The following is a 1,153,433-nucleotide window of genomic DNA, read 5'->3' as shown; positions in this document are numbered from 1 at the left end:
CACAAAACAAGCATTGGCAATGTCAATAGGTCTGTTGTTGGCCACTAGCCTTTTGGCTTTGGCAATTCTTGTTTTGTTCTGTCATAGTTTTTGCAAAACTTACTTGGTGGGGAAGCTGTGTGTGGACGTTCTCTTTGTGAAAGGGCACCCTGCCATAACTCACGGTGAAGTCAGTCAATGACTGAAGAGGGATGACCCATTGCCGCATAATGCATCCTGGAATTGGTTTCTGAAAAATATGAATGACACAACAACAGAAATGGATGATGTCTGACTGAACACCCCTATAGTGTCTATGTCTTACACAAATGTTTTAGTAAAATCAAAAGGTCTTGGCTAACACTAGACTTTAAAAAAACAATCATTCTGACATTGGCTTCCAGACTCATGCCTTTGCAAATGTTTTTGTAAATCTTTACTACAAAACATAGATAAAATGAAAGCATTCCAAAGACAGATAGTTAGAGATGGTTGTATAGAGAAGTGGCTAATATTGTACAGATAGAAAGATAGCTAGATGGATGGATGGATGGATGGGCAGGCAGGCAGACAGACAGAGGTAGATAGATGGACAGACAGACAGGTAGGCAGGCAGGCAGACAGACAGACAGACGGACAGACCGACAGATAGCAAAATGTCACTATTTAGACTCTTAAAACACACCAGTACATGTCCCACCTTTTAAATACACTTCACCCTGCCCATGGGGCTCCCTTCGGCTTACCTTAGGGGTGAATTCCATGTAGTAAAAGGGAAGGTTTGGGCCTGGTAAATGGGTGCACTTGCCAGGCCGAAATGGCAGTTTAAAACTGAACTACACAGACACTACAGTGGCATGTCTGAGACATTATTTGCAAACTACTCATGTGGGTGTCACAATCAGTGCTGTAGGCCCACTAATAGCATTTGATTTACAGGTCCTGGGCAAATCAAATATGCCAATCATGAAAAAACCAATCACCAATACAATTTAGACAGAGAGCATATGCACTTTAGCACTGCTAAGCTGTGGTAAAGTGCCCAGAGGCCTAAAGTCAACAAAAACAGGTCCAAAAAAAGGGAGGAAGAAAGCAAAACGTAAAAATATTTCAAGTTTGTCTGGTAGCTGGTGTGAAACACCAGACCCAGAAGTAGTTGGCAGTGTGAGGGCCTGTCATTGGTGGGCAGTATAAGACGCTGGTATTGGTTGACTCTGTAAGGAGCTGCCACTGGTGTTTAGTATAAGAAGATGGCATTGATTAGCAATATGAAAAGCTTGCATTATTAGCCAAGAGCTGGCCCTAGAAGGTAGTGTGGCAATGTGTACAGTTGTCTATAGTAGGCAGGAGGTGATGAAACTGAACTGGAGGATATGCTGACAGTTTTGGGCTGTAAAATACATTGCACAAGTGAGCAAAAATCACCTACTGGCCCTGCTAAATAGTATAGAGCCCTATACCAGGAAAAGAATGTGCAAAACTGGCATTGCTATGTAATGTTTGCAGTCAGCAGTGGTGGGCTGTGAAATGATTAGGCTTTTAGTGTTTAGTTTCCGTGGATTTCAGCTGGGTTTTCTAAGTGTTTTTCAAACTATACAAAATCCATGCTTATCAGTGTTTATTCAGCTGTCCAACCTCTAAAGGAGAAAAAACTGTCTTTTTTTCAGTGTTTACAAAACATGTCGTTTTTTTGCAGTGATTGTTATAAATATCATATTTATTTAAAGGAGATGTAATGCATAATATGTAGTTCCTTCCCATGGGTATTGTGCCAAATGGACTTATGTTAGACTGTTTTTGGCATAGAAAGTCTGGGCCTCATTTACAAGAAAGTGCTGCAGCATGGCACCGCAAGCCCTTTGGCTGCGCCACGCTGCGGCACTTTCAAAGCACAGGGATGCAACATATTTACAATGATATGTCGTACCCCTGTGTTCTCCCCTGCAGTGGTGCACAATTGGCTGCCATGCGCTGACGCAAGCACCCCTGCACCATGGTGCAAGGATGCCTGCATCACAAGGATCGTTTATGTGCAGGAAGGTGTCCCTTCCTGCACATTAACAATCTGAAATGGCGTTTTTCAAATTCTATGTGTGCTGCATTAGCATACATAGAACTTGCAAAAGGTCATTTTTTTAATGATTGCTCATGTGCAAGAAGGCACACCTTCCTGCTCATAAACAATCACCAGAGGTAAATTCCTCGTTCTATGTATGTTGCAAGATGCAGCACGCATAGAAAGATGAAAAAACGAGGAGAAATTAATACATTTCTCCTTGTTGCGCCTCCCTACGCCTCCCCTGGGGAGACGTAACATTCAGACGCATTTCCAGGTTTACGATTTCTCGGAAATGTGGAAATGTGTCAAGTTCCATGGGTGGTGTGTGGGAACACCTACAGCAACACACCCATGGAACGCCACTTCCATGCAAAGTGCTGCATGTAAAGGGGCCTTATTTACAAGGACAAGAAATGCCACACAGGGTGGCTTTTTCTGTCCTTATAAATATTGGACAGCAAAATGCGCTGACGTGCGTCACAAAAAGTGACGCACCAGCAGCACAAGGAGCTTGTACATTAGCCCCTCTGTGTTTTTGCAAATTTACCCAGACTCACATCTCATTAACTTCTCTCATATCTCATTACCTCTCACACTATATGGTTTACAGGACTATTCATGCATTAAAAAAGAGTGATATATCTAAAGTTTAATATACAATTTCCTGGACACAGTTGGGTTCATTCACCTATTCCTATACTAAATTTTATGACATTGTAGGGGTGGGTGGGCAACCCTGCCAGCAGCACAGTATCATGTGAAACTGTTTACATTGCGAGTTACACCTAGATTCATTTGTAGCCCTGCATTCTAACGCACCTGAAACAATGCATTAAGCATGCTCACCACTTCTTTTCTGTACTCTTTGCCTGACTATGTTAAGGTAATGCTGCTGTTGTGTGGATATTCATAGCAGCGGACTTGAAATGTTGCTGTTAACATTGCAACTATGGGCTCAAAACCCCCAGCGGTAAAATGCGGCTAAATTATATCACACATAACAATGGGGCACCTTGCAGCTACCATTTTTATTGGTAGATGGAAAGTCTTGTGTCATGATTTCAGCAAAATCCCATGTGCATGGTGCCAGCCCTCTTTTCACAGGTACCTGTCGGATAATCATGCATTGAATGTTGAAATCCTGTAACGTTTGACAGTTTACCTGCTATCAATAGTGACTTGTTAGAAAAGAGGGCTGATGTATCAAAGGGTTTTATCCATTATGTGCCTGCCTGTGGGTAAATGTGATAGTATATACTGGCTAAGATTCTTATGAGGCAAAAGTTTCACAAATCAGCCAAAGAATTAAACACTGCAAAAAGATGAAATATGATTTTAATTCTTCCAGATTCTCTACAGAGTACGAAATAATTAGACCTAACCCAAAACATGTTTCTTGCACCTTTAATCTAAGCACCCAAAACTTGAAAAAACAAAACAACGAAACAATACTTTAGTGGTATCCCTAAATAACACAACTCAAGTTGAATCTTACACCAGTCTTTCTTGCTAACACCTTGTATAACAATGTTATATTATGTGGCACAGTCGGAAAGAAATAACAAGCATTGGCATAGCCAATAGGTCCTGCCTTGGGGACCTTATAAGTGTTTAGTTATCCAGCACAATATCCTTCGTTCAACAACATCAACTGTTGCATTGCTTAACACTTATAAGGTCCCAAAGGTGAGACCTATTGGCTATGCCAATGCTTGTGTTTTGATAGGCACGGTGAGATTAAGTGATTTGCTCAGAATCACAGCATTTTGAGCCCACGCCGAGACTCGAACCTGATTCCCCAGCTCCAAAGTCGACAGCGCTGGCAGGTAGCCTGCATCTCTCTTTGTTTGTCCTCTTCAATGTTAAGCTGCTCACACTTTCGTTTCGTGAAAAATCGCTCATTGTTTGTCCTTCCTCGTGGGAAAAAAGCAATTTTCTCGGCTACGGGAATCGTATCTGCAAAGGCCGGGAATTGAAACTGAAACTAAAGCCCCAGGATTCATTGTAGGTCTGAGTTAGTTACAGATGAAACTGAAGACAACTATTAGAGTTCTGCTTCTTTAAATCGTAACACCGCCGAAAGCGGCAGGAGAGAGAGAAATATAAAAATGAAGAATGAAGGTGAAACAAAAATGTAGAAAGAATGAAAGATGAGTCTGAAAAAGGGTGCATTAGAGAGAAACAGGGGACGCGAGAGCGTTTAAGTTTATCACGAAAGTGAGACGCACCGAGAAGAGGAAAGAGCACGAGAAAGGGAGAAAGACCTGAGTAAGGAATATGGATAAAACTAGGACGAAGCTGACAGAATGAGCAAGAAAGTGATAACAAGTGAGTAAAAGATACGGGGGTGAAATAGAACGAGAGAAAAATAGGCTACGACTTCTGGTCAGAAATATAGACAGTGCTCAACAGGGAATGTTTGACAGACAGGGTGAGATAATGAGAAGGAGCTTGGAAAAAGGAATGCAAAAGAACAAGTGAGATTTGAAAAAAAGGGAATATAAAAACAAAAAGGAAAAAAGACAGTAGGGTTACGTTCAAATTAAAAGAGAATCAGATTTCACTGGGCATGTATGGGAGGACAACCATCCTTTGGAGTGGACTTCAAATTTATGTTAGATTAACCCCTTCAGAAAACGTATAGTTAACTCTACCTCAGAATTCGCGTATCATCATAACATTAGAAACATGCTCTCTGTTGTCAGAAAAAGGCTAAAGGAGATGTATTTCAAGTCACACCAATGGTTAAATAGCTGGCTCGCCCTCTCGACCTGCAGGTTTCATGCTTCTTAAAGACGGACAGTGAAGGGAGACACACTCAAACTCGATGAGTCGCTTTTAAAAGCTGCTCACTAGAAAGAGTGCGATTGCCTCATCGTGGGCAGATGAAACATGCTGAAGGTTATTACTCCAATGTATGGAGAGCTGTAGCTTGTGGAAAGCGCCCTGGCATCATCTGGATAATGCAAAGCAAAATGGAGAGAAAGGGATTTTCACAATAAAAAGATTTTTGGAGGGGATACTCCTGCTCCCCTTATAAATATTCTAACAAACAAAAATAAGGAGTATACCCAATAGACAGAGCCCTGTCTTAATTGTATTTGGAAAATAGAGCACAGGAAAGGAAATTTCTTTCTTAAAAAGACCCCTCACTCACCAACCTGGTTGGTGACATGCTTCATCATTGGGGTTCCACCCGGATAGCCGAGTGCCATCCAGGTGTGCTGCGACACCTGATTACAGTGGAGCTGGTTATTTTGATTGTGAAGGTGGGTGAAAAAGTGTTGATTAAAAATTGGCCAAATTTAACCCACACAAAAAATTATTTATTCTAGGGCAATTGGACAATGTTAAAAAGATTATTAAGATACCGTACTAGGTTAGATTGACCTACAGTATCATTTAGTGAATAAACAGTGTAAAAACGTGCAGAAAAAGCGGTCTACATGTTTCAACCATCAGTTGTTACTACCCGGTTTTCGTCAGGACCAGTGAACGTGACCCTGGTGGTATACACTCGCAAAGGTGTACCCTACCCTTGGTTACTATTGCCTAACCATCTACTCACGGTTAGGAGTCCTTTCGTCCCATTCGTCGAAAGGAAAAAATCTGTGGAGATAAACACAAAATCACAGACACATACTTTCAGTAGCTGCAACGAATATTCTTTGTGGCATAAGTGCTCCTGTAATTTCCAAAAGATGTGTGAAGCGTGAGATAATAACACAACTCACAGTGTGCCTCCTCGAATAAGAGGCAGTGGACTCTCGTAATCACGCACACATAACAGTGACGATGATGAGCCACTCAAACAAAAAACATACCCAATCATCATACTCAATGGAGTGGGTGTCAGCGTACTCCATGGAGAGTAAGGAGTACGATTGCACCGGTGCAAAAACATGACCCATGGAAAAATATCCCGGGGTCCATGGTTAAATCAATCCCACATACATCCATACTTAGTGGTGGGTGATTAAACGCTCTCACTCAAATCTGTGAGCGCGCCGCTTGACAATATTCAAAAGCGAGATCGCTGGCGTTTTGTATGCAGTAAGAATCGCAAATGTGTAGAAAACATAAAGGTCAGGTTCAAAGGGAGGAGAAGAGGATCTTACTAAAAACGCGATGTTAGCGTGCCACATGGGAGTCGGTGAGGTTCTGTAGCGATCCGAACCCGTGTATTCGGTATCGTAGTACTGGCACGATTTTAGTACCAATGAACCGTAAATGATCCATTATATGCATGACAGTGTTTTCGCTGCGCAACGAGCATGAATTCACTGAGAAATAGGGCATTCTGTTGCTAAATCATGACATCCATTTTAGATACGGCATCCATTTTGTTTCTTGCACTCACATAGTCAATGGACGAGCGATGACCCCGGCAGAATCACCTCGTTAAGGACACGTAAGCTCAAACCCCGAGAAAAGCTGACGCTGCGTGACCAGGCAGAATCAAGCTGCCTCCCCTGCCTGAGGCCAATCCTGCTATACTGGTTCTCGTGTCCATTGTCCTGATTGAGAGGCCGAATACGGTAGCCATGCCCGTTTACGATCCATAAACACCTCTTATCCTACTTTTCTATCCCTTGCACCTGGCTCTGCTCCTCTCCTTCTGGGCTTTTACAATGGGGAGGATACGATTTTTATGATGGGGAGGATCGGGCAAAGAATGGAAAACTGACAAAGAGACTTGATCGAATACCGAAAACCTACGACTAATTATTGTTTGATGTATATTTATTGTCTGTTTTAGATACCGGGTTGGGCATGAGAAATATTCGTGTAATGTTGCCTAAAGACATATTTCGTGTATTTAAGGAGCAACCCACTTCTTGCAATTTGAACAGTCTCGTAGATTCTGCCTCTGTGTGGTTCCTATGACTTCTGTGTCCCTGCAGTAAATAAACCTTGGTCTTTGACGCCACCATCGAGAAGCCCGTGTCTCTGTTTATTTGTGCACCAAGGCAGGAAGGAACTCAGGGGTCTTTGGGTGTTGTTTCCCTGACACCCCTGGACTCTTAAAAAGTCCGGAACCTCAAATTGGCGCCCAACGTTGGGCGACGTCATCCGGTACCGGTCCAAAGCCTGAAAAGTTCGAGGAGCTTCGTGTGAAGATTCCGGAGGGAGGTACCCCGCTTCATCGATCCCTGTATGTCGTAAAAGTGGCCCGACGATCTCTTCGACGAGGGTTCCCGTTCTCAGACGGCTACAGAGGACCGCTGCCCTGACTGTCGCCCTGTCTTGGACCCGAGGTGCAGATCTTAGTACGGCGAGACGTAGACGGGTTCTCCTTGGTGACGTCTTCCATATTTCAGTTAAGTATTAATTGGGTTGCGCTCAGTCTGGTTGTGCTTTGTTGCTCTTGTTTTGCTCTCTGGATACGTTGTTTTTGAATTCGTAGATTATCATTGGTTGCTCTTGTGAAGATAATCTTTGTCTTGGTATTGGTTCATTTGGTAGGCCTAAGTTCTTTGCGCATTTTGGTTGGAATTTGTCCTTAGTTTATAATGACTAACAGTAGTAATTGTTTTCTGTCCTGGTTAAGTTGCAATGGGGATTCCCGGTTGGAGGATTCATGTTCGGTTCCTCCGATTGGAACCCCTACATATGAGCTCTATTGTAAACATGGTGTAGGTCCTATTGCTTATAATGAAGTATGGGTCCGTTATACCAGAAAAGATGGTGTCCTTAGTTGGCCACCGCATGGTAGCTTTGAAGTTGAAATTCTAGACAATCTAGAAATGAAGTTGTTTAAAAAGAAAGCCCGGCCGGCAATGTTTGATTCTTTTCACGTGTGGCGTAAAGAAGCCAAACAGAGAGAAATTAGGAAGACGAAGAAGGAACAGAAAGAGAAAGGGTTGACTTTAATGGAGTCTGCTAGGCAGTTGCATGTCAACGAGACTGAGAAAGCAATGGAGATGGCGAATAGAAAACATAATTTGGCGGTTGATAAATGTTACCCTGTATTGCCATCTTGTCCTGCTAAGCCGATAGAGGACCATGAAAAGGATCCTCTGTTGTCTTACCTGTTGAGATCACCTCCACCGTATGCACAGGGTATTACAGCACCACAGTTACTACCTGTTGTACAGCCAGCTGCTGGTCAGCCTGGAATAGGTGCTCCACTTCCTTTGATTCCAGCTCCTCTCCTTCCCGTGGTTAATGTTCCCTCGGCACCCCCTCTTCCTGGGTCGCCTATTCCGCCTTTTCCTGTCGTTTTGCAAACTGCTTTACCTACTACTCCCACCCTTACTATTTCATCTGCTCCAGCTGCCCTGTTCCCGAACCCTGTAAACATTCTGACTCCGCTTTCCGTTCGTCGGAAAATAACCGACTCTGTAACTAATATCTTAACTCCTCTCTACAGGTCTTTAATTGGGACCCCCGTTTCTGACTCTACACAGAGACGTAGCCAGCTTCCTGGTCCCCAGGAACGAGAAATGTTAGATTCGACAGCTCTTAGGTGGATGTCGAAAGCTGCGAAGTATGATGCACGAAGAGTGTTAGATACCTTTATGCAATGGAATGAACCAACTCAACGTTATGTTTTTGACGTGATGTGTTCTCTTGTGCGTGAGGAATGGGATGATGATGACTTAGATTCCGTCCCCTCTGATTTGATAAATGTTCAGCAAAAGTTTGCCACAGGAATGGTGATAGGTTCAGAAGTAAGGGAAGCGATAGAACTGATTTTAGCTTATAGGGATGATTTCCCTCTTCAAGCACCAAGGGCCTCTGATGGTTCACCGATTACTAGGAAAAGACGAGGTCAATACCCTATGAGGGAAGTTCCACCCATATGGCGCGATGCAGTCCAAGCTGATGCGGCTAATGGTATTGCAGCTGCTCCGGCACATTTCCATAGAGTGTGGATACACATCCCTTGGAAGCGGGCCGAAGTATTAGCAGTAAAACAAGCGTTGCCGGACCCGCGTAAAAATCCTGTTGGTTATTATAAAGAGTTAACGCAGACAGTTCAAGCGTGTGTCATGAATTTGGCAGACATTGAAATGCTATTTGGCAATGTAGTGCCACAACCTATATGGGCCAAGATTCGGCAAGAGAACCACCCAGTCGCCCTGGGGGTGATTGGCCAGCTATTATAGCGGCAGACGCGCAACAAGTTGGTGGTGCTAAACCTGAGCCTTTGATTGCTGCTTTACCTGGTAGAATAATTAATTTGATGAAAACGCTGATGCCAGCGTTACGGGTCAATTGGGATAAACTATCAGCATGCAAGCAGAAGAAGGATGAAAGCGTCTCTGACTTCTTCACTAGATTTGAAGAGACCTTCGTAGATCACAGTGGGCAAGATATGAGTACTTAGGGAGGTCAGAGGTTGTTTGTCGACAAGTTCGTGTTTAACTTACTACCTGAGCTTAGTAACAAGTTAAAGGATTCTGAGAGTGCATGGGCAGTGTCGACGACAGCACAGATACTCACAACTGCTCAGTATTACGAGAATAGAGAGAAAGAAGAAAAGGAAAAGTCAGAAAAGAAGACAAAAGATTTGAAGACTAAAGTACTATTGCAACAAGCGTATCCGCCTCGCCCGAATCAGTCAGAATCACAGCAACGACCCCAGTTTCAGCACCAGCCACAATCACAACAAGGGACGTCCCAAAGATTTAATTATGGTTGTCCCCGACAACAGTTAGCATGGAATCAGTGTGCCTATTGTAAAAAGGAGGGCCATTATAAGAACGAGTGTCCAATACTCCACGCGCAGACCAGTGGTGTCCCAGCTCAGAGAGGGAATGGCGGGTTTATGCAAGCTCCTAGAGGTAGAGGACGTGGTACAATGACTCCACAAGTTGATCGCCCATCAAATTATTTCGATCAGCGGAATGTACAACCTACGCAACTAGGTAGATCTTCACAGTATCATGTTGAGGATTACTACAAAAATAATGAAGAGATTCAGAGAAGTGATTACTAGGACAGCCACAGGCAAAGAGAGGGAGTAGTATCAGTTCCAGTTGATCAGAGTGGACCTTATGTCGCAGTAGTTACATCAGGTGTGGTCGAACCGTTTCTGTTGGATACTGGTGCGGCAAAAAGTTCAATTATGCATGCGAAACTCCTTGGCGCACCTTTGTCTGGCTTAACGAACACTTCAGTAGGTTTCTCAGGCGCCCCTGTTCACAATCCTGTTTTTAGTCCTTTGGCAATCTCTGTTGGGCCATGCGAACTAGAAGCACCCCTTATCCTAACAACCGGTTATAATGAGAATCTGCTTGGTTTAGATCTGTTGAAACGCCTGCATGCGACACTGTACTGTTCTTCTTCGGGAGTACAGCTCACATTAGGCAAGAGAGTCATTTCTCCAATGTACATGTCGATGGATAAGCTCCCACCGGAGCTGCGTTCTCTCCCTGATACTCTTTGGGCGGCTGGTCCTAATGACGTAGGCCTTTTGGAAATTCCCCCTTATGTGGTAAGTCTGAAAGCGAATGTTAGATTCCCACGAATCCCACAGTATCGGATTTCAAATGAAGGTGAACGTGCACTTTTACTGATCGTGAAAGACTTAATACAGAAAGATGTGATAGAGGAAACTAGAGGAAATGTCTGCAATAGTCCTGTTCTGCCGATTTTAAAACGCACGGACCCTTCCAAACCTCCAATATACAGATTTGTGATTGACCTCAGAGAGGTTAACAAAATAGTGATTCCGCAGTTTCCTGTGGTACCAGATATCACTGCATTATTGACGTTGATTCCTGCCTCAGCCTCATGGTTTACAGTGATCGATTTGAAGAATGCCTTTTTCAGCATTCCGATAGCCGAGGAAAGTAGAGACATTTTTGGTTTCTCCTTAGGTGGTCGCAGTTTCAGGTTCAAGCGCGCTCCACAAGGTTCTTGTGAGAGCCCTTCAATTTACAGCCAAGCATTGAAAAGTCAATTAGATGCTCTTGTACTTCCTCCTGGTGTTGCTCTGATTCAATACGTAGATGATCTTTTACTGGCCGCCGATGAAAAGGAAACTTGCAAAACAGCTACAATTTCTTTATTATGTCATTTGTCTGACTTACATCACAAGGTTTCCCCTTCGAAACTGCAATATTATTGCCAAGAAGTGACCTACTTAGGTCATCTTTTGTCAAAGGAGGGAAGAAGGTTGACCCCAGAGAGAATCAAAGCAATTTCACAGATGACTGTACCAAGCACACAGAGAGAAGTGCGTGCGTTTTTGGGTATTACATCATACTGCAGACAATGGATCCCAAATTTTTCTCTCATGGCAAAACCATTGGTAGCCCTGACTGGAAAAGGTGTTCCGAGCCCTTTGCCATGGTCGGATGAATGTCAACAGAGCTTCTCCGACTTACGTGATGCGCTGTGTTCAGCTCCTGTGTTGGGTACTCCTGACTACCATAAGCCGTTTACACTATATGTCCATGAAAGAGGAGGTTGTGCATTGAGTGTCTTGACGCAACAATTTGGTGACAAACAGCGACCTTGTGCGTATTTTTCATCCACATTAGATCCGGTAGCCAGAGCGTTGCCAAGTTGTTTGAGAGCTACAGCAACAGCTGCAGTGTCTATTCGACAGTCTGCTGGATTAGTCATGAACAACATGTTAGTAGTCATGGTTCCACATGCTGTGGACACACTCATGAATCGAACGAAAACTCAGCACCTCACCAGTGCTAGACTATCAGGCTATGAGCTGACACTTTTGGCAAGTCACATTCAGATCAAGCGATGCAACATATTGAATCCAGCAACGCTGTTGCCGACTACCCAAGAGTCGAGTGATTCAGAGCCTCATGATTGTTGTTTTAGAACTGAGGAAGAGACAAAAGGTAGGATTGACTTAAAAGATACTCCGTTACTAGATCCAGATGGCACTTTGTACGTCGATGGGTCATGCTTTAAACTACAGAATGGTGATGTGACGGCCGCGTATGCAGTTACGACTTTGAGTACGATTGTGGAGACCGCAAGAGTGAGTCAGAATTCTGCTCAGGCTGCAGAATTAATTGCACTAACAAGAGCGTGTGTTTTAGCTGAGGGAAAGAGAGTGAATGTGTTTACTGATAGCCAATACGCCTTCGGCGTAGCACATAGCTTTGGACGCCTGTGGAAAGAAAGAGGCTTTCTCACGTCCCATGGGACAAAGATCCAACATGGACAGTTAGTCAGTGATCTATTGGAATCTCTGATCCTACCGAATGAAGTTGCGATTGTGAAGTGCAGTGCACATCGAAAGATTACGGATGATGTTGGCCGTGGGAATGCGTTTGCTGATGAGGTCGCCAAAGAGACGGCCAAGAACATGATGAGCCGAATGTACGTTGAAACGTCTACAAGATGGATTGCTGAATCAGGAATGTGTGAGAATACGATTGAAAGTGTGAAGGCAATCCAGAATGAAGCAACTGAAAATGAGAAAAATGCATGGAGGGAGAAAACGGGTAAAATGGATTCGAGTGGATGTTGGGTTGATCTGTCTGAACATCAACGTTGGATGTTACCTGATGCGTATGTGCTTGCGGTAGTCACGATGGCGCATGGATCGGCGCACATTAGTTCGAAAGGGATCTGTAAACTGTTAGCTCCAGTAGGGAAGAATGATGGAATTACTAAATGTGCGGAAAGAGTGGTGAAAAATTGCATAATATGCCTGATGCATAATCCTGGCAAGGGAACCCCAACCCCAACTGGTCATTTTGCTCCCCCTTCTTGTCCCTTTGAAGTGATTCAGTTGGATTTTATCCACATGGACAGGTGTAACAATCTTAAGTATGTCCTAGTGGTAGTCTGTGCCTTTTCAAGATGGATTGAGGCATATCCATTAAAGGATACCACTGCTATGTCCACTGCCAAAATCCTCCTCAAAGAGTACTTCCCCAGATATGGTATGCCACGGATTGTTTGGTCGGACAATGGAAGTGAGTTTGTAGGGAAAGTTATGAAGAGTGTGTGTGCAGGTCTGGGAATCGTCCAGAAATTCCACAGTGCGAATCACCCACAATCAGCAGGTTTGGTTGAAGGGTACAATGGTACCTTGAAGCTGAAACTTGCTAAAATTCAAGCTTCCACTGGTCTATCTTGGCCAGACGCACTGCCTTTAGCTTTACTGTCCACCAGAGTGACTGTACACTCTCGAGTAGGGCTTAGCCCATATGAGATTGTGTTCGGTCGTCCTGCTAATGTTTGGGGAGTCCCTAGGCCAAGGGAATTCAAACAGATCGAATATCCTATGTTGATTGATTACCTTTTTGATCTGACTGCTAAATTGAGCCTTATTCATCAACAGGTATTCGAATCCTTGCCTAAACAGCCAGAGAGTCCAGGCCACACATTGAAACCCGGTGATCAAGTTGTGGTGCGGAATTTTGAACGAACCCGGTACCTCCAGCCAAGATTCGTGGGCCCGTTTCAGGTGCTCTTGGCCACAAGAACTGCTGTACGCCTAGCTGGAAGGAAGAATTGGGTGCATGCTAGCCATACAAAGCGTGTCCCTCTCCCACTCCCCTACGACAACTGGGTTAGACAGGGATTTGGTGCATCCGAGACAGAACCTGTTCCTAGGCTCATTCCCTTCAGTGATGCAGAGTACATAACGGACAAACGAACTGAAACACAGAACTCTGATACCTCACCAGGAACTGTGTTTTCGAACCCTGAACAGAGTGTCATACAAGGCGAACATTCGTCACCTGTGGACTCGAACATTACTGTACCTATAGAACAATTGTTTCAAGATCAGACAAGACCCGGGAAATACAGATATAACCTACGTTCTCATTCTATGAACCAATAACATTGCATAATTACCGTTCTATTTGAAAACTGTTTTGATCTTATCGCATTCCATTCAGTCAGGAAGTTCGCTCTATAATTTTTTTATCCTTTTTGTTTTTGTTGTTCCCTCACCTTGCCATCTGGGTTACCGTAGGGTCGTAACGTGTGCCTTGTTTTAACTTGCAGGGAACAAGACACAAGGTCGGTTTCTTCTGTTTATTTTGGGAACTCCCAGGGTAGACAGAGGCAATTTTTTAACAGGTACAAACCATCCGTTGCGAACGGTTGTAGAAGATGGAGCTTCCTGAACTGCGACGGGCTTACGTCATAAATGCTCGCAAGACAAAACTATATGAAATATTGTATAGCAAATGTTTTCTAATGCAATGTGCTCTGACACTTCTGATTGTTTTAATAACTCTGGTAGGCGGAATCATTTTTGGTATTCAATTGATCTTTGCACCTGTTACATCTACAGTAACTCCCCATGTTTCTGTTTCTCCGACTGTTGTTTCTCTTCATTCTTTCCATCCTTTTCCTGCCCATGAGCAAGCTCGACGCTCCGAGTTTATAAATAACACTTTCATTCAGCTCTTGCACCAACATCAACTAGTGGTTCACACAACAAACTGCTGGGTGTGTGGCTTGATACCACATACCATGAACAAGGGTATTCCTTATCTGGTTCTGCCCTTTAGTTATAATGGATCATTCTGGGCATTTCAGACCATGTTCGCCTATGCCCTAGAGACCTATCCTCCACGACCTCCACGTTCCACTAGGTATAACTCCGCTAATAGAGCCTTGGTAAAGGGAATTACTGACATGGTTAGAGATGTCAATAACACTCCGTTTATTCCCAAGGATGAATTGCAAGTTTACATGGGTTGGAACGTTACGGAATATGGCATTACTTTGGGTGAGAACAAACGTAAAAGCTCGACTCCGATCTGGGTCGTACCCCACCAAGGTCAGGTCTGTTTGCAAGGAAATGGGAGGAATCCGAAAGCTCGACTAGGGAAGAGCGACTGTACCGAAACATACGTTTTCCCGTCACAGTCTTCCCCTACATTTTTAGCTGCTAAGGGCACCTATTTTGTTTGCCAAGACAAAGCATATACATGTCTGCCTGCTGACTTTTCAGGCTCATGTTATATCGCTCAACTGTTGCCTCCGACATACACTGCTGCACCGGATTACCACAAAACTAGAGTTGTGAGAGGTGTTTTCAATAAGGAAGATACTGCTGGCCAAGAGGCAGGAGACTTCTTCAAAGGTTTCCTTCCATTCTGGGGGCCTATGGCCAACAGCAGAAACTTACGTCAACTAACACGGGTAGTTGAATCCACTATTACCGAAACTGCGGGTGCCCTTAGTAACCTGACAGCTGAGCTTCAAGCGGATTGCCTCATGACATTACAGAATCGTATGGTCCTTGATGTATTACTTGCAGATCGAGGTGGGGTATGTAAGATGATCCAATCGAGTTGCTGTGTTTTTATCCCAGATAATGCGCCAACGGTATATAAGGCCATTTCTAAGTTACACAAAATCTCTGACTCTATTCATGTAGAGGAAGGTAACTGGTCACTAATGGGATGGTTCTGGAGCCTGTTATCTGCATGGGGATGGAAGGTTCTGATAGTTACTGGTGTTGCATTGGTATTTTTATTCTCATGCTGTCTCATTGTTCAGTGTGGTCCTGCCTTGTGTGGCCTTTGTGCTTCAACATGCGTAAGAAGACCACCTGTTTTTGAAGATATGCCACGAGATAGAATAATGCTCCAAAAACATATCAGCGACCTGATGAACATAGAGATGGACTCTAATATAGAGTGAGCTATTGCCTATGTAAGGGCAAAAGGACGGTCTGAGGTTCTGTAGCGATCCGAACCCGTGTATTCGGTATCGTAGTACTGGCACGATTTTAGTACCAATGAACCGTAAATGATCCATTATATGCATGACAGTGTTTTCGCTGCGCAACGAGCATGAATTCACTGAGAAATAGGGCATTCTGTTGCTAAATCATGACATCCATTTTAGATACGGCATCCATTTTGTTTCTTGCACTCACATAGTCAATGGACGAGCGATGACCCCGGCAGAATCACCTCGTTAAGGACACGTAAGCTCAAACCCCGAGAAAAGCTGACGCTGCGTGACCAGGCAGAATCAAGCTGCCTCCCCTGCCTGAGGCCAATCCTGCTATACTGGTTCTCGTGTCCATTGTCCTGATTGAGAGGCCGAATACGGTAGCCATGCCCGTTTACGATCCATAAACACCTCTTATCCTACTTTTCTATCCCTTGCACCTGGCTCTGCTCCTCTCCTTCTGGGCTTTTACAATGGGGAGGATACGATTTTTATGATGGGGAGATCGGGCAAAGAATGGAAAACTGACAAAGAGACTTGATCGAATACCGAAAACCTACGACTAATTATTGTTTGATGTATATTTATTGTCTGTTTTAGATACCGGGTTGGGCATGAGAAATATTTGTGTAATGTTGCCTAAAGACATATTTCATGTATTTAAGGAGCAACCCACTTCTTGCAATTTGAACAGTCTTGTAGATTCTGCCTCTGTGTGGTTCCTATGACTTCTGTGTCCCTGCAGTAAATAAACCTTGGTCTTTGACGCCACCATCGAGAAGCCCGTGTCTCTGTTTATTTGTGCACCAAGGCAGGAAGGAACTCAGGGGTCTTTGGGTGTTGTTTCCCTGACACCTCTGGACTCTTAAAAAGTCCGGAACCTCATCGGGGTCACGGTGATTTCTTTACACGATCTAGATAGAGGTAAGTAAAGCAGAGTTAAAATAACCCCATGGGCGTAGTCATAAATGAAGGAAAGAAACGGGGGCTCCCGCATTTAGCCTGGGTACTCACTGTGTGGAACTGATCACCCTGAGTTGTGCTTATCAACAGGACCAGCCGTATCTCCCTGCAGGATCCGTTTACCGGAGCCGCCGCGTCTAGGATATGCAGCCGCTTCCGGATCACGTGGGCAAGGGGTGTTGCTTCGCAGTCATGTGACCCGGGTCAGCACGTCCTGGGGAGTGTGTGCTATTGGTGTTCAACTGAGAACAATAAAGTTGTTGAATGTACAGACTACTGACAGCGCAAGATATAATAAAGGGAGCTATGTGTGCGCTGTTGATGTTCAGGTTACTGTGAATTAAGCACTCATATCAGCGCAAGCTAAAAATAGAAGTTGATAAATCCAGAACAATACGAAAGGGAAAAGGAGGTGGCTAAATTAATGTGTAACCAAATCGGGCAAAGTAACTTCTGATCACATATTTGAAGTGCTAGCTACTCTATTCAAGAAGGGGAATTCAGACATACGGGGAGTGCAAGATGTCTAAGATAGTACATACCACAAATCAAGCAGTGGCTATGTAAATAACCTGAAAACAGGCAATACATTCACCTAAACAGGCAATCCATCATCCTCACATGACTCAGGTGTAAACATTCTTGTCAAAGATCTCGATTGGGCAAGATGTGTTAACCAGTGGTGTCCCACTGGGGGTCATGTTAAAATAGGAAAGGAGACGAAACCATACGTTTGATAGGTGGTTCATATATCACTCCTAAACTGTGTATATTTGTACAGCTGGATTAGAATATCCTAGGAAATGAGGTATTATTTGGGTAATATAGAGTTCCATGGGATATTCTCGTCTAGGCCCTCTATATGGGTGGATAGCCTATAAATCAACTGTTGGTCTTTTTCAAAGAGCCTTTGTTGAACTTTGGAACCCAATTTTATTTGTTCAATTATGGTCCATCACATGTCGTTAGTGGTATGGTTCCTCTCAAGAAAGTGTTCAGTGAGCTTTGTTGTGGTCCTTTTGCACCTGATAGTACTGCGGTGCTCGCATATTCTTTGTTTGATCTTCCTGCTGGTCATCCCCACATATTGGAGGTTACATGGGCACTTGATCAAGTAAACCACGTTGGTGCTGTTGCAGTTTGTATGGGATCTTTGAGTCCATGTTTTTCCGTGTTCCAGTGATAGTGTTTTTGTATGACAAGTCAAGTGGCAAACGCTACAGTTACCACATTGATAATGCCCTACAATACTCGGTAGGCCCCATGCGTTTAGTACAGTTGGAGGAGTGTCCTGCCTTGTTTCCTTAGGGCGTGTATTAACCAGGGAGTCTTTAAGGCTTCTTGCTTTTTTAAAGGAGAATAAAGGTTTTTCCCAATGTAGGTTGCCTGAATTGATGATTGACCAATGTTTATTGATGGACTTTGTCATAAGGTTGGACGCTGTGTTGTATGTTGTCACACAGGTGAGAGGGATTTCCCCTTCAGTCTGGTTTTTGTCCTCCAGAAGGGCCTCCCTAGGTTGATTACGTGCTCTCTTTTGACACTTGTAGAGGATTCTTTCAGGGTAGCCTCTGTCCGTTTTTTCGTCAGATCTCTTGCTTGGCTGCGATAGTCCGTGACCTTGCTACAATTTCTACGCAGTCTCAAGTACTGGCCATACGGTAAGTTCTCCCTAAGAGGTCTGGGATGAAAGCTCTCAAATCTGAGTAGGTTGTGTTTTGCGCTTCAATGATGAAGCATGTCACCAACCAGGTTGGTGAGTGAGGGGTCTTTTAAAGAAAGAAATTTCCTTTCCTGTGCTCTATTTTCCAAATACCATCATCTGGATAATGTCAGCGCTATTGGAAAACAACATAAGGACATACAAACTGACACAAGATGCATGCATGTCTGAAAACAAAATAAAGGTGCCCACTAACCTTAGTGTGCACTGATTGCGCAGCTGCAACTGAATGAGGCAGGGGAGGCTTCACCTCAAGGTCTCCGCCTCAGTATCTCACGAACTCCGTTAAGGCACCTGGTCCCTCTCTGTCGACACATGAAGCCGTAGTACTTCCCTCACTCATTATTAACATCACCCAACCTTCAGAAAGAGGGTGTGTCTTGTTTCTGCAAGGTGGCAGTGCAGTTGGGCAATTTACTGAGCTCAGAACACCGTGGAACAGGGCGAGGCGATCATCTAAAGGTGAGTCAAATGTGAGTAAACTCCCTCAGTGCGCAGGGAGAGAGAGCTGCCAGTGACACAGATGCCTGTATGTATGAGTGACACTCTTGTGTGCAGGCCAATGCTCTCACGTTTCTTCAGTTCATGTGTGAAAAGCCTACCCAGCAGTGTCATTTTGCTTTGCATTCTGGGACTTGTAGTCCAGTTTTCTACAGTTTCAGCTTTTGTAGCAGAGTGCAAGTTTCTTGCCTTGAGTAGCACTTTCAGAGCAGCAGTAAACCAGGCGGACAATCGGAGGTAAAATTTGTCATTCTAGCTCCAGCCCTAGACTATGTTGGGAAAGTGTAACTGTCCCCAAACTAGCCCTGCAGGCGTATTTACTGTGGTAACTCCTGTCCTGGAATATTTTGAAGAAAGTTAAAAATGACCCTGCATTTCAAACAAGCTCGCGCGGCAGCAGGGGGAGAGAGGAGGGGGCCTACGTGATTCACTTGCGGGAGCGAGCGGCTGGCGCCACGATAATCGATAACATATGGCGCCAGCCGCTCGCTCCCGCAAGTGAATCGCCACACGTGCACGCGTTGACATTGAAGGCAATGGAACGCGTGCACGTTTTTGGCCGCAAAGCTGTGCCGATGACCTAAAAAGGACTCATTCTCTGTCACTTTCCTTTCTTTGAATGACATTTTAATTTGTGGTTGTGTAGATGTTTATCAGTGTATATATGTTTGCACTGATGAGGGATGTTTCTCTTTCAGTGGGGTTTATCACTTATTATCGGGTTAAGCCTAAAACATGATAGCCTAGTAATGATGTGTCACTTGTGGTAGGTGTGAGAAAGTAGGTTTCACAACAGCACAACAGTAACTAGTTCTGTTCATTTAAATTAGAAACTAAGGGTCAGTTACCCAGGCATTGAGGATGATCAAAGACCTCGTATCAATGCAATTACACTAATCCATTAAAGATGCAGTATTCAATATCCATATGTAGACTCACAATCATTTGAGGGGGAATATTCGGTTTGTTTCCTTTGTATTTATATCCACAAGCTCAGTTTTCTTCGATGTGTCGATGTATTTCACAAATACATTAACATATGAATGCTGGCATTCTCCTGAATGATTAATTAAGTTGCAAGAACTTCAAATCAATGCTTCTCCATTTTTCTTAAGCAAGCATTTTTTTCCCATTAAACAGTATAAGAGCATCATGCTTACAATGGTATGCACTATAGCAGGATTCAGAGGGGGGAGGGGCATATGCTTTAACAGAGTAAGACAATGTGAATGAATTCATTACCTCTTGCTTAGGTTCCCACTGGGATTTTAAAACCCAGGGAAATGAGAATTCATACTGGAACAGATGTGCCACTACATCTATAGTGAAAAAGACATGGAATGTGCTTTACCTGCGTTTTGTCCCTGAACAGCAACGTGTTTTAGGTATTTCTACTTCTCTAATGCATGGCCCGTGTTTTACTGTAAAGAGCTATCATTTAATGCATGGTATACCTCTGCCTCGTGTTCCCACACCTTTCTTCTGTGAGCGCTCTGAAACCCTGTTGGTTGAGAACGCTCTGTATAGAAGACCAAATGAATAAAACATAATTAAACGGACATCTTAGTACAAGCAGTCGAATTCAACATTATTGCTTTTGCAGGCCTGTTTTAGACATATTGCTAATTGTTGTTTTTTTGTTGAAAGGAAGAGACATGAGACAGTAGCATACACATTTGATTAAAAGTATGCAGATAACCTTAAGAGGAAAGAACCTAGAACGGCTGTGGGAATTAAAATTCTTCCACACATGCATGTGTGTGGCTACAACACTGTGTATCCAACATGCTGAGGCAATATATCGAGTTTGACTAGCTGTAGCCAGTTTATCTGTCTTTTCTCCTAAGACTGTAATGGTTTCCAATGGCCCTTCCATTATCCGCTAATGTGTTGTTTTCTCTCTAGCTGCTTTGTGTTGCTTCCAGGGGAGCCGACGGAGAGGCTTATGTGGTAGGAATGTCACGGCTGGGAAGCACTACAAGTTAAACCCCAGTGGTAGAGTGTGGATACACGGGAGTGGATGAGAGGGGAGGACTTCCGTCTCACGTCATCATCTCTATTTGTTGTCACTTTACCTTATCCGCCTGGTCCTGTCCGTGTAAGTGTGCCGCTCGGCTTGTTGTGCTCTTCGGTCTACACCTCTGTGGAAAACAACAGCCGCTTTCAGACCCTGACAACGTGCTAAGTGAGTCCATGTCTTCTCGTTTTGGTAAAACAGGCTAATTACCTGCCGCTGTCACTGTCCGTTCTGGGGCTGCCACCGATGAAAGGGGCTGCTCCACGGCTGATGCTTGTGGGGAGGGGTGAGGTGAAAGAAGCTTGTTAACGCGTCGCCAGGTGCATTCCTAAGTGTGCTTTAATAGAATGGTTCTGTTTGGTTTTCAAATGGTGCTGCTAATGGTAACATAAACACGAAAAGGTTGTAAACCCATGTAAACAGCGTATAAATCTGAGTGGGAAACGATCTCTCTTCTGGGATAAGGTGACATACCACCCCTCCCGATACTCATTCCATCTGCATTGTTCAGTCATCTGAGGTATGTTGTTTGGCACCGTTCACTGGAATAAGTCAGAAAGTGCATTAATGTCCAATGTATGTGCCACAATACCGGGGACCTGCAATGTAAAGTCTGTCACGTATGATGCCGTTTACCAACGGATCTCGATACCACCTCTACCACACCGTGTTGGATGCTGCTAATGAAAATGACTTCATAATTGGAAATTTTCTCTTGGAATGAACTATTTTTCAAGCCTAGAATTCACCAAAGAGTTTGCCACCTTTACTTGAGCACATCCACATTTGTCCGTTTAAATTTGTCATGTTATGTTTTTAACCTCTTCTGCACCGTGCTTTGCTTGCACACCAGCATCTGACTATACTGTGCAAATGAGTCGCTTACATCGGTGGTATAACGCAGGATGCAGAACACCAGTGAGATGCTCGAATCTCAGGGCCCCCGGCCTCTTCCCTTTCTGCAAGGGGGCATCACATTCCGCTAGCCACTGGCTACAACCAAATCCCACAATTCTCCTGAGCCCACTCCGAGCTGCCAGTTCCACGTAGGTTCAGTCCAGACTGCTTACCTCGTGCACACGTGAGGACTTGTAGCTTAGACTTCGGGTATGTGACAAGGGCACTTTTAGGGAAAAATAAGTTCTCTTTTATAAACTACAGCAGTATTATTTTATTCGCATCTGTCTTGAAGAAAGGCTAGTTTTCACGATGGACGTTACCCAACGTTATACATTTTCAAACTATGAGTATGATGTTACTATACAAGTGCCATTTTTGGAGATCTGGATTCACGGGTACCAGCGCACTTGCATTTTCAGTTGGATACGTGACAGGTGAAATGCAAAAACAAAAGTTTTTTTCAAAGATCTATATCCGTTAACTCAATAAAATATGTTCAGTGTCATCCCTTATCTAAAATCATCCCTTTCATCCTCACCATCAATTTTATCTGTTTTGAGCTGAAGTAGTCAACCACTTGAAAGTGTAACAGTTAAACCTGGCATCCTTGGCGTAGTTTACTCTGAATTTTTGCCTTCTGTCCTCCTGTTTTGCTGACTTTAGAATTCTGGGTACTCACTGCTAACCAGTGCTGAAGTGCATGTGTCTTATACTCTAAACATGATAACCTTGGCATGTCTTCAATCAGCATACTTAAGTTACCTATAAGTCCCTAGTAAACTGCACTCCATGTGCCCAGGGCTTGTAAATTAATGCAACTAATGAGCCTGCAGCCCTGATTATACCACCCACTTAAGTAGCACTTAAAACATGACTCAGGCCTCCCACTGCAGAGCCTGTGTGTTATTTCGACCTGGCAAGTCAACCTACTTGCCAGGCTCAAACCTTCCTTTTGATTACATATTAGTGATAAATCAGAACATTTTAGACAACATTAACCTTACACGGATGCTAAAAATATATCTTGACAATAAGGTTGAGAATGCTTAACCAAAACAAATGGTGGGAAAATGTGCATTTCTTAAACGTGTAAAAACAAATGTGTAGCCGAATAGTCGGCAGAAAGCTCCCATTTTCATTGGGCTTACATGACCAGGCCTCATATTTTCTTCTTTTTCTCCTTTTTCTTTCCCATTAATAAAATAATGGGGCATATTCTCAAGAACATGTGATAACCATCTCAAATTTAGCTTAACGCAAATGTGCATATTGCAGTCCATCGCGAGAAAATAACACCATCTTAACGTTCAATTCCCAACCCGGCGGCACCATGCGATGGCAGCATGATAATGCGCCAAATGACCGCGTAAAAACCAACGCGCCAAACAAAAAATACGGAACACAAACACCCAAAAAGTTGCGATGCCACAAAGCGCGATACCAAAATCAGCAAAAACCAGCACCAGGCCTGCAATTCTCACTCATCATGCGGGAAAATGCACTATAAAACCAAGAACAAAAGAACACCAAAACCAGTTCAAACTGCTTAGCACCATGGATGCAACCCGGACCGAGTGCAGAGGACAAGCAGAACCCCACAAGCCCCACGGAGGACCAGCCGGGAACCCACGTGTTCGGGGAAGGGCAAGGAGAAGAGGAAGAGGAAGAGGAAGATGAGGTTCAGTCCGCAGGAAGGCCAGATCATTGTCACGGAGGTGTAAGAACACCATCAACAACTGTTCGTCACCTCCACTGCGGCACTGGCAACCCAAATGGAAATATGGCACTCCATTGTCACCAACGTCAATGCAGTCGGAGTGTCGAGGAGGTCAATGGAGGAGGTCAAGAGGCGCTGGCATGAAGTGCACAGCCAAACCAAGGAGAAGATCGCCGCCAACTGGAAGGCAGCAATTGTGACTGGAGGTGGGAGACGTGTGCCACAGGAGGAGCTGGATGAGCTGGAGGAAATGGTGGCCACAGTCATCAGTGTGGTGACAGTGGCAGGAGTTGGGGGCATGGACACAGCTCGAAATGACCTGACTCAACAGCAACAGGGTGAGTAAACACCAGGGCCTGGGGGACGGGGGGAGATGGGCACAATGGCACACATGCACAATCATGTGTAGAACACTGCAAAAGCACAATGACTGTGGAACATGTCCCTGATACACTTGCAACACTGCACCACACATACAAACACCAAGTAGGCCCCTGTCCACCATGTGCACATATAGGGCCCCTCCAAATCACCAACGTGGCAACTGAGCCATGCACATGTGATGAATCCAGAAAAGCAGCGGCTGTGTGAGCCACACTGACTATGCAAGTGACACTGCATGACCGATAGCATGGCAGCAGCCAAAATGCATGTCATGGTGCACGATTCGACATGGAGGTGGCCCAGTGCGGATCACATCCGTAAAGGGGCAGGTGACACTCTGACATATCCACTTGCACCCACAACCCATGCCGTCCAATACACGCAGCAGACGAACAATGCACAAGGCCACAAAATCTGTCCAAGAGCACATATGACCCAAGTCGCAAACATTTCAGCCCCCGAAAAGCACACAATTCAAAGGCACACTGCCTAAAAGGGATAAGGGTACACGAAATCCGAGCTGCAGGAGCAACTCTCCCACAATGCAGCACACACACATAGCAATCACAGAACATCAGCAATGACGGCAATGTGGTACAAAGTGCAACCCCTACACCACAGGACAGAGGGCACAACAGGTTCCGCTTGTGCATAGTAACTGTCCACTCACATCTGGCATTGCCTGACACTGTGTGATGATAATGTAAGGGTACTACCACACATCCGTCATGTAGTCGAAAATCCCACTGTCTGCCATCAAATAGCCAGCTCCACCAAACCAGTCACAATGTGCCTTGTCATGCAGTCTGTATGTAAACATCTACAAAGTTTCAACATACATGGGAAACTCTGTTAACGTGCATCTCCCCTTAACATTGCAGAGGGACAATCAACACCTACTGCAGAGCAGACCACAAACCCCATAATTGATGAGGTAGAGGACAACTTGCACATATGTCAAGACACCCTCCAACGGATAATGGACAGCCTCCACTCCCCACCCCCAGGAGCAGGGCAGGCCAGCTGCCTCGAGGTGACCCCACCACCTGCACAGACTACACAGCAGGAAACACACACCACCACGGCTGTCTCCCCCCCACGAACAATACATGGAATTCCAATGCCATGGAACGCAGGTGGAGTTGGCGGACCAGCTGTGGGTGGGTTTCGAGCTCGTGGCAGCCAAACTCGATGCCATACGTGGGTGTCTGAGTCCCATCAGGGACCACGTACAGTCCCTTACGGACACCCCCTGTCCGCACCAAGCTCACCGACAATCCTTGGCTGACCTCGCTGGGGCCATTACTCGGATACAGGAACTGTCCAGTCAGACAGGCACCAGCGATGACAGCACAGAGTTGGCACAGATGCGGAGGACAATGGAAACCATGGAGCAGATGCAGGCTGGAAGTATTGCTGCCACGGCTGAACACCAGCGAGATGTAGCTGGGATCTTCCATGACCTGCAGTTCATCATCTTGCCATTGCTGCCACTGAGACCAACCCAGATAACTGTAGCGGGAACTTCGACACACACATCTCCGACCCCTGATGTGTTAGTGGTACACAGTGATGCAGCCCCATCACCTTCGCACCCTGATGTGTCAGTGGCACCCAGTGATGCAGCCATTACACCGCCACACACACCGGACACAGAAGAAGTATCAGAGGAGTAAGATGTGGATGTTAATCAGGCGCGGTGCGTCCATTAGGGAGTTGGGGCGTAGCCCCCTGCCCGCAGCTCCCTCGGCGTCTCTGAACTTAAGTAAACTGAATCAGTTTACTAAAGTTCAAAGATGCCGAGGGAGAACTGACATTCATGTCAGTCAGCATGACGTCAGACCGCCCACCCCCTTCAGAGTCTGAAGTGGGTGGGCGGTCGGGCGTCATGTTGACCGACATGATTGTCAGACCAGGGACAACAGGCAGCAGCATAAGTGCGCATGAGTGGGGAAGGTCGGCAAATTTTTGCGCCGTGCCCAGTCATGCGCACTAGTGTCTGCTCTGGCTTGCGCATGCCCATTAGGAGAGCGAGGGTTGAGCAAAGGCTCAAACCTCAGTCTCCTAATGGGCAGGCGGGCGAGTAGTAACCGTGCCCTAAGCCAATCCTGGCACTGCCAGCAGCGCCAGAATTGGTTGAGAGGGGTTGCCAGTGCACTCCAGTGCCTTTCGTGAAGGTGCCAAGGGGAGCGAGCAGAGGTGGCACGGACCGGCTGTGAGGTAAGTTTTCTTCTGTTTTATATTTAATTCCCCTGCACCCCCCTCTAACTGTGCTCAAATTTGTAGTCTGTGCACTGTAAATAAGCTTCATCCACAAACATAACCAATACTCCAAAAGTGCAAACATTCCATTCTCCTGCATGAAACCCTTCACCATGATGAGCGGATGAGCAGCGGCCGCGTACCTGCCCGAGGGAATCCGGGGGAGAGAGGTGGTGAGGGCATGTAGGGGGACTGTGGCGAGGGAAGGAACAGTATTGAGGTGGTCACCGCCTTTGGAAGGGCCGGGGGCTGAGAGCCCAGAGCCCGAACTAGTGGGAGCCGGCGTGGGAACCACCAGAGAAACCGAAGTCTTGAAAAGCTTTGCAAATATAGTTCCTAGATCCAACACGGCCACTTTTATTTTCCCTGCGACCCCGAGGTAATGGACCCCTTACAGGTCCAAGCCACGAACCGACAGTGAGCTCGGGGAGACCCAAAGCTCCATGAAGGGTGAGTGAGCTCCAGCAGGTGGTGGGAAATGACAGTCGCGCCCCTTTCCACGGGTTACAAAGTTTCTTTTCCAACTGCAAATTATACTGTTGCAGTGACAGTCTTTCCCAAATAAACGCGTGACACCCACGCTGCAGTGCACGGCCGAGTCATTTAACTGCTGGACAGGGGAGGCCAATAAATTGTTCATGAAAATCATTCTGATTAACAAAGTCCTGGCAGAGGATTGCGGAGGGGCAGGATGCATGTGCAGAAAACAACATATGTGTTTGAGTCCTCCCTCAGGCTTCTGTTCTTACTTTTCTGGGGAATCGCAGTAAGTTCTTTGCCCCCTGCTGCCCAGCTGGTGATTTTCGCGTATCTGACCCTGGTCCATGACTTCTAAATGAAGGCAGCCACCCCCTCTGAGAGAGGTAATTTTCACCCGCTCCTATTGTGAGAACAGCGCTGCGGTCTATGTTTAAACGGTGTTGCACTCCTGACAGAGGGAAAAGGGGGCGGGCGGTTGCTATGATAAACAAAATGGAAGAGCACTTGTAATTCGACACATGTGGAGCTAGAGAGGCTGAGCTTTCACCCAGGGATAGACAGATAAACACACGCAGCCTTGACAGGAGAGGGTCGGGAGAATACTGTAACCTGGGGAGGAGGTGGGGGCACAGCGATCACAGGCCTCACATGCTATTATCCTCACAATAATGGGACACGTACACTTTAGATTAATATTTCTGAGGAGTGACCTCGCGCGGTCTCTCCTCCTTTAATTTTGACCATCGGGTCGCGCCCGGCCCTCGGCCAAAACTCCACTATACTCCAAATACTCCAAAAGTGCAAACATTCCATTCTCTCGCATGAAACCCTTCACCACTTGTGATACAAGACATGCTCGTTATGAACAAACCGTGCTCAACCTCTGTCCTTTCTCCAATCTGTGCCTCCCACTTCAACTTAACCATGCACATGTAGTAGCTACCGCATCCAAAACCACCAAAAAAACGTTGTCCCCAAGCGAATGTTTTTAAATGTGCCAAAGCTACAGAACTACCAAACAACTGTTCTACGGTATACCGCTCCACCATATATTGTGAGCCGGCGCGTTTTCACCATTCATGCAAACTCAGCAGCCCACCATCGGAGGTGTGCCGGATGTTTAACGTGAGTGTCACGTGTTTATCCATGTCGCGTGAAAACCAAAAAGTTTATCTTCTCAAGCACTAAAGCAATAGAACACGTCCCGCGGTATTCCATACCTTTTCCCCCACGTTGAGCACCATCATTGTTGTCTTTGTCTTCTAGTCTGCCTAACAAGTTGTAAACTGTTAGAAGGCACTGTTTATTATCGCAGCCCCTTTAGCCCCTGCAAAATAAGTTTAGAGTGTGATATACAGTGACAGTGAACATACATACAAAGGGAGAATATAGTTTAAAAAAACAATTTGTGCACCTAAACTCTGTAAAGCACAGTTCTGGAGGTAATTGCTGTTGTCCTGTACAGTGTTCCTGTGGAACTTATTTATATAGGATCTACCTTGGGCACAGGTACAACATTAGGAATCCAGGGAACTCTGTGGCACAGTAGTTGCTTTATGACTTGTTTCTGACACCTCATGAACTGTCTGTGGTACAGGAACACACTGGGGCACAGACATGCTCGCTGGGTGCACAGGGGTCTCCAAGGATGCTGCCCGGGAGCTGTTAGGAGCTTTGATGGGCAGAGAAGCAGCTACCTGAGGCTTAAGTCCCATGTGCCTATTATGATGGTCGGCCTCGCTCCCAACGCTCGCTCGCCATAGGAACTCAAACTTTTACGCCTCACCACTTTCAAATGTCACCAGCCGCCCCTGATGGTAATTACTGTGTGAGGAAGGAGGTAGTGGCATCCATCACTGCCAGATGGCCTGTCCCTGCCTGGTTCTGCCCTATGCATCATGCCCTGGGACAACACCTTCCACTGACCCCCGGAACACCCTGCGACATCCACCCGGACCCCAACATGGACTGCCACATATTCACTGCTTGATAACTACAAAGCAGTCCTGCTGCAGACTGCACCCTCCCTCTTCCAAATCACTTTTCAATCCCCAAAGGACTCTGGTTGGCCCACCACTGGGCTTCCATTTTATGTGGGCTTGGATGGCCATGTACAGCTCCAGCTCTGTCATTCACCAGAATGTGAATAAAATATTTGAAATCACACAGATGTGTCATGACGATGTTCACTCGCGTATGAAAGTATGGCTGGATGTAGGGACAATGATTGCACAAGAAGGTACACCCTGGTGAATGACATCAATGCTCATGCTTATCCCTGAGACACATGGCCAATTGGATGACTGTGAAGGTGATTACTAGCTGTGTCCCCATTGCACATTAACAACAGTCTCACAACCCCCCAACGTAGGCACACGTCCATGTATTGAATAGGGCTCTGTGTAGAAATGACCAAATCGGTAGCAGGCCAGGAGTGGTGTCCTTCATCACATGTGACAACAGAGCTTCAAGTTGCATACCTACTCACACACATCTATGTAGACACATTCTGTTATGATTTATGTCATTGCTCCACATGGTCAGAGGTTGGATACCATACTCACATTGCTGAAGACACGTAAGTGCACAGGTCTGCCAGTAACTATCCCAAAACAATGTCTGTCTCACAGAGATGGAGCTGTCAAAAGGGACCCACCCCCATTGTACATGCGTCATTCAGACCCTCCCTGTGTAGGAACGATGCTCATTGTGGCACACGAGTGGTCAATCTAATCAACACTCATCACAGTTGGACACCAATGAAGTTGCGTAGTCTTTATTGGCATGTGCGTGTCAGTACGGACAAGGCAACGGCTAAAGCATGCAGGGACATGCTTAAGAAACTTGCACGCAGCATGGGAACCTCTCAAGGTGCAGGAAATGGAGAGGCAGAAATGAACACCAATCATTACGGATGGCAATGGTCTCAGCCCACCTTGCCTTGCTGGACGAGTCATGTGTTGTTTGGCGCCGGCCAATTGCCCTGTGTGAGGGGGCACGACTTACAGCCCATTGGGTCTGCATAGTGCTCTGCCATCGGACTGCGCCGACTGTCTGCTCTGCTGACAGTGATCAGGTGAAAGGGTCCGACAAGGTCACATGTCGTGCTACATTGCTATGTGTGTGCTCTCCCCACAGCAGTGTGTCCGAATTGGTAACGTTGCCAAATGACGCTGTGCTGCTCCGACCATGGAACTGCATCACCTTGCACAGGTGTGTGTACACACGCGTAGTTCCACGCACATGCATTCAGAGTCCAGACGAAGGCAGCCATGTCCTCCGTTGTGGTGGGATATGTGAGCATTCCCCATGATGCAACAAGGTGTTGGGACCTGTGCTGTGGGTGACAATCCGATGTGGCTGCAGGAACATAGTTTTGAATGCCAGCGCAGCTTCATGTGGAATGTGTTCCAATAGTACATCGTTGTTGGGTTCAAGGAACACCAGGGTGAGCCAATCCATTAACTGGTCCGGGCAGATGTGCTCAGTCCACGCCGTTTCCCCAAACCGCAACACAGCCCAATAGGGGAGCGCCTCGATGTGGTCACTGCACACGAGGAGTTTTACAATCTCCCATGCGCAACTGCCAGCACATATGCCAAAGATCAGTGCATCTCATGCACGTCTATCCCGGTGACACTCCTGTTCGTGGACCAACAGCGGGCGCACTGTCAGGTCATAATCCAATTCAGCTACAGTTGCGCTGGATAGGCAGACCTCCATGGGCCACTCGAATGTACATGATCGACAGTGAAACCAGGGCTGGACGCAGGTGACGTAGGCAAGACGGAAACTCAGACGGAAACTGATTTGCAACACTGTCATTGGCAGGGATCCCAATAGATGCAGCATTCATGCACGGTACAGTGCCACGTGACAGGGGTTGTGCATGTGCCCAGGAATGCCTGCCATTGCGTTTGTGGGGCTCGTGGCACCGGCACTCCTCAGACCGGCAGAAGTTCGGTGGATGATATGCCACAGCTCTGGGCAATGAGTTGTATGTGTGTGCAATGTTTTGACGTATGGGTAGTTTTTACCCAATGTGTCAAGGGCATCCCTTGCAGGTGTAGTTTGTGCAGGGACAAGTGTGTGTGGGGTGTGGGCACGTTGGTGTTTCATTAGCGCAGTTAGTGGTGTGGGAGTCGTTGGAGGCTGGTACAGTATCTTACACAGGGTGTGCCAGCCGCATTCGGGACCAAGGTCGGGGGTTCTGTTGGCCTTCAGCCTTGTGTGTTGAGACAAAGGAGCTTTCATTCCTGATTTTGGTCTGACTACTGCTTGCATTTCTTAAACGTGATGTGGACTTCACGCTGACTTTGATGCCAGGCCTGTGATTTGGGGTGCACAGATTTCGAGACACACGCAGCTCTTGGCATGTTTGCATGAGCCAAGGGCCCGAATGGCCTTGCACTCCTTGTTCATTCTGTCTCTTTCTCTCTCTTTCTTTCTCTCTCTCTCTATCCCTGTCCTTTGATGAGTGTCTGACACACCTTCTTATCTTGGATATTGTCTTGCATGCTGTGAGTCAATGATTGTCCAGGGATGCCCTGCCATGACTCTTCAAAATAGTTGTTTGTTGACAAATTAGAATGTGACTTTTTGTTTGTTCTTTCAATGGTGAATGTATGGATCAGGATTTCAGTGCTCACATGTATGTTGATTATTGCAATTGTGCGCCACCAGGCGGGTGATTTTGTTCATGTTTTCATGCCATTGATGTGCAGTGTCTTGGTCCGGGGGAGGTTGGGGGTGCCCGTCATGAGACCCGGGGAGGGGTGGTATCCAGGGGGGTGGTCGTGGGGGAGGTGGTGGTGGGTGTTGTGGCCCTCTTGGGTGTCTGGCCCACATGTTCAGTGGCTCCATGGTATCTGTTGTTCTTCAGGTGTGGCTCTGGGCTGGGCTCCCTTTTGTGGTGCAGGCTGCCGTCCGACTTTACACCAGGTCAGAGCAGGTGTTCGTTTCCTGCTGCTAACGCACCTTATCGCCTGTTTTGGGATATTATCACCGATCTGGCTGGTTGTTGAGAATGTTGCGGTGTGGTGTTGTCACGGCTTTTTGCTCGGGAACGCCTACTCTGCATCTCATTAGCGATAGTTGCGAGGGTCATCTGTGGCGATGTGTTTTGCGGCTGCTATCGTGGGTAAACTGGTGTTATGGGCTGTTAACACCAGCTTGTGAATGGGGTGATATATTTATCGCAACTTTGGCTGCAATAAAGTGCCATTACCTCGGCGATAGCTACTTGAGAATATGACCCAATGTGGTTTATAACTGATGACTTATTTCAATATCTAGCTGTATTACGAGTATTTGTCAGAAAATGTGTTGCTTCAAGAAAATGTATTTCTTTCTTTCTTCGCACCATATGATTTCATCATATTAGATCAATTTACCTGCTATGCGTTAACAGTTTACATTTTTTGAAGCACACGCATATTATAACATCAAGTCAGTACAATAATGTGAAAGAACAAGGGAAGTAATATGTTGGGCTTTGTCCATTCTTTTCATTATACAGGGTCTTCCACTCCCATAAGCCAACGCGTTTCGTCGTCTATGGGTTTTGAAGCCTACGACTTCCTCAGGGCTGGAAGTTATACAAATGCCGAGGTTGTAATATACATTAAATTAAATTAAACAATAATTTTCTTTCCATGGTGCAAGCCCAAAACACAAGCCCAGTGCAACAAGGGACTAATCAAAAGAAACACTCTTGTCCAAAATCAATGTGGGACAATCATTACAAATAACTTATAAAACAAGAATATCCATCTGAATATCGCAATTAAAATCAATGCTTAATATCCACATCAACATCCAGTTCTATATTACCACCTTTGTGTATGTGAATCTTCACATTCTGTAAAAAATGACCAATGTGCAATTTTAATGGATGAACCCATGTGAATCACATGCTCCCCTCAGAACCGGATACCTTGGAAACATATAGTACCTTGATTGATTATTGATTAGTATCTGTAAAATAATCGTGATCCTCCATCAAACTTGAGCTCAAGAGGCATGAGGCAAAGGTTATTCATTACGTCTGTTCCTAATCCCAAACTGCAGTATTTCCGACACTGTAAAGCTTATCTCAGAATTCAAGTTTTCTTCCAGAAATGATGTACCCTTTCAGAATTGTAACCACAAGTATTCACCATTAAATTTGCACATTGGTCATTTTAAATTGCGATATTCAGATGTATATTCTTGTTTAATAATTTATTTGTAATTATTGTCCCACATTGATTTTGGGCACAAATATTTATTTTGATTAGTCCCTTGTTGCACAGGGCTTGTGTTTTGGGCTTGCACCATGGAAAGAAAATTATTGTTTAATTTAATTTAATGTATATTACAACCTCGGTATTTGTATTACTTCCAGCCCTCAGGAAGTCATAGGGTTCAAAACCCATAGACAAAACGCATTGGCTTAAGGGAGTGGAAGACCCTGTATAATAAAAAGAACGGACAAGCTTACTTCTCTTGTTCCTTCAAATTACTGTACTGACTTGATGTTATAATATGCGTGTGCTTCAAAAACTGTAAACTGTTTGCACAATTTTTGATTGTAATTTTTGGGGAATTAGAGTTGATGTTCCCCCTCTTTGAATGCACCGCAGGACTTGTGTAATAATTTAGTACTATATTATTTGGTGTTAATCTATATGAGCGCCTGTAGACCCTCTTCACCCAATTGAGTTACCTGCTATGTGTTATAATAAATAAAATGTTTAGTAGAATTAAGGATTGTTGAAGAAAATGTTTCTCATGATCTAACCAGGAAAGGCTAGATATTAATGTTCCATTTATAGAGCAGTCCATTGCTACACAATGGGACACTGAACAGCTAACAGAGTGGATTTGCAAAGGTTCTCATGAGAACCTTCCTAAATGTATCTTTTTGTAATAGGCTGTAGCCACATTCAAATAACATCATGTCGACAAGGACGTTTACTATGGAAACTGAGAGGAAAGGCGATGGACCATCGGAAGATCCATCTTCATTGGCTGGAAATGACTTAAGCACCACTTTTTGCAACATATGATTTGTGCTTTCTATATAATAGTTTTTCAAAAGTGTCCTTATCATCTCTTAGATTAAGCTTGTTAACAGCCCATATAATAGTAGAGTGGGACAATGATGTCAGAGGTCTACAAATGATGCAGAGCTCACAAGTGAAAGGCAAATATATCTGTTTGTGAATATAATACTAGAAGCAGTCTGCCATAGTCCTCCTGTCTGGCTGTATCCCAAAACACCAGGATTGGCAGAATAGTTGTTGAACACAGTGATTATGTATTATTCAGGAAAGACATTGGTCAGGCATGTTTGATGAGCAAGCATGTATTACTCAAAGTCCTGTCCCTGACCACCACACACTTATTGGCCTGCATGGTGGCTGCGTAGGCAGTAATCTAGACTGTGAATGACACTGTGGCACTAAAGCGGCCTGCTGCTCGCAAACCTCCTACTCAAACCACAACCGTCAGCACTTCCTGAAGCAGATTGCAAACATGAGCAGCCACCACCCAAAACCACGACTGAGCAGTAGGTAACTAGGAAGTGCCACGTGTAGATCCATGTCAGTAAAACCAGCTAATGTGTCTGCTGCTTTGCTGATATTAGTTTTCAGAGGTGTTTTCCTTTCTGTTGGCAGCTGCCAGTATTGATCCTTTGTACTTCTTGCTGAATTTCTTACATATTGTCGCAGAGACTCCAGGGACAGGGGTGGTTTTCAGTCAAAGCCAAATGTATATGCAAGGCAGTAGTCTGCACGGTTGTCAGAAGCACTATGTGCACCCCAATTCACTGTGATTTGAATTTGCATCCATCTGTTTTAGTGAACAATGGTGTTCAAAAGCATGTGAGTGGTGTGCCAGTCATTTGTCTGATGGGCTGCATCCAGACCACAGTCCTGTCATAGGTGAAAAGCTAAGGAGTTGCTACCAAGCAATTCAGCATCTATGGGCTTCATGTAACACAATTGCATAAGATGATGTCCAAGGCAAGAAGTCCTGAAGGGCTTCAACCTGGAATTTATCCACTCTTCAGCTTGGTATCAATGATCAAGTGACATTAGGGTGACAAGGACTGTATGACCTAATTCTTCAGTGAATTCTCCTGGATATGTAAAATATTCCTGATCACTATCATAGCATAGCTGCATGTGATCCCCAAGAGAAATTGCAGAACCGGCATATGAACAAGGTCCATGAATGTCTGTTAGAAGCCTTAATCGAGAACTGGCAAAACTATACACAGGGAAAATACACATGAATTGATAACGGGTATCCAGATGTTCCATAATTTTTCTACGCAGAACAAGTATTTGTTCATTGAATCATTGCAGTCCTTTGTGGTACACATTTTAGTGGGTGGGAAGAGCAAAGGACCCTTGGCAGGGACTAAATCCTCTAATCTCACTGCAGAGCTTATGAACTACCATTACCTGGTGGTTGAAGGGGTGGAATCTGGCACTCGATTAGGCATGGTCCAGGATCATCTCCGCTTATTCAATATGCAAGTGGTTTCGCCTGTGTGTAAATGGATAGTTTGGAAATGCAATATTAAAACTTAGTATTATGTATCTGATGCTTTGAATGATGCTGTAAATATGTTTTAACTTCGAAATGTGTGTTCTGCTGACGGTTTAAGAAATAAATACATTCCCGTGATAAACCAACACTTCAGTCTGTATTGTCATTGACTCGAGTTGGAGTGGCCGTAACTAAAAAGCAAGCAAGCCTGTAACGAGATAACAATACTTGGGTATTCATAGAAAAACCTTTGATTGGCTAGGCTCCTTTCTGGCAAACACTGACCACAGAGCAATGACAGGCAACCCCCTCAAAAGACACATTAACAGCCGGTCTATCCTCTAGATAGTACTCTTACATTGAAACTTCAGATAAAGGCAAAAACAACAATTGATGGACAGAATGCAGAACAATGTCATACATTCACCCCAGTACAGAGATCTGGGCCTGAATCCATCGTTTTTTTGCTCACCATGCCATTCCAGTTTGAACCCAGCCATATGCAAATCAGTCTTGACCCTGTGCCCCATGGGAACAGTCCAGCCCGAACTGCCAAGCCAGGTCCTCCCTGGACTGGAAACAAGCATCCTAGGACCGGTTTCGGGCTTTCAGCCCTCGTCAGCCAGGATAGCCTGATTCCAGTGGCATGGAGAGCAAGGGACTCACGTCTGAGCATACCCTTCCCACTCGGGGTGACAAATGCAAAAACAACAATTGATGGACAGAATGCAGAACAATGTCATACATTCACCCCAGTACAGAGATCTGGGCCTGAATCCATCGTTTTTTTGCTCACCATGCCATTCCAGTTTGAACCCAGCCATATGCAAATCAGTCTTGACCCTGTGCCCCATGGGAACAGTCCAGCCCGAACTGCCAAGCCAGGTCCTCCCTGGACTGGAAACAAGCATCCTAGGACCGGTTTCGGGCTTTCAGCCCTCGTCAGCCAGGATAGCCTGATTCCAGTGGCATGGAGAGCAAGGGACTCACGTCTGAGCATACCCTTCCCACTCGGGGTGACAAATGCAAAAACAACAATTGATGGACAGAATGCAGAACAATGTCATACATTCACCCCAGTACAGAGATCTGGGCCTGAATCCATCGTTTTTTTGCTCACCATGCCATTCCAGTTTGAACCCAGCCATATGCAAATCAGTCTTGACCCTGTGCCCCATGGGAACAGTCCAGCCCGAACTGCCAAGCCAGGTCCTCCCTGGACTGGAAACAAGCATCCTAGGACCGGTTTCGGGCTTTCAGCCCTCGTCAGCCAGGATAGCCTGATTCCAGTGGCATGGAGAGCAAGGGACTCACGTCTGAGCATACCCTTCCCACTCGGGGTGACAAATGCAAAAACAACAATTGATGGACAGAATGCAGAACAATGTCATACATTCACCCCAGTACAGAGATCTGGGCCTGAATCCATCGTTTTTTTGCTCACCATGCCATTCCAGTTTGAACCCAGCCATATGCAAATCAGTCTTGACCCTGTGCCCCATGGGAACAGTCCAGCCCGAACTGCCAAGCCAGGTCCTCCCTGGACTGGAAACAAGCATCCTAGGACCGGTTTCGGGCTTTCAGCCCTCGTCAGCCAGGATAGCCTGATTCCAGTGGCATGGAGAGCAAGGGACTCACGTCTGAGCATACCCTTCCCACTCGGGGTGACAAATGCAAAAACAACAATTGATGGACAGAATGCAGAACAATGTCATACATTCACCCCAGTACAGAGATCTGGGCCTGAATCCATCGTTTTTTTGCTCACCATGCCATTCCAGTTTGAACCCAGCCATATGCAAATCAGTCTTGACCCTGTGCCCCATGGGAACAGTCCAGCCCGAACTGCCAAGCCAGGTCCTCCCTGGACTGGAAACAAGCATCCTAGGACCGGTTTCGGGCTTTCAGCCCTCGTCAGCCAGGATAGCCTGATTCCAGTGGCATGGAGAGCAAGGGACTCACGTCTGAGCATACCCTTCCCACTCGGGGTGACAAATGCAAAAACAACAATTGATGGACAGAATGCAGAACAATGTCATACATTCACCCCAGTACAGAGATCTGGGCCTGAATCCATCGTTTTTTTGCTCACCATGCCATTCCAGTTTGAACCCAGCCACATGCAAATCAGTCTTGACCCTGTGCCCCATGGGAACAGTCCAGCCCGAACTGCCAAGCCAGGTCCTCCCTGGACTGGAAACAAGCATCCTAGGACCGGTTTCGGGCTTTCAGCCCTCGTCAGCCAGGATAGCCTGATACCAGTGGCATGGAGAGCAAGGGACTCACGTCTGAGCATACCCTTCCCACTCGGGGTGACAAATGCAAAAACAACAATTGATGGACAGAATGCAGAACAATGTCATACATTCACCCCAGTACAGAGATCTGGGCCTGAATCCATCGTTTTTTTGCTCACCATGCCATTCCAGTTTGAACCCAGCCATATGCAAATCAGCCATATGGCCATGTCTGAACTGGGGTGGCAGAGTGGGCTAAAGAACAGTGATGGATTAAACCCAGATCAGTTGACTGGGGGTGAGTGCTTGCAATGTTCAACACTCCGTCCATCATTTCCTTTGGTTTTTGCTTTGTTCGCCATAAGTTGGCAGGGTATGCTCAGACGTGAGTCCCTTGCTCACTTTGCTACTGGATTCAAGCAAGCCTGGCTGAAGACGGCTGAAATGCCAGAAACCGGTCCTAGGAAGCTTGTTTCCGGTCCAGGGAAGACATGGCTTGGCAGTTCGGGCTGGACTGTTCCCATGAGGCACAGGGTCAGACTGATTTGCATATGGCCATGTCTGAACTGGGGTGGCAGAGTGGGCTAAAGAACAGTGATGGATTAAACCCAGATCAGTTGACTGGGGGTGAGTGCTTGCAATGTTCAACACTCCGTCCATCATTTCCCTTGGTTTTTGCTTTGTTCGCCATAAGTTGGCAGGGTATGCTCAGACGTGAGTCCCTTGCTCACTTTGCCACTGGATTCAAGCAAGCCTGGCTGAAGACGGCTGAAATGCCAGAAACCGGTCCTAGGAAGCTTGTTTCCGGTCCAGGGAAGACATGGCTTGGCAGTTCGGGCTGGACTGTTCCCATGAGGCACAGGGTCAGACTGATTTGCATATGGCCATGTCTGAACTGGGGTGGCAGAGTGGGCTAAAGAACAGTGATGGATTAAACCCAGATCAGTTGACTGGGGGTGAGTGCTTGCAATGTTCAACACTCCGTCCATCATTTCCTTTGGTTTTTGCTTTGTTCGCCATAAGTTGGCAGGGTATGCTCAGACGTGAGTCCCTTGCTCACTTTGCCACTGGATTCAAGCAAGCCTGGCTGAAGACGGCTGAAATGCCAGAAACCGGTCCTAGGAAGCTTGTTTCCGGTCCAGGGAAGACATGGCTTGGCAGTTCGGGCTGGACTGTTCCCATGAGGCACAGGGTCAGACTGATTTGCATATGGCCATGTCTGAACTGGGGTGGCAGAGTGGGCTAAAGAACAGTGATGGATTAAACCCAGATCAGTTGACTGGGGGTGAGTGCTTGCAATGTTCAACACTCCGTCCATCATTTCCTTTGGTTTTAACTTCAGATAAAGACCATAGTAAATTCCTCTGTGGATTTGATCTGATTTCTAAGAAGAATATCCCTGTACCCAAGCTTCCCCCCAAAACTCAAGCCACAGTTGACCTCATATTTTCCATCTAGACTGAGTGAAAAGAGGAATATATTCCTAGGAGCACCAGATTGCAATGGGTCAAAAACGTAACTTCTGCGTCTTATTATCTGGGATTCAATTACTATAGCACTCTAGGCGATTGAGTGGTTTTCATGCAGATCACAATTAAAGTGCTGTGTGCTAGTCACTGAGCATTCAAAGGAATTGGGCCAAAGGTATCTCAGCAAATATTGCACAGGGACCAACCTTGATGCAGCCTCAACTCCAACATTTTTACTACAAATAAAAGCACCATGCTCCAACACATTTCATATGGGAGGTTGCCTCTTCTTAATCCAAGCCAGAAAACGTTGGAAACCCTTACAGCTACACATAAAGATAATACAAAGGCCATCACAAGTTGCCATTTTAATGTTTAGTCCCCTGGAATGATTTCTAACCCACAAAAACAATGAGCCTTTAAACACAGCAACCTACTTCCAAATAAGTCACAACAAGCAATCATGAGTACTTACACACAATAACTGCTGCCATATTTATTTCATCTGAGAACTCCTAAGCTATCTCCATGCTACCCAGGACAAAAGCTACATGAAGCCCACTCTACCCCATTTTATAAAGCTCTTTTAACATTCGTACTTGAAATAGATGCAAAAGCTTCACAGTGACGTGGCAAGAACACGTCAGGATCTCGTGCATCATACCATACGTGTTCTCAATATCGCATGCCCGCCTAGAATTGCTCCTGAGTGTTGGGAGGCTTCTGGAATCCGAGTAGACGAAACATTTTTCTTGCTTTCCTGAAATAATTTTTATGGAAGGTTCTCCAGGTCCTACGCCCATACCCCTGCCTTAAATGATGCGATTCCTAAATATCCAACCGCATTTCTGTCATTCACACCCATTGGCACACATAGTCTGACTTACGCAAATACCTCCTGTGCATTCCGGGGCTAGGTCTGTGCTAAATAATTATCCCAATACAGATAAGCAAAATTATGCTTTTAAGGGGCCAATTGAAAATTGATTAGTACTACATGCATCGTTTTGTCACCCAGAATAGGGGCACTTTTATGGGAAATAATTTGCTTTTATTTTAGGTCTGTGAAAATCTTAATATGTTTTACTCAAAAATCTATATGGATGAGACCTGAAATAGCTGATTCTGACCAAGCAGGTCCCTAGCAGACACCGGTCACTGCAGGCCTTTAGTTGTGTGTAAGATACCCAGAAATAAGCAGGCAAATTTGTGTTACGACAACATCTATGATGCAAAAAAAATCAGAGGTTGAGTTTAGTCCATGGGAGTGAAAATAAACTACTGCACATAACAAACAGCATCAGACATATGTCATCAGGGTACGGGCTCATTGTGTTTTTCAGCTTGACATGCCCAAAGCCTTTGATCTGGTCCTACTCCGAAGACTGATGACAGTAGCAGGGTGGAAGGCACCTCCCTCAGCGCAACCGGTCCAGGTTTTGATTAGAATGCTTTAAGTTGATTTGCCATCATGTCAAAGCCTCAGCACCTACCAAACTGGATCTTGCAACTACAATGTTCCTCCATCCCCCATGGGTTTCAGCCTGTGTCTATTTAGGTGACTTGATCCTTCCTAACAGGTGGAGGCTGGCCTTCTACTACTACTCTGAGAACCCACACACTGTGGTGGGTCTGGAGGAGCCTCCCGATCAATATGCCATGTTGCTAGCCTGTCTGAAAGAGGATGAAGCAGGGATGCCTCACAGCTGGTTGAAATTAGGCGGGAGTGGAATGGCAATCTCAGCCCACTTAATTATCCACATGTGTTTTTGGATCAATTGTCATTTTACCTAAGTAATTGATCCATTCCCCGTAGAGTCGTGGTTAAGTAATTACTCTATCTCTTTAGTTTAAATCACAGATACTTTTTGAGAGCCATCTTACCCTGAAGCCTAGGGTAGATGAAGTCATAAAAAGTACCTTTTATTATCTTTCCTATTTGAGAAATGATATTTATCTGATTCCAGTGCCACTAAAACCTCTGGTGACGAGAGGATTAGTACATTCTAGATCGGATTATGCCAAACCCCCCATATTCTGGACCCAAAAGACATTTCTGTTAGAACAGAATGCACACGCAGCTACAAGATCACTTCTCAGATCCGAGAAAGAATATGCACGGAAATGTGTAAAGAGATCCAGGTCGAGGTGCCTTTGCTTGCTGCACAATTGGATGATTAACTCTGTGCAGAGGTGTAATTGAGGTCTTCTGGCTTGGGCTTTATTCACCCATTCCCCTAAGGGTACATTCGTGTGTGAAGTAGGAGCTTCTTTCACCAGGCAAGAAGTTCACCTTTAGAATTATTCATCAGTCAAACCTCAGTTTGAAGATTCACCCGTGCAATTCAAATCCGTTCTGAAAACTCATCATTTCGTTTAACCCTGCATCTCTGCCTCCTGTCTAATTCGACAATGTTTGGTTTCAACCCAAAGTGAACCCGTACTTCTGGTGCTGCTGCTGCTGCTGCTGGTACCTGCATTGCATTTATCTAAATCCTAAATTCTTAGAGAGTATTTGAAGGGTGGTGACTTCTTTAATCACAAGCACATTGTCCCGGCACATGCTGAATATGTTATAGAAGTAAATTGCAATGTGCTTTTTCCCAAAAGTGTTACATGCTGGTAAATCATCTGGATCATAGATTCACAGACACATGATTAACAACCACTGGCAAAGCCAATAGGTCTCACCTATGCAAGAGCTATTGGCTTTGCTATTGTGTTTCAGCCATGTTGCACACCAGTGTGGCTGCTGTTCAGCAGGTCTAAAAGTTAGTGGCACAGAAGAGAGTGATGTGGAGTGTCATAGAGTGGACTAGAGAAGAGTGGAGTAGAGTGTCGTAAAGTGGAGTGTCATTAAATGTCATGTATTGGAGTGGCATAGATAGGAGTTATATAGAGTGACGTACAGAGGAGAGGTGTAGAGTAGAGTGGACTGGCGTAGAGTGCATTGGCATAGAGTGTTGCATAGAATAGTGGTGCAGAGTACAGTGACAGAACACTGCAGTGTACAATGCAGCATCATAGAATGCAGTGGCCTAGATTAGAGTGTTGCATTGTAGAGTGGAGTGGTGCAGATTGCAGTAGTGCAGAGTAAAGTGGTGCAGATTACAGTGGCGCAGAGGAGAGTGGCATACAGTGTAGTGTCGTAGAGTGCAAAAGCATAGAGTGCAGTGACATAGAGTACATTGGCATAGAATGCAGTAGTGCAGAGTAGGTTGGCATAGAGCTCAGTGGCATAAATTGCAGTATTGCAGAGTAGAGTGTTGTGCATTACAGTGGTGCAGAGAAGAGAGCAGAGGTGTAAAGTACAGTGGTGCAGAGTAGTGTTGTTAGAAATGGGATTTCTGGTTGGCTAGGGCTTGCGCCTAAGCCAGGCAGAAACCACCACTCTAGTCAGGGCAAGGGAGTTACACGCTGAAGATAACCCCTGCTCAGCCCCTTGGTAGCTTGGCATGAGCAGCCAGGCTTATCCCAGAGGCAATGTGTAAAGCATTTGCGCAACACACTCACGGTAGCAACACACTAGGAACACCAAAAAAAGGAACTCCACACAAGGTTATATATAAAAATAACTTGTGTATTATCAAAAACACAGTAGAATAGTAATCACACAATATACACTGTGACAACTGGCACTAGGCAATATTTACAGGGGATTATATACACATGACAGGACCAATTGGGCCACTTTCAGAACCATCACAAAGCACAAATAGTAAATGTAGAACACAACCAGTAACTACTGGCAAAACACTGTCCTCAGCATTATATCCTGCAACATAAATCATATTATGCAATCAGTATCACATCAGGCGTAAAATACATTATGCGCCAACTTTATAAACCTAAACACATTAGGTAATAATATCCTCACCAGCATAAACACATTATGCAAGAACCTCGCAAGCATAACCACAGTATGCAATAGCCTCCTAAGCAGAAATCACATTAGGCAATAACCTCATAAGCATAAATACATTATGCAATAACCTCACAAGCATAAATACATTATGCAATAAACCTCACAAGCATAAATCACATTAGGCGATAACCTCATAAACCTAAACCTCAGATTAGGGAATAACCTCCTAAACATAAACATCAGAGGCATAAATCACGGTGCATAAATCACATTTCCTAGGCACCACATAAATCACATTAGGGCCTGGCGCCCTACCAACCTAACACTGTCCCCCTGGGCAACTGGCCTTCTCAGAGGGCTCAAATGCCCTATGTCCCAAATGTCAGGGCGTGCTGCCAATGCAGCAGAATCCAAAGTGCGCAATTGCGCTGGCCTAAACGTTGCAGCTGCCACTAATTGGTGTGCAGCTGTGCAGAAAAATGTGGGCACTGGCACTCACGGTGCCCTCGGGGTCCCCACTGGGACTCTCTAAACAAATGCGCCTAATCATTGCAGCTACCCTCTTATCAGGTGGGCAGCTGTGAGAAATGGCCTGAGCCCCTCTCTGGGACTCTTAAAACAACTGTGCCCCAACTTTGCTGTTGCCCGCTACGGCGGTGCAACTGAGAAAATCACTTTAGGCACCGGCACCTGCGGAGCCCTACACACAAATATGCAGCCCAACGTTGCAGCTGCCCGTTACGGCAGCGCAGCTGTGGGTCATTAATCAGGCACGGGCACCACTGTGCCCTCTGAGCGCCCCACTGGGGCTCGAGACAAAATGGCCCCATTGTTGGAGCGGCCCGCTCTCCTGCAGTTCCGCTCAGGAAATAGGCACTTTACACTGTGCCACATGAACACTGCCCAAACATGGGTTCGAGCCCCCCACTCACCGGGCTCTCTCTGGGGCTCTTCTCCTTCGTGGCCTCGCTCTCCTCTCACGCTCCGAGACTGGGGAAGCCAAAAGGGGAGCTTGCACAGCTTCTACCCCTCTGGCGCCTGCGGGGCTCTCTCCTCACTTCGCCTGGTCCCCGTTCCTGGGACCGGGACTTCAACATGGAGCCTGCGAGGCTCCAAACGGGTCTTCGGCAGGCCCCGCCCACAGTCAGGCAAGGCCGCCTGGCTTCTGGGTCACGCCTGACAGCAGCTCGGCGATTTCTCTCGGCGACTTCCCTCCTCACTCGGGCGCAATGCGGGGTCGGCACCCGCTCGTCAATAAATCAGCAATGTGGGGTGGGCACCTGCAAAATCAAAGGGGCACAATGCGGGGTGGGCACCCACAAAATCTAAGGTGCACAAAGCAGGGTGGGCATCTGCAGAATCAAAGGTGCACAAGGCGGGGTGGGCACCCGCCTCTTAACTATTCATAAAGCGGGGTGGGCACCTGCTCCATGCAGCATCACGGGGTAAACCCTGTGAGGGGAATTTCCCCTGAAAAGATAGGCAGTTCAGTGTTGTGAAGCCCCCGTGCCCCTCTCTCCTGGGCAAGCAAAATACAGTGCTCACAAGGCGCTGGATGCATCAAAACTCCTTAGGTCCATAGGGCATAGCTGGGCCCAGGGAGGCCAGCAAACAGGGCGCTCCAGCAGGGAGGCAAGCCCCTGTGGCGTCTCCCACTGGGCCCCCAGCAGCAGCAAGCCCCCAGCAGGTCCAGAAACAGCGCAAAATGAATGGGATCACAGCCCACATATTTATATTGGCTTTCCCTTTGTCTGCAGGACAGGGCTTTGGGGGAACCAGATGCAACTGGTTCAGGGGGCTATTGGAGCACTTTGTTTACAAGACTCTTCTTCCCCGTTGTCAGGTGGGCACTCGGTAATCAGATACACCACAGGGGGCAGAGCCAGCATGGCACAGACCTATTCAGGGTCAGGGGATTACTCCTCCCACTACTCCCAATGCAGATGTCCCATTCAACCAAGTGCTGACTCACCGGGCCCCTCCTGGAGCCACACACACCTCCAAGCCCCTGTCACTCAAAAGCCAGACATGCAATTCACATCAGGCAGACAAACAGCACACAGAAATGCCAATTTCTAAAAGTAGCATTTCTAAAATAGTTATAATAAATCTGTGCACACCATTGCGCAGCATTTATTATTACCATTCCAAATATACTAAACTTGACCACCCTGCTCTTCTCATATTAGGAATTACCACTGAAACACTTATCAGGGAATCCCCAATGCATTCCTATGGGAGGGCACCCCCACAGCAGTGAGAAACCAAAATGGCTGTTTCTCACTACCAGGACATGTCACACACTTAAGGTACATGTCCTATCTTTTACCTACAATGCACCCTGCCCATAGGGCTAGTTAGGGCCTATCTTAGGGGTGACTGACAGGCAGTAAAATGGGGGTCACAGACATGGCACACACACGTTAGGTGCCACGTCACAGCGGCAGTGACACTGCGCGCACAGGCCCTGCAATGGCACAGGCCTGAGATAGGTTTGAAAGGCTACTCTGGTGGGTGGCGCAATCAGCGCTGCAAGCCCACCAGTAGCATTTAATTCAAAAGCCCTGGGTATATGAGATACCACTTTAAAAGGGACTTGACAGGTAAATTAAATATGCCAATCAGGTGTAGACCAATCTTACCATATGTAACACAGAGAGTGCACGCACTTTACACTGGACAGCAGTTTTAAAGTACCCAGAGTCCTAAAACCACTAACACCATGTCAGAGAAAAGGCTAGGAGAAAGGCAAAAAGTTTAGGGATGACCCTGCAAAAGGGCCAAGTCCAACAAGAGTGCACTGGCCTAGAGTGCTGTGGTGCAGAGTAGAGTGCACCCGCATAGAGTGGTGCAGAGTAGAGTTCAGTGACAGAGTGGTGCAGAGTAGAGTAAGGTGACATAGAATAGAGGGTTGCAGAGTAGAGTGCAATGAGGTAGAGGAAAGTGGTGCAGAGTAGAGTGCGGTGGTGTACAATTCAGTGGCACATAGTGCAGCAGAATAGATTAGAAAGGTGCAGAGTGGAGTAGAGTAGCGTAGATTGCATTGGCGTAGAGTAGAGTACGATAGAGTGTAATGACATGGATTAAAGTGGCGTAGAGTGCAGTGCCATAGAGTGCACTGGTGCAGAGTAGATTAGAGTGGCATACAGTGGATTGGCGTAGAGTGCAGGGGGATAGAGTTGAATGGTACCGAGTAGAGTGCATTGGCACAGAGTGCAATGTTGCAGAGTAGCATACAGTGGAGTTGCGTGGAGAGGCCTAAACTGGAGTGCTGTAGAGTGCAGTGGCAAAGAGTGCAGTGGTGTAGAGTAGAGTGGCACAGAGTGCAGTGGCATGATGTAAAGTGGAGTGGTGCAGGGTAGAGTGGAGTGTCATAGAGTGGAGTTTTCATGGAGTAGCAGCACACTGTCTTTACAGACATCACATTTTCATTTGAAATGATCATTACATTTGCACAGGCATACAGTTTTCTAATAAAACTATACAGTACACAAATGATAATGTGTGGAAATGGGATCACCTAGTGTACTGATTTGTTTTGATCATATTAAAGTATTTTTTCCAACACACTTCAGAATTAACAAGAATGTGCTTCATTTATGCTTTTCTAATTCTGATATATTCTGAAATACTTGCACAGTTCATTTAATGTTGTTGTGTGCTAGAAAAAAGACCTTTCCCGAACCAAGTATCCAGCAAGATTGTTATGTAAAACCTCTCACTTTGAAGTCAGAGGAAGAAAAGTAAACACCAAGCTCCCTTATAGGACAGAGCCTGACATTTGACTTCTGTCTTTGAATGCATAGCAAATGCAACAAGATAAGAGCAAGACTGACAGGCCTGTTTACAGAAAGGAGCACTGGTTGAAGAATACAAGGAGAGGTAGAGTGAAAAGGCGTTGCTTCTTGAGAGGGATTAACTCATGCTGGACAGCCTAAAAAAATAAAGCCAGCAAATAGAAAGCCAGAAAATGTGAATAACAAACCACAAAGCCAATGGTCAGCAACGGGCAAAATTCATTCCAAAGGAAGCCTCTGAATCTCCCTAAGATGTCTTTAGCTCTGACCTAAAAATGAACACTATCCAATGAATACATTCCACAACCCATATACGATAGTCCATTTTGTAAGCACTTGTTACCTATCAAAGGGGCTGTTTTGAAGTTTGGTGGACATAGAACACTCCATTCAGATGGTGGAGACATTGCCCAGCCATCTAAAGGGACCCCCGCCCACAAAAGATAGAGTTGTCTGCCAACCCTGCGGACAGCTCGTAACATTGACAGGAACTGCCGTAACAGCAACCTCCGTCACAGTGGTTCTTTTCCATGTTGCAAAGGTTTGATAGACGGCACCCTCAAAGAGGACATCAGATCTTCAACTTTTTACACAGTTTTTCATTTTTCAACAACGAACCCCCAGCAGGAGTTTCTTTTTGAAAAATGAAAAATGAATGACCCCTAAACCCCTGTCCCTTGCTGTCAGGTTTTATCTGGGTGAGACAAATAGCAAAGAAAAGCCATCTGACCGCCTATTCAAAATTGGGTGGGTGGTTAAATGGTTAACCCCTAGTGGTCCGTATTCCCTCAGGCCGTCTAGGGAGAACGTTGGTTGACAGAAGATTAATCGAGAAGGCGTATGTGAGTTTGATGGAGTGGATACTCTGTTGCAACCGAGTAGCCATTCCACCAAACTGTAAATAATACCCAAAGTAGTTTCTTACCACTGATAACATATGTTTACTGTTACCAGTGATACTCACTTCCTTGATCTTGGCAGGATAAAAGGCAAAGTTGGCCTAGCATGGTTGCAGTTTGAGACCACATGCCCATGAAATAGGCACACAAGTTCACTGAACCATCAGACAGCTATGTGCTTGACATGCTGTATGTACGTTTGTAAGGAAATCCCATTATTGAATAACACCTAGCTCCCTTATGTAACCTGTGTGAAGGTTGAATAATACATAGAGCATGCACATGTAGGGTAAAGAAAATTATGTTTCAACTTTTTAAAAATGCTTTGTCCTCAAATGTATACATATTTAGCATTAATTGTACCTATTCTTATCAACTTCCTGAAACTATTAGACCGATCAGTGCACTTTCCTACCCTTTCTACCCTGCTTACTCAAGAACCTCGGAGGTGGGAACTGAATGGATAGGACTTCTAATCAGTGAACATTCATCTGAGTGCATCATGGAGCAAAGACTGTGTCTGCAAATAAAACAAAATGAACTTCTAAATAGAATTACATTTCATTGGCCACTCCCTGTGCTACATCTAGTTTTGCAAAACTATTAGGACTGATGGATTCATGCATGTGTTCAATACAGTAGGTACAAGTATGTCACCCTTTCCTTTTGGTAGGGCCTTGCTGCTTTGTATATTGCATATAATATGTGCATTCACTCATTACAACTTTCTCCACTTGTAAGCCTGACTTTTACCTGGAAAATCCTTTGTGTATTTTCCCCAAGAGCTTATACATTTTTAGCACAAAACATTTTAATTCAATTAAGTCTCTACAGTTGCGGGTGTGTGGGAATTTTCACATAGGCATATTTTAGATCCAGGTGTATTATCTAAAATAAAGAATGAGGGGATCGCATAAGAGACGCGCTAGTATTAGATAACGCAAGAATTTAAAATATATGATGGATTTATTCTTTTTAAACCAGAAATAAACTGACTAAACGCCCCTTTGTTCGAAGGAATCTGAATGTTTCTTGCCAAGGGAATTTCAAAATGTAAAAAAATGTTGATCTCTGCTGAAAGACGGTGCGTTGTAGGTGAATGATGTAAAATTCCAAACATGGCATCTGACCTGTTTGGATTACTCGTAGTCGCTATATTTTTCCAGTGCTGATGGAATGGCACGCGTCTGGTACCTTGATCTACTGAAGATGACAGGAATAACCATCAGCTTGAGAATTGTTCAGCATAGTAGTTCAGTTGCTGATGAATACATGATGGTAGTTACTAAAGTTGGAAAGCTGGCACACACTAGCTTTGCTAGGCCATTCACTGGTGAGTTTGAAACTATCAAGCACTTAAAACATCCTTTTAAAACTATCTGGGCTAATGCCTTTCCAGTGACACATTCAGGTTTAAATTAGGAAGTAATCTATCTCTACATGTCTCAAGAACCTCAATGAAGACTTCTTTAAAGTTACCCTCATCACCATATCAGGAGCAGCTGGTAACATTTGAAAGTGATGGGGCGAGCGAAGTGCCCCACCGCTTCCCAAGAGCCAAACATGTTGCTTTACCCATATTCTGCCTGAGGCTTACAATGAGAGAATAAGCTAGCTACCTGGAAATAAAAAAAATACAACATACTGGAAGTAGCTAACACTTGTGGAATGCTGGTTTCATAAAACAAGCATGCACTATAAACACAGAAACTAAATCACTGACATGCATTAAATTAACATAATCACTGACATGGTTTACACTAACTTTTAAGAGTTAAAATGGAATTTTACTGCGCATCCTCAGTATTCTCTTCCAGACTGTGGTTGCGAGCACAAGGTCGAAAAGCTGAATCCTCTAGCCAATCCAGACGCTGCTCACATGCTACTATTAACCAGCTTGAGAGAAGCACCAGGATTGGATGAAAGGGCGGGCTCGATGCTCCTTCAGGCCCTCCGCACAGCTGTTTAACACAGCTCGAGTGGAAGAGGTTTAAAGTGTGCATGTCAGGTGGCCATCACAAGACAGACTGTCAAACTGACATGCGCACTTTAAACGGCAGTGATTGGCCACTACTCCTCCATGCTGCCAATGCTCAGCAGTGGATCCGGGCTCTTCACACTCAGCTCAGGCAGGCTGTGCATTGGTAAAAAATAAAATGACACTAACATCATTACATTTCATTTTATTCTTCATATTTGCTATGCTCGCAGTGGGGGCGGGGTGATACTCCTCTGCCCTTATGAAGGAGCTGCCGCTGCACCGTATAGTTAAAGGAATTTGTCCCTATTATATTTTCATCCAACTCAATCAAGATGCGTTGGTGTTTTACAAAAACCTGTAGCCCTTTGGGCGGCTACCCCTGCAATAAAAGAACCCATACTTTTATTTATTAGACACTAATATCTTCACGAATTCCAAGTTATTTGACCTTGGACATACAGCATCAAACATTAAAACAAATCACAGATCTAGATCATTTCTCCCCAACCTTGTTTCCTGGGATCTCTCATGGATTGTGCAAACAAATGTGTTCCACCTATCAGCTACTCATAAATACATTGGTCATTAAGTAGGAGAGTGCACAGACTAGCTGTACAGCAGTATTGATTCTTCGAAGACATATTATTGATCAAACTGAAAACCGCATACTGGTTGTAAACTTAGCAATCAGTCGAATTTAAAGCCTTATTGGAATTTTGTGTGTTGGATTTATGGAATCTCAATGTGTATCGACTATGCCATTAGAGATAACAGCGCATTCGTGTTTAAAGTAAGTTTTACTACCAAATAAAATGCTTTACTGGAAGTGACGGTTACGAGGCTTTGAAATAAGGTAGACTTAGTAAAGGGACCTAGATAAAAAGATGCTAAATTAATGGCTTAAAAGAAAATCCATTAGGTAGCAGCAAATACAGAAAATTATCTCTGTTTGGTTCATGTTCAATTTATGTTCACTAATACATTTCTATTGTTACACGTCACATCAGATCAAACTGTAATAGATGGACTTCGAATACATATGCATTTTGAAGTTCAGCAAAGTATCACAAATCCAAAATATTTACGGCCATATTCTCAAGGAGCTATCGCCGAGTTCACAGCACTTTAGCACAGCCAAAGTCGCAATAAATTTATCACCCCATTCACAAGCTGGTGCTAACAGCCCATAGCACCAGTTTACCTGCGATAGCAGGCGCAAAAAACATTGCCACAGATGACCCCGGCAACTATCGCTAATGAGATTCAGAGTAGGTGTTCCCGTGCAAAAAGCTGCGACAACAGCACTCCACAACATTCTCAACGCACAGCCTGATCGGTGATAAGATCACAAAACATGCGATAAGGCGCGTTAGCAGCAGGAAATTAACACCTGCTCTGACCTGGTGCAAAGTCGGACAACAACCGGCAACAGACAAGGGAGCACCGCCCAGAGCCAAACATGAAGAACAACAGATGCACCCGGGCAACTGAACATGCAGCCGGAGCCCCAATAGGGCAAGAACAACCAACGCCACCACCCCCAGGACCACCCCAGACCCCACCCGACCCCCGCCCGGACCAACACTGAGGCAGCGCAGACAAAGACAGCGACCTGCTGAAAACGCACCAACCTCACAGACCCAACACCTGGGAACGTCATTGCCCACTACAGACTCAAAAGGACAACCATCCTACGCATTCTGACCACCATTGCCCACAGGCCAACTGTACCTACACAGTGGACAACCAACATCCCTCTGCAAACAAAGCTGCTGGCTGTGCCGCACCTGTTGGCTTCTGGGACCTGCCAACCAACAACTGCCAGAGTCCGAGGAGTCTCACAGCCAGCCACATCCAAGCACCCCCAACTGCCTTGGATGACATCATCAGCTTGGTACCCCACTAACTATCCTTCCCACCCACTGCGCAGGAACAGCTGTAGACCAAGCAAGGCGTCAAAGCCATAGCTGGATTCCCTCAAGTGTCAGGGGGCAATTGAATGCACACATGTCCTACTTGTGCCCCATGATGACACTGCACATAATATCCACAACCGAAGGCAATAGCATACCATCACTGTGCAGGCAATAGTGGACCACCTGGGAATCTCCACCAACCTCAATGCCAACCACCAATTCCGAGTGCATGAGTCCTACATCTTCCGACAGCCCATCATCACCCGGCGCTTCCTGCCAGGCACGGTGCACCCAGGGCTCAATGCACACCTGCTGACACTGGCGTGTGCCGATGAGGGCCCACCACGTGCCAGTGCAAGCTCCAAGCCAGAGTGCCGCGTACCTGGCAGCCTCCTCAGACCATCAGACCATCATGGCCTCTGCGACACCGGCCCGCTGTACTCCCTTTTCGTTGACGTACTCCACCTGCATGCACAGCAGAAAAGTAGGTCACACATTTGGAGTCTTGATTACACTATGACAGAGAACATCAATTATGGCAGATTTTATCTCACTATGCTCCCATCGATGTGGTGCCACCAAGTCTGTGCATAGCAGTCCATCCAAAGGTGTCTGTGGGCCCACGCGGGCTACTGCCCTCAGGCCACACTGTGTTCGAGTCGCTCGCACATGTGGGACTGAGTCTTGATTTGTCAATGGCAGAGTACATATCATTGCACGCAGGGAGAGGTGTAAGAGGATGACGCGTTTCAGTATGGAGGGTAAAAGGATCATCGACCTCTACCGACAACTGCCCTGGTGTCACTAACTCTGTGCATCGCAAGACAACGACATGTGGCTGTAGGCCCTTGCTCACCGCTGCCTCCGGCCTACGCTGCGGGCGAGTAGGTCACACATTTGGGACTGAGTCTTGATCATACATTGTCCGAGTACGCACATTAATGCAGAGTTTACATCACTGTACTCCCTTCGATGTGGTGACACCAAGTATGTGCCTGGCATCCCAACCACATGTGTCTGTGGGCCCTTGATGACTACGCCATTGGCCTACACTGCGGTCCATCAGGCCTCACGCCAATCCAATCCAGTCTGTACCAGGCAGGACACGTCATCGTCGCTGACTAAACACCTGCTCAGCTCTGGTGCTTTGGCTCCGTCAACCAAGTCACCCCCAAATGTCATGTCAATGTTGTGTGTTAGAGTTCCAGGAGAAGCTCGTTGAACCGCGTCTGGCCCTTGCTGACCGCTGCCTCAGGCCTCCACTGCAATTGAGTAGGTCACACTATTCGAATTCAGTCTTGATTTATTTATGGCTGACTTGATGTCAATGTACAGGCCTCAACGCAGACTGCATCCCCTTTCAGCCCTGGTGCCACTAAGTATGTTTCCCGAGACCCATGGACACTTTCTGGTTGAACTTTGGTGTCAGAGTCCATGGACTTGGGGTTGTCATCGCCATCATGTTGGTGATACTGACTTTGTGGCTTAAACGATGCCCTGGCATTCCACTCCTCCATTTGCTGCTTCCAGACAGCTTCCACCCTCTGCATCATGCCCTGGAGGACACCTTCCACTGTACCCCACAACCCTCCACCACATACACCTCGGACATTGATGAGGACCCACTCAGCTCGCATGGTCCATCTGACTGCACCGCAAGTCATTCTCCCGTGGCGGGGTGCCTGTGCCTGCCGCAGTGCATCCAGGGCCACTAACTCTGTGCTGGTCAGGTCCGGGACCCCTTCTTCTGAGATGTTGGATGGCCTCTGAGGCGATGGCCTTGGGGTCATCAAAGCCATGTGTCTGTGGCACTGCGCTGTCCGCTGCCTCTGGCCTCAAATGCAGCCTACCAGGGCTCACACATCAAATCGAGTCCTGATCGGCCCAGACGTCGCATCACCGCAGGAGGCACACACCACCACCACCAGGACCAACTCCAACCGCCAACTGCCAGTGTCGAAACGGTCGTACTGGCAGACTGACAGACTAGACCGCACGTGTCGTGGATGCCATCTTCTGCTTGATCCTCTGCTCAGCACTCCAGGTGCCACTAGCTCTGTGCACCATGAATCATCGTCCATTCATGTTTTGGTTATGTGCTGTGGGGAGCTCACGCAGCAATGTCACCTCAGGCAGTGTGAGAGACCTGGTACGGTGATGAGGAAGATGATGCAGGTGTGACACCCCACCCCCCCACTGCAGCTGCATCAGGAATGTCCAGAAGGGACACAATCCTAGACATTTTCTTCACATGAGCACACTCAGCTCTGGGGACCCAACCGCAGCACACTAAAACTCACGGACACTTCTGTTTGTATGTTGTGTGACCTCTGTACTTGTTCCGGCTCCCTCCATGTTGCTCAGCCGTTTACTCTGTTATGCAGGTGTTTTCTGTTTCCATTGCACTGGTGTCACTGTTCAAGTTGTTGCCAGCACCAAGCACTCCGTGCGGGCTGCCTTATACTCACCCCACACACATCCAGCACAAGCATCACTGTACATGTGGCCCTGCCAATAAAGGGGCCGGGCGCTCGTGCCCATAGCCAGTTCGACATGATATCTGCATGTGTCCCTGTCGTCTTGTTGTATGCATGAGGGCCCTAGGACATTACATTGTGCTGTGTACAGCGGATGCAGACATATCACCACAGGCAGCGCGTTAGAGGTTGGATATGTAGCTTTGTCATCACCCACACAATTCGTAAGGGCAGTGGACTGTGCCGTCATACGCAGAGCCAACGTGGGTGTGTGACTGATATGTGCGTGCCCATGGGCGTGGTTCTGTACTGGGAATGTGCATCTGTATGTGTCTCTATGGCAGTGTGGGTATCCTTTGTGGGGTGTAGGTGGTCCCTGAAGCGTAACAGACACCCACGTATGTGATCTAGCTCGCCCTCCATGGGTTCGGAACACACCCGCACCTGTTGGGCCACCTCCGTGTGGCGTTCTGACATCTGGCATTGGAGTGCCATGTGTGGGTCGTTGAAATGTTGTGAGCCTGCCGTGCTTGCGGGTGCTTCATGCTGTGTGGTCTGTTGCAGGGGCTGGGTTCTTCTCTAAGTAGCTTGGCTGCCCTGGTTCTGGTGGTGGGTTGAGTGGGATGTCCATGGGCTGTTGTAGGGCGTTGGTGTCGAAGGTGTGGTGGTCCTCTCCGGCATCACTGATGTGTGGTCTTCTGTGCTCTGCTGGAGGTTTTGTGTGTCCCTCTGCAATGTGGAGGGGAGATGCATGTTGACATTGTGTTGACATGTGTGTTGGCGCATTGTTCTTGTTTACATGCAGACTGTATGACAATGTACATTGTGACTGTTTTGGAGGTGCAGGATTTAGATGCGGGACAGTGTACATTTGGACTACATGATGGGCGTGAGGTTGTACGCGTACATTTCCATTTCACGGTTTCCAGCTCTGTCAGATGTAGTGGGCCTGTTTCTGTGCATGTGCGGAGCCAGTTGTGTCCTCTGTTCTGCAGTGTCGGGGTTGCACATTGTAACACATTGTCGTCAATGTGGATGTGCTGTTATTGCTATGTGTGTGTGCTGCAGGTTGCCACAGGGATGAGGGGCATGATCCAGGGTCATTGTGGATGTGCAGTGTGCTCTGCTTATTTGTGCATGTGTGCCATTGTGCCCATCTCCCCCAGTCCCTGGTCTTTACTCACCCTGTTGATGTTGTGTCAGGTCCATCCGAGCTGTGTCCGCACTCCCGACTCCTTGCATCGGCTCAGCACTGTTGACTGTGGCCTCCGTTTCCTCCAGCTCCTCCTGTGGCGCAGGACTCTCATCTTCTGTCGCCGATTCTGTCTTCCTGTTGGAAGCGACTTTGTGCCTGGTTTAGATTTTCACGTCATGCCAGCGCATCTTGGCCTCCTCCATTGGCCTCCATGACACTCCGGCTGCATTAAAGGTAGTCTGATTGTGGGTCAGTTGCTGGTTGTGTTCTGTCACCTCTGTGATGCTGGTCTTGTTGTCTTGTTTTCCTGTGGACTGCACCCCGTCTTCCTCTCCCACTTCTCCTTGGCCTTCCCCGAGCCCGTTCTTCATTGCTGGTGGTGTGTGGGGCTTGTGGGCTTCGCGTTGGCCTCTGCGCTCGGTCAGGGTGCATCTATTTTGCTACGCACTTTGGCTTCTTTCTGGTGTGTTGTTTTTGTTGCTTTTATAGTGCATTTTCCCACCAGATGTGTGGGATTTGCAGTTCTGCAGCTGGTTTTTGCTGCTTTTTGTATTGCGATTGGCCTCATTGCAGCTTTTTTGGTATTCGTGTTTCGCATTTCGGCAGCGTGGCGTTGATTTTATCGCGGTCAGTTGACGCGTTATCTGGTGACTATCGCATGGTACCGCCGTGTTGTGAATACCTGGTTAACAAGGCGTAAATTTCCTGCGATGGACTGCGATGTTTAGGGTAGTGTTAAGTAACTTTTGCGATGGTTATCACACGTTCTTGAGAATATCCTCCTTAGATGCAAACACGTTTAGATGAAAAAGCATCGAACAGTGGAGCCATTAGGATATTTTACGGAGATTATTACATGCACGTATAAGTGGTAGGCCTGTGAATTATACAGTGCTTCTTGGTATCCGATAAAAGTGATTTCTGACTTGTTTAGATTTTATTACTGAAAAGGACAATGAAATTTGCAAACGCAATCAATGCAACCTTTTGCTAAACAGACTCAGATTCTTAGAAAAACACATAGGCAACTACCACTATGCATAGAAAAAATATATTTTTAGTAAAAAACTGGACCAACAGCAACAGTGGATGCTGGAACATCCCACTTGGGTCGGTGACTGCTGGACAAATAATATGGGTCTTCTTAGTACCACTGTGGTTACTTTGAAGAAGGCTTGGATGCAAAGCTGGTTTTACACCTGTTATTGATTATCAATTACCTCACGGCCAGGCAGAATAGGTGTAGCATGAACTCCTGGCTGGCTGCGGAAAGGGCTACACACTATAGGATTGAAGGTAGTATAGATAAAGCATATGCTGCATACCCCAGGTGGGCTTCACCCTGAAGGTAGAAGGTCTGGACTGAGAGAGATACAATTGTTGTGAAAATTGCTGAACGGTCGGAACAAAATCAGTTACTAAACCAAAATTTGAGAACTAGGGTCAGGCCCTTTTCTGCACCACACATACTCTCCTTTTATTTTGCGGGTGCCTCCTCCCCAGGCCACATTGGACTACCTCTGCACTATGGGGAACGCAGATCAACAATCAAAGTTGTCCTTTGTACCCAGGCATGGCTCCAGAATGGTGTCAGTGGGGGCATTAGAGACTGCTTCAGACCTAGCCGCTGTTCAAGTCAATGCAGGAGAGCCCAGTCTCTTCAGACTAAAATGGATGCACTCACATCCCAAAGGGATTATATTTCCCAGAAACTCGAAAAGCATGATGACAGTCTAACAGATGCAATTACAATGAAAAAAAAAACCTGCATAACATAGAAAACTTCTGAGACAGGGATACACCGCTTTGCTTGGCCAGGGAGAAGTGGAAACTAACCTTTGAGGACTGTGACATCTCACTATATCTTGAATTTACCATTGCAGTACAAGCAGCCAGAAGCACAGCGCACTAAGGGGTATATTCTCAAGAACGTGTAATAACCATCGCAAAAGTTACTTAATGCAAGCTTCAACATCACAGTCCATCGTGGGAAATTTACGCCGTGTCAACCAAGTATTCACAACACGGTGGTGCCATGTGATAGTCTCCAGATAACGCGTCAACTGACCGCGTTAAAATCAATGCCACGCCGCACAAATGTGAAACACGAATGCAAAAAGAAGCTGCTATGCCCCAAAGCACGATACCAAACCCATGGATGCACCCGGACCGAGTGCAGAGGACAAGCTGAACTCCACAAGCCCCATGGAGGACCAGCATGGAAGACCAAGTTCAGGGAAGGGCAAGAAGAAAAGGAAGAGAAAGACGGGGTTCAGTCCTCAGGAAGACCGGATCATCGTCACGCAGGTGATAGAATACCAACAACAACTGTTCATCACCTCCACTGCGGCACTGGCAACCCAAACAGAAATATGGCAGTCGATCGTCACCAACGTCAATGCAGTCGGAGTGTCAAGGAGGTCAATGGAGGAGGTGAAGAGGCGCTGGCATGAAGTGCACAGCCAAACCAAGGAGAAGCTCACCGCCAACAGGAAGGCAGCAAGGGCGACTGGAGGTGGGAGTCCTGCACCACAGGAGGAGCTGGATGAGCTGGAGGAAATGGTGGCCACAGTCTTCAGTATGGAGATGGTGGCAGGAGTTAGGGGCATGGACACAGCTCGAAATGACCTGACTCAACAGCAACAGGGTGAGTAACCATCAGGGCCTGGGGAACGGGGGGAGATGGGCACAATGGCGCACATGCATAATCATGTGTAGCACACTGCATAAGCACAATGACTGTGGAACATGTCCCTGATACACTTGCAATACTGCAGCACACATACAAACACCAAGTAGGCCCCCGTCCACCACGTGCACATATTGGCCCCCTCCAAATCACCAATAACACAACCGAGCCATGCACATGTGATGAATCCAGAAAAGCAGCGGCTGTGTGAGCCACACTGACTATGCAAGTGACACTGCATGACCGATAGCATGGCAGCAGCCAAAATACATGACATGGTGCACGATTTGACATGGAGGTGGCCCAGTGCGGATCACATCCGTAAAGGAGCAGGTCCAATACACGCAGCAAACAAATAATGCACAAGGCCACAAAATCTGTCCAAGAGCACATATGACCCAAGTCGCCAACATTTCATCCCCTGAAAAGCACACACTTCATAGGCACACTGCCTTAAAGGGAGAAAGGTACATGAAATCAGAGCTGCAGGGGCAACTCCCCCACAATGCAGCACACACATAGCAATCACAGAACATCAGCAATGACGGCAATGTGGTACAAAGTGCAACACCTACACCACAGGACAGAGGACACAACAGGTTCCGCTTCTGCGTAGTAACTGTCCACTCACATCTGGCATTGCCTGATACTGTGTGATGATAATGTACGGGTACTACCACACATCTGTCATGTAGTCGAAAATCCCACAGTGTGCCATCAAATAGCCAGCTCCACCACAACAGTCACAATGTGCCGTGTCATGCAGTCTGTATGTAAACATCTGCAAAGCGTCAACATACATGGAACACACTGTTAACCTGCATCTCCCCTTAACATTGCAGAGGAACAATCAACACTTACTACAGAGCAGACCACAAATCCCATCATTGATGATATAGAGGACAACCTGCACATATGTCAAGACACCCTCCAACGGATAATGGACAGCCTCCGCACCCCACCCCCAGGAGCAGGGCAGGCCTGCTGCCTCGAGGTGACCCCACCACCTGCACAAACCACACAGCAGGAAACACACACCACCACGGCTGTCTCCCAGGACCCCCAGGAACAATACATGGAATTCCAATGCCATGTGTTGGGTTGCCAGGTGGAGTTAGTGGATCAGCTGCTGGTGGGTTTTGAGCTCGTAGCAGCCAAACTCGATGCCATACATGGGTGTCTGAGTCCCATCAGGGACCACGTACAGTCCCTAACGGATACCCCCTGTCCACACCATGTTCACCGACAATCCTTGGTTAACCTCGCTGGGGCCATTACTCGGATACAGAAACTGTCTAGTCAGGCAGGCACCAGCCATGACAACACAGAGTTGGCACAGTTGCGGAGGACAATGGAGACCATGGAGCAGATGCAGGTTGGAAGTATGGCTGCCACGGCTGAACACCAGCGAGATGTAGCTGGGATCTTCCATGCCCTGCAGTTCATCATCTTTCCATTGCTGCTACTGAGCCAGTCCCAGATAACTGCAGCAGAAACTTCGACAAACACATCTCCGAACCCTGATGTGTCAGTGGCACCCAGTGATGCAGCCCCATCACCATCGCAACCTGATGTGTCAGTGGCACCCAGTGATGCAGCCCCATCACCTTCGCACCCTGATGTGTCAGTGGCACCCAGTGATGCAGCCACTATACCACCACACACACCAGACACACTGGACACAGAAGAAGTATCAGAGGAGTAAGATGTAGATGGTAATTACTGTGTGAGGAAGGAGGTAGTAGCATCCATCACCGCAAGATGGCCTGTCTCTGCCTGGTTCTGCCCTATGCATCATGCCCTGGGACAACACCTTCCACTGACCCCGGGAAAGCTCTGCGTCATCTACCCGGACCCCGACATGGACTGCCACATCTTCTCTGCTTGACTATTACACAGCAATCCTGCTGCCGACTGCACTCTCCCTCTTCCAAATCACTTTTCAATCCCAAAAGGACTCTGGTTGGCCCACCACTGGACTTCCATGTAATGTGTGCGTGGATGGCCATGTACAGCTCCAGCTCCATCATTCACCAGAATGTGAATAAAACATTCAAAATTACACAGATGTGTCATGACTATGTTCACTCATGTTTGAAAGTATGGCAGGATGTAGGGACTATGATTGCACAAGAAGGAACACCCTGGTGAATTACATCAATGCGCATGTTTATCCCTGAGACACATGGCCAATTGGATGACTGTGAAGGTGAGTACTAGCTGTGTCCCCATTGCACATTACCAACAATCTCACAACCCCCCAACATAGGCACACATCCATGTATTGAATAGGGCTGTGTGTAGGAATGGCCCAATCGGTACCAGGTCAGGAGTGGTGTCCTACATCACATGTGACAACAGAACTTCACCTCGCATACCTACTCACACACATCTGTGTGGACACATTCTGTTATGATTTATGCCATTGCTCCACATGGTCAGTGGTTGGACACCATACTCACATTGCTGAAGACACATAAGTGCACAGGTCTGCGAGCAAATAGCCCAAGACAATGTCTGGCTCACAGAGGTGGAGCTGTCAATAGGGACCCACCCCCATTGTACATGCATCAGTCAGACCCCCCCTGTGTAGGGACGATGCTCATTGTGGCACACGAGTGGTCAATCTAATCAACACTCATCACAGTTAGACACCAGTGAAGTTGCGTAGACTTTATTGGCATGTGCATGTCAGTAAGGACAAGGCAACGGCCACAACATGCAGGGACATGCTTAAGACACTTACACGCAGCATGGGAACATGTCGAAGTGCAGAAAATGTGGAGGCAGACATGAACACCAATCATTACCAATGGCAATGGTCTCAGCCCAACTTGCCTTGCTGGACGAGTCATGTGTTGTTTGGTGTCTGCCCATTGACCCGTGTAAGGGGGCACGACTTACAGCCCATGGGGGTCTGCATTGTGCTCTGCCACCGGACTGCGCTGACTGTCTGCTCTGCTGACAGTGATCAGGTGAAAGGGTCCGACAAGGTCACATGTTGTACTACATTGCCATGTGTGTGCTCTCCCCCAGCAGTGTGTCCGAATTGGTAACGTTGCCAAACGACGCTGTGCTGCTCCGACCATGGAACTGCATCACCTTGCACAGGTGTGTGTACACACGCGTAGTCCCACGCACATGCATTCAGAGCCCAGACGAAGGCAGACATGTCCTCTGTTGTGGTGGGATATGTGAGCATTCCCCACTTTGCAAAAAGGTTTTGGGACCTGTGCCGTGAGTGACAATCCGATGTGGCTGCAGGAACGTAGTTACTCGGCCATGAATGCCACCACAGCTTCATGTGCAATGTTTTCCAATAGTACGTCATTGTCGGGTTCAAGGAACACCAGGGTGAGCCAATCCATTAACTGGTCTTGGCAGACGTACTCAGTCCATGCCGTTTCCCCAATCCACAACACAGCCCAATAGGGGAGCTCCTCGAGGTGGTAACTGCACACGAGGAGTTTTACAATCTCCCATGCGCAACTGCCAGCACATACACCAAAGATCAGTGCATCCCATGCGCGGCTATCCCGGTGACACTCCTGTTCATGGGCCAACAGGGGGCACACTGTCAGGTCATAATCCAATTCAGCTTCTGTTGCGTTGGATAGGCAGACCTCCATGGGCCACTTGAATGTGCCTGATCGACAGTGGAACCAGGGCTAGACGCAGGTGACGTAGGCAAGACCGAAACTCATACGGAAGCTGATTGGCAACACTGCCATTGGCAGGGATCCCAACAAATGCAGCATTTGTGCACGGTACAGTTCCACGTGACAGGGGTTGTGCATGTGCCCGGGAATGCCTGCCATTGCGTTTGTTGGGCTCGTGGCACCGGCACTCCTCAGACCGGCGGCAGTTCGGTGGATGATATGCCACAGCTCTGGGCAATGACTCGTATGTGTGTGCAACGTCTGGACATATGGGTATTTTTTAGCCAATGTGTCAAGGGCATCCCTTGCAGGTGTAGGTCGTGCAGGGACAAATGTGTGTGGGGTGTGGGCACGTTGGTGTTTCATTAGCGCAGTTTGTGGTGTGGGAGTCGTCGGAGGCTGGAATGGTATCTCGCGCAAGGTGTGCCAGCCGCATTCAGGACCAAGGTCGGGGGTTCTGTTGGCCTTCAGCCTTGTGTGTTGAGACAAAGGGGCTTTCATTCCTGATTTCAGTCTGGCTACTGCTTGCATTTCTTAAATGTGATGTGGACTTCGCGCTGACTTTGATTCCAGGCCTGTGATTTAGGGTGCACAGATTTAGAGACACACGCAGCTGTTGGCATGTTTGCATGAGCCAAGGGCCCGATTGGCCTTGCGCTCCTTGTTCAGTCTCTCTGTCTCTCCCTGTTTCTTTCTCTCTCTCACTTTCTCTCTCTCCCTGTCCTTTGATGAGTTACTGACACACCTTCTTATCTTGGATATTGTCTTGCAGGCTGTGAGTCACAGATTGTCCAGGGATGCCCCGCCATTACTCTTCAAAATAGTTGTTTGGTGACAAATTAGGATGTGACATTTTGTTTGGTCTTTCAATGGTGAATGTATGGATCAGGGTTTCACAGTTCTTGTATGTTTTTTTTGTGTTAAAATGATTTATTGCCATTTTGAGAAAATGTCATCATAAGTACAATAAAGTTAATAATAACTTACAATTTGAATGATATGAATAAATATACGGAATATATGGAAAAGAAAAAGAGAAAATGCTTATATGGTAAATACTATGCACCAATAAATAACACTCACAACTATAAAGATAAATAGTAAGGTATACAGTTGAATAAATATGGTGTGAGAAACGTTAAATATTTAAATAATGCAAGCAACATATATAAGAGATATAAAAGTCTTAAAGAATCAATCATAGATTACCTCAATAGATATATAAATTGAGTATATAGATTAAACATTATATATAACTACAAATATAGAAAATAGTAACATGACAAATCTCCTCAGCCCTCGAGGAGTAATTCATTTGTAAAATGGAAAATTGTAAAATATATAGAGAAAGGAGTATTTAATAGAATATAGAAAAATAGTTGATATAAGAACTAACAAAGCATATCAATAGAAGGTGTATGAAGAGAAATGAGATATCAATAAGATATAGTAAGAAGAAAATAGAAGAAAATGAGAAAAGAGAGAAGAATAAGATAATAGAATAATAATATAATCATACAAAAAACTATAAGGTAATATAATAATAGGAAAGCATGAAAACCAGGGGTGGAAGGAGGGAGGGGAGGGAGTAAGAAAGAAAGTAGATTGTCAAATGTCAGATCAAGGGGTATTAGTATCCACTCCTGGAGTGTTATCATCAATATCCATGCCACTATTCAGGTTCAGGAAAGGTGACCAAACACAAAGAAATATGTCAGTTTGATTTTGAAGATTATAAATTATTCTCTCATGTGATGCTGTTTGGAACATAGTTGTCAACCATTCTTCTTGCGAAGGAGGAGATGGGGATTTCCAATGGCGTAGAATACATATTTTTGCTGTGGCCATTGCTGTGTGAAAAAGACAACATTGGGGTTTGGTGAGTTTTGGAAATAACTGAAGGTAATGAAGGATAATAACAGCAGGAGTTAACAGAAGATGTAAAGGCATAGTAGAAGATAAGATGTTTCCCACATATGCCCAGAAAGGTTCAATCAACGGACAGTCGCATATAATGTGTGCTGAGTCACAGTTGGTGTTATCACATCTCCAGCAATTGACATGGGTAATTAAACCAGTTTTCTTTAATCTTGCAGGAGACCAATGCCTATCATGAAGAATCTTAAATAGACAAAATTTAAGTCGAGCTTCACGGGTTCCTTTATCTAGATTCTCCATTATTGTCTCCCATGCATCAGTAGTGTAAGAAATTCAAAGATGTGACTGCCATTTAAATTGTAGTGTCTGTGTTAGAGGTTGAAAAAAAAGATGTGTTGTAAAAACTCTGTATAGGCCAGATATCACTCCTTTATGTTTTCCCCAGGTATTTAGGTATGATACTATCTGTGAATTGACAGCACCGGAGAATGTGAACCCAATTGTTTTTCTAAACATTGCTTGAGCTGGTTATATTTTAGGGATTGATGCGATGGAAGACCGGATTCCTCCTGTATTTGTGTGAATGTTTAATAGTCACCATTATAAAATTTTTTATCTAATGTTTGAATACCGGCTGCTTCCCATAATGGCCATGATATTACTTTCTTATTAATACGAACACCAGAATTATTCCATACGGGTGCCTTTTCATGTATATGGGAGTTTAAAGCTAATAAACGGTATGCTCTTTGCCACGATTTAGACATGGCTGATAGGATTGGGTTTGTGGGTTTTTGAAGTGCAATTTTAGTGCCATAAAGTGCAGAAATATCAGAGCCCGAAGATAAAAGATGGCGTTCTAAATGGACCCATTGCGGAACATCAGAGACTCCCGGTAGCTTATAAGATAATTGAGAAATCTGCAATGCTAAGTTATAAGGTTCAATGGATGTTAGACTCATACCTCCAGAAGAATGGTGAGCCTTTAATTTCGTTACGGCCAAACGAGGTTTCATTGAGCCCCATATAAAAGTTTTTATTTTGGAATCTATGAGTCTCAAAGTAGACAAGGGATTATGGAGAGGGAGCATACCTATGGTATATAGAGGAAGTGTAACCATTTTAACAGCTTGAACTCTACCCCACATGGAAAGATTCAAAATTTTCCACTTATCAAAGTCATGTTGCATTTGAACAATCAGTGGGTTCAGGTTATCTGTAATCATACTTTCCATACCCTTATTCACTAAGATACCCAAATATTTAAGATGTGAGGGTTGCCAATGAAAGGGGAAGTTGTGTATAGCCGCTTTAGTGGTTCCATTAGAAATACGTAAGGCTTCACTCTTGTCGCAATTTATTTTATAACCTGAGAATGAAGAAAAAGTGCCTATAATTTGAAGCAAAGATGGCAATGAATTAGGGAGGTCTGTTAAGGTGAGTAACTAATATGTCATCTGCGTATAGATAAAGTTTGATTCACTTATAGGGAGGGGTATGCCTGTAACTGCTTCTGATTGACTAATTGTGGCTGCTAAAGGCTCTATTGCTAAAAGAAAAAGAAGTGGGTATAGAGGACATCCCTGATGTGTTCCTCTTTGGATCAGAAATTATTCTGATATGAAGCCTCCACAATTAACGTATGCGGAAGGATTATCATATAGTAGTCGTACTTTCTGAATAAACTGGTTTCCAAGTCCAAAACGTTTGAGCACTTTAAAAAGATAGTCCCATTCTATGAGGTCAAAGGCCTTTTCAGCATCTAGTGATAAAGCTAATGCGTCTTGTGGGAGGTTTTTAGCTTAACATAGGGTATGCGCCAGTGTACGTAAGTGATTCCTAGAGGAACTTCCTGGAACTAATCCTACTTGAGTTGAGTAAATTAAGAAAGGTAATACATTTTTAAGACGAGAAGCCTAAATGCAAGCAAATATTTTGATATCGCAATTCAGGAGTGAAATGGGACGGTACCTAGTGCAAAGCAAAGGGTCCTGCTCACATGTATGTTGATTGTTGCGATTGTGCGACATCAGACGGGTGCTTTTATTCATGTTTTCATGCTGTTGATGTGCAGTGTCTTGGTCCGGGGGAGGTGGGGGGTGCCCGTGTGGGGCCTGGGGGGTGTGGTCCTGTGGGTGATGGCGGTGGGTGTTGTGGCCCTCATGGGTGTCCAGCCCACATGTTCAGTGGCTCCATGGCATCTGTTGTTCTTCAGGTGTCGCTCTGGGCTAGGCTCCCTTTTGTGTTGCAGGCTGTCGTCCGACTTTGCACCAGGTCAGAGCAGGTGTTAATTGCCTGCAGCTAACGCGCCTTATCGCATGTTTACTGGTCTTTTCGACGATGTGGCTAGTCGCTGAGAATGTTGTGGAGTGTTGTTGTCGCGGCTTTTTGCTCTGGAACGCCTACTCTGCATCTCATTAGCGATAGCTGCCGGGGTCATCTGTGGCGATGTTTTTTGTGGCTGCTATCGCAGGTAAACTGGTGCTATGGGCTGTTAGCACCAGCTTGTGAATGGGGTGATAAATTTATCGCAACTTTGGCTGCGATAAAATGCCGTTACCTTGCGATGGCTCCTTCAGAATATGCCCCTATGAGTTATTGCCACATTCTTTGTACGCCCAGGGAATTGCTATCGTCATTGAACGTGGCACACCATTCACTGTCTTGGGCTCACACTAGGATAATCAAGGCTGCTACATAGTTCTATGGTGTCGATGGGGACAGACACAGATCACAATTGGTAATTGCTATGACCCCATACAGATGACCCTAGTTTTTATGACACACTGTGGAGGAGGGTGTTGGCAACTTTCCCTAGCTTGCTATTTTGGGGTGGAGACAATGCACAATACATGATTCTATGGATCCCTCATTAGCTGTCTCTGGGGGGAATCTCTGGCACCAAGAGACCTATGGGCAATAATTATGGACCGTGAGCTATTTTGGAAAGGAGACAATGCACAATACATGATTCTATGGATCGCTCAGCAGCCGTGCCTGGTGGGAAATCCGTTACAACAAACACATGATGGACAGAATGCTGGCAATGCAAACATTCTTCCCCAGTCACAAGATATGGGTTAAATCCATTGTTCTTTTGCCCACTATGCCACCCCAGTTTGGACCCAGCCATAGGCAAATCAGTCTTGACCCTGTGCCCCATGGGAACAGTCCATACCGAACTGCCAGGCCAGGTCCTCCCTGGACCAGAAACAAGCATCCTGGGACCGGTTTCAGGGTATGTCACCCTTCTTCAGCAAGGCTAACTTGAATCCAGTGGCACAGTGAGCAAGGAACCCACATCTGGGCATAACCATCCCACTTAGGGCAAAAAGTGTTACAGCAAATAAATGATGGACAGAATGCTGACAATGCAAATATTCTCCCCCCCTCAAAAGATCTGGGTTAAATCCATTGTTCTTTTGCCCACTATGCCACCCCAGTTTGGACCCTGCCATATGCAAATCAGTCTTGACCCTGTGCCCCATGGGAACAGTCCAGACCGAAGTGCCAGGCCAGGTCCTCCATGGACCGTAAACAAGCATCCTGGGACTGGTTTCAGGGTATATCACCCTTCTTCAGCCAGGCTAGCTTGAATCCAGTGGCACAGTGAGCAAGGGACCCACGTCTGGGTATACCTATCCCACTTAGGGTGAAAAGTGTTACAGCAAACAAATGATGGACGGAATGCTGACAATGCAAACATTCTCCCACAGTCAAACGATCTGGGTTAAATCAATCGGTCTTTTGCCCACTACGCCACCCCAGTTTGGACCCAGCCATATGCAAATCAGTCTTGACCCTGTGCCCCATGGGAACAGTCCAGACCGAAATGCCAGGCCAGGTCTTGGCACCCAGGCACCTATGGGCAATAATTGTGAGCCATGAGCTTCTGGACATCTCGAGACAGTGAAACCCTGGTTGCAGGAGGGCATATTTAATTTTACAGAAAATAATGTGTGGTCTAGGATTGATTTTTGGCTCTTCACGGAGAACATGGTGACTGTGGGTTGGAGATGGGCACCACCTGGCCCACACTCTATCCGCTAATTCCCCAGTGCGTTTGTGCATATGGATCCCGGGGATGACAGCTGTGGGAGAGCAATGGATATTACATTTTAAGGCTCTTCTGGATGCGGTCTTCATGTACCAACTTAAGATGGCCAGGTAGATCCTCAGATTAGGCTGGGTCAGTGAGCAAAATGTGCACAATATGGGAAGTCTTCATTTTTAGAATTAGAAGAGTATGCATTGCTAAATACAATGAGGATTTACAAACACTTCAAGCAGACCTGACTCTACTGGAACTGGTTATAAAGGAGTGAGCACATTCACTTTAGCACTGAATAGTAGTGGTAAAGTAGTTTAAATTATACTCTTATTTGCCCACTATGTTTTCAGCCATCCATTATTCATCTGAACTTAAACTGAATTTAAAAAACCAAACTTGAAGCTTTAATTGGCAATTATGTATAAGAACGATAGATATATCACGTTGAGAACCACACTGCAATCTATAGTACAGGGGAACACTTTTCTCCAGTAAAGCATTTTTAGAAAGTTGCCATTTTCCTGCCCTAACTATTTACTACAACTAGTCTGTCTCTTTGTCACATGACTGGGTGCAGCTGATAATTGGGCTTTGTTATTCCTCCAAGATAGCCACAAACAATAGCGAGCTTAGGTGTGCCATGATGGGCCATCACTGGCAGGATTAGCGGGCGAAGCTGGTCCCAACCCTACTTGCACTTGAATAGGCTGTGTGCTGCTACCACACAAAGCACTACATACCCCCTGTAGTTAGTCTGAAGCCAGGGTTGGGAAGTCAGGATCCCTGGGGACTCCCAGTCAAATTTCTAGAAGCTTCTTTCACCTTCTAGTGAAGGGTACCAACTATGGATATTAGACCTCAGACACCAACTCTTCAGTACACTTTTAGACCTGTGGATACTCTTCCAGGAAGAAGGGCTGCTGTGCTGTAGAAAGCACTGCCACTCTTCTGGACTGCACTTCAGAAGGACTGTTGCCCTGCTGTGCTGACCTGATGCCCCTCATTCCTGAGTGAAAATGACTGGACTTGCATCTGTCTAACCCAGGTCCCCAAATTGACTCCAAGAGCTAGTTGACTAAAGCCTGAGGAAAAGATGGATTCCTTCCACAGGTCTAGAAAGGGAACTGAAGAGTGGATCCGAGGGTCCTATTTTTATACCTGGTGCCTTCTTTGAAGTAGGAGAAGTTTCAAAAGAATTCCCTTTGAAGTGCTTGACGTTTTCTGCTTCCCCTGCCCTGGCCACTGGCTGTCTGCATGAACAATGCAGGAGTGTCAAGTCCTATATGAAAAGGTAGAGCACAGCCAATTTGGTTGCAAGTGGGGTGTGTCCAGCTCTGCCCCTTTATCCTGCCAGCTCATGCCCCATACAAGCACAGCTAATCCCTCCATTGTGTGGCTATATGGGATAAATAAACAAAGTCCAACTGCCAACTACACCCAGTCATGCAACGGCTTAAATAGGGCAGGAAAATGCCAACTTTTTCAAAGTGGCATTTTTAAAATTGTAACTCTAAACCTGACTTTACCATTAAAGAGAGGTTTTAAATTACATTTTCAAAGACACCAAGGTGCCGATTCCGATCGGGTAAAACATTTTTCCGTATGACTCGTATCCGAGTCGTACAAGTCCCATACAAACGGCGAAGTACGATTCGTACCGTAAAAATACATACAAATTGCTTCGGGAAAAGTCTACGAGACGTCCCCGGACAGATTTACGTACGAGTCGTAAAACTGAAGTCCGAGCGCACAAGTCCGATCCGTACCGGCGTCCCGAATACACAAGCATATGGAAAATGTCCCGTACGGAGCGAACTTTGTACGACCCCTACCCCGGGTACACTTGGGCCCAGGTACGAGTCGTATGGCCCCCACACTCCACCCGCGCATGTACACGCCGTACCCCAGCACCCACGTATGTACGCGCCGGACCCCCCCACCCCAGCACCCGCGCCTGTACCCGCTGTACCCCAGCACCCGCGTATGTACGGGTCGTACCCCCCACCCCAGCACTCGCGCATGTACGTGCCGTACCCCAGCACCCATGTATGTACGCGCCGTACCCCCCAACCCCAGCACCCGCGCATGTACGTGCAGTACCCCCACTGCAGCACCCGCGTATGTACACACCATACCCCAGCGCCCACGTATGTCTGTGCCGTACCTCCCCACCCCAGCACCCGCATATGTATGCGCCGTACCCCGGCACACACGTATGTATGCGGCGTACCCCCCCACCCCAGCACCCGCGCATGTACTCGCCGTACCCCAGCACACGCGTATGTAAGCGCCGTACCCCCCACCACAGCACCAGCGTATGTACACCCCGTACCCCCCACCCCAGCCCCGTACTTGGACGCACCATACCCCAACACCGTACCCCAGCATCGCGTATGTACGATACGTACAACACCATTGCATGTGTGATCACTGTACAACAACATAGCCATGGATGCACCTTACATACGCGAAAACGACTCGTACTGAGCCAGGACACTGTAAAACAGCACAAGGAGGGTCAATTCAACTCGCAAAACACCACAAAACACGTCTACAGGACAAAAAACAACTAAAACAATGACCTGGCACATCCAAACAGTCAAACATAGGCCCAAACTCACAATCACCTCTTATAACACACCCACCAAAAGTTCAAGCCCAGCCACACCAACAAATGGACCAATAAAAAGGGCCCACAATCACAAACCATGAGCCTTTGCAACAGATCCACTGCTGACAGACATCACACACAAACAACTGCACCCATACACCTTAACTTACACACCTTCACACAGACCCCCTCTACACATACACACACACCTACACATTCACACCCACACACCCACAACCATCCACACCCACACCCCACACCATGCCCACAGACAAGACTCCAAAGTTCACAAGGGAGGAGCTGGACATCTTTGTCAACGAAATCATCAGAGTCGAGCCACAGCTCTATGGAACATTGGTCAGACAGACCAGCATATCTCAAAAAACTAGCCTGTGGCAGAGGATCGTCGATCAGGTGAATGCTGTTGCGCCCATCAGAAGGACCAGGAATGAATGTCAAGCCAGGTGGTACGATCTGCGCAGGGCAGTCAAGTGCAAAATGAACGAGGAATACGCCCAGAGTAACATCACAGGAGGTGGGCTGCCCCACAGACCGGTACATTACCATCCCTGGGAGGAGAAGGTGATGGCCCTGCTTCCGCCGGTGGGAGTACACGGAGTCAAAGGAGTTTGAGAGCCTGGTGAGTACACAAACAACTCACGTAACATGGGGGAATGGCATCCACACCCCAACTACAACAAATGCACTCACCTACCCCCAAGCCCTCACCTGACACAACCACACTCTAAACAACGCTCAGGCCACTAACATGAGTATGCCCCATTCACAAAGCAAGGCCATGCCATGTCCCAGCATACACAAACCACAAACCCAAGACAGGATGTCCGGGATGCTGGGAGGGTGGGGATCACTAAACATATTGTACAACTCAGAAACAGACACCATTGCCCTCAGCCCATATAGTCCAGGTACATACCCATGCACCATGCGCAATGCACAGGGACTGGCAAAGTACTGACAAGGTAGCTGACACTTGGCCCTGCTGTAGGCAGCACAAGGCCCTCCTGTGACAACTGCAAACTCGAACACAAACACAACAAGCTCAGAAATCTAGGGCAGGAACTCACATACACTGACATGGCAGCATGCGCCATGGTGGGACAGATACATCACCTGGGAGACCCACTGCCAAATCACACCACACCCACCAGCAGGCACCGTCAATCAATCAACAATCAATCAGGGTACTTGTAAGGCGCGCAATTTACCTGTCAGGGTCTCAAGGCGCAGAGGGGGGGTTCCACCAATGCTCGAAGAGCCAGGTCTTGAGGAGTCTCCTGAAGGCAAGTAGGTCTTGGGTCAGTCGTAGGTGGGTTGGGAGGGTCTTCCAGGTCTTGGTGGCGAGGTAGGAGAAGGATCTGCTGCAGGCGGGCGTACGTTGGATGCGGGGGACAGCTGCGAGGGCGAGGATGCCGGAGCGGAGCTGGCGGGTGGGGGTGTAGAAGCTGAGTCTGATGTGCAGGTAGGCTTGTCCGGCGGTGTGGAGTGCCTTGTGTGCGTGGCTGAGGAGCGTACAGGTGATCCTCTTGTCGATGTGGAGCCAGTGCAGGTCTCTCAGGAGTGGGGTGATGTGGCTGTGGCGGGGGCGTTGACGATCAGTTGTGCCGAGGCGTTTCAGAAGCGTTGTAGCCACCGTTGGTGTGTGGATGGGAGTCCTGCGTAGAGTGCAGTGGCGTAGTCCAGTCAGCTGCTGACGAGGGCCTGTGTCACTGTTCTACTTGTTTAAGTCGGGATCCACCAGTAGATCCGGCGGAGCGTGCGTAGGGTGTCGTAGCAGGAGGAGGAGACGCCGTTGACCTGCTTGGACATGGAGAGGGAGGATGCGAGGATCAATCCTAGGTTGCGTGCGTGTCTGTGATGTCCCCAGAGCGATCGGCCACCAGGAGTCGTCCCAGGGTGAGGGTGTGGGTCCCAGGATGAGGACCTCCGTCTTGTCCGAGTTCAGTTTCAGATGGCTGCTCCGCATCCAGTCGGCAATGGCCCTCAGACCCTCGTGGATGTTTGTCTTTGCGGTGTGAGGGTCCTTGGTGAGGGAGAGGATGAGATGGGTGTCGTCGGCGTAGGAGATGTCTTTGAGGTTGTGGTGTTGGGCCACTTGTGTGAGGGGGGCCATGTGGATGTTGAACAGCGTCGGGCTCAGTGATGATCACTCACCCCTTACACAAGCACACACCCCCGGGGCAGCCAATGGAGTCACACACTCTCACAATGGACATGTGACACAACAAGATCAAGCCACAGCCAAAAAAGCATCCAAGGCCAAATGCGACATGTCAAAGACCCTGGATAACATTTCAATCAGTCCCCTGCAACATACCCATTCACAAGTGAACATTGATGTGAATGCTAGGCACATACAACTACCTTGAGGAACTGTGGCAACCAGAACATGTATGAAACATGGATGTCGCATGAAACAGCATTCACATTGTCTCTCTCTCACACGCAGGGCAACGTCATGGATCTCCCCCCAACACTGGGGGAGAACAATCACAGGCCCAGTCTCGGCAGGAAGATGATCCCACCGGCAGCGACGACTCTCAGCACTCTGTGGATGACCCCAACCAACCTGGACCCTCTGGTGCCCAAGCCCCTGCAGCACCTGCGTCAGGTACATCTTTGCCAACCACCACACCCATTCTTGCCACATCCCAGGAGACACCCAGGAGCCCTGCCCGCACAGAAAAACTGAGCCAGTCTGACCTGGAGGGACAAGGTTCTCCGGCCACCCAGGAGGAGGCAGACAACCCTGCAAATGCCATCCCTCAGGGGTCCTGTAGACCCGATGTGCCCACAACGACAGGCCAGGCTCATGTGGGCAGGGGTGGTGGGAGTGGAGGCAGGCGGAGGCGCGAACCTGACCAGGCAGCTGTGGGAACCGGTATGTCACACATACGCCACATCTTGGAGACATACCGGCGTGACATCAGGGGCATCAGCCAGGTAGTGGGGGCCCTCAACGAGATTAAGAACCAGCAGGCCGAGCAACACGCCAGTCACCAATAACACCAAGGACGGATGGAGGCAAGACTGGCTGAGCTCCTGGCGGTGTAAACGGACATAAGCCGTTCACTCCGTCGGATCGCCGACAACATGGGCAACCGTCCCTGTGCCACCAGGCGAAGACCAGCACCAGCCACAGGGAGGGAGGAGGAGGATTCGTACGATGGAGCGTCCCAAGCATCGTCAAGGCCTGCATCTGAGGGTCCCGCAAGGAAGGTGGGTCGTCCACGGAAAAGACCGTGAGAGGCAGCAGACCATCCACATCTCCCAGGTCACCTGGCCTGGCACCTGGCCCTCATGCGCAACATCAGCACCTCATCCAATGACATTCTCTGTCACATGGACTTGCTGGTCACAGTCTGACCAATGATGACCAACACTGTGGTCTGGACTCTGATGACTCCAACTGACAAGGATCCCATCTCCCCCTGTGAACTTTGGATTCCATGCACACTGTATAGCACCTATTTGGCCACACTAAACAGGCCCCCCACCGAGAATAAATCTTAATTTCTACAATTACATGTTGCATTCATTTTGCATGAGTACACAACCTACGTGTGGGGAAATGTCAAACTATGCATGAGTGTTGAACTAACTCCAGCCATCTATACCCTGGAATCTGAGTCTGGGACAGGGCACACAGGGGTCACAATGTATCATACTATACAGACATGGAGCACAATACTCAGCCGTGATGGCCTCAAGCTGCTGAGGGGGTGCATGCATTACTGTGTGGACAGACCAATTGGGAAGAGTATCCTGAAGGCGTAGAGGTGGCTCATGTGGATGTTGCCGGGGAGGGAGTAGCAGGTATGTCTTGCCAGGTGGGAGAACTATGTCCTGCATGCTGGAGTACGGTGGATGTGAAGAATGGTGGCCAGGGCAAGGTTAGATGCACGGAGTTGGCACAACGGGGTCTCGGATGACAGACGGCCAAGGTTGGTTTGGGGTCTGGGGTTGTGGCCTGCCTCCTGAGTGTGGGTGAGGAGTCTGAAGGTCATCCTGCAGCACACAGTGATCCATTGCAGCTAACTCTGGTGGATGGTGATGTGGCTGGGGCGCGAGATGTTGAAGCTGAGGTGTGCACATGCAGCCTGGATGTGGACAAGTTTCCCGGGAGATTGGATGTACTTTCTCCGTAAAGGGCGGGGCAGTAGTTGACACGGCTGGTGTCGTGGGCCTGGGGATGGTCTGTCTTTCCTTGGAGTGGATCTATCTGTGGATCATGTGCATCATGCAGAGGGTGTTGCACCCTGAGGTACAGATGCTGGTGATTAGCATGGCAAATGTGAGTGACAAATCCATGATGCACACCATCTTGTGTGCGTGGGCACTGGGTGCATGTGCAGGGCTCTTGCGGGTGGGACACAAGCAGTTGACCCACCTGTAAGGGGACAATCCTCAGATGATTACCTCAGTCCTGTACAAGTCCAGCCTCATGTGGCTGATGTTCAGCCATTCATCAATGGATCTCATGCCTTCTTGAATGTTGGAACTGGCAATGGCTGCGTCCTTGGTGAGGGTGAGGAGCACCTGGCTGTCAATGGCATACGAGCTGATGATGAGGTGCTGTGTGCATGTGATGCCGGTGAGGGGGACCTGGACACATTGAAGATTGACACGCTGAGAGATGATACCTGGGCCACGTGCCAGATGATGCCACTATACTACATGCTGAAGGCTTGAGTCCCACTCCCATGGCCTTGCTGGTGTACGGAGCCGGTGGGGAGTAGGAGGGACATGACCTGGTTGGTGTGACAGGGCCTGGAAGGCGAGGCAGCGCTGTGTAGGCAGTTGGAGTTGCACACTCATCATGCAAAGGTGTTGTGTGTGCCCCTAGGGTATGCCTGAGAGCAGGCGGTAGCTCCTTGGACGGACAATGCTTGGAGGGTGGCCGCCACATCAGATTGTAGTGTGATGTGGGTCATGTAAGGACACGAGGGTCGTGCAATGTGCACGTTGCATGCGCTGACGGTCCAACCTTTGGCACCGCGTGGGTGCAACAGTGGCACAGACAAGCTGATGCCAGCCAAATGAATGGGTGGAGGGAGGAAGGGAGGAGCATCTTTGAGGTGTGTGTGTTGCCGAATCTGTAAACTTTGTGTGCCCTTGCTGCAGGGGCCGCAGCCGCAGGCGGCATGTCCTGGAAACTATGCCACTAGTTGCACACAAAGACAAGGATGTCAGAAAGGACTACTGCAACAGGCGTATGTAAAGGAAGGAGTGTCCAGTTTCCCATGGCACACCCAGAGACAATGGATGCACAATCACCAAAGATGACTGACACCGGATCATGAAACTGAAGGACGAGCTGCGCACAGCATACACACCCTCAGCAGGTGTTGACGGCCTGTTGTGGTCACCAACATGCCCAAATACATACACAACCATGGACATCATGCACAATAGATATTCAAATCCCTGAAGAACTGCATGCATGTTGCTAAACTACACATAGACTCATATGCACAATCTTTGACAACTATGCCAGAGATGCCGCATGCAAAGTGGCAAGAGACCTGCATTGACAGAGATGAGGCACCTTGGAGGGTGAGGAACACCTTTATTACTCAGGTTCACACCTAGGGAAATGCATTAATATGAACAGACTCACAGGTCATTTGGCTGAACATGTGGGACCTACACTGGACACCCCCTTCACAACACAGATGCTGTAAATCCATTGAACTGGCACACAAGTGAAGGGGGTGAGCCAAACACCACCTGCTGCACACGGAGGGGCTGCATTTCCCCATTTATCCTCTCATGGGGATGTCCCACACTATGTCCACCCGTAGCACCCCGTATGTTTCAGAGGGAAGTTGTACACACATTGATGCCTTCATCAGAATCCACAGTCCCATCACAGATGACTGTTACGAAGGGTGACAATCAATACATGGGAGTCATGCAACATGTCATGTGCCCCATGGTGAGTCATCATGTATGTATAGTAACACAACATGCACAGGAGCAGTGCCCACACATTCCAAACACCTACCAACACTAAAATGCCGTGAAGCAATCCTTAACCAAAAAGAGTTTTCACCATGTCCGTGCATGGGACGCTGATTCAGCACACGTTGTAATACTCATGAGGAATAGCGGTAGGCCAACGATGACACGAGCAGACAGCATGCAAAACGACCTGGGGATGACAGACACACAAGAAGTCAGGGAAAAGATTGTTTATCCGCATGCATGGTCATTTAGTCTACACGAATAAGTGTGTCACCATGCTATATTAAAATTGAGTGTCTAAGCTAAAATGTGTGGAAGGACATCATCACTCGAGTGACACATCTAAACACACATCTAAGTCACTTAGCATACAGTCAGCTGGACACACACATTGCAACACATGCCACACAAGGCTCCAGGAGTGCACACTCAGACCCATGGACTCACCATTATGAGAAGAAGTTGCGTATGAGCTGACTCCGGATGTCGTCGTCCTCCTCCTCCTCATCCTCACTTGCCTCGTGACCAAGCCCTTCATCCTCCACGGGTGGATGCTCCTGCTCATCCGGATCCAGGATGAGTGGCACAGCCTTCTCCACTGCCATGTTGTGCAGCATGCAGCACACGAGGAAGATCTTGCAGGCCTTCACCGGTTCATATGGGAGGGACCCGCCTGTCTTGTGAAGGCACAGGAATCTGCTCTTCAGGAGGCCAAACGTCCTCTCAATCACTCGCCTGGTCTGCCCATGTGCGTTGTTGTAACGGTGATCTGCAGCTGTTCTGGGGTTGCGGAGAGGCGCCATCAGCCATGGCATGTTGGAATAGCCAGAGTCCCCTACATGGAAACATCATGTAAAGAAGTGGGTCAGGAGATGCCGTTAGATACAAAAATAGCGCTAAACAAAGGACAAACAGAGTATACCCACCAACAAGACATGCTCGTTCGTTGTGCAGCCCCAGCATCATTTCTGGAACCCTGCTACGCCTCAAAATGTAGGCATCGTGTGCTGACCCTGGAAAACGTGCACAGACATGGGAAATCAGCATGTTAGCAAGACACACCACAAGGGCATTTATAGAGTGGTAATGTTTACGGTTGCGATAGGCGACCTCCTGTGCCTGTGGTGGTGCCAAAGCCACATGTGTCCCATCAATAGACGCAATTACATGGGCCATACTCCCAGGGCATAGAACTCACCCTTGATACCTGTCAACTGCTCACGAGTTGGAAAATGGATGAATTCATCCAGGTGCTCCAACATAGCTTCTAAAAAATCATGCAGGACACGGCTGAACATGGTCTGTGACATGCCACCCACATCAGCTATGGTGAATTGAAACGTACCGGTGGCAAAAAAATGTAGGGCTGCCATCACCTTCATCTTGGGGGTCAGCGCAGTAGGATACCTGTGTCGCGGTTGGAGGTGTTGTTCAAGCTTTGCGGTCAAGTTCTCAATCAACTGTTGCGAGAAGCGGTAACGTCTTATGCAGTCACATTCCCTCTTGGCACCCAAGTCTTGCATTGGTCGGGGGAGAGGCGGTGCCCTGCAGAAAATTGGAAGGAATAACGAAGAGTGAGTACATAACAACATCAATGTCAATGAACTGAGCACATGCTCAACTGCTACTACACATCTGCTAAATACAGAGTCTGGTCTGTGCAATAGATCCAGGACACGTATGCCAGCCAGGTGATAATCCTACGACAAGCCAGCTACACCCGTTGATAGTCAAGTTCTACATGACATGCCCCGAAACTAGCTGTGGGCCAGTGTAAGTGAACAGCCAGAGACATCACAGGAGTGACATACATCCACATATCTGCATTTGAAGGATGTCATCTCATACAGACTGCTGGCGGCAAGCTAGACGCACAGGTCACATGTCATTGGAAATGTACAGATCACACACATAGCGATGAAGGGGTACACGTGAAAAACGAAAACACAGACATAGATACGGTGCAGATATGTCCTCATGTCAAAAAATCATCTTTGAAGCCTACAGTCACACGTAACGTGTGAATCCACATGTGGCATGGTGTGCGTATATGTGTGCCATGCCCATCTACACACAGACACATGTTGGATGCAGCAACAGCAGATGCAGTTGACGGAACACCAACAGCAAGCTCATGGGAACACATGACACACACAGGACATAGTCACAGCGGGGCACGCTGGTACTTAGATGTCAGGTGTTAGTGTCCCTGTCCCTGGCTCAAGGGACATTTGCGGGTGTTGGTGACTGTGCCATACCAGTGATGCAGTGCTTGACATGTTTGTACTACATGCACACATGTGCAAAGTGGGAAGGGGAAGTGTGCCACATACTGCCCCATCACACATGACATGTGTACACAGGTCATCACACATCTATTGTGCTAAAACATGAGGAGACATGTGCCATATCACTGCCTGACACACCTAGGCCCTGTACATGAAGGACTGCAATGACAATGACTTGATGTGCAGCCATGCACGGTTCTGACACCTCCATTCCAATCGTGTGCGCCTCCTATCACCTGTGTAAGCTGTGAAACGCACCGTACACATGCTCTGAGGGCGTGTGAAAGGTCCGTATCATCACATTGGTGTTCCCGCCGGAGTACGGGTGTGTGTATGGACCGTACACACGTACGTCTACTACCAGTGTGTACACATACATGTACGACCAGTGTGGACATGTACGTGTACGGCCAGTGTGGACACGTACGTGTATGACCAGTGTTTACACTGCCGTAGTACACGCACGTGTACACACTGCTCGTACACGTACATGTACGTGTACACACTGGACGTACACATACGTGTACACACTGGTTGTACACGTACGTGTACGACCGTAGTACACGTACGTGTACACACTGCTCGTACACGTACGTGTACGACCGTACTACATGTACGTGTACACACTGGTCGTACACGTACGTGTCCACACTGGTCGTACACGTACGTGTCAAACGCACTGTGCAACTGGAGCCGTAAGGGTACGTGTGAAACACGTGTGTGGATGTTACTCATGATGCATTTCCTGATATGCACTGTGACATTTTTGTTTGGACTCATGTGTCTATTGTATACAGGTGACTGATTATTTTCTGTATCTTCACCTTGCCCACAGCATCATCGGAGGACACCGAGGGAGACACCTGCACGGACGTGGAGGAGGGATCCAGCACCGCTGCCACCACTGCTGGCGAGTCTGCGGGAGCAAGTGGCACGGAGGGCGAGGGGAGTCAGGCGGAGGACCTGTCTAGTGACAACACTGACTACAACGCTGATGGGTCCGAGGCTGAACTCCTCGAGGGGGCGGAGGCTGCTACAACACCTGGCAGCCGCACTACATCTGTCACCACCCCCTCCATTCCCATCACCGCCCTCCCTGTTGCTCCGGTCCCTTCTGTCCGTGCTAGGCAACACCGTGTCTCCTTCGTGCCAGGCACCGCACCCCCTGCCCCTGTCCCCCCTGCTGCCCTCACTGCAGAGTCTGTGGACATTCTGCGGCAGTTGCAGGTTGGCCAGACATCGATGCTGAATTTCCTCCATGGCTACACCAGAATGATGACACAGATGGTGTCGTACATGGAGGGCATGTCATCAGCGATGTCTGACCAACGGATGTTGCTGAGGTCCATAGACTCTTCACTGACGGCAGCAGTGAGTCTCCTGCAGCACTTCGTCCCCCCCTACCCCTGCACCACCCACACTTCCCACTCCCATGCCTGTCCCGAGCACACACAGACATTCCCAAACACGCACCCCATCAGACACAGGCAGCACACCACCACATAAGGGCAAGCGCACTCCTCCTGGCACGCACACTCAGGGGGATGAAGGCACACCCACTGGGTCTGGGGCACACAGGCATACACGCAGCCACAGTCCGAGTCCGCATGCCGCACTACCCATTCCCTCCAAAGGCACTCCCCTCGGCTCCCCTATCACACAACCTGACATGGAGGCCGTGCTGGGCCTCAGCCCCTCTGGCTCTCCAGCCCGCAAACGGGAACGGCACTCCACGGGTTGGGGAGTTGAGTCCCCCCCCTGTCCACCCCCTCCCCCAGTAGCGCTGCACCCCATCACCCCCCCCCCCCCCTCCTTTGAGCCTGTGTTTTCTTCGGGTGCAGGGGATACGCTGGACGACCTGGCAGCAGTGTGCAGCGCCGAGATGACCTCCACCTTTGACGCTGCCCCACCCCCTGTAGTGGAGGTGTCCGTCCCTGCACCCACCACACCTACCCTTACACCTCCCGTCCCTGCGGTGCCTGGTCCTTCCCCACATGATGCCCCTCCGCAGTCGACAAACCTGAGGGTTCTAATGTGCAGGCAAGCTAGGGGAGACGCTTGGCCATTTGTCCCCCCCAAGGACTTCTGATCTGGACTGGCCATGTGCCTTTGTAAATAGTGTCCTTTTATTAATTTTCATTTAAAACATTTTCTTTTCACTTTGAAAACTATTGCATTTCAGGTATTGATGTGGGTGCTGATGGTCCCGGAGTTGGGGTTGTGGTAATGTGTTATGTTTCAGGAAAAAGTTGTAGTCTGATGCTCATGGGGTGGACCATGGTATCTGCGTGCCATCACAAGGTCTCTGCAAAGTATCTTTGCTCGTGTGTGCTATTTGTGTTTGGAGACATTGTCCCAAGGAGTGTTCCTTCCTCTGTGGCACCTGACATCTTCCCTGCAGGGAGTTGCACTTTTGTTGTGCTGACCTGTGTCTACATTTCCTTTGTTGGTGACGGATCCCTTCAACTATGGCCATGCCTGCTCAGCAATGTCACCAGCTACATCGTCTGTGCCATCCTTGCTAGTCACTGTACTTGTGTATTGAGTATGTTGGAATGCCTTAATGGCGACATTCACCATTTTCCGCACTATGCATGTGTAATATCCAAGCCTAGCACACAATTGGTACTTGTTCTGCAGGATATTTGGGCACCTGACTGACAATTGTGGGCATTGTATCTGTGGGAACTCCACCCTATTCCTTCCATGAGAGGCAACATCTTGGTGGCTGTCCCAGCACCTGTACATTCCTATCAGTCCTGGGATGTGCATGACAGTTTGTGTTCCCTTTGGCTCTTTTAGTTTAGTGGGCATTGACATGAGTATACAGTCTTGTGGCATGATCTCTGTGTGTGTATTGTGCTGCATCCGCCAGGGGTGGGTATATATGTGTCATTTGTCCTCACACCCACATGTGTTGTGAAAGACATCCATCCTCATGGGAGTGGGACACTGCTGTCAGTGATGTGTTGTTATGGCACTATCAACATAGTCGAACATTAGGGATGCGTACATACACCCATGGAGATGTGCTCATCTGATCATGATGTACATACCCCCATGACTCTGTCCACTGCTGGTATTCCTCTGCACCCACCCCTCCCACGTCTCTTTCCACTGCTGGGAGTGATAGGCACCCACCCCTCACATGTGTCTGGCCACTGCTGGGAGTGATATGCACCCACCCCACACATGTCTCTGTCCACTGCTGGGAGTGATAGGCACCCACCCCTCACATGTCTCTGGCCACTGCTGGGAGTGATAGGCACCCACCCCTCACATGTCTCTGTCCACTGCTGGGACTCCTAGGCAGACACCCACCCACCCACCCGCACCCTTGGTGCTGTACAGTGCTGTCCTGGCCATGAACACACCCCAATATACTGGTTATATGCTGCACCAGGCCCTAAGCCAACATTCGTGGCGTGTGTACGCCTTGTATCACTAATGTACTGGTGCCCTACATCACCACTACAATGGTGGTATGGGCCGTACCCACGCTCTGAGGGCGTGGGTACGGACCGTACCACCATTGTAGTGGTGACGTAGGGGTACGCGTGGTACGGGCCGTACACATGCCTTGAGGGTGTGAGTACGGCCCGTACCACCATTGGAGTGGTGATGTAGGGGTACGCGTGGTACTGGCCATACCCACGCTCTGAGGGCGTGGGTACGGCGCGTACTCCTACATCACCACTACAAAGGTGGTACGGGTCGTACCCACGCTTTCAGGGCGTGGTTACAGGCCGTAGCACCATTGCAGTGGTGACGGGTACGCGTACGCGGAGATTGTTGAACACGCCCCCCCGAAGTGACCAGACCATGGAAGTAATGTATGGCCAGTATATGGTATTTTTAAAATTAGGTAGAGGTTATGTTTCCAGCCCCTCGCCCCCCCTTAGCCCCTGGGTGTTGTGCTGACCTTCTGCGGCGTGCGCGGCGGTTTTGGTGCACCAGGTCGTAGGCTAGGAGGGCCGGGATGACACGTAGGATGGGGTCCATGGCTGTCCGTCGCGTACCGCTGCTCCTTCTTCGCGTCGTCCTCAATTTTCCGGGAGTTTTTGGCTGGCGTAAAAAATGCTCCGTGCAGAGTGACGCAGGCACGAATCATACTTGCTGGTCCGTAGAACGCTGCCTGACTCCGTCCAGACGTCACGTACCACGCGTACCCCTACATCACCACTACAATGGTGGTACGGGCCATACCTACGCCCTCAGAGCGTGGGTACGGCCTGTACCACCATTGTAATGGTGATGTAGGTGTACGCGCCGTACCCACGCCCTCAGAGTGTGGGCACGGCCCGTACCAAGCATACCCCTACATCACCATTCCAATGATGGTACGGGCTGTACCCACGCCCTCAGGGTGTGGGTACGGCCCGTACCACGTGTACCCCTACATCACCACTACAATGGTGGTACGGGCCGTACCCATGCCCTCAGAGCGTGGGTACGGCGCGTACCCCTACATCACCACTACAATGGTGGGACGGTCCGTACCCACGCTCTCAGAGAGTGGGTACGGACCGTACCACCATTGTAGTGGTGATGTAGGGGTACGCGTGGTACGGGCCATACACACGCTCTGAGGGTGTGGGTACGGCCCGTACCACCGTTGGAGTGGTGATGTAGGGGTACGCGTGGTACAGGCCGTACCCACGCTCTGAGGGCGTGGGTACGGTGCGTACTCCTACATCACCACTACAATGGTGGTACGGGCCGTACCCACGCTTTGAGGGCGTGGTTACGGGCCGTACCACCATTGCAGTGGTGACGGGTACGCGTACGCAGAGATTGTTGAACAGGCCCCCCAAAGGGACCAGACCCCGGAGGTAATGTATGGCCAGTATATGGTATTTTTAAAATTAGGTAGAGGTTATGTTTCCTGTCCCTCGCCCCCCCCTTTGCCCCTGGGTGTTGTGCTGACCTTCTGCGGCATGCGCGGCGGTTTTGGTGCACCAGGTCGTAGGCTAGGAGGGCCGGGATGACACGTAGGATGGGGTCCATGGCTGTCCGTCGCGTAACGCTGCTCCTTCTTCGCCTCGTCCTCAATTTCCCGGGAGTTTTTGGCTGCCGTAAAAAATGATCCGTGCAGAGTGACGCAGGCATGAATCATACTTGCTGGTGGGTAGAACGCTGCCTGACTCCGTCCAGACGTCACGTACGCGATGTCCCGGATCGGAATTGTAGGTATTTTTTCGTCGCACGTAGTTTTTTACGATTCGTACGGAAATGGTATTTCTGTACGAATCGTACTTGCTGGTTTGTAAGGAGCATTTCCCGGGTACGAGTCGTACGGAGAATATGCTCTGTACGACCATTCGTACCCAGGTTTTACAGGATCGGAATCGGCACCCAAATGCTTACCTGTTCCCAATCAGAAATTAGCACTTATTAAATGTAGTAAGGCAATCCAATGTAATGCTATGAGAGTGGTAAGCCTTAGAGTAGTGAAAACGAATATAGGAGTTTTTAACTACCAGGACTAATAACACTCAAATGTACATGTCTAAACTTTATTTACAATGCACCCTATTCTATGGGTTTGCTACGACCTACCATAGGGGTGACTTCCATGCAATAAAATTGGTGTTTAAGGATTGGCAAGAAGGTTATATTGCCAAGTTGAACTGGCAGTTTAAAACTGCATTCAAGCTGCAATGGCAGGCCTGTGATATGCTTTAAGGGGCGTCTTAAGTGGGTGACACAATAGGTGCTGTAAACCCACTAGTAGCATTTAATTTATAGTCGCTAGGTATATGGTATACCACCCTACAAGGAATGTATAAGTACATTCAATATGTCACTTGGGTGTCAGCAAATATTGCCACATTTAAGGGAGAGAACACCAGCACTTTAGCACTGATTAGCAGTGGTAAAGAGCACAGAGTCCTAGAGCCAACAAAAATGGATTCCAGCAAAATTTGGAGGGTAAAGCAAAATGTGTATGGTAGGATCACCCTAAGGTCTGACAGGTCTAACACCTACTTATTACTCTCTGTGTCTTAAATTTCCTTGTAAGCTTTTTTCTTCTCATTTTACTTCTATTAAATTCCTATGTCTCTTTTTATTCATATACTTTCATACTTGTCTTCCTTTTGCACTTCTTTCCTCTTGTTCTGCCTTGCTCAATTCCTCCCCTTAACTCCTCTATGCTCCTTACTATAATCCTCATCTGTTTCTACCTGTGAATCACAGCACAACATGTGTCCTGGTTGTCATCACTTTGCTATGCACTGTTACAGATATGAGCCCTGCACAAAAATGCTCCCAGTGCCTGGCCCTTTTTTTGGGACAGCCTAGGAGGGAATGAAAATGAATACAAACTAGGCATAGCCGGAACTTAGTAGCCCAACAGCTAGTGTAACACCTTGAGTAAGTCTCAACACTATGGCCAAAAGCCTTTTCAGCTTGAAAATGTTTAACCTCATACTTATGAGGGCAGTAAAGAGACAACAGGCCCCAGAAATCAAAGTGGTACTGATTCAAATGTAAGGCCTGTCTGTAGACCTCAAACATGCCATGGATCATTTGACAGCTATGTCTTTATAGGGCCCAGTGAGCTGTATATTGTGTACACACAATCTCTCAAAACGATTATGTAATTTCCCAATTCTGAAATGTACTCAAAGTTTCATCTTGTTTTCTTCCTCCTACAACAATGGCCCATAAATGCTGATTAGTATACAGTCACACGTCATCCCCTAGCATTTCCCTTCACAAATCTGTTTAGCCTGTAAAGTTTTTGTAAGGGAAGCCAGTTCTCCATATTTCCCTTTGAATCTATCTGTTATGATGGTCAGGAAAGGTGCATAACATTGACTTATAATAAAGTCTAAGAGAATTACACATCTTGGTGAAGGCATCCTACAGCTCAAGAAGCTGCAGTTGTGATGCGTGGATTAATTTTGCAGTTTTGTTCCTGTGCTGGCACATGGCATGGCGCACTGTGACAAGTCACCTGTTCCTCATCTGTACAGTAAAACATGTGCAACATTTGTAGCCATGGAGAGCATTTAGTCATTTGTTTGTTTCCCCAGTGCACTTCTCTCCTGCAATTTTTCCAATAGCATATAGGAAGAAATTCTTTATTTTTACCAGGAGCAGGCCTGTCTATGGGGCACGCAGCTGAATTCAGGGCTGGGGCCGACAGTCCACACAGATTCAAAGCAACCTTGAACAAACCTTTTGCTACTTAAGCATTCCAGGCCAGTGGTACATCCTGAATTCACACTGGCACAAGCCCCCTCACACTTGTTGCAAGCCTGGGGTTGCAAATGTAATCCATGGCGACCCCTAACTGATATCCATGGGCTCCTTGTGCATGCATGCACATGTGTGCCTCTGCATATGCAGTTTGTGGGCCAAGGATGTGGGCTGGATCCGAAGACGGGCTCATCTACGATGAGGGTGATGAAGAATTCGTTTTTGATGAATCCTTTGACAAAGACAAGAAAAGCTCTAAACAGGAAAAGTTTGGAGTTGATCGGATGCTGCTCAGCATTAGGCCCGGCGAGGCGTTCTAATTTTGGACTTAGACTCTTTTCTGGAAGTTGGATTTGCTCAGCAGGGCAAGGGTGTGGGCCAAAGCCGAGGAGGATTCAATATTGTTGGATATAATGTAGTGGGAGCTGTGGTGAAGTCAGGCACACTGGCGAGCATGCTCGTCCAATCTCCCTGCAGATTAGCTTCAGTCCCTCAATGCTTCTCCAGGCAAAAAGTTAACAAAAAGTTTTCAAGTCTCAGGTTTTTAGGTTTTTAGGTTTTTAGGTTTTAGGCTTAGCCAGGAGGAGGACACTCTGACACCAACCAAGTGCTCCAGGACAGGTCAAGATAAAAATGATCAGCAGAGCTCTGCCAGAGCTGAACTTATTGCAGCTTTTGTGACCCTGTATTGTAACAGGAGGTCAGCCAACAGAGCCTCGGAGTCCACTTTTTTGTCCTGTGTAAAAGTGGGAACTGGTCTAGCCCTTATGGTTCTCCTCACAAGTCTCAACAGTAGGTGCAGTCCTTCTTCTGTTTTCCACAGATCCAGTAATGTCCTGGAGAGTATGCTCCGGGGTGCCACATTTATGGGCTGTGGGTGGTGGGGCCTCCTGACTCCTTCTTAACCATTTTGGAAAAAGTTCCCAGGGGTACCCCTACCCATTTTTACAATGTTTCCTGTGTGCCCTTCTGCTAACAAGCGCTAAGTGTCCCTCTCTACCTAAATCCATAATGGCAGAACTTTTTTTCACATGTTCAAAGCTCCTGTTCCCCACCCCAGAAGAGTGAATAGGTAGATGAGCAAGTCCTCCTCTGTGGTCACTCAAAACAAGTCAGGGGACAGCTCCTCTCCCTCTGGGATTGGTGCCTGACTAACTAGAAGGATAAGAGGGGAAGGCCTAGGAGTTAACAAATCTGCATGTGACAAGGTAGGCCTCTTTGAAGTTAATTAAGTTCCTGGACAAAGCCCGGGTGATCATCCTGCCAGAGGAACAGTACACCTCCTCACATCCAAGGTCTTTGTCTCAGCTCTGGGAGCACATTCGTACCTCATCAAATGGGCTATTTAGATCCTGGGTGATATGTGAAAGCTCATGCAAATGGGCTTCTAGAGGCTTACGGCGGGCAGAAGGTGGCTGTTTAAAAGTTCATTTTGTAAAACATTTTGTACAAATCAGAATTTACCAATTTATTGGGCTTGTGATAAATATGTTAAAAAGTCCAGGAATTAACTTTGTACATGTTTCCCAAATGGAGATAACATTGTTTAATTTTAATATTATATCTCAATGCTTTCTTATGGAGCAGCTGACCCAGCTAAAGTGAAGATATCTTTTGTGGCCTTGTCACTGTAAGGACATGTTTTATAATATACGTTTACATATCCTACTTTTAAATAGCATGCACCCTGCCTTACTGGGTATTAAAGCTTACTTAGGGGTAACTTATTAATATAACAAGGAGTATTTATGCCTGTCAAAAGGGATTCTTTTGACTTCACAGACAGGCTTTTGTAGTTTGCCTGCAGGCATGTTTTGCACTGTCACTCTAGTGGTGGCAGTATGTGTGCTACAATCCACTAGGGATATTTAACATGTCGTAGGTGCACTCAGTATTCATACGGGTGGAGCGTAGTTGCGCCCCAATCCCAGTCGCACAGCGACTTCATAAATGTTCAATGATACTCCAATTCAACACACAATTGTCCATTTTTTCCTGTTCCCTTACACTTTATTCAATTTTTCAAATCCTTTTTCTGTTTGAGTCCACATATAAGGTTACATTCAGAACAATGTTTAGAATTATGTGACACTGTGGCCTCAGGGTTTTTTTTCTCAAAATTATGGATTTCCACAGCTGCCCCAAAATCCATCACCCAATGGAGGAACCATGGTAAATTATGAAAACTACAGCCCCCAGTATCCTCTTCACAGACATGGAAGAGGATATGGAGTGTCCAGGTAGGTGTATGCGGATCAAAAACTGTAAGGTAGCTTGCTTGTGTTTTTTCCTTTGCTTGTTTTTTTTAAATTATCATTTGAAGCTAATATTTTTAATATTTTCAAAGTAAAATATCTCCCTTCTCCCCCAGTTACTACCTGTTCACCCTCCAGCTTACCCCCGCACCCCCAACCTCAAATTAGTACATTCTCACAATGTCTGCAGGTGTTTTTAGAAGTAATGGCTGTAAAAACTATGTACGCCCTCTTGCAGTGCTGCAAATCTCTAAGGATGCTGAAGTATTAGAATCCTCCTTTATTTAGGAGGCCATCCAGTTGTCTGGAGGCCCAAAAAGATCAGAACACTGTAACTGTGTCCCAAAGAGCAGACTCCTCAGCACCTCAAGCGAATACTGCATGCAAATCAATGTTTGCACATAGAATTTCACCATCAACTTAAAGGACCCAGCTACAAGACAACTAGCATCCCAGGTAATTGGGCTCAAAATAAGTCTACTCCTCACCAAGGAAGGGTCCCAAAGACCGGCAGCAACACTTGCACAAGGAACCAACTCCACATTGACCTTCCTTGATTCCCCCCATAATGGCCAGTTCGTCATTGAAATCAGACCTCCGGAAGATCCTTAGTGCCAAGAGTCTTCGACGCCAAACCAGACATTGTAGCTCACAAAGGCCTCAACACCCAGTAGGGCCTCTATCTCCAAATGGATATAGCATCAGGAGGCCATTAATTTCACTCAGCCATAACAGCCTGATGTACACCAGCATTGATGCACATTGAGTCTTAAACAGACACATTTTATCATAGACTCCACACCTCGCTCAGGCACTCTGGAAGAAATGTAGACCCTAATTGTAGCAGGGCAAGGGTGTGGGCCAAAGCCGAGGAGGATTCAATATTGTTGGATATAATGTAGTGGGAGCTGTGGTGAAGTCAGGCACACTGGCGAGCATGCTCGTCCAATCACCCTGCAGATTAGCTTCAGTCCCTCAATGCTTCTCCAGGCAAAAAGTTAACAAAAAGTTTTCAAGTCTCAGGTTTTTAGGTTTTTAGGTTTTTAGGTTTTAGGCTTAGCCAGGAGGAGGACACTCTGACACCAACCAAGTGCTCCAGGACAGGTCAAGATAAAAATGATCAGCAGAGCTCTGCCAGAGCTGAACTTATTGCAGCTTTTGTGACCCTGTATTGTAACAGGAGGTCAGCCAACAGAGCCTCGGAGTCCACTTTTTTGTCCTGTGTAAAAGTGGGAACTGGTCTAGCCCTTATGGTTCTCCTCACAAGTCTCAACAGTAGGTGCAGTCCTTCTTCTGTTTTCCACAGATCCAGTAATGTCCTGGAGAGTATGCTCCGGGGTGCCACATTTATGGGCTGTGGGTGGTGGGGCCTCCTGACTCCTTCTTAACCATTTTGGAAAAAGTTCCCAGGGGTACCCCTACCCATTTTTACAATGTTTCCTGTGTGCCCTTCTGCTAACAAGCGCTAAGTGTCCCTCTCTACCTAAATCCATAATGGCAGAACTTTTTTTCACATGTTCAAAGCTCCTGTTCCCCACCCCAGAAGAGTGAATAGGTAGATGAGCAAGTCCTCCTCTGTGGTCACTCAAAACAAGTCAGGGGACAGCTCCTCTCCCTCTGGGATTGGTGCCTGACTAACTAGAAGGATAAGAGGGGAAGGCCTAGGAGTTAACAAATCTGCATGTGACAAGGTAGGCCTCTTTGAAGTTAATTAAGTTCCTGGACAAAGCCCGGGTGATCATCCTGCCAGAGGAACAGTACATCTCCTCACATCCAAGGTCTTTGTCTCAGCTCTGGGAGCACATTCGTACCTCATCAAATGGGCTATTTAGATCCTGGGTGATATGTGAAAGCTCATGCAAATGGGCTTCTAGAGGCTTACGGCGGGCAGAAGGTGGCTGTTTAAAAGTTCATTTTGTAAAACATTTTGTACAAATCAGAATTTACCAATTTATTGGGCTTGTGATAAATATGTTAAAAAGTCCAGGAATTAACTTTGTACATGTTTCCCAAATGGAGATAACATTGTTTAATTTTAATATTATATCTCAATGCTTTCTTATGGAGCAGCTGACCCAGCTAAAGTGAAGATATCTTTTGTGGCCTTGTCACTGTAAGGACATGTTTTATAATATACGTTTACATATCCTACTTTTAAATAGCATGCACCCTGCCTTACTGGGTATTAAAGCTTACTTAGGGGTAACTTATTAATATAACAAGGAGTATTTATGCCTGTCAAAAGGGATTCTTTTGACTTCACAGACAGGCTTTTGTAGTTTGCCTGCAGGCATGTTTTGCACTGTCACTCTAGTGGTGGCAGTATGTGTGCTACAATCCACTAGGGATATTTAACATGTCGTAGGTGCACTCAGTATTCATACGGGTGGAGCGTAGTTGCGCCCCAATCCCAGTCGCACAGCGACTTCATAAATGTTCAATGATACTCCAATTCAACACACAATTGTCCATTTTTTCCTGTTCCCTTACACTTTATTCAATTTTTCAAATCCTTTTTCTGTTTGAGTCCACATATAAGGTTACATTCAGAACAATGTTTAGAATTATGTGACACTGTGGCCTCAGGGTTTTTTTTCTCAAAATTATGGATTTCCACAGCTGCCCCAAAATCCATCACCCAATGGAGGAACCATGGTAAATTATGAAAACTACAGCCCCCAGTATCCTCTTCACAGACATGGAAGAGGATATGGAGTGTCCAGGTAGGTGTATGCGGATCAAAAACTGTAAGGTAGCTTGCTTGTGTTTTTTCCTTTGCTTGTTTTTTTTAAATTATCATTTGAAGCTAATATTTTTAATATTTTCAAAGTAAAATATCTCCCTTCTCCCCCAGTTACTACCTGTTCACCCTCCAGCTTACCCCCGCACCCCCAACCTCAAATTAGTACATTCTCACAATGTCTGCAGGTGTTTTTAGAAGTAATGGCTGTAAAAACTATGTACGCCCTCTTGCAGTGCTGCAAATCTCTAAGGATGCTGAAGTATTAGAATCCTCCTTTATTTAGGAGGCCATCCAGTTGTCTGGAGGCCCAAAAAGATCAGAACACTGTAACTGTGTCCCAAAGAGCAGACTCCTCAGCACCTCAAGCGAATACTGCATGCAAATCAATGTTTGCACATAGAATTTCACCATCAACTTAAAGGACCCAGCTACAAGACAACTAGCATCCCAGGTAATTGGGCTCAAAATAAGTCTACTCCTCACCAAGGAAGGGTCCCAAAGACCGGCAGCAACACTTGCACAAGGAACCAACTCCACATTGACCTTCCTTGATTCCCCCCATAATGGCCAGTTCGTCATTGAAATCAGACCTCCGGAAGATCCTTAGTGCCAAGAGTCTTCGACGCCAAACCAGACATTGTAGCTCACAAAGGCCTCAACACCCAGTAGGGCCTCTATCTCCAAATGGATATAGCATCAGGAGGCCATTAATTTCACTCAGCCATAACAGCCTGATGTACACCAGCATTGATGCACATTGAGTCTTAAACAGACACATTTTATCATAGACTCCACACCTCGCTCAGGCACTCTGGAAGAAATGTAGACCCTAATTGTACCATACCCCTCAGGAAAACTGAAAATGGCACACAGTTACTGCTTCCTGATTGTGTTAAGTGGCAAACACTATCCATTGAAGGTGCTGCATTTGGGTGTCATCACCACCTCCAGGGTGCTTAGCAGTTGTAGCCACACACCTGGGGTGACAATGCATCCATGTATTCCTTACCTGGACAACTGCCTGATCACTAGTGCAACTCAGCAGCAGTGTATCACACAAACTCAGGCCACTATGAACCTCCTAAACCAACTTAGATTTTCCATCAACGCCACCAAGTCAGACCTTCAATCCCTTCAGATCGTATCTAGGAGCAGTCCTCAACTCTGAGGTAGACCAGGACTATCCCAGTCCTGCAAGGGTGCAGTCCTTCCAAGCATTGCTCCCTCTTTTGCAGCCAGATTAACGAGTGACAGTCTTGACAATCATGCGCCTCCTTGGCATGATGGCCGCCTGCATTGCCCATGTTCCCCATGCACCTTTTGCAGGAATGCTTACTGCAATAATAGTCTCAAGCAGAGGGTCAGTGGGAGGATCATTATTCATTGGGAGCCGCACTTATCGCTCTCTGCAGAGGTGTAACACCAACAACCTGTTTCAAGGGCGACCCTCACTTGACCCAGTTCCACAGATCACTTTATGGGGTATGGGGCATATTTACAGAACTTCACTGTCCAAGGTCAGTGTGAACCCAGTCACCAGGGTCACAACATCAATTATTTCGGGCTATTAGACGCCCACTTAGCATTGAAGGCCTTCAGTGCCACATTGTGGGCAAGGGATTTCTCATTCGAATGGACAACATGCCCACCATGTACTATCTACAGAAACAAGGCGGCACTTTCTCTCCCCAATTGTTGGCGTTAGCTCAAAACATTTGGTGGTGGGCACACCGCCGCAGGGTCCATAGGATGGTCGATTACCTTACGGTGGAGGTCAACGACTTTGCAGGATCCGGCATCTAGACCACAAGTGGGACCCCCCCACAAGTCCTCTTCCTGTACTTCCGTGGGTGTGGATCTTCTCATGCCGTAGGCAGTGCTGGTCAAATACTGAAGAAAGCATTATTAGGATTACTATAAACCAGCATAGGCTTAACCAGTCTTGCAACGTGCCACCTCTCTTCAACAGTTTCTTCTTTCCGCTGACCCTTCCCTAACCCCATATTCCATCTTTTGGTATTGCTAATTGGTGTTCTCGTCTGTCAGTAGGCATTACAAGGTGCAGGAGGTTCGTTCTGGCATAACGTTTCTGGGTCTTGACAATCAAATTGGTTGTTACAGGCAAGTGATGTTTTTCTTTTAGTATACCCTCTGCCCAGAGTCAACTCCCCCTCCTATGTTTTAACACATTATATTTGATATTACATTCTGTAAGCCTAAGCTGTACACAAACCATCTGTTGAACATGTGTAGGAAGCTGGCTCTGTATGTGGTATACAACTAGGTAGTTACACCGTGTAGTCGAGAGATTACCCCAGAAGTGTACAGGGCTCAATGCAGACCCAAAGTGCTCTATTTGTGGTAGAGGGTGAGCAGCCTGAGGCCTAACACAGAGGGGTGTAAGACATTTGTTGTATACATAATGACCTATAAATGACACACGACTTAAAAGGAGTACCCAACGTACAGTTCCAGTCTTCAGGGTTTTAGATCAGCAGAGGCACAGGTGCGGGCGGGTGCAGAGGTCCAATTCGAAGAGGAGCCTATTGGTTTCAATGGATACTGGGGGTGCTTGGAGCCACACTGCTTGCAGGTAAGTAAATCGGTTGCAGGGGCCACACTTCGGGGGTTAGAGCAAGCTTGGGGGACCACAATGCAGAACAAATCATACACCACCAGCGGCATGGGGCAGCCAGGTGCAGGATGCAAATACAGAGTCAAGCGCCCAATACTTTTCAATGAAGACACTTGGTTGGACAAACGGGCTGCAGATGTCGAGCCGGGGGCTGCACAAAGGAAACCAGCAACAGCAGAGGCACGTTGAGATGCTGTGGGCTGTAGGGACAATGTGAGGTAAGCTCCCTGAGGGCTAGGGACTTTGGGTGTAGGGGTGTCCTTTTCAGATTATTCTTACCAGAGCTGGTTGTGGTCTGGGGAAGAGTAGGAAAGTGGGTTTCTGTTGCAGTAACCTGCCCACTTTAGGCCATACTACTGATGCACTTTGGCTTGATGTGCCCTGGGTCCCTGCCAACCAGGTTCCCAGGTCCTGTGTGCCATGTCTACAACCCACTGCCCTGGCATAGATCAGTCACCCCTCTAGCTGGGTGCACTATACCAGTGGTGAGGGTACAGATGCATGAGCCCTGTACCCCTACGGTGTCTAAGTCCATTCTTAGATATTGTAAGTGCAGTGCTGCCATTAGGAGTATATGGTGCTGGGAGCTTGTCATTACAAACTCTACAGGAGCACGGCTGCCTTTGAAACGGTTGACCATGACACTCTGAAACAAAGACTCTATGAAGCCGGCATGGAGGGGACTGCCTTAGACTGGATCGCGTCCTACCTTCAAAAGAGAACTAATGTCATCCATACCCCACCTTTCTCATCCACACCATACTCCACAAAAGCAGGGGTCCCTCAAGGCTCTATCATCTTGCCCATGCTTTTCAACATCTACATGAAGTCATTACCGGTACTGATCAATCAATTCCACCTCACGTGCCATAACTATGTAGATGACACACAAATACTCGTCCAACTGGAATGCCCCAAAGACATTGGAAACTCCTACATTTTCAGTTGTCTCAGAGCCGTGGATCAGTGGATTACTTGGAGACACCTCAAATTGCATGCTTCCAAAAAGGAAATAATCATGTGTGACGATTGGAAACATTATGACCCGCTCGCCACCTGACCTTATGAACTGGGATCACCACCTAAAGTATTTAAGGAAGTAAGAAACATCGGAATGACCATGGATTCCGAGCTATCGATGAATGCCCAAGTGGAAAAACTAGCAAGATCAAGCTATGTCACTATAAAAACATTGCAACACATTTTCCCTCATTTGGGATTTCCACACAAGGTCCTAGCTACCATCTCCCTTGTTCTGTTCAAACTCGATTACGCCAATATCCATGAAAAGACTACAACAGATTCAGAACTCAGCTGTCAGACTACTCTTGCATATCAAATTGCAAGACCACATCTCACCTGCCTTGACAGCCCTGCATTGCTTACTGGTTGCCAAAAGATCCACGTTTAAGCTGCTTTGTTTCACCCACAAAGCAATACATGGAATGGGACCACCCTTCATCAGGAATAAAATCACCAAACACATTCAACAAAGGGACCTCCGCTCTAAAATGGCACCTTGCCTCAAAATCCCAAGATACAAGAAAAAAAATATGGGTGGCACATCCTTCTCTGTTCAAGCAGCCAAACTATGGAACTCTTTACCCCTGACATAAGATCCATGGACAGCCACCTTATCTTCAGAAAACTACTCAAGAATTGGCTCTTCCCCACATAAGCACTGCACGCAAACAGAAATTTACAGCATATCTCTCTGTATATACTCATTTATTTTTACTTTAGATACATTCCTATCTTTGTGTATTGCTTTGTATAAACATGTAGGATAATTATCTTAAAAACAATTCAAGTACAATAACACTTGAAAACCGGAGTTTATCTGGTGCATCTTTGGTCTGCATGTACTTCTTCCATTATGCATCTATGTACCTTTCATGTATTTGGATCTGTGTGTTTGTTACTTTCCTCCTGAAAATCATATCAATGCACTACCCTATTTCTGATCCTGTACCTTTATCAATATCTGTAATCTACATATACCTACGTCCTTTATGCATCTATATACTTTCAATGTGCCTATGGATCTCTATATTTATCACTTTCTTCTAATTCAGCATATCCAACACACTACCCTATTTCTCACCCTATTTCTCACCCTATACTTCACTCAATATATCTTCTAACCCAACTTTTCTGACTCATCTCAAATTTCTTTCTACTACTCTTTCCAATGCACTACCCTATTTCTCACCCTATACATCTATCAATATATCCTCTACACCCACTCTCTCATTAATCCCAAATTATCACAATTATGATCCCCAAAATAACCCTTTCTAGACTCTCGCTTACTCTACCCCTCCTTGCATCATCTGACACCTTTTTTACTATAATGATCCCCAAAACAAACCATTCTAAACTCTTCCCTCTGACTCTTCCCCTCCGCAACCCCTTTTTACTCATCCAAAAGCCTCCTCCTACTGCTATGACCTCCCAAAAAAATTAAATCAAAATCCTTCACTCTCCTATCCCTCCACTATCCTTTTTAATCAAAATAACAAACTAACATGTTCACTTCTCAAATTTCATATTCCACTATACTAATTCACCACTAATCCTTTATGGGACCCAGAGTAGCGTGCTACTCATCAAAAAAGCGCTTCAACACCTCATCGAAGGTAAGCAAGCATTATATAAATGCAAACTCTTTTCCCTCTTCTATCACTCTGTTACCTTTCTCTATCCAACTGAATAACACATCCACCACTCAAACTACTTTCAAATCCCACTATACTAATTTTCAACAATAATCCTTTATGGGTTCCAAAGTAGCGTGCTACTCGCCAATAAAGCGCTTCAACACCCCATCAGGGTTAAAAGCGCTATATAAATGCAAACCCTTTCCCTTTTTTACCCCTCCCCAACCCTTCTGAATCCAAACAACTGACTAACATATCCACCACTCTAATTACTTTCATATTTCACTATACTAATTCAACATTAATCCTTATGGGTTCCAGAGTAGCGTGCTACTCACCAAAAAAAGCGCCTCAAACCGCATCGGGGTAGCAAGCACTATATACATTTCTCCCATAACGAACAACAGGGACAACGTAGTCTTTATGGAAATGTGCTGTAAACGAGGCGATCCTAACTCAGATGTTCAAGTAAGCTATTGTGAGCAGGATTACTACCCTGCTAGTCACAGAACAAAGAAACTGATCACCTCTCGAACCAAGCTACTGTCATTGAGTGAGCTCGAATGGCTAGCCTCAACTAAGGTGGATACAGTTAATTCCCTCGTCTACCAAGATTGATGCCGTCTATGGACAGATACCTCGTCCAATACACAGATATATGTGATTAACCTAACAATACTATAACTAGTTTGGATATAAAAGAACTCAGGAATGGTCTTATCTTAAATTTAAGTACGACACAACAATCTTGAATGTAATCTAATGATTTCTATTATTCCTCATATATTTGTTTTGTGTATGGATAAATATATGCCAATGTTAGTGGAATACATAGACCTGTTCTTGACGTGAAAGAATTGGATATCTGCTGATATCGAAGGTGGTTGAAATGTAAAGCTCTCCGACACCCAAACTCTAGGTCTGGTTCGCGCTATAGAAAACATTGAATAAATAAATAAATAAATACAAACTTCTTTCCCTCTTGTATCCTGCTGCTACCCTTCTCCATCCAAATAACTGAATAATATATCGACCACTCAAATTACTTCATATTTCACTATACTAATTTTCAACACTAATCCTTTATGGGTTCCGGAGTAGCGTGCTACTCGCCAGAAAAGCGCTTCACCACCCCTTCAGGGGTAACAAGCGCTATACGAATGCAAACCTTTCTCCCCCTTCTATGCCTCTGCTATACTTATCACTCCAAATAACTGACTAATATCCACCACTCAAATGACTTACATATTTCACCATACTAATTCACCACTAATCCTTTATGGGTTTCCGGAGTAGCGTGCTACTGCCCAAAAAAATAAAATTGCGCTTCAACCCCCCCATCAGGGGTAACAAGCGCTATATAAATACAAACCTATTTTCGTCTTCTATCCTTTCACCATCCTTCCGAATCCAAATAACTGACTAACCTATACACCACTTTAATGATTTTCATATTTCACTATACTAATTCAACACTAATCCTTTATTGGTCCCGGAGTAGCGTGCTACTCGCCGATAAAGCGCTTCAACGCCTCGTCAGGGGTAGTAAGCGCTATATAAAGGCAATTACAAGACAATACAATCTGCTGCATAATTTGCAGGTTTTATCAACAAAAAAATGTGTTTCTGGTTCAAAAGGATTAAGAGTTACTAAAAACATGGCACACATATTGCCACACAGCGGAAGGCCCTTCCCAAATGTTGACTGGTCAATTTTCAGTTGCTTACTACTGTAATTAGGTGTAGTACTTATGTTGAAGAGGTGAAAGCTTTGTACAGACATAGTTAACATGTGTAAAAATAAAAAAAAAGAACTGATGCTATCACAAAAATGTATTGCATTATGCTGCATAATTTGTATTTTCTTGCCATATAACTTAGTCAACTCTGCCTCATAATTTGGTACTCCCTTGATGCATAATTCAAGTGGCCCTGCCGATGGGTAACTTAAATATGTTACTTAGGGGTATAGCCTATCTCAACATGTTTTAGGGGTCAGAGCACATGCACTGGCCACTAGAAATCATTGTAGCAGTGTGAAAAGTCCAATTACCAGCAAAACAAACTAGCAAACAATGGGGGTTAGCAGGCAAAAAGAGGCATTTTTATAACAACGTGTCTTTAAATGTTTATTGCAAAAATGCTGAAAGAGAGTGGCCTGCGCATCCATATGGGCATGTGTAAGTATGGGAGGATGAGGGCATTTTCTTTTTAATGTCTTTCTATATAAAAACTGGCAAACAATGGCAAATCTAGTGACTTTACCAATTATTGCTTTACAAAAGAGGTCCGCACCAAGGACAGATATCAGTCATTTTGCAATATTTTGGACTAATGAGCATTTGACATCAAAGTGCTTAGTTGATAGCGCACATCTGGATGGTTATTTACAATAGTTTCTAAAAGAGCTGCGTCTAAGACTAGGGAGCAAGATGTGAATTTTTTTTAGAGTTGAGCCATCATATTCCATGTACATCCTCTGTGCAGAAAGCGGGGTCTGGCAGCTTGTAAACCTTGGAAGCAGACAGACCAGCTGCCACCTCTGTCGTCACACGTCTGCTTTCCAATGCCCCGATGAACAGTGGCTTAGATTACAGAGGTGTTAAACGCAAACAAATGCCTTCCGGAAACAGGCAGGGCAGCTGACTCATCTGTGGGGATTTGGAGCACAGCTTGTGTCCTCTGCACATGAGCTGGTGTAATTTCAGAGCAGTGTGTCAGTGCTGCCAGCATTTTATTCTTATTTTGGACACTTGTTTAATGTTGGCTTGTGCTGGACCTTAAGGTGTATTGTGTGTTCAGCCGGTGGTAGCCTACTGTGATCTCACAATTAGTGTCAGAAGGCAAGGGGGCTGTGCTTCAAGGTGTGCCTGTAGGTAGAGGCAAAGCTATCAATGGTGCAGCAGGTATAGTGGCACCGGGAATCAAGGGCCTGAGGGGCCCATTGTGCCACACTTTTAGCAGTCTTTTTAAGTCTCGACTACGCAGTGCGCATACGCTGCTTAGGAAAAAGACCTTTTGAAATCTATTCACTTTTCTCTCTAAAAACGTGCATGCGTTGCATTGCTTTCAATGGCAACGCGTGCACGTTTGGCGATTACCTTGCGGGAGCGAGCTTTGACACCATATGTTGGTAATTAACTTGAAAACATATGGCGCCCCTGCTCGCTCCCTCAAGGGAAACACTGTGTGTTTAGGTGTCGCCTACGCAGCGTGAATGTGCTGCTTAGGAAAAAGACCTTTTGGAATCTATTCCCTTTTCTCCCTAAAAACGTGCATGCCTTGCATTGCTTTCAATGGCAACGCGTGCACGTTTGACGATTACCTTGCGGGAGCGAGCTTTGACACCATATGTTGGTAATTAACTTGAAAACATATGGTGCCCCTGCTCACTCCCGCAAGCGAAACACTGTGTGTGCTTATGGCCGCACTCCCCCCACTGCATGCACGCGTACTGTTTCACTTTTGCGGGGCCGCACTTGTGTTTCAGTGCTTTTTAAACATGTTAGCGCGATCTGGTAAAAGTACACCTATTAGTATCAGTTAAATAGCTAAATAGAGCAGTCAGCAATTGAAAAGGTGGTCTTCCATCGAGTGGCTACACGCTTGGCAGCGTTTTTAGTTGCGTTTGATCCGTTTCACATATAAACGCTTTTATTATCATCTGTGAATCGAAAACTCCACACTAGATGCATGTAACTGTTTATTACTGACAACTAGTGATGTCACGGTGTCCCTACAGGCTCCCAGCACGTCATGGCCTCTCGCTTCTGTTGACTCCAAGCTGAAAGTGAGATGCCAGGCTGGCGGCGGCAGTGCTCTCCTGCTGGCTGCTGCTTTACTTTCACTTTCTCCAGGCACGTGGGTAAGCTGTGGCTAGAGTTACATCCAGAGGATAGAGCGCCGGCAGCATAAGGAATGGTGCCTGCGAGGGATGCTGGGCTGAAAGGCAGTGCGAGGACAGGAGTCTGCTGCCCAGCGTCTGTTTCCTGAAGTCATTACATCCCGCCGCTGTCTCTGTTTCCGCATTACATCTAAGGAGCAAGACTTCTTCTTTCAGCCTCTTACATAGGGTGCACCTCACAGGAACAAAAAGACATCCATCTTTTCATTCTTAAAACACATCAAACTAATGTTATATACAACTCATTTTTAAACTAAAACATATTCTTGTAGAGCTTCGGTAATCTTTAGTTTACTATTTGTCTATCTACAGTCGGACCCTAACTAAAGGATCATGCATTACAAGGAATACAATACCCCCACATGTATGTAAGGAGAATATTCAAAGTCACCTCGGCCTGTTGTTGAGATATATACTTTGGCCTCTTTGGTGACTTGAAGTAACCTGCCTGAGTACAGATGAGGTACTTTATTCCGTGTATACTCAAAGGAGCTTGCAATGTCCCTGTCACCCACCACCTGTCAATAATGTTGTTATTACCACTGAGTTCTGATAGCGCCTGTTCAGGGACGGCCTGAGATGTGGGCGCATGATGGAGTGTCTGGTGAGGGCTGGCTGTCTGGGTGACCACGAGGGCCGTGTGGTGGTGGCAGGCATGGGTGGGGCTTGGAGCAGAGGGTTGCCCTGAATGGAAGCTGGCATCCGGTCTCCTTTAAGACCCCGCGGACACAACTGCAATCGGTAATGACAGGTGCATCTTCCAAATGGTGGCCCTTGTTTCTGGGAATGTGCAGAAGGCTGCAGTGGTTGCAAGATCTCAAGTCTGTGCATATATACCATACGTTCTAAAAGTTATTGTGGACTGTGCTGGTGTGGGTGATGTAAAGGATTTGGAAGTTCATTTCAGAGGTGATTGGCAGCCAGTGTGCACTTAAGATGAACAGTATTGTATAATACTCTGCTGTGACTGGGTTTTACACGCAGGAGCTCCGCCTTTGCTAGGATAGCGCCCGGGGGGGCGGACGGAAATGTTAGGGCCCTTGCTGATACTAGTGAATTCAGGGGCCATTTTTTGTTCACTGGTCAGTATCTGGATGAGCAGAGACTGGCCCCTGAACACAAACATCCCTGGACCTCCCCCAGTGTACCTAAATCATCGACAGTTTAGCTGCCTCATGCCACACCTCGAAGAAGCAACCACAGATTCACAGATTTAGTATGGAAGTGGACTGCAGACCACCAAAAGGACTGAGCCCAACCAGTGAGTAAGCCCAAAACATGATGCCCAGCACCGTGAACTATCTGTTGCCCAAAACGATTGTGGCTCGACAATGCCACACATCTCAATCAACAACTAGAGCCCTAGCTGCAAAACCTTTTTCTGGGGCTAGATATGCCTTACTCCTGCCATGGATGTGAATGACTGGTTACTCACCGGTAATATTTATTACTCCGAGTCGTAGCCCTCCCCGTCCCAGTCCAAACTACATGAGCATAGCTCCTCCCACCAGAAACTCCCAAGAAACTTAAAACCCATCCTTTCCCTCCAGGCCACACCCATACCCTGAGGCATATAACCCTGTGACCCGCCAATCCACCTCCTGTTTGTTTTTTCTGCGGTATCACTTCCAGGCAGATTTCGTCGTGGGGGGTGCTGGAACTGGCCTCCTGTCGGGTAAGTGTGAGACGGGATGTTAAGCGCCCGTTTAAACCACTTATGTGCCTGTTTGTAATTATGTGCATATGCTTTGAGTCCCTGCTTTAGCGGGACCATGGGGTTGGGGGGTCCGGACTACCTGGTGTGGGGTGGTGACTCCCTGCTGCGGCCTCCCCTCTTCCGGGTTCATTCCCTGCTCTAGGGGAGGGAGGGGAGGTGTGTTGGGCGCGGCATGCCTTTCTGCGCACCGAGGGCGTGGCGGTTTGGCTTCTCCACGGATTACCTGTCACGGTGCTTGTGTTGAGCCCGTGTTTTCCCGTTTGTGCTTTCCTTAGTGGAATCTTGGGTTTGGTTTCTTCAGTGAGGGCCCGATGTTTGTGGATTTCAATCCTGCTTCTACTGTTCTTATCTCCTGAATATTTCAAGCCACTGCGTTTATTTTGAGATGAGCTCCCTCTACTGGCAGATCGGTATACAAATTGCCATTTTGAGCTGCTGGTGGAGAGTTGCTGGGGCTTACTCGGGTCTTTGACGCTTGCTATCATGGTTAGGTGTTCTACTCCTGATGATTGAATGAATCTGCTTTGAGGGCGCCCTGGTGGGGAATTTTCCCTGTCTTCGAGTCTGTCTCTGCTGTCTGTGGGGGTCGTGTGGGGTTTTTGTGGCTCTAATCACCTGCAGATCTGCTGGGGCTTTGAGGAGTTTCTTACCTCTGTGTTCACTGGTTCCTGGGGCGGGGGCTTCTGGGTTCCTTCGTATCCTTACATTTGGGCCCTGTTCAGTCTTTTCCTTTTATAGGTGTGTAGCTGTCTCTGACTGGCCGGTTTAAGGGCCGGCCTTTGGTCCTGTTTGGGGATTGGATGGGGGTCTGAGGGGCATTCCCTGGTTGGCCCTTGGGGATTTTTTTCTTTGTTGGTCTGGGTATTTCTTGGGGTCTGGTTCTCTGTTCTCTTGTTCACAACATGGAGGGTAGAGGTGCGGATGTACGTGAGCTCGGCTGTGTGGATGAGGTGGTGGTCGCTGGGTCTTCCACTGCTCCTTCCTTGGTGGATATTCAAAAGATGATTGAGGCTGCTGTGGCAGCGACCTTTGTGGCTCGTGATCCCAAGGGGCTAAGAAACAGAAATTGGATGCCTCGGCGGAGGTCGATCCAGACATTGACTCTGATGAGGAGGTGAAGGGTCGTTTTGTACAGGGGTCAGACCTTCGCTGTGTTCTGCAGCATGTTCGAGACAATTTGGGGTTCCCTGGTCCCATGGAGGGTGGAGAGTCTGAAGACTTCTTCGCTAATTACCTGAAGAAAGAACCTGAAAGCCTCCTCATTCATTCATCTGTGCGGAGGGTGCTGGAGGGGGAGTGGAAGGATGTTGACAAACATGCCTTTCCCCGGTTTCTGGCTAGGAGGTATCCCTTACAGGGATTCACGGAGGAATTTCCGGCTGTGGTGAAGGTGGATTCCCTGCTTGCTGGTATGGCGTCTCAGAGCCTGGTGGTGTCTGAGGATGCGGTTCCTTCTCATCCTGGGGACAAGCGAGTTGAGGGGGCCTGGAAGCGGTCCTTTGCTGCCTCTAATCTTGCAGTTAGGTCTGCAGCTTACACCAGCTATCTTGTTCAGTCACTTCTTAAGGACTGTCAGGGTATTTCTGAGCAGCTCATGCAGGATGAGGATCCCTCAGAGTCTTTGTCCATGTTGGAACAACAGTTGCGTTTCATGGCAGATTTGTCCTTCGACTCCCTTAGTGCTGCAGTGGCGGCTGCTGGTGCCTCTGTTGCGGCTAGGAGGCAGCTGTGGCTTAAGTCTTGGAAGGCGGAGGCTGCTCAGAAGGCGGCCGTGATGAAGATTCCCTTCACGGGCTCTAAGCTGTTTGGACTGGGACGGGGAAGGCTGACGAGGAGGTAATGGCACCCGAACATTCATTCAGACCAGAATCACAAAGCATTGGTTCTGTCTTACTCCAGGGTTGGGTGTGTGTGCTTACTCATGAAACACATTATGTGATTCTGCACGCACCTTACACCTGGAACACACGAGTAAGCCAAGCATTAGCCTGCAGTATAGGGCATCTATTCAAAGCAAAAGGCGTTTTAAGCGGGCCCCATATCCAGGTATAATTCAAAGATACGACAGGAATAAAATATAACTATTGAAGGATTTGTTTTGTGACTCAAGCTCGGGGTCAAATCAAGAAATAGACAAGCAAGAGGTCTAGGCAATGGGAATACGGATGGAAATGTCCAGCGTGCGTAGATCTGCGTCCATGCTGCTGAAGATTGTGTGAATTCGCTAAAAGTCACAAGCACACGCCAGAGCCTCGCCGAAGGAGCAGTCATGACAGTCATTAGGAGAGCAGGACCCCGCCTTAGTGAAAGGGCTGTATGAGACCATGAAGGGGGTGAAGGCTCACACTCACTTTTGCTTTCTGGCTTGATTTTTTAAACAATGTTTTTGAAAGCTGGAAATGTGGGAGTCCTTGGTTTATTTCTATGATTTGGATAGCTGTCTGACTTGCAGGTGCGTCATGAAACTCCCCCCGGCAGAACTCATTAAGGTGAGATACAGTTCGTTCTCTAAAATAATCGGAATCCAGTGGGCCATGCCTTGGCCTCTCTTCCTGCATGCAGGTCTGACTAGCAAACCCTTCACATCCGAGGGAGCAGAGTTGCGCACGGTTGAAAATTAACCAACCTGTTCGGCGCAGGGGGACATTCTTGAGCCGGGGAGGAGGGGCGGAGCCGAGATCATGCACCAGAATTAAAGGAGATGCTTTTGCAAGATGAGAGCAGCAGGCTCTGCCTAAGATCACAGTAGAGAAGTGCCCACTGTTACGCTGCATAAAGTGCGTGCAGAGGAGGTGGTCGTGCACAGGGAGAATCCCAAGTCACGCACCTGCACAATAGCACGCCATGCAGAGAGCTCCTGCACACGAGCTAACTGCTAGAGAGAAAACATTTTACGTAGAGGGTTACCGACTCTGCATAAGCTCACACGATGCAGAAGAGCACACCTTACAGCCGCACAAGGCCTAGAACACATAGACCACACCAAGTCGCGTTTTGCACAAGAGCACATGGGGCACAGCAGCAAACCTAACATGATTAGACCCTGCACGTGCACGCGTTCACACCTGAGCAAATACAGCCTCTTTCTCTGCAGGGTCCCACGTTACACAAGATGTAATTTCTTCTCACCATGCATTTTGGCATGCCCGGGGGCTTTACGCGGGGTCTGTTGTTCCCCTGGCTCTCGGTCTGCGTACTGGTGGAACAGCACATCTCTGCGTCTTGCTGTAACACGAGCAGCGCAGGGAGCAGGTAACGCCGCCCAACGGAGCCTGAGCAGAGACGACAGGTACGTGCGGTGCCTGATGTGGAGCGTGGGGGCAGGAGGGCAGTGAGCAGGACAGGACAGCCGTGGCAGAGGTACTCCCGCCGAGATGACAACCAGCTGATGGTGACACTATCCCACGCTGCTTTTATCTCTTGGAGACGTTGTTTGCTTGACAGGTCGGTTGCCATAAAGAACGCATGCTCGGGGCAGGCTGAGGCGAAACTTTCCAGACCCCAGCAGAGCCTGTCACGGTGTGCGCACTGCGCAGGCGCAGGAAGGCATGGCAGCCTGAGTCACGCAGACGAGGATTGAGGGAACACAGACACAGGGCGAGGGGGGCAGACAGAGGGTGAGGGGGACAGATAAAGGGTGAGGACAGACACAGAGTGAGAGGCCAGACACAGGGCGAGGGGCAGACACAGGCCGAGGGGGACAGACACTGGGTGAGGTAGACAGACACATGGTGAGGGGGCACAGGTATAGAGATCAGAGCTTGAAGTGGACCGGGTACCTATGGGGCCGAGACCCGCAAGTAATTAACAAGCATTGGCATAGCCAATAGTCTCGCCTTTGGGACCTTCTAAGTGTTTAGCCATTCAACAGTTAATGTTGTTGCACCAAGGATATTGTGCAGCATAACTAAATACTTATAAGGTCCCAAAAGCGAGACCTATTGGCTATGACAATGCTTGTTTATATCAGTCATAGTCGAGGGAGGCACATTTACTTTGACATTGATAAAAGATCTGAAGGTAAAACTTTTCAGATTGTACTTGGATCCACGGTGTCTAGTGGTCCAGAATAGGGAGAAAGCCTGAGTTAGATCATCTCTCCATTCCTCATACTAAGGAGTAGTGACATCCAATGTCTTTTATCCCAACTCTTGTCCTATTCTGTCACCTAATCTTTTCTAAATGTAGCATTTATATATATAATAGGTGACTCCCTGATTTATCATTTATCTACAGCTAAGTATTTATTAGGTCTCGCTGAGCCCCAGCGCTTGCGCTGGCTCGAAGAGACATTTTGTATGTGGGATTTTCAAAGTGCTGCTGGCTGGCCTAACGCTTGCGTTCACGCGATCGTGCACGCGCGCAGCCGGCCGCCAGCAGCACTTTGAAAACTCGTGTGCGTCATCGCGATCACTTTCGCTTTCAGAGCGATCGCGATGACGCACGCGCACACACAACTCCTCCCCCACCACATTTTGCGTCTCCGGCCACTCGCGCGCGGCCAACGCTTGTCTATTGTGCTGGTAAACACCTGCAAAGTGCCACACATCTTATAGCATTTTACATGAAGTGCACGCATTACTGCAAGATTGGTAATTGCCACGCAAATCAGATGAAGTGAAAGCCAAGTCTGTTATTCCTCCTTCCTACGGTAAATGTTTACCCATAGCTGTCACTAAGGCATGCCAACAGAGGGCCCTCTCAATTTTGAAGCAGCAGGTTGAGCCCGGTGATTGGAATATGCTATTACGTGGCGGGCCCACGCTCAACGATGCTTTACCTTGGCACGGACCAGTGCCAAAGGATGCAACACTAAGGCATGGCTCATTGTGTGAGCAGAATTAAGAATTTCTTTAACACAGTGTCAGAGCACAGAGCGACGGGTGAGGCAGACGACTATTGTTAAAGAACTACACCGCACATCACCGGCTCGGGCCATCCCAAGCAGAGCTGCTGATCCACCAGAGTCCTGTCACGCTGCCTTGGTCAAAACAGCTATCAGTGTGTTGCTGACTCAGTCGTAAGCTTAATAAGAACCTGAGACTACATACTCTTACCCGACCAATCAGTCCTGTGTGTATGTTTCTCAACTATACTGCAACTGCTGGTAAGAGTATTCACTGCTGGGACCACAGTAGATGGGGCAGCCGAATGAAGCATGCTGCTTGTGTAGTGCTGCTAGTGTGAGAGGGCAGACAACGTGACTTAAGGATTCTGTTGGTTGCTGCCAGCACAGGTGTTGCATGTGAATGTCACCTGTCTATATTGCGTAAGGCTCTGGTATCCATGCATACTTGTCGCAGTTTCACCAACTAAGATTTGGGTAAAACAAAATGTAACAGCATGGATACACTGGTGACAAAAAAGTACATGGAACACTTAATAAGGCATGGGTGAAATGGGCAATATACGTTTGACACACTTTCAAATTGTTTGTTACGCCTTTTTAAACAACACATCATATAAATGGTGAAACAACATGACCCAAAATGCAAGTGTTCAGTTGACAAGAACGCAAGTATTGGCTGGATGTCTCACAGAAGATTACATGGAGGAGCTACTAGCAGCTATATAAGACAGACGTTCACCACCGTTGTCATACTTCGTGAGGTAATGTTGCTGCTCAGGAAGCAGCCAAGCGTTCCAGCTGCTTGGAGGGGAAGAGGTGTGTTGCATGTGTCTAAAGAGAAGGATAAACTTGCTTCAAAAGCAACCTTGTGTATTTCAACTAATGCACTGCAGCTCCCATCTGCCGCACTCTCAAGTAAACCTATTTTTCCCCCCTCCGCCCATAGACACATACACACCGTTTATGTTCATTTTGTGTTTACCAGACGGCACGAAGGGCATGCACTCATTAAATGAACATACTGCTTGTTAAAGTGTCACTAAAAGTGCCACCTGTAAGGCAATCAATTGTCTCACATAAACACACAGGAAACACTGAAGTGTGACACATAAGGGATTTGAAAATGTGGCAGCTAAAACTGCACTACTGATTTCCTAAAGATAATACCAGCACCAGTAGCACAATTATCTTTTTGGGGTGGGTCAACCACTTAACACATTAGTGAAAAAAATTAAAAATCATGCATCAATGGCAAGTTACTGATTAAAAATATCAAGTATTCCCTGCTGTCACTAAACAAGCATTTGCAATGCAACAGGTCTCGCATTTACACAAGTTTGAGCTATTGGCATTGTAAATGACAATGCCTTTTATTTATGTTTTTGTTTTTGAAACATAAATAAAAAGCATTGTAATTTACAATGTCAATAGCTTAAACCTGCGTAAATGCGAGACCTATTGCATTGCAAATGCTTGTGTTAAAATGTATTCTCACATTCTTTGTAAAGCCCTCAAATATTGGTTGTTAGAGAAATCGTGTCAAAAATATAATTAAACAATTAAATAAATAAATTAACAAGACTCTCCAAATTAACTCTCCTAAGGCCACTTTACAGACAAAAATAATTTTCAACTCCCCTTTTCAAGAAAGATAAGCGTTTTTTTATGAGTCAGGATTATGTAAACAGCAAAATATGATTTTGACCATGAGCATGCAACCAAGGTAACCAATTTAGTATCAGTATATGGACTTCAGTTAGTTCAAGGCTGACATTTCAAACCAACGTATTTCCTAAAGCAAGTTCTACAAGAAGTGTGGTTGCATTGTCATGCTGACATGCGTCAGACTAACATACGAGAAAAATTAATATATTTCTCCTCGTTGCGCTTCTGTTAGGGGAGCACAGCATTTTAATGCATTCCTAGGTTACTATTCTTGGTAGATTTGAGAATGCCCCAAAAACCAAGGGTGGATACGTGGAAACGCCCATACTCCACCCATGAAATACCTTCACAATGCAAAGTAACGCAAGGTAGAGACTTGCGCTGACTTGCATTACTCCTATGGCAGCACAAGCCCTTAGTAAATCTATTTGATTACTTACCCCATTCTCCAAGTTTTAATTGAATATTTCACATCCTGCTGAAGCAGTTAAAGGCTTTAAATGGAGAAGAAAAATGTAGAGTGCCAGATCTACCAGCACTTTGTGCCAGTGCAAAATCACTAAAAGCTAAGCAAGCTGATGCAAAGTTTTGATTTGGGGTTTACTTTTCAGCGCAAAACCTGTTGTGCAGTGTGTGTGTTTGCAATTAGCACACCATGGCACTACACAGACAGGCTACAGTACTGAGCAGTGCGCACAGACGAATGTGTGTCTGTGGTGGACAAATACATGGAGGTAACAGTACTGAAGAGTGTATGTAGTATGTCCATACACTGAGTGCAAGTATGCCAGCAATGGGTCATTACTGGAGGACCCGGGGTTCCATTTTGGGAAGCCCAGGCTTGCCTGGTGAAGACATAAGGAGTAGAGGAATTCAATGCAACATATTTTTGCTGGGTGAGACGCACTGGAGAAGGGAGAGAGACAGACTCCCACTGTACACTTCAAAGGGTGCTTTTTGATTCAGTGAGATTGCAAGGGAGGGGCCTGAACACATCCCAGGAAGGAGATGGGGCTGATAAAGGAATCATGAAGAGTAGGGCAGGATCCCATGCACATGTTTTTGATGCATATATCACCATGGCTGACATCAGGAGTGAACTCTAGTCACGCCCATGACCTGTGCTGTGGGACAATCAGCTTCTCCTGCTGCGACAGCCTTTCAGGAGGAAAAGTAGAGGAGAGAAGTCGGCAGAACTCCAACTTAAAACCTCAAACACACAGAACCTAAATCGTATTTGGCATCTGTAAATAGACTATAAGAGGGTAAGGTTAAGACCCCAAAATGTTTGTCATCTGCCAAGCAGCCAGGTGGGCTGTGTGAGGAAGGGAAACTCTGCAAGACTTCTTCTTCTGACCAGGAGTAGGGGCCAAGGCCTGCTAGTCGCTTTGCTGGGTAAGGGGACATCACCAAGGGAAACCAAGACCACCTTCCCTGGAACCTGGAGCACCAGTGCCTGCCTTCTTGCCAAGACCAGTGTGCACTGTGAGGAAGAAAAGGCTGTTGGAGGGTGTGAGGTTCAGTGGGGAGCTCTGCCAAAAAGACACCCGGGTACAAGGTGGAAAGAGATGGCTATGCACTAAACAATTAATTGCCCATGTGTAGGATTGAATAGGTTAACCTCATATGCCATGTGGAGCCGCCATGGTATATAGGTGACTGTGAAATGAAGATAGATCCTTGCTGCAGTAGCTCTGTATGCCAGGAGGGGTTGCCGGTACCAGGTACTGTGAAGTCTGGGCCGTCGGCCCGGAAAACTGAATCTGCGACCTGTGGGCTGAAAACAAGCAAAAGACCTGCTCATGACCTTTCACCTGGACTCTATAGAACATCGAGAGAATATTGCTTTGTCACAGGGACCATTTCGGGAGTGCCTGGGTAATTTGTAGATATGGTGCTGCCCTGCTCTCTGTCTTTTGCGAAATGCAGTGGAGCAACTTTGTTTGCTGTGTTGCTTGAATAAATTGTAAATGTTCTCTATAATCTCAATTGCACCTCATACACTACCCTGAAATCAGAGTGATTATATTTTTCTTGCATTTCCAACAAATTATATGGCTGCAGATCTTCAAGTGTAAATTCATTATCTGGTGTCTCTCTATGACAAATGCTGGATATTTGCGATTGCAAGTTATACACTATGGCTAATGTTTTAAAGCCAATGAAAGAACATTTATGTTTAAGTATTTTCTCTAATGATTAAAGGCTGTGCCTTTTATTGCTATGTGGGGTACTTTACAATTACACCTTGTGAGAAATTGGGTTGTTGGTTAAGGAAGGTGTGAGCCCATTTCAAGCAACAGCTACAATCCTCATCAGGGTGAGCCATAAACAGTTGCTAAGTTAACTTATGCTTAACCCTTCTGCAGCTGGGTACAAAAGCAGCCAGGCCTAACTTAAAAGAAAGGTGTGAAGTATTTATGCAGCACTGAAAGAGCAATACAGTGAAAACACAACACAAGAAAAATCCTACACCAATTTAAAAAACATAGTACACTTTAATAGATTATTTGACACCAAAATAAAAAAGCCAATTAGTACAACCAAAGTTATACATTTTTCAAGCTTAAAGTGAGAAAGAGCACCTAAAAGATCATAGCACCAACCACAGACATCTAGTTGCAGTGGACAGACCAGGTATCTGCTTCCCTTGGTACTTAAAAGAAACTTTGAAGAAAAATGTCTAAGAAGGTGAGAGTTCAGCAGTGCAAGGCAGCTGGCGGTGTCTGAGGAGGGGGCATTTTCATCAGGGAGCCTCTCCGTGAAGTTACAGTGAAGATTTGTACTTTCAGACGTAGGGGCTCATTAATGGTAAAGCCATGCAGTGCAGAAAGTCACCTTGCTGCGCATCACTGAGTGACAGAGAAAGGCCAGCAATGTGCCTTATTTAATGCATATGGCCCATTACTGTCAGGGCCGGACTGCCTACCGGGCGTTTTGGCATGCTGCCGAGCTGGGGGCTGATGTCTGCGGTGGGGGCTAATTTCGTTGATGGAGACCCGCGTGTGCTTCGAAATAAACAAAGCAAAATTAATTTTGTTCATCATACGCAGGTCCCCATCAACGAAATCAGCCCCCAACTCGGCAGCATGCCAAAACGCCCGGTAGGCAGTCCCACCCTGATAACTGGCCTTCCCCTTGTGCGGGCGACATTTTGGCAGCTTAGCGCCAACGTGGGCACCCTTGCACCATGGTGCAAGGAAACCTATGTTGCATGCAGGATTGTTTTTATGTGGAAGGGGCACCTTCCGGGAAAAAAAACAATTACAATGGAGGCATATATAAGTGTGCTGCAAATTGCAGCGCACATAGAAAGAGGAAGAAAGTAGAATAAATAGAGATATTTCTCCTTGTTATGCCTCCCCTGGGAGGGTGTAAGATTTTGATGCATCCCCAGGTTTACATGTTCTTTAAATCTGGGGATGCATCAGAACCCATTGGAGTTGCATGAGAATATCCACCCAATGCCAATGGAATGCCTTCCCTAGGCAGAGTAAGGCAATGCAGAGATTTGCGATGCATTGAGTTATTACAAGTTTTTGAAGCCACTCATAGCCACGCAAAGTGGCTTTGTGTGGCTTCTAAAATCTGACTTAAGGAGGGGTGTGTTGCTCTTGCACCACGTTGTGTAGTGCAAGAGCACCGCTATCCGGGTCATAAATAAGCCCCATTAGACTTTTATTTGGGAAGTCAAAAAACTCCAGCCGGACAAAGTTGTGGGCTGTAGCGAATGAGGGCTCCACAAGCCTGGCTACCCCTTCTGTGCAGAGCTGCTGAACAGCATTTGCTGCTGCGTGGAAGATTGTAGTGGAAGCTGCCACAAAGTCAGGCCAACCAGCAGTGCACTTTTGGCGAGCAGGGAGGTCCTGGTCTCCTCTCGGTTCTCAAAGCATTTTTTTGTGGATATTTTCCAGAGAACCATGTTTTGGATTTGGGCTATCTGGGCACCTTTAGCATCATTTCCAAGGGCCCAGGACTGGAGGGACACCATTGGGAGGATAAGGACTCACTCACCCAGGGGCAGGCAAAAAATCTAGTATACTACAATAACACAGGCTAAGAAGTAGTACTTTACAACCCACATTGAGCAGGCACATAACAACTCCAAGGAGATTTTCTCTATAGTTCAGAGTTTTACGTCCCCTGCAGCACAAGTGTGCTCTCTTCCAGCCACAGAGGGCTGTTGTAACACTCTATTCAATTTCTTCATGGATAAAATATGCACCATTCAGGAGGCCTTCACTTCCTGCCCTGGTCCTACTGTCCCTGTGCCTACTGCCATCCTGCCTGTTGTCCCCAGGCACGCTCTGCTGGCCTTTTCTTCTTAGCTCTCTTAAAATCCTGAAGGGCTTGAAATCGGGTTCGCCCGTGTACCCCTGTGCGGTGAGACTGCTTGCGGAGATTATTAACCCTGAAGTTAATTCAATCATAAACGCCTCACTTTGAGAGGCTCGGGTACCGAAGGCCTGGAAACAGGCAAAAATCCTTCCCCTTTTGAAGAAGCCTACTCTCGATCCCCTGACCCCAGGGAATTATCGCACTATTTCCATCCTGCCAAGTTTAACTAAAGTCTGTGAGAAGGTGGTGACCAGAAAACTTATGGAGTTTGTTGAAGGGTCTGATGTTCTGCATCCAGCGCAGTCTTGATTTTGCTCCTTTTACAGCACGGAGACAGCGCTGGTAGAGATTTCCAAAGCCGTTCACGACTGTTTAGATGCCGGTGGGAGAGCAGCATTGGTAATGCTCGACCTGTCGGGAACATTTTATACGGTCACGCACTCCCTGCTGCTTGCCCGACTCACTGAGATTGGTGTCTCTGGCGCTTCCTGGGGCTGGCTGAGGTCCTTCCTTGAAGGACGGGCTCAACAGGTTTGGCTGCCACCGGCCGCTTCAACTCCGCAGCCAGTCACCACTGGTGTCCCACAGGGGTCTTCCCTTAGCCCCCTTCTTTTTAATATCTATGTTACTCCTCTGGTCTTTTTAGCCGAGGACTTGGGGGCTAAGATGATTGCCTACGCTGGCGACACCCAGCTTCTCTTTACCTGAGAAAAGGATGAGGACTCTATATCCTTTGTTCATCACTGCTTGGCTTCGGTTTTTGAGTGGCTTGCGGCGGCCCAACTCAAATGTAGCAAAGACAAGTCAGAGATCCTACTCTATGGTAATTTCCCTCCAGGCTTCAGAGACACGATCTGGCCTCCTGGGTTCCCTCTACCAACATCTAATGGAAAATCCACTAAAAACCTAGGAGTGTGGTTTGAGGATAACCTCTCTTTTTCTGCTCAGGTAAAAAAGCTCTCAGGCAGCTGTTTTGGTCTTCTTAAAACACGAAGGCGTTTTTACCTCTCCTCCCTAAGCCTGCCAAAGAGACGGTTATCCGTGCCTTGATCCTTTCTCGATTGGACTATGCTAATGCGTTGTACATAGGCATCCCTGGATACTCTCCGAATAGACTCCAGGTCATTCAGAATGTGGCCGCTAGGCTGCTCTTGGGAATTGCTAAGAGGAGCAGCGTGTGTGAACATCTCCACGTACTCCACTGGCTTCCCGTGGTGGATTGGCTCAAATTTAAATCCCTGGTCATTGCTCATCAAGCCCTCTACGGTCGTGGGCCCGCCTATTTACAGAAGCGGTTCTCCTTTTATGTCCCGTTGAGACAACTGCATTCTTTAGCTCTCCTTCTAGCTAGGGTGCCCCGCTTCATCCGCCACAAATTGGGCGGCTGCTCCTTGGCTGTTAAGGCTGCCCAGGCTTGGAATGCCCTTCCATTTCCACTTCGCAGTACTCAAGACCCATTAGCCTTCAAGAAACTTTTAAAAACTCACCTGTTCCCGTAAATGATGGTGGTGTAGTTCAGTGACTCCTCTTGGATCCACGCCGGGACACTCTTCGGAGTAGGTGTTGCGCGTTATAAGAGTACTTAACATAACTCAAGTGTGGTGCATGTGTACGTTCAAGATAGGAGGAGTCTTTTCTGTTCCTAGGGCTCTCATCAGGAGGCCAGCTAAATAGTACGTGGAGTCACTCTGAAAGTAATGGGTTAAAGCTAAATATCAAGTCTCAAACGGAAGTGCAGTCTTCTGAGGGAACATTACAGGTCCAGGCAGTAGGTCAGTCCTTCTTGGTGGAGCAAGGCAGTCCTCTGAAGTACACAGCATGCCACAGCAACAGGCAGTCCTCTGGGAGTCCTTCTGCAGGTCCAAAAGTGAACTGAAGAGTGGGTCTAAGGGTCTTATTTTTTAAACCTGGTGACCCCTTTGAAGTGGGAGAAACTTCTGGAGGGTTCCCCACCAAACGTCTTTGGAATGCCCTGCCTTCCTGCCCTGGTCCCAGTGTGCCTGCAGACACAATAGGCTAGTGTGAAGTCCTTGATCTGAGAGTTGAGGCTTAGTCTTTTGATGTAAAAGTGGGCTGTGCACAGCTCCATCCCCCCTCCTCTTAGGACAAGAAAAGGCCAACTTTCTAACAGTAGCATTTTCAGAATTGTGACTTAAAAAGCGACTTTACATTTAAAGAGGTGTTAAACCTGACACCATTGGGGTGGGTTCTCCTGTATTTTTGCCTTTACCTCCTGTTATATTGTTGTGTGTTGGACTTCGTTTTTGCTGATCTAGATGCTTTGGGGATTTTGCCACTGCTGTTCAGTGCCAAACTGCAAGTGCTCCCTGTAAATTGTTGTTATAAATTGGTGATTCCCTGATTGCCATATTTGATGTACTAGTCAGACCCTAGTACAGTGCGCTGTGTGTTCCCAGGGCCTGTAAATCAAATGCTGCTAGTGGGCCTGCAGCACTGATTGTGCCACCCACATAAGCAGCCAGTAAATGTAACTCAGGCCTGCAATTGCCGTGCATGTATTTAGTCTAATACTGTTATGTAGACCTGGCAAGTGCACCCACTTGCCAGGCCAGAACCTCAGTGGTGGCTGGTGACATCTCAAAGGGGTGTGGCATAAAAGTTGGGGACTAATGTAAAGAGGAGTCGGGGAAGGGGTTCTCCCCTAGGAAATTTTGAAAAAAGAGTACACAATTGGGCAGTTTAAAGCGAAAGCAAGAAGGTTCATAAAGCGCAGGTATTACTCAAAGGGTTTAGAGCACTTTACAATAAAACAGGTTTCATTACAAACGATACAATTTTTTAAAAACTGTTGCTAGTAGTTATGATCATTACAAAAGGCACAAAGAGGTGGGAAGATGTTTTATAATTGCTCGCAAGTGAGATGCCACTACTGCATCTTATTTAATTTATAATGTATATCGCTATAACAATATAATTTATAAGTTAAACAGATATTTGTATTCTGTCACTTGTGTTTAGCAGATCAAGCTAACTGCACAGCAGATCTGCTAACTCCCTAGACCGGTCACAAAGGGAAGTGGGTCCTCCAGGGATTTCTTTTCCGAAAGATGAAGCTACAGACCAATGTCTCTGATATTTTACCAGGCAGCCCGTGTTTTTGTTTATGTCCTGAAAAAATGGCTTGAATGTATTGCTTGCATTTGAAAGGGGTGGAAGAGCCTGCTTTTGGCAAACCAGTTTTATTATTCAAGCTACAAGCCATTTGTCAGGCCATATATAAAGGGCTCGCAGGGCCTGCTGTAGTTGGTGACGAAAATACCAGGATCTTACCTTTAATGTGCAAGCACGACGACAGACCATTGCAAAATGTACATGTTTTATTTTCGTCATATGTGCAAGCACAAGCAGCAGATCGCAGTGTATAGGTTGGAGGAAATTAAGGGTAGAGGGGCTGGAGCACTGGTATCATAGCTTCAGACGGAGAAAGGAAGAAACACGACAGAAGCTTTCCACAGGAGGGTATGTGATAAGAGCTGGTTTGACAGGGAGAAGGCACAATAGGAAAAGGGCTGGCAGGCAAGGAGGGAGGAAAGAGGTAGCCTAGAGCTGACTAGCATAGCCGGACCTCAGACAGTGCAGGCTACAGGGTACCTGGCTGCACAGGAGGGACCACCTCGAAGGAGCTCTATCTGGTATGAGGCCAAGGGTTAGAACATATGGTGTTTACATTTATCACTGTTGTGTTGGGCCTCAGGCCTACATTACAGTAATGATGGACACAGACACAAGGGGATGTGTAGCAGTAACGGGCCCGAGCAAGTGCACTCGGGCCCTTTTATTGACGGGGCCACGTCACTCGTGGCACCCGTGATGGATGGGTGTGGGGGTGCGGTGTGTCCAGCCCTCGAGGGAGTGGCTGGGATGACAGCTTCCTGCAAGACACTAGAACGTGTCCCGCAGGGCATTACATTCCTCCCCAACTTTATTGAGGAACAAACAAAATGTTGGTCCAACCTGTGGGGACAAAACAAACAGTTAACTAAATACCACAGGGTCCATCAGTCTCTAGAGTCAGGTGGCCGGACGACATCAGACCTGGGCTGGTGACTTTGCTTGCAGCAGAACCTTCTCGGTGGGCACCCGTAGTTTATCCTGAGGGGCTCAGAACATGACCGCTGGCTTGGAGACATCCACTGCATACCATCGGCTTGCTGACGATGACATGTCTTGCTGTCTTGCATGGCTTCCACTTTGCTGACGTAGGTGATGGTCTGCGGTGAGTTCTAACAGTTCCTTTTAGTGGGTTGCATCATGAACATGGATGGAGCCCCAAGTGAGAATTAACAGAGGTGTTGCTGGACCGACTGTCCCTGTTGAACTGTTTGGCTGTAACCGGTAACCTGTTGGTGGGGCAATGTCTCTTCTCGCTCTCCCGCCTGGGGAGGCCCGTCGTCGGGGTTGCTGCGGGACTGTAGGAGGGCTGCGCTGGGGGCCGCTTGTGTGCCGTCTGGGGGCATCTGCAGGACCGCTGAGGAGCAGTTACTTAGTCGCACGCACAACCCTCACGGGTGGATGAGTCTTGGCCAAGACTTCCACTTGCTGCCGCGGTCCCGGTGTAGGCCAGGTTCACAGGTGGCTTCTGATTTCTTTTAGTCGGCTGGTGTGGCAACGGTGTCGGACTCCAGGCCATCGGTACTCGGGGAGTGGTGTTTGACGCGTGTGCTGATGCTGGCATGATGGCGGTTGCCAGCCAGGTGGTGAGTCGGAATGATAGGTGGTGGTGACTTGCTGGGAGAGTTTGGATGTCAGGAGGGACTTAGCAGTTATGTGTCTCCGCATTGCTGAGGTTGATCTTTGGTGGTGGCTTGACACGTCGAGTGTACGAATCCTCTCTTGACTGTTTTGGGGTCACTGCCGACTCCATCTTGAGGCGGTGTGAGGGCGGGCACTCAGAGTTGATCTTCACCTGTGGCATCTGCGGACAGGAGCAGGGATGCCTATTGACTTAGGCTGCCGACGCTCGGGGATGAACGGTCGCCTGGGGAAGCGTTGGGATGAGACGCGGTCTGCGCTTGCTGCGGTTCATCCGTGAGGCTGGACCTTGGGACGTCAGTCCGCCTTGGTGGTTGTCTGGTGTGTCGGGGTGTGCACTTGGCTTGCTGTGAGTCCTCGGTCTTCTCCTCTTTTTGGTTTGTTCAGCCCACCTGTGTTCATCCGGTTTTCGGGGTGACAGGGCTGTCACTCTCTTCTTTTCTTCGAGGGCGTTGCTCTTGGACTTCGAGGCGGCGCTGTCATGGCTCTGGCTTCTGCCTTCGCTCTGGCACGCTCCTTGCTTGCTGGGCGACCTGACGTCTGGTCACGTGTCGCTGGTTGTTGGAGCACATGTAGATGTGGCGGCCTGCCACGTGGGGTATGCGACTCCTCTCTTGCCAATCTTGGGTCGCAGCCGACTCCATCTTGAGGCAGTGTGAGGGAGGACACAGTGTGTGGTCTTCTGCCTACTGCGGGGCTTCGCTGTGGCGGTGGAGATGTGGGTGCTCTCCTACCTGCGTTCAGCAGTGCTTCTTTGTGGAGATGTCTCCTGGGTGCTTGTCTGTGTAGTCAGGTTCACTGGTGCGGCTTCCTGCGCGTGTCTGGCCTTGCGTGCTCTTTGCGTTATCCGTCTCGTTCTTGGGTGCTTTCTTCTGGTACTTGGGGTGCCTGTGGTGTGGTTGGCAGTTGTGCCTGTTCACCAGTAGGGGCGAGTGATGCGACCTCTTCACTGGCGGTGGCTTTGGGCAGCCATGTGTGAGGTGCATGCTCTGCACCAGTTTTTCTTGCGCTATTGCTGGGGGCAGCTTCCCTTGAGACGTCGCTGTCTTAGCTGGTCGTCCATTCTTGTTGGTGGTGGCTGTCCGCGCGTAGCTCTGAACTTCTTGCGGCTCTTTGCAGGGTTTGGCAGTCTCTCCCTGTACTTGCAGAAGTGGCAGGCAGTGCTCTTGCTTCTCTGATGCTGGTTTGCGCTGGTGCAGCTGGGGTCACCTTGGGGCTCTTGGGTTTGGCGGCTACCTGGAGACTTCACTGTCTTCGAAGGCGTCCTGGCTGTTCTCACTTGCAGGGCGCAGAGGGCCGCTCTATGAGTATTCTTCTCTGAGGGCACTTCTTGCTGTGCCTGGTACAGTTCGTCTCAGCCACTGGGTGTGTGCAGGTCGTCTTCCAGGTGATGGCGGTGTGCTCGCTTGGATCTGTTGATTGCCGTTGCCGGTTGATTAGCAGGACGCTGTGCTCTGGTGCTGCTGGTCCAAAGGGTGCAGTGCAGCTACGCTTGTCACTGTTCTGCTGACGTTGTTCACGGTGGGCAGTCAGTTTGCTGGACCGCTCTTTGGATGCACCCGTGCAGATCCTTTAACTAGGATCATTTTGCAGTCTCTTCTTGCTGATCCTGCCACTTCTGGCAGGGTAGTGGGGTGTCGGGGCCTCTCCTCACGTCTATGGTGCTGCTTGGGCTAACGGTTGCAGGGCACAGCTGGCTGACTGCTCTGGCCAGGCATTATGTCTGTTCTTCAGCGCGTTGGGTCTGGGGAGCTACCAGGTGGCGCCGTGGTCGTCGCGGTGGCTTGCCCTGATTGCTGCAGGTTTGGTTGCTGGAGGAGCTGGTGCAAGGCTCTGCGCAGTGACTGTCTGTCCGTGGCCACAGTGCGGGAGCTGAAAACACTGAGTGATGCACTTGGTGCTAGGGTGGAGTGAGCTGCACCCTACACTCGTTTGGGGGCCTGAGGCACTCATTATTGCTTAGCCGTATTCAGCCTTGTTCCTAGGCTGGGGTCTACTGGTCGCAGCGGCTCTGTGGGTGCACAGGCTTGGATCTCCCTGCCATTATGAAGTCATTGTCCTGTTGGTTTCGCACTGCAGGCTGTTTGTTTTTTTTGTTTCCTGTGCTTGGTTGGTGCAGCTGCAGTACCTCTCGTGGTAGCTAGGTGGCAGTGCAGTGCTTCAGTCTCGGCACCTGATCTAGCCACGATCACATCAAACCGGCGCAAGCACTCTTCCACCACAACTCTTCCGGCATTGACCGAGACGTCGCCTTGCCTTGCCGATTCCCCCGGAACGGGACTACATCTTCACATCGTGATTTTTCACTACCGTGTTAAGTATTACCATCGCGGACCTAGACCGATTCCGTGTTCTAATAGTCGCTTAGTTTTATCAACTAAGCTGACACATCATCCTTGCTGTATTTAAGGACAGCATAAGGCATTTTTATAGGCAATTATACTAATCAGTCCTGATGATGATCCTAACACCCCCCCAGTAAGGATCGAAACGTCGTCGACTATGTTGTTCACCTTACACTATGACTACTTATGTGTATAAAATGTCGTGAAGGTGACTAGGATGTTTCACTACCTGCTATTCTTGTCATAGAAACATCGCTTCAATTGCCTGTGTGTTTTTTCAAAAATTCATGTCCTCTTGATATGTAAGCCATAGGATACAGGCTTGTGTCCCACCAATGCTTTGCTTACATCTTGTTTGATCATTGAAAAACATTTTGCTTATTAAAGCTGCCTTGTCCGGCTGGACATAGGCTATAATATAGTACCTATTGTGGCTATATTGATTATTGCTTGTTATACTTCTTTGCTTTCAGGGACCACTGTCTCTTATAATCAGTCTCGGCACCCAGCAGTTCTTTCTGGACACTGTAGGCTTCTCCTCTTCACAGGCTGCGGCGGCGGCCTGTGGCGGTGCTCTACCGCTCTGCTGGCGCCAAAAGGGAGTTAAAACACCGGATATCCTTCTCCTCCTACCGCCGGCTAGTGCGTGTGCGAGTTCTGTTCAAAGTGCAATGGGACGCAGTGGCCACCAGGTGGCGCTGCAGCCACTTCTCCGCCCTAGGCCTTGGCTACAGGAAGAAACCCTTAATGTGGCCTGGAGGTTGAACAGGCAGAGAAACTCACCGGCAGGTAGGGAGTGCCGCCGTCTGCTTTGTTTGTGCCTGTCAGCAGGATGGCGTGCTTCTTTTCAGAGTTGTCTTTGCTGCAGCACTTCATCCGCACTCTCTCTCGTGGGGCCGCAGCAGGAGGCGGAAGAGTGTGATTACCCGGGAGCCGGCTAGCCTGCCTCGTGGAACAACTGGGTGATGAGAGGGCAGGGGGATGCAAGGCGGGCCGTACTCCGAGTTATTCTCCTCTCTCTCCCACGGCCCATCAGTATAGCAGCAGCTGCTGCTTGCAGGTCTCGCTCTGCCTATGTTGGCGCTTGATTGTCCAGCGAGGCCTTGTCTCGGTCTGTGCAACACTGGCAATCTCTGCTGGCCACGATGCCACGCACTGCAGACAACATAGCCGCGTTTCACTCATGCGGCTGGCGTGGAGTCCTTTCCCTCAGTGCCGCATTGGGGCTGAGGCGGCAGGTACTGGCTCACAGACTTGGGTTCTGTGGGCAGGCCACCTAGTCTTGGTTCTAGCCCTGGAATTTAGCTGCCAGGGGGAGACTTACGGGCTGTGCCGTGCATTGCATGCTTACGTGCAGCAGGGGCGTGACTCCTCCACGGACTTCATCAACGGGGTTGATGTACGCTTTCCTACCCTTCGGTCACTACTGCTGATGCGGCAGTCTCACCACCCTTTGTAGTCTTTGGTGGGGGGCGTCTTCTCCACGCGGAGCAGGTCAGCAGAGTAGCGGTGTGGGGGCATGCTAGATGCAGGCTATTCTTTCCTCACGGAGGAGCAATGGCTGAGTGGTGGCCGGCTTAGTACATGCGGGGCAGATCCCATCCTCGTCGCCAATGTTGTGTTGGGCCTCAGGCCCACATTACAGTAATGATGGACACAGACACCAGGGGATGCATAGCAGTAACTAGCCATGAGCACGCGCACTCGGGCCCTTTTATTTACGGGGCCACGTCACTCGTGGCACCCGTGATGGATGGGTGTGGGGGTTTGGTGTGACCAGCCCTCGAGGGAGTGGCTGGGATGACAGCTTCCTGCGGAACACTAGAACGTGTCCCGCAGGACATTACATTCACCAAAACTATATTCAAATCATTTGAAAGTTGTTGAAGTTAATCATCAAGTTATGATATATACATTATTTTTCATACAGAGCAGATGTTCCCAGTCCTGGACGTTCAACACACCGGTGCATTCTAAAAGTGTGTTTCCAAGTGTGAACTAACATACTTGTAGAGAGTGCCTAGGATTTCCAGCCGACATGCATGTTACAGTTACACACACGATCGTAAAGTATGCTAAAAATAAAACGATTCTGTACTTTGGATTTGTCAGCAGACTCACGCACCCCGCTGTACCTGGTGGGGCGGCCTCATGACATGTCTGGCAGCTTGCTCTGGTCCCCTAAACTTTGAGCTGGCAGGCGTTGCTTCTTTGCGCTTGTCCTTTCGGTTTTGCTGCTGTTAGAATCCGGATTCCCTGGGTGGCACAGGTGAGTACCTGGGAAAAGCAGGGGGTCCTCCTTCCAGTCAGGGTAAGGGGTTACACTCTAATAATAACCCCCGTTCACCCTCTAGGTAGCTTGGCGCGAGCAGACAAGGCGTTATCTTAGGCGTAATGGTTAAGCATTTGTGATCACATACAGCAATCCAATGTTACCCCCACAAATGGACTCCACACTGGGTGTATCAAAAATAGACTTTGTTTATAGATTTCAGAATTGTCACAAGACCCAATAACATGTAAGCGGGCCCACAATATTACTTGGCAGAAAGAGTTCTTAGTTCAGCATATTGTTACAAGGTCCGTGCACTTCGTTTCCGGTTCGGTTGGGGGAGCGGGTCTCACTCGCTCTGCGGGCGCTCCAAAGGGGAGCGTGCACCTCGAGGTGCGATGGGGCACAGTACCTTTATCTTGTGAGAGTCGGCGCGAAGGCTGCGCGGCATTCAGTGCGATCTCTGATGCGGGGTCGTCCTGGCGATGCGTACTACGGTACTCGGCAACCTTTGGCGTACAGGCTCAGGGGACAGACATCCGGGGGAACTTTCCAGCGGGTTGCGGCGTTCGCGCGGTGCCGGTGATGGGTAACTTGAAGATCACGCTGCGGGGCACAAACACTCGTACGCTCCTCACAGGGGAGATGCACGGGATCACCACACGCGCCACGGCTTTCCCCAAAGCAGAGGGAAGGCACGTACGCCGGCAATGTGGTTCGTAGGGGGGTGAAGCAGTACGGTCACAGTCCTTCCGTTACGGTGCGAGTTGCAACTCGTAGGGGCCAATAGTCATGGTGCTCAGGCTGGGTGAGACCCTCCTTTGCGGTGCGAGCTACGGCTCGTAGAGGGGCCACAATCGGGTGCAAGCTTCAGGGAAAGTACGCTTCGTTCGGGAAGCGCATGCAGCAGTTCTCTTCCAGATTACCGGGAAAACGGTACGTTTTCCTGCTCTCTCACACGGCGGTGAAGTCCACTGGTCCTGGGACTTCGTTCAGGGGGCAAGCTCAGCACAAGCCCTTGGAGATCTTAAACAGCACAAGTTGAAGCAAAGTTTATCAGCAATCTTTCTCCTCTCCTTCAGTAGCAGGGCAACCACTGCAGGCCAATCCCCCAGGTCAGGGACAGTATTCCTCCCACAGCTTTCCCGGTTCCTTCTCCGCAGGCAGAGGTTCGTCTTGTAGCAGGATCTGATTTCTTAGGAGCAGGGCTCCTACATTTATACTACATTTCTTTTGTTCTCCCAGGCCAGGGGGGCCCTTGCCTAGTTCAGTCCAGTTCTGGAGCACTTTGTTTACGCGATACAGACTTCTTCATTCAGGGTGCAGGGCAGTGTCATCAGACGCTCCACAGGGGGCGGAGCTGGTATTGTGGTAGCAGAGCACAGTCCTATTCAGAGCCCAGGTGCGCTCCTCCCACCCATCTACCTGCCAATCGTCCTATTCTCCACCAGGCTACCGAGCCCTGCCCATCTTGGTTTCCCCAGGCCTGTCACTCACGCAAACCAGACAGCAGATACACATCACGCAGAGGCGGGCTGAAATGGTTAGGCAAGCAAAGGCCAGCTTTCTAAAAGCGGCATTTGCAAACGCAGAATATTAAAATAAACCTTACTAAAAGATGTACCTTATTATTCTGAGTTCAGGCATACTAAACTCGATCTTCTACCATGTTCCCTGGGCCTGTTAGGATCATAAGATGTAACAATCTTAACAGCCCATTCTGGCCTATGAGAACAGGGTAGCCTTACAATAGTGAAAAACGAAAATGGCGTAAATCATTATTAGGACATGTCACACACATCAGGGCTTGTCCTACCTTATGCTTACAATGCACCCTGCCCTGGGGCCTACCATAGGGGTGACTAATATGAAGTTAAGGGAAGGTGTTTAGGGACTGGCAAGTGTGTGCACTTGCCCAGTCAGCATGTCAGTACCAGACTGCACGCAGGTTCTGCAATGGCAGACCTTAGATACATTTTACCAGGCCGCTTCTGTGGGTGGCACAACCAGTGCTGCGAGCCCACCAGCGGTATTTGTATTTACACGCCCTGGCACTCCTGGTGCACTTTACTGGGGTCTGATAGTAAACCAAATAAGCCAATCATGGAATCCAACCAACATATACATTTTACATAGGGAGCACTTGCACTGTGGCACTGGTTGGCAGTGGCACAGTGCTCTGAGCGGCCAACACCATAAAAACACATGAGGCACAGCGGCAAAAAAGTGGAAGGGAGACTCACGCCAAGGTGCCAGGTCTAACAGCTGCTATGCTGTATGTATGGTTTTGTGAAACAGAGGATAAACTGAAGTAAGTGGGCTGGCAGCGGGAGCCGTGATTTAAGTACTTTATTAAGTCCACATGAAACACCCAGGACAGGCATCGACCATCCAGATTGGATTCCTGCAGAGACTGACAACTGACTCAGAATCCACGCCCACTGTAGCACCTGCAAGGAAGAGGGTTATTAAAAACATACCATGCCTTTACGAAAGCGAACAGCACAAGACCTGCACAAAGTGTAAATGAACACCAAGACGTATGCATCACCTTATTACCTAAACTATTTACATAAATGAAAAACAGGTGCCTAAAAGACTGGATTTCCTGGAGGGTTCACACGTGTCAATTGACCGTTGATCCCAAGTCACCACCTGCGTTTGCAGTTTGTTGCAAAATCAAGCACAGGCAAGAGAGATCGTCATTCACGGTGCTGTGTAAAGCACACATTCATCCTCCTCTGTGTTTCTAGGCACTGAGTAACAGGTCACGTGAATCCACTAATTTTATTGAAGATAAAAGGCTGAGTAAACCGCGCAGGGTTCAACCTACTTACCTTGGGGGAAAAAACATAGATCTCTGCAGTTTATGCAGAACCCCAGTGAACTACCAAACCGGAAAATCCATCGTCACTAGCAGTGGACGCATGTTGCGGCTGCAGAGCCTGCCTCTGCGATAGCGTGTTCTACTAAAAGAATATACGCATACATACTGAAATAAAAATCATCAACCCACTTATTATTAAACTTTCACATACTTACCATGGAAGTTCTTTCCAAATTTGCACTGTGCCACTAGCAACACCTGTCCTTCTTCGTGCCGCATGGAGAGAGAGAGAGACAGCCGCCTCGTCCTTCCGCCCCCACGCTGCTTCAAGTGCATACACTGCAGCGTGACCAGAAACCCTAGTAACCTGACCATAGTGGGTCTCTAAGCCAATCTAGATGCTGCTTCTGCTACTACATAGCAAGATAGCAACACCAGGATTGGCCCGGGCAGGCAATCTCACTGCTCATTGCTGAGACAGAGGCTGCGGCTGCGGCTTTGAGTCCCCCCCGACTCACTAATGTGCAGGTGAAGAGGTCTTGAGTGCGCATGTTTTGTTGGCCAGAGAAAGGCTGCAGTCCAACCCGACATGCGCACTTGGGCCCAAGTGCCCTGAGGAGTCTAGTACTGTCTGTCAACATTGTTAAACTCCACCCCCTCAGGCTTTGCATGTGATGCACTCCAGGAAGGACCCTCCTCATGCTCGATACTAAGGGTGGGCGGAATTTGCGAAATTGCCTTTTGCAAAATTTCGCGAAACGGCAAAAAAACCGCGAACGCGAAATTTCACGTGCTCGCGGAGATTTTGGGCTGATTAATGCGTTACTGAATTTGAGCTTCAAGTCGGGCACCTGCTTTATTTATATCTGTAAGTGCTTCCTGTTGAGGTTTAATTTTTGTGACAGGAGCATCGTGCCAGAATGAATACTGTCCTGCATATTTACCCAAGAAGATGCCACCGTTTTGTGCAATACCTCTACTCAACTGGAGTACTTTCTACTGGCTAATCAGTAAGTGCTACCTCGTTGGGTAAATGCTTTTCCTACACTACAGCTGCGTAAAGGGCCAGAAGAGTCGTCTACAGCGACCATGTGTGTCTGTAACGTTGCCACCGCGCCGACGGGCGCCGGGGTCCCTCGAGTGAGCTGTCCATCATAGTGGGGGAAGGGGCGGGAAGATGTTGCACACTGTTGGTGTGTGGGCCAGGCCAAACGGGTGGGGCTTTCATGCAGTTCACATGCCTCTTGTTCATAAAGGGCCAGAGACCGATCAGAGCAGTAGATGAGGAGACAGAACCTCTTGGTGTCAGGAACTACACGGGGTTTGTGCTTGAGAAACTCATGGATGCACAGTGCTCCATCAAGGATTACAGCAAATTGTTGAGGTTTAGTGACAGGAGCACCGTGCCAGAATGAATCCTGCCCTGCATATTTACCCAAGAAGATGCCACCGTTTTGTGCAATACCTCTACTCAACTGGAATACTTTCTACTGGCTAATCAGTAAGTGCTACATCATTGGGTAAATGTATAGTGCTTTTCCTACACTACAGCTGCGTAAAGAGCTGTCTCTTGTGACCATGTGTGTCTGTAACGTTGCCTCCGCGCCAACGGGCGCCGGGGTCCCTCGAGTGAGCTGTCCATCATAGTGGGGGAAAGGGCGGGAAGACGTTGCACACCGCTGGTGTGTGGGCTGGAGCCAAACGGGCGGGGCTTCCATCCAGTTCACATGCCTCTTGTTTATAAAGGGCCAGAGACCAATCAGAGCAGCAGATGAGGAGACAGAGCCTCCTGGTGTCAGGAACTACACGGGGATTGCGCTCGAGAAACTCATAGGTGCACAGAGCTCCATCAATGATTACAGCAAATTGTTGACGGTAGATATGGGGAGAAAGCACACCTGCCTAGCCTCGACCGTGCTCACAAATGTTTTGTGCTGATTAATGCGTTACTGAATTTGAGCTTCAACTCGGGCACCTGCTTTATTTATATCTGTAAGTGCTTCCTGTTGAGGTTTAGTGACAGGAGCATCGTGCCAGAATGAATCCTGCCCTGCATATTTCCGTTCCGCCGCGGATCGCGGAAGTTTTGACATTTTAGCGTTCCGCGTGGAACGCGATAATGCCGAAATTTCACAAGTTCCGCGAGCGGAATGGAAATTGTCGCCCACCCTTACTCGATACACGTAATACAATACTATCGTCAATTAACCCATGGCTGAAGCCTGACTGCTGTGGGCATGTATAGTTTACTCACAATTGATTGGGGGCCAAAATATGAGTGGGGCAATGCCCCAGGGCTCTAATAGAGCAACCACCACTGCCTAGCCTTCCCTTTTCTTACGTTAGTCCCCCCTAAGGAAGGCCAAAGGTCCCCTGTGTGCAGGGTACAATGTATGTGAAAGGTAGGACATGCCCTGATGTTTGTGGCATGTCCTTATAGTGAAATATTGCAATTTCGTTTTTCGCTATTGTAAGGCTATCTGTCCCCATAGGATAGAATGGGGAGTTTGCTTATAACAATTTATGAGTATTACTGCCCATGGGAACAAGATGGGAAAATAAAGTTTGATATGCCTGAACTCGGAATGTTAAGATGCATCTTTTAGTGAGGGTGATTTTTACATTCTGGGTTTGAAAATACCACTTTTAGAAAGTAGGTATTTTCCTGCCTAACCATCCAGTGTGCCTCTGCTAGGTTGTGTATTGACTCTCTGGCTTTGGAGTGACAGGGGCTGGGGATATTCAATCTGTTCAGACAGCCTCTTGGGGGGGTTTGGTGTGTCCTGCCTTTCCAGGGTGGGTCAAGGCTGGGATGAATAGACCTGGGCAACATTCAGAGTAGGGGGAGGAGATTTCTTTCACATCTGAATGGGCCTGGTTTGCCTTAGACAATGCTGTCTCCACCTCCTGCTAGGAAGCTGCACAAGAGAGGACAGTACTGGTTTTGGCTGGGCAAAGAGCTTCTCTGCAACGGAGAACAGCAGATTTTGTATTATAAAAAGAGGGGCCCAGACCCCAGATGTATAGATCACTTCTGGGAATCAAGAGAAACCTTTGCAAAGGAGAAGAGCTAGAGAAACTGAGGAGGAATACTGCCCCTGTGCTGTTTGCTGTCTGGGTTTGGCCTGCAGTGGCTACTTTCTGCCAAGGAAAGGGAAAGGACTTTGCTGTGTGGTGTTTCGCCTACCTGAAGAAGATCTCCAAGGGCTTGAAGTAGAGCTTGCCTCGTGTTCTGATGTCTCAGGGACACAAAGTCTTCACCACCAGCTCCCCTGAACTTCCTTGCTGGGAGTTCTGACCTGCTGATAGGTGCCTGCTGCTGTTTTGGAACCTCCGGAGGCTATTTGCCACTGGGGGCTGGAAAAGTAACGCAACGACGAGATGCGCAGCACATCCATACCTATTTCCAACTCATCGCCAAAGAAACCGACACACTGCTTGCCCCAGCTCGAGAAATCGCTGCACGCTTCGTTGAGTGCACCGATCGCCGAAGTCTGAGATCAACGAACCGAGTCTGACATGAGCCCTGCTGTGCGGCTGTAAGAACCAATGCATCATCCCAGGTCGTCAAGCATCGCATCGAGGTGCCAGGTCTTTCACATCATTGTGGGATGCAGTAAGAAACCAATGCATCACCTCCCCACGCAGTAAGAAACCGACGCATCACCAACTCTCCAGTAAGGAACCGATGCATCACCACCCCTGTGCAGCAGTAAGGAACCAAAGCATCACCTCCCCCAAAGCAAGGAACCAACACCTCATCTTCCCTGAGTGTAAGGAACCGATGCATCACCTTCCCTGCGACCTCTTTTTGTTTGTGCTCAATGTATCCAAGGTACTTTGTGTGAAAAGTGTTGCATCTGCAATTTGCTATGAACAGAACAATTTCTGCCCTTTTAAGAATCATATTTTTACCACTGTATTGTGGATTTTTGTCGTTTCGGTCTTGTTTTGGTTTGGATAAAGATTACTTACTGTTCTAAATGAGTGTGGTGTCCATTTGTAGTGTTTTCACTGTATTACTGTATGTGTTCACAAATGCTTTACACACTGCCTCCTAGATAAGCCTGTATGCTCATGCCAAGCTACTAAAGGGGTGAACAGGGGTTATTTTAGAAGTTATCCTCCTTACCCTGACTGGGAAGAAGGGTCCCTACTTGGAAAATGGTGCAAACCATTGCCAACTACAGACCTCCATTTCTAACATGGTGGTCAGTGGTGAAGATCTGGACTTAAATTTGTGTCTTACATACTGTAAGTGGTGTACACTACTAGTAGAGTGCAGATCATCATGCAACCACATACAATTGTTGGAACTTTTTCTTTGGGACTTTTTTTTCTTGCAACTGAGATCTGCCAATCTTCATCATGTCAAAGCCAGTATCACATGCTTCTGTGGATATTGAGTTTGACGAGGATAGGGTTGAAACTTACACTGTGCCACAACTGAAAGCTATCTGCAAAAAGTTCAAAATCTCTGTAAGAGGCCTCTTGAGGTTCTGTAGCGATCCGAACCCGTGAATTCAGTATCGTAGTACTGACACGATTTTGGTACCAATGAACCGCAAATGATCCATTATATACATGACAGTATTTTCGCTACGCAACGAGCTTGAATTCACTGGAGAATAGGGCATTTAGTTGTAAAGTCATGGCATCCATTTTAGATACAGCGTCCATTTTGTTTCTTGCCCTCACATAGTCAATGAACGGACGATGACCCCGGCAGGATCACCTTGTTAAGGACACGTAAGCTCGAGTCCCGAGAAAGGCTGATGCTACATGACTAGGCAGAATCAAGCTGCCTCCCTTGCCTGAGGCCAGTCCTGCTATACTGGTTCTTGTGTCCATTGTCCTGACCGAGAGGCCGAAGACGATAGCCATGCCCGTTTATGATCCATAAACACCTCTTATCCTGCTTTTCAATCCTTGCACCTGGCTCTGCTCCTCTCCTTCTGGGCTTTTACAATGGGGAGGTTACGATTTTTATGATGGGGAGGATCGGGCAAAGAATGGAGAACTGACAAGAGGACCTGATCGAATACCGAAAACCTACGACTAATTATTGTTTGATGTATATTTATTGACTGTTTGGGATACCGGGTTGGGCATGAGAAATATTCGTGTAATGTTTGCCTCAAGACATTTTTCGTGTATTTAAGAAACGACCCACTTAATGCAATTTGAACAGTCTCGTAGATTCTGCCTCTGTGTGGTTCCTATGACTTCTGTGTCCCTGCAGTAAATAAACCTTGGTCTTTGACGCCACCATCGAGAAACCCGCGTCTCTGTTTATTTTGTGCACCGGGACAGGTGGAACTCAGGGGTCTTCGGGTGTTGTTTCCCTGACACCTCTGGACTCTTAAAAGTCCAGAACCTCAAATTGGCGCCCAACGTGGGGCGACGTCATCCGGTACCGGTCCAAAGCCTGAAAAGTTCGAGGAGCTTCGTGTGAAGATTCCGGAGGGAGGTACCCCGCTTCATCGATCCCTGCATGTCGTAAAAGTGGCCCGACGATCTCTTCCACGAGGGTTCCCGTTCCCAGACGGCTACAGAGGACCGCTGCCCTGACTGTCGCCCTGTCTTGGACCCGAGGTGCAGACCTTAGTACGGCGAGACGTAGACGGGTTCTCCTTGGTGACGTCTTCCACATTTCAGTTAAGTATTAAGTGGTTCGTGCTCAGTTTGGTTATCTGGACACGTTTGTATTGAATTTGTAGATTATCATTGGTTGCTCTTGTTAGGATAATCTTTGTTTTGGTATTGGTTCATTTTGGTAGGCCTAAGTTCTCTGCGCATTTTGGTTAAAATTTGTCTTCGTTAGTCATGACTAGAAGTAGTAATTGTTTCTTGTCCTTGTTACGTTGCAACGGGGATTCCCGGTTGGAGGACTCATGTTCGGTTCCTCCGATTGGAACTCCTACATATGAGCTCTATTGTAAACATGGTGTTGGTCCTATTACGTATAATGAAGTATGGGTTCGTTATACCAGAAAAGATGGTGTCCTTAGTTGGCCACCGCATGGTAGCTTCGAAAGTGAAATCCTAGACAATCTAGAAATGAAGTTGTTTAAGAGAAAAGCCCGGCCGGCAATGTTTGATTCTTTTCGCGTATGGCGGAAAGAAGCCAAACAGAGAGAAATTAGGAAGACAAAGAAAGAACAGAAAGAGAAAGGGTTGACTTTAATGGAGTCTGCTAGGCAGCTGCATGTCAACGAGACTGAAAAAGCAATGGAGATGGCGAATAGAAAATATAATTTGGCAATTGATAAATGTTACCCTGTATTGCCATCTTGTCCTGCTAAGCCGATAGAGGACCTTGAAAAGGATCCTCTGTTGTCTTACCTGTTGAGCTCACCTCCACCGTATGCACAGGGTATTACAGCACCACAGTTACTACCTGTTGTACAGCCAGCTGCTGGTCAGCCTGGAATTGGTGCTCCACTTCCTTTGAATCTAGCTCCTGTCCTTTTCGTGGTCAATGATCCCACGGCGCCCCCTCTTCCTGGGTCGCCTACTCCGCCTTTGCCTGTCATTTCGCAAACTGCTTTACCTACTACTCCTACCCTTACTATATCATCTGCTCCAGCTACCCTGTCCTCAAGCCCTGTCATTCTGACTCCGCTTTCTGTTCGTCGGAAGATAACCGACTCTGTAACTAATATCTTAACTCCTCTCTACAGGTCTTTAATTGGGACCCCCGTTTCTGACTCTATACAGAGACGTAGTCAGCTTCCTGGTCCCCAGGAACGAGAAATGTTAGATTCGACAGCTCTTAGGTGGATGTCGAAAGCTGCGAAGTATGATGCACAAAGAGTGTTAGATACCTTTATGCAATGGAACGAACCAACTCAACGTTATGTTTTTGACGTGATGTGTTCTCTTGTGCGTGAAGAATGGGATGAGGATGACTTAGATACTGTCCCCTCTGATCTGATAAATATTCAGCAGAAATTCGCCGCAGGAATGGTGATAGGTTCAGAAGTAGGAAAAGCGATAGAACTGATTTTAGCGTATAGGGATGATTCCCCTCTTCGAATGCCAAGGGACCATGATGGTTCACCAATTACTAGGAAAAGACGAGGTCAGTATCCGATGAGGGAAGTTCCGCCCATATGGCGCGAAGCAGTTGCCGCTGATGGGGCTAATAATATTGTAGCTGCTCCAGCACAATTCCAGAGAGTGTGGATACACATCCCTTGGAAGCGAGCTGAAGTATTAGCAGTAAAACAAGCGTTGCCAGACCCGCGTAAAAATCCTGCTGGTTATTATAAAGAGTTGACGCAGACAGTCCAAGCGTGTATCATGAATTTGGCAGATATTGAAATGCTATTTGGCAACGTAGTGCAACAGCCTATATGGGCCAAGATTCGGCAAGAGAACCACCCAGTCGCCTTAGGAGGTGATTGGCCAGCTATTGTAGCGGCAGATGCACAACAAGTTGGCGGTGCTAAACCTGAACCTCTGATTGCTGACTTACCTGGCAGAATAATTAATTTGATGAAAACGCTGATGCCAGCATTACGGGTAAATTGGGATAAACTATCGGCATGCAAACAGAAGAAGGACGAAAGCGTCTCTGACTTCTTCACTAGATTTGAAGAGACGTTCGTAGACCACAGTGGGCAAGATATGAGTACTGAGGGAGGTCAGAGGTTGTTTGTTGATAAGTTCGTGTTTAATTTACTACCTGCACTTAGTAATAAGTTAAAGGATTCCGAAAGCGCATGGGCAGTATCAACGACAGCAGAGATACTTGCAACTGCCCAGTATTACGAGAATAGGGAGAAAGAAGAAAAGGAAAAGTCAGAAAAGAAGACAAAAGATTTAAAGACTAAAGTACTATTGCAACAGGCATATCCGCCTCGCTCGAACCAGTCAGATTTACAGCAGCGATCCCCGTTTCAGCACCAGCCGCAATTTCAGCAAGGGACGTCCCAAAGATTTAATTATGGATTTCCTCGACAACAGTTAGCATGGAATCAGTGTGCCTATTGTAAAAAGGAGGGTCATTATAAGAACGAGTGTCCAGTACTGCACGCACAGACCAGTGGTGTCCCAGCTCAGAGAGGTAGTGTTGGGTCTATGCAAGCTCCTAGAGGTAGAGGACGTGGTACTATGATACCACAGGCCGATCGCCCATCAAATTATTTCGATCAGCGAAATGTACAACCTGCACAGTCAAGTAGATCTTCACAGTATCATGTTGAAGATTACTATGATCATAATGAACAGATTCAGAGAAGCGAGTACTAGGACAGCCACAGGCAAAGAGAGGGAGTAGTATCAGTTCCAGTTGATCAGAGTGGACCTTATGTCGCAGTAGTTACATCAGGCGTGGTCGAACCGTTTCTGTTGGATACTGGTGCGGCAAAAAGTTCAATCATACATGCGAAACTCCCTGGCGCACCTTTGTCTGGCTTAACGAACACTTCAGTAGGTTTCTCAGGCGCCCCTGTTCACAATCCTGTGTCTAGTCCTTTATCGATCTCTGTTGGGCCATGCGAGCTAGAAGCACCCCTTATCCTAACAACCGGTTGTAATGAGAATTTGCTTGGTTTAGACCTGTTGAAACGCCTGCATGCGACATTGTATTGTTCTCCTTCGGGAGTACAGCTCACATTAGGCAAGAGAGTCATTTCTCCAATGTACATGTCGATGGATAAGCTCCCACCGGAGCTGCGTTCTCTCCCTGATACTCTTTGGGCAACTGGTCCTAACGATGTAGGCCTTTTGGAAATTCCCCCTTATGTGGTAAGTCTGAAAGCGAATGTTAAATTCCCACGAATCCCACAGTATCGGATTTCGAATGAAGGTGAACAAGCACTCTTACTGATTGTGAAAGACTTAATACAGAAAGATGTGATAGAGGAAACGAGAGGAAATGTCTGCAATAGTCCTGTCCTACCGATTTTGAAACGCACTGACCCTTCCAAACCTCCAATCTACAGATTTGTGATCGACCTCAGAGAGGTTAACAAAATTGTGATTCCACAATTTCCAGTGGTACCAGATATCACTGCATTATTGACATTGATTCCTGCATCGGCCTCATGGTTTACAGTGATCGATTTGAAAAATGCATTTTTCAGCATTCCGATAGCGGAAGAAAGTAGAGAAATTTTTGGTTTCTCCTTAGGAGGTCGCAGTTTCAGGTTCAAGCGCGCTCCACAAGGCTATTGTGAGAGCCCTTCAATTTATAGTCAGGCATTGAAGAGTCAATTGGATACTCTTGTACTTCCTCCTGGTGTTGCTCTGATCCAATACGTAGACGATCTTTTACTGGCTGCTGATGACAAGGAAACTTGCAAAACAGCTACAATTTCTTTATTACGTCATTTGTCAGACTTACATCATAAGGTGTCACCTTCTAAACTGCAATATTGTTGCCAAGAAGTGACCTACTTAGGTCATCTTTTGTCAAAGGAGGGAAGAAGGTTGACCCCAGAGAGAATCAAAGCAATTTCGCAGATGACTGTACCAAGCACACAGAGAGAAGTGCGTGCGTTTTTGGGTATTACGTCATACTGCAGGCAATGGATCCCAAATTTTTCTCTCATGGCGAAACCATTGGTAGCCCTGACTGGAAAAGGTGTTCCGAGCCCTTTGCCATGGTCTGATGAATGTCAACAGAGTTTCTCCGACTTACGTGATGCGCTGTGTTCAGCTCCTGTGTTGGGTACTCCTGACTACAGTAAGCCGTTTACACGATATGTCCATGAAAGGGAAGGTTGTGCATTGAGTGTTTTAACGCAACAATTTGGTGACAAACAGCGGCCTTGTGCGTATTTCTCATCCACATTAGATCCGGTAGCCAGAGCGTTGCCAAGTTGTTTGAGAGCCACAGCAGCAGCTGCAGTGTCTATCCGACAGTCTGCTGGACTAGTCATGAACAACATGTTAATAGTCATGGTTCCACATGCTGTGGATACACTCATGAATCGAACGAAAACTCAGCACCTCACCAGTGCTAGATTATCAGGCTATGAGCTGACACTTTTGGCAAGTCACATTCAGATCAGGCGATGCAACACACTGAATCCAGCAACATTGTTGCCGACTACTCAGGAGTCGAGTGATTCAGAGCCCCATGACTGTTGTTTCAGAACTGAGGAAGAGACAAAAGGTCGGATTGATTTGAAAGACACTCCGTTACTAGATCCAGACGGCATTTTATATGTCGATGGGTCTTGTTTTAAATTACAGAATGGTGATGTGACGGCCGCGTATGCAGTTACGACCTTGAGTACAATTGTGGAGACCGCAAGAGTGAGTCAGAATTCTGCCCAAGCTGCAGAATTAATTGCATTGACAAGAGCGTGTGTTTTAGCTGAGGGAAAGAGAGTGAATGTGTTTACTGATAGCCAATACGCCTTCGGCGTAGCACACAGCTTTGGACGCCTGTGGAAAGAAAGAGGTTTTCTCACGTCCCATGGGACTAAGTTCCAACATGGACAGTTAGTCAGTGATCTATTGGAATCCCTGACCCTACCGAATGAAGTTGCGATTGTGAAGTGCAGTGCACATCGAAAGATTACGGATGATGTTGGCCGTGGGAATGCGTTTGCTGATGAGGTCGCTAAAGAAACGGCCAAGAATATGATGAGTCGAATGTACGTTGCGACGTCTGCAAGATGGATTGCTGAGTCAGAGATGTGTGAGAATACGATTGAAAGTGTGAAGGCAATCCAGATTGAAGCAACTGAAAATGAGAAGAATGCGTGGAGGGAGAAAACGGGTAAATTGGATTCGAGTGGATGTTGGGTTGATCTGTCTGAACAGCAACGTTGGATGTTACCTGATGCGTATGTGCTTGCAGTAGTCACGATGGCGCATGGAGCGGCGCACATCAGTTCGAAAGGGATCCGTAAAATGTTAGCTCCAGTATGGAAGAATGATGGAATCACTAAGTGTGCGGAAAGAGTGGTGAAAAATTGCATGATATGTCTGATGCATAACCCTGGTAAGGGAACCCCAACCCCAGTCGGTCATTTTGCTCCCCCTTCTTGTCCCTTTGAAGTGATTCAGTTGGATTATATCCACATGGACAGGTGTAACAATCTTAAGTATGTCCTGGTGGTAGTCTGTGCCTTTTCAAGATGGGTAGAGGCATACCCATTAAAGGATAACACTGCTATGTCCACTGCCAAAATCCTCCTCAAAGAGTACTTCCCTAGGTATGGTATGCCACGGATTGTTTGGTCAGACAACGGAAGTGAGTTTGTAGGGAAAGTTATGAAGAGTGTGTGTGCGGGTTTGGGAATTGTTCAGAAATTTCACAGTGCGAATCACCCACAGTCAGCAGGTTTGGTTGAAGGGTACAATGGTACCTTGAAGCTGAAACTTGCTAAAATTCAAGCTTCCACTGGTCTTTCCTGGCCAGACGCACTGCCTTTAGCTCTATTGTCCACCAGAGGGACTGTACACTCTCGAGTAGGGCTTAGCCCATATGAGATTGTGTTCGGTCGTCCTGCCAATGTTTGGGGAGTCCCTAGGCCAAAGGAATTCAAACAGATCCAATATCCCATGTTAATTGATTACCTTTTTGATCTGACTACTAAATTAAGCCTTATTCGTCAACAGGTATTTGAATCCTTGCCTAAACTGCCAGAGAGTCCAGGCCACACGCTGAAACCAGGAGACCAGGTGGTGGTCCGGAATTTTGAAAGAACTCGGAACCTCCAGCCAAGATTTGTGGGCCCGTACCAGGTGCTCCTGTCAACGAGAACTGCTGTACGGCTAGCTGGGAAAAAGAACTGGGTACACGCTAGCCATACGAAACGTGTCCCTCTCCCACTCCCCTACGACAACTGGGTTAGACAGGGATTTGGTGCATCCGAGACAGAACCTGTTCCTAAGCTCATCCCTTTCAGTGATGCAGAGTACATAACGGACAAACAAACTGAAATGCAAAACTCTGACACCTCAGCAGGAACTGCTCTTTCAAACCCTGAACAGAGTGTTGTACAAAGTGAACATTTATCACCTGTGGAGTCGAACATTTCTGCACCTGTAGACCAGCTATTTCAAGATCAGACAAGACCTGGAAAGTACTGATATAATCTACGTTCTCATGCTATGAACTAATGACATTGCATAATTACTTTTCTATTTGAAAAACTGTGTTGATCTTGCTGCATTCCATTCAGTCAGGAAGTTTGCTTTTTTTATCTTTTCGTTTTTACTGTTCTCTCACCTTGCCGTCTGGGTTACCGTAGGGTCGTAACGTGTGCCTTGTTTTAATTTGCAGGGAACCGGACACAAGGTCGGTTTTTTCTGCTTACTTTGGGAACTCCCAGGGTAAACAGAGGCAAGTTTTTAACAGGTACAAACCATCCGTTGCGAACGGTTGTAGAAGATGGAGCTTCCTGAACTGCGACGGGTTAACGTCATAAATGTGCACAAGACCAAACTGTATGACATAGTATATAGTAAATGTTTTCTAATGCAATGTACTCTGAGACTTCTAATTGTTTTAATAACTTTGGTAGGCGGAATTATTTTTGGTATTCAATTGATCTTTGCACCTGTTACGTCTAAAGTATCTGCGTGGGGATGGAAGGTTCTGATGGTCGCTGGTGTCGCGTTGGTACTTTTATTTTCGTGCTGTCTCATCGTTCAGTGTGGTCCTGCCTTATGTAGCGTTTGCGTTTCGTCTTGCGTAAGAAGACCACCTGTTTTTAGAGATACGCCACGGGATAGAGTAATGCTTCAGCAACATATCAGCGACCTAATGAACATAGAAATGGACTCTGACATAGAGTAAGCTATTGCCTATGTAAGGGCAAAAGGACGGTCTGAGGTTCTGTAGCGATCCGAACCCGTGAATTCGGTATCGTAGTACTGACACGATTTTGGTACCAATGAACCGCAAATGATCCATTATATACATGACAGTATTTTCGCTACGCAACGAGCTTGAATTCACTGGAGAATAGGGAATTTAGTTGTAAAGTCATGGCATCCATTTTAGATACAGCGTCCATTTTGTTTCTTGCCCTCACATAGTCAATGAACGGACGATGACCCCGGCAGGATCACCTTGTTAAGGACACGTAAGCTCGAGTCTAACCCTGGGCGTAGTTCGCGTAGTCGCGCTTCGCGAAGCTTCGCGAAGCTTCGCGAAGATGTCATTGCACTACGCGACCTTCGTGAAGCTTCGCGAGCTTGCGTAGTTGCTTGTGGCAACCTGTTCGCGATGGCTTTTTCTTGTTCGCGAGCGCGGTAAGCATGTTCGGGGAACTGTTTGCATGCTCGGGGGATATATCTCGCGATCTTACCCATGCGGTCGCCAATGGGCGCGGCCATCTTGTTTTTCTATAGTCCCGCCCGCTCGCGATGCCTTATTTCCTGTTCCGGGTCGCGGATAGCGTGTTCGCGATGTGCATTGACGTGTTCGGGAGCGCATTTTACTTGTTCGCGATAAATTGTACATGTTCGCGAGAAATATCGCGCGAACTTACCCACGCGGTCGCGAATGGGCGCGGCCATCTTGTTTTTCACTCTATGCCATGTTTCTGGGCCTACTTTTGTATCCTCCCTTTATCACAGCAATCCTTTGTCTTTAAAGCCTTTTTCCTGACTTTTTTTAGTTATTATCTATCTCTCTGTTTGCCTCAGTTTATATTTTGCATTTTATTTCTACTTTTACTGTGTTTTTGTTACTTTTATAAAGTTCTTTCTATCTTCTTCCCCCTAACTTTTTTTCCCCTTTGGACTTTTCTTTTCCGCCTCCCACCCACCCCAGAACCATGGCCAAGGGCACACCAAGTCCCAAGGGCAAGGGACCTGCAGGCGCAGAGAAGCGCCGCCTGCCTTGCGGCAGAATGCGTCCTGCAGGGGTGCAGGCCCGGCAACTGTTTGGGGAGGAGGAGGTGGCGGCTCTTGTTTTTTTCATCCAGCGCCTCCTCCCCTTGACCTTGGCAGCAGGCGGCAGGCCCGGCTCCGGGTACGCTACCCAGGAGCGGCACCGTCAGTGGGCGAAGGTGCGCCGGGCCGTGTTCCGGTGCACTGGGATCCGGCGCACCCACAACCAGCTAGCTCACCGGTGGTCCGACATCCTGGACCGGGAGCAGGACCTGTTGGACCTGCTAGGTGTCGAGGTCATCGGGCTTGGTGAGTAACTGATTGTGTATATTAAATTAGATGAACAACAAGATTACTGCTGCGTGCCAAGCGTTGCTGGTATTACGTTCCAAAAAGCAAAATGTTCTTTGATTTAAGGACCCAGGTGCACGGTGGTACTCTTACTTGTTTGCAACGTAGTTTGCGCTAGCTTGTGCTGATGCTGATTATGTAAGAGTTTACTTTACAGAACTGAAGTTAGGTAATGCGATTTGCTAGAGAGACTCTAGTCCTTCCATTGTCCTACTGTGAAATAGTGGTGGATGGATATTGGATACTAGGTTTAGTTTGTTAGTAGTAGTTACTAATTGTTTTATGCGGTCTGCGTGACGCATCCTCTGTCACTGAGTGCTGCTTACCCCAGTCCTCCGTCGAACCTTTTGTACTTTGTTTAGTGAGTGGTAGGCTTAGCATGGTCAGTCAGTAGCAGAACTAGATCAGCATTATGCAACCAACCCACAATTTGTTGTATGTATGCACTAATGTATGCAACTATGCATGTGTCCTCCATCTCATCATCTATGCATTTGATGGCTGAAAAAAATTGAAGTGCAGACTTAGTGAACAATTGGCCCGTCTGGAATAGGTGGTGTAGGTCAGGTGGTACTTACTAGGCTTTGTTAGTATTTGGAATCAGAATGATCAAGGAACACTGGAGTGTTCATAAATAAGTAGACGATCCGTAAATGCACTAGGAAGCAGCCAGTAGTCGATCCATCTGATTAGATAGGTCAATTTTATTGCACTTGTTGTTTCCTAAAATGTTCTTTGACTTATTGTTTTTCCAAATGATTTATTATTTTTCTCACAGCACTCCTTAATGTTGGTCTCTTTCTTTATTATATTTTACATGATCATCAGCACCACCCAGGGGCAAGAAGACGGGGTCGGAGTCGGCGGGGGAACCCCAGGACCTCTCCTCTACTGAGGCTCCTGCAGCTGGCCCCAGTAAGTCCTCCATTGGTTAGATTGACATTTATATTTCCCTAAATGTTATGTTACTGCATCTTTTTTTTCCCAAACTCTAAATTATGGTTCCACTTTCTGAATCTCTTTTTTACAAAAGCTTACTTCTTTGACCTTGACTATCTGTTTACTAATTCTGTTTATCCCTGCCTCGAAGTTGCTTCTAACTCCCTCTGCTATGACTCTCTGTGCTACTAATACTACTACTACTATTACTATTATTACTCTGTGTGTAGCGAAGCTTGCACAGTTGCCCACTCTTTAATAGAATGTTTTCTTTGCAACAATAAAACTCTGATTGACCAATAGCTCTAGCCACTGGGTCCTGTCCTTTGGGTTGTCCTCTTCAAGTCTTCTCAATGTTGAGGCTTTGACAATTACCACAAACAAAATGCCCAACCAGATATTTGACTAGTATTTTTGATCGGATAGTACATGATACTACTATTGTCTAGGATTCTGCAGAGCCACATACAGAACTATGCACAACAAAATAGGATGGTGCTGATGGGAGGTTGGATCTTACTGATCACACCTCAGTCCGAAGAACCCAGGATCCCCTAACAGACTAGCTATAGTGTCTCACATTAGGGTCCCACTCCCGACCCCCCCACGAAGACGATACACAATGTTGATGATGACGGAGACAGAGACAATCCAGAACATAATAACAAACACCATTTTGCTCACACACTTGTGTAAGTCCACTCCACCACACCAAATACCACAGAGTCTATGTGTAAGTTCAAAAGGTTTATTTGAAACAAGTATCAAACTCTGTACATCGTTAATATGAAATTTAATTTACGACAGCCATAGTCAATAAGCCAGCAAAAAGCCTAACATTAAAACAGTAAACATTTACAAGTGCATGATTGACAACAAGAACAAGAGCCAAGATCTTTATAATTCTGGAAGATCCCTCACCGTAGAACGTAGAAATACTGGTTACATCATCTTGCATCCACTATGCTCTGTAAATCTCTGGTTTGTAGAAGGGAATCTTCCGCCTATGATATATGAGAAAAACGCTGCGAGTTAGCCGTTAGATAGTATACTGGTGAATGATGCTAGCATTTTGCAGTCATGCCAAAAAGTGTAACATGTATGTGTGATGGCTAAGCAATATAAACTAAACAAAGTCAATATGTTGTTTTTTTTTCGACCTCTTCACTTGTACGCAACAGTCAAGCGGCCTTAAAGGCATCTACTGCACATGTCAATACGCTGGCAGGTATAATATGCACCAAAAGAGTAGTAGTCGACATGATGAATCTAAAAGGGTTACTCATGTCTCAGGCTAACTTTCAAAAGAGTAGAGTAGGACTAGATGACCCTAGGAAGTGGAACCATATCCTACTAGTGTCTGTCTACTGACTGTACTTACTGTCTAGTGCTGATGTATGTTGCATCGCATTAACTTTTTGTTCAATGTTCCAAGTGAACACTTAAAATAGGGGGAGGTTTACAGGCATCTAAAAAATTTGATGCTTTTTTCTAGGCACACTACCATCCACCAGTGCCGTCGGGGCCAGCGATGCGGCCATTCCGGAGGGGGCAGGCGAACTGGCGGCACCTGCAGGAGACACAGGGCCCAGGGGGGATCCAGCAGCAGTGGCCGGCGGCGGTAAGTTATATTCATTACTTCTTGACATTACAGCTAGATGGAACTGTGTTCACTATTTCACTGTACTGTGCGACATTATACAACGGTTGAAGAAGACACCCTTTACGTAGCATTACCAGCGTGAGTAGAGTAACCAATGGCCTCTTCTATTTGACTCCAAAATCAGCTGTGAATGTTTTATGGAGAAGACAAACTCAGATCAGATGACCTTCATGGATGTGTTGAACATAGAGGGAAAGCACTAAGGGTGGAAGGACGGGCGAGATAAACAATATGACTGACCGGCAGAGAAGGATATGTTGTTGGAAGCATGTATAGGAGTCTGATAGTAATAAGATCAGATGCATGGGTTGTTGAAGGATGGGTGGAAGGTGAAAGAATGCCTGCCTGGGTGGGCGACACAGTATGGGTGGATAGTACTAGATAGCAAGAGTCAGCGGTGTTTTTGGTTCAAACTCAAAGCCAAGGCAAGGAAGGAAGGAGCAGAAGCATGGGTGTTTGTTGGTGAAACCAACTAAGGTTTGTTAAGAGATATATACAAAAGGATAGACGTTTACTTTAATGGATGTATGCCTGGATGTACTATCACCAAGAGACAGTATAGGTGGAATGTGTCACTGGAGATTCTTACTTTGAAGAAAATGTAACAGAAACTGCGCGACAGTAGCAAAGCCCAGAGGAATCAAGGTAGTATTATGAGCATACAGTACACTTGCAGTAGTTTGCAAGCACGTCATATATTATCAAGCGGAAACCCCTTCCTCCCACTCTGGGGACCACTCCCTACCTATTATTATTAATGTATTTTCGATTGGGGCAGCCAGCCTGCAAAGGGTGGCCTATCTGTTGTTTAATGTTTATGTATATTGGTTACACAAGCAATGAAAGCAAAGTACCCTCTGCAGTAGCGGTTGGTGGTGGGATTGTTGGCGGGCGGCGACATGGGGAGGGGACGGGTGGGTGGCACTGGCGAGTAAACTGTGTATTACTGTTACGGCCAAATACAGGTAATCAACATAAAAATAAATAAAACTATTTTCAAGGTGCGCACTGCACCGCCGAATGCGATGCAGTGTGTGCTACTGTGTGCAGCAATGTTTTTTTTTTTATGTATTCTTTAATTACCTGTGAATGTCCTTAATCCATCGTTTACTATCCCCACCCTGCACCTTCCCACGTCACCGACCGGCAGCACTCCCACCACCGACCGCTACCGACCTGATGTCGTATATCGTATTAGCACTAGCAGCATCTATAATATGAATATAAGCAATGATCGTTGGATCCGATAAATAAATAATCAGCCTTTTTGTAGTACCCATGGCAGGGTGTAAGTGAAATTGTGCATGCCATTTGCCCTCATGTAACAGAGTATGACCAGTGCCAACGGCCGTAAGGCGTCAGACAAAAAGATGAGCTTCCCCACCTGCAGACAGTAGTAGTAAATAAAAGTAACGTGAGTCTGCATCATCATGTGGCTCATATCTGTTTCTCTTGGGTGCAAGCTTAGCTGATGGACCTGGCATGCCGCCTACAACAAGGTTATGTAATTGGGCTAAACTACAGATAAGAACAGCACGACTGGTGTACCGCAGTACATACATAGTACGATTATATTTGTAAATAATGTCTGAAACGGTCACAAATGTTAGAGTCCAAGGAAGTAGGATTAGAGATACTTACCCCAGCACCAAATCCCAAATGTTATGAACTGTGCTTGCTAGTGATACTGTGACACTATGTGTTGAATGATTTTAGTGTTCCTGTTTTGCTAAGAGTATTGGCTCCAACATGTTCTTTTTCTTTTTTGATATAGATGATACTCCTTCCAATAAACCATCAAGGAAGGAGTTGGCCGCTAGGGCACGGCGCCGGAAACTGGAGGCCATCTGCGAGCATTATCGCCGGCTGGTGGCTCAGGAGGAGGAGGAGGAGGAGGCGGCTGAAGCTGCAGCCTCCTCCAATGCCCCGGGCCCCAGTCAGGCCCGGCCTCCACTTTCACGGCGCCGTGGTCCGGCATTCGCCCGCCGCCGCGCCTCGATTTCCAGCACTGCTGCCCCCCACCCTGGAAGCAACTTTAGGGCATTTCGCCGCCAGCTGCTCCGCCGGATGGCCCGCTGGGAGGAGAACATGGAGGAGCGGGTCAAGATCCTGGTGGACAAACACCTTAAGGCCCGCCGACAATAGAGGACCTCGTCGTTTGCCCCTTTTTTAATTCCTTTTGTTGGTGGGTGGGTTTGTGGGCGTTGGGGATTTCAACGGACATTGGGACTTTGGACTTTCGTTTCGTTGGGGTTAGGGAGGGGGGTGGGTTAGGTCAGAGCGGGATAGTTTATTTTTGTTAGGGGATATTAAAAATATACTTACTATTTATTTATATGATGTTAATGTTTTTTGTGGTGGGTTACAGTTTTCCGAATTCAATGTAAGTTACATGGTTGTTTACTTTGTTTCCGTGCTGCTGCATGCCCACAGCCAGTGTTTGATTTAAAAGATCTGCCGATTTTGTAACACACAAACCGATAGATGCAGTACCCCTCACTGAGTTATTTTTAATTGTCATAGTACTGTCAGTCTCTCCTCCTAGTCCATACCTCCCACCAAACTTATCTTACCTGTGATTGATGATGAAGTTCGGCACACTGATGGCTGCATGGTTGGTTTCCCAAATTGACGGAGTAGATGCCATTATAGTGGTGGTAGTAGTAGACACTGGCAATAGCGTTTGAAAAAAGAAAGAGAAAGTCACTTGACTGAGACTCAGGGAGGAGGAGTGGAACAGAACACAAAGTAAACTACAGCATGGGTGGTCAAGCAGAAGAAGATCCTTGCCCTGCCTTAGTTGAAATTCAATTAGTGTTGCTTTCACCACATCTGCCCCAGCAAGCGTGTGATCAATTGGTGTACATAGTCATCACATCACACCTCAATATAAATCACACAGCCCGGGGGAAGAGGGTTAGGGATTGATGATTGGATGGGAAGTGGGGTTTTGGGAAAGGTTTGAGAAAGAAAAACAGACAATATGCATGGACACAACAAAAGTAAAACACAATCTTGTAAGACGACCATGATCCATTATCAAAGAAATCAAAGTATGAAGTGAGAGAAAGCAAATGCATGCATGCTGAGGAGGATAACTTGATGGTTAATGAGTTAATGAGTTGTACTATAACTACTATGACCCAATGAGACAGTACAGTCAGGGACGAAATTGAAATTTGCCTTGCCTGTCTGACGCCCTCAGAGCTCAGACCGAACCCAATTACATGCTCTACCGGGCTTACTTTCATTTTTCAAGCTAGCTAAGGAAACTAAAAAGAAGTTGGATCAATTAACAAACAAACCACAACACACAGTCGTAATGATTAAAGAGAAAAAAGCAAGCAAATAAATGTAAAGACGAATGATGATACTAAAGTTACTGTATTATCCTGGTCCAAATGAGGAGTTGCATCATTCTCGTCATTCTTCTTGGTCCTCCCTTCCATGGACACTCCGCACATCAATCTTGGGTATCACTGCCTTCCTGATGCGTATTGGTAAGGTACGTGTGAGTCGTTTCTCCCACTGTAGCACAGGGTAAAGGGCCGGCCGGCCTGTAAGTGTAGATGGAAAAACAAACGGTGTATTAAAAAATTACAGCCTTTACAACAATAAACTCAATTACAGTGGAGTGCAAGACAACACTCTGGAGAGAACACTTTCAGACTGAGGCAGCTTGGATAGGCTACATAGTGTGTCTACTCTACAGCAAGCATTAAGGTACAACAACAACGGGACAGGATTCAGGAGCCAGCACAGCCACAGAACAGGAGAACCGCGGCACAGGCCAGGCACCCTACCCCTTACTTACATTTTGACCGAGCCAGAGAAATGTCAAATGCACTGCAGCAACCTAGAATTTTCCCAATGAAGTGACTAAATCAATGCGCCACTGTCCGTCATACCACTACACTCTACTCCAGTCCACACCACTACACGGTGATCTAGCCTAGGTCTGCTGTGGTTCTTGTTCAAACTTTTTATTTTTTATGTCAGCCCATGAAACGCCGTTATTCCATAAATTTTCTCCAATCCAACTGACTGTGTGCAAAGATAGTATGCTCAGCATCCTCAATGATGGTGACCGTGTGGTACGTATTCTCCAACACCAACTCAGTCTGTAGTGACTGATTAAGTTTATAATATATTCCATATTACCAAATTGCAACGGATATTGGCCGGCACCTGCAGTGGTAGGAGTACAATGTGGTCATTATTAAACAACAAGGAAACATTAACTGTCACCACACCTGAGTCACTTGTACTTTGTCGATAAACTAGTATAGTTCTACTTCATGGCATGCACAATTCTTCGTAGTCAGCCAGCATCAAATGCAATGCATGCCACCATCATTCACAATAATCACTCATTACTTGTCTTGTTGTTCTCTTTGGCTGTCTGATCTGATGCCTGCCTAGCCTTCTGCCAGTCAGTGATGAGTTTCTTTCGGATTGGAAACAAAATGGAATATAGGTGGAGTCACGTTTCACTTCTTATGGAGGGACTGTTAGAGGCAACATGTACTGTACTATTCTCCATCTCCATCCAATGTCTGACTTGCTTGAAATGTACTTAGGGAGAGTAAGGAACATGGAGCAGGACCCTGAGGAGTGGAGTGGACAGTTATGCACAGACGTGCAACTCCAATAGGGAAATAAAAAAAGGAGACTGTTGATGGCTTTGTTGTGAATGTAGATTTTGAACCAGAAAAACAGATACACACAGTCACACACAAATAAAGGAAGGGAGAACAATTTGAAAGCCTAGTTGTCAGGGAAGAGGAGCTCGTCCTCAAACTCTGGTGGTTCGGACAGCAGTACGTCTAACAATCCACTACTTATGTCATCAAAGTCACTCTCCTCTTCCTCCTGTGATTCACGTATTTTGTACTCCGGTGGTATAAAGTGTTGATTCATTTTGATCATGGTTAACCTCTCAACACTTTTGGGCGAGAGACTGGTCCTTTTGACAGTAACAATGGCACCAGCAGCACTGAAAACACGCTCTGAAGAGACACTTGCAACAGGGCAAGCCACCTACTTTATCGCCAGCCTGCTGAGCACTGGCCATTGGCTTCTTTTCCCATACCAATACACCAATGGGCTTTGCTCCATGTAGACCTCTGTTGTGTCATCTAGATAGGCCTGAACCATCCGCTCAATGTTCAGGGGTGCTCCGATTTCCTGGGCCTCTTTTGCCTTTGCATCAGTCATTGATGTGCAATACCCTTTCCGTAGAAACCAATCACCTGCTGTTTTTGTACATGTGCCTGATGATCCTGTTGGTGCTGTTGATGTTATTGCTGCTGGCAGTGTTGACTGCTGGGAGGCAAACGCACTGCTCTTGGCTTCTGAAGTAGAACTTCGTTCTGGGTGCCCTGCAGTACTTTTTCTGCCCTGGAGGGGCGGGCCTTTAATGAAGATCCTTTCGTTTTCAAACTCAGTGGCTTCCTCAGCTATCAAAGTTTTGTACTGGGCAACATTCACTTCTGAAAAAGGAATGACTTCATTACTGCGCAGCAATAATTTGTAACGTGGATCCAAAATTGAGGCAGTAATGTAATGTGGATCTGACAGAATGTTATTTTGAATCCTTGTATTGTGAGATAAGCGATCGGATAAGGTGTCTGCCAAAGAATGTGCTTCTACTTTGTCATCCGCATCTGCGTACATTTCTGCCACCTCCTTCAGCTGTTGCTCTAGCATGTACAACAATGGGATAGCTTGGCCCATAGTACAGTCCTCCCGGCTCACTTCACGGGTGAAGACCTCAAAAGGAAGTAGCATCTCTGTCAGGCTTTTGACAAGGTCCCATTGGGTCATCTCAACTCTCATGCCTTTCACTGTAGGATCCCCTGACCTTTTCATGACATAAGCATTAAGTGGTATGTACTGCTCAAACAGACGCTCAAGCATGTAATACATTGAGTTCCAACGTGTTGGCACCTCTTGGATGAGTGATTTGACTGGCATTTTATGCTCACGTTGAATCACCCTCAGCTCCTTCCGGGCTTTAAAAGAATGGTTGAAATGTGTGCATATTCTTCTGCAGGTGGTCAGTAAGCTGCTGACTTTGCTTTCATTTTTCAGAAAGTCTTGCACAACAATGTTAATGCAGTGTGCCAAACATGGCACCCTGAAATACCCACCATCTTTCATGGCCCGAACTACATTACTGCCATTGTCCATGGCAACAAAACCAATGGTAAGACCTCTTGGTCGCAGCCACTCAAACACCTTGCTGTTAAACTCATCCAAAATGTTAGCAGCAGTATGAGATTTCTCCATTGCAAACATGGCTACAGTTGCATGTTTGCGAGTGTCTTTAAAAATCTCAGCGGTGTCAACAACGCCGTCAGATATCTTATCTTTAACACCCGAAAAAGAGACCCAGTGTGCAGTGATGCACATGTAATCAGTGGCTTGGCAACTGGTCCACATGTCTGTTGTCAGGTGTATACTCTGAACAGCACTCTGTTTTAAGGCTTTTCCAAGCAATTCCAGCACGTCGTGATGTGGTGCTGGAACAGCAACTCTTGCAAAATAGTAGCAGCTGGGAACTTTCCATTTTGGGCAGATGGTGGTCACAAACTCAAGAAAACCCACCCCTTCAACAAAAGAAAAAGGGAGAAGGTCCAGTGCTAACATTTTTGCCAGCTTAGCATTGTACAAACGTGCTATTGGGTGATTGCGTTCGTACTGCCCCTCCGGCCTACTAAACATGCTAAGAATGGTAGGCTGCATGGTATTCATTCCTGTGGTCGACGTCGCACTTTTTGGCCCAGCAGTACTCCTTGGTGTCTCAGGCTGGCTCTTACTCTTGTGCCAATGAGATGTGGCTGAGGATGTGGGCGTTACCACTGCAGTGCTGGGGACAGGGCTACTTTGTGTACCACTAGAACAGAGAATGTCTCCCTCTTCTTCCTGTTCCACCGTGAGCGGACTTTCTACTCGTTTATGCCCAACAGCAATGGTTCCAGTTTTGATGAGCCTAAGGTGCTCCTCCCACTGGATTGCGTGGTGTTTTTTCAGATGGGTCATTTGGCCTCCGGTACCATAGTTTGTACCAAGCTTTCCACGGCTAACAGAGGAATGACAAACGGAGCATACAGCAATGTTCTCCTCCTTTGGGCTAACCGTAAAGTAGTCCCACACTGGGGAGCTTAACTTTTGTCTCCTGCTGGAGGTGCCACTCCCACTTCCAATGCCGGATGAACTGGAGGGTGTGTGTTGAATTTGACTCTGTGCAGGACCACTACCTACTTCTGCTGAGGTGGTGCTTGTTGTGCTGGATGTAGGACGCTGCCGGCCCTTTGCTAATGTAAATATGGAAGCTGGAGGTCGTGTTGGTGTTACCTGTGTTGGAGGTATGCGTGCTACATCCCTCGCATCCATTTTGGATAATGTAAAAATGTTGCTCTCCATCTCCTCAGGCCCGGGAGTGATGTTTGTGATGACTGGCTCATCATCATCATCATCATCAACCTGCTCTTCTACATCAACATCCATAAGTGTAAGGCTTTCTGGAACCTTCCTTTTGCCATGCCTGCTCTTGTGATGTGTTTCCCTCTCAGACTCAGTTTGTGGCTTCCAAGTGACATCTAGATCATCAGAAGGGGGGCTTGGTGAAGAACTTGATGTACTAACCCTCCTTTTCCTTGCTGGGGATTTAAAAGCCAATGCAACTTCTAAAGGAGTGGCTTCCTCTTCTTCCTCTGCATGAGGCTCAATTTCCTGAACTGCCCCTACTTCAGGAGGAACAGCTACTATTGCGGGCGGTAGCTGCGGCTGTTGACCACTTATCTGCTGTGTTGATGATGTTCCCTCCTGCGTTGATTGTGTACTACTTTGAGATAGCGATAAGTTTAGTTCAGGCTCAGCATCACTGCTTTCTACCATAAGGCTGGCTACCTCTTCCACACTCATCTGCTTGGGCATGGGTTGGTGGGTTGGGCCCACTGATGTGGAGGTGCTGCCCCCAGCTTGCCCCCCCGACACCGCTGCTGCAGGCCTCATTTTTGGTGAACCAAAAAAGGTTTTGGGAGGCACACCAGACTTAAGTGACACTTCCTTCTTCTTCTGTTCCTTCTTCTCCATGGCAACTTTCTTGGTACCGGAGGACCTGCTACCTGCTTTCTTTGGGGGCATCTTCAACAGATGTCAAAACAGCACTCAGTTGCACAAGTTGCAGAGATGCCTGGTCAGGTCACTGACACGTCACGTTGTGTACACTACAGCAGCAGGACGTCGGTCTGGCACCACAACAGTGGATGATGATGACACACCTCTGTCTTTTGTGCACCTAAAAGCAAAAAAGCCAGAAGAACATCAGTCAAAAGATCCATAATATAATATATAACTTATTAGTGTCTCGTGGGTGGTCATCACAATTATTAAATTTCATGAAGTCAGTGAACAACATCAACAGTATAGCCAGCCGTTAAGAGACTGACAAGGCCAGGGATCCTGTTGTATTTGTACTGTGTAGTGTACACTTAGGAAGAAGAATAGCAAGGAAAAAAAAAACGCCGTGATGATTGCTGAGTTGTACCCCTGGGCCTACTGTATGACTAGGCCACAAGTTTGGACGCCTATGGCAAAGGCCCAATGCATGCCTTCCTAAAATAGCCGCCACACACATGCCCAGCCCACCCACCACAATAACACACAAAAAGTGATTGGAAAGGACAGGAAGAGGAAGTTGTAGTGTCTGTGGAACTTAATCCCTCTCATAAAAATGTTTTCCAGACAAATAACAGCTTCTCCCTGCTCCAAACCTACAGCTCAATGACAGCCTGAGGAGTTTTTTGTGCAGAAATGCACAAAAAAGTGTTTTCGAGAAGGGTCTATGTTGCTCGCGAGATATTGTTTGCCAGATTGCAAAAGCTGCGTGTTCGGGATCGCGAACTGTACAAAAAGGCTTTCTCGCGTGCGCGAACACGCATATTGCGAGCGCAAAAATGACGAAAACTGTAAGTCCGCGTTGTCGCGCTGTGCAGAGTTACCGAAAGTTCGCGAGCTGAATCCCTTGCCTTACATGCAGGCCAAAATAGCCCAATTTGTTTAGAACACACCCAAAAAATGCTATTGCACCCCAAACACACCTTTTGCAATAAAATCCAAAGCCATCCATGGAGTAAAGGAAAATCACCAGACAACACCAACTGTACATGTAAAATCACGCACCACAGCTTGGAGGCTGACTACCTCTGGGCCTAGTGGAAGACTACTAGGCCACAAGCTTGGAACCGGATGGCAAAAGCAAGCACACTGCTTGGATGGCTTCACAAAATGGCCGCCACACACCCACAACAACCACAAGAAATGGGAGACAGTCAATGGACGCCTATGGCAAAGGCACAATGCATGCCTTCCTAAAATAGCCGCCACACACATGCTCAGCCCCCCCACCACAATAACACACAAAAAGTGATTGGAAAGGACAGGATGAGGAAGTTGTAGTGTCTGTGGAACATAATCCCTCTCATAAAAATGTTTTCCAGACAAATAACAGCTTCTCCCTGCTCCAAACCTACAGCTCAATGACAGCCTGAGGAGTTTTTTGTGCAGAAATGCACAAAAAAGCGTTTTCGAGAAGGGTCTATGTTGCTCGCGAGATATTGTTTGCCAGATTGCAAAAGCTGCGTGTTCGGGATCGCGAACTGTACAAAAAGGCTTTCTCGCGTGCGCGAACACGCATATTGCGAGCGCAAAAATGACGAAAACTGTAAGTCCGCGTTGTCGCGCTGTGCAGAGTTACCGAAAGTTCGCGAGCTGAATCCCTTGCCTTACATGCAGGCCAAAATAGCCCAATTTGTTTAGAACACACCCAAAAAATGCTATTGCACCCCAAACACACCTTTTGCAATAAAATCCAAAGCCATCCATGGAGTAAAGGAAAATCACCAGACAACACCAACTGCACATGTAAAATCACGCACCACAGCTTGGAGGCTGACTACCTCTGGGCCTAGTGGAAGACTACTAGGCCAAAAGCTTGGAACCGGATGGCAAAAGCAAGCACACTGCTTGGATGGCTTCACAAAATGGCTGCCACACACCCACAACAACCACAAGAAATGGGAGACAGTCAATGGACGCCTATGGCAAAGGCACAATGCATGCCTTCCTAAAATGGCCGTTCGCGAGCTGAATCCCTTGCCTTACATGCAGGCCAAAATAGCCCAATTTGTTTAGCACACACCCAAAAAATGCTATTGCACCCCAAACACACCTTTTGCAATAAAATCCAAAGCCATCCATGGAGTAAAGGAAAATCACCAGACAACACCAACTGTACATGTAAAATCACGCACCACAGCTTGGAGGCTGACTACCTCTGGGCCTAGTGGAAGACTACTAGGCCACAAGCTTGGAACCGGATGGCAAAAGCAAGCACACTGCTTGGATGGCTTCACAAAATGGCCGCCACACACCCACAACAACCACAAGAAATGGGAGACAGTCAATGGACGCCTATGGCAAAGGCACAATGCATGCCTTCCTAAAATGGCCGCCACACACATGCTCAGCCCCCCCCCCCCCACCACAATAACACACAAAAAGTGATTGGAAAGGACAGGAAGAGGAAGTTGTAGTGTCTGTGGAACTTAATCCCTCTCATAAAAATGTTTTCCAGACAAATAACAGCTTCTCCCTGCTCCAAACCTACAGCTCAATGACAGCCTGAGGAGTTTTTTGTGCAGAAATGCACAAAAAAGCGTTTTCGAGAAGGGTCTATGTTGCTCGCGAGATATTGTTTGCCAGATTGCAAAAGCTGCGTGTTCGGGATCGCGAACTGTACAAAAAGGCTTTCTCGCGTGCGCGAACACGCATATTGCGAGCGCAAAAATGACGAAAACTGTAAGTCCGCGTTGTCGCGCTGTGCAGAGTTACCGAAAGTTCACGAGCTGAATCCCTTGCCTTACATGCAGGCCAAAATAGCCCAATTTGTTTAGAACACACCCAAAAAATGCTATTGCACCCAAAACACACCTTTTGCAATAAAATCCAAAGCCATCCATGGAGTAAAGGAAAATCACCAGACAACACCAACTGTACATTTAAAATCACGCACCACAGCTTGGAGGCTGACTACCTCTGGGCCTAGTGGAAGACTACTAGGCCACAAGCACACACATCCAACAAAGGTAAATCACACACACACACCAACAGTGAAATACACCACAGCCACGTTTAGCATTTCAATCCTATGCCATCCATGCCCTACATGATGTAGAAATTCTACAGACACCACAAAACATGGACCCATGGGTACCCTACTGGCTGAAATTGCAGAGAAAAACTAGGCCCATATTGAAAGTAGTACAGGCCACCCACCACAACAATAATTTTTAAAAACAATAAAAATCCCAGAAAAATGTAGGTACAAACAAGCCCCAATGAAACAAACACACCAATTCTCCAACTTACTTGTCATAAATTAAATCTCAAATCAAAAATTCCTCAAATAAATCCAAAAAAATGGTATGATGCAGCAGACAGACACAAAAAGTGATCCTTCCAGCTCCAAATCCAAATGAAAGTGAACAACACATGCACAAAGCACGTGGGAGGAGCCTGCTGGACAGGAAAAGGAAGTTGTAGTGTCAGGGGCACTTCTTTCCTCTTGAAAAAAAAGTGTTAAAAAAATTAAAGGACTCTTTCTTACACAAAGACTACAGCAAGATCACAATCTGAGGAGTTTTCTGAGCAAAATGATCATTTTAGAGAAGGTTTTATGAAGCTCGCGAGATATTCTTTGCCAGATTGCAGTTTTTCCATGTTCGGGATCGCGATCTTACCAAAACAGCCGCCGGAAGTCAGCTCGCGCGCACCAATGACGTGTTCGGGGTCGCACACTCTCGCGGGCTTGGGCAGCCATAGTACAAATCTCGTGGCGCTCGCAAACAGACAGAAAAGCAAGTTGGCGATCGCAGAATCAAGGTAAGACGTTACCGCGCGCGCGAGAATGAATATTGAGCGCGCGAGGAAGCAAATTTACTGCGCTACGCGCTAGATTGCGTAGCAATCTGCAACTTCGCGCTCTACGCGAAGCGCGAAGTTACCAAAACTTCGCAAGCTCCGCGAACGGAGCGTAGTTTAACGCCCAGGCTTACTCGAGTCCCGAGAAAGGCTGACGCTACATGACTAGGCAGAATCAAGCTGCCTCCCTTGCCTGAGGCCAGTCCTGCTATACTGGTTCTCGTGTCCATTGTCCTGACCGAGAGGCCGAAGACGATAGCCATGCCCGTTTATGATCCATAAACACCTCTTATCCTGCTTTTCAATCCTTGCACCTGGCTCTGCTCCTCTCCTTCTGGGCTTTTACAATGGGGAGGTTACGATTTTTATGATGGGGAGGATCGGGCAAAGAATGGAGAACTGACAAGAGGACCTGATCGAATACCGAAAACCTACGACTAATTATTGTTTGATGTATATTTATTGACTGTTTGGGATACCGGGTTGGGCATGAGAAATATTCGTGTAATGTTTGCCTCAAGACATTTTTCGTGTATTTAAGAAACGACCCACTTAATGCAATTTGAACAGTCTCGTAGATTCTGCCTCTGTGTGGTTCCTATGACTTCTGTGTCCCTGCAGTAAATAAACCTTGGTCTTTGACGCCACCATCGAGAAACCCGCGTCTCTGTTTATTTTGTGCACCGGGACAGGTGGAACTCAGGGGTCTTCGGGTGTTGTTTCCCTGACACCTCTGGACTCTTAAAAGTCCAGAACCTCACTCTCCAGAAAGGAAGAATTCCAAAAGGCGCTGAGGGCCTGGTTGGAGTCAAGGAATGCCAGCAAGCATGACCAGCAACCTATGAAGGAGGTCGAGAATTTAGATGGACATCTGGATAGACTATTAGTTTTGCCTGTGGGGAGGTTACCTTTCCAGTGGGGGGGGCGCATCAGTGTATCTTCAAAGGGGCTGTCTCCAGCAGAAGAGCTGGAGGACAGGTAGAAAAGCAGGATGCATCAATTGAAGCTCACGAAGCTCAAGCTGTGAAAAGAAGATAAGGAGTTTGCATTTCAGAGGGAGAACCTATCCCTGGTTGAAAAAAAGATGCTCTTAAAGCATGAACGAGGTTTGAGGGAAATGGATCTAACAGCAAAAGGTATAGAATCAAATCCCAATGGTGGCAGCACACCATCAGTACCTGGAGAACGGAGTATATACATCCCCAAGGAGGTTATTAAGGATTTTGTGAAGCAGGAAGACATTGGTAAGTGGTTTAAGGCCTATGAGGCAGCGATGAGGTCCTACAGAATCCCTAGGAGAGACTGGGAAGCGGAGTTGTGGAGCCACTTTGTCACTGAAGGGAGGAGCACTTTGCTAGCTTTACCCACTGAGGTTCAGATGTCTTATGCCCCCATGAAGGAAGCCTTAATTGGGAGGTATGGTTTGACCCCAGAGCAACACAGGCAGAAGTTGAGAGCTTGTAAGAGGCTGGAGTCAAGCACTTAAGTACGTCTCCTATTTTTGCAGAGCACTGAATGGATGGGTGTAGGGTAGCCAGGTAAATGATTTTCAGGGGCTCTATGATTTGGTTGCATGGAAGCACTTGTCAGATAAATGTTTTCTAGAGCTACACCAGCACCTGACCACAGGAATCTTGATGTGGAGGCGGACTGCTGGGTCACTGATAGGGTCCAAAAAGGTTGTGTCAGAGACTCTGCCAAAGGTGGGCAGGGTCCCCAGCAGAGGAGTGAGGGGGGACAAGGGAAAACAGAAGGAGTTCCAAAAAGGACCCCACAGTAATTCCCAAGGGAACCAAGGGAAAGGTTCCCAGCCTCCCCCTGAAAAGAAGCCATGGGTCCCTACAGGTAAGCCTGTTCACAAGGACCCCAGGGCATGTTATGGTTCTGGTCAGGTGGGTCACTTCCAGGGGGACCCTTGGTGTCCCAAAAAGATTACCACTTCTGGGAATCAAGAGAAACCTTTGCCAAGGAGAAGAACTGGAGAAACTGAGGAGGAATGCTGCCCCTGTGCTCTTTGGTGTCAGGGGTTGGCCTGTAGTGGCTACTTTCTGCCAAGGAAAGGGAAAGGACTTTGCTGTGTGCTATGTCCCCTGCTTGAGTAAGATCTCTAAGGGCTTTAAGAAGAGCTTACCTCCTGTTCTGAAGTCTCAGGGACACAAAGACTTCACCATCAGCTTCCCTGTACTCCCTTGCTGGGAGTTCTGACCTGCTAAGAGGTGCCTGATTCTGTTTTGGGACGTCTGTAGGCTATTTGCCGCTGGGAGCTGGAAAAGTAACGCAACAATGAGTAGAATGACGCATCCATACCTGTTTCCGATGCATCGCTGAAGAAACTGACGCAGTGCCTGCCGCGGCTCAAGAAATCGCTGAACGCCGCATTGAGTGCACTGATCTCCGAAGTCCGAGATCACAGCACCGATTCTGACGCAAGCCCTGCTCTGCGGCTGCAAGAACCAATGCATCGTCCTGGATCATCATGCATCGTATCGTTGGAGGACGCAGTAAAAAAACGACGCATCTCTCACGGGCGGTCCTCCCACAGGTAGACCTCTGGCCCCTACTCAGCCGGGTGCATTATTTATACCTGTTTCATGCCTCATGACCTGACTTGCACTGCATCTGCCACCTCATTACTGATTGGCTGGAGACAGGACACTGAGTGCATAGCCCGTTTTGCCTTCCAGCTGTTCTACCTGAGCCATTTTCCACTCAGCTAGGACATTAATAACATATTCCACTGTATATCTGTGTATATGTATGACTGCATGTTCACAGTCAACCCTTTTTGTTCCAACTCCTTCCAAATTTAGGATGTGGATGCCACCTTGAGTGCGTGTGCCGAGGGGAAGACGCCATTAGCTCACCCGACTATGCGGGTAAGCATCATAAATGGATGTTCCTGATACTGTGTGTGGCCAGATATGCACTGACATGTATGCATGTGGCACTGATTAACAGAGTGTGTGTGAAATGTGTTAACATTGTTCTTATAACACTTGTCTCTTTTCAGGGAAGCTGCTAACCAGCAGAACTCTTGAACGGTTCAAGTACCTACGAACTGGTTTTATGCTCATTAACCACCAACTAAATTTGGTATGCGTGTATGATTCACCTCAATCTGCACTTTTTTGGTCCTGAAGAAAGCCACATCACCTCTATGGAGGGCATAGCAGCTGATACATGTCGACCAGTTACAGAGTATGACAGGTTGAATTCTCCTGCCATAGCCCACTTTTTTTATCCTGACCTCTGGTTGTCCTATTAAAGTTTGTTCTAACATACCAGGGAGTTAGTTTTAATCTCACTTTCACCTTCTTTCTGCACTTCCTCCATACCCAGCTCATCTGATAGTTATAGAAAACCTCTTAACCATATCATAAAACATCCCTGAGCTCCTCCCTCTTAGCGAGGGGGTTGTAGCCAGCACTGCGACTAAGTTCGCAGTGCAAGGAGGTTACCCAATGATGAAGCATGCCACCTACGGGTGGGTGAGGGAAAGCGTCCTTTAAAAGGGATCCCCGCACTCCTTTTTCACTTTTGACCAAGGGTTGCTTTTTTGTGTTGCCATTATATTGGAGGGGAGTCGCCCCCTGCTAGTCGTTAAACCTCCTCTGGCCTGCTTTGTGTGTACCGCAAAAGAGTTATTTTGCCAGGGTGAAATGGCAGTTTAAAAGTGCACATACTGGCTGCAGTGGCATATATGTTTGAAAGGCTTCCTAAATGGGTGGCACAATAAGTGCTGCAGACTAGTAGCATTTAATGCATAGGCCTTGGATACAGGTAGTACCACCTTGCTAACAAAACTGTGCCTATTGGGGGCAAGACAATGGTATCATGTTTTAGGGAGAGAGCACACACAATTAAGCACTGGTCCGCAGAGGTAAGGTGCACAGAGTCATAAGGCCAACAAAAATTAGATTTACGTTTAAGGGGGAAGACCACTTTAAGGCTGACAGGTCTAACACCTCTGAATTTGACTCACACTCCATTATGTGAGTCAAAGGGCATTTTACAAAATGTATACTTTCTTGCACACTTCCTTAAGTTTGGAAGCAAAGCAGAAAATGATGAGAAATCCAATTTATAATAGCAAATGTTGTACTATTCCTTGTTCCTACATGTCTATTGATAAAAACTGTACCCCACTTGTGAGGCTGGACATAGCTCCCTGGACACGAAGCACCCCAAAATGTGACATGAAGACATCACATATCACCCAGCAAAATCAACACTTTTTAAAAAAAATGTGGGTATATGGTGAATTTGGCCCCAACCCAGCCGCCACCTAGAAAAACGGACTAAACCTAGGCATTTCTGAAAACTAGGGTTAGTTGAAGACTAGATCTGATGATGCTTTCTTAACCATAAAGCCATGCAAATCTCAAAGTTCTGCAAAAACATGCATTTTTCTCACATTTCTGTGAGAGAAAGTTCCGCACTCTGGAAGGATGCACTAATTCTTACCACAAAGCACTCCCCCACTTCTCTCAATAAAAACAGAACCCCACGTGCATAGCCCTCATAACACAAAGCTCCCCAAAATACTGCATCAAGACAACATAGTTGGTGATGTAGGTAGCTGCGAAATTTTGGCTCAACTTCTGCCACCCCTTAGAGAAACCCATAAATTTCTAAAAACTACTCGGAGAATCTCCAGGGTAGTGCGAATGGTGTGCAGTGCAGAAGGTTTTCCTACTCAGAAGACCTTGAAAACTTCAAATTCTGACAAAAAACAAACATTTTCCATGCATTTCAGTGAGAGTAAGGTTCCGGGAGCTCTGAGAATCTACAAATGCTGTACACCAAACGTTCTCACATCCCACGTCATAATAATAACACTACCCCACTTGTGTGCATGGTCTTACCGCCCATGACAGGAAAGATCCCAAAACGGGACATCAATCGATCGAATTTTGCCACTCAAAACCGACAGGTTTTTTGCAATGAAGGTATCTGTGGATCTCAAAACTTTTTTGTTTTTTTTTTTAACCCAGAAGCCCTTCCAAACTTCAACCTTTGGCTGAAACACACAGGCCCAGATTTATCAAGGGGCTTGCATTGCTCTTGCATCACACAAGGCAATGTAAGACAAGACATGAGATTTACTATGGCACGCAGAGTCACCTTGCATGGCTCAGTATGGCATGCTAAATCTGGAGTAACGCAAGGAAATTCAAGTTTCTGCCTTGCATTACTCTGCGTGGGGAAGTCATTACATGGGAGGAGCATGGGTGCTCCCATGCATGCAACCATGATTTTTGTCCCTTTCCCAGATTTACTAAAACTATTAAATGTGGAAATGCATCAAAATGCTATGCCGTTCCATATGAGGCATAATGAGAAGAAATATCTTCATTTCTCCTCGTGATATCCTCTTTCTATGTGTGCTGTATGGAAATCCTCTTGGGATTGTTTTTGTACAGTAAGGTGTTCCTTCCTTCACAAAACCAATCCTGGATGTAACGCAGGCACCAGGGTGCAAGGGTTCCTGCATTGGTACTTGCCAGCAACAAGTGTGCCAGTGCAGAGAAAGAGCAGGAATGTGCCATATCTTAGTTTACATGGTGCATTCCTGCTGTCTCAGTTTGATGTCATGCATCAAGTTTTTTTGCTGTGTTGTGCAGCATCAAATCATAGTAAATCCTGGCCCTATTTTCCTCATTTCTGTGAGGAAAAGTTAAAGAATATTCTGGGATCCATACATTGCTTACCATCAGGCGTTCCCACATGTCTTCCGATAATAACACTACTCCATTTGCATGTGTGAGTATAGTGCCCACAACAAGAAAGGCCTCAAAAGGAAACATGGATAGACCTCATTTTTCCAATCCAAACCAACCTTTTTTTTCAAACTGAGTAGCTGTGGAGTTTGGGCCTACGCTCGGCTGTAACCGTAGAACACATTCCCAACCCAGATATTTCTTAAAACTAGATAACCAGAGGAGTCCATGGTGGCGTGACACGTGTGAATGTTACAATGTTTTTTACTCAGAACCCTACGCAAACCTCAAACTTTGGCAAAAAACACATCTTTTCTTCATATTTTTGTGAGGGAAAGTTAAGGAATTTGCAATGATCCACAAATTCCCTATCATCCAGAATTTTCACATGTCTCCAAATAAAATCCTTGCCTTACTTGTGTACATGGGCCTAGACGTGGAAGGCAACATGGACAGATACATTGTTCCACTCAAAACCAATACTTTTTTACAATATGGGTAGCTGTGGATTTAGGCTTGAGCTCAGCCGCCACCTAGGGCGAGCCATACAAGGGGGTATCATTTTGTTTAGGGGAAGTGTTGAAACACTAGGTAGTATGAATTTTGTATCTATCCACAAAATCATGACGTTTCTATCACAGAAATGTGAGAAAAACTCATGAATTTAGCCCTATAGGCAAAGTCTGAAGTTTTTAGGGCATTGTGGGTAGGGGAGTGGGATCATTGGAAGTTGCACCATCTGGTCTCCTCTGGTTGTTCAATTTTCCAAAATGTGACAGTTGTTTTGTTCCTTCGGAGTCCATCCACAACTGAAGTACAGATTTATAATGGTTCAAAGAGCAAATACTAATATCAGTATCATAATATTGAACCCAAGACTACTGGAGGTGAGCAGTAAAGCCGCATCAAGGCACCAACCACTTTATGGTTCATTCACACACCTTTCATATTCCACACACAATGCCATTTGTGCTATTAGACACAGCCAAAAACAACACAATATGCTATTCACATCAACATACCGCCATCATTAAAGGGCCTATCACATTCGCAACAGGACTGAATCATCGATTACAGCGCCACCCATCCAGTCCTCAAGCAACCTGCAGAAAAAACACACCAAAAGATACCTTTACACACGAACCGTCACACATGTTGCAGGTTGGTGCCTTGATAAGTTTTATGACATCCCAAATGAAAAGAAACCTAGACTATGTTTTTACTATCTATAAAGTATGTTATGTTATGTTAATTTATGTTATGTTATGTTATTTTGATCTTAATATAGCGCACAACTCATTCCCGAAGGGACATCTAGGCACATAATCAGCTTGTAGCTATAACAGAGGCAGCATTAGAACAACCAGGTCTTGAGATGTTTTTTGAATTCAGCTAAACTTGGGCCCATGCAAATGAACAGAGGAAGTTTGTTCCAGTGGAGCGGGCCGAGATGGGAAAAGGCACGGCCTCCATATTTAGCAGTGCGAATCCGTCGGAGGCATAGAAAAGTTTGGTTGCTTGATTGCATGTTTCTGCTTGGAACATAAGAAATGAGTCTATTTTGTAGTTATTGTGGGACTGAGTCTGACAAGGATTCGTATGTTATGCAGAGCAGTTTAAACTGGGCTTTCTTGCGAATCAGGAGCCAGTATAAGGCTCTAAGTGAGGGAGAAGATGGGGTCCTTGGAGGCAAATTGTTTACCATATGCACAGCAGTGTTTTGAATTACTTTTAGTTGCGACAGGAGGGATTTATTAGAGGCAAGGTACTGGGCATTTCCAGATGTTGCAGAGTGGAGTGGTAAATGGTCCATAAAACACCAGTACACCACCTACCACTGGTTCAACAGTACCTTTTTAACGCTAGCTAGGGAGTCCGCAAATAAAATAGACATTTTGAGCTCCCTAATTAGTTTTACTTTATATGTCTGCACTTATATTTTTCTTGATCCTCACTCTTCTATGTGTTTGTATTGTTTTCCCAACCCTATTGCTCCACCTCGAGCGTTGGTCTGCGCTGAGGTGTGTTTAGCAGCGCTATGATGAAGCATGTCACAAATTTTTGTGGGTGAGGGCAGTTTTTCCAGTAGCGCTGGCATACCTTTTGCACCAGTGATTTCTGTATTACAGAAGGGGCCACACAACCGTCTGAGGCTCCTTCTGCAATACAAAAGTGCCCTGGGGGTACAAAAAGAGGGCACCAACGCCAATTGCGCTCCTGGTGCACTTCTGTAAAACAGGCCCAGAAAGACCTGAATAGCAAAGAACATTTCCCAGTTCATGCATTTCATGGTCAAGGATCTCGACCCCTAATCTTGGAATCTGTGAGGCACTATAGGGACATTTTTCAGAATGCAGGATAAGAAGTAACTCACTCACCTAAAGTGTAAACCTTAGAGATGGCAGGTCTGTCTGAAATTGTGCTATTCACCTTACGACTGGAATGCCCTTTACCCTCTTGCATCTATGTCACAGTTCCCTCATGAAAGTTGTTCATGTAGTGATAATTTATTATAAAAGAAAGGCCTCTCAAAAAAGGCAACGGATAGAGGTGTTGTATTCCTGCATGTGCATGTTCGTAGAGAGGGTTTCATCTGTACCACAGAATTTCCCTATGAGATTGTCTTCGTTTGTGGAAAGCTCCCACACTGCTTTGGCCTCTAGCTTAGAGTGCTAAGTGTGATGCTAAGTAGTGCTTGATTTGAGCTGGTGGTTTCTGGTGCTCAGCAACGGCACTTAATCAACAACACCCCCTTTTTTTAGGAGCACCAGTTAAGGACACATTATTTTACGGGGAAATTAAGTGATTTGCCCAGAATCACAGGATGTTGAGCCAACGCCAGACTGGAACCTGGTTTCCCAGCTCTGAAGACGGCAGCTGTGGCCATTACCGACATCCTTTCCCCACTTTCATAATTAGTAGTTGGTGCAGTTTTAGGCGGCGCTAAAAGGAGACACACCCACGTGAGCTGAACACGGCATCCTGAACTGGCATTATGCCCGAGATTTGAGAATCCCTATGTTATTGTTATCAACCACGTCGCTGATAGAACTTTATAAGAATTTACCCGCCCTGAGGAAGCCCCTGGACGGATGGCGGTGTAAGGGGGTGAAACACGTGTTGGCTGTTTTTCCTTGCTTTCTTTCACCCACTCTTACGTATAGAGTGCACATAAACTGATAAACAACTTATGAAAAACCAATACGGAATCGGAATTTTTTCCAGAAAAAATCAGATAAAACGAATCTTGCCCAGACAAACCTGTTGAATCTCGCTTAAACTAGGGGGCTGGGGTTTCTCCCCCTGTCAAGGGCAAGAACCAGAAAAAGAAGAATCTACGCTTAATATCCGGTTAGTAAGGGATTGGGAACTCTTTACCCCTTAATTCCAAAAACTAAAAGGAGAAATAGTCTGGTGCAAGCTGCCTCCTGACGAGAGCCCAGGCACTTATTTTTTTACAAATTAACCACTGATGCTAAGGCTACGTTTGCTTGTGTAGGAGAGATTCCTTTTTGCTTTGGCTTCTGGTGAAGCATGTCACCTATGACCAGAATAAGTGAACACGGGTTAAGGTGGATCAATGTAGTTTGAAGGGTTTGATGCCCTTTCGAAGGCTGCCTAAAACAGACACACATTGATTCACGCCAGTCTGGATTTGGAACTTCTGTTTCTCTCAATAACACATTGGGGCATATTATCAAGGACGGCGTTAAAATTATCGCCGGTTTAGAAACTGCCGCTAAAGAGGCGATAATGAGCTTGATAATATGCCCTGGAGAATTCCAATAGAAGCCCATGTTCACACCAGAACATGGACTTCTATTGGAATTCTCAAGGGCATATTATCAAGCCCATTTTCGCCACTTTAGCGGCAGTTTTCTGCCGCTAAACTGGCGATAATTTTGAACGCAGTCCTTGATTATATGCCCCTAAATCTCTTACTATATACGTCCAAAATTGGATTTTATTACCTCTTCTTAATTATTTTTAATGGAAAATTGAAAAAAAGAATTGGTTTTAATTAAAAGTATATTTGAAGCATTAGTGTCCATCAAACAATCGCTGTAATAATGTGAATGTTTTACTAGTTTTGGCTTTTGATGAGTTATTGTTTTTCTTGAGGCATGAGATAGAAAATATGTAATCTTGTTGCAATAAATTGCAGCTTTTATGAAGTTCTGTTAAGTTACATTATATTCCTACAATGTAATCACTCTTATGGGATGGCTATTTTTGCCCTGCTCAGCGGAAAGCGCTTTGAAGTGGTCAGCTGCGGTTCCATGTAGCACAATTAACAAGCATTTGCAATGCAATAGGTCTCGCATTTACGTGGGTTTGAGGTATTGGCATTGTCAATGACAATGGCTTTTAGTTTTGTTTTCATATTTATGTTTTAATAACGAAAACAAAAATAAAAGGCATTGTTATTTGCAATGTCAATAGCTCAAACTCGTATAAATGCGAGACCTATTGCATTGCAAATGCTTGTTTATTTTGAGAGGGAGAGTATCTGCACTGCTCAAGAAAAACATAATACTGTTAATTAGAAAGTACTGCACTTCTCAGAAACGAGATGCAACAGTGAGACTAGAGGCTTTACTCCTGCTTATATAACTGACCTGTCCCAGTACTTGCTTCTCAACATCTGGTCACCCTAATCAAGTGACACATAAAGCTCTGAACTGTCACACACAAAAGTGTAGTAAAAAAAGGAAAAATCACACATAAGCAGACTGAAATCTTGGCGGCTATGTGCTGATGACCGGCTGCGTTTGGCAACCAAGCGGCACTGGGGTGACGCTCAGGAAGCTTTGCTGCGGAGAGTGCTCCCTGACAGTGACACACTCAACTTCCGTGTGAACTAGACTACTTCTCTGACGAACTGCTGTAGTCACACACTGCCTCTGTAAAAGACGCACTAGAGTGGCCCGTGCTCTTCCAAAAGCAGTGGACTACTTACCCAAGGGCTCCACGGTGAAGACTGACATGGGATACATCTGGGAGCAGGGGAGGAATTCTAGGTGGCGGTTAATTTCGGGAACAGGAAGCGACCAATTCCCCGGTGCCGGAGCCACATGATGAGCAGAACTCCGTGGATTTTATATATATTTGCGTATGTTTATGTGTTTATAGATTATGCCTGACTGAATGTCACCTACATCTTCGTGAAGGAACGCAGATTAGGGAAAGCTTGATTATGTTGCACCTCAATGTCCATCACTTGCTAGAAGTGTGACAGTGAAGAGTTAAGCTTAAAAAATCTATAAATGGAGCGGGCTGCCGGCCATATCTCAATCAAGCCCCGAGTCTGAAAGAGATGAGAGTAAGTGAGCTTTTTTTGTGTGGCTCCCACGTGACTCCTCTCACGTAGTCCAGTTGTTTAATGGGCTCGGGTTACGAGGGTGCCTCTGAACAGGCCTACGCAGCATGAAATGTTACATTGTTTGCTATTGAAACAGGGCAGGTTCACCTGAGAATTCCAAGTGACATCATAGTAAATCTAGTTTAAACTGACACAGTTACTGATAGTTAGCCTTCTATGATGCTCGTATGTTTCCAGATTAACCGCAATGCACTCAGTAGGCCACAGACACGGGAAGCAGAGGCTTACACATGGCCCTACAGCAAAACAAATGGGGAAAGTAGGTTATTGATTGCAGGATAACATTGTGACTGCTGGGATGTAGTTATTAATAAACCTTAGGTCAAGCAAACACCAATTCCATGACTGTTGTAAATACTTTTAAACTGTATGCATCACCGGTGAGTGAGCTCTCACCCGAGTTGCACAACCACAACAGGTTGACACTAACACATGTATGCAACATTACTACAAGTGGGTTTGCTCAGATTCTCTCTCATGTCCTCGAAATTGATAAAATGTGCATCAGTAATTTAGGAAACTACACTGTTGACAATGCAAGTCCACAGACACCACTGACGCGCAAGAAGTGATGAAGTTCAACCGAACCTCACACCGCAAAGTTCCTCAGCTCGAAAGAGGTTTCCTCCCGACAGCCATTATCGAAGACTGGCAATAATAAGAAGCTGTAACGTCTGTGTGAACGGAATAACCAAAAGGCTGCACCACAACTGTGCACAGTGTAATAAGATGTGCAAGCCAAGAAGAAAGAGTACCTGCTGTTTTCCGGTGCTCCAGAAAATTATCCACGCACAGGAGAAGTAGATCATGACAGAGCGACATTCCCAGAAATCTTCAACTTTTAATTAACTTTATTGCCAATCCAAGAACGTGGTTGGCAGACATTGCTCGGTAAATTTCAAGCCTGCCTGCTTGCTACAACCCTAAGATGGTGGCACGCTAAAAAAAGCCTGCCGGGTGGCTCGAGGCACGTTAGTGCTCGAAAAACATCCATGAGCAGCACTATTGGTGCATAACTGCTGAGACATCAAGAGAGACATGCAGATCCTGCACGCGAACGTCGTAGAGCAGGTAAGCTTCACGCGGCTTATCCGGCTCGTGCAACAGATTTGAAGTGGCACAGTGACAGTTGAACGGCTCCTATTAATGAAAGTAAAGATGAAGGCAAGCAAAACAAAATAAAACTCACCAAATGTCCCGGTACTGGTGCCGTTACAGTGCTGAAGTCACAAACGCGACTCAATGAAGTGATTCAATGAACAGTGGGTGTGCCGGCAGAGGAGGCTGGGTCTGCGCAGCAAAGTGAAAGTGATCGCGATCGCGATCAAAGCGGCCGTGCCGATCAAAGCGGCCGTGCGGCGATAGTGAAAGTAAGCGCGGCGCGCGCGCCCGCGCACATGCACTGTAGCTCTAGGCTGGCCTGGTAGCACTTTTGGTAGCCCACATACAAAATGTCTCTTCGAGCCAGCGCATGCGCTGGGCTCAGCGAGACCTAAAAACCAGTCTCATTTTAGCCTCATGCATTCCACATGGCATTTAATTGTTTTGCTGCACTGCCCTTAAAATTATTTCATAAGGAATAATGATGCAACATGATTTCATAAGAAAATAAAAGTAGTATCTTTCAGGCAGAGAATTATACATTTTCAATCGTCAAATTTTGCGTATGTTTGTTTTATTTTAAGACAAAAGGGAGATGTTCATTTAACAAGTAGCAACAATGTGGACTTTTCTTTGCACAAGGTACTTGGTAATTATTTGCGAGGGTTTGTCTTCTTCGGGAGGGTAAATAACTGTAATCTAAATGGAAATCAGTTTCAGAATATATTACAAGTCCATTCTAAGCATTTTACTTTCAACTTCAAAAGACATTTATCTTGAGAATTCTGTTCAGAGTTCGAGTAATGAGATTTGTTCTGGCGATACCAAGGGAGCACTCCCTCGCTGCTTCATTGTAAGAAATTCTCTAATAATAATTGTTTTTTCGCTTTATCTATTTAAGTCTTGTAATTTCCGGATACAATCTTTTAACTAACAGAGGCTTGTAGAATAGTTATGAAGCGTTTGTGAAAGGAAGGATTGTAAATTGTATTCAGGCTCAGTTTCAAGACTGGCATGCTCTCCCTACATACACCTTTGTAGAGGTCTTGGACGAAGCTCCTGAACGTAACATCGACGAAACCCTTGGAGATTTAACAGTAACATCTAAATACTCTTTAGGATGCCATTGTAAACAGCTAGCAAAAAAGTGCTATATATTATATATTTTATTTTTTCTAAAAAACATGAAATTATCAATTTTCAAGGCGCTCCTTTCTGTTATGTGTTGTGAATAAAGTTACTTGGGTGCAGAGCTTGAATATTGATGTATCAATATCGATGTACAGAAATATCGAGGTAAAAATATTGTGGGACAGAAATATCGATGGAAAAACTATTGTGGTAAAAAATATTGATTGTTATGTAAGTAATATTGATTGCAAAAATATGGAAGCATTATATATCGTTTACAAAAATATGGTTGTTAAAAATATCGATCTCTTATTAATGTTATGTATTTTAGTATTTTGTATGAGAATTGTTTGTATTTGTATTCTATGTGTTAACAATTTTGTAGTGAATTTTTTTTTTAAGTAGAATTTTGCGTTTTTAGTTCCGTAGCGGGTTGTGGGTTTATAGGGGAATAGGGTGGGAAGTAATTTAATTATATGAAATGTATTCAATAATTTATATTTATTCATAATTGTATAGTTGTGATGTTATAGAGTTAAATGTGTAAATTAATTCATTAATAATTGTTTGATAATTAGTTGTTAATTAATTTAAATTAATTAATTATCAATTAATTATGGTAATTTTTAAATTAATTTTAGGTGTGTGTTGTGGTGTTTATAGGTGTAAATGGTGGGAAGTAATTTATTTTTTATTGATGAATTATTAAATATTTGTTAAATAATTTGCATTAATTAATTTATTAATAATTGTTTGATAATTAGTTGCTAATTAATTTACATTCATTAATTATTAATTAATTCTGGTAATTGTTTAATTAATTTTAGGTCAGTGTTATGGTGTTTATAGGTGTAAATAGTGGAAAGTAATTTATTTTTTATTGATGTATTCTTAAATATTTGTTAATTAATTTGCATTAATTAATTAGTAATTATTCATTGTAATTGTGTAATTAATTTTAGGTGTGTGTTTTGGATATTATAGTGTTAAGCAATGTGTAATTTATGAATGTTTATTATATTTTTTTATTATAATATATTTAAATGTCAATATTAATTATGTTAATAATGTAAATAAAATGTAATAAAAATGTTTATTTTATTTTTTTATTGGTGAGGTATCCAGCAGTTTCCCTACTGTTGCACTCACTGGAGTGGGAATAGTCATTTTTACCCCTCCCCTATCCAACACATTCCCTGCTTTTGCACTCACTGGAGTGGGAATAGTAATTTTTACCCCTCCACTATCCTACACTTTCCCTACTGATGCACACACTGAAGTGGGAATAGTAATTTTTACCCCTCCGCCATCCAACACTTTCCCTGCTTTTACACTCACTGGAGTTTGAATAGTAATTTTTACCCCTCCGCTATCCAACACTTTCCCTGCTTTTGCACTCATTGGAGTGGGAATAGTTATTTTTACCCCTCCGCTATCCAACAATTTCCCTGCTTTTGCACTCACTGGAGTGGGAATAGTAATTTTTACCCCTCCGCTATCCAACATTTTCACTACTGTTGTAATTATTATTTTGTGAAATGTATGTTTTATAAATTTTTCAAAAGTTTAATGTGTTAATTAATTATAGAATGTTTTATTTTATTTTAAATTATTGATATATGTATATATTTTATTTTTATATCATTTAAAAAGTTTATAAATTAAATAAAGATAATAGGTAATAAAATGTATTTAAGTAAATATATGTATATATACACATTTTTGTGTGTTTACATTTCTTTTATTAAGTTTATTAATATATTTAGTTAAAATATATTTTAAATGTAATTTATGTTAAAAATATTAATATATTTTATTTAAGTTATATATATATTTTAAGCCAATATTTTTTACATCTATATTTTTTACTTCAATATTTTTGATTCGATAATATTTTATTTTTGTATTCAATATTTTGACATCGATATTTTTGTAAACTATATTTTTTACATCGATATTTAATCAGGGAACCTTTACTTGATCAATAGGTTAACATATATTAAGTAACTATAAAAAGGTTTCTGAGTAGCACACTTGTTTAGCTAATAAACCACCACATGTGTGGTGGGGAGGAAGAAGCTTTGTTCTAGGGGCATCTAAGGCATGGAATGAACTTCCTCTCCATATCAAATCCCACTCAAATATCTTTTCATTGAGAGTGAGATGTCTGGTGGGAGTGTAGAAGGAGAGGCTGTGGTAGAGGTATGCAGGTCCAGCCTTGTGGAGGGCTTTGTAGGCATGCGTGAGGAGCTTGAATGTGATTCTTTTGTTGACAGGTAGCCAGTGTAAGTCTCTCAGGTGGCCGGTGATGGGATTACGACGTGGGATGTTCAGGATTAGTCTGGCAGAGGCGTTCTGGACGCTCTGCAGTTTCTTTTGGAGTTTTTGGGTGGTGCTGGCGTAGTATGTGTTGCCGTAGTCGAATCGGCTGCTGACGAGCGCAAGGGTGACCATGTTCCTGGACTCAGTGGGGATCCACTTGAAGAACTTATGAAGCAGGCAGAGCGTGTGGAAGCAGGACAACTGCGTTAATTTGGCAGTTCATTGAGAGCGAGAAGTCCAGGATGATGCACAGGTTTTGTGCATGGTCCGTAGGTGTGGGGGGTCTGAGTGCTGCGGGTCAGGAGAGGAGCCCAGGATGAGGACTTAGGTCTTGTCTGAGTTAAGCTTGAGGTAGCTTGTCTTCATCCAGGTGGCAACTGTCTGCATCCCATTGTCGAAGCTAGGCGGCTGTGGGTTTGTCTATGATGAAGGTAATTAGCTGGGTGTCACACTAATTAGCCTTCTGACAGCTCAGACAAGTAAAGGATATCTTTTTAAAGGTGACTTCCCCATAATATTTATTAAAAAACCCACTTGACCATGAAATTGGATTTTTAATAACACTTTAAGACTCAGTTGTTTAATTATTTTTCTAGCTTGTCCTGTTCTCATGATACAGTATTAGTATTCTAATCTGTACTCTGGTTTACTATATAGGACAGCTACGCCTACCACATTGGAAACATCTTTTAGGGCCATATCACTGTAAAGACTTTGTAACATGAATTTTCAACATAACACATTTTTAAGTGCAGTGCACCCTACCTTATGGGGTAGGCTACAAGGCCTACATAGACTTAGCTTAATAATAATTCAAAAGGAAGTTTTTACCTGTCAAAAATGGGCATTTTAACAGGTCACATTCCAAGTTTAAACTGAAGCTGCCAAGCTACAATTATATCTTCATAAAACAAGGGGAAACCTAGTAACCCTAGGACCTAGGCTGTATAATGAAAAAGGAAATAATGGTCCCTGAAGGGGGAAGTGTAAACCTCCACTTCCACAGAATACTAGTTAATAACCATCAGAGGACTGGTTTTACTAGAACACATACATTTGTATTCAATTTCAAATTATTTATAATCATAAAGAAGAAAAAATCATCGAGCTCAGATTTTATGTACAATGAAAGCGGTGCTTTCCAATTGATGTATTAGTGCAGGTAAATGATTGAGACAAGCATAAGTGCTATATAATATATACATCAAAAGCGTCTGTGGAGCATGCACAGTTGTATAATCTAGACTCTAATAAAGAGCTACAGGCCCTGAATTACATATAGACTGTACACTAATATAGTGTCAAAATTTCGTCCTTCTAGTTTTGTTTGCATAGTGTCATACTCAGGATGGATAAAAGGAGGTAACACCCATTGGATATTGCTGATGCATTAAATGCATGCTCCCAACAGAACTGACACTTTTGTTGGTGCTCTGCAAGTAATTATTACATTGAAGAATGTGGAGCATTTATAGATAGCAAGAATAGGCACCTTCCTGAGACCATATACTGATTGTTGCAAACATGCCAACTATCGAATGTTTGCAGTCCACTGTGCTTACCGTTAGGAAGTCTACCCACACTCCTGGTACTTGTTCTACGGACATTAGACAATTAATAGACACTTTTCCTATCACACACTTATAGACTTTTATCTGTTCTTAGGTGATGTGACCTATGATTTGTGGATCCATTCAAGAATGTAATATTTGGCATTTACTTTTGCCGATCAGGAAGACCACCTTCTCTTCTTTGTTCTACTCGCTGGGGAACAGCGGGGTGGTCTGGAGACGCAGCACGTCAATAAAGAGCCTATGGCCCCTAAGTGCCGCAAAATGTTCCAAGCACAGAGATTCCCTTAGTACCTCTGAGTTTGCCCGTAGTGTGTTGTGCCCCACCATGCCCTCTCTCTCCCTGCATTTTAATGATTTAGGCAGGGTAGTTGGCCTGAAAACTGTGGTCTGAGGATTCGGCCACCCCAAAAAATGAAGGAGATTTTCATCTTGTGCCTAATGCTTTAGTCACTTCTATAAAGCTGCATTTGTCCATGGTGTCATAGGGTTTGTGGTGGAGGTGGCTGCAGTGTACGGTGTATGGCTGACTGATGAGGGAGGAGATAGGCGGTTTTTATCTTGCTTTTTTTTAAGTCCAACCAGGTGGCCAGCACTTTTTAGTAATTATGTTGTGTTCTGTCAGACTCCGTGCACCAGAATGGACCTATACCCTACTTACTCCACTCTAATTCTAAACTCTAAGTGGGCACAGCATGTGAATGCTAAGGGTAAGGGAAATGAGAGGCCCAGTAAAAGGAGGAAGGCATTGGATAAAGAAGCCAAAGACAATGTACCAGTGACTTCCATGAGGAAGGAAAGTGAAAGCTTCTCTCCCCTAACCTCTTCAATAAGGAAGTTTGTTACAAAACACTAATGTTAGCTCCAACCCCTTACTTTAACAAAATATTGGAGCACAAGGTGCATCTGAACAAGATGTAGATAAGCATTGGCTAGGGGACCATTTGGAGGACTTCCTTCCCAGCAATATACAGAATGGCCCCAGACCTTTGCCCTCACCCTGTCTTGGCTTTTGGTAAAATCAAAAGAGGCAGAGCGCAGGGATCACAAATTAGTCTGCACTCTCTGGGACTGAGCAGTAAGTCCTTGGCACAAGTGCCATTGATCCATGTGGAAGACACAAATAAAGCATTTGTATTAGCATCTATTGATATTCTACCATCAGCATCATCGTCCTTGCTGGATGTCATTTTAGTATTAAGGAAGACTCTGCATGGAATCTTAGAGACTTTTGTGGTTGTTAGTTTCAATCAAGCACTTCAATCTAACCATCTAAAGAAGTTTCATACTGAGCTATGTAAAGTTAAGAATTGTTTACCAACATTAATGGGTCCTGCTGAAAAAAAGGCCCCAGAAGAAGGGTGTCTGATGTAGGACTAGCAAATCTAGGGAGCGATCACCAGGGCCCAAGCAGGTTCCCCAGCTCAGTATTTATCTCCAAATGTCCTATGCTAGTTAGAAAAAGACAATGTAACAATGTGTGCCTCAAATTTTCCTCAGGCTATTATTTCTCCAAGAGTCGGAGACTGGGGAAAAAACTAGGGTTACTGAATGGTAGAACACCCTTAGGGAAAACACAAATGCAGAATTAGTACAGCTTCCGAAGAAGTGTTTAAGGCATAAAAGAGAGCAAAGCCCTAGCCATCCCTGTAGAAGTGCGGCTACAGTGTTAGGTTTCGAAGAGATATCAAATCGAGGCAGAACACGGCCAGCTAGAAAGAACGAATTTGCAAAGCAACAAGGAATTGAACAAAACAGAGGTTCTATTTTTGGTGAGCCGGAGGGGGAAAAGTCTTCTACTGACAAGGGAAAAAGAAAGAAATTAAACCACCTCAGGGAGACTTACCCTATACTTTAACTGTTGTAAGACATAGTTTGTAGGAAGAAAGCTTAGAAATATCTCCATTGAATTGATCTGAAATATTGCCCATATTTAAACAGATCCCCTCACACTCCAGGATCTCCTCAGGAGATCTAACCCATGTGGGATTTCAAGTTAGGGAGGAGGGGAGGGAATTAACCAAAATAGATTTTATTTCATCTCTGATCACAAACAAGGCTAAAGCATAAAAGGTCAAGCTAGCACATGGCTGGGGATAAGGAACCCTTTTTTTGCAAAAGGTCAAAGACCAATCCCCATTCTGAGCTCCTATGGAGGGTTAGTCAGTCAGCCAGAGTTTATATCATCCTGCTCTACACTAGAGGTAACCCCAGGACTAACCACTTGAGACATGGGACTGATTCACTGCCCACAGCGAATTGGAAGGTTGTTATAGCAAATGATAGAGCATTGGAGTATAGAGGGCCAGTCCACAGATAAAGGCAGAATAGTTAGTTTGCTCCATTGATGCATTATCGGGCACGCTAAATTGGGACAGCTGGGTAACCAAATCATAGAATGTGTAGCCCTCTTGCAGCCTGAAAATCCACGGGTTTGAGAATTAAGAGGAATGGTCATCTGTGTGAATGAGTAAGTTTATACCATATAGTGTTCCTGTAGGATTCCTGGTTGCAAGAGGACAAAGCCATTGAGGGCATTGTAGCTATCAACAGTATCAATCGGTAGTAAGCATCTGAAGGGTAGAGCCTCTGCGGGGGTACTGACTTTAATCTCCAACAAAATAATTAAGAACACCTTGAATATAATCAACTTGTCCAGTTAAGTGCAAATCTCAGTCGTAGAGCTTAGGATCATTCCGTGAGGTGTTAGGAAAATTCCTGGAGGCAATATTAATTATGGCTGGAGATTTAAATGCATGGTTGTATCCAAGGCCAACCTCCGGCAGGCAGCCAGCTCCCTGCCGGCACAGGGATTCGTGGACCCCTGTTTCCAAGCCACTATTGGCACAAGACCCCATCCCCTAGTGCCCAAAACATTTATTTTAGAGGAAGGAGTATGCTGCCACCCAATTCAAGCCCAAATGGGCCTGGGAACCCCCTTCTCGAGTCCATACACTAATTATGGGGGAGGTGGGTGTGTGGTCCCCTTCCTCAAGCCACAAGAGGCCCCAGGGGCACCAAGGACCCCATGTTCCGTGCCGAACATATGTATATTAGGAGAGGGGAGCACCCTTCCTGAGCCCAAATGAGCCCCAAGGACCCGGTTCCCTTGGGCTCTAAATTTACCATGGGGGGACTCGTAGCAAGTGGCATACTCCCAGATCCTTAGTAGGCCTCAGGGACCCAATGCCCCAGGGCCAAAAGCAATTATTTTACAGGAGGAGGGTACATGGCCCCTCTTCCCAGGCTCGAGCCCTGTGGCAAAACCAACACTGTATAGCCAAAGCCCATGAATGGCTTGGGTAGCTGCCCGCAGAGGGTTGTTTGCAGGCCACGCTCTGCGGCAAATTGCACGCAGCGCACCGCCAAAGTATGTGCGTGGCTTGGGCTTTCTTTCCTGTGGGGGGACTTTACATTAAAATGACACGAGAAATTTCCTGAAAAAAACAAAGGTTAAAATGACCTTATAGTTTGGTGTGATAAAAAGATCTGATTTTGTTTCATAAAACAAATCCGTAGAAAGTTTTTGAGAACACAAAGGTAAAAGTCACGTTATAGTCAGGTGAATATGTCTGTGCGAACAAAACATTTGGAACTAAAAAAAACACATCACAGCTAACTATATCCCAGCACAGCTAACTATAACTCGCACCCGCCATGCACTGCTTATGACCTCACATATTACAACACTCAAGACATGTACTAAAACAACATTTATATGACATCACTTATGACATCTCAAATGACATCACTGATGAAATCATCAAAGCTTCTTTTGTACACGTTACTCTATAATTGAGCATAACATTAGAGATCCGTAGGTAAGTACACAATTGCCCAGAATAATATGAAGCATCATTAATGTCATCACACATACAACTCCCCTAGGTGAACAATCTTGTGTTATATGCAACACTGACCCTATATCATACACTTCATGCATAGCCAAGTTCATATTAACAATCAACCACAGTTAGAAGGGTAACCCCTACTGCACACTGTGTTCAATATGTATACAGCTGTTCAGATAAAAGCAGGTTTCTCCAGATACTCAACCTCTGTTACAAAACTAGTACCCTAATACGAACAGCCTTTATCTCTATCAAATCTTTCACAGTCACCAAACCTACAGTGAGAAGTGAAGTGAATATGAGTAGAAACGTGCATACTGTAAACAGTGTTTACTCTGTGGAGAGAGTTTACTCTGTACCACACTGTTTGCAGACAGTGAAACTCTCATCAGCAATATAACAAAATATTAAAAAGTAACCACTAAGAACTGTATTCACTCTATGCAAAACTTGTCCAAAGAGACACTAGTCATTAAAAAATCCCAAGGTATGAAGGTGCTAAAGGTGAAACTACCGCAGCCTTCATATTGTGGTGACAACTTTACAGATAGCACATCTTCTGAAGCTAATCAAGCACATGTACATAGCTTGGTACCTGGCGAACAAGGTTTTCTATCTTACATAGAAATTGTCATGCTGAGACAATTCTGTTAAAATAGCCAGGGCTGCTTACAATCCTTAGTATCTAGTATGTAGAATCTTTGCCCTGTGGAAACATTTTCTGCAGAACCGTAAAGCATGTGTCGAACAGACAAGATACAAGTCGTCAACTGTCACCGGCACACAGAGTTATTCCTAAATACTAAGATTTATGATGTGACATGTTCAATAGCTCTACACACCTATGATGCATTAGGAGCGCATGTGTTTTGTAAACACACCCATTAGCTGGACAGAGGCTGTATAAAATTAGGTAGAGAAGTAATATAGTGCTTACCTGCCACTATGTAAATGGTAAAGCAAACTAACACAATCATTGGATGATGTCATCAGTGGTCAACAATGATGTCATTTGCGAGATTATCTTCCCTCTCCTGAACCCTTACCGCCCTTTACCTCTGCCCACACCTAAACTCTACAATCAGCCTTACTACAGGTGGGTGCAATTTGCATAATTGTGTGCAGTATAACTACAGAAAATTACAGCAAAAGTATGCATAATTATGCAAAAACGCATCTTGCCTTCCAAAAATTACCGGAACAGCAATTTCAGGTAAAAATTCATGAATGTTTTTCCAGTTCCTTTCCAGTTGCTCACACTGAAAACACGGCCATTGGTGTTGTGATTTGTAACTTTTGCACTCAAAAATTACCCAAATGGTACGCTCAAATTAAACATTTGTCCTGAAATGTTTGTTGGCCGCCTATGTTAAAGGAACTGCCACTCACGTTGTGCTCGGGTAAAAAAATCTTCTTGAAATTGTGCTTGCATTAAAACATTACCCAAATGGTGCATCTCATGGTAAAAATTGGCTTTATGGAGTAATGTTGGTAAATGTTGCTACCCAAAATTACACCAACTACTCCAACATAATTGAAATTTCTCCCAAGCTAAAACCTCACCTCCCTTTACAAGTACTCACCACTAAACTCTATACTCACCCTTACCTCCCTATGCCTCTAACTACCCTTAAACCCTAAAATCACTATTACCTCCCTTTCCTACCTTTACCTCTACCAGCAGCTAAACCACATTTTTAAAAATAACTTTAAAAGTATGTTATTTTAAAAAATCCATATCTGCGTGGTAAAGTATTATGTGGTAAAGGTACAAATACATACCTGCTTGTTACTTGCATGCTTAGTAAAGACCGTGTGGTAAAGATCCAGCGTGGTAAGGGCTGCTTGTTAAAGGCTGTGTACACCTTCCAGACTCCACTCTGGCACAGTTTGAGGACATCCTACGTGCCGCAGCATGTATCATCCAGAAATTTGAACCCACCGCCCCCATTATGATGGAACTCCATTGGTTCCTGCGGCCTTCCTGCACTATCTTTGAAACCAGCTGCATCATTTACAAAGCCATCATGACCAGCACCCTGTTTATCTTGCAGACAAGCTCACCATATGTGCTGGCTCTCAGCACACCCAAAGGCAGCACACCATAAGACTGCAAATTTACAAGTGTAAAAAAGCAAAAAGCAAAGGAGAAGTCCTTTTCTATACATGCATCCAGGATTTGGAACAACATACCCTTTTTTTAGATCTGTCATCAGCATTTGACACAGTGTCACACCCCATCCTGTTGAATAGACTTGATATGATTGGAGTTCAAGGATCTATGCTGACATGAATGAAATCTTTTTTGGAGTATAGGACCCAGGCAGTTTTCCTTTCTCCCTTTCTTTCAGACCCATGACCGCTCAGGCATGGGGTGCCGCAGGGCTCTTATTTGAGCCCCACGCTTTTCAATGTCGATTCCTCTGGGTGGATTTCGGCAACTTGCAACACAGTGGGGACCCAACGAAAGCTGGCGGTGACGGCCCTGCGCAGCTGCGCCGCTCAGAGCTTCGGGACGACGAGGCCACATTGGCTCCCCCGTCATGAGCAACCACAGATCAGAGGATTCAACGGCCTGAGAACCGTTAAGGGACATAGCAACAGCTGATCTGACCCGGGCCGCAACCTCTCTGTTAAAGCACATGCACTGCTTCCCACGCAGAGAAGACAAACTACGAAGAGGTGAGTACCCCCTCCCTGCGATGTAGTGAGGGGAGAAGGTAACACACAGGGGCACCTGGATGGACTCCAGATGAGCTTCCCAGAGGTGGGCTGCCCCGTTGCACAAGGGAATGGCTGAATTAACCTGGGAGTCACCAGCCAATGAAGCGGTCATTTTGGGGAACACTCCGCAGCCTCGCACTTCAGACCCGATAGTGCAGAAGCCTGCCAAACATCTCCCCACCTCATTGACGGACCACACTGGAGTACAGAAACTACTGAGGGAGGCAGTGAATGCGCTGCAGCACAGTCTGACAAATACAGCTGGAAAAGCGCCACGGAGCAAGCACTGCCTTGATGTTTGAACTACGCTAAGGGTTTCCCAGTAACACAAGAACTGGTGCTGCAGATGGAACCATGATGATGCCCCCCGGGTGGAAACCATGAATGTTGTACTTACCGCGGAGACCGAGCAACTTGGCTGATGCCCAGTGGAGCTGTTTAGGCAGCTATAGAGGAGTTTGGCTCTGGTTCACCCCCTCAGCCATCACCTACCCAGCCGGACATTGGAAATAGTTTTTCCTCATCTACCTGTTGTGTTTCCTTCCCTCCCCCGCCTTCTTCCTCTGGGATGCTGTGGCTACCTCCCCTTTCCAGCCCTGCGTGAAACCATTGAGTCAGCTACCTTCATGGTTTTTTGGACTGATTTTTGTATATCCCGCCATTTTGGGATAATGCTATCGACTACCGTGGGTCCTCCATCTTGGCAGTTTCAACTGATCCTCAGTGCTGCTGGACTACTCCTTGTTTGCCTGACTGACCTTTTCCTCTAGTCTCCCCTTCCTTAGGCCTCCCACACCCTTCTCATCGTATACTTACACCAATACACTGTATGTTTTTGGATCGTTGGTCCCCAGCCGGTTTGTCTGTCTCTCAATTTGACTGCTTTGTCCCTCGGAAGTACTCTCCTCATTGCCGGTCTGCCTGACACTATCTGCATTCCTTACCCCTTTTACCATTCCCCCTCTATCTTTCGTTCCCCATTGGACATGTGTCTTGGCTATGCTATGCGTTAATATCTCTTGTTATTGTGTAATCACTGTTTTTCTCCTATGTTTATGCTTGGCTCCTGTAACTGATGTAATTTTGAAACCTTTCTTTTCACAATAGAGCCTCTGATGCCCTGAAGTCCTTTAAGTATTGCCTCAAAGCAGTACGTCTTTCAATGGGCAAAAACTGACTCAAATTAAATTCCGACAAAACATTTTTTGGCACAGTCACGGACCCTGATCCTCTGTGCTGATGGTCATCTGAAATGGGGACTCCCCCCATCCCTTTGACCTGTGTTAGGAATTTGGGCATCAAGTTTGACTTAATCCTATCATTTGAGCCGCAGGTCAAAACAGTTTCCGTGAGCTGCTTTGCCACTTTGAAAACTCTGAGAAGGATGCTACATTTGTTACCTGTGACTACCCTTAAGACTGTTGTCCTTGCTCTTGTCACTGCTAAATTGGACTATGCTAACAGTCTTTACCTGGTTCTGGCAGCATATCTTCTGCAACAGCTGCAGATCATACAGAATGCTGCTGCACGCCTTATCCTTAAATTCCCTATTTGGCCATCAGTGACAGTACATCTTTGCCAGCTTCCCTGGGTCCCTGTGAGCAGCTGCATCAAATTCAAAACACAAATTTTCACCTTGGAGAATAATGGACCATGGAGAATAAGGGGCCTTGGTGTAGACTCAGGCCCTACTTTCAGACCAGATCCCTCAGATCCTCCCAGAGACTCCTGTAGATTCCTGGGATCCATAGGGCTAGATGAGGTGAAGGTCTTTCACCTTTTTGACAGCTAAGCTATGGAATACGCTTTCTCTCAATGTTTGCCTGGCTCCTTCTGAAAGGATGCCTAAAGACTCACCTGTTCAATGCTTATGACCTGATTACAAGTGTGGTTCCGTCCGAAAGGATGCTTAAAGACCCACCTGTTCAATGCTTAGGGCCTGATTATGAGTTTGGTTGTCCTGGAGGGGGCCGCCACACCAGCACCCACTCCAGGACCACCAAACTCGACCGTCAGCCCCTGCCAGATTACGAGTAATCCCATGGTCTGGTGGGCAGGTCATTGGCGTTCCCACAGTGGTGCTTACTAAAAAGGCACCGCAATGGGAACGCCAAAGCCTGTTCCAGCACGGCATGGACTTTAAAGTACATGCCGTGCAGGAAAGGGTGTGAATGCACACATGGAGCCCAACATGTGCCCCCCTGCAGGCACCCCTTGGCCCTGAGGAAACAGGGAGCCCTGAAAGGCCCCCTTTGTTTCCTCACCACAACAGTTTTCATGCCGGTCTCACAGCCATGAAAACTGGCAGTGAGGAAAATTCTAACATGCAGATTAGGGCCTCTGACCACTGTGCCACATACACAGGATTGCTGATCCCTGGAGGTTGCGGCGGGCCTGTGGCGGTCCCACCACCATATTCATAATACTGAGGGTGGAACGCCAATCTGGTGGTCCAGGGACCTCCACCTCAGTTTTGGCAGAGTTTGGCCATTGGTCTATTTCCATCATATATGGCAGTCCTGCTGTTAGTGCCGGGACACTCCCTCAGCAGCAGCAGTGCGCTCTACGAAAGCCTTTGTATTGTATTGGATATACTGACCGGCCTCAATTCTGCTCCTATTTAGGAAACAGATGAATACTCACCTGTTTAAAGAACACTACATCAAAATGAATTAACCATCAACAACCCATCTACCTCTCCTATTACACATTGACCTTATGCTTGTCTTTGAACCTGTACAGTGCTCTGCTACCTCTTGGCTAGGTTTGTGCTAGAGAAATACCATATACAAACGCACATACATCAGTCCGAAGATAGATCAGAGAGTTGAGTTGACTGGGAGCTGTATGTATATTGTGTGCCTGTGCATATGTGAGTGGGAGAGGCAGTGAGTTCAAAGGCACAGTCTTGATCTATAGTATATACACCATTAAACCGCAGGGACACAAAATGAAAGAAAGATCAGCATCATAGAGAAAATATAGTTGTATCCTTGTAGAAGCGGGGTAGGTAGTTTGAAAGTGGTAAAGAGAGATGCATGTCCCATATCAACCATTTACCAGCTAAGTAAGGACTGTTTGACCCATGTGGACAAATGGATGACATCGAACCATCTTCAGTTAAATGGGATCAAGTCTGAGATCATGCTTTTTGGTAAAGCGTCCAACCACTGGTCGCAGGATTGGTGGCCATCCAGGCTTGGCCCATGTCCCCCCCATAAGAATTTGGTCCGGAACCTAGGAGTCCACTTGGACAGTTGTCTGTCCATGAAGGGGCATGTGAATCATATCATTGGCACCTGCTTCTGTGTTATGCGGAGCCTTCGGAAAGTCTTCAAATGGCTCCCCCTTGAAGCCCGTAGACCTCTAATACAAGGTCTTATAATTAACAGAATGGATTACGGCAACGCCCTACTGTTATCTATCAATTCTGATCTCCTTGATAGACTTCAGGTTCTCCAGAACACCGCTGCGAGGCTGGTCCTCGACCACCCTTATAGATCACCATCGGCACCCTGTCTTAAAACTCTCCACTGGCTCCCAGTGAGAAAACGCACCCTTTTTAAGACCTTTTGTCTTACACACGAACAAATGTATGACAGGGGTCCTAAATATTGGGTTCAAAAACTACGATGGTATAAACCATCTAGGGCACTGCGCTCAAGTGACGCGGCTCTGCTCACCCCTCTCAAAATCCACACTGTTCGACAGGGTGGGCGTGCTTTCTCATTTCTGGCTCCTGCATCCTGGAACAAAATGCCATTTGAACTTCGCAGCATTTCAGACCACAACTGTTTCCGAAAAAGTCTGAAGACCTGGCTGTTTGGATAAGAGCCGTGGGTCCCTTTTTCCCTTCTGCTTCAGTAGACTGCAAGCGCCATTAGACTTGCAAGAGTGATATGTGCGCGATATAAATACCCATGACTTGACTGACTTGACTAATCTACACTATGGCAAGCCAGTCTTCCCCAAGGACCTGAGTGCAATAGTAAATTCACAGAAAATTTTCCCTGAGGAATTACTTCTCCAAAGTTCATAACTTTAAATGGTCACACAGGTGATCCTCTTAGTAATATTCAAAACATATTAATTAATCAATATAAAAATAGATGTATTGTTATAGAAAAATAGTATTTTATTTTGTCTCACTCAATTTTATCACAATTAGTATTTCATTAGTTCAATTGTACATGACATACGTTCGCAATTCCATTCTTCGGAATTCCACAGCAGTACATATACAAAATCATATATTTAACATGACGCTGCCCTATAAACCCTTAATCGCATCAATGTATATTCCATAAAGGGATCTAGGGAAGCACTATCAATCCTCTTAACGCAGTTGTTTCTATGAAATAAACTAAATCATATCCGTATAGACATTCAACTAACCGAATGGAACTACGTGGCACAAAAAAACAGGATACACATTTCCTTGAGAAATCTGCACTGTCAGTACATTGCAGAAGGTTTCAACCAACATAGACATCCAGCTAATTAAATCTATTTTAGCAAGAATGTGCTTTTGTGAGAAGATTCCACCTCCTGCTGAAGAGCCAGATGTCAATCTACATTTTTTAATCCATCTCAATCCTTTTACCATCACTACTACACTCCAACAGCGTTCCCAGCTACATAACAAAGACAGCCTTTACTGAAATAAAACTAATGGTACTTGCTTAGGAGATGGGTAAATGCCAAAAGTTTTTGGAAAATTTCTAAATAAAACAAGGGAACAAGTAAGAGCAAAAAACATGAAGGACACTGCAAAGAAGGTAAAAGGGGTTTCTCTTTTTCAATGCTCAGTTGAAGACTGTAAGAGGCGGTGTCAGGACCTGAGGCATCCTTTTTAGTAGCTAATATGTAAGCTTAAGCAAGAATCACAATGCTAATGGTGGTGGGACACCAACAAATTTGCACATACAAGCCAGGGAAAAAATAATACAACATACCATCCAAAACTCAAACATTGAAACCACTTAACAACAGAGGAAGGAACATGGTTAGCCACATTTTAAAATTTATTTTTTATTAAAGATTGATATATTCTATTTTTAAAAATAGAGAAGCTACATATATGATCTTTGTATTTCCCATTAGACATATCAACTGTACTAGCCAAGTAATACGGATCCTACATACCTGTATTCTTTTGCAGCTGGAGCCAGTGAAAAGGCACCAGTTATCAATGAACCACCATCTACTGAAAGAGGGAAAAGCAGATTAATAACTCACAACGGATGTGAATCCACAGAATACAGTGATCTCTATTGCTACTGATTACGTCAGTAGTATTACACTCTCCTCCACAGTGACAATGATGCCTCAGGTGAAAAGCCCTCAGTATGCATGCCAATAACCACTGCTAACCTATACAAGCCTATTGTATGTGTTTCTGCCAATTAATCAAAGAACAATGTCATCAAAGAACCATAGTAGGTTCATGACAAACAGGAAGATGAGGATCCCAGGGATTTCTTTAATGTCCACATAGAGGGCTTTGACGTCAGATGATAGAGGAAAACAAGACATATCTGTGGCACTTCAAACAGACCCCAACTACAAGCATCAGTTCTGGTGGTACGGTGGGAATCAGTCAAGGAGTAGCAGCAGTTTTGACAGTGCTTGTAAAACTGCAATCAATTGTATCTACAAATGTAGTTATCGAATTTATCCACAACTTCTTTGAATTTGTGAAAATGAAGCAGGCTGAGGTTCGCTCTGCCCTTAGACCCCGAATACAGATGAGTTGTGACTGACGTCCGGAGGAAAAGCACCATGTCCTGAGATTGGCTGACAGTAGGGCCAGCAGATAAACTACTAGGCACATTGCCCATGAAATAAGAGAATACACAAAAAAATATTGCAAAGGGTCATCTAACAATGTTGACTGTAAAAGATACCCACAACCTTGCTGTTGTGATACACTACACAAATAGAAATTAAATAGGCTCCTTGATTATGCAATCATGCGCTTCCAAGCAACTGATTTCTCCAACTGTCATTTCTCAAATTCTAACATTAACAGTTAACATTCTACTGATGTCACTGCTTCCTTCACATCACCTCTACATATCTCCTCCATTTTAAATACAAATAAAAACCCTTGTATAAATCACATTGAAAAAATACATTATAAATAGTGAAATTCACCATATAGACTATGGGTAAAAAAACAGGTATGAAATCTAGCTTAATTGATTAATCACAAAGATAATCATCACCTAACTTCATTGGGTCTTCTTTGGTCTTCTATTCAGTTCAGCAGCAGAATGCATAGAAATGGAATTTAAATCAATTCCACTATCTTCTTGTCCCAGGTTTTCTTCACCACCCCATGACTGATCTTCCACTTCTCTACCCTTCTGTGTTTTTCATTGTTCACAACACTCTCTTGGTGCTCTGTAGTTACAATATCTTTTTCCAGATTGTATGTCCTACCATTTTGTTTCTCAGGCATTTCTACACTGCATTGTTCAGTACACACAGCTACTCTCTTTAAATTCCACACCATGCCATTTTCTAATCTGACCGCATTATTTAAAACTTGTTTAATGCTTTTAGGTTCAAAGTAAAAACGAACTCCCTTGGGAACTATGCCTAGTTTCTTAATTCTAACCCACTGTACAACCTTTAACTTGTTGTTTTTAGCCCCATGTTTCCTGTCATAGTATTTGTTTGTCTGCTTCTTGTTTATTATTTTTTCTCTGACCTTTCCCAAAGACCAGGTAACACTCATAGGAGTGGGTACCCATCCAGGATTAAACTCTGAACTAGGTTTCCTTCCTCTCATTAATTCAAATAGGGAAACCCCTGTGCATGCCACTTCTGTTGATCTATAAGACCGAATAGTTTTATACACTTGCGTCACCCAACAAGAATTGTTTTTTAATGCTAACAGAATGGCCTCCTTGAGAACTCTATTAAAGCGTTCTACCATTCCATTTCCACTTGGATTGTAAAGGGATGTTGCCCTGCGGCAAGCTCCACATTAAAAAAATATTCCTTAGCTTTCTCTGAGACTTTTGTACACCATTTTCTTTTAGTAAAATGCTCAGTATCTGGAAAACTTTGTCTCTAAAACCTAGTATTGTATCTGTATTTATTTTGTTAACAATTTTAGTGTAAGGATACCAGCAAAATACATCAATACTAGAATATGTTTTTGAGTATTCTCAATTTGCGCCATAATGTTAACTGCCACTTTTTACCAAGGAGCTTTCAGATATTTTAATGTATTGCTCATAGGAGGTCTCAATGTCTACAAGGATTTATCAGCTGACATGCATACATGGTATTCTCTGACTTCCCTTTCTACCTCATTATCATTACCGGGCCACCAATATAAACTTTTCATTGCTGATTTAGTTTCTATTATACCTAAGCACCCCTCATGGCAGACAGAAATCCTTTTTTTCCACAAAGAAAAAGGAGGAATTATCTTTCCCCCGCTACTAACAATCCTTCCACAATTGCCAGCTTACTGCGCACTTCCCAGAATTCTCTGAGTTCTCCCATATCACTTTTATTGAGCCATCCCTCCTTCACAAAGTCAATATTTTTTTTAAATTCTTGATCTTTCTCACTCTCTACTTACCATTCCTCCAGATTTAATGAGTGTTCCCCTGTTTCAACCACCCACGCAATGTTTTCACTTTACAACAAATCCTCCTGATTTTCTAGTAGTGGGCATCCCAGAATAAAAATCTGCAACTGCATTTTTCTTTCAGGATAAATAATCATCTTTGTACTCGAAGTCTAACTAGCGCATGGATAACTGGGCCAACCTAGATGATATTCTTGACATTCAAACAGTGGTCAACATTTCCCTAATGGGTCATGGCCAAATCTAACAATCAGAGAAGTGTGTGCAGTTCCTTGAAAAGAACAGCTAGAGTCTTCAGCTTCCAGGAGGCACGTTATGCTCCAATAAGAGCAAGGTCCCTCACACACCCTGAAGGGTGTCATGCTTAAGCCCGGGCTACTACTATCCACCAGCGTAGTTTATGTTGTTTTGCCTACTCCGCGTTCAGTTGCGAATGCAGAGTTTTGGCAAAACTACAACTCCGTGGAGTAGCGTAGTTGGCAGGCCCTTCCACCCTCCCAAAATAATGATAAAGTAATTAAAAAGGCACTTACCTGCCGTTGCTGCCTCCTCCTCACCATGGCCGCCCTCCTTCCTGCTCATCGCCGTCCTTCTTCACTGATAACCCCTACATTGTACGCACGCACGCACAAGACGTACAGTGTAGGGGTTATCTAAGAATATATTTATGCATTTTACATATAAAGTTTAGTATTTAATATTTGAGGAAACAAAAATGTAGAGGTTTTCATGTTGTATTTCCATTGTATATATGCATATTTAATTCATTCTTAAAATGTTATTCTCTGGGAAAGAAAAACTAAAATGTAATATTATAGTCATCTTTAAATATTTGTATAATTTTTATACATGCTGGTCATTACTTCTCCTATGTGGTATTGATTTAAATAAAATTACCGCCTGCTGAGTAGGTGATATTTTCAGATGGGAATTTCTCATCTTTCATAGGTCCACCAACAACTTGTAATAGGATTTCTATTTCTGCATACACATTTACTGGGTGCTATCTTACTGCACCATGTAAATCCAGATGTGGTAAAATCTTACTCGGTAAATCCACATGAGGTAAAATCATTCTAGGTAAAATCTAGTGCGATTTTATCACAGCCTTGTAATTGTATAGAGCAGATATAAGAATTATGCAGTAAATCTGCTCTGTGCAACTCATTTTGTGGGCCTAGGTCTTGTGTACATTCATTCATAAAGAGGTTGAGTAATAAAGGAGTGAGCACACACCTATTTTATCCTCTAATGGATCATGTCAAGGGCAGTCAACTCTCTATTCATGTCACTACACATCTTTGCATATTATTCTACTGTATGTTTCTAACAGAATGTGTATGACACGTGCCCCTTCTTAGCAATTAAAGCAATATAAGCAAAAGAAATGGTTACTTTCTAATCACAGTCTTCCTTAGTCTCAGAGAAATGGTGCCTGCTTTTTTTAAGTGAAGTCTTACACACCCACAATTATCTGTCAAGTATTTATGTGACTTTGTGCAATCTCATTACCGAAGGAATGCTAACTCTTAACGCATGTCTCTGATGGTCTATGAATGATGTCTGATTTGTTCATTTTTTTACTTCAGTCATTGTCATGCAAATTGTCACTACCATTTTGGTTTTATGACACTAGGCTGCAAAGGTTTACAAAAGATATATGTCACTCAATCCTTTGGGTGTCATGAGAAAATGGCTCTACTGCTTTAAGTACAGTTATTCTGGCAGTGCACATATAGCACCAACTTCCCCATTGACAGGTAAATTTCCTTCACACTTTATTGGAATGCACACTAGACTTGCACAATTGTTTGCCAACTATGTGTGAGACCTTCAATCAATCATGGGCTTGTAAAGCGCAAACTACTCACCCAAGACGGGTCTCAAGGTGCTTGGGGCGGGGGGAAGGTGGAGAGGGGGACCCCAGCAATCAGGAGGGTGGTCACTGAGTTCCATTGAAGAGCCAGGTCTTGAGGTCCTTTAGGAACTTAGAGAGCGATGTGGTCTGTCGGAGGTGGAGAGGAAGGGAGGTCCATGCCTTTTCCAGGAGGAGGGAGAGAGAGCGTTCGCCTGCTCTGATTTTCTTAAACTTAAACTATTCGAGCCAACCATAGGTAAGTAAGTAAGTAAGTAAAATATATTTATAAAGCGCTCGAATGCTGCGGCGTCTTGGCGCTGAGAAGGTGAGAGTGGAGCTGCTCAGTTCGGATGTGAACTAGTTTGAAGGAAATAACCAGGTTTTGAGCGTTTTCCTAAAATGCTGCCTGTTTGGCAGTAGCCTCATGGCGGCCGGCAGCTTGTTCCACAGTTTAGCTGCACAATGGGACAGACTCCTGCCTCCCCATCTTGCTCTTCAAATTTTAGGAATCTGAACCAGGCCCATGTTAGTAGATCTGAAATTTCTAGTAAGCGAATACCAGAGAAACAGTTTCAGCATATCTAGGGAACCCCCTCCATACAATGCCTTAAGAACCAAACGAAGGGCCTTGAATTCAACTCGTTGTTGAGAAGGCAGCCAGTGTAGTAGCCTAATGCTAGCAGAAGTAGGGTGACCTTTAGGAATATTTAGTAGTAGTCGCGCAGCAGCGTTTTGTAAGGATTGTAGTTTGGCCATCTTCACCTTGTCAATGCCCAAGAATAGTGCATTGCAGTAGTCTATTTTGGAAAGAATGAGAGCTACTATGACACTTTTCCTGAGCTCCCCTGGAATGAACGGCAGGATCTTACTCAATATCTTCAGTAAAATGAAACAGGAGGACGTCAGGCGTTTGATCTGGCCTGTGAAGTTTTACTGATTGTCAAAAATCACTCCTAGGTTCCTTGCCTTAGTTGTCGGGCATGGACACAGGGTATGGTTCTTCCCAAACTCCATAACCTCTGTTTTATCTGTGTTATTTTAAGAAAGTTATGATTCATCCAACTCATGATGTCAGTCAGGCAGTTATGGAAGCTGGTGGCTGTAACCTCCGGTTTTTGTTATACGGATATGACAATCTGAGAGTCATCCGCATACGAAACCAGAGTAAAACCATGCTCTCTGATGAGTCTGGCCAACGAGGTGACATTGATGTTTAATAGGGTCAGCGGTAAAGCCGATACCTGCAGAACCCCACATGGAAGATGAAAAATTTCAGATTGAAGATTGTCCCAGTGCATCCTCTGCTCTCTAAATGCTAGAAAGGAGAAGAGGAGGTTCAGAGCCGTGTCCTCAATACCCACTAACACCGCATGATTCACTGTGTCAAATGCTGCTGATAGGTCTAGTAGGATAAGGATGGCTCTGCTTCTCCCATCAATCTGTCTGCGAATCTCCCCTGTGGCCATTATCAGGGCAGACTCATTGGAATGCAGTGGTCGAAAGCCATGCTGGCTGGGATCTAAGAGATTGTTAGAATCAAGATGTTGAATTATCTCCCTGTTTAGTGATTTTTCAAGAATTTTAGCTGCTATTGGCAAGCATGATATCGGTCGGTAGTTTTTGACCTCACTCGGATCCAGAGCGGGCTTTTTCAAAATTGGCCTGATACAGGCCTTCTTCCAAGACTGAGGGAAAGTCCCTGACTTAATTGCTTCATTTAGGAGTGGCGCTAGATAGGAACTGATCTTTTGTGAGACCAGGTGTAAGGTGGCTGAGGGACAGGCATCGCTGGGAGATCCAGACGTAGTTAATAAAAGGAGATTATTCACTTTCTGTTGGGTAAAGTCCAGAAAGCCGGTTAGTTGTCCCTGAGTTGAATTCTCATCGTGTGTCAAACTACTGGCTTTAGCAGCATCAGGGGCTGTGTTGAGGAGGTCATCGTAGATTGATTGCACCTTAATTTGAAAGAAGTTGGCCACCTTATTACCGAAGGTTTGGTCAGGTCTGAACTGATTTGCCTGCTGACGGTTAGATAAGGCTTGGACTGATTTAAAAAGCTTCTTAGAGGAGTTTTTAGCAGCCCCAATTCTGGTTGTGTAATAGTCCGTCTTAGCTTTTTTGATAGCCTCCTTATATACTTCTAAGGCTATGATATATGCCAGTTTATGTTCTTTACTATAGTCGACTCTCCATAGTCGTTCGACTCTCCTGCATTTAGACTTTATGTTTTTAAGGTCTGGGTCATACCAGGTTGGTGTAACCTGGGACCTTCTTATTCCAATAGTTTTTACTGGGGCTACCTGATTGACCGCTGATTGAATCCATTAATTGAATTGATGCACTGCCTCATTGCTATCTGCGGCCTTTGAGGGTGGGCATTTGTCAAAAGAGTATTCTAGGTCATTCTTCTGTATTTTATGCCAAGGTCAGGTGTTTACAAGAAATGATCTGTTTGAAATGTGGCCGTTGGGCTGCATTATTTTAATTTTCAAGAGCATACCATTGTGATCGGTCCAGGGTAGTGTTAAAATTTTGACCAGAGTAATGTTGGAATTGTTAGTAAATATGCCATCCAGAGTGTGACCAGTCGAATTAGTAGATTCCCGAACAATTTGGGTTAGGCCGTGCGCTGCCAGGTTGTCTAATAACCTTGCAGTGTCTGGGTAATTGTTTGATTCAAGATGAAAATTAAAATCACCCAGGATAGTAAACGTGGGAAATTCTAAGCAGGATTCAAGTAAGGTCTGGAGACCTAAGGTAAAGGCCATTCAGGGCCCTGGTGGTCGGTATAGGAGTAGGCCGGGAAATGCCAGGGTGTTATTTACTTTAATGGTAAAAAGCATGGCCTCAGCCGAGAGTTGTGTGGTAGGCTCCACTCAGGCATTTAGGTAGAAGTAATATATTATGGCAATGCCTCCTCCTTTTTCCCCTGAACATTCTAGGCCAATCACTAAATATCCTGCCGGAAGCGCTATATTCCAGTCAGGGTCAGATGTCTGGTTCGTCCAGGCCTTGGTCAGGAATACCAGGTTGGGGTTAGAGAGCTGCATCATATGTTCAAATTGATATTTATGTTTAATCAGTGACTGGGTATTAAGCAATATGCACTAAAGGGAGTCTTCAGAACTGGGCCTGGAGACTTGACCAACTAACTGAGAAGTAGCTGATATAGACTCTGGGCCAATAGAGGAGACCAGCGTAAATCCAAGGTCTCTCACTAGCCGGCTGGGCTCTGTTTTTATGGCAGTTGGGGCAGCATGGTTATTATTCAGTTCTTTGTTGAATGTAAAATCGCAGCCGCTGCACTTAAATTCCCCTGCGTTCCCCAACCAGCGACAAACATCAGGGAGGCGACACTCACCCCTCCTGAGCTTCCACAGCTGGTTGTATGTGAAGCTACGTAGAGTAAATCGGGCAGGGGTTATGGTGCTGGACAAGCTCCGGGCGCAGACCGGCGACGGGCACAGACGGGCACAGACAGGCGCAGACAGGCTTGCCTTTGGTACGCCATCGGCGTGCCCACACAGTGTGTCCTTTTAAAGAGGAGAGGGTTAAAAACCAGAGCACTGACCCCAGAGCACTGCGGGCTCACTCTAAGTTATAGGCCCCGCGAGTCTACCGCAATTGTAACTACGATGCAAATCAATTTTAAAAATAGATTATTCTAAAATCAGGCAAAGTGCAATGTACAATAAACAAAGAGCAGAAACGTGCAGAGAGTTTACACGGAAATGAGCAGTAAACGTCACACGATGCGCGGTCGCGCCAGCGTGTCGTTTTAAAGAGGGGGGTTAAAACCTAGAGAGCTGACCCCAGAGCACAGCGGGCCTGCTCTTACTTACGGGCACCGCGAGTCTATCGCAATTTTAACTATGATGCAAATCAATTTTAAAAACAGATTATTCTAAAATCAGGCAAAGTGCAATGTGCAATAAACAAAGACCAGAAACATGCAGAGAGTTTACACGGAACTGAGCAGCACACGTCATACGCTGTGCAGTCGCGCCAGCGTGTCCTTTTAAAGAGGACAGGGTTAAAAACTAGAGCGCTGACCCCAGAGCACGGCGGGCCCGCTCTTACTTACGGGCACTGCCAGTCTAGCGCAATTGTATCTATGATGCAAATCAATGTTAAAAATAGATTATTCTAAAATCAGGCAAAGTGCAATGTGCAATAAAAAAAGAGCAGAAACGTGCAGAGAGTTTACATGGAACTGAGCAGTACACATCACACGCTGCATGGTCGTGCCAGCGTGTCCTTTTAAAGAGGAGAGGGTTAAAAACTAGAGCGCTGACCTGAGAGCACGGCGGGCCTGCTCTTACTTACGGGCACCGCGAGTCTAGCGCAATTGTAACTACGATGCAAATCAATTTTAACAACAGATTATTCTAAAATCAGGCAAAGTGCAATGTGCAATAAACAAAGAGCAGAAACGCACAGAGAGTTTACACGTAACTGAGCAGTACACGTCAGGTAAATGGGGATTTTGTAAATAAATACTTAAAGAAATCTTGCTTATTTATTTTCAATTAGGTTATAATGATTTTAATAGTTGTTTATAGAAGCTTCTGAATTGATATTAAGAGTCTAAAGTCCTCTGCATGATTCGAAGTGGTAAAGTGTACTGTAAGAATAACTATCTTTTGCGTAGTGTTTTGCCAGATTTTTGCCTTAACTTTTTTTGCTGGCTATACCACTCTGAGTATATATAACTTACCTTTAAGTCCCTAGTATATAGGACAAAGTGTACCCAGGGCATGGATGAGAAATGTCAGCCACTGTGCCACCCACTAGAGTGTCAGTGCAAACTTAACTAGAGACTTGCCATTGTAGTTGGCTGTTTCAGTTTTAAACTAGGAATTCAACCTGAAATGGTCTCTTTCGACAGGTAAAACGTTTCCTGTTTAACATTAATAACTCACCCCTAAGTAGGCCTAACGGCCCATAATGCAGGGTGCATAGTATTTCAAAGTAGGACATGTAGACATTTAATGTTACACATGTCCTTACAAAGAAAAAAAAACTAAAGCTATTTTGCCTGTAGCAATGCTGGCTGTTCCATAAGAAAGAACTGGGATGCAATATTAAATATGGTAATGTTATCTCCAACCAGGAGAAAGCCACAAATGTCATTCTTGGGCTCTTTGTAATATTTCTTTAAAGCGCAATTTACTAGTGAAATTAGACTTGTCATAAACTAATGGAGAAGATACTCTTAGTAAGTTATCTTTTACTTGCCTAAAGCCTTTAAAGGCTAATTACCAATAGCCTCCAACAGCAGCCCCCTTAGTACTTATCTCAGAATGTGGTGTGAAAACTGTTCCCAAACAGGAGACATAGGCTTTGGTTCAAGGAGGAATTTTCATTTCTCTGGTAGCATGACCATTTGGCTGTGGGTAGGAACCTGATTAACCTCAAAGAGGCCTACCCTGTCACAAGTTAATGCTATCTGGTACCTGGGCAGGGCAATTATTTGTTTCCCCAGCCAACCAGGCTCCAAATACATTGGGAGAGGAGCTGCCAGCAGAACTGGTTGAGAGTGACCATAAGGAGGGGTTGCTCATTTCACGGGCCAAACCTTCGGTGTGGGCACACAGGCTCTGAACAGGGAGAGAAAGGTTTTACCATGTTAGATGTATGCAGGCAGGGACCCTGTGGAGTTGTTTGATGTATGGCCACAGGAACTGCTGCAAAAGTAGGTAGGATTACCATTGGGAAACATTTACCCTATTGCTTATGGAAGGTCCAGAAGTCACCTACACTCACAGACAGGTGCCAAGAATCAGTGTGGCACCCACCGCATCTTTCTCATAACACTACTGGACCTGTGGAAGATCAGTAGAGGACTTAATCTGCTGTTGGAGATCTATGAAGAGCCTAGAAGACAGGAGAAGCCCTTCCTCTTGAACCCAGGACAAACAAGTGGACACCAGGGGTTATAAAGTTCCAACTGGGCATGCCCTGCTGTTAACGTATGATGGAGTGGGTTTTGACCCACCCAGGACTGTTCTTGTGGTCTTGAAACCCTGATTTGTGACAAAGAGCACACATCCTAGCACCTGAGAAACTTGACTCTTAGAAACGTTCTGGCTCCACAGACCTCTGGAGAACTGGGAGCAACCTATAGTGTGACTGGGTTGTAAGAGTCAGTTTTCCTCGGTGCAGAGCTTTTCGATAGCAGCAAATCCAATTCAGAGGGACATCATGGAGAGGGTATCCAGCCTTGTGGAAACCTCTTTGGCTACAGCCTTGCCCCTATGAAGAAATCTGAAAGGGTCCAAACTTTGAATATGTGTCTAAGTCTGAAGATGAACATTTTCACCAGATGAAGTTGCCTAAAGTATCTAGCCACAGAGGGACATTTTCTGGTCATGAAATGTGAGTTTCCCGTGCTCTGAGCTTTCCTGTCAAAAGTCAACAGTGTCACTGAGATCTCGCCTGATGTCCTATAGTCGTCCTCTGCCACAGACTGTTGCCTTCCCCAGTGAGGAGTTTTGACTTCAAACTCTAAGTCTAATTTCAAAAGTCAAACCTTAGACCGGGCTGAACCTGACTGCTGTAGGAGACACATGCTCCATCAAAGACACCTTCAAATTTTGCCTAAGCCACAGTCTACCATGATCAGTTGAAAGCAGTTGGAACATAACACTTTTTTTGCACTATTTTGAACCTTAAACATTAAAAACCTATATCTCCAGTTCCCAATATTGGACTTTTGCCATTATTGTGTCATTTTATTTATTGAAAATTATTCTACCTTTCTAAATTGGTTTGGATTTTTCTTGTGTTGTGTTTAGACTTTATTACTGTTTTGGTACTGCCTAAATTCTTTACACATTGCCTCTGAGTTGAGCATAGGTTAATTAAGTGACTTTAGTGATTCACACTAACAAGGATTAGGGGTATTTCTTGAGGTGGGTTCCTTCCCCACTCAACAAATGTCTCAATTTCTTACATCTATCCTTCCCACAATACAAACTAAGTGAGCTGAACAGTGCCATATCTACTAAGATAGCATGCTATTCAGTTCTCTACCTGCACTGGTGCACTTGAGATTGCATAGCGCCAACGCAGGCCCCCTTGCATCATGGTGCAACGGTGCCTACGTTAAGAACAAGATTGTTTTTGCCCAGGAAGAGATACCTTCCTAAAAAAAAAACACTCCTGTGAGGCAATCCCCTCTTCTCGTGTGTGATGCATGATGCATCAGACATAGAAAGAGGAAGAAGAAGCAACAAGGAGAAATAAACATATATCTCTTCAGTTTGCCATATTTGGGCTGGTGTACATTTTGGTGCAACTCCGAGATTTACTGATTTCAGTAAATCTGGGATTGAACCAAATTTCATAGGTGAATGCACAGCAATGTCCATGGTCTACCCATTGAATACCTACTACTATGAAATGTAGCGCAACGTGGCAAAAGCTGCTGAGTTAGGTTACATTTCTTTACATAGGCACGCAATACAGGGCATATCGCCTCTGGTGAGGCTTCGTAAATGTTGCATAAGCCTTTGTGTTGTCTTGCGTCCCCTTTCGAGATACAATGACAATGCAATGGCTTAGTAAATCTGGGCCATAGTCTATGAAATTTTATTTAAGCATAACACCTTTAAAGTGATGAATGTATGCTTTTTGATTTATCTTTTCCATTATCATCAGTCTTTAGTGCCAAATAATTACTCTCAAATGCAAGTAGATTGCTACAAATCTCCTGCACCTATTGCCCATAAATGTGGTTCTGGATTATGTTTTTCTAATGTTTAATGTTTTCGATTCGCAGAGAAAATGTATTTTGTTCATAAGTTCCCGCTATTGTATTCCAAGATAACTGTTTTAATTTTTTTTAAATACACCTTTCTCCGTCATTAGCCAGTCTTCGTTTTCATCAATTTTAAAAATTCCCTCTTGCTGGTAACTTGATTAGGAAATATCACTTGCTATAAATGTTAATATTTTAAAAAAATCCTCACTATAAATATATCTTTTAAAAAAATATCTGATTTTGTTGTACATTTTTGTTTTATTTAGTCTTCCTTGAAATATTCCACACCACGCATTTTAGCTCTGCTGTTATGGGTGGAGTAATCAGTCCAGGTCTGTGAAAGGAGGACAAACCCTAAACCAGGCACCGGATTAACACCGAGCAGACTCCAAACGTGTGTTCTGTCTGAAATCATCAAACCAGTTTTGCTTTTCTTGATTATTGATGTTAGACAAGGATTGAATAGGCTAGTTTATTCTTGCTTATTTATCATAGGCATAATTGCAATGCAACCCAGACCTCACTGCTGTCAGCAAACAAAAAAGGGAAAGCTCCTGTGCCATGTACTCAGTGTAGCACCGTGTGCATCAACTCCTCTCCAGGGGCTGTTTTGGGAGGTCATTCGAACAAAAAGAGGGGGAGGGGCTTTACAATGTGCTGCTGTGCTGCGTGCTTGCAGCTCAAGTTATTTATGATCACAATTACACACTCTTTGATAGAAAAGGGCTGACTTGTCCATTTTGGCAGATGCATTTATTTTTCTCTTGCTGTGTATTTTCAGACAAGGCCAACAGTTGGAAATAATTTATTGCAGCGCCCCGCAGCTTAAAGGCAGAACAGTGATGTACAGAACTTCATCAATGATAACATACATGCTCATGTTCTTCAGATCAATATCTGCGGGGGTCTCTGCGTGGACATCTCTCGCTGCGGTGTCTGCTTCATGGAACACCACAAGTCCAAGCGCAGATTCCTCAGAAGGTATATTTGTGTTAAAAAATGCCGAGAAAGTTTGCTTGAGGTTGTGAATCCACACGTGTCATTTTACAACTGGCAACTGAACAAAGTCATGTGCGGTGGTTGAATGATAGGAGCAGAGTAACCTCAAATGCTACGCTTTAAAAATCCAAATACTACATCATATTAATAATAATATCAAAATCTAGGACACTTACCCTAAAACAGTCACTGGTGCTGACTCCGCTGTTTAAATGACTGCGTCAGTAGGTCTTAAATTCGAGTCAACCCTGACCCAGTTATCACCTACCTCAAATTTACCAGTCACAAATCGAACGGATAGTGCTTCCAGCTACCATTATTTTTTGTTACACTTTATTTGAATTTCTCGCTGTCACAGTTCTGCGTTCCCCTTCCCTTTCACTACAAGGCATCTGATAAGATATATAGCCATAACTATGAACGTCATAATGGTGGGGTACAGATGGATGACTTCACAAAAGGTGCACCCAATGCCCTGGTGAGGAGCCAGTTAGAATACATAGAAAATAATGCAGAATAGAAAACACAAAATATGTGCAAAAGGAAAAAAAGCACCCTTTAATACTCACTCTGTTATCAGAAATTGTTGGCCTTGTATATAATGGCACTCAAAGTGTAGTGTATTAACAAGTCGTGCAAGACATTTCTGCCGCTGGTATATGGCTTAAAAAATCAAAAAACATGGCACATTTGCACATTATGGACACTAATGCACACATTGCTTATTAACGTATGTTGATGGAATTTTGATGTTAAAGTGAAGTGTCCTAATGTTTTGATGCTTTCTGTCAGAGTGCACCAGTTAGAAAAGTCAGAGCAAAAATGTGTAGAAATGAAGTACAAGCTTGAAACTTTGCATAGTAATAATAAAGCTTCTATAGTTCATGAAAATTTCAAAAAGAATTTTGCAATAAGAGTTTAGAAGACTATGCACTTATACAAATGTAGAGAAAAACTGTGGTAGTAGGGTATATCCAACGCTAGCTATTTTCCTGTAATAATGATTTGTGAAAGTTTTATATATGCTTTATTTTGAATTGATTTAAACACATTATATTTGATGTTGTCTTAGAGCTTATTTCATTTAAACGTGCAATGCTAACTTAAAGGCCTTTTCGAAATGTTTTTTTTTCTAGTGCTGATCTTTCCCCTGATTTAATAGAATGGTTAATTTTCTACTAGTGAAATGTTGCTTTATTTGCCCTGTGCATATGAAAACCACGACATTCCTGAATGTTTCTTCAATGTTCACAGTGAAATATTCCTGTGGGAACAGAATTCCAGCTATTGCTATACTATAATTACTTTGTATCTTCTTTTTTTTACCGATAATAGGCCTATGTAGAGTCTCAATCTCGAGTTTCTCATGACCAGCATAAGAAACCATTTCACTGTTTCAAGTGTCCGGGGTGACATTTTACAAATATGGACATGTGATAGTCTTTCGATGGTGGTGTGAAGCCACGTGACTGGACATTGCTAGAGACTTTATAAAAGAAACCCCAAAGAAGGGGCAACACCGTACTTTAATTTTTCCCATATGAGAGGATGCTATGCTGATCGATTTTGATGAACTTTCCTTTTATGTTTGGACTGCCTGACTGATACTACAGGTAGCTGATGGACTGAACCTTCTTTGCCAAACCATTTCCAGTTTTCATTTTCTTTATTTCTTTGCTTATGCTATTGGAATCAACCTTAATGGACTTTAAATTTGAACCCATTTCCTTCCTTTCTAGGACTTGAGCTGTTAGACTACAAACTATCCTTCTGCCTTAATGTGGGGAAGAACTCTGTGACTCTCCAACAGATTCTTATTATAACCTCCTCAGAAAGCTTGCTTAAATATTTGGCACTATTATACAAACTGTGATATTTTTAACTGAATTTCTCAAGAAATTACTCGTGGAAATGAACTTTGAATCTTTAATACAATAAGCAAGATAATCAGTTTTCTGTCTGAAGTCTACTGTTGAGTCTTGTTGGTTCTTCAGTGTAAACTGTGCTGTTTGCTAATGACTTAATATGCTGTAGGGAGAATCACCAAGCTCTAGCAGAACATCAGGTGTTACTTCTTTTGTCTTGTGTTGCTATTGCAGAGATTTTGGTCTGCATAATCCTAACTCGACTTCGCTTCATTAGCAGGTTAGGTCTTCCTAAATTTGACTCTAATTCGTGACTTGGCTGACAATTAATGGTCCTCATTGGACAGCTAATGTGTTTGGTTACCCTACTTTCCACCCCCCCTATTGGCGGAGAACGATTTTTCAAAGGATCATTGCCTTTGTGGTAAATGAAAGCGCTGCAGTATGTCTAATCATAAAGGGCCCAGCACGGTCAGAGTAGCAAATGAGAGTAAGCGTATAATAAATGTTTTTACCACGCCTATGCGGCAACAAATCCAAAAGGTGAAGATTAAGTGGCTCATTTGCATTTTGGCAGAGCAAGTTAGTCTACCGTAAATATGTGGCACTCCCATTCTATACGGCTGACAGTTCCTCTTTCTCTGGTGCAGCACCTGGTAATGTTAGTAATTCCACTATATATGAATATAATATAAGCATTACCAATAACTCTGGATGGCGGAAGTAATGGGTGCTAAAAGTTGAACCCTAGTCTGCCTGTAGTCTTTTATAGGTGGTAGTCTATCTACCACAGGGTCTCGGCCACCAGTAATTTGGGGAGGTCTGCCCAATTTTAGTTGGGTTTCTTGATGCAGATCTCTGTCAGGGTCTGCCATGCAAAACAAGGAAAATCAACATTGGTTGCCCCTTAAAGGGAAAAAACTAGCTTTATGACGAGGCTGTTGCTTTTTTTTCCAGAACAAGTGGGTGTCATTGGCTGGGGTGGGTGCAGCCAACATTGATGACATACCCATTCTGCACAGAGTGGGAAAGGGTGCGGTTTAAGAGAAGTCATTGTTTATGACTGATCTAGAAATGCCAAGGTCCTCCTCTTCAGAGAGGAGACAGGAACAGCAGACCAGACAGCTTGTAACAGTGATGTCAGGGGCAAGAATTACACCACATCATTTAATCTATTACAGTTTTATTAATCTGTTTTTACTACACTATTTACTTATTTTCTTCAAATGGGAAAGGAGAACAAACATTTGTGTTTGGATTAAATATCAACACTGGCAGCACACAGTTATTCTTATAAGTTTCAAGAAAAATACACAAATAGATGCATAGAGGATAGGCTCCTGAAATGCACTTATGAGGGTTGAATTGCCACGGCTATCTACCATGTGAGCATTTAATAGCACTATTTTATTTAATATTATTTGAATAACTCCAACTTAGTGGCCTTTATGCAAATTACTCATTTTTTCTGCCTACTCTCACTTATTTCTAAGGATTCTAAAGTTATTGTTTATGAATCAGATGACACAGTTATGGTGTCTCTCGCTGATGAGGAATGATTCAAGAGTTTAGCATTACCAGCTTTCTGTAGACCTGGGGTATGTTAAAAGTGTTAGCAGGTCTTTTGGTCCCTTTCCTACAGTTATTGAAAAACATGTGTGAAGCATACAAAGATTGTTGATAGAGAGGTCTGGCATATCTCGAAGTTTGGAGGTATGTATGCTTTTTGCACTTGTACTCCATATTCAGTTGTAGTGCTATCGGTTATTCTCCAGCAGGTTTTGTGAAAACTGGAAAATTTGGTGTCTCTAAAATGCTGGTAGGGCTGGAGCAAGATAAGATATACGTAGGTAGAATCTAATAGAATTGACTGACTCGACTCCAACACTGAGGCCTTTCATAGATACCAGCATGTTGTCAAAAACCTTTGGAATTTCATAAAGGTCAGTCTGCCTCAGATGAAAGCGGCCTCCCTGCTACTCCCTCCAAGAACTTCCACTGTTGAATGTGCTATATTTTCTGATTTCTTTCACTCTTTCTTTGCCTCTTGTTGGCAGGCAGATTAATTGTTTTGGCACCTTGACACATTTCCCTGGAACCTCATGCCTATAAATCAGTTTGAGGTGGTGGACCTTAACAGTGATGCAAGATATTATGATTCTAAGAGATGCAGTTAGAGAGAAAAGCTCCCTGTGTGTCCAAGAGATGCTTACTCAGGGACCCAGCCTGCATATGTACCCTACAAGCTGAGCTTGTGTCATCTCTGAGCTTTAATACAGGCTAGGTTGTTAATTCTTGTGTTTTAAATCTTGTGGCACATGCTTATCCCACAGCATCTAATTATTTTTTGTCTAAAATCACACTGTGCGCATATAGCCCAGATGAGATCAGGACTTCATCTCCACTAATGAGAAGGTGTTATGTGCTTGCAGTGTAAAACAGTTGTGTAGCAAGGGTGTCATGCCAAGGCCTAGTGCAAGCAAAGATAATGGGCCACCTTGCACCTAGGGTCTGTACTAAATGCAGCCATAATTTGGGTAGTGAGCCTCTAACTCCTTTGAGGACCAGTGCACCCAATGCACGTCTATGCTTACAGGTCTGTCAATTCCAATTTGAATTCTTTATCTCCTTTCACTTTCTCTCCTTCCTCTGTGCTTCCACACTCTCTGTTTCTCATCATCCATCACACATATCCTTATGTTCTTTTTGCCTTTTTCCATTCCCTTTCTACTTCAACTCCAAAGATGATCTTCATTTTTTTCTGCCTGCCCTCTCATTTTCTGCCTACATTTAATGTCTGTTTAAATCTCCGCTCTCCCTTGCTCTTACTCCATATCTTATTCCTACCTCTCACTTCCCATCCTCTTCTTTCCTTAATGTGTTCTTCATGTTTGTTCTATTTTCCTTTACAGTCCCTTCTCATTTGTCCGTTCTCTCATTCCAATATAATTTCTTTTTCCTTTTCTGTCCTCTCACATCTCATTTTTTTCTCTTTGCCCTCCCCATCTATGCACTCCATTTCTCTCTAAACACTTACATTTTCCCTTTCCATTGCTCTTTCTCTTTCATATGTCTTTCCTTGCTCTTGTTTGCCATCTCTTTCTTTCCATTATTTCTGATCATCCTATGTTTTTTATCATTCTTCTCCTGAACTTTCCCTTTTTTCCCATACTTGCTATCATTCATACTCTCTACTGTTTCTCTGTCATACTGTTGTTATCATTCATTTATCCTTTTTTGATCTCCTTTGCTCTTGCTCCTTGTGTTCTTCATTTATGCTATCTTGTTCATATCTCCTTTGTCTATTTTCTCACTCTCTCCATTCCTTTGCACCTTTTAATCTTCACCCACTCTTCTCTATCATCTTTCAAGCTTCCCTTGGCTATATAGCACCCTGTGACCTCTTTCGTAATGCAGGTATCTCCTTAACTATTTCTTGTGGTTTTACTTTTCTTTCCCACCACTGCTTCCTTCATTCCTCCCCTTTTACCTCCTCTATAGTTTAGTGTCTCCTTAGCTCTATACAAAATACATCTTTCTGTCTTTTTCATGCTGAGCCCCATGACTCTGCCTTCTCCAGTGATGCGAGGCACTATGTCTGTCTCGTTCTACACCACTATCTTCCAATCTCCCCCTGTCCCTAGAAAGAGTCAACTTTCTAATTGACGGGATTGTCTCTTAAAGAAACTACAGGTGGTGCAATGCACTCTGCACCCCCTTCTCGCCTCTGGGTTGAGGTGTAACTGCAGCAGCTGCACCATTGATAGCATTTGCCCTGGATTAGTCCTAGAGCTTTCTCATCTCACACTATGCTCTCTCTCCATCTGGTGCAGGCTGTGTCCATGGGCGGACAGCCTGGCTCTTCCAGTGCATATGGTATTTGAATGCTATGAACCCACAGGTGCATACTCAGTAACTCAATGCTGTAGATGACTATGTTTTTTTTTAGGTATGTTTATTAAATTGTATGCAAAACAAACATGAGATTTAGTATTGCAATGTGACAGTGACAATAACACACAGTGTCCAAATTCGTTGCCACAAGATGCCAAACAGTCAGTGAATCAATTCCTTCAGGAGCATCATGATAATATTCTGCACTACCCAATCTACCTTCATGTAGCACCCACTCAGTGCAGTCCTGACATAGTGTAGAACCATAGAATCTGCTCTGGACAGTCAACCATCTACATGTGTCTGTCCAGAGCAGATTTAGGTCTGCTACTTGCCTATATTAAATTCTGTCCTCTCCAGTGCCTCCCCTTCAGGTGCAGCCTCACTGTCTCCCTTGGTTACAAGATAAGTTTTATACAGTTTCCAAAAGTTTTTAGGTCTGTTCTGTGGGGGATAAGGTCACTAAAGTTTTCCATTTGGGTACTACAATGTAACATGTCGCAGGACCACTGTGAGATTGTGGGATGTGGACCTCAGGATCAGCTGATAGCCACACTTCGCTTGGCAAGCAACAGGCCCATGTTAACCAGCCGCCTTACCCCCTTAGGTATCTGTTAGAGTAACCGAATAATGCAAAAGCTGGCTCTGGGTTGAGTGTCAACTCTACGACTCGTCCAAGTGTTCTAAAAACTGTTTCCCATGAGTCCGAAATCCCCGGGCAAGACCAGGCAAGGTGTAGAAAGTCTGCATTGTGTGCTCCGCAGCGGTCGCAGGTCGGGTCCGTTCTCAGTCCGTATGTATGTAATCTCTCTGGGGTGTAATAGACCCTGTTGAGAAATTTAAAAAGGATCAACCTGTGTCTCCCATTCAGATAGATGCGTTTTGTGCTATTACAGCAATAGGTCCACATAGCGTCATCGATGTCCCGTGTCAGGTCACGCTGCCATGCCAATCTTGCTTTAGTATAGGTGTTCTCCCTGTGAGCCATGGATAACTGGTAGATCTTAGATACTATTCTATTTGGAGACTTAGTCGTGATGACATAGGTCAAGGCCGGCAGCTCCGGGGGCCCGAGTAAATCATCACCTAGCATGTTCCTCAGTGCATGTTGTCTTCTGTGAAATTGGAATTGTGTGAGGGTAGTAGGTGTATCTTCCGCTGTCACCATGTCGCCCAGCTTTTAGCTACTCCATTCTCAAATAATTCTCCTATATTACGCACCCCAAACGAGTTGAGAGCACATATGACCCCTTTGTCCCTACACGGGGGCAGCCATCGGCACCAGTCCAATGGCGCAGAGGGAGAATAAAGTATAGCGCCCGCCTGTGTTGTCGCATTGAGTGAGTCCAGTATGCCTGTCCTTCAGTCCTTCGGTGAGAACATCAAAGCTGGAAGTGGGAATGGCGCAGCCACCGCAGTTTCTATACAGAGGCAGTGGATGTCCGGGGAGCCGTGCATCCAATAGTAAGCATGGTCACTCTGCTCAGCTCTGTAATACAAGTCAAAGTCCGGTGCACCTAGTCCATCCATGTAGTACGGCAGAGTGAAAAACCCCCCTGGACACGTGCCTGCTTGCCCGCCCAAGACAACTTCACCATCAGCAAGGTTAGGTGTCTGAAGAATACTTTGGGCAGTACCATGGGGATGTTGGAAAAAAGGAACAGTAGTCGTGGCAGTACTATCATTTCATAATGGAGATTCGGCCCAGTAGAGACAAAGGCAATTTAATCCAATTGTCTATATCGTCTTCTAACTTGCTAATTGTTACACCATAATTCTCTCTAAACACAATCTCCGAGTCGGTGTGCACCCTGATTCCTAGATATCTCACCGCCTCGGTCGACCACTGTAATGGGTAATCTGGTTCAAACACAGCCGTGGCCGGTGTCAGTGGGAATATGATGGATTTCGACCAGTTGACCCGTACGCCCGAGACTGCCCCGAAGTGTACCACTTTGCGGAGAACCATAGATAGATTGTTTTCATACAGCAGTGTATCGTCTGCATAGGTAGAGACTATAAGCTCGTAGCCCAGGAACCTAATGCCTCAGTGTCTGTGATATTCATGAAGGGCACATGCTCGGGGTTCAGCAACCAGCGGATATAAAATGGACAAAAGAGGGCAGCCCTGCCTCGTGCCCCTGGAAATATGTATTGAGTCTGTCTATAAGTTACCTATTTTGATCAGGGTTGTGTGGACATGGTGTAGAATTCCCAGTAATTGGAGGAAGACCGGTCCCAGGCCCATCCTAGTAAGAACGTGCTTTATGATGATCCATTCAACCGAGTCGAAAGTTTTCTCCATGTCAAGGAAAACAGCGACCCCCTGAATTTCCGGTCTGGTGTACTGTAAGGTGCGCAAGTTGTAAATAAGGTTTCTTCCTGGCACCAATCCCACCTGTTCCGGGGCCACTAAGGTCGGCACTAGGGGGATCAGGCGGTTTGCTAATAATTTTGCGAAGATTTTCACATTTACATTTAGCAGGGAAAGCGGGCGGTACGACTCGCAATCATCCGGGAGCTTGCCGGGTTTGCAGATAGCCACAATAATTGCTTCTCGCATAGAAGGGGGCATAGTGCCCGAGGTACATATGTCGTCAAAAAGCGTAGCTAGCTGCGGGACCAGCTTGTTGAGGAATGCCTTATAGAAAGAGGCGGTTAGGCCGTCAGCGCCTGGCGCACTCCCCGATTTCGTATTTGAGAGCACTAAAAGAATTTCTTCTTTCTCTATGGGTCTCATGAGGAGTTCTCAATGAGTATTTGTGAGCCATGGCAATTTAATCTGCGTGAGATAGTCTACGATTTCCTCCTCTGTATCCCCTGTCGGGCGGCATATAATTCAGAGTAGTACTTTCAGAACCTGTTTGCTACATCCGTCTCTTCCGTCAGCATATCGCCCTCGCTCGATCTGATCTCTGCAACAACAGTTTTATCCCGGCGTTTTTTGAGTAGCTGAGCTAACACCGCTCCCGGGCTCTCACTTTCCCCATATACCCGTGCCATGGCATACTTGCCTAGGTGTTTTATTTCAGTATTGGCTGCCTCATGATATTCCTCCAGCAGTGCTTTGATCTCCTGCGCAGCCGTCTTGTCAGAGCCGACCTGTTGGCGCTTTTCAAGGGATGTTAGTTTCTGCTCTAAATCTGAGAGGCGTTTACGGATTGAGTACACCAGAATGCTTGGTCATAGTGACACCGCGTATATAGACCTTAAACGCTTCCTAGATCACTGGGAAGCTATCCACCGGCACCTCATTAGTCTCGAAGAATATGTCAATAGCTTTGGCTAGTTCGTCCCTGAAGACTGCATCAAGCAAGGAATATGGTGGGAATCTCCAGGTGAAGGGTGGGATATACCTTGTAGGGGTGTCTAGTACAAGCAGAAGCAGGGAGTGGTCAGAAAGCGTGCGGGGAAGTACCCTACATGCACGAGCGTTCTCCCTTAGCTGCCGGACCGCCAGCCAGTAATCTATTCAAGTGTGTAAATTGTGATAAGCAGAATAGTGCATAAATCCACCTCTATTCAGGTGTTTTTGGTGCCATACATCACATAAGTCAATTCTAACCATGCGCCTGCCAACGCCCTCGCTGCTGCCATACTGCGCCTCTCTGGTCCCCCCGATCTGTCCAATCTCGGGTCCCTGATTAAGTTTAGATGCCCTCCCCAAAGCAGCCGGCCCTCACAGTACCGACTCACCTTGTCTGACAGTGCATTATAAAAGTCTGGATTATCATAGTTTGGGCCATAGATGTTCACTATAATAAAGTCCATACCCTTACCCTTGCACCTGGTAATAACAAACCTACCGTCCTTGTCAGTTTCCAAAGAATCCAACGTTAGGGTGGATCTAGGGTTCACCCAGGTCATGACCCAACGGGTGTGTGTGGTAAATCCTGCAGCATGTGTGTAGCCATGTAGGCCCTCGTGGCGCAGCATAGGACTGTTGAGTGGGAGGTGCATCTCCTGCAGGAGCGTGACATCAATATTGTGTCTCGTCATATAGTTCAGGATTTACTGATTTTCCTGTGGTCGTTAAGACCTCTAACATTCCAGGTGATTGCACTGATTGTGTCTGAACCTGTGTCCTTGTGGGATTTATTGGTATCTGTCATGTGGCATGTCTTGTCTGTCTCTCCCGTCCGACCTGAAGATCGTCTCCAATATGTGGGTCCTGTGTGTTGTCACGAGTTGCATAAAAAAACAAGGAAAATATCGGTAGTCTCATGCCCCGCCCATCCCCCACCCATGTCAGGCCATCCCCAACTGTGCCTCGATGATAGTCCCCCTCATAGACCCCCCCAAAACCTCAAAGGTGTGCAAAGGTGCATAACATGATAAGAGTAACTGGGGATCCCCTCCCTCCCCTCCAAATACACCCCAAACAGTTTCTTTCACTCATGGGCGAATGTTGCTCGCCTGGCATGAGTAAGAGTTCCGAGTAAGCCCTCCTCCAGCTACACCTGCTCACCATCAAAAGATGTGTGTCTGCTGCATAGAACGGATCCTACAAACATAACACAGAACCTGATTGGTCATTGTGAGTTTTCTCGATATTCCCAGCGGAGGGTAAACTTTTGCTCAGTAGAGCATGTTTCGGCCCTTCCCTCATTGCATAAGACATTTGTATAGCCATGCGTCCCATTGGGTCAAGCCCTCAGGAGCGGTTGCAGGGCGGGGCCAGCTTTGGAGATCACGTAGGTATGATATCAATCCTGTACATCTAATTGGCCCCCAACTGCCCCTTCTAAGGTACTGCGCTCTGGGCTAACACTTCGCTCCTTGGCCCAGACTTTCAGGGCTTTTTGCAAGGCCTTAGGGTCTGTGAAAATGCGTGATTGGCCATTTCGTGTCACGCGTAGCCTGGCCAGGTAGAGCATCGCATAGTCTATATTAGAGTCTCTCAGCTGAAGTTTTAGCGGAACAAAGTGTCTGCGTGCCTCCTAGACACGCATTGTGAGGTCCGGATAGAGGGAGATAGTGTCCCCTTTGTACTGCAGGGATTGTTTGTATCCGGCAGCTGACAATACTATGGTTTTATCAATGAAATCCTCAGTGATGTGATCATTTCATCATTGATGACATTATAAGACCTGAATAATGATATCATTCAACGTCATGAGTGATGTAATTTGCGAGATGTGCAAGTTATAGTCAGCTCATTTATTATAACAGGTAAATTTCAGTGTGTTTTGGGGTTTTAAATGTTTGTATCTTATTTGATCATCTAACTTTTAATGTCATTTTAAGTTTTGGTGTGCAACTTTACAAGCAGAAGCCGAGTTGGAGAAACTTTTTTTTTGTACAAAGCTTTGTCAAGATTTGTCAAATGCCAGCAAAGTTATTAGCAAAACAAAAAATTCTCTTCCTATAGAAACTCTAACCTAACAATATCCACACACTGGCCATTTCATAGGTAGATTGTTTTTTTATTTTGCTAAAAACTTTAGTGTCATTTGATGTGCCTTCACAAAACTTTTACTAAAAATGAATTCACCTCTGCTCCTTCCTGAAAAGTTTCTGAGTGATCAATCAAGCAGGGGCTGAGCAAAATCATGTTTTTCCCCATCCGATTTCTGTAGGAAAAATTAGACAATGATACAGAAAAAACTGTTGAAAAGAATTACACTAAATCTGTCTAGAAAAAGTGCTGCTTTTATTTCATGTAATTTTTTTCAGCCATTTTAGAGAAATTATGGTTCAAAATGTATAGATATCTGTTGCTGAGAGACTCCTGCAGCAGTCCTACAAGAAAAAAACAACAAAAAGCATTCTTACTGGTTGGATGGTACGAGTCCCACGGGACAGAGTAATGAGAGTGGCGGGTACAACATGAAAGAAAATGTTGCAGCTTCCATTGCAGGACTCAGGCACATGGTCCCTGAGTCCTGAAAAACAATCATATAAAGGCATATTTAGGGCCACAGAATGTAACAAACAAAAAAAAGTAAATGTAGGGTGGGAAACTGTGGCTGGTTGGCCACTAGTGGGGGGTTGGCCACCCAAAGGGAGTTGGTCATAAATGTATCGCAATAAAATATTACTGTTAGATTTGGGGGCCTCTAGTTGGCATAGGTAGGTACCTGTGACAAATAGGGACCCTTGCGTCTAGTCAGGGTAAGGGGGTACACTCCTGAAAATAATCCCTGCTCACCCCCTTGGTAGCGTGGCACGAGCAGACAGGATTATCTCAGAGGCAGTGTGTGAAGCATTTGTGAACACATTCAGTAATTAAGGGACAACACTACAGATGGACACCACACCATTTTTATATCAAAAATAAGTATTCTTTATATAGATTTAACACAAGACCATAAATGACAAAAATTCACAATACTGTTACTTTAAAATCGTAGAATTTGGCTTAGTTCTCTTAAGATGGTAAATGCGACACTCAGAGTTCAATGTACCCTAAGATGCGACACGCAGGGCAACGAAAGTGTTGCAAGGATGGTGATGCGTTGAAGATCCGGTGCAAATAAACAAAGATGGCGCTTTCTTCTTGATGCGACAAGCTTCCAGGTGATGCAGCGGCACCTGATGCGACGTCGATCCTCTTCTCCGGCGTTGCGAGATGCTTTACACGATGCAAGCCGCGACAGGCACTGCAACAGGCTTCCCAGTGATGCAGCGGCGTCTGATGCGACGTCGATCCTCTCCCCTGGCGATGCGAGTTGCTTCCACAACAATACGAGCCGCGACATGCCCTGCGACACTCTTCCCGCGATGCGGCAGCGTCTGATGCACCGTCGATCCACTTCTCTGGTGATGAGCCGCGACAGGCCCTGCGACACGCTTCCCGGAGATGCGGCGGCGCCTGATGCGATGTCGATCCTCTTCTCCGGTGATGAGCCACGACAGGCCCTGCGACACGTTTCCCAGAGATGCAGCGGCGTCTGATGTGACGTTGATCCTCTTGTCTGGCAATGCGAGGCACTTCGGTGGACCTGCGATGACTCAACGATTCTTCTGCGACACGCTTCCCAGTGATGCGGCGGCGGCATCTGATGCGACTTCGATCCTATTCTCCGGCGATGCGAGACGCTTCGTGTTGTGAAGCGGCAGCGGCAGTTCGGTGACACGCTTCTTGTTCTTGAGTCACTCTTCCAGCTCCTTGCGACACGCATGTCCTCAAAAAGTCCAGAACAACTGCAGGCACTTCAAAATAACTCTTGGGGAGCTGGTGGGTGAAGTCTGTTGGTCCTGAGACTTCAGCAGGAGGCAAGCTCTTTTCCAAGCCCTTGGAGATACTTCACAAGTTGAATGAAAATGCACACAAAGTCTTTTGTCCTTTCTTTGGCAGTCAGGCAACCACTGCAGGCCAATCCCCCAAGCAGCACTTCAGCTTAGGGATAGTCTCTCCTCAGGATCTTCTGGTTCCACTCCTCAGCAAAGGTTTCTTCTTGTTTTCCAAAGTGATCTAAAGTTCTTGGGTTTGGGTCCCAATATTTATTCCCAGTTTCTCTTTGTTCTCTGAAGGCAGAGAGGCCTTTGCCTAGTCCAAACCAGTTCTGGTCAGTCCTGGAGCACTTTTTTTTAAATGGCTCATTCTTTCCTTTCAGAGAGCAGGACAGAAATATCAGACACACCACAGGAGGTGGAGCCAGCATTGTGGAGGGAAGGCACAACCCTATTCAGGTCCCAGGTGCAACTCCTCCCACCCATCTGCATGCAGATCTCTCTATTCAGCCCTGTGCTGACTCACCATGTCTCCTTGAATCCCTCAGCCCCTGTCACTCAAACTACAGACAAGCAATACACAGCCTAGCAGTGGCAGGTTTGGATGGTTAGGCAAGCAAATACCTACTTTCTAAAAGTGTTATTTTCAAACACAGGATGTTAAAACCAACTTCACTAAAAGATGTATTTTATCGTTCTGAGTTCAGGCATACTAAATTCGAATTTCTACCATGTTCCCTGAGTCAGTTAGGCCATTCTGGCCTATGGAGAACAGGTAGCCTTGCAATAGTGAAAACGAAAATGGCTGTAATTCACTATTAAAACATGCCACACGCACCAGGGCATGTCCTACCTTGTACTTACAATGCACCCTGCCCTTGGGCCTACCATAGGGGTGTCTGATATGAAGAAAAGGGAAGGTTTCGGGACTGGCAAGTAGGCATGACAGTACCAGACAGCACGCAGGCTCTGAAATGGCAGGCCTCATACACACTTAAATAGGCTGCTTCTGTGGGTGGCACAATCAGTTCTGCAAGCCCACCAGCAGCATTTGGATTACCAGCCCTGGTCACTCTTGGTGCACTGTACTAGGGTCTGACAAGCAAACCAAATCAGCCAATCATGGAATCACTGATCCATACATCAATTCACAATAGGGAGCACTCGCACTGTGGCACTGGACATCAGTGGCACAGTGCCCAAAGCATCTAACACCAGCAAAAACACATGACGCAACAGCACAAATGGAAGGGAGACCACGCCAAGTTGCCAGGTCTAACAATTACTTCATGCTGAAGAAACTGAGAAATCCACTGAAAAAACAAAGTTTAAAGTGGAGCTATACATGAGGAAGATAGTAAGATTTTAACTTATGTTAAATAAACCATAGAAATTCACAGAAAATTCACTACAACAAAATAACCTGAATATGCCCAGTTATACATAACTGACAAAAGTATACTTTGCACCCCTGTGAAACACTACTTATGAACTCACATACATCCCTGATTACAACTGAAATCTATAGCAGTCCAAGTTACACTCATATAACTTATATAGAGTTTCACCTCTCATGAGTCATGGCCATTGATAATAACTTTAGCCCTCATTGGTGAATGAACACCAGATTAGACAATCCCTTCACATATTCAGCTATGGTTTGCCATGCCAATTTTCATGTATTTCTGTGCAGGGGATAAAAAATTATGCAGGGGAAAAAATGTGTTTTCCCATTTACATCCCATAGGAAGTTTTGCTCATGCCTACAGCAAAATATGCAGAACTGTTTTAAATGGGAACATACCATTTGTTTGCATCCATTTCATTGTTTTGCCATTTCCTTATTGGAATTGACTTATAGACTCTAATTTCATCGTAGACTACCCCATTGTTTGTCATTTCATTGTAAGGAATGTATGGGGTAGAGTAAAGGGTAAGTGGTTATAGGTAAATGGGTAATGGTAAGAGCATAGTGATAAGGCGCTAAATGTAAGAGTAAGAGCCTAAGGTGGTAAGTGTGATGGGTTAATGATGTAAAAGTAAGGGATTAATGGTAAGGGTGAAGGATAAGAACAAAGGTAAAGGGAAGTTTAATTTGGAGTATTGTGATTAAGTTAAGGAGTTAGGGTATGGGGTTAATGGATAAAGGCATAAGGGGATTTGAGGATGGTTAAGAGGGAAAGAGTCGGGGTAAGAAAGTAGGGGTATTGGATTTGGGAGGTACATTTAAGGAGTTGGGGTAATGACAAGGGGATAGAGCTTTAAAGGGGAGATGATAAGGGGTAAGGAGTTTAAGGTAAGGGGGTAAATGCTTCCAGGTATAAATGTAAGGGATTAAGTTTGAGGTAAGTTTAAGAGCCAGAAGGTACGGGTCAAAGGGTTAGGGGAAGGGTTCCACAGTTAGGAGTCGGGGTTAAGGGTAAGTTGTAAGGGGAACGGGATAATAGATTAACTGTGTAAAGGTAAGGGGATATGGCTAATGTTAAATAATGAAAATTGCAATGAGATGTAGGGGACAAAAATCAATGCAAGGAAACATCCAATTTAAACCACACTTGCTATGGAATAAGAACTTTACTCAGAAAGTGTAGTTTCATTAGTTTGGTGTACATTTGGAGATATAAGCATTTTTAAAAGACTGCTTTCTCTTTTCTATATCTCTAACACCTAAAATCATGATTTTAAAAAATCCTGTCAATCACATTCGAATATTTTGATAAATATATATGACTGGCTGATGAAGGAAATTTGTTGTTTATGTCTACTATCATAAAAATCATGTTATTTGGAAAAATCACAAAATTTGTGCTGTGGAAAAGACAATTCCATAGCAAAGAGGGTGCACTATGAGAGATGCCTGCCTCGAGGGAAAAGCTTGGGGTCACTTTGAGGCATGGAAAATTGAGACAAAAAAACTGAAATAAGGCAGCTGCTGTAAAATCATGATTGTCATGAAAATCATGATCATGCTGCCACCCTTTTGTAGTGGAAAAACGGACACTAGTATGTGAAAAAAAAGAAATTGCAAAAATCTAAGTTTTATGGTTCACAAAACACCAAGGTAGGGTGCACAGGAAGATGCTATAGGTCTGGTCAAAGGGCAGGCTCTGTGGTCAAACTTCGCTGGGCATGACCCATGGCCACACACAGTTGGGATGGCACTGGCATCATGTTGGACGCAGAGCCTGGCTTTTGGGATTCAGTACAAGACAGGGCAGAGCACAACACATAATTGCCATATGGCAGGTTATTGAAGGCCATCATGGAAAAATAAAGAAATTCATAGAAAAAACTATTTAACGTTAATTATGTTTCAGCTGATTCAAACCGAAAGATCTGCTGAAATTCACCAGTTTTAATTTGCAATGCACAGATCACATGCCACAACTTCCACTGCCCGCCTTGCTCAATACACCATTTTGCCAACAACATATTTCAATATACTTGTGTTATTATTTTGGCACATAAAACACTTGGTCTGATTCTCAGAATAATAGGTTAAAGCAGGGGTATCCAACAATTTCTGTGACAAGAGCTACTTTTATTACAGTAAAACCATTCCGAGCAACTAACATTATTGGTAATAGTGACCACAGCAGAAGCAATTACATTAGTGGCCACCCTATGCAAGATTATCATGAGTAATCACCTCAATGCATCAAGTAAATTTGTCGGGAATAATGAAAAAAAAACTTTGAAAATGCAGTGCCGCTAAATGGGTACTACATATCAGCCATACCTGTAATGTCACTGACACTAGGAGTAATTAGTCTCCCCAATGCCCCTTGACTTATTACTCAGATATCAGCTTTAAATATATTCTGGAAATTCCACCATGTTTTCCAAATATCAGATTACTTTTCAGCTTTGGTGCACATATATTAATAGAGTCCATCAAAAGCTTCTAATTTAGGAGGTTGGCCTACACACAGGAGAGCTACTTACAGGTAGCCAGAGACCTACCAGTAGCTCACGAGCTACTCGTTGGAGAAGCCTGCTTTAGATGGATTACCTTGCTTCCAATAATCCCACAAGTCAATATATAGAAGTAAGGAAAAGCAACAGCCACAAATTTGAAAGCTGCTTAAAGGCAACACAAATTATAGCTCATTTTACCTGGCTGTTCTATCAACTTCCTTCCGTATATATATATGTGGGGGGGGGGGTAGATAATTGTGAAAAGCAGTTTACAACCAGAAAACTAGTAATAAATCAAATGATAATAATCTGCCCACGGTGTAGTGGTGTTTAACAAGGATAAGTTTGTAAAAGACACCTTTAAAAAAAAATAATTAGCCAATAGCAAAAGTTTTGTGACCAAAGGAAGGGAAAGGTTTAATGCAGTAGACTGGTCCTGGCATCCATAATCAGAAAGAGGAGATGAAGATTCTTCTTGCCCTCTTAACAAAACAAATAAAAGAGACAATTGAACAAAATAAGGAACATGGAATGTTTGTCATTTAATTGTGCATGGACAAGAGCTTTTTTAGTGTCTGTCTACCCAGGACTGCTACCAGATGGGAATATATATCCTTTTAACCTATTCACTCAGCAAAATGTTTTAGTGAGCTTTTAGTAGCTAAATTAGAGGAATCAAGGTTAAAACCTGCTCCTTGTGCCTTTTCTTTTACTTAATGTTTCAGTGTACATAGGCATAAAGGCCAATAATTACCTGACAAACAGGAATCTATGTTGAGGGGAGTACTCAATGTTTGCAAAATTGCAGGTAACTTAACAACTTGTGTCTAAAGAGGGCCTCCCTAACTAAAAAAGCCAAGTTCCCCTTATTTGCAGTTTTCTCCAATTGGTAGAAATACCAGACTGCTCCAGCATTAGAGAGCAAGTTCTTTGCATCAATATGACATTCTAAGTGGATGGCTTCAATCAATGTGTTTGCAGAGAGATCCAACAATCATTTTATACACAGCCCTTCAAGGGAACCCCCACACACAATGTTGGTCAGGTGCAAACAGTTCTGCTCTATATAGGGCTTGGGACAATAGTTCACTAGGGCCTGCTCTTAGGAGCGGTTCAAGGGAGTAGCTACCATCCATTGTATCAGAACTTCTCAGGGCATTGATTGTGCTCAATAGTGGTCTCCTCAAAAATGGAAATGTGATGACTAAGGACATTGTTTGTTCAATTTCAGTTTCAACTATTTAAAGGACCTGTTAAATTGCTTGCCTATTTAAATACCCCTAGAATTTAGTTGACTTTACAGAGAAAAGCAGTGCTTTAGTTTTGTAGACAACAATAATCAATTTGTTTTGACTGCAAAATCCTCCAACATAGTAATTCTGAATCACAAACCATAATTTGGATCGCAAACCAATCAGGTGTAATCCTACAAAATGAGGTCACCAATACACATTAAATATGCCACATGGTAATTACCAATTAAGGGTTAAAAAGAATAGCTGACTTAAAGTGCATCAGAAAAGTCTGCCAAGAAAAAACAAAACAAAAGAGATGTGAGGATGCACCCTTGGCATATGTCATTTTTAATGGCGAACCGTCTGGTCAGAAACCTTTTGCCATTTAGATTCACCTGCACCCAATTGTTTAAATGAAACTTCTGGGTCATATACAGGAGACCCATAGTTTTATTCAGGTTAAATGCAGAGTGGAAGTCCACAAAAAATAGCACAATTTGCCTGTAGACTTCATCACTATTTCGCCTAAATACCATAAAACCTAACAGTGACAGATCATAGAATAGTGTGGGTGAATGCCACCCTGCTCCAATGGGATCAGGTTGTCTTTGGGTGTCCAAATGGTTAACATTTTTAAAAGTACCTTATCTTAAATCTACCTATTAAACCAAGTAGGGTAATCAATCTGTAATTAGGAGGTAGCAATATATCACCCCACTTTAAGATGGTTGAAAAGTCACCCCATGCCCAGAGTCAGGAATCACCCCTTTCTCTGAAGAGCATCTTAAAACTTAGAATAGAGGCCCACTAAAAAGCATCAGCTTTTAATGGAATTTCATGTAGGAAATTTGGGCTATCTGCTCATAAGATTTTTAAATCTTTGAGAATTTTGAGTGAAAGGCTGCCTTCTACTAATTCTAGAAGTTCTTGATCAGGAAGTAAGTGCTTTCTGCCAAAAACGCATTAGATCAGAATCGCAGAGTTAACTTTATATATGATTGATTTATCTTTCCAGGTTTCAAAGAGAATAATGCTTTCAGAAATTACTGATTAGACAGCAGATCTCCAATTTACTAGGACCCAAAAATCATTTGAATTCCTCGTCTTAAGCACCAAGAGCTTCTTCTTCCAAGAACTCTAAAAACATTTTTTTATGAGGAGAATAGTCCTATATATTTTTTTAACTGTTTCAAAGGTTGGTGGGTAGAATCACTTCCTTCCTTTTTTGACTTCTGCTGAAGTCTATTGAGGCTCTTGCAAATTTCCTGGCAATCAGCATCAAACCACCCACTATAAGAATGATTTTTTTGTACACACATTTATTAAAATTAATACAATTATATTTAAAGCACTTCATTTCATGGACTATGAGTTCCCCATACTAATGTATAGATCATGTTCCCCCAAATTGCTAATTTGACAATCTTTTCATTTTTCATTTTTAAAGACTTCAATAGAGGTCTTATTCGAATAAATGGCCCAATTTTTATGTTGACAGAAAGGATACTCCGTCACAACGGTGATGAAGTACACTTCCCACCAACATAATGGGCTACCTGGCAAATTTAAAAGTGGGGAGACCACAGTTTGGCAATGACAGAGACAACTCCACCAATGCCAAACAACTCCGATGGCACAACAGATTAAGAACCGTCGGAGAATTGGCTATATATCAACCCAATTAAAATGGTAGACATAAAGCCATTTGTCTGCTTCTCACTGCACTAAAAACCCAGGCAGTAAAAACATAAAAATGTCCACCTTGCCATAGGAGATGACTCCAGGGGGGGGGGAGCACTGTTTTCTTCATTTTCAAAAAGAAAAACCCTCTTGGGGTTAGTTTTTAAAAAATAAAAAAAAACATTCTAACTTTGCTGTACAACTCTGTCATGTATGACGGAGCCATACATCGAGGTTACAATTTATTCACAGGAACTGCCTTGACGGCGGCGCCTGTGAATGCTAGAAAAATCTGTTGTCCTGATGGACATTTCTAAATTTAGGCTGGCAGGACCTCCGTCTGATGTTTCTAATGCCATATAATCACTCTTTATTAAAATGCTTACTCTATGAATTCCACTTCTTAGAATCATCCTTTGAAATAAATTCAATCTCAATCGAAAGAAGACATTTTCCAATATTAAGGGTGGGTCTTACAGGGCTGTCAGATAAAAAATGACAATTTAAATTAATTAGGTCTATTTGTGACTAAACATCAAGGGCCGGATTATGATTGTGGCGGTCTGACTGCTGGACCGCCGTTGCGGTGGTCGGAAGAACACCATCAAGCCGGCGGCATCCCAACCGGTGCATTAAAAGTAAACAGCCAGGAAGGTGGTGAGCTAACGGCGGCCTTGATGCGGCAGCAAACTTCTGCTCACAGTGTAAGCCTGAAGGTACTTCCGCTGCACTGCAGCACTTGCGTTGTCATGTGCGCACTGTCGCCAAGCCCCATGTCATGCATGACACACAGTGCACACACAACAGTGCATGTAGCACCCACCACAATGCCCAATAGTCAAAAGCACCCAGGGGTCCTTTTTGGGGTCCTTTCCCTACCTTTCGGCTGACCTTTTTATGGCAGCGTCCCTGTCATGAAAAGGTCAGCGGAAATGTGACTCGTAATTGGCACAGCAGTACCGGCATCTGCATTGCCTTCAACCCCCTCCGCCTTTACCACCAAGGGCGCAGTAGGATCCAGGATCCTGGCAATTGTGGCGGTCTTGTGCGGTCCAACCATCATGTTTGCAATCGGGAGGTCGGACCGCCTACTCGGCGGCGGTGTTTCCACTGCTGATGCCACGGCAGTCCCCAGGCTGCCAAATTCATAATTAGCCCTTTTGTGTTCTGCCTTGCCTCTACAGTTACACCATTGTACTTTGGATTGCAGGATCTCAGTAGACATTAACACATCTGAATATGCATCATCCAATTGAATAAGAGGAAATTTTTGGTTCAAATCACCTTCTGAAACAACAGTCCATAAAGGGTGCATAGAATTTAATTTTGTCTGATCATGACCTGTTGTTTTGGCTTTCTTTTGGATATTGCCTGCTGGTGGAGCAATATATATGTTAATACATATCATCAACCTGTTTTTAAACCATTCTTGATCAGACTCCAAAATGATTGCCAAAATTCAGGAACAATCGGTGCCTATCACCGTAGCACTTTTCATCACTGAAATATCAACCGTCACTAGCCCCCTGATGGTCAACCTTGTCCTCTATTAACTGCATCTTTACAACCCAGTGCAACCTTGAGTAAGGGAATTAGCCACAAGCAACATTTCTTGAAGTAGTAAGACCTCAAATCTATTCATACTGTCACCCAGCAGGCCTGTTGTCAATGGAATTAAATCCATGACCATTCCAAACCAAGAGGCCTAGGCTTGTTGACTGCTCATTTAGCTGATATTGACCCTTGCCCAGCTGCCTTGTTGCCCAAATTTATCTTGCACTGTTCATTTCTAGGCAGGTCTTGCGGTGAATGTCACCAGTAATACTGTTGCTCCAAGCATGTCCTCAAATGACACCTGCATCAATGATAATCATTAAGTAGCAACAATTTAATTGTAACTTCAAGTTTTAGCAAACTATGTTCAGTACGATTAGAGAACTCAATGCCCTCTATTCCAAAAAGTAACTTTCGAAGCAGGTTCAGTCATGCTTTTAGTCACAATAGGATTGCTTGAAGAAAGTACACTATTGTCAATCAGGGCTAGCTCATGATCACTTTCCCCTGAGTCAGGTAGAAGGCCCAGATTCTGTTGCTGCTTTTAGTGGGCCAATAGTTGTTGGTTAGAAATAGGAGAGGATGATAGTCGCAGCAGTGAACAAGTACAACATCCAGTGATTGAGTCAAACTCTGTGTAGGAAGGAGATCATAGAGCAACTGCCATCATTGGGAAAACTTTGAGTCTCACTCAATGTCATGATTTCCCTGCTACTCAATAAGTCGCAGAGTCATTGATATATAAAAAGCCCTCCCCTATCCCGTGCAACCAGCATGACCCTATGTATAAGTTATGTTTGGTGTTTAACATCTTTTGTGACTGTTTATGCATGGTACGTCATGTTTTGTAAAGTCATGCCCTTTATACTGTATGAGCACAAGTGTTTTGCAAATTAGGAAATTCCTGTTTTAAGGGTACTATTGCGGACCTTAGCTGTCATACTACATTTACAGATATTTGCTCAGTAAATTGTGGAAGCAGAATACAAACACTAGAACATTAGAAATGGAGCGATGTGCATGAGTCAAAAGACAGGTTGTGTCATATCATGCGTCTAAAGAAAGGCTGTGTCTCGGATCGAGTGCAGCTTTGCGTCTGCTCCACAGCTGATGCCCAAAAATGAAAAGAACCGAGCAACGCCGCGTCACGCAGAGCGTGTCGGTGTAGCGGGCATCTTGCACTAGTATTTAATGCCACACCCAGTTTCTGGAAGGTGCTTAGCCTTCCACCCGTTGCCAGGGAGAGAGGTGGCATCCAGGAACGCTTACCTGGAAATCGACGTGGCTTCTCTTCGGCTCCCGTATTCACTTCAAGTGGCATCTTGGCTTCACTGTGGCTGCAAACCTGTGGGAAAAACAAAATAAAGCTAAGTGCATCTATTTATTTCATGGCGCCCATCGCAAGATAGCAATGCCTGCTTAAGTGTTAAGTAAAATAAACTATACACAATTTTTGGAACGTTTGTCTGCAGTAAAAAAAGACAATTTCAGCACAAAGACTCTTTTAAAGACTAAACCAAAAATATTTGTGAAGAATGTGAATTATAGAAAGTTTGTTTGTTTTCTGCCTTTGTTTCTTTTTTAGTGATGGAACATGTAAAGGGCGACACATTATAGTAAGTAATATGTAAAAGAAGTGACAAAGGAATATTGTCATATATTCAATTTTGTCATTGACAATAAGAGTAATTTTGAATGTTTATTTCTTCAGTATTATCATAAGAAGAAGAGGACAGAAGTACATCACGCTCCAAAAACACACCATCACAAGTCTACTAGGGCGCTGTGCCCAACATCTTCAGTTGGCAGGTAGGAGAGACGACCAATATAAGGGATTGCATAGTATGAAGGGAGGCACTAACTGTACAAAATAAAGAGAGGACAATATTGATAGTCCATTCTTGTTGCCTCGCAGGTCGATAACAAGAGCCTTCCAGCATCCAGTATCTGGTCCTCCTCCCTGAACCCTATTGCATAGCTCTAGTGGGAGTTAGAACACACTGGTTATAAGGTAGGGTACTGGGAAGCTGGTCTATAACATCTCTGCGAAACTCAACCGTGCAAATTAAAATGTAAGATTGCATGGTTGGTCTGACAGAAGGCTAGGCCCACGTTAATAGATTCGCCCAGACATTATGGATCAATCTCCGCAAATATCTCTGCAGGATATCGTCACAATCTTAGCTGACATTAAGTCAGAAAATGCTGCGTTACGCAGAGATCTCTCTGCTTTACAAAATACTATGCAAGATTGTTCTGCTTGGAGTTGTCCTGCAACACAAAAGCCAATCCTTAAGCCACCTAGTTTTGAACATGTAACGCAGAGTTTAAATAGTACTACAGCTACTTCACCTATGCAAATACAAGATGTAACCCCCGTCTCTGTTCCCTTAGTGCCTCCTGAAAGATTTCATGGGAATAGTAATAAGTTTACAATTTTTCTGAACCATTATCATTTACATTTTATAGCAAAAACAATAGCTTTTTTCTGACAATTCCTCCAAAGTGGCATTTATTCTGTCCTATTTGAGAGGAGACGCAGCTTTGTCATCAGTTCCTTTATTTCAACGAGATGATCCGATCTTGTACGATTTTAGACTGTTTAAGGATACTATGAAAAAACTGTTTGCCAAACATATTTTTGTACAATCAGCAGACAATGAGTTACTTAATTTAAAGCAAGCCTCCTCTGATTTACTCCATTACATTTCCATGTTTAATAGGCTAGTAATAAAAGCTGAATGGCCTGAAGAAAAACATGTATCCCTCTTTCATAGAGGTTTACGGGATGAGCTAAAAGACATGGTGACGCAAATTTTAGACCCACTAGATAACTTTAGTGAGTTTATCGATCTGGTGGTAAAATTAAATCATTGCTTATTGGAACGAAAAGGTAAACGAGGTAGAACAGAACATAAGATCTTAATTTTTAAAGAAAAGAATAGTAATAAAATTGATTCCAATATTAAACCTGATATGGGGGAACCTATGCAAATTGGGCCAATTAGGGGACCTCTCACCAAAGAGGAAAAAGATAAACGTTGAAAGTTAAATCAATGTCTCTACTGTGGCAAAACCGGATAGCTTGTAAAAGAAAGTCCCACTCGTCCAAATAAAGTAAAGCAAAGATCACTGAGGTGGGCACTGTACAACATGCGGAAAACTAAAAAGCTCAACAGAATATGAGGTCAGTTTGTCCAGTGAACTCTCTAGTTTGGCCTCCACAGCTCTGGAAACACCTTTTCGTCATCTTAGCATTTGAGTAACATTACAGTCACAAGACAACAATGCACATTCATGGTCCGTAGACACCTTGATAGATTCAGGTGCCACCAGTAACTTCTTTGACACACAATTTCTCCAGGAATTAGGATTAAAAACACTACCAGAATCTAGACCAGAAATTGTAAGGGCTGTACAGGGTAAAGAATTAACATCAGAATTAATACAACATCATACTCAGAATCTTGTCATGATATGTTCCACAAATCACAGTGAACATATCACCTTTGATGTTATTGATGTGCCTAAGTTTCGCCTCATTTTCGGAGCACCCATGGTTGGTTCGACACAACCCCTACATTGATTGGTTAAAGAAAACAGCGTTGTTTCATTCTGATCATTGTCGTAATGTTTGTTTTCAACACCATGCGATGGAACATCTTATGCAAGGTTATGATTTTCCAAAAGATTCTAAGAGCATATTATTCCTTGATGATGTTCCCAAAGAATATATTCAGATCTCTCAGATGTCTTCAACAAAAAAAAAGGCAAACACTTAGCCACCTCATAGAGATTACGATTGTCGCATTGATTTGGTGCCTGGGGCTACCTTGCTGTGCAGTTGTATATATGCTGTCACAGAGAACGAGTATTTACGAACATACTTAGATGAATACCTTGCCAATGGTTTCATTAGACATTCAAAATCTCCAGTTTCATCTCCCCTCTTTTTATACCAAAAAAAGGGGGTGAGTTACGCCCGTGTATAGATTACTGCACTTTAAATAATGCAACTATAAAAAACTTTACCCACTTCCCTTAATACCAACCTTACTAGATCAGCTAAAGGATGCTACCATTCATACAAAACTTGATTTGCGAGGAGCATACCATCTTGAATGAGTTTGTGAGGACAATGAGTGGAAAAAAGTGTTTTGCACAAAATTCGGCCACTTTGAATATCAGGTCATGCCCTTCGGACTCTGCAACGCTCGAGCTGCATTTCAGTTTTATGTGACTTTTTAGACATCTGTTGTGTAGTATATATTGACAATATATACTCATATATTCTAAATCATTAACAGATCATGCACACCAAGTACGAGCCATTCTTCAGCAGCTCTTACAAACTTCCTTCTATGTCAAATTATAGAAAAGCATGTTTCATGCCTCCAATGTCAACTTTTTAGGATATATCATTAGTCTCTCAGGAATTGAAAGTACACAAAAAAGATTGAATCACTACTTACTTGGCCAAGCAAATTTTTATAGGCGATTCATCGTGATTTTTCTCAAATAATAACTCCCTTCACTAAACTACTCCGCAAAGGAGTTAAATTTGAATGAATGATTTAGCAGAAAAAGCCTTTCAAGAGTTAAAAAGACAATTCACTACAGCACCTATACTTATGCATCCTGATCCTTCTCACCCATTCATTGTTGAGGCGGATGCTTCGCAGTTCACTTTAGGGGGCATTTTGTCACAAAAGCATAAAGACACTGGACAAATGCATCTTATAGCTTACTATTCCAGAAAACTGTCCCCCTCTGAACAAAATTATTCTATCGCTGACAGAGAACTATTGGCCATAAAAGCTGTCTTTGAAGAATGGCGTCACTACTTGTTAGGAGCAAGACATCCTATCACAATTTATACAGATCATCGTAATCTTCAAACTTTGCGATCTGTTAAAGCTCTCTCTGTTCATCAAGTTCGTTGGACATTGTTTTTTAATGATTACAATTTTATTATCACATATCGTCCAGGAAAAGAAAATAATAAAGTAGACGCCTTATCACGCATTGGCATAGATGATGACATTTTTAAACAGCAAAAAACGTCACAGGTGGTTCTATCAACACATTGCTTTCAATCCATTATCTCTAATAAAGATGTGATACTAGAAGTAAAGAAAGAACTAGAAACAAAAACTTTACTAGAATGGCAGGAATTGAATCCTTCACTTTAGTGTAATGACGATTCGGTGTGGATGAATGACCAAATGTTTGTACCATCAAAAACGTTACAAAGCCAAGTCATACAATTACATCATGATACCCCTTTGTCCGCACATCCTGGATTTACTAAGACTTACCAATTAATTAAACACAGATTTTGGTGGCCTTCCATGTTTAATGACATACAAGATCATGTTAATACGTGTGTCATATGTATTCAAAATAAATCCTTACACCAAGCCCCTAGTGCTTTATTACATTCTTTACCAGTACCTCCACAACCATGGCACACCGTTACACTTGATTTTATTGTTAAACTTCCCATTACCATAGCAGGATACAATACCATTTTAACTATGGTTGACCATTTTACACGTATGGCTCATTTTATACCTTAAAGAAACTCCCTTCTGCAGTAGAATTGGCTCAGGTATTTATGCATGAAATAATCAGTTTACACAGAATTTCTTCTATCGTTATATCTGAGAGAGACCCTCAATTTATTTCCCATTTTTGGCAAAATTTGAGTAACTCATTAAACATGGAAGTACGTACATCCTTAAGTTATCACCCTCAAACAGATGGTTTAACTGAACGCACCAGCCAAACCATTGAACAATATTTGTGTTGTATGTTGGCTAATTGTGATGGAGAATGGGCCGACATTTTGTGGGCTTTGAAATTTGCTTATAATAATATGGAGCATTCATCCATTGGTATGTCACCATTCTTTTGTGCACAGGGATTGCACCCAAAAAAAATTCCGGGAAAATCTCTGTCTACCTTGATGATACCATCTATATGCAAATATATAACTAACTTGACATCCATACAGCAACAAGCCCAGTTTCAATTGACAAAAGCAAAAGAAAACCAAAAAAGCTTAACAGAATTACATCACACTCGGCAACCATTGTATCCCCAAAACATTTACGGTTAAAAAGCAGTAAGAAATGTTGTCCTTGGTTTATTGGACCATTTCCTATTGAAAAGATTATAAATCCAGTAAGTATTAAATTAACACTCTGGGCAAAATATCATTTTCACCCAGTATTCCATGTATGGCTTTTGAAACCTTGCAACCCCATGACTCGTAAAAACGCACCGGCCCCTCCTATTGATATAGAAGGTATACCTAAATTCGAAGTGAAATCTGTGCTTGATACTAAGCGAGTGCGTGGAAAGTTATATTATTTATTGGATTGGAACGGGTACGGACCAGAAGAACGGTCCTGATAACCTCTGGCTCATGTAAAACATGCCCCACATTTGGTAAAAGCTTTTCATACACGATACCCTGACGAACCAAAACTGGTTCCTCTGGTTTTAGGGGGGATTTTGAGAGGGGGGGGGTACTGTCTTGATTTCCCTGCTTCTCAATAAGTCTCAGAGTCATTGGTATCTAAAAGCCCTCCCCTATCCTGTGCAACCAGCACAACCGTATGTATGTTATATTTGGTTTTTAACCCCTTCGCTAGGTCTTTCCCCCCCCTCCCCTGTGCTAAGCCCTTTTTTGTCTATTTGGGGTAGTTTGCGCTTAGGCCCCTATAACGTTTTGACCACATAAGCTATCCAGGTCAAATTTGCGTCCTTTTTTTCCACCATCATGGAGATTCTAAAGGTACCCAGGGTTTGTGCATTCCCCTGGAAGGGACCCAGAAATTAGTCAATATACAGCTACATTTTGTTTTTTATTGGGAAAAAATGGGAAAATGGGCTACAGATGAAAGCGTCTGGTTTTTTCCCTGCAAATAGTATCAAAAAAGGGGTTCTGGTGCTGAAATTACCATCTACACAGCTTTCAAGGACAAGCAGACTTTTGTCAGAAAACCAACATTTGTTTCACAGTTTGGGCATTTTTCTGGGACATAGCCTATTTTTGCCATTTTTTGTGCTTTCAACCTCTTTCCAGTTAATGGTAGAAATGGGTATAAAATCAATTATGGATCCTGGAAAGCTATACATTTTAGAAACGTAGACAAAATTCTGAATTCAGCAAGGGGTCATTTGTGTAGATCCTTCAAGGTTTCTTTATAGAAACTAACCGTTGAATATAGGAAAAATTGAAAAAAGTTGACAAAAACAGCCATTTCTGTCAACATTTTCACCTGTAACTTCTTCTAATTATGACAGCTGTTTAAAAGCAATATATAGTTACATCCGCTGCATCTTTCTGGTTGTGGGGATATATAGGACTTGTAGGTTCACCAAGAACCCAACAAACTCAGAGCCAATAACTGAGCAGCGTCTTGCAATGGTTTTTTATTATGTACCGGGTAGATACTAATTAATTTGGGAAAATATATACATGGAAAAATCGGTATGAAAGACACCTATGTATTTCTGAAATTGGAACAAAATACAGAGTTTAGAAACAGTAGATATTTGCACATTTCCGAAATTCTGAATACCCATACTAGCATGAGAATTAGGTCATTTTTCAAAATGACTTCTTTTTTACACATTGTCTTTAATTTGGAAGGCAGAAATGCATTGAAAGTCAACAGGTAATAACAGTTGCTCTACAATTCTGTGTTACCCTAAGTCTCCTGATAAAAATGGTTCCTCACTTGTGTGGGTAGGCCTAGTGCCCGTGACAGGAAACGGCTCAAAATGCAACGTGGACACACTTTATTTTTACAGTGAAAACGGACCCTTTTTTTGTAAAGTGCCTAGCGGTAGATTTTGAACCCTAGCTCTGCCGGCACCTAGGGAAACCTAGAAAACCTATAAATGTTTGAAAACTAGCCACCCAGGCAAATCCAGGAAGGGGTGCCTTGACTGGCTCTCACCAGGTTCTGTCACCCAGAATCCCTTGCAAACTTCAAATTTTATTTTAAAAAAACACATTTTCCTCACATTTCTGTGGTGGAAAGTTCTGGAACCTATGTGGATCCACAGAATTTCATGCACCCCACGTTCCCCAAAGTCTATAGAGAAAAATGGCACCTCACTTGTGTGGGTATACCTAGTGCCCGCAACAGGAAACGGCCCAAAACGCAACGTGGGGGTCACCTGGGTTTTTGGCCTCGTGCTCGGCGGCCAGCTAGGGAAACCTACCAAACCCACATATTTCTGAAAACTAGACACCCGGGGGATTCCAGGGAGGTATGGCTTGCGTGGATTCCCCAACTTTTTCTTACCCAGAATCCCCTGCAAACTTCAAATTTAGCTGAAGAAAATCACTTTTTCCACACATTTTTGTGTGGGAAAGTTGTGGCATCACTGGGCTGACACAAATTTCCTACCACCCAGCGTTCCCCCAGGTCTCCCAATAAAAATGGTGCCTCACTTGTGTGGGAGTCCCAAGTACCCGAAACAGGCAAGGGCCCAAAACGTATTGAGGTGACATCAAAATTGCCTATCACAAAATTACCTGGTTTTGCAAGGGGGGTCACCTGGGTTTTTGGCCCCGTGCTTGCTGGGCACCTAGGGAAACCTAGCAAACCCACACATTTCTGAAAACTAGACACCCGGGGGATTTCAGGGAGGTATGGCTTGTGTGGATCTCCCAACGTTTTCTTACCCAGAATCCCCAGCAAACCTCAAATTTAGCTGAAAAAATCACTTTTTCTACACATTTTTGTGTGGGAAAGTTGTGGCATTGCCAGTCTGACACAAATTTCCTACCACCCAGCATTTCCCCAGGCCTCCCAATAAAAATGGTGCCTCACTTGTGTGGAAGGCCCAAGTACCCGTGACAGGCAAGGGCCCAAAACGTATTGAGGCGACATCAAAAATGGCTATCACAAAACGACCTGGTTTAGCAAGGGGGTCACCTGGGTTTTTGGCCCCATGCTCGTGAGTACATGGACCTCCCGCACGAGTGAGGCACCATTTTTATCGGGAGACGTGGGGGAACTCTGGGTGGTAGGAAATTTGTGGCAGCCCAGTGATGCCACAACTTTCCCACACAAAATTGTGTGGAAAAAATGATTTTTCAGCTAAATTTGAGGTTTGCAGGGGAGTGTGGGTTAGAAAATGTTGGGGGATCAACACAAGCCATACCTTCCTGAAATCCCCCGGGAGTCTAGTTTTCAGAAATGTGTAGGTTTGGTAGGTTTCCGTTGGGTGAAAGCTGCGCTAGGACCCAAAATCCAGAAGCAGGCATTCCGCAACAAAGTCTGTGCCTAGTGGGCTTTCTGCCACCCTGGGGAGGGGGAAATGGGGGGCTATTGCCCCGATATGCCCCCAGGAGGGGCAGAAAGACTAGCTATTTTGTTTGGGTGGGTGAGGACATTGGGATGCCTATTCTGGGCAGCCCCCACCCCTACATATAAAAAAAGCCAGCATAATAGCTGCCGCCTCGTGGGCTCTCTGCCCCCCCCGGGGGCGGTTACTGCCCCTATTTGCCTCCTGAGGGCGCAGCAAGACTGGCATTTTTTGTAGGAGTCGGGGCATTGGCATGCCCATTCTGGGCAGCCCCAGTCCCGGACTTTGGAAAAATAAAAATCCCTGGTGCCTAGTGGGTTTTAGCCCCCCTGGGGGGCAGATAAGGGGCTTTTGCCCCATCTGCCTTCCAGGAGGGGCAGAAAGACTGTATCATTTTTTCTTTTTGGTGGGGTTATTTGAATGCCCATTCTGGGCAGCCCCCACCCCTACGTATAAATGAAAAAAAAATCCTTGGGCCTAGTGGGCTTTCTGTCCCCCCATGGGCAGATCAGGGGCAATTGCCCCCACCTGCCTCTTGGGGAGGGCAGAAAGTCCTATTCTTACTTTGGGGGGGGTGGGATGGGTGCTTTGGCATGCCCATTCAGGGCAGCCCTCACCCCTGACGTATAAAAAAAATCCCTGGCGTCTAGGGTGCCTTTTGTGGGGGTGGGGCATTGGCATGCCCATCTTTGGCAGCCCCCACTCTTAAATTAATTGTAAAAAAAACCTGCAGTCTAGCGGGCTTTCTGCCCCCCCGGGGGGCAGAAAGACTCTAATTGTGAAGGGGGGTGGGGGCATTGGCGTGCCCATATTGGGCAGCCCCCACTCCTAACTTACATAGTAAAAAAAAATCCCTGGTACTAGTGGGTTTTCTGCCACCCTGGGGGGGGGGCAGATTGGGGGTTGTAGCCCCCATCTGCCCCCGTAGCAGGGTAGAAAGACTGAATTTAGCCTAAAAAATATAGGGGGAGCAAAGACCCTTGCCCAAGGGGCCGCTCCCCCCTCCCTAGTGCCTAGTGGGTGGATCCCTGCTTGGTGATCAACCCCCTGGGGCAATCCCCAAGCAGGGATCCACTAGGGAGGGGTACCATTGGAAAGGGGAGATTCTCCCCTTTCCAACAATACCTTCTCTGTAATGACGGGTCTCAGAAGATCGTGTGAACAAGATGTTTATTGATAAATAAACATATAAATAAACCCACCAGTGCGGATGAAAGAGACCCTCCAGCACCGGTCAGCACAGAACACGAAGTGCCCCACCACATTCTCATCAGTAACCAAGTAACATAGAATGCACCTACATCAGTGTGCTGACATAAGAAGATTCCAACAAGCATAATACTAATAAAAGGAACACTGCACAACATGTCCCCCTTTCTTTTTTTTTTTTTATATAAAACTATGAAAACAAAACACCAAAAAAAAACAAATCATTTCAAAGCAAAATCATCACATTTCTTGGGTAATTTCACCACCCTTTTCACAGGAATATCAGAAGAGGCATTCCCAGAAAGAATCTCTTCAGAAGAAGAGACATTGTGAGAATCAGTGATAGAAACAGATAAATCAGAACAAGGACAAAAATTAGAATCATATTCAGGTGAGGAACTAGCCCCATGTGTATCCTCAATAGAATGTCTAAGATTGGGGCCACATACACTTTTCTCATTGGAAGATGTTACATCCAAAAAGAGATCATTGGAATCAGGCACATTAAACAGTTTTTCTTGCCAGGTTTAAGAAGAATTATGGAACTCTTATTCCACCAACCTCTTTTGTGTAAGAGAACAGCAGTTTCAGAGACTTTAATAACTTGCACTGGAGCAGAAAATCTAGAAACACCTTTGCGTGGCAAACCTGGATTAATGATGCGTACCCAATCGCCAACACATATGTTTTTGTATTTGGTTCTATGTATGTCATCATGATGTACCTTATTTTTTAAGGCAGCTCCGTCCAAATTGTCTTTCACCTTATCTAAAGTTTTCTCAAAATTCTTATGAACCCTCAACTCAAAAGACGGTGACACCAATGTACAACTCCCTCTTCCTCTCATCAAATAAAAAGGAGAGACTCCTGTCACTGAATGCGGCATGGTATGATATGCCCAAAGCTTCTCATTAAGAAAATCAAAAACATTCTTCCTACTCTCCAAAGCACACTGAAAACCATCTTTAATGAACCTATTAGCCCTCTCCACTTGACCATTAGCTTTAGGACAATATAAAGGAGCTCTCTCAGCTCGAATGCCACATTTTTTTAGGAAAGAAACCATTCTAGATGAAATGAACCGAACACCATTGTCAGACATAAGTACTCTAGGAAAACCTTCAATAACAAAAATCTTTTCTAAAAATTTGATCACTTCATCAGTATTAGGATTCTCAACAAAAGTGAGATAACTCTATTTAGACAAATTATCAATTAAAACAATGAGAAATCTGTGTTGTCTGCCTAAGATATCATAAGGACCTGAAAAGTCAATGGATACCTTCTGCCACGGTCCCTTGGGAATTTCTTGTAAACCAACAGGCTCACATGAAACTTTGCAATGTTTATCCGAACGCACACAAACAGCACAAGCATCAATACATTTCTCAACTGAAGTATCCATACCAGGCCACCAATAATGTTGTCTAAGAGATCTCTTAGTCCCAGAGACACCATTATGACCAAGATGAGCTAACTCAATAAGCTTAGACCTGAGACCCGTAGGAGGAACCAATACACTATGTCTAACTAGAAATCCATTCTCAATACTGAGTTCACTAGAAATGTGTGCATAATAGTGTAGTCCTGCTTCAAGGTTCCTGATGGGAGGCCATCCTTGGACAAGAAACTTTTTGACTTTGTTAAGCAAGATGTCTTCATCGTAAAATTTGATCCATTCAGCTTCAGAAACTTTGCCCTCACAACTGTTTAACACATCCACCAAAGCAACTACACACTCATGATTATCAACATAGAAATCCTCATTGATTTCTTTAGCTGGCAATCTAGACAAACAGTCTGCTGTGATGTTCTTCCCTCCAGAAATATGCTGAATTTTTTAATTAAATTCTTGCAACCTAGCAATAAGTCTAATGAGTCTGGAAGAAGCATTGCCAGAATGTACACCATCCATCATAAACACTAAGGGTTTATGATCCGTGATTAACTTAAAAGATTTTCCCCATAAAAATTTTTTAAACCTTTCCACAGCCCACACACAGGCAAGCGCCTCTCTTTCAATCGTACTATAATGTAGTTCGAAACCTTTCAAAGCTCTTGAAATAAAAGAAATGGTTCTCTCTTTCCCATCTACAAATTGGGTGAAAACAGCCCCTAAACCAATAGAACTGGAATCAACAGTTACAACGGATTCCCCATTAGGATCAAATGTTTTCAAAGCAGGAGCTCTAGAAATGAGCTCTTTAACTTTTACAAAAGCATTGTCGTGCTCTTCAGACCAAACAAAAGATACCCCTTTCCTAAGCAATTGTCTCAAAGGTTCGACAACCAGAGCATATACTTGTACAAATCTGGCATAATACTCTCCAAGTCCTAAAAAGGATCTCAGAGAATCTTTGTCATATGGCATAATAGCATTGTTAAGGGCACTGATCAAATCAACTTTAGGAGAAATACCCTCCCCAGAAATTTTGTGTCCTAAATAATCAATTTCTTTCACAAAAAATTTACATTTTTCTTTGCTAACAGTCATCCCTCTGTCTTGTAATTTGGTAAGAACTTTATCCAATATAGAGTCATGTTCTTCGTGATATTTAGCAAAAATAAGGATGTCTTCCTGAAAGGCTTGTACACCTACAAGATCTTGAAATAAAACATCCACTAGCTTTTGAAAAACACTGGCAGCGGAAGCTAGCCCGAACGGCATACGCAAAAATCTATAAACTCCAAAAGTTGTTACAAAAGCTGTCAAGTCTTTTGAGTCCTCATCCAGAATTACTTGATGGTATGCAGACTTGAGATCAATAATAGAGAAATATCTAGCATTATTGACAGCCATGAGTAATTCCTGAATCCTTGGAAGAGGATGACTGTCAATAATTATGTTCTTATTGAGTAACCTCAAGTCAATACATAGTCTCAAATCGCCATTTTTTTTTAAGTGCAATAACAATAGCCGAAATCCATTCTGAACTATTGGTGGTTTCAATTATACCCTCAGAACACAGATTATCTAAATGCTCTTTGAGCTTTTGATGAACCCCTAGAGGTACCATGCGTACTTTGTGCTGTACAGGTACAGCACCTTTCTTTAACTTAATGTGATGCATAAAGCCTTTCACATGACCAACTTTATCAGCAAAGACAGCATTGTGTTTTGATAGGATAATATCAGTATTACAATCTTGTGTAGTAATCTGATTTGCAGAAATGTCACGTAGTCTAATAGGAGTATCCGTACCTGGACATAACATTATTCCTAATTTGCCTAAATCATACCATCCAACAATATTCTTACCATTGACTGCGACATAAATTTTCGTGAAAATACAACGTCCCTGAAAATTTATTTTTTCCTCAAAATAACCCAACATTTCAATATCGAAATTGCCAAATGCTTTAGGGTTGACATCGGTGACAGAAAGTCGTATACCTGTCCACTTTTCTTCAAAAGTAGCATCAGAAAGCACGGTAATAGGAGAGCCAGAATCAGCCATTACTTCCAAAATGACATTACCGATATAGACTTCTCCTAAAGGTGCTTTGAAACCAACATTAATCATATTAACATCAAAGATAGGATCATACAAGGTAATAATCATGTTCTCTATCTCATTAGTTACATCATTTACAGAATTTACAGATAAACTGTTGTTATTTGTAGTGGAACCACTCTTTACATTCTTGCAAACAGTTTGAAAATGACCAATCTTATTACATTTAGTACATCTTCTCTTAAGGGCTGGACATTCTAAACTATTGGCAAGATGAAATTTGGATCCACATCTATAACACAAGGGTTTGCTAGACCTGGACACTATGTGAGGCTTATATACCTTTTTACCAACTTGAATGGCACACACCGGATTATGATTATTGACTGAACTCTCTTCAGAAGATAAAACTTTGGATGATCGTATAGATCTTTCAATACCTTTGGCAATATCTATAATTTCATTTAGTGTGGGATTACGACAGGCTAATAACCTTTCTTGTATTTTTTTAGATTCGCAATTAAACACAAATTGGTCCCCTATGCAAATATCAACACCTGCCCCAAAATCACAATTGGCAGCAAGGACCCTTAATGCCGCAACATATTGTTCTACTGTCTCGTCAGCAAATTGTTTCCTCTTATTAAAAGCATGACGTTCAATTAAAATATTGGGTTCTTCAGTGAATTGTTTTTCCAATCTAGCAATAGCTTCTTTGAAAATGTCCCAAGAATCACCTGCTCCAGCTGGTGCTGCAATAGGAGGTAAATTTTCAAAAATTTAAATTGCACAGAACCTAAATAAGTAAAGAGGAGTGCATGTTTTCTTTCAGCCGGAAATGTTTTTCCATCAATAGCTACAATATAGTTTTCAAATGTTTTGTACCATTTCTTCCAAGTTAAAAAGGGATTTCCTGGTGCACTCAGAAATATTGATGGTTGATTGCAGATTTGGGAAGAAGCCATGGTAAATATGCAAGCTAGAATTTCAGTAGGAAAGTACTTTTTTTTTTTTTAAAACAGTTAAATTATAGGTGTGCACACCACTGAGAAAAAAAAAAAATAATAATAATCCCAATAATAATGATGTGCTAGAATCAAACATTCACATCAGTGTTGATACACGCTAGCAGTGACATATGCGTATTATAGGTAACGAGGAAGTTGAGCCATACCAGTACTCTCCAATGTAGACCTTGAAAATAGTGGTTTCCGTTGAGAAGTATACTTAAAATTAACAATAACTTTGAATATTGTCTGGAAAATTAATCACAATAAAGTACCCTGGCATCTAGTTTTATCGCCGCGCAGCATCCAATCCTGACGAAATGCGACGAACACACCAGAACTTGAAGAATGAAGCCGATGAATCTGACCAACTCAAAATGGCCATCGTGACAAACGTCACACCACCGACGTGCTCTCATTAGGCGGTGGGTCTTGTTTCAGAAGCGTAAGTAGCCGACGTAAGCAGCCAAGAGATGACAATCGTCACGCGGAGACCACGGAGGCACGAGCAAAGTAGACTCCAACCGTCAACCGTCACCCACAGAGACTTAAGGTAACAAATACCTGTTTCAAGTGTTTCATGAAGATGAAGCACTTTACTCCGATGAATTCAGCTGCCTCCGAAAATTTCAAAACACCGTAAATTGCCTTCAGTGTTTTCTTTTTTTTTTATAAAAGAACGTGCAGAGGAAATCTCGGGTCCTTCCTTCACGGTTGGTGATCCCAGTGGTCGCCAATGTAATGAGATAGCCCCACGAGCACTGACACACTAAAACTGAAACTAAGTTTCAGTTTCGTTTTCAATCTAATGACGACAGCGCGCCATGTGCGCGATCTTCATTAGATTGAAAACAGTGAGGGGCCTCTGGAGGTTGGGGAAGCTCTTCCACACCTCCTGAGGCCCCCCCAAAAAATGGAAATCCCTCTGCTGTTTACAGCAGAGGAATTTCGTGCCCCTGTCCTCATGATGGAATGGTTCCGTCAGACGGAATCATTCCGTCATGAGCACCGAAGGGGTTAACATCTTTTGTGACTGTTTATATACGGTACGTCATGTTTTGTAAAGTCATGCCCTTTATATTGTATGAGCACGAGTGTTTACCAAATTAGGAATTTCCTGTATTAATGGTACTATTGCAGACTTTAGATGTCATAATGCGTTTACAGATATTTACTTGGTAAATTGTGGAAGCAGAATACAAACATTGGAAACATTAGTAATGGGTTGATGTGAGCGAGTCAAAAGAAAGGCTGTGTCACATTGCGAGTCTAAAGAAAGGCTGTGTCTCGGACCGAGTGCAGCTTAGCATCCGCTCCACAGCTAATGCAAAAAAGAGAAAAGAACCGAGCAACGCCGCGTCACGCAGAGCGTGCGTTGCCGTATCTGCCATTTTGGGTGTGGCAGTAGTATTTAATGCCACACCCAGTTTCTGGAAGGTGCTTAGCCTTCCGCCCGTTGCCAGGAAGAGAGGTGGTATTCTTGAACGCTTACCTGGAAATCAACGCAGCTTCTCTTCAACTCCCTTTTTCATTTCAAGTGGCATCTTGGCTTCACTGTGGCTGCAAACCTGTGGGAAAAAACTATTTATTTATTATATGGCTCCCATCACAAGACAGCAATGTCTGCTTAAGCGTTTAGTAAAACAAACTATGGACAATATTTGGAACGTTTTTCTGCAGTAAATAAAGACAATTTCAGCACAAAGACTCTTTTAAAGACTAAAACAAAATATTTGTGAAGAATGTGATTTGTAGAAAGTTTGTTTGTTTTCTTCCTTTATTTCTTTTTAGTGATGGAACATGTAAAGGGCGACACATTATAGTAAGTAATACGAAGTAAGAAGTGACAAAAGAATATTGTGATATGTTCAATTTTGTTAATGATAATAAGAGTAATTTTGAATGTTTATTTCTTTAGTATTATCAAAAGAAGAAGAGGACAAAAGTACATCACGTTCCAAAAACACGCCCCATAAAACAACGTATTGAGAATCACACCATCACAAGACTACTAGGACGCTGTGCCCAACATCTTTAGTTCGCAGGTAGGAGAGACGACCAACATAAGGGATTGTATAGTATGAAGGGAGGGACTAACTGTATAAAATAAAAAGAGGACAATATTGATAGCCCATTCTTTTTGCCTCACAGATCGACAACAAGAGCCTTCCAGCGTGCAGTATCCGGCCCTCCTCCCTGTACCCTATTGCATAGCTCTAGTGGGAGTTAGAACACACTGGTTATAAGGTAAGGTACTGGGAAGTTGGTCCATAACGTCTCTGCGAAACTCAACCATGCAAATTAAAAGGTAAGATTGCATGGTTGGTCTGACACTCAAGAAAATAGTAGTAGTATCTAATTTGACACTTGCTATCTCATAAGCAGATGCAGCAATAGATTAATCATAGAATGGGGTGTCAATCACTCACTGGGTCTGTGAATTCTTTGTATTTTGAAACTGAATTTTGTGTAGAGAAAGATACATTTAGGTGCTTAAATTTCCCTCTGTTTGGAAGGCAAGCCAGTTTTGAGCTGGGGAAAAGAAAGGTAACTTACTTGCTAATTACACAGTCTCAACAACCTTTAATGTCTTGTAACTTCTCACAGTTCCTCAGAGCTCCTCAGGATCTGCACTATTCTCTAGAGTCATGTCCTAGAAGCACCTTTTAAGATGGTATCTATCAGTTAGGCAAGTGGCCAGACCTAGACCTCACAAAATTGAAAGTCAGCTTTAGCAACAAAGTTCAATGACAAGGGCTGTAGCGCACTTTCAAGAGACAATGCTGCCTACGCCTGGCTATCTGGCCTCATACAAGGCCTAGGCCCATTACACCAGAGAGAGGTTAGTAACATCTTGATGTCCAAAGTACCAACAACTTCCAGCCGTTGCCAATGTCAGCCTAATGTCTGCCCCAGTGGTTTAGCGTTGTTTCATTACAGCTGTCAGTGCAATGCTCTATGGTTGCTCTGCGTAATCTCTCCTCCCGTGATGTATACCAAGGGCACATTCTGCACTGCAACCCACCCTGCAACACAAACAGGGAGAAATCAGGGAAGAGACTACTCACTAACTCATAGAGCAGGAGGACAATTGCCGACCTCTAATAGCCCAATCCTCCACTGCACAAACATGGGGGCCGGGGAAGTGGGGAGCGCAAAGCAGTGAGCAGAGGGGCAGGAAGAGGGGCAGGCAATTTCACTGTGTCACTGATTTCCTGACCTCACCTGAGCTCTCCACAGCAAACAATGAATGAATGCACCACACTACAACTATATCATATGTGTAAAGTTAGGTATTCTGAAGTTTAACCGTATGTTTTCTAGTAAATAGAAACATATACCAAAACACTTTATGCACTTATTGAAAAAAAGCACAGTAAGAAAATGGACAAAAATAAAAGAGATGTTCAGCCATACACTGTAAAAAATGACACTTTACAATAACCATATTAATAAGCAAACACATTCCACTCTAAATTACTCTCTATTGTTAATGTGCATAATAAAAAATACAAACAAATGCTAACAGTTTATGGATATCACATTTACTATTTGCAATAAAAACGTACTCTGATTGGGGAAAGTTAATTGTGGGGGAGGGACTGATTTACTAATCCCACGCCAAACTAAACCACCCTGGTGCATAAAAAAAAATCCCTGGTGTCTGGGAAAGTGTTGGATTTTGGTTAAGGGGGACATATTTACTGCTCTCTCGCTAAACGTTACCATATTGGGAAAAGCATTATACTTTGGAGGGATTCAACATTAGTATTCCAGCTGCAAACATTTAGTTGGAGTATGGAAGATTCATATGTTTGATAACTATTCCAATTGTAACCGCACAGGAAAAAGTATTGGACTCAGATGTGTTATTCCCATTCCAAACGTAACCACATTGGGCAAGGTATTGGACTTTGGGGAGATAGGAGAAAAGATGGGGTCATATTTACCATTCCCACTCCAAATGTACCACAAAAGAGAATGTATTGGACTTCATATTCCCACTTCAAGCACAACAGCACAGAGGAAAGCAATTGACTTTAGGTATTTCATATTTACTTCAAATTTAGCCACATTGGGAAAAGTGTTGGACATTGGGGTGTTCAGATTGACTATTTCTGTTACAAACTTAACTACAATAAGGAAACTGTTGGACTTTGGGTTGAGAGGGGTTCCTTTGGTGAAATTCTCGGAACAGTTCATACTCTTAGGAAGTCCTGAACCCTATAATTACAATCCCTTCACCTGTCCTAGACACTTTAAAAGATGGTGCCATTATCAAAAAGGCAACCCTACTGGTGTTTTCAACTTGTAGGCAGCCTTATTGTTTTTTTCAACTTGTCATCACTTTAACAAAAAGCAAAATAGATCACTTAAACCAATGCAAAATCATTAAAATCACTATGGATATGGATGGTACCATCTTTTAATAATCTACATTAAAACATATAACATTGCGTTGTCAATAACCTAATTGTAATTAAAACATTATTAAACCATTCAATTTGTGCAAACGTCTTGTGCTAGAGGATTACCAAAAATAATATTGTATGGACTCCATTCCCTGGTTCGCTTATGTTAAAAAATCATTACTAGAACTTGGAATTTCTAATTTTATTTACTGTTCAAGAGAAACTCTAAGACAACAGTCAACGTGTTATTGCAAGAGCATAGAAATGCCACCAGTCCTTTACTCGCTATTTGGTAATAACCTCTGCACGTGGGACAGAGCCTTACTTACTGTGGACAGCCGACTATGAACGAAGATTTTACCGGACCCGAATCAGACTTGGCACATCACACTTTTTGGGGGCTTTTCCAGTGTGGTACATGGTTTTCCTCTCTGCCATGTTGCCTCAGTAATAATTCTTCACCACAATCCAATTTCAAGTTTTTTTTAGTTTTTACACAATACTGTGGAAAAGATTTTTATGCCCCTTAGTTCCTGATTACCACCCAACAATTTGAATGGCAAGTTTGCACATTTTTCAGCTTTTAGATACTCTGCCTACCTCTTCTGCTGTAATACGTTATATTAGTAAGGCACTTAGAATCAGGAAATATTTAGATACTAAAGCCTAGTCTGTAGAGAGATATTTACATAGGCCTAAAATGTTTTGCTGCATTGTCCAATATTTTTGGAAGTATTTTAAATGGTAATTCGATCGTTTTTATATTGTAACGTATTTCATTCACACTGTGTTTGTTTTTCTTGTAAACTCTTTTATGTGACAATCTTTTTATGTCAATTGTCTGAATAAAAGTCTTTTGATGATGATGATGAGGTCCACTTTTTGTTGCCCATTTCCTGGTGGGGAGGGCTGCTGCTCCTCTGGCAGCTCCACAAAACACTCTACAAACCATGGTGGTGATTCCCCTGTCCCTCCTTGGGCACCAAAAAAGCCAGTAGGCAAATTTCAATGCCCTTACGTTTTTTTATGGAGTTCTCCTCAGTCCCAGCCATAAATATTGTATTAGTGGCTTTGCTACTTTGACAAGAAACAAAGACACTTTGTAGTTTTGTTAGCTATGTGGCTTTGTGCTGCATTTCTCCTTGTCATGTCGGGTGCTGTTTACCCTCTCCTGAGGCACCTAGTGTGTACCGAAATCTAAGCAGTGCAGAGAGCCCATTCCTGTGTTGCCTGGCTCACTCCTCACCTGACCAACACTACTCCTGTGCTGGAACCAGTCAGCAGGACTGTCTTTTCCCACCTGGGTTTTTAGTGGTGGGATGGTGCTGGGGGTGTGTGTCCCACTCCCCCAGACTTGGGTATAAGGAGTGGGGCAGACACACTGCCTCCCTGTTGGAGGGCAGTGGTGCTCATTATTTCTCTGTCCCGAGGGGTGGGGTCCTGTAGGACAATTGCTCTTTGCATCAGCCCTCAGGGGATGGAGTTTCTGGGGGCAAGGTATTTTCTGAGGTGGGGGCTTCACAAGTGCCTTTTCCCCATTAAAACTTGTCAAAAAAGGTTAAGCCGAACCTTGGGGTACTTTGAAGAATCTGCAGCAAAGTGCTAAGCTCTCATTTTAACACCGGATCCCCCTGGGGGAACACTCTTTCTTCCTCATTTTCTCCAGCTCCGTTGTCCCAGTTTGGATGAGAACATGTTGTTTTGCTCCTTGTTGCAAGCTTGAGACACCATGAGCATTTTTATAAGGCTTCCTGGTCTCCAAGCTTTACTTTAACTTCCAGTAGGATCATCCAAGATTCTCTAAATTCACTAAGTGACATAAGGAATACAGTTACAATGAACCAGAGTGGATCTACACATGGGGTACATGTTTACCCTAGGACTGATACCTGACCAGTATCTACAGATTAAGGGGGTGCTCTGGCTCAGTGTTTGCCCATAATGTGTACATCAGTAAAGCACATAGACTTGTCAGTGTTCATTACAGATGCACACTGTTAGAAATTGGGTTTCTGGTTGGCTAGGGTATGCACCGAAGCGCAGGCAGAACCACCACTCTAGTCAGGGCAAGGGAGTTACACACCCATAAATAAACCTGCTCACCCCCTTGGTAGCTTGGCAGAGCAGTCAGTCTTATCCTAGAGGTACTGTGTAAAGCGTTTGTGCAACACACACACACCAGTGACACACTAGACACACCACAAAAAGAGACTGCACAGAAGGTTATATAAAAATATCCTTTGTATTGTTCATAAAACACATTAGACCACAATCACATATATCACTGTGCCACTAGGCACTTCTCATGAGGTCACATAGATTTATAAAATCTCTTTGCCACTAGGCAATGGTCCCAACATCACAATTCGTGCAAATAAAATAAAGGTTCATATGCACGTCACTCAGATACCATTACTGCTCATATAAATGCAACTCCTGAAATAAAGGACGAATCAAGATATTCAGGTCACAAAAGGCAGCAGGTAATGATAAAAAAAACTTGTTCACCATCATCGCAGTAAAAATCTAGGGAACAGCATTCCTGCGCTCCTATTCGACGATGTGCGGTAGTTTCCACAATTCCCCGGTGAAAGGAACACCTGCATATCTCCACAAGGAATTACAGCAAGTTACTTTGTGCTGAGGGGGCACATGTGTATGCCATAATTATGGCCCCTGAAGACCCAAAAGGCAGTTGCAGCCCCTTAGTCACCCTCCCGGTATGTCAGGAATGTTGGACACCTCACTTGGCCCCAGGCAGAACACCACTGCCTCACTGGAAGCCCTCCCTTAGGTCTCCAAGGCAGCGGAGAGGGACCCGGTGGTCCTGTGCAGCTGGTGGGGTGGCAAAGTTCCTGCTTCAGACTCGCAGGGAACACCCCTCCCTGTTGCAGTCTCCTTTGGTTCGCTAGGCCCCACTCACTACCAGTCTCTTCTGGGACGCCACAGCAGCCGTCACTCTCAAGCTGGTACCCTGGGACTGCCAGAAATTGGACAGAGACACTCTCAGCTTCGGTAGGTTGAAAAGCAACCTCCAGGGCATGCTGCAGGCAGAAGTCACAGAGTGGGCTCCTTTTTGTAGGCAACCCCCACGCTCGCCACACAGCTGACACAAGCAGGGGGAGGGTTTCTTCCTTTTCAGCTCTCCCCTCCCGTCCCTCCAGAACCACTCGGACAAGGCAGCGCTACACACTCTGCCAGCACACAAGAACGCTCTTCATGCGCTTCCCCCAAAAGCAAAGGGGGAAAAGGCAGAGCGACACATGTTTTCTGCAAGTCACCAAAGCGCTCACCATGCGCTATATTGTCCAATATATGGGCAGGCAGCACAGCTCTGTGAGATCACTGTGGGCACACAGGCAGGAAGCTGGCAACAGGCCAGCACACAGGGCCCTTGCAAGCCAAGAGGCAGTCCTTCCAGCAGGTCAGCACAACAGAACAAAGTCAAAGTGGCAGTTTCTCCTGGTATCCTAAAAGCGTTTCCTCTGGTACAGTCTGTAGAGCCTGCAGCATCTGGGTACAAGTCCAACGCAGTGTCTCAAATCATGGGGCCACAGCAACTGTACTTATACTGCAAAAGTCTTTGTTTTGGTGGCACTTCAAACAGCAGTGTGCAACACCTCTTTTCAAATCCCAAGCCCTGGCCCTAGGCACACTACAGGGGGGCGAACACATCATTGTAAAAGGCAGGCACAGCCCTGTTCAGGTGCAGGTGCAACTCCTCCCATTTCTCTAAATGCAGACCAGTCCTATTCAGGTGCAAGGGAAATGACTCCCGCCACTCTAAATGCAGCCAAGGTCAAATCAGCTTAGTGCTGAGTCGCCCAGGAAAGGCAGGACACGTCTCAGCCCCCTTGTGACTGTCTAGAGTGAATGCACCTTCCTTCGCTCCTGTGAATCTAAGCCAGACAGTGAATATACATCCAGGCAGGGCACAAAGACTCATAAGCACACAGAAATGCCCACCTCTAAAAGTGGCATTTCTAAAATAGTAATGACTAATCTGCTTTCACCAATAAGCAGGATTTATCACCACTATTCCAAACATACCAAACATGCTTACGCTACCCCGTTCATATCAGAAATTACCACTGAAGCACATATCTGGGAATTCCCATTGCAAAACTATGAGAGTGCAGCCTCACAGCAGTGACAAACCAAAAAGGGTGTTTGTTACTACCAGGACATGCCACACAGTAAAGGCACAAGTCCTACCTTTTACCTACTCAACACCCTGCACATAAGTCTAGTTTGGGCCTTCCTTAGGGGTAACTCATATGTAGCAAAAGAGGAGTTTCAGATGTGGCAACCACTTTACATGGCACGTCACTGTGGCAGAAAACTGTGCACGCAGGCCCTGCAACGGCAGAGGCCTGCGGGAGGTTTGAAAGACCACTTTGGTGGGTGGGCAAGCAGCGCTGCAGGTCTACTAGTAGCATTTAATTTACAGGCCCTGGGTATATGAGATACCACTGTACAGGGGACTTCTGGTAAATTAAATAAGCCAAACAGGTGTAGACCAATCTTACCAAGTTTACAAGAGAGAACACATGCACTTTAGCACTGACCAGCAGTGGTAAGGTGCCCAGAATCATAAAACCAACAAAAACAGGTTAGAAAAAATACAGGAGGTAGGCAAAAAGTTCTGAAATGACCTTACATAAAGGGCCAAGTCCAACACACACTATGAATGCCCACTCGCATTATAAGACCACGTCAGCACCAATTCCTGAAGGATCCCTTCTGCGACAAGCTCCCTGTGCACAGATATCAGGCTGAGCTAGACAGTAGTCTTACACATGCAGCGCACACATGTGCACACATGTATGCTCACATGTTCATGTGTAGTCAGACCAGAGCCTTTTATAACACCTGCACAGCAGTGCAACTTATCTTAACAGGCTGGTAATGGCAGGTAGCACTCTAAATCCATTTCTTCCCAATATAGTGTGACTGTGACTCAATTATTGAAACTCACTCATAGTGACTGTACAAAACCTAGTAAAAGAATGGGAAAATCAATGGGACATTACTGGGTGGGGCCCACTTACTACAGGGAGGCTCAGAGTTACTAGTCCCTCTCCAAACTTACCCATATTGGGGAACGAGTTGGACTTTACAGATTTTATATTTACTAATCCTAATTCAAACATACCCACTTTGGGTAAAGTGTTGGACTTTGGGGAATTCAGATTTACTACTACTACTCCAAATGTAACTACATTGAGGAAAGTGTTGGACACTGGTGGTGGGGAGATCAGATTTAATATTCCAACTGCAAACTTTACTATGCTGGGGAAAGTTTCCGACTTTGGAGAGTTCAGTTTTACTATTGTGTCCCAAATCAAACTAAACCACTTTGGGAAACTGTTGGACTTTGACTTTGAATTAGTCTGATTTGCTATTTCCACTTGAAATCAAAAGACACTGGGGTAAGTATTGAACTTTGGGAGAGGTCAGATTTACCATTCCCACTCCAATCTAAACCACACTTCAGAAAATGTTGTACTTTTAGGTTTCAAAATGGTCAGTTTTCATAACATTTTAATCGACATTATGCTAAAAATACTATATTACGATAAGTCATTTTGACTACCCAAAAAATAAACTACATGAGAGAAATAAGGTAAATTATTAGTACTAAAAAAAGAATTAACAAATATTTATTTTAACTCTATAATATATATTATTGATTTAAAAAATAATATATTTAAAAGGTTAAGAAATAAATAAAAAAGCAACAATATATTACATTTTAAAACAAAATTGCATATTTGAAAAAATAGAAATATTAAAACACATTTTTAAAAAATTATGAAAAAATTTACATTTAAAAGACTTTACATTACATAGTTAAAAAGCAAATAATATAAAATTACATGAATAATTTCAATAAAATAATTTATTTTAAAACATTTGTATATTTTGAAAAATCCCACAACAGCAATTATAAACCTAGCAAACTTATAAAATTTAAACTTTCCATTAAAAAAATGATTATACAAACAATACAAATATTTTAAAAGCCAAAACAATTTATTAATGCAAAAATAACATACCGAAATATGCCAAAAAAGCTACATACATTACAATTATATAAAACACTATGGGGTCTATTATAATGTTGGGCGGATCGCCACCACCCGTAGAGCGGTGGCGATCCGCCCGACATTTCCCCCTCCCGCCTCCCATTTCACCCCGCCAAATTATGATGGCGAGGGGTACCATGGCGGACGGGAAGACTGTCCGACGCTTTTCCGCACGGTCAACCAGTCGACCGGGCAGAAAAGGGTTGAATATGGTGACGTGTGTCTGCAAGACACCAACATCCATATTACTATGCAGGCGGAAGGCAGCCTTTCCGAAAGACATGCGGTGTTTGCAGTTGGGGGCCCGTTGCGGGCCCCCAGGATGTTGGAGGGTGGGGGGTGCACATGGGGGGTACCACATTTGCATGCACAATGTGCAGCTGCAGCATTGTGGTGGGCGGTGCTGTGTGCACCGCCCGCCACAATGATGTGGATGGGGGATGCCACCGCCACCGTGGCAGTGGCATCCTAATTGCCATGCGGGACCGCCGCACCACTGGCGGCCGGTCCCAGCACCGCTAGGGTGTCATCCTAATAGGCCCCTATATTTCCAACAACTATAATACAATATAGGAAAATAATTATTATTGTAGCTGCGATATTCTGACCCATGATATTTTTGACATTATGATATGTATGACAAAATATTTGTGTCTCACAATATCTGTTCTATGACGTATTGTTGGAACACTGGCAACAATAAGGCACAAATGCCAGATCACAAAATGAACAGCAAGTTGCAGGTTTCCTTCAGAAGTGCACTCAGTATGCATCCCTGCATCCTTCTCTACTCCAAGGAGTTATAAAATATCAGCAGAGGATTTGAAGCTGCTGCAGAGGCTGTACAAGCAGCATGAGAGAAATCTGCTGTGCACACAAGGTCTGCCATCAAAATACTGAAGAGCATAATAGTCAGCTCATTGGGCCCCCTCCTGCTTCTTAGTACCATTGCTGCTGCACTTGGTGTTGCGCTGATAGCTATGCCCTCGGCTCTTATACATTCCCACTCTCAGAATAATCTCTATGCACTGGGCAACATTCTTTACTTTACTTTGATAGCTTTATTTCGGTCAGATGACCATAAAAGCACAGGTAAAATATGTACAAGCATAAAATACATAAATAATTCAAAATTTAAGATAAAAAGTTATTAAACAGCAGTTATCAAAGTGAAAACAATCAAGAATACAATATACATATTCAATCTCTGATAAAAGGTAAAAACATTTATAGGGGTCCAAACACCTTTAAAATCCGGTTACGTGTGTGCCAAACATTGGTCAAAAATTTTGCTAATGCAAAAACAATTGGGCCAGAGAGATCAGTTTTTAAGATTCTATACATTGGTGCATATTCCCTACAACCTATATTCCTTATCAACGGGAGGAGCCAGTATCTTCGTGCTATTTTATAGGCTGGGCAGAAGAAAACCACGTGCAAATCAGTTTCCTCCATGGCGTCACAAGCCGGACATTGCTTTAGGGTGGGACCCGATGACCAGGTGCTTGTGAAAGATCTGAACGGCAATGTGCCGTATCTCCATTGTAGGAACAGCTTCCTGGTCAGTACGGGGGAGATGGGATCCAACACCCTCTCCAGTCTATAGAAATCCTTGCTCTGCATGAACACAGAAGCTTGGGACCCTTCTGTCTGGGTAGCTTGAGCCCTGCCTAGTTTGTATTCATAGTAAACCTTAGCCAGGGACCTTTTAGATATATTCGGTGCGGCTCTCGCTGGGTCATTCCATAAATCGGGGAGCCCTATTCCCATACAAATGGCTTGGATGTTTTTAACCCAGGGAATACTGAGCGCCATTGGGTCTTTCAAAAGTTCAACCAATTCCGCCCTATATTCTACGAGATCAATGCTGCTCCACAGCCTACGCCAGAGTGCTAGAGGTCTCAGGCTTATTTCGTCAGCTAATGGTCGTAGTCCCAGATCTAGCCTCAGGGGGAGGAGCGGAGTACTGGGAGGGAGTGCGGCTATCTGTCTAATAAACTTGTTTTCCACTAATGACAGACTCTTGCAAGACGTGTGGCCCCATATTTCCGCCCCATACATTATTGCTCCCCTAGCCTGGGCTTTATATATCTGGATCAATGCCCCCAATGGACGATATGATGAACCATTCATCATACGAGCAATACCCCCAGTGATCTGCGTGAGTTTAAGGCTTGCCCTGGTCTGGTGGGATCCCCAGGTCATGGTCTCGTTGATAGTCACACCAAGATATTCAAAGGTAGTCACTCTCTCCAGCCGTCCGGCTCCCAATTGCGGGTTTGGGCGAAGTTTTTGCCTCGGGTTCAGAACCATATATTTGGTTTTTGCCGCATTAATTTCCAGCCCCCTATCATTACAGAAGGCCACGAAGGAGTCAAGAATCCTCTGAATACCCATGGGGGTTTTGGATAGCAGCAGGGTGTCGTCCGCAAACATAATTGCGGGCACCCTGCTGCCATTCAATTTCGGGGCGTCAGTGTATTCAGTGGCATTCAAATGGGCGATTACCCCGTTGACAAAGAGGCAAAACAGGGTCGGTGCCAATACACAGCCCTGCCTTACCCCCCGATCAACGGGGAATCTGTCGGTCAGTTCCCCCGCCCTCCCACACCTCACTCGGGCATAGTTATTGTGATGCAATCTCTGTAAGATCAAGAGGATGTCCGGGGGGACGCCCATCTCTGCCAAGATGCTCCAAAGTTTCCCCCGGGGCACCGAATCAAAAGCGGCCCGTAAGTCCACAAAAATTGTGTACAAACTACCGCCCTCGATTTTCGCTACCCGCCAGTAGACCAGATTCAATCTAAAAACCTGGTCCACTGTGGATACCCCCCTCCTGAATCCCGCCTGGTAGGGGCTAAGGGCTCCCACCTCCTCGATCCAGTCCTGTAGCCTATTCAGCATCACCCTACCAAACAGCTTCTGTGTCACGTCTATCAAACTGATTGGTCTTTAGTTGGCTGGGAGGAGAGGTGAGCCCTTTTTAAAGATGGGGACCACCTCAGCCCCCAGCCAAGTACTGGGGATCTCCATACCACCGATAACTCCATTGAAGAGGGCGGTGAGATAAGGGGCCCATACAACAGGTTCCTGCTTGAACATATCCCCTGGCAGTCCATCCAGTCCCGGCGCCTTTCCAGGGGCGAGTCCTGAGATGGCAGCAATCACTTCACCGAGTGTTATCAGCTCCCCTTCGTAGTCCGGGGGGCCTACCCCATCAGCAACAGGGGATTCTTCCGAGTCAGGACTGTATAGAGTCTGAAAGTGAGCCTGCCATACCCCAGGAGCAATATTGGGCTCAAGTGCCGATTTTAAGTTCCCCGACCCCCCATTCACAATCCTCCAGAACAACCGATGGTCTTGGGTTGCTAGTGCCTTAGTGAGTTCTTCCCACTGTTCTTCCTCCCATTCTGCCTTAGCGTGGGCAGTGAGTTTCTTATAAACTCGTCTGCTTTGTTTTAGAGTATCCCCACCAAGGCCCTCCTTGATTAGTTTAAGGAGCTCTGTTTTTGCCCTTCTGCAGGCAAGATTGTACCATAATGTTTTTCCTGAACGCCCCCCTTTTGCTTTTCGTGGGCTACAGGTGAGGTGGGGTGCTGCAGCTTTTATAAGTTCCTCATGGGCTTTAAATAATTTACCCTGGGAGTCTTTTTTGTGTGGCTCGGCGTCCAAGCAACCCACAGTTTCCAAAATGGGAATTATCCCATCATAGAGCCTAGGGAGTTTATTCTTGCTCGTGGCCAAGTGCTCCCACCTGATCCTTCTGCGGTTGTTGTCAAGGAGAAGTACAGGGGTATTTTCTACCACATTATTCAGAGGAGCTTGGGGGCCGGGATGGACAAGGTCGAGCTCAAGTGCATTATGGTCACTATCAGACCTTTCCATCACCCTGAAGTCCTGGATTGTCGGCCACTTCACTATTTGAGCCAGGACATAATCCAGGCGGGACTCTCTTCCCAGCCTGTTGTAGGTGGTTTTACTGGGTATGTCATATTTTATTCGCCCATTACAAGCTCTGAGTCCAAACTTCAGGGTGAGGGCTGTGATTTGCACCGCTAAAGGGGTCCACGCCTTTGGGGGTGGGGTTTCTACCATAGGGACTGCCCATTTAACTTCTTCATCAGATGATAACCCATCCAAAAGACCAGGGAGTGGCTCAAAGTGAGAGTTAAAATCCCCTCCCACAACATAGTATGAGTCACTCGATAGGTCAGTTAGAAAATTGGAGAGTTCATCTATGGTCGGCGATTCCTTTGCATTCCCCATTGGCCTAGAATAAATGTTAATGAACACCAGTTTAACTTGGTTGGGCCATAATAAAGAAATTGCAAGAATGTCCTCAGAGTTGGTCGGGATCTGAATTGCCACACAACCCAGATGAGATGCAACCCAAGTCGTGAGTCCTCCTGACGGCCGGCCTTTGCCCTCCCATCTTGCTGGAATGGAGAATGACATGTAGCCTTGATGGCCATGTTCCTCTCTGGCCCAGGTCTCCTGGAACATACATATGTCACCAGACTCAATGTAATTTGCCCAGTCCGAGTCCTCCAGTTTGTTAGCGAGGCCAGCGATATTCCAACAGATTAGCCTCAAAAATCCAAGGGTGTTAGGTGCCGGTCCAGGAGAATTAGGAAGTGTAATTCCGGGCTCCACTGAAAACGGGGATTCTAACGTACTACCAACAGTAGGGGCCGGTAAATCAAAAGGTCTACTGTAGACATTCTCCACCAGTGATGGGTCGATCGGAGTTCCAAAGGCATTGGGAACATTATGGGCCAATAAATTGTCCAAGACCGCCAGATTGTTCAGTGGCCCATGCGATTTAACAGCAGTCGAGGTGGTTAGCTTGGGAGAACTACAAACACCGCAATCCAAAGCCATTGGCATATGACTAGAAAGTCAATCAACCCCATCCAAACTATTCAGGCAATTAAAGCGATTAAAATGGAAATAGGGCCTCTCCTGCACTTGAAGACTTGGACGTTTTGCATGGTCCTTTTGTCTATGTCTCTGTTCCACCCTCACCCACTCATCTTGTGTCGGGAAATAGTGCATATGGATAGGGGGGAAAAAAAAGGATACTGGCATGGTCTGGATAGAAGAATCCAGTGACCTATTTGTTCCTTTACAAATGTGCCGCACAGTGCCCGGGTCCTTAAAACTTGTCAGGATACAGTCCCCTATTATTGATTTCCTAGTTTTACCTAACCAGGGGACCCTCCTTACCATAATGATCTCATTATTAAGATGAGACGGTAAGGGTCGATTCCAATTTAGCCATTTAATGACCTTGTGTTTTAGTGATTGGTAATCTTCGTTCTCCCCTAGTTTTAAGCGGGGGACGCCTGCTAGGACCACCGTTAGACTATTAGCCTCTGGCGGCAAGTCTGGTCTCCGTGGACTTGGAGCCGGCCGACCCGGGGAGGGTAGAGGGATACCACCAACTTCTAGATTGCCGTCAATAGTCCCCGACTGGGAGCTTTGAGGGGCAGAGTGTATTATCTGTATGGGCCTATTAAATGAATTGCAGCGCGATGCCTGGTCTAAGATAGCCATTAATGGTTGCAAGGGAGGGGCAGTAGTCGTACTCTGGGGGGAAACTTTGTTATTGCCCTTCGTAGTTCCTTTTTTAGTAAGGTTTCCTGCGGAGAGATGTGGTCCCGTGTCATTGGATTGCTTACTAACTAAGGTGTTCAGATTAGTAAGAGATGTTTCCAATACGGTAAGCCTGCTCTCCACTTTGATCAAACTATCGCTAATGGGCTGCAGAAGGGAACGCAGTAGCGATTCTAGGCTCCCTATAGATGTAAAAGGGTTAAATGTATCAGCCACTGGGACGTTTGAAATAGTAGCTCTATTGGGACTAGGGGCCTTTGAGAGAAGAGCAGTGGGGACAATCTTATTATCCCTCCCAGGTTGGGGTACAAGTGTATGTTTTTTGCCAAAATCTAGATGGGACGGTTTGGCTTTCCCCCTGCCCCCCATTGACTTTTTACTGCGTTTACTCGGTGGGGGCCTATGCAACTCTACCACAACACTTTGTTTAGGCTTGCTTTTCTTAGCTGCATGCGAAGGTGGGGTTTGAGTAACCAGATTAACAGGGGTAGTAGATGTCCCAGAAGGGGTTATATCTAGAAGTTTTCCAGGGGCCAACTCAGGGGAAGTGGGGATGTCCCGCAATAAGAGAGGGAAGTCCTCAGGGGTCAGAGGTTTTAAACTGAGTGAGGGCGTGCCATCCTCTTGGGTAATGGGATACGGGATGATCTCTGGCAGGGGCGTGTTCTTCATGGAATCAATGGAGCGCCGCCGCTCGGCCCTACGTTTCTCCAAAGAGTTTTCCTTACCTACATCTTCTTTGGTAGGTTTGAAGTACTTGTCCAATGTCCCTGCGTTGCAGCCCCCTTCCCTGGCAGTAGGTTTACAAAGTCCTGGAGAGGGCATCCTCCTGGGCTGGTTGTGTTTAGGAAGAAAGGGGTATGGCCCGGCCCGGCCTCCCTTGGCCCCTGACGGCCACAGACGGCCCGCCCTCTGCCCGGGCTCAGCCCGGCGCTGCTCGCGCGCGGACCCGCGACGCGGAGGGTGGCCTTGAATTTATGGCGCCTCCAGGCGCTGTTGATGGGTGGTAGGCGGGACTTCCTCCCCAGGGAGCCGAGGATGCCGGGAGATGCAGTCCCCTTCCAACCGCGGCCGCGGGAGTGTCAGACGCGGCGGCGGGAGGGGGACGGAAACGAAGGCAGGCCCGAAGCTGAGTCCGCTCGCGCCAGGGAGCACACGCTGGTTTCCTTTCGCAAAACAGGTATTTGTCGGACCCCCGCTCCACCGAGGGTGGCCTTGAATTTATGGCGCCTCCAGGCGCTGTTGATGGGTGGTAGGCGGGACTTCCTCCCCAGGAAGCCGAGGATGCCGGGAGATGCAGTCCCCTTCCAACCGCGGCCGCGGGAGTGTCAGACGCGGCGGCGGGAGGGGGACGGAAACGAAGGCAGGCCCGAAGCTGAGTCCGCTCGCGCCAGGGAGCACACGCTGGTTTCCTTTCGCAAAACAGGTATTTGTCGGACCCCCGCTCCACCGAGGGTGGCCTTGAATTTATGGCGCCTCCAGGCGCTGTTGATGGGTGGTAGGCGGGACTTCCTCCCCAGGAAGCCGAGGATGCCGGGAGATGCAGTCCCCTTCCAACCGCGGCCGCGGGAGTGTCAGACGCGGCGGCGGGTGGGGGACGGAAACGAAGGCAGGCCCGAAGCTGAGTCCGCTCGCGCCAGGGAGCACACGCTGGTTTCCTTTCGCAAAACAGGTATTTGTCGGACCCCCCATGCAGCGATGTATATAGACACGTGCTAATGTGGTAATGTTTCCAAGCATTGCAGAACATGCATCAGCACAAACTTGTGCCAGCAACACGATGATATTTGAGCTGGTGCAACGGATGAAACAAAGGATGAAACACATCTCTTTTACCATTTCACATGGTTGCTTTGTTGCTCAGAAAGTTATTTTGTGCAAAGGTTGCTGTAGCAGAATCCCTTTTCTGCATGAAATAAAGCCCAAACGCTATTTCACTATGTAGGCTGCGTGAACTCAGTATTGCCTAAAACCAATTTTGCCACGCAGTTTTGCCAAAGCTGAAATATATGTTCTTGGCTCAAAGATGAACAATTCTGGCACAGAGGACAATTGCCTGCCACTAGGCCAGGAAGATCAAACAGGTGTTAACTACTGAGTACTTCACAGGTATCAGCTATCAGAGAGTGGACAGAAGCAGTTAGCAGAAAAAAGGGGCAGCATTAGCAATAACTCTTTTGTTTTGGAGATCTGTCAGAGGACATCTTTGTTTATTCACAGGATCCTTTAAGGAGTTAGTTTTTCCTCAGATTTAACAAAATGCGTGACTGTGGTTCTCCTAATTGGATTGTTGTCATTTTGGTGTAACTAATTGATCAAAATCGACTCTATTTTTCTAAATTGGTGTGGAACTTTTCTTGTATTGTATTTTCACTTTATTAGTGTAGGAAAACCTACACAAGCAGGAACCACAACCTCTGTCATTGTGAAACTCAAGCAAACTCCAAATTAACCTGTGTTTAACCCTCTGGTAGCTTGGCACAAAAGCAGTCAAGCTTTTACGCAGCACTTCAAACAGTAATAAAGTCAAAACATAGTACAAGACAAATCTCATACCAATTTGGAAAAACAGAGTAAAATATAATAAATTATTTCACACCAAAACAACAAGAATTCATTCAGTAGAACTAGAGATGCGCTATTTCAAAGTTGTAACTAAAAACAGAACCTAGAAGCACAAAGCACCATCTGTGGTTATCTGATCTTACTGGACTGAGACAAAGACACAAGTTCACGCCGGCACTGTCCGGATACAGAGACCAGGTTAGGAATTCTGAACAAAGTACCTTGAAGTACCTTAAATCCTGTTTGCGAAGCATTGTGAGATCCCACATCAAGGATGTGTCATGCAGCGGTGGTTTAGAGGAGCTGTGAGGATGTGTTGCGAGGTCCTGTGTCATTGTTAAGGATGCCATCAATGAGGGCCTTGTGATGCAGAGTTCTTCCTTGAAGATGCATCATGCACCGGCAGTTCAAAGGAAGCTGCGGGGCTGCGATGCAGAGTCCTAAGTAATCATAAAGGGTGCCACTTTCTATGCACCTCCTAAATGCATATTTGCCTCTGTGCTAAGATCCATAATGCAGGGCAGGAGCAAAAGTTATTCCTTCATTTGCATGGGGCCACGCCCTCATGAAAATGAGGGAACACCCTCTTGAGTTAGTGCTGGCTCTACATATGCACAAGCACTATCAGTAATACAGAACAGGACGCACAAGCATCTCCGTTCCCTTCTGTACTACCAAAGTGCCTCGGCAGTGCACAAAGCAGCCACACATGCACGTTGTGTCTCATGTCACTTTCTCCAATATGGCCCCTAGTGTCCACTTTGAAGTAGGAGAAGGTCCTGGAGGTTTTCACCCCATGAGGTGCTTAGAATTTCCTGCCCTAAAATTAATCAAAAAAAGAATTATACAATGCAAAAATAGATATTTTAAATAATTGTGTTACATTATACATATTACCTACTGGCGGTTGCCAGTAGGTAGTTATAGTTAGGACCTATGATCCATAGGAAAATCGTAACATTCTTTTCCCAATAACTTTGGCGTCGGTTGACGAATCTTCGAGAAATTTTCAAAACTCGTGGGGCGCCCCGGTCAGCTCCTATCTTAAAAGTTTCGGGGTGATTCAGCAAGCGGGGGCCAAGAAAAAAGGGGGGTCCCAAAACGTGTTTTCTCCATGTTAATTCCCATAGGAAACTTTAGATACGGCTACAGCCCGAACTGCTGAACGGAATTACACCAAATTTGGCGAAAAGGTAGCCCTTGGTTCAGAAAGATCCCTTCATGAGAAATTAGAAAAAGAAAAAGTTTCAATATCTGGGCGGAGGCTAACGACACATCTCATCGTGAGATCTGATTGGCTGTCAGCACTTCATCCTGGAATTGCTGGCAGCCATCTTGGGACCAATATACATGATAGTACCCCATTGAAATGCATTGTAGTGAATCGAAGATTTTGAGGGTTACCAAAAGGAGTACTATAAAGGATGATAACAGACTTTAGTTACATTAGAATTCATTTGTTGATGGTACCATACTAATTTCAGGAATTGTGGTGTGTTCTAAGGTGATTTTACCCTGTTAAAAATCTTCTGCTGGGATATCATGGATCATGTTTGAGAGAAAACTGAATCTAAAATGAGAGCATTTTTCTGTAAATTCACATTATCTTTCTCAGTCATGTGAGAATGAAGTCTGTCATTCTCAGTAAATCATGTACATCCAACAAGGGCAGAGACTGTCAGTTGATGCCTTTGTGTTCTACTGCAGCTTCCCAGAGTGTTCTAAAGAACAACTAGAGCGCTAACAGCCTTACTTATGACAAAAGTATGGCACACCTGAAGCCATCTTGATTGGAATAAACTGGTAACACTTAAAACATTTAATTTAAAAAGGAACAAAATGATGGGGTTCATTTTGTCATAGAAATTATGGTTAGTGCTAAAGAAAGAGAAATTAGGACATGTTTCAAGTGTGATCTCAAATATCTTCCTGTTATATTTCAACAGGAGCAGTCTGTCAGTTGATGCCTTTGTGTTCTACTGCAGCTTCCCAGAGTGTTCTAAAGAACAACTAGAGCGCTAACAGGCTTACTTATGACAAAAGTATGGCACGCCTGAAGCCATCTTGATTGGAATAAAATGGTAACACTTAAAACATTTAATTTAAAAAGGAACAAAATGATGGGGTTAATTTTGTCATAGAAATTATGGTTAGTGCTGTAGAAAGAAAAATGAGGACATGTTTCAAGTGTGATCTCAAATATCTTCCTGTTATATTTCAACAGGAGCAGCCTGCCAGTTAATGCCTTTGTGTTCTACTGCAGCTTCCCAGAGTGTTCTAAAGAACAACTAGAGCGCTAACAGCCTTACTTATGACAAAAGTATGGCACACCTGTAGCCATCTTGATTGGAATGAACTGGTAACTCTTAAAACATTTAATTTAAAAAGGAACAAAATGAGGGGGTTCATTTTGTCATTGAAATTATGGTTATTGTTGTAGAAAGAAAAATTAGGACATGTTTTAAGTGAGATCTCAAATATCTTCCTGTTATATTTCAACAGGAGCAGCCTGTCAGTTAATGCCTCTGTGTTCTACTGCAGCTTCCCAGAGTGTTCTAAAGAACAACTAGAGAGCTAACAGTTTTACTGATGACAAAATTATGGCACACCTGAAGCCATCTTGATTGGAATAAACTGGTAACACTTAAAACATTTAATTTAAAAAGGAATAAAATGAGGGGGTTCATTTTGCCATAGAAAGTATGGTTAGTGCTGCAGAAAGAAAATGTATGGCATGTTTTAAGTGAGATCTCAAATCCTCTTCAGTTTCATTAGACAATTCTGACATGCAGACTGAAACAATCACTTTCAATACCAGAAGTAGACTTCCAGTTAACTCCCTGGTGAGCAGTAGCTTTACTACAGTGATCTAATGAACAACTAGAGTGCTGACATTCTGAATTTATGGCAAATGTGTGACACATCTGAATGCCTTCTTGATGGAATCAAAGTAAAAAACTGAAAGCAGTTCCTACTGAGGAGACTGCAGCAAATGAGGAAATCAGGAAACTTCATAACAAATAAGTCTCCCAAGATGGCCACCAGAGAAAAAAGAGCCCAAATATAGCACAAATATCACCCAGATGTAGCCCACATATAGCCCAATGACAGAAGTGTGCAAAAGACTTTTTATTTTTAGTTTTTCTGCAGTTTTATATAGTGCAGACTGGTCAGGTATTGGATTATTACATCTTACTTGGACCCCTTATTGCGTATTTTGCACTAAGTACATGAGATTAATCTTGCGAAACTAGGCCTGGGCAAAAATTCCGTTCCGGTCGCGGAAATTGCGATAATTTGACATTTTCGCGTTCCGTGGAGAGCGCGAAAATGTCAACATTTCCGCAAACTGCATCTTCCCGGAACTTTTTTTCTTGATCGCACTGTAAAAATATACATTCTTGCATGCGCGCGATCGCCTTACCTGAATCCCCACGTTCGCCGACAAGTTTTCCCGATCCGGTTGCGTTCTCCACGAGATGTTGGATTGTTGGTAGGCATTTGCGCTTTCTCGCGACAGTTCGCCCCCACATTAACGTCATTCGTCACGCGATCACGTCTTTCTTCTCGCGATCATGCACTGCGAAAAAAGTGAAAACAAGATCGCCGCGCCCTTGAGCAACCGCATGGGTAAGTTGGCGAGCCGCGATCACGCAGAAAATACCGCGAATGGGCGGGAAAAACTTTTGCGTCTTCACGATATTTCCGTGTGTTTGCGGAGATTTTTGACATTTTCGCGATAGTTTTGCGAAAGTGAATTTCGCAAATTCCGCCCACCCCTATGCGAAACATTGAACTTTATGATTCTGTTAACCTGAAGTTGCTCTGAACCAGGCTTGGTAACACCCGTTTTACCTACTGATTTTAATTAATTCTCACTGTATTGTATTAGAAGAGGATTTACTGTTTTTATGTACACTTTTATGATCTATGTTTCTAAATCAGATCGAATAAAGTTTAATTCATTCTATGGCAGGACGGAGGCGAGGATTATGCATATCTTTCCTCACTTTATTTGCATTGTAGTTCAAAGAAATCGTAACACAACAATCATTAAACAAAAGACTACACAACCCATGAACCATTAGGGGGGTGGTCTCCAAGGCAACTATAGTCCAATGATATCACAGTCCATCGTATATAATATCGTGACGTCCCTTCCGTTTCCTCTTTCTTCACTGCTCATCAGTTAAGTGCGTTCCTTACATTCTTGGCTTAATCTGACGTTGTTGCTGTTTGTATAGCGGTTTCTTGTGCAAGTTATTAGCATTATTGCCTTGGTATTGTTTCAGCAGGCTCTTGCCTGAGAGTGTTCTCCCCCTCGCAGTGTCTCCCGCTGTGCACTCTGTACACGGTCAGATCCTGTCAGGCGTGTCTTGTCCAAGCGAGGCAGCTCCGTCGAGCGCTCCCACTGGTCTTTACGTGCGTTTGGGAATCCGGTCACTCCTTTAGTGTCCGCTTGATTCCCGACCAACACTCACCTAATTTTGTATCGGAAAACGATTGCTCCTCCGATGAGGATAAGGACTCGGGGCATCCCTGGCATCCAGAGTCCCACTCCTCTCAGTCCCGGGTTGGGGACGGTGTCCACTCGGACATGTTCGAGCCTACCCAAATTTACCATCCTAGGTCGACGGAGTGGACCCCTGACACCAAAGTGACAGAGTATGTGGTGGGGAAAATCCATCAACCCCTTGAAAGGGAGGTCAGGAATAGGATGAGGGGAGAATGCCCCAAGCCCTCACTGAAGGGGAATGTGGCACACACGCCTGAAATTGATGAGAAACTATGTACCTTTTTCTCCAAGTATATGAGGGATCCCAAGAAAGGAATTGATAGGTCTTGGACATGGTAGGGCCCTTGACCCAAATTATTCAATTGGCGGAGAGTTCAAAAGAGTCAGGTTCCCCTTTGTCCATGGATATTATGGCTGTTTGGGCGCACTACCCTAAACCCTAAAACACTACCCCCTCCACTACCCAAACACCACTGCACTACCCTAAACCCTAAAACACTACCGCCAGCACGACACCCTACACTACCCAAACATAACTGCACTACCCTAAACCCTAAAACACTACCACCAGCATGACTCCCCACACTACCCAAACACCACTGCACTACCCTAAACCCTAAATCTACCCCCAGCACAACCCCCTACACTACACAAACACCACTGCACTACCCTAAACCCTAAAACACTACCGCCAGCACGACACTCTACACTACCCAAACATAACTGCACTACCCTAAACCCTAAAACACTACCACCAGCATGACTCCCTACACTACCCAAACACCACTGCACTACCCTAAACCCTAAATCTACCCCCAGCACAACCCCCTACACTACACAAACACCACTGCACTACCCTAAACCCTAAAACACTACCCCAGCACGATCCCCTTCACTACACAAACACCACTGCACTGCCTTAAACCCTAAAACACTACCCCAGCATGACCCCTACAATACACAAAAACCACTGCACTACCCTAAACACTAAATCTACCACCAGCATGACCCCCTACACTACACAAACACCACACCACTACCCTACACCCTAAAACACTACCCCCAGCACGACCCCCTTCACTACCCTAACACCACTGCACGACCCTAAACCCTAAAACACGACCCCTACACTACATAAACACCACTGCACTACACTACACCCTAAAACACTAGAACCCAGCACGACCCCCTACAGTACACAAACACCACTGCACTACCCTAAACCCTAAAACACTACCCCTACACTACACAAACACCACTGCACTACCCTAAACCCTAAAACACTACCCCCAGCACTACCCCCTACACTACACAAACACCACTGCACTACCCTAAACCCTAAAACACTACCTCAGCACTACCCCCTACACTACCCAAACACCACTGCTCTACCATAGACCCTAAAAGACTACCCCCAGCACAACCCCCTACACTATACAAACACCATTGCACTACCCTAAACCCTAAAACACTACCCCAGCACGACTCCCTACACTACCCAAACACCCCTGCACTACCCTAAACCCTAAATATACCCCAGCACGACCCCTTACACTAGCCAAACACCATTGCACTACCCTAAACCATAAAAACACTACCCCAGCACGACCTCCTACACTACCCAAACACCACTTCACTACCCTAATCCCTAAAATACTACCCCCAGCACGACCCCCTGCACTACTGCACTACCCTAAACCCTAAAACACTACCCCAGCACGACCCCATAGACTACCCAAACACCACACCACTGCACTACCTAAATCCTAAAACACTACCCCCAGCATGACCCCCTACACTACCCAAACACCACTGCACTACCCTAAACCCTAGGGGGAAAAAAGACACCCCATGCCCAATCCCCCTTACCTCTCACTCCTCATGGTTCCTCTCTCCTTGTGTTTCCTGCTTCACATCGTCTCTGAGGGGTGGTGCACATCGTTGTGAGGAAACGGAACAGCCTCTGTTTCCTTACAACAACATGGATCGTCTACATGTTTTTTAGAACGCATGGTCATTTACCATACATACCTTTACAACAAAATTTGTTGTAAAGGCATGCATGGTAAATGACCATGCATTCTAAAAAAATGTGTAGTAATGACTTCACAATGTACAACGCATGCGTGGTAAAGCATGCGTTGTAATGGTATCGCAAAGTAAAAAAGTCGTTGTAATGTCTGTTTACCGATCGAAGCTGGCCCCTGTTCTTCAGTGAGATGTTTATTTGACTAATTAGGAGGAAGGAATGTGTTTTTTTACCGAAAAGTGCGTTCCCAGCTGTTGTATTGTGAAAGTGTCCGCGTGGCCTGGTTTCACTTCCGGTGAGAAAGTGGAGGAGTCTGTTTGGATCTAAAGGAGTTCAGTTGTTGGACGGGGCCGGCGCGATACGTCATCAGAAAACATAGCTAATGGAAAGCATCCTCCCTGAAGTGTGGAGCAGTGCCATGAGAGGTCAACGAGTGTGCGTCCCACCGCAGTATGACCGTACCGCGTGACCCATGTGCCACCTCCAGGGTACGGGAGGCAGAAGCGGCATTGCAGGTCCTCTTGAAGACCGTTGTAGCACTAATTCTACATTTTGGTACTAGGGCATTTTAACTTTGTTGTTCCTGCCAGATACAAAGGGCCTCATGTAGGTAAATAAATTTTACCGTTTCTTAAATACCGAGCCGTACCGAATCGGTAAATTAGAATCGGTAAGTTATATGTAGGTAAAAATTCGGTAACAGTTACCGATTCGGTAACATTCGGTAATCACGAATCGGAATTCACCGAATCGGTAAATACCGAGGTGGTATTTACCGAATCGGAAAATACCGAGGTGGTATTTACCGAATCGGAAAATACCGATGATACTACCACCTTCCCTTTACTAAGAAGCCAATATTATTATTATGCTAATAGAAGGTCTCTTAGGCTTGAATAGGGGACCCCATAACTCAAAGATCAGCTTAATGAAATCACATCACAGGAGCATCAGGAGTCTTCTCGCAGGAAGGCTCGTCTTCGGTCTGAATAATAAACATGATGTCTGTGAAAGTAAAAGCACAAACTTTCAGGTATTTGCAGCTGCGCGTGTGATGGCGAAATAGTGGGTCGAACAACCTAGAGTGGAAAACATGCATTGTGTAATAATCCAGACTGTTTGTCACACCATGTACAGACCAAGGTCGCTGCGCAGAGCTTGGGATGGTAACAACAGATTGCTCTCGTGTGAAGCAAGTCTCGAGTCAGCAGTTTATTTAAGAAATAACATGTAAACGCAGTGTCGTATGCAACAGCAGAAAGATGGCTTTCTAACACACAACGTGGTTATGCTAACTTAACAATGTATGTACGTATACAGGGAGAACTCATTACACGCCCCCTTGATCGAAGCACTATTTAATTGGCAAGAAAAGTGAGAACGCAGAGTTCAGTTTCGTCAGAGCAGAACAAGGCGTAACCAATGCTGCGCCAAAGTCCGAAATTACAAAAAATAGCAGCATAGAATCCGGAAAAAAAAAGCAAGTATATAAAAAAACTCAAAACGACCATCAGGAAGAGAAAAAGAGAAATACAAGAAATAAATGTTGCGCCAGGGTGCTGTCCAGTAGCACAGGCACAATGGACGACAGTCCAGTTAATCCATGAATGTATAGGCAGCATATGTGGCCACTGCTTCCAACAAAAAATCGTTTGCAGGGCCACTAAAAGTCTCAGCCATCCAATTAAGTAAAGAAAAGGAACATACGTGTTCTCCAACCATCGGAGCCTCCAGCACAATCAGAGGGCACCCGGAATGTTCCTCCAAATAGCTCATAGCCAAGAAGTCGTAGGCGGCCGCTGAGATGTCCCAATTACCCAGGATACCATGCGCCGCACCACAGGCCATAATCCGGACACCAGAACAGGCCAACTCGTGAGACACTAAGGGCCTCATCAGTCGATCGAAATCCGGCACCGGAGACACCATGTTGGTCAAGCACAAATCCAGAGGCCATTCAAAGGGACAATCCAGGCAGTGAAATACAGGTTGTACGCAGGTGAAGTAGGAATACCTGAAGGATAATCCATAAGCCAGGCTCAAAGTCGCCAATGGCAAAGTACCATAAAAGTCAAGCATCCTATCACGAAGAAGATGCAGACGGGACAGGTGCTCGTGTGGCACAGAAGGAGCAGCCATTCCGGAGTATGAAAAGGAAAAGCAGCACACCTGCCACTAGCGCCAGAAGCAGCGGGACACCTCCAAAGATGCTCGAGAAAAGTGAATGTAAAAATGCCGGAATCACACCAATAATAGTTTGGAAAGAGGTCACGAGACCCGAGCCCACAAGTTTAAAAAAATGAGCCAGGCCGGTCGTGGACGAGGCAATGAAAATTGTTCGGATCAAAGAGCCGAAATGCAGGGAGAGGTCAGTATTCAGAAGCGCCTGTACCTCAGTGCGCGTATTAGCAACGTGAAGGACAAATGTTTCCCGAGAGGAAGTCAAAGGCACATCTTTTTAAGACAATAGCACTCTTATTCTGCTCAACTTGTAGGACTCTGCTTTCAAGGTTGGACTCGAAGGCCAGCTGGACACATCCATCCGCCCATGCGGGGGTGGAAAGAGAACATTATTGCAGCAGACAACTTTCTGCAAGACAGTTACTATGTACGGGATTCCCACTAACATCCCGCAGCAAGCTTCATTATTCAAACTTAAATAACTACCGTTTGCAAGCAGCGTGACAGAAGGTGTAAACACAGGCAACTCTGGGATGCACCACCCACCGCAGCTATCACCACCTGATCACTGCCGGATGCCAGCAGATGTAGGCTGCAGAGCACCTGCACATGTGGGGGTATGGCGTGCGACCTTCTTATTGGCTGGTCCAGGAGTGGGTGAAGGTCCCTGATTAAGTCCATGATGGTTTCGGGGTGTAGCCTGTACCTCTCATGTGTCTCTGCATCAGTCAGCTGGAATAGTGTGATGCGCTGTCTGTAGATGCGTTCCTCCCGTCGCCATACCCTCAGTCCTGCTGCCTGTAGACGTGGGCGCCTTGCAATGACATACATAGCGGCCATGTTGTCCACGCTGTTGAATTTTGGGATTGCTTATATGCACTGTTGATGGTTACCACCTACTTTTAATCCGTGTTAATTACCGACTCTTATTTACCGATTTTCATGGATTTCTTAATTACCGAGTGCTCCTACATGTCATTTTAATATTTACCACTTCATATTTACCACTTCATATTTACCGATTCGTTAAGTATGTATTCGGTAAATCTGATTCGGTATTTACCGCCTCATATTTACCGAAAAGTCGTTTTGGGACTCCTACATCTCACTTGTCTGAATACCGGTCGGTAACGGCATATTTACCGAAAATCGGCCATTACCGACCGGTATTTGGCTACCTACATGAGGCCCAAAGAGAAGATCCTGTGTTATTCAGTGCCCTCGTTACCTTTTTTGTGGGTTGTGGTGCTTGTCACTTCGCTGCCCCACCGGTGCACACGACTGGGCACCCCACCTTGTGTGCCATCTGCAGGGTCTCTGCCCTCAGATCACTGGTTTCGGTTTCTGGAGTGGCAACATAAACAGTTGCCCCCAAAGGACTAGCCTGAAAACTTAGGTGAATATCCCCTGCACCAGCATTCCACGGAAATTCTTTCCTAGCTCTCCCACGTCGACGAGGACATCATAATAGCATGGCTCCGCTCGCGACACCGTATGACATCATCGGAGCCATAAGAGGACCTCGTCGGCGTGTTGACGTCAGTTCCACCCTTTTTTTCTGTGCCAACTAGGCAAACAGGCGGACCGAGACATTTTCACATTTATACATAGTATAATAAATATATATATATATTCACTGAAAAAACCATAGGTTTCAGGCACTTTATAGTTAGAAATTAGCATTTAAAAAACCTTAGAAGTTCACTGAAAAAACCATAGGTTTCAGGGGCGTTATAGTTAGTTGGACATTTCACTCGTACAAAACCATAGAAATTCCCCCGTTATAGTTAGTTCAGCTAACTATAACTCATGCGCCCGCAATGCACTGCTGATGACGTCACATATTACATCACTTATGACATGGTCAGTGACATCACTCATGACATCACGGATGCCCTAAACACGTCCCTTCCATATACTGAATGGCAAAGGCAAAATGCACTTCGGTAACAAGTTACTGAATCACATTTTGCACTTTGTACATTTGTAAAAGCATTTTTTCGGTAGCAAACATCCCAATTTGGGAAAAATGTTTTGTACATCTGGCCCCAAGTACGCTTTTTTGAACAGTATGTTATAACTTATTAGGTTACGCACCAGTGAGAAAACACATTTCTTTGGTTAATACTTTTATAAGTTACATCACATTAGTTACAGGTTCTCTTTTTACTTTTAGAGTTATTTTTTATAGGTCACTTGAATGGTTTCTCAGAGAAGCGCTGGTGCTGGAGGGACGATGAAGGGATGGCCTTCTGTCTAATATTTTTTAAAGTGGTTTTTGCTGCTGTTAAACAGTAGTTGCGAGGAAAAGTCCTGAAGGCACGCGAATCGCCATATGTTCCACGTTATTTTCTTACTCCAGATGTTTGTTGTGAGTTCCACTAAGAAGTTTCCATTTCATGCCTTTGCAATTTCACTTTCTATTGTGTATATTTTCTGGCTAAACTAAAATTCACTGTGCTTGAAAAACAATGCAGTCACAAATAAGATCTTTAAGGCACATTACATTATAAGCTTAACATGAACACAACTTAAATGTTTTGAAATAATATTTTAAATTGTGACATGTTAACACACACATTACCAGCGATGCCTTGATTCAAATATTATAAATATGTTTGTGACTAATTGGTATGTCCAATGGTATGTTCTCACGCTATATCTTACTTATAATGTTATTATTTTAGAGATTGAGTCGACAACAATGCCATCATTTAAAAATTTACAGGAAATCCACAAACTTGTGAAATGTGAGCATAGTGCCAAACAATACATAATGGGCCATAATCACCATTTGCACTGCATGTGGAAGTATGTGCCATTCACCTCACATCCTACTTGCTATGCTTAGATCCAATATTTGCTAAAACCACCTAAGCGCCAATGAGATAACCAGACCCAGGAGCTGAGCAGCATTCCCCCTCCCTCCTTCCGATGCTCAAAAGACTCTGAGCTAGGAAGGAGGGAGGAGGGAGGAGGGAGGAGGGAGGGGGAATTGGTGTGCCCTGCAGCACAGCCTCTGCCTTTCGCCCTTCTGCCACACATAATTCCTAACAGACGGCGTTTCTGCCGTCAGGATTATGATGTTGGTTTCTGACAGGGTTTCCATGTCAGGCTTTCCGACATGGAAAGCTTGTTGGAAAGCGACTTTGGTGGCCCCTAGCAGTGCCCCCTTGTCCCCTGGGCCTACTGTTGCCCCCCTGTAAATCACTGCACCGTGTGGCAGGCACCTCAAGGTTCCTGCCACACGGTGCAGGGATTTACAGAAACTCCCATTTCTCCATGGGAGCTTGTGCTGCGGCCGGTTTCCGACCACTGCACAAGCTTCCTTAAAGAAATGGGAGTTTGCGACCACACCATGTGTGGTTGCATTGTAACGGTGATTGCCTGAAAGAGTCTGTGTGTGATTATGGCCTTACAATGATCAATTAGTTAGTAATGGTACTCAAGATAGTGAGAGAGGAGTGGAACTTTGACATATAAGGTAGACGACAAGTTGATGTTATCAGTTCTATGAACTGAGGACAACTGATGGTGCTGTGGCGAGTAAGGTGCAGCCTACTCTACATTCTGTGGTGATGCCCAGCCCTTGTTTTGTTACATTTTGTTATGCAGATCAGATTTGTCGAGTGCGCTATTACCCAGGAAGGCATCCTGGTGCTGATCAGGTGTGAGTCTGGGCACACATATGGCCTAGTGGGACTATTCAAAAAGCCAGTTCTCCAGATTTTTGTGGAATTCAAGAAGTAAGGAGGAGGCTCTTATGTGTAGCAGCAGGTATTCCATGCTTTAGAAGCAATGTAGGAGAAGGCTCTCCCACTAAATCTACTTTTCCTTATGCATGTGATTTGTGCAAGTAACTAATATTGTGATGATGTTCAGGGTACAATGGCAAAATCAAATGATTCAAACCATCAGCCAAACTTGCAAAACTTCATTGACACCTCAACACACCAATACGAGCTGGACACTGAGGGACCAGAAAATACACAATTCTTCAGGAAATCTGCCAAACTAGTCCTACCCCGGCAAAAACTTGACATAAAATGATATGACAGTGATGTTCACCCAAAGAACCTGGGGCTAACTGCACCTGTTTAAAGACCATCATACTGACTTAATCTTTCTCTTTCCCGTTTCTCAGTAACTATAAAATAATGTCTGACACATATATGTCACAGGCAGACTCATTACCAGACATCTAATGCAGACACTTGGAATATTGAAACCCTCCCCAGGCAATGTCCAGATGCACCATACACTTTTTAAATCATGATGCAAGTAAAAGCGCCATTTGTAAACCCTTGTATTAGTGAAACATGTAGCTTGTTCAGTGCTCTGAAACCCTCAAGTCAAGCTCGGGGTCTAGAAAAACTGTTTTTTAAAAAAAATAATTCATTAAGGTAATGTGGCAACAGCAGTCATCTCCATTAAATCACAGATCCCATTCAGGACATGGCTCTCGTTGTTAGTGGTGGGCCAACTGGCGAACTCTAAGATTATAATCCTCCCCGGCCTTCTGCATTACTTTGTGAATCTTCGACTCTCACATTCTAGTTCACTATTTTGGGATCTTCATCTTCACGTCCTTTTGGGTGATTTATGCTCGTACAACTCGTGCAGATGGGTGATCTTGGCAAAACTCCAACTTGCCCTGGAGCAGTGGGCCGTGTGGTGCCAAAATTTGAACATTATTACCTGGTGCCCATCTGCAATGACTCTCCTACTGGCTGTCAGGCTGGTAGGCTGGTATTTAGAAGACACAGGGTCAATCAATCCTCCTCTCTCAAATGAAATCGTTCTTCACCCCTTGAACACATATGAACATCATCGCCCCCCCCCCTCAGGGGCTTGCCCTCCTCCCACAAGTGGCTCTCACTTGCCTGACACAAGCGCTTCCTCTCACTAGACATATTCTACCATATGCGCCAGCAATAGCGTTACTCAGATACCCTACACGGAGGGCCCTCCTCGCTAGCAGTTGAGTACAGAGGTGGGAGGATGATGGAATCACCTGCATGGGTGACATTCACTCGTATGGGCACCTGATGGTGTTTGATATGCTGACTGAACAGTATGCACTCACTCAGTTCCAGTTCCTCTTCTATGCTTCCCTGAAGAGAGCAATAGAGGACACCTGGGCAAGTAGGGGGTCTGAGCCAGTAACATACCAGCTTTAAACACGCTGCAGACTATGGGCTTGGGTTGCAGGCTAATCACTTGGCTCACTAAAGCCATACTTGCGTACACACAGATATCACTTCTACCCTTGCTGGAGGTCTGAGAGATGGAGTTTGGCAGATCACTTCATCATAAGGAATGGGAGAGGGCGTTAGCATACCCGAGGAGGGTATCTCATAATGCCTGCCCAAAATTCATCTAATATAACATACTTCTCTGGGCATACTTATCCCCAAAACAATTTTGGCATGCTTTTTTCCCTCTGACACCTGCACCATATATAACACTCCAGGGGCTGGCCTGAAGTACATCTTGTGGGACGGGCCACAGATGCAAGCATACTGGACCACTAGTCACTCACAGTTGGAATGGCTAACTGGCATAGTGAACATCTCTACATGGGAGGTGAGCACCCTGGGAGGCGTAAATCCAGACTGGCAGCGTGTTTCCATGATATGGCCATCATAGTTGCCAAGAAAATGATCACTACTCACTGGAAATCACCGAGACCCCTGAACAATGGCTGGCCCTCTTCACCTGATGGGCAAAGGCTGAAGCAGTGGCATTACATGGTGAGGACGCCAGAGGACTACACCGATGTCCGCTGGCCCCCAGCTGGGAAGCACTACTCTCTAACAGATCAATCCATCTTTGGAGTCTTCCACAAACTCCACGGCTCACACTCCTAAGGGCACGAGTAACCACCCCCCTTTCCACAGCTAACCCCTGCTCCCTAAGACCCAGAGATCTCCCTGACGCATGAGGCACACATCTCGATCCTCTTCACATCCGCCCTCCCCCCCATACCCTCCCGATGTCCTACCATTACAGGGGGGGACTTTAGACCCACTAACCACAGGACCACTCTGAAAAATGGAAACACTAGACATTCATGACCGCTCGGTATAAACATCAAAACTGCATGGTCTACCAAATCTGCCCATCTTTGTTGTATACTTGTTGAAAAAACTCAGTATAGAAACGCGTTTGAAAAAAGATGACACTGGTGAAGGAGGCTCTCCACATCACTGGCAGCGGCGAGGGTTTGCATCTTGAAGCATCGGAGAACTGCCGCCGCTCCATCCCACGGGACTGCGCTCAGAGCCGCACCGAAGAAACACAGCAGCGGGATGGGATGCAGGCCTGTCCGTGTTTAACACAACCTGGCAACGGCTCTCTAAACTACATGGCGATTGTGACTCTTAAATCTATTTACATGTATCTCATTACCACGTTGGCATGCAGTGCTGCATATAAAAAACACAAAACCCAGTTTCACAATAGTTGATAAAGGTTGAATAACGCTCTAAGATTTAGCATCAAATAATTATGCCTATAGCTGATATGTTTATGTTTATAATTCCCGTTTGAACCCGGACACTGTCTGCTCCTTCCTTACCCCTGCCTGCAATGGCCTTGCCCCACTGCCATCTCCCTGCCCCTCCCTGCACCCTTACTTGTGCTGTTCTGTCTGTACTCCATGGTCCTGGTCGAGGTACCATGGCTTCAGTGGGGAGGTGTAAGCATGCTTAAATTATTACTTTCTCACTGTTTTATGCTCTGGTAAAATGCTGAACTGCTCACTTTATTGCTGGTGCATATATTTTTTTATATGTTCATATATTGCTAATAAACAAATCATCTATTACTTAACAATAGAGATTTAAAAATGCCTTTAAAGAGAAAGGCGTTGATACTTCCGGGAAAAAATAAGCAATTAGAAGTAATCGGATCAAATCAGAAAGAATTAAAGAAAACAGTAATTACGAATATTTGTGGCTACATCAACCCTGATAATGAACACCTGGAAATATACAAATCAGCTACCCCAAGGAAAGACAAGAACATAATGAATGTTGAACATTTCCCATACCCAGAGAAACATGTACAGTTGAATTTGGCATAATATTTATGATACAAATCTCTAATGGTCGACATATAAAATAACGTATATTTCAGTTTTGAGATGCCAGTACTATATCACGCCTCTATTTTGAACAAAGTAAGTGTTAAATTGCAAACTGCTCACTCTCACGTCATTTTTGTATTTTTAATACATGGCTGATAACATACCTGAATCTCGAAAAGAACATTCGGCGCCATACACTGTACACGAAAAGCCAGTTGCGTTGAAGTCAGCTGTAACAATAGATCCTTTCTGCACAAAACGTCTGACATGAGCTAATGCCTTAAATGGAATGAAATGAAATGGAAGGCTCTTACCTCCTACCTACATCATCCTCTTCAATAAGTCAGTAGTCGTTTGGAATGATTTCAAACCCACCTGGTTGGCTCAATATTCGCTTTAAGTATTTAAACAATACATCAAATGTGACATTAGTGTTTTACAAATGCCTGAGGCATTTCATCATGTTCTCAGCATGCATTCAAATTTTCCGTTGATATTCACTAATGGTATTCACTTCTATCCAGCTTTCTCTTTTGAACTTATTAGGTCTAGCTACAGACAGCTTTGGATTTGTGAAGAACTCTTGTTTCCTAAACTTAAGAAAATGTGCAACAATTACTACATTAGAGAATGGGCACTGAGTCAGACCACTTCAGCCTTTATCCTCTATTAGTTTTTCATGGCTTGCCATTGCTTGGATGGGCCGACTAGCAAGGCCATGACCTTTTGAAGATGGGTGCATTGTCCTACATGTTTTCCAATAATGATGGTGCCCAAGAAGACATGTTGTTAAAATTCAGACGTCAAGAGCCAATGTGTGTACTTTGATGTATTTACTTAACTGACATGATGGCATTTTAATTGCTTCTCTATGGCTTTTTATTCGCCTTTCTGACAGGAAAATGTGCTTTAATAATCATGCCAGCAAGCTCATTGGTTTCATTCTGTTGTCGCAATAAAATGTTGTTGGGTTTACAGCTTTTTTGTTAATCAAATAAAGACTGCATTTGCATATCCTTTTTTACAGCTGCACCTAAAATATTGTTCCATTGCCCAAAGTAACTACTATGCAAATGTTGTGGTATCTGCCTTTTATGTTTGCCACTAACAATGCAAAATTCATCTGCTGACTCTTTTCATAACACTGTCTTTGAGGGTACGGCTTTATCGTACTAGTGCAGACTGCTAAAGAAAGGGATCCTTTCCTCCCCTTCCATGTTCTTCTAGCTCAAAGGGGGGCGTTGTGGTGTTACTTTCTTACTCAGATTGCTGTGAGAAACACACACAAAGTTGCCTAACTGTTTCAAAACAATTTTCCTAACATAACTGTTAGAAATGGGGATCTCTCATTGGCAATGGTTTGCACCTTTGTCCAAATTGGGACCCTTGCTCTAGTCAGAGTAAGGGAGTTATGCCCTTAGACAACTCCTGCGCAACCCCTTGGTAGCAGCTTGGCACGAGCAGACATGCTTATCTCTGAGGCAGTGTGTGAAAAATGTGTGCACACATACAGTAATACAGTGAAAACACTACATATGGACACCACACCAGTTTAGAAAAATAAGTACTCTTTATTTAAAGCAAACAAGAAGATAACGAAAAAAATCCAACATTCAGTTATCAAGATATGACTTTTACAAGGTAATAACAGTTCTGTCCATAGCAAGCTATAGATGCGAGACTTTCAGCACGAAGTAACTTGAATGCATCAAAATCATAAGCAAAAACAGCCACAGGGAAAGTGATAAGTCGGTTCCTTACGCCCAGCGAAGGTGATGTGGTGGTTCCTTGCTCCAGGGGAGGTGATGCGTCAGTTCCTTACTGAAGAGGAGGTGATATGTCGGTTTCTTACTGTGCGGGGAGGTGATGTGTCGGTTTCTTACTGTGGCCTCATTGTTCCTATTGACTTGGTACCGTGGTGCGATGCGTGGGGATTTGGGAGGTGTTGGCTTTCAGCGTGGCGGGCAGCAATGACGTTGCGTCGATCTCTCCAGCAGCGGTCCCCTGATGCATCGGTTCTTGCAGTCGCACAGCAGGGCCTGTGTCAGAGTTGGTGCAGTGATCTCAGACTTCGGAGATCGGTGTACAAGACTCAGTATGCAGCGATTTCTCCAACTGCAAGCAGACACTGTGTCGGTTTCTTCAGAGGCAGAGCGACGATGCGCGGAAATTCTTCCTGCACAGTGGTGTTGCGTCGGAAACGGGTGCGGATGCGTCACGCTTCTCTAGTTGCTTCTCTTTTCTCAGCTCCCAGCAGCACGACAACCTCCAGAGGCCCTACACAGGAACAGGCACCTCTTGGCAGGTCAGAAATCCCAGCAAGGGAGTTCAGGGGAGCTGGTGGTAAAGTCTTTGTGTCCCAGAGACTTCAGAACAGGAGGCAAGCTCTACTTCAAGCCCTTGGAGATCTTCTTCAAGATACACAGCACATAGCAACGTCTTTGTCCTATCCTTGGCAGAAGCAGCCACTGCAGGCCAACCTCAGACAGCACACAGCAAAGGGGCAGTACTTCTTCAGCTTTCCGAGCTCTTCTCCTTGGCAGAGGTTCCTCTTGAATCCAGAAGTATTCTAAAGTTTTGAGGTCTGGGCCCCAATATTTATACTCAATTTCATTGTGTTCTCTTGTGGCAGAGAGGCTCTGTGCTCAGTCAAAACCAGTTCTGCCCTCCCTGGTCCAGTTTCCCTGCATGAGGAGGAGACAGCATCGTGTAAGTCAGACCAGGCCCATTCAGGTGCAAGGAAATCTTCTCCCACTACTCTAAATGCAGCCCAGATTTATTCAGTCTAGCCCGACTCATCCAGGAAAGGCAGGACACACCTCAACTGCCCAGTGGCTGTCTACAGTAAATGCACATCCCCAGCCCCTGTCATTCCAAAGCCAGACAGTCAATCCACAAACCAGCAGAGGCACACAGGATTGCTAAGCAAGAAAATACCCACTTTCTAAAAGTGGTATTTTTGAACACACAATATACCCATCATCTTCACTAAAAGATGCCTTTTTAAATTCTGAGTTCAGGCATACTAAACTCCATCTTTCTACCTTGTCCCAATGGGAAGTTATACTTATAAGATGTCATAGATAAACTCCCATTCTATCCTATGGGACAGATTCAATAATGGAAAACGAAATACACTGTATTTCACTATTAGGACATGTCACACACACCAGTAAATGTCCTACCTTTCACACATACTGCACCCTGCCCACAGGGATACTTTGGGCCTACCTTAAGGGTGACTCACATAAAATAAAAGGGAAGCTTTTGGTCTTGGAAGTGGGTGCACTTGCCAGGTCGACAAGGCAGTAAAAATGGCGCACAGACACTGCAATGGCAGATCCGAGAACCTTTGGAAAGGCTGCTTGTGTGGGTGACACAATTAGTGCTGCAGGCCCACTAGCAGCATTTGACTTACAGGCACTGTGCACACACAGTGCACGGTACTAAGGACTTAGTATTAAGCCAAACAAGCCAGTCATGTAAACACCAAACCATATCCACAATTTACACAGAGAGCATATGCACTTTAGCACTGAACAGCAGTGGTAATGTTCCCAGAGTCCTAAAACAAACAATAACAGGGTCCAAAACAGGAGGCCAAAATGTAAATCTTCTGGGGATAAACCCGCTGGAAAAGCCAGGTCTAACAATTACAAAAACAGTCCTTTTAGCATTGCCATTACATGTTTAAGAGAAGCAACACTTATTTGCTTTGTCAGTGCTTGTTTGAGACCCATTTGATACTTGTGTTTTAGTTCTGTTAGAGTATGACATTTCTTTCTATCTTGTTTTAAGGATGCACACCCTCTCAGTTCATAATCATTTTGGTGAAAATCTTATTTGATGCATTTAACAGTGAGAGTAGTCTATACGATTTGCATCAAGTGGATTGTGGCCCAATTTAAGTAGTGCAGTTATAAATACTTCCCAGGTTGTTTCTGGGAGTGTTTCTGTCTGATATCCCTTCAAGTACATTTGAGTCGAATGCAAGTTGCAATCTATACAGTGTAAACCTTTGGAGGTACTGTGGGAAACATATTTGGTATGGGTAGAATGCTGTTAGGATTCTGTGTGTGCCAGTTGGCAGACAGTTGATTCATGGGTCACTGTGGGAGTTGCCTGCACTGGTCTTATATAGGAAGACCACACCCAAGGTCGCCACCACGTCTGTTCACGTCCTACGTGACGTGACAGACAGCTGTATAATGTCTTTTACCGGCACTGAAGCAGGAAAGCGGAGCGTCTCTATTACGCGAGCGCTTTCCCCTTGCAGAGTTTACATTGTTGAGCGCTTCTATTTTCCTGCCGATAGTGCAATTGTGCCTGAAGTGCGAGTATGATTTCAATGGCTTGGTTATGGAGATCTTTGACCAAAGCCCAATGTGCTGAATAATGTCTCAAATCAAAAATACATTACCCAACAATATTCTAAACTACAAGCATACAATATACTGAATAATAAATCATACATAAACAATGCACAACAACACATATGTTAAACTGCACATACCAGTGGTAGTGCTGGATGCACGGGTAAAAAGAGGTGGGTTTTTCTTACTTCAGAGCATGCACCTGCTTGCTTAAAATCATTTGTCATCGGGGTGAACTGTATAATATCAGTGAACCTCAGTGGGTACAGGGTTGGTGCAGTATTTCTCAAAAAAGGATTGAATGGATACTGGCATATTCATCCCGTACTTTGTCGCAGATGGAACGTAATTGTTCAGTCATTGAGAAAGAGCTATTGGCAGCCACATGGGCAGTGGAATGGTTCTTGTTATATGTGTGGGGCAGGAAGTTCAAAATGTGCACTTACCATGCTATGCTATGCTATGTTAGGCTATAGAATTTATAGAGTGCATGGTGACCTGGAGGCATCCCAGCGCTAGGAGGGAGAGGAAGCACAGCGAGCCTAAGATTTAACATAATTAATCATAAAAAGATCACCGTAGAAAGAGCCATGATTCAATGGCTGTGCGAAAACGCAGCTCATTGTCCAGACACCTAATTGCCAAGGGGAGAGAATTCCAGAGCTTAGCAACATTGAATTGAAAGGAGTGCCCTCCCTTTTTGGCTCTTTTAACTCCAGGAAAGGTGACCAAATATGGTTAGACAAGGGAAGGGCCCTATTGGGGACATAGTGAGGTGAAGGATGGGTAGGCCTTTCCCTTGAAGAATTCCATGGGTAAAGAACAAGGACTTGAAATCAACTATTTGAGCAATAAGTAGCGAGTGTAATGCCATCAACCGCATTTGGCTGATTGAGACCTGGGAATACCCAGCAACATACGAGCAGCTGCATTTTGTAGCACTTGCAGTTTCTGGATGGCAGCCTTTGGACATCCCAGTTAAGGTGAATTCCCATAGTCCAGGCGGGAAAGAATTAATGTCTGGACGACGACCTGCCTCGCAGTCTGGGGAAGCAGCAGCAAAACTTTACTTATCATCCGCTTCAGACCAAAGCAGTGGACTGATGTTTTAATGGCTTGGGCTGCCTTAGTCAAGGAATCATCAATCCACATGCCCAGACTTTTTATAGTTGGTTTATTAGTTGGGGGAGACCCAAGCGAGTAGGCCACACCAGATCATATTGGACGGGAGATGTATTGCCAAGTATCATTAATCCAGTTTTGGCTCCATTGAGCTTACGACGGGATTGATTCATCCAGCTGGCTATTTGTTCCCAATGTGTTCCCAGATTAACTGGGGGCAGTCGGAAGAAGATGTAAGTGAAAACACCACCTGGGTGTCATCCCCGTAGGAGACTATGGACATCCCAAAACGAACTGCAGTGTCCACCAATGGTTGAAGATTGATGTTAAATAACGTTCGGCTGAGAGAGGACCCTGCGGGACCTCACAAATCACAGGCAAGATATTCGAGGTGAGGCCCATGTCAAAGACTTGGAATGTTTGCTCAGTTGGAAACGAACCAACCCGATCCAAGGCTTTCCCTATAACACCAGCATTAACATGTCTGTGCAAATGTATAGAATGGGCAACAGTGTTGAAGGCCACACTAAGGTTCAAAGAAAAGGATGGCGACCGTGCTCCCAGAATCTAATCTCATTTTAGCCTCTCGGTATTATGTCTAGGGCAGAAGTTGGTCTGTGTTTAATACAAGCAAGAGTTAGCCTCCAAAAAGTCAGACAGACATCTGTTAACGTTTTTCAGCCATCTTACCAAAAGAAGGTAAAAAGTGAAATAAACCACAAATCACCATTTTTAAATCTTGAGGAGGAAGGAATCTCACACCAAGGCTAACAAAGTTGGCATCGAAACTGCAAGTGTTTTTTACAAAATTGTGCATGTGCCAGGGTAGAATAATAGCATTGGCAATGGATTATAAAGATTACCATTGAACAATGGGAATGTAATTGTAGTGAATGAGAATGATTGTGAGGTAACTTTTACATTTGAGTATGTATGAATATGTGGATGACAATGGAGAAGCGCAAGACTTGGTTGAGAGCTTAATCCTTCAGTTGGTGGGTAATCCAAGGCTGCTAAAGAGACATTTTGCCATCCAAAGAGTAAATCTGTGCAACAATACTTGATCCATGGTAGAAAAAATACTTCCCACTTGCATTCCTGTTTCTGAAATAGATGTTTCACTATGCAAGACGTAGAATGTTGATCAAGCGAGAGAGCTTGAAGAAGAACGGCTAGAAATTAGAGTCCTGGGCATAAGTTCTGGGGTGTAGCCGTCAGCTTCCAGAGCGGGCTGAGATGTTGTCTCAGAGCATCCAGCACCAGCAACAAGAACCCGACAACTACAACCACAGGATCAGAAGAATTGGGCCCAACCTATGCATTGGCGTGGTTTCAAGTGGCAGGGCTTAAGTCAAGTGCAGAGGCGAAGGCAAAAGAGGTTGAGCATGTGGCAGCCCCAGAGACCATTCAGAGGATGTTCCAGGACTATCTGGAAGACCAAAAGAGATCTACACAGATCAAAACACATTGATCTATTGGTATGAAAGATGTGCCAATAGCCAGAGCTCAGCAGGCTAACGATAGAGTATCTGCTTTGTCCAGTAGCCAGTGTGTCTGCTGAACATGTGTTCAGTGCAGTTGTCACAGTTGTCACAGTGAGAAGGACCAGTTTCTCGCCTCACAACTTTGAGAGATTGGCCATGGTCAAAATGAACACTTCACACCACACAATTACACAGTTCCGAAAATGCCACAAGAGGAGGATGAGGGTAATTGGTCAGACTTAAGTATGTTAGCTGACCAATTTCTGGGCGACTCACCTGAGTTTGCAGATGAAGTCTACTTCCCTGACTAAGTAGGTTACCATAGAACTTTTTATATATTTATCATTGACCTGCTTAGTGCTTTGCCCCCTAAAAATGGATATAGCCAGAGGAAAATTATCAAAAAGATTTCTGTATGACTTATTCAACCCCACCATTTGAAGGTACATGTATGACCGGACAACTGTACAAAGAAGAAGAATCCCCAGTCAATGCCTGCCTCCATCCCATGCATATCCTTGTTTTTTCGATCCCCTACCAGGGATGCCCCAGTAAAAATCATTTGATTTACAAGACTGCCAAGGTGTTGCTTGCATCAAAGAGGAGATACAATTGTGTACCACTATGCATGGATTGGAACAGGTAACTATTATACCAATGAATGATATATTATTGAGTGATTGTGAGCAATGACTGATGATTCATGTGGTGGCAGACAGTGAGGAAAGGTGTTCAACTAATTTACAAACTTTATTTCGATGATTTGCAATATTTGGGGCCTGAAGGGTGATCATTTTTCCTGAAGGTGATCGGCATGTTAACACTTAGCAAGATTTACTTGCAGGGGCCACTCCTTTTTTTCTGGTTCTTCAGAGATCAGACCAGTCACTTTAGTTAATAAATACAAATCTACATAAAATACTCAAATTCTGTTTCTATTCTTGTTCCTCAGCAGCAGTGCACCACGGATCTATCTTGCTTAGGTCGGGACAGATTTGAGTGCTGGCTCAAATGTGAAACTCCTCTTATGTGGTTGTGGTCAGGAGCTTGTTGCTTGTAACTGAAGACAGTCTTGTGATGCCACATCATCATCATATGATGCACGCACTCGGCCAAATGTTATGATGACAGTTGTGAGATTGATCAGCCCAGGACATGCAGCTACTTGTCCATGATTGGTGGTAAATTGCCCTCAATTGTCAGTTAAAAGATCGCCCATGAGTAAAAAAATGAATGATTGCAGTTGCCTATGCTCTTGCTCTGCCTCTGAGCCTTGGTACACTCCTCATGAAGCTTACCTTCTGTCCTTCTCCTTGGCTCTACAATATCATTTGTATTTTACAATTTGCAGGTTTTCTCTTCTTCTGCATGAAAGGCAAAAGCTCTATAACATTCTTGCTTACCTTACTGGACTGGTTGAGGCAGGCACCTAAGACGGCTATTCCGAGAAGAATGCAGATGAACCACCAAATGCAGCACTTATATACAGCATCATTTTTCTTTTAACAATCATAATTTTTAGAGCTGTTTTGGATAACTTCTCCTAACATAAATGAAAGAATATTTAGATACAACTTGTGTCTCTGGGTCTGAAGGACTATTTGCAATTGCTGTGTAATTCCTTCATTTCCTTCCACAACTAATTGATGATGATGTGCTGCTCATTGCCCTGATGAATATTGTTGTTGTGTAGTGTTTGTCTTTGTCACACCTTTCCCCAGGTCCTCTTTCCCATCCATTCATCAAACCCCTAAACTTCTTTCCCCGGGCTGTGTGATTTATTGTAGTGTGAATTCACACCATAAGTGGATCACACACTTGATGTGGTGGATTTGCTGAAAACAACACCAACTCACTGTGGGATCTTCTGTTATCTGAGCAATAGCCCACACCAGCCCCACTTACCTACCTACACATAAAAGAGATACATATTTTATATATAATCCATCATTCGTCAACATCATCATTCTGTCCTTGTGTTACATAAACGCTTAACCTTGTCCTCTCCTGACTCTGAGTCCACTTCTCCTGACTCAGAGATTTTGTAAGTGTAGACTTAATTAAATATTAGCTCTCTGATGCTCAGGAGAAGTACCTATGGCTAGTATTTGTTATAATATCAGGTCTTCTTTGTTGTATTATGTGGGAGTCTGGTCTCAGTCTTTGTAAGTTATGATATAAATATAACGCACTGTCTCTGTGTTTTCTTTCAATCTAGTTGCCTGTGATGGATAATCCTTTTGATTAAACCTATAGTTGGAGTACACCTAGATGGGAGTGGGACCTTGCTTGTGATGCCTTCCCTGTTAGCGTGCTAGCCTGCAACTACTGCCATTACCATTAAGGAGGTGCATTGTGTAACTCTGCAGTAAGGTTTTGAAAGATTGAGAGATGTAGCAGCCATTGTCTTATCTATTCAGGTAAGAGAACTATGGAGTGAAGTGAACTAATTTAGTTAGAAAGTAAGTAACTTCTACTGCAGATAAGTTTTTGTTTATCCAGGCTTTTGTAGGCAATATAGGCATTGGTAGAATATTCCCCAATGGTCAATATATTTACAGAGGGTAGTAGGACAAGGGTATAACTAACCATAACTAACTGGTATCCACTTTAATAAGCAGATTTAAAAATCATGCAGGCAGCAGTGCAAAGTAAAAGCAAAACAAAAAAAGATTTCAGGCATAAAGTATAAGAATACATTTTTTCTTTACTTTTTCTTATGTTCAAGTTCAGCAATATAAATAAAACTCACCCTCTCCACCCACAACAGGCCCATCTCTCTCCCCAAACAAATCACCCTATCCCCATCCAATGTCCAAAACGTCTAAAGAAAACTAGTACATCTTCCAAACTCCCTGTCTCTTCCCAATCCCCACCTTCTCCACCCACAACAAAAGTCCCTCCAACCAAAACAAACAATAAAAAAGGGCTTTTGAAGAGGGCATCATCGGTGTGGATCTGGAGTCTTCTAACTTCCTGTTCGAGACTAGTCACCTGCTGGTGACACTATGCCAGCTCATGCAGCAAGCATTAGAAGTGGTCTGGGCAGAAGGGGTGCTCCAGTGGTGGTTCAGGCAACTCCCAGCAGCCGGCGGCGCTAGCTATGTTTTGCCCGGGATGAAGGCACTGATGGCTGGCAAGAGGAACTGGGGCCTCCTCTTGAGCCACCAGCCAATGGTATTCTGTCTGGATGGTCTCCATCCTCTGCTGCTGCAGCTAGGCTGCTATCTCCTGCTGAGTAGGAGGTGGTGGTGAACCAGCAAGAGAAGCTATATCAAGAAAGAAAAAAAAGACGAATTGTAAACAATTCTTTGTGCAAACACTTATTTAAAATTATATAGTGGCACAGTAACAGTACATTGCTGGTCCCCTAGGGTCATTGGAATTTGATGTGATTAGGAGTCACAGGGACATTTGTACCCACACATGCCTCACATCAAAGTACTGACTAGCTGCAAAGAACTAAGCCAGAATGCCACCAGATTAAACACCGAAAGTTAGTCTTTTTTTAAAGGATTTCCTAGTAAAAAACTAAATAGACACTTTGTGTGTAAAAAGAAAACTAAATTACCTCTCATTAATGAGTAAGGCATTATGCACTATGTAGTACAAGTATTCCTATGCTAAATTAATGGAGGCATGCTAGTGTGCCAGGTACTTTGTTACTCTGCAGTCTGCAGCTGAGGAAGCTGTCATGGACAATTATCTTACTTTAATTCCAATGGCCCTGCTCTTCTCCAAATGCATTTGAATTCTACCCTGACTCCAAAGAGGCAGATGAATAATAATGATACTACGACACACACGTCATGTATAAAATACAGCTATCCTGTCTGCCGTAAGTAGACGTGGGAAAAGCAATGCACTGCAGCACAAGGAAAAGAAAGATATATTGATTTTATTGCCACGTTTGTCACAGAGTATCCCATCTGCAAATATTGAAACCACTTAGTTCCACTTTACTCCATTGCCTAGTCCTCCACCACAAATTATTTTCAACAAATACATTTGCTTGGCAGTAAGAACAGGAAACTTAACTTATTCTACTGCAGGTTAAGTTAAAGGGATTAGGCCAGGTAGGTAGAGGTGTTAATATAGAATAGTGGGGTGTTACTGCTTGGGCTTCGTCAGTGTCTTTCTTTATACTCCCAAATGAAATAAATTCAGCACTCCCACATAAACAAGAAAATACCTGGAAAGAGGTCACATCACTCACTAAATGAGACACGTCAAGAGACAGTTTTAAAAATAAAGCATGGGGTTTTATTAGTGCAAAAGAAAGGCTTTCCCAGATGTCAAATGACAACAACATGCAAATATTTATAGATATATATATATGTGCAAGCATTAATAACACACTTACAAGTAATCAAATGAAACTGTTCAAAGCATGAGATAAAGCACAAGCAGATAATAAAGAGAAAACATGCATGTAATGAGCACTTACAAGTCAAATAATAATAATGGAGCAAAACATTAGCAGATTATAATAATGGAACATTCATAAACCAAATGCAAGAGGATTAGAACACAAGCAAGTAATAATAATAATAATAATAATAATAATAATAATAAAATAACATAAATACACAAGAAATACAGCCTGTCAAATGAAAGTATAGAAACATATAAAATATATACACAGAATACATCGGATGATTATAGCACAGATATAAATGAATGCCAATAAACAAGAACCAATGAATACCTAAATGTGCACACAGACACACTCACACATCACAATACCAATAATCAGAAAAAATACCTCACCAGCTACAATAGCTTCAACTTAGCCCACACAAGAATGGAAGCTCACAAATTACAATCCTGGGGCCAAGACACTTCTCAAGCCGGGTAATGCAACACTGAGCGGATGCATCCATCCCTCAGGGAGAGAACCCATTTTTCCCAAGTCAAGAGACCCCAGTTTTATAATATTCTCAATACATGAAAAGACATCCTTTACAAATTCAAATTCAAAATATCTTTATTCGAATATAGAATATCCATAAAAGCACAATAGAAAACAATCCATACATAGCAACATAATCAAGGCAAAAAGGTACAGTTAATTTACAACAATGATTAAAATGGGCCACAATTTATGGGATGTATCATATATTAAAAATTGATAGGGTGCGTTTAACAACATTACAATGATATACAGTTCTAACGACCTTCATTGGGCACACATAGTTCTGCGTGACCGTACGGCTGACTTCAGGAATGATCCAACGCGGAAAATTAATTAATCTTCCACCAGTTTAAACACTTCTGTGTAGGCTGCCTTCAAGTCGAAAATGGTGCGTTTTTTAAAGAAAGGTATCAAAAAAACTTTTGTGAATTTAGTAAGAACTAATAAAGGATTAAAAGTGGAACATTGTTTAGTTACTATGTACGTTGCATGGGCAGGTCAATGCATCAAGATCGGCATTATAGCCCAGAGGGAAACAAAGTAAATTTTTCATAGTGCCTGCCCGTAAGCGAAATAGCAGCCCTCTTTCCCAGTGTCCTATAGGTTTTAAAAAGTATCTGGGAAGCAAGTGAGAACAATCCTCTATGGGGATATACCTTACAACTGAGGTTTTCTTGGTCTCTCTCTGGTACCTTTCATCGCTATATTTTTTATACAGTGCCTCTTGTATCACCTTTTTGTTAATTGACTCAGATTGAATTGGGGTTAAGAAGATGCACAGGTGGTTCTCTTTTACGGCGGCGAGCCATGGTATGTCCCCACCCCTCTCACATCTAAGGCAATCAATTATTATGTCTCTGGTGAGGGTTGCCGCACTGTTCTTCCAAATTGCAACCCAGAACAGTGCTGGTCGAGCCCTTATATAATCTTCAATGTAGGGGAGTTTTAGTTCTTTGTGGCACACATATACAGAGGAGGAAATCGGGGCTCCTAAAAGTTTCCTGCATAGTCTGTTTTTTTCACGTTGAATGCTACTACATTTGGTAATGCCCCAGATTTCTGCTCCATAGGTTGCGGTGGGGGCACACTGTAGTTTAAAGATTTTCTTGAGGGCTAAAACTACTTCAGACCTTTTGGGTTGGGGTAGACCCAAAATTGTGTTAATACTTCATGACAGCTTACTTCTGCTCTGTGCCACGTGATCGGACCAGGAGCCATTTGTAGCGTAAACTAGCCCAAGATAAGAAAAGGTGCAACTGATTTTATTAATAGGGCACTTTTTCGCACCGCAGGCCATTAAAAACGATTTTTAAAAATTAGTCCTTAAATCTAAGAAGGCCATAAAATCTACAAAACCTCGTACCAAAATGCGTAGGGCATTTGGGGTGTGTGCCATTAAAACCGCGTAATCAGCATACAATAAGGCGGGGAGTGTATTACCGTTTATTCTCGGGACATCATGGGTGAGTTTTGCTAGTGAATCATGTAGGTCGTTAATATATAAAATAAAAAGGAGTGCCAGAATGCACCCCTGTCTAACTCCTCTATCAATTTTGATGTCACTTGATACATCCCCGTCCTGGCTGATCCTCACCCGGACGTGCAGATCTCTGTGTAAATACGCTAAAAAGTGGACTAGAACTTCATCCAGGCCTTGTTTTAAAAGAATGGACCATAGGCGTGACCTATTGAGCAAGGAAACTTACTGGTGCTGGAAGAGCTCCATGCAAGCATTCCAAGGCAAAGGAGTTCTCATGTATTTCCCTGTGCTCCCACACTACATGTTTCCCTCATCTTGCACCTGTTTGAAAAAGTATAAAACATTTCAAAAAGTACAAAAACACCCTTCAAAGAGGAAAAAAAATCTTAAACGTGAATAACTGGATTAACCGCGGGTAACCTTGAGCCCTGCTTGTGTGTGCAAACCTCAGGAGTCAGAATTCAAGATGGCATGAGGGCATGTCAAAGCCAGTAGTAAAAACTTTATAAAACTTCCCAATGTACAACAAAATGCACATTTGGGCACCACTGCCTATAACACTATACTCCGAGACAGATAAGTACATTCCACAGATTTCTCTCTCTCATGCTTTCAAACGCTCATCCCACATGTTCTGTTCCTAACAAAGCTAAGCCTGTCTTACTCTGTGAAACACTCCCACTCTGAAACTACACAGAGACTCAAATTTATATCAGAGGGTAAAATGCAAGTGCACAAAGAATTATGTAGTGAATTAAAACACAGAGTTTCCATCAAAACAATGGTAGTCAAATGTCATCACGTGGTCCCAATACATTGGTGTGCCCATAGCATTACAGTCAGTCACTGTTGTTGACGAATGTTGAAAGGTAACAACTAGAACAAGTGTATATCCAATATTGAAGCCATGAAATATATGTACATAAATCACCTGGCCAGAAAAAATGTGGCACATACTAAGAATAGATTTTTCAATTAATTTGGTAGGCTGGGACAGAACTTAGGAAAGAATAAAGGAGTGCAGTACTAGGAGGTGACTGATTTGCCATGCATTGAAAAGTTTGTAAATGCTGCATTAACGTGCACAGCCAACACTGCAGTACCAAATTGAACCATGCTGTAGTTAGATCATGAGTGGTAAAATGCCCTAGAGAGGGTGGTGATGAATGATGAAGGGTGGGATAGATATCTGCCTCACTTAACAAATACAGTGAGTATGCTAATAATTTGTCAATATGCAAGCAATGTGAATTACGACAGCCCATCCCTGCCGCTGCTGGTACTCCACCCCCAATCACCCTGCTGCCAAGTCTGGTGCACTGGCGCTGCCGCTGGCCATGGCACTGGTGGTCTGTGTGGCTACAAAAAACATAACACTTTTCAGATGCCAGATACGCCTCCCCTTATTATTTATTTTAACTAAATGCAACATAATACATCACTACAGTTCAGTTAGCAGTCCCAGACTAAGTTTCCTAAACCGCCCTCCACAATCCCAGTAATTGTGAGCTCCAATAGAATCCCCATAACTATCAATGAGCCCAGACTGCCAGCTCACCACCATTCAAACTCTACCTTCCTCTAAAAAAAGCCCTGCCCTCTCTCTTGCATGCTCCTCAACTGTAGATCAGCAGCCAAACACGCTACTGATATCGTGGAATCTATTCTCAGGGAAGAAATAGATATCGCTTACCTCACGGAATCCTGGCTAAATGAACACGCCTCCCCTATACTTGACCTGCTAACCCTTCCCGGGTACACCATCATTAGACAGGACAGACCTAAAAGATCTGGTGGAGATCTAGCAATAATTCACAAAATGGGAATACAACTGTCCACATTAAGAAATATAGACAACTCTTCCTTTGAATACCTTGGGGCTGAACTTATAAGCAAAGGCTCCCCTCCTATCAAATTCCACATCATCTACCACCCTCCTGGTGATCGAGCCCTCTTCGCAGAAGAGTTATCTGACCTAATTACTCGGTTCTCCTTAACTGACACGAATGATGTGATCCTGGGTGATTTCATCATTCATTGGAACAACCCAGAAGACACCTCCATCCGACTATTTACAAACCTTCTTGAAATTAATGACCTAATTCAACTCTGCAATAAACCAACATACATGAAATGCTCCACTCCAGATGCGATTATCACTAAAAATGACCTGATCTCCATCAGCTCCATCTCACTTATTGACTGGTCAGACCACCGTCTAATTCTTTTCAATATCAATTCCCCAGTCAAATCTCTACTATATGTTACTAAGGAACCTAAGCAGTTAACCAGAAATATCAAACAAGCCACAATTCTTGAACTTGAATCTAAGATTCGTGAACAACTACAACGTCCCCCTCTCTCGTAAACCGCTGAAGACCTCACTACGCAATACAACACATCGATTTTAGAAGGTCTCGATCAATGGCCCCACCTAAACAGCGAAAGAAGAATACTCAGACAAGTTGAAAGGACATGGAGGCAAAAACCCTCGACAAAACACCTAGCAATACGTAGAATGACTAGGTTCTCATACAAGAGGCACATCTTTAGAGAAAAAAGCCTCCTTCTTCCGCAACCAATTGGACCATGCAAAGAATCGACCCAGGGAGCGCTTTAACATTGTCAAACGTCAAACTACGTCTTCTCCCCCTCATTGTATATTTGCCACTAATGAACGTTGTGAAGAAATTGCTAGATTTTTCTCTGACAATGTCACTAAAATTGAGCAATCCTTCTTACAATTCTCAACTCTTCTCTCCATCCTCACAACCCGCATCAACCCACCTCCGGTCACGGCAGCTCCACCTCCAGATTCCATTAGTGTCCAAATGACCCCTAAGGCTACCTTAGACACTCCATGCTGAAAAAATAGCGCCAACTGGTCTGACTTCAAACCCTTGACTGAAATGGAATCCTTCAATATAATAACAAATTTAAAGCCATCGGCCCACACCATAGACCCCCTTCCATCCATGAAGGTGAAAAATCTCACCCACATCATTGACCCATTCTGGACTCTAATCATCAACTCTTCTCTCACCACTGGCTATGTACCGAACTCTCTCCAACTGGGACAAATCACACCCATTCCCAAAAATCCCAGGGCTGACCTTAATGATTTCAACAACCTCAGACCTATATCCAACCTCCTATTCCTAGCCAAAATGTTGTAAAAATGTGTCTTACAACAACTTAATCATCATATATGTAAATTCACCCTCCTTGACACCTTCCAATCCGGGTTCAGGAAAGGCTGTAGTACTGAAACTGCCATGCTCAATATATCTGATGACATTCACAGACCCTTAGATGAGGCAGACACATGCCTATTTATACTACTTGACCTATCTGTGGCTTTCGATACAGTTAATCACCCAGCCCTACCTGAATTGCGGAAGTTTCGCTTTGGTATCAATGGCACCATCTTAAAATGGTTCACATCCTTCCTACAACTCTGTTCGAAACAAATCAAAATCAACTCATGTGTGCCAAAACCCACGTGGCTCACTCTTGGCATGCGCAGGGATCAGTTCTGCCCCCTCCCTTTTCAATCTCTTCATGGAATTCCTTACAGTAACCTTGAAGCAGGCAGGGATCAAAAATCACCTTTATGCTGATGACATTCAACTTTACTACAAAATCAAATCACCCAGTGACATTCGACATCTCAACGCCACACTGAACAAGATTCAATCTTGGTTTTACTCTAATCACTTAAAGCTAAACCCCAACAAAACAGAAATCATTATTTACTCCCCCAAATGCAATCACCTACCAATTCACGAATGGCTCAGTGACCTGAATGCTTTAAATTGCCCTCTCATTCTAATCAACTCTGTAAAGTCCCTTGGCTTCTGCCTGGACAACAGCATGTCAATGAAATTGCACATCAAAAATTCGGCCAAAGGAGCACTTTACGTACTAAAATACCTCAAGAAAATTAAACCATTCATTCCCTCTGATCATTTCAAGATTTTCGTGCAATCTCTGGTCCTATCCAAACTGGATTATGGAAATGCCATTCTCACTGGGACGCCAAAAACTCACCTTCTCCCCTTAGATCAATTCTTAACATGGCAGCCCAGCTCCTTACTGATGTTAAATGATTTGAACACATCACTCCTGCGCTTAAGAGTCGCAACTGGCTTCCCATCAAAGGAAGATAAACCTACAAGACTGCCTGTGTCATCCACAGAGCCCTTCACTCTCATACACCCAACTACTTAGAAAGCAAGCTTATAAAAGTAGGGATTTCTAGATCTTTGAGAAGCTCCAAAGCACTTTTGCTCCGACCACCCAATCTAAAAAACTCATCTACCAAGTCTCACGCTTTTTCTGGAAATGCTCCGAGCATATGGAACTCTCTACCTAGCAATCTGCGATGACCCCTCCTTCCCTTGCTTCAAAAGAGACCTGAAACTCCTTCTCCTCCTCAACAAATACTTTAATTCTTAGACTACTGATCTTGGTTATTATCTCATGCACAGGACTAGTTTCTCTGTCATAGTCGGCTGCTTGTGTGCTTATGCTGTCTATTTATCCACTCAAATTGTTCTCTTGTTTTGGTTTTGGTATTGCGCTTTGATGTGTACTATTATCTATTGAGTCTCACTTCATATGTTTTTGTGTTCCTGATTTACTGTATTTGTTGACGATCATGTAAAGTGCTCTGTTACCTTCGGGTCTAGCTAGCGCTATATAAAACGTATAAATAAATAAATCTTCTATCGAAAATATCTCATTGGGCATTTTGTTGGTTGACAATGTTAGAAGCCAGATAGTCAAGCCAACCAAAAGCTTTTCTTAATGGAGGGGCAGAGCTATGATGACTCTGAGTCAATGAAGTGTAATGAAGGGAAAGATTAAATTGGTCAATGAGGGACATATGGCGATGGTTGGCAAATGCAATGGGACTTCATACTACTTTCCTACAATGCTGCAATGTCATGGAAACTGCTGGTATACTGTATAAATGAAAGATAATCTAACACAACATTGGGGAGTCCACCATAATCATGGGCACTCTCGCATTATACTGTTTGCGCATGAGCTAGAAAAAGAAAGCCTTCTCAACAAACATACGTAGAGAAAAATAGCTTACCTTGTCCCTTCAATCTTCACAGTTGAGTAACTAAAATCTGTTCTCTTAGTCTTACAGTATCTGTCCACAACATAGATAAAGGGAGAGGGAAAGCTTTCTAACAAAGCAGAAAAAAGCTACAGACTATAGACAGGAGGAAGTCAGCTACATAAACATGAAATATAGAAAAAAAGGATAATACAGGAATAACAAGAATTTAACAATTATCAGATTGAAGAGGAGTTGAATTAAAAAGGAGACAGTTTAAAAAAATAAACAAGGCAACATTATTTGACATGGGGAGAGGCAAAAGTTAGGGAAATAATAATAACAACCAGACTTACTGCGGCCAGGAGATACTTCAAGCTGCGGGCAGTGCTGGTGGAGGTGGTGGTACTTCCACCCACCACGGCACTGGTTGTGACAGCCCCTTCACCCTGCCACACCTTTGATGGTGCCCTCTTCTTGCCCTTAGGTGCTAATGTAAGAAATAAAGAAGATTTAAAAAAAAGATAAGTGATACAAATAATCTTCCCAAAAATATTTTGACAGGCAAATGCAGTAACATTGTACTTCTAAATCAGAACACATTTAGTACTAGTATTGAGTTGACCTATTCCTAATTTCCTAAACCTAAGTCCTCTTCCTAATTTCCCAAACCTAAACTACATTTAGAACTACTAATGCATTGCAACAAATGATCTTTGCTTATCAATCCCCTCTGATGGGCCAACTCAGTCTCCCTTTTCAATGCATATAGATGCATACTACACATCACAGGGAGTTCGGGACTGTATGAGCTACATAAAGAAATGATTACTCACCGAGTAATGCAACCTCGACGCCCAGCAGGTTGAGCAGGTCCTGTTCCCAATCGAGTACATCGGCCCAGCGGTGCTTCAGCTGCTGCATGGTGCACTAGATCCCAGTGATCCAGTGCATCCACTGGCACACTCTCCCCCACATCAGCCAATGCTCCTGTAGAGTGTACCCCCCCCCAAGCCCTGTCGCCTGCTGCCAACATGGAAGTGAGGTGGCATTGCACATGAAAAATAAATGTGGCCATCTCAGCCTTCGAAAAAATGGGGCGGGATTGCACCCAAGACAGTGCCAGCGACCACAAGGTGTGTGACTAGAAGCAGCACTGGAGCCGGCGCTTTCACTTTGGTGCTGCTTCTCAGACATGGCGCTGGTTAGGAAAAAAAAGGAACAGCAAACATAGGAAGGAAGGAAGAGAAGAGAGAGAAGCAGAAAGGAAGAACTAAGGAAATAGAAAGGGAAAACAAAAAATTGACAAAAAGTCACAGAAAAGAAAAAAAAGACAAAAACATAAAATACACAACCACAAAAAAACACACACTGATAAAATAGAGGTAAATGAGGGGTGGGGGAGGATTGGAGTAGATTTAAATGGATAGATAAATCAGGACTAGCACAACGCAGATTACAGAAAGCAGGTAAAACAAAATGGCCATGCCCATGCAGACTGCATGGTGCAGTTCGTGCTGATTTTTCATTGGGGAATGCGCTACTGGCACATAAAAGGAGTGCGAATAGGCAGCTAAGCATTCTTCCGCCCGTCTGCGGAGCTCAACACTATCTCAGAGAGTATGGTCAGTTATCTGAAACGGTGTGGATGCAGGAAATGGAGAAGGATGTTGTTCTAAAGGCAATAACAGAATATTTTTAGTGGTTGGCCTAGGAAATGTTGTTTATGAGGAGATTGTAGTGCATTTTGGAAGGTAAAAGATGAGCTATTTACATGCGATAATATTGTATTGAGAGGAGACAAGATTGTAACCCTGTGTGGAGTGCATAAGAGTATTATCAAAATAGGTCTGAGGGACATGGAGGAATGTCTAGCACAAGGAAATAAAACAGAGGGTTTTTTTGGTGGCCAGGGTTAGATGTCATGGTTGACTGTTGGTTAAGAAACTGTAAGGCAAAAAATAAAAGTGACGAGGTTGCTAAACCTTTTTGTGTACCACAGGATTACTTCCCATACCTTTTGAGTTGTTGAGAGGGATGAAACCATCTCCCAAGACAAATGGATCAGAAAATAAGAAGGAAGGTGGAATTGTTCCAGGACCAAAACAAATTTCGACAGAATGTTCGTAGAAGGGTGCCCGTAATAAAGGTAGGACAGCTTGTACGGGTGAGAAAAAACATGTTTTGTGGAGAAGGGAGCATCACGTTGGTCAAAGTTTTAGGAAGTACAATCAAATTATAGCATGGAAGAGTATGGCATTTATGACCTGCAAGTCCTTGTAATATGAGAAAATCTGATTGTGTGACCATCAGTTGTTAGGATGGTAATGGGTGTGGTTGCATGATGGGAGATGGCATGGGTTGGATAGATTCAGAGGTTGTGAGTGTGAGTGAAGTAAGAGAGGTTGGAAATGAGTGTGGTGAGGAAGTTGGGGAAAAATGTAGTCAGGGAAGACATGACTTAGAAGTGCACTAGAGTACAAGAGTAAAGAAACTACTAAGGGCCTGATTGTGAGTTTGGTGGTCCTTCGGACCTCCAAGCCTAAGGTTACGGTGCAGCCACCACTGCACCGGTGGTCTGACCGCCATATTTCGAATCTGGTGGTTGGACTGCCACAGGCCCACCGCAACCACAGGGGGAACATGGATCATGCATGATGGCGCAGCGATCTGAGGATGCAATATGCTGGCGGTGCTGCATCCGCACCACAGAGCATATTACGAGTTGCCTCACTGGGGTCCTATCCAAGCTGGTGAGCCCAGCATTGAATATATATATATATATATATATATATATATATATATATATATATATATATATATAGATATTACCTACTGGCGGTCGCCAGTAGGTAGTTATAGTTAGGACCCTGTTTCCAGAGGAAATCCGCAACATTCTATTTGGAATAACTTTGGCGCCGGTCGACGAATCCTCGCGAAATTTTCAAAATAGGTGGGGCGCTACGCTCCGCTCCTACCCTGAAAGTCTCGGGGGGATTCGTCAAGCGGGGGCTGAGAAAAAAGGGGGGTCCCAAAACACGTTTTTCCCATGCATTTTTCCATAGGACCTTTAGACACAGCTACAGCCCGAACGGCTAAACAGAGTTACTTGAAATTTGGCAGAGAGGTAGTCCTCAGGTCAAGGAAGTGCCTTTTGTAGGTCTGGTGTAAATCTGTTCAGTAGTTCCTGAGAAAATAGCATTTAAATCAATATATATATCTGAGCCAGCTTACGGTGCGCTTACCGTGCGCTTACGGTAAGCTTACCGTACGCGTACGGTGACGTGCGCGAGCGCGATTCTGATTGGCTGTTAGATCTTAGTAAACATTCGAATCGGTCGAAACCAGGAAGCGGCGGCCGCCATTTTGTGTGTTTCACTCAGAAAAAAAAGGGTGATAACTTGAAAAGGGGGCAAGGAAGAGAGTTACAGACCCCCTAACATTTGAAAGGGGGTCAAAGAAGGACAGAAAAGTACAAAAAAAACATTTATTAATTTAAAAAAAAAATCGCGGGGTACGCGTACGGTAAGCTTACGGTAAGCTTACCGTACGCGTACGGTAGAAAAAAAAAGAAAAAAAGAAAAAAAAAATCAGATTTAAGTGTTTAGATATTAGGGGGCTCTAAAAAGAGCCGTTGTGTTTATGAAGTGATTTGATTTTTTAGTGGTACCTACAAGTAAGTACCGACGCAGAGTCTAAGGTTCAAGAGGAAGACTCTGTTCCCTTCATCAGTGAAGTGTACACCATCTCCTCTATAAATGTCTTGCATGTCGTAACGCAAGTTGTTGTGATAAATGGAACGCATACCATAGTCTCGGAGGAAAGCAGAAACAGATTTGTTGACGTGCTTTCTTGCTTTGTCAATCTGCGGACAAAATTGATTGGACCAGTTCCATTTTTGCCTTTGGCATATGTTAGAATACACAAAGGCAGTTTTAGGGAAAAGTGAAAACAGTTGTGCAAAGGTGTCCTTCATAAGCATTTCCAGACCTACCCCAGTCAAAGTGCCTAGGTCATTGCCACCACAGTGCACTATTATGAGGTCAGGGTGTTGGATTTGCATGAAGGATTTCACCAATGGCATCAATTGGTGCCACTTTAACCCTCTCTGACCAATCCATTTAATGTCTACATTTGGCAAAGCAAGGTCTCTCACCATACCTGTTTTCTCTGCATACTTTTCACTCCAGAAGACATAGCTGTGCCCTACAATCCACACTGTGAACATCTTCCAAGGAGATCTGGATGCACTCAGGAGGTGTAATTCAGTAGAATGGTAAAAAGAAATGAAAGACAGTTTGGAAATGGAGGCATACATATTTTTTTTTAAAAAAAAGAACTGATTGGCTGTTTCATACCATTCTACACTAAAAACTAGGCTGTATGTGTAAATTTATAGAAGCATGTTTTGTATTGGTACAGAAAAATGTGTTACCAAAGAACAGTACTATGGATTTGCTGTTAGGTTTGAAAAGTCAAGCACTCCTGCTCTTTGGAAATGAAACATTGTGTGGTGAACTTCTGACCTAACTCTACACAGCAGTGTTTCAAGAGCAGTTGCTATGGTAGCAGGCAGAAGTCAAGTTGGGGGAAGGGTACTAGGCTGAAGTCAAGTTGGGGGAAGGGTACTTTTGGAAAAGGGTTGGTTTTCAACCAATAGAAATGTGTGATTACATTTGAAAAAAAGGGGGAAGCACTGAGATTTGAAACTAACATGTATATGTGTGGAAAAAGAGAGGGAAACATTGCCATTATCTGGTTCTGCTGAGAGGAGAGAGGTGTACAGAACAGAGATCCTGGCTCTGATAATCTGCTGTTTGAGTGCCACATTTCTTTCACAACTAACTAATTTTAAAGGTGAGTTAAGAGTTTGAGAGGGGATGTATATGGTAAATTAAGAAATGAAGAATAGAATTGGAATTCCTTTTGTTGAAGTTGTGTTTATCATTTTGTGTTTTGGGAGAAATTTAAATGTGAGGAACATGTAAAATAATATGGATTATGTTTTCACCATAAATTAAGGTGTACTGGTATAAATGAGGAATACTTTTAGGGTTTGAGGTGCCAGTCAGTAATGCAAATACATTCAGCATCACTAAGGCTGGTTGCCCTTGCTGGAGTGTAGTCAGTCACCCAGGTTACACATGTTGCTGGTCTCAAAAAGCTGTTTGGTCATTTACTTTTTTGAGAATCTGAAAAGTGGATTCAAAATGTGTCAGACTGTAAAAGTACTTATCACTTGCAAAAAAAAGAGTAGTAAGTGTGCTTTCAAATTGGCAAAGAAATTTTGTTTTCTGACTAATATGAAACCATGACTCTGTGTGCAAAGAGGAATTATAGGCAGAGATTTATTGCGTATTGCTCTGGTGATTTTACATTTGCATTAGATGGAAAGGGGGAGCTATTTTTTTCTGCAGAAGCAGACTCTTAGCACACAGCCAGCTGCTTATCCTGTGGAATCATGCATAGTATTCACAACCGAGTGGGGTTTGAGGTTGCAGTCAGTAATGCAAATACATTCAGCATCACTAAGGCTGGTTGCCCTTGCTGGAGTGTAGTTAGTCACCCAGGTTACACATGTTGCTGGTCTCAAAAAGCTGTTTGGAGATGTGCTTTTTTAAGAATCTGAAAAGTGGATTCAAAATGTGTCAGACTGTAAAAGTACTTATCACTTGCAAAAAAAAGAGTAGTAAGTGTGCTTTCAAATTGGCAAAGAAATTTCGTTTTCTGACTAATATGAAACCATGACTCTGTGTGCAAAGAGGAATTATAGACAGAGATTTATTGCGTATTGCTCTGGTGATTTTACATTTGCATTAGATGGAAAGGGGGAGCTATTTTTTTATGCAGAAGCAGACTCTTAGCACACACCCAGCTGCTTATCCTGTGGAATCATGCACAGTATTCACAACCGAGTGGGGTTTGAGGTTGCAGTCAGTAATGCAAATACATTCAGCATCACTAAGGCTGGTTGCCCTTGCTGGAGTGTAGTCAGTCACCCAGGTTACACATGTTTCTGGTCTGAAAAAGCTGTTTGGACATGTGCTTTTTTAAGAATCTGAAAAGTGGATTCAAAATGTGTCAGACTGTAAAAGTACTTATCACTTGCAAAAAAAAAAGAGTAGTAAGTGTGCTTTCAAATTGGCAAAGAAATTTCGTTTTCTGACAAATATGAAAACATGACTCTGTGTGCAAAGAGGAATTACAGACAGAGATTTATTGCGTATTGCTCTGGTAATTTTACATTTGCATTAGATGGAAAAGGGGAGCTATTTTTTTCTGCAGAAGCATACTCTTAGCACACAGCCAGCTGCTTATCCTGTGGAATCATGCACAGTATTCACAACCGAGTGGGGTTTGAGGTTGCAGTCAGTAATGCAAATACATTCAGCATCACTAAGGCTGGTTGCCCTTGCTGGAGTGTTGTCAGTCACCCAGGTTACACATGTTGCTGGTCTCAAAAAGCTGTTTGGACATGTGTTTTTTTTAAGAATCTGAAAAGTGCATTCAAAATGTGTCAGACTGTAAAAGTACTTATCACTTGCCAAAAAAAAGAGTAGTAAGTGTGCTTTCAAATTGGCAAAGAAATTTCGTTTTCTGACTAATATGAAAACATAACTCTGTGTGCAAAGAGGAATTACAGGCAGAGATTTATTGCGTATTGCTCTGGTAATTTTACATTTGCATTAGTAGGAAAGGGGGAGCTATTTTTTTCTGCAGAAGCAGACTCTTAGCACACAGCCAGCTGCTTATCCTGTGGAATCATGCACAGTATTCACAACCGAGTTGGGTTTGAGGTTGCAGTCAGTAATGCAAATACATTCAGCATCACTAAGGCTGGTTGCCCTTGCTGGAGTGTAGTCAGTCACCCAGGTTACACATGTTGCTGGTCTCAAAAAGCTGTTTGGACATGTGCTTTTTTAAGAATCTGAAAAGTGGATTCAAAATGTGTCAGACTGTAAAAGTACTTATCACTTGCCTAAAAAAAGAGTAGTAAGTGTGCTTTCAAATTGGCAAAGAAATTTCGTTTTCTTCCTTATTTTCAAACCATGACTCTGTGTAGAAAGAGGAATTACAGACATAGATTTATTGCATATTTCTCTGGTAATTTTACATTTGCATTAGATGGAAAGGGGGAGCTATTTTTTTCTGCAGAAGCAGACTCTTAGCACACAGCCAGCTGCTTATCCTGTGGAATCATGCACAGTATTCACAACCGAGTGGTGTTTGAGGTTGCAGTCAGTAATGCAAATACATTCAGCATCACTAAGGCTGGTTGCCCTTGCTGGAGTGTAGTCAGTCACCCAGGTTACACATGTTGCTGGTCTCAAAAAGCTGTTTGGACATGTGCTTTTTTAAGAATCTGAAAAGTGGATTCAAAATGTGTCAGACTGTAAAAGTACTTATCACTTGCAAAAAAACAGTAGGAAGTGTGCTTTCCAATTGGCAAAGAAATTTCGTTTTCTGACTAATATGAAAACATGACTCTGTGTGCAAAGAGGAATTATAGACAGAGATTTATTGTGTATTACTCTGGTAATTTTACATTTGCATTAGATGGAAAGGGGGAGCTATTTTTTCTGCAGAAGCAGACTCTTCGCACACACCCAGCTGCTTATCCTGTGAATCATGCACAGTATTCACAACTGAGTGGGGTTTGAGGTTGCAGTCAGTAATGCAAATACATTCAGCATCACTAAGGCTGGTTGCCCTTGCTGGAGTGTAGTCAGTCACCCAGGTTACAGATGTTGCTGGTCTCAAAAAGCAGTTTGGACATGTGCTTTTTTCAGAATCTGAAAAGTGGATTCAAAATGTGTCAGACTGTAAAAGTACTTATCACTTGCCAAAAAAGCAGTAGGAAGTGTGCTTTCCAATTGGCAAAGAAATTTCGTTTTCTGCCTAATTTCAAACCATGACTCTGTGTGCACACAGGAATTGTTTTTAGATATTTAATTTGTGAAGGTGTTATTGTGATTTTCACTTGTAGGAAAGGGGTACTTAGTATTTTAAGATTTGAAAAGATCATAAAAAATGTAGTAATATATTTAAATAAAATAAAGGAATTTTTTTTTTTTTTTCAGGTATTGCTGAAGACCAGTGAACAAAATTTAAGATGCCTACAAAATCCAGACTAAGGAAAAACCACAAAAAAACTATATTTGAAGACAACTGGAGGACCTAAGTTAGTTGGAGATGCTCATGTTGGGAAAAAGAGAAAGTCTTCTGGTAAGCAGACAAAAGATTTTTTAAAGAACATCTTCAAAAAAAGGAAAAATGTACAAAATGTCTGTACTGGAAAGAATGTTTTAAATAAAAAACAACAGGAAAAAATTGAGCATTTAGTTAATGCAAATATACATTCAGAAACAATAAAGATTAACTTAAACAGAAAAACAGCGTTTAAAGAGATACGTAGAAAAATGTTTCAGAGAAGAGTTATGTCCAATTTGATAAAGGATGTGAAGAAATATAAGCAAAAGGCTAAATTTTATAAGAGAAAAAAAGAAATTGAAGCCATTGCAGCTAAGGCATTAGAATTAAAAAGGAAACTATTCATTTTAATTTTGAATAGGATGCGTACATTAGATAAAATGGTTAATGTACTGAAATCACAAAGCAAAAGGAAAAGAGTAGTGAAAAGAACAAACTTTTGTAAAGTGTTTTTAGGAGAATGGATGCATAGTTCAAGTAGTGAACCTTTTTTTAATGAAGAGAGTTATTTTCAAAGTAATAGTTTGCTGCATGCAGTTGACACCAGAGGTCGTACTTATGAAGTGAAAAATGGTTGTATAATGGAGAAGGAGAAAATGGTTCCAAGAGATGAGGTACAAGTGATGGCGGATGAGGCTATGGGGAGACGTCCTAAAGCCCCAGTGTACACTTGGAATTGTAGTAGTATTTGCACTGTGCGTCAGGAATCTATTGATAAATTTCGTGAGTTTCTAAGAGAATATAGTAAAAAAAAGTGTAAAACAGAAGATTAAGGTGCTTCAAAGTCTAGATCCATGCAGAGTGAGAGAGAATACTGGTTTGCAGGGTCATTCTCTGGCTTGTCCATCTAGAAAAGTGTGTAAAAGTGTTTTTCATCATTTTAGGATGCTGGCTGTTCATCATACTGAAATGAGAAAGTTTGTGAGACGGTTGTATTTTGCTAAAAGTCCAGCAATAAAGTTAGATGAATTGAATAGGGCTCTGTTCCATGGATCGGTATCAGATGTAGAGAAGGTTACTGATGAAATTCAGTTTTGTTACTTTGGTCCTGAACAAGACAGTGCAGAAAAGGACACAGTAAATGAGGAAGAAGTGGAAGAGAATGTAGAACCCTCTGTAAGTAAGACATTTAATGATCACATAACAAAATTTGCAATAATCTCTAATGAAAGACCAAATATTACTTGTATTTGTTGCCGCAGAACTCATTATAGAAAACAAACCAGGAATGTTGATCTCTACAGAAAAAGTGAAAATGAAGATAATTATAAGTGGAAGGATTTTGCCACATATATATTTTTTGAAAATTGTTTTGAATTGGGTGAAGATCAGCGTATTTGTAAATACTGTTACAACAAGTTAGAGGAAAATAGAATGCCGACCAGAGCTGTACATAATAATTTAGAATTGGATGTTATTCCTGCCGAACTTTCTGAATTAAATACTTATGAGTCTATACTTATTCAATGTGTTCATCCGTTCCAGACCATAGTACGTAGGGAGCCCAAAACTGGTAAATTACCTCCTTCAGATTTACTGAGAGGTTTAAAAGGAAGAGTGGTGTATTTGCCCTTGGATTTGAAAAAAAATATGGAAACTATTGATGCAGATACTTTGGAAACTGAACCATTAGTTATTCTGGTTAATGGTGTACCTACAAAGAATAAGAAGATTTGGCAGGAGCTGGTAGATGTACGGAAAGTACAAAGAGCAAATTTGTATTTGAAAAGGAATAACAAATGGTATGAATCAATTTATATAGAAGAAGAAGAAGAAGATTTACAAGAAGACACAGAAACACCAACTGGACAAATTGAAAAAGTGGACAAGTCAAAGGAAGAAGAAATTTATGAACATTTTAGCATACATCCTCTTCATTCAAAAGAAGTTATGGGAGACAATATTGATCTGTTTCAGATGAAGAAAGCAACAGGAACTCCCGTGAGTGTATGGGAGGAGAGCTTGGAAGCTCGATGTTTTCCCCAGCTGTTTCCTACAGGAAAAGGAGGACGATACGATGAACGTCCAGAACAGATTCCAGCTTCTGAGTATCGAACTACAAGACTATATGCAGAAGATCCCAGATTTCGACAAAGTATTCCTTATTTGTTCCATCTTTTATTTGAAAGCGACTTGTCTGCATTATCATATGCAGAAATCACATTTTAAAAAGTGGAGTACATTTACAAAATGTGTCTGCTAAGGATTTTATGGAGAAAGTGCAGCACCGAGATGATCATTTGGAAACACAACTGATCAATCTGATGGCTTGTCAGCGTGGGACAAATGAATATTGGTACCGACGCCATGGTGAATTAAAATGCATGTTACGAAATTTAGGAACACCAACATGGTTCCTTACTCTAAGCTGTGCTGAGTACGCTTGGGATGATTTACTGGATTTTCTACGAGAGGCAAATTCAAACATTAAAAACATCGAATACAAGACAGCAGGAGAACTGTGCTCATTGGATCCGGTTATTGTTTGCAGATATTTCAATCATAGATTTGAGGCTATAATGTCCTTCATCTGCAATAAAAAAAATCCACCTCTTGGAGAAGTAGAGGATTTCTTTTGGAGAAAAGAGTACCAGGCAAGAGGTGCTCCTCATATTCATATGCTGTTGTGGATCAAGGATGCCCCAAAGTTTGGAACAGATACTGATGAAGCAGTGTTATCTTTCATTGAAGAATATGCAACATGTGCTATACCAAAAAGCACAGAAGAGAAAAAGTTAAAGGAGCAAGTTTTACGTTTCCAAAGTCATCGGTGTGGAAAATACTGTCGACAGAAATACAAGAGCAAAGATAAATACTACACTAAATGTCGATTTGGATTTCCTAGACCTGTTCTTTCAAATGGAAGAGTAAACAGTTTTATGTCATCTGTGAGACATACTATTACAAGAAAATCACCTAAGAATACCTACAACCTTAAAAGAAAAGAAGAATCAAAAAATATAAATGACTACAACCCAGTCATTTTATCCATGTGGAATGCTAACATGGATATACAGTATGTAGCTGACAATTCCATTGCTGTTGCTCGATATGTAACGTCTTACATTAATAAATCTGAAAAAACTGAATTGAAAGAAATGTGGGAAGAGATTTCTCACGAGAAGACTGTCAGTAAGAAGCTGTACAGTTTCAGTTTAAAGATGTTATCGCATCGAGAAATTGGATCCTACGAATGTTCAGATAGGTTATCTTCTGCAAGTCTCTACTCGAAATCAAGAAGAATAATTTGGGCAAGTTTAGGCCTTGCAGCAATGAGAAATCGGGTACTGAAATCTGTTGGAGAAATTGAATATTTGGCCGAGAATGACCCAGAAAGTACAGATATTTTGAAATCAAACATGTTGGACACATATTATCCCAAGAGAAGTCATCATCTGGAGAACATGTGTCTCTATGAAGTGCTGCAGAACTACATTTATTCACGGAAAGCCGCAGAAGACATCAACAATGGAAAATATAAAGTCATTGGTGAGGAAGGATGTTTGGTGAAGCAAACAAAAGGAAGTTTGATAAATCACAGGAAGCTGAGTTGCGACACTACTGACAAAAAGGAATTTTACTACTTGGCTCTTTTACAGCTGTTTAAACCATGGCGTACAGACGATGAACTACTGGGAGAATTTCAAAGCTATGAAGATTCATTTAATGCTTGCAAAGACAGCATACAATGCAGTACATTCACAACTTATGTGCAAATGTTAAATGAAGAAATTGAACAGGAAACTACAATTGCAGCTGAAGTAGCTAGAGACAGTTCTCAAGACAGCCAAAGTTCAGGAACACTCAGTCAAGATCCCCTAGGACAACCAATCGTTGAAAATGAAGCTGCAATAGCCATGAATGAAGTGGAAACGGCTATGAATCAAGCTCAAGAAGAATTTATAGACTTACCAAATTTGGAAAGACAACTGAATGAAGAGCAGCAACAAATTTATGAAGAGATCAGAAACAAAATTGATCACGGATTACTACATGAAAAAAAAGAGTGCTCATGCACATCATTTCATCCAATCAGGATGTATGTAAGCGGACAAGCTGGAACTGGAAAAAGTTTCTTAATAAAAGTCATCAGAAGCTACCTACAGCAAAAAATGGATTCTACTTTGTCTTGTGTGGTTACTGCTCCAACTGGGTTAGCAGCATATAACATAAAAGGAATCACCTTACATCGTTTGCTAATGTTACCAGTGGAGCATGAGAACAAAATACAATACCACAAGCTAACTGGAGAAGCATGCTTGGAAGTTTCAAGAGTATTGAAGAAGATGCAAGTTCTCATTATTGATGAGGTGAGCATGGTATCAAACTTAATGCTTGCCTTTGTGCATTTAAGAATGCAGCAAATTCTAAGGACAGACTATGACGTATTATTTGGTGGAAAACATGTCATAGTTTTTGGGGATCTTCTACAGCTTACTCCAGTTAAAGGACAACCAGTGTTTAATACTGTGACACATGAAGACACAAAGAAGTCATTGGGAAGCATTGGTAATGCAAATATTTGGTCCTTCTTTGAGTACAAGGAACTTACTACTAATATGAGGCAAGCAAACGATGAAGAATATGGAAGTATTCTGAAAGAGATCAGAATTGGACTACTGACTGAAGCTGGCACAAAAGCATTACAGAGTAGGTTGCTACATAATTTATTTCCAAAGGAAGAAATAGTTGCAGAGAAGATATACAAGAACATTGCAGAAAAGAAAAGTGTCATCTGCTTAATGCCAACTCTACGTGAATGCTCAATATTCAATGAGGAGCTTTTGAAATTGGAAAAGGAAGATATCAGGAAATTGGAAGCAGTGGCAAAATTCAGGATGGAAGAATTACTATCACATTAACAGGCAAACTGAAAAATAAATTGGATTCACTAGAGAAGAACATTTCCAAAACTGCTGGATTAGAAAAAAATCTATATGTTTGCATGAACTGTAGAGTATTTTTAAGGAGAAATTTGGATGTTGAAAAAGGTTTAGTTAATGGAGCTATGGGAAGAGTTGTGGGTTTTATTAATTATCAGAAAAAAGATGGAATAGAATGTTTAAAAATAAAATTTGATCAGATAGAAGAAGTTATAGACATTTGTCGTTGTACAGTTCATTTCATGCTTGTGAAAGACTTATATGTACAAAGGAAACAGTTTCCGTTTTCTCTAGCATATGCTGTAACTATTCACAAGTCTCAAGGATTGACTGTAGATTGTGCATTTGTAAACATTGGTTCAACTGTGTTCAAAGAAGGTATGGCTTATGTAGCTTTGTCACGAGTGAAAACATTATCTGGTTTATTCATGATAGACTTTGATGATTCAAAAGTTAGTGCTGATGCAAATTGTGTAAAGGAGTATAATAGATTAAGAAGAACCTATGCTCCTCATATAGGTCAGTATCCTGTGTTAGAGAAACGTGAAGTTTCTCGTAAAAGGAGAATTGAGAATATCTGTAATGAGGATGTAGAGAGGAGGAAAAAAAAGAGGAGTGATGTAATTGCAAGCAAAAAGAAAAAGGAAAATGAAGAAGAGGTTGTAGGATGTCATTTTGAAAATAGCTCTGGTGTCAACTGCTACGCTAATGTAGTGCTGAAAGTTGCATTTTATCTGGAAAGTTTGCAAGAGCAGATAATAGTAAATCAGAGAAAAAGATTCTGTTCTGAGTTGAGTCTCCTTTTTCAAAAGTAGAGTAATGATAAAACTCAAATAGAAAGTGCTACTGAAATTAGAAAACTTTTAGATGTATGTTCAGGACGAACACAGTTTTCTCAAAATGTACAGCAAGACGCACAGGAATTCTTGATGTATTTTCTTCAGGTACTGGAAGAAGAAGGGGTTCCCATTGAAAATATGTTTGGTGTCTCTTATAAATGGGAACATAGTTGTGAAAACTGTTACAATACATGTGGCTCTAATGTTGATTCTGAAAGGTTTATTTATTTAACATTGCCAGACAGTAAAACAGTCACTTTTGCTAAATTAATTAAAGATGCTAATCATAGCATGGAATGCGGTGAGTGTAAATCTGACATGTTTTCAACGTTAATTTTAAAGGAATACGGACAGTATGTAATTTTAATGATGCAACGATGTAAAGCTGATGGTTCAAAATTGGATACTTTAATAAAGAAGTTTATAGGACAGCAATTATCAATTTCAGGAAAAACTTTTGTAACAGTTGCAATAATTTTCCATGAAGGACCTACTGTTACTTCTGGACATTACACAGTTTATCTTAAATGTGAAAAAGGCTGGACACTGTGTAATGATTCCCAATTGATTTTCAAGCAACGTTTGCCTTTTGATTTAGCAAATTCCTATCTAATCTTCCTGAAACCAAAATTTTAGAGAGACTTGGCAAGATCTGTACAAAACAATTTTACCATTTTATTGGATTACCATTGGAATTAAAAAAAAAAAAGATTTTTCAAATTACCATTTGGCCTAATGGAAAGGTAACCAATTGTAATGTGGACTTATTTAATTTTTAATGAATCTTTCGGAAACCAAAAATTTAGAGAAAATCGGTAACATCTGCACAATTTCAATTTTGGAATTTTATTGGATTACCATTGGAAATGTATTCAAAAAAGATTTTTAAAATTACTATTTGGACATAAGGAAAGGTAACCAATTGTATTGTGGACTTAGTTAATTATTAATTAATCTTTCGGAAACCAAAATGTTAGAGAGAATCGGTAAGATCTGTACAATTTAAATTTTGGAATTTTATTAGATTACCATTGGAAATTTAATCAAAAAAGAATTTTGAAATTACTATTTGGCCTAAAGGAAATGGAACCAGATGTATTGTGGAGTTATTTGAGATATAATATTTTTGTGATTATGCTTCTGAAACAAAATTGTCAGACGGTATTTTAAAGAAATAATTATTGTTATTAGATGATATTTTTATAGAATATTATGCATTTCTAAAATGTTATGTTTAAGTAAAAAGAGATTCTGGGCTTTTTTAAAACAATCTTTGAGATTGTTATTTTTTTTTTGCTCGCTGTTAAGTGATAAATGCAATTTATAGTGAAATGCAATATATTCTGAAAACAGCAAAAAAAAGGCAAAAAAGTTTTTGGGGAAAATATGTAAATACGTGTACTGTGTTATATAATGATTTATTAAATATTAATACTTTTTTCTTTTTTTTCAGATTGTGAAAGAAAATTTTCGAAAAAAACCAACCATTTTTTCAAGTAATTTCAATTACATTTTAATTAAAAATTAAATTGTTGGGTGGGTCAGGTAAGTCAGAAATTAGATGGTCCCTTTCTTCCACTTTATCTCAAACAGATTTTTAGTATTTAGTTATTAATTCCTCAAGGATCTTGAGATGTGGTAATTGATTTTTAGTGTTTTAAAAAAAAAAAAAAAAAATTACGCTTACGGTAAAAAAAAAAAAAAAAGTTTTAAAGAAAAAAAAAAAAAAAGTTGAGAGGTAAGGTTGGCTCTTAAAAGAGCCGTTGTGTTCATGCAGGGACAGAGGAAAGGAAGAATGGGAACATTAGCTGGTAGGACAAATGTGCTGGTCTATTTTGTTGTTAATGAGGGGAACACTGGTCTCCCTATGAACAATTAGACCATGGCAAAATGAACACCGCATAGTAACCCTCGCAAACCGATGGTTCGTTTCCACAGGATCAGAAAAAGGTGAATCTGCCCCCACAGATGAAGGGCTCTGCTGAGCTTCCGAAGAAGGACTCGGCTGAGCTGCTGTGGATGTGCTTGGTTGACTTACTGAAGGGTTTCCTTCAGTATGTCGAGCATGTGTCCTAGGGTGTACATCGTGAAGGTGTCTCAACATAGTGTGATTCCCGAAGGAATACTTCTTGTTGGGATTACCTCTCGAAAGTACATGCTGGCACAGCTTGCAAGTCACCAAAGCAGCATTGACTTTTTTCTCACCCTCAGGAAAACTAAAATACTCCCATATAAAAGAGCTCTTCTGTTTCCTCCTTCTCTGCCTGATGGTGGTGCTGCTAGCCTCACTCTCAGTAGAAGAGTGCTGGTCTGCCATCGTATCACAAAGACAAGTCAGCTCCTTCTCCTAAGGGATCACAAGCAGAAATGAGGGGAATGGGTGTGGTGTAGGAGAGTTCTAGAACTGAAAGTAGTTTCAACCAATCAAAAGTTGTGTTTCATGATCACATGACCAACCGTGCGCGTACGTTACACTTACGGTGCGCTTACGGAGCGCTTACGGTAAAAGTACGCATGCGCGTAAAAAAGACACGCGCTCGCGCGCATGCGCATAACAGTCACTCCCCAACACTTCCGCGTAACGTGCGCGTGTAGCGTACACGCTTACGCGCCCCATACACAGTACGCACGGCTACGCAAATTGCGTAACTATACGCAAAAAGAGTAGATAAATTACGAACATTACGTAAACCGTACGCTTACCGTACGCTTACCGTACGTGCACTTAAAAAAAAAAAAAAAAAAAAGAGAAAAAAAGATTTTCTATGTTATGCTAATAAAAAAAACATAGTGTTTTAAGAGAATATAAAGTAAAAAAAAAAAAAAAAACTTGCTTTTTAAAAAAAAAAACACATTTAATATAAGAATTTATATTTGTAGGAATTTGGGTTTTCGTCATTTTAAGCAGGCTCTTAGGTCCCTAACTTATGATACCCACCCCCCTATTGTATTTGCCGTATCTCGTTATTTATATGGCATGTGGCGCAGGAGACGAATCTTTTTAAATTAATCTCTGTATTTACTTTTCATATGATAACGTCTTGTTTAATTCTTTTTTAAATTGTAAAATTATTTATTGTTTTATTGTTCCTGCTGATGTACTTATGTGCACTTTTATGGTCTAATGGCCGAAATAAAGTTATCACTGACTGACTGACTATAAGAATTTATAATAAAAAAATCATACAAAATCAATAAAAAAACCATGGGAATCACATATGTTATAGGTAAGAATTAGCATTTAAAAAACCATACAAATTCACTGAAAAAACCATGGGTTTTACACACGTTATAGTTAGAAATTAGCATTTAAAAAACCTTGCAAATTCACTGAAAAAACCATAGGTTTCACACATGTTATAGTTAGGAATTAGCATTTAAAAAACCTTGCAAATTCACTGAAAAAACCATAGGTTTCACACACGTTATAGTTAAGATTTAGCATTTAAAAAACCTTGCAAATTCAGTGAAAAAAACCATAGGTTTCACACACGTTATAGTTAGCGGACATTTCACTCATAAAAAACCATTGAAATTCCCCCGTTATAGTTAGTTAAGCTAACTATAACTCGCGCACCCGCAATCCACTGCTGATGACGTCACATATTACATCACTCATGACATGGTCAGTGGCATCACTCATGACATCACTGATGACATCATCCTTGTGATAGAGTGGCGGTCGCGCGAGTTATAGTTATCTGAACTAACTATAACGGGGGAATTTCATTGGTTTTTTACGAGTGAAATGTCCACCTAACTATAACATGTGTGAAACCTATGGTTTTTTAAGTGAATTTGCAAGGTTTTTTTAAATGCTAATTCCTAACTATAACTTGTGTGAAACCTATGGTTTTTTTCAGTGAATTTGTAAGTTTTTTTAAATGCTAAGTTATGTATGTATTATTATTTTTGGGTTTTTTTGGTTTTTCACCGTGCGCGCACGGTGCGCGCACCCCCGCGTTTTTTTTAATTTTTTTTTTAAAAAAACGTTTCTGCCTTCAGGGTCCTTCAGGGACCCCCTGACAAAGGCTAGGGGGTCAGGAACTCTCTACCCTGCCCCCTTTTCACATTCGCCACCTTCCTTTTTCACTCTCGCACTGAAAACAAACAAAATGGCGGCCGACACTTCCTGATTTCGACCGATTCGAACGTTGACTAACATGTAACCACAAATCAGAATTACGCTCGCGCACGTAGTATTTATTGACTGACACGTTTCAACAGCACAGTCATTGTCAAAGTCATACAATGACCCGGAAGTGGCAGTGACTTTTAAAGCATTTCCTGGATAATATTAAACTTACAAGAAACATGCACAAAGGGAGCGTACCCATACAAACGAAAAACAGACTCCAAACAAATCATTAGCATTTGTACATATTGAATGCTGAAATGTATAACACTCAAAATCCAGTTAGTTTATAATAGTGCATGACAAATTTCATTAGAGCGTGTCCCGTAATTTAAAGCACAACAGAATTTAAGCAGATGGCAGATAAGCAAGTGCTAAATGTGGCAGGAAATAATGAAAGCCTTACACGTATGATACACGCTCTGCGCCTATAGCAATGAAGTCTGCAAGTGCCAGGTGTAACTTACGCGCTAAACATGTGCATGCTAACGCACTGCCAAGTGGCGTATTTCTGCTGTGGCTGGTAGCATGATGGTCCAGTGACCTTGCTTAATGATACCCAGCAATCCCTTCTACACCCCCAAGAGCAAGAGAGATTGGACAACCCTGCATTTGATAATTGGAAATGCCCTTTAAAAGAAACACTGGTTTACGCCCACATTGGGTATATCTAAATAAAAAGGAGTGGGGGTGAAGGAGAGTGATTAAGCAGACATAAGTCAACAAAGCAGCCGCTCTGAGGATGTGGGTGTAGTGCGTTCAGTGCTAACTGTAACCTTAGCCACGATATTGATGAGGTGGACCCTTAGATCGCTGGATCAAGGGGGGCGGGGGGGATTTTCAGATGGGGAGAATACCCAGAGTGGAATGATAATATATATATACAGTGTCCAGAACAATTGGGAGGGAACTAGAGGTATATATCATCATCTCTGCCCTATCCTAGATGCACATGTAGGTCCTCCTCATGGTTGAGGCCTCCAGGGATCTTCCTCTGAAATCGTATTATGTATTCAGATTCCAGGCGTTTCAGATGATGTTCCTGATCTACTCCACGTGCTGAGGCTGGAACCCTGTTAATACCAAAGTAAGAGATTTTAGAACTGATGTCTACAACATTTCTATGCATCAAGTCACAATGTTTCGCCACTGTGTAAGACATGTCACCATTTCTGATTGCGCGTAAGTGTTCCAGGATGCGCTTGTTCACTGGGAAGATAGTGCTTTCTAAATAGCGTAAACCACATATGCAAATCAAAACATAAATAACAAAATCAGTGTTACAATTAATAAAATTGTGTATCTTCTCTGATTTGCCATTCGGAAGATTATATGCTTTCACATTGACACTATTGCTGCAGGCCTTGCAGAGGCCACATTTGTGGAAACCTGGGAGTTCCCTCAACCAGGTACCCTTTGTTTAGTTTTTCTGTGAAAGGTGGCTATGTACAAGAATGTCCTTTAAAAGAATCACACTTCCTGTAAGTTTTTTGTAGTGTGGGACTGACCAGCTTGCCTATTACCACATCATTCCTTATTATGTGCCAGTGTTTGCGCACTATCTTGTGGATAGCCTGTGAGACATTATTGAAAGTAGTTATTAGTCTCACTTCTTGTTTGCTAGTTTTGTTTGCCTTGGGAACAAGGAGACTATTCCTGTTCCGAGTTGCCGCCTTCTCAGATGCTATTCTGATGGTTCTGCTAGTGTACCCCCTTGATTTGAAACGGCCATACATGTTGTTCTTTTCTCTACTGTAGGCAACAACTTCAATATCAAGACAGAGCTTCACCGTTTTTTTCCGAAAAGTACGGTTACGCCACTTCTACAAAGACTCCACCTTATCACATCTACCTCATATACCTTAATGAGACCACCTTCGACGTTCATGCCCCCAAGTCACATGATGTCACACAAAATTCTCACCTTTGAAAGTGTTGTCACCCGAGACATCCTCAAGACATGTGAAACCAAGACATATGTTAAACACAACATAACTAGAGGAGAACGCGAGGCCCTGAAAACTCTCAAAGACAACAAGTCCATTGTCATCAAACCTGCGGACAAGGGGGGCGTGATCGTGATCCAGAATACCAGTGACTACAAAGATGAAATCTATTCACAACTACGAGATGGGATCAGCTACAGACCCGCCATCGCCGCCCCAACAAAGGAAGTAAGAAAACTGATCCAACGGATAACAGCAGGTGGAAAAGAGGCTGGTTTTCCCTCAGAACACGAATTCAAATATCTCAATAATACCCAACCACACCTTCCCACCATATATACACTACCGAAGGTACATAAAAATTTAGAAAAACCACCTGGTAGACCCATCATATCAGGTTGTGGTTCACTTCTAGAACCTGTATGTATATATGTCAATTTCTTCTTGAAACCTCTGGCTGAAATGACCAAGACATACCTTCGAGACACCATGCAAGTCATAAACCTTGTTGATGGAATGGACTTTAATCCGGAATCACAACTGCTGGTAACCCTAGACATTGTATTACTCTATACGAGTATACCTCAACAGCAAGCGCTGGATGTGATACGACAGGCGTTGGATAAGGGACCGCAACCATCTAATGTACCAACTGAATTCATTGTGAGCCTCCTGGAAGTGGCCATGATGGAAAACTTCTTTACCTTCCAAAACAACTTCTACATCCAGACTAAAGGAGTTGCGATGGGAGCAGCTTTCGCCCCGGACCTAGCCATCCTCTATATGGATAACTTTGAGGACCAATTCATCTTCTCCAACAATAACCCATATAAGGACAGCGTCACACAATGGCAAAGATACATAGATGACCTTCTATTGATCTGGTCGGGCGACGAAACACAACTTAAATGTTTCTTCGAGTGGTTGAACACCTGTTCCCTGGACATAAAGTTTACTATCCACTGTGACAGACACACAATTGACTTCCTTGATGTCACTATAAAAACATTGGATAACCACCTTTACACCACATTGTATAGGAAGCCTACGGAAAGGAACTCCCTGTTGAGATACAGCAGTCACCATAACAGAAGCCTCAGAGATAAACTCCCCTTTGGCCAGTTCCTTCGGATCCGAAGGAACTGTACACTGAAGGATGACTACTTTTGCGAGTCAGATGACCTCCTCAACTGACTATTGGAAAGAGGATATCCCAGAAGAATTGTCAAAAGAGCTAGAAAAAGAGCGTGGTACCGAAACACTGCTTATGCCAAAATAAAAATCAAATAACAACAGAATGATCTGTGTCACAACATACTGCTCACGGAGTAATGAGTTCAGGAAAATCATTAACGGTCACTGGAAACTCATTTCAGATGACTTAGACATTCAGGCGCCACCAATGCATGCGTTCAAGAAAGCGAAAAATGTCCGTGACCATGTTGTTCGCTCACTTCTCGACACACCACCAAGTCCAACCATCCAGACCATGTGGAATCTACCGCAAATAATGGGCCATTTTAAATGCACACACTGTAAGGCCTGTAAAATGGTGATCGAGACCAAGTAGTTCGTATACAAACACCATGATATACAACTCAAAGCACACACCAACTGTAATTCATGTGACGTCATCTATGCCATCCTATGCCCATGTAATCTATTCTACGTGGGCCAAACCAGAGAAAGAGTCAAGAACCGCATACTGCAACATTGTAGCAGGATCCGTTGCAACACTCCAGGTGCACCCTTGGTGGAACATTTCAAAACATACACACACCCACCTCACTCTATCAAATGGCTGGTCCTTGAAAAGGTATCCTTAGGACCAAGGGGTGATGATATTGGACCTATCCTCAACACCAGAGAGTGCAAGATGATGTACCTGCTAGACACGGTTAATAATGGACTAAATGAACTGGATGTTACCAATGCTCAGTTGGCAGGCCTCTCAACTGACTAAGGGGTACTCATCATTGTGTCGCTTATTAGCCTTTTTCACGCACTACCATTGTATTTACCATTTATGTGTTCATCTTGAGACCATACACTTAGATGCACTAGGGGTTTAACAGGATACATACCGACCTACCATTTCTTTGATCCAATGTATTGTAATGCTCATCGCCAGACAACATGTATGCACTATTTGACATGTACTCCTTATCAAGTAGATCTGTTAAGATTTTATTAGTATAACACGATGACCAGCAACTCATGTATTCATCTTCATTACACTACTGTAGTATGTGGTTATTTTTGTAACAACCTCTATAACCAACAGGATGTGTACTATCTTGTGATTTCTTTGACTCAATGTATTTTAACGTTTATCGTCAGATTGTATGTATTCACTACTGGACATTTACACCTCATTAGGTGGATCTGCGATGTCCTCTGATCCATTACCGCTATCTCCGATTGTAATATGATGACCAGTAACTCTTGCACCACTTCCCAGGCCTTTACATGCAGCTCGGTGAGACACTCCACACCTCTACATGACTCAATGGATATTGCAGTGGACCTTATACACTTTAGATCCGATGCCTTCTTTCCAGTAGTTTGGGCTTTTTTCACACACTCCCTGCTGAGGTTTTCGGTCATGTACTGTCTCTTCCCATGTCTCTCTGACGCTCTCCGTCAGCGCGTCCTTGGACACGCCCACTCGGCCCATCTCATATCAAGGCATCCTTTGTGGGCTTGTGTATCCCGTTTGAGCGCACAGCCATTCAACTAAGGTAAGCCGTTAGCCCTCTCCTTCACGATTCATCCAGCTGGCTGAGTCAATGTAACGTTAGGGGGCACTGTTGGTTTTTAAGTTTTTACCTTCAGTTCACTCTCCACGGAACCCCTCCCTTGTTTCAAAATCGGTGTTTTCTGTACTCAAGTTCAACTCGCGCCCAGATCGCAGTGTTACAATTTGTCTTGCCCACACACACGATCGCCCATTCCTTTGTTTAGTTTAACTTTGATTAGATCGTTCCCTGTCCTTTTCCATCATTAAGTGCCAGACTGCGCACCCCGCCTTCGCGGCGTTAGGCTGCCGTGATCGATTAATCACCTACCTGGCTTCTCCCCGTTCACCGAGCTGCTCGTTTTTGCAGCTTTAGCCTTTCCTCATCCCAGTGGCATCTTCACACATGCCTCCTCAACCCCAGGCTTACCAGAACACATTGGCCCCTCATATTATACCAGGATGCTGCGATTTTTACTCATTCTTTCCGTGTACCCGCACTGGCAGATTGCCCTGACCATTTTCAGCGATTTACATCGTCGCTTTAAGTTCACTTGTAATTGACCGCATGTTTGATCACCTTTGTTTTCTTTCTCGACTATGACTAATGAGAGCCTACCGTTCTCTTTTACCGTTTTAGAATTATTGCGATTTGTTCCCACGTTTGCAAGCCATTCATGCTGCATCCCTAGGACATGAGTAAGTAATCTCATGCCCACTACTGACACTAACGCTCTTGTTGCCGGGATTAGATGACCAGCAGACATCTGACCCCTTTCCCTCTCCCCTTTTCCCGTAGGAGCTTCATCAAAACCACATCTCTCTAACACTCACGGCGGAGGTTTCCAGTCGTTCCTAACATAGTAGGTATTTTCCAAACCTATTTTTCTAATAGCAAACACCATTACAGACCGATTGTCCTCACACCCACATTCCCTAATTATTTCTCAGGTGCTCTTCCCAGTCCTGAAGAAGACCCAACTGCAAGGACCACAACTAGTCCTGCCAATAGGGGTCAAAATGTCGACAACACATACCACACAAACTCCGGCAACATTATTTAAGAACAATTAATTGTTCAATTGAGTTATGTGTATCATCTGGAACATTTGACCTCACTGCGGCTGGAAAAGAATCACACTATGAAATGTTGATGCACTTCTGTCACTATTACTTTTTGCCTGTCCCTTACCTTCACGTTACCACTGAACCCCTACCTCTCTCATTTTTCTTCTACCACACTAAGAACACTGTAGCATACTGTATCAAAATTATATTGAGCAACAGCGTTGCCTTTAAATGTTAATGCTTTGAATACAATCGCATTTGGGATTCCTTCCCTCTTTTCTAAATAATTTTTGGGGAATTTATACCAGAGCAAATTAAGTTTTGTGTTTTGCTACTAGTAACTCTTTTTGCTCTAAATAAGTACGCTACCATGACCTTATGTTATATACTGTACTCATTGACCCAGGTCAGGTAGTATTTATGGGTTACCCCCTTTATACTCAGCAATCCTGTAGTACTCCAGCGGGATCGCCAGAACCACATTCTTTAATTAAGGAAGGGGGTGCGCAGCCTCCCTCCCTGATCCGTTTTCGGCCTTGGGAACCTGATCCGCCATGGCTCAATTTAATTATTATGGGGAAGAGGTGCACAGCCCCCTCCCCTAATAGTTTCCGGCCCCGGGGACCCCATCCTCCATGACCCAACTTAATTATTAAGGGGAGCGGGGCACTCGGCCCTCTTCCCAAGCCAAATACCACCTTACATTTATTAATTACTCTGCCTCGGGAAATGGGGTCCCTGGTGCCTAATAAGGCTCAGTAGAGGGAGGCCGTGCGGCCCACCCTCTCCTTTTTCATTGTATTTGGCCCCAGGGGATGAGGCCCTGTTGTCAACCTTTTGCTGTGCAAGGCCTCAGGATTGGCTGCCTGTGGAGGATTGGCCGCAGGGCATGGCCACAGGCTAGGCCCTGTGGCCAACCCTCTGTCGCACACGCCCAAAGGGTATGGCTTTGTGTACAGTAAGAAAATACTACTTTTTGTTTAAAAAAAACTTGAAATTAACTGAAGTTTTTTTTTAAAGTAAAGTTATAGTTAGGTGTGATAAAAAGATATATATATATTTTTTTAACTTAGAGTTTCACTGAAAATAACCCCAAAGGTTAACATGACATTATAGTTAGGTGAAAATGTCAGTGTCAACACTAACATTTTAAACTAAAACAAAACCACAGATATTCACCAATTATAGCTAGCAGAGCTAACTGCAACTTGTGCTCCTGCCATGCACTGCATGACCTCACATATTACATTACCCATGACATGTTCTATGACATCATTTTTGGCATCACTGAGGACATCTTAAATTACATCATTGATGACATCCCTGATGACATCACTGATTACATCACCCAAGCTTCTTTTGTACAAATTGCATAAATAAACTAATATGGCATTAGAGGCCTGAAAGTAAATACAAAATAGCTCAGAAAAATATAAAGCATCATTAATGCATCACAGATACAACTCCTTCAGGTGTAGCAAACATGAGTTATGTGCAACATTGACCCTATAAAATGCACTTTATGGGTAGCCAAGTTCACATTAACAATTAACCAGGGATAGATGGGTAACCCCTGCTGTTTACAAACTGTTCAGAGAAAACCAAGTACTTCAAGATACTCAGCGTCTGTTCCAAAACTAATGCCCTACCACAGACAGGCTTTATCTGTATCAAGCCCCTCACAGTCATCGAAACTACTTTGAGAAACTAAGTTAATAAGAGTAGAAAAGGGAGTACTGTAAACAGTGTTCACAATATGGGGAGAGTTTGCTCTGTGCCACACTGTTTCCAGACAGTGAAACTCTCATAAGAAATACATCTCAGAGCATTAAAAGTTATCTAGTAAGTAAGGGGCACACTCAGTAAAACACTTGTCAAAAAAAACATTAATCGCTTAAAATAACTAAGGTCTGAAAGTTTTAAAGATCATTCTACCTGCAGCCATCATACTGTGGTGAAACCTTTACAGATAGCCCATCTTCTGAGGCAAATGAAGCACATGTACATTTGTCAGTACCTGGTGCACACAGTCTTTTATGTTATGTAGAAATTGTCATACTGTGATGATTTCGTCCTCAAGGCTACATCCAATACTCAGTGCCTACTACATAGAATTTTGCCCTGTTAGAAACTTTTTCTGCAGAACCAAAAAACTTGTGTGAAACATACTGGTCACAAGTCATCAACTGTCATCTGCACACACTCTTTAATTCAAAGATTTATAGTGTGTTCATTACCTCTACACAACTATGATGCATTAGAAGCACTTGTGTTTTGTAAACACTTAAACCCATTAGCTGGACACAGCCTGTACAAAATAAGGTAAAAAAGTAAAATGGTAGTTACCCGCCACTATGTCAACTATAACAGAAGCTAACACACTCATTTGATGATGTCATCAGTGATGTCATCAATAATGTCATTTGAGATATCTGTGATGTCATAAATAATGTCATAGAACATGTCTTGAGTGATGTAATATGTAAGGTCATAAGCAGTGCATGGGGGCGCAGGTTTAGTGAATGTCTGTGTTTTTTTTTGTTGAAAACATTAATGTTTTCATTGACAAATTCACATAACTATAACGTTACTTTAACCTTTGTTTTTTCAGTGAAAATATACATATATATGTATGTATCTTCTCCAAATTGTCGGACTCCGAGAGGCATCTGAATGAGGGAGTGTTGGTCTAGCCGCTCTCCAACCTTCAGCGACTTAACTTTTCATTCCACTTCCTACTTTCTGATGAGAATCGGATCACAACACAAAGGTACGACATTTCAATGATTTTCGTTTTCGTGCTTTATTTAATTTCACTGTAACGTGTTTCAGCATTGCTGCCTTGGTCACACATCAAGCGTTTGTTAATCAACGTTACTTAAAAACCCTCGGAGACCGGCGGTCACATGGGTGGCAGTTCATTGCCACTGAAAACAGACTTCATTCACAATCTTGCTCACAATATTATCGGGTAGTTTTATATTTCATCATATACCCCAATATAAATCTAATTCATGATTAATTCATTTTGTTTTTATCACAAAATGAATTCTAAATCTTAATTTTTGATTTATACACGGATAATTCTGCCTGATTCTGATGAGGACTAAATTAATTTACAGAGTAAAGTGCAAGTGCATGATGCATTTTCCACTTCCAAACATTTCTTTTGATGAAAATTCAGCATTGAGTACATTTTGGCTCTGTACAATGTGCTTGCTAGTGCTTCTATTGTTCTGTTGTCATTAACCATGTCCAAAATACCAGCCAAGTGGCAATTTTTTGTATACATAATATGCAGGTGCATATATCACTTTCATAAATTGAATACATGATTAATTTCAAAAGCAGTTTGTTGTGTTAATCATATGACTCAAGAAACTGTTTACAACACATTTCATTTGTATTCATAGTATCTCATCAGCTTTTCTTGCTTCATAACCCCTGGTTCCGTAGGCAAATTAAAAATCATCTAAAAACTGGGGAGCCGATCCCAGGGTTGTCTAGATTCCTAAGTGCACAGAAAGGTCTTCATCTGAATTAAGCCCAAAAGGGATCTTAGTATTGAATAGTAGGATGTATCTAGACTCTAGTTGTCGTAACCTCCATTCACGATTCCCACCCCTTATACTTTTTGTCACCTGGTCAATTACAAAATACACATGGTCTTGTATATTTCCCCCATACACTTCATTCACATGCCTTGCTACTGTAGCTTTTATCTTTAGTTGTAACTGCTTCCATATGCTGCAGTATTCGCGCGTGTGCCATGTGAATTGTACTGCCCACATATATTTTGGGGCATGTGCATTACAATATGTATACAACATACTCACTTCTACAGTTTAGGTGAGTTTTGATATTCCGTGGGCTTTTTAATAGGGGAGATGTAATCTCTTTCATGTTTTGCCCTATTTTACATGCCTTGCATTTTGTGAACTTGTAAAAACCTGTGCCTGCCCTCAACCACCCTTCTGCACCCCTTATTTCTGGGCTACTGTTGACTAGATCCTGCCTTAAGGACCTTGCCCTTCTGAAGGTGATTAACGGTATCCAAGAGACTAAATCTCTCAATATAGGGTCCCTCTTGACTAAGTGCCAATGCTTACTCAAAGAGTCTCTCACCCTGCTGTGGTAGGCATTGTAGGTGGTGATCATACCTGTCTTGTTTCTGTTTTTACTTCTCTTCATATCTCTATCCTTTTCATTGGGATGTAATACATCTGTTCTCTTCATTGTATTCACTTTGGATAGTGCCTGATCAAGTACCTGTGGATAATAACATCTCTGCGTGAATCTAGTCGTGAGATCTTTTTGTGCAGTCTCCAGGGTGGATGTTTCAGTACAATTCCTCTTTATTCTAAGGTGCTCTCCATATGGGAAGCTATTCTTTAGTTGTTTGTGGGAGGTGACTCCTAGCGTTTAATATGGCGTTTCCAGCTGTAGGCTTCCTATAAGCAAAGACAGGGAAGAGGCAGCAAATGCTTTGTTTGACGAGAAAGCTGTCAACACCAGTGCTCGCAACAAGGGGCCAGAAACATCCACACTGGAAGTGACTTTACAAGTACAGAATCGAATATTAGAAAAGTTGAAGAGAACTGAAGTATTGAAGTAGTGGGAAGTAAAATCATTGGAGTGATATCTGGCAGTAGGAAGAGTGCCAAGGGGTTTGAGAATATTAATCGCCCTGACTTTTGAAAATCCTGACCCTGAAATGCTCCAGGAGAGGGCAGTAATTTAGTGCAGAATCATCAAATAACATGATGAGGATTCTGGTAAAATATGCCAAACGTGACAGGTAGAAAATCCTGGATGAAATCACAATTGTGTAAAAGGAAATAGGTAAAATGTCTAAAAGGGAAGAACTCTCAAAATTTGAAAAAGAACTGGAGGAGAAGTTGAGAAAACATGACCAAACCATCAGGTATAGGAAGGCCACAAAATGTATCAGAGATTGGCTTGATTATGAGAGAGGCCAGATATACACTTTCACCCGTCGCTTTGATAACCTACCCCGCCAAAGATTATCAGGTAGCATAGGACAGAACAGAAAACATGTGAGCAGTATTCCATTACACCTCGGAAGCAAGCTCCAATGCGAGCTCATAAGCTGACGCAGAATCTGAGAGTGGTGCTGGGAACAAAGGAAGAAACATGGAACCCCAGATCCCCCATCAGTTATAGATTAACTGCATTTTTTACGTTTAGACAGGACTTTCAGCATAGAGGAAACGCCCCAATGGAAGGAAAAAAAGAGATAAGGAAATGCAAAAAATTAACGAGAGGGTATGGAGTTACGTTCAGGGCCAAAATCAAGGACACTTACCAAAAGATGTAGAGAATGATCCAGCAACAGTGATTAATTTTTCCAACCTACTTCTCAAGGAGGATGAAAAGAACACTCTTTCATTAGGATTATTCTTTTGAACTAGGGCAAATTTTAATTACACCAGGACTTGTATAGACTTCTACAAATGTGTGAGAAATCTAAAACAAAAAAAATTCAACAGCAAAAGAACTAGAAACGACAGAGGTCATGTCCCTTGAAGCAGAGGATTTAAATCACCTACACAAGTTGCATCTACTAGAGATGGAGTGTGAAGGCATGAAACAACCAGAGTTTTCAAAGGAAACTGATGATATGATGGGCCTGGACATTTATAATAGTAAAAAAACTCCATTCAAGCCAAAATACACCTTTGTCCTTATGACATCAAAAGATTCAATAGATGTGTTCACGGACTTAGTTGTAAAAGACCTGCAAGTACTATCAATTAAATCAAGTGAACAATTTTTGCATGGAAATAGCCAAGAGGATAGAAAATATGCAATGATTGTGCAAAAACTAAAAAATCAGAAAGATATAGTAGTACGCCAGTCCGATAAGGGGGGCTATATAGTACTGTGGCCACTGGGAATGTATAATGAAGAAGCTAAACTCCAATTAAGGGACAATAAATGTTATCAGAAAGTACCCAATAGCAATCTTGGAGAAACAAAAAATAAATTGCATTAAGATTTAGCTAGGTGGAGAGGTTTGGGCTTGATATCCCAAGATGAATATCACTTCCTGAAAGTTGACAATCCAGTGACACCCATACTATGCCTCATCCCAAAGGTACACAAAAACACAGAGACACACCCAGGTAGACCCATAATCTCTGCCATAGGTAGTTTACTTGAACCCACATCTAGATTTTTGGATTTCTTTTTACAAGAGTTTGTGAGGGAGCTGCCAGCTTATATCCAAGATACAAGGTACTTCTTTAGAAGGATAGAGAATATAAAATGGAAGGACACATTCCTCTTAATTACATTGGATGTGTCATAATTATATATAAGCATAAATCACGAAGATGGATCAAGAGCAATGAGGCACTATTTAAACAGGAGATCTATCATATTATACCAACACTCGGCCATGCTAGTAGAAATGGGCAGACTTTGTCTTGAAAATAATTTTTTCTTGTATGGTACTGATACATACAGACGGGTGTGAGGGACTGCAATGGGCACCTGCTTCGCCCCCAGCTATGCAAATTTGCATATGGGCTAGTGGGAGGAGCAGATGTTCAGGGTGCAATTTGCTGAGGAATGGGAGACCAATATAATCCTACGGACTAGGTTCATAGATTACCTTTTAGTAGTGTGGGATAGAACCAGGGACACTGCAGAACTGTTTATACGGAGATTGAATAACAACTGCCTGAACCTGGCATTCACCAATACCATCAGTAATAGACAGGTATGCTTTCTAGATCTGTAGGTCTATGTTATGGGCATTATACTTCACACATGTGCTTATAGGAAGCCTACAGCTTGAAACTCCACACTACATGTTTGGAGTAACCACCCACAAAAACTAAAGAATAGCATCCCATATGGAGAGCACCTTAGAATAAAGAGGAATTGTAGTGAAGCATTCACCCTGGAGACTGCACAAAAAGATCTAGTGACTAGATTCACGCTGAGAGGTTACAATCTGCAGGTACTTGATCAGGCACTATCCAAAGTGAATACAATGGAGAGAACAGATCTATTACATACCAATGGAAAGGATAGAGATATGAAGGGAAGTAAAAACAGAAACGAGACGCGTATGATCACCAACTACAATGCCTACCACAGTAGGGTGAGGGACTGTTTGAGTAGGCATGGGCACTTAGTCAAGAGGGACCCTATATTGACAGATTTAGTCTCTCGGAAACTGTTAATCGCCTTCAGAAGGGCAAGATCCATAAGACAGAATCTAGTCAACAGTAGGCCAGAAATAAGGGGTGCAAAATGGTGGTTGAGTGCAGGGACAGGTTTGTATAAGTGAACAAAATGCAAGGCATGTAAAATGGGGCAAAACATGAAACATATTACATTTCCCCTATTGAAAAGCCCATGGAATTTCAGGACTCACCTAAACTGTAGAAGTGAGTATGTTGTATACATGTTGCAATGCACATGCCCCAAAATGTATGTGGGCAGTACAATTCACATGGCACATGTGCGAATACTGCAGGATATGACAGCAGTTACAAATAAAGATAAAAACTACCCAGTAGCAAGACATATGAATGAAGTGCATGGGGGCAATATCCAAGACCTTTTCTATTTTGTAATTGACCAGGTGACAAAAAGTAGAAAGGGTGGGAATCATGAACGGAGGTTACAACAAGTATAGTCTAGATACATCCTACTATTCAATACTGGCGAACCCTTTTGGGGCGTAATTCAGATGAAGACCTTTCTGTGCACTTAGGAATATAGACAACCCTGGGATCGGCTCCCCAGTTTTTAGATGATTTTTAATTTGCCTACGGAACCAGTGGTTATGAAGCAAGAAAAGCTGATAAGATACTATGAACACAAATGTAGTGTGATGTTAACAGTTTCTTGAATCATATGATTAACCCAACAAACTGCTTTAGAAATTAATCATGTATTCAATTTATGAAAGTGATATGTGCACCTGCATATTATGTATACAAAATATTGCCACTTGGCTGGTATTATTTTGGACATGGTTAATGACAACAGAATAATAGATGCACTAGCAAGCACATTGTACAAAGCCAAAATCTACTCAATGCTGAAATTTCAGCAAAAGAAATGTTTGAAAGTGGAAAATGTGTCATGCACGTGCTCTTTACTTTGTAAATTAATTTAGTCCTCATCAGAATGGATAGGAACTGAAGCGGAAGACTTCGAGGCAGAATCATGTGTGTATAAATCAAAAATTAAGATTTAGAATTAATTTTGTGATCAAAACAAAATGAATTAATCATGAATTAGAATGATATCGGGGTATATGATGAAATATAAAACTACCCGATAATATTGTGAGCAAAATTGTGAATGAAGTCTGTTTTCAGTGGCAATGAAAATGCCGGTCTCCGAGAGTAACATTGATTAACAAACGCTTGATGTGTGACCAAGGCAGCAATGCCAAAACGCGTTGGTTTTTTATCAGTAAAATTTCCAGCTAACTATAACATGTGTGAAACCTATGGTTTTTTCACTGAATATATATATACATTTATGTATATATATGTATATATATATATATATATGTATTTATATATATATATATATTCAGTGAAAAAACCATAGGTTTCACACATGTTATAGTTAGCTGGACATTTCACTCGTAAAAAAACAATGAAATTCCCCCGTTATAGTTAGTGCAGGCAACTATAACTCACGTGACCGCAATCCTCTGCTGATGACATATGTGTCTTTATGAAAAAAAAATATTTGTAATATATGTATAGCTAAAATTTAATGGAAGAAGACATGGGCAAATAAGTGTCTAAATACAGTATTAGCATCAGCAGAAGATTGCGGTCACTGAATTTGCAAGGTTTTTTAAATGCTAATTCCTAACTATAACATGTGTGAAACCTATGGTTTTTTCAGTGAATTTGTACGTTTTTTTAAATGCTAAGTTACTTTACGCCATTCGTGGCGTGCGCGCCCACTTAACGCAGTTCGTTCCGTGCGCGCAAGGTGCGCTTCGTGCACCGTGCGCGCAAAAGTGAGCACGCGGTGCGCTTCGCGCACCGCGCGCCCACTTTACGCAGTTAGTGCCGTGCACGCACGGTGGGCACGCGGTGCGCTATGCGCACCGCGTGCCCACGTTCCGCTAGATGGGCCATGTACGCACGATGCGCTTCTCGCACCATGCGCACATGGAGGACATATGATGCGCTTCGTTGTGAAAGGTAATATTTTAATTTTTCATATCTTATATATGCCATGCACAAATGGGGTCCTTCGGGCACCATTTGCACATGGGGTAGGGAGAGTATGGATAGTTTTTTTTTTTATATTAATTTTTACCGTCCGCGTACGGTAAGCGTAATCGGCGAAATTATCGAAAAAATTAAAATTCCGTTTTTGGCCTTGGGGGATCTTTGAGGACTCCCTCAACATGGCTAGGTGCTTAGGATCTGTCTAAACAGCCCCTTTACATGTTTTTGGCCTTTGTTTTTTCACCCCCTCACAGACTGCAAGAGAGAAAATGGCGGCCGCCGCTTCCTGGTTTCGACCCATTCGAATGTTTACTAAGATCTAACAGCCAATCAGAATCGCACTCGCGCACGGCGGCGTGCGCGTACGGTAAGCGCACCGTAAGCGCACCGTAAGCTGGCTCAGATATATATATTGATTTAAAGGCTATTTTCTCAGAATCTACTGAACAGATTTACACCAAACCTACAAAAGGCACTTCCTTGACCTGTAGACTACCTCTCTGCCAAATTTCAAGGAACTCTGTTCAGCCGTTCGGGCTGTAGCTGTGTCTAAAGGTCCTATGGAAAAATGCATGGGAAAAACGCGTTTTGGGACCCCCCTTTTATCTCAGCCCCCGCTTGACGAATCCCCCCGAGACTTTCAGGGTAGGAGCGGAGCGTAGCGCCCCATTAGTTTTGAAAATTTCGCGAGGATTCGTAGACCGGCGCCAAAGTTATTCCAAATAGAATGTTGCGGTTTTCCTATGGAAACAGGGTCCTAACTATAACTACCTACTGGCGACCGCCAGTAGGTAATATATATATATATATATATATATATATATATATATATATATATATATATATATATATATATATATATATATATATATATATATATATATAATCACTGAAAAATAGGTTACAGGTACATTTTATTTAGAAAGTGGATTTTTTTAAACTTAGAAATACACTGAAAAAAACAAAGGTTACAGAGACATTATAGTTAGGCTCAGGTTTCACCCGTACAAAGCCAGAGAAATTTAGCAGTTACAGTTAGTTGAGCTAACTATTATTTGCGCCCCCACAATGCCTTGCTTATGACCTCACATATTGCATCACTCATGACATGGTCAGTGACATCACTGATGACATCACTGATGACATCTCAAATTATATCACTCATGACATCATCCAGGGAGTGTGAGTGTTTTTAAAAGGTTTCTGAGTGTTAAATATGTAAAGGAAGGTGTATTGGGGAATCAGTGAGTGTATGAGTGTCTGTATGGAAGATTCAGTGGGTGCGTGATGGACTGTATAAGTGACTGATTAGGTGTCTCAGTGAATGTATGGGTGAGTGACTGGTTGTGTGAATGTCTATATCGGTGTGTCAGTTGGTGTCTAAGTGACTGTATTGGTGTGTGAGTGGGTGCATGAGTGGCTATATAGGTGAGTGATTTGTTGTTGGAGTACCTGTATGGGTGTCTGAGTGTCTGTGTGGGTGGGTGAGGGGTGTGAAATTGCCTGTCTGGATGAGCGAGTCAGTGGCTGTATGGATTAGTGAGTGTGTGTAAGAAGGGCTGTATGGGTGAGTGAATGTGTATATGACTGTGTCAGTGAGTGAGTGGATGTGTCAGTGGTATATAGATGAGTAACTGCATATGTGAGAGGCAGTATAGGTGAGTGTTGGGGCATATGAATAACTGGATGGGTGACTGAGTGATTGTGAGAGTGTGTGAGTGTGCAAGTGTATGAGTGAGTAATTGGCTGTGTGATTGACTGTATGTGTGAGTGAGTAGCTCTATGGGTGACTGACTCAGTGTGTGAGTGGCTGTAAAGGCATATAAGTGGATGTGTCAGGGGCTGTATTAGTGAGTGAGTGGGTGTATGAGAAGCTGTATGGGTGAGTGGATGTGTGTATAGTCATAAGAATCAGGGAGTGGCTGTAAGTGTAAGTACTGGTATGGGTGTGTGGATGGGTATGAGAATGGTAGTGTGGAATTGGCAGTGGATGTATGAAAGGTTATAAAGGTTATATGGAGGTGTGAGTGGGTGTGTCAGAGATCCCCTCGCCCGGGACGATTTCAGCCCTTGGGACCCCATCTCCTGGGGCCCATTCATTCTGTTTTGCATTTTTTTTTATCTAACAGAAAGGGGGCCCGTGGCCCCCCTCCTGTGCCATTTTTTAAAAAAGGGACCCCCCCTTCAGGGCTGATTTCAACTCTGGAAACCCCATCCCCCGGGGCCTGCCCATTTCCTTTTTTCTATTTGTAAAGAGGGGAGGAGGCGCATGGACTCCCTTCCTGTGCCGATTTGAGCCCCTGGGACCCCATCACTGGGGGCCAGGCCTTTTACTGATGGGCAGCGGGGCTGCTCGCCCCACTCCTCAGACTGAATTAGGCCCCGGGTACCCCATCCCTAGAGAATGGCCATTAAAAGTGGGTGCCACTAGGGCACCCACTCACCAATGGGATCGTGCAGGAGCCTGAAGGCCCCCGCAGCCTCTGCCAGCTCCTCGCCTCCTGCAGAAGCCCACATTGCTTTGGGACCCAGGGAGCTGCTCCCTGGGTCCCAAACCAAAGTGTCAGACACTGCTCTGCTTTCAGCAAGCAAGAGCATTTTTCAGCTTGCTTTCTGAAAACACAGTGTTGTTTGCTATGCGTTCGCCAAGCCATACCAACAGCAATGTCCCAGGGGGTGGCAGCCCGGGACATTGCTGGAGCTGGTCCTGGGGGTGTGGGTCCCCATTGCCATCTAGGGCTCCTGGAGGGGGGCTGAACCGGGGCGGTGGCGTCAGTTTGTGAAAAGCCGCCGGGAGGTGGCAGTCCCGGGGGCAGTGCGCCCCTCACATTAATTACATTTAAAGCACCAGGAGGTGGCGGTCCCTGGAGCTCTGAGCAGCTCCTCCAACACTCTTTAAAAAAAGCCCTGGGGAGGTGGCGGTCCCCAGGGCTGGGGCTCTGGGTGCCCCCCAAACTACTAAGATAAAGACTTGGGGCTGCAGGGGGTCTGCATGGCCCTTGCATTATCTGGCAGCCTCCGGGCCCAGGAGGGGGTCCAGGAGGCCCCCTCCACTAATTAAACAAAAAAGCCCCGGGAAGGTGGTCATCCCCAGGGTGCCGGGTGCCGTGCTGGCACCCCCATGTAAATTATTTTAAAAAGAGGTGGTGGTCCCCGGGATTTAATTTACCTGTGGGAGGGGGGCAACATGTGCCCCCGTCATTTACTTTTACCATGCCCCCAGACTTGGCACACCCGTGGCTTTAGAAAAAATATGCATAAGAGCCCATGCGCCTTATTTTCAATTTTGTTTGCTGACGATTCGTTGATCCACCCGCGAGTCTGTGGCAACATTTTAAAAAATAGCTTTTAACCCCCTGCAGGGTCCCTATGGGACCCCCCTTACCATATCTGCGGGGTCAGGGTATTCCTACCCTGCCGCCTTTTCTTTACTTTTTACTTGTAGCCGAGTCTCGAGATGGCTGCCAACCCTTCCTGGTTGAACTGTTGGCAACCAATCGAATTTTAGTATGATCTGCGAGTCCACTGCAAGGACTCACGTTCCAAGATATCTATAGTTTTTAAACTTTAATTTCTCTGAAACTACTAAACAGATTTACACCAAATCACAAAAAGCATGCTTTCTGGACCACAATCTAGCTTTCTGCTAAATTTTGTGTAATTCCATTCAGTAGTTCAGGCTGTATTCGTGTTCCAAAAATGAAAAATTCCCATAGACATAACATGGGGAAATCGCGTTTTGAGACCTGTTAGATTATACTTGTTGAAACTCTAATAATGCTATGTATAAGTTAGCATTCGCTACGCCATTTGCTTTTTCGGGCTCCATTTTGTGTGGTGGACGAAAGTAATCCTTTCCTATTCCGAGAAATCCACTTTGCTAAGTTTCGTTTCTGTAATGAAGAACTGCTTGTGTTATCGCATAGTTTTCCCTTTTGGTCAAGGCCTTCTCCCACCTGCCTAGCAGTTTGATCGCAGTGCAGGGTGAGATGGCCTTGAAAATGTTCCGAGTTGTGCAAGATATGACATTAGAAGCTTTTTTTCTTTTTACACAGTCCAGCCACATCTATTTGTAAAATTTCACTGTGGGCATGTTCTTAGTTAATCATACAACGTACATAATGTATCTTCATTCTTGCCGTTAGTTAGTTCCCTCTGCTGCACTCTTGCGAGACTGTGCAGATGGGGCCCCGCTCTGATAGTATGTAAATAAACAATACTGGTTTGTATTCTCCACTGTTCCTCTGACTCTTCATTTGGCACGGAAGGCTGAAAGGTGGTCTGCGGTGACCCAGTTGGCCCTAAGCGGGTCACTCCCTTCAATTGGCGTCCAAACAGGGACTTCATTGTGGCATGACCCATCCCTTTTCCACAGAAGGAGGGTAGGACGAGAACACCCATCAGGTTGGACCGACGGCTCAGGGATCCCTGCATAAAGAGATACGTTTCTTGCAGCTGCTGCTTCTGTCCCACCGGAGGGTGCCTCGCCCAGTGGTCATCCCAGCTGAAGTCCTGAACGGTGAACCCGTGATCTGACTGTTTGGTCTGAAGAGTCGACAGTCGATAACTGGTCTTTCTGTGCGCCTCATAACAGGTGAGTCTGTTTCAGTTTTTGTGAATGTGGTACTACTGTAAATTGGTTTTGTTTCAGCACTAGGACTGTTTTGGTGAAAAGTGTTTGCAAATTCTTTGACAGGTAAAATACAAATTTTGTTTTTTCTTTGCTTTGCAATGCCTGGTTTCAGTAAACTTTGGAATTTGTGCTCTTATTTTTTTCTATAGATCCACGGTTGGAAGAGTCCCAGCCTGTGCCTCCTGAGGGCAGTTCTAATTTTGATTTGCATGTGAAACATGGCCTTAGCCATATGGTGATTAGTACATTATGGCAAAAATATACGAGGGACAATGCGGAGTTACAATGGCTTTTGATGGGCTCTTTTGATGAAAAAAAGATGGGATTTTTACAAGAACAGATGTTTAAAAGACATAGTAGGCAGGCCATGTTTGACTCTGTTCGTACTTGAGAGAAGGAGGCCAAACAGAGGCGATTGAAAATGGAAAAGAATTCTAGAAAGTGAGGTATGCACACCTTTAACAGAAGGATGTTGCTCACAATAAGGAGAAGCAGGAATCAGAAATAGAACGTGAAGATAGGAGACTTCTGTTGCAATTTGATAGGGCCTATATGGGTCAGAAAGACAGGGATACTTTTATGGAGACCCTATTAGATGCTTGGCCCCCGCCACCATATGTCCCAGAACGAATATACCCTGTTGTTCCCCATCAAACAACAACAACCTGCACTAGGTGCACCAGTCTCTACAGCTGTTATACCTACTGCCTCTGTTAATGTACCCCTACTCATTCCCTCTTATTACAAACTCTGACTGCAGCGAAACCTGTTACGCCCGTCCTAGTCATTCATCCTCCATTGTCATTAATTACTGACACACCAGTACGCAGCCAAGAAGATAGAGATCTGACTGGATTCAGGGAGCGATCAGGTCTGTTAATGCGATCCAGAGTGGGGGAAAGAGAGAAGAAATAAATAGTGGACCAGGCAATAAGGTGGGCTCATAATCAAATGTACAGTCTTGAGGATATCTGGCAGGTAATGCAAGACTTCGACCCCTTTCTGCAGCAACATGCCCTTAAACACTTGTACTTCACCCTAATTGACCTTTGGCACACATATATTGAAATGGAAGCACCCCAAATACTATTTGATATTAATGAAGGCCCTTATGTAATTAACATGGAGCCAGTTCAAGTGTTCAGGAATATTTACACTTTAGTTACGTATAGAGGCAGACTACATGATAAGAGTCCCACTCACCTAACTCAGTTCCCAATGCTAGAGGTTCATCCCATTTACCACCCAGAAATCCCTGCAGTGATAGAGCAACATAGGGAAATTACCAGACCGGCTGTGGCTGCCTGTTTTGAGAAACAATGGGTTTATACTCCATGGGAAAGAAGTGAGGTTCTTGCCCTTATGGCTACGTTGCCTGACCCTAGGAAAAATCCTACTGCTTACTATAAAGGATTGACAGAAGCTGCCTCTTCCAATGTGATGATCCTTGCTGATATTGAAGTGTATTTTGGCCTACTAGTTCCAGTTGATATTTGGTGATAGTTGCATACCCTAGGCCATGTCGCCAAGTTGGGCGGAAGTGGAATATGATTAGGGTTGGGACCGAGATAGGAAGCTAGGAGACGAACCATGTGCTGAGTTCCTCGCCCTGCCCGGCCACATAATAATATATATGCATATACTCATTCTTACCAAGAAAGTTAGTTGGGACAGATTTACTGCCTGCCGGCAGAAGAAAGACATAATTGTTTCTGATTTTTTCACTAGGTTTGAAGAGACGTTTTTAGATTACATTGGGCAGGATATGTCTACGGAGGGAGGAGCCCGTCTATTTGTTGATAAGTTTGTCACTAATGTCCTTCCCAAAATAGTGTCTAAACTTCATGCACCTGAGAGTACTTGGTCTACATCTTCCCCCTCTCTGATTTTAAATATGGCCTAATATTAAGAACATAGGGATAATGAAGAGAGAAACAAAAGCGATAAAAAACATAAAGATCTGAAGACAAAGTTATTATTGCAACAGACATATTGAGGGAAGACCAGGGGATGGGCACCGTACCAACAGCCTCCACGCACTAGACAGCCACCCATGACACCTTTGGGACAGAATCAGTGTGCTTATTGCAAGGAAGAAGGTCACTGGCATAGTCAGTATCCAGTACTGTTGTGCAATGCTTCGTCCATTAGAGGACGAGGTTCGCGGGACCAATAGGCAGCAACACACTACTGCTCCTGTAGACGTTCTGACAATTATTTTGATGACACTCGGGATAGGCAGTACTACAAAGACGATTCAGCTAGGACAGCCAGAGACAGGGTATGGAACCAGTTCAAATACCTGTAGACCAGCATGGCCCTTATGTCAAGATAGATCTGCAAGGATCTCCTAAGGAGTTCTTGGTTGATACAGGGGTCACGAAAAGCTCTATTGCCTGACACCTGGTCCCTGCGACGCCCCTGTCTGGCCATAATAATGTTTTGGAGGGTTTTTCAGGAGTACCGGTTGTAAGCCCCATCTCATGCCCTCTTGCCCTTACTGTTGGCCCTTTTACTGTGGATTCTTCATTCCTTCTAACATCCAATTGTGTTGAATTTGATGGGTTTGTACCTACTAAAGAATTTTCATGCTACTATATAATGTTCGCCAGATGGTATCTCTATTGCCATGGGCCCGGACGTAGGTACTAGTAAATGTCTATCTAAGGATGCTCCCCTTCCACCTGAATTTGATCCAGTTCCACCCATGTTATGGGCCACCGGTGACATCGATGTAGGCTTATTGCATATACCCCCAGTTTCTATAGAGGTTAAGGACAATACTGTATTGCCCCGCATTCCTCCGTATAAAATACCAAAGGCAGTAGAACAAGCTCTTCTGAGTATTGTTCAGGACTTAATATGCAAGGGAGCAAGGGAGTTGTTGAAGAGACTACAGGTAACGTGTGCAATAGTCCAATTCTTCTGTTCTTGAAAAGGGCACCTCAAGACTCTCCTAACGGTGCTGGTGATGTGTATCATTTTGTGATTGATTTGCGAGAGGTTAATAAAATATTTGTCCCGAATTCCCAGTGGTTCCTGATATCACCGCACTTCTAACTATGATTCCATCTACTGCTCAGTTCTTCTCTGTGATTGATTTAAAGAATGCATTCTTTAGTATTCCTATCCACCCAGATAGTAGGTATTTGTTTGGAATTTTGCTGGCTGGTAAATATTTCCGATTCTGTCGCACTCCTCAAGCCTTTACTGAAAGTCCTAGCATTTATAGACAAGCATTTAAGAGTCAGTTGGATTCCCTATCACTTTCTCCAGGTAATGTATTGGTACAGTATATAGATGATTTGTTGATTGTGGTTCCTGTCTCCTGAGGCGAAAAGCCGGGAGTTGCTGCATTTGCTTTTAAACTTGTGTTTTAAAACTCTGTATTTCAACTTTTGCACTCTAGCACTTTAGGGCGACGTGCAGCGGACCTAGCGCTGTCACGTGACACCCTCTACCGGCTCCCATCGCCGCTGGCCACGCCCACTTCCTGGCCACGCCCCCTTCCCGCCCTACTTATAGCGCTGAACCACGAGCGCTCACCTGGTTCCTGTCTCCTGAGGCGAAAAGCCGGGAGTTGCTGCATTTGCTTCTAAACTTGTGTTTTAAAACTGTGTATTTCAAACTTTTGCACTCTAGCACTTTAAGGCGACGTGCAGCGGACCTAGCGCTGTCACGTGACACCCTCTACCGGCTCCCATCGCCGCTGGCCACGCCCACTTCTTGGCCACGCCCCCTTCCCGCCCTACTTATAGCGCTGAACCACGTGCGCTCACCTGGTTCCTGTCTCCTGAGGCGAAAAGCCGGGAGTTGCTGCATTTGCTTTTAAACTTGTGTTTTAAAACTGTGTATTTCAACTTTTGCACTCTAGCACTTTAGGGCGACGTGCAGCAGACCTAGCGCTGTCACGTGACACCCTCTACCGGCTCCCATCGCCGCTGGCCACGCCCACTTCCTGGCCACGCCCCCTTCCCGCCCTACTTATAGCGCTGAACCACGAGCGCTCACCTGGTTCCTGTCTCCTGAGGCGAAAAGCCGGGAGTTGCTGCATTTGCTTTTAAACTTGTGTTTTAAAACTGTGTATTTCAAACTTTTGCACTCTAGCACTTTAGGGCGACGTGCAGCGGACCTAGCGCTGTCACGTGACACCCTCTACCGGCTCCCATCGCCGCTGGCCATGCCCACTTCTTGGCCACGCCCCCTTCCCGCCCTACTTATAGCGCTGAACCACGCGCGCTCACCTGGTTCCTGTCTCCTGAGGCGAAAAGCCGGGAGTTGCTGCATTTGCTTTTAAACTTGTGTTTTAAAACTGTGTATTTCAACTTTTGCACTCTAGCACTTTAGGGCGACGTGCAGCGGACCTAGCGCTGTCACGTGACACCCTCTACCGGCTCCCATCGCCGCTGGCCACGCCCACTCCCTGGCCACGCCCCCTTCCCGCCCTACTTATAGCGCTGAACCACGAGCGCTCACCTGGTTCCTGTCTCCTGAGGCGAAAAGCCGGGAGTTGCTGCATTTGCTTTTAAACTTGTGTTTTAAAACTGTGTATTTCAAACTTTTGCACTCTAGCACTTTAGGGTGACGTGCAGCGGACCTAGTGCTGTCACGTGACACCCTCTACCGGCTCCCATCGCCGCTGGTCACGCCCACTTCTTGGCCACGCCCCCTTCCCGCCCTAATTATAGCACTGAACCACGCGCGCTCACCTGGTTCCTGTCTCCTGAGGCGAAAAGCCGGGAGTTGCTGCATTTGCTTTTAAACTTGTGTTTTAAAACTGTGTATTTCAACTTTTGCACTCTAGCACTTTAGGGCAACGTGCAGCGGACCTAGCGCTGTCACGTGACACCCTCTACCGGCTCCCATCGCCGCTGGCCACGCCCACTTCCTGGCCACGCCCCCTTCCCGCCCTACTTATAGCGCTGAACCACGAGCGCTCACCTGGTTCCTGTCTCCTGAGGCGAAAAGCCGGGAGTTGCTGCATTTGCTTTTAAACTTGTGTTTTAAAACTGTGTATTTCAAACTTTTGCACTCTAGCACTTTAGGGTGACGTGCAGCGGACCTAGCGCTGTCACGTGACACCCTCTACCGGCTCCCATCGCCGCTGGCCATGCCCACTTCTTGGCCACGCCCCCTTCCCGCCCCAACGGTCTACTATTTAACTGTGCATCCCCAGAACGCGCAGCGGACGTGCGCAGCAGGCGCGCCGTTTGCGAGCCGAAGGCGCGCCTAAGGCAAGCCCGTCTGCGCCCGTCCGCGACTGTCCGGGGCGAGGGGCACGCCACTCTGCCCCGCTTACCAACTATACCCCGGACCAACTACGCAGTCTCCAGGGACCCTGGCCTATCACAGTCTCTACTTGTTCTCGCATTTCCTCCCTTGGTCTCTCCCCCGCCGCTCCCCCTCACATCCCCCTTCCTACAGTCGGCCCCTCTCTCTCGCCTTGTAGCATTGTTCCTCCTGCAACCCCTAAAGCCCTCACGGTGTTTTATCTCAACACCCGGTCTGCAGTCGCCCATGCGCATGAACTTTCGGTCCTGCTGGATCTTCATGCTCGGATCTTCTTTTCTTAACGGAGACCTGGTTCTGCGATGACTCCCTCCCCGCCCTATTATCCACCTTACCGGCCACTTACTATGCCCTTAGGGCTGACCGCCCTACTGGCAGAGCAGGGGGTGGTGTAGCGGTCATCGCACGTGCCGATCTTCCCTTTCAAATTCTATCCCTGCCTGATATCGCGACCACCGAATATCTGGTGATTCGCACCACTTCCACCTCTCCCCCTCTGACCTGTTTTCTCACTTACCGTCCTCCTCAAACCCCTCTACAGTTTCTCCCTGACTTCTTGGATGTTTTGGCCACTATTACAGTCAACAATTCCTCCATTCTGCTTCTTGGCGACTTCAATTTCTGGCCCTCTGACCCTGCTGAATGTCCGTCCTCTAAGGAATTTTCCGATACCCTCCAATCCCTCAACTTCACATCCTATGTTCACTCCCCCACCCACATCAAAGGTCATACGCTTGACCAGATCTGGTCCCTGAACTGCCCTGTGGAATCTCTCTCCATCTCGCCCTGCTCCTGGTCTGACCACCACCTGATTTCATTCTCCCTTCCTATTCACCCCCCAGCTAAGCCCCCCCGCCCTAAAAACACCTGGGTCCGATCATGGGGCCGAGTCAATCCGGAAAATCTCTCCTCCCTTCTTACCTCCTCCCTCCCTTCCCTGCAGAGCCTTTCCACTCTCTCCCAGGTTAAGGCCATAGACCAGTGGCTCTCCTTTGGCCGCGATTCCGTCGCCCCGCTCAAGCGCATCTCCTCCAAGCGTGAGAAGGACGCCAATCGGTGGTTCAATGAAGAGCTTAAGGCCACCAAACTAAAAGTACGCCGCGCGGAGCGGGCATGGAGGAGAAACTATTGCCCCACTCTAAAACTGGAGTATACCACCATCCTTACCCAGTATAAAAAAGACATCCTGGAGGCCAAAACATCATATTTTTCCTCCAAAATCCTAGCCGCGGAAAACCAGTCTAAGGAGATATTCACGATCGTCCACAACCTGGCGTTCTCGGACAGAACCACTCTTAAGCCTGCCCCGTCCGAAGAACTCTGCCACTCCCTCAATAACTACTTTATTCATAAAATCGCTACCATTAAGGCCAACATCCCTCCCCCTTCTCCCTCCTTTGTTCACCCCCAATGTCCCCCTCCCAAGGGTGAACTCACCACCCTTCCCCCCATCACTAGGGAATCTCTGACCTCCCTAGTTCCCCTGGTCAAATCTGGTTCTCCGCTTGACCCCTGTCCTGCCCACATTCTCCGCCATATCTTTGTTACCTGCCCAGACCCCCCCCTTCATCTCCTCAACAGCTCTCTTGCTCAAGGTGTAGTTCCAAACCCCTTGAAGGCCGCGGTTATTGTGCCTATTCTGAAAAAACCTGGGGCAGACCCTTCTGTCCCTGCCAATTTCCGCCCCATCTCCCTCTTGCCATTTTTGGCTAAGGTGCTCGAGCGCCATGTCACCTGCGCTCTGAGCTCCTTTGTGGAGATGCATGGAGCTCTTGCCCCCCGCCAGGCTGGCTTCCGCCCCACACACTCCACGGAGTCCGTTGTCATCTCGGTCCTGGACAACCTCAGGGAGGGTATGGATACCAATCAGCGCCAGGCCCTAGTGCTCCTCGATCTCTCAGCCGCCTTTGATACGGTGGATCACACCATCTTGCTATCCTGTGTCAAGGCGGCGGGGATCGGGGGGACCGCTCTGGTCTGGCTCTCCTCCTTCCTGAGGGACCGCACCCAGGCTGTCCGCCTGGGTGACTTCACAGCGGACGTCCGGAAAGTTCAGTGCGGGGTTCCCCAAGGCTCTTCCCTTTCCCCCCTTTTGTTCAATCTGTATGTCGCCCCTCTTATCTTTTCCCTCCAACAGATGGAGGTCGCCGTATTCAATTATGCGGATGACCTCCAGCTTGTTTTCAATCTATCCTCTTCCCCCTCTTCTGTTCTAAACTTTCAATCTGTCATGCTCCATATCAGGGACTGGATGAACCACAATCACCTCAAACTCAATCCCGACAAGACCGAGCTGGTATTGACGGGTGGTTCATCCAGCCCCTGGTCTCCTCTTTTCTGGCCCCCCTCCCTTGGCCCCTCTCCTGTACCCTCTTCCTCTGTCAAAACGCTAGGCATAAAAATCAATTCTCAACTCACCCTTCACTCCCAGGTTAGCTCTGTGGTATCTTCTTCTTTCCTCTCACTGCGCACTATACGCAGGGTGTCCCGTTTCTTCACTTTCCCCGCCCTTAAGCTCATCATCCTGGCCATGGTGGTGTCCCGCCTGGATTATGGCAACGCCCTATATGCCGGCATCCCCGCATATAGCCTGCGACGCCTACAGCAGATACAAAACCAGGCGGCCCGCCCGGCCTTCAAACTCCCTAAATTTCACCACTCTACCCCTCTTCTGAAATCTTTACATTGGCTCCCGGTGCGAGCTAGGGTCCAATTCAAGCTCGCTTCCATCACCTTCTTGGCCCGACTTGGCCTGACACCGGCGTTCATCTCTTCCGAGATGATTCCATACGTTCCCACCAGGGAACTACGCTCGTCCTCCCAGTCCCTCCTCTCCATCCCACGCTACCGGAGAAAGAAGTGGGGAGGTTCAAAATTTGCCACCCTTGCCCCGACCCTCTGGAACTCCTTTCCCCTTGAACTTCGCTCTATCACCCTGTACCCGCAATTCCGTAAACACCTCAAGACCTTCCTGTTCATGAAGTCCTTTGAATAATACGCCAGCAGCTTCCCCAGTCTTCTAGCCCAGGTCCTTGTTAACTATAGCGCCAAGAAACCGCTGGTAGACGTGCGCTCTACAAGTAATTTTAAACTCAAACTGATACGGAACAAGGTTGCAAACATAATATGGTGAAATTGTTGTTACACCTGGCACATCATGGTCATAAGGTATCCCTTTTGAAGCTTCAATACTGTCGACAGGAGGTCACCTTCTTTTTTTTGTTGTTTTTTTGTCTGTTTGTTTTTTTCATTAGTCCACAATATGCTCTGAATTCAAGAAGGGAGTATTCCATCCATCTTTAGTGGCCATAGTGGTTTTTGGGGGCCCGGTCACTCCACAAAAGAGAGAAAGATATAAAGCATCTCTGGGGCCGCACCTTCGGCCTCTTGTATGGCGTCCTACTCCTAATCTTGATTCTGCTTTTAGATCATTGCTTCCTCGTTTTTAGAGGTGATAACGTCGCTTGATAACGTCGCTACCAGAGGGCTCCATTTAGAGCATATTCTTAATCATTGGACCAAAAAAACAAATACCAAAGAATTGGGGAAGCAACAAAAATACCCAAAATCTGCCAAGGGGAAAACAATAGATCTACAAAGACCGAGGTCTAATAACAACTATAATCCGAAGAAGAACCCGTCTCCACCCACTTATCCCAAATTTCCCAAAATGTAGTTTTCTTTTTCTGTTTACCAGACTGGTCCAAAGAGGATACCCTCTGAATGGAATAAATCCATTCTTCTTCCGTGGGGGACAGGGTAGAATCCATTTAATGCAAAGCTCTCTACGAGCCAACAAAATCAAAACGAAGAAGAGTGCGTTATGTCTTTTTGTTAAAGGTCGGCCGTCTAAGTCCCTCGGTGGTGTCCCAAAATTATAGACATAGTTGTTAATTTTATTTCCATCCCCATAATATCTGAAATGGTCTTACCCACTTACGGCCAATAGGAATGTATTACCGGGCAGCTCCAGAACATATGGACCTCGTTTGCCTTGCCTTCTCCACATTTTGGACACTTCTTGATCTCTTGACTCCCTATTTTTTATATTTTCTGGGGTGTCCAGTAGGGTTTGTGTACTGTAAAGAGGTGGTTCTTTTTTAACGGTGCAGCATTTACAAATGACCATAAAAAAGACATACATACAGGCCCTTTATTCTCAAGTTCTTCGTCCGGCAGGTCCTTCTTCCATATCTCCGTAAATGAGGCCTGCATCTCTTCTCCATTCTGGACTAATAGCCAGTACCGCTCTGCCCCTTCTTTTGATTTTGTTTGACGAAAGCATATCTTTGATGCTAAGTCCGAGTTCCCTTTTAGCTCTTTGCCAGTAGATTTTGCCCAGCTTGATAACTGATAATATTTAAACTTCGAAACCGAGTTCTCACAGATCGCCGAGAAGTGAGACCAACAGATAAATTCCACGTCAACAATCAATTGTCCCCACCTGGTGATGCCACAAGCGCAAAGAGGAGCCGTGAGAGCATCTTCCAAACACAGCGGCGTACCTGGGGAATCCCAGATTGGTGCAACATCGTTGTAATACGGAATTTTTAGAAGGCGTCTCACCTGAGACCAGAGCTTCATGGCTGTTAGCAAAATCTTCAATTTGACCTTCTTAAAGTATTTTGGGTGGCCAAATTTCAGAAAGAAGCACTCTGCTTGTTGAATAAACTCAGTTGTAAGGGCGTTTTAAAGTGGAGAGAATGTTGAGCTTTCCATCAACAGTTGGCGGACATTTTTTAATTGGAAGGCACAGAAGTACAGATATAAGTCAGGAGTTGCTATGCCTCCATAAGCTTTTTTTTTTCTAAGTTTCTTTAGAGCTATTCTTGTATTTTTATTTCCCCACATAAAGCTTGAAAAGAGCCCCTGCACCCTCTTGAACCAAATTTTTGGGAAGTCTAACAGAATGGTATTAAACAAAAACATGTATTTTGGCAGAATTTACATTTTTAATAAATTTGACTTACCCAGAAAAGAGAGTGTAAGCGCCCCCCATGATTGGAATTGTGAACTAACTTTTTTTGTTACTTTTTCAAAGTTGACCAGGGCTATTTTATCGATATATTGAACTTTCTGGATGCCGAGATGTCTGATTTCCTTCTTTGTGTAAATACTCCTAAAATTAGTATTCCATTTAATTAATTCTGTTTTTTGTTGATTGATAAGGTATCCAGAAACCTTTCCAAAACTTTCTATCTCTGACCATATCTCTGGGAACGATCTTTCTAAATTACCAGTGTATATTATAAGATCATCCACATATAGGCCGATTTTCTTCTCCCATCTATTACATCTAAAGGGAATAATGTTCTGGCAAGCTCTCAGTTTACACGCAAGAGGTTCAATATAGATATTGAAAAGTAGAGGAGAAAGGGGACAACCCTGTCTAGTCCCCCTTCCTATTTGTATTGATCTGGTTAATTTCCCGTTAATTAGGATTTTAGCAGAGGGCTTTTTGTAAATAGCTTTAATTGCTGTCAAAAAGGTTTCACCTAAATTAAAATGTTGAATTATTTTAAACAGGAGAGACCAATTGACCCGATCGAAAGCTTTGGCAGCATCGAATGTCATTACTGCCAAAGGGGTCTTGTAGGTCTGAGCCATATCCATCTCCCCAATTAAATCGTGTGCCAGTTCACTGAGCTGCCTCCCTTTCATAAACCCTTTCTGGTCTGGGTGTATTTAAGGGCCTATTACCTTATCTAAGCATTTAGTGATGAACTGAGTGTATATTTTATGATCGCAGTTCACAAGTGAGATAGGCCTATAGGACTCACAGAGTCTTGGATTTTTATTTGGTTTTAACAGAACTGTTATAGTGGCTTCTTCCCAAGACATGGGGGGGCTGTGACCTTCTGTAAAAGATGCATTAAACAATTGAAAGAGAAAGGGTGCAATTTCTTCTTTTAAAATGATGTAGATCTCATTAGGAATAGAGTCAGGGCCAGCAGCTTTCCCTTTTTTTAAGGAACTAATAGTTTGGATAAATTCCTCCATAGATATAGGGCGATTTAATTGCTCATTTTTATTTCGCTGAAGTGAGGGAAGAGCTAGCTCTGAGAGAAATTCTTCCATACAATCTTCATCAAGTATCGTCTCATCAGTATATACATTTAAAAAAAATGTATCAAAGGCCTCCTCTATTTCAGAGTCATCCGTGATAGTATTACCGGTATTTAAACATCGGAGGTCGTTTATCCAATTTCTTGTCTGATTGACTTTTGTTTTCCAAGCCAGAAGCTTGCTACAACCCTCCCCATATTCATGATGAGCTAGCTTGCTGGCATCCCACTTTTTTTTAAACTTTCTAGGAAGTCGGCGAGCTTATGTTTTGCAGTTACTAATTCTCTAAGAATATTAGGGTTCTCCTGATCTTTCTCTAAATATTCCTGAAGCTCATATAAATCAGCTTCCAGCGTTCTGGTCTCCTCTTGCACCTTCTTGGACTGAGAAATGGATATGGCTGTTAAAGAACCTCTCAGGTAAGCTTTATACGTATCCCATACAACTTGAGGTGAAGCTGAATTAAGGTAAACATCAAAAAAGTCTTTAGTTTCTGCTTTTAGTTTATCGATTACTGCATTTTCAAATAGTAGTGCTCGATTAATGGTTCACCTCCGAAGAGGAAGGCCCACATCCATAGCTATTTCCAAGATAACTGCAGAGTGATCTGACATATGTTCCGGGACATGGCTGACAGAGAAGGTATTTCTACTTGTAACAACGTCAACTAAGAAAAAGTCAATTCTGGAACGATGTCCACACTTTTTATTATAAAAAGTGAATTTCCCACCGGTTGTCCTAGTCTTATGGGCCCTCTCTCTCCATATATCTACAAGTCCAATATCCGCCATTAAAACCGCTGTCCACTCTTCTTTAAGCAAATGTGATTCTTGAACAAAGAACACACTACAGTCAGATAATTTTAAATACTCTAGTATTCTCTTTCTTCTAGAGGAAACCCTTAAGCCATTAACATTCCAATCATGATTCTCATGCTTTTCAATCTTTCATTCTTATGCCATAACTGACCCGGTACGTTTAGAATTCACCAACATTTCTGACCTTTAAAAAAGGACAAAGATTACAAAAAACCCTTTGACTGTGGTTTATCAATGAGGACATTTTTTTACTTTTTTTCCCACTTGCTCCCCCACCCTGTGTATGAAAACAAATTAAAATTTAGCATTTTATATGTGACCCAACCCCCCTCCCCTGGGGAACCCTCCCTTACTACTACTAGAGGTAAGATTAGATACCTCCGGTTTTCGGGCTCTATCTCTTACCAGGCTTAGATCCATTGATTCTCATTTGGATGTACTCTTTATCTGGTTTATCAGGGCATTTGCTTCTTCTGGGTCCTTAAAATTGAACATTTTATTGCTCCACATCACTTTTAGAGAGACGGGGAATCGTATATTTGCTGTGGTGCCCAATTTTCTTAATTCTCGCATCGATTTCCCCCGCTCCCATTGTTTGTCCTGAGTGATGTGAGAAATATCTGATCTGACGCAAAATGTCCATCCAGCTTTCATGTACACCCCTGCTTTTAACCCTGCTCCCAAGATCTTTTCTTTAAGCATAGAAGATTTAAAGTTGACCGGGATCTTTCTTGGATTTTTCTTCCCAGGTCTTTTGGAGAAAGGATTCCAATGTACTCTTTGTATGTCATCTTCAAGGAGCTGTTTATCAATCGCAGGGTGTAATTCTGTGAGGAGGGTAATTATGAAAGATCGTATGTCCCCTCCCTCCGCATCTTCTGGTATATTCAAAAGCCTGATGTTATTCCTCCTTGCGTTGTTCTCTAAACTTTCCATTTTCTCCCTCAAAATTTTATCGCCACCTTTTAGCGTTTGAATTTCTCGTGCATTTTTATCTACTTGTTTCGTAAGGTCCTCCATAGCTAATTCCATAGCCCCTACTCTTTCTGAGATAGCATTCATTTTAGTTTCTAGTGTCTCACAGACTGTTTGTATTTTCAATTGGTTATTTTCAGAAACAGCTAATGTATCTCTTATTGCTGTAAGAAGGGTAGTTAATAGCCCCTCCATAAAGGTGAGAGCCCCTGTGTTGCACGCTATATGTAATAGCTTTGATGGCCCTAGTTCTTCTGCTAAACTACCACTTTGCGAGGGGCTATGTGTTTCAGAGCCATTAAAATGGTGGACAACATTGTCCTTGTTAGCCAGAACAAGCGGCGCAATATTAATAATTTCATCAATCAATTGTAAAAGAGGTTTGCATCTGTTTTCTAGACGCACAGGATCCATTTCTGTTCCTGCTTCCTTATTATTTATTTCCAGTGGTGGTTGTGTTTTCAGAACTCTTTTGTTACTCAATGTTGTCTCGGAATTATAATCAGGGTTTTGATTTAATACTGATACCAAAGGGGATGATGGACGGAGCGCTTGAGCAAATCAAATACTCACCCCCAGTCAACTGATCTGGGTTTAATCCATCATCATTCTTTAGCTCACTCCACCACCGCAGTTCAGACATGGCCATATGCAAATCAGTCTGACCCTGTGCTTCATGGGAACAGTCCAGCCCGAACTGCCAAGCCATGTCTTCCCTGGACCAGAAACAAGCATCCTGGGACCGGTTTCGGGTTCATAGCCCTCATCAGCCAGGCTATCTTGAAACCAGTGTCAAAGTGAGCAAGGGATCCACGTCTGGGCATACCCTGCCAAATTAGGGCGAACAAAGCCATACCAAAGGGGATGATGGACGGAGCGCTTGAGCAAATCAAACACTCACCCCCATTCAACTGATCTGGGTTTAATCCATCATCATTCTTTAGCTCACTCCACCACCCCAGTTCAGACATGGCCATATGCAAATCAGTCTGACCCTGTGTCTCATGGGAACAGTCCAGCCCGAATTGCCAAGCCATGTCTTCCCCGGACCGGAAACAAGCATCCTGGGACCGGTTTCGGGTTCATAACCCTCATCAGCCAGGCTATCTTGAATCCAGACGTGGGTCCCGGGCTCTCCATGCCACTGGAATCAAGCTATCCAGGCGGAAGAGGGGTGAAACCCCGAAACCGGTCCTAGGATGCTTGTTTCCAGTCCAGGGAGGACCTGGCTAGGCAGTTTGGGCTGGACTGTTCCCATGAGGCACAGGGTCAAGACTGATTTGCATATGGCTGGGTTCAAACTGGAACGGCATGGTGAGCAAAAAAACGATGGATCTAGGCCCAGATCTCTGTACTAGGGTGAATGTATGACATTGTTCAGCATTCTGTCCATCAACTGTTATTTTTGTTTTTAATTTAATACCTTCAGAGAGGATTGTGTGGCTTGGACCTTGAAATATGACCTTAATGAGGGGGTAACACGGATATTGCCTGATTTATTTTTAGATTGTTTCTTATGGTCTTTATTTAGGGGAGTCTTGCCTGTAGAGATTTTTGTACTCTGAGCAGTACTAGAGTTTTTGGTGTTTTTTGGGGGCTTGGTTTGTGCCGTGAGAAGCACCAAGTTTTTATTGATTGACTTAGGGGGAGATTGATTTTGACCCCAAATGTCCCTACTCCTGAGGGTGTATCTATTAAGTCTGTTTGCCCCTGTATATAGACCCCCCTCCTGCTTCTCCTGCTCCTCCCCCCCAGAGGCCCCTCGTTCTAACTTCAACTTAGGCCCCCAATCTCCCCCCCTTTTCCTTACCGGGGACATTGAAGTAAGCCATAGACCAAGGTCTGCCTCCTTTGAACCCGCCAAAACTCTATCTCTATCTGTGTTCGTCTGATTCTCTGTCCCGTTCCGTAGACCCTCATGGGTTAACGCAGATCACCGGAACTGTATACACAAAGGCAGGCATCTGATTCCAGCTACTCCGGAATCCGACTCTGGCCGCGATGTATCTGCTTTGCGCTATCCGCTCCGCCGCCTCTGACCAGCGGCCTCTCCGAGGCACCGCCTCCCCTCCGACCGCCACCTCTGCTCACCAGAACAGAGCCCTGGATGCCACGACTGAAAACCTGAAAGCCGATAAGGGCTGAAGACCGGAAAGGAGAGGTCGCGTAAGTGAACTAATCCCTACAAAAATCTTACCCTGAACCGTTACATTGAGACCTTGTATCAGTTACATCCATTTGCTTTAGGCTTAGTAGTGAACACCATGGTAGAGCGAGAGCCCGCGGCCGCTGCTAACTGACGCCCGCCATTTTCCCCCTTAGTAGTGAACCGGTCACCTTCTGTAGAAGGAGGGTTGAAGGTTAACGCCAGAATGCATCAGTACTATTAATAAAATGCCCTGTCCACAAACTCAAAAGGATGTGCGTGCTTTTATAGGCATCACTTCCTACTGTCGGCAGTGGATACCAAATTATTCCTTATTAATCAAACCCCTGCTTGCATTAACAATAAAAGAAGTGCATGAGCCTTTGCCTTGGATGCCTGATGGTCGGCAATCTTTCAAAGAGTTAAAAGCTGTGCTTTGCTCTGCTCCAGTGCTAGGCATACCTGATTATAGGAAGTCTTTTGTATCTACGTCCACGAGATAGCTGGTTGTGCTCTTTCTGTCTTGACTGAAAGATTTGGAAATAGACAGAGACCTGCTGTGCTTGATCCTGTCGCAAGGGCCCTCCCAAGCTGTCTGCGAGTGGTCGCAGCTGTGGCCACTTCAATTAGACAATCGGCTTAAGTCGTACTTGGTACTGACCTCACAGTTATGATACCCCATGCTGTGGATACACTTTTGAATAAAACAAGGACACAGCACCTCACCAGTGCACTTCTTACTGGTTATGAATTGACATTGTTTGCTAAGCATATCCGATTAAAAGATGTGCCACTCTGAATCCAGCCATGTTGCTACCCCTCCATTCCGAAAACGATGCAGTTGACAAACATGACTGTATTTTCCAGACAGAGGAAGAGATGAAAGGACGGGTAGATTTGACTGATGTTCCCATATCTGATCCCCAAGGAGAACTATTTGTCGATGGCTCTTGTTTTAAATTACCAGATGGCACCACCACTGCAACTTATGCTATCACTACATTGCGCACAGTAGTCGAGACATCACAGGTCCCCTATCAGTTCGCCCAGGCAGCAGAACTTGTTGCCCTTATACGAACTTGTGAATTGAGCGAAGGGTTGGTTGTCAATATCTACAAAGTCAGTATGTGTTGCAAAGTCATCCTGTTCCCTGGGCACCACCCCAACTTTTTGCTGACTGGTACTGGTGGTAACTGACTCTGACTGACCCTGGGCTCTGCCTAACCAGGCCCAGTGCTACGCTGAAAGAGAAACTTAGATTACAGTGTAAATACCTACATACACTAGGGTACACTATGGGTTGGGGTACCCCTGTGATTGGCATGAACCTACCCTATCGGACCCTAGTACATAATAGGGCAGGGGAATTGAAACTACCTATCAGACCCTGGTACATAATAGGGTATGGCAGTTTAGAGGCCAGCAGCCTTTTCTGGACTTGCATGTGTGCCCTGCTGAAGCCTGAGGTCAGTTTAAAAGCAGCCCTGTGTGGTAGGACTGTTTTTTTTCCTTTTTTTAAAAAAAGTTTAATAAGCTTTATTAACATAATGTTCATCATACAACATAGGGCAAAAGCGTAACAAGGCATAATCCGGTTGAGTCGGACCATAAATATTGAAGACAGTTAAACGAATGTTATTATTAATGAGGAGTTTAACTTCAATCCATATACCATCTGCGTCTATTTCTTGAGAAGCAACAGAGCATTTCAACTTTTTATGGCATAAGATAATGACACCATACCTATCAGACCCTGGTACATAATAGGGTATGGCAGTTTAGAGGCCAGCAGCCTTTTCTGGACTTGCATGTGTGCCCTGCTGAAGCCTGAGGTCAGTTTAAAAGCAGCCCTGTGTGGTAGGACTGTTTTTTTTCCTTTTTTTAAAAAAAGTTTAATAAGCTTTATTAACATAATGTTCATCATACAACATAGGGCAAAAGCGTAACAAGGCATAATCCGGTTGAGTCGGACCATAAATATTGAAGACAGTTAAACGAATGTTATTATTAATGAGGAGTTTAACTTCAATCCATATACCATCTGCGTCTATTTCTTGAGAAGCAACAGAGCATTTCAACTTTTTATGGCATAAGATAATGACACCATTCTCCTTTGTAGTGGTAGGAGAAACAAGAACAGAACCAACCCAATTATGTTTCAGCTTAAGAGCCTCAGCTTCTGACAAATGAGTTTCTTTTAATAAAACTAAATCAGGATTATAGGAGGCTTAATGTGAAATAATTCTCTGCCTTATTATAGGATTAATAAATCCTTTTACGTTCCATGTAACAACTCTGAATGGAAGAAAATAACAGTAAATATAGAACAGTAGAACTGACAATAGTGAAGGAGTATAGGAAAAGTAGTAGGCAAAGCAAGAATGAAAGAAAAAGGTAGAGAAAGAGCCATAGGGAACAAAGTAAAAAGGGGAAACAAGAAAAGGGAAGATGGAGACAAAGAGTTTAATGTGCATTTCCAAAGGCCTGCACTCTGAAGATTGCGCCTTTTTGCACCATTTGAAACTACCGCCCTGTGGATCAAACCTGCTTCAAAAGGACTAAAGAGTGGACTCCCCGCAAGCTACAGGTTAACAGAGCTCACCTGGACATCACCACAAAGAATCCCCAGCCTGGAGTACTACCAGTGACTTTGTAAGGGTTTTGTCTAAGTGTATTGCGGCAATTGAAGTCTCACACTTTCAAGGACCCTCTTGGAGATTCCAGAACCTTGGATTGTGTGTGGATACTTTAAGACCTGCGAGAAGAACTTCAGGAAGGAGTTCTATCTGGACCCAGCCTGCTGGAGGGGGCTGCACAAGACTGGTGAGAGAGCCTCCAGAACAGTTGCTAAAGGTGAATCTGTCCTTGTCAGAGGCAACAAAATGACTAAAAGGGGCCCTGTTGGTTTCTAAGCACTAGAAAGTGACTAATCTTTACAAATCCATATCTCTGGTTCCCTACACAGGATTCTTTTCATTTTGGTGTCATTTAAAAGATAAACAAAGTTTCTTATTTTTATAAATTGGTGTTGTATTTTTATTTTGTGTTGTGCCTTCATTATTTTCTGAATTGGTGTTTTTAAATGCTTTACATACCTGTCTTTGTAGTTAAGCCTCCCTGCTCGCAGCCATGTTACCAAGGGTTGAGCATAAGAATAATTTTCTAAGACCTATTCTGAGCCTTATACTGTGTTAGTGGCCTTATTGCCAGTTGCAGACCTACATTTACCCCTACCAATAATCCACTTTCCAACAGTATGCATTCGGGGTAGCCCACAATTTTGGGCGCCCGTGGGCAGAGCGAGGATTCCTTACCTCCGATTGTACTAAGATACAATATGGAAACCTGATATTGCAATTGTTATCTGCACTAACACTTCCTAAGAAAATGGCTATCGTGAAGAGTAGCGCCTATAGAAAAGTGACATGATGTAGGTAGAGGGAAGGCGTTTGCAGATCAGACCGCCAAGGAAACTGCTCAGAGTAAGATGAAGAGAATCTTTGTTGCAGGGCCAGCTATTTGGGTTCCTGAGAATGCCATGTTTGATATCACAGTTGAGAGTGTGAAATAGATGCAAAGTGAGGCCACCATTGAAGAATTAGCACTGTGGCAAGAGAGTAAAGCACATTTAGATGAAGAAGGGTGATGTATTGACTTGTCTGGGGAACAGAAATGGATGTTATCCGATGCATTTGCACTCCCTGTAGTTAATACGGCTCATGGTCCAGCTCATATCAGTGCAAAAGGTATTTGTAAATTGTTGGCCCCAGTTTGGTGTAATGATAATATTTCTAAGACTGCTGCACATACATTTAGTGAAAAGTTGCATGATTTGTATGAGGCACAATCAAGGAAAGGGTACCCCCACACCATACGGTAACTTTGCAGCACCTACATTTCCCTTTGAAGTCCATCAAATGGACTTCATTGAGCTAGAACGTTGTCACAATCTCAAGTATGTCTTAGTGGCTATAGGCACATTCAGTCAATGGGTTGAGGCTTTCCCCACTAAAAGACAATACGGCCATCACAACTGCAAAAGTACTCCTTAAAGAGTATTTTTCTCGTTTCGGAACGCCCTGAATTATCTGGAGTGATAACCAGTCTCATTTCAATGGGAAAGTGATTAGGCTATGTGAGGGCATGCACATTAAAAAGAAATTCCATGCTGCTAATAACCCACAGTCAGCGGGTCTTGTTGAGAAGTACAATGGTACGCTCAAACTGAAATTGGCAAAAAACGAGACGCAGGATTGAAATGGCCAGATACTCTTCCGTTAGCTCTTTTGTCAACTAGAACTACAGTACATTCTAGAACTGGCTTGTCACCATGCGAGGTAGTGTTTGGATGCCCTGCGAATGTCTGGGGCGTCCCTAGGCCAAAGAAATATTCAGATATTGAATATCCTGTATTGCTTGATTACCTTGGGCAGTTAATGGAAAGTTTGCGTTCTATTCACCAACAGGTGCGAGAATCCTTATCTCCCAAACCCGAGGGGGCCTGGCCACAACATCCAGCCTGGTGATATTGTCCTCATCAAGAACTTTCTGAGGAAGAAAGGTTTTGAGCCTAGATGGAAAGGTCCTGAGCAGGTTCTGATGGCTACACGGACGGCTGTGAAGGTTGCTGGTCAAAAGACCTGGGTCCAAACGACCCATTGCAAAAGAATACCTTTGCCGATGCCTTATGATCAGTGGGTCAAGGAGGGAATAGGAGACATTGAATGTGAACAAGTGCCCAGATTCGTGCCTTTTAGTGACGCTAAACTGATTTGGACGAAAACTGACAAAGAGAACAATTATATTTTGAATGAGGCTGTCCCACCAGAAATATGAGCTATCCAAGAGCCTCTGTTCAGTGATCATACAGTGCCTGGAGCTGCCAGGTACGAATTACGTCCTCGGACGAGGACCACCGCGTCTGGAAAATAGAAAAATTAGGGATGGACTGCATAAGGTAGGAAAGTACTGAGTGGTAGTACCAACGAGTGAGTGGAGCACACGAGAAGTTGCATCCGTTTTGCTCTTGTTGTTCGACCATTAGTCAGGAAAGTATACTTTAAAAGTATACCATCTTTATCGATGTGGGATAGACTAGGCACGTGCTTAGGACAGAGCAAGCTCCACCACCGGTGCTCGAAAACGCCAACTGATTGATGGAAGATAGGAGCCTGCACCATTGAGGCTCTGACGCACACTAGGAACACTCAAATTTTGTGATTTCTTCTTCCCCTTGTTTACTATGCATCCTTTTAGTAGACAAGTTACTGAGGAAGATCAGCCAATTGCCCCTATACAACGCAGTATGATTTGGTCTCTGCGAAGTAAAAGTGTGTATGTTATTGTTCTTTTAATGATAATAATAATGATATGTGGGGTATCGTGGTTTCTGGAAGATGCACATACTGTACCCACAACTAATGTAGGTGACCACATTTCTCTGAAACGCAACAAGAGGGCTGCCCCAAGTAATGTGTTTATAGAAACGCACAGGAGATTTTTGGGCAAGGGGACTGCCTGCTATACCACCAGAACTGTCACTAGCCTTTGGACTGCATATCTATTGTTGCTTGTTAATTACACATATACTCAGCCACCTCAGTTTGTGGAAGTAAAGGGGGTGTTCGGATTTGGTTATCCTGGACCACGCCTGCATCACCAAAAACCGCAGGGTAAAGGTTACCCGGATTGTGACAATAATACATATTGTAACAATTTTTTGTAAAGAAGCACAGAATATACCTCTAGTGAGTTGGCATTACAAGGAGTTGACGGTACCCCGAGAGGCTGGTTATTACCCTGCTTGTTGCCCCATAGTAAACAACACAGACACTTCTTTGTACATCAATTGTTCAGGGACAGTACTATATAAAACACCGTTCCCCTAGTGAATAAAAAGGACCCAAGAGCTTCGGGAATGAATTACAGATATGCTGCAGTGAATTATGGGTGGCAGATTTATGCACACCCAGTGTTTTTCTTTCTGTCTAATGGGACTTCTTCTAATGTCAATGAAGTGGCCCTTGGAATGGTACTGCCTTTGGGCGTTCCATGCAAATATGCTAAACCTAGAACAAGATGGGTGTAAAGGACACTCAAAACAGAGTTCTGTGAAGGGGTGACAGATTTGGAAGTGAATAGCTATAGTAATGGTATCACGTTCAGATACATCCTCTCCTCCATCTTTACATTGGTGGTACTGCCATGGCCAGGGGTGAGAATGAAAGCTAGAGAATATTTTGAATGTAAGTTGCAGATTCTATCCAATATTACAGTGGCGCCCTTAAGAGATATAACTACTCAGTTAGAAAGCATGTGGGTGTATTCAGAACAGGCTAGATATGCTGTGGATTTTATCTTGGCAAAGAGTGGTGGAGTATGCGTAGATGTTGGTGACCAGTGTGTTGTTGGTATAGACAATTTGGAGAAAAATATAACACAACACATTATGGACATTATTGATAACGTCAAGGGGATGGAGAGCGGAAATTGGAGTTGGTTTCTTTTTGGTAATTGGGGTTGGATCTTTAAGGAAATCATTTATCTTATAGCAATATCAATCTTCTGTTGCATTTTCTCTCAATACCTTCCCTTTTGCTGTTCCTATTGTGCCACTGTTTTCACACTCACACAGAAAATATCAGTTCATGTTACCAATGCCGCTATGATGCTCCAAGTTGATGTTGATGGTCTTATGAACATAGATGTGGGAATATTAGAGGATTCGTCCCTCCTTGCTGTCCCAATCTCTGATGATGACTGTAAAGTGTGCCCATAGTTTCGTCTTGATTGCATATCTCATTTGTATGCTCTCTCCACTTTTAATGATGTTACAGTTGCTTTGCATATGTGCCTGTTTCTAGTACAGCAAATGTCTTTAGCTCATGCTTAAAGGAGGGTGTGTTAGATTATGCTTGTTGATGCTCTAATAATGCTATACATAGGTTTAGATTTGCTACGCTATTCGCTTTTTCCGGCTTTATTTTGTGTGGTGTTCTAAGCTAATCCTTTCCTATTCCGAGAAATCCCCTTTGCTAAATTTTGTTTCAGTAATGAAGTGTCAGAGTTGCCGGTTGCGTGCGACCGGCGAACTACAAAGATGGCCAACTCCCCCAACCGCGCCTGAGCGGTTGTCGGCCGGAGAGCCCAGATACGCTTAGATCCCGAGCAAAGACACTTTGCGTTCCTGCTTCGGGTCAGAGTGTTATGCTTCCGGTTTCTTACCTGGCCCTCCGGGGATCCTTTTGATATCGGCGTCAAAGTCCTCCGTGTTTGGATCGGCGTCTCCTCTCCTGCCTCTACACATCTTCTACTGGCGTGGGCTCCACATCAGATCGGCGTTTCCTCCCTCAGGCTCCATTCATCTTCTACGGGTCCCTGCTGACATATGCAACATTTCTCTGGTGAAGTCTTTCCTAAAAAACAAAGACAAAGAAAAAGCTGTATAATTCAATTATTTTACAGTGCTTTTGCGCTGTGCATTAAATTTATTAATAAGAGTATTTTTTTTACTTATCTGATTTGTGCTCCGTATCTGTGGCGGTCTGTTTTCTTTTTATTTACTTTTAGTTCTCCAGATTCCTGAAAAGTCAAGGAAATATAATTAGGTCTACTTGAAGTTAAGGTGGACACAGCAACATGCATAATACAACGACATAAAGAATATATATTATTGCATTCTCCCTTCTTCCCCGGGTTGCCATCTGTACTTAGATGTGGTTGGGGGCAGAGGGTAACCAGGGGAGGTTGCGGAACTTTCATCATTTGTGTGGCGTGCCTGTGGAAATTTGAGTAAATTTGACATTAGACTTGACAGAACCCAAAGCCAATAAAATGTAATTTCTGCCCGAACGCTACGGAAATGTGTCAGGTGACACTTACTGACTTAGCCCACATGCTGGGTAAACTTCAGAAAGAAACCCAAGCTTTGTCTGCACGAGTGGATTCCCTCCAACAGGGCATAAGAGCAGACTCTAGTATTGGTAAAATGGCAGGGGGCTCAGGGGCCCAGTTTCCACCTCCCTCTTTCCGAATGATCAAGCTAAGGTTGCATTTGTAATATCGTATTTGGAAGGGTCTGCAGCAATTGATCCATACCCCTTATAGAAAGCAATGACCTATTGCTGCAAAATTACACCCCCTTCAAGGGAGAGTTGAAAAAACAGTTTGATAGGCATTCTTTCATTCAGTCAGTACATTCTGAGCTTTTAAATTTGAAGCAGGGTACAAAAGACCTAACAACCTATATTTCTACCTTTAATAGGTTGGTAGCAGAGGCTGGATGGCTGGAAGAAAAACGTAGCGCCCTGTTCTATATAGGCTTAAAAGATGAGTTGAAAGACCTCTTAGCACAAGTAGTTGATCCTACAGAATCATGCACTGCCCTTAAAGATCTGGTAGTCAAATTAGATCACAGAATCAGTGAGAGAAAAGTCAGGCTTATCTTAGAGGCAGTGTGTAAAGCATTTGTACATAACCAACAGTAATACAGTGTAAGCACTACAAAAGGACACCACACCAGTTTAGAAAAATATCCAATATTTTTATATACTTAAAACTAGACCAAAATGATAAAAAATCCACAATACAGTACTTCAGTTATCAAAATAACCTTAAAAAACCGTCCCTTGATGTTGATAGCTCCGTCCGGAGCTACCACGGCGTCGTGAGCAAACAAATCCAAGCAGATCTGGCTGGCCGCGGCATCACGGGCCAGCTACGGTGTCGGGATGACCCGCAAAAAGTACCTTTCAGAAATGCAGGGCGTTGATGACCTCTCCTTGAGTTTCCAAAAACACAGCGTCCTCAGGCATCGGTTCCAGAGGTCGGTGCAGGAGTCGGCGGGGCCCTCGAAGTCACATGCGTTGCAGATCGAACTCCTCTTTGTTGAAGTCAGGAGCGCTGGCATCGGCCAGCGTCGGGTGCTGCGGTGCAAAGTGCAGCGTTGTGGCGTGCAGTGCCCTCAGGTCGCGGTGCGAGCAGCAGCTCGGTGGCGGCATCAGATGGTGCCGTCGGTGAGACCAGGGTGGCAGTGTGAGATGAAGGCAATGCTCGTCACGGTGCTGGCAGGTCACGGTGCAAGCAGCGGCGGCGTCATTGCTGAAGCGCTGTCACTTGAATCGATGGCACCGGTGTCGGTAGGCCAAGGCTGCAGTGTGGGATGAAGGCGGTGCATCGTGTAACTTTACGAGCGGTGCCCTCGAACCATGGTGCAAGCAGAGGCGTCGATTCCGGCGGGGAGCGGTGTCGTCAGGGATACCAAAGAGTCATCTTGAAGTGAGGCGGTGCAGAGTGCGGTGCCCAGAGGTCGCGGTGCGGCATCAGCAGGCATCGTCGGTGAGACCAGGGTCGCGGTGAAGCGTTGCAGCGGTGCTGTTCTGCTCGATTTTCCCGGTCTTCTTGTATTAACAGGTGATTGAATGTGACTTCAGTCTCTTACCATTCAAGCCTAAGGGTTAGAGTAGTGGATGGAGCCTATTTACTAGGCACTTCGACGTGATTCTGTGCTCTTCCCCATAGATCAGGGCTTGCACATATAGCCTAGGGGATAGATTTGTTAGTATTAGGGATAACCTGTCCTGTAGTGAGGGTATTTCATGGAGCCGTGCTGAATGCAGGCCTGGTAGGCCTCAAACGGGAGAGACTCCATCTTTCTTTCTGCTCCGGCAGCTTGGGATGCTTCTAGGTCAAATGTGATGTTTTAGTTATGAGGTGTTATTCGCTTGGAGAGAACCGGTTCAGGCCGGCCCTTATCGAAGGATTGTATTTTTCTTCATGCCGAAGACACTACATCAGGCCGGCCGGCTGGGAACGTGTCCTTGGTACGGGGAGGTACAAGAATTTGGTGGGCGGCAGGTTACGGGCCGGAATTTTCCATGAGGAAATGCACCTCTATATTAGTGAAAATCTGAGGCAGTTACAGGTTCAGTCCGTAGGCGGCATCTAGCCGTTAGCAGTAAAGCTACTACTTATTCCAGGGAAGACAGACGCCATCTTGAAGGCGGAGAAGAACTGAGAGACAGATGCTTTCCTAACAGAATAACCAGAGAGGAGAGAGTAGCCGATAAGGAAGAGGTCCCAGTGACTCGGAGAAGGGTGATTCCAGGCGAGCCGAGGCATAGACGAGAAGGGAGCCTAGATGACCACTGAGTGCAGGCTACATACTACTAAGGTGATGTCGACCCTTTCTTATTAGAGTGTACAACTTAATCTTTCACTTTTCTTTGCAGGTTATGTGTTATATCGTAATGTTATGTGATTGTATGTGCAATGAGTAATAAAGTATCCAGTTTGTAGTGAACCAACATGTGCTGTGTGTTCTTGTATAAGAGGGTAGCCTATTCTTCTAGTCAGCTGCGGCTACATGAACAGATGTTAACCCTGATCAGGTAAGTGGTAACTGAATAAGGGAAAGAGGAGCCCCTCAAACCTGAGAACAGGCTATGCCCGAACTGGTAATCCTTGTGTGATCTGATGAATAGTGAGACTGATTTCCTTTTTGTATGTTATGGTGATCATAGGATGAACTGTCGTATGAGACTGCCGTCTAGGTAGAGAGGTCTGGATTCGAAGGGGATCGCGAGGCCGCCAATTGTGCTGAGACTGCCGTCTGGGTAGAGAGGTCTGGGTTCGTATGGGACCGCGAGGCCGCCACTTGTGATACTGTCGTATGGGCAGAGAGGTCTGGATTCGTAGGGGATCGCGAGGCCGCCGATTGTGCTGATACTGTCGTATGGGCAGAGAGGTCTGGGTTCGTATGGGACCGCGAGGCCACCACTTGTGATACTGTCGTATGGGCAGAGAGGTCTGGATTCGTAGGGGATCGCGAGGCCGCCGATTGTGCTGATACTGTCGTATGGGCAGAGAGGTCTGGGTTCGTATGGGACCGCGAGGCCGCCGATTGTGCTGATACTGTCGTATGGGCAGAGAGGTCTGGGTTCGTATGGGACCGCGAGGCCGCCACTTGTGATACTGTCGTATGGGCAGAGAGGTCTGGATTCGTAGGGGATCGCGAGGCCGCCGATTGTGCTGATACTGTCGTATGGGCAGAGAGGTCTGGGTTCGTATGGGACCGCGAGGCCGCCACTTGTGATACTGTCGTATGGGCAGAGAGGTCTGGGTTCGTATGGGACCGCGAGGCCGCCACTTGTGATACTGTCGTATGGGCAGAGAGGTCTGGATTCGTAGGGGATCGCGAGGCCGCCGATTGTGCTGATACTGTCGTATGGGCAGAGAGGTCTGGGTTCGTATGGGACCGCGAGGCCGCCACTTGTGATACTGTCGTATGGGCAGAGAGGTCTGGGTTCGTATGGGACCGCGAGGCCGCCACTTATGAGATCTTGGTATGCATAGTAGGAATCCCCTGTCCTTAGGTGATAGATATATGTGGTTGTAGGATTGTAAATAGGTTCTAGGGAGGGGGTAACGTTCTGGCTGGGTTAGTGAGGCTCTGATGAGCGGGTTCTATCTGATCCGAAAACCCAAGCAGAACATTTGGCGTCACGAACCGTTTACGAAACCTGTGTGCGTTGTGGTTGTATTGTGTTTCTCTTCGGCGTGTGCGTGGTTTTGTTTCTATATTATTTGTATATACCTGCGTGTAGTTTTCTTTTCTTTTTTTTTTTTTCCTTTTCTCTCTTTTTCTTTCTTTTCAAGGATGTTTTCTAGAAAGTCGAAATCTACTTTTAAGTTGCCCGTTGATATTCCCGGCTGGGATTCAACGCCTTATGAAGCCTTAGCCCGTGAGTGGGCTGATTCTACTGGTTTGAGTGAGAATTGGAATTCTTTTTTGGAGCTGGCGGAGCCGGCTAATGTGATTACTTGCTTACAGAAGGCGCCGGTATCTAAGGGTGATGAGCTTCCCGTTTTAGGGCGCAGAGGTTGGATTGTTCTGTCTGCGTACAGGATTCTCCATGAGAGGTTGTTGAATTTGCAGAACTTGCATAAGGATTTGGAAGCAAACTTTGTTGAAATTCAGAATGCTCATACTTTGTTGCGGTGTCAAAATAAGTTGCTTGCTGACAAACTTGAGACGTACCAAACTATTGCCGAGAGAGCGGCTGTGCGAATTGCTCGTTATAAATACAAGAATCGGCGTGGTCGGGTTTCGACGCGGAAGGTGCGTCTGGTCGTGGCGAAAGCCGGACTGGATTGGAATCCTGATGAATGGGATGGTAATATCTGGAACTCGAGTGATTCTCCTTCCTCGGGTGAGGAGTCTGCCAAGCGCGAGTCCTCTCGCTCCGGCCGTGCTTGTAAATCTGCTTCTTGCGCCTCTGATGGTGCACCCCGTGATTGCGCTCGTCCTTCGAGCGGGGTCGATGCTTCTTCCACTGATTGTTCCTCTACGTGTACTGGTCGAGCTCCTTGTGATGCTCATCCCGCGGTCTCGGCGCATCCAGTTTTTCGACGGAAGGTGCAGCAGGCTCCCGGTGCTCCGAATGGTATTGCTTTAGACTCTTTGGAGGATTTTACTCAACAAGAAATTAGTGATATTTTGCAGCGATTTCGGCAGCGAGTTGGTGAGCCCTTGCTCACATGGATGGTGCGCCTTTATGAACTGGGCGCTGCTGGCATTATGTTGGATGCTGGCGATTGTTTGAAGTTTTGTTCCTTGAGTTCGGAATCTACTGTACAGGATCATTTTCGTAACTTTAATGGTGGTGGTCAAATTTCTTTGCTTCAATTGGCGACTGAGGGTTGTAATCAAAAATATCCTACTGAGTCTGACTGGCCTGTGAATGACAAACCGTGGTATACTTTGCGCGATGCTGCGCAACATCTCAAAGAGGAGGTGATGAAAACGGCAATTTTTCTGAATACTGCTGACCGGTTGCTTGATGCTTTCTTGACATCTTCTGTGCGGAATCGTATTATTCGTTCTTCCCCTGTTGCTTATAAGCAGGTCATGATGACTTTATTGATTAATCAGACTGGTAACATGTTATCTGTGGTGCTGGAATCGGTACGCCAACTCGGTGAGTTGGGTGAGTGGTTTAAACCTGAACGGCAGTCCCGGCCTGACACTCGTACTCCTGGTGAAAATAAATTTACTAGACGTGATATGTTTCTTGCTCTTCTGGCTGATGGTGTGCGTAAGGAGGACATTGATGGTGAGACTACTTCTCGTTTGTGGGAAATGTTTCGCAAACGTGGCTTGGATCGAAAGGAGGGTGCCCGGCGTGTTCGGACAACTGAGTGTGATCGTGGTTTTTCTGACGGTAGCGGTGATGACGACCGCCGTGGGCGCTCTGATCGTCGTGATGATCGCCGTTATGCGCGTGATTTGTCCCCCCGTCGTGAGAGAGACAGGGAGAGAGAGGGGGAAAGAGAGAGGGGGAGAGATGATTATGTTAACAGCAGACGTAGAGATGATAGGGATCAATCCCCTGAGTTGAGAAGGAGAGAGGATCGACAGATATTGGCCGATCGAAACCCGCAGTACAATGCAGGGAACAGTAATCCATTTCGTAATGGAGATGGATATGAACAGGAGGTATCGATACCTAGGAACCGTGAGAGTCTTTATCCTGATTTATCCTGGTACACAGAACACAATAAAAAGGACTAGGAAATAGGTCAAGCTCCAGTACACAGATGGGCTCACAGAGATAATAGACCCTATGTAGATATTGATATTTATTGGAGACATCGTAATATCCAAAGGGCCCGAGCATTGGTAGATACAGGAGCGGAGGCCACTCTTATTCATGGAAAATCAAAGAAGTTTAAAGGTCAGCCTTTTACAATTACCGGATTAGGTGGAAAGGAAACTCCCGCAGTTCAAACCTTACTTGAAATGAGAATAGGTAGAATTCCTAGAAAAGAATACTCTGTATTAGTGGTGCCACTCTTAGAATTCATAATTGGAATTGATATTTTGAAAGGAATGACTTTGCACTTAGATGATGGATGTTACCAATTTGGAACTAAACATTATATATCGTCCAGGCCTGTACGGGTTGGTCGTTTAAGAATGCCCCCCATAAAAGTTCCTCAGGCGACAAAAGTGGTTCGTCAGAAGCAGTATCGTATTCCAGGTGGTCATGAAGAGATTAGTACCACTATTCAGGAGTTGGTGGATGCAGAAGTTATAACCCCAGTTACTTCTGCTTGGAATAATCCTGTTTGGCCTGTACGTAAGAGTGATAATTCTTGGCGCATGACTGTTGATTATCGAGAATTGAATAGACACACACCCTCTTTGACTGTTGCAGTACCAGATGTTATTACCCTAATTGAAAGAATCCAGAAACATCCAGGTACATGGTATGCATCCATTGATATTGCTAATGCTTTCTTTTCGATTCCGATTGCCCCTGAGTGTCAGGAACAATTCAGTTTTACGTGGAACGGGCGTCAGATGACGTTTAGAAGTCTTCCTCAGGGCTATGTGCATAGTCCTACGATATGTCACCGGCTGGTGGCAGAGCATCTGGCTGAGGTACCAGTTCATCCACAAATTCAGATATGTCACTATATTGATGATATTTTGATCCAAGGTGAATCACAAGAAGAAGTTCAGACCCAATTGGATAGAGTCATTGAGTGCTTGCGTGAGAAAGGTTGGGAAATCAACCCGGATAAATTACAAGGTCCATCCCAGGCTGTGAAATTTTTGGGTATTAATTGGCATGAAGGGCACCGAGAAGTGATCCCTCAGGTTAAACAGAAAATTCTTGATTTTGCAGTTCCGAGAAATAGGAAAGAAGCCCAAAGCTTCATTGGTTTGTTTGGATTTTGGCGCCAGCATATTCCTCATTTGAGTCAAATATTGGCCCCTTTGTACCAGGTCACTCGTAAAAAGAATGCATTTGAATGGGGTAAACCACAGCAAGATGCGTTCAGTCTGGCAAAAGAAGCAATTCAGCATGCTCTGGATTTATGGCCTGTATGTGATGGTGATGTGGATTTGAATGTGTCTGTACAAGGCCTTTATGCGAATTGGAGTTTGTGGCAGAAACAAGGTAAGAGTAGAGTACCGTTAGGTTTCTGGACCAAAAAGTTACCTGATGCTGGTGAGCGTTATACACCTTTTGAGAAACAGCTACTTGCATGTTATTGGGCTCTGGTGGATACCGAGCAATTGACTTTGGGACATAATATAGTTTTGCGACCTGAAATTCCTATCATGCAGTGGGTTATGAGTTCGCCGAAAACTCACCGAATTGGACACGCTCAAGAGGCGAGTGTGATTAAATGGAAATGGTATATACAAGACAGGGCACGTGTGGGACAAAAAGGAGTTGCATCTTTGCATGAGCAGGTGGCACGGGCGCCATCAACTGAAACTGAGAGTGAATGTTCCGTACCCTTAGTACAGGAGTCTCCTGTTAAGTGGGGTAAACCTTTTGATGATTTGTCTGCAGAGGACAGAAACCATGTCTGGTTTACGGATGGTTCAGCAAGGTTCATAGGGACGAAACGGCATTGGAAGGCAGTGTCCTATAATCCGATCACACAGAAATTACTGAGTACAACTGGTGAGGGTAAGAGCAGTCAATTTGCTGAACTCTATGCTGTTTATCAGGTTCTGAAACAAGAGTTACCTGGCACATGTCATATTTTTACCGATTCTTGGTCTACTGCCAATGGACTGGCAGTTTGGTTACCGACTTGGCATTCCCATAGTTGGAAAATCCATTCCAAGGAATTGTGGGGAAAAGAATTATGGCAGGAGATTTGGGAAATGCTCCCACAGAGTACTGTTACAATCTTCCATGTGGATGCTCATACCCCGATAGACTCTCTTGACAAATTCTTTCATAATATTGCAGATGAGAAATCTAAAATTGCTGAGGCAGTGGTGGACACGCAAGATTATGATATTGCGGGATTGGCGAAATGGGCCCACCAGAAAGCAGGACACTTTGGAGAGAAAGCCACTAGCAGGTGGGCTGCTGATCGAGGAATTTATATTCCCCTAGATTTAATTAAAAATGTTATTCTACATTGTCCCATTTGTCAGCATATCAGGCAGCGCAAAGTGCCCCAAATTGTTAAAGGTCATTTACATCGCGGGAAATTGCCCGCTCAAATTTGGCAGATTGATTACATTGGTCCACTTCCTATGAGTAGGAATTGTCAATATGTTTGCACCATTGTTGATACATACAGTGGCCTGTTGGTGGCCCTTCCCTGTAAGCAAGCTACCCAATTGAATACTATTAAAACATTGGAATTGATTATGATGTATTATGGTGTGCCATTCCAAATTCAATCTGATAATGCATCCCATTTTCGTGGAAGATTGGTACAGGAATTCTGTTTGGAAAACAATATTGAATGGGTATTTCATATACCATATTATCCACAGGCCTCGGGTCTTGTGGAGAGGTTGAATGGCCTGCTAAAAGACCAACTTCGCAAATTAACAGATGACAAGTATAAGAATTGGCGAGATTTTTTGCCTCAAGCGCTATTGATTTTGAATAACCGTCCTTTTCTAAATGCTGAATCCCCACTTATGCGTTTGTTTCCTCCGAATGTTGATGCTAAACCTAACGAGATCAGAGAGACTGTGATGTACTGGGAGATTACTCCCGGAGCTTTGGCTCCATGCAGAGTGACCCCAGGATCGGCAGGTTTAGACTTGCATGCCATGGATGACACCATTATAAAAAGTAAAGATCGAGTCATCATTGAGACAGGTGTTGGTGTTCAGATACCACCTGGAAATTTCGGATTAATTGCCCCTAGATCGGGGCTGGCTGTAAAAGGCATTCAGGTGCTTGGAGGAATCATTGATAGTGATTATCAGGGAGAGATTAAGGTGCTCCTGCTGAATAGCAGTGAGGTTGACTTACTGATACATAAAACTGACCGAGTGGCTCAATTGCTAATAATGCCTGTCTTCAGTGGTGAGATGGTAAAAGGCACTGCCCCAACGTTGCTAACTGTACGAGGCCAGAAAGGTTTTGGCTCTACAGATAATCCTGGGGCCAGAGTTTGGGTGCAGTCGCCTAAGAATCCCCCTGAAAAAGCAGAGGTCATTGCAACCGGTCAAGATAACACCATTTTAGTTATGAGACCAGGGAAAGATAGCTGGGAAGCAGTCCCGGCTGACAAATATTACTTACGAGAATGAATAATGCCTGTATTTGATTCTCTTTCAGATCATTCTTTGGACTGTTGCTGCAGGATGTGTCGGCGTCGGACTGTTTTCGGGCTGGTGCGACGAGAGAGGAGGGATCCCATCAACCCGGGATGAGTTGAAAACCCGAGTGTCGCGTTCCTTCGCTGCGTGGGATTCGTCGCCAAACTTTTGGGTTACATTGGCCAAGCAAGTGACGAAGACCCCTCATTTCTGCTTGACACCGATGAGATCGGTAACTGATATATTGGCAACCTGTTTGGTTGCTGTCCCTGCTTCATTGGAGACACTGACTCATATTTTTAATATAACAAATGCTCGTCCCAATGTTCTTCTGGGCGATTTCGCTGCCCATGAGTATTGCCCCTTGTGTACTGTACTGTCAGACCCGATACCGCCTGTCCAGTCCCAAATAGTTACCTATAATATCACACAAGGCGATTTATGTTTTTTCCTTACTTGTCATCCTAGTGCGATTTCTGAATGTATGCGTTTAAAATTGAAAGGTGCCACCTCATTCACCGCTCATGAACGAACTTTGTGCTTTCAAAGGACACCGAAAACATGTACTTCTGTTCAGAACAACATGACTTGTAAGAGTATGGTAGTTACCCCCAGTCACTATCGCACGATGTTACTACCTGCCGGATGGCTTTTCTCATGTGGTAATACTTCCTGGCCATATATCCCCGCAAATATTTCTGGAGGCCCTTGTGCCATTACTAGACTGAGCCTACTCATGTTTTCCTCACATCCGAATGCCAACTCTCGTGTGATCCGAGATACAGTGAGGTTACAGGAGGATTGTGACTCATCTTTGCATTTATATTCCAAGTCTGAATACCTTAGCCTGGCTGTTTCAATTGTTGGTGTTCCTGCTTTGGCAGTTTATAATGCCAAATCTATTGGGAAAATGGCCTGCTGGATGGTAAAATCCATCAATAATACTTCTACAATCCTGTCTGACATGCTATTAGACGCCCAGGGTGAACGAAGGGCTATCTTACAAAATCGAGATTATCTTTTGCTTAAACATGGACACGATTGTTCTGATTTTGAGGGTCTTTGTTGTTTTAACCTGTCGGATCATACAAAATCCATTCAGGTTCACATTGACAAATTACATGACTTGGCAGAAGAAGTTAGAAAACACATAGACCAGGGCTGGTTTGACTGGCTCTTTAATTGGTTACCTGATTTGCATATGTTACGTCAAATATTAGGAGGTATTCTGATTGCTATCGGCATTTTGATTTCTATCTGTTGCTTTATTCAGTGTATTCCTTCATTACTTCAATTCTGCACACCTGGTACTAGACATAGATCAGTTAGTCTTGTTTCATATTATTCTTCCACAGATGTTAGTTCTGTTTAATGAATGTATAATAGACTGAAGTCAAGGGTGAAATGTTCTGCTCGATTTTCCCGGTCTTCTTGTATTAACAGGTGATTGAATGTGACTTCAGTCTCTTACCATTCAAGCCTAAGGGTTAGAGTAGTGGATGGAGCCTATTTACTAGGCACTTCGACGTGATTCTGTGCTCTTCCCCATAGATCAGGGCTTGCACATATAGCCTAGGGGATAGATTCGTTAGTATTAGGGATAACCTGTCCTGTAGTGAGGGTATTTCATGGAGCCGTGCTGAATGCAGGCCTGGTAGGCCTCAAACGGGAGAGACTCCATCTTTCTTTCTGCTCCGGCAGCTTGGGATGCTTCTAGGTCAAATGTGATGTTTTAGTTATAAGGTGTTATTCGCTTGGAGAGAACCGGTTCAGGCCGGCCCTTATCGAAGGATTGTATTTTTCTTCATGCCGAAGACACTACATCAGGCCGGCCGGCTGGGAACGTGTCCTTGGTACGGGGAGGTACAAGAATTTGGTGGGCGGCAGGTTACGGGCCGGAATTTTCCATGAGGAAATGCACCTCTATATTAGTGAAAATCTGAGGCAGTTACAGGTTCAGTCCGTAGGCGGCATCTAGCCATTAGCAGTAAAGCTACTACTTATTCCAGGGAAGACAGACGCCATCTTGAAGGCGGAGAAGAACTGAGAGACAGATGCTTTCCTAACAGAATAACCAGAGAGGAGAGAGTAGCCGATAAGGAAGAGGTCCCAGTGACTCGGAGAAGGGTGATTCCAGGCGAGCCGAGGCATAGACGAGAAGGGAGCCTAGATGACCACTGAGTGCAGGCTACATACTACTAAGGTGATGTCGACCCTTTCTTATTAGAGTGTACAACTTAATCTTTCACTTTTCTTTGCAGGTTATGTGTTATATCGTAATGTTATGTGATTGTATGTGCAATGAGTAATAAAGTATCCAGTTTGTAGTGAACCAACATGTGCTGTGTGTTCTTGTATAAGAGGGTAGCCTATTCTTCTAGTCAGCTGCGGCTACATGAACAGATGTTAACCCTGATCAGGTAAGTGGTAACTGAATAAGGGAAAGAGGAGCCCCTCAAACCTGAGAACAGGCTATGCCCGAACTGGTAATCCTTGTGTGATCTGATGAATAGTGAGACTGATTTCCTTTTTGTATGTTATGGTGATCATAGGATGAACTGTCGTATGAGACTGCCGTCTAGGTAGAGAGGTCTGGATTCGTAGGGGATCGCGAGGCCGCCAATTGTGCTGAGACTGCCGTCTGGGTAGAGAGGTCTGGGTTCGTATGGGACCGCGAGGCCGCCACTTGTGATACTGTCGTATGGGCAGAGAGGTCTGGATTCGTAGGGGATCGCGAGGCCGCCGATTGTGCTGATACTGTCGTATGGGCAGAGAGGTCTGGGTTCGTATGGGACCGCGAGGCCGCCACTTGTGATACTGTCGTATGGGCAGAGAGGTCTGGATTCGTAGGGGATCGCGAGGCCGCCGATTGTGCTGATACTGTCGTATGGGCAGAGAGGTCTGGGTTCGTATTGGACCGCGAGGCCGCCGATTGTGCTGATACTGTCGTATGGGCAGAGAGGTCTGGGTTCGTATGGGACCGCGAGACCGCCACTTGTGATACTGTCGTATGGGCAGAGAGGTCTGGATTCGTAGGGGATCGCGAGGCCGCCGATTGTACTGATACTGTCGTATGGGCAGAGAGGTCTGGGTTCATATGGGACCGCGAGGCCGCCACTTGTGATACTGTCGTATGGGCAGAGAGGTCTGGGTTCGTATGGGACCGCGAGGCCGCCACTTGTGATACTGTCGTATGGGCAGAGAGGTCTGGATTCGTAGGGGATCGCGAGGCCGCCGATTGTGCTGATACTGTCGTATGGGCAGAGAGGTCTGGGTTCGTATGGGACCGCGAGGCCGCCACTTGTGATACTGTCGTATGGGCAGAGAGGTCTGGGTTCGTATGGGACCGCGAGGCCGCCACTTATGAGATCTTGGTATGCATAGTAGGAATCCCCTGTCCTTAGGTGATAGATATATGTGGTTGTAGGATTGTAAATAGGTTCTAGGGAGGGGGTAACGTTCTAGCTGGGTTAGTGAGGCTCTGATGAGCGGGTTCTATCTGATCCGAAAACCCAAGCAGAACAGGTGCCCTCTCGGTGCCATCAGGACACGGAGTCGGCAGCGGCATCGTAGACGTCGTCGAGTTGCTTTTCTTCTGTTGCAGCACAAAACACACAGTCCCCAGTGCTGAGGGCAGAGGAGCTTGAAGTCTTTGCTGTTCATGAGACTTCTTGAACAGGGGGCAAGCTCTACCTCAAGCCCTTGGAGAAAATTCACAAAAGTAGATTGTAGAAAGTTCAGTCCAGTCCTTTCACTGCCCAAAACAGAAACAGCCACTGCAGGCCCACACAGCAAAGCACACAGCAAAGTGGTAGTTCCTCCTCACAGCTTCTCCAGCTCTTCTTCTTGGCAATCTTCTTAGACCACAAGAGTTCCAAAATTCTGGGGTTTGAGCCCCAATATTTATACCACCAAATCCTTTGTTCTCTGAAGGCAAAGAGTGTCTGTACCTAGTCCAAACCAGTTCTGGGTGCATTCTGCCAGTGCACAACTTCTTCCTTTGTCAGTGTGGGCCAGGGTCATCAGACGTACCACAGGAGGTGGAGCCAGCATTGTGGAATGTAGGCACAGCCCTATTCAGGTCCAGGTGCTACTCTTCCCACCACTCCCAATGCAGATAGGTCTATTCAGCCTAGTGCTGACTCACCCTGCCTCCTGGAGCCACCCCAGCCCCTGTCACTCACAAACCAGACTTGCAATACACAACATAGCAGAGGCAGACTGGAAGTTAGGCAAGAAAATACCTACTTTCTAAAGTGGTATTTTCAAACACAGAATATTAAAACCAACTTCACTAAGAGATGTATTTTATCATTCTGAGTTCAGGCATACTAAATTTGTTTTTCTACCATGTTCCCTGGGTCAGTTAGGATTATAAGATGATTCTAATCAAACTGCCCATTCTGGCCTATGGGAATAGGTAGCCTTGCAATAGTGAAAAACGAAATTGGCTGTAATTCACTATAAGGACATGCCACGCACACCAGGGCATGTCCTACCTTTCACATACAATGCACCCTGCCCACAGGGGTACCTTGGGCCTACCTTAGGGGTGGCTAATATGATTTTCTTCAATCTCCTCCGTTTCCTGCAATATTTGGGCTGTCTTGGTTGTGCCAGCACAGTCCCCTTATTAATTGGAAGGACATGACATTAACTTTTAGTCCTGATTATTGTAAAAAACACTTTTTTTGCAATAAGTACAGTCTGGAGAAGATAGCATTAATCACCAGTCCTGAATCTTCTGAGTTGCCCATTCTTTATCACAAACTGAAAGAGGTGTTTAATAAAGAAAAGGCAACCAGGCTTCCCCTCCACAGTTCTTATGACTGCATAATTGAGTTGTTGCCAGGTGCTCGCATACCCTTTAGCAGGTTTTATGCTTTAACTGAGAAGGAGAATGTGTACTTGCGAGATTACTTGGATGAAATGCTTAGAACTGGGTTTGTTCGCCCTTCCAGATCACCGGCCTCTTCATCTCTCTTTTTTATACCTAAACGAGAAGGGAGTGTTAGGTGTTGTATAGATTATAGAGCACGCAATAATGTTGCAATTAAGAACCGGTACCCTTTGCCACTCATACCATCTCTCCTTGATCAAATTAAAGAGGCTAGAATATTCACCAAATTAGATTTGCGAGGAGTCTACCATTTGGTGAGAATTAAGGAAAGGTACAAGTGGAAAACGGCTTTCTGTACCAAGTTTGGTTTATTTGAATATTTAGTAATGCCTTTCGGATTAAGTAATGCTCCCTCAGCCTTTCAGTTTTTTATCAAGGAAGTTCTAAAGGATATGTTGGATCTCTTTGTAATTGCATAAATAGTTGATATTTTGATTTATTCTTCATTTCTTGGCTTTGCCAACTTTTACAGATGCTTTATTAGTAATTTCTCTGACCTAGTCTCCCCTATTACTAGGCTACTAACAAAGGGGATCAAGTTTCAATGAACACCAACTGCTGAGGAAGCTTTCTGTAAACTGAATGAAGCATTCCCACAAGAACCAATACTGAGACATCCTGATCCTTCTCGGCCTTTTGTGGTTGAGGCTGACGCTTCTCAAATGGCTTCAGGAGGGGTCCTGTCCCAAGTAGACCCAACCACTGGATATCTTCATCCTGTAGCATATTATTCACATACATTAACACCTGCTGAATTGAATTAAGCTATAGGAGACTAGGAATTTCTAGTTATAAAAAAGGCTTTTGAGGAGTGGAGACAGTATCTTTTAGGAGCCACCCATAGACTAACTGTCCTTACAGATCACCGTAATATGCAGTTTCTTAAATCAGCCAGAGCTTTATCCATGCAACAAATGCACTGGATGCAGTTCTTTAGTGATTATGACTTCATTATACAATTCCAGGCAGGAAAGAAAAATTGGAAAGCAGATGCCCTGTCCTGTTTAGGTTATAAATTTGAAGAACCACAGAGCGAGCCCCCCATTATATCTAGGGAGCGAATAATCAGTGCTATTTGTTTGGAATACAAGTTCTTGAAATCAGCTAAAGAGGCACAAGAATCCGTAGAAATGGAAGAAATAATGCGAACTCATGATGTCACTAAAATTCTGAATTTATTTTATGTTCAAGGGGGATTAGTACTTTCTACTCATACACTCCAGTAACAAGCATTAGAGAGGTGGCACACCCATATTCTTTCTGGTCATCCTGGGTATAAGAAAACTATGGGAAAAATGAAGAGAAACTTTTGGTGGCCTAATATGGGGAAGGATGCTAATAAATACATACAAACCTGCCATGTCTGTGCTCAAGGAAAGGTTTCACATTAGGCCCCTGCAGGAATACTAAGACCCCTGCCCACTCCACCTAGCCCCTGGCATACAGTGTCTATGGATTTCATTGTGGACTTGCCAAAGACTGCTCAGGAAAACACTACTCTCCTTGTCGTTGTCAATTTATTAACTAAGATGGCCCATTTTATCCAGCTGAAGGCAATCCCAACATCTAAGGTATTAGCTTCTTTGTTTGCCCAACACATTGTACTCTTACATGGTCTTCCCTCTATTCTTGTATCTGATAGGGGTCCTCAATTTAGTTCCAAATTCTGGAGAGGGTTGGGTGCCCTATTACAAATAGATGTAAGATTGTCCTCTAGCCATCACCCTCAGACAGATGGCCAAACGGAGAGGGCAAATCAATGTTTTGAGCAGTATATACGATGTCAGTTCTTAACCTCCTCATCAGACTGGAATACACTTACATGGGCAGCCGATTTTTCCTACAACAATAATTGCCACTCCTCTACTGGTTATTCTCCTTTCTATTGTACTTACGGTTTTCACCCACGAGCTATGCTCTCCCTGCTTTCTTCTTCTTGTTCTGCTCCTGCAGCTCTTGATTTTGTAAAGAATCTACAAGAAATACATAAGACAGCAATAGTTAACTTAGAAAAGGCTAAAGCTAGTTACAAAGAAAGAGCGGATCTCCATAGACGTGCTGAGCCTATGTATGCCCTTGGAAATGAAGTATGGCTATCTGCTAAGAACCTTGCCTTGAAAGGGCTTTGTAAATACAAACCCCGATATATTGGTCCTTACAAGATATGTACGGTTATAAATCCTGTTGTTGTGAAATTAGATCTCCCTGCTGCATTATAGATACATCCAGGGTTTCACGTCTCTCTTTTAAAACCTGTAGAAACTGGCATGCATATCCCTGACAATCCAGCTCCTGTAATCGTAGACAATGAACCTGAATATGAAGTTGGGGCTATTATTGACTCCAGAAGGGTAAGACATAAGCTCCAATACTTAATACATTGGAAAGGTTATGGAATTGAAGATATCCTGATAAACCCAAACCTGTGGGGGGGACCATTGGGGGGTTGTACTGTCAGAGTTGCAGGTTGTGTTTGACCAGCAAAATACAAAGATGGCCGGCTCCCGCAACCACGCATGCACAGGAGTCGACCAGAGAGCCCAAGTACGCTTAGATCCCGAGCAGAGACGCTTCGCCTTCCTGCTTTGGGACAGGGTGTTATGCTTCCGGTTTCTTACCTGGCCTTCCAGGGATTCTTTTTCGTAACAGCATCGGTGTCCTTTGTGTTTGGATAGGCGTCTCCTCTCCTGCCTCTACACGTCTTCTATTGGCGTGGGCTCCACTTATCAGACCGGCGTTTCCTCCCTCGGGCTCCATTCATCTTCTGCGGGTCCCTGCTGCAACATTTCTCTGGTGAAGTCTTTCCTAAAGAACAAAGACAAAGAAAAAGCTGTATAATTCAATTATTTGACTGTGTTTTTACGCCGTGCATACAATTTATTAATAAGAGTATTTTTTTTACTTATCTGATTTGTGCTCCGTATCTGTGGAGGTCAGCTTTTTTTAAATTAACTTTTAGTTCTCTAGATTCCTGAAAAGTCAAGGAAATATAATTAGGTCTACTTGAAGTTAAGGAGGGCACAGCAACAAGCATAATACAATGTCATAAAGAATATATATTTTTTCAACTACCACATATTATTAGGTGGGTTTTTGGTACAACTTTATTCCACATAGTATATTACTAAATATTCTTCAACTAAAAATAAACTTATTTGTTTTTACTGTCCTCTTTTCTAGACACACCACTCTTTCTTTTCCTACATCAAGTACCAGAATTCCTGGAAGAAGGGTATAAGTCAGGTAGAAACAAGCGGACATTGATTAGAATTACATTAGAAGTAGGCATATCAGCATAGTTACCTCATTGCTTGTCCTTTCTCTTAACAGAGACTTCACTTGGCTGTCTGGTTCTGGCTGTCTGATTCCGTCCCAGAGTGAGGTAAAATTGGACCTCTTTTCCCTCTTTGTTTTCTCCCTTCTTCCCTGGGTTGCCATCAGTACTTAGATATGGTTAGGTGTGGAGGGTCACCAGGGGAGGTTGCGGAACTTTCATAATTTGTGTGGCGTTCCTGCAGAAAGGTGAGAAAATTTTACATTAGACCTGACATGAAGAACTGCTTGTGTTAGCTCATATATTCCCTTTTGGTCAAAGCCCTGTTCCACCTGCCTAGCAGTTTTATCACAGCGTAGGGTGGGACAGCCTTTAAAATGTTCTGAGTTGTGCAAGATCTGAGATTTTAAAGTTTTTTTCTTTTTACGCTGTCTGGCCACATCTGTTTGGAAAATTCCACTGTGGGCGTGTTCTTACTTAGTGATTACTTAGTTCATCATACAATGTACATGATGTATCTTCATGCTTGCCGTAAGTTAGTTCCCCCTGCAGCACTCTTGAGAGACTGTGCAGACGGGGCCCCGCACTGAGCGTATATAAATAAACAATATTGGTTTGCATTCTCCACTGTTCCTCTGACTCTTCATTTGGCATAGAAGGCTGAAAGGTGGTCTCCGGGCGGTGACCCGGGTGGCCCTAAGTGGGTCACTTCCTCCAGACCCCTTCTATCTCGGCCCCCGCTTGATGGATCAGCCCACAGCACATCAACTGAACCAAAGAGGGGAAGTATTGTGAAAATTATGTGGAGATTCTTCAAGCAGCGCCAAAGTTATTGGCAAAACAAAAAATGCTTTTCCTATGGAAAATTTGGTCCTAACTGTAATGAGTGAAGTGGTCTAGCTGTTACCCGGCCATGGCTGGATATGTCGCACCCACGCACTCCCGCCATATAAATAATAATAAAAGGAAGGGGCGTGCCTGATAGGGGGCAGTCAGCACCGAAACTGCAGTACTGGTATGATGTCTCTTTTATTGGTTTGCGCGCACCACAGTCAGCGTGCGTAGGGCCCAGCGCAGCAAGTCTACACTGGCAATGAGGGGGGCCGGATTCACGCTCCCGCGCCCCATCGAGGCTCGCCCGGTGGCATGATGCAGCCCAAGCAGCGGCCCACATCGTGCCGCGATTATATGTGGTCACTGCCTGCCACAGACTAGCCTCAGATGAGAGGCGAGCATACAATCAAGGCGACGGCCGAAGTATCCACAGTGCAACCTCCAGCTGCCGGTAAGGCGCGACCTCTGCCCCCGCAGTAAGGCTCACACAAGGCAGCATCCACACGACTGCCTGCACACGCGGCCCCAAGAAGCCCACAGGGAACCACTGTGGTTCACCCCAGAGTGAGCAGGCCCCGCCCACACAGGGCCACACTCGCTGGGGGAAGGCAGAACAAGACACTTCTGCCAAAAACCACTGTGGACCTACCCACACAGCACCATAGCAGCAGCAAGCTCCTAGGAATGTGAGCACAGAGGCACAACTCCCCGTCAGGCGTGAGCAAGGCCAACCAGCTACTACGCCCATAAGGAAAAGAAAATGAGGGACAATCATAATGGCCAACCAGCACCGGTCCGCATCGTCACTCAGCACGCGCCTACGGGCGTACTGCCCCCATTCAGTGAGGCAGCTGACCCCACGACAGCATCCCCATGATGGAAAACATGGCTGGGTCATCTGAAAAATTACTTTATAGCCACCAGGGAAACGGGTGGGGCCGTTTAGCGTTCGCTCTTGCTTCACTATGCAGGTGAGGAGGTCTACCTGCTATTCAAGCACCTCCCGGGCACCGGGGGCCCAGCTGACTACGACGCAGAGTGACAGCGCTCAATGTGCCTTTCGAACCCCAACTGAATCCGGACTATGAGAGATTCAAGTTGCGCCAAGCCAGACAATGGGAAGGGGAGTCTATTGATGTCTTCCACACAAGACTGAGGGAGCTAGCGAGCACGCACCTAGTCAACGAAAGGGCCACGCAAGAGATTTGAGCCCAGCTCATCCAGGGAGTGCGCAGCAACGTACTACGAGGGCTCATACTAAGGCAGCCGAGCATACCCCTAAATGACATACTAGTCATGGCCAGGTCACATGACTTGTCAGCAGCACGGGCAGACGAAATGGACCTGGCATTGATGCACACAAGCGAAAAGAGGGCAACCATCAAAACAGAGAGAGCTGTCGCCGTCACAACACAAGACATTAGGAGCAGGCCATGGGACCACCCGCCCAAGATTACAAGAGGCCAGTGCGTGTACTGTGGGCATGAGGAATATCCACCACACACGTGCTCCGCCCAAGGGAAGACGTGTACCAACTGCGGAATTCTGAACCGCTTTGCGTCTGTGTGACAGCGAAAAGGCCCGCGTAAGGAGAACAGAGGAGCCAGACCCATGCGCAAACTCATAAGACAACTGTCGACTGTGTCCCTGGCATCATCCCAAGGGGGAAGAAAGAATGCGCGAACCACCTCCCAAACTGAGGATTCATCCACCGAGGACGACGAAGGAGAAATGTACCTTGTGTCATTCACCCAGGCACTAAAGAAACTAAAAAGGCCACAGCCCACGTGCACAGTAAAGATCGCCTGGTCAGAAGTGAGCTCGGTGATCGACACCGGTGTGTCAGTGAATGTCATGGGGATCCAACAATATAACCGGCTGAGGCCCAAACCAGAGCTCAAGTCATCTAAAACAAAAATATTTGCATATGGGAGCAATTCAGCCCTGCCGCTCCGGGGCAAGATGACAGTACCAATACGATTGGAGGATAACGAGATCACGACCAATATTCATGTCATCAACCAAGAGGCCGCCTCCCTACTGAGCAGCCAAGCAGCCAAAGATCTAGGACTGGTAATGTTTGCAAGGAGTGTACAGGTAAACCAAACCAAAGAGCTACTAGACTAGTTCGCAAGCTTGTTCCAAGGCCTAGGTCAGATAAGAAAGCACCAGTCAAGCTACACATTGACCCGTCGATCACACCAACTGCACTATGACACAGGAGGATTCCCTTCCACCTCAGACCCCTAGTGGAACAAGAGCTACAAAAACTAGAAGACCAAGGTGTCATCGAAAAGGTCTCTGGACCCACACCATGGGTGTCCCCCATGGTGATAGCTGAGAAGCCCAGGCAGCCAGGGAAGGTCAGGCTGTGCATAGACACGCACCTCCCCAACAAGGCCATCAGGCACGAACGTCACATCACACCAACGATGGACAACATAGTGGCCGACATCAACGGGTCTCACTGGTTTTTAAAATTAGACCTGAACGCAGGTTATCTTCAGCTAGTCTTAGCCAAAGAGAGCCGCTACATAACCACGTTCAGTACCCACCTTGGACTAAGGAGATATAAACGCTTCAACTTTGGGATATCATCCGCAGCGGAGGTATTCCTGGACGCAGTGAGGGAGATCCTGACTGGTTTGCCAGGGGTGCTGAATGTGAGTGATGATATCCTCATCCACTCGGAAACCGCTGAAGAGCACTACCGTCATCTGAGGGCCACACTGAAGCGGCTTCAAGACCATGGTGTCACCCTACACAGAGAAAAGTGCCTCTTTTTCCAAAAACAAATAGAATTCTTCAGCTACTTGTTTAATCAGGAAGACATCCAAATAGACCCGCGGAAGTCCCAGGTGATCAAGGGCGCCCCAGTAACAGTGTCCGAAGTATGAAGCTTCCTGGGAAAGTCACATACTGTGGCCGGTTCATCCCCGACCTGGCCACCATCGTGGAGCCACTCCAAAACCTCACCCGGGCTGACGCAATGTGGAAATGGGGAGCCCTGGAAGAAACAGCATTCCAGAGGATCAAGACTGCCCTACTCGACCACACCACCCTGGTGTATTTCTACCCAGCCAAGCAGACGGAAATACTGGTCGACGCCAGCCCCGTGGGCCTTGGGGCAATACTAACCCAGGAGCAGGAAACTGGAAGATGGGCGGCCCTGACGTACACCAGCAAGGTGCTCTAACCTGCGAGAGGCGCTCTGCACAAATTGAAAGGGAAGCCCTGGCCATCCGTTGGGCGTGCCGTCACTTCCATTTGTACCTCTGTGGCCAGCCATTCAGGGTCATTACTGACCACCAACCCTTAGTGCCGCTGTTCAGAGGGTCAGCACCACACCCACTCCCGAGGATCGATGGATGGACCATGGGGCTCCAGCAATACAAAATGGAAGTGGCCTACCGCCCAGGCACCAAAAACCCCACTGATTTCCTCTCGAGACACCCAGCACCCCAAGACGAACAAGGAGATGAATTGGTCGCCGATGCGCTGGAAGCCCACTTGAACATGATCTCAACGATCACGTGTCCAAAAGCCCTGACGTTGGAAGACATTGCCACTGCTGCAGAAGGGGATCCCGTATTGTCCAAAGTGCGAGCAGCCGTCCAAGGAGGACACCGGCACCAATTCCTGCAATCGGCCAATGACTGGGCCAGGCCTGAGAGGGAGTGCCTCCTGAAGATATGGAGGATCAGGAACGAGCTGAGCATAACCCAAGGAGGGATTCTGCTAAGAGGGTCTTGGGTCGTCATACCGGCAGCTCTACAACATCAAGCAACCCAGCTGGCCCACAGGGGACACCAAGGAGTTGAGAAAATAAAAGCACGGATGCGAGAAAAGGTGTGGGTTACAGGGCTTGAGGCTCAGGTGGAAGAAACAGTGAAAAGATGCCTGGCCTGCCAGTTGACCAGTTCCTCGGAGAGACCTGCGCCCGTCCAGACAGAAGAACAGGGTAAAACCCCATGGGAGAAGGTGAGCATCGATTTTGGGAGTTTCCCCGATGGTCGAACAACGGTAGTGATGATCGACAGCTACTCCAAGTATCCCCTGGTAGAGGAGGTCAGCTCCACTGCGTTCTCCCGGGTTGCCCCAGTGCTTGAAAAGGCTTTTGCAATGTTCGGGTGCCCAGAGGAGATCAAGAGCGACAACGTGCCTCCCTTCGAAGGGAATGAGTTGCATGATTTCATGCAGCAACATGTCGTACGGCATTGCCGCTTCACCCCACAATGGCCGCAAGCCAATGGGGAGCCCGGCCTGCCCGTTGACCAGTGCCTCGGAGAGACCAGCGACCGTCCAGATGGAAGAAGAGGGCAAAACCCCATGGGAGAAGGTGAGCATCGATTTTGGGAGTTTCCCCGATGGTCGGACGACCATAGTGATGATCGACAGCTACTCCAAGTATCCCCTGGTAGAGGTGGTCAGCTCCACTGTGTTCTCCCAGGTTGCCCCAGTGCTTGAAAAAGCTTTTGCAATGTTCGGGTGCCCAGAGGAGATCAAGAGCGACAACGGGCCTCCCTTCGAAGGGAATGAGTTGCATTATTTCATGCAGCAACACGGGGTACGGCATCGCCACATCACCCCACAATGGCCGCAAGCCAATGGGTAGGTTCAGAGGTTCATGAGGACCCTCAACAATTCTTTGCGGATTGCCGTGGTGGAGAATGCAGACCCTGAGTGACCCTCACAACTATTCCTCTGGGAATATAGGATCACCCCCCACAGCACTACCCGATGTACACCGTGGGCGCTGATGTTCATCGAAGTCCGCCGAGATACACTCCTTGTCTTGCCCAGGGTGGTCCCCGCCTCCACACCTCAAGGAAGACGTCCTTGAGCAGAGGAATAAGCAAAATCTTGCAGCCAGCAAGACCCGGAGGGCAGCGCCCAGGAAGCATGAAGAGGAGACATCATGATCATGAAAGACAGGAGGCCAGGAGGAAAATTCCGGACCAGGTAAGAACTGGGCCACTGGACGGTGGTCGATGTGAAAGGGACCATGGTAACTGTAGCGAAGGGAGGAGAAAAAGTGACCTGGAACATCTCCTGGTTCAAGGGGTGCCTGAACCTTCCTCCACCATAGAAGCTGACAGCACCCAAGACACCGGAGTAAACAACGGAACAGAGCAAGAAGAACCCTTTGGGAGTACCGTGCCGCCAACAACCCCAGCGGCACACAGCGAGGCATACCAGGGGCCTGAACCACTGACCCCTGGGACGTGTGTGACGGCAACGACAACCCCTGTGCAACCAGAATCCTGCGTTGCCGCCCGGGGCGGTCATCCCAGGAACAGACTGAGAGAGAACCCCAGACCAAGTTCCCGCCTGAAAGACTGTGCCTGCCAAGTAGTGGAACGGCAAGTTTCCAACGGAAGAAGAAGAGACTGAGTTGGGATGGGATATGATGAGTGAAGCGGTCTAGCTGTTACCCGGCCGTGTCCGGATATGTCGCACCCACGCGCTCCCGCCGGCGGGTGGAGAGCGCATAATAAAAAGAAGGGGCGTGCCCACTAGGGGGCAGTCCGCACCCAAACTGCAATACTGGTGTGATGTCCCTTTTATTGGTGTGCGCGCACCACAGCCAGTGCGCATAGGGCCCAGCGCCGCAAGTCTACACTAACTATAACTGACTACTGGCTAGCTCTATAGCTATATCTATATATACAGACAGACAGACAGACAGACAGACAGACAGACAGACAGACAGACAGACAGACAGACAGACAGACAGACAGACAGACAGATAGATAGATAGATAGATAGATAGATAGATAGATAGATAGATAGATAGATAGATAGATAGATAGATAGATAGATAGATAGATAGATAGATAGATAGATAGATAGATAGATAGATAGATAGATAGATTTAAATGTTGAAATGATTTGCTTAATTTAACATTAGTTCCTATGGGGTGTTATTTTTTTCTCAGCCTCATGAGTGAGCGAGTAATTCTACTTTATGTGCTGCATTTTGAGATCCGGACCATTGAACTTGGGGGCATATTATCAAGGACGGCGTTAACAATTATCGCCGCTTTAGCGGCAGAAAACTGCCGCTAAAGCGGCGATAATGGGCTTGATAATATGCCCTGGAGAATTCATATAGAAGCCCAGGTTCCGGTGTGAACATGGGCTTCTATGGGAATTCACCAGGGCATATTATCAAGGCCATTATCGCCGCTTTAGCGGCAGTTTTCTGCCGCTAAACCGGCGATAATTTTTACGCCGTCCTTGATATTATGCCCCTTAGTGCGTACATGATTAAATGACCGCACAGATTTTTGCAGATTTGCAAGTCACCTAACAATATTACATTGAAAGGAGACTGAAGCATCCCATCTTGGCAAAAATGCCTCTAGCTTGCAACTCCCTGCAGAACAAAGTTGTTGCGGGTTACGGTGGTACCTGCAACCCGCATAAAATTAGATGCAGGAAGCAGTTACATTAGTATCTGCTCCACTAAGCGTTTCCAAACTTCGGAAGCTACTTATAGTATTTCAAATGTTTAACGAGAATAATACAATAGCTGGCAGCGCTCTTGCTTTCATCTTCAGAACAAAAGCAGATCTCTCTTCCATAAAAGGACTCACTCACTTTTTCCACGGTGGCTTGGGCGCTTTAATTTCACAGCCAGCATATTTTCCAACAGCGGGACAGCACAGCTCTAGTCCTGTTTGCACAACGGCCATTCTGTTAAAGTGGGATGCTAGAACTCTTTTGCGCTGTGAGGTCCTCGTTGGGATATTACCAGGCTGTTATAAATAAATCTCGTTGTACCCAAGTAGCTCTGCGTGCGTCTCCTGCTCGAAAGAACCGGCTCCCTTCCCCGCGCGCACGCCGCCTTCACTGTGTTACTGAAAGTGGGCGGGGCTCTTGTATTAGGGATCACGCGCACTGCGCGGATTCGCCCGGCTACCGGTGTGCGCGCGGCTCGGCCTGCTGTCTCTCAAAGGCAGTGGCTGTGGAGGGAGGGCGGCGAGAAGTGAGTGTGCGGCAACTGTAACTAGAAACCACAGCCTGCTGTCAAGGATCGGCTACTTTCTATCCCCTCCCAGGCACTTGATACGGGAATCAAGGCAGAGGGAAGAACTGACGGCTTTTAAGAAACCCAGAAAAGGATATTATTTTAAAGGAAACTGGATGTTAATGCTTAGAAACAAAGAAGTGAAGTTTATCAGAATGTCCCGGCGTCGGATTTAAAAGATTTTCTTCACGCGAATGGAGTTTGTACTGTGATTCAAGCCAGATGCCAGCGAATACCTCCGTGTTGCTGTTTTCTTCAAGTTGGTAAGATTACCTTAAAGTTATTTTTTTTTTGCACAAGTCATGCTTGCCCGTACTGTACAAACTCTGCACTAGATTATATTTTGTTCTGGGGCTGCCAGGGAAAGGCTTGTAGGAAATCTTGCTGCACTTAGGCTGGCTCTTGGAAAACGAGGACTAAATGCGCACGCTGACGTCTTGGCGCGGCACCTGCCAGAGGCAGCGTTGCATATGAACGAAACTTAAATGACGAGCCAGACACCGTGACTTTTGACTAGTCATTTGATATGAGAACGACTTGTAACTTTCGTTTTAGTACACGTTGGCACTTTTATTACCATTTATAGAAAAAAAAAAGCGAGTCACGCGGCTGGGGCGCGGGTTCTTCAGAAGTGGAGCGGCGTTTTCCACCGCGTTCCTTCCAACTGATTAAATGTAGTGAAATTAACCTAGGGCTAGCACCGCCCACAATTAACGGAGCTGGATTTAACACAGTACATTCACAATAGATGTATATGGGCGTTGCAATGGACAGACAGACAGACTTTAAATGGGGATCTCAATCTGCTCGAGATATGTGCCTGTTGAAGTTGTTGCTGTCATGTCCACTTAATGCCGTGTCATACACTCCAGGCAATAACACGCATGAATAATTCACAGAACTAATGGAGGCAAGGAAAGGTAGCCGGTTTAGCCGACAATATAGATTTTTTTAAAGCCAGTTAATGGACTCAGGACGGGTAACTGTCCTCGGTCCCCGAAATGGGTCCGATCTCCCCAAATTCAATTAAAAGGAACCGTTGCCATTTTCCATACAATTGCATGAAACGTGCATTCGAGTCAGATGAAAGGGGGCTTTCTCCCTTCTTAATTCTTGCAAATGAGGCATGCGGTACTACAACTAGCGTGGAATACTAGTCCGGCCGCATCTGTTAGAGCCACATGTTCGCTTCTTCGCACATTGCTTTTGCTTGAGAGTGCAATCTGTTCAGTGTGTGATGCGGGTGCGTCTTCCGAGGGGGGCTGTGCAGAAACGAGCTCTGTGTGCTAGAAACAGCTTTCCCCCTGGCTGACGGGGTGCCTTTTGACTCTGCAGTTCGGGGAACCTGCTTCAGAGCTGAGTGCTGCTGCTGCACTGCAGGCCAGGGGGGCAGCCCTTGGAAGCGTCACTGGGCCCAGCGTGAATGCTTCATTCTTGCCGGGACATATTGTATCCGGTTTGTTGACTGCAGCGTTGATTTTGTCGATTTGTGTGGCAACAAAGTTACCCGATGCCCTAATTATATGTCAGCGCCAGCTGATACCATGATATGGTGGAGGCAGATGCGGCAGGGCGGCAGGCCTGCCCTCTGCAACCCGAGCATTCTCATCCCAGCTCCAGTTCCAGCCCGAGTACATGATTTCACATCAAAGGACACGGCTTACAAATACACTTTTATATATTTAGGCACTACTTGTTACCCCATAACTTACCAAGTTTCCAGCCTCGGAAGTTGTCTTTACGTTTGGCCGCAGCAGGCAGAGGTGTTAAAAGGTAGATTAATTACGTGTCATTATATTTTAAATTGTCAGCTGGTCGGGGCTGTAATGACAATGAATGCCCTCCGAAGGCGTTAACTGCTCTCAGTACGGGCCCTAGCTGAAGACGAGGGCACAGATTGAAAGTAAGGGCAAATAATAGGTGTTAACGCCTGATAGCATGTTGGCAAGGAAGCTCTTAACACTTGTCCACCTAATCCATGGGTACTCACTCGCAAACATTTTCCCTGGGGCCGAAAAGTTTAGTCTTTGGTGTGACCCAGGGCCGCACTAATAACAGCAGGGTGGTGGAAGTGGGCGGGGGTGCAAAGTGGGTACAGGGGAAGCGAAGCATGTACATCTAGTGGCTGAACTGAATTACAATGAGGAACTAGACAACCTGGGGTGCAGTACACCCTAGTTACTTCCTTTCTTTAACTGAAATGAATCTTTAAATAAATGCTTGCTCAGTGGCGCAGCTAGCCCTCTGGTCGCCTATGGTGGTCCCTAAGTTTGCCCCCCCCCCCCCCCACAGCGGCCGCAGTGAAGAGCAGGGGGGTTGCAGCGAGTTTTCTCCGTTCAGGAGGGAGGGATGGGTGCTTGTTATTGCTGCCAGAGACGGCGGGTAAGAGCTGGGAAGGCAGTTGCCCCCAAAACTCGTGCTGCCCGGCTCAGACCGCCCCCCAGCTTCGCACTGTGCTTGCTGTTTATTTAAATTTGTTTCAATATTAGTGCTGAGTCCACTTAACAGCAGAACAGTGCGTCTGTTGCCCATGGGCCGCATCTAAAGGTCAGGAGGGCCACATGTGGCCCCTGGGCTGTACTTTGAGTATCACTGCCCCAATCTCACCCACGCTGCAGATAACCCTGTCAACTGTCTGTCTGCCTCGTGTACCAGAGTCACGCTCCTTGAACTCAGAGTGCAGTCTAATAACAGCACACAGTGAAAGCTAAGCCAATCTCAGCCTACCGTTAAGGGTCCTAAGAATAATTATATTTTGATGATGGAGTGCAATTAGGTTTCCTCATGCATTACATGTCTCATCACAATATTTTCATGATTCCAATCATTTAAGTGGGAAAGCCTTGGCTGACATTTCAGTTGACAAGTTTCAAACAGTCCCTAGCAATCCTAAGGGTTTCCCTCACCTACTGTCCTTTTCTGCAGCATGTTAGGGTGGTCACTAGACTCCTGGTACTAGTTGTTGAAGCCTGGCTACGTCTGTTAATATCAGTTAGTATTCTTGTTCAAATAGTCACACCTGTCACTGCTCCTATCCTATTTAGACCAGTGCACAAAACAGATCCAAGAAGGCACCATTTGCAACTTGAAAACTGGAGTCTGTTTTACCAGTAGTTGCAGTGTCCTCTGGGCCAAGGGCGTGGGCGCCTTCTGCACATTGAATATGGCTGTATTTCCCTACCTAGTTACTTAACTTGAGTTAGAAGGGTCCATTTGTCTTCCTTCATCTAAAGCCTATGCCACGCTAGCTACAATCCCACTTGGTTAGGTCAGGCTTCTTACTGAAGAAACTCAAAAGTGTCATCCTTCTTTCCATGTGATTGATCTGTTTGATCGAAATCTGAGTGTAAATGAATTTCTTTATTTATAGGCCTACTCTATAGACTGCAGATCACCAATCAGAAGAGATGGCCTTCTCTGTACCCTGCCTCTTGATGTGGACTCTTCTTTGCAGTGCTAGCGTGAATGGGATGTACCAGCCGCAGGCAAGGGTCTACCTGACATTTGATGGTAAGGCATGGCGCTCCTATTCATGGTTTAATGCTCTGGTTACTCACCGGTAATCTTCATTACTCCGAGTACAAGTCTTCTTCGCTGTAGTCATTGCAAAATGAGCTTCTGCTCCTCCTCCAGAACCTTCCACTCGTCCACTCATGGGTTGAAATCTGTGCTAAAAGCCAAAAAATCAATTGTGAATGGGACAAAACTCTTTGCAAGCTTTCTACACTGAGGCGATGTAAACACTTGCTTATAGTACAGCCTAATGTTTGGTGGAGTATTACTTTGCCTACTTTAACTATGTAGGTAGAAAATGGCTATGTGAAGAGAAGTACTTCCCTAACCCCTGCAGCCACCAGCAGCATTACGGGAGCTTGGGCGACGCTCATTCAAGGTTTACTCACACATCGTTAGCGTCTATTAAATGGGTATGTTAATTATCATTGGTCTAAGACTTTGTCATAGATTTTTTTTAAAGGGGCTGATTATCAAGCATTAATGCATCAAATGCAAATAAAAGCGTTCTTTCCCCTTTGAGGGGGTGAAACAGCAGCAGTTTAGGTGTTGGTAGCGACGCGCAGCCCCAGCCATGTGGTTCTCTACAGAAACAGGCTGCAAAATATTTCCAAGGTAGTGCCCAGATCTCCCGGGGGAGTTCTTGTAGAACGCAGCAGAGAGAGTGCCGCCTGCCGAAAGGGGAGTGCAGTGGCTTCAGTCCTCCCAGCTTTCCTTGTCGGATTTTCTTCCTGGTGAATCTATTCTTGTAGCATCAGAGCAAGTACTCGAGACTGCCCGAGAAATAAAAGTAAAGGCAGGGCTTTAAACAGAGCGGCTCCTGCCGGGACTGAGATCCGATAGTACTTAAAAAATGAGTTTGAAACAGTTCCCTACTGGGCCAGTAATTCTGTCCTTAAATTTACAGGCAAACATTGATACATTTCTCGAGAATGCCTGTAAAATACTTTAAAGTAATCTATGTCAGTGCAGGAGTCCCTCCTTACATTGCTTATTTTACTACATCTTGCAATCTGCAAGTGTGTTTGTTTTACTAGCTGCTGTGTTTGTGTAGTTTTTTTCATGCAACACAGAAATGTTGTTTAGCGCATCTTGAGAACTGAGCCACCTCCAGGTGTCTGGGTGAGTTCAGTTTGTCGTTGAGTTTTCAAGGTGGAGAACTCTGGCGTGGTCCTGAAGCCAGTGTGAGTTTCCTCTGGTTCCTCTCAGTGGTAGAACGGTGTTCAAAGTGCGTGCCCATTGAATCCATGTAAAGTCTGCGGAGAGTAAATGCACAGAGGATGGTCACATATGTGTAATTCACAGTCTCCTATCTACAAAACGGAAACTTTTCGAACTGTAATTATTCACAACCAAATCATTGTTAATTATTTCTATGATACTGATGGCGAGCATTGGCAAATCCAACAGACCTGGCTTGTTTTGGTGCATATTTGTCTTTGTGTGATATGTTTGGATGCAATTTTAGAAAATTTGTAGACGGGCACTCACATTATGGTCAGATGACATGTTGTGTGAAGCACAGGATTGTAGTTCACATGTTCCAAGCTAGGCCCCTAATTACATAGGTAACACGTTTTGGAAATAATTTGTGGTTGCTCTTTTTTCGCCTCTACTCTTTCAGGGACCCCACGCACCTTTTTCATTTTACCTAAAACACTGACTAAAGGTCAATTCTGCCAAGGGCATGTGTGATATTGTGTTCCTGAAAATTGTATTTCGAGGATGTACGTGTGTGCCATTGTCTGGTATTATTTTAAAAATGCAATATTTATAATGATGAGGAATCACTGTTGCTAAAATGTGTTTCATATGCTTATAGCTGATTGTCTCCAAATGTGCAGGTGGTATTCTTATTGTCCTCATCGCTGAGTCCCTGTACTCCTTGGTGGATTTCCCGTGCTAGGGTCCCATTGACGTCCCACAGTGTCCTAGTGTCCCACATTAGCATCCCCCTGTCTATTGCATGTGTGGCAATGATGGACATGCAATATACCTCTAACTTAATTTCATTTTAAGAGTTTATGTCTATATAAGGTGTATTCTACTGCACATACTATAGTGTGAAGTGTATGTCTCAAGGTAGTGAATAAGCACACAGCATGATGGTTGTGTGGACTCCTTGCTGCTGCAACGGTATAGAGATCGAAAGGTCACCGAAGGTGAACACAATCTTTAAAAGTTCTTACAAGCTTGCACAGGATTTCTCATGTAACGATTGTCCTTCCTAAAGTTGACTGGTGAAATGTTAATAACTTCCTGTGGCGCCACCGGAGCGAGATACTGGAATCCTTCCAGAGGTAGCTTGTAATGTGCAGCAATCAAACCATGCACTGTGCACAGTTCCCAGGCCAGCACATACACAAGGGTCTTCAGTCCATCGTGACCGCTTGGTAGAACAAGTGGACCAGGTCACGAGCTTACCCTGCCCAAGTCAGCCCGCTTGAACCCTGCAGTGCTTGCGGTATGCAGCTCATCTGGCCGTGCTGAAATCATGTCTGTGCTTCCTGTAATGCTAGAGGGCGCCTGTTGTGCATCTTGAATTAAAATCACGAGAGTTGTCTTCCTTGGTTTATTAGTAAGAGCAGTAACTCCCGCTGTCACTCGAGCTGAGCTGAAAATAGCAACTCGCCTTGGCACTGCTTGCCTCAATCTGATCTCACCCTATATTCCGTTTCCAGGCCTTGCCGGTGGCTGAGGCCGTGTTTGGAATACATACATTGTGCCACATTCATGAGGCTGTATGTCACAGTAATGCGATGCTCCAAGATTCCTCGCTGCGAGCCCTGTGCCTCGAGGATCCCTATTGAATCCATCTCCCAGACAGGCCCAGCGAGCGCTTCACCTGACCGGTTACATTAAACAGGATCCCAGGTTCAAGCCTCAGAGGCAGGTGCCTGTCATCTAGTGCAGTAGATCAGAGTGGCTTCCATTATTCTGCACGCTGAGTGAATCATCGAGACAGTGAATGCCATCTTTACAGAGAGCCATTAACCTCTGTCTATATTTAATGATATGTACACCTGGGCTGCAGGAACCCTTCACACTGAGTGTTCCGTGGCAGTAACTCTGCCTTGTCTGTGCTTGTTGCCAGGGCTCGCCTGGCCATTTATCCCACCTGGCACTTCTCTGGGGCCTAGCGCCATTGGAGCCGCCTTTTGAAGGTCAGGGCGCTATCTCCGTCTTGAGCTCAATGTCATTTATGGGGCAAAAAGAGAAACAGAGAGAGAGAAATATGAGGGGGGGGCAGGTTTGGTCTGAATATTGTTGCCAGGGTTTCTTATGGTTCCGAGCCTGACCTTGTTGGGAGCATACAGCTCCTCCCTTCTTGGATTTAGAGTTATTCGCCACCCACCATCTCATTGATTGTATCTTACACCAGTATATTCAAAATATTTTATGAATTTATGTCCATTATTGTCCATTAGCTGAATTGTTTGTCGGGTGTGAAATTCATCCGTTCATTTGAGTCCGCATCTGGAAGATAAATTGGGGTTACCGAAAATTTAAAACCAGAACTGCTTTTCACAAACAGCCTTTGTCCTTCCTTCTTCTGTCACTTGACATTCGGCCATTCTAGAGTGGACAGAAACCAGTGTCAGGTCTGAAGGAGGCTACGGAATCACACTGCCTGCCTGGGTGCATCCAGGGAACCTGGGATAAAATAAAAAGCAGGGATCAGAAAAACCTTTTCTTCTTGCACTGGTTGTTAAATGCTGTATAAAGGATACCGACGAATACTGCCGGCTAAATAACATTCCACCAAGCATTCATCGGCCCTGGCGCACGGCCCCGGCGGCTCTGCAGCTACTCCTTACCAGCGTTGCAATGATGCATATACTACTTACTCATTGTGAAGGAAAGCGACAGTGGACCACATCACTTCCTGCTACTGTTGTATTTCTAAGCCGTAAAATCACAGTCACCCGTTAATAATGCAGAGGGCGGAGACCTGGACAGGGGTCAGTCAGCCTTCTCTCATCGGTGATTTTGGCTGATTTTCAGGCGAACGCTGATCTCCTTTTTAGTAACAAATACCACCTTGAATGTGGTATTTTATCTGATGGGGATATCCGAAGGGAGTGTGATTCATGCTGCCTGTGAGGCGCTTGTGGCTTGAGGTGACAAGGTTATTTTACATAGACCGCTTGCAAATGTATCTACCGAGACTGCCTGCAAAGTTATTTACACAGGCTGCCTGCAAGGTTATATTTACAAAGACTGTAAGCAAATTTATCTACCGAGACTGCCTGCGAGGTTATTAACATAGGTTGCCTGCAAGGTTATTACATAGACTGCCTGCGAGGTTATTTACATAGGTTGCCTGCAAGGTTATTACATAGACTGCCTGCGAGGTTATTACATAGACTGCCTGCGAGATTATTACAAAGACTGCCTGCGAGGTTATTACATTGACTGCCTGCGAGGTTATTACATAGACTGCCTGCGAGGTTATTACATAGACTGCCTGCGAGATTATTACAAAGACTGCCTGCAAGGTTATTTACATAGATTGCCTGCGAGGTTATTTACATAGGTTGCCTGCGAGGTTATTTCAAAGACTGCCTGCGAGGATATTACAAAGACTGCCTGCGAGGTTATTACATAGACTGCCTGTGAGGTTATTACAAAGACTGCCTGCAAGGATATTACATAGACTGCCTGCGAGGTTCTTTCCTCAGACTGCCTGCGCGGTTGCTAGTGCCCTTTCAGTAATGATGCACACAAGATGTATTCCACTGGCCAGTAGAGTCCAGCAGAGGTAGGGGCACTGCTCAGTTTGCTTTTCTCCCTCTCCCATCATCTATGGATTTCCCATACAAATATTTCCATTTCCAGCGCTGGGTGCCGCTGATTGTGCCCCTGGTTGGTTTTGCTTCTTCTGTGGTGCTCTGATGTGATTGCTCTACTGTGGAGTTAGCACAATAGGCAGGTAAAACACACAAATGATACCATGCTAGACTTGTGGTTTAGGGCTATGACTTGTTTATTTCTATGGATATTATAGGTGCAAACAAAGACTTTTTATGTACTCACAGCTGGAATCAGAAAACGCGAATTTGTTGTTCAGGCAGGGACTCCGAGCCCTACAACAAGGGCAACCGTGATGGGAGCCCAGGGAAAGATCATAAAGAGAAGAAGAACAAACACTTGAGTACCTGATTGCAGGTGGAATAACACACCATGGTGGAGGCATACAGTCAAACCTATTTACCATCCGCGGCTTATGTCCGACCGTGGATGCTCTCATAGGTACCTTTTTGGCACAATAAGCAGTTGCCAAATTACTTAAGTAGGTTTCCTTCTTCATCTGGAGAAAACGTATAACAACCATGTAATTCAGAAAGGATTCCAAAACTCCCCCTTGATATTTGCAACAACTGACCATTCACTGGACTAATTCTGAAATTTACAGTTTGTTCCTTGGTACTCGCATGCTTTACCATTTAAGGCATGTTCAAATGTATCAGGGGTATACTGACGCTTTTGTTCAGGCAAAATCAGAGTACAATTTTACTTTTAAATTCTTGTATCCAAGCAGAAAGGCCCTCAGCATCATTCCCACCAGTTTCATGGGTGGACCCTACATTTTCATGTGTGGAGATAGACAGTGCTTAATTTGTAAAATGGTAAGTGTCAGGGCCCTAGCCTTTGCTCAGAAGCTGCTGCTGGTGCTGCAGAAGGCTGTGGTACTGAATGCCATCGCTGTGTAGTTCTGATACCCTCTCATATATCTTTAATCCTTCACCAGACATTTCCTGCCCTCCAGACTCACTCCTGCACGTTCTTTTTCATCCCTGCTCCTTTGTCCCTGGTTTTTAGCAGTGCTTAATTTGTAAAAAAAACATGGGCCGTTTCAGCTCATCTCACCCATGGCCCTTTCCGCCACTGCCAATGACATTACGAACACACCTTCTAACCATGACACTCCTACAAGTGTGACAATTCAGATTATTCCAGTCCACCAAAGCTATTAGAATTGTTTTGGGTGGCAGATATTAGTCATTTCCAATGTATATTGAATTTATCAACAACTTCTGTTATGCTGCTCTCTAAATGAGATAAACAGCGCCACCATGTGTCTGACTACCATAGGTGCCGGTGCTAACAATTATGTGCCTGTTCCAAGCACCAGACACCACCGGCTCAAACGAAGCACTGGTTTTCGATCTCTCTCTCTCTTCGTGCTTCTTCCCCTCTTTTGTGTGTTTCTCAATCTTGGTCTGGTTCAAAGCCTGATGAGGAAAAATAAGTGAAAACGATGAGGAAAAATAAGTGCTGGTACCCAGAAATAAGGCCCCACCTGCAACCAATGGCTCAAATTAAGCACTGGATGTAGTCCTGCCTGTGACTTCCGTAAATGGAGGATTGAATTTGATGTGGAAAATCCCATAAATTATGAATTTCTGGATGTTCAGATACCTCTGAGGAGTGTCTTTTCCGAAACACCCACTCTCTGCCTCTGTGAGGAGAGTTGCATTAAATTAAAATAAGTCAGGCTTTGTGAATTCCAAGCTAAAATTTACACTTGTAAATATAGATATATGTGCAAATAGCTTTTCAAAAGAAGCACTTAGTATTTTTTAAAAAAAACTATTAAATATGACTACTGCATGTTATTTAGTCCTACAAAACAGTATTTTATGTTTCAAATGAAATTAATAGAAATGTTTATATCTCTGTAGCTTTGCGCTTGTCAAGCTCAAGGATAAAGAGAATGGCTACAGGCCAGTATACTTGGTTGTCTATATCAAAACTTAAAGCATAAATTGGTATTTGCTTGGTAGTAATGAATACATTGAAGAAAATTGATAATTTTAGTGAAGCTAACCCATTTAATCTTAATCATACACAGTGGCTTGCTTACAAAACATCATTTCATAAAATGTTACAAAATGTTATCTAGAAGTCGAACCAATCCCAGACAGTTTGCAAACAGCCGTATCCTTCAGCTTTGGCTCTGTAGGATGGTTTGGGAAAGGGCAATCCTACGCTGACGTACCACTGTGGGATGGACCTTGTGTGCTTCACGCTTTTGACCATACACTGGAAGGGGTCTTCGTGCTGATTAGGCTGCGAGGTATCATTTGTTCTGACTGGCAGCAGGCCACCCTTGCACACTTGAAGCCCACTAAGAGAGCTACTTCCTCTGGTCTGTTTCATGGCATTACTTGAAATGAGAATGAATGAGCGGAAGAAATCTTGCCTACAACTTATTTCCTCTGTCGAGTTGGCTTTACATGAAAGCCCACATGAGATCTGAGTGACCAGATAATAACAATGACGCTATTTTCTTTATGGCTATTAGAAGTGGTCATATATTAGTTTAAGGGCACCCTGGCAGTGGTGCAAGCTAGACTTAAAAATGTCTCTGCTAAAATCCAGCTTTTTCCTACACTACCAGGCTGGTGCTCACTGACTTTTGTAGCAGTTCTGGAACCTGAAAATTGTCCCTTATTTCTCAGAGAAAAGAGAAAGCCCGTTCTATTGTTCCAAAGACTCTTTGTAATTAACCTGTCAACCAGAGTGGACAAGCCAGCTTCCAAATCCTGCTTCTACCACCACTGTGATGCTCTATTTGCTTTTATGTCCCACCAACTGATGTGAAGAGTTAAATTCTCTGAGACATGTGTGGTCTATAGGTTGTGGGAACCAAGAAAACGAGCTCCGAAACCTCTTTCTACCACCATTGTGGTTTTCTGTTTGCTTCTATGTCCTTACAGCTGATATGAAATATCTTCAGTTTCCGGAATATTGTGTGATCTGTTAGCTGCGGGACCCAATAAAAAAGAGGAATGATCACTGCAAGCAAAACTCCAGCACATTTGAAAGCTCTGTGCCCTCATTGTGGTGGCTGGTTGCATGCAATATGCATGGACGGGCCCTGTGTGCTTCAATGAAATTGTGGTATGCCTGGCTTGTTCACTTGATTTGAGACCATCCTAAATTCTAACAATCTGACTCTATCCAGTTTTCACTCACCATTCTAACAACAGATGGGCACAAATTAGCAAGTAAAGCCAGGGCATGCTACTCTTTTTGCAAGTGACCGACTTCCTTCATTCAACGTGGTATTTAGCATTGGGCAAAGTTTAGACTTTGTCTGTGAAGTTAATTGTAGTTTAGCCCATTTGGTTTACCTGGTGTGCAAATTTCCTGTTTCATTTTGTGTGAGGTGTATTATGTGTTAGGTTTCGCCTAGACAGTGCATGTGCTGTCTCTTAGAGACACGCTGTTTCTAGAATATGGGCTTGGAGCACCACCCATGTTTTTAATTGGTTCCTCTTTCTGTCCTTTGGAAATGCCAGGTAGTGCTTGGTGAATGGGTTTAGTAGTCACTTCTTTTGGACTTTTGTATCCTCCCACGAGGACTGTTACATGTATTCTTACTCAGGTTATTTATAGAGCTTTAAGAGCACTCTTTTTTTTGTTGGCCTGCCTCTGCTTGTTAAGTGTTCTGTTTACCTCACTTCGACAGCTTCATTTTCCCTGCCGTCACTTAATCTTCATGTGCTATCCCCCCAACCCCTCACCGATTCCACAACACTGATTGCCCATCCCAAACCACCCCTCCGAGGTGACTGCTTGCCTTTTCTTTTGTTTAATTTAAATAACCGCTTCTTACAATTAATCTCCCGGCTTTGTCTCTTCCCACTCCTTAAACCCTCCCACAACATTGCTTGCCCACCCCACCACCGCTTCGAGATCGCTGCTTTTTATAAAAAATGTAAATTAATAGATTTATATATTGCGGGCACGGGGGAGATTAAGTTATTTGCCCAGATTCACAGGTTGCTGAGCCGAAGTTCGAATGCGGATCCTCAGCTCCTGAGTCTGCAGCTCTGAGCACTGCACCACATCCTCTCCCTCTTGGGATTCATGTTGGAGTCTCCCTTTGTTGAGACAGCAGTGCTAGCAAATCGCCTCAAAAGTGCTGCTCTTATGCCAGTGGACTTGTACGGTCACACGCCTTTTATTAGCACAGCGCCCACATCACAGGACCTGCGCTGCTTGAACAACAACGCACTTTGTGCTTGTTTATTTTTTGTAGCTTCTTTTGTTTGCAGCCTGCATGCTGACAACGGGCACTTCTATAAGTGTGGTGTGCCCCTTTATATGCATGGGGGACGGGGTTAATTTGCACGCTTTTCCAATAGGCGACTGAATGGGCCCTGTGCTCTCTGAAGGTGCGACTGCTATGGCATCGTGGTTTAGCCAGTGGAGGTGGCTCAGGAGCTGTTCTTATTGTTGAGTGGGTTTTTAGCACCGCCGCTGCCTTGTGAAGCTGAGACTCGGATTCTGAGCTTACTATAGTTGCCTGCTTGCACGCCGCTCTTGTTCTCTTGCAGCTGCTTGGCGCTGCACCTCTTTGGTCAGAGGATGGATTACACATAAGAAGGGTGCAGTGGTGCCAAAAGCATTATTCCTTATAATTTCTGTATTTGCAGATTCCCACTCAGACGGGTGTTGGGGGATTAGTGTTCACCCCATTGCGATTTCGAGGGTGTGGCTCCTGGATTCAAAGGCCTCACCACTGTTTCTCGCTGTGCTGTCTCCTTCGCCCCACCCCATACCCTATATTTTCCTGCCCATACGCCCTTCCCGATCCACGTCCTTGCTTATTTAATTAGTGGTCCCTGTTTCTTCGTGCCCCTTCCATCCACCACTTTTCCATGTTTCTTGCCCTTGTCTCTTTGCTGCTTGCGTTGTGATTGAGGTTTGAATGTATTTTTTTTATTCTTTAGGCCCTTTTGCTTCTTTTCACGCCCACCCCCCACTTCTCTGTGTTCCTGCCCCACTCGCGCCTCCCATTCCTTGCAACTGCCTAGGATTACAGTGTTGGGCAGGTGGGCTCCATTCCGAGCACTCATTCGTCATTGGAAAATAATGGCAGTTGGAGGGACTGGTTGTCCTCATATCAACCTCGAAGGTACCCAAGTGCTTCCAGCCAAGTCCTTTCAAGAGACATTTTGCTTATTTTATACAATTCTGACCTATTAGTTTTAAATACTTTCAACAACACAAGCCCATTCCAAGTCAACAGCAATCTAAGGCCCACTGAGATCACTGGACAATATAGCCAAATAATGCAGACTGCGCCCTGCACTCAGCTGGCTTATGCACACAACAAGCATTCAACTCCACATAATTTAAAACACTGCCACACAATTAAGTGCCATGCAATTCCACAGCACACAAATGCATGCTGCATAAATCCACTCCACAACACAATTCAACATCCCATAATTCCACACCACACAATTTGACTCCACATCATTCCATTACATGCCACATAACAACAATACATCAAATTTAATGCCACAAATTTCCATTCTGCTCCATGCCACATAATTACACTTTACATAATACTACTGTATGGAACATAATTTCATGACACTCCACGCAACACAATTCAACTCTACATAATTACACTTCACACCACATAATTTTACCCAACATATATACACGAAGCTCCAAAACAAATAATTACACTCAACAAAATTCTATTCTGCAACGTGCCCCATATTTACATCCCACATAAAATCACACCATGCCACACAATGCCACACCACACTATTCAGTGTCACACAATACCATACCACACAACATAAATAAACTCCACTCCATACACACAACTCCATTCCATGGCACAAAATTCCACTCCATAACGCATAATCCCACCACTCCACCCCACAAAATTCTTCATAATGCCACATAATTCTAAACCACGCCACTTAATTCCACTCAATACATACCACTCCACAACACGCCATAACACTGCACATAAGTCCACTACACTTAATACCACATAGTTACTATCCACATAATTCCATTGCACACAAACACACTGATTCAGCATTTCTCATATTGAATCACTTCTGGTCTTTCAGCACAGTTTGTATATTATAACCTTAAAAAAAACTTCAAACACACACTCACCTCCACTTCTTTTGGTGTCTTCTGCATACACAAGCTTAACCTCTTTATGCGTCTAAAACCTTCCCTCCCCTTCATTTTCTCTTTCTCACACACTGTCTCCTACCGTATCTAGAGTTCATTCACCACTTCATACACAAAGTACCTATCACACGCAATCTTGCTTTCTATCTGTTTTATACAGCTTTCACCCCTATCTATTCACCATACCACATATTTCTAATACATAAATACACTACACACCTCACAATTTCACTCCACACCATTCCACAACTAACAATTCCAATTTAAACCACTTAATTCCACTACCAACAACATACATCAACTCCAATAAAAACAAAAAACGTAAGTAAAAAGCAACATCATTTAACATGCCAATAGCTCTAACTTTCACTGATGCGAGACCGATTGCATTGTAAATGCTTGTTTTAAGACTATTGTAGCACTGTATGACGTTTTAGCCGAAACACTCAACATATACACATGTGACGGATTTCATTCAGCAGGATGCCTGGCTCAAAACGTGTGGAACATTCTGAGGCAAGAAATTTGTTGCCTAGGCTGGATAACCAATTTAGGGAAAGGCATTTTGCTTGGCATGTGGGTACAACTGCAAGCAGGCAGTAAAGGTTCACACAGTACTAGCTTATTATGCCATTGAACATCAGTGGGAACAGTTTCCTACCACAAGAAGAAGACTACTAAAGAGTTGGCTCTTCCCCACATAACCACCATACTAAAGCATAAATATACAGCATATCCCTGTGTATATAAGCATTTATTTGGAGTAAAAATGTGTACCTAGATATGTGTATTCCTTTATATGAATGTGTATAGTAATCTTGTTTATAAATAAATAGATTTTCATTAGTTCTGCTTAAGAAATGTACTTATTACTTGTGTTTCTATGCTTAACATGTATGTAGGTCACTGCATACATACGTAAATTTTAATAAGAACTATTCATCAACAATGGCTTCACTATTGGGGGAATATATATATATATATATATATATATATATATATATATATATATATATATATATATATAGATATATATATATATATTATATATATATAATCTACTGGCGGTCGCCAGTAGATAGTTATAGTTATGATCGTGTTTCCATAGGAAATCTCAAAATTCTATTTTGAATAACTTTAACGCCGGTTCGCGAATCCTCGCGAAATTTTCAAAACAAATGGGGCGCTCCGCTCAGCTCCTACCCTGAAAGTCTCTGGGTGATTCGTCAAGGGGGGGCCGAGAAAAAAGGGGGGTCCCAAAACGCGTTTTCCCCATGCATTTTTCCATAGGACCTTTAGTCGAAGGTACAGCCCGAACGGCTGAACAGAATTACTTGAAATTAGGCAGAGAGGTAGTCCTCAGGTCAGGGAAGTGCCTTTTGCAGGTCTGGTGTTAATCTGTTAAGTATTTCCTGAGAAAATAGCATTTAAAAGCATATAAATATCTATACGCGCGCACCGTGCGCGCACTGTGCGCGAACGGTGCCGTGCGCGAGCGAAATTCTGATTGGTTGATAGATGTCAGTAAACATTCGAATCGGTCGAAATCAGGAAGTGTCGGCCGCCATTTTGTCTGTCGCACTGATAAAGAAAGGTAGAAAAAAGGTGGAAAAGATGAAAAGGGGGCAGGGAAGAGAGTTCGGTGAAAAACCTTGAAAAAAAAAAGAATTAATAAATACATAACTTAGCATTTAAAAAACCGTAAAAATTCACTTTAAAAACCATAGGTTTCACACACGTTATAGTTAGGAATTAGCATTTAAAAAACCTTGCAAATTCACTTAAAAAACCATAGGTTTCACACATGTTATAGTTAGCTGGACATTTCACTCGTAAAAACCCAATGAAATTCCCCCGTTATAGTTAGTTCAGATAACTATAACTCGCGCGACCGCCACTCTATCACAAGGATGATGTCATCAGTGATGTCATGAGTGATGCCACTGACCATGTCATGAATGATGTAATATGTGACATCATGAGCAGTGGATTGCGGGTGTGCGAGTTATAGTTATCTGAACTAACTATAACGGGGGAATTTCATTGGGTTTTTACGAGTGAAACTATAACATGTGTGAAACCTATGGTTTTTTAAGTGATATATATATACACATATATATATATATAGGAGAGTGGAAAGCTGGGCATCAGGATTATGCCATCCCACTCGTGTTGAATGCCTCCGTTCCATACTGGCACTCAGCATTCCAAGTGCCTGGATCCGGCTTTCCACTGTCCTTTCACCCACTGTGGATTTTATTGAAATTTTATCGGGACATTTGGCACCAACCCACTGGGGTAATACTTATTGTTTTTTTACTGCTAATACCAGAATGCATCTTACTGCATACGCCGCAACAGACGCAAGTACACGCCCATTAGGGCAGGACTTTTTTTTTAAATAAAGCAGAGGTGAAATCATTGGTTGCCATCTGTGCACTTTTTCAGGCTCGTGAGCAAGGGCGGAGGCCCGAAACGCATTGAGCCGCGCATCGCATTGCAAAGGACCATGGATGAGATGGTCAGACTGGAGCCCTCGTTGCCAGAAGGTCCTCCGTGGTGGCCTCCTCAACTGGGGCAACCTATCTTGTGGATGTATATATATATATTTATATCCACGCTACCAACAATGTCCACGCTCTCGGACAAAGCACAGCACTCCGGGAGGATTCCGTATATTAGTTTATTCGGCAACAAGCAAAAAGACAGACGCGTTTCAGGGTATCCTTCGTCAGTGTCTAATTACGCTAGCCGCGCGAGAACTATTTTAAATTCAAAAGACCCATGACGTCACTTCCTCACCCATACGGCCAATGCAATATTGTCTATCGCATGGCGGCCATCTTAACAGGGTGAAGATAACGTACCAGCCTATAGAGTTATACACAATTTCAGGTATTGCTCTCGACATTTAAGAATTACATCAACAGCGTTAAAACACAATTGTTACTAATCATGATTGAAAACAATTGTTAATCAATTAGCATATTGTAAATATCATTTAACAATTATGTTACAAAGAGAGCTACACATCTTAGTACAATTAAGCCGTGGATCGGCATGTATATTGTAGCAAGCCTCATGATGTACATTTTGAACCTCGGTGTATTAAATAATTCATTCAATGGTTCATTAAACAGTAAAGCCGTGAATCGGCCTAAGCATTTTATAGTGAAGTAGTCCACTGAAATCCATGAGACTAAATCCCCACAAATGTAAGAAAGAGTCAAAACATACTCGAGGGAAACCTAAGTAGGAGACAAGAGTTGTTCTTACCCCTTATATTCCCTGAGTTGCATGAGTGAAACGACAAAGAGAGGAAGAGATTACAGTTACGTCTACAAAGTCTACCAAATTACCTCCCCAGATGCACAGCTAATTCCTCTCCACTATTCAACCCAAAGGGTGTTTTGGTGTGCAAATCAATAATGTAGCGGGACTCAAGTCTCCGCAAGCGTTGCACTCTATCCCCACCTCTTGGATTAATATATACACAGTCCAAGCCAAAATACTGTAACATACTGTAACAGTTCCCTGTTACTCTTGTGTTTGAGGGCGAAATGTCTGGCTACAGGGTAGTTACTATCTTTATTCATGATTGCGCGTTGGTGTTCCAAGATGCGCATCTTTACACTATGAATAGTGCTGCCGATATATTTAAGTCCACAGGGACACAATAGACAGTAAACTACATGTGTGGTAGTGCAAGTAATGAATTTATCTATGGGTTTAGATTTTTTTATCCCATCGATTGTGTAGCTCAAGGTTCTTTTGCTGTTACAGCAAGCTTTGCATTTCCCACAAGGGAAAAAACCTTTCATTTCTTTCAGAACACCTTTAGGTTGACTTACAGGTGGTAGGTAGCTCTGAACTAGTTTATCCCTCAAAGACCGTGATTTGCGGAAGGTAATCAGTGGCACTGTCGGGATTTCTTTCCCCATTACGGAATCGGTTTGCAATATATGCCAATTCCTTTTCATTATATTCCTCAAAGTATTTGCATCATCTGAGAAAGTTGTTATCATCCGCAATTTGCTACCTTCAGAATTACTCCTTTTTATGCTGTTCAGCTGGGTATCATTACGGATCAGCAGATCCTTCCTATTAATCTTATTGACTCTCACTAGTGCTGCATTCAAAACTTCCTGGCTATAGCCCCTGTTAAGAAATCTTGTGAAGCAGTTAGCAGCAGCAGATACAAAATCGTTTTCTCTGGTGCAGTTTCGTTTGAGCCGGAGAAGTTCCCCATAGGGTATGCTATTTATCAACTTGGGTGGGTGGTTGCTACTGCCATGTAAGATTGAATTACCGGCAGTCGGTTTCCGATATAAATCTGTACCAAGGTTGCCATCCTTCACCTGCACCTTTAGATCTAGATAATTAACTTCAGTGGTGCTAATTTCATGTGTGAACCCAAGATTAAGATTGTTATTATTAAGTTCAGAAATGAAATTTTCAGCTTGTTCAATTGAGCCTCTCCAGATTATAAAAAGATCGTCGATGTAACGATACCACACAACTATGTGTTCGGCCCATTTTTGTCTTTCATCACTAAGGGCCACCTGCTCCTCCCACCAACCTACGAAGAGATTCGCATAGCTGGGGGCGAAGCAGGTGCCCATAGCTGTACCAGAGATTTGTTTAAATAGCTGCCCCTGAAATAAGAAAATGTTGTTATGAAGGCAAAATTCAATGAATTCTAACAGCATACTGCTGTGCTCTGCAAACTTGAGGGGCCTTCTATTCAGGAAGTATCGCATTGCCATTATACCCTGGTGATGATCTATACAGGTGTATAGGCTAGTAATGTCCATAGCAATTAGTTTGAAGGTAGGTTCCCAGTGCATGTCCATCAAATGAAGAATAAAGTCTTTGGTGTCCTTAACATATGACTTCAATTGTGTGACAAATGGATGGAGAAAACTGTCTATATAAATGGACATGTTCTCTGCTAAGCTGCCCTGTGAAGAGACTATCGGTCTCCCGGGTGGGTCAATTTTATCTTTGTGTATCTTCGGTAATTGATAGAACGTAGGTGTAACTGGTTCATTGTTCCGTAAAAAGAGAAATTCATTGATGTCAAGCAAACCTAACTTATGCCATCTGGTAATCAGGGCATGATACTTTGTGATACTGGTTTGATACACATCTTTATTGGTCTTTTCATAGAACTTGGTATCATTCAACTGCCGATAAGATTCTCGACAGTATTGTTCTCTAGTGAGTAACACTATGTTACCCCCTTTATCCGAAGGTTTACAAATGATATTGTCATCCATAGCCAGGTTTTTAAGGATCACTTCTTGTTCATGGGTTAAGTTCCTCTGTTGTTTCGGTGGGTGGGAGGAAGCCTTGATTCTGAATTTCTGAAGATCATGAAGTACGGCATCAGAGAACGAGTCTATAGCATCGTATGGCATTTGTGGGTTGAAAATGGAAGGGGGCTTGAAAGTGGTTGAGGGTGTTTCTTGCTCAATTGCTGCCCGATGTACTCTCAGGACTAAATCCTCACTCTGTGAGGTTGTAATTGATTCTTCTGCCCGTAATTCTTCCAACAGTTCGATTGTATCCAGATCTTGGGCCGTTAAGACATCTGTTACTTTCTGCCTAGATTTGTGCTTCAGTCTTCTTGCTTCAGTTATAGAAGGTTTCAATTTGAAATATTTCTGTAGCTTAATTTTCCGGACAAATTTGAATAAATCAATGCGCGTCTGCGTGTATTCTAAGCGGTCGCTTGGGCAGAATGATAATCCTAATTTCAAGGCTGCCTCCTCAGCTTCGCTTAATACACGTGGCGTGAGGTTGATGATGGTCAAATCATTGCTTTCTTTTACCATCGTTTTCCCCTGTTGCTGCGCTTCGCTCGGGATGCGCCCTTGCCTCTTCCTCTGCTTCGTGCGCCACCAGCCGCCTCTCCTTGTCCTTGTGTCCCTGTGGACTTAAATATATCGGCAGCACTATTCATAGTGTAAAGATGCGCATCTTGGAACACCAACGCGCAATCATGAATAAAGATAGTAACTACCCTGTAGCCAGACATTTCGCCCTCAAACACAAGAGTAACAGGGAACTGTTACAGTATTTTGGCTTGGACTGTGTATATATTAATCCAAGAGGTGGGGATAGAGTGCAACGCTTGCGGAGACTTGAGTCCCGCTACATTATTGATTTGCACACCAAAACACCCTTTGGGTTGAATAGTGGAGAGGAATTAGCTGTGCATCTGGGGAGGTAATTTGGTAGACTTTGTAGACGTAACTGTAATCTCTTCCTCTCTTTGTCGTTTCACTCATGCAACTCAGGGAATATAAGGGGTAAGAACAACTCTTGTCTCCTACTTAGGTTTCCCTCGAGTATGTTTTGACTCTTTCTTACATTTGTGGGGATTTAGTCTCATGGATTTCAGTGGACTACTTCACTATAAAATGCTTAGGCCGATTCACGGCTTTACTGTTTAATGAACCATTGAATGAATTATTTAATACACCGAGGTTCAAAATGTACATCATGAGGCTTGCTACAATATACATGCCGATCCACGGCTTAATTGTACTAAGATGTGTAGCTCTCTTTGTAACATAATTGTTAAATGATATTTACAATATGCTAATTGATTAACAATTGTTTTCAATCATGATTAGTAACAATTGTGTTTTAACGCTGTTGATGTAATTCTTAAATGTCGAGAGCAATACCTGAAATTGTGTATAACTCTATAGGCTGGTACGTTATCTTCACCCTGTTAAGATGGCCGCCATGCGATAGACAATATTGCATTGGCCGTATGGGTGAGGAAGTGACGTCATGGGTCTTTTGAATTTAAAATAGTTCTCGCGCGGCTAGCGTAATTAGACACTGACGAAGGATACCCTGAAACGCGTCTGTCTTTTTGCTTGTTGCCGAATAAACTAATATACGGAATCCTCCCGGAGTGCTGTGCTTTGTCCGAGAGCGTGGACATTGTTGGTAGCGTGGATTTTAAACGCGGGCACCACCGCGTTACAGCACCCGCCTATGAGTGCCCTGGCCCTTGGTGCAACTTGGTAGCGATTATATATATTTATTTATATATATATTACCTACTTGCGGTCGCCAATACGTAGTTATAGTTAGGACTTAGTTTCCATAGGAAAATTGTTTTTTTGTTTTCTCAATATTTTTGGCGCCGGTTGACGAATCTTCATGAAATTTTCAAAACTTGTGGCCCGCTCTGGTCAGCTCTTGTTTGAAAGTTCCGGGGTGAATTGGCAAGCGGGGGCTGAGAAAAAATGGGGATCCCAAAACTTGTTTTCTCCATCTTAATTCCCATATATATATAGGAGAGTGGAAAGCTGGGCATCAGGATTATGCCATCCCACTCGTGTTGAATACCTCCGTTCCATACTGGCACTCAGCATTCCAAGTGCCTGGATCCAGCTTTCCACTGTCCTTTCACCCACTGTGGATTTTATTGAAATTTTATCGGGACATTTGGCACCAACCCACTGGGGTAAAACTTATTGTTTTTTTACTGCTAATACCAGAATGCATCTTACTGCATACACCGCAACAGACGCAAGTACACGCCCATTAGGGCGGGACTTTTTAAAAATAAAGTAGAGGTGAAATCATTGGTTGCCATCTGTGCACTTTTTCAGGCTCGTGAGTAAGGGCGGAGGCCCGAAACGCATTGAGCCACGCATCGCATTGCAAAGGACCATGGATGAGCTGATCAGACTGGAGCCCTCGTTGCCAGAATGTCCTCCGTGGTGGCCTCCTCAACTGGGGCAACCTATCTTGTGGATGTATATATATACATTTATATATATATATATATATTACCTACTGGCGGTCGCCAATAGGTAGTTATAGTTAGGACCTAGTTTCCATAGGAAAATTGTTTTTTTGTTTTCTCAATATCTTTGGTGCCGGTTGACGAATCTTCATGAAATTTTCAAAACTTGTGGCCCGCTCCGGTCAGCTCTTGTTTGAAAGTTTCGGGGTGATTTGGCAAGCTGGGGCTGAGAAAAAATGGGGGTCCCAAAACTTGTTTTCTCCATCTTAATTCCCATAGGAAACTTTAGACCTGGCTACAGCTCGAAATGCTGAACGGAATTACACAAAAGTTGGCAAAAAGGTAGCCCTTGTTTCAGGAAGAGACCTTTTTTTTAAATGGAGTAAATCTGTTCCGTAGTTCCTGAGAAATAAGAAAAATAGAGGTCAGAAAATCAATTTCCCATAGGAAACTTCAGAAACGGCTACAGCTGAAACTGCTGAACGGAATTACACCAAATTTGGCAAAAGGGTAGCCCTTGGTTCAGAAAGAGACCTTTTTTATAAATGGAGTAAATACGTTCAGTATTTGCTGAGAAAATCTAAAAATAAAAATGTTGATATATAGAGGCACGGTGGATCCGCGCACCCTCCCGATCACGCGCTTTATTCGAATTGGCTTTCAACACTCCAAACCAGGAAGTGTTGACAGCTATCTTGTGACTGTAGAACAGAGGCACAAGAAAACAGGGCAAACAATGGTGAAAAAAAAGTAAAGGGGGCAGGGTAAAAACACCCTGACCCCTAGGCCTGCTCAGGGGGTGCCACAAGGTCCCCCAGGGCCCAAAAAAGCTTTTTTTTAAAAAAAAAAAAAAACAGCGGAATGCATGCTGGGTGAGCGGATCCAGAAGAAAAATTAAAAAAAACAAAGTGAGGGCTTCCTCGCTTCGTTCATTTTATGCCCCCGGGTGGGCCAGGTCCCGAGGGGATTTGGTAAATGTAAAGTGGGGGCCCCCGCAGCCCCGGGAACTGCCACCTCCCTGGGGCTATGTTTTTTAAATAAAAAAAACCTGTGTGGGGGGCTCGAACCCCCCCCACATGCCCCAGGGACCTCCACTTCCCCGGGGCACTAACTGTTTAAATACGGGGGTACATTTTGGACCGCCGAGCCCCGGGGACCACCACCTCCCTGGGGCTTTGGAAAAGTTGGGAGGGTGGCTGTACAGCCCCCCTCCTGGAGCCTTTGATGGCCATGGGGACTGCCATCCCCCAGGGCCAGCTCCTGCAGTGTCCCGGGGTTCCCACCCCGAGATACTGCTGTTTGCTACGGTAGGGTGGGAGCATGTCTCTCGCCCTACCATAGCAAACTCTGCTTGGAAACCTGCTCTGGTATTGGTATGTCCATTGTTTTGAAAATGTTAGTTTGTATTTTTGAGTGTGTGTATCAAAGGTTAGATTAGGGTGAGAGGAGGTCTGCCACTCTATCACAAGGATGATGTCATCAGTGATGTCATTTGAGATGTCATCAGTGATGTCATGAGTGATGTCACTGACCATGTCATGAGTGATGTAATATGTGATGTCATCAGCAGTGCATTGCGGGCGCGCGAGTTATAGTTAGCTCAACTAACTATAACGGTTCATTTAATTGGATTTGTACGAGTGAAATGTCCAACTAACTATGACAACCCAGAAACCTATGTTTTTTTAGTGAATATATATATATATATATATATATATATATATATATATATATATATATATATATATAAAACACAGACTCCTTTGATAAAAGAGAATCTGCACTTGAGGACTGTGTGAAATCTATCTTTTTAATTCTTCAGGATCTCGTAATTTTGAGACGCGTTTCGGCTTAGGCAGACTTTTTTAATCAAAGGTAATCGCCATCTATGCTCACTCAAATACACGTTTTTTATAGAGCTAAACAAAGTACCTGCTCATTTTACTCCTAGCTGGTATTAAATCATTTAGTTGCTTTTCTCTTTTAAATACAACGTTATTCAGCAGTTTTGGAATTCAATATATATATAATCAAATAAATTAGCTTAAAGTACAGCAACACTTGAAAGTCTGAGTTTATTTGCTACAACTTAAATCTACATATATAACATTACTTACATATATATATATATTCACTTAAAAAACCATAGGTTTCACACAGGTTATAGTTAGGTGGGCATTTCACTCGTAAAGAAATTCCCCCGTTATAGTTAGTTCAGATAACTATAACTCCCGCGCCCACAATCCACTGCTCATGACGTCACATATTACATCACTCATGACATGGTCAGTGGCATCACTCATGACATCACTGATGACATCATCCTTGTGATAGAGTGGCGGTCGCGCGAGTTATAGTTATCTGAACTAACTTTAACGGGGCAATTTCATTGGTTTTTTACGAGTGAAATGTCCACCTAACTATAACCTGTGTGAAACCTATGGTTTTTTAAGTGAATTTGCAAGGTTTTTTTAAATGCTAATTCCTAACTATAACGGTTGTGAAACCTATGGTTTTTTAAGTGAATTTGTACGGTTTTTTAAATGCTAAGTTATGTATTTATTAATATATATATTTTTTTTAAAGGTTTTTCACCGTGCGTGCACATTGGGCACGCGGTGCACTGCGCGCACCGAGCACGCCCCGTGCGCGCACCCCGCGGTTTTTATAAAAAAAAAAATGTTTATTCCACCCATGGGGGTCCTTCTGTGACCCCCTGACAAAAGGCTAGGGGGTCAGGTACTCTCTTCCCTGCCCCCTTTTCACGTTTTCCACCTTTTTTCCCCCTTTCCTTTTCAGTGCGAGAGACAAAATGGCGGCCGACACTTCCTGATTTCAACCGATTTGAATGTTGACTGACATCTAACAACCAATCAGAATTTCGCTCGCGCACCGTGCGCGCCTATAGATATTTATATGCTTTTAAATGCTATTTTCTCAGGAAATACTGAACAGATTGACACCAGACCTGCAAAAGGCACTTCCCTGACCTGAGGACTACCTCTCTGCCAAATTTCAAGTAATTCTGTTCAGCCGTTCGGGCTGTACCTTCGACTAAAGGTCCTATGGAAAAATGCATGGGGAAAACGCGTTTTGGGACCCCCCTTTTGTCTCGGCCCCCGCTTGACGAATCACCCCGAGACTTTCAGGGTAGGAGCTTAGCGGAGCTCCCCATTAGTTTTGAAAATTTCGCGAAGATTCGTCAACCGGCGCCAAAGTTATTCAAAATAGAATTTTGAGATTTCCTATGGAAACACGGTCCTAACTATAACTATCTACTGGCGACTGCCAGTAGATAATATATATGTATATATATATACATACACATTACCTACTGGCGGTCGCCAGTAGGTAGTTATAGTTAGGACCCTGTTTCCATAGGAAAACCGCAACATTCTATTTGGAATAACTTTGGCGCCGGTCGACGAATCCTCGCGAAATTTTCAAAACTAATGGGACGCTACGCTCCTACCCTGAAAGTCTCGGGGGGATTCGTCAAGAGGGGGCTGAGAAAAAAGGGGGGTCCCAAAACGCATTTTTCCCATGCATTTTTCCATAGGACCTTTAGACACAGCTACAGCCCGAACGGCTGAACAGAGTTACTTGAAATTTGGCAGAGAGGTAGTCTACAGTTCAAGGAAGTGCCTTTTGTAGGTCTGGTGTAAATCTGTTCAGTAGTTCCTGAGAAAATAGCATTTAAATCAATATATATATCTGTGGCAGCTTACGGTGCGCTTACCGTGCGCTTACGGTAAGCTTACCGTACGCGTACGGTGCCGTGCGCGAGCGCGATTCTGATTGGCTCTTAGATCTTAGTAAACATTCGAATCGGTCGAAACCAGGAAGCGGCGGCTGCCATTTTCTCTCTCGCACTCTGAGGGGGGGGAGGAAAAACAAAGGGTGAAAACATGTAAAGGGGCAGGTTAGACAGCTCCCAACCACCTAGCCTTGTTCAAGGTGTCCCAAAAGAACCCCCAAGGCCAAAAATTCAATTTTATTATTTTTCGAAAAAACGCCGATTACGCTTACCGTACGCGTACGGTAAAAATTATTTTTATTTAAAAAAGTATCCACACTTTCCCACCCCCGTGTCCAAAAGGTGCCCGCTGGGCACCTTTTGTGCATGGCTTAACATTAATAGGAACATTTATGCGATTACCTTTCACAACGAAGCGCATAATATGTCCTCCGTGAGCGGACGGTGCGCGAAGCGCATCGTGCGTACATGGCCCATCCAGCGTAACGTGGGCACACGGTGCGCGTAGCGCACCGCGTGCCCACCGTGCGTGCACTGCACTAACTGCGTAAAGTGGGCGCGCGGTGCGCGAAGCGCACCGCGTGCTCACTGTGAGCGCACGGTGCGCGAAGCGCACCGTGCGCGCACGGAACGAACTGTGTTAAGTGGGCGCGCACGCCACGAACGGCGTAAAGTAACTTAGCATTTAAAAAACCGTACAAATTCACTGAAAAAACCATAGGTTTCACACACGTTATAGTTAGGAATTAGCGTTTAAAAAACCTTGCAAATTCACTGCAAAAACCATAGGTTTCACACATGTTATAGTTAGCTGGACATTTTACTCATAAAAAACCAATGAAATTCCCCCGTTATAGTTAGTGCAGGCAACTATAACTCACGCGACCGCAATCCTCTGCTGATGACATATGTGTCTTAATGAAAAAGAAATATTTGTAATATATGTATAGCTAAAATTTAATGGAAGAAGACATGGGCAAATAAGTGTCTAAATACAGTATTAGCATCAGCAGAGGATTGCGGTCGCGTGAGTTATAATTGCCTGCACTAACTATAACGGGGGAATTTCATTGGTTTTTTATGAGTAAAATGTCCAGCTAACTATAACATGTGTGAAACCTATGGTTTTTTCAGTGAATTTGCAAGGTTTTTTAAATGCTAATTCCTAACTATAACGTGTGTGAAACCTATGGTTTTTTCAGTGAATATATATATACACACATACCTTCCAAGTCCATGTGGATCTTTAGATTTATTGCTTTACACCTAATTCAGCATCTCCAATGACCTACCCTATATCTCAACACATACCGCTCTCAACAAATCCTATGCCTCAATTCTCTGACTCATCCCAGACCTGCTCCTGCTGCTATGATCTCTATATATACACTTTCTACAACATTTCCTCTTCTATCACTCCACTATCCTTGTCAATTCAGCTAACAGCCTCACATGTCCACCGCACAAATTAATCTCATATTTCCCTATACTAATTCACCACTAAGCCTGTTTGTGTTAGGAAATAGCATGCTGCTCCTCGGAAAGTGCTTTGATGCTCATCAGGGGTACCAAGTGCTACATAAATGACAACCCCTTCCTCTACTTCCCCTCCACTATCATTTTCAACACAAATAACAGACTCACATTTCCACCGCTCTAGTAAATTTCATATTTCCCTATACTACTTCACCACTAATCATTTTTGGGGTCTGTAGTACCGTGCTACTTGCCGAAAAGCGCTTCGACGCCTCATCAGGGGTAGTAAGCGCTATGTAAACGCAATTACAATTATAATGGGCTGTTAAAGTTATCCCAGTTTCTTATCGAGAATTTAGCAAGCCGTATATTTTCTTTAGCTCTTGAAGTTTAAATATGTTTTTAAAATGTATGTGAATTTGTCAGTCGACCTTGAAATTTTGCACCTGCTTAGCTGCAGTGCAAGTATCCCAACTTAAAAGTCTGCAATATCATCAAAGAGAGCCAACTACCAAGATAACAGACGTTATCTACCATCAGTGCCCTAGGGCCTGATTTAGACTTTGGATGACGGGTGCTGCATCACAAATGTGATGGATATCCCATCTGACTTATTACAAGTGCAGTAGCGTTTAATGCTCTGGAGAAGTGACATCTGTGAGGCGGGGTTCTGGGAAAGTCAGTTAAGTCTTGCCTATGTTCACCTTTAATCCTGCGTCTTACTTTACGGCTATATAATTGTTTTTGTTCCTCTGTGCATCAAATGTGCATGATTTGATTTGAATCCTTGATCTATCATTGCTGCTAATGTTTCTAGTATAGCTAGTGTTGCAGCTGCCTATTACATTCTTATAGCTTCACCTGCTTTGAGACTTCCATTTGAAACATCTGCATATTGAATTGTTAAATTGTTTATTTTTGTTGTTATTTTTTTCTTCCATTTATCACTTTTCTGTCTGTTCTCTTATTAAAGACAGATCTCTATTTTGTATTTTACTGCCCTAGTCCTGTGTAAGAATTTGCCTTTCCTGCCCCAATACAGGACATATATTTGTTTATGAGTTTTTTTTAGAGCACACAGTTAACTTCAAGAGCATCCTAGAGCTAACCACTACTAACCAGTACATTTCACCAAGTGCAGTAATTAGTCTGAGGGCAATCAAGTTTTTAAAGATGTCCTAAATGTCAGAGGATTAGGGTTGATACACAAACGACAAGGCTGAGAATTCCATCTTGTTTTTTGACAATTAGAAAATGAGCGACCGCCCTTTGTATGTCTGCAAATATTAAGCAGGACCAGGTGACGAGTGGAAGTCCAACATGACGTATTAGCTATCAATCAATCAATCAATCAATCAATCAATCAATCAGTCAATCAGGGGTTTGTAAAGCATGCTACTCACCCGTGAGGGTCTCAAGGCGCTAGGGGTGAGGGGTAGGGGTAAGCACCTCTGGATCAGTCGAAGAGCCAGGTCTTGAGGTCCTTCCTGAACGTGTGCAGGGTCGAGGAACGTCTGATGTTCACAGGGAGCTTGTTCCAGGTCTTGGCTGCGATGTAGGAGAAGGCTCTCCCACCCGTTCTGTTTCTGTGGATGCAAGGGACCTCTGCCAGGGTGAGGTCGGCGGAGCGGATGTTCCTCTTGGGTACGTGGAAGGATATTCTCTCGTTGAGGTATTTGGGTCCGATGTGGGTGAGAAGTTTGAAGGTGACCCTCTTCTCGATGGGGAGCCAGTGGAGGTCTTGTAGGTGGTGGGTCATGTGTATGTGACATGGTGTCCCGAGGATGAGTCTGGCTGCTGCGTTCTGGATAGTTTGGTGTTCTGGGGTGGGATAGTTTTGGGTTCTGTTGATCCCGGCGTAGAGTGCGTTGCCGTAGTCCAGTCTGCTGGTTATGAGCGCGTGAGTGACGGTCCTTCTGCAGTTGGGGGGGATCCACTTGAAGGTCTTGAAGAGGATGCGCAGGCAGTTGAAACTGGTGGAGGCAACGGCGTTGATCTGGTGGTTCATGGACAGGGAGGAGTTGAGGATGATGCCGAGGTTTCGTGCGTGATCTGTAGGGGTGGGTGGATTCCTGAGGGCGGAGGGCCACCAGGTGACATGGCGGTGGCGGCCCTGTGGAATATGTGCGGTGGCCAGGGGTCCATGGGGGCACCTGAGTGGGTTTTCTTCATGGTCTCGGTGATGTGTTCGACGGTGGCTGGGTTCCAGGTCATGATGGATGGCTTATCGGTGGCGTGGGGGGGTGCTGTCTGGCTTTTGTTTGCTGAAGTTGACGTAGAGGACCTTGATCTTCTGGTGGAAGTAGGTGCTGAGCTTGTCACAGAGTTCCTGGGAGGGTGTGATGTCCGTGGCTTCGCTGGGGGGTTTAGTGAACTGCTGTATGACATTGAACAGTTCCTTTGCATTGGTCGTGTTGGTCTGGATCTTGTCTCTTATGAAGGACCGTTTGGTGTCTCTTATGTACTGGTGGTATTCTTTCAGGGCGTCTTGTGGTTGTTCCGTGCTTCTGTGATTTTCTGGTTTCGCCAGGCTTTCTCTAGGCGTCTGCAGGAGCGTCTGGCTTCTTGTAGTTCTGAGGTGAACCAGGCAGCCATCAGCGGGCGGTGTTTGGCGGGGTGGCAGAGGGGTGCAAGCTTGTCTGCGCAGCCGGAGATCCAGCGGTGAAGTTCTATGGCTGCAGAGTTGGTGTCGGAGGTGGTGCTGGGGAGGTCTAGGAGGAGGGTAGTGTCGAGGTGTTCTTCTTTGACCTTGCTCCAGGTTCTTCGTGGAGGGCACGGGCGGGCTTGGGTGCAGCGGTGGTGCTGAAGGTGAAGTGGATGCAGTGGTGGTCCTTCCAGGGGGGCTGGGTAGTGTGGCTGAAGCGAATGTTTGTCCCTCCCGCGAAGATTGGGTCGAGGGTGTATCCGGCTTTGTGAGTGGGCTTGTTGACCAGCTGCTTCAGACCGAGGTTGGCGAGGTTGTTGAGGAGAGGGGTGGAGTCGGGGTCGCCGCTGTTTTCGAGGTGGAAGTTCAGGTCTCCGAGTAGGACGTACCTAATAAAGGGGAAGAGAAAACGCACAAAAGAAGGGATATTACTATAGATGACTTTATGGCAGAATGCACTACAACCTTTGAGCCGAGAACCAGCTATAGCACAAATTCCTGAGAATCATGCGCTAGGAGACCACATTGCCAATATTATCCTCAAAAGCTAGAGACAAGAAACCAAACAGGGGTATGTTTGGTGATCTGGGCAGACCATTCACACTTATCTTCATAGGTGAAGTCCAGACGTACATTTTCTGTCCCTGTTTGACATTTTTTAATCTGTTATGTAGGCAAGGCATTGCATTTTCTCTCCTGCACGCTATCACCGTGCTCACTTTACCTCTGAATGTACCTTATATAAGGTCTAACCCTAATATTCGGTCTAAACTTCTGTGACAGTCATTATTTACCTCACCATGTACCAGGCAACACACGCCTTTTGAGGAGAGTTTACTGACGTGCTGATCATGGGTCTTCTTTAGTTTCAGACATCGTATTGAATATTCTGGTTAAATTCAGTGATCCTTTAACATGTGGATGATATTTAGCTATTCCCTGGCCACACTATACATACCGTGTTTCATGCTGACGGTAACACACACTCTCGTGTCAACATACCCGCCTAACTCAAGTCCGGGGAGAAGCTACACCTAACCCCACACTCACAACGAGGGAAACAAGGACACTTGTATGAGGTATTTCATCTCTCTATGAAGGTTTCCTCTGGCAAGATGATTGTGGGACTTTAGTTTTAGCACATGTACACAGATATCTCCCTTTGTACTCTTCTACCTGCCATGCGGTTTTTCTTATTTGGTCTAACACTTTGGAGTGATCTGCTGGTTGTATAAAGCCTTATCAAATGAGTCTGGGATGGGTATGTACAAGATGTACAAGATTAACAAAGTGTGTTCTGGAGAGGCATAGATCTCTGAATTCAACCCAGAGTGCTGGAAAGATTATTTGAAATCTTTGCACAAGGCCTTCCTTATGTCTACAACATGGACAGAAGTTTGAATATTTCTCTCCCTTCTGGTAATGTTTCACAGAAACTTTATTTGAGCAGAGGTCATACAGTTATTTCATCAGAAAGGATGATTGGTTTCTAGGTTTTGTATAGCAAGGTTCTGAAGGATCACTAAGTTCAGAGTATTTCTTGTTTTTTTGTGAGGGATAATTAAAATGTTGGCAAATCCTAATAGGTACTTGTTCTTATTTAGGCCTCCTTCTTTATTATTTTCCAGCACTGGTGCACAGGTTTTCCATAATGAGAATTCTTTGTGCCAGTATATGTGTAGGTGACAAACATGCCCTTCTTGGTTACAAGAGTTGTTTTGTGGTTTGTGGGGTTATGGGGTCAGCACTTGAGGATTGTGCTGTTCTGGGTCGAAGCAACATCTCTCTGAGATATAGGGCCAGATGTACAACCGTTTTTAGTGGTTGCAGGTGGAAAATCTGGCCATTTGCGACTGCTATAAAGGGTTTCCAGGAGCAGTTATGGCGTTGATAGGAAGAAAAGCGGGCCTATCAGTGGCGGCTCCTCCGCTAAGGCAGAGGAGCGTCGCCCCACTGAGCAGGTCAAAAAGGAAAAAATTAATTGATAATATCTCATTGTTATTATAATTTTATTTTTACCCTTGCTCAGCTGGGTTGGGGCGAGGCTGCTCTGCTCACAGGGCAGGGCAGGGGAGGAGTGGAGTGGTATGCCCACTCCTGTGCACAGGACGCTTTGGCCAGGCGTCTCGGGCCAGTCAAACTGTCATGCGCACTTTGCATGTTCCCTATGCCCAGCCTCCCATTCTCTGGCTGAGCGCAGATCCACGGTGCTCAGACCAATCACAATGCTACAGTGCAGCGTTGTGATTTGGCTATCGGGAGGCTGGAGGCCGGGTGCTTCCGGCTTCCTGACCTGACAGCGGGCGAAGAGGGAGAGGAGGCGGCGGGAGACAGCAGACAGGTAAGTGTTTATTTTTTTATTCTTCATTTCCTCTCCCCCCACCACCCCACAACCCGCCCTCCCTACTGGAGTTAAATACCAGCCACGACTGGGGCCTATACCTTTTATCATAAAGAAGCTAAAATATGAATACAGTATATTCAGTTTATCAAAGCTGTAAAAATAGAAAATACAATTTCACTTTTCTATAGGCCTTATTGCCATGATTGTGCTGAGTAAAAGTACTGTACATAGCATTACCCAATGTAATGTTCTAGATGAAAAGTTTGAATTCAGTCTTTCGGGGTTCGACCATGTGACCTTGAGGATAAGAGTAGACCCATATGTCAGCAATGAAAACGTACAATTCCCTCATTCCAGTCCTATACTCAGTTTGTTGAGCAGTATTTGGAAACGTTTCCTCTCTCTACCTATATGCATTCAACATTTCGGGAACACCTTTTAAGGTTCGGGCGTCATAAATATACTCTAATCGAACATTCAGAGCAACATCTTTCATTCTAATCACCGTGGGATTAACTGATTCTTTAAAATCACTCAATTATTTAAATTCAAGATTTAATTGACTCACATCTAAACTTTACTCTGCACAAATACAGTTTGGCACTTTCAAAATTATTGAGGAGAGTTTGCACCTTAGTTCAATAAGTATATTTGAGGTTAAACATGTTCAAAATAGGTGCATCTGTGCGAGGTACATGTGGATCACGGGCAGAGGCGCAACTAGAGCCAAATTTCGGGGGGGGCTGAGCAAAAATTTCGGGGGGGCTGAACTTTAAGCAATTGGCAGAGTGGAGGCTCTTAGAAGGGGTGAAACAACAGCAAGGCCTCATTAACCTGCAAATGGTCGTTTAAAGACCTGTGAAGTGCTCGGGTGCGGCTGCTTTTTTGCCCGGGAAGGTGTCTCATCCCGGGCTGCCGCACACGACGGGGGGGCTGAAGCCCTTTGAGTCCAATGGGTGTTGCGCGCCTGATCACGGGCATATTGTATGGCATTTGTTCGAGGCAGAGTCCTATTGCAACACGAGAGCGCAGGTTTCCTCTGGTGCAGTTTCCATTACTGGGATGCGCCGAGGGGCCCCCGCCTCCCCAATGACCATAGATGAAAGCGCATTGCATTGCTGGGGTCCCTGGTGCTACCTCTCCCCTCTGACAGGTTCATGTTCAGGGTCGTCAGTAGACTTTCTACAGCACATACACATGACTGATCCCACGGGTCATGTGCAGTGAAGTGTTTCATTCAATCCCACGCTTCTCCTCAAAGTGCTAGCCACTAATCTGATGGTATGTGCCTTTGCACATGCCCCTGACATTTTAGTGGTAGAGTCTCGCAGGGCCAGAATGCAAACCGCATGCAACCGTGGGACAGATGTTCAAAGCAGCCCGCTTCCTCTTTGAATCGTCCTTTGTCTTGCTCACCTCTCCTCCCTTCCTTTCTGATCTCTCTCCATCCTCTCCCTCGCTTTCCTTCTGCTCTCTGTCACTGTCTCCTTTTCCTTTCTCTAATCATGCATTCCCCCGCTGTGACTACTGCATTAAACCCAGGGGTCTGGAGAAAGTAGCAGAGGTGCCAATGGCGACCACAGGCCTTCAATGCCCGCCTGCAAAGGAGTTATGTCTAAAGCGGCCGATCGGACCCTGGCCTGGAGCATCCGCCTGGGCACTGTGTTAGCGCAGTAGCACGCATAAGAAGGGGGTATATTATGAGAGCACACACACCGCATGGTGAGCACACGGACCTGCTGTGATAAAGGTAGCCCAGTAACTCCATCCAGTCTTAAAGCTAGACGCACTTTTTATTTTATTACATTTATTCTTCGTAGGTTGTACCATCCCAGACACCCTACCTTATATACATAAAACTATCGAAATTAATCCATTCAATGAAATAATAAATAAAAAATAAAAAAAGAATTAAAAAAAATAAAAGAAAAATAAATTATTCCATTTATTCATAATATTTATTGAATTTCAAAAATGAAATCATAAAAGACAAATCAGTTAAAAACATCATAAATAGACACCCACAGAATCACACTTGCTTTAAATCCCCGAGAGATAACATACAAGAAAGAAACAAACTGTGGGTGAATTTAAAAACTGCAAATACAAAATGAATCAGCAAATAATTGGAAACAGAAAACATTGCAAATCAATGCATTAAAGGCTAAGGAGATAATGATGAAATACCCCCCAGTATAATAACCAATTGCCCACAAAATCTATTCATTCTAGGTAAGGGGATCCCTTTTCTCAGCTGCAACGAAAAACGTCCCTCAAATGCCAAATCCTACTCCCCCATTACCCCTTCTCTTTATTTACAAGGGAATTATACAGTAAGAAAACTGTACGATTTTCTACAAAACCGCATGATGATTTGCTTTGCTTTCCGCATCTTCCTTTATTCCTGTATAAGAATTTGGGAATGCTCGCGGAGTCGCGGCAAAGAGCGTTCCTTAAAGGAAGGCTGGTAGCATCTTTTGCACAGCAGTGTCTGCACGTGGCCGGACTGTGGATGGTAGTTATCAGCGGTGGCTCGACGGCCCCTCTCTGAATTGAAAAATATGTGCATTGTTTCATCCACCTGTTTGTGAAAGAGTGCGGCAAAATAAGGGTTCGTCCACATTTCCGTGTTTATTAATAGTGCAGCGCAGAAGCAGACGGTTCTGCCGAGCAGCGCGCATGCGCTCACTTTGTTCTCTAGTAAGCACAGTTCGCAGAAAGGCCAATACGGTACTTGCGGCCGGGTGAGGGGTAGAATTACAAAGCAGATATCAAGGCGAACCCCCCAGGACAAGTTCACTTTCTGTTCTTCACATCCCAGCAGCGACCCTAGAGCATTCCAGCCAGCATATAATCCCCCCTTGTTTGCCATCAGGGACACACGCGCAGCTCTGAAATCATCGAAGCATCTGATCTCGTTCGGATTTTTGTCTTTCAAATATTACACAAAATGCAAACAAAATATAACCATAAAGAGCAAATCCCAATCCAGTTCTATAAAATATAATTAATGAAGAAAAATGTTAATTTACTCAAGGGCTTTCCTCAGTCTGCTGTGTTGAATGTGTACTTTACATTACAGAGGGATTAGCCCTGTGTTTGTTACACATGCCTGAAAAGTTCTCGCCTCATGAATATATGCATGGCCGGTATATGCAGCCGTGTCGAGAATACGGGAGGAGGCGGGAGCGTGCGCGCGCATGCCGCTGAGGCAAATGCGAACGCGAGCTGCGGCCTTTGGGATTCTGTGCAAGGGTTAATTATGCGTCTTTAATCAGCAATGCAAGCCTGAAACCATGGTCAGTGCAGGTGTTGGGTGGGTACATTGCTAGATTCTTTGTTGGCTTGTACTAGAGCAGCTGTCATGGGCGTTTGGTGATCTGTTTCGTGGCACTGATTTTGAAACATTCTGGAACAAGGTCAAAATATGTTCATGTTAAAAATGATTTGTAAAGCGCGCAGAGGCGTAGCAAGAGCTTGTGGCGCCCGGGGCTATCCCTCAGATTGCCGCCCCTGGGGGGAGGGGTGCTGGGGAAAAAGGACGGCAAGCACTTGAAAGAGGTCCGAGAGACGCGTAGTAATCGCTGCTAATAGTTACCTCGATCATGCAAGTTACATGCACATACATGACACAGTCCAAAGCTACACAGTTGAAAACACCAGTGACCGGCAGTACAAAGGAGAACACACACACTGCTTGATTTATCTGGGGACTCAGAAAAGCTACATGCGACATCCATCAGAGAGCTGCGTGAACAATTACAACACAAAAGGACTGCATACCCCATATCACCTCTACATGAAGTTAGAATTTTTAAAATCCTGTTTTATGCTGCTAAAGTTTTGAGAAATTTCAATTTTATGCTGTCTGAAAAATTTTCCAAGGTAAGTTTGTCTTTACCTTCCTTACGAGTTTTCATTAAATTCTGCTATGTGCGGAAACTCCTGGAACCACACTTATTGGACTTATGAGTTTTGGAATGAGAATCATGTTCCCTTGATAAATGCTTTCAGGCCAAATCTACTGATATCTATCAGGAGAAAAGCAGAAGATGGCATTTAGGTGCAGTAAGCAGCAAGATCTGAATGTTAGTCCTTATTACTGGGGGAATAGCCACTCGTAATGAAGGGTATAGCAACAACAAAACAACAAAAAATTCAAAATCCTTCCCTTCTATCCCTCCACTACACTTTTTCAATCCAAATAACAGACTAACATGTCCACTACTCAAATAAATGTCCTATTTCACTATACTAATTCGCCACTAATCCTTTATGGGTTTCGGAGTAGCGTGCTACTCGCCGAAAAAGCACATTAACACCTCAACAGGGGTAGCAAGCGCTATATAAATGCAAACCTTTTTACCTCTTCTACCCCTTCGGTATCCTTCTTAATCCAAATAATTGACTAACATACCTACCACTCAAATTATTAAAAATGACTTGCATATTTCACTATACTACTTCACCACTAACACTGTACGGGTTCCAGAGTAGTGTGCTACTCGCCGAAAAACGCTTCAACCCCCCCATCAGAGGTAGCAAGTTCTAGATAAATCCAAACCTTTTTTCCCTTCTCCATATCTCCACTATCCTTCTCAATCCACATAATCTGACTAACATATCCACCACTCAAATTACTTTCAAATTTTCACTATACTAATTCACCACTAATCATTTATGGGTTCCGGAGTAGCGTGCCACTCGCTGAAAAAGCGCTTCGATGCCTCCTTATGGGTAGTGAGTGCTATATAAATGCAATTACAATTCAATACAAAAAATAATTGCAAAAGTGCCATCAACACCCTCAAGCAATCAGGCAAAGGGAAACTATGCAACCAAATTTAAACCCATTCTTCCAAACTCCCGACCTCCACAAAGAACGTTGGTCCATATCAGTGTGTCAAAGGCAATATTGAAGCTACATGAAATCAACCACATCTGGCCCAAATTCTGGGTTAAGCTAGACTTTAGGTTAAAGTTGTTAGATATATGAGGTGCTGCACCTCGGCCTCCTCTTAGATATGTTGCAGCTTTGTTCCAAACCACAGAGAGCAAATGCTGATTATGCCAGAAAACAGAAGCCAAGGGGTTCACAGGAGGAGCCCGAAAAAATTGAAAGGATACTAGCAAATAAAAGCAAAAATCCTCATGTGTGCATGGGAAGCAGTTAGAAACACACGGGAAAATGACTTAAACCCCATTATTAATCACAGAACAATATGGACCTCACAGACCTCCCCAGTGCCCAGTTGGCAATGTCCTTCTGTGTTGTAGTGTGACGTATCTCAGGCTGAGGCGGGCTAGACTAAGGTAAGAAGCCATGGCAGGAGTAGAGTTTTGGCTTCTCGTGGGGGCTGGGCTTCTCAGTAAGACTGGGTGGGGGCCCAATTCGGTTAAAACTGAGTAGAGACCAATGCCCCTATGCCCAGACCTAGGCTAAACCTTTTTTTCCTTGAATTGTTCTTGAAATCACTGCAGAGATGCAGGCTTCAAAACCGGTGACGGATCATACTACTTACTAGTGGTACAGTTTAAGAGCAACAAAGCATTATGGGGAAGGAGGGACGCAGTACTTCACATCTTCAAGTGACCCTTTGACATCAGTGACACCTTCATCAAGTCCTGCTTTTGTGACAAACAGAACTTTGCTTTCTGCTGTTCTAGGATCCACAGAAGCAAAATGGTCTTGGCTAAAAAGCCAAGAATGGATGAAGGTGTCACTTATGACAATGGGCGGTTAACACGCTTACTACTTTCATAGGATTAGCAAGATAGGGTACCATCTTACAGATTCTTCCACTGATAGCAGGCACCTGATCACATAAAAAGATCCCGAGACGGAAGCACCGTTTCTGCTCCACTGCACCACTTCCCAGAGACTTAATTAAGATCATTGCGAATTCATGATGTGATTGTGAACCCAGACCAAAGGGTACCCCCCCCCCCACCCAAGCGCTCTTCAAACGGAATACAACTGCATGGGCAAGTTCTCTGGCTGGGATTTGTAACTTTTTTTAATCTTGAAATACGCCATTGGCTTTTCTAACTGGGATATTTTTTTAGCCTGAAATGCAATGTCATTCTTGCACAGCTTTTTAAATTTTGTAAATATGTTAGATGCGCGCTTTTTACATGTTTATGCTTTTAATTAACTAATAAACTATTACTAGTCACTTGAACTGTTCATAGATATGACTGGATAACATGGATGCGCTGTCCTTGGGCTCTGGAAAAAAACACACATATACACACACGCACACCACACATACACACAGACACACACACACCACACAGACAGCACACACACACCACACACACATAGACACACACCACACACAGACACGCACAAAACAGACACACACACACATACACACAAACACACACCGAGGTTAGTAGCCCTATTGTGCAGGGTTTCTAATAACATTGCACTGAACTAATGTTATACATGAGTAAGACATCTTAGAAAGATGATTTCGCGTTTCCTGCTGCAATCATTTGAAGGGAGGAGACAGCACAATGCTACACCATCCAGAACGACAGTAGACATCACCCCCGAAGCAAAATGTCACACAACAAACATGCACAGAAATATTCTTGCCACACATTAACACCTCCAGAATCATGCTTTCGTGATACAGTGGAAAAAGTCTTTGCATCAAGAATTGCTTTAAGTTCCCCCAAGGACATACGGCCAGTCAAAAATGTTCTGTGATGCAACCCCTGGGGCCTTGTCACTTGAAGGGAGCTCTAGGACTGGATCAGTAAACATTATTATCTGGCATTATTCGTGTGCCCGGTGGTAAGTTAATGCAGTGCTTAATATGAGCAACTGTTTTCATCGTAATATCTATGAAAGTGGATTTGTGGCGGAGCCTAGGTGATGATTCCACCCCTCTGAAAACGTTCAGCTAGCTCCTGCTGCTCTCCTCTTTCTTACCTCACTCACTTCAGGGTCTCACACTATGGCAGGCAGGGATTGGTTCGAACTTCTTTCACTTCTGCTGCACTGCAGCAGCCAGCAAAGCAAAATCGCCCAGCAGCAGCACTGCCACTGCCCCAGGCCAGAATTGACTCCTCACGAGAGCGCGTAGTGGTGAAGCGTGTGACGTGTCACTGCTACGTTCTCATAGCAAGGGCTGGCCAAAATGTAGCCCAGGGCCCTCATTGGTAGCGCTCGCGCACTACCAATGACGGCCCTGGGACGGACCAACAGTCAAGCAAGTTTTCGCACAAACAACGCGGGACGTCGCGGCGGCAATTTTGGCAACACTGCAGGCGCACTGACTGACTGGCGCAGCAGTTACAACAAAAGCAAGCAGGTCAGGACAGGTGCGCGCTGCTTGCACTTTCAAACTTTAACAGCCTGGGCCGTGCGCGCGGCACTGGTGGTCCGTCGCGGCTGCCTTTAAAATTTATTTGGGGACACTGACGCTACAATGACTGATAGTAGTGTCAGTGAGTAGTGTCAGTGAGTGTCCCCAAATAAAGTATAAAGGCCGCCGCAACAGGCCACCTATGCCGCGCGTCTGCCCCCAAAATAGTGCCGCCTGGGGCGGACCGCCCCCCCCCCCTAGCTACGCCACTGACAATATACCCAACATCTCCTATGGAGGCCGAACGGCAACCTACACCCTTCAACCATGCTGTCTGAAAGGGCCCCAGGAAGTCGATGTGAACTAAAGATCTTCACAGCCTCATCGGCGATATAAAGCGCTATATTCATTCATCAATGCAGTACAATACAGTACCAACATACCCTTCCTAAAACTATCCCCTGAAATGTGCTCGCATTCCCTGCTCTAAGGTGCTGAATCACTAAGAATCTTGCCAAAAAAAGCATCTCTGTGCCCTCTTTCCTCTCCCCCCACCCACTGACGGTTTATTATATTCAATATTTCGATTTTTATATCCTTCAATATGTGAAGGGTACTGCACTGCCTCAGCAACTGGCATGAAGTGTAAAATGAACTATATATTCAAGCACCAGGGATAGAGAGAACCTGTTGTTTATTTGAAAAAAAACATTCCACTCGCAAGTTAGAAAGTTCTAGAGGAATCAATAGTAGATAGTGTTATGAGCTATTTCTCATTATGCTTTGTCTGGGAATGGAAAGTTCCATGCCAGCTTAGTGTGAAAACGCCCACCAAAAACGCTGTCCGCGATTAGCTGCGGTCTGTGATACATTGAGGGATGTCAGAGCCCTCTTTTTCAGACCCCACCTGCTCTAGGTCCACATACAATAGTCATATTTAAACATACAGATAATCTCAAAGAATTAATATAGTCGGACACACGCAAGCACCTGATTCTTCATATAACATAGCACACGCTGACTGGAAATGTTTGTAGGGCAATACAAAACAGAAACTACGTTTGATTTACTAAAAATACAGATTGGTAGCGAAAAGGCCACCTATGACACTTCTCTGTCCGGAAGTACCCCTCGTTGCACCAATTAATGGGTACGTACATCTTGTAATGACTATGCTTAAGTGACAAACGTGTATTCAGTGGAAAACCAATAACAATTATTCAACTAAATAAAGAAAATTATTTTTTTTAATCACCCGAAACTAATTCCTTTTCAATGGCACACTGTTTCATTGTCTACCACAACAGGCACATTTCAGTTTCCGGTATAGTCACGACCAGGCGCGCAACACCCATTGGACTCACAGGGCTTCAGCCCCCCCCCCCCCCCCGTCGTGTGTGGCAGCCCCGGATGAGACACCTTCCCGGGCAAAAAAGCAGCCGGACCCGAGCACTTCACAGGTCTTTAAAAGACCATTTGCATGTTAATGAGCCCTCGCTGTTGTGTCACCCCTTCTAAGAGCCCCTGCAGCTCCACTCTGCCTATTGCTTAAAGTTCAGCCCCCCCCCCCGACATTTTTGCTCAGCCCCCCCCGAAATTTGGCTCTAGTTGCGCCTCTGGTCAGGACTCACCTGAAGTATTCTGAATCAAAAATCATCCTGATGGCTGCACCAATATCCCTGTGCTGCCTGTGCCGGAAAAGAGGCGAGCGCGTGGTGGTGGAGCGTGTGACGTCACTGCCGCGCTACTTTTTTTTACCGCAACGCAAGGGTTTACTAAACATTATGCCCAGGGCCGTCATTGGTAGCGCTTTCGCGCGCTACCAGATTGACGGCCCTGGGATGGGACCCACCACATATAAGGTACGTCACGCACGCATGCTGCACTGCAGGCAGCACAATTTAAAATCAGGTGTGCTTGCTCTTCCGCGCGAGGGCCCCAGTGGCGGCGACCTTTATAATTTATTTGGGGACACTGACACTACTGTGAGTGTCCCCAAATAAATTATAAAGGCCGCCGCCCCCAAAATAGTGCCGCCTGGGGCGGACCGCCCCCACCGCCCCCCCCTAGCTACGCCAGTGCGGACCCGAGCACTTCACAGGTCTTTAAAAGACCATTTGCATGTTAATGAGCCCTCGCTGTTGTGTCACCCCTTCTAAGAGCCCCTGCAGCTCCACTCTGCCTATTGCTTAAAGTTCAGCCCCCCCCCCCCGACATTTTTGCTCAGCCCCCCCCGAAATTTGGCTCTAGTTGCGCCTCTGGTCAGGACTCACCTGAAGTATTCTGAATCAAAAATCATCCTGATGGCTGCACCAATATCCCTGTGCTGCCTGTGCCGGAAAAGAGGCGAGCGCGTGGTGGTGGAGCGTGTGACGTCACTGCCGCGCTACTTTTTTTTACCGCAACGCAAGGGTTGACTAAACATTATGCCCAGGGCCGTCATTGGTAGCGCTTTCGCGCGCTACCAGATTGACGGCCCTGGGATGGGACCCACCACATATAAGGTACGTCACGCACGCATGCTGCACTGCAGGCAGCACAATTTAAAATCAGGTGTGCTTGCTCTTCCGCGCGAGGGCCCCAGTGGCGGCGACCTTTATAATTTATTTGGGGACACTGACACTACTGTGAGTGTCCCCAAATAAATTATAAAGGCCGCCGCCCCCAAAATAGTGCCGCCTGGGGCGGACCGCCCCCACCGCCCCCCCCTAGCTACGCCAGTGAAAGCGCGCGTACACCGATTGGTTTCATGGCGCTGGACTAGGACTTGACCGTTTCCATTGGAGAAGTTATTTGTGGGCCTGTACAAATAGCCAGGTTTTAAGGGACTTCCTGAAGCTCAGAAGGTCACTGACCGGATCTCCAAGGGGAAGGAGTTCCACAGTCTCGGGGCAAGAGAGGCAAATCTGCAGCCTCCTTGACGTTTTCGCTTGAACATGAGGGTGGACAGTAGCAGAAGGTGAGCTGATCGTAGGTTGCGTGAGGGGGTTTACTTTAGTATCAGGTCATTTATGAATTTGGGACTACGACCGTGAAGGGATTTAAAGATCAAGCAGCCAGTTTTGAAAATGCAGCGTTGTGGGATGGGGAGCCAGTGCAGTTTCCTCAGTAGAGGGGAGGCCGGTTGCCACCAACGTGCCGGAGGATCAGTCTGGCTGTCTGATTCTGGACCACATGCAGGGGTTGGTGAGGAAGAGTGGCATGCCAAGATATACTGAGTTCGCGTAGGCCAAGTGTGACAGTACAGTGGCTATTACGACCTGTGTCAGAGCTTCCTGCGTGAGTAATCGGCAGATCTTCCTGATCTTCCGCAGCTGAAAGAAGCCTTTTCAGATCACCTACTTGCGTTTTTAGTGAGAGATCATTGTTCAAGGTGACACCAAGAGTTTTGGCCGAGGGGGAGGGGATCATAGCTCCGCCGGCCAATAGTGTGGGCCCCAGGACTTGTAGCTGCCCCCTGTTAGGACTAGCTCTGTTTTGCCAGGGTTTAGCTTTAGGTGGTTATGATCCATCCAGTGTTGGATGTGCAGCATGGTGGCCTGAAATTCAGTGACTGAGTTTGGAGAGTTGTTGACAGTAAACACCAGTTGAAGGTCGTCTGCATAATTAAAAACAGTTACGTTCCTATCTTTAAGAGACTGGATCAGGGGGAGAGGGTAGAGGTTGAACAGGTGGGGGGAAAGTGAGGAGCCTTGCGGAACCCCACAGGTAGTTCTTCGCTTAGGAGCCATGAACTGGCATGAGCGGACAGCCTGGGACCGGTCTTCTAGGAAGGAACTGAGCCAGCTAGAGGCTGTGCCCTGGATGCCAGCCAGCCTGACACGATCTGCTAGTATGGCATGGTCGGCCGTGTCAAAGGTGGCAGATAGATCCAGTAGCACCAGGGCCTGGGGGGAGCCTCTGTCAGCTTTGTCTCGTAGAGTATCCAAGACCGCTAATATCACTGTTTCCGTGGAGTGAGCAGGGCGAAAACCTGCCTGATGAGAGTCAAGGTAGTTTGATTCTTCCATGAAGTTGGACAAGCATCTTGCCACATGGGTCTCCAGTACTTTAGCCAGGTACGGCAGCAGGGAGATGGGACGGTAATTAGACAGGTTCATAGGGTCTGCGCCAGGTTGAGCAGAGGAACCACGATAGCTTCTTTGAATGCTGTAGGGACGCGACCCAGGGAGAGGGACTCGTTCAGGAGGGCGAGTGCTGGGCCCGGGAATATGGAGAGGGCGTATTTTAGCACATGAGGTGGGTAGCAATCCGTAGGGGCTCCAGATTTAACTTTAGACAGGAGGTCCTGGAAAGCCTCGTTGGTAATGGCTGGGAGATAATCGAGCGTGCAGTTGTTGCTGTGCGTGGTCGAAGGAGTCAAAGTGGGGGAGTGTGTAGGGATACTAGCTTTGATGGTGGTAATTTTTTCAATTAAGTAATTGTTCAGGGAGTCACACAGTGCTTGAGTTGGAGTGGCCTTAGGAAGGATTCTGTCTGGGTTGGACAGTTTATTCACAATCGCAAACATTTCTTTGGAGCTCTTGTTTGAGTTAAGGATTCGAGATGAGAAGTGAGCGGCTTTGGCCGAGAAGATGGCCTTCTTGTATTCTTTCCAAGATGTCAGGTAGTGGAGTTTCCTATTTGGAGAGTAGTTCTGTCTCCGCTGCCTCTCCTGTTGGCGAAGGGCCAATTTTTTAGATTTGAGTTTGTGAGAGAACCATCTCTGAGCGTCGGCGCGGTGGGCCAGCTTTACATTTTTATGGGGTGCATGCTTGTCACTAGCCGCTAGTAGCCAGGCCGAAACTTTTGCTTCAGAGATGTTGATATCCGATGCAGAGTTTGGGGCTGTGCTGACCAGTGTGTCCAGAAATTCCTTTCTGTCAAGGGTGTTCCATTTCCTTGCCATCCACCCGGTGACCGCGGGGGTTTTATCAGTGGCAAGGTTCTTTATCGTGAATTTTATTAGATGATGGTCTGACCATATGCAAGCGAGGATAGTAGGTGTGAATATTACCAGGCTGTTAGTCCAGACTTGGTCCAGAATGGCCGAGGGTACTTGCTTGGTAAAATTATGGTTAGTTAGGAGGTTGGTCAGCTTAGCTGACTGCGGTCCTCCAAGTGGGTCATTGTACCAGTAGTTGAAGTCACCCACCAGTAGGATTTTGGCGTGGTTGATGACAAGGTTAGCAATCTGTTCACTCAGCGAAAGGGGGAATAATGGCATCTGGCGAGGTGGTCTATACACTAGCATGCAGATGACTGGGTTGGCGGCAGATTCCAGTTTGATTACGATATTTTTTGCTTCCGGGAGGCAGAGACACTTTAGGGCACTAAATTTAAGTTTAGCTTGGATAATGGCTGCTACTCCTTCCCCAGTTTGCCTGGTAGACGGTTGGCGTGGATAATGTAGTAGTCATACGGTAACGCCGCCAATATGTCAGGGGAGGAGTCGGGTGTCAGCCATGTTTCTGTCACCAGGAGGATATCTGGTTTATCAGTCGCTAGGAGGAGAAAGATGTCAAGCTGGTGCTTCACTAGGGATCGAGTATTAAGATAGTACTTTAGCAGTGACGGGGGCCAATGTTTATCATGTCCCTGCGGTTGTTGAGAGGAAGGGGTGTGTTTCCAGACTTCGTGGAAAGAGCTCCGCTTCTGGAAGGTATCCGTGTGGGTCGGTTTAATATGCGTGTTGGGGAAGGGTGAGATGTGTTGAGTGGTACTGTTTTAGGGCCTCAGAGGGATACGTGACCAATTGGGCATGGTGGCTGGCCCCTGGGCCCAGATGGGTGCGGACAGGCGCAGATGGGCTTGCCTTTGGCGCGCTGCTGCCGGCATTTGTCTCCGGTCCCCACCCACTGCTCCTCCCTCTCTCAGAGTGATAGGCTGATTCAGAGGGGAGTGCTCAGAAGCAGCTGGGACACCGGTGCAGCCGCTTTACGCGCAGTTTGTCAATTTTTAAAAAACACAGGTATATTCAAACAGACTAAAATTCCAATTGAAGCCCTTGTCAGATGTGAAGGACATCTAACCTGAGCTTCAATTGGAATTCAATAGAGCATATTATCAAGCACATTATCGCCGTTTTAGTGGCAGTTTTCTGCCGCTAAAGCGGCGATAATGTTATTGCCTGTTTTGATAATATGCCCCTAAGTGTGTGCGCTCCCGCGCTGCGGCCGGCTTTTGTCTCCGGTCTCCGCTCACTGCTCCTCCATCTCTCAGCGTGATAGGCTGATTCAGAGAGGAGTGCTCAGGAGCAGCTGGGACGCCGGTGCAGCCGCTTTACGTGCAGTTTGTCAATTTTAAAAAACACAGGTAACTTCAAACAGACTAAAAGTAATTTTTAAAAAGCAGCGTTTCGGAGCGCTGACAAGTTGGCTTTCCGCTGGGTAGCGGCACAATCCTAGTGAAATCTGAAACAAGTATTGTAAGAAAAATACAAAGGGGCCTCTGATTTGCCGCACATGACCACGAAGGGATCAAATGTATTAAAAGTAACCCTGGGCGCTACTTCGCGAAGCTACGCAAAGTGCACTTCGCACTACGCGAGCTATGCGAAGCACTTCGCGAACTGCGTAGTACCTTGTTCGCACTGTGCCAGATGTCGTTTTCAATGATTGCACAGTGCGGACAAGCAACCAGCACTGTGCAATCATTGAAAATGGCATCTTGCACAGTGCGAGCTGTAGTTTTCTGCTGCTCGAGTAGATTTTTACTCGAGTGGCAGCTTTCTCAACGCGAACTGGTAGTTTCTCATCGCGAGCGGTCGCGTGCATTCGCGACCACTCGCAATTAGAAACCTGACCTCCTCGCGTTGGGAATCTCGCCGGGAGGTTTATTTTCCATGCTCGCGATCGCCAACTTGATGTTGCTAATCGCGAACAAGGAAAAAGTCTCGCCGGGATGTCATTTTGCTTGCTCGCGGTCGCCAACTTGACGTTGAGGACCGTGAGCAAGCAAAAAATGACCGCAGCACTACGCAACACTACGCTACGAGTGTTTGCACTGTGCTACGTGCAATTCGCGTAGTGCGAAGTAGCGCGAACTTCGCAAACTACGCGAGCTTAGCGTAGTGCTTTGCCCAGGCTTAATTAAAAGCAGGAAAAATATGATACCAGTGTCCTACGTTTTAGTAAAATATTTTGGAAAAGGAGTCACCATGAAAATGCAAATGCTACATCATATATCTGTTTAGAATATGTTTACTTTCAAGAAATACAGCAAAGGCAGTCAGACACATAGACACACTTTAAGATTGGCTGATCAGTCTCACACAGGTTTTTTTTATAGGTTCTACAAAAACATGTTTTTTACTAATACCAGTGATGACTAGCAATTTCGGGACCCAAAAAGCGCTATCACCAGCCCCCTTAAAATTGGCTCTTTTAATCTAACTGAACCGACGAAGAGACATATTTCGCCTGGCCCTGAGTGGGACAGGGATCATGGCCGGATGAGAAAAGCTGGCAGTATTGCCAGGATGGAGAGTCTGCTGCGGTTTCAAAGGTGCTGGGGAAAGTGACGCATAGCTGCCTCTCCCCTGCAGTGCACACTCATTGCTTTTATCACTGCACAGGGTCGACCCCAGGCTCGTGATAAAAATCATATAACTAAAAACGTGCGTGATAACTGTGGATATACAGGTTAACAACAGGAGTTTACTGCTAACCCTGTGTGACATTTGCATAATTTGCTTTATGGAAATTAGAAGGAATGGGCTAAAAAACGACGTGAAATCAAGGGAAATGCCAGTGTGGCATTTTGCGCTTTTGTAGGACACGAGGACAAACTCCGTGCTAAAAAAAAGCGCAATATCATATATGAAATGAACAACAGCTGCTCGAGTTCTGTTCATTCACTTTTTTCGCATTGCTCCTGCAATAGGATTTCTCCCTGACTGACATCTCATACTTATGCAACGTGGTGTAAAGGTGTAATCTCTGGAATTGTGCTTAATAAATTTAATGAGAAATGCCAAAAATTACACGGGATTGCACCGACACAAATGAAATTTCACAAAGGACGAAGAATTGCTTATGAAAAAATATATTCAAGCAATGTGAAACTAGGATAAAATCTCGGGGGAAAATCTCGGGCATTCACTTTTTTAAGGATTATCAGGATGAATTTATGAGCACAATTGCAATGTTTTCAAAAAAGAAATAGGCTTGAAAACTGTGATTTTATTCTTTATTCGAACAGCAATTGCGAAAACATCACTCACCTAAAAGGAACTGTAAGTTCTACAGGCCACAAGTGGTCAACAAAACTTCAAGTTGCTCCCTCCTCACCGGCTCACTTCAGAAATCTTGCAGTCTTTGAACACACAAAAGTCCATTTTGAACAGTGCAAGTCAGGAGTGCAATAAGTTTGGTAACAGGCTTCCAACAAATTCAGGAGAATTTGCAATGCAAAACATAAGAAGAAGGGCCTACAAAGACACCAGAAGGCCCAAGAGCTGCTGACATTAGCTGACACTAACATTAGGGAGATGATGTTGGATGATGTTGGACAAATGCACTGTATACATATAGAATACAGATATCACCACAAGATGATATGGATCCGACAATGAACACTGTTCCCCATATCATTTGATCATGGAGATCTTCCAGTGTGCTGGGAAGCTCTCTAAGAGACTTCAATCTGTCTCAAAGTTTGTATATAGTGAAGAAGGAGAGGTGGTCAAGAAGCATGAACAATCACAACAATGTACCTCGGTATATTAGCCAAAGCGGGGTTGGATGTAGAAAAACGTTCTACAAATCAATGCTACTGACAAAACCAAAGAGGAAAAGCAAGCTTTATTAGGACATGAAACCTCACCCACCCTGAAGTGGCATGCTTCATCATAGGTTTCCCCCTCACACCACAACGACTTGTTGTGGTGCAGGCTACAACTCCTGAGAGAGGAGGAGCTTTTTGGTGTTCAACCACCCTATGAGAGTCTAAGGTGTGGGTAAGCTAAGCAGAGTGCAAGAAGCATGGTGTTGTGAAAAATAAAACTGTAACTAGGTCACACTCTCAAACATTAATTTTTGCCTGCCAGGAACAGATTAAAAACAGGAAAGTCAAACAGGAAGGAGTCTCATCCCCGACTATATCATTGGGTCAGCATGTTTCTCCCAAATGGTGAAGCCCAAAGAAAGATGTTCGACATTTCCTTCATCCTAGATACTCTCTTACTAACTCAAATATTGACATTGAATGTGACTGCACCGAAACTTGACATTGTAGTGCAAGAGCTCAGTGGATTCATGGGCATTCTTCAGAACCGGTGTGTCTAAGCTCTCGGGTCGCATTATTTTATTCATGTGTAGCTCATCCAGTTATTTATGTGTTCTAGTAGTGGTAGTCCTGAATTCATTATGTATTGAACTGGATTAAAGTGTAATAATGCATAGGCAAAACCCAAACAGGATGATCTACACGTGCATGGGATTGAGAAGCTTGAGGGCTCTAGTGTGCAATTTATATACATGACTACCTGTGTTATGTGGCAGAGTTGACTAAGCTAATTATGCATCAAGAAAATGCAAATTATGTGGTATATTATGTAATAAAAGGCAAATTGTGTGACCAATTACATGCCATTTTCTGTAGCTTTTATGACGTTTTAACATAGTTATAGAAAAGGAATTCTAGTGCTGTGCTATACAATTACCTATGTTTCTTAAGAAAGATACAACCGGTACTCTAGGAGCACATCTTCCGATTAGGAAACAGACAAAGTGTCTCACCAGAACATATTTTAGGATTCAAGAAATTGCATCTTAAATTTGCAATGTGTGCTGGATCCTTCTAAATGTTTAGTAATCTCTTGAAACGTCTGCTCCTAGTGCATGTGATATAAGAATGAGTAAGTGTGATTAGTGAAACACACATTTTTATGCATCAAAGATCTACCTGAGTTACATATGTGTAAACTTTTTGTTTACTGCTGCAGAAAAAAAGATGTGGCCCAGGCAATTAACTGGGAATGTTTTACACTTTCTTAGCTTAACTGATGCTCCATTCCCAATCTTTTTACTCCAATTCGTTTTTTTCCCCAGAGTTTTATATAGCGTGAACTTGACCCGAATCGGGTATCAGAGCACTTTACATAGCACCAGTTGCATTACATGAGGACCCCTTCATTTTTGTTAGGTACAGGGAGATTAAGTGATTTGCCCAGAATCACAGGATGTTCAGCGTCATTGCTGAGACTCAAACCCAGTTCCCCAGATTCGAGGTCGGACATCCTAGCCTTTAGGCCAACTCCTCTCCCAATTCTTAACACGGCTATGATGTCTTAAGAATACTGAGTTTATTAATTCCTGTGATGAATGTCATAGTGCATACTACAAATTAATCTCTCTACGGATAGATCTTGGTTCAGTGTTCTGTGTATGTTTATATAGGTGCAACAATTTTGCCGCTGCAATCTACAATTAAGGCGTGCCTAAGAAGGTTTTACTAACATATGCATTATATGATATCTGGAACCTCATTGTTGACCACTGTCTGCGATAGAAAGACTGGCCTGAGCATACTCCAAATTTGATCTAGATAGTTTGTCAAGTGCACGGAGTGAAGCCTGCTGACTCTTTGACAATCACTACTGATACTTGAAGGACTGCTGTCGCTGCACCGTTTATCATTAGCCTATATAGGCTGAACCCATTTGCTGCTGTAGCCAGCATTTCCTGGATGCCCATAGGTCAAACAGATTATCGACTGTCCTCCCACATGTGATTGGTTTACTCTTTTATTGTTCGTTATAAGTGTAAGTCAAACACTCCTTTCAAGGTCCTAAACTTTACATCTTCTAGTAATGTGACTAAAGCTATGTGAGTATGCTATTTTAAGAGTCCTACAACCTCTATGTAGACTTAAACTATTGTGCATTTACTGAATTGTAAGAGTTATCCTGCACCAAAGAGAAAAGTCAAAGAAATTCAGTTTACACTCCACATTCATCTGTGGTTTGAGGAAATACCACGCCAAGGATTTCCTTTGCTTCTTTTCAAATTGTCTGTGGTTTGTTGAATTCTCCTTGAGGTGGAATCGATTGGCAGTAGAGGGTAATTCCAGGGGTGCACAGCTTTCCACGTGGATGCGACTGTAGTTAGGGTATCGATTTCCAAGGTGCCCGCGTGACTTTCATGCCTGCAGCGCATTGTACTCATGTAGGCATCAACAGCTAAACAAAGTAAATCAATGTGTCTTCCATGTCACCTCTGCATTGATCTTTCATTTTGTCTTCACGCTGTCTTCTGAGACCTGCCAGTTACTACATTTGCTGAATTACATCGCTTGTGACGGCAGAATGTTTTTCTAGCAAATCAGGGCACACACTAGTATGTCTTTACTTATTCCTAGTAAGCATTACACAAACACCTCCTGTTCAGGGAATTCTTCTCCTAGCAAAAATGGGCCAATCTGTGTCTTTAAAGTGTAGTGATTTCAGGAACAGCAGATGTTCATCTGCAGTGACTGCCACGTGCTCAAAATGCAAGCTTTGCAATATTTTCATGAAAATAGAACGCCACAGAAAGGAAAACTCTTACCTCTGAATTGTCTTTCTGTTGAACATAACATTATAATCCAGCTTCTTTTTATTTTACTTACTATCACTCATTGATATATTCCCAAACACTGCAAGAGTAACTTCATTGGCAATATGCGCTGCATTGCATATTCTAGCTTGCCCATCCATCACTGAGTAAATGTTGAGTAAACATAGATGATTTATGCATCTGAATTTAAAACTGTAGCTGATATGACTCAACAATAGCAAACCTTTCTCATAGTTTGGCTTTTGGGTAGTGGTGTTAATTATTTGCTGAACTGTTCTGGGCCTGTGTCATTTAATCACTTCAGTCAATAAAGTGACTTCAGTCAATAAAGTAACCTAGTATTAAGACCTCACGTCACCATAAACCTTTATTATAATAAATGCATTAAGAAGTTCACTGAGATATTCACGTCTGCATACATGTAAACCTCTAATCAACACCCTATTGTAACCTTCTGAACTGAAAAATGGGTAAGTAGTAAGCAAAAAATACACTGCTAATGTCTGTATTAAAAATTTCAAACAGCGAATATAACCTAGCTAGAACTTTCAAATGAACTCACACCAGAATAATATGTTTGCATTGGTGTTTTTCAAAGTTTCAATCCTTAAACAGAGGTCCATTCAAATAATTTAAAATGGTGTCGTGGAATAATTTTATGTGTGTGTCTGTGTGCGTGTGTGAGTGCTTGCATGGAGCACTGACCTTCTGTTGTAGTTGTACTGAAAACGTGCACTGTTTCCGCTTTCCCACAGGCGTTGTTGCTCCCACGATAAAGTGCTGCAGAGAGGTATATGCAACCATCAAGTGTCTCCCTTCTAATGAATGTGGTGTAACATTATAATGCATTTGAGAATAATTTCTTGATGCATTTGGCCTTCGTGCGGTTTCTGAGATTGCATATTACTCATTTACTAGGAAACAATCGATATTTTAATGCAAATATATTGTAATAATCATCAATTGCAATTGTCAAAATTCATGAAAGCTGATTGGTTTGTGAACTACTTTGGAGAAATTCTTATTTAGAGGTCCATATCCCCTTAGAACTCGAAGGGTAAAATCCATAAAATAATAAAGTCCAACATAGCTGGGCAGTAATTCTTGGGGGAGAGGGATTACTCCTGGTCTTGAGGAAATCACATTAACACCCTCCTGCCCAAATCTGAGAGCAAATTGTAAGCAGTTCCACAGCTGAGATGCAAGAACAAAGAACATAGAAAGCCCTACTCCACAGCTGAGATCTCCTCTGGGGACGAACTCGCCACAAAACTGTATTCTAGTGTAGAGACCCTTAGGCTAGCACATTGGTTGAGGTGGTGCATAGACAAGAAAGCAAGCACTGATAATGCAACTAAATGTGAGGCTGTGTTTCAAGTCACATACTACTGATTCCAAGGAAAGGCATTATTTCTTGGAACTATTGAGAGATGTGTCACACAAACCAATGCATTGTTTCTCAGCCAATACTCGGAAATCTATTTTTGGTATGTCTCTTAAATTGGGAAAGGCATTGCTAAGTGCAGGCAACTCGTTTATGTTTGTTCTCTAGTACATCACTTAGAGCAGTATTGCCCCAGTTAAGCCCTCTACTATTCAGGGGCGGCTCCACCGCTATGGCGGAGGAGCGTCCCCCCACTGCTTTTAAGCAGTGCGAGGAAGAAGAAACATAAAATTATAATAACTTAAAGTTATTATCATTTTATGTTTCCTGCCTCTTTGCGGGCGGATGGGTGGCCGGGCTGCTCTGCTGTCGGAGCAGTGCAAAAACAACAGTTGATGGACAGAATGCAGAACAATGTCATACATTCACCCCAGTACAGAGATCTGGGCCTAAATCCATCATTTGTTTGCTCACCATGCCGTTCCAGTTTGAACCCAGCGATATGCAAATCAGTCTTGACCCTGTGCCTCATGGGAACAGTCCAGCCCGAACTGCCAAGCCAGGTCCTCCCTGGACTGGAAACAAGCATCCTAGGACCGGTTTCGGGGTTTCACCCCTCTTCAGCCAGGATAGCTTGACTCCAGTGGCATGGAGAGCAAGGGACCCACGTCTGGGCATACCCTTCCCACTCGGGGTGACAAATGCAAAAACAACAATTGATGGACAGAATGCAGAACAATGTCATACATTCACCCCAGTACAGAGACATGGGCCTAAATCCATCGTTTTTTTGCTCACCATGCCGTTCCTGTTTGAACCCAGCCATATGCAAATCAGTCTTGACCCTGTGCCTCATGGAAACAGTCCAGCCCGAACTGCCAAGCCAGGTCCTCCCTGGACTGGAAACAAGCATCCTAGGACCGGTTTCGGGGTTTCACCCCTCTTCAGCCAGGATAGCTTGACTCCAGTGGCATGGAGAGCAAGGGACCCACGTCTGGGCATACCCTTCCCACTCGGGGTGACAAATGCAAAAACAACAATTGATGGACAGAATGCAGAACAATGTCATACATTCACCCCAGTACAGAGATCTGGGCCTAAATCCATCGTTTTTTTGCTCACCATGCCGTTCCAGTTTGAACCCAGCCATATGCAAATCAGTCTTGACCCTGTGCCTCATGGGAACAGTCCAGCCCGAACTGCCAAGCCAGGTCCTCCCTGGACTGGAAACAAGCATCCTAGCACCGGTTTCGGGGTTTCACCCCTCTTCAGCCAGGATAGCTTGACTCCAGTGGCATGGAGAGCAAGGGACCCACGTCTGGGCATACCCTTCCCACTCGGGGTGACAAATGCAAACACAACAATTGATGGACAGAATGCAGAACAATGTCATACATTCACCCCAGTACAGAGATCTGGGCCTAAATCCATCGTTTGTTTGCTCACCATGCCGTTCCAGTTTGAACCCAGCCATATGCAAATCAGTCTTGACCCTGTGCCTCATGGGAACAGTCCAGCCCAAACTGCCAAGCCAGGTCCTCCCTAGACTGGAAACAAGCATCCTAGGACCGGTTGCGGGGTTTCACCCCTCTTCAGCCAGGATAGCTTGACTCCAGTGGCATGGAGAGCAAGGGACCCACGTCTGGGCATACCCTTCCCACTCGGGGTGACAAATGCAAAAACAACAATTGATGGACAGAATGCAGAACAATGTCATACATTCACCCCAGTACAGAGATCTGGGCCTAAATCCATCGTTTTTTTGCTCACCATGCCGTTCCAGTTTGAACCCGGCCATATGCAAATCAGTCTTGACCCTGTGCCTCATGGGAACAGTCCAGCCCGAACTGCCAAGCCAGGTCCTCCCTGGACTGGAAACAAGCATCCTAGGACCAGTTTCGGGGTTTCACCCCTCTTCAGCCAGGATAGCTTGACTCCAGTGGCATGGAGAGCAAGGGACCCACGTCTGGGCATACCCTTCCCACTCGGGGTGACAAATGCAAAAACAACAATTGATGGACAGAATGCAGAACAATGTCAGACATTCACCCCAGTACAGAGATCTGGGCCTAAATCCATCGTTTTTTTGCTCACCATGCCGTTCCTGTTTGAACCCAGCCATATGCAAATCAGTCTTGACCCTGTGCCTCATGGGAACAGTCCAGCCTGAACTGCCAAGCCAGGTCCTCCCTGGACTGGAAACAAGCATCCTAGGACCAGTTTCGGGGTTTCACCCCTCTTCAGCCAGGATAGCTTGACTCCAGTGGCATGGAGAGCAAGGGACCCACGTCTGGGCATACCCTTCCCACTCGGGGTGACAAATGCAAAAACAACAATTGATGGACAGAATGCAGAACAATGTCATACATTCACCCCAGTACAGAGATCTGGGCCTAAATCCATTGTTTTTTTGCTCACCATGCCGTTCCAGTTTGAACCCAGCCATATGCAAATCAGTCTTGACCCTGTGCCTCATGGGAACAGTCCAGCCCGAACTGCCAAGCCAGGTCCTCCCTGGAGTGGAAACAAGCATCCTAGGACCGGTTGCGGGGTTTCACCCCTCTTCAGCCAGGATAGCTTGACTCCAGTGGCATGGAGAGCAAGGGACCCACGTCTGGGCATACCCTTCCCACTCGGGGTGACAAATGCAAAAACAACAATTGATGGACAGAATGCAGAACAATGTCATACATTCACCCCAGTACAGAGATCTGGGCCTAAATCCATCGTTTTTTTTGCTCACCATGCCGTTCCAGTTTGAACCCAGCCATATGCAAATCAGTCTTGACCCTGTGCCTCATGGGAACAGTCCAGCCCGAACTGCCAAGCCAGGTCCTCCCTGGACTGGAAACAAGCATCCTAGGACGGGTTTCGGGGTTTCACCCCTCTTCAGCCAGGATAGCTTGACTCCAGTGGCATGGAGAGCAAGGGACCCACGTCTGGGCATACCCTTCCCACTCGGGGTGACAAATGCAAAAACAACAATTGATGGACAGAATGCAGAACAATGTCATACATTCACCCCAGTACAGAGACATGGGCCTAAATCCATCGTTTTTTTGCTCACCATGCCGTTCCTGTTTGAACCCAGCCATATGCAAATCAGTCTTGACCCTGTGCCTCATGGGAACAGTCCAGCCTGAACTGCCAAGCCAGGTCCTCCCTGGACTGGAAACAAGCATCCTAGGACCAGTTTCGGGGTTTCACCCCTCTTCAGCCAGGATAGCTTGACTCCAGTGGCATGGAGAGCAAGGGACCCACGTCTGGGCATACCCTTCCCACTCGGGGTGACAAATGCAAAAACAACAATTGATGGACAGAATGCAGAACAATGTCATACATTCACCCCAGTACAGAGATCTGGGCCTAAATCCATTGTTTTTTTGCTCACCATGCCGTTCCAGTTTGAACCCAGCCATATGCAAATCAGTCTTGACCCTCTGCCTCATGGGAACAGTCCAGCCCGAACTGCCAAGCCAGGTCCTCCCTGGAGTGGAAACAAGCATCCTAGGACCGGTTTCGGGGTTTCACCCCTCTTCAGCCAGGATAGCTTGACTCCAGTGGCATGGAGAGCAAGGGACCCACGTCTGGGCATACCCTTCCCACTCGGGGTGACAAATGCAAAAACAACAATTGATGGACAGAATGCAGAACAATGTCATACATTCACCCCAGTACAGAGATCTGGGCCTAAATCCATCGTTTTTTTGCTCACCATGCTGTTCCAGTTTGAACCCAGCCATATGCAAATCAGTCTTGACCCTGTGCCTCATGGGAACAGTCCAGCCCGAACTGCCAAGCCAGGTCCTCCCTGGACTGGAAACAAGCATCCTAGGACCGGTTTCGGGGTTTCACCCCTCTTCAGCCAGGATAGCTTGACTCCAGTGGCATGGAGAGCAAGGGACCCACGTCTGGGCATACCCTTCCCACTCGGGGTGACAAATGCAAAAACAACAATTGATGGACAGAATGCAGAACAATGTCATACATTCACCCCAGTACAGAGATCTGGGCCTAAATCCATCGTTTTTTTTGCTCACCATGCCGTTCCAGTTTGAACCCAGCCATATGCAAATCAGTCTTGACCCTGTGCCTCATGGGAACAGTCCAGCCCGAACTGCCAAGCCAGGTCCTCCCTGGACTGGAAACAAGCATCCTAGGACCGGTTTCGGGGTTTCACCCCTCTTCAGCCAGGATAGCTTGACTCCAGTGGCATGGAGAGCAAGGGACCCACGTCTGGGCATACCCTTCCCACTCGGGGTGACAAATGCAAAAACAACAATTGATGGACAGAATGCAGAACAATGTCATACATTCACCCCAGTACAGCAATGTTCAACACTCCGTCCATCATTTCCTTTGGTTTTTGCTTTGTTCGCCATAAGTTGTCAGGGTATGCTCAGACGTGAGTCCCTTGCTCACTTTGCCACTGGATTCAAGCAAGCCTGGCTGAAGACGGCTGAAATGCCAGAAACCGGTCCTAGGAAGCTTGTTTCTGGTCCAGGGAAGACATGGCTTGGCAGTTCGGGCTGGTCTGTTCCCATGAGGCACAGGGTCAGACTGATTTGCATATGGCCATGTCTGAACTGGGGTGGCAGAGTGGGCTAAAGAACGGTGATGGATTAAACCCAGATCAGTTGACTGGGGGTGAGTGCTTGCAATGTTCAACCCTCTGTCCATCATTTCCTTTGGTTTTTGCTTTGTTCGCCATAAGTTGGCAGGGTATGCTCAGACGTGAGTCCCTTGCTCACTTTGCCACTGGATTCAAGCAAGCCTGGCTGAAGACGGCTGAAATGCCAGAAACCGGTCCTAGGAAGCTTGTTTCCGGTCCAGGGAAGACATGGCTTGGCAGTTCGGGCTGGACTGTTCCCATGAGGCACAGGGTCAGACTGATTTGCATATGGCCATGTCTGAACTGGGGTGGCAGAGTGGGCTAAAGAACGGTGATGGATTAAACCCAGATCAGTTGACTGGGGGTGAGTGCTTGCAATGTTCAACACTCCGTTCATCATTTCCTTTGGTTTCTGCTGTTGGAGCAGGGCAGGGCAGGGCAGGGGAGGAGTGGTTTGCCCGATTCTAAGTGCAAAATGACTGTTTGGTCGGCCCCCAAACCAGTCATGCGCACTTTCCCCATTCTCCATGCAGGCTGCATTACAGCCTGCATGGAGAGCAACTCCAGGCCCCAATTTTCTGTTTGAACGTCGAACCAGGATGCTCAAAACCAATCACAATGCTGCATTGCAGTGTTGTGATTGATTCAGGGGAGCCTGGGTGCTCACCAATCACAATGCTGCATTGCAGCGTTGTGATTGGTCAGGAGAGTCTGGCTGTACTTCCCGTGCCTGTCTGAGGAGGAGAGCAGAGCCGCGGGATCCAACGCGGCAAGGTAGGTTTTTTTTATAATATATTTTTTCCAAAATTGTGCACTGTTCTCCCCACCCTCCACCCCCCTCATGCCACCCTCCCCGCGACCGCACCCACCCCCGCAATCTATGCTAGCCCCCACTGCTACTATTGCAAGGGTTAATGAGTGCTATATCTTTACTGCAAAAGAAGTTGCTAAAGTCTGACCAACCTGAAGAATAGCTCCAGGCAGTGCTTAAATTGAGCCGGAGCGTTCCGGTGCTGAGAACCGGCACTTAATTGGTTTCCTGTCCTCAGCACCGGCACCTAATTGTCAACGCTACACTTAGGGCAGTCTGCCACAAGGTGGCGCTGCTCATGTAATTTAGAGATGAGCAGTATATCGGTTGTTTAGGAAAACAATATACATTAAAAAATGACTAATACCTGCCTCCCCAGCCATTCCTTTAGCTTTGGGGACCTGGAATAATCTGAACTGTCGCATTTACGTGCGAGAGAGATGGTTAGTAAATGTTTTGGCAGTGATGACAGGGGAGATGGGTGGTGCAAGTAGGGTGACCAACCGTCCGTAAATTTCACGGACAGTCCGTAAATTGGACCTCACGTCCGTTGTCCGTGAGGATCCTTTTTATGGACGCCTTTTGTCCGTAATTTTAGGCATTACAGAGAACTGATCTGTTCCCCTGCAAGAGGCCTCAGCTCCCTGATGGGGCCGCCTCGCACTCCTCTGAGCACAAGAGCAGCCCCACACCGCCCATTGTCATTCTGTGTGGGGCTGATTGCCACATACAGAATGACAATGGGTCAGTCTGGGCTGGCACAGCACGTGGTGGCCTCCTCCTGCCTTGGTCCAGGCAGGGCATTCTGTCCCATGGAAGTGCAAAAAACGCCCATGCTGCTGCTACCTGAGAATTCAGTTAATCGCAGGAAGGCAGTGAAAGAAGTTCAAAGGAAAGGATTATAGTTATAGTATAGCAGCCATGGTTGCTGCTTTTTTATTTTATGCAACAACCATTGACAAAGACAATAGTTCTGGCTTGTTGTAGTTGTAACGTAACTTGTTCCAAGTGTAACGTTACTTGTTGTATTATATATCTGGATGCAATGACACAAGCAATAAAAATACCAGTCGGGCGCCACATTATATTAAGCACAGATTTTTAGCTTATGTGTTTTAAGCTACGCATTTTATTACATTAAACACCCTTTTGGAGAGACCCCCCTAGTTTTTACATCCCACTTAAAGCTCTGGAAACAAAACTATGTCACAGTCGCCCCACGTCCATGCACTGTGCATCATGCATGACTCATGCCTTCCACTTTTTCAGATTGCCTAAGTGCAGGGGCATAATGAACCCTACCCCACCCCACCCCACCCCTCGCTTTAGGAACTACAGCGAGGGTGGAGTTCTTGATGGGTCTCATAATTAATGAGAAAAGGTGAGTGAGTAAGTAAGTGAAGGGATGGGTGGATGGATGGCTGGATAGATGAGTGAAATGATGGATTGATGGATGAGTGAAAGGGTGGATGACGGGCGAGAGAATGAGTGAAATGATGGATGAATTGATAAGTGAAAGGGTGGATTGCTGAATTGATAAGTGAAAGGGTGAATGGATGGACGGATGAGTGAAAGGGTGGATGTAAGGATAGATGAGTGAGTGAAAGGGCGGGTAGATGGACAAAAGGATGGATAGATGAGTGAAGGAGTGAAAGGGTGGATGGATGAGAGAAAGGATGAATGGATGAGTGAAAGGATGGATGAATGATAGGTTCAATGGATGGATGGATTCATGAGTGGATGAGTAGATGGGTGGGTGGGTGGATGGAAGAATGGATGGCTAAGTGAAAGGGGAATTGAAAGTGAAAGGGGGATGGGTAAATGGATGGCTGAACGGGTGAATGGGTAGAAGGATGAGTGACTGGATGGATGGATGAATGAGTAAGTGAAAAGATGGCTGGATGGGTAAATGGCTGGATGGATGAGTGAATGGATGGATGGGTGGAAGAGTGGATGGATGAGTGTACGGATGGATAGGGTGAAAGGGTGGATGGATGGATGATGGATGAGTAAAAGGGTGGATTGAGGGGATGGATGAGTGAAATGATGGATGGAAGGATACACGATGGATATTTTTGTAAATGGATGAATATGGACAAGGATGGGCACACAGATGGAAGAAAATAATGAATGGTGAAAGACTGAATGATGGATGAAAGTATGATTACACATTGTAAGCCCCATTATCTTAAGCAACATTTCTTATACATTGACTTTCACATTTATATGAGTGATTGTCTCTATATAATATGTGTGTGTTGTAACGCACTCCAACACTCTGCCCCACATACTTGGGATGATTAGCACTATAGAAGAAATTGAATACACATGAGAGAGGGTCTATGTGAAGATGAGGGGCGCCATTGGAGGGTGGTATCAAAGCCGGACTGGCCGGACCGGGCATCAGGCGTTTTCTCTGGGAGCTGGAAAGGTGGGGGCGGTTTTGTTACCACAAAAAGACCTGCACATTTGCTTAAAGCTGCGCGCACAATGACAAACCATGAAGTGCACAATTGTCTCAACCTAATGTAAACTTATTTTCACTTGTACTTTAGTAGTTGTCTATTTACTTACGTATACACTATTGCGCAACATTCTCTCATGTGTCTGTAAAACGTACCTTTTGTCCTGAATTTTGACCTCCTGTCCTGAATTTTTGGCCTGAATTTTGACCCCTTGTCCTGAATTTTTACACTCACTGTCCTGAATTTGCACCCATGTCAGTTGGTCACCCTAGGTGCAAGCTGCAGTGGTCTCCTGATCAGAGCCCTGGCACTTAATATTTTACAAATTAAGCACTGATTGCTATGAATTCTGTGAGTTAAGTATGCAGTTTCAGTGATTTTGAGTGATGAATAACATGGAGTATAGACCTTTTGTTGCGTGTGTTTTTGAAAGTTGGGTTATCAGCTTTGCTTGAAGTGGAAACTAAACTGCAGGCTGTTACCTACATAATAATTGTAAGCGCTTGCTGTGACTATTCATGCATAATGCACATTTAATTTGAAATTGATATTTTAATCTTGGCATTGACAGGAACTCTTTAATTGAACACGTTCAGAGAGAGTGCGCTTTGGGTCAGCCCCCCATACACCTGGCAGTTGCCTCCAACACCGTCCACCAGCCATTGGTTTAAGATTCATGGGCCCGATTCACAGAACTCACTTAAGACAAAATCCTAAACTTACTACCATTTTCGTATTCACAGAAGGCACTTACTCATTTTGGTATTCACAGAAGACACTTACTCACTTCGGTATTCACAGAAGTTAGGAGTCCTAACTTTAGGACTCCTAAATGCCTTCTGTGAATACCGAAAGTCTTAAAATTAGGATTTTTCTCAGTTTAGGAGCCCTAAAGTTAGGACTCCTAACTATACTACTACTAAACTGAGAAAAATCCTAATTTTAAGGCTTTCGGTATTCACAGAAGGCATTTAGGAGTCCTAAAGTTAGGACTCCTAACTTCTGTGAATACCGAAATGAGTAAGTGCCTTCTGTGAATACCAAAATGAGTAAGTGCCTTCTGTGAATACCAACATGGTAGGAAGTTTAGGATTTTGTCTTAAGTTAGTTCTGTGAATCGGGCCCCATATCTTTTATCAGCCCAACTAAGTATTTCATTCTCAGCATCACACTATTGGTTGTTACACTGATTAATCCACCTCCTAGGGAGTGCTTCCTTTTCAATGCATGAGGTGCACCAAACTATGCCTGCCCAAATGAGGGCAGGGACTGTTTGATGGCTGCTGAAGCCTTCTTGAAAAGAAGGTGTCTCCGATTGAAATCAGCATTTAAAGGTGCATTCAGAGTGATAAGCACATGGTTACTTGAAGGATGTAAATGCACTATATTTGTCAGGCTTGCTTACATGGAGCTTTGTGCTTATTTGGTATTTTTCTAGTGGGAAATGGGTCTGTTGTGGATTGGGTCTGTTGTGGATTGGCCCTGTTTTGGCTTTGTCATCAAGGTGTGTTGCCCTTGTTTCGGGTTTCTCAAGTCTATTCAAGGTGTGAGTTTGCTCTGGCCTGCAAACCTCTCCTCGTGCATCAGCCAGATTTCCGTGCCAGCTTCCATCTGAGACTAACATTTCCATTTTGAGCGCCTGAGGATAATGGTTTGCTGAGCCAGGCTTCTTGTGCCAGTGTGCAGCGGGTCTTCGTGTGGCACTGGGAAGAGAGGAGGAGACAGGGGAGGAAAGCCGAGTGGGGCCGCTGTTGACATCACTACACTCCTTAGCCCTTTGCACCACACTTCTTTGTACAACATCACACCCCACAAGTGCGCACATGCTCTTCTTCGGACATACTGACGTGTCCACAGCATCCCTTGTACTAAAGTGCAGTTTTTTAGCCACATTGAGGTTAGTGAACAGATGCACCTACACGTATGTTATCATGGCCCCTCTCCCTCTGTGGTGTAGTGAATATCACTCGTATAAACACATGCACTGTAAAGGATGCAGTAGCCTTTCTCCATTCATAAGGCCCTCTAAGCAACAACACTTTCTGCTTCACCATACCAGGGGCCTACTTTTACACCGTGTCTGGGGTTTAGAGGTTGTAAGGTGTAGACTGGGTTTTTTAAATGGATTTCCATCTTTTTACTTATAGGAGTTCGTTTTTAACATCAATAACACAGTCTTTCTCCCCGTTTGCGTTCTTGAGTCAAACAAATAACCGTGCAGTGCCAGAGATGTATTAAAAGGCTTCTAGACGCATATCGCGTTTCACGTTGTTAGGCTCGCAAAGCATTTGGCTATGTTATTTGTGTTGCTCAGTGTCAAAGAAACGCAAGATCGAAGCACGGGCTAAGCCAGTAGTTCTCGCTTTTATGCTCTCGCGCATGCAGGCAGAATCTACGCCGGCCTGGATGTGCTTGTGTTAGAATATTAAAGTCGTTGTTCCGATTTTATTAAATAATTTTGCAGCTACTTATGTCTTGGTGTTAACCAGATGGAAGAGAACTGGGAGAACAAATACTCAGATGTCAACGTTACTTATATTTCACCTTTATATATGTTATTTCTCTTATTTGCTGGTATATACAGGAATATTAAACTGGCCAGTTTTCGTAATGTTTTGCATTCCGTCTCCCTCTGAAAATATAAATAAGATATTCATGGTAATAGCAATAAAAATGTTCATAATCATATAACAACAACAACAACAGCAATAATAATAATAACAATAATAATAATACGTATTAGTATTACTATTATTATTGTTGTTATTATTATTATTATTATTACCACTAATAATAATGCCTTTGTACAGAAATGAGCCAGCTGCCAGGCCTAGCTCAAATGGAATTATTTTCCTCGCCCTGTGAGGATGAAATGTATCCGTATGGGGGAGGAGTTCACACTCTGTGTACGCGCTTTAGCTGAACTCCCTCTCAGCCCAAACAGAAGAAAACTGAGAGGAAACAGGGTCAACAGGAGTCACCTTGGCGGAGCCTTGATATCCTGGCTGGAGCAGCAGCAGCAGCAGCCGCAGCAGCAGCCGCAGCAGCAGCAGCAGCAGCAGCAGCAGCAGCCGCAGCAGCCGCAGCCGCAGCAGCAGCAGCAGCGGTGCTACTGAGTGGCTGAAGGGGAGAGAGAAGCGGCAGCATCACTGTTACCAAACAGCGTTATCAGAAGCGATCACTAGAGGTCAGCAGAGCACCAAGGGGATTGGTCACACACCCTCAGCCCAAGGGTCAGTCTCAAAGGCCAGTAGACCAGGACTGAAGTGTTCTAGCAGGGTGCAGCAGCACAGCTCCCTGTGATGATGTTGTTGACTTTTAGGCACTCGAGTGGTGCGTTTTTCAAATCCCCTGGGCTGGTCCGTAGTGGTAAAGCTGATGATGTGGTTACCTCCTCTGGAACGAAATCTATAAATGTTCAGCAGAACAATGGTTTATTGGGACTCCTCCCAGTGACCATGCATCCTCCCTGTTGCATCGTTCTCGTTTTCCAAGCGCTCAAAGCATGAGTAAGAAAGTTTGGTATTGGCACCAGAAGTCCACGGTAGGCCATGATGCTGAAACTGCTATCGGTCCACTCACCATTCTTTATAAGTCCAATGCAGTGGACCTCCTCAATTGTTCAGTAGACTCTTCTGGTTTCACTGTCCATATAAAGTTTATTCCGCACTATTTCATACTCCCTCCCTATTCAATTTTCAAGCAATTTAATTCCACTAAACTTCTGTAGTATCTCTCTTGCTCGATGTAAAGCTTCAATCCCCTCTTCACTCAGATAAGCCTGAAAGAGAACAGAGGCATTCCTATCTCACAGTCCACCCAACAGGCATGGTTTCCCACAGAGCGCTACGTCAGGGTGGAAGGCAGTGCTGACTCTCTGCGAGGAAACTAGACAAAAGTTCCATTAATGTGTTCTTGGCAGAATCAGGCTAATCTTTTTCAGTACTGCCCCTTATCGATCCTCTTATCAAAGGACACCTTTGAACGTCTGCACTGGCAGACCTCACAGTAGGGCTGCTGGCATCAGCTAATTAAATGTACCCCTGCCATGGACTTGTACGTTTCCCAGTATTTTACTTCTGGCTGAGAAAAATCTTAAAACCTCAAATACCCATGATTCAAAAAGTAAACAGATGTTCAAATGTTCTTTTTTGATTGGCATTTTTTGGGCAAGGTTACTTTTATGTTGTGAATCTTATCTTGCTGGCTGCTTCCCAGGTACTTTACATTCGCCCATTTGAGGGAACACTTTTGCAGGCTGAAAGGGCCATCTCACTGCCACAGTTATCTTATAATATTTTATTAACAATAAAATATGTTAGTTATTCACACTTTCACCTCCTAATTTTGACCTACAATCCTTACTTAGTGTCAGAGGAATCCTACAGTAGCTTCACTTGAGGGGAAGGGAAATGCCTGTTTACACACTGAATTTAGTGACAACATTTTTTTGTTAGCATTTGTAAGCATAAAGGACCAAAATAGGAACACATTCGGTCAGAGCATGGGCAGCAGCAATTCCCTATGTCACTTTCCCAGAATTCCTGTATTTTACCTTTGGAGTTACTATTCAGATTTAAACAGCAAATATTTAAAATAAGAAGTAAGGTTATTTTGCAAAAGCATTCTAAGTAACTGTTAAAAATGGGTTCATCATTTTGAGAAGGGAGGCTCTTGCCAACTGATTGAACACAATTAGGAAAAAACACAGGTCTTAGAGAATCTCTGATGAACCCCTGGTAGTTATGGCACTAGAAGCTGGCAATCCCAGAGAAGTTTGTGTTCATTTCAAACAGTACCAAGAATTGTCCAGTCAAGAAAAAAAACAGGATAACTTCCTCAAACCAATTTTGAAAAAAAGAGTAAAAAATGTAATGAGTAAAAACATGAAAATGAATAAAATTGGATTAAGGGGAACTAGAGGTATGAATGTTTAAACTTTTAGGACATATGTGCCTTGAAAAAGAAAAGTGCCAATGAAAACTAACAGTTTGTGGTTGACCGTGACCTAGTCAAGATTTCAGGTGAAGTGGAAGTTGGATACAAAAATCTGGTTATCTTGGTTAATGTTTTTATCTGCTGACCTAGTCTTTTTGGTGGGGGCCAAGTGTTCCATTGGGGAAGGGCCTAAGACTGAAACCAGCGCGTGTCTCCTGAAGTTGCCTAAATCATAGCCTCCAGGGATGCTTTGCAGCTGGCTTGAATATGCTGCCTTGCAGCGGCACAAGATTTTACCTTCCGATGTAGTCACTTTTCCGGTTCTCAAAATCCTCCAGCATGTCAAGGCGAGAAGCTGTAGCCAGTCAGGGCTACAAGCGGTCAGATGCAATGTCTGCACTACAATTCTCCTGTGATACATTAGACAGGATAACCACTACAATTGTGATGGAGAATCTCATCTGCCAAACTCCAAATAAGGCCAATAGACTTAAATTGAGTTCTGATTCTCTTAAAAATTAATATTCAACATGAAAAATGTGTCAACCAAAGAAGCTATTGATTTTAAGATCGTGCCCCAATTAACTAGCGTTTTTGCACTGGAAAGTGGCTTCCTACCCAAAATTCGGAAGTAAATCACCATTACTCATTGAATAACACTTTGTAAAGTGAGCCCTTTGTTGGCAAATATTGGCATACAGGGATAATGTTGTATGCTGTGTGGGGGGAGAAACATAAAAAGTAACTAGTCACACATTTCTCGGCACAGATGTAACAAATGTGTACATGCTCATAGACAGATAATAACCCGCTGAGAAATATAAATATTGACTCTGCAAACACTGTCATTTTCCCGGGGTGGTATGCAACAATGGTGGTAGCTCTAGTCCATCTACTGCTCTAACTAAAATTCATTTGTTAATTCTAAATAACAGGCATGCACTTTGTAGACCCTTCCAACTTCTACGGTTGGTTCTTGTTCAGCCTGAAAGTTTTAATGGGAGTGACCTGAACATGCACTTTGAATACAATGCAAAGCTTGATAAAGCTTCTGTAAAGCTGTGCAAAGCAATTTCAAATCCCAGGGATCTTCACAGCGCTTTCAGCTATCCCTAGATGTTTGGCAGGCCGCTGTGCTCAGGAAATAAAATAGAATCCAAGAGAGCTCAGACAGATAGATCCAAATTAAGGCAATACATATTTATGTTCAGGATCAAATTAGTAAGTGTCAATACATTTACAAAAAGATTTCTAGACATACTTGTCATTCATTTCGCAGTGATATGTGTGTCATACAGATATCATGTTCCAATAAAGAATGTCAATAAATAATTGTCAAATATATCTAGGTTTCTTTAATTACTTCTAGGGGTTTTAAATCACTGTGAAAATCATGGCATGCTTTCCACCTCAGACCTCAGCTCTGGGCAGATGTGATGGGCCCATGGAATCACCAGTTCCATGTTCATCAGCAATTTGTGTAACTAGGGTCACCCTCGTACCCTCAATGTGCCAACTATGATCTTTTGACTGCAGAATAGATCACTGGCACTAGAAAACAGGCCACCATGACATACAAGCAGACGACAAATGTAAATATACATATGGCACATAAACAAGAATAATTAGCTTTGTTGAGAGGCTCCTTTTCAACAATATTAGCATCACAAGTGTTGGCAACTCTTTATCCCTCTCTTTAGAAAGGAATCTCTCTCTTTATAAAGGAAAGTGAAAAGGGTTTTCAGGCAAAATCATGTCAATAGTCATGTATTTCCTTGCTGATGCTTTAATGGTAAAAAGAGATTTTCTTCACCATAAATAAGAGGTCAATTTACCTCTCAAGCCTACAAATGTCTTGGGTGCAAAATATCCTGTTCCGGAAAAAAACTGCTTCAAATACAATTATGTTCCGAGATCTTACCTGATAAAAACTGAAAACTCGTTTTAGAGCCCTACAACAAAACCTTGTACCCTGCTCTGATTTCTTGCCATTTTTAAACTTTCCTTCATTTGTATGCACCACACAGTTGCCTTTCTTTGTGTTGCTTAAACTATGTAATAATAAACACATGTTTATTTATTTATACTGTGTGTTGAATTAATTGTGTTGGTTTGCTTTTCTCAACTGTCTAGCGGACTGCACATAATACATGGACCGTTCCAAACACCCCCTTTTGTGGTAATCCATTTCTTGCTACAAAGTTTGCATCACTATCTGTAGGTGCTGTACAGGATCATTCAAGTTATAACACACAAGCTTGCTGCTGGTGATGGGAAACGTGAGGTGGATGAAGAATCAACCAAGAAGATCCTCAAATGATAATCAGTAGTAGAATTTACTTCTTCATCACGGAGACTGACGCAGTATAATTTAGAACTTTATAAACGGATTATGGAGTGCAGCCTTTGGTCAGGCCCATAACTGCAGTGAACAATTTGGAGTGTATAAAGCCTTCATCAGAGCATAAGGCACTGTTACCCTCCTGAGCAGATCGGTTGGGCGTGGGGCAACACTTATTTAGCCAGCATAAGGTTCCTATGGAGAATGTAAATAAGTAGATCGATGCATGGCTACCTGCATGTGTGGGATGGACGGATATATGTATCGCGGATGAAATGTATGTATGCATTGATCGGTTGAGAGTTTGCTGCTTTTGACCGTTCTTGAACTCTCTCTGGCGTGTTGTATGAAGTACGGCCCTGATTAAAAAACAAAACACAAAGTACACCTCAATATTCCTTGATATTATGATTTTTTATGATTTATCAGTGACTGGAGAGAGTTTTACATGCGCTTTATATTTACAACTTAACATTTATATGGTAGGTCATGTGTTTCATATCATTCTACGGGTGATTCTAATATTTTGCAGGTGGTCCTCCTTGACCTAAAAAAAATGTGGCTACTAAAAAATATCTTGTGAAAAAAGTGTCTGCTTAAATGTTCCCTATACTGATATACCCAGTTAGTTTTAACATGTTTTCAAGTCCCTGTCACCTGGCGCTGAAAGACAAAGAGATACCGCTGGATGTCTGTCTACATGTGACGTATTATAAAGGGTTCTAGTGTTTATAGGATATTTATGATTACTATTTCTAAAACACTGGCCTTATTTGATTTCATATAAGAACAGCCAGAAAAGATTGTGAGTCTTTTTTATTTCATCCTAGAGCCATATTACAAGCCATTTAGTAGGCTCGGCTTCCCCAATATGTTTTTGGGAACAAGGCCACCCACCGGTGCAGAGAGCGATACAGCACTTGTTCAGGTTAAAGTACTCAGCAGGATCCTCTAGTAGCGCATGGCCTGTATGAAAATAGAGAACACTCATTCGTCGAATATTAGCACACCGCTTGTATGTGGCCGTGCCATGATCCTGTTCTTAGCGCTGCACAGGGGCAGCGCGGATCCCGCCAGTTGTCGTCGCAGAAAATGCGCTCGTTAAAGCAGAGACATTAACTTCAAAATCTAGGAGTTAACGCATGATTGCAGACAGCGCAGCTGGGAAGCACAGAAAGACAACCGTGGCTACCTGCTTCCCACCTTTGTTGTCTTCATCTCATGCATTAACGTGAAGATTTTCTGAGTTAATATATGTGTGTAGATCGAGAACATTCGAAAAAATACCAATTCATAGGCTGTGCAACGCCAAGTAGCAGCTGGACGAAGTGTAGCTGCCGCCTGAAGTCAAGTGACAACGAATGCAGGGTGCGAAAAGAGGCAGCGTTTTCATGTTCACCCGTGCTCTTCCTGTGGCTGAACCCGGGATTATTCACCTAAAGGCGGCCAGCGCGTTTTGTTTTCTGTAGAAGTGTTACATTTCCGCATTTTCAATAACTGCGATGTGTAGTTGTTGAGCTGTGGTATTTCTTTGAACGAGCCTTGGAAGGGCTCGTAGGGGCGTTCATCTTTTCAACATACAGAGGAGCCGTTGACCCCAGGTCAGAAGGCCACTGCCTTGTGTGTAACGGTAGCCGTATATCAAGTGCGATTGTTTTTCTCAATGGACTCCTCGCTGGTTCTGTGGGAGCTGTATCATCATAAATCTTGTGAATGTTCTAAAGCTACCATCTGCAAGGGCTGCGACCAAAAAAATAATTCAGCCAGCCCCACAAAACGGCCAGATCTGAGTATAAGCGGACATGTTCTGAAAGGACAAATTCCACGAGGAAAGTTTTGCTGTTAGGTTATTTTTTCTACATAGAGGCATTTCTTAAAAGAGAAATGCTGCATGCTGATGATTCTATGTGCCAGAATATCTTAAACTCTGTAAAGAGAGAAAAGCTTTCCAGATTTCTTTCTAATTTTATAAAAATTAAAATGAGCCCAGGCACGTCTGCAACAATGTGACCTTTATTTGGGACCGAATGTGCCAGCTTGCGATACAAAAGGACTTTATGTTGGTTTTGGATGCAGAGATCTTGACTGCTTCCTTGTAAGTCTTGTTAACCTGACACCTTTCAGCACTCCACTGGTGCATTAGTGTGCTTTTGCATTCGATGCTTAATAATATGCACAACAACTTTATTTTTAAATAAAGAAACACGGCAGGACAGCTGCTAAACCAATAATTTGTTGTAAATATTTGTCTCACCCAAAGGATAAAACAAACCTCTCCTTTTCGTGTAGATGATATTCAGTTTCACACTTATGCGCAAGAAAATGTTCTTAGAATACTTCATGATGGGGTATGCTCCGTCGGTGGATGCCTTTCTCTAGCCATGTGTCGTACGCTAGGCATTTCCCCTTGTATTGGATCTTACTGTTGGCCCAGAGAGACTCTAACTTACACCCCCCGATACTGCACTCCATTTTCTTATCTATCTTTAGTAAGGCAATTTTTGTGTTTTTGAAGATGGATCTGGAGGCGTGAGTGTGTTTATTTGCTGTTAGTAATACCGCGGGGTCCAGGTTGTTCAAGATGGCCCTTTCGACATGAAGCCAGGCCGGTGTATATCCTTTCGGAGGTGATATCCAATACGATCCCTGCCTAGCCAGGAACACAGCTTGGAATAGTCTGAAGACTGCTAGGTTAACTCCTCCTAGGTTTTTCTCTAATCTTAGTTTTTTTTATACTTATACGCGCTTTCTTACTTTTCCCAAGGAATTTGGAGATCAGGGTGTCTGCCTTGCGATGAAAGTCATCTGAGTAAGAGTGGGAGCATGCTGATCAGGTAATTAATCATAGGGGTGATCATCATCTTGATCATCTCGATTCGACCCCACCACGTTATAAATTTTGGGGAACAGACCTCCAGGAGTTTCTTTATCTTTTTCATCAGTATCTTCTCGTTGTGGCCTAGTGTGTTCATTAAGTCACAGCCAAAGTGTCTACCTAGGTATTTGATAAATCCCGTTTGCCAGACTAGACCTGACTAGACCTGACCCCCCTAGGGTTTCCCTGGTGCAGTGGATGTTCAAGGGCTTGCATTCTGATTTGTCCCTGTTGAGCTTTTAACCCGAGTGGCCAGAGTATTCTTCTATGGTGTCCATCAGGACCTCTATTGAGTTGTTCTCTTGTTCCGCTACTATTAGTATATCATCCGCGTATGCGGCAAGTTTGATTTCAACTCCATTAAAATCCACCCCTTTTATTTTCATACTTAACTTGATATCTTGAATCAGTGGTTCCAGTGCCAACAGAAATAGTGAGGGGGACAGTGGACAGCCCTGTCTAGTGCCTCAGTGTATAGTGAGTGGTTCAGAGAATGATCCGTTGATGACAATACGGGCATACAGGGCCATCACCATCTTTATATCGCCCCCTCCCCTAAGTTGATAGATTGCATACATCGCTCCATGAAAGACCAAGAGACTCTGTAAAAGGCCTTCTCGGCATCAAGGGTAATGGCTACTGCTGGCTCTGCTTTTGTGGCCATGTTTTCTAATACGTAACAGAGAAGTCTGGTATTGTCATTAGACATCTGCTTACGTAGGGAACCCACCTGGGAGTTGCTTATCAGGTTGGGTAGGACTGAGGACTGAGTTGAGTCTGGTTGCTAAGATTTTTGCATATATCTTACAGTCCACATTAATAAGGGATATGGGTCTGTAGTATTTGGGTGACAGATGGTCTTTACCCTCTTTTGGGTTGACTATTATGTTGGCCTCCGTCATGGATTGGGGCACAGTCCCTCTACGTGCACAATGGTTAAAGATCTGCTTTATGGTAGTTTTCAACTGCTCTAGGAAAATTTTGTAAATGGTGGCTGTGTACCCATCCGGTTCTGGAGCTTTGTTATCTTTCATAGACTTGACCGCCATTTCAATCTCAGCGCCGCTAATTTCCTGACCTAGCCTCCGTGTGTCTTCATTGGTTAACTGTGGAAGACCGAGTCTATTGAGGTATTTAGTCCAAGCCTCTAGATCCACGGTCTGGTCGTTTTTGCAGAGATCCTGATAGAACTCTTGAAAAGTCTTGAGTATGTCTTTGTGTCTTGTGTGGGTTTTGTTGTTTGAGTCTGTGATGGAAGAGATGGTAAATTGGTTGCGTTTGTGCTTTAGGTAAGAGGCGAGCATTTTCCCCGTTTTGTTTGCTTCGCATAGATTAAGGGCCTTGTATTTGTTAAACCACCAACCCGCCCTTTCACTCAAGATTTTGTTGTAGTCATACTTTATTTTGGTAAGGTCGGCTAGAAGTTTGGTGTCCTGAGAGGCTCTGGCTTGGGCTGTTTCCGGCTCTTGATGTCTTGTTCGAGCTGTGTCAAGTGGAGGTTCGCGTTTTTATTTATTTTGGATTTTATTTCAATTATAATGCCTCTAATAGTAGCTTTCATGGCGTCCCATAGTGTGGAAGTGCTAGTCCCCGGTATGTCATTGTGCCTGAGATAGTCCGTTATGGCTCCCTCAATCTTTTCCTTGTTCGCAGGGGCTGTTAGGACATCGCTGCTAAACCGCCACTTACGGGGTACGGTTGCTGCTCTAAAGACTAGGCACAACCTAGCAGACATAGAACTCTACAACTTTCTGAAAATAAAAACGGCCCTGTCCAAGATCAAACTCTCACCCGCACAGCCGTCAATCACCCGGGACATGTCAAACATAAATAGACAAGGGCACCAGGTCTCACACCTATACAAACTACTACGACCAAAATCATCAAAACTTAACAATAAGACAATTAAACTATTGGGAAACACAAACCAAAAACACACTTAATGAACAAGAACTGGCAACACTATGGACCTCGGCCTCATGCAATAAAATCTCCCCGGTACTCTCCCAAACAAAGTTCTGGTTACTCCATAAAGCCTTCTGGACCCCTGCATGTCTATTCTCACTAGGTCTCAGAGACAAAGCACTATGCTGGAACTGTAGCAAAGAAAAAGGGGACCTAGCACATCTTATCTACCAATGCCCAACTCTCAAAACACACTGGAATAGAATCTTTGGTTTTATAAATAAAGTACTGGGCTGTACATTAAAAACAGAGTTTTCCTCCCTCGCCACCGCATTTATGGCCGCAAAACTAAGATCAGAGCACGATAAGGACCTACTAGACCTGTTGATGACCGCAGCAGTGAAATTGGTCCTAGCGAACTGGAAAGACACAAGTAAGACTTCATACATAGGCTGCTTCAACTGGGTCACGCACCTCAGAGGTGCAGACAACATTGCACTACAGAACTCACCCTGGAGACCAGCATCCAGGGGGATGGGGAAGTCACTCGACATATACCTGGACTTTTACGAACCTCCATTAACCCCGCCGTGAAACCAAATCTTCGGCGACTAATCCCCTGATCCTTCCTGATCCACGGGAAGTGTGGTAAAAGGAATAGAATTGAGTGTAATCACCATGGCCCTACGGGTAGATTGAAATGACTTGTCTACCCATATCGCCACAAGCAAGCCAGCGATGTGCCGGCCTGGTCAGGCGATCATAAGTCTCACAATAACATTGTGCCCTTCTCTTCATCTTTCTTACTATCTCTTTCTTTCTTTCTTTCTCTCACTAAGCCACGTCAGAAGGGGTTAGTCAAGCATAAGTTCCGAAGCGACTGCAAACACTGTTATACATACTACGGATGGCTAACCCTGTAACAGAAATCCTAATGTCTTGTATATAAAATCAATCAAATACTTTGAAATCTGAAAAAAAAAGAATACTTCATGATGATAAATCTGCCTTATCAAAATATATTACATCCACTACGTCCACGGTACCCTTAAATTAGTGAAGGACCCATGGAGGTGGTTCTTAAGTTTTCAGCCTTCTTTGGTTATTTAGATTGTGATAAACGTCAACCTCCTGTCAATTTACTTCTGTTCTAGGAATCACTGGCGCATGACTTAATGGTCATACCCCAACACAGTTGCCCACCCAAGTTCCACTGATGTGGACCACACTTATTTGTTTGGAAAAACAAAGGCCACAATTTAATGGATGCCTTCACTTACAAGTGATCTGTCCTGGGAAGGAGAGTAGCTTTGGGGGTCAGGAAATGTTTGGGATGTGACAACCCCAAATAAATACATTCTTGGCTTGGTAGTTAGGTCTGAGGACCCTGAGTTGGGTCTGCTATGTCTATGTCGGGATTTCTTGTCATCCTTACTCCACTCAGATTTGGTTTGATCAGGAGCTTAAATATATTTAGGCTCAGATTTACAAAAAATTTGCATTGGGTTTGTGTCACATTTTGGATGCAGCCCCTATGCAAAATCGTTTTTTGGTATTTACAAAGCCACAAAAATGTCAATTTGTGTGGCTTTGTAAGGAAAACAAATACAACACAGTGAATAGTGTTGCTTTGCACTATTTTGTGTCAGTTAGGCGTTACATGGGTGGTGAATGGGCATTCACGTGCATCAACCCATTGATTTGGCGCAAACCCATTATTACATGGACCCTGATTTACAAAGGTATTGCATCTGGGTTGTGTTGCTTTTTCTATGCAGTCCAATGCAAAATCCTTATTGATTTTTGCATGGCTTTGTAAGAAAAAGTAAATAACAGAGTGTATTGTTTTGCCTCTTGCTTCAGGTAGGCATTCCATGGGTGTTGCATGGTCATTCCGGTTGATCCACCTAAGGATTTTGACCCAAATTCATATTTGCAAAGAGTTGTAGACAAGGGTTTGTGCCAAAATGGTGTGCCTGTCTGAGGTTGATGTAACATGGAGAAATATCTTTACTTCTCGTTATTTCCTCTGTGCACATACAAAGAGGAAAAAGCTTCCAAGATTAGTTCTTGAGCTGGAAGGTGCGCCAGAAAAACAAACAGTCCTGACCATAACACAGAAACCCTTGCACTATGGTGCAAGGGTGCCTGCGTTGGTGCTTGGCAGCCCAAAGTGCACCAGCGTGTGGATAGAAAGCAAGTCTTCGCCATCTCTTTCAAGGTGTGGTGCAGTTCTGCACTCTTCTGGTGACACAACATAGCAGAACAACTTTGCTTGCTGTACTACATTGCACCACTTCTTTGCAAATATGCTTCTTAGAGACTGATTTACCAAAAAAATAGTACCTCTGAACCCATTGAAGTACTCTTTGAATGGATGCAAATATTCTACATTTTAGAATTCACAAACATTGTCAGCAGTAGGCGTGAAAAGCTATGCCAGTGTCAAGTTTCTAGGCATTGTACAGTCAATCAAACACCTAAAAGTTGATGGGGCCAATGCTTAGCAACAGTTTATCCACTCGCAATTTTTCTGGGTAGCATTCCAACCACTTTCTTTTCACTCAATGAGCCACTTTAGAGAAAGGGCCTGATTTACAATTTAGCAGATGGAGTAAAGGCAGATAGAGTTGCAAGGACTTTGCAGCCTGGGGACCTCCCTGTATACTGGCAGGAGCCACCATCTTGGTGGTATCAGTCAGTGTAGGAATTGTTTCACAGATGGCTCCATCAAACTTGATGGCTGTCCATTAAACTTTTCCAAAGTTATTTTTGTTTTTTTTCAAAAACAAATCCCCACAGTGGAAGTTTGATTTGAAAGATAAAAAAACGTATAAAAAGTCCACTGCAGTTTTCTCCTGTAGAGTGGGGGTCATTTTTTCTTTATTTGCTGTCCCTCACCCACAGGATTTACATGGTGAGGATTCATAGTAAAATAGCAAAAACATCTGAACGTCCACTGAAAATAGGGCAGACGGTTGAATGGCTTACTTCTTATTACTCAGAATTGGCAGGCAGACCTTGAGTTTGGCAGACAGGGGGCTCCCTCGCCATTGCAACAGAGTACCTGTCCGCCAAACTCTAAATCAATCCCAGAGGCCTACCTAAAACAAATCAGTACTGGCCTATCTCCACATGGGAACAGTCCATCCAGAACCCTGATCAGTTCACACATTCACCCCGTGGCCCACTGCTTTTTTAGTTGGAAAATTTGAGATTCACACCTGCAAACCTCAAGTCTAAGTTCCGCCCCTGGTCATTGGTTCACTTTGTGCTCTATATTCAATGTGATAGCTTAATATGTTTCCTCAGTAAACGGTTTCTTCCAGACATTTCCGTCTTTGCTGGACTATCATACCATACCAGCATCTATCAAAACATCTACTTGGGCTTTCCAGGTAGTGGTGAAGTTGAAACCATACACCTGAGAAAGCTATGCTTAACTCTTTCATAAATAATTGAAGCAATCCTCAGCAATGCTTCCTTCACTTTCAGTCAGTCAGGTTCCTCTACCTGTCATTTAGGTACTGTGGGTGACAATTTACTGATGGTGGCTGTGCCTCATAAGTCTCAATCTTACGAAAGCCTTAATTCATTCTACCTCAGTCAACGGGGTTGTTGTACGCTTCTGGGAGCCATGATTCTCCCAGTCAGCCAGGCCCACTGGGTAAACCTCTACTTCTTTTGGACATGCTTCATTAACCTTCACTTCACCCAAAACATCCATATTGCAATACAATTTCCTATCCACACATGCCACTGCAGTTGAATATTGACTCTCAAAGCAAATATTCATCCGCTAGTCCTTTCTAGGCTCTCCCTCTGACTGAGTTCTTATGGCTCGTATTGCCAAGATTCCTAGTTGCCATTTCGTTCAGCTGGGCAGGCGATTCAATTTGCGGCTAGAGTGGATCAGCTTGTTAGTTGCATGTGTCAGCTAGTGTGACAATGCATAAAGTAGCAGTGTGCTGTATTACTCCTTATGTGCCCTGTCATTGACCTTTCTCTTTCACTGTTTTTGGGAAGTAAGCATGACATTTGCACCACCTTGCAGAAACAGAGGATTCCTTTGGGCAGAAAGATTATAACTATATTTTCTTTCCCCCTGCTGGACACTGGTGGAGGAGGTCCAGGCTCTGCCGCAGTTGAGGTGAAGGGTGCATGTTCCTCTCCCTTTCGGGTCAGGGCTGCTGGGGATGGCATACTAAGATCTTTGCTGTGCCAATCTCCCTTGTGTGGTCAGATCTGGAACACCTTCATGATCAACTGAAGTTGGTAATCTGATGCTCCATGAGGTTTGGACTAATTGAATTCCTCGTGGCTGATTTTCATATCATCTCTTTGCCAAAGATACCAAACAATGTTTAATTCCACCACACTGTCTTTTTTATATTCGTTCTGTCCCTTTCTCAGTGCAGCCTATATTGAGTTGATTTTCCTTAATCCACTCCCTCCTGCTTTTTAGAACCTGGGTTGTTGGTTAAGGAGGGTGTGAGGCCTTCTCAAGCAACAGCCATAGTCCTTGTAAGGGTGAACCACAAAAGTCACTGTCACCAAATTAACCTGTGCTTATCCCACTGGTAGCATGGGACAAAAGCAGTGAGGCTTGCTTAACTTAGAGGTAATATGTGAAATATTTATGCAGCACTGAAGCAGCTCTAAAGTGAAAACTCAACACAAGAAAAATCCCACACCAAATTAGAAGAATAGAGTAAACTTTAATTCGTCGTCTGATACCAAAACAACAAAAATCCAGTCAGTAGAATCATAGATATGCAATTTCAAAAGTTTAACATAAGTATAGCACCTAAAATCACAATGCGCTACTCGCAGTTATCTGATCTTGTGAGATGGGGTGCAGCTGCATACAGGCACCAGGTTAGTCGTGCTGAAAACATCACCTTCTAAAGTCCAGTGCAAATAGTTCAGTTTGTGGTGGAGGAGGCCATGAGTAGCAGGAAGGGATGTACGACGGTACAATGCATGCAATTACTTTGCATGGCTTTTAAACGCATTTTTTAGCGCACATGTTTTTACAGCGAAAATGCATTTAAAATGCATGCCAATACCATGCATTGTTTTTATATTTAAAAACAATGTATTTGTGGGGCGAGACCCCCCACACCTCCCCAACTTACCTAAAATTTGTTGTATTGGCATGCGTTTTAAATGCATATACGCTGTAAAAATATCCGCGCGAAAAAATGCGTTGTAAAGGCTTAACGATGTAAAAACCTTGTTGTAAAGGCTGTTTCCCACAGGAAGAGCATGACGTTTGGTCATCGTTGTAGCTCTAGGAACATGCCAGGCATCATGGGTAGACATCAATGTAGCTCAAAGAGTTGGGATCGCTGGAGCTTCATATTGGTGATCGGTGTGGGCAGCAAGATCTTGACGCAAACTGGGTTGCAAAGAACCTAAAACTTCAGGATTTCTCTTTTTGTTCGAGGAGGAGCTTAACTGATGCCACACCAAGGGTCTAGGACCTGGCAGGCACTTTTGGAAATAAGGAACTCACTCCAGCAGAGGTCAGCAGGGCTCAGGCAGGTCCAATTACAGGCCCAGGCAGGTCCAGTGCCGCAGGTCAGCTGGGCAGTTGCAGAGAGGCTGTTTGAGCTTGCTGTGTTCCTGTAGCTCAGGAACAGGAGGACTTAGAGTCACTTAGGTAGCCTGTGATGAAGAGTGCAGGTCCAGTCTTCCTTTCCAGACAGCATTGTAAGCTTCAGGCAGCAGGGCAATCTTCTGACAGCAGGGCAGCGCTTCTTAAGTTTCATCCACAGGTCCAGAAACGTATTGAAAAGTGGGTCTGAGAGCCCCATTTTTATATCTGGTGCTGGCATTAATTGGGAGAAGCGTCTGGAGTCTTTCTTTCACAGAGGGTTTTTGAATATCCTGACTCCTTGTCCTGGTGCCTGTGTGCCTGCAGTCACACTAGGCTACTTTGAAATTCTTTGTGTGTGAGCTGAGACAGTACCTTTGAAATGCAAGTAGGGCTGTGCACCGCTCCTCCTTCCCATCCTGCCACCTAGTCCCTCTATTGTGTGGCTTTGTGGAAGGCATACACAATGGCCAACTGCCAACTACACCTCGCCATGTGACCGAGGAAAAAGGCTGCAGGACAGAACTTTCTAAAAGTGGCATTTTAAGAATTGTGACTTAAAATTTGAGTTTACCATTAAAGAGGGTTTGAAACTACAATTCCTTAGTCACCAAAGCTGGCATTGCTACATGCTTCCAAACAAAAGTCATCCTGTTGTTAATGTAATAAAGTAACCCAAGTTATCCTGTGGGAGAGAGTAGGCTTTGCGAGAGCGAAAAAAAAATGTGTGAGTTTTTTACTACCAGGACATGTAAAACTTGAAAGTAAATGTTGAATATTTTTACATACAATGCACCCTGCCCTTTGGGTTGTTTAGGGCCTACCCAAGGGGTGACTTATATGTATTGCAAAAGAAGGGCGTAGGCCTGGTGAGAGGATTATTTTTCCGGGCGTAATGGCAAGCCTAAGACATGTTTTTAAAAGTCTATTTAAGTGGGTGGCATAATCAGTCCTGCACCCCCACTAGTATCATTTAATTTAACATTCCTGGTTATGTGGAAGTAACACTTTACTAGGGACTTACATGTACATTAAATATGCTAATTGGATGTAATACAATTTTACTATGTTTACAGGAATAAGCACAAGTACTTTAGCAGTGGTAAAGCGCAGAGTCCTAGAGCCAACAAAAATGAATTCAGCAAAATAGGACGATTGAAGGCAAAAGGTTTGGGGGGAAACCACACCATAGATGTCAGGTCTAACACCGCCCAATTCCTTCTCCCAGGGCCTCAAAAATATTGCTATTCTCATTGCAGCTCAATACCCAGCTATTGACTGCCTCTTTTAATATTTTTATTTTACGACATTGTCTTCTTATGTCTATATCTGAAGCTTTATCACCAGTTGTTTTCTGATGAAAACTACTCTAGAAATCTGTATTATATCGATTATAACCTCTGTGCTTTATATCTGTTGACAATGCTCAAATTCATAAAAACATAAAATTACCACAGTGAATACATTCAAGAAGCATTATTCTTCAAAATGGATAGTTTCCTAACCAGGACTATATTAGAAATTTGATGCGCCATCTTTGTATGCTCCATGGCACGTCAAGAGTAATGTGTGCCTGATGCAGAGAAGGGCAGTGTGCCCAGTTATAGAAAAAATGCACTCTCTTCAGTTCAGGTGCAAACTGTGACAGTTCACACTCGCACTGGGAACAAGGTTATGTTTTTGGCTTACGGTCCAAGAATGCTCACCCATGTGTACTCATGCTGCAGGATTGTTCTCTACACCTCCCACTACTGATATCCGTAAGAAAGTTATGAAGATACACATTTTCATGTATCTCCAATTGTGAAACAGGATGTCAGAGTTTCTCGAATGGCAGTTTGATGCCTTCACTTTTACCACAGATCTATAGCGATACTGCATATCCTCCTCAAGAAGAAGCATCCAAGGATATCTAATCGCATTTTAGTCATCCAGCAAATGGCTGAGAGGTTGCTCATGGGAAAGCAATCACCCAGAACCAAGTATAGGGTTTGAATTTGATTCTGGAATGCTTTGAAAGAGATTTCATGGAGATGGCAATACACGTTTATGGAGTCACTAGATCTTAATATTGAAAATTGAATGAAAGTAATACGTTTGCAATTTGATGATGTTACTGGAAAGTATATCTAAAAAGAAATTGTGGGTTCAACATTCCATTTCAATATCTGCTGATAAACCTGCCCTGTGATGTGATAACTCTCTGTGCTGTGTGTGCAAGCGCGTGAGTGCATGTGTGTGTATACACATTGTGGTTCTTTTAGTTACTGGTTGAAATTTTGTGATCAGTGTGGAATTTATGAACTGAGCTATGTATTAATAACTAAGTCAAACGAATCCTATTAGTTATGGATTGCAATCAGAACTACCTCATCAGTATTCATGAGGCATGTCGCAAATTGTGATCTACTATGATTGGTGACCATCACAAGGGTGGTGGCATGCAGGGGTCAGCAGACCATCATGTTTGTAATCACTTTTTCATTTTTTTTTAATGCAGCCAACTTTCTTTTAAAGAAATCAGGATTCCATTTATGAAACAAGGTTTTGAACATTATTTAAAAATGGACAGTGGTCATCTGGACCACTGCCGTACTTTCTGGCAAAACTTTTTTTACATTCACAAAAGGAAACTCGTCCCATCGGTAGCCCCTGTTATGTTATGTATATTAGTAAAGCGCACTATCACCTGCGAGGGTATCCTGGCACTGAGCAGCTGTGTGTGTGCCTAGGCCTGCTGATGTTAGGTTAGATAACTAAAAAGCCAGGTTTTCAGCTTCTTGCAGAATCCGAGAAAAGAGGAGGAGGCTCTGATGTGGTTTTGTGTATGCTTGTGATGGGTGTGAGTAGGAGTCTGGCAGAGCAGAGGTGTCTGGGTGGTTAGTTGAAGGTGATGCAACTGTTCAGGTAGATGGGAACTAAGGTGTTTATACCTTGAATATGTGTGTGAGCAGTTTGAAATGAGTATGTTTGTGTATTGGGACCCAGTGTACCTCCCAAAGGTGTGCTGTGATATGAGTTCTGTGTGGGTGGCTGAGTATGAGTCTTGCTGCCTAGTTCTGGATGGTCTGTAGTCCTCTTGTGGTTTGGTTCGTGATCCTGCTGTAGTCCAGTTGCTGGTGACTAGGGTGTGAGTAGCAGTTCTGTTTGCGTTGCTTGTGAGCTATTTGAAATTCTTCCTCAGCATCTTCAGGGTGTAGAAGCAGGATGCAGTTATGGTGTTTCCGTATGTGGTAATGTTCAGTTTGCTGTTGATAATTATTCCGAAGATTCTGTCATGGGTGTGGGTCTGAGTTTGGTTGGCCACCAGTTGGAGTCCCATGGTGAGACATTCTTGCTGAAGATCACTGCTTCTACCTTGTTGTTGAGCTTTAGACACTTGGCCTTCATCCATTTAGCAACTTAGGTCATGCAGGTGGTGAACTGGTTTGTTGGATTGGGGGTCTTTTGCAAATCGGTAACCACTCCATTCTAGGGTTGAATATCTTTCCAGTGGTTTACAACCGCTATTTTGGTCCAAAACCATTATTATATATGGCTAGGACCTGCTATTTTAAAGGGCCGCCTACAACGCACTCCTTCCAAATAGATATTGCTTTATCATTTCTAAACCCATTTTAGGAGTTAGAAAAAGTAACCAACTCCTAAAATGGGTTTAGTATTATGTATAAAGCAGTTTTTCAGTCTAAAATTTTGAATAGGAGCATTGCAACCACAAAAATGCATCTGTGCATCTGGACCTATATATCAGGAGATGAAAACTATATCTTTTTCTTCAAAATGCATTACTTAGATGAGATGCTGCTCATAGAGAGTCAAGCATTTATGTGGCTTCTACCTGCCTCCTATCAATACCTCAGATATGGCGTTATGCCCAGAGTTGGCGACTTTGGACCTGGGAAACCAGGTTCGAGTCTTGGCAGCCACTCAAGATCAAATGATTCAGGGCACAGCATTTAATATTCCCAAGTTGAGTTTGTGTTATATGAAAGCTACTGAAAATGCACAAAGAGGTAAAAAAAAAACTAAACCTTAACATGAGGTAAGACAAATGGATGCCCATTTACTGGCTAAATTGTACAAAGTGAAACCAGAAAGCCCTTATAATTGGCTATAATAGTTGGAGTGTTGTTTTGTTCAATATTTTGAACTGCTCCCCAATTCCTTTCGTGGTGAACTACAATCGATTTTAAAATTAACAAACGCCACACTTGACTACATTTTCACAACAAAGTTCTAAAGTTTTTTAAGCAGATTTTAACTTTGCATAGCTACATCTGTTTGAAGTTTATTTGAATTTCATGCATTCAGTTGAAATAATAGGTCTTCTTGCAGAAGCATGTTAATACAACACTAACTCGGAGATATACTGTTTCCAGTTTCACAAATGGAATCCGCATGGTGTTGAAAATGTGAAAGTGAAGTATAAACACATATTTTACGGGTGTGTTCGCTTTATTTTTGTTGCCTCGGATCTTACCAAACTGAATTGTTAGAAACTGCTTGGCTTAAATACAAATGACAATCATCTATGAAACTGAGATTTATTTATATCCTGCGCCTACTTGAGGAATTCCCTCTTTATCTGCCACCTGTTCCAAAGAGGAGCGTGAGCAAGGAAGGAAGGAGTGAAACGATCATGAGAAAGTTCAAGGAAAGGACGTAGGAGGGAATGAAAAAAGTAGGAGGATGGAGGGCGGGGAAGGAGGAAAGTGAGAGGATGAAAGGGAGTGAGGAAAGAAATGAAGCGAATGTCAAAGGGAAAGGTGGACAGGAAGCTCATTGTGATTCCTGCAGTCATTCATTCAATGATCTAGTCTCAATATGGACTCTGTGAGCTATACATGTTTAAGAAATTGTCGATCATGAAACAAATCATTTCTTCAAGAATAAACTCTCACGCTCAGAGAAACCAATGAGCACCATAAATATTTATATATTGTTTGCTCGAATATATTAATTTAAGGTTTTAAACCAGACTTCTTTAAAATCAATGATCATTGTATTCCAAATTTGCATGGTGCCCGAGTTCTTAGCTTTTCTTTTGATTTCATATAAACGTTGTCACAGCTGCTTAAAAGTCGGCGTTATACTTTTCATACATTATGAAAAGCAGACCTTGTGCAGTAATTACAGATGGAGTCCCAAAGTTCGAGTATTGAAAGATAACAGGTGTTTCTTAACTTCGCTTCTTCAATTTCTCTAAATAAAGACATAGATATTTCACACCTCTCTCTGTCCTGCTGCAACATGTTATTACAATGATGCCAGCCTATTTAGGAACTACTGTCTCAGGCAATGAATTATATCACAGATGTGTTTACTTGCAAAGAAGACATGTTTAAAGGGATTCATTCTCGGAAACACTGCTGAGGGACAGATGAGAAGTAGATGTTCATAAACTTGAGCTACTTTGGCAAGCACATATGTTGGCACACAATCTGCTATTGTACATTGTTTTTCTTTTTTCGCTAGGGTGAAGCTTATTTGAATATCATGCATCCATTATCACATATCTCATGCAGGTCAATGACATCTCTTAGAAATATGATGAAGAGTGGACTTATATGGTTCTGACCTGTGTGGAGATGGCACTGCCAGGATTTTGAAGTATAGCTGTTTATAATTTTAAGACCTCGTGCTTAACAATCATCTTGCATTTCGGCTTTATTTGATCTATTTAAATTCAGCTGTTTTTTTTGGTGGCAAAAGATGCTGGATATGGTCTATAAATAAACGTATTTTGTGCCATTTGTTTTGTATTTGACTATGTTTACCGATGTTTTGGCCTATTCAAGATTGTTCATATTTTTCATATTTCATTCTGTAAATGCCAAGCTGTAGAAATTAGAAAAGCGCGGAAAGTTATGATGTTAGCCTCTTTCTTTTTTATTAAAAACAATCTAGGTGTGTTAACAGCTCTAATCCAAATATACGCAGTTTTAAGTCGAAATAAAAGGCATACACTTTTCAGGCTGAAATATTAATCATTTGGGTTAATTTGAGTCACGTTGGGTTAATTTGAGTCACGTTTCTGCCTGTGTCTCTGATTCACCATTGTGATTGCTGAGTTTAAAGATGTCTGACTGCGCACCACATGTTGTGCACTGACACTCTGTCATGAATATGGAGGAGCCTGGTGATTGCCCTGCTTTTGTATATTCACAGATCTCACCATGAAGCCCACCAGCGGAGATGGGAACCTGCTGGCGCCATCAGCCTCCATCTCTAATAATGGAGTCAATAAAGGTCTAATACATTTGCCTAGATTGCCTCTCTGTAATTGTAACCAGAGCAGAGAGATGGAAATCCTTATCTGAAACTGAGCACATTTAATACCAGAGCTATTTTCTTATAGAATGATTCCCTATGCTTTCTCTGCAAACTTCTGATTGCAGCATGAACTGAAATAGTTTCTTCACATAGTGATGTATAATTCAATAAATACCCTTGTGAATAAGGAATGTATTGATAGTGTGCCGCATTTTATTTAATTTTGCTCACAATTGTAACTGTGGAAATATGATTTGCAATTATTAGCAATTTGTACTTTTGAACTATATTGGTTACAGGTGTATCTTTATAGGATTTGAGACTTTTAAAGTAATGCACGTTTTTTGCATTTCTAAATCAATAATACATTTTTTCTGCTCTTGTAAACCATTAGTGAGTGTGCTCACTGTGTACATAAAGAGCAGTAGTAGTTTGTGCTTAAAAACAACAATATTCATTTTTCTTGATCACTGCTCGTGTCAACAGTCTGGAAAATCTTAAATGGGTGCAAGAAGGTACTTACACACACACTCATACACACGCGCACACCCACACACACACACACACACACACACGCACACACACACACACACACACACACAGATATTTTCTTCTATATTGTCTCAGAGAATTCAACATTTCATTTTTGGAAAGCAGATGCTACGTTTTTGTGCGCTGACTTATCTGGCAAAGAGAAACAGTCGAGCAAAGTTAGTAATTTGGCTTGTTGAAAATTCCATTCACTAGAGCCAAGGGGGATAGTGAAGATTGTCACTAGTCTTGTGTGGTCAACTTTGGAACATTACATATTTTTCCTGAGTAGTACATGAGCATGTGAACTGCATGTACTCATTATCATTAAAGAAATAAAAGTTACAACTGGGTGGCACATCTTTAGAGAGAGTGGGTTGTACTTCTAACTTTAAAAATCTTATTCATGAACAATTAAGAGACAGATCTGTATCTTCAATAAAGAGAAAAGTTTCACAATGCTTTATGGCTTATAAAAAAATGTGAATTTCAGAATAACAGTAATTACAGTGGGTTCTTTCTTTAATATAAAATATAAGGAGTCCTATGCATATTTTATGGGTCAACTGTTCAATGAGTCTTTTGTTTTTGGTAACAACAGTTTTTCCCATGGCACTTTATTCTTGAGTTGCATGAAAGCAATACTGACTTCACAAGATCGGACAGATGACTTACAGCTATATTTCTCCCTATTTGATTGCATTCAAACGATCTTCACCATATCCTCTTCAAACATCACATGCTCACTTACGCACTGTACAGATCGTATCAATGTTTGAGTGTTCACACAATAGTTTCTGTAAATTTGTAACTACTTCAAGGTACAACACACAGTCATCAATAATGCTACCACTGTCCTACCTTTTGGAAAGCCCGGTCCTGCCCTTTCTTCCGCTTGTCTCTGAGGTCATGAAGGCAGCCCCAAGAACCAACAGGAACCAAATGTAAACACAACTCTCAGATCTCTTTTAATTACAGTTTGAAACCCTTCCTCTTCAGTTAGGCTCTGATTGTCAAACAGAAGGCAGCTGAAGGCTAAGGGCAAAACAAGGAGTAAAAGAGTGTATGATGTCATTTCCGTAACCTCTAGCATTTTGGATGCTCAACGTCCATTTCATACCACAACATGGACTTTGTGTAATTTTATTTTCAAAACATGAGAAACCTATGCAATAAGAAACATATTCTCAAGTGTGTAACAGTTCTATATTGTGTTTAGTAGGCAGGTGAACTGTTCTACACAGAATACTGGTATGTTCCAAATAAGCTTAACTAAAATGCTGTTTTATACAAATATTGTGTCCTACATTTTGTTTACAAAATGTCATCCCATCAGGCGTAGATTTTATGTGACGATTTCCAATGGGGTGATATTTTTGTAAACAATATGCAAGGCACATTTTGGTAGTGCTATTCTGGTACCACACCCACAGTATGGTGGTTGCTTTCAAGTGGTAGGGCACAACCACTGTCCCTGATTACACTGAGTCAGCAAAGAGAGTGAACTTGGCTCCTCAACCCTTGAAAACACTTTCAAAAACTCAGCCCAGTAATGTATTTTCAAAGCAATTTTCACTTAAGCTTCCTGGACTGCCACTACAGATTGCGAGTGAAGGGGGAACTCATGGAATGTGGTAAAACTTTTACAGCATGACAATCAAATTTGATTCTCCCTAAGAGAGATGGGTGTTCAGCAGCACACGATTGCTTTGAAAAAAATAGTGCATTTTGTCAGCACAGTTTTCTTAATTTTTTTTAAGAAGTCGTGGATGATACAGGCAGTTCAGAAAATCCAATTTCTCAGGCCTGTGTTTTTTCATAGTAAGTTCCTTCACTTGTATACTTCGCTTAGTTCATTTTACAATCCTGTCCTGCGCAAGTAGGTTTGCAATCGTATATCAGGACTGAAAATCTGATTAGAATAGGCAATGAAAAAATACACAATCTCAGTCCGATAAGAAATAATATTACTAAGGATATTAACTCTTGGGAGGTTTGGTCAGAAGAAAGGTTATTACGATCTTTCAGGCTGCGTTTAAAAGTACAAAAGGAATTATCACTCAGATATCAACTTAGTGTATATTTGTAAATGAAATCATTTGTTGCCAAACATCAGCTTTGAGATTATAAAAATGCACACTATACCCTATCAAATACACTCCTTTTATTTGGGAAAACAACTCAACTCCCTAAACCAAAGTTTAGAAATTTCATCGAAAAAATACTATTTTTTGTCCTGGAAGTGCAGCTTTTTATTTCAGATGTCTGGTATCCAAACACCAGTATGTCAACTCCATGAGGTACTCAGATATACTTCTAGTACAGAATTCTTGATTGTGGGCATAGTGGCATTGCTATTCATTTCTGCATGAAGAGTTTGCTAATTATATGTATTTGTTTTAGAACCATTTCATAAATTTACTGCATTGAAATTCTCTGTGATGAAGGTGGCGATTTGGGTTTTTGACGGTAAGTGCTGTGAGAGTGTGCGTTGAGCTGCCTCAGGAGGGCTGCAATGTGCAGCAGCTTGCTTGAGTTTACTCAGTGTGTCAGCGAGCCAAGGATTGTGCTGTGTGTTTGTTTTTTGCTTTTCTAGAGCATGGTCTTGAAATCTGTTGTTTATGATACTGCATAGTGATATCAGAATATGTCAAATAGCGTGAAATGCTATCTTTATGTTTTGTGCAGATACATATGAAGAATCCTGGTAATCTGTAATGTGCTGGTTAGTGATGTTGAAAGTCAAGCATACAGCACTAAGTCAGACTTTAAGATATTTGTTTTCAGTGTAAAATATTGGCATCTGTCCTGTTCCATGGATTTCACTGCATACCTACCGGTGAACTCGACACAACAGCTGTGGCTTCCCATAGCTTTCCTTCTGTTGTGCTGATGGTGGAACTAGAGGGCGAGGACTCTTGGACTTTCACTTCTTTGGCGCTAAAGGGTTTGCAAGCTACTATGTGAGCTGCATAGTGGATTTGTCTTGTGTGAGCCTGGCCTGGTAGTTGACCTGTAGCCTTGCTGAGTACGAGAGAATATATGCGGTTCTTAAGTGCCAAAGCACTTACCAGCACCAAGAACCTGCATGGATCAATTGGAGTTGGAGTGATGAGGCTGAGACAGAGCAGACACCAAACGTGTCATTAAATATGACATACCAGGAGACTGTTAAAGTGCAGTGAGCACCACTGCACAGCTCTCCGGATGAGTTGTGCCACTGTTATTTGTGCCTTATAAGATCCATTCTGCAAGTCTATAGGTTGGCTTCAAAAACACATTCATTTCACTGCTCACACAATCACCTGGCAAGTCTGCTTCAGGATTAGCAAATAGTTTCACGTCTTCCTCCATGTTTTTCAACCAAACAATCTTTTACTTTCCCTGCTACAGCACGTTTATGGTTGATTTTGTTCTTGGAGGCAGAAAGAACGTAGTAAACGACATCTGAGGTTGTTGTGGCTATATATGTTGTAGTGGCTGCAGAAAAATCGTGTAGCATTTTTCATAATTAAAAGTGAACCTTAACCTGATATACACAATGTTTGATTTTTTTATGACCCACACACTGCCAGGTTTGATATTGCAATAGGTTAGGACAGCTGCGTAATTTTATGTTTGATTACTCATTACATCATATGTCAATTACATTCATAATCAATAGAACATCTATTAGGCTCAAGCAAAATATGCAGGTGCACTTGTTATAAGATTGTGTGGATTTTCAAAGTGAAAGAACGCCATTACTGACAGGTGGTCTTAAACATGTGTGAGATTTAAGCAGAGCTTTAAAGAAAACATATCGACTTTGTTGGTGAAAACAGTAAAACACTTTGATAACATCTGCCTGTCTGGAATGCTGTTTGCATGACTATCCAGCGCGCATGCTTTCAGCTGTTAACATTCAAGATACAGGATCGCTTGTGAGGACTGACTGGTATTTTGTTGAACATTCAGAGTCCAGGGCACACGTGGGACCTTCTCGGCTTCCTGGAATGCACATCGGTGTTGATAGTGTCCCTGCCTAAAGTAACACGTGGGTGTGTCTCCTTGTGGAATCCCAAACAGCACTCGGATCTCTTCCCAGACCTCCTGCAAGTGCCGGGCAGGTTGTGGCCCACGCTGCCTGGATTCGAATGCATCTTCAGTCTATGGGATGGAGTCTGTCGTATATAGGCTGTGAAAATGCAGAGTCCTACAATCAGTGAGAAAGAAACCGCTATTTTCATTTTTATCCTTTTCGTGGAGAGCAGCCTCGGTTAGCATACTGAGCTAAGGCATTGAGTTTCCACGGTGTAGTGTCCTGCTGGACACGTTCTAGTGTCTCAGCAGGCACTGAGTTTACCAACCACTCCCTAAAGGACTGGACACACAAGCACCCATCTATCTCACGCGTCACGAGTGACGTGACCCTGTTAATAAAATTTATTCATTTAATCCAGCATGTGGGCCGAGGGCCCACAACACCACACAAGGGTATCCACAGCATTAAAGGTCCGGCTGCAGCAAAGCACATTGTATTGATCTTGGCCTCAGTAGGTGATCTGTGCAGTGGCGTAACGAAGGTTGAGGGGGCCCCCTTGCCACGCACACAGAGGGGCACACCCCTATGGATTTAATCCGAGATACTGGGCCCGAGTACTGTGCTGAGGGGGCCCCCTGCAGCTCGGGGCCCCCCCGCACCGCGGAGGATTCAGGGGCCTGTGTGCCCCTGGATCTGTGGCCGTATCTTGCTTAAATTCACCTCAGCTGGGAATGAGATTTGTTGTTTTTCATTCTTATCTGCCATTCTGACTATTCTCCGTGCATTTGAGAAGAAGTCAAATACTTTCTGTACTCAGGAGTACAAAGTTGTCATTGTAGTTTCTATACTGAACTAGCTGTAAATGCTGCTTTTGTTCCCGTAACGTTATTTCACTAAGGGGAGTATATGTTACCCTGTTGTGCTTGCATGGCACACAGGGATTCAAAGCATTGCATCACTTTACTCACCATTAAAAATACTCGTGACTGCAGCACACAATTTTCAAGGTCCACACAAGCGCCTGAGCAACCCTTGGTAAATGAAGGCCTTAGTATCTCTGCCTCCTACTGACATTTGCCTGCTCTTGCAGTTGTGCCTGTTTTTTAGGTCTCGCCTGATCCAGCGCATGCGCTGGTCTGGCGAGACTTTTTGAGAGGGCTCCAAAAAGTGCTACCAGGCCAGCCTTGAGCTACAGTGTATGTGCGTGGGCGCGCGCGCCGCGCGCGCCGCGATTACTTACATTTTCGCGGCCGCACGCGCACGGCCGCTTTGATGTTTGATCGCGATCACTTTCGCGGCCGCACGGCCGCTTGGCATAGCCAATAGGTCTCGCTTTTGGGACCTTATAAGTATTTAGTTATGCAACTGTTGCATGGCTAAACACTTATAAGGTCCCAAAGGCGAGACCTATTGGCTATGCCAATGCTTGTATTGTGTGCTTACAATTCTTGAAGTTCCTGCTGCTCTAGGTTCTGGTAGTGGCCTCTTTTTAGTGCACTGTTCTGGCTCTAATGGGTTGCTTGACACCAACCTGTTCTTTTTTCTCTTCCATTGTGGCAAAAGGAGGGAGTATGAAAGATGCAGTATTCAAAAAAAGACTCAAGATCTTCAGTAAAACTGTTGATTAAAATGCAGGTTTCCACAGGGTCGTGCGAGTTGCGCATTTGTAAAGAGAAAGGCACGGGATGCAGATTTTTGCAAACTACTTCTAAATCGTAACGTTTCGATATTTAATTAAGCCTTTATTTGCAAATGAAAAACCCTGGAAGTCATTTGTTTTGATAGGGAGGATTTTCATCTGCCATGATAATGTTGTGTAAACCCACTAGTCTTTTTAATGTAGTTAATTCTATAAAGTCAGTCAGAAATGTAGTAAACAGTGAGAAATGGGCTACATATTGTATCCAAAAATCAGTTGCAGAGTTGAAAGTGCGGTGTCCACAAGACAACCTGCACGTCGTTTTATTTTATTGTTCTGGAGGAGCTTTTTGTTTTCTAGTGCAGTGCACCTGTGTTGGGAAACTCCGGACAAGGGTTCTATTTGATGCTTGTGGCCTGCTCAATATCACACGCCTTTTAAGATGGGTGACTACGGTCTCCCTGATGTGGTCATGATTCTACAGTGACTGGTGTTAGCTAATTGTAGTAGAAAGGTACAAACCTGTTTATCCTCAACCCCAGTCAAGAGGTGGCATACTTGCTCTCACAGGTTGACTTGCGTAGTATGCGATGACTGGGTCCCGGATTCCACCTAAGTGGGTGTGAAGTGTGGCAGAGGGCACTAATCAAAAGGAGGAATTTCCCCCCCTATTTCTTTCTATCTCACCTACTCTATCTCTGGACACACTATATCTCAACTAAAATAGTTGTAGAGTTTTAGCCTTTTTGAGGAACAACTACCATCTATTGTGTTGACATTTACTCTTGGGAGCACTGGTACTGGACCTCCTCTTTTTTTCCATAATTGCTCCCTGTCCCTCCCTTTTATAATGTGTTATTGGTGAAGTACTGACAGCAGTTGGAAGGAGATGATGGCCCACCATTTACCACCCATGAGGATCTTCGAGGCACTGCCTTTCAAGCAACGTGTGACTGAGAGTGAGAGACTCTTTCCTGTGGAGTTAGTTCCTACCGTTTGAACATTGTTATAGCAGCAGGAGCCTTATGACCAGGAAAAAGTTTAGACATTTTTAATATTATACTTGTGATAATGTGAATTTAGCAGGTATGTGTGCAGTGGCAGCAGGTAATGAATTGTGGAAGGGAGGTGGTGAGTTAGAAAAAAAATAGAAGACTTACCTGCTCCTCGCCGATCGCCAGCAGCCACCTCTCCTCGGTCCTCTGCTCTTCCTTCATCCCTGCAGCACCCAGGCTTCCAGACCCCCCCAAGCCAATCACAAAGCTGCTGTCACCATGACAGCAGCGTCATGATTGGTCTTAGCGCCGTGGTTCGGCACTCAGACAGGTAGTAGGAGCCTGTGCATGTTCTCCACCCAGGGTGTAATTTAGCGTGGGTGGAGAACATGCTAAGCGACCTTGACGGTTTGGCCGGCCCTTCATGCGCACTTAGACGCACCATCCACTCCTCCCTCTGATGGGAGCCCAGCCCAACCCCACCCTAATCTGGCTCCAGTCCATATTTTATTTTTCCTTTACACTGCTCATAGCGAGCAGTGGGGTGAGGCTCCTCCGCCTTAGCGGAGGAGCCACCGCAGTGTGTGTGCTCTATTTGGAAACTTTTCTTTAGCCCCTGAACTAGCCCCATTAAAACAAAGACTAAGCAGACCCTGCATGTAGACGGATATAATAATAATAATAATCCACATTTGTAAAGCGCGAACAATCACCCGTAAGGGTCTCTGGGCGCCGTCAGGAAGATTAAGCAAGGAAGATTAAGCAAGCAATTGCCCAGAGTCACATGATGCTGGACTAATCTGCCACCGGCGATCGAACCATGATCCCCAGATTCCGGAGTCAGTCGCCCTGGCCGCGGCGCCACACCTCTTTCAGGGAGAAGGGAACTGGAAGATCCTGGAATATGCAAAATTGTGAACGCCTTTATCTGTGTAAAACTACACCAAAGACCTTTGTTATGATGACAATGTCATCGTAGTAAGAATGTAGTGATCGTTCAACTCTTGAACCCTTCAAATCTCTGTCACCGTAGTAAGATTGTAGTAGTCAGTCAAAACTTCCACCCTCCAAATCTAAGCCAGCCTCCAACCTGATGTCCCTAATTAAGAATTTAGGCAATCATCAACCCATTCTTTACACTAAGGCCCTGTTTACCGGTTAGATGTAGTGCAATTACAGCACGGAATTCTGTTCCGCCTGAAGATGAGTGGCACAGTATTCTGGAACTGACTTTGCATGGAAGAGCAGCCAGGCCTCGTCCAGCAGTGCCTGAGGAGCTTTTCTTTGGCAGCCAACACAATTCTCTACTTTCCATACTTGATCCTGCCAGCCCCTTCCATTCAACCCTGCTTCAATTTACCTCCTACTCAAAGCTCATGGTAAATGTGAGCGATAACCCCTCGGAATAGGGAATATTCCACACAGTAATCCCATGTTCAGTGTTATTTATTTCCCATTCTGAGGGATGTAACTCACAATAGGCAGAATTCCATGCAGCAATACCAACCCAGAGATGTAATTCTGACTACTGGGAGTCTGTGCACGGAATTCCCCCCAACTCGTAATCAGGGCATAAGTAAGAATGCATTCACTGAAAGACAAACATTTTGGGAAAACTACAATTGTTAATATCCTAGCTCAGACTATGTGTGTGGTTTTAGAAGTAAAAAGTCAGTTATGTTTTCAGCTTTGGAGCCCACTGTGTTAGTCCATCCATTTCTCATGCATACCTGGTTTTTGGAGGCGAGTGTAATGACACAAAAGAAGACTCATTACTGATATTTGTCCAGGATCACACAGTAGAACTGAGCAGATATGCCACGTTTTGAATTCTGGTATCCCGGTTGCATAGATAAGACTTTAGACGTAGGGCCTAAAGTTTCCAAAACGAAGCTTCAACCCTGAAACTATTACTAAATACAATGAGAATATGCTAATTAATCTGCTTAAGCAACATCAGTAAAACTGCACCTGTGTATCATGACTGTAGACCCTTTTCATCCTTGTTAAACATAGTTATCAAAAATATGCATGCTTACAAAGTAATGTGCATCCTATATGTGGCTACATTGCAGGGCGCTCGCTCCCCACCCTTCAGGGGCCCTCTGCACACCCCAGCACCTTAGTATACCTCGACGTACCCGACGAGTGAGCTCTAATGGGTTTCTCACAAATGTTTGATCAGGGTCTCTTCTTTTTCTATTGCGGCTCCAGAGGACATGGTGTGTGGCTTTTATATGGCCGCAAGTGAGGGGAACCACTGCTCCAGCCGTCAATTACTGGCAAATTGACCCCCTCAATGACGCACTTGTCTATTGTGGAAAAGGACACTTTATTGGAGCTCACACCTTTAAATGCCTTCTTTTAGCTGCACATTCTAAACATCCAATCACATGTTCTAACAATAACATTCTAAACCCCATCCCCCACACTTAACCCACTCCTCAAGCTCTCACATCCCGCTTTGGGGAACGTCACTTGTCCACACATTTAATGAAGCAAACGTGTTTCACTTCTCATCGTACCACCGCCGCCCTTTCATTCTTCCGCCTGCCCTCCATAGACTGCGGCGACCACACCTCGTGACTCCAATGATATCTTTCATTCCTTCCTTGTTCTCTTAAGCTTGCCATCTCTTCCCCTGCCTTATCCTGAGCTCTGCTTTCAGCAGCTGTCATTAACATTACAGCTGACATACCCACACACAATGCTCTGCCCTCTCCCGCCACCAATGCAGACTCCTCCTTACTTGCACGAGGATGGGGGGCGTGGCGTCGGCGCAGAGGGGAATGGGGCATTGCACAGTCACACTGAGCGCTGAACACCAGCACACTCCTGTGGTATTCACTTAAATACGTTCACTATATACGGTATCTTCTCACCTTCCACAATAAATATAAACATCCTTCTTTTGTTAATTACGTATGTACACCTCAAAGTGTAGTTTACCGCCCATCTGTTGTGTTCTTGCTCCAGTATGGCCCTTCCTGCCTGCAGGGCGGGTCAGCATTTGTATGTAAAAAATGTTGATGTAAGAGTTTGGCTGGCCAGAACAATGTTGTGCTTATTAGGAACAGCTGTTTCCCCGCCCAGGACAACAAATGTGACATTCCAGATTCATTGCATAACTTTGCTTTCGATATGGGCTGCACAGAATCTTATTGTTTTACAAAGCTGACACAGATTGGTTTTATAATTATGGTTCTGAGAAGAGAACAATGTGAGGGAAGCTGGCTAGTGCCAAGAAAGATCGATTAAAAAACAGCTAATAACTGACAGAAATGATTTTCACATGATAGTTTTTGCTTGTTCGCCAATAACTTTTAATTTGTAAATGTAATTTTTATTTTAATGCCCTTATTTTTTTAAACCACATTTTAAAGTTGTTTCCCTGTGCCAGGTGGTGCACAGCTCTCTTGTCAAAGGTATAGGTTCTGGATTAAAAAATGAAATGTATTTGTTGCAGGAGGTCAGAACTGGTTGCACAACTGCTGGAGAGAGTGGTTCTCTATGCACAAGTATTGGATTTGTGGGCCTTTTATTTTAACACTCTCTGACTGCCTTGGCGGTAGGCACCAGGGTGGGGCAGTGTATTTCTGTGGGCTGGATTTGTAGGACCCGTCCAAAGTAATGCAGCGAGTTTAATTCCTATTCCTAACAAAACGAGTTGAGGCTAATTCTTTTATGCATTAACTGCATGGTTATTGGTGTATGGGGCATTACAATGCAGACTTAGAAGACACCTGTCTGTATTGGGCTTTTTTTCTGCTGCAGACTCTGTTGCGAGGGGAGGGAAAGGCCAGGGTGGGTGGAAGAACATGTCCATTCCTTTGAGAAGGGGCTCATGCCACCATAGCTTCCTGCTACAACCACAGCCACGACCTAATGTAAGAATTTAATTTGCCTGTTCAAATAATAGAGCGTGAACATACAGCACAGTTTGGACACACTTGTCTGGTGAATTCATTCATGCACCTACTTCAGCCTTAATGTGCATTTTGTGCTTGCAGGATAAATTACATTTTGGAAATCAGCCCCAAAAGATCCAGGATATGATAATGTACACGCCTGGTTTTACTAAGAATCTCTGATTGGAAAAAGGCATTCTAGCATGGACTACCACTCCATTGTAATTGCCATAACTATTGGCCTTAGTCAATAATATTCAGAGGATTTATTATGATAATTCTGTCTCCCACAAACCTTCTATACAGCCCTCTTGTTTCTTTAGTAATTGGGATATATATACGAAATACAGTCCTAAAACTACAACATTGGATTACAATGAATTTGGAAGCCTAAGAAAACAGAATTAATTATTTTTCAGAGGGACCAGTTACACATATTCAGTGACGAGTGGCTGAATGAAATCCAATGCAGTTAATTCAGCCCTCCCCCCCACTTAATGAAATAAAGTCCTTCGACTCCTGGAGGTTGTAGCCAAAATAATGACGACCAAGATATCGAAAGGTAGGTGCATATAGAGAAGTACAGAGTTACTATTTTTAACTCCACATTTAAGTACCATGACAAAATATATATAGTCACGGTACACAGATACAGAGTGAGGCATAGAAAATCTATATATACTCACCTGTTGATATTTTGGTCCACAATATTCATAATTTGATCACATAACCCAGATACACCAGGAACTGCCCTAACTTCTCCTGAGGCCATAACCAAGTCTAACCATGACTACATGCTACTCAAAGCCTCTCACTCTGCCCAGCCCAGCTGCCTACCATCCACCCGTCAACCCCAGTGATGCAAGGAGTCAACATTCACCTAAGGAGTAGGTGAAATGTTCCATATAAAGAACAAAAAGGAAGAACAAAATGTGCCAGTGTGGTAAGAGCTTCCATTCTATGCTATGTCGATCCGGTGCACATGACATTCCTACTAGTATGCCTGTAAACCTGTACTTGAAGCATACTTCCGGGAAATTTCTGAATTGAAAAAAAGGCAGTAAAAGCTGTGCTTAATTTGCAAAAAAATAAGTGCCAGGGCTCTCGTCAGAAGGACTCTGCACCGTGTGCCTCACATTGCAACCTGTCAGCGCCGCCAATGATAGTAACAACACAACGACTAACATTCACACTCCTACAAGTGTCACAGTTCGGACATTTTCAGGCCCCTAAAGTTATAAGAATGGATTGGGTGACATGTATTTTTCATTTTTTAATGTATAGTGAGTTAATAATTAACTGTTGTTGTGGTCATCCCTAAATAAGCCAGACAGTGCAGCCTTGTGGCAGACTGTCACAGGCCTCGGTGCTGACAATTAAGTTCTGGTGCCGAGCACTGGAAACTACAGGCTCAAATTTGGCACTGCGTTGAAGTGCATTCAGGTGGAGCTGTAAATCTCCTCACATATATTTACATCTTCTTCTTTGGACACCCTCTTCTTTTTCAGAGAATATTTTAAGTTAAACTATTGTGATTGTCCCATCTTGTTTGTGCATAGTTTCATGCCATGATTTCCAATGCTTCCGCATTTTTGAGTTTTTCAAAGAGGATTGGAGTTTATCCTTTTAAATTGACCTCCTTCGTAGTGAATTCTCTTCCTCAGTTGAGTAAGGGCAACACATAAATAACCATTTCTGCAGCATTATATCTCTTCTGAATACCCGCAAATGACAAAGAAACATCATTAATTGGATAATGAGAATACATGGGAAAGTAGCACTATGTTGCCACGCTGTGTGTCACAAATGATTTTTACAGAAAACATACGTTCAGAAAACTACATGCCAACCTCATTCTTCTCTCTCTGCAACCAAAATAATGTTCTTTACGTATTATCAGTCTGAACCCCTGATTTGCTGTAAGTCTACAAAAGATACATAGATTTATATTAGATGATTTCTTCAATTTGTTCTGAAGTGGTATGGATTCTTAAGTTTGGATTCACTCTAAAATAGAGAAAGCAAGTTTGTGGTGTATTGTAACACCTTTAAAATTTATTTACCTTTACTTTCAGACAATGCCTTTGGCTACCAACTACCATTTGATTCATGACACTATCCTGGAAAAAGTCAAAGTTATAAATAATACCAACAAAATAGTTTTGTCTTACTCTGGAATTCTGTATTTTACTTAATAGTCTTCAGGAGCATCATGTGTAGCAGAAAAAAATGAAAGGTCTCCATATCAGACCACATGAAAAGATGCTAACATAACATTTTCCAAGTGCTGGGACCCATTCCATTATAAATCCAGACAAGAAAAACTCTGGTATAAGCTTTGCGATAGCATTCTCAGACAGTTTTGGCATAATGTCACAGAAGAAATATTTTTAGATAAAGGAATGCACGAGCCACGTAAAATGTGAGATGAAAATATCAGTTTCAAATGTATCTATTATATTTTCTGCCACAGGACTTTTTTTTCGTAACTCAGAATGATTGTTATTAAATAAAGGTAACATCTACTTTTTTCAGTTTAATAATTTTATTGGTATAATAATAAAGTGCCAAGGTTACAATAACGCATAAGATGGAACAATAGAATAATAAAACACATATCATAAAAGGCTATTATGGTAAGGAATAATCTAATTTCCGAGATAATGAGGAAAGGGATAAGGAAACCATCTTATGGATGAGAAATGTGTAAGAAAAGTAAAGGGTGCATATTAAAACAGGTGATAGAAAAGTAAAGTTTGTTTTTATAAAAATAAAAGAACAAGAAGAGAAAGAAAAGGAGAAAGAGTAAAGAAAAACAAGAAGTGAAAGAGGAGAGGGGAAGAGAGGGGAAGAGGAGAAAAATGAGGTAAGTGATTAAGGTATAGAAGGGCGAGAGGATAGGAAAGTCGTAAAGGGAATCCAAAATAATTCAGATTTGATTTTCTGAGATAACGTTGATGATGAGACAGTAGATATTCTATGTTCATTGCAAATAAGGTTCCACCACATTAATGTACAAACTTTAGAATTATCTTTCCAACAAGATAAAATCACTTTAAATGCAAGGGAAATGAGAAGGTCAAACAATTTCAACTTTGGTGAAGCATCAGAGAAATCATCGGACAAGGACCCAAGAAATACATTTTGAATTGGTAATGAAATATTACAGTAAATATCTTGGAGGACGTAGACCAAATGGAATTCCAAAATTTAAAAAAATTGGGACAGTAATATATTAGATGTAACAAAGTGCCATCCAAGGAAAGACAAGACCAACAAAGGGGAGAGGAAGAGGGATTAATCTTATGAATGTGAATCGGAGTGTAAACCGCTCTGTTAAAAATAAAGATTGAGTAATGTTAGCAGCTTTTGAGGTAGTGAAAACTTTATGCCAGAGTTGATTCCATCTGTTAGTGGAGAGGGATATCGATAGGTCTTGTTCCAAGGCTAGTTCTATAGTAGATTTTGGTCTATCAGATATGGGAGTGGACAAGAGCTTGTATATAACAGAAGCTGTGGGAATGGAGTCAGGGAGAATTGTGTTCAAAGGGGCCATGGATGTAACAAGAATGGTGTTGTCAGAACATTTTTTGGATGACAAGAATGACTGTAGGGCATGGGATATTTGTAAGTATTGGGGAAAGTAGGATAGAGGTAAATTATAACGTTGTAGTGCAGTGAAGGGGATAACAGAGTTATGGGATACTAGTTGATGAACATAAATAATACCCTTCTCTTTCCAATGTTTGAAGTAGAATGATTTGTGTCGGAATTTAATGAATTTGTTGTACCAAATTGAAGATACAAGAAATGCTTGCTGAAAGGTAGCGCCTTCTGTAAAAAGTGAGTGTAAGAAATATTGAGAGTATTTTAAAATGGGATATTGAGAAATAAAGGTACAGTTAGACATAGTTCAGATGTCGGAAAAGGAGAACTCATGTAGTAGGGAGCGCTCAAAAGCAATCTATCTGGGTATCGGTCAGTCATAATCCTGCTTATTGAAAGCATAGAATTGTCTAAGTAAAAAAGGTAACATAAAAAGTAAGAAACGAATGAGGGGGATAATCATCATTTTAATAGTGTCCAATCTACCCCACCAAGATAGAAAAAGAGGGGACCAAGAATTAAATGAATCCTGAATCTTAAGTCTTAGTGCATTAAAATTGTATAAAAGAGTGTAAGGGATATTCGAGAAAAACCATACACCCAAGTATTTAATTTTGGAAGGACACCATTTGAAATTACTGTCAGAAAACATGTATTGATAATAAGTGGAATTTAAAGGTAAAACCTCAGTTTTGGAAAAGTTTAGTTTGTAGCCTGATATTTTAGAATATAAATCAATTTCCTGAAGAAAAGGAGGTAGATAGGTTAGGGTTAGATAGATAGATCAAGATATCATCTGCATAAGCAGGTAATTTGATTCCGTGGGATTTGTGTTGAAAACCAGTTTTTAAGGGGTTATGACGAATATGCTCAAGAAAAGGTTCAAGACACAAAAGAAACAAAAGATGAGAGAGTGGACAACCTTGTCTGGTACCTCTGTGTAAATTAAAATATGGGGACAGAAGACCATTGACAGAAATAGATGTACGGGGTTCAAGATACAATAACCTAATAAATGAAATACATTTGGGACTGAAACTGAACCAATGAAGAGTTTTGAACATGAATGGCCAACTTACACGATCAAATGCTTTTTCTGCATCGAGAGATAATGCAGCTAGAGGATCAGGCTATCTTTTCCCCAGCGCGATAACGTTAGAGAACATCCTAGCATTATCAGAGGTAAGTTGACCTCTAACAAAACTGGATTGGTCAGGTTTGAATAATTGGGGTATAACGTTATCCAATCTAGAAGCAAGAATTTTTGCAAACATTTTACAATCCTAATTAATTAATGAGATTGAGAGATAATTTTGGCATAGGGTATGATCTTTGTCTGGTTTAGGGATGATTATAATGAGAGCATCTATAAAGAATCCCTCAGGTTTTGATTTAGATATGAAGGAAGCAAAAAGTTCAAGTAAAGGAGGGGCAAAAATAGAGGAAAATGAAGAGATTAGTTCAATGGAAAAACCGTCTGACCCGGGAGCCCTGGCCCTCCTCAAAGCTTTAATGGCGTCAAGGATCTCTTGAAGAGAAATATCTTTTTCAAGGAGAGACATAGCATCAGGCAGATACGGAGGAGAAGGAAGACCGTCAAAGAAAGACTGGGTATCACAATCAGAGGGATTTGTATCATCCATATATAGAGAATGATAATAGCATTGGAAAGCATGAACAATATCAGAATCAGAATGAAGTAATTTATTAGTAGTAGGTTTACAAAGAGGACCAATGGTTTTCTTTTCCGATTTGACTTTTAAATAGTTGGCCAACATTTTACCTGCTTTATTTTGACCTCTGTGAAATTTGGATTTTATTTTAAGGAAAATATTGCAAGCATCAGTTGTAGCTAATTTTTTTAAATCTGACTTCGCCTTAATAAGATCACGGAGATGAGAATGAAAATTAGATGTGAAGAAAGAGTGTTCTAGAGATTTAATGTGTTTAAGAGTAGAGATGTACTGGGAATTCAGTAATTTCTTCTTTTTGGCCCTGTATGCAATGGTGAAAGCCCTAAAGGATGCCTTAAAGGCGTCCCAGTTGTTATAGATAGAAGTATCACTAGTTTTTTTTTAACATAAAAAACTCATTTATGAAAGAGGTAGCCTCAGATATATAGGATTGGTCAGACAAGAGAGAGTTGTTAAATCTCCACCGGGCATGTATGGAATTGGTAAGGGAAAGATCAAATGACGAGGAAATGGAGGCGTGGTCAGAAATAAAAATGGATCCAATTTCTGAAGACTGAACAGAAGGTAATAGAGATTTTGAAACCAAAATATAATCAGTACGTGACATAGTATGATGAACATTTGAGAAAAAAATTAATTCATATTTATCAGGATTGCAAGTTTTCCATACATCAAAAAGTGGACGAGAGGCAATAGCAGATTGAAATAATTTATGAGACTTATCAGGTTTAAATTTGCATTTTGATTTTCTATCGGAAAAAGGATCAAGCCAATTGTTAAAGTCTCCAGCAACAATAATATTAGGATTACTAATGGAAGATAGTTTTAATTTAATCATATTCCAAAAATCAGGATCAGGTGTAACTGGTCCATAAATATTGAAGAAAGTGATCGTTTTATTATGGACCTTGGCCTGAAGTATTGCCCATCGTCCATTTGTGTCATTTTCAGTGGACAAAATTTGAATTTGTAAAGATTTATGACATAGGATTGCAACCCCACCTTTGCGGTTAACTGACGTTTATGCTTAAGAGATTCAACATCATTACAGTGGGTTTCCTGCAAAAAAGCAATTTGACAATTTAACTTTAATAGATGAGAGAGTACCTTCTGACGCTTGACAGGGTGACCCAAACCATTGACATTCCACGACACAACATTAAGCATATATCACTTCAAAGACAAGGGTGACAGGAACAATGATGACAGACTGCAGAGACAACAATGAAAGAAAAAATACACCATTTGTCAATAACATGGCAATAAATAGGAATGATGAAGAGCATGAGAGGATAACAAGAGAAGATCCATATAGGATTGTAAAGGGAGGGGGAAAAGGAAAAAAATGATAAAAGGAAAAGGAAAGAGATGAATAAGGTAGAAGGGAGCGCAAAATGATGACACATTGCAAACATAACGATGAAGACAGAAAGACACCATTTATTAATAATGAATAACACTAAAAAGAGTGGAGAATATGAAGAAATAAGGGAGAAAAAACCCCTGACGGTTTGCAGGTGAAGAAAAAGGAGAGAGAAAAAGAGAAAAGAAAAAAGCAATAAAAACAGAAAGGAATGATCATAGATGATAGAAAACCAAAGAGAATTTAGAACATTATAAAGAAGCACATAAAGAAAATACTCATGTACATGTAAGAAAAATTAAGGGGAGAAAAGCAAAAATAGGGAGGATGAAGGAAGTGAAACAAAGTAAGAAGTGAAAAAAAAGAAAAAGGAAGAAATGACAGAGCAAAGACAAAAAGCCAGATCTGTGAAAAGCAGAGTAGGAGATAGAAACTGGGCTTGTCCGCACCTGAGGACAAGACAGGCAACTTAGAGAGATGGAGAGGAAGATGATAAAAAGAGAATTGAGGAGGAGATATAAAATGTAGCGTAGGTGAAATAGAAGAGAAGAAATTATATTGGACCACTGAAGACCTCAATAAATTAGGAACCTTGAAAAGTTAGACCAGAGGTAACAATAACGATTGTAAAACATTAGCAATTAACAATTATAATGGTATTAAAGCCTAAAGATTTCAAGAACATTGAGCTGAGGTGTCCATAGGTAGTCGAGCAATGGAATGTAAGAATTGTTTTAGCTTGGGAGGATCTTCAAAATTGTGGGAAACACCTTCATCTGTGATTTTGCATAAACAAGGATGCAGGATGCCATAACGGATATTCATAGATCTCATTTGAGGTCGGAGGGCTAGGAATTCTTTGCATCTAGCATTAGTAGCATTGGAGAGATCTTGTGAAATGAAGATGTTATGACATGACCAAACAAGACGACGTTTCTCTGTGGCAATCTTGAGAACAGGCATCAAGTCAGTAAATTCAAGGAATAGCATAATTATGCCGCGTGGTTTATTAGAATGGTGTTGAGGACGACCAAGACGAGGAGCTCGTTGGATGTTGAGGGGAGCTAAAGACTGAGGATCGAGGAGGTCAGCCAAGAATTTCTTCAAAAATGAAAGGAGATCCGGACCTTCAATGTTTTCTGGCAGTCCATACAGTCGAAGATTGTTCCTTTTGTTGCGATTTTCCAAATCCTCAGTGTGGAGTTTGAGTTTATGAATTTCTTGCTCTAACGGGGGAATTTTAGTAATCGCATCTTGAAGGTTACTTATCCGCTGCTCCATTTCCGACATTTTACCTTCCATGTTGATCCATCGGTCTTCGATCAATTGTAATTTTTCATTAGTGGCGCTCATGAACGGTTTTAAAGCAGGAATTTCCTGCAAGATGGAATCTAAGACCGGGTTGGAAGAAGATTGAATTGGTGATGGAGGATCATTTTTGACTTTTTTTGGTTTGGCGCCAGACGAAGATGACCTCGAGGAAGAAATGGATTCTTTGGCCATCTTGATGAGGTAGACTTGACGCTGGGGAGTAGAATGATTTTGAAAAGTAGAGATCTTTCCCATATATAAGAGTCAAAGAATTGTGGAAAGCAACCAGAGTGAGCAGCTGTAGCATACACAATGTTGATGCGAATAGTGTGTAAGACGAAAGATGAATACAGATAAGAGATATACGATGATGGACCATTCACGGCCGTCCAGAAGGTAACTCACTTGTGAGAGAAAATTGATGTCAGTCAGCAAATGCTTGTCACGTCAAAAAGGAGTAGGATGGCGATATCCATAATCTCTGCACAGCATGACAATAGGTAGAAAGAACTATGTATGAAAGCACACACAGTAAAAGGCAGTCACAAATATGCATGGACGGGAGAAATAAAGGCAGAAACAGCTGGAAATGAAGAGAGGAGGCTCTGAGTGAGAGACGATATCAGCAACTATTCCTTATAAAGGCAGACAAATTGATAATAAAGAAGACAGGGCATGAAGTAGCAATACCAGATTTTGCTCAAAAATGTCCGTTCAGCAGAAAGCCCATCATCTCCATCATATGCATTATGCAGTAGCACAAAAAGAGAGAAGAAATGATATATAAATACCAAAGTGGCATGTCTGCAGCATCACTGGGGGCCACTCGTGAATCTCTCCTCATCGGTGACGGTGGTTGTGCATACAAAATGTCGGCTGCCGGCGTTCATGAGGTAAAGAAGAGTTATGATCAAAACGTGCCAAAAATAGGTGCTCCACCTTCAAAAAGCACTTCAAACATGAACCACCATAAAGCTAGGAGCTTACACTACCCGCTGACCAAAGGGCAGGCTGTTTAAGAGGTCGCAATCCTCTTCCGAACTCCGCGCTTTAGCGGAGCTCAAACGGGAGCCGCCATCTTGCATGGCGAGGTAGCCACGCCCGGAAGGTAACATCTGCTTAACCTTCAAGGACCTGTCAAGCACTTCCAACTGTCCTTCAATGATGTTGGACATGGTTGGGCATTTGTCCATCTTACATATACTCAGAGATATCTGCTCTGGGACTACAGCAAGGTTGCAATTTGGCATCTATGGGGAATGCACGGACAGTTTCCATATTGCCAGGTCGGTTAATAGCGGATGTGTCCTTGCAACCTTTATCTTTAGAAATAATTTTAGCGACTTGCATATGGTACTGGTGGAGGGGTGCAGGGACATGCCCTAGATTGGCTCTTGTCCAATCCCTGTTTTAAGGGTGGGCGTAGTGGGCATAGTGGGGCTACGTGAAGCAGCACGTAGTGTGCCCAAATCTACGCACACTATGTGCTTCGCGTAGCCCCACTACGCGCCACCCGCCTCCCGCCCGCCCTCCTTTTAAATCAAACCCCCGCATTTACAATAAATACTAAATTAAAGAAACTTACCTGAAACGCGGCGTCTCCGGGGCTCCCTCTTCCATTTCAAACTTCTTCTGACAAATGCGCATGCGTGGAAGCCCGCGCATGCGCATTTCTTGCGAGAAATGCGCATGCGCGGGCGTCCACGCATGCGCATTTCTCACATACCCTGGTTAAGATATATAAGAACCTTTGGTGATAAGTTGGAACTTCCTCATTTGTTTGAAGATCCTAGTAGGTTGGAAAGGATGGGAAGGATAAAATTACAGACTTCAAGCCTTCAGCATTTGGATCTGCAGCTATCAGATAAAAAGATAAGCAATATATCATATTCCACACTCTTTGATGAGGGAATGCAATCTTAGTTGGTTCATAACAATGATACCCATCAGTGATATCTACTTGTAAGATTTAGTTTAAACATGATGTCTTGCATTGTGACTTTTAGACATCAAACTGGTTGGTCGTATGAGCTAGAGAAATGCCCCTGTTATAAAATCTCTACCTAAGGGATGCACCATTTTATTTGTCATTATTTTAATGTGCCTAGCTGTTCTTTCATAAAGCTGGTGCTAAAGACATGTCAGTTAAGACACTGCAGTGCTGTAGTTGTGTTTTTGCAAAACCTACTAAGAGAGGAAGTCTGTGCTCATGTCATGTCATTTATTAGACAAGCTATTTATATCAGAAAGAAACTGGATGTATAGTTTTAATTCTGCTTACATGTGTAGTCCTGCTCTATGATGTCATTAATTTTAAGTAGTGTCGTACATTAGACAAGCTATCTATATTACCAAGAAACTGGACGGTTAGCTTTAATTTTTTTAATATGTAGACTCTGGTTTTATGATGTCATTAAATTAAAGTATGCAGTAAATGTTCTTTAGATGTAATGAACTGATGAAGTATTAATGCACTGTCATGATTTTAACATTTAAAAATCAAATAAAGTTTATATTGATTGATTATATAATGTGTTACAGTTTAGAGTGTTCAGGAAAACATTTGCCTTTTAGGTCTCAACTACTGACAGCGCATGTGATATCCCTGATTTTTTTTTTGCAAATAAGGATTTGGAGCCCACCCATTTCTTACCATTCATTCTCTTCATTGCTACTCTTCTTTGTTGCCTCCGAATTGACCAGCATGTGCCAGTCGTCACTTCCTTTTCTTTCTGAGGAACATGGACCAAGCACACATTGCTTCTTCTTCATTAGTGTCCGTTCACTACTCACACTGTGATTGAGTTACTATTTCTTCTTACCCTCCCACTCCCCCTTGTCCATGTTGTTTCTTCCCCTCTCACCCACTCCTTCTCCATGTTGTTTCTTCCCCCTCCCACCCCTCCATTCTCCGTATCGCTTCTTCTCCCTCCCAGCCACCCGTTCCTCATGTTGCTTCTTCCTCCTCCCACCCATCCTTTCTTTGTGTTGCTGCATTCTGTCCCTCAAACCTCCTCATCCTCATTGCTTGCCTATACCCCCACCCCCTCACTTCTCCTTGATTTTCCGTCCTGCCCAAAACAAAGTTCTATGATGCAGTGCCAGCGCTGGCAGCATTATAGTGTTTTTTTCTGACTTTACTATTAGGCATGCTGCCCAACCATGACTAAAAGACATTGGCAAAGCAAAAAACTGTTGCATAAGCGAGAACTATTGGCTTTGCCAATGCTTGGTAGGCAACAATATGCATGCAATTGAACAGGGACTGATTTATCTACATTACAAACATAGAGTCTCATAAAATTCAATGTTATGCATATAAAAACACAAAATAAATGAATATATTTTGTGTTGTTTTTATGATATAGAATGTTTTTGCCCATTGAAAGTAGGTTTTTTTTCTGCAATGCAAGTGATTGTTCTCAGGTATTGGACAGTTGTGTAATCTTCATTTGCTATGTCTTTACATTCTTTGGTTACTTCATTTATTATGTCTTTCATTGATATTTAACGTGACAGCCCTTCAGACAGTTCTACGTATACTAAGTTTTCACATACATAGGACTGTGCAAAAGCTGTGCACCTCTGATAAGTGCACAATTGCTCTTTTAGTCTGACTGTCACATTCAGTAAGCACGCGCTGAATTTGAAGCTCAGTCTCTTCTTCAGCCTGTTTGTTCTACAAGTAATTATTATGTTTTCATTGATATTCATCTGTTTACAGAATAAGGAATGCGATGAAGTCACATATCCAAAGACCACCCAAATAATAATCAATTCAGAGACAAGTCAAGTATTAGTACTTAATTTTCAATAACACTGCAGTTTAGGACTATTTAGTCAGAGCAATTGGAAGAGAACACAAAGTCAAATGAGAAATTTCAAATGATTCACTACATAGACTATTAATTATAAAGGAACAGTGATCCCTCACAACATAAGTAAAAGACAATCTTCAACACAGGGATATGATGATGACTGTGTTATAGGAGTCCTGATAGGAAAATATACTTTAATTTACATCGTTAATAAATAGGACATAGAAAGTGGGGCAGTATTCAAGAAGATAGGTTAAAAAAACTCAGGCATAACAGTACGTGGCCAAAATACAATCAACAGTTTAGGCCACAAGCATTTAGGGAACACCATTACACTACACATGTTTACAATGATTTGTTGAATGAATTAGTGTCAAGGTGATGAAGTCAACTGCGTTTTAATACGTATCATAATAATCGGATAATCACCAGGACATGGTAAATAAGGCCTGAGAAGGATGCCTGCCAAATGGGAAGAGAGGAGCACGCATTACGGGCAGCTAACCGAACAATGTGGAAAGCGGAGTGTCGTGCGTAGGTCAATGTAGAATCTGGCAGCATGGGGGTACAGTGTGTGTCCAATTGTGTGTAAAAAATGTGTTGACCAGACCTCGTAATGTGGAGGGCACAGCGTGTGTGCGCCGGGTGTGCAAATTAGAAGATGGCCAGACTTGAATTGGGGCATGACACAGCATGTGTCCAAATATAGCACTTAACCGTGGATTCAAGCAGTGTTTGCCCCGTGTAGTAAAGGACCTGAATACCTTGTTTTTTGTAAATATACACAGAATATTGAAGCACATTCTGCACAACTGCTGACACCTGGAATCAAGCACACACAGAAAAACCTGGGTCTAAGAAGAGTTAGAGAAACCTAGCTGATAGGGAATGTTCCTTCTTTAGGATGAATTCCCTCACCCACCAGAAGTGGCATGCGTCATCATTGGAAATCTCCTCACACTGCAACAGCTGATCATGGTGTGGGCTGCAACTCCCTCTCTGAGACGGAGGAGCTCTTGGGATATTTTGAGAGAGTTGGTAGAAACTCTATGGTGAAGTAAAGGATGCTGAGGATCGCAGTGCGTGCAATAAGTGGAAAGGTGATTAAAATTCACTCCAAGGTGGGTTTTCAACTTTACTCATGCGTGCCTGGGTCAGGATTAAAAAGAGAGAAGGGACACTGCACTGTTTAATTGGCCCTGCTGACATGTGTCACTGAATGTAGACCAACATATTTCCTCCAACTGGACCATCAGAATAGGTGAATTGGCATTCGTCGTGGCCCTCTAGATCGCTTCTGCTCATATAACATGCTGATAAAAGGAAAAATACCAAACCAATAAGTGGTCCACAGTGAAATTCAAAAGCGTACCCACTGCAATTCGTCGGTTGTCAGGCCTCAACTCAAGGGACCCTGGCGTGGGGCTCAGGGTGCCTTCTATCCTTAATCGGAGGCCGCTATTAAAAGTCCTGCCACCTCCAGGTTCGAGGACCACCTGCAGGTCTCTAAATCTCCCCTGGCCCTCTTTTTTTTGTGTTAACCTGACACTTGGAATCATCCAGTCTACAGTTAGTGGTATAGCTTCAAGGGAGGTGTTTAGGGTGTGACAACCCCCTCCCTCCCAAATAAATGTGCTCTTGGCTAGTTTGTTCGGTCTAGGACCCTGAGTTGAGTCTGCAATGTCTGTGATGGTTTTTTTTCATTGTTCTCAATTCATTAAGAGGTTTTAGCTTGCAAATTGTTTGGAACTGGAACCTATATATGGTCTAACCAAAAAGTAATCCATTTGGATCCACAGAAGTTCTCCTGGAATAGGTGCAAATGTACAACTTTTTGGAATTTACAAACATTGTTAGTAGGAGACTTGGAAAGCTGTGTCATAAACTTTCCAGGCATACTACTGATAACCAAACCCTCAAAAGGTGTTGGGATATATGTTTGCAAATAGTCTAACTGCTGGCAATTGCTGAGGGTTGCATTCCAACTCAGTTTTTCTCCCACTGTGCCACGGTAGACAGAGGCCTACTTAATCGAAATGAGTGCTGACCCTGTTCCTCCTGGGAAAAGTCCATCCCAAAACTTGGTCATCTCACTCCTCCACCTTGCGGACCTCTTCTTATTTAGTTGGGAAATTTGATATTAATACCCCCAAACTCAGTGACTAAGCTATTCCCTTCCTTTCTAAATTCTGATTTTGATCTGAACTTTAAAAGATTTTTTACTTTACCTGCATCCATTGGACCCATATGAGATTTCCGTAAAGTTACACTGCCGTAATTTAGCCTAATTTTGATAATTTCATATTAGTCTTTTTATGCCCAATTCCTGAAACTATGCTATTACGATATATTGTGCAGTAATACACATTGTTCCTCTCATCTCTATTAGAATGCATTTGAGAACACAAGTCATCATTTTAGAGGTTCGCACTTGCATTTTAATGCAAAGAAGGTAGAGGAGCTGCATTGAGTCTGATATTGTCAGAGAGCATGAAGTCCATCTACCGAGACCATTCCATAGAGTGGTGTCACATGCATCATTGACGTCCATTCAGAGTGCAGGATTCAGTATTACTTTAAATGGGCTTCAAATGCGGCACTCCGTTGTGTAACTTCCCGGGAGAAACAGCACACATGTAGCACCTTCTGAATATGATTAAAACATCCTATGAACATCGTATCAATACTGACAGAAGTAGATGGCAAATTGATAGTGAAGCTCAGAAGAGTTCAGAATCGCAGTCTAAGAGGGCTCAGGTGACACCATACAGAGCCAGTAATTCAAGACTGCTCTTCTGATTTCTAAAGTCAACATTCTTCCTTACAAACCCCCCTTCCTAAAAATAGAATTCCTCACTGTGGACCCCGGTCAGAAAAAGATCTATGCTAATCTTAAGCAAGGAAAGGGCTGCTTGTCTGCTCACATTGAAGGGAGTTGCAATGCAATCAGTGCTCCATTGTGAGAGCCACAGAGGCATACAAGGCTACTGATTTATTGCAATCTAAGCTCCTTGTGTCATTAGGGGCTGTTGCTTTGCCAAGCACTGTCTGGGAAACAGCACCCATGATTGATGCATTCCTCACATTGAAGCCAACAGGGGGAGGCAGTGAGCAATACAATTGTATTAATAATGTCATAACCTTCGATTCCATGAAATGATCCAACAAGGTTGGTCAAAGTCATTTGCAACCTAGAGAGTCATTTGGTTTTCTGCTGTACATGTTAACAATTGTATTGATTATTGGAAACTTAAAATCCAATTCTGCTGGATGAAATAGCACCAGTCTGCATAATATAGCTTGCAAATGAGCATACAAGGATGCATTGTGATTTTAACATGAGTGGTTAATTATGAAGTATAGTTCTCTCATTCTTTTTATGCAAGTAGTTAATTAGAAAACCATATTATTGAATACCAAGAAGTAGCGAAGAACCTCACTACACAAATATGTATTTAGAGGTGGTGTCTGTTTTTATATTATGGGCGTATACTACTTTTTAAGTGTATTCCTCATTCACGGCTAGTCCATACAGATGGAGGGTCCACACCCTCCACCTTTTTTCTTGATATGAAAAGTATCTGTCCGGCTGAACAAAGGTCAACCTAACAGACACTCTTATTTATCAGGTCAGGCAGCCAGGAGCTAGACATGCGCTAAATGTGCATGCGGCTAGCTGCCTGCGCTGAACTTTACTAGGATGAGCATTTCACAGCCCTATGGGTGTGACCTCCTTAGTTTGGAAAAAGTGTCCTTAAGACCCTCCACCTCATGACGAGGATGAGCGTCACTGATATCCTTGAACCTGGACGCTTCAGTTTTAAGCCCTGAAGTGCCCAGGGCAAAGTGTCAATCAGTAGCACCTCGTCAGAGAGTGGGGTGGGGTTAACAATCTCACTAACCCCATCCGACTCTGTGACGGGTGAGGGACTGCTGCCTTCCCTCAGTGGCTGATCTATAGTCAGCCACTGAGGGAAGGCAGCTGTCCCAACTGTCCTGTGACCTCCGAGGCTCCCCACCCTGAGAGCTGCATTGAAGGTCAGTTTTATGTTTTTTGATGTTTGGTGCATGCATGTATGTATGAGTGTACGTGAGTGAGTGTTGTCAATAGGTGTGTGTGTGCGCATGTGTGAATGCATGGATTTGAGTAAGTCTGTATGTGGCTTGACCCCCGTCCCTGATACAATTACCAGCCCCATTGGGGGCTGGTAATTGCCCTCAGATCTCATTCACTATAGTCAACACAAGAAACAACACAAACTCACAATCCAGTCCTTTCCTGTGTGCACAGGCAGAGGTGTTTCAAGATTTACATCCACATTTTAAAGGCTAAATCCTGGATTTCCGCAAGGGTATTTGTTTGCCACTTAGAAGCCCGGTGGCCACTTTGGCAATTAAAATATGAGCAGTTATTTAAACATTTACTTTTAGGCTAATATGCTCTACTGCCCCAGTCTTCATTTTTTAAAGAATTTGCAGTTTGCAGTTGAATCAAGCGGGAACTGAACTCAAAATCCTGCTGCTGAATCCTGCAGGCTGTGTGCTGTATACTACCGAGGCCCCGAGCCAGAGATCAGTGCATGTTTTACCCTGGGCACTCTCTTGAGGGGATCCCATTACCTCATGCGGATGTGTAATTAGTGAATGGCTGGTTATTAAGGTATAATAACATGAATCGTGAAGATATGGTGCCAGAATGAAATGTGCTGTTACATGTGATAGGTACATACTAATGAGGTTAAGGTGGAATTCAATCTGTTTTATCAGCAGCTTTCGAATCATTCATGCAGCTGCAAAAACAGGCAGGAGGCGGTCATCCATTTCCTACAGCTTTCTGTGCTCCCTTCCTACTGTAGACGAGTCCCCCTTCTCCGCACAAAAAGTAAATAACACACACAACCCTTGCTCACTGCCACATAGAGATACATTCGCAAGTAGGGTGAAGTGTGTCGTAGGTTAATCACATACCGTGCTTAATTATGTTCAATCAGGATTGGGACTACAAACTTCTTCTCCTGATTCTCAACACAGTGTGTGTATCTGCTCAGTAGGATTACTCACACGCATGGAAGCAGGTATATTTATTTTTGGAATTCACAGAAGCTTCTAAAAATAGTCTTCTAAATCTGCAACACTCGCAGTACTTCTGAAAACCTTATTGTGTGTAGAAAAATAAAAGGCCTTCACATCAGGGTAGTTCTTTTATTGAACTTTTTTCTCCCAGGAAGAATCTCTTTTTTCTGGCTTGAAATCCCAAAGGGCGGGCCTTCCCGCCCTTGGGATTGCGGTGCCCTGTTTCTGGCATGGTTTCCATGCTGGCCTGTCCAACATGGAAACCATATCAGAAAACGTATTTGGGGGGCCCAGCAGGGCCCCCTAGTGTGTGCGGCCTCCGGTTGGGGGCCCAGCCGCCTTGTTGATCCCTGCACCCCGAGGCAGGCACCTTGAGGTGCCGGCCACAGGGTGCAGGGATGAACAGCACCTCCCATTTCCCTATAGGAGCCGGTTTACGGCCTAATGCATGCTCCCATGGGGAAATGTAGAAATGCGACCGAACAGTGTTCTGTTGCATCCTAATCAGGCAGTCAGGACCGCCGATCAGATGTCATTCGGTCCCAGGACCGAGATGGTGTCGGGCGGACTAAAGTCCGCCCAACATCGTAATTAGGCCCTACATTCAGTTGATATGTTCCTCATGTTGGGGCAATATTTTAAAGTCCTGGTGCTTAAAGAGTAAGTCCCAAAATCATTCTTATTGATTGACTAATTGAGCTCCTTAAAAAGAGGGTTGTAAGGAAGGGGTAAATCCTAGCCAGAAAATTGTTCAGAGGAGCACACATGAAACATGATACTAAATTGTTTGCTGAAATAAGCTCGGGCTTTGTAAACATGGAGCCCAGCTGTGTGATGTGGGTTGTGCAGCACAGTCCTAACATTCTGGGCATAGTGGAATAAAAAGAAGGGGATTTTTGGTGAACTGTCGAAATGTGTCTTTAGACTGAAGATAGGCTCCGAAGAACAGTCACTTTTAATTATTAATTCGCGGTGCCTCCCCGTTTCCTGCCATGATAATGTCTCATAATTGCGGTTTCCTAAACAGGCTGTACGGTAATCGCTTGCCCTTTAAGACCAGAAATATCTTAATATTTTAAGCAGCATTAACCCTCATCACAAAGGGATGGAAGTGCATTTTATTGGCCCGAATGCCTTCCTACTATGCCAAGTTCTGTTTGGCAGCTGCCCGGGTATTTACACTGTGTGGCCTGGTTTGTTTAATAGCCGTGTCTTCTTGCTATCTGAGCTTATTAATTGATGGAGACCAAGCGGTGCGTCAATAACTCCAAATTATGAAGCGTGTGAGCCGTTACTGTATAATATATTTATTGCATGAAATATGCTATATAACTTATCTTTAAATAGTAAAGCCTTCCCATCTCCTGGGGCACAGACATGAAAACCAACTTCTAAAAGAGGCTTCTTTATTGTTACCCTTTCTGAAGTATACTCTCCGTTCTGCAAGTCACATTCATGTTTATATTTGTGACTCTCTTCTGCAGACATGGTTTTTTTCTCGTTTTCATGTTTTTTTAATTCTTCATTATTTCGAGATGAGCAGCTTGTCTCTGAAGCATGCAAAGAGTGTTGGAAAGTTTCAGTTATGGAAACTTCAGTCGTCAGTGGCCTGGTGACATCTTTCTCGAGTGGTCCTAACCAATTGCAGGTTACATTTTAACTAGATTGTTGATAGGAACTTGAATTAGATAGTAGTGCCCCAGCCACAGGCAGTGCCCTCCTCGTAAGGGCCTTATGCTGCATTTAGTAAGAGTAGGTGCAATCACTACTTGTCTGTGTGGTTTAGCATCCCATTCCAACGTTTTAACAGCAGACCATCAGCCTGGCTTGTGAACAGCCCCTCTGGCCTCCTTGAAGGACACCCACCATGGGAGTGCCTTTTGTAATCCATCCCTGGGTGGTCTATATTGCCTAATCCCAAGCCTTCCATGCTGCCATAACCATCAGTTCTAAAATAGACTATGGGGTGGTTACAGCAGGTCTGAATAATTTGCAAAGGGAATACCTGAATGTGAATGAATGAGTCTGTATTCTAGTTCCAGCAGTGTATTTGTACTGGGATAGTGGAAATGGAGGAAAATGACTCGGTGAATAAATTCACAGAGTCGAAATATTATAGTGTACTGCCCAGGAGGCATGAACATGCAACCCACTGGTGTGGTCATCTTTGATAAACTTGAGGAAGGAATATATTTGCATTAAAAGAGAAAATGGAGAATATCCAAGAGAGGATGCAACACTAAAAAGAGCAGGCATTATGAACCAGGGGGCAGATTTTCAAAGAAGTCAATCAATGCAGCGCAGCAGCCAAAAATGCTGTGCGGCATTGCGTGAGAGGTACGGAGCAGGAGAGCAGCATATCTACAGAGATACGGCTCTCTCCATCCCTCTCCCTAGCGACTGCGCTGATTTCAGCTGCCGTTTGCCAGACACATATCTGAGCACCATAGCGCTAGTGTGCGTGCTGGAGTCTAGCATAGGTTTTGTACAGGAAGGGCACCCTTCCTGTACAAAATACCATGCTCATACTATGCCTAGACAAGTTCAAACACTTTTCCCACTTTGCATGTGTGTTGCACAGTGCAGCACGCATGCAAAGTATGAAAAGAAAGGAGAAATGAAAACATTTCTCTTCTTAACACCTTCTTTCATATGGCGTTAACTTTTGGCGCTAAACCCTGTCTACAATTGTTTCTAGAAAGGATTTTGCCTCAAAAAGCATGGATGTTTGCATGGGAACGCCCATGTACCACCCATGTAACACCCCCTTAGCGCTAAGTGATGCAAAGCAATGCTTTGCGCTGCTTTGCGTTACTTGTAGGGCACTTTCCAACAGAAAACAAGTTTTGCACTGGGAAGTAAATTGTTAAAAAAACATTTTGTGCTGGTTAGCATCCCATTTAAGAAGCTAACCGAGCGCAAAATGTTGGAATATCTACCCCCAAGATTCTTACAAGACCAAATAGGAAAGAACCCACAGTACAATTACCTTCCTGTCTCCACCCCAGTGCTTAATTTGAACCAGTTGTTTCCGGTGCTGGCACCAGCACTTAATTGTCAGCACAGTCTCCAGTGACTGTCCACCACATAATGGCGCTGTCTGCCTAATTTTGATATCAGCACAACAACAGTGTTTAATAAGTCAATATACATAATGAAATTAATAAAACCTGCAGCTCTCACCATTATTATAGCTTTGGGTGGCCTTGCATAGTCTAAATTTCCACACTTTTAGCAGTGCAGTGGTTAGCAGTTGTGTTTGTACTGTCATTGGCAGCACTGGCAGGGGCAATGGGTGGTGCAGGCTGCAGTGGCCTCCCGAGATGGGCCCTGGCAAATATTTATTTTTGCAAATTAAGCACTGCTCCACCCATTACCTGGATGGCCATATTGGATTCCTTAGAAGAATAAAGTAGGTAGGGGTAGGCCATGTAGGAAGGATTGCTATTTTAATGGGTCAAATATAACTGTGTAAGCTGGAGTATGCATTGAATTAGACTATATGCAATTTATCACTGCGCATAAATTCAGGATGCATTGAAATATTTTTAAATGTTGGTGCAAAAATGCGATAAAGGTGTTCTGTGAAAAAAAAACCAGACTGTGTGGTATGCAGAAGGTGGACATTAGGATAAGCTATGGTGTTTATAAAGACATATTTGCTGGATACTTCAATTCATGATCTTGAAAATGCCATTGTGAAAGTATACAGAATTCTGCCACGGGTATCGGAACATGGTGGGGGATAGCAGTGATATGGAGGTACGCTTTTTCTAGAAATTGGACACCAGTTGGAGCAAGTTATACACCAACGTCTTAGTCAGATCTGTCCCCATATGCTGGCATGAAGTACTGAACACATAACTGCCCAGGTCGCTCTATATACTATAGCAGAATTCCTACAATTTGTGGGCTCCCTTAACTTGGCGCACTTGGCATCTACTTACGCATAGCAGATAGATCATAATTTACACATTTCCCGCTACGTTTCTAACGCACCTGAAGTTGTACTAGTGGACGCTATGCTCCTCATGGGGCTGACGGACCATCATCAGATCATTTTTATTAAATATGCAGTTAAGTAAAAAGTTTGTGCCAACACATTACTCCTCCTATTAGACTCTGGGGCAACATTTATTTGGATTGATGGACAAGGTAGTGTCAAGGGATACTTTGCAACTGAGGGCTATTTCACTCAATGCATCCAAGATATAGAACAGCTTCTGATTATTTAGAGAACAATCAATGACTTGCTCTTCTTCGTGGTTTAACATCTGACTTTATTACTGTATGGAGACAAGCTGGTTGTGCATTTTCGTAGCGCCTTGGTGTTGGCTTTCTCGCAATGTAAATCCTCTCAAATCCCATCAAGAGACAACCTCACTATTGTGTACATCAGACTCTTGAAGCATATCTTGTCATTGTTATTTCTCTTTATTCAAATCAAATATTTCTCCATATTGAGTCATGCTGGTGCACAATGTATGGGACGTGCTTTGCTAGTGTAACAAGAACATTAAGCTTCTTTCTTCCCTTTTGCACAAATAAAGCCTCATTAAAATACTTTTAAGAACCTGTACATGTTTACAGCTCTAAATGTCTATTACCCAATGCCCTTTAAATGACCTTTTCAAATGTTTGCGACTTATCCAAATGCAAATGCTGTTTAGTTTGTTTGTGCAACTCTTAAGCCAATGTGAGCGCCTTCACTTTTTAGCTATGTTGTAACTATTCCAGACAACTGCGGTTTAACACTAGTGCTGCAGGAAGAGTGAGCAAGTGACTCTGGGTCAGCATTTCAAGAACTTGCTTATTCTACATGGCAATAAACTGGAGATTTGGGGGATCGTTGAAAAGAACACATATATTTATAGACATTAATAAATAAACGAATATCCTCAAAAAACAAAGTTCTGTATGCATGCTTCTGCATTCTCTCAAATGAGCATAGTTGTTTCTCTACTTTGTTTGCCCGTGATATGATAAGTGTGCTATAATTAACCCTAACCCTCTATTTTTATCCTTCCAAATTATTATTCAGTTATCATGTCAATGTTGCTTCTGAATTCTTGGATGATTTCAGAAAACAAGCATTGGGAAGGACATGACGAGAGCCAACAGTTTTCTTTTAATAAAATATTTCTAATTGGGATTTTGGCAATAATAATGTTATTAAAATTAAGAGCAGATTATCACAAGTGCCTGTGAGGCATACGATTTCGATTGATAGTGTGTAAGCCATCCACATTACGCAGAGTTGATGCCACACTGGGTCTGTGCTGGATTTAATTTCGGGAGCATTGCATGATATATGATCCTTATGTGATTGCCTCTGGAATGCCAAAGGGTTCGGAGATTTTAGATCCTTCTGTACATATTTGCAGCTTGTGAGATTGGCATGGATCTTCTTTTACAGTTATTGAGTGACTGGTAATAAGCAAGAGAGAACAGTGAGTTGAGCTGCTCCAAAGCTCATGTAGAGCACGCATTATAAAGAGATTCAATTTCAATGGCGACAGGTGCCGGTTTGTGGCCACTAAGTAATCAGACAGGAATTAGCGCTTGTTTTCTTAACATTAGCTTCAGTCTGGAAATGTGGAAAACGATTGCTCAAATCACATGTTCCAGTTGGTAGAATTATCTTATTGTTCCTTATTTAAGAGTTGCTCTGATATTTACTAGAGTATATTGACTTCTGTCTCCTGGTGGCATTGACATACACCCTTTATATGTGATTCAGCTTCATCCTCCACAAATTAATCTCTTCATGTAGAGATATTGTTTTATTTATATGATTAAAAATGTTTCTTTCCAATCAAAAGCAAGCAGTACATCTTCCCTCTTTCACCTCGGGTTTTAGAGAGGTCAATTGTGGAGTACCAAAGGGTTCTGCCCTTAGCGCCATACTCTTTAACATCTATATGGCTCCCCTTGCTGCCATCGCACAATTATGGGGCTTTGACGTGGTGTCTTATGCAGATGATGCTCAGTTGATGTATGCCTTCAAGCCTCAGGATGTCTCTGTCACAGCTAACTTCCAAGGTTGCTTATCAGCAGTTGTTGAGTGGATGCAAATAAGCTGTCTCTGCTTGAACTCAGAAAAGTCTGAGGTTTAAATATTTGGTACATTCTCTATACTTGACCTGTCCTATCTATGGTCTAAAGACGTAGGCCAACCTTCAGCACCTACTACTGTCAAAACTCAAATAGTAAAACTAGACAATATACTATCTTGTAAGACACACATTAAAGCCACAGCAGGAGTCAGTTTTTCTCTATTGAACTCTCTAAGAAAGACACTTACATTATTTTGCCTGAATACACTCGAAAAATCATGACCCAAGCATTAAATACATCAAAACTTGATTATGCTTAGGTGCTTGCTATTCCTCAAATCTCCTCAAACACTGATCAACAGATTACAGCTGGTTTCAGAATGCAGCAGCCAGATTGGTTCTGCACATCCCAAAACGTCAATCAATACAGAATGGCTTGAAAATACTCCCCTTCATATTATCCAAATAATAAATCTGAAAACCCTCCTGATCACATTAAGGGCTACTCAAATGAGGGGCCCAGCACACATCGGGGACAAGATTAAAAGATATCATCCCATAGAGTACTTTGTTCGGCTAACCATAATTTGTTATGCATCTCTGAGATTAATAAAGCAAGAGCAGGAGGCCGTTCCATTACTTTTTTAGTCCCAAAACTTTGGAATTTGCTCCTTGCACATATTAGGAGTTTAACATCAGAAGCCACCTTTAAGACCCTCCTGAAGACACATCTCTTCAATTTAATATGGGCCTGTTCTCTATTGACCAAGGTTTTTCCTTTCTTGCGTCCTGCCACAACTCAGTGCAGTTGGAGTAGCTCTTGCGCTCTATAAATTCGGATTTTTCATTCATTCATAATGAGTTAATGTGGGTTTGTCTATGAAGCACTCTGTCAAGTAATAAAGAGTTGCACTTTGTAAAATCCAAGTTAAATGATTGTTTATTGTTAGCTTCTCCAAATATGAAAAGTACCACCTTGTGGTGGTACTTTTGAGATTATTAGTAATCCTGATATACCTTGCTATGTAGTAGTTTACTATGGACATCTTGCAGCCTGGAAAATGACTGTGCCACAGGTCTCAAGTTATGTCTGATTTACTTGGCCTTAATAGGCAAAAAGTGGTGTGGCGTGGCTGTGTTCCCATTCACAGAGATCCTGGCCTGTCAGTGCACATTTGACTGTTCCAATTGGAGCAGGACTAAAGCTGATATACATATAGCTCGTCCATGGTTGAGGTGGTATAGTCCGCAAAAATAAATGACTGGAATGCAGTACGACCTGGGTGGAACCACTGCCTGCGGGGCGGGACAAGATGGCGGCTTGAACGCGCCGCTGAGCGGCAGCACTGTGTGATGCTCCCTCTCTCTTTCTCACGGTGAAATCCGAGACTATGCTGGAGGAAAGAATTACGGAGAAGCCATGGAAAGAACTTGAGGATCTGGGAAATTAAGAAATTAAGAATAGATTTGGATCGGAGAAAGCGGGGAAAAAAAAAAAAAATGTTAATCAGCTAACCAGTCTTCTCTTCGCCCGCGGTTTTTTGCTGACTTTTGCTGCTGTGCGCTGAATCGGATGCTGCGGTTCCTGTTGGGTCGCTGTAGGTGGAGGTGGAGGCTTCTCTTCACTCAGCCAACGAGTGTTTTGGGTGTTGCCGGAGCCGTGGCTGCGCAGGGTTTATCGCTTGATCATCCTGAGTCCGGGCTGGCGGTTTGCTCAGATCTTGACATTTCTTATAATCCTCGCAGTAACAGAGTGAAAAGAGTGGGAAAGATACGGTCTGCCTCCACTATTTGCGCTATGGCACCAAAGAACGCCCATAGAACGGGTCGGGCTGGGAAAGGTCTCGTTTTCGAAAACTCCGCTTCCAAGGGAAACAATGTTGCTGTTGTAACGACTTCCAAGGGAAACAATGTTGCTGCTGTAACGGCACCCCCAGCGGCTCCTTCAGTAGCTTTGTCGGAAGTGCCAGCAGAATATGCTGGGAGAGTGGAGAAAGCAGTGACTTCGGCGGTTCCTGGTAAGCTGATTATCCGCCCTTCTTTACTAATGGTTGATACACAAGATAAATCCGGCTCTACATCCAGTATTGAAAACAATATTGCCTCTGTTATTGCCTCTGTTAACCCACTGGTACCCCCCTTATCTTTGAGACAGAACGACGCCATACTTCCAATCAGCACCGATACCAGTACTGGGTATGGGAAGAACCTAAGTCAACAATTAGATGATGAATGTAGGGTTAATGAAGAAATAAATTCTAATTCATCTAACATGAGTCAGCTAAAGTCTCCTGAACTGGTGGGGGGAGAGAAATTGACGGCTGATATAGTGGACATGGCAGATACTGTGAACCCGGTTGTCTGTACCTCTGGGGTTGACCAAACACAGGTATCTATAGAACTGAGCTCGGGTACATCTATATTACCCATTGTGGGGGTACAAACTATCCTTACAGAAGACGAAGCAAACTATAGGGAAACTGAGGATTGTATGGTTGATGAAAATGAGGGCTCGGCTGAAGAAATAGAGGAGGATGCGTCTAGATCCTCTACGCGTTATCCTGGTCCTAAAAAAGAAAAATTAAAGGCGAAATATAAAATCAAGAAAGGCAAGACTCTTAATATCTCTGCTCTGTCTGCTGCGAACTCAGGGCATAAAACTCATGGTAAAATTATTTTAGACGAGAGTCCTTTACGAAGGTGGATACAGGCAAAAGGAGGAGTCAAGACTATGGCCCTGCGTCTTTCAGGTACTAACCCTGCTGAAGTAGAAGAGTATTTAAAAGAGGGCTTTATTATACCTGGTGATAAAACCATGCAATCGGCTTTAACTGACCTATCTGTATCTCCAATGGATAGTCCACTTATTGAATCTCATACCCCTTTGTCTTTCACTGCAGTAACTGATACCATTGATTTGGACTCTCAACATTTGCCCTCAGTGCCTTCAGTGCCTTCAATCCCTGCAAGTATTCCAAGTATTCCAAGTGTTTTAAACGCTCCAAATGTTTCAAATGCGCTGTTTGCTCAAAGTCAAGAGACCATAGAATGCAGCCTTTCTTCGTTTGATCAGATTTTAAAGATTTTGACTGATAACAGAAACGAAGCACAACAACATTTCTTACAGCTTAGGGAGGATAATTGTCAATTACAAAGGTCCTTGGAAGAAGCTGCTAATAAGTTTGGAATAATCACTCAGGAAGTCGCGGAGTTACAACAAAGAGTTGCAGGCATCGAGGAAACGTCTGTGCGAGTAGAGACTCTATCTAGCCAACATGATGTGCAGATATCTACCCTTCAGACTAAGCTTGAGGATATGGAAAACCGTCAAAGGAGGCAAAATCTTCGACTTTTTGGCATAGCGGAAGGCTTAGAAGGTGCTGATCCGCGGACCTTTATGGTGAACCTCTTTCAAAAAGCTTTCCCCGATCTATCAGATTGGGATTGGGATTCCCAGCTGCAAAGGGTTCATAGACTTCCTCTTGTTCAGAGAAATAAGGAGAACAAATTTCCAAGGCCTTTTTTGATTTATTTTGGTAATTACTTACTAAGGCAAGCAGTTTCTTCCAAGGCTAAACCGCATACTCCGATTAAAGTTGAGAATGTAACGTTTTTTGTTAGATCTGATTTGAGTAAAGCCACCATGGATAAACGGTGGAAGCTGCGACAGCTCATTGATCCTTTTAAATCTTTGGGTGGGCAGGTATTCTTGCAGGAACCTGCCCGTTTAAAAGTAATTAAAGGGGGTCATACTTATACCTTCACCGATGTCAAAGAAGCTGAGACTGCATTATCGAATTTTGGTTAATAACTGGCATCTATGTATATTATTATTCACTCAAAAACTTTTCGTAGATTGGTGGAATTACATTCATAATGTTTCGTATCAAAGTTAGGCTACTAGTATGGATCTCTCTTGGTATTTTTGTCCTTAAGATTCTCGTACTTGGCTTTCTTTTCTTTTTTTTTTTTCTTTTTCTTTTTCTTTCTTTTCTTTTCTCCTTCTAGTTCTCTGTTATTTCTGATTTCTATCTGGGACTCTCTCCTTTTTTTTTAGGAGTGGGCGGAGGTGAGTGAGAGAGGGAGCTATCTAATGCTGCCCCTCTATTAGGCTACCAAACAACGGCAGCATGTAGCAAGGGGGTGCTCTCCCCGATAGGGTTTGGGGGAAGGTCCTGGCTTGGGTGGGTCTGGAGGAGGGGTTCACGGGTATTGGTAAAAAATGTTAAAAATGACAACACTATGATAATAATCTTTGAAAATAATAAAAAAAGAAATGCTGATATATATATATTTTTTTTCTCTTTAAAAAATGTCTAAACTTAGTTGTTTAATATGGAATGTCTCGGGCCTCAACTGTAAGAATAAGAGACGATTAGTACAAGAAGAGCTCAAATTGTACAATCCCCACTTAGTTTTAATCACGGAGACACATATTTGCTATAAAGATAGGAATTTGTTAAGGCTGGTAGGGTATGAGGTTATTGCATGTACAACCCTAAATGCTACTATCAGAGGGGTTGCCATCTTAAAACAAAGACAGCTGAAACTAAATATTATTAAAACTGCTGTAGATAAAAGGGGCCGATGGATAATTATTCAATTCCACTTGGAAAACTGTAAATATGTAATATGCTCTGTATATGGATCTAATGTCGACGATCCTTACATTTTTGATTGGTTAAATATGGAACTTTTGGAATGGGAAGGAGAACTCTTAATTGGAGGTGATTTTAATTGTATAATTGACTATGCCATAGATACTACTAAACACACTGGCTTTCAACGTATGCGGAAGACACGTGCGGCAATTTTAGAGCTAGGTCGGCTACACAATTTAAAAGATACTTGGCGAACTCTTCATCCTGAAATACCAGGGTATACGTATTACTCTGCACCTCATAAATTATGTTCCCGGATAGACATGATCTGGGCTTCTGAACGGATATTAGAAGCTAGCACTATCGAGATATGCCCTAGACTTACATCAGATCATAATCCCATTCTTTTTTTCTTTCAAACAGTAACCAGAACTCAAGATACAAGATTATTTTCCTTCCCGAGATATCTTTTTTCTGAGTCAGCATTCATTTTACAACTTAAAAAGCACGTTTCTGAATTTATTGATACGAATCTGGATTCCACATCTTTAATTTATGTATGGGATGCTTGCAAAGCTAGCATAAGGGGATTTACTCAACAATATATTTTTACACAAAACTCTAAACTTCGTAAAGAGAATAAGAATATTATTACTAAAATTCTATCTTTAGAAAGTCAACTAGCAGATGCTTTAATACAAAATACTTTGGATGAAGATAAAGTAAGACTGGAGCTAATCAGTCTCCGATCTGCTACTAAAAACGTTCTTAGAGAACGAGCTACTGTAAAATTACAGAAATTTAAAATCTCTCAGTATGAGAGTGGTGATAAAATCGGTAAGATTCTGGCTTATAAAATTGCAGATAATAAAGCTAATACAATAATTAAATGTATTAAAGGTCCCAATAATATTATCTATGACCAAACTAGGGACATCATAACACAATTTGTTAAATACTATAGTCATTTATACACTCCAGAAAATATTCCTACTTTATGCAACATTCGAGCGTATATTGGTAATAATGTTACCAACAATATAATGGTAGAACATAGTCGGCAATTAGCAGAGAATGTCACTTCTGCTGAGATTAGAAAGGCAGTAGCGTCTCTTCCATCTGGCAAAGCTGCAGGTGAAGACACACTTCCCATAGAATTCTATAAAATTTGTCTTAATGAAATACTCCCCCTTTTTTGTTTAGTCATCAATTCAATAGATCAAACAGGGAAAGTTCCAGATTCTTGGAACTCTGCTAAAATAGTTTTTTTCCTGAAAAAAAATAAACCAGCTGAGGAATGTAGTTCATACCGGCCCATATCTTTAATTAATGTCGATGCCAAAATTTTCTCTAAAATACTTGCACTTCGATTAGCCCCTTTTATGCCCGAATTAGTTAACCCACAACAACATGGATTTATTACAGGACGGGATACTACGGCCCATGTCAATATGGCAATTACTGCTTTTGACATAGCATCGGTTAATTCCACCCAACTCGGTATGATACTTTTAGATGCTGAAAAGGCATTTGACCGAGTTGGTTGGGAGTATCTCTGGACTGTAATGCGGGCTTTTGGCTTTAATGGTAGATATTTAAAATGGATACAGGCCCTATATAATTCGCCAACCGCCAAAATCAGCTATGCAGGTATGATTTCTCCAAGTTTTAAAATACTTAGGGGTACAAGGCAAGGATGTCCGCTCTCACCTTTATTATTTGCACTTTCTATGGAACCTTTTATAAATGCACTATCACTCCAATCACATATTATTCCATTACAACTTGGTTCTAATTCTCTGAAAATTACTGCTTATGCAGACGATATCGCTATTTATTCTACTGATGTGGAAAAAGCTCTTACCGCGATAATAGAAGAATCTAATGCTTTTGGAGTAGTCTCAGGATATAAATTAAACTTAAGCAAAACGCAAGTTGTATTAAACTATAAATCATTGACCCCTGTACAAGGTACTTGCCGGGTGGCGACGTATTTAGGTATTAAAATTTCTGCTAAAGTAAGCGATATAAAAAATCTGAATTATGACGCATTATTGAAAGAAACAGCTTGTATACTCAAAAAATGGCACAAAATACCTCTAAGCCTTATAGGCCGGATTAATTTAATTAAAATGAAGATTTTGCCCAAATTTATGTATTTATTTAGGTCTATACCCTTATGTCTAAACAATCCTTTCTTTAAGAAACTAGATGGGATTTTAAGCAGCTATATTTGGGGATATAAGAAAGCTAGAAGATCGCTTGCCCTGCTTAAATTACCAATTAATAAGGGCGGTTTAAACTTCCCCGATTTAAAATTATATTTTTTGGCAACTTTTATTGGCCGTTTGCGTAGTTTATTTTTTATAAATAATCAATACTACTACCACCAACTTATGCTAGGCAATGACTCTAATTGCTTTCTTGCAAGAGTCAACGACCCTAACTACTTCAAAAGGGTCAAATTCAAGACTGCGAGAGAGACAGTTGCGGTCTGGAAAACTTTATTAACTACATGCAAGACCTCTTTTTTTCATCCTAAGCTTGATCTGTGGGGTAATCCTGGGCTACCGGATATATTCAACGATGGACGTGGGACCGCTTGGGCTAATTTATGAATCAATTCACTGGGTGATTTATATGGCAACCAGGGATTTTTAGATTTTGCAACACTTAAACTTCTTTTTAATTTAACGGATGGTATGCGATTTAAATATATGCAAATTAGAGATTTTTTGGTTGGTAAAATGAAAATTAACCAAATCTTAGATTCAGATTTATGGGCATGTTTCTATTTAAAAAATCAGAAGTCAGTAATTAGTGAGGGTTATAAATGTTTAATTAATTTCAAAGAAGATAATTGTCCAAAAATTGCTCTGAAATGGGCTTCTAGATTAGGGACTAATATCACTCCCACCAAGATCTCGGCGTCACTTTGTAATATCAACAAAGTAGTACAATCTTCAAGCCTGAGGATTCAGTTATATAAAACTATTTGTTCTTTATATTATACACCGTTTAGAATTTCTAAGTGGTCCTTAAATCCTACATTAAGTTCTCGCTCTAAGTGCCCCAAATGTGATCTTGTTGCGGCTGATATCATTCATATATTTTTTTCCTGCCCAGTTTTGTCTGAGTTTTGGTCCGGATTTGAAAATATTTTATTGCAAAAACAAATTGCTCTTGGTCCTCTTTCACCATTGTCTATACTACTAGATATACAATCTGAGAATTGTCCACAAAAAGATTTATTAACTGTATTAGTCTCCTGTGCTCGACTGACAATTGCCCGGCTATGGATATCTGAGAAACCCCCACATATCATGGAATGGTGGTTTTTAGTTAATGAAATTTACACTATGGAACGTGCTATTGCCAAAACGAGGGGATTGAAATCTATGATAAAATTTGAAAAAATTTGGGGAACTTTTCTTTAAGCTTATTAGCTTATTTATTTATTTATTTATTTATTTATTTATTTATTTTTTTGGCCAACATGTCTCTAATGTGTATTTATATGTACGGTCTATTGGATATCAGATGTACATGTTATCAGCTAATCTTTTGTTTTGTTTGGTGTTGTCAATAAAAAATTAATAAAAAAAAAAAAAAAGGAATGCAGTACGACCAATTGCCAGTAGCGGGGACAGTTTTGCAAGCATTTACCAAACACTGTTGTGTTTTCCTTGGCCTAAATAAGCAGGACAGATCTCATAGAGATTGTTCGAAGTATTCTGAGTTGTTGTTGCTCTCGACTGATGAAGGAATGAATCCAGAATTACTTGTCTAGATTTATACACCACAGGTTTCACCAACAAGGGAGAAAAATTAAAGACTACCACTGAGGTAAGTGTTACTATGCACTGCAAGTCTCATGATGCTTTAGGACAAATTGATCGCTTGGATGCGAGGCTCCCTTGAGCTACTGAGCTGAGCTGATGAGCTTGTGTTGATGTATCTGTGCCCAGTGAGTGGTACAAAGGTCAGAGAAGACTTTGAGTACCAGTCCCAGCACCCCATAAATGACTTGTTGCTCTCTACTGATGAAGAAATGAAACTAGAAACACGTGCCTAGAGTTACACAGCAGAAGCAGCACCAACGAAGGTGAAAAATTAAAGACTACTACTGAAGTAAGTGTTATCATACACTGCATTTACCGTGATGCATTGGAGCAAACTGAGTGCTGGGATGTGAGTAAGTGTGCTCCCATCATCCTTTTAACTAAATTATATTTTGCCTTTAACTTGCCTGAAAGATGTTTGGCAGCCTTCTCATTCAGTATTTTCCATCGGAGGTGCTAGGACAAATTTATTTCCACAGAAATAGGTCAATAAAATTACAGACCACGTGAGCTGAGCTCCAGTGTTGCTGCGAAGGATATCAAACTAACAGCACCCCCATACTGCTGACATTATGATAGAAGTAATGTTTCTTCCTGCATCTCTTCACTCTTTCTAGACAGAAGACCAGTGCTGATGCATCTGTACCCCAAAGTGGATTTTGAGAAGAATTGGGGTGCTAGTAACACACCTCTTGCAGTGTAAAGATCTGAACCAACAGGAATTGTAAACTATTTAATACAGTATGTGATAACACTGGGTACTAGACAGCTAGATATGAGACAAAAAAATAACACAAATAGTCAAAATAACAAAAATAGTCTACACTTAACACTCTGCCCTGTGTTGGATAAATATGACCCACTTCACATTCGGGAGTTAATTTTTTTCCCACCTACAGGTTAAGGCATTACATTGGAATGGACGGGTCCACAGTGCCAAATATATATGACAGTTCTAGTTATTTATTGCACTATGCCTTGATTTGCCTTGTAGATCTAGTCGTTCTTGCCTACGGGGCAGCATAGATGCAGGGTTCTTACTTAGATTAAATCTTGGATGTTGTTCTGCATTCACTTCTCAGAAGTTTCAAATTGAAGTCCTATTACCTGCTTTCATTATTTTCTGTGTATAGGGAAGACCAAGTTGTTCATGATAGCTTTGACTGAGCTTCACAATTGACCTTTATCCTTTTAAAAGAGTGATCACTGCTTGTTTTATTTCACCTGATGCTCAGTTAAATTGCAATGAAGAATATATGACTATATGCAGATGTTCAACCACATGCTTATTACTATCCTTCAGTAAGTGTGGGAAGATATTTTCTGAAGATGGGCTTCATTAATTTTTCAGAATATAGAAACAACGTCGAGAACTGTTAGCTAAGCAAAGTTGTTATGTTCATTCTCGAAGGGTGACTAATTTCCACAACATTCAGTAGCTGTTTGCACCTAATCTTGACAACTTTTGTTAGAAATAATCTGATAGGAAACCAGCCAATGACTGGATGTGGATTATGCTGTGTGCCTCTAATCAGACTCATCTCTCAATGACATTGCCAAGACTTTCACAAAATCTCTAGTAGCACACAAAACAGGTTTCTTGTAATGTGATCTAAATATTTGTGTATGTCATTCTATCATGATCATTTATACAAATGTGCGTACTGTAAGGGTTGTCTTTCAATTTCTGCAGTCCTGATAGCATTGTTAAACTAACTGTTCTGTTAATTCCTTGATCTAACTTCTTTTTTCTCTTTGGGGTGTTGCCATTTAAAGTTGCAGTTACTTCTCCAATAACATCTATATACAACAGCATAAAGTTAACTGAACATAGATCTAGAGGAGTAGATATTCTGTTATTTTCCCCACTAAACTTATTTCTGTATGCAGATGTTGAAATAGCAACTCATTGCTGACATTTCGGGAAACAGCCATCACATTGCATGTGTTACAACGCATGCAATTACAACGCAGTTGTTTCAACAACCGCTTTGTTACATCGTAGTACCATTACAGCGCAAGTCATTACAACGACTTGCTCTAGGGAGAGCTCTAAACTAAGGAATAGTATAATTTACTATTCCAACACCTTCCCTACCGTTGCACACACTGGAGTTGGAATAGTAAAGTATACTATTCCTAAATCCAGGGCACGCCCTAGAGCAAGTCGTTGTAACGACTTGCGTTGTAATGGTACTGCGATTTAACAACGCGGTCGTCGTAACGACCACGTTGTAAATGCATGCGATGTAGAAGGCTATATTCGACATTACTGCTCCAAGAGAAGAGTAAGGAAATAAGCATTAAGAGCTCTGTCTAGTCACAAGACCATGGAAGTTTTAAGATCAGGGAGTCTAGCATTAAGACTTAGCAGGAGTGGTTTGTTATGGCTTGGTTCATGTAATCTAGGCAAAGTACTTACGAGTTCAATAATGTCATAAAATAAGTTGCATTGTCATTAAGTCTTATATTAAACGCATGGATTGCAGTGCTGCTAAAATGTCTCGACAGCTGTATTCTGTCTTTTGTGGAGGGAGTGTTCAAACGACAACTCTAATAATAGAGACTGTTCTACTGACCAAGAATTTCTATGCCATGTGAAGTTTGTCAACCTGCACCTCAGAACATCTCTTCTGTGCCATAACCTATACCTTGAATATCTCACCATTTTTGTTGTCTTGGTGGCTTGCGTGACTTCGAATCATGGTGTTGGTGTATTTATAAAGTATGTGTTCAGATTTAGTCACTACCTGCTGGTGGCCATTCTTCTTATCACTCCTTCCGTCTAATACTATAGGATTTTAATTCACCTGTTTATTTTTTCACTTCCATGCAGGCTGTTTTGGCATTTGGGTGCCATAGATTTGCCTGGATGAGGAATTATGAAACTCTGGGATGGAGATGGAGACCTGCTTTTTGTTTTACGCTGGAGATGGAGGGCCGCCATTATTTGCAGGCTCTGATATGAAGTGCGCCCTCACCTCATGTACATTTCAACCCCTTATGCTTCTATAAAAATGCACTTACATTCTGAGTTTTATGTAGGCTACTTCTAGCATGTGTAGTGCAACAGCTACAGCTGCCAATAAGTTCCAGGATAGTATCGCTTCTATCCGTGGTTGTGGTTTGTGGTTGGTCCCATGTCCACGTGATATTGCATACATAGTACATGCCCTCCAACACTATCACAGTACTTCGATTTACTGTGTTCTTTCTTTCAAGAAATGTAACAGTTTTATCCATAATTCGACACATCAAAAAGCCTGCTTGACAGGCAATTTATACGTTTACTATTGCCTTTAATGTTAAGGCTACGTCAGCATTACCAGTGAGTATGTTCTACCAAGCCTGCAGGATTCTCCAGACCTGTATTTGCTCTGGTGAAGTCCCCCCTTTCTCTCTGTTGATTGGCTGCACGTTTGGCTTGGTTTCTTTCCCAATATGTCATAAACTCCGTAGAACCTGAGGTCTTTCCTGTTTGACAGAAACGGAAGAATATGAAAAAGGCAATAAGAACTGTGCAGGTCATGAACTGCACACCATGGCAGGCTGACGTGAGCAGGACAGGCAACAATGGCGGGTACTGTGCAAGACTCCACAGCATCTCATTGTTAAGCTGCAGTCTTAGTTAAAATATCAGCAGCTCGAGACACGCTGTACTCATTATACAATAACTGGCCCCTCTTGTGAAAGTTATGGGTTTCTGGGAAGAGATCCCAATGAGGCGCTTGTATAAAGTGTTCATGTTTTATATCTGGTAGGGAATTTCCAAAAACTCCAAAAGCAGAACGTTCACCATTTCTTCAAAAAATTAACAAAAGCTTCCGGGATCATCGCAAGCTGCAATCTAACGCCTGCATTTTACAACCAGGTCATTGCATGACCAAAAAATAACTGAAGTCAGTCAGCTGACATTAAGTAATTGTGCACAGAATGAAATCCCAGCAGAGGCTACAATCACCGCCCATCTTAAAGGAAGTTCTGCAGGTCCTAACTGTTGAAAATAATGCAATATTTAAGATGTATTCTTTATTCATTCAAAACAATGACTAACAAAAAAAATGAATGCTGCAAGTTAATGTATTCCTCAATAAAAAATACGACAGGTGCCCTCTCAATCCAAGGCCTCCAGGTACGATATCTATTAACTCGGCGTTCTAGAGGACCATATCTTCATGGTGACAAATAAGCAAAGCCATGTCAACCACAAACTCCCCACTGTGATATATCCACATGCTCAAAGGCTCATCCTTTCCTATAAAGCTCTTGTAAAATCAAATTTATTTTTCAAAAATACCTGTAGTCCATGCAAACAACAGAGAAGCATTTAAGGATTCAGATTCCTACAATATGATGTGATTAGAGTAAAATGACATCGAGGGTCTACTTTGATTCTCATGGACAGGTTGTGGCTTTGAATATATGGTCATCCATCCAACAAGCAAGTGGTGATCAAAGATTCTATAGGCAAACAATAATTGCTGATGACAGGAGGAGTGTCAATATTAATATGAGTATGCCTCAATCAAGACTATGTAACCCCACACATCTAACCTTTTTAATACTTGTCTATTTACTATTAGTCTTTCAGAAATGAAGACCAGCAGCAAGAGAGATCTCGTATTTTGTAGCGGCATTATTGAATTTGCTAGTATCATTTTGGTTTTATGGGAGGTGACTCGTGTGTATCACAGGGAGCCAAGTCAATTGATGACATCTGAGAATGTGATGGAGATGAGAATGTACTAGCTGCTGTGGGAACAATATCTCACATTAGTGACAGGTTTGACTTGGTAGGGGATACCCATGTTTCCTTGCAGGATAAGCCCCTGGCTCTGCCCTGTCTTCACAAAGGGAATCGAATGACCAACACACTCTAGGGAAGTATGAGAGTGTGAGGGGGATTTGAATTGATAATTAAGAATGTTAAATGCCATTACAGAGACCATGTATCACAGCCTCATATCTTCCACCAGATTACACATCTTCCAAACCGCATCACTATCACAAAGGCTTTCTTCACTCTTTGCACTATTTGAAGACATTACTGTGGCTTGAAATAATAAACCCAAGAACCCCTTGAGTTTGTTGATCACTTCTGCATTTCAGAGCATTTTATTCAGCTTTAATTAACCTCCTCGTTTTATCGCCAAGGTGCTTTGACTGTTTCAGCTTCATGTTATGCAGTGTGCTGGTGGGGACAGGAAGAAAGACAAATGTTGGTTTGCATAATGTACAGTCCGGGTGGCAGTGTTATTAGTGTGCTCATCAATCTTATTGCAGATAGTATGCTATGGTATTTGACTCTCCGCTAGCAGCAGGGCCACAAGGCACTGTATGGAAGTGCTTTGATAGAATTCTATGAAACGATTTTCCATGAAACAATTTACTTTCCATTCATCACTCAGACACATGGATTACAACAGTGCTCCGGCTGATTTTAGCACTATGAAGTTAGTAACTTATGTTACACATAAAATATCCTTTGATTAAAAACACAGAAAACACACCCACACAAACAAACGTAAGCATGCACACCCACCCACACACACGCACCCACCCCCTCCCCACACACGCACACACACCCTCCCCCCACACACACGCACACACACCCTGTGTGTTTACTAGATTGATTTTTATGTAGATCTAAAACAGCACTCTGTTTAATTTGCGATATGTGTATCCGACATGATACGATAGTCTCGGTTGTCAACCAGTTTTATTATATATTTATACTTACAGCTTGTTGTGCTAAAAGCTCTGTTCTGTGCACTGTTTTTCCTCACTCTATATCTCTGACTTTCTGCCCCATTCTTTTTCTCTTGTTTATCCACTTCATATCGTACCTATTACAAATGATTGTAATTTTATCGGAGACTCCGGAAAGTCAGCATGTAGGTAATAGCACGTAAAAACACCCACTTGGTAGGTACTCTTTTGTCATGGACATTCATTCATATATAAACATCGTTTTATGCATCACGTGCACAAGGGCAGTCTTTGACTGTTATAGTTACTTACCGTAGATCGTGGGAGCAATTTAGTAATGTGTGCCTCGGCCGGCCTCTTTTAGATCACTGTTTCCAGAGGGGACCCTCGCATCGATGTAATTCGACAATAAACTGCTAGTTGATGAGTTTCATTTCTCAGGCTGTGCGCGTGCTGAACTTTTTACCCAGAAGAAGATGTGATAGGGGTGTTTCAGCTTGTGCTGTGATTGGGTGATTGCTGGGGCTCACCATCGGAAGTAGATGCGTGGTGAGTTTTGAATTTGTGCCTCTTCAGTTTATGTTGGCTTCACCACTGCAGCTGTTCAGACGATGACGTGCTTTAAGCAACCTGGAGTTCTAAGGCAGTCTGAGAGTGTCCTAGCTCCTGCCCCTGAGCCGGCAGATGATCCGTGTTGTCCATTGGTTTACTCATGACAGAGCCCAGGATTAGGGAGCTCGTGTGAGGAAAGGCCATGTTGCTGCCTGCTTCATCAATGAGGCCTTTCATGTTTTGAAAATAAGAGGGAAGGTGATGCTGTTTTTTCATTGACATTGGAGAATCACAAGAGTCAGCCACATGTTGAGGTACCTCGTGAGGTGGGGACAGCTTACGGCAGCAGTCACTCTCCCATTCCATTTTGAGAGCGCTCATCACCGTTCTCACGTTAGCGCTCCGTGTACACGCAATCACACCTGGGTGCTTAAACAGCAATCGACCACCAAAATTGTGACCCTGAACCTACAAGGTCCAAACTCTCACAAGTGACTTATCTTCTGAATGGAAATTGACACATGTATAACATCACCAAACAGCATCCTTTGCAGTTATTCCCTCCAACCACGGTGACAGAGTGGAAATCCTGTCGTGAAACGTGGATGCATTTACACTGGCTTATGTCCACTGTGATTGAGAGTGCAATGGAAGGAACAAAGGGGTTGATGGAACAGAAAGCGATGACACTCCACTCTCGCTATGTCTCTGATAGACATCCAGCAGACATCTTAACACTCCACGCTACAGCCAGTGTTCAAGTGCGGAAGTTATAATCAGCGGCAATAGTGGTTTTACCACAGTTCTCCAATGGGAAAAGGCTACAGATGAACATTTTGGGCAAATCTGAAAATAAAATGTATGTATTTTGTTTTCGCTCGTGAAGCAGAATTGGGATCAACTGCTCTGCAGGTGGGAAAAAAGCTCAAATACAACAGCACTGTTTCTTTTAGAAGTACTATGAAGCGGCAGGCAATATATTTACCTTAATGCTAGCCACATTAAGGGAAACACATTCCCAAGAACCATGACAGTGAAACTTGGAGTGGCTTCACCAGCAGGGAAGTCTGTGTGCTGCATATAGCAGACAAGAGCCACTCACAAGGTTGGTGCTGGCAACGTTTCTTCGAAGAGCACTGTCAGGCGACAGTCTTTGTCATTAAATGAATGGAATTACCATTCCAAGAATGGAATTGCTCAGCCTTTGGCAATGCAGGATACCACAAGAATTCCTTGTTCCTGGCATTTGTCATTGCATAGAATGAGGAATTTTTTGTTCTGAAAGACATTTCACCTTCCAAGGACTTTTTTCAATCCCGGGCAAGGGGACACAACAAGCACTGAAAATGCAATAGGTCTCGCCTTTGATTAAGTTAAAGCCATTTGCTTTGCTAATGGTATTTTATAGCAAAGCAAATGGCTTTAACTTAATGAAAGGCGAGACCTATTGCATTCTTAATGCTTGTTTTGCTTGAACCCTAGTCTTTTGGGTGCTTAAGGGTCCCTCTCACTTTGTTTGAGCGACTCCGTAGACTAGACAGAAGGCAGTACTCAAGACTTAAGAAGTTGTATGGCATAACTACAAAAGTAAGATGTGTGGGATGTTTTCATATTTTGGAGAATATATATATATAACCACTAATCAAATAATATAGGGCAGGAAATCATGAAAACTGCCCAGAGAACGAAATGCTCTTTTGAAATATCTGATAAACAGAACAAGGTGACATGAAAATCCTGCGATGTTTCTTACATTAACCTTAAACATCAAACCTAGTTCGCTTTGAATAATACCTGTTACTACACTTGCCACATAAATATACATTTGTAACGATTCTCTAAATGGCTATATTGGAACACAAAATAATGGCAATGAAAAAAATAGATTTCATTGGCAAAGGCCACCACGGTATTTCATCACATCAGGTGTACAATTGCCACTCAGGTTCCAATGCAATAATAACACCAACAGTGCTGTTAGAACAACTTTACTGGGATGTATGTATGGGGTGTGTGTGGCAGGGAACACGATTAGGAATAGCGAGTTGCGAACGCAGGTGGATGCTGAACTTTTGGACTGCTGTATTTCAAAGGTGCACAGGGTTTTTAGGGTGCATGTGTGTGGGTTTAATTAAACTCCCTTACCTCTGCCTCTGGCGCCGTTTACTCCGGCGGGGGCGGTGGGTTTCTTCCTCACCTTCTTGCTGTGTGGTTGGACGCTAGAATGCAGAAAGTGTTGGTGGTCCGGGGAGGGCTGAACGGATGGCTGAAAATCCAACCCAGACAAGTTCTGACGAGGGATCTTCCCAACATGGCGGCCGTTGTTTGTGACAATCCCCGCCACTGTCCCGGGTGGGCTGAGTGTAGGGACTGGGGTGCGGGTGCAGAGCCGGGGTGTCCACAGGCATATCTGAACCCCATCTGGGGAGTTAAGTCTCACAAGAAATGGGACATCGCTAATGGGAAAGGCACAGGGACGTGAAGGCTGGTGGCTAGCATGGTGTGCGCCTACGATTTCTTACTGCAGATATGGCTCTGAGACGCACCCCCTAATGCCCCTGCCCCGCTCTAGCCCCTGACAGTATCACCGTAGCACCCCACCCCCGACCCGTACTCACAAAGGCCCCGCGCTGCTCCTATTTAGGCAGGGACGCTGCATGGCCCAGATTCCCCTCTCTTATGTTAATGGGTGTGACATAACATCTCTGTACTCCTTTCCGGGCCTCCCTATTAGAGCGTTCATGGGCCCTCAGGTCCTTCAGCCACAGACCTCGGGACCCGCTCGTGCATGGGGTGTTTATCTGAGATCATCCTGCCTGTGAGCCGCCCCCTCAGAACTGTAGAACTGTGCTTCTCACACTCTTGTGGGGTAATTACCATACTCCCCTCCTCATTTCAGGGTCCATGGAAACTGTCTTATAAGAAGATTTTAAGTGTGTTTAGCCACGCGTGCCGCGCCTGAAGTACATCTGTCATCATAAATGGATAAAAAAGCACCCACACGCCGCCACTTACTGCCGCAAAACAAAGTCAGCTCTTCTGTCATCTCTGCAGGTTCGAGACGGACCATCAGTCAGTGCAGGATGCTCCAGCTGAGCAGCTCACGCACCAGGACCAATTAGGGCTCTTCGCGGGAGGCGCGGAAGGGGGCTTTGGGAAGCGCGGGAGGGGGTTTTGGGGAAGAGGGTACAGAGGGGGTGGGAGGGGCACCCGCATATCACAAAGGGACCACTGGAGAGTTGAGTGAAACGAGAGCTTAAACACGCAAGGTAGTTCACTGTTACTAGAAATCTATAGCCCCATATTGCAGGAGAGACAGAGAAGAGGGCCAGTGGCGAGAGACAGATCAGCAACCTGAAGACAAGAGAGAGCCGCCTAAGGAACCGGGTAGGCAAGGGAAGATGGCAAGAAGGAGAGACGACACAGGAACATTCTAGAGAGACTGTACAGAAACCATAGAGTGCCCCATCTATGATAAAGGATTGTGCCATAGGCATCACGGAGATCGGGAGAGAGCGAGTGCTACATCGGGAACACGAACAGGGACCAGAGGAACAAGCGCTCGCAATCTGTTCTCACTCAGACCTGTGTTTACGGGGCTGAGTGAAAACATATGGTTCCCACAAAGAAAAGAGATACCTTCACGACAGAAGGAAAGCAGACGAGCCAGTCCTGGTGGGCCGGACAAAAAAGTGAAAAGGAGGCAACAAAGAAAGCTTATTTCCAATGGCATCTCACCGTTTACTATAAAGGGTGACGCAAGCAAATGGAAATAAGGGGCTGGGCTTCAAGCCCTTCTCTCAAAGTCCTTCTTGACAATAACTCTCGCCGAGCCAGCTGCGCATGTGCGCAGCAACGCTAGGCGAGACCTAAAAACAGTAGAAACAGTGGAAGTGCCCCAATTTCACATGCACTTACTGTGGATGTAAATAAAGGATTTCACCCATCTCTAAGTAGGATCTCACCCTTCGCATTACGCATGGCTTGCACATCAAAACCCTGAACATGGGCTATGACAGATTTTTAACTGAAATCTGACAGCATTTTATGCATATCAAAAGGGTAGCATATTTGCTGTATGTCTGTGAGGCATTAAGGTATTGTGGTGGAATCATATGTGCTGCAGAGTCGTGAAGACTCAGAAGTCCTACTTCACTCACATATAAATAAAATGTAAAGGGCCTAATTGTGTACTCAGTTTTTGGCTCTGCAGTCATCTTCAACAGCATGACTCTTTCATGTTTTACAGGTGTACACGGTAGGTAAAAGACAATAACATGCTCTGCCTAGGCTCCGATGACACCTTAGGACTATGAATGTGTTATTCATTCATCTAACACGAATAACATTTCCCATATCATAAACATGAGACCTCATTTAGGGCTCAGTGGATACAGGACATTGGCCGAAAATTGCCTGATGTCCTTCCATCAGTCCTGTCATGTTCACCCTAATTTGGAAATGGGTATATGGTTTCTGACAGCTGAGCCTCAACTGCCTTGGCAGTTGGAAACCTTTAGCCAGTAACCAATATGCTACGGATCCGACAACTACTGAGCATCGAAAGGCTGCCTTATTTTAAACGGGGGTGGGATTATGACCCAAGGAAGATTTTAAGTTCAATATGCAAAGGTGTCATAGGCAATATTGCTTATCCCTTTTCTTTCACACAACCACAATTTGTGACAATGATAATAACGTAGAACATGTTCTAAAACTATATATAAATAAATAGTATACCAAGCTTTCAATTTCCGTTTTTCTTAAATCCCGCATTTTCTGACCTGCATGATTAACATATCTAAGCTACCATTACCAGACTACATGGTTGCCTACAAATATCGCCGAGTTGGTCATGCAGCGAGTGCAAGGTAAACGGTTTTATTTTTTTATTTACTTACCTTACTCCTGCCCGTCATACGTCTGACTCTACTACCCCCCCACTCTGCCCCTCCCCCACCTCGCCCTACCGCCCGCAGCACTCCCTCTGCGAGCCACCACTGTACACCAGACTATAGTTGAGCCTTCCTGAAGTAAGAAGCAACGCTATTCAATTCAGACACAATATCAGATATTTGTAGTCAACGATGTATCATTCAGCCAACACTATGTTAATGTTAATATATTTGTAGAGCGCATGGCTACCCCAGCAACGGGGCGTCCCAGCGCTAAAATGATCCAGACATTGCTTCAATTAGTCCTTTATTGCTAATTTTCAAAGCCATGAAAAACCTAAAAAAAAAGAATATAGTCTTGGATATAAAAGACTGCTGTGGATTGCTATGTTTTTTAAAGTCGAGAAGCTACAATAATATTCTTTAGGTTTCTAATGGCACTATGGGACTGATTTAGAATTTGGCAGATGGGATGCTCTGTCACAAGCATGATGGATATCCTGCATGTCATATTATAAGTGCCACATGATATAAGGAACTTGTAATACGTCCGGTTGAATATCCATCATATCTGTTAAGGAATATCCCACCCGCCAAACTCTAAATGAAGCCCTATGTCTCTTGAATGCCTCCCTTATTCCCCTCTTCCAATCCTACTTTCCCGATTATGGCTATTATAGATTCTGTAGGGGTGGTTTATTGTGACCATCTGCGTGGGCTCAAAGCAGAGCTGGTAGTCTGCTTTCTGTGTTTGCAGCATCTAAAGAGTATACATATAAAACCGGATTTCTAGAGTAAGCGCATGTGCTGGGGACAGCGAAGCTTGGAAACAGGAAGAGGCAAATCACTGCTCACAGTTTACGAACATTGCACACACTAACTCCTACAAAGTCTGAGTTAAACACATAGCAAGCAATGGTAAAGCCAATAGGTCTTGCCTACGAGAGCAATTGACTTTGTTTATGTTTTGTAGCTATGTTGTATAGCAGCACGCCTGTTGTTTAGCTTGGCTAAAAGTGTTAAAAAAGCATTATGATGCTTTGCGAGACAACATGAAGGAGGGGGAATGGGAGGCAAAGAGGTGGGTGGGGGCAGAATTTTAAAAAAAAGCAATAGCACAGCTAGTGTTGACAATGTCATAGTAATTTTTTATAGCATCCTGAGGCAACACAGAGGAAGGTCGGAATCACAGTGGGAGGATGGGGACAGCTCGTAGGGTGAGAGGCAAGGGCGCAGTTGGGGAGCACACAGACAAGGGTGTTCAGGAAGAGCTGGCGCAAGCAGATTGACAACAGAGGGTGAGAGGGAGGGACTGGAGCAAGCACATGTACACAGAAGTTAGGCGAGAAGGGCTGGGGGCAAGCAGTTGTGGAAGGAACATGGAGGGGAGAACGCTGAAAAACACACACTCTCGCAGAGTGCCTAAACAAAAATAAAAAAGTAGTGCCTGAAAAAATGCGTAGTGAAAAGACACCAGGAATGCATCTATGCTCCAGGGTGAGGACAAACACACGGAGAGTAAGGACACTCTCAGAAGCTGACCAATAAGAAGCAAGCAAATGAAAGTGACAATTAAGCCAACCAATAGTAATCAATTGGTGGCCTCTAAGTCCGCTGAAAGATAAAAAATTTTTTTGGGATGAGACAGAGCATGCACTGTCTTCAGTGAGACCTACAAACAGGCACTCTGCTCCTCACTGAGCCAATGTGTCAATTGATGATACATCCCACGGTGCTTCGTTTTCTGATTTGTGCCACAAGCTGATAGACCAAAAGCAGGAAGATTCATTCAAGAAATGTAACTATTTATTTCCTTTCTTTTTTGACATGATAATCATACATTTTTAAAAGTTTTAGAATGAAAATATTTAGATTTTTCCACATACACTAACATAAAACTTACCACATGCACTATGTATTAAAGCTATAGGTATGAACTTTCATAATTCCATCTTGCAACCAAAAGTTAAAGTGACTGTACCAAGGTGTGGTAATTATCATAATGTGTGAGACAACCCAGCCACAGACACTTTAGTTAAGTTTTCTCAGTCAGGCCATGCATTTATTGTGAAGGTGAAGGTGTCATTAATGTGATGGGAAGCTCCTTCTCTCTAGGCAACTTCAGCTGGATATATAACGAGAGACATTGATGTAGATGCTTGAGTGAGGATTTTTGGGTGCATGCTTATGTGATATTTCTGGAAAAAATTATATGACTGACATGTAAAAAATAGATGTAAGTAAACACCCATCACGCTCATTCAGACGTCACCTGTGTGCCAGAAGCCAAAGTCCGTAACCTGTGCAACACACAAAATCAAGTGAGAATCAGACTTAATGTTTTGCACATAGAAAGTGAAAATATCACAATAGATATTGGGTTGCATCACACAAAGTATGTCACACTGGCAGTATCTTGCTGAGAGTATAGCAGCAGCATCATGCAGTAGTCTGCAAGTAGGACTGTGCTCAGCAGGACATCTAGAAGTTTTGTGACCAAGAGTATAATGGCCCTTTTTTGGAGTGATGACAGGCACACATCGATCTGTTGAGTCCTCCTCATGAATCCTTGTTGGATTGTTGCCAACATTCGCTTCTTTCCTGGTCATGACCCTGAAGCAAGAGACTGTGCTATCCAGCAGTAGCTTTTCTCTGACCGTTGCTCTCACTGCGAGGAGAGACCAATGTCCCTTCTGGTTTTATATTCCTCTTTTTGCATCAATTTGCAAGGATGTGCTGTCCTGAGTTTTGTTTTACTTCTCTTTTCTGACCCCAGTGGTGCACACAGGTCTATGGAGGCCAAAGGTTCACAGTGCTCCATCTTCAATGGGAGGCTACACTTAACCCCTTCGGTGCCCGCCCCTTTCCCCGCCCTGTGCCGGCCGTTGCATTAGCGGGCGGGGTTTGTGACGAGCTGGACTCGTCATGGGCACAGCGCCACCGCGGCCCATGACGAGTCCAGCTCGTCACGGGCACCGAAGAGGTTAAGAGTCATTTACAAACTATCGAAGAAGTGAAAGAAAATAAGGATCTGATTTGATTGGCATTCCTCGTTCAGCTAAAATGTCTCGTAATTTCGACTAAGAGTACAACATACAGAAAACCCTTTGTTCCACTAATTGTGAGTTGGTATTCAAAGCAAGCTGCTATATGCTACGTTACCTCTTGGCAACAACTCAGGCTTGAAAGTCAATGTGTCAGCAGCAGCTTTGCTATAATTTATGCTTACAGCAGCTAGCTTGTATAAGTTAATGGGGCGTAATACAATAGGAACTAATTGATATTAAATGGTTACACATTCCCAATATGAAAATTTCAAGGCAAAATAAATGAAGATGGATGTTGTCAAAAGCCAGTTAATTTAAGCACAATCCATACAAAATATGATCTTTTGTGGACTAACTATATTGTAAAAATGCTGTGCTATTGACATAACGGATATCACCATTATTTAAAGCAGAAACAACCAAACCTTTCTGTTGTGGCTGTTATCTAGATACTGTAGGATTATTGTACTGCAATGTATCTTGTAATGCCAAAGGTGAACCTTTAACACATCAATTGTGCTTCTCACATGATGATTGGCCACTATTCTACTGATGCAGCAGCAGTGGATAATTGATATGTCATTTTAAATAACCATGACGTTTGAGGACATTTGTTCCAGAATACACGTGAAGTGGTGAAACAATAGCATGTACTACATGTCCTATCAGCCCAGTTGCAATAAATATGTAAATCTAACCAACAGTTCTGTGGCAGTGCTTGGTTTAAATTGGTTACATTAGGTCTGGGTTCCACTTATTAGGTTTTTCTTGCGCATGACATTGGGGCATATGTATGAAAGCAAAAATTAGTCGCAAGCGCTGCGAATCGCAAAAAACAGCGCTTGCGACTGATTTTTCGCAATTTCATATGTATGACACACATCCCTAGTGAAAACTAAGAAATCGCTAAATTAGCGATTTCTTAGGCTGCAAAACATGAAAACTGCGATTTTCCTTGCGAATACTAAATTTGCAATTTCTTAACTTTGCGAAAATCGCAAAAATGATATCGCAAAATAAGAATTCGCTAACACATGTATGAAAAAGTCGCTAATTGCGATTACACGTAAATCGCAGATTAGGAAATCGCTATTACCACCAATTGCATGCAGGTGGTAAACTGGTGCAAGGTACTTAAACCACCCCACAATGCAACAGACCCACCCACAATGGCAGCAATGTTCGTGATAGCCAGGAGGCTGCGTATTCGGGCCCTTGCACAGAGGAGAATGAGACAGGAACGTATATTCAGGCTGCGCATCACTCTGTTCCAGCACACTGAAGAGGACATCTATGACAAGTACAGACTGCACCCACAGACCATAATGGACCTGATTGAGGAGCTGAAACCCTACTTGGAGCACCTTACACGCAGGACACAAACAATTCCCACACATGTGCAGGTCCTGTGCTCCCTGCACCTCCTGGCGTCAGGGAGTTTTCAACGGATAATAGCGGAGGTTGGTGGGGTGTCACAGAGTGCACGTTCGCGCTTCTTACATGCCTTTCTAGATGCAATGCTACAGAGGCTCTCACATCACATATACTTCCCCACCACCCAACATGCATTACAGCAAACAAAACTGGACTTCTACCTTCTGCACGCTTCCCCCACGTCATTGGCTGCATCGATGGGACCCATGTGGCCATCACACCCCCATCAGCAACTGAATATGTCTACAGAAATCGGAAATGTTACCATTCCCTCAATATACAGATTGTGTGCAACGCAAAGTATATCATCACTGACATCGTACCAAAATACCCCGGCAGTACACATGACTTTTTCATCTTCAGACACAGTGGAATACACAGACGTCTGAGTGCTGGAGAGTTTGGGGAGGGATACCTGCTAGGTAAATACATGGCACACATCAATACATCCACTACATCACTTGAGGGGGGGGACATTGACTTACCTATTGTGTCTGTCCCTGCAGGTGACAGTGCCTATGCAGTGCGGGACTTCATCCTGACCCCATATCTGGATCCTGCAAATGCAAGTGAGAGGAGCTACAACAGGGCACACAGATCTACACGCTGCGTCATTGAGCGTACCTTTGGAATCCTGAAGAGCCGCTTCAGGTGCCTGCATAAAAGTGGAGGTGCTCTGCAATACAGCCCTGAGACCTGCTGTAAAATCTTGGCAAGCTGTGCAATGCTACATAACATGGCAATGAGGAAAGGCACCACAATTGATGTGACCGATACAGACACATCGGATGACGAGCGCCCTGCTCCCCCTGCCAGACCTGCATTAGGAGTTGGGGCAGCTGCTGAACGCCAGAGACGGACTGAGATCACACAAAACTACTTCTAGGTGAGTAATGATGAAATGAGACAAAAAAGCTTTATAATGTGTGCAGTGTTTATTCACTCTTCACAATAAAGAAAATTGTAGCTGTCCCCAGCACATGTTATGCACACAGTGCAAGTAAGGCACAAGTAACTGTGCAAACAGCATTGTAGGGTTCATTCACCCGTGTTGCAGTTAGTGTCACCACACATGTTCACTTCCTTCGGTGACGTCCAGGCTGAGTGCCCCCCATGGTGTTCCCTTGTCCTGCACCCTGTCTGGCACTGCGTCGTCTGTCCCCTGGCAATGTAGGAGTGATGCTGCTCCTACTGGAGGTGTCTTCACTCTCGGCAGAGGCCATCAGTGCGCTGCCACCTGCGTTGGCCGTCTGCAGCTGCTCCACAGCAGTGGTTACCTGTGCAAGTCCTCGGGCTATATCCTGGCAGCAGTGCGCCATTTCGACCTGCATAGTGACGCTTCTGCGTGTGAGGGTGCTGGTGGTGGTGCAGAGGCGGTTCACGGCCTTTGTATAGTTGTTGAGGCGTGCATTGGCACGTCGGCCAGCCCTATCACTGGCGGCTTGGTTGTGCCTCAAAGAGTCACATAGCTCACGGATCGCCCCTGCCATGGCCATGAAGCCCTCCCCCATGTTCTTCTGGTCCTTGTGTATACGGCATAGCTGCCTATTGATTGACCTTAGTGCTTTGCTTTGCAGGCGCTGTTCCTGCAGCATGCTATGTTCCAGGCCTGAGAAGACGGATCCTTCGGCTTCAGTCACAGTGCTGCTCCTGGGCCTTGACCTGCGTGTGTCCTGTGGTCTACTCCTTGGCCTTTCTGTGTCCGAAATGGGCATGTGTGACACACCCTGACTCCCCTCTCTCCTGTCACTGTCATCCCCTGTGGCAGGTAATTCGTCCTCAAATGGAGGCAGTGGGGGCACATGTGCGCGCTTCCTTCGCTGGATTGGATTCCGCTCAGTCTCGTCACGTGTTTCCTCAGGCTGTGCAGGCTCCTCTCCCTCTGCGCTGTCTTCCCGTGCCCTGGATTGTGCTGTGGATGTAAAGGGGACTACATGAGTTTGTGTCTTTGTCTGCATTTGGCAATCAATAAAGTTCCTACAGTTTGTTTTGGCTAACCTCTGACACTGTATCATTCACTTATCCCCAACCCAAATGTTGCATTAAATTTCCTTTGTCTCATGGACACACTGTCAGACATAGTACTACGAGTCCCATGATGCATTGCTGGGTGTGCTGTAAGACTTGGACTGGAATGACATTTTGGGAGGTTACTATGCGCATTTGGGGAAGTGTGCATGGGATGGGGATGAGTGCAGATTGATATTGCATGCATCTTACCTTGGCTGCTGGATGCAGGCTCGGAGCTGTCTATGTCAGCCACACCACCAACGCTCTCAGGCAGGAGAGTTGACTCCACAAGCTCCTCGTGGGGTGTTGGCTGTTCTGCTGTGGATGGTCCTCCTCCAGTCTGATTTGCGTCCTTCAGTCTGGCTGCCACCCTCTCCTTCGACCTCTGGCGCATGTCATACCACCGCTTGTGCAGTTCTTCAATGGTACGATTGGTCACCCCCACTTCATTCACCTTATTTTGGATGTCCAGCCAAATTTTCCTTTTCCTCGCCTCTGGGACACGCAGTGCCTTCTTGCCAAAAAGGAGCTCATGGCCGCACACCATCTCCTCAATGAGGACCTCCTGCTCCTTTTCTGAGACCTTATGCTTCCTCTTCCTCTTCTCTGCATCCTTGCCCTCCTGTTGTTTGTGGGAAGCCATTGATGGTTGCCTCCTCACACTCTCCAAGCAGCCTCTGGGTGTGGCTCAGGTGAGCAGGTGCAGGAAATCACTCCAGTTTCCTGTTTGTGATGTCATCAGGCTGCACCTGGATTGCAGATTCCCGTTTCTGCGATTTCTTAATTTGCGAATTTCGCTATTAAGAAATCGCAAATGGGGTTTCTGAGAATATTTTGCGATTTTTAAGAAATCGCAAAATATTTGCGATTTATTTTTTACATCCTGTTTTGCGAATCTCAATTTGCTAATCGCAAAATATCGCAAATTGGTATTCGCTAAACGGGAGTTTGATACATATGCCCCTAAGAGAGTGATTGCTGTCTGTGATCATGTGACCTAAGCCCACAGGGCAGCACCTGTGACATCAGGACTAGAATGCTAAGGCTAGTTTGAAATTCTTATAAACAACCAGAGGGCATTTGGTGTAAGAAGCAAGAAGAATGGGGAACGGGAAGTTTGTCCTGTCAGACATCACTCAAGAGTCCTTCGTACAAGACCTAGAATGACAGGATAGATCTTAACTTTAAAGCACTGCCTGGCCACCTCTCAGGATTTGCCTCCCTAAGAGGAGCCCAAGGCTGAAGTTTGAAGACAAAAGGGGGTCCCAGTTGCCAAGGCCTCTGTGATGCAAATAGCTGCTTCATGGAAGAGGTCCCTGTTGCTGACTGTTACCTGGTGGTGAGTAGTAAAGGTGGATGACAAGAGGGTGGTGACTGAGTGACTCAACATGAGTCCAGGGTACCTTTAGTGCCAGCAGGGTGCTGGGACAGAAGGTGTGCTTACCCAGAAGTGACATGCATTTCAGGTTTCCTGTAAGCTTGAGAGAAGGAAAGACTTCTAACGTATCTGTGCCACGGGTGGTGTAGGGGGCAAATAAGGAATCAAGAAGGGGCATTCACTTTCCCTGCATTGGCAGGTTTAGGACTAGAATTAAATATTCTTGGGCTATAAGCTCTTTGGAAAAAAAAGCTTAAAGGTAGCCTCCTGTGCTTGTTTGGCAGAGACTTGGAGCAACATGGAACGTGATGAGTAACAGGTCATTTATGATATCCATGCAGTGGCGGCCGGCACGGATTGGGTGTAAGGGGTGGGGGGAGGGGTAGGAGTAAGGGGATAAAAATAAGAAGAAAAAAAGAAAAAAAAACCTACCTTACCGTCGTGTCTCTCCTCCGTCTCTCCTCTTTGTCCCTTCTAACTGCCGGAACAGGAAGCAAATCCAGGCTCCCCTAAGCCAATCACAACGCTGCATGCAGTGTTGTTAATGGGCTGAGCGCCATGGTTCGGAGCTCAGCCAGGGAATGGGGGCCTGGGCATGTTCTCCATGCAGGCTGTAATGCAGCCTGGATGGAGAACATGCAAAGTGTGCATGATTGTTTGGCCGGCCCGAGATGGCCTACCAACTATTCATGCGCACTTACAAAATGTGCTCACCACTCCCCCTGCTCCTGTCATCTGAGCAGCCCCGCCTGCCCCACAAAGCTGCTGCAGCAATGACAAAATAAAATGATAATAACCTTGAGTTGTTATCATTTTATTTTTCCTTTATTTCACTGCTGCATTGCAGTGGGGTAACGCTCCTACACCTGGAGGTGGAAGGCTGAAGCTGATGCTCGTGGCAATGCAAATGATAGCTGGGGGCAAGCACCTTCATTGTAAAACTCTTTGGACCAAAGTACGAATAACGGGGGTGTGGTGGTGGTGCTCCAGCAGGCGCCGCACCAGCGGTCCGACTGCCCAATTTCAACCTTGATGGTCAGATCGCCATTGCTCCGCATCAGCTGCCAGGGAACTGCCATTCCTTGGTGGTTGTGCGCCTGTCAGGGGCTAACTAATATGCTGGTGCTGCGGCACCGCCATGCACACTATGAGTTTCAGGACCGCCAGCGGTGTCATGGTGGTCTTTCATTCATGCAAAGGCTGGCTGGCGGTCCTGAAACAAAGGGGGGCCTACAGAGCCCCCTGTTGCCCATGGGGATGAGGGGGCACAGCATGTGCCCACCTGTGTGCATTTACCCCAGTTCCTGCACGGCATGGGCTTTACAGTCCATGCCATGCAGGAACTGTTTTTGGTGTTCCCAATGCGGTGCCCATTTTTAGAGGCACCGCCGCGGGACCACCAAAAAAGCCCACCAGACACGAGGAAACTTGTAATCTGGTGGGCGGTCTGACCACGGGCTTGGCGGTGTGGGAGTGGGCCACCGGCATTGTGGTCCGCTCCTCAACTGCCAAACTCGTAATCAGGCCCTTTGTGTAGCAGATGTCACTAATTGTTCTTCCTGTACCTTTTTTGTTCTTATTTGTTATGTCTATGTGTAACATTTATCTTAACGTGTTTTTAGTGCAGTTACTCGCGTCATGCAGTTCAGTTCATCTCTCTGTAAGAAACTCTTAAGAGTATCAATACAGAGCCCTCCATATAGAATTATTTTGCCATTGACCTTTTGCGCCCAGGGCAGGTGGATGAACGACTCTCGATTATTGCCATGAAGATCCTTTTAAGGGCAGGATCGATGAAACAAAAAACCCTGAGATGTTTTTCTTGGTGTTTGCTGGGTTTGTCTACAATTTGTGTCCTTACTTGACTCAATGTCCCACTTGTTTTGACCTTAGTCGAGCTTCCCGAATTTTGTTTGGCAGATGACTTTGGTGACTTGTTAGTAATCCGTTCACTTGTAAAAACAAGCGAGGCATCCTCCACGAAAGATAGAGGAGCGCCCGGAGTGCATTTCAGTAATAAGGAGTCGATGCTTGATTTATAGACACAAAGTATTGTGAAATCGCTTTTTGCCACCACTTCAACTTGAAAAAAGTAGCAGGCAAAATAATATTGCTGTCAGTGTTGAATCTGCAAGATGTAATCCTCAAATGTTAGCAAATTAAACATTGTTTAATTGAAATAAATAGACAACACTATTCCCCAAGCTTGTTTTGAGCTAATAACAATCCTTTCTGGGTTCTGCCAATTCATACATTACTCTGAAAGTCTTCTAAAATGAGGCTACACTGTTAGATTTCATTGTGGACGCGCCCAGCCTTTCTGTTTATTATTCCACCACTTGGTAAACAGATTTTCTAGAGTTTATATAAACAGTGCAGGGGACATGTTTCTGAAGCTCTGGCAAGTGACCTGCATTCTATTATTTTCAAATAAAAGCCATGTATCAAGCAATCACATAAACATATTCTACAATTGCCATACGTAATCAAAAACATTGGAGAAAAAGATGGCATCTGCAGAATCCTTGAGAATCCCTGCCTCCTTTGGTGACCTCCAGGTGGTTCGTCCTGCTGTCGCGAGGGAGGTAGGGACAATGATCTGAGTGGATCTGTGTCTGCCGTTCATCTGCAGCAGTTGTGTCATGGTTATACATGAGTCTGCCACCATCCAACATTTCCATCACACCGTGTCGCACCTTGTACTTGCGCTCCCTCTCATATGGATCTGGGAACGCCCTCAATCGAACTGAAGGCACAAAATTTGATAAAATATGTTGTCTTTTGGTGTGTGTTTGTGAGTGGTTAGTAGATAGATAAATGAGCAAGTAAAATGATTTTGATCTAGGAAGATGTTTGTGGTGTTTTATGTGAAAAGGTGGGTGCGCCAAAGGGCATTTTATATATATCGTCAGATTTGAGTTTACCTTTGATTTTAATAAAATTATATAGATAACATCCTTAAAACACTAGAACATTGGTCCCCATAATACACAGTTGGAGACATGAGGGGACACAGTTCCTGGCGAAGGGGATTCCAGGTCACTGCCTCGTGGTGGCAGGCCTGAGTGTCCCTCTATGAAGGCAAGCCCAGGGATGGAAACTCCTCCATTGGGAGTAGAAAAACCAGAGGTCTGAAAATCCTAGTAGATATCACAGACCGGTACTTTGGGGAGAATAAGGGCTTCATGCAATCAGAGGTACAGATATAAGGTGGTGTTGAGCGGCCAGGCGGTAATGTAGACCGAGAGTGGCAAACGGCTGGGGCAATTGAGTGACTGTTGGCGAAATTAGAGTGTAACCAGGGAGGATCAATCCCATGTGGACCACACACACCAGGGGCATATATTGAAAGAGGGTACAGACAGCTGAAAGAACAGGAAGCCAGAGCACAATATCGTAGCAAACAGTATAAAATATATAGGTCACATACAACATGTGCATATATTGAAAGAGAGGCACATACAGGTGACAACACAACAGAGCACAATATCGAAGCAAACCGTATAAATTACACTACGAAGCAGATATGCTTGTGGCAGAAGAGAAGAAAGTCATAAATGGATCCCTGGAAAATCTAATAGAGAGGGGATGAGGCAGACACTACAGAGGAGATAGCACAATTCTTTGCAGGATATATTGGTAAGGTGTATGAGTCCAAAATGGGCTTCCATGGGGTGGAGCTGGAGGGTCCTGTGAGAGGCTTCCCAAATATTCAGATAGCACAAGAGAAATGTTTGGAAATGGAAGGAGAGAAAAGGGTAGATGAAATATCAGACGCGATACAGCAATTAAAGAGAGCAGAAAGACTCCAAAAGTAGACAGCTTCTCCATAGAAAGGACTTGCTGTCTAGCTAACAAAATAGCATCACCAACCAGAGATAGTTCCATGGCGCCAGAAAAGGTTAACAGTTCTCAGCGAACCTGCATATAGCAACCATAATATTTATTCATACGTAGGGTAAACACGTGGAAGACTTCGCCTCTCAACAGTCCATCTCTCTCCTGAATGTGGAGGTTAAAATTTGAGGGACAGTAGTGGCTAATCACTTGTAAACAATCATAACTAAGTTGATCTGTCAAGACCAATGAGGTGTAATGTTCTGTAGGGAGCACAAAATAACTTAAGTTGCTTTTTTGTGTGTCTACATAGAGCTAGGGGGATACAAGAACTAGCAACAACTATGTCACTAAATGTCCCAAGGACATTAGATTTCCTAAAATAGTCCTTCCTGTTCATAATATAAAGACACATAGGCCTCGGCCCTGCATTTGGTCCTGCGTCTCACTGATTTATACAAAACTGATGGCCAGATTGAAGGTGAATGGCAGGATGTTGGAACCATTCTCTTTGGGGAGGGGAGCTAGGCGGAGTGCCCATTATTCCTGGTCCTGGTTGCCCTGGCCCTTGAATCACTAGCGATTTGGACTTAGGGAGATTAGGGGACTTTGGTGGTCTCCCAATTAGGTTGACCTTGTTTCATTATGCCCATCATTTTGAGATTATGCACATTCCATTCTGAGACTGCCCATGATACTTGAACGATAGGATTTTGCATTAACTAGGCCAAGTCGATAATATATTCACCAAAGGAATGTATTCCTATGGATTCCTATGTCAGAGATCCTAGATCCACTACAATTAACAAAGGAGGGCTTCAAATCTTTTGGAATATAAATAACAAAACGCAGAGATATTTTAAATGAAAGAAATCTGACGCCCCTAATGGATAAATTTTAAAGCAATATAGCGCATTGGTGAAAATTACTATCTTCCTTAATGGGCAGGGCGGAAAATTTACTAGAATTTCAGTATGTACTACAAAACAAACCCTATCTAATACAGACATATTTTAAACAAATAAAGACTGCTATGACTAACCGATGCAGAGGGCCATATGATGGGGAAATTACATTACCCTAATTGACCATTGAGCATTTGGATCGCAAGTGAATCAAGCAGCTAAATCTGATAAACATGTACTAAATCCCAGGGGATCTCTGAGGCGGTTGCATGGCAGGTGGATACCACAGACCTGGATGGATAATACAAAGACTCTGGTTAGAATTTAGCAGTTATCAAACCAAAAAATAGGTTGGCGAGACAGAGTCGCGCAAAAAATGGCACTAGAGCTATTGGGCCTATTACCAGGGGGTCAGAATCTGGAAGGTTGCGCGCAAATGGAATATAAAGGAGGTATTTCCGAAATAGGAAATTATTGAGATACAAATTGTATAAAATACTTCAAAACCTTGCAGCAGGAGTTTGAACTGTCAAATACACAACATTACAACTACACACAGCTTCGGCGTGCCCTTATAATATGCACAGCAATTGCAAGATATACACGAAAAATCACCACTGGAATATAGATTGCTTGCCCCAAATATATAGAACGGTTGTCACATTTTGTCACATTTATATCTCTCTAAAATAACTGAGAACAAGATTTAGGTGCCCTTGATGACGAAGACTGGAGCGAAGTTTTCAGACACCCAAGAGAGGTAGTGAGCAAGGCGGGTGTTAAACTCGTACAATTGAAGACCCAATAACGCATGTAATACAATGGGGTACAAATACAGAAATTTGGGAGGTCGGGATGACAGATCCCCTAGGACAATCTGTCAAACTGGAACCCGCATTCATATTTTATTATTTGCCCCTGCAGGCAATTCTGGTGTAAAGTTACGAGCCACTTTAATAGGATACTGGCAGCGCTGGACTGGCTGTAGGGGGCATCGGGTGTTTCCCCATGAGGCTGGAAAGATGGGGGACGCTTTTTCAGTAGTGGGAGCTGGCTTTGTTCCTAGAGCTGGTTTTGCAGTGGTGCTGCAATGGCAGCCTATAGTAACAAAAGCAGCAGCACACAGTTGCACAGTCCTTCTCCTCCCCCTCCCCCCCCCCATCCTCCCACACACCCGGGGCTGGGCCGACAAAATTGCCAGGCTGCTTTGGGTTCCCAGTCCAGCCTTGGATACTGGGCTAAACATTTCGACTACTGGCACACATAGCCCTCCTAGGCCAATGAAGGGACATCACAATGACAGATACCAAAGAATATTCTGTACACGAGACATTGCTCAAAGTTGAAGGAAAACAATGCCACCATCAATTAGTGAAGGCCTGAAAAATATAGATGTGTGCCTGCCTGCCAAAAAAGTGGACCTTTAAGTCAAGGGGATGCTCCCAAAAATATGAAAACGTGTTGGGGAGAGAACTCAGATGACTGAATATAAAACAAACTCTTAAACCACTCTGGCAGAGAACGGCCACCAGCGGGCATGCAGTGTCGGACGAAGACGGGACTACTTTGAGAACTGATATGATTGGGAGCGTCGTATCGACTTTGCACTATATTATCTGCAGCTTGCATTACCATCACACTTACTGATGACGCAGTGATGTGTTTCTGGAGTAGCTTGTAGCTTAAACGCAAAGTGCGGAGATATCTGATATGCATATGAGATTTGTATTTTGATGATATGTTAATAATAATATTTCTCAATTATACCTCTACAGCACAACAATTTAAACCACAACCATGGCAGCAATTGAATAAAGCCCATTGGTCTCGGGGTTAGTCAGACATAAGATGAGCTGACCCCCATCCTTGCCTACAGTCAGTGCTTAATTTGAGCCGGTGCTCGGCCCGGTACTTAATTGTCTTCCGGTGCTCGGCACCGCACTTAATTGGCAATACGCACTTTTGACAGTCTGCCATATGGTGGAGCTGCTCATCTAATTTAGAGATGAGCAGAACAACTGTTGTTTATGAATCCAATATACATAATAAATAAATAATATCTGCCTTGCAGACGAGAGAGATGGTTAGTAGTTGTTTGTGACAGCGATGACAAGGCAAAGGATAGTGCAAGCTGCAGTGGCCTCCTAGTCAGGGCCCTGCCACTTATGATTTTACAAATTAAGCTCTGCCTATACTGTACGTTTTGGTAGGTTCTGTGGCCAGTTCACGTTTGGATGTCTAGGAAAATACGAGTTAGTCTCCTAAACGCGACCTTGTGACGTGCATTCCGAGGATAAGTAGCCAGCAGCACTAATTGTCCCGTGGGCGAAAGCACAAGGAGAAAAGCACAGGAAGAGCTCATGAATCTGGCAACAGAGCAAAGCTGGCAGCAGACAAGTGTTTGCTGAGACTTTGCAAAAGTAAAAAATGTCCCCCCAAAACAGCCAAAGCCTGGGAGGTTCATACTTAATGTGTCACGGGGATACTTTTACCTCCTGTCATGCTAGATCGGAATACCACGACAATCCCTTCATGAAAATATTGCCCAATGAGAGACTTTCAGCGTGGAAGGATTACATTCATAGAAGCATGGTCGAGTAGAAAGCTGTGATAGGAGAAGCAAATTGTGGTAGATAGATTTGGAAAATAACGTTCTGTTTGAAATACCAGATTCGGTGTGGCAGTAATACAGTTTTGAATCACTACTGCTTAAGGAAGACATTGTTTGTCCCATTTACCCAAAAGTTAGGTGTTTAATCATCATAATGTGCATCATTGTGCAAAACAGGTATGCAATTTAATAGAAGCAATTTACCAACTGTAGAAGAATGAAGGCCTTCATCTTCCCTGCAGGGTGTCACATTTGTGAACTGTCGGCTAGTGAGCACTCAGCTCTATCGGCCATGTTGCTAGTGACATGGCAGATTAAGCACATCACTTATAGCAGAGCACACATTGTCAAAATATCTAGAACATGAGTCAGTTTGTTTTCTGTGCATCAGTGAGCTCCCAGCACAACTCTGCAGGTTTCTGTCAAGCTATTCATGGTCTTCCAGAGAAGCCTTTTGCTTCTAAACTTCTCATGAAGCGAAAGCAAACTCTGTACTCTATCAATGATTCACCACACGAATATTTAAATACAGACTTCCTTTTGTTCACTCGGTATTCCAGCACATGCATTTGCCTAGTTACAAACTATTGCTTGTTCCAGTGTCTGGTGTTCTTCCCATAGTCAATAACAACTCAAATTTTTCTCAAAATGTCCAGACAGTTCAGACAGTGGTGAATATTCCATTATGGGTACTCTAGTCAGTGAATGTTTGAACCCCTGAGCAGTGGCGGCTGGCAGTGAACGGGGTGTCAATTTATTTTATTTTTTTCTGCTCTGCGAGCAGTGGGGCGATGTTCCTTGAGGCTATGCCTTAGCAAAGGAGCCGCCCCGGCCCCTGAGCTTCACACACTTGCTGTGTTCATCCGCCGGGTAGTAGCAGATCCAAAGGTGGCTCCCTGGCCTGCTGCTTCTGTTTCATGAACCTTATATTTCCTTCCCATCCAAACACAGAAGTGGAGAAAGGATAGAGTCCTAGCCTATACTAATAGACCTCATGTACACATGGTGAAAGAGCAGGAGTGGCGAGTTTATGCAACTACACCGGAAGTGAGTTAGATATGAAAGGATTCTTGCTGATAGCGTGCAGGAAGAGCTCCTTCCATTGGTGTTAAAAATTGGGTTTATGGTTGGCAGAGGTAGGCACCCTGTTATAGCAGGAACCAAGATCCTAGTCAGGGTAAGCGTAATACACACTAAAGGTTTACGTGTGCTCACCCTCTGGTAGCTTGGCACAGATCATTCAGGCTAATCTAGAGGTAACACGTAAAGTATTTGTGCGCACACACACACACAGTAACACAGTGAAAAACACCACAACAATACTTAACACCAGTTTTGCAATACAGCCAATATTTATCCGAGTGAAACAAGACCAGAATGACAGAAATCCAACATACACAAGTCAAGTTATGAATTTTGCAAGATTAAATCAAAATGCTCTACCTAGAAGTCAGTAGCTCCACCAAGGGCTAGCTTGTCACGCTTGACCGGGGCTAATCCAAAAGTTCAGTCCGAACACGATGGAGCAGGATACAGGAGTGAAGCAGGCCCCCTGACAGTACCTTGAATGCGGTGAAGCTCAGGGACGATGTGTTGAAAAATGGAGGGGAAGAGTCGCTGTTGAAGTCGATGCATTGGGTCCGAAGTCAGGTAATGTCGTTGATGCGTCAATGTCAAGAGTGCTGTGCGTCAGTCTGAGGTGTCGATGTTGAACCACTGGGCTGCAGGTAATGCACTGGCACAAAACCACACAGGGCCAGGAATTCATCAGTGTCCGGGACGGAGTGTCGCAGACATCGGCGATGCGGTGTCCGAGACTCACACAGCAGCAGTGATTTGGAGGTGCTGTGTCGGCAGAGTTAGAGCTGTGATGTAAGTCAAGGTTGTTGCATCACGCAGCCGGCGAGTGTGCAGGCAGCGTCGATGGGTCGATATCACAAAACAATGTGCTGCTTCTGAATGACACTTTGGAGTCGATGCAATGGTCTCTTGGGTTGCAGCACCAAACACTCACTTCCAAGGGCCAAGTACTGGATTTGGCATCACTTAGCAGAGCAGGACTCACAGCAGAGGAGACCAGGTGCTGATAGCAAGATGTAGATGAAGTCTTCGATATCCCTGAGACTTCAGAAACAGGAGGCAAGTCCAACAAGCCTTTGAGAACCTTTAGAGATGCAGAATGTAGAGAGTCAAGTTAAGTCCTCTTACTCCCAGGTATGAAGCAGCAGGCAGCAGTCCAACACAGCAAAGCAAGCAGCAAAGTGTAAGTACCTCCTGACAGCTCTTCTTCCTGGTAGAATGTCCTCAGTTCCAGAAGGGTTCTGAGTACATGGCGTCAGAGGTCCAGTACTTATACCCATTTTAACATTCGAAGTAGGTAGACTTCAAAGAAAGGTCTTCGTAGTGAACAAGACCCTGTCCTTCCTGGTCCTGGCCACAGACACACTACAGGGGGTATGCAACTCTTTGTGTGGGGACAGGCACAGCCCTATTCAGGCGCAAGTGTCAGCTCCGCCCTTGCACTCTAGCTCAGCCTGGTGATGGGCCATTAGAATATGGCGGGCACACCTCAGCTCCCTTTATGTTTGACTAGAGGGAATGTACAAAGTCCAAATGTCACCCAACCCAGACATGTATTCCAGACACAGGCAGAGGCACTGAACGGTTAAAGTAAAATAAATGCCAACTTTCTAAAAGTGAGATTATCAGACCTGCACTATTAAAACCAACTTCACTAAAATATGTGTTTTTTTAAATTGTGTGTCCAGAGACACGAAACTTACTCTTCTTATTTTTTCCCAATTGGAAGTTACACTTGTAAAGCGTTACAAGGCAGCTCCAATGCTAACGTATGGGAGAGATAGGCTTTGCTGTAATGAAAAAGAAATTTAGCAGTTTTTTATTACCAGGACATGTAAAACTCCAAAATTCATGTCCTTCCTTTTAAATACACTGCACCCTGCCCATGGGGATAGCTCAGGCCTATCTTAGCGGTGATATATATGTAATAAAAAGGAAGTTCTGGGCCTGGCAAGTAGGTGAACTTGCCAGGTCGAAATGGAAGTTTAAAACGGCACACAAAGGCTCTGCAATAGCATGCCTGAGACATGTTTGAAGGACTACTTGTGTGGGTGGCACAGTCAGTGCTGCAGTCCCACTAATAGTATTTGATTTACAGGCCCTGGGCACATGTAGTGCACTGTTCTAGGGAATTATCAATAAATCAAATATGCTAATCATGGAGAAACTAGATGCCATTATATTTTAGGCACAGAGCACATGCACTTAAGCACTGGTTAGCAGTGAACAAGAGTCCTAAAGCCAACAAAAATGAAGTTCAGCATACAGTCAAAAAAGGAGGGCAGAAGACAAAACGCCTGGGGAAACCACGCATAAAGATGCCAGGTCTAAAAATTGGTGTTCCTTGAGCACTAACATTGTGTACACTGTGTTAACAGATAGAGTCTCAATTGGGTCCCTTTCTTTGCTGTAGAGCATTTTTAGTGCTTTCCTTTGAAAAGTAGTTAAAGCAATTGGTGAATAAAATGATCAACACGTGTAGACGGTTGCACGTGTGAACCTCAGCATGAGGAGCAACAGCAGAGTGATATACGTCAGTGAATACATTACCAACAGCATTTATATCACATTAGAGCCAGAGTTATTTTCAAGTTGTGCTCAGCCAGGAGTGTTTCTCCTGTAATACTCCCAAATCTCCCAAGAACACTTCATCTTCTTCCATTTATTACAGCGTCCACCTCCCTCATGTAAGGATTTATTTGCATACATGCAGCAGTCTATGGACTTACTCCACGTCTTCATGTCAGGAGTAGTTCTCTGTATCCCTCCAAGCTAGAATCTGACCCAGACCTTTGAACGTCAACTTGCTTTTTTGCCAGATCGAGTTCTCCGCTGATCCTCATCATCGTGTAGGGTCAGCAGTATCCCCTACCCAGACCCGATCACAATACTGTGCGGGAGCTGCCTTCTCAGAGCATGTTCCAGCTCTATGCGGGTATTGTTATGTACATTAATAGAGAAAAGGAAAGTACACATGAAAGACAACTGATGCTGACAACGTGGATTTCATTTCCTCGCCATCTTTACATGTTGCTAGCGCCCAGGCTGATGCAGTCTGTCTTCCTGTAAATGCTTCTTCCTATGGAATACAAATGGCCAGTCATTATGATAAAGTGCCCTGAGTGATATTATCAGACATTTCCGCGTGCCCTCCCTCCTGCTCTCAGATGGGATTCCTCTCGCCTTGGCATCTCTGAAATGCTTTCAAGGCACTGGGGAGCGTTGCCCTGTCAGCGCATGTTTCTCATAATGAAATCAACTGGACCACATGCGGTTTGTGCTGAACCTGGATGATTAAATGAACCAAGAAGCTGGCCAGGAGGCATTTGCAGCAGCCCCATGGAGGAAGACGGTGAAACGTCCTAATGCTCGCCTGGAAAACTCCAGCCTTTAGTTCCCTATTATCAAAACTTTGAGATGTTGGCTACACTGAGGACAGTGAAGCAGCAGAGGACCTATAATCGCAGATATAGACAGGGCCAAAGGAATTATGTGGCAGGGTTGAGTAAATTATGCGGCAAGAAAGGGAAAATTATGCAGCTTAATGTGACACATTATTTAATAGTATTACTTCATACTTATACACTTGTTAACACTGTCTGTCTGGGTATTGTGTGAACCTAATTAGTACTAGTTTAATAGCCATTTATAGCAGTAAGCAACAGAAAAGTGGCCAAGGAAAAGGCCTTCTACTGCTCGGCGACATATGCTGCTGAATTTATTCGCCCTTGCGCCATTTAAAATCTGCATCACTTAAACACTGTGGCTGCCACATGCTAGATCTTCTGCGTGCTGCCCCTAAGCTGTAGTGGTTACATGCTGAATCGTCTGTTTGCTGACCCTAAGTTAGCACAGTTTACATTTATTTTGGCCCTTAATTGGGTAGATCATGAGCCAATATTGTTTACACTTTTGCCACCAAATTCCTGACAGCCTACTGTGTCCACTCGTTCTCCTCTGATCAGTAGACTCTGGCACAAACTAGAGCTGTCATTTCCAGAGACGTTTTAAGGCATGGGCAAAGTGGGCTCTGGCCCAGGGCCCCAGCCTGTCTGGGGACACCCTGATAGAGGCAGCTCTTCTGCAGAGAGTCTTCCCCTGACGACCTTAAGCAATTCTTAAACACAGCCGCGGTCCGTGGAGGGAGTTCCGTGGGGCGGAAAGGCGGGGCGGGGGAGGGGCAGGGTGGGGGGTACTAAACACCGGAATATGGATAATTGGAGGTAAGTAAACAATTAAATAAATAAAACAAATTTCGTAGCGCACGCTGCATTGCATTTTGTGATGCAGCGCGCGCTACGAAATTCGTTTTATTTATGTAATTGTTTACTTACCTCCAATTATCCATATTCCGGTGTTTAGTACCCCCCACCCTGCCCCTCCCCTGCCCCGCCTTTCCGCCCCACGGAACTCCCTCCACGGACCGCGGCTGCTTAAACATATTGTTTCAAATGCCATTTTCACGTAATTTATTTTTAATGTGGGTGAAATGTGCGAGTCAATTACAGACATTCTGCAAATAATGTTTTGTTTTTGATTCATGCAACATCCATACAAAAGCTCTTTTTGGACCTCACATATGAGGAATGGGAGGGCGTCACAGAGATTATTTGCAGTAATATTAGTGAGCTGTTGCTGTTACAATATTGAAAACACACGTGGTCTTTGAATATTAGATGTGAACGCATTTAGAATTTGGACAAGTGTGCTGGTGCACTGTCTTTGACCTGGCCAAAGAGGGCATGAAAGAGCTGAAAGTGGATCATAAACTGAATGTTGTTCAGAAAAGGGACCCCCAAAATTCGTTTGGCCCAAGGCCCCCAAAATCCTTAAGATGTCCCTGGTCATTTCTCTGTGTGCCTCGATATTTTAAGGGAGTTGCTACGGCACTTGACTCTACCGTCCCCTTAAAGAGCTCCACGGTGCTCTACCACGCACTATCTGCACCCTGGCTTATGGCTGAGGTAACAGCATTGAAGGCACTGCAGGAAACGGGGGCTTGCCAGGTGCACGGGGGACCTCCTATTTGACAAATGGAAGATTGTTATACATGGTGGAGTAATGAAGGTACAAGAAAATTCCTAGATTTGTCAGGGCCAGATAAACCATACTAGGATCAAATCAGCTATTCACCTGTAGCATAGTTTATGTGATCTATAAAAAAGGAGTTCATCCTAATGGTACTAAAAATAGACTGACCGCCTTTCTCTATCCCTGTGTTTGGACCATTCTGATGTTTCTGATTTTCTCCAACCCAAAATAAATAAAATCCCGATGTGTTTTCATCCTGTGCCCCTGATACTAAAGGTCTGATGCAGCAATGAGGTGACTAGGACCACAGTTGCGCAACACTCCTTCCACCTGTTTCCTGACACCTATACTCACATTACACCTATAATCAACTTGATTCCCCTACGGCTCACTAGGAGGTCGGTCCTTGTTTCAGCATGGTGCTTTTCTGCCCATTGCACTTTATTCATTTTAATTGGTCATTGGTTTTTAGCTTTCCACTTTTTTTAAAAGTGTTTTACTAGGAATTGAAAATTGTATTTGGGGCTTTGCGAGGTGGGAGTTGTGTTGGAACCTGGGAGTGGAGGAAAAAGGAGCCTTCCGGGTCGGACAACTAGAGGCGTCATTTTTTGGTTAGTGCATGCTCTAGTGGTTTTCGGGGCTCATGTTCAAAAGCAGACACGCTGCCCAGATGCACCACCAGCGCACCGTGCCAAAGGAAGGCAAGCCCGCCTGCGCCCGTCAGCATCCCAGAAGCGTCCAGCACCACCCATGCTGCCTGAGAGCACTCGGACAATAAGATCTATATTAAATATAGCAGAGACGCACTTATGAACCTTGCTCCGGTTACTAAGTGTCAAATGGAGCCATGGGAGTGGAAAGCAAACCTGTGTCCCGGTTTGGGCAATTAGGAAAGTTTCCACCCCAGTCCGTGCTGCACTGATTAATGCACGTTCGATATAAAAGCATGCCTATAATATTTATGACCTTTTAGAGGAAGGTAGTCTTGATTTTTTATGTATAACGGAAACCTGGCTATCAAACGATTCTAACCCTTCTATTCCAAGGGCATCAACATTTATACCAATGATACTCAAGTGGGGAAGGGTGGCGGACTGGCAGTTATCCTCAGAGAAGAATGGGGCCGCCAATGCATAGAGGTAAAAGATTTGTTGAGTGCAGGAGCCATGGGCTTCTGCATCTCTCTCTCAACACCAGCACTCAGTAGCAGGAGTTCTATCTTAAATGCCACCGGGACCGGCTGGCTCGTTCCCGAAAACACTAGATAAGGCTATTACCCACTTAGCCCTAAGATACTCTCATTTCATTCTTTTAGGCGATTTTAACCTACACCTGGAGAAATCTACTGATAATGAGGCTTTGGATTTTAAAGAAATGATGAACTATCTTGACTTAAAGCAATGTGATGTGAGACTAACTCACCAAGGGGGTAATACATTGGATCAGGTTTGCTCCAATGTTGGAATACAAATGGAGGATCACAACCCCTGATTTGGTTGGATCACTATCTAATCAGATTTTCCTGGCAGCTGCCAGCAAAATTAGATCCAGCACTGGGCGGGATGACCCGTAACGGGAAAGATTTTAAGAAGATAGATCGCTGGAATTCATGAATGTTTTAATACAGCATAAACCAGACCTGTCAGGCGTAGTTGAGGATGATGTCACAAAATGTGATGATTGGATTAGAAACGCCACAGACGAGCTTGCACTGGCTCTCCAGAGTAGCGTACATAGAAAGACACCTTCCAGTCAATGGTTCTCGGTCGCCCTTAAAATAGAGAAAAAACGCTGTAAATTGCTAGAACGGAAATGGAGAAAGGAATAAAATTCAGTTGATAAATAGACTTTTAAAGTAGCACAAAAAGAATACTATGCCGCTGCAACTAAAGCTAAACAAGCTTATTATGGAGAGTAAATTGAAAAGGCAGGAAATTGATCAAAAGCAATTTTTTCCATAATTAAAAGTTTTATTGCCCCACCTGCATGGCCTATTCCCATTCGGCTTCAGCTGATGGTGTGAAAAGCTTGCTAGCTTTTTTAATACCAGGATTTTAAGCATTCAAGCCAGCCTATCAGTAAGCCAAATACCTGATGTAGACTGCGGAACACAACAACAAACTAGTGAAAACTCCCCAGCTAGATTAGAGTTGAGCACCTTCGAGACAATGTCGCTAGACTACTGCCTGAGGGGAGAATAAAATAAAAAAATGAAGAAATAATAAAGAAGACGTACCTGCTGGTCACGTCGCCAGCCACCACCTCTCCGCTCCCTCTCCTTGTCTCAGGAAGCACCCGGGCTCCCAGGCTCCCTAAGCCAATGACAATGCTGGAATGCAGCATTGGGATTGGTTCCCCTAAGTTTCCCTAAGCCAATCACGATGCTGCATTGCAGCATTGTGATTGGTCTGGGAGCCGTGGTTCGGCACGGGGAGTGGGAGCCTGTGCATGTTCACCACCAGGCCGTGTAATGCAGCCTGGTGGGGAACATGCAAAGTGCGCATGAATGTCTGGCTGGCCCATGACGGCAGGTCAAAAACTCATGCACACTTTGAGTGTGCTCACCACTCCTTCCCTGGCTCCTGCTCTGGCCAGCCTCGCCCCTCCCTGTTACTGTGAGTGGAAAAATAAAATGATAATAACATTTTACATTTCATTATTTTCTCTTCACTGCTCTTTAAGCAGTGGGGCGATGCTCCTCTGCCTCAGCGGAGGAGCCACCCCTGTTCAGAGCCCGATATAACACAGTAACTGCACTGGTGGATGTATCAGTATATATTAGAGGAACCCTGGATGCACGGGGAGTGGCATTATTGATTATGCTGGACATATCGTCAGCATTCGATACGGACCCCCACACGAATCTGCCTGATTGTCTTCAGGCCATTGGAGTGACAGGGCAGGCATTGGACTACATAATTTTTAGCAAATAAGAGCCAGCAAGTTTGGATTCCCCCATGTTCCACCAGTACACGTGAGGTGTATACAGGTGTCCCTCAGGGCACAGCCCCGAGGGCAACACTTTTTAATGTATATCTCACCTCTCTGGCTCAACTTGCAGAAGATTTGGGAGCAAAAGTGATCTCCAATGTGGATGACACACAACTGCTCCTCTCCTGGGACAAGGGAGTTGAGCTGAAGGGCACACACATTGAAACCTGCCTATCCGCAGTTTTTAACTGACTAGCAAACGCTCAACTCAAATGCAATGAAGAGAAAACAGAAATTCTCTTCTTTGGGACGTTTCCATCAGATTTCTGGCAAACCTTTTGGCCAGGTGATGCCTGTCCCCCAGGACCCCAAAAAGATTCAGTAAAAAATCTGGGGATCCCATTTGATAACAGACTGTCCTTTAGTCCGCAAGTAAAAAGGTTGGTAGTCATCTGTTTTGGGATTATGAGGACTCTAGAGAAATGTTTGCCCCTCTTATCCTTTTCAGCAAAGAAAACAGTTATTCAGGCGACGATAGCATCTAGAATTGATTTGGTAATGCACTACACTTGGGCTTACCCAAGTACCTAATGGACAAACTCCAAGTGATCCAGAATGCTGCAGCTCAGCTCTTGCAAAATAAAATCATGTGAACTCATATTAGACCACACCTGAGGGGACTCCATTTGCTGCCTATTTAGAGAGAGAGTCAAATTTAAGGCTCTTGTATTGGTATATGATGCTCTATATCATACAGGGCCTTCCTACCTCAGAACTAGATTCAGCTTTTATAACCCTACAAGACAGCTAAGATCCGCCAACAAATTTCTGGCAGGAATCCCCAGAATTCAGCGACAAAGAGCAGGAGGAAGAACGTTAGCATTCCTGGGTTCAACAGCATGGAGTCAGCTTCCACTGGAGCTGCGGACCATGAGCAATTCAGCATTGTTTAAAAAGAAACTTAAAACCAGTTTTTTTGTGCAAGGCTAAGTCATATCAAGGCTCACCTTTAGATCTTTCCCCAGTGAAAGTGGTAAAAGTTCTCACCCCATTTGCCATTCCTGTTCTGGCCAAACTTTGTAATGTCACCTTGAAGGCTTGAGAGGTCCTTAGGGAATGGAAGCAATTGTACCACCACTTTTAAAAATGTGAATTGTGAACCCCAAAGAGGTGGTTAACTACAAGCTGAATTCTTTCCTGCCTTTCACGGTCAAGGTTATGGAAAGCTTAGTTAAAAAGTTAGAAGTTACTGATGTGATAGACTGCCATGAAATGGACTTTTGCTCATCATACAGCATGGAGAGTCTGCTTGTGCCTGCTGCAAATGACATTTGCCGCTCCCACCTACCGCCCTTTTTCTCGCTTTTTCTGTCTAGCCCCGCTCACCGCCTCCCATCACCTCTCCCTCCTCTCAGGACCTACTTAATGGAGGCCACCGCACAACCCCATTGAGCAGGTCCCAGGCCGAGTGCTCCCTTGCTGCTGCATCACTCTGCTTCCTCCCCAATTTTTTCTCTGTGCTTTTTCCTACTGTTCCCTTGTTTTAAATTCTTCCTTTCAACCTGTTTTTCTGAGTTCTTTCTCCTACTTTTGCCTCGCTTTTTTACTACTTTCTCCTTCCTCTTCCCTGTTTTTCTGAGTGCTTTCTCCTTCTTTTACATAATTGTTTACTACTTTCTCCGTCCTTTCTCTCCATTTTTCTGAGTCCTTTCTCCTGCTTTTGCCACTGTTTTCACTGATTTCCCTGCGAATCATCTAGCAACTCCAGCGTCTTGAGACCCTCACGGGTAATTTGCAGCACTTCATAAATCCTGATTGAAATATTGATATTTGTATGATACTGGATGGACACCCAAAGCTGCTATGATTTTCTTAGACCTCTGAGCAGCCTTTGACACAGTCTCCCATGCCACTGGAGATTTCCGTCTCTCTCATTTCGAAGTGAAAGCTCTGACTTTGAAATGACTGGAGTCCTTCTTGAAAGGACGAGGTCAGGCAGTATCCATTGACCCATATTGTTCCAGCTTTGGCTGCTTCATTCTTAGACTAATCAAGTAATTTCTGCTTTTTTGTCTCTTTTAAAGTCTCTACACTGGCTACAGATTTAACAAGCAGATGTTCAAAGGCCTTAAGGTTACGTCATAAGGTCCTCCATGAAACCTCAACAAGATACGTGATTTATTCATTATATGCCCTCTATGAATCTGTGTTCTGGGACAGCCAGTCTTTTGCTTGTTCCCAAATGTTACAGGGCTCGCCTAGTCTGAGGACCCTTTTCAGTTCTTACTTCTACGGTTTGGAAAGGTATACCTTGCCATGGATACCTTACTGCGGATATACCAGACTTTAAAAGCTATTGAAACTTCTGTTATTCGCTTGCTTTTAAGTGGCTGCTTCTTTGGCATATGCTACGACACCTTTTATATGGATAATCACATGCGTCTGGGCCATATTCATCAAGGTTTTTAGAGCTGAATGACTTGGTACTGGGAAGATGCATTTCTGAGATGTTCCCTACCCAAATGATAAGTTATGGATATGAGTGAGAACTGAATTTGAAGTACTTGAGCCAAAACTAATTGAAAACTTCACTTCTTATTTTAAGGGAAACGAGCTACCTCTGCTTTCAAATGTGTGAACTTCCACACACTTTAAAGCAATGCTGGTGAAATATAAATATCGATGGCAGTACGCTTATACCAGTTACCAGCTTCAAGAGGTAACTCTAGCCGCTGTAATGGTTCCCAAGCAGTTCCTTAGACGTCAAAAACCAACATGCCAAACATTTACTTGGAGCCTGTGGCAAACAGGTGGAGGATGGGAGTCTCCATTCACCCATACATGACGACACAGAGTTCTACTTTAAGGAGGCGTTCTTTATTGGTGAATTTCTACTGCATGAGAAGCTATGTGCCTTCGAAGACTGGTTGTCTTGTCACTTTTGAAAACTAAATGTCACTAGGACATACTTCCTCTTGTTTTCTTTCTTGGTTAAATCTTCTTTAACACATAGTTGTCTTCTTTGCATCTCTCCTGACTCTTTCATGCTGAAATTCTTGGATTTCACCTTGGAATCCGCTCTCAATTTTTGTTTCCTGTGAAAATACATACAGTTACACTTAGAAGAATATTTCCATTCTGAACTGCACCGGCTGCCTCTTTACTCTCAATTTTTTTTCAAATGAGCTGCATCTTTCCTCGTTTTGTTTTACAGAATCCGTAAAAAATATTTCTTTAAGTTAGATTAGAACATTGGAGTTTTGGGAGCTCCATTGAAGACAATGGAGTGTTCTGGGTTTCTAATGGCTGATAGAAGCCCAGAGCATCAACATTGCAATGTTTGTTCACAGCTCTTGCGGAGAACAAAGGCCTACAGAGCCCGAGAGGATTTCAACCCCCTCGGGCTCCGTGAGGCCTTTGTTTTACATATTAGAACATTTTGCTCTCTAGGGGCGGAATGTTCTAATAGTCTTAGAGCCCTCCGTAGCGGGCTCTACCAGCCATTAAAGACCTGTTCCCCTGTTAAAGGACCTCACCTTTGGCACTTTCTGCAATGATTCTCAACATTCTGCATCTGCTCCTGAGTTTGCTGTAGTTTTCCCACCTATTTCCTATATGTGATTGCTACCACTTTATGCTGCGTTACTTTGACAGCTGAACCATCTTTTGGCCGTTTATTGGCCCTGAGACTATCATAAATGTTAAGCAATCAAGTGCATAGAACCTCAATTTATAATTGGACTGTAAAAATGAGATACATTATCATGGAAAGTAATAACAGTGTACGGTTTCAACATATATGATTTTTAGAAGAGCTCATAAATGGAAGTTTATAAATGGGTTATTTGAGGTCAGAAATATATTTATTTCAGTGTTTTCTTCATTTCAGTTGCCTTAACTCTACTAGGTCTAGATAAAGGCCAGTTCGACAGAAACAAATCTGTTTGAGCATTACATTCTTGGAAACAAATTGTACATTTAAGATCCATTTTCCCCGTGATTTCCTTGTTTAATTTGTTAAACGTTAGCATGCAATATGTCTTAAGGTTAATATGTAGTCCATCATGCTTAGTGGACCATTCAGAATTTGGAAAAGGCACCGGAAAATTGTTTTTCCTTAGTGCAGTAATTGCAAGTAGCAATTATCTTAAGCCAATGGAAAGCACATTTGTGTATTCAGGAGGAATAGAGCATATTTCCACTTCCTGATTACATACGTTTTTCATACATGAATGAAATTGCTCAGCGGGACAGAGCTACAGTTGTCGGGTCTGGGTGCTACCAAGGCTGCAGGTTTAACTTCTTGGAAGAGTGGTTCCTTCCTTCTTGGTTTCATAAATGTGGTACTTCTACTGTGTGGGCACTAGTATGTGTTTTTCAGTGTTCCATTCCTGGTCCTGTGACAGCATCAATGTATCCTCACGAATTAGACCTCATTTACAGACAGAAACACAAATCGTATGAGTCTAATTGACTTTTCAGAAACCGCCAAGCAAAAATGTTACTGTTATACTCAACAGTTGTGATTTCTGGGCTTTTCAATCCCTATTTATTTTTTATTTTTTTATATAAAGGGTTACATATTGCCAAAATATGCCTGTTATCACGTTCTCAGACACAGCTCATTTGACCATTTACTGAGGCTCTGCAATAAAATGTCACACAATATGACCCTATGTAAAGTGCTCTGACATCACTCAGATCTGGTCCGCACGATAAAATACTGTATATAAATACATTAATTAACTAATAAATAAAATGAAGCAGAAGGATAATGATTCTATGAACTATAAGATTAATTCACTTAATTGATATCTTTCTTCATTATTTTTAATTAAAGTTCCACTTTTGCCACCTCATTTCCCCTTCCTTCAGACTCTTAAAGTAAATCCAGCAGCCCCAGAATCGGAGGCATGGCATTTACTGATTGACTTCCATAGCCCATTGGCTACAATGCTCATATAGTTCAGTTCAAAATCTTTATTCCATCTTTAAAAAAGATCATAAAAGCACATAATAAAACACAAGAATACATTATAGCTTAAAAATAGTTATCATAAATAACATACATCAAATAGCATTCTCATTTTGTACTTATTAAAACCATAAAATCAAATAAAAAGACATAACGGACTATGTCTAAAATATATTAGCCCGGCAAACTTCAGACCTGTCCATTAAACTCCCCTCTATAGACTTTCTACAATGAATGGCCATTTTAAGAAAACAGCACACACTATAACAGATATCGGGGCTATATAGCATTTGAAGATAGGATAAAGCCTCTCGTCATTTTTGAAAGGGTACATTTTTCAGTGTGGATTTGAGACAGAGCTGAAACGTTTTTCAATAAACAACTGATAAAACACAGCAGAGATTGCTCCACCCTACCATTACACGGGCAAGGGAGCAACCAGCTATCCCACACCTTTGCCTCATCACAAAAACATGCCAAGCGCCAGACCGTCCCACACCTAAATCTAAAAAGAAGGGACCTCTCCCAACACGTAAGCTCCAGAGTAAGATACTGAGAAGTATCTCTTGTCACAAGAGTGAAATAGTAATTATAGATAGTATGTTTACTAATAGCTTCTTGGATTCTCTGTGAGGACGTACGTTCGGCACAACTAGACTTGACGGTTTTAGTAATTAAACCAAGGGTACTAAACAGTCCAGGGAGACAAATGTCAGCAAAAGATTTGCTGACTTAATTCACCCAGGGAACGGTGAGCCTCTTATCTTGGCTAAGGCAATCCGTCATTGCTGCTCTATTAAAACTTGCCTCATTATTACTCCACACATTACCGTTAATCTTCATTACTCCAAGTATTATCTTCCTCGCCACATGAGTTCCCCTCCCTCCCTCCCTGTTTTTTCTATCGTCTACATTGGTTATTGGGGCTTGGTATTTCTACAGGAAGTGGGGTGGGACGACCCTCCGCATATACTGGGTCAAGGGTGATGGTGGTCGGCCATGTTGGGGAGGGATGGGAGGCATGGGATGCTGATTTTGCTGTGGAGGGTTCTGGTGCAGAGCTGTAGCTCACTTTGTAACTCATGTGGCGAGGAAGACAATACTCAGAGTAATGAAGATTACCGGTAAGTAACCAGGGCATGACAACAACCTTACTAGAAAGGAAGGCTGTGTTAACCGCTACATGATTTGAACGCATGACCTACTGTCGACAGCAGACGTCTGCCGTGGGTGTTTAACACATGTAGCAATCTTGCCCCCATTAAATGAAGCGAATGGTGGGTGGAAATGAGAGAACGGAAGAGGCTGACCATAATGGGAACTCTTCCCGATGACTGATGTTGGATAAGTAAGATTGAAGGCGATATGTTTCAAAAGCAGCAGCACTCAACCAGGGCCACTGCGGTTTGTTAGGCAATGGTGCACCTGCTAAACAGGCGAAGCATTGCATTTTCTCACAGATGGAATTCTACAAAGCGCGTTTGCCGTTCAGCGTACAGATGCTGAAATGCTCCTTACGCTACCATGCAGCTGGAATGAACTGTTTTTATGGCTTTGCCAGTCACCATTTTCAAAGAGCTGTATTCTGCCTGACATGGTGCGCGTTGATTCTTAGTTATATTTGAATGTCACCTCTCTTCGTTTCTGTGAAGGAATTTCAGCTTGTGGAGCATTCTGTGACGCAGTTCTCAATGGAGCTGCGCGGACCATGATCTGCAGAATGTCAGCAATGGAAGGTTAGCCCGGGACGGCAGCTGGACATCTCTCTTTGACAGATGGCAGCCGGGCTTCTCTTTAGCAGCTGCCGGACATGGCGGCGCGTCAGCGCCCCTGAGATGAAGCCGTTGCCTCCCTAGAATCTTCCAGAGTGTGACCTAGAGGGCCCGTCTTTGTACTGCCGGTGACTGGCTTTGAGGGCTCCGGCGGAAGCAGTGATATGTGTGTGTTTGTGAGAGAAACGAGACAGATGCCTCGTTTGCAATTACATCTGTGCTGAGTGAAAATGAGTTTCTCATTCCCCAGATAAAGCGCACTTGGATTTATCTCATTTGGAGTCTGCAGAGGTTCTGTTTGAACAGGAGCTCACGCCACAATGATTTTTCAGGAAGCGCGTGCATGAGGAAGAAGGAACCAGCATTTACAAATATATTATGCGTCGTGTCCGCAGCGTATGCATTTCGTGGCCATATTGAGGATTTATTGTCCAAGACCAAACACAAAGTACACAACGTTGTTTTTATGTTCAGGGAAGAAGACGTATTACAACTAAGGCTCCCTGTTTTCCGTTCTTAGTGATTTGCACGGATAAATACAGACAGAAAACCATTTATTTTCTTGTCTGTATTTATTTTTAAATGTGGATAAAAACGGAAACTGGTTGCTTTTTGAGTGACTCTAAATACACTTTGCCATGACTGCCTGGCCAATAACTCTGTGGATTGATAGGTAAGGGAATTAAAAAAGAAAGGAATTTTAGTAAAGAGGCTTAAACAGCAGTAGCTTTGCACAAAGCTGATACTGAAATGTGCATATTTTCATATAAGTGCATTGATTTATCTTCTGCGGGTGTACATATCACTGAAACCTGGCAGGCATTCAAGCATGACTGCATATTTATTGAATAAATAAATGTGGAAATATACCAGTTTCAGCTTTACTTTTATCACAAAACCCATAATAAACATGGATAAATACAGATAAAGTTGACAAAAAATAAATACGGATAAATACAGATGGAAATTACAAAAAAATAAATACCATAAAGCCGGGAGCCCTAATTACAACATATTTGTGTCGGGTGTCGATTCGAATTCACATAACCTTAATCATAGGTGTTAACAATGGATTTATTTACCTTTTTACCAGTGAAAGTCTGGAGAACTGGTATGCTTCTTTCTTGTCACCGAGAGAGATTGCCCTTTTGCACAGTTCCAGAGACAGAGAATATAATTTTCCTTTGCAAAATGACATGGCACCAGTGATGACTTTCTTGGCAGACTGAAGCAGTACAACTACGCCTTAATGTAGTGTCTTAAAACACTTGGCAGGGTGAGCCTTCCATCAGGATGTGATGTTCTTAAGCAATTTTCCAATGTTCTCTGTGAGGCTGAAACATGTTTTCCTTGAAATTAGATTCTGGAATGTTCTCTGCTGTAGCTTGACGACTGTGATCTGCACAGTGAAATACCCCCCACACCCGGAAAAAAATAACCAGGATTGATTTCGGAAACTAATTTGTAAACATTTTTATATACAGTTACAAAGTAATTTTCTTTAAAAAAAACACTGATTACGTACTTAAAAAAGCATTGGCAACAACAATGAGTCTGGCAAACATTGAAATATGCCAAAAAAAGAGAAAGAAGTGGGGTACACCAGCCTAGGACTAAAGCGCACTCCTTTTCAGGTGGCTGTACACAAGTGAGCGGGTAAAATGTGATAATTTACAGTACAAGGCAGCCAATGGCTGAATTGGGCTGACCTGTTGCACCATGCATGCTCTATGCTGGACAGAAGCAATTATATTTATTTTAAATGCAGTATGCAAAAAAATAAAAGAGGGGACCGGCAGCTCAGGCACATCAGTCCAACACTGAAGTGCAATTTTTGTTTCTTAGTTTATTTTGCAAATATAAGCAACATGCAAAATAAATTACAGAACGGCCCAACAGTCCACATACCCCGGCCGGCACTGTCAGTGCTGTAAATTTCAGCCAACTATGCACATGTGAGCAGGCAAAAAGTCATCACTCTCAGTTCAAGACAGCTAATGGATGAGCTGGAATGACCTCTTGCCACATGCTGCATGCTGTGGTGTCCAGAAGCAACTTGAGAGTGACATTTGAACAGGACAGTGGATGAAAACGACTGACCAATATTCTCTCTGTATGTGCATGTTAATATAATTCTGTTAAGAAACAGGAGGCTGATGGGAAAGCTAAAGCTTTCTCAAGGCCAGACCTGTAGGAAGCTGTGTACCGTGCAGAGAGTCCAGGTATTCCCTTATGAGTGGAAAGGGGCTTGCTCTAGCAATCCCAAGGTGCTCTTCTATGGGGTAGTGTGGACGAGCAGCCTTAGGGTTATCAGAGAGGAGTCTTAGACATCTGCAAAATACACACAGTCAATAAATGAATCACACAACTTAATGAGAAGAGCCACACCAATTTATAAAAATAACACATATCTTTATATATATTTAGACACAAGAATCATTATAATCAGGTAAGTACGTTTCAAGATAGAAATACTTTCAGTTTTCAAAAGTCAGCAATGCAATTTCAGAGGCTGTAATTTTATTCTATGGGAGGAAAAAGAAGTACGGCATACAGATAAGAGTACAGAGACTTACGTGACCCATCTCCTGGACTTAAGTTGAGTATGGGGCAAGGTCCAAGGCAGCACCAAGAGGTCATACTGCGCAGCACTGGGGCGGCCGGGTGTAGAAGTGCAATACAGCTTCGGGTACCCAATGTTAGTCTATGAGGATCGGTCTACGTGAAAAGAGACTGCAGGTTTGGACTGGGAGGCCAGTCAAAGTGAACCAACAGGGTGGCTGAGGCCTCACGTGGGGCACCTTTGGTCCTCTTCTCCAGGGACCAGGGGCAACAGGTGCAGAGGTGTCCTGAGACATCAAGTTTTCGTCACAGGGAGCACTCACGGTCAAGGGGGCCTGCAAATAGAGGCTGCAGGTGGCGTCAGGGAGTCAACAATGGGCAAGTCCAAGGTGGGCTTTGTGTCTGGAGGGCCGGAGGACCACCCTGGCACTGTTGGTCCACTTCAGCTCATGATATACAGCACAGGTGCAGTGGTGCTTTCCGGTGTAGGATTTTGGTGGGCCGTATCCTCACAGGTCTCTTGGTGTGCCTTCAGGATACATAGAAGCAGCTCCACTGGTCCATGAGAGTTCCTGGTTTCTTGGTTGAAGTACTGGCACTTCTCCTTGGCTTTGGAGACATAGCAGCTGCAGAACAAGTCAACTTCGGCGCAATTGTCAAAGTCAGCAGGCAGGCCAGCAGGCTTGGTGCCAAGTCAGTTGCTAGTCTTCTTTTCCTTCTTCTTGTAACTATTCACATTCAGTAAATACTGGATTTAGGGGAATTAGGGGAGTGTAGGGTGGTTGCCAATTGGCTACCTACCCATGGGATCAGCATGACCCCAATATGACCACTTTCTGTGGGAAATGGGCATAACCCTGTCCCAGAGTTCCTACGTTTGCCATCACAAAAATGGCAGACTCTGAATGTCTTTAGTTCAGGTAGGCCAACTTAGGGGTGGAACTAGCCTGAAGGTAAACATGCACAGGCTACTAATGTTACCACCTTATCCAGCTGCCACTTGGGCCCTGGTCAAGGGGTGGGGGGGGTCAGCATCCTCTCTTATGAGGGAAGCCAGATTTGCATTCTAAACACAGTGGGTGCTTTGAAGCTCCCTGCCTTGGAATACTAATTCTCAGGCCACCCTCTGGGAGGGGGTGTAAACACCCTCCCTCCAAGCAGGCTTCATTCCTGACCCCCTGAGAGCAAAGGCAATCAATCTTGGGGGTCAGAAACTTATCTGGGGTGGCAGGCTGGCAAAGACCTGTCCGTGAACACACCAGTAGTTAGGAGGTTTTTAGGGGGCACCTCTAAGGTGCCCTCTGGGTGCGTGTTCTAATAAATCCAACACTGGAATCAATGTGGGCATAAAAATACGAGATGTTTGATACCAAACATCTCTGGATTCAGTGAAGCCATCATGTAGCTGAGGAATTTGTTTTCACCAGTGTCCAGCACATGTACATAAAATGGCTTCCCTGGTCACTTGTACTGGCAGCAATGAAACCGAGCAGCATAGGGGCATATCTGCATATGTCCACACATGTAGTATAGTGCATCCTGCCTTAGGGTTGTAAGGCCTGCTGTGGGCATGCTACACAGGGATGTGTGCCATGTCGTGTTTTCACTTTTGTCTACCCCAAGACACCCAGCCAGCAGTGGCAGTCTCTATGTGTTTGGTGAGGGGTGTCTTAGGCTAACACAATTCACACTGCAGCCCTTAAGGACTCTCGTTAGCTTCCTTGCCCTAGGTACCATGGGTACCATTTACTAGAGGCTTACCGTGAGTGCTAAAGGTACTGCCAATTGGTGAAACAATTGCACAGTTTTAGGAAATAGATCTGGCACTGGGGACCGATTTAGCAGGAACCCAGTGCACTTCCGGTCAAAATTGCATGAAATACTATGCAAAAAGTGGGTGTGACAATGTAAAAAAGGGGCATTTTCCTACCAGACCTAAAAGGAATGGCCTAGGTCATGATATCAACAAATCCATTCTTTCTAAAAATTAGTAACAAATACAGTATATGTGTTGCTTTGTCTATGCTGTTTTTATATTATTTCATGGATCTAGAGTTTCTCTATTTAAAGCAATTGAATATTTTATCTCCAACATTTTCAAACCAATGCACTGGTTGCCACCATGCTACGTTCAGATCCGGGCTTTGGTTTAGGTGGCCAATTTCTAAATTAATTTGTATATCACTTTACCTATGCTATTTTAAAATTCATACATCAGTGCATATTTAACATTTAAATCCATACATTGCTTTAGATCATTACCAATTACCTTCATGCGTTGTTTTAGATATGTTGCAGTAAAATATGGGCATCACTTTCTGTAGGTCTTTTTGTATCTCTCTGTTGTTTTACCTATCCTTCCTTTATGCCTAGAATTGGTTGATTTATGTTGCCTAAAATCCATTTATTGGTTTGGCTAGGATACCTTTGCTTAGGATTATGCTACCATAAATCAATATATTGGCGAACCATAATGATCCACATTACCCAGTAGGCAAGCAAGGATAGAATCCTGCCAGCTGGTCACAAAGATACAAATGCCTCTTCTCTGTGTTGATGACATAATTGAATGGGAACTTCCCCCCTTCCCCCATCTCAATGTCATGATGTGTGTTCCATGGAAAAGTGATGGAATTTGACAATTATCCCAATAAGTAACAGAATCCCTAGACTAAACAAGAAAAAGAGTACTGGCGTTGTAACTCTGACATGTTACCTAAAACGTATCACCACCTGAGCACCACCAATGAAGGAAACACCATTAAGTAGTCAGCAAAGTCTAATGTAGTAGCAATTCCACCAACCATTCTTCACTGCTTTGTTTCTTTCCATAGACCCGACTAACAAAGGCGTACACAGTAACCAACAAAAAGAATGATTCATTTGTCTTCTACAATGGTCCTACGAGAGTTGTAACTTCTTAGTTTTCTTTGCTATACTCTGTGCTTAATTTGTAAACAAATAAGTGCTGGGCCCAAAGATTTGGTCAGAAGCCTGCAGCTGGCATAATTTTAGGTCAGCGTGCCAAATACCAAATCTGCATAGTCTTGATTCTACCCCATGCATTTTTAATCCAACACCAGGCAGTTAGTCCCTGTCCCTGTTCCTGCTTTCTCCCTTTGTCACTTTTTCTATCTTTCTCTTCCTCCTTCCTTCCCCCTTGCTTGTTTATCACTCTCTTGCTCTGGGTGAAAATCTGTTGAGGAAAAATAAGTACTGGTCCCTAAAAATGAGTGTCGGTGGGCCTCACCTGCAACCACTGGCTTAAATTAGAGTAAATGTCTCTGGAGCACACTGAGTAGCAGAACACACTCACCCACAGGTAGTCAGGTGTTACTGTGGACTGGTTTTCATTAAGCATTCCCAGTTCATGCCTAAGAAACCACTGCTGCATCCACACAATCTCTCTAGCACCTTCTAAGCTTGCCAGTTAAGAATCAGGATTGCATGGGCTCACGCTACAGGTTTTTCCTGGTCAATGCTTTGCACTTTTTAACAGTTGTAAGTCATGACTTTAATGCCTTTGTTCGATCGATAATTTTGAGCACCCATTATCCTTGTTCTATTATTTTAAGGTTGTTACAATATGTTTGCCTTTCCTTATACTTGAACCAATCCATTATTTTCTTTCCTTATTCAACTTAAATGAACTTAATTATGCTTGGCCGTCTTTTATCTCACTAAGGGTGTTTCTAACTAAGATTCATCTTTGTTTTGATCTCTTACCAAAATATGAGCTGCTTTGCGAGTTCAAGGAGCCGTTTCAGGTTTTCTGTGAATTATCTAAAACTGTTCTAGGTTGAGGATTGATGTGAGCTTGCTAAACATCCCCCAGAGTCCTCTAGAGCAGGGCAGCAGAAGAAGAGCCCACTCTGCAGGAAAACGGGAGCGCCATGTTTTAGCAGGAACAACATCCCAATTGACATCCAAACCACTCTGACTCGCCTCAGGAAGAAATTGGAGACAAACCTCCTCAAGGAGAATTACCAAATACATACATCACTAGAGTTAACCTGTTACCTGATGAAAATAATGACTGTTCGTTACTAGAACGTTTTCCTCTGCCACTACATACATACCTACAGGGTTTATTGTATCCCATGCAGGACGGTGTAACTCCAGCTGGGATTGATCAGTGAGAACCACTGACATCTGGAAGCATCAGGCCAGCACTAATGACACATCTATGAACCAGAGTATGATCAAATAACCTAAAGGATTCATTTAGGGATTCCTTTAGGGGCACAAGGAAGAGCTTAGTTATGATTTGATTGTATGTTAATTTGCTGGTTAAATAACCTAATTCCTAATGTGCCTAAGGGATTGAAGATGTAAAAAGGCATATTCATTTGAGACATAATAGAGGCAATTGAGTACAAAAGTGTAGAATTATCAATTTAACAGATTAGTCTTCCATTTTTTAAGTATCAGTTGGTGGTTCAAAATAAAGCATGAACAGAGTATCCGCAGTGAGCATCAGTAGGAGGCTGTTGGACATTTAAGCAGGTTGAACTGAGCAGTTAGAGAGTACAGTCAGAGGATGGTGCAAATCATCATAGAGACATGTAGCTCTAAATTCTTTTACCTGAAATGAGAATATTTGACGGGCATGGCATACTGTGTGGTATTAGTGTCTTCCATCTTTGAATAGTGTGTAGGGGGTTGCCATACTGTGGATTCCTATGTCAAACCTTGATCATCAAAGTGTTTGTGGCATTAGAGTTGTGCAACATCATATATTTATATTTAGGACTTGCAAAATGTTCTGCTATACTTTAGAGAGTCCAAGATGTGGCAGCATGGGCATTATTCATTTTTTGCAACTTCATGCTTTCGTTGGATAGGAGATGACTAATAATTTAATCTTAATACATCATGCATTGTCCAATGATACAAGATGATTTCCCAGAATATTGTATGTTAGGATTGGGCATTGGAGGTAAGAAAGGTGCTCCTGTTAGTAAATTTATGAATCTTGCGCTTATACTGGCAAAGCGTAACATCACAATGAGGTGGAAAACAGCTAAACCACCAGCTATCATGGCTTGGTATAATGAAATGGTGCGATGGGACAAGGCGGAAGGAGCTGAAATAAGCCGAGATGAACAAAGAGGTTTGAGGAAAAAAAGGATATCACTGGAACGGAACACAATGATGGAGTAATTATAGCAAAGGATGTGCATTAAGATTTATTGAAAAGAGTAACGCTTATCACTAATGGGATTAGAGTTTTCAAATATTCTAGGGGACGGAATGTGTATCAATATTAATATAAGGTCTATTGTATATGTATGCTGTACCCAGTTAAGAAAAGTATTATGCTGAATGGAAGTATTACGCCCAAAGACAAGTGGCATGGCTGAGTTTGTGGTGGGGAGGTGGGGATGGGGTATTGTTTGTTTATTAAGAGATGAGGATTAGAATCACATTACATAGAAGGACATTACGAACTGAAACGTTCTGGAATTATAAGAACTGACTAGTTCATTGCTTATTGGATTATGATATTGGTTGATAGGTAGACAAGGGGATACTGGAATTAACATTGAGACAACTGTGTAGGACTCCAGGGTCACTGAAACGAATTGAATATTCTATTAATGTTGTATTTAAATGGTGACTTGCACACTTGGCAATAATACAATTCAACTATGTATGTTCTGTAAATACAGTGAATGTTTGAGGTGATAATATTGATGCTGTGAAATTTCAATAAAAATATGTTTACAAAAAAAAAAAAATCATGCATTGTCCGTAGAGGGTACTGAACTGAAATTTCAAAAATAGGAAACTCGGCGAAGCCCTTATATGCCTTAAGATATTCTCTCTGGCTGGAGATGGTGCCCTGTTTACAATTTGTGCAGTTAGCTTTAATTCTCCTTAGACCCATGCCCCTGATTGGAATGTGCCTAAGCATCCACGGTCCAGATGGAAACAAGACACGTTGTTTTTTTAAATTCTAAGGTTTTTATTTAAAGTTATTTTTATCTGATAGCACAAACATGTAAAGATTTCAGCCATGTTTGTAGATATTTGTCCCCAGCTTACATACCCAGTGCAGCTTTTAGGTAATACGCATAGTCGCAGGTCCAGGATGTAATGCGCCCATGGCAGACCAGTTGTCATTTCTGTTGCTACAGAAAATAACCCTAAAACAATTGATCCATCTTCAGCACTAAAATAAGAAATGTTTGCCATATTCTAGGAGTTCTCCCAATGTGGTGGTGACATTTCTTGAGTTTTTCTGTTCTGATCCTCAATGGTGTCCTGAACTGAAACGACGTGGCGTCAGAGAGGCACCACAAATTAAGCGTCCTTTCTGGCTAAATTTGCAATGGTTCCAGATCAGTCAAAAAGGTGGATCCCAATAGCAGAGTGAGCAGCTGCTCTACCACTGAAAATACAGCATTCTTCTGCATTCTAAAAGCGAGGTGAGAAGAAAGGGCAGCAGGTATCAGACTTCTGCCTTTTTGCCAGATGTACCATTGTCACCTTCCTGGACAGGATGCCTTATATCATGAAAATAGTTTTTGGGAGCCCAATATGTAGACTGTTGCAATACCAAAGTAAGACCACGAGACCTGGATCCATACCATTGGAGACAGGGGGTCACCATCTAAATCTCACACATGACTAACAAAGTCATCCTCTACACTTACTCTTGCATCCTAATGACAAACTCAGCATTGCAAGAGGCAAACGTGACACCAGAGCAAATCCCATCTTATCCTCGAAATCCATAAAACAAAGACAACAAAAACATTGAGCCAAGTCTCTTTCTGTCTCACAATGAGTTAGGCTTGGCTTAGTGTTACATTTCCAGGAGCCACCCATGCGTACTTAAAAAAAGTTTTTTTAATTTAGCCTGGCATTATCTAATACTATGTGTGAGGAGTTCCACTGCCCAGTTGTTATGCTTGTGCTATACAAGTACCACTAGTGTAAGCACTGCACAGTAACTTTGCGCCATCATATATCCTATATGACATGCAAGGTGGAACAAAGAGTCGAAGAGACACTGCTCATGTAATCACAGGTGCAGCTGTTTGTGCCTGTTTCATTGGCCCTCTCATAATCAGTTATGCAATAAAGAGCATGCATTTACAGACCACTATGGACGATGTATAGGCTATATAATGCCTTATATAATGCCTATTTTACTGGGCCTATATGTCCTCCACTTTGCAGTAAAAAACAAACATTCTTTGATCTTAAAAATTGTAAATATGTTTCAAGAGGCGAATTTCACAACATTTGATATTTCCATTTATCTATTAAAAGTGGAAGTTTGCAAATTACACAACAAGGTCAATGGCCCTATTTTCTGGTGAATTGCCATGTTGCCAACAGTCTTCCTGTCTACCCTACTTCATCATCTCGTGTTACAGGTTTATCACGTAAGGAAGCCAGTCAAGGCTTGCTGAATTCATTTAATTAAAAAGTAATTGATAGACCAGTACCAGGCTAATCATCAACAATTCACTTAATGTATCATTTTTCCAGAGTCATCGTCTTATCAAAAGATTAAAGCACAAATTAATTTGAACATTCCATTCCAGTCCAAATCGCAGAGCGGTGTGCCAGATGCAAAATGAAAAAGTATTTGCTCTGGATCATTACCAAAGAAAAAAATAGACTCCAGCTCTAAAGCTAATGAACTGAGAAATATAATATAGGTAAACATATCTAATAGAATATGTTTATGATATTTGATGAGCAGTCATCACATTTTTGCAATTGTTTTGAGGGTCCTTATGGGAGTCTTGCTAATGAATGTAGAAACTTGATGACTCCAAGTAGACAGATTTGTTTTGAGGAGGTTTCACACATTCAAATTAATACGTTTCTGACAAAAGGTTCTTGGTTTCTGCTTTAACTTTAGGTTTTTATTTTATACCCAGGGTGCATAGGTGCAACTCCCTTCCACTGGTCCTCTCCTCTTGCATGTTCCACTCATCAAATTTGTTTTGCTATATTTTGTCCCACTTCACACTTTCACACTTCCTAACTTAATTTTGAAGCCCTCACGTATCCGTCTTCCCGTCCACTTTGGCAATTTCCTCCTCTCCTCCATCTCTTAGTTATCTATTTACATTTTTATCTTTTCAATTTTATTTTACAACCGTTTAACTTCACTGCATGCCACTCCCTTAAGGAGTCCTTACTTACTTCCTTATATTATGCTCCAATGGGCTTTGTCCTTCTTTTGTTTACATGTAATCCCCTCCTGGTCTAACTTATTATCTCCCCTTTCCTATTGTACTGTGCCCTGGTCACTCGAGGTTATTCAATTGTCTCTGCTGTTAGCCTCCTCCCAAAATGTAGCTTCTTGCACGGTTTGCACTGGACATGTTAAATAAACCACCGCCACTATGCCTTTCTTTCTGTGCTTTTCCAAATCCCATCACAGCTGCCCCCACTTTCCAAACAAAAGCCTCACGGGGCAACCAGCTTTCAAGAATGATACCCTTATTTTGCTTTTATTGTCTTGGCCACAGCAGCAAAGAAATCCTCATAGAAAATGTGCGAAGTGTTATGTTTAACAAACCAAACACTAGTATACTCAAATAAATAATAACCATGTTCATGCCAAGTTGATGCAAAAAGTCAAATGTGAAGATATGAATAAAGAACCTAATATTTTATTTTTAAATATTTATGTGAAAGAATGACCTGGGAGTGTTTATGGTATTGCCCTATAGTAAAAATGACGCTGCTTGTGGGGCCTAGGTTCAAGCAAACTGTTGTACAATAAAGGGGACAGCAAAGCTATGTTCTACATGCACACTAGTTGTGCTTATACCTTTTATGTTCCCTCTGTGGTTTCTCTGACTTCCTTCTCTATTTTGCAAACTCTGCTCTTCATAATTCACTTTTTCTCCCTCAACTCATCAGATTCTAGGTTTCTTTTTGTTTGTTGCGCCCTATCAGTCACGCACCTATGCCCACGTACATAACACCCCCCGCACACACACACACACATAAACATGCAAACACCCACACACACGAAAACTTGTTCAGTTGCTTATTTAATGGAACATGTGAAAAGATTTATATATTCATTTTTTCTTTCGGATCCACCATATTAACCATTAAAACCCTACAATGAGCATTAGCCTTATCTTTCTTGTTCGTGTGCTAAAGTTTAGTGCTAATCTTTCTTCACCACTAGCATGTTCCATTATATGAATTCAAAGTGACTCACTGCTATTCAGTCCCTTTTGTCACATCATTTGAGTGGCAATTCAAGTTGTTGTATGGCACACAAGAACCTGTGCCAGACCTGAGACCCCCCATCCACCACTGCTTAGATGGCAAGTGAATGGTGTCTTGCAGGGGGGAACATCATTAATAAACCTTAGATGGTTTCTGCATTTGGCTCGTGGTCTCCTCGCCTAAATCCTATGATGGCGATAGGGGTTTGATATTTTGGCATTCTATATTTTTTCCTCAATATTTTGGTAGGTCGATATTCTCCTTCTCGATATTTTGTCAGTGATCCTAGCCACACTGTATAAACCCCTGATTGATTGATTGATTGAGGTTTGTCATCTTAATGGATTGAGACAATAACGACTGTGAGGAGATATCATAAGAGTCCAAGAAGTGAAAAGTGAGATTTAGGGTAACATCTGATATCACCTGTTCTCTGGCAGCAAGATTTATATCTGTAAGAAACTGGGTTACTGGCTGAGGGGGGTGAACCCGTACTCAAGCAGCAACCACAATCCTTGTCAGGATGAAGTCACAAGCAAACCCCAAATTAACCTGTGCTCAACCCTCTGGTAATTTAGCACAGAGCTGTCGGATCTATCTTAGAGGCAATTTGTAAATTATTTATACAGCACAGCAATAACGAGGAAACACCACACAGGAAGGCTCCTACACCAAATTACAAAAGATAAAGCAAATTCTAATGAATAAAACAAGACAACGCAAAAAAAAGGTGGTAACTGAAGTTATGCAATTTCAAAGTTTTCTGTGAAAATAGTGCCAAAAAGTGCATAGAGTCAACTATAGATACCTAATCATGCTGGACCAGGAAAAATCACAAGGTTAGGTCGACTGTGATGGAGTTCTGGCCAGCTACAGGGATCCCGTTAAGCCTACTGAACAAGAGTACCATAAATCCTGGTTGCAAAGCATTGCAAGGTCCCGCGTCGAGATTGCATCATGCAGCCGAGGTAATGCGAAGTCTGGATCAGAGATACATTAAGCAGCATCGGGTACGGACAGCTGTGAGGTTCCAATGCAAGGTCCTGAGTCATCGTCGATAGGCCGTCTATGAGGGAAGCTTGCATGTGAAGTCCTATGTCCTGGATGCGTTGCACACTGTCTGGTTCCAAAGAGATTGCAGGTCCGGTGACGTGAAGTCCTGTATCATTGTCAAGGCTGCTGTTGATGAGGGGCTTGTGATACCAGGTCCTGCTTTGGGGATGCATTGTGCAACAGCAACTCCAATGGAGCTGAGGGCTGTGAGGTTGGTGTGGTGTCCTTGTGCTGGAAGAAACCTCACCACTGAGGCAATGCTTCGGTTCTGCCGGGTCCACAGATCAGCTTACAGAGCACCTTCAGGCCCACTTCCAGGGTTCATGACTGGGATGGCACCATATGGCATGGTAGAACTCACTGTTGCAGAGTTAGGTACTGGTTACAACAGACTACCCCCTGGAGTCATTCCCGTGGTCCTGGGTATAGGTTGCAGGTCTAGTCCTTCTCATCCAGGCAAGAAGGCAGCATGTCAGGACAGCAGGCAGCAGTCCTTCAGGGCAGCAGTCCAGCAGAGTAGCAGTTCTTTAAGCAGCACAGTAGTCCTTTTTTCTGGAAGTCTTCAACAGGTCCAGAATTGTACTGAAGAGTTGGTTTCTGAGGTCCAATAGTTATATCTTATATATATTCTTTGAAGGGGGAGAAACTTCTAGAAGATTCCCACCGAAAACCCCGATTTCCTGCATTCCCTGACCTGGTACCAAGTTAACCACAGGGTGTATGCAATCCTTTGTGTGAAAGCAGGACACAGCCTATTCAGGTGTAAAAGGGGTTGTGCTTAGCTTTGCCCTCCAATCCTGCCAGTGATGGCCCATCCTTGCAAACCTAAGTACTCTATTGTGTTTGACTGTCAAGGAGGAATGCACAAAGACCAACTGCCAACTACACCTATTCATGTGACCCAGAGACAGACTGCAAGCACTAAATGGCTAAGGTAGAAAAATGCAACTTTCTAAAAGTGGCATTCTCAAAATTGTAATTCAAAATCCTACTTAACCCTAAAAGAGGATTTTTCGTAACAATTCCAAAGACACCCAACATGAACTGTTTACCTACTCCCATTTGAGAGATATCCTTATTAAATGTAATCCTATTCGAGAGGTAGGTCTTGGAATAGTAAACAGTTTTAAACTACCAGGACATATAAAACTTAAAAGTACATGTCCTACTTCTTAAATACATTGCACCCTGCCCTGTGGCTGTTTGGGGCCTACCTTAGGGGTGACCTATATGTATTAAAAAGGAAGATTTAGGCCAGGTAAAAGGTTTATTTTAATATAACAGCTGGAGCCTAGTCAGGATTCCCAGCCCAGTTACATTCACATAAACGATCAAAAAAAGTGCATATGAAACAACTCCGCTGTGAGTCCAAACCATAAAACAAAATGCAACATTTCTTACATGCACCGAAAATTAAAACAAAAATTATACGAACTATATGTGAACGTGACTTGGGAGAGAACATGAGTATGTAGCGCTGAGCACATCTATTGAGCAATGGTTACACACGTGGGTTCATAGCTTTGCATTTTCACATAGTATCCGTGAGAGAGCGCATGTTTAGATGCACAGTGAACACTGGTTGTAGCTTTAGTCTCTAATGTGGGGTTATCACACCTGCACATAGTTTTTGGGTTATTTAACAAGTTTGAGTTTGTGCTGGAAACACGTGGTTCTCATTTTTGACTTTTTTCCACCATAGTTACCCATTCAAACTCTATTGGATTGTTCTTTTTAGCTGGGCATCCTGGGTTGGAGATCCCGATGAGGCTCCAGCTGTTATATTGTTACATGTACGCACATCATTTCTCCACATTGTAGGTGGCATTATTTGGGATCACATTGGATTCAGAGTCCATCTTCAAGGGGGTGTTATATTAGTTTGTTTGAACAGGGATCACATCTAGACATCGTGTCCCGCATATTATCATCTTATGGGATGTGTCTCCATGGTGCTCTCCCATGCCTCTTCATGTTCTATTTAATATTACACTTGTTGGGGCTGTCACATGCAGGGTAGACCCTGTAGCAAGATGGATGAAAGATATAAAATGAACAGGAATATGGACGAAGCATTTTGATGGCATCACCCATCTAATCTATGACAGCGTATGTGGGTTCCCAGACAGTACTGAGCCTAAAATGCCTAATCCCAGATTATTTATTAACTACACAATGCACGCTTAAGGCAATTGCACTTTTAGCAAGAGTTTGGAGTTCAGTTCAACTTCATTTCTAAATGCCTAGTATTGCATAAGCTTTAATGATTCTTTGAGCTGGAATATTTTCCTTGGATGTCAAGACTAGCTCGCATAACACAATGCTTTATTTTTCTTTTCAAGACAATCTATCTCAGGTTTCTGGCAATATTCAAAGAATAAAGATTACCTTCTGTCATACTAAGTGCTACCACAAATTATGAAGTATTGCCACTGGCTTACTCCAGTATTCCCTTGATATAAAATACACTAGGATTTTTTTCTCTTGGGACCAAAATACATACTTGCATGCTCCAAAATAAACATCTGGTTTGGGAGGATTACATGACCTTTGAGAAATGGTCAGCAGCGGTTTCTTCACTCGGGCGGAGGAGCATCGCCCCCCCCCCCTGCAGGCTGTTCAGGAAACAATAAAATGGCTATGAAACCATTTCATTGCCATTTTATTTTTCAGATGTGCGCACTGCAGCAACCAGCCATTCCAGAGCGGGGCGTGTCCTCTGCTGCCGATTGGCTGCATGGAGGACTTGGGCATTGGCTGGTCAGACTTCAAAGTGTGCATGTCACTTTGGGTGGCTGTCTTACGCCGGCCCAAGTGACATGCACACTTTGAAGCTCTCCACCCAGCTGTCTTAGACCAAGCAAGACCTCCAGGGCTTGAAGGAGCGTACAGCCAGCCCGCTCCATCCAATCCTGGTGCTTCTCTCATGCATGAAGAAGTGCAAGATTGGTTAAGGGAGTTGGCTGAGCCCATGCTGCAGGAGAGAAGATGATCGGGACTGGAGTGAGGATGTGGAACCAGGTAAGGGACTTGTTTTCTTTAGTTTTGATGTATTTTGTTTGTGTATGTATGTAAATTGCCCAGCTTGCAAATTCTCTATATTTTGTTTCGACTGTCATGAAGCTCGGATCATTTTGGAGATCAGTGAGGAGAGAGCATTAGATAGATGTGGGAGCACTGGAAACGGTTTCGTTTCACACTTCAGAGGATTTTAGCCTAGGCACTTTAATCACACACCCGATAGCGGTCAATGAAGCAAGCAGCTATGTTTGTGCCTTCGGCCTTGACAACTTCTCAAGAATCGTGTTGCCGTAGCAGTAGCAAACAACCTCTTTCTGCTGCCAGACATGTGCTGCTGAAGCCCCCGTGGATTGTATCTGCGCCTCTTTGACTGTTTGAGATGCAAGACATCTGTCTGTCCTGATTTGACAGCTTCTGTGTCTGTTAGTGAGTTAATGAACGCTTTTTAGGTCTCGCCTGAGCCAGCGCTTTAGCGCTGCTCTCGCGAGAGCTTTTGTAAATGGGGGATCTGGAAGTGCAAACGAGTGCTTTCAGGCCTCCAAATACAGTGCATGTGCGCCGGGCGCGTGCACCATTTGGCAGCCTGCACACCATTTGCTTTCACTTTCGCGGCCGCACGGCCGCTTTGATGTTTGATCGCGATCGCGATCACTTTCACTTTCGCTTGTTTTGTCTTCCTTACTTATTTTCCTTCCTCCAAGCCTTTACCCATGTCTTGCTTACTTTCCACCCTCATTCCCTCTATCTCACCTGCATTTCATTTACTTCCTCTATGTCTCTGACCCCCCCTTGCTTTCCTTCCTCACCCATGAATGTCTCTCTTCTTTACTTTATCTGCTTCTCCATGGCTCTTTCTCTCTTTTGCTTCCTTTCCTCCCTCATGACTCTATCCCTCCCTTGCTTCCCTTCCTCCCTCCAGCAGCCCGGGTTCTGCTCCCGGGGGGGTGGCCTCCACTAAGGCCCCCGGTCCAGCCACAATCCCCTCCCTTTGGGGTGAGGGGGCCAAACCAAGGGGCAAAGCACTTATATTCATTCTGCCTGTCTTCGCCATCCCGGCGTCACCTCCTGCCAGAGTGGGTCAGGCTGTTGCCTGTCCCCTGTCCTTATTTGCAGTGATATTGCAAGCACCCATTACTCTACTCCTCTGCATCTTCTCTAAAATAGACGCACTGAGTAGTATTATTATTATTTCAGGGAAACTTATATTACACATTGCTTTCCTTGATGCAGCTACAGACATTAGGTCAGGATGGGCTTTAGAGTCAGAAGCGCCTGGTGCGACAATTTTTTTTCTCGCTTTCTTTAAGGATGTTGTCATATCCCAAATCCCATGTGCCGATAACTCCTTCAGTGCTATTTGTAGATATTTCTAAAATTGTGAACTTTGATTCAGCTGTATTTCTATATATTGACCCATCCTCTGCAAACCAGTGACCTTTAGAACTAGTGAGTAGAGCGGGGAATTTGATGCAGGGTCGTTCATAGAACTCAAAGATAACACTTAGAAATATAGTGCATATATTATTTAACGAAAAGTTAAGCAAGTGAAGGCATACAGTAAACACCCCCTAGGCTCGCAGAAGTGCTGATCACAAAAACAGGAAAGACTGCACTGTACGCAGCACAAGGTACACAGGCTGCACCCTTTTCTTGTCCTGTAATGTTGCCCCGTCTCTGCGTGGGCGCTGCGTCCAATGGGTACACGGGTCTGGAGAATTCATTCAAATGAGAAGGAGCCATTTATGTAGTTGGTGGTTCTAAAAATGTGGCATCGATCGAGTCTTCTTAGGCAAATGCGGCACACCCCTGCTCTAGGTCACACCTCAGACCTCTGTGTTCTTGTCCAGCTGAATCGGGTCTTTAAACAAACACGCTGCGTGATAACCTCACCACACGGCTGCTTTGATGCACTCGAGGGAGATTAATCAAATTCAACCACTCATCTAACCAATCAGAACACCCAGTCACTAATCCACCCGCTCATCTATCTACACATGCACCTACCAATCTCTCATTCATCCACCCATCTGCCTACTCGACCATTCCTCCACCCGCTCTTCCAGCCACCCACTCATCTATCAAAGCAGGAGCCCGCTGATCTCGTCATCCATCTGCTCCCTTGTCCCTCCCTCTAGCCACCCACCTACTCATCCACCCACTCATCCATCGTCTCATCCTTCCCGCCACTCATCCATCCACTTATCCTTCCTGCCACTCATCTATCAAAGCATGCACCCGCCGTTCATCCATCCATTCATTCATCAGCTCACGTGTCCATCCCTCCGCCCGCCCATGTTGCGTGCCTGTGGGAAGAGTCCAAGAACGCGCATGTTCCCCGTTCCTCGTGCGCAGCTCCCCCTCTGTTTTTGCTCTTCACGTGCGGTGGGTGGCTCCAGGCCCTCTCACTAATTTGCTGTTTGGGCTGAGAGCGCCAGGAGTAATGAGGGGGCGTGAGAGGCAGCGGCGGCATGGCCCCTTCATTACTGAGAGTCCCTTGTGTACTACAGCAGTGCCCTGGGGGCACGCACGTAGACCCCCACCCAGCACTGTGTGCAAGACGGCCCCTGGTGTGAGCCTCAGAATGGAAAGTGTTGGGGCAGGACATTCAGAACTGCTCGAAGTTCACACATGTGATAGATATGGCGAGTGGACAGGTATGTGGGAAGCATGGGTGAAGTAATCACAGACATGTCAAACTGTGGGAGATCATGTGCTTTATCTGCCCATAAATACAGTTCTCATATTTCCATGGAATTAGCCATTTTTTAGAGTTTTTTTGCTCAACAACATGTCCGAGACGTTTCGCACAGACCATCAGTATGTCTTTAAGGTTGTGTGAATGCACGTTCTGTAACTTTTGAAAGTTTACTGTGCATACGAAAACATCCTGAGCTCCCTGACCTCGGCAGGGTGGTGGATTTCCCCTCCTGGACAGTGGCGTTACTGTGTGGCCTTCTGGCACGCATCTGTAGAATGGCCGGACCCCCAATGTACAGGGTTTGAAGATGACCACCGTGTCTGTGTGTGTAGACATCGACTGTATTAAATACCCCTCTCAATAGCCCCCCGTGTAACTCTAGATTGGGTCTGGCTGTTGGGGGCCATTGGTGAACCCCTCTCACCAACAGCTTTAGAAGCATAAACAAGCATTTGCAATGCAATAGGTTTCGCATTTGCGAGACTTTAAGCTACTAGCATTGCAAATAACAAGGCCTTTTATTTGTTTTAAAAACCAAAACATAAATAAAAGACATTGTAATTTACAATGCGAATAGCTCAAACTCCTGTAAATGCGAGACCTATTGCATTGCAAATGCTTGTTGTTTCTGTGTGCTGCATTGAATGATGGGGAGGCAGTGCCTTGAGCCTTGTGTTGCAACGGGATTGTGTACTGTATAGCTTCACTTACCTTGACTTTGTGTCACTGAAATGCATACTTACCATGGTCTGAATTACCTTCAACCCTGAGTCAGGTTATGAAAGGAGAATGGTTTTCACTGTGTGCAGCCTTTTGACCTGTCTGCCTCCAGCACAGATGCTAGGCTTGCAGATGTTGTGTCTTTTCATTTCGCTCTCTGACATCTGTTGTGAGCCTTTACAACAGACTAACAGCACAGCTCGGATGTTTATGGTTTTTGGTGGTTTTGCACTGTTAGCCTATGGTATGGCGATGTCTGTCTTTCGTGCGTGCTTCCTGTTGCACGGTTATTGTTGACTGTCCTTCATAATGCACACAATCTAACTTAGTCAGAGGTTTAAGCTTGCAAACAATTTCACCACAGACAAGAGACTAGTTCAGTTTTGTGGAGCTGCCATTAGGGTGAATGTTAGTGTTAATGAGTTCTGATTTTTGGGGATGGTTAAGACTAGAAGGTTGTGCCAGATTGCTTCTGTTTTTCTTAAATTGGTACAGGTCTCCAGCAGTGGTTTGCCCACCCCAACACTCCCCACAGCTGGCAGCTGTCACTGGAAATGGTAATCCCTCACTCTTAACAAATGCACTGCCTTGAGATTCCTTTATTGTTGAACGTTTTAGAAAAGAAGAACTACAGGGGGTTCCAGTCACGGCTGTGACATGTGCAGTGAGTCATCTGCATTAGATGTTAATCGGTTCAGACACTTATTTATTTTCCGGTGGCTACATTGTGTTGAATCAGACTCTTTGTTATGTTTTCACGAAAACAATTGTACTGTTTTTCTGAAGCGATTACTTCGTTCACTAGTCATGTGCAATTACAAAGCAACGCTTTAGTACAGAAATAGATATTGTTTGATCTGGAGAAGCTTTGGACTCAAATGTCTTGATGGAAATTTATAAGTACCTATGTTTTTTTATGTTGTTTAATTTCCCTTGCTCTCATTCCCCAAAGAGTAGATTGTCCTTGTTAATATTGAGAAAGTCAATGTCAATATGAATAATGACACATTCATGTATAAATGCGAAGTGCTTCTTTATTGATGAATATGCCCCTTATGAACTCCATGTCACCCGATTGAGAAATACATAGTCAGGCAGACTCAGAGACCCAGGTAGGAGGTCACTGATTGACAGGTCACAGGTAGGCTGGCACATAGCCGGCAGACAAATGTGTGAACAGGAAACCCCAGATCAATCCCACAGATAAGTGCAGTTACACCACAATGGTCCAGGGAGATTGGCTCCAATAAAGCTCACATGGCTGGAGGGGTAACCGCTTTCCCAAAACTCCATAAAGTCAGATGCCACATAGATAATTAGGACACACCACACACAGAACATGCGTGATCATGCGCTCCCCATGGTGGAGATCTGAAAATATTACCCACTGGCCGCATTGTGTCCACGCAAATCGAGGCCGAACTGGATTCCTCGTTGGATACATTAATTTATGGCTCCAAAGACAGTGGTTTGCATTCCTTACCAAAAAAGGATCGTCAAAACGATTTTGTGGCATTCAATGAACTGTTAAAAAACTCAAGTAAGATCAATTGTAAGTTGAGACAGTTCTCAGACCTTATGCATCTGGCTGTTCTCCTGGCAGCACTGTTTAATTAAACTAACTTCCTGTTTTGCAAACACCTTTTGTCTCTTGTTTTTTCAAGGTATCTCATGTTCAGGCAACGTCCTTATTATAAACATGTTCTTCTCCCTTACCTACAGCGTCTACCTACTTTAAGGAGTGGCATTTTATTTTTTCTATCTCCCCAACTTCTAGAGTTGGTGTCTGTTTGTGGAATGATTGTGTGCATGCAGGCATATTAACGTGCATCCTCATCTAGCTCCCATTGCACATTCTCTCTGTTAAATCTTTCAGTAATTGCTTGGCCTGTGAAAACTCAACCGAGTAATTCTTTTACCAGGTCACAGGCACATATCTTTTGATTACTTGTAGAATTACAGTAATGCTAAGAAATCCTCTTGGCAGGCTGAGAATTGAAAGTCGTCAAGGACATGTCTTTATGCTAACACTAAGCTCCCAAAACACCCTGGTCAGTGAGACTCTCTAGAGACACATTATACCTCTTCAGAGGTATCCTTTTCCATGCATCAGTACCAGCATTGGAGATCAGGATGTAGGGCTTGTGGGAGGCACAGATCCACAATTAAACTGAGGGGTGCAGCTATGTGTTGTTATCCTGACATATGCCTAGGATTTCTAGGTTTTTCCTATTTCGGCTCTCTGTGGCAGGACACGTTGGGGGGCTTTTTGTTTATCCTTAGACAGTATGTATGATGTTATGCCATGTGAGTGGTTTGGAGGATTAATACTAGAACAATCAGAGCACAATATTTGAGTCTCAGCTGTATGTCTGTGTTTCATTCCGAAGGATAGAATCTTATGCACCAAGTCTGTTCCAACCAACTGTTTCTGTTTCCAGCCATATGGGATGTTTGCACATCTCTCCTGTTTTTGTTCAGCTTTGTCCCAGTCCCTTGAATAAAGAGGTTATTTTCTCCTTGAATAAAGAAGTCCCCTTAATGTTGACAATTCTCATCCTTCATATACTAGGTTACCCTCTGCACTCCATGTCCTCTGGTGCCTTGTTTGCGGCTCCTGAACCTTATGCATGATTACCACCATGGTTCCTATTTGACTGGGTTCCTGTTCCAGATAAATCAAGTTGGTGAAAGAGGTGAGACTCACTTCATGACGTTGTTCCACACATTGCCCACTTGCAGGGGCTGTTGAGTTGGAGACCAAGGTATATCCTGATCTCCCGCCCCAATAGTGAACTTGCTATGTGCCCTGCCCCCATTATATACAACTGCTCCTGCCCCTGGGGCCAGTGGCATCTACTACCAGTTTCACTAAAAATCTAAGATCGTAGACTTTTCAATATTCTGGTTCACCCTGCTGCACATGATCTACCTGCAGAGGAAAGTAGACCAGTAGCACCTCTTCTCCTATTCCACCCCACACATATTTCCTGGAGGCTCATTTCCAGTAACTCTGGCTAAACTGCAGGTGTGGTGGTGTAGTAGGTAGAGTATAGAACACCACACTTCGGGAGAACAGCTCCCAACAAGTACATATAACTGTTGCACACTCTTGTATGACAGACAAGAGTGTTGTGTTGAGTCATGATGTGAGATAATGTGTTCACTAAGTTGTGATGCTGTGCAATGAATCCCAACTTTCCTTCAATCCCTGGCTAGCCCTTACTCGCTTTCAGCTTTCAAGTTCAGTCTCTATCCCTCATTCAATCCTCACATTTCCCTTACACATTCCTAATTCTCATTCCCCTGCTCATACCCTGCAGCTTCCTCTCACCCAGATCTTACCCTTCCCTCAGCCCTGTATGCCCCCAAGAAGCCCTTGGCCCCACATTGGTATTGGTGCCATCACAGAAAGGTGACAGTGTTTTAAAGTTGAAAGATCCTCTCAGCAATTACTTTACAAAGGAACATACTGGGCCCGATTCACAGAACTAACTTAAGACAAAATCCTAAACTTACTACCATTTTGATATTCACAGAAGGCACTTACTCATGTTGGTATTCACAGAAGGCACTTACTCATTTCGTTATTCACAGAAGTTAGGAGTCCTAACTTTAGGACTCCTAAATGCCTTCTGTGAATACCGAAAGTCTTAAAATCAGGATTTTTCTCAGTTTAGTAGTAGTATAGTTAGGACTCCTAACTTTAGGACTCCTAAATGCCTTCTGTGAATACCGAAAGCCTTACAATTAGGATTTTTCTCACTTTAGTAGTAGTATAGTTAGGACTCCTAACTTTAGGACTCCTAAATGCCTTCTGTGAATACCGATAGTCTTAAAATTAGGATTTTTCTCAATTTAGTAGTAGTAAAGTTAGGACTCCTAACTTTAGGACTCCTAAATGCTTTCTGTGAATACCAAAAGCCTTAAAATTAGGATTTTTCTCAGTTTAGTAGTGGTAAAGTTAGGAGTCCTAACTTTAGGACTCCTAAACTGATAAAAATCCTAATTTTAAGACTTTCGGTATTCACAGAAAGCATTTAGGAGTCCTAAAGTTAGGACTCCTAACTTCTGTGAATACCGAAGTGAGTAAGTGTCTTCTGTGAATACCAAAATGAGTAAGTGCCTTCTGTGAATACGAAAATGGTCGTAAGTTTAGGATGTTGTCTTAAGTTAGTTCTGTGAATCGGGCCCCTAGTATTTTCTGATATAGTGCATATTTGTGCTAGGGGTCCTTTATAAATCTCTGAAACTGTCATGCCATGTTCATGAAACCATCCCTGTGTCAGAGGCACATGTGGACATTCTGTGTGCAATCCATGAAGATGATCTTTCAAACAGAAATTGGCCAGACAAAAAAGATACAAATTACCAGGGTTGACCTAATATGGAGAAGCCATCCAGAAGTCTAGGATGTCTAATTACATTCCTCACTTCATTTTGACTCATATCGCCTGGACATTGCTAAAAGAAATCTTACATTTTCATAAATTTGTTAACTAGACAACCACCCCCTTTATGAATGCTTTTTTCCACAATTCTTCTTTTGGGGCTACAGACATCAGGGAGTGTAGTTTATATAAATGTACCTTTTGCATTATTACGCTAGTGATTATTTCATAAGGATCCCTTCTAAAAGGAATTCCCAAAAAGAAATGATGCACCTTACTTAACGTCCACAGTAAAGTAGAGTGAGCTATGACCAATGGCTCAGGGTTAATGTGTACTGAAGACATGCACTTACCTATTGTGTGAGTGAAGAACAGAGGCAGAATGTTATCCTTTCAAGGTATTCGCTATGCACATTCTACAGCGCCAATTTGTAAATATAAAATCTGGGAGAGAGTCAGGATGATGTAGTGGAATACAGTAAAAAAAAAGATGCATGGGAACAGAAAAAAAGTTACAGACAACGTGAGATCGGATAAAAATGAAAAGTGAGAAAGCCTTTTGGAGTGAGTGGACAGCACAGGGAAAGGAGGGGGGTAGTCAAGAGATTTATTGAAATGAGGCAAGATGTAAAGAGGAAGTCGCACGAAAATAGAGAAGTAATGGAACAGAGGAAGCATTCCTGACATATATGGCATCCATTTCACATTTAAGTTATTGGGCTAAGAGCCACCTAATAGTACTACTCGGAAGGAAAATGCTCGGAGTTTGAGCACATGGCCCGGGCACCCTCTTGAGAGCCAATGTGTACAGCAGATAGCAACATTCACTTATCTTATATAATAATAGAGCAATAGAAAAATGCTCTGGCTTGCATTACTGTTTCCCAATATCCCCTGCCCACTCTCCGCTGCTCCCCGTTGACCTCTACCTCACTCCCCCCTACACTTCCATTGCTTCCCCACCCCTCCCATCGCAGTTGTTTCTTGTCGGGCCACTCCATTTTTAAAAAGCACTTTCATGCACATTTACATTCTTATTTTTTTAACATTCCAAGTGGTATCTGCCGTATTGAAATGGTAAATTAAAAAAATTAAATTGCGACTGTGTCAATATGCTGGGCTACTAAAACCTCATGACATGTGCACACATAAATAAACACGTCATTAAGCACTTTTGTATTTTTTTTAACCACCCAAAAGTATTTTGGCCAATTCTACACAGTATTGATAAAAGACATTTCCAAAGCCTGTAGGTTGACATGAAAAGTCATATTGACTTTGCGAATGCTTGTTTCTGGTAGCATGGTTTCTATACGAAGGGGTTGATAGTCTTGATCTATTTTAACTGCAACAAACAGGCTTTTGGTCCCCCACAACCAGGATGAAAATGTCACCCCTATCTGTCCCCTCCCCCTTTCCCGGATATTCCCATCCTTTCTTCAATGCATTATTGTTCCATCTCACTTGTACAAAGTTCAGCTGTCTAGTGTTTTGAGATACAGCACCCCTTCTGCGCCGTTCATCCATTCCATTATTCCAGCCACTTTGTAACTGTCATGCATGCCATAAAGAGACAGCTGGATGGATGGCCAGAACCTAATTCAATTTTCTGTCCAAAAGGGAAGGCACTTTAAGTGTCAGGCGTGAAATGTAGCAGGACTTACAGAAAATCCTGATCGATCCTTCTGCCAGGGCCTTATTCTCTCCCTCCACTGAATATTCCCCAGGCATAGTGACGATTGCGTCCAATCAAGTAAAAACAAGCATTTGCAATGCAATAGGTCTCGCAATTGCAGGATTTTGAGCTATTGGCATTGTAAAGGACAATGCCTTTCATTTATGTGTTTAAAAACCTGGAATAATAAAAGGCACTGTCCTTTACGATACCAATAGGTCAAAGTTTCCAAAATGCGAGACCTATTGCATTGCAAACGCAATGCTTGTTGTTTACAAGCGCATAATGCTTTGCTTTCACGTTATATAAGTAAACACAGAAGAAGCGCCAGTGTTTACCGGTCGAGAGACTTAGTGCGCAAAGCTGTGGCGGCGCCCGTGTTGATAATATGAAAGGGTGTGCCGGTCTGAAGTATAATCTTATTGCATCAGCGCGGTGCAAGTATTGATAATATTAAAGCGGGTACTGTGCTGCAGCATAAAGTTTCATTAAGTTTGGCAGTACTGCTTCTGTGCGAGTTGTTGTAAAGAATCTTGTTATTGATTTTTGTAGTTTGATTAATTTCTTCAGGAGAAAATTGCATTTTTAGTTATTAATGTTTCTTGTAGGTTTGCTGTGCCTATCCGAAAACCATAGTCGGAGTGCCGCCTCCAAATGTGTGAGAAAGGGCACACGTTGATACCTCAGCGCCAGAAACTGTACTGCCCAAATCCATACTGTATTCTTTACCTTCACTAATAACCCTCAGAAGGGAAGACGCTTGTCTTTCACAAACCGCAATTCCTCACACGAAAAAAAAAAAGGTGCCTTGGTTTGACTAAAAAGAGCAAAAATGGTTTACAGCAGCATAGAGTGTTAGCGAAAGCAGCTTGAAAGGAATACATGCTTCGAGACCGGGCATCATTTTTGAAGTCTGTTAACCTCTTCTGTGCCCATGACGAGATGTTCTCGTCATGGAGCACAGTCGCGCTGTGCCCATGACGAGACTATCTCGTCATGACACCCACCCACTAGGGAAACGCCAGGCACAGGAGGGGGGAAAGGCCTGGCACCCAAAGGGTTAATTGTTAAGGCCAAGATACAACAAACAATACGGCTTTCCTAGCGCCACAAAGGCATCTCTTGCCACAGTATAGAGAAACTTCCTGCTAGCGGTGTGCAAGGGGAAAAGGAAAGGAAGTGGACAGCTATAAAGAAATAGGACCAGCCTGGACTCAATGGCGAGGACCCAGAGGCCCAGCTTTTCCAGGCATGAGGGGCGTTGCCCCCCTTGTTTGGGAAGCTTGCACTAATAGTGTCACTGCTCAGCCCAAACAGCACAGCCTACATAGTGGCAGCACTGTCCTCTGTGTCTTTACACACCTCCCCACACCACCAAGAGCACACAATATGACGACCTTTTAAAAAAATGAATAAGAACTTACTAGACATTCAAATGTATTGTGTGTTTTTCATGTTGCGTGTGTTCGAGTTGCTAAACCTCCATCACACGTAAAAGGCACACTTTGGTTCTGGGGCACGTCGCGGAGCTATGAAGTACCCCTGCATAGAGTTCATCTGTCCGGTTGACTTACTTGGGCTAGTTGGATTGCACATGGAAAATTTTACCAACCTGCCTGGGCGTCCTAGAATAGGAGCCTATGGTCTGTGTTCATAGAGGGATAGAGTTTATGGTGGGGGCTGTGAGGATGGACGAGATGGCATATCTACATAAAAGAGAAACGAGGGAGGAATCTGTATTATCATCATACCTGTGAGAGCTTGTGTTTGAACAGTGAGCAACCGAGGTTGGGGGGGTGGGCAAATGGAAGATGATTAGTTATTACGGTTCGGTTTCCATCAATGAGCCTCATTTGAATGATGCTGCATCTTTCATCACAGAACATTTTACTGCAAAACTTGTATGCTCCTTAGTAAATGTTAAAAAAAAAACCACAAGACTATTGTTTATATATAATAAATAAAATTAAAAAAAGCATGCCTAGACTGCTCCACTTCACTACCTTCTATAGGTGTAAGCTGAAACAAGAGGTGGTTTACATTTGGTGGGCTGTGCACTCATACCAGCCACTGGAATCCACAGAAACAAGGCAGCGCTTTAAAGGGAATGTGCATGTGCCTCTAAGCGACTCCGGATATGGAGAGCTGGCCTGATATAAGAAGGGACTGTGCTGAGGGAGTCTCTGGCCTTCTCAAAGGTTGAATGTCAATATATTAGGACAACACAAAGACAAACAGCTAAGGAAAAATACTGCATTGTGGCAGAAAACTATCTAGAGGAAAGTGCAGTTGGGCTCTGCAAAATAAATGCACTTTACAGGCCGCTGTGTGCAACACCAGCGTCGAACTCTACGGTGGAGAATTGATGCATTATCAAATATCGCACGAAAAAAATGATAAAGAGGCCTCTCATTCCTGTAAATTGTGAGACCGATGGTTTTGGAGATACTGCTTCCGTGTACTTCATGGTTTCACCAAATTACGTTTCAAGGCTGACCCGTAACTGCTCTACAAAACAAGCATCGATCTCTTGTCTTTATGGGGCCATGTGTTTCTAACTAGAAACACATGGCCCCATAAAGATATGAAAGTGCTTTGCGACAGCAGCAAAGCAGGCGACCCAGTCTGATCGGAGGCGAAAGGGCGTCCACCAAAAAGCCTTATTTCCAATGGCAGGCCACCGTTTAGCAGAAACGGTGACGCCAGACAATGGAAATGAGGGGCGAGGCTTAATGCTCTTTTCTGAAATCCCTCTCTCACAAAATTTCTCGCCTGCGTTGCAGCGCATGCGCTGCAACGCAGGCGAGACCTAAAAAACGCTACTTTAAATAAATAAGATTTTAGTTTCCTTTTTAAAAGCACCAACTCAACACACTGAAGTCCCCAACTGGCAAATACACGAGAAACTAGATTTCTCAACCAGTCAAACTTATTTTTTCCACACTGAAAAGTTTCAGAAGAATTTTGTATAGTGACAAAAAGACGAAAACTTTGTGCATATATGAATCTGCTTGTGGACAGGAGAAGAGAACTTCTTAGAGCAGAAATGCTGATCTATCTGTATTTTCACATGTGTAGACATTCGTGAGCCCCACTCCAAGCTGTGACCGTCCCCGTCGCTATTTACACTGCGTTTCTTATCTGAGAGGATTCGGGAGATTATCTGCCCAGTGACTATTGCATGGTCCAATGCTGCACACCAGCTGTTCTACAGTCTTCATAGCGTTATTCTCTGAGAACCAAGGACACACTGACTGCTGCATGGAAGGTTCTTGTGGCCCTTGCACCCAGGACAAGGGGAACATACCTTCAGTGCAGTTCTGAATATGCAGTACCCCGCCCCACACAAGATCTAAAGTTTCAATATTCCCAGATCATCCACAGACTATGCTAGGCTGGGGAAACATCCTTTACCACGCAACCATTACAACGCGGTATGGTTACATCGTGGTTTTGACAACGCAAGTCGTTACACCGACTTGCACTGGAGGGCGCTCTAGACTAAGGAATAGTGTGAATTACTATTCCAACACCTTCCCTACTGTACGTAGACTGGAGTTGGAATAGTAATTCATACTATTCCTAAATCCAGCGCCCTCCGACGCAAGTCGATGTAATGACTTGCGTTGTCAAGACCACGCTGTAACATACCGCGTTGTGATGGTACGCGTTGTATCATCATACATTTGCTAGGCTGCCTTGTTCTTCCTCAGTGTTTGTGTGAGTTTCCTCCTTCATTGCACCTTGGGTTGCTGAGTCCATTAATGGGGCATTGCTTCAAAATAAAGGTTGGCTGTTGGTGATGATGGTAATCGAAAATATCAGAAGCATAAATAAATCATAAACAACTGAAGGGGATTTCAAAGTCCAGAGTTCCAGAAGTTTTTTTATTCTGGAATCTCTTTTTCTTCCTTTTTTATTAAATCAAAGCAATGATCTGACTTCACATTCTTGATCATCAGTGTTCATTAAAGTTACTATTCATAAGAATCATTCATACATACAGCTTGAAGTCTTCGCTTCTTTTAGTCTATTCATTCCTCCAGTTATTATATTATCATTAGTTCTTAACGGAATCCCTCTCAGAGGACACCACTTGTTCAAAGTTTGTAAAATATCACCTTCAATGAGAGGCACAGACAAGATTCGCATTCTGCTGTTTTGTGATTCTTGTATTTAGTGAAGAAGTGTTACTATTCCAGGATACAAAAACCACTAGTGTAGTACAAGTGAATAACCAAGTAAAGATGTGCATATTGTGCACTGATGTCAGCCACTGATCTACAGCATGTCCCACATGTGATGTGAGAAAGTGACTCTGTATATACTGTTCCCAAATAGGTACAGTGTGAACAGAGTCCACAGTCCCCAGAGGTTTGGCAGAGGTTAAAGTTAGATATAACCTTACTCTTAAAGTGGTAGCTTGGTCGAGCAGTAAGGAAGTATCAGAGGACAGTGTAAAGTATTTGTTGTACACACTCAGTCAGCAAATGGTCTCACACACTCAATAACTGAACTCTAGGACAATGGTTTATATAAAAAAATATATGTCTGTTTTATTTTAGAACCAACAATAGGTATTAAAATATACTTTCTCAGAATGAGATGCTTTAGTTAAATACTTTTGCAATATGCAATTGACTTTTGTAGATAGTTACAGGTTGTTGCAATAGGCAACACAATTTCAAACACAATAATGCATTGAGCTCAATGGAAGTTTTAAGTTATTTGCAATAGATTACTTTCAGGATTACTTTTGTAACTCCAGGCCTGGATCCTAGATTCAGGCCTGGGACAGTTCTTAGAAACAAGTGATAAAAGTCGACTTAGTTGCTGTTGTGATTTTTAGGCAATATTTTGCTATTTTAAAAGTTGACACAGAAGACATTTTATAGAAAACAGTCAGTGATTCCCTATGGGAGAAAATTCAAGTTGCAGGTAAAGTATGTTCTCGTTACTCTTGTAATCCAGTACTGGGCTCCTAGACTCAGTACTGGGACCTCTAGCTAAAACAGGTAAGTAATTAAGTTTTCACAGTTGGTACGATTTTTAAAGAATATGTGTAGTTTGCAAAAATCGACAGAAGAAATTTCACAGAAAAACAGTCAATGATTTCCTATGGAAGAAAATTGGATTACTGGTAAGTACAGTTGTGAATATTTTTCAGGGTCAGTGATGGACAGCAAGATCCAGCACTGGGATGTCTCCTAATAGCAGGTGAGTATTTTCGTTTTCGTTACTCGTTGATTTTTGGTGAATATTTTAAGTTTTACAAACTCCACACTTTGAAGAAATTTCAGAAGAAACCAGTCAATGTTACCCTATGGAGGAAAATTGGGTTATCGGCTTTTGGGTAAGTACTCGACTGGCAGAGTTAAGGTTCTGGGCACAGACTCAGGGATCTCCCAGGGTCAGGTAGGTACAGTTGTTACACCCTCAGCGGCACAGGGGCAGCCGGGTGCAGAGTGAGTTAGACCCAATGTTATCCTATGGAAGGCAGGGGGGCCTTGGTTGGTGGCTGCTGACTAGCATGCCACGAGGCTGTGGGAGCTGGGCTCCTGTTCACTTGCTCAGGGCAAATGGGGAAGTAGATAGGTGTAGAGCAGGGGTCTCCAACGAGTAGCTCGGGAGCTACTGGTAGCTCACCAGTACCTTCAAAGTAGCTATCTGAGGTGAAGTCAAGCCCAGTATCAATTTCAGAGAGTTGGTGCCTATTAAAGAAGGCAGCATTGATCATCTCAAGACACTAAAAGTGACAGCCAGCCAAACTTGTCACAGTAACTCATACTAACACTCACACACACACACACTGTGCCGGCTTATAGGACCTGCTACATGACAGTCTGTATCCAATCTCAATATAATTAAGCCACAAGGAGATTGACCATGTTATAGTCCCTCCTTTACCAGTCACAACATGTGTGTGAACAGTGCACCATCAAAAAAGTATGGCAGCAGTAGCCTGAGCTGTAATCAGTGCTGACCCACCAAAGTGCGGGACTGCAGGAGTCAGAGTGAAAATGTCAGTTAGATGCATGATTAGCTCAAGACCTGAGGAGAACAGGGTATGATCCAGACCAGAGAAAATTAAGAGATTCATCAACATTTATGTGTGTATCCATAATAAACACTATTGCTTCCTGAAACTATGCCTGGTGCCAAGAACCGCCAAATATATATGCTAGCGGCGGTTACACTGCCAGGGCCACTCGGGTGGCTGGGTGCAGGGTGCCTTTGAGCCTTCGGGCGCTCAATGGATTTCAATGGGAAAGCTCCTGGTTGAACAAAGGCTGCAAGCTTGGGGACGAAGATTCTTCAGGTGCCACCACCACTTCGAGAGGTAAGTTGGGTAGTTGGAGGATAGGTAGATACCCAGGAGTTGGGCACAGGGGGACGCAGGGCACCGGGTGCAGGGGTGCCTTTTGGTGTTGGGAAATCTAACCCTCTGTTGATCGTGGTTGGGGGGGGGGGGTACCTGGTTCTAGTTATTAGTGCGCTGGATTTTAACTGAATGTTGCGGCACTACAACTCCCACAAGTCTCTACGAATTGAAGGCGGGACTTTGTATATATTATGGGAGCTAGCCCACGACAGCACGAACTTTCCACATATCCCCTGACGAAGAGGAAACTCGAAACGCGTAGGGAGCAAGGAAAGCTGCATAACTTACCTACATGGGATACTTGTCTGTACCTGATGAAATAAAGGCTGGTAACCTTACGCCAGAGTCCGAGTGCGTCTCTATCTTGAGCTACCATGTGTTTATCCATTGTCAGGTGGAGGCTCATCCGCCAGAGACTGCACCACCCCAGGATTACGAGGGGGCCACGAGGAAGAGATTCACTGTCCTTAAGTGGGGCGACGACGCAGGATTAAGGGCAGGCGATCATGTGGGGGTCCACCCAGGGCTTCACATGCAGTTATTAGTGCGCTGGATTTTAACTGAATGTTGCGGCACTACAACTCCCACAAGTCTCTACGAATTGAAGGCGGGACATTGTATATATTATGGGAGCTAGCCCACGACAGCACGAACTTTCCTCATATCCCCTGACAAAGAGGAAACTCGAAACGCGTAGGGAGCAAGGAAAGCTGCATAACTTACCTACATGGGATACTTGTCCGTACCTGATGAAATAAAGGCTGGTAACCTTACGCCAGAGTCCGAGTGCGTCTCTATCTTGAGCTACCATGTGTTTATCCATTGTCAGGCGGAGGCTCATCCGCCAGAGACTGCACCACCCCAGGATTACGAGGGGGCCACGAGGAAGAGATTCACTGTCCTTAAGTGGGGCGACGACGCAGGATTAAGGGCAGGCGATCATGTGGGGGTCCACCCAGGGCTTCACATGCAGTTATTAGTGCGCTGGATTTTAACTGAAAGTTGCGGCACTACAACTCCCACAAGTCTCTACGAATTGAAGGCGGGACTTTGTATATATTATGGGAGCTAGCCCACGACAGCACGAACTTTCCACATATCCCCTGACGAAGAGGAAACTCGAAACGCGTAGGGAGCATGGAAAGCTGCATAACTTACCTACATGGGATACTTGTCCATACCTGATGAAATAAAGGCTGGTAACCTTACGCCAGAGTCCGAGTGCGTCTCTATCTTGAGCTACCATGTGTTTATCCATATATATATATATATATATATATATATATATATATATATATATATATATATATATATATATATATATATATATATATTACCTACTGGCGGTCGCCAGTAGGTAGTTATAGTTAGGACCCTGTTTCCATAGGAAAACCGCAACATTCTATTTTGAATAACTTTGGCGCTGGTAGACGAATCCTCGCGAAATTTTTAAAATAGGTGGGGCGCTCCGCTCTGCTCCTTCCCTGAAAGTCTCGGGTGAATTCGTCAAGCGGGGGCTGAGATAAAAGGGGGGTCCCAAAACACGTTTTTCCCATGCATTTTTCCATAGGACCTTTAGACACAGCTACAGCCCGAACAGCTGAACAGAGTTCCTTGAAATTTGGCAGAGAGGTAGTCTACAGGTCAAGGAAGTGCCTTTTGTAGGTTTGGTGTAAATCTGTTCAGTAGATTCTGAGAAAATAGCCTTTAAATCAATATATATATCTGAGCCAGCCTTACGGTGCGCTTACGGTGCGCTTACCGTACGCGTACGGTGACGTGCGCGAGCGCGATTCTGATTGGCTGTTCGATCTAAGTAAACATTCAAATCGGTCGAAACCAGGAAGCGGCGGCCGCCATTTTCTCTCTCGCACTCTGAGGGGGGCAGCAAAAACAAAGACAAAAAACATCTAAAGGGGCAGTATTTTCAGTTCTTAACCAGACAGCATCGATATAGGTGTCCCCAAACAACCCCCAAGGCCAAAAAAACTATTTTATTTTTTTTCAAAAAATCGCCGATTACGCTTACCGTACGCGTACGGTTAAAATTATTAAAAAAAAAAAAATTATCCACACTATCCCCACCCCGTGTGCAAATGGTGCCCGAAGGGCACCATTTTGGCATGGCATATGATTTAATGAAAAGTACAAATGAATTCCTTTCACAACGATGCGCATAATATGTCCCCCATGTGCGCACGGTGCGCGAAGCGCATCGTGCGTACATGGCCCATCCCGCGTAACGTGGGCACGCGGTGCGCACAGCGCACCGCGTGACCACCGTGCGTGCATGGCACTAACTGCGTAAAGTGGGCGCGCACGGAACGAACTGCATTAACTGGGCGCGCACGCCACGAATGGCGTAAAGTAACTTAGCATTTAAAAAACCGTACAAATTCACTGAAAAAACCATAGGTTTCACACACGTTATAGTTAGGAATTAGCATTTAAAAAACCTTGCAAATTCACTGAAAAAACCATAGGTTTCACACAAGTTATAGTTAGCTGTACATTTCACTCGTAAAAAACCAATGAAATTCCCCCGTTATAGTTAGTGCAGGCAACTATAACTCACGCGACCGCAATCCTCTGCTGATGACATATGTGTCTTTATGAAAAAAAAATATTTGTAATATATGTATAGCTAAAATTTAATGGAAGAAGACATGGGCAAATAAGTGTCTAAATACAGTATTAGCATCAGCAGAAGATTGCGGTCGCGTAAGTTATAGTTGACTGCACTAACTATAACGGGGGAATTTCATTGGTTTTTTACGAGTGAAATGTACAGCTAACTATAACTTGTGTGAAACCTATGGTTTTTTCAGTGAATATATATATATATATATATTCATATATTCTTGTATGTAGATTGTAGAGCAACTAGATCATTTCAGTATAGACTGTTAATTGTGATATCCAAGGGCTTTGGTAAAATTCTGCCAACCTGTTTTTTTGATTGCAACACTTAAAGCTTGCAGTGTAGTTTTCAACATTTGTTTTCGCCCAAAAATTGGTTTTGTTGGGAGCACTTCAAGGGTAATTTCAAAATTTCTTGGACCTATTGCAAGAAGAATCACACAAAACAAATTGGAGCACCGAGCCCTTGAATATTAATTTTCGGATTACTTTTTTAATAAATGTTTTAATGTCAGCCTTTCTTATAATTAATTATAATTACAATTATAATTAATTAGATAGCACTTCGACAAGTTGCCATAGACGCGTTTATCATAAATATTAGCACTTTTTCTAAACAGCAGAACGACCACTTAGTAGCACTTTAGTACTGGCCGCATCTTAATTATGAGTTTACTCTTCTGGCTGTGCGATTCCTTTTAAGATTGTTTTTAAATTGTTGTTAGCATATAATTATTTCTGATATGTTGTCAAATGCTTAATGTTTGTTGATCATGTATTGCATATTGTGTAGCCTGCTTTTGTCTTGCTGACACAATATAGTATTCTGATTCAAACTATGGAGTGCCTTATCGAGATATATAGTCACAAATCATGATATAACTTCGTAAAGAAAAGTTGACTCTATGCAGGAACTAAAAAATAAATAAAGAGGGTGTGTGATTGTACAGAGGACTACTAGTTCAAGTTTTAAGAGAGAAGCCTTTCACTTGAAAAATGGCTTAAAAAACAGAATACAGACAATTAGTGTTGGACATTTTGCTCACCAATTCAAGTAGTTAAATATAATGTATCGTATTGTTTACTTAATAATGGTGTATTTAAAATCAATCTGGGACTCAAATAACAAATAATTGGCAATGCTAATAAATCTCACCTTCCAATAAACTTATATGACATTATGGCTTTGAAAATGCTTTTTGGAGATACTTTTCCACATCAGCAAAAAGAAGCAAATGCTTGCTTGCTCATGCGAAAGAGCATTGGCCTAAAAAGGGATCAAACATTTGCATGTATTCGTCATGACGCTACAGCAGCCATAGCATCACCAAACATGCATAGGCATACCTCCTGTTACAGGGCTTTCTTATTTTTTGATTTGATTTACCACCCTGAGATGGTTTCCACCCATCTTGGAGCAATAAATTAAAAAATATATAAAAAGTGGACCAACTCACATTTTAGTAAGGAGCAGCCCAATAGCAAATTTCAACTGGCATCCCTCCAAAACATAAAGAAAAAAAAGTTTTTGTTTTAAAATGAGAAAGGGAGAGAAGGGAACATTGGTGTCTAAGTGCCAACAACCAGCAGTCTCAAGAGGGGAAAAACAGAGTATCTGGTTGGGCTGTGTAAACGTTTTTAAAAAACACAGGCAAAACCAGGAGCTTTTCATCAACAGACAGCTCAAAGCTGTAGGTAGTCAAGACCTAAAAACAAGAAAGGAGAAGGAAAACAAACTGTTTCTGAATAACAGTGATGCGATAAGGTAACTTTGTAAAGTTCATGTAGGAAACAGGCATATTCAATCTAAATTCGTTAGATTTTCTACATCAGGCATTTCCTCTGCTGTAAATAACCATCTCTAACATTGGTGGATGGAAAAATGGAAAGTGAGATACCCAGTGCAAATAATGACCATTTATTTCCTATGCCCTCGCTGATTGACTATTTTGTATTGGGGAGGAAGAACTTGGTGCAAGTTTGCACACCACGCAAAGGCAGATCAACAATTTGTTCAAATATCTTAGAATACCTTGCATAGAGGAAGTAACCAGGTCTTTCTGGGGCTTACATGAGTTTTGGCCAGCCCTCACAAGCCCTGTGAAGGAGCAAATTATGCCATCTTTCCCCTGGGTCCACATGGAACTTGTCAGACACCAATCAGGGGGCCACAGGAAAGGCAGGGGCTACTTGACCACAACTGTCATTTGCTTTTAGTGTCCCTGGGTCCATGCCACTGTAGCTGTGCAAACTGGTCCAAGCACACCCATTCTGCACATGTCTGTCAGGCTAGCAAGCGCGAGCATTTTAATGCTTCTCAGACATGTAGTGTGGGGCGGAAGATCAAGGACTCAGAACCCAACAGTGAAACAACAAACACACTAATTGATTGTGCAATCAAGTGCTTATCTTTATAAAAAGAAAAGTATTTAATGGCATATTAATGTATAAGGTACCATGAACCTGTCTGTGGGTTTTAGCTGAGAGTCCCATCACCACTAATCTCCTATTGTGTTTCCTATGGTGGCCCTAACATCAAAGATATCTGGAAGGAATAATTTGTAATAGGCAATAGCAGGCACAAGTGTGAGTTCACTATGTGCTGCTGGCATCTTCAGAAGGGGCACAGGACTGTGGGCAGTGAAGTTGCTTCTCTCATGTCTGTTAGTTTTCTCAGTGGGGCAGGCCTTTCACAGTGAGTGCTTGCCTTAGGCAGCAGCGGCCTGTTGGCCATTGGGCAAGTTCTCCACTATGGCTCCCATGACAGTAGTCACAAGGCACGCTGCAGCTCAGGTAGCAGTAGCACAAAAACTCCACATCATCTGTGATGGTTCCGGACAGCATGTTGTCGGGTCTGGTTTTCAATTTTCTTCATTCAATTTTCCACATGAACATCATAGGGAGACTGGGCAAACCTCTCTCGTAGTTCATGACTGTTGAGCTTCCAGTGTCGGTTGGGTTCTTCTAGGTGCTTCACACGCTGAGAGCAGTCTGCTTCTTCTAGGTCCTTCACACACTGGGAACACATCTGGACTTTTCCTCTTGACAATATCTGCTCCTGCAGTGTTAAGCACTTTCCTTCCCTCTCTGAACAAGTAGGCAGGCATCTAGGTGCTTGACAAACCCACTGCTTCTCCAGTACATTATGCAGACTTCAGCAGATGTCTTCTGAACTCTGGGACACATGCTATTCATGCAGACACCAGAACTTGTCTCACAGCAGCTCTTCCACTGCACTTGTGGAAAAGTGTAAATTCTATGTTAGCATAAGCGGCAGCCATTTTTACTGTCGCTTCCATTTTGTTTCTGTCTCTACCAAATGGGGTGGTTCTAATTCAGTATCTGGATGATATTCTACTTGCTGCAGACACTCCTGAGCTATGTGAAGAAGGTACATTGTTACTGTTATAATTTCTTGAATCACATAATCACAAAGTCTCTAGAAAAAAATTGCGATACTGTAGACAGCAGGTTACCTATTTAGGTCACCTCCTGTCTAAGGAGGGACGTGCGCTCACACCAGATCGCATTCGGACCATTCTAGACACTCCTGTACCCCGTACTCAAAAAGATGTCCATGCATTGATTGGCCTTACTTCCTTTTGTAAGAAGTGGATCCTCTGTTTTTTGCATATTATCAAACCTTTGTCAGCCCTTTTAACCAAAGACACCCCGATGGACCTCCCATGTACTGCTGAGTGCCAGAGCGCCTTCCAACAGTTACGTCAAGCCCTTTGCTCTGCAACAGTATTAGGTACCCCAGATTGCACTAAATCTTTCACACTCTATGTAGATGAAAGGGAAGGTTGTGCCCTCTCGGTCTTACCACAGATGCACGGTGATAAACAACGCCTTTGTGCATATTTTTCAGCTGTCCTTGACCCAGTCACTCGCGCGCTGCCTGGATGTTTCCGAGCACTGGCAGCAACGGCTGTATCCATACGCCAGAGTGATGGAATAGTTCTTTAACACACAAATTGCTTGTGTTAGTGCCCCATTCAGTTGATGTGTTACTAATCCAAACAAAGACGCAGCATTTGACTAGTGCTCGCTTGACAGGATATGAATTGACACTTTTGGCCCCCCAAATCACGCTAAAAAGATGTTTGACACTAAATCCTGCCACATTACTGCCATTTCCATCCACTCAGCCTCAGTCACAAGAGTCACATGATTGCATATTTCTCACTGAAGAACAAACAAAAGGTAGAGTCGACCTGAAAGACACTCCCTTCTCCATTACAGATGGGGAGTTATGAGCTGATGGGTCATGGTTGAAATTGCCCGATGGCACTACATCTGCTGCCTATGCTATTACGACACTCCAGACAATAGTTGAGACAGGTCGTATCCCACAGAAATCAGCTCAAGCAGCTGAACTGATCGCTGTAACAAGAGCATGTGAACTTAGTACAGACCTGATTGTCAATGTCTACACTGATAGTCAGTATGCGTTCGGGGTAGCGTACAATTTTGGCCACCTGTGGAAATAACGTGGTTTTCTCACTTCACCTGGAACACAGATAGTGCATGGAGAACTAGTGCACAATCTTCTTACTGCCTTAACCTATCCTAAGAAAATAGCTATTGTCAAGTGTAGCGCACACAAGAAGGTGACAGGCAAAATAGGAGCAGGTAATGCCTTTGCGGATTGCACAGCTCGTGAGACCGCAACGCAGCAAAGCATCACATCTGTGTATGTGGTTAAGTCGCAAGCTGAACGTTGGCATTATGCTAGACAGGAAGTGTTGGATATGCAACAATCTGCCTCCTTCGATGAATTAGACCGATGGTCTAAGGAGGAAGCATTGGACGATGAGGGCTGTTGGAGGAGCAAAGATATGACTAAATAGAAGTTGCCCACCGCATACCTATACCCTCTGATTCATATGGCACATGGTCCAGAACATGTTGGTGCATCTTCAGTAGCAAAGCAGCTTATGCAAGTCTGGGACCATCCCGACATTGCTGCTACCGCTAAAAAGATAGTCCATTCTTGCTTGGTTTGCCTCCAGTACAATCCTGGGAAGGGAACGCAAACTCCGGCAGAGGGGTTTGCAATGCCATCTGCACCCTTTGAGGTCCTTCAGATAGACTATATCCAGTTTCAGCACTGCAATAACCTTAAATATGTTTTAGTAATAGTTTGCGCATTCAGCAAATGAGTGGAGGCCTATGCTACGAAAGACAATACAGCCTTCACAGCTGTGAAAATACTTCTGAAGGAATTCTTCCCTCGATTTGGTGCTTGTCGAGTTTTATTGAGTGATAATGAGCCTCATTTAATTGGACAGGTTGTAGAGTATGTTATGAAAGGGCTAGGGGTCAAGCAGAAGTTCCATGCTGCTTTTCACCCACAGTCAGCTGGCTTGGTGGAACATTATAACTCTACATTGAAACTGAAATTGGCAAAATACAGGCTTCCACTTCTTTAAAGTGGCCTGATGCATTGCCCTTAGCATCGCTTTCCATCAGATCAATACCTCTTACATGCTCTGGGCTTACCCCATATGAGGTTCTGTTTGGCAGGCCCATGAATATTTGGGGGGTTCCTAAGCCTCGCCCTATACACGATGTGCCTCACACATTAATGAGTGATTATCTGTCTCAGTTGACTGACAGTTTACTTTCTATTCATCAGCAGATTCGAAAAGCTCTCCCGGACAGGTCGCAAGGTGACAGACATGACTGACGTCCGGGAGACTTCGTAATGATAAAAGTCTCCCAAGGAACAAAGTGTCTGGAACCTCGCTGGAGGGGCCCTGAACAGGTCCTGCTCACCACCTGAACTGCAGTCCGGGTGACCAACATGAAAAACTGGACGCACGCCACCCACTGCAAGAAGGTTCCACTCGTCTTAGTGGATCCTACTGCGTTGAAGGATTACCGGGACATCTTGATCACAGAGGCGGGACGAGCTGCATCACCTTAAAGAACTGAGGAAGTTTTTCCGGATCACACTATCCCTGGTACATCCAGGTACCTACTCTGACCCAAGAAAAAAAGGCTCTCCAGTGCAAAACAAGACAAGTTAAGTCATTGGCCTGAGTGGTTAAGTCTGACTACAAAGGGGGGGTCTGCCTATTAATGGCTACTCGTCTCAATGTCAGTGAAGAAACCAACATCCACTCAGGACTCTTAGGGCGCTAACTTTCTTGTCATTTGCCGAAAGATGATCCCCCATAAGGAGAAGAAGGGGATTGCTGCGATAATGTGTAATGGCTGTACACTTTGCATCCTTGGTTTGACTTTGATTGCTGCGCTTATCGCTACTGTAATGTGGGTAGTAAAGGAAGTAATGCCTGGGGCTTCCTTGCTCAACATTACTGCTACATCGCCTACTACAAAGGAACACCATCATTTTGATTTCCCGCAACATGAACAGGGATACCGGCAAAATCTGAGAAACAATTCATTTCTTCAAATGTTGCATCAGACAAACCAGCTAAGCAATGTGACTAACTGTTGGGTTTGTGGTAAGATTCCTCCTCATCAGAACTTAAAAGGAATCCCATTGCCACCACTGCCATTTCCTCACAATGGCTCATGCCAAGCTTGGTTTGAGCTGCTATATGCTTCCTATAAATTTAACCTCTCAGAAACATGGGATGTGGGTGACCTCAACGCCAAACTGAATAAAGTATGCTATCACAACGAAGAAGGGGACCCACAAGCAAAGGGGACCATCTTGGAGATGGAAGAATATAGTAGAGGAAATGCAGCAACAAAATATGTGTATCCAAACTCTAGATCAGCTAAAGGAAATGGGCCACCTGTTATCTCTGTTGTTCTGACTATTGACCCCCTCTGTGTACAGAGTACAGGCAATGTGCTAATGGGTCACAGTAACTGTACTACAGTGTTGCAAATGTCTACGAGGGGCTGAAGCAGCTTCCTCGCATCATGTCATACTTATTTTGTTTGTGGAGCTAAGGCATACTACTTCCTACCTTCAGGCTGTTCTGGTACCTGTTGCATAGCTCTTCTTTTATCACCTGTGTTTCTAGCTCCCCCAACATACCACCAAGATTTGCAATTGTTCAATCACCATGTTGGTAATAGGGGAAAATGTGCCATCGATGTCTCTGTAGTCGATCAGACAGAGACCACATGGGAGCAATATACAGACTTTAATAAAGGATTTTTCTTCTTCATTGGCCCAGTACAAAACAGCAAGCTGGTCCGTCGCCTCACCCGTACAATGGAGGCAGTGATTAATCAGACAACTGCTTCCTTAGGAAACTTGACGGAAGAACAAGCATCAATCCGCACGGTCACTTTACAGAATAGACTTGTTTTAGATGTTGTTCTAGCTGACGAGATGGAGCATGCCGTGTCATCAGATCCAGCTGCTGTATTTTCATGCATGCAGATGCCACAAATGTAATCATGCCTAATGTGGTCACTCTTACAACACCAATAATATTAGTAGCTCAGGACCATTTTCATTGACCATAAGTAGCTCTTATTACATAAATGGTTGGGGACCCCTGACCTAAACAATGAAACCCCCTGACTGCCTGCCTTGCCTCCGGCTCAGCCTGGAGAATATGAATATATGAAAAAAACACGAGCTCCTCGGGATGCAACAGAAAAGCTGCTGTCGGCCCGGCCGGCTGAATTCACTCCAGTTGAGGAACTGTGGGGCAAGACACCTACGTTTAACTCAACTCGATTGTACTGCACTAGGAACGTGATATTTATTTCCGGTGCCAAATGTGTCTGCGTTGTTGCCTTTAATAGCAAGTGTTACATTTATGAGAAGCACCAGAGTAGTGTGTGAAAATGCTTCACCTGTCGCGTGTGAAGCTATTTGTTCACACGTCACGTGGTTGCAAACTATGTTCAGTAGAGCATATGCTTAAATATTTAGCAGAAATTTGCATGCCGATTGAAATAATAATTATCTAGACATCGAGAAAACATAGAAGCTTTTGGTGAACTTAGCGCGTTTTAGCCGAAGCTGATGTATTTTGGTGCAGGTTGTACCATGTGAAAATCATTCTTAAGATTGCACTTATTCATTTATACTCATATGCTTTTTTATAAATTGCATCATTTATGCGCGCAGACATTTGAGATTTCATTTAGATACAAATAGCTTAACAAAGGCCAAGGGGAAGTGTAGAGTACAAGACAATACTGCTTCCGCACTCACCACTGAGACCATGGGTTCTTCAATAGAGCAGTTCAACATACGCAAAAAAATGGGTCCCAGGTTAAATTATCGAGTAGGGACTATCCTTATATGATACAAACAAGCAGCAGGTTTCTATCCACCCTCTGTTCTAATTAAACATATGCTTTACTACCTAGATTTGGGAATGGCTCTGTGAAGCACTACAAATAAATAAACACAGAACAACATGCAGGCCAGGTATATCTGCAACAAGTGACATTGTGTGGATAAAAGTAAATGTTGCTCACAGCAAATCTCTGATGCAGGCATATGACGATGCAGCTTTCCTAAAGACATGGATTCAAGTCTTGCACCAAAGGATTTGGATCAGCAGTTATATGACAGAGTTTGGTTGCTTTAAGCAAAGCATTTTAGGAGCAGTTTTATCCTGCATTGTTTACGCGAACGTAACACTGGCTTTGAAACAGTGGTTTCACTTTCTCCACTGCAAGCATCTACTGTGTCTCAATTTCATGTCTCATTTAAACAGGCGGGGTGCATAGGAAAAGGCAACTAAAAAGGTAAGGCTTAAAAGGTTCTAGTCGTGAAAGTGATACATAAGGCCTCCTCTGCGAAGAACTGCTAAAACCGTTTTTGAATGAAATAGGAATTGAAAAACACAGTAACATGATGGTAATTGTTGCGGTGGTGCGCAGCGCGGGCCTAGCGGTAGCGGCGCGCAATGATGGAGACCACACATGCGGAGTCAGGGTCGGTGCGCGAGTGCCCGACATGGGCACGCCCCTTTTATTTATACTCTGCGCGTACGCCACCGTCGTGGCGTACGCACGTCACCTGTAACAAGAGCGCTCTAGCGAGAACCGCTAGAGCGCTGACTGCAACATCCCTATCCAGCTTTGGCTGAAAGAACTCGGACCAAAAGTCCCTTTTATCAGTCACTTACTTGACAGGCAAAGTCTTTGAGGCGGCTGCTTGGCGGGGGTTCCGTCGCAGTTCATACCTGGCCGTCGCTCGGGTGTTGGTGACCCCCGGGTCGTCATGGGCTGCTTCCTCAGCTCCGGATCTGGGCCCGTCCCGGGCTGCTGTCTCTTCAGGCTGGTCGGGCGGCGGTGACTGCGGCCTCACGGGACCCTGTGCGTCCCCGTCGTCCTCTTCCTCCGATTCGGGCCGGTGTCTTGTGGCTGTGGGGATGTGTTTGAACCACGAGATGTTTCGGGTGGCTGACTCATTTGCCCGGCGAACTGTGACCATTGTCCCCTGGCGTCGTTCTACCGTCCAACTTCCCGGCTCGTATCGTGGCTTGAATTTGCTCCCCGGTCGCCGATCCTTGATAAGGACATTGTCTCCCGGCTCGAGGGCGCGCTCCCGACACCCTCTCGTCCGGCTCACCTGCTGGTTTCGGTGCGCTCGTCGTCGTAGAGCTTGTTCTGCATCAAACGGTGGGGGAGCCCATCCCGGGATCGTGGGTAGACCATCCCGGCGGGCCCCCTTCAGCATGAGGGCCCAGGGAGTTTGCTTGGTGGAGCAGTGGGGTGTACTTCGATATTCTCCAAGGAAACGCTGGATCTCTCGCTCAGGGTCCAGCTGTTCCGCGATGGCAATGCGGAGGATTTTGTTCAGTGTCCTCATAAACCGTTCGACCTCGCCGTTTGCCTGAGGCCACTGTGGAGTGATCCGCCGGTGTCGTATTCATTGGCGGGCAAGGAACTCTTTAAACTCGTGGCCTTGGAACGGTGGCCCGTTGTCACTTTTTAGTTCCGACGGGCGTCCGAACATGTGGAATATTTTCTCCAGCGCTGGTCCTACAAATGTGAACACAGTGGATGGCAGCGCTTCTACCAATGGATACTTGGAGAAATTGTCCATCACTACCAGCGTGACTCTGCCATCAGGGAGGGTCCCAAAATCAACGCTGATTTTATCCCAGGGGAGTTTTCCGGGTTCTTCAGTTGTGATGGGGGCTGGACGTTCCGGTCCGCTGGTCATTTGGCATGCTGGACAGCTCTTTACGACCTCACCCACCAGGGCATCCATCCCTGGGAACCACACCTTCTCTCTCATTCTGGCTTTCATTTTCTCAGTCCCTTGATGTCCATTGTGGCCAGAAGGGTGGCTTGGCGTCGCAGAGTTGTTGGCACGACGATCCTGGCCCCTCGTAGGACTATTCCGTCTCTGGTAATGCTGAGCTCGTTTCGTACTCTCCAGATCTGCTGCAAGTCCGCTCTTTCTTCCGGTGTCCACGTGTTAGCGGACTGTAGGAAGTTAGCCCATGATCCGTGCAGGAGGGCTTCCTTGGTTCTGGCCATCACGGGATCTTGCTCCGCCGCTTGTATTATCTCTTGTATTGTCAGCACTTGTGGGCACGTTAGGGCCGCGATGAAATCGAGGTGTGCTTCGGCGTCGTCCTCCTCGGTTGTCCCTTCTGGGATGTGCTCGCGAGGGCCTGGGTGCCTAGACAGGAAATCGGCGGGGTTCTTGGCTCCAGGCCGGTACATTATATCCAGGTGGTACTGTTGCAGCCCGATGGCCCACCGTTCTATCCGTGGCGGGGGGTGCGGAGCTGTTCCTCTGAACAGGGGTACCAGCGGTTGATGGTCCGTCACGACCGTGAAAGGATGTCCACAGACATACAGGTGGAAGTGTCGACAACCCCATCGTATGGCCAGTGCCTCCCGCTCAATCTGGGAGTATCTCCGTTCGGTCGCTGTGAGGGCCTTGCTTGCGTAAGCCAACGTGGCCCACCGGCCTGGTTCTTGCTCTTGGGTGAGGACTGCACCAAGTCCCACTGGGCTGGCGTCGACTATCAGCTCTGTCTTCTTTTCCGGGTCGAAGTATACTAACGTGGCTTGATCAAGGAGCGCCGTCTTAACGGACTGAAACGCCGAGTCTTCTTGGGGCCCCCATTGCCACGGGGCGTCCTTTTTCGTGAGCTGTCGGAGCGGCTCTGCAATCGTTGCTAGGTTCGGAATGAACCTTCCACAGTATGTGGCCATCCCCAGAAAACTGCGCACCTCTGCGGCAGACGTGGGTGCAGGAGCGTCCTTGATGGCTTGTGATTTGCGGGGGTCTACTTGAATGCCGTCGTTTGTGAATGTGTATCCGAAAAACTCTATCCGCTGCTGGAACAGCTGGCATTTGTCTTTGTGGAGGGTAACTCCGTACTCTCTGAGGCGTGTCAGTGTGGCTCTGACCCGCCGATAGTGTTCATCTACGGTCGTCGAGTGGATCAGGATATCGTCGCTCACATTCATGACCCCAGGCAGGCCTTGTAGGATGTCTCTGATAGTGTTCTGGAATATTTCCGCTGCCGAAGATATTCCGAAGTTGAGTCGCCGGTATCGCCTTAGCCCTAGGTGCGTGCTGAAAGTGGTGATGTACCTACTCTCCTTGGCTAGTGTTAGTTGGTGATAGCCTGCGTTAAGGTCCAGTTTGGAGAACCACCTCGCGCCATTCTGGTCTGCAATGATGTCATCCATGGTGGGCGTGATGTGCCTCTCCCTCTTGATGGCTTTGTTGGGGAGCCTCATGTCGATGCACACCCGGATCTTGCCTGGTTGGCGGGGTTTTTCCGCGATTACCATCGGGGACACCCACGGAGTGGGTCTGGTGACTGTCTCTATGACCCCTTGTTCTTCGAGTTTCCGGAGTTCTTCCTCTACCAGAGGTCGTAGACAGAACGGGATTCGCCTGTGCTTCAGGGCTGTGAGCGCAACAGAGCGGTCGATGTGAAGTTTGACCCGTGGACGTTTGATCTTCCCCAGGCCCGTGAACAGTTCGGGGAACTGATCCAGAAGGTCGGCCGTTTGCGTGTCCTGAACCTTCCGGAGGAACACCAGGAGCCCCAGGTCCTCAGCGGCGTGCCCACTCAGGAGGGTGTCTACCTCTTGGTTGATGATGTGCACTTCAATGGTGATCTCCGCATCTTCCCGTCCCCACCGGCACTGTCATCTTCCCTAGGAGGGGCAAAGGGACATCGCTGCCGTAGGCATAGATCCGGGCCTACGAGGTTCTGAGCTCTGGCTTGGGTCGAAGGCGGTTGTACTGCTGCACCCCCATGACGGTGACAGACGCCCCTGTGTCGATCACGGCGTTCACCTTCGATCCGGCGACCATGATGTCGCACCGAGGCTGGGGACGTCTCGTGCTCTTTAGTGCCCTGGTAAACGAGACCACGTATGTCTCTTCGTCGTCATCGGACTCCAAGTCGTCTTCTTGTAGGGCTTGCGCGTGCCGCTGCCCTGTGTCGGTTTTAGATGAGAGGGACAGGTGGGACAGTTGCCTCACCATGCCTCTTGTGGGCCTCTTCCCTCGAGCATCCTTTCTTGTGGCGCGCTTTCTGCAAACGGAGGAGAAATGGTTCATCGTACCACAGTTCGTGCACGTCTTCCCTTTTGCTGGGCAGGTTTTCCCCTGGTGTTCTTCATACCCGCAGTAGTCGCACTGCGTCGGGGTTGACTGTCTGGCTGCAGGCCTGCGTTTCTTCTCGTGCGTCCGCACTGCGTCTGCGCGCTCTGTTTTGATGGTCGCGCTCGGCCCTGAGCCTCGCGTCAGTGCTTGTTCCATCTCTTCTGCCCGTGCGTCGGATAGGTCGTGGGAGCGGGCTAGCACGAGGATGTCGGCCATGGGAATGTTCGGCTGGCGGAGGATGAGGGTCCGCAACTTCTTGCTGCGGATGCCGTAGATGAGCTGGGCTCTAATTTCCTCCTTTGCGCGGTCGCCGACCAGGTGGGTGTCCGCCAGCACCCTCAGTCGTGCATGAAATGTGTCTACTGACTCCCCCTCCTTTTGCTTGGCCTGGCGCATCTGGAACATCTCGAAATCCGGGTTCGTCTGGGGGTCGAAATATGTGTTGAGGGCCGTCACAGCGGCATCGTAGTCATCTGCGTTACCAGTGTTCGGGAGGTGCTTGAACAACAGGTATACCTCCTCCCCCGCGTAGTGTAGAAGGAGGGACCTCTTCACTGCGCCATCCGTCTCCCGGGAGCCGATGAAATAGTTGTTCAACCGCCCAATCCACGTGTGCCAGCGTGGTGCGGCGGTCGCCGGGTCGGCCGTCTCGCTAAACGGAGGCAGGACACCTGTGGGCGGGTGGAACGGGTGGGCAGGAGGCGGAGCCTCGTCATCTGCCATGGCGCTGCAACTGGGGGGTGACTCCGGGCAGTGAGGAGCACAGGGAATGGCCTACGGCAGCACAGCCGGGGCGCCGGGCAGTGGGTGGCACGTGGGCTGTGCCAACAGCCAGGGCAGAGGCAGGCTCGGTGCAGGGCCAGAGGGCGGGAATCTTCGTCCGCGCAGCTGCGTGGTCTGTGGTTGGTGCACGTGCTCACCTCGCAGGTCAGGCCTGTAGCGTGAGAAGCGCTGGATCAGGAGAAACTCGAGGGCCTCAGGTGCGCGATCGCGGGTCTGCCGCGACGCGCTCAGCGGGGCGCTGTTGAGGGTGTGCACGGCGGGTCCGACCGCCTCGTCGCCAATGTTGCGGTGGTGCGCAGCGCGGGCCTAGCGGTAGCGGCGCGCAATGATGGAGACCACACATGCGGAGTCAGGGTCGGTGCGCGAGTGCCCGACATGGGCACGCCCCTTTTATTTATACTCTGCGCGTACGCCACCGTCGTGGCGTACGCACGTCACCTGTAACAAGAGCGCTCTAGCGAGAACCGCTAGAGCGCTGACTGCAACAGTAATGAAATAGGAATTGAAAAACACAGTAACATGATGGTAACAAGCATTTACAATGCAATGGTCTCGGCAATATTATAGGTAGAGCTATTGGTATTGCTCATTATTTTTTTATTATTTTTTTATCCCTAAATAAATGGCATTGTCATTTCTATTGGCATTAGCTTTTTTTTGTGCATATGTGATACCTATTGCATTAGCAGAGAGAGGGTGAGGTAGTGAGAGAGAGTGAGGTATTGAAATAGAGAGTGAGGTAGTGAGAGTGAGGTAGATAGAGAGTGAGGTAGTGAGATAGAGAGTGAGGTAGATAGAGAGTGAGGTAGTGAGAGAGTGAGGTAGTGAAAGAGTGAGGTAGTGAAAGAGTGAGGTATTGAAAGAGTGATTTAGTGAAAAAAAGGGATGTTGTGAGGTAGTGATATATAAGCATAGAGTGATGTTGTGATGTAGTGAGAGGTAGTGAAAGAGAGAGTGAAAGTGAGTTAGTGAGATAGAAAGAGTGAGGTAGTGAGATAGAGAGTGATTGAGGTAGTGAGTGAGAGAGAAGTTGTGAGGTTGTGAGCTAGAGAGTGAGGTAGTGATGTTTCGAGAGAGAGAGGTTGTGAGATAGTGAGGTAGTGAGATAGAGTGGATCTAGCCATGCGGAATCTTTCTTGCGCTGTACGGGATTCCCGGAGCTCCTATTTTGACATCTTGAATTTTTATTTTTGTTTTTTTTTTAAAATAGCAAGGTTTAAAGGAAAGCCTCTTTTCGTACTGCTTGACGAAACGTTCAAAGTATATTTCATGTCCACAAACATTAGTGGAAGCAACCGCCAATCTAGGTTTCTACTTTGCCAAACTACGATCTGAGAAAGAGCACTCCCCGCCCCCACCCCACAACAAACTGTAGAGGTTCTTAAACCTTTGCACTTCAGAGATGTACTTACGGCGGTTCAGCTGCTGATGAAAGTCAGAGATCAGTAACTCTACACAGCCCCGGCTCCGCAAGCGTGGTGGCCCGATGCCAACCTACGAGAAGTGTCAGACACAATCAGCGGGAGGCGCTGCCACATCATGTGATCCAACACACACCGCCTCTCATTTACTCCATTTCCTGCGAAACGGCCCTCTGGCTTTTAACTACTTCGGTCTCTCCAGGCGGCGCGTGCGTGGGGCACAAGAGCTGCCTTATACCGAGAAGGAAGGGAGACTGCCGTCTCTGCCTCTCCTTCCGCCCCGAGGTCAGACGCCTAAGCGAGTTTGTTCAGTCTTATGCAAGTCAATCAAAGGCAGGGTTCCCACGTGACGTCACCGATCATAGCAACCTGCAAACACTGAGTTTGGAGGCACAAAGTTACGAGACGATGCCATCTCAGAGATGCAGTGCTCCAGCCCGACCTCCCATGTAACAAAATGCATTCTGGGAGTTGTAGTCCTCGTCAATATCAGATTATCTACAGTAATTAATACACTCCAAAACAATCATTTCTAAAAAGGAAAGTTTTCAGGCCCACATTCAGAACCCTGCACTATTGATTGCTATACCCATGAGCCTCTTAGACATATTGCAACCACAGCTACTTGCCATCACTTTGGAACAAGTCCGCGGCACAACAAATATTTGAAACTGCTGCCTGCATGTATCTAGGAGTGATCACAAGTAGTTGCTCTGGTGGGTAAGAAGAACTGTTGCTCCGAGAGAGGGTCAAAAGACTCTAGCAAAGAGTAAATAATACCATGGCTGCTTGGTGCAGACTGAACTTTCTTTAAAAAAAAAAAAAACACACACAATCTGAACTAAACGACAAAGCTTATGACAGACTGGCAGCTTCGGGGACGGGGGGCACTATGTGGCCAATCGAGGACACCCTGTGACCGGTGTATTGCATGCAAGAAGATGGATTGATGGTCGGCAGACTCCAAGCGAGGGGGTAAGCACAAGTCATGCAGAAACTGAAACTCTCAGGAGTACTTATTTCAGAACAGGTAACACGTACACAAAATCTGTATCAGCCATATCCCTGAACCCTCGCAACACGTTTGTTCTTTCCCATCACTCACGCTTTTATCCAAAGGTACTGTCTAGAATGTGCAGAGGCCTGTACAATAGAACACGTGCGTTGTGAGCTCAATGGGACCGGCTGACTGGACTAAAAAGCAGCAGATTTCCACCTTCAAGTCTTATTCGATGATCTGGGCTTTATGTTTTTTGGCCCAGCTCGAAGCAGCAGCGGAGAAATGCACGGAGGACATGTTATGCAGCATGCGCGTCTTTAACACGAGTTGCTGTACAAACAGCGAGGCTGTCCTGTGTGGCGCGCTGCCCGAGACCACATCACGGAAAGCATACAGCGCGGGGGGAGGAGGGAGCGCCCGAGTGTGCCCGGTTTGCAAGGTCGGATGAGGTTTGGGATGCAGGTTCTTCCGGGAGCGCTGGTGATGTGTACTCCCCATAGATGCATAGTAAAGAGCACGAGGCGGTTAACGGGAGTAATAGTATTGTTTAACAAGGAGTTAACATCAAATATTACCAGTGAGGTCCAGACTCGCAGTGGTAGTATTTTCAAAAGAAGAAAAAAAAACACAAAGAATGCTACAGGATTATCTAACATAAGCAAGGGTATTAACTAAATTCTGTGTGGTAAGCTTTGCTGTTCTTGGTTAGGGAAAGGAGATGCTCATTCTTACTATACATACAAGGGATGCTCTTACATGCTAAAGGCTTTCGCATTTTTCGCCACCTCTTCTTTTGTGCTTGACGCCGTGGGTGCCTTGGGTGAGAGAGTGGGGGAAGGAAGGGGCTGAGCAGCGCCACGTCCCCTTACCGAAGAGAAGGATATTGACCTCAGCAGGAAGAACGGATATTGACTTCAGAAGAGACGCTGTGTCGATAGACCCCCGCCATTTCTCTGCTCACGGCCAGACGACAACAAAAAAATGGCGGATCGAAGCTTCGAAACTTTTTCGGATTCGGGGGCGTGTTCCAGCTGTTCTAAAAGGGCGTGGCTAAAAAGTGGAAAGAACAGCAAGGAACACGCCCCCGAATCTGAAAAAGACGGAGCCTATTTGGAGGGACAGCTCTCTCCTCCAATGGCTGGCCTCCGTTTAGGAAGCCAGCCAATGGAGGAGAAGCTAAAAGAGAGGCGGGCTAAATAGCCACTCTAGAAAACATTAAATCTTCCGACTTCCGGTTCTGCCTTCGGCAGACCGGTAGTCCTCGACCTAAAAAGGCAAGCCCCGAGAACAGAATAAAATCAAACATAATAATAAAGCGCCTGCTGCGCCTCTGCGTCTCGTGCCAGGTTCAGTGGGTGGAGTATGGAGAGTACCCGGTTCGGCCATAGGGACCTAGTGCGCCACTCTGAGTCCAATATCAAAGGGGAATAATATGCTTTTGGAACAATGGCTCTTAACCTTTTCACTTCTGAAAACCCCACTGAGTTGCTGTGCTGCCCTACTCCAAAGCCCCATAAATGAAGGCATAGTTCCTAGCACACACAAACTTAAATTGCATTGAAAACAATTGTCCAAAGTGCACTGAAATATTTTAAGTGTCCATATTGCCAACGTACTAGCACGTGCATGCTTCTGCCATCGACTTTTCTGGACAAAGACTTCTGTGACCATCATCAATGCGTCCAAAAAGAAGTGCACTGGATGTGTACATCCAGCATTCCATAGAAAGGCGACTGCTGGCAGCTTGGATTTCATCCAAAGCGCACACGCCGTGCAGTGATCGGTTTATGTGTAGCAATATTCATAATACCGACCGACACCCGTCTCCGAGGACAGCGCCACCTTCAACTGAAGGATGGTTTATTTATATAACCCTTCCCCATTCTAATTTGGTTGCCATATACAGTTTCACTTGGCCATTTTCAGTTCCCAGAAGGCAATTACCGCAGCCGCTTCTGTTTATTCTGCGCGCGCTTGCCCTAGTGGCGCGAGGGATGCCTGATGTGAGGCCGCTGCCTGACTTTAGAATTAGAAGGCGGCCCCCCCCTCTTCCTTTTCTCATTCATTTGATATCTAAACATGCGTGTCTTATCTGAGCACTTCCCATTTATTATGTCGGAGTAATGCGTAGTCGAATGCTTCAGCTGTCCATTTAGGTGTAAACACAAAGATGGGGCTGATAAAGGCTATGGTACATTCACTTTAAACAGTGCGTGAATGTCTGTGTGTAGAAGAGCTATTTATTTTAAGACCACCCACTTCAGGTGCAAAATAACCAGCACATCCCAAAATGTCAGCATTCAAGGTATGTTTGATCAGAAGAAAGTCTCAAAGTTGGCATTGCAGACTAGCGATCGCATGATTTCTTTCAATATCCCCCCTACTTATTTGTTTTCCTTTCTCTTTCTCGCGCCTCATTTCCTTTTCTAATTTACTCTTCCCTGTCCTCTTTGACTTATGTGATTCGGTTGTACAATTATTCGGCTTAGTTTTAAAGAGACTTTACAGTTAACTTTCATCTTAGTTTTCTGTTTTCATAAAAAGGAATATAAATATTTCTTAAAACAAATGGTTGTGTCAGTAATTTAATTCAAATATGTCTATTCTCTTCACTTCAGTTTCAGGGGGCCTTTGCCACACATCTCATGCCTATGCAGACTCTAAATCAGAGGTTGTGTTTAATGTACAGAAAGGGCATATTTCTTTTTAGATTCTTATCTGCACTGCCTTGGTTTTTTACAGTTTCATGGAAGGAGAATGAGATTTCCTTTTTAGGTCTCGCTGAGCCAGCGCATGCGCTGCCCTGCGAGACATTTAGTGTACGGGTTTTCATAGTGCTGCCACAGGCTTTTGGTGGCCTAAAGCTTGCGTGCACGTGAGCGTGCACGCGTGCATCCGCAACTCCCGCTTCTCTTGATCGCGATGACTTTCACTTTCGCGGGCAGCGCGTCCGTGTCACTTTCACGGACGTGTGGCTTATGGTTGTCTCCGTTCTTTGCTGCTTCCCAAAACCCTTTCTCCCCTTTTCCTTCTATCCTCCACTTTCTGACTTCTAAGTGCCCATTGCTTCTGCCCTCTTCCTCTTGTCTCTCCCTTTTCTCCCTCTCTCCTAACACTGCTCCCTACGATCTCCCGTCCTTCCACCGCACGTCTCCTTGACTTATCTTTTCTCCTGCTCAGCCTTTTCCTCTCTCTTTCTAGCTCTCCTCCTTGCCCCACACCTCCCAAGTCTTTCCTCTCCTCTCTCTCGCTCCAGAAGTTAGCTCAAGTGCTGGCTGTTCCAAGCCCTGGCCTTGGAGCCCTGCAGTGGAAGAACTTTCTGCTGTGCGGGCCCTCCTCTCGGCTTTTCCGTGCCTCTTGCCGACCCTTTCTCTCCCACAGCCTTTCATTCCTTCGCCCTGAGACGATGAATGACTCAGTGGGAGGGGCGACCACTCGCATTCGAGTTTTCAGTCACAGACCAGCTTCTGTGTGTGTTGAGTATTATTTTTTGTGGGTTTCATATTTTATGTGTGTTGTTCTGTATTCTCTGTCGCCATGAATGATTGATTGTAGGCGCTACATTTGTATAGGTTTATATTCGGTGTTAGTGTGTTTAGTTTTTATGAGCCTGCCTGCCTGCCTGTAGGTTTACCTTATGACACTATTTATTTGTGGTTTTATGTAGCATGGAACCTGGTATACAAGATATAACAGAGCTTTACATACAGAAAGAGCAGAGGAAGTTAAGGATGTTACAAGACAGTGTTTCCAGGCATCCAATCAATAATTATAAGGGGGATGATAAATTGAATATAGGTGATTCGTATTTCCAGCTGATAGGATTTGAGCTGGGGAATATATTTATTATAAATGAGGCATTGAAGGTCTTATGACCCACATAAGCTTAATTTACAAACTCCCAACAGCTGGGATGAGAAGTTTGAATTTCTGAGAATTTCTTCTTCTGTCTGAACTTGACCCACTTAAGTATACTGGATGTGTGACCTTGTCATGGCCCTGGGTAACCTATGTTTCATATGGTAGCATCCTGTGGGAGGACTTTCTGTTTCAGAGAAGGTCACCTGGAAATGTGTGTGTTCCCCTACTCTCCCCCTCACTGTTTGCCTAATTATTATGTTTTTGATTATATCTTTTTTTTTTTGCTTTCTTAGATCATGCTATGTAATGCAACCTTTATCTCCTGTGTATTTGTAAAGCGCTCTGATACCCACAGGTCAAGCTAGCGCTAGATAAAACTTTTAAAATAAATAAATACCCTCTTCTAGATTTCAGTGACTGGCCTATTGAGGTGTTACTCATGACAACCAGTCTTTTCTTGAGAGATGCTTGTTTTGGGTCATGGTAACAAAATGTTTATTGATTAGCAGTCGTTTCATATCTGTTATAAGGCTTTAATTGATGGAGCTAACCTGAGCTCTGGGGCGGAGGAGAGATGGACGACACACAGTTTCTAGTCCTACGCATGAACAGAACATTGTTTTTAGGATTGATAGCTCCATGGGTTCAGTTGAACAGCACTGAGACTACAATTCCCAGAAAGCCCAACATTGCAAACGAGGTGTTCTCATAATATGATGTGTACGGTAACCCTAGTGTAATACTGTGTATGACTCTTATTAGGGTCGATGACGTGTCTAGATTTGAATTCTGGTATGTACAGTAACCAGAGTTAGCTTATATATCATAATTCTGAGTCGTGTGGACTTCCCCCCCTTGAGGATTTAATCAAATGTATGAAAAAGCATACCCCTGTAATTTTTTCCAGGTATATTTGGACAGGTCAAATGTGTCAGAATTTAGTGGGGGGGGGGAAAGCATGTTAATTACCAGTAAGCACTAAAATCTACATCTCTATCCCTATTTTTTATGGTGGAGGCACTTGTTGGCATTATTTACTCACTTGGTAATTTCCAAAACCCTTGTTTGACAGAATTTACTACGTGTGGGGCCTACATTTGCTGGTATGAGTAGCTCTATTGTGTGCTGGTGTTTGTGGCTTTACATGCATGATTCATGGTGGGTGGGTGGTTCTTGTGTGTGACTCTTGTGTTGCTGTGTGTACTTATTGTTTGTGTTGGTATTTGTGGATTTTGGATATGTGTATTTTATTTTTTTGTGTTAATGTGTCAGGCTCTTGAGTTTACTTTTGAGTATGACTTCTTTTGGTGTCTTTTTCTGGTAAGTGTGTATATGTGTGCCCTTGTATATGTATTAGTCTTGTGAATGAGCAGATGTTCAAGTGCTTGTGTGTCTTTCAAATTTGCCTGTCTCATGTATGACTGTAGATGTGTGCCATGTTCATGCTTTGCTCTGGGGATTTTGTGTATGTGTGTGCCAGGCTCCTTTCGATGCTGATGTGGATGTGTGGCTCTTGCATTTGTGTGCAAAAGTTTTTGTGTGGCTTCTCTGTGTTGAGATGTGGCTCTTTGTGTGTGTCCGCCTCATGTATGTATGTTGTATTTGAATACGTTGATGCATGTATGCGTCAACATTTGTATAGCTACAACTGAGCAATTACAAATTAACCCTTCTCCAGCCGCGAACACTCAAGAAGATAAAATAGGACATCTATTACGCTTGACTTGACTAGATCACCTCAAACAAAAACATCGTGGGTCAAACCTGGTCAGGTATCATCACTAGTTTCACACGTTCTGTGCTCACCGGAGGGGGCCAATATGCACGAGTTTGTCCCTGGATTTTTCTATTAGAACAAAGTTCACTTTAAGGCCAGTTGAACACCACCTAATAACGTCTGCTTGGTGGTTTAGTGATTCTGTTTTCACATGTTGGGATAGGCTAGCTAGACAAGCCTAAAAAAACAAGCATTTGCAATGCAATAGGTCTCGCATTATTAAAGTTTGAGCTATTGGTGTTGCATTATTTAGCAATGCAAATGCTTGTTGATTCTTGGTTCAGTGACATTTTGCTGTAACTTAGGGCCACATGCATGGCACGATTTAGCGGTTGTAAATGGAGAATTGGGCCGTTAGCGACTGCTAAAGAGTTGTTTGGCATGTACTTACCCTATTTTGTGAGTCGGTAACCTATTACTGACTCCCAAAATAGGGTTTGCGAGTCGGTATTAGGAAGGGGCATTTCAGGGGCGTCCCTTCCTAATAGTGAGTTGCAGGGGCATGTATGAATGTTTTGTGAACAGAATGCGGTCGCAAAACATTCATATTTTACCGAGTCCGTGAAGGAGGTGGTAACCCATTGGCAAATGGGAAGGGGTCCCTATGGGACCCTTTCCCCTTTGCAAATGTGGGCGCCACCATTTTTTAAGATCAGGTAGTGGTCCCACGGACAGCTGCCTACTCTAAAAAAATGAAAAGGTAGTTTTCAATTTTTATTTTTGAAATGCATCCCGCTTTCTTTTAAGGAAAACAGACACACACAACACTTGGGGTGAGCTTGAAAGGAACAGAAGACAGTTCTTATGTAGCCACTGTCTGTTTGCTGAAGAATCCTGTTTTTGTCCTAGTAGACTTCTGTCTCTCAGTTTATTGTGCGTACAGTGGCTGCCTTAAACTTTATTTTAGTGCTAGATGCGGGAGAACACTAGGATTACGATGGTACACACCCAGCAGACACCTCCAGCCCTGAGACCATAAGTTAGGTGTGGCCAAAGAAGTTTGCCGTCTTGAATACGCCCAAAGTAGGTAGATTGACCCGAAAACTTTTACCCTATTGGTTAGGGCGAGCCCTGGAGTCATTCACACCCACTGACCTGTGTATAATTGTGGCACCAGTAGGCACCCACGTCAGAACACTGCTGGACCTGAGGAAGAACAGATGAGGACTAGACCTGCTATCTGTGACCTCTATGAGGAGCCTATGAGGACTGGATCTGCTACCTTTTGTATCTTTTGTACCCTGGACAAAGAAGTGGACTCCAATGGTCATAAGACTTACCTCCTGTTCTGCTACAGAGAAATAACAAACTACAAGAGACCTTTCTTTAAGTGGTAAACTAGCCAGTGGCAACTTGACCTGGACTGGAGCCTGCTGTTGTCCTCTGCCGGATAGACTGTGAGTCTCTGAGTGCCTCCCCTGAGGTCTTAGGGGGCTTTCAAAGTGTACTCCTGTGTTAGATTGGGGGCTACAGGACTAAGTTATATGGTAATATAAGGTAAAATCTTTGACCAGAACAAACCTGGTTGGTGTATCCAGCTCGCTCTCCATTAGGGTCAGTCTCAAATTGTGGCTAGGTCCCAGTCTACCGCTACCATTGACTACCCTTGGCACTTGTTGGGCTTCTTGTCGCTATTTCTACTTAAAAATTAAAGATTCATATCTTTAGTTCCCCGTATTGGATTTTTGTGCAATATTATTTATTAACTTTTACTCTACTTTTTCAAATTTGGTTTGGGATTTTTATTATTTTGTATTTTGACTTTATTATTGTTTTGGTGCTGCATAAATACTTTACAAAGTGACCTAGGTTAAGGCTCTCTTCTCTTTTTCATTGCTACCAGGGGGTTGAGTTCTGGTTAAGAGATTTTGAGGGTTTACCCTGACAAGAGTTGTGATTATTAGGCGGGCTGTCACTCACACCAAATAATAATCTAGTTTCGTACAATACATATTTAATGTTACTTTTTAAAGTATTTTTTTAGAGTTATTGGTTTTTATTGAATTTTTTTTTCTAAAAAATACAAGTTTCAAGTTTCAAAACTTTATTCGGATTAATAATAATCCATAAAAGCACAAAATACAATAAGCATTACAAATACACAATATAAGGATAAAAACAACAATCCATGCAAACTTTAAGACATAGTTAATCGGGCACGAACCACAGTTTTTAAAAAGGAGCTCATACGAAAGACAAGTTTGTGGTCATCCAGGGACAATATCATCGAAAATGCAAGGTCCATGCTGATTGGTTTCAATTTTTTAAAATACGGGGTTAAAAACCAATTAATATATTTAATATAAAATTTACAAAAGAATAAAAAGTGTAAGATTGTTTGGTCACTCCGACAATCACAGGGACATGGCTCGGCAAATTGATCCTTATAATTCCATAACGGGAAACTGAGAGCATATTTAATAGTGCCTGCCCTAAGGCGGAATATAAGGCCTCGCTCCCAGTGACTCATTGGAAGAGTTAAATAACTAGGTTTGGGATAAGTTAAAAGGTTGCGAGCTAGGTATCTAGCAGCACTAGGTTACATGGACTCTCTTGCAACCCTTTCATTACTGAACAACGTATAAATAGCTTGTTTAAGTTCAGACTTGGGTGGTAGCTGGGTGGTAGTAGGACTTAAAAAAATATTTTGAGAATTCACACTACGAAGGACACTCAGCACCCCCCAGACAGCCAAGGAATAGCCATGCCTCTATCACAACGTAAAAAATCCTCGATGATGTCCCTAGTCAATTTGGCGGCAGGGTTTTTCCAAATCGCCAGCCAAAAAAGAGCAGGGCGGGCGCGAATAAAGTCCCCTATAAAATGCAACCCCAATTCCTTATGGCATATATAGTGAGGAGAGGAAATGGGGGCACAGAGGAGCATCCTGCAGAATCTATTTTCCTCAGCAAGTATGTGTGAACAACTAGCGGTTCCCCAGACCTCAGCTCCATATGAAGCAACCGGGACGCATTGGGCCTTATATATGTTTAAGCTGGCAACCAGCGCACCGGTCTTTTTGGGGCGGGGGAGGCTCAGGATTGAGTTAATGGCCTTTGAGAACCTACCCCTGGAGTGGGCAATATGCCCACTCCAGGAGTTGTTCGCAGCAAAGACCACTCCCAAATACGGGAAACTACTAGTAGAGCCCAGTCTTTCTGTCCCCACTGTGATGCTGCCCATATGTCGTTTCTTCGGACCACAAGACATGACAAAAGATTTTTTTAAATTAGTCTTTAAGTCCAAGGAGTCCATATGGTCAACGAAACCATTCACTAGAATGCGTAACGCATTAGGGGTGCGGCCCATAAGGACCGCATCATCTGCATATAGCAGTGCAGGGAGGTAATTACCATTTATTTTGGGGACATCACAAGTTAAGGAAACCAAGTATTTGTGTAGCCCATTAATATAAATGATAAATAAAAGAGGGGCTAGGACGCAACCCTGTCTAACCCCTCTATGGACTCTTACCGTATCAGTCACCTCACCCCCTTGGCCAATCCTAATGCATTTTAATTTAATTTGTTTGATTTTTAAATTCATTTTAATGTGAATTTTAAAATGAGTATTATATAATTTCCGAACACTTTCCCTCCTTTAGGTTGTAGTGGGAATAGTAGCCCTAACCCCTCCTAAGTCCACCTCTTTCCCTACTGGTGCTTAGGTTGGAGTGGGTATGGTAAATTCCGCCCTTCAAAAGCCCAATGTTTTCTTTACTCTTGCTTTGGTTACTTGCCCTTTTGTTGCCTACATTAGAGTGGTAATAACAGTTTTTACTCTTCTAAAGTGCAATATTTCCCATACTGTTTTGGGGTTGAGGTGGGAGTGGTACATTTTATTCTTCAAAATGTAACATTTTTTGTCTTTTTTGTTGAATTTAGAATGATACTATGATTATTTATTCCTTTAGTTTAATTTTTATTTTAAAGGAGTTTAATTGTTTGATATTTATTTCAACTTTTGAATGTTTACTACTTTGGATGTAGTGTTTAAATTATTTTCCATTTTTGCTGGAGATATATCTATTTTTATTAATTATTATATTTTTAATAATAGTATTTTGGAATTTTACTATGTTTTCATTTAAATTGTTGTTGTGCTTCAATGTTTTTTTGCGATTTTATTTTCCAGTATATGTTTGTTGTAATTTAATATTTCTATTTTATTTATTAACTTAGAATGATTAATTTGAATATTGTGTTTTAAGTTTTAATTATTATTAAATACATTGTATGATTGTGATGGTTTTCAATTGGTTATTATAAATGTGCTATATATATGTTGCACTTTTAGTTTTTATTATTAGTATTTGTTTTAATTTTTGTAATACATTGACTGTATTTACATATATAATATTTAGTATATATAAAAAAGTAACCTACTTTTTAAAAATATCTTACCTTTATTTTAGATTTCATATATATATATATATATATATATATATTTAAAAATCCAAAGTTAAGTACGCTCTCAGGCTTCAAGACAACACTTCCAAATGTTAATGCGACTTTGTGGAATAAACCTAGTCGCATTTACATTTGGTAGTGTTGTCTTGAAGCCTGAGAGCGTACTTAACTTTGGATCTTGAAATTGGAGGCTGCCAGCTGTTCGGAAGGGGGGAAGGGGCTTTGATGTATAGGATATATATATATATATATATATATATATATATATATATATACAATAACAATCGGGTCCTTCCGGGATCCAAGCCCTCGTCAGGTGGTGCGTTGTCCGGCGAACCCACTGCCGGATAATCCAATTACCAGTCTCAAGAAACGAAAAACGCACTCTCAAAGGTCAGTCTTTTTTAATCATGAATCGCTACGCGTTTCGACACAACCTGTGTCCAAGACACAGGTTGTGTCGAAACGCGTAGCGATTCATGATTAAAAAAGACTGACCTTTGAGAGTGCGTTTTTCGTTTCTTGAGACTGGTAATATATATATATATATATATATATATATATATATATATATATATATATATATACATATATATATATTCACTAAAAAACCATAGGTTTCAGGGACGTTATAGTTAGTTGGACATTTGACTCATATAAAACTATAGAAATTCCCCCGTTATAGTTAGATGAGCTAACTATAGCTCGCGCGCCCGCAATGCACTGCTGATGACGTCACATATTACATCACTCATGACGTGGTCAGTGACATCACTGATGACATCACTGATGACATCTCAAATGACATCACTGATGACATCATTCACGTGATAATCTGATGCACATACTGATGCCCTAATATAAACTTTGAAACACCCACTCTAAAATACAGATTACTATTTTTGAAACCATACACACAACAATGCCAGATACTACATACCACCGACTATTTCCTAGGTCTACACACACATCTAGTCACTTATACATGCAATTACTCTTCAATACAGTACTATAATATGCACTCATATACCTATACATTCAGTCATACTTCGCCACTCATTCATAGAGTTACTCACACACCTAGTCAGTCATGCAAAGAATCAATCACATACCCATTTACTCATGTATGCAGTTATACACACCAACTCCGTTATGTATACACACACCACATCACTTATTTATGCAGATACTAACACATACTTACTGTCTTATACAATCACTGATACAAGCAGACACTCATGTATACACCCACTCTTCAAATAACTTACTCTCACGTATAGTCATTAATATACTCCAACACTCACATATACTGCCTTAAAACATATGTAGTTAGTCACACATATACCACTGAGGCATTCATTCACTCACCAACACACCCATACACACACTAATTCACCCATACAGCCCTTCCCAGATGCACTTTTGAATCCATACAATCAGTGAATCACCCACTCAGACATCTATGCACAGAGTCACCCCCACCCACCCACACAGACACTCAGGCACCCATACAGATACTCAGACAACAAATCAATAACCCATATAGACACTCATCAACCCACGCAGTTGCTCACACACCAACTGAGAGACTAATACAGACTTTCACACAGTTTAGTCACTAACCCATGCATTCAGTAAGACACGTTCAATCACACTTATGCAGTCAGTCACGCACCTACTAAATAATCCCTTCAGGCACTTGTAAATCCACTCATTCTCCAATACACCTTGGCATAGATATATATGAAAAATATTTAAACTTTACAGAAACACACATTCACTGGATGATGTCATCAGTGATGTCATCAGTGATGTCATTTGAGATGTCATCAGTGATGTCACCAGTGATGTCACTGACCATGTCATGAGTGATGTAATATGTGACGTCATCAGCAGTGCATTGCGGGCGCGAGAGTTATAGTTAGCTCAACTAACTATAACAGGGGAATTTCTATGTTTTTATATGAGTCAAATGTCCAACTAACTATAACGTCCCTGAAGCCTATGGTTTTTTCAGTGAATTTCGAAGGTTTTTTAAATGTTAATTTCATATTTTAATATTTATAAAACCTATATTTTTTCTATTTTTGTTGTTGTAATATTTTGGAACTCTTATTATCCTTATTTTTTTTAAACTTTAAACATTATGTAATGTTTTATATCTTAAAAAAAAAACGTATATATTTTTGGGGGGAGAAAACTGGAGTCCCGTACCGGTAGTGTACCAAGCTCCATCAGCACGTGAATCCTATCTGCCATATTGCTAAACTCATAAATAATGTGCATTTCGTATCCGACGGGTTTGTGGCACCGCGTCCCGCGTAACATTATATACGTATGAGGTCGAGCCGGCGGCTACTTTGATATGCGACGGGTACACAGTACCAATCTGCGCGTGACGTCATGTACATATGGGGTCGCATGTACGTATGCGACGAGTGCACGCTGTCAGGTCCTGTGTTACGTCATAGACGTATGGTGTTGTGCCGGGTACGCCATTCCCTCATTTTGTTTTATGTCTCAAAGCTATATCTAAATAAGTTTAAAGTGTATATGAGAGCAAGCGATAATCTAAAATATTTTAAACATTTATATATGTCTAACTGTAATAAACTTATGGTAAATATATTTTCTCAAAATTGCGTCGGGTGCGGCCACCTTGCGTGCTTGGTGTGCGATTGCCATGTGACCTTAAAAAAAAGCATTTGATTGGTTCACATCATTCCCATTGTAACAGTTGGAGGACCCCACCCATTTTAGTCATTCTCTCTACAGCGTTTGATGAGAGACACCTCTTCTGCTTAGAGAGCTTTTTTGAAAAGTGTTTTGCTGTGTACACATATCTTATACTACACACAACATGCAATGATCATCTTGATCAATATTCATGGTCTGTACAGTGGCCTTCCACGTGTGCTGGCCATGCATCTGAAACGTTACATCAAAAAACAAATGTGTGTTACACGATGCCCCTGGTGTGTGTGTGTGTGCGCGTGCATTATTGTGCTGCCTTTCGGCCTGGGGTTTGGTGGCTCGAAGGGGTATCATCAGCCACGGGCAGAGTGCACATCCTAGATCACATGTGACAAATAGTAAAGAGTAATGTGTAGATTTGTGTTGCAGTATGCTCTGTTGTCAGGCTTTACCAGTATAGTAGTGTGTCATATGTGAGACTTTCAGATTCACGTTTGACATGCATTGCTTGACTATGACGTAGCCTCACTGCTGATCCTCCTTCCATCCGAGCACATTCACATGTGTGCGCTTCACGATAGCAACACTTTCAATAATACCGCACACCATTGACATGCGTGTCTGCGCATATCCACAAGCTTGACAATGACATGTGATGTTGGCCATTCAATATTTTCGGACAGCATCTCATTAGCGATAGTTGCCGCCCTCCCGGTACATGCTACATTAATGTAAATTGCGGATTGTACGACGTCAAAACTTCAACAGGTACACACACATAAGTACACTTCTTGGCCAGGCAGGAACTGAACAACCCTCAGGTCCCCGGAATAATTATTCACACCCCTACGCTGGCCTGGCGTACGCAAGCCCAGCCTACTTTGCGTACGTATAAATAGGATAACGACAGCGCCACATGTCCCAGTTCTTCCACACTGCCTCAGGTGATATAGCCGCATCCACCTCGCATATCACAATGCACAATAAAAAAAAGGGATCCATGAGGTGTACACCATCCTCGCAATCAAAACTCGATTTGAATTGTGAACTCTGCTGGCCGTCGTGTTTAGACACACAACAATGACAGCAGGTGAGCAGTGGGGCCTGTGTGCACAGGGGCTGCAATTGAGCACGGTGCTGCGGGAGGGGTGGGGTGCATCAGCCTGGGTGCACAGGTGCGAACAAGCGATGTTGCCCTGCGTAATGATGTGATCTCTGACCTCATTCAGTCACATCTCTGTCTCATTTTAAGGACCTGCTGGACCGTACTGTAGGCCTGAGCCAGCAGGCAGCGCTGCCCTACAGACATATGGCGTTGGGTTTTGGGGCACTGTAGAGAACTGATTACTAAGTGTACATGCACACAGGCTTGCGTCACTGCATTACACATGCACATTATGCTTCTAGCATGTGCTCTGTTCATTTGTATATGAATGTTGGCATATTATATTATTATTTAACCTTGTGTATTCTCGTACACTCCAACTCCTCTTTGAACCATGATTACCACTAACAGTTGGTATATCGTTTTTCAAGAAGGAAGGATGCACTCAACTGGTTTTCTCTATTAAGCTTGAAATAAACCTTCATTTACCTCAAGACGTTTCCAGCATTATATTATTTCTCCCTTTTCAGACACTGAATTGGTTGCACCAAAATGGGCGGAGCAGGTGCTCAGCCCGTGATAATGCCCTGGGCATTCTGACACCTTCCATTGTGGTATCAAGACACTGTCCCCGACTGGATACCTGTTGTGCCACCCTGAGAGAGGCACCCCGGAGTCGGAGCTCGCACCGGCATGTCGTCGGACACACCGGTGGTGGCAGCTGAGCAGTGAAGCCTCGATGCGCAGGAGCTGCAATTGAGTACAGTGCGGGGGAAGGGGCTGGGGTGCAGCAGCCTGGGTGCACAGGTGCAGGCAAGCAATGTTGCCGTAGATAATAATGTAATCTCTGGCCTCATTCATATCTCTGTTTCTTTTTAAGGACTTGCTGGACCGCACTCTTTCTCACGTACCCCAGCGTCCCAGAAACACGGGTGACGGGAGGTGAATAGTGAGGGCTGGGTGCAGTAGGCCGACGCTCTGTCTCCTCCTCCTTCTGTTCTTTTGACTCTCCCTCCTTTTCTCCCTTCCATCCACTCACTCTCTGTCCCATTCTCATTTTCTACCTTTCTTTTTCTCTTGGACATGGCACACATACTTATGTTTCTTTTTTGTCTTGCAGGTTTTGTACGCTGCTTCTGGAGGAGTCCCACACACTTATTTCATGTTATACTGCTGTTTCTTTGAATAATGTTGCGTTTCCATGTATTTGTGTTGTTTTAATAAAGGTTATTTCTTTTACGAATAAATAAGCGAGTATGGGTCTTCTTTTTCTGACAACACTAGTCTGTAGTTTATTGTGAAAATCAGCGGTTGATAGGAGGTTATGAGGGAAAACATTTTGTAATTTTGTGGTGCACCTACCAAATATAAACCAACAGACTATTACATAAATGAAGCCTGGGTAATTTTCCAACTGCAAGGGTTCTATGAGTGTATCACTTTATAACACCATGATGAGAACTGCCCGTGTGATTACAGAACCAATAAGGCGCTGCCTAGGGCCACCGAGGCTTTAGGGACTAGCGAGGCCCACCCTGCATATTTAAGTAAAGCCCCAGAGCGTGGCGATCCCCGGACTTGAGCTGGCCTCGAAGCCCCCCGAACAATTAGTAAACAATACCCGGGGAGGTGGCGATCCCCTAGGCTGCGAAACGTCTCTGTGCCCTCCCGCGCCTAATTTACATGTGAGATTAAGGTCCCCAATGCTTCAGAGACCCTGCAATATAATAATAGGATTGGCCCGGAACATTACCCACCAGGGGGCTCATTTAAGTGAACGGGTGAGACCCCGCTTCATTTTTTTTTCTCCATTTTTACCATCTGGATCCGCTTTATTGAAGCGATACGAGGTTTTCCTCCTCTCGCTTCAATGAGGCAAACAAGGATTTGCTATCACAGGGTGAAAGCCATGCTCCCGCCCTGTAATAGCAAACATAAATGTCCCGCGGATGCACACCCTGGGACATTGTATGAGCTGCGCCTGGGAGGTGGCGCTCCATAGGGCCATGATGCAATGGTTACTGCATAACTACAGAATTAGTATAAACGCATACTAACACTACTTGCACACGTGTAGTACAGCGACCAGAGTGTAGTGAAGAGGCAGAGGAAGCCCAAAACCAAAAAATATAAATCCTACCAGAGGTTGGATGACATAGTTCGATGCGCCGATGACCCTGGGATGAGTAGAAACAGCTTCATGAAGAAAACGGGTCTTCAGCAGAACGCAAGGAAGCTCGAAATATTGGTGAGTGCTGCCTTCTTTTTACCTTCTCCCGCACTTAGCCACATTTATGTAGTGAAAAGGCAGACAGCAGTGGATCCGATAAGTAGATTTATTGCAGCCACTAACAGGAGCAGACAGCAAGGCAACTGTCTTCTCCATCACCGTGTACAAACTCCCCAAGATTCCCCTCATGACAGCCCTACATTCTAACATTACATACTTACATTCTAGTAGCATTACATACTAACATACTACTATGACTTACATTGGAATACTACACAGAGCACATGAGCTCATGATTTCATACACGAGTCTTGAGACCGGTAGGGGTGAGTAGTTTGCTTCCAATTCCCTGTATTGTATAAACGCAAACTAACACTACTTCCACAGGTATGCTACAGCGCCCAGAGCACATCACTTTACAGCAATGAGCTCACGGTTTAGGCTCACGGTTTAATTACCGAGTCTTCAGACCAGTAGGGGTGAGTAGTGCGCTTCCCACTCCCTGTATAGTATAAACGCATACTAACACTACTTACACAGTTATACTACAGCGGCCAGTATGATACAGCGCCCAGAGCCCATCACTTAACAGCAATCCGCTCGGTTTGATCCCCGAGTCTTCACACCGGTAGGCGTGAGTACTGCGCTTCCCACTTCTGGTATAGTATAAACGCACGGTAGGGGTCAGTAGTTCGCTTCCCACTCCCTGTATGTTATAAACACCTACTAACACTACTTGCACAGGTATGCTACAAAGACCACAGCACATGACTTTAAAGCAATGAGCTGACGGATTAGGCTCTTGGTTTCATACCCGAGTGTAACAGCATCTCATCTCAGCACCATGTCACTCTGAGCAACAACGCACTTTCAGACCGGTAGGAGTGAGTACTTCACTTCGCACTCCCCCACAGAGGTTACAGTGCTCCTATCCTCCTGTTTCCTACTCTTTTCACCCTTTTTTACCCTTACTCGTTTCAACGGAATCACAAAATGGCTGCCAACACTTCCTATTTGCAACAGCTCGCAGCCAATAAGCAGCAAGCTCATGCTCGTAATGCCTCAGCCAATCAGATGGCAGAATTCCCAAATATCGTTATCTGTAAATTTTGATATTTCTCCAAAACTATTGAACAGATTTACATCAAATAAACAAAAGCATGCTTTCTAGACCAAACCCTTCTCCCTGCCAAATTTGGGGTAATTCCGTTCACCCGTTCGACCTGTAGCCTTGTCTAAAGATTCCTATGGAAATTGCATGGAGAAAACACATTTTGGGACCCCCCTTTCTTCTCGGCCCCCCTTTGACGAATCACCCCCAAACTTTCAACGTAGGAGCTGATATGAACAAATAATTAGTTTGGAAACTTTCATGAAGATTCATCAAACGATGCCAAAGCTATAAGCAAAACAAAAAATGCTCTTCCTATGGAAACTTGGTCCTAACTATAACTACCTACTGGCGACCGCCAGTAGGTAATATATATACATACATATATATAGATATTGATATATATATATATATATACGAATCGATGCTTCTTCCGTCTCCCCTCGCCCATGGCAGAGGATCGTCTCAGCCGGCGGAGCGCGCCGGAAAAAGTATAAAGTCAAAATTCCAATAAGGCGATCACTCAGAGTTTGTACCAACACCAATAGATGGTTTAATTCAGTAACATGTTTCGCTTGCACAGCATATATATATACATGCACACATACATATGTACATTTAAATTTATAAATGTATATGTCAATATTTTGTAAATTATTTTATTTTTAAATACTGTTAAATGTATACTTACCTATATAATCTCGATATTTTGTACCTCAATAGTTTATAGATTATATTTTTATAATTAACATTGCAAATCTGTAAACTCAATATTTAATATTGCATTATTTTTGGTGTGATATTTGCGTATGGTGATATTTTTTTAATCGATTTTATACTATAGGAGCATTCTGAAAGAAGTAACTTTGTAAATCCATTTCATGGACTACAAAGGACGTGTAACACTTTAAACATATATAATACAAACAAAATGAAAAGAATGTCTTCAGGGACTCAATTATATGAGAAACCTGTATCAACCAAGAGAAGAACTATTTTCATACCTGCATAGAGCCTTCTACACAGAAATGTGAATGATTTCCAAATTAGTCTCCTCTAGCCACATGTGTCCCAGTGCATGCACAATATGTACGCTAGCTGAGCATTCTAGTTCTTTATTATAACTCTGTGATTTCCACTAACAGCTGTTATGGGAAGAAGTAATAGTGACCGACTAAGAGTTAACCAATAGTATCATTTTGGTAGTGTACATGTGTGTGATTTACAATAGATTTGAACACACACACTTATCCTTTGATTCAACATACACAGGTATATATATATATATATATATATATATATATATATATATATATATATATATATATATATATATATATATATGTATATATATTCACTGAAAAAACCATAGGTTTCACACACGTTATAGTTAGGAATTAGCATTTAAAAAACCTTGCAAATTCACTTAAAAAACCAAAGATTTCACACATGTTATAGTTAGGTGGACATTTCACTCGTAAAAAACCAAAGAAGTTCCCCTGTTATAGTTAGTTCAGATAACTATAACTCGCATGCCCGCAATCCACTGCTCATGACGTCACATATTACATCACTCATGACATGGTTAGTGGCATCACTCATGACATCACTGATGACATCATCCTTTTGATAGAGTGGCGGTCGCGCGAGTTATAGTTATCTGAACTAACTATAACGGGGGAATTTCATTGGTTTTTTACAAGTGAAATGTCCACCTAACTATAACATGTGTGAAACCTATGGTTTTTTAAGTGAATTTGCAAGGTTTTTTAAATGCTAATTCCTAACTAACTGTTTGTGAATGATATCAATGACAATGATTTAAATTTGGAATTTTCTGCTGATATTAGCACCAATGTTGTTAACTTCCTAGATGTAACGGTCAATTTTAAAGATGGCAAATTGGAGACAAGTCTTTATCGCAAAAGTACATCAGGGAACATGGTGTTACACGCAGAAAGTTTCCAGCCGAAACACACAATCAATAGTATCCCTTATGGGGAATTTTTGCGTATCCACAGAGCATGCAGCACTATAGCAGCATGTGATGAGCATCAGTTGGATGCTAAGAATAGGCTACTAGCGCGTGGATATGATGAAAAAAGCTTAATTAGAGCCATGACTAAAGCTAACCTAAGGAAGAGAAGTGATTTATTGATATCTAAAAACACTACAAATCAGGAAACCTTGACGCTTACTGATAATATCCCTGACAATGAGTCTAATGAAAGTGAAATGAGACTTATCACTACCTATAGTAGACAGGCTAAAACTATTAAGAACATCATTTGTAAGGAATGGCCCATAGTGTTGACAGATCCTACCCTAAAGGCAGTGCTTCCCAAAACCCACACTATTACATACAGGCGAGCATTTTCTATGCGGGACGAACTGGTATCCAGTAGTCCGGAAACATCTATCAGTGGCACATGGCTAGCCCCTGTGAAAGGATTTTTTAAATGCTCTTCCTGTAGAGCGTGCAAATTTGGCATAAATACTAACCAGTACACCACACCTTTCAGCGACAGCCCTAGATATCTCAAGGGACACTACACATGTCGCACTGATCATGTGGTATATGTATTGAAATGCACATGTGAACTCAAGTATGTGGGTAGTACAAAACTGCAAGCATACATTAGGATTTTACAGCACTTAAGGGCCATTGTCAACTCGGATCCAACTTACCCGGTAGCGAGGCATTTTAAAGCTTGCCACAACAACAATCTGAGCTGCCTGAGCTACTTTATTATAGACTCAGTACCGAAATTGAAGAGAGGAGGCAACCAGGAAAAAGCTCTGAGGCAACTGGAATGCAAATATATAGTGGAGTTGGACACACGTATTCCAGGAGGGTTGAACAATGGCGAAGATCTACATCACTTCTTATAACTGCCTGTGGTAGTCACAATGTATGTAAATATTTTATGCATTTTTGAATAATTACGTAAATTAGGTCTCATTCCCACCATATAAGAGCATAGGAAACTAGGTTTATGTTTGAACATCCTCGTCTTTCAGGAACTATAAGATATTTTTACGGAGGTCTCTTATATTTTTCTACATCACACAGTGTTATATATATATAAGGGTAATTTAGTCACTTGGCTACCTCTGGGCTAATATTCACATACATATGATTGTTGTACTTAGTCTTTTTTAGCATTTGTGCCATTGAAGTATGATACCCAGTACGTTTTATAGACATGAATTGGCTGTATATATATTGTTTACATGCATTTAGATATGTTCTAATTGATTTCCGGTCCATTGTTTTAAGATTTTGAATTGGTCTCTTTTTAATGTTTTGCAAGTCTTGCACATTATTTTGTAGGTTTGCACATGTTGCTGTATTTGCACAGATCTAAAAAATTTGCTGGATTTGCACATATTTTTGCAAGTTTGCACATTTTTCTGTATTTGTACAGATTACTGACTTTTGCTATATTTGCACATGATAGGCGTTATTTGCACACAATGGGTGAGGTGAGTTCTCTTATGATTAACTTCTACCCATTGCAATTGTTGTAACTTAATGCAGTGCAGGCAATTTACCCAGATCGCAGCTAAAGGATAGAGTATAGCGCGATACGGATGACAACCTGGGTTTGAGAAATGTCAATGAATTGTTCAATTTGGACTGGGTTTAGCCAATAAGCAAATGTACGCTTTAATAGCTATTATATTTTTATGAACATTGCAATTATATGTTTAAAATTGATTCTTGCGTGTTTACACAATTGACAAACACAGCTGAGAGAAAGTATTTTGTTTATGTCTACACGTAACTGGGGGCGAGGCACCTTTTAAAAGTCACGTTCAGTTCATGCTAATCATGTGATCAAGACCGCTGTGTCGGTCGAAACGCGTCTGAACCAAACTTTGTTTATGAAATAATAAACCGAGCACGAAAATTTGTACCAGCATTTGAGTGTCCGTGTCTTTTGGTAGTACCGGCTGGTACTTCGGAAGGAGGATTCGATATATATATATATATATATATATATTCACTGAAAAAACCATAGGTTTCACACACGTTATAGTTAGGAATTAGCATTTAAAAAACCTTGCAAATTCACTTAAAAAACTAAAGGTTTCACACATGTTATAGTTAGGTGGACATTTCACTCGTAAAAAACCAATGAAGTTCCCCTGTTATAGTTAGTTCAGATAACTATAACTCGCACGCCCGCAATCCACTGCTCATGACGTCACATATTACATCACTCATGACATGGTCAGTGGCATCACTCATGACATCACTGATGACATCATCCTTTTGATAGAGTGGCGGTCGGGCGAGTTATAGTTATCTGAACTAACTATAACGGGGGAATTTCATTGGTTTTTTACGAGTGAAATGTCCACCTAACTATAACATGTGTGAAACCTATGGTTTATTAAGTGAATTTGCAAGGTTTTTTAAATGCTAATTCCTAACTATAACGTGTGTGAAACCTATGGTTTTTTCAGTGAATTTGTACGTTTTTTTAAATGCTAAGTTATATATTTATTATTATATTTTTTATATATTTATTTTACAATAAACGACGTATTACATGTTTTTTTAATGCTTTTACACCGTGCGCGCACAGTGCGCGCACCGTGCACATACCCCGCGATTTAAAAAAAAAAAAATTAAAATGTTTTTTTCTGCCTTCGTGGTCCTTCAGGGACACCCTGACAAAGGCTAGGGAGTCAGAAACTCTCTACCCTGCCCCCTTTTCACGTTCGCCACCTTCCTTTTTCACTCTCGCACTCAAAACAAACAAAATGGCGGTCGACACTTCCTGATTTCGACCGATTCGAACGTTGACTGACATGTAACCACCAATCAGAATTACGCTCGCGCATGTTAGGGTGCACGCACGGTGCGCGCACGGTGCGTGCACGGTGCGCGGCTATAGATATTTATGTACTTTAACTGCAATTTTCTCAGGAACTACTGAACAGATTGACTCCATATATGCAAAAGGCACATCCCTGACCTGAGGACTACCTCTTTGCCAAATTTCAAGTAATTCTGTTCAGCCGTTCGGGCTGTACCTTCGACTAAAGGTCCTATGGGAAAATGCATGGGGAAAACGTGTTTTGGGACCCCCCTTTTTTCTCAGCCCCCCGCTTGACGAATAACCCCGAGACTTTCAGGGTAGGAGCTGAGCGGAGCACCCCATTAGTTTTGAAAATTTTGCGAGGATTCGTCAACCGGTGCCAAAGTTATTCAAAATAGAATTTTGAGATTTCCTATGGAAACACGGTCCTAACTATAACTATCTACTGGCGACCGCCAGTAGATAATATATGTTATTAATTTATTTTTATTTTTTTAAAATATATTTATATATTTTTATATATATATACACACACATCCTCAGATTAAATACAGGTACACACGCATGCAGAGCATCAGGTTAAACACAGACCCACACAAAAACATTGACACACATCTTCAGATTAAATACACAAAGTATAAACTAACTATCAGATTAAAAACACACATGCAACATCATTTTAAATACATGCTTGGGCAGATGCTTTGAAGACAGTCAATCTGTTTAACTTAACCAGGACAGATTAACAAAGTTTAATTTAATTTATTTGAGGTATTGGTTATACATTGGTATACATGGATATTTCATTAAGGTGAAAAAATATTATTACATCTAATAAAGTATATCAACATTAAATAGGATTCTGCCCTTTATTCAAGTATAACACGTTTAATAATGTAATAAGATTGTTTTACAACTGCCGTTGATATGAAAAAAAACATAACTTGTGAATATCAGAGAAAAGAAAGTGATGGAAGCAAAATATGTATGAATCAATTAGTTAAGCTATGGTTCAATGTTATAGCTCTCTAGGTACCTAGGAAATGTTTGGGAGTAATTCATAATGAAAACATCAATACAGTGTAAATCACATCTGTTACCTTAGTTTATTTAAATGGAACGAAAGACTGTAATAAAGACATTTATAATTTCTGAATACACGGACTCGCTTTTTCATGACATGTTTATGACTCCATCACACGTTGCAGTCTGATGTCATGGTACATTAGGCCTCTAATGTGTTTATTCATAGAGTTATGAATCCGCTGGCAGCATGGTAGGAGGACTCATTGTAATATCCAAAATCCAGCCTTATACACTAGCAAGGAAACAGGCGTTTCTACTCAGGCAGTATGTTTGGGATTTGAGGAAAAGGGGAAGCCTGTGTGTGATAGAAGGAAGAAGGTTAAAAATTTAGAAAAAAAGTAATCTCTTTGGAACGTATAGTCCCATAACTTGGCAGAAATGTACTGAATTGCTCAAGTGAAATCTCCTTCTTCATTTCTACCATTTGCAGACAACCAATAATATTCCATTCTGACGTTAACAGATAGAAGAAGTACATGAGCCAGTAAGGGTGTCAAAATTAACCCTAGGCGGAGCAGGCATTGTGCCTCTACACGAAATTCCCCGGAGTTGGAAAACAACTCCGTGGAACTTCGCTCCTCACCCTCCCAAAATAATTATAAAGTAATTAATAAGGCACTTACCTGCCGTGGCTGCCTCCTCCTTGCCATGGCTGCTCTCCTTCCTCGTCATTGCCATCCTTCTCCTTAGATAACCCAAACGTTGTACGTCTTGCGCGTGCGCATGAGCGTGCGCAAGACGTACAACATAGGGGTTATCAGCGAAGAAGGATGGTGAGGACGAGGAAGGAGAGTGGGCATGGCGAGGAGGAGGCACCCACGGCAGGTATGTGCCTTTTTAATTACTTTATAATTACTTCCAGAGGGTGGAGGGGCTGGTTAACTACACTCTACCGCGAGTTGTAGTTTTACCTAAACTCCGCATTCGCAATGGAACGCAGAGTAGGCAAAACTACGTAAACTACGCTGGCGGAGCGTAGTTACCTGCCCGGGTTTAGTCAAAATCCTCCACTTCTTAAACATCCCTACATACACTTCAGCATCATTCAGGAATTCACCAAGCCCCCAGTGAATCCACGGACGTCACACCTTCCTAGGACCTCTGCAACAAACTCTGCTTCTACTTCCATCTGAAAATAAGATCCCTCTATGACAACTTCAACGAACAGACTCCGGACACCGAACCCTTTCATCTCCCCAGCAACAACAGCTAGCCTACCATCTCCTCCTGGACCCCAGTCACAACTGAAGACACTGCATCGGCCATGTAAGGCATTCACTCAGGAGCCTCCTCGGACCCCTGCTCTCTGCACATCTTCCACAGAGCCAACAAAGCACCTGAGCTACGACGCACCATCAATGCCATCTTCAAAGCAGACACATTCCCCAATGACTGGAAACACACAGAAGTCAAGACCCTCCTCAAGGAGACGCCTGCAGAGTCAACAGACCTCAACAACTACCTCCCTTTCATGGCCATAGTCACAGAGAAAATTGTCAACGCCCAACTAACAAACTTCATCGAAGAGAACTCCATCCTCGACCCATCCCAATTCAGATTTGGCAGCAACCACAGCACCGAGCCCACCCTACTCGCCACCACAGACGACATCTGCACCCTCCTCAACCAAGACCACACCGTGGTCCTGATCCTACTTGACCTCTCTGCAGCCTTCGACTCCGCACTCTCACCGACAGACTCCATTACGCCGGCATACAGGGAGTCTCCCTTGACTGGCTCCGCTCCTTCTTCACCGGCAGAACCCAAAGAATCAGACTCATGACCTTCCTCTCCGAACCCACAGAGATCAACTGCAGAGTGCCCCAGCGATCGTCACTCAGCCCCATGCTCTTCAACATCTACATGGCCCCCCTCGCCGCCATCATCAGACAGCATGGACTCAGAAGAGTATCCTACACTGACGACACCTAGCTCATCGTCTCCCTCACCAAGGAGCCCCACACCACCATACTCAGCTTCCAGGAAGGAATGAAGAATGTCGCATCCTAGATGAGCAGCGGCTGCCTGAAGCTCAACTCGGAGAATACAGAGGTCCTCGTCCTCTGACCCTCCCCCTCTGCATGTGACAACACCTCGTGGCCCACCGCCATCAGCAGCCCCTCAACCCCCACGAACCACGCCCTGAACCTCAGCTCACACTCGACTCCTCCCTCACCATGACCCGACAGATCAACGCCGTCGCCTCCACCTGCTTTAACACCCTCCGCATCCTTCGCAAGACCTTCGAATGGATCCCCCCGAATCAATAAAGACCGTCATCCATGCTCTCATAACCAGCAGACTGGACTATGACGCAAGTGTGTTATTTTAAAAGTTCTTGTCTATATATCACTGAGTGATTATTCGTATGTGCACATACATTTGTGTGAATCAATAGGCTGGATTGCAAACCCAGGTACTCCTTTGCTATGATGCTTTTATTGCCCCACAGTCATGTCTAGAATCATGTTTAAATCTATGTGCATACTCCCTTGTACTATCCCCTAATTGTAAGTGAGGAGCTGGCTTACTATTCAACTCGAGCCCTGTGATCAGATGATTAGGTCCAAAAGAGAATGCCACATTGCCAGAAGAAGTGTATGGGTGGTAGCTCTCTCTCCACTGCATCCTCATGAAGCTTGAATGCCCCAAGCACTCAGCAATACACATTGACTTTGCCAGTGTGCCATGGCATTGTTGCAAGGAAGGAAGTGGGCCTTCTGACAGCAATAATCAGGGTTTTGGTGGGCCCCTCAACCCTCTGGGTCCCTGTGCCACTGCACATTCTGCACCAATAGTAGATGTGCCATAGTAGATGTGCCCCCTGGCTACACACTCCACTACTGTCGTATCAGTTCTAGTAAATGCCTGGTAGCATAGCATTTGATGTAGCTTGTTCCTAAGCATAAGAGTGAAGAGGATGGGACATACATTCTAAGGTGTTGATTGTTAAGATGCCAGTTTCAAAAGTCCCTCTAGGTATGTGTATGCCGTTTAATAACATATATCATTGTCCTATCAAAATGAATGCTGTAGTTTATGTGCCTGCAACTTTCAGAGAGCCACACCAATAAAGACAGTTGCTGAGATTAAAAAATAAAAAAGGCTACACAGGAAAATGCACATTTATATAGATACATACTGTAACTACAAGCGCAGAAACAAAACCCAGAGAAGGGGAGAGGGCTAGAGAAAGAAAGAAATAGAAGAAGGAGCAGAGAGACTATTAGTGTATTATTTGGAAGAAGTATGCATTTGTCTCAATCTGAGATTATTGGGACATTTATTCTCTGTTTCTGACACCGCACATCTGTGAAAATCGCCACATTCATAACCAACATCTATCTAGGAGGAGTCAGCTGGCTAGATCACTTTATGTCATGTCCCTGACAGTAATGAAAGTCTAGCAGAAAAATTGCAAATGATTGTTAAAGCCAACCACAATGTCTGTAAAATATTACTTAGCGAAATGTACTACATTTACTGATCTCACATACAGTGCACGGATGGCTAAAATCGAAAACATATGTTCTTATTGGACGCGCAGCTTTCTATTCTGCAAATAATTCTGTAGCCCGACATTGGGGCTACTGTAATTCTGTCTGCGTTTTTGGCATTTGCACAGAATGACAGACACGCATGAATAGGCTTAAAAGCTCTGTAAAATATTTTAGCGGCACATCATGTAAGTAGTGACATATTTGGCCACGGTAATGCCTTTTTACTCAAACCAAGCAGGAAAAGTTTTGTCTGATGCTTGAAAAGCCACAAGACAGCATGACAACTTCTGACGAGGACCTTTTTCGAAGCAGCAGGAAATGTGGTAACTTAAGGACCTTTCATTTCAACTTTGGAAGGCAATACAAGGGTTTCTTCAGTCCAGTGTAAGGGGGCACTCAGATGTATACAATGTAAACCTCCTCTGAAACAGCTTTCACACCATGGAGCTGCTGCTCCTGCAGGCTGACAAAGGCCAGGGGGTGGGGCCAGGATCTGTGGAGAAAACTGGTATTGAATCGGCTTCTCAATTTGCGGCTATATTAACACTTCTCTTCTGTTCCTCACACTTCCCACAGTCGGTTCTTTGTTCAGAGACAACCATAATCCTGCAAGCAATGTGTTCCTACAGCACACGAGACACGTTTCAGAATGTTTTCAAAGAACTGCTATGAAAATGGATTCAGTTTCTCAACAATACATAGTTTAGAGGAATACTGTATTAATGTGTAACTGCATTTTACATTTAGTAGTAATAAGACACACTGGTGACAAATAGCTTCAGTGCTTTAGGAAGCAGACATTTTGAAGCTGTCATTTATAGTTCGGCATTCCCCAATAACTGAGATGCCAGACACTTCTGCATCTCTGGCTTTGGATTTAGGCTGGAGTTGTTACTTGGCAGATGCACTCTGATAAAAGGTCTAAAGGATTTTCGTGTACACAATCGCAGATTGAGGTATACATACATACAATAAAACTCTAATGTCTATGTGTAAACCTTTTGAAGAAAAATGGCATAAATATGTCCTCTCTAAAGAAACAAATAAAAAAAATATTGCAGTACATAATTTACACTGTGGAATGCAAATGCACAATATATAAGGAATGTACTTGTATATTTGAATGTGTTGCTAAATAAATGGGATGTCTTGTAGACAATTTGACATTGTGTACTTCTGAAGCGGCTTTACTTTTTTGTATTACATTTGGAGGCATAGGGAGATTAAGTGGCTTGCCAAGAATCACACAGTCGTGTGAGTCAAGCACCAAAGCCAGCATAAAATCCCAAATGTCTAGTTACAGAAACTTCCACTTAGTGGTACGTGTCCTAGCAAGGTGAAAACCTCTACCACATTGTGGCATGCACACCAGTGACAGGCGAGGCTTCTGCCAGTGGTAAACCAACAACAAAAGGAGCTGCAGCCTGTCATCACTGGTGACTAGCCTAATTGTAAGGGTGGTGACTGGAGAGGACCCTGCCATCTCACTACACTGTCTCCACATATTACATCTACATTTTGAATCTAGAGCTGCATGGCATTCATCACCCATATTAAGGCATTAGAACTACAATAAATATTGAATATATGTATCATAAATGAGTCTTATTTAATAAATTAAATAATTGTAATAATTGCTGTAGATATCTAAATAGGTAACAGTTCACACCACAACTTGTATGCTAAGAAAGTGATTACCTGTAAGGATATTATATGGATGCTGTGCATTTAGCATCATTACCTAAAGTATGGTCTACCAAATGTTCAATGTCTGCTATAATTCACGATCTTGACTTCAGAAAGCAACCTTAACACCAAATGTATATGCTAATTTCTTAAGAATAACACCTATCCCCTTCCTGTTCGCTGTCAAACGTTAATTGCTTGTTTACAGTAAATTTCAAATGCTTTGGAGTATCTGTTGTGTTCTGTCATATAACTCGTGGTTGAAAGTACTAGAGGCATTAAAACAATCCTATTTTTCCATTGTAATAAATTACGTTGATGTATCATGTACTGTCAAACACCTTTCACCAAGAAACAACTTTTGTACTTTATTAACTACTTGTAATCCCTTCTCTTTGACAAGTGCACTTTCTAGACCATACTCGGGTAGTTTAGAAATTGTATTTCCTAACAGAGGTGCAAATCCCACATAAGGAAGAAATACATTGAGGAGAGCTGGCAATCCCTTACTTGGATAAGCAACATAGGTAGGTAATCCTAGCAACCTCTGTCACGTTTAGCAGTAAAAAAGTGGCCAAAATGCAACAGACACAAGACTGACACAAAAGGTTGTGATGCATCCTGAACTCTTTAAAGTGTGACTGGTTTCATGTGTAGTCATGAAGCGTGGTTACTCAATGTACGTATATTTTCACTCTGGGTGAAAGCACAATAAAACAGAAATCATTTTAAATTGTCTTTCCTTAGTCATTATTGATGGCACCGCATGAGTCTTTTTTCCCTGTCCTTTGCATTTTTGCCATTCCCAAATTGTCAGGCCTGGACTCAAAATACTAGGTTGATCTTGATAGAAAAAGGAGGAAAACATATGTGGGTCTTACATGTGTATGCTCGGAGAGGTGGGAGCAGACATTTCTGAGCCGAAAACCCAAGTGCAAAATAATGGAAAGGCTTGTGGTCAATATAAAGTCAATCCTATCCCCTAAACTATGGTGTTCACTTCAGTACCAAAGCAGACTGGGCTTCCATTAAGGTACATGTTGATTTTATTTACAGCTCTGGTACTTTAGTATTAGCACTACAGAATTTGTTTAGTCTGAATCAGATCTGAGTCACAGCAGAATGTTAACACTTTAATAATATAGTTGTAGCTTAGTAAAGTGTTTTCTAAATTTGAAAGTTGTCTTTATGAATGGCGACTTTATGTAATGCTTATCAGTTATATTGGTACAGTTATTACAAATGTTCGCTGTTGCATATTCAGCAGTCATTTGTGTTTTGCATTTTAATTATTAACATAAGCAAAATAAGTGGAATATGCTAAATGTCTGTGTTTCCTTTTCCAGAGCTCAAGGAAACAAGGACTTCTGAATTTTACAGCATATCCCAGAACCCTTTGGACTACAGGATATTGTTGATGGATGAAGATCAGGACCGGATCTATGTTGGCAGCAAAGACCACATTCTGTCTTTGAGCATAAATAACATAAGCCAAGATCCTCTGAGTGTAAGTTCAAAGCAAGTACTCCCAGAGAGTTTATTGCACTGCCAATCTTTCAATTTGAAGGAAATTTGGGTTTCATATCCATGGTTGCAAGCTACAATCCTAGTACACTCCATCCACACTGAAGTATCACTGTTTTGAGTCCTAAATAAAGTAAGAAGCATGCATGCAAGTGGTATCAAATGTGCATTTCTTTGTCCATAATCATGTGAGAATTGAAACAACTTAAACATGCTGTCTGAATCATGGTGAGTATCCGTTGATGGTCATATTATGGACCATATTTACACCCCAATACATTTCTGTGCTGTAAGGGAGATGTTGGGTAGATGCATCAAACATCTTTTTGAATCCTGCAATTTCTGGTTAAACAATACATTGAATTTTGGTAAATATAACCACATTTTGGTGTCGCTCAATTCCGTTACCTGATCAAATTGGGAGAGCTCTGAGGCAATCTAAATTCAGCATGTTTTGAAGAAGTTCCACACCCACTAATATTCATTGAAGGGCATGAATCAAAACAAAGCCTGCTTTATTAGGGTACTGAAGAGGAGACTCTCAGGACAGGTGACATGCTAACTACGCATGTGTTGATTATTTTCAATGCACAAACTATGTGAGCATATCTCTGCTGCAGATAATCTGTACATATGTAAGAGAAGTTCACATAAATGATTGGATAACTGAAAAACACCTTCTATGAGATTAACCTGAAAGGAACCCCACAGTAACTAGATAAACGCATAACATGACATATGGGTGTGTTCTAAAAATTAGTTTTATGTATTGAATATATGTATTCCATTATACATGAATGTATTTACTCTTGTTGCTATTGCTAAGGCTTATTGTATGATTAATTAAAATAGTTACTCTCAATACCGCCACTTTTTGGTTAGCGGAGTCAGTATTACCTTTTGGTGTACACATAGTGACCTACGCCGATGACACGCAACTTGTGGTGGGGCTTAATCCAGCTGATAATTCCCCTCCTAGCCTTCGCCCTTGCCTGGAAGAAATTGCCAAATGGATGAATGACCCCTTCCTGAAATTGAACGGGGAAAAATGCAAGATCATGATCCTGGGAATTGGTCTCCCCTTGACCTAAATAGAATATGGTCGACTACTCTGGGCCCCGTCCCTATCTCTAAGACTCAGGCACGTAATACGGCAGCCACGTGCTATGGCATCCTGAAAATGCTTCGAAAAGTCCTCCCTCTTCTCCCATTCCAGGCAAAAAAAAATCATGGCTCAAGCTCTAATCCTGTCACGGCTGGATTATGGGAATGCCCTTTATTTGGGTGCTGCAATTGCGACCTTCTCCAAACTTCAGATTATACAAAACTGGGCAGCCAGACTTCATCTGGGTACTCCTAAACATCAATCAGTAAAACCTGCTTTGAACTCTCTCCACTGGCTTCCCATTAGGGAGAGAGTTAACTTCAAGGTGCTGTGCATCGTTCATAAGTCATTAGCCAGAAAAGGCCCTGCCATCAACCACACCACCATCTAGCCCTATCGGGCTAACAGACGTCTTCGTTCAGATGACATGAACTTGGTTACTGTCCCCAGGATTAAAAAAGCCAGAAGTGGGGGCCGGCTATTCTCATATAATGCGGCCAGGCTTTGGATCTCCCTTCCACTCCACCTACGAAAGGAACCTAATCATTTGGCCTTCCGCAAATTGTTAAAGACCAGACTATTCCCTTAGTCTGGGGCTGGTTTCCTTATTATCTGCTACTACCAGCACTGAGATGCCTTCGGGTAGCCATGCGCTCTATAAATGCATTTTCATTTCATTTCATTTCATATGCTTGATAAACTTAGACAAAAGCATGTGTACCATATAATACAGCTATCTTATTAAAAATATGGGTAGCTATAGTTATTTTTGACCATTAGTGCACTTAAAAGATACCAAAATGGCCCAGGTATCCTTCTTGAGGTCCAAATTACATACAACTAAGGATCAAGGAACTTGAAATTCAGTTTATGTTCACTTTATATGTCATTGTGACATTCACACTTCATTTACAATTTCATATATATTTCTCTAATACACTTTTTCATTAACATAGTAGCATTCTGACATAACCCAATGCATCTACAGAATTTGGTACATAGTATGTGAGAAAAGAAGTGCCACGAACAAAGGGCAGCGTGCTTAATTTGCATTTAGCTATGATAGAATACTATTCTAGCATTAAAAACAATGTATTGGAAGCGTATAGGACACTTCACCCTCATCATACATGACTGTATAGTGTTACACTTTTCAGAAAAGCTCAGGATGAGCCCATCTTTCACTAATAAGATTCTGGTGAACAAGCAGTGGTGTAATAAAAACTTGAGGGGGCCCCCTGCAAAGTATATGGAGGGCCCACCCGTACCCAGTCAGGAGCTCTCAGGCCAGGGGCCCGCTAACCATGCACAGTACAAGAGGGGGCCCCTTGGAGCTCAGGGGCCTTCCTGCATCACAGGCGCTGAAGGGCCTAATGTTATGCTACTGTGAACAAGGCCCGATGAAGGATCATGCCACCCAGTGTGGGTGAGCGGTACCACCCTTTTATATGAAAAAAACTCTTTTATTAAAAACCCGTAGCAAGGAGAAAAAAGCTTCCTTAAGCCGACCATCTGTAAAGGAGAGGAAATGACAAAAAATAGGTAATAATCATTTCAACTGGCTTTACAAGAGAGTCCTCCAGCCTCTTGTTTGTTTGACACAATAAGGTGATGCAAATGGAGGTTTGCACCAAAATCAATATTACAAGTGAAAACCTAGTGAAATGTGCATGAAGAAAGGAGGCCCTAGAGAGGCAAAATATTAAGCAGTCAGATACTGCATGTCATACCTCCTTCTGACCCCCACAACAAACAAAAAATTAGCCATTAATAGTAACTCGGGGAAATAGCACATGTTGCAACATCAGTATCTCACTGGCTGGTATTACCACGTCAAAACAGTTAAATAGTAATTGAGAAATATTAAATGTGTAGCAGGGACACACCAGTTGCTCGATTTATGAATTTTGGGAAGAGACACCCCTACCTCTTTTGTCGCATCAGGGTCGAATACTTTGCATGTTAATGAGAGCATTAACTTCCCACTTTACTGGCCTCCCTTTACTTTCATTTGTTATTGAAAATAAGACTCGCTCAACAATAAAGCAAAGCAGTGTGTGTTCCTATTCTTGCACACACCCTTTCTACTGGAAAGAGAGATTGTCTGATAAACTGCATATCATAGTTTTCCAGCTTTTGTTTCACATTATCAACTGCACTGGCCAAGTTAGATTGTAACCATGTGCATGACCAACAAACAGAAGTTTGTGTTTTTATCAGAAGAATTCAAAGGAGGCATGGATTTCCAAGTAATGCTAAAGGGGAACATGATCTGAGGAGTGCAAGGCAGGAAAGCAGCATGGTAGGAAAGACAATGAAAACACAAGATGCGTGTAAGTATGTGAAAGAGAAGGCTGATGAGGCACCGTCCAGCTTATTAATCAAGCGTCGGTAAATTTGCCTATATATATATATATATATTCACTTAAAAAACCATAGGTTTCACACATGTTATAGTTAGCTGGACATTTCACTCGTAAAAAACCATCGAAATTCCCCCGTTATAGTTAGTTCAGATAACTATAAATCGCGCGATCGCAATCCACTGCTGATGACGTCACATATTACATCACTCATGACATGGTCAGAGACATCACTCATGACATCACTGATGACATCATCCTTGTGATAGAGTGGCGGTCGCGCGAGTTATAGTTATCTGAACTAACTATAACGGGGGAATTTCAATGGTTTTTTACGAGTGAAATGTCCAGCTAACTATAACATGTGTGAAACCTTTGGTTTTTTAAGTGAATTTGCAAGGTTTTTTAAATGCTAATTCCTAACAATAACGTGTGTGAAACCTATGGTTTTTTAAGTGAATTTGTAAGGTTTTTTAAATGCTAATTTATTTATGTATTATTATATTTTTATATATTTATTTTACAATAAACTACCTATGTATATAGTTATAGATTGACTGTATCCTGTAATATGGAATGGCTCAGCTCTTTTTTTTTAATTTGGATAAAGTTGAACAGCATAGTTAATATCTTCAATAAACTTATAAACAGTTTAAAATGTTGTTTTTTTAAAAAGTTTTTTTCACGGTGTGCACACCGTGCGCGCACAGTGCTCGCACCCCGCGATTTTTTGAAAAAAAAATAAAATGTTTTTTTCACCCTTCGGGGTCCTTCAGGGGCCCCCTGACAAAGGCTAGGGGGTCAGGAACTCTCTACCCTGCCCCCTTTTCACATTCTCCACCTTTTTTTTTCACTGCCACACACAAAATGGCGTCCGACACTTCCTGATTTCGACCGATTCGAATGTTGACTGACATCTAACCACCAATCAGAATTACGCTTGCGCACGGCACCGTACGCGCGTGGTGCGCGCACGGTGCGCGCACGGTGCGCGCCATTAGATATTTATGTACTTTTAACTGAAATTTTCTCAGAAACTACTGAACAGATTGACACCATATATGCAAAAGGCACATCCCTGACCTGAGGACTACCTCTTTGCCAAATTTTAAGTAATTCTGTTCAGCCGTTCGGGCTGTACCTTCGACTAAAGGTCCTACAGGAAAATGCATGGGGAAAACGTGTTTTGGGGCCCCCCTTTTTCGCAGCCCCTGCTTGACGAATCACCCCGAGACTTTCAGGGTTGGAGCTGAGCGGAGCGCCCCATTAGTTTTGAAAATTTCGCGAGGATTCGTCAACCGACGCCAAAGTTATTCAAAATAAAATTTTCAGATTTCCTATGGGAACTCGGTCCTAACTATAACTATCTACTGGCGACCGCCAGTAGATAATGTGTGTATGTATGTGTATACATATATATATATATATATATATATATATATATATATATATATATATATATATATATATATATATATATATATATATATACATATTACCTACTGGCGGTCGCCAGTAGGTAGTTATAGTTAGGACCCTGTTTCCATAGGAAATCCGCAACATTCTATTTGGAATAACTTTGGCGCCGGTCGACGAATCCTCGCGAAATTTTCAAAATAGGTGGGGCGCTACGCTCCGCTCCTACCCTGAAAGTCTCGGGGGGATTCGTCAAGCAGGGGCCGAGAAAAAAGGGGGGTCCCAAAATGCGTTTTCCCCATGCATTTTTCCATAGGACCTTTAGACACAGCTACAGCCCGAACGGCTGAACAGAATTACTTGAAATTTGGCAGAGAGGTAGCCATAAGGTCAAGGAAGTGCCTTTTGCAGGTCTGGTGTAAATCTGTTCAGTATTTCCTGAGAAAATAGCATTTAAAAGCATATATATATGTGGGCGGAGCCTAACCACACATCTCATCCTGAGATCTGATTGGCTGTCAGCACTTCATCCAAGAAGTGTTGGCAGCCATCTTGGGACCAATATACATGATAGCACCTCATTAAAAAGCATTGCAGTTAATAGAAGGTTTTAAGACTTTAGTTACATTATAAATCATTTGTTGATGGTACCATACTCATTTTAGGAATTGTGGTATGTTCTAAGGTGATTTCACCATGTGAAAATGCCTTCTGCTGGGATATCATGATTGAGAGAAAAATATTTTCTCATGCTTTTACCACAGAGGTTTGGAAGGTGATCTATAGGCTAAACTGAGAGCTTATTTTATGTAAATTCACATTATCTTTCTCAGTCATGTGAGAATGAAGTCTGACATTCTCAGTAAAACATGTACATCCAACAAGGGCAGAGACTGTCAGTTGATTCCTTTGTGTTCTACTGCAGCTTCCCAGAGTGTTCCAAAGAACTACTAGAGCGCTAACAGTCCTACTTATGATAAACGTATGGCACACCTGAAGCCATCTTGCTTGGATTAAAGTGGTAACTCTTAAAACATTTAATTTAAAAAGGAACACAATGAGGGGGTTCATTTTTCCATAAAAAGTATGATTAGTGCTGCAGAAAGAAAAATTAGGGCACATTTTGAGTGACTTCTCAAATCCTCTTCTATTTCATTAAAAAATTCTGACATGCAGACTGAAACATGCACTTTCAATACCAGCAGCAGTTTTCCCTGGTGAGCAGTAGCTTTACTGCAGTGATCTAATGAGCAAAAAGAGTGCTAACATTCTGAATTTATGGCAAATGTGTGACACATCTGAATGCCTTCTTGATGGAATCAAAGTAAAAAACTGAAAGTATTTCCTACTGAGGAGACTGCAGTAAATGAGGAAATTAGGAAACTTCATAACAAATAAGTCTCCCAAGATGGCCACCAGAGACAAAAGAGCCCAAATGTAGCCCAAATATCACCCAGATGTAGCCCAAGTATAGCCCAATGACAGAATGTCCCAGAATGTTCTTAAAAACAACTAGAGCGCTTACTGTCTTCATTATGACAAAAGTATGGCACACCTGAAGCCATCTTGATTGGAATAAACTGGTAACACTTAAAACATTTAATTTAAAAAGGAACACAATGAGGAGGTTCATTTTGCCATAGAAATTATGATTAATGCTGAAGAAAGAAAATGAGGGCACATTTTGAGTGACTTCTCAAATCCTCTTCTATTTCATTAAAAAATTCTGACATGCAGACTGAAACATGCACTTTTAATACCAGGAGCAGACTTCCATGGTGCAGTAGTTTTACTACAGTGATCTAATGAGCAACTAGAGTGCTAACATTCAGAATTTATGGCAAATGTGTGACATATCTGAATACCTTCATGATGGAATCAAAGTAAAAAACTGAAAGCATTTCCTACTGAGGAGACTGCAGTACATGAGGAAATTAGGAAACTTCATAACAAATAAATCTCCCAAGATGGCCACCGGAGACAAAAGAGCCCAAATGTAGCCCAAAATCACCCAGATGTAGCCCAAATATAGCCCAATGACAGAAGTGTGCAAAACACTTATTATTTTGTGTTTTTGCAGTGTTATATAGTGCAGACTTGTCAGGTATTGGAGTGCTTTACATGAGCATTGGTTACATCACACAAGAACAAATTCATTTTGGTTGTAGACATGGGGAGACTAAGTGATTTGACCAGAATCACAGAATGTCGAGCTGAAGCAGAAACTTCAACCTGGTTCCCCAGTTGCAAAGTCTGCAGTTCTGGAAGTAACACCACATCCTCTCCCCTAAGTGCAACATTTAATCAAGTGGTCAACTGGATAAAAAAACATAAAGATAACAAATAATTTAAAAGTGCTTTGTCGCTATTTGAAAACTCAGAAAATATGTCCTTATTTTAGTCTTTTAGAGCACTAACCATAATTTTGATGCCAATAAGACCCTCTCATATATGTAATTTCTAAAGGAAATGCTCTAGGTATTACAGTTTTGATTACATCAAGATGATGTCAGGCGTTCCACACTTTTGTAATAAATATAGAATGTTAGCAATCTAGTTGTTCATTAGGATACTGTTGAGAGGCAGAGGCCAGGGGCACGGACTCTGAAAATTGAAGGCAGGTAGGAGGGTGCAAAGGCAACAATTTAACCACACTGAGCAGGCAGGAAGGGCCGTGGAAGCACAACAGACTATGGAGGGCAGTGGAAAGGGGGGCAGGGGCAACAAACCAACAATACAGGACTTGCAAGAGAGGCTGTTGGAGGGAAGATCTATTACGGGTCAAGGAAGCTAGGGGCGGTCCCCAGATCCCCGGGAGCCACCACAGAACTGAGCAGGAGAGTGAGTCAGGGACAAAAGGGGCACCTTAATTTGAGCCGGGGTGCCTAGGAACGCTTGCTCCAAAAATGAAGAAAACAGACATATGAGACATGGAATTGGAGGCAGAATACAATGGCAGTTTAATGAGAAGATGCAACTTCAAAGAAACCGCAGAATAGAGACATAAAGTACAAAATACAGAATCCAGATAATCATACAGCTGTCATAATATTCTCTGTATCTCAATTAATGTACTGACAGAGAGAGAGAGAAAACACATCTATAAATGCATCATGAGAAACAAGTTACACCAAGGAAAATGTTACCTAGGAACACTCACGTTTATTTTTAGAGCAAGCATTCCTGCAATTACAATACAAAATCTTTTAAATGCAAAAGTAAAGAGAACAATGGTTAAACATAACATGACATTTCATATAGGTAAAATAGAATAAGATACTTCAAGCAAAGCAGAGCAAGACATTTTAAGCAAAGGAAGACAAGAGCTCCCAGCTCTTGGGGAAAACCTGCACTGCCTGTTAACCTACATACAGACGGCGAGGTAGTCCGTCGATATCTGTGGGTGCTCCCTTTTTATATCATTTTGTGGGCTCCTTTGCACGCTACATCTACCTACGTATGCTACCCAAAAGCTTCGTCTGCAGATTTTACCAGACATTTCGTCATTTACCCACTTAATGCTGACAATGGACTGGGTGAAAAGGTCAGTCTCTCAGGCCAATCGCTTATCGTAAGTTCCATAGAGCAAGCAGAAAATAATGGGTATTGTACGGGAATTCAATATATTCATGTATAAAATCTCCTCAGTTCTCCTAACTTGACGCTCTGCAGTTGCCACTTCCTTAAAAGCCGGAAACCTGCCCAGGAAGCAAGTACCAGTCCAGGATGCAGCCTACTGTATGTCGACAGCTTCAGGGGGATGTTGAACTTTGATACCGAGCACGGAGCACTCGGGTAGGGTGGGGGCTACTAGTTTGGATCAGAAGGCCTCGCAGACCTGCCTTCAGACTGCTATACACTAAAATTGCAGAGCTATGGTCAATTTAACAAAGAGGCCTACATATTGAACAGAAGGGCCTACACAGGGGTTTTATGCTGGCTGAGTGGTAAGGATGTCTCAGGATAATTATATAGCAACACAGGACCCGCTGGTCAATTTAATACGGCCTACAAATGCAGCTGGCAGGGCAAGGACAAGGGTCTCATACTTCAGGTGTGGACAGAACGGGCCAGGGGCCCCCTGTGATACAAAACCTACCCTCCTTCAAGGCTGTGGCAATGTAATAGACCATTGTGGGCAGAAGGAAGAGGCAATGGTAGTACAACCATACATGCCAACAGACCCGATTCAGCCAGGAAACGTCCAATGTTTTTAAGCTCAAATGGGCTTTATTTGATCTGTCTCCTGTCTACAATATCCTCTTTTTCAATGTAACTCAAAGGGGAAAATCAATACCCCAGTTTTTTTTCAAAATCTCCCTCTTACCAAGTTCAAAATGTTCGCAAGTATGGTACATTGGATCATGGAAGGAAATGGGATAGGGACATGGACTTGGATAACAGAGGACAGGAGGGACATGGAGAGGTGCACCAAACTGACCCTGCAGGGCAGGCATCAGGGTTTGCAGCAGCACAATACACCACACAGGGCATGCAGGACGGGAGTGCAGCACAACAATCCATAGAAAGCAAGAGGGAGGGGACAGGACCATGCACATGGACAACAGAGAACAGAGGGGCAAGAGGCAATGGTAGCTAGCTGACCATAATGGACAGACAGGAGAGAAAGCTGCAGCATAACAGACCATAAAGGGCAGGAGGGACGGATCAGGGGCATTACAATGGAACAGACAAGCCAGGAGGGAGGGAGTAGGGCTGGGGGCAAGGGGGCAGGGCAGGAGCAGCAAGATAGCCATGGAGGTCAGGCAGGATGGCCACTAGAAGCAAGACACACCATGAAGAGCAACAGTGAGACTGTGATTGCATACACACAGACCATGGAGGGAAGGTGGGAGGGGGTCAGGGGCAGCTAACTGACCACACAGGGAAGGTGGGAGGGGCCATGGCAGCACAGAAGACCATGCATGGCAAGTGGGAGGGTTAGTGGCAGCACAATGGCTATGATGGGCAAGAAGGAGGGTGGAGGGGCATGCACAAAGGACAATGGAGGATAGAAGGGAGGGTCAGGACCTGTGCACAGACAAGAAAGTTCAGGGGAAGGAACCTCACAACAGACCACACGGGGCAGGCAGGAGGAGCAGTTGCAGCACAACAGACCAGGGAGGGCAGAAGGGTGTGGCAGTACAATGGACCATGTAGGACAGGAGGAAGAGGATAGGGGCATGGCATGTGGACAGGCAGGGTGGAGGTGGCAGGGACAGGTTACAGTCATCTGACAATGCTAGGCAGGTGGGAGGGGAGTGGCAGCTCAACAGAACACTCAGAGTAGATAGGAGTGGCAGGTCCATGGGACATGGTGGGCAAAAAGGATGGAGCAGGGGCATGCACAAAGACATCGGAGGGCAGGGGGAAGGAGAATAGGGGCAGCAAGCTAAGCACAGAGTTTAAGCAGGAGGTCAATGATGGGGCATAGAATTGGGCAATGGAGGGCAGGAGGAGTGGACTGGTACATCATACTAAATTGAGGGCAGTGGCAGCACATCAGACCATGCATGGCAGGAGGGAGGAGGCTAGTCCATGGATTCACACAACAGAGGATAGGGAGGAAGGGGATGGGGCAGCAAGCTAACTGTTCAGAGAAGGCGGGTATTAGGAACTTTATTGTTTTTAAAACATTGTGTCTGTGCGAACTACTTAAAATATGAACAAGTATGCAGCATAATCTCACTTTTATTCAGGAAGAAGAGGACGTTTGTGACTGTGACTCCGGGCTCACTTGGCAGAAACACCCCCTGACCCTCCACCCCCTATCGCAAAATGTAATGCCCGTGAAAAGGGTAGGTGAACACAGTGTTATATAGAACATAGTCCTGAGAGCACGATTGAAAATGAAAACTAGATATAGTGTATGGTATAAACTATGCACCAAAAAGTGTGATATAAGATGAACCGGGCGTGAAATATAATATGCAATACATTGTGCGCAATGACAGATTCATTGGAGAGCGCGAGATAGCACAGGCACTAGCGCGTGCTATGCGATATGCGCCTTGGAGTGTAATATGCACAGGGCAGTGTTGTGTAACCTAACTAGTCTCTAAAGTTGTAATATAAAATATGTGCTGGGGAGTGTAACGTTGCATATGCACTGTGACAAAGATATGGATCCCAGATTGTAATATGTATGGCATAGCACTGTGCGTTATAACATAGGCATCGAGAAAGGCACGTTAGATGGGGCAATATAACCCGTGCGAAGACAAGTGTGGCATGACATATTCACGGGGTGGTGTTACAGTGCACATGGGCTAGAGAGTGTCATAGCATATGCACTAGCTAGTGGAATACAACACAGAGGTGTGTGGCACTCGGCAGGCAATGGTGGGTGTAACACAGCATTGGGCTCTGTCAGGAGCACGCTGTGACTCTCAAGTGATGTTCGTCCCCTTTCCAGAGAGTAAACTAAAAAGTATTACACATCCGGCAGTGGATGTGTGTTTTATTAACCGTGAGGGGGGTTTCTTGCATAGTTTTGGTCGAATTTTTGTCGAATCCCCTTTGAATGGCTTGGTGTGCATGTGTATTAAATGTGCCCGTCAATAGCTACCCATGTTTGTATAAATAAACGACAAGGGTGTCTACCAGGATTAGGCACGGTAGGGCATCAGACATGTCAGAGCTTCACTAGTGGTGTAAATACATTCCACGTGGATTCATTGCATGCATAGTCGCCTTTTAATGAATATCACGCAAATCGTCATGGTGATAGGTACGTACGGTTTGTCCAGCATGTCCTAGGTGTGTCTATGAATATATATTTTTTAAAAATAATAAAAAACAGTGGCCGGCCCTGGGGATTGGGGTCAAAAAAATATAATTAGGAGACTGGCCCTGGGGGATGGGGTCATCAGGGCCAATAAATTAGAATAAGAAGGGGAACCAAACAGCCCCCCTTCTTAAAAAACTAAAATAAATAAAAGACTGGCATCGTGCCGGAGGCCATGCCCCCTCCGTGCAGCACTCTGCAAACGCGCCCCCAACAGGCATCTCCAGTATGCGCCAGGGAGCTGCGCTGCAGCCAGGTGTTCTGAGGCCAAGCCCCTTTTTACACCTCTCTGCAACGCAGCTCTGTGGCGCTTACTGGAGGTACCTAGTGGTCTAGTTTGACCCTAGGGACCCTTAGGATTCAAGGGGACTTAATCTCTCAACTTAGAACAGCCACAGGGCGCGTTTACACAGTGGTGAAGGGAGGGGACGGGGCCTGAGGTGACGTGTGCAAACACGCACTATGGCACGTTTTAAATTGGGGATATAATTTCCCTTCAATACTGAGGGTCCCTGGGGGCTAACTAGCCCACCAAGTGCTTCCAGTAAGCGCCACTGAGCTGCATTGCAGAGAGGTGGTCCAGGCCGTGCCACTTTTTACACCTCTCTGCAACGCAGCTCTGTGGCACTTACTGGAGGTACCTAGTGGGCTAGTTGGACCCTAGGGACCCTCAGGATTCAAATGAACTTAATCTCCCAACTAAAAATGGACACAGGGCGTGTTTACACAGTGGTGAATGGAGGGGACGGGGCCTGAGTTAACGTGTGCAAAAACGCCCTGTGGCCTGTTTTAAGAGGTAGTTTTAATCCCCATGCCCTATTATATACTAGGGGCTTACAGAGGAGGTCATGCTAATCACAGGGGGACCCCAACGCATAATGTTCCCTAGTGTATGTAGGTGTTTTCACTGTATTCTAAGTGTCTTTTAACATAGCACTGGCTCTAGGACTGGTTAGTCAGACTCAGTTACCACCAGTATCCGTCTGAAAAAGTTGAGGGTACAGGATGATTTTGCAACAAGGCTTCTTTCTGCTCTTCTTTTTGTTCTTTCTGCACGTTATCCTTCTTCCTGCACTTATCTTCGTATTTGAGGACTTCTGTTGCTTCTTTCTGCACTTCTTTTGTTTCTTTCTGTGCATTTTTTCTTCTTTCTTCACATGTCCTATCTCTGTAGGCATAGTTAGAAATTAGCATTTAAAAAACCTTTGAAATTCACAGAAAAAACCATAGGTTTCAGGCACGTTATAGTTAGGAATTAGCATTTAAAAAACCTCAGAAATTCACTGAAAAAACCATAGGTTTCAGGGGTGTTATAGTTAGCTGGACTTTTCACTTGTACAAAACCATTGAAATTCCCCCGTTATAGTTAGTTCAGCTAACTATAACTCGCGCGCCCGCAATGCACTGCTGATGACGTCACATATTACATCACTCATGACATGGTCAGTGACATCACTCATGACATCACTGATGACATCTCAAATGACATCACTGATGACATCACTGATGACATCATCCTTGTGATAGAGTGGCAGACCTCCTCTCACCCTAATATAACCTTTGATACACACATTCAAAAATAGAGACTAAAATTTTCAAAACAATGGACATACCAATACCAGTTACAACAACCTCTTCAGTAATTCTAAGATCCACATAAACATCCACTCATTCACCAACAGTCCTATACAGTCACTCATACATGTACTCACTCATCATATGTACTCATACACCTATACATCCTGTTACACAATGCCACTCATCCATAGAGTTACTCACACACATAGTCACTCATGCTAATAAAGAATCAAACATACATTTACTTGCATATACAGTTATACACACACCACCATACTTACTTCTACGGAAACTTACACATACTTAGTCTTTTAAACAATCACTTATAGAAACACATACTTATTCATACAGGAACTCTTTCAATCTCTCACTCTCACATATACTCACATATATACACCAATAGTCACATATACTAATCATAAAGACACTATTGAGACAGTCATTCACTCACTAACACACCCATACACACACTCATCCACCCATACAGTCCTGCACACATGCTGTGTTCAACCCATACAAACAGTGAGTCACTCATTCATGCACCTATGCACTACGTAATACCCCCCACCGAACCATGCAGACACTCAGACTGATACTCAAAAAAACAACTAATAACCTATATAGACACCCATTTAGCTACTCACCAACCCATGCAGCCACTTATACACAAAGTGAGAGACTGATACAGATATTTACATATTTAAACATTACTCACTAAGCCATGTATTCACTATGATACACTTAATCAGTCAGTTACACAATCAATTTTTCAAAAACAAATCATCCATTTAGACACTTATATACCCATTTATTCTTCCATCGACCTTGAGATATACATATATAAAACATATTTAATTTTCAGAAAAACACACATTCACTGGATGATGTCATCAGTGATGTCATCAGTGATGTCATTTGAGATGTCATCAGTGATGTCATGAGTGATGTCACTGACCATGTCATGAGTGATGTAATATGTGACGTCATCAGCAGTGCATTGCGGGCGCGCGAGTTATAGTTAGCTGAACTAACTATAACGGGGGAATTTCAATGGTTTTGTACAAGTGAAAAGTCCAGCTAACTATAACACCCCTGAAACCTATGGTTTTTTCAGTGAATATATATATATATATATATATATCTATGTATATATACATAGATATATATATATATATATTGAAGTGTTGGCTGCCAATTAGAGCCAAGCTTGTGCTTGTGTAGTTTGGTCCCGTGCGAATAATAATGCCACCCATTTGGGCAAATGATAATGCCGAACTAAGGAACTTACATGACCACAATGCACCTTTCTGACTTTTAAAGCTCATGAAGAAGTAAGCTAATGAAACGCGTCAGCAAGAGTCAGGTGTTTGTAATTAGCTCTGACCGCGCATGCCCGTACCAATAAAGGCTGTTGTGGAAAAGCTACTTACTCTCGAGTGCTGCTCAATTTTGGATATTTCCATATTTCCCCATGGAGCTTCATTTATTGGCGTCCGTCCTGCTGCTGAGCTTGCACCACCCCTGGTGAGGGGGCCACGGAGCTCCTAGAGATGGAGAGTTTGCCGAGTGGGGAGTAAGCATGGATTGAGGACGTGCGTGATCGGAGGGGCTCATGCGGAGCCTTCATAAATCACTGGATTAAGTGGATTAAGGGTGCATCCATCTAGGATGAAAAACGGACTGTGAATCCTTAAGGCTACGTGCGAATAGTAATGCAGCCCATTTGGGCAAACGATAATGCCGAACTAAGGAACTTACATGACCACAATGCACCTTTCTGGCTTTTAAAGCCCATGAAGAAGTAAGCTAACGAAACGGGTCGGCGAGAGTCAGGTGTTTGTAATTAGCTCTGACCGCGCATGCCCGTACCAATAAAGGCTGTTGGGGAAAAGCTACTTACTCTCGAATGCTGCTCAATTTTGGATATTTCCCCATGGAGCTTGATGTATTGGCGTCCGTCCTGCTGCTGAGCGTGCACCACCTCTGGTGAGGGGTCCACGGAGCTCCTAGAGTTGGAGAGTTCACTGAGTGGGGAGTAAGCATGGATTGAGGACGTGCGTGATCGGAGGGGCTCATGCGGAGCCTTCATAAATCACTGGATTAAGGGTGCATCCATCTAGGATAGAAAACGGACTGTGAATCCTTAAGGCTACGTGCGAATAATAATGCAGCCCATTTGGGCAAACGATAATGCCGAACTAAGGAACTTGCATGACCACAATGCACCTTTCTGACTTTTAAAGGCCATGAAGAAGTAAGCTAACGAAACGCGTCGGCGAGAGTCAGGTGTTTGTAATTAGCTCTGACCGCGCATGCCCGTACCAATAAAGGCTGTTGGGGAAAAGCTACTTACTCTCGAGTGCTGCTCAATTTTGGATATTTCCCCATGGAGCTTGATGTATTGGCGGCCGTCCTGCTGTTGAGCTTGCACCACCCCTGGTGAGGGGTCCACGGAGCTCCTAGAGTTGGAGAGTTCGCTGAGTGGGGAGTAAGCGTGGATTGAGGACGTGCGTGATCGAAGGGGCTCATGCGGAGCCTTCATAAATCACTGGATTAAGGGTGCATCCATCTAGGATGAAAAACGGACTGTGAATCCTTAAGGCTACGTGCGATTAATAATGCAGCCCATTTGGGCAAACGATAATGCTGAACTAAGGAACTTACATGACCACAATGCACCTTTCTGACTTTTAAAGCCCATGAAGAAGTAAGCTAACGAAACGCGTCGGCGAGAGTCAGGTGTTTATAATTAGCTCTGACCGCGCATGCCCGTACCAATAAAGGCTATTGGGGAAAAGCTACTTACTCTCGAGTGCTGCTCAATTTTGGATATTTCCCCATAGAGCTTGATGTATTGGCGGCCGTCCTGCCGCTGAGCTTGCACCACCCCTGGTGAGGAGGCCACGGAGCTCCCAGAGATGGAGAGTTCACTGAGTGGGGAGTAAGCGCGGATTGAGGACGTGCGTGATCGAAGGGGCTCATGCGGAGCCTTCATAAATCACTGGATTAAGGGTGCATCCATCTAGGATGAAAACGGACTGTGAATCCTTAAGGCTACGTGCGAATAATAATGCAGCCCATTTGGGCAAACGATAATGCCGAACTAAGGAACTTACATGATCACAATGCACCTTTCTGACTTTTAAAGCCCATGAAGAAGTAAGCTAACGAAACGCGTCGGTGAGAGTCAGGTGTTTGTAATTAGCTCTGACCGCGCATGCCCGTATCAATAAAGGCAGTTGGGGAAAAGTTACTTACTCTCGAGTGCTGCTCAATATTGGATATTTCCCCATGGAGCTTGATGTATTGGCGTCCGTCCTGCTGCTGAGCTTGCACCACCCCTGGCGAGGATGCCGCGGAGCACCTAGAGATGGAGAGTTCGCTGAGTGGGGAGTAAGCACGGATTGAGGACGTGCGTGATCGGAGGGGCTCATTCGGAGCCTTCATAAATCACTGGATTAAGGGTGCATCCATCTAGGATGAAAAACGGACTGTGAATCCTTAAGGCTACGTGCGAATAATAATGCAGCCCATTTGGGCAAACGATAATGCCGAACTAAGTAACTTACATGACCACAATGCACCTTTCTGACTTTTAAAGCCCATGAAGAAGTAAGCTAACGAAACGCGTCGGGGAGAGTCAGGTGTTTGTAATTAGCTCTGACCGCGCATGCCCATACCAATAAAGGCTGTTGGGGAAAAGCTACTTACTCTTGAGTGCTGCTAAATTTTGGATATTTCCCCATGGAGCTTGATGTATTGGCGGCTGTCCTGCCGCTGAGCTTGCACCACCCCTGGTGAGGGGTCCACGGAGCTCCTAGAGATGGAGAGTTCGCTGAGTGGGGAGTAAGCACGGATTGAGGACGTGCGTGATCGGAGGGGCTCATGCCGAGCCTTCATAAATCACTGGATTAAGGATGCAGTCCCCATGGAGCTTGAGATATATATATGTATATATTGCAAAGAAATTCTCCCCACAGTTCCACTCGGAAAGAAGACGAGCCACACCGGTCTTGCTGGAAATCATAGATTTATTTACACGAGGGGGCAGAAGACGCGTTTCGGCTGTCAAGCAGCCTTGGTCACATGACCTCTATAGTGAACCAGGAAGTATATAAACAAATCCGTGTTGAGCACGTCACAGCGTACGGGGAATGAAAGTGAAAATAGACTTAATCAATCATGGCATTCAGAAATACATTCGTGTCGCAATTAATATAAATTGTATTAAATACAGGAAAATATTGTTGCCCTATAATGAGCATTTTAATCAATTCATAACTAACACAACCTGAGAAACCTGTGAATGTTTATGTCATTTTTTAATTTGTTACGAATCACATGATAATATTAGTGACTATGGTCAGTGCAAAGGTAAAAATATTCTGCAAATGAATTGAATGGTGATTGGTGTGCTGGCGCATTAGCGGTCTAGTACCAAGATAAGTTTGTCCGTGATTGGCACTATGGGCCCGATTCACAGAACTAACTTAAGACAAAATCGTAAACTTACTACCATTTTCCTATTCACAGAAGGTACTTAGTCATTTTGGTATTCACAGAAGACACTTACTCACTTCGGTATTCACAGAAGTTAGGAGTCCTAACTTTAGGACTCCTAAATGCCTTCTGTGAATACCGAAAGTCTTAAAATTAGGATTTTTATCAGTTTAGGAGTCCTAAAGCTAGGAGTCCTCACTTTACTACTACTAAATTGAGAAAAATCCTAATTTTAAGACTTTCGGTATTCACAGAAGGCATTTAGGAGTCCTAAAGTTAGGAGTCCAAACTTTACTACTACTAAATTGAGAAAAATCCTAATTTTAAGACTTTCGGTATTCACAGAAGGCATTTAGGAGTCCTAAAGTTAGGAGTCCTAACTATACTACTACTAAACTGAGAAAAATCCTAATTTTAAGACTTTTGGTATTCACAGAAGGCATTTAGGAGTCCTAAAGTTAGGACTCCTAACTTCTGTGAATACCGAAATGAGTAAGTGCCTTCTGTGAATACCAAAATGAGTAAGTGCCTTCAGTGAATATCAAAATGGTGGTAAGTTTAGGATTTTGTCTTAAGTTAGTTCTGTGAATCGGGCCCTATGTGTCCACGTCAGTTGACTACGAGTGCAGAATAAAGGTATAGTACCCTTGTATTTGCATTTGTGATATATTTCCAGTGAGGAATGTGCTCATACCAAGAACTTTATCAATACGCCATATCCGTGACGATTTGTAGTGCACTGGTTTATCCGTGAGCCCCCATGCTGCAGAAACAAAGAGAATAATATAACATTAGTACTTAATGTATATCTTATTATTGCAATGACCACATTACATCAAAGTAAAGCATATATGACTCAGGTTCACGTATTATCCACAATTGCGACATACTAAACACTGGAAAAGAGAAACCTTTACAAGATTGACCATGATGTGCAAAGTGGAAATAAAAACAATTTTATAGAAAAACAACCGGTTTCAAAACGGGCCAAGCCTGGCTAAAAAGCATTCAAGAAATTATAAATGCGAATACATTTCTTCATCATTATTGAGCCCTATCGGAAAAAGGCTGCCTGTCTGTAGTATGAAGCGAGATTCTAATCTCCTCAGAGACTGTATTCTGTTGCCACCCCTGGGGTGTTTGGGCACAGTGTCAAGAGCAAAATATTTCGCTTTGGTCCAGTCACTTGAGTGGTATTCCCTGAAATGTCTGGCAGTGCTGTAACTTTGATCTTGGTTGGTAATTGCTCGCCAATGCTCCAGGATACATTTCTTAACTGGAAAAGTAGTTGACCCTATGTACCATTTAGGGCAGGGACAGGTGATGACATAGACAGTGTGGTCAGTGTTGCAGTGGATCAATTTTGGAATCTTCCAAACTTTCCCTGTTTTTTGTAGGGTGACCTCTTTAACATCATCAGAGTGACTGCATGCTTTGCATTTTCTGCATCGCTTAAAGCCCTTACCCTGTTCAAGCCAGGTCCCTTTCTTGGGTTTGAGATGACTATTAACCAATAGATCTTTAAGGGATGGGTTCTTCCTGTATAAGAAAGATGGATTAGGTCCAATCCTGGCTGATAATGTGGTATCCTGTGTAAGGATATCCCACCTTTTCCTCAGAATATTTTTGAGTTGGTCTGCCTGGGTGGAAAAAGTAGTGATAAATCTGAGTGGTGCCATATCGATTGGAGTAGTTTTTTGTACTCTCGTACTTTTGAAAAGTGCCTCGGTTCTGTTGATGTTATCTGCTTTCTGTACCCCCTTTTCCAGCATTTTGTCGGTGTATCCTCTCTCCCTAAATCTAGTCAGCATATCCTTTTTAGTATTCTGATATGCCTCCTCTGTGCTGCAGTTGCGTTTAGCTCTAAGTAGTTCTCCGTAAGGGAGACTCCACCTGAAACTAGGCATGTGGCAACTAGCAGCGTGCAGGATGCTGTTTCCGGATGTTTTTTTCCTAAAGAGGGTGGTGGCTAAGGTGTTATTTGTAACGTTAAGTTTGATATCCAGAAAATCTACAGTCTGTTGGCTATGTGCCATGGTAAACCTCAGGTTCATACAGTTATCATTCAGAGCATTATAGAACAAAAACAGATCACTTTCCACACCTTCCCAAGCTCAAAATGGACCCCCAGATCAACTCCGTCTCGTCCTCCTGCTTCTACACCCTCCGCCTCCTATGTAAGACCTTCAAATGGATCCCCCTCGAACACAGAAAGACCGTCACTCACGTCCTGATAAACACCATATTCGACTACGGCAACTCACTCTACGCTGGAATAAACAAAAACCTCACCCTCAAGCTACAGAACATCCAGAACGCCGCCGCAAGACTGATCGTCGACCTGCCAAGACACTGCCACATCTCCCAGCACCTGCGCACACTCCACTGGCTCCCATCGAAGCTAGTGTCACCTTCAAGATGCTCACCCACACCCACAGGCCCTCCACGGCACCGGAAAGCCGACTCAAATTCCACGCACCCCAGAGGACCCTACGATCACCCCAGCTCTCCTACGCCGTGGTTCCCCACACCAGAAAGACCAGATCGGGAGGCCGCTCCTTCTCCTTCCTCATAGCCCGAGCCGGGAACGCCCTTCCGCTCCACCTCAGGCAGACGACATCGCTCCCCATCTTTGCAAGAAACCTCAAAACCTGGCTCTTCGTCAGACGCCCCCCTTGATAGACTGGAGCCTGCTAAGCTTCCCCCCCAGTGCCTTGAGACCCTTACGGGTGAGTAGTCACGCTTAACAAATGACTGATTGATTGATTGATTTGTTTAATACAAATAGTTGGTCTGTTTATAGAGAGTTGATATCAGCTATTAGCAAATTCATATGGATCACCCGCGATAGGTCAGCTCTTAAAATGGTGAGATCATGCCTAAACCGTGCTTCTCTTATTTAGCCCAAGATGGTGGAACCCTATTCTGAAAAAAACACATGACTCAACCACAAAAAAACTTGAGGATTTACCCGCTCAGATTAACTGTTGCTAATGTGCCTTTGTTTCAGCTGCATTTTGGTATAACTCTTTTTGTTATAGATGGTGTATTGATGTGCCTGCAGAACGCTTTGCTGCTCATGTGGCTAGGTTCCAGTTGTAGAAGTATTACAAATAATCAATAAATAATATGTACAATGCTGTATTTGATGCTCCAACAGAACAATGACATTGTGAAAACCACCCACACCTTTTTTAGCTGTAAATTGTTTTCCTGTGGATGATGCTCCCCACAAGACAACTGTGACGAGGTACTTCTGCCAGGGGTAACATCAATAAGGAATATTCAAATGCATGGGCTAAAGCCTCTGGTAATGTTCAAATCCTACCTCTGCCTCCTTTGTGGAATTGGGAGCTATTTTTCTACATACGATATTTGTTTAATAGGGTTTAAGGAAGAATGTTCCCCGGGGACCACCACCGCCCCAGGGCTAAATACTACAATGGAGGGGGGCTACGTAGGGCCCTGGGGACTGCCACCCCCTCAGGGACGGCTTTCTACCTCCTAAGGTGCCCAACCTCGGCAGGTAGCTGTTTGCTTTGGCTTAATGGGAGCTGACAGGTCCTGCTTGCATAAAGCGGAGTTTTCATCTGTTTCCTAGCACGCAAATCAGCGTGCAGGGAAACAGATAAATACACTGATCCCGCAAGCAGACAGCTGCTATTTAATGCACCTCCCTGCTTGCATCAGCGGGGAGCTGGCTGGGACTGTGGGGGCCCTGAGATTCCCCCATGGTCCCTTTGCACACTGGGAGCTTTGTGTGCACCCAGGAGACATGGTCGGGCCCCGGGGGATGGGGTCCCTAGGGCCAAAATCACCTGGGAAGGGGCTACACAGCCCCCCTCCACTATTCAATGATGGCTGGTTCCTGGGGGATGGGGTCTTCGGAGATGAAATTGGCCCAGGGAAGGGGGCTGTGCAGCCCTCCTCCCCTATTAAATACAGGTATTTTTAATGGCTGGGCCCTGGGGGATGGAGTCTGCAGGGTGGAAATCGGCCTAGGGAGGAGGGCTGCATGGCCCCCTCCCCCATTTGTTTAGGGCCAGGCCCTGGAGGATGTGGTCCCTGGGACGAAATTGGCCCAGGGCTGTGCGGTCCCCCTCACCCATTTAAATATTAGGTTGTTTTTAAAGGCCGGGCTCCAGGGAATGGGGTCCCTGGGGCCAAAATCAGACCAGAGAGAGGGGGGCCCGCATGGCTTCCTTCCCCAGTGAGTTATGGCTGGGCCCCGGCCCAGGGAAGGTGGTGGTCCTCGAGGACTGGCAGGGTCCATGTGGCCCCCGCATCCATTTATGTATAAGCCATGGGGGGGGTCCCTGGGGCATACAGACATCCATTGAGGGGGGCCATACGCCCCCTCCTTATTTTTTTTGAATTGACATGCCCCCTGGACCTGACCCATCTGAGGGCATTTTCCTAAACCAGCATGGAAGCCTGTGATTGTTTGTTTTCATTTTTGCTGTGAGAAGCACCCACTCACATACTCAGTGAGACACTCATGTGGCCACTTACCCACCCACTCAGAGATCCACACACCCACTTACAGACCCACTGACAGACTTAAAGACCCACTCACTGACCCACTCAGAGACTCATGCACTCACTCACAGACCAGTGAGAACTTACGCAGCCACTCCCAGGCTCGCTCACACATCCACTCACACACAGTGAGACACTCATGCACTCACTCACACACACACTAACTCTAAGAGGTTACAGAGTACAGTTAGGCAAAACAATTACAAACCTTAGAAATTCAGTTATAAAGCCAAAGGTTACAGGGACGTTATAGTTAGGAAATAGACTTTTTTTTAAACTGAGAAATTCACTGAAAAAACAAAGGTTTCAGGGACATCATACTTAGGCTCAGATTTCATTCATACAAAACCTGAGCTAACCATAACTTACACCCCTGCAATGTGCTGCTCATGACCTTACATATTACATCACTCATGACATGGTCAGTAACATCACTAAAATGGCATCACTGATGACATCATCCATTAAGTGTTTTTGGAAACGGATTTGGCTTAAAGATATATTCTAAGCTACAGTATAAGTTAAAAAGTTAAATTACTATTTTTTTGTACTAGTAATTAGTCATTCTATTTCTAATATATCTGATCTGAGTGGCTGTTTGATTGTCTGTATCACTGTGTGATACGCCAGCGCACCTACTACACAGGTTATAGTGATTTTGGAGGATTCCTCATTCAGTGAAGTGGGGGACTCTGTTGAGGTTTCGCCCCATTACAGGCAGGAATGCAATATCCCCCGAGGTACATTCTCCAGAATAGGGGTGGAGGGACACACGTGTATACTGTGGCAGGGAGACCCCACAGGATCTCCACATACAGATTGGCCACAGAGCAACCACCCACAAACACGCAGTGCCACTGCAGGGAGTCCAGGGCCCGTGGTCAAGATGCACATGGACTACTTAGTTGCATGTGGTACCTCCTCCAGCCTGATCTGAATGGCTGCTGACAAAGGATGAATAGACGTAGCCGCACCACACTTGATTCCATTCTTGGGAGGGGGAGTCCAAAGTAGAGGTGATGCTGAGGTTGTTTTGGCTTCTTGTGTGTCTTGGCAACACGGCTCTCCGTGAAATACCACTCAGCGTGCCCGATCCTGGCAGTGAGAGTCAAGATGGGAACATGCCGGTTCTAGGGCACACACTTTTCAAGAACTAAGGTGCTCCACACACGCTTTTTGAAGAAGACAGTAGCAACAACCAGGGCTCGCCCAGCATTGTGCTGTAGAATAAAAGCTTTTCCCAGGCGCTTGTGACTCCAGAGGCCAGGAGCAACAATCAGTGGTCACCACGTGCTGTGCTCCTGAGAGGACACTTGGGGGTGCACATGTAGACAGCAGTGGGCAGACAGACCAGCACAATAAATCCACTATCTCCTGGTAGCATCACAGTGCCTTGGCATACTAGAGTCAGGGATTAGCGGGCAGCAGGGCAAAACACAGAAAAGCAATCCAGTGAGCACTTTAGGCAACCCTGCAAGTAGCAGGGCAACAGCAAAAGAGCAGTCCAGATGAGTCCTTTGAGCAGCGCAGCAGTCCTTTTGACAGAGGCTCAGTCCCAGTTCCAAAAGTGCCCCTTGTGATTATACTCCATAATGTCTTTGATGTAGGGGGTGACTTTGCAAAGCCTTTAGTAGGGTACACTAGTCCCTTTCAATCCAGCCCTGGCTCCAGACATCAATAGGGGGCAAATCAGCCATTTGTGTGAGGGCAGGACACCGCATATACAAATGTAAGTGGATACCTGCTTGGCATTTCTAAAATAGTAGTGGCATTATTTTTCACTACCATTCTAAACATACCAAACATGACAACGCTACTCCTTTCAGATCAGGAATTACCACTTAAACATATATAAGGGAATTTTCAATGTTAGCATATGGAAGGAGCAGGCCTCACAGTAGTGGGAAGCAAATTAGGCTGTTAGTCACTATCAGGACATGCCACACAATAAACTACACAGCACTCTGCCCATAGGACTACCTACGGCCTTCCTTAGGGGTGACCTGTATGTAGTAAAAGGGGAGTTTAAGGCTTGACAAGTGGTTTTAAATGCCAAATTCAGGTGGCAGTAAACTGCACACGCAGGCCCTGCAGTGGCCTGTTACATTAGTAGGTGGCACAAGCAGTGTTGCTGGCCCACTAGTAGCATTGCTTGTGCCACCTACTGATGTAACCTTTCAAACCTGTCTTAGGCCTGCCACTGTCTCCCATAAAACACGGTATTATTAGTTTGCTCCTGCTTGGCATATTTAATTTTCTTATAAGTCTCTTGTACAGTGGTGTTCAATATACCCATATGCCAAATAGAAGCAAACCAATCATACCATGTCTTACGTGAGACAACGTATTTACTTTTTCACTGATTAGTAGTGGTAAAGTTCCCAAAGTCCTAAGCCAACAAAAAGATGGTCAGACAAATAGAAGGAAGAAGGCAAAAGGTTTGGGGATAACCCTACAAAAAGCGCCAGGTCCAACGGATGTATGACGTAACAACGCGAGTCATTACAACGCGTGCAGTTACATCGCGGTCGTTACAACGACTGCGATGTTACTACGCTATGCCATTACAATGCAAGTCTTTACATCGACTTGCGCTAGATGGCGTGCTAACATTAGAAAAGCGTAATTTACTATTCCAACTCCAGTCCACTTAACAGTAGGGAAGGTGTTGGGATAGTAAACTACACTATTTGTAATGTTAGCACGCCATCTAGCGCAAGTCGATGTAAAGACTTGCGTTGTAATGGCATCGCGTGGTTACATGCGTTCGTTGTAACGACCGTGATGTAACAGCATCGCGTTGTACTGAATGCGATGTAAACGATGTTTCCCGGTCCAACACTTGCATAATAAGAAAGGTGGAGTAACTATCCTTTTTCGTAAAACAATTTCTTATCAAATTGTGAGGGCATGGTTCCACACGAAATATTGAAATATATTCACAAACATTTCTTTATAATAAGTACTCCTTATCACTGGTTCTGTAGTGATTTCCCTTTTGGGCCTATTTTGGTTCTCCCTCATTTGTATGTATTAGCTGTTTTAGCCTGCCATTTCTATGCACAGCCACATATAATACATTGGTTTTTGTTCCATGATATTATTTTAGGAATACACTGCACATGTTATTTGTTATTCAGTGGCTCCTCTTTAGATTTAGACTGAACATCTTATACGAGGTCGAAAAACATGGTGTACTGTTTTCTTGTGAAAATCAATCAGGAGGGAGAAGGAAGAGTTTCTGATCCACTCGACTTCCTAGTTTCAAGTATTCAAAAATCAATGGGGAGTGAATCACTAGTCCCAAAGAACCAGGGTGTGCACGGACAGTATAAGGTACTGTAAAAAACCCTCAATCACGTTATACTGGGATCGATGTTAGCGGTATATCTTGGTTCTCCGCTTCGTTATATGTAACGTGACAGCATCATCATTGGGTTTTGCTGTAATGCTTTCTCCACCTGGAGAACATACCACTGGTTATATTGGTAGTGATAGTAAATGAAAAAATAGGGGAGGAGAGTGAGTCTTAGTGAGGTGATTAGTGGTGAAAAGGTTGTACTTTAAAAACCCAGAGAGCCAGTAAAAAGTTTTAATCGTACTGGATGTTGGGGGATTCGTAGGTCGTTGGTGTGCACTCAGCGGTGAGTTAGGACCCTGTGCATTCTAAAAAAGTGTCCATAAAAAGGTCGACATGTTTCAGCCCTTATTCTGCCCCGGAGGGTCCGGCGGGCTTTCATCAGGACCTGGGTGGTGAAAAAACCTGTATATTAACAAGGTCTTTATGGTGAAAAGAGTTGGGTTAGATAGTCCCAGAAAGTGACCGTTCCATTGAACCTGTTTCCCTTGATTGCGGGCAACAGCGGGTCTTGTTAGGGCGGTCGCAAGCGCTCTCTTCGGCGCCGAACTTCGGTTCTGTGCTGACTCTGCCCTCGGTGACCCGGTACTGAATACCCGCAATCAAGGGAAGAAAGCCCGCCTTACCCTCCGGGGCAGAATAAGGGCTGAAACATGTCGACCTTTTTATGGACACTTTTTTAGAATGCACAGGGTCCTAACTCACCCCTGAGTGCACACCAACGACCTACGAATCCCCCAACATCCAGTACGATTAAAACTTTTTACTGGCTCTGTGGGTTTTTAAAGTACAACCTTTTCACCACTAATCACCTCACTAAGACTCACTCTCCTCCCCTATTTTTTCATTTACTATCACTACCAATATAACCAGTGGTATGTTCTCCAGGTGGAGAAAGCATTACAGCAAAACCCAATGATGATGCTGTCACGTTACATATAACGAAGCGGAGAACCAAGATATACCGCTAACATCGATCCCAGTATAACGTGATTGAGGGTTTTTTACAGTACCTTATACTGTCCGTGCACACCCTGGTTCTTTGGGACTAGTGATTCACTCCCCATTGATTTTTGAGTACTGTTTTCTTGTGCACGGTCAACAACATCTCCTAACGCTTTTAGACATAACACGGTACCACAGATGCAGTTTTCCAACAAAGTAGTTCTTATCACATAACCATGTCATGCCTCCTTGGGGGAGAGAGGAGAATTCCAGCACAGAGACCAATCCTAGAACGGAGGCAGCAGCCTTGCATAAACTGAGTTTAAACCTATGATGCTGACTACCTAACTACAGACACGCCAGGTATAGGAGTGTGTTGCTAATCCCAGAGGTCACTAATAAATCACTGTGCTCACATTGTGATGATTGGCCTAGATAGATATATTAGTTACCATGGTTGGGTTGTTCATTGTATACAGCCTGCTAGTAATTTTGGTTATGTTGCTCAGTTATATTTGCTTACTTATGGCAGCACACCTGCTTCAAAATACACTACAATGGTTTCAATAAATATATTATAAACTTCCTTTGTGTCTTTGTTTTCTTTACTATGGGCATGCATGAGTGAGAAACAAAAGGAGATGATCTATTTCCTCAGTTCCTTTGGGGACTAGAGGTTTGTGTTCGACGTTTGCCAAAATCATCTGTTACTTTGGGAAGTTAGGAGTTTAGGTGAGGCACTGTAAGCTAGTCGGACTTGAGCATACAGGTACTGATGTGGTAGAGAGACTCAGTCCCTACATTCTGATGTCCTGTTTTCCCAAGTACAGTTTTGCTTCACTGCAGAATGCCTACGACAGTTCTTTATATGTCCCAATGGATCTGCAACTGAATTTTTCACCAATCTTAATAGGCTTTTTACTGAATTTGGCAAAATGAAAATCATAATGGACGGGAATTGGAACACAGTCCTAGATCCAATCCTAGACAGGTCGTCCTGCCTAGACCATGTTACATGTCAACGACTGAGTAATGAGCCATGGCCTACTTTCAGACCATATGTTACTGGATGCAAGCCACATTCTCTATCCTAGGGCCATGAAATTAACTTTAATATCTTGTACACTTGGCAATAAAGCTCACGTAGACTGATTCTTGCTGAGTAGAATCCTACTTTTCTAGATATTTGAATATGAAATGGCTCAATGAGGTATTTCAGACCATGTTCCTGTTAGTAATAATGGTATTTCAGACCATGTTTCTGTTAAAAAAGAATGAAAGAAATTACTTCCTTCTTCTCTAATCTCTACCACTTTAATCAGTCAATATGAAAAAGAATGAAAAGAACTTCTTAAACGCCCTCCTACTGCCAAGCCTGAGAGTGAAACTACAAGCTGATCTTGAAAATTATTTCTTTGACAGTCGAATTGCTGAAATTATTAAGTCAATGTCTATGGGGAAACTTCAGGTGGAGACAACTTTCCTCTGGAAACCTATAAAATCCCTAATGCATAGATCAGGCTTCTCCAGCAAGTAGCTCATGAGCTACTGGTAACTCTCCAGCCACCTAAAAGTAGCCACAGCCTATATAATTAGAGACTTTTGCTAAGTTGAACTAATATACGTATAAAAAAGTGTGCATTCGAGATGAAAATGTCTCTATTTTCAGAACTCATAAGCTGATGTTTGGTGGTTCTTAGGGGCATGTTATCAAGCACGGCGTTAAAATTATCGCTGCTTTAGCGGCAGAAAACTGACACTAAAGCTGCGATAATGGGCTTGATAATATGCCCTTGAGAATTCCAATAGAAGCCCATGTTCTGGTGTCAACATGGGCTTCTATTGGAATTCTCTAGTGCATATTATCAAGCCCATTATCGCCGCTTTGGCGGCAGTTTTCTGCCGCTAAAGCGGCGATAATTTTAACGCCGTGCATGATAATATGCCCTTAAGGGCTTTATTTATATGTTGGTTGTAAGGATATTCTGTCGCAATGGTGATAGAGTATCATTACTGCCAACATAATGGTTTGTCCACCTGATTTAAATTTGGGCAGACTATAGGTTTGGCTATGTCAGTGACTACACCGTCACTGCCATAACCAAACCTCTCCGATGGCCCGACAGAGTAAGGGCAGTCAGAGAAATGCCTATCTGCCCGCCACCCAATCAGGATGGCCAGACATATAGCCATTTTTAAGGTCTCGCCTCACTCAGCGCTTGCGCTGGTCTGGCGAGACTTTAAGTAAGGGCTTCAAAAAATGCTACTGCCGGCCACAGCTTGCAGTGCATGTACGCGTGCTTGAGCAGAGGCGCCATATGGCGTGATTACTGCTGCGCGCGCACCACTCGCGCACATGCACTGCAAGCTGTGGCCGGCGGTAGCATTTTTCGTTAACTTCCTTTCAGACGGCATTGGCTGCTTTTTTGAGGAAGCTTGTTTTGTGCTTGGATTTCAATACAGTCAAAAGAATTGATCTATTCGGTTGAAAATGTCCATTTCGATAGAGTTTCATCTTCATGACTTGAGCATTTTGGCCTGAACTGTTTCTACAAGCCCCAGTCAGTCCAACGGTGCATGCAGCATCAGTCTCTACTCTGCTAGCACCCTCAATATTTTCTTCAGATCCCAAAGATGTTTTTGGCAAGGGCCAATTCTGGAACCATATTACCAAAATACCTTCACAGAGAAACCACTACAGAACAATGAATTCTCTACGCAGCATTCGGTCCCTTAACACAAAACGATAAGAATTCCTTTTTTTCCAAAGATGTCACCTGGCCTCTCTTAAACTGACCCATATCCCTTACTCGGAACCAGGCATGATTTGAACCCAATTCTAAAACTGAACGGTAACCACTGACCTGAAAACTACCCTTAATGCTGACACCACCTCAAAGGGCTCTGCTTTAATCATTACCCTAAAGCTTGACTTCCTCTTTAGGTGGCATTGGTTACCCTTTTATTTAATGTTTTACTTACTTGGAAATGTATACTTTCGAATGGGTGTATATGTCATTGACGCAACCTAGAGTAGTTTTCATCTTTAATTACCTCTCCGTGCAGTGATGGCTTTGCAAAGACATTGATCCCATCGCCTTTCTCACAGGATGTAAAACTGCCAATCACTTGCCATGGCCTTGCCGACTGCGAGGGGCCCCGGTCGGCCCCTGCAGGCCGCCTCCCCGTCCGCCGACCTTTTGTCCTTTTAAAAGAGTTCGTGATAAATTAAAGTTCCCTAAAATGCACACAAAAGACATTGGCTCCGAAATAAACTGCTCTCACCTCATTCTATTAGTTGTTTGATGCAGCATTACAGGTCGTGTGGGGTATCCGTCTCAAAAGTACGCTGAATTACCCCGCTTTAAATTCTCTAACTCATGGATTCACTGCACATAAGAACAATTCCTTTTATTTAATTTTATTTTTCACTATAGCAGGCTTTCTATGTTTGCTAGGACTCACAAGGCAATCCAGACCTTTAGTTTTGCCATTGTTTTGGGTATATGGGGGAAAGCGAGAACCTCTAATTGTGCTTTTTTGTTTTGTCTTACACTGCATTAACAGTAATGGTCTACAGTAGTACATAGGCCAAGCAGCCTGTCTAAATTACACTACAGTAGTACGTATGCTGTATAAATATTAATAACATAACTTCTGTATGTACCATGGTGGCTGGATTCCAGCACTGTCCGCTCCGCATTTCATCCTTTCAGTATTGATTTACTTAAGTAGCATTGACTTTAAACGCTAATAGAAGAATTTGCTTTTGGCGCGTAAAGGTTGTTTTGCTCTCTGATAGTGAGTACTGCTAGTCTAATTCTTATTGCACAGCCACTAAAATGTAACTTTTCTAGGTAATCTTTATTATGTTATTACTTGCAGTCAATAGTGTGTCTGAGTTAGAGTGGCACTTCTGTTTAATTAACTTTTGAGTGGTAGGTAATTTTACCAGAAATGAATCACAATCTTCATGAAGTTTGAAACAGGGAATAGTTGTTGCAGAGATTTGTTGCAGCGTTTTGCATGCTGGGGTGTAGGCTTGTTGCCTCGTTTTGTTTTTATTGTGTGGGCTGTACTGAAAATGATTTGTCCCAACCAAGTAGCATGGTGCGTTGTGTTGCACCTAGTTTTGGTCTTCCAGGTATCCCAAAACTATCTGATGCACCAGACTGGCAGCGACCATTACCTATGTTGCCAAATAATTCAGTTCCAAAACAGCTTAGTTGAGTTCCATACAAGAGAAAACCTAAATCAACTTAACTCATAATGCCATTCATTAAAAATATTCAAGTTATTTTAGCTCTTACCTTATCAGATTTGGGTAAGCTCCTAATAATAATGACATGCTAGTATAGCTCAAGGTTATCACAAAATAAATTGGCCTACCCCGATGAAAATCTAAGGAAGGAAGGGGTTTCTTTTTTAGTATAAACGTGGGTCGAATTAGGTTGCATCATAAAAGTCTGACACTTGAGATCTATGAATGAATGGTGCGACATTAATACCTTGTGTGTCTATGGGATATCTCATGTTTAAGTTCAACTCAATCCATCAAAATGAAATCACTTTAATTTTCTAATTGGAAGTTTTGTATTTCCCATCTTTTGAACAGAATCATATTTTATTCAAAATAAAGCAGCCTAAACCCCTCCAGAAACTGATACACTTTTTTATCATTGAAATGCTTTAATAAGTTACATCACAAGGTAAAAGCTCTTGAATGTGCAGACTAACGGCCCTCAGGGCAGTCTGGCGCACCCTGTACCTGGTGGAGACCGCCAGGCCCTTCGGAACGCCAGGCACTCCTGCACTTCTCCACAAGGCATTGTAACCCTTAGGATCCTGGAGATCACCCCTTCTGTTTAGTGGTGCTTGTGCACCCAAGGGAAGGTAATACCCCGGATTACCTCTGTACTGAGGTATGAGGGTGACCGAAGCCATCGGTCTCCCTCCCACAGGGGTAAAGGGAGTCCTCTTCACTTCCCTATATGGAATGTGTGGTTGGCTCAATGCTGGAGGATCCCGGTCGCCGCCCTCCTTCCCAGCAAGACAATTATGAAATTAAGAGGTGAGCACTGCCAGCAGATTTTAATATGGCAGGTGATCGGTGTGCCACTGGCAGGGACAGGGATATCACTTAGGAATTGTGAAAATCCATGGTTCTGACTTGTAACTAGTTGCCAGGGGCAGAACTTGGTGGAGAGAGGCAACTGCCTCCCTCTGCCAAGGTTAAAATAGAGGCCTTCAAGTTTAGTCCATCTTAATCGATTCTAAAACAATGACCTGACATGGTGAAAATGTAAGATTCTTTCACAATGAATGAAGTTTATGTTGTGCACCGCATCTGGAGAAAGCAAAACTAGTATTCATGCATTTGACCAAAGGGGTGCAAACAAAAACAAGCATTGGCATAGCAAATAGGTCTCGCCTTTGGGACCTTCTGTGTTCAGTCAGATCTTTCGGCTAGGTTGTAGAGCATTATGGCTGCTGTGCATTATGTTGAGAAGTTACATTAAAAAGTGTGAAGCATTTTTGTTACCTTTATACAAACAAAGATGACATTATATACAACTGAAAAACCTGATAAAAAAAGATTTTAACATAAAGAATTTCTTCTACTTTTTTGTACTTGCACTGCTGGCAACTTTTTCCTGCACTGAGTGGTATTGTGTGGAGTGTATGTTGCATTCAGTAGAGTGTAGTTATGTGGCGTGTAATTTTGTGGCACTGAGTGGTATTTGAAGTGTATGTTGCATTGAGTGCAATATAATTACGTAGCATGTAATTATGTAGCACTGTGTGGTATTATGTGGAGTGTATTTATGTTGCATTGAGTAGAGTGTAAGCATGAGGTGTGTAATTATATGGCACTGAGTGGTATTATGTGGAGTGTATTTATGTTGCATTAAGTCGAGTGTAGTTATGTGGCGTGTAATTATGTGGCTTGTAATTATGTGGCACTGAGTGGTATTATGGGGAGTGTATGTTGTATTCAGTAGAGTGTAAATATGTGGCATGTAATTATGTGGCAATGAGTGGTATTATTTGGAGTGTATGATGCATTGATTGGAGTGTAATTATTTAGCAAGTAATTATGTGGCACTGAGTGGTATTGTGTGGAGTGTCTGTTTCATTCAGTAGAGTGTAATTATGTGGCGTGTAATTATGTGGCACTGAGTGGAAGCAAGAGTGTATGTTGCATTGTGTGCAATGTAATTATGTAGCATATCATTATGTGGCACTGTGTGGTATTATGAGGAGTGTATTTATGTTGCATTGAGTAGAGTGTAAGTATGTGGCATGTAATTATATGGCACTGAGTGTTATTATGTGGAGTGTATTTATGTAGCATTAAGTAGAGTGTAATTGTGAGGTGTGTAATTATGTGGCACTGAGCGGTATTATGGGGAGTGTATGTTGTATTCAGTAGAGTGTAATTATGTAGCGTGTAATTATGTGGCACTGAGTTTTATTATTTGGAGTGTATTTTGCATTGAGTGCAGTGTAAATATGTAGCAAATAATTATGTGGCACTGAGTGGTATTGTGTGGAGTGTATGTTGCATTCAGTAGAGTGTAATTATGTGGCGTGTAATTATGTGGCACTGAGTGGTAGCAAGAGTGTATGTTGCATTGTGTGCAATGTAATTATGTAGCATATATTTATGTGGCACTGTGTGGTATTGTGTGGAGTGTATTTAGACCTATTGCATTGCAGATGCGTGTTTTCTTTTGAAGCTCTTTTAATTTCCTTTATTTAAAAGCAACTACAGACCTGCTGGTATGCTGACCCTGGTAGGACACATCCTTGTGATGAATATCATTCCCAAATGGTCAAAAACTATGACCTACCTCATTAACACAAGGTAGGTCGATTTGCGACCCACTAGAAATCGCTAGTTTTCATTTAAAACTTTCATACATTAGGAGTTGCGGTTACCAAATTGTGATTCAGTAAAAATCGAAATTTCCAATGTTAGTACATCTGACCCCTAGTTGTGTGTCTAAATTCTTAGAAGCACTATGAAAATGTTATGTTTTTTTCATCAATGAACCACGCTAATCCCAAATTGTTATATGTGTTTGTTGGTGCTTGCAGACCTACCTGGACGCTACGCTGCTACAAGGGGGTAGGCTGCGGATTTCTACTGCTGCGGGACTGCGAGGACCACGGTGCACAGCGCCCCTCTGATTTGTCTCACCTGGTTCCTCTTCCCGTCTTTGGCTTTCTGCACACACGCAGCGCCTTGCGGCCCCCGCTTCGCGGGAGCCGCTCGCCGGCCTCTTCAGTATAAAACCCTGGCTGGTGCTCACTTCGTGTGTGTTTGTTGGTGCTTGCAGACCTACCTGGACGCTACGCTGCTACAAGGGGGTAGGCTGCGAATTTCTACTGCTGCGGGACTGCGAGGACCACGGTGCACAGCGCCCCTCTGATTTGTCTCACCTGGTTCTTCTTCCCGTCTTTGGCTTCCTGCACACACGCAGCGCCTTGCGGCCCCCGCTTCGCGGGAGCCGCTCGCCGGCCTCTTCAGTATAAAACCCTGGCTGGTGCTCACTTCGTGTGTGTTTGTTGGTGCTTTCAGACCTACCTGGACGCTACGCTGCTACAAGGGGGTAGGCTGCGGATTTCTACTGCTGCGGGACTGCGAGGACCACGGTGCACAGCGCCCCTCTGATTTGTCTCACCTGGTTCCTCTTCCCGTTCACGCCCCCTCCCGCCTCCAGCACTATCCCAGGCTCCTCCTCGGGCGCGCTAGCGGGACGCACGCGGGTCGCAGCACGGCCGTGGACGGGACGGGCCAACACATTTGCTCGTGTCATCGCCCGTGCCACTAAATTCCCAGTACTTTATACTTTAATCCTCCCTGGAAGCCCCCACTACCGTGTGCTCCCTACCTCAAGAATGACGTCATTGAGATCAGGTAGGAAGACCGCGCGGGACAGCGTAGGGGGTTGTGTTACTGGAACATTGGATAACTTTATCACCAGAGCAGCCCGGGTCCTCGAACATGAAATAATCCTAACAGAAAAAAGACTGTCTGTTGAACTCTCCGCCAAGAGATCGTCACTTGGCAACATCATGGCTGTTCCTTCTCCTGAATGTAGATTGCCTCATTCCATTCTTGATCAACCACCTAGTAATGATTTAGGATTAGAGACCCCTCCTGCCCTGTGTTTGTTGGTCAATTTACCTGCTACTTCAAATGCTTCTGTTTCCAGTGGTCCGCCTCCAACTGCTAGTGACACCCACCCTCAGCCTATCAACGAGCCGTTAGGTATTACTACTAAGCCATTGGCCAGCAAGTCCCGCCCTATCCAGGGGAAGTCCAAACGTGGGGGTGTGCACCCAAAGGGTAAACGAGCTATAGCGCCTAAACCGTTCAAACCCGCTCAATCCCGTCATACTCCTCTTCTTAATTTATCACTTAGCACCCCTGCTGTCGTCGAGAGCCCCGTGCCATCTCAATCCTCTGATATCCTGTTCAATGCTCTCCCCCTGACTCCCGACTATGTCGAGCCCATAGAACTACTACTCAAGTCCTTTTTTCTACCCTTATACGAAAGAGTCAATCGGCTCTCGCGTTCATTAGAGAAATTAGAGGGCATGATGATTACAAACCTGGCCCTACTAGAGAAACACATCGTGATCCCATCCACTTCTAAGACCCTATTAGCACCCAAAACAGTTATTGAGGCAGGGGCTGTTTCTAGCGCCAATACCCCCATGGTTAGTGTACCCACTGATCTGCCAACTTTTGTTGCCCATACGGCGAATGCTTTTCACCCACCTACCAGTAATGTTTCCAACATTGACATAGATAGAAATGCTGTCACTAATTTGAGTATCCCTACAACCAGACATTCTAATACTGAAGGTACTGGCTCCTTTTTAAAGTTCCCATGCATTAATCTCCCACCAGAGTCGTATCCATATACTGTCATTTTAGTGGGAGTTCCAAGACTTATGCTGGATAAGTCCGAGTCTCACAGTGAACTGAAGAATAAGGTCATCCACTGGTTAAATCGAAATAGACCTTTACCGGCTACCTCTTGTGCTGAAATCTTGACTGTTCGCAGAGTGTGTTGGTTGGGAAATGGGGTCAAAAGAGTGGAGGGTGATTGTGTGATCATTAATTTTCGGGACCCCAGGGTAGTGAGCCACATATGTTCCCATCCAAATACTTTGTGTGCCACTGGTATATCTGCCCTGGATCTGTCACACTTTTATCCCCTTGACTCAGGTGCTCTACATGGTGCCATGTCATCTGGTTGGGAAAGGGTCAATAGGGGCTTTCGCCGCCCGCCAGGCTTTGACTTTCATCTCCCTTTGTCTAATTCCTACGCCCCCCTGAGTAATTTAGACGGAGTTGATTGACCATCCTTCAATTCCCACATGGAGGGCTGTGCATCTAGGCCCCATGTTGGCCCAGTTCCTTGTTGTTTTGCCGGTTGGAGTGGGTATAGGAGAACCAATTTGGATCTGGGTGCTTTACCTTCTGGTTTTGTCCATGCTGCTCAGGCTGCCCATTACAAGGATTCTAACTCTTCCATTCCTGTTATGGTGAGTTTGGACACCTATCCGCCCTCCAGCATCAGCAGTGTCAACGTCCCAAAAACTATGTTGGTAGCAGTTGCTGGTGAGTCCCCCATTGTCAAATCTCCCACCCTTTCCATTGACTCTTGTGTCCCTGTGATTGTGAGTACGGCATCTGACAATACTGCAAACTTTCAAGGTGCCTTGAGTCCATTGCGTACCCCACTGCCCACAGCCCCCCATAGCTCCCCTGCCCTCACCCTGGCCTCGTGGAATATTGCTGGTCTCCGCAGTAAATTAACCATAGAGGACTGGTCTGCGTGGGTAACTTCCCACGATATCCTGGTTTTTCAGGAGACGTGGGCCGTTGACCCTATTTTCTATCCCGGGTATGTGAACTTTTCTAAGGGGGCCTCTAGTGGCACGAGGGGCAGCCCCTCTGGCGGACTCTGCATTTGGGTTAGGCAAACCTTGAAGTATCAACTCACAGAAATGGCAATTGACAATCCCGATCTACTGATCATTTCTTTGCACTGTAATGATGAACCTTTAACCTTAATCATCAATGTTTACAACAGGGGACTTCCTGGTGGGCGTGGCACTAGTACCTTCTTACAACTGGACGGGTTTCTGGACACTGTTGACCCCTGTACCAACGTTGTAATAGTAGGTGACTTAAACTGTTGTTTTGAGCCGATGTTCCCTGATTGGGATTCCTTGACCCTGGAAGTTGATTCTACTTTAAATATTCCCCCTCTTGATCTTCCACCTATTAAGCGGTAGACTGAATCTGCTGTCCAGTGGATGAGCCTATGTATGGAGCGCGGCTTTAGGGCTGCCAATGGACGTACCACTTCCGATATGAATGGTAAGGCGACATTCTCAGATGGTCGTGGCCGCAGTAGCAGAATTGATTATGCTTTAATAAAGGTGGAGTTCTGGTCCTCCCTAAGTGACATGGTGGTTTGTGATCGTCCAGAGAGTGACCACAACCCTTTAGTTTTGTCACTTCTGCTCTCTCCCCGTTACAGAAGCGCACATTCCGAGATTGTGACTGCTAAAGTCCTCTTAACCAATAATCAACGGAGAGTGTGCTGGGAAAAGGTTGCCCTCGATAGTGTAATACTCTCTGAGATTAGCCTTAAAGTTTCCACCGCGCTGGAAGATCTCCAGCTTCTTCGGGATATCAACGATGTCGTTGGTGAATCCACAAATATACATATAAAATTATTTTCTGACCTTAAGTCCCTCTTTTCCAAACCCTGTAAGGCCACGATACCTTCCATTCCTAAGCCAGGCTCCTGGTACAATAAAAACTGCCGTGAGTCTTATAGTAAATTAAAAATAGCCATTAATACTAAAAACCAGGCAATTATTAAATCCGCAAGGAAAGTTTACACCAAGGCCAAAGTTCAGGCGAAACGTGACTGGGACAATGATCACTGGAGCGACCTTTTGTCTGCTAGCAAACATAGGAACCTCACTTTGTTTTGGCATATTCTGAAGTGGGGTAATACACCCAGTGCTCAGGTCCCCTCCAATAATGTTTCCCCGGATAACTGGGTATCACACTACAAATCCCAGTTTTCGGATAGTAACTTGACTGCTCAACCTGCTCTCCCTTTAAGTTGGGACTTGACCTCTTCCATGAACCTTAAATTCGATAATGAAGAGGTTAAGATGGCCTTATTGAAGGTACCTAGTGGCAAGGCTCCAGAAATTGACTGTGTCCCCGCGGATCTTTTTAAATCCGACCTTAGCAACTGGGCACCCTATATTACCTTCTTGGCAAATGCTATTGCCATGGGGGCTGCCATCCCAGAATCTTGGAAGGGCGCCGAGATTCTGCCCATTTTTAAAAAAGATGACCGTTCATGTCTGGGGAACTACCGCCCTATAAGCCTCATAGATTCGGTCCAAAAAATTGTTGCAAGAATGATCCTGGCTAGGATCCATTCCTGGGCCGAGCAGGATGATATCATCTCGCCATTGCAGGCAGGCTTTAGATCTTGCACTAGCACCATAGACCAGGCATTCAAATTCCAACTGATTGTCTGGAAAACGGTTTATCTCTGCGGCGGCACAATATATGCTGCTTTTGTAGATCTACGGTCTGCATTCGACCTAGTCAATAGGACCAAACTTTGGGGCGAATTAGCGGCGCTTGAGATGCCTTTGGATCTTCTAAACATCATCATTAGGCTGCACGAAAATAATTTTGCTCAAGTGCGTTGGGGGAACCAAGGTCAGGTTACTGATAGATTTAATGTTAGTAGAGGTGTCCGACAAGGGTGCGTCCTTGTGCCAACCCTATTTTTATTATTTATAAATAGAGGTGTGAAATATTTTTCTAATACATCAACGGACGCCCTCACGTTGGGTGGTTCTAAAATACCCCTCCTTTTGTTTGCCGACGACACCCTACTTCTATTCCAGACCTTGTCAGGGTTGCAGTCGGCTCTAAATGTATTTTCCACATTCTGTTCTGATTATGACTTGCTAGTCAATGTCTCTAAAACCAAATATATGGTTTTTAATAAAGGGAAAACCGTGAAAGGCCAGGTGTGTATGAATAAGGACATACTGGAACGAACCAATGTTATGACCTATTTGGGGGTTGTCTTTGAAAATAAACTGAACTGGAGGCCACAAATAGACGTACTCTCTCTTAAATTTGCTCAACTTTTGGGCTGTTTGGCCAAGGAACATAAGCAATCCCAGACAAAAATGATAGGTCCCCCCATCAAAATTTATGAAGCAAGAATTAATTCAGCAATTTTGTATGGTGCGGAACTCTGGGGTCTTGCCGACCTTTCTCCCCTGGTCACAGCACAATACAAATTTCTTAGAAAGCTTACGGGCCTCCCCAGCTCTACCCCAGTGAAACCGCTTTTGCTGGATCTTGGTTGCCACTCCTTTGATGAAATCGCCAGGTTTAAGCATCTGGCTTTTTGGAGGAGATTATGGACAGTACCGGAATTAGGCTTTTATGCTAAAGCTTTTCTGGATGTCCGCTCTATCCTGGGAGCCGGTGACATCTCCTGGTGTAAGCACGTTCGACTATTATTGGAATCTATGGGTTTAGGTATCCTTTGGACAGACCCAGCTAATAACCCTTTTCCATCAAAAAAACAATTTAAAGATCTCTATTGGTCTACGGTAACTCAAAAACATATTTCCTCAGTTCCCCCTGAGTCATTGTCTGGTAGGTTCTTTGAACATAAAACAGTCCCCTTGTTAGAAGACTATTGGGACATTATCACCAGACCCAGCGATAGGAAACTCTATCACCTATTCAGGGTCGGCTCCCTACCCACCAACTTATTTACAAAAAAATGGAAGGGCGGGTCCCGCGATTCTTGTAGTTGGTGCTCAGGCTGTGTCGACTCAGTTGGGCATATATTTTTTGCTTGTCCAGCATATGCTGCACCCAGGGCCAAATGGCTGAAACCCATCTGCCGCACCCTGGGAACAAGACAGGGATATGTTGCCCTCAGTATTCTAAGATATGATTCAGCCGAATGTGTTGTAGTCGCAGTGGCCAAATTCTTAGGCTGTGTTTGGATAATTAGACATAGGAGGCAACCGACTACCCAAGTGTCATTGTGATCGTGATTTTTTTTATGTGTTTTTATTAATCATTGTGATTGTATTTTCTTATCTTGGCTGTCAAATGTCTTTTATGATGAAACTTTTATCGAAATAAAGACTAATGAAATGAAATGAAATGTGTAACATAAGGAAGGCTGTTTTGGGGACATTTCATTGACCCAATAAAAATTACCTGATGGCTTCGACAATCACAGAGTTTTGAAGTGAAACATTGATGTTAATATAAGATTTTATTTATACAAAGTTCGGATATGGTTTTATCAAAAAACAACTAAAATGTATGCTAGCTCAGGAAGTTAAGGCATCTGCTGCCAACAAGCAAATGTGGAGGTCACAGGTTTGAATGTCTGGAGGATCTGCTTTTCATCCATCCTATGCTAAAAAGAGTCCTATTGAGTTGGTATAATAGTAACCCCTGTAATTGTCTGTTCTATGAGGCTGTGAGAAGGTGGCTGGAAGCGTTCCATATTCAAAGTTTAATATAAGCAGTAACTGAGCTCTTAGATAAAATACAAAGAAATGTATTCTGGGAGGCAGGTAGCTCTCCTAACTGGATTTATGGTCAGAAGCATACATCTAACTTCCCTGACTGCACACTGATAACCCAAATGTATTGTGTGAAAGTGCTGTTAAGTTGTTGCAAAGACTAGTTGGGCGTTAAACAATGCACATTACCTTTAAAAATGCATCAATGCTAGGAGCCTTGAAACAGATATGTCCTCTCCTCCTTTTTGTGGTCTTTTCTCTCACAGACTGGAGCTGTCAGAGAAGGCATGGGCTGCAGCAGCCCCTGCCGCTCGCTACAAATAGAGTGGGGCAGTTAGGTGTGTGCGTTATGAAGTGGGGTGGTCAGGAAAAGATGGGGCAGAGTTTAATGGCACTACGGTATGTGTTGGGAATAGAGTGAGGTAGATTGGGCCGTCTACTTGTTCCTTTCAAAGACTGATGAAGAGGAGTAAGGCAAGCCCTGGGCACGTGCAGATAGAGAATGCCTGCACCTTTCTGGGGCTGCTGAAGTGCACAGGGACGTGTCCAGGGTAGAAGGTGGTTGACTGTCTCTGGTGCTGCCAGCATAAGGACAAGCCCATTTTAGTGACATTTCTGCTCCACCTCTATTGTACTTAGTATCACAGTTCCCATACTTTTTTATGCATAAAATTGCATCTCTGTTCCTGTTTAAACTTCACATGTTGTTGGAGAGTACACGGGTAGACTCCAACAGCAATATAATAACTGGTAGTGTGCAGGTGTCGGGCAAGGCGGCGCTTTGATTCTCCTCTTTGTCCACATGAATGGAAGCACTGCCGGGCTCCACTTCAGAACAGTAGGCTGGTTAGCGCTGAGGGGGCCTTGGGCACTAGATGACCCAGAGCCTGGGATTGCAAAACAGCGGGGAGTGGCACATGGAGGTCCTGGTCCTCATCAGGGAGGCAGACTGCAGGCAGCAATCGAGCTTCCTCTTCTTCCATTTTGAGTAGGGGCGGGCGGTTGCACAAACACAAAGAATGTCCAAAGCCTTGGAGCCCAATAAATGGGCTGAGGACCTAGAGTAGGGGTGACCTTTGTGATGTCAGCCTCATTGTGTGACCCGCAGAGTGGTCAAGAGTACTGAAGGCAGATCAGCAGACCGTCATAAGTAGCACTTTCACACACCAATGGCATATGAACAGTGGAGATGCACAGTAGACTTTTTGTTCCCCCAGGTACCCACCGCCCTTTTCCCTGTGTCCCTTCCCCTCTAAAATGTAAGTGGGGTATGTCTCCCACGCTTCCTATGCCCATAGTTATTTCTGTGCATATGCTTAAAAGTTGCTGTGACCTGGTTTGGGACAAACATTGCTAAAGTGTAACTCATGGGTACAGCAAAGATAAACTAGGACAACGCAAGCAACACTCGGCGTTTTCATTGCGGATACAAGTCACATTAAAGGAATGATGCTTGGGCCTCTGGCTGCTCTCAGCAGAAGCTTAAGAAACTTGCAGGTTGATCAAGGAATGTCTGTTGTAGGTGATACACATGGGCTTACTTCAAGCTCTTAGTATGTAGTCACATGCTTGCAAACCACCAACATGTATAAGTAGCATGTAAACCAATATTTCCAGGAAGCTTGGCTGTTGCCATTGTTGAAGATATTATTCTATGTTTGCATGGTAACCCAGAATTTCTGAGTACCCACGGTCATATTATCCCTATCATATAAAACAAGCATTGGGATAGCCAATAGGCCTCGCCTTTGCTACCTTATAAGTGTTTAGCCATGCAACAGTTGATGTTGTTGCACCAAGGATATTGTACTGCATAACTGAATACTTATAAGGTCCCAAAAGTGAGACCTATTGGCTATGCCAATGCTTGTTTAACTGCCTGTCACCGCCTGTGAGAAACAGTAAATTATGATAAATACTTCCCCCGCCATTTGAGTCATGCTGATGCAACCCTGCACTAAACAGTGAAATGATTTGGTAGGCACCGCCATGGCAGGGGTTCCTGCCAATGCATAATAAAAGACTGTCTTCTTGGTGGTCATTTATAAATTTCATGGACTGCCACTCTGCCATAACGATAGGGCTAATTTTCTCCGTCCTCCTGCAGGAACTATGGGCCATTCTCCAAATAATGGGCCCTTAGTCTCGCAACTAAAACAAATAGCAATGAGCTTGATAAAAAGAATCCAGAAAGGTGGGAAGAGGCAAAAGTTTCTGTTTTCAGTGGTCTAGTAGAGAACCAGTGTAACTCAGTCCTTTGTGATCGCAACTGAACGCACAAAGGGAAGGAGAAAGGATGGACTAGAGGAGAGTCGGGTGAAATGTGTCATTTACATAAATAATTTGACAATGTCTGCCTGTTTGTCTGTCTATCTTTCTGCTTATAATCCATCCATCCTTCCTTTCCTCCCTCCCTTCATCTACACATTTATCTCTCTTTATTCTTCCATACGCTGAAGATTTCCTGTTTCATAATGTATATCAGTTTCAGAAAACGCATTTCAGTCTATGTACATTCGTTAGCGTTGTTTATTCATTACAATTGACCATATATAAAGTGAAGAAAAAATATTAGGTGAAGACAACATACATAAAAAAAATTATTTCTAATATTGTTCAACAGGTTTTCTGGCCTGCATCAGCCAACAAAGTTGAAGAGTGCAAGATGGCTGGCAAAGATCCTACAGTGAGTACAAAAAGAAAGAAATGTAGAAAATTTGGCCTCTGACTCAGAGCACGTGGAGTTCAGCCAAACATAAGCTAAAGGGGGTGTTGGTTTTCTAAATGCTGTTTTGGTGTAGCGTCAAAATGAAATTTAACCAAGCTATAACCCCTCACTTATTATTCATCATAAAATCTGAAAAGAAAATGGAAATGTCTGCTGAGCATTGGTTGAACCAATAACACCTTTCCAGCTCATTACATTCAAAGGACATAGTCTGCCGAGCAGATGACATTACCGGTGGGGTGCATTGTGCCAGACAGTCTTCTATCCTCTTCCCGGAAATAATCCTAGCGAAATAGACATGGATGATCGCTGAATTGCAAATACGCCTCAGTAATAAAAACACAGTTCTTTAACAGTAAAACCAAATGGCGTCATTAATGATGCACGCTCGGTGGCTAAACAAAGTTAGAAGAAGATGTTTCAATGACTGATGAAAAGCTCACAGAAAACAGAAATGACAGATGTTGTGAAGTCAGTGATACTGCGGGTGAACTCTGCAAATTGTATGTTCTAGGTTTCCTCATTGCTAAGCAGTTTACGAGAATAATTATATTGTTTTCAACAAGGCTCACATCACATTATTGATACATTCGGTTTGATTCTACTTTCTAGTTTTGTCTGTGCCTCCTCTTTCAACCTCTAGCTTGTTATTTATTAACCTAATCTTGATCATCATTTAGCTGTTTTGGTCATCTTTGTTCAGCCACATTTAGTTTAAGCATGTGTTATAATGCACAGTGCGTTCTTTGTGTTTTGTCTGTAGTGTAGCAGGGCCATAGCAGATAAAGGCGTGGACCGCGGGTTATGCCTATAAACCAATTGGCCAAAAAGAAAGAGACACACACACACTTGGCATTTGGTGTGGGCCCGATGACCACAAGCATTCTACGCCCGTTTATGATATAGCCTCTGGCCACGCTTGGCCAGAGGATGTACATGGTGCACTTCCGAGGCAAGTTGTTTACTGCGGGGGAGGGGTTAGGTGTCCATTATATCCCTTTGCAACTTCGCAATGAACCAAGCGTGCAAAGTCTCTGATCCTCCGGCTCAGTGGCGGGTTAGGTCTAAGGTGAAACTGGTGCTGCTGGGAATGTTTTCTCACCTCCCCAAGGCCCTGGTTGCTTCGGGCAGTCGACTTCAACATTGGTCTCGGCACCATCTCTGCTGGGGATCTTGTCACTGAGGGGAGTTTCTTCTTCTGCTTGGCTTTCTGATCTTGGAGGGCATTCCCACATTACATTGTGTTCCCCTTCGTCTGGTTCCAATGTGCTGGGGGAGTCTACCATCCACAACCATAATATGTTCCTTTCCTGGTGACCAATGAATTCCCTGTGCAGGCAGTGATCATGGTCCCGTTTTCCTGGGTGACAGTCCAAACACCCAACTCAAAGGGTGTCTGGAACTTCCATCCAAGTCGGCAGTCTCTGAGCAGTACTCTGTCCCTGGTGAGATCACCTGAGAGGCGGCTCGCCGCATGAGGCTTGCATGCACATTGGTCTGAGTGCATCAGGCTTGGTGCTCATTGGGTAATACTGTGGCAGAGACTATTCGGAATGGACCAGGATTGTGTTACTTCGATGGCCGGTGAGCATTAGGTAACACGGAGTGGTGCAATGCGGCGTCCCTCTGTATTCCCTCAAGAACCTCTGCAGGCTGAATTCGGGGTTAGTCCCTTCTACTACAGTGATTCTGAGGGTCTTGTTTAATGTCCGCATGAACCACTCTGCCTCTCTGTTCGCTTGCGGCCATTGGGGCGTGATTCAGCAATGTTGAATTCCTAGGCGCTTTTGCAGGTCTTGGAACTCAGACCCTTGGAAAGGCGGTTTATTGTCTGTCTTTATGTCTTCTGGTAGGCCAAAAGGTGTGAATGCCCTTTCCAGCGCCAGGGCTACGCTGTTGAGAGCCATGGTGTTGACACTTTGATGAGAGGGTACTTTGAGTAACCGTCGACTATGACCATGGTTGTTCTACGGTCCGTCCAGACTCACTTTGAAACATGGCGTGGCGCATGGTTCTTGTGTGGTGATGGGTCCATGTACCTCTTGAGAGCTGGTAAGTTGGCATGAGGTGCATTTCCTTATCATCTCATTGACGGCGGCTTCGAGACCCAGGAAACAGGCCTTATCCCTTATGTGGGACTTCATTTTCACTGTCCCCTGATGTCTGCCATGAGCCAGTCTGTCACTTGGTGCAAGAGTCTTTCCGGGATAACAAGGCACTGTCCGCTCAGGATGAGTCCATCTGTTTTGGCACTTAGCTCATTGATTACTCGCCACATTTACGTGAGTTTTTCCTTCTCCAGGCCGTGCCACCCGTTGACATCTTGTAGGAAGTTGTGCCACGAGCCGTTTTGTAGAGTACCCATCACTTTCTCCAGCACTGTATTTGTTGTGGTTGCAACTCTGACTTCTGGTAGGTTTAGTGCTGGTGGGCAAGCCCCTTGGGGCAGTATTCTAATGTATGCTTTGGTGGCCTCCGTGTTATCCTCGTTCTTGCTAGCAGGCGAGGGTGGATAGCATGATAGAAAGTCTGCTGAGTTTTTGGATCCCTGGAGGTAGGTGACCTCCATGTGGTAGTGTTGTAGTTGAATGGCCAAGCTTTCAGTCCATGATGGGTATGGGGCAGGGCCACAAAAGAGAGGGACGAGTGGTTGGTGGTCAGTGACTACTCTGAGATGCAGGTGAAAGTGTCCACAGGCCTGTCTAATTGCTAGCGCATTCCTCTCGATTTGGAAGTAACGTGCCTCTACTGCGTCAGCGCTTTACTTGCAAAGGCTAAAGGAGCCCACTTCCTTGGCTCCACCTCCCGGGTGAGCTGGGCCCCCAACTCAACTGGGCTGGCATCGACTAGCAGTTTGGTTTGGTTCTTTGGATCGAAGTAGGCCATTGTGGTCTTCTTTAGCAGGGCTGCCTTCACCAATTGAAAGGCTCTTTCTTCAGTGGTGTTCCATCTCCAGGGTACGTCGGACTTGGTGAGGGTTCTCAGGGGCTTGGCAATGATAGCCAAATTAGGGTAAAACTATCACAATAGGTGGCCTTTCCCAGGAAACTTCAGACTACCCAGACGGTTATCACAGTTGGTGCCTGGTGTATTGCTTGAGACTTTCGAAGATCAAGTTGCACACCATCCTGGATGAACACATATCCAAAACACTTGATTGAGTTCTGGAAAAAGGAACACTTCTCCTGGTGCAGAGTGATGCCAAGCTTCCCCAGGCATCTTAGCGTGGCCCAAGGTGTCTTTGGTGCTCTTCTGCTGTTGCAGAGCATATTAGGATGTTGTCGCTCACATTCATGACACTCTGGAGGCCGGACAGTGTCTCCTTGATGGCGTCCTGGAAGATCTCTGCTGCAGAAAAAATCCCCAAGTTTAATATTTTGCACCGGCGCAGCCCTAGGTGTGTCGAAAATGTGGTGATGTACCTGCTTTCTTCAAAGAGGAGCAGCTGGTGATGTCCTTTATTGAGGTCTAGCTTAGAAAACCACCTCTACCCATTGAGGTCGGCAATGGTGTTGTCCATTGTGGGTGTTATGTGTCTCTCTCTCTTGGTGGCCTGATTGGGGAGGCATATATAGATGCAGAGACTTACCTGCCCAGGCTGTTTTGGATTCTCCAAAATAACCATAGGGGACCACCATGGTGTTGGCCCAGGCACCTTTTCGGTGATGCCTTGACTCTCAAGCTTGTCTAGTTCCATTTCAACCAGAGGCCGCAGAAGAAAAGGTACTCATTAGAGGCAAGGGTTACTGGTTTGACAGATTTGTCAATGTGTAATTTAATCAGAGGGGCTTTCAGGTCATTTGAAGAGTTCAGGGAATTGGCTCAGGGGTTCATTTACCGGGCAGGTTGATACGTTTTGTGTGAAATATACAAGGCCCAAATCATCTATGATGAGAGCTTCGTCCTTTTTAGCCGACCACATGGAATGCGGTTGTGATCTCTTAATCTTCTGAATTTACTTGGACTATCATCCGCCCTTTCAGGTGCAGCAGGGGCTGGCTGCCGTAGGTGAAGATTTTGGTCTTTATCGGGTGGTCTCAGCCAGAGGGGTCTGTATTGCTGGATTCCCATCACATTAACTGAGGCGCCTGATACAATGAGAACCTTGACATCTGAACCGGCAATTTGGACCATGCATGTGGGTTGTGGCCGTCTATGTCATTTCAAGTCATTGTCTGGTGATGAGTCTTCCCAAAAATGTCTAAGGTGGCGTAATGACTCGGTGGCATTCTCCGGCTCAGAGTCATCCAGTGTCCATTGCCGTATGGCCTTGGTAGTGGCCCGCCTGCCCCTTGTTCTTCGTCCTCTGGGCCCTCCTCTGCACATGGTCGCAAAATGATTTTGCTTAACACAGTTTGAGCAGAAACATCCCTGTGCTGGGCAGTGTTCAAGGGGGTTTCCTTCACGTCCACTATACCTCCAGCGGTGCCCTTGTTGAGGGGTGATTTGAGTCTTGGGCTTGTTTGGTCTTCCTTTCATATGGATGGCGTCTGCTTGCTCAATTTCCACAGTGGTGGTCTTTTCAGACTGTTGCTTGATGGCGACGTCCATTTTGGCTGCTCGTGCTGCAGACAGATCATGGGATCTGGCCATGATGAGGATGTAATAGAGGCTGATGTTGAGCTGCCTCTGAATGAGGCCTCTGAGGATCTTATCCCTGCAGCCTTGATTGATTTGCACCCTTATTTCTTTATGTTGGTCATCTGCCATGCGTGTGCTGGCAAGTGCTTGTAGTGCTGTGGATTTCCCTTCCCGCTGTTGGGCATTGCAAAGTTTGAAATATGCAAAGTCCGGGTTCAATTGTGGATCGAAGTACACGTTGGGCACATGTACAGTGGCATTGTAGTAGTTGGAAGCACATGTATTTGGTAGAGGTTCGAATAATTTGTACATTTCTTTGCCTGCATGATGAAGCAGGAGGGAGCATTTGATGGCTCCATCTGTCTGGTGTGTTGCGACAAAGTAGTTTTCCAACCTTCCAATCCATGTCTCCTAGCGTAGTGATGCAGTGCCTGGATCAACAAGCTCGCTGAATGGTTGCAGCACTTTTATGAGTGCATGTTGTGGGGTTGACTGCCCCCATTGTGGGTCTTGCTGGGGTGCAGCTTTAGCATTATCTGCCATGGTGAGTAGGCCTGAAGCCAACAGCTTTGGGCGTTTGAGCTAGCAGTGATGTTGACACGTTTGGTATTACCCTCCTGATGCTTGTGGACAGATCCTCTTTGTTGGGCTTCAACAAAAGGTTCTCTGTGCAGCAGATTTTATTGCTCTGTATCTTTATATCTGCATATTACACCTTTGCCCCACTGTCTACAGCTGCTGATTCTCTTTGTTCTACAATCCCATACCTACATGTAATGGACACCTAACCCTTGCCCCGTGGGAAACAACTTTCCCGGAAACGCACCATGTACATCCTCTGGCCAGGCGTGCCCAGAGGCTACAAAATAAATGGTCGGAGACCTCTAGTTGTCTTCTAGCCCACACCAAATTCAAAGTGTGTGTGTCTCGTTCTTTCTGGGCTATTGAGTTTATAGGCCTACTCCGCGGGCCCTGCCTTTATCTGCTGCGGCCGCTACACTGGCGACCAGGGTACACCACGTATGCTCTCCCTTTGTCATATCACCTGCAGTGCATTTGGAGATGCTCCCTGCCGTCTTTCCTGCATCTCAGCTCCACATCATGCAACATAGCCCGCCCTTACCTGTGCGCAGCCAACGTGTGCACCACTCACGTGGAGTCCCGAGCCAGGGTGACACCTAACACCTACCCCGCTCCTCCTTGCCTACCAATGGAGAACGCTTGACTGGCTTGCCGAACCCTGCCTCTCCACCGGCCTACTTCAAAGGACAGCCCGCCTGTGTTTATGAAGTGCTGAAGGTCCGACAAGACCTGTGTGCCCGCCTCGCCGCATGAGCTGCCCTGGCCCTCCCATCGTGCCCCAGCTCAGCGATGGCCTTGCGAGCTCCATTCTATCCCATGCCTGCACTGAGATATAGCAGCTGTCTGCAGTCGGTGGACTTAAAGTACCAGAAACAGCTTTAAAGCACTGGGGAGGGGTGCAAAGGCTGGGAGTGAAGGAAGAATAAGGAAGAACAAAAGAGAAAAAAAAACATTGTCAACAGGAAAACAAAAGTGAGCTAAATCACCAAAAGAAGGAGATTTGAGAGTGAATGCAAGATTGAGTCAAAGGGTGAATGAAAGGTTATATGAACGTGAAGATGAGTGATTTAGTGCATGAATGAGTGATTGAGTGCATGGACAGATGGATGAATGCATGAATGAACTGCTCACTAACAATTGAAAGCCAGTTCTAATGGCTTTCCCAATCCTCATTTTTTGGTATTAAAAGAGCTAAAACTGTCTGTTTCTAGACCTAAATGGATGAGAAGGTGTAAAAAGGGCTAAACAGAGGGAAAGGGTGTTGAAACATGGGGCATACAGAGTACTCACATATACATGCTGCTGAATTTTGGCTCTGTTTCTGTGATTCTGAAGTATTTTATTATAGAGGCTTTTGTAACGCGCTCTGCTACTAAATAGTATAGTATCCTGGCGTGGAGAGAAAAGGAAGGGGGCAGATCACAGTAAATGCAAAAGAGGGACAGCCATTAGGCGTTGGTGTTAAAAAGGTAGGTTTTTAGGCCTTTCCTAAATGCCATGATGGAAGGGGCTGTTCTCAGTTGCAGGGGGAGGGCATTCCAAGCTCTCGCTGCTCTAACAGAAATGGATTGTCCACCAAGCCTACTATATTTGAACTTTGGTAAAGTCATTTGATGAAGATTGCTTGATCTTAGAGGGCGGTTGGGGGCATAAAGGGAAAATCTTTTTTTCAAATAGGTAGGGCCTGTTAGGTGGAGTGCACGGTATTTTGCAGTCGCCTTTGAGCTGAACTCCCCCTGAAGTCCTATGCCTTGCTGTGCTTCTTCAGTCGGTGATGCGCGCCACCAATCTGTGTTGTTTACGTTCATTCTCATTTGCGCCAATGCAGTCGTGGTGTTCCTCAGGATCTGCTGTGCTCCAGCAGGCTGATGTTTTTTTCTGCAGTGTCTCCAGTGCTCCTCCAGTCTCCACTGTACTCCTTCAGTCTGAGTTATGCTTCGACCACCTGTGTCATACTCTTGTAGTCTCTGCTATCCCCCTGCATATTTCCTATGCCCCTATTGTCTGCTTTGCTGCAGCAGTCTGTGCTGGTTTCCATCAGTCTGTGTTGCGCCACTCCAGTCTCGGCTGGACTCTGCAGTCTGGGCCAAGGTACTGCCTTTTCTGTGATGTATCCAGAAGTCTGTGCAGTACCCCTGCTTACTGTGCCACGTTGCACAGGCTATATTGTTGCTGTAGCAGTCTCTGTGGAGTGCCAGCACTCTGTGCTATCATCCCACAGTCTGTGCTGTGCTCATGAAATGTGTGCTCCTGCACTCTGTGATGTGCTTGAGCAGTCTGTGTGTGGTCCTCCAGTTTATTCTGTGCTCTTGCAGTCTGGGGTCCCACGGTAGGCACTGTGCCCCTGGTTCTCTGCTGTGCTCCATCCGAGATGTGCTTTGAACCAGCAGTTTCTGCTGTTCTTCACCACTTTGCTGCGCTCCTTCGCTCTCCTCTTTGGAAGCATTCTTTAAGCAGATTAACCCGACTGCTGCTAACTAAATGTCAAACTGGTGTAAAGAGGCATACCAAGCAGCTACAATTGCCTCTGAAATTTAAAATGTGAACGTGATTTGCATATCGAAGTCACCAAAGGCCATATTAGCTATGTTAACGCGCATACCCTCATGATGGATGCCGCGCATTATTTGAGCAATTGGACATAAATATGCACAGTACAATATTAGGATACAATGTGCCTGAGCAGGCATGTAGGTGTCTGCATTCATGAATTCATGCTATTGCCCTGCCACAATTCCCCCTCGCAAGCCATGTTAAAGCAGGAGCAATGTCATCCTCTCTCAAGGTATGCTTTCAAAACCACTGTGAACTTCATAATAGATCAGCAAACGCGAGCCCTGTGTCTGGCATGCAACGAGCTTTCTCCCTGCAGGACAAAGAAATTCGCTTTTTGCATGACCATTCACCATGTCTTACATGGCTGACCATTATGGAGGTGACTGTTGAAAGTGGGGTTTCAACAGTCACATTTCTGTGGATGCATAAACTGCACCATTCTGCATTTCAAAGAACGAAGAGTGGTGCTCAGCAATATTCGTACCCATTTGCGAAATTGTAAGATTTAGGGCCTCATGTAGGAAGCCAAATACCGGTCGGTAACGGCCGATTTTCGGTAATTATACCGTTACCGACCGGTATTTTGGCTTTTGAGATGTAGGGGGAGAATTTCATGATTCGGTATTTATGAAGTGGTAAATGCCAGCCCACCTACATAAGGCCCTTAGAGAGGTTTATGGAATAGAAGATCATTGTAATAGTTTCCTCCTGGAATCTAACCCAATGCTAGGCAAAGTGCAGAAATGCCTGCAAACTTTTAAAGTCAACTTGTTTGGGATGTTTGGGCTGTTTCTAAGCCAATGCCATCCTCATCTCAGACGAGTGGTAAAAGGGACCATTGAGAAGGCTAGTCCTACCAGAATGTAACAGAGTGATAGGAGAGGCAGATAGGTAGATCCTTATGGATTGCTTGGCAACCAGGATTACTGAAGCAAGTTGCACATGCTATGTGGAGAGGGTGAGAGTTAAAGCAAGGAATGGAAATTAAAAAATTTCAAGCGTTTGAATAATAAAATGTTTATTCTTCAGCACCGGGGAGTGGCCCTACAAGCGTTTTCTATTTTCTTTAGTGTGCAGGGGTTTTGCGGTAGATGGCTGGTTGCAAGTTCAGCTAACAAAACATACAGCAAATGTAGTACTAATTGTTTTTCTAGTATACCATTAACTTCACAAGATGCATTAACCCTATTTTCGAAGGAATGGGATCTAGCTGTAAAGGTGCTTTCTTGTAATGAAGATGCATGCATTCTGATGCCATCAGCAGCAGCTAATATTTCCCTCTAAAATTTGAAAATATAAAGGAAAGATTTTGTTCGGTATGGGTGTGATTCTTAGCCTGTCTACCATTTTATACCTGAAAATGTACTTGCAAAATCAACAAGCACTGTAAAATCCAATAGGTCTGGCTTCCACTTTTATTGTTTTAAGGCAAATATAGGCCGCATAATAAAATGAAAAGATATTTACTCGTTTTTTTTTATATAACACACTTTTCACTTGTCCAGTTGTCCATTCGAAGAGTCAGACAGGAGTACTTCAGGTCTTCTAATGAATTCCTGGACTAAGCCAGAAGTGTTAGAAGAGGAATTCCCACCTGCAGCCAAATGTTTATTAATCTAGCAAACAGCCAGCACACACTGGCACCTCAAATGTGATCCTTTCACCCTCCTGGCATGCCCCCTGACCTCCCTATCATTCGTCCAATTAATTCCCTTGCCCTGTCTTCCCCATCGCCATCAGGTCCTACATTAAATAGCAATGAATGATAAGACGCAGGTCTTAGAGATCACGGCCAGCCGCCGCCATTTTAAACAAAACTATAAAGGTGCGAGTCAAAGAGAGTTCCTCCTGGCAGCTCATTACTCATACTTGAGACTCGTGAAAACAAAGGGCGAAAGGCCCCTTTAGTATTTTCAAACAGGTGCCATTAACGGCAGGGGCTGAGAGAATGTGAGCCATGAGTGAAACATGCGCTCTGGTTAGTTTTAGACCTGCGCCTCATCAGGCAGTGAGTGATGAGCAGATAAGTGCCGGCCAGAGAAGGAACACCTGTGGCGGGCCCGCCGCAGCTTTATACGCGGCATGGTCATTCATCAGCTTTATGAGGGAGAACATATGTAGAACATTCCAGATCATCGACAATTATTTTTTACTAGCGCGAGGAGATGATTACACATTCGTTGAAATACAACACATTTGAAATTAAAAAATGCGTTCCCTGTGGTGTGTTTTTTCCTTCGTGTGAACGGCGATACCTGGTAGATCGGCAACACCGTACATCCCTTACATGCACTACGAATTCCCAGTCTTTGCAGATCTTGGGTGGCATGAGAGAGACAGGCTGTGTACACTCTAGACATAACGACAGAGATTAGGCGGAAAATGCATGCCATATATCACACGTGTAATAGAAGGTGGGCACAGGAGACAGAAATCCAGCTTTTGAAGCGTCATCTCTTCCAATTTCTAACTACCTATAGTAGTTTCAGTTTTGTGCACGACCACCCACAAACATATTTATGTGAGATTTAATGTGTTTATGCCCCAACTTCCGGTTCATAACTGCCCGTCATTGCAACATATGGATCACCCGGGCACTCAAGAGGGAAGAACAGAAAAATATGTTTAAAAAACTCAAAATATATAACATTAAAAAAAATGACGTCATTCTAACTTCTGAAGTCTGCCCCGGAACCATTTCAAGAAGTCACAATTCTGACATCACTAGAAAAAAAGCTGTTACAGCACACCCATTAATATGTTTGACAATCCAAATACAGTATTGGACAGGTAATAAACCAGTTCTTAATACAAATATACTTCTTTGACAAGTATTGATAACGACAGTCCAATGAGACAAAAGGTGTGCAAAACATGCAAATAGTCGAAAGGCGTCTCCAGGAGGTAATTCATTCACTTTTTATTGTTTTTTCAAAGATTCCCAGCACACGATTTTGTCGACACGTGTTTTGTCTTATACTTATAATTTTTCAAGCCACTTAAGGAATATTGGTATGATCCGGTATGGATGCTTTCAAGAAAAACGTCCGTTTGCGCACTCTGAAGCAAGGAAATCATGTATCAAAGCCAACAATCCTGTAAAATATCTTATAAGTATCAGTCAAAAACACTTGCGTTGTAAGGACCTTATGTATCGTCTATCTATAAACACCACATCGCAATAGCCGTTGTTACACGTGGGCAGCACAACCCTGGTAAGTTTGCGACCCTTCTGAAAACTGACCCTTCTGGAAACTGGTCTCTGTAGAATTCGGGGGGGGTAGGCCGCATGCAAGCGATCGCGCAATGACTAGGCACTGACACTGGTGTAAGGGTAGGGCCAAAGACCACGAGCGGTCTTGCGCCCGTTTATTTATGTAAGCCTGGCTTACATCTTTTTTGGCTCAAAGGACTTACCAAATCTGGGAGAACAACGCCCGCTCCTCCGAAATTCCCCTCCAATGTGGCGTGCCTCAGGGCTCCTCCCTGAGCCCCACTTTATTTAATATCTATATGTCCACATTGGAGGAGGTTATCATTCCATTCGGAGTGAGTGTCGTCAGTTACGCTGACGACACACAATTGGTTGTGTCACTATCCCACCCCAAACAACAACCAGCAGATCTATTTAATTGTCTTGCGCAGGTCCACCACTGGATGAACACTTCTGCCCTAAAATTAAATGGATCAAAAACGGAGGTTCTGCTCCTGGGCCCAAAAGGACTTACACTGCCCCCGAACATTTGGCCAGCATGTTTGGGCCCTCCTCCAGAACCCAGAGAGGAAGTAAAGAGCCTGGGAGTGTGGCTCGACACCGACCTCTCGTTCAATGTGCAGGCAAAGAAAGTGGCTGGGACCTGCTTTGGTCTCTTGAAGTCATTGAGGAAAGTCCTACCCATCCTACCCCCCAACTCCCAAAAGTTGCTTATTCAAGGCCTAATAATCTCGAGGCTTGATTATAGCAACGCGATATACCTGGGCGCCCCGGAGATGACTCTGAATAAACTGCAAAGAATTCAGAATACCGCGGCCCGTATCCTCACGAATACTCCTGCCAGAGTGTCGGCCAAACCGGCCTTAAAATTCCTCCACTGGCTCCCTATAAGAGAGCGGGTCAAATTTAAGGCCCTGTGTCTGGCCTACAAACTACGACGAAATCAAGGCCCCCCTGCTCTCAAGAAATTCATCGCCCCTTATAAATCCTCAAGACCTCTCCGTTCCGACACCGAAAACCTCATTGTTGCCCCCAAATTTAAGAGAGCCCGATCGGGAGGAAGGCGTTTCTCAGTCCAGACTGCACGACTTTGGAACACCCTCCCCCGAGTCCTGCGTCTCGAACCTCAATACCTCCGGTTTAGGAAACTGCTTAAAACCCACCTTTTCCCACAGTGAATCATTCCTGGCCCTTATCTCGTTCCTTTGTTCCGCCCTCCCTGTCCTCTTTCTTGCCCCTCCTTTCTTTTTCCCCTCCCTTGGTCCACTGCACTCAGGAGATAGGATTTTTTTTTAGCGCTGGGATACCTTCGGGTGACTACGCGCTCTACAAAAATAAATAATAATAATAATAATAATAATTTATCCCTTCGGGCATGCCCGCCCTACGGGTGCGTGAATGCGTATGTTGCGTGTCCGCACGGGCCGGATGGCTCCGTCACCACATCCCTCCAATCTTTCAGACAGAGAGCCCCCCTCTGCTATGGAACTGTCCGGCTCTCTTGCGCACACCACGCAAAGTCTCTCAGTCTCTGGCTCGGGGCCGGATTCGGCCGGAGGCCATACTTCTGGCTCCGGGGAACTTCACCTCGTCCAGTCCCACGGGCTTCTCCCACAGGGGATGCCCCTGCATTCTCTGGGGACCCGTTCGCCCCGTCGCTTCGCACCTCGGCGCCAGGTTGTTGGGGCGGTTCCCGCTGCGGGCTCCTCTGTGCTCCGGGGGAGCTACTGCCTCCGCTTACCCCCCAGTCCTCCTCCTCCTGCGAGTCTGCCTCTCGAGGGGCCGTGGGGACTTGCTTGAACCAGGATGTGTTTCTGGTAACCACTCGTGCTCCGCGCCGGACCGACACCATGGTGCCCTGCACCTTGACAACCTCCCACACCTCCGGCTCAAACTGGGTGCGAAACTTCCAGTTCGGATAGCGATCTTTCATGATGACCTGGTCTCCCACCTGGAGATTCCTCACCCTGGCTCTCCGCGCTCGACTGGCGTTTTCATTGGAAGTCCGCCTCCTAGTCTGAGCCGCGTCTTGGTCCAATGGCAGAGGCCGCCACGACTGACTCACCGGGATGTTGTCCCTGGGGGCCTTTCGGAACAGGAGGTGGGCAGGTGCGCACCGAGTGGTGCAGTGGGGTGTCCGCCGATACGCGCTGAGGAATTGTGACAGGCACTGTTCCGCATCTTCTCCTTGGTCTACTCCGATCTTCAGCGACCGATTCATCGTGCGCATGAACCGTTCCACCTCTCTGTTAGCCTGGGGCCACTGCGGGGTGATCTTGCGGTGTCGGACTCCTCGAGCTGCCAGGTATTCGTGGAACTCCCTGCCCTGAAAGGGCGGCCCGTTGTCAGATCGAACTTCCTCGGGCAGACCCATCATGGCGAACGTGCGGTCCAGCGCTGCTTTCACCTGGCTAAATGCTGTGGAGGGTACCACCTCCACCACCGGGAACTTCGAGTGCGAGTCCATTAGCACTAACGTGTGTCGCCCATCTGGGAAGGATCCGAAGTCTACACACAGCTTGGACCAAGGTTCCTGGCACGGGTCTTCTGTGATCACCGGATGCGGTGCCGGCTCACCCCCAGTGATGTTACACGAGTGGCAGTTGCGTATGACCTCCTCTACCATGGCATCCATCCCCGGAAACCACACCTTGCTCCGCAACCTGGCCTTGGTCTTGGAGACGCCTTGATGTCCTTGGTGAGCTAGGCGAACCACCTCACCTTGGAGACTTCGCGGGACCACGAGCGAGGTTCCCCTCAGGACCACTCCCTGTGGCCCTTCGCTGAGCTCACTCTGCACTTTCCACATCTGCTGTCGGAAAGTCCTTTCTTCTTCTGTGAGGGCCTGCACCCCATCTAGGAAATTCCTCCAGTTCCTGTTCATCAGCGTCTGCTTGACTTTGATGAGGCATTCGTCCCTCTCCGTGGCTCTGCCAACGTCCTCCAGCGTGAGTGCCACCGGGCATGCCGCTAGTGATACCATCCGGACAAACTCTTCCGTGCAGTCCTCCTCCGACGGGTCCGGACCCGACCGGGACGGGCCCGGGTGCCTCGACAGGAAATCGGCAGGGTTGTTGGCCCCAGGGCGGAATACTACTTCGAACTTGTATGCTTGCAGCTGGACCGCCCACCTCTCAATCCTCGGCAGGCCCAGTCGGGCGGTGCCAGCGAAGTGCGGGACGAGAGGCTTGTGGTCAGTGACCACCCGGAAGTCGTGGCCATACAAATAGAGGTGGAAATGCTGGCAGGCCCACTTGATGGCCAGCGCCTCTCGTTCTATCTGCGCATACCGCATTTCTGTGGCGGTCAGGGCTCTGCTGGCATACGCGGTGGGGACCCATTCTCGCGCTTCCGTCTCCTGCATCAGGACGGCACCCAGCCCTACGGGGCTGGCATCCACCACCACCTCCGTTCGTCGGTGCGGTCTGAAATATGACATGACCTTGTCGTCAATGAGCGCGTCCTTGACCGCCTGGAACGCGAGATCCTCCTTTGCCGCCCAGGTCCAGGGTTGACCACTTTTGGTGAGGAGGCGGAGGGGTTCCGACAAGGAAGCGAGATTGGGAATGAACCGCCCGCAATAGGTCGCCATCCCCAGAAAGCTCCTGACCTCGGTGGCAGATGTGGGCCTCGGGGCTGCTCGGATCGCCTCCGCCTTCTTTGGATCGACTCTCAGCCCTTCCCTCGAGAAGACGTAGCCGAAGAACTCGACCGACTCCTGGTAGAAAGAGCACTTAGATTCGTGCAGAGTTAGGCCATTGTCCGCCAGCCGCTGCAGTGTGTCTCGCAGGTGCCTGTGGTGTTCTTCCAGAGTTTTCGAGAATACGAGGATATCATCGCTCAAGTTTAACACCCCTTGTAGACCGGAGAGGGTTTCGCGTATGGCATTCTGGAACACCTCCGCGGCTGACGAGACCCCGAAACTCAGCCTTTTATACCGCCGTAAGCCAACGTGAGTGGAAAACGTGGTGATATTGTGACTGTCTGGATGAAGCTCTAGCTGATGGTATCCGGCATTGAGGTCTAGTTTCGTGAACCACTGGGCGCCGTTGAGGTCGGCCACAATGTCGTCCATAGTGGGCGTGAGGTGTCTTTCACGCTTCACAGCTTTGTTCGGGAGGCGCATATCGACACACAAGCGGATGGCCCCTGGCTGTTTGGGTTTGGGGGCCACAACAAGGGGGGACACCCACGGGGTGGGGCCTGACACTTTTTCAATCACCGCCAGGTCCTCCAATTTCCGCAACTCTTCCTCCACTTGTGGTCGCAGGTGGAATGGTATCCTCCGATGCCGGAGCGCCGTGGGCCGGACCGTGGGGTCCACGTGTAGCTTGAACTGCTTCCCGCGCAGGCATCCGAGCCCGCGGAACAGCATGGGGAAGTCCTTCAGCATGTCCCTGGCATGCAGGTCGTGCACCTGATTCGCGAAGAACACCAACGCCAGGTCTTCGGCAGTGTGGCAGCTGAGCAGGGTGCCTCGTTTCCCTTCCGCCACGTGGAACGTCGTGGCCAGCTTCCTCCCGTCGCTGACGACTTCAACTTCAATCACTCCTCGCAGGGACAGCGGCTTGTCGCTGTCATACGTGTATATTTGGGCTTTGGAGGGTCGTAGGGGTGGTCGCGGTGACAGCCTCTCGTATTGACTGCTGTCCATCACGTTCACTGATGCCCCGGTATCGATGAGGGCGCTCACCGGAGACCCGGCCACTGTGATGTCGCACATGGGCGGCGGCCTGCGCCTCGTGCCTTCTCTGCCGACAAACGAGACGAAGAACACCTCGTCGTCCTCCGCCCCTCCATCGAACTCAGGCTGCGTGTTGTCGCCCTGTGCGGGGGAATCTTCCACCGTCATTTGACGCACGCTCGCTGTTGCACCTCGCGTGCCCCCATGTTGCTTCGCCCTCTCCCGCTCCGACAGACCTTGGCAAAGTGGTTTTCCCTTCCACACTTCAAACAGGTCTGGCCTCTCGCTAAGCACCTTCCCCCTGGCGGGTTATTCAGGCCGCAGTTGCCACAGGTATTCTTCTGGGGAGCCCTCGTGGCTCCACGTGACTGAGCGGGTCGTCTCTGGAGTGCATCCACCCTTTCCTCCTTAATCGCGGGTGCTTTCTGGGCCGCTGCCGGCCGGTTGAGGGCCGCTTCCATCGCGTCCGCCCGCGCATTGGAGAGCTTGTGTGATCGGCCTAGGATCAAGATCTCGTCGAGGGTGATGCCCGGCTGCCGTAGGATGAGTCGCCGCAGTGGGACCGACCAGCATCCCTGAATGAGCTGCGCCCTGATTTCTGCTCTCTGGTCCGGTAGCGTGCACGATAGCGAGAGTTTTCGGAGGCGGGCGTAGAAGCTGTCGATGGTCTCCGTTTCTTCTTGTCGCGCCTGACGGAGCTTGAACCATTCAAAGTCGGGGTTGGTCTGTGGATCGAAGTGACGATTGAGGGCCCTTACTGCGCCTGCGTAGTCATTGGCGTTCCCTCGGTCTGGCAGGGTCTCGAAGAGGTCATACAGCTCTTCGCCCCCATAGCACATGAGGAGCGACCTCTTGACGGTTTCATCCGTTTCCCGCACCCCCACAAAGTAGTGTTCCAGCCGTCCAATCCACGAGCGCCATCGCACTGCCGCCGTGGAGGGGTCCGAAAGCTCGCTAAATGGAGCGAGCGGGGCTGCCGTGCCGTGTCCTGGTGGGGCGGGCGCTGGCTGCGCGGCCCGTTGTGGTGGCGGTTGCTGCATGCCCCCTCCGCTGGTGCTGGGAGTGGTCATGTTTGCTGTGCCCCTCTCTCAATATACGCGCTTCAGGCGTCGTCTCCGCAGGCCTGCTTCCTGTTTCCGTGGTCTGGGTCTCTGGGCGAGACCCCTGCAGATCCCCTCCCTTGCGTGGGACAACTGCCTGCGGCTGGCTGGCGCTGCGCGGGACCTCAGGCGAGACCACTTCCGGCTGCTTCCCTGGTGTGGTGTAACTGCCTCCAACTGGCTGGCGCTGCGCGCGGGCGATACCACTGGCAGTTCTCCTCTTCTTGCGCGTGTGCTGAGCCTTCCTGCCAGGCGCCGGTGATGTCACCCCCGACCTCCCCTCTTCAGCGCATGGAGCAAGGGGTAGGAGCCTGATCAGGCAGTCGGCAACGGGGGACTCCCACCCCACCTGGATGCAGCACGGGCTCGCGAGGGCCGATGCTCCCCTCCGGAGCGAGCTTACCGGCTGTGGGCGGGGCCACGACCTTCCTCCCGGGTGCCTGGAGCGTCCTCTCCGCCTGGTCGACCTGCGCGAGGACGCGCGCGCCGTCCGCCACTCCGTGCTGCTGACACGGACTCCGGGGCTGCCTCGACAGATCGCACCACCACAAGGCAGGGGTGCAGCAAGGCGCGGGTCAACACCGCCTTGTCGCCAATGTAGAATTCGGGGGGGGCAGGCCGCATGCAAGCGATCGCGCAATGACTAGGCACTGACACTGGTGTAAGGGTAGGGCCAAAGACCACGAGCGGTCTTGCGGCCGTTTATTTATCCCTTCGGGCGTGCCCGCCCTCCGGGTGCGTGAATGCGTATGTTGCGTGTCCTAACGGGCCAGATGGCTCCGTCACCACAGTCTCCACACGCAAAGACGCGTGACTGCTCGCCCACTTGCATCAATGGCTATTACGATGTGGTGTTTATAGATGGACGATACGATACATAAGGTCCTCACAACGCAAGTGTTTTTGACTGATACTTACAAGATAATTTATAGGATTGTTGGCTTCGATACATGATTTCCTTGCTTTAGAGTGCGCAAACGGACGTTTTTCTTGAAAGCAATCTTTGAAAAAACAATAAAAAGTGAATGAATTACCTCCTGGAGACGTCTTTCGACTATTTGCATGTTTTGCATATCCCTTGTCTCATTGGATTGTCCTTCTCAATACCTGTCAAAGAAGTATATTTGTATTAAGAACTGGTTTATTACCAGTCCAATACTGTATTTGGATTGTCAAACATATTAATAGGTGTGCTGTAACAGCTTTTTTCTAGTGTATTTGCATGCATGTTAGTTTCTAATGTGCTATTAGCACCTCTAGGTAGTGGGTGTATTAAGCTACTTTAGCACCCCTGTCTAATTATAGCGACGTAATTGTTCACACTTATTATTGTCAGTTACAAACGCATAGCCTATATTGATGTGCGGTTCTTTCCCTCATAGGGATCACTACTACCTATCATTTTTTGTACATAATTCTGACATCGTTTAAATCAATTTATAGTTACAAAATAGATTTTTTCAGAACTCACAACGCCAGAATATTTAAACAGCACAGCATATTAAATCGTGATAAAACAACATTTCTAAACAATCAAAAATAATCTCAAATCCAACCAACCGACGTTAGGAAATATCAAGAAAGCCTGCAATAAATAGGAATATTTCTAATCAGCATAATTTTAATATTGCGAAGTTAATGCATCAGAAAAGTTATGTTTATCTGTCCTTTGTTTTAATTCTCCCAAAAAATATAAATATATATCTTGTGTTTTTTGCTTCCCGTTAGCACGGCTGTGGCAACTTTGTGCGTGTGATCCAGAGTTACAACCGGACACACCTGTATATTTGCGGAAGTGGTGCTTTCAGCCCTGTATGTACTTACGTGAACAGAGGACGCCGGTCTGAAGTAAGTGTTTCAGTTACTTTTGTGTGTCATTGATTGCGTATGTCATTGAAATCCTATGAAATATTAAGTCTTACTTTTACTGCTGGTCGGTATTTACAATTTCATACCAATATTTTCCATACCATTTGTTTCTACACAGTAATAGATTACAATATAGTTAGACCTGTAATGTATTTATTTATGTTTTTATTAATTGATTGCTCGAGAGTTTTATATAGCTGTGTATGTCATCTCTGCTCTACTTAACAGTGCTGTTCTAAGGCACCCAATGTAAAACAAGAGGAATCTCCATTTGCTGCGTTTAATTCAGAAGCGCAAAATATTCATTATTGTGAAGAAATTAGTTCTGTAGACATTACCCTCAAAATGTCATCGTACATGGCATTGTGAAGGAATAACACAGGACACGATATATAGGATGTGTATGTCAGATGAAGTAAATTAGGATGGGCGATCATAGAGCCCTTTTTTTACTGTCCATCACTGCCAGGCAAACCCAGGCAGTGAGGGACAGTAAAAAATAAATAGTTCCCCATTCACCATGGGAGATGACTCCCTTAGCGATGGGGGCATTATCTTATGTATTTTTAAAAAGAAAATCCTGTTTCAGCTGCCGTGACTGTGGTTCCTGGCAATGCTATTTAAATGACCGCTAGCTTGACGGTCGTATATAAATCTGGTGGGTGGTCCCTTCACTAGGGCAACAAGGTAATTTTTTCACCCTGGTAGAACAACGGGCCATCTTCCGGAATATAAATCGGTCCCATATTCAAATTTTTGGAGCTTGAATTCTTCCAGCCGGGCAAGGCTGGAAGCTGAGCTGAAGGGAGCTCTACTAGGCCGGTTACCTTCTCTGCAAGATCCTGTTGAGTCGGATTTACTGCTAAGGAGAAGCTCCAAGCAGGAAAAACCTGAAACTTTATCCCAGTGGCAACACCTCCCGTCGATTGGCCTGGCAGGTTTGAGGAGGTCCTCCAGGTGTCTTTTGACCAAAAGGTTTCTAAGTCCTAGATTTGCATGGGAGGTAGAAGAAGTCTAGTCATACACAGCCAGTGGTTCCAGGGCCTTAAGAACAGCACTTGGGGGTCAGGAATCATTCTTGCAGAGGCCACAGTAGGGTCCGGGGCAGGTCTAGCTGGACATTAGTTAGGCAATTATAGGAAAGGCTTCCTTTAGCTTGAGAAGGAGGGCAGCCTTGTGAGACTTTTTCACTTCTTTGTCCTGGGTACAGGAGAGAGGAAGTCCAGTCCTTCAGGGCTCTTGTCACGTTTTAGACAGCAGGTTCAGTCCTCTTCTGATCTTCCTCAGCTCCACTAGTGTTCTGCCAAGGGTGATGCGGGTGCCACATTTATGCCTGGCACAAGCTTGTGGGTGGAGGGTGACTCCTGACTCCTCCCTAACCAATGAGGTAAGCATTCCCAGTGGTTAGCCTACCCACTTTTGCAGTATTTCCTGTGTGTCACTCTGGAAACAATCCCACAATGCCCCTCTTCCCTAAATCCAAGATGGTGCATCCACTTCAAAAGTGTAGCGGGGGAAATGAGCAACCCCTCCTCCTTGGTCACTTCAAATCACTTCTGGGGACAGCTTCCTCCACAATGAGATTGGAGCCTGCCTGTCTCGGGGACCAGAAAAGGGTACTCTAGGTGTCATATGGCATTTGCCTGTTACTGGAGAGGTTCCTTTGAAGTGAGTAAAGTTCCTGAATGAGGGGTGGGATGTTTGATTGTTCTCTGGCAGTGAGATGTGGTGTGGAGAGGATGGTGGGGACATTGCTGCTGAGCATCCTGTGATTCTGGGCAAATCACTTAATCTCCCCGTGCCTAACAAAAATGAATGTGTCCTCATGTAACGCACCTGGTGCTATGTAAAGCACTCTGATACCTGATACCTTTGGGTCAAGTTCGCACTATATAAAACTTCGTAAAATAAATAAAAAAATAAATGATAAAGGTGGCGAAGGGTTGAGCATTGGAATGGGGCAAGGGGGTACCCTCTGGCTGTGCTGTAGCGGGGCCCTGTGACTACAGAGTGGTAATCTATAGTGGACACCATAACAATGGTTACGTTGAACATACTTGGCCTCTACACATTTGTTAAGCGGTATAGGGCACATACATTTCTCAAACAACCTAATATCCGCATTGCGTTCCTGAAGGAATCATAACTAAGGGACGACGAAAAACCAAAACTGCGAGGATGTGGAGGGGACAACTTTACCCCTCCACATACTCAAGCAGTGTGAGAGGTGTGGCCATTTGGATAACCCAAGGGGTCCAGTTTCAGATGACCTATTGCAGGGATATCCACATGCTAAATATTTACAAACCAAATGCAGATGACAGGAAGTTTTAGGCCAGAGTCCGAATCCTATTGCTACCCTAAATAGGTATGCCCATACTGTGGGTGGGAGACTTTAATTATATCTTGGATGGCCAAAACGACAGATATATCAGATATCTATCAAAGCTGGGTACAGAACCATTGATGAGAGCTGAGTTTCAGGATGCTTCGGCACACCTTGACTGTGTAGAGATCTGGAGACCCCAGCACCCAGACCTGAGGGAGTATTCTTGTCACTTGATAGTCCATAACAAATACAGCAGACTAGATAGGTTCCTGGTGATGAGGTTTTGGCGCAGAAGGTAGGGAAGAGATGCTACCTGGTGCGCTATCTCTCAGACCTTTTCCTGTTATTGTATTGTATAAGAGGTGGATCTGGGGGAGGAAGAGAAACCATTGGAGGTGCTACAACATGAAGCCCGGAAGCGTGGAGGTGATGACCCCAAGATGGTGGCTGCTAGGCAAGCACTGCAAGGTACCTGGGACCTCTAGACAACTTCACGAGGCGGGAGTGTTGACTGCGCTTTCACCACAAAGGTGACCGACCAGGATGACTGCTGGCCTGGCTGCTGAAAATGAAGCACCCCCAAATATTGAGCCTTAAAACCCCAGAGGGTGGGATGGTGTGTACACAAGCAACTACTAATGCCTTGCTTCATGAGCATCTGGTGACTCACCATGGGGACTCCACCCCTGTAAATCTGTTGGGTGTTGAAGAGTTTCTCAACCAGGTGGAGGTGCCCAGATTAACGGGAGAACAGTGTAAGCGACTGAAAGCTGAAATACAGAGGGATGAATTGGAGGAGGTACTGGGGAACATGCTGAGGTGCAGAGCCCCGGCACTTGATGGTCTACTGGTGGAGTGGTAGCAGCAACAAAAGGCACAACTAATGTCCAGACTCCTTGAGACTCTTCAGGAGGGATACCGCATGGGTGCTCCTTCCCAGTCAATATGGAAGGCGCTGATCGCGATCCTTCCAAAACCAGACACGGGCTCGACGACCAGGGGCCATATCGACCATTGTCAATGATAAATGTTGACATCAAGATCTTCTCAAAGGCCCAGGCTATTAAGCTGCAAGGTGTGATAAGGCAATTGGGGCCTGATGTACAACCATTTTTGCATGCGCAAACAGGTTTGCGTACCTGTTTGCGCATGCAAAAACAGCATGAGGAATGTGCAAGCTCTATTTTGCGACTCGCAGTTTTTTGCGACTTGCAAAATAGGATTTTGCGACTCGCTATTAGGAAGGGGCGTTCCCTTCCTAATAGCGAACACAACCCTTTGTAACAATGTTTTGTGTCCGCAATTACGGGCGCAAAACACTCGCAAATGATCACCCTCTTGAAGAGGGTGGTAATGGGGTCACAAAAGGGAAGGGGTCCCCACGGGACCCCTTCTCCTTTGCAAATGCAGGGGGAAACATTTTTTTAAGGGCAGGCACTGGTCTCAGGGATCACTACCTGCCCTTAAAAAATGAAACGAAAACGTTTAATTTTTTTCTTTAGAAATGCATCCCATTTTCCTTTAAGGGAAACGGGCTGCATTTTTTTTTAAAAACTGCTTTATTTAAAAGCAGTCCTAGACATGATTTTAAAGAAAGAAAAAAGCTCAGAAGTTAAGCATCAATACATCAAGCCAAACCCAACCAAGATACCTATTTCCTCAACTATGTTTAAATCAAAACTATCAGCTCTAGACGGAATGGCCAAATTCTTAGGACTGCAGATGCAATCGAATATTTAACATATGACTTCGTATGAAAATAAAGGGCATATTTCTGTAGAGGCAATTGTTATAGAGTGATCATATTCCCAAGTAGCCTCCCTACTGTCAGGGGCTTCCTTTGTTTTAGTCTCTCAGTTTTTCAATCCATGCAGGAAGAGTTCAAAGGATGGATCTAGAATCTGTCTCTTTACGATTTGGAGAGAGAGCATAGATTGACACAGCTGAAATGTTTATCATGCCTGATAAAACAGATTCCAGTTCACATTCTGAGAGAAGTTTTTATCTTAAAGTTGATTGTGAATAGTACGATTTTTCTTAATGAAGAAGGTAGCACTGACACTAAACACAGGTGATCCGACAAGTAGAAGAGGTTTGAATATGATGTTTACATTTTTCTGTAAGCACATATTGCATGTAGAACCCCTCTTACCCTTTTATATGTACTCCTATTGCCGCAAAAGTCAACAACATTGTAACTTTATCAGGTTTTCAAACATATTCTCTTTTCACCTTCCTTGAAATGCCCCTTCTTCTTCAGCTGCCTGTTCCATGTCAGTTTAATTCCAGTCCAGACACATTGAGTTGTGAGGAAACGCCCTAAACATAACACAACTTAACATTACATAATATAACATAACACAAGCTAACGTAAAGCACCATGGCATAATGCTGGCCAAGAAAATGCAGTGCAGCACAAAATAACATAACCAATGTATGTCTCTTGCACATTTACCTTTCCCATCTTACATGCAAAGCAAGCTTGTCTTGTGTTCTGCTATACCAGCGATGTGTGAGGGCAAAACAAGTGTTTCAAAATACATGATAATAGGGCCCCCTTGCACCACTCCACTCTATGTGTAGGCACTTTCAGTATATGATACTTGCTAATTTTCACCAACACAGATCTGTGGAATGCACATACCTTTCGGTGAGGGAGCAACATGGAGCCCCCATGTGGTAGTGCACGTATGTGCTCCCCACCTCCACGGGAATGCAGCATTGCAATGGGCTGTGCAGGCTTCAGAGGTGTGCAGGTGCATTTTAAAACTATGTATTCATTTTCCGGACTATTACAAATTGTAGTATTAACTCATGTTTTGTGTTCAAATACATCAAATGCAGGGCTGCCATTGTATTATTTATGTTGATTTAATGGAATTAAAGAGAATGAATGGCCTCGGACTTTTTTTTACTTTTCCTCTACCCTTCGCTCCTCCTCTTTTTTCCTTTTTGCTGTCTCTATATAAGTTAAAACCAGAAGGTACCTTGAAATGAAGATTCATTAGTTTGGTTTCCCTGTTCTTTCCGTATCTTCAGTCTTTCATCTCATTCTTATTTTCTTAATACGCTAGGGAGCGCGGAAAGCACTTTTAATAAACCAAATGAATGTGATAGCATGATTACGACTTTATAACCATGCCCGCCATTTTGCATGCTCTGCTAAATGAAGGCATTTATGTTTCTGAGCTACACAGAAAAGAAATAGCTGATGCTTAAACGAGTCTTCTAAAGGAAGCCTGAAATGGCTGCCGATACTGTGCGTCTTTGACATCGGAAGGTACCGCACTGTAAGTGCTCCTGGTCGTGTCTCCACGGCTGTAAACACAAAGGCGCATTCTCCGGCTTAAACATGAAATTCATTCATTAAACAGTGCGCACTCTCTCTCGAGTGCAGTTTGACATTTGGCAAGCCTGACGCACCGAAGAAGACACACATGGCTAAAGGGATTATGGCTGATGGCAATCATAGAGGAAAGGAAGACGTGGCTTCCGTGAACCTCACTGACTGTAATCAATTGATTACACAAACTGCTGCCTTGCTTGTCTGGAGTCTGTCAGGTTCGTTCCCGTCCGTTCTGTACGCGCAAAGCTCATTCCGCCCACGTCAGTAACTGCAGAGCCCCTTTCAGATCACTAGACACCCGGTCATTCCTTCGGATGCTGACCGGCACATCTACCAAGGGCAATACATGTATTTCTGTCTCAGAGTGGTCTCTGCGAATTTACATTGGCCTATGTGTCTAGGCCTGGGCGTAGTTCGCGAAGTAGCACTTCGCGAAGCTACGCAAAGTGAAGTTCGCACTACGCGAGCTACGCGTAGCACTTCGCGAACTACGTAGTACCTTGTTCGCACTGTGCCAGATGTCGTTTTCAATGATTGCACAGTGCGGACAAGCAACCGGCACTGTGCAATCATTGAAAATGGCATCTTGCACAGTGCGAGCTGTAGTTTTCTGCTGCTCGAGTAGATTTTTACTCGAGCTTCAGCTTTCTCAACGCGAACTGGTAGTTTCTCATCGCGAGCGGTCGCGAGCATACGCGACCACTCGCAATGAGAAACCTGACCTCCTCGCGTTGGGGATCTCGCCGGGAGGTTTATTTTCCATGCTCGCGATCGCCAACTTGAAGTTGCTGATCGCGAACAAGGAAAAAGTCTCGCCGGGATGTCATTTTGCTTGCTCGCGGTCGCCAACTTGACGTTGAGGACCGCGAGCAAGCAAAAAATTACCGCAGCACTACGCAACACTACGCTACGCGTGTTCGCACTGTGCTACGTGCAGTTCGCGTAGTGCGAAGTAGCGCGAACTTCGCAAACTACGCGAGCGTAGCGTAGTGCTTTGCCCAGGCTTACTCATGACCAGCCTGCTGTCTTTGTTTCAAGAGAAATCAAAAAGGCTATCCTCACTTCCATGTTCATGACCAACCCAGACATTACCAGGCGTGACCGGCAAAGGAAACTCACAATGACAGAGGGGCCTTTTCATGCGGTATTTGCGAGAGTGTTCATCAAGAGAACGGTGTGTTACTTGTTTTTGGTGGCATTTCAAGAGCCTTCTGCTGATGATCATGATGCGCTCATTCAAGAACCGAGGGTTCAAGCTCAGACTCACCTACAATATGAGACTGAGTTATGGCGGGCAGAAGCCACTGAGCTCTACTGAAGTACACCTGCTTTGAACCTGTGCTGCTGCACACAGGGGCAACAGTGTACCAAATTGTGTAGCAAGAGGTGGCCCGAGGGTTCTTTTGGGGTGTTTCTAGGGTTGTATTTGTGATGTGCAAAGTTTCACAATTACGCATGTATCTTAAGTAGTGGGATTTTGCTTTTTTTACTACTGTTGCTGAACTCAGAAATGATACCTCCATAAAGTGAGAAGTGAGATATCGACAATTCAAAAAGTCTCAGCACATATCCAGAAAGCAGCCTCTAATGCGATGATAACTGCTTTCGGTGCATTTCTCCTTATTAGGGCAGCCACTTTGATCCATGTTGCCAGGATCCACATTTCCAGTCTTGTGATTTTCTGCTACTGATGATTGTCATCACCCATTCTTCAGGGCTAGGTGAAGGGAAATATTCTCTAGAAAAGTTGTGAGAAGTTGTAAACTTTGCATCAATGAAGTCAGAGAAAGATTCCTGACTTTACACGACTTTTCGCTAAGCAGTGTAACTCCACCCAGCCAAATGCAATGCAAAAGTTCCTTATGCAGGATGTCCCTAGGGTGTGACAGCCTGTGCCAGGAACTATAATGGTGGCCATGCGTCGGCTCCTTCAGGTAAGAGATGCATGGAGGGAAGGGCAAAGCCAATAGAGGTGGTGGCTAGGGGAGATTAGGAGGCTCATGGGGTCATCAGGGTGATTACTTGGGACTATAAGACTATAATGTGGGAACACCATCGGTTAGATAGGGACAGCACTGGTGTGGGGTCTAAGGTGCCAAGGGACATCTTTAAAGTGGGTAAATGTATAGAATGTATAAAGTGTAAAACAGATGTTAATAGTATCTGGCAAGCATAAGCCTGTAAAGGTAACATCCATGTTCCTCACGCTTGTCAATGACAACTTTCCTTGGATATCATTTTCTTTTAATTGTCTCTTTTTGTAAGGATGCCAGGTCATGTTTAGTAGTCCATCTCAAACTCTCTACCTAGCCTCTCTGACTACCCCTCTCTCTTCATACATCTCTTTACAACTCTTTTTTGTCTCTCCCTTTTTGATTACCTCACAACCCTTTCTCTATCTCACGCTCTCAATATCCCTACTTCCTGATCAATGGCTCCTCTCTTTTTCTGATTCAGCTGTCTCTGTACTTCACCTCTTTTCTCAATGCAACTAATTTTTCTTTCATCTCTCTCCACCTTTCCACCTTGCTACTCTCTTTATCTGACCTGTTTATGCCTCTTCTTATATTGCTCCTATTACTTCATCATCACTCTCTTTACCTTCCAATACTTTATACTGTAATCACTACCTGACCTCTCTACCTGTCAACCTCTACCTCTCTTAAGCTCACCTCTCTTTCTACCTTACTGCACACTTTGGTGTACCCCACCGCTTTCCATCTCCTTATATTTATCTCACGCTTACTAACTATATAACCATACCTATCTCCCTAACTCTTTCTCTACCTACCACTCATTCATTTTGCCACCGTGTACCTTTCTTTCTGACTGCCCCACCTTCTTTCTTTTCTTTAGGCCACGCCATACCTCATTTATTGCTCTCCCTCAGTTCTCTCTCTCAGCTCCGCTTCTCCCTCCACTTCAATTCTCTCACTATATCTTTCTCTGTACGCCTCTGTCCTTCTCTTGCCTTCTATTCCCTGCCATTTTTCTAAGAAGGGTAAACACAGAAAGAAGAAAGGATGGCAGGCAGGGGAAAATAATTCAGTAGAGAATTATTTGTTTTCACCGAATACGATGGTGAAAATCTTCTGAGCAGTGCTTTCTTTTTCACTGTTGCAGTTAGAATGCAAGTTGTTTGAGGGAGTTTTATTAGATGATGAATATCCAACAATTAACCCTACAATTGCAAGAATTATATTAATGTCCCTTATTTTACTAATATGCACTACTCCACTAACTATCCATCAAGGCAGCCTCTTTCTATTTAATTTCCAGAACTGTAAGAACAACCTGTTTCGACCCTGAACTCCACATAGAATATTACTGTTACAAGAAAAAATAAAGTCTAGACCCAAATGCTAAAAGAAGTAGGGGGATATTCCCAAGAACGTGTGATAACCATCGCAAAAGTTACTTAACGCAACCTCCAACATCATAGTCTATCGTGGGAAAATTATGCTGTGTTAACCAAGTTTACACAACACGGCGGAACCATGCGATAGTCACCAGATAATGTGTCAAATGGCCGCGTTAAAATCAATACCACGCTGCAAAATTGCGAAACACGAACGCAAAAAACAGCTGCGATGAGGCCAAGCGTGATACAAAAACCAGCGAAAACCAGCGACAGGCCTGCAATTCACACGCGTCTGGCGTGAAAATGCAGCATAAAAGCAGACCAAACAAACAGTGAGATGACAACGTACAAGCCCAACCCCACAGCTGTGATGCAGAAAAAATGACCATTGTCCAAATCAGATAGGCAGTCCCCCACAAACAGCCACAATGTAAATTGACATGCATTCAGTATGTAACCTGCGCCAATGCGAAAACAAACATGGAACACACTGTGGAACCGCTTCTCCCCTTCACATTGCAGAGGGACAAACAATACCCCCGCACACCGACGTGCCATGTCCATGACCAAAAAATAATGAAAGCATGGACCAATGTAGGGGCAGTGACTCCCCCCACGTGCATGTCACCCATGTCACAGGACTCGAGTCACAGGGCGCATCCGTGCATCATGGCGGCACATATCAGAGCCCAATAGAAGCCCTTTTGTCACCTGTAGGCCACATATGACAGCCAAAATGGAATGAATTGGGACACATGTGAAACGCCGAAGAGTGGGATACCGTAACAACTGTGACACACAGAACTGGAAGTTCCAATACTTTACACCCTAAACAGCCTCACTGCACAGGGATGACGCACCCACCATCCAATAACAAATTCCTTAATTGTCAGCACAACATGTTGCACCCACACTTGTCTGAGTGAAGTGCCTGTACAGATGAGTGACATGCACGCAGGGAATCTTTTTCTGAATGCATTTATTAGCACATGCTGCGCCTGTGGTCAGTCAACGTACTGTGCCATTACTGCTAAGGACCCTCACAATGTGACATCAACCAGAGAAGTAATTGTCAATGATGTAGTCCCTACGGGCAATTCCTGCTGCGGCTACCGTGGGGTGTGGTCCACATGCCTCATCTTCATCATCATCGTCTGGTGCATCTGGCACTCGTATCCATGGGGCTCTGCTGCGTACACATATGTTGTGCAGCACACAACATGCAACGATCATGTTGCACATGAGCCTGAGCTGTACAGGTGCTTTCCACCTGTGGCGTCCAGGCACCTGAAACGTGACTTCAACACGCCAAATGTGCATTCCACGATGCCCCTGGTGCGTTTGTGGGCCAAAGTGTACTGCCTCTGGGGCTGTGTGTTTGGGGCTCGGATGGGTGTCATCATCCAAACGCAGAGTGCATATCCTTGGTCACCTGTGACAGTGCAGAGAGACATGAGTCAAGACTACGTACTGCATGATGTGTTGGCAGGCTCACTGGTTCATTGGTGTGTGATATGTGTGACTTAGTGTTTCCTGTATGACATGTACTGCGTGTTGCTAATGAGCGGCATCACTGTGTATTACGTAGCCTCACTGCTGCACCCCCCCGAGCACATTCACTATTGTGTGCAGCGCGATTGCATCACATGCACCCCTACGGCACACCATTGCCATTGTCATGCCTGGCTGCGCATGTCCACAAGCCTGACTACGACACAGTGATGATGCTACGAAGAATGTGGCCGGCCACGTGTGTGTCAGCCCATTGCAAGGACAGGGCTGACACAGATGTAGAGCACCTGCCTGGCTGAACCCGACATGCAATTAAGGGTACATCTTTGGTTCATGCTGCGATAATACCGACACACACAACAGTTGGCATGTGTGGTCCCTGACCCTGAGCGGGCATGCCCTCCCCCATGTACCCCTTTGGCCGAGCACGCACACCGGGGGCATGCCACATGGCAACATTGTCAATTGCGGGACGGGGGGGCGCAGACACTACAACAGAGACACACGCATCAGCCACATCCTTGGCAAGGCCTACACTGCACCACACACAGATCCACATGTGGAGGAGCCACACCCCTACGCACTACTGTCATATACCTGTCCACCCCGCTTACGCTAACAGGGAGGTACGACACGGTTTCATGTCCCAGGTCTACACCACTGGATGCCTACGCTGTACACAGCACAATGTTATGTGGAATGACCCCTGTCCCTCATGCATACATAATAAACACACGGACACACTGAGTGAGTTTGTGGGACTGGCCACGGGCATGTGCGCCCGGCCCCACCAGGGTCACATCTCCAGAGACGCCTGTGCTGGATGGGTGTTGGGTAGTGTAAGCCACCACTCAGGGGTTGGTTGGTGCTGGCAAAGACCACAACAGTGGGCAGACAATCAGCAGTACAAGGTACGTACATCATGGGTCCCTGACTTGAGCAGCACAGAGTTTGTGGCCCTGGATGCACAGCGGCCGGCACAGGCACACCTCCATGGGACGGTGACTTGCGGTGCACTGAGGTAGTGCCACGCGAGCTGAGCGTGTATTTGTCGATGTCCAAGGGGAATTTCGTGGAGGGTTGTGGAGGACAGTGGAAGGTGTCCTTCCAGGGCCTGATGCAAAGGGCAGAAGCAAGCAGAAACAGGCAGATGGTGGAGTTGAATGCTACAGAGCACACTTTTCCACCTTGTCAGTATCAGCTACATGTAGATGAGCACAGCCTCCAGCCCATGGGCTCAGACACCACCGACGTCCAAACAGAGATTGCCCATGGATTTCAGGGCACACACTCAGTGGCACCAGAGCTGGAAGGGATGCAGTCTGCAATGAGGCCTGTACAATGATATGGACTCTGCTATGTAGAAAGCAAGACTCAGTTCAAATCCTGTGACCTACTCCACCACAGTGTGTGCCGGAGGCAGCGGTCAGCAGGGATCCACAGCCACGTGTGGTAGGTATGCGCTGCACAGAGTCAGTGGCACCAGTGCAGTTGTTGGTAGTATCCCATCACCTCCGGATAGGTGATCCTTTTCTCCTCCAGACTGAAGCGCGACTTCCTCTTACTCCTGTCCTTGCGCACTGTGACATGAACACTGCCATGAAGAAATCAAGACTCAGTTCCAACAGTGCGACCTAGTTGACCGCAGTGTCGGCTGGAGGCAGCGGTCAGCGCGGGCTAACCGCTGTCCAGCCATCTCATCCTGAATCTCTCACACACGACGTTGCAATGGCATTTGTGGGTGACATAGGTAGTGGCACCAGAGCTGAGCAGGTGTGCAGCCGAAGAGGCCGTGTCCTGCCTGAGATGGACTCCATTGGATTGGTGTGAGGCCTGCAGGACTGCAGTGCAGGCCAAAGGCCGGAGTCAGCAAGGGCCCACAGACACGTTTTGTGGGAGTCCTATGCACAGACTTGGTGGCACCACATCGGAGGGAGTATAGGGACATGAACTCAGCCTTAAATCATGTACTCTGCCATGGTGTAATCAAGACTCAGTTCCAAATGTGTGTCCTACTTGTCCGCTGGGTATGCCGGTGGAGTACGTCAACCAGAAAGGAGTTCCGCGGGCCTGTGTCGCGGAGGACGTGATGGTTCGAGGAGTCTGCCAAGGTCGGGGGCCTCAGGCTTGGAGCTTGCACCAGCACGTGTGGGCCCTCTTTGACACACGCTGGTGTCGCCAGGTGAGCAGTGATGCCTGGATGCGCAGGGGCGGCCATGACGGCTTCGGAGACCAGGCGCCCAGGGTGCAGCAGGTGCACAGGATCCCAGGCAACACCACTCACGGCGTAGGCCTCGTGACGGGGTGAGAGGCACCGCCTTGGCAAGGACGTTGGGCATTCCAGAAGAGGACCACGCCCATAGCTGCGTGCTTTTAATTCACACCCCTACGCTGGCCTGGCGTACGTCGGGCCAGCCCACTCCTCTCATGCTTACAGGGGGGAGGTAACAAGCTACATTTCCTTGTTCTCCCCCATTGGTTGGGGTGACATGGTTGTGTCCACTGTCCACTACACCAAACACCAGCAGTGTATGTCGACATGGATATGTGTGTGGTCTGCATACTACAGTCTGTCCAGCACATCCATGCCACACTTGGCATTGTGTGCAGTCTCATTCATGGGTCACTTGCCTCCTTCGCACATGCCTGGTTCCCTCCTCTTCCCACATTCTGCTAATGTGTGGCTGAGGTGCCATGCTGTTGATGGCTCATGTACATGGCTAGGCCAGGTTCCCACGGTAAGTTGTGCTGTTGTGTCTGGTGGGTAGGCATGTTGTTTGGCATGTTGTATGTGGGTTTGTAACATGTGCTTTCCCAAAGTTGTGAGTTGCATGATTGTGGAGTTGAGGTGTGTGGTGTGTTCATTTGGTATTTACCAAAGAGCACTGCATTTCCGTAGGTGCCATCCTTGAAGCACCGGTTGATGATGGACTGTCGGAAGATGTATGAATCATGCACACTGCCTGGGTAGTTGGCGATGACATTGGTGAAGAGTCCCCGGTGGTCCACTATTGCCTGCACATTGATGGAATGTGTGTGCGTTCTGTTGCGGTAATTTTGTGCAGTGTCGGCAGGGGGCACAAGTAGGACATGTGTGCAGTCTATTGCCCCCAACACGGCCGAGAATCCAGCTATGGCGTAGAAGCCTTGCTTGGTCTCCAGCTGTTCCTTTGCAGTGTGGGGGAATTTTAGGTACTGGGGTACCAAGCTGATGACGGCATCCAGAACAGGTGTGAGGAGCTTGGATAGGGCTGGCTGTGAGACTCCTCCTCCGGCAGTTGTTGGTTGGGATGTCCCAGAGGCCAACAGGTGCAGCACAGCCAGCAGATTTGTCTGCGGAGGGATGTTGGTTGTCCGCTGTGTTAGTACAGTCAGCATGTGGGCAATGATGTTCAGGATGCGGAGGATGGTTGTCCTTTTGAGCCTGTAGTGGGCAATGACATACTCTGGTGTCATGTCTGTGAGGCTGGTGCGTTTCCTGAAGGTCCGCGGTCTGTGTCTTTGCTGCCTCTGTGGTGGTCCGAGGGGGTGGTGTGGGGGAGGTCCGGGGGATGGTTGCAGTCCTGCGGGTGGTGGCAGTGGGTGTTGTGGAACTGTTGGGGCTCCGAGCTGCATGATGAGTAGCTCCATGGCATCTGTTGTCTTTCAGGTGTGGCTGTGGGCTGGGTTCCCTTTTCTGGTGCCGGCTGCCGTCCGACTTTACACCAGGTCAGTGCAGGTGTTAGTTTCCTGCTGCTAACGTGCCACTTCGCATGTTTTGTGGACTTATCGCCGATGTGGCTGATCGTTGAGAATGTTGCGGTGTGGTGTTGACGCGGCTTTTGCACGGGAACGCCTACCCTGCATCTCATTAGAGATAGTTGTGGGGGTCATCTGTGGTGATGTTTTTTGCGGCTGCTATCGCAGGTAAACTGGTGCAATGGGCTGTTAGCACCAGCTTGTGAATGGGGTGATAAATGTATAGCAAATTTGGCTGCGATGAAGTGCCGTTAACTCGGCGATAGCTCCTTGAGAATATGCCCCGTAGTGTGTTCAAACGTTCTTTTGGTACTATTTGGCTGGAGATGGCTTTCAGGTTTCTAAACGTTATACATATGATTGCAGTATTGTTTGATATCAACAGGACTTGAACGAGCTAAAAATGAGCACAAAATCAGTTGATCTGGATATGGGCCCCAAAAGATGTCTTCCATGAGGCCTGAAAACTCCTTAAGATGGCACTTATTTGTGACAAAAATGCAAAATGTGCACACCAAAGCCCCAAATATGCCGAATTATGAAAAGCAAAGCATTTGCTTGGCTCGAACCTATTGCTTTGCCTGTCTGTGACTGTTGGATATTCTGCTGGTTGCTGTCTGTAGCCTGGTTGGGCCTCCAGGGGCTCTGCGTTTGAGAACATGAGGATGTCTGCTGCAGGGGGAAGAGTGCAGATTGGCATTTGAAAGCTCTGCTCTCTGGAACCAGACAACTTGTTTCAAGAGGGGAAATGGGGCAGCAGGGACAGGCCCTGGAGATGAAGGGTGGGGGGGTCACAGGAGTCACGGGGACAGAGGAGTCTTGGGTCATTGGGGTGTTGAACCAAGGAAGGTACAGGGGATGGGTGGCACAGGAGACACAGTGGTATGGGGGAGCTGATCACGGCAGACATGGAGGAAGGGAGTGAGAGGAACATGGTGTCCAGAGAAGACTCAGGGCAGTGGAGAGAGGGGGGCCAGAGTGATATGGGGCAGTGGGGGGGCATAGGTGACATGGGACAGCAAGAGGAGATGGCCAGAGAATACAACTCTCTTACAGACGGCCCCAAGCACTTCAATTGGCACTGCTAATAATTTTCCTGTTTTTAATGGGAGCTTTTGAAAAAAAAAACACAAGCTGCAGAATACAAACTGGAAAAATCCCTGGGGGTCTGATTAGAATATTAAACCTTTTGGTTTTAAAACGGACAGGAAAAACAGAAGGGATGCCTCTGCTTCAGACTTCGAATGTTATATAGTGCCAAGCATCACAGATTTTAGTATGTTATGGTTCAAAATCTTAGAGCTTGCCTTATAGTCAAGTTAGGCAGAGTGACTGTCATTATAATAATTTCTTCCAAAAGTAGATTTTTTGCAAACGCCAATAAAGACTTTTTATTTATTTGCAGGACCATATTTTCTTAATTGACTTCAAAAGCGAGTCTGGCAAGGGACGCTGCTCCTTCAATCCAAAGGTGAACACTGTTTCTGTGATGATCAGTAAGTAAAGTGCCAAGACCTTGAGATACCTGGTTTCAAGAAACTCAGTCCACATAAGTGCGGCACCAAGGGCAGGAGGACACATTCTGTTTGTAGTTTGATAATATCCCATATCGTCGCGCATGTCTGTGGGTGTCCGTGCGCGTGTGGTCACAATAGCTGTCTTTGTCTTATTGTATTTTAATTAGAGTTTCTTAAAAGCATTAGTGCAGCTAGAAAGTAAAGTTCCTTGAAAGAAGTCATAGAGGTCCCGGTCTATCTAGATAGATGGTTGTAAAAAGAATGAGGGACTTCTGGCGGGCCAGCCTAGTTGCAACACAAATGGGAGCACAATGTGATTTAGGATGGAACTGCAAGGGTTGGGTGGTAGACGGATATGTTTTGGGTTCACCACATCCATGCAACCTGATGAAGGGGCACACCAAGGGCAGTTTGCAGTGCTCCAGGGTCTGCCTGGGTTACGGCAAGTTCTCAGCTGTTCCTCTGCCTATTGTGTAACATGATTTTTCCTACAGGTTGGCTACTCTGCAGCAGAAAGCTTTAAATACAGTAACTCTTGATTTGCTTCCCTGGAAGTCTTTTCTCACCAGGTCCCTGTACCATTGGAGAAGTAGGAACCCCTGTGCTTGTGATACCTAAATTGTTTCTTAATGCTCAACTAAGTTCATTTTCATTGCTGCTGCATATAAGCTTTAAACATGACTCCTTAGATGTAAGGGTCGTATGCCCCTGTTAACTCCGACTCCACTCACAACCCCCACTTTAGATATTGTGAGTGTTCGTCTACAGTAACCATAGGAACTTCCCAGGTAGGTTACAGTTCCAGACACACTGATTAAAGACTAAATTATCCTTCGCCTGCCCTGACAGTAATCTGGGATGCTTATGATAGGTAACTCTTGTTCTTCTTCCGCAGAGGAACGCCTGGGTTACATCCCAAGCATTTTTATTTCATGACCATTTCACGTATTTATTAGTGTTCAGAGATGGGCTCGTAAAAATTTAGTCTTTCTTTTATTGCTGAAAAGGGAAGGAGAGGGAATGCACCAGATCAGAAAGGAAGAAATCAACTTTGTTAAGGGAACAGAAATAAACTCAGCCATCAACACATGAGGTTCTTCTAGGAACATTCTCGGCAGGGATCACTTTCGTGGGCGCCATTCAAGCAGATGAAGCAGACACGTCCTGAGAGGATACGCTAATGTTAGGGACAGGGGAGAATGCGGGTGCTCTATTTGAATGCCTTGTCCATAGAACTCCTCAAGTGCCCACCACAAAGAGAACATTTGGACAGATAGTTCTACAAGGATGTTAAAAAGGGGCCTTTCTAAACTCTGCCTGTGATATTGCCAGAATGGACCATGCTTTCTCTTTTTAGCAAGATAAAAGAGAATGACGATGTGTTAATGCCATGAGTGGCACAAACCCTTCTGGTATGATTAGAGATTGATTAATGGCCAAGCATTCAAACACAAGGACCGTCATCGTAATAGTGCCGTTACGCATAGTTAACCGTGATCCTAGGGTGATTTTGCAACAGTCAGTCCAAGGCAACATTTTTTCTTTTGACTTTTTGTAGAGATTTTGCTTAAGCAGGCTTTTGCCATTCATCATGAATATCCAGATAAATATAATAGCTTAACTGACAAAAGGTCAAATGGCACAGTCAGTCACAACATTGCAAGATCACAACCATACCAGGGAGGGAAAGGATCAATTATGTTGGCACCGGACAGCCAGCCTCTGAGAAGACATATCAGATCGACTGGCTACACTTTCAGCATCTCGCGGCAGTACACACAGATGATGTTCATGAAACATATCCCATGTTCAGTTTTTACTCAAGCTATCACTAAAACAATCCTACCCCTCTAGTCTGCAGGGACTCATCTGGCTAAAGAACGGACACCACTGCTCACCTAGAGGGTCACGGGATGCAGAAGATAGTCTTGTTCCAGGGAAAACAGTCGTCCCAAAAGGGAGTGTTGGCAGAAAGGCAGGCACAGTCACCTTCTATACACCTTCCTGACATTAGGCGAGCCAATCACTGTAAAGGAGTTCCTCGAAAATTCCCCCCCCACATTGCAGGAGGGCTCACCATCATCTTGGTAAGCTGCTGGTGTGTGATGTATGTAATCAATATCATAGAAACATCAACCGTTCCCATCACCTACAAAGAAATAACAATGTCATACAACCCTATGGCGAATCTAATATTACTTTGTCCCCTCTTGTAGCAAACGTAGAGCAATGTTCTACTCTCCAAATGTTTGAAAGTTAAGTGAAGATTGACAGTAATTGTGAAAAGCAGAATACCTACCTGGTGGGTTCTGGGCGTCAAAAATATCTGTTTAGAGAATGAATTGAACAATCCACAGTCCTCTCTAAGTCTAGCCATAGATTGTTATGCGAATTGGAAATCCTTGTACCTAAGTTAACACAAAGCCCTTGTGCTGCTGGCAGAACCGTTTGATGTACTTAGACGCTCTTATTCGGTGATCTTCGTTCTTTTGTCAGTTACGCTGTTATGAATCCTGTCTTTTACCGCTTAGCGCCAGGATGCTCTTTGGGAGCGACAGTGGCGCTTTACAAATGCAATGTTCATTCATTCATTCTTGTTTGAGCGCACTCCTCCTTCTCTTTGTCCATATCAGGGCATTTGCTTGAAGATCCTAATCAAATAATGTATCGTATTGACTGTACAAAGCTACGTAAGTCTCCAATAGGGAATTACACCAGCCTGCTTCTGCAGTTCAATTACTACAGCTGACCTTGTACAGTTAGAGAGAAGTGCAAATGGGGCTGGCATCTCATGAATGCATTTGAGATGACTCTATAAATAAAAAAAAGTTTTGTATTTTTAATCGATTGCAGTGCGATAGTACATCATACATATTTGTGTGATAGTTATATCTGTCAAAGCAAATACGCATTCAATACGCAGTCTTGTTAAAAATGCGAGACGATATAAGGTAATTATGCAATAAACTTCACATGTGGTTTTGCACCAAGCTGTAAAATGCTGAAAACATTCTAAGCATGGAAAGGGAGATAACCGTTGCATTCTGTAAACTGCAAGAAGCAGTCATGTTTTGATGGCATATGTGGTCAATTCACATGCGGGACATAATTCATACAAACATCCCGGTGCTTCGGATCGAATGCGTGTGCCTACCTTTTCCAAGGATTGACTAATATGTGCACAATTCAGAAATGTTTCAGCTAGGAAAATTACCACTTGTAGAATCTTCTGACATTGACAAAAGCTTCCCATATCCATGCATTGCAAAGTCTCTACATTGCGAACAATCTACATTAAAGGGTTGACAACTTATTTTCCCAATTATCAGTTTTTCCGTTTGTTTCCTTATATAGAAACATTAATTAATGTAAAATTTGTGGATGTAAAACATTTTTCACCCACCTGTGGAGCTCCTTGCACTTTCCCATATTATCTGCATCACGTATGTCTGGTCTGATCATGTGTACCTTTTGAAATATAGGTTACTGGGAAAAGCATTACCAAAGTAGTAATTATAGGTATTTAACATATCAGAGAACCATTCAGATAAGCCTTGCTAGTGTTTTACCTTGTCTCACAGAAGGGAAATACTAGAGGCACATAAGATGTCTTCCATCAGATGATCTCTATTATACAAACCCTAAACAAGCAGCAGGTCTAAGGTAGCTGGTAGCTTCATGCGTAACTCAGGTACTGGCAAGTTCATAAGAAATTTGAAAACACTTCATTTACAGCCCAGCATTGTACGGTTTGTTGACACTTTCTCTACAAAACATTATATAAATACAGTAATTCACATGTAACATTTATATATTACACCAGCATTTTTTCTCCATGCAGTATTAGGGTTGGCAGGGAAATAGTGTTTTTTAAATGAGAGCATTTGCATTTCCTGGGGCCAGAGACATTCTAATCTGTGTGAACATAAATTGTGAATAATATTTTACATCCATGTTTATCGGAGTAAATAGCTTAATTCTAAATTGTTTATGTGACTTCATTATACAGTGCCAACAGCATAGATGCTGATATTGCATGCTCCTCAACTCTTTATGTAGTTATTTGTTACAGGAGTTTGTTTTATGAATGTATTCTGTTTTAGTAATCTTCCTGCAGAACACAGTAATAATTTCTTGCTCATAGCAATTCTATCTTCACACATTATTAATTTATGTCTCGTTGTTATCTTCATTTAATTCTCTAGATGAAGAACTATTCTCAGGAATGTTTATCGATTTCATGGGAACTGATGCAGCCATTTTCCGAAGTGTAACCAAACGGAATGCAGTCAGAACTGACCAACACAATTCTAAGTGGTTAAGTGGTAAGAGGAAGGTCACTAGAAATATTTTTATTTTCATGAGGTGCCTCAAATTAATGTTATCTTAGTTCGAGCAGATGATGTGACAACGGAGCTGAACATGAATAGTGTTGGCGTAGAAGTGGGTGGGAACTAGTTTGATAATGATGGGAAGAAATGGGAGAGTTAGACAATGCATCATCATGGCTTTCAGGGTAAAGACAATGGACCAGATTTGCAAAAGAATTACCCAACGTAGCGCTGCAATGTGTGAAAGTGAGAGATCCGAACAGCACCATACTGGCTAATATATGCCGCAGTTTTTCTCTCTCCAATGCGCTGGTGCACTTGGGCCTCGCACCACCGCACAGACCCTTGTACCCTAGTGCACAGGTGGGTGTGTTCTATAAAGAAATTGTTTTTGTACAGTAAGTAGACCCTTCCATTACAAAAACCATCCTTTAACACTTCCCCTGCCTTGTATATGTGCAGTACAATGCAGCACACATGCAAAGAAGGGAAAACAAGGAGAAAGGAAAACATTTCTTCTTGTTACTCCTGCCTCCAAAAGGCATATGATTGTGGTGCAAATCCCGGTCTATTAATGTTTGTAGATAGAGATGTGTGTCAAAACCTATTGGTGGTTGCATGGGAATAACCATGGAATGTCCCCTTGATGCAAAGTTATGCAAAGCAGTGCAAAGCGCAGCTTCATAACTTTAAGAAACTATCCGATAGTAAATCCCGGCATAACATTTTGAGTCGGGTTTGGGTTACAAAAGTAACGCAAACCCTGCACAAACCATTAGCAAATCTGGGCCTTAGTTTCTGTGTACAGACAAAGTCTAAAAATGTTTGCATTTGTTTATATTTAGCAGCACAGATCACATATTACTTATGACATCTTTACGAGCCAGCACATAAAATGTCATTTTGTTCAATATTTCCATAAAACACAACCACCATTGAAATGCTAGAACCATTGCACAGGCAGATTTTATTACAACACATTGACACCCAATGGTGGCTAAATGTCTAACTTCACATAAAAAAATAGTTATTTCCTATTGGGTGTCTGTCTGAAATCTACCCAATTAGGAACATTTAGGATTCGTGGAGTTCACATATAGAAGAGGAAGACTTTTTTTGTTTTCAGGGTTCATGCAGAGGGGTCATGAAAGTGTAGATGCTACCTAAGCAGTGCTGCCCGCAGTATCGACTGATTTTGAATTAATACAGCTTTCAAAAGGATGAGCATTGGGACACTCAGGACGGACAGTCAAACAATATTGATGGCCAACACCTGGAGGTGTGACCAGAACATCTCCCATGTTTTTGGCATACTTCTTCTCTGATATGTCAACTGGTTGAGAGCGAAAACAATGTACTTTTGTGTCAGTGTGCCAGTAAAGCTTCATTATTTCTATGTAGCTACACACACAATGCACATTTATGTGTGCTTGTCCTGAGAATCGCACCCTACCAGGGAGCACTACCTCCTGGATGATGAAAAATTTTGAAAAACGTGTCGATTCATCAATTATTGAACTTTTCTGCATATCCCTTCTAATAAAACAGAGAGCACATATGTGCAATCAAAAGCTAATATTATCAGACCTCCACTCACAAGCTTCACAGCGCAATCTATAAGAAGCACTATTGTAACATTATATATACTGCATTCCAGTTTTCTCCTCTTGCCAAATCCTTTTGGAATAGAAATGGAATCCCTGTCAATGGAACTCTAGAAATGGAATTATGACATTTCAGCAATGATGCACATTGTGTTTTCCATTTCTTCATTTTAATGCATACATTGCAATCACTCCTTTTTATTTTTATTTTTATTTATTATCTAGTTTAGGCCTGGCTTCACAGTGCAGCTGTCTACAAGGGATATTGTGACCAGGTCTTAAAAATATATATAGAGTGGGCCTTCATCCACCCAGTGGCTGCTTGGTCTATTCTTCCTGCTCCTATAGAGTTCTTTCTCTGGAATTGGAACCATCACAATTTAAATTTCCCATGTCATATATTCAGAAAGCAAAATGATTGTTTTATTTCTTTTTCACTACTGGAGGCTGTTTATAATGTTTTAGTTATGTCTAGAATTCAAACCAAACCTATTAGCTTTATAACTTGTGACCTTTATAATTAAACAAACAAATGGAGACAGAAGTCTTGAGTTTCAGAGAATGCTTGAGAACTCGGAACTGAAAAACTTACCAACCATAGTAAATAGTTCTTTGCTCCTGATTAGGCCTGGGTAAAAATTCCGTTCCGCTCACGGAAGTTGCGATAATTTGAAATTTTCGCGTTCCGCAGAGAGCGTGAAAATGTCAAAATTTCCGCAATCCGCATCTTACAGGAATTTTTTTTCTTGCTCGCGCTGTAAAAAAATACATTCTCGCGTGCGCGCGATCGCCTTACCTGAATTCCCGCGTTCGCCGACAATTTTTCCCAATCCGGTCGCGTTCTCCATGAGTTGTTGGATTGTTGGTAGCCATTTGCGCTGTCTCGTGACAGTTCACACCCGCATTATCGTCATTTGTCGCGCGATCACGTCATTCGTCGCGCGATCACGTCTTTCTTCTCGCGATCATGCACCGCGAGAGTATGAGATGATTGAGATATCGAACACATCATTCTCCACCGCGAGCGAGAGCGTGAGGATGCGGGCACGTCATATCGAATGCGAGCGGGCAGGACAAGTGAAAACAAGATGGCCGCGCCCGTGAGCAACCGTATGGGTACGTTGGCGAGCCGCGATCACGCAGAAAATACCGCGAACGGGCGGGAAAAAAACTTCTGCGTCTTCTCGATATTTCCGCGTGTTTGCGGAAATTTTTAACATTTGCGCGATAGTTTGCTAAAGTGAATTTCACAAATTCCGCCCACCCCTACTCCTGATAGAGGCGATAAGATCTTATAGTAATAATAGTATGTGTTAACACTAGACAAGCTAGAGGGTAGGGAGGACAAGGAGAAGATAAATTGACAGCTCATAGACAAAGGGCAAGGGATTAAGGAGAGGAATGGGAGCAAGAAGTGGGTACATAATAGTGAGAAACTAGGATCTGTTTGGTTGCCAATTTAAGTGCTGCTTGAATAGAAAAGATTTCAATTTGTTACAGAATATGAGATCTTCGTGACCTTTCATTTGAGCTCGAAGGAGTTTTCCTGAGATGGAGTCAAGCCTGAGTATATCTGTGCTCTTTAGAGGTTTATTTATTTCTGAATTTTGTAGGAAGAAGAAAGAAACTGTTGGTTTAGACAGAATAGATGTCTTTGAACCTTATGCACACCATCTTTAAATGTGTACTTCCTGTGACCAACAGCCAATGCAGTGTTTTTTAGTTCGAGGATTATGTGATCTAATGTTTTGGTGACTGAGACCAATCCAGCTGCCAAATGGAAAATCATCAGGCCTTTGCTCACAGAGTGGTTGATTTTTGTGGGACGGATTGAAGCAAAGAGATTTTAGTTATTTTGATGTGAGGGAATGAAGCATCATTATTCTTATTCTTATTCTGCATCAGTATTTTCACTGATAGCATTAATACTATTCCTATTATTGAAACATCATCATATTGAATAACATTATTACTACTAATAATAATAATAATAATAAAATTAGTACTACTGAGATATGATGATATGCCATATTTGTGACAATAATAAAAGAATAATAATATCAATAATATTGATGTAAAAGACGAATGCTCTTTACTATGAGCTTACAATAACAAATTTGAACTTCAAAGTATAATTAATTCTTGTCTAATTTGTACTAAAAACTTTTGCAATCAATCAATATCCTACATTTCTGTAACTAAAATCTAATACCTTTTTTGTTGTAGGCATCCAGAAAGCTGATTATAAGAAATAAGAAATAGAAAGTGGGGTCCATGTTTCGTCCATATGCCTTACTGTTAGAAACGGGTAGCGTGGTGCAGAGCGGGTGGGACAAACTCCAGAGGAAATGTGTAAAGCATCTGCGCAGCACACACAGGCAACACACCAGGCACACTACAAAAAGAGACTCCACACCAGGTTGCATGAAAAAACAGCATATGTATTATGCAGACCACTTTAGGATATTATCACAGGTATGAACACAGTGCCAACTGACACCCAGCAATCGTTTACATGGGGCTATTTACAGGGCAGGGCTAATCGGGCCGCTGCCAACACCATCACAATATAATTAGGGGTAATGTAAGTGTAAGGAACAAATAAAAGTCCAGTAGTAATAATAAGGGTATATCAGCCAGAACCTACTGGCCAGAACATGCACGTAGCAACATCGCCTTTGCATAAGCCAAGTAGGCATAAACATGTAGCATCATAACCTCATTGGCATAAATCACAATAGGCATCCAAGCCCGCGGTGCACAAAAATAGACATAAACCTCATTAACATAAATGCTTTAGGTCAGGCATCGAAACACTTTATGCATCATATTCGCATGAGCATAAACTCACTCTAGGCATATATCCAGTTAGCTTTAGGCAACCTTAAATAAGGCATCGTTGTGGGCATAAACATTAGGCAGAGGACCACATTAGGCATGAAACGTAATCTGGTATGAACCTAGTACCCCACAGCATGACTTGAGGCATGGTCACATTAGCGCAAGGCGGACATCATTAGGCAGAACACCAACAGTATAAATCAAAGTATGAGCAACACTTTAGGCATATAAACTCATAATTCCGCATAGGCATAAAGCAGATGAACATGGAGGCATAACATTAGCATGAGGCATCCTTGCAAACCTGAGGGGAAAAACATTAGACATCAACCATGAGCATAGAAAGCATTGGCATTAACATGCAAGCATGAGGGCATAACCACATGAGAGTAACCCTCATTGGCATTAATCACACCCTGCTTAAAAATAGGAATAAGCCTCATTAACACAAGTGCAGTGTCATTAGTTCTCAATGTAACACCATCAGCAGGGGCATTAATCATGAGCATAAATCAGATGAGCATGGAGGCATAGCATTAACTTAGAGGCATCATCGCATTTGCACGAATCAAAGTGGGCCTGAAAACATAACCCAGACATCAGGCATCGAATCAGCAGTGGCCCTACCCGTGCCTCCTGAGCACCCAAAGTTATAACGTTGAGGCGGTCCCCCAACTGCGGCGCCGCTGTGCCATTAGGAGCCCAACACAAAGTACTGGTAAAGTTAGAGCCCCTGGCAGGCCTGCAGTGCAAGGAAATGTCACACAGTCTTCGGCTGGTCTGAACTGAATAGACACAGTCCTCAGCGGTCCGGCTAAACAGGGAGGGCAGCCCGTGGGCAATCCAGCACCAACAAGGGGCCCATGGGAGCCCCCCCTTCTGGGGCTCGGGAACACCAGAGATGCGCCTACGTCGCAGCTGCCCGCTGTCAGACGGGGCAGCTGTAAGGATTAGCACGGGAACCAGGGGCGGGCACCGGCAATGTGCCCCGACTTGCTCCCCAACTACTCAATGGGCCCCCATTCACCGGCTGTCCTGCGGCTGCACTCGGGCTCTCCTCGGCTCCCGGGGAGCCCCGATCACCGGCACCTCTCAAGACCCGGGACTTCAGCTGGGGAGCCCGCGAGGCTACGGACGTCTTTCGGTGTGGGGCCAGCACGGGTTAGGCTCCCGCCTGGCTTCTCTTCACACACGGGGCTCCCTCGTCACCACGGGAGCCCTGCCACACCACCGCTTGCTTCCGGCTTCCTCCTTTTGGCTTGCGGGCTACGCCCCCAACCAGGCACGCTCCTGCCTGGCTTCCGGGTCGCTGTGAGCAGCGCAGCGGCCCGTGGTTTTCTCTGCGCCCGGGTTGCGGCGGTGATTTCTTCCAGAGCGCTCTTGGTGCGCGGGAACTCTGGCACGCGGCCGTGAACTTGGGAAATGTTCTCCTTGCGGGGGCAATACGGGGTAGACTCCCGTTATTGAATAAAACGTCAATCCGGGGTAGGCACCGTTGCGCTTGGCAGAACGCGGGGTAGGCTCCCGCTATTCTTAATTAGGCACAAGAGCGCAATAATGCGGGGTGGGCTCCCGCTGTACTTGTAGAAACAACAGCCCTCCCTGGCAGCACGTTAAATGCAGTGCCCCCGAGGCGCTTGGCAGGAAAGCCCAGGGGGGGATCCCACCCACGTCGCAGCCTCAGCGCTGCAGGTGTCAGCTCCTCACCTCCTGGGCAGTGAGATAAAGCGCTCTTCTTCTCCAGGCGCTACCCCACAGGCAGGGCACAGTTGGAGCGCTCACGAGGTGCTAGGTAGGAGAGCATCAGGCCCTACTGGGCAAGATCAGCGGTCAGTGGGCACTCATCAGTACAGGGCCGCAGTTCCTAGGAACAGTCATCCCCCATAAAGTGGCACTCCTCCTGGGTCAGCAGTCTTCACTCCAGTAAGGGGGCTCTCACTAGCCCTGTGGACAGCAGAGGGGTATAGTTGGGCACAGGGGCTAGCACACAGGCCCATGCGGCGGTACCTCCTGGCAGAGTGTCCCCTCTTATTCAGGTCCACGCTCAGTCTGACCACATGGCATCCCAGCTCCGCTATTTATACATCCCTCACCCCACCTACCGGAAAGGGCTGGAAGGTTCTGGAAGGTTCCCTGGGTAACCGGTCCCAACTGGTTTAGGGGGAGGTGCAGAGCCCCCTGTCTGCCAGGCTTCCCTCCAAAACGCTGGGGGGTGGGAAACAGACAACTAGACGGCAACCCACCTCAGACAGGCGGCACATGTGCAGACAGGAATGGCGTCCATTTTGAAAGTAACCTTTCTTTACAACAGTACAAATAAGTCTGCGCACGCCATTGAGCAGCAGGTATTATTTCACACATGGTAAAAAGGCTAGGGGGAAATGCGAAAAATGTTAGGACAATACGGGCCAAGTCTAACACTTACTATTTTATTGTTCTTGCTCAGTGCTTTGATTGAGTGAATATTCTTACTTCCTTAGGGAGGACAAGTCCACTAAGTCTGAATTGGGATTTGAGTGGATTACAATTTGCTGCATTGTGACTTAAATAGAATTCATCAGTGATAATCTGGCTATTTCTTTTCTTAAGACTCAAATGAATTGTTTGTGTCTTTTGAAAAAGCATCTGGCTGACAAAGCGTTAACGTGTGTGTATGGTAGTTATAAAAGTACCTTTTTATGTTTTCAGTTAACAAAGCTTGAATATTTCACTCAGCTTTCTTTTTGGCAGTGGCGGCCAGCACGGATCTGGGGTGGTGAGGACAGGGGGTGAGGGGGTAAGGAGGCATAGTTGTAAAAAAAAAGGAACATTCACTTACCTCCTTGCCGCTCTCTTCCACATTGTCTCTCCTCTGCTGAATAGGAAGCAGCCAGGCTCCCCTGAGCTAATCACAATGCAATGCAGTCTTGTGATTGGCTTCCTAAACCAATCACAAAGCTGCAATGCAGTGCTGTGATTGGTACGTGGTTCGGCGCTCAGACGGGGACTGGGGGCCTGATCATGTTCTACATGCAGGCTGTAATGCAGCCTGCCTGGAGAACATTCTAAAGTGCGCATGACTATTTGGCCAGTCCAAGAAGGCCAGACAAAGCATCATGTGCACTTTAGTGTGCCTACCACTCCTCCCCTGCTCTGTCAGCAGAACAGCTCCGCCCTCATGCTTCGGCAACAGAGAAGAATAAAATTATAATAACATCGTGTTATTATCATTTTATTTTTCTTTCGCTGCTGTGGGGAGACACTCCGGAGGAGCGGGCACTGCTTCTCTGTGCTTCATTTCTCCCTGAAGGGATCATAAGAGATGCACACACTTGTAATTGTACATCATCCAATTATTTTGTATTCAATTTTCTACTATTTTTAAGCTTCAAAGTCTTCATAATGAATTTTCCACTAAACATGCACAGTGGGTATTTTCTTCTGTGTTCATCAAGAATTCGCAACATAGAAACGGGCTGTAAGGAATCACTATCACTCACTTATTATGTAGTAATAACTCTACCCATGCCCCGGGTTATCCATATGTGGGTGGATTGTTATCTTCATTTAATTCTCTAGATGAAGAACTATTCTCAGGAATGTTTATCGATTTCATGGGAACTGATGCAGCCATTTTCCGAAGTGTAACCAAACGGAATGCAGTCAGAACTGACCAACACAATTCTAAGTGGTTAAGTGGTAAGAGGAAGGTCACTAGAAATATTTTTATTTTCATGAGGTGCCTCAAATTAATGTTATCTTAGTTCGAGCAGATGATGTGACAACGGAGCTGAACATGAATAGTGTTGGCGTAGAAGTGGGTGGGAACTAGTTTGATAATGATGGGAAGAAATGGGAGAGTTAGACAATGCATCATCATGGCTTTCAGGGTAAAGACAATGGACCAGATTTGCAAAAGAATTACCCAACGTAGCGCTGCAATGTGTGAAAGTGAGAGATCCGAACAGCACCATACTGGCTAATATATGCCGCAGTTTTTCTCTCTCCAATGCGCTGGTGCACTTGGGCCTCGCACCACCGCACAGACCCTTGTACCCTAGTGCACAGGTGGGTGTGTTCTATAAAGAAATTGTTTTTGTACAGTAAGTAGACCCTTCCATTACAAAAACCATCCTTTAACACTTCCCCTGCCTTGTATATGTGCAGTACAATGCAGCACACATGCAAAGAAGGGAAAACAAGGAGAAAGGAAAACATTTCTTCTTGTTACTCCTGCCTCCAAAAGGCATATGATTGTGGTGCAAATCCCGGTCTATTAATGTTTGTAGATAGAGATGTGTGTCAAAACCTATTGGTGGTTGCATGGGAATAACCATGGAATGTCCCCTTGATGCAAAGTTATGCAAAGCAGTGCAAAGCGCAGCTTCATAACTTTAAGAAACTATCCGATAGTAAATCCCGGCATAACATTTTGAGTCGGGTTTGGGTTACAAAAGTAACGCAAACCCTGCACAAACCATTAGCAAATCTGGGCCTTAGTTTCTGTGTACAGACAAAGTCTAAAAATGTTTGCATTTGTTTATATTTAGCAGCACAGATCACATATTACTTATGACATCTTTACGAGCCAGCACATAAAATGTCATTTTGTTCAATATTTCCATAAAACACAACCACCATTGAAATGCTAGAACCATTGCACAGGCAGATTTTATTACAACACATTGACACCCAATGGTGGCTAAATGTCTAACTTCACATAAAAAAATAGTTATTTCCTATTGGGTGTCTGTCTGAAATCTACCCAATTAGGAACATTTAGGATTCGTGGAGTTCACATATAGAAGAGGAAGACTTTTTTTGTTTTCAGGGTTCATGCAGAGGGGTCATGAAAGTGTAGATGCTACCTAAGCAGTGCTGCCCGCAGTATCGACTGATTTTGAATTAATACAGCTTTCAAAAGGATGAGCATTGGGACACTCAGGACGGACAGTCAAACAATATTGATGGCCAACACCTGGAGGTGTGACCAGAACATCTCCCATGTTTTTGGCATACTTCTTCTCTGATATGTCAACTGGTTGAGAGCGAAAACAATGTACTTTTGTGTCAGTGTGCCAGTAAAGCTTCATTATTTCTATGTAGCTACACACACAATGCACATTTATGTGTGCTTGTCCTGAGAATCGCACCCTACCAGGGAGCACTACCTCCTGGATGATGACAAATTTTGAAAAACGTGTCGATTCATCAGTTATTGAACTTTTCTGCATATCCCTTCTAATAAAACAGAGAGCACATATGTGCAATCAAAAGCTAATATTATCAGACCTCCACTCACAAGCTTCACAGCGCAATCTATAAGAAGCACTATTGTAACATTATATATACTGCATTCCAGTTTTCTCCTCTTGACAAATCCTTTTGGAATAGAAATGGAATCCCTGTCAATGGAACTCTAGAAATGGAATTATGACATTTCAGCAATGATGCACATTGTGTTTTCCATTTCTTCATTTTAATGCATACATTGCAATCACTCCTTTTTATTTTTATTTTTATTTATTATCTAGTTTAGGCCTGGCTTCACAGTGCAGCTGTCTACAAGGGATATTGTGACCAGGTCTTAAAAATATATATAGAGTGGGCCTTCATCCACCCAGTGGCTGCTTGGTCTATTCTTCCTGCTCCTATAGAGTTCTTTCTCTGGAATTGGAACCATCACAATTTAAATTTCCCATGTCATATATTCAGAAAGCAAAATGATTGTTTTATTTCTTTTTCACTACTGGAGGCTGTTTATAATGTTTTAGTTATGTCTAGAATTCAAACCAAACCTATTAGCTTTATAACTTGTGACCTTTATAATTAAACAAACAAATGGAGACAGAAGTCTTGAGTTTCAGAGAATGCTTGAGAACTCGGAACTGAAAAACGTACCAACCATAGTAAATAGTTCTTTGCTCCTGATTAGGCCTGGGTAAAAATTCCGTTCCGCTCACGGTAGTTGCGATAATTTGAAATTTTCGCGTTCCGCAGAGAGCGTGAAAATGTCAAAATTTCCGCAATCCGCATCTTACCGGAATTTTTTTTCTTGCTCGCGCTGTAAAAAAATACATTCTCGCGTGCGCGCGATCGCCTTACCTGAATTCCCGCGTTCGCCGACAATTTTTCCCAATCCGGTCGCGTTCTCCATGAGTTGTTGGATTGTTGGTAGCCATTTGCGCTGTCTCGTGACAGTTCACACCCGCATTATCGTCATTTGTCGCGCGATCACGTCATTCGTCGCGCGATCACGTCTTTCTTCTCGCGATCATGCACCGCGAGAGTATGAGATGATTGAGATATCGAACACATCATTCTCCACCGCGAGCGAGAGCGTGAGGATGCGGGCACGTCATATCGAATGCGAGCGGGCAGGACAAGTGAAAACAAGATGGCCGCGCCCGTGAGCAACCGTATGGGTACGTTGGCGAGCCGCGATCACGCAGAAAATACCGCGAACGGGCGGGAAAAAAACTTCTGCGTCTTCTCGATATTTCCGCGTGTTTGCGGAAATTTTTAACATTTGCGCGATAGTTTGCTAAAGTGAATTTCACAAATTCCGCCCACCCCTACTCCTGATAGAGGCGATAAGATCTTATAGTAATAATAGTATGTGTTAACACTAGACAAGCTAGAGGGTAGGGAGGACAAGGAGAAGATAAATTGACAGCTCATAGACAAAGGGCAAGGGATTAAGGAGAGGAATGGGAGCAAGAAGTGGGTACATAATAGTGAGAAACTAGGATCTGTTTGGTTGCCAATTTAAGTGCTGCTTGAATAGAAAAGATTTCAATTTGTTACAGAATATGAGATCTTCGTGACCTTTCATTTGAGCTTGAAGGAGTTTTCCTGAGATGGAGTCAAGCCTGAGTATATCTGTGCTCTTTAGAGGTTTATTTATTTCTGAATTTTGTAGGAAGAAGAAAGAAACTGTTGGTGTAGACAGAATAGATGTCTTTGAACCTTATGCACACCATCTTTAAATGTGTACTTCCTGTGACCAACAGCCAATGCAGTGTTTTTTAGTTCGAGGATTATGTGATCTAATGTTTTGGTGACTGAGACCAATCCAGCTGCCAAATGGAAAATCATCAGGCCTTTGCTCACAGAGTGGTTGATTTTTGTGGGACGGATTGAAGCAAAGAGATTTTAGTTATTTTGATGTGAGGGAATGAAGCATCATTATTCTTATTCTTATTCTGCATCAGTATTTTCACTGATAGCATTAATACTATTCCTATTATTGAAACATCATCATATTGAATAACATTATTACTAATAATAATAATAATAATAATAAAATTAGTACTACTGAGATATGATGATATGCCATATTTGTGACAATAATAAAAGAATAATAATATCAATAATATTGATGTAAAAGACGAATGCTCTTTACTATGAGCTTACAATAACACATTTGAACTTCAAAGTATAATTAATTCTTGTCTAATTTGTACTAAAAACTTTTGCAATCAATCAATATCCTACATTTCTGTAACTAAAATCTAATACCTTTTTTGTTGTAGGCATCCAGAAAGCTGATTATAAGAAATAAGAAATAGAAAGTGGGGTCCATGTTTCGTCCATATGCCTTACTGTTAGTAACGGGTAGCGTGGTGCAGAGCGGGTGGGACAAACTCCAGAGGAAATGTGTAAAGCATCTGCGCAGCACACACAGGCAACACACCAGGCACACTACAAAAAGAGACTCCACACCAGGTTGCATGAAAAAACAGCATATGTATTATGCAGACCACTTTAGGATATTATCACAGGTATGAACACAGTGCCAACTGACACCCAGCAATCATTTACATGGGGCTATTTACAGGGCAGGGCTAATCGGGCCGCTGCCAACACCATCACAATATAATTAGGGGTAATGTAAGTGTAAGGAACAAATAAAAGTCCAGTAGTAATAATAAGGGTATATCAGCCAGAACCTACTGGCCAGAACATGCACGTAGCAACATCGCCTTTGCATAAGCCAAGTAGGCATAAACATGTAGCATCATAACCTCATTGGCATAAATCACAATAGGCATCCAAGCCCGCGGTGCACAAAAATAGACATAAACCTCATTAACATAAATGCTTTAGGTCAGGCATCGAAACACTTTATGCATCATATTCGCATGAGCATAAACTCACTCTAGGCATATATCCAGTTAGCTTTAGGCAACCTTAAATAAGGCATCGTTGTGGGCATAAACATTAGGCAGAGGACCACATTAGGCATGAAACGTAATCTGGTATGAACCTAGTACCCCACAGCATGACTTGAGGCATGGTCACATTAGCGCAAGGCGGACATCATTAGGCAGAACACCAACAGTATAAATCAAAGTATGAGCAACACCTTAGGCATATAAACTCATAATTCCGCATAGGCATAAAGCAGATGAACATGGAGGCATAACATTAGCATGAGGCATCCTTGCAAACCTGAGGGGAAAAACATTAGACATCAACCATGAGCATAGAAAGCATTGGCATTAACATGCAAGCATGAGGGCATAACCACATGAGAGTAACCCTCATTGGCATTAATCACACCCTGCTTAAAAATAGGAATAAGCCTCATTAACACAAGTGCAGTGTCATTAGTTCTCAATGTAACACCATCAGCAGGGGCATTAATCATGAGCATAAATCAGATGAGCATGGAGGCATAGCATTAACTTAGAGGCATCATCGCATTTGCACGAATCAAAGTGGGCCTGAAAACATAACCCAGACATCAGGCATCGAATCAGCAGTGGCCCTACCCGTGCCTCCTGAGCACCCAAAGTTATAACGTTGAGGCGGTCCCCCAACTGCGGCGCCGCTGTGCCATTAGGAGCCCAACACAAAGTACTGGTAAAGTTAGAGCCCCTGGCAGGCCTGCAGTGCAAGGAAATGTCACACAGTCTTCGGCTGGTCTGAACTGAATAGACACAGTCCTCAGCGGTCCGGCTAAACAGGGAGGGCAGCCCGTGGGCAATCCAGCACCAACAAGGGGCCCATGGGAGCCCCCCCTTCTGGGGCTCGGGAACACCAGAGATGCGCCTACGTCGCAGCTGCCCGCTGTCAGACGGGGCAGCTGTAAGGATTAGCACGGGAACCAGGGGCGGGCACCGGCAATGTGCCCCGACTTGCTCCCCAACTACTCAATGGGCCCCCATTCACCGGCTGTCCTGCGGCTGCACTCGGGCTCTCCTCGGCTCCCGGGGAGCCCCGATCACCGGCACCTCTCAAGACCCGGGACTTCAGCTGGGGAGCCCGCGAGGCTACGGACGTCTTTCGGTGTGGGGCCAGCACGGGTTAGGCTCCCGCCTGGCTTCTCTTCACACACGGGGCTCCCTCGTCACCACGGGAGCCCTGCCACACCACCGCTTGCTTCCGGCTTCCTCCTTTTGGCTTGCGGGCTACGCCCCCAACCAGGCACGCTCCTGCCTGGCTTCCGGGTCGCTGTGAGCAGCGCAGCGGCCCGTGGTTTTCTCTGCGCCCGGGTTGCGGCGGTGATTTCTTCCAGAGCGCTCTTGGTGCGCGGGAACTCTGGCACGCGGCCGTGAACTTGGGAAATGTTCTCCTTGCGGGGGCAATACGGGGTAGACTCCCGTTATTGAATAAAACGTCAATCCGGGGTAGGCACCGTTGCGCTTGGCAGAACGCGGGGTAGGCTCCCGCTATTCTTAATTAGGCACAAGAGCGCAATAATGCGGGGTGGGCTCCCGCTGTACTTGTAGAAACAACAGCCCTCCCTGGCAGCACGTTAAATGCAGTGCCCCCGAGGCGCTTGGCAGGAAAGCCCAGGGGGGGATCCCACCCACGTCGCAGCCTCAGCGCTGCAGGTGTCAGCTCCTCACCTCCTGGGCAGTGAGATAAAGTGCTCTTCTTCTCCAGGCGCTACCCCGCAGGCAGGGCACAGTTGGAGCGCTCACGAGGTGCTAGGTAGGAGAGCATCAGGCCCTACTGGGCAAGATCAGCGGTCAGTGGGCACTCATCAGTACAGGGCCGCAGTTCCTAGGAACAGTCATCCCCCATAAAGTGGCACTCCTCCTGGGTCAGCAGTCTTCACTCCAGTAAGGGGGCTCTCACTAGCCCTGTGGACAGCAGAGGGGTATAGTTGGGCACAGGGGCTAGCACACAGGCCCATGCGGCGGTACCTCCTGGCAGAGTGTCCCCTCTTATTCAGGTCCACGCTCAGTCTGACCACATGGCATCCCAGCTCCGCTATTTATACATCCCTCACCCCACCTACCGGAAAGGGCTGGAAGGTTCTGGAAGGTTCCCTGGGTAACCGGTCCCAACTGGTTTAGGGGGAGGTGCAGAGCCCCCTGTCTGCCAGGCTTCCCTCCAAAACGCTGGGGGGTGGGAAACAGACAACTAGACCGGCAACCCACCTCAGACAGGCGGCACATGTGCAGACAGGAATGGCGTCCATTTTGAAAGTAACCTTTCTTTACAACAGTACAAATAAGTCTGCGCACGCCATTGAGCAGCAGGTATTATTTCACACATGGTAAAAAGGCTAGGGGGAAATGCGAAAAATGTTAGGACAATACGGGCCAAGTCTAACACTTACTATTTTATTGTTCTTGCTCAGTGCTTTGATTGAGTGAATATTCTTACTTCCTTAGGGAGGACAAGTCCACTAAGTCTGAATTGGGATTTGAGTGGATTACAATTTGCTGCATTGTGACTTAAATAGAATTCATCAGTGATAATCTGGCTATTTCTTTTCTTAAGACTCAAATGAATTGTTTGTGTCTTTTGAAAAAGCATCTGGCTGACAAAGCGTTAACGTGTGTGTATGGTAGTTATAAAAGTACCTTTTTATGTTTTCAGTTAACAAAGCTTGAATATTTCACTCAGCTTTCTTTTTGGCAGTGGCGGCCAGCACGGATCTGGGGTGGTGAGGACAGGGGGTGAGGGGGTAAGGAGGCATAGTTGTAAAAAAAAGGAACATTCACTTACCTCCTTGCCGCTCTCTTCCACATTGTCTCTCCTCTGCTGAATAGGAAGCAGCCAGGCTCCCCTGAGCTAATCACAATGCAATGCAGTCTTGTGATTGGCTTCCTAAACCAATCACAAAGCTGCAATGCAGTGCTGTGATTGGTACGTGGTTCGGCGCTCAGACGGGGACTGGGGGCCTGATCATGTTCTACATGCAGGCTGTAATGCAGCCTGCCTGGAGAACATTCTAAAGTGCGCATGACTATTTGGCCAGTCCAAGAAGGCCAGACAAAGCATCATGTGCACTTTAGTGTGCCTACCACTCCTCCCCTGCTCTGTCAGCAGAACAGCTCCGCCCTCATGCTTCGGCAACAGAGAAGAATAAAATTATAATAACATCGTGTTATTATCATTTTATTTTTCTTTCGCTGCTGTGGGGAGACACTCCGGAGGAGCGGGCACTGCTTCTCTGTGCTTCATTTCTCCCTGAAGGGATCATAAGAGATGCACACACTTGTAATTGTACATCATCCAATTATTTTGTATTCAATTTTCTACTATTTTTAAGCTTCAAAGTCTTCATAATGAATTTTCCACTAAACATGCACAGTGGGTATTTTCTTCTGTGTTCATCAAGAATTCGCAACATAGAAACGGGCTGTAAGGAATCACTATCACTCACTTATTATGTAGTAATAACTCTACCCATGCCCCGGGTTATCCATATGTGGGTGGATTGACCATCCAATCTACCCCTCCATATTCAAGCCCGCACAAGCAAAGGGGTTGAAGGTTGGGTCAAGGAAATAGAAAAATCCCTATCACACAGCCTTGCAAAATTTGATAGGCCCTAGATCAGGTCCTTGTTTCCCAGGGCCTCTTTTTCTTTAGTTTAAAAAGGTTTTCCTAATGGATAGTAGGGTTGGAATGGCATTAATTACATGGGAGTTGAATCAGAGCAAGTAGACGGGAGTGCAAGGAAGGAGTTCACGCTCGAAGTCATTCCCTGTCCCTGAATATTGTGTTGAATTGTAATTGCATCTATATGGCACTTGCTACGCCTGACGATATGATGCTTCATGTTTTTTCTCCATATTTGATACTTGCCTTGAGGCTACAGGTGTCACATGCTGTGAGGAGCAAGTCGGTGCTGAGGTATTTTTTAGATAAACTGAGATAACTGATAGGGGACAGTTAAGTGCCATAAGAGATGAAAGGTATCCAATTGTCACTGTTACAGAATAGTTTGTGTTTAAATGAAAAGCACCTCAGTTGATTTGAAAGAGACTTTCTAAGTAAAGGTGTTTTACGATGCTGACTTCTACAAAGATGACTGTATCATAAAGTCCTAACTTAAAAAAAAGCGTTTGCAGGTTAGCATCCTAGAATTTTTACATTGTGGCTCAGTGAATCACACCTCAAATGTAGGGAATTTTGAAAACATATTTGTACACTCTTTAAAAAAAGTCAGAATTGTAGCACTGACTTTTGCCTGGGGCTGTGCGGCCTACTGAAGTATAGATGTGGATGACTGGAAATAAAAGGCAGTCATGGCATTGACCATTCCAGAAACATGTACACAAAAACACGTATTCCATAACAATGTGTAAGTCAAGCGCAACTTTTTAATTCAAGATAACAACTTCAATTTTGTTGTCAGAATCTACAATTTAATTAATTTCTTACAGAGCCCATCTTTGTGGCTGCTCAGCTCCTCCCAGATGGTTCAGATCCCAATGATGCCAAAGTGTACTTCTTCTTCAAAGAGCGGCTGACAGATAACAGCGGCAGCACCAAGCAGATTCATTCAATGATTGCCAGAGTCTGCCCAGTAAGCATTTGTTTCTCTGCTATTTCGGGACATTTAATTAGCCTAACAAGATGAGAGTAAAAGCAGTACATGGCGGCAGTATAAGCATGGTTCCTGTTCCTTAATGTGAGCCAGGATTTGTGAGGCACATTAAAAAGGCAATAGTGTCAGACATCCATACAATTATGAACTCCGTCTGTATTTTTATATGCATGAAAAGAGAGCTGGTCAGGTGTATGGTCTTTAAACATATGTGTTGCGTGTTTAACACATTATGACATTCTTTGTCAGCAAATTATACAGAATTACTTTAAAGCTTATTAATAATCCTAATTGCAAAATTGTCAAAATGAATATAAACATAATCACTGTGTACACTCAAAACCTATATATATCTGTATATAAATATTTATAAATATATTTCAAGACCCTCCGGGGTCGAAAAGCGCCATGGTGCTGTGTTTAATGGAACAGAATAAAATTTAAATCTGCACCGAATCGTGGTCTGTGCTCCTGTTTTCTATTCCCGACATCAAACGAGTGAAGATTGGAGTTATGTGGATATAAATATAAAAATATATATATATAACCGTTAATTTTTTCAAATTAAATACATTAAAACAAATATATATATATATATTAGTTTTAATGTATTTAATTTGAAAAACTGAACGGTTACCATACACAACAATGTTATCTTATGAAGGGGTGAATGGAGGACAACATATACAAAAATAACAATGACTTGAAACCAAGGTAGCTGTGTGGGAAGTTGGGAAGCCTTAGTTTTTTAAACTACTGGTGGCTACACAAAATGTATAGCTAGGCATGGTTTAAAAAAATGACGGGCTGCGCTGGGCAATAGGAGGACTAAACACCACACACACAGGAATGTGTTCCTGAGTGTTCCTGAGTACTTCCCAACTGCCCTCCCTGCAAGGGGAGAAAAACACCTTTTCACACCCAGGTTGTAGTTTCTGCTCTGGGAGCAGTTTTCAAACCTTATAAGGGTCAATCACTGGCAGGCAAGCTGTCAGTAAGTTAATGCTTATTAGTCTACTGGAGAGTCCGGAAAGTAAACAGTAACTTTCTAAATGTTGCTTTTCCTAAATATTTATTAAAAATAAAACGTTACCATTAAATTGGACTTTTTATAATTATTACAAATAGACTTTGAATGAACTTTGTAGCTGTTTCCTGTCACATGTTGGAGAAAAGGTTTATAATATGTAATTTCACATTTTCGAGGATCCAGTTACAGCCCAGCCAGAGAAGCAAGCTTTTGGCGGCTAGTCACTAGAGGAACATGCTAACCTTTATTTTGCATAAGCTGCAATTTCAAAATATCCGGCACCTTACTCTGTGGCCAACAAGGTGTACTTAGGGTTGACATAATAATATTTAAAAGCCGAGGTTCTTGTCTGTCAAAAGGCTATTTTTACAGGCTTGGCAGCAGGTTTTTAGCAAGAAGCCATGTTTTACAGGTTCACTCTGTGGATGGCACAGGTGCTATAATCCACAGGTGGCATTTAACTTCAAGGCCCTGGGTGTATTTTCTACACCATATACAAGGGACGTATGGGCAAGTTAAAGATGTCCATCAGGGCAAGCCAACTTAGCCAGGTTCAAAGGGGGAACACAGGCACTTTAATGCACTTCAGGAGCAGTAAAGTGTGCAAAGTTTATAAACCAGTAAAATAGGATCCAGAAATGAATAAAACACCTGGGGTGACCATGCAGAAAAGGAGAGTTTGTTTTACACCCACCTGTGACAGGAATTCTAGAATGATTGGAAGGCTGTAGCTGAACTATTCATCCACGAGATAAATACTTCACATTTTGCAAAGTAAAGAATAATTAATCACTCACACTTATGTTAACAATTGATCAATTAAAAAGCAATGGCCCAAAACGGCACCCTTGTCATGGACCTCAAAAGGATCAAGTGGAATTAATGGTAAACTTTAATTAGATCAGAGTGTGCCAATTATCATTGGCTGACCCATAAAAATGACGATTTCGGCTAAGGTTGAAAAAGGAGGCTTCTACATATGACATTGAAAGCAGTCTTTGGGTTTAAAAGGGCCTTTCAAATGATGGATATACGTTTTAAGGAAAATCAGGATTAAGGCCAGCTAAACAGAGTCACTTTACATCCTTGTTAAGTATCTGTTTAAAGCAATGTGAATAATGATGAAGAGCATTGCTTGTTCTTTTTCTGACACTCTGCCTAATTTTTTAGAATGACATTGGTGGCCAGCGCAGTCTTGTCAATAAATGGACCACATTTTTGAAGGCACAACTGGTGTGCTCAGTGATGGAAGACGATGGAACCGAGACTCACTTTGATGAGTTAGGTAAGATTAAGTTTCAAACATTGTTTTCCTTCATGAACACAGTTTTTAATTGCACTTCGTTTAATTGAAATACCATATTGTGTGCTTTAGTGGTTTCATTGATGCCATAGAAGGCTCCATCGACCACCATCTCCAGCTCCCTGAAAGTCATTAGAATGGGTCTACTGCTCTTCGGCTTCAAGGACAGTTCCTAAGGTAGTAGCTAGTATCAGACCCAGTGATAGAAAGGTGGATAAGATGTATTTACTATCTATGCTCTGAAATGTGTTAATTATACAGTCTTTCTTTGTCAGTATCTTTTACTGTATACTTATTTCAGCAAAAATATTTGTGCGGAAAAGCAAAGTTTGACTCAGTAAGAACGCCAGTTCCACAACAAAGCAATAATAGGTATATTTTCAAATGTGAACTTGTTGGGGCTTCAGCTAAACCAATGTCTTCTAGCATTCAAATCATACAGACACATATGTTGTTTTAATGTAAGTGTTCTGATGGCAGGACAAGGGGTTAGTATAGTAAGTCGTGTTATGTAGTCAGGGTAGATTGCTTTTAATATGGGGACAGTGGTGGCTAAAAGAGGCTGCCATTGTACCACAGATTGCTCATGTGGGGGAACAAGGTCAGGTGTATGGCGTTTGAAATGTGGCCCCATTTAGATGAGGTAGGTAGCCGGAAATAGGTTGCTACAATTTGGAAGATTGTCTGTAGAGTGTTGATTCGAAGAAATTCCTAAAAGAGTAGGTATTTCTGTGAGGTCATTAGTGACTGATCAAAGGACTCTAGAGCTAGGGCCCTACACCATGAGGGGTCTGCAGATCTGAATTTTATATCAGAATATGCGTATTACTAGTGCTACATGAATCATTTGATGTATTTCTATTAAAGCCCATGTTTTTGCACGCCTGTGAACCTTTTTCTCAGAGGTTCATGTGTAGTATGTATTCATGGTGCCAAAGTAGACTGAAGGAATGAGGTGAGAATGAGTTAGTTGACTTATCAGAATGAGAATTACTATTAAGTAATGTAAACATTGCTAACTTTTCACATTTCCTCTTTCTGTTCCTTATTTTCTTTGATCAATCAATCAACCAGGGGCTTATAAAGTGCTGCTATTCACCCGTGAGGGTCTCAAGGTGCTGGGGGTGGAGGGCTGCTGGTCGGACTGGGTGGAGGATCATTCGAAGAGCCAGATCTTGAGGTCCCTTCTGAATTGGGTCAGTGACGCTGATTTCCTGAGGTGCAGGGGTAGGGAGTTCCATGTCATGGTGGTGAGGTAGGAGAACAATCTTCCTCCATTTCTGGTCTTGTGAATCCTGGGGATTGCGGCTAGGGCGAGTTGGGCGGATCGAATTGTCTGGTGGGTAAGTGGAATGTGAAGATGTGAGGCAGTGGTTCAGGTATGCTGGTCCTTCATTATGTAGGGCTTTGTAGTCGTGAGTAAGGAGCTTGAAAGTGACTCTTTTGTTGACTGGAAGCCAGTGGAGTTATCGGAGGTGTTGCGTGATGTGGCTGTGGCAGGGGATGTCGAGGACCTGTCTAGCTGCAGCGTTTTGGATGTACTGTAGTTTATTGAGCTGTTTCTGGGTGGCATCAGAATAGAGTGAGTTGCCATAGTTGAGTGTGCTGGTGATGAGTATGTGGGTGACCGTCCTTCTGGATTCCGTGGTGATCCATCTGAAAGTCTGACAGAACAGGTGGAGTATGTGGAACCAGGCTGAGGAAACTGCGTTGATTTGGCGGTCCATCTTGACTGAAGAGTCTAGCATGATGCCACTGTTGTGTGCGTGGTCCGTTGGGGTGGAGGGACCACCCAGAGCAGCTGACCACCAGGAGTCGTCCCAGGCTGACGCAATGGTTACCAGGATGAGGACTACGGTCTTGTCTGAGTTCAGCTTTAGGCAGCTGTCTTTCATCCATGTTGCGACAGCCTTCATTCCGCTGTGAAAGTTGGTTCTGGCGGTAAAGGGTTCATTGGTCAGGGAGAGAATCAGCTGGGTGTCTTCGACAATGACTGTGATGGGGGCCATATTGCGATTGAAAAGGCTTAGGGAGGAGACCTGGTGGACTCTACAGGTGATCTCCATGGGTTCTGGGAGGAACGGTGGTAGTCTGACTCACTGGGTCCGGCCGGTGAGGAAGGAGTGGATCCAGTCCAGAGCCCTGTCGCGGATGCCGACGCCATGGAGTCTGGTGATTAGGGTGTGGTAGGAAATGGTGTTGAAGGCAGCCGAGAGGTATAGTAGGATGAGGGCTGCTGTCTCATCCAGATCGCGGAGGGAGCAGATGTCATCTGTGGCAGCGAGGAGTGCAGTCACTGTGCTGCGGTTGGTTCGGAAACTGGATTGGGAGGTGTACAGGACTTGCTTTTGTCTCGATTAAGTCAGAGAGATGGGCGTTGTTGGCCTTCTCTATGACCTTGGCTGGGAAGGGGAGGAAGGAGATCGATCTGAAGTTCTTGAGGTCTGTTTGGTCTGCAGATGGCTTCTTCAGTAGGGTGTTGATCTCGGCATGTTTCCAGTCATCGAGGAAGGTGAGGGTTCCGATGGAGCAGTTGATGATACGGTGGAGCTGAGGGGCGATGGCGGGGGCTGCTCTGTGGAAGATGTAGTAATGGCATGGGTCCGTCGGCCCCTGAGTGGATGTTCTTCATTGTCTTGACCGTGTCCTCTGCAATGAGCGGGGTACAGATGAGCATGGTCTGTTGAGGGGTGGCTTGGTTGTCTGTGATAGAAGGGGGTGTGGCGGCCTGGTCTAGGGTGTTGAAACTGTCGTAGATCTTCTTGATCCTGTGGTGGAAGAAGGTGCCAAGTTTGTTGCAGAGGTCTTGGGAGGGGAAAACGTCTGAGGTCTCACTGTTGGGCCTGGCAAACTCCTTGATGATGGTGAAGAGTTATTTGCTGTTGTGTGAGTTTGTGTTGATTCTGTCCCAAATGGCTGTTTTCCTAGTGGTTTTGAGGAGGAGGTGGTGTGTGTTGAGGGCAGATGTGAAGGTTGCGTTAGTCTCCAGAGTTTTGTTGCTCCTCTATTTCTTCTCGAGAGGTCTGCAGGTGTGTCTAGATTTGTGGAGGACACTAGTGAACCAGCTGACCCCTTTGGATTATTGTTTGCCTGATCTTCTCTTGAGGGGTGCCAGGGTATTGGCGCAGTTGAAGATTTATCGGTGGCGGTTGCGTGCTGTGGTGTTGCCATTCATGGGCTTTGGTTGAGTGGTTGTGCTGAGGCAGTTGAAAAAGATTGCTTCGGTGGGCTTAGTCCAGCTGCGGTTGGGTAGTCAATGGGGATGGTGGTGTGCGGTGGGTATGTCGAAGGCAAGGTGTACGTAGTGATGGCTGGTCCAAGGGAGTTCGGTGGTGTGGCTGTAGCTGATGTTCTCGCTGGCGGAGAAGGCGGGGTCGAGCGTGTGTCTGGCTGTGTGGGTCGGTGCGGTGACTAGCTGCTTAAGTCCGATGTTGGCAAGGTTCTCCAGGAGGGAGGCGGTGTTTTGGTCACTGGGGTTGTGAAGGTGGAAGTTGGAGTCGGTGAAAGTGGGTCGGGGCCAGGGAGCCTGTAGATGAGAGTGCTGCGGAGAGTGGTGTTGGGTTTGGTCCGATCTGGAAGTGAAGGTGTTACATGTTTGCCGTGGGGTCATTGGAGTGCGTGGTTAGTCAGAGCATGCTTTTGTGGACGATGGCGATGCCTCGTCCTGGGTAGTCGGGGTGGTACTTGCTGGTGATCTTGCAGCCGTCGGGGATGGCGATTGCAATGTCCGGTTCAGAGCAGGGATAATGCACTAATGTGTTCAGTTATATTCACAATTGTTTCAGCAAAACAATGCTACCACAGTTGGTGATAAAACCCTATGACTTTTGTTGCAACACTCTCTTTTTATTTTAAATTCAAAGAGGAATCTTTATCCAACATCCCTATTCTGGCTGCAAGGAATGGAATAGCCCATATGCAGGCAATAGTGCCGTGCAAATAGCAACCACTAATCCATCCCAGGTACCAAATAAAGCAGACCGATGATTAAATTGAGCGTCTGCATATTCAGCCTATGGACTAACGGTTAAGGGGGCTTAGAAGCAGAGGAAAGGGAGGACATTACTGTTCTCAGAAACAAACAGGCCCAATGCTAGGCCCCCAAATTGCAGACAGATTTTGCTACAGAACCTCTAGTCCAAAGTCCTGTGAAAGGGTAAAGCTCAGACTCATCTTATCTGCAGTCTGACTAGCCACTTCTTTTATCTGCACCATGCACCACCACAAGGGAAACAAGATACTTGTTTGACTGCTGTGTACTCTGGGCCACCAATAACAACATGGACTTGGCTCAAGTTGATAAATGTTTAGCTCAACGCATTGTTTGTGCACATTATATATTGTGTTTTTTCATCTAGTCCAGGAAGGAAAGAAAGGCCCTCTGCAGGGCCATTTGCCTTGTTCGCCTGTCTAAAGACCTGGCACCCAGCTTCCCAATAATCTTCTAGTATCAACTTTAACCTGCTGAATTGATATTCATGTTGATTGTATTTGAGAAGGAGGTTTCAGTGCTAGTCTCCTTTCTAAGTTTCCACTATTTCGTCATCCCTACAGCATGGCCCTCACTCTATCTCACCTGAATCAACAGTTATAAATCCCTTAACTCTAATCTTCAATTATGCAAAATAAGCCTCCATGTACAATCTTTTCCATTGAGTAAGAAAGAAGACCTCTTCCACATTGTGCAGTTGTGCTCATAGCTGAGACCATATTCTGGCATCCTATGCCTGCAATTAGGCAGATGTTCCTGCAAGACTTGAATCCTGTTCATCAAAAGAAACGCTGCCCTGATGTCTATGCAAAATCGTACTCCAATTAAATATAGGTATTTCAAAGGCAATATACAAGGTTGCTTGGTATTGATTAAGATTCAGTGTTTCTTTGGCATTGCTGGGCACTCTCTGACTGCCCAAAGACAACTGACGATCAGAAGGATTAATCAGACAAGTCCCTAGGTACAGGTGTCCTGCAACTGCCACCAGGTGAAGCTCAGCTAAGAGACAGGCTAAAATACTTGGGAAACCCATTTCTACAATTGTGAGGTTGCACAGCAGAACAAGTTGATGAACGTTCTGGTGTCAGTGCAAGCATTGGGGCATGCAGATATCCACTTTGTAGACCTATTGGCAGTGATACACTCCCATGTCGTCACCTATGGGCCAGTGTATTGCGGTCTATTTGGTGATCCCCATGAAGTACCAAACAAAATGTTCTTTATACCTATCCCACAATGAAAATAGCTCAGTACAATATAGATCCATGGTGAGCAACAGTGCCCACCCCACGTTTTGCCAGCTTTTAAAAGTCATCTTCAAGGGCTGTTATAAGTAAACATTCCCGAGCCATGGGGTCTTCTGATTTCTGCCATCAGCACAAGGTGCTCATTGGGACCTTTAACAGCCACACAGCACCATTAAACAGCAGAGCATTCAGATCAACAGGTCTTAAACTGTACAGTCTGCCTTTATCAACAGTTGTCTTAGCAGATGTCAAGGAATCCATGTCCCCACTAGACATCTCTGTAAGAAGCGGAATTAGTTAACAAGGCAGTTTACGATTCTAATAGATCAACTCGACAACAGTGGACACGCTCTCTTGGAGAATATCCACCTCGTTCTTTGAAAACCCTTAAGGAAGTTATCATGGACTCATTGAAATCACTGGTGTAAACCATTGATGGCTGCAGTTGAACACAATGGAGGCAGAGCCTTGGATTTTTCAATGGGAGATGTGGCCAGTAAGGACGTGAAAGCAAACCTTCCCAAGCCTGCCCGAGTGACCATGGACCACACCCACAAACATATGTTAGTACATTACAGGCAGCTATTTAGAGCATGAGTCATAAGAGTTCCTTAAAATGAGCTTTTGAATTACGTAAGATTTGGTGATAAAATGTTGTGTATGTATATATACTTTTTTCAAACGTTAATAAATGCACTATGAGTTGATTTTATGGTTTTTTTTTCCACCAGAGGATGTATTTTTCTTAGAAACAGACAACCCCAGGACTACATTGGTGTATGGAGTATTCACAACTTCAAGGTATGCTTTTAAATATTGACTAACAGTGGGAAATGTCAGGTTGTATTTGTATATTTTGCCAATATAAACAGAATCACATCTGTTTATCTCAGGAGGAACTTTCACTTTCCTGCTAAAATGAAAGGGGAACTGTTTTTTTCTTACAACATCAGGTCACGGTGGGTTCTTATCACACGTGTCAACTCTTTCCGAAATAACCAGAAAGTATTTTCATTTGACCGCGAATGCTACTACAAAGGACTATTGTGTTTTTTGACATGATATGACATTTCTTAGCTTCCACTTCCGGTAAAAGGCATTAGCATTGCTTTCACCCTGTTCTGAATGTTATACTGAGCACAACAAGCTGTTTAGTTTATAGCTCTTGCAAGAGGCCTTGTGGTGGTATTAGTGCACTCCAGCGAGGTGAACTGAGGCCATGGCACTGGTGATATGAACCTGAGTGTGGGAGTCAGCAGGAGCCGTTCATACAAACAAGCCCCTTTATCCCTAGCTACCAATGTGCAATGTAAAGCTAGAACGTAATCACCGATTCTCATCTGATATCTTTGTGTAGTTGGAAAATATATGATAAGACCTGAGGACATTCTTATCAAACCCTCTATTGCCACACCAGGGTGGTGCATATTTCTTTATCTTCATTGCATACATGGATTAAATGTTCTTTAAAAGATGCAGGATTAGCGGCCATAGGGCAACATTGCCATGAGTTAATAACACTCTGCTGAACTTGCCCCATGCTTTACTATTCAAACCTACTACACATGTTTTCTCATTGCAATGATAATTATAATATATTTTACAAAAATATCAAATTATATTGTATTGAAATATGACCATGTTTGTGCCTTTCCTTGCATAGAACATCTGCCTAGCCTCCCCTTAACGCTACCCTTGATTGCAAACTTAGCACATCCGACCACCCAAAAATCTTCTAACACTTTCTCAAGATGCAGTCAATCTTCCATCAGGCTGCCCTCCGCCCATTCTCTTCTGGTTGTTCAGGCCGGGCACACTCATAACTATCCAACACAGAGTTTCTGCATACTCCTTAATCCTACTTCTTTGCAGATGTGCTATGTGATATATCCAGTAAATTGAAATAAATATGAATGTAATTCAAGGAAGGAGCTAAAGGCTCACTGACATTCGTTTAATTAAAATAATCCCCATTTAGAAATTAATCAGAGTAAATAGAAAGCCCCATTTTCGTTAAGCAGACTCTAGTAGCAAACACAAGTTATATGTTTGCTCACTTAGATCACACAGGTTGATGGTTAGGTTATCAAACACAAAGTTGATTTGATTAACACTTTAGTTTAAAACAATCCAAAAGTTTAAATGCAATTTACTTATAGTAATATTACAGATTGCATTAAAATTCAGCGTTACATAGTTTACTGAAACAAAGGTATAATGCCGCTGTAAAACGCTCACATTTTATTTAAAACATTCAATGGACTTTTTTGACACTTTTGACATTTTTGAAGTAGTGACTCTTTCTTACTATGTTCCATATCATGATCTACATTAGATCACACGATTGTGACTCACCAGTTGGTTAGTACAGTATATTAAGAAATTAAGCCAGCATAGATAGACTAAGAAATGTAAATCTTTAATGTTCAAACTGAGGTGAATGTTCATGAATTAGGACCAGATTACAAGTCAGGCCTATTTCTGCCCGATATCAGTCCCCCAAACCTATGTGTCAACACCAGGGGTTCGGTGTCTCCATGTTGATTTCTCCTATCCACCGGTGATTTACCTGTAGATTTCTGCTACTTTTAGAAGCAGAAGTCCACAGGTGAAACCTAGACATGGGCACAATAACTTTTGTTGCCAGCTCCATCAGATTTACCGAGGCACTAAAAATTAACCCACACAGGTAGTGATTTTTTTTTTAAGTGATTTATGATACAGTTCAGGCCTATGGGCTTAGTGCCACACAAGTCAACAAAAGTGACCATTTTCATTATCATGACTACATGGGAGCAGTGGCAAGCATCTGTCCATGAGTTCTGTACTGAAATGCAAAACCCGTTCCACATCAACAACCACAGGCCACAGACAATAGATGGAGACAGGGACACCGACGTGTTGCCACAAGTTCATGATGGCTTGACATTTTGCATTTAGACTGAGTTTAGAAAATGAGGTGCAAGTGTGTCCTTGGCAATATTGTGGAAGTCTCTCATAGCTGATTAATCAAGGTGATCTCCTGAGCTGCAGCCTACTGTCTTATTTCATTTAGGGTAGGCAGAATATTTCCTTCTACCCATGAATCACAGGGTTGCTTCTTGAGTAGATTTGATGCCGTTCGAGTAGATTTTCTCTTTGAGCGGCACCAAAATCACCTTGAATGGCCGTGCCCTCTTGTGTACTGCATGGTGACATTTACACAGATTTTTCAGTGCCGCTTGCACTCCTGGTGATAAATTGCAGCGCAAGCAGCAGTACGTGCATATTTTCCGCCTGTTGATGGAACTCAGCAGAATCTCGCAGAGTTTTTATGTAACTCTTCAGAATTCCACAGAGTGAAACGTCACAAGTTCCGGCCACCCCAAACTTAATTTACCTTTCAGTCCTTTTTTACATAGGTTCCTTCTTCTGTATCCTTTTCATATTGTACATTTTTAGCCATTTAGTTCCCTGCTTGAAAAGGTTCAATGTCACACAAAAAATAACTTTTTGAGAGACATTCATCTGGTTTCTTTCAAGACTAGGAGGCAGACTTGCTGTTTGGACATGGATCTATTTGCTGTTCTGTGGCCTCACGCATCATTGCCACTGGTGTGCACATTCCCTTGCTTATAAAGCTACACACTGTTGCATGTAGTTTACTGTTTATCCTTGAAAGGTCCTGCCTTTAAGAAATAATGCTTGTTGGGATCCTGTTGTAAGAGTCATGTTCTTTATCATCTTAGATGTTTTCTTTCAGCAGGACTTCAATCACGACCTCAGCATTTTCCTTTTCAGGTCTCGCCTGAACCAGCGCGCATGCGCTGCCCTGTGAGCCTTATTGTAGGGACTTCCAACTCCCACAGCTTTGCTCGTGTTTTTTTTTTTTAGTGCGAAGCTTTTGATTGGCCATTTGCGTAAGGCTTCCACAAAAGAAAGCACGCAAATGGCCAAAGGCTCGAGTATGTCCCGCCTTATCTTTAAATGTCTCCTCCCATAGCCTATGTGTCTCGTGAGCGAGCAGTGGTGCCATCTGTTTCCAGCGGCAGTCGGTGCAGGTAAGCGCGGCGGGACGGGGGGATGTCGACAGACTATCGAATGTATTTATTTATTTAATTATGTAATTTTCCCTATTCCGATGTCTGTCGACTCCCCCCCTTCCACGCGCCCTACCGCGCTTAACTGCACCAGCCGCGGCTGTCTGTTTCCAATTATCGCACCCGCCGTCTCGCGGTCGCGTTAATTGTAAACAGATGGCGTTCGCGATGGCCCTGATGCACTTTTGCTCCAAACGCGGCGCTTTTACTTTCGCCGCCGACCTGCCACGTAATCAGCTGCTGGGGAAAGTGAGAGCTAGTGTGTAACTTGTAGAAGCCTCAATAAAAAAGCCCTCTTGCACACTGCACTCATTTTCCTCCATCCCGTGTACATCTTTTCTACTCCCAGCTACCAGTGGCCCCTCTGCTTTCACAACTGGTTCCTGCAGCGCGAGCGTTTGTTCTCGCTTCCTCACTCTGCCAATTTGCCTTTCTATGTAAAATGTCATCATTATCAACAGCTTTATTATTACAGGAAACGAGACCATCAAAAAAAATTTGTTTTCATAATTGAGCTGGGAGCCGACTTTATGAGTCTTTTTCATGCAATGCTGTGCTTAGCATAATTGTCTGTACTTGGCATACTGGGGTCTCCTTTGTATGGTGAAGACCAGCCCTGACAAAATGGCGCCATCCTTGGCATATTTTGGGCGTCATCAGCATGATGGTATATGACTTCCGGTATAAAGCTGGCGGTCCTTAGCATCCTGTCGCACCCTTGTCTATAGTTGGCAAAATTGTGCCCATCCTCGCTAACTGTGGGGATTCTTGAAATAACTTTTGCCATCAATTGCATAATGGTGAACACCGCTTGCATATGACAGTCATCCCAGGATGCAATGGAGAAACATGGGCATGTAGGGCATCTTCTAGTCACGTGGATCAGTAGTATATGTGATACTTAATGAAAACGAGAACGAGATATGTGTGCACCAGGCGTGTAGTCACTAAAAATGAAAAACTAGCATTTATGGGAAATATCGTTTATCAGTACTGCCTCTTACTGTTACACTTCTTCAGAATTACTCCTTGGACTCTAGCCCATAAAACGTATGCTCGTTACCTATTCTGAGCTCTTTACACGTCTTTGTGAAAAAGAGTCTTTTTGCCAACAGTCCTCGTGAAAAAGTAACTTACCGTGTTTTCACTTTTGAAAAGGGCTTTGCCATATAAGTAGTAACTAAATAAATAAACAATTTGCAGCCTTCGCTGTGCCACATTTCCTATTTTAAGTACAGATTACTGACAGAAAATATACACCACTTAATAATATTCCGTCAATAAGCATGTAATCCCGGTTTCTGGCAATTGTTCCGTTTAGTACTAAGTTCAGAAATAAGAGAGGCGTTTTCCTTTGTAAGGAATTAAGGTGATAAATGAATACACATATTAAGGGAAATCAATAGATATATGAAAATCCAAAATCGCAATAGAAAATGGTCTGTGTCTGCCTATGTAAGTGTAGGTCTGGGTCACTGTGTAGGAGTTTCACCGAGGTTACCTTAGCCAGTTCCACTTATGCACGTTTGCGAGGGTCCTCACCTCCATTTTAAATTGCTTTAACCTACTATAAATAAATACATACAAACATACCTTTGCAGTGTGTAGAATGTGCCACTTATAAAGCTTTCACCACTTTCCACAAAAACTATTAGAAAAGAGGGTGGTTCCAAATCTTAAGATCTTAGAAGAAATGTTTCAAAGTATTTGCCAATGTAATAGGAGAAAATTAGTGACGACACTTGTAGTTTGAGTAAATGTTCCCTCATATTCAGCCCAATATACAAAGCCCAGAGAGGAAAATCATACATCTGCTAGTTACTACAAATGTATAGCTCACACACATCAGCGAAACATATGCATGCGGCAGTATCATGCAAATGGGCATTAACAGACACAACTTTGTTTTTCTCAATAGTGACATTTTTCTCATGATATTAATTCTGTTTGCCTGCACCTATTACATGCTCTATGGGTACAATAATCCTATGTGAAACAGTCACTCATGGTAAAATATGCCGGTCCAATGCAGATAGATATCTGCCCACACCTAATATGCTAACTCACAATTAATCAAGACATTTCATATGTTTAGACTACTGTACATTATACTGCAATTGATGTTGCACTTAAAATATACAAATCGTAAACATAAACAAGGATTGGCATAGCCAATAGGTCTCGCCTTTTGGGACCTTATAAGTGTTTAGTCATCCAGCTCAATATCCTTGGTGCAACAACATCAACTGTTGCATGGCTAAACACGTATAAGGTCCCAAATGCAAGACCTATTGGCTATGCCAATGCTTGTTTTTAAATATACTTTTATTTTGGTGATTTACTTCTACAGAAACTCTAATATTTTCAAACATTCTAATGTGCATGGTGTGCAAGTCTCCCCTTACTCACAATTTCTGCAGAATGTGCTATCCTTGCCTAACTTTTGAAGTATACTTCCATTCTAAGGCAAGGCTGTCCGTGGTTGTTTTCTTCCATACACTAAAGTGCCTGTTTTGTTTCTCGTTGTAATGGTGAGCCCCAGCCAAGCTGATACAAACAGGAATAATGTGTATTCACGGTGGGTGGCTGCAGGCTGTTTGAAATACTATGCATCATTTCCCAACTCTAAGACGTAGCTGGCAAGATTATGATACATTCCAAAAGCAGCTGAAATTCAGATTTTGAAGGCTACTTGGAAAACAGCACAAATTTGCAATTAAACACGAGTAGCAATGATTTGCTCTCATTGTCTAGTGTACTGGGGGAAACGGCCACTACAACGCGGCCGTTTCCACGCATTGCCATAACCACGCATGCATTACAACGCGTACGTGGTTACAACGAAAAGCCTTTACCACGCATACCTTTACTACGAAATACGTAGTAAAGGCATGTGTCATAAAGTAAAAAAAAAAAAAAGGGAGGGATTGAGGGGTCTCCCCCCTAAAAAAAAAAAGCATGGGATAAAAAAATGCACCTGTTTCCGAAGTATAAAGAAAAAGTCGTGGAGGCAATCAGCGTCGTAAGAGGAAACGTCACCACGGAAGATCAAGGAGAGGAAAGGAGAGGAAAGGTAAGGTAAGGAGGAATGAGGGGGTGGTGTCGCGGAGGGGTAATTTAAGAGTAACATTTTTAGGGTGAAAATCCTTTAACATGAAAATGCCATTTACATGCATAGTTTAACAACGAAAATCGTTGTAAAAGTATGCGTGTAAAAGGAATTTTCGTGGTAAAGGATATGCGTGGTGATGGCATTCGCGCTATAACGCATGTGTGGTAAAGGCATGCGTTACAACGAAATGCGTTGTAAAGTCATACAACCGTGTACTGGGCATATATATATATATATATATATATATATATATATACATATACATATATTATTTTTTTTAAATATGTGTCTATTTATGTGAGATTTCTTTGGCAACACATGCTAGCTGCAGCCAGGTTCTGGATTTCGGGATGCTGAAACTTGTGGGAAGGTGAGGAGAAGAACATAAGAGGTTAATGGGAAGAAAATAAAATGCCTCAGAATTTCTGATTAGGCCAGGAACTCTGGCTACAATCCCAATGAGGAATTTTGAGTAATGTGTTAATACCACATGTGGCCATTTCTCTGGTGGTATTTTTGCGGTGTTTCTGGAAGCAAAGGGGCCAGGTCAAATCGGCTGATTTTCTTCCCAGGAAAAGATCCTGAATTGGAGAAGTGTAAAAGGGCAATATTTGTAATATTGTGGTAAAATTTCACCCCTGAATTACCAATCCTCCTGGCATCGGTTATTCTGGGTGCCAAATTACCAACTTGGGGTAGTGATTCTGTTGTAATGAAGGGTTAAAAATGGAACTGGATGTTTCTTTGGCACCTGTGAGTTGGTCACATTACAGTTCCTGTTGTTCCAGTACGCTCATGTTAGGCTTCTTTCATTGAACCTTCATAGAACATTCTGCCACCCATAAAGACATGCCATTCATTTTTACTGTTTTCTATGGTTCATATCAATTTGGACTCACACACTTTCAAAAATTTTAAAGTGCATATATGGGCGTAGCCAAGACAACGGCGGAGTAGGTCACGCTTTTGCGCTCCTCCGTTACCTGCACAGATAACAGCGGTTAGTGGAGGTGGCCCCGACACACAATTGACAGGTGAGTTCCGCTGGACTCGAAATGGGGTGCCTGAAGCGCGGAGAGCCCGGTTTCAGAGGTGGACTACATCTTGAGCACCTGAGATTCCCGGAGCTGCAGATGCAGCTTACTACAAAATGAACAAAATGACGGGTGCTTGAACTTCCACAAATAGCAATTGTGGCTGTGCCTCAGACCACATTGGGCGGCGGAGTATTCCTTGGAGCTGCCGATCCTATGAAGACCGCCAGTCCCTCTGAGGGAACCGCCACTGCAGAGGTGTCCCTCGCAGATCGGAGGGGATCACAGGCCCCTGATCTCTACCGTATCACAAAGGGCCTCACGTCTTTCACTATAACCACAAGGTGCAACCAGAGAGCCAAATTCACCTGGGCTGTGCCCAATGCACCCATAATGAAGCAGGCTTCCAGAGTTACACGGCTCCAGCAGATTTGTGCAGCAACTGGACACAAGGTATGAGGAGACCCCAACGGTGAGGCTGCAGCTGCACATGCATTCATGGCTGGCCCCATGTGAGCTCCCCTCAGACGCTCCTACATTTCCCTTCCTAAGGGATCTGGGGAAGGGCGGCACAACCACTGGCAGTGGAGCAGACTGATGTCTATTGGCCCCCCCACAGAGCCCCGGACCCTAGTCTTGGAGGTAGTACTGGGGACTTAAGCCCCTCTTTGCAGACAGCGCCTATGGTGAGCTGCATCATCCTTGAGGTCTGGGAAAGCCCCCGGGTCTCCCCCCAGTAGGAAGGACCTCTTGGATATGTGATTACTTTTCGAGACCCCCGGACTGCAAGTTGGGCTGAGTGGGGTCCCTGTGGGCAGTGAGTGTTTGTGATTGATGGGTGCGGGGAGGGCAGCTTTACGACCTGGATGGCCCTTCCTTGCTTTGCCCAGTAAGCAGGCCCTGAAGAGGCGATCCCCATCTGCCTCAGCTACGTTTTGAAATATACTCCATACGATCTGCGCTGATTCACCCCGTGGCCTCCAGACATTCCAAATTGCCTTCCTGCTTTTGCCTCACGACGCGGCACCCATCATTGCTGCGCATATGCTTGCAGGCCAGCTTCTCTCCGGCCACACTGGGGATATTGGCTGAGGGAGGGACTTTGGGGAGGAGACCCCAAATTTCGTCTGGAGCAATAGCGCCCCCGGCACAAGGTGAGGCCCTCTACTATAGCTGGGGCTAAAAGTGAACGGGACCAGTCGGTGAAAGAAATGTTGACCCAAACCACACCAGCTCATGTGAAAGACTCTGCCCCTAATCCACTGCCCCTGTCACAGTATGATGCTGAGGGATCCTCTGATCTGGACTAGGCCCCAGTTACCTGGGCCTTTCTGGCCTCCCTCTTCCACTCCATAATACAGACATTCAAGATCTTAAGAAAGACCTCACCGAGGGCCTGAATGAATTGTGACACAAGATGCCATCAGTGGGGGACCGGGTTGCCTGCTTTGAGGATTCTGACACCATGCGGGAAAGAAGTCGAACATTTACGTCAGGGGATCATCTACCTTCATGAGCAGGGTCCAAGTTGAGGATTTTAAAAATCAGTCCGACTGCAACAACATACGCCTACATGGGGTCCTCACATGTTCAGAGGGCTCAGACATCCGATATATCCTTGGCTGGGAAGAAGATGCATCCTTACAGCTGGACAGAGTGAACAAAGCTGGCCATTCAGGTGGACCTAATGTCAAACCTGTGGATACATTAGCATGTGTGCATGACTTTCAGACCAAAGAGGACATTCTTCGGAGACCGAGAGTCAAGCAACCTATTTAGTTCCGTGGTCACACCATCTGCCTCTTTCAAGACCTCTCCCTCCTCACACTACAGTGACGTAGAGATTTCAAACCTGTTACCGATTATTTGCAAGCCAAGGAAGTGTCCTACAGCAGGGGCAATCGCTTTAGACTGGTCTTTTGTTGGGAAGGTCAATTCCACTAAATCAAATAACTCACAGATGCCCATTGCATACTTGGCTTCCCGGAGGACCCCTCCTCTCCATCTACATCTGGCTCCGCTCGGGGTACCCGCCCCGGATGTTGGCATGGCAAAGAGTAAACAGAGTCAAGAAACGCTCCAGCTTTAGGCAGGAGGAACGAGCTTGGGAGCTACAAGAGGTGCTGGCCAGATTTTCCTCGAGCACTGGGGATGCTGCCTTGTGAAATTTGCTTGGCCTGCAGTAACTTCATGGGCGTCTCCCACCAATATGGGCCACCCTATTTCTAAAATGGCCTATACTTATGGGGAGCCAGCTGCTGACGCCAAATTGATTGTTTGCTCTGACCCCTATGATCCACGCTCCACATGCTGCCTGGCATGAACAATGGATATTCACTGTTTTGGTTCTGCTCCGATGGTTATTAGGGTTTGTTACTTGTTGTTTTATTTACTCCTTCTCCTTTTCAGGTTTATTTGTGGCATTTAAGGATACACTACTTTGGTCTGTGTGCTGACAGACTGTTCCCCTATGTCCTACCCCCTCACAGTGATCTGGGATTACCCCCAACACCTTATCTCTCATCTTTATATTGTGATAGCTTAAGGTGACAAACCTCAGTGTTCGAGACCTTAACAATCCCAACTAGCAGGCAGCTGTACTTTCCATCCTGGAGCAATCGGGCAGTGACATATGCCTCTTAAAGGAAACCCACCTAATTTACAAAGATGTCCTTAGAATTCAGTGTTGATGGTTCTCACACCAGCTCAGATCCCTCTAAAAAGGGTGGGGTAGTGAATCCTTTTTCAATTAATTTCAATGGGGAAATCATTTTTAAAGTGGCTGAGGTCCGAGGACGCCTTATAGGCTCATACTTCAATCCTGCCAATGTATATCCACCCAATGTACACCAAGAATCATTTATTATTAGTGCTCTGACACTGGTGCTCCGCTCCATCGATGTTGCCATTCTGATCGGCAGCAAAATTAATATAGTGATGAACACTGACATGGACCATTCAGGTCAACGCTCCCACCAAACTGGCGCCCTCTCAGCTTTGGGACAACGCTGGCTTGCTGACTGCGGTCTGCAAGATGTCTTGTATCTATTACACCCCTCCTCTAGAGACTAGCAATACTACTCTGCAGTACACATAACCTATGCCCGTATTGACCACTTCCTAGCAACTCCAGCTTTCCAAGCACTTGTATCAGATGCAACTATCACTCCCCAGTCCTTATCTGACCATGCTTCCATGTCCCTGATGTTAGACCTGGATTCCAGCCAGCCGTGGACATGCCGCTGGGTCCTCAGAAATTCCCTACTGCAGACTCGGTAGATTCTTTACACAAAGTGATTGCAAATTATCTCCACAATAATGATACATGTGAAACGTCTCTAGTCTCCCTCTGGGAAGCTCTGAAGCTCATAGTTAGGGTGGAACTCTTGGCTATCTCAGTGGCAGATAACTGTCGCCAGAGAGAAAAGAGACAGGGTTTTGAACGGACAGTCTTGGAACTCAAGGCTGTGCACAAAAGGACGGGGGCCCCCAGGGTATGGAGGTAACTTGAAAAAGCACGGCTACTTCTCAAACGTTTTGACCTCGACAGGGCGGAATATGCAATGGCACGCTTGAAACATAAATTCTATCTGGACAGCAGTCGATGTGGCCACACCGTCCCTGGGCCAAAATCCACTCTGAGTCAGTTAAGGTGATCCAAATCGGCCCATCCACTGAAGCATGTACTGATGCACAAATTGTGTTGGCATTTCAGATGTTCTGCAGTAATTAGTATGCTGCATCCGATGATCCTGGGGCTAATCTTGCGGGTTACTTACATGATGTCACACTCTACCCTCTCGAATCGGGACTCTAAGGGACTAGAGAAGCCCATCCGGATAGAAGAAGTGATCTCAGCCATTGCCTCGCTTAAAACTGCTGAAATCCTCTAGGCCCAATGGCATCTCCCCAAAATTTTATACGGTCTTCTATCAGAAACAGGCCCCTTTTCTCACACACCTTTACAATTCCTTTGTTGACACTGCCTCCCTCACTGAAACCATGCTTGAAACCAAAATCTCCGTCATCCCGAAGCCAGGTAAAGATCTGAAACTTTGCGGGTCCTATAGATATATCTCACTTCTGAACATACATTCCAAACGATTCACTAGCATTTTCGCACATTGCTTCAACCCTCTAATGCTTGGCCTGATTGAACCAGACCGGGCAGGTTTCATTCTCATCTGCCAGTGTTGCAGCAATACTGAGCGCTTGCTGAACCTCTTAGATAAGACCCAAAGATCCGGGAGAAAAGCTCCATTGATGACAAAAAGGCATTTGATAGGGTCCACTGGCCCTACCTGTCTGAAACTCTATGACGATTTGGCTTCAGCGATACATTTTGTAGATGGGCTCGCTGCATTTATGGTGCTCCATGAGCATCAGTGATGGTCAGTAGGGTAACATCCTTGCCCTTACCTATCCAACGGGGTATACGACAGGGGTGGCCCCTTTAGAACTTCTTTTACATGGAACCCCTAGCACAGCGGCTGACAGCCAACCCATCTGTTTCCTGAAATCCCTTTGCAGAAAACCACCACTTTAACGGCCCTTATGCAGATAAAATAATCCTGTCTCTCACCGATCCGATTACCTCACTCCCCACTCTTGTAGTGGAGCTTCAGGTCTCATGATTTAAAGTAAACAGAAATCCCAGATCCTGATTCTCTCAATTACCCCACCCCACAAAGCTCATTTGCTTTCTATGTTCCCTTTTGAATGGGCAACTGAATAGCTTGAGCTATTCCTAAGACCATAGCAATCAATTATGCTGCTCTTCCTTCACAAATATGTGGAGATTTGTCCACATGGAGTCATATCCACCTGGTATGGATGGGCAGTTAAAAGGACAATGCTGCCACATATTCTCTATCTATTTCAGACCCTCCCTTTGACCTCGCTGCCACACACTCTCTCTATTCCTGCCAATTGGAAATCAATAAATGTATCTGGGATGGGAAGAAGCCCCGCCTTCATAAACATCTACTCTATCAACCAACACAAGAAGGGGGGATGGCAGTACCTAGCCTCCGAACTCCGATATCTGGTGGAATGGATCCTATCGCTTTGTGAAAAACATTGGTCCTTTATGGACAGCTTCAGCACTCCTAGAAAGTCCATGACATATCTTCCATTCCATATCGGAGATCCAAAAAAGATTAGGAAACTCCTCTGTGACCACAAATGTCCAAAGTCATGGACAACGCCAAAAACATATTGACTATCAATGGAAATGGTGACATTCAAATTATTGGAAACATAGCATGCTCTGGTGAAAGCAATCAGTTCATAAACCTGTGCTGAAGTTACATTTTTCAATTAGGAGGCTTCCGCAACACCATATATGGTGCAAACAGAATATACTGCTCTCAAAATTCCTTATCTATCTTTTAAACAAGAGCTCTCCACGAACAAGGTAATATTTGGATCTTCCAGGGGGACATCTTGATTCTCAGGTCTTGGCTTTGTGAGGTCCTGAACAATCCTCCATTTCTTCTCATCTTTCTGCAAACCAATCACGAGTGAGATGCAAGTACTTCCTAGCACTTTCTTCAAAATGCATGGTCTCGATGATAGGTGCAATTCCTGCCACAATTTCAGGTGTGAGATTATATTGAGGCTTTCGAGGATACTCTGCGTTAGGCCTCACTGTGATTTTTACTGGCTCAAATTTTTTCATAAATCCAATATCTTTGCCTGAAACATCTCAGGCTTCTTCTTTCACCATAAATCTGAAGTCAGGAGGTAAGTCTTCCTTGGTTAGGACTGGGAACAACCGAACTCCTGCTTTTTATGATTTCAACTTAAAGTCTACAGTCTCACCATGTGTCTGAAGTTCAACACTGCCTACTGTGCGATAGATCACACAGTTAATTTTGCAAAATAAATCTCTGGCCAACAGATTTACAGGACTTGATTCACATATTACAAAATGGTGGGTATCTTCATGGAACCTATATTAACAGGGACCTTAGAAAAATTGGGTTATACTCTGTTTGTTGGAGATGCCTACGACTTGGACTATTTTTTCCCAAAAGAGGTAGGTTAAGGACACCTACTGTTCTCACAGTAGAATGAGTAACTCCAGTATCAATTAGAAATGGTATGGGATGGCAATTTACCTTCCCATCCACATATGGCTCGTCTGGTGTACCTCTAGATCTGCACCTAGCCCACAAGGCGCCTTCTCTCCCAGGCACCTGATTGTGATTGATTAGGGCCCAGTCCAATGGGACTGTTTAAAACTGGGAACTGTTGGAGATTGGCAGGAATTATTTTGATTTTGATAGGCTTTATTTCGATACATAAAATATCTTAAAAGCAGTTCAACAGTTAAGAAAAACAGCAGAAAAAGGAAAACACTTTTCCAACAAGACAATAAAAACAATGCTTAATAAATACAATTAGTACATTTCACATCAGAATTAAATTGATACAGAAAGCCTTTTTGCACGAATCAACCAGGACCACTTTAAAAATTTAGACACAGCACAAACCACCAAAGTGGATGTGTCGGACAATAAAATACGCAGTGCCACTGCGTGATTGCGAGTTCTCAACTGTCTACAAAGTGGTCTAAGCCAGTACCTCCTGGGAGAGCAATGATCAGGGCATTCAAAAAGAATATGTGCCACTATCTCGACCCGCGTGGAGCAGAGGGCACAAAAGGGGGAGGGCTGGGGGGACAATTTCCACCGGGATATCAAATCACCTACAGGTAGGATCCCTACTCTGAATTTAAAATATAAGGCCCTATCAAAAGGAATAGAAATCATATCGAGATATGGTTCGTAAGCTACCACGTCTTTAATCCTCAAAAGGCTACAGTTGACTTGCATTGGCGTGGATCAACAGTAAGTTTAAACGAAACCCAGTCCCAATACAATTTCTTTAGAGTGGCTTTGGGAGGGGCAGATCGAGTAGCCCAAGCTTCACCTAAGCCCAACTCCCCCAAAAGATGTTTAACGTCCCTCAACCATTTAATCTTACACCAGCCCCCCATAGACATCACCTCGGACAGTCCCTCCGCATAGGAGGCTAGTTCAGGGACCCTCCACAAGGGGGCCCACAAGAGCAAGGGTCGTGGTCGAGCTTGATCCGCAATTGATCTACAGCCTAAGTCCAGCAAAACTGGAACTGTGGGTGTACTCGAAGGGAGAGCCATCAGATCTTTCTAAAATTTGCTCTCCGATTTTGCAAGCACGTCAAGATTGCCTATGCCCCACAACTCTGCCCCATACAAGGCAGCACTAACCCCTCTAGCTTTATAAATCTCCACAACTGGGGCAATAAATTGTTTTGTGGAAGTACGATGTTCCTTGAGCAAGGCACCACCCACCCTTTTGTGATTAAGAAGCATCTTGTTGATGTGCGGAGTCCAACACATAGAGTCGCTAAGGCGGATTACCAGGTAATCAAACTCTGATACCCTCTCCAGGTAGGCAGAGTTCAACACGGGAAGGCGCCCCAGTTTCCCAGGGGGATTCATGATCAAATATTTGGTCTAATCGACATTGATCACCAATCCCCTAAGGGAACAAAACTCCTGAAAGCGATTAAGAAGTTTTTGGAGGCCCTGGGGGGTCTTTGCAATAAGGAGGGTATCATCTGCAAAAAGCAGTGTAGGGATCCGAGTGCCCGCCAGGGACGGTGCATCAGCAGGTTCTTGAAGCAAATGCTCAACCACCCCATTCACAGAAAGAGAGAATAGGGTGGGAGCTAACACACATCCCTGGCGGACACCCCTACTTACAGGAATTCTATCAGTTTTCTCCCCATTCTTACCCCACCGGACCTGTGCATAATTGTCTGTATGTAGTTTTATCAGGAGTGATAGGATATAGGACGGCAACCCCAAACCCTGCAAGACCCTCCACAGTTCCTCTCTAGGTACCAGGTCAAAGGCAGTCTTGAGGTCAATGAAGGCCAAATAAAGACTGCCCTTGCCCAGCACCACCACCTTCCAATACAGGAGCGCCAGTCTAAAGACTTGATCGATAGTCCTGGTTCCAGAGCGAAAACCAGCCTGGAAATCAGATAAAATCTTATTGTCATCCACCCATTGGAGGATTCTCCCCAGAATCACCTTCCCTACCACCTTTTGGGATGAATCAATAAGGCTTATGGGCCTATAGTTGGCGGGGTTGTCCCGACAACCCTTTTTGAATATCGGGACAACCTCCGCCCCTTTCCAGGATTCCGGTACAGATGCTCCCCCCATAATTGCATTCAATAGGGTGGAAACCAACTTCCCCCATTGCTTAGGATTAGCACGTAACAAGTCACCGGGTATCCCATCAGGCCCAGCAGCTTTTAGGGGGACCAGGGACTTGATTACGAGCTCCACTTCTCTGTCGGTAAAGGGATAAGCCTCAGTGTCCACTGCCTCAACCATCAGAGTGAAGGAGTCGTTAAGGACCCCGTCGACAGGGGTATAAAGGGACACCTTCCCATCCACATATGGCTCGTCTGGTGTACCTCTAGATCTGCACCTAGCCCACAAGGCGCCTTCTCTCCCAGGCACCTGATTGTGATTGATTAGGGCCCAGTCCAATGGGACTGTTTAAAACTGGGAACTGTTGGAGATTGGCAGGAATTATTTTGATTTTGATAGGCTTTATTTCGATACATAAAATATCTTAAAAGCAGTTCAACAGTTAAGAAAAACAGCAGAAAAAGGAAAACACTTTTCCAACAAGACAATAAAAACAATGCTTAATAAATACAATTAGTACAGTTCACATCAGAATTAAATTGATACAGAAAGCCTTTTTGCACGAATCAACCAGGACCACTTTAAAAATTTAGACACAGCACAAACCACCAAAGTGGATGTGTCGGACAATAAAATACGCAGGGCCACTGCGTGATTGCGAGTTCTCAACTGTCTACAAAGTGGTCTAAGCCAGTACCTCCTGGGAGAGCAATGATCAGGGCATTCAAAAAGAATATGTGCCACTATCTCGACCCGCGTGGAGCAGAGGGCACAAAAGGGGGAGGGCTGGGGGGACAATTTCCACCGGGATATCAAATCACCTACAGGTAGGATCCCTACTCTGAATTTAAAATATAAGGCCCTATCAAAAGGAATAGAAATCATATCGAGATATGGTTCGTAAGCTACCACGTCTTTAATCCTCAAAAGGCTACAGTTGACTTGCATTGGCGTGGATCAACAGTAAGTTTAAACGAAACCCAGTCCCAATACAATTTCTTTAGAGTGGCTTTGGGAGGGGCAGATCGAGTAGCCCAAGCTTCACCTAAGCCCAACTCCCCCAAAAGATGTTTAACGTCCCTCAACCATTTAATCTTACACCAGCCCCCCATAGACATCACCTCGGACAGTCCCTCCGCATAGGAGGCTAGTTCAGGGACCCTCCACAAGGGGGCCCACAAGAGCAAGGGTCGTGGTCGAGCTTGATCCGCAATTGATCTACAGCCTAAGTCCAGCAAAACTGGAACTGTGGGTGTACTCGAAGGGAGAGCCATCAGATCTTTCTAAAATTTGCTCTCCGATTTTGCAAGCACGTCAAGATTGCCTATGCCCCACAACTCTGCCCCATACAAGGCAGCACTAACCCCTCTAGCTTTATAAATCTCCACAACTGGGGCAATAAATTGTTTTGTGGAAGTACGATGTTCCTTAAGCAAGGCACCACCCACCCTTTTGTGATTAAGAAGCATCTTGTTGATGTGCGGAGTCCAACACATAGAGTCGCTAAGGCGGATTACCAGGTAATCAAACTCTGATACCCTCTCCAGGTAGGCAGAGTTCAACACGGGAAGGCGCCCCAGTTTCCCAGGGGGATTCATGATCAAATATTTGGTCTTATCGACATTGATCACCAATCCCCTAAGGGAACAAAACTCCTGAAAGCGATTAAGAAGTTTTTGGAGGCCCTGGGGGGTCTTTGCAATAAGGAGGGTATCATCTGCAAAAAGCAGTGTAGGGATCCGAGTGCCCGCCAGGGACGGTGCATCAGCAGGTTCTTGAAGCAAATGCTCAACCACCCCATTCACAGAAAGAGAGAATAGGGTGGGAGCTAACACACATCCCTGGCGGACACCCCTACTTACAGGAATTCTATCAGTTTTCTCCCCATTCTTACCCCACCGGACCTGTGCATAATTGTCTGTATGTAGTTTTATCAGGAGTGATAGGATATAGGACGGCAACCCCAAACCCTGCAAGACCCTCCACAGTTCCTCTCTAGGTACCAGGTCAAAGGCAGTCTTGAGGTCAATGAAGGCCAAATAAAGACTGCCCTTGCCCAGCACCACCACCTTCCAATACAGGAGCGCCAGTCTAAAGACTTGATCGATAGTCCCGGTTCCAGAGCGAAAACCAGCCTGGAAATCAGATAAAATCTTATTGTCATCCACCCATTGGAGGATTCTCCCCAGAATCACCTTCCCTACCACCTTTTGGGATGAATCAATAAGGCTTATGGGCCTATAGTTGGCGGGGTTGTCCCGACAACCCTTTTTGAATATCGGGACAACCTCCGCCCCTTTCCAGGATTCCGGTACAGATGCTCCCCCCATAATTGCATTCAATAGGGTGGAAACCAACTTCCCCCATTGCTTAGGATTAGCACGTAACAAGTCACCGGGTATCCCATCAGGCCCAGCAGCTTTTAGGGGGACCAGGGACTTGATTACGAGCTCCACTTCTCTGTCGGTAAAGGGATAAGCCTCAGTGTCCACTGCCTCAACCATCAGAGTGAAGGAGTCGTTAAGGACCCCCTCGACAGGGGTATAAAGGGACAAAAAGTGGCTAAACCAATTCTGAGCTGGGATATTACATGTCAGCAAAGTGTCAACAGGCCTATCCCTAGATCCTACCAAACTCCAAAATCCCCTAGTATTCCTTTCCATGCTTGCAGCCAAGAGGTCCGCCCAGAACTTCTCCTCCCCCTCTCTTTTTGCTGCCTTTAAAGTCTGGGAGTAGTCTTTCCTTGCAAGCCTGATAGCTACGTGGCATTTAGATTTAACAGCCCCAACCAGCGCTTTTTTCTTAACTCTGCATTTTTTTGTAAACCAACCCTGCGATTTCGGCAGCAACTTCCTGTTGTTAGCACGGGAAGCCATGCTAGGGAGAATAAATAGGTTACTCAATGCCCTAGTTAAGTCGCAGAAGGTTAGCGTAATCTCCTCGGGCGATCGGATCAGCGACTCCGACTTGCACAGTGCTGCGGCCAGGAATTATGATCATGGAATTTGGATTTAAACTAGATCTTTTGTTTACCAACTTTTGTTGCATTATTTAGGCTTGGGCATACTAGCATTCTACTACCTTTGAACTTGCATATTTTGCATTGGCATTGCATTCATATTCTGTACTTGAACAGCATTTTGCACCTGATTTGGGTTCCATCTGCATTGTTGCTTCCATGGCCCACCTTGTTGCAATTATGACAAACAGTGGTTTCATTCAACATTTTTAATTTCATCCATGCAACCATATCCGTAGCCATGCCTCTGCTTTGCAAACAGAAACAAAACAACAAAAACACAGTATTCCCTGTCTGTGCCAGCTGTGGACCAGCTTGCAATCCAACTCCCTGCATTTCTGCACCAACACCAGAAATATAATTAAATCCTGAATCGATTACAAAAAGGACTGTTCTGACATCCTTCCTGTGCTAACTTAGTTTGTGCCTAAATACATTTCTTCTTAATCTTTTTCTGCTTTGCTTCCATATTGTCACTGCAATATTTTGCATACTTACGGATCTAGTCCAATGATTTTGATTGCCAATAAATCACATTCTGCGTATCAATCAATCAATAATTCTTTATTCGGCACTTATAAAGATGCCATAAAAGTACATAAAGCAGTTAAAACACATTAAAAACATTAAAAAGACAGTTTAAATCATGTCATTTCTTTTCATTATCCAGGATCTCTATATACAGGGCATTGCAATCAACCCATCTCTCTCGAATTCCTTATCCGTATCGCCGTCTTAATAAAACTCATAATACAGGACAAGGTATATGCATCATTGGCCCTTTGCAAAAACAATAAGGCGATCTTGGCATGTCTAAACTTGGCTCTTTTCAAAATTCCCACCAGGAACTTACGCCTAGGTGATGTATAAAATGAGCATAACAAAACAAAATGAAGGGTATCCTGCGGAGACTTGTTGTCGCAGCCGCAGGTACCCTTCTGCTCCACCGTTAAGGTAAAACCTAGAGGATCAGATAATAGGTGATGCAAGAGGTTAAACCTAAAGCGGGTCATATAAAATCTGTCCTGTGCGTTATGGATCAGTGAAAGATAAGGCTCCATTCCTGTCTCCCATTTCAGTAATCTATAGACCACAACTGTAGATTTACACTCCTCAGTGGCCGCCCTGATTGCAGTTGTCCATTCCCCAAACTTTTTCTTAACTAGCGTTTTATTCTGGGCAATAAGGGCTCCAGGCTCAGTGAAGAGGTTCTTACAACCAATAGCCTCCAAAGTACACAAACTGAGTACAAACTGAGAAAGGAACCCATTCTCCATTTTCAGATTTACAACACCACTATGCTGTCTGAAAACGTGCATTAACCTCTCATAATAAGATTGTGCCAACTCCTTGGGCTCTTGGGTGGTTCCTGTTACTTTGAGCCTATCCACCTTTTTCTACAGGACCTTCATTTTCAAAATGAGCAATCACCTGCTTATGCTCGTCTATGACAATGGAGCAAGGCACCTTCGTCCAGGCCCCCCTCAGTGGCTTATCAATGGGTCAACTCTTGACCAAATTATAATCTGCCCAAAAATCATTCGGTGCCACAGTTTCAAAAAACGTATTCAAGTCTACCCAAAATGCTTTTGAAATAGATTGTCACAATCCTTTTCACCTCAGTGTACCACTTGTCAGAATTCTCTCTCAATTTAGGTAACTGATTTGTAAATGAAAAAAAAGATTAGAGTGACTTCAGGGCACATGAACATACACACCACTGTTCACCTCTCTAAACATGAACTCTGCAGCCTCTTAGTCACTCACACTATCTCTCCCTTCCATTCCTCCTGTGCCCCCTTTCTTTTTCTTCTTATTCCCTTCACCAACACCTCAGCATGCATTTCAAACTGGATGGTCCCATTTACTTTAATTCATTATCCTTAATCACTATCCTCAAATTCTTTCACCAGTTCTGGTTTTTATTTAACTCAATCCCAAACACATCAGCCAACTCTTCCTATCTGTCATGAGGCTAGCAGATGTATCTTGCAGCCTCTCTGCTCAAACGTTCATGCTCTGTCTCATTTTATGGGTTTATGAAGTCTAGCTCAAGAATCCGCTTTACAAGCTCCTTGATTTCTGCTTTTAATTGTACTACATTAATCTCTTTGGGGGTAGAATCTTCTTTCAGAGTTCATGATTCTGAAATTAAAGCTGTAATAACAGATGTACTGGGGACATCTAAAGATGAACCTGAAGTTACAGGGTATAGACCTCACTCCAAGGGCCCTGCTTCAAAGGTGCACTTGCGCCCTCTACAGGGTCTTTTTCTTCTCCCCATCCCAAATTGTGGTGAAGGTTGAATACAGGTGTAGGTACAAGTCAACCAAAAAGTAATTACCAATATCGCTGTTAATCTCAGGTTCTCTCTTTTCATCCTCACCTACTTCTGATTGTTTCACCTCCATCTCCTCCTTTATACCCTCAGGGGAAACACCCACACCCTCAAACACATTCTCTCCATTCCATTCCATTTTGACTCCATTCAACAAGGAGGTTATTTTTTCATTTGAGTTTTATATTTCCTTTTCCTGTGTGGCATGTTGCCAGGCATTATACATTTCAAATTCTACAGGCCTAGGCTCAGTGTTCATCTCATACATCATTTCTCTCAAATTTAAACATTTTCTCATTTAGAACGTGCCATACAGGGGAAATTGCAAGCACTCATCTTTCGCTGGGAACTTATTCCCTTCCAAAACACATACATGAAGTCCGATATCTGTGGCCATATATTATGTAGGTGTGCCTTCTAGAGGTGCCTTCTCACCCTGAGGAACAGGTGTATCATTGTTTCTCAGCAAAGCTCTTATATCCTTAAAGAACTTCATCTTTGCAACTAGTGAAATGTGAGCACAAAATGTGTAAATCCTAATGAAATGGCTCATTGCTTCCAGAAAATCGCAATGCAGCACTTAACGACACAAACACCCAATCTCAGCACTGCTCCACAAACCCAACCAATTGCGGCGGAATACCAACCAACACAATGATGAATTTCAGTAAAGCACACAAAGCTAACCAACCAATCCCAGTACTGCACCCAATGACGTAACTCACAACACAGCACACAACAATCCTCACCTCACTCCGATCTACTTCACATAAACAAAATAACAAAATACAGCAATCCTTGTCTGCTTTACCTAAAGGAAAATGGAATTGTTAATTGATCTAAGGGAAATAGAAAAAAGTACTCTCCTGGACTATCAAACACACAAGGAAGTTCTCAATCAGCGGGAACTTACCCAGACTAGTTTGGTCTACTCCTGTGCGCAAATAATCCACCTAACACCAGTCTCAGTTAGTACAATCTCGCTATGGCGTCTCACAATCTGATTCCTGAACCTTAACAGACAAGTCAAAAATAGTTAATTATATCTATCTTGGGATCTTGGATTTCAATAAATTTGATAACCTAGACCTCAATTCTGAACAATAAGCACATTTATCATGATAAGGACAAATGATGAACATGAAAAGACACTTGAATCTTCAATTTCAACACAAAGTTCTGTTGGACAAAGCTGGACACCACAACAACGAAATAGCAAACAACACAACTCTCAACACACCTCACCATCAAAACCACATAACTACAGACACACTGCACTCACACTCCTAGTATACTGCGACATCTTTCAGGAATGCCGGAACACTATCATTAATCCAAATTCGACCATGGCAGATTAGGAATGCAGGTTGAATCAAGGCAAAATCTTAATTTGGGAGTGATTTTAAGTCATCCAGGCCAGTTGGTAACCATCCTCTGCTACCACATTTTCTCACACTTTTCTTTATGTAAATATGAGGACTGTAAATCGCTTCTGACGATGGACCGAGAGCAATGTTAATCCCCTAAGGATATTGGTGCTTCCCACCTGATCCTGATCAACAAATCAATACATTAAATATTGTGTGATGCATTTAGTCAACAAAAAGGACAGATCATATTTTTATATCAAATTATAATTAGAATGTGTAGGCATCTAATAATACACAAATCAGATTAAATCAATCATACATGGGGCTGTTGCTAAAGACTTAGAAGGATGGCGCAGAACAATAATAATAACCTTTTCTGAAAGAGCACACTTAATAATCCAAAGAATTCTAACAGTTTGCACAACTACATTCATTTCTCAGAAAAACTGTCCAAACAGTTTAAAGCAAGATGATACAATTATATACTTGATAGGTTCACACAGTTTCTCACAGTTTCTCTCTGTATCCTTGAAGCTTATACTATCTGTAGCAAGATAAGATACATGGAGCAGCCTGCACATGGCAGGTGTCTCTTCAATTTCCTGTTCACTAAAACAACATTCCATGATAAGTGCGGAGAAAATAAAACATTTCTTCACATGGGAAAGACGAAAAAGAACATTGCACTTGACAATATTAGAACTTCAGCTTATCTAGAAAAACAATGTCACATGTCACAAAACAAAGATGGCAACCAGTGTTGATTCACTTAAAAATTCAGGCCTACATTAGCTATCATAAACTTCTAAACATGAATAAACCTAATTTTTCTCTACAAATAACATTATGTAACTATGGGTTCATGTCATGTTAATGCAAAGCTTTTAATACATGAACATAAACTTGACCACGACCAAGCAAAAGCGTATATTTTAGTAGGCCATTTGCACACAAGAGAGATACTTTCAGGTAGCTGGAGCGCTACCAGTATCTCACGAGCTACTCCTTTGAAAAGCCTGGCCTAAACTGAGTATCCTAGGTATGTATTTAATATCAATGTATACATTCTGGGTTCCAGGATATCTGGGACATATCATGAAAGGCCCATATAATTGCAGCTTTATATAAGGACAATTTAATGATGGCGGCACTTACAGACAGGTTTGAAATAAGTTTCGTTCTAAGGATAGTAGTGATCAGTTTAAACTAATAAAATTTCATTTGCTCATCTGGTGCAGTACTCAAAGTCTCCTCACATCATTAGATGACATTAATTCATTGCATTTTTCCACCACAGTTTAGACAGTCTTACATGTAACCCTGCAGCTCTAATGTTTTTTGTACTGTTGAACTCAGTAGATGCAGCAGCAGGCAGTGCTAGATTCGGAACAAAATCCAGCGGTAATTGCCTGCACCTCAGGGATAGCATGGTGGAGCAAACTTCATTCTCCTCTAGATATAGTCACTCATCCATAATCCTTCTCCAAATCAGGCACTTGGGCAAACCGATGAGTCACTTGAGTCCCAATGTTTCCTTGTATTTCAGAAGGAAGAGATACATCTGAAGGATAAGCACCCAGCAGAATTTCTTCCACTGTAGGTGGAGGAAGTTCCTCAGGCAGCATCCCCGCTGAATTCATCAATTCGTCCATAAATAGGAGGACTTTCTTTTACCGCTCTCGCTAGCCTAGCTGCTCGAGATTTGAAAGGTTTTTTGCACATTTTGAGTGGCCAAATGCTGTGGCAGACATGTTGCTGAGAGGTGTTGGCACACTCACATAACTCACTTTGTAACTTGCATTGGGATTTTCAGTGGTGGTTCACATGTGGCAAAAGCCAATAGTCTTCTCGGAATTAAGTGAATCCCTCTGAAACTTAGACACACATATGTTTTCTCAAAATTCTATTTTAATTTTGAGGTAATTAAATTACTGGGGAGAGCAGCAAGCACACTTCTAATACTGGAGGAAAACATACATTTGTGCCTCTGCAATTAGGATTGTCTAACAAGTCCAAGTTACTAAAACCAGTTGCCGGGGTTCTGTTATTATTCAAGAAATATATTTATTTTGCATCTGAGATTTAGAAATGCTTTCGCAAATTTAACTTTTAATCTGACCAGTTTTTTTCTTTAGGGACTATCATGAGGGGTGATATTGTTAACATTGTGAGGGATACGTTCAATTCTGGGCCAATATAAACATTTGTAGGACTTTTATGTATAGCAATGAACAAGTACAGGTGACTCACAAGGCCAACTGAGACATCTTTACAGCATCCAGTAGTGCAGTTGATACGACATATATAAACATAACAATCATTTATCAGTACATGGCACTAAACCCATATCGAATACATCAATCAGCGCACAGTAGGGTATCATATATGTCCACTGTAAGTTGCAAGTTAGGAGCGCAGTGAGCCACAATTGTCCGTGGGTCTGGCCATTTCTGGCACCAAGGTCCAATATGTTTTAGCCTGTATAGAGTAGGTAGTGAGACCATGGAACCATAATGCACAGCTGATGTTCCTCCAGTGAAGCTCTCCAGTTCCTCAACATTAGCGCCATCGCAGCAAATTTCTTATATGTCTTCGAAAAATCTTTTAAGTATCTCAAGTATCTCAAGAGAAAAGGCCATTCTATGTAATCAAACCATTTAGCTGCGACTAAAAAGGCTGTGGTGGCTTGGATGTCAAGGTCTATCTGATGGGTCAGGGCAAAAAGTGTGACAAGATTGTCCCAAGTGGACAGGTCTGGTATAAATCCTGTTTGGTCAGGGCGAATTAAGTTAGGAAGTAGGAAAATTAGTCTATTGGTGATAATTTGTAGCTAGAACCTTATTGTCTACATTAATTAATGGAAATGGGCTGTAGGATATGCATAATTGTGTATGATTGTCAGGTTTTAGGAGAGTTATTACTACAGCCTCCCTCAATGGTGTGGGGAGGTTCTCTGCATTCATATGCTTCATTATACACCCAAGAAGGAATGGAGCCAGCTCTTGTGCATATTCCTTGTGAAATTCAACAGGTAATTCATCTCCCCTGGGACCAAGCCAATGCACATTGACTTTATAACCCTTTTATATTCTTGTATGGTAATGGGAGCACAAAGCGTCTTGTGCTGGTGCAATTTAAGCCAGGCCGGGGTCGCTGTATTTAGGTATTCATGAGCGTCTGATTTGGTTTTGTCAACACCAGCTGTATATAATTCACTATAGAATCTGGTAAAATGCTGTGGTATATCCGTTCCGTCTAGTTATATTGCAGTGTACCATCTAATGCTTCTACTTTTATTATGTTGGAAGCTGCCCATGTTGGGTGTATCAAGTCTGCCACTGTGTGACCCGGTTGCTCTTGCTTTTCCTACCTCCTAGATGCTGCATATTTGCCCAAAATGTTATCCTCTCTGTCTGCAGCCGTTCAGAAGTCCAATCACTTTAATTTCAGGTTTTTCAGCAGGGCTAAGTCTGAACAACCTATTTTTCCAGATTTTTATTTAATCTCATCAATGGGCTCCATAGTGATTTAAGTATGCCGTTACTCTTTTAGATACACTCTTGTAATGATTGTCCTCAACGCTTCCCATAATATAGAGACAAAAGCTACTACTCCCTGATTTAGTTGAAAGTAGTGTTTCATTGATTGTGGAATCTTTTCTTTAAAGACTGGTTCACAGTCTCCCCAATCCCTGTGCCCTTGTAACTGTGAGAATGATAAGTGTGATGATGACCGGTAACTGGTCTGGGACAGTGCTGAATTTGTAAAAAAAAAAAAGAAGTACAAGGGCTCTTGTGAGGAGGCCACCTCAGCTCATCCCACCCATTTCTACCACTAGTGCTGCCAATAACAGTACTATCACTTTAAATATTCATTAAATGAGTAATACAGGGCACCCAAGCTATTCCTATAGCTTTGGCTGGCAGGTATTAGTAATTTCAGTGTTTATTCAATTATTAAACAACAGCAGTTGTGGGCCTTAGAAAATAGGACAAACAACGCCACCATGTGGCTGGCTGTCATCAGAGCCGGTGCAGCCAATACAGTGCCGGTGCCAAGCACCGGAAACAACTGGCTCAAATTAAGCATTGGTCTGAGGTTGTTCTGGGCAAATGTGACATGGATTACATCCAGCCCACAGAATCCCTGCAACCCAGCCAGAAATCAGTTTTGGACTGGGAACTATGCACCACCATGAAAAAAAGAGCAATTTCTGGTTGTAGGTTGTGTAGTGCAGTAAAGGTCTTCCAGCTCCAGTTTTTTTAATCATGTTGTGTAGCTCATGGCATGCACTAAGATGCCTACCGGAGCTCAAGCCAGTGATGTGCAGTTTAGACTGCAATATTAAAATCTCCACGCCCATATGATGGTGTATGGGTCAATGGCAGCAATTTGCATCCCAATTTCAGAGATAAAATCGGGGTTGTCCAAGTTTGGGCTATATAGATGTATCAATGTGATGTGTGCCATGCCCAGTGAACGCTGGACTAGTAGAGAGCGCCCATGCTCATCTATTCTAACCTTCAGTGGCTGGAACTGTTAACCACATTTAATCAATATCCCCCCCCCCCGAGTAGTCAGAGTAGTAGGAGAAGTAGCTGTATGCACACCAACTAATATCAAACTTGTTCATACTCAAGGTAGCTAGGTGAGTTTCTTGGGTTAATGTGATACTTATACCATGTGTATTAAGGTACACTAACACCAGTCTGGCTTTGCGATAGTCATTGTTCCCATGCCCATTACATGTTGTCAGTTTTACTTTATAAGACAAAGGTTTATCCGGGGAGTGAGTTATATGAAAATCATCTCTATATGCACTGTTTGGGCTGTGCATGTCGTGTACACATATAAACTGTATATGTGAAGATGCAATAATAATAGTTCCCAGTTGTTCACCTGCATTAACTGCACCCTCCCCCCCTCCGCACCACCCTCCTCCTTCGCCAACCCCCAACTTCTCAATCAAAAAGCCCTTGGTAACAACTTCAAAGTAAAAATGATTAACATTATTCAACAGTAGAATTACTTTCACAAGACTTACAGTTAGTGCGTTCCAGATGGGCCAGAGGTACAATTTAGGATAAATCTGGCCTAATTCACCTGAATAGTACAACTTATTGATAGTATGAGCTATCACATCTTAAGCCGCCTTGTGCCCTCAACGGTCTTCAGCTGTTATCCAGCCAGAGGATTCTCCAGTCCTACAACATTAGAAGGCTATATGGCCAGTTATAGCAAAAACTAGCGTGGCATAAAGGAGATTAGAGAGTATAGTTTGTGTTACATGTCAAAATTCTGATGAGCTACAGATCATGGGCCATCACTTGACATTGCTGAGGTGGATAGATGAGGAGGCCGGTGAGTTTTTGCTTTTTCTTCTTTTTTGACACACCAAGTCTTTCAGAAGGATTTAGGGTCTTCTGGGGAGGTAAATATTTTCAGCTTACCTTTCTCCGTGAGCATTAATCTGGCCGGTTATACCATGTCGTATTGAATACAGTTTCTTTTTGGTGGGACTGAATTTCTTATGGGCTTTTTGTGTTGACTGAGTAAAATCGAATAGATAGAAATTGACTAGCTCTCATATCGTATTTCCCTGTTGTCTTTGCAATGATTGGGCAAGGCAGAGCTCTTGTGACCAGACGAGGTGCTAGGGATCGATGTGCTTTCTTAATTACAAACATTTCAGAAAGATTTTTGGGCCAAAGATATCAATCACCATGTTTTCAACATAGTCTTCAACTCACTGCATGTTAGTGGATACACAGTGGTGTAGCAAGTGGGGGTGAGGGGGGCGGGCCTAGGGCAGCATGAGTTTGGGACCGCTCTTACCCGCAGTCTCGGGTGGGCACCTCACCCACCAGCTCTTCAATCGGCCGCGTGGGGCAAATATCAGGGACCGCCACGGGCTGACAAAGGCTAACAACGCCACTGATTCCGGGATTCTTTTAATGCACAAATACCAAATCTTCACTCCTTCTCCAGCTTCAGCTCTTTCTGAAGGTTCTTCACCTGCATTGCGGAATAACCTTTGACATCTGAAATTCAGCATTCTTCCATGTCCAGTCTAGCGTGCTGCTTGTCTAGGTGATCCTTCAAGTCATCAAGGCATTGTGTGAGAAAGTCTATTTTATTATCAATAGTGGCCAAGATCCCTTTCATTTCCAGCAGCAGTGTACCCACGTCAGCTGGCACTTCCATTATGTTGCCATGACCGGTGCTTGATGCAGTCTCTGAGTTCGGTTCCCAGTCCTGTGACCTAGTAGCCTTCTTGGTGCCTTCAAATACAATTTGGATTGCCTGCCATCTGGTGTACCTAATTGCGCTGTTGAAGGAATTGCCCATTAATGGGAAAGAAATGGTTGCAACAGTCCAATGCAAATTTCACATGCCCCAAAGATCACTGCAAGCAAAGTTAACTGAGTAAAACTGCATTTCAATTAAACTGTCACTTGTGTGATTAGAGGCCCACTGGAGTCTCAGGTACATCAGTTTTCTCTCTCTTTAGCATTGTAGTACTTAGTGCCCCTTGGTATAATAGAAACAAGTCATTATCTACTTAGCAAAAGTAGACATGATACTGGTGAGCAGTTTGATGATGCCCTCACTAGATATGTTGCTTGTATTTTCAGAAAAATAGCCCCATTCAGCAGTAAAACGCTAACAGGTAAAAGATCAGTTGTACATCCAAGTACTTGTGAGTTATTGGATTCCCAGATTAAGAGAATTACAAGTTCATTAATGATTTTAATATACTACAGGTTAAAGCTGTCTAAACTTTATCTTCCAGATACCAAGTTACAGCAGCTTGGGAGGCACCAATAACCTAGAAGATCGTGTGTTAAAATCAGATTAGATTATTATTAAGGCTCCTTGTTTTCCGTTTTTACAGATTTTTACAGATAAATACAGACAGAAAACAATGTGTTTTCTGTCTACATTTATTTTTAAAAGTGGATAAATACAGAAAATTGTGCTTCTTTTAAGTGACTCTCCATGCTGTCTTACATGAATTATAGGCCAGCAGCTGAGCAGATGGACAGCATGGGAAATTGAAAAACAGGATGACATTTATTTAAATAATGGCATAAATCAACATATATTTATAGTATAATGCTAGTATTTACCAGTGGATGTATTGTTGTGCAATATTTGGCAGCTTAAATAGCTAAAACACGACAAACATCAAAGTATGAGTGCGCGTCTATCAGTTAAATAGATATGGAAATGTACAGTTTTACAACTTCATTTATAAGCAAAACACAAAATAAATATGGATAAATACAGATAAAATGGCCAGAAAATAAATATGGATAAATACAGATGGAAATGGCCAAAAAATAAATACCATAAAACCAGGAGCCCTAATTATTATGAAGTGAATATGTTTAATCATAACAGAGCTAACAGTACAATTGAACCAAGCGTAGGCAAGGAACTCGACAGTAAGGATGGTGATAGAGAGCAAGTTTTTGGAATAGTAGTAAGTCATGTGTTGTGCATAATATGTCAGCTGACACATTTCAGTGGTGACTGACATGGGAGATGAACGAATGACATGTAAAGGAAGCCCAATGTCATGTACGTGTAAAATGATATAAATCTGTTTGCATGTTGTATGATATTGCAATGTGGTTGAGAGAGCTCTCTGAATACTACACCAGGAAAAAAGATACTGCTGTTGCCATTACCAGCCCTAGTATATTCTTGGTCTCATTTACATTCTGTACAGAGTTTGCACATTGCTATTAGCACTTAGTATAAACAGGTCTGTAATGCTAAACAGTGCTGAAGCACAGAATAGCCCTGTGGGAAATTTTCCCCGAGGAATTTCAAAATGTTCAGTAATATTTTGCCCAGATAAGGCCAATTGTATTCAGAATGTTATGCCCTATATTCCATATTTTAGGGTATGTGTAAATGTATTTAAATTTACATCACCTATAAACCATGGTTGTTCATAGCACATGCATAAACAAGCAGGCCATTATGGGACATTTTCTGACTGGGAAGGAAACACAGACTGATGCATTTATGCATAACTGCTCCTTTGGTCACAGCACCAAATATATTTGGGGCACGGTAGCAAGGCAGAGAGTGCGGAATTATTTTCCCTCCCCTTATACATAGATTCATTATAATACTGATTTCACTCCAATGCTGAATGAGTGTATGTTTTCGAAATGGAGGGCTGCAGAATATAACATGTTGTCAGACATGCTCATGGGTGGGGCGATCAACTCCTTAAATCGGTGTAAGAAAGACTTTGGGATAGATGAAATGAGAGGTTACATTGTGCCCCAATTCAGTGCTGGGTCTTCCAACCCATGAATATACGGTCTGCAACTAGGAATCGAACACCATTAGAAACCCTGCTAGCTAGGTATAAAGGGTACGATTTCATGGTTATAGGTGTCTCTTTTACAGGCATCTTTATCCCTAACTGATTTTATATGGTAACTTGGGAAAAGGACCTCCACAGGGAAATGATACCAAAATAACGGGAAATTCTAAGACAACATATATGCAAATGCTCGATGAGTAATTAAGGGCCAGATGAACGACCTGCCAAATAGCGACTTGCAAATTGCGTTGCTTTTGCGACTTGCAATTTGTGACTCGTGTAGTGTAGTAGGGTGCCTATTCATGTTGATGAAGTTTGTGATGTCTGTGATAAAAGCCAAAACGTGGTAGGAATGCCTAGTGTTCATCTTTGGTTGTTCCATTTCAGTGCCAAAAAATAGACAATCAAAATAATGAATGGTTGTGTTTTCATTTACATTTCATAACAACAAGAAATTCACTAAGCCAGCATGGGTGGGTGCAAATCAGTTCTGACTACACTACCAAAATAATTGTAGCCTGACCCTCTAGGCCATGATCCCTCTTCATGACAACACAAGCAACCATTGACCTATTTCGGACATATCGAACCTCATCAATGATGTACAGTCTGAGTCCACAGCAAACCTAAGCTTGTGAGCCTCTTCTCGGTATACCTGTGTCACTTATGGAACTCACTGGATTATCAAAAATGATTAATGTAAAATTTGAGTCACAAAATATCCACTGGGAGTTCTTATGGGTAGCAGCCCATGCCATTGGCATTCTTGTCCCAATGCAGCGGAGGAAGCAGCATATGGAATTCATTCTTCATTATGCCCTCAAGAGAGAAGCCCCTCCCAAATTGCTAGGCAGGGAACCTGATAAAAAAAAGCAACGACATCTGGTTTTGCAGCTAATTGGGGATCATCTGTGAAGTTCAGATGGGACTCTGCGACAAATCTACACAAATCTCCAGACTAAAAGCATCTCACAAATGTTTACATTGCACTGTAAAATGTGCACATGATTTACACTAATATTAAATTTTACTTCGAACTTACATAGCTCTCATTCTCATGTAATAAGTAATACTTTATGACTGCTGATAGGTAATTCATTTGATAACTCAAACAATGCATACTTCGGTTACCACACATCTGCTAAAGAAAAATGAAAGATGCAAGAACTATTCTAACAAGTGCTCTTATCATTTGACGAATAATGCATAACTCACCACATAATTTGAGGAGTAATGTATAACTGAGAACAAACCGTGTTCATATTTATTTATATGCAGTTTAATGTAGCACAAATAAGATCCAGTGGTATCTGAGCGCTTTACAGAACCATTTTAAATATAACAGCAGAGAGGCTACAAGCGAAGCAATTAGTCAAAAAGGTGAAAAACAAACTAAGATCATATTTACAAAGCAACAAGTAATAGATATCTTAGTATATATGTATATATATATATATAAGCATCAGTAGGTATCTTAAGCTCTTCTTGAAGGTTTTGTGCCATGGGTCACTACTTATGAAGGAGCGATCGAGTTCCAGTTTCTGGAAGCAAATTCAGAGAATGACCAACCTGGGTGGTTCCAGGAGAGGGAATCAGTAATTTTGAGGAAACTGCTAGATAGTCCGAGTTTCTTTGCTAAGTACTTTGTGCAAGGCTTTGTGAGTGACTAAACATGCTTCTAGTTTCTGTCAGGAAGAGGTTGAGAGTTATCAAAAGAGGCATCATGTGTTTATTCATTGACCGTGTGTCAAATGCAATCCCCTGTTACTGGGGCCTTTGGAAGTTGCCTATTTCATTACTCAAATACTAACAGGACCTGTTAACTAGCACGTTGATGCATTCTGAATGCTTCCTATATATCATTTCCAAAGTAACCATTTGAATGAAAAATTATGAGACTGATTCTGCGGCCTTCTAAATCAGGAAAAATATAGGGCAGATTGTCTCCTTCATTCACAGCATACTGAGGCTCATGATTGTTAGTGCAGGTTTTATGCTTAGCAGAGTCGAGGTGACTTTTGAACAGAGCCACAAGATTTACAGCGTGTAGACCTCTTCATATGGGTCAGCAGCAGCAGCTGGCATCCTGTGCCCAGAGAAAGAAAATCCAGCAGCGCATGGGCAAGGAGAATTTGATGGCCATCAGGATACACCAGCGCATGACAATATGTTTGAAACTGTGTGTTTCACCATAAACCAGAAACATATGTCCGAATCCACATGTTCGTTATCAGAGGTTCATGGGGAGTCCTTGTTTCCTGACCTCCACTAGAAGCAGATCCTGATGAGGAGCAGGGTGGCCCATTCTCTGTAGAAGAAAGTATTGTTCAGACTGAATGAAGGGCACTAAAAGGTCAAATATGCAATGGTAGCTATAATTTCCATTGGATGAATATCTCCGTCTACAATGATCAAAAAAGAGTATTTGGAAGAGTGTCACATATGTCTTAATATGTAAAACCTGTGAGAGTGCTTTCTTTTTCCTATGACTGTATTTCTCTCTTTCTCTCCTTGCGCATCTCCAATGTAATGTATTGTTTCTCTTTGGTGCCTCTGTTCTCTCTTACTCTTCTTCTTTACTACAACTGGATGTAGTATGGCACGGTTCCACCTCTAAGAATAGCATTTGTTCATCATACATCAGGGAAAGCCTACAGATTGCACAGTCACTGAGTCACTGAGTCATTGAACATTTCATCCTGATGTTTTTAAATAATTATACAGTGTGTCTTCAAAATGTGTAAGTAGGTAAGTGCACTATACTGTGTTAGCTTGAACTTAGTAACTTCCTGCCCTCGTCTTAATAATTATTAAACTGAGGTAATTTGCTAAATACCTTAGTGTTTCATGCTGGGGCTGGGCTTTTACGAGTGATCTTGCGAAGATTAATGTGGTCTTGATGACTCAGTCCCAACAATAGAGCACTGTTACATTCCGTCCCACCTTGGCTCCACAAAGCGAGTAGCCAGGCCATGTGTGATAATCATTGTTTACATATTTCAATCTGAAATGCAAAAACAGGCAGTTCGATTGTGAGATCTCTGTCTGGAACAAGTGGCTGGAGTCCGCAAAGAATTCTGAGCTGTAAGGAATCCTTTGGCATTTTGGAGGCTAAAGGCAAATTAAGACATTTGGCATATGAAGTGAGCTAGTATGAAGTGGACCGGGTAATTTATACTTCATTATTAGATCAGCCTCCAAAAAGCTCCTCCTGAAATAGTATAGGTTCTGGGTGTGTCCTGTGTATTTGCACTCGATTTAGAGATTGAGTTTAAAAATGGGGACTAACAGATGCAAATAGTATTTGCTTGTTTGGGACCTGAGATAGCGTTTTCTAGGCCAACTTGCTCACCATTGGTTCTCCAATGGTCCTTTTTATCAGATTGAGAGGTGGTGGAAGTTAACATTTACAACAATCAAATTCAATTAACAGTGCAAACGATTTGGCTACACAATGAGGACCAGGAATTGGTAGCTATGGTTAAAAAGGTTTAGTGCAAATTCAGAATCCAACCTATGAAAGATATTGAGGCGGACCAATATTAGGCAAACAAGCAGTTCGGTCACAGCACTACAAAAGAACAGTAAAAGAATCGCATGCTCATAGGAGAGTCTCATATTTGGTTGTCTATACATGGGTAAATCTAAATCATCTAAAGTAAAGTCACAACTAAAGGAATGACTCTAAAAATCTAAAGGATTTCAAAAATCAGGAATTTCCATATGGGAAATAAGAACTTGTCAAGGAAAAATAAGTAGGAAGGTCTCAGAATTTCAGAAGCTCGCTCAAGAATCTTCTTGGGTCAGGCAAGTAAGTGTTAGCCTAAGTCATACTCAGCAAAGAGCCAGGAAAAGCAAAGAGGCCTAAACCTCTTCCAGACCAGAGAAAAGTGCCCTAAGTATTAAGGGGAAATTCTCTGAAGGGATCTGCATGGATGTCGAAAAATGATCTCCAGCGTTGTGAACACTAAGGGCCTGATTACGAGTTTGTCAAATGCGATACTCCATCACAAACGTGATGGATATCCCGCTGCCATATTATGAGTTCCATTATATTGAATGGAACATAATGAAACTCATAAAACATCGGAACGAATATCCATCACTCTGTGACAGAGTATCCCATCCACCAAACTCGTAATCAGACCCTAGGTCATAACACACAAGAATCTTCTTGAGCAACACCCTTTTGAATGCATCATCAGGGATCTGTTGTCTTTCTCCACTTCTCACGTTGTAGACTGCTACATTTTCCAAATGTCCCACACCAAACATGGGAACGGCATTGTCTTCTTTCGATACAAGCCGGGTTGTAACATTTCTGATTAGGCCTTTCAGCTAACGCTCTGGCTTCCCATGTCAAGGTCTTCTTCTCAGGCTCTTTCTCTATGACTAATACAGCAATGTATTTATTTTTCAACTAACAATGAATGTGAATACCTGCAAGTAATGTCATGTTAGCAGAAAATAAATACCAGCATTTATGCGGCACAAAGAATTATAGACCTAAATCCTCAACTTAAAGCACACAAGAGTGAACATTTAATATGTTTGTGCACCAAGAAATATGAATGATCAGTGCATTAGGTTCATGTTACATAAAGCATACAGTAAATCATTTGGATAATCATGTGTAAGTTTGGCTAAGAACTGCATTTAAATGAAATACATGAAACATTAGTGCACACATTACATAAAGTCTTTATAGTCTGTAATGTAATCACATTCTACATATTTGAGGATGTTTTCAATTCAGTTACCTAACAGTAAATGTTATTCAATGTATTAAGCCAGACATTATGACAGTCAAATTTCATCTTTATAGTGGTACATGTATACTAAGTAAGGATGGCTTATTAATTTCTCATGAAATACGATCAAGCACATAGTTTGAGTAAATCCACTAGTCCTACAGTAAATGCTCTTTACTAATAATGTGAAATTAAAACTAATTTTAATATTGTTAGACCATATAAGAATCATGCCATAAATTAACATTCACATCATGTATCTGTTATGTTGTTGTGACATATTTGTGACATGTCCAGGGTGGGCAAAGTTGTGCTGCACCAGAACCATGGATTACCATTGACAGCTTACCTTGCAATTACTATCATGTATGACCTAATAAGACCTGGTGGCATTTGTCCAAGCAGGCACAGCAGTGAGCACAATGTCTGCTTAGCTTCTCCCAGGTGTTTTTGCTAAGGCTGACACAAATTGTGTTTCCATCCATTATATTAACAATTGAAAAGATTTGGGACATGAATTGGTACTATATTGATAACCTGGAGTGAAATCTACTAATGTATGCTTAAAGTTTCATCATTTCATATTTTTAAGAAAAACAAAAATGTCTTCAAAACATCCAGTCGCTGTACAATTGCGTAAAACTATGTTTAATATGTAACATGATGTGTAATATGTCATATAGCGCTGAGTGACTCACTGTCCATTATTAAATGTGGGACGAAAGCTGAAATTCCGCAGATAATCAAACATCTGTAAGATCATGCAGTTATATCTCTTTAGAATTTTTCTTGGTGACTAAACAATATAGGATAATAGAACAGACAAGACATGAGATTCCATGTGATACAATGCTGAAAACATTCAGAATGTAAGAATAATAGCAAAAATATCCTGAGAAAGTACCTTTGTTGATCTTGTAAGATTTAGACTAATAGAAAACTAAAAGTCTAAATGGTGAGTGTCGTAAAGAGCTTATTCATCCTGAGACTCAGACATAATGACCAGTAATAATGTGGGAGTAAGGCCACAATTCTAGCATCAAATATGATCAAATGTTCCCTAATGGCAGACATAACAGATCCTCATCAGGACCCACTCAATACATGCAACACAGAACGTGTATGTGTTAGAAATGGTATTTCTGGTTGGCTAAGGCTTGTGCCAAAGCCAGGCAGAAATCACCACTCTAGTCAGGGCAAGGGAGTTACACGCCAAAGATAACCCCTGCTCACCCCCTTGGTAGCTTGGCACGAGCAGTCAGGCTTATCCCGGAGGCAATGTGTAAAGCATTTGCGCACGCACACAGCAATAACCTCACAGGCACACCACAAAGGGAACTCCACACAAGGTTATTTCAAAAATAGCCTTTGTATTCTCATACCAGATTAGAATAGTAACACACATAATATACACTGTGCCAACTGGCACTGGGCAATATTTACAAGGGATTATTTACACCTGACAGGGCCAACTGGACCACTGTCAGTACCATCACAAAGTGAACTTAGTAAAAGTAAAACAGATCATAAACGTACAACCTGCAACCACTGGAAATCACTGTACCTAGCATCAGCCTGTAACATAAACTACATTATGCAAAGTATCACATCAGGCGCAAATTATATTCTGCGCCAACCTCACCAGCATAAACACATTATGCAATCCTCTCACAAGTCTAAACACATTAGACCCTAACCTCCTAAGCGCAACTCACATTAGGGTCATAAATCACACAGAGAGACATAATCTCACTAACATAAACCATGATATGCAAAACAACCTCATAATCATAAAAGACCACATTTAGAGGTATAACACAGGGTGCGTAAAACATACTACATGAATTACTTTTCCTAGCACCAAAATCACATTATAAGTCTAAACGCATTAGACACTGACATCCTAATCATAAATCACATTAGGGCCTGGCGCCCAATAAACCTAACCATCCCCCTGGCCGACTGGCCATCGCAAAGAGGGGCTCAAATGCCCTATGTCCAAAGAGTCAGGGCTGCTGCCTAGGCAGCGAAGGCCAAGGGTGCACCATCTGCACAGGGCTAAACGTTGCAGCTGGCACTAAGTGCTGCTCAGCTGTGAATGTCAGGGGTAAAGAAGTGCATCTCACTCCTAACTCAGGCATGTCTCCCAAAGTAAAAGAAAGACCTAAACGGTGCAGCTGTCCACTACTTGCTGGGCAACTGGGAATAACATAATGCAGGGGCCTGACACATCTGTGCCTCCTCAGCCCCGCTGGACTGCTTTACATAAAATTGCCCCCAAAACGCTGCAGCTGCCTGCGCTCTCGCAGGGCAGCTGTGAATACTCAATTAGGCCCTACAATGCCCCAACGGCACCTTTCAAATAACTTGCCCCAGGTTGGAGCCACCGAGGCTCTGTAAACTATGCCCCTCTCGGTGGAGCTCTGAAATAAACATGTAGAATAGCGCGGGCACTACGTGTGCCATGAGAGTCCCACTCTGGGACTCTTAGGAAGTAGAGATGGCCCAGCAACGTTGGAGCAGCCCCCTATCAGGCGGGGTGCGCTCAGCACATGGGCAGTGACTCTGTGCCTCGACCGGCACACACAACAGAGGAGCCCCTACTCACCGGCTCTCTTCGTCGCTCTGGGTCTCCTCTCCCGCAGGCAGCGCTGCTCTTGCAGCGTGGGGAGGCTCGCACCTCCTGACTCTACTTGCTGGCACCTGCGGGGCTCTGTCTCACTCTCGGGATCCCCGCATGGCAGGCGCCGTCCTCTTCACCCGCCGGGACTCCGGCACAGCAATTCCCAGCGCGGGGCTTCCCTTCCTCATGGGAGTCCCGCGCTGTTCTCACGTCTCCGGCGGGCGGGACTTCCTTTCCTCAAACGGAAGTCCCGCCCCGCTCCAGGCACCGTGCTGCCTGACTTCCGGTTTTCGCCCGGGCAGCAGCGGTGATTTCCATCAGCAAAGTGCGGGGTGGGCTCCCGCCAAGGCAATCACAGCAGGGTGTATTTGTATTTGTATTTGTATTTGTGGGGTATTTATAGAGCGCGACGTTCGCTCCGGAGGGAGCATCTTGGCGCTAGGGAACCTAAGTGAGCCAGTCCAAGAGGATTAGATGGAAGCTTTGGAGTGATCGTCCGGGAGATTAAAGATCCAGGTCTTTAGCAGTTTTCGAAAAGGTTTTTCCTGGGTTTGTTGTCTGAGGGTTTTGGGTAGTTTGTTCCAGGCTTTAGTTGCAAGGAAGCTGAGGGTCTTCTCACCCTTCGTTTTCAGATTGTATTTGGGGAGAAGAATGAGGTTGTCATTGGTTGAGCGAAGGTGACGGCTGGGCAGGTAGTGGGGGAAGCGTTTGGTGAGGTATTTAGGGCCTGTTTTGTTGTAGGCACGAAAGGCTATAATCAGGATCTTGAAGAGAATCCTTTTGTGAAGGGGGAGCCAGTGAAGTGAACGAAGTGCTGCAGAAATAGAGGATCTGCGGGGAAGGCCCAGGACAAGACGGGCGGCTGTGTGTAGTACGCTCTGCAGTTTTTGGATGGTGTTCTTTTTGGCTCCTGCGAGCAAGCCGTTGCAGTAGTCCAGTCGCGAGATTATGAGTGCTACTGTCACCGTCTTTCTGGCATCGATGGGAAGAAAGTCAAAGAACTTTCTCATGGATCTGATCATTCCAAAGCATTTGCCTGCGACGGTTCTGGCATGCTGATCGAAGGAGAGGTCGGAGTCAAAGGTAACGCCGAGGTTCCTGGCCGACGAAACTGTCTGGGGGGGGGCAACAGAATTGTCCGGCCACCAAAGTGCTGGACAAAAGGAGATATTTGTACCGATCGGAAGGATCTCCGTTTTGCTCGAATTGCATTTCAGGTGGTTATTGTCCATCCATCGAAATACTTCAGTCAGGCAGTGTTTTAGGTTGAGTTCAGCTTTGGTAGATAGTTTGTCCAATGGCACAATGAGCTGAGTGTCATCGGCATAGGAGGTAACAGGTATGCCGAATGATTCTATTAGATTAAGGAGGGGAATGAGGTAAACGTTAAAAAGGAGAGGGCTCAGGATGGAGCCTTGCGGGACACCTGAGGAGACAAGTTTGTCTTTGGAGTGAAATGGACCCAAAGAAACGGTTTGGGAATGGTCGGAGAGAAAAGACGAGATCCAGGATAGGGCAGAGTGAGAGATGCCGATGTCCCAGAGTCTGCTGATAAGGATGGTGTGGGAGACAGTATCAAACGCCGCCGTAAGGTCGAGAAGGATGAGGATGGAGTTTTTTCTCTGATCTTGCAGGGTTTTTATAGTGTCAGACAGTTCAATGAGAGCGGTTTCTGTGGGCACCCGCAGCAGTAATAAAGGCACCAGTAGGCAGCAATGAGGGGTAGGCTCCCTCTATTTAAAATTAATAGGCGGGATGGGCACCCGCAAACATGATCAATCAGCGGGGTGGGCTCCCGCTCGGCAGCCATTACAGGGAATCCCTTTGGAGGGGGATTCCCTCTACAGGACCGGCAGCGCCGCGCAGCCCACGCTCCTCTTCCCAGGGGAAAGTTAAAGTAAAGCATAGCGCTCTCGAGGCGCTACAAGCAGCACAAAGTCCTTCAGGTCCTGGAGTAAAAGAACAGCAGAAAGTTCCTGTAGAGATTTAATGGCAATGCAGGGCCCAGGGAGGCAAGCCCCCATGGCATTCCCCCCTGGGCCCCAGCAGCAGCACGCCCGGCAGGACCAGCACACTGAACTCAACCTCTTCATGGGGTCACAACCCCTATATTTATACTACATTTTCCTTTTGTGACACAGCACAGGCAAGGGGAGAACCAGATACAACTGGTTCAGGAGCACTAGAACACATTGTTTTGCTCAGCTCCCCTCTTCTATTCACAGGACAGGCCAGGGACATCAGACGCACCACAGGGGGCGGAGCCAGCATTGTGGAGGGAAGGCACAGCCCTATTCAGGTCCCAGGTGCAACTCCTCCCTCCCATCTATATGCAGATCTCTCCATTCACCACCGGGCAGACTCACCCTGGCTCCTGGAATTCCCCAGCCCTCTCCGCTCCTGTCAATCACAAGCCAGACATGCACTCCACGTCAGGCAGGCAGACACACAGTACACAGAAAGGCCAACTTCTAGAAGTGGCACTTCTCCATCAGTCACCATAAATCTGCGCACACCTTTGCGCAGCATTTATTCTCACGAGTTCGCACATACCAAACTCAACCCTGCACTCCTCTCACACCAGGAACTACCAGGGACACACATATCCCCCATGCATTCCTATGGGAGGGCAGGTCCATCTCACCACACATACACAGAGAGCGCCCGCACTTTACACTGGACCCCAGTGCTAAAGTCTCAGAGGCCTAAAATCACCAACACCAGGTTACAGAAAAAGGCTAGGAGAACATAAAAAGTTTTGGGGTGAACCTGCCAAAATGGCCAAGTCCAACAGTATGTAATTGAATAAAAAGTGTGAAATTAGAAAAATCGCTGTGTATAACTTCTGTGTAGCAATTATTTTACTGACATGTGCAAAAACAGTTATAAAAAATGAAATCAGACTATAAAAATATGTAGAACAACTCAGTCAGAGGATGTGCTCTGTAAAGTGTTTCAGCTTTTCTTCAAGGGTGGTGTTATGACATTAAGCAAGCAAGCAAAGGCTGAACTTCGGGCTGAGAAAAGTCACATAGGATCATGGTAAGAAATTTGGTTTTTGACGGTAGGGGGTGAAATCCCACCTCAAACAACAACCACAATCCATGCCAGGGTGAACCACAAAAGTCACAAAATTAACCTGTGCTTAGCCCTTTGGTAGCTTTGCACAAAAGCCACCAGGCTTAACCTAGAGACACTGTGTAAAATATTTTTGCAGCACACAAACCGTAATAAAGTGGAATCCCAACTTAAGCAAAATTCCAAATCAATTTAAAACAATTGAGTACATTTTAATTAAAAAAATGACATCAAATCTACAAAAATCCAATCAATAGAGCCAGAGAAATACCCTTTTAGCATTTTAGGTAAATATAGCACCTAGCAGCACAACGTGCCACTCGCAGTAATCTGATCATGCTAGACCGAGGAAAGTTACAAATTCAGGCCACCATGATGGAGTACGGGATGGATACAGGGACCAGGCTAGTCACGCTGATAAAGTTACCTTCTCAAAGTCCACCACAAACAGTCCAGAACTTCAGGATGTTTCCTTTTCTTGTAGAGCAGTGAACTCTGATGCTAGCCAAGGTTCCAGGATATGGAGGGGCGCCTCCTGGGGATCAGGGACTCAATTTAGCAGAGGCCAGCAGGGCTCTGGCAGGTCCAGTTATTAGTCAAGGCAGGTCCAGTCTCAGCAGGTCAGCTGGGCAGTTAAAGGGAGGCCTCTGGAGCTTTTTGTGTCCCTGCAGCTCAGAACAGGAGGTTATCCAACTGAACCTTGGAATCACTCAGGTATCCTGGGATGAAGTGAACAGAGAGCAGGGATGGCCTCAAGCAGCAGGGAAGTCCTCTGAGGAACAAGGCAGGCTTAAAGCGGCAGGGTAGTCCTCTAGGGAACAAAGCAAGCCTCAAGCAGCGGGGAAGTCCTCTGGTAGCAGCAGGACAGTCCCCTTTGGTCCAAGCTTGTCTCAAGAAGCACAGTAGTGCTCTGGGGACCATGGCAGGCCTCAAGCAGCAGGGCAGTCCTCTGGGGACAAGACAGTCCATCTTCTATAATGTCTACAAGCCCAGGAATGTATTGAAGAGGGGAAACAGCCTTTACAATGTGGTTGTTGCATCGCGGTACCTTACAATGCAGTCATTACAACAACCGCGTTGTTACAACGTGATGCCTTTACATCGCAAGTCATTAGATCGACTTGCTGGTGTTGGAATAGTAAAATATACTATTCCTAAGGTTGGAGCGCCATCTAGAGCAAGTCAATCTAATGACTTGCGTTGTAAAGGCATCGGGTTCTAACAACGCGGTCGTTGTAACGACCATGTTGTAATGGAACGCAATGTAATAGCATGCGTTTTAACATGCTATATTCATTGAAGAGTGGCTCAGGAGGTCCAATAGTTATACTTGTGAAATTTCTATGATACCCCCCTATCTAGTTTTGAAAAATTCTTCCCCTCTCCTGCCAATGCTCCAAGAAGTCCTCTGGTAGCAGCAGGACAGTCCCCTTTGGTCCAAGCTTGTCTCAAGAAGCACAGTAGTGCTCTGGGGACCATGGCAGGCCTCAAGCAGCAGGGCAGTCCTCTGGGGACAAGACAGTCCATCTTCTATAATGTCTACAAGCCCAGGAATGTATTGAAGAGGGGAAACAGCCTTTACAATGTGGTTGTTGCATCGCGGTACCTTACAATGCAGTCATTACAACAACCGCGTTGTTACAACGTGATGCCTTTACATCGCAAGTCATTAGATCGACTTGCTGGTGTTGGAATAGTAAAATATACTATTCCTAAGGTTGGAGCGCCATCTAGAGCAAGTCGATCTAATGACTTGCGTTGTAAAGGCATCGGGTTCTAACAACGCGGTCGTTGTAACGACCATGTTGTAATGGAACGCAATGTAATAGCATGCGTTTTAACATGCTATATTCATTGAAGAGTGGCTCAGGAGGTCCAATAGTTATACTTGTGAAATTTCTATGATACCCCCCTATCTAGTTTTGAAAAATTCTTCCCCTCTCCTGCCAATGCTCCAAGAAGTCTAAGGTGACAAAGGTCTAGTGTCATGTTCCTTTTTGTGTGCTGGAGACAAGTAACTAAGTAATAAGTTAGAATCAGATAAAACCATATCAAATCTGTCAAATGTTCGTCAGGGGAGGGAACAATAGGGGGTTTGCACACTCCTCCCCGGTATACATTTCAATGAGTCCAGATTGCTATCCATTTCCTGGGGCATCCACGGGCAACGTATACTGTTTTCTCTCTTGCCATACACCAATCCATGTCCTCCCTCCATCCCTTCACTGTTGATTGTGTCGCAGCCCCCCATAGTTGTGCTATGTTGCGCTTGGCAATCATCTGCCCGAGTGTAACCCAGAGCCTCCCCTTTACATTTAAGTCTGTGGGTTCCCAGATGTTCAAAAGGCATCTTTTAGCTTCCGGCCGAAGGGTCACCCCCCAGACCATACTCATACACCCGAGGATTTTCTTCCAGAAGTCTTGAACCAATGGACACTCCCAAAGTACGTGTAGGAAGGTACCCTCCAGCCCGCATCGTCTCTTGCACATCCCATCTTCACTTCTACCCATGAGCATTAGTTGCCACCCGAGAGGTAAACCCTGTGCACAATTTTTAATTGTACCAATTTCAGTTTTGCCCAAATGGCGACTTCTTTAGGTGAGGAGAGTGCCTCTTGCCACTCTTCATCGTCAATCTCCAAACTGTCCCTCCCCCATTTCTCCCTAAGTGTTGTCAAAGCGTCTGGAGTATGGTGGACGAGTTTTTTATATGTTAGGGATATACTTTTTTCTGGTAGGTGTCCATCAAGGAGTCTATCCTCGAGAGGGGAGGACTCCGGTAGTGACGTCCCAGCCGGGATGTTGACCTGTAGGGAGTGTTTGGCCTGTGCGTATCTAAAATATTCTGCTGTAGTGAGATGAAGGTCGCCACCCCATTCCGCCTACAGTGGTCCCTTATATGCGAGATACTGATGAGGTCCCATTTATCAAACCCTTCAGTACGTCCTAGAGTTCCCAACTGTTCTGAGTCCCAAAGGGGAGTCGCTAGCGTGAGTCTGTTGGCCCATCCCAGGGCACGATTAACCACGTGCCATAAGTGCACCACGTGTTTGGTAGGTCCAGTAAGCGGAAACCTAGCCGGCCTAGATTAACTCTTGTCAGACAGTACTGGAGCAACGTATTTATTAATTTTTGCTCTTGCTTGTGAGCAAGGCATGTGGATGGGGAGTGCTGCTGCCTGAGTACTAGAGGCAAGCCCTTTGAAATGTAAGTCGGGCAAGGAACAGCTGTGCCCTCAAACATCCTGGCAAGATGGCCCATCCTGTCCAAACTTTGTACTCTGTTATTCTCTTTCACTGCGTGTTCTTAATGAGAGAGTCATTAATAGGCCCAGGCTGCTGGAAACTCCTAGAAGGCCTTAGACATTTTAGTGCAGGGTACATTTGAATCCAAACATGACTTTCTACCTGTTCCTAATCAGAAATTAGCACTATTAAATGTAATGAGGTAACCCAATGTTATCTTATGGGAGAGGTAGGCGTTACAATAGTGAAAAACTTTTTAGGTGTTTTCTACTTCCAGGACATGTACAAGGTGAAGACAAAAAGTTTGGGTGTGATCTTGCAGAGAGGGTCAAGTCCAACAATTATTGTGGTTGGTCTTTGAGAGGTTTTACACATTGGTACAAAGTGCACTGGTAAATTTAGTTCAATGTCTTCTGCTGCCTTGTAAAGAGATGATTAGCTCTTAAGAAAAATCTTATTTAAAAAAATCCTTCATCAGACTTACAGGTAAATTTGCTTTACACTTATGAAACACAGCAAATAAAGTTGCTGCACTGAGTTGTGCGAGAGCAAGAGAGCACAAAAGTGCCGTATCTACTAAAATATTGTCTGTCCTGCTCTCTCCCTAGTGCTGGCACACAAATAGGTTGACTAGCACCACACACACACACCTTTGCACCAAAGTGAAAGAGTGTGTGATGTGCATGATGTCTAGCATAGGTTTTGTACTTGAAGTATATCCTTCCAGTACAAAATACTGTGCTTAGACAAACTTCAAATCTTTTCCCACTTTTAGTGCTTTTGTACGAATGCACAGTCTGAAAAGTCTGGAGAAATAAAAGCTTTTTTCCAACTTAGCACGACTCTCAAAAAGGCATTATTTTTTGGTACAAAACCCTGTTCACTATTATTAGTAAGGAGGGCTTTGCATCAAAACCTATGGGTGGTTGCATGGAAATGCCCATGTACCACCATGGAATGCCCTATGATGCATAGTAAAGTGTGGTACTTTCAGGCAACTTTACAGCACAAAATACGTTTTCCTGGGGAGTAAATTCAAAAGAAACATTTAGTGCTTGTTTCCTTCACTTTTGTGATTCAAACACCTGCAAATATTGGTAAATCTGCCTCTGACTATGTCAGACTATGGGCCATATGTAGGTAATTTCTATTTACCGATTCCTAAATACCGTATTTTACCGATTCGGTATTTAAGAATCGGTATATAGAATGTAGGTAAACAATCGGTAAAAAAAATTCCGATTCGGTAATATTCGTTATTACCGATCCGGTATTTACCGAATCGGTAATAAGGAATACCTTTACATTCATTCCTATGGGCCTGGTGGCCCATAGGATTGAATTGGAAGCCATTCACTATTACCGATTCGGTAAATACCGATTCAGTAATAGGGGGAGCATATTCAAGGGTGGCAGGGTGTCACATTGACACCCTGTTGCACCCCTGAATCATGCATGGGTGCACATGTGGCGGACATACATGCCCTAAGGGCATGTATGTCCGCCACAAGGCACTTTTAAAAAAGCACAAAATTGCATTTTAAAAGGTATTTGGTATTTACCACCAACCTGTAGTTGGTGGTAAATATCGAATCCTTAAACCAAAAATGCACTCACTTGAGTGCTCCCTACATAGGATTTAAGGATTCGGTAATTTACCGATTCCTTAAAATAGCGAATCAGTAAATTACTGAATCCTTAAATCCAGCGTCCTACACCGCAAATGGCTAAATACCGGTCGTTAATGGGAAATTTACTGATTTTCAGCCGTTACCGACCGGTATTAGCCCACCTACATATGGCCCTATATCTTTATCATAACCAGAAGCACCATCAATTTCCTTCCATATGCAAATAACTACTGTTCAGCACTGGGGTAAAACTTGCTTCTATTGTTGCACTTTGAAGTGGCTGAAAAGTGACACAATCACCCTATATAAATTATTGTAAATGAAAAAATTAAATAAATGTCTTCTAAGATCACAGCATTTATAAGGAAATTGAAATCTGGAATGATGCCAGGAATTCAGCCTTCCTTTGGGTCTGTGACGAGGATAAAGAAGAGAGAAAGGGAACGTTTAGATGGCCCTCGTGGATTCTCCAGAATCGATTGCCCCTTTCTGTTCTGATAGCAAAGGGACTTGAGATGGGGTATAGGTGGCAGCTTCAAGATGGGGCAAGGTTGCAAAGAAAGCTGCTACTACCATATGTCTATTCCGCCTGCTGACAAACACACATACATAGGAAAGCATACCCAGAAACAAACTCACACGCTCAGAGCCCTAACCGAAAGAGGAGACTTTCTGTGAAACCGATGTTGTTGAGATAAATTACCTGCAAATGTGTACCTCTTCTTAACAATGGAGATGCCACCACTCACTTATTCTAAACATGCCCATGTTGTATGCCAACACAGATTCTTAAAGGGTTGCTTTAATGTCTAAATGAGTAAGATACTTTGACAACAGTCAACCTCTTCTGACACAAAGAAACATATTCCAGATGTCCACAATCACTCCCACATGCAGTATAAATGCCTAACCCGAAAATATTTTGAGAAATCCCGTCTTCGTCACGGTGCCAAAGAGGTATAGCACTCAAATGTCTTAATCACTTTACTACCACTTGCTTCATTCCTCAAATTCACTCAAAAATCTCTCGGTACACCTGAGATGAATTCTTCTGCCTAACAGACTAGGCGACATGGGCTCTTTGTTGATCTTTGAAATGTGGCAGAGTTTTTCTCCAAAAGATCCTTAGTGTTTGAAGGTATGACCTTTGCTCATTGAGACTTGGCATCTGAAGCGTATTTGTTCTTGAGGCGAGCACATTAGCATTGAGGCACTGTGGCTACCCAGATTGGGCCAGGGCTGGATAGAAGCTTGAGTTTGTAGGTCCACCTTCCCTTTTCTACACTGCAAAACAGTCTGCTCTTGAAAAAAAACGTGGAAAAAGGAGAAATGGAGGGTCTTCGTTTTTCCAGACACAGGTGCCAAACTCAAAATTCCATAAAACCCCTACTTTAGTCACAGTTCATAAACAAGTCGAGTAAGATGAATGTAAGAAAAGGAAAGAGAAAGATAGGATTACAGGAGATCTTGCCTCAACCAATACCCACGCCCACACACAGACCCTGTGCCATAAACACAGAAAAGAGAACTTTATACTTACGAAAATGAAATTTAATGTGTTTAACATTTAAGAGCTGTCGATATTTTTTCTAGCCTGTCAATAGCCATGTGACTATAAGTCAAAATATCATGTACAAAACTACTGCTTGACATAAATATTGTTTACTATATATAGTACACAAAAATAACATCCAATAGGGTGTAGTTTTTATATTATTAATTTCAATGGGGTGACATTTTTCTAAACGTTATTTTGGCCTTGATAATCAGGTACGATACCATCCTAAATAGCCTTTACACAAGGAATTAAGTTGCACGCACTCCTTTGTAAAAAGGAATTACAAGCCCCAACCAAGCCTGTCAGAATTTGTCAAATAAAAAAATAATATTCGGAGAAATTCTTACACTGCAATTGTATTTGAATGGGTTCTTGTAGACCAGGCATTTCTTCTGATTTCGCATCCAGCGGCGGCTCCTCTGCTAAGGGGGAAGAGCATCGCCCCACTGCTTGAAGAGCAGTGGAGAGGAAATATAAAATGATAATAACGGAACGTTATCATTTTATTTTTCAATACCTAGGTTTGGAAGAGTGGGGGCTGGCCAGAGCAGGGGCCAGGGGGAGGAGTGGTGAGCCCACTCAAAGTGTGCATGACGGTTTGGCCATCCGTCATGGGCCAGCCAAACAGTCATGCACACTTTGCATGTTCTCACCAGTCTGCATTACACAGCCGGGTGGGAAGATGCGCAGGCTCCCTGTCTGAGCGCAGATCCACGGCGCTCAGGCTAATCACAACGCTGCATTTCAGCGTTGTCATTGACTTAGGGAGCCTGGGAGCCCACGTGCCTCCTGCGATGAAGGAGAGGTGGCGGAGAGGCGGTGGTTAGAGACGTGACCAGCAGGTAAGTTTTCTTTCTTTTTCTTTCTTTTCTTATTTTCTACTCCCCACCTCCCCTCAAGCCACCCACCTGCCACCGTTCCCTAGAGGATGTGGTCCGTCGGCTTAAACTACCGACTTTGGGACAGAAAAAACAGAGTTCGAGCCTCAAGGTCGCGTCCACATCCTGTGATTCTGGGCAAATCACTTAATCTCCCCGTGCCTGAATGTGTAATGTAAATACGGTGCTCGTGTACAGCGCTCCAATACCTTCGGGTCGAGTTCGCGCTATATAAATATGCAAAAAAAAAAAAACAGCTGCCACATCATGCGCGAATTTATATTTTCTGGATATTCTCTGTCCTTATAATTTTCAGTGAACATCCTCTTATATTTATGAGCCCTCTTCTAATGCTTTTCACGTGTGGCACATCAGAAATACTGGCAGATTTATGTGGCCGCACTGAATATCACCATTCATTATTCGTGCATTTTAACAAACATGTAACACATGTGAGATGCCCCCACACAACAGCTTATCACACGCACCCACATACACGAACTAAGATTAAAAATCTCATACCCTGTCAAGTGAGCCTGGACTCAAGTAGACTCCCTACTCGTAAGAAAGGGCCTCCTAACTGTCTCCATAGCAACTGAAGTGTTTAAACAACCTAAAATTAATTTATACCAGCCGGCTCTAATTTCTACACCTCACACTCCGTTTTCCATTACTCCGAGTAGTCTGTAGCAGCCAGACAGCGTGACGTCCTGCCTGACGCAACATATACACTATGGAAATAAGCATATCAACAAACACGTCTCCTCCGGTTGAATGCGCTTTGTGATATTTTTCTCACTCACGTTTTCCTTCAATGTCTCATCTGTGAAAACGTGTTCCAGTTATTAGTCAAAGTTGTTTATTGTGGTTGTTGTCTCGGTGGGGGAAAGGGCGCGGATAGTGCACAGTTCACCATTGAAGTCTCGACCCTGGTAATACTTTTAGTGTTAGTTGCTCAGACCACCTTTTCTGCAGCGGTTGACTTACTGCAGCACCAACACATGAGTTAGAAATACAACAATAGCGTCAACAGAAGCGGATTAAGTCCTAGTTGCGGTAGTGAGAGAATTGTGTGAGAAATCACAAAGGCGCTGGATTTCACACTCTAATCGGTCATTGTGGCTCAGGGGCTTCATCTTTGGCAGAAATTGATTCATAAACGAACAAAGGCACTTTGTGTGAAAGGAACAAAGCCCAGGGCGAAACACGTCGCATAAACTGCAGAAAGGCTCGGTAGGCATTGGGCAGAAACACTCTCTGTAAACAACTGTTCCACATTTGTGGTATGGAAAGCAGTATTGGAAGTCTGTTTTACGGTACTTAAGGTGTATGCTTTCTTGTTTCATACTCTTATTTACATTTTACCCCTGGGGCTTTTTGGAGTTATACTTTTTGTCAACATGCATGCTTAACCTTTCTTACGCGTAATTACGCCCAGAATCCTTCAAAGGCAGCTTTTGTTCTAAACAAATAGGCACATTCAGGCCAGAGAAATGACTTTATGCAGGAATACACATTGGGCTGAAGTACCTCGGGCCTGTCACGAACACATGCACTGACTGGCACAGCGGAGAGCCGAGAGCCTGCGTGTTTCCCCGTTTGCATTGTCTGCAACGGATACCACCTATAACTGGAAATTTCACTGAGTAACTGTATGCAATGCTGACAAAACAGCTTGAAAACAGTGACTGTCTCTCTATTTTTAAGCTCAGCTGTCAGCAGTTAATGCATTGACTAGGAGAAATTCAGAGTTATAAATCCATATTTTAGACATTACAGATATAAAGGGATGAGCGGAGTTACTTTTATTCAATCATTTGCGAAACTATGCGTAATTCTTCTGTTTCCGCATCTGCCTCCCCTCGATTGGAAAAGGGAGGAATACAGGCGAAATTCTCGTTCCATACATTGAGAAATGAACAGAACGAGGAATTCTTGTTTCACCCAGCATAGTCAGGGCGGCCATTTTGATGAACTTAATGGTAATCACATAACAAACTAACCATTAACCTTGGGTTCCGGAGCAGCGTGCTCCCCGGCGTAAAGCGCTTCGACGCCTCGTCAGGGGTAGTAAGCACTAGATAAATATAATTTCATTTAAATATATCTATTACAATGGCCGGACCCTGACAGTGCTCTTAAAAACAACTTTGCCAGAAGGGGGTGATTGCGTGCGACACCTACCTGCTAGCGTGCCGAGAGGACCCTGCAGGCAGGTGCGGCACAGACTTTCCTGCTGAGGAAGTTGTTTTCAAGTGCACCATCAGGGCTCCAGGCAAAATATCCACTTCATTGTGGTTATCAGTAAGGTACCTACATTGCATTAACGCTCAGTGCGTTTCTAGAGGCAACTGAGCTTTTTGCAGTTTTTCTTCACTCACTATCAGCTCCAATTCCACCGGTGGAAAAAACAGATGAAATGCCTGTTTTTTTTTTTTCCTTTCTGCACCGGAATTTCACCCATTTCTATTCCTCAGCTTTGCTTTGAGCTAGAGCAGTGGTTCATGATACGATCTCTAGAACTTATGAATATTTTGCAGCTATGGAAAAAATAGGGTTTCAAACCTTTATTTAGAAACAAAAAGCCACATGTATATGCTTAATTGTAGCTTGTGCACATGCCCATGCCCATGCCCATGTGCGCATGCCCACATTATCTCAGTTCTCGATCTCCTGCTCTATATCTTCGCGGCCTTCTATATGGTGTCTCACACCTGTCTTGTTGACCATCTTCCTGCATTCGCGATCGCCTTGATGCTCCAAGACTGTGCCTGGATAGTCTATGCTCCTCCTTACCTTTCAGAGTTTAAGGAATGTTTCCAGGTGGTCCTAATGGGATTGCCTGAGTCCTACTCTTGCCAGCCTCCATATTCTTCTATGTGCACAACTTCTTTGACCCTTTGTTTTCTGCCTCATGTAGTATTTGACAACACCCACATTTTGGGAACTCTTGATGACCAATGCTGTGCAGCAAGGAAGAAATTTCAAAAGTACATTCTTTATATTGTCTTATTGATGAGCAACAATTCCATAAAGCTTACAAGTGATGATGATCAGTGGCCAGAAAAGCCCTCGATCTTGGCCTTCAAATTTCTGGCCCACTCATCTTGGCACTTCTCTCCCCCTTCCACCTCTGTATGTAGTCTGGGGTTCATTTCTATCAGGATCTCTTTCTCTCTCCACTCAGGATTTTCTCCACCTGTTTTTTTTCTAAATGGCACCGCTGAGGAAAATCCTGCCTTTTCTCCCTTGCCCATCTTGAAGCTTGGTAGTTCAAGCAGACTTTATCAGTCCCATTTTCTTCTGCAAATTACTTTACCTTGGTTCTCCTTCTGACCTTCTTCAGTTTCTTCAATGCCTAAAAAAGGCACCTTTGAGATTAATATTAAGTCTTCTGCTGCAGAATCATATCACACATGTTGCTTAGTTTCTTCAATGGCTTCCCATCAAAAAAACATATCATTTTTAAATCCCTTAGATTGACCCACAAGGTCTTTCATGACGTGTGTCCCCTTTAGCACCAAAACAAATTTCTACATTACACCGCATCATGCCTCATGAGATTGTCTGCTGCCAAACTGCTCTGGTCCCTCAGCTGAATTGTGCCCATGCCTGTGGCCAGCTCTTCTCTGTTCTTGCTGCAAAGTACTGTTTGTATGTTTGTGGTGAAACTATATCTCGGTCCTTGCTAAAAGGCCACTGTGAGCTGTTCAGAGTCAAAGGCAAACAAAGTCAACATGCAATAAGAGAGAAAGCTGGTTTGTGAACTATTAATGTATTAGGATACATTGTTGTTTGAAGAAGTGTGTCTTCATTTCATTCATAAATTGGAGCAGCCCTAGTGCGTATCGGGGTGTTGACAAATGATTAATAGGTAGGAAAGACCTGCTGCCTTGTGTTTTTTCTTTTTCATACTTCTTAGTTTGCAGTCTGATGGTGTCCTGGATGCAGGGATGCCAAGAATTACCTGAGATTTTAAGATTGTCTGCACGATAAGTGAGGGTGCTTGTCATCATGACTTTGTAAAGAATGTGGCTCGTTTTGAAGAATGTGTGGACGGGCAAGGGGAGCCAATGAAACTCCAGCCGGATGGGGGTGATGTGACTGAATTTCTTCAGGTCCTGGATGAGACGCTGTGCTGTGTAGGATATCCTTAAGGAGTGCAAATGTGAACTCTGACATGCCATAGACCAGGACATAACCACTCTCAAGATGCGAGAGTACTTGAACAGCATTTCAGAAGTCTCTTTCTGGAAAGAACTGTTTCTCTATCTTTGGAAGAGAGAGCTGGCAGCGTGTCGTCTTTCTGCTTTTTGGCAATCTGTTCTTTGAGGGTGAGTTTGGTGTCCACTGTGAATCCAAGTGACATGACATTCAGTGAAAGCTAGAGGTACAAAGTCATTAAGGTTCATGTCATTAAGTCATATTTGAACTGTTTGTTTTTTCTTGGCAAATAACAAGAATTCTGTCTTAGTTGGTTTGACTCAGGTAGGTGCCTGGACATACAGGTCTGGATGGTATGCAGGCAATGTTCGAGGTGTTGGATATCTGAAGCAGGGAAGCCTGTCAAGTAAAGTTGTCTATCATTGGCATATTGGTCATTTTTAATGCTCTATCTGTGAGTGGAGCATCCAGTGAGTCCCTGTAGAGGTTGAAGATGATAAGAGACAACATGGAACCTTGGGGGAAACCTTCGAGGATCAATGGAACAATCTTGTGGTGCACCGTCGTTCTACCGAGCTTAACCTACCTTATCGCAAACCTTTAGCAAATGTGGCCTTTTTCTGGTATTCTGGCCTACTCTGGATAGGTATGCTCACTGTTCTTTCTTCTCATCGCCAGGATACCTTTTAGGTAATTGTGTGGTCTACAAAATGCAAGGTATAAATACATTTAAAAAAAAAAAACATCTGAGTTAGTGGTCATTCTATGAAGGTGTGCTGAACTGAGAATAAAGCAAAAATCTTTCATATTGCCACTCAGTAACAGCTTCATAAACATGCAACAACTAAATAAACAAGTAAAGAGAGTTTCAGGACTAATCAGAACAGAAGTCATGCACACAATCTGATAATTAGGCCTACAAATGTAACCTAGCAGAACGTGCACTTTACCACTAAATACACAATACCGAGCTAAAGTGCTCCTGCACTGAACGTTACCACACAGCACCTGGTCTGCGTTGACCAGTACACCCTTTGTTATAAAGCTCCACTGTTGCTGATATGAAAGCATCCTTTGTGTATGAGTGCTAATAAACATATAAAAAGCATAGAACACTGGAATCATCCTTGTGCGTTCACCACTCTATGATGCGCCGATCAACCTGGGGCAAAGACTAGTAAACAAGATATGTTTGAATATATGTAAGTGTGCAGTATGCAGCTACTAGAACCTTTTAAAGTCATCTTTGTGTCTTTTGGAAGGTAAAAAATAGAGTGTTGCGCATACAAGTACGAAAAACATGCAACTGTACGCATGCTTATTTAAAGTGCTACTTCACTTACTACAATTGTGCATTGTGTATTCTTTATTAAATACAGAAAAGAGCCTGGTGTCGGTGATACTCCTCCAAATAGATGGCTATGTAGGTCCAGAGGTGTGTGAAAAGTGTCGAGTGGTTTAGAAAGACAAGAGGCCATGGCGTATCATTTTATAATAACAATTATGAATTCAAAAACTAAGGTGGCCTCTGGGACTTTTGTGTCTAGTGAGCTGGGCGTGTGTGAGTGGGTGTGCGAACGGTGGGAGGGACAGCAGCAGAAGGTGCAAAGGGATGAATGAAGCTGAGGGGGGTCATTTACAACCTTGTATATATAAAAGCATGAACTCAAACTTTACTGCACTTTCTCACAAGTGGACAATACACACACAGCTACTGATTAACTAAGAGCAAACTGTGAATGAAATCACAAAGGTGGATCTCGCAACAAAGCCAGCCACAGGAACTCAGAGGACACAAAGCGCTGCACACAGTTCTTTCCACAACTGCACTAGAATGAGCGCTCCAAACCGAGGCCATCTGCTGACCGCTGGGGGCTTCCGTAGGCGTGTCGTGTTTACAGAGCGCCATTTTCATGGGAACGCATTGACTCCTGCAAAACGGGAGACAAGACACTGCAGGCCGTGGTGCTGCACTCCCATTAACACCGCGAGCACATGCTGATGCACAAAATGCAGAAAGAGGAGTGGAAATGAACGGCATGACGTCAGCCGAGCGTCCTCACGCAGGACCACACGGCCAGCTCCACAGAGGGAGAGCGGAAGATAAAACCCGAGGCTGCTTTATGTCTTAGTGTGGCACGGCGATGTGTGATTTAGTTTCATTGCGAAAAGTAGGTTAGGATGTGCTATCTCTGAAAGACCCCCCCACTTACGTCAATTCGAGATTTTGCACACCTGTAAGTGCTACAATCACTCCTCAGTTAGACAGTTTACTTTCCAGCTTGTGGGCCCACAGTGCTTATGTCAGTCTCACAAGCATTCCTATTAGAGCCTTCACATGACGATGACCTTCTTACGTCATCATCTGTCCTTTATTCACCCCTCACACGAGTGCTTCTATCCCTCTTCTGTTTCTCTCTCATATCCTTTTATATCAATCGCTCTCCCTGTGGAGGACTCCTGTCACATTCTTTCCACTTTATCTTCTCGTTAAGTCCTTCTTTGGGAATGATCTAGCACTTTTCCTGCTGACTCACACTTTATGCGTCAGTCATATGTCCTTTCATGTTCTCTACTCTTATCTGCTCATGCGGGCCTTACAGCTTCATCCTCAGCCTCACCTTGCCAGGTGCTCTACACTTCTATCCCTGAAAAGGCACCTGCTCAAACGCTCTTGAACCCTTGAAGCGCTATTACCCCAGGACTTACCTCCACATTGGACCATGTTCCCAATGTGCGTCAATGTGTCGCCAGTAAGGGGTGTGGCTCGCCACTTCCCTTGCCTCTGTGAGGACTCATCATCATCATAGTTATTTTCATTCAATTAAAAGCTACGGAAACTGTTGTTTTTTCCAGAAGTGGATACCCCAATGCAAATCCAATAAGAATCAAATTGAAAGCAGTATTTGCACTCTGTCTTAACTCTGCCACCGATTCTCTGTTTTCCTGGTACCTTTTGCAACTTATTGGTGAATTTCTCATTTAGCGTGAGTGTGTCTGAGGTGTTGTGCTGTTCTTATTTTAGATCTGTGTGAATGGTGTTTTAATATTTATTTATGTCTGGGGGAACACTTGAGTCGGTTTGTCGTCATGGGTGGAAGTTAAGAGGCTTCTTAGACAGCCCACCACTTTTTCATGAATAGTCTTTCCACTCTTTTTACTTGCCTGTATTTTAGGCTGCCATCTAGGGACTCCCATTCAAGAAAGCCCGTGTGCACCCTGCACCTTGGATTCTGCTCCTTCCAATTATTTACTCAAGACCTGAGCTGATGGAAATTAAGAACGCAATACAAGCCTAGCTTTGATAGGGAGGAAAAACTCAATATCTGCCATATCCCCCCTCGGCTAATACTATGATGCGTGGGTTTTTACTTAATCTGTTAGCATATTTGCCCTGCTCTATTTCCTCCTTAATGTTCCTCCTGTGTCTGCACACAAGGAAGAGATAGAGCTGTTTATCACTGATCTTGAAATAGATGTGTTGTTTGTAACAGAACGTGGCAGCATGAGGCTTCTAATTCTGACCTCCAAGTTACCATGCCATCTGGATGATAGATTGTTCATTGCAATCGTTTTACAAAAAGAGGGGGGAGGGTTCTTGCCATTAGTTATGAAACTTTCTTAATAATTTCCACTTCCTCTGACGAAATATTTAGCTGAGAAGAGTCTTTATTTTTCAAGATTGCAATCGACAACTCTGTTATTATGTCTGGGGTTTTACTCTACCATCCACCAGGCTCAAATAATCATTTTGGCCAGGAGCTAGCCTATGGAATTGCACCAATTTCGATCAATTGTTCTAACTTTATTGTATTGGGGGATGTAAATATATGTATGTTGTCATGTCCTGCTCCTAGGTTGCTCAATGTATACAATAATGTATGGCTATTCTACGACTCTCTGAAAAGATCAGTCAAGCAATAAATACCACAGGTCATATTCTTTCATATATTTGCTCCACAAGAGCTACACAAAACACAACCTTCTATTGTGTTTGGCTGCTCAGATCATCATACCATTTTCTTTTCCCGTGGGTGTGTTAGATGCACATTAATTTGCCAGACTTTGAATCAGCGCTCAAGTACTTGCTGCTACTGGGGAACATTTCTAAAGATAAACTGTCTACCACACAGAGGAGCTAGCTAAGGCCAATCGAAGCTGTAAGAAAGTCGAGAGAGCCTGGCAATTAATGTATAGCCCGGAAGGCAAAGTTGCCTCCCAGCCAGCATTAAAACTATATAAAAAGAAAAATAATCACTTTTTTAGAGGATATTTTACTTAGAAAATTGATGCTGCTAAACACTCCACACAGGAAGTCTTCACAGTTGTCAACAAGCATTTGCAATGCAATAGGTCTTGTATTTACGCAAGACTATTGCATTACAAATAGTAGGGATCACGGACAACAGGAGGGAGGGCGGGCAGTGGGTTGAAGGCAATGACAACAGAGGGAGGGTGGGTGGGGGGGAGAAGGCACGGCCAATGGGAGGGCCGGCAGTGGTGTTTGGGAGGGAGAAAGCACGGACAACGGGAGGGAGGGATGGAGTAAAGAAGGCACCAAAGCATGTCGTGCCAGTGTAGGAGAACCTCATTAAAGAAAATAGTGCTCACAGTCTAAATAACACGTACTGTGTAACAACTGAAGAAAAGAGGCCAGTCACCATGGGAGGTGACAAATGAAGAGGAGGCAGTATTAAGGAAGGACTAACAAGCCTATTGACGAATCAGAAGCCAGCATTTAGGACAGATAATGACACAAGCCAATGGCAAATATGGGTGGAGAGTGGGCGGGGCTTCTATTTCCTACTCATCTACAATAAGTCTCGCAGTGCAGCGCATGCGCGCTGGCTCTAGGCTCGACCTAAAAATGTGCAATCTTCACTTAGCTACCTCCATTACAGATTCTCAATAGCTCTGTGATAATCTTTCTTTATACTTTGGAAAAAGGATACTAAACTAGCTAATCGCTTTTCTATTTCCGATGTTTTAAATTATTTATCTCAACCTGAATTGCTTAAACTTATTGAAGCCATAAATGCAGTTCTGTTTTTCTTCCGCTGAAACAATTGGACTTTTTTTGCACAAAACAAATCTGGTTCCCTATTTGATCCATGCCTCCCCCCCCATTCTTCATTTACTAGTACCTGACGTACTCCTGTCCTTTCTAACCCATGCAATGCATCTCTGTTCTTGACTGTACTGCATTAATTTGAAGCAGGCACTTCTAATTCCGTTCTTGAAAAAGCCCTATGCTGATCAAACGGTAATGAGCAGCTGCCTAGTATGGAGTTCACCTTATTATCAGCTACTGAGTCTCTATGTGAAACACTAGATATAGGATTTCATTGAACTGCATCTGAGTGCTACCTTTGACTGTGCATCTCATTATATGCTTTTAAAACAACTTGCACTGGTTGGTATTCTAGAGAAAGCTCTTGAATGGCTAACTTCATTTGTGATGTTCAGGACCCAAGCTCTTCAGCTCTCCTGTTACTGTTCAATTTCTCAACCTCTCGCAGGTGGTATTCCGTAGGGGACATCGTTGAGCCTTACATTATTTGATGTATGTGGCCCATCTGGCAAAGCTTATTCATTCTTTTGGATTTGAACTTGTATTGTATGCGTACAATACCCAGATTACTATTCTTTTTAATGAGGGCACTAAATTGAGACAAAACTGAGGTATCAATGTTTGGTAGTTCGGTCTACCTTTGGTCCTTTAGATGGCGTCCGACTGTACTATCACACCTACCAACTCCTGTGGATTTGGTAAATAATCTTGGGGTGATTGTTGACAGCAAGCTATCTGTCTGGTTCCAAGTCATTAAAGTTATTTCAACCTTTTTCTACTGTTTACGCCTGCAGCATAAGATCCTGCCCTCCCCACCTTTGAGTCAATTTAAGAATGTTGTCCAGGCAGTGATTATGTCTGGATTGGGATACTGTACTTATCTTTATGTAGGGCTTCCTGTTACTCTTACAGACAGACTGCAATTGATTCAAAACAATGCCCCCGGACCTCTGTTAGGTTTACCCGTGCAAATTTATATTTCATTACATCTACACTGTCTACATTGACTTCCAGGTGACAGAAGAGTGGTCTTCAAGGCACGCTGCATTTGCCACAAGTCCTCCTCTGAGATGGGTCAATGGACCACAAACTCTTGCTCAAGGCTACTGTCCAGCATGGACTCTTTCTCATCTTCTGATTCTCTATTGTTGGTTCCTAGAATCAGAAAAGCTCAGAGTGGCGGCAGGTCTTTTTGCTTCGATTCTAGTAAACTCTGGAATGAGCTTCCTCTTAATTTTGGAGCAGAACCTAATTATAGGGCCTTCAGGAATAAAATCAAAATGTGGTTGGTTGATTAAACTGATATTCAGGCATTATTTTGCAGTTAATGCCGGGACAAACAAGAGGCTAATTGCTGCATCCTAGAAATTCGATTCACATATAAATTCGGTGCATTTGAAGAACAAGCATTGGCAAAACCAATAGCTGAGCCTTGCAAACTAGTGTAATGGTTAATATTTATTTTACTTATTGCATTCATTCATCACATATATACAAATAATAAACCATGCTGCCTCCAAAGTGTGGCTGTCACATGCTTGCAATAAAATACTGCCATTTAAAACAAATCTCTGATTCAGTTTTATTAGCATTTGTTTTAAATTGCAAGTCTTTTAATTTACTATTATTATTATTTGTGAAGAGAAAAAGGATAAATCACCACATAACCAAGGATTCATCTCAGGAAGCTACAATATAAGAATGCCACTTAAAGTCTTTAAAACAAAAAGTTTAAAGAATACCTGGTATTTATGAAAATAAAGTAAATAGCACTCTTTTAATCACCTGTGCCACTGAAAAGAAAGAAACTATTTTAGGTAGATGTGAACAGGCTCGGTGCAGCCAGTTGAAATGTAGCAAGTAAATGGAAAAAGTAGGCTGGCCTACTAATTTATGCTGTATGCCGTGATGGGCTAAATCAAAATGTGAATGTCAGTTTACCAGAACAATGGATGAAGCCTGCTGACCAAATTTCCCTCTAAACATATATGTTATGTATTTTGTTGAAAGAAAATAGTCTAGTGAAATGATTAAAGTTGTCTCAAAGGACAGACCTAATAAATGAGTTAATGGTAGAATGCAGTGGAGCCAGATAGTAGGCAGGATGTCTTCACAAAAAGAGCGGGGCGTAGGCTGAACGAGAGTGGACAAATGCAGAGATGAGGATCTAAGAAATGAAGCAAGTCAAGAATGAGAGAATCTGTCCCAACATTAAAAGAGCAAAAGACACAAAATTGATGGACGGAATGCAGAACAAATCTAAACATTTAACCCCAGTCAAGAGATCTGGGTTAAATCCATCATTCTTTTGCTCACCATGTCACCCCGTTTTAGACCCAGATCTCTTGACTGGGGTGAATGTTTGATTTGCTCTGCACTCCATCCATCATCTGTGTGTCTTTTGCTTTCTCACCCTAAGTGCGCCGGATATGCCAAGACATGGGTCCCAGGCTCACTGTGGCACTGGATTCAAGCTAGCCTGTCTGATGAGGGGTGATACCCCAAAACCAGTCCCAGGATGCTTATTTCCAGTCCAGTGTGGACCTGGCTTAGCAGTTCGGGGTGGACTGTTCCCATGAGGCTCAGTGTCAAGACAGATTTGCATATGGCTCGGTTTAAACTGGGGTGGCATGGTGAGCAAAAGAACAAAGGATTTAACCCAGATCTATTGACTGGGGGCGAATGTTTGATTTCCTCTGCATACCGTCCATCATCTGTGTGTCTTTAGAATTAAAAGAGGACTGTGTTTTTGCGGCAGAGGCTTATTACTCTGCTTGTAGATTCCAATTTGGAATATATGTTTTATGATGTGTTTTATTGAATGTTCTTTAAAGGGCTGCATGATTGGGCAACAATAAAAGGTGTATGCATAATGATAGCCTCCGATGTTTCAATAAAATCTGTGTCCAATGTTTACCTTTCTGTTGGCCTACCCCTTCTCAGAACATCTATAACCAGGGCCGGACTGGGAACTGAAGCCAGCCCTGGCAGCCGGGATGGCTGCCTGGCCCCTGGGGAAGCACTGCCTGCCCCGGAGGCTGGAAGGATTGTTTGCTGCTTTTGTTAATGGGAGTCAATATTGCAGCAATGCTGCAAAACCAGACCCCAGTAACAAAATCGGCCCCACCCTCCCGGGAAAACACCTGATGCCCGCTAAAGCCAGTCCAGCCCTGTCTATAACCGTAGCCCCCTGACCTCTAGCCCTGAGGTAACTTCCTTGCACTGTTTCCTGGCAATACTGCCACATGAACCCTTTCCTAACCACACAGGAGAGAGATTCACAAGGCATTGGCACCAGTGGGATCTCCAGTGTTGCATGCAGTCAGATGAGCTATGTAGACATTGACTGACTTTCATTTCTTGACTCATAATATTTCCAACCATACTGCTGGTCTCAATACAGTAAGTGAATTTGAATTTGAATTTATAGTGCGCAACAGCTACCCAAAAGGGTTTCCCGGCGCAAAAGCAGGTCCGAGACGTAGATGAAAATATGTCGGCAGGTTAGTTGTCAGAAAGCCACGTCTTCAGGGATTTGCGGAATTGAACATAGTCAGTTTCGTTGTGTAGTGCTGTAGGCAGAGTATTCCACAATGAGGGGCCCAGATAAGAAAATGATCTTCCGTCTGTCCGGGAAAGTTTGATTTAGGGTACGATGAATTTCCCTTGCGTGGAGGAGCGGTGGTTTCGAGAGGGGACGTAGGGACAGACCATGGATTGAAGATATTTCGGGGTATTTCCTGTTTTGATTTTATGCATAAAGCTGAGGGCTTTGAACTTGACCCGGTTCTCCACCCTGAGCCAGTGCAAGTTTCGTAAATAAGCAGAAATGGAGGTGGCTCTTGGGACCCTGCACAGGAGCCTGGCTGCAGAATTTTGTACCATCTGCAGCCTTCGGGTTACGGCTTTGTTTGAGCCCAAATAGAGGACATTTCCGTAGTCCAGCCTTGACGTGATCAAGGCATTGAGCACGGTTTTCTGAGTGGACTCTGGAAGCATCCAACAGATTTTTTTTAACCATTTAAGAATGGCAAAACACGTAGCCGTCACTTTCACCGCTTGAGAATGCATGTTAAGCGAATCATCAATAGTGATACCCAGATTTTGCGCTTGGGGAAGGTGTAGGGAGAGCACTCTTTTCAATGGATAAATGAAATGATAAAAGCTTATGAACTGATTTGTATTGGAGAGTAGTATGCCTGGGCCACTCATGTTTCCCTTGCTTTTGCAGCTCTGTTTTTAAAGGCTCTGCAGTGTGTGTTTATCACATGTCTGACATCCAGACTGTCTTCAACGGACCTTTTGCACACAAGGAGGGTCCGAACCACCAGATGATTCCATACCAGGGCAGAATCCCCTACCCGAGACCCGGCACGGTAAGTTACAGAGCATGTGGGCTTTTCAGGTGTTGATGATACGGTATGTAGGAATAATAATGCATTAACAACACTTATTTAACCACAACTCTCATATCAGAGTGGAACATTTCAGTTGCTCATTCAGTATTTACAGTAGCCCATGATGAGAACTAGAGCTCTACCTGTGGAGGTAGAAAAAGCAAAACAAGGTCTTGGCGGTAACAAAACCGAACTATGGTGGTGGTAAGGAGCTTTGCAAGAGAGAACATACTGCAAATGGTTCCACGGAGGGGACAATGATAGAAATAAGGTTGGGTATTCAGGAGGATAAAAGATGAAAAGGCAGGCGTAAGGGGCATTGAGAATGCATGTGAGAGCTTTATTTGTAAAGAAGTAATGATTAACAAAAGCCAGTAGAGATAAGGCTGTCAGAAGGCTCCATGTTACTAAAGTCATAATTCTCCAGTCCTGACCATTTTTGTAACAGCCTCATGCATTGTGGTGGATGTACACTTCATGCTCGTGCCTGACACCAGTTACACTAATTTAGCAGATTAAAGTAGTTAGGTCAAACATCCAGGACTAGACTGTTACTTCCTCGGTGTTGCGGATTCATCGTGGACCTTTAAATGGAGGCCTGGGGTAAGTTTAGTGTCAGGTGGTTTAGAAATTAATATCTGTTTGTGAGGGAACTGGAGGATAATGAGGCAGTGGGCGCTTAGAAGTACCGCATTACGGTCTAGTAGGAGTGTTTCTTGAGAGCTGTGGGCAGATTTCAGAGTTAGTCATTTCGACACTGGCATTAAAGGGTAGCAGTTACGCAGGATATTAATATTATTCTCCATTTAAAAAAACTGTAGTGAAACAGATTTTTGACATATTTGAAGCTCTTTACAAGAACACAAGCAATAATATTCCTTCTGTTTCCCAAGCTGGCCTTTTTATAACAAACAGACGTTTAGCAATGATTAAAGAAAATAGGACGTTTCTGGCTTTGATGTCTAGTTTTATATTGAAGTTACAGCTTTTCACGAAAACAGGAAATGACTCTTGATTGTTGGCTAATTATTTGGCTACTGTACCGGAAGTACGCTACGTGTATTATCTCTTATGTCTGGCATGGCACCGCTCTGGCCTCGTTAGTCAAAGAACACAGCTGTCCGTTCTGGTCATGTCCCGGTAATTTCCGTGCCTTTGGAACAAGAGTGACTTTGTTCTGCTGTTGAACGAACTGAAAAAATGGAATGGGCACAATGGGACATGATTATTAACGACCCGGCATATTTTCAGAACCTTTTTGTAAAACTTAACAGCCAGCTTAGGGGTGTAAAAATAACTTCGGTACTAATGGGGGATGGCAAATTTATTCTGACGAAATTGATTTTACTAATGTGCGATAGATGCCTCTGCTCGCCACGTATGCACAATTTAAGGGGGTTCTGTCAACTTCTGTGAGTACTGGGTGAGTCACCCTTCACTAGTAGAACCCGATAAGTCTCACTGCTGTCACCTGAGCCAGTCTTCCAATGAGTGGAGCACCGGACTCCCCCTTAGCGACATCAAACCCGATCAAGGATTGCCGGCTGCAGCTGCTTGCTCTTTTGTTCCCCTTGGAGCCACCTGTGCTTGTTGTGTTTTGAACATTGCAGGGCCTGCCCTGCTGAGAATGCACTGTAAGAGGTTTGCAGTCTGCAGTTATCTCCCGTTGGCCCTCCCTTAAACCCTCAGTAGTAAATAGGAGGCTGTTGAGGGGTGCGGGGGTGGGGGGGCGGGATTGAAAGGTGAATGTGGCTTTTATTTCCATTCTGTGCTCCTTTTCTAACAACAAGCTCATGTTATTGCTGAAAGGTTGGAGGAGGGACACTGGGTGGAAATTGTTGGTCACTCTTCCACATCACCCGCTCATGGCATGGGGAGGAAAAGCAAAAGCAAGCTCCGGGAGACCCTGGTACCAGGTGAAGACTAGCAAATGACTGGAGGGCACACATCTGCCTTACCCAGCTGGACCTGGTATCAGCTGCCCTCAAGTGAGAGGGTCACCAGCATTCAGTGCTTCTCTATCACTTGCCCAGTGGTGCCTGCACACCTCAGCCGCCCTAAATCCACCCGCATCTAAGATGATGAGAGGTGGAGATTCCAAACTCGTCTCTGCCTCACTTAACACCAACACCTGCAGATCCCTTCACTGTGTGCACACTCCAACCATCCTGTCCCTCCATTCTGCAGCGCGTACGCAGATCTTAGAAGTGGGATATCAGAAAATATACTGAGGGTCAAGCAGGACTTACCTCGGCTCTGTGCCTACTAGGAAGCATATATGTGGCTATACTTGAACATATGAGGTTGTCTTGTGTTGTGTAAGAAGCTCTACGTTTCCATACATGGCTACACACTCCTATATGAGATTGTATTGAGCATATATGCTATAAATCTGTATAGGATGTTGCAATAAGCATCTGAAGCTTATTTTATGCACTTGAGGCTTTGTCCGGTATTGGACTCTATGCCATCACATGGGAAGCTATATTTCTGAGGCTTTACTCAGGGGCGTAACACAGGCCCCCGCAGCCCCTGCGGTGCGGAGGGCCTGCAAGTTCCAGGGGTCCCCCTCAGCACAGCACTCTGGCTGCAGAGCTCCTGATTGAGCCCGGAGGGGGCCTCCCCACCTGCCTTATAGGGAGGCCCCCTCCAGTTTCGTTACGCCAGTGGCTTTACTAGGCATAACAGGTACACCGACGAATGGCTACAGCGATGAATATTGTGCTATATCTTGGTATGTACACCTGCAGATCCGATGTTCTTTGCAAAGAGCCTATCCATGCTGGTATCAATCAATCAATCAATCAATCACTGCATTTGTAAAGCGCGCTACATACCCAAGAGGGTCTCAAGGCGCTGGGGAGGGGGGGGTGCTACTGGTCGAAGAGCCAGGTCTTGAGGAGTCTTTTGAAGGCCAGCAGGTCCTGGGTCTGTCGTAGGGTGGTGGAGAGAGTGTTCCAGGTCTAGGCAGCGAGGTAGGAGAAGGATCTGCCGCCGGCGGTGGTTTTTCGGATGCGAGGGACTGTGGCGAGGGCGAGGTTGGCTGAGCGGAGGCTTCGGGTGGGGGTGTGGAAGCTGAGTCGGTTGTTGAGGTAGGTGGGTCCGGTGTTGTGCAGTGCTTTGTGTGCGTGGATCAGGAGCTTGAAGGTGATCCTTTTGTTGACGGGGAGCCAGTGCAGGCCTCTCAAGTGGAGTGTGATGTAGCTGCGGCGGGGGACGTCGAGGATGAGTCGGGCCGAGGTGTTCTGGATGCGTTGGAGTCGTCTCAGGAGCTTGTTTGTAGTTCCTGAGTAGAGGGCGTTCCCTTAGTCGAGTCTGTTGGTGATGAGGGCCTGGGTAACGGTTTTTCTCGTGTTGAGGGGGATCCATTTGAAGATCCTGCGAAGCATACGGAGGGTGTTGAAGCAGGACGCGGAGACGGCGTTGACTTGCCTGGTCATGGAGAGAGTGGAGTCGAGGATGACCCCCAGGTTGCGTGCGTGGTCCGTGGGTTCCGGGGCTGTGCCTAGTGACGTGGGCCACCAAGAGTCGTCCCAGGCTGATGGGGTGGGTCCGAGAATGAGGACCTCTGTCTTGTCTGAGTTCGGCTTCAGTCTGCTGTCCTTCATCCAGTGGGCTACGGCCTTCATTCCTTTGTGGAGGTTAGCTTTGGCGGTGTGGGGATCTTCGGTGAGGGATATGATCAGCTGTGTGTCGTCGGCATAGGAGATGATGTTGAGGTTGTGTTGTCGTGCGAGGTAGGCGAGGGGGGCCATGTAGATATTGAACAGCGTCGGTCTGAGGGAGGATCCCTGTGGGACGCCGCAGATGATCTCGGTGGTTTTGGAGCGGAAGGGTGGGAGGCGGACGCTCTGGGTTCTGCCGGAGAGGAAGGATGTGGTCCAGGCCAGGGCCTTCTCTTGGATACCGGAATCATGGAGGCGTGCTGATAGGGTGCGGTGGCAGACCGTGTCAAAGGCTGCTGATAGGTCCAGGAGGATGAGGGCGGCTGTTTCTCCTTTGTCCATCAGGGTCCGGATGTCGTCAGTGGCGGCGATGAGGGCGGTCTTGGTGCTGTGGTTGCTGCGAAAACAGGATTGGGAAGGGTCCAGGATGTTGTTAACTTCGAGGTAGCGGGTCAGCTGTTTGTTGACAATCTTCTCGGTCACTTTTTCCGGGAAAGGGAGCAGGGAGATGGGCCAGAAGTTCTTGAGGTCCTTGGGGTCCGCCTTGGGCTTCTTCAGAAGGGCGTTGATCTCGGCGTGCTTCCAGCTTTCTGGGAAGGTTGCTGTCTCGAAGGAACAGTTGATTGTTTTCCGGAGGTGGGGCGCGATGGTTGCGCTGGCTTTGTTGAAGACGTGGTGAGGGCAGGGGTCCGATGGGGATCCGGAGTGGATGGAGTTCATGGTTTTGATGGTGTCTTCGTCGCTGATGCTGGACCAGACGGTCAGGCGACTGGTGCGAGTGGTAGTCGCAGGGGTGGTGAACTCGGTGGTGGGTGCGGGGGGGTCGGAGTTAAAGCTGTCGTGGATGTCGGTTATCTTGCGGTGGAAGAAGGTGGCCAGGGAGTCGCACAGGTCTTGAGATGGCAGGATGTCGTTGGTGTTGGAGCTGGTGTTGGAGAGTTCTTTCACGATGCTGAAGAGCTCTTTGGTGTTGTGTGCGTTGTTGTCTAGGCGGTCCTTAAAGGCGGTCTTCTTGGCGGTCCTGATGAGTTGGTGGTGTCTGCGGGTGGCGCTCTTGAGGGCTGTGTTGTTGTCTGGTGTTCGGCCGTGGAGCCATTTCTTCTCCAGCTTCCGACAGGTGTGCTTGGAGGTCCGGAGGTCCTCGGTGAACCAGGCGGCTTTCTTGTTGGTGTGGTTGGTTGTAGAGGTCTTGAGAGGGGCGAGGGTGTTGGCGCAGTCGTTGATCCACTGTGTGAGGTTGGTTGCGGTGGTGTCTGGGTCGGTGGGGTCGGTGGGTGGTCTCAGGGCGAGGGCGGTAGTCAGTTGGTCCTCGGTGACCTTGCCCCAGCAGCGGCGTGGTAGCTGTTGGGTGCGGTGGTGAGTGGTGGGTTTTCTGAAGGTGAAGTGGACGCATCTGTGGTCGGTCCAGTGTGGTTCGGTGGTGTGGTTGAAGGAGACGTGGGGGCTTGCGGAGAAGATGGGGTCGAGCGTGTGTCCAGCGGCGTGAGTAGGTGTCGTTACGAGCTGTTTGAGTCCGAGGTTGGCGAGGTTGGCGATCAGGGCGGTGGAGTTGGCGTCATTGTTGTTCTCGAGGTGGAAATTCAGGTCCCCGAGGAGGATGTAGTCCGTGGAAGCGAGGGCGTGGGTGCTAAGCGGCGGGGGAAAACCCGGGGAAAAAACGGCGGGAAAAGACGGCGGGAGAGGGACAACAGAGCACAGGGGTACAGAAAGCAAAACACAGGGGCACAGAAAGAAAAAACAAAGTGGCAAAGAAAGCCAAGCGCAGGGGTACAGAATAAAAAAGGGAACGAGCAGTCAGGCGGCAAAAGCGCCAACGGAGGTTCAACCCACAGGGGGCTGCGTGGCGGATGGGGGGAGCGACCTGCCTGGTGACAGGCTCAAAGGTCGCTCTTTACCACCGCTTCGCGGCCTCCATATGAGGGCAGAGGGAAGGAGGAGCAGCTGGGAGGTGGGAGCGGGGCGGCCAATGGGAGTGAAGGGGTCGGGGCCGCAGGGGCTCAGCGGCGGGGGAAAACCCGGGGAAAAAACGGCGGGAAAAGACGGCGGAAGAGGGACAACAGAGCACAGGGGTACAGAAAGCACAACACAGGGGCACAGAATGAAAAAACAAAGTGGCACAGAAAGCAAAGCGCAGGGGTACAGAATAAAAAAGGGAGCGAGCAGTCAGGCGGCAAAAGCGGCAACGGAGGTTCAACCCACAGGGGGCTGCGTGGCGGATGGGGGGAGCGACCTGCCTGGTGACCTGCCAAGCTCGACCTTTGCATATGAGCCTGCACGGACATAAGCGGCTATGGTTACTCAAGTGAGGTTACACTGTTTATTTAGGAATACCTGGTCAAAATTGTACTGGGCATATGAGGTGATAGCTTTAAATACAGGAATGCACATGGAGCATATGAGGCTGCACTATGTAAATGCACCAGTAAAAGCACAGCTTATGAACAGGCACTGGGCCACACCTGGACACACAAGACTTTGCAGTGCTTAAGGTGTAAAATAATAAATGCCAGGTCCCTCATCAGGAGGTCACTGCAGCTTGCACCATGCATTGCCCCGCCAACACTGCCAATGACAGCACCAACACAACTAGTAACCATCACACTCCTACAAGTATGACAGTTCAGAATATTCCATGCCCCCAAAGCTATAAGAATAGGTTAGATGGCAAGTGTTAGTCATTGTTAACGAATGTTGAATTAATAATTACTGTTTTGGTGCTCCTTTTTCAATTTGACGAAACAGAGCCACCACATAGCAGACTGTCATGAGTGCAGGTGTTGACAATTAAGTACTGGTTCTGAGCATCCAAAACCACTGGCTCAAATTAAGCATTGTACCTGCATATGTGTGAGTTCAATGGGCACATGGGATCATAAGAATACATATGAGGCTCCACTAGACATATGCAGGTATAAAGCTGCACGGTGCATATGAGGTTATAAATAGGCCTATAATGGTTGTTTGTTCATAAGCAAATTGTGATTGTCATTGGGCACATTAAGGGCTGCCTATCAATTTGAGGGTTTGCCTGGGTATTTGAAGCTTTACATGAGCATTAGTAGGCTATTCTTAGTTATTTCATGTGTTGCCTGGAAATTTCAGAGCCTGTCTAACAAGGCTAGGGCATAAGGAGATTGTACCTGGGAATATGACGTGTGGTTGTGCCAAAGCATAAGGTGGTTATTTCTTAGCATTTAAGGCGATCACTGTTTATTTGAGGCCATATGTTGGATACATTTGAGGATAATGGTGGTTGTGCCATGGAATATAATGGTGTTGCCTTAAGATTGCAAGAAGCGCCAGGGTATTTTATTTCATGCTGTGTCTGGTGGTTTGATTTGAATGTGTAATTGGGCGCAAGCGACTGTACATCATACATATGTGGCTGATCATACAATGCCCTTGCCTGAGTTTCTGGCATATAATGGCAGCACACCTAGAATTCCATGGCATCAAACTGTTGGTTTTGCAACATACATATCCCCTTGTCCTCTTTAGTAACTTTCTTACATCATTACTTGTATTCGTATTGTACTTATGTGTCCTCAATGATCCCATTTCATCTTAAGTTATGAAAGCAAAAGGACGCATGGCATCCCTTCATGTCATGTTATGAGGCCAAAAGACACTTAACAATCCTTGATGTAATCTGTCTTGAAGGTGATGTGATGTCACGTTCTGTGAAGTCATAAGGAGTGATAGGGCGAATGGGGCCTCTGATATGACTCTTGCGGGTTGGTGAATTCAGAGCGCTACTCAGCACGGTCCTCGCACTATGACACCATCATCCTGGGCATAAACTTACCTCATTAGCATAATCCTCTCCACCTCCTCAACACTTTCTATTTTCAGCACTACTGCCTTCAACTATCCCTATCTTCCTCCTCAATAACACACTCTCATCCCTTCAGCGACTCTTGCTCACCCATCGGTCAATCTTCTCAACCTCATCTCAACGCACTTCTAACCCTTTGAACCACTGTCCTCAGCACCCATCATCTGCATAACTTTCCTGACCCTTCAGCACCATTTATCTACCCATTTAGGCCTTTCGCCTTTGTGCCACCCTCGCACTTCTGTTGCACCGCCTTCTCAATCTGAGGCACCAAGCAGCATTTCAGCCATTTAACGACGTCAGCAGCCCTCAAATTGGTCAAACTCTTTAATTTGAAATGTGCTTTTATAATCTGTTTATAAAATATGTTGTGTGCCTAGGGAAAATTAAAGAAAAGAATAGAATAATAGTTGCTTCAGCTATGATGAATGATAAGAATGAACCATTTTTGAGGATCTGGGAACCGATCAAAAATTCCAATACTTGCTTCAATGTATGCAAATATGCATACGTGTGTACACATGTGGCCTTTCAGTGCATGGAATATATAACTATGTAACAAGTCGTCATCGTCAAGCAATCCAAGTTTCATCCTAAAAAATCTGTTCTTTATATTGAAAATGAACGGTGCATCTGCTTTTTTAGGTCTCGCCTGACCCAGCGCATGCGCTGGTCTGGCGAGACTTATTGAGAGGGCTCCAAAAAGTGCTACCAGGCCAGCCTAGAGCTACAGTGCATGTGCGCGGGGCGCGCGCGCCGCGCTTTACCGCAATTACTTTCACTTTCGGGGCAGCACGGCCGCTTTGATGTTTGATCGTGATCGCTTTCACTTCCGCGGCCGCTTTGCATAGCCAATAGGCCTCGCTTTTGGGACCTTATAAGTATTTAATTATGCAACTGTTGCATGGCTAAACACTTATAAGGTCCCAAAGGCGAGACCTATTGGCTATGCCAATGCTTGTTTTAAAGATGTGACAGTGAATTCCTGTCACCATGCAACATTTCTAAATGCAATTCTAGTCCCTGCAACATATACGTCCTTAAAGAAAGGCAGCCTGGGCTTCCATCAGCGTCCGGGACCTTCTCAGGTGACATGAAGAAGTACAGCCTCACACACTTAGCCATCAGTGAGGCCAGTACAGACGCTGAACAGTGGCCACCGGCCCTTTGGAGGATCGGTTTAATGGACTGCAGAAAAGATAATGTCTTTAAAGCAGGCCGCTGCGAACCGATGTTGAGATAATATTCCACAATGTTGAACTGTGCTCATTGAGTCTGCCAATGATGTCACAGTGTCCCCATGAATAATGTGAGCAGTTTGTGGGCGAAACAAAAAACTGAGGGCATGTTATCAAGGGCAGCCAAAGATGCCACACTATTTTCTCCTCCAGCTGGACAAATTTATTATTTACTTGAGTCCAGCCAAACCGCATTTCACCAAAGTCTTCCAAATGTTTAGTCATTTGAATTCCGCCCTTCAGTTCTATATTTATTAGGGGTGGGCGGAGTTTGCGTAATCGCGTTACGCAAATCTCCGCGAAACGGTAAAAAATCTCCGCGAACACGCAGAAATTCCGCGAACACGCGGAATTGCTTGTTCGCGATACTTTTTTCCTGTTCGCGATCGCTGATTGCGTGCTCGGGGTGAAATATCTCATGAACACGCATATTGAGAACGCGAACAAGTAAAAAATTTCGCAAAGTCGCGGAACGCAGATTTTTGGGCAATTTCGCGTTCTCTGCGGAACGCGAAATTACCCAAATTCCGCAAATTCCGCGAACGGAACGGAATTTACCGCCCAGGCCTAATATTTATATTAATTTTAAGTGTATTTGAGCGAAGGTGGCATCACAAACCATTCAACCGGAAATTATATTTTTGGATAGGATGGGACCAGTCATTCCATATTTGTTCATTTTGAAATTTCTCCCTGCCACGATACACATATATTTTCACCTATATCTTGTATTCTCTAATGGTCCAAAGGAAATATTCAACATCGTAATATCCTGCTGTGAAAATCACCATCCGCTGAGCCATCTATGATCAAATCATAAACTATTTAAGGATTTAATAACGAAAGGAAAACGTTACCACAAGCTTGCACTCAGCAAGGAATATTGGAATGTGGCCATTTTTATTTTGCTTATTTTGAGGATAACCTTTATTTTACATGGTTTGAATTATTATTTGGTGCTGGAAACCACATTTTGGGGTCCAGAGATAAATTATGTTGTCAAGAGTGATCACTCAGAAACATTTGTTTACATATTTGTATGCTAGTGTAGGCTGAACCCGAACACCAGTTGTTATCCCTGCCAGTTCCTAAACAACAGCAGATTGTCTATCATTGGCACATTAATATTTATTATAAAATGAATGCAGTTTTGAATAATAATCCAGATCTCCATTCTCCTGCAGAAACCTTGCAAGAAGTCACGCATTGATAACAGAAAATAAAAGCCCACACAAAATTAGCAAAAAAAGCAAATTTTTAGTAGTAGTGTGCGCCTTCTTTTCACTTAAGTATAAAGTTGTGTTTTTAAGGCAGAAAGAACCACTTTATATGTGGCTTTGTGAGCCACATTCAGGCATGCCTCAAACTTGACTCATAGTCACACTTCTCCGTGATAATAAAACCGCAAACAGTTTGAAACATGGCGGATCATATAGGACGTTGTTACGAGTTGCCTGGAGAAGCCTCCCTTGGGTCATATGTACCCCTCTGGGCAATTACAGGATTCCCCCCCTTACCAAGCCCACAAAAAGTGGACCCAGTAATCCTGGGCCCGGGGCACAGGAGCAGATCCTAACAGAGGAGCGGCTGGGACTGCAGGAAGATGCTGCGCTCCACTGCCAGCAGATGAAAAATGAAACGGTAAAACAATTTTATTATCATTTTGATTTATTAATGCCTGAGCAGCCTGATGAAGCCATGCAGTCTTGGGTGGGGTCAGGCCGGGCCATGGCAGGGAGCGATGGTGTCGGTTGGAGGCAACTCTGACCGACATCATAATGAGGCCCTAAGTATTTAAAGGAGGTGAGCTGCTGAAGAAATTTCTCAAGGGGCATGAGTGCCCTCGTGGAGTCTGTTTTTATGGTACTGTACTAGATCCAGGGGCAGATCTGAAATTAGTGGTAGCTTTCTGCCTTGGGATTCCCATAATCGTTTTTGAGTCCCTCAAAGGTTTTTGCTTGGTTTTCCTCAAAGAAGCCCCAAAGGCAAAATCAGCCCTTCTCTGTCCAAACAATGAAAGCCCATATCACGAGGCCTGGGGTGAATTCTGTGTTATCAAAAACAGGCTTAGAGGGGAGAGAAAGGTGCTGAGCCCCTGTTTGGCAGCCACTGAGTGCTAGACTGTTAACTTGGTTCTAGTGACTGAGAAGGAATACATAAGCCTGCCCCTCATGGTCTTCGCCCAGGTACACGGGACCTCTCCCAGTGGTCTGGCTGTGAAGTTCTGAACACAGATCTCTTGAGTGAGGGGTGAATGTTTGAGTTGTTCTGCAGTCCTTCCATCATTTGTATGTCTTTTGCTTTCTCACAATAAGGGGCATATAATCAAGGAGCTATCGCCGAGTTATTGGCACTTTATCGCAGTCAAAGTCGCGATAAAATTACCGCTTCATTCACAAGCTGGTGCAAACAGCCAATATCACCAGATTTCCGGCAATAGCATCCTCAAAAAACATCGCCACAGATGACCACGGCAACTATCGCTAATGAGATGCAGAGTAGGCGTTCCCGAGCAAAAAGCCACGACAACACCACACCTCAACATTCTCAACGACCAGCCACATCGGCGACAAGACCACAAAACATGCGATAAGGCGTGTTAGCAGCAGGAATCTAACACCTGCTCTGACCTGGTGCAAAGTCGGACGACCACCGGCAACAGAAAAGGGAGCCCAAATCACAGCCACACCTGAAGACCAAAAGACGCCATGGAGCCACTGATCATGCAGCTCGGAGCCCCAACAGGGCCACAACACCCACCGCCACTACACCCAGGACCGCCACTCCCCCGGACCACCACAGAAGCAGCGCGGACAAAGAAAGCAGACCCCCAGGAAATGCACCAGACTCACAGACCTAACACCAGAGGATGTCATTGCCCACTACAGGCTCAAAAGGACAACCATCTTACGCATCCTGACCATTATCGCCCAACAGGCTGATGGCACCAACACAGCAGACAACCAACATCCCACCCCAGACAAAGCTGCTAGCTGTACTGCATATGTTGGCTTCTGGTACCTCCCAACCTACAACCTCCAGAGTCAGAGGAGTCTCACAGCCAGCCACATCCAAGTCCCTCACACCTGTCCTAGATGCCATCATCAGCCTGGTACCCCTGTTCCCATACGTCCACCACAATGCGCAGGAACAGCTGGAGACCAAGCAAGGATTATACGCCATAGCTGGATGCACGCACGTGTTGGGGGCAATCAACAGCACACATGTCCTACTTGTGCCCCCTGGTGACACAGCACACAATTACCTCAACAGAAAGCACATGCCACCCATCAATGTGCAGGCAACATTCGAACACCGTGGAATCGCCACCAACATCGTCGCCAACTACCCAGGCAGTGTGCATGATACCTTCATCTTCCGGCAGTCCTACATCAACCAGTGCTTTCAGGATGGCACCAATGGAAATGCACTGCTCGTTGGTAAGTACCAAATGAACATCCCACACACCTCAACTCCACAACCATGCGACTCACAACTCTGGCAATGCACACGGCACAATATCACATACAACATGCAAAACAACATGCCAACCCACCAGACACAACAGCATAACTTACTGTGGTAACCTGGGCTAGCCATGTACATGAGCCATCAAAGTCATGGCACCTCAGCCACACAATAGCAGAATGTGGGGAGAGGTGGGAACCAGGCATGTGTGAAGGAGGCAAGTGACCCATGAATGGGACAGTACACAATGCCAAGTGTGGCGTAGATGTGATGGACAGATTGCAGTATGCAGAACACACTCATATCCATGTCGACATACACCTCTGGTGTATGGAGTGTAGTGGACAGTGGGCGCAACCATGTCACCCCAGCCAGTGGGGAAGATCGTGGGAATGAAGCCTGTTACGTCCCCCCTGTAAGCGTGAGCAGAGTGGGCTGGCCCGGCGTGCGCCAGGCCAGCGTGGGGGTGTGAATAAAAAGCAAGTAGCCCTGGGCGTGGTTCTCTTCCGGAATGTCCAACGTCTCTGCCAGGGTGGCGCCTCTGAACCCGCCACAAGGCCGATGCCGTCGTCATGAGCGGAGTTGCCTGCGATCCTGTGCACCTGTGTACCAGGGCCGCTGGACCCTGAACCCGTCAGGCCCGCCCCTGTGCAGCCAGGCCACACTGCTCACCTGCCGACACCGGCGTGTGTCAAAGGGGGCCCACCACGTTCCCGCCCAAGCTCCAAGCCCGAGGCCAGCGACCTTGGCAACCCCCTCAGAACATCACGGCCTCCGCGACACAGGCCCGCATTACTCGTTTCTCGTTGACGTACTCTACCTCTGCATCCGGCCTACACTACGGTCAAGTAGGTCACACATTTGGAACTGAGTCTTGATTATGCAATGGCAGAGTACACACTTCATGGATGAGTCATATCTGTGTACTCCCTTCTATGTGGGGCCACCAACTCTGTGCATAGCAGTCCAACGACAGCTGTCTGTGGTCCTTTGCTGACTACTGCCTTCGGCCTACACTTATTCCGAGTAGGTCACACATTTGGAACTGAGTCTTGATTCATGTATGCCAGGGTTCATATCATTGCACGCAGGGAGAGGTGTAAGAGGAAGACGTGGTTCACTCCGGAGGAAAAAAGGATCATCGTAACGGAGGTGATCGAACACTCCGGACAACTGATCTGGTGTCACTAACTCTGTGCATCATGGGCCAACAACATGTGCCTGTGTGCCCCTGATGACCGCTGCCTCGGGCCTACACCGCGGTCCAGTAGTTCACACATTGGGAACTCAGTCTTGATTTATTCACGGCAGATTGTATATCATTGCACTGGCGTCATCGCAGACTGCATCCCCTTTCAGCTCCGGTGCCACTAAGTCTGTCCCTCGACATCCATGGACACTTTCTGGTTGAATGTCGGTGATACAGACTTTGTGGCAAAAATGAGGCTGTAGCATTCCACTACTCTCTTTGCTGTTTACGGCCGGCTTCTGCCCTCTGCATCATGCCCTGGAGGACACCTTCCACTGCCCCCCGCAAGCCTCTGCCACATCCACTTTGGACATCGACGAGGACCTGCTCAGCACTTCATGTGCCCCTATCTGACTGCACCGCAAATCACCGTCCCGTGGCGGTGTGCCTGTGCCGGCCGCAGTGCACTCGGGGCCACTAACTCTGTGCAGCTCAAGTCAGGGACCCTGTCTGCAGAGATATTGGATGGCCTCTGAGACGGTGACCTTGGGTCATCAACGCCATGTGTCTGTGGCCCTGCGCTGTCCGCAGCCTCCAGCCTCAACTGCAGTCCACTAGGGCTCACACATCAATTCGAGTCCTGACCGGCCCAGACGTCACATCACCGCAGTAGGCACACGCCACCACCGCCAGGACCACATCCAGGCAACGACTGCCACAGTCGAAAGTGTCTTACCACCAGACTATCAGAGTTGGTCACACCTGTCGTGGATGCCATAATCTGCCTGATACCCTGCTCAGCACTCCAGGTGTCACTGACTCAGAGCACCACGACTCATGGACCATTTCTGATTGAGTTGTGTGCTGTGGAGAGCTCACACAGCAATGTCACCTCAGGCAGTGTGAGAGACCTGGGACGATGATGAGGAAGATGATGCAGGTGTAACACACACCACTGCAGCTGCATCAGGTATTTTCCAAAGGGACATAATCTTCACATGAGCAAGCTCAGCTCTAGTGCCCTGACATCAGCGCACTGCAACTCACGGACACTTCTGTTTGCATGTTGGATGACCTCTGTACTTGCTCCTGCTACCACCATGATGCTCCGTAGTTGTCTCTGTAATGCTGGTGTTTTCTGTTTCCATTTTCATAGTGTTCACTGTTCAAGTTGTTGCCAGCACCAGCAACTCCGTGCGGGCTGGCTTACACTCACCCCACACACATTCAGCACATGCGTCACTGTACATGTGTCCCTGCCAATAAAGGGTCCGGGCGCATGTGCCCGTAGCCAGTTCCACAAACTATCTCAGTGTGTCCGTTTGGTCATGATGTATGCATGAGGGTCCCTGGGCCTACAACGTTACATTGTGCTGTGTACAGCAGACGCAACCATGTCACCGCTGGCAGCGGGTAAGACCTTGGACATGCAGCTTTGTCGTCACCCGCTCAATACGTGGCGGGAGTGGACTGGGCCGTTGTATGGAGGTCCAGCATGGGGGTGTGAGTGATGATTCCTGGGCTCTGGGCATGGTTCATTGCAGGAAGTATGCATGTGTCTCTGTCGAGGTGTGGGTCTCCTTTGTGGGGTGTAGGTGGTCCCTGGTGGGACTTGAACACCCACGTGTGTGATCTAGTTCAGCTTCCATGTGCTCTAAACCCACATGCACCTGTTCGGCCACCTACTTTTGGCATTCTGACACCTGGCATTGGAATGCGATGTGTGCCCAGGTGGAGTGTTGGGAGCCAGCCGTGGATGCGGGTGCTTCCTGCTGTGTGGTGTGTGCAGGTGTTGGTGTCTCCTCTATGTAGCTTGGCTGCACTGCCCCTGGGGATGGGTTGCCTAAGATGTCCATGGGCTGTTGTAGGGTGTTGTTGTCGAAGGTGAGGTGGTCCTCACTGATGAGTAGTCTGGTCTGCTCTGCTGGAGGTGTTGTTTGTCCCTCTGCAATGTGAAGGGGAGATGCATGTTGACATTGTGTTGACATGTGTGTTGATGCATTGTTCTGGTGTACATGCAGATTGTATGAAAATGTACATTGTGACTGTTTGGGAGGTGCTGTATATTTGATGAGGGACAGTGGACATTTGGAGTACATGACGGATGTGAGGTTGTATGCGTACGTTTCCATCTCGCAGTTTCCTGCTATGTTAGATGTGATTGGCCTGTTTCTGCGCATGAGCGGACCCAGTTGTGTCCTCTGTTCTGCAGTGTCGGTGTTGCACTTTGTACCACATTGTCGTCGGATGTGCTGTTCTTGCTATGTGAGCGTGCTGCAGTGTGCCACGGGGATCAGGGACATGATCTAGGGTCATTGTGTTTGTGCAGTGCGCTACACATCGTCATGCATGTGTGCCATTGTGCCCATCTCCCCCCATCCCCCCAGTCCCTGATCGTTACTCACCCGGTTGATGTTGTGTCAGTTCCTATCGGGCTGTGTCCGGACTCCCAACTCCTTGCGCCGTCTCCACCCTGATGACTGTGGCCTCCATTTCCTCCAGCTCCTCCTGTGGCGTAGGACTCCCACCTCCTGCGTTGCTGCCTTCCTGTTGGCAGCGGGTTTGTGCTTGGTTTGGCTTTTCACATCGTGCCAGCGCATCTTGTCCTCCTCCATAGACCTCCTCGACACTCCGACTGCATTCACATTTGTCATATTGACGTTCAGTGGATGGTGGTGATCTGTCACTCCGTGACGCTGATCTGGTTTTCCTGCGGACTGCGCCCCGTCTACCTCTTCCTCTTCTCCTTGGCCTTCCCCCAACCACGAGGTTCCTTGGTAGTGGTCTGTGGGGCTTGTGGGGTTATCGTTGGCCTTTGCACTCAGTCTGGGAGCATCCTTGGTGCTACGCAGTTTCTTTTTCTCTCCCTTTTTTCTTGTTGCTTTTATGGCGCATATTCCGTATGATGCGTGGGCATTGCAGGCCTGTCCCTGGTTATCACTGATTTTTGCATCGCGGTTGGCCTCATCGCAACTTTTTTGGCGTTCGTGTTTAATGCGGTCATTTGACGCATTATCGTGTGCATATCGCATGGTGCCGCTAGGTTGAGAATACTACGTTAACACGGCGTTGTTTTCCCGTGATAAACTGCGATGTGCAAAGTTGCATTAAGCTAAATTTGCGATGATTATTACACGTTCTTGAGAATATCCCCATAAGTGCACCGGGTATGCCCAGACGTGGGTCCCTGGCTCACTGTGCCATTGGATTCAAGCTAGCTTGGTTTATGAGGGGTGATACCACAAAACTGGTGCCAGGATGCATGTTTCTGGTCCAGTGAGGACCTGGCTTGGCAGGTCGGGCCAGACTGTTCCCATGAGGAGCAGGGTCAAGACTGATTTGCCGTAGTTCTGAACTGAAATGCTGTAGGCAGTGGCCTACTGGAAGTAATACACCGGGGCATGGTGGTGGTGATGGGGCGCTGCTTCAAAAATGTGGCGCCTGTGCAGTAGCTGACATGGGGGTGAGGGATAGCAGCTGGCTGCACCCCTGTGCCCCCTCTCTTGGGATTAGTAGCAGAGGGCTGGGAGAGAGGGGTAAGAAAGTGGTCGCCCCTGAGAGACTATGCAAGGGAGATAGCCGCGGCCCAGATTCAAGGGGCAATTGGCGGCTCACTGAACGGATCCAACATTGGCAGAGCGGGCGGCCGGATGGGGCCCACCTACAGGACAGTGCTCAAACTATTGGACCCAGCATGGTGGCTGTCACGTGAGGGCATTGGACATACCGGGCAGGAAAGGTGAGCAGAAGCATGCCTCGAATACAGGACTATGGCAGCCTCGACGATTAAGCAGGGCGTCTCCACCCAACAGTGCCATAGCGGAGGGCCCACTGAGAATGGCAGCAAGATCAGGCCATAGACCCACCGTAGTAAGCCCGGTGGAGACAACGTCCCTTAATCCGGAGTCCTCTTGTTCTGTGTCAGGAGCGGTAACTAGGGCCCAATGTGGAAGTGGGGGAGATGGAGCCCACTCTCATAGATTCAACTGAGCTGGGCAGCATTAAGGCTTCAATCACCAGTTGGTGCTAGAGAAGCAGCAGGACAGGCAGATGTGCACCTGGACAGTCCCCTCCAACCCAGTGGAAGAGGCCTAATCCGGTCACTCTCGGGGTGGATCTTCAGTATATCTTGACTGAAACAGGCCACCATAGACATCGGAAGAGTTTATGCCGCATTGGGGGCAGGAAGCAGCCCGGCTCTTTGTAGAAGACGACTAACAACAGCAAACAGCGGTCCCAGATTCCTCGGGGGAAACCTAACAGGCTGAGTGGAGTGGGCTAATACCCACGGTCAGGCAGCGGGTACTACAACGGGGGTCAGGGGGGACCGGCAGGATGTTTGTATTTTCCCTCGCAGACCGTGATGTCGGTAAGTAAGGAACAGCGGAGAACACTGGTCAAATCCACAATCGTTATTAGCACCATCGTTATTAGCAGAAGATGGCAGTGCACCATCAGGGAGTGGTAATGATGACTGGAGATCACTCCAAACCCTACGGAAATTACAGATTAAGACCGCCTTACACGGGACCATAATGACTGAATATCTGAGAGCAAACATCGCCCCTAATGGTCTACTAATTACACTGGCCCCAAGGATATTTTTGGAAGATCTGACATTCCGTCGCGAATGGTCGAGAATATCCTGGAAATGTACCCGTGATTGGTTGATATTAATAATAAATACAGCCAAACGATTATCAGATGAATTACTAGTACAAATCAATCTGTCTGAGAATAGACTGAAGACGGGGATTTCTATTACAGCATTCAAATCCAAGCTCTCAGAAATCAATCTTGAAATGAATGAACATAAAGAATATTTAACAAAACAGAAGATTAACCAGTTACAAAAAGACGTCAAACGGTTTGACAAGGAAAAGATCTATCCTTATACCAAAGACGATTATGTGTTCTCCAACACAGACACCGCCTCTGATGATGCAAGCAGTCGCAGCTCAGGAAGGTCAGACTCGACTGGGAGTGAATCCAACTACGACACCAGACAATCAAGACCCAGAGGAGGATACAGACACCAACTTCCTCCACCTCCTCTGTTCCACGGGTTTCCTTCCCACCCCTTTCAAACACCCATGTATCAAGGACCATGGATGGGTCCCCAACCTACATGGAATGGCCCTATGGGACAAAATCCTATGCCTAATTATCACCAGTATCAGACCCCACCTTTTCTCAACAGAGGGAGGGGCAGAGGAAGAGGCAAAAGAAGAGGAACAACCAAGAGCGTACACTGGCAGGATCCAGAACCAATGACTCTACGCAGCAAATCAACAAGACCCTAGTGGTGAATCTATCCTCCAGACCTCTAACTGAAGGTGAAAACAACCTTTTGGAAAAAGGACTAGGATTTGTACCTACACCGAAGGAAGATGACTTTATCCTGAACCAAGAACTGCACCAATTTTTTCGAAAGGTCCGCCTCAAAGCCTTCTTCCAAGACAAACCGCAAATCCCACCCAAAGGAACAGGCCTTAAGATTAAATCAAAATTTACCCCAACCGCAGCCATGACCTCTAATGAGGTATTAACATTTGAACAAGCAGTCTTGAAGGAAGTGAACAACATCACTACCGACCGCCCGTTCGACAATCTTTCCAAAAAAGAAAGGATACTCCTCAAAACTCTGACAGAGGACGAAACCATCATCCTGAAACCCGCGGACAAGGGAGGAGCCATTGTCATCCAAGATAAGAACATCTATGAGGGGGAATGTATACGACAATTAACCAACACCAGGTACTACGAACCCATTGAGGAGGACCCCACTGCGCGCCTCTCCACCGTGATACAACATCTCATCACGGAAGCGGAGACAGAGGAATGGATCTCGAAGGAGGAGGCCCAGTTCCTTATGAACAAGAGTCCACGCACACCATACTTCTATTGCCTCCCGAAAATCCACAAGGGAATCACCCCCCCACCAGGCAGACCGATTGTGTCCGGGATCGATTCCCTTCTAGAACCTCTGAGCAAATTTTGTGATGTGTTTCTACGCCCCCTTGTGATGAAAACCCCAACATATCTGAGAGACACTACAGAGGTATTGAACTTGATTGAACGATTTGAGACACCAGAATCTATCACCCTCCTAGTCACGCTAGACGTGGAATCATTGTACACCAACATTCCCCAAGATGCCACTCTGACGGTCCTTGACAAGGCCCTGCGTAACATCAATCCATGGCCATCCACTACCCCCATCACTTTCATTTGTGACTGTGCCACGATAGCATTGAAAGAGAATTACTTTGCCTTTGAGAATAATTTGTATCATCAAATACAGGGTACGAGCATGGGGAGCACCTTTGCGCCGAGCCTGGCATGCCTATACATGGCCAACTTTGAAGAGGAACACATCCTAGCAGAGACCAACCCATATACTAACAACATCTTACTATGGCGTAGGTACATAGATGACATCATCATTTTCTGGCAAGGGGATGAAGATACGTGCCGCACATTCTTCAGTTGGATTAATACTCTCAATCCATATTTACAATTTGTGGGCACATTGTCATCTGAATCCATCCCATTCCTTGACCTGCTGATATCCTTAAAAGAAGGATGCCTGATGACCACCAACTATAAGAAACCCACGGATAGGAACAGCCTCCTCCTATTCCAAAGTCACCATCCAAAATCTCTAAAAAACAATTTACCGGTGGGACAATTCCTCCGCTTACGCCGCAATTGCAATACCATCAGAGAATTTGAGAAGGAGGCAGACATTCTAACAGACAATTTGATAAGGAGAGAATATCCGAAGAAAATTGTAAAACAGGCACGCAAAAGGGCAAGGAACAATCACAGAGGGGCTCTACTAGAAATCAAAGAGAAGAGCACCACAGACATATTAACATGTGTTACATCCTTCACCCCTAACTCGAACAAAGTCCAAAGGATAATAAAGAAGCATTGGAAGATCCTAGAGATGGGTGATTTCCAACCAGGACCAAAACCCCTTTTTGCCTTTAAGAGAACACAAAACCTGAGGGATATTTTAGTGCACACACGACCCAAGAACATCACAAAAACACAACCGACATTATGGAATCTTCCTCCGGTTACGGGACATTACCCATGCGGGTCCTGCACAGCATGTCCACTGACAAGCAGTACTAAGGAAATCGACTTAGGTTTATCAAGCCCATGGAAACAGTTACGACATACCAACTGCAACACAAGAAACTGTGTATACATGATCACCTGTCCCTGCGGCTCTCGATACATTGGAATGACCACAAGAACAATCAAAACACGAATTGGGGAACACAAAAGTACAATTCGATGCAAGCGCACAGCGACAAGACTACAAAGCCATTTTCTGGAAAAGAATCACCCTCCCGATAGCTTACGATGGACCATAATTGAATCCAACCCACATTGGTCACCATCCACACTGTTCAGACAGGAGCAACGATGGGTGTTCAAACTACAAAGCAATAAAAGGGGACTCAATGAGGATATTCCCTGAATTGAACTCTCCAGATAATACATACCATGAGGGAGCCTGTTAAGTATCTTCCCTATCATGGACAAAGATCCTGGTATTCAGAACATAGGTCTACATGTAGAATACCTACAAAACGTCTGTCAACAACTATATGTCCAACCCCTTACCAACTTTTCACAATTTATTAAAATGAGATCATGGCTGTTAAGTATCCTCAGGGAGACTCACTAGGAATCACTTACAGCCAAAACCACCTCCCAGATGGACCACCTCACCCTAAGTCTTGCTAATGTCATGCTCATCGTGTGTACCAACAACCTCCGTTCCAACACCGGGGTGGGTAACCTTGTTACCGTTTTTCAGTTTTTCTTGCTTTCTTTAATATACAGCGATATGAGCTCCGCATAGACGGCAAGATATAGAGGGACAGCATCAACCTCACTGACACAGAGACATCAAGTTACATGCGATGCACACCTCACGTCCCAGTGGACAGTTTATTTTTAACAAACTGTTTTTATAAATATCTTTTTTGACATTGTTACAGTACCCGTCTCTCCACCTTGGACCTGCTGGTACCTAGCTGTCCTGTGTATATGAGTATTCTTGTGACCATCTAATTACCGAATAAGTTATAATATATTCCCGTAGCATTTTTCCAAACTAGTAATACGATCTCCCTCCAGTTGACATCTCTCCCCCTTTGACTGTGGGCGCAGGCACCCCACCCCTTTGACTTCCATAGACCCTCGGTTCGGTATGTTATCAGCACGAACATGCCCATGACACCGCAGATCTTTGACCTTTTTCATCTGTGCAGCATTATGGATCATGTCTTTATTGTTTGAAGCAACACCTTGCTTCACTCCTATTTCAGTCCCCTACCTTTGGGGCCAAAGGCATCCTGCCTTTACAATCCCGTTCCCTCTATCCTGACTCCACTCCAAGATGGCCGCGTCAGCCGCGCACCGCCCCGGCCACGTTCGCCCGAGCCATCCGGGCGCATCTACGTTACGTCATCACACCGGGCCCGTGGCATCACTGTTTCCATTATTTAACGACCCTGCAGCCGCACTAACCGTGTAACCGGCAGTGCAACCGCACGGGTAGGTTCCCCGAGACGTAAGGCGTACAGAATTGTAAGTACTTCTTCTTCACTGCTCTTTTATTGCGGGACCCTCAGCGGCTCTCATAGGTTCCCTGTCTTCCATCACAGAGCTTTTTTACATATGTTTTTCCAGCCTTACTCCGCGGCATTGCTGACGGAGCCCATCATCAAGGAGGAGAGGGTAGGCTGGCCATGCACTCATGTAATATGTGTTTTGTTGGAAGACTGTTCTTTTCGGGATATGTGCACGGGGTGACCCTCGAGTCACCGCACCACCCAGGCTTTCCCGCGGTTGTGATCACCTGCTCTCCGTGTCACCTTGTCAATATTAAGCTTCTACTCCTTTAATATCGTCCGGACACTGGGCATGATGAGCACTACATCCCCACTTCCACACCGTACCGGGATGCTCTTTCCTACCACCGCCATAAGTAGTCACCATAGAAGTTATGACGTTCAGTCCCACTCGTTGTATGTCACCCACATGAGCTTGGAGCCCAGCTAGCCCATGATCATCACTATGTTGTCTCAACATTGGGGGGCACGATCCCATCTCCCCGGTTGATTTTAATTGATCCACATAGACACACTCATCAGTCGACGTTCTCGTCTTGCATGAGATATCACAGCATCGACTGTGCAGCAGTGTCTCTGATCACACAAGATATATAGAACATATATCTTATTTAAGGCATTATCCTTGTTTCTTCCCCCCCCCCCCTTTTTTCTTTTTGTCTCTCTCCCTCCCTGATTTTGTCTCCCTTTGTAGGCTGTGAACGGGATTGACGGATAACGACGGATCCTGGACACTAACTGTCAAGCATACCAGACCTAGGTAGTAAGTGGGGTTATGGGCAGTCTTTGCCCGAATCCCATTCTCTAACACACCTTCCCGGTCCTGACGAAGCGCTTTAGGATCCACTAGGGACCGTTTTATAGCGCGAAACATGTTGACCTTGTCATTAAATCACTTTTGTTAACACACTAATCGGGTCGAGAGAAGTGGGACTTTTATTTTGTCTTGTCCCCTCTCTGAACAGCACTACAGTGCATCTCCATCCCCGAGTATTTTTAGGTTGGACCAGGGAACTTATGATTAAAAGGTTTTAGTTCCCTGTTTCATTTTTAAAATTCGCACTCACTAACACATTTCGACCCACATACCCTCACTCACAAATGCGGCAACTCCTTAAAAGAACTCCATCAGAGAGCCCCTAACCAAGGGCCCGTGAGGGACTGCAGCGCCACCCCCACGAGGAGCAACCGTGCCCAATGATGATGCTATACATCCGCGAGGGTGTGTGAGGGCACACAGGAACATCACTAGGAGTACCCTCTCCTCACTCTGCACACTCACCCTACCTTCGGAGACTTTCCCCCTTATTGACAGCTTACCTGCAGCTAGTCATTTTTTCTCTCACACTATAGGAACTGCAACCATCCATTGGACAAATCCACAATGCACAAGCTCCAAGATGTGGAGGCAGTTGCACAGACTCAACCAGCCACCTCAGCCCTGCCAATGACGGAGAGTGAAGACCCCACACTGAAAGATGTTATGGCTGCAATAAGTGGAGTGTGTAAATCAATGGAAAGTCAAATGGACTCCGTCACCTCCGAGGTATCACTAATCAGAGCAGACCTCCGGATAATGAGTGATAAGGTAAAAACTATGGAAACCTTAATAGCAGAACTCCAATTTGACCCGAAAGTCCTAAAACAACTGCTCAAAGAGCTGCAAGCCACTGGTCAAATGCTGGAAACAAAATTGGATGACTACGAGGACAGATCAAGGCACCATAACGCCAGGATACTAGGAGTCCCAGAACGTGCAGAAGGACCATCGGTGGACCTCTTTGTGGAGGATTTGGTGACGAAGTACTTACAACCATGAGGCTTTTCAAAATTATTTTCTATCGAGAGGGCGCATCGAGTCCCAGGGGGAAGACTGAAGCCTAGGGCCCCACGCCGGGTTATGTTAGCCAGATTTTTCATCTTTCGCAACTGAGAAACTAGTCTTCAAACCACTCGGAGCACCCCATCTGTACAGTACAAAAATAACACTATAACCTTCTTTCCCGATTTTACTCTTCTAAGTTCAGAAACAAAGAAGATAGTTTATCGAAATTAAAAAGGTGCCATGTGACAAAGGAGTGAAATACTCAATGCTCTTCCTTGCAAAACTGCGGATCGAAGCTGAAGGCAAGTCCTGGTTCTACAAGAGTCCAGAGATGGCCTGGAAATGGTTGGATGGGTGGAGAGTTGTGGGGGATGGGATCAGCCCCAGACCACAGCGAGCTAGATACCTTCAGTACACAAGGGCCAGAAAGCAAATAACGCCAGTACAGCAAATCTGGATGACACCGAAAAACTGGACTTAGAAGGCATACCCAGCTGCAGATAAGTTGAATACATGTTGGGCACCCAGGGCAGGTGGGCCCCAATGAACGCTATGCTAGATTAAACTGAACGGTAGCAACAGGAATGTGTACTCTTGCACAGTTGGTTAAAAAGTGCTGGTACCCTAACAATATAGAGTGGATGCGGTGGACAAAGGAGATAAGCCCCGCCCCCCCACAATTCAGATTGGGAAAGGGCGACAGGCACTCTGCATAGTTAGGGAAGCGGGTAGTTTCAAACCAGGATTGCAGGCAGGAAGGGAGAGGGGTACGTTGATTAATGTTACTAATGTTTATATTTGGAGGACACACAGGGAGTGGGTGGCAAAGGGAATGGAAGCCAAACCCTGCAACATGATTTAAGTGTGAACAGTTTGGCACAGAGTAAGTTAATGAGTCGTACCATGCAGTGCAGCATATTAGAGTCAAGAATTGATATACCACATTGTACACCAACCTCACAACCTGACATGGGATGGGAGGAGAAAACACTAAGAGAGCACCATACAGATTAGAGCAGGCGCCGCGAAAAACCTGGGACTGCAACTTCTCTCCTAGAATGTCAATGGGCTGGGGGATAAGACTAAGCATGGGATAGTGCTCCAGTACATAAAACGACACTCCCCAGATGTAGTCCTGTTGCGGGAGATTCACCTGGTCGGCAACACCTGTAAGGCCCTGAACCGTTGGGGATACAGTCTAGTCGCTCATGCTGGCTTCACTTCAGGGTCTCAGGCTTTCCCCCTGGCAGTCGACCGCACTTGGGTAGGTACACAGGGCAGATATGCAGTGGTGTCAGGGATATGGGAGGATCAGACTATCACTATACTAACAGTGTATGTCCCCCCAGCGCTACACAACATGGCCTTCCAAGACCTGGGGGACGTGCCCTGAGCTTTCCAGATGGAAGACTCCTGATAGGAGGAGACTTCAATGCAACACTTTCAGATCGTATGGACCATTACCCCTTACCCCTGAGGTGTGCCGCACACAAACTCATGTTTTTCAGATTTTCTCGGAGCAATGGGACTGGTTGATGTGTGGCAGATACAAAACCCAGAAATACAACACTTTACATTCCATTCGGTAGCACAAAATAGTCTCTCCAGAACAGACTATGTACTCACCCTAGCTGATGAAGCAGTACAATTCAAGGAAATATGTCACTTGGCGAAGGGAATATCGGATCATTCTCTGATATGGGCAGTCTATGCGGCAAACATGCCACAACCCAGAAAAATATCACCACTCAATCCATGGTGCTTCAAAATCGCAATGGTAAGAGAGGCTATGCAACAGGCAATAGAGTACTTTTTTAAAGAAAATAATGGGTCAGTAAAGTCCACACAGACCCTATGGTAAGCCTTTAATACAGTCATTAAAGGACAGGCTATCTCGCTAACGGTCGGCTTTAAAGAAGGAGACGTGAGTGGCGTTAGTTGGATTAGAGGAAGAAATCCTGCAGTTAGAGAGAGATTTGCTGGGAGATAACCCCGAAAGTGCCAGACATGCCCAAAGCCTTAAGAAGAAAGACTATAAGGTCAGATATTTAGCCACACAACATAAAATATATGAAGTTGGGAAAAGACAGGGAAACTGCTCGTCTGGCTTTACAGGCGTGAACGGGGGAGCAGACTAGTCCCCAAAATCTAGACGGATGCAGGCGAAATACTTCAGGACACACGAACGATTGAGAATGCACTCGCTACTCATTATTATTGCGTCTACTTACCAACTGAGACATCGACGGAAGCAGCAGCTAGGGAATTGTTTGCAGATATACCCTACCCACTCTAATTACTGATCAGTAGCGGCTAGTGGAGGGAGTGCCGTGGGGTAGGCCTGGGCAAAAATTTCGTTCGTTCGCGGAAATTGAGATAATTTGACATTTTTGCGTTCCGCGGAAAGCGCGAAAATGTCAACATTTCCGCATTCCGCAGCTTAGCGATAATTTGGTTCTTGCTCGCGCTGTAAAATAATACATTCTCGCGCGTGCGCGATCGCCTTCCCTGAATCCCTGCGTTCGCCGACAAGTTTTCTTGATCCGGTCGCGTTCTCCATCAGATGTTGTATTGTTTTTAGCCATTTGCGCTGTCTCGCGACAGTTCGCGCCCGCAGTGACGTCATGCGTCGCGCGATCACGTCTTTCTTCTCGCGATCATGCACCGCGAGACAACTGAAAACAAGATGGCCGCGCCCCCGAGCAACCACATGGGTAAGTTGGCGAGCCGCAACCATGCAGAAAATCTCGCGAACATGCTGGAAAAAAACTTCCGCTTCTTCGCGATATTTCCGTGTGTTTGCGATCATTTTTAACATTTTTGCGATAATTTGCGAAAGTGGATTTCGCAAATTCCGCCCACCCCTACCGTGGGGCGGGGAGGGGGAGGGGCAGGGTTGGGGGTAGTAAACTCTGGCTCACAGCCGACTGGAGTAATGTAACTAAATAAATAAATAAATAAAAAAGAATTTCATTGCGCTCGCTGTAACGCATATGACCAGACCGGGTGAGGGAAATTGTTCCCGGAGGCCTGCAGCTTTGCGGGTGAGCCGGCTGGGGTCAGAGGGCCCTCGGAGGACTCCCACCTTGCCGGAGTGGGGGTCAGCTTTGCAGCATAATTGGCAGCTGCACCGCACGGTCGCGGGCAGCTGCAGGGAAGCAACCAGAGCGTGGGGGACCCAGCGAGGTCTCTTGCCAGTAACTGGGGTTGCTGACTCTCCCCTAAGTTAATGGAGGCACCCAGTGAGAAGTGGCCAGCTTTAGCCACATTACAGGAAACGCATTCAGCTGCGCGTCATCTGATGATTGGTGGAATGATTGTTGTTGCCCTGCCTGGGCCCCACGACCTTCCTTAAAAAAGTGCGGCAGTTCCTGTGAAAGGCTAGCCGAGGGCCCCAAAGCCTACAGGGTAGGGGAATACAACCAACACATGGAATATGCAGACACGTTTACTGTCTTTCTGAGGTGGCAATAATACGTGTCATACTGTTGCAGATGTTTAGGTATGATGTGTCATGCCCTCAGGAAATGGGATCCATATGCCCTGTTATGGTGGTAGGCCTATCTGATGGCCTGGGATTTACCTAATAATGTGTTCTCTGTAAGTGTTTACTCTGGTGCACAGGAGATGATGTGTTATAGGCGTATGCTAAGTGCCACTGACGTGCACTGCTAATGTAGGATATATGCCTATGGTGGTTTATACGTATACGTATGTGTTTTATGGATAACATGTTTATGCCTAATGCTAATACCAGTAGGTACTTGTTGTTTTATTTTTACTGCTTGTGATTCTAATGGTGATGACAGTGGCCCAATTGGCCCTGCCCTGTATATAAGTCCCCTGTGAAGTATAACCTAGTGCCAGATGGCACAGTGTACATATGTGATGTGTTCTAATGTGTTTTATGGCTAATACAAAAGCTATTTTTAAATAACCTTGTGTGGATTTTCTTTTGTGGTGTGCCTATTGTGTCGCTTCTGTGTGAGTGTGTTGCGCAAATGCTTTACACAATGCTTCTGGGATAAGCCTGCCTGCTCGTGCCAAGCTACCAAGGGGGTGAGCAGGGGTTAAGAGGTGTGTAACTCCCTTGCCCTGGCTAGAGTGGTGGTTTCTGCCTGGCTTAGGTGCTTGCCCTAGCCAACCAGAAATCCCATTTCTAACAGTCCCCCATCTGAAAAACGTATTTAGAACTTCAGTAGAAGGAATATCTCTCAGTGGATCAGTGGCTGGCCAGAATAGTTGTAATTCACAAAGAGGGAAAACCAGGAGACAGCAGCTCATCCTATCTTCCCATCTCTCTGCTCAATGCAGAAATTAAAATCCTGGTCAAATTGCTCGCCTCAAGCCTGATACAGATCATGCTAAAATTGATACACCCTGACCAATCTGGTTTCATGCTGGAAAGGAACACAGCACTTTATTTATGCAGGCTCCACAGGGTGCTGGGAAGAATTCACCCATAGAGAGACGATGCAGTGGTCATGTCGCTTGATGCTCGTATGGCATTCAATATCGTTGAATGGCCATCTCTATTTGCAGTGCGGGATAGCATGGGATTTGGCCCCAAATTCATGGCCTGATAGAGACTCCTGTACGAGGACCCACTTGCACAAGTGCTAGTAAACAATAGAACATCCCAAACCTTCCACCTCCGGAGGGGGATGAGGCAGGCTTGTCCCCTGTCACCACTGATCTTTGCCCTAATGCTTGAACCACTGGTGACCTGGATCAGTAGACATCTGCTGATAAGGGCCCTATGCTAAACAGAAAATTGAGAGGACAGAACATCCCTGTATGCGGATGACATACTTTTGTATGTGGCATTCCCCAAATCTTCTATACATAGGATATTGAATATAATCACTGGTCGAATTCCATTATCTACGTTCTGAGTGGAGCTCTCCCTTCACTGCCCAAGGAGTGTGAGGCAAAGGTGGTGGCGGAGGGTTTCCACTACCTCAACGTGTACATCACCACTGATCCCATCCTCTTTTACAATTGGAATCTGCAGCCCCCACTGCTACGCTTTAAAGGAGATGTGCCCCACTGGAGAACGCCTCCACTCTCCTTATTGGGCCGAGCTGCCCTATTTAAAATAATAGCGCTGTACAGAATACACCATTTCCAGTACCCTCTTCATACTTTAAAGCTATAGAAAATGAACAAAGAGCACTACTATGGGATGGGAAACCGCCACGAATAGCCACACAGAAGTTAGTGCTACGATGGTAGGATGGGGGTGTGGGGTTGCCAGACATACTGAAATATTACTGGGCCACACAGCTAATGGTAATTAATCACTGTTTACATTGACTCCTAGACGATCCAGCATATAGAATTTGTCCTACAGGCGGGGGGCTATACGAGGGCACTTTACACTATTCCCAGACACCTCCAGCTCATGGGTCCAACTAAAGACACCCTCCAGCTTTGGCACAATGTTGACAAAAGGATGGGATAGTCTGACAAGATAACACAGGTCTCCCTGCTATGGTATACGGATTGACTAGGCACCCTGAGGAAACTCCCCGACTTCGACAAATGGGATCAAATAGGCATTACCCGGGTGGGCGAACTGTGGTCAGGGGGAGTCATGGTTCCATTCACAACACTACAACGAGAGTACAAATTAGCTGACACAGAGATATTTCCATATCTACAAATCAAGCATGCCCTGCAGGCTGCTAACTCCAAGGGAGTGGAACTTCCTGAGGCCTCCCCACTGGAAGATAGCATCCTGACAGATTATATGGACCGCAAGGCGATTTCTTTGACCTACTAAAAATTGATGAATAATTCCTCCGACCCCCTCCTGAAACTCAGAGAACAGTGGCAAAACGATATAGGAGAATTGGATAATGAAGACTGGCAGGACGTATTGGCATCCCCGGGTGAAGTTGCCCTCTCTGCGAGATCCAAGTTAATTCAGCTTAAGATATTGCACTGAGCATATTTTTCATGTCATACTCTCACTAAGATGGGTAGGAGCTCGTATCATAAGTGTAAAAGACAGTGTGGCCAAGAGAGTGCCTGGAATGACACCTGGTGGCCCCCAGCCCTCGGATCCCACCCACCCCCACGGACCATGCACATAACCTGGGAATCATCCTGGACTCCGAACTCAAAATGGACCACCAGATCAACTCCATTTCATCCTCCTGCTTCCTCACCCTCCGCCTCTTACGTAAGACCTTCAAATGGATCCCCCTTGAACACATGAAGACTGTCACTCACGCCCTGGTCACCAGCAGACTCAACTACGGCATCGCACTCTACACCGGAATAAACAAAAACCTCACCCGCAAGCTACAGAACATCCAGAACGCGCACCTGTGCACACTCCACTGGCTCCCCATCGAGGCAAGAGTCACCTTCAAGATGCTCACCCACGCACACAGGGCCCTCCATGACACCGGACCAGCATACCTGAACAACCGACTCAAATTCCACGCCCCCCAAAGGACCATACGATCAGCCCAGCTCTCCTATGCTGTGGTCCCACGCACCAGAAAAACCAGATCGGGAGGCCGCTCCTTCTTCGCAGCCAAAGTCTGGAACGCCCTTCCGCTTCACCTCAGACAGACATCGCTCCCCATCTTCGCAAGAAACCTCAAGACCTGGCTCTTCGACGGACCCCCTCCTTGAGGGACCGGAACCTGCACCCCCCCCCCCCACCCCCAGCGCCTTGAGACCCTCACGAATGAATAGTCACGCTTAACAAAAGCCTGATTGATTGATTGATTGATTGAGTGATTGATTGATTGAGGGTATATTTTATCACACAATTTGGGGCTACAGATATGTGAAAAGGTATTGGGACGCAGTTATTCACTGTTTAAGTGAAGTATTGTGGATGGAATTAAAACCTACGCCTAAGGGGTGCCTACTAAATGTGTATGACGCAACCGACTTAAACAGCAAAGAAAGGACCTGAGTGACACTGGGAATGGTAGTTGCTATGCGTAATATTGCAAGACTGTGGGAAGAGCCTGATGCATCAACACAACAAGACTGGATAGCAGACCTGGATTGGTGCATGGTAGCGGAGAAGGTGGTATATGAAAGTAGGGGCTGTCCCAGAAAGTTGGAGCAAATCTGCGGCCGGTGGAACTTGCATAGGGAAGCCCATGTATGACCCCCTTGATGGGAGCCCGCAATCTGATGAGTCAGTAATAGATAGACACCCTGGGAGAGGGGCAGGAAACAAAATATTATTAGTAACTGATGAAAATGTGGTGCGTATTGATTGTCTTATGTCATTCAGACATGAGTTGGCGCTGTTACATGTACTGTATCATTCGCTGTCATGTCATCAATAAAAAGAGTTAAAAAAACAAGACACATTTGCATATGGCTGGGTCTAAACTGGGGTGGCATGGTGTGCTAAAGAACAATGGATTTAACCCAGATCTCTTAACTGGGAGTGAATGTTTGATTTGTTCCGCATTCCATTCATCATTTCTGTGTCTTTTGCTTTCTCGTCCTAAGTGATCACTGTGCCACTCGATTCAAGCTAGGTGGGCTGATGAGGGTTAATATCCCTACATCAGTCCCAGGATGCTTGTTTCTGGTCCAGGGAGGACCTCGCTTGGCACTTCAGGCTGAACTGTACCCATGAGAAGGCGGGTCAAGACTGATTTGCACATGGCTGGGTAACCTGGGGTGGCATGGTGATCAAAAGAGCAATGGATTTGACCCAGATCTCTTCACTGGGGTTAATGCTTGATTTGTTCTGCATTCCATCCATCATTTGTGTGTCTTTTGCTTTCCAATGAAACACCAGGATTTTTTGGTCTCGACCTTACGTCAGTCAACCATATATCGTAATTGGGACACCTGGCAGTAGCATAGTAAGTGTAGTACTCCCAGCCCTCCCTCTCTGGGGTGTTTTGTGCAGGTCATGAAAGCCAGTCCAGGGCGTTTCTCTTCCATAATGAAGGTCATACAAACGGTTTTGAGAAGGATATCCTCCTTAGGGATAGGTAAAGGCATCTCTTGAAATAAATGCATGAGGCATGCTAGTAGCATCATTTTAAAGGCTGATATGTGCCCGATTCAGGGGAGAGAGTGATTCCTCCAGTCTGACAGTGAGGATTTAGCATCACACAGGAGGGACTCAGAATTGAGTTTCGCAGAGGCGGAGAGGGTTGGCATCAGGTGGACACCCAGGTGTTTGATAGAACTTGACGTCCATTGAAATGGTTTAATCGTGGTTAGATATTGCGTTAAGGGATTCCCACCTACCAGGATCAGGCCTTCAGATATTTGTTTTCATGCAGGTCCGCGTCCACTTGGAATTCTCCAGGAGAGGGGTCAGGGCTTGTAGAAAATGCTGCAGCTCTTAGAGAGTGAGTAAGATATCATCGGCGAAGGTGGGCACCTTAAAGGAATCCCAGCAGAATTAGATGCACTGTATCTGTGGGTCGTCTCTGATTTTCTGGAGGAGGGCCTTTAAGAAAAGTTCAAATAGGGGAGGAGATAAGGGACATCCTTGTTGAGAACCCCTGCAAATTAGGATGGGTGTCAAAGATTGACCATTGACCCTAACCTATACATCAGGGTTGCAGTAGAGTGTGGAAATCCATGCTTGCATTCTGTCGCCTAGGCCGGACCTCTGGAGATCCTTGAAGAGTTTTCCCCAGTCATCTCTGTGGAATACCTTCTCGAGATCTAGAGACAGTAGACAGTGGCCCTGCCCTTTTTCCTGGCCTTATCAATAAGATGGAAAGCAAGTTTAGTTTTGCCTTTGCTGGTTTGATTAAGTATGATTCCTCCTTGATCAGTGTGGATAAGATCGGACATCAGTTTATTGTGGAAGTTGACCAGGACCTTCACAAAGAGCTTCAAGACGATATTTAGTAGGGGGATTGGCTGGTAAGAGGGATAGTGGGTTGGACCGTTATCCGGCTTAGGTTTCAATTCCATGTATCCTTCTGTCATGCATCATGATGCTTACTGTTCTGCCGTAAGGGTGTTGAAAAGAGAGGTATGGATGGGAAGGAACTGTGGGGGAAGCATTTATGGAAGAGAGAGGTAAAGCCACCGGTCCTGGGGCCTTAAAGGGTTTGAGTTGGTTAGTGGCTGCTAATACTTCAGCTGCTGAAATGGGCTCATCGAGTTCCACAGCTCAGTCTATGGAAAATTTGGGCAGTGTGATAGAATTGGGGAATTTCTCTTGATACTATATTGAGGTCGGTAAAGGGATTTGTTGAAAGAGTGAAGAGCTTTGAGTTTACCCTCCCCTTGACGTGTACCTGCCGTTGTCTTTTCTGATTTTGCCAATGTTTCAAGCCCGCAGTTTGTGGGCTATTAATGTGCCCAGCTTGTTGCCCCCCTCATGAAAACGTCGCCCATTCAAGCAAGTATGTAATTGGCTCTGTAGCTCTCTAATGTGTGCATTTGAACCAATATCGCCAAGACCTTTCACCAGAGTTAATTAGAAGGGGATTGTTTGTTTTATAGTTCAAGTGACATCAACTCTGAGGATAGTTGGTACTTGGTCAGGTCTCATGTACCTTTGAGTCTGTCTGCCTCTTGGATAAAATCCCTCTAATAACCGCGTTAGGGGTGTCACACACTGTGCGTTTGTCCACCTTCCAGTATCATTGTGGGTCAGATAGTCAGTAAGCTTATCCTGGAGTCCGGTCACCACCACCAGGTCTCATAGGAGGAAGTCATTAAGATGTCATGTTCCACGTTGTGGTCTCCCTCCTCCTTCCCTGCAGAGTGTCAGCACCACTGGCCCATGATACGAGAGGGTTTGGGAGAGTTGGTCAGCCGTCATAATAGTGTGTTCTAAGCTCTTGTCTATAAAAATGAGGTTGATCCGGATGTATGCACAGGGTTCTGCTGAGAAATGGAAGGCATTCACTAAATCAAGGTCAGCTTGCCGGAATTGCCCCTCTGTAGACATTTCCAGGGTACTCCACTGGCGGTGGTTTGTTTTATCTTAGGAAACATAGGAAATGAGATTGAAGTTGCCACCAGTTATGAGGGGGCCCGCCGTGAACGCCACAATTGTCTAGTGGCAAAAACTGTTCTTGCCCAGAGTTAGGAACAGAAATAGATGCAAGGTATATGGGGCTGTCCTCCAAGAGACCATTAACCATCACCTATCGACCCACTTAACTTGACTTGTGGTTGTGTTCACAAAGGGGGCAGAGCGAGCAAGCAGGGTCACAGTGCCTGCCTTCTTGGCACAAGAGGAGGTGTGGTCTTGTACCAGAAATCTATGGGTTCGCAGTCTGCATGTGTCTACATTCTGGAAGTGGGTTTCCTGGAGAAAGCAGACATTTTCTTTGAGGGAGTGAAGTTTCTCAAGATTGCTTAGGCATTTAGAGGGATTATTGAACCCCACTGATATTATAAGTGACACCTTCAGGGTAATAGGTATAGATGTCAAGGATGAGGGGCTGTAACAGGTAGAAGGCATGTGGCAGACCAGCTTTAAGTCGGTACCGATCGTGTGCATTTGGGCGAGTGTCAGAGTGTGAGAAGCCCCACCTCCATTCCCCCCCCAGAAAAGTTAAGCAAAAAAAACATTCTAAGTGGTAGAGTAACAGCAAAAGTCAACCAACTGTGGATGATGAAAAGTCCCGGATGACCGCCACCTGAGAAGAAATTGTCACAGATGCCAGGATCCTGCCTTCCATATTTCAACAGTGTTTTAGGGGAGACTATAGGCAGTGGCTTGGCAGTGGAGTCCCCTGCCCCACCCAGGCTAAAGTGAAGGTGCTGTGGAAGTCTTGTGATCCTTGGGTGATGGCCCACTATTCCTTTCAGTAAGGTTGGTCCTCTCAGGTGGCAGGTCAATCAGAGATATGCGGTCCGTCCTTTGTGGCATTTTATGAGGGTGCGCCAGAAGTTGGGCTTTACTGTTTTCGTTCTGTGGTCTTCCCTGCACTGGCACTTGCTGACAACCGGAGCTGTACACCCCAGGTCTTGGGGGAATGTCACCCTGGCAGTCGGCAGGCAGGTTCAGGATCTGTTTAGCTTCATGGCCCTCCCAGGTGAAGACGATGCCGAACAGGCGGGCAAATTGGTACTTCATGTCCCTGGAAATCAAGAAGTCTGTGATGGGTTCAACAAAGTTACCATTTTATTGGGAAGAATAATAGGGCAGGAATCTCTCCATCCATGTAAGAGATGAGTATTCAGTATTCTTTAGAATTTGGGAAGTTCTCCTCGTTGTCGGAGCTATGCAGGAAGGATATTCCAACATGTTAATTGGTTGTGAGGGATCCACCTGATAAAGAGTTGTGGGATGATTTTTTTGTGAAAATGATCACAGAAAAAATTCTTATAAGCTACTGCTAAGGTATCCTGTTGTTTCAAGTTACATTCAATAAAGAGTGATGAGGATACTTTGGCCCAGAACTGTTAGAATCAGACTGTGCTGCCATATTCATATATTTAATTATGCATTTATGTGTGCAGTTTTGTATAGCAGGAAATAGAGTTCCATGTGAGCTTTGGAGTCTACCTTAAGACATAAAGCAATGTACAGTGTTGTTGAATGGTCATACCATGTTGTGAGATATGCATGCATGCTGTTTCCTGAACTCTCTCACCTAGCGCTTGGTTTGAGATTCTCTTATTTAAATATATATTTGACGTCTACCCTGCATTCTCTCACTAAGTTGCTCCATTTGTAATTGCCTCTTTCACACATACATATGCTGCACAGACTGTTCGTTTTCTGGGATTCTTGAATATTTTACCTTGTGCTTGCCTTCTACAGGACCCTGCCACCAGAACTTGGGGTCAAAAACTATGAAATGTAAATAATAGTGCATAGTCTCAGTCTTCCCCAGGCACATTTTCCCATGTAATACAGGGTGGAATGGGGAAATGCAGAAAGCTGTAACTGTGTTTTTACATGTTATCCCCTCTCCAACCAGGGTAAATTAGAACGAGGAGATAAAACCGCGTGGGTTAAAACCGCAAGTTGTGGTATCAGTATTTCCCTGAATGGGCTCTCCTCCCTGAAATAGGAGGACATTCAGGAGAGAAAGTGTAATAGCTTTAGTGGAAGGTTCTTACCAAGTTATTACTGCCTAATTTAATTGACCCATCTTTTTCTGGCACCTTGCGCTCAGTTGTAAGTACATTCTTCATCCGTACTTTCTCTACATTTCTGTTTTTCGGTACAAGGACTTTGTTAATTTTTACATGTTAAATTAAGTTGTTCACATATCATTAATGGACTAAATTATACACACCTGCAAATACACAACCAAAAGTATCGGAGACTAAGTTTCTTCTGTTAGTTTAATAATAGTGCAATAGTCTGCTTGTGTTGTTATTTTGTTAATATCAGTATATTAAACCATACTTTTTGATTTCTCTTGTTTTACTAATTGAACTCAAAAACATGTACGCCTGGTTATACAGTGAATCAGGACGTGCGGATCTCATACATCCAAGTAGAGTTCTATATACCAATAAGTGTATGTGTGATGGAGCTGTCGGGGAATAAATCTTGTTTTACTAATACAGATTAAGTTACAGGCTTGTTTAGATTGATGCAGTGATACGGGCCTCATCAAGTGGTGGAAAGCACTATGCAAGTGCCCATATAATACAATAAAATAGTTCAGTAGCTGAAATAAGACAAATTAGATATTCTTAAACATAGACAGTGGGGGTCCTCCACTATGGCGGAGGAACGCCGCCCCTCTGCTTTTAAACAGTGGGAAGCAGAAACGTAAAATGATAATAACTTTGCATTATTATCATTTTACGCTGCTTCCTGCTGCTTTGCAGGTGCTCTGCTCTTGGAGCAGGCTAGGGGAGGAGTGGTTTGCCTACTCCTAAGTGCGCAATAACTGTTTGGTCGGCCCTCATGGAGAACAAGCTCAGGCTCCCATTCCCTGGTAGAGCGTTCCACCAGGACACTCAAAACCAATCACAGCGCTGCATTGCAGCATTTTGATTGGTCAGGGGAGCCTGGGTGCTTACCAATCACATTGCTGCATTGCGATTGGTCAGTGGGGCCCGCTTCCTATTCCTTGATGTGAAAGAAGAGAGCAGGAGCAGAGACGCAGGACCCGGCTGGCGGCAAGGTAAGTTTATTTTATTATTATTATTTTTTTTTTCCCCTCAAAATACCAGCGCCATCTACCAACTCAGTATGGCTGAGCTGGGGCAGTGAGGACATATGCTACCTACATTTAATCAGCTTTTTGATGGTCTAAATGTGGTGGTGTATGCAGGGAGAGTGGTGAGAATCCTGAGACTTGGTGCCATGTGGGGGGTCCTAGTCGATGCCAGTTACCCCCCAGAGGGGAGCAAAGGGGACAAGTCCTGCCCATTTGTGCCGGATGCTCCACTTTGCCATTTTTGCATCCTCCTGGATAGACAGAGACACTCTTTGTAATCAATTTCCACCCCGACAGTTAAACCCTGCTGTGGAGAAACACCTTTCTTCAGCCAATTCTGTTTTCTCCAATACCACCCTTTGTGCAGCATGTCTTTTCATAGAAGTCACATTTTAGTGCCACAGGTTATAACCAGCTCTCGCCCATCCATACGGGCAGAGGGACCGCCCCCCTACCACCCCCCACAACATGAACAGTGTTTGTAAGGTTGAGCAAAGGTCAGCCTAGCAGACACTCTTCTTGTTCATGTCAAGCAGCCAAGAACTGTACATGTGCAAAATGCCCAGGTGCCAGGCTGCCGGAGCTGAACTTTGTCAGGCTGAGGATTTCAGAACCCTGTGGGTGTGACCTCCTCAACCTGGCAAGCGTTCCTCGAGGCCCTCCCCCTTGTGATAACAGAGACCGTCACTGATCGCCTCAAACCTGGACACTTCAGTTTTAAGCCCTGAAATGCCAATCAGTGACACCTTGACACAGAATGGGGTGGGGTCAGCAGTCTCGGTGACTCTCTCTCCCTCTTGATCAGCCTTTGAGAGGAGGCAGCAGTCCCAACCCTCCTAGAACCTCAGAGGCTTCCCTCCAGAGCTGCAGCACAGGTAAGTTTTATGTTTTTGAATGGATACATTTGAGTGAGTGTTGTGAATGGGTGTGTGTGTGTGTGAATGCATGGATGTGAGTATGTGTGTCCCGCCCGCCCCCTCCCTGTTAAATGTATCAGCTGCTTTTGATTATAACCATAACAGACTGAGCTGTCTTCATGTTGTAGCAAAAACAACGTACTATTGCTGTCATTCTTTGAACTAGGCATTGCTGTTGTGTACATTAACATTCGGAGCACAGCAATCCGCATTTATCATTCTCAGTTATCGCACTAGTTCTTAATCCGATCTCTGTGTTGGGTAGAAGTTTTGGAACATGGAAGGAAAAAGATCGGAATTGTAGTTTCATTACAGTTTCTTCATGCATGAGCTGACCCCACATTTGTAGGTCGCAAAATATGACATTACCGTGTATTCATGGACAAATGCCATCTCTTTGGAGGCATACGTTTTTTCGCAATGAATCTGAAAGAATTCTGCTGTCCCTATGCATGTTGTGAAACTTGCCTGATAATGTCGCCTCACAAAAGTCCATGCTATCAAAGCAGGAGCTGAAACAGGGAGTTGATTCCCAAAGTCCTTTTGGTCATTAATGTACTTTCACAGCTGTAACTGTCTGGATTTATGCCAGCTAGGTGTTCACAAAAGGATAAAAGGCAGTCGTAAATCCATTTACTTCCATATAATTGTACAACAGCGCAGCGTAGGTTCACGCAGTAGTAAATTGTACACAAGAGGCGGCAGCTAGCAATAAAGGGCGGAGTGAGCCCTGTGAGTTTATTGCCCTCACAAATGACAGTTTGTGAGCATTCCTAAACTCCTCCCAAGCCCTTTCCCACCCTGGAAATGGTCAGATATTTACAGCCGACAAAAGATGATCTAAATGCCTTTCTAGGGAGGGAGCAGGAAAGGAAAACACTCAGACTTCGTGGAAAGGCAGAAGAATGCGTTTCTACACGTGGATGAATGTTTTCCCTGTGGAGAAAAAGAAAATAAAAGAATGTGCTGTTGAATATTACAGGTGCCTTTCCCGAATGCCAAATTGAACTATGCATTTAATTATGTCTTGGTAAAATGCCCAGATATAGAGTAGCCATGAATGTTTAAGGCGTAGGCCTGAAAAGTTCTTTTTGTCAATTTCAAAATAGAAGGGAAGCCAGCAGCAACAAGCCAGAAAGGAAAACTTTCTCCTAAGGAAACCTTTTGTGTAAATCCGGCTCAACATCTCTGTTATTACTGCTGCCACACGATCCGATTCATGCTGGTTTGGGTTCCAGCTCCAAAGAGCACCAAGAACTCAATTATCACGTTCACCAAAAGCCAATTATTGTTTATTTTGTTCCCAATAAAACAAGAGGTTTGTTGGTTGTTGAGCTCAGCCTGTTTGCTGTAACATGGAGCCACTGCGAGTCTAACAGGCTGTTGACGTCCACGCTTAGTATTGGTTTCCAGAAGCAGATACAATCCACCATATTTAAATATTCCCCCAGCCCCATTGCGTTACAGTACGCCATGCTTTTACTGGATGTAAAAGTTGTCCTTAATTAAAGCCAGCCTTTGTCTCCAGAAGAGTGTTACTTTGTAACGTCTTGTTTTGAACAGCTGAGGGAGTGTGCATACCTGAGACGCAAGAATTATTCAGATAGCAAAATTATGTACTAATACTGTCCACGGAATGAGGTGCTTCAGACATGTCCACCTAACAGCGCCCGTCTCGCAGTAGATGCTGCTGTGCTGAAGGCTTAATGGCCTTTGCCTTCTGACATGAGAAATATCACCTGTTAAGAGGATAGGTTTGTGTTGAGGTTGGCTTCTTCACAGTTCTAATAAACCTTCTGCACTATAAAGAAAAAACACAGCAGACTTCTATGGAAAGGTCACATGATCTGGCCCATAAAGAGAGAAAAAGTATTTCTGTACAGAGGCTGTACATCATTGTCCAAGCAAATTTTCTGACGGCCGTGTTGGGCAAACTTTTTAAATTAAGTAGGTCTTGGAAAACCCTCCGCCAAGAAACTATTCCATCCAAAAGTTCCCTGCAGATCTGCGCACAACAGTATCTATGTACAGTGCTCAGATCTGTTTGTTTACTATTACACCGAGCATTTCCTTTGCTATGACAGAAGGGGTTAATGATCCACTCCGTTACCAGATGTTCACTCACTTGCATTACTAATGTGTTTAGGTTAAATGGGGGACATAGGTGAGTTGCATCTTTTGAGAAACATTTTATTTAATACGTTTCAAATAAATCTCCAGTTCGTCCACTCAGTCAGTTAAAAGGGCGTCATCCACAACACTGATCCGGTGAAGATTAAATGTAGTTAGTCATGCAACCACTAGTCAACGGGTGCATGTTAGGTTTTTATTCTATAGATCTCGACATTTTAATATTGGTTGCGAGCTTGTTATGTTACTTGCCAAACCCAGTAAAGAAAAAGTTTCAAATTATAGGGCACGGTAGATTACATATGACAGGTAGACTAGGTATGGGAGGTAGGTACGGAAGGCAGGCATGTTAGGTAAATATGGAATGGTAGGTTAGTTATGGACTATAAGTAAGTTATGGTAGGTAAGCTACTGTTAGTATTGTAGACATGTGTGGTAGTTGTGATGAGTAGGTATAGTACGTAGGTATGGTAAGTAGGTATGGTAGGTATGTACCATAGGTATGTACATATGCTAGGTAAGTAAGTATGGTAGGTATGTTTCAGTGGTAAGTAGGTAGTACAATAGGGTAGGTTATGTTAGATTAGGCATGATAGGTATGATATTTTAGGTATGTAAAGTAAGATATTTTATAAAGATATGCTTATAGTGTTTCTGCCCACCATAAATTATTTACTCTAGGAGGTACATTTATCACATTTCATTACTGTAGTCTATTACACAACAACGTGTCCCACATGCCTGGATTTGCTAGAACGGGTAAACCTAGCAGACTGCTAACCAATGATTGGGGTTTTTATTATGAACAGATTTTCCCCCTTCATAATCATCTTTTACCTACATATGGCAATCATCAAGCACTCAGAGAACTCAGAGAACTAAAACGGCTCCAAGTCGAAATGCGGGCCAGTTTCAGAACCGCCTGCCTCACGCACAAAGCCCTGCTGTTGGACCCGGCCCTTCTGGCAGGTTCACCCCGAAACTTTTTGCTTTTTATTGGTGACTTGGTGTAGTGATTTTTGGTTCCTGCGCACTTTACCGCTGTGTCCCAGGGTAAAGTGCGTGCGTGTTGTGAGGTTGGCCTGCCCTCCCATAGGAATGCATGGGGGAATGTATGTGTCCTGGTAGTTCCTGATGCGTGGGGTGTGCAGGCCCGAGTTTGGTATGTGCGGACTCGTGTGATTGAATGCTGCGCGATGATGTGTGCGGCGTGCATGTACCTAGTGTGGAAGTGCCACTTCTAGAAGTGGGCACTTCGGTGTGCAGTATGAAATGTGTGGCTTGTCTGGCGATTGGCTGGTGGAGGTCATGTGACGGGCTAGGGATTCCCCAGAGTCAGGAGGAGTCACCCAGTGGTGAATGGGGAGTTTAGCATACTGATGGCTGGGGAGGAGTACACCTGGCTCCTGAATAGGACAGGGCTTTCCCCACACAATGCTGGCTCCAGCCCCTGTGGTGCGTCTGATGACCCTAGCCCTGCCAGTGAATAGGGAGAGGGGCTGAGCAAAACAAAGTGCTCAGGAACCTGTTGTAACTGGTTCGCCCCTTCCCTACACCTTCAGACAAAGACTTTTACTGTATAAAAAGGGGCTGTGTCCCCTTACAATTTGTTCTCTTGCAGGTTCATCTGGAGGGGGCCTGCTGCTGCTGGGCGCCAGGAGAGACCGCCACTGGGGACTGCCTCAATGCTGGAGGGCCTTGTGAGCTGGCTCTGGGCCCAGCCTTTGCCCCCCTGCTCTTTAAGGACTCTCTGCTGGACCTTTTTGACTTGCAGCACCTGGGAGCGCTTTATGGGCTTTAGAGCGCTGGGAGCGCGTGTTGCTGTATAGCGCTGTGAGCGCTTTGATCCTGATAGCGGGTGCCCACCCCGCTCATTTAATTATTTAATTGGCGGGTGCCCACCCCGCATTGTGGTGTGCTTGCGGGTGCCCACTCCGCTTATTTGATTATACTTGCGGCGGGTGCCCACCCCGCCGTATATCACCTCTACCGAGGGAGCCTACTCCTCTGTGGACCGAGTTTGGAGATCACCGCCGCGGCCGGGCTTGCAGGAAGTCAGGCAGGCCGAGGGCGGGACTCTGGGACAACCGGAAACGAAACTAGGAGGGCGGGAGCCTACCCCGCCTCCTTCCCGAGACTCGCGGCTGCATTTGGGCCCCGGAGCAGGCAGGAGCCGACCCTGCGCCCCGGTGCCCTCGTATGAGGAGAGGAGTAACGCCGAGAGAGAAGTGACCCCCATCGAGAGGAGGACCGGGAGCCCACCCCGCCTCCGTGTGTTGTCTGCCCGCAAGCCGGTGAGTGCGGCTCAGCTGCTGGGTGGCTGGGGGTGTGGGAAGGTGCGTTGGCCGGTGCCGTCCCCGTGATAAAGTAGAGCACTGCGGGTGCAGTGCTCATACCTCCCTCCCGCTGCCCCGCCTGACAGTGGGCAGCGGCAGCGCTTTGGTGACAGAGATGTGGAAAGCGCCTCCGGTGCTCCGGTGGGGGCATTCGTCGTCTTGAGTCCAGAGGGACTCCACCGTTGGGGGCATTATTGATTCAGAGCCCAGTGAGGCTCCAACACCCCGCACTAGTTGCTCAGAGCGCCCTGAGCGCTCCAACGAAGGGGAGCATTATTGTTTAGAGCCTGCGAGGCTCGAGGGGACATTTTGGGTGGACAGAGCCCAGAGAGAGCTCCAGAGGCACGCCGGTGCCTGAGTTCGTTCCACAGCTGCCCAGCACTTAGTGGGCAGCTGCCACGTTTAGGTTGTGGCCCTCCGAGTTTTGGACTGTGCCTCCTGCGCAGTCTTGCCCCAGACTTTGCTGAACACAGGGCGTCCTTGGCCCAGGGACTGCCACAGGTGGTGGCTCATGTGGAGTTTTGCGCTAATGTTCCTACCTGCACCTCTGAATGTGTTTTTATGCGTCATGTGCCTTGTTCTTACACCGCTGAATGTATTTTGTGCATCATGTGTTTTCCTACCTGCACCTCTGAATGTGTTTTTATGCGTCATGTGCCTTGTTCTTACACCGCTGAATGTATTTTGTGCATCATGTGTTTTCCGTCCCTACACCTCTGAATGTGTTGTGATGCATCATGTGTAATGTGCGTTTACCCCTACAGGTATTGTGATACTTAGGTGGTTGTTTTCTCCTAGTACAGGTGGTGCTAGTGAGGTCCTAGTTCCCTGCGCGATATTTTCCTAAGGTGGTTAGGGTTGCGTAGGTGAGACTTACCTGTTACAAGTGGCTACTGGTTGTGTGCTATATTCTAAAGTATAATTTCTAAAGTATTATTTCTAAAGTATTATTTCTACAAAAAGTGCTTATTCCTGACAGTGGTCCAGGTGGCCCTGTCTTGTACATATCCCTTGTAAATTCTGCCCGTGCCTGTGGGCACATTGTAAAGTGTGTGTTTTTATCTAATGCGTTTTACTATAATACAAAGGCTATTTTTATAGAATACCTTGTGTGGAGTTTCCTTTGTGGTGGGCCTTGGGTGTTGTTGCTGGGTGCGCGCGCAAACGCTTTACACATTGCCTCAGAGATAAGCCTGACTGCTCGTGCCAAGCTACCAAGGGGGTGAGCAGGGGTTATCTTTGGCGTGTAACTTCCTTGTCCTGACTTGAGTGGTGGTTTCTGCCTGGCTTTGGCGCAAGCCCTAGCCAACCAGAAATCCCAGTTCTAACACCTGCACACAGGGAAACCCGACTACCTGGCCTCCAAACTCAAGAAGGACGGTCAGACAAGGAACCTCAGGAGCTCCAACACCCTACTACTTATCCCTATGAAGACACGCAAACAAAACAACGCTACCCAATCCATTGCTGGGAGTGCTCCCAAAATCTGGAACTCCATCCCAGCTGATATCAGGACTATCCCTTCCTTTGTAAAATTAGAAAAACTCCTAAAAGTCCTCTTCCTCAACCGTGCCGTCCCGATCCACGAGCCGACGCAGAAGCGAAGAAGCATGCACTTTATAGCACTTTGACACTTTGTCATTAAGACCTACGTCTTCCCCGCTCTCCGAATCCTTCCTCGTTCCCTCCTCCATGGAAGAGGTTCAGTCCAATGTTAATGTGCACCCTTCGTGGTTATCGCAGGACTTTCTTCCTCAATTTTGCACAGCATGCTGGGATTTCCGTACCAATATGTAGACCTCTGCCTTACTGTGTGACTCTTGCATTAAAATTGTTGTAAAGTGCTCCGATACCCTCGGGTCGGGCCAGCGCTATCCAAAACTCCTTAATAAATAAATTAATAAATAAATAGAATCAGGCGCTTTGATAATTTAGTTCTCCTCGCCATAAGTCCTGGGTTCATAGCAGTCGAGTGTCTGGGTGGTCAGTTAATTCCTGTAATATTGTAGCCCACTCCGCCAGATCTTCTGTGTCATCTACTCTAGTAAACTTCACCAGAATTTCTTCAGCTACCGCCCACTCTTCCATGTCTTTGACCGAGCTAGCATTTAGTTAAAGTGTTTGGAGGCTGCAGTTATGCACATTTCTCCCAACAGTGAGGTGCAAGACTCTTCTCCTCATGAGTAAGTTCATCTCCCAAGAAAAGAACACTTAGAAATGCTATCTTACGGGGCTTATTTACAAGCCCCTTGCACCACTGGTACGTCCCCATATAAAAAGTGATGTACAGGCTGTGCAAGGGTCTTGTAAATAAGCCCCTAGATTTCTTAAAGTTGAACTTGTAGTCTATCTCAGCAAATCCCACTATTATGTGATCTACGCAGGCTAAATGTGGTTTTATGTCATCCGTCAGGTAGATATCTTCTACATAGGACAATGCGCCTGAGTCAATATCATGTAGAATTGACACAATACGGGCAGCAAACAGTCCTGGACTGTTTTTATATCCCATGGCTAGTTGTGCAAAGTGACGTTAAAAGCCAAGCGCCAAGAAGGCTGTCCAATCTCTGCTTTCAGGCACTAGATTTTGCCAGAATTTTTTTTGGAAATATCCAAGGTTGTTTTGTGTTTTTTACGCACTATATTGTTTATGCTTGCTGTACTATGTGTATTTTGTATTGCAAAAGTGCATGTATGACTGTTTAAATGCCTGTCGTGTAAGAGTTTGCAATATGAATGATCCAGTTTCAAAACAGGAAAAAGAGGATTATTCATTTGAGAGACACAGTGTTCAATTAATTCCTGGTACTCCAATTGAGAAAGTATTTCTCTAATAGGTTCTTTAGTATTTTGTTTGATAGAGTATTGTGGTTGCACTTGTGGGCTGGACTATATGGGTATTATATGATTAGGAAAGTCCTTATCCCAGCCAACATGATTGCGGTATAATGCCGGGCTTGTGCAAAAGCCCATTCTACTGCATAGGCTTGTTTGAAGTCATCAGGAACAAGGACAGAAAATGAAGAAATTATTACATCTTCACCTTGCGGGAAGGTTTTGAAAAACTTCAGGGGCCAATCTGCCTTGGCTAAAAGGATGTCATAGGACAATATCAAATTTTCCCAGAATATCACTTCAATGGAGCACTGTATCTCACCCTCAATTTGTATATCCAAATCATATAATCTGTCTGGAGGGGCTATATGCCTGTCTGGGGTTTCAACTTGCTTTTGCTGCCAGAAACTTGTGGAGATTTCGGCGCACTATAGTGACTGCCATGCTGTCTTGGAGAGTCACTGCACAACTCCTTTTCAGGAGGAGAGTTCTCAGTGTTTGTGGCATACTTTGCGGTTATAGCCACAACTTTCTTTTTCTAAAATCGGTGTGTATACTGAGGCGGTTTTTCCTTCTTCTTCATCTTCACATCATACGAGCGTGGTGAGTCTCTCTTCGGTTTCATGTACTCTTCTTATCTGCGATCAGAACGCCCTCCTCCCCTGGATTGCTAGCCCATTGAGCCGTGAAAGGAATGAGAAGAATGAGTGTCAGTAATCTGATACCTTTCCGGCGCCTTGATTTGTTTGTGATCACGAAATTGTTGCACCTCTCAGAGATTTCCGGTGCCGGAGAACCTCCTGAGGATTACCTTTATATTTTTGTTTAGAATTGTCCCATGATTTTTTAACAAACTTAGCATGCTGCTTGGCTTTCTTGTTGGATCTAGGTTTGCCAAGTGGTGGTTTAGTAGGTCTGGTTTCCAAATTATTGCATCCTAACGAAGTGTAGACATTTGCAATAATTATAGGTAGCTCACGTTCCAGTTTGGCTTGTGCGACCGTTGCCACAAATTAATCAGCACCCATTTTTCTACAAGCATAAATCAATTTACTTAAATCATTATTTTTGTTAAATCCAAAAAATGCAAAGAATTATGTTCTTGGACATATGTGGTTGAATTTTTGATAATCTTTTATTCTTTTAGTCTTCACAGTGTAGCCAGTATAGCCAAAGCGTTTTGTCCCTTTATAGGACTTCTTCAGGGTTGTGAGAGAACGGTCAGGGCACCAATCCGTCCCTCTCTGTCTGGTCTCTGGAAATGATGTGCGACCGCTGTGAGCCACTGGCGGATAGCCAGAGAATCTGCTTAGTCGTTAATGTTAGACAGAATCATTGCGGATGCCACAGGAAAATTTCCCATTAGTTTCATCACCAAATCTAGGGCAACAGCTGCCCTGTGTTAATTCTATATTTGTTTTAACACCTCCGGCAAGACTGGCATGGACGGAGTACCATGACTTATGATATAGACTGCAACAAAGATTGCACCCCAAGTTTTACAGTCATTTATTCTAGGAACCATTCCATGGGGTAAGCATATAGTCAATATTCTGTGCTTGTCTTGTGATCCCATATGGGGAAACATGGCTTCAATTTGGTCAATTTCTTTGGCGATCCAAAATGGAATTTCATCAGGACTTATGGTGGGCACTGCAGGCAACTGGGTAGCACCATGTTGCAGGAATTCTGTTTGGAAACTGCACTGTGCCTGAGATCACAGGATGTCAGAATGTAGGGACTGAGTCACCATACCACATCTGCACCTATGGGCCCAAATCCAACCAGCTCACAGTGCACCACCTGCCCTCCTAAGCTTCCCAGAGTAACAGGTAAATTGGCAACCTAGAACACAACACTCTAGTCCCCAAGGGAACTGTGGAAACAGATAATCACCTTTCGCTTCTCAGTCATGTATGCCCATAATAAACAAAAGAAAGACACAATGAAAGTTTACAATATTTATTGAAACTATAGTGCTCTACTAGGAAGCAACTGTGCTGCGCTTAGAAAACATATACAACTGAGCAAAGTAATCAACATTACGAGCAAACTTTATACAATGAAAAGCCCTATCATGGTGAATGATATATTTGTCTAAGCCTAGCATCACTTTGTGAGCACAGGAATATATCAATGATCTCTGGGATTACAACTGGACCTCATACCTGGTATTTTGTAGTTAGGTGGTCCGCATTATAAGTGTAGACTCCGTTTACTCAAGGCTAGGGCACCCGTCACATGACCTGTCCCTCTGCAAGAATCCTCCTCTATCTTTTACAAAAGGCAAGTCTTGGTTTATGTGATAAAAAGTGCTGTGATGGAAAACAGCAGCTGTGCCTTTGTGTTATGTCTAAACGTTAGGAGATGTTGCTGACCGATCATAGCAAAACAGGGCGCCATGTTGTTCAATCTTGTACGAATTGTTCAGACTGAATTCGAAGAAGAAGAACTAAACAATAACACATTTACAGCATATTTCTAAAATAATATCATGGCACAAAATTAAAGTGTTATGTGTGGCTATGCAAAGCAAAAGTGGCCTAAAAAGTGTGGTTAGGCTAAATTAAGGGAGAACCAAGTGGACTCAAAAGGTAACTTGCTACAAAGCATGATATGGTATGATAGGTAGGTAGGCTTGATAGATATATTAGATTGGTATGACAGGTTAGGGCTCGTAGGTCAGCATGGTATGTATGAAAGTTAGGGTAGGCTATTTATTATAGGTATGTTAAGTAAAGTAGGTTAAGGATAGTAGTAAGGAAGAGTTAGGTATGGTGGGTAGGTACAGGAATTCAATACTGTATGTAGATTTAGTAGGTATGGTAGGGAGGTAGGAATGACAGGTTAGGTACAGTAGGTGGGTGTTATACATACATTTGGTATGGTAAGTTAGGTATGCTGGTGGGTATGGCAGGCTGATATAGTATGTTAAATATGGTAGGTAGGGAGGTATGGTAGACACAGGATGCTACATACGGTAGGCAGATAAGCATTATAGGTGGTAGGTTGGTATAGCAGTTTAGGTATGATAGAAAACGTTGATAGTTATAGTAAGCTATGTAAAGGAGATATGTAGTATATTATAAGATTTTTGGCTTTTATTTAAATGTTGCCCTGTTAGAGCCTTTACTGTACTTCTTGCTCACAAAGCTTAACATTGTTAATAAGAAGCACTAACATACTGTTATTAATAAAGCACACTGTTTTTGTCTGATAAATGTGTGGTTTATATGTTTTATGTGCTTTTCTGTATATTATCATTATTATGGCTGCAATGATGATGATGATGATGATGATGATGATGATGATTATTGTCAGTAGTATTATTTTTGTTATTATTATCATTATGAAATCGGTTTGTTGTTGAGTGGGGTAAACCTTGCTCAAGCAACAGTCACAATCCCTGTCAGGGTGAACCACAGTAGGTCACTAAATTAACCAATGGTTAACCCTTCGACAGCTTGGCACAAAAGCAGCCGGGCTTAACTTAGAGGCAATGTGTAAAATATTTCAGCAGCACTTAAAGAGTTATAAAGTAAAAAATACTGCAAATGAAAAGCCCCACACTAATTTAGAACAATAGAGTACATTTTAAATAAATTATTTGATATGAAAAGGACAAAAATTCAATCTGTAGAACTGGAGAAATTAAATTTTTGATATTTATGTAAAAATAGTTCTTTTAGTCCCACTTGCAAGGGTCCAGAACTGGGGCGGCACCACTTGTTGGGTCAGGATTCAAAGCAGGCAAAGTCCAGGTGTGGGTTAAAGGGGCTAAAGCCTTTTCTGTCCCTGAGGCTTTGACCAGCCAATTAGCCCTTGGAGTCCCTCTGGTAGTTCGGGCTTTAAGATGCAGGGCTAGTCCTTCTTACTCAGCAGTGCAGCAGAGCAGCAAGGCAGCCGCACATTCCTTTTTTTGAGTCTTCCACACAGTGATCTGAGTAGTGGGTCTGAGGTTCCAATATGTATACCTGGTGCACACTTTGAAGTGGGAGAAGCTCCTGGAGTTTCCCCCTATAAAGGTGTCTTGAATTTTCTGCCTCCCTGCCCTGGCCCAGTCTGTCTGGGTAGTGTGAATTCTTTTGTGTATGAGCTGAGCCAATGACTTTGAAGTGCAGATGAGCTAGGTGACAGCATCGCACCCCTTTCAAAGCAGATAGCCCATCCTACTAACACCAACAGCCTCTATTGTGATGCTGACTGGGAGGAATGGTCAAAGGCCAACTGCCAACTAACAGAACAGGCTTCAGGCACCTATTGATTAGGGTACAAAAAAGGCAACTTTCTAAATGTGGCATTTTTAGAATTGTGACCTAGAATCCAACTTTACCATTAAAGGGAATTTTAAATTACAATTCCTCAGAGACCATATTTGACTTTCCAACCTGCTCCCAATCAAAAGTCAGAACTTAATAAATATAATAAGGTAACCCAGTGCTATCCTATGGGAGTGGCAGGCCTCACAGTAGTGAAAAACGAACTTGGGAGATTTTCACTACAAAGATATGTAAAACTTTAAAGTGCATGTCCCACCTTTGAATTACAATGAACCCTGCCCTATGAGCTAATTAGAGCCTACCTTAGGGGTGTCTTATATGTATTACAGAGGAAATTTTAGGCTTGGCAAACTGGTTAATTTGCCGAGTCGAATTGGCAGTTTAAAACTGCTGGCAGACTTCAATGGCAGACCTGAGACAAGTTTTAAAGGGCAACTTAAATAGGTGGCACAATTTCTGCTCTACCATTTAATTTACAGTCCTTTGGTATATGGCATACTACTTTACTTGTGACTTATAAGTACATTAAATATGCCAATTAGGTGTAAGTCAATTCTACCAGGTCATCATGAACGTATACTAATAGAAACATAAAATAAAGGTAGCTGTAACTTTATTTTATGTGTAGTTTATACATCTAAACAGAAAGCAGGGAAGACATGGATTAGCACTCAAAATGTCACTGTGCCAGCAAAGTAAATACATCAAACTGGCTCTCGATTTCAAGCTACATGTGATATCATTTTGGCAGTTTAGCAAAAGGATTTTGTCAACCCAACACCAAAATCTAATTGAAATACTAATGGCACAACTTACCCATCCTTAAAGTGCCATTACATTGATGGACAATCCATTTACGAAAAGGAATACCATAGAAAACATGTGAAAGTCAATAGTTGAAGACGGCTGATCTGACACATACTCTCTAACTGTACCGCCTTATTCTTTTTATTGATCTATTGTTGACAAGACATCTAGCAAAATACAGCTAAAGCTGTCCTTAGCAAGACCTATAAAGGTACAGAAACACAAAGTATGAACAGCTTGCTAATTTGGGGCCAAAGGAATCCTGGCTGAAAAAGGCATTAATCCGTCACAGAGCACCAATGACTCACAACACACAAGCCCATTAATCAATAATATTTTAATTTTAAAATTCTTTTTAATATCTCATTCATGTAAAAACCATCTTAGAAACTGCACACGCAATCAATCATGAACCATTTCGACCACTGACTAGGTATTCTAGCTCTCAGGTTCAGCTTATCTGCAAACTTAGTAGCAGTTGGTGCCAGACCAACCAACTACCCATTCCCTGTGAAGCATTTGAAATCCTGGAGATATCCAACCAAATTTAAGAACATTTTCCAGGTAGAGAATCCATTTCCATAATATCTGATGTCCCATAAAAACAGTGTCTTTAAACCCATTGTAATGTATTCATAATAATTGTGGGGATCTATATTATTGTATTAGCATTTATGGGGCTCCAGCTCTCTTGCCTGATCTGTGCAGAAGATATGGGAGAAGGTCAGGGAGTACGTAGTTTTGCTTAAGGCAAGAAATCTGGCAATGCAACAAAATCCATGAGAGTTGCATGGGAGCATCCACGCAGTGCTCAGGCAATGCCTTCCCATGGCAGTGTACGGCAGCGGGGCAATTGGAGCTGCGTTGCCTTACTTCAGATTTATAGAGCCTCTCGGGCCAAGCAAAGTGGCCTTGCGTTGCTTGATAAATCTCATTCAAGATTTGCGTCACACATGTACGATATGGCGTGGTGCAAAGGCGATGCAAACCGGGTCATGAATATACCCCTCTGTCTGGAGCTAGGCTAATGCCCCTCAGGATAAATTATACCTGAGAGAGATCCTCTAAGCTAATAATTGATATCAATGTATGTAAATGCTTTTTGAAAGTGATTGACAGGTAGCTTGTAAGAAGCTATATAAAATATTATAATTTCTTAAATGCAGAGTCTATATTTAGTTGTAGATAGATTGACAGACAGGCAGGCAGACAGAGATAGCTAGATAGCTAGATAGCTAGATAGCTAGATAGATAGATAGATAGATAGATAGATAGATAGATAGATAGATAGATAGATAGATAGATAGATAGATAGATAGATAGATAGATAGATAGATAGATAGATAGATAGATAGATAGATAGATAGATAGATAGAGTTCTTAATTACCAACCATGCTACAAAAGAATGCCGTGAGACAATAGTAGACAAAAACAGTAATTAAGTCTTAAGAACACAACAAAAATCACTAATCAAGAGCCCAGTGGGATTAGAAGAACTACGTTTTCAAGGTGTTTTAAAGTAAATGTGAGAGAGGAACAGAACAAGAGAGAGATAGAGTAACATGGTCTGTGGCATACACTCACTTTCCTGGGCTTGTCACAATACTGTGAACTCATTAGCGCTATGTTCACTCCAGTGTAAAAAAAATGCTGGCAGTGCTCCCAGAACATCATTGCTGTTTGGCGAAAGGCTTCCCATTTCCTGCATATAGGCACCTGAATTAAAATTATACTTCCCAAAGAATCCATTTAAATCTTAAATTGTTTCGAAATGGTGATGGCTATTTTTAAGTTTATTAAATATACCTTTCTTTATGCTTTAGAGAGTCCATTCTAGACAGTCAAGATACTTTTTTGCTGCAGCCAGGACCTTGTATCCAGACCTTATGAAAACCTTGGAGCAAGGTCTGGAGTTGAAGTTGAATAGAGACAAGTAGTAGAAGGAATTAATTGTACTTTGAAACTCAATTTCATTGGTTAAAAAACATTTCTGAAAAAATATTTAAAGTTGTAGAAACTATTTTTGTTGCACTTTAGATATTAAGGTACGTAAGGGATTGGAAGGCTCTTCGTCACATTAAATTCTGTTAGCAAGTTCACAATGTATCTGTTGTATTTAAGGTAGTGGTATATGTTTAGCAAAAGAGGATTCATTGATATCAGTGTGAATTATGTAATTCTGGTGAATGTTTATTTATATTGCAGTTTATGAAATGTATATAAGTACATAGTAGAACCGGAGAGAATGCATTCCAATGAAAAGAACTACAGTTTTCATCTCAGAAAAGAATGTGGGATTGTGACAATTCCTGAGTATATAATTTGAGAAGAATACGTTGGCCTTTCAGTTCAGGAATGCTAGAGTTTCGTGAATATCCAGGGAGTCTGAGACATAGAGATATTCTGGAGGTATTGAATTTGCAACAGTTGGGCTAGGGGTCACTATGTAGAGATCTTGCATAAAGGATGTCTTTAGCTGTCTACTATGAACCAGCAGGCATTTGCACGCTCAGAGCAGACACCAGCGTCCAGCAGTGCAATGAGTCAGACTGCTGATATCCCGTGTCTCTCTCTTGCCCCTTCCTCTTGCTGAGTGTACTCCTAACAGACATAATACTATTGTGTATGGTTGACTGTGAATACTGAGTAGAGTGGAAAAGTACATCACTCCTACAGGATCTGGAATTCAGGTTTGTACATTTTGATATGTAGCGACACAGAGAGAAAGGGAATGGTGAGAGAGAGCGCAGGAGAGAGAGCGAGAGAGAGAAAGAGAGGCATTGAGAGACATGGTGTCTGGAAGAGTGTTTCATTCCTGGGAGTAGAACAGGAAGATGCTGTATTTGGGTTTGAGAGGAGTCAGACAGGATCAGCTGCTATGGAAGATGAACACCTTCAATGAAGGATCGATACAGAACAAGGATCATACAAGCTACAGAGGCAATTGTGAAGATGATCACTGTGAAATAAAAAAACACAAGTACAAATTATTTATAAACAATGAAGTATATGCCGCAAGTCGGAATTTGGCGGTCTTTTTTTTAAGCATACATGTTATGGAATTGCCGACAAACCAACTAACACTTAACAGAAATACTTGAATGTACCTTTCTAAACTATGTAAGACACCAAGGATGATGGGCAGATTTTTAGCACTCCAAACAAAAATGTTATTTCCATTTGAATGCCCCACATACGCTGAAAAGCTGTTTTCTAGCCGTTTTCAGTAATTTGGCGGCACCAGTAAGGCCTGCCTAAAGGGTTTCCCGTAGCATTATCTCGAAGGGAGGCAATACCACTCGGGGCAACTGTGAGTTTCGGGGGAAGGGGGGGGGGGCTCTGGACCCAGAATTATCAGGTCCAGAGACACCGCACTCTGGCTTCGAGGCAGAGCTCTCAGGGCCGCGGGCAGCTGTTGCACCCAGCATGGCCTGGACAACCCATACTGCAGCAGAGGTGGGCAGAAGCAGCCCTCTGTTGCTCTCGTCTCCCACACCACAACTGAAAGAAAAGGCTTCCACATACTTAACACTTGCTCCAAGCAGGTGGGTCATGTCTGGTGTTTCGGGGGCATATTTGCCCCAGAAAGTGGAAAATCATGTAGAAATGAATCTGGTATTACTGCTATCCACACCCTTCTATCCACGTGAGGAGGCCCTTTGTGGCACTTAACTACCTTATTGAGGTGCCAGTATTGTAAGTTACACTAGACAAACTGCTAGAAACCCAGATGATGGCTGAGAATATATTCACATAGATGTTACTAAAGTATTGATTTAAAAAACATTGAGGCGAATTGACGCCTGCATAGGTGGGCGGAGCTTTGTTGATGAGTGTGCACTCACACTACTTTGGAAGCTGAGGCATATTGCAGGGGCACTGGCTGCTAAGTAGTTATTCTTCTCGTTTAATACCAGGAGGGAGCCAGCAGAAGCGAGTTTGGCAGACAAGAGATATCTTTATTTTTGTTCCTCCTCCTTGCTCAGTGTTTCTGAGGTTTGGACTTCTGTGAATATTTATGGATGGAGGCCTTGGGGTAACTGGATCTGCAAATGTATCCACTGGTGTCCTTCGAGAGTTGATTCTGCTTTTCGATGTATCTCCTTTGCCTTTAGTAGAAGCGTTGCTTGAGGGCATTCTTTTCAGGTTGTTTAAGTCGGAGTGATTTGCACTATAAAAACCTTTCCTGATTGAATACTAATTCGTAGCAAGCCTTGAAACCTCTGCAGGGAGCAGAGCGGGCATAGGAGAGCTTTTCAAGGGGAGAGAAGTGATGAGACGGCAGCACACTTTTCAGATAGATGTTCACCGCCAGTATTTACTAGAAGCAGAGAGCTTATGGTAGTTGAATAAGCAAACCATGCAGGGGGTCTCTGCTGATAACAAACATGCAAGGGATGCCAGAATTTAACTTGGCCGCTGAGCATTTGTCCCTTAAATTGCTGACTAGTTAGAGAAAAAAATGGGCCACAACATAATGCAATGAAGGATTTGTTGGGGGAAAACTTGATTTCATAGATCCAAAAAGATGCTTTGCAGCAAATCAGTGAATCGCTGTCAAAGGGTTTCTTGTATTAAGTTTACAACCAGATCATCAGACAATCTCTAAACTAGGGGTGGGCGGAATTTGCGTAATCGCGTTACACAAATCTCCGCGAAATGGTAAAAAATCTCCGCGAACACGCAGAAATTCCGCGAACACGCAGAATTGTTTGTTCGCGATACTTTTTTCCTGTTCACAATCGCTGTTTGCGTGCTGGGGAGAAATATCTTGCGAACACGCATTTTGAGAACGCGAACAAGCAAAAAGTTTGTGAAGTTGCGGAAAGCAGAATTTTGGGCAATTTCGCGTTCTCCGCAGAACGCGAAATTACCCAAATTCCGCAAATTCCGCGAATGGAACGGAATTTGCCGCCCAGGCCTACTCTAAACCCGACCTCCTGCCTTATCCAGCGTCAATACTCACAAAGAGAGAAGAATGGATTTTTAGTGTAGCCAAGACCTGCTTTTCGGGAATAGGCTGAGCACCAGGCTTCTGTTCCGAAGCTCCCTGGGGGGGGGGGGAGGGGGGGCGAGGTGCGGGGGGGGAGGGGGCAGTTCACATGCAACGCAATTCAAACCGTCATGAATTCAGTGAAAGGATGTTTAGATTGATAAATTAAAACTGTATGCATTTGGCTAAGGTATAACGTTTCAAAACGCACATAAACAGTGCTATTTAAAATATGTCCCTGCAGCAACGAAAGTGCCCCTGTGCCTTTTAGCATTATTCACTGTCCAGCACGGTGTTGAGAAAACATGACTTTGTTCTCTCTCTCAGTTCTCACCTCTCAATGTGACGGCTTTCCTCCTTATTCAAATGTTTGTTCCACCCAGCAGCAGTATTTCGGTCTCCCGGTGTTTGGTTGACTTGTGTGCTCCAACTGCTGATATTGCTTACATTTATAAAATTACTTTTATCTTTTTCTTTCAACATTTCAGAGGAATCCATGTGTTTTCTTGCTCTCTCCCTATGTGCTGCTTCCCCCTCACGTCCCCAACGCAAGCTCTCAGTATTGCTACCCTTGCCCCAGCTTGTACGTTAATTCCCCTGCCCTCCTCTTCCTTTTTTACATTTCCAAGTCATCATCCTTCAAGCTCCTTAGTTTCTCCCCCTTCACATTTAGAAACCCGTTTGCTCCCCTCTACTATCCCTCCCTCATCAACCATCCATTTAATGCTTCATGCTAGTCGCCGCTTTTGACTTTGTCAATGCAGGATGCTGTTAAAACGCACTGGCATAGTCAAAACCGGTAGTGGCTACTAGCCATTAGAGAAGCATAGAAGAACATTGTTTTCTATACTCTCAAGATGGCCACCACTTTGCACCACTCAAAGTGCTGATGCAGTCTGGCGGCTATCTGGAAAGCATAAAAACAATGATTTTCATATTGTCAAGGCATCTGCTACCTTTTTTCATGTGACGTGACAATCTAACACACATGACGCAATGTGGAAGCCATTTCAGGAGCATGAGAACATTGTTTTCCTGCCAGTGTTCCCAATTGAACGTAGTGTGAGACATACATCACCCCCTCTGCCCATTAACTCTGCAGTACTTACAATGAATCTTTGCATAGCATGAGGAAATCCATCTACGTTGCATGTATCCCCGCTTTCTTTTGATTTAGAACCATGCTCTGGAGTGAAGCCCATGAAAAAACCCCAGGCCGATGAGCTCTGTAAATATATCATGATTTCATCCCCCCATTACAGCTCTCACTACTGTGGGACTGGTCTGGGCAGTCACTGAGACCTGCAAAAATATTAGCAACTTGGTCCTTATACATTATAATTTTTGTGCTTCTTGGGGTCAGTAATGAATGCTGGTGGACAGGATACATTCCATTTATTTAATTTTTACTTATTTAACACTCTGTTATTTTATAGAGCCCAATACTACACTATCCAACGCTTTTTGTGTTTAAAGTGCAGCAAAAGCCTTCGAAATGTAGTGGTTAGTCTATAGCTTGAAAGAGAGTTAAATTCCTAGGAGTAGAGAATTTGTAAATCTCTCCCCAGTTCCTTTCTTATTCCTCAGCACATTGTGTAGTGGTATTGAATAAAAAAGAATTACTGCATTATGAATTCTGACATCAGGTTTGTAAAAGCAATGAACATCGTACCTCAAATGTAATTTGACCAGAAACCATAGACCTGGTTTGACACTTTTGAGACTTTAGGTTTTGTCTGTCAGATTCAACTAAAATGGCATCTTGAGATGTATACTTCGTCTCTATCATATGTCTCTATCATATGTCACACATAACTTTGATTCAAACGATAGTCAGGAAGAAGGAAACAGACCTCACCTGGCATTTTTTCATGGACATTCGATAACGAACACTAATTTGATCCTTTGATCCCATCCTTCTCATTTTGAAGAAGTGTGTTTGCTGAATTTTCGTTGTTTCAGCCATCTGTAAGGATGGTGCAGTCCTACTGGCCTCATTACCAAGGTGCTCCAAGGAATCCTAAGTAAAACCTGTTTCATTTTGTGCAATGGGCCGTTTGGCCACTGTCCTTCCTACAAGCCAATTTCTGATGGGTTGTGCTTAATTTTTAAGGCCCTTTTTATTTTTAACATTCATTTGCCAAATTGTCCTTCCCTGGGTTTATTCTGTTGCTGACAACAGTTCATATTAGACCTTTTCCTGTCAGATTCTCGAACCGATCAGGTCTAGAGTCCCACAAAATGGGATGGCTCTCACTGCTCCTTTTCAATATCTCCTTCTTTAAGACTGTGAGGAATTCAGGCTTTTTAAGGCGTCTACCTGGCATTTTGCTTTTTGAACTTTTGGATTCTCATCTTCTGATGTGGTCTTCGTCCTGCCGACTAGGTGTAGGCCCCATGTGTCCGGTCAAAATATTGAGCTGTGGGCCGGTCATTGTCCAGAGGATGGGTAATTCATCGCTTGTATCGTGCTAAATGTCCTGTATTGTTTGATGGTCTGAGCACAGTTAATAAAAAGGAATTTTAAAAAAAAGTGAAAAATATTGAGCTGTGTTCCTGTCATTTCAGACACGATTGTACAATTTTGATGGCAGAAAAAGCACAGGCACACAAAATGGCCGCTTTAGAGCGTGATAATAAAATAATTACTTTACAATGATTAAACGTGTGGAAATGTTTCAAAATATGTAACTATGCTCCGTCTTCTGCTTGGATGAACACGTCATTTCAGACTCACATTATATAATTGTGATAGCAGAAAAAACACAGGCACACAAAATGGCTTTTTTTACACAGTGAAAATAAAATAATTATTTACAATTATTAAACCTGTGGAAACGTTTCAAAATATGTAATTATGCTCCATCTGCCTCTTTGATGAACACATGCTAAATTCAGAAAAGGAACAATTGTACATTAATGTGTTTGTAGAAATATTGAACACATCTATACATCAGCTCTTTCTTCATGGCTTATGTGGTGTTCATTATGACAAAGAAAACAATTCTTAGAAAAAATTGTATATCTGTTATATCCACATTTTGTGTGACTTTGACCTCACTGAAAGTATTAAACTGTGCGATAGATATCTCATCAGTGAAATTTACTCTGCCCGAATGTTTCCCTACAGTGCCCCGGGGGAGCCTTTACACCCAACATAAAGACAACGAAGGAATTCCCAGATGATGTGGTCACCTTCATTAGAAATCACCCCTTGATGTTCAATTCTATCTACCCGATAAATAAAAGGCCTTTGCTTATCAGAATTGGCACAGACTACACGTATACCAAGATAGCTGTGGACAGGGTGAATGCAGCAGATGGGCGATACCATGTCTTGTTCCTTGGAACAGGTAAGAAGGAAAAAAATGTGCTGGCACAATTTAACTCATAGTTATAGTCGAATTTTATAGTATGGTCTTACTAAATTTCAATAATATTCCGGTTCGTATCAAGAAACCAGTATAAAAAGGGTGAAACTCTGGCAAAAGGTATTTGAATTATATTACTTCTTTAAAACATTTGTCAGTGTGGATTTCTGCTTTAGTTTCATTTTCAGGTCCAACGTTGTTCTGTGTGCTTTGCTTGAGAGTCTTCAAGGAATATTTCTATATTGTCAGATTTCACTGTTCTCCTCAAGGTAGCACTGCCAGTGCTTCGTTTGTGAAATAGGAGTTCCAATGCCCAAAGCTCTGCTGAGAGGGTCACGATCAGTCAGTGGTCGAAGTGCTTTAAAAAAAAGTAAGGGAACTGTGATGCTGTGCACAGTGGGGGCGGGTTGAGTATATGTGGGTGTGGGGTCAAAGGTATGGCTTAAAAAACAAAATATTCTGTAACTATTTTCGTTGTTTCACTTTTAGGTATGTACATATAAAAGAACGCACCGTTTAAATGTTAAATAAATTCAAGTTAAGGTAACCAGTGGGAAATGCACTATCGTGCATATTGAAACCAGCCGCGGTCTGTGCAGGTAACAGCAGTGGGGCTGTGGGGCCAGGTAAGAGGGGATTTTGAGGGACGATGCCGGGGGAAAATGAAATAAATAGTTACATTTCTCTCTGCATCATCCCTCGCAATTCCCCCTTACCTGGCCCCACCGCCCCACTGCTGTTACCTGCATTGACCGTGGCTGTATGACACCTCTATTAGTCAATGCACTGCTGACGACTGTGCCTGTAACTACAGAGCCATGGAATTTAATGCTGATTGGAGCTGTGTAAAAGAGTTAGGAGCGTAACACAGGTCCTTGTATCCCCTTTATGCTCCTGTAGAAAGCACACACTTCACAGCTCAGCTGGTAACTCTTTTACAATACCACTCAAAAAGAATAAATCTGTCTCACTGGGAAGTGTTAATTGAATCCATTAATTTAAGCCAATACAGGCTCCCAAGATCCCTTCACATTTGCAGATTGACCCATTATGCACATTTACACTTCTTTCAGGCAAGTGGCACCCTGTTAAGAAGGAATGTTTACCTGTCTATTCACCTTCGGTTTCCTAGCACAGGAGACTCTCTGCTTACACTGCAGCTGAACCTTTTCAGCTCTTGGAATTCACTGTCCCAGGATGGTTATCTTTTCACAGAAAGTAGGGTAACTGTTTTCCTTAAATTAAAAAAGTATGGGCACGTCGTGCCCTTCCAATCCCGCCCACTTTGACCACTGTGACGGGCGCAATTAAATGTCGGTGTTCAGAATACCAAGACTGCGTATTTTTTAATCCACCATATGCCTCTTTACCCACTTCCCGACGGCTGCTGCCCCTTAGCTCACTCTTGAGTCTATTTATAATGGTTTTTCCATTTTTCTGTTCCTCCTTCCATTCCCCTTTGTGTGTTCTTTCCTCTCTTACTCTTGGGAAATGTCTGATGCAGGAAAATAGGTTTGGTCAGCAAAAATAAACACAGGTCCCACTCATTGTGCCGGTCACTTACTGGACCCGATCCTATCTAACCTGTCCCTAGATTGTTCTCGTGAAGCCCTACAAATCACCTGGTCCGACCACTTAGCTGTCCCCTTCTCTTATGACATGGCTGATACAGTAATAAGACCTGAGGTGGAAACTACGCGGCCAGTTCGGAATTGGGGGAAGATTAACTTGCCAGAACTCAATAAACTACTGATTAAAACACTTCCATGTGTTGAACTACCAACTGCCGCTCTTAATTGCGCCACTGAACTCTGGCTAACCACTGCAGTTAATACAGCGCTTCCAATGACATCAAAGCCCGCATTTTCACACCACCCTCCTGCTCCATGGTATTCGGAACAACTTAAAAGCCTCCGCTCACATTGTAAGACCTTGGAGCGTAAATGGAGACAAGGCTATTCTCCTTCACGTAAAGCCACATATAAAGAAGCCTTAAAAAAATACCACTACAGTTGTAAAACTGCTAAAGCAGACTACACAAGGAAAACTGTGACTGATGCACAAAACTGCCCAAAGGTGCTATTCTCTGTTGTCAAAAAATTGACTGGTGCTAACTCGATCCCTCCTCCCCCGGCACTTGATGGCACTCAGTGTCAGTCCTTAGCGGATTACTTCATAGATAAAGTTGATCTTATCTATGAAAATTTCACTACACCTCCAGGTACTATGTACACTGCCCTTGACATAGTCCAAAAATTGGAAAACAATGACACTGATGCAGTAGTCACTACTTGGCAGCCCTTAGACGCCATTTCTTTCCTCTCCTGCTTAAATAGTGTGAGATCGGGCTCCCCACAGGACGCTCTCCCGGCCAAAATATTAAAACAATTAGACCCCCTCACTCATCCCCCCATCATTAAATTACTCAACGCTTCTCTGAGCGAGGCCCATGTCCCACAACCTTGGAAACACGCCATGGTTGTACCGTTATTAAAAAAACAGGGTGCAGATCCTTCAAATCCTGCTAACTTTCGCCCTATATCTTTGTTGCCAATTTTCTCAAAGATATTGGAGAGACATATAAATTCTCAGCTCTCCAAACTGGTTGAAAACACTGGATTTCTCCATCCTTCTCAGTCGGGCTTTCGGCCTAGGCACTCAACCGAGACAGCCCTCCTGGGGGTGACAGAGAGTCTTAGGCACGGTGTCGATCAGGGAAACACCATGGCGCTCATCCTGCTGGATTTGAGCGCAGCTTTCGACACCGTGTCACATTCCATCCTCATTGACTCTCTGAAATCTCTAGGTGTGGCAGGCCAGGCCTTGGCCTGGCTGGCGTCTTTCCTTAGTGACCGAAGCTTCCAAGTGTTTTCTTCTAAAGCTGCCTCCGCCATTTGTCCTTCCACCCGTGGCGTCCCCCAGGGCTCAATTCTTAGCCCTTTATTATTTAATATTTATGTTAAACCCTTGGCAACCATAGTCGAACAAGCTGGGCTAACCCTGTTTTCCTACGCAGATGACACCCAGATTGTCTTCTCCTTGTCAGGGAGAGACGTAAACAACATCTCCGCACTCAAGTCGGGCCTCATTCTTGTGGCCGACTGGATGCGGAGAAATTGTCTCAAGCTGAATGGGGAGAAGACCGAGGTGGTCATTCTAGGACAGAACAAACATCTTTGGGGTCCTCGCCATTGGCCCATCGAACTGGGAAATGCGCCTACACCATCTACTGCAGTTCGCAACCTGGGCGTCATTACTGACGACAGGCTAACTATGAGACAACAGGCTACTAAGGTCTCAGCCATCTGCTTTTCAACCTTGCGATGGCTTCACAAGATTTTGTGGATGCTCCCCCTCTCCTCTCGCAGAACTGTAGTCCAGGCACTTGTAACATCACGCCTGGACTATGGCAACATTCTCTATTTGGGCGCAGATAAAGCTACTATACATGTGCTGCAGGTGGTGCAAAATGCGGCCGCGCACCTGCTAAAGAATGTCCCCAGACGTACCTCAGCCACTGCCGCTTTGCGTGACCTCCATTGGTTGAGCATCCCAGAACGCGTTAAATTCAAGGCACTCTGCTATATGTTCAAGGCTAAGCAGGGTAGCGCCCCAGTATATGTTCAGGGGCTGGTAAAACCCTATAGACCCCTGCGCTCATTAAGGTCATCGGACATTGGCAATTTCACAGTACCAAGATGGAAGCTGGCAAAAATGGGAGGCCGTTCCTTTTCCACTCTTGGTCCTAAATACTGGAACTCCCTCCCATTGGCATTAAAATCTGAGACCAACTTACTCCGCTTCCGTAAGGCTTTGAAGACCCTGCTCTTTACTAAGCGTGACCAATAGTCGGCAGAGGCCTTAAGTCAAGGTGACATTCTCTTTTCTTCTACAGTCTATCCCTGGCGCCGGGAAACCCATTGTGGGTAGCTGTGCGCGGTACAAGCTTAAATAAATAAATAAAATAAATAAAATAAAATGAGTGACAGTGGCTCCTCCTGGCAAATTAACCACTGCGCAATGCTCTTTGATGTACTTCTTAGGCATAAGATGCATTATTTATAACTAACTACAAATGGGTTTTATAGTTGTCTGTATACATGGTGCAGCACAAATGAATAAAGGATGTTTCCAACATGTGAGGTGCACGTGTTGTAACTTTGAGCTGGTGAATTCTGACTATAGGACTAGTTTAGAAAATATGCCTGGCAGTGTTGCTAGCTCTTGTATTAAATTATTGTGTAGCACCATTTCAACCTTTCACAAGAATACCGCTGCATTTCTTATGTTATGTTATGTTATGTTATAATGAACTTGTATAGCGCACATACACCGGATTGGTTTCTTGGCGCTTCTTGGATCAGAGACAGGGAGATTACGAATCAGTGGGTCAGTCGAATGCTTGTTTGAAAAGCCATGTTTTTTGCAGTTTGCGGAATACCATGATGTTTGTACAACTTTTGATCTCTAAGGGCAAGGAATTCCAGTACCTTGGGCCCAAGAAGGCAAACCTAGATCCACCAAAACGCTTCTGTTTGAAGGAGGGTATTGTTAAAAGATGCAAGTGAGTGGATCTCAGATTACGGTTGGGAACATATCTGGTGATTAGATTATTCCCTTATTCTTATTCCCATAGTCTCCCCATATCATTAACCTAGCCAAATGATTTTACAGCATAGTGGTTGTGCTCAGGATGTATCTCTCTGTTTGTGAGCTGTACTGTCTGCAGCTCATGTTCTAATTCTTAGAAATTCAAAGTTACATGTATGTGCTTTAGAGAGTAAAATTGCATAAAACGTTTGCTCTGCATTAATGCACACATTCATGTTATAGCCCTAAGATTTCAATCAAGAGCACGGTGATGTGATGTTTTGCAGAGCATGTCGATTCCTATCCACAAAAGAAAACACACATACACACACATGTACACACACATGTACACACACACACACACATCACAAACACATACATGGACTAGAAACAAAGAGTGGTTATAAATAGTATCCCATGAACAATGAATCTACTCCTTGTCCCCCCCCTGTTAAAAAAGAACACTACACAATCTTGTTCCTTCTCTGGAAATGCCCCGCTCATCTGGAATGCTCTCCCTAAGGATTTGCGCTGTAACCCCTCTTACCTCAGCTTTAACCCCTTCGATGCTGCGCAGATTCCGCCGCTGTGCTGACGGAATCTTGCGCGGGCGTGGTCATGACGGAATGGTTCCGTCATGAGCACAGCTCAACCGTGGGTCATGACGGAACCATTCCGTCATGAGCACCGAAGGGGTTAAAAAAGACCTCAAATTTCACCTTCTCAATAAATATTGGGGCCCATAACCTCGCCTCGGACCCTTTTTTCAACCTGCCTGGCTCTGGTTCCACTTTCCTTTCCTCCTGACTCGTTCCGTTTTCCCCTCTCCTTCTTTTTGATTTATCACCCTCTAATTACCCACTCATCTACGATCCCTACCCCCAGCATGAATCTCCCTCAAACGTTACTTCCTTTCTCCATAATTTGTTCTCTTCCATCTACACTACTCAATTTATTTTCTCCCACCAACAAGCCTTTGAACTTTTATTCCCCCTCACTCAACAATAAGCTGTACTTTGTGTTCTTGCCATCGTATAAAAATAGCCTTTCAAGATTGCCTCTTCCCATGTTAATAGCCCTTTTTGTCCTTTTGCTAATTTATTATTGTTTTGATGTTAAATAGTCCTTCCTGCTAACCTCTCCTCGTGTTAATAGCTTTTTGCCTACTTGTCAATTTAATAATGTTTGTAATCTTGCCATGTCTGTGTTTTTATCCTATTGAAAAACAGTTTTTACTGTAACGACCAATGCTCATGTAAAGTGCTCTGATACCTCCGGGTCTAGCCAGCGCTATATAAAACCTTTCAAATAAATAAATAAATTAAATGACAAATGACTAAAATTGTAAACCCAACCTGCTCTGTGAGAATTGTATATTGTCAAAGACTATGGCAAATCTATATTCACTTTAGATACCTTTCTAATGTGATGAATCTCAAAGTGTTTTGCTTCTTGTAAACGTCAGTCTAACCCCTGAGAGGATGCTGAATCTTTGTAAAGCAACTTGAATCCTCTAGGTTCTGTTTTAAGATAACCTCTGTCTCATTTCATTTCTACAGCTTTAATAAAGTGTGTGGCCTCTGTTTGTGGAGAATTAAAACAAATGTAATGAATGTAAATTAAGCAAGTATGACTGCCCTTGACTATGTATATCAGGGCCGGACTGATGGTTTATCTTATGTGCATTTCTCCGAGGGTTCTGGAGCCATTGGGTGGTTTTTCAAAGGACCACAGACACCTCTGCCACTCTCTGCAGCTCACGGGGTTTACTACAGCAGACACAGCGAGTAAGAGAAAGAGGATGAGAGAAAGAGAGAGAGGGAGAGATAGACAGAGAGAGAGAGAGAGGGAGAGAGAGAACAGCTGATTTCAACAATTTTTCCAAGTTGCTTTCTACTGTGGTCTGGTTTCTCGGATGAACTTGGGCCTCCCACCAGTTACCAGCATTAAGCTTCATTTTTAAATATGTTACGGCTGATTTGAAACCAATTCGGTGCATTATATTCAATTTCAATTAACTTTTAATTTATGTTGTGGTTTTTAGTTCAGCACTGAAAGCAAATTACAGTGTGTTTTTAAAAAAATATCTTTTTCAGCTGATCCTGCAGTTTGAGTGTAGTGGCCTTCTCCGGAATTACATTAAGAAGTGTTCAAGTAGGCCTTAGTTTTAGCAGATGGAGCATTCCTTGCTCTGGGTGGTCCCTTCTGTTAGACAAACCAATGCCTGGAGCCAGTACCATGAAGATGGGTGATCAAACTCGCACCTGGGCACCCAGCTGCTCATGGTCCTGTGTTTAAAAGATGTTCTTAAATGAATGTCCAGCCATTTCTGTTTTCCAGGAAGTTTTACATGAAACTTCAAATGGGAGACTGCTGTCTTTGCGTTTACATTTAGCTAACCAAGCCTGATGAAGAGTTGGGGTGCAGACCAATGTATTTCTAGCCACTAAACTACCCATGTAGTTTAGTGGCTACAAATACATTTGATGATGGGTACAGAATCGTGCTAGAGCTGTGGGTCACTTGCTTTGAACGCGCTTTGGTCTACCCAAGCTTCTTTTCCATTGGAAGAAGGACCTTTATATTTGCAAAGAGCCTCTGCCCCTGAAGTGGAGAGGATCTTCCACCAGAGGACCTCCTCTTACAGTATAGATGACTTTGTGCACATGTGTTATTTGTAAAGTGCACAGTTACCAAATGTTTCCTGCTGCTTCAGCATATGAATTGAGTGGACTTTACAACATGTTATGAAGTGTAATGAGTACAGTTTTATGCTGTGTATCTCAAAATGATTTCATATTGGCGGATCCAGCGCAGAGATGATTCTTTCAAACTGCTGATGCAGGGCTACGAGTAAGTGTGGAGAGTCAGTCAGTCTAAGCTGCTCCGATAGACTGATAAGGCTTACATTTTTAGGACAAATACAAAATAAAATAAAAGGTGTACCGCAATCAAAATGAGATTGCTATATTTAGCAACTGTAACGAGTTATCAAATTTTGGAGCTCAACAGATTAAATTGAATAAGTCTTCAGGATCAGGGCCAGAGTAATCGTTTCTGTTACATCTGCCTCCACAGACCCTGAACCGCAATGTTTGTGCACCTAGTTTTATTTCAAAAACTATCTTTTTGGACATGTCTGAGTAATGATATTTTGAGGTGTTGATGTGGTACCTGATGACTGTACTTAGTGGTCCATATTTAAAGGCAGAGAGAGGATCAGTCATGCTAAGTTGTAATTCATTTCATTGATGTGAAACGCACAATGCTCACCTCATATTAACGGTCACTTTGTGATGTAAAACACTTCCCAAATTATTGATAAAACTCTTCCCACATAGGTCGCACTATAACCACAATCTCCTATCTAAACAAGCATGCAGGTTTGCCTGTATTGAAAAGTACATTATTGTGCCCTGAGGCTTAGAGTGCCACAATCTCACACTGATGGCAGTTGCATGCGATAGAAATTTTTGCCCATAAAACTGACGAAAATGTACGAAAAATGTAGGTGCGAAAAAAAAGTTATAACACAAATATTCCATGTATCACAGTGGGTGACATGCACTTTTGTCAGGAAGGGACTTAGAAAGTAATGTGGGTCATAAAGCAAATATAATGTGAGCCTGAGCAAACACTATATATATAATATATTTTCAAAGTACAAACCTAGTATAAGAGGTAAATAAAGTTCACGATATCTGTAACTAAAAATCAAACCCAGCTGGTGACCACACAGAATATGAGAACAGTAATCTCAGTAAATGAGAAATTGACACACCTTTTAGTCCATGAACATCATGAAATGTATATCACAGAAAAATAAGAAGTCAAAACACATGTGAAACTCCCACAGGCTGTTTCTGTGGTGTTGGTGGAGCTTGAGAAAATAGTAAGCACTGTTTTTTTTCATACCGCTTGCATTTGTCTAGTCACAAAACGTGGAAACATGCTATTTTTCACTTTGTAAAGGAGTCCAATTATCCCTGCTTGTAATTGTTAACTTGGCTAACAGTTTCCACAGCATGTAATCTTTTAAAATATGTTTATATATCTCCTTCATGGGCACAGCCCTCCACCAAGACTATGTAGTGGGCAAAGAGTTGCCACTATTACTAATACTAGATTTCCTCTCTGAGGCAAGAGTCCCTCGGCCCACCAGACCTTCTCACTAGGAGAACATTTCATTATAACAAACCCGTAGGGCATGAAAGCCACAACTTTGGCTAAGTATTGCCACACCAAAAATGCATGTCCATGAGAAGACACAACAGACACCAAACCAAATGTCCATGCACATCACAACTCAGAGTCTGTATAACTAACAAACAATTCAATTGAACAACACCAGCACTCCGTCAGGTAATAAGCAACCCAACCTCTTTGCGAAAACTTAACAGCAAACTCTCATGGCACGAGCACCCCTAAACACATTAAATCATCAACAAGCAATACACTGAGAAGCCCGAGCCTTACTCCGCTATAACTGCAATCCATGACACACCCCAGAGCCATTTAGAGAGGGCGTCCAGTTTCCAAACCTTCTACCAGACCGTATAAATGATAGAAATTAACCCTTCACATTCCCCAAACGCAAAATAGCGTGACATTGCTTTTAAATTTCAATTAGTGCATTTACACTGTTATAGATTATGTGCTCTAGTAAACAGCTCTAAAACATCTTTGCAAGAGAAAGTGACTTGTACAGAGATAGTTTATAGTAAATGGACAATTAATTCTATTGTGACATGTGGTTTTTTGGGGCATATTCAGATTTCACAGGTACAGGAAAATTATACCAACTCTCATTCCTGCATTCTGATCACTCCCAGTGGTAATGTACATCAAAGCTTCGAGACAAAAAGGCTTGTTTATCCCATAGTTTTTAGTGTCTTTCTCGGGGATTCATATTGTTGGTTGGTTAGGACAATTTGAGATCCTGGTGAAATAAATATTGATCAAGGAAGTAGGTAATATGAAGACAGGACCAGAGGCAGGCGCGCAACACCCATTTGGCTCACCGGGCTTCAGCCCCCCCCCCGCCCCCCCGTCGTGTGTGACATCCCGGCTGAGACAGCATCGCGGGCTGGCGTCCGTCTAATTGCAGCCGCACCAGAGTACTTCACGGGTCTTTAAAAGACCATTTACTCGTTAATGAGGCTTTTGTTGTGTTTTCACCCCTTCTTACAGCCATTCTGCCTGTGGCTGGAAGACTTAGCCCCCCCCCGAAATCTTTTTCAGCCCCCCCCGAAATTTGGCTCTAGTTGCCCGCCTGACCAGAGGCATAATTAAAGGGCAGTTCATACCTCTACATTTGTACAGGGCCAAAATCAATGTTTAAAGCCCACACACTGGCCTTATATTGGTGGCAGGATGAAGTAGCCAGCAGAGGGAACACATTCCATAACAACTTCAGAATTATCCCATAAGAAGGTGCTGTGATGTGCTAGGTACCCCGTTCTAGTTATTTAACCTTTAGTAATATTATTACTATTGCTGCCACTATTACTACTGCTGCTACTATTAACTACTGTTACTAATACTATTACTACTACTACTACTACTAATAATAATAATAATAATAATAACAATACCATGACAGATCAGTAATGAGATGCTGCATGGATTGTGTGCATGCAACATGTTACTAAGTGTTTCTGTAAGGCCTCCAGCAGCTGTTAGGAATTTTTCCAAAGACATATATGCTGATTAGCACTCAGTAAATATGGTGATTGAGAAAGAAAGAAAAACTTGAATTTTTAACAAAGTATAAAATACCTTTGTTGTAAAAAAAAAATGGTAATGGTGAATCACATGAGTGGGAAAAAGGGGGTGGTGATGGACAGAGTTTCTGAATGATGCAGAATACTCTTACCAAGTCAAGAGATCATGGTTTTAATCCATCACCGTTTTTTAGCTCACTGCACCATCCCAGCTCAGAACCTGGCTACATGCAAATTAGTCTGTACCTGTCCCAGTGCATGATGGGAACAGGGCAAACCAAACTACCAAGCCAATTCTTGTACTGGGAAGGAAACAAGCTTCCGGGGACCAGTTTCTGGCATCACAGCCTTCGTCGGCCCGGCTTGCCTGAATCCTGATGGTGCAATGAGCAAGGGACTCACGTCTGAGCATACCCTCCCACACTGAGTGTGGATAAAATCGATTTGGGAAAAAGGGGGTGGTGATGGACAGAGTTTCTGAATGATGCAGAATACTCTTACCAAGTCAAGAGATCATGGTTTTAAGAATTGGCTTGGTAGTTTGGTGTGCTCTGTTCCCATCATGCACTGGGACAGGTACAGACTAATTTGCATGTAGCCAGGTTCTGAGCTGGGATGGTGCAGTGAGCTAAAAAACGGTGATGGATTAAAACCATGATCTCTTGACTTGGTAAGAGTATTCTGCATCATTCAGAAACTCTGTCCATCACCACCCCCTTTTCCCTAATCGATTTTATCCGCACTTGGTGTGGGAGGGTATGCTCAGACGTGAGTCCCTTGCTCATTGCACCATCAGGATTCAAGCAAGCCGGGCCGACGAAGGCTGTGATGCCAGAAACCGGTCCCCGGAAGCTTGTTTCCTTCCCAGTATAAGAATTGGCTTGGTAGTTTGGTGTGCTCTGTTCCCATCATGCACTGGGACAGGTACAGACTAATTTGCATGTAGCCAGGTTCTGAGCTGGGATGGTGCAGTGAGCTAAAAAACGGTGATGGATTAAAACCATGATCTCTTGACTTGGTAAGAGTATTCTGCATCATTCAGAAACTCTGTCCATCACCACCCCCTTTTCCCAAATCGATTTTATCCGCACTTAGTGTGGGAGGGTATGCTCAGACGTGAGTCCCTTGCTCATTGCACCATCAGGATTCAAGCAAGCCGGGCCGACGAAGGCTGTGATGCCAGAAACCGGTCCCCGGAAGCTTGTTTCCTTCCCAGTATAAGAATTGGCTTGGTAGTTTGGTGTGCTCTGTTCCCATCATGCACTGGGACAGGTACAGACTAATTTGCATGTAGCCAGGTTCTGAGCTGGGATGGTGCAGTGAGCTAAAAAACGGTGATGGATTAAAACCATGATCTCTTGACTTGGTAAGAGTATTCTGCATCATTCAGAAACTCTGTCCATCACCACCCCCTTTTCCCAAATCGATTTTATCCGCACTTAGTGTGGGAGGGTATGCTCAGACGTGAGTCCCTTGCTCATTGCACCATCAGGATTCAAGCAAGCCGGGCCGACGAAGGCTGTGATGCCAGAAACCGGTCCCCGGAAGCTTGTTTCCTTCCCAGTATAAGAATTGGCTTGGTAGTTTGGTGTGCTCTGTTCCCATCATGCACTGGGACAGGTACAGACTAATTTGCATGTAGCCAGGTTCTGAGCTGGGATGGTGCAGTGAGCTAAAAAACGGTGATGGATTAAAACCATGATCTCTTGACTTGGTAAGAGTATTCTGCATCATTCAGAAACTCTGTCCATCACCACCCCCTTTTCCCAAATCGAATCACATGAGTGGAACACAATCTAGAAACAGGATTACTGGAAGGGAGAGACTGAGGCTCTAGATTTGGGCCATGACGATCAGAACGATTTCTGGAAAAAACAATGTTTCTCTTTCTGTCAAAGATGAACCTTTGTAGCTAAAATAGAACCATTCTCCATTCTGTGCAGTCACTTATTGAATAAAGCTATCCTTTATGTGATATGTTATTATCATGTATTAATTTTCACGTTGATGATAGGCCCACCAGTATATTTTTACATTTGTGCAGTAGCTAGACCTTTTGCACCCCGTGATGGTCGGGGCATTCGCCGCCCCACGACGGCCACAGGTAAGAGTCGGGGAGTGACAACAGACCCTGCGTTTGCTACCCTGTGATGGCCACAGGTAAGCGCGAGGGGTGCAGCCGCAACCCCCAAAACTCGTGCCACCCGGGCCCGACTGCCCACATTGCACCCCCTTGCTACGCCACTGCATTTGTGGTACGTTATTTGTAATGTAGAAAAAGTATTCAGCTTTCAACGCCACTGTTTTTGGGAGATGTTTATTTTGCAGTGGCTCAAAAGGGTGCTCAGTTGGAGCAACACAATAGGTATAGTGCTGGAGCAGATGTACACAGATTCTACATTATTGTGCACAAATAATCTGAAAATAAAAGCAAAGTATGAAAAGTATTTTGCAATTCCTGAAAGTGAACAACCCCCTGTGACAATTCATCCTGCATTAGAACTAGCTTGTGTGAAAAAGTGGGAACTACAAAATGGGTTGCCTACTTGTGTATCTGTGCCATACCAAATGCATTAACTGACTAAGTGTTGTCATTGGTCACAAACAATATCTTCTTTCCATGCTAGGATGCCAATCTGTTATACTGACAATGGAGGGGGTCTACCGCCCACTTTCTATGTATAATAGGCATAGCAGGAAGTAATCTGTCTACTTAGTCTCGGTACGGATGAGTACTTGTGTAGGGTTGTAGGAAATCCACCTTTTCTCATGGTCACCCCAGATTGTTTGCCCTTTGCTTGACCCTTTTGTGGCTGGCTTTACAACTGTGCACTTTACCCCTGCTACCCAGGAGTGCACTGCCTGTGCTCTCCTTTAAATATAATTACATTGGCTTTTTCTGTTTGCCACATTTAAATTGCCTTTAAGTCCTTGATATATTGTGTAGAAAGTGCACTCATGGCTTGGAAGTGGATTGCAGCCCTTTTTTTGCCATCCACTACAGGCTACATGACTTCCTTGTGTAGCCTGACTGCTGTAGTGTAAAACCTGCAGTGTGACCTGACAAAATAACCATTTTGACAGGTAAAGACCTCTGTTTTAAGTATTAGTAAGTCACCCATATGTATGTCTTGTAGCCTACAAGGCAGGGTGCATTGTATTTAAAGGTGGGACAAGTAGAAAAATAATATTTCCATTTCCTACAGTGACAAGAGCTAAAAGACTATTTTCACTGTTGCAGGCCTAGATATCATATGATAAAATACAAAGTGAGGACTACAATACTAATACTGATAACTCAAGAAAGGGGCCAGCTAAAAAATTATTCAACCAATATTTTTAATAGTTAAGAAAAAAATCAAATTCAATAGTGAAGTCAGATTTTTGATAAATATTAATGAAAAGTAACTTTCAAAAAGTTACCTTTTCCCTGCCTGACGTTCCTGGGGGCTAATTTGCATTATTTCTTCAGTAACTGCCAGTCTGTGCTAAGCCTGGGTAGAGGTATGAAATTCCTTCCAGGAGCACACAATGAGCTGCCCTAAATGGGAAGAGATGTCTTCTCAGAGTTCAATAGAATATGCAGTGTGGGCCTTTAGGCATTCTGTTGCCATGCACCTTAACAAATGTGTGACTACAGGGAGCAGTTCTCACTCCCCCGTCAGATCGAACACAATGACAGGTAAAACTCGGTAATTGCCCATAGTGTGTTTACAAGATCAGCATGACCTGTGCACTTAAACAGGCTGTGACTCCGATCTACTCCTAAAGGTAGGAGGTACGGGGGATATTAAGGGATCCTTCTAGTCCTGAGGAAGGCTGGGAAAGACGCTATATCCAGCTGAAACATGTTGACAATCTTGCAGAGTGGAGGGGTTGAAGGTCCATTATAAACCGTGCCTATCACCATCCACTGGTTAATAAGAACCATTTTAAGCCTTACTAGTGAATCCACAAATAAAGGGGTAGTAGGATATCCCATGGTTAGTTTTAACAGTTTTTTCTGCACTTTGCTTTGGATCCGATGATTCTTTATGTTTATGTTTGTATTGTCTCCTCCCTTCTATTACTTCATCTGTGTGGGCTTGCGCGGAGGTGTGTTTAGCAGCCCTATGATGAGGCATGCCACACATTTTTGTGGGTGAGGGCAGTTTTTCCAATGAACCTCTTCTAAAAAGTGACATTTTTACTACTCCTACTTTTCTTTGTGTGTAAAGTCAATTGTGTGAGAGGTCGAAGTAGGAGGATCCTCCTGCCCCTTATTATTGTGTGTGGAAAATTCTGTTGACACCACAGTGTCAAATCCTGCCTAACAGGTCTGCTGAGCCATATGTACCACTTGGGTGCACTTGAAAGGGAGAGAAGAGGATGCCAGAACAATTCTTGCGTATCACCTGCCTGGCTGCAGTAGTCTTCTACATTTGTCCTACCAAGCTTCTGTCTGTGGGTTTGCTTGTGGGCACAGTACCGACTTCAAACTAGATTTTAGTGTTAGATGTGAGAGAAGACTAGTAGTTATCAGGGTGCACTCCTCTACACACTTACAACCCTCAAAGCCCAAGTTTACAATAGCCAAATACTTTTGCCATCTTGAAAATGCCATCACACATGGCATTTAGGGGCTGTTTGCAGTCAGGCAAACAGCAACAACTGAAAAAGCGGGTACGGTTGCCCTAGGAACTTTTACTCCATTTGCTAGGGAGTGTCCTGGAGTCACCCCTACCCACTAGCTGGTGCCAGGTATTAATGTGGCACCGCACAACACCTCATGAGAACACTTTCTGGACCTGTGAAAAAACAGAAGAGGACAGGCTGTCTTTGGCATGCAAGGAGCTCTGAAGGACTGGGCCTGATTCCCCTTGTACCAAGGACAAGGAAGTAGATTTCAAGGGTCAGTTGGCTGCCCCCTCCATGGCTATAAGCACGCAAAAAGCTGGAAGAGACACTTCCCGACAATTGCCTGCTGAACGGGGAATTGGAACTTGGATTGGACTTTTCTGTTGGTCTTTGCCTAATAACCTGAGAGTGTCTAGGTGTCCGCCTAGGCCTTGGGGCACTTTGAATTGCACTCCTGTGGTTGCTTGAGCACCAGGAAAAGGTTTAGAAACTTTTGAACATTTTTGTTCCGGAGCCATGGGGCCTACAGTGAAAAGTACCCAACTGCAGTTCCACTGCCCCATATTTAATTTCAGATTTGTCCCCAGAAAGGCTCCGGCATCTCTCAAAATGACACTTTCTGTTATTCGACTTAAAAACGTTTTCAAGCAAAAACCTCAAAATCTCATAAGCTTTCGCTCGTCCAACCTACGGCAGGTATTTGACCGCCAGCAGCTACAATTTCTGATTTGTCTCACAAGAAGACAGACTTTTCTTAAAAACACATAACAGACTCCCTTTTTGATTAGGACTATGGGCTTCTAGTTTTGGTGTTGGGTCAAAACTCATTTGCATGTGGCTATTCCCTCATCTTAGTAACACAGTGTGGAATACATGATAGTAAGGTATGCTAACCAGAGCAATATTAATGACTACGAATAATTGGAGCTTTTCATTCATTGCAAATGTTTGTGTTTCTCAGTGAGCACCCTGGGTGTGCCTCGTCAGTGAGGTTTGGCTTTTAGCAAAAGCTGAACACCGACAACCGAAATAGCAAGAAGATTCAGACAATATTTTCTGGGTTTTAGTGGCTAAAATAATTTACTCTGCTTTGGACCTATCTACAAACCCGAACAAATGTTGCTTTTTAAAAACATGCAAAATAGCTTCAAGGGAACCACGTTGAGATGTTACCACGTTATTTCATGACCAATTACCTAGGCCACATTGCTATGTAAATTATCACAAGTCAATGAAATAGAACATTAAAGCATCCCTAAATGTTTCAAGAAGCTCATTGTACCACGGCGAAGTTTGCGGCTCAGTCACGTAGAAATAAACACGAAGATAGAACATTTTGGCACGGATTTATTTGGCTCGAACTTTAAACTGCTGGCGGGAGAAGAAAGGAGTCGTCGCCGTTCTTCGCTGCAAGGCCGGGTACAACTCATTCCCGCCGTGCTCTGGTGTTCTTGTGCCACAAATGGGTGTTCTTGCGTCTTCGGTTCTAAAAGTCCCCAAATGTGCACGGATTCGCATGAGCTCTCTATTTTTCTATTTACTTTCTTGAAACCAAGTGAGGGGAGTGTTAAATATGTCCGCGCTCTGCCGCTGGCGAGGCGTGAAGCCCGGCGCAGAGGCAGGAGACAGGTCACCGACAGTGGCAGACCCGCGGGCGCGCGGCGGGCGCTCCTCGCGAGCGTCTGCTTGGAATTGGCGCCAGGTGTCAGGGCCTGTTTGCCGCTTCTTTGCAGCTCAGTCAGTGGCCTGCACAGCGGTCTTCAATGCAGCGCTCTGTGGTTTCGGTCCTTTCCAGTATGTGCTGACAAAGACAGTATTCTCCAGTATCTGTCCTGACAGGTATTTTTTTTTTTAATGTCTCTATTAAACAACATGATTAAGGGCGTAGCAGTGGTATAAGGAAACTTGAGCCCACCGCAAAGTACACCGTCTGTGGGGTGGGGGGGGGGGGGGGGGGGGGGGTAACCACCACCTACCAATTTGGTCCCAGACCCAATCAGTCTACTCTGCTGAGGAGGCCCCCACTCAGCACCGCGGGGACTGCAGTGTCTAATGTTACCCCACTGGGGCGCACCATTAAAGGGGTAGCAGCTTCGAGTACTGTACAGTGAAGAGGCAGCAGGCCTTAGAGCAGAGGTTTTCAAACTGTGGGGTGCGCCCCCCTGGGGGGGGGGGCGCAGCATCCCCTCAGGGGGGGCGCACACTCCACCCTACCACTTCACCTTTCATTGTTGATTCCAGGCGCGCAACCCCTATTAGGCTAAAAGTGCTTCAGCCCCCGCCGTCCTGTCTCTCAGCCGGGCTGCTGCTCCAGCTGCTGTGTGCATATTTCAGGAGTCCCTTATGGGCTACTCAAGGTGTGAAGACAAGCGCTTCAACGCCTCGGTAGCAAGCGCTATATAAATTCAATTACAACATTACAATACAATTTAAAGAATTCTAAGCTGTTAAAAAACGCTTGGTGCACCTGGTCGCCAACTGTGGCGGACAAATGAATCTTAGCTGCCCTCTTGCAGGAGTTCAAGGGGGCAGAGGTCTGCACCATCAACCCCTGCATGACACCTGGACTAGGTTGGGGGAACAACTGGCGGCAGCTTGAGAGCCAGCATATTAGTTTCTCCATAGAGGTCAGCATTAAATAAAACCACAGAAACTGACCATGCTTATTTTTTTTGCTTCAATGACTACCCAAATGCCTAAAGCAAAGAGGGACACGTGGGACACAGGTGCACAAAGAAGGGGAATTCTGGGAATGTTTGTTTTAACGGAATTCCCACCAGCCATCAGGGTCAAAGAGTTTCTGCAAATGCGCAGTATGCCGACACTGAGCAGCATGATGTTCTCATGCAGACCTGGGTTCTCACTCGGAAGTTCACACTGGCAGAGAACGACTACAGAAACATTTGCTGTTTGTGAACAAGGCCTTTCTTTCAGAAGCAAGTAGAGTGCACAAACACAACATCCTTCGGTTTAGACATACATTCTAAACTGACGTAACTACACCCTAACATGGTCAAACTAGCCCATCTCTTCTACCCTGATACACCACTCACCAGAGGCGCTACTAGAGCCAAATTTCAGGGTTTGGGGGGGGGGGTGGGTCGCAGGGGTCATTCTTCCACCAGTAAGCAGAGTGGAGATGCAGGGGCTCTTAGAAGGGGAGAAAAAACAACAAAGCCTCATTACCAAGCAAATGGTCTTTTAAAGACCTGTGAAGTACTCGGGTGAGGCTGTGTGTGTGCCCGGGAAGCTGTCTCAGCCCGGGCTGACACACACTACAGGGGGTGGGGAGGCTGACGCCCTTTGATCCCAATGCGCCTGCCACTCACACCCATGAGGTTCTAAAATCCGTTTTTTAACATCAACTTCAAAAATATGTCTACCATTTAGCCTGCTGTTTATTTCCTCAGTCTGAATTCCTTCCAAATTCCTATCCAGCCAGCCCACGCTAGGCCCACACTGGGCCAACGCTGCATCCTCTTGCTTTTTTGTTAGGGTCTCCCCTTCACTTTTCTGTTTCTAACCTGCTCCCCCCTCGCTCAGTCTGGGCTCTCTCTTCCCATTTGCCTGTTGTGACAAAACATAATATGCCAATAACCCTCCTGCCCAACTAATTTGTAACATACCCTGACACTCTGTGCCAGAGTGGGAGTTTGCCTTGGCTCCTTCGAGGGACTGTGAACATCCCTGTGTGTAGGCAAGATGGCTTTGCTCTGCTGAGGGACTGTGATAATCTATCTGTGCATGTGTGGGCTTCACACACACATTCACAGATGTGCATATGTGAGGGCTCACAGACACCTGTGTCTTTGAGCCCTCACATCTCAGTGTTGAAAAGGCCATTCCTCCCCCTTCAAACGGAACCTGCCTTTAATGAGAACAACTCTAGACAAGTTTGCTGTTTCTAAAACAAGCATTGGCAAAGCCAATTGGTCTCAGCAATCAGTGGCAATACATTTGTGTGTATCAATAAGAACAGCCCCTGAGCCATACACAAATGCACTTGCATTGCCATCGTCTGTAGCTATCTGATAGCCGAGACCTACTGGCTTTGCCAATGCTTGATCTGATATCTTGTCTAGGGCAAGGATGTGGCGCAATAGCCAGAGCTGATGACTGTGGAGCTGGGGAATCCGGTTCAATTCTTGGTGTCTGCTCAACAGCCTGTGATTCTGGGAATATCACTTTATCGCCCTGTGCTCACAAAAAATTAATGTGTACAAAAACACAGGGAAACGTCAAGGCACTAGGAGCCTGCACCAGTCAATGTCTGCTTGTGTAATGTGAGTGATGCTCCTGTAAAGTGCTCCAATACCTTTGGGTCATGTTCGCAGTATATAAAACTGAAAAAAATAATATATCAACATTTTGTGAGCACTCCAGTTTCCAGGTACTACTCAAAACTGGAAGTGTAGCTCTTTATTTCATAGTATTTGCCCTTACCACCTGGGCTCTGCAGGAGGGAATGGTCATCAATGATGCAGAGTACCAGCTACCAGAACTTTTTTGTTTTTTGTGGTGGTGGTGGGGAGGCTCGACGTGTAAAAAGGTTTAGATTGGGGGGCTCAGCTGACAAAAGTTTGAAGACCTCTGCCTTAGGGTGTATTGTTTATTTACTTGTGAATTGCGACTCTGAAGATCGAAATCTTAAGAGCTTGCAGAGTTTTGTCAGATAAACGCCTTTATGGTTTGTTGGTAAGGGATGGATGGACGGACGAATGGACCAGCTTTGCATAAGGAACCCTGTATTTCTGGTTAGAGAGTTGATTGTGGCGTATGTGGTTTCTTCTTTTTACTGAAGGCTTTATTATTGACTTCTATACGGTTGATCATTAATGAAATATTCCATAGGTGAGTTACAGCTAGACTGGAGTAATGAAGGACCTTAACATGCATTTGTTTACAAGTCTAAGGGTTTAACCCCTTGAGTGCCCATGACGAGATGGTCTCGTCATGGGCCGCTGTTGCGCTGTGCCCATGACGAGACTATCTCGTCATGAACCCCGCCCGCTAATTCAACGCCCGGCACAGGGTGGGGAAAGGGCGGGGCACACAAGGGGTTAAAGATACACTGATGCAGAGTCAGTACATAGACATTGCTACTGCTTCACCTATACCTGTTGCATAGAATAGATTGGTTTAAATAACCCAGGGTTTTTGGTGATTCAGCATCGTGTTTTTCATGGGAGGGTAATGCTGCATTGGTTTAAATAATAAATGCATATGAAAGTGAGAACTTCCCTGAATGGCAGTGCAGTAATTATCTCAATATTAATAGACATATGCGGGACAAAAGACCGACTGCAGCAGTGCAGGATTTTTCCAATATTATATCAGTCGTTGCTCCTCCCCTAAGGCGGAGGTGCGTCGCCCCACTGCTCTTTGAGTAGTGCAAAAAAATATATTGATAATAACAAGACTTTATTATCATTTTATTTTTCTGTGCTGGAATCGAGCCAGGTCAGGGCAGAGCTGAGCTCGCCAGAGCAGAATGAAGAGTGGTTTGTACTCCCCAAGTGCGCATGCCGGTTTGGCCAGCCCTATTGGCCGGCCAAACCGTCATGCGCACTTAGCCTGTTCTTCACACAGCCCAGTGAAGAACATGCCCAGGCTCCCAGGCACAGCCTGAGCAACAAAACAGGCCAGTCAGACCAATCACAATGCTGCTGTTGCAGCATTATGATTGTCTGGGAGCCTGCGGGCTTCTGGTGCAGCTGCTGGTAGTGCAGACGGGGGAAAGCTGAGCCGCAGTTTTAAGTTCATTTCATTTTTTTATTCTCCACCCACCACCCCTGTTCCGAGGCACCCGCCACTGCAATGTCACTCCAAACTTTTGTGCACCAAGTAGAACAGATTCCATCTGCTCTATAGAGAATGGAAAGAAGTTTTTCCTTCCTTGTTGATCTTTCTTTACTATATACATAGCAATTGGCTGTCTTACCTGTTTAATATAGTAAATAATTCAGTACAGAAAAGCTCCTCTATGCCTGCTTCACATAATCAAGAAATAATAGATGCAGAATGACAGGCACTGCAGTGTTATTGACCCATATTTGGTACTAAATCTATTTCAGAATCACAACTTGCAAACATTATGCCTCTTTGTAAATGATCTTGCATCGTATGCCAAGACTCCCACCCCTGTGTAACACTCTACTGCTATTTAGATGGGTTTACCTCTGTAAGAAATTGCATCATTATTTGGGGTGGACGGTTGCCCACCCCAAGTAACAATCACAGCTCTTGTCAGGGTGATTTCTCAGTCACTAAACTACCCTAAGCTCACCCCATGCTAGCTTTGGCACAGAGCAAACAGGCTTGACTTTGGGTAATGTGTAAAGTATGTATGCAGTACACAAACAGTAATAAAGTCAAAACCCCCCCAAAAAAAACCAAACTGAATTAGAAAAAAAGAGAAACGTTTGCTGAATAAAATACCACCAATACACTAAAAGTCGAAAAAGGGAAGCAGAAATATGAATTTTTAAAGATGTAAGTGAAAATAGCACAAAAAAGTGCAAAGAGGCCATGGAAGTCAATAGTCGCTGTAGACTGAGACCGAGGTACAATTTGAGGCAGATCACAATGAAGCCCTGGTTGAGTACAAAAAGTGGATGGGTCCCAGTAAAAATCTGGAATTCAAAAAGTTTACAAAAGTTTGAAAGTCCTAATCCATAGTCAAAGAGTTTTGCAGAACTAAAAGTCAGCAAACTCCACCAACAGATCAGAATTCTTTGCCCACCCCTAACTTTTATATGTCCTACTTTTAAATATCATACAACCTGCCTTATTGGACATTAAGGCCTACTTAGAGGATACTTAGTAATATTTAAAAGTAGAGTTTAGACCTGTCAAAAGGATTATTTTGAAAGGTTGAATTCAGCGGCGGTTCCTCTCTAAGGTGGAGGAGCGTCGCACCACTGCTCTGCGAACAGTTTAAAAAGGAAAAATATAATAATAATAATGCAATGTTATCATTTTATTTTTCCGTTCCTTCTTAAGTGTGGGGTGGGACAGGGCCGGCCAGAGTAGGGACCAGTGGAAGGAGTGATGAGCACACTCTAAGTGCGCATGACGGTTTGGCCTGCCATCTTGGGCTGGCCAAACAGTCAAGTGCACTTTGCATGTTCTCTACTGGCTGTATTGCACAGCCTGGGTGGAGAACATGCACAGCCTCCCAGTTCCTCTCTGAGTGCCATTGATTGACACTCAGACCAATCAAAATGCTGCTCTAACCCATCACGTGATTGGTTAGGGGAGTCTGGGTGCCTGTGTTCTTCCTGGTTGCGGCTTCATGCTTTCTGCTCCTGGAGTCTACCGAAGAGCCAAAGTGGACCGAGAGGTGGCAGCCAGCCTGCAGGTGAGTTTTTTTTCCATTTACCCCTTCCCACCCCACCTTCCCCCTGCCACACCACCCCTTTTAAGTAGTTGTCCACCACTGGTTGAATTTGCGCTTATAAGACTACCCAAGCCTTCTACAGTAGTAAGCCTGTTATCATGTTTTGCCCTGTCACACTAATGGTTATGCAATGTGTGCTGTCATCCATTAATGATATTTAACTTAAAGGCCCTGGGTATAGTTTGTACCATATACTAAGGAGATAGAGGTCATTGAAATATGCCAATTAGGTGTGTAGCCAATTTCACCATGTTTTTAGGGGTCAGCTCACATCCACTGAGCACTGGACAGCAGCGTCTCGGTGTGCAGAGTCCAAAAACGAACAATACAATCTAGCTGGAGCGGACGCCTAATAACACACTCATGGAAAGTTCAACTTCTGTATGCTTACCCATCCCAGTGCTAAAATTCCAAGTGTGTTCCAAGTGTGTTTAGCTTGTGTGGTGCATGCATGGTGTGTGAGTGACCCAGGCCAGGCATTTGCACAAGACAGGAGAGTTTTTTCCCCAGACAGTGGAAGTGTATTGCTGATTTCCCCTAGATTCTAAAGTGATGGAAATGGAGACAGGGCTCCATTGGGAATTCTATTAGACCTTGGTATTGACCTGCTGATTAGTTATCCTGTGCACTGTCATTTGGTGGATGGTAGGGATGAGAGGTAGGAAACAAGACTGTTGTGGAAGGTGAGGGGAACCTTTAGGTGACACCTAGCCCTTTTTCTTTCCCTGATTGCACTTTCAGTTGGCTGATGAAAGCCGGTAACAGAAACCTCACATCTCTTTGTGCCTCTGTTGTTGGTGCTCCAGCTGGAGACTACCCTGTTGTGAGAAGCATCACTCTACAGAAAGACTGTGTCTGGAGAGCGTCATGGAAAGGACACTTGATAAGAGAACCATCCCAAACCCGTTCTGAAGATGCAGAAAATCGATACCTATCTCCTGCTTGACCTTGCTACCCCACATGCTGTTCTAGTTCGAGGTCCTCAAAGTCCAAGGAAGGGAGTGTTCCCCAGAGTGCTCAGAGCACGCTGTGCAAGCAGAGCTGGTGTTCCCTGACAGTCACTTCCTAGAGGTGCAAGGACTTCACCTGGGACTTCACCTAACGCTAATCATTTGCTGTAAGAGCTGTATACATGTCCTGAATCAGCAGAAAACGTGTCCACCTTGCAGGAGGAGTCACTATCTAGGCTCAGTAATGGCCAGCATATCCCAAGTGTCTGTGGGATTGAGGAGCCTTATTTTGGAACCCCTGTATCAGTACGCCTGAAGTCTCTCCACCATAGCTCCAAACATGAACCATGAAGATTGAGACCGTGATTGCTGAAGGCTCAGTCAGTCAGCAGAGCTGGCCTGTGCTTGTCTGCTTTATCACCAGAGCATTGGCTTGTGTATCGTCGCATCATCACCAGCATTTCTCCCATATCATGGCTGCCATTTCACTAGCGTAATGGCCTGTGCATGGCTACATCATCACCAGAGAATCGGTGTTTGCATGGTTGCATCATTACCAAAGACTTGGCTTGTGCATGGCTGCGTCGTAACCAGAAGAAGCAGCCTTTGCATGGCTTTTACAGCGAGCCCACGAGTGGCCCCAACCACCTGCAATGAATCATGACTGACAACTCCGCGTTTGCAGAGTGGGTAACCCAGCAGGCATCATAAAACACGCCAGCAAAGCTGCCAGCTGATGTGCCACCTCTCAGAAGAGAGACGTGGCTGAGCACACTGAGGAAGATACTGAGGACTAATCTACATTTGGTAAGAAACTTAATTTTGAATGCAAATCCATCAAGTAGTGAGAACTGCTCCTCAGCTCTAATATTGCACATACCTCTTACCTTTTGCTAAGGGATCACCTAGATGATAGGAATACGGGAGGAGATAGCAGATAGAGATGTAGCCCTGCCCGATAGTGCCCAGGAACACTAAGGGACTAATTTAGAGTTTGATGGATGGGTTACTTTATCACAAATGTAACAGCCTGCTCGCCTTATTGCAATGCATTATATCATATGGCACTTGTAGTAGGATTGACAGGAGATCCGTCATGTTTGTGATGGAGTACCATTCTGCCGAACTAGAAATCAGGCCCTAAATTATATTAGGTTGTTTTCATGTGTAGTATTTTGTTCTTGTATGCATTAAAGTACTTTCTTTCTTGAAAGGTAATTACTGGGCTGGACATTCACTCATTGTGCTGTTGTGTGACTGGTGAGCTCTGAGCTCAAGCAACGCCTCCCTGAGAAGCCTGTGACTGCTCGCAGTCACTACCACTGAGAATCAAGTGTTGAAGTGGTTGTAATTGGCTTAGTTTGCAGGGCCATAGTTGGAGGGACCCCATGAGATCAGAGGTACACGACCTCAACCCCTATAGTTGAGGCCAATAGCCCTTGCTTGCCTCGTGGTCCCTTGAACTGGTTCTCACAGCTTCCCATATGCAATGCACGGTTGAAATAAAGAATTAAAGGTGAGATGGCTGAGTGTACCTTTCAAATATAAGATAGCCTGTCATGCAGGTGGAAGAAGGATCAGTCGTGCGGGAGTAAAGTACTCCTGTGCGGATGCAAGATTGGCAACGACTAAAGCCGGTGGCTGAAGGTTCCTGAGCCAAAGAGGCCAATGGCTGAAGGTGGCTGAATCAAGGTCCGTTAGAGTATGTGTAGAATACAATGGGTTCGCCGTGAATGGCATCTGCGCAGTGACTCTGAACCCTAAAGAGCACTGCCACATGATTGGTGGACAACTGGACAGCAAAATACATCAAGCAAATACAACAAATTTAGCTAAAAAAACTGAACATAAAAAGCATTTTGTGACCTCTGACACAAAGAGTGCAAAATAACACTGATCACACTTTCTGTGCCCAACAGAACAGTTTGCCTAGTCTAATCTCCAAGTGCGCCATTTTCGTTAAAATGTGATCTTTTAGGACACAGTCATATTTTTTGTGTGAGATGGAACCTGACCAAAAGCAGATGTGACTCATCAGGTCATTAAAGAACTGCAGATCCAATTTAATTCTCATTCAAAACCCTGAAGTAAGAAACGCCCTCCTACAAAACCACGCACCGTGCTTTCAGTCTTCCAGTAATAATTTCCACCGTTTGACTAATGTTTGAAAATATCCTAGAAATGCCGCATCTGTCGGAACCTGCCACAAACACTGAAATATTTCCATAACGTCAACATAAATAAAAAGACTCCTTGCACATTGAACTCTCCCGACGTCTTAAACCTACTTCTCTGTAAACAAATGATTTGCGTTGCGAGGAGCAGTGCAGGTTCAAACTTCACAAAATCCATATATTACTGAGAGGAAAGCGCCTGCGGCCGCTGGATGGCTGCTGTAAAGCCAGAAAGCCTGTAATTAGGGACTCTGAACGCCTTTGTCTTTCCACAAGTAGCTGAACTTGGCGTGGTTGGGACCCAGGTATTGCACAGGCAGAGCCATGCCTGATTCAACAGATGGCCACGAGAAGCAGCGTCATCGCAGCGCCAACCTGATCAATGACCCCGGATGACCCCTGTAACTTCAGGCCAGGCTTGCATTCAGAGGGCCTCCGTACAGCATTCTTCCAGTTGCTTTTCTACTTTTCTAACAAAGCACACATACACGTCCCGTAGCCTGGTGATAAGAAGTTACCATGGCGTTTACAGGGCCAATACCTTCCTTGTAAGGCCTCCAGAGCTCCTGAGCGCGAGGATGCTAATACCGAATAAAAGACCCAAATATGCTAATGCCATTAGACCATCCAGCAGGCTTGCAACTAACTGTACATTGTGCGTGTTTTGTCACGCTTCAGGGCGCTTTTTACTACCCCTCGAACGGTGATGAGTGAATTGTAATTGTATGAGAGCCCTCGACCCTTGGCTGGACAGCAGGGAATCACTGACCAAAGCCCGCGTTGTGAGACTGAATGCCAACACATCCTGCTGGGATGCTGGCCCACAATCCCACCCAACAGCAGCTTCCGGCACTCTCATGCGCCCATCAATACAGATGCCACTGCCATACTTGCAGATCGTACATAGCATCCGTTTGAGCAATATTTCCTACTGCCAATATTTTGATGTATTTTATTAGGGCCTTACTGATGTCACAGATGTGCCCTTGTAGTATGACCACAAAGGGTTACACATACGTGTGGGTGATGCCATATGAAGGCTGTTAACTATAACCCATCAGATTAGAATTTAGTGGTTGTCAGAGTCTATTCTAATTCAATTGGGGTTTGAAATTAAGTCCATAATCTAAATGATGATTAAGTGTAACTGTCCCAGGCGCTCACCTCAGTATACCACGACAAGTTCCCAGACTCATGAGGGTCTTCAGATGCACATAATGGTCAGTGCACAGTATCTCTGTAAGGCTGTGCATTCAGCGAAAAACTAAACAGCGCCCAGAAGCACCAGGACCAGGCGAGGATCCTAGCAGAGGGCATTGGGGCTTCACCCCACCAGATTTCGTGGTTACACAGATGCTAATTACTAAGAAGAGTTACCATCCACATAACATATATGTTTTTAGTAAAATAAAGGCTTTAAATAAACCTGTGCCGCATGCCACCTCAGTGCCTGGCTGCCTTTTGACCTCCCTAGCATGAGAGTCAGGCAGCCAGGCACTATCCAGAGAGGCATATGCACTAGTGCCCGTGTGCCAAATCACATATTGCTTTTTATTCTTTTTAAACCTATGCTAAGCGCACATGTCAGCCAAGGCCTGCACTTCTTGGGGTTCTCAAGAGATCACCCAAATATGAAGCGCAGGAGCGTCACGTTTTGAAACAGACCTGGGTGTGTAAGTCAGCAGCCCCCTATTTCCCGGGGCTGCTTGTCAATCACTTCACAGGCTGCAGGCAACACCCTTTACCATCTCATCTTTTGTAAAGAGTTGGTGAATGGCAGGGTTTCTAGATGCTGCCTGTGAATGAATGAGGACATGTGATCTAACGTCACAGAGACTTCGGGTCCTATAAACGCTGTAAACATGTTTTATGCTCCGAGTTTACAGGATGACTCCTCATCATTTTGATCGAAGGCTGTGAGGGCTGCAACACCTTCTCTCACGACCTCCTGGCCTCCTGAGTGGTTAGCAGCACACCCTGTTAAGGGCAGGCGTGCATGCTGCTGACCACTCAGATTAGAGCAGGACCTGACACAGTGCACCTGGGTATTGATAAGTACCAGGTCGGTAAGATCCAGTCACTGCAAAACGCGGCGGTTCGTGTTATCTTGAATTTACCTAGGGTACACCCCACTTCCAAGGGAAGAAGATCACTACGCTGGCTTCCGGTCCAGCAGAGAATCGAGTTCAACGCACTCTGTCTGGTGCACAGGGCACGGTTTGGTGGGGGTGCAACTGAGGGTAGGGATAGGTTTAGGCCTTACATTCCCTCCCGTGACCTGCGTTCGGCCAGCCTTGGCCTTATTTGCACCCCTAGATATAGACTGGCAAGATGGGGCGGCCGTTCATTTGCCAGCTGTGCAATTAAACTATGGAATAAGTTACCAGTGGCTATGCGACTTCAACAGAATTTCGCATATTTCAGGAAGGCCCTGAAGTCTCAGTTGTTTAATATTCACTAGCGACTTGTTCCTCTCTCCATTGACCTACACACCTCAGCGCCAAGACGTCGCATGGCATTCGAGCGCTTTACAAACTTCTTTATACTTTACTTATACCTATCAGGTAAGCAGACGCTTCACCTTTTGCTGCCATCATGTGTTTTGTTTTTTCATGGACCGGGTTGTCGTTACAGCAACAACGGACGACTTTGAAGCTGGGGGGCAAGGTTCGGATCTCAGTGTCGACTCGGCATCCTGTGGTCCTGGGCAAATCAGACACTCAATCTCCCCGTGTAAAAAAAAAACCCAAAACGGTTCACTTTCAACCGTCTGGCCTGATCCCGGCATTTTCTGATCCAGCGTGAGGCTGAAACAGCCCAAACACAACACACCCACTCACCTGTAAGCACTACATTGTCTTTTACTTTTGTTTTCTTCATATTTTGGCAACTGTGCACTTCCTTCATATGCATTTCACAGAATAACAATTGAAACTGGAATATGTGACCATTGCTCTGTCCGCTTGACAAAAAGGTCAAGGATTCGATTAACATGTATTCTGGATAACTTTCTGGCCCACTGACAGGCACAGGGAGAAACTCGCATTACTATCAGCCTCAACTCCACAGCTCTCAAACGTGGCCTATTATAAACACCTGGAGGTGACTCAGTCCACTATACAAGAGGAATATGCAGAAATGGTGCAGAAAATTGCACCTATGTGCACCACTTTAAAAAAGAATTTATTGGGGGGATAAACCCCTCCAACCCCACCTTGTAGTGCCCTCCCCCTAAAAAAACATTGGGCTTCCAATGGCGCTGTCCACCAAACATTTTGTATCTTGAAGGAAACCACCAAGACTGCAGCTCTCCTCAAGATGCATGCTGGGACGGTGATCTTCTCTAAATTTGATGGACAGTAGTCCATCAGGATGGCGGAGATAATGCCCTCAGCCACCCTCACAGACAGAGTGCCCTCTGTCAAACTTAACATCAGGCGCAGAGTTATCGGGGTTTGGAATGCAGCTGACCTGACATTCACTTCTAGAAGATGTATTCACGCAACAAATGGTACCCCAATGCCAACCTTCAAGATTACACAATTGATGCCACACCTGCAGTCTTATTGCATTTTCTTCGCCTTACGCCAGTCATTACACTTATATGGGGATGGGTCTGCCTTTGTAGATAGGAATCTTGTTGCTCAAAATCTAAAGAAACAAATCATTTCCCCCATGGGATGGCCCTACAAGGATTGCTTACCCTAAATCCGTACTATTTTGACTACCCAATCCTCCTCAGTCTAAACCTAACCCTGCATTCAGGAATATACATAAGAATTTGCAAGAGGAACAGAGACCTGGTGTAATAGAATTACTGCTAAATAATCAAAACATTAGCTCCTCAGTCTCTTCTTCGTCTCAGTCAATCCTTTCTGAGGATATACAGATTGAACTGCATGTATTTAAAAACACAATCACCAACCCCACTACTTAAGAGTTCATAAACACCCATGAAGTTTAATGAAAACAAGCTATACTTTGCTATGAAAAGCAAGAGAAAGATGTTTGGACATGAGCTGCACTGAATCCGGATCTCCCACCTCCAACCTATAATAACAAGCATTGGCATAGCCAATAGGTCTCGCTTTTTGGACCTTATAAGCATTTAGTTATGCAGCACAATATCCTTGGTGCAACAACAACTGTTGCATGGCAAAACACTTATAAGGTCCCAAAGACGAGACCTATTGGCTATGCCAATGCATTTTACTGTTTTTGTGGTACTTCAATATATAGGGATGTTATTTGTCACAGTTTACAGTTTGGATTAGATCATTGATGACACTATTGTTCATAGGATCACCATGTCTCCAGTGACAACTTCTTGCTGCCCAGGTCGTGCCGAGGGGTTCTTTTTCCGGTGGTTCTGCTGTCCTGATCGAGCCAAAGGTCCTGTTGCAGTGTCTCCTCCCTTTGTGTGTGTGGTTGTGGTTGTGTGTGTGGTTGTGTGTGTGGTTGTGTGTGTGTGTGTGTGGTTGTGCAGTTGGTTGTGTGTGGTTGTGTGTGTGGTTGTGTGTGTGGTTGTGTGTGTGTGGTTGTGTGTGTTGTTGTGTGTGTGTGGTTGTGTGTGGGGTTGTGTGTGGGGTTGTGTGTGGTTGTGTGTGAATGTGTTGTTGTGTGTGTGTGTGAGTGTGTGTGGTTTGTGTGTGTGAGTGTGTGTGTGTGTGTGTGGTTGTGTGTGTGTGGTTGTGTGTGTGTGTGGTTGTGTGTGTGCGTGGTTGTGTGTGTGTGGTTGTGTGTGGTTGTGTGTGTGGTTGTGTATGGTTGTATGTGTAGTTGTGTGTGGTTGTGTGTGTGGTTGTGTGTGTGGTTGTGTGGTTGTGTTTGTGTGTGGTTGTGTGTGGTTGTGTGTGTGCTTGTGTGTGTGCTTGTGGTTGTGTGTGTGCTTGTGGTTATGTGTGCTTGTGGTTGTGTGTGCTTGTGTGTGTGGTTGTGTGTGTGTGGTTGGGTGGTTGGGTGTGGTTGTGTATGTGTATGTGGTTGTGTGTGTGTGGTTGTGTGTGTGGTTGTGTGTGTGGTTGTGTGTGTATGTGTGTGTGGTTGTGGTTGTGTGTGTGTGGTTGTGTGTGTGTGTGGTTGGGTGTGTGGTTGGGTGTGGTTGTGTCTATGTGTGGTTGTATGTGTGGTTGTGTGGTTGTGGTTGTGTGTGTGTGTGGTTGTGTGTGTTTGTGTGGTTGTGTGGTTGGGGTGGTCCCAAAATGATGCCGGCAAGAGCCTGACCCTGGGTCATGATGGGGGAGGGGCTGGCGGTCAGGATTTGATTCCTCACAGGGAGGCAGTGCACATAGAGTATTAGGATTTTGTACACAACCTTGATCTTTTATTTGGATCATTGTTCGTAGAGATAGAGGTATGTTGTGAAACGGACTGTTACAGTTCAATGCTATGTGATTTTTTCATTTTCATTTGATGCATGTAAAACGTACGTATTTTGATTCGGTGGTACCAACCTTTTTGTGAGCATTTCTCTAATTTACTGACTGTGCTTGAAACGGAATTACCATGTTATGTAGCGGTCTCTCACTAGCGGCATATCACACATTCATAATATTCCGTACATGCAGCAGCATTTTTCCCTGTGGCTACAACAGCACCAGTGACCTTCGGTCTGAACTACATTTTCCTGGATTGCTATAAAAAACATATTTTTTATGTAAAGCGGGTTGGTTTAAGCCACGAATACCGATTATCATGATCTACAGCACTGGAAATGTGTGTACTCACTAGTCAAGGATATATGGATCTTTTAAGTGCCATTACTGTATAATTATAGTGTGTTATTTTTGAGAAATGGCCGTACTGGTCCATTAAAGACATAATCGCCATGCCTATGTACCTGTTCTTTAAAGAACGATTGTTAAAAGGTCGTCAAATTGGTGTGTTAAAGACTGACGTTATTGGTAATATGTTCCAGCACTGCACCATTGAGAAGAATCACATTAAATTGTGCCAATGCAGGTTCATTGAAGAGTGACTCTGCTGTTGAGATACGACTGCCGGTTTGCTAAATTATTTGTTAAGAATAGTCTGTAAGCGCGAAGGCGGGGGGAGGGGCGGAGGCAGGGAGCAAGCAAGAGGAAAGACGAATGGCGCTGAAGGCTGGCGGTTCGCGCGTGAACGCAAGCTTGTCGCCAGCCAGGAGCACTTTGAAAACTCACCTACTAAAGTCTCTCTGAGCAGCGCATGCGCGCTGACTCAGCGAGACCTAAAAAATGAAGGTGACTGAGGTGGGCACGTTGCAAATTTCTACTGGTGAATACCCATCCTAATACATTGGCTTAAAAACTAATGAAACTGTAACTGGACAAAAGTCCCTTTGATGTTTGGTTTGTATTGCAGCCAGCATTTGGGATGCAAATCTTTTTTTTTTATAACCAACTTCATTGGAAATTTCACAGCAAGACACAGCATCACACAGTGCAAGATATGGTCGATGTACATGCATGGCATAGCATAATAGCCAAACCATTTCCCCATATAAGATTAAAATCTTTCTAACAACTTTTTCATGTTGACTTGTGAGGCACTGGTTCCACCTCATTCCCTGTTGTCTCTGGTTCTCCTTAAGGTGGCCTAGAGGTGGCCTGTTTGAATGTTTAAGTCCCTGGGGTTGCGAGTGAAGAGAAGTTGGCTGAAGAAAGACGGGGGAGGGGGAGAGGTGGGATGACAGCTCACCGATGGTATAGAGGAAGACAGTTATATGCATGTTTGATGAGGGGAGGAAAAACCAAGGCTGAAGGAGCAGGTGAGCATCATGTGTGCATGGCAAATTCAACTAAAATAGCTTTAGCAAATGAGGGTATAATTGGATGTGGGGCATAAATGATGACTTATGTGGGGTCTCACACCTGCTCTTCCAGAAGAATCGGACCGGCAAAATCAAGAACCGGACACATCCACCTTTAATCAGGTTTTCTACAAGTTGAAATTGTTGCAAATGATTTAAATACTGAGATCATTTTCATAGTGAAATCTCCACATGGTACGGAATGAGAGCAAAATGGATCTTTTCCATTACAGAAGATTAATAAATGGATAGATGGATAAATGGATCACACAATAATTTCAATGAGTCAATCAAACTATAGATTTAGAGAATGATTTTATTTCTTTTATCATTCATACCTTTGCAGTTCTCTTTATCCCCACTTGATACCCATAATTTACTGTAAGGTAACTGTAGGAAAGTGCCCTTTTTAGGCCTCTCTAGCGTAGGCTGCGAACATGCGCAGTCTCGCTGGCGAGATTTAAAGTTTTGGGGATTTTTCAGTAAAGGGCATTAAGCCCCGCCCCTCATTCCCATTGGCCGGCGTCACCGTTTATGCTAAACAGCGGCCAGCCATTGGGAAAGAGCTGTTGGTGACGTTTCCGCTCGGCTTTTTCTGCCGTCCCACTTGGACGACCTCGCCTACTTTCTTCTGAAGTAAAAGGTTTTTTATCTTTATGGGGCCAAACACATGGTCCCATAAAGATAAGAAACCTTTTAGCAGGCTAGGCCGTTCAAGTGGGACGGCAGAAAAAGGCAAACGAAAACGTCATGGTGAGCGCTTGTTACCAAATGCACCTAACCCTGAAGGGTGCAGCAAGCGTGGGATGCTAAAAAAGGCAATAAAACCCCTTCCACCCAAAGAAACCCGAAGAGAGAGCCCATGTGTCCTTTCAGCGGGTCCTTTTTGCGCTCAGAGCGAGCTTTGCCGATTAAAAACACAAGTAAAAGGGGAAGCTTGGGGATTTGGCAGCAGTGAAAGTATTAAGGAGGATCAGATGGAGGGGCCTGTGGAGAGAGGGAGAGAGAGAGGGACAGGAACATCTGACTAATGCAGCCAATAGAAGATACATTAGTGATAGTGAAGAGAGAAAGCCAGCCGCAGATCGAGCTGAGATTACAGGGACATTCACAATCCGATTAACTGCTGCTCCTCTCCTGCCAGGCAGAAAACAGAGCCCGGGAGCGACAGGGGCTATTAGCAGCCGCTGCGACGGCCGGGGCACCGCGGAGCTGTGGATGTGGGCTGCGCGCGAGGACAAAGGGGCAGCGCAAAAACGGCGCAACCGGGGCCAAGCCCCTCTGACGGGTGTCAGACTCGGAGCTGACGACCCGCCCCCATGCGGGCCCGGTCACAACCTACGTGTAGGCCCCGGGGGTCTCCGCCTAGCAAAGGTCCTTGTGGTCACCCAGACGCCCCTGCACCAGCTCCTGACAGACCTTCTCTCAAGGGGTGATGAGTCTGGAATCGAAGAGGAGTACTGGCAGTGGAAACCTCTCATATAGGGCCCTACTTGGGATGGGGCCTGGGCTTCATGACAACTAGAAGACCCAAGCTCCCTCCATAAGCGTGAAATAACCTTTACTGGTTCTTCCACACTTCATAGTGTTCACCAAAGTATCCTGCAGAGCCACCAGGCGGCAAGCATCCCCAGGCAGAGTCAGGTATAATGCCAGCGACAGTGGCACTGAACCGTGTCAGGGAACATTTACTAACACATTTGTGAAAGAAGCATTGAAAAAACAAAATATTAGCTGTTACTATACGAAAACCTCTTCAGAGAATGTTTCAGATTGAATGATTTTTAATTGACCTTTGTTTCACAGAACCCGAAGGTCAGGAGAAAGAATAACACTTATGCCCTAGTGTCAGATTCACTATTGGAGCTAACATTCTGTCATTATTCAAAGAGCGCCAGTTTTAAGACTTCGCCCAAGGGTACAGGCTATAATCTCGGCTTCCCTACATAGCGCAGTTCTGTGATCTTGTCTAAATTACTTCACCTCCCTTTCCCAGCACTCTTGTGGAGGAAACACTGTCTGGAGGTGACTCACTCTGTAGCATGAGCTATACAAGAGCCCGTGACTCCACATGACTGGGACAGTGTTTGTATTTCTGCACAGCTGCCACCTGCATCCATGTCCTGTTTGGTACCCTCAGCCATCTCTGGAAGTGGCGCCCACCACACCTTGCATTTTGGGACCAGTGTCACCTTTCCAATCTGTCCTAACTCTATCCACGTCGGACCAGTTTTGCTCCCGTGCCAGCGACCCTGCAACCCCACGCCTACCCACACCAAGGATTCCCTAAAATAGAGCCCGCGCTGAGATTCTCAACTTATGTCCTGACTACACCATTCAATGTGTGATGGCTGTCATCACCTTACCACACTCCGATTGCCAACTGGCATGTATATTGGTGAATAGTTGCGTAAATACATTATTTATATGACAACTTTATAATCCATTTACATAATACACCTGGAGCACCTGCAGTCCGTGCCCCCATTTACCACTGACTCTGACAAAGGAGCATACAAGTTTCAAAAAGACATTGCTCTCATTCATCCATCTGGTGGACCAGCTTAGGAATACAACTAAGAAACCTGTTACTCAACAGTTTTGGTCCCTGTGAATGAATGATGCAGCACATTTACTGGAATCTTGTAAATACTGCATGCTTACTGACCTGTAGACAAGGAAGTTTACAGAGGGACTCAGAAGCACGGTCAAACGTATTTATGGAAAAAGCTTTACCTTCCGTTTTCCGGATGCATTGCAACTTTCAGATGATTTTCCTTTTAGGTAGACTAAGACGTACCCAGCTGTCAAAGTCATTAGAAGAGAAACAAACCGATTGCCATCACTCTTTGACAACAGAAAACAAGCATTAAAAATGCAATAGGTCTCGCCTTTTATTAAGTTAAAGCCATTTGCTTTGCTATACAATACCATTACCAAAGCAAATGACTTTAACTTAATGAAAGGCGAGACCTATTGCATTTTCAATGCTTGTTGACATAGTCATCCCCCACTTTTGCCTGGAATTTGATGTGATTTTGACTGGAAGCGCACTGGGTTCCTGCTAACTAGGCCCCCAATGTCAGATCTCTCTCCCAAAACTGTGCAATTGTTTTCTCCAATTGGAAAAATACCTTTAGTACGTCCCAAGTAAATGTTACACCTGGTGCCTGATGCACTAAAGATGGTCCCTAAGGGCTGGTGTACAAATTGCCCCCCCCACCAAGGACGCCTCACCAAGCTCATACCAACTGCGTGTCTTGGTGCAGACAAAACTAAGAACACAACATGACACATAGCCCTGCGTGCCATGTCCCCTAACACTGCATGTAATATTTGTAAGTCACCCCTTCAGCAGGCCTTACAGCCCTAAGGCAGGGTACCTTATATTACATGCAAGGGCATATTTGCATGAGCAGTTATGCCCCTGTGCTGGTCAGTTCCATTACAGCCATACAATTGAACCGGGACGCCATTTTAAAACATGTGCTGGACACTGGCAAAAATGAGTTCCCCAGCTATATGATGGCTTCACTGAAAAGAGGGATGTTTGGTATCAAACATCTCAGATTAATAAACCCACACCAATAGCAGTGTCAGATTTCGTAATACATGCACCCAGAGGGCACGTCAGAGGTGCCCATTGAAAACCTAACAGCCCCTGGTGCTGACTGACTGATTTTCATCAGCCCACCACAAGAGATGAATGTCTGACCCCCCCCAAGGGTCTCAGGAGGCCAGAAACCAGGCCTGCTTGGGCAGGGGGTGTTTTCACCTCATCCCATGGGATGATCTACGGTTTAACATTCCAAAGCAGGGGAACTTCAAAGTGCCTACTGCCTTTGGTATGCAAATCTAGTTTCGCTCACAGGAGAAGAAGCCAATCCCCTTTGTCTAGAGCCATTTGGCTACTGGACAGGCAGCAGAATTGTCCAGTCAGCTAGGCATGTACTCCCTAAAGCAGGCTACCTGAAGTGGAGGCGACTTTTCAAAGTTAGCCAAATTGGCAATGGCAAAATCAGGATTTCTGGGATAGGGTTATAGGGCGTAGTGACTCCAAGGGTAGGCAGCCCATTGGATACTACCCTACACTCCCCTAACACCCCTAAATTCTGTATTTAGGGAAACCCCTAGCACCAGGAAATCAGATCCTACTGACCAAAAGAAGAAGGACTAAAGAGCTGCGAAAAGCAAGAAGAAGAAGCAACTGACTTGGTGCCAACCTTGCCGGCCTGTCTGCTGTTCTTGACGATTGGGCCAAAGTCGACTCATCCGCAAGCTTCTGTGCCTTCAAAAGCCTAGGAGAACTGCCAGCACTTCTGCCATGACTCAGCAACTTCTGTAGAGCAGCAGAGCTGCTTCCCTGCATCCTGCAGGCACCCAAAGCAACCCAAGAGGATTCCGGACCGCCAAAACCAGATACCGGAAAGTACCACTGCACTGTGCAGCCTAGCGGGAGCTGAAGAGGGCCAACGGTGCCAGTGTCGTCCCCCGGCCCTCCATAGACAAAGTCCACCATGGACTTGCCCACTGTGGACTTCCTGACGCCACCTGCAACCTCTGTTTGCAGGCCCCCCTCTAAAGCGAGTGCTCCCGGTGATGAAAATCCGAAGCCTGAAGACACCTCTGCACCTGTCGCCCATGACCCATGGAGATGAGGACCAAATGTGTCCGAAGCATCATGAGACCTGAGTCCCCCCTTGTGGTTCAGCCTGACTGGCTTCCCAGTCCAAGCCTGCAGCCTCTTCTCAGCACCCGATGCTAAAAAGCACCTCTGCACCTGGCCGCCCCAGTGCTGCCCGAGATGACCTGTTGGTGCTGCTTTGCCCCATACTCCAGGAGATTGGTCACGCAAGTGACTGCGAAGTGCCCAAATTCAGCACATGCTGAATAGGATAACATTGGGCACCCGATGCTGAATAGCACCTCTGCACCCAGCCGCCTCAGTCCCGCCCGAGGTGACCTGTGGGTGATGCCTTGGACCTTGCCCCATACTCACCTTAAGTCCAGGAGAGAGGTCTCATAAGTCGTTGTACTCTCCCTGAATGCTGTGCTTGTTTTTCCTTCCATAAGATAACATTGCTGCTTCTGAAAAATGCACTGTCGACTTTTTAAATGCACCTTCCCGATCATATTGACTCTGGTGATATAAAAATATCTGTTATTTTTATAAATTGGTGTGGATCTCCTTAATGAGTCGTTTGTGTCACTTATTGTGTGTATTTGCAGATGCCTAACTCTCCTCTCTGATAAGCTTAAGGCTGCTTGACCACATTACCCCTTAAAAGAGCGCCTTAGGGTTGCTAGAGTAAGCCCCTGTCCACTGGTAAGGGAATACCTGGAATCTTTGCACGGTATACCTCATTTCAGTATACCATATAATGAGCCAGCTTCCTACAGTAACAGTGGTGCACCATAAAATAATTATTAAATATATAATACATCTATGTTCCCATAAATGGCTTCCGTGCTCACACACTTCCAACTATTGCATTTTGAGTGATGTGATCTAAAACACTTGTTATAAGAGCCCCTATCCTCCCTTTGGTTAATCAGAATACAGTGCGTCAAAAATGTAAATATAGATACTTTATGTTATGGCTACATATTCTGTTTGGGCTGTCTTGAAATGTGCTTACTAGTGCACGTCTTTGGTTAAATCACATCCAACTATGTGATAGATATTCAAATTTTAATTGAAAGCTATGTGGCTGCCCTCATGCAATACACCACACCACTAGAAATATTTTGAAACTAAAGTAATAACATCTTTGCAAGAAAATACTTTTTTCACTGCCATAGTAATTCTTAGTGTAATTGATCTTGCGGCGTAACTTCTCTTTCAGACCTTGGAACTGTGCAGAAAGTGGTAGTTCTGCCTACCAACAGCTCAGCAAATGGAGAACTGATCCTGGAGGAAATGGAAGTTTTCAAGGTTTGTGCATCCGTGTCCGTTAATCAAATGTACATGTTTACACTAAACTTTGATCTAACAGTCTTTGGCAAAGACTTAAAGTTTTTTCCAAGAGATCAGATATACAAATGTTTCAATTGCTATTTAATCTAGTTGACACAAAACCGTAATGAATTAATGAAACGGGTTGATACTTCACATGCTGTAAGTTCATGCTTCTTTGGTTAATGAAAGCAAGTTGTTTTTATGCAGTTTTATCTCTCTTTCTGCATGAGTTGGAAAGCTATCTGATCTCTCTCTTCACTGAAAGATTTTGATTTTGAAACATACAATTTGATGCTGTGTGCAATGGTTCACCTGAATAGGTGGCAGTGTATATAAGTATTTGTATTAGGTTGAGCCTGGGCAGCGCATGCACTGACCTGCGGCATTCTGTATTGGAGTATGGAATAGAAGCCCCACCCACTCCCCGCCCATATTTGTCATTGGCTTGTGTTATTGCCCTTCATAAGTGCTGGCTTCTGATTCGTTAATAGGCTTGTTAGTCCCTCCTTAGTACTGCCTTGTCTTCATTCGTAACCTCCCATGAGGACTGGCCCTTTTACTTCGGTTGATACACGGTACGTCTTTTTTAGTCTGTAAGCACTATTTGCTATAAAGAATTTCTCCTACTGCAGGCACAAGATGCTTTCCTGCAACATTCAACGCGCCATTTGCGCTTTCACCTTCTAAGCAACCCGGGACAATGGCGGCCAGTTCTTTGAATAGGTCTCGCTTTTACAAGAGTTTGAGCTTTTGGCATTGTAAATGACAATGCCTTTTATTTATTTGTTAATTAGCAAAACAGATAAATAAAAGGCATTGTCATTTACAATGCCAATATATTAAACTCTTGCAAACGCGACACCTATTGCTTTGCAAATGCGACACCTATTGCTTTGCAAATGCTTGTTATCTTTAGATTGAATCATTTTTGCAAGCTCTCTTTTCCCTCATTTCCTTTGTCAGGATACTGCACATGGTTCCTAGATCCAGCTGCATTGCAACAGTAAACTTGAAAGAAGAAGGGACTGTATGTGTGATTGAAAGTGAACTTTGAGCTGGACTTTTCCAGCTATTTGAATTTTACATCATCCTATTTGAGCCACAGTGAGACGTTGTTTTTCTCTGCCTGTCCCTGGCAAGAAGGTCACAATAAGCTCATCTCTTGTCTGTTATGCTTTGGTCCTCTGGAACAATCTGTTACCAGCGAAGGACCATGACGTGTTAGGATAACTTAATTCTTTAAATTAAATCCTGATAGTACATACTTAGTATTAGAAGGTGCTTAACTGTTACCCATTATACACTTGTGCTTATTGGACTTATTGAGAATTATAGATATACTTTTTTATGAAGATGACAAAGAACAACGACAACAGTTTGTGTTGGGCAGAGGCAGGATGTCCACCAATCTCACAGTTCTCCTGCTCTATTTTGATTTAGGTGTGGGGGGGAACAGTGAGTTTCTCCTGGTAGGACCTCAGCTTGTCCCACCTGCAGAAATCCTTGATCAGATGCCTCCTCTGCCACTGAGCATCCAATTTAGTACATGTTAATAGGCACTGGATTTCCCTGCCCACCATCACCATGTGAGGGATGGCAGTCAAGGGCATGGAAAACGTAGAAAGATTTTGATTTTCAGGGAGATACTGTCCTGTGCATCATGGTCATTGATATTTTTGTTTTGGTGAAACAAACTCCAGCTTTGGGCGCTTATTTCAGTAAAACAGAAAATGAATACTGAGCAGGTTAAACAACCCATGATTACTTCATAGGTGCCCTTAGAGCACTAAAGGTGGATGTATGACGTCACAACGCACACTTTTACAACGCATGCACTTACAACGCATTTTTTACAACGCATAATCCATTACAACGCACTACACTTACAACGCATGACACTACAACGCATTTTTAAAAAATACCTTTACAACGCATACCATTACAACGCATAATATTACATTGCATTTAAGGTAAGTATTAGATAGTATAGGGGTAAAAATTACTTTTCTAACTCCAGGGGGTGCAACAGTAGGGTAAGTGTTGGATAGTATAGGGGTAAAAATTACTATTCTAACTCCAGGGGGTGCAACAGTAGGGTAAGTGTTGGATAGTATAGGGGTAAAAATTACTATTCTAACTCCAGGGGGTGCAACAGTAGGGTAAGTGTTGGATAGTATAGGGGTAAAAATTACTATTCTAACTCCAGGGGGTGCAACAGTAGGGTAAGTGTTGGATAGTATAGGGGTAAAAATTACTATTCTAACTCCAGGGGGTGCAACAGTAGGGTAAGTGTTGGAAAGTGTAGTGTAATATTATGCGTTGTAATGGTAGGCGTTGTAATGGAATGCGTTGTAAAGGTAGTTTTTAAAAATGCGTTGTAGTGTCATGCGTTGTAAGTGTAGTGCGTTGTAATGGATTATGCGTTGTAAAAAATGTGTTGTAAGTGTAGTGCATTGTAACAGTTGCGATGTAAAGGTTGTTCCCCACTAAAGGTATATTGATCATGTCGGGTAGGCGGGAATGTCTAGTTTAGGTGAATGAACCATCTGCCCTGGGAGTTGGAGCCTCTGTTTTTCTCACAAACTGACGGACTTCAAAAGCTTTCGATGCGTAGATTATATTGCTTTCTGCTAGACTAGATATAATGAGTGTGTATTCCCTCTATTGGTTAATCTCGATCCACATGTGTATTCTCTCAAAGTGAAGTGGTATTTTAAAACTGAGACATCTTTATTTTCCCTTTATTTGCATACTTACATTATGCAAGCTAGTGTTAGTGTAATGTAAGGTAGGTTAGAGTATTTTTCCTTTTCTGGTAGCGCAGTGAATAGATTATTTTATTTGTTTATAACATTCAACTTTTTCACATTTAAATGTTCTACCCATAGTAGAGATTGTTTAGTTCTAAATGATTAGTTTCCATTACTTCACAAAATTACATTTTATGATGAGCCTGTTACAAAAAACATATGTATCCAGGTAATTTAAAGTCACTGAATATCTAAACATTTTCAGCTTGTGTGCTTATTTAAGGTGACTTTTATTCCTTCTCATTCCTCTAGAGGATTGGGTTTGCATATCTAGAGGAACATATACTATTCATTCACATGTAGTTTACTTCATAAATGTGTGTGAAATTAACAAAGTTGTGTTTTGGCTCTTTCTTTACATTTTCTTCATGAAAGGGCAGTGAAAAGTAGGCTTTGTGGGAATACAACTCTACTATTTACAATGTGTACACAAAAATGTTTTTCACATGAAAAACGTTTTTGCCAGTAGACTTCTTTTTGCGAATCTGAAAATATCACAACTTTGTAAAGCTGTGCAATAGGTAATCTTCTCAAAACTTTTCCTGGGAAATTATAAATCACCACCCACCTAAATAGAGGGACAAATGTAAAGGTACTCGATTAATCTGTTTTATATAGAGTTCCGACGATTTGTGGAATTCATTTTGTTAATCTAAAGCCAAGGTAATTAAAAATGTGTTAGTAAAACAGCCTTGTTGTGAAAGTGTGAACACAAATGTACATTTGTATATTGTTTGATACATATCAAAGGAACTTTGGTTAGTAGCATTGACTTTGTTAATATGCTTTACTACCTGCAACTATGGTTTTGCCTGATAATATATTTCTCCAAAACTTGAGTCCTTGTCTGCATAACACAAAATAGAATAATTTATATCTCATTCACTAATCAAAGATCACTTGCAAACACAACTTGTGTAATATATGTATGATGTTTGGTTTACAGGTTTAACTTCAAATGATGCAGGTAGGTCACATAAATAAATGAGAGAGTTCACAAACCCTGGCTAATTCTTGTAAAAAAAAAACACAGAATAGTATTTCATTGTCTGAATATATGACCAATGAGAATTGTCAGTGAATTCTTGAAGGAAGGAGTCACCCTTTCTATTTCAATGTACCTGACTGAATGCTCCACTATGATATACAGAGTTTATAATTAAGTATACGTTCTTGATAATTGATACTTCATTTTTCCTACTTAATTGGTCCCTTGATGAACACCCAGGGCAACATTCTTTATTCTGTGAGCGAGCATATAACCACTTTAAGGGAAACATTAAGAGCCTGATTCATAGTTTTCTGTGAGGAGGTCTGATGCTCACCTAAGGCAATCCTGAGTACCCAGGATTAAACCATGTCTTCAATTTGTGATTTGAGTCATAAATTATTTTCTTTAAACCCATTCTTCTAAAACAACCTAATACAAGGTTGTTTTTCAACAATTGAAGTGTTGCTACTTCAAGCTTTTGTGTACACCTACAAATGTTTGATTATGTATGCCTTTATCAGTTGTTAGTTTATGCAAAAAACACACAAAGCCCATCAACAGGGGCAAGGAGCAGGTTTTGTAATGGCATTATGTACAAGGGCCAAAAGATAATGCTACTTCTGCTACTCCTATGATTTTTGTGAGATGACATCAATGGTGAAGTCTACACAGCCGCAAGAATTCATTTAATACCTGCCTTACATTGCGCTTCTCAAGCTACAAAGATACACAAAGACACCTAGTACAGATCGTTATAAGACAAGCAATTACTAATAAACTGAATATACATAGTAGATAAACCCCATAGGGTATATTTCACTATGTTTCATCCTTGCCAAGAGCAGTGTCTTGAACTTACCTAACACGGTGCAAATTTAGGAATGCTGCCCAGTATGTTGAGAATGCTGCACTCAGAATATGGCTAAGCACCCATGCTGTCTGGATGGTTCTGGTGTTCTCGTCCTCACGATCACCCAATGGGATGTTCTGCGAACTCCCTGGAGTGCCAGGCTTCGAGGGTTGTGGCTGGACTCTGGAATCCAGTGTGGAATGAAGGATGTCAAACCTAGTTTTCTTGTTTATTTACCAAAAGAATGGCACGTCTTTCTGCAAAGCAGTGTGGACATGCCTTATAACCACCATTTCCCAAGAAGGTGGTCTGTCCATACACAGTTATTCGAGGTTCCCAATCAAAGATCAAGTATGATTTGTGCCTGTGATGTCAGTTCCTGTTTAAATCACATTCAATGGAGAAAATCAAGTGAGTAAGATGCATTGGAATGCATTTGTTCCCTTGTTTTTCATCACATTCTTCACTCCTATCTTCTTCCGCATTCTTCTCCTGAAATTCTTCCTTGGCTCTTTTCTCCCTCCTGATGTCAGGGGAGACTGGTGACTGCCAATTTGTTTAGATTAACTCTTCATCTTCAATCGGGTATCAAGATTGACAAAGGAGGTTGTTTCCTCTTTGTAAGCGTTTCCTTCAAATTTAGACCCCGTTAAGGAGACAAATGACGCCTTTCATGTACAATGTTCGTTGCAGAGTGATACTTTGGGTACAGCTTGGAGCCACCCTTTCCTAAGGCAGAAAAGAGGGCGACCTAGCAAACCTTTCCAGCATTCAGTCCTTGACAAGTAAAATACCTAACTGTCTCACTTTCTTCTGATGGGCAACTCTCTACACTAAAACTGATATCCTTGAGTGTTGATTTCGTGGCACAATCATATGCTCAGTGACATATGCAAACATTCTTTCAAAATCCAACCCCTCTTCACAGAGAACCACTTATCAAAGAAGAGCTCTGAATATTAAAAACGTTCACCACCACCACCACCCAGTCTATAACATGCTTAACTGATCATTATCTATGAGGATGCCCAATAATGAGAAGAAGCCTGTTGCACTCCAAGTGCCCCAACATGCAGGTCTTTAAAATTAGTCCAAATATAAAATTCTGCCCATCATTGAGGTATGTCTTAGATTTGGAGAAATTAGCCTTCTGGAAAATGTCTCACTCGAATGATTGAACTAAGATATCATTCGAACCTAGCAACTTTAAGAACACTGCTATTATGCATCCCCCCAATGCTTGGAAAGGAATAGCTACTGACATTTCTGGATTTTGTAGATTCACAGGCACTCATTTCCAAAATGTCTTAAGAGACTTTAATCTTTTAGCTAGTGGTGTGTGAAATTTGTGTAATTTGTTTTTGCATAATTCAATGAAATTGCAAGAAAGTTATGCAAAATTATTTGTAATTACGCAAAAAAATCTAATTTGGCATTAGTGTGAAATGTTTTCTTATGTCCATTTTGGATATGAGGAGGCATTTTGCACAAAAATATAGTACAAAATACATTTGTGGCGTGCTCAACAGCTGCTTGCGTTTTGGCCATTTGCATTGTTGCCATGTGTTAGCGCTAAGACTTTTGCCAGGAACACACAACGTGGCATAATATTATATAATTTCAGTCATTTCCAGTTACAAGGCTACCACAAAATATCCAAAATTATGTACGTTTATGTCAGTATAACTTAAATTTCATTGGGGTGTACTTTTTTGCTAGCTTCTCTTAGGGACATTACATGAACAATTTTATCAAAGAATTAAATGTGATGCACCTAAGCAATAAATTACCTTAGAACTCTGATGAACTAGCCATATTGTACACCTAACTTTAACCAAGGTTTTAACTGCCATCATATAGGGGGTTTATGTAACTATATTGCGGTTAACTAATCCACTTACGAAAATATTGTATCTACTACATTCTCTACTAGTATATGATCAAGGTAAGTATATATTTGCCTTTCTTAACGTCACATCCACTTACAATGATATATAATGGTAAGTTCAATGCAGTAGAGTTAGTCTTTTTGAAGGCCAATATTTTGACCACGGTATAATGGTAGAACACATCATGAAGGGATTGCTGCCTTTAGTTTTGTCAGAACTCTAACGGTTGGATTTTTTTAAATTTACTTTTGATTAGTTACATTATTAAGGAAGCATACAGTAACAACAGTAATACTAGCCCATTAAAAGTCTACAAGGCCTAACTTTAATCCTATGAAAAACTTCTTGTTAACTTGGCACAGACCTTACTTGGGCTTTGGCATTGGCCATGTAAAAAAATAATCCTATATGAATTACTGAAGCAAGTTGGACCACAGATAAGTTCCACATCCTCCAAAATGAGATTTTCAGTATTTCTAAGACAATACATAGGTTCACAAGCTATCCCGCATAAGCTCTTATATACCTTTTCTCAAGAACTCTGACATAGAGCATTCTTATGACACAATTCTGATAACCATCATCTGCACTCGCAATTGGCTTCTAAATTAAGAGCGATTGCAATTGAGGAATTGAAGTTCTTTATTCACAGTGCACAGAGGCAGCAGAGAAGCTATGAGTGCAATATTTTCACCTGTGCTACGGCCTTACCTTCAGAACAGCTGAGTGTATCAGTGGTGTTTTCCATAGTCATACATGCCAACCCTAAAGATTCAGGTGGGAGACTACTGATTTCAAGGCTAGTCTCCCGCCTCCCGATTCATGTATGCTGAAACCCGAATCCTCTGCTGGCTTCAGTTAACAGGGACTAGTCTTGTGTGTCTCAGACAATGCATGGCCAACAACCTGCTCCGGCAGACCACTGCACAACATTTATCATCATGCTCTCTTTGGCTGCCGTAGTGCCTTCTTTGTGCTCCTGACTGGTAAGAAAATCAAAAAAGCGGCTGATCCTGCTGCAGCACACTTCCAAGTCCCAGTCATGACAGTAACCCGATTCAGGCCTCAATAGAAGTCAATGGAGGAAAAATATTCTCCCGATTATTTTTTTGAAATCTCCCACTTTTCTCTTCTAAAATGTTGGCATGTAGGCATAGTGGCAAACATCTCGGCTTCTGCCCCGTTCAGAGTTTTATTTATACCTGGTGGATGCAATCTGCTAGTAATGCAACTGAGTCAGATGTGCTAAGGTGTTAGCGTAAATCGACATAAAATGATGGAAAATAAAATGTTATTTTGACTGTTAGAGAAGGTAATTTATAGAAGTTCGGAGATGCTGAGAGTTGGCTCTCAGTTGCGTGAAGTCAGGGCCCAGGCAGAAGGGAATTTAAAGGCATTTTTCAGTGTAAGGAGTTTTGAGAACAGAAGGTAGCTTGGCTGTGCTTTTTAGGGGCAGGCTGGTGTATCCTCAAGGACACAGCATACGTGTTTCATGTTGACCCATAGTCCTGAACTGAGGAGTATGGGGTGTGAACTGCCCATAGGGACATTTCTTTCCCCAGGCCAGAGCAGGACTGGTCATTCGAATACTGGCATTGTCCTATGGGCTGTAGGTTAAGGGGCTGCTTTCAGAGTGGATCAGGCTGCCGTGAAGCACCCATTCTCCTATTGCCTCATTCTAGTGATGGCCTCAGCTGGTTTGCCAGGGTTGTTTTAGTTACAGACTAGCCCTTCCCAGCCTTCTTAGCGCATTCCACTGCGGTCCTGTTCTAAGTCAGGACAGCCTGAGAGGAACGACGCATGTACCAAGTACAGATTTTACTACAACTCTTTATCAATAAGGAGTACTCTGAAATCTGCTTGTTCTACATCCCCTAACGTACTGAGCACAACATTACACAGGGTGTGTATGTGCACCCAGTTTTTATGCATTAATCACATTGTCTACACATGCACATTATATCTGTGCCCAAAAGTAGTGCTGTAGCTTGGGTGGGTTGCCCCGGGTGCAACATTCTGAGGGGTGCAGAATCTTAAAAGAAAAAAAAATGCGCAGCAGGTGTCTTGCCACAGATTTTTTTTTTTTTTTAAATGTTCTGCCCCGGCGCATGTTAGGGGGCACAATACTTGCCGTGCCCCAGCTGCTGGCAATCCATGCTACGTCACTGCCCAAAAGGCACCTTATCATAGACTGGGAAAAAGATTTTGTGACTCGATTTATTAAATTTAGTAGTCTCTTGATGCAGTGTAACCACTAAAACTGAGAACTGTCCCAAATTTAAAAAATGGTATTCACAAAAATACAGCTTTTTCCTATTATTAATCAGTGGCAAACAAAAATTATGAATAAGGCAATTAAGGCCTAATGTGGAAAGGCATTTCTTTGTTCTTCCATATCTCTTAGCTAATGTAGACACTGATATCCCAGATTAATTCGCAAGAACTAAGCGTGCCTGGGAGGATTAGCGAAGTGTATGTCTCTTTTTAGGGACGGCGCATTGGGAGTTCTTGTTCTCAGATAAGGTGTTCATCCCATATGAGGTGTTCGGTGAAGCTCGCGGATTATCTCGGCTGACAGGTAAACACTGGCTCACCCCCACGGGTGCTAATGTTTAAGAGTTCATAGAATGCCCGGCTCAGGGAGGTTACTGGAGCGCGCCTCAGCAAGAGCCTTCAAGCAGCTGGTAAAGTGAGTGCTGATGACGGGCTGACTTACCAAGGCAATGTAAGCATTGTCGGGCTCATGGCGTGAGCCGGCTGTCAGTGCACTGACTGCGCCCACCGCTTGCTGACAAATAGACTAGCAGAGGAGAGCTGCAAGCCAGGCCTACAGGCGTCTGGCAGAAGAAGAAAGCACTTTTGTAAAGATAAAGGCCGAAAGCTGTAATATTTGGAGGTCCTCTGTTTAAAACTCATTTCTTTCGTGGCTCAAACGACGTGGCTAAGGAATAGATTTCATTATGAAGGAACACCAAGCACGTGGAAGGCACTCATACTTTGGTGGGTGACTGTAACCGGACACTGACAATCACAAATACTTTAATGAAAAATAGAGGTATTAAGATGCAAAAGGCACTTAACTGTAACTGCCAGTATTATCTTCACTTAATTTTCTCCTTTTTTCTCCCACAATTTGAAGGGTATCCAACTCCTCTCAGGCTTAAAGTAGAAGCTCATTGAGTGATGGCAACATTGTGAAAATTGCTTTTAATGCCATAATTTTACACCCAAGCTTTTGATACGAGGTGACAGAACTGAAACCAGATTCATAATACGTCATATTTGTAATATTTTGTGCCATACACGTGCTTCATCTAAGGATGTACGAATAATTAAGGACAAGGTATGGAAAAGCCCTGTCTCACCACCATGAAGTATTGCGTCCCTTCCACATCAAACAGTAGCTGCAGTGCTTGGCCAACGCGGTCTCCTAATGCCAGAGTATGACTACCAGTGCCCAAGGGGTTTGAATCCGAGTGCTTTATTAATTTCATACATGTTGATACCGGTGCCCTTTGTTTATTTATTTTTTATGGATTCTGTTCAGGTTACATACTCTGAAATTCTAATTTAGCATTAAATGAGTTTCTTCTCACTGGCTGTCTCACTGAAATACCAACCTGCCCAGAGGGGCAGATATACCTTTGCTGCGGAAAATGGTAAAACGTGATAGCCGGAATCATAGTACATTATTCCTTTTTTAATATAATGACTTTTTGTTTCTTCTTTTAGAATCATGCCCCCATAACAACAATGAAGATTTCATCTAAAAAGGTAAAGATAACTTTCAGTTATGACATTAATTTATTTTCTCGAGGTTTAAACCAAAGCAAACGAGACACATTAAGATATATTTCTAAGATATGTTGCTGTGACTAGTTTAATTGAGTATTGTTGCTTCGCTGTGTGTCTGTGAATGTCTAGCAGCCCAATTCAGCGAAGCCTAGTGTGACTAAGGGAGACTAAAGGGAATCTGTGTTAAAACGTTAAAGGGACCTTCCAGTGAATGATGTCACAATGTGACTCAAAGCCCAAGCTAACATCATCAAAGAAAGGAACACACTGAGGAACATTCTAGAATGTTTATTGTTGGTGACTGTTAGTGATGTAGAACTGGGTAAAGTAAACTGTTCTTTTCACTTCCCTGGATGGCTCCTCTAATATGGGAAGAAGCACTAGGATATTTGCTATATAAGCAACTGTGTGGCTATGAGGCGCAAACACAAGGGTGACGGAGAAAGATAAGCACAAAGAAATGAACCACCGTTTAGGGTTTACAATAATCAGTCAAATTGCATCCGTAACTATACAGGGCCAGAACTCCTACACATATTAAGGTATTATACTGTTAGGCTGATGTTTTACTCAAACCAGCCCCTGCTTCCAGAAAACACTGGCCGCATCCTCTGTTATTTGTGGCCTAAAGTGCATGCTGTGAACCAGGTATAACTACAGCATCCGCTTTATAATAATATGTATAATTTTCTTATGCACGCAAGCACATAAATAATTAGTGCGCCCAAGAACGAAAGATATTACAGCAATTTCTCAAATCCTAAAAATAGCCCCAGATAGTGGGTGTGTAAAGAATACATTTAGCCACTGTCTTCTTGACTGAGAGCTGCATTTGATATAAAAAAGACGTCTTTTTGGCGATGCATAGTCCAATGGCGTTAAGAGAAATGTTATGTCTAGTAGCATGGTTAGACTGAACGAATCAATGGTGGAACTGTATTTGTGTTGCCGTGTTTACAAAGTAGTTTTCATAACGATGCTGTGTGCTCAGCTTCAGTTTCTGGTAGTTGCATCTTAGTAACACTAGAACAATATCCTACACTGCCTCTAGATAACTGAAGATCCCCTCACACTACAGTGCATCATTTGTGTTCTAACCCACTCCCACGGCATTGCATTCTAGGATTAGTGCCTCAAAATATTCCACTGCATCAAATGTATACTATCCTATCACACTGTGCTCTATATACTTTGAGGCACTAAATAACCAAACCACCACCCATATTCTAGGGACAGTAAGACAATCCTATTGAACACACCACATTACACTGAAGCCTAGGAATACTTACTGTTAGAAATGCCAAGTCTAACACTTACCAACTACATTACACCACAGGGACACTCAAAACCCGCATTGCGCTTGATCCTTTGCTTCATTACTCCTCCATACAGCGTGTGGTTTAGGAATGCTACACCACTTTTCTGCATGCACCAGAGCCACTATCTAAAGTCATGTTTACGTCACCTGAGATTATATGTAGTTACTCCGACAGACAAATCAGAGACCCTAGAGTATGAGCAGGCCATTCCCTTTTTTGTGTGTAACTGGTTTATGACAGATGCATTTGTGTCTCTGTTATTCACACACACTTAGGGCCTAAATACGATCTCGGTCGGTATGCCTCTGACCACTCGTTTGAGGCTTACCGAACGACATAGTAGGTTTACATTCCGACCAGCAAATTATAATGTCGGCGGCCAGAGTGTAAACCGGCTACGGAAACTGACTGGGTTCCAACGGACTCAAGGAGCCCGTCAGCCTGTCAAAAGCCGCACATAATCCCTTAAAGACAGCGTTTCCGCCGTTGGGATTATGTTGTCGGTTTCTGACAGCCTTCCCATATTGGCCTTTCTGACCTGGAAAGGCTGTCGCAGAATGACTTTTGGGGCCCTAGCATGGCCTCTTTCTCCCCTGGTCCTCCGGTTTAGACCCTGGAGGGCACCTATGGTGCCCCCCTTTACATCCCTTCCACATGGTGCAGGGATGTGCAAAAACTTTCATTTTACAATGGGAGTATGTGCTGTGGGCGGTTTCGGACCACCGCACAAGCTCCCATTGTAAAATTAAAGTTGGCGACTGCACCATGTGTGGTCGCATCCTAATACGGTATGTGGAACTGCTGACCGCTGACCTTTCTTTTCAACTGACTTTTTTTAACTGTCTTGATAGAAAACAAGTAGAGGTCAGTAAAATACCTAAATTACTTTCTGCTGAGGGACTTTCTTTTTTTTCTTTTTCTAGCAACTGCCTCTATCTAACTTTCTTGATAGAAAACGACCAGCAGAGGTCAGTAAAATACCAGAATCACTTTAGCATTCTCTAGATTCCAGTCAATAGAAGTTGTCTTCCACGTGCACCCGTAGACAATAATATTTTTTTCAAATCTTGTATTTTCAGTGATAAGGCCCTGATTTTATTTTAAAAACAGAGCTTTGGACTATACCATTTCCCGCTGAAAGGTAATATTTCTCTCCATGTGCTCCCACAACTGGGGGGTCACGCAGTTTGGTGCTTACTTTCCTTCCATGTTAAAGAAAAGTAGATGTTCCAGCACCCAGGCTAATGTGCTGCATAGCTAAATACATATAAGGTCCCAAAGACGAGACCGATTACATTGAAAATGCTTGTTTGGTTAGAGGGACCAAGATAACATCAGCGTATAAACCTGACTCTTAGTCAGAGAGCCTGAGGTACAGACACCACAACCACCAGGTCTCTGCTTCCCCTTGCCTGAGACAGACAGACCAGTCCTGATGCTGCGGTTTTCGCATTTGGCTGAACTGAGCCAGACAGGGAGGAGGCAGCCCCTCATCTGACTGCAGCAGTGAGTGCGTGTGGGCTTCTAATCAGAGTGCACTTAAAGAGGCAAATAAATAAGATAAAAAATGGAAGGAAGCGTTCACAGCTGTCACGTTCTCTCACTCGTGCTGAACTTTAATAGAAAACAAAATCATAAGCCAGGTAACTTTACTTTAGCTCTGTCTATTTTAAATCTGAAGTGACAAAGAAAAATTATTTAGTAATAAACTGCAGCGAACCTTTTCTTCCTTTTATGGAAATGACACAAGTGCTTTTCTGAAGTCATGTTTATTTCTGCATGGTTGTTGAAGCACAGCAATATTATATTTTACTCTTACAGAGACCGGTCAACTCAATCTGTGGGTGTCACCCACATACAGGAATGCTTAGCATCACACATGTAAAATTAGGCTGTTACCTACAATGAAAGGGGGAACTGTACTGCATTAAACCTCTTTTGCTAATCGGAGAAGAATATGAAGTGTTTTTTTTTTCTGACCAGCTCTCCTCTGAGCTGCACTTTCCGAGTCCTAACACTCTCTGGTTCGCTGCCCTCAATCTTAGAGGTTCAAGCAGCAACTCTGTTACCTGTGCTGATCAAGAGCAGCAGTTGGCACTTCCATTGACAAAATCGATGGAGTAAATTGCTTTTGTTTTACCAAGGGGTTGTCACTTTCATTTCTAAAATATTTGATGCTTTATTAAATGACATAATCACTGTTCTCTGTATGGGTATTTCCTGTCTGTGCGTTCTAGCTGAAGTGTCAGTAACTTCAGTCTACTGCACTATTTTCCACAACTTCAAGCCTAAGACTGGCTCAGGCGGTGATATGACTGCAAGGCATGAAAATTAAGTAAGGAAAGAAAAACAGTCTTGTAGAAAATGTAAATCTATGGTGTAAATTTCCCCCAATTTCTGCCCTATCTGTCTTGCTGTATTTGGAACTCTGTACACTTTATCCCTGCTAAATAGGAGTGAAGTGCCTGTGCCCAGTTGACATACCCCTGATTAACTTGCCTATAAGTCCCTGAAATATGGTGTAGAAAATGCCTAATCCCCAATTAGTGACTTAGAATCAGTCTGGGACAGCTTGCATACCAGTGTCTCCCTGACAACCCTCCCTGCACCCACAGCAGACATTATGGCCGGACCCGTTGTTTCTCAATAAACTGTGTGTGGGGTGATGTTGTTCTACCTCTTAAAGTAAGAACATTTGTTGTCGGCCTAGGAACTTTGTTAACTTAAAAAGGACCAAGGTGAGGCCTGTCCTTTCAAAAGTAGATGTAAAGTGAGATCTGGAGGAAGGCAATCCTTTGTTCCCCCAGGTTCACAATAGCCAGGCTGACTCTACACCTAGTGGTATGGAAGCGGCCCCCAAAACTAGTTTGTAGTGGACACGGGGAGGGTACTGCTCATTTCCCTGGCCACACCTCTGGTGGGACACAAGAGCTGTGCACAAGTGAGGGAGGGTTCTCCAATTTTGAATTTGAGTAAGGTGTACTGTGATATTGTTTGCAGCAGGGCAAACAGGAACTGCTGGAAAAGTGGGTAGGATTACCCCTGGGAACGATTATCCAGTTGCTTAGGGAACTATTTATTGCAGTTGGCCTCAAGGTGCACCTAAGTCCTGTACCATAGACCACCATTAGTGCCTAGTGATTTTTGGTGTTAATTTCACTTAAAACTTTAAAAACTCATATCACTGTTTCCCCTTATTGGATTTTTGGGTTGTGGTGTCATTCTTACAAGGTTCTCTATTTTTCTAATTTGGTCTGGTATTTTTATTGGTTGATGTTTTGATTTTAGTACTGTTTTGGCACTGAATAAATACTTTACACCTTGCCCTAAGTAAGCCTGCCTGCTCTTTTCCAGATCTGCCAGGGGGGCAAGCCCAGATTAATTTAGTAACTGTTGGGTTCATCCTGACAAGTTGGTGTTATTATTACCTGAGGTGGGCGACTGACCACTCAAAAAAGAATTTTATTTTTTACAGGTCTTATTATACAGCCATAATCTTAAAACATGACACACCTTTCTTTTTTTCAGGATGTCAGAGTATAGTCTCTGCCATATTGTAGGGATGTGAAAAATTAGCATTTTTTGTTTTCTGGATTTAGGCAAAATTTCAGGAAAGAAATGAAAATCCTTTTTTAAACATATATTTTAGGGCAAAATACGTAAGTGCATCAATTTTGACACAAGGATGAATTTCACACTAAAATAATTTTATGAAGATCATAATTGCTGCAAAAAAAGCCGATCGCATTCTGGTTGTTCCCTTTGCTCCCATGCTATAATTTCACCCCGAATGTCGGAGAAATTAATTAAATATGACATAATGGTATAGTTTGGAGAATTTCATGTACCAAGTGTCAATCGAAATTCCCAAAATTACGCAAATGAAACCAGCTTAATTTAAGATTTCACCCAGGCCTCCAATTTTAATTCTTTGTTCTACCTCGATAGATACTAATTCACAGCTGCAAAGAACTTCATTTGAGTATATATACGACATCGTACAAAAGAAACAAACAGAAAATCCAAGGGCAAACACAATTCTGGGTCTGATGATTTTAAACGGGCTAGGACTAAATAAAGTTGACACAAAAAACATTAGCTACTAGAAGCGTTTATAGTCGGGGATCCCAATCTTGGAAACTGACCCATATGTGTATTTATTATCTACATTGTTGGGATAGTAAGCGAGTCTTGCTTTAAAAATATGATTTACATTTATGCAGATTTTTATTAATGCTACTTGTCTATTTTGATTTCCACATAGTTTCCAGAGTGTTCATATTTCGGGTGGAGGGACCCCTAAAGTCCTCTCCTCCACACACACAGAGTGTTTGTTGAATCATATCCAAGTCTTGTCAATGGGATTTAAAATTCACTATTACCTCCAAAGAATTCCAAACATTTGTCAGTGGAGAATCCATCCATAAGCCTCTGTTTCCTTATGTTTTATTTCTGTTCCATGCTACCCTGCAATATGTATGTATATATCTATGTTTAAGTGTTTATACTATAGGAATATAAATAGGAGCATTGGAGCATTGTACAAGGTGAAGTTCACGAGTACAATTGGGAGGGATGAGCACAGTATGAAGGAAGGTATTCAATAGAGTTGAGGTTTCAAACCAAAAATTTCCCACTCAATACCCAAACAGCTTCCTCTAAGCCCTTATGTAAAATCGTCCTCAAATGTTATCCAGGTTTGGTTTTCTGTCAATCATTCAATCAATCAATCAATGTAATCAGGGGATTATAAGCACGCTACTCACGGCGCTAGGGGAGGGGTGACCGCAGGTCCGTTTAGCCGAAGAGCCAGGTCTTGAGGGTCTTCCATAAGGTGTTCAGGGAGGGAGTGTGTCTGATGTCTGCTGGTAGTTGTCTTCACTTTGTTCGCCTTGCCTTGTTCTGTTTCATTACCTGTGTCGGCTCTTGTTCATCTCAACTACTTTGTTTCTCTTCTCTGCTTCTCTTTAATTTATTCTATTTCTTTCATTTTGTACCACTTATTGCTCTTTGTTTTCAATTTTACATCTTTATTTCCTTTCGTTTTTACATCTTTCTTTTTACCTACTTGGTGTCTTTTTCTTTTCTTTTTTCTTCATTGAAGTCTATTCTCTAACTCACTGTCTCTCCCTTCATTTTGTTGGTTTTTCTCTTTCTAATATTTCTTCCGTCTCAGTTTCTGTTTTCCTCATTCAATATCACTCTACTTCTTACCCTGCTTCTGCCATTTCTATCCACAGTAAATTAAAGGCCTTTCTTGTAACATATTCAGTGGCTTTCAATTTTCTACCCTAACGAAGGATAGAAGGCTGAGTCAGCCAGGTCTTTTGGCTTCGCCAATGTTTTTTTTTTAATTCGAGGCTTATTGGCTTTGCCGGTGCTTGTTGTATTTGATATTGATCGCTCAATATGAGTGCTTGTGTTTTCTTGCGCTCTCCCTCTGTTATTTCCACCCCCAACATTCTCTCTTTCAACGCCACTGATGCTCTCTACGCACTGCTTGTTCTTTTCCCCTTCCTACTCCTCGTGTTACTTTATTTTATGTATTTTTTTTGACAGATCAGCAGGTTAAAGGACTACCAGGACACTTGTGTCTTAGTTTGCTCTTTACACATACTTACTTTTCACTTTAGAAACATTTTAAGTTACCATTTCAACATGGATGCCGGCCATGTTAGAACAGTAAATAAAATAAGGTCCGTCAGGCATCTAGACCACTGGGTGCGCATGCAACATGACACAGATGGGCGCAATAGTGCCAAACTTGGAATTGTGTTTTTTGAAATAGAAAACCCATTTTAACATTGCCAGGCTTGTGTGCACATGAGCCTTGACGCTCATGTTCGTATTGCATTTGCAAAAGTATTCGTGCAGCCGATAGCTTGGCTTTTTGAAGCCGAAACTTGTTGGCTTTGCAATGCTTGTCTTTTTGCATATGGTTAGAAGGCACTCAGGTACGAAGACCACACTTGTCATATAGTTTTGTCAAATTTGAGAAGGAACAAGTTCCTCATCTTTGTTATTTCCCTGAATAATGTCACCCTTGTGTTAAGACACAACTCTTGTTTCATAGAGAGCATTTCTATTGTCAGTCTCAGGAACATCAGGAGGACATTACTAGAGAGAAACAGGACTTTGTTCAGTGACATTTAAGTTCTAGTTGGGACTATTTTCCAAAGCTACCATAGACGTTGTATTTCTACAGGAACAAAAACAATCAATAAATTGCATAAGGTTTCATAAACCTTTTTTTAATGATATTACCATACATAAACATAAATGTGACCCGCATCCCTGTGTGATCCTCACCCGCCTGGTCTGCACTTTTAAGACGAGGCATAGAGTGCTTTGTTTCATGTGAAAAGTAAACTTGCACAAGGTATGTTTGCACAATTATGTGAGCAGAGTGTGCCAGTAAAAAGCCATGGCAAGTTGAAACCTTCTGTAATTCAGTGAATTTGAAAATGTTTGCACTCTCACTATATTGTGATAGGTGGAGCATGCATTTGAGACCCTATCAAATGCCAGACACAATTCGCTAAAGTGGTTTTCCGTTAAGGGTGCAGGGCCATAAACTTTCCATTTTAGCAGGCGCAGGTCTTTCCTCTAGATCGCCCGCCCCTGGAAATCTTGTTCATGAGTTTATTTTTCAAAATGCACACCAGAACAACTTCTGTTGGAGAGTGGATTTTATATCTTTCCAACTTTCTTAATAGAAAGGGCTACATCTGTTTCAAAGCAAATTCCATGGCATGCTCATAAAATACATAAGTGGAAAGCTAACCGTGGAATGTTCTGCCTACCTCAGTGAGGGAAGAGGTCCACTCACGTAATGGGAGGAGGGGGAAAACGCTGCTTAAAAAAAATTGTATTGTTAGTAATTGCGAGAGACTGAAAAAGTTAGAGCTCTTTATCCTTTTAGCACTGCAAAACCACAGCTTAGGAATAGTGCAAGCAGTAACGCCCAAGCTCAGTTCTATTGGGCCTTCTCTCACAAATTTACTGTAAAAAGCAATTTTTGATTCTTGGAATGTCATAGATTAAAAGAATACCATAGTAGGAAAGGGTTGGTTGGTTGGTTACCCCTTCTGTCAAATGCTGTTAGTTGAATATCTGCAACATGATAATTCATGTTAGGCTTTTTTTCACAGGGGTTGCATATTGTTTTGGCAACTGTAATTTTGTATATATGTTACAGTCCCCTTTCATTTCCTTCCTTCCTTTTTATCAACCTACAGCTCCCTAGACATTCCTAGTGGGCTGCTCACTTGCCCATCATTTTATCTTCAGTGTGCTGCTTCCTGTACTGCTTCTATTTCTGAACTAGACGGCCACCCTGGAATAGTATTGCCTCTAGTATATAACTGTTTTACCATTCCAAGATGGCCATCATGTTTAGAAACATTATGGTGGCTAAGTACTGCAATGATGCACTACACACTTTAGCAGTCAAAGATGACTGCCCAATATGATGTTTACTGAGCGGTTATCTTGGAATGGTATTGTGCATAGTACATCATTGTTTTTACTAGGCCCGCGCAACATTTTAATTATGCCAGCGTAATTTACGTAATTTCAGGAAAATTCTCGAAATTTTGCAATCATGCTGCATCATATAATTATGCCGCTGTTTGAGGCAAAATTATTGTGTGGCGGCTCAGGAAAAGCATGAACAACCAGAATTCAAGCCACTGTTGTGTTCATCATTTATGTTTCTCATGTGCAATCTAGCCTTTCTTTAAAAATTGATATGAGGATGCATTTCGCTCTAAAATATAGAACTTAATCAGGGATTTGCGTTTTGTATATGTATATGTAATGTTCCTGATATTACTTGTAATTACATATAGCGGGGAGCTATTACTTGGATGTCATGAGTGATGTCATCAAAAATACAATTGAACAAGTCATGAGTGATGTAAAATGCGAGCTCATAAGCAGTGTATGCTAGGGGCACAGATGTAGTCAGTTCAGTAGGTTATAATTGACGGGTGTTGGACATGGCCATCTCTGTAGGGTCACCCCCAAACATTTTGCCTTCATCCCTCCTGTTTTCTGAACCCTTTTGTGTTGGCTTTAGGACTCTACGCGCTTTACCACTTCTAAACAGTGCTAAATTGCTTGTGCTCTCCTGGTTACATATGGTAAATTTGATCTACACCTAATTGGCCTATTTTATTTACTTGTGATTCTCTAGTGAAGTGGTACTATAGGTACCCGCGGCCTGTCAATTAAATGTTTCTAGAGGGCCTGCAGCTCTTTTTGTGCTGCCCACTTAAGTAGCCCTTTTAAACATGCGTCAGGCCTGCCATTGCAGCCTGTGTGTGCAGGTTTAAACTGCTATTTTGACCTGGCATAATAAACCTTTTGTCAAGCCTAAACCTCCCTTTTTAATAAATATAGGCCACCCCTATGGAAGGATCTAAAGAGACCTTAGGTCAGGGTGTGTTGTATTTAAAAGTTGCACATGTACTTTTAAGTTTTGCATCTCCTGGCTGTGAGCGCCAGGTATGAATAATAGACCTATGGACCCACTCTTCAGTATACACCTGGACCTGTGGATACTGCGGAAGGACTGCCCTGCTGCCAGAGGACTGCTTGAGGCATGCCCTGCTGTCTGAGAAGGCAGACTGGACCTGCATCCTTCCTCCCATGGTGAAGTGACTCCGAGTGACTAGCCTCCTGTTCTGAGCTACAGGGACACTGCAAGATCCAGAGACCTCTCTGCAACTGCCCAGTTGACCTGCTGCACTTGACCTGTCTGAGCCTTGCTGGCCTGTGCTGAAGTGAGTTCCTGATCTCCAAGAGGTGCCTCCCAGATCCTGGACCCTTGGTGTGGCATCATTTGTGCTCCCCCTTGAAGAAAAGGAGAAATCCTGAGATTTTAGGTTCTTCATGACCATGAACTGGCCAGTGTGCACCAGGCGAACCTCCTGTGAACCTAACTCTTTGCACTACTGTAACCACCTGCGATTACCGGCTATGGTAGATCTGAATTTTGTGCTGCAGCATTGTCAGCTTGTGGTGAGTGCCAACTGGGAGCTCCAGCAATGACCACCTGTGAAGCCCCACAGGATCTTTGCCTCATAGCGATGACCGTCCACGATGCCTGGCCTGCCATTTGCTTTACAGCAAATACCATCCACAATACTCTCCTCGCGGTCTTCTCCACCACAAAAGGAACTCTTCTCGTGGGACTTTAGAAGGTAACTTTTTCAGCGGGACTAACCTGGTCCCCCTTGTACGACTCATGCTCCTTTGCGGTTAGCCTGAACTTTTGACTTTCACCCGTTCTCACACGACCAGATAACCAATAGTGGCGCTTTGTGCTTGTAGGCCCTATACTTACCTTAAATCTTTGAAATTGCATATCTCCAGTTCTACTGATTGGATTTTTGTCATCTTGAAGTCAAATAATTCCTTAAATTGTACTCTACTTTTCTAAATTAGTGTGGGCTTCCCTTGTGTTGTGTTTTCTTTTTATTACTGTTTGAGTGATGCTTAAATACTTTCCACATTGCCTCTAAGTTAAGCCTGATTGCTTTTGTGCCAAGCTACCAGCGGATTAAGTACAGATTAATTTAATGACTTTTGTGGTTCACCCTGTCAATGATTGCGGCTGTTGCTTGAGAAGGGCTGATCCACCCACCCCAACTAACATCACAATTTCTTATAATGTAAGGTTTTTGGGGGTTTCTAACATTAGCTAATGTCTAATTCCAACACATAACTATAATGTCACTTTGTGAGGATATTTCTCCCTGTGCGTGGGGTACACGTGGGAGTCTGCAGCTGCTCTAGGCAGCCCTCAAAATCTAGTACATCACTTTGTGGTGCTCCTGTGTTCCAAGGCTAAAATCTGTTACTTTGCATTTTGCAAGCTTTTTATTGACCCTCGTGATGTACTCAGTGTAGTTGCTCCTACCCTTATTGGGCACCAATAACATGAGTTAGCTCCTCAACTCACCCAGCACACTTCCTTGAACACAGTGTTGTGGAGAGCCAGCTGCTTTTCCCTCCCCCAGGAAATTAGCACTTCCGGTGTATGTTGAAACTCTCACGGCACCGATGCAGTAGCGAATAGGCCATGTACAAGCACTGCCTTCTTTTTTTGGTATGTTTTTCAGTATCTTCAGCTTGAATGGACCAAATCTCTTGTGGTTTTGAATGCTGGGCTGTCGTTGGTGTGCTCCAGCCACAAGGGAGCATTCTCCCATTTGCATTGGGGTGTGGCCCCAAGCAAATTCAGAAACACTTTGACTATCTGTCTATACCATATTATAAATGTTGGCACAGATTGAAAGGCACCCCAGTCAGTTCTGCCTCCCCCCACCCCTTTAGGCTCCCAGGCATCCCCCTTTCAAAAGCAGGTTGTGTTGCTGCCTGCAGAGTGAAAGATATATCAGCTGATTCAAGCAGCTGGTCCATCTTTCACTAATGCACTGCCCCAATGGCAGGTGTGAGTTTACAGCTGCACTGGTGGCAGAATGTTACCTGTAGTAGGACACACTGAATATGTCTGTGCATGGTGCACCCAGTTAAAGGTGCTGTGTGCTGTATAAATAATACATGCCCAGAAGTGCTCCTGTAGCACTTCTTGACCCCTCTGAATTTTAGCTGTCCTTTTCTTATCAGCAGGACTTGCCCTCCTGAGGATCACCTAACGTGGAGTCTACCTGGCAGCAGCAGACCACAATCCATGCTCGCACTCCCCAAGTATCCAGGCCTTCAGCTACTTGCAGGGTGTCTGTATATCCAGTTTGGAGACTGGAGTACTTACCAATGGGGCATCCATGAAAATAACTAGTGCATGGAAGTCCATTGATGCCCACAGAGACACTCTTTCTTCAGGGTCCCCAGAAAGTCCACATTCTAGTGTCCACAAAAGTGTACTAGTATAAGTCCAGAGTGGAGTTTTTCACACTTCATGCATTGGTTCATCAGCTCTACTGGTCCATCCTCCTGCCTGTATTGTTCCTCTTCTTGACTTTTATTCACTGTGTGGGGTGGTAGAGGAGGGAATAAATGGGTCGAGTTCTAAATAACAGAGCCCCCGACTCAATGATGTGACACCATATCACCCCTCCATACCTAGCAGGGACCAACTTTTATTCTACAAACGTTGACAGGTCTTTGTTCACATTCTTAGGTACAAATGCATCCAATTTCTGTATGTTTTTGGCTTCTCTTTTTCTTAATGTCAGCTCATCTCGCTGAGCGCAAATCTTTTAATCATAATTTCTCTCAATTGGCTCCTGAACTATGGAATGATCTACCTCTATTTTCTGTAACCTATGTGTTCTACTTACCTTCACCAAGAGAAAACTAGAGTCATTTTTGCGCTTTCATTTGTAATTTGTATCAGTGGTAAACGTGGGAAATGTCTTTACATATTTGCGTGAATCTCCAGAAGCTGCACTCGTGTGGAGAAGTTCCCGACATTTGCATTGGATTTTCCTGATCACTATTTTGCAAATCACTGGGAATGCCAGGGTTGACTGTCAGAACATCATTGTCGGAAATATAATTTGGCAAAAATATTGTGTTCTAAAAATTATTTACAAATTTGCTGTTTAAGTGTAGATGTTTTATTATTAACAGCAATGAGCTGAAAATGTTATAAACGATTTTTGGGGCACAATATTTATGAAATGTTGGCAAAAGTATTCTGGTCCCATAGTTCTCACAAGAGTAACTTCGGCAAAAAGTTACAGTGCATAGCTTATACAAATGTGAGTAAGGCATAAACTGGAATTCACAGACACCCATCTATCCTTTCAGCTTTCCAAAGAAAGTTCAAGGTATGCACGCGTACATTCCACTATTATCCAGGTTGAAGTTCTACTTACACCTGGACCAATCCTGTGCTGTCTTCACTCCTTTTTGTCCTCATCGTCCATTTTGCATACTCTGACGTTGTCAACATGGTATTTGTGGTGATTTGGTTATGTATAACATTTATCGTTGATATTTTGTGATCTTATACTGTTAGCTGTAAGTGCCATAAAAATAAAACAAAATGACTACAGCACCGAATGTCTTTCAGGAGTTGTCTTAAAAAGCTGTACAAATGGTCTCATGGAGTTTGGGGTGGGCTTTTGGCTGGTTCCCTAAACCTCATGCCTCGGCTCTTAAATTGAGTCTGGTTTTGCTCCCTAAATGGGAATAATAGTGTGCTACTGGCCAGGGCCACATCCTAGCAGCAACTCAATAAATGTCACTTCGAATTCTCCTGATCTACCGTGCTGAGCTGTTGAACATCTACAGCGCATGATATAGTTGAAATTAACCTCAGCAATCCCCTTTTTTACTTCCTTGATCATTCTTATTAAAATACCCCGAAATGCTTCACAGTTAAGACGGACTTCCTGAAATGCTGCAAAACCTTCTTAAGCAAACACTACCATCAAATTCACACATGCAAAAATATTATCCTGGCGTGCCAGCTGAGCAGAGTGAGCTATACATTCGCTGAATATATTAAAATGCTTCCCCATCATTTCCAAAAATATGTAAAAGGAAAGAAGTAATTTAGCAGTTCCAATCATTGTTAAATTATGTTTATTTTGGATTTGCGGTTATTTTCAGTGGTTAGCCTCACAGTGGAATTCGAGGCAGAGTGGAAACTTTCCTCAATATCCGGCGCCCAAGGTTCACTTTAATTGTTTGAGTTTTGCATCCATTTTGGAGGTTGAATTGCAGTATTGCGTTTGGCAGGTTCTCCTTTGCTTCTTCTATGTAATGAGATAACACGTGTCATTTCATCTTTTGCAGCAACAACTGTATGTAAGCTCCGAGGAGGGTGTTACGCAGATCTCTTTGCACCGCTGTCACATCTATGGCACCGCCTGTGCGGATTGCTGCCTTGCAAGGGATCCCTACTGTGCCTGGGATGGCAAATCCTGCTCCAAGTTTTACCCCACTGGGAAAAGGTGAGCATAGAAACCATCAACAAGCAAACATGGTTAGTAGAGGTTTGTTTGAGTGTCTTACTGGAATAGAGTTTTGAGTATGTAGTCTTGGTAAATCGTCTAAAGAAGATCCCCTGCAGCACACTTGGTATTGATGCTTAGAAACGATTGTACCACAAGGAATGTAGTGGTGGATTTGGTCATATGCCTGGAATGCGTTGCGAGGCATGACTTCAGGCAGAAACCTGTCAACACCTAGAAAGTGTGCTAATGCCATTTACTGCACGCTGTGCAGGGTGCGATTGTAGTTGTCAAATGTCCTGACCACACACCATGCCTGTATTCACTAGAATCACGGACTTTAAGGCTTTAGCTGGCTCCTCAATGCTCATGTATTGTATGTTACCAAGAGCAATACTTTTAGGACATGGACCATCTCCTCAAAGTATTCTATATGTAAAGTTCAACTGCTTAACATGTTTAAAAAATTGATTCCTTAAGCGTACTGAGAAAGTGCACTTGTATGGAGAACTGACTGATATATTTTGTTAATAATGTTTAACGTTTTAATCTTACCTGTTAAAATAGTCATTTAAATTGTCTATTTATATTGACAAGAATGATGGTTCTAGCTTGCTCTCCTGGTACACACATGTTTAAGAAGCTCACTAGTCTACAAGAAAACAGCGTATTAAATTTGTGTGGGTATTGCATGCAGCCAGCAATATGTGGCTCCATTTCTGAACAGAGGAATGGAATAATGGTAACAGAGCAGTAGTGATTACTCATGCAGTGATTGAAGAACTAGGTTGATATGTTTGCGTAAGTTAAATTATGTTTATGGACAAGTAAGGGGAAATACGATTAGTTTGTTTGAAAATGTAAAGCCCATGTTTGATGAAAGATAAAATGGAAAATATAAATATGGTGGAGACAGAACAACCATGTGACATATTTTAATGATTCAGCATTATGGCTTTGGAGAGAATGGCGATTCTCCAATTAACATGCAAAGAGAATCTTGATTTAATTAAAGACAACGTAGGCTAACGTTATGCAGTAACCTTTTTTTGTTGCCCAACATGCAGCCCTTTAAAGAGCATCAAAATACATAAAGAATTAGAATGTTCAGACAATATATGTACCTAAGGCACCCAGTCATCATCCTCTTTAGGCTGCAGTGAAACACAATAAGTTCGTCATGCTCATGTCAAATTTTGTTATCAGATGTCTGCATATAAAAACATAAAATTAATCCACAAGAAATTGTTGATTTAAATATTATCAATTTTAACCATACTATTAAACTTAACTTTTCTATTATTTTTTGTATGCTTCTCCTACCAGGGTGAGGAGGGTGGGATAATGTTAGCCTCTGTTGTCTTTAATAGAATTAAGATTCTCTTTGCAAGTTAATTGGAGAATTTCCATTTCATTACACTACCGGAGGCTACCATTATGCATGTTTAAAGCCATCCAGCACCACACTACTCACATGCACCACAGGTCTCAAATATGAATTTCAGAAAGTATCCACATTAGGCCACACTCCCACTTTAAACATTTCTGTTAGAGAACCACCTTGCCAGCCATTGCACTCCTAGAGGTATGAGCACCAAACCTCAAAAGATAAATTCCTGCATCACTCATTGCTGTTCTTACCATCTAGATACATTTTCTGTTGACACTGCTTTTGAAAGTTTTACATAGAACAGTAATAATTGTTCCTCTCCATCTGCCCTAAATTTCAGCAACTTGTTCTCATATGACTTCATACATTTAATCACGCATAACTTCTCACACTCATGAAAATAGGGATAAACAACTCAGTCACGGTTTTAGTCCTCTTCCAAATATCAAAATGTACCCCTTCAGGAGAATGAAATCTGTTCAAAATCTCCAATGACTTAACATCGGAAACCCTTCTAAAGGAAATTAAGCAAAGTAAAGCTGCTAAAATCAAAGAGATCTGTCTAAGAGAAAAGTCATTATTACCTAGCCATGAAGTGAATAACCTGAAAACTAAACTTACATCTCGTAATGTTTCATAATCAGTCCTAGAGATTCCTCTTAATTGAACCTCCTTCATTACACTTCTAATCAAAGGTACACTCCCTATTGCAAAATAACTAAAGCATGTCCGGTGGAGACAGCTGACCTATAGCAGTTAATAGTCCTATATGAGAGACCAGAGATGAATAAATCCACTAAATAGATTGCTATCTCAACTACAGGGGCTTCCACAGGATCGAAACCCCTTTCCATGTACCAAGAACACCACTTCTTCCATACCCTCTTGTATCTTTTTCTAGTGCCCGGGCCCCAGAACTCATCCAATAGATCTTAAGCCTGCCCTGAAAGTCCTGAATATCTACTGGTACCCCTGAAATATTCCAAACAAGGAGGTTCATATTCCCTTCTAAAAACCAAAGGGTGTTCCTTTCCCTCTGAATCCACCAGAAGACCTAAAGAAACTGGAACAAGATGGGGTATTGCTACAGTGAATTCCATCATGCCTGGGACCCGAACCTGAGACTTCCTAAAGGGTGTTAGTAGTATGATACTGAATCTTTCTGATCTGACCTTCATCAGCATTCTCTGGATCATCGAGAAGGGGGGGAGGCATAACCTCCCTCTCTCCCCTCTCTCCCCCAATCCATGGTGTCTACTGCCATTGCTGTAGGGTCTGATCTCCAACTGAAGTATCTGGGTACCTGATATTGCAACCTGCTCAAAAAATAAGTCCATCTGAACTGGACCCCATAGCCTCTGAATCAGACCAAAAGCCTCTGGATTCAACTTCCAGTCGCTGAAGTCCTTGACACACCCAGAGTTCTAATCCGCCCTTACATTTCTCTGACCGGGAATGTATTCTGCTCTCAAAAGTGTCTTTTGATTCCAACAGAAATACCACACCTGCTTTACTAGATCTGCCAAAGCTTTCAATCTTGAGCTGCCCAGATGGTTTATATAAAAAACAGCTGTTAAGTTGTCTAAGTGAATACACTGTAATAGGTCACTATAGCCCATTAATGCATTTAATCCCACCAACATCTCTCAACAATTTATGTGTAACGATTGTCCCTTCCTGGACCATCTTCCTCCTGACTCTAATTTGTTCAAATGCGCTCCCCAGCCAAAACTGCTGGCATCCAACCCTAGAACCAACTTGGGCGCATTCGCAAAGATGGGTTTGAAATTCCAAGCCTCTTAATTTTTCAACCACCATTCCAGATCCTCTCAAGATCCACTGACAAGGAAATTGGTCTCCATGCCATAAACCTTTCCTCAGACCCAAAGCCTTCAGCCTCTGAAGAGCTCTGTACTAGTTACAAGACTCATGCTAGGTCCCTCAAGGTGATCACATCCCTTGCCAGAACCACCATTTTCTGCTTCCTTATCTTTGTTACCTTTTTTTGCAGGAGAATCAGTTGGGATATGAGGGTATTCACTTGAAAACCTAGCAATTCTGTTATATGGAGGGACCACAACAGACTTTTCCACATTCATTATAAACCCCAAACTCTCTAGAAGATCGCTTGTCCCAGCCAGATGTTTCAACAAATCTAACCTTTCTGGGAAATTAGCAAAATGACGTCCAACTAGATTAGTAACCAGGCGGCTCTCTCTCAGGAAGGATACTACTTAGAGCATCACCTTGGGGAAAAACCATGGAGCTGAGGACAGCCCAAAGGGCAGACAAAGAAACTGGTAATGGACACCTCTCCTCCTGTATCGTACATACTTCTGACTGTCTTTTGCCCTACGTATCGTGATATATGCATCCAAAAGTCCAATTTCACCAATCAATCTGTTTGATGCAAGATGTCCCTCAACAGATGGATTCCTTCCATTTTGAAATGTCTGCAAGCCAGGAACTTGTTTAACTCCCTTAAATTTATTACAGAACCCCAACCTTGTCTTTCTGTTATACGAGAAAAACCATACTCAAAAACCCTTTCACTTCCTCAAATTATACTACTTGTAGCAATGCCCCTTTCTCTAACATCTGTGCAGGTCCTGTGAGTAGTATTGGGACACAGAGGTTTGCTGGCTGCCAGCCAGATTCTTCCTGTTAGCCCTGCCAAATACACACCTCGTGTTGGTCTTAACCTTGCTGAAGACGGTAAAAGTGGGAACATACTTCCCCAGGGTTTTAACATGGCTCGCCCAAATGAGAAGTCCCTTTGGGTCGTCCATGTCAGAATGGCTAGTTCCAGAGCGACAACAATACCTGCTACAACACTAACCTGACAAAACCAGCCAGCGGGGGAGACGGGAAGAGGACAATCAGGCCAACAATCCCCCTTAGTGCTCCACCCAGAGAACAAATGTGACTGCTCTCCCAAGGAGCGCACCCAAGGAAATGGGGGAGTAGAAACATATAAACAGCAGCCTTCAAATTCTCTGCAATTAGGATGCGCCTCTCTTGCTTTCTCATTTGGATTCTATCCAAGAACAGCGTAGGAAAAGGCACCAACCCCAAAGGATGCTACCTGCAGTTGGTATAATGAAAAGATAGGGGTCAGTTTTAACAACGTGCTCTTCATACCACTCTCTCCACCTGTACACATACACTTAATCACCACAAATAATCACTCACATGCAAAGCTAGACTGCTAATGGAACTGTAGAATCAGGAAAGGGGTTTAAATAATTGCTACTCCTCAATCCCTTCACATGGAATGATGATACATCTTATCAAACCTTTTGTAGTCATGAGGATTTCTCTTCAATCAAAGGAAATCCAGAAAGAGTGTAGAAAAAACCTGTGCAGGCAAACGAAACAGAAATATGCACCCCATATGTCAAGAAAAAGCGATAGAGCTATATTTGTGTGTACATGCAAGTTGAATTTACACTTAGAACCTTGTTGCAGTTTCACAGGGAAGCGTTATCCTCCAGTGGCTGGTAGTGAGTAGAGATGGACCGCAGAACACCGCGGCGTGATGGAGAGGTGTCGGAAGCCATGAAACATGAGTAACATGCAAAGACACTCTCCAACAGCTCCTCAAGAAGAAAAACAGCCCTACAGGGCCCCATAGTTGGTGCACGCCTTACAAGATGTGCCGTTTAGCACAGCGAGAGTCACACTGCCACCAGGAGCTGCAAACACTTACAAAAGCCAGCGTGGAGAATAGCAGCGAGTACAAGAAATCACTGGGCAGGATTCCAAGTTCACATGCTCTACCCAATGGAACAGCTATAACACTGCTAGCGCAGTAGAAACTTGACAATGTCCGGTTGCAGGAACTAGCAGGACCATCTTCCGTGCATCAAGAAGTTGACAAGCAAGGACACGACCAAGGGGCGTGACTTAAATACCCTTGGAACCAATATGGCTGCTGGGGGTTTCTGCACTCCTGATTGCCATCTTCTTTCTAGACATGTCTTCTGGGTCATTTAGTTTGGGATAGTGGGATTAATATGACAGTCTGGCAGAGGTGCTCAACCATGATTCAACCATGCTCCACAGTTATTCCCTGACATACAGAGGTTTGGTGTACCTACAATGGGGTATTTTATAGTGGGGGTACTCCCTATGTTTGTACAATTTCATGACTGTCCTCTCTGTTGGACAAATCAGCTAATTTGTGGTTCATTCTCATCATCACTGCTTTTCTCCTTTCCATGACCAGATCCGTATTAGCGTTCCTTGGAATGCAAATAGTGCGCTGGGCCCAGCCGCTCGAGATGTCCACGTTGACCTTGGTATTCTTGCTTCCGGCCTCCTCGGCCATATCAAGAATTTGAGTCAAGGGTCCCAGCATATAAAGCACCTTGTCCTGACATTGCTTCAGGAATTTTTCTATCCCCTTCCTGGGGCACTTTCCAAACTTCTTAAGAAGGTGATGAGCCCTAGGTCTAAATTGGGTGTAGTACATGTCTTATCACCAGTGGATAGCCTAGGGCACTCAGCCCTCAACATATTGCGGAAATTCTTATCCAAGTTTTAAAAGATTTAGCCACATGATCTGTGATCCACCGATCTGCACTCCATGAGAGAGAGCGACTGATGAAATGACTAGAGCGCTGAGTCTGGAAACTGTAGGCAGTCATGGCTTTTGGCTGAAAAATAAGCCACATAATAATAAAGCAACAGTTGCTCTGTAAAGGCTGCCAAGAAGATAACAGGTACCAAATATAAATCAGCATATAACTATGAAACGACTACATTATTACCCAAAATACTTACAGGGCCCATACATAAATTGGAGAGGGCAATCCCACCCCATCATAACAAGTCACCAAATACAAAAACAGTTGTAAACTGCCAACAACCAAGACAATAATAGAAGAAATATAAGCAAGCATGAACGTATCTGTATATGAGCAGCTAATAAAAGAAGATAAAGACTGTGTGCTTTGGATATATATATTATCCTAACATTCTAATGCTTTATGATGTATATTGATGTTCTTGAAAGAGCTGCATGTTGGGACAGCAATGTATAATGGTAGCTTCCTGTCTTGTGATTACATTGTAATTCACAGCTTTGAAGATCCTGAGACCTCTGTCTTCTAAAGAAAGTAAAATGGTCCCTCACAGAGACTTCTGAATTGCCATTCAAGCCCACATACTCTTGCACCCAGATGAATCAAAGCTTTTCCAGATCCCAATAATTGCTCATTCAAGGGTCCTTATCAAGGGCCTTAAGAAACATGACTACATATCTTCTACCCTGTTGAGACTTCACTTGCCTCCCTTGTTGTTCTTTGCCATCTTTAAAACCATCTATGCACCCAGAATCTGTACCAACATTCCCATATCCATCACAATCACCTCCACCCATACTACAATCTAGCAAAGAGATGACAACACACCTCTGTTCGGAACACTCCATCACTGTGCAGTAAAATTCCACGTTCACAGTCAAAATTCAGCTACCCCCTCCTGTCAATTGCCAACTTGCTGACTGTATATTTGCCTCTGACTCTGTACAACCCTCCTTTGCCTATGAAGTGAGTTGGTGTTATACAAATACCTCATAGATACAAGATAACCAATGAATGGCATACCGTCACAGTGGGAGAAAATAAATTAGACTAATTTGAAAAACACACAATGAAATGCAATGGAAAATAATAAAACTAGAAGCTCTAATGCATAGATAGTAGTACCTCATTACATTTTGCATGTAAGTAGATTATGTTTTTAGTGGCTGATATGGTATTAGGGCAAGTATGTAAATGTAGTATGAACGGAAAATTGACTGGAAGTATCTAAACATGACAATATGAGAGGGTGTAACAGCTGAAAAGTGTAATTTACTGCAGATTCTATTTAGGAGCCCGCTCAAAGGCTCCTTTTTTGCTCAGAGTTAAAAGTAAAAACATGGCTGTCACATAATTTTGCTCGGTGACCCATTGTCACCTCATATAAGCTCATGTAAATGAATAAAATGGATTCAACACAACTGAGGGTAAGAGAGCCTGGATATCGTATAAATAAACTGAGATAACTCAAGTGATTAGAGTAATTCACTTAGATTCTCAAACTTCAAGCTTCAATGTGCTCTTCATAATAATATAGTTATTAAAAACACTTGACATAAAAGTCAAATGTATTTTTATTCATTATCTAAGATTTTTTTAATATAGGCTAATACTAGTTCCAAGAGACAGCTAAAAACTATTTTTATTGAAAGTGGAACCTCTAAAACACCAGTTGCTGCACAAATACCTTTAAGGTGTATGAGGTCAGGTAGAGACTGTATTGTCAATGCCGGGGTGTGATCAAGCGGATGCCTTGTACTGAGGCATATAGTGCCTGATTCACAAAGAACGTAATAGCCAGATGCAGGTTTCCATTCATAGCCATGAGAAGAATATGTGACATTCCCAAAGGGATCATATCTTCATATTGAAATATTCTGCAGCAGGGGAATAGGATCCCCTTTCCAAAGGCCATTTTTATCTCTGCCGGGAAAATATTTTTGCCCATAGAAAAAGCCCTTCTCCTACATGCCATCCAAATCTGGGGGTGATCCATTCCCCTGCTCACACAGGATTGGGATTTACACCCGCCCTTTTTTAAGAATAAAATGCGATCATTTCCAGAGTTGGAAGGTAAACGGGAGGAGTTTGTGAATGCCAGTCTTTGGAAGGCCAGAAGCGTCTGCTTATTCCAGGGCCCTCCGCTTCCTTTTTTCGATATTGTCAGGTGCCATAAGCACCTGTTTCAAAGTATTACAAAAGAACATACTTCACTCAACGATGAAACATGGTGTTTGATGCAGTACAATTCCCTGTCAATGTCAGCAGTTTTCCTATTATTTAAGAACAAAAGCTAAAAAGCTGTAAATATATGTTGCTGAAGGAGAGTGGAGGCTTGGAAAGAGTGACAGAGTTAGTATAATGGCCCCTCTGCCCTTGATGTCCTTGTTGAGTTGCATTTGGTCGGAAAAGCAAAATCTACCAAAATCACAAATTGGTAAATTGAGCTCCGGAACCACCCATTCCCAATATGTATCTTGAGAGGAGAGAGCACTGAGACCATAGGAACACATTTTGGATACCTTGATAAAACAATTGCTGAATGTGAGTAAAATGATACTCCTTGTCTTGGAAAAACCTTTTGGAAGGAAAAGTAGGGACACTGTCATGCTAGCATTTCAGAGGTGATTTTATAGGAATACAAGTTTGGGTTTACCCTGACACTTAGTACTTGCCCTTTTGACTCCTCGCCTTATCTGATACATGTTAGCAATGACAACGTGGTATTTGATTTTCTCGCTGGTGTATCTACTACAGGCTAGATATGAGACTCCTGTATACTTTAGAAGGAGAGAGAGAACAATTGCATGTTTTCTTTGCTGGAGCCCTCTGTGCTAAAAGCATGGCTTGGAAATGAACTGTAACTTCGCTTCTTGGAGATGTATGTCATGGTGGATAAAATATCAGCTGTTAGAGCCAAGTCTCTTTCCAAGTCTAGACAGCGGCCTTTACATCATGCTGCTCAAAGTGTTCGTTCTCCCCCTGGATTCCTCCCCATCGTCAGTCTTCAGAACACCTGCCTCCCCTGTAAGTATTAAAACATCCACCATAAAGAAGAAATCAGGGAAGCACTGGGAAATGTTAGCCAGTGTGTTGGCTTTGGTGCACAGCAGTCACAGCGACGCCAGAGATGCCCTAGCGGGCCCGTGGATGTGCGTACAGACCACGAGTCTAACATGCGAAACGAAACATGAACCCCACAGCAAGAAAAAGACTAGGACGCGCAGTCTTCGTTGAAGCAAAGCGTAGCAATTGTAGTGTTTGTTAAACGTCATTCATCAGTTGCCTCACTTCAGAACACTCAGCACACGTTATTTACATATTTATCATACAATTATAAATCTGCTTGGAGGGGTAATGGGGCAAGGGGTGTGCATTGTGCATTCGACTGTTGACAGAAATAGTAACACAGACCTAAATTCCTAATATGCTCAAAAGCATGTAGACAGAGCGGGGGGTGGGGGGAGCATCCATGACTAGAGGGTGTGGAAACTGTGCGTCATGTATCACAGATGCAGGGCTACCCACCATGGCAGCCTTCATGCCCACACAATGTCATACGGGAGAAGCAAATTGCTTCTTATAGTCGAACAATGGGGATCACCAGCTCATACACACTGCACCCCCATCCCAAAAAGTGGGAAAACCCAGGTGATAACACACGTATTTAGTTCAAAAAATCATCTCAACTTACCACTCCCCAAGAAATACAGAGGACTCTGTATATTCCACGCAACTGTGGTCACTGCCACCGGCACTCACCTGCAAATGCACAGCATGCCCTATATCATAACTACAAATACACTAGAATAAGATAGTCATGGGAAAAAAACAGGAATCATTGTCTGCGCAGGACTAAGGGATTCCCTGCTAAGCGACCCATACTGTGGCAATATTCTGCTAGATGAAAGATACAGAAATACAGAGACATTACTGATGTTACCAGAAGATGAGTTAGACCCTCACAGTGATGATGAACCCCTTCACCGTGCAGCACCCGAGAGGCGTGCAAATGAAAGTATGACAGTCGTCAGAAAGACGGCTGTGGGAATTAAAATTATCCCAACACTCCCCATCATGCGCCATCCCCTTTCTTAATTTGGCACTGTCTCAGCACGCCTTACCAAGGGCCTTCTGCATCCCTAACACCAACGCACACCATTAGGATCCTACTCCCCCTGCCACCAAACCCCATGCGGTACGTCTTCAGTCTGTTGTTGTTCTCAGGTCTGAGCTGCAAGCTGGCACAAAAGCAAGCCTTGGCACCAGGACAGAGCACCACGTTGCCTTGGGAGGAGCTAGTTGTGAAAAATGGAAGAGATATTCAGCTGGACAGCAAATGCAGAGTTACTTATGGCCATGCTGGTCATTACTGCTGCTACAGCTGGCCAGTTGTGGTATGAAAGGACCAACTTATTGCATCAGTCCTGTACATTACATGACAACTGAAGTATAGGTCTGAGGCTGATTATTTAATAGACATCCAGAAGTTAGGTGGATCTACGGTTCAATGTATGTTTCAGGGTGTGGATAGTTGAAGATGTGTGTCCTCCCTTGAGTAATTTTTAAAAAGTAGGCCATTCTTATTGTAATAGAAACTTTTTCACTCACACCAATGGGAAAGTGCAGGGGAGTCAAAATAGTCATGTGCCTCTCCCAGTATTTCAATCTGCCTGCACCACAGTATCTGGAATGACCCATTAATTATTTATTTGGACTTCATGGATGTAAAGTGAACAGAATGCCATAGGTTATGATGTCATATCATACAGCGTATGATCCACGACAACAGCACAGGGTTGAGCCATTATTGCGCACTGAGCCATTTCTTAGCACTTGATGTAGCTGTTGCTGTTCAAGGCGTAGGAGGTCAATGAGTGGAAACAAAGTACACCTGTTTGTAAAATGCAGTTTACTATCCCTTCCTGTAGTTCCCTTCATGATCATGTCATGCAACCGCGGGTCCTACAGGCAGTGCCAGGGGCACCACAGAGCATGCCAGCAGTATTGTCTGCTACTGTGTCTTTTCACAGCTCATGTCCTTGTCACATTCCTAGTTCAGCACAGACCAGGCCAGTTCTGAAGTCAAAGGAAAGCAATATGTATGATTTTGCCTCTTTAAAACATAGCATATTGCAAATAATATTTGGTCTGGCAAATGTATTTCTATGTATATGAAGTATAGTTCAATTAAGCATTAAACACGTTCCTCAAAACCCTTTCTGTGTACGTGTGTCATAAAAGGTGTCTAACTAAACAAGCAAACAACACTTGCATAGAGCCCAATTGACAGATAGTTGGTCACACGTCAGCGGTGCAGCTTGTACATGGTAAATGTGCGAGTGTCATCTCACTTCATTGAAGATTCTGTATTCACACGTGTGGACTGTGTGTTGTTAGAGGGCCAGGTGGAGTTCACAAGTGATGCACAGCATAGCCGTTCATGCATAATGAAGCATAGAGGAAGTGTCTGTCCCCTATTTTCATTATGCCTTCCTCTATGCCAGGTCCTACCTGCTGTAGGAGAAGTGAACACCAAGGTGGCACATCTCTTTGTGACTCAGCGATTCTCCTGCATACACAAGAGCCACGGTCCTGGCCAGACCCTTAGTTCTGAATTTGTACATACTCCCCCTTCCCCCAACCCCCGCCAGCCCGACCAAATGAACTTTTTTCAACCTGTACATGCATTGACCAATCAGGCAACTAAAGACACTGGAAAATGGAAGTGTTGTATGTAATAAGCCAGCATACAAATTAAATATGCATCATGAACAATCAAAATCTTTCCATTTTTTTCCACACACTTATAGCATGGGTTCTGAGGAGCATTTGTTCATTCTCTACAAGCTTAAAGTAGCTTTGGCATGTATTACGCTTGCCAGCTAGTGCTGCAGTCATTATTGCACAGCTGATATATAATAACTGGGATATTTATATAAAGTGCATGCTAAAAGTCACACTGGAACAGTGGTTCTGTGATGGTGAGGAAGTCACCGCCCCAGAAGAAGTGGTTCAGCAAGGGCCCGGTTAACATGATACGGTTGACCTCCAGCAGTACCCTCTGGCATTTAGTTCATAGAAGAGATACACCTCGCCTTATTGGCTACGAGTGGCTCACAGCTTTGTACCTTAAGCATGTTCATGGTATGACACCTCCAAGATGTGATGGCAGATGCAATAGATATTAGAAACCAATATCTCAATAGGTATGCAGCATATTGTAGAGGCAACTGAATTTTATTGGTAGAATGTATCTTATGTCAAACACAAACCACACTAGTTCATGTGAAATAAAATTGAGATCACTACCCATTACCGCCTTAAGGTTAAGGTCTTGGAATAAAGATATCATTTAATGTGTGTTGCAGTTCATAAATGTTAAAGACAATGTTAAACCATGGATGGAAGCCAATACTGGTGGTAAGATTCTGGCATGGAGTCAGACTTGGTGAAAACATGGCCATCTTGAGGTAGAGGTTGTTACTTCTATGCAAAGTTACTTTCAACATAATTGTTCATGAAGAACAAAAGGTAAAAACTGAATTCATTTATTAACGCTCTTTGTGAGCACGCACCGGCAGTGAGGTACTGACCTCCATCAGTGCTGAAAGTGGTCTCAAGTGAGCCATTCTTCCTTTCTTCCTTTCTCTCAGTGTGGCACTTTTCCTTCACAGAGAACATCTGTGCCAAGGGTCATATAGCAACTAGCATCCTTTTGTGAATAAAACCCCCTCCCTTTATGTCCATATTCTGCACAGAAGCTGCTTCAGTGTGTGCAGCATAAGGTAGGCACATGCATATGAAGATGCGGTTGAGCATTGAGAATCAGAGCAAACCTTTTTCATCCTCTGTTTGAATATTGCACAGGCAAGATGACCAAGTATAAACATAGGTTTCTTAATTTTTAAATCTGTCTACAGACATCCTTTGATAAAGTCAGTAAGAAGTAAATAAAAAGAGTAGACTTTGAGTCAGCCAGCTTCAGAAATTGGTTTTCATTTGTTTTTGTAGATTGCCACTGCTTGGTTGAACTCTGTTAAGCGCTGGCATTTTGTTGATGAATACAATTTTCCATATGTATTCCTATTAGATTATGGTGGTGGGGATAAACTAATTATTTTGTGAGACTAGACTAGACCCAGTATGTGTTTCTTGATTTATTTACCTTGTTGACGCAAAAACATTTTAATTTGCTGGTTTATGGTGTTTTGGTTAGAGTGCCCTAGCTTGTTATAAAAATGTTGAGTACTATTCACTATCATCCATTCAAATAATTTATTTTACTGATAACACATCTTTTTCTCACCACAAAGTAAATACACATACATATGTAGGTTTAATGAAAATACTGGCCCTTTGTCAAAATTATTTACTATGGAATATGTTGCTGTTTATTCCTTTTAAGTAGACCACTTACAGTAAAGATTTTGTCTTCTCGCCTCCTCTTTATAACACTCTTCTTTAACAGTACAGCTTAATTATGCTAGAGTAGTTTGTTCAGGAAATTGCCCCTACTTCTATCTTCCACATTCTTGTAGGCCAGGATCTTGCCTCATTATGAGAATAATCTTCCTTTCTAGAATAGCTGGGGACAACAACCTGAATGTCACCAAACTGTTACCAAACGCTTCCTGTAACAAAACGCTACACCTAGTGATTTTGCCATTACTTTAACTGACATTATGCTATGATTCAGCCTCCATGAAACAGTGGAACAAGTTCACAGATTCTGCCTATTTTAAGCACAAGAATCTAGAATACAGGTTAAGTGTACATCTAGAGCATTGTGTCTTTATTTGGAGGGAAAGAAACATAACAAGTAGATTCACATGCTGTGTTGAAACTATGCAAGAACAACAGTTGATGGACAGAATGCAGAACAATGTCATACATTCACCCCAGTACAGAGATCTGAGCCTAAATCCATCGTTTTTTTGCTCACCATGCCGTTCCAGTTTGAACCCAGCCATATGCAAATCAGTCTTGACCCTGTGCCTCATGGGAACAGTCCAGCCCGAACTGCCAAGCCAGGTCCTTCCTGGACTGGAACCAAGCATCCTAGGACCGGTTTCGGGGTTTCAGCCCTCTTCAGCCAGGATAGCTTGATTCCAGTGGCATGGAGAGCACGGGACCCACGTCTGGGCATACCCTTCCCACTCGGGGTGACACATGCAAGAACAACAGTTGGTGATAGAATGCAGAACAATGTCATACATTCACCCCAGTACAGAGATCTGGGTCTAAATCCATCGTTTTTTTGCTCACCATGCCGTTCCAGTTTGAACCCAGCCATATGCAAATCTGTCTTGAACCTGTGCCTCATGGGAACAGTCCAGCCCGAACTGCCAAGCCAGGTCCTCCCTGGACTGGAAACAAGCATCGTAGGACCGGTTTCAGGGTTTCACCGCTCTTCAGCCCGGATAGCTTGATTCCAGTGGCATGGAGAGCACAGGACCCACGTCTGGGCATACCCTCCCACTCGGGGTGACACATGCAAGAGCAACAGTTGATGGACAGAATGCAGAACAATGTCATACATTCTCCACAGTACAGAGATCTGGGCCTAAAGCCATCGTTTTTTTGCTCTTCAACAGAATATTTGTTTAGAGTAGATAGTATAAAAATAAAATGAGTCTTTAATTCATTTGTATCTTGTTACAATGGTGTTGTGTTGCTTTAGAATAATATAGAAATCTAGACCTTTAGCATCATAACTTGTCCAGAAATATGACTATCTACTTCTTAGTTGAGATAATATATTGTATTGTTTATTCAGGCACATGACAGGAGGCCTGCTGGCTATTGTTCTGAGGGAAATGTGGTTTTTCATAGTATTAAATATAGGACTGACATGCACATAAGTATGATTAATTTAAAATATTATGTGTGATATCTATTTCTAAAAGCACACATTATGCTGTATGTCTGCAATAGACACTGAACTACATGTAAAGTTTGTTTAGTTTAGTCTATATTGTGTACAAATTAAAATTATTTTATATATAAAATATGCCTCCACAGTGCTTAATATTGCTGTAATAAGTATGTCACTGGGAAAATATAATCAATTTTTTTGCTTGTTTCAATTATTTTAGACGGAGTCGTCGGCAGGATGTGAGACATGGTAATCCTATGACACAATGCAGAGGATTTAACCTGAAAGGTAAGGCACAGAGATTCAAAGCACAACACGTTACAACCAGTGGCATGAATGTGATTTGTATTGAAAATATATAATTTAGACTTGTCTTCCAGTAACCCACATCTAACCACTGCTTATGAAAACAATACTTTGAATGATCTGCTTCACATTGGATTTGATTTTCTAGGACAATGTTATATGCATTTTATAGCAAGATCGACTTGATAGCTACCATCCATATTTGATAAATTCTTTTTAGGTCAAACCAGAAAAATGATGACATCACTGTCAGTGCCCTGCACAATTTACTTAATGAGCTGCATGGTACACTTATTAGCCATTTTGGATGGCAAGTATAAATTAGAAAGGTTTTGCAGTTAGTTAATGCAACACCCCTCTGGCATTTTGTTTCTGTTGTTTTAAAAAAAAGTTGATCAACATTTGTTTTACCTTTACAAAATGGGTGGATTCTTCTCAAACCAAGAGAATAAGTGTAAGATCCAAAGTTATTCCATCAATTTTATTCAGGAAAATTCCATACAAGTTACATTAAAACACAGCATTTCAAATCAGAATACAATCAGCTTGAACATACAAATATAATTCATCCAATACTAATAGCTCAGACAAGATATTTAAAATCAGGTCATATCGCATGTCACCTCCAGTGATGTTCAAATGAATAGAATAAAATTTGGAAATATTAATTAATCATGACACTAATTCATACATTATCCTCACTGCTAAAACTGTGTGTATAAAGTTTAATATGTACATCGCATTTCTTGTCTCTCAAAACGTTGCACACACACACACACATAGATATATAATAAAATACATTACTAAAACTAACATAGAGCACCAAACCATAATACAGTAAAAAGGAACATTTCATTTCTATTAAAATATTAAGATATTTAAACTCAATTTCTACTACTTGGTAAAGACAATGAATTTGTGTTTGAATAATATTTGTTAATAATATCTGTGACGTTTACTAACTAATTCCTACTTTTTTAAAGCTCCAACAGCCTGTGTAAATTGCTGGGACTAATTAAAGCTTGATTCTCTATATTTTTGCAATGAATCCCAGATCTTTTTCAACCAGTCATAGCTATTAGATGCATAAAGAAAATATAAATGGCTCCAAAAAGTGTTAAATGTGACAACATAGTTTCAAGTATTCGTGTTTTTAATCATAACTGGAGCTTGCAATTACATCAATTGTTAAGAATAATTTCTGAATTCCAATAAAAAGTTGGCAACACATAATTATGAAATGAAGAAAACTTGTTAACTTCGTTTCTGGAATTTTGTCCCTCAAAAAAAATGATGTTTTTCTGGGTTGTATCCAACAAATGTTATACCTAAGTCACATTCTTCATGTTACATCTGGGGGTTTGGCAAACATGTAATTTCCCCAGATATTCATAATTCAATTTTAGGCTTATAGTAAGCATTCAGCCTTTAACTGGCTGACATTGATAGTAAAGCAGAACGCCCATGAAATGAAATGTTAGATAGAATCTTGTAAGCAGCAGATTTTTCATTTCTTCAATCTTCTCTGAACATTTAAATACGGCGCAAGAACATGTAAGGAAATGGCACACAACTTTGGCAGCAGCTCTGCTTGCTGAGTGTGTTACTCATGTAGTTTTGTCTTGTTTCACTTGTTTTAGATCTAAATGAACACTGAAATCACACTTTCATTTGGCCTCTGTCTCTTTAAGAGACTTGTGTGCAAAAACTCCTTGCAATTTCCATGTTTCAATTACAAAGTAATATGCCTTACAAGCTACCCTTCAATAGGTAATCTGTGAACCAATGTTAAAAAATTAAAATTCATAAGTCCGGAAGAATTGCCACTCAGGGTGAAAACTATATTTCACAATTCTGAGTTACTATGATGTCATTTGGCAATATCCCATTGGCTGCACATTGAGGCATTTCCCAAACAGACTACAGATACCTAAATATTAGACCCTGACATAGTACCACATAGGGAATATGTTGGGGTTATGGTGAGGTTAAAAGATTAGCAGAAACGTTGGTACATATAAATGGAATTCACATCATGGAAGGGCTTTGGTTGTTTGATTGGAGGGAAGATTCTTAGTAGAGAATTCTGAGGCCAGTAGAAGAGCACTAAGGCCAAAAACAGGAAACTGACACTAAAGCCAGGGTGAGGAATGAGCCCAGAGTTAGAGATGAAGTATAAAGGCTAGATATGGAGATGGCATGCTAAGATCAGAGTTCAAAACACAAACACCAGAGTTGTGAGTGAGGTGTTTGTTGAGCAATTTCCCACTGGGCAGTGTGGAAAGGATAAGTTATACAGGGATCATTTGAAAGGAAACTACCAAGGAATCAGCACATGATCAAAGAGGTCAAACAGGGAAGATATTGAAGCATCCACATAGACAAATGATGCACGAGGGGCAGCAGAAAACTGGGAGTGAAGAAAACATTTAAATGATAAGGGTTGTATGACGTAGGCACGACTGGATAAACCATGCGTGCCTCTACCACGCAGCCTAAACCATGACTGCACCCTAACCACTCATGCCTTTACCACGTAATTTTGTGATAAAGGCATGATTGGTAAAGGTCACGACTCCCCTTCCCTTGCCCTAAGCCACAATATTTGCCCCCGCTCCACTCCCCGCCCTGAGGTCCAAATACACCTACCCCTCCCAGCCTCCACGCAGTACCTAACCCTTAAACACTACCTCGACCCCCCCCCCCCCACCCACTTGCTCTGTCCCTAAAACTACCCAAACCCTTTCCACGGCCTTTAGGCAAATCCCTTTCTTTTAAAAACTACCCCAACCCCTAAAAACTACCCTGCCCTCCCCTAAGCCATAAAAACACCCCAACTATCCATTACCCTTCCCTGCCCTAGAGCCTAATACCCTAACCCATAATTTTAAAAAACTACCCGACCCTCCCATAGCCCTAAAAACTATTCTGACCCCCCCAGCCCTGAAAACTATCCCTGACCCCCCAGCCCTGAAAACTACCCGACCCACCAGACCTGAAAACTAGCTCCATACCTCCAGCCCTGAAAACTAGCCCCAAACCCCAAGCATAGAACACTACCCCCCAAGCCCAGAAAAATACCCCCGACCCACCCCAAGCCCACAAAACTACCCCGACCCCTCAGCTCAGAAAATTACACCGGACCCCACAGCCTAGAAGACTACCCCTGATGTACCCACAGCCCACAAAACTACCCCAACCCACCCCCACGCCGCAATACTACCTCAACACACCCCCAGACCACAAAACTACCACTGACCCCCAGACCACAAAACTACCCCGATCCACCCCAGCCCAGAAAACTACCCCTTGCCTCCCAGCCCAGAAACTTACCCTGACCCCTCAGCCCAGAAAACAACCCCAACCCCGCCAGCCCAGAAAACTACCCCCAGCCCGGAAAACTACAGCCCAGCCCCACTTGCCTCATTGTGGCTCTTTTCCTGCAAGGTCTTCCTGCTTCCGTCACTAGCAGCCAGGAGCTAGACCGCGCATTGCCTTAACCACATATATGCTTGGTTGAGGCATATGCTTCTAACACAAGCGTGCTTTAGCTTGCTGAGTTGGAACACTCGTGGTTAAGACCGCGGTGTTCAGACTGTTTCCTAATAATAAGTGTCCAATCAATATCTCTGGCCTGGTGGAGACAAATCCAGAATGTGGATGGGGGCTAGCTGAAATCCTGTAAATTAGGAAAATATAGTGGGGAATGAAAAAACATTCAGGCATGCTGTACAGTGGTGGCTGTTTCCATAACTCCTAAAAAAGGAGGACTCAAAAATCAAAAACTTAAAAGTGACCACAATGCAAGTGTCACTAACATCACTTAAGTCAGGACAAGCAGGTATACATGGGAGCCAAATATGCCCTGGATCAGTGGTGAGACCGGTTGGAAGTTGGTGGTGGTCGTCTGACAATGTAGACATAACCCTTTGCTTTGGGGCTTTGGGCACTTTTCTTTTTCTCTTTTCTTTCCTCCAATCTGTAAGATTTCACAACTTTTCTGGATTGCAATATATAAACATTTCTTCTTATAAAGAAAACAGAGTACTCAGCAAGAAAAGTCAAACATGATAATGGACGAAGAAACCCTAAAGCACTGAAGAGTCGTGGGGAGAAACACACTGCTCATTGAATGTTCATTTCTGGAGATTCTTTAAGATTAGATACAGCTAAATCACCATGGACTGTTGCTCCCTGAGCTGCCCAGTGTACCCGGACACCATTAGGATTATAATGCGGCCATAGGTGAAAGAAAGGTAATGAGGTTACATCTGCAAGAAATTCCTACTGGCTGGGCAGGTGGTGCTGAGATGGGGAAAAGGTGGGGAAACCCCGAAACTAGGGTATCATAATCAGTTCCCAACAACATCAATCCAGCTCATCTCAAATATCCTGAGCTCCCAGCCTATTGGTGAACACCCCCCTGCCACAAACCGAGACAGGTGCTGGGATGCTCCAGGCTGCTGGGAACTGACTGGTCTATACGTGATTTGTGATTAAACCTTTCTGCAGAGGCATAAACTTACAGTTAAGTTGCAAGGAAAGAAAAAGGAACACAAGTGCAAGAAAATTATGAAAGGGCATGGACACTACCACTGTTATGTATCGCTGGCTTGAGAAGAGGAGCTCTCCTCAGAGCCGTGAGACAGCAAACCCCTGCTATGAATAACCAAATGAGCATGCTGTTATGCCGCTCTAAACCTCAAAGCACTGCAAGAGCATCTGAAGTGCCAGTGAAGCAGGAAGGGGCAGCTTTATCCAAGTATGTTAGAACTGTGGCATTCACCTGCTATCGACCTCCGGCCTGCAGCATCTTCACTGCTGACTCTGTCCATCCCTCACTGTAGATTACAGAATGCACTTGTGTTGCAAACCTCCACCTATGTGCTGGCCTGCAACCTCTGGCAGGATATGAGCACAGAATACTGAGAAAAGCACAGGAATCTGGGAAGACAAAGGGTCAGTTCAAACACACGTTCTGATGTGACTGACATCCAATACTAAATCATAGCATGTTAGTGTATTCTGTTGCTTTGCACTCAGTAGACAATCAAAATATTTTAAGGTTCAAATGTTCTCTTTCTAGTTTCCTGCTCTGGGGCAGTAGAAAGTTCAGACAGTTTTATGTGGCAGCTGTGGTGATTGACCCATTGTACTGTGGTAATCCATTGTATGTCAGTTCAAAGCTGTGATGCTAGCTGCCTGTAGCATTAAAATGGCTTTTCATAACACTGCGGATCTTGAAAATAGTGTATCAGGCATAGAAAAAGAAAGAGTGATTGAGAAAGAATAAGAGAAGTTGAGACGTACCTGAAAGTGATAGAGGAAGAGGAAAGAGGGGCGTAAAAGACTTAGGGCCAGGTGTACGACCCTTTCATTTAGCGCCTCGCAATTTGCGACACATCGCGAGTCGCAAATTGCGAGGGGCTAAATGTACAATAGTGTGTTTATACTGTTTTGCGATTCCCAATGGGGTTGCAAATTGCGAGGCTCATTATTAATAATGAGCCTCTCATAATTTGCGAGCTCATTGTGAATGCCAGCCCTCCCAGGGATGGTGGCCTGCTGGGCTCAGCAGACTACCATGTCTGGGACTGGTTTTTAATAAAGCAGCTTTTTTTAAAAAAAAATACAGCCCGTTTTCCTTAAAGGAAAACGGGATGCATTTAAAAAAAAAATGAAACGTTTTCGTTTCATTTTTTAGGGGTAGGCATTTTATTTCGTATGCATTTGCAAAGAGGAAGGGGTCTCCTGGGGACCCCTTCCCATTTGCAAATGCATTACCACCTACTTGAAGTAGGTGGTAATTGCGAGTGTTTTGCAAGTGGAATTGCGGTTGCAAAACATTAGTACATTGTTTTGAGACTCGCTATTAGGAAGGAACCGCCCCTTCCAAATAGCAAGTCACAATACCTATTTAGAGAGTATAAAAAATTGCAACTCGCTAAATAGGCTCTGTACATGGCCCAATATGTTATTGCATGCGCAAACCGGTTTACAAACCCGTTTGCGCATTCAAAAATGGATTGTACATCTGGCCCTTAGGCTGCCTTAAAAGCCTGACCATCACAAAAACATCATCAAGTGAGCTTTCCATCTTCAAACCTAGAATTTTTATTGGCCCTCAGTTGCAAAATCAGTGCTCAAGATGAGTTTCTCCCAAGAGATTGGTTCTGCGCCATTTCTTTACCAGATCTGCAAATTCTAAACTTAAGAACCCAAGCATGAGATTAAACTATGAACTGGCTTTCACAACTATTTATCCACTTTCTGTGACCTTTTGGAGCAAACGTTGTATATCTTTCTTTTTGTCTTCCTTTCCAACTTTCATTTTCTTAGAGGTGAGAAGATTGTGATAAGGACACCATCACAAAGATCCTACACGGTAAAAAACTTGGACTACAATCGGTGGTGAACTCCACTCTCTGCTTACTATGTTGTTCTGGTTCCACAAAGCGCTAGCACTCACTCCGCAGGCAGCCGAGCTGAGTTTCTGCAGTTGAGATCAGTTTGCCACCTCTGCGTTTCTTGTGTCTGCGTTGCCACGACTATGTTGGCCTTCAGCGACTAAGCCCACACCCTTCACCTATATCACCATCAAAGTATCCACAATTAAATGTTGTAACTAGCACCATACTCCTCCAAAAATGACCACCTTGACATAGCTCTCTCGTTAGGTTCATGTACTCTCCACAAGGTCTTTGCGTTCCTTCACCACAGATCCCGTGGTCTCTCTGTACCTGCACATATTTAGGCTTGGGTTAGATCGCCATCTTGCATTTCAGGACTTGGCCTTTCATACTCATGCTCTTTGCTGGGGTTTTGAAAGGGTTTACTATTGAACGGTAAACATTAATGCATTGCCATCTGTTGCTTGGTAATGTAGCTGCCTATATTAAGGCAAACTGTTTTCAGAGCCAGGGTTGCGTTTATGAAGTATGTATATTTGTACCTATACCATGTAATTCATTTTTGACTGATAAGAATGTTTTGTCTCAAAAGTGCTGTACTTTAACCTTCTGACTCATTGCCATGAAATCTACTCTTGTTATAATTTAGCTCGCATTATATTAACAAATAGGAATTTCTCAGCAAACCCTAAAACTCAGTCACAATTTCCACCGCGTTTTTTTAGTGTTTCCTTTGACACACTGTGTTGGAAACTATCAGTTCCACTGAGCAATGGAAGTTTGCAGTGAACTGTTAAATTGAGAAATACGACTTCATTCTGCAGAATTCCAGATTCCCTCTCAAGGCTGTCTTTTGGGTTTCATGTACAACTTTCTAATTGCCATGCGTATGAGCAAATGCCAGACCCTTTTTTCCACAAAAGTTTCTTCATATTTTTCTCTGAACACTCTTCTGGGCATCTTGATAGTCACCTTTGACACTTTCTAGGGTGCAGTCGCATTCAATTTATAATACACTGTTGCAAGTTATTGATTATATTAATGCGAATTTGCAAAGTAGTTCACACGTTATCTCTGCAAGCTAATACTTTTGTGTAACAAGACTGAATCGCATGTCGTTTCCTCTTTTATGTGTTGCACCTTAGTATGAACATAACCTTGCCAGAGGGGCGCCGTGGTTCAATAACAAAGGGGCCGCTGTTTTCAGGACTGGTAACTGCCCGGGCCGCGAGCCGAGCTGGAGATTAGGGCTCAGGCGCGCGCTCACTCGCTATTGTAAACCAACTCAGTATCTGCTGCGAGTTCAGACATCACTGACTTCTGGTAACAATGAGACGTAACTCCTGTGCGTTACTGAACACAGCTTCCTTATTTCGCAGCGTACAGAAACACAGAAGAGAGCTCCCAGTTTGGAGTGAAAAATAACACGACCTTCCTGGAATGCAGCGCCAAGTCCCCGCAGGCGACCGTCAAGTGGCTGCTGCAGAAGGACAAAGATCGGCGGAAAGAGGTAACGGCAGTGAGTTTTTGAGGGTTTAATGCTTCAAACAATCGCGTTTTACTGTGAGAACGGGGGAGGTGGGGGGGGGGGGGGGTTGCGGCAGGGGGGTCCAGTTACTGCGCTGCAGCGTGGTAAACCAAACTTGGACGACTTTTATATTCAGCTTTTCAGTTTGACTTTTTATTGGGGTCAATCGTATAAAAAGATTGGATTGAATAACCAGTAACCACTGAATAACCTTGGGAGCAGATGTGTACGAGTGCTAGACAGGCAACCGATGCGACGTAGGAGCTGGGAGCTGCTTGGAAGCCTGCAGTGCCATCCAGGGAGCGCAGCCCTTTCCTCTTTATGCCAAACGCCCCCGCCCCCTCCCGAGGGTGCTCAAGTATGAATTTAACTCGACTAGTCTATTCCAGCCTGCGGTTTGTGCGCACTCCCAGCTCTTAGACCTCCCTCTCTAAAATAATTATGACAGATTGCAATGGTGGATTCTGCTTGAGCTCTGAACCAGCCATTTCCTGTGTCTTCTCCTCATCCCCCCCACCTGCCCAGTGCAGCCGGCCTCACCCCTGATTCATGGTAAATGGCCACGCCTCTCCGTTTAATTCAGGGACAGGACAAGAGCCGCGCTTCCCTTCTTTCAGCTGATTGCAAACATCTGCCGCCCCGATGCGTCCTGATTAACAGGGCGAGGCCACGCTGAGATCACGTGCTGACGCAGCAAATGAAGTAATTCGGAGTTTGTCTTGTCCGTGTTTTTGTTTTGTTCATTTGTGCGTTCTTGCTAAGACTTCATTTGGCGAACAGCCTCTGGTCCATGATGCGTTGCACTTTTTGGAGAATATCCAGGTTTCAGTACATTCAAAAGTTTAAGAAAAGACTTAAGGCTGGCACGTGAGAGGAAAGCGCAACTTCACAAAGCACGAGACTGCAATGGGTCACGGACAGGAGCATGTCTGCGGTCCAAACTCGAATGAGGGATGGGAAAAATCTGGAGGGAAAAATACTTTGAAGAGCGCACTTTTCAGGATGTGCATCTGTTTTCTGCCAAGTACTTGCAGTTCAAGTCCACCGGAAAACTTGGCATGAAAAAGTTTTATTTGGAAAGCAGACCAAAAGGAGTACCGTCCCTACAGAGCCACTGATTACCAGCTCCTAATGTATATTGCGTGACTTGCGCCATCATCACACCAGTATTTACAGAAACACGTTCTTGCTGTCACTTGGAGTTTGATGGATATTTGCATCCACCGTAAAATGGCAGGTGTGCTGTTTTTCTGTTACACCCGCAGTTGCCACTCCCTGTTTAGAAGTGAAGAAACCACTCAGCCAGATCCACCGACAGAATCCCTTGACATGGAAGTTGATCCGCCATGGAGTTGCCGGATCATAGTGGCGGTCCCCCTGCACTTAGTAGTGTGGGGTGGTCGCCTGCTTCACGTTTGTTGTCCCTACCCAGGACTGCAATGTGAGACATGGCGGACCCAGACCATGAAACGACACAATGGCCCCAATGTGCAGGAAAAAACAATCCCTGCACCTTGGGGAAGTTTTTATTTTATAATACTGCGAGAACAAAGTCCCACTTTGGGAGTTTGTTCTCGCAGGACAACCTACTTATGTTGAGCAGCACATCACACATAGTGACCACTCAGCCAAGGATGGGCTCCTACACTAGGACAGCTCCAGCGACAGCTGCACTTAAGGCCCATAGATCCCCCCGTGACAGGCAGGGATTTCTAAATATGTGAGACAGCCCTCCTTCAGGGGAATAGAGGCAAAGCCTACATCGGCCTGATGGGCTGACAGGCCACCTGCCCTTGTCTACATGACACCCTTGTCCTCTGACTGAAATCATAGCAGGTCTCAGTTCTAACCCAAGTAGGTTTGGCAACTTCAAGAAACACTGTCTTCAATCAATGGACGCCATCGATGACTGAACTGGGAATCTATATGTCACCAAAGAGCACTTGCTTTGAAAAGTAGGCATTTTTGTCACAGGATGGCAAAGTCCCTGCTAAACTCAACTTCTGCATATTTGTCAAGAAAGAAGTGAGCAATGGCTCCTACCACAGTATTAGCATGAGCACACTTACCAACGGAAATGTAAAAGCATGAAAGGTCACACAGAGGGTTTGCAGTCTTGAACATGAGGTATGGAGATCTGTAGGAGACAGCAAGAGTGCAAAACTAAAATCAAATACCAACACACCTGCAGCAAAGCGGACCCTAACAGGAAAATCATTGAGATCAGTACAATATAATAGCACACTCACATGTGCACTATCATATGAACAGTCTAACGCCACACTTCATCACTTCCAACATAGAAATAGACCCAGCAACCCAGACCACTAGAAAGATTGTGATTACACAGATTGAAAAATACAAGAAACACCTGTATATATTGATTGCTGGCTTCCTCATTTAGATGGCACACAGTGTGGTCCATGTACTCAGCATCTGAATCTTATGGTGAGAATTCAAACATTGCTCACCCTGCTGATCAGGACTGCCAGCACAGATTCTAGTTCATGTAGATCAGTTTTGTGACTATCTTCTACATACTAGAATCTTACCTGCAAAGAACAGCACAAGTGAAGCCATGAGCACAGAAGTGACACCTCTGTCTGTAGACTCCACTGTGCGACCAGCTCCCTGATGAGAGTAAGAAGAGAAGCGCTTAGTGTTTCTGAACCACCTATTTTGAAGTTTTAGAACTGCATCTTGCTGTGTAAATCATATTACCATGTACACACAAGATGGTGAATGTCACAAATCCATATACCACACAAAATGGGCAAGGCTGGACAGGAGGCTTTAATTACAAAGACAGCTTTCCAATTTACATCCCATAAGAAATAAAATAGGGTCAGCTTTGGATAGGTAACATGTAAACTTCACCAAGGTGGGGAACATACCTTTCCCTTTTGGGAAAGCATGCATGATGATAAAATACCAGCACAAATTCAACACAAAACAGTACGGCATTACATAAGACCCATGCACTTGTCACAGAACTTTGCTGGACACTGTAGTTTCTTTAGGATTATCTGACTATTATTTACAGAATTAACATCTTACTAAGGACCAGATGTACACATAACTTGTCACAAAATAATGGTCACAAACTGCCACCAAAGTTTTGCAACCAGGAACTAAGGGGCAGGTTTACAAGCCCCTTGCACCACTTTTGCGTCATTTTTCCCATGTTAAAAATGACTCAAAAGTGGCGCAAGGGGCTTGTAAATCTGCCCCCAAGTTTGCAAACTGACCTGGTTACTAGGAGGTGGTTTGTAAGGTTCTAAACGTCGTGAGAGGCAAATTGACCTATCTCATGAATATTAATGTGGTAGGTCACAAGCTGTGACTCACCAGGATTGGATGCCATCAAATGGATGGTGACGTAAAGAAATTGGGAGTGCATTTAAAAGACACAAGCTATTCTTTTGGGGAGAGTTTGTAGTGGTGCCATGTGCCACTGCTTATTCTCCAACAATATTTTCTTTAATTTACAAAGGGGAAGGGTGCCAAGAGGGTGCTTTTCCTCTTGTGAATGTGCTGGCACCTCCTTTTTGGTCCTGGTAACATTTAAACTTTTTGTTATTGGATCACAAAACATTGATGCATAGCATACCGATTCGGTATTTGGAAGCGATGCCTATTTGGAGATATCAAATCTTTATGTATTCTCTATCCCATTTTAAACATTTCAAAAAATATTTCTGACAACTAAAACAGGATTACTACATCTACAAAAGCATTTTTAGAGTCGCCAATACCCGATTGAAGCATTTGTGACATTAAAAATGCTTAACACACCTGGCTCGTAATATTGTTTACAAAAATACTGTGCCAGTGTGTGTAAACCTTATACTATTAACACTAAAATAGCGCTATTTTTATATATGATATTTAGGACACAATATCCATGTCACAGGGTACTCTTGCAAGTATAGTCTTGGACCAGACTCCCGTTAATGAACATCGAGGGAAAGTTGAACATTTCCTCGGTGTAATGAAGAAGTGCCATAGAAAAGGAAAGTCAAATGACAGGCCAAGTTAGCACCCTTCATGGTCTGGAAATATACACCGTAAACAACCCATGTACACAATGGTCCCAAGGAGAGAGGAGAGGTAGAATAGCAAATTAGCAACCAATAACATTCTACATCACTGAAGGCTGTCAGAGGTGGCCTCTCATTGGCTCTGTGAGATCACCGGTCTGGGTAAACCATGCCTAAGAGAGAAGTAGAAACAGCTAGCCCTTGGTAGGCATCTCATGTTCAATGTGGCATTTAGAAAGGCCTGATATCTAGTCTATTCCAGAGTTTGATAAGATAGGTATACGCCAAACCTGCGCCACTGGATTGATGGGCAAAGCAGGAGACTAACATCATGGAGAAACGGCCCTTCCATCCAATCAAAACACAACTGGAAATGTATAATCTCGTGGAAAGGCACTGATATTTATGCATGTGGACGTTTTTATTATCAGAATCTAAAGATAGATCCACGATTTCACAGTGAGTAATTTAAATATACCTAAACATAAGGATTGCCAAAGTCACTACCTGATATGAGGGTGAGGTTCAGCAGAGGTTAGAAGAGGAGGACAAAAGGCCGCAGTTAATGAAGTGTGGGACAATAACAAGCAGTGCAGCTGCTGAATAGAACATTTGTTTTAAAGGTAAAGAAGGCAGGCATGTTCATAGAAACTTGCCAGGAACATCATTTTCACAAAATGTGGTTCCTACTTTAGGGGAAGTTGTTTTCAAAATATGCTGACATCAGCCATGCTTGTGGTATAGGAAGGCCTGCTAAGCAGGGGCACGTCTTGTAGGCGAAGGTGTAAAGACGGGCTTGAATTTGTGAATACAGCCTCTATGCACCAGAAAGCAGTATCTACAAAGTGGAAAAGTAAATGCACGGTTACGTATACATTTGAATAGTTAACTTATGTTAACAGATAAGCTGCTGAAAATGAAACATTAGATTTTGCTAGAGGGACTTGTCTCAGTATTAAGCTGAGCATGCAATATAATGTTTGAAGCCCATGAAAGCACTACATATAGTAACTGTTTATGGAAGAAACTCGTGCCAAAGCCACAAGGCAGCCTTCAACTGTTCCATGATGAGTGAGAAAAAAGGCAAGAGAAATCCAAGACGAGGTCTGGCATCTAGGAATTAGACAAAAGTAGGAACACTTAATAAGCAATTTTTGCTGCTGTGTAATCGCAGCTTCTTTTACTCACAAGGTTATAATTTTAGGTTGTCCCTTGAAAATACATTAGTGTGTTTAGAAATGTACACATTTTGACGTACCATTCGCGGTACAATAAAAAATGTTTTGGTGTTAAATGGAGTATTTTTCTTTTTTACATTTGGGACATCCATCGAGTTTTTTGTAACGGAAAGGTCCCAGTAGATTCCCAGTAGTACAACAACCGCAATATTAAGGATCAAGTGATGTCAAGCCAATTGTTTATGCGGTTGTTGTTGTTTTCGGTCTAATTATTTGACTGGTTTTCATTTGCACTTTTCTTCTGCACGCATTTCATGTATGTCACATGTACTCTATTATAATTCTTGTTGATTTTTTGACACGTATTGAATTTGTTTTGCTGTGTGTCTTTTAGATAGGCATTTTTGTAAATTTTTCATATCCTTGAAATGGTTGCATCAATATAGTAATTAAATTACTCAGACCATTCAAAACAGATAAAGGTCTTAGTCTGTTTACTAATTGAAACAGCAGGTTAAAAATAGCAGGTCAGGCTTGTTTTTCTGTTTAATAAATGTTTAATAGGAGTTAAGCAGCATGAACATGGTGCTGGCAGCCATGTAGTGATTTGTTTTCAAGGTAAAGAGGGCAGGCATGTTCATACAGGTCTTTTTACCTGTGTCACTGGATTGAGGCCTACAGGCTCATTTATTTAAAGTTACGCTGCGGTGCGCTAAACTCACCCTTAGCATACGTTGGTTTGGTGTGTAGTGCTGCATGGTGCATGTGTGGTGTACATGTGCTGGATGTATGTGTGCTTGTGAGTGGTACAACACAGGGCTAATGCAGTACTGTGCAGTGCGTGTATGTTATATGCATGTGCTGGGTGCATGTGTGACTGTGAGTGGTACAATGCATGAAGGATGTAGTGCTATGCAGTGCTTGTATGGTAAATACATGTGCTGGCTGTATGTGTGCCTTTGAATGGTACAGTACATGGCCTACTCTGGGTTCCATGTTGGGAGACCCAGTGCAGCATGGTGAAACATGAGGAGGTAGAGGAATCCTCCAAGACAGATGTGTGTGTTGCTGCATTCCTATAAGCCGGGGGCAGTGGCTTAACAATAGCCCCCTCATTCCCTGCAGTGCAGGGGCCCTCAAGCTCCAAGAGCCCCCCTCTGGCACTGTGCATGGGATGCAATCCCCTGGCATAAGAGCTTTTGACTGGGTCCGCAGCATGGGAGGCTCCCTCCTTGTATTTTGCAGAGGGGCCCCTCAAGGTTCGTTATACCACTGGCTGGTTGAGACACACTGGAGAAGGGATATCCAGGACCCCTAGGCACTCTTCAAAGGTTGCTCTTCGATTTAGAGAGAGGTCACAAAGAAGTGGCCTAGGCACATCTTAGGAAGGAGATGGGTCTGATAAGAGAATCAAAAGAAACCTTTTGATACACATATCACAGTAGCTGACATTCACTTGTGAACTCTAGCCACTCCCGTGGCCTGTGTTGTGGGGCTATCAGCTTTGGAGTCGCCCCTGCTGTGACAAACGTCTTTTTGGAGGAAGGGAGGAAAGAGGAGTGGGCACTTCAAAAGTAAGCAGACCCCCAACATAAATGTCAAAGACTCACGCTCTAAACACATTTCGTATCTGGAAATGTACTATAAGAAGGGGAGCTTGAGACTCCAAAAAATAGCAACTTCACATAGCAAGTCAGGCTGTGAGAGGAGTAGAGGCTCTGCAAGACTTCTGCCTGTGGCCAGCACTAGGAGCCAATGCCTGCTATTCTCCCAGCTGGGTGAAGGGTCATCCAGCAGGGCTTCCGAGATCACATGCCTGGAGCACCAGTGCCTTCCTGCATACCAAGACCAGTGTGCCCTGTCAGGAAGAGGAGAAGGTTGGAAGCAGTGAGGTCCTGTGGGGAATACTGTAGAGTGGACTCCCTTAGTGATGTGTGAAGAGATGGCAGCTGCACTGATCTAGTCGTTGCCCACATGCAGGAAAAAGTTTCACACCCTCATATGCCAATAGTGGGCCACCGTAAAGAGAGCTGTGCGGGGCTGCCATGAAGTGAGCTTTGATCATCACTGTGCCGAACGGGTCATCATCTATGTGCAGTGAGTGACTGGTGATCGGGTATGCCAGGAGGGGCTACTATGGACAAATTGCTGTGCTGAGTGGGCCATAGCCCTTGTGCGTTGGTGAGCCGGTGATTACATATAGAAAAAAGAAAAAAATAATTTTGTCATAAAAGTAAGTATTTGGATGGACAGTAATGTATTGCTGCTGCGGCACATATTTTGAGTTGTGAGCCTCTGGTTACCTCCTGTATCTACCCCTCCCCCGAGGGAACCCTGGACGATTTGAACCACTGTGTTAGAAATGGGATTTCTGGTTAGCTAGGGCTTGCGCCTAAGCCAGGCAGAAACCACCACTCTCTTCAGGGCAAGGGAATTACACGCTAAAGATAACCCCTGCTCACCCCCTTGGTAACTTGGCACTAGCAGTCAGGCTTATCCCAGAGGCAATGTGTAAAGCGTTTGAGCAACGCACACACACAGTAGCAAGTAGCAACAAACTAGGCACACCACAAAAGGAACTCCAAACAAGGTTATATAAAAAATAGCCGTTGTATAATCATAAACACATTAGAAACATAATCACACATTTACACTGTGCCAATAATCACAAACTTACACTGTGCCAACTGGCACTAGGCACTATTCACAGGGGATTATATACAGGACCAGGCCAATCGGGCCACGGTCAGAACCATCAGAACAGGTAAGTAAATGTAAAACACATCCAGCAACTACTGGTACCATAATGACCTAAGCATTATCACATTTACATTAGAACCCATTCTGAAATATCATAACATGACATTAGGCAATAAATCACATTAGGCCCAAACCTCATTAGCATAAACACATTACGCACTAGGCCTTACCAGCATGAACACAGTATACCTAAACATCCTAAACATAAACACATTATGTCCTAGGCATCACAAGCATAAAAACACATTATGCAATTATGCATCACATTAGGCCTAAACCATATTACGCCTAAATTACATTACACATCAAACATATTAGGCAGGAACTCAGTAGTGCACCACAGTAACACCACTGCAAGGTGCACACATCACCTTAGCGCCATGCGCCTTTTCTCCATCCTAACTATGACCCCAGGCCAACTGGCCTTATGCTGGGGCTCAACTGCCCCATGTACAGAAATGTCAGTGCTCCTTCAGGACCGTCCACTGGTCCTCTGGCTGCCAATGCAGCGAAAAGTGAGGTGCCCCAAAGCCCTGGGTGCGCAAATGCACTGGGGGGGCATAGGGTTCAACTCACCCCTTTCTGGCAACAGAACTGGCCCCCAACCATTGCAGCTGCCCGTTACGGCGGCACAGCTGATGAAGCAAACAAGCACTGGCACTCACTGTGCCTCAGGAGCCCCACTCTGGGACTCTAACAAATAAAACTTGCCCCAACATTGCAGCTGCCCACTGTCCGGCGGGGCAGGTGTGAAAAATGAGCCCGGGCACCAATGTGCCTCTTGAGTCCCCCACTGGGATTTCTACCAATAATTGGGCCCCTCTGTGCAGCTGCCCGCAACGGCGGCGCAGCTGTGTGGCAAGTAAAGGGGGCTCTTCTAAATCAACTTTTCCCCCATCGGTGCAGCTGCCCACTAGCAGGCGGGGCAGCTCTAAGAAATATCCACTGAAGAGACACGGGCACTGTGCCTCGATCTTGCACCCCCCAGCCAGCTCCACTCACTGGGCTCCCTACTGGGGCATCTGTCTCCTCTCTTCGCTCCTCCAGTACACGCGAAGGAAAAGCTGCATTGGAACCTCTCGAGGCTCTGGTCGCTCCTCCTCTCGGGGCTCGGGTCTTTCCTTCTCCATGGCAGCAACACGCTGGGCTCTCTCTGCTCATGAGAGCCCCACCTGGAATCTAGCCATAATGTTGCTGCACGCGGGGCCCGCCGCACTCTCCTCACTTCAACCAGGCCCCCTCCTGGGACCCTGTACTTCGAAGTGGAGCCGGCGAGGCTCCAGACTTCCTGCTTCCGGTTCGCGCATTTCGACCCACCCACGATCAGGCTTTCGGGATGCCTGACTTCCTGTTTCACCGCCGATTGCGGCTGCCGTCGGGTTCTCTCTGCTTCTCGGTGCTATGCGGGGTGGGCATCCGCATTTTAAGAGCGCATAGGAGTGGGGTGGGCTCCCGCACATTCACAATAGCACAGATGCGGGGTGGGCACACGTGAAAATAAGGGCAAACGCGAGGTGGGCATCCGCTGCTCCAAACAAGCACAAATGCGGCATCAACGCAGGGCAGGCTTCTGCTACAACCAGCAGCAGGGCGGGGCAATCATCACGTCGGGATTCCCTCCCAACGCTGTCGTAGCCCAGCGCTGCAAGGCCAAGCCACAGATGCTCCTCTCCTCCCTGGAAATTTAAAAATAGCGCTCACGAGGCGCTTGTTGTCCCACAAGGAATCCAGCAGGCAGGATTAACAGTCCTTAAGGTTCAGGGGGCATAGCTGGGCCCAGGGAGGCCAGCACACAGAGCCCTCCAACAGGGAGGCAAGCCCCCATGGCGGTTCCTCCTGGGCCCAAGCAGCAGCAAGCCCCCAAAGGTCAAGGAACAGCACAGAACAGAACCCTCATAGGGGGTCACAGCCCCTACATTTATACCCCAGGTTCCTTTGTCTGTAGTGCAGGGCATGGGGGAACCAGATGCAACTGGCTCTGGGGTTTTTTGGAGCACTCCGTTTACAGTGCTAACACCCTCCTTTCAGAGATAGGGCTCTGCAATCAGACACCCCACAGGGGGTCGGAGCCAGCATTCACTATAGCAGGCACAATCCTATTCAGGGAACAGGGACTTCCCCTCCCACTACTCAAAATGTAGATGTCCCATTCAGCCTAGCACTGACTCTCCCTGCCCCTTCCAGAGCCACACACACCTCACCAGCCCTTGTCACTCACAAGCCAGACATGCAATTCACATCAGGCAGGCAGAGACATAGCACACAGAAATGCCAACTTCTAAAAGTGGCATTTCTAAAATAGTTATAATAAATCTGCGCACACCACTGCGTAGCATTTATTATCACTATTCCAAACATACCAAACTTGACCAGGCTGTGCCTCTCATATCAGGGATTACCACTGAAACACTTATCAGGGAATCCCCAATGCATTCCCATGGGAGGGCAGCCCCACAGTAGTGAGAAACCAAAATGGATGTTTGTCACTACCAGGGCATGTCACACACTTAAGGTACATGTCCTATCTTTTACCTACAGTGCACCCTGCCCATAGGGCTAGCTAGGACCTACCTTAGGGGTGATAGACATGCAGTAAAAGGGGGGTCACGGACATGGCACACACTTGAGGGGCCACGTCCCAGCGACAATCACACTGCACGCACAGGCCCTGCAATGGCAGAGGCCTGAGATAGGTTTGAAAGGCTACTTTGGTGGGTGGCGCAATCAGAGCTGCAAGCCCAGCAGTAGCATTTAATTTACCAGCCCTGGGTATATGAGATACCACTTCACAAGGGACTGACAGGTAAATTAAATAGGCCAAACAGGTGTAGAGCAATCTTTATCATATTTAACACAGAGAGCACATGCACTTTACACTGGACAGCAGTGCTAAGGTGCCCAGAGTCCTAAAACCACCAACACCATGTCAGAAAAAAGGCCAGTAGAAAGGCAAACAGTTTAGGGATGACCCTGCAAAAATGACCAAGTCCAACACACTGTATTACTGACAGTCAAATGCTTAAGGGGTACTTGGCCCAGTTGCTCAGAATCCATATCAGATCAGGCCCCAGGACATGAGGAGTAAAAGACCTCAACCCCCACATCTGGGTCCAGTAACCCCTGCTTGCCCTGTCACCCTTCAAATGGTGTTCTGACATATATTAGTCAATACAGGCAATACAAGAGAGACTGATACATATGTTCTTTCCATCTTATCCTCATTCTAATCTCTAAGGATGCAGTCATTGTAATATGGAATCTCTGATTCTTTAAACAGCTGTTATTAATTTCTTATTCATGAGTTCTGCCTTCTAACAACCTGCAGGGAATATCAAGCATATACCTAATTACTGCAATTCACTCTGAATACGTTTTTGACGTCTTCTGCAGGGATGGCATGGAACTAACTAAGTAACTGCTCGGTATGCTGGCTAACATGTAGGGCAGCAACAAAGACCCTCCACTTCTGTCTGTCTTGGGCAAGTTTCTGTACAGTACCCCAGTTGTGGTTCAGGGTCTTCATTTCTGTGTCTACAGTTTGCCTCTGGGTTTTCTTTGGCCTCCCTCTCTTCTACTTTCCTTTTGGGATGCAGTGCAGAGCTATTCTTGTGATGTAGCCTTGTTCTCTTCTGATGTTGTGTCCTATCCATCTACATCTTCTTCTTCTGATGATAGTGTCCATTCTCTCTTGCTAGGTTGGCAAAGCTTTTCCTAGTTAGAGATGTTTTGCAGCCAGAAAATGTGCAAGATTTCTCTTAGATTACTGTTGTGGAAGGCTGACGGTTCGGAAATGGTGCTGTTCATCATTTCTATCCATAAAAGCATGTACACAAAGTGCAGCTCTGGTAAACCCCAACTTGTTGTTGGTGCTGGACTGAGATGACCTCCACACATTGTTCAGTAACCTGAAGACATTGCTGGCCTTGTTCAGTCTGCTCTTGATGTCACTGCCTGCCACTCCATCATGTCTGATAGTATTACCTAGGTAGGTGAACTTTTCAGTCACGGCTAGGTCCTCTCCATCCACCTTCAGTGGTAAAGGGTTTAGGATGTTGAGTGGCATGGCTTCTGATTTCTTTGTGTTGATATTCAGAGCCAATTGCTGTGCATAGATGTTGAGGTGAGACACCTTTTCCTACATTTGTTGTGTGTAAGAGAGTGAGAATAGGTCATCCGCATAGTCAGGGTCATCAACTGTAGAGAATAATGTACATCTGATGCTTCAGGCTTGGTCTTCTGTTGTGCGTCGTATCACCCAGTTGATAACTTTGCTGAAGAGCAGCACTAACATTACGCATCCCTGTCTCATACTGGTCTTGACTTTGAAGCTCTACTCACTATCTTCCACCATGCAGGTAAAATTATCATAGAAGCTCTTGATGAGGAGAACTTCTGCTACGCTATGCCATAGGCTCTCAGTATGTGCTATAGGCTGTCAAGGTGGCTATTGGCAGGCCAACTACCAAAAGATAAGCACAGGTTAATTTAGGTTGTGTATCTGACTTACCCTGACTAGGATTGTGGCTCCTAATAGATGCAGAGTTTTCATGAACAAAGGGTGACTTCATAAAGCCACTCTAGATTTTGAATATTCATTTATATTACACAGGTTTTAGCAGGAAGGGCAAGGTGTGCTCAACTATATTGTCTGAGTATGATTTGATGTGATATGAACATCAAAGAAAGCAGTAGAGTTATTTAGAGGCTAGACAAATTGTAATGGATTAACTTTTGGTTTGGAGTACTTTTTTAATAAAAAGTTTTTTATTTTATCACAGCACCTTATCCAAAAACATACAGATGTTATCTTTGACATGTACAAGCTTCGCAATGCACTATCCAATGGAGAAAGACACAAGCCAAAACATAGAAAAAATGGAATCTGCAGCATAAAGCATTGTTAATGCATCATTAATCATCCGTATTCAGGTACCTGGTCAAAAGAAAAAGAAACAGAAGAAAGACCAAAGCTATCCGCTAAAACAGTCATTACTACTGGTTTTCCTTCCATCTATTGATGGGCCCTCAAATACGTTTGCCAAGCAATCTCCCCTTTTTCCCCTTTCTCTTGGAAATCCCCTTCTCGAGATTGTATGTAGACAATAACCTGGCCAGCCATTGCTGGAACGTTGGAGCTACTTTATCCAGCCAGAGTGTGGCTATACAAATGTGCAATACCGACATAGCCACAAAAAGAAAACATTGAGATGGATCTTGCCTGTCATCATTATTTATCCCCAGCAGAATTATAGATGGGGTAAGGCAAACTTTAATTTCTAGTGTTTTATCCAGAAATAGTTCGATTGCATTCCTCAGAGTTTGCAATTGAGGGCATGACGCAAACATGTTTATTATTTCAACGCCCATCTTGTCACACCGAGGGCATCTGGTTCCCGTCTGCCTCCCCCATTGTGCAATCCTTGCAGGTGTATAATACAAGGAAAAGATTGTTTTATACTTTTGAGCTTGGAGCCCTGCAGAACAGAGAAGGGTTTGGCCTAATTCTAAAGAAGCTTTAAAGCTAACCTGAGCTACGCCGAGTTTATCTACCCATTTTCCTAATGCTTTTCCAAATCATCATCTTTAAATAAAGAGAGTGCAGCGTATATCCTCCGGATGGTGCAGTCTTCCCCTTCCCTAATAACATCCATAATTTTATTTTCACCAAGTCCACGGGCCCCCCCTTTTTCCCACCTATAAAACTACGAATTTGAAGATACTTAAAAAAGATTATTTTGCTAATACCATAGCTATTCTGTATGTCTACAAACTGCCGGATTCCATGGGCCCCATTAAGTACCCCAGTCTCCTGATCCCACACACTTCCCATTCCGCCATTATGGAATCTGAGAAAATTTCCCCAGGAAAAGTGGGGTTTCTAAAAAGTTGAATATAACCATTTAATCTACCAAGACCAGTTTTCTTACGAAATGCTGTCCATATTTTATATTCAGCCATTTGTGTCTTAAACCTAGTTTTTTTTTAAATAACTGGGCTCAGTGAATTTCAAAAAACAGTTCTCAGCATCTTCTCCCACCAAAATTGTGTACATTTCGATTGATCCAGACTTGACCCAGGGATCAGTCGGATCTCCCGCAATTAGCCCACTCATATACTGAAAGACTGCCGTCCAGTGATACATTTTAAAATCAGGAACAGCCCATCCTCCTCTTTCCCTTGGTAAAGACATCAATTGCAATGCCCTCCTAGTTTTCCCATGTGCCCAAATAAAACTATTAACCATGTGTTCCAGTGCAATAAACCATTTTTTCTCAAATTCAAGTGGAATAGCCCTAAAAAGATACAAATATTTTGGCAGAAAAACCATTTTCACCACATTGCACGCCCAACTAATGACAGATGTAAATTGTGTATTCTATCAAAATTATTTTTCGCTTTGACAATTATTGGCTCAATATTTCTTTCAACAGTCTTCCCCAAATCTGCTGATATATTTATTCCCAGATAAACCGCTGAGTCAGTTATCCGTGTATCATCACACACCGCCCCCATATTCTTGACCATCTGTGTCTTAGACATGTTTAATATTTAGAGTTTACAAGAGCGACCCTTGTGTCCCTGCGAACCGGGTAAGTACAATGTACTGTAAAACAACGTTCACAAGGAACTCATTTACAAATTTTTTCAATAATGTACAATCTCAATGATTGCCTTGAAATTAATCTCATACCAAGGAGTCAGGAAATGGAAAAACTCAATTTCGACCCACTTTGAAATACTGGGTCTCATCAGGACTGTAATTCTAGGGGCGGTTTAAAACATACAGTTGTCCATGTAGGATCCAGTATGTATAGAGATGAGATGGATGACAATTGTATCCAAACTTGGAGTGTGCTCAGCTGAGTTAATCGAGCTCGATTAACTCAGCTGAGCACACTGCGTGGAGAACACTTATCGACCGTGGTGCTATCAATGGGAGAGCACTGCCTTATTGATTATACAGAAGAACCGTTATTGAGTATATGAGTTCCTCTGACACTGAATATAAGTGTCTTACCAACACTCTAAATCTCCCATTATACCTGGAGTAATACTGCCTCTTATCTTTGGAGGATAGAAAAGAACCTAAGTTTGGATACAATTGTCATCCATCTCATCTCTATACATACTGGATCCTACATGGACAACTGTATGTTTTAAACCGCCCCTAGAATTACAGTCCTGATGAGACCCAGTATTTCAAAGTGGGTCGAAACGCCGTCGACAACAAAATAAGAGACAGCCTAGACTGAATCACTGTATATTGTATATAAACTGTCCTTATATATGTTTTTTCCAATAACCTTTCACCAATCCTTTTTGTTCTGTCACATTGTATAAGGTTATGGTTTGTTTCACTGGGGCTCACCATTCACTGTAAATATAAGAGAGATTTTGTGTATATATAAAATGTGTTTCTATTTGTGATATAAAAAAGTGGTTAATAAATAAAGACCTCGGCTGAGGCTTAGTAGATTTCAGTAGTGTAAAAGGGTTTTGTGCAGACTTACTGTGTTGATTAATGATTTGTTCTCTTTTGAAATAATTGAGTTTTTCCATTTCCTGACTCCTTGGTATGAGATTAATTTCAAGGCAATCATTGAGATTGTTGAATATTGAAAAAATTTGTAAATGAGTTCCTTGTGAACGTTGTTTTACAGTACATTAGACATGTTTAAAGCATACCTTGATGCGAAGCCAAATGTTTGAGCTTCTGTCTCAATTACAACTAGGGCGTCTTCTGGGCTTGAAGTGACCAGTACGATGTTGTCTGCATATGCCAAGGTTTTATATTCTAGGCCATGATATCTAATAGGGATAATGCCTTCATTTGCCTCCAGCTTTCGAATTAGGCGATCAATGTATATCGCAAAAAGCAGTGGAGAACATGGGCACCCCTGCCGTGTACCGCACTTGATTGCTATAGATGCTGTATATCCCCCATTCCCTCTAAGTCGGGCTGTTGGATCTTTATATAAGGCCTGGATTGCTCTGACATAGCCCCCCCCATACCAAACCGCTTCATAATTGCCCAGATATAGTCACAGGAGACCCGGTCAAATGCCTTTTCAGCATCCATTAGTATGACCGCCATAGAATGCCCTGAGACTTCAGCAGCTTCAAAAAGAGTTATAACCCTGCAAACATTCTGCGTTGTTCCTCTCCCTGGAATATAGCCATGCTGAGTGGGGCTAACCATCTTACCAATTATGTTGCTTAATCTGGTCGCCAGTGTTTTAGAAAAGATTTTAGCATCACAGTTCATAAGTGTTATCGGCCTGAACGACCCTGGTTCTCTGGAAATTTCCCCTTTTTCAGAAAGATTACTATATCTGCACCTGCCCATGACTCTGGAACGGAGCAGCCTGATTGGGCTTGGAGTACCGTTTCGACTAAATCAAGTCCAATTACCGCCAAAAAGGTTTTATAAAATTCTAGCAGGATCTGATCGGGCCCTGCAGCCTTGCCTGAGGGGAGGCTGCCTAAAGCGGCGTAGATCTCTTCCGCAGTCATTGGGGTTTCCAGTGCCTCCCTATCTTCATCACTGATAGAATGTATAAGAATTGCATTAAGATGCCTTTGAATTACAAGAGAATCCTTCACCTGCTCTTCATTGTAAAATTTACCGTAGAACTGCCTGAATGTCTCTCAAATCCCTACAGGATCGTCAATTATATTCCCATTTCCATCCAGTATTTCCCTAATCTCCCTGGCAGCATTTTTGTGTCTCAAGCGCACCGCTAGTGTATGCCTGACCCGTTCACTGAACTCATAACATTGCTCCTTTCTTGTGAGGAAAGTTGTTGCTAAAGCCATCCTGAGCAGAGTATCATCAAGCGATTCTCCCATAGCAATTGCCACATTCAACTCCTACTCTGTTTCCATTATTACCTTACATAACCTTTTCTCTAGCTGTGTCTCTCGTTCCTGTCAATGCAGACTATAGCTCAGCGTCTCCCCTCGTACCCCAACTTTGAACGCAACCCAGACTACCCCAGGGCTGGTACTTTCTCTATTAATATCTCAGAAGCCCTCAATCCATTCCTTCATATGTTGTACATATCCTAGATCTTTCAGCAGCCCTCTCTCGAAGGTCCATACCCGCTCTGGTCTTCCCCCCTTTGCTATATCCACCGTTAGTACAAAAGGATTATGATCTGATATGAACCGGAGAAGCTTCTCGATCCGACACCTGTAGATTAATAAATTAGATACAAAAAAATAATCAAGTGTGACACCCAACTTGGCGGAGCCGAAAAATATGTACTGCCAGGATCATCAGGCTTCAATCGAGCCCACACATCCTCCAGGGAGTTATTCCGGACTAAATTAGAGATTGCTCGAAAAACATTTTTCTTCTGACCCACATACCTATCCCCAGTCTCCGTCCAGAGTCCACCCAACCCATTTATGTTAAAATCTCCACACATAATGACTGGTGCAGGCCAGGAGGCTAACTTCAGATCTAGAAAATCAAAGATATCAGGGTCATCCTCGGTCGAGCCATACACTGAACAAATAGTAAATGTTTCACCCAATATCATACACTCCACCAAAACCACAGACATTAATTGAGGCGATTCGTAGTCTCATTAATGAACATCAAGCATCTGTCCAGCCCAGTTATCCTTTAAGTTTATTTTAAATTTTTTAAAATCTTTATTCCTCACCTTTCCCTTTCTTTGTTTTTCATTGCTTCATTGCTCACCATGTGTCTCACCATATCTGCCGCGCTGTGCTGTGCCGTGCCCCCTCCCTCCCTGCCACCCCGAAACCCCCCCAACCCTCAAGATCCCCCCCCAAGCAACCTCCCTCCCCCTTCACGGGCAAATAGGTCAAGCATGACCTATGTGAGGTAGCCGAAGCCCATAGCTGAGTCGCAGCCCTCCCCTATTCCCCCTAATACACCACCATGCTCTATGTGAAATACCTTAACAAGCTATTCACCCACCCATCAAACAGTTAGGCATACATTTAAATCACTAAATCACTAAATCCTATATAAACGGTAGAAAAAAAACCCTAAAGCTATAATTGCCTATGAGGTAGTTTATATTAGTTCATATTATAGCATACACAACTGCAGAGCTGTCAAACCCCATCCATCTTTCCCCTTCTTATCCTGCAATTCGCTCAGAAATGCTTGTGCCTTAATCTCTGAAAAAACATTCTGACTCGGCCATTGAGAATGACTTTAAGCCGGGCCGGATACAGTAGATAGGCCTCACAACCAATCCCCTGGAAGAGGGTTATCAGCTTTCTGAGCCTCCATCTCCTTTGGACAGTGGCGTGCCAAAAATCGGGACGGGCAAAGAATGTATACCCTCGAATGTTCATCTGGCATCTGGTCTTGCTTTGACTATAATAGCCTGCCTAAAGAGAAAATTGCCGATGTACACTAGGATAGCCCTGGACTGGTCCCCTTGGCCAGCATTATGCCCTCTCTTCTGAGTCAGTGGGAACCGATGTGCCCTCTAAACCTTGGCATCCCAGTTCCACAGAGCCAAGTCAGGGAATGCCCCCTTCAGAAGGGTTACTACAAACGCCATTACGTCTCCTCCCTCGACGTTTTCTGCGAATCTCAAAAGTCTGATGTTATTCCTTCTCTGCCTATTCTCAAAATCTTCGAGCTTCCACTGTAAATCCTCAGTTAGCTTCTCCTGTGATTCCTTAAAAGCCTGCCATTTGTTAACCTCATCCTCGAGTCTGCCAGTTCTTTCCTCTACGAAGGTAACCCTGTCTGCCATGTCCTCATATAATTTATTGACCTTGCGCAGCGAGCCCTGAAGTTTTTTGGTTGCTTGCTGTGCCCTACGACTCTCCAGCTTGGCCTCCCCCTGCATCTGCTTTAGCGTGGTATACACTAGCTCCATTGAGGGAGCCATTGAGGGAGCCAGGGCGGTTTCGGTCAGACTGGTATGCCCACCATGTTCAGGCATTAGTGCATCGTCCTGATAGAGCTGAGTAGTGGCTGAATAATCCCACGTAAGCTTTCGAGCTGTTGCTGTATCCATTTTGGAGGGGCTCACTCTGGACTTGGATTTGGCCCTACCTTTGTGGAAGGGAGCCCTTGGAGCACCTGGTGCTCTCTGCACTGAAGAGGTTTCTGCAGAGTCAGACCCATCGGAGAAATTACCATCACTGGATAGTGACAAGTCAGTGTCGTTGTTGAGAGAGTACAAACAATCCCCTTCTGGAGAGCCAGCAGTCGTTTTAGTACGATTGCGCCCCTGTGCTCGTTCTGTTGCCTTCCCTGAGGGTGCATTTTCTATAAGGGGCTCTGGGAGAGTCACCACCTGATCATTACCATCTATTTCCCCATTGCTTTCCACAGTTGGGCGCAGATCGCTTACTGGCAGCTCACTGTCCAACGTACAGTCTGTCAATTCCTGCTGCCCAGACAAATTCTGATCATTCAGCCTATCCTCTTTCTCTTCACTCGGCATCCCTTGCCTGTCATCCGACCCAGAGTGAGGCTGCAACATTGAATCCTCATCGAGAGGAGTCACAGCAGTCTCGGAAACTTCCCCTGTGCCGATCTCTACCTGATCATAAGATCCGGTTCTTGCTGAGCCTGCCGGTATCGCTGCCAAGAATGTTTTCCATCAGGGTAGGCTGTGGAAGGGTGCTCTCACGATCCTTACTCCTTCCTTCATTGACATCCCCCTGCTTACCGCCATCGCTGCCATCACCGCCATCGCCGCTGGATTCCTCTGTTTTCTTCAGTGGTGATCGTTGGGTCTGCACTGAACCTCGCACAGCCGCAGCCGAAGGTACGGCTGTGCGTCTGTACATCTTTCGGTTACTTTAGGAGCTTGTTCGTTCTTGGTGCCATCCTGTTACCGGTGGTCATATTACGATACAGGAATTAAATTGAACGGCCGATTTCCAATATTAATACCTTCTTGGATGCCATCAAGTCTCAATTCTACCGCTGAGAGTTGCGGTGATCATCCGACCGATCAATCGATCCAGCAGGTAAAAGCAATGTAGCATTTCACCTCCCCATTTCAGATCCTTTTTTTGCAGCAGGGGGTAGAGAGCTTCAGCTGCGACTACTCGCTACGGCCTGTCGGCGGCCATCTTGCCCCTCCAGCACAGACTTATGTCTGTGCTGGAACCGCTCTCCTGTTTCCCTATCTAAGTCAGGGGTATTTCAGGTTTGTAAAAATGTAGGGCCATATTAGCAAGCAAATGCGAGTGCGATACTGAAAAGCTTGCTAATAGGCAAGCGTGGACTTAACATAACAATCCACCTCCCATGTTAAAGGTGGTTAAGTAAACTATTTTACAGGCATTAAATAGTTGCGATGAACAGTGCTTCGCGGATATGGCTCCGCATTGATAATAGAGCGATGGTGTGTTAGCGGCATTATTCATTACATAAATATCGCTGACATGCAAAGCGGCAAAACTAACTGGCGCTATTGCCAGAAAACTGTCGATAACAGCTGTTAGCGACAGCTTGCTGATAGGGTGATAAAAATATCACCGCTTTAGCGGCAAAAAGTGCCGCTAAAGCGGCGATATTGCCCTTGATGATATGCCTCGTAGTTTTTTTTGTCTGATCAAGAAGCTGATTTTGAAATCACTAACACCTTTTTCCACTACCTCCACTTTTTGAGTTGATGTCACTCTGTAGTGAATACCACAAGATGACTGGCAAATTGCACCTGGTCCAACTCTTACCAACAAGTACTCACTCAAGACTTCTAGAATTTCAATCCAACGTTAAACCTTTCAGCTGCTTTCTATTTTGAAATGCTGCAATTCAAGACTTTCTTCTGGCTATCAGAGTGGTCAACACACTATACTTGCTTACTTCGCAATACAGCTCCTAAGACAAGCACTAATACTCAACAGAAGAACTAGTCAATGATCCCATCTCACACCCCCAGCATTCAAAAAGAACTGCTACAGCTTAATTGTCTGAAACACTAAGATCATTTTCATTCATATCCTTGACACATTGACTTACATCGCTGCTAGCAATTACAGATTTGGGCTCAGATTTACTAAGAATTAAGGCAGCACAACACAGCAAGACAACTTGCTGTGCTGTGTCAAATGGAGAGAGCAGGAATGCACCATAAGCAGTATCATATGGTGCATTCCTGCTCTCTCTCTGCATTGGCACACTTGTGGTTGCCAAGCACCAAGGCAGGCACCCTTGTTCCATGGTGCAAGAAGGCATGAGTTTGAGTTACAGGTAGGATTGTGTTGGTGCAGGAGGCATTTGCCTCTTTCTGCAGCACACTTGGAAAGATGAAATAACGAGGAGAAATAAAGATATGTCTCCTCTTTATGCTTCACCTGGGAAGACATAGCATTTGATGCATTCTCAGGTTTACTAATCTTATTAAATGTGAGAATGTGCCAAAATCCATGGGTGGATGCGTGGGAACACTCAGACTCCTCCCACGAAATGCCTTCCCAAAACAGAGAAACGCAAGGCAGCAACTTGCGCTGCCTTAAACTACTCCAGATTTACTATGCCATGCAGAGCCCCGCAAGGTGTGGTACTACACAGTTGTTTGTCTAAAATACTTTATGCAAACTTTGCCCTCTTAATCAACTTCTGTTTGTTGTAGTGCTTCATTTGTTATGTGCCAATCAAGACCAGAAATGATTTGTGACGTGAGCCCAGGTATTTTGAATGTTTTTAATTTTTAATCCACGCCCCAGTGCAAATAGGTGCAATTTGTACTACTATTAAAATAATGTTCCTTCTGTTTCAGTGTGGCCATACGATATACAGTTCTCAGGTCAATGTTTAAGGACTGAAAAATACGGCCTTCAATAAATAGTAGTTTACATAGTTTTATATAAAATGTTGGCAGGCTACATAGAGATTGTAAGCCGGAAAAAGATCCAGAAAGAATTGCAGCTGTTTTGATGCAGTGTGGGTGCTGTTGTCGATCACCATTTCACCGAGAATTATTTGTCTTATGTTGTTCTTTAGGTAAAGCTGAATGAAAGAATAATAGCAACTGACCAAGGCCTCCTGATCCGCTCTGTCCAGGATGCCGACCAAGGACTATACCACTGCATTGCCACAGAGAACAGCTTCAAGCAAACTCTAGCAAAGATCAACTTGAAAGTGCTGAACCCGGAACTGGTGGCCTACATGACTGACAAGTCCCACTGGTCCTGGGCCAGCTCGCTTAGTGGGCTGCAATTCCACCTAAAGGATGTGATTGGAGGTTTCAGCCACTCTGAAATGCAGCTGATCAATCAGTACTGCAAAGAAAGCAGACAGCGGACTCGTCATGAATCAGACACCCAGAGAACTAAAGTGGACTATGGCAAACTGAAGGCTCTCATCAACAGCAGAAAGAGTAGAAACAGAAGGAATCAGTTTGCTGGATCGTAAATTTTGATTTTGTGCATCAGAACCATTTGGTGCACTTACACAGACATTTACTTTGTCCTCTGAGAAAAGACTTTCCTAATCTTAAAGTAAAGCAAATCTGAGAAATCATCAGTCTCATAGTTGCATGTATTTGTAAAAATAAATAACCACTGATTAGGTATTAGTTCATAAGGCCTTCTCATTAATGGTTCATCAAACCTGTATACCAATGTCTCCATGGGTTTTCATCAAATGGAATATCAGTGACTCCATGCTCAGGCCTAGGATCAAGGCTGACCTTATGGATTGGTAGAATGTGGACTGCCTGCACTGGGTACTTGTGTGGAGTTATTTATGTACTATTCAATGTATAGGTTATACAACATTTAGAAATGTGTATGGTTAACTCTGGAATAGGTCTAAGCATGTGTAGTGTGTCTATGTGGCTGGCAAGCTGTTTATGGTGGGATGAAAAGAATGCTTAATTAAGTGAAAAACAAAAGGTTCAGAGGAAAACTACGATAATGAGTTGTTTCTTTTAAGCATTGCAGTAGAAACCCAGACTAAGAATTTAAGTGTATATATTCATGTATGCTGTAGATATTTACTGGCTCAAGGATAGGAATGGGGTTTCTAATTAGTTAGTTGGAAAATAAATATTTATTGACTCTGAAGCAAAATTACTACACCAAACATGCCTAGACGTTCACCTATCAGATCAGATCAGAAAAACATGTAACGTCTACTTTAAAAATAGTGTTGTGGCCCTATATTTATTATAGCATCAATGCAACTCAAGGGTCTATTTGTGATCTAATGGCAGGAACAATGTTATGAAATGTTCACCATATATCCAGCAGTAGATATCTAATAAAGATATAATTTCTTTACAGCAGAAAAAACTACAGAAAATCATAGCAGAGATGCTTCCTTAAAAGATGACAAAGAGAGTATCATCCATTCCACTACTCCCCACACAGAAAAACTCTATTCCTATACAAACTAATGGTTTTGCTAAATAATTGAGATGTATTACAAATTATGTGTTAGGGTACAGGGCCTGATTCATGAAGGTAACTTACACTTCTGGGTTATTTATACTTTTGTGTAAGTTAGCTGTTTTTTAGCTGTTCACAAAAATGTAAATTTACCACAAAAGTGTAACCTGCCTGTCTCCACCATATAGAAGGGCATGGAGATAAAAACCTTTGAGTAATTTACACTTTTATGTAAGTTTACTACTTTTTGACTATTCACAAAATGCAAGTGTAAGTTACAATTTTGGAGTAAATTCGGATTTTGTAGATAGCCAAAAAGAGCAAAACTTACTCAAAACTGTTTATTACACAGAAGTGTAAGTTACCTTTAGGAATCAGACCCAATGTATTTTAATATCAGTTAGTCAAAAGAATGATTCACTATGGTCCTTATTCATAAATGGAAACGTACACTTTTTTTGCAAGTGAACTACTTCTAGGTGTTCACAAACTACGGGTAGAGTTTTATAACTCCCCAGTACCTTTACTTGTTTGCGTGGAGTTCTCCACACCTGGAGAATCTAGCAATCAGAGCAGAGAACGCCGGACACATAACCATAGGGAGCGCAGAGTCATAAAACTCCACACCTGATTTAAAAAGGTAAACTTAGACCAAAAGTCTAACTTTAGACCTGAAGTGTAACTTTAGATCCAAAGTCTAACTTTACTAGTAGTAAAGGTAGACTTTTGGTATAAGTTTAGACTAAAAGTTTACTCAAGTAAGACTTTTGGTCTAAGTAGACTTTTTGAATCAATCAATCAGGCAGTCTTGTAGAGCGTGGCTTGTCACCCCGGGTGGTCTCTAGTCACTGGTGGGCAGTACGAGCCTCGGGCGAATGGTGGTGGCTTTCGAAGAGCCAGGTCTTGAGCTGCTTCCTGAAGTCCTTCAGAGACGGGGAGGTGTGCAGTTGGAGGGGGAGGTCATTCAAGGCTCTGGCAGAGAGGTAGGAGAAGGAGCAGCCTCTGCAGCGACTGCGGCGGATGGGGGGGATGTAGGCCAATGCGAGAGTAAAGGGTCAGACCTCTCTGGTTGGTCGTTGGAATACCAGGCATAGTGTAGGTGGCTCCGGACCTGTTGAGGGCTTTGTAGGCGTGCATGAGGAACCTGAAGAGGAATTATTCCTGGACAGGAAGCCAGTAAGAGTTCTAAGGTGAGGGGTGATGATGGTTCTTCTGGGGCGGTCGAGGATGAGTCTTGTCGCCATATTCTGGATGGTATGTAGGCGCACAAGGAGTTGTTTGGTGGTACCAGTGTAGAGTGCGTTGCTGTAGTCAAGTCGGATGGCGACCAGGGTCTTGGTGACTGTCCTCCTGGATGACGCGGGGGTCCATCAGAAGATCTTGTGGAGCATGGTGCGGGGGAGGGAGCAGGCAGAGGAGACGGAGTTGATCTGCTGCTTCATGGTCACATTGGAGTTCAGGATGATTCTGACGTTGCATGCATGGCCGGTGGGGGTAGGTGAGGGGTTGAGTACAGCGGGCCACCATGATGTCGACATCTTCTGTGAGGGATAGGACGAGCTGGGCACCGTCGGAGTTGGAGATGATGTTGAGTTCATGGTTGTCGGCGATGTCAGCCAGTGATGTCATGTAGGTGTTGAAGAGGGTGGGCTGAGGGAGGATCCTTGGGAGACACCACATATGATGTATTTTGATGCAGAGGAGAAAGGTTGAAGGTAGATGTTCTGGGTTCGGCCGGAGAGGAAGGAGGAGATCCAATTTAGTGCGTTGCCTTGGATGCTGATGTGGTTGAGTCTGGTCATCAGGGTGTGGTGGGAGACAGCATCTAAGGCTGCTGATAGGTCGAGGAGGATGAGGGCGACTGTTCCCATATAGGTCAAGAAGGCAGCTGATGTCATCAGTTGCTGCGATCAGGGTGGTCTCTGTACTGTGATTGGGTCAGAAGCCAGATTGGGAAGGGTCGAGCAGGTTGTTTCTTTCGAGGTAGTCTGTGAGCTGGCGGGTGATGACCTTTTCCAAGACTTTGGCGGGGATGGGCAGGAGTGAGATCTGGTAGCAGTTCTTGAGTATGTTGGGGTTGGCTGAGGGTTTATCCAGGAGGGGTTTGACCTCGACATGATTCCAAGCATCGGGTATGGTGGCTGTGGTGATGGAGGTGTTGAGGATTTCTGCCAGGGGCCGTGAAATTACTTATTTTCTTAGTTGGTAGATGTAATGTTGTCAGGGGTCCGTGGGTGATCCAGACTGTATGGAGTTCATGATGAAGATGATGTCCTCAATGGAGAGCTGCTTCCAGTCGGTGGCCTGGTGGGGGTGGGAGGCACTGGCTTGGGTGCGGTGGTGGATGAGGTCGATAGGTTGGGATTGAAGTTGCTGTAGATGTTGGCAATTTTGTGGTGAAAGAAGTCTGCTAGAGTGTCACAGAGGTCATGGGAAGAGCGGATTGTGTTCTCAGTGGCGGAGAGGCAGGAGAATTCTCTGACGATGCTGAACAGTTCCTTGGTGTGATTGGCACTGGCCTCTCTGCGGGTGTTGAGGTCTTCTTTATTGGTCGCTCTGAGACAGAGGTGGTAGCTGTTGAGGAAAGATCTGTAGGAGTCGAGGTTGATGGGGATCATCTAAACTTAGACCAAAAGTCTAACTTTACTACTAGTAAAGACTTGAGATCTAAACTTAGACTTTTGGTCTAAGTTCATCTTTGTGAATCAGGCCCTCAGTTTGTAAATACCTAAAAGTAGTAAACTTATGCAAACGTGTAAGTTTACTTTTGTGAATCAGGCCCTATGTCTCCATTTCTCTTTCTTTGCCCTTCTCCAGACTGCCTTCTCTGGCTTGATATACAAAGCTATGAGCCACTCATTTCACTTCTGAGAGTTTAATTTCCGGTGCACCGTGCCAGTCTAGCTTTGGGTAGTCTGTTCAGTGCTTCATAAAATGATGTTCTACGTAACTATAAAAGCACGTGTGTTGCCTGTTCTGTAATCCCCATGAACCACCCGATTCCCTTAGTGTTATATGATCATTTTGTTTACATGATGGAAAATCCATATTTAGACATTGGCCTTTGTCCCAGTGTAAGGCATGATAACACCACACAAGGTGCAGATGAGCTAAACAGGTCTAATATACAACCTTTTAGTCCCCCTTTAGGTGCTGCATAAGATTTTAGAACTAATCCTAGAATTTTACAAACACTAAACAAAGCGGTTATAAGCTATTTTTGTGCTTTATCAATTTTTGCCATGTCCATTGTCAGGCAGAGATGCTGTCCTAGGCCCTTATTATGATGACGGGTGGGAAGCAATCTGACAGCTCATCGAATTTTGATTTGGACCCTTTTCTGTCTCTGAGATGAGGACTGTAATTTAAAAGGCCCACATTTTCAGACATGGATGATTACTGTATTTTAATGATCAATATTCTCCTTTGGTATGAATACAATTCATCTCGAGCTGCTGAAGTCATATAATTTGAATCGAATGTTTAATTTTTTTAATGAGATGACTCAATCTGAATTTGCTTTCCATCACGAAAACATGATGGTGCTTAAATAGAAAGCATGCCTTATCATATGGGCAAGCCATCTTCAACATTTCAGTATATTTCTCTTTGCACCGAAGGTAAAATACAAAATAACTGTATTAGCAAAGTGTAAAGGGTTGTCTTCTTATAGTCTTACTTACTCACGGTAGGCTTAAAATGGTTTGCTTTACAAATGTAGTGTGTGACATTGTTTATATTATTTAACATCTCCTTCATGGAGCGTTTTTAAATATTGTGTATATATTTCTTTTTTTTTTAAAGAAAATACCAACTAGACTTAAACCTGCCAAATGTAAAGATGATGTTTTGTGCTGATAAATGCCGGACTGTACACTAAAATTCGCACCTGTTCTGTTTTGATACTATGGTGTTAAAAAGTTTTCCGTTTTCAATACGTGTTTCCCACAGTCACGTTGTACATACATGTAGCAGAGTGGTAGGGTTGTTGTGGAGCTTTTAGCATGATGAAGCTGTACTTACAGCGAATCACCATTAAAACTTGTTTACAATAAACCTGAATGTAGGTAAAGGTACTAGTTATTTAATTGCAGACTTGAGCGACTGTTTGCTTGATTAAATAAAGTAAGATAAACAAAAGAACAATTGTAGATAATTATTTCCATTTTGTGGTGGTATTGTCTGGTGACTTTGTAGAAGTTGCGAATTTTGAACATTAAATTTACTAACAGCCCCTTTACTAACACAGTATGGGGTATATTTACAAGGGGATATTGCCACAAGACCGTCACTTTGGTGATATTCCCTTCTCCTTTTTTACAAAGAGGCGTTAAGCCACTTAATGTGGCTTAACATCGCCTTATAAATAAGACCACTTTTCACGCTTCACTTCACGTGAAAGGGGCATACAATGGGTGTTGCAGTGGGCGTTCTGCCCTAACACCCATAGCTTTTTGACGGTGTCCCATATTTACAAGAATGGGACAGGGCCAAAAACTAAGCCCAGGTAAAACCTGGTTTTAGGATGGCCATACAAGCAGAAATTATTAATTACTCCTCATATTTTCCTCTTTCTATGAGTGCTGCATTTTGCAGCACACATAGAAACAGCAAATCACGTTTCAAGATTGTTTATGTGCAGAAACGTGTCCCTTCCTGCACATTAACAATTGCCCCTGCAGCGCAGACACCCTTGCAAATTGTTGTGTTTGCATATTGCTTACTCCCACAGACCCTGATGTCATTACTAGTGGGATCACTGCTGTATACCATGCTGTGATTGCAGCTGTCATTGTTGCTGTGGCAGATGTTGCGGCTGCTGTGATGGTGGCTGTTGTGGAATTGGCTTTTATGGCAGCTGTTGTGGATGTCGTGGTGGCCTTCTCCCTGCTTGTAAATTGGGATTTACAAGATAATCTCCATGGAATGGAGAATAACTGTGTAGTCCCATTTTTGTCTGGGCAAAATTCTGCAGGTGATTAATAAGAGTGGGAAGTCATTGCAGGGTTATTTATGTGGTTAGGTGGGTAGGAAACGTGGCAGAGGACAGCAAAGGATGTGGATTGGCAGGGGTAGCATTGCATGTACTCTTTGTGCTGTAGGAAGGGGCCAGGTGGGTGCTGGAGGCAGAGGCTAGTAATCAATGATGAAGTAACCCTATAATCCTCAGAAAATGTTTCATGCAGGTTTGTTTGTACAAGACTCAGAGCTCTTGTGAGAGCCTTAACATGCTAATCAAGTGGAATGAATCCAAAGTATACAATGCCAGTCCAGTTGGGAATAAATACAATATATTTCTATACATTTATAAATACAAATACATCTCTGTGTGTGGTGCCCAAAAGGCTAAAACTTGAAATGACACAGTGCAGATGAGTGCTGATTAACAGAGAGAATAAGCAGCTTTATACAAAGCAAGATGACTTGAAAGCAAAAGTAAAAGAAGCACATAGAATAATTAGATTGGTCTGTACAAGTGTCCTTGTTCAACAACATTTTGTTACAGGTGCAATCCAAACAGGATCATCAACGTTTTTACCATAAAAAGTAATTTGAACAAGGTCTTCATAAAGAAATCCTGGAAAATAGAATAAGGGATGCTAGAATTTACATCCTTGACGTGGTTTCCCCTGACTTTTTGCCTCTACTGCCTATATTTTTGATGCTGTGCTGGATTTCATTTTTGCTGGCTTAGATGCTTTGGGCACCTTGCCCATGCTGATCAGTGTCAAAGTGCAAATGCTCCCTGTATACATTACTATTGTGATTGGTTATCCATGATTGGCATATTTGATTTTCTGGTAAGTCCCCAGTAAAGTGCACTGGGTGTGCCAGGGCCTGTAAATCAAATGCTACCAGTGGGCCTTAGGCACTGAATGTGCCAACCACATGAGCAGCCCTGTAAAGGTATCTCAGATCTGCCACTGCAGTGTTGGTGCGCAGTTTTAAACTACCATGTGGACCTGGGAAGTGTACCCACTTGCCAGGCCTCCACCTTCCCTTTCTTGCATGTATGGCACCCCTTAGGTAGTCCCAAGGTGCCCCATTGGGCAGGGTGCAGTGTATGAGAAAGGTAGGACATGTACTGTTGTGGGTGAAATGTCCTGATAGCGAAATACTGTGTATTTAATTTTTCACTATTGAAAGGCTATCTGTCCCATAGGCTAACATGGGTGTTACTTTGTAACATCTTACAAGTATAACTTTCCATTGGGACAAAATAGAGAAATGGAGTTAAGGCTCTCTGAACTCAGAATTTAATGACCCATTTTTTAAGGATATGGTTTTTAAATTGTGTGTTTGAAGATGCCACTTTTAGAAAGTCTGCATTTGCTTATTTACCAATGATGTGTGCCTCTGCTGGTTTGTGTATTAACTTTCTGTTTTTTTTAGTGAGAGGGGCTGGGGATGTGCATTCACTGTAGACAGCCACTGGGCGGGGGGGGGGGGGGTTGAGGTATATCCTACCTTTCCTGGCTGAATTAGGGCTGAGCTGAATAGAACTTGGCTGCATTTAGAGTGGTGGGAGGAGTTTCACGTACATCTGAATAGACAGTGTCTCCTCTGCACAATGCTGCCTCCACCTCCTGTAGTGATGCTGCACTGAAGAGGGCAGAACTGGTATGGACTGGGCTTAGACACCCTTGCCCCAAGAGAACAAAGACAAAATGGGGTATAAGTATTGAACCGTAAACCTCAGAGAATTAGATCACTTCTGGACTCAAGAGGAACCTTTTGCCAAGGAGAAGAGCTGGTGAGCTGTAAGGAGGAGTACAGCCCCTTTGCTGTGTGCTTTGCTGGGTTGGCCTGCAGTTGCTACTACCGCCAAGGAAGAGGACAAAGACTGGAACTTTGCTGAGAACCTGCTTGAAGAAGAATCTGCAAAGGCTTGTGTGTGCTGGCCTCCTGTTCTGAAGTCTCAGGGACATAAATACTTCACCACTAGCTCCCCTGATCTCCACTGCTGGGAGTTCTGACCTGCCAGGACGTGCCTATTCCGGTTTTGGGCTTCTGGAGGTTATTCCAGCTGTTGTGAGCTGGAAGAAGCTTAAAAAAATCAAGAAAAACAACTCCAACGCCATCAGTGACGTCACCAGTGATACCTCGACCTACACTGAGGCCAGGTGCACCGCTCGTGAAGTGCATGGCGCACAGGGTCGCCTGAACGGCAGCTCTGACGTCCTTCGACGGCTGCCGACGCCTGCAGTTATCAGCCTTCCAAATACCAGCACTTGCACTAACTCCGTCACCGCCAGCCCCAGCATCCCGTTATCACAGAGCCGATAACTGACGAGGGTGACTTTACAAACACAGTGACTTCGCATTGCCTCACCGGAACTGACGCCTCACCGCCGACACCACCGACTTCCCCTGTCCTGGATTCTGTGAATAACTGTTTTTAAGTGCTATTTTGATATACATTTAATGGTTTTTTGTTGTTTTGGTCTTGTTTGGTTTAGATAAAATTACTTTATTTTTCTAAACTGATATGGTGTCCATTAATAGTGTTTTCACTCCGTTATTGTACTTTGTACTGTATGTTTTGAGTGCAAAGACTTTACACATTGCCTTTTGGATAAGTCAAGTTAACAAGGGGGTGGGAAGGGTTTCTCTAAAGTGTGTATCCCACTTACCCTGACTAGAAGCAAGGGTCCCTACTTGGACAAAGGTACCTTCCTCTGCCAATTAGAGACCCCCATTTCTAACAAGGGAAAAATCGTGTAGTGAAAAACACAAGGAGTGCGGATTATCATAAAGATGAACAAAATCTCAACTCTATACCAGTGGATTATGCCATTCATGGAAATTTAACAGCCACAGATATTTTGGAAAAGTAGACATCCAGGGGATTTCCGGACGGTGTACCTTTTGCGTAGCCCACAACGCCCTGCAAACCTCAATCTTTGCCTAAAAACACACATTTCCATATATTTCTGTGTTGGAAATTAAGGAAATAAGCAGGGGTAATGGTATTATCGGGAGACGTATAGGCATGCTAAATGGCAGGAAATTTGTGGCTCCCCACAGATTACAGAATCTTTCTGACAGAAATGTGAGGGAAATTTATGTTTTAGCGGAAGTTAGAGGTTTGCTAGAGTTTCTGGGAAAAAAGTACCTGGTGAAACCCACGCACATCATCCCACCCTGGACTTCCCCTGGTGTCTTTTCAGACATGTGCAATTTTGGCAAGTTTCCCTGGGTGCTGGCTGAGCCACAGGCTAACATCTGCAGTGACCCAAACTGCAAATAAAGGGTTGTTTTTTGAAGGAAAAAATTGATGGTCCTTGTTGCATTTTGGGCCCTTTCCTGTTGTGGACGTTAGGCCCACCTCCGCAAGTGAGGTACCATTTTTATCTGGAAACTTGGGGGATAAGTGGGTGGTAAGGCATTTGTGGCTCCCCACTACTTCCAAAATTTTCCCTCACAGAAATGTGAGGAAAAGGTATGTCTTTGACCAAAGTTTGAGGTTTGTAAGGGCTTCTGAATAAAAAATACTACAATGGACTCACCGGGTGTCTATTTGTCCGAAATGTGTGGGTTTAATAGGTGTCCCTGAGTGCTGGATGAGCTAGGGCCCAACATCCAAAGCCAGCCAAGTTGCAATAAAGGGTCAGTTTTGAGGGATAAAATCTGATCTGTCCATGACATGCTTTGGGCCTTTTCTTGTCCCAGGTTCAGGATTGACTCACATAACCAAGATGTCTCAGAGTCTGTCCTTTAAATTTTTCACCCCACAAATTCCAATCATAAAAACAAGCATTGGCATAGCCAATAGGTCTCGCTTTTGAGACCTTAAAAGTATTTAGTTATGCAGCACAATATCCTTGGTGCAACAACATCAACTGTTGCATGGCTAAACACTTATAAGATCCCAAAGACTAGACCTATTAGCTATGCCAATGCTTGTTATAATATATTTGCAGGCTTCTGCAGGAACCTACACAGATTTGCAGGTGATGGAACAAGTAGGATGGAAGGAATAAAAGGATGGTGATTCATTCACCTGGACATACTTGGCAGTCTACATTGCAAATAGAGTAGCCCGTTGGGACCGCTAGAGCAAGGTCTATTAATGAGGAGCTCTTAAACAGATCTCTGTGAGGAAGAAAATAGGAAGAAATATTTTCATATAGTCAGAAATATGCAGGTGATATTTAGGATGGGACCTGGAATTAATGGGGGAAACATTTGAGACGGGCAGAAGAGGGTTGTCTGGAGGTTAACTTGCTAAAACTGGATAAGGAAATTTTTTTACTAACATGGCCTATTGATCTAGATGGACTGAAACAGTTGGGGCACGGGGACATACCTGATGTTTGGTGTCTCCTGTCAGGAGTACTTAAAAAAAAGTGAGTGAGTCAGTCAGTCAGTGAGAGAGAGTGGGAGAGTCAGTCAGTGAGAGTGAGTGGGAGAGTCAGTCAGTGAGAGAGAGTGGAAGAGTCAGACAGTCAGTGAGAGTGAGTGTCAGTCAGTGAGAGTCTGTCAGTGAGAGTCTGTCAGTGAGAGTGAGTCGGTGAGAGTGAGTCGGTGAGAGTGAGTCAGTCAGTGAGAGAGAGTGAGAGAGTCAGTCAGGGAGAGAGAGTGGGAGAGTCAGTCAGTGAGAGTCTGTCAGTGAGAGTGTCCGTGAGAGTGTCAGTGAGAGTGTCCGTGAGAGTGAGTCAGTGAGAGTGAATCAGAGAGAGTGAGTCAGAGAGAGTGAGTCAGTGAGAGTGAGTCAGTAAAGAGAGTGAGAGAGTCTGTCAGTGAGAGTCTGTCAATGAGACTCTGTCAGTGAGAGTGAGTCAGTGAGTCAGTGAGTCAGTGAGAGTGAGTCAGGGAGAGTGAGTCAGGGAGAGTGAGTCAGTGAGAGTGAGTAGGAGAGTCAGTCAGTGAGAGAGTGGGAGAGTCTGTCAGTGAGAGTCTGTCAGTGAGAGAGAGTTAGTGAGAGTGAGTCAGTCAGTCAGTCAGTCAGTGAGAGAGTGAGTCAGTGAGAGTGAGTCAGTGAGAGTGAGTCAGTCGGTCAGTCAGTGAGAGAGAGTGGGAGAGTCTGTCAGTGAGAGTGAGTCTGACAGTGAGAGTCTACCAGTGAGTCTGTCAGTGAGAGTCTGTCAGTGAGAGTCTGTCAGTCAGTCTGTCAGTGAGAGTGAGTGAGTCATTCAGTGAGAGAGAGTGGGAGAGTCTGTCACTGAGTGAGTCTGTCAGTGAGTGAGTCTGTCAGTGAGAGTATGTCAGTGAGAGTGAGTCTGTCAGTGAGAGTGAGTGAGTGAGAGTGAGAGTCAGTCAGTGAGAGAGAGATGAGAGGTTCTGTCAGTTAGAGTATGTCAGTGAGAGTGAGTCTGTCAGTGAGAGTGTCTGTCAGTGAGAGAGTCTGTCAGTGAGAGAGTGAGAGTGAGTCTGTCAGTGAGAGTGAGTCTGTCAGTCAGTGAGAGTGAGTCTCAGTCAGTGAGAGAGAGTGAGTCTGTCATTCAGTGAGAGTGAGTCAGTCAGTGAGAGTGGGTGAGTCAGTCAGTGAGAGAGAGTGAGTCAGTCAGTGAGAGTGAGTCTGTTAGTCAGTCAGTGAGAGAGAGTGGAAGAGTCGGTCAGTGAGAGTCTGTCAGTCAGTGAGAGTCAGTCTCTCAGTCAGTGAGAGTGAGTGAGTCTGGCAGTGAGAGAGTCTGTCAGTGAGAGAGTGAGAGCGAGTCTGTCAGTGAGAGTGAGTCTGTCAATGAGAGTGAGTCAGGGTGCACACCTGAGCACAGATCCTTATGCTCAAACTAGAATTGGCATGGGTCTACTTGAGCTGATCATTCATGGATCCCCCTGGCATGGGTCTGATGTGAACCAGGGCAAGAGAGGGACAGTAGCAATGCCGCTCTAACGTTTGGGCAGGGATGATGGTGCAGGGTATGAACACAGCTCTGTCTGCACAAGCAATAATTGGCATGGGTCTTAAGTTGATCAGTCATGGATGCCCCCGCTTTGGGTATGATGTGAGCCAAGGCCAGAGAGCGATTGGTACCATGTGTACTGTAAGTGCTTTGGAAGAAGATCTGCCCCTCCTCCCTACCTGCTACACCAATCAAATGGAAATGTATTCTATCCCCATCCTACAAGGCTTCGAAGGGGGAGACACGTATGTTAAGAAATATCAACACTTTTCTAACTCCAGTCTCTGCATCCGATGAGTACCCATTTCACTTCTATATCTAGTCCTACTCAAGCCTACCATAATAATAATCGTGGTAAATATACACGCCATATTGATATAATTAATTATATAAAATAAAACTACTGCGTAATGTATCCAAATGATAGGAGAAGTTAAGTTGTCTAGTAAGCGGTGGGTGCAGCTCCGCTGCTATTTGTAAAATAGACCATTGTATTCCCATATTGATGTGTCGGCTCGTTGTAGGAGTGTATATTGTCTTGATTCTAGTACCACAAGTTAGCACGTCTTTGTAGGGCTGAGAGAGTTTGGTGGAGCTGTGCTCATTTGTAAAACTGGTGATGCATCTCGTGTGATCGATAAATAGTCAGCGGCAATCTTGGGAGAGGCAGAGGTCATAGAGCAAAGGTCGGCGAGTGAAAATGTGACGACGGACTATATCGGCGGCGCTATAAATAAACATAGCTGAACTCTCCTGGCCTTGTTTTGCCTAGCCGCGCTCGTTACTGGGTGCGTTGTTTATAAATGGCTCGTTACACGTCACCAGGTGAGTCCCAGCCGTAGGGACTCCTAACTAAGGCCAGGGAGTGTAGTGATGTGTGTGCGTCGGAAGTGCCAGGCTTCTGAGGGGAGCAAAGGCCTCCGACACGTTACTCTGTTACATTACTCAGGTACTGGTAAAAGCCCGACCTCATGGAAACATTTCACTGGTGTGCCCTGGAGTGTTGTAAGGCACGGAATACCCCTGACCGTACCAGAGCCACGAGGCCTGCTGCAGAAACATGTTTATTTGGTTAGGATTTTAACACAGAATTGCATAAGAAAGGTTAAAGAAAAACATTAATGCAACATCGCTATGTCAAACACTCTCTTTAAATCAAGCATTGGCCGCGCGGCCGTGAAAGTGACGCGGCCCGCGAAAGTGAAAGTGATCGCATCGCGATCAAGCTCTGCGGAGGAAAGACACATGGCGGCTGCGCGCGTGCACGCTCACATGCACACAAGCTTTAGGCCACAGGCAACACTTTGAAAAACCGTACAAAAAATGTCTCTGCCAGACCAGCGCATGCGCTGGATCAGGCGAGACCTAACAAGCACAAGAAGGCCTTGCACTCCAGCTGAAGAGCATAGATCTCTTTTAAAAAAACAACTATGGCAAGTTCTCCTGGGGTCTTGATTTTATTGACACAAGAGTCTTACAGTTTTTTCCCCCTAATGTTGCTGGAGGGTAGCTTCATCTCCTGCTTGGTGGTGCCCCTGCTGCTTTTAGGAACACCACAAGCATAAAATTATTGTTTATTATAATGGCCTAGGGCATTACAGGGCACTCTTTTCTAGGAGCAGTGAATAATAAATGAGCGGCTCCTGTTACGCATTTGATATTCAATTAATAAAACAAAATTACATTGGTTGTCCCGGTGCCCACCCAAGACATTCATAACGTATTTTTTCATAAGGGGGGAAAGCGCCACCCCTCACTGACCTCTGGAACGCTAGCCGGCTACCCAACCAGCACTACACTGGATGTTGGTGGGAGCCGGCACCTTTCCTTTACTTCCACCAGTGTGCGGAAAAAATTGAGTTCATTGCCTCGAAGAGTGGGGCAGGGTATGCCCGCACTCTCCCAGGCAAGGAACCACAGTGTCCAATGGTGTACTCCTTGGGGCACTATAGAAAAACGCCCCAGGGTTGGAACCTCAGGCTGATACCATCAAGGGGAGCGGGCCCAATGGTTGCTCAGGGAGGGTTTGCATGCCCTTTCCCCATTATTTACTAATTGCTACAGAGGGAAGGCGTCCCCAGGCCCAGAAGTGGCTCAGGGAGTGAGGCTCCAATCCATGCCCCTTCCCCAAATATTACTAAATAAATATCCCCCAGCCCTGGCCCACTCCAGGGGACTAATAATTAAAATTTAAAAGAATGATGGCCTGTGTTGTTCTTTTTTTATGCCACCATCCAGCAGGAGTCCTGCAAGACTCATTTTGGATTGCAGCATTCAAAGATTTTTTTATTATTTTTTTGGGCCCCGGGGGGCTTCCTTTGGGGCCTACAGGGTAGGTAGGGGAGCACGGTATCCCTACCCTGCCCCCATGTATCTTTTTTATTGTGTAAACTCAGCATAGGGGACTTAGCCCTGAAATGGCACTCTGCAACATTGGTCCCTCTATTTTTTAAATTGGGTTTGAAGGACTCTTGCTAGAGTTCCTCGAACCCAACTGTCTACATATACAAATATTTCTGAACCTTAATTTTCAAAAAGTACTGAGTGGATTTACACCAAATCATAAAAAAACACTCTTACTAGAAAAAGATCTAACTTCCTGTCACATGTAGTGTAATTGTGTTAAGCGTTTTTTGTGGTAGCGCTGTTCAAACAAATCTATGGAAAATTCATAGGAATTTTGTGGTTTGGGTCAACCCTTTTCCTTGGCCCCCACCTGGTGGTTCATTCCAAAACATTCATGCTCAAACTAGGTTAAAAAAAAGCACCTTTTTAGAAAGCCTTGTTAAGATTTGTCAAACCATACCAAAGAAAAGGCAAATGCTGAGCTAACTGTAACTACCCAGTATTTATAAACTAAATTAAATTTATGATTAATATTTGTATCTTCTTTTTCGGGGGGGACTTCCCCCAAACACCCCCATCTTTTAAGAAATTAATCATAATTATTTTTCTTTATTTGGGGGAACCCTGCTAATTCCTCCCTTTTTTTTATTCCTGTTACCACCTCATGCCCTTACCCTTACCCACCCCTAAACCCTAAAACCTAAACCTTAAAATTAGAATTATATTATATACACTTACCCCAACCATAACCCTAAAAATATCCTTATCACCGTATACCCTTACCCACCTCTGTCCAAAATATAAAGAGGCTTATTTACAAGCCCTTTGCGCTGCCAGTGCATCACTTTTTGTGATGCACCAGCAGCACATTTTTGTGCCCCATATTTACAAGGACAGGAAAAACTACCCTGCATGGCTTTTCCTGTCCTTGTAAATGTGGCCCCTTTACACGCAGCACTTTACGTGAAATGGGCGTTCCGTGGGTGTTGCTGTGGGTGTTCACATGCACATTTCCAGATTAACGAGAGTCTTGAAATTTCTATGTGTGCTAATGCAGCACGCATAGAGGCTGACAAACGCCATTTCAGTTTTTTTTATTTGCAGAAAGGAACATCTAACTGTACATAAACAATCATCCCCATGATGTAGGCATCCCTGCACCATTGTGCAAGGGTGCCTGCATGGCACATGGGAGTCAATTGTGCACCAGCAAAGGGGAAAGCAGAGGGATGCAACATAATATTTTAAATATGTCGCATCCCTGTGTTTTGAAAGTACTGCAGCGTGGCGCAGCCAAAGGGCTTACGGTGCCTCCACTGTGGCACTTTCTTGTAAATGAGTCCCTATGTCTTTACCAAAAATTACATCTCTAAGAATATTAAAAGACACAAAAAACATTGATTAATGTAATGTAACCTATTGGCCCTAAGAAACCTTTTACTTACAAAAACCTTATTGCACTCTAAGCTCTCATATCATGCCACATCAATCATAACATGCCCATGTCACATCAATCATCACCTTTTCCCTCAATTTTCAATTCTGGCATATAAAAATCAGTATGTCCAGGATTGGGTATGCATAGACTCTACATTACCATAGCCAAACAGGCTGTCCTTCTTGCCTGCACATCACCTTTCTTGGTAGCCAAGTCACGCTCTTGTCTCCCCTGCATCTTCCTGACACCACCAAATTCTGCAGAGAGCGACATACACACTTTATAATCCCGTTGCACAGCCAGAGCCCGGGTGGTGGTTCAGAGTGGGACTTATATATACTTATATAGTGCTACAGTCCACCCCACTTCATCCCTGCCCCTGCGATCTACTGTCCTTTGAATTTCAGTGCACCATGGGCACCATGGGCAATCCACGATTTACTTTGAGCAGCTGCGCGCCTCCGGACAACCTGACTGCACTGAGGATGAGGTGGCGGGACCATGGATGGGGGAGGACTCGGAAGCCATGGTGCAGATTTAAAGGAGATCCTCATGGAGGTCAAATCCAGCCTGAAGGCAATTGATTCAAAACTAGATTTGCTTACATCGCCCCTAGATCATGTAAAAAATGAGTAGACATGCACGACACCAGGCTCGACCAGCTGGAAGCCCGTGTCTCCGATGCCGATGATAGCCAAGTCGAGACTAGAGAACAGCTATTGTGCATTGACAAAGTGCTGGAACTCATTAAGGCCAAAAATAAAGACCTCAAAGCATGCTCGCAGGGCAATAATATCCACATTTTGGGCGTGCCCGAGACCACCGCGATATCCAAAATGGAGGACTACGTGGAAAACTTGCTTAAAGACCTTTTTGGTGCTGAATTATCCTCTGCATGCCTCATTGAAAGGGCCCACAGCTCGCTCGGGCCCAGGCATTCCGGTGGGGGCAGCCCCTCGCCCCATTATAGCACGCCTGTTGAACTACAGGGATAGAGACTTGATCCTTAGAACGTCACGTGAGAAAGGCATACTCCAACATCAGGGTAACTCGGTCTCATTTTAACCTGACTTCACCATGGCTGTCCAGACTGCTCGTCATGAATTTCTGCCTGCCAAGTGCCTGCTGTAACAGATGGGCACGCAAGGCACCCTCTTGTACCCGGCAAAGCTCAAGGTCACGCGGGACGGCAGGTCACAGTATTTCACAGATGCTAAACCGGCCTTGAAATTTGCCAAGCAAACAGCCAAGTCCACTCCAATACCGACCTCTCCCTACTCATCAGCTGGGGCACAGCTAAGTGACAATGACTGAATTCTTGTAATTTGTTTGTGGTTCTTGCTAGTTGTTACATATTGTTGCTCCTTTCTTGGGATCTTAGCAGGACCTTTATCATGCTTGCTTCTCCTGGCTGTTGGGCCATTGGGCTGCGCTCTCTCTGTTTATGTCTAACAGCACTGTATTGTATTTGCATGCTTCCTGGGAGGGTACGCCGTGTATGGGAGGCCCGGATGATGCTCTACGCTCAGCCACCCAGACTTTATGGCTGGTAGTTAGCTCGCTATTCACATTGCCCCACGGGATGTCTCCCATTTCTTTAATGGTAGAGGGTGGGTTAATACAACCTAATTGGGGGATTGGTGTATGCAAGTTCTCAGTTGGGGCTGGGGGTGGATGGGGTTGGGACTGTTTCAAAAGTTGTTGACTTTACACTGTGCATGGCTTTCATGGAATGAGTTGTACATACAATCTGGTATTGATTCTACACAATCTTTCAGTGTCCTCGTCGCTGCCCTACTCATTTCCCTTTGTCCATGCCTCAGCCTATAGTGAGACGTCCATGGTCACTTGCCTAACTTGGAACATTCATGGACTGAATGATGGCCGTAAGCCCCGATTGGTCCATGCCTACTTGAATAGGCACAAAATTGACATTTGCATTCTTCAGGAAACCTACTTGGCCAAATCTCTTCTCCCAAAGTCTCTCGCCAGAGGTAGGGGGCGACGTACTCCTCGACATACTCTAAATATGCCATGGGGGGGTCAGTATTCTTATGCAGGAGGATCTCGCTTGGGTGACATCCCGCTGCATCTGTGACAAAGAAGGTTGTTACGGCATTCTGGCAGGTACACTACATAATCACCCCATTACACTCGCTGCTATATATGGGCCTAATTTGAACGACCCTGAATTCTTACCAAGATCTGGCATTTGAGTGCTGACACGTGCTCCCAGACAGTGCTTTGGGGGGAAAACTTTAATGTCCCACTAGATGACTCACTGACAGAGCTGGCAATCCCAGTTGCCCCCACCCTCATGTGGCCCAAACCCTCCACACACTGATATCTGACAACCATCTCTCTGACATCTGGCGACTTTCACATGAGGAGGATCGAGAGGGCACTTGCTTTTCGACATATCACAGGGCATGGTCTAGAACTGACAATTGGTTAACAACCAGAGACGTACTACTATGGGCACCCTCTGTCACTCACTTACCTCACACTCTTTTCAACCATGCCCCAGTGCAGTTAACTATTCAATTGCCCCTTTGTCTTCTCCGTGCTTTCTCCTGGCATCTACCCCTGAGCGCACTGCGTGATGCAGTGTTTAAGGAGGCTATCTGAATGGCTATTTCAAAGTAGTTGGAGCTGAACACTAATTCCGTCAACAAGCCTTCAGTTCTATGGGACATGTTTAATGCATTAATTCGGGGTGTATGCATTTCGAAACAGAATGGAATCCTCAGGGATATTCGTGGCACACTTGCTAGATTAGAGGTTAAAATCTCAGCATTGGAATCAGACTTCTACCTGTCCACTAATTCGGTCACAATGGCTGGTATCTGGCGCAAACTGTCTGGTACCAGGACGAACCTTTGAGCAAAACTTGTTATCTGGGTAGGAAATCTCTGGCGTGCAGTTTTGGTGAAGGCGACTGCCCAGTTAGAACTCTGGCTCGTCTGCCCCTTGAACCAGACGCATTGTCCCACATTTCCGAGCTTCTAACTTTGAAGGTGCCACAAGCTCCTCTCCCACCAACATACTCTGCCCTTTATAATGCGTCTGGACCTATCCGGCTTTATTCCCAGCTGATCTATATCCCACAACTTGCGCACCCTCTTTGTGGTGCTACATTACCTGCACCCGCAGTTTCCTACAGCTGCTGCCTTATTAGACACTATAAAAGCGCTCGATACACTTGAGTGTGCATATCTCTTTCCATTGCTATGGAGGCTGGGACTCGGCACCCGATTCGTAATGCAGATTCAGCTCCAATACACTCTATCCACCGCACGAGTTCGCCTTAACGAGCTAATCTCAGACCCATTCTCTGTCACGAGAGGCACTAGACAGGGATGTCCGTTTCCCCTTTGTTATTCACGTTGATGGAACCTCTGGCAGCACGCCTTCGCCAACATCATGTGGATAGAGGCCTGAGCTTCACGTCTCAGGCCTTGTTATCTCTTTATACACAGATGATGTCACCCTTTATATGAAGTACCCCCAGGCCAACTTAGCACCACAAGTCTGTGAGGTCATAAGATTTGGCGGCCACTCGGTTGTCCAAGTGAACTGGTCTAAATCTGTACTTTTTCCTTAACCTCTTCAATGCCCATGACGAGCTGGTCTCGTCATGGGCTGCGGTTGCGCTGTGCCCATGACGAGACCAGCTCGTCATAAACCCCGCCCGCTAATGAAACGGCCGGCACAGGGCGGGGAAAGGGGCGGGCACTGAAGGGGTTAACCGATATAACCACTACCTTCTTCACAGAATACCCACTGAAATGGGCCTCCTGCTCAGTTAAATATTTAGGCCTCATGATCAGCAGGCAGTCCAACTACAGTCGGGCCATAGACTGGTTAGAGTGTCGCATATGGTCTAGACTATCTTTATCTATAGCTGGCTGCAATGCCATCAAGAAAATGATTTTATTGCCTAAGTTTCTCTATTTATTCGTCAATGCCCCAATTCCTCTCACTTCCAGTTTTTTCAAACGCTTGCAGTCAAACCTGATATCACTGGTATGGGCGGGTCGACAACCCCTCACCTTTTATGAACTGCTCACTCTACCACAATGCAAGGTGGGCTGGGAGCCCTGGATTTGCAGCTGTATGCATTTTGTGCTCAGGCCCATTTTTTGCATTACTGGATTCATCCTACACCATTCCAGCCTCATGTCTCAGTCGAATTGGACAAAGCCTCCCCATGGGCGCTCTCGGCGGCCCTTCCCCTCCCTTACAAACCGCCTAGAGCCGAGATTGATACAGTGCATTGTGTTAGTTGGGTTTGGGCTGGGCTCAGTAGGCACGTGGGTTGTCCACATCTTTACTCCCCCTCGGTCTCCGTGGCTAACCATTCGTTATTGCCACCCCTGCATGCATGACAGGGGCGCTATTTATCGTGCAGACAAACTTGGCATTCGTTCATTTGCTGATCTTTACCCTGGTAACCAATTCCTGGCTCCTCCGAAATCAACTGATTCAATCACTGTTACTGTGCTGGACACGTTCCTATACTTTCAGCTGCGTGCCACATGCCGTGCACTACACGACACCTTCCCTAACCCTCCGCTGTCACTAATAGCGCTGGAACACGTATACACGACACCATCGCCACAAAAGTTAATAACATGCCTCTATTGTGTAGCACAACAATCCGCCCCTGTGCCTATCCCAAAGGTGCGAGCAGAATGGAGTGCAGACCTCGCTACCCCCCTGTCGGATGCTCAATGGTCTTACTGTTGCTCCTTACATGAAGTGTTATCCCTGAACTACTGTCTCTGTCTCATTCATTCCAAATCACCCCACATACTTTATCGCACTCCAGCACAGCTGCGGAGGATGGGGCTCTCTTCCATGCGCCTTATGCAGATTTGGTGCATTTGCGTGGCTATGCCGGACGGTCGCAGAGTTTTGGACCAAGGTCTTCCACACAATAGCTGCGAACGTGGGTGTGCTATTCCCTTCTCTCCACTCACTGGCCAGTTGGGCTACGTGAAGGAGGTGCCTAGTGAGTTTTGTAAGCTGATCGCCTTGACGCTCATGCTCGCAAAGCGCACAGTTGCCATTCACTGGGGTAGGTCGCGGTCCCCTAAATTTAAAGACTGGACACAGGACATAGTTCACTGCCATGAACAACTTTCAACATATTGGGAATAGTTGACTACGAATGCCCATCTCCAGGATATTTGGGAGCCTTTCACCTCCTATCTTCTTCATACAGGCAACGAGCACAACACTACTCCACAAGGTGCACCCACTGACACACCCTGCCCTAACCAACTGTAAGAATGGTTTGTGATGCTGTCGCTTAGCCTGCATTTCCATGCAGCTATCTGTGCAATGGGGGCACAATGCGATTGTCGGCTCTGGTGGACTGCGACGAGGGCTTGCCGCTTTCAGCCTCTATAAATGGACTCTTAACTGATGTGGTATCTTGTTTTTACATAAGCTATACTGTCAGTATCATCCTTGCAATTATATGTACATTGCTAATGCATATGTGTCATTTATAAGTGATTTGGTTATGTCAACCATAAATTAAAGAAAATAAAAATAAAAAATTAGAATTATTTTATTTTACAAAAAACATAACTGCATGGAACTTAAAGTCTCTTGCAAAAGTCTTGCCCTGCCATTGTACACTGATTGTCCTCCTCCTTAATGTGGGGACCCTCCAATAATAACACTGGATAACAGACACCTGAAGAAGGGGGTGGTTGAATGGGGCATTGTTTTTTAGCTTATAAAAGATGGTGGTATGCAGGCTGGAAGAGGGAATTCATTGCTCTGAGAATGTTGAGAATGGACAGGGGAATGCTTTTCCTTGTTTCTGAGAAGATACTGCCTCCCCATGACATTCTGTACTGGGCAGCCTGCGCAGACCAAATGTTCTCAGGGATTTGGACCATTTGGTCCACCTTTGGCACCTACATGCAGTCTGCCCAGCATGATAGACCTTCAAAGCCAGTGCTGTCTCCTTCGATAGAGGGAGGGGTGGGATGGGGGTAGTTGGAGAGGTGCCTGAGTCAGAGGAAACCCCAACCTCTTGGCTTCCGACTGTTGGCTGGCTCTTACAGGAGTTGCTGAAGTAATAGGGGTGGTGGTTGTGGCAGCTCCTGAAGAAGATGGCACAGTCCCTGCTGCCACCATATGGGATTGGACAGGGCCATGTGAGTCACCTTCCATCACACTGTTGGACTCTGATCCTGGTCTATTTTTCAGGCCAGTCCCCTCACCCTCTGTGCCACTGGATCCTTCTCTGATGCCACATTTTGACTTGAGCAGCTGTTCCAATGCTTCCCCTGATGATTGGCCTGGTTTCTCTTTAGATTGAGTGGACGATTCTAAATTAAATACACAAGTAAGGACACACTTTAAATGATAACATAAGAAGTGACTGGTACATGTCAGAGAAATATGCTTTTCAGCAATTATTTGGCAATGCATGCTAAACCCAGGAGCAATATCACAATTCTTCCCAGACTCACATCCCAAAACAATAACGAAAACACAATATAGTCAATTAGTCACACGTATTAAAAGTGAAATTGATCTCAATATAGAACGCAACTTTCTTTGTGTGTAAGCCATTCCCATACACAATAAGAGCCTTATTTAGGGTTTGCTAAACAAGGACTCCTTTACAAATGTGGCTATAACTCGGAACGGGTGGAAAAATTTACTCCGTTCACAGAGTTGGTGGAATTCGGGAACTCCGCGCTCCGTGTGTAATGCAAAGTTCCCACTAAATTCCGTCATGTGGCACATGGTGGAATTGTTTTTCGTCTGCACACAGGACTTGCCACTTTTGGCACACACTTGCGAGCGCAACAAGATTTGCCGGACACTGGCAAGCACAAGCGAGGTTTGCCAGCCGCTAACGAGCTTTCTGGCGCCTTTTTCCTGATGCTGGTGAGAACAAGTGGCCGGTGCTACACCTCGAGCAGATCCTCTACTCGAGAAGCATCTAAATCTACTGTAAAAGAATTAATATTGTACTCCAACGAACCTTTCAAGTTGTTTTTTAGTGTGAGTAGCCTTTTTTACATTGATCTTATTTTCAACAAAAATCAAGTTCAACAGACACATTTTCATTTTTGTCATTGCTGAATTAATGGTAGTGTTTTCTTCAGTGTTAACATGCTTCCTTTGTCTATAACCTGTGTGTGTGAGCGTGTTTGCTATAGGCTACCATTTGTCTTTGAATTTGTCCATGTCATGTGGCTAGTGGCCATTTTGTGTGGTCATTGTCCATAAGTCTGCATGTTATCGTGATGTGGTGCAGAGGGCACTAGAACCCTGCACCAGAGTTCCAGTCAGGGAAGGGGCTAGGGGAGTGCCAGGCGAGCAGGGAGGAAGTAGGACGTGGCCTGTGAGCACACAAGACCATAATAAAGAAACTGAAGTCCATACTTGTGTCCTGGTGATCCTTAGGGGATGAGGCATATGTGAGACATGACATCTGGCGACACGAAGGTGGGATCAAAATTGCCACCAGGCGCGCAACAACATAATGACATAAAGACATAAAAAAGAAGATGGGACACGTTGGGGACACTTTATGTGTCCCCAATGACATAAAGAAGAAGATGGAGCCAGAAGCCCACTCTGGTCCGCATGGTAAAAGAAATTCAGTGACATTGGGAGTCCAACCCAGTTGCATTCAGTGAAGGGAAGCAGTGAGAGGGCCCCTGCGACCATCCGCCAACAAACGTGGCACACGGCTGTGCCCGCAGCTGCCCCAAGAACAAAGAGAATGCCTTTGCCTCCCGTGAAGATTTCCAGCCAAAATCTGACTAGAACTCAGCGGACATCTTAAAGTCAGGCAAAACTGGTCAATAGCAAAGAGGGAAGCACCGGCGGCTGTCTTAAAGTCAAGCAAAGCTAAGAAACAGAAAATCTCGCTCTCGCAAGATCTCAGCGGCCATATTGAAGTCAGGCTAAAGTGCCAATAGGCATCGAGGAAGGCCCGGCTGCCATTTTGAAGTCAGGCAATTGACAAACACACTGTAAACACACATAAAGTGGCAACAAAAAGGAAATAAAGCCAAATAAAGAGGAAAATAGTACAAAATAAAGAGGGATTTAAATAATAAAAGAAAGGCAAGCATAGTAAAAAGGAGCAACACCAATAATGACGGAGAAAGAAAACGACAGCCCTACCACAAATGTAAATTTCCGCAGACCACTACCATTTAGCCTGTTTGACTCGCAGACGAAAGGCATTTGCTGGGAGAGATGGGTCAGGCAATTCGAACGCTACATGGGTGGCCCTTGTAAAGAGTACATAGACCAGTAAATAATAGACTTGTTTTTAAGTGTCGTGGGCGTTGAAGTTGAAGACCTGTTTGAGGACCTCAAACATGCAGTCACAGCAGTAGATCACCTTGCATACTTCAACCTGTCGCTATGCACCAAGCTCACTGTTGATGCTAGCCCAGTGGGGCTTGGAGAAATTCTAGAGCAACACACGCCTGGAAGAGACTTGCCCAGACAAGTTGTTGCATATGCAAGCAAGACCCGATCGGAGATAGAATGGGCATACTCGCAACCAGAGAAGGAAAGCTTAGCAATAGTATGGGCATGTGAACACTACCACATGTTCATATATGGAAAACCATTCACCATTGTAACTGACCACCAAGCACTAGTAACAATATATGGAAACCCCAACTCAAAAAATCTACCACGCATTGAGTGATGGGGAATAGGACTGACGGATTATGACTTCAAGATAGTGCACAAACCTAGGAAGGAACACAACCCAGCTGACTACATGTCACGGCATCCTCTACCACAGGTACCAGAGAACACGTCCATGGCAGAAGAGTACCTAAACTTTGTGTTAAGACAAAACACTCCAGCTCCAATAACAATTGAAGAGCTGGAGCAATAGACAACAAGCAATCCCACACACCAAGCAGTCAATACAACAACACGACAGCCAAGATGAAGACACATAAACAACAGCAGTCCCATGGAAGAAGGAGTAAGTAAGGAAGAAATGCTAGCGTTCAAAAATATACAAGAAGATCTATCAGAAACTGAAAAAGGAGTTCTAGGAACAAGGTTAGAAATACCAAAATCGTTGAGGCAGCAAACGTTGAATTTGGCGCATGAGTGCCACAGAGGCATAGCAGCAACAAAGAAGATGCTAAGGGAAAAAGTATGGTTCCCAGGCCTGGATTGACTGGTGGAGGACACAATAATGAATTGTCACCTATGTCAAGTAACGGGGAGGCCAGCAAAGCCAGAACAACTACACATGTCTAACCTCCCCGGGCAGTGTGGATGACATTGGCAGCTGATTTCTATGGGCCACTGGACACGGGCAACTACTTGCTAGTAGTAATTGATGAATACTCCAGATTTCCCATTGTACGACAAGTGTCATCAACATCGGCCACAGCAAGGTTGCCGATATTTGATGACGTATTTGCAGCATGGGGCTCCCCACAAGCAATGGAGACAGACAATAGGCCACCATTCTCGGGAGAGGAGTTTCACAGATTCATGGCTTACCTGGGCATCCACCACAGGAAGGAGGCGCCTCTGCGACCACAAGCAAATGGCATGGTAAAGCGATTCATGGGAAACATCAAGAAAGTAGTACAATGGGACAATCTGATGCAGATTTCAGTGGGTCAGGCACTCTGCCAAAGACTAAGAGACTACCGAAACAACCCACACAGTTCCAAGGGACAATGCCCAGCAAAACTGGTGTTGGGAAGAACAAGCAGGATGAGATTGCCCCAGCTGGAGGCAAAATCACCACCAGAGCACAACACCATTGTTGCACAAGATCAAGAGGCTATGAAAAAAATTAAACAATATGACATGCCACTGAAGGTGAAGACTCAGTGCTGGTGCGTCAACGTCAAACAAGGAAGTGGGACAGCATCTTCTCCAGTGAACCGCTAACCATAACAAATGTCAAAGTGCCCATGATAACAGCTGCATCAGGTCCTTACAGGATCACCAGAAACAGCTCACACTTCAAGGAACTAAGGACATCAGATGAGGAAGAAAGAGAGGCTGCTCCTAGGAGCTGCGGAAAACCAGTCAGAGAGGAAGTAATAGACAGGACGGAAGCGACAGCATACTGCAGTGAAGATGGGACCAGGTTGAAGTGATACTGAATGAAGGAACTGAAATATCCTGCCCAAAGAGAGTGAGCAGAAAGCCAAAGAGACTAATCAAAGAAAGGTAGTGATGGGGTAGTAAGCAAGCATCACCAGCAGCAAAGCAAACAAGGACGATCAGAATGTAGCAGGACAATGATGACAGCGTTTTCTGTCTTGTGACCTGCCAGTGTGTTTCTTCTCTCTCTCTCCCTCTTTCTCTAGCTCCCTCTCTCTTTTCTTCTTTTTTTCTTTCCACAAAAGGGGGAGATATCTTGATGTGGTGCAGAGGGCAATAGGACCCTGCACCAGAGTGAAGGGAGGGACCACCCACCGGACACCAGTTCCGGTCAGGGAAGGGGCTAGGGGAGTGCCAGGTGAGCAGGGAGGAAGTAGGACGTGCCTGCAAGCACACAAGACCATAAGGAAGAATAAAGAAACTGAAGACATTATCTGTGTCATGGTAATCCTTGGAGGCTGAGGCATATGTGAGACAAGACACATGTGATCTTTGTGTTCCATGCCTCCTTGCTTGTTGTTTGACCATGTGGCCCACGGCCATTTTGTGTAGCCAGCCAGTGGGCTTTTGCCATAGGCCTGCATTGGTTCCTTGCTGTGGCCTCCTTGCTTGCTGTTGTCGGTTGGCCATGTGGTCGGCAACCATTTTGTGTAACCAGACAGTGTGTTTTAGCCAAAGGCCTACATGTGTTCTTTGTTGTGACCATGCCTTCATCCTTGCTGTTGTTGGTTGACCATGTGGATGGTGGACATTTTGGGCAGCCACACTTTTCTTTCCAGTTATCAAAGCCACTTTCTAGGGAGGTGCATCTTTGTGTGCGTTAGTTTTTTCTTTTCCTTGATATCAGTTTAATAATACGCTTGAGGATCACTGTAGTATATGTATATTCTAATTATGAACAGTGTTTCATATTCTATGTATTTTTCACCTGTACCTCCTTGCCTCTCAACGGGTTTACCATCAATTAATTTTTTCATTTAATGTTTTCATTTATAATTTTTAACTTATTTAAATTTTTATATTATTTAATTTGTAATATTTTCTAAAAACATTATTTGATTCATTTTCAATTTTTTTTTAATGTGTGTCTTTAAAAAAAAATACATTTGCCTACCATCCATTCACCCCTTCCTGCCGTAGGCACACATCCCTACAGCAGCATTCACTTTTTCCCCTGGGCCTCCTACTTGCCATAGGTGCACAGCACACTCAGCAGCATTTCTTATTCAAGGATTATTCCACTTCCGTTTGGAATGGATACACTGTATTGTTGTTTATTATTTAGGATAATAATAACTGAAGTAACCACACTAAATTATAATGTCTTTGTCTGTACTAATTCTAACTGCAACAATGCCATGTTTAACAAAAAAATATTCTTGCTTGTTTGCTTTAATGGGCACAAAAGTAATCACCCAGTGTACTGCCAGACAGAAGGCATGTATAAAGTGAAGTGACCACACAACACGTGACCTGAGTCCTCCAATCTCTTCCACTTGTGCAGCTAAGTGCCACTGCCAACTGACAGCTTCAAGATGGCCCCAAAGAAAGGTGCTGCCAAGAAAGTGGCCAGTGAGAACAAGCAGCTTTCCACCACTTTTGTGCTGACCAGAACTTTTTTCCAAAAACTTGTGTCTGCCGCACCAGCATCTAGGGAGCAAGCTGGGCACAGCTCTCCTGAATAAACAGCACCACCCAAACCTAAGCCGAAGTCCCTGTCTCTCAGCAAGGCAGCCATTGCTATCATCACAATGCCAATAAGCAGTGACATTGAATCAGATTTCTCACTTTCGCAAAGTAGTATCCAATTATCACAGGAAGCCAAGCAAAGTAGCTCTTCCTGCAGTAGGAGCAGAACAGGACATTAAGCTTCCTGCTGAGAAAGACCCTCCTCTTTTAGAACCATTAACTTCCAGAGCTCCAGCAAGAAAAAGGAAGGGTACTCCACCATCTTCTCCAAGCCCACCATCTGATGATCTGGACATGGATTGGACCCTGGCTGAGTCTCAAACACACTAGGAGGGGCAAGGGAAAAGGAAAAGTTCCTGAAAGCGTTACAATTATGAAGGGGAGGAGAATGACGAGCCAATTATTTTAAAGGAAGCTGGCCCAGAGGAGATAATATTACCCCTCCTATTCAACAGGCTCCCAGGAATATGGCACTGATATCACCACTACCACCAGTGCCAGCTCCCATATTTTTAAGGTCCTCGGTGAGACCAGCATCCACCCCTACCTGAGTAGCAGTGTGTGCTGCAGAGAGGCAATCATCAACACACCCACCTACCTCCAGTACGTTGGACATTGGCAGTGGTACCAGTGTCCCACTGAAAAAGTTCATCTCCCCAGTTTGGGACTTCTTTATGATTAGCTCCATTTGCAGTGCCAGCATTTGTCCAGGTAAGCCTGATGAACACTATGGTACTGGAGGCCAAACAACCCATATGAAAAAAACATCACGCTGTCTTCTGGGAGGGGCACTTTAAAAAATAGCTGCAGGTGGTGATGGTGAAGGTGATGAGAGCTGGGAATCTCCTCCAATTATGCTGGAAGGTGATGAGAAAGAAGAGGGTGACATCTTCTTTGCACAAAGCAGACCAGTCCCTAACAGTGCACCAGTATCATCCGCATCAGCAACCTCAAAATGGCACAAGAGTCCGATGGAGACACCACAGCAATAGCATACAGTGACTATTCTAAGATGCACACTGAGCCTACCTGCTGGTTCTTTTCTCTGGAAGATACTTATATCAGTGACACCAGGAAAAAAAATTCCAGGCTACTATTACTGGGATCTTTAGGCAGGAGGGGCTGTACGAACACAGTCACCTAATGGCATGTTTGTACAATGGGGAGCTGGCTAAAGTATTAGCGCTGGAACTCCTCCCTTTTCATTTTGTTTAAGGAGTGGGTTTTTTAGAATTTGTGGCGGCTGTCTGCCTGAAATGGAAGGTCCCCAACCAAACCTATTTTGCCAGTTGCTTTTCCAGCGCTGCAAATAGATGTGCTGGAATTGGTTGGGGAAGCTTTGCAGCAGAGTGCTGTTCACACTATCCAGCTGATTACAGACATGTGGACTAATTGCCAAGCCACTGATTGCATGTGTATGCCTGCACACTAGATTGCTTTTGTGGAGCTTTGGTAACAGCTATTTACAGGTCTCAGCGTTGAAGAAACTTTTAAGGGCGTTCTGCAGCATTCAACATTAGGCATGTTCGCCATGGAGAAATCCCATACAACTGCAAACATCTTGAAGCAAGGTGTTTGACTGTCTTAAACCCAGAGGTCACAGTATTGGATTTGTTGCCATGGACATTGGCAGTAATATAGTTAAGGTCATGGCAGATGGTAAATATTTCTGGGTCCTGTGTTTAGTGCATTGCATCAACATCTTGGTGTAAAGCTTTGGCAACTAATCAGCAACTTAATGAGCACCTGCAGAAGAATCTGAACTAATTTCAGCCATTCTTTCAAAGCCCGGAAGAAGTTGTGGATCATTTAATGTGCTAATAGAGTACCAGTTAAAGCCTTCATACAGGAGATGCCACCACGTTGGAACTCAACCTACTACATGTTGCAACATCTGTTAGAGCAGTATACACAGATCAATGAGCATGTCATGCAAAGAGGGGATGCAACTAGGAAAAGCATGATCATTGAGATGGACAAATGGGGCCTAGTCAAATGCTTGACATAGACGCTACTTCCTTTTTCAGGTTTTCACACAGGAAGTCAGCAAGTAGGACAGTACGAAGGGCCAAGCCATCCAGTTGTTGCATCTGCTACAGGACCAGTTAAAAAAGATGTCTGAAAGGTTTGCACTTGCAGGTGTGAATGGAAATAAATATGTGCATGAGTTGCTTGAGGGCTTAATCCTTCGCTCGGCTGATAATCCACACCTGGAAAGAGACATTGTATTGTCCAAAGAGTACATCTGTGCCATAATGCTTGATCCATGGTGTAAAAAAACACTGGCCACTCTCATTCCTTTTTCAGAAGGGAATGTTTCACAATACAAGATGTGGATTGTTGAGCGGCTGGACTTAGAGTCACTCACCAGGGCAGAAGCTCTGGGGTGATGCCTTCAACTTCCAGAGAGGAAGAGGTCTGTTGTCTCACAGCAGACAACACCAGCCACAAGAACACCGGCGGCAACAACAACAGGAATAGAAAAATCATCCCCAAAATCTGCATTGGCTTGGTTTCAAGTGGAAGGTCTTAAGTCCAGTACAGAGGTGAAGGCAAAATAGTTTGAGCAAATTGCAACACCAATGATCATTCAGAGGATGTTTCAGGACTATCTGGATGACCCAAGAGAGATCTATATGGATCAAAACCCACTGGTGTGTTGGTATGGGAACATTGGCTAATGGCCAAAGCTCAGCAGTCTGGCAATAAAGTATATGGCTTGTTTGGTAGCCAGTGTGTCTACGGAGCTTGTGTTCAGTACAGCTGGTGCAGTTGTCACAGTGAGAATGACCAGTCTCTCACCTCAAAACGTGGAAAGATTGACCATGATCAGAATGAACCAACACGCCACACCACAAAATTACACCGTTCCTGAAGTGCCACAGGAGGAGAATGTGGATGATTGGTGAGACTCAAGTGTGTTAGCTGACCAGCTTCTGGGCGACTACTTGAGTTTGAGGACAAACTCTACTTGTTTGACTGGGAGTAGGCTATCTTAGAACTAATTAATTATTATTTATCATCAAACTGCTTTGTAAAAAAAGAAAGGAAATGGATATTGCTAGGGAAAAATTATATATTTTGTTTGTTTGTGTCTGACTGACTTATGCAGCCTCACCATTTTATGCACATTTATGGCCAGATTGCGGTTGGACCTGTGTGCTGTGCAGAAGTCTCCCCATTCCATTCAAGGACATTAAAGACAATGCTTAACTCCATCCCATGCCTATCCTTTTCATCCCATAACAGGACTTCCCCAGATCATTTGATTTAGAAGAGTGTCCAATGTGTTATGCTTGCATCAAAGAGGAGGTACAATTGTGTACCACTGTGCTTGGATTGGAACTGGTAACTAATGCACCAACTATTGATATATTATTGAGTGATTGTGAGTAAAGATTGACGTTTCATATGGTGGCAGGCATTGAGGAAGGGTGTTCAACTAATTTGTAAACTTGATTTTGATGATCTGCAATGTTTGGAGCCTGATGGGTAATCATTTTTCCTGATGGTGATTGGCCTTGTCACACCTAGCAAGATTTACTTGCCGGGTCCACTCCTTTTTCTAGTTCTCAAACTTCAGAGACCAGACCAGTCAGTGTAGTTAATAAACACAAATCTACACAAAAAAATTACTCAAATGTTGTTTCTCTTCTTGTTTATCAACAGCAGTGACCTACAGGTCAATTTCTCTAATTTGGGTCAGGACGGAGTTGGACTGATCTGTTGCTCAGAGTCAGGATAATGGAAGGACTCAGATTGGGACTACCTCAAAAGTCAGAAGAAGGAAGTTATTGACTTCAGGGAAACCAACATGATGATGACTCTAAGAGGCCTAATCAGTTCTGTGGAACTTAAGAGAGGTGCGTTGATTTGGGAAATGGTGCTGAGTGTGTGTGCTGCCTCAAAGATAAAACTCGGTGGGGGGGCCTGTTGCTGCTGTAACTGGCGACAGAGATGTGATGTTACATCATCATCACATGATGCATGCACTCAGCTAAATGTCAGAGACCAGACCAATCAGTTTAGTTAAACACAAATCTACAGAAAAAATTACTCAATATAAAGTTTCGCTTTTTGCTCATCAACAGAGGTTCTCTGCAGGTCGATCTTTCTCATTTGGGTCGGAACAGAGTTGGACTGATTTGTTACTCGAAGTCTGGATGATGTACTACCTTAACCTCAACAGCCAGAAGAAGGAAGTTATCAACTTTAGGGAAACCAACAATATGATGACTCTAAAGGCCATATGTACGACCATTTTTGCATGCGCAAAAGGGTTTGCGAACCCGTTTGCGCATGCAAAAACACCATGGGTAATGTACTAACCCTATTTTGCGAGTTGCTATTTTTTGCGACTCGCAAAATAGTTTTTTTTAGGAAGGGGCGTTTCCTTTCTAATAGCGAGCGCAACCCTATGTAAGAATGTTTTGCGTCCTCAATTATGAGAGCAAAACACTTTCAAATTACCACCCTCTTCAAGAGGGTGGTAATGCACTGTCAAAAGGGAAGGGGTCCCCAGGGGACCTGCAGGTACAAATATTCTTTAAGGGCAGGCAGTGCCCTTAAAAAATGAAACACAAATGTTAATTTTTTTATTTTTTAAATGCAGCCCATTTTCCTTTAAGGAAAACGGGCTGCATTAAAAAAACAGCTTTATTTAAAATCAGTCACAGGCATGGTGGTCAGCTGAGCTCAGCAGGCCACCATACCTGGGATGGCTTGCCATTCCCAATGGGGTCACAGATTGCGAGAGGCTCATTAATATTCATGAGCCTCTCGATTTGCGACCCCATTGGGAATCGCTAACAGTGTGAAATACACTGTTGTACATTGGAAATAGCACCTAGCAAATTGCAAGTCGCAAAAAACTTGCAATCTGCGAGGTGCTATTTCCACGGTCGTACATCTGGCCCTAAGAGGCCTACTCAGCTCTCTGGACTGAAGAGAGGTGCATTGATTTGGGAAATGCTGCTGAGGATGTTTGCTGGCTCAAATGTGAAACCCCTCTATTATGTGTTTGTGGTCGGGGAGAGGCCTGTTGTAACTGGAGACAGATATGTGATGTCACATCATCACAGGATGCGCACACTCAGCTAAATGTTATGATGACAGTTGTGAGATTAATCAGCATGAAATATGGAGCTAGTACTTGTCCATGACTGGTTGTACTCACTTTTCTGTTAATAAATTGCTCATGAGTCATACAATGAAAGATTGCAAGAGCCTAGACCTTGCTCTGCCTCTTAGTCCTGGTACACTCCCCATGAAGCCTACCTTCTATCATTCTTCTCGACTCTACAATATTGTTTCTCTTTTGCAATCCAAGGCCTTAGTCTTCTCCTGCATGAAAGACAAAAGCTCCATAACACTTCTGCTTACCTTCGCCGGCCAGTTCAGCCAGGCACCCAAGTGTGACGTACATTCTGAGAAGAATGCAGATGGCAATATAGAATCATTTTTCCTTTAACAACCATACTTTTAAGAACTGTTTGGGTTCACTGCATTCCTCCATAATTTTTATTTGCTGTTTTTCAAACCTAGATGAGATGACAGAACATTTAGATATATAATAATTTGGGTCTCGGTGGCTGAAGAACTATTTGAAATACATTTAACTGAACTGTGTCTTACTCATTCCTTCATTTCCTTCCACAACAAATCGAAGATGATGTGCTGCTCATGTCCCTGATGAATACTGCTGTTGAGTACTCTTTGTCACACCTTCACCCAAATCTCCTTTCCCATTCAGTCATCAAACCCCTAACCTTCTGCCCCCGAACTGTGTGATTTATTGGGGTGTGACTTAATTTACACCATACATGGATCACAGACTTGGTGGGGTGGATGTGGTGAAAGAGACACCAACTCACTGTGGGATCTTCTATTACCTGAGCAATATCCCACACTAGCCCCACTTACCCACCCACACATAAAAGGGGATCCATATTTTAGATAGAGAAGAACATAATTCATCAACATCATCATTAAGGTCTTGTGTGGCATAAACGGTTAACCTTGTCCACTCCTGACTCTGAGTACACTTCTCCTGACTCGCATATTTCGTAAGTTTAGTTTTAATTAAATACTAGCTCCCTATTGCTCAGAAGAATTTATTATGGCTAGTTTTTGTTATAATATCATGTCTTCTTTGTTATGTCATGGAGGTGGTTTAGTCTCAGTCTTTCTAAAGTTACGATATAAATATACTATAACACACTAACTCTATGTTTCTTTCAATCTAGTTGCCTGTGATGGATAATCGTTTGGTTAATCCTACAGCTGGAGGTCACCCAGGTGGGATTGGAAACTCCTGGTGATGCCTTCCCTGTTAGTTCACTAGCCTGGTACTACTGTCACCACTATTAAGAAGGCACCTTGGAAAACCCTGCAGTAAGAAGATTGAGGGAAGTAGCAGCCATCACTTCATCTATTCAGATAGGAGAACTATGGAGTGAAGTAAACTAGTTTAGTGAGGTAACTAACTTCTACTGAAGATGTTGTGCATCTTAGTCTTTGTAGACAATATAGGAAATAGCAATTCCACCTTAGTGGTCAATATAGTTACAGAGGGTAGTATGACTAGGGTATAACTAAACATCAAAAAAAGATTTGAGGCATAAAGTAAAATAATAATTTCCCTTTAAATTTTATAACAGTAAAAGTATAAAACCCACCTTCTCCACCCACAACAGGCCCACCCCTTTCCTCAAACATCACCCCGTCCCCAACCAATGTCCAAAAGAAAGAATGTCCAAAAGTCTAACTTTCCCTTCCCAATTCTCACCCCCTCCACCACCAAAAAAACCCCTCCCACCAAAGTAAAATATAAAAAAAAGGGCATTATTAGGCATCGCAAAAACCAAAGGAAATGATGAACGGAGTGTTGAACATTGCAAGCACTCACCCCCAGTCAACTGATATGGGTTTAATCCATCACCATTCTTTAGCCCACTCTGCCACCCCAGTTCAGACATGGCCATATGCAAATCAGTCTGACCCTGTGCCTCATGGGAACAGTCCAGCCCGAACTGCAAAGCCATGTCTTCCCTGGACCGTAAACAAGCTTCCTAGGACCGGTTTCTGGCATTTCAGCCGTCTTCAGCCAGGCTTGCTTGAATCCAGTGGCAAAGTGAGCAAGGGACTCACGTCTGAGCATACCCTGCCAACTTATGGCGAACAAAGCAAAAGCCAAAGGAAATGATGAACGGAGTGTTGAACATTGCAAGCACTCACCCCCAGTCAACTGATCTGGGTTTAATCCATCACCATTCTTTAGCCCACTCTGCCACCCCAGTTCAGACATGGCCATATGCAAATCAGTCTGACCCTGTGCCTCATGGGAACAGTCCAGCCCGAACTGCCAAGCCATGTCTTCCCTGGACCGGAAACAAGCTTCCTAGGACCGGTTTCTGGCATTTCAGCCAGGCTTGCTTGAATCCAGTGGCAAAGTGAGCAAGGAACTCACGTCTGAGCATACCCTGCCAACTTATGGCGAACAAAGCAAAAACCAAAGGAAATGATGAACGGAGTGTTGAACATTGCAAGCACTCACCCCCAGTCAACTGATCTGGGTTTAATCCATCACCATTCTTTAGCCCACTCTGCCACCCCAGTTCAGACATGGCCATATGCAAATCAGTCTGACCCTGTGCCTCATGGGAACAGTCCAGCCCGAACTGCCACGCCATGTCTTCCCTGGACTGGAAACAAGCTTCCTAGGACCGGTTTCTGGCATTTCAGCCATCTTCAGCCAGGCTTGCTTGAATCCAGTGGCAAAGTGAGCAAGGGACTCACGTCTGAGCATACCCTGCCAACTTATGGCGAACAAAGCAAAAACCAAAGGAAATGATGAACGGAGTGTTGAACATTGCAAGCACTCACCCCCAGTCAACTGATCTGGGTTTAATCCATCACCATTCTTTAGCCCACTCTGCCACCCCAGTTCAGACATGGCCATATGCAAATCAGTCTGACCCTGTGCATCATGGGAACAGTCTAGGCCGAACTGCCAAGCCATGTCTTCCCTGGACCGGAAACAAGCTTCCTAGGACCGGTTTCTGGCATTTCAGCCGTCTTCAGCCAGGCTTGCTTGAATCCAGTGGCAAAGTGAGCAAGGGACTCACGTCTGAGCATACCCTGCCAACTTATGGCGAACAAAGCAAAAACCAAAGGAAATGATGAACGGAGTGTTGAACATTGCAAGCACTCACCCCCAGTCAACTGATCTGGGTTTAATCCATCACCATTCTTTAGCCCACTCTGCCACCCCAGTTCAGACATGGCCATATGCAAATCAGTCTGACCCTGTGCCTCATGGGAACAGTCCAGCCCGAACTGCCAAGCCATGTCTTCCCTGGACCGGAAACAAGCTTCCTAGGACCGGTTTCTGGCATTTCAGCCGTCTTCAGCCAGGCTTGCTTGAATCCAGTGGCAAAGTTAGCAAGGGACTCACGTCTGAGCATACCCTGCCAACTTATGGCGAACAAAGCAAAAACCAAAGGAAATGATGAACGGAGTGTTGAACATTGCAAGCACTCACCCCCAGTCAACTGATCTGGGTTTAATCCATCACCATTCTTTAGCCCACTCTGCCACCCCAGTTCAGACATGGCCATATGCAAATCAGTCTGACCCTGTGCCTCATGGGAACAGTCCAGCCCGAACTGCCAAGCCATGTCTTCCCTGGACCGGAAACAAGCTTCCTAGGACCGGTTTCTGGCATTTCAGCCGTCTTCAGCCAGGCTTGCTTGAATCCAGTGGCAAAGTGAGCAAGGGACTCACGTCTGAGCATACCCTGCCAACTTATGGCGAACAAAGCAAAAACCAAAGGAAATGATGAACGGAGTGTTGAACATTGCAAGCACTCACCCCCAGTCAACTGATCTGGGATTAATCCATCACCATTCTTTAGCCCACTCTGCCACCCCAGTTCAGACATGGCCATATGCGAATCAGTCTGACCCTGTGCCTCATGGGAACAGTCCAGCTCGAACTGCCAAGCCATGTCTTCTCTGGACCGGAAACAAGCTTCCTAGGACCGGTTTCTGGCATTTCAGCCGTCTTCAGCCAGGCTTGCTTGAATCCAGTGGCAAAGTGAGCAAGGGACTCACGTCTGAGCATACCCTGCCAACTTATGGCGAACAAAGCAAAAACCAAAGGAAATGATGAACGGAGTGTTGAACATTGCAAGCACTCACCCCCAGTCAACTGATCTGGGTTTAATCCATCACCATTCTTTAGCCCACTCTGCCACCCCAGTTCAGACATGGCCATATGCAAATCAGTCTGACCCTGTGCCTCATGGGAACAGTCCAGCCCGAACTGCCAAGCCATGTCTTCCCTGGACCGGAAACAAGCTTCCTAGGACCGGTTTCTGGCATTTCAGCCGTCTTCAGCCAGGCTTGCTTGAATCCAGTGGCAAAGTGAGCAAGGGACTCACGTCTGAGCATAGCCTGCCAACTTATGGCGAACAAAGCAAAAACCAAAGGAAATGATGAACGGAGTGTTGAACATTGCAAGCACTCACCCCCAGTCAACTGATCTGGGTTTAATCCATCACCATTCTTTAGCCCACTCTGCCACCCCAGTTCAGACATGGCCATATGCAAATCAGTCTGACCCTGTGCCTCATGGGAACAGTCCAGCCCGAACTGCCAAGCCATGTCTTCCCTGGACCGGAAACAAGCTTCCTAGGGCCGGTTTCTGGCATTTCAGCCGTCTTCAGCCAGGCTTGCTTGAATCCAGTGGCAAAGTGAGCAAGGGACTCACGTCTGAGCATACCCTGCCAACTTATGGCGAACAAAGCAAAAACCAAAGGAAATGATGAACGGAGTGTTGAACATTGCAAGCACTCACCCCCAGACAACTGATCTGGGTTTAATCCATCACCATTGTTTAGCCCACTCTGCCACCCCAGTTCAGACATGGCCATATGCAAATCAGACTGACCCTCTGCCTCATGGGTTTGGCCCCTTTGGTTTTTGCTTTGTTCGCCATAAGTTGGCAGGGTATGCTCAGACGTGAGTCCCTTGCTCACTTTGCCACTGGATTCAAGCAAGCCTGGCTGAAGACGGCTGAAATGCCAGAAACCGGTCCTAGGAAGCTTGTTTCCGGTCCAGGGAAGACATGGCTTGGCAGTTCGGGCTGGACTGTTCCCATGAGGCACAGGGTCAGACTGATTTGCATATGGCCATGTCTGAACTGGGATGGCAGAGTGGGCTAAAGAACGGTGATGGATTAAACCCAGATCAGTTGACTGGGGGTGAGTGCTTGCAATGTTCAACACTCCGTCCATCATTTCCTTTGGTTTTTGCATTATTAGGCATCAACTTTAGAGCTAGGTCTTGCCACCTCCAGGCAAAGGCGTGTCACCTCCTGGCGAAGATGCGCCAGCCCACACACCATGTGGCGATGGAAGCAGCCTGGGTAGGACGGGGGAAAGCAATGGTGGATCGCGATGAAGGTCCCAGCTGCAGGCGGTGCTCCCGACATTGTGGCCGGGATGGAGGCGCTGGCAGCTGGCTGGATGAACTGGGGCCTGGGCAGTGATGGGAGATGTCTCCTCCAGAGCCACCAGCCAGCGATATTTAGCCTGAATGGCCTCCATCAGCTGCTGCCACCATTGGGATTCTGTCTCCTGCCAAAATGGAGGACCAGCTGGAGTAGCTATGTGAAGAAAGATTTTTTTGTTTTTAAATAATGCTCTGTACAAACACTTGTTCATATAGTGGCTAGTGGCACAGTAGCAGTACATTGCTGGTCCCCTAGGGCCATTGTAATTTTTGATGTGATTATTCACAGGGCCTAGATTTCCCCACACATGCCTCACATAAATGAAGCACTGACTGGTTCCAAGGACTTAAGATAGAATACTATACCATCAGATTAAATTGAAGTGAATTTTTTCCTCTTAAAGGATTGCCTAGTAAAAAGCTAAACTAACACTTTGGTGCCGATTCCGATCCTGTAACACCCGGGTACGAATGGTCGTACGGAGTGTATTCTCCGTCCGACTCGTACCCGGGAAAACCACCTTACAAACCCGCAAGTACGATTCGTACAGAAATGCCATTTCCGTACAAGTCGTACAAAACACCGACCGGCCAAAAAATACCCACAATTCCGATCCGGGACATCGCGTACGTGAAGTCCGGACGGAGTCAGGCAGCGTTTTACGAACCAGCAAGTACGATTCGTGCCTACGTCACTCCGCACGTAGCATTTTTTACGGGAGCCAAAAACTGCTGGGAAATTGAGGACGACGTGAAGAAGGAGCACCTGTACGCGACGGACAGCCATGGACCCCATCCTACGTGTCATCCCGGTCCTCATAGCCTACGACCTGGTGCACAGGAACCGACGCAGACGCCGCAGAAGGTCAGAACAACACCCAGGGGCAAAGGTGGGGGGCAGGGGCAGGAAACATAACCCCCACTGAAGTTAACAAGTAAACATGCCCTGTACATGCCTTACCTCCAGGGTCTGGTCACTTCGGGGGGTGGGGGCGTGTCCACCAAGGCCTGTGTCCCGCCACAACGGAAGTGGACGTGGACGCGTCCCATCACCACAACAAATGTGGTACGCACCATACCCACGCCTTAAGAGCGTGGGTACGGGTCGTACCACGCGTACCCCTACGTCACCCCAACAATGGCGGTACGGCCCGTACCCATGTTCTAAAGGCCTGGGTACGGGCCGTACCACCATTCTTGGGGTGACGTAGGGGTACGCGTGGTGCGACCCGTACCCACGCTCTGAAGACCTGGGTACGGGCCGTACCCCTACGGCACCCCAACATTGAGGGTACGGCCCATACCCAGGCCTTCAGAGCGTGGGTATGGGCCGTACAGCCATTGTTGGGGTGACGTAGGGGTACGCGTGGTACGGCCCGTACCCACGTTCTAAAGGCCTGGGTACGGGCCGTACCACCATTCTTGGGGTGACGTAGGGGTACGCGTGATGCGCTCCGTACCCACGCACTGAGAACGTGTGTACGGGTCGTACCATGCGTACCCCTACGTCACCCCAACAATGGCGGTACGGCCCATACCCAGGCCTTCAGAGCGTGGGTACGGGCCGTACCGCCATTGTTGGGGTGACGTAGGGGTACGCGTGGTGCGACCCGTACCCACGCTCTGAAGTCCTGGGTACAAGCTGTACCCCTACAGCTACCCAACATTGGGGGTACGGCCCGTACCCAGGCCTTCAGAGCGTGGGTACGGGCCATACGGCCATTGTTGGGGTGACGTAGGGGTACGCGTGGTACGACCCGTACACATGTTCTCAGAGCGTGGGTAGGAGCGCATCACGTGTACCCCTAGGGCACCAGCACATCATTGATACAAGGCGTACACACGCCACAAATGATGGGATAGGGCCTGGTGCAGCAACTGACCAGTATATTGGGGGGGGGTGTATGGCCAGGTGAGCAGTGTACTGCACCAAGGGTGCAGGCGGGTGGGTGGGTGTCGTGCTACGATCCACATCAGTGGACAGAGACATAGGGGCGGGTGCCTATCACTCCCAGCAGTGCTCAGACATATGAGGGGTGGGTGCCTATCACTCCCAGCAGTGCCCAGACATATGAGGGGTGTGTGCTGAGGACTCCCAGCAGTGCCCAGACATATGAGGGGTGGGTGCCTATCATTCCCAGCAGTGCCCAGAGATATGAGGGGTGGGTGCCTATCACTCACAGCAGTGCCCAGACACATGAGGGGTGGGTGCCGAGGACTCCCAGCAGTGGACAGAGACATGGGGGTGTGTACATCCTCCTCCGATGACCAAAACTCCATGGGTGCATGAAGGCATCCACAATGTGCGACTATGTTGAGAGTGCCATGACAACACATCACTGACAGCAGTGTCCCACTACCATGAGGATGGATGTCCTTCCCCCACTGCATGACACACCACATGTGGGTGTGATGACAAATTACACATGCATACCCACCCCTGGCGGTGGCAGCACAATACACACACTGAGATCATGCAACAAGACTGTATACTCATGTTAAACCCTACTAAACTAAGAGAGCCTAAGGGAACACACACTGTCACGCACATTCCAGGGCTGATAGGAATGTGCAGGTGCTGGGGCAGCCAACAAGTTGTTGCCTCACATGGAAGGAAAAGGGTGGAGTACCCACAGATACAATGCCCACAATTGTCAGTCAGGTGCCCAAATACCCTGCAGAACAAGTAACACATGTGTGCCAGGCTGGGAGTACACACATGCATAGTGCGGAAAAGGGACCATGTCCACATGAAGCCATGGTAACATACTCCATACACAAGTACAGTGACTACCAAGGATGGCACAGACGATGCAGGCGGAGACATTGCTCAGCAGGCATGGCCAAATTTGAAGGGATCCGTCACACACCAAGGAAATGTAGACACAGGTCAGCACAACAATTGGGAAACACCCTGCAGGGAAGATGTCAGGTGCCACAGAGGAAGGAACACTCCTTGGGACAATGTCACCATACAGTAAGAGCTTACATGACCAAAGATTAATTGCAGAGTCCTTGTGATGGCACGCAGATACCAGGGTCCACCCCATGACCAGCACACTACAACATTTCCCAGACACCTAACACATTATCACCACCCCAACTCATGGAGCAGCAGCACCAACAGCAACACCAGAAAAGCATTAGTGTGCAAATGAAAAACAAAATGCTTTATTCAGCATAAAAATAATATTTGAATTGAAATGTACACTATATACAAGGCCCAGAGGCCAGTCCATATGCGAACTCATGGGGGGGACACATTGGGACGCGTCTCCCCTAGCTTGCCTGCACAGTTCAGAGTTCCTTTTCATCCACGGGGGGGCATCATGTGGGGGGAAGGACCAGGCACCACAGGGACAGGAGGGGCAAGGGTAGGTGTTGTGGGTGCAGGGACGGACGACTCCACCACAGGGGGTGGGGCAGCACCACAGGTGGTGGTTAGGATGGCGCTGCACACGGTCGCAAGGTCTTCCAGCGTCTCCCCTGCACCCGAAGGAACCACAGGCCCCAAGGAGGGGGGGGGGGTCAGAGGGATGGGTTGCAGCGCTACTGGGGGAGGGTGTGGACAGGGGGGGACTCAACTCCCTTCCTCGACCGCTTGCGGGGTGGTGTCACACTGGGGCTGAGGGACAGACTGGCCATGAAGAACTCTTTGTCTGACTGTTGGGCAGGGGAGCTAAGGGGAGTGGTTTTGGAGGAAGTGGGTCGTGAGGACTGCTGACTCCCACTGTGGCTGCGTGGCTGCCGTTTCCCCCCCGACCCAGTGGGTGTGCCTACTTCCCTCTGTGTGTGCGTGACAGGAGGTGTGCGCTTGGCCTTTCCTGTTGGTGTGCTGCCTGTGTCTGGTGGGGTGCGTGCATGGGGATGTCTGGGTTAGGGGTGGGCGTAATTTGCGAAATTAACTTTCACAAATTGTCGCGAAAATGCTAAAAATCTCTGCAAACACGCCGGAAATATCGCGAAGACGCAGAAGTTTTTTTCCCGCCTGTTCGCGGTATTTTTTGCATGATCGCGGGTCGCCAACTTACCCATGCGGTTGCTCAAGGGCGCGGCCATCTTGTTTTCACTTGTCCCGCCCTCTCGTGATGCTTACTTCCTGTTCCGGGTCGCGCAATGCATGTTCGCGCCCGTTCGCGGTCGAAATTTCCTGTTCGCGACCGATTTTACTTGATCGCGTTGCTTTTTGCTTGCTCGGGGAGAAAATATCGCGCGAACTTGCGCACGTGGTCGCAATGGGCGCGGCCATCTTGTTTTTCACTCTATTGCATGGTTCTGGGGCCTGATTTTCAATCCTCCCAAAATCCTTTCAATCCTTTGTTTATATCTTTATTACTTATTATTTCTCTAACTATTTTCCTGCTTCTATATTTTTGGTTTTTGTCTACTTTTTTTTTGTTTTTTAGCTACTTTTTCTCTTTCTATTGCCTGCTATTTATTTCCTTTACTCCTTTATTTATTTTACCTTTTCTTTCCCGCCCCGTCCCCAGAACCATGTCCAAGGGTAGGGCTATTCGATGGCGCAGCCAGAGCCGCGACCGCCTTCCTTGCGGAAGGCGGCGCCCACAAGGGGTGCAGGCACGGGCCTTATTTGGGGAGGAGGAGTTGGCTGCACTCATTTTCTTTGTGCAGCGCCACCTCCCCTCAACCCTGGCAGCAGGTGGCAGGCCTGGGTCCGGGTACGGCCTCCGGGAGCGTCGGCAGCGGTGGGGGAAAGTGCGCGTGGGCAGTGACGCGCATCTCTGGGGTCCGGCGCACCCAGGCACAGCTGACGCACCGGTGGTCCGACATCCTGGACCGTGAGCAGGACCTGCTGGACCTGCTAGGAGTGGAGGTCCCGGGGCTTGGTGAGTACATATTTAATTACTACAACTTTGTGTCTGTTCTTCTGCTCTGTGTTATATATTGCGAATATTTTTTTTCCTTCCAACCAGCTAGAATGTTGCTGCTTACAATACATTCCAGGTTAATAACGTTTAAAAGTCTTCTGTGATTATGGTGCTCTTCTGCGCTACTACTAATCTTACTTGTTTGCAGCTTTGCGTTTGCACTTGCTTAGCGTGATTTTTACGAGTTTATTTTAGAGAAATTAAGTTACGTAATGCTACAGTGACTCTAGTCCACTCCTTACTTTGTCCCGTCACTAATAGATAGGGGCGGATTGATGTTTAGGTACACTACTTTGTATGAGCTTCTAATTTGTTAGTGGTATGCGTGATGCCCCTCACTCAGTTACGTGATGTGCTGCTAGTACGGCAGTCTTTAGAACCTTTTCTAGTTTGTTCAATGAGTGGTGGTAGGCTTAGCAGTTACTTAGCAGTAGCAGATCAGCATCAATCAAACCAAAATTTGGTGTATACAAAAAATGTAGTCATGTTCATGTGTCCTCCATGATTTGACCATACGCATTGTTGAGGAATACAGTGGAAATGCATACTTAATGTACAATTGGCATGCCTGGAATAGGTGGGCTAGGTTGGGTGGTACGTTGTACTTAGGCTTAGTTGTAACTTAGTTTTCTGGAATCAGAATGGAAGACTGGATTACTGTTGATAAATAGTAACTTAAGTAGTCGAACTGTGAATCCCCCGATATTACATGTTGACCAGATGAGATCGGTCAATGTAGTTATTGCAATTGTTGTTTACATAAGTGTTTTTTGACCGTTGTTGAAAAATATTGTATTTGTTTGACACCATCCATCAATGTTTGTCTCTTTCTTATATCTTTCCTGTTCATCAGCACCCAGGGGCAGACCGACAGGGACTGGGCAGTCGGCGGGACAGGAACAACACCACCAGGAGGACACCGCTGAGGGCTCCTCTGCTGGCCCCAGTAAGTCTTCTTGTTTTTAATAATATTTCTTATTCCGTAACTTTTACTGCCCCATATTTTTCCTGAACTATTGTTGGTTTCCAAATGCTATTTTTTTACCACCAATTATCCTTCTATCTGTACGGTTTCAAAAATCTTATCCCTGCCTCCGCTATGATGACTCTGAGTACTACTACTACTACATACTATCAGTCTGTCTGTACTGTAGTAGCTAGTCTTGCCCAGTTGGCCAGTGCCACTCTTTGTGAAAGGTTGTATTATAAAACTCATATTCACCAGTAGCTCGAGCCATTGAGTCCAATCCGTTGGGTAGTCGTCTTGTACTACTTTTACTCTTATTGATCTTGAGGCTTTGAAAATTCACAGCAACAACAGCCCTACCAGATTTATTACTATTTTGATATGATACCCTATAGGACATACTACTGTTGTAGGGATCTTGCACATACATTTGCACCAGAAAATAGGATGTTGGTGATGGTAGGTTGGACCTTCCTTGCACACCTCAATCAGAAATTCCGCACCCACCACAATTCCACTGCTTGACTATAGTACTGTCTTGTCATAACTATTAGGTCTCGGAACCCTCCCCCCATGATACCAAACAAGTAGACAAACCAGAACATAACACACCCAACCTCTCAGTCGTGGAAGCAATTCACATGCACACCCTTACTTTAATTTGCTCACTCGTGTAAGTTAGTCCACACCAAATACCACCAAGTCTATGTAAGTTCAAAATGTTTATTTCAATTTGAGAAGGTCTGTACACTGTTTTCTTAGCAGCACCAACCGGAAAATCAATAACATTAAAACAATATACATTGTTACACTTATACAGTTGGGAATTAAATCATGATAACTGAACAGTGGTGGAAGGCAGCACCACCATCCCATAGCAATTTAGTTTATATAAATTTATAAAAGAAGATGTGAGTGAAGGGACCCCTCACCTTAGAAGAACCTAGTACTGGTAGTTGTTGCATCATTCAGAAGCTCTGGTTCGTAGAAGGGAATCTTGCGTGTGTAATGCGAAAAAAGAAATGGTGTGCGTTAGTATATTGCAACTTGCAAGCATTTCTCAGCGGTGCCAAAAAGTGTAGCATCTATGGATAAGCAATATGGACTAACAGTAACAGTAGTACACAAGTACTTCCTAAAAAAGTGGCTTGTTAATGTTTGTGGACCGCTTGTACGCAGCGCGTAGACTAGTCAGTAGCAGTGTGAGGCAGGTCATGTGGGCTCAAAGGTGTCTTAAGAAGCTGCAAGGTAAAGGTAACGTCACATGTGCAAAAATAAAAGCCACAAAGGTAAAAGGGTAGCATGGCTAGGGCTAATTAAGCAAAGGCTACAATGATCATATATAACTATTAGTGTCTACTTTACTACTACCTAATTTGTACTATTGATGTATGTTAGTATTAACTCATTTTTCAACCTTGCAACTGACCGATAGGGGGGAGGTGTATATGACGCCTAATAAATGTGTAATGTTTTCTAGGCGCACTACCGACCACCAGTGCCGGGGCCAGCGAACAAGGCGACGCGGAGGGAGAGGATGCGGCAGTTGCTGCCGATACCGATGAAGGAGCGGTAGGGGGAGTGGCAGCACCAGTGGCAGGCGGTGGTAAGTTAGATTCATAATCCTTAACTATTGTTGAACTTGACAGCACACTCACTGCAAGGGTGTACTGTATGTATATGTATACTGTACAGTTGTGACTTAGGGCCCCATTAGGATGGTGGGCGTATTGCCCCCGCCGGGCCGGCTGGAATTCACTGCCGACACCGCAGGGGCAAACATCCGCCATCCCTGTAGAAATTATTCAGACCCCCCACATGTCGACCAGGCGGAAAAGGGTTCAATATGCCGGTGGTGTCTCTCTGAACACACCGCCAGCCATATAATCTGCATTTTGGAATGCCTTTGCGTGGCGGCATTGCCGTCCGCCACGGAAAGGCATGCAGACATCGCAGAGTATGCTTGGGTGCCCCCATGGAGGGTACCTACCTATGCTATGGTACCCCCCCGCCTTTCCAAGCAAAACGTGACAGGCTCCATGCGGGGCCCGTCATGTTGTGCTTGGAAAAGCAGCACAACATGTATTTTAAGCATTGCTTTCGGCACCGCCAACCAGAATGTAAAAAAAACAGGATGCGCCAGCCACTGTGCCGGACGCATCATCCTAATTAATTGTCCCCATGGGACCCCCACCCTTTTTAGCGTGAGGATGGCGGGCGGACTTTATGAGTTGTTGTGAACATTTTAAGTGTGAACTATAAGACTAGAATCCCTTTAATTGGCATAGGAGCGGGAGTATTGAGTAACCAATGGCCTCATCTATCTAATTTCAACTCCTCTTTGAAAGTTTTATTGAGAAGAGCACCTGGTGCACTGTTCAACTAAAAAGTGAGAGACGGGTGGAAGGAAGAAGGACGGGCGCGATTTAAAATGTTATGTACTACTATGCTTTATAGTGCTACTCTACCATGCCACTATGTGTATAAGTAATTAACTTGTCTTACTGTTTTTCTAAGAGTATATTTTACAATTGTCTTGTTTTTTTCTTTTTGATACACAGCTACTCCTAAACTAAATCGAAGGGAGTTGGCCGCCAAGGCATGGCGCCGGAAGCTGGAGGCAATCCAGCAAGAATACCGGCGGCTGGTGGTCTTAGCCGAGGAGGAGGAGGAGACTGCGGCTGCAATTGAGGAAGCCTCCTCCCGTGGCCCGGGCCCCAGCAACCACCCTCCATCGGTACGGCACCACCGTCTGGCGGCTGCCCGCCGCCACCGTGCCATCTCCGGTGCCCCCCCCACTGTGGCTGCAACTGCCGCACCCTGAGATGCCGCGTCGCCCGTTTAGAGGGCGAGATGTGCCAGATGCGTGTCCTCCTCGAGTCCCGCCCCACCAGTTAGTCCCTGTCATCCTGTTCTGCCCCTTTTTTAATTCTTGTTCTTAACTCGTTTGGGCGTTACAGACTTTTTTCTATTATGGACAGTGGTTGGGGTTAGGGAGGGGGGTGGGTCAGCTTTTGTGGGTTTAGTTTATTTTTGTTAGGGTAAATTAAATATATTTTTCTATGTTACATGCAATGTTGTTAATGTTTTGTAGGTGGGGTAACTGTTTAACATCACACTGTTTCCTTGCTGGTGCATGGCCGCCCATAGACTGTGTTTGATTTCAATAATTGGCTGACTGTCTAAGACACAAACAGATAGATGAGAGACACACCTCACTCATTGACTGGTCCTTCTAGTACTTTCAGTCTGTCCTCTAGTCTATGCATTCTTTGTACCGGTGTGTGAAAACGAAATCATTGACATATCCATTATTAATTCTGCCTCCCCCAAACTTGTCTCTTACCGGTGCTTGATGTTTATGTCCAACTGTGTCACAGCACTGGCTGGATGTTGAAGATGGTTTCCTTTTTCATACATGCCATGGGGTGGTGGTGGTGGTGGTGGTAGTATAGTAGTAGAAGTAGACACTGGCAGGGCGGCAGCATTTCCAAAAAAAGAAAAGGAGACAGTCAATCGCCTTTGAGAGACTGTTAGAGGAGTAGTTGAATGAAGTACAGTACAGAACTTACCGAGCAACAATAATATGCTCAAATATTTGACAAAAAAACTGAATGGTGGTTAGGAGGATAGCCTACTAGACAGAGTTACAAACTATAGTTGTGTCAAGTCACTTGACTATGCCTACAGTCTAACAGTTAGTGCTGTATATGAGGAATGACAACAAACAAATCCAATCAATGCCGGCAATTCATGCTGAGGCATATGTTCCTTTGTTGAATAAAATAACCTCTGAAATATCCTACTCATGGGTGGCCAAGCAGAAGAAGATCATCGCTCTGCCTTGAAATTGAAGTAGTGTTGCTTTCACCACATCCGCCCCAGCAAGTGTGTGATTAAGTATTGGTGTACATTTAATTTAGTTACACCTCGACAATGAGTCACACAGCCCGGGGGAAGAGGGTTAGGGTTTGTTGAATGGATGGGAAGGGGGTTTTTGGGAAAGGTTTGACATAGAAAAACAGTATGCATACATAGACAAACAAACGACAATCATTGAAGACTACCATATCCATTTGTTAAGGGAGAAAAAGGCAATGCATGCATGATGATGAGAGACCCGGATTACATACACTTCTAGTTCTTGTTCTGTTGTTCCGGCCTTAATACTTTAACACATAGCAAATATAAATTTTAAATATTGGTAGGGAAGAAACGTAAACACAGAGCAAACCTAATGATGATAACAAGCAACTCCAAAAACACACTGTTGTAAAGATTGTATACAAGATATTGATCAAATTATTTAAAAGAAGATAAAAGTGGATACTGTTACTGTCTTATCCCGGTCAAAAATGTGGACTGGATTTGCATCTCGGCATTCCTCTTGCTCCTCTCGTCCATCAATCTTGGGTGTGTCGCCTCGCCACTGCCCGGCTGGAAAAAAAAAGGTGATGGATTGGTAAGGTAATTAATATGCATTGTAATGTTTTACAAAGTTTAGGGCAAGGCCCGGCCTGTAATTGTAGATGGAAAACCAAAGGGGATATTGAGAAAGAAAGTGAAAACAAATGCACAAGTGATGGTGTAGTGCAACAGGAACACTTTCCGAGGTGGCATGTATGCATCATCTCTACTCTAGTCTGTTTCCAGCATTGGCCTTCAACAGTAACAGGAGAGAGCAGGCCCACAGTGCTTAGCAATAGCACATCCTACGTTAACACTTTAGAGTCCTTTTTTTTTCTCTCAAAGAGTTGGACAAACGGAAAGCACATTATCCATTCCAAACATAGCATTTTACAGTTTAAGTTAGTAAAATCAATGCACTGCAGTCATCCCACCGCTACACTCTATTCAACTTCTACACAGACATTTGGGTCTGCTGTGGTTGTTGTTGACGTGTTTACCTTTAGGCTTTTCCATTTTATGCCACTCCTGAAACATCCTCCTGACTTCATCATCATCTCTGATACTTTTACTGACTGACTGAAGATCGGCCTGCAGTATAAGTAAAATTTTTATGACACAACAAGAGTAGAAATATAAATGTTATTGACTTGAGTCATTCTTTATTGTGTACAGAAAGATAGATTACTACTAGTACACTTTGACATCACTTTGTGCACAACAAACAAACAACGCAAACACAAAGACCAATAGCTCAGAGTCAGGTGTCCAATGCATGCCATTAATTGTCATCATTCATTACCTGTTCCTTCTCATCTTAAGTTAACGGGCCATTTCTTTCGCCATCATCATGATGGACGGTGCTGTTGTGTCACAGTCATTTGCATTGCGCAGATTGAGTGAGTCCCCTTCCTGTATTGAATTAAAAGCAATGTATCACCAAGATGCAGGAGAAGTACACATTTCTTATTTGCAAGAAGGGGAAAATGAGTGTGTTCTGCAGAAAGTTGATTAGTGGCAGTGCACAATTACATAAACTCATGCGCAACAAACACAACAAAATCTACATTATTCAGTCTGCGACTCTGCGGCCAATGCATGGCATCAATCATTACCTGTTCCATCTCATCTTGTTAACGGGCCGTCTATTTCGCCATCATCATCATGGACGGTGCTGTTGTGTCACAGTCATACGCATTGCGCAGATTGAGTGAGTCCCCTTCCTGTATTGAATTAAAAGCAATGTATCACCAAGATGCAGGAGAAGTACACATTTCTTATTTGCAAGAAGGGGAAAATTAGTGTGTTCTGTAGAAAGTTGATTAGTGGCAGTGCACAATTACATAAACTCATGCGCAACAAACACAACAAAATCTACATCATTCAGTCTGCGACTCTGCGGCCAATGCATGGCATCAATCATTACCTGTTCCATCTTATTTTCAGTTAATGGCCAGTCTCTCTCGGCTCTGAAAGGAGGATAGCTATAGAAGTCATCTGATTCATGGTCCACTTGTTTTGGAAGGACGAGCAAAGTTTGAATTTGTTGTTACCATCATCCAATCATCATTCATGAGGGAAATGGAATTGAGCAGGAGATTCAGTATGATCGAGCGGAGAAGCTGGATTCGGAGGACTGTACTGTCAAATGGCAGACACCTGAAATTTGTATATTAAATTAGAAGAGTAGAAGACGGTGATAATGGATTTGTTGCGATTCACAAGTTTATAACCGGAACGACAGACACATAAACAAAGGGGGAAAAAACAAAAGGGAGGAAGACAGTAAGTGCGAGCCTAATTGTCAGGGAAGTATAGCTCGTCCTCAAACTCTGTTTTTTTTTCCAGTAGTAGGTAATCATCTGACACAATACTTCCGTCACCTGAGCCGCTGTCCTCATCTTCCTCTGTTGATTCATGTATTGTGTAATTCGGTGGTATGAAGTGCTGATTCATTTTGATCATTGTTAACCTCTCCACGTTTTTTGCAGATAGACTGGTCCTTCTCAATGTTACAATGGAACCAGCAGCACTGACAACACATTCGGAAGAGACACTTGCGACAGGGCAAGCCAGATAGCTTATCGCCAGCCTGCTGAGCTGTGGCCATTCAGACCTTTTCCTATACCAATACTGCAATGGGTTTTGATCAACGTACACCTCTGTTGGGTCGTCCAGATAGGCCTGGACCATCCGCTCAATGTTCAGGGTTGCTGATGGTAAGCTTTTGTGCTGTTTTTTCTGTGCATCAGCACTGTGCTTACAATAGCCCATCTTTACATACCAATCCTGTAATGATAATGATTGTACTCGGCCTAATGATCCAGTTTTTGTTTCTGTAGTCGATAGTGATGGTGAGTGTTGTGATTGTGAGCCAACCGCACTGCCCTCAACCGACGAAGTTGCACTTGATTCTGCATGGCCTGCTTCAGTATCAGTACTTGTTGTGGGTTGATGTGGCGGGCTTTTAATTAGCAGCCCTTCGTTTTCAAACTTAATAGCTGCTTCAGCTATACAACTTTTGTAGCGGGAAACATCATTGTCGGAAAAAGCAAGGAATGTCTTCACTAGTCCTAATTTTGCACGTGGATCCAGAATTGTGGCACAAATGTAATGTTCTTGTGACAAAATTTTATTTTGTATCCTTACATTTTCAGTTAACCGCCTGGATAAGCTCTCCACCAAGTCATGGGCTTGCCTTCTGTCCTCTACACCTTTGTAGGATTCAGACACATTATTCAGCTCATGCTCTAGCATTTGCAAGAATGGGATAGCTTGGCCCATTGTACAGTCCTCCTTGCTGACTTCACGTGTGAAGACCTCAAAAGGAGACAGCATCTCAGTCAGGCATTTAATTAGGGTCCATTGCTCCCTCTGAAGGGTCATGCCTTTAACACTAGCATCACTGCTTCTGTACCAGACATATTCATGGAGGGACCTGTGCTGTTCATACAGACGATCAAGCATGTAATACGTTGAGTTCCAACGTGTTGCCACCTCCTGGATGAGTGCCTTGACTGGCATCCTAAATTCACGTTGGATGATCCTCAGCTGCTTCCGAGCTTTAAAAGAATGGCTGAAATGAGTGCATATTCTTCGGCAGATGGACAGTAAATTGCTGACTATGGCTTCTTTTTTCAGAAAGTCTTGCACTATAATGTTTATGCAGTGTGCCAAACACGGAACCCTGAAATAGGAACCAAGTTCCATGGCCTTAAGTAAATTACTGCCATTGTCTGTGGCAACAAAACCAATACCAAGCCCTCTGGGCCGTAGCCATTCCAAAACCTTGGTGCGAAACTCTTCTAAAATGTTTTCAGCCGTATGAGATTTCTCCATGGCGAACATGGCTACAGTTGCATGTTTCCGAGTACCTTCAAAAATCGCAGCTGTGTCAACAACACCTCTTGCAGATAGTTTATCTCTAACCCCCACAAAAGAGATCCAGTGTGCAGTGATGCACATGTAATCTGTGGCTTGGCAACTGCTCCACATGTCTGTTGTCAGGTGGATATTGTGCACAGCACTCTGCTGCAAACCGTGACCAACCAATTCCAGCACATCATGATGTAGTGCCGGAACAGCAATTCTTGCGAAATAGGACCGGCTGGGAACTTTCCATTTCGGGCAGATGGCAGAAACAAATTCAAGGAAACCCACCCCTTCCACAAATGAAAAAGGAAGAAGGTCCAGCGCTAACATTTTAACCAGCTTCGCATTGTACAATCGTGCTGTTGGGTGGTTGTGTTGGAACTGCCCCTCCAACCTAAACATGCTCTCAATGGTAGGCTGGCTTACTTTCCTTAGTGGTGCTGTTTTCATTAACCCACTAAGGCTCAACGACACAGATTGTCTCATTGAGGTACTCGCCGGTCGCCTTGGTGTCTCACCCAGACTCTGAGTATGGCTCTTACTGCGGTGCCACTCTGATGTTACTGAGGAGGATGTGGGCGTTACCACTGCATGGACTGCACTACTGGAGACAGGGCTAGAAATGCCTCCCTGTTCTTCACCTGCCACCACAATAATATCACTCCCTGATTCCTGACCAACTTCAATGGGTTTAGTTTTTCTACTTTCTTTTAACTTAAGTAGGTGATCCTCCCACACGATAGTGTGGTGTATTTTTAGATGACTTGCTCGTCCTCCGGTACCATAGTTAGTACCAAGCTTACCACGCCGAACACCTTGCCGACAAATTGAGCATATAGCAACGTTCTTCTCCTTGGCGCTAACAGAAAAGAAGTCCCAAACTGGGGAGGAGAACTTTCTGGCACTGCTGGATGTGCCACTTTCAACACCAGATGAACTTGAGGGGGTGCTTGAAAATATGTGACCCTGTCCACCTACACTGTGACTTTTACTACCACTACCTACTGAGATGGTTGAGCTGGATGTAGGTCCCTGCCGGGCCTTGGAAAATATGGCAGCTGGAGGTAGTGGTGGTGTAACCTGTGTTGGTGAGATCCGTGCTACATCCCGCTCAGTAGCAGCCTTTCTGGATAGGGTGAGAATGTCGGTCTCCAATCCCTTTGGGGCGGGAGTAATTTGCGTGATGACTGGCGTGTCTTCATCAACATCATCACCCCCCTCTTCTACATCTACCTCCATAACTCTAAGTTTTTCTGGGACCTTCCTTTTCAGAAGCATTGTCTTGTGGCGTATATCACTCTCAGACCGAGCTGGTGGGACCCAAGTGTCATCACGATCATCAGAAGCGGGGCTTGAAGAAGAAGATGATGGACTAAGCCTCCTTTTCCTTGCTGGTGGTCTGGAAGACAATAGATCTTCTGAAACAGTGGTTTGACTTTGCTCCACTTTGTCTGCAGGAAGCTCGATTTCCTGAAATGCCCCTACGTCAGGAGCAACAACTACTATGGTGGGCTGTTGCGGCAGCTGCTGCTGTTCTTGTTGTGGCGGCTGCTGCTGTTCTTGTTGAGGCGGCTGCTGCTGTTCTTGTTGAGGCGGCTGCTGCTGTTGTTCTTGTTGCGGCGGCTGCTGCTGTTCTTGTTGCGGCGGCTGCTGCTGTTCTTGTTGCGGCGGCTTGACACTGATCTGCTGAGTTTGCGCCTGCGTTGAACTTGATTGTGTACTACTTTGCGGTAATGACATTTCTTCAACATCGCTGCTCGTTAGTAGACTGGCTACCTCTGCGACAGTAAAGCCCTTGGGCCTAGGTTGGTGGGGTTGGACCACTGTGCTGCTCCCAGCTTGGCTCCCGGACAACGCTTTGGTGCCAAAAAAAACATTGTCCGGCACGCCACCAGTCGTGGTTAATGGCACTTCCTTTTTCTGTTCCTTCTTCTCACCGGCAACTTTCTTGGTACTGGACCTGGTACCTTTCTTTGGGGCCATCTTCTTCAGATGTCAGGCAGGATGCAAATGCACAACAAGTTCTCGTCACACGTGGATGTGATGCGCAGCAGGACTTCTGTCTGGCTGGCAGTACAACAGGTAGCCGGGTGATGCTGATGACACCTCCTACTCTGTCTTTTCTGAACCTAAAAGCAAATAAGACAGGAGAATAACATCAGTGAAATGTTGCATTTGTTGTTGTGGTTCAGTTACTTAGTACTGTACTGGTGCAAACAAAAGATAGTCTAGCCATTTATGACTTTTTTTTTTAACTAGAGCTATGTTATACTACTAGTACTGTGTACAGCCACACACTACACTCTCAGGAAGGATAGGAAAGTTAATAATAAACAACAAAATAAAAATGTAATGAAGTGGGGTGGACCATTGCATTATTTGAGCATCTCAGCATCCATGGAGCTGCTGCTGGCAAAGGGGGTGGATGGATGGAAGCAGTAAGCCAAAGAGCCAATAGGAAAACCATGCAGGCCTATGGCAAAAGCAGGACACTAATAACTCACAGTCCAAACACCTAAAAAGGCCACCACCCACATGGACACACACAAATCACAAACAAGCCGGGGGCCTGGGAAACACCAGGAGCTGACAAAAGGCCTATAAAAGCCAGGTAAAGGATGCCTGCTAAAGCACACTGCTCTGCCTTTTTAATGCAACAAAATGTAAATACGAACATTCATAGGCCCCAAAAAGCTCTGCAGGGTGCATGCATTGCACACCAACACACCAGACACATACAACAAAAGCATGTCTTTAAGACAACCAACATCAGAAAGGCCAACCCAAAAAACACACTTCCCCAACTCAATCCAATGCCATCCATGCCCTAAATGATGTCTAAAAATTCAACAGACCACACAGAAAACACTTGATTAATAAAGCTGTGGCTACCTGCTCTGATCCTAGTGGATGAAAAAGCAGGCCGGTTGGCAGACAAGGCCAGGCAAGCTTGCAGGCCTAGGCTTCAAAATGGCCACCAGCCACATGGCCAGGCCCAACAACATCACAAAGGCCACTCCCAAAAAATACACTTCCCCAACTCAATCCAATGCCATCCATGCCCTAAATGATGTATAAATTCAACAGATCACACAGAAAACACTTGATTAATAAAGCTGTGGCTACCTGCTCTGATCCTAGTGGATGAAAAAGCAGGCCTGTTGGCAGACAAGGCCAGCAAGCTTGCAGGCCTAGGCTTCAAAATGGCCACCAGCCACATGGCCAGGCCCAACAACATCACAAAGGCCACTCCCAAAAAACACACTTCCCCAACTCAATACAATGCCATCCATGCCCTAAATGATGTCTAAATTCAACAGATCACACAGAAAACACTTGATTAATAAAGCTGTGGCTACCTGCTCTGATCCTAGTGGATGAAAAAGCAGGCCTGTTGGCAGACAAGGCCAGGCAAGCTTGCAGGCCTAGGCTTCAAAATGGCCACCAGCCACATGGCCAGGCCCAACAACATCACAAAGGCCACCCCTAAAAAACACACTTCCCCAACTCAATCCAATGCCATCCATGCCCTAAATGATGTCTAAATTCAACAGATCACATAGAAAACACTTGATCAGTAAAGCTGTGGCTACCTGCTCTGATCCTAGTGGATGAAAAAGCAGGCCGGTTGGCAGACAAGGCCAGGCAAGCTTGCAGGCCTAGGCTTCAAAATGGCCACCAGCCACATGGCCAGGCCCAACAACATCACAAAGGCCACCCCCAAAAAAACACACTTCCCCAACTCAATCTAATGCCATCCATGCCCTAAATGATGTCTAAATTCTAGGCCTGGGCAAAATTTCCGTTCCGTTCGCGGAATTTGCGATAATTTGGCATTTCCGCGTTCCGCGGAGAGCGCGGGAATGTCAAAATTTCCGCATTCCGCAGCTTTGCGATAATTTGGTTCTTGCTCGCGCTGTAAAATAATACATTCTCGCGCGCGCGCGATCGCCTTACCTGAATCCCCGCGTTCGCCGACAAGTTTTCCCGATCCGGTCGCGTTCTCCATGAGATGTTGTATTGTTTTATCCATTTGCGCTGTCTCGCGACAGTTCGCGTCCGCAGTGACGTCATGCATCGCGCGATCACGTCTTTTTTCTCGCGATCATGCACCGCGAGACAACTGAAAACAAGATGGCCGCGCCCGCAAGCAACCACATGGGTAAGTTGGCGACCCGCAACCATGCAGAAAATCTCGCGAACATGCCGGAAAAAAACTTCCGCATCTTCGGGATATTTCCGCTTGTTTGCGGAGATTTTTAACATTTTCGCGATAATTTGCGAAAGTCGCTTTCGCAAATTCCGCCCACCCCTACTAAATTCAACAGATCACACAGAAAACACTTGATTAATAAAGCTGTGGCTACCTGCTCTGATCCTAGTGGATGAAAAAGCAGGCCTGTTGGCAGACAAGGCCAGGCAAGCTTGCAGGCCTAGGCTTCAAAATGGCCACCAGCCACATGGCCAGGCCCAACAACATCACAAAGGCCACCCCCAAAAAACACACTTCCCCAACTCAATCCAATGCCATCCATGCCCAAATGATGTCTAAATTCAACAGATCACAGAGAAAACACTTGATTAATAAAGCTGTGGCTACCTGCTCTGATCCTAGTGGATGAAAAAGCAGGCCTGTTGGCAGACAAGGCCAGGCAAGCTTGCAGGCCTAGGCTTCAAAATGGCCACCAGCCACATGACCAGGCCCAACAACATCACAAAGACCACCCCCAAAAAACACACTTCCCCAACTCAATCCAATGCCATCCATGCCCTAAATGATGTCTAAATTCAACAGATCACACAGAAAACACTTGATTAATAAAGCTGTGGCTACCTGCTCTGATCCTAGTGGATGAAAAAGCAGGCCTGTTGGCAGACAAGGCCAGGCAAGCTTGCAGGCCTAGGCTTCAAAATGGCCACCAGCCACATGGCCAGGCCCAACAACATCACAAAGGCCACCCCAAAAAACACACTTCCCCAACTCAATCCAAAGCCATCCATGCCCTAAATGATGTCTAAATTCAACAGACCACACAGAAAACACTTGATTAATAAAGCTGTGGCTACCTGCTCTGATCTAGTGGATGAAAAAGCAGGCCTGTTGGCAGACAAGGCCAGGCAAGCTTGCAGGCCTAGGCTTCAAAATCTCCACCAGCCACATGGCCAGGCCCAACAACATCACAAAGGCCACCCCAAAAAACACACTTCCCCAACTCAATCCAATGCCATCCATGCCCTAAATGTGCTTGAAAATGAAATACATTCAAAAAACAACAAAAGGAACAGTTGCTTCATCATGCACACACACACCCATGAGGTCATGCCCATGGCTAGCTCGGGCCTACTACTACTACCCACAAAATTTAAAAAAAAACAAAAAGGAATGATGATATTTAATTATCAAAAATAAATTGTAGTTACAACAACTGCAATGCCCACAATCAAACAAACACAACATCCACTTACTTGTAAAATATCCTATTCCAAAAATCCTCAAATCCAATTGCAATGATGCAGCAGACAAAAAGAGTGATCTTTCCAGCTCCAAATCCAAAGGCAGAATGAGCAGGAGATGGACAAAGCACTGGGAGGAGCCTGCTGGACAGGAACAGGAAGTTGGAGATTCTGTGTCACTTCCTCCCTCTCTTCACCTTTTAAAAAAATGACTCCTTGCACAAAAAAGGAAAGCCAAATGTCAATGTAAGGAGTTGTTTTCATCCAAAATCAGCATTTTCAGAAGGTTTCATGCTGCTAGAGCCGATATTCCTCTCCAAATTGAAAATTTTACGTTGTTGAGTTCTCGAGCTTCACATTACTTCCGCCGGCGTGTCGAAAACGACATGATCGCGTTCTCTTCTTCGTCCCTGTCGCGTTGGATATGACGTGTTCGGGGTCTCTTTCTCCTGTACGCGTTCGATTAGACGTGCCCGCGTCCTCATTCTCTGGCTCGCGATGTAGAATGACGTGTTCGAGATCTCAATCTTCTCATACTCGCGCGGTGCATGATCGCGAGAAGAAAGACGTGATCACGCGACAAATGACGTGATCGCGCGACAAATGACGTTAATGCGGCCGCGAACTGTCGCGAGACAGCGCAAAATGGCTACCAAAATCCAACATCTCGTGGAGAACGCGACCGGGTCGGGAAAACTTGTCGGCGAACGCGGGGATTCAGGTAAGGCGATCGCGCGAACGCGAGAATGTATTTTTTTACAGCGCGAGCAAGAAACAAATTATCGCTAAGCTGCGGAATGCGGAAATTTTGACATTTTCGCGCTTTCCGCGGAACGCAAAAATGCCAAAATATCGCAATTTCCGCGAACGGAACGGAATTTTGGCCCAGGCCTAGTCTGGGTGTGCTTGGGACAGGCATGGGAGTGGGAAGTGTGGATGGTACAGGGGTAGGGGGGGACGGAGCACTGCAGGAGACCCACTGATGCCGTCAGTGACGAGTCCGTGGACCTCAGCAACATCCGTTGGTCATACATCGCTGCTGACATGCCCTCCATGTACGACACCATCTGTGTCAGCAGTCTGGTGTGGCCATGGAGGATATTAAGCAGCGATGTCTGACCAACCTGCAACTGCCGCAGGATGTCCACAGACTCGGCATTGACAGCAGCAGGGGAGACAGGGGCAGGGGGTGCGGTGCCTGGCACGAAGGAGACATGTTGTTGCCTAGCACGGACAGAAGGGACCCGAGCAAGTGGGAGGGCGGTGATGGAAATGTAGGGGGCGGCGAGAGATGGAGTGCTGCTTTCAGCTGTGGGAGCAGCCTCTGTCCCCTCTGGGAGCTCAGCCTCGGACCCGTCAGCGTCATAGTCGGTGTTGGGACTGGACAGGTCCTCCGCCTGACTCCCCTCGCCCTCCGTGCCACTTGCTGCGCCAGACTCCCCAACACTGGTGGCACCGGTGCTGGATCCCTCCTCCACGTCCGTGCCGGTGTCTCCCTCAGTGTCCCCCGACGATGCTGTGGGCAAGGTGAAGAGACAGGAAATAATCCGACACCTGTATACATATGACACATGAGTCCAAACTGCATAGGTCACAGTGCATAGCATGAAAAGCATCATGAATTACATCTACAATACTACGCACATATGTAGGCCCTGCACTACACAGTTGGCAGACCCACCATGCCACTTGGAAACAATGGAGAGCATGACACAACAGCAAATAACTTGATATCGAATTATACAGAGAAGCAAGTGTCTGTGGACAGTCGAGCACAGCATCTGGACCACACACCGTTGCCAAAAAAGGATGAGCAGGAACCATGTCTTTAAACTTTAGACACATGCTGCAAAGCACAAACATTAAAGCCTGCACAACATGACTGGGTAAATACTTGTTGAGTGTCTGTTCAGACTGTCATCACACACAGGCCAGACCTAAAAAGGAGACATAAGGTTTGGACATGTAGGCCTTGGCCGCACAAACTCCCCCCTACCTGAGACTATGTGATTGAGACAGAGGAAGGACTTACACCTCTTCATCTGGGATCACAAAAATGGGCTTCATGTAATCCAAAGTGCACTCTAACTACCCACAGTTGCTGACCACACATATTATTGACAAACAACCATCATCAGATAGTTGTACCGAGACACACAGGCACTGGCCACAGTGAGTATGCACAAGCCACATTGGGTCACCCTGTACAGTGGACACATGTAGCACACTTTACGTAAATACAAATGAGGCCAGGGTAAAATGCCACAGAGCCCAACCTATGCTGAAGACACAGAGAATGTCCACAGTGTTGGATGACACACATGATTCCTTGAAAAAAGGTGTGTCAGGGGACTGTAGTGGCCACACTGCTCCATGGTCCTCGATAGATCTGACTGCAACAGAAGCAACCGTCCCCGCACTATGCATATCTCCCCCTCATGCACATCATGTCTGAGGCCACAACATCGGTCATGCATGCTGCAAGTCTGTTCATTTCAAGCCTCACACTCCTATGTTGAGACTCAGCATCAGTGCCAACAATCATGGACCCCAATATGACTGAACTGGACAGGGCAGAGGCAAGGTCCCAACACATGTCACAGACTACCCCCACACATGATGCTGCAAGCTTTGGGCACTTGGATTAACTGGCAGCCAAGATTACCTTGTGCAAGAGTGACTACACACAGACCAGGGAACACATGTCAAGGAGGGGAAGGGAGGAAGAACAGCACCGGGTGACTTGGGGGAACAGGATATGCACTGCACATATAAACCCTGGCAGTGTATCCAGGCGACTGAGCACTTCCAAAAGCTGGTGACACACAACAAACACACATGTACCTACCCCCTTGCTGCTTCTCCTGTAGCCGCCTATCCATGTCAGGGAAGACCACTGCCAGGACACGCTTCATTTGGTGGGTCAGGCGCCAACGCCCGCCGTGTTTGCGTGGTGGTGAGTCCCCCAGCAGGACCCGGGCGATCCTCCTGGTCCAGCACCGGATGTCCTGCCAGCGTTTCCTCACCTGGGCCAGGCGCCGACTGCGACCCTCCACCGACCTCACGGCCCTGACAGCCCGCTTCCATATCTCCCCCTTGGCGTAGGCGGCTACCTGTGAGGATGACAAAGTGAGACAACATCAATACACCTGCTCCATGTCACAGAGACACACATTAGAACAATTTGGCTTGTTTGCATAGTGTGCAGCCAACTCATTGCACCTTTGTCATAGGGACATTATCCTCTGGGGAAGGCCAAAAGCACTACGTGGCATTGAAAGTACACAGGTGGCATGAGGGGTGCAACACAATCACTGATCATGGCTCACACTGTGCATCACAAGCAACACCAGGATTATGGACAGCACCTCAAAGCAGTCACATGCCCCAGGCCACTCACGCAACCTCAGCGGAGTACACAGACACACACAGGCACAGGCCAATCATCTGCCATTGGCAACTGCGGGTAAAAACCTCACTCTGCACATGTGCCACTTGACTGGGGGTGTCACAGGTGTGGGGCTAGCTTGCACGTCAGACACACAGCACAGCTCCCTGCTCACATCAGATGGGTAGGGCATATGCATCCTCCATGCAGCTGGGGTGCAACACTCCACATAGACACTCACCCACATGACAGGGGACTTACACACATACCAATGTCCAGGGCCCGTACCCATCATTTGGACACTCTCACCACAGGTACACTCAACTCACACACATCTGTGGGTACAGTCACCTGTCACACTGGGGGGTACCACAGAATCACATCAGGACTATAGAAACAACATTCCCAAGAGGATTAGCCAGGCTGAATGTGGCATGCACCATGCAGTGATAGTCACAGTAAGCACAATGCAATTGAGGAGTGCAGATATGAACCACATCATGCTCTGCATGGGAGACATAAGGCATTCTCCCCCCTGGGACCCACCATGAACAACATTGCATGTCTGTCACACCTGGACACAATGCCAGAAGTGACAGACACACAAAAGCGGCACAGTCAAAGCTAGTGGAGTCAGCACTCACCTGCTCCCCTGGTCTCCCATACCGGCAGGGGTACTGTGGGAGGATGACGTCCAGCAACGCCTCATTCTCCTCTTGGGTGAAAGGCTGGGCCCTCTCCACAGACCTGGCCATGGTGCCAGAGGAATCACAAGCAGCAGCAGTGGTGTGGAATGAAAGGTTGTGTAGTCAAGTGCTCTCTCATGGGTCCTGGCTGCCTTATATCTGCCTTGCTGGGCTGTTTCATTTACAGGAGTACAGAGTGATTGGTCAATCTCATTTGCATCCTACGTTTCCTCCAATCCCTTTGAACCTACCCCAGTGAGGGCCTTTGCATGGTTCAAAATTTGAGCATGATGTCAAGTCAACAACCACTTTGCAACATAGTATATTGTCTCCAACCGATTTTTGCTGGCCACCTGATGAAAAATTTTGAACTGGAAACTCGGTCTCCATGACAACCAGCATGCATTTAGGCCCTTATACTTGTTCCTCATGTGTCCCCTATGTTATTTCACTATCCACACACAGGTACGGTGCATTCCACACGTACCCCTATGGCACCACTACTCCAGTGATACGGTCCGTACATGCGTGTGTAGGGTCCGTATCACTATGGTAGTGTTGCCGTAGGTGTACGCCATAGTGATACGGTCCGTACACGCGTGTGTAGGGTCCGTATCACTATGGTGGTGTTGCCGTAGGCGTACGCCATTGTGTTACGGGCCTTACACACGCGGGTACGGCCCGGAGCACTGTGGCGTACGCCTACGGCAACACTGCCATAGTGCTACGGGCCCTACACACGCAGGTTCGAGCCGTAGCACTATGGTGGTGTTGCCGTAGGCATACGCCATCATGCTACGGGCCCTACACACGCAGGTACGGCCCGTAGCACTGTGGAGTACGCCTACGACAACACTGCCATAGTGCTACGGGCCCTACATACGTGGGTACAAGCCGTAGCACTATGATGGTGTTGCTGTAGGCGTACGCCATCGTGCTACGGGCCCTACACACGCGGGTACGGCCCATAGCACTGTGGCGTACGCCTACGGCAACACTGCCATAGTGCTATGGGCCCTACACACGCGGGTACGAGCCGTAGCACTATGGTGGTGTTGCCGTAGGCGTATGCCATTGTGCTACAGGCCCTACACACGCGGGTACGGACCGAAGCACTGTGGCGTACGCCTACGGCAACACTGCCATAGTGCTATGGGCCCTACCCACGCGGGTACGAGCCGTAGCACTATGGTGGTGTTGCCGTAGGTGTACGCCATCGTGCTACGGGCCCTACACACGTGAGTATGGCCTGTAACACTGTGGCGTATGCCTACGGCAACACTGCCATAGTGCTACGGGCCCTATCCACGCGGGTACGAGCCGTAGCACTATGGTGGTGTTGCCGTAGGCGTACGCCATCGTGCTACGGGCCCTACACATGCGTGTACGAGCCGTATCTCTATGGCGTACGCCTACGGCGACACTCCCATAGGGATTGGACCAGTGTGTACACGTACGTGTGTACGGTCCGTACACACACGCGTTCTCCTACCCAAACCCCATATAGTCATACGACCGTACACACGCCCTCAGAGCGTGTGTACGGTGCGTTTCACAGCTCACACTGGTGATAGGAGGCGCACAGGGAAGGAATGAAGGTGTCAGACTCGCACAAGGATGGACATCAAGTCATTGTCAGTGCAGTGCTTCATGTGTAGGGCCTAGGTGTGTCAGGCAGTGAGCTGGCACATGTCTCCTCATGTTTTAACCCAATAGTTGTGTGATGACCTGTGTACACATGTCATGTGTGATGGGGCACTATGTGGCGCACTTCCCCTTCACACCTTTTACATGTGTGCATGTAGTTCAAACTTGTCAAGCACTGCATCACTGGCATGGCACAGTCACCAACACCCGCAACTGTCCCCTGATGCCAGGTACACGGATGATGACACCTGACATCTCACTACCAGCATGCCCCGATGTGACTATGTCATGTGTGTGTCATGTGTTTCCATGATCTTGCTGTTGGTGTTCTATCAACGGCATCTGCTGTAGCTGCATCCAACATGTGTCTGTGTGTAGATGCCCATGTCACACTATTACGCACACCAGGACACATACGGAATAACACGTAATGTGTGTCTGTATGCATCGAACAGGGACTTGCGAGCTTAGGACATATCAGCGTAGTCTCAATGTCTGTGTGATCATTTTTGACATGTACCCCTTCATGGCAAGGTGTGTGGGCTGTCCTTTTTCCATGACATGTGACCTGTGCGTCTAGCTTGCCGGCAGCTGTCTGTATGAGATAACATCCTTCAAATGCACATATGTGGATGTATGTCACTCCTGTAATGTGTCTGGCTGTTCACTCACAGTGGCCCACAGCTACTTTCATGGCATGTCATGTAGACCTTGACAATCCACGTTTGTAGCTGGATCTTGGTAGGAGTATCACCTGGCTGGCATACGTGTGCAGGATGTTTTGCACAGACCAGACTCTGTATGTAGCATATGTGTAATAGCTGTTGAACATGTGCTCAGTTCATTGACATTGGTGTAGTAATGTACTCAATCTTCGTTATTCCTTCCAAATTTCTGCAGGGCACCGCCTCTCCCCCGACCAATGCCAGACTTGGCTGCCATGAGGGAACGTGACTGCATACGCCGCTACAGATTCAACCAACAGTTAATTGTGGACCTGACAAACAGGTTGGCCCCACACCTCCAACCGCGACACAGTTATCCGACTGCGCTGACCCCCAAGATGAAGGTAATGTCAGCCCTACATTTCTTTGCCACTGGTACGTTTCAATTGACCATAGCTGATGTGGGTGGCATGTCCCAGACCATGTTCTGCCGTGTCCTGCATGATGTTTTAGAAGCCATGTTGGAGCACCTGGATGAATTCATCAATTTTCCAACTCCGGAGCAGTTGACAGGTATCAAGGGTGAGTTCTATGCCCTGGGAGGGATGCCCCATGTAATTGGGTCCATTGATGGGACACATGTGGCTTTGGTACCACCACAGGCACAGGAGGTAGCCTTTCGTAACCGTAAATATTACCACTCCATTAATGCCCTTGTGGTGTGTCTTGCTAACATGGTGATTTCTCATGTCTGTGCACGTTTTCCAGGGTCAGCACGCGATGCCTACATCATGAGGTGTAGCAGGGTGCCAGAAATGATGCTGCAGCTGCACAACGAACGAGCATGTCTTGTTGGTGGGTAGACTCTGTTTGTCCAGTATTCAGCGGTATCTTAGTATGTGACGGCATCTCCTGACCCACTTCTTTACATGATGTTTCCATGTAGGGGACTCTGTCTATCCCAACATGCCATGGCTGATGACACCTCTCCGCAACCCAAGATCAGCTGCAGATCACCGCTACAACAATGCACACGGGCAGACAAGGCGAGTGATTGAGAGAACTTTTGGCCTTCTGAAGAGCCGATTCCGTTGCCTCCACAAGACCGGCGGGTCCCTCCCATATGCACCGGTGAAGGTCTGCAAAATCTTCCTTGTGTGCTGCATGCTGCACAACATGGCAGTGGAGAAAGCTGTGCCACTCATCCTGAATCCCGATGAGCAGGAACATCCACCCGTGGAGGATGAGGGCCTTGGTCACGAGGCAAGTGAGGAGGAGGAGGAGGAGGAGGAGGAGGACATCCGGAGTCAGCTCATAAGCAACTTCTTCTCATAATGGTGAGTCCCTGGGTCTGAGTGTGCACGCTTGGAGCCTTGTGTGGCATGTGTTGCAATGTGTGTGTCCAGCTGACTGTATGCGAAGTGACTTTGAGGTGTGTGCTGATGTGTCACTCGAGTGCTGATGTCATTCCACACATTTTAGCTGACACACTCAATTGACAACTAGCATGGTGACAACCTTATTCATGTAGAGTACATGACCATGCATGCGGATGACTATGTGTTTCCTGACTTCTTGTGTGTCTCTCATCCCCAGGTATTTGCGCATGCTGTCTGCTCGTGGCATCGTTGTGCTCCTGCTATTCCTCATGAGTAATGCAACGTGTGCTGAATCAGCGTTACATGCACGGACATGGTGAGAAGTCTCCTTTGGGTAAGGATTGCAGCAAGGCTTTTTGGGTGTGGTAGTTGTTTGTAATGTGTGGGCACTGCTCCTGTGCAGGTATTGTTACTATGCATACATGTCGACTCACCATGGGGCACATAACATGTAGCATGACTCACATGAATTGATAGTCACACTTCGTGACAGTCATCTGTTATGGGATTGTGGATTTTGATGAAGGCATCTATGTGTGTACAACTTCCCTCAGAAACATACGGGAGGCTACGGGTGGACATATTGCGGGACATCCCCATGAGAGGCTCAATGGGGAATTGCAGCCTCTCCGTGTGCAGCAGGGGATGTTTGGCACACCCCCTTCACTTGTGTGCCACTCCCATGGGTTGACAGCATCTGTGGTGCGAAGGGGGTGTCCAGTGGAGGTCCCACATGTTAATCCAAAAGACCATGTGAGTCTGTTAATATTGATGCATTTCCATAGGTGTGAGCCTGAGTAATAAAGGTGTTCCTCAGCCTCCAAAATGCCTCATCTCTGTCAATGCAGGTCTCTTGCCGCTGTGCATGCGCCATCTCTGGCATGGTTGTCAAGGATTGTGCATATAAGTCTATGTGTAGATTAGAAACCTGCATGCTGTTCTACATGTATTTGATTCTCTATTCTGCATGACGTCCATGGCTGTGTATGTGTTTTGGTATGTTGGTGCCCACAACGGGCCATCAACACCTTCTGGGGTGTGTTTCCTGTGTGCAGCTTGGCCTTCAGTTTCATGATCCGGTGTCAGTCATCTTTGGGGATTGAGCATCCTTTGTCTCTGGGTGTGCCATTGAAAACCGGTCACTCCTGCCTTGACATACACCTGTTGCAGTAGTCCTTTCTGACATGCTAGTCTTTGTGTGGAAATTGTGGAGTAGTTCCCAGGACATGCCGCCTGCTGTTGCAGCCACTGCAGCAAGGGCACACGAAGTTTCCTGATTTGGCAACACACACACATCAAAGATGCTCCTCCCTTCCTCCATCAACCCATTCATTTGGCTGTCATCAGCTTGTCTGTGCCACAGTTGTGGCCACGCCGTCCCAAAGGCTGGACCGTCTGCACATGCAAAGTGCACATTGCATGAGCCTCATGTCCTTGCATGACCCACATCACACTACAGTCTGATGTTGCAGCCACCCTCCAAGCAATGTCCATCCACACATCTGACGCCAGCTCTCAGGCATACACTAAGCACACACACAACACCTTTGCATGATGAGTGTGCAACTCCGACTACCTACACAGCGCTGCCATGCCTTCCAGGCCCTGTCACACCCACCAGGTCATGTCCCTTCTACTCCCCACCGGCTCTGTACCCCGGCAAGGACATGGGAGTGGGACTCAAGGCTTCTGCATGTAGTATGCTGTCGTTGTGAGGCACATGGCACAGGTATCATCTGTCAGCGTGTCAAACTACAATGTGTCCAGGACCCCCCTCTCCACCATCACATGTGCACACAACCTCATCATCAACTCGTATGCCATTGACAGCCAGGTGCTCCTCACCCTCACCAAGGGCGCAGACATTGCCAGTTCCAATATTCTAGATTGCATGAGATCCATTGATGAATGGCAGAACAGCAGCCACCTGAGGCTGGACTTGTACAGGACTGAGGTCAACATCTGAGGATTGTTCCCTTACAGCTGGGTCAACTGCTTGTGTCCCACCCGCAGTAGCCCCGCACAAGCATCCAGTGTCCATGCACACAAGATGGTGTGCATCATGGATTGCTTGCTCACATTTGCCATGGTAATCACCAGCATCTGTGCCTCAGACTGCAACACCCTCTGCATTATGCACATGATCTCCAGATAGATCCACTCCAAGGAAAGACGGACCATCCCCCAGGTCCACGACAACATCCGTGTCAAATACTGCCCTGCCCTCTACGGGGCAGCCACATCCAAACTCCCAGGACACTTGTCCACATCCAGGCTGCATCTGCACACCTCAGCTGCAACATCCCGCGCCCCAGCCACATCACCGTCCAGCAGAGTTAGCTGCAATGGATCACTGTGTGCTGCAGGATGACCTTCAGACTCCCCATCCACACTCAGGAGCCAGGCCACAACCCCGACCCAACACCAACCTTGTACCACTGTCATCCGAGACCCCGTAGTGCCATCTCCGTGCATCCAACCTTGACCTGGCCACCATTCTTCCGATCCACCATACTCCAGCATGTAGGACATACTTTTCCCACCTGGGAACACATACCTGGGACTCCCTCCCCGGGAACCTCCGAATGAGGCATGACCTCTACGCCTTAATGGTACTCTTCCAAATAGGTCTGTCGGCACAGTATTGCATGCACCCCCTCAGCAGCTTGAGGCCATCACAGGTGAGTATTGTGCTCCATGTCTGCATTGAATGATACATTGTGACCCATGTGTGTCCTGTACCAGACTCCGATCCCAGAGTATGGATGTGTGGAGTTAGTTCAACACTCAGGCATAGTTTGACATTTACACACACATATGTTGGTGAATAATGCCAAATTACAGCAACATCTCATGACAAAATAAAGTATTTATTTTTGGTGGTGGTGAGTCTTTTGGTGGATGAAGTAAGGTGCTCTACCGGGTGCATAGAATCCAAAGTTCACAGGGGGAGATGGCATCCTTGTCAGTTGGAGTCAACAGAGTCCAGACCACAGTGTTGGTCATTATTGGTCAGACTGTGACCAGCAAGTCCATGTGGCAGAGAATGTCATTGGGTGAAGTGGTGCTGTTGCGCCAGAGGGCCAGGTGCCAGGCCAGGTGACCTGGGAGATGTGGATGGACCGCTGACTCTCACGGTCTTTTCCGTGGACGACCCACCTTCCTCCGGGGACCCTCAGATGCAGGCCTTGATGATGTCTGTGATGCTCCATCGGATGAATGCTCCTCCTCCTCCTCCTCCTCCCTCCCTGTGGCTGGTGCTGGTCTTTGCCTGGTGTCACAGGGAGGGTTGCCCATGTTGTCAGCAATCCGACGGAGTGAACGGCTCATGTCCGTTTGCACTGCCAGGAGCTCAGCCAGTCTTGCCTCCATCCGTCCTTGGTGTTGTTGTTGACTGGCATGTTGCTCGGCCTGCAGGTTCTTCATCTAGTCGAGGGTCCCCTTCATCTCTGTGAGGCTCGACACTACCTGGCTGATGCCTCTGGTGTCACCTATGTTTGACATACCGGTTCCCTCAGCTGCCTGGTTAGGTTCGCGCCTCCGCCTGCCTCCACTCCCACCACCCCTGCCCACACGAGCCTGGCCTGCCGTTGTGGGCACATCGGGTCTACGGGACCCCTGAGGGATGGCATTTTCGGGGTTGTCTGCCTCCTCCTGGGTGCCCGGAGAAGCTTGTCCCTCCTGGTCAGACTGGCTGTGTTGTTCAGTGCGAGCAGGGCTCCTGGGTGTCTCCTGGGATGTGGCAGGAATGGGGGTGTTGGTTGGCACAGATGTACCTGACGCAGGTGCTGCAGGGGATTGGGCACCAGAGGGGCCAGGTTGGTCGGGGTCATCCACGGAGTGGTGGGAGTCGTCGCTGCTGGTGGGATCATCTTCACGCTGAGCCTGGGACTATGATTGTTCCCCCCCATTGTTGGGGGGAGGTTGATGACGTTGCACTGTGTGTGAGAGAGAGACAATGTTAATGCTGTTTCATGCCACATCCATGTTTCATACATATTCAAGTTGTCACAGATCCTCCAGGTAGTTGGATGTGCCTAGCATTCCTCTCAATGTCCACTTGGGGATGGGTATGTTGTGGGGGATAGTTTGGTATGTTCTCCTAAGTGTTTGACCAGTAGAATTTTGGCTCGGATGCTTGTTTGGCGATGGATTGGTCTTGTTGTGTCACATGTCCATTGTGAGAGTGTGTAAATCTGTTGGCTGCCCCAGGGGTGTGTGCTTGTGTGAGGGGGGTGTGTGACCGGGCCTGCTGTTGGGTGTAGTGTGATTTGTCATTGGGTCTCCCAGGTGATGTGTCTGTCCCCTCATGGTGCATGCTGGCATGACAGTGAGTTTGAGTGCCTGTGCTAGATATCTGAGCTTGTGTAGTTGGTGTTTGAGTGTACAGTGGTCACAGAAGGGCCTTGTGCTGCATACAGCAGGGCCAAGTGTCAGCTACCTTGTCAGTACTTTGCCAGTCACTGTTCATTGGGCATGGTGCATGGGTATGTACCTAGGCCATATGGGCTGAGGGCATTGGTGTCTGCTTCGGAGTTGCACAATGTGTTGTTTGAGCCCCACCCTCCCAGCATCTCGGACATCCAGTCTTGGGTTTGTGGTTGGTGTGGCCTGGGACATGGCATTGCCTTTATTTGTGAATGGGGCATGGAGACGTTAGTGGCATGGGGGTGGTTTTAGAGTATGGTTGTGTGCGGTGAGGGCTTAGGGGAAGTTGCGTGCATTTGGTGTATTTGTGGTGTGGATGGCATTCCCCCCATGTTACGTGAGTTGTTTGTGTACTCACCAGGCTCTGCGACTCCTTCGACTCCGTGTACTCCCACCGGCGGTAGCATGGCCATCACCTTCTCCTCCCAGGGATGGTAATGTACGGGTCTGCGGGGCAGCCCGCTTCCAGTGATGTTACTCTGGACGTATTCCTCGTTCATCTTCCTCTTGACTGCCCTGCGCAGATCGTACCACCTGGCTTGGCATTCATGCCTGGTCCTTCGGATGGGCGCAACAGCATTCACCTTGTCGACGATCCTCTGTTTTTTGGGCTATGCTGGTCTGTCTGACCAATGTTCCAAACAGCTGTGGCTCGACTCTGATGACTTCGTTGACAAGGAGGTCCAGCTCCGCCCTTGTGAACTTTGGATTCTTGTCTGTGGGCAAGGTGTGGGGTGTGGGTGTGGATGGTTGTGGGTGTGTGGGTGTGAACGTGACGGTGTGTGTGTGAATGTGAAGAGGGGGTGTTTGTGAATGAGGTTGTGTGAAGGTGTGTAAGTGAAGGTGTAGTTAAGGTGTAGTTGTTTGTCTGTGGGGTCTGGCAGCAGTGAGTCTGTTGCAAAGGCTCATGGGTTGTGTGTGTGGGCCATTTTTATTGGTCCATTTGTGGGTGTGGCTGGGTTTGAACTTGTGGTGGGTGTGTTATAAGAGGTGGTTGTGATTTAGGGCCTCTGTTTGCCTGTTTGGATGTGCCAGGTCAGTCATAGAGATGTATTTTGTCATGTTGACTTGTTTTGTGGTGTTGTGCGAGTCGAATTGACCCTCCTTGTGCTGTTTTACAGTATCCTGGTTCTGTACGAGTCATTTTCGCGTAGGTAAGATCCGTACTTACGCGATGCTGGGTGAGTGTGCTGGGGTACGGTGTTGGGGTACGGTGCGTACAGGTACGGGGCTGGGGTACAAGCCTGGGGTGCGTCGCGTACATGTGGGGGGCTGTGCTACAGTGTTGGGGTATGGTGCGTACAGGTGTGGGGCTGTGCTACGGTGTTGGGGTTCAGTGCGTACCGGTACGGGGCTGGGCTGCGGTGTTGGGGTACAGTGCGTACAGGTACGGGGCTGGGCTACGGTGTTGGGGTACGGTGCGTATAGGTGCGGGGCTGGGCTACGGTGTTGGGGTACGGTGCGTACAGGTGCGGGGCTGTGCTACGGTGTTGGGGTACGGTGCGTACAGGTGCGGGGCTGTGCTACGGTGTTGGGGTTCAGTGCGTACAGGTACGGGGCTGGGCTACGGTGTTGGGGTACAGTGCGTACAGGTACGGGGCTGGGCTACGGTGTTGGGGTACGGTGCGTACAGGTGCGGGGCTGTGCTACGGTGTTGGGGTACGGTGCGTACAGGTACAGGGCTGGGCTACGGTGTTGGGGTACGGTGCGTACAGGTGCGGGGCTGTGCTACGGTGTTGGGGTACGGTGCTTACAGGTGCGGGGATATGCTACGGTGTTGGGGTATGGTGCGTACTGGTGCGGGGCTGTGCTACAGTGTTGGGGTACGGTGCGTACAGGTGCGGGGCTGTTCTATGGTGTTGGGGTATGGTGCTTACAGGTGCGGGGATGTGCTAGGGTGTTGGGGTACGGTGCGTACAGGTGCGGGGCTGGGCTACGGAGTTGGAGTACGGTGCGTACAGCTTCGGGGCTGGGCTACAGTGTTGGGGTACGGTACGTACAGGTACGGGGCTGGGAGACGGGCCGGGGGTGCGGTGCGTACAGGTGGGGGTCTGCGGTACGTTCCTGGGGTACGGGGCGTACAGGTGCGGGGCTGGGAGACGGGCCTGGGGTGCGGCGCATACAGGTTTTGGGGTACGGTGCAGAGGGGGGTATGGTGCTGACAAAAGGGGGTACGGTGCTGACATGTGCGGGGTGAAGGGGGCTGTACAACTCGTATCCGGGCACAAGTTTACCCCTGTACATGTAGGCTACAGCGTTCGCTCCGTACGGGGCATTTTACATGCGGTTGTGTATTCGGACGGGCGGTACGGATCGTACTTGCGCGCTCGGACTTCTGTTTTATGATTTGCACGTAAAAATGTCCGGCTCCCTGTCGGACACTTTTCCCGACGCTATTCAGACGTAAAAATTTACGGCTCCCTCTTGGACCATTTTCCCGACGCAATTCGTATGTATTTTTCACGTACGAATCGTACTTGGCAGTTTGTACCGTACTTGTACGATTCGTGCGTAAAAAAATACGGATACGAGTCGGACGGTAGATTTTTTTCACGGATCGGAATCGGCACCTTTGTGAGTAAAAATCGAAAAATAAAAATAAATGACTTCTCATTAATGAGAAAGGCATTGTGCACTATGCAGCACAATCATTCTTTTTGTTGTGCTAAATTAATAGAACCTGTCGGGTACTTTGCTAATCCCTGCAGTCTACAGCTGGGGCAGCTGTAATGTACAATTTATTATCTTACTTTGATTCTAATCACCCAGCTCTTCTTTAAATGCCTTTCAATTGTACCCTGACTCCAAAGAGGCTGATGAATAATAAGAGTACGTCACACACATAAGATATAAAACAAAGGTATTCTGTCTACCATAAGTAGACAGTGGGAAAAACAATGCACTAAAGTACAGGGAAAGGAACAGGAAAGTTTTTATTTGGCACATTCATCACAGAGTATCCCATTTGCCAAATTCTAAATCAGTCACTTAGTCCCACTTTACTCCCAGGTCTCTTTCTTCACCACAAATTATTTTAAAAAAATACCTTCATTTGGTAATAAGGAAACTTACTCTACTGCAAGGTAAATTAAAGGGATTAGGGTAGGTAGAGGTTTTGCTTTAGAATAGTGGGGTGCCACGGATCTGTGGTGAGCTTTGGCTTAGTCACTGTAGTTGACAAATGACAAAAGGGAAAAATTTGAACTAGCGTAACTGTAAATCCTTTATTGAAGATATGAAATGTATACATATACATAAATCAGTTGACCAAAAAAATGTGGCAGATGCCAAGAATGTATTTCTCAATTTCTTTGGTAGGCTGTGACAGAACTTAGTAAAGAATAAAGGAGTAAAGTACTAGTAGGAGGTGACTGAGTGAGCACTAGGAAACACACCTTTATTGATTTGTAATGCATTGAAAACGTATTAAATGCTGCATTAACTGAATCAGAGGCACACTGCACAGCCAACCCTTCACTGACAAATTGAAACATGCTGCAGTTAGGTCATGGCCCGGGTGGCAAAATGCCATGGGCAAGGATGTTAGGCATGGTCATGGGCGGGATACCTGCCTCACTTAACAAATACAGGGGCAGATTTATGAGCCCCTTGCGCCACTTTTGCGTCACTTTTCCCATGTTAAAAGTGACGCAAAAGTGGCTCAAGGGGCTCATAAATCTGCCCCACAGTGATTACAGCCGCGGCCCGTGGAGAGAGTTCCGTGGGGCAGAAAGGGGGGCGGGGGAGGGGCAGGGTGGGGCTTACTAAAAACCAGAATATGAATGATTGGAGGTAAGTAAACAATTAAATAAATAAAACGAATTTCGGAGCGCGTCCTGCATCGCAAAATGCGTTGCAGCGTGCGCTGCGAAATTCGTTTTATTTATTTAATTGTTTACTTACCTCCAATTATCCATATTCTGGTTTTTAGTACCCCCCACCCTGCCCCTCCCCTACCCCGCCTTTCCGCTCCACGGAACTCCCTCCACGGGCCGCGGCTGAGTGATTATACTTAATTTGTCAGTAAGCAAGGAATGTAACTAACCACCAACTGTCCCTGCTGCTGCTGGGGCTCTCCCGTCAACCGCCTCTTCCACCTCAGGTGCACCAGCGCTGATGCTGGCCCCGGCACTGGTCGTCTGTGTGGCTAGAAAAAAAAAGCACATTTTACAGGCCAGATATGCCTCCCCTTATTATATATTTGTTTTATAAAATACACCGGCAATACCTTCCTACATTTCAGTTAGCATTATCTTCTATCAAAACTATCACTTTGGGTGGTTTGTTCCCATTGGTTGTCAATGTTGGAAAAGCCAGGTAGTCAAGCCAACCGAAAACCTTTTGTAATGGAGGGGCAGAGCTATGATGACTGAGTCATTGAAACACAATGAAGGGGTGGAATATGGTCAATGAAGGACATATGGTCTTGGTTGGCAAATACAATATGGACCTCATAATTACCTGCCATGCTGCACTGTCATGCAAATTGCTGGCATAAAAATGTTATATAGCACAGTATTGAAGGTTGGGGGTCCACGTGACTTTGGCCACTCTATCATTTTAACTGTTTGATCACGAGCAAGAAAAATAAACTTTCTCAACAAACATGCATGGTGAATGATACAATAGTTTACTTGAGCCTGCAATCTTCACAGTGGAGTACCAAAAATATGTTCTCTTAGTTTTCCTGTGCCACAAGATATATAAGGGAAAAGGGAAATCTTGCTAACAAAGCAGAAGAAAACTACAGACTAGTACAGACAGGAGGAAGCCAGCTACAGAAACATAAAATATAGAAAAATAACATAATGCAGGGATGACAAGAATTTAACAAACATTAAATAGAGGATGTGAAATAAAAGGATACAGTGTAAATAAAATAAACAAGGCAAAATTAAAATGGGGAGAGGTGAAAGTTTGAGAAATGAATAATAACAGGACTTACTGGGGCCAGAAGAAACCATCAGCCATGGTGCTGATGGTAGTTCCACCCGCCGCGGCACTGGTGGTGGCAGTCCCTCCTTTGCACAACTTGGAAGATGCCCTCTTGCCTTTGGGTGCTGATATAGGAAATAAAGAAGATAAAAAATAGATTAGTGGTACAGTTAATCTCCACAAAAATATTTTGAAAGGCAAATACAGTAGCATTGTACTTTTCTAAATCAAATCGCCTATAGTACCAGTAGTATTATGCTAATCTATTCCTAATTTCCTAAACCGAAAACCTATTCCTATTTTCCTGAACCTCAACTACTAATGCAGTTCAATGAATAATGTTTGCTTCTCAGCCCCCTTTGATGGGCCAACTCAATCTCCCTTTTCAATAAATAGATGCATATTCATCACTGGGAGATGGGGACTGTATGAGCTAAATATGGAAAGGCACAGAGAGCTCTAATTCACTGATATTACTTACTACCACTATTTTAGTGACAGGACAGAGGAGTCTGCATGACTTCATAAAATAATTAGCCCAAGCGAGCGCTGAGTAAGATTAGGTAGCGCCAAACACCTGACTAGCTCAAGCTTGATCACATGCTATTCAGTAGGTCAAAAACGTAACTTACCTCTGAGTGTGAGCAGCATACTATGGGCCATATGTAGGAAGCCAAATACCGGTCGGTAACGGCCGATTTTCGGTAAATATCCCGTTACCTACCGGTATTTAGGCTTTTGGTATGTAGGGGGCATATTTCAGGATTCGGTAATTTACCGAATCGGTAAAATTACCGATTCGGTAATTTTACCGATTCGGTAAATACTGAATCCAGAAATGATATGTAGGGGGAGTGGGTCGTTGGTGTGGGGATTCGTTATTTACCACCAACTAAAAGTTGATGGTAAATGACGAATACCTGTAGAAAAGCATTTTTTTTCCATTTGAAGTGTGCAACGTGGCAGACATACATGCCCTTAGGGCATGTATGTGCGCCACATGTGCACACATGGACGAATCAGGGGTGCAACAGGGTGTCAATGTGACACCCTGCCACCCATGATGATGCCTCCCCCATTACCGATTCGGTATTTACCGAATTGGTAATGGCAACTGGCTTCCCATTCATTCCTATGGGCCTCCGGGCCCATAGGAATGAATGGGAAGCCAGTTGCCATTACCGAATCGGTAAATACCGATTCTAAAATACCGACATATACCGAATCGGTAATTATTTACCTACATTACATTTACCGATTCATAAATACCGAATCGGTAAAATTCGGTATTTAAGAATCGGTAAATGTAATTTACCTACATATGGCCCCAAATGAATAAAAAAAATTGCATTTTAAAAAAGAAACAATAAATAATTACACAGTGAGCACTGCATCCTCAACACCCAGCAGGTCGAGCAGTTCCTGTTTATAGTCAATTATGTCTGCCCAGTGGTGTGTCAGCTGCTGCACCCCACTGTCCCACCGCACACACCACCGCACTCTTTTCTGCAGCAGCTGATGATGCCGCAGGGTATAACCCCTCCTACAACTGCCGCCTGCTGCCAGAATATAGGGGAGTGTGGCCACCTCTGCCTAACAAAAATGGGGTGGAGCTGCAACCCTTGGCGGTGCCGGCCACCGTAAGGTGTGAGGCTTGTAGATGCCGCACTGGCACCACCACCTGCACCAGGGAGGTCCTCCAGCCTGGTGCGGTGTAGGAAGGAAAATAAGGAACATAATTTACAGAAGCAGAAAGGAGGAACTAAAGGAAGTAGAGGGAAAACAAAAAAGTGCTGAAAGTCATATAAAATAAACACAAAAATGTAAAATACCCAAGTACACAGCCACACACTGATCAAAAAAAGGTACATGGGGGGATGAGTGGGATAGGGGGAGGATTGAAGATGGTTTAAAAATCAGGCCCAGAACCATGCAGAGAACAGAAAGCATGGAAAACTAAATGGCCGTGCCCATGTGAACTGCGTGGTGCTGTTCATGCTGATTTTTCAGTGTAGAAGCTCCCCTCGCCCTAGCAGCATCTAAAAAAACAGTGTAAACTGGCAGCCGAGCGCTTCCGCCTGCTTGCGGAGTTCAGCGGAATCTCGCTGAGTTTTTTTTGGCACTCAGCGGAATTCTGTGGCACAAAACATCTTGCTCTGCCCAGGCCAAGCTGTAAGGCATTTGGTCTATTACAGGTGTCATTGACTAAAATGGTTATTAAAAGGAAATGGAAAGAAAGGGATCAGTGAAGTGGAAAGGAAGAAAACAAATTTTAGGAAAAGCAACGCTCGGTGACAAAGTAAAATGGCAGCAGAAAGCTGAAACAATAAAAAGTGTAGCCAAGCAACTACTGGTTCATGTGAGATGTATACAAAATAACCTTTCTTTCCCTAGAAGTACCACCCACAACACAGAAGTATAGCAGGTCCGACTAACTAAGAGAGATTCACTGTTCCCCTTTCACACAATTTTCATGCCTGACCTGTCTGAATCTTAAATGCAGGGGCAGCTCCTCCCCTAAGGTGGGGGAGCGTTGCCCCACTCCTGTTTTTTCAGCACGGCAAAAAAGGAAAAATAAAATGATTTTAACAAGCTGTTATTATCATTTTATTGTTCTGTGGTGGGGCAGTTTTGTGGGGCGGGGCTAGGCTGCGCAGGAGGGATGAGTGTTGACACCCTCATAAGTGCGCATGAATGTTTGGCCGGCCCTCTGGGGCCGGCCAAACATTCATGCACACTTTGCATGTTCTCCACCCTGGCTGCTTTATAACCTGGGTGGAGAACATGCCCAGGCTTCCATTCCCCATAAAAGCGCCGAACCATGGTGTTCAGACCAATCAGCGTTGTGATTGGCTCTGGGGAGTCTGGGTGCTCACCAATCACAATGCTGCATTTCAGAATTGTAATTGGCTTAGGGGAGCGTATCCTGCTTCCTGCTCCAACAGAAGCCACGCAGAGGACTGGAACAGAGGCAGCGGCAGACCATTATGCTAATCCATTATAAACCAGCAGGCCGGTAAATACATTTTTTTATTTTCATTCCCTCCTTCATCCCCTTTTCCCCCCTCCCTGCCCGACTACCAATTTGGGGGAGCAGCCGCAACTGCTTAAATGAGGCCCTAAACCACCTATGCAGATCTGATGACACAGCAATCCCTGCCCCTGCATTGTGCCATTTCGTGCTATTCCTAACTTCACAGTACTTGGGCATGATGTCAGTAATGATGTTACCAAAGAGCTATACGTCCAGTTCAACCTGAACAACTGCTAAATACTCAGAACAATTTTCTTTGAGCAATTAGGCTTTTATCAGTTTATGGTATGACGGATGCTTCTTAAAATTCTAAATGGCAGTGATGTTGCAAATTCCTGCTGAGCTTTGAGATCTCCCACAAAAACATTTTTCAGTGCTCCCTCTGATTTTGGATGACCGAGGCTTACAATCCTAAATACACTGACCAGTGAGTAGCACAGCAGTTAGGAGAGGTGCTGTGCCAGGCTGTCCTTAAGACCTTAATGTAACTATGAGTTTATTTCTCCTTTGCTGCAAGAAATTGGGTTTTTAGTTGAGGGGGTAAGTACCTGCCTCAAGTAATAATCACAATCCTTGTCAGGGTGAACCAATTAAGTAACTAAATAAGCTGAGCTCAACCCCCTGCTAGCAGACAGGCTTCACTTTGAGGCAATGTGGAAGACAAAAGAAATAAAGTTGAAATATAAAACAATACAAATTCAAAAATGAAGTAGAAAAATAGAGCAAAATGTAAATAACAAAATGGCAAAAATGACAACATTTCAATAAGGGGAACTGTAGATATGACTTTTCTAAGATTTAAGTAGACAAAGTATCAAGACTCATAAAGTGCCAATGATAGTCAGGTAGAAAAGCTAAAACAGGTAGAACAGGGCTGAGGTGAAATGTGACACTGACGCAATGAAGTGTGGGTCGTAGACACTAACCAGGTTCAAACTGTACAAAGATTTTACCTTATGACTTTCATTCTTTAAGTTCCAATCCACCACGGGAGTACACTTATAAAGCTCCCACAGTGACGCAGACAGAGCCTAGTTCAGATCCAGTTGCTCCTGATCAGCTGGACAGGGGCAGGAAAGGCCTCTAGAGGCTTGTTGTATTCCTGCAGTTTGAACAGGAACTCATCCTTATTAACCTTGAGGTCCACTTCTTTGACCTGGATACAGGCTCAGGCCTACAGGGCTATTCTCAGGTTACAGACAGCAGGTTTCGACCTCTTCTGATCTTCCTCAGGCCAAGCAATGTTCTGAAGTGGGTGCTTGGAGATACCACATTTATGCCTGGAACAAGCTAGATGGTGGGATTGACTCTTGGGAGGCTTACCCTTCCCACTTTGATCATTTTCAAGATGGCTGAAGTCATCAGCCACAGTAAACATGGGCTCTGAGGGCTGGCTGTGTGTGTGTTGGGGCAGAGTACCATGGTAATCTTAGTGTCCTCCCACATCTAACACTAAAATTCAGTTTTAGGCAGTCTCTGCTTCTCAAACAAAACTTAGAGACAGAAGTCTGGTAAAACAAAAACTGAATTCATCCGCAACCAGACAGTGAATATGCAAGAAATGTTTTGGCATCTGGTTTTTGCCCTATAAAGTGCGCCCCAAGTGTGATATTTTTAATAAACCCAGGAGACCTGTGATGAAGGTTTTTACACTCTGGCAGGATTTAACACTCTGATGTCCACATGAAGTCCACTGTGATTGGGGCAGGTCTGGCTGGGGGACCAATGAAGTGTGCAGGACTGGGTGTTAGCCACATTTGTTTGCAACGGGATAGACCCCTTAAAAGTTTATCAAGTTTTTGGGCGCAACCCAAAGGTTAAAGTGTCAAGGGCACAACAGCATCTCCCCACACTTTTGTCCTTGTCCTGGGAGCAATTTCACACCTCATTCCAGGGACATCATGCTGGGCAAATTTGACTTTCTAAAAGTCCGATTTTGAAAATATTTATCAAAAATCCAACTTTGCGAGTAAATTTGGCTTGTAATACATATTTCAAAGAGTATAAAAATTACATTTGTAGTTGTGTCTTAGGTGAAGATAACATTTATTACACTAAATATTGCATCCCGTAGCTTTTCTTTGGAACAGCAACTCTGCTACAGTGAAAATAGCTTTGAGGTGCTAGTCACTGCAGGGAAATGTTTTAAACTAATTTTATTGCAATTATTTTTCTATTTTGCTATAACATTCAGGAAATGTGCGGGGGCAGAGCTTGCCTGACACTGAGATGGCCGCAGTTTCAGCTCGCTCCGGCTGCCGGCGCTAACACTATCCTTCAGTAAGCAGCGGCATCCAGGCGTATGGAGAATCGCCACGCAGCGTTATATGGGGAGAAAGGTGTGAGCTATGATCCCTGTGGGTTTGGTGATTTAAATTGGCTCCTATCCTGAGTTGTGTTGTGTGACAATTCTGCGGCCTACCTGCAGAGCAGTCTGCGGGACGTGGGCATGGGTCACGGCATGGAGGCCCGGTTCCTGCGTCGCGGCCCTGAAGAATGCAGGGTGAGAGGTGGACGGCTGCCCCTGGCCAAAATCACTGCAGCAGGCTCGGGCGCAGCGGCTGCTGCCATCTGGACGGCGCCTGTGGAAGGACTGCGCTGGATCCCCGGGGTGTGCGGTGAAGCTGTTGTGAGATACTGTAGCCACCGAGCTTCCGGTGCAGCTGCCCCTACCTCTGTTCTGGCCGGTGTGTGGAGACTGCCCCATGCTCCCCCCGCATGCGTGTTACTGTGCCTCCTCTGCTATGCGACCCTGAACATTGAAATTGGCTCTACGTGTGGAAGCGCTCTCACACAGCTCTCACACAGCGGGGGTCCTGACTCCCCTTACGCTGCCTAGACTGTCATCAAGTGGCTCCATGGTGTCTTGTTCCTGGGGGAGAGGGCGAACAAAGTAATTGCCATATACTGTGTGCAAGCTGAGAGGCATTGTTAAAGCGCTGCATTTATCGGTTGGTCAGAGGGGACTACAACATCCAGCGGCAAACGGTGTGTGGAGCTGGAACTGGGCTCCCCGGTGTGGGCTGGTGGGGCAAGAGCAGGCAGCCTCATATAGAGGCCGCGCAGCAGCCGCGCCTAAGGCAAGCCCGTCTGCGCCTGTCCGCGCCTGGACCACGCCCAGCGCCAGAACCCCTGGCCCCAGCTACCGCCACAACGCCGGTCTCCGTTACGATGCCAGCGCCCTCCACACACTCAACGCCGGACGATCACGCACCTGCGGCCTGGCCGCCCCGAAGCACACCCAAGGACCCTTCTCCTGCCGGAACTGCAGCTTCACCAGCATCCGGCCCGCCAACCCTCCTACCAAAGAACCCAACCACCTCAGATGCATCCTTCTCAACACCCGCTCCGCCCGCAAACACGCCGTTGAACTCTGGGACCTACTCAACACCAACACCCCAGACATCGCCTTCCTGACGGAAACCTGGCTGACCCCCTCCTCGCCACCCGACATTGCCATAGCCATCCCGGAAGGCTACAACATCACCCGCAAGGATCGCACCAACGGAGTAGGAGGAGGAATTGCCATCGTCCACAGGAACACTCTCAAAATCTCGACCAACACCGATGAGACCCTCAGCACCACCGAACACCTGCACTTCCAGATCCACACCGATCCCAACACCACCCTCAGATGAACCCTCGTCTACAGACCCCCCGGACCTTGACCACAGTTCAGCGACTTCATCGCCGACTTCGTCAGCACACACGCCCTCGCCTCCACGGACTACATCCTCCTTGGGGACTTGAACTTCCACCTCGAGAACAACAACGACCCCAACTCTTCCACCCTGATCGACAACCTCGCCAAACTCGGACTCAGACAACTCGTCACAACACCCACCCACTCTGCCGGCCACACGCTTGACCCCATCTTCTCAGCAAGCTCCCACGTCTTCTTCAACCACACCACCGAACTCCACTGGACCGACCACCATTGCATCCACTTCACCTTCCGGAAACCCACCACACAACACCGCACCTAGCAGATGCCTCGCCGCTGATGGAGGAAAGTCACCGAAGACCAGCTAACCACCAGCCTCGCCCGAAGCCCACCCGCAGACCCGACCGACCCCGACGCCGCAGCCCGCAACCTCAGACACTGGATCGACGACTGCGCCAACACCCTTGCCCCGCTCAAGAAACCCCCCAACAGCCACACCAGAAAGAAAGCGAGCTGGTCCTCCGAAGACCTCCAGGCCTCCAAGCAAACCTGCTGAAAGCTACAGAAGAACTGGATCCATGAACGAACACTGGAAAACTACGCAGCCCACAAGAACGCCACCCGCAGACACCACCACCTCATCAAATCCGCCAAAAGAGCCTCCTTCAAAGACCGCCTAGACAACAATGCACACAACAGCAAAGAGCTCTTCAACATCGTGAAGGAACTCTCCAACCCCAGCTCCAACACCAACGACATCCCACCTTCGCAAGACCTGTGCGACTCGCTGGCCACCTTCTTCCACCGCAAGATCGCAGACATCTATGACAGCTTCAACACCACGACAGCCCCGGCAACCACCGAGACCTCCACCCCCATGACCACCACCCGCACCAACCGCCTGACCTCCTGGACCAACATCAACGACGATGACACCATCAAGATCATGAACTCCGTCCATTCCGGATCCCCGTCAGACCCATGCCCACACCACATCTTCAACAAAGCCAGCACCACCATCGCACCCCATCTCCGGAAAGCCATCAACATCTCCTTCGAGGCAGCAACCTTCCCGGAGAACTGGTAGCACGCAGAGATCAACGCCTTACTCAAAAAAACCAAGGCGGACCCCAAGGACCTCAAGAACTTCCGACTCATCTCCCTGCTTCCGTTCACGGCGGTCATCGAGAAGGCCGTCAACAAACAACTGACCAGATTCCTCGAGGAGAACAGCATCCTGGACCCGTCCCAGTCATGGTTCCGCAGCAACCACAGCACCGAAACTGCCCTCATTGCCGCCACTGACGACATCAGGACCCTGCTAGACAACGGAGAAACCGCGGCCCTCATCCTTCTGGACCTGTCAGCCGCCTTTCACACGGTCTGCCACCGCACACTACGAACACACCTCCACGACGCCGGGATCCAAGAGAAGGCCGTGGACTGGACCACCTCCTTCCTCTCCGGCAGAACACAGAGCGTACGCCTCCCCCCTTCTGCTCCGAAGCCACCGAGATCATCTGCGGCGTACCCCAGGGCTCATCCCTCAGCCCAACGCTGTTCAACATCTACATGGCACCGCTCGCCCACATTGCCCGACTGCACAACCTCAACATCATCTCTTACGCCGATGACACCCAGCTGATCCTCTCCCTCACCAAAGAACCCCACACCACCAAAACCAACCTCCACGAGGGAATGAAGGCCATCGCCGACTGGATGAGAAACAGCTGACTGAAGCTGAAGTCAGACAAGACGGAGGTCCTCATCCTCGGATCCACCCCCTTGGCCTGGGACGAATCCTGGTGGCCGACTGCACTAGGAACAGCTCCAACGCCCACCGACCACGCACGCAACCTAGGGGTCATCCTCAACTCCACGCTCTCCATGACGAAACAGGTCAACGTCATCTCTTTCTCCTGCTTCAACACCCTCCGCATGCTCCGCAGGATCTACAAGTGGATCCCCACCGAAACGAGAAGGACGCTCACCCAGGCCCTCATCAGCAGCAGACTGGACTACGGACAGGCCCTCTACGCAGGAGCCCCAGCCAAACTCCGGAAACGGCTCCAACGCATCCAGAACGCCTCCGCACGCTTGATACTTGACATACCTCACCACAGCCACATCACACCCCACCTGAGAACTGAACTGGCTCCCCGTCAACAAGAGGATAACCTTCAAGCTCCTCACCCACTCACACAAAGCACTCCATAACACTGGACCAGCATACCTCAGCAGCCAACTCAGCTTCTACAACCCCACCCACCAGCTCCGCTACGCCGACCACACCCTCGCCACTGTCCCCCGCATCCGAAGAGTGACCAGCGGCGGCAGATCATTCTCCCACCTCGCCGCCAAGACATGGAACACCCTCCCCATCCGCCTATGGCAGACCCAAGACCTACTGACCTTCAGAAGACTCCTCAAGACCTGGCTCTTCGAACAGTAGCAGTATTCCCCCACCTTTTAGTGCCTTGAGACCCTCACGGGCAAGTAGTGTGCTTTACAAATGCCTGATTGATTGATTGACTGACAGGGTTTGTCCTGGGGCACTCGCTAACGAGCAATTTGCGTACTCTTTTTGGTACTATTGCTAGAATTAACCCAACTGTCAAGGCAGCAGCATTATTTATAGATATTGAGAAAGCGTTTGACACGGTAGACTAGAGGTTCCTATATGCTGTCTTGAGAAGAGTGGGTATGGGGGATATTTTTTTTGTTGCATATTTATATAGCGCGAACTCGACCCGAAGGTATTGGAGTGCTTTACATGAGCACCGTATTTACATTACACATTCTCCCCAAGGATATCTTTTTAAAACTAGTGAAGGTCCTGTATACACAGCCATTGGCATGTGCAGTAGCTATTGCCAGAGGTACGAGACAGGGCTGTCCCCTCTCCCCTCTCCTGTATGCCTTGGTTGCAGAGCCTCTGGCATGTGCAATGCGCAAATATCATGCATATAGAGGCATACGATCACTGCAATACAACTTGACTATTGCATCCTATGCAGATGATGCATTACTTTACATACGCAATCCGGAGCTAAACATCGCACTGATTCTGCAGGAGGTGGAGAGAATCGGGCAGCACTCAGGTCCATACATTAATTGCCATAAGTCAAGACTTTTGCCAATAATCACCATCCCCATTCACATTAACTACCTCATAGAGCGGACCACGGACCCAGTAAGGTATCTGGGCATAAAGATACATACTGACCCTGAGATTGTATTGTCGGAAAATTTTGAAAGCGCTATGCAAAAATTAACAGAAGCAATCAAAAAGTAGATTAAACTCCCACTTTCCTTGGTGGGCCGTATCGCATTAATGAAAATGGTGGTGCTCCCTAGGTTTCTTTTTTTTTCCGCATACATTCCTATTAGTCTATACAAACGGAAAGGGTCAAAGCTTATAGAAATACAGCACCAAACTTAACCAAGTAATTGGCCTATCGAATCCAAAACAAATCTTGGTGCAACAGGTTTAGGATGTGACCCACATACACCCTAAGAAGGTGATATAAAACCACCACTATCCAGAACTAAGACTTAACCCTGCACCCAAGCTAGGTATTTAGTGTATGATTGTCATATTGCAATTGTACATCTTCTAATAATGAAAAGCACACTTTGTACATAAATGAATAGCTTCCCAAAGCAAAAAGTCACAGAAATCTAAATAGTAAATGTAAAAAATTCTTTTAATGTAGAGTTCATAATCCGTTGTTTGATAAAATCACCACACAATTGCTTTGCCTTGCCAACGCGTTTCGTCCCCATGGGACTTCCTCAGGGCTAGAAGCAATTACAAAAAACAATATTTACAATATATACATTATTGAAATAACACATATATACATTTTAGACAATTTTATAAGTACACATGGATTTGTAATTAGAAAAACTTGACTTTACATAGCATGTGAAAACAAGGTCTCAGAGCATTGACCCATTTCCTGTACAAAAGAAATGCTAGTCATCTTGAACATACTCATATGTTACTTGAAATGGCCGAACTTATATTGACACAAAATGCGTTCTTACATGGAGACAAGTGGTTTCTACAGCAACAGGGGACTGCCATGGGCTCCAGGTTTGCTCCGTCCTATGCTAATCTTTTCATGGGACTCTATGAGATGGAGCATGCCTGGGGCCCAGGGGCTCATGACTGGATTGACAATATTCTTTTTTATGTCTGATATATTGATGACATCTTACTGATATGGAAGGGAAATGAAGCAGATTTAAACAACTATTTTCTGTACCTCAATAACAACACTTTTAATGTAAAATTAACAATCAATTGCTCCAAAATGGAGATTATGTACCTGGACCTGAGACTATATATAGTGGATGATAAGATTCAGAGTGATATATTCAAGAAGGCAACTGCATGCAACAGTGTTTTACACGCTGATAGCTGTCATCCTAACTCGACCATTGACGCCATACCTTTTGGCGAGATGGTGCGAGCACGCCGCAACTGCAGTCAAGATGCCAACTTTGAAAAAACATTGAATAATATCCAGGAAGATTTTAGGAAGAGAGGATACAGTTACACTTGCCTTGATAGGGCTGCCTCAAAAGCAAAGAGACTTAACAGAAAAGACACTCTGGAAGATAGGATTCCCAAATCCGATAAAAGGTACCAAGAACAGGTCCTTTTTATCACTGAATACAATATGTACAGTGGACATATTTTTAACATACTGCGAAAGAATTGGCATCTACTCCAATCTAATTCACTTCCTGAGAAAATTGTTCCTACCAAACCACGGGTTATTTACCGCAAAGGCAAGACTTTGAGAAATATGCTCTGTCCTAGCCTTGTCAAAGAACCAGAGACAAGTTCTAAGTCCTGGATGCCTGACAAACCCATGGGTTTCCACACATGTGGTAGGTGTTGTATTTGCAAATTTGGACCGAATAAATGCAGCAGTTTTCAATATAATAGCTCGAAAAAATACAAGATATTCTCCTTTATAAATTGCAACACCACATATACAGTCTATGTGTTAAAATGTACATGTGACCTTATTTATGTTGGTAGTAGCATCAGATGTTTAAAGACCCGAATACAAGAGCATGTTAGGGATATAAGAAATAAAACTGCACAGTCCCCTGTAGCCCAGCACATACACGATAAACATCCGGACAAACCACAGATCACATTTCATGCCATTGATCAAATCAAGAATAACATCAGAGGTGGCGACAGGGAAACGTTATTAAGACAAACTGAAGCGTTATGGATTTGTCGTCTGAGAGCAGTTGTGTCAGGTCTTAACTACAGTAATGAGTTTCATCACTTTTTATAACGTTTTATGTAGATGCCTGGCTATGAACAATGTACCCTATGATCTATATTATGTCCTTAGCAGAAATCGGCATGATTATCTTTAAGTGTGGCATTGTGGAGAAGACCTAGGCACTTGAAATATTAAAGGTGGCCTGTGTTCTCGAGTAATCTATATGTCCTATGTTGAGTCTCATATGTGTTGTTGTCTGCGTCTGAGTTCTATATACATTGGTGAACAAAGTTTAAGCACTGACCCTCGCAATCTTACTCTGTATAACCTCTAACACATAAGATTGCCAATTAATTAACAAAAATAACAATCTTTAGATATAAATGACCGTTTGTCATAAGCATCCTTTAATATGGCATGATATTATATGGCCTTATCATAGGTTCTTGTTTGAACAAATAATATAAATATGTGGTGCTACGCTACACAAATTAAACCTGTGTGTGGTTGCTGCACTTTTATTAACATCATTGCCACCTTTAATGTCCTTGTCCACACTGGTTGTAAGATGTGTGGTTATTAGGGTCTTACTGTTGTTTTGGATAATTTCCACCTTCTACCACTGGTTGGCATCATGACATCCATATATAACTCATATTACGAGCCGGCATTACTCTGACATCGGATGTGTTGCGAGGTTAATATCATTTGATGGATACGTTATATTCGCCGATATATGACCTATATAGTCATGTTAAGATGGCGCCCACACGTTCCGTATAAACCATGTGACCTGACAGCATCATATACAAGCACACAGGTGTGAGGCATTATGAACTAGTAAAATATATAGATCGCAACAATGTCTTTTTCAGATACTATTCTGAACTTTCTGGATTCCATCCGCTCAGAAAGAGCGGTATTGTTAATTGTTGCATATGTTTCAATTGTTGACATATCGCCCAGATAGCCACGCTAAGATGGCGCCCACATGTTACAAACTAGTCATGTGTTCTGACAGCATCACAAACGAGGACACAGGTATGAGGCATTATGAATGAGTATGTTAAGATGGCGCCCACACGTTCCGTATAAACCATGTGACCTGACAGCATTATATACAAGCACACAGGTGTGAGGCATTATGAACCAGTAAAATATATAGATCGCAACAATGTCTTTTTCAGATACTATTTTGAATTTTCTGGATTCCATCCGCTCAGAAAGAGCGGTATTTTTAATTGTTGGATATGTTTCAATTATTGACACATCGCCCAGATAGCCACGCTAAAATGGCGCCCACACGTTACAAACTAGTCATGTGATCTGACAGCATCACAAATGAGTACACAGGTGTGAGGCATTATGAATGAGTATAAAATACAGAACGTAACTACGTTCTTTTCCGACACTTTGGTGAACCTCCTTGGATTCTTTTCGATCAGAAAGAGTGACATTGCTATGTAAGTATTGCGTCCGAATTTAGACCCTGTGTGTTGATTTATGCTATTGTTGCTCTTTAGATTAGATTCACTAGGCGTGCATTTTAAGTTGAAAATTTAACCCCGTAGATAACATCTGAGGGTGCGATGTGATCAGATTTAGCTATAGAGAACCTCTGGTATGAGTACAATTGCAACTCGTCTTTTAACGATATACTGATGGCGCGTAGTTCTGTCCTCATGACGGAGAGATCTCTTGGTTTCTCATGCTACTCGTATTTTAGCACTTAGGATTCTGAGCGTCCGTATTTTCTTGTTGACACTGTGGTTTAGTGTCTTAATACAGCATAACACAGCACCCGTAGATATACTTTGTCAACCTACGGTTAGGAACGTGGAATTATTTTTAGATATCTCCACGCTTAGGAGATAATGTAGGCGCATTTTACTTAAAATGTACTGTTGGACATTATCGTTCTACGTAGTCCTAACCTTATCTTTTGTTGATGATTGTGCTTAATCTAAATATCATTTACATTACGTTTGGGTTCTGTTCTGCGTGTTTACAGTTTAACACGCGCATTCTTATTTTATTTTTTTTGTATTGATTGTTTTAATTTTTTTAATTATTTTAATTATTATTATTTATTTTTTTGTAAAGTTTTTCAACGGTCTGCCCGTAATGAACCTATATGATTATCTGCTCCTGAGATTAAGCATACTAGGGAAAGGATAAGAGTTCTCTTCATCGTGCTGGTACTCATTTGTACTTACCCTTTTCATACAGATGATACTGTTTAAATATTAGTGTATGATCTATAAACACACTGCTTAATAATCATGATATCTCTTTAGGGGACGGAGTTAGACAAGCACTGTACAGCCCTTGAATTTTAACTTAAACGTACAGAAATTATGACATATGATTAGTCACTTTTTGGCTCATTGTTATCAATTATGTCCTGCAGATCGACACTCTTAAATATATTGTGTGGTCTGACCAATACAGAGAACAACACGAGATACCCTTTATACGGACGTACAGTGGTCCTTTTGGGGTGAATTTTATTAGTAAGTATTCTTGTTGTGTTCTTCTGAATATATTTATTGTTTGGACAGTGTTCCAACATGGCTGATTTCTGGCTTTGCCTTTGAGGATTAATATCTATTTTTAGATGTGTTTACGGTTATCAATTATACCCTACAGATCGCTACTCTTACACACAATAGATTGTGTGGTCTGACCGATACTGGGAACTACATAAGATATCTATTACACTGACCTATTGTGGTTTGTCTGGGGAGATTCATACTAGTAAGTATTTTTGTCTGGTCTCTTTTAATATATTCAATGTTCAGACAACATGCTAACATAGATAATGTCTGTCCTTGTTTTCTACTTTTAACTTCTAGCTGCGTCCCTTTAAAATTTAAATTTAACTTGATATGATATTCCTCTTCAGTGGCTATAATAGATAAACTTACTATGTCATTCAAAGAAATCTGTGCTCTTAGGATAATACTTTATTATTCACCAGACTAGTTTAGTTGCCATGCATGTAAGGGTTAAATAATATAGAAACCAACATTTGTCAGATCCCAGGATTTCTGTTATGTACATTAAAAGTATAAAAGATATGGTCACTTGAAACAAAAAGTCTTTTTCTACTCTTCCTAAGTCTGAAACTTGTTGTTCACCAATAGATATACAATTCAGACAAATGTTGCTGTGAAGGGTGTCTTGGAGCTGTACCTATTCATAAAATCAACAATCACCTTATCAAGGTATGCACAAGAGAGCCAACACATCACGGCCCTGATGAACCCCTTTTTTTATCTATGCTTTTTAATATTAAATATTTACTGATGTGGTTTCTATTTTGTCAGGTCAATTAGAGTGAAATCAAGTGAACTTCTAGTGAACATTACGTGTATTGAGATATGTTTCTCCTTAATAGTTGTAACATTGATGCCTTTCTTTTCCTCCCGTGTCAATGAATACATTAATCAGTGAATATTGTATATATTGAAAAATGGCTTCCTATTGTTAGAAATATGTTTGAATAACTCAGATCCACATGCTATGTAAAGTCAAGTTTTTCTCATTACAAATCCATGTGTACTTATAAAATTGTCTAAAATGTATATATGTGTTATTTCAATAATGTATATATTGTAAATATTGTTTTTTGTAATTGCTTCGAGCCCTGAGGAAGTCCCATGGGGACGAAACGCGTTGGCAAGGCAAAGCAATTGTGTGGTGATTTTATCAAACAACGGATTATGAACTCTACATTAAAAGAATTTTTTACATTTACTATTTAGATTTCTGTGACTTTTTGCTTTGGGAAGCTATTCATTTATGTACAAAGTGTGCTTTTCATTATTAGAATATGTACAATTGCAATATGACAATCATACACTAAATACCTAGCTTGGGTGCAGGGTTAAGTCTTAATTCCTATTAGTCTGCCTAGATCCTTTTTTAATAGTTTCCACTCATTATTAACACGCCTCACCCGGGCTGGTAAACAACCTCTTGTTAAATGGGACAACTTGATTAAACTATACTCAGAGGGTGGGCTAAATGCCCCAGATATGGAGAGATACTACAGGGCCGCACAGATACTGCATGTGCATGGCTGGATACATGGACCACATAACTTGCCACATCTCTACATAGAACGCAACATAGTATCTTCTACTCCGCTACCAAAATTGCTAACTGGTGTCTCTCAAAGTAAACCCCGTATTATAGATCTCGTAGGGTGCACAGGGTCTCAACTGCCCAGAATAGCAGTCACTCAACAACTGAACATAATATATTCTCCCAAACTGCCCAAAGAGTGGTGTGATTGGTTCCCACTTAGTAGTGATCATGCAACCCTACACACTTTACACAAGTTGAAAATAGCACACATGGGAGACTTGTTCTTGGGCGGGGTTGCCAGAACTTGGAAACTGGTGTCCTATTGTGCCCAAAGTGTGTCAACATTAGGCATTTACCAGTATACAGAGTACGGCAGGCACTGCATTCGATCCTGGGCGCTAACATGACCGAACCATAGGAAGCGAAATAGCTGACTTATCTCTTGCAATCACAGTCCCCGCGGCACAGCATTACAATACTTTATGTACTCCTAAAAGGGCAGGCAACTCAAATAAAGGAGACATTTTAATTAGAATGGGAAGAAGAGTTAGGCATGTAAATCACAGAGGCACAGTGGACCCACTGCTTTAGCAATATTAAGTCACTTTCGCAGAATGGACGGCACAGATTAATTCATTTCAAATACCTTCATAGAGTTTACTATACCCCTGTACGACTACACAAATACGGACTAAGAGATGATGATAGGTGCATGAGATGGGCAGCAGCACATGCTAATTTTGCACACCTAGCCTGGGAGTGCCGCGGGATCCGTGCATTTTGGGGTGAGGTGTTCATTGCTTTGAAGGAGATGCTGGAACTGGTAATATCAGAGACACCGCTGGTTGCCCTCTTGGAATTTGATAAGGATATACCCAAAGGGGTGCGCAAGTTGGCCTCAATTGACCTATTACTTGTGAAGGGAATGGTCGTGATTAGGTGGATGCGTGGCCCCAGACCCAAACTGTCAGAATGGTACACAGACCTGGCCTATTGTTCCACACAATCAGAAAACTATAATTCCTTAATGCCTGCTAAGTGCCAACCCAAGGATATATGCGAGCCATACAAAGCCTATTTGCTGAAAGAGGCCGCAATAGACACTACCACTGCTGAACAAGATATAGCGGGAATCCGTTGAATAAAACTAACGCTACTAAGCAGACGACTGAACAGCAGCTGCAGTGTGGAAGACCAGAAACATGCTAAGACCTGAGGTCTGCTATTCAGAAACTACTTGTCTTTATCTCAGAAAGGTATAAAAGATTTTCCAGTAGAGTTTTTCACAACTAGAACTTACTGTTTTGGATGCCACCCTTGCAAGCCTGGGAATCAAAGCTGACATTTTTAGCTTTTTTTACTTTTGCAGCTTTTGCAAGATTCGACTCCTCCGTAAACCTCATGACAAACACGATGACCAAATCTACATGAGTTCTCCCCCACCCAACCATACAATCATTTTTTGGCATTTATAGAGTTATATCCTCTCCATATGACCAGTCCAGCATCTTACAACGGTCATCAACCACTGACGTTTGTTGAATGGATTTGTCGCAGCATGCATACATTTGGTTATTTTACGCTTTATCTACCTACTCCTCTAAGTGAACTGGGCACTTTGGGATTAGGCAGTCTGCAGTGTTTCCATTACCACAGAGGCAATGATCCTCTGATTAATCTTTCTCTGCCGATAGGAGGGGCGGAAATTAGGGTGGCCAAACCCCAGGTTGGCTAGCCAATGAGAACCATTAATTGACAGCCAACTCACAGATTAGAGATCCAATTTAGGTACACCACTCTTAAGACCATGCGCTAGAAATAAAGAATAGCAACAGGAAGACCCAACCTCCTGAAGAAGTTAAGTCGAGTCAAAGTAATGCAAACCAAAAGCTCTGCAACACAAAATAGAAGAAGTAACACCAATGTTTTCTTAGGGTTTGTTGATTTTCCCTACAGCCCATTAAGTCATTACAAGTCAGTACAGTCTAAATGGAACAATCAAACACAACTCAAAAGTAGACTCAGACAGAGTTAATTAAGTTAATTAGGTTGTTGCATTAAAGATCTGAAATTCGTTGCCAGAAGTAATTACTTAAGAAATTCAGTTAAGAATATCACAATTTGCAAAATAATGGCAAGCATTTATACAGGCTTTTCTCAGACGGTTATAAATCAGAGTTAGCTACAGAGTCCTACAAACATTTAGGCAGAAGGATAGTTTGTTTTCTAACAGCTCAGGCCCTAAAAGATACAAGAAGGGGTTCTGAATTAAAGTCCAAGAAAGGGCAAGTCGATTTAGCATAAACAAAGAAATGGCAAATAGAAAATGGTTTGGCAAAGAAGCTTCACTCCATCAGCTATCAACTGTAGCATAAACCAGGCAGTCCAAAAGCAATGGAGAGTTCAAAAATCAATCAGCATAGTAGCCTCTTGTACGGGGAAAAAGAAAAAGTATAGCGTTTTCCTCTCCTTTGGGGTTTCTTCTTTTATAAGATTATTACATTCATCCCAGTGAGCTGGCATAACCCACCATCGAAAGACTATCACATGTCCTTGTTCACATAGTGCCACATAGAACACTTGTAACATGGAGATGATTTCCCATGCTAGGCATGAGAAACAAAACATTGTGAGTTCACAAAAGCCTAGTATCAAATAAAAAGATACAAAGTAGTTTATTCCTAGGCATAGCTGAAATTCTATTCCCACAGGACTATTTCATGGTGCACATTGAAGAAACATTCAAGAATGTCAGGGTGTAGACATGTACGGGAAAAATGAGCTATACTTCCCTTGCAAAGAACAACCCATTGTAATAAATCAGGTGAAAGATCAGCAATAGAGAAAAAGCGTTTCGAGAAGGTCTTTAAGTTAGCATCGCACATTTAAATGAAATGAGCTCTGACTTCACTTCAAACATAATGGATTTAAATCATCTCAAATGAAGAATATATTTATATGTGAATTACTCCATAACAACCATTGCGCTGGGATGATCCAGTCTCACTCTCCCCCAACTCTAACAAAGGTGCCACACGATGTCCAAGTGCTCATTAGGTCTTTAATAATTATTTTCATTAAACAGCAACACCCAACATTGAACTCTAATGCTTTTTGGCTTACTCCTTCAACTGGGCGACCCCATAACCCACAACCACTGTGGTTTAAAAAGACTGTCACATGTTCTTCACTAATTTCCTGTCAACAACATCTAGACCACCTGCTTCCCCATTGTGTCTCATGGCTTCCGCCACATTGGAGTTACTTCCGATTGCATGCAGTGACATGTTCCCCAATTCAAATATAATTTTCAGGTATGATTATTACTTTATATATGGACCAGATTTAAAATTCTTCAACTAAGAACTCATTTTTAAGTAATGATGTACAGCCATTTAAATACCTGCCAGACCTGCACAGGTTAGCAGCTGTTATTCATTGCGCATTTCATGGAGCGTCATTTTTCTACAATACAGCACTATAGCATATATATTGTTGTTAAAACACATCATTAAATTGCAAATGCCTATGTGTCATTTTCTATTTTTCTATTGTGGATATCCAGTGCATCTATTTTTTATTTCACAATAAGGTGCAAGTGCAACCAATATGTATCCATTTTTAAATGGGGTCAACTGTCATTATAATTGTGTCCCAATATTATTGCACAAACCACATAAACTGCAGATGCATTCTTCTTGACAGTTTACCACAGGTAGCCACCCCCCAACTAAAGCGCAAGTGCTTGTTATGGACTATTCCTATCCTCTCATTAGTGTCACCTAAAGTGCAAATGCATAATCATAAGCACCAACTCTAAAGCATCCAGGATGCTCAGTATTAAGTGCAAAAACTATTTGTAAACAAGTCACTCTATCTATTCTACCAAAATGCCTCTAAAGTGCAAGTGAATATTGGCAAACATTCTTTTCAAATCCTAAAATACAAATGTTACTTATAGGGGTATGCAGATGTGAACTTATCACTCTCTATATGCGTATAAAGTGCAAATGCATAAACATGAAATACATATATATATATATATTTATATATATACATATATATATGTATATGTGTATATATATATATATATATATATATATATATATATATATATATTTTCACTGAAAAAACCATAGGTTTCAGGGGCGTTATAGTTAGCTGGACTTTTCACTCGTACAAAACCATTGAAATTCCCCCGTTATAGTTAGTTCAGCTAACTATAACTCACGCGCCCGCAATGCACTGCTGATGACGTCACATATTACATCACTCATGACATGGTCAGTGACATCACTCATGACATCACTGATGACATCTCAAATAACATCACTGATGACATCACTGATGACATCATCCAGTGAATGTGTGTTTTTCTGAAAATTACATATGTTTTATATATGTATATCTCAAGGTCGATGGAAGAATAAATGGGTATATAAGTGTCTAAATGGATGATTTGTTTTTGAAAAATTGATTCTATAACTGACTGATTAAGTGTATCTTAGTGAATACATGGCTTAGTGAGTAATGTTTAAATATGTAAATATCTGTATCAGTCTCTCACTTTGTGTATAAGTGGCTGCATGGGTTGGTGAGTAGCTACATGGGTGTCTATATAGGTAATTAGTTGGTTTTTTGAGTATCAGTATGAGTGTCTGAGTGTCTGTATGGTTCGATGGGGGGTATTACATAGTGCATAGGTGTATGAATGAGTGACTCACTGTTTGTATGTGTTGAAGACAGCATGTGTGCAGGACTGTATGGGTGGATGAGTGTGTGCATGGATGTGTTAGTGAGTGAATGACTGTCTCAATAGTGACTTTATGAGTAACTACATATGTTTTAAACTAGTATATGTGACCATTGGTGTATATAAGTGAGTATATGTGAGAGTGAGAGATTGAAAGAGTTCCTGTATGAATAAGTATGTGTTTCTATAAGTGATTGTTTAAAAGACTAAGTATGTGTAAGTTTCTGTAGAAGTAAGTGTGGTGGTGTGTGTATAACTGTATATGCAAGTAAATGGATGTTTGATTCTTTATTAGCATGAGTGACTATGTGTGTGAGTAACTTTATGGATGAGTGGCGTTGTGTAACAGGATGTATAGGTGTATGAGTACATATGATGAGTGAGTACATGTATGAGTGACTGTATAGGACTGTTGGTGAATGAGTGGATGTGTATGTGGATCTTAGAATTACTGAATAGGTTGTTGTAACTGATATTGGTATGTCAATTGTGTTGAAAATTTTAGTTTCTATTTTTGAATGTGTGTATCAAAGGTTATATTAGGGGGAGAGGAGGTCTGCCACACTATCACAAGGATGATGTCATCAGTGATGTCATTTGAGATGTCATGAGTGATGTCATGAGTGATGTCACTGACCATGTCATGAGTGATGTAATATGTGACATCATCAGCAGTGCATTGCGGGCGCGCAAGTTATAGTTAGCTGCACTAACTATAACGGGGGAATTTCAATGGTTTTGTACGAGTGAAAAGTCCAGCTAACTATAACGCCCCTGAAACCTATGGTTTTTTCAGTGAATTTCTAAGGTTTTTTAAATGCTAACTCCTAACTATAACGTGCCTAAAACCTATGGTTTTTTCGGTGAATTTCAAAGGTTTTTTAAATGCTAATTTCTAACTATGCCTACAGAGATAGGACATGTGAAGAAAGAAGAAAAACGCACAGAAAGAAAAAAAAGAAATGCAGAAAGAAGCAACAGAAGTCCTCAAAGACGAAGAAAAGTGCAGGACGAACGATAACGTGCAGAAAGAACAAACAGAAGAGCAGAAAGAAGCCTTGTTGCAAAACCATCCTGTTCCCTCAACTTTTTCAGACGGATACTGGTGGTAACTGAGTCTGACTAACCAGTCCTAGAGCCAGTGCTATGTTAAAAGACACTCAGAATACAGTGAAACCACCTACATACACTAGGGAACACTATGCGTTGGGATCACCGTGTGATCAGCGTGACCTCCTCTGTAAGCCCCTAGTATATAATAGGGCAGGGGATTAAAACTACCTCTTAAAACGCGCCACAGGGCGTGTTTGCACACGTCACCTCAGGCCTGTCCCCTCACTTCCCCACTGTGTAAACACGCCCTGTGGCTGTTTTAAGTTGGGAGATTAAGTCCCCTTGAATCCTGAGGGTCCCTAGGGTCCAACTAGACCACTAGGTACCTCCAGTAAGCGCCACAGAGCTGCGTTGCAGAGAGATGTAAAAAGGGGCACGGCCTAGACCACCTCTCTGCAACGCAGCGCAGTGGCGCTTACTGGAAACACCTGTGTGGCTAGTTGGCCCCCAGGGTCCCTCAGGATTGAAAGGGAATTATTTCCCCAACTTAAAACGCGCCACAGGGCGTGTTTGCACACGTCACCTCAGGCCCCGTCCCCTCCCTTCACCACTGTGTAAACGCGCCCTGTGGCTGTTCTAAGTTGAGAGATTAAGTCCCCTTGAATCCTAAGGGTCCCTAGGGTCAAACTAGCCCACTAGGTACCTCCAGTAAGCGCCACAGAGCTGTGTTGCATAGAGGTGTAAAAAGGGGCGTGGCCTCAGAACACCTGTCTGCAATGCAGCTCCCTGGCGCATACTGGAGATACCTGTTGGGGTAGTTGGCCCTCAGGGACCCTCAGTATTGAAGGGGAATTAATTCCCCAACTTACAACTGGCCAGGGGGCGCGTTTGCAGAGTGCTGCAAGGAGGGGGCGTGGCCTCCGGCGCGATGCTGGTCTTTTATTTATTTTATTTTTTAAGAAGGAGGGCTGTGTAGCCCCCCTTCTTTTTCTAATTTATTGGTCCTGGGGACCCCATCCCCCAGCGTCTGCACCCTAATTTTTTTTGTTGAAAAAAATTAATTTGGCCCTCCCAAGGTCTTAATCGGCCCCGGGGACCCCAACCCCCGGGGCATGGCCTTTTTAAAAAAAATTCTTTAGGAGGGGGCTGCGTGGCCCCCCTCCTCAGGCCACTTATGGCCCCGGGCACCCCATCCCCCTGGGCCGGCCTTTGTTTTTTATTATTTAAAAAATATATATATTTATAGAAACACCTAGGACATGCTGGACAAACCGTAAGTACCTATCACCATGACGATTTGCGTGATATTCATTAAAAGGCGACTATGCATAGAATGAATCCACGTGGAATGTATTTACACCGCTAGTAAAGCTCTGACGACCCACCGTGCCTAATCCCGGCGTCCGCGCCAGTGAGTACTCTCCAAGAAGACACCCTTGTCGTTTATTTATACAAACATGGATAGCTATTGACGGGCACATTTAATATACACGCACACCAAGCCATTCAAAGGGGATTCGACAAAAATTCGACCAAACTATGCAAGAAACCCTACTCACGGTCAATAAAATACACATCCACCACCGGATGTGTAATACTTTTTATTTTACTCTCTGGAAAGGAGATGAATCTCACTTGAGAGTCACAGCGTGCTCCGGGCTGAGCCCAATGCTGTGTTACACCCACCAGTGCCTGCCGAGTGCCTCACACCTCTGTGTTGTATTACACCAGCTAGTGCGTATGCTATGACACTCTCTAGCCCTTGTGCACTGTAACACCACCCCGTGAATATGTCATGCCACACTTGCCTTCGCACGGGTTATATTGCCCCATCTAACGTGCCTTCCTCGATCCCTATGTTATAACGCACAGCGCTATGCCTTACATATTACAATCTGGGATCCATATCTTTGTCACAGTGCATATGCAACGTTACACTCCCCAGCACATATTTTATATTACAACTTTAGAGACTAGTTAGGTTACACAACACTGCCCTGTGCATATTACACTCCAAGGCGCATATCGCATAGCACGCGCTAGTGCCTGTGCTATCTCGCGCTCTCCAATGAATCTGTCATTGCGCACAATGTATTACATATTATATTTCAAGCCCCGGTTCATCATATATCACACTTTTTGGTGCATAGTTTATACCATATACTATATCTAGTTTTCATTTTCAATCGTGCTCTCAGGACTATGTTCTATATAACACTGCGTCCACCTACCCTTTTCATGGGCATTACATTTTGCGATGGGGGGTGGAGGGTCAGGGGGTGTTTCTGCCAAGTGAGCCCGGAGTCACAGTCACAAACGTCCTCTTCTTCCTGAATAAAAGTGAGATTATGCTGCATACTTGTTCATAGTTTAAGTAGTTCGCACAGACACACATTTTAACAACAATAAAGTGCCTAATACCCACCTTCGCTGCCCCATCCACCTCCTCCAGATCCTCTGTTGTCTGAATCCATGGACTAGCCTCCTCCCTCCTGCCATGCATGGTCTGATGTGCTGCCACTGCCCTCCATTTAGCATGATGTACCAGTCCACTCCACCTGCCCTCCATTGCCCAATTCTATGGCCCATCATTGACCTCCTGCTTAGCCTCTGTGCTTAGCTTGCCGCCCCTATTCTCCTTCCCCTGCCCTCCGATGTCTTTGTGCATGCCCTGCTCCATACTTTTTGCCCACCATGTACCATGGACCTGCCACTCCTTTCTACTCTGAGTGTTCTGTTGAGCTGCCACTCCCCTCCCACCTGCCTAGCATTGTCAGATGACTGTAACTTGTCCCTGCCACCTCCACCCTGCCTGTCCACATGCCATGCCCCTATCCCCCTCCTCCTGTCCTCCAAGGTCCATTTTACTGCCACACTCTTCTGCCCTCTCTGGTCTGTTGTGCTGCAACTGCTTCTCCTGCCTGCCCCGTGCGGTCTGTTGAGAAGCCCCTTCCCCTGAACTCTCTTGTCTGTGCCAGGTCCTCACCCTCCCTTCTATACTCCATGGTCCTTTGTGCATGCCCCTGCACCCTCCTTCCTGCCCATCATAGCCATTGTGCTGCCACTAACCCTCCCGCTTGCCATGCATGGTCTTCTGTGCTGCCATGGCCCCTCCCACCTTCCCTGTGTGGTCAGCTAGCTGCCCCTGACCCCCTCCCACCTTCCCTCCATGGTCTGTGTGTATGCCATCATAGTCTCATTGTTTCTAGTGCCCATCCTGCCTGACCTCCATGGTCATCTTGCTGCTCCTGCCCTGCCCCCTTGCCCCCAGCCCTCTGTTTCCATGTGCAGACCCCTATTCCCTCCCTCCTGGCTTGTCTGTTCCATTGTAATGCCCCTTATCCGCCCCTCCGCCATTTATGGTCTGTTATGCTGCAGCTTTCTCTCCTGTCTGTCCATTATGGTCAGCTAGCTACCATTGCCTCTTTTCCCTCTGTTCTCTGTTGTCCATGTGCATGGTCCTGTCCCCTCCCTATTGCTTTCTATGGATTGTTGTGCTGCACTCCCGTCCCACATGCGCTGTGTGGTGTATTGTGCTGCTGCAAACCCTGATGCCTGCCCTGTAGGGTCAGTTTGGTGCACCTCCCCATGTCCCTCCTGTCCTCTGTTATCCGAGTCCAAGTCCCTACCCCAACTCCTCCTGCCTACCATGATCCAATGTACCATACTTTCGAACATTTTGAACTTGGTAAGAGGGTGCTTTTGAAAAAAACTGGGGTATTGATTTTCCCCTTTGAGTTACATTGAAAAAGAGGATACTGTAGACAGGAGACAGATCAAATAAAGCCCATTTGAGCTTAAAAACATTGGACGTTTCCTGGCTGAAACGGGTCTGTTGGCATGTATGGTTGTACTACCACTGCCTCTTCCTTCTGCCCACAATGGTCTATTATATTGCCACAGCCTCTCTTGCCAGTCCTATATTGTTGGTTTGTTGCCCCTGCCCCCCTTTCCACTGCCCTCCATAGTCTGTTGTGCTGCCACTGCCCTTCCTGCCTGCCCAGTGTGGTAAAATTGTTGCCTCTGCACTCTCCTACCTGCCTTCAATTTTCAGAGTCCGTGCCCCTGGCCTCTGCTTCTCAAGAGTATCCCAATAAACAACTAGATTGCTAACATTCTATATTTATTACAAACGTGTGGAACGCCTGACGTCATCTTGATGTAATCAAAACTGTAATACTTAGAGTCTTTCCTTTAGAAATTACATATATGAGAGGGTTTTATTTGCATCAAAATTATGGTTAGTGCTCTAAAAAACTAAAATGAGGACATATTTTCTGAGTTTTCAAATAGCGACAAAGAACTTTTAAATTATTTGTAATCTTTATGTTTTTTTATCCAGTTGACCACTTGATTAAATGTTGCACCTAGGGGAGAGGATGTGGTGTTACTTCCAGAGCTGCAGACTTTCCAACTGGGGAACCAGGTTGGAGTTTCTGCTTCAGCTCAACATTCTGTGATTCTGGTCAAATCACTTGATCTCCCCATGTCTACAACCAAAATGAATTTGATCTTGTGTGATGTAACCAATGCTCATGTAAAGCACTCCAATACCTGACAAGTCTGCACTATATAAAATTGCAAATACACAAAAAATAAGTGTTTTGCACACTTCTGTCATTGGGCTACATGTGGGCTACATCTGGGTGATATTTGTGCTGCATTTAGGCTATTTTGTCTCTGGTGGCCATCTTGGGAGATTTATTTGTTATGAAGTTTCCTAATTTCCTCATTTACAGCAGTCTCCTCAGTGGGAATACTTTCAGTTTTTTATTTTGGTTCCATCAAGAAGGCATTCAGATGTGTCACACATTTGCCATAAATTCTGAATGTTACCACTCTAGTTGCTCATTAGATCACTGTAGTAAAACTACTGCTCACCAGGGAAGTCTGCTGCTGGTATTCAAAGTGCATGTGTCAGTCTGCATGTCAGAATTTGTTTACGAAATAGAAGAGGATTTGAGACGTCAAAATGTGCCCTAATTTTTTTTTCTGCAGAACTAATCATAATTTCTATGGCAAAATGAACCCCCTCATTTTGTTCCTTTGTAAATTAAATGTTTTAAGTGTTACCACTTTATTACAATCAAGATGGCTTCAGGTGCGCCATACTTTTGTCATAAGTAAGACTGTTAGCGCTCTAGTTGTTCGTTAGAACACTCTGGGACATTCTGTCATTGGGCTATACTTGGGCTACATCTGGGTGATATTTGGGCTACATTTGGGCTCTTTTGTCTCTGGTGGCCATCTTGGGAGATTTATTTGTTATGAAGTTTCCTAATTTCTTCATTTACTGCAGTCTCCTCAGTAGGAAATACTCTCAGTTTTTTACTTTGGTTCCATCAAGAAGGCATTCAGATCTGTCACACATTTGCCATAAATTCCGAATGTTAGCACTCTAGTTGCTCATTAGATCACTGTAGTAAAGCTACTGCTCACCAGGGAAGTCTGCTGCTGGTATTCAAAGTGCATGTTTCAGTCTGCATGTCAGAATTTTTTTATGAAATAGAAGAGGATTTGAGAAGTCAAAATGTGCCCTAATGTTTCTTTCTGCAGCACTAATCATAATTTCTATGGCAAAATGAACCCCCTCATTTTGTTCCTTTGTAAATTAAATGTTTTACGTGTTACCACTTTATTCCAATCAAGATGGCTTCAGGTGTGCCATACTTTTGTCATAAGTAAGACTGTTAGCACTCTAGTTGTTCGTTAGAACACTCTGGGATATTCTGTCATTGGGCTATACTTGGGCTACATCTTGGTGATATTTGGGCTACATTTGGGCTCTTTTGTCTCTGGTGGCCATTTTGGGAGACTTATTTGTTATGATGTTTCCTAATTTCCTCATTTGCTACAGTCTCCTCAGAAGGAAACACTTTCAGTTTTTTACTTTGATTCCATTAAGAAGGCATTCAGATGTGTCACACATTTGCCATAAATTCAGAATGTTAGCACACTAGTTGCTTATTAGATCACTGTAGTAAAGCTACTGCTCACCAGGGAAGTCTGCTGCTGGTATTGAAAGTGCATGTTTCAGTCTGCATGTCAGAATTTTTTAATGAAATAGAAGTGGATTTGAGAAGTCACTCAAAATGTGCCCTAATTTTTCTTTCTGCAGCACTAATCATACTTTCTATGGCAAAATGAACCCCCTCATTTTGTTCCTTTTTAAATTAAATGTTTTAAGAGTTACCACTTTATTCCAACCAAGATGGCTTCAGTTGCGCCATACGTTTGTCATAAGTAGGACTGTTAGCGCTCTAGTTGTTCTTTAGAACACTCTGTGAAGCTGCAGTAGTACACAAAGGAATCAACTGACAGTCTCTGCCCTTGTTGGATGTACATGTTTTATTGACAATGTCAGACTTCATTCTCACGTGACTGAGAAAGATAATGTGAATTTACAGAAAATATGCTCTCAGCTTATAGATCACCTTCCAAACCTCTGTGGGAAAAGCATGAGAAAATAGTTTTCTCTCAAACATGATTCATGATATCACAGCAGAAGGCTTTTTCACATGGTAAAATCACATTAGCACACACCACAATACCTAAAATGAGTATGGTACCATCAACAAATGATTTATAATGTAACTAAAGTCTTAAAACCTTCTATTAACTGCAATGCTTTTTAATGAGGTGCTATCATGTATATTGGTACCACGATGGCTGCCAACACTTCTTGGATGAACTGCTGACAGCCAATCAGATCTCACGATGAGATGTGTAGTTAGGCTCCGCCCAGATATATATGTGATTTTACTTTTGATTTTCTCAGGAACTACTGAACAGATTGACACCATATATGCAGAAGGCACATGCCTGACCTGAGGACTACCTCTTGCCAAATTTCAAGTAATTCTGTTCAGCCGTTCGGGCTGTACCTTCGACTAAAGGTCCTATGGGAAAATGCATGGGGAAAACGCGTTTTGGGACCCCCCTTTTTTCTCAGCCCTCGCTTGACGAATCACCCCGAGACTTTCAGGGTAGGAGCTGAGCGAAGCGCCCCATTAGTTTTGAAAATTTCACGAAGATAAGTCAACCGGCGCCAAAGTTATTCAAAATAGAATTTTCAGATTTCCTATGGGAACTCGGTCCTAACTATAACTATCTACTGGCGACCGCCAGTAGATAATATATATGAGGTAAAGTCGTCCTTCAGATACACTCACGCACTGGAAAACTGACAAAGCGAACCCGTTGGATGGTGCAATATTATTTATTTAGTGCCCTACACCATCACCGCCATAACACGTTTCAGCCCACGATGGGCCTTGATCACATGACACGGTAGAGGAAGTACGATGTTTTTAAAGTGCAGAGTGAAAGACGTACTGCCTGAAAAACAATAGACATAGAAAACATCCTATACATGTGCCATTGGAGATTCGAATCCTGAATACTCCTAATACATGTAAAATACATCAATTGAAAACAGTCATCGAAAAATGTCTTGTGTTAAATAATCACACTAGAAAAACAGTAATTGAAATAAATATCTAAAAACACATCAATATTTAAATAAATAAATATGTTTAAATACAATCCCAATATAAACCCGTTATATTTAAAGATGACCCCTGACTGGGCATTTCTTAATCCTGGTCACACTAGCAGCTAATTGAAGAGTTCTTTATATAAAAGAGTAAATGTAATTATTCTTTAAAAACACCTCGTATCCCATAGGGTAGCCGCATTTTAAATGTTTGTGTGCGTTTCACAGGATGCCACTAGTGATTCCATGATCTATTAGGAGGAGAAGATTAAGCCCATGTGGTCCTTCAGGTATAAAACCCCCTATTATCAAAATATCATTGTGCAAATTTGCATAAGCAGTACGTTCATAAAGTAAAGTGCAAACCAAGTGTGAAAATCAATATAACTTACATTACATAAATACTATTAAAACCATTTAAAAGGAGATATGAGGCAGCTGAAGTATACTTGTAAATCTCTTTGATCTAGTGAAGATAAGTATAGAAATCTTCACTAGCATTGAGTCCATTGGGAGCTTTTCAGTCCATGAGGATAATGTGCCTTGTCTCGAGTTTACGTAACTGTGCTTCCCGATCCTCACCCCTTCTCTGAGGTGGGATTCAGTCAATCACAAAATATTTTAGACCAGTGGGATTTTTAGCATGCTTTTCCTCAAAATGTCTAGCCACAGGATACGCGGTATCGCAGTTGGTAATGGCCCATATGTGCTGGAGTGGACCTGAAGCTTAGTGCTCCCTACATAGCGCAGGCCACATGGACACTCCAGCACATATATCGCGTATTCAGTTTTACAAGTCAGCTTGCTCTGTATACGAGTAGGTATATTGCTAAGGGGAGTCATATATTCTGTTTTGCTCACCCCGTTTTTACAGGCTTTGCAAACCGAGCATTTGAGGAAACCCTTGCTACTGTTAAGCCATGAACTATTAATTCTAACCTCTGGACTGCTAGAGACTAAATAATTGCTCATGGATTGTGCCTTCCTGTAAGTGATACTAGGAGAATGGGACAAATGTTTTCCCAGAACTGGGTCACTGGCAATAAGTGCCCAATTCTTATTCACAATTTTATGAATGCTTTGATGCTGATTGTTGTAGGTTAGAATTAAATCGGGTTTCATTTTGCTCTGTTTGCTCTTTCTCTTTTTTACCTGCTGTTACTAACAAGCTACCAGAATTATTAGCTTTGCTTATTGCCTTATTTACCATTTCCGGGAGATAGCCTCTTCTCAGAAATCTGTCCCTGCACTCATTCTGAGCCGCTACACAATCTTGATCAGTGCTACAATTTTTTTTAATACGGAGCATTTCCCCTTATGGTATACTTCTGATCAAATGTGCAGGATGGTGAATGGAGGCATGCAATAAAGCATTACCGGCTGTTGGTTTTCGATACATTTTAGTTTGTAGTTCATTGTGCTAAATAAAGATTTCTACATCAAGAAAGCATATCGAACTGTTACTAATCTGACTTGTAAACTCTAAATTCAAATTGTTTTTGTTAAGGTTCTTAATGAACTGCAAAGCATCACTCTTGGTTTCATTCCAAATAATGAGAAGGTCGTCTATATACCTAAACCATTTCACCACTTTGTTCAACATGATATCAGGAACGGTGGGTATGAGAACCTGTTCCTCCCAGTACCCCATATGCAGGCAGTTGTAACTAGGAGAGAAACAGGCCCCCATAGCCACACCCCTAACCTGCTGGAATACCTGATTGGAGAACATAAAGAAATTATTTTCCAAACATAATTTTTTCATGGATAGTAACATTTTGTTATGTTCACAAAAATTGATAGATCTCATGTTTACATAATATTCAATCGCTCTCAGTCCATCCCTATGATAGATACTGGTGTACAAGGATGATACATCTAAAGAAATTAGGTGACAACTAGTTTGCCAGTGCACTTCTTGCAGTTTCTGCAATAAATCACCAGTATCCAGTATGAACGAAGGGAGTTTTTTGACATGTTCCTGCAAAGTCCACGTACTTGCTCATGTTCTCCATAATGCTTTTACAGGCAGAGATAATAGGGCGCCCAGGTGGCTTCACAGTATCTTTATGGATCTTAGGGATGAAATAAATTATAGGCATCACAGGATGTTCGATTTTCAGAAATGTATATTCATCCATAGTGATTAGGCCCATACTCCTCCATGCCATCAAATTGGTATATAGCAAATTCCATGTCATTTTAGCTTCCGCCATAGTCGTTCTTTTGTAGCACTCTCTATCATTTAATTGTCCGAGGGCCTCCTCCATGTACATCTCCCTCGGCCACAGCACCACATTCCTGCATTTGTCAGACTGGTGGATGACCATATTCACATTCTTTTGCAGTTTCTTAACCAATTGATGGTATATAAAGTCATGATATTGATGTCTTTTTTTAGTATTGGCCTCCTTAAGATGCAACAACCTGAGATCGTGAGCAACCTTGTCATGGAACATATCAATATTATCCTTTAACATCAGAGCACAAAACGCTGATTTTGGTTTAAATGTAGTAGGTACAGTCATGATCCTCTGTCCTAGATCTGGTTTGCATGTCAATTGTGTATTCTCGGCCTGCATATGAAATAAATCATTTAACAACTCTGCATCACCTGCTGTTAATGGTGGAGGAATTAAGTTGAGTAAAACTGGCGGTGTAATATGATCAGATTTATGCAATAGGTGAAATTTGCACAGTTTTAATTTACGTACATATTTGTAGATGTCTACTCGGGTACCAGCATAGTCAAAATTACTTCTGGCGCTATATGAAAGTCCCAGAGCCAAGATATTATTTTCTTTATCAGAAAGTATTAAATTGGTAAGGTTAACAACCGACTGAGAATCACACACAGTAGTGTTGCCTCTTACTTGTTCTTCCACTGTTTGCGCGCCATCCTGTAAGGTGGCTTGGTACTCACATTTTCGCTGTTTGTGACATCTCCGCCTTGCGCTGCGTTTCCTGTTGGCGCTTAGCTTGTATTGGCATTTCGGGCACCAGACCGAAGGGTCTGCCTGCGATCCTGGCGCATGCAGTCTAATTCTTGCGCCAGGGTAAGCTTCCGAAACCCCAGCCGCTGCACCCTTTGTTGGTCATTATTCGACTCACTATCCACGTTAGAGCTCAGCTCCGACACAGATGAAGTATCCGAGGGGTCACTAAGAGCCGGTCGTGCAGTATTTGGCAATTCCGACGGCTTATTGCTTTTCGCTCTGACATTATCATATTTTTTGGCAAAAGTAAATATTTGCCCATTTTCATAGTCCAACCGGTCTCGTTGGAATTTGTAGGTCTTTCTTTTTTTAATAATTTCCTCCTCACGTTGTAACCGCACTGCCATTTCCTCACGATACTTGGAGATAAGAGGGGTACTTGGTAATTTGTCAATTTCCCCATTTGACTCTGCAAGATCACACGATCAATCTCGGCGTACTTTACTAGAATTTCTACTAGACTCCGAGAGGACTCAAGATTGCATTCTGCCCATTCTCAAAGCATGCGGGGTTCCGGGTTTTCATATGAAGGTGCCACCATTATGCGTAAACCCCGCGGGATTCTTCCCACCTCCATGTACCTTGTTAGCGAGCGGTGCTCCCACCACTTCACCTGCTCCGACTTGCTGGCCTTCTCTAGTAATTTGAAGAGTTCCTTAAGGTTGGGCTGTGACTCCAACGGACTACTAGATATCCAATTCAATACGCTTTCCCCAGCCGGGGAATCAGTGAACATACCGGAAGGTGCCTCCTCCAGACTCCTCAACGTGTCAGCGGACATGGCGTCAAACAATGGGCTTCTACTAATTGAAATTATGGTTCGGACTGCCAATAAGTATCGTGGCCCCAAATCAAGCACACTCCTTTCTGGGACTCTCCCCTGGGCTCCTACCGCAAAAGGACTGTACCGGAAAAACTCAGGTCCTCCGGTCAGCCGATCCAACTCCGCCAAACCACTCCCCTGCAGTTTGTCGCACTTCCGCTGTCCCGGGGCAACTGCGGCTACTCCTTACACGGAGAAAGATAGATTCCACAACCACTTTAGAATCGCTGCTTCATGCCGCACGGCCCAATTCAAAGGAGGGGTTTCGCTGGTTTCCGAGGAAGCAATCTCAGAGAATACTTGAGGTAAAGTCGTCCTTCAGATACACTCACGCACTGGAAAACTGATGAAGCGAACCCGTTGGATGGTGCAATATTATTAATTTAGTGCCCAACACCATCACCGCCATGATGCGTTTCAGCCCACGTGGGGCCTTGATCACATGATATATATATATCCTTTTTAGGTCTCACCTGACCCAGCGCATGCGCTGGTCTGGCGAGACATTTTGTGAGGGCTCCAAAAAGTGCTACCAGGCCAGCCTAGAGCTACAGTGCATGTGCGCGGGCGCCCGCGTCGCGTTTTACCGCGATTACTTTCACTTTCGCGGCCGCTTTGATGTTTGATTGAGATCGTGATCACTTTCGCGGCTGCACGGCCGCCTTGATGTTCTCCGTGAGGCTTCAATAGATTGCAGCAGTTAAAACAAGCATTGGCATAGCCAATAGGTCTCGCTTTTGGGACCTTATAAGTGTTTAGTTATACAACTGTTGCATGGCTAAACACTTATAAGGTCCCAAAGGCGAGACCTATTGGCTATGCCAATGCTTGTTAACCTGTGTCACTAGAATGAGGCTTACAGACTTACTAACTTTTAAAGTTCCAGATGCTGTGTGCTTAACTCCTACTTGGCCTACATCACATTGGGGTGAAGTGCTGCGCAGCAGACAGGTGCTGTATCTGCACTGGATGTATGTGTGGCTAGGCATGGTACAATACAGGAATAATGCAGTACTGAGCAGTGCGTGCACGGGGAATGCATGTGCTGGCCGTATATGTGCCTATGATTAGTACAGTAAATGAAGGGTTCGGTGCATGCATGTTAAATGCATGTGCTTTGTGTTTGTGTGCCTGTGAGTGGTACAATAGATGAAGAACACGGTGGAAGCATGTTAAATGCATGGACTATGTTGGACTTGGCCTTTTCTGCAGGGGCATCCCCAAACATTTTGCTTTCACCTTCCTGTTTTCTGAACCTGTTTTTGTTGACTTTTAGGACTCTGCACACTTACCCCTGCTAATCAGTGCTAAACCATGGTAAACTTGGCTTACACCCAAATGGCACATTTAGTTTACTTGTAAGTCCATAGTAAAGTGGTTCTACTTCTACCCAGGGCCTGGAAATTAAATGTTAATAGTGGGCCTGCAACACTCATTGTGCCACCCACCTAAGTATCCTTTTAAACATACCTCAGGGCTGCCATTGCAGCCTGTGTGTGCAGTTATAAAGCTGCCATTTTGACCAGGTAAAATAAACCTTTTCCCAGGCCTAAACCTTTCCTTTTAATGCATATAAGTCACCCCTAGGGTAGGCCTTAAACAACCCATAGGGAAGGGCTCAGTGTATTTAAAAAGTGGGGCATTTACTTTTAAGTTTTACATGTCCTGGTAGTGAGAAACTCTTAAATGTGTTTTTCACTACTGCAAGGCCTACCAGTCCCGTAGGATAGTATTGAGTTAGCGCATTATTCAATAAGTGATAACGTTCAATTGGGAGTAGGAAGGAATGTCAATTTTGATGTCTACAGAATTGTAATTGAAAGACCCCTTTAATGTTAAAGTTGGATTTTAAGTCACAATTCTGAAAACACAACTTTTGGAAAGTTGCCATAGCCGCACAAAAAGATGATGGATGGAATAATGATCCATGTCTGGGCATACTCTTCCCACTTCGGGTGACATTAACAACACAGATAGAAGACGGACGGAATGCTGAACATTGTCAAACAATCACCACCAGTACAGAGTTTCGAGCCTAAATCCAAATTTGTTTGCTCCCCGTTCCAGTTTAGAACCATCCATGTGCAAATCATTCTTGACTCTGCTCCCCATGGGAACACGCCAGTCCGAACTGCCAGGCTAGGTCCACCTGGATTGGAAACAAGCACTGGGACTGGTTTTGGGGTATCACCCCTCATCAGCCAGGCAACTTGAATCCAATGGCATAGTGAGCACGGGACCCACGTCTGGGTATACCCTTCCCACTTGGAGTGACTATAGCAACACAAAAAGATGATGGACGGAATGCTGAACATTGTCATACATTCAAACGTACTTTTCCTACTTTTAAATACCATGCATCCTGCCTTATGGGCAACAAGGCCTACTTAGGGGTGACATTAATATTTAAAAGAAAAATTTAGGCCTGTCAATAAGGGATTATTTTGACATGTCGATATTACAATTTAAAACTGCAGAGCCAGGCTACAGTAACGGGCCTGGAGACATGCTTTACAATGCCACTGCAATGTATGGAACAATGAGTGCTGCAGACCACTGGTAACATAACATTTACAGGTTTACAATACACTTGGTACCAGGTACTAGGGACTTATAGGCAAATAAAATAATCCAATCAGGTGTATGCCAATTTTACCGTGCTGAAAAGAGGTGCAGAAGCGCTTTACCATTGGTTAGAATAGGTAAACTGCACAGAGTTCTATAGCCAACGAAAATAGCGTTGGGCAAAAAGGCAAACACTTCCGGGTTGACCCAGCAGAAAGGGCAAGTTTCCAACACTTACTCATACTTGCCAAGAAAGGAAGGAGCAGGAGGGCTCACATATTTAGAAAATGCAAAAAAACAAAATGACCTTAACCCTGAAAAACAAAAAGTCATTAACTTTTCCTTTTTGACTTCCGTGCCCAGCACTGACCTCCTGCGCTCCAGTTACAATGTAAGCAACTTACCTAAAAGGCTGTAGACCATCTGATTACAGAATGCTATTCACACACATGGAGCCCGCGCTTCTTCCAGATCTAAGGAAAATTAGCATCTGATGGTCTTGTTAAAGACATATTGTACTCCGGCTTCAGTGGGGCTTCTGATCAGGGAAAGATTAGACCACAAAGAGCACTTTGTATTTCATTATTGAACCTTTGTATAAATAAGCCACATGCACAAACATAAGTTTGTCTTAGAAAGGAGCTTGCATATAACAAGGTCTTAAAAAAATATAACAATAATTAAAAAAATATATACATTTAATTGATTTGGCATTACTCAACTAAAAGGTAAGGATACCTGCATCTCTTGCTAAAGGCTGGAGGATAGAAAACTGCAGATGGAATGATTATAAAGTGTTCATGGTGTTCAGGCATACATTGTGAAAGGAGCTAACACATATTCCTGCAGCCACTGACACTGAAATCAGGCCACAAGACTTCTGTCATTGCAACAGAGGGTATTTTGTGGCAGGGTCAAGACAGTAACATATTTGTGTTTGGGAACGTGCTCCTTGGATGCAGGATACGAGACGTCCCTTGCCATATTGTACAGGTGGGGGCATCAATTGTTAATTAAGGTCCTCTGGAGTCCTGCATTTATCTCTGAATATGATATCATACACTGCTATACCTTGCATTGCTAGATACACTTCCTATTCCAGTGCGGACTTCCACATCATGGTCCCTGTAGTCCTTTCTGTCTCCAAACCCTGCTCTGATCACACCCTGGTGGTGGTATTCTATTTTCTATCTTGATTCCTGGATCCCACTGCCTTTCTGCCTTGTTTATACCTGCCTATTAGACTTTTCGCTCTGTTAGATCTGGCCTGCACTCTGGTCCTGGCTTTCCTGTGCCCTGTCTTGTGTCTACTGGCTTCCCTGGACTTCCCCTTTCCGAATGTCAGTTCTGCCTTCCCGTCATTGGTGGTTCCCTGATTCCTTGCTTCTGATTGATTCTCTCCCTGCATCTGTGGTCCTCCCCTGAGCCTTGTACTATTTCTGCCTGGTGAGCCCAGAGTGCAGCCGCTCACAACTGACCTTGCTGCTGTGCATCCTTGCTCTCTGTTTGGTCCTATAGCTATATTCCAGGCTTACATTTGATTTTAGTTTTCTTTGTTGTCTTATTCTATGTTCCGGTTCTGATCCTATTCTTTGATAGCTTTATTTCGGTCGGTGACCATAAAAGCACAGATAAAATATATACATATACATAAAATACATAAATAATTCAGCATTTGAGATAAAAAGTTATTAAACAACAGTTATCAAAGTAGCAGCAATAAACAATTCCAATTCCAATCTTTGTTTCGGCCATTTGGCCATAAAAATACACAATACACATATACAATCACAGAAAAAAAAATAAAATTTTTTAAGAGGGACCCAACGCCTTTAGAATACGGTTGCGCGTATGCCAAACATTGGTAAGAAATTTTGTTAGTGCGAGGACAGTTGGGCCAGAGACATCAGATTTTAAAATCCTATACATTGGTGCATATTCCCTGCAGCCCATATTCCTTATCAGCGGGAGGAGCCAGTATTTTCGTGCTACCTTGTAGACTGGACAGAAGAAAGCCACATGCAAGTCAGTTTCCTCCGTAGCATCACAAACCGGACACTGCTTTGTGGTGGGAGCCGATGACCAGGTGCTTGTAAAAGACCGGAAGGGCAGTGTGCCGTATCTCCATTGGAGAAACAGCTTCCGGGCCAGTACAGGGAAAATAGGATCCAATACCTTCTCATACCTATAGAGATCCTTGCTTTGCAGAAACACGGAGGATAAGGACCCTTCTGCCTGGGTGGCTTGGGCCCTGGCTAATTTGTGTTCGTGATATACATTAGCCAGGGACTTTTTGGAGATGTTTAGTGCGGCTTTCGCTGGCTCAGTCCATAAATCAGGGAGCCCTATTTCCATGCAAGTGGCTAGGATGTTTTTGACCCAAGGGATATTGAGCACTTTTGGGTGATTCAGAAGTTCGACCAGTTCCGCCCGATATTCTGCAAGATCATTGCTACTCCACAGCCTACGCCAGAAGGCTATGGGTCTCAGGCTTATTTAATCAGCTAACGGTCGTAAACCCAAATCAAGCCTCAGGGGGAGGAGCGGGGTGCTGGGCGGGAGTGCGGCTATCTGTCTTATAAACTTATTTTCCGTTAGTGACAGACTCCGGCAAGGCGTGTGACCCCATAGTTCCACCCCATACATTATCGCTCCCCTAGCCTGGGCCTTATATATCTGGATTAGTGCCCCCAATGGACGGTATGATGAACCAGTCATCATCCGGGCGATACCCCCAGTGGTTTGTATGAGTTTGAGGTTAGCCCTACTCTGATGAGATCCCCAAGTCATGGTTTCGTGGAGAGTCACACCAAGGTATTCAAAGGTGGCTACTCTCTCGAGCCGTACAGCTCCCAATTGCGGATTTGGCCGCAATTTTTGGCTCGGATTCAAAACCATGAATTTGGTTTTTGCCGCATTAATTTCCAGCCCCCTATCAGTACAGAAGGCCACGAAGGAATCAAGAATCCTCTGTATACCCATAGGGGTTTTGGATAGCAGCAGGGTGTCGTCCGCGAACATAATTGCGGGCACCCTGCTGCCATTTAATTTGGGGGCGTCAGTATAGTCAGTGGCATTCAGATGGGCGATTACCCCGTTGACGAAGAGGCAAAACAGGGTTGGTGCCAACACACAACACTGTCTTACCCCCCGGCCAACGGGGAATCTATCGGTCAGTTCCCCCGACCTCCCGCACCTCACTCGGGCGTAATTATTGTGGTGCAGCCTCTGTAAGATCAATAGGATGTCCGGGGGAACACCCATCTCTGCCAGGACGCTCCAAAGTTTCCCCCTGGGCACCAGATCGAAGGCGGCCCGTAAGTCCACAAAAATTGTGTACAGACTACCGCCCTCGAATTTTGCTGTCCTCCAATAGATTAGGTTCAATCTGAAAACCTGGTCCACTGTGGATACCCCCTTCCTAAATCCCGCCTGGTAGGGACTAAGGGCGCCCACCTCCTCCATCCAGTCCTGGAGCCTATTCAGCAACACCCTACCAAACAGTTTCTGTGCCACGTCTATCAAACTGATTGGTCTGTAGTTGGCTGGGAGGAGAGGCGAGCCCTTTTAAAGATGGGGACCACCTCTGCCCCCAGCCAAGTACTAGGGATTTCCATGTCACCAAGAACTCCATTGAAAAGGGCGGTAAGGTAAGGGGCCCAAACAGTGGGCTCCTGTTTAAACATATCCCCTGGTAATCCATCCAGTCCCGGCGCCTTTCCAGAAGCCAGTCCTGAGATGGTAGCGGTGACCTCGCCCAGCGTTATTGGCTCCCCTTCACGGTCCGGCCAGCCCACCTCAACAACAGCAGGAGATTCTCCCGGCTCAGAACTGTATAGGGTCTGGAAGTGAGCCTGCCACACCCCTGGGGCAATGTTGGGCTCTAGTGCCGATTGTAAATTCCCCGACCCCCCGTTCACTATCCTTCAAAACTGACGTTGGTTTTGGGTCGCTAGGGCCTTGGTGAGTTCTTCCCACTGATTTTCCTCCCATTCTGCCTTAGCGTGGGCAATGAGTTTCTTGTAAGCTCGCCTGCTTTGTTTAAGGCTATCCCCCCCTAAACCCTCCTTGATTAGTCTAAGGAGTTCTGTTTTTGCCCTTCTGCATGCTAGGTTATACCATGATGTTTTGCCTTGCCGCCCCCCTTTTAGTTTTCGTGAACTGCAGGTGAAATGAGGTGCCGCGGCTTTTATGAGGTCCTCATGAGCCTTGTACAGTTTGCCCTGGGAGTCTTTGTTGTTTGCCTCGGTGTCCAAGCTCCCCACAGTTTCCAAGATTGGGGTTATCCCATCATAGAGCATCGGGAGTTTATTCTTGCTTGTAGCCAGGTGCTCCCACCTGATCCTTCTCCTGCTGTTGTCAAGGAGGAGCGCAGGGTTGTTCCCTTCCGCGTTAGTCACAAGAGCTTGGGGGCCAGGGTGAACAAGGTCAAGCTCAAGTGCATTATGGTCACTATCGGTCCTTTCCGTCACCCTAAAATCCTGGATTGTCGGCCACTTCACTATTTGGGCCAAGACATAGTCCAGACGGGACTCTCTTCCCGGTCTGTTGTAGGTGGTTTTACTGGGTATGTCGGATTTCATTCGCCCATTACAAGCTCTGATTCCGAACTTTAGAGTGAGGGCTGTAATTTGTAGTGCTAGTGGGGTCCAAGCCTTCGGAGGTGGAGCTTCCACTAAAGGCACTGCCCATCTGGCCTCTTCTTCCGATGATAACCCGTCCAGAAGGCCAGGGAGTGGCTCAAAATGAGAATTAAAATCCCCTCCCACTACATAGAATGAATCACTCGGTAGGTCAGATATAAAATTGGAGAGTTCATCTATGGTCGGTGATTCCTTTGCAATTCCCATTGGCCTAGAATAAATGTTAATAAACACAAGTTTAGTTTGGTTGGGCCATGATAATGAAACCGCAAGGATATCTTCAGAGTTAGCCGACAACCGCGTTGCCACACAGCCCAGATGAGATGCGACCCAGGTCGTAAGCCCTCCTATCGGACGACCTTTGCCTTCCCACCTCGCTGGAATGAAGAATGACATGTAGCCTTGGTGACCATAGTCCTCTCTGGCCCAGGTTTCCTGGAACATACATACGTCTCCAGTCTCGATATAATTTGCCCAGTCCGGGTCACCCAGTTTACTAGCCAGTCCAGCAACATTCCAGCAAATTAGCCTCAGATGTTCAGGGGTATTAGTTGCCGTGCCAGAGGGGTTCGAGGAGATGGTTCCAGACTCTACTGCAATCGGGAATTCTGACGCATTACCAACAGTAGGGACCGATGGTTCGGAAAGTCCGCTGGAGCCGTTCTCCACAGGAGTTGGCTCATTCAATATTCCAGAGGCATTGTCAACATTGTGGGCAGATAGATCAAAAAGTCTGCTGGTGCCATCATCCAGGAACACTGGATCGTTCAGTGGACCAAGGGTTTTACCAACAATCGGGGTGAATGGCTTGGAAAGACTACAGGAGCCGCAATCTTGGGTCATTGGCGTGTGAACGGAAAGTCAATCAGCCCCATCCAAACCATTCAAACAATTGAAACGGTTGAAATGAAAATAGGGTGTGTCCTGCAATTGGAGATTTGGGCGTTGTACATAGTCCTTATGTCTGCGTCTATGTTCCACCCTTATCCACTCATCATGCGATGGAGCATGGTGCATGCGGATAGGGGGGAAAAAGAAAGATACTGGAAGGGTCTGAATAGTGGAATCCAGTGATCTATTTATTCCTTCACAGATATGCAGAACAGTGCCCGGATCTTTAAAAGTTACCAAGATGCAATCCCCTATTATTGTTTTTCTGGTCTTCCCTAACCAAGGGACCCTTCTAACCATAATAATCTCATTATTAAAATGAGATGGTAGGGGTCGGTTCAAATTTAGCCATTTAATGACCTTTTTCTTTAGGGATTGGTAGTCTTCATTTTCCCCTGATCTTAGATGGGGGGCACCTGCTAGGACCACCGTTAGGCTATTAGCTTCTGGCGGCAGATCTGGTCTCCGTGGTCTTGGGGCTTGCCGGCCCGGGGAGAAAAGAGGGGCGCTGCCAGCTTCTTGGTGGCCGCCATTAATCCCTGTCTGGAAACTTTGAGGGGCAGAGTCTATTGGTTGTAAAGGCCTATGGGTTGAGTTACTGCGCGGTGCCTGGACTGAAATAGCCATTAATGGCTGCAGGGGGGGGGGCAGTAGGCACGCTCTGAGGGGGGACTTTGTTGGCACCCTGTAGGACTCCTATTCTAGGAGGGTTTCCTGCGGGGAGATGAGGTCCCATATTTTTAGTTTGCTTACTAACTAAGGTGTTCAAGGTAGTAAGAGATGTCTCTAGTAGAGTGAGCCTAATCTCCACTTTTTTCAGGCTATCGCTAATGGGCTGCAGAAGGGAACAAAGTAGGAATTCTATACTCCCTATAGTTGTGAGAGGGGGATTTATATTAGCTGTATTGGCCACTGGGTCATTATTAGTAACAGCTATATTGGAGCTGGGGGCCTTGGAGGGAAGAGCAATAGGCACAGTCTCATTGTCCCTCCCAGATTGTAGTGCGTTTGTATGTTTTTTGCCAAAATCTAGATGGAATAGTTTGGCTTTCCCCCTCCCCCCATTGACTTCCTACTACGTTTGCTTGGTGGAGGCCTATGCAGCTCCACCACAACACTTTGTTTTGGCTTACTTTTCTTAGTTGCATGCAAAGGGGGAGTTTGGGTAACCAAATTAACGGGGGTAACACATGTCATGGGAGGAGTTGTGTCTATGAACTTTCCAGGGACCAACCCAGGGGAACAAGAAATTTCCCGAAATAAGAGGGGGAAGTCCTCAAGAGTCAGGGGATTTAAGCTATTGGGGGGCGTACCTTCCTCTTGGGAAATAGGATACGGGATGATCTCTGTCAAGGGTCTGCTCTTCATGGATTCAATGGAGCGCCGCCGCTCCGCCCTGCGTCTCTCCAGAGAATTTTCTTTGCCTGCGTCTCCTTTGGCAGATTTGAAGTAGTTGTCCAGTGTCCCTGTGTTGCTGCCCCCCTCCCTTAATGGAGTTTCACGTGGTCCTGGCGAGGGCATCACCTTAATCAGATTTGGAAGTAAAAGGTAAGAGATATGGCCCAGCCCGGCCTCCTTTGGCCCCGGACGGCCACAGACGGCCCGCCCTTTGCCCGGGCTTAGCCCGGCGCTGCCCGCGCGCGGTCCCGCGATGCGGAGGGCGGGATTATTTTTCAAGCGCCTTCGGGCGCGAAATGCCGGGTGTCTGGTTCCGGTCTCTGCAGTGGGGGAGCCTGGGTAATGAAGTCCACCAATCCTTCCTTCCACCCAGCGGTCGCCGTGTATGCCTCTGCGACAGCGGGAAGAAAAAAGCAAGTGCCGCAATGAGAACTCGCCAGCCCCTGTTTAGAGTCACCAGGTACAGGAAACACCACTCACGCAGGAAATCAGCATTCACAGAGCCCGCTCAGCCGAGGGCGGGATTATTTTTCAAGCGCCTTCGGGCGCGAAATGCCGGGTGTCCGGTTCCGGTCTCTGCAGTGGGGGAGCCTGGGTAATGAAGTCCACCAATCCTTCCTTCCACCCAGCGGTCGCCGTGTATGCCTCTGCGACAGCGGGAAGGAAAAATCAAGTGCCGCAATGAGAACTCGCCAGCCCCTGTTTAGAGTCACCAGTTACGGGAAACACCACTCGCGCAGGAAATCAGCATTCACAGAGCCCCTATTCAGTTATTGGTCCATCTTGCCTGTCTCTTGTTTATCCTGCCTCTTTGATCCCCTGTTTGCCTTGACCTTAGTTTTGACTGCACACATCCAGACCTGTTGTTCATATGCAGATTCCTTATCTTGTATTTCTGTGTTCCTTTTCTGACTGCATATGCCTGTCATAGTTAGTGTGCAGGTTTCCAATATATTAAGCTTTGCGTTTTCCAGTTTTGTTACTGATCCGTTTTCCAGTCTAGATTTTCCCTGATTTGTCCCAGGGTAGAGCAAGCACCCCATTGTGTTTCCTAGTCCTGGAATCAGCTAGTGCCCCTAACAGATTATACTCAACTAGCTAGATTCCTGATATCACTGATTGTTCAACTATTGCCCTCTGAAGATGCATTTGCTTATCTTACCTACAGAAAGTTTCTTTCTATGAGAAATGCTGTTAATTGCAAATTGGTAAATTACCTCATTCACAAAGGGGTGTTCTTATCACAGAGCAAAACCATAGCCAAAAGTGGTCTGTGGTTTTTATAAAATGAATTTCATATCATTGAAATCATTTTTTGATGGATTTGACAAAAGCATATCAAAATTTAACAACGAGCAGGCACAGCAATACATTGTGATCCAAAACAATAATAACAGAGACACATAACCGAGCTATTCTATTTTCCCCAAGAGTGACTGAAGAGTGATGCGGGTCTCTGAAGAGCAGTGAAGAGCAGTGAAAATCAGCACTACAAGAGCCACACAGCACCACAAGAACCACAACTTAGGGGCCGATTCCGATGCCGGCCGCAAAACGAACCGACCGACACGGACCCAAACCGAATACCGACCGACACGAACCAGGGCCATACGCCCCGTGCAGTACGATGCAACGCAAGTGAATTACAACCGACACGTACGGAATACAAGCCGTACGACCGAGCAGTAGGGAAAATAGTGATCTGGTCAGAAAACCGACACGGTTTTTACCGACCGACACGAACCCGGAATGAACCCGACCAACCCGTACCCGCGAGGTCCGATCCACGCAGTACGATGCAATGCGTGTAAAACCAGACCGACTTGCACGGAGACCAAGCCGCACGACCGACACGCACAGAAAACCGGGCACACAAGCAATAGAGACTGCCGCGACCGACGCGTATCAAACACAGAAGATAGGCAGCGTGAATGAGGCAGAGAAGCCCGCACGAGACAACAGCAGCGTCCGTCTCCTTCATGCCTACAAAACCCAAAGGAAAAAAGTCAAAAAAAGGACCAAACTAGCAATGACAAAGCCAATAAATCCCAAATAAAAAAAGATGGGACAAACACACACCCACAACTCCAACTATATAAAGGGCTACAATCACTTCCATCATCCCTTGCAAACAGGAGACACAGCCAGCAGCAAACACCATTACCCAGCAACCACAGACACACTCACAACTCACCCATCACACAACTCACACACCATCAGCACCTCATACAAAAGCACACACACATACACCCAGCAAAACCAACACCAAACCACCCTCACTTGCACCCTCACACACACATCCCTCACCACCACCACCCATCACCATGCCCCCAAAGAAGAATCCAAAGTTCACAGATAGTGAGTTAGAAGTGCAGGTAGACGAGATCATCAGAGTAGAGCCACATTTGTTTGGTACATTGGTCCAAAGGACCCCCTGTTACGAAGTCACCCACCTGTTTTCTATGAGGTTGTTTCTTCCTTTATACATGTAAATATACATATGATTACATGAGTTCGGCAATCTTTTGATATGGCACGAAGATTAGAAGTTGCCTTTGAAACTTCTCACATATGTTCAACTCAATGCGTCTTATGTAACCCTGCCTTATTCTCATAATACAACACAAATATGTTCAGCAGAATACACTCGTGATTACAATAAACTTTGCCTTATTTTGTAAATAAGAATTACTCAGTTCAGTGTCCTTGCACCTATTTCACAACATGAAAAAATGTTTCAAAAATGAAGTCTTGGTCATTGCTATAGTTCCAGTCTTATTCATAAATAAATTGTTCTTTTCTTGTCTTTGTACTGGGGAAATTAGTAAGCTTCCAAAAGAATTAGGATCTGCTTTTTCTTACCGCTTTTCCATTTTGTTAAATGCTCAATTGACCTTTCTATTTCTCTTGCAGGATTGAAGAACCGTCGCTGATGACGTCCGCGTTGGACCGGAACGAACGTCCTGAACCGGAGATGGCTCTCGGAGCTGAGGAACCGGGAATCTGGAGGCGAAACCTGACGTTCGGGGGAAGACGCACCGAAGAGCCTTCACTCGGTTAGAAGATGCAGTCTTGGCCCGAGGTTGCTTGCTGGCGGTGAAAACAGGTGAATGATTCGCTATGGAGTAAGTGAAGCACCAAATCAAGGCGGGTGGGGTTTTTATAATGAGGAGGGGCAGGCGAACAAGCGTGCTGATCACGTTTTATGCTTCGCACGCGTGCTTGTTTTGCATACACGATCTAGATGTGCACATGATGATTATTCACGTGCAGTTGACAGATACAACGTGAACAAATAGGCGTTTTCCCAACAATGTACACGTGAAAGGGGCAACGGTTAACATACACGTGGCAGTCTTATGCTGGAGGTGGTCAACAATAAAAACAACCATTGGTAACAGAAAAAAAAAACCTTGGCAAAGACAACAGCTGTTATAAAGCAAATTGTACTTTCTTTAACTTGGCAAACAGACATCTTTTAAGCTACACATGGTTTGATTTACCAAACTGATCATCCTTATTACCCAGAAAGGGAAACTGTTGTTGACAGTGAGTTTCTCGTAACAGTTCCCCCCCCCCCCAAAGGTCACCTTCCTGGACGGGGTTTCCTTGGGTGAAGTGCATGAAAAGATCTCACTAGCCTTGGAGCATGGACATGAGTTTCTGGTTCCCAAGACCTTTCTGATACATCGTACCCTTTTCAGTCGATCAAGTAATATAGACGACCATTAATTCTTTTCGAATCTATGATGCGATGTACTTCATATTCAAGATGGTCTCCTATTACTATAGGTGGGGGGGGGTTGTCAGTTCTAGTATTGGAATCATGGGGTTTAACCAAAGAAACATGGAACACCGGGTGGATAGAATAATCCTTGGGTAAAATGAGTCGTATGAAAACTGGATTGATAAGGACCAATAAACCTTGGTTTTAGTTTCTTAGGGCCTTCAATCTGAATGTTTCGGGTTGACAACCAAACTAAATCCCCTACTTTATAGGGTGGTGTTGGGATTCGATGCTTATCAGTGGATATTTTGGCCTTGAGTTTGTTTTTGGCAAAAAAACTTTTTACGTGTTCCTGAAACTCTTGTAGTTTTTTAAGTCTTTCAGTGACTGCGGGCATGTTAGTGTTTGATTCGGGGAATATCACTGGAACTGATCGTGGATGCCAACCAGTTAAAAAGAAAAAAGGGGAACAACCTAAGGCTGTGTGATGACTGTTATTATATGAAAATTCAGCTAAAGGTAAAACCTCATCCCATTGGGATGTAACTGATGAGGTCAAACAACGTAAACTCTGCTCCAGATATTGGTTTACTTTTTCAGTCTGACCATCAGTTTGTGGATGATATGATGATGATAATGCTATCTCTACTCCCAGTTGTTGACATAACTGCTTCCAGAAATTTGAAAGGAACTGGGGGCCTCTGTCTGAAATTATCTTACTGGGCAAGCGTGTAGTTTCACAATGTTATTCAGGAAGATGTCACTGAATTCCATTGCAGAAGGTAATTTACATAAGGGAATGAAATGTCCCATTTTAGACAACAAGTCAACCACTACTAAGATGGTGGTGTAATCATGTGATTTAGGCAAGTCTGTGATAAAATCCAGACCGATGGTGTGCCATGGCAAAGGGGGAATCGGTAAGGGTTGTAATAACCCCATGGGAGGCAAGTGGGAGGATTTCTGTCGTGCACATACAGGACAGGACTTAACGTATTGTAATACATCTTGTTTAAGATTGTTCCACCAAAAATGTTGTTGACATAACTCTAGAGTCTTATTAACTCCTGGATGTCCTGCAATACTGGAGTCGTGGTTTCAATGTAACACTTGTAATTGTAAGTCCCTGTGAGGGATGTACAATTTGTTTTTATGAAAAAGGAACCCATCGTGAATAGAGTTCTGTTTTTGCACTAACCACTGTTGATGATTTATGTTTTGTGTTTCTTTTTTGACTTGTTTTAAAAAGGTTTCGGATTGCGTGGTGGCAGAAATTTTTTCAAGTGGAATAACACTTGGCGGGTCGTTTTTTTGATCGTTATTCTTATCACACACTAATCGAGACAGATTATCAGACAAGAGCTGATTTGCCCCGGACGATAAGTAATGAGGAAGTCGAATTCGCTAAAAAAAAGCAACCAACGCATTTGTCTGGGAGTAAGTGCTTTGACTGTGGAGAAAAATTGGAGATTTTTGTGATCTGAATATATCGTGATGGTATGTTTTGCACCCAACAAATGATGTCTCCATTCCTGAAAAACTGCCTTTATTGCTAGTAACTCACGCTCTGCTATAGTGTAATTTTGTTCAGCAGATAGTAATGTACGTGAATAAAAGGCAATTGGATGTAAATGTCCAGTTCCAGAATCTTTTTGCAGCAAGACCCCCCCCCCAAAGCAGTTTGGGAGGCGTCAGCCTCCACAAAAAATGGTTTATCTGGGTCAGGATGGATCAGAATAGGTGCTGAGGTAAACGCCTCTTTTAGTTTGATAAAGGCGAATTCGGCCTCAGGGGTCCATTTAAATTTTTGCCCTTTCTTAAGTAACTGTTTGATGGGTGTGACATTTTCTGAAAATGTTGATATAAAACGTCTATAGAAATTTGCGAATCCTAAAATTCTCTGTATGTCTTTAATAGACGAGGGAGATGGCCATATCAGAATTGCTTCCACTTTTTTGGGATCCATGGTTATTCCTTCGGGCGACAACCAGTAACCCAGAAATTCAACCTTAGAGGTGTTAAACACACATTTCTCTAGTTTGACAAAAAGGGAATTGTCACGTAATCTCTGCAAAACTGCACAAACGTGTTCAGTATGTTCGTCTTGATTCTTTGAGTAAATCAATATGTCATCAATGTAAACTATGACACATACATCGAGAAGATCATGTAAAACTTCGTTAATGAAATACTGAAAAGCCGCTGGGGCGTTGCACAGGCCAAAGGGCATGACAGTATATTCGAATAATCCGAATTTTGTGCGGAAGGCAGTTTTCCATTCATCGCCCTCTTTAACACGGACGAGATGGTATGCCCCTCGTAGGTCCAACTTGATATAAATGCTGGACCCTTTAACTTGGTTTAAAAGTACCGGAATTAAAGGCAGAGGGTAACGTTTTTTAATTGTTGCTTTATTGATTGCACGATAATCGATGCATGCCCTCAGATCGCCAGATGTTTTCGCCGCAAAAAGAGTGGCGAGGAGACTGGTGAGGTTGAATGCCTTATGAACCCGATGTCAAGTAGTTCATCTAAATATTTTCTTAAGTATTGATTTTCAGGTTTAGTCGGAGCATAAATCCTACTACAAGATAGAATTGCCCCTGGAATTAAATCAATTCTACAATCGTAGATTCTGTGTGGTGGTAATTCAGTAGCTTGAATGGCGTCAAAAACATCAGCAAAGTCTTGGAACTCTACTGGTACTGATAGAGTTTCTTGATCTGAAGTGGCACAAAAAAGAAGAGTAATTGGATCCTGTGTTTCAAGGTAACAATGAATTTTGCAATGTGATGAATCTAAGGTAACCGTTCTCTTAACCCAATCTATTTTTGGGTTATGTAACTCAAGCCATGGTACTCCCAGTATGATGCCAAAAGTTGGTGTATCTATGAGGTCAAACACTATTTTTTTAGTATGACTGTTTTCACCAACAACGGTCAAAGGCGAAGTATGATACCTGATTAACCCAGAAGATAAAGCTGACCCATCAACTAACTTAACCACTTCTGGTTCGGATTTCAGTATTTGACTTATCCGTAATTTATGAGCCAGGTTTAAATCAAAAAAATTACCAGTCGCTCCTGAATCTATTAAGACAGGTAAACAGTGCCTTTGCTGGGTGGAAATAACAAAGGTCATTCTTATAGTAAAATGTTTGGGGGTAGCATTGATAACGTTTGTAGCATACCGAGAGATCTGAGTGAATTCTGGTCTCGAGGAAACGATCTCTTCTTTCTCCGAGAATTTCAGTTTTCCGACTCTTTTGGCAACCCATCTATCGTGGCTATTGTTTTCTTTTTAGTGGGATTAGCGGAACAGTCTTTAGCATAATGGCCCGGTTTTCCACAGTAAAGACATAATTACCCTTCCGTCTACGCTCCTTTTCTTCCAAGGTAAGAGGGCCTTTTAAACCACCAATTTGCATGGGTTCCACATGGGAACTCTTGTCGTCCTTTTTCTCTAACTTAAAATGTAGATTCCTAATGCCCCCTCTTGGTCTTTCACTCTTTCTTTCCCCTAATCTATGATCTAGTTTGATCACTAAATCAACAAACTCACTGTAATCATCAGGAAGATTTACAATATGGGCCAATGAATCTTTTAATTCATCCCTAAGACCTTTATAGAATAGTGAAACCCTCTTGTCTTCGGGCCAGCGAGTTTCCGCTAGCAACCTATTAAAAGTAGTTACGTAGGTTATTAAATCTTTTGACCCTTGACGTAAACTTAGAAGTTCATTATCCGAGGCTTGGATAAAGACGTGTTTGGCACATAAACTAGACATTGCTGTTTTAAAAGAATTTAAATTGTGTAATAAATGATCATTGGTGTCAACCAAGGGCATTGCCCAATTCGCAGCCACTCCTCCAAGATACGAAATAATGAAAGCTACCTTGGCAGTATCTGACGTGAATACCTGTGGTTTACACAAAAAATGTAACTGACATTGACTCATGAATGTAGTGTAAAAATTACTATCTCCTGTGAATCTTTCTGGATTTGCTAGAGGAACAGGTGTGGGGGTAACTACGGTAACCTGTAATGGTTGATCTGCGATTGTTCCAGCAGAATGTTGAGAAGGGAGGGATTAAATTTAGAGGGAGCTATAATGGGTTTAGTGGCGCTGGCCTGAGAATCTCTCCAAGATGTGAACCCAGATCTTGTCCTATCCAACTCTAGTCTAAGGGCCTGATTCTCCTGTCGTACCTCCTGCATCTCCTCATTTAATTTACGAACCAATTGTACCAATTGCGAGGTATCCAACCCTTCCTGCTCAAGATCCATGAGTTCGAAATAAAAAGGTTCGGAATCAAAGAAGAAACAAGGTATAGTTTTTGATGGCTTCGCTTTCTGTTACGAAGTCACCCACCTGTTTTCTATGAGGTTGTTTCTTCCTTTATACATGTAAATATACATATGATTACATGAGTTCGGCACTCTTTTGATATGGCACGAAGATTAGAAGTTGCCTTTGAAACTTCTCACATATGTTCAACTCAGTGCATCTTATGTAACCCTGCCTTATTCTCATAATACAACACAAATATGTTCAGCAGAATACACTCGTGATTACAATAAACTTTGCCTTATTTTGTAAATAAGAATTACTCAGTTCAGTGTCCTTGCACCTATTTCACAACATGAAAAAATGTTTCAAAAATGAAGTCTTGGTCATTGCTATAGTTCCAGTCTTATTCATAAATAAATTGTTCTTTTCTTGTCTTTGTACTGGGGAAATTAGTAAGCTTCCAAAAGAATTAGGATCTGCTTTTTCTTACCGCTTTTCCATTTTGTTAAATGCTCAATTGACCTTTCTATTTCTCTTGCAGGATTGAAGAACCGTCGCTGATGACGTCCGCGTTGGACCGGAACGAACGTCCTGAACCGGAGATGGCTCTCGGAGCTGAGGAACCGGGAATCTGGAGGCGAAACCTGACGTTCGGGGGAAGACGCACCGAAGAGCCTTCACTCGGTTAGAAGATGCAGGCTTGGCCCGAGGTTGCTTGCTGCAGGTGAAAACAGGTGAATGATTCGCTACGGAGTAAGCGAAGCACCAAATCAAGGCGGGTGGGGTTTTTATAGTGAGGAGGAGCAGGCGAACAAGCGGGCTGATCACGTTTTATGCTTCTCACGCGTGCTTGTTTTGCATACACGATCTAGATGTGCACATGATGATTATTCATGTGCAGTTGACAAATACAACGTGAACAAATAGGCATTTTCCCAACAATGTACACGTGAAAGGGGCAACGGTTAACATACACGTGGCAGTCTTATGCTGGAGGTGGTCAACAATAAAAACAACCATTGGTAACAGCAAACAAACCTTGGCAAAGACAACAGCTGTTATAAAGCAAACTGTACTTTCTTTAACTTGGCAAACAGACATCTTTTAAGCTACACATGGTTTGATTTACCAAACTGATCATCCTTATTACCCAGAAAGGGAAACTGTTGTTGACAGTGAGTTTCTCGTAACACCCCCATCTCACAGAAAACCAAGATGTGGGTGAGGATTGTGGACAAGGTGAACGCTCAAGCACCAGCAAGGCGCACAAAGGACGATATCCAGAACAGGAGGTATGACGTGCGCAGGAGGGTCAAGAAACTCATCGAAAAAGATCACGCCCTGAGTCAGTGCACCGGCGGTGGCCCTCCTGCCAAACCAGTCTACTTCAGGACCTGGGAGGAGAAAGTGCGGGACATCCTACCACCAGAGAGCGTCCATGGCCTAACAGACATCCCAGAGCCTGGTGAGTACACAAAGAGCATACCCAAGATTGTGTGGCAAGGGGACAGTGAAACCATGCACTGCAAGCAAAGCTACAGTAACCAATAGATAATCATCCCAAGATGTGTATGCCAGTCAGACAAACACAATACCTGCCATCTCATAGTGACTGGGAACTGTGTCATGAGATGCACCAACCTACAAACAAATAGAGCAAGCCAGTGGCACAAAGCCAAATAGACCCTGCCAGACAGTTTGGCACCACAAACACACCACCTCACAGTGAAGCAGGCTATCAGGAAGGAATAGTGGGGATGCAGGTGAAGTGAGTGTATCCAAAAGCATGATGGGGCTGTAGTCACAGATAATGCTCCCCCTCCTGATTGGCCCAGAAGAGACCTCTCTGAAACATGCCCACACCACAGGGAGTGGAAAATGACTGACAAGATGGTTGACACTGGTCCTGCTGTGGGGAGCACAAGGCCCTGCTCGGGGTTGTGTGCAAATCAGAAGCAGGACACCACTGACTGACATCCTGAAAGACAACTTGCACGCCCTACAATGGAAACAAGTTACATGGTGGGATGTCTGGCCCGGTGGGAAGGAGGACTGACAGCTCTGACCATACTTACCAGCATGTGGAGACACACCCCCCCTCAACACAAACTCCACACAACTCACCAGGTAGAATGCATTGATACACACCTCATTGAAATATCAGCAAAAGGTACCCCGTACTGGGTGATGCTGTGTGAAGCACAGGGGTTCACTTTGGACTTGCAGCCAAGCAAACACCAGGATTTCACAGTCAGCCATCTTGTCATTGCTGTCACACCCCCTCAGAGGGAAGCAGAGTCAAGAGGGAGGAAGTATGGGCATGCTGGGAAGGGGGTGTAGCCAAGAGTATGATGGGAGTTGCAGTCACAGACAATCTACACCCACCCACATGGCCTAGCAAGATCAAACTGAACCATACACGCCTCACAGGGAGTGGGAAGGGACTGCCAAGATGTCTGACACTGGGCTCTGTTGTGGGGAGCACAAGGTCATGCTGGGAAATGGCCAACAACAATATCAAACTCTGTCCGTGACAAGCTGGGAAAAAGCAGTGTACAGGCAGGCATCTGTTCGAAAAGTAAAAAATGTCATGGTTGTGAACCATCGATGCATATAGAAACATAACTCACATTGTGTGTCTCTTCCAAACACGGGTGGTGCTGGGCACCCAGCACCAAATGATGAGGATACCCAGTCCCAGAGTCTGGCGGACACTGAGCTCTCTGGTCTGACTCTCTCTCTGTCCTCTTCGGATGACGACGACCAACCTGGCCCCTCCGGTGTGAGCCATCATGCAGCACCATCAGCATCAACATCTGCACCCCCTGTACCCACGCCTCCAGCATCTGGACACCGACAGGGCACCCCCGCCAACACGGATAGACCAAAGCCAATCAACACCCACAGCACAGGGACACATGACCCCCCAGAAGCTACAGCAAACACCACCAGCAACACCACCCAGGGGGTCCCATTGTCACCTGTGTGTCCCGCCGCTGGTCCTGCCCGTGTGGATAGGGGTGCTGGGAGGGGTGGGAGGCAGAGGGCTCGCCTTGCAGAGGGGTCTGGACTGCATGATGACCCCCACCTGGCACGCATCTTAGATGCGTACCAGGATAGCACCGGATGATTTGGCCAGGTAGTGGGGATCCTCAAGGACATGCAACACAAGCAGGTCGCCCACCATGCCCGCATGGAGGCCAAGTGAGATGACATTACTGCGGTGCATCGGGACATACTCCAATGCCTCTGCCAGATCAACACAACATCTATTGCAACACCATCTGCCAGCGCCACAGGGAGGGAGGAGGACTCTGGCGGAGAGTCCCCTGCACTGCAGAGGCCTGCACATGAGGATCCCCCCCCCCGTAAGAAGAGGGGTCATCCGAAGAAGGACATGTGAGAGGCAGATGACCCAGCACATCCACCAGGGCCTCTAAACCTGTTCTGGACAATGTTCTTTGTGCACAACCCATTCACCTTGTCCAATCGCACACAACTCGCCCACATGACATGGAGGGTTCATGTTGGGCCAATGTAGCAGATGACTGTGGACTTTACTCAGGACATTTCATCTACCAGCACTTCTAAATCTAATGTGAACTTTGGATTCCCAAACCAATGTACAGCACCCACCATCCTGTGACCTTCCCCCACACATGTTTGAAAATAAACTCACCAGTACACCATACTTGCCTCTGTTGTGATTCCAACTTGTCATGTTCAGGGTGATGTCGATCTGCTACACAACACAGTGCATGCCGAATACTGCAACAATGTGACCAACGTAAGGTGAGTCATGTTGATGTGACACATGTGAGGGAGACACACCACTATGGCAACACAACACATACTCACCATGGCCATGTTACTCATCACACACAATGATGTTGACCTGAAACACATTGGCATGCACAGACACAACACCAACCCCAGTCAGTGGTAACAAGTCCACAGGTGAGGTAAGCAGATGTCACTCAGATGTGGGAAGACAGACAACGCACATAAGAAAGCATATCACAGGTTCATTACACATCAGCAACACATTTATTCCACAATAGTTGCATGGTAATTCTACGTAACAGTGGACACACGCTCACAATGTGTTGGAGAATGGAAGTCCAGGGATGTGTGGTACATCAGTTGATGGGAATTGTCAACTTCCACACTGGTGTTGGCTTCTGGGTGTTGGGGGTCAGTGTTGATCAAACAACAGGCAAAGTACCCTGGGAAGGACAGACACAAGACACCATCAAAAGCACAGAAGAACAGGAGAGAACTGCAATACACATGCACAAAACATGTTGCAAGACACCTACACAAAAACTAGTTAGCAGTACTTCCCTATTGTGGAGTACACACCACCTGAATGGACACATCACTGCACGCATCCAGTCAAGTGGCACTCAGACACACTCATACAGCAAAATAGCTGCCACAACACATTCCAGGCTACCTCCATACATTCACATAACAACCCTTGAAACTCACATTCAGGTGAAGAAGTTGTTGATGAGCTGTGAGCGGACGCCACCCTCCTCCTCATCATCACTGGCATCTTGGCCCAGGCCGGGATCCTCCACAGGTGCCAGAGGTTGGTCATCGTCATCATTATCCTGGATGAGAGGCACCTCCTTCTGCACTGCCATGTTGTGTAGCATGCAGCAGACAAGGATTATTTTGCACACCTTTGCAGGCTCATACGGGAGGGCCCCTTCGGTCTTGTCCAAGCAGCGCAAGCGGCTTTTCAGGAAGCCGAATGTCCGCTCAACTACCCTCCTGCTCCGACCATGTGCCTCATTGTAGCGCATCTCGGCTGGTGTCACAGGGTTCCTGAGGGGTGTCAGCAACCACGGCATGTTGGGGTATCCGGAGTCACCTACACACACAAAAACAAACAAGTAGCTGAGTTTTGTAGGAGTGCGGAATACAACATTGACAAACACACACAATGATAAACAGTACACACCGACAAGCCAGGCATGCTGAGCTGGCATCTGTGACATCAGCGTTGCAATGCGACTACTCCTCATGATGTAGGCATCATGCGCAGAACCAGAGAACCATGCACACACATGTGTGATCGACATGTCAGCAAGACATACCACCAGAGCATTGATGGAGTGGTAGTGCTTCCTGTTCCGGTATGCCTGCTCATGTGCCTGTGGTGGTATCAGGGCCACATGTGTCCCATCAATAGATCCGATGACGTTCGGCATCCTCCCCAGTGTATAAAAGGCATCCTTTATTTCAGGGAGTTCAGCTGGGCTCGGGAACTTGATATACAGGTCTAGGAAATGCAACATCCCCTCCAAGACATCGCGTAGCACCCGACTAAACATCGTTTGCGACATCCCACCAGCAGTAGCCACAGTTTACTGGAAGGTACCAGTAGCAAAGAAGTGCAGGGCTGCCCTCACCTTCACCTCTGGGGTCAGTGCTGTAGGGTATGTCCGGCCAGGTAGCAGATGTGGCGCCAACTGCTCCGCCAACTCCTCAATCAGTGGCCTGGTGAAGCGGTACCGTCTGATGCAGTCGCGTTCCTGCATGGTTGCAAGGTCTGGGAACGGTCAATGGACAGCTGGTGCCCTGCAGTACAGACATGCACAAAGGAAGATTTTCAGTTCATCCACCCATGTGGCCATGACCAGGCTCAATATCACATGCTAGATCATGACATTACACAATGTACTGAGGTGTGTGCTGTTGGGCATGGACACATATGTCACCTACATGACCACCATCTCACATCTCAGTTCCACATGTCCACATGAGTCCCATGTAGTGCAATGGCCAATCATCTGGCTGTGTCACCCAACCTATGTACTGCTGCAACGTTCCAAACACACACCACAGTGACAAGTGAGGCCTGATGTCTCCCAGGCATCACAGATCTTTGCCATGCAGAAACCCAAGGTCCCTGTATTGCCACATCGACAGAGCAATGGACATGGCGTAGCATGTACACACCACAAGGCAAGCGTAAGCCCCACAGGTAGTGGCCACTGTTGTTCCTGCCGGCCCTACATGTACGTCTCTTAGACACACACCCCATCAAGGTTGATGCCTATACCACATGGATGTGGAGACTGTCACCCATTGGGCAAATTTGATCAGACACATCTGAGACACAACATGCACACAGACTGTGGGTGCACATCAGTATTGTGGCTACAGGTCTCACTGTGACGTACATGCCATCAGCCCCAGGACTCAGGGTGTATGTGACATGTCCTAAACATATCCAACCTGAAACTGTGTCTGTGACTTATTCCCATTACTGTCCAATGCACATCACAGTGGTAATGTGCACAACACACAAAGGATTCTGCCCTCATGAACACGTGCAAAGCCTGGGAGTGGCTGCACAAAGTGCCACCCAACAAAACATGGGGCACATTATCAAAACAGGCGTTAAAATTATTGCTGCTTTAGCGGCAGAAAACTGCAGCTAAAACGGCGATAATGGCCTTGATAATATGCCCTATGGAATTCCAATTGAAGCCCATGTTAGATGTGAAGGACATCTAACCTGAGCTTCAATTGGAATTCCATAGAGCATATTATCAAGCCCATTATCGCCGTTAAAGCGGCGATAGTTTTAACACTGTGCTTGATAATATGCCCCCATATGTGCCCCCCCAAACACCCAGGGAATGAAGCATTCCATGCCATGGGACACTGTGTGGGCAATGCTGTAGTGTAGTAGGTGTGCACAGGTGTCCCTGGCCAGTAAATGTGTGTTGCATCCATATAATAGTCACACCAATGAGGTCCGACGGTGATGACAATGCGTACGCATTGCACGGTTCATGACCGAGCCGTGCGTACGCTTTGCCATTGCCTCCAATGAGGTCCGACGCAGGTGACAATGCGTACGCATTGCACGGTTCATGACCGAGCCGTGCGTACGCTTTGCCATTGCCTGCAATGAGGTCCGACGCGGGGGACAATGCATACGCATTGCACGGTTCATGACCGAGCCGTGCGTACGCTTTGCCGTTGAATGCAATGAGGTCCGACGCGGGTGGCAATGCGTAGGCATTGCACGGTTCATGACCGGCCGTGCGTATGGTTTGTCATTGAATGCAATGAGGTCCGACACAGGTGACTATCATGCATACGCATCGGACAGGCATGGTCCGAGACAGGCATGCGCCTAGGCCATTGAATCGTCTGGATATGGAGACGGGTGCATATGTATTTTCAAAATATGCGTTGTACAGTCAGTTGAACGAGCGTGGCGCACCCATTGGCTCCGTACTGTAATGGAGACGGATGCGGATTCAAACCTTGTACGAGTCGTGCACTGGAAATTCAGTTGCATGCCTACAACGATGTTGCAATTTCAAGTGTTCCATGAAGGTGAAGATTTGAACGATGCGGAAAGCGTGTACGAGTCGTACATTTAAATGGATTGGCCAGATTCATAGAATGCAACCGTGTTGGACCTATGACTTGGGACACATGGCACAGGTTCTGCCTCTGCAGCACAGATATAAGGCTGGCTGGCCCCCAGGGAGCTCACTTGCCTGCACTACATGCTACTGGACCACATCCCTGCTACCACTGCTGCTGTCTCTGCATCCTCTGGCTCCTGCTATGGCATGTACTCTGGAGAGGGCCCCAGCCTTCACTGAGGAGGAGAACCAGACCCTGCTGGACGGGCTCCTTCCACAGTACAGCAAGCTGTATGGGAAACCAGGGGAGCAGGTGAGTGTGCAGTCCACTGCCTTCCTAATTATTAGGCCTGGGCGAAGCACTACGCTACGCTCGCGTAGTTTGCGAAGTTCGCGCTACTTCGCACTACGCAAACTGCACGTAGCACAGTGCGAACACGCGTAGCGTAGTGTTGCGTAGTGCTGCGGTCATTTTTTGCTTGCTCGCGGTCCTCAACGTCAAGTTGGCGACCGCGAGCAAGCAAAATGACATCCTGGCGAGACTTTTTCCTTGTTCGCGATCGCGAGCATGGAAAATAAACCTCCCGGCAAGATTCCCAACGCGAGAAGGTCAGGTTTCTCATTGCGAGGGGTCGCGTATGCTCGCGACCGCTCGCGATGAGAAACTACCAGTTCGCGTTGAGAAAGCTGCAGCTCGAGTAAAAATCTACTCGAGCAGCAGAAAACTACAGCTCGCACTGTGCAAGATGCCATTTTCAATGATTGCACAGTGCCGGTTGCTTGTCCGCACTGTGCAATCATTGAAAACAACATCTTGCACAGTGCGAACATGTTACTTCGCAGTTCGCGAAGTGCTACTTCGCAGTTCGCGAAGTGCTACGCGTAGCTCGCGTAGTGCGAACTTCACTTTGCGTAGCTTCGCGAAGTGCTACTTCGCAAACTACGCCCACCCTTACTAATTATGCATGTTGTCTGACTAGCAGTGTGTACACCAGTGGCAAGCATTCTCACTGACTACTTTCATTCCCCAAAGTGTGTAGGTACATATAATGAATAGGTGTCCTGCTGCTAAAGTGCATTAGTGCAAGCTTAAACTATTCAGGCATTGTTAACATGTCAGACATGCATGGCATTTGTCCTTCACCATGGTTGCACTACCTGTGTAAATCATTTCCCTTTATGATGATGACATGTCTATCCAAATGTGTGCAGCACAAAAATGGGGCATGTGTGTCAATGTACTTTTCACTTTCTCATCCTCACAGGTTGATGCCCACCAGAAGCAGGAAATATGGCTGACCATCGCCTGGGCTGTTCGTTCGGTAGGGGTCTACAAGCACCGGATCCGCAACTGCCAGAAGAGGTGGCAGGACCTTCGGGGCTGAACCCGGAGGATAGCTAGAGTCCAGCTGAAGCTGTCACCTCCACGCAGGAGGGGCGGACACCGGACCCTGACTCCCCACATGCTCCGGATACTGGCGGTGGTCTTCCTGGACCTGGACAGGCAGCTGAAGGCCAGACAGCAGCAGGAAGGGGGTAAGTCCATGCCTGATCTGTGTACTATGTCTTATATGCTCATAGCAGTCTTTTGGCCTGGTCACACTTCCACATTATGTAGGACTTGTAGTCCGATACTCATGTCCCTCAATTGTGTGATGCACCCTCCTCATCTGTTCCACAGGTGTGGCCCCTACAGTCTGTTGCTTGTGTCACTAGGGCGCTGTGTCCCTGCAGTCAGCTATGCTTCAGCTACCGGTCAGCATCTGTTCCCGTGACTCTGTTGTGCGTTTCATGGGTGGGTCAATTGTTTACACAATGCATGAGATCTGACATGTGATCTGTGTGTGCCCTTGAGATGTGTTCCAATTGCTGGTCTGTCTCGCCACATGTGGCTGGGGTATTCCAAACAAACCCATGCAGCAGGGGACTCAAATTTTGGGGCCTCAGGAGTATGTATATGAAGTATGTCACACTTGCTTAGCCACCTGACTACTGTCCAGGGCCAAACACTGTTTCATGTAGACCTGGCCAGTTATGCCTCCTCAAGGGCATTTAGTAACACTATGTAATCTTACTCCTGTGTATGAAATTGCAGGTTGTAATTAGTGACATGTGCCCTCAGGTGTCTGCCTCTGTGTCATTAGGGTGTGGCTTGTTGTTATGTACAACTGGGGTGTCCATGATTCAGAGGGTCAGCATGACATCTGAGATGTGACTGTGAGAGACAAGACCTGTGTGACATATAGGTGTGTGATCATCTGACAGCGCACAATGGTGTATGCAACTGTGTCCTTCATGCAGCTGGGTTACATGCATGGCAGACTGTGATGTGTTAATGTACAGGGATTTGTGTTTGCAGAGACTCATATTACTAATTTGCATGATGTGGGGTTTTCTGGGTCCTGGATATGTTGTTTGCATGGGATGGGCAAGTGCGCCAGTCATCTGCAGAGTTAGCTTTACCCCTGAGCTAGGATTGTGAGTCAGTGCATATTGTTGTTATTTGGATGCCCTTCCCCTGTGACAGGAGACAGTGCTGACTGACTTTCAGGGCATCCCAGTGCCATGGCATTTAACTTGCTATGAGTGATCCTGCATTGTGTTCAAGTGTGCACCATGCACCTCATTGTGGCATTGCCCATCAGGACATGAGAACATCATAGTGTGTGTTGCTGGCATGCATCACAAGCATGTGAAATGAGTCTCTGCCCATCCCTTCATCCGGACACCTGTACTGAGTCAGTAGCAAGAGATGTGCTGTGTGTATAGTGACATACTCTTACATGTTCACTTGCATGTACAACTAATGTGTGGGTGGTGCATGTAGGCACATTGGGGTGTTAGCATCCAACATGCAACAGATATATGTGTGAAAGTCAAGGAGGGATATGTGTGCCATGGTTGATGTTGAGAATGACAATTGGCTTATTCCAAACAGCGTTGGCACTTTGAGCTGTGTTCAGCTGATGATGCCAGGGCTTGCCCTGTGATGTGATGTACTCACTGTGGTGTGTGCAGTCGGTGCAGGTGACTGATGTCGTTCTCTTACTTCCTATTCCTATCCAGATACATCCAAGGCCACAGGAGGGGACAGCTCCATGGACCAGGAGGAGCCACAGAGCCTTACAGGGACAGTAGAAGAGAAGTCGGGTGGCCCTAGTGGCATGGAGGGCGAGTGGAGCCACACAGAGGAGTCGTCAGCACCATCCCCCCCAGCTGAGGGCCACAGCAGCTCTGAGGATGACTCCCTTGTGGAGGCGGGTGTCAGCAGCCACCAAACCCCATCTAGTGAGGCTGTCCCCGCCACCACCACCACCAGCACCACCCTCGGCTCTCATCCCAGAGGTCCCTGTGGGCTCCCGTGTTCATGAGCATGTCTCCTTTGTGCCAGGCACCACACCCCCTACCCCTGTGTCCCCTGCTGCCCTGAGTGAGGAGTCTGTAGACTTACTTAGACAGATCCATGTAGGGCAGACGTCGATGCTGAAGGTCCTCCAGGCACACACAGGTCTGTTGACACAACTGGTGTCATTCATGGAGGGCATTTCCTCGGGCATGTCTGCCCTACAGAGGACCAATCAGTCCGTGGCCTCCTCTCTGACGGCAGAAGTGTCCCTCCTCCAACAGTCCAGCACCCCTCCCACCCCTGCACCACCCACGATTCCTAGCAGCCTACCTGTCCCAAGCACACAAACATCCAAACCAAGGTCTAGATGTGCACACAAGCAAGCGCAGGAGACTGATACCACACTCACAGGGGCTGGTTTGCAGACACACACACAGTTATCCACAACCACTCCGCAGTCCTCTGAGACCCCTCCCTCCCAGCCCCCTTCCCTTGCATCACCTGCAACCCCATCTCCCCAGAAGCTCTTCCTCTGTGACCTTGGCCTCTTCCCCATCGACCCAGCAGATCCTGACTGCAAGGGGAAGAGGAAGTCCCCACACACAGTGGGGTGTGCCCCTCACACCCGGACACCCTCCCCCAGGTGCAGTCAGACAGAGACCCCCACCCACAAGTCCTCCCGGAAACCAGAAGAGCAAGCCCCCCCGCCACCACGCAGCTCCAAGGCAAAGTCTCCGTCCTCCATCCCCCAGGCCACCACTCCAGAGGTTCCCCCGCCACTCCCTGCCCCGGGATCCCCCACTCACAGATACACCATCCCCAAAATGCTAAGGCCATCCCCCCAGCACTTGCTCCTCCACACCTGGTCAGACGGTTAGTGCCACTGATGTGGGGACCGTTTCCCCCCCCTGCCCTGCCAACCTCACCTGCCACCATTGTGCTCCCATGGATGTAGGCACTGCATTGGAGTCCACGACCACCCCGTTTCACTTGGCCACTGCAGTGGTGACCCAATCCATTCCATCTGACCTGCCCACTGGAGTTGTGCCGGCACCCACCACATCTGACTTGTGCCCCACAGTTGTAACAGCACCCACCACTTCAGTCAGCTCCACTGCAGTTGCAAGTGTCTCACCTGCATCCACCACCTCTTCACTGCCTCCTTCTGCTGTGCCCTGATCCTGTCCCTGTGGTGCCTGGCCTGCCCCCATGTATGCCCCTCCGAGGGGATGACCCCGGTCCTTAGCAGTGCAGGCAAGTAAGGTGTGACTCTACTCCACTCCTTGGCATTTGGACATGGACTGGCCATTGGCCTTTTGTTTAAACAGACGTTTAACTTTTAATATGCTGAATAAAGCCTTTTTCTTTATCCCTGTGAACTAGATTTAGCTGTACATTATGTTGATGATGTTTAACATGCCCTTGCACCTGTGATGCTTGGTTTCCAATGTTGAATACTGATGTGTTGCTGTGAGGTACTGCCTGTGGTCCTTGAGATATGTATCCTATTCTGGTGGGTATCCATGTCATCCTTTGCAGCTACCTGGGTGTGTCAGGATCAACTATTTGCGGACATCTCTGTGAACATTTCATTTGCATGGTCACATCTCTGGCTTGCACCCATGCACATATGATGTGCTTCCGATTGTCCAGTTTGTCACTTCCACTGACTTTGTGCACATCAACACTGGACCTACAGGTGTGGGCATCATTGGTATAGGAGCAACTGGGTCCTCTGTGCAACTTGCTAGACATATGTTTTGGGTATGTGCAGATGACTCAGGGGAGACTCACGTACCCACGCTGTTGTGACCAGAGCCTTCATTGTGTGGTAACTGATGGCTGACTGACCAAGTGTTCTGCAGACATGAGTGAGACATGCAGTGAATATGTTTGGCACAGCTGGGCTTCCACAGGAGTTGGGTCCCCTCAAGTAAGTGTGTTGTCCAATGACATAGCCTGGGCCTATGGTGTGTGGTGTATGAGCATGTGTGTGTGTCCACATCCCTGTTCATACACAGACAGTGTTCCCTTGATATGTTTCTGTTGTTGATGCTTGCTGAGTGGTACTGGGTTCATCCCACTACTTTTCCAATGGGCTACCAGATGTGTGGGTGCATGACACACTACTGTTAATTGGTGTATCATCATTGGGATTTGTCAGTTCTGAGTGGTGATGATGTTGTAAGACACAGATGGGACACAGTCAGGGTTCCCCAAGGCACCTGTTTATTTGCTAAATCATGTAGTTGTCCCTAGGTGGTACCTTTCAGTGATTGAGACATTTGTATGTGTGTGTGACTGCTCCCACTTGTCGGGTTCATGGCTGCAATGCTGGCATGTGGGCTTCACAGATACACATTGTTGCAGTTCAGGGGGTGTGATGTTGAGGGTGGACTGATGTAAATGTTTGCATGGATGGTCCCCTAGCTCCCGTTTGTCCATGGATGAGGGGCCATGCTGAGTGATTTGTGTTTGTGTATGTGTGATGTACATTTGTGACACAGGACACATGTCTTGGTTTCCCAGTTTGTACGCCATCTGCCTTTGTCATCACAGTGGAGGTGTCATGCATGCTTGTGTCACCCCAATGTCTGGTCCCTGGTGTAGTGCTGTTGTGTGTCAGTCTCTTGCTGTGTTAGTAGGTGTTCATTCCAGCTTGTGTCACATGTGTCTGTTGTGCTCCCTCTCATCTCCCAATGCCTGATTGCCCACTGAGGGTGTCCAATTATGGTTTACTTTTGTATGGCACTGTGTCCACATCTGTGTCACTGTGGTTCAGCCCCCCTCATGTGTTGTGTAGTTGCCTGGGGATACTGTGACACACACACACACACACACACACATGCTGTGTCAGATGTGCAGTGTGAGGTTGCCTGTTTGTGTTTGTGCATTTGCACCAGTGCATTGGTATTGCTGTTGTGGGCCTTTGTCTGGATGTTGTTTCTGTGATTTTGCCTGCTGTCCCTGTGAGTCATATCACATCATTGTGCACATTCATCCTGGTTGTTAGGTGGCATTGCTGGCATGGAATGTGAGTTTGTGAGCTGACACCTACAGTCTACACATTTTGTTTTGATTAGTGTGTCTATTTTCGAGATGTGTGCATGCTTGGTGATGGTCACTTCTGCTCTTGTGTCGTTGTACACTGTATGCATTGTCAGCCCCCATGTGTGGTGCTTGTGTGCACATGGCCGAGAGAGTGTTATGTTTTCACAGCACTGTTAGCCTCACCACATCTCTGTGGGAATGGGACACAACCACAAGTTTGCCCCAGAAGTGTTAAATGTGTTGGGAGCAGGGATCATTCACGCTGTTTGTTATTTGCAACTTTGACCATGATGACACTTACCTTTTGGTCCCTGTGAGGAGGGGGGGTTTAGTCCCCATCACCACAATGCTCAACATCTGCTGCAGTTTGGAAGCCCCCACTTAACTTCTGTTCTACACAGTGAGGGGGTGTTCTTTTTACATTGCCACAGTGCTATAGTGATGCTTGCCTTGTGTATGTCACACTCATGTGTTGGTCACACATGTGCTGATAGTTACATTGTATGTTAGAAGTCATAATCACTGTTGTGGGCATTTGCTACAGACTACACACTGTTGTCATGATGTTAGGGGGGATGTATTTTGCTAACATACCTGATGTTGGAGTATGCTGGATGTGTGGCGCATCACCCATCCTATGGCTGGGGGTGGCAGGGGTGATGGGCAACATTAGCCCTATGGCTGGGGGTGGCAGTAGTGATTGGCAACATAAGCCCTATGGGTGGGGGTGGCAGTAGTGATGGGCAACATAGCCCCTATGGGTGGGGGTGGCAGTAGTGATGGGCAACAGGTCTCCTATGAGTGGAGGTGGCAGTAGTGATGGGCAACAGGTCCCCTATGAGTGGGGGTGGCAGTAGTGATGGGCAACAAAGTCCCTATGGGTGGGGGTGGCAGTAGTGATGGCAATAGGTCCCCTATGAGTGGGGGAGGCAGAGGTGATGGGCAACATTAGCCCTATGGCTGGGGGTGGCAGTAGTGATGGGCAACATTAGCCCTATGGCTGGGGGTGGCAGTAGTGATGAGCAACATAAGCCCTATGGCTGGGGGTGGCAGTAGTGATGGGCAAAATAAGCCCTATGGCTGGGGGTGGCAGTCGTGATGGGCAACATAGTCCCTATGGGTGGGGGTGGCAGTAGTGATGGGCAACAGGTCCCCTATGAGTGGGGGTGGCAGTAGTGATGGGCAACAGGTCCCCTATGGGTGGGGGTGGGAGTGGCAGGGGTGATGGGCAACATTAGCCCTATGGCTGGGGGTGGCAGTAGTGATGGGCAACATAGACCCTATGGGTGGTGGTGGCAGTAGTGATGGGCAACATATTCCCCTATGGCTGGGGGGGCAGGGGTGATGGGCAACATGAGCCCTATGAGTGGGGGTGGCAGTAGTGATGGGCACCAGGTGCCCTATGAGTGGGGGTGGCAGGGGTGATGGGCAGCAGGTCCCCTATGGCTGGGGGTGGCAGGGGTGCTGGGGAACATAAGCCCTATGGGTGGGGGTGGTAGTGGTGCTGGCCATACAACCCCTATGGTGGGCTGTTGTTAGTGGCCAGGATGTGGATCCACTGTGTGTGTGTGCCATTTTGCGGGTACGTGTCGTTTGTTTATGTGGTAGGTGTCTGATTTACCACCTGCGCCGTCGGCGTCGGTTGCTGATCCGGTCATAGATGTAGAGTACTGGTATGACCTGCGCGATGGGATTCATGATGTGTTTGTGTCGCACACGCTGCTTGTTGCTCCGTCTCGTACCTGCTGCAAGCTGGTCTGTCTCGTAGCCGTGTATTGAGTTGTGGCGCGAATCGTAGCTGATATGCTTGTTTTCCGGATGCTGTGACATCCCGTACGTGGCGACCCGTCTGGCACGTAGGAAGTACGCATCGTACTTGTCATGCCGGAAACTGCTATGGATACTGCTTCCGGGCAACTCGGTGCAGCGTTAGGAGTTACGGCTCGGACGCTGAATGGAGCTTGAATCACAGCCTACGTGTCGGTCGTGTTTTTGGCAGTAATGCGCATTGTACTTCCTCTACAGGACGGACCGGCTACAGATACGTGTCGGTCGCACCGTAAGGCTACGGACAGCTCTCGGAGAGCTGTCCGACCCAGTATTGGAAACGGCCCCAAAATGTAGATGCCAACTAACTGTAAAGCAACCCAATGCTTTCTCTGTATTGATTAGGAGCAGAACCAAACTTTTAATCTTTTGCAATGCTCAAAATGGCTTACAATTGTGTCAGGGCCTAGATTCTCTCTATCGAGTTTGCACAATCCTTTCGAAACAGAATTATTGTCTGACAGGATAATTGCCAACTGTACGACCAGCACCACCAAAATCCAAGAAAGGGAGCAAGTATGCACCAGTACTCTATTAAAATCTGTTGTGGGGCAGGTGACAATTTGCATGGCATGATTTTGTGGGTATTGTCGGCATGCCAGGAATGATGAGGTTTCCTCTGGGACCCTACTGGCCCAATGAGAGCTCTCCAGATGGTCTCCAAGTGACTTGTGGGAAACCATATGGAGCAAAGGTAGAGATCATGAAAACTGGAGAAAAATGTTCCAGGGAGCCTCAAAACAATCTTTAATTCAATAGCAGAGAAGTTCTTCTGTTCTATCTGCTCTGTGACTGGAGCCAATAAAAACAGGGCAATTTAAAGGGTAGCCCCAATGAGTGGTCAATGATAAATCCATAAGTCAATTAAATTAATGTCTCAGACTTTAAACTTCCATCTTTTCCAGCAGTATGTTATAGTTTCTGTTTTTAGGATATGCTTTCAGGCAAAAAGCTATCTCATACTCCGTTTTTACTACTGAAATTTCATGGCAAATCTTATTCCCGCAATAGACTATATTAAAGGGCAGTAGGTACTACAATTGTGATTGGTACTTTATTGGAATGAAACTAAGACTCTAAGACTCTGACTTAGTTCTGCAAGCTCCCGCTTTCACATACAGTTGATGTAGTGTCCATGCTTTGAAGGTTACTAACAGGACCTAAACATGGATTCAGTGACACAGTGGTAATTTGAAAACTCAATTTCATTCTTTACAATATCACACACAAGTAATGCACTAAGACTATGCTTAAAAGTGTTTATTACAGGCTCATCCTGTTGATTAGCACATTGAAAATATCCATGGTGGTGGCCAGAAATAGTGGTTGTGGTATGTGTTTCCTTAAGCAAAATGGTAATAAAATTGTTTATAAAAAAAAGAAAAGGAAATAATCACACAGAATCATAATTCTTAAAACAGCACTAAAGTATGTTGCGAACAACAAAAACAATAACTACCATAGTGGAAATATCATTTAGCAACCTGACACCCTTAAAACTACTTCTAAACCCTATACTGCAAGAGCATGGCATAGCACAACTTGCATCCAGAGTTTCTTAATGAGAATCAACACACTGCATACCTGTTTACAGCAGCAAACTTTAATTGTCAATAGCTGGAAGAGTGTTCCCTCGAACGGAAAACACGAATCAGCGCCTCTCCTCTTGAACCTGGAGAGGTATCAGCTTTCAGCACAGAACTGGATGCTGCAGCATCTCAGAAGTCTGGCTGTCTCTCTCAAGATCTTCTGACGGTATGCTGTACGATAATCTGGGGCGAAGGACCTCTTTTGCTCAGGGGTCACTTGACATACCTTTTATACTGTGTCTTATCTGATATGGGAATTCCTGACATAATCTTAGGAATGTCTGATATAACCTGTGTGTATAAATATGCTACTCAGAGACACATTCTTATAGACAAGTAAGGAAAAAACACAGACTGGAGTAAATTACCTCATTAAAAATGACTATTTAGTGGCATTGATGTTGTTGCTACATGTTATTCCTCACCGTTACACACAATCTATAAAAACAGTAGTAATGCCTCTTAATAATGGTATTTCCACCACCTGGCATTACCACAGTAATAGCCAGCAACATTTTATTGTGTTCTTATGATAATTCAAAAGCCTTTAGCATACTATCTTAAAAATGTTGACATTATAGTTACACAGTACCGTCTCTACTTTTTTCAGGTAAAGATCAATAAACATGGAAAAAGTGAGCATTACTATTACCTTCCACAATCATTATTATAGGAAAATCCTATTATTACATCAATGCAAAATCAGTCTACTATAGTTCTTAACTTGGAAAGATAAAAGTTGGTGTAAAAATCTGGCTCTTTAAATAATATACCAAAAAGAGGTATATTATATAGAAAGCCCAGGTATCCCTTATGAGTAGGCAGGGGCTTGCTTTAACAATCCCAATGTGATCTCTTTGTGAGAGTTTGGTTGAGCAGCCTTAGGCTTATCAATAATCCTGGGCGTAGTTTGCGTAGTAGCACTACACGTAGCTACGCGAAGTACACTTTGAACTGCACTCAGCTACTCCTCAAACTGGGTAGTGCATAGGTGATAGCACTGTGTGCTTGTCTGCTCTGAGCAATAATTGCAAACAGCATTTTGCACAGGGCAAGTTACGATAAAATAAGTTTTTCTGTCTTTATATATATATATTTTTTAAACCTTTATTTAACCCCTTCGGTGCTCATGACGGAACGGTTCCGTCATGAGCCACGGTTGAGCTGTGCTCATGACGGAACCGTTCCGTCATGACCACGCCCGCGCAAGATTCCGTCAGCACAGCGGCGGAATCTGCGCAGCATGGAAGGGGTTAAGTTATATAAAGGTACACATAAAGAAAAAGACAATCTACAATTTGCTCAAAATATGTGAGAATCCTGTTACAAAATTACATTTCTCGCAGGTGTCAGAAAAAAAACATACATAAGTGCCAATCCTTATAACCCTGTGGCAGGGTATTATGCATCAGAAAGGAGCAAACGTGAAGCCTGTGTTAAGTGATCCACCCCTTCCATTTGTCCGTTTGCCAGAGTGCACCAGCTTCTGCCTTCCCCAAAAGTGCTCGGTCAACATAAACATAAGTCATTAGTTTGTTAAGGAAGAGGTTCCTGCAATCATTGGCAGAGATTTCTTTATGCAACAAAAGGAACAAGTTCCGTGAGTCCCACAGGGATTCTTTACCACAGTTCAAAAGTCTCCAAGCCGTGGGAGGACATTTCTCAGAGATAGAATGTCCATACAGAACAGTGTCCCAATTCAGCACAGCAATGTCCGCGATATGGAGAAGAAAAGGCGTTACCAAAGTCCAAAAGGCTTGCGCCTGCCTGCAGCCCCAGAACGGGTGGAAGACAGTTTCTTCGTGGCCTCAGCGGGAATGGGGGCATTGCGCTGATGGTGCCAATCCTCTGTGATGCTGGAACACCTTCACTGGCAGGCAGTTGTGTATGCTCATCCATGCCAAGTCCCTCTGGCTGTGTGTGAGACCTCGTTGACCCACCATTCTCCAGACACGCAAGGACTGAGTCTCTGAGAGGAGACGCACTTGTTGGGGTTTTTCACGGGCGACCAAAGCCTGTTTCAGTTTTTTTGCATGGGAACATATCGCTCTAGAGAGTATGCTGGAGTCCAGAGTCTTTAGAAAGTTGCAAAGTCCGTTATAGTATGGGGGTACATTCAGTGTCTTTATATGCTAAAATGCATATAGTCATTTCACAAAAGTGAAAATGATAAATTAGCAAGCAGTGAGAGAGGTGATGATTTTGGGATCCTCCCTAACCTAGGGAGAGAACCAAGCAGATGCCTTGAAAACAAAAAGCACATCTTCTTGAACGATTCGGTGGTGGTCCCATCATCTTAGGACCACCCCAAGCACAGTTATTGGCAAAAATACAATCCCAACCAAAGGCCCTGCAAAGCATTATGGGATGAGATTAGCAGTGGGCAGTGAATATTATAGTATCCAATATCAAAATAATTCTACAAAGAGCTGCAGTTCAACTAGTCGTTACTAGATGTCCCTCACGAGCCAAATGCAAAAGCATTGAAATTATTATTACATCATGCTGCAGTTCCATTCGTCGTTACTAGATGTCCCTCACGAGTCAAATGCAAAAGCTTAATGAAAGGGTTTCAATGCTTTTCCATTTGACTTGTGAGGGACATCTAGTATTGGGTAAGTACTTTTTAAAATAAGCCGTTTTGAAGAAAATAGGTAAATATATTTATATTGTCTACAATGCAGTACTGTTATCCTATGGAGAAAAACACATATACTGCATACAGGTAGTTAGCAGCGACTTACAGAACTAAACTTCTGGAGTTAAGGTAAGTATGGGGCAAGAGTTCAAGGCAGCACCAACAGATCACCCCGGGAGGCTCTGGAGCATCCAAATGCAGAGGTGGTTTTCGGCGTCAGATGCCCCATTTGTTTCAATGGAAAATGGTCCTGGGACAAAGAGGCTGCAAGTTGGGACTAGGGGGCTAGTCTGGCTGATCTCAGGTTTTACAAGGTTCGGGCATGCAGGGGCACCTTCAGTCCACTTCTCCTCTGCCTTTGGGGCTCAAGTGCAGTGGTGTCTTGAGGTATCAGGTTTTCACTGGAGATGACATTTGCAGTAGAGGGGCCCTGCACAAAGAGGCTGCAGGCGGTGACTGGGAGTCCAGTCTAGGAAAACTCAAGGTGTGGTTCAAATTTGGAGAGTGTCAGGATCTTGCTGGCACTGTAGTCCCATTCCTACTCAGTCTATGGGGCACAGGTGCAGTGATGCTTTCTGGTGTAACGTTTTTGCGGTTCTTCTTGGGTGCCTGCAGGGTCAAGTGGAGCAGCTCCGCTACTTCACGAGAGATCCTGGTTGCTTCTCAAAGTCCTGGCAGTCCTTCCAGGCATTTGGAGGCAGAGCAGCTGCAGGATGAGTTATCTTTGATGCAGCTGTCGGGCACAGCAGGCAGGGCAGTAGGTTTGGCACCCAGTCATTTGCTGCTCCTCAGTTCTTGCTTTTCACAGGTCTTCGATGTCCTTCTTCTCTTCAGGTCAATAGAATCTGCTTTCCTGGTGCCAGGGGCTCTCCAGAATACACAATTTAGGGGTGTTAAGGGAAGTGAAGGGTGGTAGCCTAAGGGCTACTTACACTTGGGGTCACTACACTCCCATATGACCACTTCCTGTGGGAAGTAGGCATAACCCTGTTCCAAAGTTCCTAATTCTGCCATTAGCAAGATGGCAGAATTTTCATAGAGGGGGGCACATAAGTTAGCTCACTTTAGGGGTGTGACTGGCATGGTAGTGCACCACTCCTCCATGCATATCTAATTTCCCACCTGTCCTGGGTCCAAATGGTCCCTCGGCAGGGTGTTGGCATTTCCCCTGTTTGGGGAAGCCATATTCACATATCAAAGGTGGCGGAGGCCTTTGAAGCTTCCTGCCTTGATATGCTGATTACCTAGCCATCCTGCTTGGAGGAGGTGCCAACACCTGTGGCCAGACAGGCATTTTTGTTTTGCCCTCACAGAGTGAAGGCTCTCACCAGCAGGGGGTCAGACACCTATATGTGGTGGTATTCTGGTCTTCACCAGTGAGCCAACACACTAGAGGCTCATAGGTGTTTAGGGGGCCCCTCTAAGGTGCCCTCGGGGTGCATGTATTAATAAATCCACCAATGGAATCAATGTGGGTTTATTAACACAAGGTGTTTCATACCAAACATCATAGATTTCAGTGAAGCCATCTTGTGGCTGGGGAACTTGTTTTTATTAGTGTCCAGCACATGTACTTAAAATAGCATCCCTGTTCACTTGTGACATCTAAGAATTGGCTTAGACATCACAGGGGCATATATGCTCATGCATATATGTCCACACATGTAGCATAGTGCACCCTGCCTTAGGGCTATACGGCCTGCTACAGGGGTGGCTTACCTATACTGTATGCCATGTCTGTAGGCATGGCACACAGGGATGTGTCATGTTGTGTTTTCACTTTTATCTGCACCAAGACACACAGCCTGCAATGGTAGTCTGCATGAGTTTGGTCAGGGATCCCTTAGTTTGGTACAATAGATGCTGAGGCATTTAGGGACCCTCTTTAGCCTCCTAGCCCAAGGTAATTACTAGGGACTAACAGGGGGTGCTAAAGGTATTGTCAATTGGGGAAACAATTTTACTTTTTAGACAAAGATATCTGGCACTGGGGACCTGGATAGCAGGAACCCAATGCATTTCTGTCAAAATTGCAAAAATGACCAGGCAAAAAGTGTTGGTGACCATGTCAAAAGGGGCACTTTCCAACAGTTGGGAACATCTGTTCACAAGGGACACATTTGTAAAGAACTCAAATTGAAATCTGAATTGAGGTCTGTTATCTCCAAGGCAAAAGTACAGTGCAAAGTTTGGCTACAACAGCTAAGCTATGAAGGGAGTTTGGGAAGGAAAAGGAATTAGGGAGTGTGATTACTGTTCCAAATCACAAACCAGGGATATACAATTTGCACACCAATCTTTTGGTGAATAGGAATGCAGTTTGAAATGCGACCTATGTCCTAAAAGGTTGCATGGCAAATTGTACATTTGCAGGGGATTGCAAAATAACCTGCTCAATGTATATTCATTGGTCAGATCACAGTTTGTGACCTAGATGATTGGCTGCAAAAGCAAGGTTGGAGATTCTTTCCAAAATGCGAAATATTTTCTACTAAAAGTATCCCCTGTCCTTTAAGCAGAAGGTTTTTTAAATCTTTCCTATTTTGTAAGACACCAGGGAAAGCAACCAGTGGTCCTCTGGACCAATGCCTGCTTTCTGTTATGCTGCTGTCATGATTTTCAATGTGGAAACTATCTAGCAGGGCCAGCTTCCCTTTTGCAAATCTCCTACCGCCCTTTTGCGGCATCTGTAGCTGATTGTTTGCAACCCCGGCAGCAGTTGCCACTGGGTGCTGCTTCTTTGCTGCCGCTCAAGCAGATCTTCTACTCGACCAGTAGTTTTTTCACAGCGAATGGTCGTGACAGCCTGCTTTGGGAAAATCTCTCCAGGTGCCTTCCTGGTACCCGAAAATTATGCATGGGAATGCCACTACTCGCTCACCCTTACCAACTTACAGTTTGTGAGCTGCGAGTGAGAAAAATGTTTTGTCGGAACTCTGCGTTAGTGGGCAAAGCTCTGCAAACTCTGCCGGAGGATCAGGATTTATTGCCCACCCTTAGCTTTGAGGAGGGGCCAGCAAGGGAAGAATCCCATGTAGTAGCCATAGGTATTGAAAAGCCCTTTTGATAAGGACAGGTCGGAGTCAGAGGGAACGCTAATATGTGTCATAAGTGTCAATGGAAGGGAAACCCATCAAAGCTAGTGAATTATTCTGTTCCGCTCTTAGGTCACTCTGGCACATGAACAGGAATCCCAGGCTTCACAATAAAAACTGTCTATACACTATGGATTTGAAACACATGAAGAATTCAGTGTTCACTTTCTAAAGTAAAAATCAATGAATCATTGCAAAAACGGGCAAAGTCAATGCAGTCTCTACAAGTCAGACAATCTGTGAAGATCAATCAGGCTGAACAGTTATTTTTGGATGTCATGCCAGCGACACTGGATGCTTTCTTATGTCCTGTTACCCTTACATAAAGCCTCCAATGTATTATATACCACGGTTCCATTAAACAATATTTACAAAAATATTAGGGAAAACATCATTAGTCCAACACCTTTTCAACCTTCCTGCCTCAGCCATCAAACTCTGAATTCTTTAGTGCTGACACATTCACCAACAGTGAAACATCAGCATTTACTCCACTGACTGCACATCTTCTCAAGTCGAATAACTCTGCCTTGTCTTGGCTGCCTCAGAACCCCCTTGAAGTCTGCCCTCCTACCTTGGGACTACTCATTCTAATTGCAGATTGTATGCTATGTATATGCTAGTTAAGAATATCAGTAACAATGTTGTTAGAAGATATGCAACTTAGCATCTAAGTCAGGATATCATTACCTCCTCGTTCATCTTCCTCACACGGTCCTTACTTATGAGTTTATCTCCATTCATGCAGAACCTAATTACCAAACTTCACTTTTCCTTCCCAATCCAAGATGGCCCCCATACTTATAAGTACAAATCCATCTCTTCCTTGGAAGGACTTCCTGTAATAATCAAGCATAGAAAGAAATCAGTTGAACAACAGTGAGACACTGGTGGGAACTGAGGACTGTGACGAGGAAGACATGGACTCAGAGTAATGAAAATTACCAGTAAGTAACCAGGCATTATTCTCCCTGAACACTCTTCTCTCCTCTTCTTAACCCCATCTTTTATATCACCCCTTGTAGGAAGTAGTGTGCGGGCTCACAAAGAGGGAAGAGACAGTACTGAAGATATGAATTGTCAGGAGATGTGAGGAAGATGAAAATTAAGTTAAAATTGAGGATTAGGAGTAACGATGTGGAGTGTTAGGAGAAGCGATAATGTCCTAAAATTATTGTTGAACTCTCCAAGAATTTGACATGATTTACAAGTCAGTGTTCATATACTATCTAATATCCATGAGCCAAATTCATAGGGGCCATTTCACAAAGAGATTTGGGAGTATGCACAGTTGCACTCCTGCAGTACTACTTCTCAAACTCTTAAATGCTTTTGTGAATCTGACCCAGTATCTTTTTTCACACATAGTGAAGGGATAGTTTGATTTACAAAAAGCATTTTGGGAATGTAATTTCCGCACTCAGATTCACAGAGTGAGGATTACTGGAATTTTCAATTCCTAGAGCGCATTCTTAAATTTGGAAAATTAAGGAATATGTCAGAATGAATGGATTTGCAAATTTAGCCGTAGGGACATGGTTCTGAGTGTTCTGTTTGGGGAACCTTGTAGAAGCAGGTAAATGTACAAAATTGCATATATTTGCATTTTGGAAATACCTATAGAATGTTGTCCTGGCACACATGCATAATGGGGTATGTTGAAAGGGTGGTCTGAATAAAAAAATGTTTTCCATGAGGATGACAAAAAGTTGACATGCGTTAATACCCTAAAGACTTTGCCACTTGGTCGATATTCCAGCATTGCACATTTGAGTACTACAGAAACTCTACAACTGCCATATGTGTCCTACTCTTGAAAATTATTATAATTCCCTAAAGATTGGGGGCCTCATTTATGAAAAGTATTGCAACGCTGGTTGAAAACAGCAATCCAACACTTTTCATTGCGCCCTCCTTGCGACACCTGGGATGCGCAGTATTTACAGTACGGCACTCCATGTTGGAAGGATTGACCAGATACATCAGGAATCCTGACAAAACTGGTGGCGCAGTAATGACGCATTGCTGGAGTGTGTGAGAAAACAGATGCAACTTCAGCAATCTGTCATTACACATGGGCGAATCCCAAGTAAAAGGGCCTGAGTCAGTCCTTACGCCTGCGCTGAAGCAGGAGTAAAGATTTGTCGCAGTGAACTCGTAGGGGCGATTTGCAACACCTTGCATTGTTCATTACAAAAAAAAGTGTAACACAATGCAGCGGCATGGGATGCTTGCATAACATTTCATTCTGGGAGGCGTTCCATGGGTGGAACATGGACGTTGCCATGCATCCACCCAGGAATTTCAAGCAATCCCAGATTTACAAAGGTTTGTAAACCTGGGATTGCGTGAAATCACTACGCCTCCCAGAGGATGGAGAAGAAAAATATTTGTTTCTCCTCGTTATTTCCTCTTTCTATGTATGCTGCAATCTGCAGCACACATGGAATGAGGAATATGCTTTGAGGGACTGTTTTTGAGCTGGAAGGTATGCCTTCCTGCACAAAAACAATTCTCCTTGTAATGCAGGCTACCTTGCTGTATGGTGCAAGGGTGCCTGCATTGGCGCTAGGCTGTCTAAAGTACACCAGCGCTATGGGAGACGAGAAGTGCGCCCCGATATGGCGCATTTCTGCTTTCTTCCTTTCACGCAACACAGCACAGCAAATTGCCTTGGTACTCTGAGTTGCTTGAAAGGTTAGTAAAAATGGCCCATAGCTGCATATTTATGGTTTACATTTCTTCATTAGTTTGAAACATGAGTGTTTGAAGGCCTGTAAGCCAACAGACCATATAGCATTAGACTGTGTGACATCCCTACAGCTGCACTCCCCCGAACCCCGGACCCGGTAGGATATAAAACGAAAACAACCCTGCCTCAAGCAAAGCCAATCCATGAATTGGACTCTCTTAAGTGGTAGTGAGGTGGGCCTCAGACAGACGGAGAAGTCGTAAGAATTTGGGACAAATAAGTTTGTGGAACTCTGACGTTAATATTTAAAAAAATTGACTCCTTAGCTTAGGGAACAAAGTAATCTGATTTGATAAGTTGAGGGTTATCCGTTCCAACCCTAGAATGTACCGCATTTGGTGCAGCCATCCTTGATAGGTTGGAATGCACCCTGTTCTCCAGTCTGTCCGGCTATTCTGCACGTCTACCCCCAATGCCAGTCCGATATGTCTGACCCGGCGGGATTTAAGTGGAAAGGTGAGTGTGTTCGGAAGGCCCAGGAGGATATAGGCAGGTAATCTGGAAAGTTCTGTATCAAAGTGGGTGTCAATGTCGTTAAGAACCTGTGCCCAGTAAGACGTGAGTTTCGGCATTCCCTTAAGCTGTGTGGCAGAGTGCCTGGAGGCCACATTGGTGCCAGCACTCTATGATCTGGATAAGTTACATTTGCGTAATCGGTTAGGTGTGATGTACCAATATGTGACGATCTTTGTCGCCGTTTCGATGCTGGACATATCATGGGCAGTATGCCTCGTTGATAATAAATCTCTCCTCACTCTTTCAACATTAGCTCTCTTACAATTCCTGACTCCCAGCGTTTCTGGCTAGTGCATCTGGATAGAATAGCATTAGGGCTCGTGAAGCGATTTAAGTCCGTAATGAGGCAGGTATTGGAGGACCTAGAGAACAGCTAATGCTCGAAGGGGTGAGCTGATGCTGTGCACCAGGACAGACGGATGGATGTGTCACCCAGTGGCAGATCTGGATGTAATGCCAGGGCTCAGATTCTGTCAATGCATGTTCTGTGCGTAGGGACTCAAAGGTAGTAGGCCCCTCCAGGTTGAATAGGTAGCCAATAGATCTACTACCCGCTTGGTTCCAGAGGTGAAATGTGGGATCCTTTAAACCTGGGGTGAAGTCTGGGTTCCCAACTAAGGGGCATATCAACAAGGGCTTTATCTCTGCTTTTTTGGCTTTAAAAGCCAAAAAAGGAGAGATAAAACTAGCGCCCTATCAACAACAGGGTGCTAACATGCAAATTTGCATGTTAGCACCCTTTTACTCTACGCTTCCCCTTGCATCTCTAATGAGATGCAAAGGGGGCGTTCCAGAGTAAAATAATAGGAGAAATGTCGCTAAGCGACATTTCTCCTATTATCAAGAATGTCGCTAACCCTGTTAGAGACAAAAAAAGCAGCGCTAACCGCGGTTAACGCTGCTTTTTTACATCTGGTATTTTTCTGACTTAGCCATGATATCCTATGGAAGGAGGATATCATGGCTAAGTTTGCCTGTCCCTATCAACAAGGTAACGTGAGATTATCGCTGGGTTTCCAGCGATAATCTCACGTTAGCCTGTTAGCGTGAGAATTTTTATCGCTATTGAGATAAGCGTTGCTAATAGCACGCTATCTCAGCGATAAAAATTCACGCTAGCCGGCGATAATTATCCTCACGCTAAGAGCGCTGAGTGATAATTATCGCCGGTTGTTGTTGATATGCCCCTATATGCGTTAATGGAGACGGAAAGGATGCAAGACCCTCCTGCGTCGCCAGTCTATCCCAGGCAGCCAACAAGGACTTAGTAATGGGAGAAAGACAGAGGCTTTGGGTCGAGCGTATTTGGGGAGAACGGGAATTTTCCACAGGGGCTGCCCTGCTAAGACCTTGTCTATGAAAAGCCAATGCTTCTCAGACTCATTGCGAGACCATTCCGCGAAGGCCCTAGTTAAGTAACTTGGTAGTAGCGATAAAGGTTTGGAAGCCCTTGACAACCTTCAATTGGGTGTCTATAACTAAGATCTCTGCGTAGGCAAGGTCTTTTGTCAGCCCACACAAATTGGTTGAGCTCCTGCTGGAGGGATCGTAGTGTCCCAGGGGGTGGCTCGGCTGGAAGAACCTGAAAAAGGAATACAATCCTGGGAAGAATCGCCATCTTCACAGCCACAACTTATCCAAGTCAAGAGTGAATAAGGTCGCCATTGGTGCAGGTCAGACTTGATCTGGCAGGTCAGGTTTTGATAGTTAAGGACTACTGCTGCTGGGATCATGGGTGTGATGTTGAGCCGAAGGTAGGCAATAGATGTCATTGCCTACTGAAGGGAAAAGGCCTGTTGTAGGATGTCCAGTGTATGTCGGCGGCGGGTCAGATTAAGTGCCTGTGATCTATGGATATTCGCTTTAAAACCTGCTGCCTGGCCAATGCCTCCAGCATATCAAGAAAGGCAGGCATGGAGGCAAAAGGCTCCTCAACAGTTGCTAGGACATCATCTGCATAAAGACTGATAGTGTGGTGCTCTCCCCCAAATAGAATACCTCATATCCTGGGGTTAGTCCAAACTCTATGCACCTGGTTCGGGTCTATGAGGCCCAGCAATCGGGGATTGAGGCGGGCACCTAAAATGCCTGTGAAGGGCTTATGGTCAGCATTCAAGAGGGAGATAGGCCATGACGAGGAGCAATGTGTTTTGTCCTTCCCTGGTTTGGGAATTTCCACGATAGTCGCCATCAGCATGGAGGAGGGGAGTGACGAAGAGTCCTCTTTCGCATTAAACAATCTAGTGAGGAGGGGGGCCAAGATCTTTCAGAAGGTCTTGTAAAAGGTGGCGGAAAAGCACTCAGGGCCTGGGCATTTGGAAGTTTTTTGACGGGCTATGTTAGAGATGACATACTCTATCTGGATAATACGGTCTAATTTGGCCGCCGGTTCCGTCATCAGGACAAAGGTGCAAGCCTCCAGGAGGTATGCAGTTGCGGCTTCTGATGGCAAATCCTGTGTTCGATTTCCTCGTTCCTTCCCGATTCATGATCATCCAGGGTTGAACCCCTGTCCCCAGACCATCTATGTCGCGTCAAACCTCCTTAAGTTCACTGGGATTTCTTTCTTGAAGGATTCAAGCAAAGAGCAAGGGGTGGGTGACCGGGGCTTCTGGGCCCCCAGCATCAAATGTCTTGTCTGTGTTTGTAGTTGCAGTAGTGTCTCCGGTCTGGGTCCCGGGCGTCTTGAGTAGCATGTCTTTAAGAGTTTGATCTCTCTTCCCCCTCCTGGTAGCCATAACTAGAGGCAAGTGGCTGCACCGCCTCTCAGCAAAGGGGCCAAAGGACTGGGCCGAACAATGGGAGCGTGTAAGTTGAGAGTAAATCCCCTAAGGTGTGCAACACAATAAGAGTCAGGGGAGAGTCCCCTCATAGTGCAGGCAGACTGCCACTTGCAAGGGTGCCAGGGAGTGGAGGCAAATGGTAGGCAGCACTTATCTGTAAGTCTCTCATCTGGCACCAACAATGTGTGAGGGCAGGCATCTGTTCTTCAGGCCCCAAACAGCAACAGGACAGAGCCAGGGGTACTCAAAGTGGTGCAGCACCAGAGAAGTCAAAGGTGACCACTCTTGCCTAGTGTCAAACTGGCCAGTGCGCAAGCAAAGTTTGGATGGCCAGAGTGGTGAATGCTGAGTTCTGAGGCCTCCACCACACTAAGGGGGCCTCAAAAGTCTGTCAGGTGGGCCAAAAGGGTGCTAGGCCGCGGAAGCAAGGCCACAGCAAAATGTAAGCCAAATCTCGGGACCCAGATGCACTCGGAGATCTTGCCAAGAGAGTGTCCCTAAAATATGCCCAGATGGTCCTGGGTAACTGTGCCTCAAGGAGTGTGTGGGGGGGTGGTTGGGCTGAGGAGTCTTTTGTTGATTTGTCCTGTCGTCTCTGCTAATGGCCCAATGTAGCCACCTCTGGGTCACTTCTCACCTCACCCTGGTCTCCCCAATTAGCACCAATCCAGGGGGGTCAGAGCATCACTCTGCCCTCAAACTCCAGCAGTCCAGGGCACTTCCGAGGCCAAGAAACAGGGCCATGCACAGGCCGGACAGAACTAGCTGGTGGTACTCAGGATCCACTTCAAGCTGCGGCCCGCCTCTCCTTTGCTGCCTCTTACCGTCTCCACAGATGGGTACGGCCATCCATCCCAAAAGAAAGCCAGGCCAGGGGCAGATGGGCTACAGCACTTGGGCCCCACCACGAGCACAGCTCCCTCCGAGTAGCCCAACCTTCGTCTAGCCCGCTCCTCCGGCCCTTCAGGCAGCTTGCCCGTGGCACACCAGCCGGTTCCAGGCGTGGTCACCATCAGCGTCAGGGCAGCATCATGAGCAGCTTTCTCGCCGGGATACAGGCGGCACTTGAAAGGCCAGATGGGACAAGGCAGACCCCTGATCAGTAAGCTGAAGTCCTATTCAGCCCCGCCTGGCCTCTGGAATCGAGTCTACAAGGTGCAGCAGGTCCGGAGTCTGCTCAGAAGTGTCTGTCATCGTAGGGCACCAAGGCAGCAGTGTCCTCACAGAGGCTCGACCGGGTTCTATATGGCTCAAGGCGGTTGGGCAGGCAGTGGAAAGCAGAGAGACCAGAGAATGTGCCTCGCCCATCTGCCATTTTGGCTACACCCCCAGGGGCATATTTATGCAGGCTTTGTGTTATGCTTGCACCCAGCAATATGGTCCATGCACAACGCAAATCTCAGTCATATTTATGTACCCACGCAAAGCCACACTGTGTGGCTTTGAATAGCTTCACAAAAATGGAGTAATGCAATGCAGTGCCAATCACAGCGTTGCCTTATCCTGCCCAAGGGAGGTGTTCCATAGGCATTGCGGTAGGTGTTCACACACAACACCAATGGTTTTTGAAACATTCCCAGACTTATAAGGACTTGTAAACCTGGGAAAACATCAAAATCTTACACCTCCCCAGGTGAGGCATAGCTAGGAGAAATACCTTTATTCTGCAGCACACATAGGGGCAGATTTACAAGGAAAGTGACTCAGTGCGTGCCCCAAGCAATTTGGCTGTGCATCACTGAGTCACTTTCAAAGCACAGGGATGCAACATATTTTCAACAATATGTCGCATCTCTGTGCTTCCCCCTGCATAGGCGCACAAACTGCTGCCATGCGCCAGCAAAGGCACCCTTGCACCATGGTGCAAGGATGCCTACTTCATGGGGAGATAGTTTATGTGCAGGAATATAAACAGAAATTGCATTTTTCAACTTCTATATGTGCTGCATTAGCACACATAGTACTTGCAAAACGTCATTGTTTTATTGATTGTTTACATGCAGGAAGGGACACCTTCCTGTGCATAAACAATCACCAGAGGTGATTTCCTCATTCTATGTGTGCTGCAGAATGCAGCACGCATAGAAAGAGGAAATAAACAAGGAGACATGAATTCATTTCTCCTTGTTGCGCCTCCCTACGCCTCCCCTGGGCAGGCGTAGCATTCAGACGCATTTCCAGAGTTACGATTTCTCGTAAATCTGGAAATGTGTCTGGTTTCATGGCTGCTGCATGGAAACGCCCACAGCAACACCCATGGAATACCCCTTTCACGCAAAGTGCTGCGTGCAAAGGGGCTATATTTACAAGAACAGGAAAAGTCATGCAGGGTGCCTTTTCCTGTCCTTGTAAATATGGGGCACTTAAATGCACCGCCGGCAAAGTCCCAAAAAGAGACGTTCCGGTGTCGCAATGGGCTTGGAAATCTGCCCGATAGAGGAAAACGCTTCTTGGGATTGTTATTAAGCAGGAAGTTGCCCCTTGAATAAATATGGTGCATTCCTGCCCTTTCCCAATGACGCAGGGCAACACAGCAATTTAACTTGCACCACAATTCCAGTCAATATGCCCCATAGTGTTTTGAGGGAAAGGTCAAAATGGAAGAAATTGTTGCAACTTTTCAGATGCTGCCACCGTGCCTTTGGTTAGCGATTTATGTAAAATAGCATCCAACATACACATCTTTTGAAAAAGTAAAGACCAGCAGCTCGCTATAATTCCAAGAAATGCATGTTCTGAATACTGTAGTGAAATTCCTGATTTATATCACATCTTTGAGTAATTATGATGCATATTGTGTTTCAACTATTAAGCCACGGTATCGTTCTCCTTCATGGCAGCCCTAAGGAGAAAGACCTGAGATTAGTCATCAAGCACTGGAAAGTATGCTACGGTTGTTTGGGCCAAAGACCCGTTTTGCTGGCCTTTGGAACACAACATTTTGAAAGTTAAATAATTCGACAGGACACGCGCATTAAAGTTAACTCCTCAAGAATTAATGATCACATCACAGCTGAACAACGTGTGAAGTATCCAACTTGCTTTGAACTCCCAGCTGCTAAAAATATGAGTCAACGAAGAAGCCATAGCCCCCTCTGAGGCACTGCTGTGTGCCCAGCACAGGCCAGCAGTAGCTGGGACTGCAGACTTAGCTACACTGAATGCCAGTATTAGCAAAATTGGCATATGTTTGCAATCTATGTATGTGTACCTTAGAGTCTAAAGATAATTTCTTTAAAAAAAGACAAACTTCGTCTGAAGATGTCATTGTTCAAAGCACGAAGGATATTTACGTACCTCACAAGAAGCAGCCTTTCCCTTCATGTATGTTATTTTATACTAGGCCATTCTAATAGAATGTGCGAGCAGCGTCTGCGTGGCCTCTTGGGCTACAGGGCTGTCGGGAGAAGAGTCCGTAGTCTCAAACGTGCTGCCCACTCCACATAAGGCTGCAATGCCCAGACGACGCTTCACATGCCAGGATACGGCCTAATGTGCCCATGCACAACCATTGCATGCCGAGTCATAACAGTCCTCTGTGTACACAGAGGGCCATATTCACAAGGAGCTATCGCCAAATTAACGGCGATAGCTCCTTGTGAGAGGGAGAGAGAGAGAGAAGAAGAAGAGAGGGAGAGCGAGAGAGATAGAAGAAGAGAGAGAGCCGCCCCTGTGCACCCAGGCCACACTGCTCACCTGCTGCCAGCGGTGTGTCTCCAACCACGTACCGGTATGTATAGCAGTACACCAGGACACACATCTGATTCAGAGCCGTCATCTGAAACAGAGTCCAGATACATGACTGGCACAGTACACACACTTGCACAAGATAACATCGCCTACCCGCCCATGCACACGCAGGCAGAGGCATCACAAAGACACCTGCTGCCCACCGAGCATGCCCGCCCATGCACACCCAGGCCTCACTGCTCACCTTCCGCCACCTGTGTGTAGACTGGATGTCCCACCACGTGCTGCTGCAGGCCACAAGCCTGAGGCCCGCAAACATGGCACCCTCCACACCATGCAGCCACGCTCCGCAGGCTAACAGGTCTCACGTTTGGTGGTGGGTCTTGAATACTCCATGGCAGTGGACATACCATTGCACCCAGCAACATCGCAGGCTGCACACCCGCTCAGTTTTGATTTGTTCAGCATTACGTACATCAATTGTGTGTCTTTTGCACACCCGATCAGCCCAATGGGTGCCACTAAGTCTGTGACCCGGAAGCATGGCCACGTGGCGGTAGGCCCGCACTGCCTGCTGGCTCTGGCCTACACTGCGGTCCAGCAGGGCGCACGAAACCTGAGTTGCCTGGACCGCTGGGGTGGGGTATCATCGCAGGGTGCCCACCCGCTCAGCAGCTTAAGGTGCCACTGACTCAGTGCACCCAAAGTCACCGTCCCGTGGCGGGGTGCCTGTGCCTGACGCAATGCGCCGGGTGCAACTAACCCTGTGCGACCCCAGTCTGCGCCACGTGATGGTCGGCCCATGCCATACACATGCCTGGGTTACCACTAACCCTGTCCAACCCCAATCAGCATCACGTGGTGGTCGGCCCGTGCCGTACGCAGGCCTGGGTTCCCACTAACCCTGTGCGCAACAAAACTCCTGTGCCCTTCTTGATTGTGAACCATGGCGTCCGTCAACCAGTCACTATGGGCAGAGTAGAATGTGACGTCGTCGGCCCCTATGTTGGCGGACTCACATGGCCTGTGACGCCTGTGCCGGATGGGTGTGGTGTGTGCGCAAACCTGCCCTCAGTGAGTGGCTGTGACATGCTGACAACTAGACCAGTGACCTGCACACCACCAGCGAGTTTGCCTGTGACGAGGAGCAATGAGGGCCCCCCTCTGAGCGTAAGTGAAGTGGTCTGGCCTGCCATACGCTGAACCAGCACAGGGCTTGCAACAATGACTCATGGGCTCTGGGCGTTGTTCAGTCCATGTCTGGACCAGGAAGTGAGTGATGCGTGTGTCCCTGTTGTAGTGTCCACTGGACCCGGTACACAAGATGCAATGTAGCACCCTCTGACTGGCATCCCACAGGATGAGCATCATTAATGCAAGGGAAATCACTGCCCCTACATTCATCCACACATGCATACATGACTGATGAAAGACATGACACAGCAGTGCGTCAATGGATGTTTATTGCACATTCAGTGCAGTTATGCGGCTGGAGCGGTTCAGGGCTATGCCAAGCAAACTACACAATATGGGCCCGTGGAGGGCCAGCCAGAGTCCATCCGGGGATGACAAGTCCTGCTGAAGGGAAGGGTACAGTCCGCAGCCTGGTCGCCGTGTCATTGGTCATCAATCTGGAATTTGCAGTCCATGTCGCTGCTCAAGGTGAGTGCATCGGAGTGTATCGTGGGTCAGTGGAAGGTCATGAGGCCATGTGCGGGACCAAGCAGAAACAGGCCAGGTGGCGGTAATGAATGCAAGTGCCTGATCCTTCTGACCACAGTCCCATCCACGTCCTCATCCCCGGGTGTGTGCCCTGCCCCACCTGTGGGTGTTGCTGAACTGGCTGCCGCACTGTGTGCCACTGACACATCAGGGGCCTGAGTGGATCTGGCTGCCGCACTGTGTGCCACTGACACATCAGGTGCCTGACTGGATACGCCTGCCGAACTGGGAGGCACTGACACATCAGGGGGTGGGGATGTGAATGGTGTGGGGGCAGCAGCATTCATTGGCGCCACGCCTTGTGGCGGCAATGCCATGGTAGAGGTCTGTAGGGCATGATAGATCCCAGCTACATTTAGTTGATGTGCAGCGGTGGCTGCCATCCTCTCCGCCTCCATCCGCACCATGTCCTTCATGAGCCTCCGTATGTGTGCCAGCTCACGGCTGGCATCACTGGAGCCACTCTGAGAGGACAAGTGTTCTTCTCTCCGCGTCATGACTCCAGCGATGTCAGTCAGGGCTCATTGGAGACCATGGGGCAGACATAGGCACCCAAGGATGGTGTACAGTTTGGCAGCCATGATGCCGAAGCCCACCCGCACCTGCTCAGCCGTCTCCATCTGGCACTCCAGCACACAGCGTTGGAAGGCCATGTGTTGTTCCTGGAGGTCTTGGGAGGGTGCCGGGGCTGTGGGTGACTCCTGCTGGGTGGTTTGGGTGGTGGGTGGGGTCTCATCGATGTAGCTGGGCTGCCCTGAGGCTGGAGGTGACTGGCGGATGAGGTCAATGATGTCTTGGATGGTTTGGGTGTCGATGCTGGCATCCTCCTCGTCATCCGTGAAGAGTGACTGGGACTGCTCTGCAGGAGGTGTTGACGGTGCCCCTGTGATGTGAAGGGGAGATAGTGTATTACAATGTGTCCACATGTGTGTAGACGCATGGTACAGGTTGACATTCAGACAGCATGGCATTGTACATTGTAATAGTCTGTAGAGTCATTATGGGTGTGCACTGTGCTCTGCTTGTTTGTGCCTGTGTGCCATTGTGCCTATCTCCACTCATCCCCCCCAGTACCTGGTGGTCACTCACCCTGTTGCGGTTGTGTTGTGTCCTGTCGAGCATTGTCCGGTCCCCCGACTCCGGCCACAGTTTCCACACTGAGACAGCTCCTCCATGTCATCCAGCTCCAGCTGTGTCACTGGGCCCCCACCTCCGGTCTACATTGCTGCCTTCTGGTTGGCGGAGGGATTCTTCTTGGTCTTCTGCTTGATGTCATTCCATCGCCTCTTGACCTCATCCATTGTCCTCTTGTGCTCTCCGACGGCATTCACCTTGTCGACGATATCCCGCCATATTGCAGTTTTGGTGCCCAGTGACAGGTTAGAGGTGACGAAGAGTTGTTGATGGTGTTCCATCACCTCCGTGACTATGATCCTGTTCGCCAGCGGACTGAACTTTATCTTCCTCGTCTTCTTGTCCTTGCCCTTCCCTGTCTCTGTGGTCCCAGACTAGTTGTTCGGGGTGCTTGTGGGGTTGCGCTCGTCCTCTGCGCCTGCTCCAGCTGCCTCCATGGTGCTTGGGTGTAGGTCAGTTTGTGTGTGGGTGTTTTTTATGCTTTTACGGAGATTTTTCCCACCTGCCAGGTGTGTGTTGCAGGCCTGATTTCCTCATCACGTTTTGGCCCATCGCAGGTTTTTTGGTGTTGTGGTTTGTGTTTTTATCTTAATCAAGGTGGTTTTATCACAGACATTGTCCGCGATTTCGGCAGACTATCGCATGCTACCGCCTTGTTGTGAATCCCACATTGTCACAGGGTTATTTTCCCGTGATAGGCTGCGATATTGAAAGTTGCGTTACGCTATTCTTGCGGTAGTTCTCACACGTTCTTGTGAATATACCCCATAGTCTTCATTGCCATGGTACCGCCTCAGCTGCTCAAGCACATTCTAAAGGGGTAGATACATTATACTTAGGCTTTCCTGTTTTCAGTTTCTATTTTTGGTGAATTCTGGTGGTGTTTTTTCAGTGTTTTCCAGTGATTTCAATACCTAAAAAAAAAGTGCTTTTCAGTGGTTACTCATTTTCGCGCCATAAAAAACAACTGAAACTGTGTTTTACCGGTGTTTATGGAACGCTTTGCTTTTATTATTGCTTGCTTTCTTCATTGATGCATGGTATATAGACAGTGTACATACAGTGTATATGAGGTCCAAATAAATTTTTACAAGTCGAAGGTTTCAAAATGGTTGGTAGAGTTGACTCGCCCTGATATAGATTTATTTAAATGCCCGCTCTACTTGCCACTCCTTCGAAATTTCTGAACTTTTGGTTGATCTGTATTTGGAAAATGGGATTACTGAGAGCTGAGTTTGGGCCATATCTGGTCTGTGATTAGGGATGAAATTTCACATAGCTACAAAAATAATTCTTGTTGAATTTACCATGGACACAATATGTGGAGGCATAGAGTTAGGACAGAATTGTCCTCAAGCATGGCTCAGTAGTGTGTAACGCCTGCCCTGATTTACAGCATATTTTGGTAGATTTTCAAGTTTTTATACCACATGTGCTCTCTGAGGAGAAGGGGTGGGGTGGTGGTGTTAGTTGACAGACACGACTTGCTCACATCCGCTGCCCCCAAAAAGAGTGCCACCCCATTTCTGAGATGAACACCAAGCTAGATTGTTGGCCATCCCTTAACATGGGCTATGGCCAAGCAAACAACAGCTCCAAAGGGAAGACAACAAAGACAGACAGTCACCAGGCACAGACTTAATGGCCACAAACTGGAGATCGAAACGTCGAGAAAAACAGAAGTGGAAACCAAGAGGAGCCAGGCTCTGCACTAGGATGACAATGGAGAACCGTATCCACACACATGGAAAAGTAGAACCTGAGTGACGTTGAGTCTTACACTGTCCATTTAACACTGTGATATAAAACACATCCTATCTCCTAGGATAAGATATCTCAATGTCAGTGTTCAGAGAAAAAAACATACCACCAAGATGACAGCATGTGGATTCAGGGCTTATGCACAGTGCCCTATGCAATACACGTGTGAGCCCCAAGTGGTGTGCAAACTTCACCAAAATGCATGCCTACTGCGCTTCCACAAGTAGGTACCCGAGGAATGTCACTACAGCAAACTCCTCACCTATACTCCGATGGACAATCATCCAGTGAAGGTGCATCACTGAAGAATCCATGGATGAGGAAGAAATAAACAGGGTTAGTCGATCATACACATTGCTCTGCTAGGCTACAGTCTTGTGTAATCATGGAGGAACACTAACGATGAAGAGCGCCAGTTGGTGAGAAACACCAAATGTTCCTTTCATCAACCCATGTCACAAACACTTCTTGGGGACTACCCTATATGGTCAAAGTGCTGAGGGGAATTCAGAGAGAAAATTTTATTCACAGTTAGCGATGACCAAGTTTATGTCATATACGAAATAAAAATATATATATATATATTCTTTTTGATATTACCCAATTTGCATTGCCAAAGATTGTTCACCATATTACCCTTGTGAACTTAATATGCCAAGATTACCCAACAATGTCTACAGGGGACCTAGCTTCATTAGTGTATAGGGTGCACTGGCACCAGGGCCGAGGCAAGCTGAAGGGGTCCTGCATACAATGTATGCCTGGCTTTTACTAGCCACAAAGGTGGCCTACGCCAGGCGCGCAACGCCCATTGGACTCAAAGGGCTTCAGCCCCCCCGTCGTGTTTGGCTGCCCAGGATGAGACAGCTTCCCGGGCACACACACAGCCGCACCCGAACACTTCACAGGTCTTTAAAAGACCATTTGCATGTTAATGAGGCTTTGATGGCTGTCACCCCTGCTAAGAGCCCCTGCAGCTCCAGTTTGACTTTTGCTTGGAGAACCAGCCCCCCCGAAATTTTTTCTTAGCCCCCCCCCCCGAAATTTGACTCTAGTTGGGCCTCTGACCTACGCACCCTTAGTGCTTGACTGCGATGGCACCCTTCTCACACTGTTTATGCGGTTAGAATTACAAAGCCTCTTTTATAACCGATATTTAAATTGACTATCCTGCCGTGTGCTGTGCATATTACGTGAGGGTGGCTGTCTTTTCCCACAATGGAGTGAAACAGAAAAAAAAATTCCGCTTGATTTAAAAAATTTCCTGATTTCTAGCCTTTCCCTCCACACTGAAACGTAAGCATCGCTTCGCTTCACATCCCTTCATTTCAGGAGAGTTGACTCCACAGCGGAGCGCCATTAGCCGTCCGGAAATAGAGTCCCAGCTGGGCGTCTCACCAGCCAGCTAGTGTGGAAGAATGTCACAGGTGTGCCACGAAATAACAAAATAACTAATTATTCCGCTTAGCAAAGGAACACGGCAGCACCACTGCGCAAATCAGCATAAACAGCCGAGCTGCAGTTCACACAAGCAGCCGGCTCTGAAAGGAGACAACACACGGATGTGAACGTAGAGCGCTGCGCAGCGGAGCCGGCTCCCGCCTTTACCGAAGCACATCACAAAACACGACACGAACAGCTCTACTGTCTTTGTGTGGTCTGTGAATTACTCGGGTGCGGCCGCAGTCAGACAGATGGCAGACCACAACAGCTCCTCTCCCCCGTCAACTATGAAAATCAGTGACACTCAGTTTAAACCGGGTCAGCTGATTTTCATCGGGTAGGGTACTGTCGGTCAGAGTCGGTTTAAACCGAATTCCAGACAGCCTAATTATACTATGCCAATTGAAGCACCAAGTTACAAGGATAACCATGTAAGCACATATGCACATTACAATCTCCCGCAGGCTGGTTTTGCCCCATATTTATTAGCATTGTATATCTCAAGATAATGACTTGTATAATAAGACACATAAAAAGGCAGGATATGACCAGTAACATCTCAGTTTGGTACCTTCTCCTTCCTCCATCTTGTCTTATAAGCATCTTGTAGCTGCACACCCTCGGATGCTCAGCAGGGCTGCAAGTACCGAGGCACAGCCTTAAAGCCCAAGGCATACAGTTCACGCTCAAAGGCTGAGTAAATCTGGGATTGCGTCAAAATCCATGTGGATGCATGGGAACGTTCATTCTCCACCCATAGAATGCCTTCCCAATGCAGAATTACACAAGGCAGCTATTTGCAATCCCTTGTGTTACTCTGGATTAACTAAGCAACTCGGAGCCAAGAAAGGTGGCTTTGCGTGGCTTAGTAAATCTCTCTTAGGACATGTCATTGCCTTGCATCACCTTGCATAACGCAAGGGCAATGCAAGCCCTTGGTACATCTACGCCTTGGGGACAGATTTATGCAGCACAACGCAACAAGCCACCATGGTACGTCGCGCTGAGTGAAAGTGAGCGGGCAGAAATGTGCCAATTTAATATTATATATGATGCATTCCTGCTCTCTGCCTGCACTGACACACAAAGCCTAGAGTCAATGCAGGCATCCTTGAACCATGGTGCAAGCGTTCTTGCATTACAGGCAGGATTGTTTAGCGCCGGAAGGGACACCTTCCTGCATAATCCTCTGCGTAATTTTCCTCTGTCTACGTGTGCTGGACAATGCAGTTCATGTAGAAATAGGAAACAACGGGGAGAAATAAAGATATTTCTCCTTGTTGCGCCTCTGATGGGGAGGCGTACAATTATTACACATTCCTAGGTCTATCAGTGCTGGTAAATCTTGGAATGTGTCAGAATCCATGGGTAGATGCATGGAAATACCCACGTTCCACCCAAGGTATGCCTCCCTGCTGCAGAGTAATGCAAGGCAGCGATTTGCTCTGCCTTTTTATTACTCTGGAGTTACCAAGCCACGCATGGTGGCCTTGCATGAATTAGTAAATCTAATTTTAGGTTTTGCATCCCTGCATTCTTGCGTAGGAGAATCCCACCAAACTCACTTAGGGAAAGGTGCGTTCACTTCTTTGCTTGGTTCTTTTAGACCAGCTCTTTATGCTCTTTTCTTTTCAAAGTATAACTGTCACTCCGTGTGACAGAAAGATCAGGCTGAGAAGGTAACCACGATATAGCTACTATTCTGCCTGCCACAAAATTCTTAAGGCCAAATCAGGGGTGGCTCTAGGCTCATGGTGGCCCTGTGCACGGAGCGTAGGTAGGGGGCCCCGGAAGAGGGGGTCCGCGCAGAGCGGAGCTCAGGAAGGTGTTCTAATAAAACGTCCAGAAAAGGCGTTATATGACCAGTACCTGCGGCTGCTCCTACCCTTCCGAATTCGTCTCAGAACGATAACATTTAGGAGGAGGAGGAGGAGAGCATTGTGACACACGACGTGAGGGACTAGCACAGACGGCTGCAGGGCCATGACAGGACCTGTGTCCTCTGGATACGCGTGCAGCAATGTAGTAAATAAGGGTTCGTTTTCACCCAGGCACATCAGGAAAACTGCAAAAGAAACGAATTTCCGCAACCTCAGCACGTGACGCACTACTCATGTGTACCTACTGTTTACCAAAAATCTATCATGCTTCCCTTTCTTCCCTTTTTCACCTAAAATGTTTTTTTTCTTTGTATTTAAAAAATTGTAAGACTCACTGAGACACACCTTCCTACCACAGTTTGGCAATGTGTGACAGCTAGATGGCACCGCACGCGTCGTAACGTTCCGAGTCCGACCACCAGAAAGAATGCAGACTGATGGCACACGCCACGCCGCACGCGGGAAGCAGTTTGAGGAGGTTGAGTCTGCGCAGATCACTCTATCCTCAGCTTCCGACGTCTGCCAGCCGCAACGCCCGCCTTGGTGAGATTGAAACACCCCAGCGCCACTTACTGCCAAAGTCGGATGGTGTGTTGCTGGACGCTACACCCAGCCTGCAACTGCGCATCTTCACTGCCTGGGCTGTACTGACGGTCAGTGATCGCGTTCAGCCAGAAAGGTGTATGTACTGTGAGAGGTAAAAGCTTTAGTCTGTGCACGCGGCAGTGGAGCAGCCGGCAAAGGATTTCTAACTTGGTCTTATTTGAGTGTTTAGTCAAGGTCATAATTCTGAGGAAGGAGGCAAGGCCATGCTTATAAACTACCCTTTCCAAGGGTGTGGTTTTTCCAGAGAACTCGAATAGAGGTTCCTATTCCAAGATAAAGCAGAAATCTTTTCTGTGAAGCATTCACAAGAGGAAGATGAGTTGAAACACATTATTTCCCTATTTTTCGTCCTGTTCATTGTACAATGTTTTCTTTATTTTTGCTTCATGCAGTTGAATTCCATTAGATTCTGTGGTCTGGCTCTTCTCTGTTCCATGTGCTCCGGAAAGTTTGGTTCCTGACTTATCTACTACAACAATATCTCCATCTTCACTCAAGGATTATCAAATTGCCACTTTATTGACCTTTGTGTTTTTTCATCTTAACTGGGACCCTCTTAAGGAGAGCATGTGATTACTTTAACATGTTAAACTGTGCAAAGCTATTTTGTGGATACTGGGAGGAGTCGCCTTATCCTCAAGAAATTAAGGTAGAAACTGGACAGACATTCACTGCGTCCAGTCTTTGACATAGGGCTGGAGAGATTTACTTCTTACCAGGACAAACCTCTGCAAGAAAAAAAGAACTGATCCTATATGACAATCAGGCTGGACATCTTTGTTTCTAGATTTGTCCCCGATAGCTTAGCCCTAAGTCGAATTACTTGCACTGCACACCCTCAAAGTCACATGCACTGTAGCCACCTGCAACTTTCCTTTTGTGTTGGAACAAGAGCCGGCTATAAGAAACAATACTCCAATCAGGTAGCCTCCACAGACTCTCTCTAATCCGTGACCCCTTTGAACATCTGATACTGCCCAGCTCCGTTCTTGCAAAGAATGCTTGATATGCTTTAAAGTGTTAGGAACTATATTTTTTTAAAGTGGCACACCTTAAGAAGGGCATTTGGCTTACCATCGGTACATACACCGATAACCTGCATAAGAACTAGCACGCAAGTGCCAATTGCTTGAATTAGTCTGGACTCCAGATGAAGCAGTGTAGCAACAGTAGGAAAGCACACTTGATCGGGAAAGGGTTTCAGAAGCTGCAATATTACTGCAAAGCTGTAGCTAAGACGGATACTGCCATTTGTTGCATGCAACTCAAAAGTGGTTTTATCCCAGACCACAGAACTGTTAGCGCTGCTACTGTAGAAGTACAGAGGCGCTGGGGTAACGAAAGGCAGCATATTCAACTAGACTTCCTAACCACTGAGCTTCTGGGACAGATATGAAAAAGGGAATGTCATCAGAGTTGTGGGCAGTGCCAATGTGGTGCATCTGTAGTAGCAAATCTGGTCCCAGGAAAGCAGGGCTTAAAAGTTTATTGATCCAATTTGACACCTGAGATTATTTCTATATACAAGAAACATGCAAAAGAAGAATCCGTTAGAAATACTATCAGTGAACTCTGGGGCAAACACCAGGAGACAGCATTATTGACAACAAAGAGACCCTAGCAAAAACTTATGATGTAATACACAATGATCCCATCCAAAGGGAAGGGCAGCTTAACTCACATAGTGGTTTCAGTGACATATGAGAGAAGAAATGGCACCTCTCTCAACCGTGCAAGAAATTAAAAACCAAAATCAGTGACACACTGGCCTTGAGAGAAGATTTTGAACCCTAAAATTCACCGCACAACCACCACCCCTGCCTATCTGGCTGACAAGCTCACCAGGTCTGTTGACTCTCTACAAACCACCAACCGGAAGGAACACATTCAGATGGGAAATGAAGAAATGGAAAAACCAAGACAACAAGCCTGCTCTGTCCATGCAGCAAGAATCTGAAACCGCATACCCGTAACCATTGGGGCTGACAAGACCAATTCTGCTCTCAGAACACAAGTGCCCCTGCAATCACTTTTCGACTGAAATTTACCCCTTGATCTTATATAGGGCTCCACTACCTTCCTGATCGGCTATATTTGTGTTGTACAAATAACACATAGAAAACACTGAAAGACGATATTTACTAACACCAAAGGCAGATTCGATGAAAGACCACACAAAGAGATTCCAACTGTCAGTTACATCAAACAACCACATTGAGAAACACACCATCAATGACTGATGCACAAGCCCAAACATTGAACAGAGAAAAGAGGTACATCAAGCTGAAGAAAAAGAAACAGAAGAAGAGACAACATCGCTGTCACATCAGTTTGAGAGACAGGCACACTGTTGGACATGGCCCTTTTTGCAGGGTCATCCCTAAACTTTTTGCCTTCCTCCTGTATTTTTTCTGACCTGTTGTTGGCTGTTTTATGACTCTGGGCACCTTACCACTGCTGATCAGTGCTAAGGTGCATATGCTCTCCCTATGGTAAAATGTTGACATTGATTGGTTTCCATTTTTGGCTTATTTGGTTTACTATCAGCCCCTAGTAAAGTGCACCAGGAGTGCCAGGGCTTATAAATACAAATGCTGCTGGTGGGCTTACAGCACTGGTTCTGCCACCCACAGAAGCGGCCTAGTAAAATGTGTCTAGGGTCTGCCATTGCAGAACCTGCGTGCAGTCTGGTACTGTCGCGCTGACTGCGCAAGTGCACCCACTTGCCAGTCCCTAAACATTCCCTTAACTACATATTAGTCACCCCTCTGGTTGGCCCAAGGGCAGGGTGCATTGTAGGCAAATGGTAGGACATGCCCTGATGTGTGTGGCATGTCCTAATAGTGAATTACAGCCATTTTCGTTTTTCACTATTGAAGGCTACCTGCTCTCCATAGGCCAGAATGGGCTGCTGGAATTACTACACGCTGTAATCCCAGTGGACTCAGAGAGCATGGTAGAAAGTCAAGTTTAGTATGCCTGAACTCGGAATAATAAAATACTTTTAGTAAAGTTTATTTTAATATCCTGTGTTTGTAAATGCTACTTTTAGAAAGTTAGTATTTACTGACCTGGCCATTTCAGTCCGCCTCTGCTGTGTGTGTGTGTTCTGCCTAGTAACAGTAAAGGAGCAGGGCTTGGGAATTCCAGGAGACAGGCTGGCTGCCAGTTGGTGGGTAGAGAGATTACACCAGGATGGGTGGGAGGAGTACACCTTTGACTCTGAATAGACCTGTGCTCTGCCACCACAATGCCGGCTCCGCCCCCTGTGGAGCGGCTGATGTCTCTGCCTTGCTGCTGAAAGGAAAGAGCAGAGTCACCACAACAAAGTGCTCCAGAACTGGACTGAGCCAGGCCCAGGCCTCCTGGCGACAAAGAACAAAAGAATTGTGCTATAAAAGAAGGAGCCCTGCTCCTAAGAAATCAGATCCTGTTTGCGCCAAGACGAACCTCTGCCTGAAGGAGAAGGACCTGGAGAAGCTGAAGGAGGAATACTGTCTCTCTGCCTGAGAGACTGGCCTGCAGTGGGTGCCTGTCTGCTGGAAGGAGAGGAAAAGACTAAAGGAAAAGACTTTGATTCAACTTGTGCTTTTAAACAATCTCCAAGGGATTGCTTGTGAACTTGCCCCCTGACCTGCGCCCCAGGAACAGTGGGCGCTACCTTCCCCCAAGGAGAAGAGAAACTGCTGGAGACGATCCTTGAACGCTGACCCCAGAGAACCTGTGCGTCCCCCTCTCTCTGAGCACCGTGACTTCTGCCACCGGGGCTGCTGTGAGCACAGTAAAGGCCTGCCTGGCCCGAGCACAGAAAGCAACTGCCCCCCGAGCCGTAGCTCGCAAAGTAAAGAAGAACCTGACCAGGCTCCAAGCGCCGAGCCTCTGCGACCCCTGCAAATGGAGAGCATTGTAAGTACCTGTGATGCCCTGTTTACCCCCTGAGCGAAGCTGCCAGCGCGACGCGCTGAAGAGATTACCCCCGAGCTGCCCCTCCTTCTCCTGCCCGTGATCGTGTGGCCGAGACCATCCTGGAGCACCCCACGAGGCACCGCCGCCCACTGCAAAAGAGGGACGACAACGCGACGTGGGACGCTCCTGAAGGGACCCCTGAAGCGGCTGTGATCATCTTTGGGCAAGGAATAAGGTACTGTGTGCGAGCGCGCTGAAGTACGACCCGTCTGCTGCTTTGTTCGGGCCGTACTAGCGCTGTAGACCCGCTACGCGACTAACGCGTGAAGTGTGAGCTTTTGTACGGTTCGAAATCAGCTGTTCGAGGCGTCCTGATGAAGGTACGGCTCGTCCAGCATTAGATACATTGACGGCGCTCACGCGGGAAGCGTGAGCTTTGGCAAGAGGCGTACCGGACGTGTACGACGCGTACCAACGAAGGCACGGTCCGTACGGTTCACGTCCCGAGTACGCGTGCTCATGCGAGAAGCGTAAGAAATGGCAATTGACGTCCAAAACCTCGTACGAAGCGTACGCAAGGTGCTACGAAGCGCACAGACCTCCTAAAGAAGCTATTTTAAGTAAAATTTTGCCATTTTAAGAACTGTGGACAGCCTGAAAGCCTTCAAGAGTAACTGGAACCCTATTTAAGTTAAAGACTGTACTTTTGAGAACCTGCCTAAAGAAACCTTTTATATAAAGAACTTTATTTTAATACAAATACAGCCTTGTGTCTTTGTGTGGTGGGGTGGTGATTATTGTGTGAGATATCTTGAACGCTTAACCTAATGCCCTCTGGAAATCTAGCCTGACTGCTCGCGCCACGTTACCTAGAGGGTGAGCAGGGGTTATTTTTAAAGAGGTAATCCTACGCCCTGACTTAGAGGAAAGGGTTCCTGCTTGTCGCAAGTGCATACCTGCGCCAACCAGAGACCCCGGATTCTAACATTGGTGGCAGCGGTGAGGATTTACGGATTTGCGTTCTTGGCGTCTGCGCAGTGATTACTAACCATTGCACAGTGAGGACAGTCCAGTAGCTTGAGCCACAGAACTTTTAATTTTAATTTCGCTTGCCAAGAAAGAAGATCCCTTGTGTTTGGAGTCATGCCTGGCCCAAACAGCATTGAGAAATCAATCTCTGAAACCTCTGAAATCCTAGGAATGGAATGGGAGGCGTCAAAACTGGACAGCTACAAGAGAACTGAACTCAAGTACTTCTGCAGGAAGCTCAAGGTTCCACATGCAGGATGCAAAAACAAATCAGATCTCTACAAGGCGCTCAAAGCCTGGATTGAATCAAGGGGTGCAACTAAGGAAGTTACACCATTGAAACCAGCGGAAAGCGTTCGCAGTTTTGGCAGAGGCCTGTCGCCAGAGGAGCTGGCAGACAGACAGGCCACCAGGGATCATGAGATAACATTGGCAAAGCTGGAATTAAAACGCCAATTGGAGCTAGAAAGCAAGAAGCTGGCTCTGGAAGAAAAGAAAATGGCTCTTGAAGAAAGAAAGATTCAGATGGAGCATGACTTCATAATGAAGAAATATGATATGAAGCTCAAGAGGCTTGAGGCCAGGAGTGTCTCCGCCCAGCAACAAGAAAGGTGTGTAGCTCAGAGATTGAGCTTTGCTGAGTGGGAGGAGGAATCCAGCTCAGATGGTGGCAGCAATATTGAATTTTCTAGTGCTTAGAGAGTAGTACGCACACCCAGAGATGTGGCGCCTGACTTGAAGGAGGGGGTTAACATACACCAGGAGGTTCAAGGGCATGAGGTAGCTCCAGTGGTGCGCAGTATCCCTGAAGGGAATAGGGTAACTGGCGCAGGGGTTCATGGTCCTAGTGGCGGGAGGGACACTCTACTGACTCTAGATGAGAGGTGCAGGGAGAGGGGTTCCCCCAAAATTGAAGTCCTGGTATGTGAGTGTGAAGACCGCCCAGAAGAGTGTGGGTTGTGTGACAGAGACAGTCAGATACTGTCTTGCCAGTCTCAGAAGAGTGGTGTGGGGTACGTGTGTGAGGCACTGGATGGTAAGGTGAAGGATAGTTTGGTTAACCCTGCTAGGGGGCTGTGTGATCCAATTGTGGGAGAGCATATTGTAAGTCCCTGTTTTCCAGAGCTATGCCAACACCTGTGTGAGGGTGAGTTCTCTGACCGCAGAGAGCTCACATTGGAGGCAGACCTTTTGGTGGAGTCCAGAGGGTCTGGAAAGGCATTGGGGAGTGATCCCAAGAGGAGTTGTTCAGGAATCCTCAAACCCAGTGTGGTGGAAGTGGCTCAGAGTAGCCCAGCTAGGTCCTGTAGTAGTGAGAGGGGTGTAGAGCCACACGTCCTGTCTTTAAGGGGAAGGAGTGAGAATGGGTTATGTCCCGGTAGTGCCCAACCTCAGTCTCAGAGCCTGGATGGTTCTTTAAGGGAACACCAGGTGGAGAGCCTAGTCTGTCCTGAGGGGCTGCCCGTTGTGCGGGATCCCCTAGTGTCTGGTGAACGGGGAGTGTCTGTAAGCAGGCCTCCCTCAGTTCTGGTGTCTGGCAGTACCGCTCCAGTTGGGAGGGTGCAGAAATCCAGATTGAGGGGTGAGAGGGGGAAAGAGTCCCCAGTGGAAAGACCAGTGGGTCAGGGGCCGGCCAGAAGGGCTGCGCCACCAGTGAATGACCATGGTGACACCACTTCTGTCCTGGGGGATCTTCATGCACTGTCAGATGGACAGGGGTCGGAAGATCTGCGCCAGGCAGACTGTCACACGGCACATGAGTTATGTGTCACCCTCAGGGGGGCATGCGTGCTCCCCGGGAAGTACTGGTGCGCCAGGCGAGCGTTCAACCGCATGGGTTGGACCCAGGGTTGGGAAGCCAGGTTCAGGTGTTGTCTGACCTGGAGGGTGGGACCACTGTAAGCAGTGTCCTGACCCATGTTGCTTCTAGGGGTACCACGCCAGTTGGGAGTGGGCAGTACTCTGGAAGGGGGTGCAGAGGGAGGGAGTCCTCGCATCTGACCCCGGCTCAACTGAAGGGTTTAGACCCTAGGTTGGAGGGCCAGGTTCAGGGTGTCCCCCCTGACCTGGACACCCAGTTGCAGGATAGAACCCCTGAACTGGTGGGCGAAATGCACAGGACACCTGCCCCAGGTGCCCTGGCAATTCTGAAAGGGGGTACCACTCCAGGTGGGAGGGTACAGAGCTCCAAGGAGGAGGACCGGGTGTGGGAGAGGCCCCCCCCAGTCTTTGGTCCAGCCGCCGGGTACAGTCCTGGGGCTGGTGGGTCAGTGCCAGGATGTCATACCTGACCTGACAGGAGGGAGAATGGACAAAGGGTGCCAAGCACCTGGGGCTACTGCCCCCCGCTCCCTGGCGCCACAAAGATTTGAGAGCCCTGAGAGGCATACGGCCTGGGTCTCATCCCTGACTACTGTCAGTGGCCACTGTAGCATTTTGCTATCTGTCTGTTGGGACACCCCTGTGGGCCAGTTTAGGTTAGGTGTTGCACAGGTGGTGTCCACAGGTGAGGAGACGGGTTCCCCATGCATTGGCTTGGTGGGCCCTGAGAGTATGGACAGAGGGATTCCAATAGGTTCAGATTGGCGTAGTACTGGAGTCTGCCCCTGCAGTTGCGGGCCAGGTCCTTGTTCTATCGCCCCAAGCAGGGAAGACCATCACGGTGGTGATTGGTCTACCCGGCGTTTTGGCTGGAAGGGGTTTGTGTTGGACTTGGCCCTTTTTGCAGGGTCATCCCTAAACTTTTTGCCTTCCTCCTGTATTTTTTCTGACCTGTTGTTGGCTGTTTTATGACTCTGGGCACCTTACCACTGCTGATCAGTGCTAAGGTGCATATGCTCTCCCTATGCTAAAATGTTGACATTGATTGGTTTCCATGTTTGGCTTATTTGGTTTACTATCAGCCCCTAGTAAAGTGCACCAGGAGTGCCAGGGCTTGTAAATACAAATGCTGCTGGTGGGCTTGCAGCACTGGTTGTGCCACCCACAGAAGCGGCCTAGTAAAATGTGTCTAGGGTCTGCCATTGCAGAACCTGTGTGCAGTCTGGTACTGTCGCGCCGACTGCGCAAGTGCACCCACTTGCCAGTCCCTAAACCTTCCCATAACTACATATTAGTCACCCCTCTGGTAGGCCCAAGGGCAGGGTGCATTGTAGGCATAAGGTAGGACATGCCCTAATGTGTGTGGCATGTCCTAATAGTGAATTACAGCCATTTTCGTTTTTCACTATTGAAGGCTACCTGCTCTCCATAGGCCAGAATGGGCTGCTGGAATTACTACACGCTGTAATCCCAGTGGACTCAGAGAGCATGGTAGAAAGTCAAATTTAGTATGCCTGAACTCAGAATAATAAAATACTTCTTTTAGTAAAGTTTATTTTAATATCCTGTGTTTGTAAATGCTACTTTTAGAAAGTTAGTATTTACTGAGCTGGCCATTTCAGTCCGCCTCTGCTGTGTGTGTGTGTTCTGCCTAGTAACAGTAAAGGAGCAGGTGCTGGGGAATTCCAGGAGACAGGCTGGCTGCCAGGTTGTGGGTAGAGAGATTACACCAGGATGGGTGGGAGGAGTACACCTTTGACTCTGAATAGACCTGTGCTCTGCCACCACAATGCCGGCTCCGCCCCCTGTGGAGCGGCTGATGTCTCTGCCTTGCTGCTGAAAGGAAAGAGCAGAGTCACCACAACAAAGTGCTCCAGAACAGGACTGAGCCAGGCCCAGGCCCCCTGGCGACAAAGAACAAAAGAATTGTGCTATAAAAGAAGGAGCCCTGCTCCTAAGAAATCAGATCCTGTTTGCGCCAAGACGAACCTCTGCCTGAAAGAGAAGGACCTGGAGAAGCTGAAGGAGGAATACTGTCTCTCTGCCTGAGAGACTGGCCTGCCGTGGGTGCCTGTCTGCTGGAAGGAGAGGAAAAGACTAAAGGAAAAGACTTTGATTCAACTTGTGCTTTTAAACAATCTCGAAGGGCTTGCTTGTGAACTTGCCCCCTGACCTGCGCCCCAGGAACAGTGGGCGCTACCTTCCCCCAAGGAGAAGAGAAACTGCTGGAGACGATCCTTGAACGCTGACCCCAGAGAACCTGTGTGTCCCCCTCTCTCTGAGCACCGCGACTTCTGCCACCGGGGCTGCTGTGAGCAGAGTAAAGGCCTGCCTGGCCCGAGCACAGCAAGCAATTCCCCCCCCGAGCCGTAGCTCGCAAAGTAAAGAAGAACCTGACCAGGCTTCAAGCGCCAAGCCTCTGCGACCCCTGGAAGTGGAGAGCATTGTAAGGACCTTTGACGCCCTGTTTACCCCCTGAGCAAAGCTGCCAGCGTGACGCGCTGAAGAGATTGCCCCCGAGCTGCCCCTCCTTCTCCTGCCCGTGATCGTGTGGCCGAGACCGTCCTGGAGCACCCCACGAGGCACCGCCGCCCACTGCCAAAGAGGGACGACAACGCGACGTGGGACGCTCCTGCAGGGACCCCTGAAGCTGCTGTGATCATCTTTGGGCAAGGAATAATGTACTGTGTGCGAGCGCGCTGAAGTACGATCCGTCTGCTGCTTTGTTCGGGCCGTACTAGCGCTGTAGACCCGCTACGCGACTAACGTGTGAAGTGTGAGCTTTTGTACGGTTCGTAAACAGCTGTTCGAGGCGTCCCGTTGAAGGTACGGCTCGTCCAGCATTAGATACATTGACGGCGCTCACGCGGGAAGCGTGAGCTTTGGCAAGAGGCGTACCGGACATGTACGACGCGTACCAACGAAGGTACGGTCCGTACAGTTCACGTCCCGAGTACGCGTGCTCACGCGAGAAGCGTGAGAAACGGCAAGTGACGTCCAAAACCTCGTACGAAGCGTACGCAAGGCGCTACGAAGCGCACAGACACCCTAAAGAAGCTATTTTAAGTACAATTTTGCCATTTTAAGAACTGTGGACTGCCTGAAAGCCTTCAAGAGTAACTGGAACCTTATTTAAGTTAAAGACTGTACTTTTGAGAACCTGCCGAAAGAAACCTTTTATATAAAGAACTTTATTTTAATACAAATACAGCCTTGTGTCTTTGTGTGGTGGGGTGGTGATTATTGTGTGAGATATCTTGAACGCTTAACCTAATGCCCTCTGGCAATCTAGCCTGACTGCTCGCGCCACGTTACCTAGAGGGTGAGCAGAGGTTATTTTTAAAGAGGTAATCCTACGCCCTGACTTAGAGGAAAGGGTCCCTGCTTGTCGCAAGTACATACCTGCGCCAACCAGAGACCCCTGATTCTAACACACACCAACAGTCTGATAACTGGACCACAGACATGAGCACGATGCAGAGTAAGTCATCACTGACACACCACATACTGACATTTTAAGCGCATACTTATCGTGATAATTAAACTACAACTTCCAAAACGCGAAGTACTACTGGCTTAAAAAAACTCACAACCCCCTTGAGGGCATCACACACCACACTGTGCTTTCCACTTGGCAGGTACAACAGCAAGCGTACGCATGGAAATAGAGAGAATCAGTGGTGCACAAAAGTTTGCCATGGTTAAAGACAGACTTAGCTGAACAGATACGGCAACATCGGAAGTGACAGCATTACTGACACAAGAGGGAGACCGCCAGAGAGCCAATGGCATTGATACCAAATACATTATAGGAGACCACATCGCTGGCATAAAAATAAATCGTTGGGGGCGGGGGGTGGTCGCGACTCAGCATTGACACAAGACACAGACACTAAAAGAGAGACACCGTAGGCGAAAGTGGGAGACTGATACTAACGAGAGTGACATTGAGGGAAAGCCGAGTAAAAATGAGAAATAGCAGAAAAGCACCCAAACAAATAAAGGCGCACTGACTTTAGAAACAAACACTAGAGTGACAGTATTCCTGCTACCAAAGAGACAGCGGCACTGAGACAGACACCAGGAGTGACACTGTCAAAACCGAAGACAAACACTGGGTCATGAACAATAATTAAAAGAAGAGCATTACCGATAACGAACAAAGACAACTGGGGAGAAAGTGACTGAAACTTAAAAGATCAACTTGGAGGTACCGAGGACGCCATGAGATGCGGGAGATTTTAATGTAAATCATCTCAGAAACAACTAGCCAAGCAGGGGCGCCAGAGGCAGCGTAGAAACAAGCAGGGGCGCTAGAGACAGTGTATACTGACTCTGGTGCCGCAATAATCGAGACACTGGTGTCTAGGTTCAACTAAGAGACTGTAGAGACAAGCAGTGGGACACACCAAAAGCAATGACTAACACGGTCCCTAAGGGGCGACAGGGTTTCAGACACTAGAACACAGCATTACTGATGCTAGACAGTAGAGTAGGCTTTCTGACACTGGAGGAGCAGACGCCAGGAGATGCAGCAGCTGATTCCCCGGAGGACCACCTGTTGCGGTATTAGACACCCCAGCTAAACACCAGAAGAAACTGCATTATCCTCATCAGGATCAGAGGCAAACACTGAGAGGGGTGTCAGAAGAACCAGTCTCTGCTGATTGGGTTCTGGAAAACTCGGTGGGATATGCAAGGAAAAACAGAAACTGGCACAGGAAGAGGACGTAGCATCAATACAGACGAAATAACACCATGACAGCCAGCATTCCGATCCCCACAGAGACAGAAACACTAATAGGCAGCGTTACTGACCCAAAAAGAAAGACAAAATGACAGACAGCACTGACACATCCAGAAAAATACAGGGAGTAAAGGAACCCTGTATTCAGAGACAAAATGCCTGTTGCCCGCTTCATCCGCCTGGAAGGCAGATGTCTCACCTGCATCCAGTCACCGCTGTCCCGAGTGGACAGACAGACGGACATGGTCCGGTATGCGGCCCTCAGGCCGATAAGAGCTTGTGACAGGGCTCGGCCGGACGCGGAGGCTCTCAGATCTCGCGGACGCCACCAGCTCAGCAGTAAAAGGCTTTGTCCCGAGCCGCGGACGGACAATAGAAGACCAGACAGACAGACAGAGCAAGATGGCGGCGCCGTCCGCGAGCGCGCCACGCGACCGTTGCAGGGGAGGCGCGAATCAGGAACGAGGAACACAGGTGCGGGAAGGTGGGGGTGACGGTCAGGGTGTTTGCAAGTTAGTGGAAGCCGGAGGCCGCCAAATCCCTGCCAGGGGCCGCCACGAATATGTATTGTATCCGATTCCTCGTGGCGGCCCCTGGGGTTTGGCGGCCCTGTGCAGGTGCACAGCTTGCACGTGCCTAAGGCTGCCGCTGGCCAAATTTATCAAAGTGTTGTGTCGCTTTTGCACCCCTCAAAGGGAAGCAAAAGCAACGCAACCCATAAGATGCGATTTGTCAAGCCATGCAAGGCCCCCTTGCATGGCCCTAAGTGACTTGAAAAATCCAGAGTAGCGCAATGTAGTGCAAATCGCTGAGTTGCGTTACTGTACCCCTAGGCAGGCATTCAATGAGTGTTGTGTGTGTGTTCCCACACAAAACCCATGAATTGTGACGCATTCCCAGATTTACCGTACGTGGTAAACCTGGGAATGCGCCAAAACTGCTACCCCTCCCCAGATGAGGAGTAACGAGGAGAAATATGTTAATTTCTCGTTGTTTTTCCTCTTTCTGTGTGTGTGTGCTACATTCTGCAGTACAAAGTCTTCACAATTGCTTCTCTCACCAGCTATCAAAAGAGATGGACAAATGGTAATTTTCCGAGCAGGTAAATTGCTCTTTATCCCAACTTTAAAGCAGCCTTATGTGTACATGTATTCTTATTCTGTGCTGTGAATTTCCTACATGTTGATATGCCTACCCTGCTACTCCACTGATCAGCCTCTCTTTCAATTGTCTTTAACTATTGCTCCCCTCACTGACCAGTGCTTATTTTAGCTTATCTCCTCTTTACTGCTTTCCATGTAATTTCCAATACTCAGTCAATGATTTGTTGTAATTCGAATAACAAACAATTGCTATTGTTCAAGTTTATCAAATCTGTGCCGCATTGTGCTGAAAGCCTCTATCCCTGTATTTGGAACTCTTAATATACTATCGTTTCTGTGATCTGCTTTTCTACGCAGAACCATCAGGCAGCGATTGGTAAACTTTGGTGATCTGCTGCCATCTAGTGTTCATCAATGTGTACCGGTGGTGGAATTCTAAGGAATAATACGGTAAATTTAGGAAGGGTATGACGAACATTTTGTCAACCAAATAATCTCATCCTGAAAGTGGCCACAAAAGTCTCTTAAGAACATTGAAAATGTTAAATTAATTTATTACTGCTAAGAGTGGGCGGTGCAGAGTACAACAAAATAAAACATTTTCCGAAATACTTGCGACTGATCCAAGGTTTCTGATGTCAGGGTAAGATTTACTAACATTTTGCGTAATGGTTGAACAACTTTTGTGGCGCATCCCTGACGCAAAATGCCGGTATATATTTGCAAAACCCATGCATGGGGCAATTTATGCCATAATTGCGTGCCTTTGTTAAAAAGAAGTTAACACAATACAGCGGCTTGCGCTGCATTGTGTTGCATTTCATTCTGGGAGGCATTCCATTGGTGGAACATGGCCATTCCCATGCATCCACCCATGGATTTCACGCAACTCCAGTGGAGAGATTTACCAAATCTCCACGCAACGCAGTGCAGCCCTTGCAAGGCAGCGCTGTGCAGCTCGACAGAGAGGGAGCAGGAGAGCGCCACATCTTCAGAGATATGGCTCTCTCCTCCCTTTTCCCTTGTGCCGGCGCTGATTACAGCTGCCGAGCACCAACCATACACCTTAGCGCCATAGCGCTAGGGTGTGTGTGTGAGCCCAGGATATCCTTCCTTTACAAAATGCGATGCCTAGACACGAGGGAAAGCATTTCCCACTTTGTATGTGTGCTGCACAGTGCAGCACTCATGCAAAGTCGGAAAAGGTAGGAGAAATGAAAGCATTTCTCCTTCCTTGCGCCTAGTTTAGTTGAGCGCAGTTTTCTCACGCTAAACCCAATCTACTGTATTTTTAGTAAATTGGGTTTAGCGTGAGAAACCTTGGGTGGCTGTATGGGAACGCCCGTGCACCACCCTTGGCACGCCCCCATGGCTCAAAGTAATGCGAAGCAGCACATAGCGGTGCTTGGCATTACTTTTACCTTATTTCCAGCGCTAAACAAGTTTAGCACTGGAAAGTAAATTAGGAAAAAAAGATTTTGCACCATTATGCATCCCTTTTGTATAATCCATATAGACACGCATGTAGCTACTCACAACCCATGCAGCCACTTATACACAATGTGAGAGACTGATACAGACATTTACATATTTAAATATTACTCACCAACCCATGTATTCACTAAGACACACTTAATCAGTCAGCTATACAATCAATTTTACAAAAAAAATCATCCATTTAGACAATTATATACTCATTTATTCTTCCATCGACCTTGAGATATACATATATAAAATATATTTAATTTTCAGAAAAACACACATTCACTGGATGATGTCATCAGTGATGTCATCAGTGATGTCATTTGAGATGTCATCAGTGATGTCATGAGTGATGTCACTGACCATGTCATGAGTGATGTAATATGTGAAGTCATCAGCAGTGCATTGCGGGCGCGCAAGTTATAGTTAGCTGAACTAACTATAACGGGGGAATTTCTATGATTTTGTACTAGTGAAATGTCCAGCTAACTATAACGCCCTTGAAACATTTGGTTTTTTCAGTGAATTTCTAAGGTTTTTTAAATGCTAATTCCTAACTATAACATGACTGAAACCTATGGTCTTTTCAGTGAATATATATATATATATTCACTTAAAAAACCATAGGTTTCACACATGTTATAGTTAGGTGGATATTTCACTCGTAAAAAACCAATGAAATTCCCCCGTTATAGTAATTCAGATAACTATAACTCGCGCGCCCGCAATCCACTGCTCATGACGTCACATATTACATCACTCATGACATGGTCAGTGGCATCACTCATGACATCACTGATGACATCATCCTTTTGATAGAGTGGCGGTCGCGCGAGTTATAGTTATCTGAACTAACTATAACGGGGGAATTTCATTGGTTTTTTACGAGTGAAATATCCACCTAACTATAACATGTGTGAAACCTATAGTTTTTTAAGTGAATTTGCAAGGCTTTTTAAATGCTAATTCCTAACTATAACGTGTGAAACCTATGGTTTTTTCAGTGAATTTGTACGGTTTTAAAAATGCTAATTTATTTATGTATTATTATTTTTTTATATATTTATTTTACAATAAACTACGTATTAAAATGTTATTTTTTTTTGGGGGGTGGTTTCACCGTGCGCGCACGGTGCGCACACCCCCGCGATTTAAAAAAAAAAACATTTTTTTTTTTGCCTTCGGGGTCCTTTAGGGACCCCCTGACAAAGGCAAGGGGGTCAGGAACTCTCTACCCTGCCCCCTTTTCACGTTCGCCACCTTCCTTTTTCACTCTCGCACTGAAAACAAACAAAATGGAGGCCGACACTTCCTGATTTCGACCAATTCGAACGTTGACTAACATGTAACCACCAATAAGAATTACGCCCGCGCACGTTAGGGTGCTCGCACGGTGCGCGCACCCTGTGCGCGTATAGATATTGATATGCTTTTAAATGCTATTTTCTCAGGAAATACTGAACAGATTTACACCAGACCTGCAAAAGGCACTTCCTTGACCTTATGGCTACCTCTCTGCCAAATTTCAAGTAATTCTGTTCAGCCGTTCGGACTGTAGCTGTGTCTAAAGGTCCTATGGAAAAATGCATGGGGAAAACGCGTTTTGGGACCCCCCTTTTTTCTTAGCCCCGCTTGACGAATGACCCCGAGACTTTCAGGGTAGGAGCTGAATGGAGCGCCCCATTAGTTTTGAAAATTTCGCGAAGATTCGTCAATCGGTGCCAAAGTTATTCAAAATAGAATTTTGAGATTTCCTATGGAAACACGGTCCTAATTATAACTATCTACTGGCGACCGCCAGTAGATAATATATATATATATATATATATATATCTATATATAAATATATATCTATATATATATATGTATATATATAGATATATATTTATATAAAGATATATATAGGTACTGCACAACGTAATGGGCATACAAGAAAGGAATATTGCACATAGCATGTATAGTAACTCATAGCTTTCATAATTCATAGTGACAGGATAGATTAGATAGAGTAAGTCATGAGTATGAGGAACAGACTTTAAAGATGATCATTAAAAATTATCATTAAAAAAGGATTGGGTGGTTATAAAAAAGGATGGTTGTCTTTTCCTTATGTGGAGTAAGAGGGAACATAGGGATGGGAAGAGAGAAGGGGAGGGAGAAAGAAGGGAGAGGAGAAAGGAGAAGGGGAGGACGCAATCGCAGTAAGAAAAAAGAGGGAAGAGAAAGGAGGAGAGGTAAGTGAAGAAAAAAACAAAGAGGGAAGAGGAGAAAAAGAGAAGAAGAGTAAGGCAAGAAAAGAGAACATTCAGGAGTCATGAAGAAAAGGAGCCCATATTTGTTGGAATATTTCCTCCCAACCTTGTAGTTGATAAATAACACATTCATGGGATACCGTTTGAATCATTGCTACCATCCAATCCTCCTGTGAGGGGGGGATTGGGCAATTGCCATTGTCTTAAGATACAGATTTTGACCGTATGCAAGAGGCGACGCTGTGGGCACGTAATGCCAAGAGAGTTACCAAAGTCATGCAACAAGATAATGGGGGAAAGGGAAAGTTGGAGAGGAATTGTCGCACTCAGTGTATACCCTATGTAAGTCCAAAAACATTGTATAGATGGGCATTCGCATATTATATGAGGGAGGTAACAATTAATTCCTGTATATCTCCAGCACTTGGAATGTGGCAATAACCCTGCTCTATGCAATTTCAAAGGTGACTAGTGCCAATCATATATGGTTTTGAAAACACAACATTTCAAACGCGCTTCCCTAGTTCCCTTATCTGGGGCTTTCAATAATTCCGGCCAGGCATCTTCTTCAATAGTAATATGTAGGCGCTCTTGCCATTTCTCATGGAGAGCTTTGAGTAATGGTCTTGAGTATAAGTGGTTAGTTAGCATTCCATACAGTCCCGACATTACTCCCTTATGTCGTCCCCACGTAAGGAGATAGTCCAGTATCGGAGAAGGATTTAATGTCCAAGGATAAGGACCGAGGCATCACCTCAAACAATGCTGCAACTGTGAATGTCCCGAAGCCTGATGTAAGAGGAGTTCAAATTAATCATGCAATAAGTCAAAGGATTTCAGCTCTCTGTTAAGTATGACTTAATGTCTGGATTCCATTTGATTTCCAACTAAGTCAGCTAAGCGCATTACCATTTATTTGTATGCTTTCATTATCACAAAGTGGAGCTTTAGAATGTAAACGATAAGCAATTCCTAAAAGACATGTGCTCAGTGCCAGGCTTGATATGTAGCTTTCATCACTGGGTGAGGGGGGACAATCGTGGATAATGAGCTCCATATAGGAATGCAAAGCCGTCATCTCGATTAAGTAGTGAGTGTTTCGTTGTGACCCATTCTGGAGGGTCAGTTGTGTCTGGGAGTAAATAAGCTAGCTGCAAGTGGTGTAAAGCTAAAGAATAATGTTCCAGCGATGACAAACTCAAACCTCCATGGAATTGATGAGCTATTAATTTGGCAGAAGCTAAACAAAGACGCATAGATCCCCAGACAAAGGCTCGTATACGGACATCTACAAAACCATAGTGTAGATAGGGGAACAACAATTGGGAGCATGCCAAGAATTTAAGTAAAAGGAGGCAAGGTAATCATCCTTACAGCTTGGACTCTTCCCCACATAGAGAAACCGAAAAGAGACCATTTGGCAAAATCGGTTTGGTTTCCATTTGTACTAGGAGGGATGATACATTGTCTGAAACCATACCTTCCAAGTCTTGGTTAATCAGAATTCCTAGGTATTTTAGATGTAACGGCGTCCAACAAAAAGGGTAACCATCAATTGATGCTTTTGTAGTATCCGATGATAATGGAAGAGCCTCACTTTTATCCCAGTTTATCTTATGACCGGAGAAGGTTGAAGACCTGTCAATAATCTCAAGCAAAGTTGGTAAAGAATTAGAAAGGTGCTTTAAATTAAGGAGGATGTCATTTGCATATAGGAAAATCTTGGATATGCTCCCTGCTATTGGTATAACCTGTATTTGCATTGAGTGACGGTTAAGGAAAGCAAGGGGTTCCATCACCAGCAGGAATAAAAGAGGGGAAAGGGGACAACCTTGATGGGTACCCCTTCCAATTGGAAAAGGGTCTGAAATAAACCCTCCACAATTGACCTGGGCTACAGGATTATCATGTAGCAGGTGAACCACGGAAATACATTGATCACCTAGGCCAAAGCGCTTCATGGTGGCAAAATGATAGTCCCAGTCAATACAATCAAACACTTTTCTGCATATAACGATAAGACCACTGCATCTTCCATCATCTCTTTTGCGGTCCATAAAGTGTGGGCTAATGTACGAAGATGATTCCTGGAAGAACGGTCAGGGACAAAACCAACCTGTGTATTGTGTATAAGGGATGGAATGAGTTTACGAAGTCGAGCAGATAAAATACTTGCAAAAATATTAACATCTCCATTGATAAGTGAAATAGGACAATAACTACCACAAGAAAGTGGATCTCTACCCGGCTTAGGAATGAACGTAATCATTGCTCTGTTAGAAATAGGGCCAAATGATGCTGTCTGAATAGCCTTGTGAAAGGCGAAATGTAGAGTATCAATTGTCTCTTCCCCAGACCATTTATATTATTCAGCAGGAAAACCATCTTCTCCTGGGGATTTGTGATAAGGTAATTTAGCAATGGCTACATCAATTTTTTCCTTAAAAGATATCACCATTAAGTAAGTCTCTACCTTCATCTGTAAGGTATGGAAGGTCAACATCAGCTAGGTATGTATTTAATTGATCTTCAGTTGCAGGATTCTCAGGGGTGTAAAGTTTCTCATAAAATGATGCAAAGTAGTTACTATATCTTGTGTTAGTAAGATTCTCACCCGTTTTTGGATCGTATGGCAGGAATAGCCATGGCTGCTTCTTGCTGTTTCAACTGTGCTACGAGCAATCTACCTGCTTTCTCTACATTTTCATAATGCCTACCTTTAAGATGTTGAAGTGCATACCCCACAATTGGAGGTATACAAATATTGAGTGCCACATTAGCTAACTCTAGGCGTCTGTGTTTGGGCCGTGTGGGCTAAAAGGGAAATAATTTGATCCTCAAGTTCAGTACATTGAATAGATGCTGTCTTATTGGCTACAGAAGCATCTCTCATCAATTGTCCACTGATAGTTGCTTTCACAGTCGCCCAAATGGTTCTACAAGAAGAAACTGATGATTTATTATTGCCTAAGTAGTCAGAGAGATGAGAGCATAGTTGAGCCTTACCCTGGGGAGAACGATATCTTTGAATATTCATACTCCATGGTTTTGAGGCCTGGAGAATCAGAGAATGGTCAGAAAGAGCAGCTTCTAAAATTTGGGATTCACTGGTGATTGCAACTACTGAATGAGAAATGAGAAAACAATTAATCCAGGACTTCTAACATGGGCAGAGGGGAGGAAGGCATACTCCTGATCTACAGGGTGACAAAGACGCCAATGGTCCACCAGTCCATGGTACGATGTTATATCTCTCAGTAAAGCTATATCTGCCTTGTTGCACTTCAATCAATCAATCAATATTTCTTTATTCGGCTTTTCAAAAGAAGGCTATAAAAGATACATTTAAAACAAGTACATAATAAAATTTCTCATTAAAATTTCCATAAATTTAAAATTCATCGCAGACATGAGTGATCACAGTAATTTCCATCTGCTTGGTTAAAGTGACAATACAGAAAGATATCATGATTAAGAGGGTCGATTATTAATCAATTTAGCAATAAATCAAATAAATTAAATTACCCTAGGTTCAGTCTGTGTCACATAATATACTGTAGGAGGTTGGAAACAATATAAACCAGGCCCTCCCCCTCAAGTGACTGTAGGAAAAGTAGGGCTGGGCGGCAAGTGCGAAAGCCCAGACGCTTTAATAGGGGGATTAATAGGTTTCTCCGTTGGTCCATATAATATTTACAGAAAAGAATGGTGTGGGCTGTAGACTGAGAGGATCTCCCGTCACAGGGGCAAGGTGGCAATATTTTAGCCCAATTATTCCTCAACGGGAAAGTCACCAAACGATGAAAGAGGCTCAGTCTAAACCTAACTAAGAGAAACAGTTCATATGAAGTTATTTTATAAGTTAGGTAAGGCTGAATCCCAAAGGCCATCTGGACTGTTAAACTATGTCTGGCTGTTTGTTTCATGACCTCTGAATTAAGTCTAAGGTCTTCGAGATGGTTAAAACAAAGTTTATAGAAAACCTTTCTTGGTCGCTGCTGGATCTGAATGAGGTCATGATAGTATTTTACCAACCCTAAATCAGTTAGAAAATTCTTGACATAGACTAACCACCTAGATCTATGTGCATTATCTAGGCCCTTACAATCTTGAATAACTTGTTGAGTAAAGACTGTTTGTTCTGACGACCAGATTCGGTGCCATAGTAGCAAAGGCTGGATTCTCGCCAGGTCTGTCACATAGGGAAGACCCAGTTCCACATGGCAGGAGTAATTAGCGGCAGTAGTAGGTAGGGCAAGAAGATATTTCAGAAAGCCATTCTCTACTGACTGAATAGAACCCACAGCTGCGTGTCCCCATACACCTGCTCCGTATAGAGCCACTGAAATGCATTTGGCTTTATAGATTTTAACCATCTCTACAGGTGATTTTTTCCCCAGTTTCCTAGAGAAATTTATAAGTGCAGAGGTGGTTCTTGCAAATTGCAGTTTTCTCGCTTCGACTGCCGGTTTCCAGCTTAGTTTTTCGTCGATCATGACACCGAGATAGGGATATTTGTCAGTGATTAATAATCTTTCTTTGTTCAAGTAAATGGGCCTAGTTTTATTTTTCCTGCCAATACCAGCCTTCATAACAAAAGTTTTCCCGATGTTGACTTTAAGGTCTAGGGTGGCCATACATGATGCATAACTACTTAGGGCCCTCTGGAGTTCATTAGGTGTGCGGGCCAATATCACCGCATCGTCGGCGTACAAAAGAGCTGGTACACGACGATTTGCTACCATAGGAAGGTCCTGAGCTCCTTTCAGCATCTCCCTCTCCAAACCATTGGTGTAGAGGGCGAATAGAAATGGAGCCAGGACACAACCTTGCCTCACGCCCTTCTCCACCCCGAACGACACGGTGAGTTCTCCACTGATTCCAATCCTTACTCTGGCTGTTGCGTAGGCATAGAGTTCCCTAATATAGGTTACTACAATCTGTTCCACACCTAGATCTAATAGGATGGACCAGAGTTTGGAATGGCTAACGCAATCAAATGCAGCTGATACATCTACATAGACCATATACAAAGCTCCGATCTTGATGTTAACATATTTATCAATTAATAATGATAAATTTAAGGCTTGGTCTATGGTCCCCAGACCTTCGCGGAACCCATATTGTAAGTCGGATAAGATCTTGTTTTCCGTTACCCACTCCTGCAAGCGATCAAGTAATATCCGGCCCATCATTTTTCCCGTGGAATCCAATAGGGAGATGGGGCGGTAGCAGGAGGGTAAGTTCCTATCCCCTTTCTTGAAGATTGGAACTAGTATGGATTTCTTCCAGGATTCTGGGATATCAATTGCAGACAGCGCATTAAAAGCCCTGGTCAAAAAAGGGATCCAGAGCTCGGAATGTATTTTGAAGAAATCTATTGGGACACCATCAGGGAACGGGGCCTTCCCTTTCTTGCTTGCTTTTAAAGCCCGTTCGACCTGATCGCATGTAATAAACATATCGATGAGGAAAGCCAAAAACTGTTGGTAAGGAAGATCATTGTCTCTAGCAATTGGTAATGAATTGGTCATGAAAATTTGTGAAAAATGCTCTACCCATTCGCTTTCAGCAATAGCAAACTCTACACTTGGGAGACTACCCTTATCGGTCAAAAAAGGTGTTTTTACTACCTTCCAGAAGGCGACACTGTTATTGCTAAGACAGCTCTCGTGTAGTTGGTCCCAGAGTTGTCTTTTTAATTCCAATTTCTTTTCCTTTATAGCGATGTTATAGGCCCTCTTTAGTTTAGATATTTCTGCGCGGTCCCTAGTTGTCTTGTGTAAGGCGAGTTTTAATTTAGTATAGGCTGCTGTACACGTGTGGTTAAACCAGCCATGCCTATGCCTCGTGGCCCTGTTCTTTTTTGCCATTAATGCTTTTTTTATGGTCTGTATCACGGTGCCAAAGTTGGTAATAACATCAACGTCTGCGGTAGTCAGATCCAGACATTTCATAAGAGGCAGGTATGCTTCAGTGACCACTGTATTAACGGTTTCAATTGGATCAACTAGAGCCCACTTGAGAGAGTAGCCATTAACTCTAGCTAGTTCTAGGTTGTTTTGATCAAGAACGCTAGGGATTTTGGTGTCGGTCCTAATGGAAAGAAAAAAAGTAATACTGAGAGGATAATGGTCGCTCAGTACAATCTGATGAATATTGAAGGTAGTATCCCTCATTATTAAACCATTTGAAAGCAAAATGAAATCGATAGTGGAATTGCATCCCCTACCATGATAGGTGGGGGCCAACATCGTGTTTACATTAGCTAGTTTATTCGCAATTCTCAAATCTAGATTAAAAATGATTTCATTTAATAAGCTGCCTAAAGTCGAATGAGGGAAATGTGGTATCGGGTTATCATCCTCGTCATTTAAACCACATAAGAAAGCATTGGGAACACCACAGATGGTCTGATTGAAGTCGCCGCCCCATATGATGGTCACCTCTCTGGTTGATTTCTTAATTATAGATGATATTAAGGAAAAGATAGAATTGATTTTTTCCATTGCATCTAAATCTGAGAGATTGTTATAATAGTTGACCAGGAGAAAAGAGTCCCTGGCATTTGGTGTAAGGCTAAGAAGCTGAAAGTTGGGATCGAGTTTTATGACCTTTATATTTTCTATCTTGATCAAATTTGAAATATAAATGATTAATCCTCCCTTAGCCCGGCCTAAATTAGAGTGTTGGGCGGGTGAAAAATAGGTTCTATAACCATCCAGATGGGTCGCTGTTGTCAGTCATGTCTCCTGTAAACACAGAATGTTAAAATTTAAAATAAAATTAATCCAAACGTCATTATCTAATTTGGAGCGTAGGCCAGCTACGTTCCAGAATGCAACCGAAATTTTTTGTTTGCTAAACTCTTGGTCGGATGTAATTTTAGAATTTAATGTGAATGTCAGGGATTCCGGTAATTCATCCCTTGATTGTGAAGTAGTGTTTTGTGGCAGAGATGATAACTTCTTAATAGCTGGAGCGGTGCGAGTTAGAGAGGGAAGGCAGGGATCGCTGCGTACTTGTCTGTTCGTTAAACCGCGAAAAGTGCCCTGGTTGGGGTCTTGTAGAGGAAGTCAATCAACATCCTCTAGCCCTCTAAGGGGAGAAAAACGGTTGGATGTAAAAATGTTAAAATTAGAGGACCTTACTCTGGGTCGTGAATAGGTGTTGGGCTGTGTTAAATTTCGGGCTAATGACTGTGGGTAGAAATACATCAGGTCATAGGTTCTAATGGGGCTTTGATCCTGGCCTTGGAACCAGTTAATTATATGCCTGGTTGCCCTGTGATCTCTGAAGTTAACAATGATCACGTCGCCTTGAATTTCTTTTGGCCGTGAGCCGACCCAGCCAAGTCTGCGAACATTCAAAATTTCCCCGTTAATGTTTGGGGGTAAAGGCCTGTTCTGTTTCAGCCAGTACGTCACCTTGTTTTTCAGGTCATAATAGTCCTCTTTTTTCCCTGTTTCTAGGACCGGGACTCCTGTTAAAACTACAACGTAAGGGACCGCTTCTGGAGGTAAGTCTATATGATTACAGTTAAAACCCTCATTTATTCCCGAGGCAATACCAGCAGATACATTACATGGTTTATGTTCTGATCCACTGATTGGGGGGTTAACAGTAGTCTGGCCTTGTGGTGGTTTGTTATTACTTTTTCCGCTTCATGGTAGGTTCATTTGGCATGATAAAGATGGTAGTGGTTTATTTGCCTCTGAGTTAAGTTGTCTATCTTTATTCACTGAAAATGGTTTGGGATTGGTAGAGCTTTTTAAGGGTAACAATGTGTTAGACAATAAGTCTTTCAATTGGTCAGTATTTTTTAATGTCAGCTTCTCTATTGATTCTAATTGTTTTGACAAACCTTTTATTCTTTTCAATAGAGGGAGGACAAGTGATTTGACTAGTAATTCTAGTCGGCCCATAATTTCATTTATTATTAGATCATAGTTACAAGGGCCTGCCTGGATATCGGGACCTTTTGTCTATTTAGCGGGTGAAAGACAATCGATAACTATATTTCCCGCTTGGTTAGGCTTGCTATTAGCGGGTATATTGGTTTTATTACTTTTCTTCGCTACTCTCTTTCTTTTTTTCAGAGGGGAGGAGCAATAGTAATGGTTCTTTTACCCTTCTTCTTTTGGAGGTTTGTATCAGTAGCCCTAGGAGGAGATAAGACCAATGGTGTACAATCAGAGGAAGAAGTAAAATAGGATTTAGAAGCAAGCAATATTGAGTGGGTACGAGATTGTGTCAAAAATGTAGGGTCACAGGGAGATAAAGGGATCATGGAATCGCTCCGAAGATCGTGTATTACGCAGGGAACGGATGTTGTAGGGTTCGGACAGACAGCCAGTTGTATCGGTCCAACAGAGGAACGTTTGTTTAGAACATGGTCAGCCGATAGGCGTCTCTCCACCATAGCAATCTCCTTTTCAAGAACTGAAGCAGCCCTAGTAATGAAATTGTCCAAGGTGCCTCGCACTGAACCACCCAGTGAGGCTCTGCTCTTTGTGATTCGTGTTGACATTTTGTCTGTTTAATTAATCGGCTCAGAGTGGTACTAGTGGATAATACAGACGATGTCACACGATAATTAGTCACACACAGGTCTGTAAGAATAAAGTGAGCACAGTATATAGTAGGGGGCGAAATACCTTACGTATCGATATCCAGTTCTCAGGGAATGGGCCCAGCCCTGCCTCTTCCTGCCCCTGACAGCCACAGACGGCCCGCCCTTTGCCCGGGCTTAGCCCGCGCGCGGTCCCGCGACGCGGGAGTGAGAGCGGTCTTTTGTGCGCCTCCTGGCGCCAAAACTGCGTGGGCGGCTCCCCTGCCGCAGAGACTGCTGGGAGAGGTAGTCCGTCCCCACTCCGCGGCCGCTATTGAAATTGACGGCGGCGGGGGACGGTAACGCTGTGACAAGGAAGATGGTGCTGGTACAGGTAAGGTGACTGGCAAGGAGTGTCTGCGAGTTCTCAAGCACAAGCCCCAATCAAGTGGTCAACCTAACTTCGGCACTCCTTAATGTAATCGAAACCAGTCTTCCGTCAACATTGCCTAAAGCAGTTTGACCTCTCCAACAAAAAATCTCCCGTCTAACGTCAGAGGGTCTCCACAATCCGATCGCCTCTGCCTAGCTTTCGACTCTAAAAAGTAGTTAAAAAAATATGGAAATCGGAACCAAGCCTTGTTGCACTTGTCTAAAGGGCCTTTTTTGTCTAAAACTATGTTGCGGGCAAGATTCCAGACTCCACCAATGATGTAGGTGGATGCACTGATTTCCACCAGCATGCAATTCAGACTAAGAAGATAGGAGCGTTTAGCTCTCATTGGAGCATATACAGGTCTTAACAGTTGTGACAGGCAAGGATTTGTGCAAATGAATAGCCAAACCCCATTTCCATGGTTGATTCTCTTTAGAAGAAGACTGTGTCGTCAGCCCACAATGAATGACTTTACCCACCAAATCTCGTCTTAGTTTGGAAGATTCCAAAGCATCTAAGTGCGTCTCCTGTAAAAAAGCAATATCAGCTCTTTTCATTTGTTGGTAGGAGAGTATTTTCTTCCGTTTAATGTAATGCGGAAGACCATGAACATTCCATGAGACAATACGAAGTGGGCGAGAGGGAGAAGAAGTATTCGTAGCCATGTAGGTGTTGAAAAGACAGATAGGTTGGTTTTAGAGTTGATGATTATAAAGATGAAAATAGAGAAGAAAGCAGGGTATAAAGGAGAAGCAGCGCAGAAAAGGAGGGAGTATCAGAGGTAAGCATAAGAACAAATAGGGGATTATTTATGTAAGGGGAAGAGGGTTAGAGAAGAAGGAAAACTCTGGGCAAGGAACATAAGATCAAATAAAAGGATAGTTCCTAAAAAACTAGAGGAGTGAAAGCTGTGATGGAAAAATAAGACTGTCACGTATGTGTACGTAAAAGGTAGGGAGAAAAAGAGAGAGAGATTAAGAAAGAAAGAAAGAAGAGTGGTAAATGTGCTACGCAGAAAAAGCACAGCACAAGGGGTACAGGACTATTGTCTGTGGGTCTAAGCTTTCGGGCTATGTGCACCGGAGGGGGAACAACCTTTACAACGCAACTTTTACAACGCACTACACTTACAACGCATTTTTTACAACGCAAAATCCATTACAACGCATTCCATTACAACGCATGACACTACAACGCATTTTTAAAAACTACCTTTACAACGCATTCCATTACAACGCATACTACCTTTACAACGCATACCATTACAACGCATAATATTACACTACACCATCCAACACTTACCCTACTGTTGCACCCCCTGGAGTTAGAATAGTAATTTTTACCCCTATACTATCCAACACTTACCCTACTGTTGCACCCCCTGGAGTTAGAATAGTAATTTTTACCCCTATACTATCCAACACTTACCCTACTGTTGCACCCCCTGGAGTTAGAATAGTAATTTTTACCCCTATACTATCCAACACTTACCCTACTGTTGCACCCCCTGGAGTTAGAATAGTAATGTTTACTCCTATACTATCCAACACTTACCCTACTGTTGCACCCCCTGGAGTTAGAATAGTAATTTTTACCCCTATACTATCCAACACTTACCCTACTGTTGCACCCCCTGGAGTTAGAAAAGTAATTTTTACCCCTATACTATCTAATACTTACCTTAAATGCAATTTAATATTATGCGTTGTAATGGTATGCGTTGTAAAGGTAGTATGCGTTGTAATGGAATGCGTTGTAAAGGTAGTTTTTAAAAATGCGTTGTAGTGTCATGCGTTGTAATGCAATGCGTTGTAATGGATTTTGCATTGTAAAAAATGCGTTGTAAGTGCATGTGTTGTAAAAGTGTGCGTTGTAACGACATACATCCGCACCGGAGGGGCCAGGTCCGGTCATAAAATCAATAGAAAAGATATACCTATGCTGTTGTAATTACAATATTGAGGTTGAGAGTGTGAGAGTGCTCGAATATCCAAGTATATGACTCATAATATGAGGGATAAACTTAGAAGTTAGAGAGAAATGGGAAAAGATAAATATCAGGATGGTATAGCGTTAGAGAAGACGAGGAGATAAGGAAAAAGGGAGAAGGAGGGAAATGAAGGAAAAGAAAGGAAGAGAAAGAGAGTTAAAAAAGAGGGTATATGTCAAAAATAAATTTATTAGATATGGGATACAGTCAAAACAGACTTTGTAAAGCATTTACAATAATTATACCATTATTTCATTTAAGTAGTATAGTAATTAAATATTATCTAAGTCAAATAATATAATAACCAGATATTATTAAAAAAATACTTGTCAGAAAGAAAAGGAGGGGTGGAGAATATAAGGAAAGGGATCAGGGAAAGAAAACATTATTTAGCATTTAATGTATAGCATTTAGGTAAGAATTCAGATGTATAGTTAACAATCTTAGGTCATACCGTTTAGAACTTACAGTATTAAAAGTATAAGTTACCAGAGTTTGCATAATAATATAAGAACAATTAAACTTGATCGTATAAACGTGTTAGGAAAGGGGGGGAGAAGGGGCGAGGGTATGAGAAGGGAAATAGAGTAGAGTGGGAGCATTAAACAGGAAGCATTGTATAATACAGCAGATATGTATTCAGAAACGGATCTAATCTCCTTTTTCAGTAGACAATAGGTAGCTAAATTTCATTATATCTTCAACATAAAACAATCAAATAGTGAGTCAGAGATCAAGGCACACCCTCCTCAGATGTTGAAGGAGGTTAAAGAGGAGAGCATGATTTGTCCCAGTCTCTTTCCTGTGTGAGAGCAGCTACAGCTTGAAGGACCTGTGCTCGATCTCCCAAGGATCGGGTATGTCGATCGGGATCTCGTCCCCTACTTTGAGACCGGCATAGATTACACCGAATTACACTAGAGGGTGAATTAGAGTTCAGTGGTGAGAGTTGAGACTTAAACTCAGGTGTAGACATAGCACAGTATATAAGTTGTGGAGCAAGATTGTCTAAGAATTGCCGAAGATCCTTGGGTTAAAGAATTCTTTGGAGATTCCATCTATAGTGATCCGTAGGTTCAAAAAGGCCATACTTGATATCTAGATGACGCAGGCGAAGTCGAAAAGAAAGAAAGGCCTTGAAACGTTCATTTGTTTCTCTTGAAAAGTCCACTGCCATTCTGATCTCATGACCTTCAAATGTGTATGGGCACGAGCCACAGTAATCAATTGTCGGGCTTGCTCATGTGGTAGAGTGTGCGTGGTCGAGAGTTCTTTCCATTTTTGGGCAGACCAATACGGTGGTGCTCTCTGCATCTCTAATGGTGGGGCGAAAGTAAGCCCTGTGTTTCGAGGACTTCTATCTTCAAAGTCTATCACTTTGCTCCTGAGGAAGAGAAGTTCTTGGTCCTGATCCGGTATATTATTAAGGCAGTTTTCAACTGCAACAGCCCGTTCAGTAAGATCTTCAAACCGGCTCTGGAATCCAGCGATGTCTGCACTGATGGATTTAGTCTCAGCAGTGAGAGTAGATATGGACGCCTCCATTCCCTCTAAACGTCCTCCTACAGCAGAGATTTCCTGAAGTATCTGCTCCATGGTAGAGTCTGGTGCAGTTGCCATCATTGGGCTAGATGGTTTCTGAGTCCAAACTCCTAAGGCTGAGCGACTTTGGTTTAGGGCTTCAGAATAGAGGGGTTGTTTTGCAGACTTACCAGTCGTTTTGACAGAAGGCATCCCCAACTATTCCTTTATTAGATACTCTAGCAAGTAAATAATTCCCTTGTTTGGTGTCTGCAATAAGGATGTTGCTGAGCCCACTTGTAAAAGGGTCGGTGCATAGTTTAGTGTATGTTCATTCTATTAATAAATTAACTATGTGACTATTCTGTCATAATCATACCCAGAGGTGACCCAAAATCCACTTCTTAATGAGGCTGTATCTATCCAGTCTGAGGTAAAAGACAGTCTGTATGTTATTCTGTAGACAAAAGGGAAGGAAAGAGCTTCAAAAGATATCAATTGTGTCTCAATAATTAATCCAAATTCACCTCATAAATTTTTATGAAGTAGCAGTGTCTCTTTCCTCTCGTCTGTCAATGAAGAGGATTTATACCCGAACTATTCGCAAGAATATTACCAGGAGAGACAGTTGTCACCCCATTCACCACCTTTTACCCTAGAATGAGGCCATCTCAAACGCACCAGTTATTTGATATCAACGCACCACATTCGCCTTTGACCAGCCTCAAAGCTGTGCAGGTCCAGTAAATTCTACTTTAAAAACTCAATCCTCTCACCTGACAGAAGAGCAGCAAAAACCAAAACCGGCGAATTCACCTAATTGAAATTACCGTATTTTGCCACCTCTTGACCAAGAATGAGGCATCTCAAGTGCTCCAGTCGCCTGACAGCAGTATACATCACTCACTTCAAATCAGCTCCAGAGCAATACAGGCTCGGTAAGTTTTGCTTGAGGAACACGGGCCAGGATGTTGTGAAATAACTAGCTGTAATGTGACCTCAGTGGTATAAAGCCACTTATCTGGCAGGAGTCAGTAATGAGAGAGTTATCTAAAGAGGTGGGTGCCACTCCTAGACATCTGCCATCACGCAACAAAGAATCCAACATTTGTGGTTCATTAGAGGGTCAAAATGCCTCAGGCATTCCTTTAAGCGTTAGAGCCGCGCGCTCCGATAGCTTGAAGAAAGCGTAGGCTCAGTGTATTCTGCTTAAGGAGGGATACAAACCAAAATATCACAGGTTACCAGGCTGTCCAACGGAAAATGCAGGAATACATTGTTGCAAAGTTGTCTATTGCCTTCCAGCAATAAAACTTAAGACCGGCAAATTCACCTCAGTGGCGCTGCAGTGCTTCGCCCGCCACCAGGTTTCTCTCCGTTCAGTTCCCTGTAAATTAGGAACATTAAACAATGACAGGGCTAGCGTGCCAGAATCTCCGCTTCCTCTGCAATCTTTTGCCAGGACATAGGTTGATATTTGTATGCCAGTATTCTCGTCATCACGTTCGGGGCTCCCCACGGCACGGAGCTCTGAGGTTAAGCAGCCATTTTGTTGCGCCCCCTTATTGTATTGTATTCCGATGGATTTTCAAAAAACCTCTAGGGCAGGGATCGTTTAACTATATGACACCAAGTCCCCGTGATCCAAATGTTTGCACAGGACCCCCCCTTCAAGCTGACATGCATAGGGAGATTATTTTTTTGAAACCGCAGAAGGTGTATAGATTGGGGGGAAGCATATTTAGCTGTATTTCACAGTGGGGATTGTATGGGCACATGAGGGGTGAAGGAGTGGAACTTTCCTCTTTCCACCTCAATCCAGGTTCCTGCCTGGAGCACCTTCTCATCATGGCTGGCTCCTGGATTGTTTCTGTAAGACTCACACATTCTCGGCCTATTGCTCCCCTACTCACAGTAACTCATGCAGCTTTCTCTCCCTCCCTTTTGCCACTCTAACCATCCGGACTCTTGCAGCACACCCTACCTTGATGACATAACACTCACCTCACCCTCATCTGTAGAGTGCCACCCTGTGAGGGATTAGTTTCACCTTTGAAACTAGCCATATCTCTTCTATTCACCTAAATGTGATCACTCACTGAAAAAACCTTTCTTAAACAAATTATGTTTTTATCACTATTGATTTCAATGGGAACACTCTTCAAAACCTTTCCGTTCCGCCAGACTTGGACACTCAAAAGGTTTAGAGCTATGCTAACGGAACCTACAACACTTACTCCCTCCAAGCTCCTGTATCTTTCTTTGCCCCACGCTCCACTCATGCTCCTCTGGCCCTTGATCTTTCAGAACCCTATTCCTCCAAGATATTAGAAGAACTCTACTGTGCTCCTGACTGATGCACTTCTCAATCCCTTCATGCACTTTACCTTTGGAACTCATTATCACTTTATCTCCAACGTCTTCTGCAGAGCCCCCTTTCCTTAGTTCTCCTGTAATGCACTAGCTCTTGAGGCCCCTGCCCCTCTCCCTTCTCACCCTGTCTGCTTCCTCAGGGCTTCATTACTCTCCTTTACATTGGGTAGGGCTGCCACCTGACCGGCATGGCCAGTCTTTTAATGCAGCGATCACTAGAAACATATTTAAAAATCACCTAAAGTTGGTACGTTTTCCCTTTAT

The 1,153,433-nt window shown here is 44.6% G+C and overlaps 1 protein-coding gene across 2 annotated transcripts; it reads left to right on the top strand.

Annotated features, from left to right (window-relative positions):
• Positions 1-370,398: 370,398 nt before the first annotated feature.
• Positions 370,399-960,988, top strand: SEMA3C (semaphorin 3C). Of its 2 annotated transcripts, XM_085652882.1 has the most exons (19): positions 370,485-370,787; positions 373,895-374,034; positions 454,946-455,026; positions 619,425-619,585; positions 662,452-662,514; positions 681,002-681,121; positions 696,834-696,924; positions 701,151-701,270; positions 718,336-718,478; positions 720,700-720,814; positions 726,805-726,874; positions 788,818-788,962; positions 847,393-847,615; positions 885,723-885,811; positions 896,108-896,149; positions 910,264-910,421; positions 925,496-925,563; positions 933,371-933,501; positions 955,461-957,174. In XM_085652882.1, exons 2-19 carry the CDS (start codon positions 373,932-373,934, stop codon positions 955,869-955,871), a joined length of 2,334 nt encoding a protein of 777 aa, XP_085509008.1. In that variant the 5' UTR covers positions 370,485-370,787; positions 373,895-373,931; the 3' UTR covers positions 955,872-957,174. The 2 variants fall into 2 exon arrangements, with proteins under 2 accessions (XP_085509009.1, XP_085509008.1); XM_085652883.1 differs by lacking the exon at positions 454,946-455,026 and having other exon boundaries at positions 370,399-370,787; positions 955,461-960,988.
• The last annotated feature ends 192,445 nt before the right edge of the window (positions 960,989-1,153,433 follow it).

The sequence above is a fragment of the Triturus cristatus genome, chromosome 4_1 (assembly GCF_964204655.1).
Source record: "Triturus cristatus chromosome 4_1, aTriCri1.1, whole genome shotgun sequence".
In the NCBI taxonomy this organism is placed as follows: Eukaryota; Metazoa; Chordata; class Amphibia; order Caudata; family Salamandridae; genus Triturus; species Triturus cristatus.
This window is presented reverse-complemented; position numbering and strand designations above follow the sequence as displayed.

Bases quoted from the DNA above. Each gene is read 5' to 3' on its own strand.
- SEMA3C (XM_085652882.1), top strand. From the start codon at position 373,932: ATGGCCTTCTCTGTACCCTGCCTCTTGATGTGGACTCTTCTTTGCAGT. The intron at 701,271-718,335 runs GTAAGAGGAAGG...AATTTCTTACAG, and splicing joins CAATTCTAAGTGGTTAAGTG to AGCCCATCTTTGTGGCTGCT. The intron at 726,875-788,817 runs GTATGCTTTTAA...TTGCTTTTGCAG, and splicing joins GGAGTATTCACAACTTCAAG to CTCTGTTTTTAAAGGCTCTG.